We start from the raw sequence: 1,153,433 nt of genomic DNA, 5'->3' as shown, positions 1-1,153,433 counted from the left end.
GTGAGGAGAAACAACACATTTATTACATATGCACCTTAGATCACCATAACTCATGTGGATTGTGAAATTGTATTATGTGAGTTATCAGTAAGCATTTTGGGTAACCATGTGAAACTGGATCTGTTTGGGGAGATACAGTCAAGATTATTAAAAATCTGAAAGCACTAAATAAACTATGACTTTTTCCACATCGCCTGATATGAGCATTTGAAAAACTGTGACATGGAAATATTTACTTTTACATTTAAATCATGCTTTGCCAAAGGCAACTGACATTAGGGACTGAAGCAACGTAGGGTTAAGCACACTGATTAAGGCCACCGTGGCACCTTTCGTACACTTAGACAAGTTTTCCCTTTAGCATACTGCAGACACAAATGTCATTAAACAGTTTTCAGTTACCAGCAATAGAGCTACAGCATGTTTGCCGGTTAATATTATATTCACGTCATTAAATGTTCATACCCCTGTCTCTCACTTGATGAATTATTCTGCCCAGAATCCAAATGAAGACCCCATGTTTTGGGGTCTCAGAGAGGAAAATACAGTGAGAGGCAGAATGTTGGGTATGTGTGATTTGCCTTTGATTTGACCTCAGTCACCTTTAACTGAATGTTGCTGTGGGGACACTCATTTGATTGCAAGACTGCCCCACGTCATGATGCCACCTGAATTCTGGCTTTAAGAATACACTTAAAGAACAGACAGAGCATTCTGCACTGCAGTTTGGCTACAATGGTTTTGCTGATTGGATTTCAAGTGAGAAAAAATAACATTCTGAGGCTTACTGCAAGGTCATACTTACAAAACGGATTTCAGGGTTATCTTCTTATGTAGATGGTGTTTGTGAGTAATGGTCTTTTGAAATGCTTTTCATAATGGTCTTTTGAAATGCTAATAAACTCCTCAAGGGATGTTTTTAACCACACACAGGTATTACCTCCTTTGTCCCATGAAGCCATGCAGGGAGATGGTAAGATGTTTTTGGTCTGGGTGGGGTGGGAGCCATGGCATGATTCGATGGAAACATTTATCCTAAGCAGTGGGATCTTTGGAAGCAACAGTGTTTGTACATTTAGTGAGTGATAGCAGAACTTGAAATTGTATACACCTTCTTAACTAAACATGAAATGATGAATTTGGTTTTACAAATGTAGCAGTGTGAAGGCTTTTCTTTATAGTTGGCCATGGGTGTCAGGCAACCAGAGCAGAGACTTGTTTTTGCTGGTGCTATGGAGTTGCTTGGGTTTTCAGTCTGATATTGTTCTGCAATTGTGTGTGACGCTATTGCATACTACACACTAACAGTATAAGGTATATACTATATACTGATCTTAATAGCACAGGTTTGGCAGATCAGTACACAAAATGTTAACATATTACACTATTTTGACCTAACAGGAAGTGATGCTAAGCCAAAATATGTCATTGCAAAGATGTTTATTTTTACATGGGTATTAAACCTGAAATAGGAAAGTACAATATAAAATTACAGAAATTGAAAATTTAGATAATTTAGCTGCTGTCAGGTAACTAGCTAATTGGCTAGCTTCTGAATGCCAAACACTGAGGTAGGTGGCTACCATGACTAGCTAAATCGCACAAATGAGCATGGGTTTCAAACAGCTTTCATACAAAAATAATAAAACCACTTATCATAAGTCTTAATTTATTTTACTTATGCAAAAGTACATTTGTTGTAGTCCCATTTAAACATACATTCGCCTGCCACCATCACTTGTATCATTGTCCACCATTGTTTTCCCAAAAGTGAGTACATGCAGCTGTTTTGCATTGCATTATGAGACAATAGTGTCCATCCAAACCATACTCAAAGTTTCTGTCCAAAATTGCTTCCATATACTTCCATACTACACAGTAGCCTACGTGAAAGCAGTAGACGAGACCGGGTACTGATACAGAAGACATTTTGAGGTATGGAACTGCAGCACACTGTCCTTTCCCATGATTTTACATGGGACACAGTTGAGATGCACCCTTAATGTGTAACGTATAACCCCTCCCCTCTTGTCAATCATGTGGGAGAAACAAAGCAAAGACAGGACAGGTTGGAGGGGGGTGGAGCTATACGTAACAGAACTCAAAAGCACACCACTTAGGGGAGCGCAAGACAAACACAAGAAGGACGGAGCCGGGATGGGAGTGACAAGAGATGCAGGAAACTAGCACATAGAGGGGCCACAAAGGGCCTGGCGAGGGACGTGGATGGCGGATACAGGACAGGGCGGAGTATTACAGGACAGAAGATGGGACCAGGGGCGGACTGGAGAGAAAAAGTGGCCCGGGAGTTCCTGACAGACTGGCCCACTATATTAGATATATATGTATATGTATGTGTATTAATGTATGTGACACAGCTGCTGTATGTTTTCGTAGTCCGGCCCGGATTTTCTGGGACAAGTTGGATTTTTTTCTGATTTCCGCTGCATACCGTCAGCCCGCATTAGCTGGCCCTGTCCATGGCTACGGTCCAACTCGTTCATGTGTTTACAGTCTCAGTCCGCAGCCGCGCACTGAGCAGATTTGCCTGACTGGAGCAGGGGAGAGGTAATAGGTACCGTTAAACAGCAGTGTGACTATGGGCCGGGGCCGCAGTGCTCGCCAATGGCTCCTCCAAGGGCTGAGTTAAACCACCGGCGGCCCACTAACCCGTTGGCCCACCGGGGAAATCCCAGGTAGTAATGTATGCCAGTCCACCCCTGGATGGAACCCAGGAACACAACCAGGAAAACTATAAGGGATAGCAGATCCAGGAGAAAAAACAGGGTAGGTGGGACCAGGAACAAGGGGCACAACAGAGGGAGAGCATGTGGAAACAGGCACTGAGACAGATAAGGACGTGACATTAGAAGCCCAGAACCATGGACGAGGGACGTGGGACGCTGAACTGCTGACAGTCGACAACAAGAGGAACAGACAGGACGGGACAGGGGCGGGAGCTGTAGGAGGCATCGGAGAGGCACCGGGAACAGGGGACGACAAGGCGACAAAGGCGAGTATATTTTTGAGTACAGACACATGCACAGGGATAAAATGGAAAAAAAATGGGTGACAACTTGGGGAACCAACACCGGGACAGGAACATGAACCATCATTCCAGACACAGACACAGGAACAGGTTTGCAGACATGGACGGATCCATGAACAGGGACTGGGAGGAGCCAGGAAGTGCCGTAGCCGAGGAGGAGCTGGGGGAGCCGAGGAGGCTCTAGCCCTCAGGCTCCTAATCCTCCCCACACGGCTGATGGGGTTGGCCTGTTGGGCCCTGAGGGTTCGATGTACCAGGATATAGCCCCCCAAAAAAGTTATTGGGCAGTATACCCTCAGTGTACTCCCTGCTCTGTGGGGAGAAAGGCTGGATGACAACTCCAGCAAATCTAATTCGTAATCTGTCTACAGTCCAAGCCTCATTCACACGGGTAGTTAGCACTATATTAGCCCACTCAAGTGCTTTACCCTTGAGCAGGGACCTCATAAACAACACCTGAACATTCTCTGGAGGTGCAGTATGAATTACATTTTATTACGAAATAGTCAGCTGAATGAGTTGCACTGTTGTACTCCTCTGGGCAGCAGACTAGTGGGGGCAGTGCAACGGGTTACCCCTGGGGTCCTTAACCAGGATAGACTGTAGATTATGCAACCTTTCCTGGAAATATTTGTGGCCTTGGAGTACGGGCAGGCTACCCAGAGCAAACTTTTCCTCCTGCGTCATTTTAATGAGGTCGGTTGTTCTGTCTCGATTGACAAGGGTAGGCGAGATACAAGTGTTGGAGAGGAGGGGTTTAATCAGAATAAACACAACAGACACAAATCTACTGATGACAAGATAGACAACTACAACTGTAAACAGTACATGCAGCTAACTAATATACCACTAAAACGTAGAGCAAGACACTGACACCAACGAGGGAAAGATAATCAAAGCGAGATACAAACAAGGACATGGACTAGAACTAGACGATGAGGCAGGCATCCAAACAGACATAGGTTTGTGCATACACTGCTAAGAAACAAAGAACAAACCAAAACGATCAGAGGTACAACAAAGTCGACAGTAGCTACGAATAAATGAACCAGGCAACACGTAAGCAAACCACGGCATAGAACATGGCACAGACAGGGAAACCAAACCAGGGGGAGAAACTGAACAGACACAAATGCTAGTAAACAGACAACAATAAGAACATACTAACAGGGACTAGAAAATTACGTACATCATAACCAGGGACAAAGAACAAACCGGTAATAGGAAGGCTGAGGCAAACTGAGAGAGATCGAACATGGAACACACCGAGAACATGGCCGGAAATAATGGCCGACAACTGGGACGATGAAACATAGGGATTAAATAAGGAATTAAACAAGGAAACCTAACTAGACTCAGGTGCAGACAATGACGAGGGGTGTGAGAACAGACTGGCAGAGGCAAAAAACCAAAGAAAAACATGTGGAGAAACAAAGCAAAGACAGCACAGGTTAGAGGGGGGCCTCTCCTACTCCGTGCTCCTGACTCTAGTATCCTACAGGGTTTCTATTGCAACACTCTCGACACACATATGCACACATGCATATTACCAATATGCAACTGTTACAACAGCATTCTGTGTTAAACACAAAATGAGATATTAAACAAATGTAAGGTTCACAAGCCAGCCTACATAAAAAAACATTACTGAATATAAATGGACATAAAAAATTATCCTTTATGGTATTACTAATGCAAAGGACATGAATGTCAAATGTTCAATGTGTTCAAACAAATTATTATTTGGTTGGCTGAATCATATCACCTGTGTTGGCTTTTTTAGCCAACAAAAAAATTTGTTTGTTTTATTTAAGCATTTATTCATTTTTCTAATTATAAATTATAGTATTAGTATTCACACATTAAAGGTTAAAAATTATAAATACACCAAAGAAAATGTTCAGAAGTGCTAGTGAGTTGCTATGGCATCCATGTTGTTCTCTTGACAATATTCCTCTTTTGTTGGAAACAAATATGTTCTACTTGAAGAAAACGTAAGTAAAATTTATTTATTTAGCATTTTCCCCAGACATGGGTCACACAAGGACGCTTCACAAAATATATATATAAAAAAAAAAAACAAAGCAGAATATTGCACAATAAATATTTAAGATACAGACTCTATGCCATAGATTTACTCAGAGGTTGTTTAAAAATATGTCTTTAGAATGCACAGAGACAGCAAACCTCAAAGGACTCGACAAAGTGCTCCACAATCTAGGAGCTGCAAGCTTGATCTCCATGAGACTTTAGGCAAGCACGTAGGTCCTGCCGAAGACTAAGCTCAACTGATCTAAGTTGCGCAAATGAGTAGATGAGTGGAGTACAGCAGCACATAGGAGGCCAAACCATGCAATGATCTGTTTTTAAATTGGATCCTATACACAATAGGAATCCAGCACAGATGTATTAGTAAAGGGTTTAAAAAAAAACTTAATATCGCTGGCTTGAAAGAGTTTTCTTGAATGTGTGGATGTGGTTTCCTGGTGGAGGAGTCTCGTGAATAGACAATTAAGATAACATAATTATTATTTTCCACACATCATTACAACCCTGCTAAAACTAATTTTACACACAGTTAATGTTCTCTCAAATTTTGGTTATTTGTTTTACGTTTTTAGTTACTGCTGAGTGCATGATGCTACAACGTGGGGGTGGTTGGGGGTGGTTGTAGTTGCAGCCCCAGCAGGAACCCCACCCCCTCCCCCTCCCACCCACTCCCTTCAGTGCTCTCATAGAGCAATGAACATAAAAAATACAATATGCACAATATTGGGATGTTTTATACATTTTGTAGCTTGCTTATCAGTTACATAGTTCTGGCAACATTGTCAAACATTGCAATGTCAGAATAGGAAGTAATAATCACTGTTGACCTACAGTAAAAAAGGCTTAATCCTAAATTGCACCCAAACCTATTTCAGAGTTCAAATTTCTGCTGTATAACAACACTTACAGTGGCAGTATGCATAAAAGGATTACAAGACACACACATTTTGATTTAGTATTTCCATCTTCTCTTATTCCATATTATAGATGTGTGAGTTACAAGAATGGAAGTGAGAGCATTCTGCTGTACTGAAATACCTAGCTAGACCACAGTGATCACTGAAAGACTATTGAACTTTGATGGATCCTATTGCTTATTTAATGAAAGATATAAAGCACCTGGTTTAAAGCCTGGTATATGTCAGCTGCTGAGGAGCTCCAGTGAATTTTAAAGTGTTTGCTTTAAGGCATTGGGATTAAGTTTATTTATAAAGAGGACTCAGAATACATATAAATTGTAGGAAACAAACATAAACCTAAATTTAATTTTAAATTCAACTACCATATGAATGATATGACTTTTGTTGTGTAATTTATATGTCAAAGAGGGACAATTTTAACAAATTGTGACTATTATTAGACATAAGCATAGTGATAAGAAGTTTTAGAGTGTGCAACAGAGACTAATCCTGATTAACCCTTACCATCTAAATCCTCTTAGTCTGGATTTAAGAGCTTCACTGAGCTCAGGATCAAAAAATCTAAATATTTGCATAAATATCTTATCATTTAATTAGAACACAGAGACTCAAATCATGCCCCAGCATTATGCCTTTGTGTAGAGTGCTTATTTGATTGAAAAATCAAAAGGATATATTAATGAGAGAAACACTAAAATGATATAAATTGGTGAACATCAAGATATCATTGCAGATCTAATTCCAAGAGGACACTCATATTTGATAAGTGTACTTCATTCAATTAAACACTGCCAACAAATTGTGCTCAAATGTTCTAAATGGAGTTGTTTTTTGTCTCCATGTAAACTGTGCAGAGTGTGCAAACACGGGTCTTTCTTTTTATGCTGTATTCTTGTTAGCTACTGAACATAATTAGAAATAAATAAGATCAATGTAAGGTTTACAATAAGTAACCAACAAAACAATTGCATAAAGGAGACCATACCATAATGAAAATGACAAACATTTTGACAGGACTGCACATTCTAATTACAGTTTATCCACTCAAACCACATCCCATTGAATGAAGCTCTGAGCATACCCTGCAAAACAGCAAATCCTACAATAAAGTATACTTGGACGTGGTTCTATTTCACCGCTGTAAAAAAATCTTTTCAAAGAACATTTGAAATGCGTTTTCAAAGAGCACCTGAAATATGCCTTGAAAAACATTGAGCCTGGGAGAAAAAACAGAACATTAAACAGAAGAGGAAACTGGCAAAGTTGTGAGGAGCAGTTTTAAGTGTGGTGCTAAGCTGAATGAAGTTTTAAGCACATTCCAGAGATGCAAGTGCATTTCCTATTAATAACATCCACTGAATTGTGAGTAAATATGTACAATTTTCCAACATGTTATTTTATTCTGTGTAGTTGGTAATTCATCTAGCAAATGGCTTTGGGCTAATTGGACTTTAAATCCCTATATACCATTTGCAAATTCTATACTGCCACCCATTCATTCATGAAGAAACTTGCATCTTTATATATTTCTTTTTTTTTTTGGAAACAAGTGCATATCTTTTCTTTTATATTTCATTGTATTCTTCTCCCTTTAATCTTTACACATGATAGAGCTGTTATTTGGTGTAATTCCACACATATAAATTTGAATAAATAAAGTATTAGAAGTCACTGTCGTAACTATACCACTACACCATTTATCATAATTGCAGTTACATAATACATTTCATTTGGAGAGTGCTTGTTGAATGGCTAAACAAACCTCTAAGTTTTGTTTATGTGAGAGCAGATGTTACTAAAAGATCATGACAGAAACCTGGCTAATCTAGTGAAGATCCTTGTGGAGGAATGGGCGAAACCCTTGGGAAAAGCTACAGGAAACACAAAAGGTGTTCAAATACTTATTTGCAGCATTAACACACAAAAAAGTATTTAAAAATCATGGATTATATCTCTCACAGTGAACATGCACCTAACATGAACATTTCAGACCCCTCCATTATTCTCACCGTATATATATATATGTGTATATATATATATATATATATATATATATATATATATATATATATATATATATATATATATATATATATATATGTGTGTGTGTGTGTGTGTGTGTGTGTGTATACATGATGAAGAAAATATATCATATATCATCATGCATTACCTGCTGCCTGTCACTTTCCTTAAACAAATGACTCTGAATAACTTTGAGTCTCACCATAAACTTAACATAGTTGCTACAACTAAATCAAATCAAATCAAATATATTTATAAAGTGCTTTTCACAACACATGTTGTCACAAAGCGCTTTACAGGATTTACAAGGTTAACAATACTATGGGTCCAAATCCCTAATGAGCAAGCCAAAGGTGACAGTGGCAAGGAAAAAACTCCCTAGATGGTGGGGAATAGGAAGAAACCTTGGGAGGACCAAGACTCAAAAGGGAACCCATCCTCCATTGGGCGGCCCGTTAACACACAAATTACACAAAAACAAATTATACAGACGAATACACAAGTCACAAACAAATCACACAATCAGGCTAAGTACAAGGTAACTAGAATGAAAGTTCTGGGTGTTGATATTGTCAATGTAAATGTCTTGTGATGAACGCCAGGTTTTCCTTCCGTGTCGGAGTGATGATACTGGTATTGTAGGCTCCGACTGCAGTGTTACTCGGAGTAGAACCTTGGAGAAGAAAGTTATGTGATGTGGTAAATATGTAAACAGATTATTCAAAGGTCAAACTAAACAGATAAGTGTTTAGTCGAGTTTTAAACATTGAGACTGTGTCTGAGTCCCTACAACCACAGTACTACTTGCCATTTGTTGTTGCGATACTGAGAACAATATTGCTTAATTAATTACGGTATATAAAATAATGCACCACCTTGTAGTGTAACTGGTGACTCGTAAATTTGACAGCGGATTGTTAGAATTTCAGCAAAAAACATGCAGTGTTGCTTAGCAAACAAGTGTTTCATCAAAGCACTTTGATGAGGGTCATGATAACTTGGTGCTAAATGCAGACAAAAATCATTTCAGAAATGATCTTGTAGATGCTTCCAGATGCTTTTAGTGCATACTTCACAAATAAAACACAGTCTGGCAAATCTTCATTAACTGTGGTGTTCATGGTTAGACCTTTCTCCCTCTGCAGTCCTCATTAAGTGTATTTCAAGGCTCATTCTGGCCATGAAGAAGAAAACAAGAGCCCTTTATATTGCTACTGGATGGTGAATCATTTTAACAAAGCCCCTCCACCCCCACCCCCATGCTCATCATTCCCCTCAGCCACTGATGATGACGCCCTGCAAAGAGCCCCTCACAAATGGCAACGTCCAACAGAGTCCACTCCACAAGCACAAAATACACCTCTTGACAGCATTACACTGAAAAAAATACATTTTGCAATTCCATCATGCTAAATATGAGGAGCTTTCTACAAAAGCAGGCCTAGGACTAAAACGCGACTTGTAAAGATATGTTGTTTCCTGCACAACCGAGCAGAGTCCTACTCCCAGTTCTTGGTCTGAATGCAGTTCGGGTTGTCCTGTCATGCAGAGCATAGGACAACGACTGCAGGTCTTCACCCAGGCTTGTGGTCAGGGGTGTGAAACACCAGTTCTAGAAGGCCACAACACTGAAAATATATCTTCTCTTAAACCATGTCTGTTGTTGCTCAAATAGGGTTTGATAATTAGCGTGTATGAATCATGTGTGTTTAAAGAAGGAAATGTTTTCATTGTATAAGCACTTCAAGTGATGGAAAATTTTATTGTTTTTGTAGTCACGTCCCAATTTATATTTTTTCAGTTAAGTCAATTAACAATAAAGCAGCAAAAATTCATCTTTGTCATTAACTTCACTGTTATCTCATTGCGGTTTTCTGTCTATTAAATGCTTGAGCATCTTCCTTGAAATTACAAGGAGCTAGCAGCGAATATGTGACTGTTGATTGTCACACTCTAAGACTCCACATATGCTCTTCCAATCTATCACCAGTGAAGTTGCAGTATACTGTATATCCTTAATCCCCCACTGGCTATTTACACCAGGTGTATTCAGATGATTTTTAAAAAACCAATAGGAACCCATATCCAACCCATCCTGCATTCTGCATCCAAGGTGGCCTCTGTGGACACTTGAACAACAATTGCCTTTTGGAGATACAAGCAGCTACCACCATATGATGGTTTTGTTCTCTGCTCTCTGTCTGTCTCTCACACAGTTCCTCAAGCCTTGCTAATGGGAGCAGGGCCCTCGTTAAAGTTTAATGAACAGAGGGAGGTAATGCGCATATCGCTCTGAGCCACACTGCTATCGCTTTGACGTCAAAAGCCCTGGAGAGTGGCGAGTGTGAATCAGACAGGAGCAGGTTGTCAAAGAGTTTCCAGATGGAGGTGTTTCTTCTGAACCCTGAATGGCCCATATGCAGTCTCAATCAACAGCACACATTTGTTTTTTGTAAAAAAATCATACCCTTAAGTTCATTAAATGTTTAGAAAGAGTTCAAATGTTTATTTTCTCTGGAATGCTACTGTGATGTTAAAGGTATAATACTTGTGGAGATAAATGAGCAACTACAGTTCTCAGTATACATGTAAACTACAAGCAATATTAATGCTCTGTTAATGATAGCAAGGTAACATTACCTGTTAGTTAGTAGATAGCTAAATAACGGTCATTTGTCAGCCATTGATGTTGCTTCTTGATAGATAGATCAATAAATATGACAATGAGACAGGATCTTTCTCTTAATTGTTATGTTAGTGCAGTAGTCACCCAAATTTCCCCCACGGGGATAAATAAAGGAATCTTATATCTTAGTCACTATTCTCAACAGCCAATATCACAATTCCCCCAAATGCCTGAATTTAGAAACATATGACCTTTATACAGCTAAGAAAAATATAGTTCTAATAACAGGTCAAACTAAGCATGTAAAGTAAAAGTAATAAAGACACAAATGAAAAAATACATGTTGTTAATTTATTTATATAAATAAATTCCAATATTTTTTCATTTCTACTTGTTTTTATAGAACAGACATAGCAGTTTTACTGTGGGACATTTAACCAACTGTCCTGTGGGCATTGTCCTGTGACCACTGATAAAAGCCTAGAGATATACAATATAATCTGTGTGGCAAAAGATGAACTATCGTCTCTGACTTTACATCTACAGGGTGGACCAACAAGGAAGGAGTACTGTATTAGAGTGGACAGTGAGTGTGCTATACTCTAATATACCAGTGGTTTTAAAAACGCCAGCAACACTGCTGTGTCTGATATACTCATACCCCCAGTAGTGCTCCTTGGGTCCTGATCATTGAAGAACAAAGTGGAAAAGGTCTACGAAAATATGCTACACAGACTGCAGTATGTAATTTTCAAACTACAATATGCTCCTATATGATAAAATGGACAGTGGGTGTGGTTTTTTGCAGGCAGAAGATGAATGGGTTGTGCTCCTGCAACCTGCAGTGTTTCAGAGCCCTGTGATGTCATCACAAGAGGTATTTTTATTTTTTTTAATTCTGATTTTTGGAGTGTATTGATGTTCGTGTATTGATGTACTGATATTTGAAACTCATTTTAAAACATTGCATTTAGAAGATATTACAAATACTACGTGTCACAGATAACAGTATAATTTAATTGTCCTCATGTTTCTTTGTTTAATTGAATTCTAAGGGGTTTGTTGTGGTGGACTGGAGCGTAGCAAGCCAGTGGCGTTTGGATCTTTCTGACGAGTTCATCAGCAGTAGAGCTGCCACATGCTGCAGATGGAAGAGCCCGGAGCAGCCAAGGCTCTGCTCCATGACCGGACATTGGACACGCTTCTGCAAGTGTGTAGAGTTCTAGAAAAATAATGGCAGGCCACAGAAAACTCATGAAGCAGCATTGTTTAACTGGGTAATTATTGCTGCTATTTAAGTGGGTGCACTGTTTGTTTGTGCGTTGTCCAATTTTTATGTAGGTTGTTTTTGTTTGTACACAATTCAACAGTAGACGTGGATGTTAGAGGATTAAACTCAACCACATCCTGCTTTGTGAGGAGCTGAACTACTTCCTGAACCTCAGATGAACACTTGACAAATTATTAACTCAAATTATTACAAATTATGACAAATTATTAATTCAACAAAAACTAGGCCAAAATACTAAAGTAGTGTGTGAAAATTATATACACCATTCCTGCTTTCATTGGAAGTAAGAGGGTAAGTAATAGCCAGGGGTGCCCTTGATTAATTGATCATCAGCTAGTGTGACCATCTCTAAAAAAGAAGGAGTTTCGACAATTTCTAGACTGGAGCATTCAGGTGTGTGTTAACAGAACGTCAAGGAGGAAAGACATCAGCAATGATCTTAGAAAAGCAATTGTTCCTGCCCATCAATCTTGGAAGGGTTACAAGGCCATTTCCAAACCATTTGAAGTGCATCATTCTACAGTGAGAAAGATTATTCACAAGTTGAAAACACACAAGATAGTTGCCAATCTTCCCAGGAGTGGACATCCCAACAAATTTACCACAAGGTCAGACCATGCAATGCTCAGAGAATTGCCAAAAAAACAAAAAAAAAAAAAAAACAAGATCCAAAACATAGCTCAGTCCTCAAAACATAGTCCTCAGTTAGCATGTTACATGTTCAAATTGATGACAGTACAATTAGAACAAGACAAAAAAAAGCTTTTAAGTTGCATCTGAACAAATCACAAGAGATCTGGAACAAGACAAGACCAAAGTGAAGATGTTTGGCCATAATTCACAGTGCCATGTTTTGTGAACACAGCAAAAACACTTCATACCAATTGTCAAGTATGGTGGTGAAGGGGTGAAGATTTGGGCTTGTTTTGTGGACACAGGATCTGGGCACCTTGCAATCATTGAGTTTACCATGACAACTTGATAGCAAAGTATTCTAGAGTCAAATGTGAGGCAATATTTGTGATAGCTAAAGCTTGGCCAAAATTGGGCCATACAACAAGAAAAAGATCCCAAGTATGCCAGCAAATCTGAAAAAGAAGAAAAACAGAATGGCTGAAAAAGAAGAGTCAATATCTTGCAAAGGCCCATTCGAAGCCGAAAACTTAACCCAACTGAAATGCTGTTGCAGGTCCTTTAGAGAGCTGCGTATATTCAAATGCCCACAAACATGAATGAACTGAAGTAACACTGTAAAAACAAAGGCCCAAATTCTTCCAAAACAATTCAAGACCCTGCTAAAGTTGTACAGAAATAATTCAATCAAGTTGTTGCTGCTAAAGGTGGATCTACAAGCTATGGAGGACTTAGTTTGATCAAATATGGATGCTTCTTTTTTGTTAAATAGTACAGTGGAATCTATGGTATGTAAGACGCAGCAAGTTTAAACGCCTCTGCCGAGTCGAGCGCTACGGTTTATGTAGGAGTGCTGCAAATTGCGTCAACTGATGCAAGTTACGAACTGCCGTCCAGAAAGACAATGTCGAAGAAAATACAGCAGCTGTATGATGAGGAAAGGGAAGTAAAACAGGTTATTGTGAAGAGCGCCACAAATGTGGCTCTGACTTGGGATCGGTAGACTTCTGTTAGCAACAAGAATTATCTTGGTGTGACAGCTCATATTATAGTTGATGAATGGAAGATCCAGTCATTTGCTTTGAGCATGCAGAAGACCACTTCTAGGCACTATGGAGATGCCTGTGTAGAGGACTTTATTGCTGTGGCAGAGGCCTGGAAAATAAAAAAAAAATCTAAAATGGTATTAAAAACATATTCTGAAAAATTTCCAGTGTTCTGAAAACTGTTTGCTCTGTTTTCTGCACTCATCTATTGGTCTGTGTAATAGACTGGTGGAAAAATAAACAAGATGTTGAAGTTTATGCTAATGTTCATTGATTCATTCATCATTCAAACTTAAATGAATATTTCTCATGTTAAATGCAATTAAAATGCGATTAATTTTGATAAATTAATTACAACGCTTCGAATTAATTCGATTAATTTTTTTAATCGCGTCCCACCCCTAATGTATATATATATATATATACGAATTGAAGGACTTCTGTCCAAGGAAACTGTAATTCACTACCTATAAATAATTCTACATATTAAAATTTAAAAAAGAAATGGAACATTATGAGCAAGCAAACTGCTTCTGATAGCAGGAGGAACCAGTTTGTATATGAAAGAGTAGTTTAAATTAGAACTTTCATTCCATGGGGTTCATCCCAAGTTTAAAGAGTACAGAGAGAGAGAAAGAGAGAGAGAGAGAGAGAGAGAGAGAGAGATAGAGAGTGAGAGACAGAGTGAGTTGCGTATTGCATATGATTGAGGCATGTCATATGGTTGACTAGTACTTATCAACCACATCAAGAAATCTGAGAGAATAATCAGTACAATGTATTGCAGGTTATCAACTAATCAAGCAGACATGCAGAGCCTTCCCTGCAAACACAAGTAGAGATTGTTTTGCATCACCTCTTAGCTAATTTATTAATTGGAGAGTTATATTTGTACACTATACACAAGCATTTCTCATCATTGTGCCTGTTTTTATTACAGATTGAGTGGGTAGAGAATTTTAATTGGGGGTCAACAGAGGTATAAGCACTTTGCATAAAGAATGTGCTTTTAATGTAATGAAGTAGCAAACATCTTGATAAAATTATGCAGCAAATGGCATGTTCGGGAATGTTGAAATTTCCTTTCCTCCTAAATTCTTTTTTTAAATGACCTTGCTACCACTGTGCATTTCTGTTGAGTAGTAACAAAAACATGAGGTTAATTTAATTTCTTCAGTTTCATGTTAACAAAATTACCATGCACCTAAATGGTCCAAATTAGATCAAATGGAGAATCTATATCTAAAGTAAAAAAAATAGAATTTGGTTATTAGAGTTAAGATTCTAAATTTAGATTTGAGGATCATAGACTGATCTATATGCATTGAGATAACCTTTAACCTTTGTGCAGGTCTGGGCCAGGGGATGGAGGAAAGATGCAAGAGGCAGGACTAGTGCACAGAGCTCTGCAGGACTAATGCACAGAGCTGTGCAGGACTTGTGCACAGAGCTGTGCAGGACTAGTGCACAGAGCTCTGCAGGACTAGTGCACAGAGCTGTGCAGGACTAGTGCACAGAGCTGTGCAGGACTTGTGCACAGAGCTCTGCAGGACTAGTGCACAGAGCTCTGCAGGACTAGTGCACAGAGCTCTGCAGGACTAGTGCACAGAGCTCTGCAGGACTAGTGCACAGAGCTGTGCTGGACTAGTGCACAGAACTCTTTTCATTGTTCAAAAGAAAGAATAAACAGACACAAAGAAGCAGCCCCACCTTGGGGTTTTTCAGTCATTTTGCTTTTCAGTTGTTTCTTCAGATTATCTGAAGCTCTGCACTGTGTTCACTCTGCTGAAAGAGACGTTGGAATAATACTGTATAGAAGCAGCAGAGTACGCTGGTACTAGTGTAGGTCAGTATACTTAGCCAACACAAAAGACACAACATGTATGCTTTTTGGGTTCTGTACTCTTGAATTATGAATTAATAATGAATTAATAAATTACAAAACAGTTTGAATATGTTTTCTGTTCAAAACTCTTTTTAAAGAACAAAAAGCAATGAATCAGTCTGACCTGAAATTAGTCGATACCATCTGATGGACAGGGGCATTAATGCTTACCATTTGGCTATATTGTCCCCTTAATAATGTTCATGTTCTCGCTGACCTTATGTGTCCTCATCAATGAACAATGCGCCAGGGCTTAGACGTGCTTTAGAAAAGACATCTGGGCTGAGTGACACTGCATTGACAGACCTGGGCCCTGCTCTTTAGTGCATGCCAACAGTGGCTCTCTAACAACACCTGGGAGCTGATGGAGGAAGGAGAGTATCACTAGACTTGGGTAGCTGGTGCACCATCAGTTGGTGCACACTAGCTGGTGCACAATCAGCCTACTGAGCTCATTCACACCAATGCTGCCTACGGCTCTGTCATTTCTCTTAGATCACGGGTGGGAATGTCATAAATATGTTCACTTTGTGTATGTGTTTGATATGGTCCCCTTCATCATGTTCCACTGTATGAGTTGTACCCTGGATTTCAGCCACCCGGTACACAACTGATCCCCTATTTTGATACAACCAGGCGGCCTGTAATGCACATATACTAGCAAACCAACATCAAATGCAGCTACAACACAATTTGACCTTTTGGGATGATATTTATTCAGGAGCCTTTAGTTTGTTATATATTTGATTTCTTTCAGTCTCCTCATGTACCACTTATGCCTTTGCTTTTTTAACTTATTTAACACACTAAACTAATAAGTACTAGATTGTTTGCTTAATCAATACTTATCTAGGTCCAGGATTAGTGTTCATTTAAATAATCCACAAGAAGATGAGGATGACTGACACCGATGAGGATGTAGTATGGTGACTAGCCTGCTGTGGCATGTGGCACACATTGTAGGGCTACACTAACTCAGAGAAATGCTCAGGCTACTCTTGTTTTTGTCAGGTTGTAAGATGTGAAGGAGTTCGTGGAGGGTTCTCTTGAATCGCTTGCAGTGAGCATTACCTTCCAAATGATGAGATGTGGTGCAAAATTTGTTCACCCTGTAGAGCCTCCACAGTTTGGCAATCACTTCACTCTCGAAATGTATCCATTGATCGGAGTGCAGCCTCTCAGGGACCATTGTAATTGTTGCTTGTAGAGGGTAACTGCAGTGGTATGTCATATAACCATCCCCATGAGCTCAATGACCATACATTTAGCTGTTTTGAGATGAGAGTGCAGATTATTGTAGATAATTACAATGAATTACAAATACAATGATCTTAACCGGGAACTTTATTCTTGGCATAATATCTCATAGAAGCAACAATTTACCAAATCTTGGAGGACTCCAGCCACTTGTGGTAAACCGTTAATCAACCGGCAGTAGTAACTGGACCTCGGCCCTTTTTTATTGATTTAGGAATGCCCCAATGCTGAATAGTTGTGATTTTAATTGGGACTGTGTATCAAAGATAGACTACACTTAGGGTGCCTAGCAACAAAGCATATATGGCCTTGCTGAAGACTTATCAGTTGCCCTGACTGTCTGACCTTTCCCCCTTCTCTTCTACGACTTCCAGGTGTCATAAATTCCACAGATTAAAGATGCACTCCCTCTAACAGACTTTTATAACTAGGGAACCATAACCCTCAATTCTATCACACTCAGAAATTAACCAGGACAACCATCCTTCATAATTCTACAGGGATATGTTCATAGATGTATTTCTCATTCCTAAAATTCCCTCTAAAAAAAAAAGTAATAATCTGCCATTTGAACACCAATGGGAAATGTACACTTTGCACCACCAGATGGTTTGACAGAATCAGACACTCTCCCTGTGCCACCAGATGGTTTGACAGAATCAGACACTGTGCCATCCTGTTGGTTCCATGGAATCAGACACTCACCCCATGCCATCCAGATGATCTCATGGGAACAGACTCTCTATATGCCATCCAGATAGTCTCATGGGAACAGACTCTTTATGCGCCATCCAGACAATCTCATGGGAAAAGACTATGTGCCATCCAGGCGATCTCACGGGAACAGACTCTATATGTGCCATCCAGATGATCTCACGGGAACAGACTCTATATGTGCCATCCAGATGATCTCATGGGAACAGACTCCCTATGTGCCATCCAAACGGTCTGACACATTTAAGCCCAATAAATTGTAAGGCCAAGCACTTCCGTTTAGCATTAGCAGTTGATATTAGTAGTTAATTTTCCTTTTTATACATTGAAACTGGATGAGTTAAACCCCTTTCTCCCATCTGCAATACAGAATCCTCATTATTAAATTCACACTCCATTCATTTGTGCTCTATTTCTTATATTTTTAGTTATTCTGTTCTGCATGGACTTCCGGCTCGGCTGCTTAACAGGCTGCAACATGTGCAAAACGCAGCTGCAAGGATTTTAACTTGCACCAAATCCTGGGAGCACATTACACCTGTGCTGAAACATCTACACTGGCTCCCGGTTCAGTACCGCATACAGTTCAAGGTGATTGTACTGGTGTTCAAATCGCTGCATGGCTGTGCACCATCTTATCTAGGTGGTCTGCTTCAGTCCTACACTCCAGTACGTACCTTGCGCTCATCCGAGCGGCATCTACTTCAGGTGCCCAGCACCAAGTTGTGCACTGTTGGTGATCGAGCCTTCAGTGTGGTTGGTCCAAAGCTCTGGAACAGTCTGCCACTCGACCTGCGCTCTTGTTCATCCCTCTCAGCATTCAAAGCTCATTTGAAAACTCACCTCTTCCAGATAGCCTACAGTTAAGCAATATTTGTTTTAATTTGTTTTATTGGTTATTTTATTGGTCATTTTAGTTCTGTAATACTGTATTTTGATCTACTTTTTACTTTTCTATGCTTTTATTACCTGTACAGTGTCCTTGGGTTTCCTGAAAGGCGCTTCTTAAATAAAATGTTATTATTATTATTATTATTATATGCTCTCACCACATATTTGGTTAGTAATTTTTTTCTTAACCTATCCAGTTTATAATTCTCTCAGTTTGCTTAAACATTTTTTTCTTTCAATTGTTTTTTGTTTACTACTAGTCAGCATTATGTCCACCACAAATCCAATCTAGGTTAATTTGCTGTTTTTGGTGTGCCATAGTGATTTTTGGAAACTCAATAGCCTACTACTCAAGATTTTGTAGAATCTTAGTCAAAGATTTGTATGTATGCTTTCCTATTGTCACAACAGAGCACCTGACTCCTCCCTTCGGGTGTGATCATGTGTTTGTTGTTGCGTCCAGCCTTGTTCATATATGCACTCTCATTTATGTTCCGGTATGTCTCTGTGTAATCTGTGTTGTGTCATCTGTTCCTTGTTGTCATCTTGGTTTTTAAGTGTCTGTCTTGTCGTCATTTCCAGTTGTTGGTTTGATTTGACTTGTGTGTGTGTGTGTGTGTGTGTGTGTGTGTGTGTGTGTGTGTGTGTGTGTGTGTGTGTGTGTGTGTGTGTTTCGTGTGAGTTTAAGTGCTACTGCATTAACAGCTAATTAATAAAGATAGACTTTTGCTGCAAGCTGCTGTCACCTGGTGTCCAACTCTCCCCACCTCCACATTACACCTATCAAAACCTAATACCTGACACAATATAACAAGCTTAGTTATAACATCTGTGAGTCAAGAGTGATATTAAAATTTTTGATAGATAAGAAATAATCATATAAAAAACTGGTGAGTTTTATGAGTTGAGACTGAATTAATAATCATTAATAAATTAATTAAAATTGTAACGTATTGAACAGGCAGAGAGGGATCCAAATGCGGAAGAACACCGCTTTTATTTAAATGAGACGCTGGTACAAACACAGGCAGGTGAATCACGAGTACTAGGATCAGTAGTAACAGCGTTTTCTTGGCGTGGTCAGGACGGTCAAGGGTCATACCGGGGGAGCAGAAGTCAGGAGGTACAGAGGGATTAGGCAGGAGACAAGGTCGGGGACGTAAGCGAGCGTCAGGACACAGGAGAGCAGACAGGATATAGAAAGGCTTGGTACGCGGCATGAGTCGGCAATACTTCGCAACTGAGATGTGCTGGTGAAGTGCTTAAGTAAGGCTGAAGGGGGCGTGGTAATGAGGGGCAGGTGAGGTTGATTAAGAAAGATCAGGTGGCATTCCTGACAGTACCCCCCCTCAAAGGAGCGGCACCTGACGCTCTACGACGTGCTGGGGGGCGACCGCGTCGCCGGGGGGCAGGAAAGTTAGGATGCGTAGCGTGGAAATCAGCGATCATTGTGGGGCAGAGGACATCCCTCGCTGGAATCCAGGCCCATTCCTCGGGGCCATATCCTTCCCAATCCACTAAATATTGCAGACCACCTCGCCGGCGCCGGGACTCCAAAAGCTCCCGGACGATGTACGCTGGACGACCGTCGATCTCCAGAGGGTCCGGAGGTTTATCATACACAAGGGGCACGGTGAATGGGCTGTAGTGAACCGGTTTCAGGAGAGAGACGTGGAAGACAGGGTTAATACGGTAATGTGACGGCAAAAGAAGCTTGTAGGTAACGGCATTAACTCTGCTGAGCACTTTAAATGGACCGATGTACCGTGGACTGAGTTTTTTACATCGTTGCTTCAAGTTCAGGTTCTGTGTCGACAGCCATACTCTCTGTCCCGGGTGGTAAATCAACGCGGGGAGACGACGACGGTTTGCATTGAGCCGGCGTGTGTGTAGGGCACGCCGCAAGTGTACATGCGCTAGCTCCCAGGTACGGGCACTGTGTTTAAACCATTCGTCCAGGGCGGGGACATCAGCCGGTGTCTTGTCCCACGGGAAAAACGCAGGTTGGTAACCGTATACACATTGAAAGGGTGTGAGTTTGGTCGCGGTGTGTATAATGGAATTCCGGGCGTACTCTGCCCATGGGAGGTATTTATGCCAGGCGTGTTGAGAAACGCAGTACTGTCGGAGAAACCTCCCTAACTCCTGATTGTAACGCTCAACCTCTCCGTTAGACTGGGGGTGGTGGCCTGAAGTCAGACTAACAGTAATGCCAAGGAGTTTGCAGAACTGCTTCCAGACTCGAGACGTAAACTGTGTCCCTCTATCTGAGACGATATCCTCGGGTAAACCATAAATACGGAATACATAATGGAAGAGGTTAAGAGCTGTATCCATGGCAGTGGGTAATTTGGGGCAAGGAATGAGACGGCACATTTTAGAGAATCGATCTACGATTACTGTAACAACAGTATTACCTCCCGATGTGGGCAAATCTGTCACAAAGTCAACCGCGAGGTGCGTCCATGGCCGGTGAGGAACAGGTAAGGGAAGGAGTTCTCCTGCTGGAAGTGCACGGGGAGTACGGGTCTGAGCACAAACGGAACACGCCAGCACATAATCACGAATGTCATCCTCCCAGGACGGCCACCAGTAACGCTGAGATATCAGGTGTCGTGTGCGTGTAATACCTGGGTGGCCTGTGCCTGCCGTATCGTGTGCGAGTTGGAGGATGCGTCCCCGAAGGGATACGGGCACGTATTGTTTCCCCTCCGGACATTCCACCGGACTGGGTTCAGTGCGCAAAGCCTCGTCTAATTCCTCTTGTACTGCCCAGCGAATAGCTGCGAGGAAACAGGACTCTGGCAGAATACGTCCAGGTTCATGAGTGGCTTCGTCCTTTTCGTGGATCCGTGACAGGGCATCGGCTTTGATGTTCTTTGACCCGGGTCTGTAAGAGACAGTGAAACGAAACCGGGAGAAAAACAGTGCCCACCTTGCTTGTCGCGGGTTTAGACATCTGGCTGACTTCAGGTATTCAAGGTTCTTGTGATCAGTATACACAATGAAGGGGTGTTCCGCTCCCTCTAACCAATGACGCCACTGTTCGAGCGCGAGTTTAATAGCCAGGAGTTCCCGGTCTCCCACGTCGTAGTTCATTTCCGCGGGGGTCAGCTTTTTGGAGAAGTAGGCGCAGGGGTATAGTTTCGGCGGGCTTCCCTGCCTTTGAGAGAGAACAGCGCCCACTCCGACCTCGGAGGCGTCGACTTCCACGATGAACTGGAGTTGGGGGTCAGGAAGGTGCAGAATGGAGGCTGACGTGAACGCCTTTTTGAGGAGTGAGAATGCTTGTTCCTCTTCAGCAGTCCAGGTGAATTTCCGATTACTCCCTCCCTTTAAGAGATTAGTGAGAGGGGTAGCCAACTCACCAAATCCTCGGATGAAACGGCGACAGAAGTTAGCGAATCCCAGGAATCGCTGCAGCTCTTTCGTGGAACGAGGGGTCGGCCAGTTTAAGACAGCTTCTACTTTCTGCGCATCCATGGAGATCTGGCCAGGGGACAGCGTACATCCTAGAAACGTCACCGAGGAGCGATGAAATTCACATTTCTCCGCCTTCACGTAAAGATTATGCTCACGAAGGCGTTGCAAGACTGCAGAGACGTGTCGGCTATGTTCTGAAGCAGACGGGGAATAAATCAGGATATCGTCTATATAAACGAACACGAAGTCATCGATCAGGTCACGGAAGATGTCATCCATAAACGCTTGGAACACTGCGGGGCTGTTAGTTAGTCCATACGGCATTACTAAGTACTCGTAGTGCCCTCTGGCGGTAACAAAGGCTGTCTTCCACTCATCGCCCTCTCGAATACGGATCAAGTTGTAAGCGCTGCGTAAGTCCAGCTTGGTGAACATATTTGCCCCCATCAGACGCTCTTGGGAAGCTGTGATAAAGGGGAGAGGGTAAGCATTTTTCGTCGTTACGGCGTTTAAGGCACGATAGTCAATACAAGGTCGTAATCCCCCATCCTTCTTCTCGATGAAAAAGAAACCAGCAGCAACCGGGGAGGTGGATGGTCGAATAAACCCCTTCTGCAGAGCCTCGGTGATGTAGGACTCCATCGCCTGATCTTCAGGGCGTGATAGAGGGTAAGGTTTCGTCTTACGAGGTAAGGGGGCTCCAGGCAGGAGGTCGATTGCGCAATCACAGGGACGATGAGGAGGCAGACGACAGGCACTGTCCTTGTCAAAGACGTCAGCGAATGCGCGATACTGCTCGGGGATGACGTCAGAGAGAGGAGTGTCGGGGCTTTCCACCGAGGAGGACCTGAGTGGTAGGTGCATGCACTTACTAAGACAATTTTCATTCCACCGTACGAGTTCTCGCTTCTTCCAGGAGATTTCAGGGTCGTGCATTGATAGCCACGGAAACCCGAGTATGACGGGATCTCGGGGCGTGGATATGAGGAAGAACTCTCTCATCTCACTATGGAACAGACCTACCCGCAACTCTACGGGGCAGGTACGTAGCGTAATCACGCCCTCTCCTATAGGCTGTCCATTCAGTGAATTCACTCTAACGGGGGGATCTATAGGTACGGTGGGAAGGTGTAGGTGGTAGGCGAGGTCCTGGTCTATGAAATCGCCCGCTGCACCCGAATCAACTAACGCAAACAGGTTAGTATTTATGCCGCCCCAAGATATTTGTACGGGTAAGCTAACTTGACTATACTTCAGTAACAATCAGCATGTTAGTGGGGACCTGCCCAGCTGCACGAACTCGTCTGACATCCGAAGACTCGGAGCACATACATTGGAAGGTGGTGCACGCAGCGACAGGAGCGTTAGTCTTACTGGAGTGGTAAGTCAACAACAACTTGTCAACGTTAATCGACGCTTGGATAAACTCTGATAAAGGGGGCTTCACTACGACAGGCGAGTTCAACCTGGATGTCGTCTCGCAGACCACGGCGGAAAACCGTTTTCAAGGCAGATTCACTCCAACCGCTTCCTGCAGCTAGCGTACGAAACTCCCTAGCATAATCGGCAGCACTGCGTTGTTCTTGTTTGATTTCGTAGAGCCGATCTCCCACATCACGTCCGTCCGCGGGATGATCGAAAACAGCCCGGAACACTGCGGTGAACTGACTCTCCGACTGGAGGGCAGGGTCCTGGCTTTCCCACAACGCTGTACCCCAGGCGCCTGCTACTCCCGTGAGGAACGACAGGATAAAGTGGACTCTGTGTAACTCGGTCTGGAACCGGGCTGGATGATACGTGAAGTATATGGAGCATTGCATGAGGAAATTTCGACAGCGATCAGGAGATCCATCGTAGCGTTCCGGTTCTGCTGCAGGAACACTCACGGAGGTGGGAGCAGAGGTCGTGACGAGGCGGACAGCCTCCTGAAGGGCAGCGATGTTAATTCCCTGACTCCATATGATATCCGTGAGTTGGCGGACCGTTTCAGTGAGAGTCGCGATGGTTACTTCTGCTGGATCCATTTGAAGGCGAAGTATTTCTGTAACGTATTGAACAGGCAGAGAGGGATCCAAATGCGGAAGAACACCGCTTTTATTTAAATGAGACGCTGGTACAAACACAGGCAGGTGAATCACGAGTACTAGGATCAGTAGTAACAGCGTTTTTTTGGCGTGGTCAGGACGGTCCAGGGTCATACCGGGGGAGCAGAAGTCAGGAGGTACAGAGGGATTAGGCAGGAGACAAGGTCGGGGACGTAAGCGAGGGTCAGGACACAGGAGAGCAGACAGGATATAGAAAGGCTTGGTACGCGGCATGAGTCGGCAATACTTCGCAACTGAGATGTGCTGGTGAAGTGCTTAAGTAAGGCTGAAGGGGGCGTGGTAATGAGGGGCAGGTGAGGTTGATTAAGAAAGATCAGGTGGCATTCCTGACAAAAATTAATAGATTTTCCCTTTTAATTATGATGGTACCCAATTAGTGTTATCAATTACAATTGACAATTCACTAAAGTGATCATGCATGGTCCTGTTCCAGCAAGTGTGATTCCTTCCAGTTAAAACTGGAACACTGGTAGGAAAATTCAGAATTTATTTTACAACCTGAAGCCATTGCTCTCAATATCACTTGACTCCTAGTATTTAATATGCATAATACTGCTACTCCTCCTCCTTTTTAATTTGAACAACTGGACATGTTCAAACAGCCTGCTCCAACTGATTGCAATTGTATTTGAGCCTAAGGTGTATATTCATGCCTGGCTTACAGCAAGTGAGGGGGCTTGTTTCCCTGGGTTGTTAACACTGGAGAGGTGTTATGAGTACACGTTTTAGAAATTTGTCCTAATTTGGGGACTTAAAGCATATAGGCTGCTCATTTTCAGTGAGAAGTCTCTGTGCTCTTGGCTGTTCTCTTGTTTAATTTCTTTCTTCTTTTGTAGGGTAAGGTCGCACACTGTGCTGGTCAGTTCACCAGTAGGTCTACCTTGTTCTGCTATGTAAAGTGCGTCCTCTCAGTGTCAAAGTCTGTTTGTAGGGTATATTAATGGTAGAGTCACAGGTGTCATTTCAGTTGCACTGCTTCTGTTGTTTACATTTCTGTTACTGTTTGCAGTCGTCAAATTGCTCAATCATGCATTTCAGTGAGAGTGGATTGAGGTTTGTCTCTGACACAGCTGCAAAGCTTCCTTGTACAAGTTTACCTATTACACCCTCTACGAACAGATCTCTGAGTTATGCACTGAGTATTTAACAGTATATCTGGTGACTGGTGACAAATCTGTATTTTTGAGAATAGTAATAGAAATCTTCACATTCAGCTTGCTTATGGTAATAGTAAATATTAGTTGGAAGGCACTGCGCTTCTCTCTAAACCCTTCTGTTAAATAAGTGAAGAGCTAATTTGGCTGTTTAGATTCACCACCAATCCATAACCTCACCTCCTCTAAAGCTGATCTCCTTAAAAAAAGATTTTAAAAAGATGACCAAATCGACCTGATCCTCCATGGTTCTGTATCTAGCCCCCAAAAGGTATCCCACCTCTACAGTAAAATCTACTGACCTGCCACCCGTAATTAGGTCAGCACTAAATGGACGAATGCAATAGTCCCTAGGTACATGTGATTGTTGAACCCTGACCTTAAATTTGCCATTGCTTCATTTTGTTTTTCTACTCAGCTCTTGTATTTACATTTTAAGACCATCCATTGGACCTCCAACACCACTTACAGCATCTTCAAGAGCCTGAAATGTAAGACAGTGTATGTTTTTCATTCCAAATCTACAGTTATTAAGTGTAGGAGTCATGACTAGAAGATTTAGATGCACAGATGTCACAAAACAAAAATGCTAAAATTCCATTAGATGTCTTACTTACAATTAGAATACACAAACAGACTCTTCCAATGTCTAGCATTTGTCATTTGATTCTTGAACATTTATATTGAAACCTATCATATTATGAACTTTATATTATTTTGAACTTTCAATTGCGACATCCTATTGCTAGTACCAAAATATGTAGGCCAGCAGCCTATACTTAGTCAACATAAAAACACAAAAAGTGTCTCCCAGTCTGATCTTTTTTTCATAAACAAGAAATTAAGGTATTTAGAACTTCTACAAATTTCCACAAATCTGTTCTATTTCCTATTTATATTCAGTGTGCATGTGTGCCTACTGCTGCATGCAGGCTGAAAGGAATGTGGTGGGGGTCTTAAAGTAATCAACACCTTTTGAACAACTAAAGGCAGTAATGATTACCACTTGGATACACTATAAAAATGATTTCATCTATATAGCAACAATGACAGACAATACTATTGGTGTACTAAGGTTTTGATTTTGTTTGCTATTTCATAGTAATTACACACTTCACCTCATATTGCTCCCCCTTCTTTGATTTTTAGCCTTAGTCATAACCATTAAAAATGAACACACACACACACACACACACACACACACACACACACTGAACAGGCTCCTTTTATCCAGTCTGTGTGACTCCTATACACAGTTATAGCATTATGAATTTTAGTCAGAGCAAATGGTTATAGGTTTCTTGTTCTCTCTGTATGAAACACTGACACAAAGCAATTTATCATGGGTTTTATAGATTACATATTTAAATTACTGCCAAGTTACAGTGTACATACATTTTTGATTAATGGTGTAATACCACTACTTTTGTTCTTCTAGAGTTTGTGTTGACTCTTGGTGAAAGGCAGTATTTAATATGTTTCCTTGCTATTGTCTTAGATTACTCACCCACTTAAATATAGCCTGTCTGAGTTGCAGAAAGATGCAAGCTCAAATAAATAGCAGCTAGAGGAAAGAGCAACACAGAAGACAGCATGAGTGTGAGAGTACAGTGTTATTTAGAATGCACTGTGATATTATAAACTCCCTTTGTGTGATACAGATAAAGCAAAAACAAAAGGACATTTTAACATTTTAATATTCCATGTTAGTAAAGGCAGTACAACTTTAGAGAGAAACCCTAACCCTAACCCTAATCCTGTGTGATTAATCGTATTTTAACACCGGAGTTAAGAAGCTATATTTCATGAACAATGTCCTAAAATATTGTTTTTTCGATGCCCTCACTGCTGCTGTGAAATTTTGCTGTGTATTAAAAAGTAAAAACAAAAACATGGATTTATCTAATTTCTTCAGTTTCTTGCATTCAAAATTATATTTTACTGGATTATAGGTGTTGGTCAAAGGTGTTTTAATAGTAAAAACCTTTATTTTATCCTTATGTTTTTATGTGGACAATGAGAAAATCTGCATATCATAAAATAGAAAAATAGTAAAATAGAAGCCAATCTGGTCAAAGAAGTGGAAGTTACTATGGAAGTAAACCTCCAATCCTTTGAAGAGCTTAGAATAGAATAGAATAGAATAGAATAGAATAGAATAGCAGTTATCTGTCATTGTACAACAAGGTAGGAGATGAGCTCCTCTGGGGCCTCGGTGTAAAGCACCGCGCTCCCAGAGACGGCCGCTGCGTTGAAAGTGCGGTGCTGTCACAAGGGTAGTGGTGTGGGGGGTTAAAGAGATAACACAACTTTAAACTGGCAATGAAAAAGGAGGTTAAAATTGTCAAACACAATGAAGAGTGTTCTCACGGTTTTTTGATATAGTTGGTCTGCAGAGTACACTGGTGTGGTTAGAAGTGCAGAAAAGTGAACATTCCACATCGACACAATATGACACTGTTCGTGAATTTCAGAATTAATCTCTGGAATTCTGTTATGGAACACTATGAGGGGGGTTTACCAATATTTAGTAAAACCCCCTCATAAAATGGTAAACTATGGAGAGGTCAGCAATTACAATTAGAGTCAAGTGTTGGGGTGATAAAAAACAACCCAGAAAGGCCTGCAAATTCAGCTTCAATAGAGGTAGCAGCTTGGCTGTTGATAGATAAAATGAATGACCAGTCACACTTAAGTCATATGGAAAGAAAATCAGCTGACACTTCACTGAAATCAAGTGAGATTGTTCTGTTGTGTGTCTATCTTGTAAAGTGTAATTTCCTGCCTTCTTTGACTCACTGTTTATAAAACATTCACATTATTTACACAGTTATCACCATGGCAATTTCCTTAACAGACCATATTAGGTTTTCATTTATTTACCAAGCATAAACTCTAATGTGCAGAATTTGCAGATTTACCACTTTGAATGTGTCACCTAATTTGAGAAATGAAAATGTGATTGCTCTATTTCATAGCCATAAAAATCGGATGATGAAGCTGTATGATGAGCCCTGGCAGAGATCTCCAGTCAAGGAGATCAAATTTATTTTTCCATTATCATGCTGATTATATGGGCCAAAATTAAAATTGGCTATGGATTCACTTTTAAATAATATTGTCTATTGCCATTTTCAAAGATATGGGGAAAAATTGAAAGTTTTTTTTTATTTTATTTTTTTTTTTAGAAAAAGTAAGGAAAGAGTGTCTTGTGAGGGCTAGTTTTTAACCATTTGATGTGATATTGATACATAGTTTTAAGAATGCTGTGGTGAACAAAAAATAAACTCAAGTGCATTCTGCTTGTGATTAGAATTTGATAACTGTGAGGGCTCCCCCTCACAGGGACCCCAGCAGCCGTGGCCCACTGCATGGCCGTTGGTTATCTTGTCTTTAGTTCCCTGTGCTTTGTGTTCTGTGTAATGCCGTCGTCCAGGGTTTTATGCTCCACTATTATTTGGCGTGCCACCTGTGTTATTATTCCTTTGTTTCTGCTTTACAAAACCTTGTTTCTGCTGCATCAGATATTAGTTTGGTCTCATTTTCCCGTGCTAGCATGCATTTAGATTTCTCCTTATTTTTCGTTTAACTTGTGAGTTAAAACTCATGCCTGCATGTTCTCAACCCAGTTGAGACAGTAACTACCTATGAAGGACATGGCATTTCCTTGTAACATATTTCAGCGTACATATTCACAGTGATCCAAGGGCCAAACTGAATAGAACAGAAACAAGTTTGATACCAGCTCTGATTCCTTCTTCAAACAAGCTCTATGCATATCATTTGACAGTGCCTATGAATATTCATGAATATTCATGTGTTCATGATGCTCATGGCCTACACTCAGCTTTCATGGCTGCTATCATCATAAATGAGTCTGATGCTACATCAGCACTCTTTCTGTAACTCTGCTTTATAGGTGTAAAAGACCCAACACTGATCTGGCCCTGTCCAATACGCAAGGCCTATGATGACTCTCTTCTAGGAGTTCAGTGAGTTGTCAGTTGCTAATCTCATGCACTGTGTCAAAAGCATGAAGTATGCTCCAGCGCCACAGGGGATTAGCTAGACAGTGAATGAGGCATATTGATATGCTGCTCACATACACATGCACACTTACTCAAGCACATTCATGTTGGAATTTACAGTACATTAACTAAAATACACATGCTCCAGCAACTATTCAAATATGCAATATCTCCCTGATGTAGTAGTGCACTCATATTAATACCTCCCCCCACACACATAAACACACACACACACACACACACACACACACACACACACACACACACACACACACACACACACACACACACACACACACACACACACACACACACACACACACACACCAGCACAGTCTCTTTCCTTCCCTCTCATCCCTTCCCTTCACTATTTTTCTCTCTTGTATAAATTGCTATGGCCCTGCCCAGTGGCAGAGCAAGTATCTAATTAGCATAGAGGTCTTGCCACAGAGCTGCAGTCTTTAGGACATGCAATGGTTTTTAAAAGCAAATACACTGGAATGAGAAGGATATTAATGGAGACAGCCAAAAGGGAGCACCTGTCTTACATGCATGATCACAGATTTGCTCCATTAACAGGGAACAGAGTAGGCAATTGACCAGCAGCTGGCTGGGTGAATGCGTTGACCAGACTCTCCCATGCTATTATTTCTGTCCTGGTGTTTAGAACCACTGCACTGCAGCAGTTAGAGTTCACTGAATGAAAGAACATGAATAAAGTGCACTGAGATAAGCAGATTAAATGCACCATCATCAGTTATGGAGGGGAACATATGTTCATCCCATGGTGTTCCTGTCTTTTGTTATTGTGAGTGAAGCAGGAAGCAGGAAGTGTGCAGATGTACCCGTCTATTCTAAGATCATGAATGGCTTGTAAATGATTTGAATTAAGTGTATTAGGGGAAACCCCTAACATTTGCATGACAAGGGCAGTCTTGGACCAAGACTGAGAATCCACCTGAAAAATGTAGAGATTAAAAGAAATGAAAGAAAAAAAATCTATTAGCTTACTATAGTTACAGTAAAATTTCTCACCCTCACCAAAAGATTTGAAAATAGAACTCTTTTTGCTTTTAATGTATCACACATCAGCTATCAAGGAGCCATCGTCATCTCCAATGTCATTCTGGGTGAACAGCTGAGGTTTGTCCATGCTTGTCTAACTCAGAATAGAAATGAGGTGGTGTATGAATATTCGATGCCTCCTCAACTCCGCTCCACAGAGCTACAGCCTGGAGCTGATGATAATGCCTGTCTGCTGAGGGGAAACAAATGACGATTTTTTTCTTTTTTTCCTGCAGGATGGCTAAAAATTAAACGAGGGCCTATGCAAAGGTAAAAAGTCACTATTCGGTTTTGTAAAAAGAGAAGTATTGTATGTGTGTGGTTGTGGGTATATACACTACACATCTTTAATTTTGAACTTATCCATGTAGTCTCTGCTGATCATAAAAAAGGATTTCACTCAAAATATCATAAGTGGCTACATCGTGAAAACCCCAAATACTCAGCTGTTTATTACAGAGTGAATACTAATAAAATCTCTGATTTATGATTGATATTCAACAATGATCTTGATGTTGTGATCAGGGCATTTTCATTTGTTTTGGTTTATACACTCTGTAAACATGTGAGTTTTGTTCCAAATAGGTGCTTCACAATAAGTGCTACTAGCTAAGCATAACCTGTAATTAAGCATGAAATGAAACTTCCAGCTCTGTGTGAACTGAATTCTGATAAGCACCATAGGAATCCTTCCCACAGAGGCATTATCCTCAAAGTCACCAAGGTCAGAAGATGGAGATAAAAATGTGCAAACGGAGCTGGTGTCATCAGGGGCCTCTATTACTGACCTGAAATTGTTTATAGATTGTCTATGCGTGAGTCAAAACACACTACCTCTGTTATTCCTTTCTGAGGTCCACCATCTCTGAAACAGGTATTTGTTTACTGCAGGATTATATTTACCTAAACATGTCAATGAGAATCAGATGTTTAATCGGCTTATACATAAAATTAACATTTGAATTGTTGAACACAGTAATAAGACTGTCCAGATCAAAGAAGAGTAATGGTTTTATTACTCCACTAAATGCAACCACTTTGTTGTTTACCTTATGTAGAACAATCAAGTCCAGCCTTTATTGCCGTATGAATATGAGGCAATTCATCTTTTTGTTTTGTCGCTGTGTCACAGAGAGCATTTAATGAGTTTTATTGCTACATTTTGTCAACATCCAAACTACCATAAGTATGTTTTCCTCTGATGTGTGCACAGGGACAAAACTTCACTGTCTTGTCATATGTCCCTTATCTTACTGAGAAATCCAGATTTCCTCATGTGAAGACATGATTTCTCACAAAGTTTAAATTAAAAAATTATCAGAACCTATATAATTCACAGTAAACCCAGAATATTACAGTATTTTGTAATAAAGTAAAACTCTTTAGGATAAATTCTTCAAGTGCCTGCAGTTCCAATGATATTATGTTTATTAGTTTTGTAATTGTAAAACATGCATTTTACATGTAATTTCACACTATATAATTGAACTTGTTTTCTGCTGGTGCGAAAGGCCCCAAACGCTGAGAAGAGCAAGATTTAAAGAGCATTCTAAACACAGGGTCGTCCACGAGAGAGCATGACTAGAAACATAACCAACACGCAAAGACATAATGAACAAACCATAATATCACCAAGAACACACTACCACACGAGGCTGTACACTTAAACAAAGATAAGCACATGAATGGCAAACACTGGGTTTAAATACACAAGACAACAAGGAACACCTGAATACAATGACGAGGGGCTGGGACACAAAACACAGGGAGGGACCACGACTGACAGACGTACAGGGCTATATAAACAAAATACTCTTGAGAGGGTTGAAAGTGGGGTGAAGCAGGACAGCTGGGATCAATTATGTGTAAACCAAAATGCTACAAACATCAACCACACTTAACCACACAGTCAAAACAGCAGCAAGAAACAGAATAAACCAGTATACATAGCCTACTGTTAAAGTGGGGCTCAAGTTGTTGCTGCCAGCAGCAGTCAGTTTGCATAATAAATCTAATAAAATAATGTAAAAAGTAAAAGAAATAATTAAAACAGACAGAGAAAAGATTGTCATCGATGACCAATGTCACCAGAGATCTGTCACCAGAAATTAACTTTAACTCTTATTACCTACGGAGTGCAGCATTACACGAGTTTGCCCCCCGCAAAAACATTTAATCTCATTGTTTATTCAAATGAATGGATCAAAGTTCTAAAAAGTTTTTGCCACCATTGTAACTTTTAATTAACCTCACTGTCTCTATATGACCCATTTACCATTTCTAAACAGATACATTATAGATGATTACATTTATTATTCATTTCTAAAAAATAGTTTGCCAGTGGAGATGACGTGTCATAGCACCTTTTTGAAGATGAATGTTCAGTAATAGGTAACTGTTCAGCCAGGGACACTTTTTTATAGGCAATGTAATTAATTTTGTATGCACGTAAATAAAAAAAAATCCTGTTCCTCTTCCTCCAATTACACAAAACGTGAGCCGACTGAACCACCTAAGGTATCAAAGGTGTCAGACTCCGTGATTTCAAAGAAAACACTGCAAACTCCTGCAAGTGACTCATGGCCATCACTCACATGGTGCCTTACAGTGTTTGCAATACTGATTATTTATCTGTGTTTTTGGGACAGAATCCAAACCATACACTTACTGACTGACAACTGACCTGTAACAGCCTTGTCAGAACTGCCACCCAAACTGTTCTTGTCCTCGAGGCAACGAAAGCTCAGTCATACCCCATTATGCAATTCTTTATAATGTATCTATGATGGCACTTTAAACAAAGTGTCAGCATGAACATTTGGGTCTCAGGTCTTTGGTCTCTCTTCATTCAGGCATCATCATCATCAAATTCATAAACAGGTGCAGTACAATTGCACAGCACCTCTCTGTCAGCTACATCTTCATGAAGAGAGAAAAACACATCATTAGTAAGTCACACAGCCATCTTCATTAATCTCCCTCATTTCACTCCCATAGGTGCTAAGCATCTAAATGAATTGGGATTAATTTGGAAGTCTTAAGAAGAAAATCTGCACGGCACTGTTATAGCACAGCTGATTATGGCCAGTTGCTCTCTGTGCAACCCCATGCAAGAGCAACGAAAAGGGATCGTCCCCACAGCCTTGCTCTGCTATCTATCAAAGATAGATTACGTTTTCATATTGCTGAAATGGAACTGCTTGTAATGGATTTCTGGGACAGAAATGGCTTTAAAAGCAGTTAAAACATAACAGTTTAGTCCCTTCCTATGATAATCAAGGAGGGAAGAAACATTCTTTATAAAGGAACAGCAGGCAACATAATGGTGAACTGGAAAAGAAGGATGTCGATGTAGGCTGGAGGAATCCATCACACTTCAACTTTCCTGGGGAATGTACTCGCCACGGAATGAGAGTGGGAGTTATCAGCACTGGTCAACAGCCCCTTTCTTGAGAATCTTTCTAAAGATGTTCTAATTGTGTAAAGGATACCACTGGCATAGTCAATGCAAACCTGCTCTTTCCACTTTGTGTTTCAGAATGGGGTGTTTTTTGAAGCTTTAAAGGGGGAAAGCGTGTGACGTGATGAGTGAGTGTACTGGAAGTGCTGTAAAATTCAGCTTTTTCTCCTTAAATCTGTCAAGCCTACAGACATTGCCTTGTCTAGTAATACTTCATATTCCAGATGACTGTGGTTTTAAGGAGGAACCTAGTTGAATAAAAAAGTATGATTCCTTTTCACACTGCCTGAAAAAGTGTTTTTATGCTCAGGAAGATGTTCCATAAATTAGTGTTGATGCAGATGGTCCAGAGTACAAACTTTCAACATGCTATACATTTCTGACTGTGTGTGAAGGTGCTTGTTGATGTTTAAAGTGCATGTGAAATATTCAGATAAAGTATCGCTGCCAACACAATTATAATGTTGAACTGTGAGGACAGAACACACACATTTTAATAAATCATTGGCTTTATCTCCTTATGAATCATTCCAAGTTGGAAAGACAAAGCAAACCTCAAAAATAAACCTCAAAAATAATAATCATCTGAATCACTGCACAAAACTTTTAGTCTTTTGACACACAAAAAAATGTAATGAAAATTATTTGAAATCCAGCCTGTATATGAAATTTGTGATATAGGATATGAGCTTCTAAAAAGTTTAAAGTTTCTGTAATTTTTAGACTGCATCAAAATTAGACTGTATAAATGTAAACCTATTTCTGAAGCAATTTTGCAATTTCAGTTGATTGCATTTTTCTATGATAAATGTCATACAAACTGTAGCTGTAGTGTTTTCAATCCACAGATCAGGTTTGGTTCAAAGATGAAGAAAATGGCTTGAATTAAAGATTAAATCAAGGTAATCTTAGAAAAGCATTTTCAATTCATTATGTACACCACTCTTCTGCTCTAAGCTAATTACAATCCAATTTTACATCAGAGATAATGTCAGAAATTACACATACAGATATGCTATGTTTGAGGCTAATGCAGACTCTGTGAGTATTGGCTAGAGAGATGTGATGTTGAAACCCTGCTTCTATACTTGGTCAATAGAAAATACTTTTTTTTTTACTCACAAATGTGCGGAGTATTGCCTAATGGCACATTGATTCTCATTACAGTGGAGGGATAAAGCCAGTCAGAAGATGTGTTGACTAGTCAGGCAAACATTTGAAACAGGCTTTGCCGGCCAAATGTATTGTGATGAACTTTTCTTCTCAGTGAAGTGTGGCTCTTTTCTCATTTAAGAAAAAAGAAAGCCTGATAAAATATTGTGTTTTACTTCTCATAAATCATTTTAAGTTATGAAATATAATCAATTTTTCATTAATGGTGTTTGGTCAGAGCTTCAAAACTATGATGTTACAGTATGCAGTTTTATGATCTGACATAAAACCTTCAAGTCTATCATCTTTTTATTTTTGCAAAAATCAAAAGACAACTTTGTGGCCAACTTATTTAAATAAAATCTAATTAATCTCAAAATACCATTTTTTGTGCCAAGTTAAAGGTTATTTTTGGCAAGACTTTTTTTCCATTCACTCACATAGAAAAGTTTTATGCAAACTTCACTCTATACACCTTTGTATTGTCTTAAACTTAAAAAGAGCACTAAGAAGATTCAGTAATCTGAATCCAAAATTCCAAACACAGTCACAGGTTTCTTGATTTCATCTGAACATCAGAAAGAATGGAGAAGGTTGGATGAGATCATTCCTGGGGATCTGTCTCCCTCCTGCTCCTAGATTGTTAAAAGTCTAGTGCCTCTGTGTGCTTAAGGCAATGATATCAATCAGATTCTGAGACCCTTGTGCAGCTGGCTTCAGAGCACACAGTCATATGGCCATGGTGCCTTTTTTGTCTCGTTCGGTATTACCCAGGTGTTCTCTTCATCTGATATAGGTTAGAGGAGGCATCTCCCGGTGGTAAATATGCCTTTCCAGCCCAGGAACCAGGAGCCAGAGATAGTAGTGTTCCCTTTGCCCAGTGAAATCAAACAAACAGCAGGAAAGGCACACAAGTTCAGCCTCTCTCAATAATCCAGCAAGGTCAGATGTCAAAATACTACCCACATGAGAGGAGATAGAGAGAAAGGAAAAAGGAGTGAAAAGAGTGAGAGAGTGAGAGTGAGAGAGAGAGAGAGAGAGAGAGATATTGACAAGACAGTTGGCTAGTTACAGAAAACAGGATTAACTGTATTTCAGAGACTCCATGAGGTTAATTTGTTGTAGTCAGATCTTTTGATGATTGCTGCAATGCCTCAGTTATTAGCTTCAACGATCAGATATTTGGGCTGTGTTAGTAAAATTCCAGCCTTCTTAGGAAAGAGCCACTGCCTTTATGCATTTTTATGGTACATACAAATGAACGAGTACTCTTTTGTAAATATACTGAGGGCTTTTTTATTAATCAATTATATTTTTAAAAATTTGAGAGGATATGTGAAAGGGTGCTTATAAATTTTTTTTTAAAGCATCTTTTTGGCACAGCCACTCATTCCTAAAGCTGATTATCATGTCGAAATCACCACTGCTGCAGGACCTCCATTCTCTCTATTGTGGATGTCTATGAACCTCCCCAACATGGCCTTTCGGGGGCTGCGGTAAACAGCGAGGGCTATTTTGTTTCAATTGTAGGCTACAAAGGGTGGAGCCACCAGAATTAAATAAATCTTTTATAATCCTATGAATGAAACTTTTCCCTTGGTTTTTGAGCTGCTCTTTATTACTCAAAAGAGATGCAAACAAGGTCAGATGCGGAGGTTTGGAGTAGAAGTTTAATATGTTATTCAAAATGGTTAACATAACCTTGTAATTTAAACAAACCCTGAAAGTCACACATTGGAAATGAAAAGTACAAGAGAAGCATGGATGTTGGTAACATATATTTTAATTATGCAGTATAGAAAATGTAATGTTAATGAATACATGACTACATTGCCCTCATCCTATCGAATACATTGCTCTCATCCTATCCAATAACTAACTTTTACATTATATATTACAGAAGCCTAATGATAACTTGTTAGTATCGTAAGCTTTATCATGTTAAAGCAACCACACAGTAATCCAGAGATTCACATTTACATTTTACAGCATAATATATACATGCACAGAGGATAATAGGGCATTATAACTGAAAAAATAGCTAATATACATAGATATTTTGGAGATGTGGAAAAAACAACTGACTTAACATCAAACGGGTCCTTCAACAACACAAAAACAACACGTCATATGGAAGTGGAGCCCTGGCACGTCAACTACAACTAAATCTCACAGCACAAGGCATCTTATGGCCCTGCGAGGAAACGCGTGCACTTGTCAACATTTGCACGAGCGTGTCTTCCTATCTACCTTCCTTATGAACTCTCACGGTGGGCGGATGAAGTGATCATGTGGGATTGCGCGCGAGTCTCAGCTGATCTCAGATTAGTGCAGAGCATGGAGCTGTATTTATAAACAGAGACAAAAGGTGAGATTAATGAGTCATGGCGGCACCCTGCAGCATGGGAAGTGAGTCAATGTGCTTCAGTGGCCTCTACCAGGGGCCAACAAGACACTTCACATGGCTCTTCAGCTACAGGCAGGCACTGGGACCGCGCTCCAGTACACAGCCTTTCATGCACAGGCATGACTTCAGTCTGCTACGTGTAAGATGATGTCTGATGGGTCTTGGTAAAGAGGTGAGAGGCTTGCCCCTGGGCAAAATAAAGGTTTTGACCGAAGGTTTCTGTGAAAAATTGTCAAGCAACCTTTTTTTTTTCTTCAAGGGCTGCAACAGAAAAAAAAAAACACTCTGGAGAATTTACAAATGCAATCACTGTTTCTTGCACTTACATTACTGCAATGTTAGATGCCTCTGTGTAGTCAGCCTACAGCAAAAAAAAGCTTTCAGTCAGAAAATTGCCAGCATCTAGATGAAAATGACAAAGACTTTGAATACCAAGTACTAGAAGGAAAAGGTTTATCCTCTTTCTGGTCCTGAAAATCCTAATGCAAAATATACCCTCACCTTGCAGTTAGTCATTTCTTCTGAAAAAAATTACATTGTTATGGACAAGTGTGTCTGCAAAACATCGTGTGTATATGTATTCAAAACACTCATTTTTAATACCTTTAGTAATAAATAATGAGACTTTTATTGATTAATCATTTTAAAACCACACAATGATGGCAAATGTAATAGTTGCTACATTATTGTGGACCTCTGTAGTTTTTACTTTGACCCATGATTCCACTGGTATCTTATTAACTTTCAAACCTGAATTTTCACACAGAGATAATTATGCATCTTTTTTTCTTATTTTATGTAAATCATATTTATCTTAACTTGGCAAATGGAAGAATATAGCCAAAGGGTAGGCAATAGTTGGCCTCTCTTGAGAGTCAACTTCGATCAACTCTCCTTTATTGAAGCATAAGGTGTCTTGTGCTAAATTACAATGTCCATAAAAAGTTAACTTCCTTTTAATTTGGTCCGTTAATTGCTATTTGAAGGGCACGTTAAGGGATACGCACATATTTTGTGCCTTTTTTAATAGTTCTGCCTTTTTTAATGTTAGGGGTGAAATAGTGTCATCGTGAATGATGGCTGCTATAAATCTTCCATTACAGAGGTATCAACAAGGATCTTTCAGCTATACAGCCAGGAGACCAGATTGGAACTCATGGTTCATGCATACCAGCAGTGATTGTATTACTCCAGTGTGTAATCAATGCGTATGTATTCTATGCAATCAGCAACCTACTTCACTTAATGCCATATTTTAGGCTGGTAGATGCAGTTCAATGGTTCATTTGCATAATAAACATTCTGGAGCTACAATAACAGTGGCACAAAATTAGGGTATATTCAAACTCAGAAGAACAGTTGCATAGAACTGCAATGTAATCTGATTAAAAGGCGAGAACCCATATTTACACTTATTCCTCAGCTGTCATCATCACTCTTGCAGAAGTGTGTATGGTGGCTGTAGACTTTTACAGTGGTGTCTGCACATTTTATAGTAATGTTAAATCATTCAATAACGAGATAAATTGCTCGAAGCATGACTGGGCCATGCTAGGCAGGCATCATGCTCTTACTGCAGCACTCTCAGGCCTCAGTGAACTCAGAGGCTTTATTTCTCTCTCTCTCTCTCTCTCTGGCATGTGCTCTCGCTCTCTCCCTATCTCTCTCTCTCACACGCTTGCTCACTCTCTCTCGCACGTGCATGCTCTCCCTCACTCACGTACTCTCTCCCTCTATCTTTCTCATGCACTCTTGTGCACTCTCTTTCTTTATCATGCTCTTGCTCCCTCTCTTGCTTTCTCAATCTCTCGTGCTCTCGTGCCCTATCTCTCTTGTGCTCTCTTATGCTCCATCTCTCTCACTATCTCTGTTGTGCACTCTCTTTCTCATGCTCTCGCTCCCTCTCTTGCTCTCTCTCTCTCACTTGCTCATTTTCATCTGCTTAATTGTGCTTTTAATCAGTCCCTTTATGAAGCTGCCACAGTCAAAACTGGTGTTTTCTTCACTGCTATGATGGCTTCATCTAATGCACGCAAAGTAATTGTGGGAGAGTTATAAGATGACCACAAATAAATTAGTTTTGAAAAGTTCACTAAGTAGCTGGCAGCAATGGAGCAATCACTTCATTACAACTTTCTAACGCAAGCTGCTTGGATCACAGATTAAACAGTACATGTTTTTCAGCAAATGTAAATGTAAAAGACCTTGAATGTGGTACACTGTCAGGTTTATTCCAGAGGTTCAGGTATTCGTGGAAGGCGGGCTGGTGGTGCTGGAGGACTTTTTCTTTTGCATTGTGTAGTTACAAATAACAACAACGAGTGACAAAAGTACAAGATATATATATATATATATATATATATATATATATATATATATATATATATATATATATATATATATATATGCAGATTTTCTTTTCTTTTTGTAGCCATGCAGCATTGCCAGGCAACATACTGCTGCAACAAAACGCGACAACAGAAAACCCTTCACCTGAAGACGGCGGGTGTCCTTTGGAGTTCTGATTTAACCAAGCATTTATTTAAAAATTTCTCCCCATCATGAGTTCCCATTAATCTTTGTCAGCCTGTGAATGGGAGTGGGATGTGCGGGGGAGTCTGCTAGAGATGAGGTCCGGGCTTCCAGATGCCACGTCTGAAGCACCAGGGCAGTTGCTCATCTGTCTCCTGGTCGTTCAGGCATGCCTAAAGCCCGCGCTCTCGTCCAGCGTCACTCCACCATGGATGACATTTCAATTACACGGAGCTCCTCGGGCTGCCTGGCGACCAGGTAGCAACCAGTAAACCCACCTGTGAGTGTGGGCGCAGGGATGGTGTGTAAAAGGCCTGGCTGCTGCCTCAGCAATGAAATGAGAAGGTCAAAAAACAAAATGGCCATATACAGTATGTTACCTGAAAGGTTTTAATTTTTTGTCTGTACAAAATAAAGTGAGTACGTAGGCATATTAAAACATCAAAATGCTGAATTATTTTCATTTTATTCTGACCTCTCAGTAAGCATGGGGCCATGAGCTATGTTCAGTGAAACTGCCGTATAGGTTTACGTATATTTACCCAAAATATATCTGATGCTATTTATCTGCGGTTTGGGGTGGGGATAGATCTGCCCTCTCAGCAGATCAATTTGCCTTGAACTGCTTCACTAAGCTCTTTTTCGAGCTTCATACCACTGGTAAATATTTGTTAAATATATTGAGTTCTATTTAAAAAGTAAAAAAGGTTTAAAAACCTTACTACTAAAAAAGAACCATACTAATTGATATACTAATATGATGTACTATAATTATTGTCATATGCTTATAGTATACTAATACTAATCAATTAGAGGTAACAATTAACACAGTATTATGATCATACAGTTGAATGGAATATTTACGGTTACAATTCAAAGAAAAATTTACTAAATTGTGAATTTAAAAATGATATTTCAGAATCTGTGATGGGCAGTGTGAGCAACTAAAAAGGAAGCGATCACGCCAAGTCTCAGGGAAAGAGGATGGTTTAATAGAAAGTGCGCAAACCAAATACCCGTGACATAGATCCAGATTAAGGAAATAATAACCAGCAGTCAACTGGTGCAAAGACAAGACATATATAGACGAACAAACGACCCTCAGGTGAGACGGATCACGGGTCCCGCCCACCTGAGGGACGAACATCACGTGACCAAAAACAGGACATCTGCCGCTGTAAACGGGGGCGACCGGCAGGGGGGCCCCCCCACAACGTGACAGAATCGTACAACAATTTCACTTTTTTTTTTACACTGGGACCAACTTTTGAGAGATAAAGTCAGAGGGTTATGTTCTTTCTTATCTGTTATAATGATCCTAATATTGCAAATCTTTAGGGAGTAAAACCCATGATCACTCACTGGGAAAAATATCCGTTCTCTTGAAAAAGAAAATCTGTTCAAATATTGTATCGATTCGTTTTCCTTTGATGGTCAACATCAACATCATGTCCTAACAGAGCTGTGAAAAATATATAATAAAATTACTACTTCAATGTTACACAACAAGAAACTTTGATGGCAGGATTTTGATTTATCCAGGATTACAATACAAGGCGAGAGTCTTGAACTGCTTGAACGTGGCAGCTGACAAAAGAGATAAAAGGGGACTAGTTAGGGAAAATGAGGCGGCAGGCACTTCAGAACCGATTGCATAAGTGAAAGCAAGAGCCGTGAGCCTGGTGCCCATAGTGCAAAAAAACAGATCAGACATTGCAAGGAGTTTCCTCATCTTTCATGAATAACGACAGCGCTTTAAAACCAGTAGCTTTGATGGGCTCTGGCTGCTCTTTGTGTAAATAATTCTAATTAATTGCAAATCCTGTGAAGAGACTGATGATCTGACTCTTTATTTCACTTATTACTCTGAATGACTTCTCACCAAGCTGGTAAATTCCAGCTGAGATCAAAGTGCCGCAGAAAAGCATGAACGCAAGCACACAAGCAGGAACACGCTTGCACGAACACACTTACGCACGCAAGCACGAACACACTCACTCACGCAAGCACTCACGCCCATGAACATATGATGGGTGTTCTTATTTGACTAAGCTGGTTACCACAGAAGACCCTATATCCATGTCTTATTTTAATTGATTGTCCTCAAATGTACGGAGGTTCCAAAAGTTTTCGGGTTTTTTTTTCCTGTTCTGAAATTTGAAATTGTCAATGACAAATCAAGATCTATAAAAGCTTCTACTAATGTGATTCCAGGGTGCACAAATTTTCTTTTAAGTGAATTACTTAGCAAAACACAAAACTGGGCCAACAGAGTTCAATGAGCACAGAAAAAAATATGTTTTATTGTGATGCACTATACTTAGTAGTTGTAGCTGAATACTGTGTGAGGGAGTTCAGGCACATGTCCGTTCTTTCTCTTCAAGCAGACATGGTAAAATGAATGCAGATCTCAAGGGCTGCTGCATCTCCCTGTAGACCCAAAGACTGCTAACCTTATAGTGCAGGCAGCTAACATCACATTTCAGGCAGCTAACCTCATAGTCCAGGCAGCTACCCTCATAATCCAGGCAGCTACCCTCATAGTCCAGACAGCTAACATCACAGTCCAGGCAGCTAACCTCATAGTCCAGGCAGCTACCCTCATAGTCCAGGCAGCTACCCTCATAGTCCAGGCAGTTTCCTCCATAGTCCAGGCAGCTACCCTCATAGTCCAGGCAGCTAACATCACAGTTCAGGCAGCTAACATCACAGTTCAGGCAGCTAACATCATAGTTCAGGCAGCTAACATCATAGTCCAGGCAGCTACCCTCATAGTCTAGGCAGCTACCCTCATAGCTCAGGCAGCTACCCTCATAGTCCAGGCAGCTACCCTCATAGCTCAGGCAGCTACCCTCATAGCTCAGGCAGCTACCCTCATAGTCCAGGCAGCTACCCTCATAGTCCAGGCAGCTAACATCACAGTTCAGGCAGCTAACCTCATAGTCCAGGCAGCTAACATCATAGTCCAGGCAGCTACCCTCATAGTCCAGGCAGCTAACATCACAGTTCAGGCAGCTAACCTCATAGTCCAGGCAGCTAACCTCATAGTCCAGGCAGCTAACCTCATAGTCCAGGCATCTAACATCATAGGCCAGGCAGCTAACCTCATAGTCCAGGCAGCTACCCTCTTAGTCCAGGCAGCTAACCTCATAGGCCAGGCAGTTAACCTCATAGCTCAGCTGGCCGTCTCGGTTTTTCTGCACTCGCTGTTGCGGATTGTAAGGCATTCACGCTGCTGTCAGGGTCTTACACAAACAACATGTGTCAGCTCATTTATCAGAGTTCTTGCCAGTTTTCCACTCTGTTGAGGGACTATTTCTAGCTTCTAGCCTACAGACAAAATGTGTGTCACATCTTAAAAATGCCCCCATGGTCCTCTTTGATATTCATGCATTTTCTCCAAATGCCATTAGAAATAATTGCTCTTTGATGGCAAAAACACTGCAGCTGTGTTTACAGAACTTAGAGTTAGTTAAATAGATGGCTGCCTTAACTGCTAAAAAAAATTAACATTGTCATGTTTTTGTATTTGACTCCAACTGTACTGATCTCAGGGAAATTATTCAGTAATGATGTACGGACAAACAGAGTCAAAGTTATGGCTTATAGCTCTTGATCACCTTTATATTCTAGGCTTTGTTGCAGGTCCCGCAGGTTCTGAAAATACATTCAGAGATATAAATGTGAGTCCATATCACGTATGTCCAGAGATGTTTTCAAATCAGACACAGTACAATATAGTGCAGTATTTTGTTTATATCACTTTTTGGATGCACACATACTTCTTATCCCCCTCAAAAGTTCAAAGGAGCATAGTATAATCTGCACAGTAATATGGTAGCAGTACTACTATACTTAAACGTGACCAAAATGACTATTACCTTGTACTGTCCGTGGACAGACTCTAATTGAGTTAAACATTGGACATTAGAGGAAAATGAGGAAATGGTTGGAATTAACTTATGTTTCTGTGTCCATTAAAAATCCATTGTCATTTACCGGAATAGGTTTTAATTGCTTGAAAACTGCTTCTGCATGATGTTTCTGAAATGAGGCATTTGGTGTGAAGTGGAAGTGGAAACCTCTGAACAAATTAAAACTTTCCCCTTACCGGTCTGGTGCCTTTGGGGGCTCTCAGATCAAACAGAGTGCCTTGGCTTTTACAACCTACAAAGACAATTTTAAGCCAACTCTGATGGTGTATGATTAACAGGTTATAATAATACCTCTAAATGTGTCTTGATGGCTGCATGAATACTCTATTGAGATGTGATAAGCACAGACCTGGCTAAGCTCCTTAAGACTGCTCCTATGTGGTATGCCATACAGTTCATACAAGTACAGTGTTTCACCGTTGATTAATTTATACAACAAAATATTTGATGAGCATCATTCAAAATGGAGCAGTGAGTTCTCAGCAGTCAGTGAAAAGTCAGCGAATGCAAACGATGTAATAAACCAAAGCCGTTGCTCTTTGATTGGTGGGAGAGAGATTTCCCATTGAGACAGTTTCTCTCTCAGTTATTAGTAACTACTAACCCACTAACTAGGTCTCCCCTATCACACAGCAGCTGCCACCCTGAGAAGGTGAGAGCTAACACACCGCCCCTCTGAGACAGATGATGCCAGCCAATACAAATGTCCCCGCTGCCACACATGCAGTGTCATGAGAGCTGAACATGGCTGTAGGAGAACACTGACCGCCCGTTGCTTTGATTCACAAGAGGACATGATGTAAACCATCATCCCACCCACCAAACAGGAACAGTCTCTTAGACTCCCAGTCATGGAAGGCTGCACAATTGCCAAGAATCAAGTTCATAATCTTGTGAAGCTAGGAGGACGAAGGCCCTGATTGGTGAGAATGTTTGGTACTTACCAGCAACTCATGTTGAACTCCACTTGATTAGATGCATTTGTGTGAGAAAAGCATACAGAATATGAGCCACATTCGATGTTAGATGTGCTATGCTCTGTTGCAAAAGACAATATTGTTTTATTGATCTTTGGTTTTGTTTATCATTCCTTTCTGGTCTGTTTCTTTAATAATAAAGCTATATATATATATATATATATATATATATATATATATATATATATATATATATATATATATATATATAATGTGTGTGTTATACTTTACTTTGTTATACTTTATTTGGCAAACATACAACAGAAGATAAACTTTGAAATGTTTGAAAAGTACTGTTGACCGAACGACCGTACCGTAAGAACTAGATGTTTCAATCTATGACTAGTATGCATTTTTTTTCTTACACTGAGATCTAATTCTGGTACAACTCTGTGCAGTGACTCTTTCCCATTTCAAAATGCATTGATCGTACACTTTCATTTCAGCTTCTTCTCTGTTGTGTTACTTCACTAACTGCATTAATGCCAGCAAAGCCTAGGATACGTTTAAACCAGTACAACCAAATGTATTCCTGTACTTTTTCATTCGCTGAGTGAAGTGTCTCTCTTGAGAACTGATCTCGAGGGCTTTGTGGCACGTGTTCAGTCTGTAGGAATGATATTCCCCTCTTACAGCAATCGGGATAATGTCAAAGGATCAATGCAGAGAACTGAATGGTACATGCGATGCATTCTAATAGATGCCAGAGCTTTGAGCGGAAAAGCTCACATTGCAATTTTGTCTCTTCAACACTACCTACTCTTTCTAAACGTATCCATACAAACTTTCCCATTTTGTTACCATTTGATTCCTTCTAAAAGCTGTATGTTCTATTCCCTATCTGCAGATTGTGAAACTGTCATGAAGACTTTACTCGCCTGAAATAGAATGCCTAATTTCAGGAGTCTCACTCAGGGCCCCAGGGATGTGATTTAGCATGACTAGAAATGTCCACTTTCAAATGGCAGCAGATTTTTAACTGCCACAAAGCATTTTACTTCCAAGAATTCTCTTAAAATATAAGTCCACTCTCTGATATCACAACTTTCAAAAGGACAGAATATAGTATTAGCATTATTATACTGTCCTCCCTTGTGGAAATCAAGGTTACTTTTCTTTATGCTGAAAAGCTGGGCGAGGCTGAAGACATATCATAAATCTAATCATTTTACTGCAATTGTAATACATTTCATATGCACACAGCTGAAGGAAATACTGAATTCTATTAGACAGATTAGAGAAATTATTATGCCACTCCCTACAAACACCATGAACCAAAATCTCTCAGACATCCCATCTAAGGCTGTTAGAAGTAGTAATCCAGCACTGTGCCACTAAAACAAAAAAAAAAAGTTCCACTTGGTGTACTAGACAGATTGGATGAATCCTTGACAGAATAAAATAATAGCAATGCTTTGAACTCAGAAAAATGGGAAAAGTTTGCCTCAGGTTTGAGTGTCTATTCAGAGAACTTGCGTTCACAATATTAGAGAAATATATGGTGCAAAAGAAATGAATTTTCTCTAAATATTAATGGTTTCATTTATTTTATTGTTGATGCATTTTCATAAATGCATAATCAAATGTGTGGTCATGTGTGGAAGTAATATAAAACAGCTTTTTTCCACCCTCTTCAATATCCTGAAAGATGTTTTTATTGTGAACTGTGAAGTATGAATTATGAATTGATGGCCATACACACCTTCCTATTTTGGCCCTCAAGAGAACTTACCTTGATATTAGCATCATCAAACAATAAGTTGTGTGCAAGGCTAAGGCTGTATAGAATCCAATCAACCAATCAAATTAATCACCTTGGGAAAATAAACGAGTAATCCTTGGCAGTACTTTTTGCCAAGACTGCAAAATGAATAATAATCATTACAAATGTATTTCAATTGTCAAGTGAGTTCAGGAATATGTATAATGGCTATGATACCTTTGAATAAATAGCCCATTTATATTCTAAATTGAATACACAGCCCATAATCTCAAGTGTAGCAATATATCTTCAAGTAGCAATTTGTTTGTAGTTTTCTAATATGGCTCTGTAAGAGCCATGGTGATTTAATGTAGGCACTAGTGCCATGCTGGGCAACATCACACTTGAGAAGTCATCCATCACCTAGATATAAATTAATTACTATTATTGTGCTCAGAGAAAGTTAAAGAAGCTGTATTGTTTGCAATTGGTGATGTGTTACATAACCATTCCTAATTAGGGTATAGGAAAGCAGTCTGACACATTGCAGTACCACAGATACTATAAGCTTCCACACCTACATGCAGTGTCATGAGAGTTCTCAGTATTGCATTTGGGATGTTGGGATAATGTCACTATGATTCCTTAAATACACTTTAGTGGCTCCACACTGCACAATTCTTGTTTAAAATTCATATTAAACTCTGGGCATCTGGTTGTTAACAAAAGTAACATCATAGCCGACTCGTCATCAAAGTGGGCTGAATGTGCAATTGACATGTCTGATCTGACTAATAAGATCCCCTGTGAACTCATCAAAGAAATAGTAAGATAATGAGACTGTCTTTTTTATTCAGAATTAATAAGGTTTATTATCCATCACACACACCGACTTGAGGTTTAGCAGAGATCGTGTTAGGTGCCCTTGCCTGTATTTTCAGTTCTCTCTCTCTCTCTCTCTCTCTCTCTCTCTCTCTCTCTCTCTCTCTCTCTCTCTCTCTCCTCCCTCTCTCTCTCTCTCTGATAGTTTCTAAATGCCACATTAATAGCTGAAAGATAAATAAGTACAAGGGGGAACATAATCAAAGGAACACACAAAGGGGACTGGGAGGACATGGGGTCTTATTTAACAGGAAGTATAAATAAAGTGATTGTCATGCAATTGTTTATGAATAGTACATACAAGATAATGTAGAGCTAATTTGCCGCTCACTTAGCCTTTACCATTATTGTTGTTTCCATGTTTGTGTTATACATGTGAAGTCTAAATTGTGACATTCCATAGGAAACTAGAAGTGCACACATAACTCCAGTGAAAGTGACTAATTTCATCTGATGGTAGTTCAAGAAAGTAAGGAAAAAATTTCTATCTTTCCATAGTCTCTGTAGAAGATCAAATGGATCGATTAGCCTGATTTGATTATAAAAAATAAAAATAAAAAACACAGATCAAGCTCTACCCCATCAGTTTTCTTAATGCAGAACAGTTCAGTCAGACTGTTCTAGTATGACCTCTGTATTTTCCTCCCTTCCCTTTCTCTTCAGAGGGTCTCTTAGACCTGGCAAACATGCAATCTCATTTGAGGGGCTCAAAGATCTCTGGTGACTAAAATGGTTGCTGAATATGTGTATTCCGTGCTGATGGGGGGGAAAAAATCTAAAAACATGATAGCCGCAGTCTCTGCCTCATGTCAGTATGAGTCACCCCTTTTAGGCATATGCGCTGCATAAAATATTATGCATAAAATACTGTTATAATAAACTGCAATAGAACCAAACCACAATAAGGCAATTAAAATCCATCCAGTCAAATTCACAAGGAGAGTTGAAGGAAGAAGCAAGGGCATAGTTGCTTATGCAGAGCATAAGGTGAAGCCTGGAGGATATGCATGCAAACACATTCTTCCACGCCGTCAGTCGGAAGACATGAATGTAGAATGCATTAAATTTTTAAAAGTCTATTTAGAAGTCAGCATGTGGCAGATGCCATAAACAATTTTAAGGGTTTCCTTTGATGTGTTTGATGAATACAATGTCCTAAAGTCCTAAAAAGGTAATACTTTGAGGTTATATCCAACTTAAAATACTATCACTGAAGTTTTCCTGAACACTTGATTCTGTAGATGTTCATTTTACCACTTTTCTCTGCTTAGAAAATTTGACTCTCTCGTACCACAAAATTCCCTTTGATATGCCTTTTTCTCTTCTCCTAGCTGGCACTTTATTTTATTTACTCCGATTCATGAGTAAAAGAGAAATGGTCCAAATATTTTTCAACCCAACTTTGACTTACTACAGTAGTCCAACTATAAGGGGAGATTTGATGTTCTAATATAAACTTAAAATAATCTAATTGTCTTTGAAAGAATCTAATTGCACTTTCCCTGTAACAATAACTCCTGCATTGTTGAAATTAAAGACTGTGGTATTTAAAGTGGTAAAGAATCACCCTCTCAGTGACTTCTTAGAGAATCACCTTTCCAGTACCTACTTAGAGAAGTAAAACAAGGTATAAAAAAACCCCAAGAAGTTGATCATTAGGACATGATGTTGAAAACAGATGATAGAAAACCAGAATTGAATAGCTCTGGGCTATTTATGAAATTACGTGTCAGCCAGCAAAAGAAAAGGAAACAGGGATATTTGCATATACTGGAGTGTGCTATATATAACATCTCTGAAACACTTGAAAGTCTTTACCGGGTATGACTGCATTGCATACATTTGCTGGTAAACCTGGTTTTGGAGTATATTGATTATTAAAAAAAGGAAGCCTGATGTCTGCGAGAACCCTGTGGGCACTTCTGTAGCCTATGTATTGAAGGGAATGATAATGACCAGAAAGGGAACCACACTCCTAGTCCTTCCTTGTGTCTCACTTTGTCTGCTTTCAGAATTAATACAACAAGCCAGAGTTCACTTTAATTAGATTAAACATGTGTTTCCTTAGAGAACAATAAGTCTTGACACATTTGCATGACAATGCTCCCTAATTTTGTTTGCCTTAATTCAATTTTAATGGCTGAAGCAATGTAGCCTGATTATACTGCTAATGAATCTGTTGTTGCAGCACCTTTTGGGAATGCATTGTATCAAATAGCTCTGCTCTTAAAAGTTATTCAGGAGTGTCATTAACCCTTATGGCTTTTTATTTTGTCTGAGTTTTCCCCCACAGGAATCAAACCTAAACTCATTTGGTGAAGAATTAGAGGCCTTTCTTTGTCTGGCCTAGATGGAAGGGAGCAGTAAATGACTGTGGGAACTATGGCTCTTACTGAGAAAAAGCAAACACAGCTAAACAATATTAAATTAATTTCATGGCACTTTCTCTTCTTATATATGCACTGGGAGCCCATGCCCAGTGCAGGGTATCTGCATTGTGTACATATGTATGGACTGTTTCATAAAAAGGAGTTTGATTGATATGGAAAGGATACCACATGCGACAAATAGCTTATTGACTTATTGTGAATTGACTTATATTGGCAATGCAGAACAACCATGGTAATAAAATCAAGAAATAAAAATAAAAGATGTTGTATACGATGAAATGAATGCATCAAAAGGACTGGTGTAGGATTTGTTTTGATGTAGCATGTTCATGCGTCTTCTACATTGCCAATACAACTCAATTCACACTGTTGTGTATGTATACTGTAATGGAATCGGAGCAGTGTATGCAGCTCCATCAGACAAAGAGCATCGTCCCTCACTTTCTGTTAAGCTATTCCTCTCTTCCCTTCCATATCTCAAGTTCATTTTTATGACAATGCAGGTACCCAGTTCTGGTCTGAGCTCCCAGTGTGCATCTGGGAAGAAAACTTTTGCTGTATATAAAGACTTGAACTAAGAGACGGGGTCAGTTAGAGGAACCTTTGGTGTATCACAGTGTGCAAAATCCCAAGGTATCCCATTGCTCTTCTTTAACGAAGTACCTCCGGTACTGTGTGCTGTATTCAGAACCAGGACAGTATGATGGATCACACCGATCACTGACCTTTTTTATGAGGGTGTCCTCTGCCATTTCCATATTCTTATACACTACTTTGAGCAAATCCTTTAAAAGTAGCAATGCACCGTGGCGAAGCAGGTAATTTAAGCTTTGGCTGACTACAGAAATGTGAGGATCAAATGAAAGGATTTCTATGAATAAGAACTGTGTGGGGTTAGTTCTATGGTCCCTCACTGTGTATGTGTGTGTGTGTATAATGTTACATTTCTTTGACATTTTTTTACACTGAATGGCAGGGCTTTGATAATAATAGTAGCACTTTGTCCTGCCCTTATTTCCCTTTTCAGGTTTCATATTAAAATTCAGGCTTCAGGCTCTCTTTGGAATAACTGTTGGTTTGATTATTGACTAATGTATACACACACACACACACACACACACACACACACACACACGTATGCAAATGAAACCCTGCACATAAATCCCTGTGTGAATCTTTGCCGCATCATTTTACAATGACCTCCATGGTATAAAAAAGCAGACATCCCTAAAGGTGAGTGATGATTCTGTTAATATTTATGATATTGTAGCTTCTCATATACTGAAAAATGCAAATTCCTTATATTAGCGAATAAATGTTTAAAGAAAAAAACATGGCCATAAATCTAGAATTTGTCAAATAAAGTCAAACTATACATCTATTTTCTGTCACACTTTGGTTACTGAACATTTAGCAAACTCCAAACTTTTGGCTCCCTTTTGTGGAGGCACGAAAGCGGGTGGAGCAGAAAAGTGCTGTTTGAGATGGAGCCCACCCAGGCTGCTCCACCTGTCAGAGATTGGTGTAGTAACAGCAGCTTGGCGAGCTGGCTGTGGAGAAGGTCATTGCTGTCGGCCTCGAGGAGCCACCATGTCTGCATGCTGTGCTGCGTCTGATTGGCTTTGGCATACAGGCATACGGGGACCTGAGCAGGAGGGGGTTCAGCCCCTTTTAATTTGCCTGCTGGATGAGGACGGTGCATCACAGGAGACAGAAAACCAAGGCACTCATATAAGATAAGAGCAGAAGTGCTGTGTCAAAATTTGTCGAAACAAAATGTTCACAATGGTAGCTTTACGTTTTATTCAAAATGAGGTGATGAAGGACACCCACCCAGCCTCATGTTGCAATTGTCTGCCCCGTAAGAACACTGCATATTACCATAACTGTTCTTCAGAGAATGCTGACAAGGAACATTACTGGCTTCAAAATAGCTCCAGCAATATACACCCGTAAATATCCCAACACATGTTTACTTCTTTGGGCATGTAATGAGTGTACACTTAACACAATATTGAAACAAATTTAACTTCCCAGGTATTCTGATCACATTCTCGCCCGATTACCTGGTATGTGTTCTAGCAAAACTGCTTCATAAGTAATCTTGGATCTCCTCATCAGACTTTCATTTATGCATACTTAGCCCTCTGTGTTCACACCCTGTCTCATTATGGATAATTCTTGTATGTAGTATATAACTGTTATTTTTTATCTTTCATGCTTGTTCCTGTGTGTGTGTGTGTGTGTGTGTGTGTGTGTGTAGTAAAGCTCATGCATGCATGTAAATATTTTCCAGCACCTAACAGTCTAGCTGTCCGAGCACCTAAATGGTCCAACACTTAGGCCATTTTTGCTTAGTTTCCACTTATGTTTTGCCACAAATTATGGGGCCCAAACCAGGAGCCATAGCTGCATTAAACTTCAACAGCACTCTCTCACTACATTGACATGCAAGATGAGCTAACACAGAACGGCACTCTATACCACACTGATATTAGTTTTGCCATTATTACACCAACACAAAATTCTTTGCATATTGGCATAAAATCTGATATGCATGTACAGTACTTGAGGTAACCTGCCAGATGTGGAGTAGCCATTGTAAAAAATTATGTGATATAACATTAAATACCTGCTTCTAAACAACTGCCTGTAAAATCAAGTTGAAAATTTGAAATCAATTTAAACAAAATTTCAACTAAAGAGTGTGTTCCTAAAGATGATGTGATCAGTGGAAAAACATGTCCAAAACATGTCCAATCAGCCAATCAGCTTTCAGTACATTACTTACATTAGCATTATCTTGTCACCACAAAGCTTCATTGGTAGATTTCCAGTATGGACTCAGTGCAACCCTGTGAAATTTCACAGTGACTGTACAATGTAATGTTTGAGATTTTTACCCATATTCATAAGGTGTAGATATAAAATTATAGTTTTAAATAGTTATTTTGTGTGTTTGTGTCAGATCAATTAATGTCAATTAACTTAATGGCATTAAACTCTGATATGTAGTTAAGTTAATTGTCAGGTATAGCTGAAAACAGAAACTGAGTCGTGTGCATGTACGTAAAATAAGTTTAATATTACCACAGCCAAGGGGATATCCATTAATCACAGTCCAGGAAACAGAGCAAACATCAGCAACTGAAAGGCCAAAACAGACCAAAAGCAACCTATCCAAAGTAGTAGAAAAAAGGCAAACTGAAATATTATGCGTATAAATTCTTCACCCAATATGATTCTACTAACAACAAGTATGTTAATATTCGGTGTATTGAGATCACCTTGGAGGATTCTGGGAAGTGTAGTCTGGAGACCGGCTGGAGGCTGAAGGCTGAAGGTGTGACACAAATTTATATGTTTTTAACCTTTGTAATTAGTCCTGCAGATTTTCACAAATTCACATCAGACTACACAGAATTATTACATTTTCAAAACCATTTGTCTGTGACATCCTGCAAGGCATCGCAAACGAGATAACATATCTGCACATTGCTTTTGTATAATAAAATTAAATTCCTTCACACGTTGCACTTGTGTAAAACATATGTCTACCACTGGCCAATTAGCATTCTTAAATTCCCCTTGTGGGATCAATGTGCTTGTGCCCTGATGATCACTGTGCTATATAAAACAACTTAAGTCAGTTACATAAACCACTAATCATGTATTGTTTTTAGAAAACTAGCATTTGTAGGACTTGCTTCTCTTTTTAAATGCTTTAACTAGAGGCAGAGAGTGAATGTCACAATATAAAAAATGTGCTATATGCAAAAAATAAGCAGCTCATTTCTAATCTTGAAGCTAATTTCATGGTTGCATTAATTTGGCTAGCTGTGTCATCTGAACACCTCCCTGTGTTTTTTCGCTTCACTTCTTCACTGAGAGTATGTATTCATGAGACAAAATGTCTCCTTGATCCCTATTCTGCACTACTGGAGAGGCATACTGATGGTGAGTGTATACTTCTCCTAATATAATGGCTGTTTATAAGTGTAAAGCAGAAACCTGTTATCATGGTCAAAAGGTTAGGGAGCAGGGTTTTCAGGTAGCATGCTGTTATATCCTGTTCAGTGTCAAAGGTTTCTGTGGTGTGTAGAACCATTTATTTGCAGGTCAACGCATCATCTTCACTTACACTGACATTTCAAACTGATCTGTTATTGAGTTCATCAGCAGGTCATCTCTCTGCGTGGCCTTCTATTTACATTAAATTCACTCAGGAACATTTTGCTGTCATCACAACCATAACATGTTATCATCTCACTTTACTTTGAAAAGGTTAGCACAGCAAAGATTCAGCTATAAAACTCAGTGATAAAAGTTTTGATAGAATTTTACACCAGCGCTAATCTCAGATAGAGGACACCATGCCATTCAAAGAACAGATGTGACTTCCATGTTTATATCTATAAATACTGTAGGAAATGAAACGTTTAAAAACCAAAAAGGGAAATAATCCCAAACTAAAGTTTATCTTTTCCCTCTGATATTTTACACTAAGATTTATTTCTCTTCTGTAAACAATCACTTCACCAATTCAGTTGTAAGCACCTCTTGCATTTGAGTTTGAATAAGGGATTCGAACAGATTTGGAGATAAGATAATAGATTTACAAAGCATTCGGTTTTGGATTTAGACTAATCCTCCCCACTTGATTTGTTTGGAGGGAAAATACTGTAGGTATGTATGTGTGTGTGTGTGTGTGTGTGTGTGTGTGTGTGTGTGTGCAACAGTGTGATGTACTAGAGCTCATTGCTGTACTAATGGAAACAGTGCAGAGATTAATTATGAGCAAATAAATCACTGACCAGTGTAGCAAACATAAATTATAAAAAGTTCACCCTTTATTTAAACGGTGTCACATTTTAATTACAATAAATATTCCCTGCTTTTTAAAAGTCCCAATATCAAGGTATTTACAAATGTAAACTTTATCAAAACATGTGTTTTATACATATAGGTGTTTTATAGAAAAATATTTGTTTTACAGAAAAAATGTTTGTGTGTGTGTGTGTGTGTGTGTGTGAGTGAGTGAGAGAGAAAGAGAGAAACATGTATATAAAATCACAGTATCGCTTATGAATACTAAAAGATATCAAAAATCAGTTTATATGAAAAGTCTACATATTTGTTATTATTGAGTTTGTAATTATTAAGATGTAACCTGAACTGATGTATTAAGAGATGTTATGTTTTCTGTGCTTTTCCCATTAAGAAAAACTATCAAAATTGTTTTGTGCAAACTGTTAGCTGCTTTCCTGCTAAATAATTAGGCGACATAATCTATAAGCCAGGAGGCCAACACACCGGTCCTGAGAATTACAGTGGATAGAAACAACATATTTGATAATATCAAGTACATAATGGCTCCCATTTTATAGTCTCAAAATGCATGATTTTGTGTAATACATAATATATGTTGTATTTCCAGGGACTGAAATGGTGCTTCATAATAAATGTTGCTTGCAGAGTTTTAAGATCTTAATGGTCATCATAAAGGGTACAACATGTAAATGTACCACAACATTGTGATCACAATATTATGAGAAGTTATATCATTCATGCTTTCCAAAGCAAAATATAGTTTTGTTGATTTCTTTCTGTTTGTTTTTTTTTTTTTTTTTTTGCTTTTACAGGAGTTTGAGTTGTTCTGAATCAAAGGATATCCCAGTGGAAATATTCCAGACTCAAAAGGTTAAACAGTTATATTTACCCAAACCTACAGGGCAGGATTTACTTTTAAGCTACATATTCCTGACTGTGTACTAATGGAGCCTTGTGGCATTGCACCTGCTAAGCTGATGCAAAAATGTTTTCCCGCCAGATGTCCTGTCAGAATGTCAGATTAATGTTGTACCAAATAACTTTTGTTCAGGTGCCATGTTTAACTCCAACGGTTCTTTGTATTATGGACCTTTTTCTCCAGAAACCAAGGACCAAACAGCATGGTGTCCGATACACCTTGGCACCTAGGTAAGGTACACATAGGTTAGGGTTAGTGTTGGATTACAGGTATATTAGGAGGAGAATAGAAATATTAAACTAGGGTTAGATACGGGGCTTATCTTGGTATTACAGTTAAGGTAAAGAAAAAAATGGGTTATGAATGGAATATGTAGAGCTTTAGTGAATTAACTTGGATGCTGGAATAGGCGACTTTTCCTCCATATAAATGTTGGGATCACCTTAGGCACTGGAATTATCACTCCGGCAATGTCACCTTGAGACCTGCATCTGCTATACCATATGCTCTCTGGGCACGTTTTCTGCAGAAGCAGCCCAGGGAACATTGGTGCCTTTCATTGCTATCTCTCCGTAGAGGCTGAGGTCTGCAGAGGATTATCTGAAGTTCCACCTCCCCTACCTGGAGAGAGCACTCCTTTTGAAATATGATTTCAATATGAATTACTTCCTTGTCTATGTTTCCTGTGCATTGAAATCATGTGTGTTGTAGTAAAATATGCAAATCACGCAAGCTTTATTTAGGGGCACAAAAAGTCAACATGATTTATTTAGCTGGCAGATGTGTGTAGGTGTTGTCAAGTGTAATGGCTGAACTGCTACTGCTAACATCTTGTCACTCTACCACTTGGCCTTCTGTACTGGATTATTATTGTGACAAGGCCTATGTAGAACAACAATTTCATAATGTAGCCTGTAGGTGTTTAGGGCAAAAAGTTTCTAATGGAATGATATTAACTGCAGTGGCATAACAGCTGCAAGATATTTTTCCCCATCCCCAGTCACCTCATTGTGCAGAGTTCAGATTCTGAAGAGGTGGGACTAGCGGTGCCTTTCTGCTTTATTCTAAATCTGGGTGTGGGTGTGTTTCTATGTTCTTGTTCTTAAAAATTAAACTAAAATAAAAAATCCACATTGCCACATCACAAGGCAAACAATGCTGCTACCGCTATTAAGTGGTTCTGTGTTCAGTAGCAGTGTGTGTGTGTGTGTGTGTTGGGAAGGTTAGGACGGGGAGATGAGGGCATAGCATGGTTTTACAGCCGTGTTATGGTCTGTAAAACTTGCAGCAAGCTTTATAATTTAGTTCATGGTATGTTTGAGGTTCATTAACTGAATTAGTGAAGTGTACTGCTGGTGACCTCTCCAAAATAGACCAAAAGATTCATGTCATTATCAGACCCTCTTAACGGAATTAACAGCATTTGTTAATGTTTTTCTTTTATAATAATATATATCTCACATTTTTCATTCTACAAATGAGCAGATAAAATAAATTTAATGCCAAAGATGGTACGCAATACAAAGTGAGTAATGAGCTTCGTTACCTGCAACATAAGAACAGAAAGCCATATATGACATATGACTTGCATTAGCTGTTACAGGAATACATCTGTTTCCACAGAAGAGCTTCAGATTGAAAAGCCATTTACTAATACATTTTCTCTATACTCCTTAAGCAACATGTTGGTACCTGTAAAACTGTATTGGAGAGAACAAAAGTTATGCAAAGTTATGCAAAGTAAATGCAAAATTGTGTCAGTTCTGTCAATTATTTTGTTCACATCATACATTTATCTTCATTCATGTATTATAGAGATGTTATTCATCTACACATTGCATTTACACACTCATGAAGGTCCTAGCATGAAAATCAATGACATCATGAATGTACAGGGTGAATCAACCAGCACTTTAGCTATACAGCTCTACGCTCAATACATGCGGAGTTACAGCACGGTGTGACCTTGGAACATGTAGGATGAGGGCAGGAGGTTTAGTGCAACAAAAAAAGAGACCTACGTATATGAATAAACGAGGTAGTACAAAGTGAGTTCTTTTACATTTTTTGTGAAAATTAAGTGGTTAAAAACATGCCTTCCCTCCGCAACCACCAAACACAAACTTTACAGTGGACAATTTAGATATTATATATAAAAGAATATAAATATAGATAAACAACGATTGTTTGAATCAAAAGAATAAACTTGCCTATAAATGTGTACTTATTTGTAACTGGTCTTTAGTTGAATATACACTACTCCATTATCAATCATGCTTCTGACTGTCCTGTCAGTTGGAAAGTCAAGCTAGTATCTCTAGTGTTACGTTGAGTGAGTGGATGGACACATGCACACACAGACATGCCCAGAGGGCGGAGACAAGGGCTGTATGGGACACCAGCACAAGGGTCTGAAATGTCTATCTATGTCCACTAACCATTTCATATGCAGAAGACCAGTGAAATGAAATCTTTTTACAATTATTTCAGATATTCACAAACAGCATATCAGTTCTTAGTGGATGTCAAAGGGAGGCATTAGTTAGCTCTTAAAGTTTTAGGAAGCTCTGTTAGACTCTTTCTGCATAACTTGCCTGAACTTTATTATGTTTTTTCAGCATGCTTTCCAGAAGTTTCAGTGTGAGTGACAAATAAACACTTTCATTGTACTTGAAGGTGATTGACTTGTTTTGGCCACTCATGGTTATCCAGGCAATTGCATCTCAGGTCCACTGTGAATACTAGAAAATGTTATTGCCTTGGCCTCCCTTATATATATAAGTATAGTTCAATATAACAGCATGTCAGAACCTCTTGAGAGCATCACTGCAGCACGTAGGAGAAGACATATAAATAGTTCCATTAAGCTTTAGAAATGGATGCATTATTAAGTCCAAAGGGTATGCATTTAAATCTGCTCAGACATTATGCTTCAAATGCACTGTACTGAATAGCATGTACAAGGCAATGCGTTATAAATTGGAGTTGGGCCACTTAGAAAATAAGCCAGTTTTGTGTTACTGCATTGAATTATTTTTTTCTTCCTTCTCAAATAGCAAACCATATAATGTCTCAGTGGCTGCTTGTACTTGTGGTATAAATGATCTATAACATTTCAGTGCTTCCAAAATATTTCCTCATGTACTTTTCAACCTTTTTCAATTGATTAAAATAATCAGAATAACATTTCAGATTTAATATTGCAGCATTCATATTCATATGAAATGTCTTTTCAGTGTCTCCGTGCTTCCTGAAACCTTTCTCTGTGACTTCAGTTTATCAATGCCAACACAAGTTTGCAGATTCCCAGGCTCTAAAACTTGATGTCAACCCTCTGTTGTGTCCCACTGTCCTGCAAGTCCAGGATGCACACTGGCCTCTTACTGTTGCTCTAACAAACACAAAACTATGCCAGGTGATACACCATGCACCCCAGCTGCCATCCAAATGGATCACCTTATGCTGGATGGCTTGTCACCATGCATTTCTGCCTCATTCTTGCCAAACACCTGTAGCCATAAACCAAGGGCACCTTTCAAAGCTCTGACAGGCAACTGAGGGAAATGGCTAATACTCAGCAGGAATCGATTAATCATCCGCATCCACAGGCCTGCAGACACCTCACTCCCAATGGACATCATTATATTCGCTAAAAAGAATGCTTTTACAAGGAGGACAGCCATCAGAGCATAAATAAAGCTTCCTGCAATTTACACAATGGCTATTCCATGTTGTTTTTAATAAAAACCAACCAAATGTTTTCACAGGGTGTAGGTTTATTATTTGTAAGAACATTTGGATGTTTTAATAATAGCCTCTTCAACATCAGAAAAAATGGCAAATAAAACTTAAAAATGGGAAACTATAATGCCTGAATGTACGGACTTTAAAGTGTGCCAAGTTACTGCATTAGAAGCAAAAAATAATTAACAGAGGCAAACTTTGTTGACCTTTATTGGCCTAATCACTGACACTCAAACTTTGTTTCTATTGAGTCAGTTCCTACAGTTTCAACCATACCTAAAAATCAGTGGTGATTATCAAACATGGACCAGGGGTAGATTCAAGCACCAGGACAAAACCATTACGTTCAAACCAAGTTAGTGTTAATGTACATTTGCATTGCTCATTCTATTTTGTAAGGCTTCATTTATCTGAGGAGATTCTTAACCATTGGTCACAGATTGCAGAGAGACAGCTATATCGTCTTAGTAATATAATGTTCTCAGTTTTGAGTTTATCATTCTCAATATATGAATAAAGAAACCCTACAATCCAGTGCCCAAACTGGGCTGATACTCACTGGTACACATTGGTGTACTATGACTTTTTTTTCTTGTGTACTGGAACTTCTAACAAGCATCCCATACTCTTGTCTGCCCTCTTCAGATTCTATGCAATTAATGATGACCCATAAACTGCATCATTCCATTTGTATTTGTGAATAAGGGGAGGGCCAGCACTTCAAACACTGCTAACATCTTCACCTACTCGAGATCACTACAGTTTTATTAGCTGTCAGAACCAATAAAATGATGACTGTTGATGTGTAGTCCCTTCATAACAAGGGTTCTGCTGTGAACCATGCCTCAAAACTACAGCTCTCAATACTATTTGAGGAAATGTGAAAAACTGAGTAACAATTTTGAAAGAAAACAGTGAATTTACCTATTTGTGTGCAAATGTGTGAGTGTGTGTGTGTAAAAAGTGCTGATTAATTTACTTCTTCGGAAACAATCTAAATGCAAATTGGACCTCTCTCTATCTGTATGTTTCAGGACATAATGAGGTTTGAATTGAAATGGCCTGCTTGCATTTCACTCACTTGGAGAAGTAAGTTCAAATTTAAGTTAAGGCATCATCATAAGCAAACTGAAATTATTGTCAGGGAAATGTTAGATCAAAGAAAAGCATGTGGTCATATCTGAAGCAGTAAACATCCTCTTATTACAAAATATAATATTTAACCTTGCATTATGTAAGCCTTGAAAATTTGTGTATTGATTTCACACTGTGAAAAAATAATAATGTCCTAATCAATATAATCAACTTTTTTTTGTCTGTTTTTCATACCTCTGATAACTGATGCTTATCCCAAATAGACAGACAACTCTGTCCTTATCAGATGCCAATGAAAAAGGTCCACTTCTTCTCTGTCATACTGTCAAGATTTGCAATATGAAAAATCAAAATCCAGATGTGCCTTACTCCTTAATATATTTTATGCTGAATGAGCCAGATTATTGCAAATACACTTATCAGGGTTTGTCAATCTAGGAGTTTTCTAAAGGCATCCATTGTGTGTGAATGTCTGGAAGTCTGACCCTTGTTTAAAGAGTTATCTATTCAGGACACAACTACAGTTTCACCTTTGCCGTTATGCTTGGATTGACTGCAACACAATCAATGTTCCTAAGAACTATGTGATCACCTAAGTTACATGCAGTGAGAGACAGTCTGACTAACTGTTTCAAATAAACGTAAATGTCAGACACACCATTAACCATGCACAGACAGATAATCCAAGATGGTACATAGTGAGAGATTAATGTTTCCTAAATCTGATTTCATTTATAAGGACACATACAAACCAATGTGGCAATTCTCTTTTAATACTGTAAAATTTTCTTTTACAAAAAGTGAAACAGAACTTTGCACCTTGGCAATTGTTGGCAATTGTTGATTTGTGTAATGGAAAGATTCAAGTTTTTCGTATGTAAGGCCTTCAGTGACGTTCATGTCCTCCTCTCATTGTGTTAATCTATGCCTTTGAGCACCCCTAGTGTGAAGATTAGGTAGTCACTCATAGTTGTGGCTAACCTGTAGATAGAATGTTCTGCACTCCATATGTATCTAAGCAACAAGGACACCTGCACGATGTGGGCCTGCAGAAGAATCTCAGACCTGATGGGGTAGCACTGATGTCATCTGACAGTGCTATCACCAGACATGAATTCCATCACAAGTACAAGTACACAAGTACAGTGGTACTTAATATAACGATTATTGATTATAGAATGTTAGATTATAGAAGGATGCTTTTGAATGTATTTAACAGAGATCTATTGATTGATCCATTATTTGTCCATAATTTATTATGTAACTATTACTTAACCATTATTATTTATCAAACCTTATTTTACTTTGATATCTTACCTGTCACGGTACAGCCTCTGACCCCTCCTCTTTGGGCATGTGTTTATGTCATCTGCGTCTAGACGTCTGCGTCTGTGGGTCTTCATGGGTGTGGATGTGTCTTAATGTGTGCATTCGTCTCACCTGTGGCTCGTCTCGTCATCACTCAGGGATTATGTGGTCTGTCTATTTAATGTGTGTTCACGCAGTGTCCCATGCTCGTCTTTGTTTGAGTCAGTCCAAAATTAATGTTTAAGTGTTGTATGCACGCTGTCTGCGCTATTTGTATTGTGAATAAAATAACGCTTGTGCAAACTGCTGGACTCGTGCCTCGTCCGTCGCCCTGCGCGCATCGTTACAGAAAGACGAGCTGAATACAGTATGCCAGGATACACAGCTCGTGCCAAGAAGGGGAAGAGGCCCAGCAGGCACCACCATGCCTCTTCCCCCCCATCGCGAGAACCCCATGAGCCTCGAGGAAATGCAGCTAGATCCCGTAGTGGCGTTTTTGCTGCGCCAGGCGCAGGCTACCACGGAGAAGGCCATGGCAGAAGACCTGCGCCAAGCTGCGCGGCGGGTGTGGCGAGAGAGACACCTGCCTTCCTCCAGAGACCCCTCGCCATTGAGAGTCGGCTCCTTGGAGCTTTATTGTAGTGGCGAGGACAAAAAAACTCCGGAGAGTGAGTTTGAGGAGGAGGAGGGATCAGAAGAGAATGAGAGCTCCCCTCCATCCGTATATTCGGCCCCCACCGAATATTACAATGAGGGTGAGGAAGAGGAGGAAGGCTCCCCTCCGCCCATGTACTCAGAGCCCACCGTGTATTACGGTGAAGGTGAGGAAGAGGACATCAGCCCTCCTCCATCCCTGTGCTTGGCTCCCACTGAGTGTTACGGGGAGGAGGTGAGTCCCCCTCCGTCTGAGTACTCGGACCCCACTGAGTGTGAGGACGAGGAAGGCAGCCTGCCTCCGTCCGAGTACTCTGATGGTGAGCAAAGCCCGGAAGAGGAAGACGTGAGGCCGCATCCCTTGGAGTACTCCGCCGCGACCGTGAGGGGGAAGAGAGGCCCAAGGAAGGGCGTTTCTCCATTCCCCTCCGAGGAGAGCGCGATGGACTACTCTCGGTGCGAGACCCCGGTGGAGCCCATGAAATGGAGCTCAGGCGGAGAGGAGGAGATGGAAATAGAGGACAACGCTCCCACCGCTAGGCCAGGAGGGCGATCACCGGGAGGAGGGGAGGTTCCCCAGTGGGTTCCACGAGAGAGAGAGTGTCGGCAGACCTACCCTAGCCTAAGAAGCCGGTAGCATGCCCACCGAGAGGGCTGCAGGAGCGTCTGCCAGCCGCACCACACCCGGTGGAGGGTTACGGCAAGGGCGGAGAAAGACCGCCCACCGCAGCGCCTGCAGCTCCCGCGTTCTCTCCGCTGGCAGCCCTCCTCCAGACGCAAAGCCTGGCTCTGTTTTTGTGTGTGTCTGTGCCTGTCATCTCCCAGACGCAGGACTGAGGGCTCTGGATCCGCCCATCGGTGTGGGTTCGGGGCATTCAGTTCTGTTGGCACCCCGGGGCGGGTAGTGCCCTTGGTGGGGGGCTCTGTCATGGTACAGCTCCCGACCCCACCTCTCTGGGCATGTGTTTATGTCGTCTGCGTCTGTGGGTCTTCGTGAGTGTGGATGTGTCTTAATGTGTGCATTCGTCTCACCTGTGGCTCGTCTCGTCATCACTCGGGGATTATGTGGTCTGTCTATTTAATGTGTGTTCACACAGTGTCCCGTGCTCGTCTTTGTTTGAGTCAGTCCAAAATTAATGTTTAAGTGTTGTACGTGCGCTGTCTGCGCTATTTGTATTGTGAATAAAATAACGCTTGTGCGAACTGCTGGACTCGTGCCTCGTCCGTCGCCCTGCGCACATCGTTACATTACCCAAGTCTCTGACTCTTCTTGCTCTACATTAAGGTTAAAATTTCAAACTAAGAGCTTTTGATGAAAATGAGCAAACATTTACATATCTCAGACATTGGGGTTAGAGATAGCTCTGTTCGCGTACTGGAATGCTTTACGTAAGTATTAGTTTAGGGATTCATTTTGGTCGCATATTGCATACTGATTTAAGGCCCAATCAGTAGACGGGTAGTATGTTTCAACCAGAGCCTATGGTTTGAATGGACACTATTGTTTTGAATGCCCCTGGTGTTCATGTGCGTGATTATATTTGCAAATGTCATTTAAGTAACATAAGAAAGTGTACCTACATTATACATTTTACAAATTACATCTTCGAAGCTGTAGTTCTCTACTACAGCAAAATCTGAAATATCTGGTAAAAAAAAAATAAAAATAATAATAATAAAAAAACACGTGCAAAATTTGGAATATTCCCAATGCTTACATTTATAGCTGGAGACATAATTTAAGATGCTAGCAAAGACATTCAGTAATACCAACTAATAGCTTCCTCTCTTTACTACTATTGTATAACATTTCCCTGGAGTCAGGGTATACAAAACAGCTATCAAGAGATTCTAACAGCAAATTTTATAGGTTATAATTGTGCTTGTAGATACAAAGACAGGAAAGGAACCTAAGGCAAGCATGCCTCTGGAGATTGTAGTCTCTCTATCTGTCCTCTTCACAAACCTCACTCTGATTCTTGGTAGCTTTCCAAGATGACAATCACAGCATTTTGCCCCACTTGAAATGCAGTTGACATGGTGTTTATGCCCAGCAGGCTATGTCACCTGAAAATCTGTGATCAGCATTAAAAGAACAAGTTAAAATGTCACAAATACAACATGTAGCAATCAGATGGAACTTTTTAAATGGCAAGATCCTCTAAAATGCCATTCAGATCCCTGGCGACGTTGCCTTGTCTAGCCTGTCATGCTGGACTGGGTGAGAGACACAAGCTCCCGTGAGTATATGCAGAGTGAGAGACATTTCCCCAGTGGTTTTAGACACAGTAGAGAGTGCAGGAAAGAGGAGTGTGCCCTTTCTACCAGAAAGCAGGTAAACCACTTTAGCCCAAGAAGAGCATTATATCTGCAGCATGCAATTTGTCTGATCATTGCTTGGAGTCCAAAAGAGTAAGAAGGCTCTCTTGACTTTCATTTTGTTTAACTTTCTTTCTTTACTACATTATGCATCTTGTATTTTTATTAAGTTTAATATACAGTGCAACTGCATTTTTGTCTCTCACAATATACATGCTGCTATCCTATATGTTTATGAATAAATGTAGAAATAAATAAATACATGTCATATAAACTGCAGTGTACTGTAATTAAAGATGTAAAACATAAAATGGGTTTTACACAGCTCACACAGCTTGAACCTCTGAATAAAACATCCTGTTTCTCTGGAAACCGTGTGTACTACACTACAGTGTATATTAAAGATACTATATTTATATCATATATACCACAGGAATACTATAGGGAAAGGTAAATGTTTTTCTAATAAAGTGGCTGGGGAAGTCTATAATTATATTTTCAAACCCAGCCCTTTTTTAATCTACCATAGCCTATAGGTCTCACTTCCGTCATGCAGTACTGCCAGTTATTTGAGTTTGTGAAGGCATGCTATATTTTTCACACACCACCAAATGTTTTCCTCATACAAGCTTCAGGGCATCATCAAGCAGTTCAGGCCACTTGGAGGAGAACAGTAACTGCCTGATTCTATCCAAGTGTCCAAACAGATGTGCTGATTGCTTGGCACATTGCTTAGAGACACATTGCCATCCCCCCCAGCCCCCAGTGAGAGTGCAGCCAATTTTGCTATCAGGGACACCCAGCCTTGGACAGCATACGGCATGACTAGGACTCAAACTCAGTCATTTCTGCCCTGTCAAAGTTTGTCTTTAAGTGCATGAGTTGCTAGAAAGCCCATTAAGAAGTGAGGCATGCATAATTCAGAGTGCTTGACCTTTTGGAATATTCTTTAAAAGGAAGCCAGAAAATCCGGATTAATCATTACCTACAGCAAGGTTGTTATTATTATTTTTTTTATCTGGGTAAGTACTTGTTTAATCTTTTGACTATTAAATTAGCTTTGTATTGTACTAAATCAGAAACTGTATCTGCTTGAATTCAATAATTTGACAATCAAAACAGTTAAGCGTAATCGGGGGCACCACCCTGATAAGCAAAGAAAAAACATTTTAATTAAATGTAATTAAATTAATATGTTAATTCAATCTGAGCTCACAAGTTCTTCATGATTATACCAAAAATTAGAAATGCCATACACGAATCACGTCTTGCAACGTAAGGTATTTATTAAGTAATCTGTGATAAGAGGAAAAATTCATTAATTTTTTTTTTATAGGAATACGTAGATACTTATTAGATGCATCAATTTCACTTATACAGAGATATAGCAAAACAAAACAAAATGGACAGGATGTGTTGAACTGCATGGTTAATAAATAAATAAATAAATAAATAAAGGAACTAGAAGTAACTAGATCTGATTGGGTGAGATAGTAAACGGAAGAGAAAGTGGTTACATAATCCAGTTCTGATGCATTAAAACTGCAGTGACCTTACCAATGACAACATAATGAATGTATGAAGACATACAAGCCTTTTGCTTTGATGGATTCAAGCCAATCAGAATTTGTTGTTCTTGGACCCCTTTGGATCGTGCTGCTGAGATACAAGACCGCATGCAGCACGAGGGCAATGGACACCGAAACGACACAGCTGTTCCTGATTCACTGGACTTGACACTCAAGCTGGCTAAGTCAGAGAGCTAGCTGTATTTGCACTGTAGGTCTTTCCAGGCCTTTATGTAAGGCTGTTATATTCTTGTCTTTGCTGAAGATTCTGTAACTGATCAATCGCTACAAAAACTTCCGTTTCTATCAGCATAGAGCAGCAAAGATGGGTTTGCATAAATAAAAAAATTAGGTCACAAAAAAGTCATGAGAGAATTATAATGAGCATGCACTAAAAGACAAATGAGATAAGAAAACAAAGTGAGACTCAAATTAATGCCGTTTTGTGTACAAAGAGGCTATTAATTTAGTTTCTCAAACTAGCTTCTTGTTACATAACCTTTTCTTGTTCTTATCATCCCATATCAAACATCATGAACTTTTAACTTTTAATAAAGATCAAAAAGAGGGGGTGTGTCTCAGGGCTCATGCATATTAATACTCATAATTCTATCTGGATTGGGGTTAGGTGTGTAGAAGGCGATTCATGAACAAAGGTTAAAACCAAAAATATTATCATAATAATTGGATTAATAATAATAAAAATAATACCGGTAATAATAATAATAAAAAATATGAACATAACGTATAACCAAAAAAAATGTCTTCAACTTTTTCATACCCATGTGTGGTAGAGTGAGATTGTTGGGGCAATCTCACTGGTTCCCTCCCTAATGATAAATTGCGGTGGAGCCATGCGAGTCGCGGGGCAGGTTTATCCTGGTGTTATAAATAGCGGGGGTGTGGTTACTGGGGCAGACTCCCTTCTGTCATCCCGCTTCTCCAGCACCTTTAGTGGTGCCAATTTATTGTTGTTGGGCCTGGCTTCCTTTGATGGACCAGCTTAATACCGTCAAGGTATGGCGCTTCTTTTGGCGTCTGATTATCGGTGAGTGCTGTGCGCTGAGAACTAACATGCTCTGCTGTTTCGTCACAGTTCGGTGGGCGCGTCATGAGAATTACTGCGCTGATCTACCACAGGTGGGCAGTTGCTATATGCCCTTTGAGAACAACCTGGTTAGTCATCACGCTGTTCTGAAGAATTCGCAGTGGCTGTCGGAGCAATGAGCGGATTCCAGTCATGAGGGGGAAAGAAGACAACAGCATTATAGACTTTCGCCCAAAAATAAAGTTTGCGCGTGGTTCCAGTAGCCGGCAGTGCTGCTGTTTTGTTTGGGGGCGTTCGTGATTCACGTTGTTCGAGTGATCGTGTGTTTCGTGTTTTCTATTTGTTTTCCCTGTTACGTGTTTAGGCTTAGTTTGGCGGCGACCTTCTTCTTAGTTTTACATGTTTGATTTGGTTGAGTGTTTGGTTTTTATTTCTTTATCCCTTTTCCGTTTGCAGTGATTTGGTGGTGTGATTTGTTTCGTGGTTTCTTTAAATAGTGTTGGTGCCAAACTGCGCTGCAAAGCGTTTGGTTTTTTGTGTTGTGTTTGTGACTTATTGGTCCTCTTATTGTCCGGGTTTTGTTTAATTATTTGATTGTTTGTGCAGGGCAGGAGCTGCAGGCCGGACAGAGGCAGATGTCCCAGGTGGTGGAATCTCGTGCACGGGTGTGGTAGTGAGTGAAGAGTATTGAGTGTGAAGTGTGGTCACGGTGAGCGTACAGTATAGAGGTGATCTCATAGCTCTCATCTTAATTACCAAGGCCGCAGCCCTGTTCCCTCTTGTTTTACTTGTCATTGTGAGTCTGTGCAAATTATATATTTTTATATACGATCCATAAAGTGGTCAAAGTATATTTTTATATTAAAGAAATTATTGAAACTACCTCTCTGGTCCAGTGGTCTTGAACTTGTGTCCTTTTCGTTAATGGTTTTCGTTTGTGCTGAGGCTTTCATTTGCCCCAGTATAATTCCTTGGGGTGAAATTCCCCTAGGTGGCGTAGTCGTGCATCTTCTTTTTGGGTTTTTGTTAGTTCTGCTCGCCACATTTTGGCAGTAGTCGGCAGGATCCACTGAGTACCAGAGACGTAGAGTGTATTAGTTTGTATGTTTTGGGGATTGATTATTTTTTTTCGCTTTTTTTTGATACAAAACAGCAGCATTTGTTTGAGGGACTGGTAGTTTGACTGGGTTGTTTTTGTGCTATAGAACACCTGCTATTTCTAGACGGTACTCTCCGTAGAGAGTTGAAGCAGTTTGTTCGGCAGCAGCCCACTGCCACATTGTTAGAGGTGCGTGGAGAGGCCATCCGATGGGAGAGGGAGGGATTGCCAGGGGGTGCCAGGGGACGTTGTCTCTCCCTACCATCTGCATATGGCTTACAGTATGGTGTGCAGGGGAGTCCCTGTTCAGTTTCACCTAGTGCGTCAAGGTCATCTGAGTTGCAGGAGTTGAAAGAGTTGATGAAGCGTCAGCAAGCTCAACTTGACAAGTTAACTCAAACTGTTGCTTCTTTGCAGACGTCTTCAGAACGTAATCGTCCCCCTCAACAAGGACGTGTCATTTGTCGCCGATGCCAACGGCCTGGTCATTTCGCAAGAGAGTGTGATGGGGAATGGGTGTTACACTCCAGTCGTGGCCCACCCTTAAGGGCAGCGGAGTCAGCTCACCCTCAGCAGCCAGAAAACTAAAGCCCACTGAGCTGCAGAGCCACAGTTCAGAAGGGATATCTTTGGGCTCCAAGCCAGGTACTGTTTCTAGGCTAATGTCATCTTGCCCCGATATTGTAATTGGGGGCGTTTCAGTCTCGTCTGTTGGACACGGGTTCTATGGTGTCTACCGTCACCGAGAGCTTCTTTTTGCAGCAGTTTGAACCTTGGGGTCAGGACCGTCTCCAGTCCTGTCATTGGCTACAACTACGGGTTGCTAATGGGTTTGATATCCCATATATCGGTTATCTGGAGTTGGATGTAGCACTTGTGCGGAGTTACCTTTTGGTCGCTCTGTTCTATTTGAACCTCCTGAGGCTGGGTTGCCAGCCGGGCTATCGGCCTCTTCCTGCCTAGTTCCGGTGGATAAGGGTACAGTGTATGTTCCTGTCGTCAATGAAGGAACAAACACACCTTGGGTTTTTAAGCAGTGTTCAGGTTGTTAGCCTTCCTACTGGGGTATGGATGTTAGGTCCACCACTGCTGCAATGCGAACCTTCGTAGCCGCTATTGCTGTGCAGCCTGGAATAGAGGCTGTGGACTGATCGGCACTGGCAGACCAGGAACCGAGTGAAGTGAAGTTTCTTCTACAGGATTACGATTCAGTTGTTAGCCCATGGGTGATCTGGGTTGCACCAACCTTATAGCACCTGAAATTCCTTTGTTGGATAGTGCACCAGTGTGGCAGAGGTATAGACACATCCCTCCATCCGAGTATGACGTCGTAAAGGCTCATATCGATCAGCTTCTCGAGTCTCGGGTAGTGAGAGGGAGTAGTAGTGTATGTGCCTCTCCTGTCGTGTTGGTGACGGGGAAGTATGGGAGTTTGCACATGTGTGTAGACTATCGGTTGCTTAATAGCAAGACCTGCAAGGATGCGTGCGGTCGGTGGGGTTTGTGAGGCAGACGAGCCACACAGCTCTGTGTCAAATGTACAGTTGGCCGTGTTTGGACCATGGCACTAGTGGTTTCTACATGGGTTCATCGTCGGGGCGACGATATTAAATGTGGGGGTAGAATGTGGTAGAGTGAGATTGTTTGGGGCAATCTCACTGGTTCCCTCCCTAATGATAAATTGCGGTGGAGCCATGCGAGTCGCGGGGCAGGTTTATCCTGGTGTTATAAATAGCGGGGGTGTGGTTACTGGGGCAGACTCCCTTCTGTCATCCCGCTTCTCCAGCACCTTTAGTGGTGCCAATTTATTGTTGTTGGGCCTGGCTTCCTTTGATGGACCAGCTTAATACCGTCAAGGTATGGCGCTTCTTTTGGCGTCTGATTATCGGTGAGTGCTGTGCGCTGAGAACTAACATGCTCTGCTGTTTCGTCACAGTTCGGTGGGCGCGTCATGAGAATTACTGCGCTGATCTACCACAGGTGGGCAGTTGCTATATGCCCTTTGAGAACAACCTGGTTAGTCATCACGCTGTTCTGAAGAATTCGCAGTGGCTGTCGGAGCAATGAGCGGATTCCAGTCATGAGGGGGAAAGAAGACAACAGCATTATAGACTTTCGCCCAAAAATAAAGTTTGCGCGTGGTTCCAGTAGCCGGCAGTGCTGCTGTTTTGTTTGGGGGCGTTCGTGATTCACGTTGTTCGAGTGATCGTGTGTTTCGTGTTTTCTATTTGTTTTCCCTGTTACGTGTTTAGGCTTAGTTTGGCGGCGACCTTCTTCTTAGTTTTACATGTTTGATTTGGTTGAGTGTTTGGTTTTTATTTCTTTATCCCTTTTCCGTTTGCAGTGATTTGGTGGTGTGATTTGTTTCGTGGTTTCTTTAAATAGTGTTGGTGCCAAACTGCGCTGCAAAGCGTTTGGTTTTTTGTGTTGTGTTTGTGACTTATTGGTCCTCTTATTGTCCGGGTTTTGTTTAATTATTTGATTGTTTGTGCAGGGCAGGAGCTGCAGGCCGGACAGAGGCAGATGTCCCAGGTGGTGGAATCTCGTGCACGGGTGTGGTAGTGAGTGAAGAGTATTGAGTGTGAAGTGTGGTCACGGTGAGCGTACAGTATAGAGGTGATCTCATAGCTCTCATCTTAATTACCAAGGCCGCAGCCCTGTTCCCTCTTGTTTTACTTGTCATTGTGAGTCTGTGCAAATTATATATTTTTATATACGATCCATAAAGTGGTCAAAGTATATTTTTATATTAAAGAAATTATTGAAACTACCTCTCTGGTCCAGTGGTCTTGAACTTGTGTCCTTTTCGTTAATGGTTTTCGTTTGTGCTGAGGCTTTCATTTGCCCCAGTATAATTCCTTGGGGTGAAATTCCCCTAGGTGGCGTAGTCGTGCATCTTCTTTTTGGGTTTTTGTTAGTTCTGCTCGCCACACATGGTCCTTGAATAGTGTTAATTTGACACAATACCTTACTTTTACTGCAGTATTCTACTTTCATGGAATTTTGAATCAGCACTAACTTCTCACTGAATCTCACTGTTTTCTTATCTCATTTGTCTTTTAGTGCATGCTCATCATAATTCTCTTATGACTTTTTTCGTGACCTACATTTTTTATTTAGGCAAACCCATCTTTGCTGCTCTCTGATGATAGACACTGAAGTTTGTCAACCTTTATTCTACTTTCATACAATTATATAATTTTGCATTATATAGCATCATTGCATAATACTATACATTTATAAATATTAAAGGTACAGACTGAAAAGAAAAAAAAAAATTGTGTCCCTGGTTGATATACAATTTATCAGGTAAATGATTCAAGTTTTTAAAATGTGATCTACAATAAACAAGATGTCAGCAGCATGCCAGTCTGTGATTATGAAAACTTGGACGTCTTGCTAAAGGAAGCAAAAAGCCAAAAGATCATGACAGGATGGTAGGCCTTTCTTGCTCAGGTTTTAAGAGTCAGTTTATGACTGTTGCAGTTAGATATTTTGAGGTCACAGGGGTTCTGGTCCCTGGCAGGAGATGAGGCTGTTCAACCTTTCCAAACCAAAGTTTATTCAGAGCAATAAGCAGTAATTTATCTTTGCTACATATAATTTGTAAGGACATAGAACATTTTAGAATATAGAACATTTTAGCATGTACATGGAGTTCAGTGACTTTAGGCCACACTGGCTACAGGTCATTCTCTTGTCTGTGCCTACTTCTGAATTTCCTTTCTTACTTCTTTGCTTCGAGACAACAGAACATCAGATCAGAACAACAGATCACACACACACACACACACACACACACACACACACACACACACACACACACACACACACACGGACTGTCTGAGCATTTTACATGTTCTTTTCAGCCGCTGAAATCTGTCTGCTTACATTTTCCCTTTGAAGGTTTCAATACCTGTCTGGATGGTTCTGCCTGCCCTCCTCCAGCCATTGATGATTAGTCTCCTTCATTAAAAAATTATGCGAAGGATTTGCCACAAGAGACAACCTGACTTCAGTTCATCTGAACTTGATCTTCTGTTCCTGACTAAGGGCTGGTCCAGAGCAGGGTGGTGCTTGCATTACTCTGGCTCATATTACTTTGATAAATCCATTTCAATAATTATTAGGAACGTTCAAAATTGAAATCAGCTATTTAATATGAAGACATTAAAGGCTATAAGCAGTATAAATTTAGCAGTGTTAACTGTAGTACACCCCCACAACCATCAAGATAGTGTTAGTTAAATCGCAAGATGTAAACCAGATGGCAGAATTTAAAGGACATGTTAAAAGAGCTTTAATATTTACCAGTAAATTATTAAGCATGATTGAGCCAACTTTAGTTATTGTCACAAATAAATATACAATAACTCTGATCATCTAAAAGCTAATTACTTTTAGCATTCAGTTTGATCACATTTTCTTGTAAACAGTTGTACTTTACCCTCACCACAGTACTTGAACTCAGTACGTTAATATTTCAATCAGAATTGCACTATCCTTGCCAGTGGCTCCAAATGTACTAGACTTTGTGAGGATATGAATAATACTAGCTGCCTGTCACAGGTTCTGATTCACAGCTCTGCTTGGTGTCAGGGTAAAAACCTTGGAGTGCCCCTGTATGTCTATGTGTGCCACTCAATCTGAATATTTCAGTCATGAGTACCATATACATCATTGCTACACTTAAGGAAATCAATAGCATTTGATTTAGGGGGAAAATCAAAAAGAATGCATTTCTAGGTTCAAGCTTAGGACATGCTATACAGTGTGCAAGGCAAACCAATTGGGTTCAGATTACAGATGTTGGAGTGAAGCATGAGTATCTTGTTCAATCTTGCTCAACATTTCAGCATGATAAAATTTATAGATCCTGAAGAAAAAAATACAAGATTCAGAATTCTGCTAATTGCAAAAAAGATTCTAAAATTCTTTGTCTGTAAAATCTTCAAAGGTGTATAGTGAATCCTCAAAGGTGTATAGTGAATCCTCAAATGTGTATAGTAAATCCTCAAAGGTGTATAGTAAATCCTCAAAGGTGTATAGTAAATCCTCAAAGGTGTATAGTGAATCCTCAAAGGTGTATAGTGAATTCTCAAAGGTGTATAGTAAATCCTCAAAGGTGTATAGTGAATCCTCAAAGGTGTATAGTGAATCCTCAAAAGTGTATAGTGCTGGCTGTGATGGGAAGGGAGTGCAAAATAAAATGGAAGCGATCACGCCAAGTCTCAGGGGAAAAAGGAGGGTTTAATGTAGGAAGTGAGCAAACCAAAAACCTGTGACATGATCCAAATCAAGAATACAACGACCAGTGGTCATCTGGTACAAAGACAAGACATATATAGACAAACAAACAACCATCAGGTGAGACGGATCGTGGGCCACGCCCACCCCAACAAGACAACTGCCGCTGTGGACGGAGGCGACCAGTAGGGGGCCCGCCATACCGTGACACTGGCCTCATCCTCTCATCGTTTATCCCCAACCATCATTTTCCTCTCCCTTCCAACTTTGTTGGAAAATACAGAATACAAGCATGACATCATGCAGTCATTATTTAACAATTCTTCTTAGAAATTGCATATCACATGGTTGAGAAGTGCTAGAAGGGGTTTTTCAATCCCCCGCTCCCCCTTATAACCAGAGCATAAGTAGGAATTTAACAACAGGTAATGATTGTAGGACATAACACCAGACAACTGATTTATTGTCCACTAAACACAAAAGAAAATGTATTTACCACTAGGATTTTTTAGGGCCTGGTGCAATCAGTGGGCCTCCCTATGAATTAACTGGCTTATTTACTAATAGCCAAACCATTCTGTACTGTCTTCTGAAGCAGCTTTTTCAAATTTAAGCTATGCTTTTTTGATTTAATTTTTAATTCTTTATAATTCTTAACATTTGCACAGCTCTCACCAATATACTACATTAAGTTTATGTATTAAGCATATAAATAAAGGTTTCATCATATTTAGCCAATGGCCTGTTAGCCGAATACGTACTTATACTTTCATAATTACTATGAGACATTCATTCTTTGATTAAAAACATATTTTTATATATTCTAAGTTTCATTTTTTATGTTTTAGAATGTTAAATAATGAATATATGACTGAAATCAGTTTAAGAAGCCTTTAACCATCAACCATGGATGATACACATTGTGAATAAGAAATTACAGATGCATTGCTTAAACCCTGACAATAGTACGGGCTGAACTGAAATTGTAAGGGGGCCTGTTTCTGAAGGCCATTGGGCACCACAGGGGCCAAATGGGATTGCCCCCCTTCCACTTCCAGGTTATATCACAGCCTGTTCTTGAGGTGCCTGTCTACTCCTCCTGAGGAGCCTGTCTACTTCTGCTTTCTACTTCCTATTCTTCCATTCCTCCCATTGCATTAAATATTGATTGCTAAGCGCCAGAGGGCGCCCGTGAGAGAGAGTCCTCAGAGGATACTAGCATTTCTGCTACTCCAACATTATTTCACCCGCCAATCAGCACTCAACAACAGAAACGTTGGGGTCCTAATGGTTTACTTTCTATAGACGGAAAAATACAGATAAGATTTATTTGTTATTCATATTTGCTATGCATATCTTGAGTGCTAAACTCAAACTGTGTCAAGTGCTTTATGTATGCTGTGTCAGGCCAGAGCTCACAAATGCATTCAATTACAGTCAAATATTACAAATGAATTGAGTACCAGATTCAAAACCGCAAATTGTACATATTTTTAAATGAATAAACCAATAAACACAGGTTACCTTCGACATTGATATGGTTTCAGTTCCACAACAGCAAAGGGAGTCATTTACAGAATTATATCCATTTCAAAAAGAGGGGCAGTATAAAGGAGCAGGTGGTCATTGGTAACCTGTAATGTCATCCTGCTACTAATTGTTGTGGTTTTTTTAATTATATATACCAGTAACCAGTAACACAGTACGTTCTGTGACCATAACTTAATACTGCTTTTTGTAACATGATTATGCAACACTGTTACATGTATTACTTTACTTCCAAACCCTGGAAGAAGAATGGAGCCAGTACTTACTTTATAAAGCTCAAGGTGGTGCTTCAGAAGAGGATCTGATAGATCTGTAATTCACAGTGTTGGAGTGGTGGAGCTAGCAGCCTGTTGCTTGTCTGTGGGCCCTGGCCTTACTGGCGCCACTGGTGGAAATGTTCTCCTCGCCACATTGGCTTGAGTCAAGCCATATTTGCTTCTGTGGCATCGTAGGGACACAGTATGGCAGCATGAGTGCCCCTTGGGGATCAAGCCCATGATCTTGGTGATGATGTTCTACCAGAAACATGTGGTGGTAAAACGTCCAATGAGATGATGGAAAGGTGTCCATAGACCACTAGTCATGTAGTCATTATGGTGCAATGTTCTTATGCCTGTGTAAAGTACTCCAAACAAAGCTTTTTTTTTTTTTTTGGTCCATGAGAAAATTGAGATATTGAAAATTGAAGATGAAGATCTGTGGTAAACAAAAATGTTACAAATGTCCGACATCTATTTTTCTTCCAAATATATAGTTTGAATTCATGGGGTCATTGAAGAGATGTAAAATGTAATTTAGTACAAGTAAGCTACTGCACATCGAAGTGGCTGTCATAAGACTTGCCAAGGCAGAAGAATTATGATGCACACACTGTGAGTCTGGAACCTTCCATGAGGAAAACAGGGTCAACACGGCTGTGTCCTGCTGTTAAACAAAGTGGCATAAATATCAATCTTTTTTTTTAAAGAAAAATTATAAATAACTAGATAGTTCACAATGTAGCATCGCTACTAGTTAATTTACAATTGTTTTGTTGGAATATACTGTGGCATTCACCAAGGTGTTTTTTAGTTAACCTGCCATTTTCCCTCCACATTGACAGCAAAGCACTACAGGTGCTTGTAGATCTGAACCTTCATTATTGTTACAAACAGATGAGAGATTGGTTTAAAAAAAGAGGCGAGTAAAATAATTACTAACGAAGGATGTATAATTGGCAACAGTGCCCACAGTTTACCCTCCAATACAACAGCTATGCAACATGATGAAACGATAACATAAAATGAATGTTTGATGACCTCAAACAAGTGATAGATTTGTGCAGCCCACACAACATAGGCATACACCTGAGAGGTGACAATTCTTATCAGCTACCATTGTGCCACTGTTAGCAATATTTCTTTGATAAGAACAACCTCGGATATTTTTGCAGGTCCTCAGAACTGCATTTTGGCTTTGAGAAGGGAATTGGCGTCATTATATTGCAGGTTCTTTTTTTTAATCAATCCCTTCATCAGCAACGTATTCAGCCATCTGAAATGACATGCAGTGCACAGTCTGCTTAACAATCCTACCAAGACCACAGACATGCTTTTGTGCTTCATGGAATTCATTTCCTAGGAAAAGCAGCAAACTCGATTTAAGATCTGTAGAATGTTACGTTTGCTTTTGTGTGACCACAGCAGTGGTGGGTGGAGAATGTATAGGAGCGCTTCTGATTTGACTGAGAGGAAGCCGGCTTTTAGAAATTCATTGAGTGGATAGAGCGGGGCAGCTCAATCTATTCAGATAAAAATGATAGCACTGTTTCAAGCACTTCAAAGCTTGCTGTGCGCTCACCAGGAAAGGGATGGCAGTAGAATTAGGATGAGATGTATAATAACGAAGCTTGCAAAGGCTGACAGGGTCTTGTGTAGGCCACACAGGAAATGTAAGGTAAACATAATAAACCTTGTGATGAATTAGTCTGCTAAGTGACCACACACCTTTACATTTCAATAAGCTTAAATGTGCCTGATGAAACATTTGTAGTTTATTTTGTGAATAAAACAGCTGGAGAACAGTTTTTCATAAAAAAAGAAGTTTTGATAAATTTGGGGATTTAGGAATCAATGTCTTCAAAACCATTGACTTTGTCATTGATGTTCTTAAACAATTCGTACAGATGCGTTTGTGTATATTTTTATGCTTTTTTTGACTCGTGGGGCTGAGAGGACATCACCACTCCCTGATGGCCATACGAGGCTGAAAATTCCCTCATAACATGCAGGTTCATTGCAAACAGCAGCAGACATGACACCGCATGGGCCAGGACTCATCAAGCACCGAGCACTCTCCCATCTCAGTTCCTCACAAAAGCTGATCTTTAGTGAGGTACACTTACGAGGCAACTGTAAAGCAGCCCCTCATCTGCCAGAAACCCCCGTATCCACACTGTGCTGAATACAAACTAGTTTAACCTTGGAGTTCAGAGTCCTTTGGTAAACAGGTATGAATGCTGAAAAGGCATTGCTGTGTTTCACTGAGCAACTCTTGGCACAAGAGTAAATAGGATGTGGCGTACCTGTTCCCTGTGCCTAATGGCAGTTTGATTTCCCTCACTCCCCTGCGATGCTGACCATACCCTCTGCGCATGCATGCTGGTTTAGGTAACTTCTTGAATTCATTTACAAATCCTCATCTCATCCAACCGTGCCTGAGAGGTTTGAACACTACTGGCCACAAAAAAACAACAACTGTCCAACATGATCAGATGTGTTGCCTGCCGTCTTTGGCTCTGCAGCAATTCCTCCCTTTTCATCCCTGCTTTTCTTAGCCATGTATTATATTTCCAGCTTGATATACAAGTGCTTTGGTTTCAGAAGCAACTGCACAGCTTATGGGAGGGAGAGCATTCTCTTATCTGACTTTAGCATGGAGTCGTGCATGGAATGGCTGTGACAGTATAATGTGTGAGAGAAGCACTTGGGGGAGAGGGCCGTTTCTGTCACCTCATCACTGCAGTTTTAATGTGCTAATGATGTGGCAGGCCATTCTTAGTACCACCCTCAGCGGTATTTAATCAAACACATGGAGCGCAACAATCTCTGTACAAAGATGCCCCATTGCTTGGTAAACACACCTAAGAAGATCAAATTTTCATTACGTTTTTGGGTTTTTACCTTTAGTGTTTGAGTGGGAGGAGTGGAGTGTTTGTTCTTTCATTAGATGCTCTATGTAAGGTTGAAACCATAGCTTAAAGCTGCCTGTCTGTGTGTGTCTCCCTCTGCTCTATTTCAGGTTAAGTTCACCACTGGAGGGCATGGCATGCTAGACTGAGTTCCCAGGAGTCTAAAGCTTTGGAATGTGTATGTCCCTAGCTGTGGTCTGCTGCCGACCAGATCAGAGTAGCCAGCTCCTAAGACTGCCAACCCAGCACCCGGGCTGCCTCTCGTCTAATGTGCTGGCTAGGCCGCAGATGCCCCATTTGAAGGGAAAACCACAGAGACAGCTTCCTTCCCCTCTCAAATGCTGCATGCAAGCCCTGCCGGGGCTAGGATGAAACTCCAACCTGTCTTATTAGTGCTTGTGCTTTCTCTAGAGTCCCACAAGGCAGGTGGGACCGATATTCAATCTGTGGTATGTTCCAACAAAACAAGCTCCATCCAAGCTCATTGACTTCTTCACCTGCTGTACTATCCCCTACACAAAAAAGATTACACAAAACCTGGATCTGAATAAAATAGCATCGGGAGTAATAATGCAATCTAGTAATCTCATCAAGCATTTAAAATGAATACTGTATACAGGTCTATAAATGTGCATGTAGTAATGCTAAAGGAATGTAGACTTTTGATGGCTTTATTTACTTTTTTAGGAAATCAAAGTCAGATATATATATATATATATATATATATATATATATATATATATATATATATATATATATATATATATATATATATATATGTACACATACATACATATACACACACTGTATGCAGTTCCTTTGGCAGTCATTACTTCAACTAAATGTCTTCTGTACCCACGAGTGTATCACATCTGCTTTTTGGGATTCTTGCCCACTCCTCCTTGCAGAACTCCACCAGTTGAGAGAGGTTGGAGGGACATCTGGTATGTACCACCTGCTTCAGATCTTGCCACAGGATTGAGGACCAGACTTTGACTGGGCCAATCCAGAGTGCAAATTGCCTTTGTCTTAATCCATTCCTTGGTAGTTTTGCTGGAATGTGTTGGGTTGTCAACTTGCAAAATCCATTTTCATCCCAGTTTCAACTCCCTGACTAATGTCAGGAGATTCCGGTCAAGAATTTGTTGATAGACCTGTAAATTTTTGGTTCCCTGGATAATATGGAGTTGTCCAGGTCAGGAGGCAGTAAAGCAGACCCAGACCTTCACATTTCTACTACCATGCTTCACTGTTGGAAGATGTTTATTCTCTTTATATGTAGTGTTGACTTTTCACCAAACAAGGCACTTGCATTTGTGGTCAAATAATTCAATTTTGGACTCATCTATCCGAAAGTGGACTTCCAAGTGCAAGGTTTGTCCAAGTGCTCTCTGGCAAAGTTTAAATGGGCAACTTTTGTTCTTTCTTGAGAGCAGAGGCTTCCTTCTAGCAACTCTCTTAGGAATGCCATGTCCATTGATTTTTCACCTGATTGTAGACACATGAACATTTATCCCAGATGGTACCAGAGACGTCTCCAACTCTAGGTGACCTGTGGGTGGGCCTTTACCTGGTTGATTATTTTTCTGGTGCTTTTTTCTGGTGCTTTGTGTACGTTTTGATGGCCATCCACTTCTGGGCAGAGTTGCTGTGATGCTGAGTGCCACCACAGATGATTTGTCTTGCAGTGAATGGATGGACCTGGTATCTTTGGAAGATGGTTTTGTAGCTTTCCCCAGACTGATGGGCTGTCACTTCCTTCCTGATGTCCTCTGATGTCTCCTTTCCTCTCAGCATTGTTGACCTGTGTGCTTTATGTCTTGGCATAACAGTGGTTTGGTTGGTTTCCTCTCCCTTTAAATCAGAGTGGCTTAAATCTTTTCCCAAGGATGTCTCATTTGATTGATCTGCTTAATTGATTACTTGAGCATTCACATACAGTATGTTTGAACTGAGTCTTTTACCTATGTTAGCAGGTATGTGTACGCAGCAGCTATGCATGCATCTCCAGGTCTACACCGAACTTCTCTTCACGTGGGAAATAACCGAGGGACATCAGTCTAGTTTGCGACTGGGAACTTTTTATTATAACCCCAACATACGCAATAACAACTTCCGGTATTTATCGAATCAGAATCAGGAAAATGAACGCCCACACATCATCCTTCAAAATAAAAAGGACTTCAGAGCGTACATATTAACAAACATTAACAACCTACTTGACTTTACCAATGCAGTCTGTGGTTCATTTGTTTTTGCACATGTTCTGATTCCAGGTTCCATGTAGTCTGCTGACAGCTCAAACAAGTAACAAGTAAATAAAATTGATGAACATAAACCTGACATTTTATATACAAAAACTGGTGATCAAAAAATAATGAAGAATGTTGTCACTACTTCCAGTGATTTGGAATGGACTTCTCTGGAGAGATCTGTCCTGTTAAATGGTCTCTACAAGGCCTACTACTAATGAATTGTATATTTTATAAAAAATGACCAGGATGCTCTATAAACACGTTTTGACACAAATGAAAACATTGACTCCTGGACACCACCAATGGGGCAGTTATGGTCTGGTGGTAGGGAACTGGTCTTGCGACCGGAGGGTCATGGGTTCGATTCCCAGACCTGAGGCCATGACTGAGGTCCCCTTGAGCAAGGCACCTAACCCAAACTGCTCCCCAGGCGCCGGGCTAGGGCTGCCCACCGCTCTGGGCACGTGTGCACCACAGCCCCCTAGTAATCACTAGTGTGTGTGTGTGTGTGTGTGTGTGTGTGTGTGTGTGTGTGTGTGTGTGTGTGTGTGTGTTCTAACTGCACAGATGGGTTAAAAGCGGAGGACAAATTTCAATTGTGGTGAAAAAAAAAATCACAATTGACAAAATATGGCACATTACCTTATAGGGGAATTGGAAGCAGTAGATCTTTATATTAATACTCACAAATGACAAATTAGTAATAAATTTCAACAAACCTTCAATAAAAACATCATCTACCAAAGGAAAAATACTCTGCACTTAAAAATAAAAAAGGACATTAAATATGACACTATTATAAAGCCAGCTGAATAGTATGCAGCTGTTGTCATTTGGAGAAAATACCTTAAATAAGAAAGAAGCAATTATGAAGCTTTTGATACTAGTTTCTAGTTTTCATAGGCAGAACAGCTCTGACATCACTATACAATTACAGTACTCTATTCAATTCACTATTAATCATGTCATTTCAGCAGGACATCTCCCTGATGCAACACCGATTCATATTGTAGATAATCCTCACTGCAGCCATTTCTATATTCTCCCTAAAATTCATAAAGAATACAATCCTGGATGTGCTATTGTATTGACCTGTTCCTTCCCTACAGACATTACATCCCAATTTCCAAGTCCGTTCCTGCATATGTTAAAGACTCTACAAAATTTCAACAACCCTTGATCATCTGAGAGAGTGAATGCTACCAAGCAACTCCCTATGTTTTTTCACTAGAAAATAAAGATTTATACAGTGTCACAGTCGCTTCCCATGCACAGCACACTAGACTGTGTGTTTCACCATTCTTGCCAGATCCTCATCACCAGAGTATTGATGCCGCCTGTTGTTCATTACCATTACACTCCTATTTATTCACTCCTGTTACACTTAGTCTCTTCAAAGTACTGCCTAGGTTCTTCTAAGCGTGTGGAGCAGTTTACTGGTCTTATTCTCTGCAAATTGCTGACCCATTTTGTTTGTTCTGTCTCCCATGATAGTCTGCTCCTTTGGATATTCGTGCTCTGGATCTTTTGATCTTGGACTGGTTTTTACTCTTTAGTCTGTTTTTCTCAGTACTATGGTGTTGACCCTGGCCTGCATTTTGATTATGATTTCAGCTACTCCTGTTAAATATAATAAAATGCCTAATGTTATCCACAAGCATCAGGCACAGTCACGATGGCCATGCCCAATCAAAATGTCACAACAATCATGCCTCTGCAAATGTCACAATGGTCATGTGTAATGAAGATTGTTTGAGAACTTTAAAACATTCTCTTGACACAAGAGCTGAAATTAACCTTCCCTTAAACGCACAATCTAAATCTAAATTTCTTAATCTTTGGCAAATCTTTGACTCCAAGTACACTGCACAAATAAAAGGAGTTAGCATGGGTACTATAATGGAACCATCCAATTGCTTTTTTAATTTGGTATTTTCTGAGAAACATTGTCTGCAGTATTACTTACAGAAGGCTTGCTGGTCATTTATTGAACACCATTTATTTGATACCTTCATAAGTAATGATTAATAATTTCCAGTGCCAAGGCATTTTAATGCTAATGGCCACCACATTAATGACATCTGTTTGCATTGCCAGTTGTTGCTATGGAAGCAATGAAAAATAAAAATAAAATCTCAAAAAAAAAAAAACTCAAATAAAATAAACTCATCGATGCTCAGAACTTTAGAGACCCTTGGATGAACATTATGCTCTAGATCAGTGGTTCCCAAAGTGGGGGGCATGCCCCCTAGGTGGGGCGCGGAGCTATTGCGGGAGGGCGCAGAGCTTGGAAGTAAAACATGCACATGTGTCAATATGGGGGGGGGGGGGGGGGGGGGGGGCGCAAAAATAATCTCATCTACTAAAGGGTGGCACGGCACGGTTTGGGAACCACTGCTCTAGATTATGCTAAACTGCTCTAAAACTTCTGAAGTAATTTTCTTCCCCAGCTGATGTCCTGTGTATTATTATTCAATTATACCAAACAGGTGATAATCATTTTCATATAGTTTGAAACAGTCATTGAATGCAACGGATGCATAGGAGGCTTAAAACTTGGTGAGGAATGATCTGCTACAGAGGTGAGGTTATGGAATGGTTTAAATGGTTTCATGTCACAAGTTATATACCATGGCAAAACTGAGCACAGCAACATGGTCTCTCCCAGGGAAAGATTTCAAAGCAGTCTGGGTAGGATGTGCTTTACTAGCCTTTTAGAAGACGTATAAATAAATAGGCAATGTTGAGGACCATAAATGCAGTGGCCAGTCAAGACAACTTGGAGCAGCAGATGAGACACATCATGTTTACTTACTTTGAAATGGGAAGATGTCCAGTTGTGCCACGAGCTCAAAACTGGTAGAAACCAGTAAGTCCCAGTACAACCAACTACTGTTTGGTGAAGTTTGACCAGAAATGGTCGCCATGGAAGAATTGTGGCCAAAATGCCATATCTTCAATGTGCGACTCATCTACACATGACAACAGGAATAGAAAAATCAAATCAACATAAAAATCAAAATGTATCTGTATAGCTCTTTTTACAACAGTTGCTGTCACAATGCAGCTTTACAAGTGTCTGAGTCCAACTGTGCAAGTGTGCCTAGAAAAACTGGTTGCTGATTAGAAGACAAAGGCTGGTCACACCATATATTAATTTGTTTCATATTTCTTTTGTTCATTCACTTTGCATTGTGCTAACTTGTAATACCAAATCACTATCCAGGCAGATAACTACGAAAGCATCTTAAATGCTAATGGATACACCAAAACAGGTCGATGGTCATTTAATTCTTGCAACACATTTACATTTAGGGCATTTAGCAGACACTCTTGTCCAGAGCGACAAAGTGCTTTGCATCTGTTCACAGAATGCATCCTGGATAGTAGCATAGAAAGGTCAGAATCCAAGATACCCTTGAGCCAGACTACTACTAAACTACAGGAATCAATGCCATTATCTAGTATTCTAATTAAACATAGGCTCGCCTAACCGTTTGTGCAGAGGCCATTTTCAGCCCATTTTGAGACATTTTTAAGCCTCTTGTACTAGTACACTTTAACACTAAGTATCTCAAGTTGTACATATAGGAAAATTATCATTCAGGGCTCAAACTAAAGTAGACAGTTGGGCCAACTTATTGATTCACCTCCAGGCTTATAAATTTTGATTCTATGAGAGCCTCAAATACAGAAGAAAATGTAAAAAAAAAAAAAAACTTTTTGACTTTGGAGATGTAAAGTGTGTATATGTACACTGGTGATGTGGAATGTTTTCTGTTATATCATCTTTGATTCAATAGGGTCTAACAAAATTTAAAAATACTGAGCACTTACATGCAAGTATTGAAAAGTTACACAACATTGCGCATTAAAGATGTGCCACAGTCAGATGGTCCTAGTATTTTATTCACTACAAAGGCAGATTATTGAGCAGTGTTGTTCCATCATGTTTTAAATGTGCAGTCATCCAGTTCGCTTTATAAATGTCCAGTCCAAATACATTGTTTTCCAATAATATTGCACCAATCTAATGATTTGGCTTAGTTGTTAATTCTGGAAAGTGTGCCATTTCAGTTCTACTGGGCCATAGTGCTGCCTTCATTGATCTTACAGTTTTACTGGATTGCCTGAAGTGTGGTATTGACAACCAATATACTGCATCAATATGTTTGCTTCCTACATGGAAATCTGATTTTTTTTTTATGGGTAATTTTCCTCCTCCTTAGCAATAAGAGTTCATGTGGGGTGCCTCATGGCTCTGTCTTGGGCCCTGTGTTATTTCATAATACATCTGTCCAGTATCCAGAAGTAAATTGTTTTATATCACTTCTCTGCAGATGACACACAGCAATTATTACAAGTGATAACCGCTCACTGCACCTCATCTCCAATTACTTGAGAGTTTTAATTTAAACCAAGAAAAACTCAGGTTATTTTTTGGTAAGGATTTTGCCTTCTTTCAACTGTGAAATATAACTAAATGTTTCTTGGATTTTTACAAAATGTTATTGTGCAATGCTTTGGCTGACACTTCTTTTTTAAATATTTTCACTTTGCATAATTTGTTTTGCCTATTTTACAATGCACTGCCTCATCACATTCAACCATCTATCTTTATTTTATTTTACTTAATTTTAATATCTGAATCTAACAATGGAATTTCTTTATTGTTCATTAAGTGACAAGAGGAATTGTTTACATCTCTTATGCATGTAAACAGATATGCAATAGATTGTCATTTCAAAGTAAATCATTTAGTTTTGTATACAATAAATATTTTTAAAGTCAGAGATGTAGTCTCTTTGATCCAGAGAAAAGTCAAGAATATAACGTGAAGAAAAACCAGCAGCAGACTACAACAAGAACATGTTAAAATGTTAGTGTTAATGTTTACTTGGTTATGTGCCATTTACTGTAACTTTATTTAGACAGGTGTGTGCCTCTTCTGATTATGTCCAAGTTTTACAAGGTGTATCTGTTCCTGTACCCATTAGGGCATGGTGGTAATAACACCAATGTCATGGAACCATTTTCCAGGCAGGATGTGTACATACTGTATATACAAATATAGATATACAGACATACAGACAGATAATGTCAGTTTTTTCTGCATAAAGGTCTCTACCAAATGTCATCAATTTAACAATAATTGAAGTTGGATGCCCCAGAGCTCAGTTGCATGAGCCATAACAAAAGATTTTAATCTATGTAAATGCAATTTTTTTGTCTTTTTATATGCACTTCCGATACATTTGTTTGCCATTGTGAAGTATTGTGTGTTGATTAATGAGAAAAAAAAATATTTTATCCATTTTACAATGAGTCTCAAACAGCAAATGTAGAAAACTTCAAATGGTCTAAAAACTCTACATGTTCACATTGACAATGCTATATCAAGACAAAACAAACTGGTTTCAAAAAAATATTGGATAGGTATTTTTCAGTAATTATAACTGGATGAAGAGAATGTGTAAGGATGTGTAAAGCTTGTAAAGCTGCTTTGTGACAACAAAAAGCGCTATATAAATACATTTTGATTGATTGATATGTGCAGAAGGGTTCCCTTTCATATCTAATTATCTTTCCAAAGTTTGATGACTACTGCAGAGTCATAGACTGAAGACACCTATTTGTTGATTTCTTAAATGACCATTAAGTCAGCGTATAGCACTTGTTGTCCTTGTTCTTTAAATTGTATGTTTATCTGTCTTTGGTCTGTTTTGGTGTAAGCCATTCCATTCCCGTTTAAAGAATGTGGTGCACATCTAGATGACAAATGGTAGACTTTATTAACATGATTAAATAATTATATATGGCACTGACATTGGATTTAATCAATTAGGAAAAGCAGAGTATACTGGATAAACAGATGAGTCATGTCGAAAGTTTAGTAAACTTTCCAAAAAATCATCAAATCAGCTGTAACCTCTGCTGTAGCCAACAATAGCCACATTAATTGTGTTAACCAGACACTCACGCTCAGGATGAAAATTTGCTATTTCGGCATTGTATGAAGAAATATTTGGTTTACCAAATCTTTTCCTGAAGTTGGGCTTTATCCATGGAGTGTTAATTGCTTTACTACTAGTGATGAAAAATATTTGCAACACATGCAAAATGCATTTGTTTTACTGTTTTCTCCTCTAGAATCAAGAAACTTAAGGTCTTTAAATTTATGCAAATAAAAGTAAGTGAGAAGAGCAAAATATAAATGTTGTTTAATCAGTAACAGGGTGCTGCACTGACTAGTGAAGCCTTTCACTCCGAGATGTTCACCCTCCCAGAAAGAGTTCATGGCCCTCTGCCACTTAGAGTAAAGCTCCTAACAAAAGCACAGTAATTGCAACGATTACCATCATTCCCAAACCTCTTAACCTAAAAGCATGTGTCTATACCACATGTATTATTCATTATGTTCATATTCCCCTCTACACCACGCTTTATTCAGAGTTGCCTTATGCCTTAATGTAAGTTTGAGGTGGGTGTTTTACACATGTAAGTAACAGTAAACACTGTGCAAACATTTGGGTTTGTTGGGGTTGGCAATGTCTTAAATAAAACATTACATTTTTCATCAGTATACATGAATGCATAAAAGGTAGCATTGTGAGTGTATTCACCACAGAAATCACTAAACACATGCTAGCTGCATGTTGCCTTCATTCAGCACTCTGAGTGTAGTTGAGCCAGGGAAAGGTTTGTTTACACTAGGAAATGTTCTTTCTAAGTGAAATGCTGATCATCTTTCTTTGAAGAGTGATGAAACAAAGTTGTATTTCTATGGCAGTCTTAAGTAGTTTTAAACACCAACTTAATTGCTTCAGTAATGTCAATGCTGTCAGCATATTTTGCAGGATTCCTTTTATTCAAAACAATAGCAGTGTTTCAGATTTTTTTTTTTTTTAACATGACAGTGTTTCTTGAATTTCTTGAATAAGAATTGCTTTATACCCATGAGCTCACTTCATCAAAATGATGAAGGTCTGCCAGAGGTTTTCATCTCTTCATCTCCTCCATCTTAAATTATGAACGGCGTTATAGGTTAGCACAACGCAGCACTGTGGCCCTGTTTTCCCTTCACTCCGGCTCATGTCGGCTTTAGATTTATTTTCTCGTTTGTTTGTTTTCCTTTGTTGCCTTCGGGCATGCATATTTTTGCTTGCGTTAGAGTTCCACTTGTGTCAGAATGCTCACACCACTGAGGGCATAAGAGCCACTTTGATTGATGATGCTCTCCATCGCTCTGTGATGCACTACCTTGTTAAAGATCAATTGATTAATGTCTGTTCCAGGCCATCATGGTATTCCAGTACTTTCATGATACTTTCATGATGTACTTTCATATCTGTACAATAATTTTGTGTCAGTCATTTCTATATTCCTAGCTCTGCCAAAAAATATAATGTATTATTTATCTGAATGTGTTTAATGATTAGGAGCTCTATTTTTGTGGATGCAGCATAAAGTATAAGACCAGAGAGCAGACACATGTGGGCATGGTAGAAATGAAATTGGTTTGCTGTTTTCATGACTAGTGCAGAGGCACTAATCTGGCACCATTGGGTTCGACTTAAAACATGATCAGCTGTACTTAGGTGTACCACCACAACACGCAATCTCTTATTCCCCTTAAAAGCAGATCATGAGCCAGCAACATAGTGCAGTTACATTGTCCTGGCAGCAGCAAAAATAAAAATGAAAAATGTACAGATGAGAAAACAGACTCATCAGATTATTCAAATAATAATAATCTTATTTTTATAGTTGTTATTCTAAACATCAATAATGCAATAATTAATAAAACCCTTCAAAGTTTGTAAAGAAAGATGACATGTTGGCACTGGAAGTGCCATCCTTTATTTAACAGCTAATTTAATTAACTTAAGATATATCACCATATTACATGATATCAACATGTTTTATGTACGCATGTTAAAATGTTATTCTACTTTTGTCCATACAAAGTGGTAATGTATATGCAGTAATTTGATTTAATAACATCCTTCAGAAATAAAATTGTGCCATCTACCTTTGTGATTCAGCAATCATGTTCTCAGGTTCCTGGGTACTTATCAGTACTTTGATATAAAACATACATACTGAACTGACATACTTACATTCTCTTGACATCTTACGTTTTATTAATTTATTTAGTGGGATTTCCTCTGTGGATCACTTCCGTGATGCAAATGTATACAAAGGAAACAAAAAACCCCAAATCAACATGCAAAGAGAAATAAATACATTATATTGCCGAAAGTATTCACTCACCTTCCTTAACTCACATATGAGCTTAAGGGACATCCTATTCCTAATCCATAAAGTACAATATGGAATCAGTCCACCCTTTGCAACTAGAACAGCTTCAACTCTTCTGGGAAGGCTGTCCACAAGGTTTTTTGACCATTCTTCCAGAAGCGCATTTGTGAGGTTACATACTGATGTTGAGAAGGCCTGGCTTTCAGTCTCCACTCTAATTCATCCGAAAGGTGTTCTATCAGGTTGAGGTCAGGACTCAACAGGCCAGTCAAGTTCATCCATACCATACTTCGTCATCCATGTCTTTATGGACCTTGCTTTGTGCAGTGGTGCACAGTCATGTTGGAAGAGGAAGGGGCCAGATCCAAACTGTTCTCACAAAGTTGGGAGCATAAAATTGTCCAAAATGTCTTCGTATGCTTAAGCATTTAGAGTCCCTTTCACTGTAAGTAAGGGCTCAAGCCCAGCTCCTGAAAAACAACCCCACACCATATTCCCCCCCTATACCAAACTTTACACTTGGGACAATGTAGTCAAACAAGTACCGTTCTCCTGGCAACCGGCAAACCCAGACTCTTCCATGAGATTGCCAGATGGAGAAGCGTGATTCGTCACTCCAGAGAACACGCCTTCACTGCTCTAGAGTCCAGTGGTGGTGTGCTTTACACCACTGCATCCGTTGTTTTGGAATGCACTTGGTGATTTATGGCTTGGATGCAGATGCTCGACCATGGAAACCCATTCCATGACACTCTCTACGCACTGTTCTTGAGCTAATCTGAAGGCCACATGAAGTTTGGATGTCTGTAGTAATTTACTCTACAGAAAGTTGGCAACCTCTTCGCACAAAGCACTTCAGCATCTTTCACAAATATTTGTAAAAACATTGCATATCTAGATGCTTAATTTTATACACCTGTGGCCATGTAAGTGATTGAAACACCTGATTCCGATCATTTGGATGGGTGAGCGAATACTCTATGTTGTCAAAAGTATCTAATAATGTGATGATCAGTAGAAATTACATGAACATACTAATATGGCAGCAGTTATAACAGAGTGTACTCACCTATCAACACTCCAAGTAAACAGTAGGCTGAGCATAAAGGCAGTTACTGATGGGCCATAAAAACAAAAAGTAAAAATGTTGTTACAATTTGAGTTACTGTGCCTTGGACGTGGGTTATATCCAAGATGTATGGTATTGCATACATGACAAGTGCAAATCTTTATAAGTCTGAGTGAAACGTTTGGAGAGTGCCACTGAGTATGTCCATTTTTGTCTTTCAGTGACTGAGCTCACCCAGAGATTATCATTCAGACCTTGAAACTTTATCAAGCAGACTGCGACCGGACAAAACCCAAAGGGTAAGACAAATGAACAAGTGCTGAGGCCTTTCGCAATGAGTAAAACAATGTAAATTCTGACTCAGTGGATGAGTTAAAAACAGCTAAAATTGCTGCCAATGTAAAAGCAAATATGAGGTACATGAGTATTGCTCAAAAAAGGGTCAAAAGTCTGCTTAACCAAACATCAAATTCCGAGTTACACCAATAGGTGTGTGTATTCACACTACCCTTTCTGTTTCTAATTGCACCAAACATACTTAACAGCCAGATTATGTGACAGACTGCTGATGGAGCATATTCTCTCAGTTCATTTGTTTATTTGTGGAACATGCATACTGACGTTACAATGTATGAGGCCTGATGCAAGGGTCATGAATTATGAATGCATGCATACCAATGAAGCCACAGCCTAGCTCAGAGAATACCGCACTGTAATCATGAATATCTCATCCTGTGGGAATGACCGCTGTTTCACCAAGGCAGATCAAGATGGACTTTTGAAATAAGAGACTGGACTAGAGCAACTAGAAAAGGTGTCTAGGAATTTAAGAAATTCAAACGTGTTAGAGATGTTATAAACCATAATGTAGAGCTTGATAGTTTACTTTCTGGTGTCAGCGTTCTTAGTTCACTGTTTCCAGATTCTGAAATGTTCTGTTAAAAGCAGCTGAAGCATCCCTAAAGGGTAACAGATTCTGGCTTCAAGTAATTCTAGTGTAAGGACATAGTACATTCAGAAATCAATAGTAAGTAACAATTTTGCTTGTCCAGAAGCAAATAGTTCTGGTATAAATCCACTTAATCTACTTATTAAGTATGGTATATGAAAGGATTTATTCTAAAGACATCATTCTGCTCATGTAAAGTGAGACATGTGGACACACTCTCGCTGTGCTGTAACCTATGCAGCTATGCTTTAGTATTAAGGCTGTACTTATCAGTATTAATGGTGCATTTCACACATCCAGAAGTGCATTAGCCAGCGACAAAAGGCTGAGTAGAAGTGATGAATGTGCTAATGAATAGCTGTATCCATTTTGATTTGTTTTAGGAAACTAATTCAAAAAGACTGCCTGACATCTTAGTAATTCATATGAATTTGTGTAATATGTAAAGATTGTTTTAAGACAAATTTCATGTTCCAATGTGTAAATGTTAAGTAAATAACAAATACTATTTATGACAGTACACTTTTATATCCAGGGTTTGGAGGGTGTCTTTAACATTTATAAATCACTGAATATAATGTACCTATAACCTAATCCAAAGGATTATTATATAAATCTAATCAAATCTGATTATTTCTGATACATTTGGATTACTTTTCAACCCAATAACTGCCAAAGAGTTTTAGAACGCAGGTCTAGTACAAAACTCGCCAGTATAGCTGCAAATAGGCTTTGTATTTTGTACTGGGCTGATGTGTAGAGGCCACCCTTGTTCCAGGGTCCGTGCACTGCAGAATGATTCTTTTTTTCTCCTGTCACATTGATCCTCACAATAGTAAAGATCCTTGAAATAGTGTTTGAAAGATTGTTTTAGCATGGATGAGATCAAAGTTCTTCACAACAACATTTGTGCAATTTGTTGGGAAGTAATGAATAAAATAATTCTTAAACAACAGATTATGGACTCATCTTTTTAACATTTTGCTGAATATTCTACTTCTGTTACAACTGCATAGCACTAGGCTGAGAACAAGGCATATTTTGAAAAGCAGATTGTAATCCAACTATCACAATGACTGTCAGCAGCATCTTTCACAGATTGAATGAATGAAGTAAGAGACCCAAAACGGGTGTTTACATTCATTGTTGACACTGTTGTAATGTGAACGGAATAGTTTTTTGGCAGCCTATTATGTAATGTTGTTTTCCATTACTTCCCGATTCTGTCTATGATAATGCTACAGAAAACATGGACACATCTTTGATAATATTTATACAGATAATATATCCACAATGTGATGAAAGGTCAACTTCTCTTTTTATAAATGTACTACTTTCCCTCTTAGGTCACGTAAGTTGTCACAAAATAGGTTGTCAAACTTACAAATCTGAATAGGTGATGGAAAAAAAAGAACAATAACTCTAATTCAAGTATGGCACCTTTAGGAACTGCAGGACACACACACACACACACACACACAAAATAAAAGGCCTCCATTCATGGCTTCCGGGGGTAGGTCTTCGTAATGAATATGTGATGTACCCTTTGTTCCAGGCCCTTCATTTATATACCACCTTTTAAATTGCCTCTGCAGGCCACCAGAACTCTGGAGGCTACAGAAGCATAAGAGGCACTTTTCCTTTTTCCATTTCTGTGTGTGGGTCTGGGGTGTGAACCTCAGAACATCTTAGCATGGGAGCCTCCTGAGTGGCCTGCAACATCACCAGCGCCTACTTAAGCCCCGAGCTTTACTCTTGCATGTGGGTTTCCGACTCGCATATTAGAGCAATGTCAGAGCTGAACAAACACATTAATGTCAGGAGAGTGGGCTGCCGAACATGCTCTCTCTCTCTTCATCTGCTCTTCCTTCTTTAGATAGATTTTTTTTTTACAAACAGAAAAGTCAGCGTTATTTTCATACATGAGAAAAGGAGTAAAGTTTGATCTACATTGTCAAAAGAGTGAGTTATAAATAATAGATGAAAGGAGGATGTCATCTGAATCAAATTCAGAATGAAGCAAAAATAGTACTCAAGCATGAAAATGATAGAATATGTTCAGCTCCAAGGAATCAACTGACCGCTAATCATGTCCAACAATCACAAGGCAATACCCAATCAGTACCATTCCCATGAGCAATGACTGTCCTAGAATTGGGTTCTATATGTCAGGTTCCTAATCAAATATTAATAGAGTCCTTTGTTGGGCATACCATATCTTAACTCTCTTTACCTGTAAAACATTGCATGAATGTTTATAAATGTAATGTTATAAATATAAATGTAAATGTTTAAATGTTACACAGCTTCACTGAAATAACTTTAAAAGTGTAAGTGCTTTGTTTTACATGACTGAAATAAAATGGGTGTGTGTATGTGTGTGTGTATATATATATGTGTATAAAGGTAAATGTAAATTATAAGCCTAAGAGAGATATTTTAGTTCTTTTTTCTTTAGATTTGCAGTTATACATCACCACTGCACAAAATCCCATTTCTTATTTCTGGACACATAGATGTGTCTCCTACTTTCTGTCTTCCATTAGAGTGCAAAATGGATGCTATTTTTTCCTTCAGTAGCAGCACTAAGCCAGTCATTCTAGATGATCACAGAAGAGGGGAAACAGTTCTAAAAGTGAAAGTAATGTCACAATTACACTGCAAGATACAGAGGAAGAATCTACCAAACATGTGCATTCACTTTATGCTTTTTTAGCTTACAGTACTGACTGCCTGACTGCATCCAGACATCACCAGGACAATTTGCTAACAAAAAGCTTATTTCTTAAGTGGCTGTGTGTGTCTACATACACACACACTTTGCTTACAATGTTTCAAACAGACGCACTTCATCAACTGTGTGACCAAAATGCTTCTGAAGTTCTAGGAAAAGGAATCGGTTTATAAATGAAAAAGTATAGTTTGTGGAAAAAAACTACTTTAAGTCTATTATAACGACATGAATACTATAGCTATGTTAACTGGAAATCAGTATCATGGTTCCCAGTAGGGGACAGTAGTTCAATAAATACAGCACATTTTGTTCTGTATTTACAGCCGCTGTAGTTATAAAGTCAGTTCTTACGAGAAGATGAAGGGGTGAATGAAAAGAAATAGTAAATTTGGTGCTTATAGGATATTAAACAGGAGCTAGAAGGCAGTGAAAATGAATTGAAGTCAATGGATTAAAAGCAAGGGATGAAAAGAAGGGATAAAAGAGTGATAGAAGAACGTTTCTCTAACAGGCTCTAACATACCTGCAGCCCTTGGGACTCATTCCAAGCCGCAGAGAAGAGTGTTTTATTTTAGCCTGCCTCCCCTTTCGCCCTTTTCCCTTGCATCAGATGCCTGCTCTTTTCACTTTTACTATACCCAACAATTATCATGTTTTAAACATCAACTACTGTGAGAGGAAGTCAAACCATAATCGTAGAAGTGACAGAATCTCAATTTATTCACACATGGCCAGTTTCATGCAAAATTGTATGCTTAAAAAATGACAGCTCTTTAGCTCTTCAAAGTGCCATTTCATACTGCGGTATGGAATATCCTGATGTAAAGATTCAATTCCACCTAGAAGTCAAATTATTGGATTCAGAAAAATAAAACTCGGTGAAGATGAATGTTGTACTACATACAATGATTAGCTATAACATGAAAACCATATAATAACCTCTCATGGTGTAGTATCTGACACCAAGATGCTAGCATCCTGTAAATCCTTTAAGTTTATAGGACGGGGCGTTCATGAATCAGATGGATCAGTGTCACGAACACTGTAAACTCTCTACTGAACATGCCCAGATCTGCCCCCTCTTTTAGTAAACTGGTCCCTGCTATTGGATCTTCCCTCTCTCAGTGTCTTTATAGCCATTGCGATCAGACCTGACTTCCCAGTACACTTCTACAGTTGGTCAATTTTATTGTGACTTGGGGAAATTGGAAGCCAAGTCAAAACCTTTGCCCAAAGGATCAGGCTGCCTCCACTGGCCTGCCATCCTCCCACAGTGCATCAGAGTGCCACATCGTCCCCAGGAAAGTGACACACATGTACACAAAGTGATTCATCAGACGAGGCCAACTTCCTCCATTGCTCCATGGACCAGGTCTGATGATCATGTGCCTAATATAGTGCTTTCAGCGGTGGACAGGGGCCAGCGTGGGTTCTATGACAGCTCTGTGGCTATACAGCAATTTGTGATATAGCAGCATGAGGCAGGCTCTGTTCCCATCACACAGTAGCCTTGGGAGCCCATTACCCTGTCGCCGGTTCACCCATTGTCCTTGCTTGGACCACTTTTGGTAGATACTAACCACTGGAACCCACCCCATGAGATCTGTTGCTCTGCGCTGACCCTGACATCAGCCATTTTGGCCTTGTCACAGTCGCTCAGATCCTTTTGCTTGCCAATCCATTCATTTAAAAAAATGATTGTTCACTTGCGGCTTATTATATCCAACCCCTTGACAGGTGCTATTGTAATGACATAATTAATATTATTCACTACACCTGTCAGTGGTTTTAATGTTGTGGCTGATCAATACATAAAAACATAACCCATTCAACACCAGAGGTGTCTGGTAGTTTTAATGACCTAGAACAAGATCTGTCATAAATAAATATTTTATCATGGCCTACTTATTACTCATATTTCTGGATAAAGTACAAAGTGTAAAGTAATTTCAGTGGACATATTTAAACACGCATTAGAAATTCCCGTGACCAGTCAGCACATTAAAGATTCCCATGACCAGTGAGCACTTTTCAACTTGACAAAGGGAGAACTCTCCATCCCACAGGCTCCTGCTAAATGGGTTGTTATTTGACAGACCATCCCTTCATGATCTCAGTGCTATAGTGATCTTCATGAGCTCACATCAAACTGACTTGACTTCACAATACAGTTGCATCCCAGGCACAGTATAAACACTGTGGAAGGGAAAGAGTAAATAAAATGAGATCTGAGGGCTGCCTGGGTGGATTAGCATCTGAGATGCAACAGAGGAGAACCCCATGTCCCAGTTAACTTTAAAGGAGGGGCATTTGACAGCTATGATGTATGACCAGTGGAAAGCAATCGTACCTGAAAGCAATCAATCTTCACTTTAATTCAGAGCTGCTCTCTTCATCATATTGTCAAGGAGCTCAGGAGCTTAGCCTAATGCCCATGCGCGGAGATGGCTAAAGCAAGTTGGATCCAAAAAGAAAGATGATCGATTATCTAATGGCAGGAAAGCCGCCACTGGAGTCATCTCATTTGTTAGAATGCTAAAGATGACGTTGATTTATCACCGTTGACGTTTCATAACGTCATGCTCTCTTACGGACAAGAGGGGGTGTGCAAGAACAGACTTAGATAACTACAAAGGTCTCTTAAAACAAAGAGACTCCAAACACATCATTCCAACACAAAACGTAATGGCCTCTGCAACCATCTCGGAAGTGCAGAAATCTGCAGTGATTCTTAAAAATCACTGGCTGATTTCTCTGTGATGAGAGCATGATTAATGGTTTATGTGTAGAAAGTCTGTAATGCAATAACAGAAAAGACTAATAATCCATAATAGATGCCGTTGTTGTGATTCATATGCTGAAAGCCTGATAATAGGCTCCTGCAAAGAAAGAGAAATGTGTGTGCCTCTGCTCCACCAGCTCAAAGCTCAAACTGCTTTAGTGTGCATGTGCTTGATTTATTTGTTCAATTATGCCTCATTTCCATTGGACTGATTAGGAGCACAGAATGCGGAGTATCATAAGGCGGAGCTTAAATATAATTCAGCTCAGAAAGGACACAAAAGAGATTTTCTTCACTAAAGAATGAAACGTGACTCAGATAGGCCTATGTTTGGCCATATACATTAAATGTGGGACAGTGTTCGTAAACAGTGTGGTTCTCCCAGAGGCCTAGAGGGGCTGCACGAGCCTCCCCTGGTGTGTTGTTTTTAAGGTTTTTAAAAGGTCAGTTATTGCAGCTATATCAAGATAAAGTGTAGAAATACAAAACTGTTATGTTTGCTGTACATATAGCAATAGTGTGTGTGTGTGTGAGCACATACCTCACCTTCGACAGAGGCTGGAAGGGAGGTGACTGAGACTGTAAGATGGGGAGAACTCGAGTGAACTTTAGGTTGAAATCTGGGCAGCCACCAAAAGAGAAGCCAGAACCCTTACTGAAAAGAGAGAGGGGAATATAGGAACCAGGGAGGAGTAAGCAAGAAGGAGAATGAGTACGAGATTTGTCATGGAGAAAATAAGGAGTTCTGGGAGTATACATGGAGAGAAATAGTGGTGGAGTTGAGGTACCGAGGCTTCTGTTATTCCCAAACTCCATTAAAAGTTCTAAGATAATCGGTTTACCTGAAATACTTGTGATATCCTACAAGTTATAATTAAAAGAGTTCAGCTTTATTGTGTTGTATCCTTTCCAAATTTGACCATTTGCTATTTTCTTTTACTGTAAGAATTATTATAAACAGCCCAGAACCCACGTAAAAAAAAAAAATAAATAAAAACTTATTTTTCTGTCAATAAACAACAGACAATTGATACAGGTAAAGTACATGTATACTTGCATTGTGGAGGTAATTGATTTCTTGTTGAGGACTTCATGAATGTACAAAGTGATTTTCTTTTTGTTAACAATGTTTTATCAAGAATAAAAAGTCCACATAATGGCACTATTATGCCAGCCCTGAATGGTAATGTAATTTTTTTTACGTGTGCTCTGGAATTAAAGGCAACGTTTGAAATAGCTTACTATGTACTGTATACTGTATAATGTATACTAATACTATGCATTTTAGTATCCAGAATGCAAAAAACAAGCTACGAGGTCATGTGAGCATATGAAGGTGCCAACCACTTGGGAATGATTTTCCACCATTATTTCATAACAGAATGCAGTGCACCATCATCGTTTTTTGCACTGGAATGTTTGGCCAAATTTTTCTTTTTCAGAGTTTCTTTTGTAATCCAGGTATCCAGGTGCCAAAATTTTTGTTTGATACCGCTTATGGAATACTGATTTTATTTTTGGCCCACTAACACAGCCAGAGTTCTCCCACAATTTTGTTTCTCTATTCTAGCTGCACTATAGTTTTCAGTGAAAAAATAAAAAGAACTAGATTCAGTTACTGAACACTGGATCAAGAAAGTGGAGAAATGATGTGAGTGCATGTGTGCTTATTTAAAACAATTGACCTGACTAAATGTGTTTGTAACCAACACATAGCTCCATTGTCCCTGCAATAACTTTAAATCAATTTGCTTTATTTGCCTCAATAGCAAGGGAGGTGTGAGAAACAGATGAAATAATAAAATGACGAATTAGAGGCTCTGCCAGATCGTATTTGTCATAAACCCTGTGAAGCTGCAATGTGTATACGCTCGTATGTGCCGAGTTGGGATGTGGAAGAGAGTGCCCGTATGCCAGGATGGTGTGTTCCTGTCCACAATACCAAGAGGCACTTTAACTGATCTGTCCATCACAGATGGCTATCCACCAAGAGGAAAGGAAAAGGGTGTTTGGGGCCACAGATAGAGCTGCTTTTAGCTGACCTTGGGAAGCCAGAGCTCTAAAAACACACAGGATTTATAGGCCTCTGCCATGAACCTGTGTGTCTCCTAAGTGATGGGCCTTTTGCTCAGAGATGGATTGGGACAGAAAGAGAAAGGGAGATGGAGAAAGACAGACAGAAACCTTTATTTAATTATTCAGCTTTCAACCAATTACCCATAAAATATAGTAAAAGGTGAGGGTTTTGGTTGTTGAATGCAGGGCTTTTATTTATTTTACAGTGCTCTTTTATATAATTATGAGGCCACATTTTAAGACTGTAAGACTTCAGACTGCTTTGTAGTAGCAAAACAGTGTCAAGAAAGGAACAATGAATTTAAGCTATTTTAAATATTTTATTTCAAGGTTTCATCCTCTACACTCTCTTTATATCACCATAACTCTTTCAGCCAGTGATTTTTGGTTGTTGACTTACAATGACATATAATGATTCCTGCACATACACATATAAGTTGGGATTTTGCTGCCAGATATTAAGCATCCAGTGTTCCTACAAAGTTGGGAGCATAAAATTATATGCTAAAGCATTAAGAGTTCCTATAACTCAAATTAAGGGGCAGAGCCAAGCTCCTGAAAATTAATCCCACACTATAACACCCCCACCAAACTTTACATTTGGCACAATGCAGCCAGACAAATACCATTCTCCTGGCAATCACCAAACCCAGACTCATCCATCAGATTGCCAGATGGAGAAGTGTGATTGGTCACTCCAGAGAACCCGTCTCAACTGTTCTAGAGTCCAGAGAACATGCCTCCACTGCTCTAGAATCCAGTGGCAGCGTGTTTAACACCATTGCATCCAACACTGTGCATTGGGCTTGGAAATGTAAGGCTTGGATGCAGCTGCTTAGCCATAGAAACCTTTTCATGAAGCTCTCTACATACTGTTTTTTAAATATAATCTGCAGGCCACATACCATTTGGAGGTCTGTAGCAACTGACTATGCAGAAGTTTGGTGACCTCTATGCAGTATGACACTCGCCATACGCTGACTCTACTCTGTCATTGTACAGTGCTACCCCTTTGTGGATGAGTTGCTATTGTTCCAAATCACTTATACTTTGTTATAATGCCAATAACAATTGACTGTGGAAAATTTAGTACTGAGGAAATTTCCCAGCTGGTCTTGTTGCACAGGTGGCATCCTATTACAGTACCACTGCCGTTTCGGGGTGCTCGTTGGAATCGGAGTGGACCGACGGAGTTGGGCTGACATCCTCTCCCTTCCTGTAGTACACCGTTGGCGCGGAGTACACCGATGACGGAGGACTGACCCTCTCCTCTTCCGACATCCGAGGAGCTGGAGACGTGGGGGAAGGGCAGCTGGCTTCGCCCTCGCTCTCCTCGTCCGAACACACGGAGGGGGGGAGACTCTCCTCCTCTCCGGAGTCTTCGCTCCCAAACTTGTATTCGGGGGGAGTGAGGGCAAAGGCGCCTACACCCACCACTATGGGCTCACTGGACTCCTCCTCAGGGAATGCCGGGGGCGAAGCGCTGCGCCTCTCGCTCCATATCCTCTCAGCGGCCAGCCGGAAGCACTCTGCTCCCGACTCAGTGTCGGCCTCCTGAGCTTAACGCAGCAGGTGCGCACATAACAGATCCTGCTGCATCTCCACATATGGGTTCTGCTCTTAGCAGTGATGCGCAGGGGAAGAGGCATGATGGTGCTTAGCCTTCTTCCTCCCCTTCTTCCGAGCAGAAGTGTAACCCGGCATCCTACGGCTCGTCTTTCTGTGACGTGCGGAGGAGTAGACACGACGAAAAATGAAAACGGTGCAAACACAGAACTTTACTGACACAAAACACGTAGCTTCAATACGGAAGTGCAAGCACAGTACAGAAACACTCACACTGGCATGAAACTTTAGACAAAGACGAGCACAAGACCTTGTGCGAACGCACATTAAATAGATGATTAACACAACCCCTTGTGATCTCGCGACAAGGCACAGGTGCGACTACGAACATGCTCACAGACAACCCACACCCATTGAACTACTAATATGGACATAACAGCATGCAGACAACGTAGCGACACGGCCACAGGAAAGGGTCCAAAGCTGTGACCGTGACAACTTAGAGATTAACCAATGTATCAACAGTTGCATATAGATAAATGCATGTAAATTGAAAGGCATGAACTAGTATAGTAAAATTAAAAAGCTGTCAAACAGTATTCTTTAATTTGCAATGTTTACATTATTAACAACAACTTTATTATTGCTTTTTTATCAGGATGTGCACTAGCTTTAAGTAGTAATAAGACAACATTAAAAAATCTAATTTCAGAAAGTGTCTTACAAAAAGTGCCTTTAAGGCTTTACAATTCTCTTGGCAAAATATGTTGCCATATGTCAGACCTCAATTAACAAATGTGCAAAAGTGCAAAATGTACATCAGACTCATAAAAGCCAAGCTTCAACAAGGAAAATTTAGAACTGGGTGCCACCCAAGTTTATAAGTGTTTACTGCTAAATCAATATGGTCAAGATGACCTATTCCAAACATGCACTGTAAAAAAAATCTTCTGATACCACTGTACAGTCACTGTGAATTTTTTTTGTGTTCTTTGACTTGAATATAAAACAGAAAAGCATGGATCAGTAGCCTCTGCTGAATTAGCCCAACATGCCTGCAGCTATTATGCCTGATTGAAGTTGGCCAGTGTTTTTATAACTGTTAGAAAGGTTAATTAGCATCTTCAGCCTCTTTGACCTCTGTTCTAAAATGTTGCCACAGTGGTTTTGTTTTTATTCCTGTACATAATGGCAGGGTAAACTGGAAAAGAGTTACTAGTACGATAAAAAAATACCTGCAAAAAAGTTCTGCAAAAGTTTACCCACAAAAGAAAATGATGTAATGTTTGCAGAAATTATCCTGATAATTTCTAGAAAACCACTCTTTACATGTGAAAGAGTGTGAAAGCCTCTAAGTTACATTTCCTTGTCAATTTAAAGATGATGATTCAGCTCAAGCTTCCAATCTGAGATAAAGTAAAACATCATATTCCTAAGACAATGTTCTCCCTGTAAATTGATTAATTATGTATATCATTAACACTTATTTACCATGTCTCAGGCTAAAGCAAGTGATACAATAGATAACTAATATAATAAAGTGAGGATTTAGCTAAAGGAGAACAACTTTTTAACACCCAACACCAACAAATAAATAAACCATTTATCTATAGATAAATATATATGGATATATATATATATATATATATATATATATATATATATATATATATATATATATATATATATATATATATATATATATATATATATATAACGTCTGGTTGCACGAGGAAGGACGAGACAGAATCCTTGCTGTCACGGACGCAACGTTTATTTTCAACACAATTAAAGTGCATACAGCGCACATAAAACACGGCACACACACAAATACTTGCGTGACTCAGACAACGACGAGCACAGGACACTGCGCGAACGCACATTAAATAGACAGACCACATAAACCCCAAGTGATGACGGATTATCACAAGACGTAACCGCACCCATGGAGATACACAGACAACGTAAACACACGCCCAAATGGAGGGTTCGGGGAGCTCAACGTGACAATAAATATATTATATATATATATATATATATATATATATATATATATATATATATATATATATATATATATATATATATATATATATAATATTATTATTGTTGGTATTATTATATATTAATATATTATATTATATTTATATTATATTATATTTACCAAAAATGCTCTTTCTTTGAATTGCTCAAACTCTCAAGTCTTAGGACCATATTTACCAAAGAATTGTTCATGGGGTGTCACTGACGGTTGTCTTGCCTGGAAAGAAGGTTTGTAAAATGTTTGACTAACAGTATTCTCACATGTAAATCTAAAAATGTACATGTAAAAGTTATTGAAATGTCATAATATTCACCTTGCAATTTTCACCTTGGTGAAAAACCAAGACACTCATGAAGAAGACCAAAAATTCACATGAAATATTAAATATGTATGGAGTAAAGCTAATCAGTTACTGTAAAAGTATGGCAGTCTAACAGGTACAGCTATAGAGACCATATTAGGTTGCCAAGTGCCAAGGTAAAGTGTAAAGTGAAATAAAGATCTTTTTTTATCCACCTCTGATTTTTTTCCCTATCAGTTTCTGCAAACTTTTGCTTGCAGGTGTTCTGCTAATTAAAGTGGGCATAGTTTTCCAGCTTTGGGGAAACACCACTCTGGGGCCTCTGGTGGCTATTTTGAAGAAAACTTTCTTCAAGGAGTTGCCTCCAACTCTCCCTAGACCCTGACAGCAGTGTGTTCAAAAGTGAAACTGGCCAATAATTGCTTTGCCTGAGAAGTTAGCATGTCTCTCAGCCCCATTCATATGCTAGCACATAGCACTCTGCCCTGGGAGACTCACAGGCACTCGTGTTTACAGGGCAAGAAGATGGCTGACAAAGCACCTCCGGGGCCCTTTTCTGTACAGTCAACAAACCAGAAGCCTGAGACATAAAGTTTCTTTTGTTTGTTCTCCTGACTTTTTGTCAGTTCTGATTGAGTTACAGTGCTGTAAAAATATTATGAGACAAATTAATTAATTCTCCAAGATTTAAGGAGGGTGTAGGAGTCCTTTCTTATCACTGCAGCCCAAATTACTGGTGAGCTTGTTGTTACATAAAGGTGGCATAGGCAAAGATCTAAGCAGTCGTGTACACATATACATGAGAATGAGCTTGTATCACTGTCATCTCCCCCATTTCTGTTCCCTGTGGGCCTATTCGTGACAGGTTACTCACATATCTGCACTGCTCCACAAACCTGAGATGTAATTAGCTTTGCACATTACTGTCACAGCTACTTAATGTCACACTAACAATTACAATCTGTAAACACTGTTTTCCCACCATGTTCTTGTTGTTTTGTTTGGTTAGGTTTTCACTCTATGTCCAGGACTGCTGATTTGCCCACATATAACAGGAAAATGGCAGAAGTGGCGGATTGCAATCAGAGAGCTGAAATTCAGGGTGATAACCAGATTAGCGTCAAACGTGCTGTAAATAATAGTGCATAACAAGGACTTTATGCAAGGACAGAAGGTTTATAACTTGTACATTATCAGTCAAAACAACAAGCAGTTTTCCACAGTGTCACATTGATCCTGGCAAATCTGATGGCCCGCATCAAACGGAGGTTCCACAATAAAACCTTCTACATTTCCGTACTATAAAAAATGTGCTTCACTCAAAACATAAACATGTCTCTACAGCATAGGACAATGTGTTGTTTGGTTGATTTCAATATATGCACATTACTTTCTTTGTGCACATTTGTGGATAAGTCAGTTGTTTAAAATGCTTGCATCTGAACATTTTTTTCTGTTTCCAAGTTTCTAGAAAGAGACTGTTGATGTTTTTTTTTTTTTCAGAACAGAGTAAAAGCTTTGCTATTGTGTTTACTGTCTATGGATAGCAATTGTAATAGAGTAGCACTTAGAAAGACAGTACAGCCTCTTCATGTCCTTGAGAACATAAGGCTTTTAAGGTTTCTTTATGGACCACTTCCTACAATGTCATTAAACACTTCAGTTTATTTTCAGATCCAAGGATCATCTTTTACTGACAATCCTGAATGCAAATGTTTATTTATCCCCATTTAAACTTTTTTACCCTTGTATGTATTTATAGCTTTTAAATGCACTTATCAACATTTCAGTTCTTTACCATGTAGCCAAGCAGATGCAGAACAGATCTGTCAATTGAGTAAATATAACAAAGGAAAGCTTTAGCCCGAGAATACATATTCTGTGATGATGAACCTGGTGTGGTAGATACCTACTACGGTAATGGAATAGTGATAGAGTTTTGGTGCAGTCAGGTGTGGAGACAGATATGCAGACGCGTGTATGATTTTCAGCATACACCTATGTTAGAAGCAGTGGCCTGGAAATTGCTTTTAAACCCCTAGGTGCATGCTTATTTCACAGTCTTGCTTAAAAAGGCAAGAGCTCAATCTTTTACACACCACCCCCCTCCCCCCGCCACCCCCAACACACACACACACACACACACACACACACACACACACACACACACACACACACACACACACACACACACACACACACACACACACACACACACACACACGAGACACCCCAAAACAGCTTACAGCAAGAGACACGTCAAAATCAAGAACTGAGCAAGGGAGCAAGCCATACACTCCACAGTCTATTATGAAGCACAATGCACTGTGTACATCAAGGTACATGCAAGTTTAATCCCATAATTAAGCAAAACCTCTTATACATAGGCCAAAGAAGCACAGCTTGACAGTTCCATTATAAATAAGAATGAAACAAATTAAGGTAAAGTGTAATCTCCTTTTGTGTTACTTGAGAGGTTTCTTTGATACAGTCATCTTGAGAAATGTTTTCTTAAGCACAATGAGTGCAATGCTGAGGATTTTGGATCAACAGTACTGAACCTTGAAAATCCAGGTCTGGGTTTCCCTAAAGCATTGTTGTGCAAATAATGCTTTAAAAAATCACATTTGAAAAAGACACATTGTATTTTAGGAACAGAGCCTTGAATAATTCATCCACCTTAGGCAATGACACATGCATCAGTCACATCAGTCTTCATGGCAATAATGAACCTCTTGACTTTTACCTACCAATATGATATGAGAAGAAATGTGTAGGAGGGCTTTGTACTTATGTAACTTTACCCCACTTGTCTATGGCCAAGAACAGGACATTTAACCTAGTAAACATACACAACACAGAATTCATATTTTATGGGGAACTAGTGTTGGCAGTGTTTAAAATTATAGTGGTTCTTAACAATAGTTCTCTCTGGTTAGATATAATTTGCTTTATATAATGCTGCCAATACAGTTGAGCTCTGTGTAGATTCAAGCCAACATAAAGGAGGTTAGCAATTTACAAGTTCTTACACACATGGCGTTCATCAACAGACATTTACAGTGACAATATCATAACCCAGAACTTTCATTTTTACCTTTACTTAGTCTGATTGTGTGATTTGTGTGTGACTTGTGTATTTGTCTGTATTTTGTGTAATCTGTGTGTTAACGGGCCGCCCAATGGAGGATGGGTTCCCTTTTGAGTCTTGGTTCTCCCGAGGTTTCTTCCTATTCCCCACTATCTTAGGGAGTTTTTCCTCGCCACTGTCGCCCTTGGCTTGCTCATTAGGGTTCTGGACCCGTAGTATTGTTAACCTTTTAAATCCTGTAAGGCGCTTTGTGACAACATGTGTTGTGAAAAGCGCTATACAAATAAACTTTGATTGATTGATTGACACATGCGCGCTTGAATAGCATTCAATCTATCCCTAACATTCACTTTCATGCCCTTTGAGCAGTTTTAAAACCTAACTGTGTATGACTAACTCACCCTAACTCTGTATGACTAGGGAATCCCAGTGTTCCCACGGAAAACAATTGTGTGTTTATACCCTAAGGATCAAAAAAGTTTGTGTATTATGATTGGAGGATAGCAGGAGATGTGACAAGTATTTATGATTTGCAGAACAAATACAACAGGTTCACTGAAAGTTCATCCACACCGCTTCCACACCAACCACATTAAGAATTAAGTAAAAATTGCAACACATTTAAATATTAGATTTTCTTAAATCCATTCTTCAATTGAACTTCTACTTTGAGTAAAGTAGCCCAGTGAGGCTGTTTTGATCTTAATCCTGAAATGGCTCAAATATTTCCCAGACAAACACCATGGTGGGAAACATCATGATGGGAAACCAGTGACTCACAAGAAGGATAAAAAGGGTTGCGATTCTTTTTCAGTTCTCATTCTTTGTGCCCTTAGTTGTGCCATACAGCCATCAGCCACAATTATTGTATCCAACATGCTTTCATGCTTTTATACTTAAGTGTAAATTGTAATCTCCCCATTTAAGGTACTACAGCTGTGCTCAGAATTGACCTACTCTACCAGGCCTACTCTATGGGCCATGGATTTAGCTTGATGGTATACCTATTCTTAACACTTAAGTAGGATACATATATTTTAACATGAGGATATGCATTTGATAGAGACTACAAAGTACTTCTGTAAGACGCTCTGGACAAAGGTGTCTACCAAATGTAAATGCACTAGTCTTGTACATGGCCTTTTTTTCAAATGGCCAAGGCATTCATGTCAGTTTAGTGTCCTTGAAAACTAATTTCCACATTATTTTATAAAAGGACAAAAAATGATAAGTCTCGCTAAATATATAAAATGCATAAAATCTACTTCTCTAGAAGCACTGCTTAGAAAAACACTTCAAGTATGACACAAGTGTCTTGTTCCTAAGGGTGGTGTAAAAAGGGAGGACACAGGTTTTCCTGTAACAAGGTTCTGATAACATATGACACATTCACATGCATTGTATCATGTGCTTTAGTAGAATGAGAGCCCCAGCCACTTCAGTCTTTTATTCCATATTCTTGGAAATCTATCTTAGCTGACCAAAGCCCTTCTCTTCAGCGATCACATGACTATGCATCATAAACCAAAGCTCTTCTTTCTCAGCCAGTGACTCAGTCTCACTTCTGCTTCTGCTACACTCACATAGTGTTTAATGCCATGGGCCCATATTTTCCCACTGCAGAGAGGTGTTTTCACAAGCAGTCTGAGGTACCCCCAGGTCTTATATGCAATCAGGTACTGCTGTGTGTACCATGGTTCCCAGAAGCACAGTACTAATCGCATTAATGCGTTCTCACAGCGACAGCATTACAAGCCTGCTAGATAGACAGGGGCAAAATGTTTGTGTGTAATTTAACTTGCGGCAGTTTGCCAGCTGCACAGATTTGGTGGTAGCAGAATAGTTCAGATTGGAAAGAGGTCAAATATATTTTACGTTTTGAAGACAAAGGAACAAAAAATAGCTGAAAGAAAATATTCTGAATATCAAGCACCAGAGCAATATGTTGGCATGACCTTTCATATTCTTCATTTTTTTTTTTTTATAAGGGCACTTACATTTCATTAATTCAGGTAGATGTATTGTGATGGCATCATAAACATGGCCAATATATCAAAATCAACCCATCAGTTTATCAAATTTTTTCAATAGAAACTCATCGTTAAGATTTCAATGCTGAATCCCTCGCATTAAGCCACAGGTAGGAAGCATCATCCTTCTTGCTTACAGGGACCACAGAGCCCAAGCAGATGCAAAGGGTCCAATGAGCTGATTTCTAAGGCCTCCTTAATGATTGTTTGCTTTTCTAATCTCAATATGCAACCTGGCATACAGGAGTACAGAGGTGATACTGTGCAGTACTGCTGTTGAATTTCTAAGCCCATTGGTGCTAACTGAAGGCCATTGTTTGAAAACCTCATAAAGCTCCTATTCAAATGCATCAGTAGCATCCGCCCTGTCTAATAGCCTTTCCATCTGTTGTCATAGTTCTGTATCTAATTCTGCACTAAACATAAAAAGTCATTTGCCAAAAATGTTGGTTCAGGGAAACTACTGTCATTTCCTATGGGGAAATATCATCTAAGTTGGCTTCCCAGTCATTGATTGCAATTGCTAGGAATGCCCTGTAGCAATTCTCTTTCTAACATGCCTGATACTGGAAAGCAAAGTCTCTGATGTTTTCATGAATGCCTTGCCTCCGGTCCCACAGCTGTCTCTCTGCTTCAGCTTCTCGATGCCCAGGCAGAACAGATCTGAGGAAGACAGCCTTGAGTCTGCCCAAAACATTAGCATTCTTATTGGCCTTGTAGAGCTTTGTTACCTGTAGCTTGTTTTTCTGGAATATTTTTATTGAGTTGTGAAAGAGAAGTGCTGATGTATTTAACTCATCGCCAGGCCCTGCTGGACACTGGGAGATGTGACTCACGTGGGCTGGAGGAGTTACATGGCCATGCACTGCTCCATGAACTTCAGTCAGTAGCAGCGCCCGATGCCGCCAGTAGAAGTGGGGGGTGCCAAGAGCGATGAGTGGGGAAAGAGAAGTGTGACCGGCATCAATGCTGGACCGAAGGCCAGGCGTAGCCATCTAGCTTGGCTCTGCCATCCATTTCTCTCTACAATAGATCCTCACTCCACAATAAACTGAACAATACGCTACAGCTAACCACCGGTGTGGACTCGGGAACTGCTGCATTGTTGCCTTTATAGAAACATGGTTTAAATGACAGCAGTCTTGATGTTGTTATTCAGCTAGTCAAGCTAACTGCCTATTGCCCTGACAGAAGAAAAGCACTGTCTGTTGAGATGTACTGGGGGTGTTTACATAACGGCAAATGGTGCAGGAATGCTGTAATAATCTCAAGTTACAGGCATGAAGGTAGTACTGAATGAAACCTCTCTATCAGCAATTTACAGACACCTATATCTAGTTTTTCAGTGTCACTGTTGACATCAACCACACTGGCAGTGCTGCCAACATTCTACACGCATGTTGACTTTGGAATATGCGGTATACATGTGGACCTTGTTTACATTAATATCTATGATGAATAGAAAGCAGAACTCCACCTTCACCTAAGCCACTCAGAGTACATCATAATTATAATAATTAGAGCATATAATATGTTCAAATGCTCAAATGTGTCATACTGGTACTGATATAGATGAAAAAGAACCTGGCAGGTTCATCCTCTCTGTTTTGAGCACACAGACTGAAAGATGTTTACTGAGTCTGGTATGAAGACCATGTTGATCTAGAACATTATACAGCTTCTGTGACTGCCTATTTTAGCAAATTAAGTACATAGATGTAACTTCTTTCCAAACCATATCTACATGTGCTAATCAGAAACCATGGATGACTGCAGAAGTGTTTGAGTTGCCAAGCACCCACAATGTTGCTTTCAGATTAAATGAAAAGACACCCAAAGCATGAACCATGCTGTCCAGAGCTATCACAAAAGCAAAGCACATTTATTCACAAAAAATCCAAAGTAATGTTCCTGACACCAGAGACACCAGAGTGGCAGGTCAGATATTCAGATATCATCAACGTGTAGAATATAGAGTGTTATCACATGACTGTGATGGAGGTGCCTCACTTGCAGATGTCCTAAACAATTTCTACATGTGATCTGAAGTGCAAGACAATAAGTCACGGAAGAACACCAACACCACTCCCAATGACTAGAAAATTAATCTAACCACCACAGATTTTAGGAATCCCCTATCAACAATTACGCCCTGAAGGACTACAGGAACTGACTACATACCTGGCAGGGTACAAAGGAAATGTGCTAATCAGCTCACACATTTTCTAACTGACATCTTCATTCTCCTTGACACAGTCAGCTGTTCCTGAGAACTTCCACATGAGCACCATTATTCCTGTGCCCAAGAAATGATTCATGTCCTGCATCAATGACTATTGGTATATAGCACACCAGTCATGATGATGTGTTTTGAGCACCTGGTCATAAACCACATAAAGACCAGCCTGCCCACCACATTGGACTCATTTTGGTTTACCCATCATCCTTTCACTCTACAAAGTATGCTGTACCCTTTGCCATTCATCTTCCATTGACCCAGCTGGATAAAAAGAAAAGTTGAGCTCACTGGGCTTGGATGTTTTTCTCTGGATCCCGGTCTTCCCACCAATTTGCAGATCTTAGTCTGTCTGGATTAGCAACATTACATCCACACAGGTTGACCTGCAATGCAACATGCTCAGTCCACTGCTATTTACATTGCTGACTAATGATTGCGTTGCAAAGCACAGTTCAAATAAGGTTTGTTCAAGACACTACATTGGTAGGTTATCAGCCATGAGTCAGCATACAGGGAGGAGGTCGGATAGTTTGCTGACCTGCACAGAGACATCAGTTTGTCTCTTAATGTTGATCAAACAAAAGAGGGAAATCATTGACTCTCAGCTCCACACTTTCCACACTTTCAAGATGGCTGCCATCCAGTCCATGCTTATTTAACACTTATTTAACACAGTCCATGCTTATTTAACCCTTGTTAGTTAAATATGCAGCACTATATGTGGTATTTTTATATTTTATGTGATATTTTTATATATATTTTATTATCTGTGGCTTGTTAATTTTATGACCTAAAAGGACTCAAAACTTATGGAATACTCTGTGGATCTTAGACTAAGGAATGTGCAGTCTTTGAACCAGCATATCAGGAAGAAACTAAAAAAATATCTTTTGCAAAAGAACTTGTGTATAAGGATGTAAAGTTGGAAAGAGAAAAACAAGATTGATTCAGACTGTTATTAAGGATATTGGGAAACAAAAACTTATTCAAAACAAGAGTTTTACTGGATGTTAAGAAAGTCACTTGTCAAAAATTGTGAAACTAACAAATCATCTATGAGGTTGATTGGTTTGTAAAACATATAAACTGCTACATAAAGGAGATGACCTCAATCTATTCCAAGAATAACCAGGATATATACTGGTATTGATACAGAAATATTAGTACATTAAAACATACCTGATGAGTCATTAACTATCATAATAATCTGAGCACTAAGGATGTGGGGCTGCATTACATCTTCATGTGCTTAAGCATCAAAGAAGATTACACACAGTGTACGTTGATCCAGTTACTGCCTAGATGTTGTCTAGAGATCGGAGTATTACATCATTCACCCTCGGCAAATCAACGGACTACATGATACATGCAATAATGATGGTCACCTCAAGCAGAATTGTTCTCTGCAGTGATTTCAACTATCTGTCCATCAAAACCCTTCTCTCCTCACATCCATTGTTGGAGGTTACAACGAAAACAAGAGATCCCTCTTGAATAATCACCACTCAAAGGCTTTTTACTGCAGTCCTGAAACTTTAGTACCTTTATATAATGTGTGTCACCAGTGATCATCAGTGTTTGCACTATAAAAAAGTAGCATAGAAACCCATTATAAAGTAGGGCGGAAGGTGACCCGTGAGAGGAAGGAACCCTTGGTGCCTTGCATTGCTCAGACTGGTCAGATATATATCAAGCACATTGCAGTGAGGATAAATTGAAAGTATTATAGTTATAATCTGATGGCGGCAAGGATGGAGCGAGAGGCAAATGAAAGTCGAGAAATTCTTTATTCTCCATAACTGTTTGATTCAAGCAACCTCAAAAACAAAAACTGGCAATGCCACGGTAATAGCTCAGTGCATCACAGACAACAGGTACCTGGGCTTAAATATAAGGGAGAAGAAAAGAGGCCAAACAGGGAACAGGTGCAATAACTAATAAGTGATTGGGACCGTGGCAGGTGTGTGAGTGGGTGTTTGTGTGTGAGTGGGTGTTTGTGTGTGAGTAGGTATGTCATGTGTTTGTGTGTGAGTAGGTATGTCATGTGTTTGTGTGTGAGTGGGTATGTCATGTGTTTGTGTGTGAGTAGGTATGTCATGTGTTTGTGTGTGAGTGGGTATGTCATGTGTTTGTGTGTGAGTAGGTATGTCATGTGTTTGTGTGTGAGTGGGTATGTCATGTGTTTGTGTGTGAGTAGGTATGTCATGTGTTTGTGTGTGAGTGGGAGTTTGTGTGTGAGTGGGTGTTTGAGTGGGTGATTGTTTGTGAGTGGGTGTTTGTGTGTGGGTGGGTCTTTGTGCCTCCATCATATCTGTCAGAGATGTTGTAGCATACGACAGGTGAAGAAGGCCCAGTCTAATATTAACATACTAAAGGCCTGTGCCTCATGCTTAATGTCATCTCTTATGTACATGTCTGACCAGATTAGTATTGTTCCTACAATTTTGAAATCTTCAAATGTGTTCCCTGTACATAAGACTTCATCCAGAAAGAAAAAAATCAGACCCAATTTACTAATCTCCTACTTTGGAAAGGTTTTAGAAATTTTTTTTTTTTTTTTAAGTTTTAAACATGATAATAGCTTTGGTGTTGGATTACTGACACCATGGCTATTTTCCAGGAGATAATACAATTAATACTCTGGTGAGATTGACACACGCCTGGCTGATGCAACCCAACTCAAAAGAAACAACTATGGTAAGAGTTTTACTGGCTGACATGTCAAAATCCTTTGATCATGTAGATCACAGGAATTTGAATAATCATCTTCAACAAATGAACCTGCCCTCACAACCTTTCAGTGAGCTCCAAATGTATCTGACTGGTCGAAAGCAAAAGAGTAGTTGGAACTGGATTCTTTAGTATCTGTAAAGTAGCAACATCTAGAGTTCCACAAAGAGGCTTTATTTCATTGTACTTGTTTCTTGTTTTGATTTCAACACAAAAACACGTCACTGCAGATACACCATGTACACTGATGATGTTGCATTGTTTTGTGCTCTGAAATTTAAAGACACCAAAAACACCAAAATGCAACAGGAGGCAGAGGCTTTGCAAAAACTAGGCTAAGGTAACAACATGCTTTAAAACTAAACAAAATTAAACAGCCCGTTTAATTTTGACAGTTCTGTTGAGCTTCATTTTAACCTGTCTGTGCGAAAAGCTTCCAAACATTTGCTAATCATTGTTAAGGCAAGAAACAAGATACCCCAGGAAGACTTGTTTACAATTAATTTAACATATTCCGGCATGAATGAATAGACCAATGTGGTCTATCGTGTACAAAAAAAAACAGCGCAAATTAGAATGCAACTAAAAACCAGTAATTGACATAATAGAAAAAGTGTTTTTCCCACACTGCAGTCAAGATGACTAGAAGTTACTGTAAAACTCTAAAAATGACAAGTCTGCATTCAAAGCCCCCCCCCTAAGTTCCACTTGCTGACCTATTAGAATTTTTTGTGCTCAGTTCTAAATATTTATAATGATTAAAATATTTTTGTCCTTAAAGTCATTTTTTTTTCATTTTCATATTTTAGATTTGAAGGTTAGTATGGACAGTGTACTTTACTAATCTCAACAGCTTAATTCAGATTTACTCCATGATTCATAAACACACTTTAAATAAATAAACTTTAGGCCACTCCATAATATTCTCTTCCTTTCATTTAGCAGAAGGTATCAGAGCTCCTATACTACCACTGCCACTCTGCCCAAGAGTGGTAAGGCTGACTACAACAGCTATCTCCCTAGCACCCACCAAGACTAATCAAGAGGCTTTCCCATCACTGCCAGAACCATCAAGGATCATCCCAACAAGCAATCTAAGTGAACATGCACATTTCTTTGAACACCATCGCACACATGCACTTTAACCCTGAAAATCATTTTGCGGCTAGCTAGCTACAGGCACCAACAGACCCCTGTTCTGATGCTGCTTCTGGGAATGTTCCACACCACCAAGTCTATTTGGACCAACAGTGAATAGATTTAGCTCACACTTAATTAACTCTTTGGGTGGCTCTGAAGGTTTTAGCTTAGTTGGTGCATTTTCTTTCAGTGAGGGCTTTTTTTTTACTCCTGAGTCTCTGCCAGGACCTGCTCCGTCAGGGTGCCCTTCTCTTCAGGAGGAAGAGGATGTGTTCTGATGGGTTGTGTTGCTCACGAGTCTTCTTCGTCCACTTCAGTCTGTGTATATAGATGAATAATGGTGTCGGTGAGTCCATTCAAGTCACAAATGGTCCGGCAGTAAAATATAGTGGAGGTGAGAATTCCACCACTGCCTCAAGCTGCCATGCTAAATAACAGTAATAAATGAAAGCAACAAACAAAAGCTGATAACAGCTAAAATTTTATATAGCAGTGCAGGGCCCCATGTTGGGTGCCACTTAGTAACTTACTGCCTAGAACTGACTATACAGAGCAGGTACATAAAATCATAGGGTGTGTGGGGTCCCTATGCCAGCTGCCTAGCACTGAAGGCTGCCCAGGAGCACTTAACTTAGCAGAAGGTGCAAACTGACACAACAAAGAGTGCCAAGTGTTAGGAGTTTATTTATAAACACCATATATAATGCCTGCCCAACAAACACAAATCCCCAAATGCATGTATATACAAAGAATGTTAAGAGAAAAAATGTCCTTGGTATGAACATGTTTGCTGTAATATCTACAAATGGGTGTGAATGTATCAACCCCACTGGGAGTATGAAAGCCCTTGTCTTGATAAAAAAATAAAAAAAAAAAAAAAAAATCCCCCTGTGGGTTGTTATCTGTCATAGGTAGGCCAGCTTGCAAAATTCTTGTCTTGCGTAAAAGTTAACTGTAGAATGTCAGAAAGAAACCCTGCTTTGCATGAACATGTAGCCACACAGAGCCGTGCTGAGTAGATAAGTGTAAACATAAAAATACATAGCATTAGCATAGCATTAGCGTACCAATTCTACATATGCATCTGCAGCAAATACCAATTTGCTTTCCCTCCAAGGAGATGCAGAATAGAGAGTTAAACCAAACACACCTTAACCCACTTCCTCTCTGCCTTCCTGCATGTGTACGTATGAGGTTCATGCAGACCGGTGTCTCATAACACCATGTTAAAATGGTAGTGATTTGGCCAAACTAGAACTCTTTTACAGAAATGTGAGCAGGTTTATGTGTGCCAGGAAAGGATTATTCTACTGCTTCCAGGTGGAATCCAACTCAAAAGGTTCATTTATTGATGCTTACATAAAAAGAAGAGAAATGACAGAAGAAAAGTCAAAGGAAAAAGAAGTAAAACACTCTTAGCATAGACCTTCAGTACATTTGTTGAAGTCCTTTTAGCTGCCATATAATAAAGAAAATGTTCCTGCTTTAAAGTAAGTAACAGGTATTGTACTGAATAAGGTTGTGAGGCCGATTAGACACAACTTCACAACTTCACAACGTGTACATGGCTCTCACTCTACCTCAAGTAAATCTATATGCACATTTTCTCTCAAATATAAGATTTAGAGGTTATAAAAGTCTAAGTAAAGAGTCCCATCAGGCTGGCCTTCTGACCTCATCAAAAGAAATAACACATCTTAGGAGACAGTCTGGAAATGCAGTCTTATCTTCGAATGAAAATGAAAAAAATAAGCAAAAGAATGTGAAGGTTGCTAACTGAAAAGTGAAAATAATTGCACAGGCCCATTTTATGATTAAATGGCCCTTGTAATTAACAAAAAACAACAAAAGCTCCTAGCACATACACTGTCTTATAGTCTTGCACAGAAAAAAATCTGTCTTAGTCCACAGAGTTCAATACAAATATATGTGAACACACCAATGTGGTCTGAAATAACATCAGGCAGATGCAATTAGTAAAGTCACACTGATAATACAAAAGCAACATTTATTTTGATTGCAAATGTTTTAGTACTACAGAAAAATCCTGTTATATTTAGGAAGAAACCACATTTAATTATGTAAGCTAGAAACAGTATAAGATGTCATTTAATGGTTCATCACTGATCCTGTGAAATTTCAATGTGACTGTCAGCAGAAGTTATGAAAAGAAGAGTGATGACTAGGATGAGAGCTCTGATCGAGGCATTGTTTCTTAAGAATTGTTTAATGCAGTTCTATGTCAAACATACTTGTCCAGCAGATACATTTCAATTCAAATTCAAATTGTAATGGGTTATAATGAATTCCTACTTGGGTCTTTTGCATCCCACATCTGGAGAAGTATAAATTGTTTTGTTTCTGCATTTAATTGGAAAGAGAGTCCTGAAGAATATGCAACAACAGTAAAACTGACACCCAAGATTGACCTTGATTGGTTTAGTTTGAAATGAATGAACTTATTTATTAAATTGCCACTACTGATTCAAGTGATTCATATTTTTATTAAATCAAAGTGAACAAAGACAATAATTATATTCATGTGCAAAAATACACAAAGGGCCATTAACAGCAGTCCTGGGGCACCATCCTGCTCTGTAACTTCTGTTTCAAGTTCACCCTTCTCCCAGCACACCAGATTCAGCTTGTCAGGCCCCTCATGGCTTCATTATTTGGATATTTTGATCTTTGTGTTCTGTGTATGTGTCTCTCGGGGTGGGCTCGAAACATACAGGTTGGTGTTGAGCACCCCGGGTAGACAACGTTCAGTGCAGTTGCTAGATTCCAGATTATGAATTAACAAATTCATAATATTACAGCATAACAGTGGGACGTAAACATCTACTCTGCATTAGTCTATATACAGAAGCTTGTAAGCCTACTCTACACATATAATGAATCCATTACTCTGTGTAAGTACACAATCCTGAGTCACATTTTAAATAAATGAAGCAGAGGGACAAGGACAGTAAATATTGGTAAATGTGCAGTCATAAACAACTTCTTTTGAAGCTTCTTTCTGTCTCCATGTTCTCAAAAAGTATGTCCCCATTCCACGTGTCCATATACTGTGAAGTTCTTATGAAATAATACGGCACTAAATCACACTACAGCATTACTCTACAGTCTCTAGCTCAGAGACATGTTAAGGGGTCATCTACGAAAATGATCTGGTGCTTGTGGCAACCGTCATATGACTCATTAAACATGGTACCCGCTTTGACAGCAGCCGACGCACATGATTCTGGAATTTTCTACCCACAAAAGTATAGAATACAGGGTTCAAACAAAAGTACAAGTTGGCAATGTTGTGTGTGACATACTGCACATAAACAAGACTGTGATCACAAGGATGTCTATGCTCTTCCATTACTAACACCACATTGTATGGGGTCCAGCAAATGAAAAATAACACCACAATTACAAAAATAAGCTTAACGGTTCTGTGTTTTCCCTTCATCCGCGAAAAAATCACCACCACACCAATCCTGATGTAGCAGTACAGGGTGATAGCCAATGGGAAAACAAAAAACATCACAAACTGAGAGTAGGTACCAAGGACCTTGGAGTCAATATTTTCTTCGCACATTTTCCCCAGAAATGGGTCGTTTTGTGTGTCATGACTAAAGAAGGCCTCCAAACTAGAGATGCCACTGACACCCCAGACAATGGCAGACGTGGTAAAGGCATAGCAGCTCTGCCGATGCTGTGTGGCAGCCACAGCGTGAACTACAGCAAGGTACCGGTCAAAGGTCATGAGCACGAGGAAGAAGACCGAGCTGTAGAAGCCCAAGAAGTAGGCACTGTTCACAATTTTGCAGGTTAAACTGCCGAAAATCCACTCTCTGTAATGGTAGAAAGCTTGAAACGGCAGACTGAAGGTGAAAATCAGATTCGAAGCCACCAGGTTCATGAGCAAAATGTTGGTGACGGTTCTGAGATTTTCAAATTTATGTAAGATGTACAATACCAGTCCATTGCCTAATATGCTCAAGGTGAAGATGACACAGTAGAACACTGGCAGAAATGTTTTTCCAAAATTACTGATGCTAGTTTTTTCACATGGAGGTAAAAAAGTCATATTTCCATCGTAATCGTCCAGAGTTGATGTGTCAGGCGCATATGTGGCCATATTTCAAGCAACCTGTGCAACAGAATTTTGGTTATAATTATTTGTGCCTGTTAGGCTATACGTTTAAGTGATGTATTATGCAAAGACAACTATACATACTATTTACAACAACAAAGACAAATAGCAATATACCAAATATGCATAAAACCAAACAAATACTTACTGTAAAGCACTTTTCAGCCGCCTGGTTTGAAGGACAAGAGAGTCAAAAATGACAGCTCAGACTAAAGTGGAAGATGTGTGTGTGTGTGTGCCTGTGTGTAAGTGTTGCAAGCTGAGTCATTTACAGTATCACCGCTTGGTTCCTTTTAAATGTCTCCACCTACATTAGAACTCTCTAAGTAACACTTCAATCTTTTCATCTTGTTTGTGCCCTTTAAAAGGTTTTCTTGTTAATACAACAAAAAAGCAACCCATTCAGTATCCAAACACACACACAGAAAGAGAGAGAGAGAGAGAGAGAGAGAGAGAGAGAGAGAGAGAGAGAGATTAAAATTAAATAATGAATCTTAATAAATTAACATTTTAATAATGAGAGAGATTAAAATTAAATAATGAATCTTAATAAATTAACATTTTAATAATACTTTAAATATATAATATTAGAAGCATGTGGAACATCTTCACCCAACATCTCACATGACCACCCAACTTCAAATAATCTAAATATCTGAATAAAATTTTTAAGATGTTGAAGAAAATAAATACGTCAAGAACTATACTTTTATATGTTTCTTGTAATCTAATGTATATTTCAATTTAAAAACCAAGAGGATGATTGATATAACCTTTGTTGAAGAAATGGCCCTTGGTCTGGGCCGAGAAACTCAGACCTGCAAGGATTGTTCAACATCGGATACATCCGATGAGCGACCAGTCAGGAGAAGGGCTTTCCACACTTCCCTACAAAAACAGGAGATATTCAAAACTCACATCCAGAAAATGCTGGTGGAGATGATAAAAACCATAAGACCCATCAGGTTTGGGGACCAATACCACAGGTGCAGACCAGAGGAGAGGATGATGGTTTTGTGTAGCTTACCATCACCTGAATGCTAAAACTCTTACCCTATTCCTTTCATAGAATTTTGAAGTCAAGAGTAAGCAGACAAAAGACATTGCGGTGCATGGCCTATTCCAGCTGAAAGTTCTTGTTTGGTTGAAGAACAACAGCAGAACTTTTCAAAGACTGATGGAATATGTATTGGGGGAGCTAAAAGGGAGTATTTGCTTTGTTTATATTGATTCTTAAAAGCAGCTCAACAACATCTTCAACACTTGGAAGCTATGTTGTGGAAATGACAAGCCTACCTTAAGTTGAACATAAAAAAGTGCCACCTTTTTCAGACCCAGCTCATAACTTGGGCCATGTGATATCAGGCTGAGAAGTAGAAGTTGATCTGGTAAAGGCCATCTGTGACTTCCCACCATCAAAACACCTGAAGAGTTTGCAAAGATTCATGGGACAAGTTTGGTGGTACCACAGGTTCAAACCATAACCTGCCAGACATCTCAGCTCCCCTGTACCAGCTAAAAATCTGTGAATACCATCTGCGAGCAGGTGAATGAGGTGCACCAAGAGGTTAAGGCCAGTAGGGTCCACTACCAAGAATAGGAAGGCATCTTACACTGAATTGTGCCATCTAGACATGGGAGGTATAATTACCAACTGGTAATGCAAGAGGGGTTGCTCAAACAGTTTCTTGACTTATATCGCAACAGCTCATTGGGTGGTCATTTAGGATATATGAACACTCTCAGGAATATTCCACAGGTGGCATGATGGCTGATGATCAGAAGGGATGTGTGGAAGTTTGTGAGGGAATGTCAGATATGCTAACAATACAAAAGCCCTAATGTCTTAACCACTGGGCAAATACAACAAACCAAGGTTTCTCAACCAGGGAAGATTTTATTGAACCAGTCCCATTGAGCCGATCGAGGAATACAGTGCTCATGATGATAGTAGAGTGGGTCTTCTTATTGTGTGGAACTGATTTCTTTGAGAGATCCTAAACATCTCATCTCTAATCTTTACTGCAGCAGGAGCTGCACTGAACTACATTTCCAATTGTCCTTCAATGCTACCAAGTTTTAACAGTCTTACCCAAGATTTACAAACATGGTCATCTAAGATCACTACAAATATTAATCTAGGATCAGTTTGTGCAATCCATAATTGTTCTGATGAATACCACTGAATGTTGGACAGACTGATCCTGCATGGGCTCTCTGAGGTGTTTGTCATAATGAGTTCATTTCTGTGTGTGTGTGTGCGTGTGTGTGTGTGTGTGCGTGTGTGCGTGTGTTTCAGAAGTTTGGCCCTTTGCTGTAATGTTCATTCCTGAGATTGTAGGCCTGGTAGCAGCTGGACATGTCACACACTCCAGCTGGCCCTGGGGCACCTCGTTTGCCTGGAGTGCCTGGAGAGCCAGATTTTCCTGTCATTCCAGGAGGACCTGGCAGTCCAATTCCATCAATGCCACGTGGGCCTTGGATGCCTGTCAAGATGTCAGATGTAAGACAGCATCAATATGGGAGTTATGAGAGGTTTTGTTGTTTGTTGCTTTAAATATTGGTAGCAATACACTTCATTATACTTTGACTCCCATTGGCACAGACCAAGTTATTAAAGGACCAATACTAAAGTTTAAACTAAATATTGTCATGTCATGTAATTATCTAAGCAAATCTTTAGAACAAGATGCTAATGTCTCACCTGGCTGTCCTGCGGGCCCAGCATGCCCTGGCCTGCCATCACCTTTGTGACCTTTAAACCCTCTTGGTCCCATGTCCCCTAAGGAGAGTTATACTTTTTTTTTTTGCAAACAGAATATGCATATAATATGTAGTTTATGTTTTTCACCACAATTACCTTTGGCCCCTGAAGGCCCCTGAAAACCTGGTGATCCCGGGTAACCTTGAGAGCCTGGCCTGCCTGGGTAACCCGGGGACCCATTGGAGCCTTTGGGCCCTGGAGCTCCAGGATGTCCAGGGGGCCCTTTAACTGTTTCGCAAGGCTCGCAGCTTTGAGGCGTCATTGCCTGTAGTAGCTGGGGTAGTTGAACTGAAAGAGATGGGTGCAGAAAAAACTATTTGGAGCACACTCATAGCTGAGGCTTAAAGTTCTTCTGAAGTTAAATCTTGTTTCTTTTTTTTTTTTTTGACAATTCCAGGGAAGTAATGATACTAAGAAAGTTTACAATCAGACATGTATAAACAAGACAGCTTCGATTTGGTGGATTTCTCACACAACCATTTCACATCAGTTCATAGTTCATGGATTGGCACAGAAGCCAGTATCCTTCCTATGACACATCCGTGACTGTTGCGACACAGATTACGACACTTCAGAGATTCATATCATAGTTTCTGCTCTCTAGATGTGGGTATGAGCAGCAAAACTTTGCTGAAATTAATTACTTACGTCTCAGCATGTCACCGCACAGCTTTTTCAAGTATTCATCAGAAGGAGATCTTCCCTGCAACAGGGAAGTACAACATAAACTTAGACCTTGGAATAGGAATTCTCTGAATTCTTTAATAAATCCTTTAATTTATTACATTTGTAGAATTTAAATGTGATCCCTTTAAATGTGACCCATCAATCTGAGTCACTGTTTACCAAGAACAGTTTTTATATTTTGCTTTGAAGAGTGTTTCAGTTTTCTGGTGATACTAATTATCTTCGTCCATGTATTGAACAAGCCATGCTCATTTAAATGATGACTTTCATTGAACCTTGTTGTTGAGTAAAACGTCCCTAAACACTGTGTTCCGTCTCATCAGAAGATTGCACAAAGAAAAGTAAAATACTCAGAAATGAGACACTGATCATTTGTCTAGTGACAACATTTTACTGTAGTGAAACATATCATTTGTGATCTTGAAATAGACAATTTCCAACTAATTGTATGCTACACACAGGGGTTTGTTTCTCTTTGCTTGTAGTTAAAAGAAGGAGGATGAGGAAGGAGACATTCAGCTCACATTTAATGAGAGAAAACTAACTAGTGTTACTTTAAATATATATACACTCACCGGCCACTTTAATAGGTTCTCCTGTCCAACTGCTCATTAAGGCAAATGTTGAATCAGCCAATCACATGGCAGCAACTCAATGCATTTAGGCATGGCCAAGACGATCTGCTGCAGTTCAAACTGAGCATCAGAATGGGGAGGAAAGGTGATTTAAGTACCTTTGAACATGGCATGGTTGTTGGTGCCAGACGGGCTGGTCTGAGGTTTGACGGGATTTTTACACACAACCATTTCTAGGGTTTACAGAGAATGGGCCAAAAGAGAAAATATCCAATGAGCAGCAGTTCTGTGGGCGCAAATGCCTTGTTGATGCCAGAGGTCAGAGGAGAATGGCCAGACTGGTTCGAGCAAATAGAACGGCAACAGTATCTCAAATAACAACCATTACAACCGAGGCATGCAGAAAAGCATCTCTGAACACACAACATGAACACACGAACCTTGAAGCGGATGGGCTACAGCAACAGAAGACCACACCAGGTGCCACTCATGTCAACTTAGAACAGGAAACTAAGGCTAAAATTCGCACATGCTCACCAAAATTGGACAATAGAAGTTTGGAAAAACATTGCCTGGTCTGATAAGTCTCGATTTCTGCTGCAAAATTCAGATGGTAAGGTCAGAAATTGCATCAACAACATGAAAGCATCATGAAATCTGCAGCAACTGCGCGATGCTATTATGTCAATATGGACTCTCTGAGGAATGTTTCCAGTACCTTGTTGAAACTATATTAAGGCAGTTCTGAAGGCAATAGAGGGTCCAATCTGGTACTAGCAAGGTGTACCTAGTAATGTGGTGGGTGAGTGTATATCAAAATGAGGTGAGGCATTACAGCAGAACTTGGACTAAGGTTTCTTTATTATTGGTTATAGGTTATTATATACATAACCAATCATTTTTACTACCAAAAAGTAGCAAACTATATTTGAGTGATTATTTATTTATATATTTTAATATAAAGAGCAGCTCGCATAAGATAGAGAATTAAATTGTTTTATAGTCCTCAAATAAACCACATTGTATTCCATAGAACAGGTCCCCCACACACGCAGTCATGTTTAAAACATAGTAGAGAATCTGATACATCCAGACCAATCACCGTAATTCATAGAAAATATTACCAACATAAAATAGTTTCAACAAAAAACTATTTTTTTTTACTAGTTTTAACTATGTTTTTTATTTTTGATTACATGTTACCTTTTGGTAGGATGAATTTTGCTTTGAACACAAACCAATAAAATTAACACACATTTTGAACCAGAAGCAAATTTGTATTGTGTCAAGTGAATTGCCAGTAGACTCACAGGTTTCCCAGGATTGCCAGGAACACCAGGTTGTCCTGGTAAACCATCTTGCCCAGGAGAACCACGATGCCCAACTGCTCCTCTTGCTCCTGTATCTCCTTTGTTCCCTTCAAGACCTCTCGTCCCTGGTTCTCCCAACATGCCTTTCTACCCAGGAGAGAAGAACCATGAAACAAATACTGAAACACAGATTTAAAGAGTTAAACTGCTCACCTGCCTCTATTACACTTTAAAGTCTCTCTGTTTCTCTGGCTGTTTTCTACCTGATTCATACCAGCAATTGTCGTTATGTTCCCAATGAACATAAATGCATAGAGAAACTGCAGGGAAAAAAATGTTGTGTCCCACCGGGACCAGAAAACCAGAACCACACCAGAGTTTCATGTGTTCTGCCTATCCTCTTGAAGCAGCCGCTTCAGTGATTGACACTTTTGGCTACGGCTCCTTCCACATTACTTATGTTCCAGCTGAAGCAAACCCACCCCAGTCACTGTCAACCTGTCAAATGTAAACACCCTGTGGACACCTTGCCCACAACTTTGAAGTGCTTCACTCTTTCTAGTTTCTTCAGCAGGAAGGGACAGTCTTGCACTCGTAAAGTGCAGAGGAATAGATTAAAGGTATTTCAGGGGTCTAATTCTACAAACCTCTCCTTTGTTTCCCCTGTGTCCAGCTTCACCCTGGCAAGGGAACAGGAGGGAGGGGAAGAGATGCCTGTTAAACTAAATGAGTATCAGAGTAAAATTGATCTTATTACAGAATTGGCCTTCCAGATCTTGGCAAGAAGAGGACGGAGAAATAACTACAGGCACCATAATGACCCATAATCAAGCTGTGTACAAGAGCCACATGTACCAGATCAACTCAATTCTTTAACAGTGAATACAATTCCTAATGTGGATTGCTGGTAATAATGGAGTTGAGAGTCTACAGAAATCTTGGTATTCAATCTCTTTCACAGGTCATGGGTAAAAGTGACCTACAGTATAACAATGTGCACAGTGTACAAGGTTTGTTTGTCATTGGTTACATAGTAAAGGTTATAAGATAATTGTATATCATGTTAAAGCAAGCTTCTTTCCATTTTTTACTTACTATAGCAGTATTTGGTATCAACAATAATAGGAATACCACATGCGGTTTGGTGCCACCTGGTGATCAGATGGTGTATGTGCACGTACTGGTAGTCCGGGTACCCCAGGTGCTCCCTCATATCCTCTCTCTCCCTGAAAGAGGATGAAGGCTGGTTTCGGTTAGGGGATCTCAGATGCTGAAAGGTTATCATTAGCATTTAATGCCTAAAAGCAACCGGAGGCTCAGAGTAACCTTTAGGAGAACATGCTTCCTGAGTTTAGCTTTAACACACTGCAGATGTAGGTGTTGGCAGCCATAGAGACGGTTGCAATACAAGAAACAAGCAATACTTTTTGTGGCAGCTCTGATCTTTCACTTTCAGTTCAGTTGCTTTTTTTATTATTATTATTCATTCAACTGTAGTAGATTGTCTTATCTCCAAATACACAACACACACAAATGAAGACTTTTATATAAGGGAAAGATTTTTTGCATCATGCTAACTTTAGTCAGCTTAAAATGTGACTAGCAGGAGGTTCAAAATAAACATGTGATGAGTGCCGTCTAAGGTCCCTACCGGAGGACCTTCTGCGCCAGGCTCTCCCATCTGTCCCTGTGGTACCAATTTACACACATTCATTTATGCAGTTGGGTCCAGACTAGACTAGACTTCCACACTTATCAAAGTTTGAAATCTCAAGTGTTATAACTATAAAATGTATTATATATCCAAAACATATGTTTGGCCATTTCTCTTAGGCTGCTTTTTTGATGACTTACCTTATGTCCTTTAAACCCAGGAAGACCCATTGCACCTTGTAATCCAGGAAGGCCCGGTTCACCCAGTGGGCCCTGAGTTCATTGAGACACATCAAGTTAAACAGCCTTCTCGCTGAAGTTTAATATCTTAAACTACATGCCATGAACATGAAACAATGCAACAAACAAAGCTCTAAAACTGGCCATTTTGGGGGGAAAAAAATCTATCTAAAATTTTATATAATTTGAATATAATGAATCTCACCTTTTGCCCTGGTGCACCTGGAAGACCATGTTCACCAATTTCCCCTGGACTACCCTAGACACAGGCATACAAAGCTTAAAGAATTGGACACACACACACACACACACACACACACACATATATATATATATATATATATATGTGTGTGTGTGTGTGTGTGTGTGTGTGTGTGTGTGTGTGTGTGTGTGTGTGTGTGTGTGTGTGTTTGTCCAATTCTATATATATACCCACCCACACTCACTCATTTGGGCCAACAATGAGCAGATTCCCAACGGCATCTGCCATCATTTTTGTTAAGCTATGTCAAGGGTCTTTTTAACTCCAGTACAATACAGTCTCTAAAACCCAATAAATGTAATCTCTATATAACAATAACTAACCCCAAAAGAGAAAGTCAATGCATTAGTATAATCACCAAAGGCAATTTTTAATACTAGACTAACCTTGGGGCCAATTTGTCCATCTGCTCCAGTGGGTCCTGGGGGGCCCTGAATGCCCTAAAGGATCAAAACCAAGAGGACACTGTTTGACTACTGTAGTCAATGGTGATAGTATGGTCTGTCCACTTCAGGCAGCATCTTTTTGCGATAGTTTGGGGGAATCTTAGATCTGTTATCCAAAACAAAAAAAATAAATAAATCAAAAACAAAATTATATAAAGCTACTTTAAAATAATTAAGTTCTGATTTTATTTTGTACTGACTTTATTAAAAACTACCTACTGCAATAATCAGAATAGTTTTCTTTTAGCTAGTAACAGCATTTAATATTTTCCTTGTGCTAGAATCACAACACAGTACACATGGAGAAATACTTTTAGTTATTTAAAATTACATAGTTGTAATGTAGCAGGAAAAATTGTCATAATCATCATCAGTCTGTTATCTTTGTACTGAAGGAGATACAACAGGGAACATCAGTATACAGATTATATGTATACAGATTATATTATAAGTGTTAAAAATGTTTAGTAATAAAAATTAGTTTATGGCAACAATTCATATGGATGGTTCATATTTATCATAAACTGACTTTCCACAAACAGTCAAGCAAAATATCCCACTGCTGTGACAAATGTGTAGCATTAAATGTAGTCTTGTAGTATCAAAAGCTATATCAGATTACAAGTCAATTCAACTCCAAGAATATCACTCTGTCCAGCTGCGAAGCATGTGATTGCACCAAAGCAGGCGTTTCACCTGCTTTGGTACAAATGACCACAGGTGCAACAGGTGCACTGGAAAGGCAACATCAAGCCAACACCAGAAAGTGAATAGCTTTGCAGATGGTGTCCACAGACAATCACACGCTCTACACAGTGAGTGTAGTGTCCTTGTCACTACTGGTAGCATAAGATGATACCTGCAGCCCATTCAGGTTGCACAGGAAGTCCATCTCCTCCAGGATGACACATCCATGCATGCCATCACAATGAGGCTTCCTGTGTTTCCCAGTACAGTCTCAAGAGCAGGGAGGAGATACCAGGACATGGGCTGTGGTAGGGCATCAGCTCTGCAGCTCTTTAGTGTGAGGAGGAACAGGAGAACTGTCAGGTCCCTATCAAATGATCTTCGGCCCACTACCTGTGTGCACGCTTCCTACCAAACTGTCAAAAACAGATTACAATGAGGTCGACACAAGGGGCCTCTAGTGGCATCTGTGCACACAGTCCAGCACCTTGCAGTTCAACCAGCCTTCTCCACAGAACACCAGAATCAGCAAGTCCCCCACGGGCAGCCCCGCGCTCTTCACAGATGAGAGCAGGTTCACACTCGGCCCATGTGACAGACGTGGAAGAGGCTGGAGACACCGTGGTGAGCGTTCCACTGACTGCAACATCATCTAGCATGATGGGTTTGGCTGTGGGTCAGTGATGGTTTGGGGAGGCATATCCTTGGAGTGTCGCACAAGCCTCTACATGATAGTCAGCGGTATCCTGACTGCTGTTAGGCACCAAGATGAAATCCTCAGATGCGTTGTCAGACTTCACATTGGTACAGTGGGCCCTGGGTTCATCCTGGTACAGGACAAACCCCAGGGTCATGTGGCTATAGTGTGTATGCAGTTTCTGGATGACAAAAGAACAGATGTCATTGACATTTCCTCAACTTTCCCAGAAAAGAATTCAACTGAGAAGCACTTATCAGCGTATCCCATGCTGCCACAGACTGTCTAGGAGCTCACAGACACCCTGATTCAATTCTAGGAGGACATTCCTCCATCTGCTGGCTCATCAGGAGCATACCCAGACATGAGTGCACATGTAGGCCATAAACACCACTGAGACATTATGAGTTGGCATAATGAAATTTATGGAAAATCAGGCTATGATCAGGCCTATGATGATTTTAGATGTTACTTTCCATTATATAATTTTGTTCTCAACGAAGTACACAATTTATATTTATATAGTATACAATTTATATAAATCAAAATCCAATATATGATATAGATGATCAGGCTAACATCTGTGTCTCAACAACTATTCTACAACAACACAACACTGCTGTTTATCAGTAAATACTCTATCCTATATCATCAAAATGCAATAAGACCATCATAAACCTCCTAGTTTAAATCAACTGCCAAAATATCAAATTCATTTGATATTCATTTCACTGTCAACATCATATACTATGACTCTGTAGAGAATATGATTACTACATGTTGATACTCAATCTTTCCTTTTCATGTTTTTAAGGGTCATTTGGATTGTTGAAACCTAACTCTATCCTTACTACTCTTTGCTATTAGATATCACATGGAGGTATGTGACCGATATAAAGGAAATGGGTTTACATTACATTCAGATGATTCAGAAATCAATAGATTAATCCATAGATTAACTAGAATGCACATATTATTCTGTGGGAAAAAAAACTGACTGATGATACTACAGTGTAACACGTCATGGCTCAGTAACCTTTGACTGACAATGAATGGATAATCAGTGTACCATCAATTGGGCTAATACAATACATTTGCCAAGTATTATATGCATGCTATATGGAACATGAAAGATACATTAAACAGTAAAAGGTAAATTTAAAATGTCTCTACTGACTGCACATAAAGCTAGTATATGAGGACCTACTATAACAGAGAATAAGTGTTTAGCAAATCATCCATTCTATATCCCATGTCACCAGTGTGCTGACACACAGAGTGCAATGACAAAACTCACATAAACGTTTCAGTTTATAGCAAGTATACAGAATATCAGCAAAGGTGGAAATGTAATAACTAGTGCGCATGTATATGCACATTTCTTTCATTAGTTAAGTCTTGTTCTGTTTAATTTACAGAAAATGTAATTAAAAAACTTTTTTTTCCTTGTATACATACTTGCACATCTGGAATAGATACCACATTCAAATATCTTGATTCACATTTATATGAATAAAATAATGTATTTTTTAATAACAACACTTTTTTGCTTTTGTTACATATGCAAGCTTCATAGGCAAAAACAAATTACAGTGTTCCTGATGACCTCTGGGTCACCTATTCATTACAGTGACCAGATTCTGCCACCTTGACTGTGAAAAATTCGGATTCTGGTCTCTGATTTGTTACCTTGGTGGTTGTATTCTTGGTCATTACTATTCTGGCCATTTCTGACCATGAGGAGGAAGCAGTATAAAACACCATTCATTTAGAAGAGCCTCATAAGGAAATTGATTTTGGCCTTCAATAATTTTTCTTTACAGTAATTTGTGTTTCTTCCAATCTATTTGAAGGTGTGTGGTTGGAAAGCATTTTGGCCTGTACTAAATAATTTGACATTTTCAAAAGAGTAATTATATGCATGATGCTTATCAATAGATCAGGTAATAAAATTGTAGTTAGTTTTCCTTTTTTTCTATTTAATATTCTCCTGCTCTATACATGTCCCATGGCAAATGAGGCTTTGGTCTTCTGAAAGGTTGTCTGTTCATGTGAAGGTTTAAATGAACTAAATGTGTAATGCATAAATATTGTATAGGTACATAAATTAATCACAGACCAGGCAGGGACACAAAAATAAGCAAATATGACTGAGGATCAATCTGTAATGCCACAAGATGGCAGTAATAAAGTCAGTGAAAACCTTTACAGAACCACTGCAACATTCTACCCCCACCAACAGAGGTCAGACAACTATTGCTTCTTTGAGTGTTGCTTTGTGTATATTTGAGACATACTGAAGCATAATTGCTTACCAGCTTCTGTTATAAATCCTATTGATCATTTTGTGACTGAATTCTGGCTATGTCCAAAACCTCTTCCCTGCCTTGTTTTGAGTTAAAGAGTGTATCTTAAGGTTACTGGAAGAAATTTCAATCCGATTTCCCTCACATGACTTATGGGGTGAATTGTCACACAAGTGAAGACAAGGCAAAGAGTTGAACCTGGCGAGATCAGAATAAACGCACACTTACTGGAGGTCCTTTCAGTCCAGGAGGCCCTTTCTGCCCAGGTGGTCCCTTAGCCCCCTAAGATCCAGAGACAAACCCAATATTAATAACGCATTGTGACTGCAACCACTGGGAAGGCATTACATGCACGTACGTCTTCGTGTATGCTCAAGATTTTACATCTGAGACATAAATACTCAAAGAAAATCACCTAAGCAGCTTTTCAGCAAGGCCAGAAAAGACAAATAATAACAACAAATAAATCAGAAAAATATAAGAAAACAGTGAATGTCTTGAATCACAAGCTCTTACCTGCGGTCCATGCAGCCCCCCGTCACCAGGAAGTCCACGAATACCCTGAGAAAAAAAACCAAGAAATCATCCTTACTGCCTGGACATATGCCACAACTATGAGTGACAGGTCGGGTGGAGACAGTATTCCTACACAGTGCACGCTATATGGAACAAACCACCCCACAATCTTCTTCTCTAGTTTCAACTATTTCATCATTACTGCAGTGTCACCAATTACATTTCTGGCTCGGTCGTTAAACAGACGATATTGCCAAGAACAACGACAGGGATAAAGGCCCATAGATTACTGAACATAAAAATGATCTGTGGTCCATACACTGCCAGCATCTACTGCAGAACACTGCACAGGTTTAACAGATACCTCATTTCTTCTGCTTCCTGTAGAAGTCCATAACACACATCTTGCAGACAATATATACAATTACATACACATAAGGGATTGCAATTAACTGTCAAATCTATGGTGTAAGAATAAATGGATCTCTTCTGATGCCACAACAGATAGATTTTGAACTTCAAATCTAATGTGCTTGTTGCTAAGGATAGTTGTTATCCTTTAAAATGCACAAAAGAGAAAGCAGATATTATATATTATTAAAACACACACACACACACACACGCACAACAAAGCAAACATTAAAAATGCAAACAATTAAAAACAGATCCGAGAGGACCATTTGAATACTTGAATCATTGGCATTGCTAAATGAAGTGAGACCCAGCATTACCGGTCTGCTTTCTCTAGTCTGCCACAGACTGCACAATTGCCTCACCCTGTCTGATACCCTGATGAAATGGGAGGATAAACACTTTTTTATGGGGGAAATATATAACTTTATGTTACACTATGAGGCCTGATGGCTTTACAGTTCATTTTTAAGAGGCACTCCCAGGCGGGTCCCACATCCAACCACTGTCAAACATTCATATCTTATCAACACATGCATCTGGCAGGCTGAAGGACCACAGTCAGAAGTGAACAACCTTCTGCCATTCTCCTGAAATGGAGAATAACATTTCTCGGAGCAGCCCAGATACATGGAACCCTCCCCACCCATATCAGCAATGCCTCTGACATGAGGTTAATTAAGCACCTCCAGCTCAAGATTCCTCGGTGCGAGGAGACACACGGTTGCACGGTGGGAACATCAAGGGCCCCATCTCGCCTGCCCAGGCTTCTGAGATGAGGGGGAGGGGGGGGGACGATTGGGTCGGGGAACAGGTGCATTGCTTTGAAATGACGCCTCCTGCATAGCACCTGGGTTAATGAGTCATTTGATGGGGAGAGAAGTGCATGCAGCCCTCTAAAGGATCCATGGGAGGGATAACATGGGATCAAATAGCAAAGTTGACAAGATCGCTAGAGGGAGCAAGACTGTAATACACTGTGGAAGTGTGATAGCGAGAAGTAGTTTAAGGCCATGAATGTAATTACATGACAAAAATGAAAGACATCACATTGGAGGAGTAAAGTGAATCTTATAGTAACTGTACCTGTTCACAATCATATAATTACCAACATTCTGGAGCACAACTGAGTGGTGACCATGTACATTTTAGCACCTTTTTTTTAAGAAAAAAGAAACTGGTAATATCTTTTTAATTATTATTACCACACAGTGTTTAAATGCATTAAAGACATGTCCAATATACATATGATGACCCAGTTTAACTGCAAAATTACACGATTTTTTTTAGCATTTCACTGCTAGTTGTACCATGTATAACTTTGTATTTGACAAACTTTGATTTGATTTTTACATATATGTGCATGCACTGTTGGTGTTGCACAGGCCTCAATGACTAATGACAAAAATGATTTGTGATAGGCATTTAAGTACTTCTAATTTCAATTTAAATATTGTTAAGACTATTAGGCAGTGAACTTGAGGATTCTTGCCATTTGTTTTTGGCTGTAATAGACTTAGGGTAAGGTGCTTTATAAATCACACCATTAACAGAGAACAAAACGGTCCATAAACAAAGTGAGTGACATTAATGGCAAAACCAGCTTTGTAAGTTTTTGGTTTTTCATGCTCATGGCCACCATTTGCCTTTTCACACAAGTTGTAGGACTGCAAAACATATTGAGCCTGATGCTGTTTGAAAGCCAGATGCGAGTCAAATTTGTAAAAGTGGCCATGCGTTTCATCCCTAGCCTTGAGTCTGGCATTGAGTGTCATCAATCTTGGAAGCAAACAAAGCTAATACTAATTCATCACAGACACTGGCCAGCCTACATTACGCTCAGCGCTGTTTAAAGCCAATCGCTGTTTGCAGTACTGCAGATTAGCCTTAGCGAGATCTTAGATTACAAGTTAGACCACTTCACACAATTTAATTTTCCATTTGTGAAAACAACTTTAGAAACCCTTACTGCCTCCTTGAACACAGTGCCTTAATGCCATTTTAACGCAGTGTTTAGGCATAATGCTAAAATGTCCAAGGAGTCGACAAAACTCAAAACCCTATTTATGGATCTGTGTGTATTCGTCATGTGTACAGGATGTTTTGACAACCCATGGTCTTGAAGGACCATAGAGTAAAATGCCAGCATTCGAGAGTAACGAGATTGGAAGGCAAGATATTCAGCATGTTGACATGGTGGCTCCATCACGGATGTTCACAGAAAGCTTTGCTTGTTATGGGCTGTCTGATGGCGGTGCAGAGTGCTTTAAGGTTTGTAAACACACAAGTGTAGCAGGGCCCCTGGCTGGAAGTACCCTAACACAAGCTGCATGCCTATTTTAAGGTTTGTATTTTAAGGTTTTTTCCTCTTCACAGCATGTAACCACTGCAAAAAAAGTTGCAAAGTTGTCCATTCTGCAAAAATGTCTATTACCATGATCATCATTTATCTTCCAGCTGACATCAAATGTCAGCATTTTCTTGTCTGCACCCATTCATAAATAAGCAAGGGAGAAAAGGTGTGCACTCTCTGAAAACACCTGTACATACCAAATGACTATCACTTAGACAGGAGGAAAAACAACTTACTGGCACTCCTTGTGCTCCATCTGTGCCAGGCAACCCGTCGTCTCCTTTATCGCCCTGGTAAAAATAAATGTTCAACATCATTATTTATACGGAGTACCATGCAGTTGAAGTCAGTAGCACTAAAAAGTACTTTAAGACCCTAACACAGTAACAGGAATGATCAGGATTTAACTGCGCACATTGATCATCTCAAAACCTCAAATATAGCAGAGGACGAGCTTTTCTCTTTGATTAGGTGTACAGAAGAGAGCTGTCCTTTAGTATGTAGCTCAACAGGACATCTGCAGGACAGTTCCACAGTTTTATTGTCACAGTACAGACATGTGTAAAAGGACATCTGAATAAAGAATATAAGTTACAGAGAATGCTATTTTCTAGAAAGGTGCCTGAGTGGACATCTAAAACCAAGTCTTTCATTATGAAACAAGGCTGCTATGCTATGACAAAGCAATAAAGGAAGCATTTATAAGCAATAAACATAATGAACTGAAAAAGGAATCGTCATTGTCCTCTGCCCATCAGTAAGAACTGATCGCCATTGTAGCAGGGGACCAGACTCATCAACAGTACTCCTAATCATTTTCTTGCTAAACACGCCACAGAGAGATCTGACTATAACAGCAGTTCTGACCACAGCATTTTAAACAGCCCATGGGCCCAAATATTCACCTCCAGCAGGGAGGTTGCAGTTCAAAAATATCTTTACTAGTGTCAAGCTGGGAAAAAGAATTTGTGCAGAGTTCAAGTAGGTTTTGAAAGAACACAGAACATCAAATCAGGTCAAATCAGTTGGTGTGCTGCACTACAGGAAGAGAAACTGTGGTTAGGGTGTTCTAGGGCTGTTTCTTCTTCACAAACATCCACTCTCTCAAGACACCTAAAAGTGTACATGAACCCACAGGATGTACAACATGGTTTGGGGAAAGTAATCAAATGTGTACACACGGAAGGGCAGAGCTACACAAAATCACTGGACAGGGTAAATATTAAGAATATTAGTGTCCTTTTCTTTAGGAATGTCAGAGGAGAGCCTTTCTCTTCTGTAAAATCAAATTCTTAGAATTCTTAGAATTGCAGAAAGACTTGGTAGCAAGTTGTTACAAAGTGGGAGCCAGTGCCTTTTTATTAATCTACCTGTAATTACTTGTACCAATGTTGATTTGGGCACACAATTATAGAGTTAAAGTCATACTGCAGTTGTATTACAAATATGGCTTATGTCTCCTCAACAGATTGACTAAAAATAAAAACAATGTTCTCAATCTAAAACAATGTTCTCAATCCATAACTAGTTCTCCAACCTAGAAAAGTTTGTGTATTTTAGTTTCCAGACATTATTAACTATATCCTTTATTTCATTGCCCAGATGAACCAGTTCAAATGAATGCAAGTTTTCATGACAGGGTTTCAGTAACAGAGTTAAAAACCCAAAATGTAAGTATTTCCTTCCCAGAAGCAGGGGCCACACTGTATAGGAATCCATATATGGGCAGCAGTGATCTGTAGGATCTCACATTACATTTGCTTAGCAAGAGCCCCTGGTTCATACTTAATTCTTGCTTAAAAATAGCTCTCGGTATTTCTGAAACAAATAATGTTCAGACAATAAAAATGCATAATCCTGTGCTTTAATGGTGTAGTGTGGTTGGCCAATAAAGGCTGTATTTTGTATTAGGATTCATTATATATTTAATATATTCAGTGAATTCAGTGAATATATTTGGGATTTATATACACAAACAATTAAACATGGTAATTCTTTATATAATATGGAATTACTTGAGTGAACATTACTTTAGTTAGCCAAGCCATTGTTTAGAGCAGTCTGCTTAAGCACTGAATGGTACAGATCAGATTAATTGAATATAGTAGAACACAAAACAAAACAGCATTCTTCTGGGTGGTTAATCATCGGAATGCAACATTAATGCATGGCATGTTTTAATCTGTTAGTATTTTTAAATATTCTGTGGACATATTAAAATACCATTTAAAATGTTCAGTGCTCTATGTGCTCCCATCTGTGCAGATCAACGTTAAAGGCCTGAAGTTCTATCCCAGTCCCCCAGCCACCATAATCACTTCAATTCAAATGACAACAAAAATATCATCCCAAAATATCATGTCCCCCTTCACCACACAGTAAAATCAAAGTAATGGCCATCAAAATTGAAGTAATCAACTAATATTTTTTCAAAAATACCTGGACTGGAAGGATAGCCATACACAGCCATACCCATGAAAACTACCCATAGGCATGGGCTAATGTTAACCAGCATTTGTTAATTGGTTATGGTCGTTTTTATGTAGTACACATATGTATGCTATTATGTACGTAATGCCCTTACATTAGCCACTTTTATCTTTTGAAGACAGTTAACATATATCAGTTGGTTACATTGTACTAGGTGTCCTAGGAGACAGTGTGTACTAGGAGACTCACATTAAATTATGTAGCTATATAAAAATAAAATGTGTATTACTGCATTCTAAAATTCTTAATGCAGTTGAACCAGTCTTGTAAGTAAGGGGAATTCAGTTATTTACATATTTGTAACATCTATCAGTGTACCATTTTGATAAACATGTGACGTGCCATTTTGATAAACATGTAATGTTCCAAATTGAAGTTATACGTAGTGGAGTTGTAGGATCTAACGTTCAAAACATGCATTTAGTCTTTTCTTCTTTTCGTTTGTATTTGTCACGGTAGCCACCCCTGACTCCTCCCTCTGTCTAGTCCATGTGTGCAAACACGTTTGTGTGTGTCTGTCTGTGTATGTGAAGTTTCATTAGTGTTATTTATGTCAAAAGTCCCTGATCTTGTTATTGTTATACGTTGCACATGTGTGTTATTAGTCTGTGTTTTTAAGTCTGCATTTTGTCCTTGTAATTTGTCACTCAAGCCAGTCCTGTCCAGTCCTGTCTAGTCCTGTCATGTTCGCTACATGTTCGCTGTTCTTTGAATAAATGTCAAGAATTAACAAAAACTCTTAACTTGGCATCCTGTCTCTGTTTCTCACCATCCGTTACATTATGGCCAACCAAGCATTTCTGAATCAACCTAAAAGGCTTCCACATAAATTCCATAGCTATGCAGCAAAAGAATATGAAAAAAACTTGAGAAAACAGTGTTTGAAATGTTAGTACCAAATTGGAAATAGGACTTTTGCATTGCACAATTTTCGTGTAAATTGAACAAGAGGGTTCAATTGTAAATTGAACAATTGTATATCTTTCATGCTTGGTCTCTTAAAAGTCATTCAAATGTAAGTGAGCTGTTGCTTTCTTTTAAGCAACTTTTAAGACTGTAAACGTGGATGGATACGTTGCATGCTTGATGAATGCATACAAAATAAAAGTCCATTGAGTAGTCTGTTTTTTTTAATGAAATCAGAAACAAAAGCACAGTCCATTGGCTCTCTGACATAATGTTTCCAAGGCTGTTTTGACTTCTCTATGTCTTCTTTACAAGTGAGACCATTTTACTAGTTTTTCCAGACTTGTTTGTGTATGTTTGCTGTCTTGGCATCTCTTGGTGATTTTTTTTGTGATTTTCATGCATTCCTCAGTGTTGACTTTTAAATAAAAACAGGATTTATGGATGTGTGTTTTGGATGTTTATAAATATGAGTAATAGATTACGGGAAACATGATTACTGGACAGGTGCATGTGCTTGACAGAGCAGTACTTTAACAAAAAGGTGTGTGTGTGTGTGTGCATGTCTGTGACAGCAGTTTGAATTGGCCTGTAACACTCCTTGACTATAATTATGACCAGTAAAACCATAGCACCACATGAATGCAATGTGTGTATGCGATGCAGTGTAGGAAAGTACTTCTCCAAACTTAATATGAGGCCTTACAAGCAGCCTCTGTGGTCTTATGGTGTTTTAACTGCCTTGTAATCCAAAGAAAAGGGAGGTTTCTGTCCTTTATTTGCAACTGGAGGTTATCTGGTCCAGTACATTCTTTTCTGTAAGACGTTTCACTTAAGCCACATCACTGTATAGTCCTTTAAAACAAGCTTTTTATAAAGTCTGTCATATAATTTGTCTATTGTTTATCCAGTCCTCTTTCTGAGGTATTCAAATGACTCCTAATTTACTGGTATGTAAGTTCTGATTAAAACCTCAAAAGATATCCTCAAGTAAAATTTTGTGAATGTAAAATTGAGAAGCGTACATAAAAAATGTAAAAAAAAGAAACACTGCAGAAGTCCATTACAAATGTAAGACTTCAGTCTCAACTTTGATATGGTTCATCCTCTAATAAGCATGAATTCATTAGCAAATAGTCATACTTTTTCATTTCAATGGCAGATCTTTTTTTATTCAAATTGATTTTTAATTGTGTGTGTGTGTGTGTGTGTGTGTGTGTGTGTGTGTGTGTGTGTGTGTGTGTGTGTGTGTGTGTGTGAGAGAGAGAGAGAGAGAGAGTGAGTGAGAGAGAGAGAGAGAGAGAGAGAGAGAGAATGAGAGAGAATGAGAATGTTTGTGGGAGAGAAAAAGACTATGGAATATAATTTACCTACTATTAAGTGGAAAAAATACCAACCAATTAAGTACAAAAAACAAGTAACCATCAAGGATCTGAAGAATAAGATAACAATCCAAGCAAACAGGAATGTCTTTAAGCAAACGTGAGAATTAGAGCTGTACAGGTCTGAGGGGGGAAAGTAAAAGTTGGACAGAGATTGAAAGAAGAGAGGGTGGAGAGGGCAGAAAGTGATGAGAAAGATAAAGATGGTGCGCTATGAGGGCAAAAGGATGGAAAGATAAAGAGAAAGGAGAGAAAAGGGTTTCTTAGACTACATAGACACAAAATCAGATGCAGTGATATGAAACTAGACATAACTATAAATATATGGTTTTACAAGCCAAGACGTGTGAAAAGTGCATGCAGGTATTTGTGGCCAAGTGTGTATTCCCCAACACTGATAACAGCTGCCACAGGGCACACAGGTTTAAAGAAATGGCATTGACACCTTATATTTAAGTAATCAACAAAATATCAGGAGCAGATTGTGGCAAGAACCATAAACAAATTCAGAGTGGAAGACAATTTATTACTGCTGGTCTTTACTGCACATCACTCTTATCATGGTGAGTCAGTCACAGTTGTTTCATGTGATGTTGCATATTCCTGGACAACTGAATTATCAGGTCTATCTCTCTGAATAATTATGTCCATCAACAGGGGCCTCTAGTGGAGAGACCCTTAATTGCTCTCATTAGGTTTCCTTTTCATATGTAATTTAAAAATGTTATTTGAATCCTAACTATGTAAATCATTAACTAATTCAAACAAATGGTCTGCTCCAGACATAAGTGCATATTGCTGTTTTAACCAGTAAGGAATGAGGGACTGTTATTCTTGTCATGTTTCCAAATATTGCCAAAAATATTCGCTCACCCATCCAAATTACTGGAATCAGGTGTACCAATCACTTCCATTGCCACAGGTGTATAACATTAAGCACCTAGGCATGCAGACTGTTTTTACAAACATTTGTGAAAGAATGGGTCACTCTAAGGAGCTCAGTGAATTCTGTGATACTGTGATAGGATGCCACCTGTGCAATAAATTCAGTCATGAAATTTTCTCACTCCTAAATATTCCACAGTCAACTGTCAGCTGTATTATAAGAAAATGGAAGTGTTTGGGAACGACAGCAACTCAGCCACAAAGTGGTAGGCCATGTAATCTGACAGAGCGGGGTCGAGAGATAATGAAGCACAGTGTGAAGAGGTTGCCAACTTTCTGCAGAGTCAATCACAGACTTCATGTGGCCTTCAGATTAGCTCAAGGACAGTGCACAGAGAGCTTCATGGAATGGGTCTACATGGTCAAGCAGCTGCATGCAAGCCATACATCACCAAGTGCAATGCAAAGTGTAGGATGCAGTGTAAAGCACGCCGCCACTAGATTCTAGAGCAGTGGAGGTGTGTTCTCTGGAGTGATGAACCGCGCTTCTCCATCTGGCAATCTGATGGACGAGTCTGGGTTTGGCCGTTGCCAGGAGAACGGTACTTGTCTGACTGCAATGTGCCAAGTGTAAAGTTTGTTGGAGGGGGAATTATGGTGTGGGGTTCTCTTTCTGAAGCAGGGCTTGGCCCCTTAGTTCCAGTGAAAGGAAGTCTGAATGCTTCTGCATACTAAGACATTTTGGACAATTCCATGTTCCCAACTTTGTGGGAACAGTTTGAAGTTTGCCCATTCCTCTTCAAACATGACTGTGCACCAGTGCACAAAGTAAGGTCCATAAACACATGGATGGCAGAATCTGGTGTGCATGAACCTGACTAGCCTGCACAGAGTCTTGACCTCAACCCGACAGAACACCTTTGGGATGAATTAGAGCGGAGACTGAGAGCCAGGTCTCATCCAACGTCAGTATGTGACCTCACAAATACGCTCCTGGAAGAATGGTACAAAACCCCATAAACACACTCCTAATCCTTGTGGACAGCCTTCCCAGAAGAGTTGAAGCTGTTCTAGCTGCAAAGGGTGGACCAACATCATATTGAACCCTATGGATTAGGAATGGGACGTCACTTAAGCTCATATATGAGTCAAAGGAGGTGAGCAAATACTTTTGGCAATATAGTGTACTTTATAAGCTGAAAGTCTTCTATTCATCTGAGATTTACTTGGAGTGAACTTCCAGAACAAAGAACAAATAAAAGAGGCTTGAAATGTTTTTGCAGCTTTTTTTTTCTTTTTGCACTTTTTGCAACCACATGACAAAACCTCCACACAACAAATAATATTTACTTCCTTTTGAAAAATCAACAGAAATCAGATAAATGCCTTGCTATTGTCAGCTGTTCCACTGAAATTATTCCTCCTACAATAACATCAACCTTACCAAAAACATCCTGTGCCAAATCAAAAGTACCCAATGGACTACACAGGTTAATTATTTAAAAAACCATTTGTTAAGGATTTGGCCACGTTCCTCTGCACCTGACATTATTTGCGTATGGACCAGAAGCATTTATTTGTGAAAGCTGAAGATGAAATATGGTCCAACTCAGCATGCTGTAAAGAGGTGCCAGCAAGACTCTGGATCAAAGCCAGACAACAGTTTTAGCGTGCTGCCGCTTTTAGACGGGCTGTCATGTCTAACCATATGCACTACAGCCTGAATACAATGCTACAATGTGCTCTGAACCCAGCAGGATCTGAGCCCTAGGTAGGCTTGGACAGTGGAAAAAGCTGCCATGGACAACAGTAACACCCGTCTGTCAAAGAAAATGATCCCATATACAAGTCTGATTGACAACCAAACACGTGCTTTTTGCAGATGCATGTTTTCAGTGCCGTGAGCTCAGAGCTTAGGCGTGCATGAAAGGTATGACGAACTGTCACTGTTAATCCAAAGAAAATTTAAGTTATTTTTAGCATAGTGGTTTCAAAGTATAAAATGTGGCCATTGATGGTTGTTGGGTAAAAAGACAGTAGTGGCAGAGACCAGCACGCTCAAACACTTTCTCTTTAATAAATATTCTTATATAATCCATTTCACTATTCCTATGATTTAATTGTTTACATAATCAAATCCCTATTTCAGTGTGCTTTACTGAAACTGCACACAATTATTATTATACACAATGGATGAATCATTGTTTAGTCACAAACAACCAGTATCTACTGCGCATCCCACGGCCCAAATAAATAAGTAAATAAATAAGCAGCAAACTGTTTTTTAGTAGTGCTGGAAGCCACTAGTTAATGCATAAACTGCATGTATACAGGACCAGTGCATGTCATCATCCTTCCTCCCAGTGATCAAATGATATGAGTTGCTTTGGTCCAACACACCTCCAAAGCAAAATAACTTTTTTACAAAGCCGTTTCTTATGTTTACGTTCCGCCTAAGGAAACCATGTTTTAATAAACACATTGCCGACAACATGGCCTCTTTGCGTCATACTACACTTTTCTATTTTCAGTTATGCAGCAATTTCCCCAATTTCAGAGCTGTTCTGCACAGCCGTAGTAATTCAGTCAGGTCATACACAGCTCAGCTTCCAGTGTGCTTAGTGTGTCAACTACAAAGGCAAATGCCCATGATCAAACAAGACGGAGTAGTTCAGCCATGAAGTGATAATACTACAAAGGCTTCCTGTGGGCCACACTGTGCTCTTCCTCACTACAAAGGAAACTATGGTAAGTCATCTATGGTAAGCAGAAGTTGGAGAATGACCAATGGTCTGTTATAATATATATTTGTATTATATATGAACTTTGTTGAATTAGTTCTTAAAATACACTACTCACAAAAAGAAATGGATATTTGGCTTTCAGGATTTTCAGGATGAACCTAAAATGCACTCTGACATTTATGGATGAATTTAATGTGACATTCTCCAAACCTTTGAATGCACATGTCCAACTGTTCAAGGTTTCAGTCCTTTTTGCACAACTTGCTGTTCTACGACATGTGTTTGATCCATGAATCAACCAATAATCAACGAATACATTTCCTGGTTCAATTAGTATTGGTATTTAAACAGTCCTCCTCGTCATGCTGTTCACATTTTGACATTAAGAGACCAAGAGGACCTAACTATTTATAAAGAGTACCTCGCCTTTGGGAGGCTTCAAACAGGATGTTCTCAGACAGAAGTGGCCACGGAGTGTCACAGAGTATCATCAGCAGGTTGCAGAGATACAGAGAGACTGAGTGACAGAAAGGCACAGAAGTGGACGTCCTTTGGCCACATCCCACACCGATGATCGTTTCGTTGTGAACAGTGCCCTGCGGAACCGAATGATGAATGCCACACAACTCCAGGCACATTTAAGGGAGGTGAGAGGCACCCAAGTGTCATGTCAGACCATCCAAACCATTTAAATCATAGTGGTATTTGTGCTAGACGACCTGCAATGGTACCAAATAGCGTTTCCTGCACTTTCTCCAAGCTTCAATCCCATAGAAAACCTATGGGATCAGCTGAGTCGCCACATAGTGGCTCATAACTCTGTACCCGAATGTCAAAGACGTGAGGGCTGCACTTTAAGAAGAGTGGGATGCCATGGCTCAGCAGACAATAAGCTGACTTACAAGCAGCATGAGACATTGTTGTCAAGATGTAATTGATGATCTTGATAGACCTTTGTTATCAGAGTATACCCACCCCTGTTGTTGGCTTTTGTTTCAATAAATTGTTTGAGATGAGGAAATCACCATTGTGTGCTTCTACTTAAATGCTCTACTTTCATTATATAATATCACTGTAGGATGAACTTTGTACATTTTCAATACATTTCACCCAAAAGGCAAATATCCCTAACTTTTTGTGAATAGTGTATACGAAGAGAGAGAAGAGAGTAGTGTGTAGTGTATATTACTTGCATAGAAGTTAGTGGGCCTCACTTAAATAAAGGTTTGGTGTGTTAAAAAAAGAAAGTGATTTGTCTGGTTAAATTTAGATGGCAGGCCTATGTACAATGGCAAGCTATCTTTAGGTTCTATGAGAAAATGTATCAGATTTTTTTCCATGTAAACAATCATTACTGTCATTGTAATAAGTGTTTAATTGCCATCTAAATGGAAGTTTAATTCAAATATGTAAACTAAGCAGAAACTGAAATCTTTGGAATACCGCTCGACTCCTGTAAATCATTACCCAGGGCAATGTTCCCTGAAACTGGACCAATGCAAATGCACTTTATTTATTGTTCTTGTGTAGCCAAAGCGTACCACGGGTTACTGGCCAATGGTTGGTCAGCTTGCAATGCTGGTCAAGCTACACTGGAGATAATACAGCAAACATAGACCGCACTCAATAGGTGGACGAAATTAAAAACAAAACTGTTCCCCAGCTTAGACATGAAAAGCAAGGGCTCAGTGTGATCTTCAATGCGTTTAGCCATCTGATCCAGCTAATAAAGGGGCAGATAATTAGTTGGTGAATTAAAGAAGGTATAGGAGAGCAGAGAAAGTAGAGTCATCCCGAGCCTGTTGTCTGACGTCCAGTGTTTGTGTACAGTGGGTGAGAACACATGTCTGCACAGTCGTATTTCTCACTCTCAGCCGTGGCCAGCATGTGTTTTGCATTAGTGATGCAAAGTGCGAGAGCCTTCAGAACGGGAGCAGCAGCTGTCTGCCCACATGCTGAGATACACTGCACTCGAAATTAGACTGCCAAAGCCTGAACACTTCCAACTATCACTTTAATAACAGGAAAAGCACCTAAATTGCTCAGTGAAGATACACTGTGTAGACATAACAACATTTCTAAGGACTTTTGATACCGAGTCCTTGCGGGTATCATGACCACTGCGAGGGGACAATTAGTGGAACATTCATGTGCTTTTTTCTCTGGTCACACATTTTTCAATACAGCTGAAATGGCTAATTTAAAAGCAATCATCATGGGCCCTTGGTGAAAAAACAAAACCTTTCCTGAGTATGCACAGGTTTTTACAAAACCAGCACTGCACCAAAACAGTCAAATTAAGGTCATTGCATAATACGGTTTCACTTTGCAGAATCTCAGGATGCGAACTGAATTGAAGCATGCCTTGTTTGACGTTAATTACTGTGAAATTACTAGCTCAGGAGAGCAAAGAAATGTCATGTGGAATATGGTCCTCAACCAGTGAACTAAATCTGGCCTATGAACACAATTCACATGCATCACCATGAGCACTCTAATGCTCACCTCACCAACCCATGGCATTTTTAAAGTGGACTGACCTTTGGTCCAATCGGGCCGGCTCTTCCCACAGTACCGTGTAACCCTGGATCCCCCTGTGGGTGAGCAATTCAGGACTTTAAGAAGGCAAAATAAGCCAGGGCAATGCAAGAACAATACTCCATTCTTAGAAGAAACACACAAATTAATCCCCTAAGCACACTGATGGGCTGGGGATTACTACCACATAGACCAGTATCCACATCAGATGATGAAATTAAAGTTATCCTAATATTACTTCTATTTGTGTGTAAGAGTATAAAAACACATATTTGAGGGGGCCATTGTTATGAATCAGACATGTGAATAAACTGTATATAAAATCAAATAAAATCAACTCATTTGTTTAACCGGCATTGATTATGGTCAGCCATCTGTAGATCTGTTGGCTAAAACTGCATTCACACAGTTTAGGGCAGCTGAGATAGCTGTCAAACATGTCATGTGCTATGACAGGAGGGCATGATAGGGATTGAAGAACCTCAAGCTTCCACCCTAAGAGCTTTTAAAGGAATCACTATGTGCTTGTGCCATGTCAAGTGTAATTGCATAGCTGCGAACAGCAGACTTGCTTACCTTAGGGCCCGGCTCTCCAGGGGGTCCTTGTTCGCCTTTCTCACCTTGAGGTCGCTGTTGATAAGATGGTGAAATAAGTGCATTGTTTAGACACATGTAACACTAAAAGTAATAGAAAAGTCAAACCCTTTACAACTGTACTTAACACTAGGTCAAGGCTGTAGCCAGGGTCTTTCAGCAGCCTTCCTGTTTGAACACACTTAATGTTTCAGTGTACTATGTTTACCTATGCTTCAGTGAACCTGAATCTGGTTAGAATAATCTAAACATATATACAAAATATTTTCTAAACCCTCTTCATGTTTCCTTGTCATGTGCTTTGGTAAGGGAATCTGCTTAAATATTTCAGATTCTTTTAGCATTTGGAAAACATATCCATCTGTATTAAATTTTTATAAGTATGACAGTACATGTGCGCCCTGGGAGTCCAACACATGACCTTGAACTGCAGGAGCACGAACCTTGAGAACTACCCAGGGTCCTAAAGGTACCGTGACAGGGATCCATGGCTCAAGTCTGCATGAATTATAATCCAGAAAGTATCAACATCTTTTCCTGCTTGGGTCTGGTCTTACCTTGGGTTCTGGAAAGCCTGGTTTCCCTGGCAACCCCTGTTGTCCTCTGTCGCCCTGTAGATACAGAATAAATTAGAACACCGAAATAGTGAGGCGCTGCACAGTTGAGGACAGATAATGCTATTCACACTGCCAAAGGATGTAGAGGTCCTTGTTTTAATTGAATAAATTTCATGATTGCACCATCACCCCAATTACCAACTACATGCTCTTTTGTGAAGAAGTGACTTCTAATTTAGATCATTTCAGTCCAACATACTTTGCTGCCGTTTATTCCTGGATCACCTTTAGGCCCAGGCAAACCTGTTTGACCCTAGGGTGATGGAAACAACACATTGGCTTGAAGCACAACATATTCTTCTACATATCTCTAAAAAAAACACAGAGATCCAACAGAGATCCAACCTTCTCCCCTGTTATACCGGGGTCTCCTGGTATTCCTTTCTCACCTCTGATACCCTTCAGAACAATGTGTTTATCAACAAACAAAGTTAATCACAGTCACATGACTGATACTGTAGATTGACATTGCAGTTAACTGTGAGAATAAATCAATGTAGCTTTTTCTGATGTGGGTAAAGGAAAGAATTGGAGAGTACTCACAGACTTTCCATCAGGGCCTGGGGGTCCGTCCTGGCCCTTTTCACCCTGTAGGATAATCAAGAATCATAACATATCCCATGTACACTTCTTAATATTGGTGTGTATGATTATTGAAACTTCAGCTGGAAAATATGAACCTTTGGCCCGGCTGGTCCAGGAGGTCCAGTGCTTCCTTGGCCACAATCACACGCTTCCTCCATGTCCATAGGAGGCTCCCGCTGAAGAGGACACTAAAGGGGGAAACGCAGACTGCAACGACGCTCAGATGCAGATTGTCAAAGGGAATGATTAATGGCACGAATATCACTTACCCTCTCGTCATCCTATATGATGAAAGAAAAGGAGTAGAAAAAGAGTTAAGTATAGATTAATGACATCAGAGCCAAACACATCCAAAGGGTTTAGGAGTGTCATATATGTCATATAGCTGAATAGATCAAAAACTCTTAACATGTGAACTTACCACAGACAAAATCTCACATGCAGTCTCTCTCTCACTTTGCATCGGGTCGCAATAGAGCCTCAGTTTTTGAAGTTCTATCTATGAAAATTTATATATTATTATATATAAGACACAAATGTTCTACAACATTGATGATTTATCAGATTATAGCCCTAAAATGTGTGTACAATTAACATCTTGCAGTTTTCATTATCTCTTATGCCAAGGAACAGAGCAGAACTTAGAACTGTCTAAATAGTTTGATCTACATATACAGCAATTCAAAAGTTATTGAAGTCTTTTATACTATTTATTTACATAAGCTCAGGCTGTCTGGAAGAGCAAGTCCATCGTACCATGTAGCTATTTCTGGAGTCAGAGTCAGAATTGAACAGCAAATATCGTCATTCTGTTACTCACAGGAACTGTCTCCTCAGCACTGTAGCGCTTGGCGATCTGAGTCTTGCCATTGATGTAAATGGGCACGACTGGCTCCAAATCCTTTTCCTGAAAAATCTGATCATCCACAAAGCAGAACACACGCCTCGGCCGAACCAGAAGTTTCAGCTGGTGCCAGGTTCCATCAAAGAGCCTCTGTGAAGGTGAGAAAAGATTGAAGTTTCCAGAGCACAGCCTTGGCTGAACCTGAGACAGTGGCTGTCATTGGTCTGAACACAGTAGGTTATGATGCATCGGATGTGAAGTCATAAGATGCAGAATAAATTTGCACCTTAATGTTACTGTACACAATTACGAATGCAAATGTGGTCTGAATTTATTGGCCCAAGAGGAGAATTCTGTAACTGAGAAGTCTGAAATGAAGAGCATATACAATATAGTATACAGTGACTCATCATGTCCAGACATCAGCAAAGCAAATGACTAGGGCTCCATAAAGAATGGGCTGCTAATTTACCCTTAGAGCTGCATGAAACCAGAACCTCACCAAATACATCACTGCTGTACTCCTTCACAGAACAGAGGACCAATGTACTGATATACGAGTCTGAGAAGAGAAAATTCTCAAGTTGTTGTTTGTTCTTAAGTTTTTGTTTTGAATCCACCTCAGTCATCATTGGTGAAAGGAAAAGTAAATTAGTAGAAGTACAGGAGAAATCAGAACTGTCACTGCATTTATTAAAAACTAGGCTGGACTATGAGACATCTACGTATTTATAAGACACCTATGAGACATTTCTTCTGTGAGAAATGTATTTCTTTAATTTGTTATATGTTCATTTATATGAGCATTTATTTGTTATATGTTCATGACACATGAGATTTTGTCAACAGTTTTAAGCCTCATATAAATTCCAGTACGTCTGAATATTTTAAAAGTATATTTTTCATTAGGAATCTAATCTAATCAACTAGCACCGATGAAAGGTCAGGACTCATTTAACAGACTTCAAATAAATGTATATTTTTTGTTAACCGCAATGCCTCTGTTGTAGAAGGTTTTTGTGCATTCAAAGATTTGATGGAAGCCTCACTGAATATTTCTCATAACCATAAATACAGTAAGGATGCTAAAATGCAGAGACTAAAATTCAGAGAATTCTGTGTTAAAATACAAGACTGAACTTTTCTTTTTCTAAAACGAAGCCAAACAGGAAGACGTCTTATCAAAGGCTTGCAGGGCTACCTGGAAAAAAAGCTCTGGAAGCTCTGCAAATTTACTCTCAAACACAATGAAGAGAGGAAGTAGAACCACTTTCTCGTTTACTGTGGGTTCTGTGTGGCTTTCTGCCAAAATGTTAGCATCGGTCACACAAGCCACGTCCCCCGATATTACAAAAGAGCTTTGAGAATGCAGTCAAATATGACTTGAGCTTTGAGAATGCAGACAAATCTTGGAACATTGTAATTTACAGATGCTATTTTAAACCTGCTCACCCAGCTAAAATAACATATGTTATGCATAACAGAAATAATGATGTTCCTTTATCTATCATCACTTGAGATTAATAGGAAAATGGACTGTATCTGAGGGTTAATGCAGGTTTTTATTATTTGAAAAAAAAACCTCTACAAACCTGAATACCTTGCCCATCAAAAGTGACTCTTTGCTCTCCACCCGCTGTGTTTGTGGTGATGAAAGTGGCAGACTTGTCCTGCCCATGTAATGTCACAGCCACTTGGACTTGTCGATCTTTAGCAAGCACTCTCCACAGGTCAAACCTCTCCTCACTCGCTGCCCCTTTCAGACGCACTGTGGCCACAAATACGTAGGATGGGGGGAGGCCCTCTGGGAAGATCTCCCTTGGAAGGAATGTGGAGGAAAATTAATTTATTCATATATTAATATATTCCATTGATTGTCATAAACATAACCAGGTAAACATTTTGTTTGATCCTGAATATCTTGAAGGTTGAAAATATGCCATGTCTGGGTGTTTATAGGAGCATACTGACTAATCACATATATGAGAAAATGTAAATATAGCCTGAATGAATAGGTGTTATGCCTCAGGTATCTAGGGGAAGATCTAGACAGTGGAAGAAAACTGAAAAAGTAGAAACAAAGACCGCTCAAAACTGTGAATATGTGCACCATAAAGCAGTGTAGAGGTGTAGCCACCAGTTGCAATTCAGGTGTAGGTGTGTGAGAACACAGCATCCACACAGACATTTGCTGTAAGGACACCAGGATTTCTCTCTGCTCCACACTGCTGACAATATATCAACCATGCACTCAGGTACCAATGCACTCATCAAAACTCCAGGCCAACCTTCCCCTGTCTGACCTTTCAAATCATTGTGGCAATTATTCTAGAAATTCAAGGAAGGAGTTGTTATATACTTTCTTTTTTCTAGCCTAGTTGGATAGTTGGTTGGTTGGCTGGTTGATGGATCGACTGACTGATTGATTCAACTACGTCTTATTTTCCTACCTTGTCTTCTCTGTAATGTCCACGTCTTTGTTCAGCAAGTAGGCCATCTCTGACATCAGGGATCCCTGGATCTTTTTGGCCTTCATATGGATCCTCATCCCTAGGATCAGCTCAAAGCCCTTCTCATCCCTCGAAGCCACAGGAATACGTGTGGGACAAACAGACTCTGCAAGACCACAGACGGAAGAGTGTTATGGAACCTTTCTACTACAGAACACCAACACACACACACTTACAAATATACTTAAAGACCAATGCCAGTTTGTTTGTTTTCATTATAAATCTTATCATTATTCTGTGCGGTTTTACGTGTCTTTATTCCAGAACCTTCTTGTAAGGAGCCCCCCGTGCCTCAGACCTCTCGTGGCATGCTACGATCAACACAGCTACACACACTAAGTGCAAATCTGTTCAATTTATACTCATGATTCCACTTGAGCACAGTGCACTTGGGGGCTATTCTTGTGGACACCTCGCATGTGCAGAAATAAGCCATAAGACTGAGGCACAGACATGTATGTGCAAGGTAGAAATGATGTCTGCAACTTCCATGACCGGTGTTCTGTCGTATTTTCCTACCTTATCGATATTTCCTACCGTGTACGAGGGCCTCGCATATTTGTAGACGTATCTCTGTAGAGTTTGTTTACCTTATGAAAAGGTCATAATGTAGCGCAAGTCAGAGTTTAAAAGGTAGGATAATCTTTAAATTAAAAGTTTATTTTGCGTATTCATGTATTGTTATTAATATTAATACAAGCAAATTGGATTGTTTACATCTTTGTATGAACATGTTTTTAGCCTGTGTGTCATTATAAACCAGCATTACGTTCATTAACACTATAGTTAGGAAATTTCGACAGCCTAAATGTCATTATAAAACATCATTAAGCCACCAAAATCATGACGTAATAGTGACTTGCGCATGCGCAGAAAGCCTGGGTAGTAATTTTCGACGGGTAGGAAAATTCGACAGAACACCGGCAGCAGAGGCTCTGAGCTGATTCAAAGCGACACAATTACAAAAACAGGCTGGTTAGCCTGAACAACGAGTCCAATGCTGGCACAATATCCAATCAGATTAACTCATCTCATTCCTTTTAAAGGAATAGCATGACATATTGCCCTGATACTTTCGTCGCGGTAGCGGGCATATTAGGGGTGATGTTCATGTTGTTTTGCAGAGACCCACCCTCACACAGTTTCTGCTCCATGGAATCACGTATGTGATCGATGGTGGTATAGTCCTCCGCATACAGCACATAGTCGCTGGACGGCTTGTTTGCAATGGCCACCAACTCCGAAGTCGTGACCTCTGAACCCACCCCAACTGCAAACATGATGATGCCCTGAGCTTGGGCCTCCACACTTGCATCCACCACATCGTCCTGAGATTTCCCGTCCGTCACTACTACACCAATGCGATTCTTAACAGAGTCGCCACGCAGGGAAGAGGCAAACACGTGGTCCACAGCAAACTTGATGGCACGACCTGTCTGCGTGTTGCCACCCAGGTAGCTGATGTCCCGGATGGCCCTGATGAGCTCCCGGGTGCTCTGGTGCAGGCCGAGTGGGATCTCCAGGCGGGGTGTGTCACTGTACTGCACTACTCCCACCTGGGTGTAGAGGGCGCTCACATCAAAGCCACCGGTGACGTTGACCAGCCAGCGTTTGGCCGTATCGAAGTCTTCATCACCGACACTCCAGGATCCATCGATGATATAAACAAGATCATTTACAGCTGTGCTGCAACCTACAGGACACAGAGGTCCATATGGTTATAACCTTAAGAGATAACAATAATTCTATTGAAATATTTCATAATGATTTCTAAATTTGAAATCAGAATTGCATTGTTATATAAATACATATAAATGCATGCTGAAAGACCTTAACCTATATATTCAGTGTGAACCGATTCTACAGCTCAATCCACATATCTGGCAAATTTTGCAGAATGAATGAACATTTTTTACAGTGTCCAAAGAACACAATGTGGGCATACCTGCTCGAATATCCTCTTCTTCTATTGATTGAATAAAGATGAGGAGCAGTATTGTTGTCATTAACCTCAATATTAACATTTTTTTTTTTCGTTCTATAAGATTAGGTTTCAGTTTTCAGGTCCTGCAAAAGAGGAATTAGAAATATCTGAATACAGTACTGTCCATAACAACATTATTTCGACCAAGGTGTATTATATGGATCATCCACATTCACTGTTTCTGTCTGATAGCACCCCTGACAGTATCATTATAGACTTCATTTTTTCCTACCCATAATGCACTTTCCTCAGAGATGTTTAGGACCAAGGAGTTGCAGTGTGTCCTTGCTCACCATAAGTAATTCTTCTGTAAATCTCTCTGTCTCTCTGCCTCACTTAATATAAACATCCAACATATATAAATATATACCAATGAGTCCAATAATCTATAAGATTTTGCTGTTGTCATTTGGTAAGGTTACATTACACAGTATGTCCACGTCACAGATCATCCAGTCACTCAGGGGAAGGTCTATTTCCACTCCCCTCTCTAACATCACTTGTTCTTGCAGTGGTGTTGCTGTTAGGCAGTTTTCCTGGTGGCTTTTCTTTATGGACACATACATGTTTCAGCAAAGGACTCGTGCGTCAAAAAAACCACACTCAGCCAAAATAATGTATCTATAAAAATAGATTTTTTGTGTTAAGATCTCTTTGGAATAAAAAACACTACTCATGAACTTTGTTGAATGAGAAAATTGAAAAAATTCTTGGGAAGAGGGTCATTTTTTTTTCCCCGAGTGCCATAAAAATGTGTGGTCTCATTTTTTTTTTTTTTTATGCTCTGCTCCACTGAAGTCTGCGAGCTGTCTTGCAGACCACAGACTGCAGCCAAGCAAAATAACAATGTAAGTAGAAAGCTGGTGAACACAACACGAAAATAAACACAGGGCAGCTGGGTGCTGGCAAGCCATTCCTGTGGAGGGGCTGTGCAGAGCAGACACACTCAAGGATGAATCTGCACAGTGTCATAGTGCACAAGTATATGTGCACAAACTTCAGCCCTCTTCTGGCTGCTTTAGGTACATTCTGCATTAATCCTACAGTGGGTTATACTACAGCTCAGATAAGAAAAGAGCAAGAAAGGTTTCAATTTTCTCCCCACAGTGGCTGTGTTGTCACTTTAACACTGAATCTCAAAGTAAATGGGCCTCAGTCCAAAGTAGCTTAACACAGAGCTGCTCCCTGGTCAACCAGTATCTCTGCTACATTTTTCAAGTAGAACCTTCCCACTTTTACACTGACAACACACCAGACTATGTTTTGTTTACACATTTATTTTGTTGTTATCATTTTAAAGCACAATAACCTATGTGGTAGAAAATACGTTAGAAGAACACATTCTCTCACACAGTCTTTGTTCGTGTACAATGTGGTGCCTTGTAAAAACATAGCATCCTTAAGGGCTTGTGACCTGGCTTATAGAGTGTGGCACAGTGGTGTATGCTAACCAAAATGTGACAAGCTTTAAAGAGAACCAACACCAAGGGCAGAAACCTGTGGAAGCTTATAATACAGCATGACCTTTAATAACTATGGACCAAGAGCGTAACATGACAAGAACCAATAGAGTGCCCAAACTGGGCAATGTCAAGTGGTTTAGAACCTTGTTCTGAAAGTATTTCTGCCCAGTCTAAAGGGCACTTCTGATAGTCTCATATGCATCTACAGGGCAGAACAGAACACAGGAGTCATCACATTCTGCCTCCCTTTGTGCATATAACAGCTACAGATATCTGTAGATATTGTGCATAATATTATAAAAGTGAAGAAATATTACAAGAATATTTCTTAGTGACATATATAGTTACTCAAATCCTTAACAAGAATCTGTCATATTTAATTGAATAAGCGTAAAAGTAAATTATGTAGGAAATGTCATGGAATGGAAGTAAAAAGACTGCGACCCTCTTTAGGCCCAATGGTTCTAATTCTGGGTAATCATTCCTCGTTTACCTTTTACAACCCACACAACAGTACAAACGGTACAAACAACGCATAAAAGCTGGTAGAGGTTAATGCTAAAATTACACATTGAGTCAACTGCAATCCTTTCACACTGGCTATCATCTGCTCAGTACTTTGGGTGAAAAATTCCATATACATGCTCAATCAAGCTGAAATAGTGTAGTTGGGTAGAGTAACTATTGTGCCATAGCAGAGTTTGCCATAGGATTTTGTGCACTGAAGATTATTTTTTCATTATTATTGCCTTGATATTGATGGAATGCATGTGTTGCTTCAGCAGAAATACAAGGGGCAAGTTGTTTAAATAAAAATAGTTTTCAAAACCCCATCTGTAGGGATTTGTTAAATTAACATATAGAGAATCTTATGTTTAACACCACCTAAGTAAATGTAAAGTGCAGTTCTGCCCCAGAGAGGAATTTTCGTGTCCCAAGCCAATATTATGTGTATGGTACTTTCCTTTTTACAGACTACCTTTAGAAGCTCACTCAGCCATGGGACTGCATGCTTATGGTGGACAGGTTCACCTCAAACCTTGTTTGGCCATGTGGGGACAGCTGTAGATGGACTAAAACCTACCGAAATTACACAAATTACATAGTTGGCTGCACCTTGGAACCTAATTAATATTCCTGAAGTTAGGTCACATGTACAACAGCCGTGCTGAGGTACAGATATGAGATATGTCTGCCTGTGTTTTTTACATAAATGCTTGTGATTTCCAGTGAATAAACAAACAATGAACAGCCTGCAGCTGTAGGAAACGAGCTTGTGGAACAACTGACATTACACAAACATGAAAAAAACATGATAATTATGACCACTATAATAAATCATTAATTTCCAATGACAACTAAATTAATACACTGAGCTTAACACATTATATTATAAATGAATGACCATGTGCTAATATTTTCGTGATGTACTTAACATGAAAGACCTGATTTCATGACATTTCATTCTGAAACAGTATTTGAAATATATGTTCACCTTTTCTAGAATAGACATGTTTGAATGAGTATACAAGTCTTGAACAGGCTGTACTTTTATAAACTTTATAAGCTTGTTGAACAAATGATATTACAGTAGGTAATAACATGGTATTTGTGACCGCTACAGTAGATCAGTCAACTTCACATACAACTAAATTAATATTTTAGCAACCCCAAACAACCTTGAACACAGAACAATAACTCACAAAGCATGGTTTAAGATATACCTAAACAAAAGGCGTGTTTCATGGGATAGTGCATTCTTAAGAATACTATCTGAGTGAAAAATGTATTAGTCCAGCTTCATCCACTATCAGCATGTTAGCTACATCATTTTTCAATCTCTCATGAACTTTTAACATGAACAGGAATTCTGAATAAAAGGCAAACTGTATTTAACTTAAAATGCATGCCAGAAATCCGTTCCTTTGAGGAAAAACTATATTTAACAAGAAATGCATACTGCCACACTGAAAAAGGTACTATTTTAGTATTGCTTTGTGCATGTGAATACGCTAAAAGGACAACAGTACTCACTGGTAGATTTTGGGAGGTAAGTATATTTCAACTTTAACGTTCTAATCCCACGCAGTATTATTGTTGACTAATTTTTTAACTGATGTAAATTTAGTTTATAAAAGCAAAACTTTTTTAATAAAAAAAAAATATATTATTTGCACACTAGATATCAAATTTACTTGTGTGATGAGCAGTAACACACCCACCTGCCCTGCAGATGGGGCACAAGTTCTATTTACTGATAGAAGAATGGTGTACATTGCAGTCATTTTTATAGGAATTAGCAATTACATAAAAACTAATAATAATTGGTATCTGCACCAAACTGCCCAAAACATAAATGTAAAAAAAAAGTTTTATTTTCTTTCTTCATACTACATGTCTTAGTTGAAGATTATAAAACAAAACAAAGAACAAAAGTCGATAAATTGTTATGGGGCATTTAAAGAACTCTGTAATTTTGCTGTATGTTTTAGGAAATCCTAATCTAATAACAATAATTACATCAGTCGTGTGTCATGTATGTGTAATGATAACAGGCTACAAATATAAACTTACGAATTACAGTAGTAATTAAGATATTTTGAAAACTCTTACCTTCCTGTATTAAACTTCTCGCAAAAGAAAAATTCTCGAAATTCCAGGACTATGTTTCAAAAAAGAAAAACTACTATGCAAAGTAATTGCACAGTCTTTGTCATCCCTCTGGGCAGTACTAGTCGCTGCCACTGGAGGAGGCCATATCGCTGCCATGCACGCGCTCTTATCCTGCAGCTGCCCGTGACGTCACACTTCCACAACTTTACCCTTCTTGAGTTTTTTTTTGTCGTTCATCAGATCTCGTAAGGGTGCTACCGTACGAGTTAATGTTGTGATTACTACCCCTATTAGGTAAAACAGTGAAGGCGCAACAATTGTTACTTGTACATTTGTATAATTTTAGCAAACCACGGTCTGCTGAATATGTCCTCCTACAAAAGAAATGTAGGAAACAGAATTCAGCCCCACAGAACATAATTTTAAATAAGGAAAGAAAGCTGAGAGGAGTTGCTTGTTTGATTAGTAACGCACTAATATTACTAATGCTTCTTTTGTCACTGTGAGGAGTTTCTCAGATGCAAGGTCTTATTAAACTTGTTACATGAAGGCATAGAAATTAGCCAGTCTGTCGTTTTTGACCAGTAATGGAAACTACATATGGCTTAAGCACTACAAACAGGTGCTTCCACATTATATTTATAGAATATATTTTACGTTACGTTAACCAGAATTCGCCAGTATAATGGTACATAATACGTAGGACAACAGGCAATATCGCTTATTCACGTGCAAATCATGCTAAAATATTTAGTATGATTCATTCTTCTTAAAAGCTAGATTAGCAAAAGACGCATTCTCATATTAAGGCAGATCATTCCTACAGTAGGAATAGGTGGCTCTTCACTACCACCTATAGGCACATGACGGAAAAACAAGGAATTCACACTTCCACGTACATGACTGATTTAATTAAGGAGTTGATGCTCTGACTTTTATTTGGGGCCCTTTTCAGTGCGCAAGCTCATTTGGCTTCTCAATACAGGTTCTGAAGTTTTTTTTTTCTATTAACCAGAGACACCTGAACATAATATTGTGAGGTCACAAAATCTGCAAAGCTGATGAGCCTTCATTCCCATTTCTGTTTGAGCTACGTCCAACATCCCCTGTATACTCTTTATTGTTAAAAACTTTTTTGCTGATAAGATTTTTTTTGCTTTCCTTTACTTTAATAAAAGAGAAAATTATCAGCAGTTTTATATACTGAATGATCATACAGGACTGTAATTTACTCCAGTAATGATCACTGTAGTGATTTTAAATGGCAAAGAAGCTAAATGTACATTTTAAATGGCAAAGGAGCTACATGAAACTTAACATGACCATGCTCATTAGAGCACATATTTACGGAAGCACTTTATTTTGAGAGTATGTTAGTACATGGAGGACATGCTGTTCAGATTTGCTGTTCCTGCCTTCTATGGGATTATCTATGTCCAATTGTTCAAACCATTTGGGACAGAATGATCTGTAATTGGAAATCCCATGTTTTGCAATCCAGGATAAAGTAATTTTATGCTGGTTTTTCAAAGATATATTGGATTGAATCACCCATTTCCAGATACAAATTGTTCAAAATTACCAGTGGTCTAAACAGGAGTACACATTACAATATGGGGTACTAGCTGCATAGAATAAGTACAAAAGCTGGCATGGGAGCAATTTGTGTTTACTGAAAGGAAGAAAACATCATAACAAAATACAAACATCCTTTTGCATTGAACAATTTCTTTTAAACAGTCAGACTCCACCCATCATCTGATCCTAAACAAGTGGTCAGAAACGCATTCATGCAGAAACTTTAAGAAACAACTAGAAAGACGTGGAAAGCACTTAAATTAAAGCTCTCCGTGGCAACATTGATCATCTGGCTGTAACCTTGCCCAATTTCGGAACTAGTTAGTTCATGAATAAAATTGGCAAGACGTCTACAATATGCAGCCAGTTAGCTATATGTTAGAGATGCTAGATATAGATATGCTACCTTGCTAAGATAGCTAATACCCCGCAACGTGAACCCATTTGCATTGTAGCTAGCTAAGATATCTTGTGTGAATTAAACGAGTTACTTCTCAATCTATGGCTATTGTTCCAGGTAACTATATTAAGAGTAGATAAATTATAATTTTGACGATATTGTCATGTAGTCATAAGGCTAAATCTATCAAGAAATAAAATAACTACTAGATGACTTCTGATAGTTTAACCTCACAGAAGCCAGCGTCTTATTCTTGGGATTAATAAGCAGCAAATCACTGAAAAAATGTCACTACTGCCACCTACCGCGCAAAAGCGTGTAATCCGAATATCTAATTCGGGGATAAACTAAACAAAAACAGCATATAGTGTAACAGCAAATAAAAGCCTAAATAAACACATTTCTGAGAAAGAGAAAGAAATGTGCCAATTTTTCAATTCTCAATAAACTAGCAATTTAACAGGTGATTATAGAACCATCAAAAAGTTTCTTGTAACTTAGTTTTTATATTAGTAAAATACACAAATTTTCCAGAGAAACAGGACATTTCAGACAGAGGTCCTTCATCAGCTGTGCAAGAAACGTGCTATATTTATATATACATGCAAAGTCGCAGGGTGTTACTTATTTGAACTTTGCAAGTTCTCCCACTTAGAAATCATGGAGGGGTCTGAAATTTTCATCTTAGGTGCATGTCCACTGTGAGAGACATAATCTAAAAAATAGATCTTTTAATCATTTATTTGTGTGTTACTGCTGCAAATAAGTATTTGAAAAATCTACCTCCACTCCACTTATTATTCTAAATTAGAGTAATTGAATAAGTGAATAAGTGGAGCGGGAATTTTTAGAGGTGGATTGACAGGTCTTTGAGGGCCAGAATTTTTACTGATTGGCAGGTTCAAATACTTATTTGCAGCAGTAACACAGTAATAAACTGTTTTTAAAAAATCATACACTATGATTTACGGATTTTAAAATTTATTTTTAGATTATGTCTGACAGTCCCTATAGTGCTCCTATCCCCTGTCAACACTGGAAAAACTTGTGACAACCTTGAACTTCTTGTGTTCCTTCCTTTGAGAATGTCTTTTCTATTATCACTGCTACTACAATGCAGTCTATGTATATAAAGAAATCTGATAAACTGTCTTACATAAATTGTTTGTTAAAATATAATAAAAATATCTAGCCTATACCTCTTTCTCAGAGAAAAAAAAACATAATGATCAATGACCAGTAGAGTGCAGTAGAGTTTTGTTATAGCAAATTTATAGACACGTTTTAGTCTGATTGTCACGTTGAGGACCCCGGCCCCTCCCTTTTGGGCGTGTGTCAACGTTGTCCACGTGCTTTGTCTGCGTCAGTGGATATACGTGGTTAGGGTTTTGTCGTGTGATTAATAAGTCTCACCTGTGAATCGTCTCGTGATCACGTGGGGCTAATGTGGTTTGTCTATTTAATGTGCGCTCGCGCAGTGTCCTGTGCTCGTCGTTGTCTAATGTTTACACGTTACGTGTCTAGTTCGATGGTCTACGTGCGCTATTGCTCAATACTTGTTGTTGTAATAAAAGTGACAAGGAGAAATTCCAGCGGACTCGTGTCTCTCGTCTGTCAGCCGCCTCCCGCGTCACACTGATTTTGATATTAAAGCCATATTATTTATCTGCTGTCTTCAAAATCTGTTAATTACTGTCAGTACAGTAAAACAGCCTGAGTGCTTAAGTAAGGATAATAATTCTAGTATATAAAAATTAAATAGATCCGTTTGGTTATGCAAATATTTGATCATCTGAATATTTGATAATTATAAACTAAGCCATCTATTTGAAGAATTAAATGCTGGTCTGCTGCCTCTAGGTGCAGTGTGAGATGGACGTGAATGTCTCAGAATCCTCAGAGCCAATGGCCCAGACAGAGTCTTAACACATTTACCAGCATGAAGCACCTAACATGTGTTTTACAGACATTATTAATCTTTTAAAGAGATTTAAACACCCCCGCCTGTTTTCAAAATTGCTTTCAAAACCATACCAAAGAAAAACAAAATGGACAGTCTCAGTTAAATTGCTCTCACTTAAGCTCAACTGAAGTGCTTTGTGAGACTGATATTGCATTATATTAAAAAGTACTTTTCTAGAGAGTCATCCAGGCTGTCTAGGGTTGCTGGTATACAAAGGATACCATGTATTTGTGTACCACACCACACTTGCAATGACAATGTTTGAAGAATTGTTTTGCCAGGCTATTATCCTTTTTTGATTGCCACTAACTATTCAGTGGTCTTGATCTATGACTTCAGCATTTTTCTCAGGTATAGATATTAGTTTTTCCTCTCACTCTATCTATCTATCTATCTATCTATCTATCTATCTATCTATCTATCTATCTATCTATCTATCTATCTATCTATCTATCTACCTGTAATCATCATTTTAACAAGAAAGTCAATGCATTCATGTTATTCCCTTTCCTTTATACTAGTGCCATGGCAACTAATAATAACAATGGCTTCATTAATGTCTGAAAATGCATAACCTACATTCCATGGACTACATTACACACCATAACCTACATTACATGGACTGATAATAACACACCCAAAGATCCCTGGCAGATGTGCAGCAGGCTGCCCCTTTTGTGTTGGTAGAGCTTAAGGATTTAACCCTGCAATTGCCTGTGGGCTAAGCCAACATCCAAGTCACTGCCTTTTATTATTCACAGTGGGGTGCTAATTGAAGATGTCATTTGAAGTTAGTACCAAACAGGGAGTTGGATGGCAGACTCAGAGGACCAATAAAATGGCCATTCATGACTCAATAAGACTGAATCATGGTTGAATGATGTAAATATATTTAATGATTTTTCCATATTTAAAGTGAGAAAGATACTCATTTTCAGGGCAAAGATGTAATAGAAAAAAGAAGGCATTTGTGATTTGATGCCTTTTGTACTTGTTTATGGCTTCTAAATCCTAGGATGGTGAACACTTTTAACATGCATTTTTGTCCATCAGTGTCAGTGTCAAGTGAATGATTTAAGGAGCTGTTCATGGTGCTGAAATATAACCTGCTGTTCAGGTTAAACCCCATTTGATATGCCCATTCACCACACAATTTAAATCTTTCACATTTGCAGCTGAAATAACCCTCAAGTAGACTGAAAGTGAACAGCTCCAGAAATACCACCCAATTCAGTTCAGTCCTCTCAGAATCCCATGAGTCAACTCTACCAACGAGAATGAATCCTCTTGACACAAGTAAATAACTAATGCACTATCTACAGTTTGTGGGATTGACCCCTTTCCTGTGGAGGGAGATTGAGATTGAATTTCCATTTCCTCTAATAGGATATTTAGTCATAGCTCACCTGCAACAGAATCAGAGTGTCAGCTTTAGGGCAAGTCTGCAATATCCTGCCTCACGGAGTCTTGCCCACTCAGCATAAAGACCAACAGCTTCTGTACTGGCCAGGATTTTACCTTCACAAAGGGAAAGAAGAATTATAGGGCTTACATACTTCAAGCGCTTCTGACAAATGCTGGTAGTGCCCAATCTTCATATAAGAATGTCAGTCTCGTGGTAATCTGAGATGTGAAATGCTGGCCTTTCACAAATACAGACAAAGCAGAGGTGCCTGTTTTTGTTATTCAACTTCCAAAATGTAGAACTCACTGTCTATGACAGGCAAATGTATTTCACTCTTTTGAAATGTTTTAAAGCTTTTTTGTGGTGACACATATGTCTCCTAAACTCTGAACTTTCCATATCCACCCATTGGAGCCACCTATTATTTCTGATCTGCCCTCCTGACCCAGGTTCAATTATAGCATTTGCTAAATATAGCAAAAACAACAAAAAAAAAGTAGCCAATACTGCCACTTTATTGCCATTCACAAAATGATGTGTCTCACACCAAGCCTCATTCTGAGAGCCCTTTGGGGGGGATGTTGTGACAGGGGCACTGGGTAGGAACATTAAAGGGACACCTCACCCAAGTAGGAGGACTCTGTTGATGAAGTATCTGTGCTGGATGAGCAGAAATATTTCTGCATCTGGTGCCTTTGTATGGTGCTCAGAATGTAGCTGAAGCCTGTTGAGAGTGGATATGACTGTCCTCTTGGCACTTTACAAGAAGAGCATCATGATAACGGGCTTGTTTGTCTCACTGAAAGAGAGATTACTGTGGTATATGGTGTGACACTTGTGAGCCACACACAAGGATGGAGGAGTGTTGGCCATTTGGGCTGACTGCCAAAGGCTAGAGAGTGGATGATGACAGCATAGGTAAATAGTGAATTATTGAGTGATACCCTCCATAACTCAAAAAAGTCAGGGGAGGATGTTTACAGTGAGGATGCAAATGTACTTTGCTACTATATGTTCCTTTCAGTGGCCTCTAGATTGGGAAAGACAGGGTTATGGGAGCAGATTTATGGTGCTCAAAGGTGCCATGGACACAACTCCATAGTGTGCCCATTCTGACCTAACTGTCCATCATCCAAGGCAGTTGACCTCGAGGTTTGAGTGGAAGGGGGTGTCACAGTGACTGTGTGACATTTGTGACACAGTGACATTTCAAGTGTCTGTGTGCAGTGCTGTGTGACTATGTTACTTAAGTCTTACATACTGACTGAATATCTTACTTAAGTGTTACATACGCATTGGCGTACCTAATCTTTATAGGTGTGTGGAAGATGGATCAGATATTGTGGTTGTTCAGGTTCAGAAGAGTCATCAGGATTTGGGCTTCATACTGATATGAGAACCAAAGTCTCTGACTCTAAGGGTTTAATACTGAATTTTCAACAAGGAGTGGAGCGGAGAGCAGGTTATTTGTGGTTTTTTATTTGTCTTATAATGTCAGAACATGCAGTAATTCAGATGCGATCCAGGACTTTTAATGAGCAAAGTTGTGAATTGCACAAAACAGCACAGCAGTACACAGTCTTGGAGTTACATTCACACATATGCCTGTGTGGTATAAAATACACATACATTAATGTACTAGTCTAGTAGTACTGAAGTATTAAATTATAAGTAACTAATAAACAAAAATTGTTGAAAAAATGACTGCTATTACGGGTCTAACAAAATGTGTTTGGCTTACACAGTACCACCTGCTAGTGGGTCATAATTTTTCATGATTTTCTGAGTTTCAACTCGGACTAATATAACTATGAACTAATCAATGGCTGTAGTCTATGGCAGGGTTTCACAGAGGTGAAAAGCTGACTGCATGAATGCACTAGACACATGCGCAGGCACGACATTACAGTAACAGCCACAGCGCGTCAGGCATCAGCTCATCATCACAACATCCACATCACCCATGACCAAAAAATACTAATGAAAAGCAGCTGCTTTTAGGCACAAGACTTTTCCACTACTGTATGTGCACATTTACATATGTGATGTGTGCTTACACATCAGTGTGTTTGAAGCTTTTAAGGGATTATTTAAATGCCACCCCATGGTGGATTATATTCTTAATGGCACTTAAACCTTTCTTTACTGGTGCCGAACAACCTGCTCCTGTTTCTTTAGTGAAAAACAAAAACATCACGTCTTGGTCTGTATATTGTTGTGAATTGAAAGATTAAACTTAAATGCAATTTACTGATAGAAATATATATTCGTTCTAAGTTTCTTAAGAACAGCAACATTGGAAAAGGTGTTTATGTGACAAGAGACAACATTATACAGTCTTTCAATGTCTGTAGTTTAAAACTTGACATACAAGTGCACAATGGAGAAACAATTCTGGATGAGGGTATTGTTCATATTTTGGTGTTGAAGCAGTCACTAAAGAAATCAGTAGTAGAGTTTTATGTAGGGTTTACAAAGTATTTAGAACATCTATTTATTATTTTTTTGTTGAATGCTTGGAATTACAGATGACGCCAACTCTAAACAAGCATTGAACAGAAACACCCTGAATAAAATATGAGTTGTTATTTATTGCTGGATTATTCATTTAAATTGTTGTACCTGTTACTGGACTATATAGCTTCAGTCAGCTTTCCATCACAGATCAATACAGAAGCCAATACTGCAGACTGCAGTGAGACACCTGTAATTATTACACAGTTACACAGTTAACCAAAAGAACAGTGAAGTGCATATGTTCATTACATACTCTTACTATGTCACTCTTTCTTTGTTCATTTCCATTTCTAAAGCCTTTAATATGATTGATAACATTAGTACTATTAGAGTGATGCTTTACAACAATACAAATTAGTACAGTGGCCCTATACTATCAAAAGCACCCAGGCATTATTTTGGACCATGAACCATACTGTAGCTTTCAGTGGGATCCAGACTAACCCTAATCCTAATCCCAGAATTCTCTCTCTCTCTCTCTCTCTCTCTCTCTCTCTCTCTCTCTCTCTCTCTCTCTCTCTCTCTCTCTCTCTCTCTCTATATATATATATATTTATATATATATATATATATATATATATATATATATATATATATATATATATATATATATATCAGACAACAACAACAACAACAGCCAATTTAAAATACAGTCATCACGGCCTAATTAAAGCAGGTTATTTTAGACTGAACTACGTATAATAAGACTAATCTAATATCAAATATAAACCCTTGTTTTTAATCTAAATAGTTATTCGTGTTTGTTAATTTACATAAAAATAAACCAATTTCTTTTCCAGACGGGTTGTTGACTTCAGTCACAAGCCATTTCCGTCTCGGTCTAGTAGTACAGTACTCATATCAGACGCGTGGAATCCACAGTTCCGTTTTGGTCCAAGAAATTCGGCGCTTCCCTGTAGCTTAGCATATTTTTAGGGGCGGTGATGGCGACTGCTAGGATTTGAGTCAAGGCAGTACATCCATTAGATGTTTGTTTGTTTTAAATGTCAAACATTTTGGTGTTGGACCACGGAGGACCTCGGATAAAGCCGTGGCGCTACCCCGCACTGACAGCAGGCTGAGCTGGCGACGCGGAGGCAACGTTACCGCTCTGTGTCCAGCTGCCGTGTGGTGAGAGAAGCTTCAGCGCTGAAAATGAACACAAATCCGTCGTCGTGACAGAATTCTCACTTTGTGCCGTGGTGCCAAAAAGGAAGTGAAGATGAAGAACTGTGGAGCGGGTATCGTCCTAACATTGTGTGTGTTTGTAGAGGTGAGTCGCCTGTCACAAACTGGTACTCAGTGAAGCGAAATGTGGCTTTTTTAGGGCTTTTCTATCAGCAGTGGTGTATCTTGAAATCACCATTTGAATAATATTGACAGTGTTGGTGTTACTTTTGTATGATATTTAATGGTGTGTCCTGTGAATGCGGCGTAACCCCGTAGTTTTTAAATGTATGTACAGTGTCGCAATTAGGAGACCCTTTGTCTTTCTGTCCACTCCCCATAACAAAAAGAGCCCAACTAGATATGAAGACATGCACTCATAACACTGGACAAGCACGTTTCAGTTAACCCAGCTGTGAATAGCACTCTTTTCATTATGTCGTTTTTGTTTACTTTAACTTTATTATTGTTGATAAAAAGACCGAAATAACGCGATTCTTGTGAGCACCGTGCAGTATTAGTGTAGTAGTGGAGCTGTAGTAGGAGGCCTGCGGTATGGAGACATGACACTGATACCCTACATGACTCGCAGGATTTATCAGTATTTACACGTGAATGACAATAATTCAGATAATAAAGGGCCTGACCTATTGGGAAATAGTTTCTAGGTTAGTCCGATTATTGTAAAGAAAGGGGTCAGTGAAGTGCCGAGTCAAAAATTCACTCCAAATCTCCAAAACAGAACATTTGCACTTGCATGGCGAATGGGTATTTGTTTCATAACTATCCTCTTGAACTGTATTTGACTATTCTCCGCATCTCACTGCAGTGTTTGTGTGCGCATGGCTAAACTTTAAGCAGTTGTCCAAGAAATGCCTTGGCATGGCAGTAGAATAAACTCAGACTGAGTGTGGTTGAGCATTAGCATTCGACACATGCAGACGCAGTACAGTATCGTACAGTATGACGGAAATGCAATAGCCTACTGGCATAATAGGCAAACGTGGAACATGCAGAAGTTAATTTCTGCGTATACGGTTTAATAACCGTGCGCTGTAGTAAGGAGTGAAAGTCTGCAATGTGTTTTTGCTTTGTTAGAGACAGAGAAAATATGGGAAATGTTTTAATGATTAATTTGAGAGAATTAAGATTAATTTGCTGTAAATTACAGAATAGCCATTCTATTTTGATGCTTTTATAACATTATTTTTGTGCCTGATTCTTAAAAGCAAATGTGCATAAGCTTGCAGATGCACACAGTTCTTTGGTTTGCCAGCTCCTGGTAAAATGAGGTGCTCATTAACACCTGAAGCAGGTGACATCACAACTCTCATTAGTGTAGCCACCTGATTTACTACCATCACTCCTGCAGCATGTAAAATGCGGTAAAGTGCTGTGGGTAGGATATCAGTTTTTTATTTGCTTGGATTCACCTGTGATTTTATGTCTTTCAGTAACTTGCACATAGGCCATAAAGATCAGAAGTCCATAACTTTAAAGAACTGAAAATGCATTTTGCACTCACAAAGTATCAGTTTCTCGCGCATAAGAAATTTGGACCTCAAAGTCAAATCTCAGATGAATTATTCTAGGAAGTCTGTCAGGAATGTGAAAACCTCAGGCATTGACTGAGACCTTTGACTGAGATAAGGGTGAACTTTTTGACTGAGATCTTTAAGATCAGGGAGATCTTTTTGCTGTGAGATGACCTGTTTTGGTGTGAGGTGACGCTGAGACAATACATTTGCCATTGACTAACAGATAGCCATGAGCAAACATAAAGCAACACTTAGGGTGATTTCTTATTGGGTGTGTCTTTTTCACATTGATGCAGGGATTTGCTCTGCCTGATCAGCGAGTCTATATTTACCAGTGACAAAGGTATTAGTCTTAATAGCCCAGGGTAATGCTCAGTTAACTGCAGTTCTCTTTTCAGATGACTGCATGCTCGTTAAACCCATCGTATTTCACTCAGGACACACATTGGCCCACTTCAGTCTTTGTGTTTGGATCCTCTTGTTAATCATAACAAAGAAAGGAACAGGAGACCCCATTTTGACTACTATTCCCTAAACTAATACAGACCTATTAGTTTAGGGAACAGTCATAGAAGTGCCATTTCAGGATGGTGGTGTGTGAAGTCCTTTTTGTCTTGGCATGTTTTATGGTGATAGAAGGTAGAGGCTGTATTGCCGTATTGTGGTGTGTTATTTGCTAACTGCTTGTGTGCTGAGAGCCGGATGGATGACTTTGCCTCCATGACATGCTTATACCCTGCACCTGTCACACAGTCATTGTTTGGATCAGTCAGCCATTAAATGAGATCTCAGCTGGGGAGTCTCCCCTTGGCCTATTCCTCTAATAATTATATTAGCTGGCACAATGTGCACAACAAATTATTTGGCTTTCTCTATTTTGATGAATAATTCAAGTCCTCAAGATTTAAATGTCTCTGATTTACTTAATAATTGAGTTTTGTAATTCTCACAGTGTGATAGAACAGATTCACATTTGTGGGGATGTCAATTACTCCACCTTTGATGGGTCAATCTCCTAGAAATCCAAAGAAGGACTGAAGAAGCTTACAAAATCCCTAATTTATCCACCAGTTTGTACACATTAGATTTACCACAGAACAGAATCCTCTGAGTGGATGTTCATCATGTTGTGAAATATGTGCAGCCTTCATGTGAAGTGTCACGCATGGTGCCTCTTGCTCATTGCGGTTTGCCCAGCAGAGCCGATGTTTTGTCTCTGCAGCTTTGAGCTAAAGTTTGGCCCACAGGAAGGCAAAGCGATGCTGCGGGCAGAGTGCAATAATCTGTGGAGAAAGTCTTTTGAGGGATCAGTAGTGACTCTGTCAGTAATCCGCCACTACTGTGGCAGGGTGGAGGCGTCCTCTCTGGTCTGTTTGCGTTCACTAATGGAATCGGCACTAGAGACTGCCAGTGAGTGATTGATCTCCTTGTTGTGCAGTGATGTGGGTTGGCATGAATAAAAAAATTATAAAAAAAAAATATACAGAAGCGTGGTGAATAAATTCACTTAATCATTTCTGCTCTGCCGCACATCTCCTCAGAGTAATTGTGATGGGAACATTCTGTAAAGATGGCGAGATATGAAACTGGAAAAGGGAGAGACAAGGGAATTTGCAGAAGTTAATCTAGTGAATTCTGCAAACCTAGTTCCATATTTCTATAGATTAGTATAGATAATAAAGACTTGCTTTGTCTCTGTGAGATGATGAAATACTGAGCAGCAACTGGGCATATTTTAAGCTGCAATAATCCTTTTATTTGTCATTTAGGGATTCATACTAATGACAGTTTTGCCTAATACATATATAATGTTACAAGAGTCTAAAACGTGCAGCATATATTTTACTATACGAATGCTAGTACTTTGGTTCTGCTGTCACTAATGGGCTTGTACAAAGTTTTATTTATTCCCCTACTGAAATTAGGTAGTTTACACTCCTATAGCAATAACATGCAGCCTTACTCCGCCTCCCCTGGGATCTGTCTCTGTGTGTTTAGGTCTGCAAGAAAACCTTCACTGTTGTCCCCATAGATGCAAAGTAGCAGGTAAAGTGCATGAAGTGTCAAAGACAATTACAGCATTTGCAATTCCTTGCATGTATTGTGCTTTTCAGTGGCTCTTCGGGGGCCATAGGGGAGACATTTAGGCTTGGCATTTGTCCCTTTGCTGGTTGGTATATGGGTCTAGGGTTGTTTCTTGTTCTGCCTTCAGCTCAAGATACAGGGCTGTGCAGCAATTGGCATTGGCCAAGAGGGCTTTTAACCACACAGTAGCTATGGCTGTGTTTGGATCCCCATTATCTTCCAGAACCTGCTGCTGTTGCGACTTCCTGTCCATTCTCCATTCACTGATTGACTGAAAACTCATTGTGTTGCTTGCATATTTCTTTGTCTGGTTTGTCCCGGTGATGGTTAGATTATGGAGTTGGAGCTGGCACCACAGCACTTTACGTGATGGGACTTATGGGAAAGAATTTTATGGTGGCAATTTATCTTGCCGCTTTTCCAGTGTTGCCCAACTTTGCCGTGTAGTAGATAAGCACACAACCCATGATTACCAAACATGTCCTAAAAGCTGAAACAATTTGAGATGAGGAAGATGGGTAGTGCTGCCAGAATTGCACTATTGCAGAAGGCATTGCTGATGCTTAAAAAAAAAGACAGTGGCAACTGCATAATAGCTTTGATAGGCTTTTGGTTTTTTTTTACTGGACATTCTGTAATTGCTAACAGTCTCACATATTTTTTCCTGCGTCTTATCCAGTCCCCATTTCAGCTCTGTACTTGTGATGTGAAATTCTGTATCTAATGCTGATAATGCAGGATGAGGAGAAATCATCTTTGAAATCTTGAATATTGTGATATATAGTATTGTATTTTCCACATAATTGGTTTGTCTCAACAAGTGCTTATTCAGCAGTTCCATGAGACATTTAACAGCCATATCCAGAGGTGGCTAAGGTGAGTGATTCTAAGAGTTCCTTGATTACAACAAACTGACCTTGATGTTTTTAAAAGAATCATTCCAAACCTGAAATGGCCAGTTACAAACTTCATACATTCTCATACTTCTAGCAATATAGCAACAGGCACGATTCCCACCTACGCCTTAATAGCTGATAGAGCTGCCTTTTGTCTGGGAGCTTTTCTTTGTGCCACGTCACTGCAGCAGTGAGATATTGTCCTAGGGATATGGAGTAATTTAAATGAAGCAACTTCTAATTCAAGGACATCAGCAAACCTTTAAAGTGTCCTGGATAAAAACTGATAATATTGATGTTTAACAATTAGAAATGTGTTTAGGATTTCTAAATGTTACATACAATACAGATTTGTTCCAGCTGTGAACAGGAGAGTTTTCTGGTGGCCATATATATATGCTTAGTCTTCTCTTAGCTTGGTTGAGTTGGCTAAAATAAAACGTTTATTTATGTCCATATTTATGTCCATGTCCACATTACATGCTATACTGTATAGATGCAGATGTTTTCAGAGCACTTAAACTTAAGGTGCACATCACCTTCAAACTCAAACGTTGAATCAGCTTCTCCTGTTTAAATGACACACATACCCGTTTTAACAGTTGATCGACACAAAGGAAGTGTTCTATTAATTACAGGTGTTGGTTTACGGCCTCGTTGTATTCTTGCATCTGCACATCCATGAGCGTGTGGGCATCATATGCAGATGTTGGCATACCTGCATGTGACAAATGGCAAAGAAAAATACCTAGATCTGATGGTCAAGTTCTTCTTGGGCAGCCTTTGCAGATTCTGTGAGTTCAGACCTCAGCTGAGTCAAAACAGGACCTGATATTTAATGTGTGATATCAAGCCAAACCAAAGTCGGTGCTATATACTGTAAATAGCATAAGAGGTCCTCTTCATTATTTCTACAAAAAATGATATCAGCTTTGCAGGCAAAGGTAGACAAACAATTATGTATCATTTACCTAAAGGCTGCTTATAGGATAATCAGTGTAATTAAAGTTTACCTCTCTCATTCACCACCCTAACCATCACGATTCAAATTTTAGATTTTATGAGAAAGCCTTGCTGTGATGCATCATCTACACATCAAAGATCTGTTTTATTTCTAGATTTTGCAGGTCATATGATTTTTGCTTTACTATCAGTCTTTGAATTGTCTACCTGGCACTGCAGTTTTTCTGTGAATTTTCATTTTGCCATTAATTCCCGTTTTCATAAATCTGTTCTTGTCCCATTGTCAGCTGCAACTTTTCAGACCACAGACCACATTCTACAGGAAGTATATACATCTGAGCACTAGCCTTCACGTCAAGACCCAAACTGACACCTGCGCTCTTTGTGGGAGTTGGTCTTGCTGTTATGTCGTGTGTAAAGGGCTTGTTTGGGTCTCATTAAGGGCTCCTTCCTAGGATCCCACGCAATGGGGCAAGACGAGCCTCCGACCGGCTGATTCACACTGACAGATGGCTACGTTACGCACACACAGGCCCAATTCCACTGCTGTCAAGACAGAAAGTGCACTCTCAAGTGTACTGTGTGAGGACAGAATTGCCCTCTCACAGTGCACTGTCCAGCACTGAAAGTGTGTGTGTGTGTGTGTGTGTGTGTGTGTGTGTGTGTGTGTGTGTGTGTGTGTGTGTGTGTGTGTGTGTGTGTGTGTGCGTGCGTGCGCATGCGTGCGCATGCGTGCGTGTTGCAAATTTGCATTTGCAGCTTGAATACAATCAAGTTTTGTATGGTTACATTGTGCAGTGAGTGCAGATAGTATTTTCATCTTTAATTTGCATAAAACCTCTTTTGTTTTCTTTTGTTTTCTCTTGTTCATAAAAGGACAGAAGACATGTTTAAAATAATTTATTTCCATGCCCAAGAATATATTGCAATTTGGGGAAAAAGTGTTTCTTGTTCTTACAAACCCTATTTTATAGGCATCGTTTTACTTACGTTTTAGCTCATGAAAGTTTTATGAGTTTTGCAATATTTATTGTATACAATATTGCAACTGCATCATTTTTCTCTCATTCCAGTTCATAGAGGCTAAGAAGTACTGCTGGTATTTCCAGGAAGGATATCCTACCTACTTCATGTGAGTACACTACACTTTGCATTTTATAATCAGAATTGCATGTATCATTGGAACACATCACATTTATTATTTAAATTAATTCAGTTTTCGGCAAAACATGTGCATTGACCTAATGTGGAGGAGCCACAGCTAATTTACCAGCCTTATTGGTTTGCCCTTGATCTTCATTTAGTTTGTAATTTGTACTACTGAGCATATCACATGAACATATTTTTTTTGCATCTTTTGTGAGTAAAGGCAATTTATTTTTATAGAGCACTTCATTAAACTCAACTAATTGGTTTTTATTGGCCAAAATGTGCTGCACGGGGCAGATAAGTGGAGTCGGATGTAAGGCCAGTGTAACCCAGGACAGGAGCACTGCAGCTGGAGATACGCCAGGTCTGCCCTGTGGAGAGGGAGATCTGCCGTTATCTCGTTTCCTGGGTGATCTCTTTTCATTGCTGGGGATGCTCCGGTCTTAATGAACTGCAACAGTGAAGGTGGCGGCCAGCGAGAATAGGTGGTGGACGTAAACAAAGGGGGTTTGTCCTGACGCTAAACAGTACAGATGGTAACTTTTTGGTAAATTAGGTAAATCATTCTCAGCCATTTTCGTTTCCATTGTTGAGGGAAGACATGAAAAAGGGGTGAAAATACACACATTGCACACTTGCTTGAAATATGGCAGTTAGCTTCTCAGACTTCATACCAACTGAAGTGAAACATGCTAACATTTAATTCTTATTCTTTTTGATGTCACATTGCAAATGGAGCACGATCTTTCTCTCATCAGGTGGAGAGCAGCTGATAGGACTGAAGATTTCACTTTTTGTCTCAGGACCAAATGCTCACTAACAACAGCTTTGGTTAACAGCTCAATCAAAATCAAATGGCATAATCTGCCCAGTGAAGGAAATTACTTGAGTTTGGGTTAAATCCTCCTCTGTGTGACAAAGATTCATCTTACAGGGTCTAAATCAGTTTTCTTATTTATTTATATACTGTTTTTTATGCTAATCACAAGCAAGTATTCATGCTAAGTTCACAGAAGAGTGTTTGTGTTGTGTACTATGGCTAAAGCCTCTTATTGACTCGGTTCTTGCAAATCACATTGATTCCCTCTCTGTTGCTCTATGAGCACAATCATCGGCTTATGCCAAGCGTCCAGTGAAAACTGGGATGTGGCTTAAGCTACTAGCTGTTCCCACATACTGGCAAACATGGCAGTGATTTTGATCTTGCAGGTGGTTTCTGTTTATTCCATTTCTAGCTTCTTTGTTTCATGGAAAGATTAACTGTTTACATTAATGGGCTAAAAAAAAACCACTCCACAAACACCTCGATAAGATGACTGGAAATGACTGTGGCCACACCTGGCACCGGCCCATGAATTACACTGCTGCACAGGGGTGGCAGCTCGGAAGAGATTATGGTTCTTACCCGCATTGTCAGGTGTGTGAGTAGAATCAGAGCTGCAAGGTTTAAGTCACAGAACCAGTTTATAGCTCTGTTTATCTACTCTCTGGGTCTTCTCAAACGCTCCGCTCTTCATGTTTGCTAGCATGATAAACTCTAGTGACTTGCACATCACACATAGCAGGGTTGGACCAGAGTAATTTATGGAGATATTCATCTTGCTGTATATATTAGCATAAACTTTTATAGACCGTACTTATTTCCAATGTTTCCTTTGACCAATAGAAGTATAACACAATTAAGGATAAGCCTGCTATTGGTTAATCTGACTGCATCTGATTGGCAGTGATGAGCTGAGTTTACAGGGAAAAGGAAATTCCATGTGTCAGATTAAAGAATGTCAGTGAATATACACTTTAATCTCATAGTGATTGTTTGTGTGGTGGTGATAGTTGGTGGTGATAGTTTCTTTGGTAATTTTTCAATCTTAAAAAGAAAAGCAAAAAATGATGGCACGCCTTTCCACTGTAATGTATGTCGCTCTGCCTGTGCGACATTCCTGTCATGTGTAATACATTTTGAAAGGATGGAAAGGTCAGTTGAAAGAATGTCTCAGCTGATCATTTTTAAGGCAAAGGAGGTATTTTCATACTGAGAGACTGATAGTTAATAATGAACACTAATGGTAGGAACACATGACATTCCACCTTGCTGTCCATATTACGTTTACAATGTAAATAATCAAATATAAATGTCACCATAACCTACTACTTTCATAAGAAATACACATTGCTTTTATTAGAGATATATGCTACTTTTATAAGAAATTACTTTTTTTTTTCCTTGGCTTTAATCCAATGCCAGGCTTGGTGTCTTTGTCGGGATGCCTGCCTGTGAGTTACTAAAGAGGAGTGAAACAGGGCTCCATTCTAGGCACTCGATCGGCTTGACTGAGTCCGTTCCCACTTTCAGTCATGGAAGCCTTTACTGCTGGAGTCACTTCCAGTCTGCCATTGTCGGCTTCCAGCTTCAGATGGTTAGTCAAACATAAATAAAGAACTAAAAATGCCACTGTTTTATAGCCAGAAGGAAGTCTTAATTTGCATTACAGATTTCCACTCTACATAATTTGTGATATCATGAAGCACTGATGCTTGCAGCCTCTGTCTGCAGGGCTGTGTCACTCAAAGAGAAATGAATGAGAAAAGTGGAAAAAGGAACCTCAATGAAAGTGATGGAAGTAAGTGATACGAGACCCTAGATCTCCAATCCAACTGCAGATGATGGGCACTGGCAATTCTGCCATGAACACATCCATATTTTATTATATCAGATAAAACCCATTAAGAATATCATTCTCTGGCCTGTACAAAAAGTACTGGTACTTAACAGGTGCTTTAATCCTGTATCAACAATTATTCATTTGATGTTTTTTTTTTACTTTCCACCATTGTCTATTCACTGTAATTCAGAAGCAATTTGTGGGTGTGTTTTTGGAAGCGCTCCAGTGCTCAGCTGCAGGAGGATCAGCTTCTAAAGGCAAAAAAAAAACATTACACCTGACTGAGCCAAGACTGGTTGCACATGTCAGAACTCTGAGCGCATGGCCCTGCAATTCAAATTAAATGGTAGCTATTGTCTCCCAAAGTGAGACAGTAATTGGAGTCTTCAACAAGAAATGTTATGTTGAAAGGGTATCCGTTGCTAATTATCCACTTCAGTCTCCTCACAACGAGCAGAGAACCTCCAAAACATTTCCATGATGTCTGATACACAACCCACCCACCTCATTAAGAACGATCACCTTGTTACAAATCTCCCATGCTGCGTTATTAGATACAGCTGACTCATAAGAGCAGTGATGACCAGACCACCAGCCCATCTGCACCATGCATCCACATTCGTTCTTATATTCATACCCCGTTTGGTTTCTGACCACAGGCCTGCTGCTGACAAAATATTATAGGTGGTAGAGCATTCTGAACACAGCGGCGACAATAACATGGGAGCAGGATGGTAGTGGGCGTCACATTGGCCTGAGCGTTATCACACAGCAGCACTGCTGGAGTTTTTACAAATGTTAATACTGCTGCTGAGTTGAGTGGTGGGAGGCTAGAGGAAAGCCATGAAGACATCTCGCTAATAACCAATAATCCAATACAAGCCTTTTTAAGACAACCATTGGAATTACGTGCAGAATAAATCCGTTTTATGATTATGACAAGGTATAAGATTTTAATGTTTAATTTGAAGCATTTCAAAATCTGCTAGCTTTTTGCTAGTCTTTGGGGAATTAATTTCAGTCTCCCTTAAATAACTGAGACTGTTGGAGGACTAAGCTAATAGAATATCCATCACCTTCACCTCCCATGGTGGTCACAAAATGCCAAATCCAGCAGAACGCACCTTAGCTGCAGCTGGTCAGCTGAGACTCTGATCACTCACCCTGCAATGCAGTCTCAGTAAGCACCTCTGGTGAGTTCCTGAACTTCATTACTGTGCTGGCTGAGATGCCTGCCCAGTCCTTAAGCCATAATCACTGTGGCAGAGAAAAGTGAATGAGTAAAATTGAATTTGAATTTAAATGTTTGTGATGATTTTGTATTTAAAAACAATAAAAAACTAAGACTGGCAATTGTTTGTAGATGTTGCCTGAATTGAAAAGCTCTTGGGACTCTTTCTTTGACAGTGGGCTTGTGTGATGATAGTCCTTTCATTGTTGCTGTGATTTTGGTCCAGGTTAAGGAGTGGATACAGTGTGTATACATACAGCTTGCATATAGATACCTGTCTCTTTCTGAGGCATTTATCTCTTTCTGAGGTTGATGCAGAGCAAGACCTTACTCTGATTGCACAGAAAAGTGTGCAATTTTCATCAAGACAAATGCTTTGGATCTGTATCACACTTGGCAAAAGAAAGTAATTTTTATTCTGATTTATGAATTTAGAATCAGTGATCTTTGTTTGATCACAGCATAATGCCATAAGAAATTGGAAGAACTTATCATGAATTACTCGTTAATTAAGGTGTGAGGTCCTGATGGCTTTGGTAGGTCAGAAATGCTCTGTAAACACATGAAAGATTTCTTCTTTCAAAAAGGTCTCAAATGACATTGAAGCATTAATTGTAAGTTGTAAACACAAGGTAAGTTAAGGCCAGATAACCTAAATGCATCGGGAGTGATGACATTGCTCTTGACTTCCTGTACCAATATGGCATCACTCTCCATAAAGCAAAGAGAAAAGAAAACAAATGACAGTGGGAGGAACATGTTCCCAGCATTTTAATCCAATGAAATTACTGAACAGGCATAAAGTTATTATGAAAATGCAATGTCATGCAGACAATTTCCTGCCATGGGAATTTCACATAATCAGCCTAATTCTACCCCATTTGACTCCAGAGAGATTTGTTTGTACATAATTTTGCTGATGGCTGTAGTCAATACTATAAATAAGTTCTATAAAGATATAGTACTGTAAAGCTTTTCAAATATAAATGGGATTTTTCAGAGATTCCTACATCTCTGCCCTTTTAAAGCAGGAATTCTGCAATTAGACCTTACCATAAAACTGCAATCAGACAATAAAGGAAATTTTTTTTTTCAAATTGGTGCATCCCTCTGACAGCTGTCAATCCTAAGTGAACAAAATGTACATAATGTAAATTATCACACGTACAGGTCTTTTCACCACAATCAAAAATACCTGTAGTCTATAGTGCATTAGCATTAGCGCTGCAGCCCCAAAACGGTCTCTTCACTGCACTTCACTTCACTGTGTTTTTTTCAGTTCAACGTACAGTCTGTGTATTTGTATTTTCCTGCTTCAGTCCAGCCACTGCACTGTGAGGCATTGCAGTGCAACATGTGGGTAGCTCAGTCACACTTCTATGAAATACTTCAATGTAAGGATATATATATATATATTTATTCTACACAGAGATCCAACATAGTAGCTCATGCACTGCTCAGTACCAAGAGTGCTGTCACATAAATATATGAGTATAATCTCTGGATGAAAAAATAAACACATTGTACTATACAAAACACAATAAACTGCATAACATTTTTACAAATACAATGCATTTGAGCCCTAAGTGTGCACATCCTGTTTAAGTATTGTGCCTCTTGTGTTGTGTATTGTGCCTCTTAAGCACTTTATAGCATTAAATTATGTTTTAGGAATGAGGCAGTGTCCTGTTTTGTTGTGGGCATTATTTGACTATTTCTAAAAAATGACAATACCACTGACTGATCAAAATAATTATTGTCTATAGCAGAGGTACTCAACTGGCGGACCGCGGTCCGGATCCGGACCCGAACGCAGTCCTGTCCGGACCCAATCTCATTCCTGATTAACTAGATACGGACCCAAAAAATATATACATTTATTAATTTTGACGGGAGAATAAATTTTTAACCGGAGCATTTATTTCAGGGCTATTGAAAAAACACTCCGTCACGAGTGTTACGTTTGCCACCCCCCCCGCTCAACAACTTACGTTCACCCCCGCCGCCCCGCCCGGACCTCAGGTCACAACTATCTCCCAAAATTGGAAAGATACCAATTTTGGGAGAAACCGCGGAAAAATATAGTTGAGTTCCCCTGGTCTATAGTGTACTGCCCATTGCAGGTATTGACTGAAGAGACTTGGCTTGTAAATGCAGTGCAAACATCAGCTTTGTCTGTTTGAGTAGAGTTTGAGTTCCTGTGGAGATTTTAAGTAGGCCAAGATCACACTATTGAGCTGCATGTTCCATTCAAGTTGCTCAATTCTTTTGAGATTGGGCCAGTGCCGCTCTGTGTACTGCAATGTTCCACCTGCAGCCTATTTTGGGTTGTGTTGCTGTGATTGAGATCCAACTGGATAAAGTGGCACTCCAGTTTTTGCATGCTGTTTGTAATGGCACTAATAATGCCCCGCCCCTTCCCCCCCTTTTATTTTTTCCATCAAGTATGTTAAGTAAGCTCATATTTTCAAGTATTGCTAATGGAGCTCATTTATTCTGAGATCTTTTCAGTTTTCCAGAGAGGCTGAAGAGACGTTGCTACTTTAACATGGTATGAGGCAGAAACAATGTGGTTTTCATGCACGTGCGGCGTGACCAGTACGGTCGGTCTGAATCTGATTCTGCTAAAAGATAACAGTTTTCACACCTAAACGCCTGTGATGTTTGCGCTTGTTTGAGGGAAGGTAAATAGTTTTTCTTCTATTGGTGAGGTTTCACTTGACACACACACACTCTCTCTCTCTGCGTTCCACTTTGATCGCTGTGTCACAGTTCTTAGCCGTGGCCGTGGAGGTAGAGTTCCTTTTGTCCCTGTCGTTGTCGAAGGCTCAGCGTCTAGGCCGAGCTGCTCTGACCTGCGTCTGCTGGTTCGCAGTGCTGCACTGATGCTGAATATGGAGTTGGAGTGAATATGGAGTTGGAACCATCCACCATAACAAGGAACATGTAGCCGGTAATTTCATACAGATTCTTGCATGTCTTGACACAGTCTGACATTTTTGCGTCTACTGGAAACTGGAAGTAAGACTTCATTGCACTGTGAAGACGGAGAGAAGCCAGTACATTAATAGTAGAGAAGGAAAGGTGAGGTTCCTCCGGGCGGTGGTGGGAGAGGGAGGTGTCTAAAGCCTGGAGCTGTTTCATCATGTGTGGGTGCAGGAGGGACGGGAGCCTGTTCTGAGTCCCGCTCTCACCAGCAGGATTGATCTGTGCTGCCTGTCTCCTTATGAGCAGTGGAGGGGGAATTAGGGGTGATGGATCTGGACTCCAGTCTGTCGGAAGAGACAAATGCACTACAAAGCAGACTTGGTATTAAACGTTTCTTAAAGGTGCTTTTTTGTGTTATTTACTATTATTATTTCGTTATGTTTGGTATTATTATCCCCTGACTAAATGGCTATTCCTCGGGATACAGATAAAATTTATGATAGAGTACCAAAACAAATCATGGTGCATTATTTAAATGCATTATCCAGTCTGGCATCTTTGTTATGATTCATGAATAATAAGCCTCTACTCTGTAATCTGAATGTGGACAGAAAGGTTGTCTGTGTCTGACCCATGGCCATTTATTGACCTTTACGTCAGGTCCAGACACGCACTGCACAGACCGGCCTGGACTTGATGACCTGCCACCTGCACTGATGTTGAGAAGCTTCGACCCGGCCGGTGACTTGGCCTCTTCCGAGTATAAGCGCAATAGAACATTTATTTAATAACTGTAGTTCCAAGGCTAATCTGATCAGACACAGTGTGTCCTGTATCCACTCCGTATATTTTCTCCAAATACATTTTTTTTTTCAGTACAGAAATAACACCGCATCGTGCACCAGTGCACCGGCAATGTTTAGTATTGCAGGTACACACTGCGCACTTACTGTGCCACAGTAACCGAGCATTTGACATTCTACAGGAAACACTGAGATGGTAATTGATGGGGATCTGATGTGCACATTATCTTCTTAATTGTGTGCTTCCTGTTTGATGTTTATACACTTAAATATGTCCTATGATTGCAAAGCCTGCTTGATTCTGGGAATATAAAATGGGAATCTAAATCACAGTTATGATAATGATTATGATGATTAACTATTTCAAGTCACTTCATTAGGACTGAAAATGAATTCTTATGGAATTCATGAATGTTTTATTCATTCCTTGACGAAAGAAGTGTTTTCCTGAAAATAATTTCCTTTTTTTGTGGAGTAATATACTAGATTTGACGGTTGCCTTAGAAACAAATGAGCATAATTAGATCTTCAGTACAGACATAGATGCTTGGTGGAGGGGCTCACAGCTCTACAAAGTTGGATCAGTTGGAGGCCGCCGACTTAAGAGAAGTGTTTCGTGCTCAAACTGGACGGGCTTCTCACTAAATTCTGCATTTTCGTTTATCTACATTTGGCGCCCAAACATAATTCTCCTCCTAATGTTTATCTCTCTTTCTTTTCACCCCCTAGGCCGAGGCCCCAGCACAACAGTAATTTCCTTCAGGATCAATAAAATATATTCAATTAAATGCAATTAAATTACAGGAAAAAAATGAAAATGTTAAAAATAAGCACTGCATATTATCTACAACTGGTGTTTGGAAATCAGAGCCGTGTCATTTGTTTAACAGAACACATGCTATTGATCTTGGAGGGGGGTTGTTGTCGTAGTAACCATCATCTGGGCTTTTTCCTCTGTGCTGAACACTTTTAACCTCAAGATCTTTGCTCCTGGTGTGCTGTCTCCCCCAGCCAGTGCAGAATTGGCCGTTTGCTTTGGCCTTCCCACAGAAGGGCGAGAGGGCTGACCCTTGCAAAAGCCGCGTGGTCAGAAGGTTCGGCACGCTGCTGAGCCTGCGGACCATGCTGTCGTCTGATGAACAATAGTGCAAACCCCTCAGGTTCCCTCCCAAACAGGGAGGCTGAATTATTAATCCTGTGTGGCATCCCTCATCTGGTCCTTTTTTTTATCAATGAAACTCCATTCAGCAAAGATTAACCTGGCAAAGACACAAAGTAGTGAATCTCGGGGAGAATCAATTTGTGGTACATACTCCTCGTTTGCGGGCCAGTTGAAGGCCTCTAGCTAAACAGATTCAGACATGAGCACGTGTCCACACAAACTGCACCGGCGTCCCAGACGTGATCTCCTCATTATTCATAATCTTCTCCCTCAGCTGCTTTCTCTACTCTTCATTGTAGGGCATCTCCATGGATACCATAGTTGAATACTTCATTTTACTGTGACTCTGGGATAAGAATGAGTAGTGACCTCTCATGACAGATCCCAATTGCACAGCTTCTGGGTTCGGTGAGGATAACTGAACTGTGTCCTTTAACAAGTCTGTCCGTTGTGAGATCAGACACAGCAGTTTTGGACAGTGTCAGATGGTTCCTCAGCCGGAGCAGTCATTGATATGGTTGCACCGTTTCCACTTCTTCCTCCTAGCGCCAGCGATTCCGTGGAGGTTCTTCAGTGCAGAGTCTGGGCAGCACATTTTTTTTAAAACCCTGGGCTTACCATTTTGTGTCCCTCATCTCACACAAGCTGCGCTATAACTGACAGCGTCTGGAGTCTGGACAGTACAGTAACGCAGCCTTTGTGCCCCACCCCTTTGTGCCCCACCCCTTTGTGCCCCACCCCTTTGTGTTCCACCCCTTTTGTGGGCAGATGCCGCTCGTATGAAGACTGCTGTGGAACGCGATGCTGCGTCCGAGCCCTCTCCATCCAAAGGCTCTGGTACTTCTGGTAAGATCTGCCTTCATGTGCCATTCCTACACCTCCAGAGTATTGTTTACAAACAAGTGTGATGCCAGATAACTTTATTAAATGGTTGAACCTACTTGCTTCTGGGCAGAAGTTACACAGCTTGTTACACTTTATGAGAATTGTTAAAAACAAAAACCTACTCTCATCCTTTGAAAGGAAGCTGTGTTTCACATCCACATGTTTCTGTGGACATCAGTAAAGCAGATCTGTTTGCTCTGTCTGCTTAAGGCCTCTTGGTCCTCATTAAATGCTTCAGTACTTATTATTTTACATATTTATTTTCATGCACAAGAATAGCCTCCGAGTACCAACACTTGAACAAGGCCAAATTATCTAACAATGACTTTGAATTCAAAGAAATTGCTTTAATATGGGACCAGTGTGTTTCCGGGATAAAAGAAAAAGCTTCAGATTCCATTGTACTCTCAGCAAATGACAGCTTTGGCAAAGACATGCAGATAAAAACTGTAACAAAGATGCCCTCATAGTAACCTTTTTCCTACTTCCTGTAAAAATCTCTCGCCTTCCAATAGGTTACTGCTGATGATGGGCGTGCTCTTCTGCTGTGGAGCTGGCTTTTTTATTCGTCGACGTATGTATCCATCTCCCCTGACTGAAGAAACTGCCTTTAATGTGTCTTTCACCAGACAGCCTGTGAGCACACCAGGTGAGGAGACCTCCATCCTCTTAATGTCATCTTCTCAGCTAGATTAGTACCTTAGTTTGTTTCCTAGGCTTTGCTTTGAGTCTGTTTTGGTCAATGCTGATGTCATGTGATCACGTTCAGCAGTGCCAGCATCCTGGGAGGACAAACCTGTCCCTGCCAACTTAGCCACTTCACTGATTTAATCTCTCAGCCAAGTTCCTAATCACCACACTATCTGGTTATTTCCTAGAACACACGAGGTAGTGGTGCACAAGGAGGCAACACAGCTCGGCCAGTGACGCCGACATTTCTTGTTAGTTTTATACTCTGAGGTCCTGAGAGCTGCGGGTAGCTAGTGCCGTGAGATATTACTCTCCCAGTCTCAGCCACGCCATCTACTCCTCCCTCCAACATTCCTTCCCTCCATTTGCGCAAACATAAGCAGGAGATCTCAGGCAAGGCGATTGTAAACAGACAGGGTGAGAGCGTATGGCCAGCATCAGCCTCCCGTGGTTCGAATGGATGAAGGACACAACATTACTGAACAACAGGCTTCTGCGACAGCATGCTTACGCACTGCGTGTTGGCTGTTGAATCATTCATAGCTGCCCCTCTGTGCTTGTTCCTCGGTACAGATCACAGCCAGAACGATACATGAACTAATGGCTTTGTTTTAGGGTGTGCTGACTGTCCACCGTTCATGAAAATATCCCGGAGAGATGGAGTTAAATTTGGGCCGTTCACTGGCGTGCACGGCTATGTCGAGTGTACCAGAAATAAGATCCCATTTTCACATAACCTTAGGCATTAACAAAAGAGAACTGGTATCTTCCAGTGTAATATAAGTGGTGGTGAGGAGGTCAGACTTGCTGGGCTCTTAGAGGAAGCTGGGGCTAAACTTCAATGTGTTGCAATGGCAGTGTTGCTTCCTCTACTTGTAGCAGCTCAAGACAAACTATGAATTACATGGGCTGTATATGGAGGATTGGGAACAGCTGTATGATGGGACATACAGATAGATATAATTGCATCAGAGAGGTGCTGGTTAAAGCACCTGATTGTTGACATTTTTAAATAGCCTTTTCCATACAGTTCAGTGACGACAGCATGTCACTGTCTTTCCACGGATGTTGTAAGTTCAGTACTAGAACAGGGGAGAATTAAATGGGCTCTGTCATTGTATGTCACTCATGTGGAAAATTTAATCAAGACCTTGATAAAAATATGGAAACACACCTAATTGTGTTCCTGGATGGTTGAAGCTTTCTAGGGGAAACAAGAAATACAACACACTAATCATACAGTCTAGATGCATTCACGCAGAACAGACTCACCATTTACTCTGTGTTGAGTTCAGATTCTTAAACAATATTTAGAAATGATTCAGTGAATAGTATACTAGCATCATTAGAACAAAAGGAAAGGAACAGTCTTACTGAACAGATTAAACCAAGCGTATGACAGACTGTGTGTAATGACGGCTTTAGGAGATTTGAAGCGCATGACCACAATCCTGCTTTTCGGTTCTGCTCTTCTGCTGTTAATTGGTCAGGAGAGCACCAGTTAGATCTTACTGACACCCTGTGGTGAGCAGCCCTCGTGAAAAGAGTTTTAGCTCAGCCTCGTCTAGTGGAATTCTTAGAAGACGGAAAATACAAAATTAGATGACCAATCTAACCTAAATGTACCTGGAGTTAAAACCAAATAGGCTGGTGGTGGTGGAGGGTGGCATTGCATATGAGTCTGTTGGGAAGAGCATTTGTTTACATTTGTTTTTCAGACTTGATGTTATAGTTTAGGGTAGGGTAATGGCTAAGGTACTTGCAGAAAACTAATCATGACACAGAATTAGAAAGTCATTCGTTTTTATTGTCATGCTTTTAAACTGTATAAACAAATGTATGTTTGCTTGTTTTTTTCATTCTAAATATCTTTCCAACAGTCTCCCAACAGCCTGGCATTCAGGGCTATGGTGATCCTGCCATGGCGATGCCCTTTGCCCCTGCTTACCCAGGTCAACCCAGTGCAGCCCACATGATGACATCTTATCCTCCGCCACCATCCTACTGCAACCATCCTCCACCTTCTTATGACCAGGTCTTCAACACCACTGAGAAAAAGTAGTGCGAGACCTGCAGCAGGTCACGGGGGCCGTGCCTCCTCGAGCCAGACGGTCAAGCCGGAGTGACAACATTACACAACAGCTACCGGTGGTCTACAGCACAAATAGCTTCAAGTGGGTTTCCAAGAAGTTGCTTATTTTTGCTTTTTTCTGTATTTTTGTTTTAGAATACGGGCAGTTGTTGTCAGTTTGTTCATTGTTCCATCATTAGAACTGAATTATGGACACGTTTTTATCAGACCCTCTATATTAATAAAGAAATCAAAATTTTTGGACAAGGTCAATGCAGGATATGGCCAGGATTGCTTTGATTGAGTTTTACTCTGGGAATTAAGTGGAATAATGGATTGATTGCCATATATAAATTGATTGATTGATCAACATATATAAAAGAAGGCAGTGAATCCCAACCTATCATGGCTCTGTGATTATTTAATCCAACAAAACAAAATAACTGATTTGGCTTTGAAACACACTTCCTGTTCAACTCCACTGACGCTGTCCATTTCAGGCAGTTTGCTATCCTGGAAATGAAGTGTGTTTTAATTCTGTCTACAAGGACCAGTGCAGGCTTCAGCAGTAACCTAGGTACTGAAATGAAGCCTTCTCTTTTCCATTAGAGCAACACATGCTTCCAAGGCAACAGAACAGGTGCTATGGAAACCAAACCGTGACTCCTCTCAACCTCAAGTCTGGCTGGTCCATACAATACATAAAAGCTACTCACCCTCAAAAGCCATATGGCCAAACCTCTCCATCGTGAGCAGAGGGTTTGTTTTGTGTAAGCACAGTTAAGGTCTGGTTCAGAACCATTTTCAGCTAGATATCTTGAGAAGGGTTTACACATGTATACAATCAACACAGCCTGCTTATGTAAGCAATTTAAATTGGTCAACTGTTCTGTTTTTCAAAAGGTAATGTATTAAAAATCTATATGCACAAAGTGTTCCCAACACACCAAAGATGTGAAATTCTGTCTAAGCCTAAAGCAGCAGGCTGTTGTTTTGGGTGTGTTGAAAGGTTACAGAGGATAATTTTGAGTGAAAGCTTTCTTCCTCTCAAAAGCACATCTTGATGGATTTGGTGAAAATTGGAACAGTCTAGCTATTTTCTGGAATATCTTAATTTAAAGTAAAATATATATATATGAAAAACTAATTGAAAATTCTATCAAAAATGAATCACAAAATCCTGTTTCTTTAAAAATACAACTTAGTATTAACAGTACATAAAAATTTAAATTACAGAGCATTCAGTGTATAGCCATGGCTAATATATTGTATTCTTGTTACTACATGTGGAGATAAGTTGGATATAAACCATTTCAGTTCAGTTTTCTGATAAATGGTGCATGTTACTTTAATAGACACAGATGCCTGAGCCCATTTTATTACATTCAGTCATTAAATATTAATACCTTCATTAGTAAAAATTACAAATTGCAAGTACTAAAGCAGTGTTTTTAGGGAGGTTCTAGTAAAGAATGATTCACAATGAGTAGCATATTTTGTAGGAAAGAAACAGTAAAACAAAAGTTTTAGGTTTTGATTTTGCCTGTTATTTGCACATATTTGTATGGCCTCGCTATGCAAAAAGACAAGGTGAGACTGCTGTGTGCCAGACTCACTCATGCTGGTACTGGACCAGTTTTTCATTTGAATTACAAAGTTACAATTAGGATGGAAAGACAAGTGCAGTTGGAAGTGCTATTATGTAAAATATAAGTGACAAGGAAACATTTATTTTGACTTACAAACTGACAGTGACATAGCCAGAGATTTTCATCCATCTAAAATAGCTAGCCAGAACACGTAAATATAATTTTTATGTTAACTGTCATGTTGTATCCCGTAAACTCCCATTGACGAGTCAGTAAAGATGGCATTGTCATTAATTTAAAAGAAAACCAGTTATTCATGAATACAGTAATAAAATTACCTCCAACTGACTGATCTTTTTTTTCAATGTTATGTTAATGTTTCCCACAGACACAAACTACAAAAGGCAGTTTTAAACTTTCACGTTAGAGGTTTTAAGCAAAAACAGAACATTAATGAGGGCTCTTCACTTTATCATTCCAACACATTGAGGTCACTGCACTGAATATTTGGACATAGATTTAGTCATTCTTACCTCTAGTCCTCCAGAGAAAAATAACACTGCACGCAATTAACATGGCAATAATTAAGTGTGCGACATGGTCATTGAGTCGCCATCTGCCTGAAATTTTCTTAATCATGCTGAAAGGGTTTAGCCCTGGGATGTTTGCTCATATTTATGTGTTTATGGGGAAGGTTCAATAGAGCAACAAGCACCAGGAGAAGGAGACCTTTTCAAACCTCATGGTGTTCACTCTGGTATACATGTACAAGGTCAGAATATATGTGATCATTAAATTACATACACAACTTATAAATGGAAAAAGTTACAAACGTTCACTTCCTGCAAAAACCAAACACAACCTATTTTAACATGTATTTTTCAATTTCACCATCTCAATTTTTCTATCCCAGTTTTGTTGTTGTTTTTGCAGCATATTGTTATTATGTGTAGTATGGAAACGTTGGAGTGAAGGAAAGATGAGCCTGTCTATGTTGGCAAACTACTGCTGGACACTGAACAGGGATGTTCCTGAGTGCAATAACAGCCTTATTTATGAAAACATAATGCATAATTCATGTGACATATGCATACTTAAAAATCACACACACAATAGGAGTTATTCTAAAAACATTCAGCATAAATACACAACGTTCAACTATTTTAGGCTGGGAAGACAAATCTGGCTGTCCAGTGCTAGGTTCTCACTGTATTATTTGTTTTACTGACATTATCACTAATTATATTTGCTACTTGCATTATAATAGTGGTACAGTTTATTGTCCACTGCCCATGGACTAATTTTTTCAATGCTGAGGGTCTTATAAAATGAATCATTTTGGTGACACATTACTTGCAGAGGCCTCCAGTCCCTGGACTCAACTCCAGGAAGTGATCGTTTTAATGTTTTTTTTTTTTTGTGACGATACCCAACTGCCACACCAGGCAGGGACCCTGAGACATCTGTCCAAATAAATATTATATTCTTCCCAGGCATCACATTTAGAAGACTTCACATTCATGATGCATGATTGCTGTCTTACGGGGCAGAAAAGGAGAAAAAACATTCAAACATTATTAGCAGTATTGTACAGGGAGCTTTTGACCCTAAGCACAGCATGAGGTCAGGTTCCAAGTTTCACTGCTGAGGCCATATGGCTTTTTAAAACTTTCCAGAGAACAGAAAAAATAATTCATTCTAGCATTTAAATTATTCAGAATAATGCACAAGCCAACTTTGTTGATTGTAGAAATCTATTAAACATTTCCTGGTGATCAATTTCAAGTCCAGTCAAATAAAGTCCAGTTCAAAGAAGCCCAATTTATTGCAACATTCATAACACTGTCTGCCTGAAGGAACAACATTTACTGGAAAAGTTCAGTTCATTATCCTCAAGGCCTTTCGTAAAGACGCAACAGCGCATCTTCAACACGCATAGCAGCACCCACGCTGTTTGGGGCGCTTAACTGCTGTTGGAGTCATTAAGGGTTTGTCAACAGGCGCAGGCTGGCACATTTTCAGCCATCCCCATGCAGAGACACTAAAGACATGGCTGGAACACAGTAGGCCCACAGAGGGGCAGACGAACACAGGGGCTACTGAGGCACAGAACTGGAAAACATGCATGCAGAGGCAACAACTGCCCTTGAAAGAAAAGACAAATGAAAACTAATAATGTTTTACACAATATATACATTTAAAAAATATATATTAAAAATCACAAAGCAAAAGGGAAAGAAAGGCTACAGGGACAGAACAGAAAGCGGCCGGTGGGAAGTTACAGGCTGAAAGTGGGGTGTGTTTTTTGCGTCTGTATGAGTTCTGGGATAATTGTACTGTTCTGTCCACTGGCACTCTGGAAGGGCACGGTACAATTTCACAATTATCCAGAGAATCACAATTCTCTCTCCAAATGAAGGGGAACTGAAAGCCAGTACACCCAGAGGCACAGGTCAAAGTTCAAAGGCTGGAAAGCAGGAAGCCTCAGGCTGTGTCAGATCCGAGAGGAAGTGGATTGCTCCAGCCATACCTGTGACAAAGACAGAAACAGCATTAGATTTCAGCTAGTCTGCTTGACAGAATGCTAAGTATCTTTTTGGCATTTTTCTCATGTGCTGAACCATATATAACCCTACAACAGCTTCACTTTAATGTAGAAAGAACAGAGTGAACGTGATGAGAATTACATCTGGCAACCACCGTTCTTGAATGGCAGATTAAGCCACACAATGTAATATGGTTTGTATATAGTGCACGTGTGTTTAGGGGGAGGGGGAGGTTAACCACTTTCCTCTAAGACAGGCCGAGTGGAAGTGATCCACCAATCAGGCGCCACAGTTACGCTGGCTTGTGTGCAAGAAAGAGTGTTACTATGGCAACATTAAGGTAAGGCAGCATGTGAATGCTTTCAGGTGGCACCTCCTCAAGAGCAGCTGCAGGTGGAGGGCCAGATTAGCTACAGCAGGGGAGGGGCTACAGCAGGGGAGGGGCTACAGAAGGGGAGGGGCTACAGCGGGCATGGGGCTACAGTACACCCGTGTGTGGCCCCCCAACTCATCGTTTAGGAGAGGTGGATGAAGCCAAACATTACACATTACTGCACACTCCACACTTAACCCTATAGAAAGTGGAGAAAATGGAAATGTCAGTGGTTTGTTTTTGGAGGAAATCACAGAGCAACGAAGTTTGATGAACATCTACTCCACATGTACCCACTGACATTCAAACGTATACATAACAAGCTGGGGAAAAAGGTCTCATACTGATGGTACAGTTAGTTATTCAATTTAAGAACAACGTTATGACAAGTTAGGATAAGTGATTCTTTTTTTATGTTAAAATTTTCAGACTTCTCCACACTGCTGACTGGAATAACGAGTACTGCATGCACTCAAAGCTTTTGGTAATCTAACAAAAGCACAGCAAGCTCCCTTTGTGTCTGTTTGTCAAACACCCTGGTACTCAACCATCCTCTCAAAGGCCAATACCCATGCCCATTTTCCATCTCTACTAATTGTCTTCTCCAATATGTACACAGATCTTGCTTCACTTCTCTACTACAAAAGCAAGGTTTTATTGCTGATTATAGACTAACATGCAAACACACAAAGGCCATACAAAAGAGAGATGACAGACATGTCTGCATGCTTTTATTTTGCTGCGGACAATAGCCGCTTCGGTTTTTTTTCTGATGCAAAAATACATCATGGCTTTTTAAGGACAAGAAAGGACAGGCAAAATGACTATTGACTACCTATTTGCAATTACCATTTGTTGAAGACATTAAAAAAAGTCATTAGAACTGCAAAAGGCCATCTGGCTTAGACGAGCCTCAGTAATTACGGCGATGATTACTCCAATTCCCCTTGTTAAGAATAGGAGAAGAAAGGTCAGAAAACTGTGCTGGTGACTGGAGGGGGATCAGAGGAACAGACGAGAAACCAGGATTTACCTTCGAAGAGGGAGTACGGCCGGTCAGGAATACGGCAACCGTGAGTTCCGTAGTCTAGACACCACTCTGCAAACTGCAACACATACACCCACACACACATCCACAACAAGCGTGCCCACAGAATCTTAAGATCAAAACAAAACGAATCACTGGGGGTGGCGATAAACAGATAAACAAAGGCCACCGTTTGTTTCACCTATTCATAAAGCCAGTTCATCTTCCGTTCAGTGGCTCTACCCTAACACGCAGTCTCCCAGGCGACAGGGGAGCGTTGCTCCGCCCCCTCGGCCGGGCCCACAGCTGGCTCCACCCGCCCACGCTTAATTTGCTGGGCATAACGTCTCCCGCTGTAAAAGGTTACCGCAGCAACACAGGAACAGCAGAGGCAGTCCTGCTTTCATTACTTGGGCTGGACAGGTAGTGGTGATTACCTGTGCTCTGGTAGGAAAGGGCCCTTTATTACTAGGGAATACAGGGCAGCAGAACCCCCTTCCCACACACAAACATGCAATCACTCAACCTGCCAACCATAATGCATAATATCAAAACCTCAGAATCCTCAACAGGAAATAACTTCAAAAGCTGTAGAATAAAAAGAGAGCTAAAATGAAATGAATATATGAATATATTGCAAAAAAAAAAAATAAATAAATAAAAAAAAAAAACAAAAAAGCACTTTACTATGCAAAACAGTATTGCTGCAGAAAGGCTAGGTAAAGTTATTGGAAAAAATCTGTGCTTTTCACGGCTCCAGAATTAGTGATGGGGGTGAATAAGTGTGGTAGTGTGAAAGCACGGGACACTGGTGCCACAGTGTGGAGCTGGTGAGGGCTGGTCTGGTGCTACAGTGTGGAGCTGGTCTGGTTTGGTTCTACAGTGTGGAGCTGGTCTGGTGCTACAGTGTGGAGCTGGTGAGGGCTGGTCTGGTGCTACAGTGTGGAGCTGGTCTGGTCCTACAGTGTGGAGCTGGTCTGGTCCTACAGTGTGGAGCTGGTCTGGTCCTACAGTGTGGAGCTGGTGAGGGCGGGTCTGGTCCTACAGCGTGGAGCTGGTGAGGGCGGGTCTGGTCCTACAGCGTGGAGCTGGTGAGGGCGGGTCTGGTCCTACAGCGTGGAGCTGGTGAGGGCGGGTCTGGTCCTACAGTGTGGAGCTGGTGAGGGCGGGTCTGGTCTACAGCGTGGAGCTGGTGAGGGCGGGTCTGGTCCTACAGTGTGGAGCTGGTGAGGGCGGGTCTGGTCTACAGTGTGGAGCTGGTGAGGGCTGGTCTGGTCCTACAGTGTGGAGCTGGTGAGGGCGGGTCTGGTCCTACAGCGTGGAGCTGGTGAGGGCGGGTCTGGTCTACAGCGTGGAGCTGGTGAGGGCGGGTCTGGTCCTACAGCGTGGAGCTGGTGAGGGCGGGTCTGGTCCTACAGCGTGGAGCTGGTGAGGGCGGGTCTGGTCTACAGTGTGGAGCAGGTCTGGTCTGGTCCTACAGTGTGGAGCTGGTGAGGGCGGGTCTGGTCCTACAGTGTGGAGTTGGTGAGGGCTGGTCTGGTCCTACAGTGTGGAGCTGGTGAGGGCTGGTCTGGTCTGGTCCTACAGTGTGGAGCTGGTGAGGGCGGGTCTGGTCCTACAGTGTGGAGTTGGTGAGGGCTGGTCTGGTCCTACAGTGTGGAGCTGGTGAGGGCTGGTCTGGTCTGGTCCTACAGTGTGGAGCTGGTCTGGTCCTACAGTGTGGAGCTGGTGAGGGCGGGTCTGGTCTACAGTGTGGAGCTGGTCTGGTCTGGTCCTACAGTGTGGAGCTGGTGAGGGCGGGTCTGGTCCTACAGTGTGGAGCTGGTGAGGGCTGGTCTGGTCCTACAGTGTGGAGCTGGTCTGGTCCTACAGTGTGGAGCTGGTCTGGTCCTACAGTGTGGAGCTGGTCTGGTCTGGTCCTACAGTGTGGAGCTGGTCTGGTCTGGTCCTACAGTGTGGAGCTGGTGAGGGCTGGTCTGGTCCTACAGTGTGGAGCTGGTCTGGTCCTACAGTGTGGAGCTGGTCTGGTCCTACAGTGTGGAGCTGGTCTGGTCCTACAGTGTGGAGCTGGTCTGGTCCTACAGTGTGGAGCTGGTGAGGGCGGGTCTGGTCCTACAGTGTGGAGTTGGTGAGGGCTGGTCTGGTCCTACAGTGTGGAGCTGGTGAGGGCTGGTCTGGTCTGGTCCTACAGTGTGGAGCTGGTCTGGTCCTACAGTGTGGAGCTGGTGAGGGCGGGTCTGGTCTACAGTGTGGAGCTGGTCTGGTCTGGTCCTACAGTGTGGAGCTGGTGAGGGCTGGTCTGGTCCTACAGTGTGGAGCTGGTCTGGTCCTACAGTGTGGAGCTGGTCTGGTCTGGTCCTACAGTGTGGAGCTGGTCTGGTCTGGTCCTACAGTGTGGAGCTGGTGAGGGCTGGTCTGGTCCTACAGTGTGGAGCTGGTGAGGGCTGGTCTGGTCCTACAGTGTGGAGCTGGTCTGGTCCTACAGTGTGGAGCTGGTGAGGGCGGGTCTGGTCCTACAGTGTGGAGTTGGTGAGGGCTGGTCTGGTCCTACAGTGTGGAGCTGGTGAGGGCTGGTCTGGTCTGGTCCTACAGTGTGGAGCTGGTCTGGTCCTACAGTGTGGAGCTGGTCTGGTCTGGTCCTACAGTGTGGAGCTGGTCTGGTCCTACAGTGTGGAGCTGGTCTGGTCCTACAGTGTGGAGCTGGTCTGGTCTGGTCTCACAGTGTGGAGCTGGTCTGGTCCTACAGTGTGGAGCTGGTGAGGGCTGGTCTGGTCCTACAGGGCTTCAGAACACAGACCCTCTCTATCCTAATTATAAACTGAATATATATGAGAAGTGCTAAAAATAATAAAAAATAAACACCCTCTAAGAGCAACACACATACAGCACTGAGTATTCCCCTGACAGTGGAGTGTGAGTGTATACCTTGCAGGCGCGGTACAGGTATTTGGGCTCCTGGGTGAGCTTGTAGAGTGAGAGGAAGGTGTAGCCGTTGCCAGCTGTACCGTGGCAGAGGCCGTAGCCCTTACGAAGGAGTCCTCTCTGCCAAATCACCTCGCCACACTCTACTGCGTCCTTCAGGTACTTATCGTCCTTAAACACCTGAAAGAGAGGTGAGAATTAGCGCGCGCGCGCACACACACACACAGTCCAGACGAGGCAGTTACAATACAAACAGTAATTGACTGCTTGTTTACATGATTACTACCTAGCTTGGTTTAATTCTTGAAAGGCATCCTTCACTGTAGGCAGCACTCAGTGTGTAAATACACGCAGTGCGAGAATGAGGGGCGGAGTCGTGTTAAACACCTTATAAACTAGTGCTATACGTTCGTGAGATGGCGTGAGAGGAAGTTGGAAAGCGTGATGCAGTGTCCTGCTGTTTAGGGACCTAATGCATGGTCATGCAAACTATTAGTTAGTTAGGAAAAAAGAAGCCCCAGATGACTTGTAGTGGCAGTGTGTAATCCACAGGTTACTGTAAACATTAATACATGGCTTTGGTCTCAACTCTGTAAGCTTGCTTTCAATTTACTGAGCAGCACCTTCCTTAAAGACAATTACCCACTGCTCTATTACACTGTAATTATAAAGATCTTGTAAAACCCATACACTTAAATATAAATTGCTTAATAATAGTTATAAAGCAAAATAATATAGAAACAATATGTCATGAATTAGTTATTAATCAATTTAAAATTATTATTAAAACTATTTATAAATTAAATGCAAGTCTGACAGCACTTTTTAGGGCTGACACTTAAAAACCACTAGATGTCACTGTGGGCTGCTTGGTTGCGTATATGTGAGAGCAGGGTGGACAGGTTTGATATTCAGCATGAGATCGGTTCAGCCCCTGACCTTGCTGTGTGAGCTACAGGTTTAATAGCCCAGCTGCGAGAACTGAATTCTTTATTACATTAAAGGTGTCCGAATTGACTTCATTTGCTGCTGGTCATCCATCTCCATGATAAGATCATCGTGTTCATCAATCATTCTGATTAGCTCCCTGTTCCCATTTCTGACGCCCAGCATTAAAAAACACTGCAAAAACAGTACCACCAAAAATGCTCTTAGAGAGAGAGAGAGAGAGAGAGAGAGAGAGAGAGGAGGAGAGAGAGAGAGAGAGAGAGAGAGAGAGAGAGAGAGAGAGAGAGGAGAGGAGAGAGAGAGAGAGAGAGAGAGAGAGAGAGAGAGAGAGAGAGAGAGAGAGAGAGAGACGAGAGTGAATGTGTGTTTAATTACGGGCAGAGCTTATTTCCAAATTGTTCCGCTAGCCTCTGAATGGAAATATTTGAACTCATCATATGGCCACAAGCTGGGATACAACAGTGCGCCTCCATGCACCCGTCTCTTCTGAGTGTTCACATTAAACAATATTTATAGGCAAAGTAACTGTGGAGCAGTACTGAGCATGTGCATGATCACGTGTGTGTGCTCTACTCATTCACCTTCTGAGCCAATATGAGCATGCGCGTGCATGTGTGTGTGTGTGTGTGTGTGTGTGCTTGACAGTGTCCCACTCACCTTATGAGCCATCACGAGCAGGTGAACCACGCCGGGCGCCCCATGGCACCAGTGCACCAGTCTGTCCGTCTCATTGCTGAGGGACGATGGATAATTGCCTGAGCGGAATTTTTTGTGCCTTAGGTAATCTATGCTGGGCCGAACCAGCTCGCTCAGAACGTCGGGATTCACCTTGGCCATGGGCTGGAAAAGAGGGAGAGCGAGAGGGAAGGAGGGAGGGAGATGGAAAGTGGATGAGTATTTTCAGCTCAGTAAAGAAACAAAACTTTTTAACTTTTTAACTTTCATTTAAATTACAATGCAAAAATTCCTACAGTGTCATCTCTTGGTTAGACAAAGAGAGGAAGGAGATGATTGGCCCAGGGGAACCAAGACAAATTCTTTAGACACTTCTACCCTGTTGCTACTGGCAACAGCAACCCACTTCAAACAATCCATCCTCTCAATGAGCTCTACAAATGAATTCTTCGCAATGCAAATAGATTTTTTCACCCAAGTTTATTCTGCAAAAAAAGTGGCAAGGGTTGCATTCAGCTGGAGTGATCCCTCTCTGCACGCTGAGCCCCAGCGTGGACTGGGAGTGGCAGCCAGGTGAAGTTCGGGGGGGGGGGGGGGGGGGGGGGGTCGATGGGAGTGTTTGGGGGGGGCGGGGGGCCCTCTGGGCATCAACCTCACATCACCACTGCTGGCGAGCTTCTCAAACCTCAACATTACAATCATGGGTGGCAGCAGAGGAAACAGACAGGATGACAGAGAGGATGACAGACAGATGAGAGCTGTGCTGTAGATGAGGGGCTGCAGGGGGAGCCTCTCTCTTCTGCCGCACTGTGAGCGCTCCACTCAAAGCACAACTGAAAATCTCCCACAAACACACCCCGTCCCATCACACAGGCAGCATGGTGCATTATGATGAGCGCTGGAGCATGTCATCATGCGTCACCGTGACGCACAGTCCCATCGCCTTAGCAACCACAAGTGAGCCACACCCAATCGGCTTGCAGGGTCTCTGTGAGGTCCACAGTGTTTATTGCGCTCCCTTCCTTCCTAGTTGCTCCAGTGTCACAGGGACCGACTTCATAACAATTCACTCCCTTATCAATAATTCATTTCCTGGTTTGGACGCAGTCCAGGGGCGACCAGGTGGGAGTTTATGAGGCGTTGTTTCTGAATAACTGCCGTGGTCAGGGAAGCTAAAAATGGATTGCTTTTATTTTTTGATAACAGGCAGCAATTCAGAGATGTTGGATGAGCACGTTTCAACTGCTTCAGCTCTTGCTGTAAGGGAGGAAGGCTGATTGATTATTGGATGGAGGGAAAACACAGCCAATGGTTCACACAGATAGAGAGGGGGAGGGAACTGAGTGGAATACAAGAGACTGAAATTCAGCTTATCGTACGCACACACACACACGCATACACTGCTGCCTGTCAACCTGCCAAACCAGCCTGCTGCTGCCTTCTCTCTGTCCTGCACTGGTGGAGTTCACTCTAGCCGCTGAGCCGCCCAGACACCACACACACACACACACACACTAAACCAAACACACACGCTCAAGGCTGGCGAATGAAGGGCATGCCACACACCAGAGGTCAGAGAGCATCACTGAAGTTAGCATGACTACTGCAAAGCAGATCAGTAGTCTCTCTCTCTCTCTCTCTCACACACACACACACACACACACACACACACACACACACACACACACACACACACACACACACACAGAGATCACTCACTCACTCACTCACTCACTCACTCACACACAAACACTATACACACATGCATCTCTCTCTCGCACACACAGATCCATAATTACAGAGGTAGACTACTTTCTACTCCTTGAATTGCTATAAAATGGCAATATAAATGTCCCCCTGTGTAGGCAAACTGTAGGGCTGCAAAAGGCTTCAGGAAAACTCCTGTAAGTGGGGATTAAGGTTCAGGGGAGGAGTAGGTATGAAGGATAATGCCAAAAGAGTATGGAAACCAATAGAGAATCAGCCACAGTACTTATTACCGTCAGACAGTGACGGATGACTACAATGGAGAATCAGACACATGACTTATTACTGTCGGAGAGCAAGATGTACCCTCTTGTATAAAGTTACCATCTCACAACCTACATGAAATAACTACGTGCACAAGAGATTACAGCGAAGCCACAGACATCAATGGCTAGGATACAAAAGGACTTCACCGGTGCAGTCTCACGTGTCTCACGTGTCTCTGGGTCTCATGTGTCTCCGAGACACTGCTCCTTTCCCAGACTGGTGGCTGAGCCGTGACACACAAATCAGGAAAACACTATGTGTACATAAGAGCCGTCCCCGCCCATACTCCTCTGTGCTCATTTCACTAAGCAGCTGTATTATAATAGCTGGCGATGTATCTTCAGTGAGGATCTGGCATGCCGCCAGATGCATCAAATTGCGTTAAAGATGCCGTAATTTAGCACATGAACTTTAGACTCAGTTAATCAGTTAAATTAAAGCTGTATGGCGAGTGACCTCACGAAACACATTCTGTAGGAAAGAGGCGGCTCAAAATCAAGCGCCAATTGTGTTGGTGTGAGCTGAAATGTCGGGGGAAGAGAGGGGCGCACTGCTGTGGGCCACGCATGGCTCAGTCAGCAGTCTTGTGTGAAAATGAAAACCTGCTTCAGGTCCAGTGTAAAAGTTCCCCATGCATTATTCAGCAGCTTTAGGGACTCTTGTATCAATCAGTCACAACTCCTGATGAAATTAGTAACTTTTTCCTACAATTTCAGACAGTGGTTTAAAATGGGAAAGGATGAAAACACAACCAATCCACAGCATTTATACACTCCATTATGCACTGTATTCTGTATTAAACATGGTTTTGTGCTGGCTTTCTTAGTGAGCAATGGCAAAAGGGTTGACAACACGGGCAATGACACACTCACACACTCCAGCAGCCACATCGTTTTCACACTGAGGTGTTTGTGGTGCTGCGGGCGCTGCACTTGCGTAAACGTGAACAGCACGTGAGACGTACGTCGGCATCCCCGCCAGCCTCACAGTGGAGCGCCGCCCCACAACACACGTCCCAGTGCTGCGTGAGGGACCCCAGCTCTGCTGAACAGGGCAGACCGCGTACGGCACGCCGGACCAACGGCCCCAGTCTGGACGCCCACGACGCCTTTCTACGAGGCTAGATGGTGCGAGTACAGCATTACTGCAGTGCTGCTTTGTCTGGTGCTCTACGGCTAAAGGGCAGAGATCTGCAGCGCACCTCAAATCAGTAACGTATGCATTCTGACCACATACAGTTCAACCACATAAGATAGGAAGGGCAGAGATGGAAAGAAATTTCAGAGGATTTCTCCAGGATTAATAAAGTATATTCTATTCTATTCTATCTTTATATGGTCTACTCATACTGCTTGGAGTCTGAATATGATGCCTTGTTGTGTTTTATGACAGATACATGGAATTTATGCAATGAAGAAGATCTGGAGGGTATGCCTTGTGATTTACTTTAATTTTATTTCTTTTTTCACCCATATGTACTGGTGTGTGAAGAAAATGAACTGCATGTGCTAGTCAGTATCTCTGACTCTTGTCATTTGTTTGTCATTTGTTTGTTCCATGGGCCGCAGGGCCCTGAGGAAGAACAGGCAGATGGTGGGACAGTGCTGGGAGGACAGACGAGGGACAGAGAGGCAGCACAGGGAGGACAGGCGATGGACAGAGGGGCAGCACAGGGAGGACAGGCGATGGACAGAGAGGCAGCACAGGGAGGACAGGCAAAAGACAGTGGGACAGCACAGGGAGGACAGGCGAGGGACAGTGAGACAACACAGGGAGGACAGACGAGGGACAGTGGGACAGCACAGGGAGGACAGACGAGGGACAGAGAGGCAGCACAGGGAGGACAGGCGAAAGACAGTGGGACAGCACAGGGAGGACAGGCGAAAGACAGTGGGACAGCACAGGGAGGACAGGCGAGGGACAGTGAGACAGCACAGGGAGGACAGACGAGGGACGGCACAGGGAGGACAGACGAGGGACAACACAGGGAGGACAGACGAGGGACAACACAGGGAGGACAGACGAGGGACAACACAGGGAGGACAGACGAGGGACAGTGGGACAGCACAGGGAGGACAGACGAGGGACAGTGGGACAGCACAGGGAGGACAGACGAGGGACAACACAGGGAGGACAGACGAGGGACAGTGGGACAGCACAGGGAGGACAGACGAGGGACAGTGGGACAGCACAGGGAGGACAGACGAGGGACAGTGGGACAGCACAGGGAGGACAGGCGAGGGACAGTGGGACAGCACAGGGAGGACAGACGAGGGACAGTGGGACAGCACAGGGAGGACAGACGAGGGACAGTGGGACAGCACTGGGAGGACAGACGAGGGACAGTGGGACAGCACAGGGAGGACAGACGAGGGACAGTGGGACAGCACAGGGAGGACAGACGAGGGACAACACAGGGAGGACAGGCGAGGGACAGCACAGGGAGGACAGGCGAGGGACAGCACAGGGAGTTGGTTCTTAACACTCCATACATTTAGCACTTTATATTCCTTCAACCTCATTTCTAGAGATGAACATATTGGTCCCGCTGCTGTATTTATTCACTCTACCCACAACATGTACTGATCTGCTTTTGCTGCAACTTTGCACATTTGAGCCATTGCACTATTTAATACTGCCAGACACTTCGATTCTGTACCTGACTTGATACACTTACACATTCAACTTATTTCTTCTTGTATCTCTATTATGTTTTGCATAGCATTGTATTAAGGAAGCTGCAAACTCACTGTATTTGTGCAATGGCCAAGATATAGTAATTCTGCCAGTGAATCTCCCTGGTGGAGATCATTAGGACAGTAAGGCTGAGTGTAATCATGTTGGTTGTGCTGCTCTACACAGCCATGTTCCCCTCCACTCCTACGCTCATTACTGCCTCCCACGTCCCTGCAGTTTCCCAATCAATTGCTGATTGAAGTTTAGACCACTAGAAAGGCAGCCCCTCATGACCATGAATCACTTCAACGGACCAATTAAACTCTGAAGTTCAGCTTGAAAACGACGAGCACCACACGTGCCCACACAGACGCGCTCACATTCACTGGCGCACGCACACACACCCACGAACCCGTACCCAACTTTATTATGAAAGCAGGGATGTGATGAATTTATAGTGACGCTATAAAACCTTGGATGGTGTTTGTGTGTGAGAGCGGGCATCTCTCACTCTTAACCAGCTCCTAATTAAGAGCTGGATGAAAAGGGACAAGTGAGTCCACCTTGATGGTGTAATTAGGCACAGAACGCTCGTGCACCATCAGCAGTGAGAGGCGAATGTGACGGAGGCCCACATCGCTGCTCCACAAACCCCAGGCCCCGCCTCACCTGCAGCAGCATGTAGTATATGCCAGCCAGGCCGTGGGCGGCGCCAACGTACTGCTTCTTGTGCCACTCGTAGAGCAGGGGGCATCGCTCCGTCTTCTTCTCCTCCCTGGACAGGTTCTTCCCCGACTCCATGATGGCCGTCACCACCTGAGAGGAACAGAGAAGAGGTGAACCGGTGTGGGGGGGGGCTGCACACGTCCACCAGGGGAGTTCTGCTCCCTGACGGAGATGTGCGGAGCTCCTGCAGCGCCTGGCGGTTAGGCACGCTGGCGTGATGAAACCAAACATGGCACGCTCCTGCGCCAGGACGTCGCTCAGCCGTCACGGAGACACGGATCTCCACCCACGCCAACATCTCCACACTACCAAGAGCACAGACACAGGCGAGAGAGACTCACCACAGCAGGCAGGGAGAAAGAAAGGACACAAACACTAAAGGACTGTGAGAAAGAGAACAGAAATAAATCCACAAGGAGAAGTAAAGTGATTACCAGTAATAAAGTTTTTTTTTCTCCCTCATTATTTCACACAGCAGACTGCACAGCTAACGAACAGAAGCAGGATCGGCCATTAAAAGAATTTCTACTCCTTTCTCTCCATCTTCTCCCTCTTTGCTGCGGTCCTAATCTGGCCTGATCTCCCTGCGTGTGGCGGCTGCCTCTACACAGTAGTTCAGAGAGCAGGTAAGGAGCTGTGGGAGGGTCGAGGAGCTGAGCACACTGAGGAAAGTGCCGATTCAGACCCTGGAGCCACTTTCACACCACACAAACTGCTACGCTTCATCATCTTTTCTAACTACCCACAGTGCACCTTTGCACAATGTTCCAGGACTAATGTTTAAAGTGCAGATTATGCGCGTTACCCTAGGAGTTTCTGCTGATATTTCAGTATGTTGGGACCATATGAAGTTCAGTGATTAGAGCTACTAGCAACAAAAAGACCTGGGAGGACTGTACCAGAGTTCTGGACTTTGTCATCAGGACATTCTCCAGGACACCAGGACGCACCTTCAATTGAAAATACATTTGCACTCAGCCTCTCCTGTAGGTTCAAATGTTCTTTCTCAACTCAAAAAAACATGGTTATTAAAATACAGCCCAAACACAAAAATGTAGAATTTCCCAAGTGAATGAGGCCAGACTCACTGAGCACTTACAGTCCCTCCTGGTAAAAGGAGCAGCAGGCCCCAAATAAAAGATGTTTCCTCACCCTAATCTGAGACTTCAGAGCTCAGCCGCTTCATTAATATTAATAGAGTACAAGCATATTACTCAGGTGGCATGGTTGTACAAATGAGGGGAAAGGTTACCTGGGAAACCTTCTGTTACAGGGTATTTTGAGCACCACGTTGCCTAGACTATGGTTGTAAAATGTTGTCATTTTGTTCTAGTTTAAGGTGTTCTAGTTCCCCACCTGGTACACCCGTCAAGACATCAATTCATGGGATGTAAAACACTCAAAAGAACAAACCTGCTAAAGCTTCATCTGCTGAACAGCTGGAGAACAGGGGACACCAAAAAGAACATGCACAACTATTTTAGGTTAATTGCTGGGTGTATCAAGCATTATTAGGAAAATTCGAACTAAATGAAAAACACCGAATCTAAGATCTAAGGAAAAGTTCATTTCACACTCATTTCACAGGTTCCTGCAGGAATTAAATCAAAGTGGTCCAATCAGATGTGGTCTGCCATTTTTTGGCCACCAGAGAAGGATGGTTTCCCCTTCTGACTGCAGGCTGCTGTGAAGGGTCTCGTCCTCTAGCGCTTACAGAGTTTTTCTTCTTCACTGTCACTTGACTTGCTGAGTAAGGGCCTGGACCCAAATTTTCCATAAAGCTGACTTGAGTAAAGAGTAAAGCTTGTTTCAAGACATGCTGTTTAAAAAAAAAAGTGCTATAAAGTACATTTAATAAACCTAGATTTGAGGAGTCACTGAGCAGAGAAAAAAAAGCAACAGAATGATTATTTTTCCTAAAGGCTAATGCATATTAACCTAATGCATATTAAAATGTCAACAAACATAACCTTAGAGATGAAAAAAGGCTAGAGAGATAAACTTATGATGAACAGGTTCATAGAGCAATGGGTTGTGTGTGTGTGTGTGTGTGTGTGTGTGTGTGTGTGTGTGTGTGTGTGTGTGTGTGTACATTTCTTTCTATTGTTTAATCCACCACCCCACAACCACCCACCTTCTCCCCCTCAGGTAAGACTGCCCGCTCCAGTCAGACGTTTAGTCTTGTTTGTAGTTCGATCACTGAAGACACGCTCTCTGGAAGTGCATGAAGATGACGGTGCACTAAAGCACTGCAGGGCCAGCTCACTGTACTGCCTGACAGGAAGTGGGAGCTGACACGGAGACTTCAAGGCAAGCAACGGTTCTCCAGCCATGTTTAAAAAAACGCCCATTCTTAGAGGACTGCAGGGTGAAGGATTCAGCCATGTTTCTGCTGCTGATGTCAAATGATAAAGAACAAGGAGAGTCTGGCACTGACTCGGAGAGCAATGAAGACAAACCCGCAGGACCACAGACACGGGGCCTCTGAACCGACGCAGAAGAAACAATGACTGCTGTGCAAGGCTGTCCAGACACCAAACTCTGCATCTCCTCCACGCCCACATCACTGGAGTGAAGATTCCCAAAGGTTGGCTTCAACAAAACCTGAAGATCTCCTCTACTCACTTCCCATGTAGTGTGAACAAACTCTCCCTCTCCCACAACAGGTCAAGGCCGAATAATAAACCACCTTGATTTATACAGGCTAACCCAGCCCATCATTTATTAAAGAATTATTAGCTATTGTTCAAGAGACTGATAAGTTCATGTTCCTTGTATTTTCACATAACGTTTAAGAGAAAAACAGGACATATTTGTTCAACTGTGGCTGTGGTTTAAGAGTTTCCATATCAAATAACAGAAGTTTGCAGAATGGCAATATTTGTGTCAGAAGACTTCTTCCAAGGCTCCATATCTGGCCCTCTCTGCCATTCTCCAGTGGTGGCTCCACACTTCAGCACACTTCAAGAGGAACTCTGCTCCCGCTAGCTTCTTTCAGTCTGGGGTTATTGTGTTAGCTGTGTGTCTAACACGCAATAATCTTTTAATTTAACATTTGCTCTACTTTTAGTTCTGTGCCAAATACACCGACACACACGGGTACATAGTGCTTATGCACATGGGACAGTAACTGATGTACTAATACCACCAAAAGTCTTCACCACAACCCCTTGTGACGCTCAATCCATTCACACTTTCATTCAGTTCCAGGTCCCTATACACTGTGCTAGGTAAGCCGGTCTCTACAGTGCTCCATGAATGGGCTCAGATGCACAGAGGGTTGAGACAGAACAAGAAGTATGAACTCCCTAGAGAACCGCTGGAAATCCCTAATCTAACAAATGTGTCCGACCCGGTTCAATGAGACAGGAAAGCAAGTATCCCACACGCGCACACACACTTAATATCACTACAAAGAAACAACACATTACTGTAAATGGCTTTAAATGGGCCTTCGTGAAGACTCAATTCCAACTACAGTTCCCATGAGGTGATTCCTAACAGAGGGGGAGGAGGCACTTATTTCTAAAGAGCTATCCGTGCCGAAGCTATATATAGGTAGCCCAAACAGCGGTTACCTTGGCGATGGTGCCCTTGTCCACCGTGTCTGGGCCGATCTCTTTGTTGACGTAGAGCAGGGCGTAGAGGTAGCCGGCCCGCCCATACAGGAGCTCGTCCGGGATCTCTGTGTCTTGACTGATGACGGAGCGTTGAAGTTGCAGAAGCCTGCAAGAGCCCGAGCATCACGAGGTCAGAGGGCTGTGAGTAAAGGACCGTCCTTCGAACCACTAGGTCACCACTCACGGTACCGACGTGGCCAGCCATCTCAACACAGATGAAAAGCAAGGGGGATCTCATTTCAGAGAGACGCAAGCTCAAACAGATGGGCCGCCCAGCACGCGGCTGTTGGAGACTGCCAACAGACCAGCGTCACATTCGCTGGAGTCTAAAGAAAGCCAAGCCGAAACACCACAGCTAAGAGACACACAGAGAGGGAGAGAGGTAAACCGAGGGGGGGAGAGAAAAAAGAAAGAAAGGAAGAGGATGGACCAAAGAGAGTGTGAGATGGGTGGTCAGCCAGTCGCCCTGCCAGATTGTTCACATTAGCCGTAGGAGTAACATGACGAAAGCGGTTAGCACGTTTACCATAGCTGCATTCCCCTGCATCAGCACTTATTAGCTAGTTATGGCCTCTGAGAAGGTGCCGCAGAAACAGAACAAGAACACTTTCACCTGGAGTGGGAGAATGAAGTTTTATTCACTGCAGCAAATAACAAAACTACACGCAATCACCTTTGCCAACAGAGCCCAAACGTGCGTGTGTGTGAGAAATATATAAATACCAGCCGACACGAGAGACATACATATATACACATATATATATGGACATGAAGTACATGAAGTGGACATGAAGTATTTTAAATTTATGCTGGTAGATTTCAAAAGATCTTATTCTTAAAAGGCTGGTGACTACTGCTGTAGAGTGACAAAGATGACAATCACGAAGAGAGTGAGAGAAATAGGGAGTGTGGGAGACGCAGAACGGGAAAGCGAACTGGGGGAGGGAGCCGTTTAATTTCAGCGGCTGAGCAAGATTAGAGTTTACAGGACGTGTAATGATTCTCATGCTGAGAGCTGCAGAGTTACACTGTCACGCTGCCAAGAGAGAGAACAGAGCACAGCGTGCAGTCCTGCAGAATAACACACCACCTCCCAGCCCAGCCACCCACTCGACACACACACCCACACACAGTGTGAAGGGCAGCAGACATGACGGCGAGGCTCGGGCTTATCGACTCCGACTGGGACGCAGCATAATAGGAACAAACCACAGCAGGGGTCCCAGAATGCCAAATCAGATACCGCGGAACCCGCAATCTCTGATCTCACACTCCTGAGTGCCCGACAGGCCTGGAAAACATCTGAACATGAAGACCTTCCTCAAATCACGGCAGGTTGGAAGAAAAAGTTTTAGACATGCAGTCTGAGCGGCAGGGTAAGGAGAATGATGATGAGCGAGGAGGAGGAGGAGGAGGAGGAGGAGGAGGAGGAGGAGGGGTCTCGTACTTGGTGATGCACTCGTTGGAGTCGGCCTGGTTCTGCAGGCGGTGGTGGACCACGGCGGCCACGGCCAGTGGCCCGGCGTCTCCGCACAGGAACGTGACGCGGCGAGCGTTCAGGTTACGTAGCGTTCGCTTCACGTAGTCCAGCGCGCGCTGCAGGTGAGAGCCGTCCTGACTCAACCTGTGCAGCTGCAGGTAGAGCAGGGAGATTCCTACGGCACAATGAGCCACATCCATTAATGCACAAACCCCCCACAGTCATTAACACAGCCCGACGTACTCATGGGCGTCGGAGAGGAGGGAGAAATATTAAACACTCCCACTGACATCAGTTCATTGGGAAGCGGCAAAAAGAGGACAATATCAATGAAGCCAAGGACTGAGGGACAGCAGACACACCCTCACCTGTCCAGCCTGTGTAGGTGGAGAAATCATGGGGGTCTGCGGTCTTCAGTCCCTCCTCCATCTGCTGGAGAAGATCTTTGATCTTGTTCTGTAATTTCTTCTGGAAGGCTTCGCTGATCTGTTAAGGGAGAGTGGGGAAAAGAGATTTTATTATTATTATTTTAACTGGCATGTCCACGGTTCTTCTCAACATCGCTGTTCAACCACACAAGATCAATATTTAGAAAGAACAACAAAACTAGGCAGTGCTGGAGATGCACAGAGATACAGAGTTACAGAAAACCCAGTATGAAGACTCCTAGTTTCTTCTTGGAGAAACCTAAATAACCAGTACCTACATGACGTAGTGTGTGTGTGTGTGTGTGTGTGTGTGTGTGTGATGGTGCCTCACATCTACAATACAATATTCTCACCGATGCTGCAAAACAAGAGACCATAGTGCAATCTCCAAGTTTTGACACAATGCCCACATATAACGGTCAGAGAGAGAAATGAAACAACCATTTCCTCCAGTTATTCTAATGCAATTAAACAAATTTCACCAAAATCAAGACTTTTCTCTCAGATCTATAGAGGATTTCTATTTTTATCATCCAGCACAGATCACAAGGAAGAGAGCACACATATCGGTGCTCCTGCAACAATCCAGCATGTCTAACTGACAGCAGAACAGAGGGTCATGTGACTGAACTGCACAAAGGCTTCTGATCAGAGTGTGTCATCATGATGGGACGTGGAGGGAGTGGTCACCCCCCGTTGGAAAGGACAGTGCTGGGGGAAGGAGAGACACACTGATCACGTTGGCTGGTAGCGACATCTGTAGCTTCATCTGTAGCTTCTGTGGGCAGAATGCTAATGACTAATGAGCATCAGAACACTCATCCATCATAGACTGCAAAGTGCAAACATGTGGAAAATTCTCCACGGTCAAATTTTATGTGCTTAGTCTTAGCTCACATAAAAATCAGTTAGGTGACCTGAAGTGGGAGGAAAAAAATGTGACACTTTGTTAAATTTTACATTACTAACATATTTTACAGTCCTCAAGCTCCTGCACAATGCTAATCCAAAATGCAGCTGCTCAGGGCATATCTGGTGATATGCACTTCAATGCAATTACAGTATCTGGCTTCTCATGTATTCTGGCTTTGTGTTGCAAGAATGTGCCCTGACTGACAAAGAGAAACATATATTCTTTTTTTTGGTCAGCAGAGATTCGTTCATTTTGAGTCAAAAGTACTAAAATAGAAGTAAAAGACGTCACTTTCTCATTATTCCATCCTTCCTTTTTTTTGCCCAGATGATCTTTAGACATTCCGGATGCTGAGGGCAACGCGGTCCTCAATGTGGTTTCTCATTACTTGACCGTGCTAACCCATTCCAGGCTGCATTTTTTCCTACCCGCGCTCAGTGCCGGACATTATCTCTGGACGATGTTCATTTGTTTGGAGCTATGCACTTTGCTTTCAAAATTAATATCACTTTATTATATTTGTACAAGTATATGGTAATGTGAGCCTGCAGTCTCCAATCTGTGGGTTGGAATAAGACTTAGCGAACTACTTCCTCTGCTTGTGCAATCAGACAGGGTGGAAGCCAGAAGTGTGTTGTGTTGTGCCAAACTGATTGCGAGTGAGCACTGTCCTATTCACAGGCCCCTCCTCCATGTCTGCCCCTCCTCCATGTCGGCCCCTCCTCCATGCCCTCCTCCATGTCGGCCCTCCAGTTTGAAGGCCCACAGCCCACTACCTGCTGGGACAGCGCAGGTTTCAGGGAGATAAACTCTGCCCACAGTTTACTCAACAAAGGAGCGGAAGTGCAGCTCACGGTGTGCCAGAGTGGAGCAGACCCAGAACCTGCTGAAGGGATACAGCCGGACCTCGGAGGCCAAAGCAGAACCCATGACGGGTCTTGATGTCCAGGTGCTGCTTTGTGTGTCTGTGGTTTGTTAAAATATGACCTACAACCTTTCAGTGTAATAGAAGTGCCTAGAAGGAGCTCTTAAGAGTATTACAGAGTATTTCTAAAAAGACATTACCAATAGACAAAAAATTTATTAATATAAATACATTTACATCATTAACAAATGTAAAGAATCTAAAGAGACATCTGCTTTTGGAGGCCACTCGTTAAAACCCAAAAAGAAAGAGAGATCTATATCCTCACCTCCTGCTGTGGTCCCCACCAGTCACTACACACACTGCCCACAGAGGTCCAAACAGGTAAACTAATGTAAATGTAAAATGCAATATAAAGGAACCTTTGTTATTGGCACACTATTTTGTTACCTTTGCATAATCAAAGCTTGTAATTTGAGAGGATCTGACCCATGACAAGAAATGTCCCTTTACACCAAGAAAATCAGTAAAAACAAAAAAATGATGACCCAACTTGCTGACTGAAGGACCAGGTCCCCCTAGCCAGAGCCAAATCTGCATTTCTAGAACTTCTTATTAATTTGGACCAAGCAGCGCTAGTGCTGCAAAAATAAGTAAATAAACACACTGAAATATCATCTCAATGTTTTTTAAACTCATGCACGATTCTTCATTACATTTTTTGTGCTTACATAATATAACTGTAAAATGATTAGCCTATTTAATTCAATTGTGTTTATTAGTATGGATTTTGTTTGTGCAAAAATACTGCAGCACAATCTCCATCAGGATTTTTTTCAAGTATTGAAAAAAAATTATATCCTTATTCTTCAATCTTGAACACTGTGCAACTACAACATTTCACAAACAATTTATTTTTCTGGACATGAAATGTCTCTATATCAGTAAGCTCTTCGTGTTGTGGAAAAGCACTAGAAAGTGAAGCAGCTCATAGCTCTTTCAGCACACGTTTCGGGTGTTGAAGGGTAGCTTGGAGTTTTGTTTGTATGTACTGCAATAAATGTATCATGGTGCTACGTTTGGCTGGAAGTGACTTTTACATCTCTTACATGACCCATTAATTTATTACACATACAACATATCAAACCCATATGGGTCATTGTTTTCCTCCTTTAGCGTTGTGATTGGCACGTGGCTGTGTTTTTGTTTGAGTGCTGGTACTTTATCTGGTGTTTTGTCACCATCCTTACTTCTCTCCATCTCCCCTCAATCTGTCTGCACATTGTGTTCATCTTTCTGGTCTTGTGTCGTCGGTCACTGTTGTATTTATCTCAGTGTTCCACTTCGTTTCTGGCTATGCTTTGTTGTCTAATGGTTAGTTGACTATGGCCTGCGTTAATGATATAATGGGTTTGTTCTAGAGAAACGTTGCTCATCGACGCATGTGTGTCCTGCCTCGACTCACTTCACGTTACAATAACACTAGAATAATATTTCCACAGATCATTTCTAGGAGCTCTTTTCTCTGTGAAGTGCTGCCAGATTTCATCATTATGTAGTTAGCAATATCACATTTTGAATATAATGTTAAAATATTAACACTAAAGAATGAATGGTGAAAATCCCACAGCAGCATGCCCAAGCCAAAAAGGTTCTCAAGAGAGTGTTAAGAACACCCAGTGCTTGTACAGAATGGGTGTTAAGTGACAGATTGTATGGTGGCTACATGGGGTGCCGCAGGTGGGCGAAATGAGAACCTTTCTATTCCACGCTAGTTCTGTACACCTTTACTTAGACTGCACAGTGTTTGTCTCAGAGTTAAATGTCTGCTACTAAATTAACTAATGTTCTTGCTTACAGCATATCTCAGTAAAATAGCTCTGTGCATAATGGGGAGACATCTTGAATGAATAATGTATGATTATCCCAACAGTCAAACATTAAAGGCTTTTACCAACCATTTAAAGAAACCCAATAATGAGGTTACATTGTTGAGTGCAACTTCAGTCACATCCAGAGCTAATCACACTCTTCGCCACACGGCTCTAGAAAAAAAATTGATGGCTGAATCAAAAAGATTTTCATGGACCAGACATCACTTTTACTGATAACAGGAAAAAAGTTGTCCTTATTGGTTTGAACTTCATATGTGAGCAAATATGAGGAGACTAAAGTTTAATGGAAAATAAACAAAACTGAACAGTGAACCACATCAGCTTGTGTATCATGTATTCATATTGTTGACTACTTCAACACTGTTACACTTCAACCCTGAGAATACTCTGCAAAAATGTAAACAAGTGCACAGAGTTCTTCTACCTGCAAATGGGTTCATGGGCAGCAGGTCTCTGAGTCAGGACTCAGAATAGGTCATCCCACTCCATCACATGAACTTCAGAGCCTACCACGGCTGTAAGTCGAAAGCCCTCTACAGTAGTCCCTGCTCACCTGTGACTCCACAACCATCAAAGTAATTGAATCACCTTGTTTCATGAGGACACTACAGTCTTGGGGCTCGTGTCCAACAACAAAGAGACAGAGGAGGGGGAGAGAGCTGGAGTGCTGGATGAAGAGCAACAATCCCTCTCCAAATATCAATAAGGGGAAAGAGATGACTGTGCACTTCAGAACAGAACAAGCACCATATCCTCACCCTCACCCCCCCCCCCCCCCCCCCACACACACACACACACACACACACACACACACACACACATCCCGCTCAAAATACAGCTCCACATTCCTGTACTCATCGCACACACAACAAAGCTCAGTTGTGCTTATACCTCTGAAGTCTGAAGAAATGCAATGCACACACCTATTCTCAACTGCTTCTAAGCAACTTCCAGAGCACCCTGACCTGCAGCATCACTGTCTGGTGGAAACTGCCCCACCTCAGACAACAAAGCACTGCAGCAGGCAGAGAAGAGCGCCCAGCACATTAACGGGTCATGTTGTCCTGCCCACAAGAAGACAAGAAAGGCCTACGGTATCAGGAGGGATTACTCTTAAGCCTCACTCTAACTGTGTACAACTGTCCCAAGTAGACATAGGCTACAGAGCACGTGGGCCAAGGCCTCTAGTCTTATGAATTGGTTCTTACTAATAATCAGACTGCTAACCAGAATTGCCAAAACAGATTCACTATACATTCAGAGTAAAGTGCTCTCTCAGCCCTAGACTCACATGTAATGCATTACCTACTGCCTATGTGTACACATGCCTGCACCCGAGACAATGAGAAGACTTCTACCATCTATTATCAGCTATCAAACTAAACTCAAACAATACAACACATTACTGAGTGGTTGTTAGTCTATTGGATATTGATGGTAAAGTTTCACGCAATGATTTATTATATTTATTGCATTATATTTATTGTCTGCTGCTGTATAATGATAATGTACAACTGTGTCCTGGGGAAAAAATGCCTGAAATAGCACTAATGAAGTATTTATGAGAAGGTAGGCTACTACATACATAATATAACAACAGAAGGGGAACTTTAAGGTGTATTTTATGAAACCACTCACCCAGCAGGTAATAAACGTACATCAGCTGCCTGTCATACAAACACCTCAGCGAAGAGGAGCAGGTCGGTGTCTGAAAGAACCATTTAAGGGGGCAACCAAGAGCTGGTTCAGCTCCCTAGCCAGCTGGTTCAGTAGTTATTATTGTTATTATTATTATTCAGTAGTTAATATTTATTCCCAATAAACGAACATTCCTACGTGTGCTAACTGGGTTAGCTGGCTAACGACTTAACTGACGAGACAAAACTGCTAAAATATCCGTATCTTACCTTTCCATTGGCGTCAAAGGTGTCGCCGCCGTCGCTGTTCGCCGCTGAGTTTGAAGACGCGACGGTCCCGCGGTCCCAGTCGGGGAAAGGGTTGAGGAAGGAGCGCTCCTCCATCTCCGACTCGGAGGCCGCGACCAGCTTGAGTCTTTTTGACATGGTGTCTCCCATTTCGACGGCAGCTCGCCGAGGACAAACTTAAGCGTGTGTGGAGGGGGTGCACAGGCAGGCGCGTGTTCGAAACGCGTTTCTCGTAGAAAATGTAGTTGGTCCTGATGCTGCTCGAGGATGCTATGCAATCCGCAGTGGTCAATATCAGGGGTCTGTGTAAGAACAAGGGAGGGATGAATCGCTTTCAAACTGTATTTAAAGAGAGCACGTGGAAATGTTCAGGCCGCAAACCTGTCAACAACTTACATTTTACACGTTTAGACAAAACTACCGACAGACAAAACTAAAGGGAACTGCTCCTATTCGTGACGTTGTGTTAATGTATATACTGCCATGTGTTTCAACTGTCTAACGGAAAAAGTGAAATAATATTCAGGACGGTCTAAAATGAATTCAGCTGAGCTAAATTGGTACCGTTTCAGGCAAAGAAACAAGATCAGGTAAAAAAAACAAAACAAAGGAGGTAAAACCATAGAAATAAACGTAACTGGGGAAAAAGAACCATTTCGACCCAAATACAATTCATTTCATATGACTGTCGCGTCAATAAAAACATTGATTTCCTATGACAGAAAGCTCGCCCAGAAGACAAAAACCAGCTAGTGAATGAAAAAACCCACAAAAGTAGTGTCTGAATGATCTATTCAGGATCTACGGTCACAAAAAGTCTAACATTTTAAAATTTGCAGTTTAAAGCTTACTAAATCACCTACAATGATAAACGCATAGCGAACCTGAATTCGAATGGTCGTATCCCTCATTTCAGATTTGTTAGCGTTAATGGTCCATCCACCATCATTACAGCAGACTGGTCAAACCAGATAAATTAAGAAATCAGCAGAGACGTAATATCCACCATTGCCCTTCCCAAGAAATTCGCCAAATGTTCCATCTCTCATTTCCGGAGTCTGACTTTCTCTTTCACAAACGCCGAGAGTGGTCTTTTCTATTCAATTCTTACCGGTGAACCGGCAAAGCAGACTCCGAAGGCACCAGATAAGTGTTAAGCAGATATCTCTCGCCGATCTTGACCAAATTTGAGTCATAGCCTCCAGGAAACAGATGGCGATTCCGCGTGTGATTTGCTACAGGCTCATTATACGGCAAACATCCATAACACCCCCCCCCCCCCCCCAACTCTCCCCTACTCTCATCCCCAACATCTTTATTCCCCGATTTATTTATTTATTTATTAAAAAGTGCTAACCTACTGTTATTTTTGTATTTGGAACAAGTACGGTAAAATCCGAAAATGAATTACCATTGCATTAGGCATAGCCTGCCCTTTCTGGAGTTGTTTCGTCTGCACATATGGTTACTTGTTATTAAGCGGTTTTACAGATTTTGTTTTAATCATTGGAAATAACAAAACATAAGTGAGGCATATATAGTGTTACTGATCCTATAAACTTGTTTGACTGCAGTTTAATCAGTGCGGTTTTGCTAAAAGTTTGCTTTATTAAAAGGAGTTTTACAGAACTTATTGCATAAGCAAAGAGAACAACTGTGTTGTATGACCTAGCGCTGGGTTTATAGACAATATCCTTCAAAATGTCATAATCTGACAACTGATATTTGCAGAGGTAGCCATATGTATTCTCAGCGGTCGTTCAGTATACTTTTGATTCAGGGGTGGTCCATATATCACTTAAACACCTACCTTGCATCTACACTGGCATGCATTCTGGGTGCATTTAGCAGGAGTACAGACTGTAACACACACAGTGCCAGCTGTCCTCAACTACCAAGCAGAAAAACGACTTTCTTCATTCCCCCAAATAGAAATACTTACAATATAAAAGGCAGAAAAGGGTAATTTTAGATGTTTTTTTTTTTTTTGGGGGGGGGGGGGTGTAAAGACTGTTTAAAATCCTAATTTGACTACATCTCACCTTTTTTATTGAAATATAGGTGACATTACTTTATCTAAGCCCGTCAATATCAAATACCGTATGCATTGTTTATGGAGTAGCCCCAACCCTAGCCTCAGTCTTCCATCAGTCAGAATGGGCAGCTATAGCTAATGCAGCATTGTTTACATGTATAAATGACATTTTTGTAGATCACAACCTATGGCCGCAGCAGTCATGCCCTTATGTCCAGGGTCAATAGCATGAATCATCATGTACTGTGAACCAGAGGAAGGCTCTTCAGACTCTGTGACTCTACCAGCTGTGATTCATTAGCAGAGCTTCATTCATTTAAATGAAGATCGTCTCAATTGAAAACTTTCATGCCCAACTTACAAGTGTGGTTACATCTGGCATAGAGCCAATGCATGCTTGCATTTGGCCCAAATTGTGTATGCACAAAACACAGAGATTTATTTTTGTTAAAAAATATTTTTGAAAACACTCTTAAGGGAAATGTATCTACATTATTAATCTTTGTTCCCTTACCTTCTCCAGTGTCTCCTGCTGCGGAAACAGAACCAAAAAGCAATACCTAAACAACACCAAGAAAAAAGAGAATCATCATAACAGGATCTTTAATAGTCGAACTGTTCCCAGTCCAGAGTCCTTTGGGGAGCGAAGACCTTATCTTTCCAGCCAGTCTCACTGATTCTGAGGTAAAGCTTTCTAGCAGGCCCTGTACCAGACTGCCAGCCAGGATCTGACTATAGAATTATAAATATCTAATGACAATACTATTAGCATTTAGTCAATCTTATTCAACACAAAGTAGCTTTGAGCAATTATTTTTTGCACATATCTGTCTATTCAAATATCAATGACAATAAAAAGTAATATGACAGCTTCTACTGAAAAAATTTCATTTTAACCTCAAATGTTAGAATTGGACAGTTCAGTTATTTGAGAGCACAGATAATCTAATAGGATGTGGACCAAACAAAACAGGCAGTTAATCTCTTGCAACATTTTTTCTTATGAACATCAAAAGGTATATGCTTGTATCAAGGATGTTTTCTTTATTTGGGCACATCAATAGATTCAAGTGAAAATATCTAGCAGACAAATCTAAGAGTATAAATGAAAGACGCGCATCAATAAAATGATTTGCAATACATTTTCTCATCAAAACAGCTTTACTGTGTAGAACCTTTCTGTGACCCGTTTCTCTTCCAATGTACTGAAGCAGTTCTTCAGGACTGGAATGTAGGATGCCATTTTGTGCTTTTATATATGTAGCCTAGGTACATGTACACACACACTTTGTTAGAGAGAGAGAGAGAGAGAGAGAGAGAGAGAGAGAGAGACAGACTGCCACTGTGAAAGTGATTGATGCTAGGACCTGCAGTCAGAGGCCCTGAAAGGTCAGCATCATCAATTCCTGTCGAGTGCTCTCTGTAATGTCTGGACTTTGCACTCTATTTGAATAACCAGTGGGGTGAAAGCAAGTAGAGGGATGATAAATGCAAGATAAAAGTTAAGTGGACTTGATCATTAGGGATCTGGACCCAAATACCTGTAAAGCTGTGACGATGCATGTTGTAAAACGCACTATATAAACACATTTAAATTTGACTAAGTGAAAAAGGAAGAATAAATAATTACAAAGGCAATAAAACTGTGATGAGACTGTAAATACAAACACCAACATAAAACCAGTCAGAGACTTCACAAATACATAATACACGCCATTGAATTGTCTAAAATTATGTTAAGGAAGAGTCTGGGTCATATTTACCTCCAAAGGTCAATGAACAGATGTTTGAATGCAAGACCAAACATTTCCATAATGAATATTTTAAATGCATAGGTTGACTGAAACCATCAAAATACACATAATTCTGTTTTACCATGAGATATGGACAATTGGGCAACCGAGGCTTCAAACAAAACACACAAATGAGATTCACATTACATTAGATTTACCAGATGCACCGTTTATTTTGGCCAGAGCAGAGCTGTTGCTCATCAGGAATAGACTACTCCCCCATCAATGCAGAGGTCATTCTGGAAGTTTAACATGAGTAAGGAGTGCTTTCTAGAGGTTTGGTACATTACTGGAGTACGTTGCTTAAGCACTCAGGAAAAGCTGATGATCAAGAATGTGGATGACCTGAAACAGAAGCCAGTAAGACATTGAAAACAAAAGGTCATGGACTGTCAACTATGACGAAGTACTCACATTAAGATTTAGTTGTTGGATAAAATTATTCAATACATAAATGTACAAGACCATAGTGCAGTTCACTAATTTGGCTTTGCTCTACTCCAAGGTTATATGTTGAGCCACTTGTGCACACAGTCTATACACTGTCTCAATACAACAGCAGCAACCTGGCATTATTCCTCTTTCTCTTGCGAACCTACACGGCACCTCAGATGCAGCTGGAACAGAGAAGCAATCTTTATTTGAATTTACATTCTGCTTTAATTACCAGCATTTCAAAGACAATAGGTAGAAGCAACAGGGTGTAGTCCATGATCATAACTGGGTTTAGGATATTCAGTATCTGTTTCATTCTGTTTCAGAGCCCATTTAATTCAAAGGCTGGCTAGTTAAATGGGCTTGTGACACCAGAGGGTAGGGAGATTAGATGAGGCAGCACTCAAACTCTATGCAAAATTTGATTAGACTAGTGTTTGACATTCAGTGGTTGCTTTCTACATTAAGTTTACATTAGATGCTTTAAAAGGAAGATTATCCGATATTCTAGTGGCTAATCGTCATTTAAAAGGACACGGGACATCTGGGTAACAGGCACAGTGTCAATGTTTCCAGGAATAACAATTACTCTGCTTTCCTCCCATTAGTGAGCTTCTATGGATGTGAGCCAAGTAACAATTCTCATGTAATCAAGTTGCCAATCATTTACCCAGTATGTAAGGCAACACATCATTACTTTGTAAAAATTACAACAAACTTTACACTACAGAGGACCTTAAATGAAGTTGTAACCCTCACCAGGACCATTTATTTGCATTTTTATATTAGTTACGACATTTGCTTGATCGGTAATTTCTAACTGTGCTGGCTATGAAATCACAAACTAACAAGTAACATTAGGAACCAGTCAGATTTTCATTAGTGAGCACCTTGGTACTTCACAGTTTTAGTTTTTAAATTATTAGGCCCTTATAATACTTTGAGCCAAACTAAAACACAGACTATGCTTTCACAGTCCAGAACAACCTACATCGAATTGAATGGTGCTGATTCGGACATGCTATCTGAGCAGCTGCACGGTGCAGTTTTGGTCTAGGACAACAGACCATATCATGGCATGAAAGTGTTAACTTGATCCGTTATTACAACCATTAAAACATAAAAACCAGCACTGGGAATAATCAGTAGGAGCGAATGTGAACACAGATGCTAAGGAAGGTTGTATGTGAAAAGCAACAGTGCCCCCTGCTGGCACATTCAGCATAGGAGGGAGCGCCGTCCCAGCCTTGGCCAGAGTGGCTCAGGGCTGGAAACATCAGGGATGCAGGGAGGAGGCCGGGCTGGAGCTCCACGGTGGCTGGCAGCCTGTCCGGGAGAGCGGGCCCCAACGTGTGCAGCCCTGTCTGGGAGAGCGGGCCCCAACGTGTGCAGCCTTGTCCGGGAAAGCGGGCCCCAACGCGTGCTGCCCTGTCTGGGAGAGCGGGCCCCAACGCGTGCTGCCCTGTCTGGGAGAGCGGGCCCCAACGCGTGCTGCCCTGTCCGGGAGAGCGGGCCCCAACGCGTGCTGCCCTGTCTGGGAGAGCGGGCCCCAACGTGTGCAGCCCTGTCTGGGAGAGCGGGGCCCCAACGTGTGCAGCCCTGTCTGGGAGAGCGGGCCCCAACGCGTGCTGCCCTGTCCGGGAGAGCGGGCCCCAACGCGTGCTGCCCTGTCCGGGAGAGCGGGCCCCAACGTGTGCAGCCCTGTCTGGGACTGCACGGTGCTCTTCCAGACCTCTCCCTCTGTATTCAAAATGTCAGCATGTCAAAATACGCCTCGCAACATCCATCTTACCCCCAGCTTTAAAAGAATTTCTTTGCAACGTGACCTTTTCAAAATTGCACCCTGCCCTGCACTGCACAAAAATCAATTCCTCAAAACCATTAACATATTCTGCGTAAGCAAGATTTCTGCAACTCCTACGTTCAATGGTGGGAGGAAGGTGGGAAAATATACACTTGGCCTGTTCCTAAAGCCAAGCAGGCAGTTGAAGCAGCAAATACGAAGGAAACATGCATCTACCGGGCCCAATAATTAGGATAATGAGCACTCATAAATCTATTCTGGTCAATGGCATTAGACAACTGTGCTGCATTCGCCCTAGGCATATATACATAAAGCCAGCGTATAAATTATTGCGCAACATTGATGCGAGTCAGACATTGGAGCACATAAAAAAGACCTGATGTACTCAAAAGCTGTGCTCACAGCAGGCACTAAGATGCATCTTCAAATGTCCTGTGAATTCTTGCCCACGCTCCAGTACGGTCTGTCTCAATGACATCAGCCGCAAGCATCCCTCTTATCCATTAGCCCAGGTAGCTTAACTACATGCAGCACGATTTCCAAACACTCTGGCAATTATTCTGTCTTTTCTGACTAGGGCAATTGATATGGCTGGTACTTTTGTACCTGTTGAGGACACATCAGGACGTATTACCGTTCATGCTGCAAGTGTAATGTGTCCTTATGAGTCCCCAGACCACCTTCAGAAGTAGTGCGAGTCTCCAGGTTAGTGCGCTAATGAAACGCACTGTATCCCTTTCACACTCGTACTTGGTGCTGGCCACTGATCATACAGGGTGTGTATTGATGCCAGGTGTCCACAGGACCAAACACGGACAACATGTAAGATCTTCACCATCCTACCACTGAACACATCCTCCATTTCTGACCAAATGGAACAGCCAGTTAAAACAGCCAGTTAAAACAACTCACTAGTTAATTGAATTCCTTGACCTGAAAACAACGCCTTAAGATAAAGCCTTACATAAATGCAGAGGCATTTATATTGGTCTTTAGAACGAGGCCTTCTTTTGAAATCTCTCCATGCGTGTGGATACGGAACGGAGGAAGTAGAAGAATGAGAGAGAGGAGGCGGCTGCAGCTTGTATGATCCAGCTATCGATTTGCTCATTTTGCTATTGACCTCTTCAGTGGTGAGGAGGACTCCTTAGGTCCCCAGTGACTGCCCACAAAGGAGCCGCTCCAGAGAAGGTCACACCGTTCAGGATCTTGAGCATGTTTTAGAATTTGGACTACAACAATAAGTAGGCCTTCCGATGTTCATCAGGACACAGCCGGCACACAGCCTCAATCGAGGGACTTTATATTAAAAATAAATAAAAACATTTTCAAATATTTTGAATAAAATCACTCACCTTTTTATCCAGTCACTTCACATTTAAGCAAGAAAAATCTTAGCAATGTAACCATGAAGATGACATCAAAAGCAGTTACATTTTATGGATCTGACACATGCAAGCAAGAGCAGAGTCCATTTTCTTTAGAGAATAAAAAAAAAACTGCTTCAGAACGTTTTACATGGAAAGAGATCTGATCAATCTTACACATTTGCCGTAAATGAAACGGATTTGGAGATTACACTCAGGACAGAAATGGACCTGCAGAACTAGGCACGGCGTCTTGCATTATACATCACACTGATAAGGATCTAGAGGACAGAAGGTAAGAAAATGAATGAGAACTGCCATAAACCCCTGTCCCACGCATGCCTTCGTTTGAAGGTGAGAGACAACATTGGCTGTCTGGCAGAGTGCATCCAAGCTCCTGTAAATGAGAGTAGCAGGAACAGGAACTTAAGTGGAAGCCTGAGGAAGACATTAGCATCATTTTGTCATCAACTTGGTGAACTACTATTGAACAGTACAGCCAGGAGCCCAAATATAATTGGGTATGTCACCAAAATTGATTAGTGAAAAAGAAGCTGCATCTTGTGAATTGGATACTTAAAACAAAAAGGATGAGGAAATCAATAGTGGTGAGGTCAATACAAGATTAAACTTGTATCTGACTAAAGGACTAAACTTGCATTTGATCAAGCAGCAATTAAAAGCACATGAATTGTGATTGTGAGAGAGTCATGCATGTGAGCACATGTGCTCTACTGGACCATTAGATATGCCTCCGAGCTAACCTGCAAAAGATTAGGGGGAGAAAGTCTTGAATGGAAAGTCTTTTGTTTCATTTCTTTCAGGAGTTTAATCAAAACCTTTTTTTGATTTTTGCAACTATGTAATCATAAGTGAAAATTGATATCAAAAGCTGCAAATACTTTGAACAAACCCAACTTTTATATGATATTTAAACTTTTCACAGAGCTGCCAGAAAGTCATCAGAGGTTCTCCTACATGCTGTTTTGAATTAGCCATGGAGCTGACCGGGCACGACCATGGAGCACGAGAGAACCATCGTCTGATAAAGACAGATTTGAAAACCCATCACACTGTTCAGTGTGACAAAAGCAGCTCACAAAAAATTGCCCTTAATGAACTTAAAAATGAAAGTTACGACCCCATGCCTTCAGGCAGAGACACTCACACAAACAATTGCAAACAGCCACACAATTAATTTCCACATCATCCATTTCAGGGAAGAAAAAAAAAAAACCCACACACACAAACAAAAAATAACAGCAACACAGAGTAAGGTGAAAATTGAACAGCTTTTTTTTTTATTCACACCCATTTCTAGTCCACTATGTTAGAATGGCACGTCAGCATCACTCCTCTATGCTCCTATGTTGGTTGTTTGTACAAGCTATAAAAAAGTCTATACATAATGCTTTAGAAACCGAGTGAGACACGGACGATACCGCATCCCTCACAAGAGCTCTCTGCCACCAACTCACTACTGACCACTTTCATCAGTTTCTTTTTTCTTAAAAAAAAAAATTAAAAATAAAAAAGGAAGAAGATTACACAAGGCATTTACTACATAGTTGAGAAAGAGGCATTAAAAATACATAATCTGTAAAGCACTTACAACTCGGACAGAACAAAAGAGAAATAGAGATTATGGTTCAAAGAAAATATTCTGTTTAGACACAATAACACAATGCCACATAAAAGAACCAATGACACAAAATGTGAATTCTTCAATTTAGCATTTCATAGAAACAAAATCTCAAACTTTAAGTAAACAAATAGAATATATACACTGAGGTAAAAACACATTGGTCTTCGGAGGAGGTATTTTTTTCTCTGAATTTTTTTTTGACCTTTTTAAAACTTATTAAATCTTTCTTGTTTCTTTTAATAATTTCTTTTAAAAGCAAATGATGCAAACATTAGAAATCAGTCACATGCAGTGCATCATTCTATGTGGAATACAAAAAACGTATAATACAGTCTAACTTAGGCACCAAATAAAACTTGATAAAGCTTTCTTCTACCTTTCCACAATGTACTCACAATCAGCAGTCACTCACACTCGCACTCACAGACCAAGTGAAAAGCACCTTGGTTGGCTTTCCAGTCCTTTAGTGACCCAGACTCCCTTCTGCACTCCATTTTCTACACCAAATCAAACCACCTTCATATTTTCACTGCCTGTTCACAGGAAAAAAAAATCCACATGTGGTCATGATTTTTGGTGCTACCGGGCCACCGTCCCTCAAGGGTCTTCCTCACAGTGTCCGGATGTTGGCATAGATTTAATCACTGAACTGTAATAAATAGCTTGGCGATTGCCAGTGGAAAGCCTGAGGACTGTGTTGCCATACAAATTTGCATAAAGTGTAAGACCCGTGTTTTAGTTATGCCCTCAATGGTATATAGATGACCTTTATTGAAATTATGCTGCAAGCTGTGCTGTAATTGGTAGCACATTGCGGGAATGTCGAGCCATTTAAAAGTTTACATTCACGTTTGTTGCGTTTCAGGCAAGACATTTACAATCCCTCATTTAGTCCACACAAAAGCCATGAACACACAGTTACACTGGATTAGTCCTTTGTGCAAAATCTTTGTGCATGGTTATATGAAAAGACTGCATAATGGTGTTGTTGAGAAACAACACCAACAGGAGAAAAGAAAAATCACACAGCATATCAGTTTATTAACAGGCAGGCGTGCTGGAGTCTGAGTCACATAAGGGGACCTGAAACGACCTCTCCCATCACCTGCACTGGCTACAGAAAACATGGCCACTGACGATCTAAAACTCCTGGCATGAACGCATCCTTGCGCATGTCCACGGGTGCAGATGAGTTAGGAGGAGGCACAGAAGTTGGTGACATCGAGAGGGACATCGGCAGCGTGGGGCGAGACCGAGCCAGCACAAAAGAGAGAGAGAGAGAGAGAGAGAGAGAGGGAGGGAGAGAGAGAACGCCGCACCTCAGACGGCCCACCTGCCCCTGGCACGCGTTTGTTTTTGAACGTTATTAAAGTACAAAATCTCCTGGCTACAGGACAGCGCAGGGGCCGAGGGAGTGAGCCGTCCGAGAGGCCCCTCCCGGTCTCGCCCGCTTGCGTGGAACCGGAGGTGCAGCGGTATGGGTTTTCTGTCAAGTCATAGCTGGTGTGGTTTGGCGGCCAAGGCCAAGAGGATACCTGCATGTCACTGTGAGGAATACCTGGATGTGCATGTCTGCGTCTAAGTAGGTCACCACTGAATTTGGAACGAAAAAAGGCTGCTGGTGATTTAAGACAGAAATGTGTCGGACAAAGATGAATGTTGGCCCGGTAACGACTGCGGTGGCATGATGAAAACCACAGCAAGTTTTGTTAATACATTTGTCCCAGAAAGTACGATTACGCTCACATTCTCTCAAAGGGCTTAGCGGTAAGCTAACCAAAGCCATCTTACTTATTCTCCTTCAGGTCATCACCCTTCCCAGCAGCACGGAGCGCTGCTCTTTACTCGGTTAGTTTACTAGGTTAACTTCCACTTCAACCCACCAACTTTGTGGCACAGAGCCACCACGCTAACACACAAGTTACGTACACATAAATTTCTATTTACAATGTACATATTTATATATACTTACTCCTGTCCAAACATTGCAAAACCACTCAATTCAGGACTTCATACATTTTTCTTTAGCTTTTAACAGGAATCATTTATGAGAAGGAAAAAAAACAAAACAAAAATTGCACAGGCCACATGTACAGGAGCAACAAAAGGAAGCCCAAGTGATCTGGCCAAGGTCTACGCAACACTTTACACCGAGTGCAGGACGCTGGCTCCCAGCACTGCAGACGCCAGCAGGTTCACACTTCACCTCTCGGCAGTCAACGTGCTAGGAAATAAATCCATGTGTGCTACTAACTAAATATACAATATGGAAGTGGAGTGGCTGCCTGCAAATCGTGGGTAGGCACAACAGCCTTTCCGTTTAATTACTCTAGTCTATAAAGGGAATTTGACTTTTGACACACAAAAAGGAAAGAATTTATTACTTCGGGAAAAACTGCAGCGTATAAGGGAATTCAGAGCTGTTCTGCACTGCAGATCAAATAGCCATTTTGAAACAGAATTAAAATTCAGTGCACAGAGGACTCGTGCAACCATCATTGCTCCCGTACAGAGGCAGAAAATGCAGCAAAAATTGCCTTAAGACACAATTTGTTCAACTATATGACCAACGGAAAGGAGTTAGACACATCACCCTATTGCCACACCAATAAACATGCATGTTATTGCTAAATCAAAGATCATGTTTCCGCCATTATTTGGTTGAAGGGCTTGTTCATATTGACAATCACCTGGCAGGATAGCTAATGTTAACACGCATGCTTATTAAGAGGCCTTTTTGATCACTGGACGTCATTTATGTTCCACTCTAAAGTGCACAAAAACAAACAAAAAAACTAACCAACCCCACACACCTACGAACAGATACACCAGACCAATCACAGGGATGCAACGTGGAGTGCCATGCTTTAACGAGCACTACATCCTCAAATAGGAATACAGAACAAGAATGTAAATCGTCCCATTGAGTCGATTTCATTTTGATATGCATGTTTTTAATTTGAATTAAGAAACACAGTTTTGTAAAACAATAATTCAGAACACCATTCAGTTTTGCGTTTCTGACTGCAAGCTAATTTGTGTGGCAATAAGGTAAAATCCCCTTTACAGAAAGAACAAAAATTCTAGTATTGGTGCTACATTTAAGCCTTTATGTGCACAAAACATCAACCCTACTGTTTAAATCATAACTTTCTACAAAACCGGAATGAGCCCAACGCTATTGGTCCCTTAAGGCTTGATCAATGGAAATGTTAAGCAGTCAACAGGATTTTCGTCTTGAAATTTACATTCTACATGAAACGACGTTGCCATAAAATGTTGGAAAACCTATGGCTTAGTAAATATCCATTTGCTATGTATCTAATGAATCATCTTTGCAACGCTGAAAAGGAGTGAGAGCATAAGAAATTATTTTTCTTTCTTTCGTTTTTTTTTTCCTGGGCAAGTAGAATAATGCTTCCATGTTCAAACATCTAGATGAGCTTCAGTGTATGCGTAGTCATAGCGCTCAAAACTCCTCATTCTCTTTCTCCAGCCTTCTACATCAAGCGACAAGTTTGTAAGTCCGTGAGAGTTGCTCCGTTAACGTGCAGCAACTGCGTTTCGCAAGTTTGACAAACTGAGCTTCGGCGAGAAATAGAACAGTCTGCCTTTCGGGGACAGACGTGGACGCGGCCACGCCGACCACTCAGTGGAGAGTGGGAGGAGCTCAGGGCCACCCTAGACAGAGGTCAGACAGGGCGGGGGCAGCAAGAGCTGGGGGCCCCGGCCAGGCTTGCACTCATGCTGTTTCTAGTCACCAAACGCGCCGTGCAACCACGCGGGCAGGTGATCGACGCTGCTGAGAATGAAGACAGGAAACAAGCTGAAACGTACCTTCAATGCTGCACCAAAGGTTACAACGATCACGGTGGTGGTGGATGATGGTGGTGATGATGACGTCAAACTTAAGAAATGGCACCAGCAAGTTGTTTGTGTGTGGTGGCCCCTTGCTAGCATTTGCGCCGCGTGCATAAGACAGACAGACTCCTTGACAGACGCGTCCACAAGGTCCCTGGTGGTGTCTTTTGTACATGTAGACAGACAGCTAGGCTAAGGGGACCACATCATGAGGGAAGGCTGGTTTAAAGCAGTGGCACTTTCCGGTAACACCTGGCTTGGAGGGCATGGTTGTCATCGTAGCTGTTGAAGCTGCAATTGTTGTAGTAGTAGCAGAACACTTACAATATAAAATACATAGGATTCATCTATATTGCATATGTCGCAGCATGTTTGCCAAGACTGAATGAGGTCATGTCCAGTTTGTTGCAGCAAAAAAACAAAACAAAAAAAAAAGAAACAAAACAACCCCCCCCCCCCAAAAAAAAACCCTCACAAAACAAAAACCACACACACACCACAAATAAGTTACTTAATGATACAACAACAGCAAAACAGCATAGAGGAAAGGAGGAGAAAAGGTGCAAATGCCCCACAGAGATGAGCCTCCCGCATCACATCACATCTCTCTAAGGCAAACTGAAGAAATACCAGTCAGGAAGGAAAAACAAAACAAGCAACAATCTCACAGCAGATCTTCAGTGAACCCAGCCTGACTGGCATAAATATTGATCCTTGCACGAATATTTCACAACGCCACCCACAGCACATGACCTGCAATGAGTCCTCAGTCACTGTCAACTTCTGGTGCTTTGCGTGAATATAAAACATCTCAACCAGTTCTGCGTCAGGACCGATCCAGACAACACAGCAGTCAGGCGAGTCCGAGGGTCGCACCAGATAACGGGCGTTGGTTACTGCAGCATGGTCACCTGGGCGAGAGGCTGAGGGATAGCAGCTCCAGGGGAGTCTATTCCATCATGGCCTCAGGAGCCCACAGTGAAAAGTTCACCAGCTACCATATTCTCAGTCAAAGCCAAATGAGGGTTTATTTTTATACATACATATAAAAACAAACTTTCATTCTTAGTGCTTATGTCCCGTCTCTCCCTCGAACTCTGAGGAGACTCGGACGTCCAGGATATAATGCAACAACCATGGCCAATAATAACAACGTTGATGACCATTACGATAGACATGTATTGAAAATAAAACAAAAACCTAAAAGAATAATGATAAGATGCTGAGGTGTGTGCCTCTCTGGGCTCACGGGCCTACATTTTAATGCCCTCCTGTTGACTGAGCTGGGACAGGGTCTTCTTGATGCGCAGCGCCGTCAGCCGGGCCGCTCCGTTAGCGTACCAGCACTCCCTCATGATCTTAGCCATCACGCGCAGAGCCTGGAAATGGAGAGAGAGAGACCAAAGAAACCAGCGTCAACGGGAGGATCTTCTACAGCTTTGTTTTTTGGGGTTTTCTGATCTGATCCAGAAGCAAGCATGACTTTGCCACCCGTGGGTGAAATGAACGGGCCGTAGAAGTCGGGATCCCGTTACCCTCCTAGCTGCCTGTGCTACTTAAGAGCAGCATGACGTGGCTGAAATTCAATTACGAAATGCTGCCGATACCAAATGTTATGTGTGAGGCACATGCCTTTACTGTAGGTAGGGAATAAGCAAAAATCAATATGCTCTCTTTTCCTTTCTCTCTGTGCACTTTGATCACGCGGTGAAGACAGCCGCACGGCCCACTGCAGATCCTGCCTGAGAGTTTATTAATTGAACTGCAGCTCCTTGAAAGGATGTCGCTACACACTGTGTCAGTGTTTTACCGTTAGATCCCTAGATGACAGACAAGGCAGGATTCTCAAACTCCGCTTCCTCTTGTCGAGTCTACTTCAAACGCATTTCAAGATCAAGATATTTTAGTGCGTGTGCTTGAGAGCAGGTCTGCGGAGGCTGTGCCAAGCGATAACTTTGCTTTGCGAGGGTCTGGAAGGAAGTGGTGTGGTGTAAGCTGTTAAGAGTGGAAGGCAGTTGGGCAGTTTGACTCCTCCTGTGGGATTAATTACCCACACCAAGGCTCACATCACCACTAATGCAAACCATTGCTCAACTGCCCACTTGAAATCAAATCCCTTTCCAGTGACAACGAAGAACTAGACGGATTAATTCTGTATTTACCATCGTCATCTGCCAGGTAAAGCAAGCTGCATTTATTAAAAAGCATGGAGGTTAGGTAAACTGGCGGTCCCTGACAAGTTCTCCCCAAATGTGTGATGCCGTGTCTCAATAAACACTATTGTCTGAGTGCCTGTGCATGAGTGTGTGTGTGCTTGTATGCCCAGTTGTGGATGGTGCTCCATCTCCAGGGTCTGTCCCCTTCCTGCACCCAATTCAGTGGATTCTGGTAGAGAGTACGAACATTCATATCGAACATTCATTCATTCATTAAATCAAACTGTGCATGTGTGCACGCAAAAGCATCGTTGAAATCTTTAAAAAGATTGGTGGTGGTGGTGTTGCTGCAGGGGGTGTCAACAAACAGAGACGTGCGGCTATTCCTGAAGACTCGAGACTCAAAGGCAGCATTTCAGCAGGGGGATAGCAAGACTACACTGTCAGAATGTTTTAGGCAGATGTGTTTACACACGTCCATTTTTCAGCGCGAGAGGGCACCACGCCGGCTCTCCGAACGATGCTGCACTGTGTCTAAAAAAAAAAAAAAAACACACAACACGCTTGTTTTTTGCCTCCTCCCTGATATGTAGCAACACCTGGCGCAGACCCCCTGGAGAGGTCATTAAAAACAAGAGGTCTGCAACATTTCACCACTGAAGAGCAACCCTGGAGAAGCCCTGGATCTGTGGGTGCAGCCCGGGCTCTCCCGCCGGCCCGGCGCGAGGCCCGCACGCGTGCGAAGGCGGCAGAGTCTACAGCCCGAGCTGTAAACACCAGCAGAATGCCGATCCGCCATCTGCTTACGCTACTCTAGCGAACCGTCCGCGCGTGGCCGGCCCGCCGGGCTGAGTCACACCCCGCGAGTGCTGCAGTCTCTCGCTCGGATCGCACAGCCCGCTGCACTCGCGCTCTCGCGGAGAGAGCAAGCCTAGCGAACGTGGCGGTGCTGCGAGCCCCGCTACTCAGAAGAAAAACACAAACAAATGGCAGCGATGGGTCTCTGGCAGTCCCAGATTAGATTAGGGAATTGCATTATGGCGCACGGAGCTTAATCCAATTGCGTCACTTTCCGCTTAATAAAAGAGGCGGTGGTTGTGGCGTGCGTGCTGATGCTGGCGGTGATGGATGGGTGGTACTAGGGGAGGAAACGCGAGATAGCCCGGCACACCAGTCTCATTCCCACGACGCTCCCCCGGGGCGCCTGCGGTTCAGCTCAAACGGAGGACTGGCGTATCCAATGACGGCAGCGAATACACAAGTACGAACTTCAACTGCACCCGGATAGTAGATCAGGGACTTGATGGCGCGCCCTTTGGAGATAGCCGCGCCGCCCCACAAAACCATGGCGGATTGGTTACGTCCAGAGGGAAAGTGAGTTGTACCACCACACAAATGTAAGGGGGGGGGCCACAATTGGAGGAAACTCTCGTCTGAAAAAGAGGCCGGCCCGTGTTTGAAAAGAAAAGGAAGAATGAACAGCTCCTGTGGAGTGCGTGTGGTTCAAACGTGTACCTCACAGCTCTGCCATCTGTTGGGAATGTTGGGCCGAAGCTTCTGCTCACACACCACCTTCCTCATCTCCTCCACTGACGGGTCCGACTGAACCAGGTCGTAGTAGGGCAGCTGGTAGTCTTCGTGTATTCCTGAGGAAAGCACAATATCACGCTAAACCATGGCCAGAAGAGAACACTGAGGAGAATGTCAAACCATAGTTCTTACCAAGCGTTCAAAGTTCTGAAACACAAACTTGAAATACTTTAAAAGACTGCAATCTCACCAAATAACAAGTGGTCTGAATTCTATCGGTGAAGGTAAATTAAAGGAGACAGTGTATTACCAAATCAATGCAGGAAATAAAATGTATGCGGTACCTCCAATAGAGCATCTGCTTGCAATTTCCCAGAAAACCAAGCCCATCGCATAGATATCTGCTCTCTTGAATGACTCAAAATGCTTCATATTTATTGAATCATCAAGTACCTCTGGAGCCATATACCTGTTGGGAAACGGTTTAGAGAATTTAATTAAAACCCAATTACAGCTTTACAGGTTTAAACCCTGCTCATATCATTCTGGCAAGCTCTACACAGCATCCAATTTAAAAACCAAAAATGTATCCCCTTTTGACTACCCCAAGCCCAATCCAAAATAAAAAATAATAATTGTGGAAACTAACTTGGCTAGGATGTTGTTTAGAAAATTGGAAATTCGACAGCACCACAATTTATTGTACACACTGTACACTTTTTGCCATTAATTATAATTAGTCCTGGATCCTAATGAAAACAACTGTGCAAAATTGATATTTGCTGCAAATTTGCCTGTAAACAACATAACCACTTGCAGCGTAACCATTTCATGAAATAGAGAGATGAAACAGTTGAGAGTGGGTAGCAGGAGAGTGTGTGTGGGGCAGTGGGGGGCAGGTGGGCCAGGGGTAGGAGATAAGAGCTACGCCTGGTGTTTTTCTGTCCTCTGACAGGAAGGAGGGAAAAGTCACAGCCTTGAGACTGATTAATACGGGCAGACTTGGGTTCCTGGCGAGGTAGAACGCAGGGCCCTGAGCCCAGACAGTCTCTGGGGCTCCAGCGATGCCTCAACCCAACCAGGAGCTCACGAGTTACTGCCACACCACCGTGCACCCTTGCAGAGACTCATCACGTCAAGGAAGAGGGCATGTGCGGAGCATCGCCCTGCACTTCACACCGTTTAATTCAATCACCGTCTGCTCTTTCCCCAACACGGTGAAGTACGCGATCCAGTACTTCAGTTCTAATTGAATCAAGCTTGTTTACATCGGATACCTGCGCCGAGCAGCTTCGCTACACTGCCAACGTGGTAAAGCCAGAGCCCGACGCCCACTTGGCGCTCGGCTGTGGTGCGGACTGGACCAGTGCCCCTCCTGCTCCTCCAGGGGTCACTCTGCATGTCCTGCTAGCCCGCCAGTCCAGGGCCAGGAGCGAAGGCTCGGCCCACTGCTGCAGGAAGACAGAGCCAGAACTGTGCCATGCTTCCTGCTCGATTGCTCCCTTGGCACAGCCCGTCGGGTGCCCGTCAGTGCCCAAGGTCTGGCGGAAGGTGCCAGGAGTGACCCTGGCCTACTGTCTTACAGCCGTGATGGACTAAAGGCTTTTTAATTACTTCCTCCCGCAGGACCGCTAGTGCAAATATTTGTGTGACTGACGCAGGATGAGAACGATTCAGCGTTCGATATTCATAGTTTGTGATTCTTTTTCTAACTTTCAGTAACAAGGCCATGCTGAAAGAGTAATGTCCTTGCTTGGGAATGGTAAGAAATAACTCAAGCCTCAGAGCTACACATCCGAGGCCAGTGTGAGTCCCTGCGTGTACGAGTGTACATGTGCGTGTGTGTGTGTGTGTGTGTGTGGCTGCCGCAGTGGGAAGAGCGTGTATTTGTATGAGCTATGCGTTTCCATGGGATGAGTCACACTGGGCTCTCGGCGCACGCGGGCTGCTTTAACCTCCTCCCTCCCGCCTGGAGCCTGGCGTGCACTTGCACTTTACTTCATTCGCCAACATCTGCTACCAAAGCGGCTGGAAAGCGCGCGAGTGACCGTACGGCGTCGCGCGGGCCCGAGAGACGCGCCCGATGTCCACCTGCCACTCGGTGACCGTTACGGACTACGGTGAAAGCGACGGCCGAAAGCCATTATTGTATCTTGTGACACAGGTAGGAAACAGAGCTTTGGTCGCCCACTCATGGCCGTGAAAGCCAGCCAAGGGGCGTGGTCAGCTGAGGGGAAATGAAGGCGTTTGTGGTGGAAGTGGTGCGAGATCCCTCAGGACACTCGTATTACCTTTTGGTGCCCACCCGGTGGTTGGGGGCAATATCTATAGTGTCGGTGGCGGAGTCGTGGCGGACGGCCAAGCCGAGGTCTGCGATGCAGCAAGTACCATTCTTCTTCACCAAGATGTTCTTGGACTTCAAGTCCCTGTGAGCAATAGCTGGCTTGCCTGGAATCAAAGAGGAGGGTGTGAGATTAGATTGAGTTTTTAGCTGGACACTCTCCAGAAGGCTTATTGATTTCATGGGTACACTGGATGAAAAAGTGAGGGCTGTGGTCCAGGCAGCCGAGGAGGAGGAGGAGCGTGTGAGCAGCGTGGAGGCGGTGGGCCGGCCGTGCGCTCGAGTGGCGCACTGCAGCTACCGGGCACACCGCAAACATTATAGAGATTTACGGCCCCTTCACCAGCGGCAGACAAAAGAGGCAAACTGACGCTCATCACGCTCGCACAATCGCACGAGCACGTGAGCTCACACGCGCACGAGCAAACACACCCAAGGAAGGCTTCGCAGTGTCGGTATGAGCTAAATAAATGGCTTCAGTATTCCTGGCAGACTCAAGGACAGTCCTGGTCCAGCACATAGTGTGTGTGAATGAGGCACAATCTGTAGTCACACCAGGGAAACCGGCAACACAGTCAAACAGGAACAGTATGGCAATCACGTTCACTTAAGTTACGTTCCTTAACCCACATACTCATACAAATTGCATATTTGGCTAAGATGACAAAGACGAGGAAGAACGGGATTAATTTTTCCACTACTTTTCATTTTCTGGTAATAAAATCTATTTTTTATTTTGTTATATGTCATTATAATACTGCAGGCAGCACAGTGATCTTTAAATGTCCGAGTGTTCTAGAACAGTGTGACTTTATACAACCATCAGACGTTAATTACCCGACTAATAAGGCAAATGTGCACAAAGGACATGTGCCTACCACTAATGTGCTCATGACACGCTTGTATATCAGCGCACAACAAATGCTCTTGACCAGCTTCTTGGGCAAAGAGAAAAGGCAGTATGGCCACAGCTTATCAGAGACAGTTGGAAGGCTGCAACGTCTCATAACAAAAGGAAGCATTAGGAACCGGGTCTGCGGACACTGGAGACGAGCTGCGTTATGAGCAATCACCACGGCGTCGGTGTTGGAGGAACCGTCTGGCAGGAGATGCCAGCGCAGCGTGGCAGAGGCGAGCGGCTTCATTAACATGTGTTAAGCGTTCGCAAACGGGCATCGTCCTACAGGAAGGAGCACTAAACTGCTCCTGCGTGAGATGGCCACCACTCCGCCTCGGCTCTTCATCCCTGCTCTTCATCTCTGCTCTTCATCCCTGCTCTTCATCTCTGCTCTTCATCCCTGCTCTTCATCTCTGCTCTTCATCCCTGCTCTTCATCCCTGCTCTCTTCATCTCTGCTCTTCATCTCTGCTCTTCATCCCTGCTCTTCATCCCTGCTCTTCATCCCTGCTCTTCATCTCTGCTCTTCATCCCTGCTCTTCATCTCTGCTCTTCATCCCTGCTCTTCATCCCTGCTCTTCATCCCTGCTCTTCATCCCTGCTCTTCATCTCTGCTCTTCATCCCTGCTCTTCATCCCTGCTCTTCATCCCTGCTCTTCATCTCTGCTCTTCATCCCTGCTCTTCATCTCTGCTCTTCATCCCTGCTCTTCATCTCTGCTCTTCATCCCTGCTCTTCATCCCTGCTCTTCATCCCTGCTCTTCATCTCTGCTCTTCATCCCTGCTCTTCATCTCTGCTCTTCATCCCTGCTCTTCATCCCTGCTCTTCATCCCTGCTCTTCATCTCTGCTCTTCATCCCTGCTCTTCATCTCTGCTCTTCATCTCTGCTCTTCATCCCTGCTCTTCATCCCTGCTCTGGCCGTCCCACGCCTACCACACCACACCTGCCCCGGGCAGCTCGAGGGGCAGAAAAGGGCCCAACTGGCCACCCAAGACTCCACTTTCCGCCATGCTGCTCCAACAGCGCAGTGAGCCCAAGGTCTAGGTAGGTGTCCACACACAGACGGTCGTCCCGTTTGCCATGTGCTGCAAATCTCTATTTCAGCACCAACTGTGGAAAAGAACAAGTCAGAAGCTGCTGTGGTGAATCCCCACTACACCCATCGTTACCTTGAGTTCCTACGATCTCCATGTGCAGGTGAGCCAGGCCACTGGCGGTGGACAGAGACAGCTTGATCATGCCCTCCACTGTGACCGTGTACCTGTTCAGGTAATCAAACAGGGAGCCGTGCTCATGGTAGTCAGACACTAACCACAGCTGGGTCCACGTTCCATTATCTGAGAGAGGAAGGAAGGGAGAAATCGATTAATGGATAGAGTAAATAACACCCCTGCTCACAGCCATGGAACTCCAGATGGCTGCCGAGATCTCAGAGCAGCTGGGATGAAGCCTAGTGCTGGTCTGGCTCTATATAAACACACACACACATACGCGCGCGCGCACACGCACACACACGCACGCGCACACACGCGCACACACACGCGCACACACACACGCACACACACACGCACGCACGCACACGCGCACGCGCACACACACACGCGCGCACACACGCGTGCGCGCACACACACACGCGCACACACACACGCGCACACACGCGCACACACACACGCGCACACACACACGCGCACACACACGCACACACACACGCACACACACACGCACACACACACGCACGCACACACACTTCTCTGCACCAAACAAGTCACAAACACAATTGAATAACTAGAAACTGCTCTCTGGATTGGGCAGAACTTTTTCCCAGGTCTTCCTCCCTACCACTCAGAAGTGGAGGATCTAAAGTCGATTATGCTTTTGAAGTAAAACTAATACTCACACTGAAGAATGTCCTGTGTGAGTCAAAACTTTAAAATACCTCATCTTGCTCCATTACCTCCTTCAGGGCAGGAAGAAAAACTATTACCAAAATGTTCTTGAGCTGCAGCTCAGAGATGGCGTTAGAAATCGCGGTGCTGCAGACATACTAAATATATTCCGTTTGTTTGTGTGACCCTAAACAACTCTAGATATGAGCAGCACGGCACAGGAAGGCTTCAACGCTTCCCACCACACAAGGCGTTGGTTGGAGAGGCTGTCAGCGTAAGGCCTTGCGAATGCATCGTCCAGAGCGCACCCTTCAGCGCCACTGACTTTGTAAAGCAGCACCGTGAACCTGCTCCTTCGATCCTGACCAAAGAGCTCGGCCTCTCGCGGGCACCTTGGCCTGGGGTCGTGCGGGGCTGACCTTTGTTGTCCGCGGCGATGAACCCCAGAATGTTCTCGTGGCGGAGCATGACGGTCTGGTAGATCTCAGCTTCGCGGAACCAGGAGCGCTCCTCCCGGGAGGAGAAGATCTTCACGGCTACCTCCTCTCCTCTCCACTTTCCCCGCCACACCTCGCCGAAGCGGCCTTTCCCTATGCTCTCCTGCAGAATGATGGTCCTGGCGATGGTCCTCTGCACCAGCAGGGGAAGACCTGTGAGAGGAGCAGAGGAGCAGAGTGATAGTACCATCACTGAGCTTCAGCGGTTTATCCCATCCTTACTGAAGGCTTAACACTGATCCTAAAACGTGAAGGTTTGCGCTGGAGCACAAATCAAAACAACTGAAATCATGATTGTAGGAGTTTAATCCATTCTGGTGAGTGTTTGAGTGTGTGTGTGTGTGTGTGTGTGTGTGTGTGTGTGTGTGTGTGTGTGTGTGTAGCAGCATGGACTGGCTCTTTCACTGCTGCAAGATGATGAAATGACTGGCTGGTGCATGAGAGCACTGTGAGACTCCAGCCTAGCACACCTGGTGTCCACACCTCACACAGGGTCACAGCCACACGGGGGGCACCACTTTGCTTACTAAATGAATCCAAACTTTGAAAATCACCGTGTTAATGCCATGTTCATTATGAGCAACAACAACAACAACAACAACAACAACATCTCTGAATGAGGAGGAAGAATGGGTTTTGCGCCTGGCCCCGGGCCCGTGGGGATGTGTGTTTCAGTGCTAGTGGGACAGTGCCAGAAATAGAAAGGCAGGGCATTCTGAGGCAAATGGGGCGTGTGGTCTGTAGAAGCAGAGCGGAACAGCAGACAGGGAGCAGTCGGGTCAGCACCACGCCATCATGGAGCAGTCAGCAGATCACTGCCTCACCCCACAACACGCTCACGGCCCGGCCCGGTCGCGTACTGCTTCCGAGTCGGCTGTGAGGGCGGAGTAACAGGACTCCCTCAGACCAGACCGCACCACTCACTTGTTTTTTCCCCCTCTTTTCTTTCTTTTTTTTCTTTTTAAGATGCAAGGAGCCTTTTCAAGAGTACTTCATACTTCAAATGTACTTTGAAGATTGTTGAACTTAAGCTTTAGCAAACACTGACTCAATCAATGATCTGATCCCACGTCAGAAACGCTAACAAGAGGACACCAGCAGAAAAAAAGACCAAGACCAGTCTGTCCTCTTCAGCCTGTCATTTACCTTCCAGTCCTCCAAGTGTGACAATATAGGTAAACGACACTGTGGTGGAGGTTGTCGTGCAAGTAGTGAAAGAGAAAAAGGGAAGTAAATGGAGTGAGTGAATCATACAGGGACACAGGCACAGTTCTGGAGAAAGAGGAGAGAAGCACAGTGCAAGGCCAGCCTGAGCAGAGTAGAATACCCGTCGTGACAGAGTTTATATGGGGGGGGGGGTTGTAGGCTAGGCCATGTTGACAGGTCATCCAAGAAAGTAATATAGTTCTGAGGAGAAAACTAATGCTCAGAATACCAGACTATGAAGAGTGCGCTGAAAACACTGGAGAGTCTTTTATTTTCATCGTCCAGTTAAAAATGTACTGAAGCAAAAAAATAAAAAAATAAAAATCTTAATTAACTCTCCCCACTGAGCAGTGGTGTGGAAAGGAGTACGCCGTCTCACAGCAAGTCTAGGCAGACAAAACCCTCAGTACTCCAGTGACAAAAAGCAAAAGCCACCCATAAAAATAGACTGGTAAATGGAGAGAGAGCGCGTTGTGTAAATCAGGCTGTGGACGTGGTGAAGAGGAGAGTGGCTGTAGAGTAATGGCTCGTTGGGAGAGGTCTCGCGTGTCTCGCGTGTCTCGCGTGTCTGGTGTCAGGGAGAGTCGTTAGAGGGGTGGGGAGCACGCACGGCTCCTTCACCGAGGAGACGACACAAACATGCCACGAGGAGAAACGCCTCTGCCGCTCGACCCAAAACAGCAAGCGCAGGTGCGCGGAGATCAGTGGAGGTAAAGCTCGGGAATACAGAACCATGTTCTGCCCTGGAGCACTATCTTCAGTTCTCCCCTGAACTACGTCTCAGTGATGTTACTAGTATGCTCGTGAAGCAACATTGCTAGGCCTGTTTATTCCAAAATCAATAACAGATGGACATCTGGCTTTTGTTTTGTATTTTTCAGACAAAAGCTATATTTTGTGCATAAAAAAAACAAACCCTTATAGAAAATTAACAACCAAACATTCAAACAATACACAACACATTCTCGCTCACAGAGATAAGAGGTAGGGGGTGGTGGTGGGCTAGGGAGAGAGATAGAGAATATGTAAACAAAACAAGAAGTCAGGCAGACGTGTAGAGACTCAGAGAAGCTCGGCTGGTACACCCACAATAACAAAGCACGGGCAGGCAGGTATTCAGGACTCTCTGAACATAATTACAGGAAGAGATAATCATCCATTAAAAGGGTGGAGACCTGACAGCCTTGGAGACTTCAGTGCTACGCCTGTGGAGCGAAGGCCTTCAACAAACCTTCTCAGGGTTATCAAACCAAAACTGGCCTGCACACACACACACACACACACACACACACAAAAACCCACCGGATCCTGATCCAGAGGTGGTCATGTCGTAGATGAGGTCTTTGAGTGTGGTTCCCACGGTGATGAAGGGGTGGTCCATGGACGGATCCTCCTCGTTAGGCACGCGGTGGTGGATTACCGAGCGGCTGTGGCAGATGTAGAAGACGGTGACCAGCACGAAGCAGAGCACACACACGGGCCCGGCGATGACGGCCGCTAGGGCCACGGGCCCCAGGGACGGGGGATCCCTCGTTGGCACTGTGGGGCAGGGAGGGGCAGAGGGAGATGGAGAGTGAGGGACAGATTGAAAGAGAGAGAGAGAGAGAGAGAGAGTGAGAAAGAGAGAGACACATTTATTGCTGCAGGTAACTAGACTAGCTGTTGGTACCCGTTTAGCTTGATTTCTCAGTGCCTGGCCTTCAGGAAGTAAAGGAGTCGTGACTGGCTGTTCTCATGTGACTCTTCCTACCAACCAAGACACCTTATTTACATTCAGGACTGCAATTATTTATAACAATGAGCCCTTCAACGCAGCCGTCTAGACTCCAAGGCGGCTACCCTAATAAGCAGCAGTATGTGTCTGTTTAGCCATCTTGAGTGGTCAATGGAACTTCCCGAGCAACGGAACCTACGACAAAATGATGTGCAGTAGAGGACAGTGACCCTGTCTGCCAAGTTCAACCTTCCTAAAACAACAACAAAAATAAACCTCGGGGCTGCGAGAAAGTGACTGCCTGCGGCACGCATGGAAGCCATCTGTCCTCAACGCCTTCCCTGGGTCCTCCTACACAGATGTGGCCGAGCACCCAGACGTGTCTTCATTCTTCTTCTCAGAATCTTCATTAACATCCAAATGTCCCTAAACATTGCAGGCACTAATGCTGCAGTGACCACAACCTCAAACGAGATGGTGAAACGAAAAGAAAAATGTTCAGGAGTCCATTCTCCCCCTGCTCTGAGGGTCAGGTTTAATTGCTTGTTACTGTATGTTGCGATAGACGATTTCTATCTGGGGTTTTAGCTGCGACCGCTTAAGGGACTGGTGGAGATATAGAACAGAATGGAACACACAAGCCTTTTTTTTTGCTGACCATATGACCCAGGTAATAACTTAATGACACAGTTCCTGTAGAAATGCACAGCATGTTGCCATAGAGTCAAAGGCAGAGAATGAACGCGTGTGTGTGTGTGTGTGTGTGTGTGTGCGTGCGTGTGTGTGTGTGTGCGTGTGTGCGTGCGTGCGCGTGTGTGTGTGTGTGCGTGTGTGTGTGTGCGCATGCGTGCGTGCGTGTGCGTGTGTGTGTGTGCGTTTGCACGCATGTTGGGTGTGGGCACCCAGTTCAGCTAATGTTACATGTGACTCATGTGTATTTGGGTTAGCAGCCTCACACACACACAGGTGTAATAAAGGTAGTACACATTCTGTGGATTAAAGAAGCAGAAACCCATTTCTGAAGATACAGAAATCTAAAACCAAACATGTATTTAAGCAATACTACCTACGAATCACATATGCTATCAAAGAATTAGCCATTACATGGCTAGACCAAGCTAGAGCAAAACACCCCTTCTAAATATAACAGACCACGTTGGCCGAATTCAGCACGGCCGCAGACAGGGAAGACTTGTTGTGCAGGTCGTTTGAATAACGAGGAAGCCGACGAGCTCCACCCCCCCCACACATGAGGACCGGCAGGGATGATGAAGGGCTCGTTGCAGCGTGTGCTGTGGGGCTTGCATCACATCCCTGCGCACACTTGCAGGCGCGAGCGCGCTCACCTGGGAATACGATGGTGTTCTTGTTGCACCAGTCGGTGTTGCAGCACATGGGGTAGATGCCCGTGTCGTCCTTGGTGGAGGGCGCGCAAACGAAGGGGCGGTCCCGCGGTATCAGCTCATTTTCGCTGATGCACCAGCTCTGTTGCGTGGTCGTGCTCGCCGACTTGGTGACGGACACGTAGCACAAGCCGTCCGTGGTGCACGTGGAGTTGGGGCAGCGGTGACAGTAGCATTGTAAGGCTGTGAGGGGGACCACAAAGAAGAGAGCGAGTTAGCTGTGAACTTTAACAACACACAAGAGGACCCTCTGTGTTAAAGTTACTGCCCCCCCCCTTTCTGCCCCCTCGGTCGTTATCATAATCTTGCCAACCGCCATCAGATTCTCGAGATTTGAAAGTAGTAATGCTTTTAATGTGGTGTGGGATTTTTTAAAAAGCGGTTAGCTGAGCTACAAGTCAGCCAAGTTATAGCTTGCAGAGAAATGCTCACTACAAGGCAAAACACTGAAGTTACTGCCCTTTTTAATTCATTTCGTGTATTCAAGAAATGGATGAAACATCTGTTTGTGAACGGAGGAGTCGTTAACCATGATTTTGTTGAAGCTGGGGCAGCGATAATAAGTGATGGTTGATCTAACTGGCGAATAAGAAACAGTTTGGTTTACATATACTGTATGAAAAAAGGTCATACCAAGTACAAACTAATATGCCGGTTGTTACCAACAGGTGCCATAGCATAATGTTTGATTGTAAAAGAGTTATGGCAACATTTTTGTCCATGTTCATAGATGCTTCGTGGGTATGTTTGGGTAAGTGGCAAGGTAACTCATTGTGGATTAAATAAAAAGGCTCCCTCTTAGCATTTTTCCACTGCTGAAAACAACTTGAAAAACAAGTGCTTAAGTTTCGCCAGACATGCACCTGGTGAACTCGTTCTCCTGCTGGAGAACCCATAGCACACGCCTGCGTCAACCTTGGCAACCACAGTGGCACGAGGATACTGTTCAGACACTGTACAGACAGGTTAACCAAAACACAGGCACTGTTGCCCATCTGTCTGGTACTGCTCTGTGCACTCCATTATCTATCTGCTACACATCCCTGAACAAAACATGTTTAACAGTATAGATTAGTACCATCAATGTCTATACTCGAGTGAGTTTAAAGAGATATGATACTTCTGTCATATGAACATCTTTGTGCTATAATCTTTTCTAGGATGAAAAGAGAGAAAAATGCGGACAGAAACGGCATTTAATGTGAAATGGGCTCCACTTGAGACAGTCTTGCACAGGCAGGGACACCAGTCCTGTTTGAGTGCTTCAGGTTGGTATGTTTTTTTGACAAGGTCACCATGATGGAAATAAATGAAAGACATGAAATAGTCGAGTGTAAACAACCAAAAAATAGACGGACAAATGAACCACAGAAAGAGAAGAAAAAGCTAGAGCAATGGAATCCAGACAGAGAGAAGTATGAGAAAATAAAAAGAAAGAAAGAAAGAAAGAAAGAAAAGAGAGAGCATGCAAGGCCAGTGAGAGAGGAATTCAGGAGGGACGGACTTCGTGCACACGCAAAACCACAGGCAACAATAAAGCCAGCATGGCGTATTTTGAACGTCTAGACAGACTTCCAAACTCATGCAAATATGAATGTCGCAATATGACTTCTCACAGCAGATCACGAGGGCAGTTTTCTTGGAAGGACTCAAACTCGGTCAAGAAAAATGAAAATCGGCTGGTCCGATTACAAGGCCGATGAGTCAGACAACACAACGCAAGCAGTCTGTCTAAACAAACAGTTAAACACAAGAAAGAAGAATGTCTGAAGAGATTTCTGTGGAATTGTTTGGGTAAAATTACTAGTGCAACAGTAGGGTGGGGGCACTACAGGATGAGGAATTACACCACTAGACCAAGTCCCTGGGTAAAGCCTCTATAATGGTCTCTGGCGAGTCGCTGTTAATTCCCTACAGTCACCACGGAGTTGTCAAAAACGTCTCGACGAGAAGCAAATTAGTCAGTGAAGTTTCATTTAGCAACTCCCTAACCTTGATTTGCAGGCAACCATAGCACCTTGTTTTATGGTGACAACAAGCAGCTTTAAACATGCCAGATGACGCGAACACATTTAAAATGGTGTTCTATACACAGAACAACTGTGTAACCGACTATTCACAGAGGCTGCAGAGTGTGTTTCAGGAGAACAATGACCATATGTAAGCAACACAAAAGGACAGCTGGGGGGGAATGCTATTCGTATAAGTGATTCCCCCAGTCAAATGCTCAAGTAATAGCAGGATAGCAGCAACATTGAAAAATTGTCTAGGGTTCTGTTTATGAACAAGGAGAATTTGGTGAGTGTTCAGTTAGACAGGAGAACATAGCTGAATTATAGACTCAAGGACCTCTTGTAAAATGGACTGACCCTGGAAATAACTAAAGTCGGCGTGGAATTTAATGTGCAGGTCTTAGCAGCACTCTCATTAGATATGACATAAGTAATCTGTAGCAATGGAGCCACATATAACCACAGCTTAAAAACCCCAAACGCCCTAGTGCAAGGCAAGACAATATCAATAATATAAATGCAGACAGCATGGCAGCTCGTCCACACCTTGGTTAAACGGAAACAATTCAGATGCGCATACACCATCAAAGGAGACAGAAAAACATGGTGATATATATTTTATGTCAATGATTATAGTGAACTGCGTAAATCACATTTCCTGAAATGTGTTCACACCTGGCTAAAAGTAGTATGAAAAGTACGATTGTGAATCCCGACTATGCCCTAGCCATCCACAGACTCCAGCCCAACAGATGAGCAGCTCGGTTGCTGCCGCCACTCTACAGCCCTGCACACAGCGCATCAAATATATAACCAGTAGTTCTTCCATCACTCATCATTTTTCTTGAGAACGTAGATGCTTACTTTGCTTCAGTATAACAAACACACCCAGTTACATTATTTTTTATTTTAAGGTGACCATAATCGCTAGACGCACCTACTATGAAGTTCTTGATCATGGTCAGTTCAATTCAATCTCAAGCAGCTCAAATATTCCTAATCAGATCATTATGAAATATCTGACAGGCAACACCAAATCTTGGGAAGATAGTTAAAAGAAATAGAAAAAAAGAACAAAACAAAACAAAAAAAAAACTTCACTGGAAACCAACTGAAACTGAACCGAATGTAAAGAAGTTGAAACAGAAAATTAGTGTCCTTAATGATTACCCAGAATCATCACCAAAGTAAAACTGGTAGTAATTTCTGCTCACCCTTGACATTAATGGGGGAAAAGGATAGTTCTGTCTTCTCATCCCTTGAAATAATGCAACCTCTTAATTGCTTAAATTCTTTTCATCTTGAAATAATTACTATCAAACTTCATAGGTAGGTAGTCACTATCTAGCATTCCAAGCAATCAAAATATTTTTTTGTAACAAAAAACTAGTAGATTTCTACACGTCAAAGAGTTATTGGGTACTTCAATCAGGCATTTTCGAAGCCTAACAGCATTTTTAAGCAGCTAAAGTGACACGTGTTGAGTTATAAACACGGTCTAAGCATAGAAAACAACTAAAGTATCTGGACTGTATCTGGATAGAGGTTTTCCCTGTACAAATTCAGGTGTAAGATATCCCCGAGACAGATTCAAAACAGATTTAAAACTAACTACTCAAATCACTTCTGGATGTCAACTAAAATGGATTTAATCTAGAGGAATATATATATATATACACATATATATACACACACTTCCTCCTGTTTCTTCCTTCCCTAATGTTTGTTGGTGGTTATCAACCCAGATGAACATGTCCACCTCCCCAAATTACATTTGACAACCAGAACAACCCACCACTACCAAGAACCACCAAAGATGCCATTTTCCTCCAACTTCAGCATCGAAAAGATAGTTTTGTGTAGTGTTTTTCATTGTGCTATTCTCATTATTAAGGAGCCTATGGCACAACAAGAAGGAAATTCAACACAAGGAGTTGGTTGTCAAGTGTTAAAAGAGGATATACATTATAATGCCCAACAGCAAACAGGATACAAAAATATACAAGATACAGACACACACGAAACAACAATTTTAAATGAGATTTTAGGATTGGCCTGTGCTGGTTAACTTACACAGTACGTAGCCAAATCAACAACCAATTAAAGACGGGACTCCTTTGCTGAGGTTGGAAACTTGGGTGCAATATCTACAGTAAGTTCTTTCAGCTTGTAGGGTGTTAAGAGTCTATGAAACATCGATCTGAAAATAAGAATGGCAAAACTGTAGCTCATTGTTGGTGCTCAAACTGTAACCACTGAACAACTGATTGAGTTCTTTCATCAGCCACTGCTGGCACAAAGACAGAGTAAAAGAGGCCAATTGTTTAAGAGATATGACAAGGCCCACTGTGCACTGGGACTCAGGAATGTGGCAGCTGGCTAAGCAAAAACTAAATGCCATCATTACCATTACGGGATAGGTCTGAAAACTGAATGAATGCAAAATACCAATTACATTTTTAATTGGATTGCTGCTATTTAAGCTATGGGAAGTGCAGGAAATGTGCTGATTTGGTATAATCTTGGTGGTCTCAAAAAAAGCTGTATTTGTGTAGTGAATGACCAACGGTACTAAGCAAGGTTGAAAAAAATAGCAAATCATTTATTTATTAAAAAATAGTAAGAACAAAAATCTACTCAATTCAAAAAAGGCAAGTTACTGGTTTCCTTTGTGGAGAATCCACAAGGAGGTGTGAAAACATGCACTGATGACAAATGCTACCGATACAAGTCGTTCATCTATAGTGATCCAGAAACATTTATTACAAATGGTAACTAGAAAGTCAAGCAGAAGAAACTGTGTGTTTTTTATCAGTATAGATGGACCTACTTGAGCATTTCATTCAAACAAAATCTTGAGCCTGGCCAGCAGCCATAAAAAAAAAAAAGCAAAGCCCACATTAGTGCCTTTACTCAAGAGTATTCTGAAGTCTGTTATGCAATTCCCCAACAGTGCGTGGAGGGCAGGCACTCATTCACAGCTGACTGAGCACCACCCACCAGGTCGCCAAACTGAGGTGCTCATCTCCCATTTCTCCCAACATTCCCCATCGTTTCTTTACATTTTCCTCCCACATCAATGCCGGACGCTCCACTAGATGTCACACATTAACTACAAGAGTGTGCGTAGACACGCACACATGTGCATTCTTGTGTGTATCTGTTCACATTCACATGCTTGCTGTGGTCATCTACACGTCCACTCTGGAATCTACCTGGCTTTAAAAGGGGCGGCTGGACAGAAATCGGTCTAGTTTCTAACTGATATAGCGTGGTAGGCACTGCTTGTTTGTAAATTTTCCACGTACTGATGAGACTGCTCAAACTCAGAGGAACTGCTACAGCAGTGTGAGCAGAGGCCAATGTGTGTGCTATATTCCCATTGTACAAGATCAGCTAACAAATAATAAATCACAGAATGGTGATCAGTCAGAGTGTGGCATGGGAGTTTACCATCTACCAACCCAGAACACACACACACACACACACACACACACACACACACACACACATACACACGCACGCGTGAACATGCCCACGCCTATAAAGTATATATAAATATATGAACACATAAGCATAAATGTGTGTGGGTGTGCAGAGAAAATGACTGAAAAGTCAGCGGTGAATGTGCTGCCCTGTGTGTAGCAGCAGGAGCGTGGAGCAAGTGCAAGAATTTAAAAACATTATAATAAATTAAATGTTACATTTTTATTTATTTTACAAATAAATAAAAGTGTGTAGCAGCACCCCACCACGAGGCTAGCACACCCGTGTCTCAGTGCTACAACAGTGCCGTGCAGTTTCTATGCACTCAGCTGTAGCTGGGCAACAGATCACAATGCATATCTGTCAGTAACGGTGTGGGCTAATCCAGAGGACTCCGTCAGATCGCCACAGAGAAGGACAGAGAAACGGAGAAAAGGAACAATGATTCTCTGGTGCATTGATTTCAGGGTATGTTATGCACATAAGAGAGCCTTTTGTTTGCATACATTTACCACGCTGAGCTTACACACACAAGATAACGCAATTGTGGTCAACTTGTATTAAAACAATAGTCTTTTTAGGTAGTTCATAGGCCTCTACAATACTCCCAATTTTTCCCCAATTCTCATTGTAATTGATTCACTTACTTCATCAATTGAAAAAAAAACACGTTTCTATTCAGCGTAACCACATGTTTTGCCTTCTGCCTTGTAATGTCTTGCCAAGCCAATTGTATAGGCTAAGAATAGGAAAAATAATAGTAATAGTAATAATAGTAATACTACATCTAGTACAATAGAATCAGTATGTCACTCAGAAGGGGAGAGACTAGTCCCCTCTGTGTAATTCACCTGCTTGTGATTTTCTTAAGGAATCATAACAGATTATTCCCTATTTTAGCCCCACTTCACAGCCAACAGATGTCCAGTGGCTAAAAGTATCATCCTATGTGATCGGCTCTAAGCTGTACAGCAAGTTCAGAAGGGGGGGTCTCACTGCACACAGGCTGCAGTAGGCCAAGCTCCATGATCACACAGCACACTGCCTCTATTGTAGTCCCATGAAACGGATTCCGGCCAGGTTTCAAATTCATGGTACACATGAGCTCACTTGAACTCTCCTCTCTTCCCTCGGCTCCCTGTTCTTCTCCTCTTGTGTATGAACTCATTTCACAGAGCTGGAAAGAACCTTAATGGAGTGGCGGACAGAAGAGACGCTTTTTTTTTCTAAATCATTGTTTAATAAATCTCATCCACACACGAAAACATAAATGAATTTTTTTATACCGACTGGCTGTGGTCAGATTCCAAAAGGCAGGTCACTGGGCAGTAAAGCCGTACCACTACTAAAATATTCATATTGTAGATTTGCTCAAATGACATGCAAGCAATTAAACTAAGACAAAACGAAAACATTTGACAAACGTGTCCTTAAACAGCACAGTGCCACAGAGGAATACAGAAGTTTGTTATTGAGCAAAGTTTACCCGTAGCATTTTGGCAATCTTTTTCACAACTACTAATTTATCTTTTCCTCTCTCGACTGGGGACGGCCTGTGCTAGCACATGTCAAATCCAATCTCTTATTCAGTAGTGCTGTGGAGGACGTTTTGTCTACTGAAAATGCAATGAATGTTAGCGCGGATACAAACGAGCTACCTCCACTTAAAAAGCTTTAATAAAAATCCTTGGGAAGGAAATATTCAACTAGACACACCAACATCGCTCCATCGTTTTTCAAAGCACACCAAGCAATTACTCAATGTCAAGAATATAAAAAATGTATTGATGCACTTCATTTAAGTGACACAAAAATCTCTTTAGCCAAATGACTAGTTTGAAAGGCCTTAAATGTTTAATTGCCATTATTCACAAAATTCACACCTCAGTGCCATACTCAAGTGAGCACATTTGGAAATGATGGCAAGATCCACAAAGGGTGATCAAACCCCACTACAGCCTACACATCACCTACAAGAGAAAGCTAATGTGTCGTTGTTTGTTCCATGTAACTCGTCAAAAGAAGCCATCAGTGCAGGTGTCAATGACCAGTGGCTATCTGTGCACAGTAAGATGCCTTGGTATAACAGAGAGGAGACTTCTTGATTTAAGCATTGCAATCACAAAAAATGGATGCATAATATATAATTTTCACTGGTCAGAACTACAAAACATTACTGCTTCATGAAATATTAAACATATCTAGGGCTATTATGAACCAGGAGACTTGGAGTTGGTCCAAACTCCTGACTTGTCTGTAATCATATACATATCTATGAATAATGTTGATGTTTAATACAACAGCTAATAGTAGCAAGGTTTTAATATTAGCAGGCTATGTACACATAGTGTTTCTCACCTGAAGCTACCAGAAGCACACACTCCCCCGAGAAGTCCTTTGGCAAATAAACACCACGCCATATGCAAAAGTCACACAAGTAAAAATGCTTGTTTAGAAAAAAATTCAAACACAGAAAATAATTTTCCACAGGACATTACTGAATATTTATTAACATGGCAATTTGTATGGGATTAAAATAACCTGGGGTTATTTTTTTATCCATTATTAAATCGTGGGTAAGAGAAGAAACATTACCGATGTGGGAGAGCACAGGTCATAAAAGTGAGTGACATGGCAGACCGAGGTGGAACTTAAAAAAATCACAGAGGAATGCAGATAATAATTCAATAGCCCCACCTACACATGTAAAACTAATCCAATCCAAACAGGGCTTAAAGGGAACTTCACCAAAGATCCTTCACTCACTACATTACACCTCACAGTATATTAAACCACAGTAGTGTAGCGGTGTCATGTGACATGGCAGTAGGCTATGCCTTGAACAATTTTGACAAGTTACTTTGTTGTAATTCTATGAGAATGTACAGTAAATGCATAGATCTCTTAAATTGAGTGTCTAAGATTCATCAGGATAGTCACAGGAAATTTATTTTAAAAGGTTAGTAATAGTCATACTTGTAATATGCACCTTAATTTCAGAACTTCACACTGTAAGAATTATGAGTTATGGACTTAAAGATTAAACATTTCTAAACTATAAAAACGGCCATATATTATGACTTGCTATCAGCAACACACCAAGCTTTTAGATTTGATAAATAAATAGTTTATTACTTTAATAACTTAATTAAGCCCATAAAAGCTTAAAACAGCACTTTCTAGACTTAGCCATGATGAAAATCCAGTTGGAATGTCATCCAATAGAAGACAAACACACCATGGTAACACTCAGCAAAACCAGCACGAGTTCGCCAGCTTTGTCCCAACAGGCACAGCGGCCCGAGGGTGGCAGACACCTTCTACATGGTTTCAGGGCTAGAAAACACTTGATGTGTGTGCAACACTTAAGCCTACCAGTCCACCCCCCACCCCCATCTACTCATTTTCAGCCTGAATGTGCCTTTGGTCAATTAAGTGTCCTTCTGGAAGCAGTGGAGGCTGAGAGGAGATGTGTGTAAACACTGAGTCAGTGTTTGGCTGCAAAAGTGCGCGGTGTGGTTATGGCATGGTGCAGAGAACAAGTATGAATTCTGCAGGGAGGACTGTGCCCCAAAGCCAGGACTATTTTTGGGACAGGGTCAGCAAACTGAGCTGTCCGATAAGTGCGTTGGCATGAAATACAGTGGCTGTAACAACCAAAACACCACCAGCAAATGCGTGCAGGAACTCTGAACAGGAGCATTAGAAGTGCTTCGTGTCCAATTCCGGAAAGTGCACCCATTTCTCAGCATAGGACAAGTTATGTGATTTTCCCCCCATCTAAAAAGCATGGACATGGCTGAATGAAAGACTACAGCGTCTCTAAAGGAGCATTTCTTCACTAATCTGTACACGATCGCCAGAAACCACAAGTTTGACTGACAACATGTGGGAGTAAACAAGACAAATAAGATATTAAGATACCTGATACTTTATTGACACGGCCCATCACTGCAATATTACCCAGCCTAATACATACGGCTTATATTAGCTATTATGGTGGGCTGGCGTGCGGAGATGCGGCAGCAGAACGGAGGGGAGAAGGTGGGGCTTATTTGTTGCTCCCACACCTCTTCACTGAAGCACTTACAGTGGTTCACACAGCAGCTTGTCCCACTGCCTTTTATCTCCACTCTGCAATAAGTGCCATTTTTCCAACTGGGCTTCTCTGGCCTGGCAGCCACCCCCTCTCCCCTGTAAAAACACACTATTAAAAGAACAGTCTATAGGCATCAGACTTCAGACACATGAGCTCTACATGGTTGGAGTGGGAGGGAAGACATTGAAGCTCCAGGGGCCAAACAGTCCCTGGGAAGACATTGCTGACATGCTATTTATGGACGGAGCTCTAACAGGCAAGACCTTGCCACAAGGTATTGTTGAACACAGACTTGGGGCTAATGGGAAATTTTAATACATTATGCTACTGCCACTTGTTTGCACACGCAGTTTTAACACTTGGCCTGTGCAACTTGATAATTATTTCAACAGGCAGCTCTCCACCAAGCAATTATTATTATTTCTCCATCTCCACATCAACAAGGTGATGAGTGGTGAAGGATAAATAAACCATGGGACAACTTGAACATCTTATGCTAAAAGAGCACTTTCCCTCCCATTAGGAGTTATATTAAGGATGCAGCAATAGGGTTTTTTGGTCATCGAGTACTCTGTAGATAGGAGTATCAAGTAATGAAGTAAATGGTTAAGAAATATGTTTGCTTTATCAACGTATAGGTCTCTTAAAATCTACATTTAATCAGTTTGTATTTCATTAGTTTTATTTATATTGTATTTTTATTGCTTTAATTGCATACATTATCAGACAAACCTAAACACTAATACTGTGTATTTAAGTTCCATTATAATTTTGGTTTTAAATACATCTTTTAAAGTGTAAAAAGCAACATTTTTACAAAAGATATCTGTGATTTTACATGCGACCTTTAACTGTTAACATTTTTCTAGATATGTGCAGAACATATGTTTGAGAATGGAAGTCATTAAATATTTTTATGACAAGCTGGTGTAATAATACTGTGATTGTCAATACGAAAGGTAAACATGTGGTTTACATCTATGATCAACAGAAACCATGTAGGTAAGACTGATTAATCTGCCTTTTGCCACTTCCCCTATCCTTTAGAACAGGGGTACTCAACTAAATTTGTCCGCGGTCCAATTTTGCCAGATACCTGTGACCTGAGGTCCGCCAGTTGAGTACCCCTGCTTTAGAATGTCCTCAGTGGACCCCAACATTGTGAAACCAGACAGCAGGTTATTGCATTCCTGGTGTGTAAAAGGTGATTCCACAACAGACTATTTGTTTATTCCTTCATACAACTGAATTTCAAATGAGCGAATGTAGCAATTTACTCCACTTCATTTAATATAATGCCAACTGCATAGAACCAAAAATCGTCACATTCTACATCTCTGCCAGTAAACATGACGAGAAATTGCTCTGGAACAGTTCAACAATCTTACACAGCTAGCAAACTAGCTACTTTTTCAGCTAACCGTTCATAAAATAGCACCAGTATGACTGCGTGATTTTTAGTAATCAAGTTGCTCAAAAAATCGTTTCTGCCCTAGTGTACAGTTACTGAAGCATGAAAGCAATATAAAAGAGGCTAAGAAAACAGGCATAAAACATTTATTATATACACCTGCATTATTTTTATGACCATTCAGTGTTTCTCTATAATTTACTCATACAACATAGCTTCAATTAAGTAAACCCAACAAGATCATAATTGGCAACGAGAATCGCGCTGTGAAGCAAATTTGTTCTCCAGAGTTTTGACAGCATTACTCTAAACAGTGATCAAATATTCTGAGGAGCATAGCAACTGAAGATCTTGAGTATTGCCAATCTTCACAAATCAGAACTTTTTGGGCAAGAGTTAGGAAGCAGCATGTATCGAGTCATCAGGTTAGGGAGAGTGGTATGTAGATGTAAATATGCCACTTAAATGCAATAAATTGGGGTTCATTTTGGCAGATATATTGCATGCAGTTTAAAACACGTCATTCTCTTTTGCATATTTAGGATTGCTCTTTTGCTTTATTATTTATACAATTACTTCTTTAATCGATGAGCTTGTTGGAAGAATGTGGAACTATTAAAATAAGCTATTGCTGCAGTCCTAATAATAAATAATTAATAAATAAATAAACTTGCCTATACATGAGAATTTATTTTAAATTATCAGTGTTGAGCATATAGTTAGGACATTCCACGTAAGGCTAATCAACTATAAAAGGGCGTTCGCTCAGGTTTGTTGGTTCTGACTTTATCTGGCTTTCCCAGAACATTTCTAACTTTTCTACCTTTCAAACATCTATAACACTCTGTCCTCATTAATGAAAATATGCATATTGTGAAACACTTCAAATTGAACAAACAAATCCATTAGTAACAAAGACAAAGAAAAGCCTCAATAAATACAGCAGAATTTTCATCCAAATTATTTTGTTTACCACAATATAAAAATTACATTATGATTCTGTGCATAAAAATCAAGGTACCTCAAGTTTCTCCTTGCTTTTAAGACTTCATATTTTCATCCCCGTGACAACTTTAGTTATAAACTCTGAAGATCACTGACAATAATCAGTGGCCAAGTTCCATTTCAGCAGCATGGCCCTTTGTTCAAACAACTTGGTATTTAAAAGCACTTAATCTTGAACCATCGAGGCACTCTAATGCCTTCAATTAACTAATTTCATAGTTCATAATCTGATTATCATTAAATAAGACAGGTGTGAGGGAGTGCAAGGCCATGGCTGTGCTATCTGCTGATGGTTCACATGTCCAGAGAGACTACAAATAAAAAAGATGGAAGATGTTTAAAGTAATACCCAGCATGACAGTAGAGACAAACTCAAAGACAATGGACACAAATCCAGAGAATCAATGGCAATTCAATTACACTTCTTTGAAACATGTGGTTTTACCCTCTAATGCCATAATTGAATCTTTCAGCAATAAGAAGTGAAGCAATGTTCAATTATTAGACATTGGCATGTAAAGAGAGAGAGACTAAGGATACCTTCTGCAACAACTTTACCGTGTGCATTCTACAGTGTACTTGGTGTAAAAGGAGCAAATATGAACTCTGGATCAATCTTTGCATTTTGAGACAAGGAAAGTATGGCTGTGGAATAAAATGCATCTTAATCAGTTTTCAGCCATTCTCAGAAGCCAACATTTAAAGGACGCAGTTCTAACGTTTCCACATCAATAAAACATTATTTTAAATCCAGAATAAACAAGACATTGCAATCTATTTAAAAACCAAGACACTATTTAAAAGGAAGAGAATAATCCTTTATCTTAAAAATATACTGACAACCTGTCTGCCATAATAGTCCACAGCCTGTACCCTAGCCGAGATGCAGTGCACAAGTGTGGCATTTTTGTAAGTAAATGTATGAGTCTATGTAAGTATTACTCTATATTATTGTACTCTATGTATTGTTGTATATTAGACAAGTGATCCTAAAAAAACTATGCTTGACATCATGGGTTTTTAATGGTCAATGCTGATGTTAATATTCTGGCCAAATGATGGCTAATGCATAGTAATAATAAATGAGAAAAGGATTTATCGGCAGTGCACCTTTATTTTTTTTATTTAAAAATACATGAATCAATTAAATTAATGTCCACATGTAATAAAAAAACAGCAGGGTGCATGAAAGTTATTGTAGAGCTCTAATTTTAATCACCACCTTCCCAAAACTGGCCTGAAACACATTTTGTATGCTTGTGTAGGTTTATTGACAGACTTGGTTACAAACCAAATAGGCAATCCAAGAGATCAAACACATAGTTGGAAAAAAAAAACTTTTATTTGCACAGCCTGCCTATATCATCCAATAAGTGACTAGAGGTGACATTGTGACAGAGCAGAGATTTTGTATGGTTAAGCTAACTACTCCAAGCTGTTGTACGCAGAGGGAGACCGGTGCACACACATACATGCATGCATGCGCGCACAGAGGGAGATGCACACAAACGCAAGTGTTAGCTATAGATGCCTGTATATTCTGTTCCCTAAAATATTGCGGACAATTTCATTAATGTTAATGCTACCTTTCAGTGTCCTGTTAACGAAAGCCAACAAGTTAACTTTCGCATTAGTAAATGCAACCAACTGTTACTAATGTTGGATACATTAGCTACAACTTTAACCAGCTACATGTGTATGCTACTGTAGGGGTTTCACCTACTAATCCTTTAAAGTAGATATAATTTGTTTTACCTTAATTATTAATCAGTCTCATTAATTTAGAATCAGTCTCATATTCTAATTATACCAGAACCATAACATTTAGTTATTAACTAAGGGTAATTAATGGTTTGGTATCTGAAGGATTTAACTATGAATTCTTTGGAGGTTTTGGCAACAACCACTTTTGAATGACATCAACACAGACAATTTGGTGAAAATAAATGATACATTTATTTAAAACTAACTATTCTAAAACAAACGGCATCAACAAGGATCAGTACATTTACAGTGAAGACTGGGTATCTAGTGTGTGTGTGTGTGTGTGTAAAAAGGGGAGGAGAGTAATGTGTGCACGCGCTTGTGCGCGTGTGAGGAGGCGGGAGTTGTAGTTTCAGTTCTCCTATAGAGAACAAAGCAACTAAAATGGCGCCGACTTTAAACAGTAGAGCAGCGCGACTGTGTTAATTAGCTCAGCTGGTTTATTCCAACGTGGTCAGAACAAAGAGTAATGGAGCTGGCTTAATAACTAAAAATTAATGTGATGTGTCTGAGAATGGGGAAGACTACAAGTTGTCCATTAATCAGATAAATAAAAGATGGTGGCATGCACAGCAAAGAGAACTTTGTATGTACAAATCTTGATGAAGATTATGAAAATAAAGTTAAACACATTCAGAATGTATTAACAGAAAGCTTGGTTAACTCTACAGTTCAAATAACTTTGCCCTTTTATAAACTATGCCCAGCGTTAAGAGTCTCACGTGTTGAGGATTTGGGGTAGTGTCGTCCTCCCTGAATTCTCCTGGAATTAGGAGGGAATTTCCACCGCAGGCTCCTCGTTGATTAAACGACGTCGTCCAGGTGTGCTGGGGAATCGTCCAGGAACGCGAGTCTCGTTCACGGTTTAACAACAGGGAGTTGATCGCCTTTGTTTCAGTCCGTGTGGCCGCGTTAGCAAGCTTGATTGAAGTCGTTCGGTGAATCTGTTGTCGCGGTAACGTTGATCGGTTGCTGGTTAGATTGCACCATAACTCGGGCTCGTTAATTAAGTAATACGACTTTCAGCTGTTTGCCGTTAGTCGTTGCAAAGTTCGCGTGTTCTCAAAGAAAAACCGGAGAGAGAGGAGTGGCGGAGCCTCTCTTTAATAGGTCTAACCTATGTGTCGGTCAAACCAGAGAGAGATATTACGGAGCCTCTCTTTAATAGGTCTAACCTATGTGTCGGTCAAACCAGAGAGAGAGAGATGAATGGCTGTTCAGGGTATTTAAACACCTGAACTGTAGACACACCCTTACTTCCGTCAAAGCAAGCTTGTTCAATATGTTGCCAGTGGTACTGCCACCTGCTGGTTTAGCATGGTACCTACATTCCCCCCTTGGTCTTCAGACTGGGGCTGACGTCACAGTCCTGAAGAGCACAAAAGGTTATCCATGCAGTCCTTGTTCCCTGTAGCATCCACTGGGAGGTGATCAATTCCATGAGTCAAGTTGTCCATCCCACCCATAGCATTATCCATGAGATGGCTGGGAGACGCTGTAGAGACACATCTGGGCAACAAGTTCACTACTGGGCAGTTCTTGAACAGTAACTAAGGTTAACCAAATCAAGAAAAACAATGAAAGGATACTAATGCATGGCTTAGATTTCTCTTGGCTTTACAATAAGAAAACAAGGTCACATGCAGGATTAAATGCCTTTGATGGAAAAGAGGAAATACATCAGGCATGGAGAAAGGTGTGGAGTTAGCACATGTTGGTGTTAGTCTGTTGGCTGGAACAAACCTAACAATGCTTTAAAGGAAAGATCTTGCTGGACTAAAACATTTGGGTTAATGTCCAGTTAGAGTGTGGCTTCTTGTGAGATCTAGTAAAATGTAAATGGGGGTTTAACTGAGGTGTAATGCCTCATCCTATCCCATGATAGACAAGTATTTAAGTATCTCACACTTGCTATACTGGTAGAGGAGAGAATAAGATCTGTGTGAGGGGTAAAATGTAGAAGTTAGGAGGTAACGCCGGGTACACCCCCCTTAGTAAAGAACCTATTGCATTGAGAATGCAGAACTGTGAGCGGAGATGATGCCAGGAACATCTCCCTTTAAAGGGTTAGAGATCTGGAAACATAGCTACATGTTTACAGGCTGAAGGTTTACATGTAACTTCATATAAAGTCAGTTCTACCTCCCCCCTGGCTCAGGCTGGAGGTCCACTAACTGATCTTTATCTATGGCTGTCCCCCCTTCCACTGGTTCTGCCTCTCTTTCCACCTCTTGGCTCTGTCCCTGTGGCGAGAGTAGTGAGAGGGGCCTGCAGAAATAACAGTGTCTGAATTTACAGGGAAAGCATAGGGAGGATCTTGGAGCTCTTTGGAGTCTCCTTCAGGCAGACTGGGCTGCACAACAGTCTCCCAAACTGTCTGCGTGGTCTTTCTGATCTCACGCATCGACAGGTCACCTTGGCGTGCTAAAAGTGTGACATGGGTTCTCACACAAGGGTGGAGATTATGCAAAAATAGGGATTTGAAGGTTCGGTCTTCTGTGAGACCTGGTCCATTTCTTCCCTGGAAAAATGTTTGTTTCAAGCGATTAAAGTAATCTCTGGGATGCTCTGAACGCTTGTGCTTAATTTTAATGGCCGACATGAATGCTGACGCTTCGTCAAAGAAAGGGGAATACTCCTCAGCGAGGGCTTTACAAAGCTGAGTGTAACTGTCCCTAATGGAAAACGGCTGTGACTCTATGAACGTGTGAACTGATCTAGAGGTGGTTTTCCAAATTAGCTTCACTTTCTCTCGTTCGGTTGCATAAGGCAAGTCCGAGAGGCTACGCTCAATTTCTTTGAGGTAGTCTTCAACATGGTAGTTTGACCTTGCTGGGTCGAATGGCTCCATGTCCTTGGCTAGTGAATCTAGTAACTTTAACCGAGGGAAATGTTCAAGGACATGTCTATTAGAATAGGAAGGTGGACCTTCACTATCCAAGTGGTGTAACTCTTGGTCAATAGGATGCCTACTGCCTCCTGTCTCTCTGTGCCTAGGTGGCAGTAATGAGCCTTTATGCATCTCAAGTTGAGAAATATCTGTATTTCTCCTTGAGGAAAAAGCTGTAGCATGTACGTCACTGTGCCAGCCTGTGCGTGGGTCAGTGGAATGATGCTCAGCGTTTAAGTAAGGCCTGTTATCTGCTCTACCTGGTGAGACGTCCCTTGTCTGTACGTTCTGCCAGTGGTGTACATCAGCATGCCTTCTGCCGTCCTGCTCTGTGTCTATAGGGGGCAACAGTGAGCCTTTGTGCATCTCAAGTTGGGAAATTTCTGCATTTCCTCTTGAGGAAACAGCTGGAGCATGTACGTCACTGTGCCAGCCTGTGCGTGGGTCAGTGGAATGATGCTCAGCATTCATACAAGGCTTCTTAACTGTGGTACCTAATGAGATGTCCCTGGTCTGGACATCATGCGGAGGATAATGGTCACCAGCATGCTTTCTACCTTCCTGGTCTCTGTCCATAGGGGGCAACAGTGAGCCTTTGCGCATCTCAAGTTGAGAAATACCTGCATTTCTCCTTGAGGAAGAAGCTGGAACATGTACGTCACTGCGCCAGCCTGTGCGTGGGTCAGTGGAATGATGCTCAGCATTTAAGTAAGGCTTCCTAGCTGTTGTACCTGACGGGATGTCCCTGGTCTGGACATCATGCAGAGAATAAGGAGGGCCAAAAGACATAGCAGGATTAGTATTACTCTCTTTGTTACTCAAGAGTAAGGGGGCAGAAGCTAGGGACGAGTAAAAGGGCTCTGCTGACTCGTAGCAAGATGATGCAGACAGGGCATCTGCTCTAGGAGGGTGATTCTCCACAGAGGCTTCACTTTGAGCTTCAGAAGCTGAACAGTCAGTAGTATCATATGGATACTCTGAGGAAGAACTAGTTACATCTAACCTAAGGCTCATGGGGACTGGAGCCGGGGCCTTAGGACGTACAACAGGTGCATCATCACCTGTGGAGTGCTGACTATATTGGCTTTCTACTGTAACTAATTTAGAAGGTCTAGAGGTGTCGGACCTAGTTACAAGGAAATCCTGCGCTCTTGCACGGGCAAGTTCACTCTCCCTTTGGAGGCGGGCAGTTTCTGTTAAGCCCGTGTGACGTTCACTTACGGTGAGCACGTCATTCAGCGCATGAGTGGTCAGTTGGAGGTTGTGGCGAAGGCGCTCAACCTCAGAACTGAGCTTAGCAGTGTCCTGTTTGAGGAGTCTATTTTCCTTGCGTAGTGCCTCTACTAAGCGAGCCTGCTGCTGACATAGAAGGAACATTTTAAAAACTACATCTGGAACGGTAGGGGTCTCCTCAAAGGAGTCCTTTAGAGGTTTGTCAACTTCCTTTCTACCTGGTTCAAGCATCTGAAGGAGCTGAACAACCAGAGACGGACAAGTATTCTGCTTTAGGAAAGCCATGGTTAGTCTCTCTAAGTGCACCTATAGACTATTTCAAAAAGGGGCTAAATCAAATCAGCTTTAGTACAATCTGGCCTAGTTAATGTGCCGCAATCCTGTGTCTGGCAAGTGTGGGCAGGTAAAAGGGTAATACCTAGATAGGCAAGCCAAATTGAAACTGGGATAAAAAGAATTGTGCAAAAGGTGATTACGGTCTCTGAAACTAAACACTAGCACACTGGACCAAAGACTGCAATAGTGAAGTTATACAAAGACTGTGAAATCTGATAACGGTGCTAAATAATTATCCCAATACTTCTGCAGTACAGGGGAAATCAGTGGGATGCCACACAAGTTAAAGCAACTGAGTTACTATTGAAGTAATCAGATTAAATGAGTAAAATAAATATACTGATCTTCAGTTGATTGCACAATGAATGTGAATAGTAACCAAATGGTAAACAAATTAGAACAAGATATCACCAAACTAAAGTTACCAAGGATTAGCTTTCCTCTATAGGAAGACTTAGGAAGCGCTCTGGCGCCCTCTTCTGGCGAATTTGGAGATGGTCCTATTCTAATGGCTTGAAAGCCTGTGATATGAAAAAATGGTCGATATCAAACAAATATGGTTGAGCCAGAAATCTCCCTCACACGGGGCACCAATTATGTAGGGGTTTCACCTACTAATCCTTTAAAGTAGATATAATTTGTTTTACCTTAATTATTAATCAGTCTCATTAATTTAGAATCAGTCTCATATTCTAATTATACCAGAACCATAACATTTAGTTATTAACTAAGGGTAATTAATGGTTTGGTATCTGAAGGATTTAACTATGAATTCTTTGGAGGTTTTGGCAACAACCACTTTTGAATGACATCAACACAGACAATTTGGTGAAAATAAATGATACATTTATTTAAAACTAACTATTCTAAAACAAACGGCATCAACAAGGATCAGTACATTTACAGTGAAGACTGGGTATCTAGTGTGTGTGTGTGTGTGTGTAAAAAGGGGAGGAGAGTAATGTGTGCACGCGCTTGTGCGCGTGTGAGGAGGCGGGAGTTGTAGTTTCAGTTCTCCTATAGAGAACAAAGCAACTAAAATGGCGCCGACTTTAAACAGTAGAGCAGCGCGACTGTGTTAATTAGCTCAGCTGGTTTATTCCAACGTGGTCAGAACAAAGAGTAATGGAGCTGGCTTAATAACTAAAAATTAATGTGATGTGTCTGAGAATGGGGAAGACTACAAGTTGTCCATTAATCAGATAAATAAAAGATGGTGGCATGCACAGCAAAGAGAACTTTGTATGTACAAATCTTGATGAAGATTATGAAAATAAAGTTAAACACATTCAGAATGTATTAACAGAAAGCTTGGTTAACTCTACAGTTCAAATAACTTTGCCCTTTTATAAACTATGCCCAGCGTTAAGAGTCTCACGTGTTGAGGATTTGGGGTAGTGTCGTCCTCCCTGAATTCTCCTGGAATTAGGAGGGAATTTCCACCGCAGGCTCCTCGTTGATTAAACGACGTCGTCCAGGTGTGCTGGGGAATCGTCCAGGAACGCGAGTCTCGTTCACGGTTTAACAACAGGGAGTTGATCGCCTTTGTTTCAGTCCGTGTGGCCGCGTTAGCAAGCTTGATTGAAGTCGTTCGGTGAATCTGTTGTCGCGGTAACGTTGATCGGTTGCTGGTTAGATTGCACCATAACTCGGGCTCGTTAATTAAGTAATACGACTTTCAGCTGTTTGCCGTTAGTCGTTGCAAAGTTCGCGTGTTCTCAAAGAAAAACCGGAGAGAGAGGAGTGGCGGAGCCTCTCTTTAATAGGTCTAACCTATGTGTCGGTCAAACCAGAGAGAGATATTACGGAGCCTCTCTTTAATAGGTCTAACCTATGTGTCGGTCAAACCAGAGAGAGAGAGATGAATGGCTGTTCAGGGTATTTAAACACCTGAACTGTAGACACACCCTTACTTCCGTCAAAGCAAGCTTGTTCAATATGTTGCCAGTGGTACTGCCACCTGCTGGTTTAGCATGGTACCTACACTACTGTGACTGCATTTTCCATTGGCATCAATAGTGTTCTCTAAACTAGCTACCTACTGGCTGGTCAAAAGCTTGCTAACATTAAAATTCCTAAAGACGGTAAACATGCACTAGTTCACAGTACCCACTCATGTCTGCATGAAGTGATGGGTCATTCGCAAACAATTCTATTAAACGGCTCTTTAAAAAGAACGTAGCCAAAAGATCCGGCTTCCTTCAAAGAGCCATCATTCCCATCACTAGCACACAGAATTGCAGAAGTGGGGGGGCTCCAACATATCTCCACAGTAGCCAGACTGACAGGGTTGTGCCTGGAAGCATTTTTGATTATAGGCCTCATGAGCACATGCATCGGCCAATGCCTGGTACCTCTAAATGGCGTGAATCGGCCAGCCGATTAATTGGTCAACCATTGTGAATAACATTATCTCATTATGCAGCAGAGTCCTCTGGGCATGCAAATGTTTTTTTCCAAGATGTGGTGCAGAACAAGAATTCACTGCAAAGCAGTATGTTGATTTAAGTGAATGGCATTTTGGGCATTAAAAAGGGGAAATCCTTTTGATTTCAGAGACTAGCTTCAGTACTCAAACTAAAGAGTACGCAATATTCAAATTCAGTGTGATAGTGCCACTTGTTTCTTTGGAAAATGATTATACTGTGGGACAAAATCAAGGCTGGACAATTTGTGTAACCCCAAATGCTGCAATGATAGCGACTTTTCGTTCGTTCCTCACCTTCACCACTCCACTTTCTCCATCTTTACGGTCATTTTACCATGCTAAAACAGGAATTCATTTCACACCCTATGGGTCTGAATGAAGCTGTATCTACTCAGCAGTTCTTGCAGACAGACATGGTTTCTTGGAGGTTTCTAAGCTACAAAAGCAGGAACAATGGAATGAGTGTGAAATCACATGGGTTCCTCATCAGTGCAAGCCACACCCTACAACTGCTCACATTCACCTTCACTATGAACAATATTTGTTTGTCAGTCATCTCGTGGTAGCCTGCTTCCCCAAATGGCTCGTCACATGTCGTTGTCTTGTAGAGACGTGGAAAAAAAATGAGGTGTGGTGTGGCATTATGCAGGGGGATGGGGAGACAGCACAGCGCCATTACTCATGTGCCGCATACACACTCTCCAACCATGTGAGTCTTTGCTAGATTCCCTTCCCCCTCTTTTTTCCTCCAAAAACCACGACATGAGCCCCCTTTTCATCAGACATGCAAGCTCAGAGTCATTTCCATAGGTCAGCACCCGGGCCCTTCCCTCCTTCTTGCCCATTATTGCAGGTCTTTTGTCTGTGACAGATGTGGGTTTGGATGTGGGGAATCAGATGGACCAAACCACCTCCCCCACAAAGCCTTATAAGCTACTCCAATACAAGTCTTTGTTTACCTCATGGTAAGCACCATAATGAGCTATAACTTGCTGATAGTTATTTCTAAAAAAGAAAAACTGCAATTTTTTTTTTGTAACAGCTTTGAACAATCTACAGAGTCAGTATGCTAGAAAAACATCAACAATGCCAACAAGGATTTCTGTTCCTTTTTTGTAAGCAATACTAAGGTCAGAAAATAGGAAATACAGCAAGAGGAACTAGACTATTCTGAGATGTCTGTAAGCAGAGTGGATCAGACAGCTACAGTACATGATGACAACACTGTGGTAGAACAGGAAAGAATAGGACAGAAGAGCTGGTAGAACAGCTAGCTAATAACCACCCAGTTCCATCAGGACGGCAACGGCAGCAGACAGATACGACCATGTCCCAAAAGACACAAGTCACTTCAACATGACAATGTGCTTTTGCAAGACTTCGATGCAGTATCACAGTTTGACAACAGGAATACCCCTTCCCAAGAAAACCAAAAAGCCTTTTTAAGATGACACTGTGTCATCAGCGGCACTCATAACCATACTGATCAGATACTAAGAATGTTAATGAGCCCTGAGAATAAAAGGAGCTGTAAGAGCCACATGGAACGTTCAATCAAATGTGTAAGTCCCAACACGTTAGCTCAAGTTCATTAACTCGGGCACTGTTAAATGCTAAACGAGTCAAGATCACCACAGGTCCCACCCCTTTTGTTTATTAATTAATTTTTCAAATACCTTGAGTACATATTGAATTGTAAAACGGATTATTAGTGCTTGCCAAATGGAAAAGTATATTTTCTATTTGATTAAGCCATTTTAAGGGGGACTGCTGACTCCAAAGCAGTCCACTTCCCAGAACTACATAATTCAGTACTCTATTCTTGAGCCGTAAAAAAAAGAGGACCAGTGTGGTATGAAACAACTCAATATACACAAATGTATTCTTTGTCACATGGGCTTTTCTTCGTTCATTACCAGCTGCAGTTTGGGACAGGGAACTACTAGCTCAGCATCGGGACTGAGGTGCATTTTCCATGCCACCATTGTTGGCCATGCAAGTTGCAATTTTGTGTTGGATTTAATCCAGAGGTGGAGGCTATTAAATCACAGCACAAACTCTTGTCTTCCAAACCGCAGACACCACAGTCTAAGTGCAGTTGGAGTATCATGATCTCTGAAGTGATATGATCCCTCAAACAGGTATGGTTGGTCTAGGTATAGAGCAGGCTTGAGAAGCAGACAGCTGTGGTCTGTGGGGCGTCCTCAACAGGGGCCCTGCTCCATCCTGTGATATATACGAAATAAGATTCTCTCCACATGAGAGTGGATGACACTCCTGGCAAAACTGTCGATGTAACAGAACAAAAATCAGGACATAAGAGAGACAATACCATAATGATGGGATGGAAGGGGAAATCCACACAGGAATTTACTGCAACATATAGCCTAGCTGACTTGACAAATTGATTACAAAAAAAATCCTTATCTCCATTTCAAAACAGCACTGCTGAAAAGGTTACAGCAGGGCCAGCAAACTCCTAAGAGCTCTGCAGGGGATTTCATTTGAGTAATATCTATATTTTTACTTTTACATTTTACCATATAGCAGAAACTCTTATCTAGAGATTCTTACAATAGTGTGTTGTCATCTTCATGGAAGAAATCCTGATGCTTCTACATTATACCAGAGTCCAAGGATACCATTTGAGTCTAAGAATATAATTTTATAATGCTTTTCAGCATCAACTTATGAAAATATTCAACACTCATTGGTACTAACCAATGGAAAACATTTTTAAGAAACTCAAAAGCAGGACCATCTCCAGCCCCATGTTTAATGTCATTTTTAATTTGATGTATGGAGATGAGAACAAGGTACTGTAATAATCAATAAAGCATATTTTTAAAAGCATCTGTGTTTTTTTGTTGTTTTTTTTTAAGAGTTTAAAATAAAACACAAGCGCAGCGAATTCTAAGTGCCACAAAAAGCAAGGCTGTTTAAACGCATCAGTGCCCCTGAATTCAATCACATTTGGCACAAACACAACTTGTCAAATTAGTTTTGGTTCTGTAAGCCAACACAACGGGCAGTTTGCGGTCACAAAAATGCTTCAGATTCCTTTTACAGAAAAGGCAAAATGACTATGTGCTGTGCATCAAGTGCCCATTGGGATGATGGGGTTTTCACATGTCCTTCTGGGGCCTCATTCCTAACTGGGGCTCAGATCTCACTCCCTAGAGTGTCTGTGGATATGAATGTAGCCTACATCCTCAGCAGGACACACCGGTTTTGGGGGTAGCTAGTGTGGTGTTCTGCTGTGTGCAGCCACTTAACCAACACATACATTTAGTACTTCTTTGTTCAACTTTAATGAAGGCATCCGAAAACAAACGATGGGGAAAACCACTGTCTATAACAAAACAAACAAACAAAAGCCCAGACTCGAACTCATTCTTGGATGGACTTCTAAATGGGATTTCAACATGGAACATACTTAAGCTCGCTTAAAGCACTGAATGAAAATGATTGGCAGACTGAGCCCTGTCAGAAATCACACACACAACATTGTGATGTGACAGCTATATAGCAGGTGGATTAGTTCAAAGTTAATGTTTTAAAATTATCGCCGTATTCAGCTGCAAACGTATCTCATTTTACTTGCATGTATAGTACAAATGTTCCTTCTCCGCATGTTGAGATACGCACACAGAGATGTTATGTAGCCTGCTGTCCTCTTACATCCCTAAAGTCAATGGCAATACTTATATATATATATAGATAAATAGTCAATATAGATACAAATACCTGACAGCAAAGCAGCTGTAACATTTCGCTAAATGCTCCATCTGTGAATATCTCTAGTTTATGTTGTGAGGCTACAGAGCACAATACGTATACTGCAGCGCATGATACACAAAACATTACAAAAGATAAACACTGCAAATAGGCATTCGTTAAAAGAAACACACACAACGTTGAATCTGAAGCGCTAATCAACAGCAGATCATTAATTTCCCACATTCAGCTCACATTTCCAGCTAGAGTTCAACAGTGGCCGCGTTCAACTGTTTTCAACAGCAGTTGAAATTCCCCACAGTCCAGCGAACAAAACACTGTTTAAGAAATAAAAAACTGCCGTTGATGTAGCCAGAGGCATGAAAAAGCCACCACACACAAATATAAGTAGAAAAGTGGCGCTGTGGTGTGTGTGAAGTATTAATATGAAGTGTTGGGTGCGAACCAACGTTGGATAAAGACAGCTAACGTTAACAAAGCAGCAACACCAACAAAACTAGCATAGCTCGCTACGGTGGCTAGCCAGACTCACCCTTAACCGGCCAACTAGTTAATTACAACTAGTTAATAATTACAACTAGTTAATTACAACCATCTCGCAACGTTGCGCCGAATTCCCGTTAAGTTTTGCTCCCAAGAAAATAACAGGTAGCCATCTAGCCAACCTAACAGCGGAGCAAACGTCGCCGGCGACGGTTCAACGGACAAAAGTAGCGACCTAGACGGACGGGTAGCTGGGCTAGTCGAGTCTCCACTGTATCCGAGGTACCAGTCGTGCTCTCTAAGTCTGTCTTCACCCGAGCAGAGACTCCTGGTGCCGAATGAAAGTGGCTTCAACCCCCCCCCCCTATCTGACTGGAAATGCCCCCCGAACGTGTGGCGGTGGTGTCGGCGTTAGCTCCGTCCGTAGCCCGGCTAGCTGTAGTCATGTACCTGAAGCTCGGCGCATCAGTAACGGTTAACGTTAGCGAGCCCAGCTGGCCACTGTGCGAGTAAATTAACACGTTTATTTCGACTGGAAGCCATGAAAAAATGTACGTTTAGATTGTGCCGGCTTGCTAAATACTTTAATACCGACACGAGGAGTGATACTTCACAACCACCGTTGGCGTATAAAAGCACAATTCGCCCAGAAGTGGCCAAGTAACGTATAACGTGTAACGTTACTCCGCGGGAGGTGTAACGTTACTCCACGGCGAGCTGGTCGGGCAACATCAGAGTTTATTCGAATAAACTCTCGTAATTAGCGGGAGGATGAGCGGCTGCTTGGCTCCCCGGGCTAGCGGGTCCACCTCAACTGTGCAGGATGCCAACTTTGTATTAAGGCGTCCGAGGGGCACTAAACACAGACACAACTCGTACGCGGCGGGTTGTGTAGAAGTTGGCCGTAGTGTGTACGGAGAGCGCTGCTTTGAACTCGACTAAAACACGACCGAATCCGGGCTCTTCCTCCAGCGGCTCCGCTCCTTCCCGTGTCTCACGGACACGTTTCCCCCCTCAAACAATAACACATTCCTCCGAAAGCACGGCTCCCTCTGACCTGCGCCATCTTTGAAAAAGAGTCTTCGGGGCCGCAGCTCCTTGAAACAAAGAGCAACAACGGACGCAACTTCACCGGGGGGGAAAAAAGAAGAAGCACCGCGGACCGTACGGCCAGACGGTCGAGGTGTCTTACCGTGAGAATCGTGAATCCCAGTCCCAAAGAACAGGACTACAAACACAAGACAACAGGATATTGCATCCATCCTTCGATCAGACTTATTCTAGACTAGGGGGGGTTGTCACACACAACTTATACAGCTAGTCTGTGTTAAGGCGGAAAAAAACGGTGTGATTGGCCGGGAGCGCCACTCCCCGCCCGGGCAGAGCAAACCCTCACACACACACACACACACACCGCTGGGGAAACATTTCTTTGCGGTCTAATTTGTCTCATTCTCTCCTCCAGTCTGCTAAACCAGTCGATGTTTTGTTGTCCTGAGTAGTTTTGACCCAAAGGACGAAGTTTTACAGGGTGGCGGACGTCGAACCGAGCGCGTAACAAGTCGTGTAAATGTGTGCCGTGTGTTTATTAACACGGTGTCGTTTGAAATGTTAACGTTTGGCAGCGAGTCGGAAGGGAATTGCTGTCATGTGTATCAGATAGTATCAGATATACTGCTACATCATGCCCCGGGCTAAAGAAAGAGTCGTGATAATAATATATATAGAGAAGATATAGATAATCAACCTATACATTTTTATGGAGACTAAGGCGCTTAAGGTAAAAAAAAAAACATAAAAAGCAGTTGTGAAGGGGGGTGATATTAGGCAGAAAATAAAAACTTAAAGAATCTTTTTGACTGAGAACATCCGACTCCTACAAACTGTTTATTACTAAATAAGACAACGTCAATGTCCTGCATATATTCATCAGGGAGCGACAAAGGCTGACCTCCTGAAACCTCTCACTCCTGAAACATCTCACTCCTGCACCCGTGTGTGGGGACACACTGATTATCGTCTATTGTCTGATCTCTCAGGACTCAGATACAGGGGCTGCTGCACACTAAGCTGTCTATTTCATATGCGTGTACTTAAAAACATGGGCTATCGACTGAGGCTTGAGGGCAGAAAGCGGTGTCCTTTGTATATTGCGACAGGTTATGTTTGCCTTTCTGTGAACTGTGCACTCTTACAACAGCAGCATAAATGCAAATGACAGAGTCTGGCCAAATGAGACTGGCCAGTAATACCATGGAGGTTACATTATAATATATATATATATACATATATATTATAATATATATATAATATATATATATATATATATATATATATATATATATATATATATATATATATATATATATATATATATATATATATATATATATATATATATCTGCTATCGCTATTTTGGTGGGCATAACAGGATTCAAAACATCCCCTATCACCGATCATGGGGCTGCCATCTGGACGGGGTGTGACATGTTTAGGCCTAATAACCACAGCCAGCAGTGTCATATCAGCTGTCTGCATGTCTAGTCTAATGCTTGTCAGTCATGAGCATTAATTTAGCTCTCAATCAAGAATGTTTACATAACTTGCTTACTTAAAAGCAGGACAGTCACCTTGAATGTTCAAGCTCCCTGGCATTATCAGCAAGATAGTCAAACACAAATGAGTTACTACTGCCTGTTAAAAAAAGTTTAGACAGATTGACAGTGGAAACAGGAGGCATAAGTGATATAAAAGCAATTATATCCTCAGCAATGCTTTACAAAGTTAGTGTTATATAAATAAGTATGGAAGTGTGGAAGTAAGAACTAGTCATTCTCATCCAGTAAATGTCATAAATTATTTATATATAAGTATTTTAAGTACATATATCTCTAAATAAATACAACAGATATAGTATATTTACAAATTCTGGTTTGTATATAGTAAACATATGTTTTTCTTTTAACTTCTTAACCATGAGCAAAGCTTTAGGTATTACTTAAATTTTACCTGTCATAGCTTGCTCAGTGACATAATATCCAAAAGGTAACACTAGTTCTATTCTAAAAAAGAAACTACTGTACAGCTATTAAGCCTTAAATGGGGATTAAGGATAAATAGAGCAAACAGAAACATGTAAGCTTTGGGAATTATTTTGCTCTGGAGTGCCATTCAACAAAATTCACGGACCAAAAAGATAAGGGTGTTTTCTTGCTAATTACGAAAATGCACTGTGATACTTCATGAATAATGAAGGTTGGAAGAATGAGTCATCTTTATAAGGCTATGTGAGCTCTGGCATCCTGTAGGCCCACCTTATGGCAAGACTAGTAAATGTTTTGTCATGATAAAGGAAGACATTGCAATTTATGAAATAAATCAACATCCATTCATTGTTATCAGAACTTGCATTCTAGTGAAGCCTACATATATTAAAACATTTTCCATACACAAAGAAAGAGTTTGAATCTAGACGCCTGTAGTCCTGGCACCTCCGAATTAAGTAACACCCCACACAGCATGTTAAATTGGATTTTATGCTTAACAACCTCACCTCCAAAACCACTCAATTTGATGTAAAGCGTTACTAAGAGCCCTTTTGAAGTCTAAACTTGTTTGTCTTATGACCTCTGATCTTCATCTCCAAGTTATTCAGACTTTTTCATCATCTGCATAACAGTCTGTATGTTATGAGTGTGAGAGGTGTGACTTCCTCTCAGAAGGTTGTTGTTCTGAGGTAGTGGTGAGCTTCATGTGCTTTTGTTTTGGCTGTGTGCAGAAAAACCTGAAGCCTTCCTCTTAACTGCTGTCACTCATGTGGACCATTAGGCAGTGCAGATGCTGTACCTGATTTTGTTTGAGATATCGAGCGATATCTTGCCCATGGTTAATGAGGAGTCCTGGGGTAGCCCTCCCTCCCTGTGGGCATCGGAGAGGCTCACTTTACCCTCGTGCACCTGCACAAGTCATCTGGCCCTCAAGTTACAGACAAGAGACGAGTTTATCTAAGCTGTTCTGGTGTGGTTGCTGACCAGTATGAAACAAAGAAAGTCATGTCTAGTCAAAGAGACGTCTCCAGTGCTGATGGGCAAGCATATCTGTAGCCCACTTCCAGATATTACAGACATGCTTCCTCTTCAGCACTGGAGATGTCTCTTTGACTAAAAATGACTTTCTTTGTTTCAAATGTGGTCCCGATACTGTGTCAGGACGACAGGAATTAGCGACAGTTGTCGCCACGCGTGCCCTTGTGCACTTCTCATGCCTGTCTGTCAGCCTACCCAAATGACTCACAGGTTTTTCTCACAGGTTGCTAAGGGTCACATGCCATTTAATTTTAATTAGTCTACTCAAATCACGAGTCTCGCTGACACATGGTCTTGGGTGGTGTCTAAGGTTGTTAAAGGAAACGTGAATGCAACTCTCAAAGCTGCTACACCGCTTCAGAGAAAGATGGAAATTATCTGAAGTAGAATTCATTTACAAAGATATGTGGTCTCAGTGCTTGAATAAAGGCATTTTGTATCTTTGAGGTTCATGACATTTTATTTCTCTTTTTAAATTTGGATCTTGGTGAGCAGAAAACACTATACTGTACCTCAGACAACAACAAAACTACTTGTACAAAGATTCAGTATACAAGCTGAAACAGTACATTCTAACTTGAGGAAAAGAATAAACAGTGAGCATGGTGATTTATTATTATTTTTTTCCCTCATTTTGCAGATTGCTTTGACACGGACTGCCAGGGACCTCCTGGTGCTCAGGTGACAGTTGGGGACACAGAGGCGGCCCTCTCTTTAAGTGTTAATGGGACGTCACCAGCTGTCCTCACAGGTAGTTCCAGAGCTCTGCTCCCAGCCATCTGTGCATTCTCCATCATTTCTGGGAAAGCATCGCAGAGGAGCTAGAACAAGAAGGCAGCAATGGGGGATGGGATGAAAAGGGGAAGAATGTGGATGAAGAAAAAGACTGTGGAAAGAAAAAAGAGCAAAATACAGATACAGACTCAATAATGACAGAGAGAGTCTGTGAGAGCAATGGGGAGTGAAGGGGGGGATGAGAGAGAAGCAATTTTGCAAAAAAAAAATTGTACATGTAAGTGAATGTAGCCTGAACAGTGATTCAAGTTCCACTGAAAAGGACAAAGACTGGTCACAGTCTGCTGCGTATACCACAAGTGTGACTCACGTCCCTAAGGACCACTCCCCACCACCTGGCCTTCTCCCCACACCCTCTGTCAGACGTCTCCCAATGAAATCCAGACAATCCCAGAGTCACGTGACTTCGTTTCACATCACCGATCTCTTTAGACTTTGTAAAACAATTCTATATGTTAAATCTCATTTTGAAACTGTGTTAACATAAAGACTCAACTGATTCTGAGCATCAGTAACACTTTGAAACTTTAAGCCAATGCAAATATATAAAAACTGAGTCTGAACTAATGAAAGGCAAATGGATTTTTTCTAAGTGGGCGTTACATTTTGTGCAAAATAGTAAAATAAAAAACAAGATCTCCTAAAAGTGCATATTGTATGTGGATTTCACATATAATTTAATTTTATAATTAGAAATTTATAATTTGACATATGGTTTGTATTTAAACCATAAAAAGGTTCTTTGAGTTCTCATTTTTTTAACAGGCCACCTTAATATGACCCATTTCAATACAGAATCTGGAAATTCTGTTGCAACAACCTTTCAGCTTGACAAAATCTTTTCATCAGTCTATCTAGCAATCCCCTTTCAACAATATTAGGTTGCTTGAATGTAAAAATATCTACAAAGTTATTAGTGCTGACATTCTATGTCAGGAATACACCTCAGCAATGTTGTCCTCTTCCAAAGGTGTCTGTTAATTGCAGCATCCTAAACAGCCTAACGTAGCAAGTTCCCTTATGTGGTTTTAAAGCTTTCCCTGAAATGGGAAATTGAAACTGCAGCCAAAGTACTCAGGCTTTAAGAACATTTTTCACTTGTCCACATAACACTGTACCCCATTAGCAAAGTGGTGAGCTACACCGAGGTCACAGAATAGTGGCTCACTCGAACATAAACTACGTAAGGATATTATTCACCAGTTCATGTTACACCTGAAAGAGCTTTCGATGTAAAGTAGCTTCCGTATTCCATTTTGAAATCTTTCATATCTTGGAATTATACATAGAATTATGCTAGCTAAGCAACCCCGTAGTCTTCAGATTCATCAGTTTACTTCCATCTGTTTTTCACAGATTCAGATATAAGGAGACAAATCAGCTGGTCAGCGACTCTTAATAATAAAGTAATAATCAACCAGTAAACAAGACTTTGGTATCTTTATCTGGGATGAATCAAAAATACTTTGATTTGTTTGTGATAGTTTGTTTTAGTAGTATTTTAGACTTTGCCTTTACTTATGCCTTTATTTAAAGTACATCATATCATTACTAATCAAAATACTGTTAGAATAATAAAATGTTTAAATCATTAGTCATTGTCATCTATGTGACAAATGCCAAAATTTGTATACAGTTATGAATTCTGTTATAATTTCAGCCAATACAAAATGTGATATATACTCTAAACAAAATAAACGAAAGAAACTCTCAACTCACAAAACTCATATAGTGACATTAAATATGAAAGATTTTGCACATGCTTGCTCATGCAAACAGTATGTATGATCAAAACAAATATCTCTGAGGCCCCCTTGAGGACTGAGTGCAAAAGTGCCTATTGCATAGCATAGTAAACTGGAATAGAGCCACTTAAACATCAGGCCAAAATCATAATGTGTGAAGATGTTCCGAGAGAAGTTTCCTTTCACAGTGAATATGCATAAGAACTATGCAGCTATCACAATGATATATATCACTTGCATAATATAAGAGATTCATTTGGCTTCATTTTCACTACATGCAGAGACCATCTGAAGTAGAAAAAAAGAAAGAAAAAAATGAAAGCCTGGCTTAAATTAATTATGATGCAACATGCACAACACATGCATCTATTACCAGCACACCAGTACACCAACAACACTGGGCTTTAGAGGGTTAAAATATATGCATTGTATGGGGAAGGTTTCATGCGTTTCAGATTATCTGGGTACTAACAAATGAATAATGCTTAAAGGCAATGGTAAACAGCTCTAGACTCTGATTCTTTAGTTTTTTTACATACTGTAATGGAAAATCTTACATTTTATTAGTTTCTATAAGTACTCTGTATGCATGTAAGGCCTTGATTGATGTTCATGCTGCTTTCTCTCTCACCCTTGTGTTAATCTATGTATGTGAGCATCCTTTGTGTGAAAACAAGGCAGTCATTCATAGCTGTAGCCTGCCTGTAGATAAGAACGTTCAGTAATCCCTATGTATCTAAGTAGCAGAAACCCCCTGCACGATGGAGGGACAGAGGAACCTTGACCTGGTGCCTCCCATTCATGGAGGCACAGCACCACAGACACAGATGAGGCCTGTCGTACATAATTCATCCACAAGCAATTACGTAACCAGCAATACATAGTATAAAGGTTCATGAACATAGAGAAGGGTTAGCTTTCTCTAGTGTATGTAACAGAGATCTCAGGATCCATCTTTAATAAACTTTATTTTATGTTGATATCTTACCCATGCCTCTGATTGTTCTTGCTCACCAGTTAGATTCTCATTTCAACTACAATATCTTTAATGAACCATCTATTCGTCCAATCATATGTTCATTCACTTTATTTATTTTCAATATAAGTTAAAATGCAAGTAATTGTCTATCGGTCACCACCCATCTCATTTAAGAGAATATTAAAGAAACGGAAAAAAAGAACAATTTTAGTTCTATGGAGACTAGCAAAGTAAATGTGAAATTAATACCCGTACTGTACTGTATAAGCCACAACACAAAACATGTTTACAAAAGGAAATCAAGGAGAGAATACTTAATTAATTAAACCAATTGGGGAATTATGTCTGCAACATTATATCCAGCTATAAAAGAAAACAGAGGGAATTGAATAGTTTTGTGTCTCATTGGAAAAAGTCTGTCTGTATTTGTTAATAATTTCAGACTTAAACAATGTTCAATCAGTGAAAGTGCTCTCAACAGGAAGGCCATGTAAGGATAGATTTTCATCACACGTCCATTGCAAAGGCTGAAAAACGGCAATTAAAAAAACAAATCAAAATCATAAAATCACAACAATAATAAGGTCCTAATGTATTCACCATTGAATGAATATAACATTCAAGTTGTTGATTTTTTAAAATCAGCTTTAGGGGGTATGTGTAAAGAGAATAAAGTGAATGCAGCTTGGGGTTGCCAGGTCCAGGTTTTTCATGCTTATTATACTGATAAATAGGAGAGAAAACACCTGTTAAAAAAATCATTTAAACCATTAAAACCATTAAATGTCCACTTAAACTGACACAAATGCTTTCATAACCATTGTCAACATTTCCACTGTTTTCTGTAGTGAGAATATTTGGGCGGGGTGGGGGAGTGTTGATTGAAAATGTATGCACACAAATTTCTGTACATTTTCATTACAATGAAAGCTTTAAGTTTGTTTAAGTAGTTTGATTCGAATTTCTGTAGCACTGGCTAGCCCTCCAAAAAAAGTTACACAAAATAAATGGTGTGGATATAGAAGGTTCCCAATATCATCATCAGAATTACATAGTAAAATGTTGGTAGATTGAAGTCTGCAGGATAGAGGGGCCTGTCCCTTTCGCTTCTGCTGTTTGGAAGTTGTGTGCAAACTTGCACTCTTGGATTCTCAGGGATGAGTTCCACTGAAATGATGTTGCTCCAATTACTAGTCATCTTGTTTATATCATATTAATATGACAAATATTAAGATAATTAATAATGACATGCACTTTCAGGCTTAACACATAGCATTCATTTGAAACACAATTTCTTTACTGTACTTTGATCTGTGAAGCGGAGCAGGGCAGTCACAGCGCACAGATGAGCACATTCCTGGATACTTTAAGCACCCTAGAACTTCAGCCAGGGCTTGGAGGAATATCCGGGTTTTCTCCAAATTCAAGATATATGGTTGACTCCTACTTTGTTTCTTAGCACTATTTAAGTAAACATGCTTAAAGATCTGAGGTAGCAAAAGTACAGTATTTGACCTGTTCTGCTTCGTTGGTGTAGTCTCTACAAATGTACTCCTTTGCTCAGTGAAGAGGGATCTGCGGTTCTCCCACTGAGCAGCAGTACCATGCTGTGTTCTTCACTGCTTCACTGCTCATGGTCACTCTAAGAACTCAACTGGAACCTCAGCTCTGTCCAAACCCCCCAGATGCTGCATATGTACAAAGTTCACCAATCTTACACCATACTTCTACTTCCTGGGAGTGATGCGTGCAAGACAGCAACATGCTACTGCACTCATAGCCACCTCTCTTCTGATCATTCAAAGTTCAGGAGGGCCTAGAGATACTGGAGATGAAGGTAGATAAAATGTCACATAGAAATATTTATGTTTTGCTTCTTGATTTGTGTTTTGTATAACAAAACATAAGAAAACACACAAAAAGCTCATAGAATATCTAAAATGTGGTGAACACTGTTTACATGGTAATAACACCTCATGTGACTTCTAAATAAAGTTGTGGTCTACTAAACATATATTAACTACTGTTCATCCGGGCATTTTCTATGATGAGTCAATATTTCCTAAAATACCTACTTTACATCATCAGCATATCTTTAATTATGTAAGAATCATGATGGACTTTCTCTGTACAGACTGTTTCCTTCTTGTCTGACTGTGATGAGATTTTCAGTATTATCAGGAACAAGTCAATGCAACAAGCATAATAATACTGTTATAGCATTTGGTTTGTTCATTCTTGTGTTTATGCTTTTTATTAAATTTTATCCCATTTTCCTCCCAACTTTTGTTAAGCCATTCCCCAGTTGCGGGTTATCTAGCTCTCCCTGTCATACAAAACTGGAGGTTGAAGGTACTCGGAGGAAAGCAACAAGTGGCTGAGCACACAGACATCCACAATTGACTAGTGTCACAGTGATTGACAGCTGACAGAGCAACACCATTCCTCCCACCCAGACTCCTTGGCTACGGATGGCTGTACCATCACTGAATGAGTGAACCCATAATGATATGGCTATTTTTTGTTGTGCCAAACATGATCCAGAATTGCTATCATTGGTCTGTTCAGTCTGAGTAGATCTTGCATTTTTTATCAGTGATTATTATTAGTCATGTGAGTCGCTGACTGCATCATTTGGATGGAGTCTTTCAAAGGGGTAGAAAAGTCACAATCTCAATTTCGGATTGCTCTGCACTCAATCAGTTACAAACACGATGACACAAGACGGAGATGTAGAATGTCATCTTCATGTGGTCCCGTATTCCTCAGTGCATTTGTTTTGAATGAAATGTTTTTGTGAGTTATATATTCCCATTTCACTTCTTCCCCCTAACATATATGAAGGTTAATTTCTGCACTTTTTTTGCCTCTATTATCTGGGCTGTTTGTTTTCGTCTTGCCACGTGTAACCTAATACTGCTGGTGAAGACTTAGTTCATTGTTAGTGCTGTGGAGGTTTATTGTGTGTTTTGCAGACATGCAGTGTTGTGTAGTCATTTCTAAAGAAGTTAATGAAGATCAACAGACCTAGTTATATCACAGAGAGGTAAATCACAGGTACTGCTTAAGAGCTCTAAAACACTCTGAATATTTACTTTTATAATAAACGACACCTCTCCTCATCAGTTACCAAACCTGGTCTAAGATCTGACCCTCAGCTCACCTTTGAAGCCCATATCAAAGATCTCTGCAAGACCTAGTTTGACCACCTCAGAAATACGGCCAAACTTTGAATCACTCTCACTTGAGCAGATGCTGAAACGCTGGTTCATGTCTCCTCCTGACGGGATTATTGTATGCTCATTGGGAATAGGGTCAGTAAGAGTAGAGATTACAACACATTCAGAATCAGAACAGCACAGCTAGGATCCTGATGAAAGCATGAAAATGTGAACAGATATCTCCCGCCCTCCAGACACTTCACTGAATTCCCTGGTCTGTAAGGACTCAATATACTAGGGTTTCTCTCCTTACTTATCAATGAATCTATTTCAATGCTCCCTCCTGCTCCCTCCGTTCACCCTACCAACCTCAGCATGAATGCTTTGCACTACCAAATAAAATCAACTCATCCCCCCAGGAGCAAGTTTTGCTCCATGGGTGACTGAGCTTTCTGTTCTGCTGCCCCTCGTTTATGGAATTACCCTCCCTGACCATCTGAGGGCACCACAGATGATTGTGAATAAAAAAAAGACTTAAAACATTTTTTTCAGCAGAATTTATGAATCTTAATTAATTAACCGGTTGATTAGTGTTTTTCTCATGTTTCTACAATGTTTTATGTTCATTTTTGTCTCTTATAGTAATGCTTTTATATTGTGGTACAATAATATTTGTTTCAAATGTAAGGTACATTATAAATAAAATGCATTTTATTATTATTATTATTATTATTATTATTACATTTTATCTCATATTTTGAGAACAAACAAACTCATCTTTAACAAAGGTGCTTTAAAGGTACAGTATGGTTTTGCTGGTTTTACTTGTGTGACCTGTGTATGTATACAGGAAAAGCATATAAAATAGCACATCTGCATTCATGATTTAAATATTTCATTGTAAAAAAAAGTATGAAAAAAGATACTACCCAAGCCTAGAGCTTACATTAATACTTTACACCTTCTCACAGTTCATGCAAATAGTATCTAGAATTGTGTTTCATTATGTGTAGCTATGTGCTTCACGCCATGCTTGTTACGCGTCCTCAAGCCTCACGCACTCGTTACAGAAAGATTAGCCACAAGGATACCAGGATTCTGTAGCCTTGGAAAGAGGGCCAGAACGCATGGGACAAAGAAGGGGAAGCACCAGCATGCCCTCTCTCCCCGGTCCCATCACACACCTTCATCCGGCTCTCAGAGTGAGTCTCCGGACAGGGCCTCGCAGCGTGAGGGCGACCTCATATGCGATTATCTACAGCGATGCGCTTGCGAGGCAGAGAAGGAGAGACTGGCTGGCTTCTACCGTGAGCTTGTGGAACGAGTTTGGGGGAAATCGACCCTGCCTGCTAGTGAGTGACTCCTCCCCTCTGAAGGTGGAGTTGCACAGAGGCACCAAGGGAAGGAGGTTGGTCGCCACCGGGGAAATGGTGCCTGCTCCACCAGAGTGCGAGTTTGAGGAGGGGGACCCCGAGGAGGAGGGGTATTCCCCCTCAGTGTGCTCAAAGAGCACCATGTACTACGAGGGGGGCGACGTCAGCCGTCCTCCATCGGAGTATTTGGCAGAGTCAGAGTATTATGAAGAGGAAGACGTCAGCCCCCCTCCATCGGAGAACTACGAAGGGGAAGACAGCAGCCCCCCTTCGTCTGAATGCTTGGGCGTCTGAATGCTCCGTCTGAATGCTTCCAGTCCACTGCCTTCCCAGTGTGACATGGGGGAGGAAGAGAGCGGCATCCATGCCGAAGACATTCCCTTGCCACACTCCGAGGGCAACAGCATGGACTGTCTGGACGACAGTGTACCAGAGGCCACCAGCATGAGGAGCTATTGCTCCTCAGGGGCGGAAGTGGACCCTAAGGAGGAACCGCCAGATTTAGCTCCTGAAGCTCCCCCTCTAGGAGTGTGGGCTGTGTCTGCGCCGGAGTTCTAGAAACGCCTCGTGCCGGTACTCCACCTCCGGTGGCGCCTAGGAGGACGGCAGGTCGACTGGTCCAGAAACAGGAGCCAGCACAAGCCCCGGCCGCTCCCGCTGCAGGGGAGCGATCTCAGGGCTCCGCGAGAGGGGCGAAGGGAAAGGGGTCTGGGTCAAATCCCATAGCGCCAGCACCGCCCTTTCCAGCGCTCGCGGGGTTGCAGGCGTGGAAGCCGGGTCCTCTGTTTCCCGATCCCTGTATCCGTCCCAGTGTTTCTCCCCAATCCCTTATTCCCTTTTGTGCCCTTCGTGTTGAATGTTCCTGTGTGTGCTTTTGTTAACGTGCCTGTCATGTCCAACGTATTTTCTTCTGTTTTCCCAGGGAGGGTGTTCTAAGCTGTTTTCTTGGCGGACTCCCCACCGCAGGGACGACGACTCCTGGATGTGCGTGGTCATGGCGGCTCCAGGCCTGCCCATTGGTGTGGGTCCGGGGCTTTACAGCTGTGCGGGACCCTCCGGGAGGTATTGCCCTTGGTGGGGGGGCCCTGGACCATTACAGCCCTGGACCCCTCCCTGCGGGTGTGATTTACTGTAGTCTGTGTCTCTATTTGTACTTCCGTGGGTGTGGTTGTTTGTGTGCGTGTTCACTCGTCTCGTTAGTCTAATATGGGTTCGTCTATGAGTCTGCTACATATGCGTATAGTTATATGATGCTGCTGTGTGCTTATAGCGCTATCCACAGCCATTACAATAAACTTCCGTGTGTTATCTACAACTCATCTCCGCATCCTCAAGCCTCGCGCACTCATTACAGATGGAAGTCTGGTGTGTCATAAGACTGTTTTATTTTTGATTAGTCCAAAAGACATTCAACAGTTGGTCAAGTAACTATTAAGCAACTATTAATTGACCATAGGAAGGATGCTCGTACTGGAATGGTTTACAGCCATGTTCATGGGAAGCAGTGGTTGTTTTTCTCTATTGCAGGTTTGCTGCAGTCCTCTCATAAGGTAAGTATGACCTAGCTTATCAGACATTTAAATTCACAGGCACTAATAACACATTTTTTCTCCTGTAATCATTTACGTCAGCATTCACCATTCAAAAACTGCTCCCCGTCCCCCCATAGAAAGCTGATATCAAAGTTTTTCATGCTATTGAAGTTCGTGGCACTACCCATTTCCTGCCACAAAGCAGACAAACAAATTGTAATGCTTGTTGGGGTTTGTAGCGAAACCTCTCATTATTACTATCAGAGCTTGAGTCACCAAATTGGCCCTTTTGACTGTGCTCTCACAGTGAACTGAGTTCACATTAACATGCCTCCAGAAGCCGCTCGCATCCACTTGGGACACATTTAGAGCCACAGAATGGTAAACAAGCATAAGAATTGCTCAAGTTTACTCAAAGTCAATTAAAACACTTATAGGACACTTGTAATGATTGTGATTATTTGGTGTGTTAAAGAAGAAAAGCAGATTCTAGCAGATCACTAAATGCAGATATTTTCTTCTCTGATGTAAGCTGTAAGTAATGTTATTCTGATTAGTAATGATAATGTGTTTTTAAACTTCAATTAAAATATTTACTAAATGATCCACTAAATGTGCTGTCACGTTGCAGCCCTGGACCCGTCCCTTCGGGCGTGTGTATGTGTTGTACGTGTCTATATGTACTTCCTGTGGGCGTGGCTGCTTGTGTATGTGTTCACCCACCTCATCAGTGCTTGTTGTGATTAGTATATATTGTGTGAGGTTGTTTTGTCTCGTGCTCGTCTTTGTGAGTCCGTTCAGTGTTGCATCCGTTTGTGTTGGTTGTTTGCTGAGTGCTACGTGCTACTTGTATAGCTAATAAAGCTACATGTTGAAGGCGTGTATATTAGTGAGCATACCTCCACACGTGTCTTCATGCAAATGCAGATATATTCAATCATAATTACATAAGTAGTAAAGGACAAAGTTCTCTGTTGTATTCACTGCCTCTTTACATTTGTTATGCTAAAAAAATCACCCGTTGGTGGATATAATTTTTTCATAAGCATTTGACACAATTTTCATTTGGCAATATGAACATTTTTATTATTATCTTATAAAAATACACATTGGTTGTGCTGCAATCAGACAAAGGCACACATATAGGACAGCACAAAGCTCCATTGGGTAGGAATGCTACACAGCTGCCTAAGCACAATAATACTGATAAAAAATGGTAATCCTTCATGTGACAAAGGCAAAGAAACAACATTTAACTGAAGACAGGACATACAATCCAGACAGGACATACAATCCAAACAGGACGTACAATCCAGACAGAACAAACATACAATCCAGACAGGACATAGAATACAAAGCTTTCTGTGAAAACACTTCATAATTGTCATGCAAGAATAAGATTTCAAAATGGCACATTGTGACTCTGACTTTTAGATCAGAAAACATTTTTAAAATAGAACATTTTGCTATTTTTAATCAACATAGATTTTTGTAATACTTCATATAAAAAATCTTTATATATATATATATATATATATATATATATATATATATATATATATATATATATATATATATATATATATATAACTGTATAAGCAAGGCATACTGTTGTGATTACCCACAGTGGATAAACATTATGATTGTCATATTCATTAACATGGCTACAGTTCCTCCTTTTTTAGGTGAATTACATCATCAACAGGGAGGAACAGATAAGAATCCCTTTTGTTTTGTGTTTTAGCTTGGCATGGAAGGTCTTCCATTCAACGCCTTTCTCACTTTCCCATATCTGTAATGCTTAGTGTCTAAAGCACTGATATGGTGAAACATACAGAGAAGTACCTGGTCCAGTAAAATGGCCGAAGAGAGGAGCAGCAGGAGTGAAATGTGCTTGGAGAGAACAGCCCATCACTCCTTTCTTCTCTTTCCTTGTTTTCTCCACACTGTCTATAACTGCTTTTCTGAGCTTACAAAAAGACATGAGCAAAGTGCCTCACCACAGCTTAGCCTTTTAAAGCAGTGCTGTGTTAGAATACAATCCAGCTCATTAGTCCGGTCATGATTTTTCAGAGTCCGCAAGCTCACCACTCCATTACGTTTAGAAGGATCGTTCTCCGTCCACGTGGCGTTTCTGTGATTGTCAAGGCAAGGCAGCTTCCACTAACACCGTCAGGTGGCCGAGGAAGCTCAGAGGTCAGTCGTGAGATCCTGTTGCCTGGGAGCAGACATTCAGAAGTGTGGGAACGCTTGTATCTAGGCATTCCATGGGGCCCCTGTGAAGGAGAGGAGTGTGGCGAGGAGGAGAAAGAGGGAGAGAGATAGGGAGAGGGAGGGGGCGCCATTGGGAGCAGCAGAGCTGACGGTGGAGAGTTTGAGCTCGGAGACGAGGAAGGCGGACAGAGGCACGTGGGACACCAGTGTGGGGCTGCCAGAGTTGATGAGCGAGTCGATCTTCTCTGCCTCTTTGCTGCAGGCTTCAATCTGGGCATTACACAGGGGACAGAGCCACCGCAGGTTAGGAAGACACCAAAGGGCATCGTCTCATTTTAGCATGTGTATGGCAACTAGATGATCAGGAACGGGGGGGGCGGATATTTTTAGACACACTCAACAGCCGCGCAAAGTACATGATGCAAGAGCAAGAAACTCTTCACCAGGGGGCGAAAGTAAGAGAGGCTCGGTTTCAGCTAGAAGGTCAGCCTGTGTACGTCTCGTGGCTTTTTACAGTCTGGCTGAATTAGATACTGAAAAGCTCTTTTGAGAGAATCCTGGGTAAAATTCAGTATTGTAAGTGTTGTAAACATGTAAAGTTTGGGAACAGTTGCTCTAAGAGAGACAAGAATGGTAAGGTTTGAAAGCATTCAGTCTCAATTTAAAAAGAGATGTAAACATGAATGATTTCCATAAACATCACAGATTAAAGCTATTGCCTGTGAACTGGATTTTTTACTCGCAGTTTTTGTTCATGATCCGGAGAGGGAGAATGCCTACGGAGCTGTCCAGTTCTGAAGAACATGCCATTAGATAAGCAGCATGCTACAGAAGTTGCCCATTAATCTCTCTGACTGCTTTTGAAGCTGACTGACATAGATTGGTGTGACCGCACCATAAATAGATGGAGGAGCAGTGGGCTGAGCTGGAGCCCTGGTCCAGGAGCTCGGACCCTCACCTGCAGGGGCGTGGGCTGTAGGTCCACAGGTATGATGAGGATGACCATCTCGGAGTCAATGCTCAGGTAGCCAAAGACGTCGCACTGAGGAACGGAGATGTGAAGGCGCAGGGTCCTCAGAATTTCATGAACCGTCAGCGGCTGATTCCGGTTGAGCTGACAACACACCCCCAGCCGCCCACACACACACACACACACACACACACACACACACACACACACGCGCGCGCGCGTGCACACACACAAACACGCACGGATGCACGCACACACACACACACACACACAAACACACACGCACGCACGCACGCACACACACACACACACACACGCACACATGCACACAGACACACACACACACACGCACACACACACACACACACACACACACACACACACACACACACACACACACACACACAAACACATGAATATTCCATATATCCCACACATGAATATTGCAACTAATACCAGAGTAAAAAATTCATTGATAATGATAACAGCAGAATGTGAAAATTATTATATTATTATATTGAAGAATATTATCGTTCAGAGCATGCAATTTGCATTATACTCTGAACTGGACCAAATAGTTTATGACTAACTATCCTGGGTACAGATTTTTCTTTATTACATCTTTGGAGGATATCAGACTGTTTTGTTTATTTTTTGCTTACAATTGTTTGTAATTGAATACCTTGTGCTACTGAATTTGTATGAGAAAGGCAACCTATGCTGCCATCTACTGTTCATCTAGTGCTACTGAAATTAAGGCCATAGTGAGAACATGAAGGTGATACAACTGTAAGAAGTTTTATCATGAATGTAAAAAGACTAAACTAAATCTATTTACCTTGGCAAAGACATTCATCTGTTGTTTATTCCATAGGATCTGCAACATTCCAGCACACACAGGGCAGCATGCACCTGATCTCACACACACACACACACGCACGCACGCACGCACGCACACACACACACACACACACACACACACACACACACACACACACACCACACGCACACACACATACAAGTCAGATGTATGAGCATCTAGTGACCCAATATCTCTGTAAAGCTGTGGTAACTGACACCACAGCCACAGAGGAGACTGTAAGTGATGCAGGTCTATGACTGTCAGGCGGCTGCACGGACCGGGTGGAGTGACGGGGTTGCAGCCCTCAGCAGAGAGGGGGGGACAGGACACGGCATTGCAGCCAGAGTCGGCCGTGACCTCTGACACAGCCCCCACGGCACTGCATGCTTCTTTGTAGTCCACAGCCACGCGGTCTGAGAAGGCCTCGCACACCGTGCGGTACGTCTCACCATTGTGTCCACACACTTTCCTTGTTTCTCTGCAGGCCTCCTGCAGGCAACACACACACACACACACACACACACACACACACACACACACACACACACACACACACACACACACACACACACACACACACACAGTGAGTGTGTCATTTTAAGGACTATGGTCTAGGTATAGTATAATGTTAGGCCTGGAATAGGAGGAATATTACTGGATCGTTTTCAATGATAACTGAAATCACATTTTGAATCTCAAATCTCATGGTTGAGAATTAGCTGGCAGAAGCACTCTCTTTAAATATGACTGTCAACAGTTTGAGCATCCTCATTAGCTAGCCTGCCACCCTAACAGATGTTTTAATGAGGTGGTAATTGAGCTAGCTGGTTTCCATGACACTAGACCTTTGGGAGCATAGCTTCAGTTAACAGGAGCAACCTGAGCACCAGACAGGAAAGACTATCCAGCACAGCACAAGTGCTGACAAATGACTGTAAATACTCACATTTCACTAACTGCTGCATAATATAGACAGGAATGTGATATAGGGGAGATGGATTTTAATTTGAGGAGCAATTACAGAGAGATTGCTATGAAGGTGTTAGTTTGGGGAGTGTGTGAGTGTGTGTGTCTGTCTGTCTGTACGTCCAAATGGAACCTTTCAAAAAGAGGCTTAAGAAATATAATAGTCTAGACGGAGGTTAATTGGTAATATGATTCTCAGCATTTGTGACTCCACACTGAGGCATCCAGCTTCCTCAACTCAAAGAGAATGACAGCAAACTGCTCTATCCACGTGAGTATTTTGTGTGCTTTGGTGAAAGCATATTTAAATTGTTCCCTAGCCCAATGCCCAACACGTAAACACATGTATCACAGGCAGTGTAATAAACACTACAGAAGAAAGAAAAGCCCTTGTGACTCTGGTAATGAGGTTTTCCTTCATCAGTAACCACAGTCTGCTGTGTTCAGTCTGCTGTTTTTAGCTGCAGGTAAATGGCTTTGACCTCGGCAGAAGGCAGTAGTTAATGGGGTGGAGGCAGTCTTCTGACCCAGCTGCTGGAAGCTAGGCCATCAGCTAATAGACCAAGTACATGCTTGCATTAATCTATGCAGGTGCTGCAATTTGACATAAGACAGCATCCGCTGGTGTCATTTTTAGCAAACTGATATTCACAATACATTATACTTGAAACACAGTAAACACACCCGTTATGGTACATTTACATAACAGCAAAACGATGTGATTTTCACTCCGCTTTTCATTCATGCCTATGGAGACACTTGGTGGTTGTGCGTGGAGGATTATGGGAGCAATCACGATGCAAAGCAAGTGAAGAGAGCACTGAAGCAAACCACAAGTTGAAATGAGTGTTGGTTCAAGAAGATTATCACTACTGTGTGAGGTTTTTAAATACTGTTGGCATGGAAGAGCTGGAGGTGTCTGGCTTTCCTGGAGCGATAAAGGCGCTGAATCAAGTTCGTTTTGCTGCAATGTAAATTCCTGTAATTCCTATTTAAGACAATTACCCAGAAATGAAGCATTACTGTGCATTTACACACAGTTATAACGAGATTAAGGCAGTGACATAAACAGTGCACCTGGCAGTGACCCATGTAGGCCAGCGTCTTGCCGCGCTGATACAGCAGACATAAGTTGGCGTGCTCCATGTTGTCCGTGTCGCAGGCCGGATCCAGCTGGTTCTGGTCACAACCCGAAGGGCGGCTCACACACTCGTACTGGAGACACGGGTAGTCCTTCATGTCCTTGGTGTCCGTCAGACACACCCGTCGTTTAGGAATGCATCTGAGAGGAGGAGGATATCGGTATGTTGCTGCTTACTCCCAAACCGAGGAGGTGCAAGATAAAGGAATGGCTCAGTATATCACATTACACTACCAGCCGTGTGTTATTGTAGAGCGGTTGGACAGCTTTTGGCCAGGGTGAGACAGACAGAAGTTCTAAGAGACACGTTTTACCCTCTACCCTAGTCAACAAACTTTATTTAATAAAGAGACCTCAGCTAGGATTTGCTAGTAAATGTGGAGCCTGTTAATGTTTGAGATGACAGGGAGCTGAAGTTACACATGTATTTTAAACCATGTCCCCTTTAATAATACTCCCGAACCTGTATTTTCACACAAACTTAGCTCCAGGCACTCAGTGGGAGTGTAGGTGGATAAAGTAACAATGTATGAACTTAAATATACAAATGAGCAGGTATTGAAGTCTCCTCTTCCCTCTATGTGCCATGTCAGTGGGACAAATGAGAGGCTGGCTCTGGAACCTTTTTTATCCGCCAGAGAGGAAGTGTAGAATATGTACAGGATGTTGCCGAACAACCTTTTATGAATGGCTGGAAGACCCAACTGCTACTCTACACAGGACAGTGAAGGCAACCTATATCCTACATCTAGGACATGAACCGTTAAACTGAAGCGAGCGAAGCAAAGCAAACAACAGGTTCCACGGTGGTTGTTCTTAAGACAAGAACACCCATCACTAACCAAGCTGCACATAATACGTTTGTGAATGTCCTCATGCCCTTGTGACCATTATGTGAAATGTAATGTGAAATGTAATGTGTAAAGATGCCTGGTGATGTAATCATGCTATTCTGATTTTTTGCTGATGTTTGCTGATGCATGTACTCTCAGCATCCTCGACAACTTTAAAGAATCCACCAGCTCAGATAATGTTACATGGCAGATGTCTAATTGGAAAGAAACAGGGCCCAGGGGACGTAAAGTTTAGTTTCGCTTATTTGAGAGTTAGATCAGCATGAAATCACAGCTCCATAAGGGAGAACACAGGAAAGTCACAAACATTAAGAAATACATTATGAGCAAGAAAGTAGCGAAAAGTGATATTTAGTTCTTCAGACAGACCCACTTATTTTAAGTGCTAAGCTACTGCCCATATGGCAGGGCACCACTAGATCATTACTCATAATCAAACCAGCAATGCACAAGCCCATGTATCAGGAGTCAGGTGACTAGAGGCAAAACCCAAGAATGTGGTGTGGACAAAGTGTCATTATGGGTGTGGTAAAGAAAGATGAAGTGGGAAATGCCTTTTTTAAATCTCCTCTATGCTCTTCACCCATAACAAATGTATGTTTAAATGTTTGAAGTGGAGGGTGCAACCAATGTGAAGGATTGTTTGTGTTCCTTTCTTTTGAGGGAAGCTAATGTTTTTGACCATTCCTCTGTTTCTTTGATACCAACATTGATGTTTTGCCTAGGACATTTACCATTGCCTAGGACATTTAACACTGCCAATTACTGAGGAGTCTAGTATTAGTTGCAACAGATCCGGAGGACCTAACTACATGAGTAAGGGGTTCTAGGAGTGACTTGTGTGGGTGTAATGGATGATGAGTTTGGGTGTCCTGGGCTGTGCAGTCATTTCCTAGTGGCTCTGATAGACAGCACACTGAGCTACTTCTATTGCTCTATGTGACCAGACAAACAAGCAGTATTTAAGTGAATAGTATAGTTTTGTTAGCTAAATTTATGTGAATCTTGTAAAGAAGTTTTTTTGTGTGTGTAGCATTTGGTTTATATAAATTTGCAAAGATGACTTTTGTGCTCTGCAATGTGCCATGTATGTGTCTAGGACTATATATTATAGAAGGCTGACAAAAAGTGAAGGTGTTCAAATGTTTTTACCTTATTGGACAGTAAGTTAAGGTGTCCGTATGCTCTTACCTTATTGGACAGTAAGTTAAGGTGTCCGTATGCTCTTACCTTATTGGACAGTAAGTTAAGGTGTTTGTATGCTCTTACATTATCAGACAGTAAGTTAAGGTGTTTGTATGCTCTAACATTATCAGACAGTAAGTTAAGGTGTCCGTATGCTCTTACCTTATTGGACAGTAAGTTAAGGTGTTTGTATGCTCTTACATTATCAGACAGTAAGTTAAGGTGTCTATATGCTCTTACATTATCAGACAGTAAGTTAAGGTGTCTATATGCTCTTACATTATCAGACAGTAAGTTAAGGTGTCTGTATGCTTTTACATTATTGTACAGTAAGAAGGCAGTTTCTGTTCTGGTAGCAGTGGAATTCTATATCTGCGAAAAATTTCAAGTACTGAAGTCATTGGTAACTGCACTGGAATTAGGCTATGCTGACGATGGCTTCTTGAGACACTTGCCAGAGCACATAGGCATAACGGTTCAGCCAATGTGTTAAGTTGAAGAAAAGCTTCCAGAGAGTCTGTCAGTTCAAACTTTTAAGGATACTTGTGCTCTTTCTTTTCCCTGTCAGACTACTTCTGTGATGGAGCCATTGCTCACCAAAGTGGATGAAGACTCCACTTCCATTTTCCCTCTCATAGTAAAGAGATTTCATCGGGGCTATAGGGAGGTGACACTGTGCTACCATTATTACTCTTAGACTGGAGATATGAAAGCCCAACTATGATGACAATATGGTAGAGGCTTTTTTTTAAACTGACCCAGTCATGTTGCCTTTAAAAGTTGGGATTAAGTTAAGGAGTTGCTGGTTCCAGAAGATTAAGACAGCTACCCAAGATCAGTACTGCATCACGCTGTTAGGACGTGGGGATTCTTATATTCTTATATCGCCTTATATCTCAGTTATACATGTCGTATATATCTTATTGATATCTGAGATAGTGCTGATAGTAGGTGGGTGGTATAGCAACAAGGACCAGTAATTCACTTGTTTGTCTGGTGGGTCACTAATGGCACATATGAAACTGCTGCCAACAGCCACACGTGGAAGGATTGGGGTTGACATTGCCTGTATTATATGTTGAGTGACAGCACTAAATATTGTGTCTCTGTTTCAACACATTTTTAATGATGCTCGAGATGTTTATGTGTCTTAGGGTTGCAGTCACAATTTTTATTGGCTTGTCAACAGCCTGTGGGTTACTGCTGGCCATAACTTTCTTTTTATTTTGATTTTGTGTTCATGCTTTTCTTTTAACTTTAATTTGATGTAAATCACAATTATTTTTTACATCTCTGTGAATTTAAAGTTGGACGAAATACCTGGCATAAAAACAGGGTAAGGTTATCAGTGGAATATGAACATGAACCCAGACATTTTATACTCCCTTTTCGTCCTTGTGATATTTGTCAGGAGACTTGAGAAAAAAACACAGAAAACCAAAGCACTCAACTTTCTGTCAAAAGATAAGGAGCAACTATCCCTATTAGTTCTCAGACACTTGGCTCTGAGACAACCAGACTGCTTCTGGAACAGGGATGGCTCCATAAAAGCACCCCAACCAGGTTTTTAACAGCAATGGTTCACTATTTTATCACCTTGTTTACAAAAGAACAAACGAAGAAGTGAAGTTTTCGCTTTCAACAGTGAGCCAGGAAGACATGTTATGAAACTTACTGTTGGGTGTTACATAAAACAGATTCCAAAATGTTTCTGAGAGACAGAGCTAGACAATGAGGACCCTTATTTGGTGTAATCTTCTGAGATTCTCTTTAAAAACCTTTTTTCTCTTGAGGGTATTGTGAAAGCGCTGCAGCCAATAAGCACGCAGTCTACAGTACAAAGGGAGGTCCAACTATGGCAAAGCAGCCAAACAAATGGCTCGTGAAGTTGTGACAATATCTGATCTACTTTTGCTCACATTTCCTAAGGTTTGTAGGAATAGTCAGACCATAAATGAAAGTTATGGAAATGGAAATAACAGTAAAAAGATTTCAGTTTCGACATGCTCTATTACATTCGATTGGCACCAAAGTGTTCACATCCTCAATTAGTATTCACTCCAGGACCCCAACAGTATGGAAAATGGAAAACATCATGATTTTCATTCCCCGGAGAAGCCTGATCCCGTAAGCCTAAAGGGCTCACAGCCTAGCAGGAGGATCCGGAGGAAGGGTTATGACAACACACTCTCACTATAGTTCTCCTCAGGGCAAAATGAACCTGGGCTGAGGAAGAAGGCCTAAACTTCACACCTGAACAAACACTGAGGAAGACTTATTATGGGTGAGCACGGGAAGACAGAGTCCTGGGACAGAATGGAAGTAAACTTCAGTAAACTGTAGCTGAAACCGGACATGCTGATATAACCCAGCAGCCAGAAGAACTGATATTAAGGATTATTACAGAACACTTGCTCAATATTTAGCAGCTATAATAACAGCTGGGGCTCCTCCGTATTTTGCAGCTCATACAATACTTCTGTGTGGAGCTGAATGGCACTACAGCAGCCTTAGAGTAAAGCTGTTCGCTGGTGTTAGATAACTACAGTTTGGTGTGATGGCTATGTGGTGTGAGAGCGGGGCAGTTTTTACCTCTGGCCCCTCGGGCAGGGGTTGGATAGGCAGGGCTCTGTGCTCCTGCAGGAGCCAAACTCAAACTGATCATCTGAGAAACCCATACAGCGTGCTACACACGCACTGGGGTAAGTGCGGCCATTACGTGCACACACAGGAACAAAGCGATCAGCACAGTCACAGTGACGACCTGGGAGAGAGAGAGAGATAGAGAGAGAAAGAGTGTGCTCAGTGTGCTTGATAAGGTAGCTAAAACACCCCATAGAAATTAAACACACACATAGTCACAGGCACCTGTAAAAAGGGAGCGGTCCTCATCTGTGTTTTCCAGGCTGGGGCACTGGCGAGAGGTGCAGATGCTTTCACCTGCATAGCAGAAGCAGGAGCGACAGTCCACTCTGAAAGATGCACCGTGACCTACAAGATATAGACCAGCAACCCAGTCAGACCAGCAACCCAGTCAGGGCCAGACAGTGCAGTGGCTTCAACGGGTCATTCCTTTTCACAGTCATATTTTCACATGACTAATTTCTATTGTTCACTAATGCAGTGGACCTTGTTGAATGAATTCATTATAAAATACTTCTACAGGTAGTGTATGTATACATTTGCATTAGATTATACTGGTATTGTTTCAATAGTCTAATATATTTCCTTTAGTTTTAACTAGACGATCAAAGTACTAGCTTCACAAGATAAAACAGTTTAGCACAAAGACGTCTTTGTCCATGATGCAAAGCTGAGTGATAAGTCTTTGTAAAGCTTTAAAGACAGTAACACTTTCTCTACACAGTACTATGTTTCCTTTAATTAATACAGAGTAGAGTTAGAACACTGTTTGCAGCTTCTGCCCGAGGAACAGACCGAAACACCAAAAGCTTTCATTTCCTTACTTAACACTCTTGAATTAGAGGCCCAAGCCTCCTCTCTTAAGAACACCACATCTGGCTCAAATAAGCCCAAAATGGCTGACCCCCTTAGAAGTGGCATAAAAATAAACATGAAAGGAAAAAACAATAAACTTATTCAGCTTCAAACCAAAAGGCAAAGCAAAAATAAATAAATCTGTTTACAAAAGAACTATTTATGCGCATCTGTAATGGTAAAACTATTGAATCACAAGAAATTCACTTGTGACACTTGTATACCTATCTGAAGGATGCCCTTGTTTTTACAACACAAATCATTTCCAGCCCTAACTACTTGTTGAGCAGCCTGTATTTGCTACATATTTTTACTGGTATATCTAGATACAGGTTACACATTTCAGCTCTTGTTGCAAATGTCGCCAGTCCACTAGGTGGCAGTCACAAAAAAAGTGGGCCTCTCAGACTAAGGCTGATGAATGAATGGTGCTGATTTACAGCACGGCTGGGCCTGTGTTGAGGAGAGCAAAGTCCCTCTGCAAGCTGCTTAGTGACATTTCACGCTGCCCAGAAAGAGACCGCAGGAAGGAAATTCCAGCATGTGGGAGCTTTTACTTTCTGTTGCTTAATGCAGTGGTTGGCTCTGACATTCCTACAGACGCGGGAGAGGGCTGGCGTCTGGCTTTGGTCTAGGCCTTGCAGTTTTTTCATCAAATGCCAGAAAACACAACAAATATTTACTGCAACAGACACAGCAAACAAACTTGTCTCATGTCTAGGCATAAAAAAAATAACAATAATCTGATCATGTTGTCATTTTCAGATTAATTAAGCTGCTTACCCTAAACAATTACATGCTTATTTTTCGGAAAACAATCACCATCTTAACAAATCTCCCTGCTTAGCTATTACATCAGAAACGCCTGACACTGCACGCAAGAAGACGCGATGGGAAACTCATGTCAGTCTCACTTTTCCTCTGTCCTCCAACGACGCAGGACTTGGTGGTGTCGACACAGGGCATCTCGGAGCAGTTCTCCAGCCGTCCGCTGTGCCCGCAGGTGCACACCTCGTAGCAGCCGGGCTGCCCACTGCGTAGGGGCACTTGGATGCGTGCCTCCACGTGCACCAGGAACTCAGAGGCCTCTCCCAGTTTGCAGCCTGTCGCCAGAGATTTATGTTTACAAAACAAACGAAAAAAATTGCTATTATCTTTACCAAGCAGGGTGTACGCTGAGCTGTGGTGTACCAGGTACACAGAAGTAAGGCAGGCAGTCCTGTCCTGGGTGGCAACCTTTCCTGTTCACTTCACACAGATGGTTGCTGGGACATGGGTTGGGATTGCAGGGGTGAATCACCTCCTCGATCATGTTCTCGAAGGGGCTAGGAGCTGTGGTCAGCAAAGATGTTTTGCATTGTTTATGGTTCTAAATTAAAGAAACAAACCAAAAACTGTAGATGGAGAATTTGAGGGACTGACTGAGGTATCTTTGTAGAGGGATACATCGCTCCAGGTCATCAGGGGGAGAAGTAGGGGATAGAAGATCGCAGATGCGCTCTGGAGTCAGCCCTTCTGGGAAGCGTGTGAAGTCACCACAGTGGGTCAGAATGTCCACACAGTCGGACCTGAGGGCACAGAGGCAGGATCCCAACAACATTACTAACCCATAAGAGTGGCTGCACTCATGCTAACCTTGTGTAACCAGCGCTGCAGATCAAATGCATGACAGACATTGGTCACTTTTACATTTAATGTAATACTTGTCAACATGAAAACCATCACACAGGTCTTCATATAATATAAGACAAGGGTATTTGCAAAAACAATAGTATAAGTCTCATTTCAAGTGTCAGCTTTATTGAATTGATTAAACACCACATCTCCATGCATCTTCCAGCCCGTGCTTGAGATCAAGAGTGCTCCACTAACCTCAGACAGATCACATGAAAGCCTCCGTCATGTTGACTGCACACACCATAAAAAAGCCTCATGGCTGGAAGCAGGCCAGAGCAGCTCTTTCTTCTCCCATGTTTTCAGCTGTCACTAACACGGCAGTCACAGTTCTGACTCAACAACTCTGACGTCCCAGGGTCTCATTTCCGATCTTGGACACACGTGTGCTGGTTTCTCTCCCATTCACCTACACTGCCACAATAATGCTCACGGCTTTGTTTCTTTGCTCACAGTCAGGCACTGGAACAACATACCTCGGCAGTCTTCAAACACATCTGGAACTCATGGAGGCCAGCCAACAACGTGAGGGCTGAAACACCCTGCCCTTGCCCTCTTCACTTATTTTGTTGTCAGCTTCAATAAAGAGAGGTGAAAGTGCACAAATCTGCAGACAAAGAGGACCTGTCGACTGTCAAAAGCTGAGAGACACTGCCTGAGAGACACTGCCTGAGAGACACTGCCTGAGACAGGGACGTAGCCCCAGATGCATCAGGATGCATCGGTCTAGATTTCTCACTCAGGACTACACGGCCCCAATCTGGGAACGGAACATCTCTGAGTGTCCACAACATCCAGGACCAAATAGTAATTGCCTCCTCTGAGCACAAACACTGATGCATGCTGGGACAAGACGGAGGGAGGAGAGATGCTGATGAATGTGCATGAGGTCACACCCAGCCATCACTCACTGACACATGCCTTTGTCCTGAGCTGCTGGAGTCAGGGTGGTGCTCGTCAGAGGCCACGGAGACATAATTCCACAGCAGCTGCCAGCCGAGTTGCATGCGGAGGACTAATCCTTACAATTCCGGAGCGCACGTGTGTTCTGTGGGGTGGTCTGCTGATCGCCAATGAGGCGAGCTTTAACTCCAAGTGTACAATACAAGTGCGATAAATGCAAATGGAGCAATGAGTGTTGCCCTTGTGTGTGTGTGTGTGTGTGTGTGTGTGTGTGTGTGTGTGTGTGTGTGTGTGTGTGTGTGTGTGTGTGTGTGTGTGTGGGTATCTGACAGGCTATTGTGACCACACTGTGCTGAGCCAAGACCATGCTGCCTGTTCTTAAGTGCTGTCCCTTGATATTTTATTATGCTGTTTGGTATGCAGAGGTGTTTCAAGTCAAACTGTTAACAGCAAGCACCCACAAGGACAACACTATGTTGAGCAACACATGGAAACAGGGCCCTGGACGCAATGGTATTTTTCCTTCAGACAAATAGAATTAAGTCGTTAAGTGATTAAGTACTAATTAGTATACGATTTCAACTTTAATTGAAAAGATGTGTTCAAATGAAAACAGAAGCCGTTGTTCTACCTAGATTACCAAGGAGGCTTGTTCTAACCCCTATCTGCGAGACAAAACATGTTTACAGTGACCAGAAAAGTCTGTGAGCGAAAAGGAGCAGAAATGAGAGCAGCATGTTACGAACTTGCAGATGATGCTGCCTCTGGATTTGCTGTAGCAGGGTTTGATCTGCAGCACGCAGGCCACAGCCTTCCACATCTCTGGCCGACACTTCCGGATGTCACGAACCGGAATGTTCATCAAAGGCATCCTGATGGTTCCATTGGACCACAGTTTGAAGTCGTTCATGGCACCCTGATCCGACTGGATGTTGCAGCTGCGGAAGAGCTCCGTTGGCCTGAAGATGTAAGAGAAATGTCCAGAATATGTCCAGAGAGAGAGAGAGAGGGATAAAGAAATATACACAGAAAGAGAGGGAGAACTAGCACAGGCACGTGTTGTACAGCCAGATTCATACAGAACTTCCTAATTACACTGGTCCAAAAGATCCCACCTATTCAACAAAGTGCTTCAAACACACGGACACACACAAACCCAGACAAAGTTAAAGGAATACATTCCCTGACAGATCATGGTAGAAGTCCTCACTGAATCAGAGGCTCTTTGGCTGTAATTCAAAGCATGTTTGTGGAATCCCCTCCCCCGTCTCCGGCACATGGCCCTCGCTAACGTCGTCCTCCAGACGGCCACTGTTTACTACTATTCATCAGAGCTGAAACATGCCCCCTAACCACACACCACTCAACACTGGCAAAGGGAGACTTCCTGAGGAAACATGCAGCAGAGGTGGTGCCGGCTCCTTTAATGATCCACCAGAGGAAGCGCCTTTCCTGAAGGTACCGTGAGGCCTGGGGCGGGGTCCACCAGGGGAACTCAGCCACAATGGACTGGTTCTCCAGATCCAAGTTGCTGAGCATGTTCAGGGACTTATCCAGGGTCAGAAAATGGTTTGTTTATGAGGTTTTTTGACCCCAGGAGACTCCTGTCATGTCTGACAAGCGCAGGAGAGGGCTGAGAGGCAGACTCATTTTAGTGAGGGGGGAAAGCGCTTTGACCACATGGTGGGAAAGTCCCCAGGGAACAGCTCCAATTCTTCCAACTCAAAATGACCTCCTAATGTAAGAGGCCTGCACAAATGGAACAGTTCTATAGTCAAAAGTCTACCACGTCAAGAGTGTACTTATGTTGCATTTTTGACAAACTATGTAAAATTAAGGAAACTTCCTGTAGTACAATCCTGCAAGCCACTGGCCACAGATGATGATTATATCCTTGAACCCCACTCGCTCCTCCTGTAATGTTTAAACACAGCTTTGCCTAAGACTTCCTCTCCACAAAGATTTCCTGTTCCTTGGGACAGCGTGCACTTGGACAGCTTCCTCCTGCTGTGCTGAAGGTGAGATCTACTAGAGCGGGGTCTCTCTGCACACATTCTTCTTGTGTCATCAAGAGGCCGTGGTAGAGGCTTAGCTTACTGGAGCTGTGGTGAGGTCCACAAAATGGCCCTCACACCCGCCGCCATGGGTCAGAATGCAGGGGAACAACGCAGCACTGCAGGCGTACGCAGCACTCAGGACCACATTTGTCCCCAACACGTTGTGCTCTGTTTGCATTCTGTGCCAAGTTGCCCGTGGGATGGGACACAACAGCTTTTGAAATCTGCAGGGGTGCCCACCAGTGCAGCCTGCCCTAGGAACCCTTCAAAGGAAATCAAAGCCAGGGTTTGTTTGCCTGACCTTTGAATCCCACCATTGAAGCAAGGGTGCCATTATCTAGAGGGAGATTCATCGCCCTTCTCCAGTCTAAACAATACTCAGAATACTTCAGATTACATCAAATGCCTCCACGGCTTTAGGGGGGGGGCTAAAAAAATATCCCAACAAGCACACACACAAAAACGATAATCTTAATATTTACCTTAATGCAATATGATTTCTTATCTACATGACATTATTCAGCCTATTAAAGATTGTATATCTGCTTCTTTCCACTGTTAATGATTTAAAATAATTTATGGTTTCTGTAGTTCAAGTAGCTTTCCTGTAAACTATAACTAAATGTTATGATAATGACAAATGAATCAGCTTTTAATTGGGTCAGAAGAACACAAACGCTTATGTGTGACATTAAGACCAAAAAAAAAAAAAGTCAAATTGGTGGTGCTTCTGAATAAACGTGTTAGCAAATAATACATAATCAGGAAAGAATGTCTGCTGCTTTAGTGGTGCTGTAGTTACTCTGTGTCCACTGTCTCCTATGATCATGGCACGCACTTGCAGACCAAGCAAGGACTGATATCACATCTGTATTAGAACCCATCAGAACCCATCAGAACCCATCAGAACCCATGAGAGCTTAACTTTCACCAAGCCGCATTTGAAACAACCACAAGGTTCTTGCACTTAAACATATTTCATCAACTAACCATGAATATACAGACACTGCTGCAGCCTCACTAAGTAAGCACAGTCATTGTTTAACATGGCGGAGACTTCTGCCCTCAGACTGTGTGCAGTTCCCATTGGGACTGGTGTGCTGAGCAATGGGGAGTGCATGTGAACCCACAAACACTTTAGCATAGGCGGGAATCTTGCTGCTCTATGCCTTTCTGACCCTAAAGCAACGCTGCACCATTCCTACCAAAATAAATCCAACCATGCAGACCCACAGCGGAGGCTGAGAACAGACACAACTGGCCTGAGAACAGACACATCAAGGTACAGTAAATACAGACTGGGGAAAATGACTATGCATTTTTATACACGGCATTCCTAAACATAAAAAGTTTATCGAATCGAATTTGAAATTGAACTTTTTCGAGTGTGTCATAAAACAACAGCATGGATAAGAAGTCTATAGTAGCTGTATCTGAAACTGTGCCCTATTCACTATTATAGTGCACTACTTTGTGGTCCCAGCATCTTGCAGTGGAGTCTGAAAACATGCAGAACTGTAATAATCCCACATTGCACTAAGTACGATACAAATGATGCACCCTAGCAAGCAAGAAATATCCCTGATGCATCATGTTGTTTGGTTTGAAAATTCATTAGCAGCCTTTCTGAGGAAAGACCCCCAGGCCAGTCACACATGTAGCATATTATCTGAAGAAACGCTTTTAGTTTATCAAAGTTCGCTCTGTAATCTCATAGATTGAGTTGATCATTTTTGACAAGCTAGTTAGCTACCAAGTCTACTGATCTTTTACATTACCTGAGGGACTGATGAAGACGTGGTGAACTTAATCATCCTGCCTGGCATGTCGCCAAGCTTGTTACAATGCAATAAGCTAACATGCATAGTGTAGTGTTGAAAGTCATTTACTATAATTGACGAATTCTGTTCCCTATAATATTGCTATATAGACTCATATTTTTGCATATAGGAGATAGTGAACAGAGCACAGTTTCAGGCGCAGGGAGTGGAGTGGAACAGGGAGTGGAGTTTGGAGATCTACTTCTAAAGGGGAAGCATCCAGTGGCTGAACTGGATAGAAGTACTGCTCCAAGTTTATGCTGAAGCAGTAAAACTCTAGTCCTTCACAACCTCCACAATGTAGTTCAATATATCCCCCTCTCCAAAATGTGATTCCACTTAGAAATGACTTAGCGTGAAAGTGACGTCAGTGCACTAAACACACGTGTGAGGTGCCGTGCCCTTGTCTGGGACACCCTGCTTTGTCACCTGTTGTTGAAGTTGGTGCAGTAGGTGAGGTCCTTGCAGCCCAGCTGGCACGGTTCCCTCACGTCTGCCAGACAGGTGATGAGGTCTGTCTCCACGGGGCTGTATTCACACAGCTGGTCGAACTCTTGCCATGTCTGAGTGCCCCAGTTGGTGCTGATCTTTTGGCACATGTCCCTGTCCAGGATGCAGTCACACAAGCTGAATTCAGGCTCACAAACAATCCTGACTGGGTGAACTTAACCATTAAACGTTTTTGTTTTTTTGTTTTTTTTGCATTATGCAGTTTGGCAATGAACTCTTTCACTGGCATTCCATGAATCACTGGGACCGAAAACCCCAAAAGTGCCAACAATGGAAAATACTGCAGCTGTCACAGGGAAACCAACTGCCTTCCTCACTGACTGCTTTGATCATTAATACTGAACCACCTATTTATTTTTTTATTTTTTACCAGGAGCTACAGGCAGAATAGCTAAAAGATTTACTTCATTCTGAACGCCCCCTACTGGCACTAAGTGACAGTGAACTGACCTGCAGAGTGAGGTATTAGCTTTGGAACAGCAGTGGAGCTTGGCGCAGTCCATCTTGGCTGTGGGTGAGGTCTCTGGGTCGCTTTTGGCAGGGGGGTGAGCACTACCCAGGAAACACTGCCACAGCGGGTCCTGGGGGAGAGGCTGGCTGCCGCACTCAGCGATCAGACCCTCCATGATCTCGTGCTCGGTGGTCATGGTGCGTAAGATGCGCTTGCATGCCACCTGGCAGTGTGTCTCCACCGCGCGGTCGCAGCAGTACAGGCCTAGCGAGCGGGTTGGTAGCGTAAAGCTCAGTTAACTAACATCTGACACAAAGGTTTATGAACACAGCATTGTTAATATGGTTCATGTGATTCACTAATCAAATGTAATAATGGCACCACACTGTTCCTGCAATAACATAAGGATTTGAAGAGCCGTAACATATTGAGTGATAAAATCATTCTATTGGTGAACTACTCCAAAGTCACCCGTACACCCATATAGTCCATCTCCGGGTCCAACGAGCCGTATAAAGGCTCTTTTCAGGTTGATTACTGAGTTATGACTGCACAGAAAACGTATGGGAAGTGCACTCACTGTCAATGGGGCTCTTGGTCGGATAGGATTTGGTGTAGTTGGCCACGCAGCCGATGAGCTGTGGGCTGACGCTCTGGCAGTACTCCCTGACGGTGTTGATCTGGGAGATGGTGGGCGAAGAGTCCGTACGGAAGATGGCCTGGCAATATTCGCGGCAGTTAGTGTGCCTCCCCGCATAACTGCAGCAGACGGATCCCACTGGGAGACAGGGCGTAGAGGCCAGAGACAAACAAACTGAGCTCGTGTTCAGGTCCGCGAAGCACACCCTTATTCGCAAGCACACGAGAATATACGTTTGCGTGCAACGCCTCAGGTCACTTGAGATACAGGCTGTGCTATTTTGCAAAATAGAGTGTATGTTTGGGTATGCAAGGTCTCGACGGAAAGGCCATATTGTGACTGACAGTGTCTGCAGGGCAGTGCTCTCACATATGAACACAAATAAGCATCTCATTCACTGGTAAGCTTAATGGCAGGATGAATTTCAGCAAGATAGAGGTCAAGACCCTGCCTGGTAGGCATATTATTATGACATGCCAAGCAGAATGGTGTTGTGTTTCCTTTTCACACAAGTTAAAGTGGGATGACCTCACACAGCAATGTTGAAAATACATTCTTATTAAACTGGCTAAATTAGGCATACGCAGAAGACAGATAAGAGCAGTTGTTGCATGTTTCATTCTATATTTTAAATAAATATCTTGATATGTGCTTACTTTCATTTTTGGTAATACAGCTGTAGAGGGGTTTCTGCAGAAGAAAGGGAACATGTTAAATACAGACCATCCTGGGCACCAACCAAGAACATGTTAAATACAGACCATCCTGGGCACCAACCAAGAACATGTTAAATACAGACCATCCTGGGCACCAACCAAGAACATGTTAAATACAGACCATCCTGGGCACCAACCAAGAACATGTTAAATACAGACCATCCTGGGCACCAACCAAGAACATGTTAAATACAGACCATCCTGGGCACCAACCAAGAACATGTTAAATACAGACCATCCTGGGCACCAACCAAGAACATGTTAAATACAGACAAACCTGGACATCAACCAAGAAACTGTTACAACATCCACAATAGTAAAAACAGTTCCTTCGTTTGTCTGTTTTGGCACTGCTATATTTAACAACTTTTTCTCTGCTTTGGAGTATGTCAACATCAAAGGATAAGCAGCTAAACTATTTGGAGTCTGTTCAAACAGCTCTTTGTTTTCTCCGAGATTACTTCTCACATATGTGCAAACCCCTATCACATTATTTTGTATAAAAATAAGCTCATATTAAGATCTAAACCATGTGCTCATGTTCCTTCCTCGTGCTCCTTCTTTGAACATCTACAACCTGGTCTTACTTCAGCTCTCACTAATAAGATCAGTGACTGAGAGCTTACAGTTAGCATAACACGATCACTCTGGCCTTACAACACTCCCTCTTTGGTTGTGAACATCTTACTTTGAAATAATCACGAGCAATCGGAGGGTTCTTGCTAGGGTTTCACATTAGTCATGACTGTTGCAGACTCAGGCTGGGACTAAGGCTCCTCGTAAAGTGGAGGGCGGAAGATGAAAGCAGTCCGGGGCTAACAGTGAGAGGGAGGTTCCTCCAAACCCAACATTATGCCTGCTGGTTTGTTTGTTTGGATGGAGGAGGTGAGACAGATTAAAGGGGGGTGGAGGGTTGTAGAAGGGGGTGGAGGTTGGGTAGGCAGAGAAGAAGAAATGTTGGCATACAGCAGCACAGGGGCTGCATGCTAGACTGGGTATTATAGATTTTTTAAAAGTATAGACTTGCTTCACCCACTGAGTTTTTCTTTGTTTACTTGCCATTTCTATTAACATTCAGGTAACTAAATGCCAGCCTTGTAAGATCCCACCATGCATCTCATATCCAGTCAGAACCAGGAAATTGCATCATTCCAGAATTAAACTGACTTATAAGGAAAACCAGGGGTGGGTTTGGAGAGACTTGGAGTTACGTCCTGGTAATAGACTTTTCATAACCACAGCAGTATGTTTGAGTCAAATTTCATGCAAATAGAGATCCTTCAAATAAACAGTTTAGAATCAGTGCTGATCATAAGAGACACTTTGATGAATATTTTGATGAGATCATAAGACGACTAGAGCTTATTCTAATTAGCTAACTGTTTTTTATCTTAAAATCAATGTAAAAACAAACTTATACTAAGACAACAAGTAATTATGAGAAATAAATATGAGTAGATCTGCAGATGCCTCCACTCTAAAAGGTTGGAGTGGGTTTTTTTTTTTTGAAAAAAAAAAACACACACTACACATTTGTTGTTGCCCGATACATTCAGTGTTAAGAACTTTTTTAATCAAAAAATCTTGTTCCTCAGACTTACCTCTGTATCTTTTTTGCATACTTTTATGATATCATTTTTAGAAGATGCCTGGAAAAAAGTCATAAAGGCCATAGAGGTCAAGAAGTCATAAAGGAATGAGACACAGTTAAGAACTGAAATAAAAAGAAATAGAGAATCATATGAGGCTACAAATATGACAACATACTAAGCTTCCTTGACTGAGCAGCTATGATTCTCTGTCTCGGACCAGTATAGGTTGCATATCACATATGGTCTTTTCAAGACTGGACTGCTGAATTGTTTACCTGTTTGCACTCCCTGCGGCACTCAGCAGAGATGGCCAGCTCACAACATCCCAGACCGACCCATCCATCAGACTTCCTAGAGGCCCCTAAAAATGGTCAGTGACAAAAACACGAAAGCATTGGTGAGGGTGTCATGGCGGAGCCACTGTGAAGCCTTTCAAACCACATGCTGCTGGATTTGATGGAGTACTATAAACACATATCACTTATGAGCCTCAGCAACACAATTATCACCAAACCATTAATCTCAACAAACATCCTGCCCAAAGTGTTTTTAATGTGCTGTGTTCACTCCCAGTTCCCTGGTGTATTCAAAGGAATGGATAAGACCTTTCAATGGACATTCATTGAAGGACTCTGATGGATATGAGTTATGATATTTTTGCATCTGGGATGCATTAGGTTTTCAGACATTCTAAATCCTCTCTTATTCTGGTACAGGGGAGAGAAGACAAGTAGGCTTAGCTAACACACCTACATATCCCTGTGCCCTGTGAATAACTCTGGCAGCACATCTTACCAGGTAAGGTAGAGTTGATACAGATCCAAAGCTCATTCTGCAAAAAAGGAAAGCAAGATTTTTTTCAAGGTATTAGAGATACACACTGACTCTCTACATAGATGGACTAAGATCTAAACTGAAGACACGTTAGTCCAACTACAACTTGTCACTTATAACTTACAACAACTTTACAGCTAGTAGCCTTACCCAAGACACACACTTGTCCTTATTCCATACGGTGCATCTTTCTTATATGTCTGTTACTGCTGACCCTCCAGCCTGCTTCTGAGGGGCACGTACCAGCTTTTTACACAATTAAAATCAGTTAGCACCCAACTGTTTCTTTCCACTACGTTTTAAAATGTTTGAGGAGCAACAATTTTGTATAATTGAGTAATATTCAATCAGTGCTCGGACAGCATAATGCAAAACATAATGAGAGAGGTCATTCTGACTTTAAATGGTAGACTCCTACCCATTTGATTAAACTAATGCAACTGGGCTAATTACGGTGTTTCATCACCATTGCTAGTCAGGTCACTGATGTTTTAATAAGCCTTACAGTGCTTCTTTTCAAAAAGTTGAATAAAATTGATCCATGAATGATGGTATGAAATTTGATGGTATGTAATAACTTGATTGGGAACCAGTATGTAATGACTGTAAATTTCGAAACCCCTTAATAATGAAAGCATGCGCTAATTGCCATCAGGTTTGTTAGTCAACTGACCAGAAGGCGTCCCTCATCATGTCCCGTCCATCAAAAGAGTACAAGCAAGTGGCAAAAATGTTTTCATATGAAGCGAATCCATCTTCATTTGAAGTGGACTACCGATAATGAGCAGGAGCAGACAGAAGGCTAGAATATTCAGATGAGAAGCAGTGGAGCAGGTCTGGCTAAATTGTAATTTATGCGTTCTTTGTCAGGTCTCAACATAAAATGCAATGAATATTCTAATTAATAAGTCACATAATTAGCACTATAGTGGAGGTTCTTAAAATTATGCTCTATCAAGGGCAGGGAATTTTTGCCCTCTGTGTAAGAAAACGGTTTTGAGGTTTAGTGCTGGAATATTCCTTGCATTCTATATATGGATTTTAGGAATATGTTTATACATATACTCTGTGTTGTGTGTAGGTAGTTATGTGTGCTGTATATGGAAATCTTTTATGGGTTCTGTCTATGTATACAAGCGTTATATGTACTGAAGGCTACACTGTCAAAAATGAATGGTTTTAACATTCAAAGCTTCCCATTTAACTCCTGATGCCCCTAGTTTTTTAAAGGTCTTCACAGAACATCTGCACATTAGTTAACTCAAGGAAATATACTCTGAACTCAGTGACACTGACACTTTGAACTGACTGAATAGAACTGAACCTTCTAGAACACCCTGGATTAACAAAGGCACATACAGGAGTGGGAAGCCTGTGGGTGCAAGGCCACACATGCTCTGAGGAATCACAGCCCCAGCGAACGCGCAGGCCTCTGTCGTCAGCACATTTGTTGTTTTGTTAGGGATGGTATTTTTTAATTTCAGCCAAGGCTTCAGAGCACCTCTCGATGTAACCTCAATGTAATTAAAAATGTATGAATTACAGAACCTCAACGTTATTAAACCTCATGAAGATGCTTGTGGTATGACAGTGGAATAACAGTCTGAAGCTTTTGACGAAGCAGTGGCTACTCTTCCCTGGGTGACTTGGAGAGCAGACAGCAGGGGGCCTGCTGAGTACTCCTTCATGTTCTTTGGCTATTTCAGTCATTTATGAAGGTGAGACGTTAGTTTGTGAGGGGCAGAAACATGAACACAGGGTTGCTTACACGTTGGTCATCGAGAAGAAAATGCTTTAAATTGTAAAGAGTATTTCTTTTGATCTCTTACTACCACAACCACATTTATTCACCTCCTGGTCAGTGTGTGGCTCTTTAGGTTACACATAAATGAGAGGAACACTTAGTGACAGCTTGTGCTGTATGCTTCTGTGAGGCAGTTAACCACTTCCAAAATCCATTTGAATTCATTTGGGCAAATTAGTGCGGGACACATGTCCAAATAAAATAAAGCTCTCTACTCACTGGCTAATTAGAGGCTGACTGTAATTACATATTTCTCATGCCAGCATTCCAGGTTTGTAATTAGGGGTGAGGGTGGAGGGTATGAAGCTGTTTTCCAGCCTTCATCTTTCATACGTTTTTATTTCAACAAGGCAGTAGCACAGTGTTACTAAATCAGAGGAGTTTGTGGAAAACAAACAGAGCCACTGTTTAGGACTTCCTGTGGTGTGAAAGGTGACAGCTTACACCACCATTTGGAGGTCAAACAGGGGGACAGGTGGCTGAGCTTACCATAGACTCAGGACAGTAACTTGGTAAACGCTGAAGAAGGTGCTTCAAACGGGATTCACTTCTAATGGTTGCAAGCTGTGAAAAGAAACAGAAATATGTATAATTTTTTAATATTCAATAACATTGTTTTATTACCTAACACAATTTTAAAGCTGACATTGTTAGCATGGACTGCACATTTTTTTTTTGTGCAATTACTTTCAACAATGTAAATGCTAAGGACTCTTATTATGATAAGGCATTGTGGGATGAGTTGAGCTAATACAGATAACTAATATAGAGTTACTTTGACCATTTTCCTCCCAGAACAACTGAAAAAACAACAGTGAACAGGGTAGATCAGGACAGTGATTCTCATGTCTGCTAGGACACAGACATTTGCATTTCTCACTCTATCTGAGCCCTGGCCACAAGTGTTTTAACAACTGTCTGAAACCCAAATGGCAGAATCACAGTTTAACATCATTATCAAGTCTCAGGCTTCTTTTACCACCTCTGTCTTACTCGAACCAACAGTCGATGAGTGGGAGTTTGAACAGGACCATGTTACAGCCATTTATTAATGTCACAGAGACCTGGGAACACAATATCTACCAGCACCCTGGTTTGGAAAAGAGAAGCAATATGGGTTCTGTTGATTTATGCTTGTTTGATGAAAACCAGGCCAAAGAACAACTGCCACGGGCAAGATGGTGTCATAGTTGTTTTGAGTTTGTTTAGCTAGCTTTGGGTGGTTTGAATTACCCTGTACATTTTATGAGAGATTAACTAGGACATTTCGTATTTTTCTTACCTGAACATCTGTCTACCAGAACTGACCTAAGTTCAACACTCACCTGTGATTAATCACGTTTTAAAGAATCCTTTCAAACAGTCTCAGAGTGACTGGAGTGATTGAAACTCAATAGTGACTGTGGAGCTGACAGGTTTAAGTGAAAACTTCAGAGGCACCGCTGCTTCACCCCATGTCTCTCAAGACATTTGTTCTGTGATTAACTCATTTGGCAAAAAGATAACCTACTCTGTAAAATAACTATACTGGCCTGATACTTGCCCTGTTTGGTGCAATCTGTTTTATAAGAGGTAAACAATAAAGAAAGAGGTATTCATGCACAGTACTGTCTGTGGCACTGTTGTTATTTTTTTCTCTGTATTCCAGGACAGTGGACATGAAAAGAGTTTTAAAGTGCAGAATGTCAGTAGTGGTGGATTACAACTTGCACTGCTCAAATGTAGGGCAGCCAATTAGGTACAGTTATAGAGTGCATGTACCTCATAAATATATCACTCCATGTAAAGGACTCAGATGTTTTTATAGACAGGCACCACATTTCAGGGGGCAAAAGTAACTGGACAAATGAACATGCAATAAAGTCATTTGGAGCAGTGGATATCTGCATGAAGCCTGCTGCCCCCAGGACATCATCAGGTTGTTGGTCTTCCCTGGGGGTTCTGGGCTTGCTGCCACTTGACGTTTCTTCTGTTGCCCCGGGGAGCTTTTCCCGTCAGTCTCGCCTTCAATACGTGAACAGTACATCCAGTCGGACTCAAGATTAACAACCACCTTCTACAGTCAGGAGCATTTAACTTTTCAGCCATTAAAACTCCAGAGACAGACATATATTATGGGTCTCAGCACAAGGCAAAGCACCTTCCTGTGGGTGTCGGGCAATTAAGCAGATTTTACACACTTCAGAACTTCACACTTCAGCAGTAGCATTATTGACAGAGACAAGTGAGCCTGAGGTAATCGACTCTCAATCAGGAGCAGCTTCTTCTTTCTGTCACACATTCTTCATTTCATCAGTCTGGTATAGATTCATCTTCATTTCAGCTGTCCAGAAGGCTTTGTCCCAACACCCTACGGACCTTTTATCTGCATTTTAGCAACTTGCCCTCTGTTCTTAGGACTTGCAAAATGGTTTCTCTGCTCACCAGAGTGATCTTGCTCTTACTCGGACACACCTAATGTTCTGTCTGTGTGTCTGATTGATTTATTCTGCTAAGGCTCTTGATGGCCTTAGTTGCACTGACAATTATTCTGTCCTCATGTGAAGAGACAACAGCACCAGACCCCAGATGTAAATGTACAATTTAAAATAATCTCTGGATGTTTTCATACCTTTCATATATACGCATTAATGATTAAATGTAATACAGGTGCCCAAGAAACAAATAGGCAGCTAATGTGACTAAACTACAGTGCCATAAATTGGAGACTATATATAAAAAGCTTCTGTTAGAGTTGAACCATTATAGATGTAAATACCCCTTGATTAAAGCTAATATTCTGTACTTTAACCTCGTAGTCATGATTTCATGACATGTTCTTGAAGACAGAGCTAAATCAGTACAATCTGTGACATTGGCAAAGTTACTTATGGACAGCACAGCTGGCAAATTTATTTATGGACAGCACAGCATTACAGTTCATAAGGCCCTCAAGAAATGTAAAGCTAAATGGCTTTAGGGAAGAAGATCTGAGAATATAGTACACATGTGCAAATAATTACAAGATGTCCATACAATATTAAATTATGCGCATTTGCTGATTAGCTGAAATGAAGGTGCCCAGGCCGAACTGATGTATGGTAATTTCAGTGTATACTTAAAACAAGAGCAGCTGATGGCCAGTCAGTTCTTGGCGGCTTATCAAAGGAAACCTGCTGCACACTACAACAGAAAAGGACCAGAGGCTCTGCAAGCAAATGACCTATCCAGTCCATTTAGAAAAGTTTTTTTTTCTTTTTACTCTCTCTCCTTTTCGTAGGCTAAATCATTGGCGGGTGCCAGGCAGAGCATCTAAAGAGAGACGTCCTCCTCCTTTCAGAGGGTTCTGGGCCTCGTCTCATCAAAGCTCCGCGCCTCCATTAAGATGAAATAGCCAGGCGATTACAGGCTGGCAAGGGGCTGACACAGTCTGGAACCTCCTCTCTCTCTCCCTCTCTCCCTCTTTCTCATGCTGCAGTCTGCCACCAACCAGGTGTCATTACTGTCCTAATCTCTCCCTCTTTTGTGTTGTTGATCTCTCATTTTTCCTTTTCATTAATTTCATATCCAGTACGTTTTGTCCATTTCTATGCATTTCCAGACCCACTATCTGTTTCTGTCATTTTCACAGTTCTCACGTTCCAAAAATCAAGATAATCATGCTGATTTGTCCAAAAAGATAAACTGCGCTCTCTCTCTCTCTCTCGTTGGCAGGTGCACAAGGGGGATTCATGTAGTCAGTCTGTTGTCAGGACAGCCTCTGTAGACTGAATGGGACTTCTTTTTGTTGGTGGGGGGGGGGGGGGGGGGGGGGGGGGGGGGGCTGTTGCTGGCAGAGGGCTGAAGGTTAAAGTAACGCCACTGGCTTGGCTGTTTCTGATTGCCCGAAAGAGCCCTTTCAGACATCTCTTTCATGTTTCTTGGGGCTCTGGAGACAGACGGGAATCGATGAAAGTCTGCTTGGCCTCATCACGTTCTGTTCTTGCAGTAAATAAAAGTGAAAGAGCCCTCACCTGCTCCTCGGTAAGGCGGGCAGAACAGGCGAAACTTTTATTCACCCTCTCTCTCTCTTTCTCTCTCTCTCTCACTCTTTCTCTCTTTCTCCCTCTCATCACCCAACTTCAAAGGAGGAAAAAAAAACACCTCTGCTCTTCTCAAACAGTCTATATATTTCTAGCAGAGCTGACACTGAGTGCATTGTTCAGCAAATAAGGTTTGTATTCTATTTTCTAGCTAATGCTGCTTTTAGTATTCACAACAAGTGATGGACTGGACATAGAGACCCACACAGCAAAAAATGTCTCCATCGACTTCAACAAAGAACTGAAGAACTGCATGGCTGTCAAGACGGGCCAAGATTCAGAATTTTGGAAATGGCATCCTGTAAAGAGAACGTGTGAAGTCTATAAACATATTGTGGAATCAAGGCTAAATTTGGATCGCTGAGAGTGAGCCACTGGATGCTGTCTTCACATTCATGCCACATAAAGAGGTGAATTAATTAACCCCAAACAACGAATTCATTAAGACCCAACTGGCAACCTCAAAATGTCATGCAAATGAATGATGTTACAGAATGCCAGCTCTAACCTGCATGACAAATTCCACATTAAGTTTAATATGTTGTTGCATTAGTGAGCTGATGGTCATTGCTACCATTGCTGCAGGCGCAGGGCTCCAGTCGCTCTTACCTGATCGCACGCTTCCCTGCACTGAGAGAGCTCTGCAGCATGATGGCAGCAGGAAGAGTCTAGACACACACACACACACACACACACACACACACACACACACACAAAGCATGACAGATGTTAGTCTTATTTGGTGCAACACAACACAATAATTATTTTAAGGCCATCTTGAATTGCAAATAGGTTTGCCAAAACTTGGGTCTTGGGTTTAATATTATCATGATTGACATCCAGTATTTGCTGTGCCAAAAAGGTAGCTTCTGCAACTGAGGGTCTATGACCTGCCAATCCATCAGTTAGTGTCTAGAACACAGAGTTAAAGCCGCAAAACGTTTTCTCACTGTTTTTTCATTGAATCACTGTTCAAATCGATGCTGTTCCATCGATGAAGGAATTACTAGAAAAGAGGTTAGAGAACACGCAAGCCAACACATGCTTGCTCACCATGCTCTTCTATATAAAGAAAAACACTTTACTATAATAGAGAACTGTGCAATGAAGTGGAAGAACCCACTCAAACATAAACTTCATAAATTCAGCAACTTCCTTCAAGGAAAAGAGAACTGCAGGTTCAGCGCCCCCCAGAGGAATACAGAGCATGCTCGAATCACTGTGTGTGGACTTGCTTATAATATTCATGAGGGGAGTTGAGGCTCTGAGAACCTTAGGAAAACATATTGTCATCTGTTTATGCTCCTCTAGAAGATGTCATTATTATCAAACTGGTTTGCTTTCATCTCCGCCCAATCTCAGCTCTCCTCCATTTGTGTCTCGCCCGAGGCCCGGGTCTTTCATCAGTGCGATTCGATCTGTTTCTTCTTCTTTGGTTCAGTCTGCCTCTACCTCTCTCCTGTCTCCCCTGCAAGAGGGGGTCGGTGGACGTTCTGAGCTGCTGCAGCGTTTGTCATGTGTGTTTGGAATCTGGGGGTTTCAGAGGAGCACATTCTGATGGGCTCTGGTTTGTTTCGCTGTTGTGTGTGTGTGTGGGGGGGTCAGGAAGTGGTAAGTTGAGGGAGTTTGAAGGGGTCTGATGGTTCACATGGGGTGGCACAAATGATAGTTGATGAGGGGGCGTGTCTGAGGTGGTGAAAGTGATGGTTCACATGGGGGGGTGTGTCTGTGGCAGCATGCATGGTGATTCACACTGGGGAGGCGTATCTGAAGCAGTGTAAGTCATGGTTCACACTGGGGAGGCGTGTCAGAGGCAGAGCAAGTGATGATTCACATTGAGGGGGCGTGTCTGAGGCAGCGTAAGTCATGGTTCATACTGGGGGGGGGGGGGGGGGCATATCTGTGGCAGCGCACATGATGATTCACACTGGGGGGGTGGGGCGTGTCTGAGGCAGCGCAAGTTATAGTTCATATTGGGGGGGCGTGTCTGAGGCAGTGCAAATTATGGTTCACACTGGGGGGCGTGTCTGAGGCAGCATAAATGATAGTTCACATTGGGTTGGGGGGTGTGTCTGAGGCGACACAAGTGATTCTGCGGAGGACACTTCTCTTGAAAGTCTCCAATAAAGAACACACAGCTCTATAATGAAGTGACACTAACACTTTACGAGGGTGAAAGAGAGAATGTGTCTGTGTGCCTAAGTGTATGCTTTAGCCGTTGTGGCACTACTGTTATTCTGCACTGAAGGACAGACCTCTGTTGTCTAAGTATGCCACTAAATGAAAGCACTTGCCTGATGGGTTCACCAGCCTTTCAAGCTGCTTTCACGCCAAGGTCATTAAAGTTGTGATAAACACACGGTTATGGTGTAAGTCAGGCACACCAGAAGAGAGTTCATGAAACACTCAGCCCTGCTTAACTTAACCACTGCACAAATGCTAATAAACAGAGTGAAGAGTTCACGTGTGTATTTGTGAAGATTAAAAGTGAAGAGTTCACGTGTGTATTTGTGAAGATTAAAGGTGGCATAGTTAAACAGGATGAGACTGAGTAGGTCAAAATAAGATGTAGAAGATGTGGAATGTAACAAGGCTTCCAGAACCATACCTTTGACACCAGACCTTATTATCCAACTAGTTTATATACATATAACATATTTAACTTCTCTCAGCATCTCTGTCCACTTCTATGTCCAGAATATGGACATTCCTAATCAGTGTAAACATCAACAAGTCTTTGTATCTGTAAACAATAATTCTGTACAGGTTCGGGTCATGGCACCCAGATCAGATCTTCAGAGCGACTATACCGTGAAGGCTACATGTGCTAGCATTTTTGGCTTACGCGCTACCGTGTCCTTGCTTTGGAAAGAGAAGTAGTAATGCCACCCGCAAGCCACATCAAAGGAATTCCCGTTGGTCACCCCTCCCCCCATTCAACCTCTCCCAAATCCATCCCACCTCCCTCTTTGACCCCCCTAACTCCTCCATGCTAAACCACCCTCTTAGCTACAGGAAGCAGTGTTTCACCCCTCCCCCTTCAAATGTACTCTCCCAAAGCAAGTTGTAACAGTGGGAAAGGGGGATCCAGCAGCGCTCAAGTCGGGGGGGTGGGGGGTGCGTGGTAGTTACGGCCCCTCACGCGTAGGGTGCGTGTGAAAGTGTGCATTTGATGTCCAGAGGACCAGGCATCTCTGGTAGAAATGAAAGCCAACTTAAAAGGGCAGCTCTTTGACAGCCCCGGCAAAGCTGATCAAACACGAATGGAAACCAGACGGGACGGCTGAAGGAGAGAACGGCAGGCTGCAGAGGCCTAGAGCAGCAGGACGTGGAACTCCGGACCCCGGCACTACTTCCATGGGCAGCCAGGATGGTTCTGGATTGCATTTGGGCTCAAAGAGGCCAGTGTGAGGAAGAGCAGACGCGCAAATGCGTGTGGCTCACGTGTGTTCAATCCAGAGAGGAGGACCGAAAAGGGAGCAGAGGCTGTCAACTGTGAACGTTTGTTGCCATATCTTCTCCCCGCACGTCGCAAGACGCAGGCACTTGCATACCTTAACAGACTGTCTGGTCAAAGTGCCTTGACCTTATGCAACAAAGGGGTGAAGTCTGTGAATGTCCCAGATGTAAACAAAGCACAGGGTGCAGAGATGTGGTGAACGCTGCAGGCTCAAGGCTGTGCGCTAGTGCCTATTAGCACCTAGTTCAGTTATGCTGAGTAGGCTCCAACTACTGTTGATTTTGGCAGTGCTGAAAGTACCTCGGTCAATTGCCTCTGTTCTTGTCAAGACTAATTACTTGCCAAAGCCGTAGTGCCACCTCATTAGTATTACCTACAATAGTCCCATGGACTATTACTTGAATTAGACAACATTAGCTATACACAGGTGCCAATCCTAGCAGCAAGTGCTGGCAAAATATAGCCAGTGCCATACATATCTGAGGTGAATTCTTGAGGGTTTCTTTGAAAGTTAGGATTTGAAGTTGGCTCTAACTCTGTAAATTGGGGAAATTCTGCTCAGTCTGGCTGAGGACAGCAGGGCAGTCTGTGATCTCTTTGTGCTAGCCCCCTTAACGAGCTGCCATTTTAATGACCCAGCTGGAGGTGGAGGAGCACCGATGGAGAGCTGCAGCTCTCGTCTTCACCCCACCAGCCCTCCACCCTCCGGTCGTGCTCTTTGGCCCTGAGAGAGGAACGCTAGGCATTCAGCCCAGGCCAAACAAGTTGCCGTGGAAATTGATAACAGCCATAGCAACGATAATCTCCTGTGGTAGTAATGCTAGTTTGTTAGCTACTTTTTTTGAAAATGTGAAAAAGTCATTTTCATTTTCTTATTCAATGGAGGTTTTCAACCATTCAAGTTAAACCATTTATGTTGTTTTGGGTGTGATTAATTGCTCAGTGAACTGGGACATGTCCCACTGTGAGATATGTAAGATCTTTAAAGTACACTGATGGTTACACACAGGGCAGCTAAAGTGCTCATCAAAATGCTTCATGTCAGGGGGCCTTGTAGCTGCTAATGAGGAAAAGGACAGAACCAGGTCCAGCCGTGTAAGCCCCTGTACCACAGGCTGGAACACACAGACCGAGGTTCAGTTAGCTCTAACTGGATGAGAAAAAAACAGGAGCCATTTGCTTTACGGACAGCTGAACTCATCTTAGCAAATCATCTTTTTCTGAACATCAACAGTTATGTTAGTTTTGAGGTAAAGTTTTCAAGGCAATATAGTAGCAGCATGAGACTGCAATAAGTTATCCTCTTCACTCCTAGGCTAAGGGTCAAACACTTGCACTACATCATCACCAATGGCCATAATGCTTCTTACACTGAAAGCTAGGTATTATCGCATGAAAATTACCAGCTTTATATTAGTTCAACTACGACCTTACATTACACAGAGTAAATAAGGAACATCTTAAAGTAATGCTTAATCCTAATAGTTTTTCAGATATTATTAGCTCTTTACTACTATTAATTACAGAAAACGGAGACATTCTGACCTTCTGATCATACCGACTAAAATATGCAGCTATTCCTTGGAACCACACCAGAAAATAACATAGTGAGGAACTGAAAGAAAAATCTACAAGAACAAAACATATGGAAACAGGCGGTGCAGCTTGCGTAGAGAGAAAGGGGAGGGGGTGAGGGTGGGAGGCAGCTTGCAGGCAGATGTGGGAGACCCCCAGTGGGAGCTGGTACTACAGACAGGTGAGAGGGGGCAGGCCTTGGAGGGAGACAAGAGAACGGACTCTCTGAAATATCTGCTGTTATACGCTGAAATGTGTGCTGTTGAACTTAATTTGGTAAAGGGCTATAAAGCCCTTTGAACTGAATACACACACACACACACACACACACACACACACACACACACACACACACACACACACACACACACACACACACACACACACACACACACACACAGTCTTTTTCCTTCTAGCTCAAATGCTGGAAGCTTGAGGGTCCTCTGTAGTATCTTAGCTCTTCTCAGGACTGCACTCTTCTGGATGGACATCTTGAATGTTCTTCTTGGTATCTGCTACAGCCATTCCACACCCCCCAGTTCAGGGGTCGAAGCCCCTTGTGTTCCAATTACCACTGGAACCACTGTTGCCTTCACCTTCCACAGCTTTTCAAGCTCTTATTTCAGGCCTTTTCTCCTTATGTTGCTATTACTTGAGATTGATACATCTATCCCTATGGCCCTCTTCTGTATTTTGTCAGCCTCTATTGATCTCGCATTCAGAGCTTGTTCCTGTGCTGCCATGATTAGTGCCTCTGTGATGTCTTTCAACCCAGCCTTTTCCAGTCATTGGTAGGATGTTTCCATTTCAGCCACTTCCACTGTTTGGTACATATGTACATACAATACCGGTCCTCCCGTTTATCCTCACATGATGATTCCTGTTCCTGCTCATCCCATCCTCCTTGGGTTTCTGCTGTCTGAGGTACTCACAAAGCAGTTCATCTACTGGGGCCACCTTTGCTTGTGTACTCCGGGATCTTGGTTCTTCATGCTGGACAGTAGCTAGAGTCTGACGCTCACTAGTCATTCTTTCACATAGTGTACAGTCTCAGAGTGCTGGATTTTGGATAACACTCTCTAATCATTGTGGTAAGTTTACTTATCTTGATGTCAGTGGCTTCTATCTCCCCCATTGGCCAGCTTGCTATGCCAGCAGGACATCTGAGGACTAGTAGAGTGTGAGTGTTGACAGCCCAGATCTTGTTCTTCCCATTCAGTTGACTTCTCAGGACTTGCTTGACACTTTGTAGGTATTTGGATGCTTTATTTGTGGCCTCTTCATGACTCCTACTTGCCTATGGGATTCCAATGTACTTGTAGCTGCTCCCAAAACTGTTATATTCCTCTCTAGTTGTATCAGTCCTAGCTACCTTCTCCTTGAAATCATCCACCTACACTTCACAGTGTCATTGCTGTTTACCCTGGTGAGATCCTTTTAATTTGCAATACAGTATATTCACACTATCTGTTCTAATAAATAATAATGCCCTAAATTTACCAGCGTCCCAGAAAGGTTTTTTTAACCAAATTTCTGCAACCAAACTTCATGGCAAGATTCTACATGAAAGTATATTACATGCTACATGAAAGGATTTTGTGTTGAATTGTCCTTTTAAGAGTTTAGTATGCAATGAATTAATTCTTACTGAATGGATGTACCTTATTAATGTGCACATATTAAGAACCATTCACGCAGCCTGAAATATAGACAGCTGTATAGGCCACTGCCATTGTATTGGCACTTTGGACAACTATGGAGATAAACACTAACCTAAACCAACACAACCAAAGACTGATAATGGCCTGCATGGGGTCTGAGGTAATCCTGTTACGCTTTCAAGAGACACACATGGACACTCACCAGGGGGTAAGGGACAACAATAGAAGCTCTGAAATGACCAGACTGACTCTGGGTGAAAGTCACTCGGTGGTGGCAATGTGCCCATACTGACTGAGGTCAGGTCTCTGCCTGCAGTTTAAGGGAGAGTGAGGAAAAGGCACTATCACAATCTGAGAAGACAGCTCATCATCTGTGGTGATCCCCATTTAAGTCCAAGTGAAGATCTCATAACACTGACTTCTTTTTTGCTTTTCCCAAATGGCTTGGGAGGCAAGTGCTTATAGACAGACTACAGACCAATGACTACACATCGACACACGCGCACCCTTCAGATTAGCCTTTGCTCGACAGACACCACCTCCTCCTCAAACTCCACGTACATCTGTGTGTGCACGGAAAGCATGCGTGGAGCGTATGGACCACATGGCAGCTCCAAAGCAGCCAGCCTCCCTGTGATGCGCACATGGTGGGCGGTTATCAATCAGGCTGGCATGACGTGTGCCTTCCTCAGCGTGAATGGGACATCTGCTACAGCAAAGGCAATGGTGTTTCCTTCTGCACACTCCCAGAGCTGCTGCTATGGGCATACAAGGAGGAGGCACTTCACTGTATGACTCAACAGGGAAGATCAGAGAGCTTCACGCATAGCAGATGCGGCCCGCATGCACACAGCGATCAGTCTAACAGCAGTAGAATCAATAAAATCGATGAGAGTGGGTGTTTCATCTCCATGATTGTTCATGTGAAAACAGGTAACCTGAATGTATTGGCTGCAATTCTTTTGAGAAAAAAAAACACATCAGATAGAATGAGTTACGGTTTACTTAATCACAGTAACATCCCTATAAAATGTCTTCGCGATGAGATTTGATGTCTTTTTCCTGTGGAAAACACAAGCAACGTGGCTGAACTTGACAATTATGCATTTGTGATGTACAGCTCAGTGTCTTTGGGAAAGGACACTGATTTTCATTTGGCCTCTATCTACAGAAAATCATCTCTAGACCAGACAGTCCATAGGCCATTTTCCATTATTTTCATACATAATTACAAAGGCCATTTCCCAATGGACTACAGTTATGTGGCTGAGTTTCATCATGTAACCACAATGTTTGAATTTCTGGGTTTACACTGTAGAAGGGTGTGTACAGTAGATTCTTTGTTGGGCTGACTCAGTACCTCTGTCCCATCCTGGTCAGATTAAAACATTCATATGTCATTTTGCTATGCTGTGTTGACAACAAATAACTACACTGAACAGTATTGACTACAGGCATGGTAATTTGAACAGCTCATGATTCTCTCCTGGTTGACGTCCTACTGCTCTGAGTGAATTTGAATTCCCGTGGCCCTCTGTCATTTTGGCCCTCGGTCATTTTGTCCTTGGAGGATGAAGGGGGCATTGAGGTCAGTCTGGAATAGTTGCTGGGCTTAACAAAAGGGTGTTTACAAGCTCCAGGCCACCTCTCCTTCAGAACCAGCTCAAGCTGGTCACAGGTCATCCCGGGCACACGGACTGTCAAAATGGGCTTCCTATTTTCCACTATAAAATCAAGAGGATTTGGTTGCAGATAAAGCCAGAATGAGAGGAATATTTACTCAGTGACAAACAAACCCTGAAATAGACGTTCTCTGCACAAATGTCGTCGGCCAGTGGAATTTCGAGATGACTCAAAACATTGCTCGTGCTTCCTGCCAATACACTTCCTGTTTGCATTTTTTTTCCCTGTGCTTTTCGGCTCCGGCTGGGGCTGCTTTTCTTCCACAGTTGGAGTGAAAGACACACCACAACTCAGCTTTGTGCAGGAAGAATGGACAATAATGATACAAGCCTTAAATTCAACAGTCATTTGCTTCTTTGTGCCAGCTGAAATGACCATGGCCACCCTTTCCTTACCATCTTTAGGATTTACCGAGTCGTAAACACGTCCAGTGTTGAATGGTGGACTCTTGTCTGCTTCTGCTTGTTCCTACATTCTTCCATGACAGCCTAGTCCTTCATGGCGGGAGAAAATAATGCCATGAGGTCAAAGGTCACTTCCTGTGCATTAATTAATTGTCGTTTGACACGAGCAGAGGAGAATGGGTTCACTTCGATGGGGAACTTTGTCTAAGACATCTGTTATTTCTAATGACCTCTCCAGGTTGAAATACCTGTGACTCTTGGACTACTCCTTTTTGTTTGTCATTGCTAATTTTAATGTTGGAATATACTCATCTGTTTGAAACGCTGAAAAAATGCCCTCAGTCACAAGTAGCATTGAAGAAAAACACCACATCAGCCTTGAGTCTGCAGTTTGGACAAACTCCTATTTTGCCATTCATCAGAGTCACAAGGTTGTTGCCCCAGAATACTAAGTGAATCCTTCAGTGTGGCACAATTTCCAGAACTGGAAACAGTTGCTACAAAAGATTTGAGCAAAATGCTATAAAAGTCTATTGTCGGAAGATAAACAGGTCAATTACTGGACTGAGCACAATTTAGGCAATTCCATTCAATAGACTTTTTAGTCTTGGAGAAATAAATGCTGGGCCAGGTGGACAGTTTACATATAAAAGGTCAGTGCATCACTCAGGATCTAAAGAGCAGATGAGCACCCAGAAATGTTCAAAACATGGCGAGCACATGGCTGTTCCCTGACAATAGGCCAATTCTAAAAGTATTCAGAAATCTTGTAGTAAGATTCCACATGTGCTAAAAAGTGTATTTATTATTTTGAAGGATTAATTCAGAACATCTCATCAGACAAAGTGAAATATCAAAGCATTAAATACAATTTTCTCGGTACATTTGGAAATAGTATATTCATCAATAGTGACATGTGCTGTATGTTTATTATCCAAATTTTGAAGCAGTTATCTTCTTTTCTTAAGCAGATTTGATAAAACTACCAATCTCTACATAAAGCAGAAACACAAAGCTTTTAAAAATCATTAATATTTTTTTATTAAAATGATTATCAAAAAAGTCAAATAAAGCACACAAATGCTAAAGATGTGGAATGGACACAATGGATAAATGCCTTAAAATGGTTTGCACAGGATTTAGACACATGGAGTTACTTATGTTTGGCTGGTCAAGGATCAAATGAGAAGTAAGGCATACCATGTTATACAAGACAAGCTTGTATTCCTGACAAGTTAAGGGACTGTGTCAAAACTACCACAGTACAAACACAACATGATGAGTATTGCTTGTCTTCCAATAGTAACACCAAAGTTAGATACTAAAATATGTTAAAGGAGGTTATTTAGCACCCTGCATGCAGTGTCAGCACAGGTGATCATTTTCAGCCACCATGGAAGTAGGCTACTCTTGCAATTCCAATCAATCTCATAATCTTCAGATTATTATTGCAAAATGCTTAACAAAAGATACACTTCAACTCCAGGGTATTTTAAATCTTGAAGGTCAAAGCAGTGCATTGTAAATTTATTAGGAGTTGCAGAGAAAACGGCAGTAGGTTAAAATGAAAATTGTATTTAAATGAAAATAAAGTCTGCAGGCTACACCACCTAATGTATATAAAATACATAGAAAAGTAATTCAGCAACAAATGGCCATTCAAGGGATTGTCTGATTTTCAGCAATATAAAAAAACACATTATATTTATTAAATGTACAAATCATTTTTCAGATAAAAGTTTTTCAGATAAGTGAAGAGTGAGATTTATGTACTGGGTATCTGCTAAAGCCCAAACAGCTTTTATGCAGTGGAATTCAAAGGCACTGACACAAAGAGAATGCTAAAAAACTATGACATGAATTCGGTTTGCCATGTTTACCTCGCTCATGTCCGGAACCTAACTCGAAAGGGCCCTAAATTGGTTACAGATGCGTGCCCCGGGAAGAAAAGAGCTCCGCATAGGTACAACACGAGAGGCTACTCGGAGAAATGTGATTAACTTGGGGGGAGAAAACCAGGCTTCTTATCAGAGGGAACGCGGGAGCCGGCAGGAAAACCGTTATGTGCAGGAAACGCAGCACAGACAGAAACAGTGTGGAGAACAACCAGGCACGCGCACCGAGCGCATGTGCACTTCTACAGGCTTCATCAATGCGCGAGGAGGTGTCAGAGAGCACGACACCGAATACATAGAAAGTAAAATAGTGTGTAAACTGTTTAAACTGCTCTATCGTTATGCAGTCAATGTCTTCATGTTTGCAAATCTGGTTTCAGAGCCACATCTTTGGCCCATGTGCACAAGCAAGACTTCAAACGTCTCTAAGCGTCTGGAAACGCCAATTTGACGTCAATTGCTTTGCACGCCCCTTCGACAAAAAACAAATCAATGGAAAATAATTTCACAGTCGAGGGTGCAGCACTAATTTCGCGAACTGCCATTTGGAAAACATCTTATTTTTCAGCACTGAAAACCCATCTGGGAAAGTTAACAAAATGACAAGGTTAATCTCACTTGTAAACAAGGAAACAAGTGTTGCTGTGTGCATAGAGGCTGAAACCTTTCACCGGCAGACATGTTGTTAGAAGAAAGTCTATAACGTAAAATAGACAAGTTCATATGTTCACAGGAAAAAAAGGAAAATGTAAATCAATCTGTTTGTTTCAGTCCCTCCAAGACGTCAGTTCACGGACAGTGACTGCTCTGTGAGCTATCGTTAGCCTGCAGATATAACGATTTTATATAATTTACAAGAATTCCTCTTACTTTTCCAACAGTAAATAAAGAAAAGTTTTCTCAAACTTTTCCTGTTACCACAAAAGTCTGAGGCTGTTTTGGGGACGCCTGTGTCAACGTATTCGGCGACGTTGTCAAGTCAACGTGAAACTGCTGAGAGAAACGAGGCTTAACTACGCTCAAATAAAGCCTTTTACAACAAGCTGCTCGGGTAGCAGGCGATACGCTTCTTTTATTCTTTTATTATTAACTTTTATATTATCTTGGCTTTTCTGCTTTACATTCAGAAGCCTTATTCGTAACACAACGCGCCACGAAACGGCAAACACAGTCCACAGGATGCAGTAACGAATCAACAAGTTTAAACTCCGCAAAAATAAGAGTAGCGTTATTTTTACATGACACGTTTAACTACAGCGCGTTTATCTAATGGAAATATAATGTAACGGTTTTCATTAGCCCAGAATAAAAGACAAGAGAGGCAAGCGGAGTAACGTAACAGAACAAAACTAAAACAGACTTACCCTGAGTATAAACGAAGACGCAGAAGTTGCAAGCGAGAAGCAAAATGATTACCTCAGAACACACAAACATCTTATTGCAATCCTAAAAGTGCATGGTGAACTCAAACGCAAACGAGACACTGTGGATTTGACCAGCTCCATGAGAACATCTTCCCTGTGTGCATCAGTGTGTTTGCGGCTTTTCTTCCCGTGGTCCACAGACAGACGCAGGCCGCATACGAGGGATGGGGAGTACCGGACCTCGGGCTTACAGTGCGGACTGAGCATGCGCAGCGGGGGAAAAGGGGGTCTGGAGGGCTGGGTTAACAGCAGCTTGAGAAGATCCTCCATAGATATACAGTCGTTGAAGCAAGGGGTGGAGTAAGGGGACGTCCCGCACCAAGCCCTCAACACATTCCTCAATTATACAGTCCAAGTTAGTGTGTGGCAACTATACATTAGATAAGAACGCATTCAACATGATTGAAAGTTTAGGTGAATAGCTGAAAGATAAAACGTGTATGAATCGTTTGAAAATGATAACTTAATATGGAAGGTTTGACACCACTAATGACATTTTGAATAAATATTGATGAAAAAGCTTTGTTAACTGGTATACTCAGTTAATACATCCTTTATTAGGAATAAATGTAATAAATTTGACTCTTTTGTAGCACGGCAGTTAGTTGGCATTTTGTCATGCCCCTACAAAGAAAACCAGAGCAAAGCATTTTAGTGGGAAAGCAGTTTGGTCTCTGACTTTCTCAAACAAATAATTTGCCTTTTGAACCACTGTGTTGATTCCAAAGATTTAACTGCGAGTTAAATATGAGTAATATGTTAATGGACATTCCCTCTACATAGTATCTGTATGTCTTACATATAAAACATAATGTATTCAATATTTCATTTGAGTAGTTAGATATTGGAGGTCCTTTTTTACAAAAAAAAAAAAAACAATAAAAGCCAAAATTTTAAACGGACATATGAAGACAAAACCATGCATTTTAGTATCCAACACTAGGAGACACACAATGAAGTTCAACACAATGAGGCTTATGTTCAACTGAGCCCCTCAGTGTAGTGCCCAAGGCAATGGTCTGACATTTGCTGATCCTCAAATCCATAGAGCTAATTTGATACACTAAATAAATCAAGGGATTAAAACGTGAGAGGTCCCATCAGTTCCTTCAACACTATCCGCCTAAATACAGAAGAAACCAAAACTGTTTTTAGCTGAAAAACTTGACCCAGAATCATAAAATACCTTATTGCTGAGTTGGCCCCAGTCGGGCCCTTTCAAATGACCCCTGAGCAAGAGAGGTCCTTTTCTCAGCACCATCACACCACAAGACAGTGTGCCAGAAGAATGACAAAATGGATTCCACAGTTGAGTAACCTAACATAGTTTGAGGCTGAGCTTATAACTTGGGTCTCAAAAACCTTCACATTTTCACATTTCACGTTCTCATTTTAGATCAGAATAGATTATTTATTATGTCATATATTATTTATAACTCTTGAAATAACTTCAAATACATTCAGTTTAAAACCCCATTTATTTGCAAATGTGCATTAAAAACTACACTCACCAAATAGCTTCAGTTAACTTCTAGCTTTCTAGAACTTCTATTTTTCCTCTTCCTAAGACTTTACATCCAAAAATAGACCTACTTTAATGAACTTATTACGTTAATGACATGTTGAATTTAGTGGTGCGCTGTTTCATGCAATGGATATATTTTGGGCACAGAAATAATTACAGAAGGTGTGCCACACCTAACCTTGGTTAAGACCAAAGCCAACTTCATAAAATGTCTTTTTCAAGTCTCAAAATGCCACTGCCTGCTCTGCAACATGAGTCACATCCAATCTAATTACACTGAACTTTGTTACATGGATCTACCTACATCTAACAACTGCAGTGCCACATCCTGTGTAGTGCTATAATTACAGATAATGATTAAAACATCTTTTCTGTGGCTGTGAACAGACTCCAACTAGAAAGAGGGGAAAGATGATCAGGAAGCAGCAATCATTTTTCAATGTGGCTTACACATGTAGAGTCGCTCACCCTTAGTGGACCTGGGTCCACCACAAATATGAACTATATTTAGACCGAAGAAACCGCGCATGAAAAGTCAGCCATATCCTTCATTAGGACTTAATGAGGCTAAGGCAGCTGCCTAATCACAGAGCATAGCACTAACAAAAACAGTGTAAACCTCTCCTTAAATGTATCAGAGTCCGAGGAAATGATCACACAGTGAGGGTCTTCAGATGTTCTTATGCTCAGGTGATCGCTGCAAACTAGTGCAAGAACGGGTTACACTTAACCATTTACATGATTAATTCTGTAATGTTTGAATGAAGATCAGTCAATTATTTCAGTGTAACAGTGACGAGCTAAGACAAGTCAACATTAGTACAAAACATAAAGTAAGTTGAATTGTGGAAAATGATCTGTAGGTGAGGTCAAATCTGACAGTTCCATGTTTTAAGTGTAAGGTTTCAATCCTCAAACCTCAAACACCTTCATATTACACAAGTCGATTTATGTCTTTAATGAGTAGAAACGTCTCTGTGTTCCAGAGCACTGCCACTGTACTGCCTGACTCACAAAAACCTTCCTAAAGCACCTAAGGCTTGTATTAAGATGTTATTTTAAACACATTAACACAACATAAAATGACCTTAACAAACTGATTATTGCATTGCAGTAGTGAATAAGCATGGTGCAATATTTCACGTTGACTCAAGTAAAACCTCACAATGCACAATATTTTTCCATTGAGTGAACAGATTGTGGGCAACATGTTTGTTGGTGGGTGATATAAGACCTCAGGATGGCAAAACTCACCAGGGTGGCTTTATAAACAACCAAGCCCCTTGGCGAGCCTTTTTCTACTGCTGGCCATTTTAAACTGTACCCCGGGACTCTCTGGACTACACTGTAATTAGGAGGTGCAAACACCCTAAAATTAAAGCGCTGTAAAAATGCAAGATTTGTTACTATTTTATTAAGCTATTTTATATTCACTTAAAATATTAAAATTACCCCAGTTAAAGTAATAATTTTATTTTCTGTAAGTGATTAAAGTTGTTTGAGCTTTTATTTAGAGTGTTATGGTATTTAACTTTCTGTTTACAAAAGTAGCACACTGAAAACACTGTCAACACAGGGGAGTAAATGTCAATGATGACCAAAGTTCACAAACTGATCCAACAGCCAGCAGTGTTCCAGAAGTTCATTAGGTTTGCACATGTCATGATACCGAGACCTTCAGTCCCCACTGCTATAACAGCACACACACTGAAAGACATCAGGTTTACCTCGACATCAATTTGTTAACTCAGCTGCCTCTGCAGTTTCCACATAGGCCTTAATAGCCATACTACATTCAGTTTTACTTTCCAAACATCACAAACATGACAGACATAGCAACATGGACATAGTATTTGAAAAAGATTTTATTCAGTAAGCACCAGTTAAAATAAAAATACTCCTTATCTCTAAACACTGCTCAAGTTTTTTGGCCTAAAATCTGAACATAGAAACAGATTAATTGTTTGCTCTCTGGGGGAAAAAATGCAGTCACGTTTTCATCAACTACAAAAGTGGAATATAATTTTATCAATAGAGATGCTGTACAAAATCTTGTCTTTCATAAAATAAGCAAGAAACAGGAGCAGAGTTCATATCAACCAACAGAACTATAAATTACATACTGATCCTCAGTTTTTTGACATATTAAGATTATGTGCGGTCAAGGTATAAATAAAACACTGAAATTAAATTAAATACTGACACATCTTTTGTTGCTCAATGAAAAGATGAAAATGTACAAGAAGGACATCTGTGGATTTGGTGAATTGGAACTGTGAAATGAAAATACAGTGCATCAAAATGACTCTTTGGGGGGAGGGAGGGTGGAGGCCCTCTGCTAGGATGTATCATGCTGCATAACAGTTAGAGAGCAATGGCTTTGCTACCAAATGTCCGTTTGCTCCAAACCTGACATGAGAACTGCATACTCCAGCTCTCACGGACGGTTCACTGGCGTCTGGACGACGGACCCCATGTGATATACTCGCCACCAGCTTACGTATATATACACCTTCCGGAATGTTAACATTCTGATGGCAGTGAAGCAAATGTTAGTATCTGTAGTGCCAGCGTCTGTGGCGGTATTGTGCCCGCCTGATTTCCTCCACAGTGTTGCGGTCAGGGTTGGTCTCGATACAGAGCACTATGAACTCATTGGAGCAGCTGCGTGTCTGCTGTCCCAGCAGGCCGCTGTATAAGAAGGAGGCCTGTCCCGTGATGGCCATGTCGCCCGCTCTCCATGACTCACAGTTCTTAGCATCCAGGCGACTGCCTTTCTCTGAGGAGCCGTGCCATATAGCCTTCTGGGGCCTGTTGAGAGAGGGCGTGTGTGAGTATGCACAGAGACACACGCAAATATATGAGTGCTATAATGACCAGGCAAAATTCATGTCCAGGTGCACTAAAATCTGGTCAGGGTGAAAAAGCAGAAAGCAGCATTAGGCAAGAGGAAGTGTCAGTGCGGGAGAACTGCTTTGAACAACAAACCTGCAGCTGGTGAGGCTGATTGTAAACAAGGCAGGTTAAACAAATACATAAATATTTACAAAATACACAAAAGTGTCTCTGATTTATTACCAGTTTATGAGCTTTTTTTTAAACTCAACATAAAAGTTACAATCGTGTGGTCTAGAAATTAAACTTCATTTATAATGAATTTCAATTCAAAGTGTGCAATCTGATATAACAACATAGTTATTATTGCCCTCTGGTGGACAAAGTTTTCAACTCATTAAACACTGATCAAGTTCAGTGTCTCAGTCCCACGGACGGGTTATCACTCCAAAACACACAGTGCAAATGTTGCACAAAACTATGACCACACAACCCAGCTGGATCTACTCTGGAGAGCTGTTATAAAAGGAACCCACTTCTAATAACATTTTTTTCATCATTACTTAATATGAACCCAATTAAAACTCAAAGGAAAAGTCGTTCACTGACATTTTCATATGACAACAGAGGCACTGGTAATGCTGGCAGGCTATTGCAAGGTAAAAAAAAAAACTGTGAAGAAACAGGCTACATTGTGGACCATAGAATATCTGCCGTCCACCTATGTTAATCCAACACAGTTTAGCACCACATGGTACACAAGTATTCTGTGCTAGTAAAAACACACATGTAGGCTCAAATCCACGACCTGCAACAGCAGTGCCGTGCTCTTCGTCTCAGACACATGTTGACCACATCTCCAGACCTCATGAACGCCAGAGTCCTTCTGTTGCGTCCATTCATACCTCCGCTGAAACAGGGAGTTACCACATGGCTTGAAAAGCCTAGTCTAACAAACAACCTTAAAAAAGCCACTAGCTAACCACAAGTGCAGCTCCACTGTCTCAGTCTGTCCTGGTGCACGACACGAGTAGCTATATTTACCACCCTGAGGTAGAAATAGGGATAAACAGAGAAAGACAGGGAAAAGCTAGCTGTAAAAATACACTGGTGGAAAGGGTTAGGTGCAGGCCCTGCCGCCTGGTTTGTGGCTGGCCAAACCTGCTTCTTCCAAGCGTCGATTTCATGGAAGTGCTCTGTTTGCATTTATGGGCTGAAACTGCATTAGATGTTCACTGCTGGGGTTTTTTTTTATAAACATGGGGGCAATCAGCATGCCTGGATTCCAGAAGTAGCAGTGGGTAAAAGCGTGCTACCCTCTGTATACCTTTAAGTGGTTGTCCCATCAATACCCAGCTGTTTGCTGGGCTCAGAAAGCTATCTATAGTGAATGTCTAAGTACTAAATATTATAAATATTGATGCGCTAATTGCCATCAGGGTTGTTAGTCAACTGACCAGAAGGGGTCACTCATCACGTCCCGTCCATCAAAAGAGTACAAGGGGATTCCAGGTGGGAGGACGTGGCTGGAGAAGATGCTCTCCCAGTTCTTAAAAAGAACCTCGCCCTGCAAAAGAAGAGGTGACATCAATCACTGAAACACACCACATCCTCCGTGCTCCGTAATGAAATATTGAACAGGAAATAGAAGATCCTCAGTTCAAACTGGAGAAGACGTAACTTATCAGGTTAAAGATGGTTTATAAACGAATGCTTTTTAGTTTATAAAATGCTGCACCATTTACGATATTTATGTTCTGACAAAGAGCAGAGAGATTTTTGTAAGGAAGCACATTGTTGCTGCAGCAGTAAAATCTGCCCTTTCCTTGAGGCAGTTTCAAAGTAGAGCTTTAAAGCTGTTATTAAAAGAGTTACGTGTAAACTATTTCATGATCTTTTTTAGTATCTTTCTCCAATATGCCAAAAAAGTTCAACTTGACTGAGATAACAAGTCCAACTGGATATAATGGAGAGTAATAACCACTGATGAATTGTAAGACAATGATATAGACCTAATGCCACAGCTACCACAGGGCTGCTGTACATATTCAGGTGTGGAGGTCAAGCAGGTGTGGAAGCTGCACGGCTCACCCTGAGGTTAACGATGGGTAGGGAGGAGCGGTAGGGCGGCTGCACCAGGTCGATCAGGTCCTGCAGGTGGTGGGACAGGAAGGCCCTGTACTCGTCTCGTATGCCCATGGCCTGTGCCTGCAGACGGCACTGCTTGTTCACCGTGTGGATGGAGCCCAGGTCTCCCGTCAGTGGTGTATTTAGGGCCACCAGTCTGAGCTGTCACAGGGAGGTCAAGCAGCACAAAGATGAAGGGAAGAGCCTTAAGCCTCATTTAGACATGTCCTGTCAAATGTGGGTTTATTCTCAAAGAGCCAAGCCTTATTTTTCATTTTAAGACCAAAGGAAGGAAGGATAAACGATATGCCAAATCTTTCCATTTCTGGATCTTATTCATCTCAAGCCAATACAATCTAAAAAAAAATACCCACAGGAGTTTATTCAGGTAAAACACAAATACAGACTGGCAAGGAGCTTCTTTCCTTCTTCCATTGTTCTAAGACAAACAGTTAAACCCTTTTAACCCTAGCAAGGGTCTTCTGGCCTACTTTCCTGCTCTCTACTGAGCTACTGCTTTGGGGAGCCTCTGTTTCTGTGTGGATCTGCCCTGGAACTAACCACAAACATAAACCTCCAGTGGCTGGGATGCCCTCCGACAGTGCTGGATGGACAGCACCATCATTTATAGTCTAAAATGGGATCTTAAAGAAGCCACAAGAACACAAGCTAGACCCAGGCCAATGGTTTTCTCCTACAAGGCTTTACACAGAAGCATGACAAATGTTAAATAGCATGCACTTTCTGTCCTTGAAGAAGAACAGAACAGCCTGAGAAAGGTACACTGTGTTGGTACACTGGGAACACTACATCCGGTTCTGTAAACATACAAGCATTTATCAACGTAAAAGCAACATCAGAATATGCACACATAAAAATGTGAGTGCTACACAGACACACAAACACACACACACACACACACACACACACACACACACACACACACACACACACACACACACACACACACACACACACACACAGAAGCAGTCTTACCGCACTTCCTGTGTGGATTTGAGGAGTACTGCTGAGTCGAGACGTCAGTATTAAAGGATCAGCCTGTAGGGGTTCAGACAGGCTTTTATACAGCTATACATCTAACATGGAAAGTGTGGTACATACACTTCCACACCTCTCTTCCCCCATCAAATGTACTGATGAGTACATATCACACATCTGCTTTACACTACACGATGAATAATTAAGAATGTCATCCTGTGTTTTCCCTCTTCTGTTCACGAGGAAGTGCTGCATTTGATGAAAGCCAGTCTGGCAGAACTTACATCATCTTGTGAGAGGACAGGAGAAGGCTGCGTCTCGATCAGCCCTCCGAGCTAGGGGGAAAGGCCACAAGAGAACACCTCTTGGTTTCTGTCTGAGCTCTAAAAACCTTGGGCTAATTACTAGACTTTAATTAGTTCACACTGGTGAAATTTCCACTTGGAATCTATTTTAGAAGATTATATATTTTTATGAAGCATTCAAAGAACTAAGACATCATTCGGAGCTACTAACACATTTTGACCTAAAAGGTACAAAGTAGCAGGTGTAAAGATTAAAAATATCATTACCTGAATCTCTCTCCATCCTCCTACCACTTTGAGGTAGAGTTTACCCGTATCTCTGACTAAAGACAATGTTCCCTCGTCATCCACATACGATTCCTGCCTTAGTGCTTGAAGACTTGAGTATTTCCTCACCTGCAACACCATCATTATCACAACGATTACCTGGGTTACCACCAATGTGGTCATTTCAGGGTATCACTATACTACTCAGACACAATGTTCTTTCACATTATTTTGAGAAACATTTCAAAGTCAGTGATCTGTGTGTGCCATCACTCAGTGATCTGTGTGTGCTATGAAAGATTAGCACCCTCTTTCCCAAATGCATCATAGCATTAAGATCCTCTTAAATGAGTATTAAGTGTAATATTTGCTGTACCATGTACCACGTGTTACAATGTGTTTTGGAAAGGAGACACTGGCCACTATGCTAACCTTTTAAATCCTGTAAAGCGCTTTGTGACAACATGTGTTGTGAAAAGCGCTATACAAATAAACTTTGATTGATTGATTGATTGATATGCTATAGAAACTAATGATATTGGTGTGGCAGGGTTGCTTGTCTGTATTGATTGTCTGGGTGGATTGTCTGTCAAGTGTTTCTCACCATGACAGCAGCAGCTTGTCCTGGGGAACCTGGAGGGCCCCGGGGCCCAGGCAGACCAGGGAACCCAGCACCTGAAAAGACAAATTATTTTCTTCCAAATCATCATTATGAGAAAACTATTAAAATGATAGCGTGTCCTGTTGCAGTGTAGCATAACAAGAGTCTTAAATTTGTCACAAGTTTAACTGTACAATTGAGGATAAGTTTTTCCTTTTTTCTCTTTGTTATGATATATACACTGTAAGGGAATTTGTTATTTACTGTCTGTGACCCTCAGTCAGAACACTCTGACATTCAGTTCACTCCCTTATCTGTGTGTCTGCTCCTCAGTTAGAACCTCTCTGTCTCTCTGTCCATCTCTCTCTGTCTGCCTGTCTCTCTCTCTGTCTGTCTCACCCTGTATTCTTCCACTTCCACTAGATCCAGTCTACTGTACCTCCTCTCCTGAAAAGGAGAACACCAATCATACATATCTTTTATTATTCTTACCCAATTGTGTTAAGACTAGTGCTGTCAATTCCAGGTGCCGCGATTAAAAGTCCTCACCAGGATTTTCTAATTAGCAATCCAGGTAAAATTAGTGGAATCAACAGAATCCAGGAAGCCTGAGCAAAATCCTGGTGAGGACTTTTAATCGCGGCACCTGGAATTGACAGCACTAGTTAAGACACATCTTCTTCATTCTGTATTTAACTACATGTATATTTATTGAACTCTGGAACTCTTTCCTGACACCCGTGTGTTGTGAATCTGGTCTCCCGGGGCCCGGCTATGGAACTCTTGAGGGCTGTACAATTTTATAATCCAAACTATGAACCCTGATAGTTTTGGTCTATGTCTGAAAGATGACTCCAAAAGAAATATCTTAACATACACTATATTGCCAAAAGTATTCACTCACCTTCCTTGACTCACATATGAGTGACATCCCATTCCTAATCCATAGGGCTTAATATGACATTGGTCCACCCATTGCAGCTAGAACAGCTTCAGCTATTCTGGGAAGGTTTAGGAGTGTGTTTATGAGGATTTCTGACCATTCTTCCAGAAGTACATTTGTGAGGTCACATACTGACGTTGGACGAGAAGACGTGGCTCTCAGTCTCCGCTCTAATTCATCCCAAAGGTGTTCTATCAGTTTGATGTCAGGACTCTGTGCAGGCCATTCAAGTTCATCCTCACCAGACTGCCATCCATGTTTTTATGGACCTTGCTTTGTGCACTGGTGCACAGTCATGTTGAAAGAGGAAGCTCCAAACTTTTCCCACAAAGCTGGAATTGTCCAAAATGTCTTGGTATACCAAAGCATTCACAGTTCCTTTCACTGGAACTAAGGGGCCAAGCCCAGCTCATGAAAAACAACTTCACACAATAATCCACCACATTTTACACTTGGCACAATGCAGTCAGACAAGTACCGTTCTCCTGGCAACTGCCAAACCCAGACTCGTCCATCAGATTGCCAAATGGAGATTCGTCACTCCAGAGAACATGCCTCCACTGCTCTAGAGTCCAGTGGTGGTGTGCTTTACACCACTGCATCTGACACTTTGCATTGCACTTGGTGATGTATGGCTCGACCATGGAAACCCATACTATGAAGCTCCCTGCGCACTGTTCTTGAGCTAATCTGAAGGCCACATGAAGTTTGGATGTCTGTAGTGATTGACACTGCAGAAAGTTGGTGACCTTTTTGCATTTTGAGCTTCAGCATCCACTGACCCCTCTCTGTTTACGTGGTTTACGTCAGTTTACGTCGCTTACCATTTCATGGCTGAGTTGCTGTTGTTTCCAAACACTTCCATTTTCTTATAATGCAGCTGACAGTTGACTGTGGAATATTTAGGAGTGACAAAATTTCATGACTGGTTTGTTGCTCAGGTGGCATCCTATCACCGTTCCAAATTGGAATTCACTGAGCTCCAAAGAGCAACCCATTCTTTCTGCATGCCTAGGTGCTCAATTTTATACACTTGGATGGGTGAGCGAATACTTTTGGCAATATAGTGTATCTTCAAAAATAGCACCTGAGAAAACTGATCAGAAGCAAAGCTTAGCTGGAAATGTCACATGTTCTTACCAGAACTGTAGCCAGGTGGTCCAGGTGGTCCAGGACGCCCTGGGGGACCTGTGGCACCGGCTCTCCCAATACCAGGAACACCAGGTGGTCCCTGTGGTCCAGGGCGGCCAGGGGGCCCAGTGATGGCTTCTCCTTTAGGTCCCTTCAGACATAAACCATGAACATTATGAGCAGATGATTTATTGTGGCAGATCAAATGATAATCAGGTCATTTATTATTAATCACCAACACCACACCATAGAACCAGAATGTTACTTCCATCAGAAAGCCCTGAACAACAGAAATGTTGTTTTTACTTGTTACAAAAAGTCCCACTTTAATTTGTATGTGTAGACAAAGGGACACTGTCCAGGCAAATCCCTACCACTGTGTGCAATGTTCTTTCCACCAAATATTTTGGTTTGATTCTGTGTACTCTTTCATCCTCAAACAAAAGGTCACTGGTCCATCCAATCTAATTACACAAGCACCACAGCACCAAAATTTGTAGGCAGTTTGCCATCATGGCAATTAATTTTCACAAAGGCATATCAGACATAGCGTTCCCAAGTCATAAAGGCAGATCAAACGACCTTGGAGTGGAGAGAGATTGGGTGGGTGAAGAAATAGAGATAGGAGCAAATATGATTGAGAGTGGGAGGCATAGACAAAGGGAGAGAAAAATTTAAGAGCAAGAAAAGACAAAATCAGGAATGAAGCTGAGAGAGATCAGAGAGATAAGAAAGGGAGATAGCAAGCGAATAAAAGGAAGAGACAATAAACTAAATCTGGTACTAAGAGGTCAGCTTCATCACAATGAATTTATGTTTACCAGATTTACAAGAGATGGTGCCGTGTGTGAGTATGTGTGTTTGATCACTCACCACCAACCCAGATCTTCCAGGTAAGCCAGGTGACCCAGGCATCCCGGCTTCCCCTTTCTCTCCCTTCTCTCCGTGGTCACCTTTGTCCCACTGAAACAAGCACACAAGAATGTAAACACACTGAAAAATACACTAACACATGCACATGCAAGGCAAGCCAACACAACAAGTGTTGCCCTGGACAAATGAAGACAAAACAAAAGCGTGTTATGCAGGTTTAAACTTCCAAAGCAATTTCGCTCAGTCACGGTCTGATGATTTCCATCAAAGGAAATACGGTAATCAGATGGCTTGAACTTACCATGGTGCCTTTTCCCAGTATAGTCACTGCAATGAAAAAAAGTTCATAAGCACAGTTTAGCAGTTGAAAAGGTGGCACAGTTATACACCACTGAAAAGAAACCAGACCACTAAAAAAGGCTTAACCCACTACACGAAGGAGAAACAGCACTATTCATCTAATCCCATGCAACCCTGAATATGTAGTTTGTGGTTGAAGGAGGTAAACAGTTGCATACTTGTGGGTCCCGGTGGCCCTGGGAGACCCCTTTCACCCTTCTCCCCTTTGGTCCCAGATGACCAACAGTTAGCTCCCTCTTTAGGTGAAAATTGGGGCAAGCAACAAAAGAGATCAAAAGAAACACGCTGTAAATCCTTAATATACAAATATTTGAAGCATCTGTGAAATCTTATCATTTTGACTTATACTACAAGTTGTCTGCTTGCTCCATGAGAAAGAGCTATTGCTGTAAAAAAAATAAATTAAAAATCAAACAGAAAATATTAATGGCAGTTGGTATTTTTTATGTGTAAAACTCCTTATCTGTCGTTTGGATTTGAAAAAGGCTTCATAAAGACAAGACAAACTTAGCAGACCCTTAATCAAAGGGCCAGTAAATCAGCAGGCCTTTAAAACTCACCTGCAGTCAAGTCTCCTTTGATCTGCACAAACCAAAAAGGATGAAAAACAGAGATGAGTGTCAGGATTCATGGCTGTGTTTGAACAGTAGTAAACAAAGTGGTGTTAATCCAAACAGAACAATTTTAGAGTGAAGCCATCTGGGACAGAAATCATGCACTGAACAGCCAGAATGTTTAGTACCCCGAGCAGAAAAAGAGAAATCACAGATGTGTTCTTATGAAGTATAAAACACTTGTGTTATGTGCACTTGTGCTTCTCATCACAGTAATTGCAGCAACATTGTTAGTTCTTTAGCAGTAACCAGTCATGCAGAGAAAACAAGACAAAAAGACACTGAGACAAGAAGTTACAGAGATCTGCTGTTTGGCAAAGATCTGCTATTTTTTTTTTTTTACAAATATTAAAGTTCATATGTAATCTGTCATCTTATTTTGCAAATTGACTGAATGAATATAAACATATAAACAAAAAAAATAAGCTTTTTAGGAGAGTCATGAGCATCAACTTGCAGCTGGCATCTTTGTCAATGTTCTGTCATACACAAGGACATTCAGGCTTTCCTGATGCATTTGTTTTCATAGATAATGAACTTTCATAAAATAAGAATGACAAAGAGGAACTGATATGATGTCTATCTGACATGCAACAATCTAAAAACAAGTCCATCACTGATGCACTTAGGGTTATGGTCTATGAATAGACATATTCATACTATATCAGTGACATAATTGTGTCACAAACTAAGATTTGTCCTGGGTCTGAAACTTGTAGCTAGGGTGTCATGCTCTTAGTCAAGAGGAGTGACTGTACTGGAGTGTATGGGCTTCCTGACTCGACCACACCTGCTTGAATTCAACATTTCAACTGTGTTCAAGCAGAGGAATCTGGTGCTACAGTTCTCCAGGACTCACAGCAACGGACTCAGATTCAGACTTTAGAAATGCCCTAAATATCCTATCAGTTAAACCTGATAGCCATTTGAGGTTTTACACACGTCTCATACAATATACATAAGGCAATGTAAAAGTTTCATTCTAAATCATATTGACATTTTGAAATACACAGACAGACTATGAATTATCTACAACTACTGTCAATTGCAAAACGGCATGCGGTGGCAGTAAATACTGGAATAATGATGACATGGATGAAAACCAAGGGGGTGCCATACTTGCATCCAAAAATACGGAACCTCTGCCAAAATGAGCAATCATGGAGAAAAAAATGATCCCTATTAAGAAGTTATTAACAACTTTCATTTTGTAGTCTCAGTCATCATGTTGCACCATATTTTTGGCAAAGGTCCCTCACGGCTGAAACCATATGGCACAGGCGGTGAGTTAGAGCATCACTGAAGAAGAGTGCCAGTGCTGTCTCAACACAGGGGCCCACACTCACATACACTTACGGGCTTTTTGCAGTTGGGCCGGGCTGGAACCGGGAACACTGTCTATAAAACGCAATGGCAAATTGAACACTGAGTGTCAAAGAGACACATTTGCATTGGTTAGAGAAAGCGAAGAGAGCAGGGGTGTAGGAGGGCCCATACGTACTCCTTTAGGACAGCTGAAGATTCCTGGACGTCCAGGGGGACCAGGAGGACCAGGTGGGCCCTTTTGCAGCCAAAGGGAGGAATAGAGAGGGATTTAGATGCAATGGCAGGAGATGGATTCATATTGCATTTCATTTGCTCGTCTCTGCACTGCAGTATTACACAAGATTTATGATCCTGGACCCCCTGAGATGTAGATCATGCTTACAGTATATATATATATATGTTGTTGCTTAGTTAAAGTGACAAAATAATATGTATTTTTGCTTGGAAATACATGTTTTGAGCTATTTATGATTACCAGGCCAATTTCCACATTTGTAAAATATGATGTTTGGTGAAATGATCCCAGCAAGTTATGTATAGCGCATAAAATCATTTATGTAAACATAACCGTGGAAAAAAAATGTAACCTCAGTGTTCATGTCCAACCTAAACACCATAGAGTCCTAGTCTTACACTGAATGGCTTTAGGGATGAAAACAAAACAAAAAGCTCTTCAAACAATACGTCACACTAGGACAAACCTTGGTGTGTGTTTTGGAGATGCCCTTTTATCCACTAATTATTGACATATAGACATGTGCTATAACCAGCTTGTTTAAAGCCATCAAAAACAGTTATGTTTACAGGCTGTTTTCTAGTCTCACATGATGACGGGCTGTTTTTGAAGTTATTTTCCCATGTGGCTGTTTGGAAACAAGTATTTCATTAAAAGAAGATAAATGTGTTGACTGGCATCATCATGAGTCATTATGAAAACAAAAGAAGACTGCACAAGCTGCTCCATTTTTCCAGCATGCAACAACTTTCAGAACTGCATGTCGTCTACAGGGCAGAAGAAAAGTGATGGGATACATTGTAAAAACCAAACACAGTTGGACATAAACCTTGTCACACTGTCACCACTATAGTAAACCTGTCACACTTAAAGAGTACCTCAGATATGTCAATGGTGTGTGTGTGTGTGTGTGTGTGTGTGTGTGTGGTACCCACTGGTAATCCATCTGAATCTCCCTTTTGTCCTTTCAGCCCATTCAATCCAGGACGACCCTACAGTAAAACACAGAGTGGATTTACATCTTACGGTGGAAACATCACTGACTCCAGACATAACTTTTAATCAGGGTTGGACGCGGAACATCCACAAACTGCACGGACCGGCCCCTGAAGCAGGCTGAGTTTGCAATGCCAAGGAACTTACTGGGCGACCAGGAAGCCCAAATTCCCCTTTAGGTCCCACTGGTCCGAGAGGGCCCTGGTAGATACAGCCAGACACAGAAACACAAGTGTGAGAATGAGGCTTGGCAGTGCTCTGATCAGCACCCTGTGTAACAGGTGCACAGGCAAACAGAGCCCAGCAGTGAGAGAAAACCATGTGACAAGCACAGGCTGACCGCTCCACACTAACTTCTCCAGCACAGGCTAGCATGTTCCAAAACACTGTGAATGAAAACAGCTGTATCCATATAATAAAATCATGGAAAACCTCAACTATTTCCAACTGGAGTCTCACGAATGTAACAGCAGAGACACAAACGGCTACTATAACAATGCCTATCAGACAAATATAAACGCATAAATATACTATATTGCATAATATAAATATAAATGTAAATAGTGTTATTTGAGTGTCTGCACTCACCATAACACCAGGAGGTCCAGGTATACCAGAATCACCCTAAACAGAGAATAGAGGAGTACATAAATGAAATGTGCAATGGGGGTTATGTGGGTTTGGACTACATTTTGATATGTTTACTGGTCTTCCCACTGTTGGTTCTGGGAAGACAAAACACATTGATGTTATCAGAGAATGACTGCACACACAACACAATCTACAGCAAATCAGTACATATATTTACAATAAGTTCTATACAAAACCATTATACACTGGAAATATTACAGCTATAATATTCTAGGTTTACGGAACTACAGAATTACAGAAGCATGTCCATGCATTATGTCAATTAAATAAAAAGGTTAACATGTTTGAGTGTCCCTTTTGTTAAATTACAGTGAAATGCAGATTTCTAACTTCTCCACCTGCTGTCATCAGTGCACTCTGTAAGGTCCCAGTCTCTTCCAGCAAAATGGATGTCAGGACAGCTGTGCACTAAACTGTCCTTAGATCAGCCATTAACTGTGATGGGTAAGTTCATTTGAAGTCCCCTCATCAAAATTTCATACCACTTAACTAGCGCTGCCATTTTGGAGCAAGATAATGACTGAATCTGATGTGAGTGACTTCATCTGGCAAATCAAAGTTTTGAACAAAGGTGTCACCTTAATTCCTTTTGGTCCCTGTGGCCCAAGCATTTCTGACAATGGTGTTCCATCCATAGTAATGGTATTCCCTGGCTCTCCTTTCTGACCCTACACACACACACACACACACACACACACACACACAGAAATTCAATGAATGGTTGAGTGAAATACATGTGAAAACAAGCACATGCATGATTACACATACAAACGCTTCTAAAGAATGCCAAGTCTCATATATGTTGCATGTAAACATATGCAGACAAGTTAACAAGTTATATAGTAGGCTGTTGCAATCCGTCAACTTGCATAAACACATAAGGACATGCATATGCTTGCATACTCTCTCTCTCTCTCTCTCTCTCTCTCTCTCTCTCTCTCTCTCTCTCCTACAGGTTAATAAAAACCATATGCTGGTAAAAAGCACCCAAGGCACATTTAAAAGAGGTTAGCATTGGATAACAATCTCATTGTCGTATGTGAGTAGGTCTGGACTGAGTTTGCTAGTGTATGGTGTATGTCTCTGTGTGTACACAGGGCCTGTCTGGTATTCATTAAGCTTTAACACATCAATGCTTTGTAGTCATCGGCAACTCTATATGGTAGTTCTCTTTAACCTTGGTTCTTCTCAGTGCTCATCACTGATTGGAATCTACCAGGTATAGACCAGCATCATGTGCTCTCAAAAGAATAAAATTATGACACATGCACAGAATACTAGTGGAAGATGTCAGAAACAGTTCAGTGTAACCAGATTTGAATGTTTTGATTTTGCAAAGATGTCAGCTACAGAGTGGCTACTATGTGATTCACTGTCCCGTTCTCTCTCTACATTCTTTTGAAGTCCCTCTTGCTCCTCACCTTTAACCCTGGGGGACCGTGAACTCCTGGGGTCCCAGGGTCACCCTTTGGCCCCTAAAAGGAGAAAAAAGAGAAAGCATGAAATCATATTGTACACAAAGTTGTCCATCAGTAAGCAATAAAGTTTACAATTCAATAGCTAACAATGAACACCAGACGATAAAGAAAACACCATAATGTTCTCCAAGGAGAAAAGCGTGAACACATAAGGTTTGCTTGTAATGAGAAGCACATGCAAAAATAAAATTATGTACAGACAAATTATATGTGAATGAGTAACTAAGAATTATCTTGTATGTAATAATAATGACCTGTTTGATAATTCCCATTTGAATTACAAGAATCATACACAACACAGAATATTCTACATGATTTTAGGCAGTTCATTTACCACAAATGCATAGATAATGGCAGTTGCTTATCCTAATATGCATTCTCTCATTCAACCACAGATATTATTTAAAATAAATACTTGGGCAAAAGATTCAAAACAAAAACCACAGGAACTGTTTGTTCCAGCCATGTAGGTTTGAATATCTCTAACACCAGGTGGCATTTACCGGCATTTAGTTATCAGGCTTTGTATCTGAACCCTAAAACTTTAAACCTGCCCACTGAGCGTGTCTCATATACACAGCAACATTAGAAGCTGAAGTTCTGACAACTAAATCTGACACTTGAGGTTGAAAATGAGACCGACCAATTACTTTTAACACTGTTCTCTAACGCTCTTCTCTGTCTGGCTGTGTTCATGCATGAGAGTTCTGATTGGGTAATGTAGCGTGCTCATTAAGAAGAAGAATAAAACTTTACGCATCATTGTCACACGTTTTCAAATTCTGTCGGCTTTAGTTATGTAATTGTTCAGTGTTGTCCTCAAAAGCTTATAGAGTGCTGGATGGAGCCTGTGGCTGGTTGCAACAATCATTTCCAAATTGGAAGGGATTAAACAAGGAAACAAATTGTACTAGAAATGAGGCCAAAGCTTTGAAGAGATGCTAACATGGTATGCAATATTTCGACATTCGAACACTGCAGGCAACAGAACTGAAATAAATCTGTAATACGGTATTATGTGATTACTACCACATTATTGTACTTCATTTTTAATAAAGCACTTCTAAGATAAGACTACTTACAACTGGTCCTTGAGGCTGAAAGGTCCCTGAGAAGTTGAAGAGGCCCTCTGTATCATTCAGCATTAACTGCAAGGTAGAAAACACAACTCTATAATTTAATTTTGACTCAAATTCCAATTCAGATACCACATTGGGGCCCTCCATTTAGATGGAGAAGTAAGTTTAATTGAATGAACCCACATCATGGAGGGTAATGATGGCCCCTGGTGGTCCAGGTGGCCCTGGTGGACCAGGAAGACTAAGTCCATCTAGACCTCTCTCTCCCTGCAGACACACACACAGATACAGAGATACACACACACTTAGCTTTACATGTTTTGAGTGCAATGAACTGTAAAACAAGTGTTTGTGTAAGTGTGTTGGGCTACACACCTTTTGCCCCATATCACCTTTCTCTCCTTTCTCTCCCTGTGGAAAGAACAAAGCAAAAATTTCAACCAGTACAATAAATCAGCTGTGGAAAGCAGATGAAACAGCAGTATCGGTTTAAGTCAAAGGTATGGGGGAAAACGTTTCCAGAATGCATATGCTGAGTATATGCTGTATACTGCATACTGGTCCCTGTAGTAGTATGCAGTATAGTATCCAATATGCAATAATATGCAATACATACAAAACATACTTCAAGATCACGAGAATATTTGAAGGTTCTGCACACCAGTGAAAGATTTTCAACCACTGCTGTATTACAGGATGTAGCACACCCTAGAGAGATCTCTGGTCACGTAATGGAACATTTGGCCAGAATAGTATCACTAGGTGTCTTTTGCATACTGGAAAATACATTTTTAGTATGTGAGTAGTATGTAGTAGGCAATGTCAAATACAGACAGTCTGCTGCTTACATGTCTTCCAGGAAGTCCAGGTAGTCCAGGTAACCCATCAGGTCCCTTGGCGCCAGGCTCCCCCTAGAGGAGAGGTGAAGAAATGTCTATTTGAAGAGAGCACTTTAGATTTCCAGTTCTTTTCACTTTAGATATCCAGTTTTAGGTGAAAAAGAATTATGGTGAGAAATAACTATGATATCCTTCTTAAATTGTGGAAACTACATAGTGCAACTATGCTGATTAGCAAAGAATTCTGATCAAAAGTAGAATAGGGCATTGTGTACCATCAGTGTGAAGTCTGATTCTGCAATTTTGTTTATAATTAAAGACAAATTGTTATATTTTTTAAGCAGATATGAGCATAGAATCTTTTTAGCACTCGGATATTTTATTACTGATAGACTGTGGTAGAAGTTAAAACTGAATCTTAAATGACGTATGTCACCACGATGTTACGATGTTAAGATTAAGAACTCTTATGAACATTAAGAATGCTTTATTGAACTTGGGAATACCAAACTTTGGACACAGATACACACTGCACCGCAATGAGTCTAAAGTTGAGTTGAATGCATGTGGTGTGATGCTCCGACCCCAGCAGATGTGCTGTTGGGGATTGTAAATTAGGTCCTAATGGGAAGCAAATGGGTGGGAACAGCAGACTTCCTCTGGCAACCAGGAACAGGAAACAGTGGGCCTCATTTATCAAACACCATCAAACATGAGCACAATGTATGTCTGAGTAAGAAGGAGACACAATCTCAAGTGGGGTTTGCCAAAGCTGAAGAAATCACACCATCAACATATTGTCTTAGTCCATCCATCAGGTGTACACTGATAGACTACCACAATATGCCCGTTTACTGCCATGTATGGAAAAAGAATCTCCCATTAAAATGGGAGGATTATCCTGCAGAGCAAACAAGACTAATGGAGAGTGGAAACAATCCAAAGAATATCTCCCCCAGCCGAACATTGGAATTTTAGTTTAAATCTGATGAACATATTATATATTTCAAATCAAATAAAATTTGTAATAATTATAATACTGCTTCACACATTATAAAAATATTATATAACATGTATTTAAATATATAAGTATACAACATGGGTACAGACCTTTACTGAAGTACCATTCTTCCCATCCTTGCCCTGAATCAGAGATAAACATATGGGCCAGTATATTAAGTGCTTGTATGATATATCTATTCACAAATGTAAGTACTGTAAGTTCATGTCTGTAAGTACTGTATGTACTGCCAGTGCATCCAAGTCCTTCTTTTGTTTATTTTTATCCAGTCATAAGATAGTTTTGGAAAATGTGCAATGATGTTGCATTTGCATGTTTTTATGCCGAAATGAACATTAAAAAAAGTATTCTAAACAAATAATTCTGACCTGTGGCCCTGGGGGGCCAGGCAGACCAGGAAGTCCCTGCAGGAGAGAAGAGAAGGGACCTGAAGCAGCGTTTATCAAACACAACATGCCAATGGCAAGCTGCCCTCATAAAGGAAAAGGTTCAGCTACTGCAAATGCACTTACAGGAGGCCCTCTGGGGAAAGTAGGCACAATGCCACTGCCCCCACCCATGCCTGAGCCTTCAGAATCCTGTGGAGTCATATCACACACACACACACACACACACACACACACACACACACACACACACACACATTTAAATGCACATTTACACACACAGTCACGCACATACAGGGACACACGCACGCATATGCACGCAGGCACGTCCACACACACGCATGCACATACGGAGGTATGATGTTTTGGGTTTGGCTATGAAGTGTTAATAAATCATTACATATGATTTGGGGTTAGTCTAAGTTAGATGTAATTTTGAAGACTTTCATGTGACCAACCGGAAAATTGTTTGCAGTGCAATTTTTCAAATGTTCAAACGATTCAGGCCTATTCAACACAGAATGATAAATGAGCTGTCCTCAGTTCTAAATGTTGAGTTTCAACGAGTCTGTTTTTGTTTGGCCACACGAGCTGCCTTTATATAAAATTAAAAAAGCAATAATGGCGGCCTCTAGTGGATCCTACAGATCCTGCATGCTTTTAACTAGCACGCCTGTGAATTTCAGACAACGCTTCATTACTTCTGGAACTCACCAATACATCAAAACTGAAGTGTGCGGGTGGTCCGGGTGGTCCGGGTGGACCCGGCCGTCCACCTGGTCCTTCTGGCCCTGCTGGACCAGGCAGTCCTGGGACACCTGGCTGGCCCACCTCACCCTAATGCAAGAAAGAGCATGGAGGCAATTATACTGCCTGTGAAGTGACTTCAATGTGCGTTGTATAAGAGTGACATTTAAGCATGTGATTTGATAATATCATCTGCCACCAGCCAAATGAGTAGCTATGGAAATGAGAGTGTATCATATCATAATGGTATCAGCATAAGATGGGAAGACATTTAGATGTCATTACCTTTAGTCCTGCAGGTCCAGGCAATCCTGTTTCTCCCTGCAGATAAAAGCACAACACCACTCAGACGTTTGCTATGGAGGTGAATATGAGTCAGCACAAAGCACAACACCACTCAGACGTTTGCTATGGAGGTGAATAGGAGTCAGCACAAAGCACAAGCCATGGAATCTGAATGAATGTCAAAGGCTTCGACTGTTATGCACGTTACCTTGTCCCCTTTGGGGCCCTTTTCTCCTGGGTCACCGTCCCTGCCACTGGCCCCCTATGAACACCATGAAGACAGCATCAGCACTTCCTGCTCTGCCAGGAATTGTGTGTGTGTGTGTGTGTGTGTGTGTGTGTGTGTGTGTGTGTGTGTGTGTGTGTGTGATGTTGTTTATATAGTTTAGAGAAAGGATCGCTTTTGAGTATAGTGGTCATGATTTGCATTCAGTTTTGCACCTGGATAAAACTGATAAAATCATATGTCATATTCTGCTGTATGTACACAGCCCAAGATAACACGCTGACCAAGGTACTTCAAAGCAGAATCTTGTCATCCAGATTTTGGATTATATGTTAAATATGTTATTAATGTTCAGCGGTGAAGACAATGGGAGTTAGGTGAATGCCTGGACATTTCATTATAGATTAAATATGAATAGCTTCTTCTTACATTGTAAGCAGAACAGAAGGGTTTGCTTTGCTATTTGCTGCTGGAGACTGAGCAGTTAGTTAGCAGCTGGACCATTTAAAAGGCAGCTTCCCCACCAATGACAAAGTAATGATCATGTTCCGTGAGAAGCGCTTAGTGTCAATCAATCAGATGCTATCATCTCTCTCTCTCTCTCTCTCTCTCTCTCTCTCTCTCTCTCTCTCTCTCTCTCTCTCTCTCTCTCTCTCTCACACACACACACACACACACACACACACACACACACACACACACACACACACAGACTGGAATCACCCCAGAAAGGTTCAGGCCTATCTCTAGGTCTGTCTCTCCACTGTTCCACTGTTCCATGAAAAAAATCAAACAAAAAATTAATTACACAGTACAAGTGAGACTTTTCTGCCAGGTAGACAGCCCATCCTTTGTCCAAAACAAGCAGTCAAGTATTTAATACTTTCAAATCCTCTGACATGAACAGAGGACATTCTTGAATCATTGGCCAGTTGCTGAAGATTCAAAAACTGTGCTTCTCATCCAAGAAACAGTTACAGATTAAAGGTTGGTAGAATAGACCACATATCGAGAGGCTTTCAGAGTTTGCTAAAGACTCAGTGTGTTCACCTCATCCTGGCTGCAGTGCTAGCTCTGTCAAACATGTGCAGAATGTTTAAAAGGCAGATATTAACTGCATAACTCAGGAAGGCATGCAACAAATGCAATGCAGACACGGCCAAACTCTATGGCAGGAACTGAGAGATTGTTCCAGAGAAAAACAGGTTGTGATTGGCCAGGCATACATGCTTACCCACTGAACCACGACAAGCCTTCCTATTTTAAAAATGGTGCTAATGCTGCCAAAACCATCTTTGTAGTAATTGAAAGAATTGATGGAACCAACCTGGAAAAAACAGATCCTGTTTAGATTGTCATAGCTGGCTTGTACATGTGTACACTTCACTGATCACGGGTCTATGAACTTCAGCTGTAGTTCTGATCTAATACTGGCAATTAGACAAGGTTCTATTAACCATGAGATTGAATTCACGTGTGAGTTGTAACTAGGGTTGCAACGGTATGAGATTTTCACAGTATGATAACCGTCTCAGAAAATACCGCGGTATCACGGTTATCAGGGTATCACAGTTAATTTGTATATTATTAAAAGATACACTGACCCTTAAAGAAATTACAACAAGTTTTTTTTTGTTCAATTAACTATTTATTGTAGAAACCTGCAACTATTGTATACAAAATGTCTCCTTTAAAAAAAATAAGCTGTAAACATGTTTATATAAATACTGCAAAATTAGAGAAACCTAAATCATGGATTTCAGTACAATTATTTAAGTTTAAATTATTTAATATTTGATAAACTCAGCCTGGGTCAGTGTCTGATCAACAACTGTTGTAAACGTCCGTTGTACTGCCAAGTTAGAATATAACCAGATACTGCAGAAAGAGAGGATTTATTTCTGACATGACCCTCACAATAGAGATTTCTATTTTAAGGCTTTCACACCGAGTCTGGTTTTAACATATGAAAAACAGGCACGTTAGAATTTGAAAATGAACGCATGTAAATTAATGGCGTCTTTCACATCCAGTGAAAGCAAGGACCATAAAAGGCTAGGTTTATTCTTTTCACTAGTGACCGTAGCGCGCGACTCCGCACAGTTCTTTTGTATTACGTTAACAAATACGAGCCTCTTGTAATTCCAGGATGAAACATGAGAGAACGTGAAGACGTTAAGATTGTGCGTTTTGAAAATAAACAACCATTAAATAATGTGATGAAAAAGCGAATTATTTCGAGTATATGTATAAATATTTAACTTTATTAAGTTTAAGGTGCTGGGAAATATTGAAACGGACCTTTAAAGTTACGTACAAGTGCTTTAATTCCACCTTGTAAAGGTGTATGAACCCTGCAAATATGACTTGTTCAAATATGTTCATTGCGCTGAGGCGCGGCGTGCGCAAAGTTACAAAATTCGAGATGTGCACGACCTCGCGAATTGACAGCGCGTGAGACCCTCTCGCACGGGCGGCACCACCGCGATTACGTCATTTTCGCCGCTGACTTTAGTTTAGCTTTTTTTTGTTAAATAATGTGTTAAGTCTGAAGCACTTTCTGCCATTCTCACCGCTGTGTGCGGAGTAGCTGAACCGGAGCGGAGTTGCGCATGCGCGGGTCAGTTTCTCCGCTGGCTTGCTTTTTACCGGTAATAAACAAATGCACACGGTATGATAACCATGCATTTTAATACCGTGGTATACCGTGAAAACGGTTACCGCTGCAACCCTAGTTGTAACGTGCTCGCTTAGGACGTATATATTTTAGAAGTTTCCAAGGTGTATTGCACTTTTTTATTGCAGTGTATTGCAGCCTCCATTAGGTGGCAGTGGTGTCCATGGGGCTGTTTGATTTGAATTTTTTTGACACATGCTTATCTGTTTTGGTTCTGTTCCACAGTCCACTCAGGTGGTGCATTCTGGGCCTCATTTGCTGCAACACTGTTGTGTTCTGTTCTAATTTTCTCTCCATAAGCCGCTGGTGTCCGTATGACAATTTGGCGGTCATCACACTGGCGTTACTTCTCACTAGTAAATTTTTATTTCTGGTTTAATTTTCATTTGTTAAACTTTGTCTGAAGCTGGCTTCCTCCTTGTTCCCTACACATTCTACAGCCACGACATTTATTTGTATTTCTTTGCCTGTTAAGCAGTGCTAAATCTTTTGAATTGGAGATTAATGTGATTTTTACTGTATTTCAATAAGGTCTTTACATTTTCAAAACTGTTTCAAAGCTGTGTAAAGTAAAGACTTAAAAATAGAAATGTCTATGTTCCTGTTGGCTTTTTAGCAATTCAATATCAAACTGAACCAAAGCCGTGACCCCAAGCCCATGAGGCAAAGCAAACCAATGTATCCTATTTCCCCCAAATGTGAGACTCTAATTAACAGAAAATTCTGTTGTTTCCCTTTGCAAAATCCATGCAGGCCTACAGTACAATACTGTTGGCCTACAATAATCACATATTTTCAACTAATCCCTACAATACTGTGGGCCTACAATAATCACATATTTGCAACTAATCCCTACAATACTTTGACAGCCACACAGACATTCAGAAACTTACACAAACACTTTCTTGGATTATGGATGGATAGATAAGAAGGTGAGGCAAAAGCAGCTCAGAGTTACTGCAGGGGTAAAGCGGTTGGAACATGTTGGAGGGGAATCCTGCCTTTTGTGGCCCAGGCCTTTATGTTACCATTATACCTCAGCTAAATCCAGGCTCGACCTAAGTTCAAATCCAGACCCAGCATCAAATCCAGACTCAATATCAAATCCAGACCCAGCATCAAATCCAGACCCACTAAACCAGTCCTCAATTACCTGAAAAAAAGCACGGATCAACCTGAGTCATCAGGTAAAAAAAAAAACCTCTTAAGAAAATGATTCAAATCTTGAGATCCCAGATGATATCCCAGTGCTTTGGCAAGGAAGTGCTTCAGCATAATTCTGTGGCTAAACCATACATTCTAACACAGGGATAATGATGGCATTACTGTACTGCATTTGGTAACTGATATCAATCAAAGCAACTTACATTAGCCAGTGGGGATAAAGTCCTCTGCTGTTTATAACTGAGTAGTTCTATTTCAACAAATATTTCTAAGCTTAATTCTATATAAATGGATTCTAAATAAACTATTAGCAAGAGATGCATGAATTTTTTTTTTTTTTAGCATCCCACGCATAAGAATACTTACTGGGATTCCAGGTTTACCCATCTCCCCATCATTCCCATCTTTTCCAGGTGCTCCTGGAGGCCCCGATGGCCCTGGAGACAGACCTGAAGGGCCAGGGGGACCAGGCTGCCCTGGAGGTCCCCGTGGACCAGGTGGCCCCTTGTGGAGACAAGACACACTAAGGTCTATTATTCTATGCAAATATTCACTGCAAGTCTTATTTGATTCAATAGATAGTTTCTGTCCTGTGTAACACAAATACTTTATATTAGTACTTATATTACATATTAGCATATTCCAACACTTTTGAATCAACAATAAATTGATCATGAAATGAAAATACAATATGGAGAGGAGAAAGCTCACCCTGATGACTTCTGAGTCACTGTCAAAGTCCTCATACCCTGAGGCTTCAATAGCATCCTGCATATGCAGAGTGAACATAAGGCTGGATTTGATAAAAGGCCACAACTGAGTGGGGAAGTATTAACCCCGCTAATACTGTTAAGACGTGGGATGAGTTACTGCCTCCTAATTATTAGCATTCATTTTTATACTAAACAACTGCAACTTCTGTAGTTTGAATGCCCTTCCTCAACACAGCGTGCTGCCTACTCAGAGACATGGTCGAGCACATACCACATATCGAAATGACCCTGGTCGTCCTGGTCGTCCAGGAGGTCCAGGGAGCCCTGGCACACCAACTCCAGGATCACCCTAAAACCCAAAACATATTGATTGGAGCATTTCATAAAGCTACATTTCATGGTTTCTCCATGCAGTCATCACTACCATGAATATATAGGACCGGTGTTATGTTCACTCTGCATTATCGAGCATGTTGTTTTGCTAGGTTTTTTTGTTATGTTTTTTTTTTTTTACACCTTTTCTCCTCTGAGACCTGGATCACCGGGTAAGCCTGGAAACCCTTGAATTCCAGTTTTTCCCTGTAGGAAAAGAAGCAAAAGAGAGATACCATTCAAAGTCTAAAGTTTATACAGTTTAACTATATGAAGCAAAGGAATGCAAATAAAAATGCAGTTCAACACACACAGAGAGATGCAGACAGATGCACCCCATATGTGAAAACTGAACCCCTTATACTGTAAGAGGACAAAGGCATCTCTCCACTCTGGGTTTGGATTAATCAGAGTCACAGGTGTGGAGGCAGGTGGCGCTATTATTCGCCGATCGGCCCTAGAGACAGATGAAAGGCTGTAGGACCACCACTGAAGGCTCACTCTCACGTCTCCATGTCTGCTGCGTGGTAACAATCTACTCTTCTATCAACTGGTCATGCCTAACCAATAATGTGGCCTCACACAAGAGTTATTAAGCATTCCTCATTTTACAAAACATTTCAGTGTAATTTCACTTAGAATGTAGCTCTGCACATGTGTGGGATACTGGTGTTTGGGTTCAGGGTGGGTTGCACAGAGATTGGTACGGTATGAGTAATTAATGAACTCTTTATATGTGTGCTTATCTGATAGTAGACAGAGTAAAAAGTGTTCTCCCTGAGGCTAATGATTTTGGTATGAGGTATGAGGTATGGTATTGCTTGGTGAAAATGGGTTGCTGAAGTGTCTATGTTCATAGTAAGTCCATGATGACAGATACATTAAAAAAAAACACCTCGAAATATAAAAACATTGCCCAGCTGCCATGAATATGAGACCAAATAGTACTCACGGGCTCTCCATCTTTTCCACGGCTGCCCTGAAAAACAAAAAGGTTTTCACTTCAAGTCTAAATTCAATAGATGACCATATATCTCCTCAGTAGGCTATACACATTCTGTTGGGCTATGGTAACCCATTCAAAACCGTTAACATTAACTATAACATTAACTAGATTTTTAAAACTATTTTGTAAATGATTTAATACATATGTGGACATGCACACAACTAAACATGCAATATCATTAACTAAATGCTATCGCTCTGCCAAAAACAAATCTTGCCAAGAACAACAAAGGAAAAAACAGCCTCAGATATTAAGAAAAAAGGCAATTGAGTTGAAAGCCTTTAAACACTATTGACAGGCCTTTCCATGAGACACAGACATGACCCCCAGGTTCTCTGATGTATAACAAACACAAACAAAGTCAGACTTCATACTCTTATGACTCTCACAACAGACGGCGAGAGAACAAAGCACAGTGGTGTGAGAGTTACCAAACGAGCCAAGTTTGTTCAATAAAGCAGAGGGGACGGCCGTTCCAAACTGGGCAAAACATGTTTAATCATCTGCCAGAGACCTTACTGTGTACTGTCATAAGCTAAGCAGGAACAGTCAGAAGTGGTGTCCCGCCATGACAACGCTATGGTGTCAAAATGAAAAGTTGCTCCTGCTCCAACACAGTGAAGCCCAGTGGTAACACATGGAATTTACATCCAAGTCTACGTTATGTGAACCACTTGAACCTTTTTAAAACATTGATGTGAGGAGTGCAGCATGTATTTATACTATAGGAAAGCAGCGAGACAGGCGTGGGTGGGAGCACTGTTCATCTGCTGACCGTAGCCATGTTCCAGTTTACATTCCCACTTACGGGCAGGCCTTCGTTCCCTGGCAATCCCGGAGCACCTGTTGGCCCCGGAGGACCTTGGGGCCCTGGTTCTCCAAACCATGGTGAGCTGTCTCCTCTTGGACTGGGTGCACTGACTGTGCCTGGGGGTCCTGGAAGTCCAGGAGGTCCAGGAGATCCACGCTCGCCTTTCTCCCCTTTCTGCATTGTCATCACGACTGGATACTCCTGCTCATAACCAAAACAACATAAGCTAATTAATGTGGGACAAAAAGAGCTTTAAATGCCATGACTGAAAGAAACAAACTTGTGAACATACAAATATTTCAGCTCAACGGAAACTCGTAAATACTAAAGTCCACATATCCTGGTTTCAAGAAGGAGCATTTTGCTTACATTTCCTTTTTGATAAACAGCTTCCTCTGTCCTGGCTGGCTCTGTACATGCAAATAAAAACAAACTATTCTGTAATATTTTTTAACAAACTTGACAGGAAATCACTTAATTCTCTAGGCAGTATAAATCTATATACTCTTCTAAGATCTAGCAACTGACCAGTTTAATTAGTTATCAGTTTCACTTTGCACAAAAATTACAAATTAGGCACTAATAGTGAAAAATAAATGATACACTACCAGTATATCACTGCCCACGTTTTTGTTTATTGAAATACAATTTAAAACAATGAATTATCACATATTATATTAAAAAATCTAGAACAAATCAGCCATATGTCTAAACATCATCCATATTCCATGATAAAACTGCAATTTTGCCCCTCCTGGATATAAAAGGAACTACCTTTAATCCAAATAAGTGAATTCAATTCCACAAAACTATGCATACAGTGCTTGTAATACATTGCTTTTTTTTTTTTTACTTTTTATACCTTTCATACAATTAAGGTAAATTTATGTGTTCAATTCAAGTGTTGTCTTTAACCTTACAATCATTAATTTTTCTTTGGACTACAAGCAGACACAGCAGGTCTTAGATCAGGTCCTCATACACTTTATGCTTATAAGCAGTTGAACGGAATACTCACGTCCTTCAGTGATGACCTCCAAGTCCTGACCAGAGGACTCTTCCTCAAGATCCTCATCATCAAACGGAGCTACAGACGATGCCTCAGTAGGGGGCGCTCTCACGGGGATGGTCTCATCTTCCTCAGGCTGTGGTCACAAGAGCAAGGGAATCCCTGTAAAAGTCTCATTTTTTTCAAGCACCAAGTGCATTATGGGTCACTGATCAAGAGCTGGCTTTGAGAGACTCTGATGCACTGATCTTCACTAACTCTCTAAATCACTATATTATGGCAAAACTTCTGCCCATTATGAATGAATACCTCTTTTTAGATTGATTACCAATAAATTCTGTATACAGACAGACTGTAAAAATTACATATAAACACTTAATAATATATAATCATTTCCTTTGATACACTATCAGTTTTAATTTGAACTACCATTGTAAGGAAAAAAAACGTAGCAGGCATGCACATGCTGGTTCTATATCACATATGTATTTTATCATATATTAAAATTTTAATATTAGCTAAGATTTTACATTAATGGAAAAACATTAGTTAACTGTGCTTTAACTGTGCATTGCTCTTGTTCCTGACTTTCCACCTCTTTAGCTCAGTTGTGATAACTTTTGGACACGCTTGCTGTTCTTATTATGTTCGATTTTTCCCATTTTGCACCTTTGGCAGGCTCCACGGGCCATGGGCTCTCCAAAGCTCTGTTCTCTGGTTCTCTTTCACGCTCTGCCTCGTTGATCTGAGCTCGTCAGACAGAGAACTGTCTGCCATTTCCTGCCTCCATTAGACCACACAGCACAAAGCCCACAGGGGCGGAGTCCCTGCTGCAGCAATGGAGAGTTCACCATGGTTCAGCTGTGAGTGGGACTGGGAGAGGAGTGTGACCGCACGGCCGGTTGCAGGCTGCCTGGGTGTGTTCATGGGTATGAGTGATGAATGTGAAAGTGCTTTTTGAAGTGGAACCCCCCATTCATCAAAGAAAAAATTCTGAAGGTCAAATTTGAACATTGTGTATATGTCCAAGAACAAAATGTTATGATAAAGATGGATTTGTATTGGTGAAATTCCAGCATTATGAATGTTTAGGCTTCCATGATGCCATCAAAGACTTTCACATCAAAGTCGTTCAAGGACACAAGAGACTTCTAAGGTCCGGATGCTGATAGTGAGTGATCTTGGTGGTCCTTATCATAAAAGCAGACTGTTGAGCTATTAATGCAGAATGTCAACATGTCAGAAAGGAGTTCAACACACTTTTTTCTTAGGAAAGGAAATGTTTTCCTCCTGAAACTCTGACTGTGTGAGTGCCGGTATACTCATGAGCGTTTTAACACGATTCGCCAAAACTGGTCAAGCATGAAAGCCTGCAGTTTGCAGTTGTGTGTTTGTGTGTGTGTGTCTCAGCACACAGTAACTGTCCAATCCTGTTGTAAGATGAAATCATTTAAATGCTGTAATGTCTGTAATTTTGCAGCCAAGTTAACTACGTTCACTTATGAGAGTTGGTGTATATGTGAGTGTGTGTATGCTCACCATATATTCTCTCTCCTCGACTACTTTCTTCACCTCATCCATTGTCTCTGTGTCATCATATTCGTTGTCCCCACTGCTGTACCCAGATGTCTGCAGCAGCACACACATGCACACATGAGTCTGACCCATAATTCCCTGTTTGTAAGTAACATTTATTTATAGAGCACATTTACATAATTGCTTTTGATCCAAATTGGTGTACAACGATGGAAGACAAAATATTAGATCAAGTAATTAAAGACATTATAGTTACAACACACCAGGCTATATGACAGAAAATTTCACCAAGCTCTTGAAGTTTGTTTTCAATCTTGTTTTAAAGTTTAGTAAAAACGAAGCACTTCTGTTTAAGTAATATAAGCACTTCTGTCTAAGTCTGTATGTGGACTTTTCTGCAGCCTTGGAGGACAGTTTTAAAACCATAAATACTGCTGTTAGGGGAGCAGTCTGTGTCTGGGCAGGACAGATGTCCAGGCCTGTGTCTGAGCAGGACAGATGTCCAGGTCTGTGTCTGAGAAGGACAGATGTCCAGGTCTATGTCTGAGAAGGGAGATGTCCAGGTCTGTGTCTGAGCAGGACAGATGTCCAGATCTATGTCTGAGAAGGGAGATGTCCAGGTCTGTGTCTGAGAAGGACAGATGTCCAGGTCTGTGTCTCAACAGGACAGATGTCCAGGCCTGTGTCTGAGCAGGACAGATGTCCAGGTGTGTGTCTGAGCAGGACAGATGTCAAGAGTCCTTCAGCTGTTTTCAGCTGAACACACAGTAACACAGTCTTAAGCCGCTGTAACACAGCCTGAAGACATAGTAACATAGCTGAAAGGCACTGTAACACTGCCCAAATTCAATGTAACACAGCCTAAAGCTAATGTAACACACAGCCTGAATACACTGTACTGTAAGGGTTGGCTCCCGGACTACACCACCAGTCACCACTAGAGAGAGCCGATCCGCTAAAACATTTATTCAGATTTTTTTCTTTGCCATTCTCAGGTTTTCTAAACTTTTCTTACCTGATTTTTTAGTCTTTGGTTTGTAGGGAAGTTATTTTTGTTGAGATAGCCAGCTCTTCCCCTGGCATCATTTGTTTGTTTTTTCCTCTGGGTTTAATTTTGCCAGGACGTTTTTACCTTAATCGTATTAGCAGGTTTTTTGTTTTGCCTCTCAGACACGTAGCACGTGGGTTTTTTCCTCCTATAAAAACCCCTGTGGTGATCGAACTGCCAGCTATTTAACATCTAAGGTGTATTTCCCCACTGTGGGCAACCCCCCACGTTACAGTAACAGAGGTGTCAATTCCAGGTTCAGAAAGTAAAAAACCTTACCAGGATTTTGCTCAGGCTTCCTGGATTGTGTTGATTCCACTAATTTTACCTGGATTGCACTAATTAGAAAATCTAGCAAGCTTGAGCAAAATCCTGGTGAGGACTTTTACTTTCTGAACCTGGAATTGACACCTCTGTACAGTAACACAGCCTAAAGTCACTGTAACACAGCAGCCTGTGGCAAACATCTCAGTCAGCTGTGCCGCTGACGTGCTGTGAACAATACGGGTGCCCACATTACATGTCAAAAATGACCACAGTGAGGAAAAGTCTCTGTGACTACACAATCTCCCCAGTTACAGTCTCCCAATTAGTCTCTCCCTGTAAACATCCCCTGTTTTTGTCGATGAACATAGTATTGTTAATATATCAAACACTAGTTCAATTCAATGTGAAAATGCTATAGAGAAACCACTATGAATGTATCATGCAAATCTCTATGAATCCTGAATTCTGTGAGTTTAACCTCTATTCTGAGAGTAATTTAACAGCACCTGTGATATGTTTAGATTCACATCAAGTAAGTGGCATTTGAATCTGCACCTCAAATCCAAATCCGGTTATGGATTTGTAATATGTAGTTAGTCACTTTGTTAGCACACCTGACTCCTGATAAAGGAAAGGTGCAATATCCATAAAACCTGAACCTTGTGGACTGTAGTTTGAATACCGCTGGTAGAGGTTTTCAATACACATCAAAACATTAATTTTGTCATCCGCAGCAAACCCAAGTGTAAAATTACTACCGTCAATGTCATGCTTCAGCCACTAGAGGGGGATAGCTCAGTTTCAGAGTAGTGAGACTACAGAAATGATCAGGCAGGCCTAGAGATCATCATCACTGAAATCTCCCCCAAATATTTGTTGCTCTGCATCTGATTTCACTCTTCAGCTAAATGCCACTCTCTTCAAGTTAACAGAACTTCACTCAACTACATGCATCATCATTTAGGCTTTCATGGTAGCGTTTCAAAGCTCTGGAGGCATATCAAACAGAGCAGAAGTACATGTGAGAGAGGATAACAAAAAAAACAGCACCAGAGATCACTCACATAGGGGTCGTCCTCCTCACACTGCTCATCCGCAGCCCTGGGGTCTGGAGACAGAACCAACTGTTGGATGGATCCCTGAAGGAGAGAGAGACACTTTACACACTCAGCTGTGATTATAAACACATTTGTGTGCACAGCACAACCCTAACATAAAAATCAAGTTGTGTTACTGAAGTGTAGTCAATGCAAGATTTCAAATCCTTGCTGAACGGACCTCTGACATTTTGCCACATGTACAATCAATGGCTCAAAGCCTTCCCACACACTAGACTCACACAGGCGCAGTTGGCGATTGTTTGTACACAACATCCAAAGGACTAACACCTGCTTCCCATTGGAGGAGCTTTTCTAAAGCTTGGAGAAAGATGGAGAAAGAGGAGCTTGAGCAAAGGCAGCAAAACAGAACAAACACACGTCAACTAAAACTCCTCAAGATAAAGCGTCACACTGAGTTTGGGAGAAACCACCCAATCCCCTGAGCACATCTCCCCTCTTTACACCAGCAGAGGATGAACCTAGAGCTGTAATCACACAGTTTTTGTGTGACAGAAAGTAACTGACGTAGGTGTAACACAGTTATATACCTCATGATGGTGATTGTACATACTGTAAGATGTATAATTCGGAATTTCTTGCCGTCTCTTGGTGAGTAGAGAATTCGTTATTCTAATTTGCCTAAGGACACTCTCTAAGGTCACACATATTAAAGCACACACTGTTGATTAATGCTGAACTCCATTTGTGCTGTAGTCTGTTGGTATATACTATGGGTTCCCAAGGATCCCGTCTGCTAACAGGAAGTATGAGGGAGTCCAATCCTTTGACAGCATGCACAATCAGCTCTCCTCTCAGGGCCAGCACGCCTAGCCACACACACACAGCTGTGGTCTCCACTGTGGCAGGAGAATCCAACCTCTGCAAGATCAAAGGCTGCAACATCTGTGTAGGGTAATGGTGCATTTCCACAGGGAAAGACCCGCTGCACTCAGTGATGTAGATCTGATTCCTGTGTGCACAGTCCACCCATCAGCTTCTGGGTAAACTACGTGAGATAACTTCCCAGTTAGCTCAGTCACTGGTTTTTATTTCTTCTTTTTATACAAACTGCGACGTGATAAATGGATGTAGACAGGACTCCAGCCGAGAGGACCACACTCTTCTACACGACACCCGGCCTGCCATGACAGCTCCCATGTCACAACAGTACAATAGTTGTTTTCAAACTAGTACACAGTATCCTCTTCCTTATTATGACTACTGGGAATGAGTGGGAGTTCCTAACACTGGGCCAACTGCATACAGTCCTGTGTAATCAGAGGAAAGGGCAAAGTTCACACCTGGAGGCAAGGACGATATGACCAGATTTACCAACACTGTGCTGTGCTAATATCCGCTGTGTCTGTATATTTATCTGCTTTATCTATTTATGTGACCCCCCCCCCCCCCCCCCCAACTAATGTTTTCTTGTCTCTTTAGCTCATATTAGCCCATTGCTCTTTTATGTTTCTTTCCCATACAGATGTCTGTCATGTTCTTTTGGATGCTTTGGAGAAAGTGGACAAAAGTCACAGCAGGACAGTACATCTTCAAGAAAGACAGTCTGGCCACGTCATAAAAACAGTCAGAGGAAGACCAGATGCATAAGAAGACACAAGAAAAAGGGGACGCAGTAAAGCCCATACAGTTCACTCAGTGGACTCTGGACAGAGAGAAAAATGTGCTATATCTAACAGTGTGAAATCAAAAAACATAAAAGTGTCACCCTATCATAAATTGAGACCTCATGCGGGGGGGTGTTTACACAGTGCAACACCTGCCTATTGAGTATGTCCCTAAAGAACGGCCATGGCGAGGTCACAGAACTCCATGATTCAAAGTTAGATCCACTCCATGATCCACTGGCTGATCATGAAAATAGGGAGAAATGTGACATGGTAACATTTTGGTCAGTATTATTTTTCATACTGCAGAGGTCCGAGGACGGGTGTTTGTTAGAAAGAGACTTGCAGTCCACCCTGAATCTTCACTCCCTCATTCAATGAAACGCTTCCCGGCTTGTTCACTCAGACACATGCAAATCCTAGATGCCAGTAGTAAAGCCACTGGCCTGGTTGTATGGGCCACACACATCACTAGTGGTGCTCATCTTGTCTAGGTGTCTGTCAGAGGCTTGAGAATGGCATGGAAATAGGCTAATGCTACCTACCGACTCCTCTGGAATACAAGACTATAGCTGCAGTGTGAGTGAAGGGCCATATGAGTAATGCGCAGGCCAACATACTGAATGAATACAGTGTATGGAGCAGAGAGGAAATACTCCATGCACAGCATCACTGCCTTAGAACCAGGAAATGATTAGAGGCAGAGGACACAGAGCACACAACGGCTGCACGCAGATTTATGACCCGGGGGAGACTGCCAAAGCCATACTGTGGGTGTGTGCACACGTGTCTGGGCATATGTATGTTTGCATGTGAGTGTGTGTGTGTGTGTGTGTATATATGAGGGTGTGTGTGTGGGTCCTGCTCACCTAGGGTGCACTGTGTGTTGGCATCTGCATTTAACTACTGTAAAGCTGTGTGTGTGTGTTTGTGTATCCATAATTAATCCAAGAAAGTGTGTGTGTGTGTGTGTGTGTGTGTGTGTGTGTGTGTGTGTGTGTGTGTGTGTGTGCATTCATGTCCACATTGTGTGTAGTCAACAACACCAAGAACCAACGTGAACATAGTTACAATGAAATTATACATTGTTTTTTGCAACAATGCAGTTGTGCACATTTCGCTTTCTCCTGGGACTCACAGAGATTGCCCTATATTTCTTTCACTGTCTCCTCACTTTTTCTTGTTCACCTATGTTTGGCAAACATTCATTCACTCAAACCATACACTCACTACTTGAACCATTTCCTATTGCTCTTCCCAGAAAGTCAACATCCATTTTTCTTGGGATATCCTCCTGATCCAAACATTCACAGAGAACGAATACTGCAGCTATCTTATTTCACTGTTAAATGCACTTTCTCTCTTTAGTTGTCATGTATATATATTTCAAGAAAAAAGGTTCCTCCATATCCCAGTGATTGCCAAGTTTTTGCATCAGAATAAATTCATGATGTGCTTGTTAAGTCCAAAAGCTGCAGATCTCTCCCCGGTGTCCAGCAGCAGTAGCACCACCAGCCACACAGTGAGTCATCTAGCTGACGTCCACGCAGCCTCCACCTGCAAGCACGGCCCACGGCTGCCACGTTAACAGCCCGGTCATGAGGCCTGCTGGCACCCGGGTTGTCACTTGAAGATTCACACACTACACACGTCAACGATTATTGGTCTGATTTCAGTATCCATGTTTCAGGATGATTTATCCTGTAGTCTAAAATTGCTCCTCTGCAAACACTCAAAGTAATTAATAAAAAGATTATTATAACATGTAACAAATGAATCAAATACTAGAAAGGGACTTAAGTAATGTTTACATAAAAAAACACCTTAATGACAACTCTTACATGTCTGTCAGCATATATCTCTATCCATGAGTAACCTCTATTTTGCTGTCTACTTTGTAGTTGGAGATGAAGGACACTTTTGTTATGCTACCTCAACACATCTGTGTAACATCATCCTTCCAGCAAAGTTAAAATTACCACCTTGTCTACACAGTGTCAGGTTACTTCGCACCATAGACAGATCAGGTAAATTACTATATGCCCAGGTTGGGTCATGACCACATCACTGTCACCTGTTTCTATCCTGGCTGGCTTTAATCCAGTTTTACACTTGTTTATGGGGCTGACTAAAGAAGCAATAGAATACTGGCCCTTCTAAAGGTCTGTTTTTCACTGTAATTAATCTAATTGTAATTATACTCTTATACATGCGTTATACATGAAAAAAATGTGTGAAAACACCAGCATCACACCTCAAAGCAGTGGTGAACATAACCATATAAAAACACTCCAGAGAGCAGGTCCACAAACACAGGTCCACACACATAAACTCACTCGCATAAACACGCTGTGGAAAACCTGCTTGCAAACAACCATAAACACCTTGCTTCCCACTTACCACAAACCTCTCCAACCTGGTGCCCCCTGCATTCCCCACAAAGATGCCAGAGCTGGGCTGAAAGGTCAGCCTTTGCTGGCTCCTGTGGAACGCCACCCTGTGGTGCTCCTCACAGTCCATGAAGAGCTTCACCTCCTCCCCCTGCACGGCCAGAGTGAACCGGGCCCAGCGGCCCGTCAGGTCGCCCATCTTAAAGGATGCCGCCTCCTGCGTGCGTGCAGCACCCGGGTCGGTGTAGTACAGAACCACTCGCTGCGACCCGTCTTCCACCGGCGCCAGTGCCACGCCCAGGTGTACTATCTTCTGCAGAGCGTCGGTGATGGCGAACAGGACTCCTCCCTGGCGCGTGGTGGGTTTGGCTGTGACGATGATGGCAAAGTCGTAGAAGAATGGGTCAGGGATGAAGGAGCGCGTGAGGCGTCCCACGTTGGCATCTGGGCCAAAACTGTAAGCGGGGAAGCCCTCAAAACCCGTTACAAAAGAGACGGACGGAGGGAGTGGAACACCGATCAGCTCTGTCAGATCCAGCTGACCACTGGAGCCCCTGTCTGCCAAAAGGAAAAAGAGAGAAAGAAAGAGAAATAGAGATAGGAAGAAAGAAAGAGAAAAATACATTACATTAGAACCATGCACAGTTAAACATATTTCACAGTACAAAAACTCAAATCAGTGAAATAAAAAATGTGTGATGAATTATTTCACTGATATGTATTAGTGAAATACCTAATAATTGCATATTTATAAAAAGTGGACTTTATCCAGATGTGATCTGGACCACACACATTTATGCCTTCCCCATTTGCAAGGTACCAATGCAGTGCTGCACTTATAGATTCCTGCCTACATCAAGCAACTTCTATTTTGAAAAAAAAATGTTGTCTCACCTCTATCCATTCATCAGTTTTCTAAAGCATTACCATCTGCCCATGATACCCCAATTCCTGTCTGGTCACAGACCAGTTTCCATTGTGCAGCTTTATACTTCATGACCAAGGAAGAGCATACAGCACTGGCCTCGGACCAGCAGATTTAGACAAATCCACAACCTCAACACAATGCTTAAAAGTCCTTACATCTACCAGAATTCCCCTAAACCCACACACCCGGGGCTAATTAGGGCTGAAGAGACCTCTGTATGGTGTACTTCAGAGTCATCTGGAAGAGATTAGCTAATATGAGCAACACAGCTGAGGGTGCTCCTGTGTAACAGAGGCCTGAACCCCTCCAGACACTTCAGCCTCCGCCTCCCAGACAGATGGGATGCTGATTTTTGAGGCAAGGAACCAATCATGACCAAATGGAGATATTGCAAAGTATGATTATTTATCCAACTCTGATACATACAGTACGTGCAATTATATTGCAGACTAGGGGCCAATACCCAGGCTTTTTGCTCATGTTCTGGGTAGTGTCAAACAAACCTTGATGGATCCATGTACAACTGCTTACACAAAAGAGCAATCAGCTAATTATGGTATAGAGAAATAAATAAACATGACAGTAGATAAATAAAAACACTGCAAGTGCCAGAGCAAATAAGCAGACGTACACCAGTAAAGGCATGTCCTGAACTCTGTGGCATCGTTCTGCTGTGGACTGGAGAACGCTCAGGAAGGAAATCCCCATTCTGAAAACTCCCATCACTAGCTGCCAGGTCATTCGTTTGTTTACAGGATGCTTCTGTATTGCCAGGCAACTTTGCATTCTAACATTATTACCTGTCAATCTAGATAAGAGTGTTCGTTAAGTGTCGATAATGTAAATGCAAATGGATTACACGTTTGCATGACATGCTGAATTTGATTTCACATTTTGTATCCAAACATATTCCACATGCACTGAATACTGACTCACATCACAAAATAGGTGTGTGTCTGGCCACCCAATAGAACAGGGTCTGGAAACCTTAGCCCATTGGCTAGAGACTCTCTGCCCAACAGTAGATGGCACAGATATTTTCTAGATTTATACTAGCATTATGTTTAGTTTTTTTATATTAGCAATATGTTTGACTTTATGCAATAGATTGGTTAGTATGCAAATAAAAGTAGCCCTTTCATCCAATCACTGTTTCTGGTGACAATAACATTCGGTTTGCAAAAATTGGTAAACAATGAAGTAAATAATGTGAGGTTGTCACGGTATGGCGGCCCCCTACCGGTCGCCTCCGTCCACAGCGGTTGTTGTTGTTTGTATTGTTGCGTTGTGTGCGTCCCTCAGGGGGGCGGAGCCCGTAATCCGTCTCACCTGAGGGTCGTTTGTTTATCTATATATGTCTTGTCTTTGTACCAGTTGATGGCTGGTTATTACATCCTTAATTCGGATCTAAGTCACGGGTTTTTGTTTTGCGCACTTTCTTCATTAAACCCTACTTTTTCCCTGAGACTTGGCGTGATCGCTTCCATTTTATTTCACTCACCCTGCCCGTCACAGAGGTGTGGTCTTTCAAAACAAATGGACAACAGATTTTCACTGTAGGGAGAGGAAAGCTGGCATGCTTAATCTGTGGATAAGCTCTGAAGACTTTCTAAAGAAAAGACATCACCAAACACAAAAAATACACCGCTCTACAATGAACAGTACGAGCAGATAAAATTCAGGTGTAGGAATAATTTGACTGCGCAGCCTTCCCAATGATTTAAAGTGGAGTGATGGAGGTGAGTTAGTTGGTGAGTGAACTGATCACACTTAGGATGGCATTACTACCTAGACCACAAACTGCTTTAAGCAATTGCTGTATCCCTATCCCTAACTATAATCCTAACCCCAACCTTAACCCTAGAGACACTGCTTGCAAAACACATTAACTTGAAGAACCAATTGAGTGTTGTCTCAATGTCACTACATACAGATTTTACACAACTGGTTAAGACCAAGTATTCTCAACCCTCACAATGAAACTATGATAAGAGACCAAATTTGAACCCTTTTATATCATCACCCTGTGTTTCTCATATCCTTTTTAATTGACTATACTTACCTTTTCTACAGACCTTGGCCCACAACCAGATGGTAATATTAATTTCATCCACGGTGGTAGAAAGGTTCTTCATATGATTTCAAGGAGGTTAAATGAGATCATAAAATATTCAAAAAGATCTCATGCAGTGGCCAACATAATGTCCAGATTAATGGTTGTCAAGCCATAGTAGTCATTTCCTTGCAAAAACGTGACAATGTACTTTAATGTAGACCGATGTGTGTAAACCAATGTGGATGTGCACTGATCTGAGAACAGCTGCAAGGATGTCCTCTTCATCCGGTCTTAATTCTTATGATTACCAATAAATGAAAGAACACTGGTCTTGCACAGCTGTAGAAGCACGAGTGGCAGCTTCATGTTTGGCCTGGAGCAGATTCTGTTGGCCAGATATGGAATTCTGCAGAAGTGTTTGGACAGCAGACTTTCACACATGCCATGGTCACCAGGGCAACACTGACCCACCCAGCTGCAAAGAGTTTGGCTATAAAATATAATCTGAGTGGGATGATTAAAAAGAATTGTTTCGGCCAGCTTATGATGCTAACAAACTCTTACAAACATGTTTCCATGATTGTGTTGCTAACAAACACCACAACAGCAGAAAACCAGTTGAATGAAGGGTTCATGACAATGTCTTGCCAATTCTTTTGGATTCTGTGTCTGTAATTAACAATATCAGTCTCTGCATCTGATGTCATTTCAATGAAACTGATTTTGCACCTTTGGTGGCAGGGTCAAAATCACAAGATGAAATAAACATATTTTCTTTAATGTTAACTAATACTTTACAAGCCACTAAACAAAGTTTTGAGTGTTCATAAAATGCCAACAAAGGCTTTTTGGTGTTACCTTCCCAAGACTATTAACATTGCTGCAGGAAGGCCCCATCACCATTGAGAGCTATTTGGGACTAATCAATCTTCACTAGTATTATGAGAATGTTAAAAAGCTTCATTTATTATCTGTGCAATGGACCACAGTCTTTGCAGGTTCAGATGAGGTCTATTACCTGAGGGGCAAGTGGTATGGATTGGGAAATTATGGTCAATGGTTCTCTGTGTTTTTTGACAATGAAAACTGTATGACTCCACAAAGAACATTTGTCAAGGTAAAGAATCTTTAAAAAAAGGAAATGGGGACAACATGACTTATGCACAATTTTGTTCATTCAAAGATATAATAAGTTATTATTTGAATGGTAACTATAATTTAAGAATTTCTTCATGCATAAGCTCTGTTGCTTCATGTTGTGAAGCCACAGACTCCAGTGTAGGGCTCATGTGGTTAGTGTTTTCTGTCTACTGTATGATCTGCCTCTGCTAAATATCTGCAGGACACAGAATCTAGAGACAAACAAAGTCAATCATATGCAGTAGTGAACTACAACCACTTCACACTGTCTCCTGAGACAATGACCTGCAAATGGCCATCTCAAAACCACTTGATACTTTACCATTACACAGTCTACGATGTACCTGATCATTTATCGTTTGGAAACTGTGTTGTTTTTGATCTGGTGTTTGTAGCGCCCTCTGTATTTAATTTGTCTTATAGGCTGCTATAAGACATTTCCCCCCAGGGATCACTAAAGTACTCTATCAGTACTCCATGCACCAACTCAGTCTAGAGGTAGTCATAATTGCAGATTACTGGACAGCCCACCCTTAACAGCATTCATGTGAAAGCCCAGAAACAAGATCTTCTTCATAATGGTTCCTAGTGTCTTGTGCTTTTTTTTTTACTGACATTTCTTACCAATCAATAAATCAATCAATCAAAGTTTATTTGTATAGCGCTTTTCACAACACATTTTGTCACAAAGCTGAAACGCTGGGTGTGGGCGGAAGGACGAGACACGAATCCTTTCTGCAGCAGCCAACGTAACTCGCTTTTATTTGCACAATGAACATACACACACACACACGACGAGCAAACTAAGACAACGACAAGCACACGACACTGCGCGAACGCACATTAAATAGACAGACCACATGAGCCCCGAGTGATTACGAGACGAGCCACAGGTGGGACGGATGAACACACGCAGACACACCCACACCCACGAGGAGCCACAGACGCAGACGGCAGGACGCAGACGACGCAAACACGCCCACAGGGAGGGGTCCGGAGCTGTTCCGTGACAAAAGCGCTTTACAGGATTTAAAAGGTTAACAATACTATGGGTCCAGAACCCTAATGAGCAAGCCAAAGGCGACAGTGGCGAGGAAAAACTCCCTATGATGGTGGGGAATAGGAAGAAACCTCGGGAGAACCAAGACTCAAAAGGGAACCCATCCTCCATTGGGCGGCCCGTTTTACACAATTATTGTAAATATTTTGTGTAATTGTAATTACACAAAATACAGACAAATACACAAGTCACACACAAATCACACAATCAGACTAAGTAAAGGTAAAAATGAAAGTTGTGAGGAAACCAACTTTTCCTCACAACTCCAGGAAGCTCGTAGATGAAGTGGCCAGAGCTCAAGGGTGATGTCCAGTATTATTTTATAAGACTGAAGACTAGTAAAAGGACATAGAATCAAGACCTTCAACTTTGGACCGGCTGGATCACTTAGACCAGTAGCACAGAAGAGCTTCAGCAAAAGCAAAACTGTGACAGACTGTACAGAGGACAAGCTATATTTGTGCCACATTCACTGTTACTGAATTGTAGCTTTCTAAATTCACACTGACATTTTATTTGGCTGCTCTTAAGTGACAAGTTTCAAAACCCTTTTAAAACCAGGCATATGCATCTGCAACCACACTACAGATTTACTACTAAACGAGACATTTATGTTTGAATTCAACAGAAGCCATTGTGGGCAAAAGGAACAAACCAAATCAGTCACCACAGGAAGTGTGACCAGAGTCTGAGCCTCAACTATGTTAAACCAGCCACTAATGTTTAAGTGGATCTTGTTCCTGAATAACAGGAAGCTTTAAGAGGATTTCACACTAAAAGCCCAACAGCATATTTGAGTTTAAAAAATCCCTCTAGATATTTAAAAGCTGTCTATGCTTTATGCTTTCGTGGAGCAAAAACAATCAAGCTCCATCATGAGCAAGAATGCTCATTAATATAACATTAATGCTAATTATATCAGTTATTTAAGGCTATTTAACATAGAAATAATATGTTAGCCTGCAGTGGAGTCTCAACCGTTTATTTACCAGAAAAAGATGAGGCCGCAAATCTGGAATCATTTTTAAGGCATGTCTTCTGTCAGTTCTACAACTTCAAGCATTTGCACAGAGATCTTCAATGGAAGAAGGCATTTTCCACTATAAATAATAAAAATCCCATCTAAAAACCCTGCTTTGCAATAGAAATATACTGTTACACTCAAGCAGTATATTACAGAACTATAGGCATTAAATTACAGTCAGCACCATGTTCCAGATGGAATCTGACTTCCAGCAATATGGGCTCTCTACCCAAGTCCAATATCTGTTCCTTTTTGGTCTGTGATGCTGGACACAGGGAGACGGATGAGGCACGAGTCCGCTGGTTTCGACCAACAACGTCACTTTATTATACAAATAACACAGCGCAAATAGCGCACACAAAACACACGTTAGCAATGAACGTGGTACATTTAGACAACGACGAGCACAGGACACTGCACGAACGCACATTAAATAGACAAACCACATAAACCCCAAGTGATGACGAGACGAGCCACAGGTGAGACGAATTATCACAAGACGTAACCGCACCCATGGAGATCCACAGGCGCAGACGAGTAGACGCAGACGATGTGGATCAATTAGTCAAATCATCAAAATGTGAAGATAATCAATGTATCTGAAAAGAACTAAGTCGAATCAGCCTAATGCTGTGTTATCTTCAGGTATTGAGATGACTTTTGATAATTATTAAAATATGGAAAGCATTATGGGAATCTATCATAAACATTAGATCATGTGCAGTTTGTTAAATGTGTCACCTTATCTATGGATAAACCCATTTTCCACTTATGAGTATACTGGACGCAATTTCCAAATTAGTGTCAAAGTATAATGATTAAAAGCATTACATAAAAAAGTTGTTGAAAAGGATATCAAATTAAGAAATAGTGCTACAAAAATGAATCACCTGTAAAATGCATCCAGCTTGGACTCATAAAATGCACACAATTGGGCTCTTAAAAAGAGAATGTGATGGGGTTTTTTAGTGTGCATGAACACAGAGCAGGCCTCAGATCCTCAGTAACAATATGCCCAGGACAGCATCATCTGGATTAAGTCATTTAACTCATATTAAGGGAGCGTGTCTTTTATTAGGCAGAGGGTTTACATTAAAGGTCTTGACAATCAGCCAGAGAGGGAGGGAGAGTCAGTGAGTCCAAGTGTGTCATCATCACACACTAAGGACTTTATTTGCCAAATGAGGCAATGTGGAGTGGAGCATTAGCTCATCAGATGGGAGCTTGAGAATCTCCAGATCATTCCTGTAGGCCAGCCGAAGTTCTCTAGAAGAATGATAGGATGCTTGGGAAAGTAGGGGACCTTTGCATGTTACTCTGGCTTTTAGTACCTTATTCCTGCTTTAGAAAATCATAGGTTTCAATAGGTTTAAAGCTTTGTTGAGCTTCTTTACTGAAAACAGAGTGCTAAACATATGTTAGCATGCTCTGGAGGCACAAATCTTTCAGACCTACTGCTTAGCCATGCAACATGAGGCACTTCAATACAGACAAACTGAGGTAAAAAAAAATAGAGTACAGTATGAAGTACAGTATGAATAGCTGTTAGAGAAGTAAAGGAAAGAATGGTTCTTTTCTGAGCACTGGCTGACTGAATGTTTATGACTGGAGCAGAGCAAAGAAATTCAGTAGACTGCTAGCTTCACTCAGGACAGAAATCTGCAGTGTTTCATAAGCACCACCATGCCTCTTATACAACACTCCTGCACAGCTTCTCATGCAATCAGGCTGGTTTCCTTCAGGCTCATTCTCACAGATCGTGTGAACTCCCAGCCAGTGTCTAACTGCTCACCACTTCTCCTGCCTAAGGGATTTACAAATTGTAAATGCAGTAATTTGGAAAGAATCAATCACTCGATTAGACAAGGAGAATAAAATTTTAGTAAGAAAGTCTGGGAACACATGGAGGGTCCAAGCTGCAAAAAACTACTATGTTGACTGAGGCAGGTCAGGCAAGGCACGGGTGTACACAGCTGACATTCAGAGCACCATGGGAAGCACACACGTGCCTGTCCGTCTTCTATGACAATAACATGGACTACGAAATTAAAACAATTCATCAAATAAATGCTATTTGGAAATTGATTGTATGCTTCATTTTGATTGTCAAATGTCAAATCTAATTTCCTCAAGCATGAACTTTTGTTTCAGATTTTAACTTGCTCCTTTACAAACCATTACATTTTATGATTTGAATGTTACAAATTCGGATATTGGCATTCATATTCAATCTTCCTCTGGCACAATTCTAAATCCACATGGTTAAACTCTAAAATCTAAATTCACAAGCTACAGATGCACTAGGTAGTCTATTGATTTAGAGTATGCATAGTTGACTGATATAAAAATATACAGTGCAGGGCCCTCCAGGACAGGTACTGCCCATGCCATAAGCTTCATTTGTACTGCAGTGACCTCAGTTCCAGGACACAGTGAAACGGTGCCAAATCTGACTTGACACAGCCTAAGGTAATTGCTCTTGGCTAAGGAGCTGGCTGGTTAAAACCTCACAGTCACACCCACTCAACAGCCCAGAGAGAAACAATTAGCCATTCACTGGCACTTCCTGTCTACATCTTCCAGTATCCTACCAAAACACTTAAGTTCAGTCCCTGTCCCACTGACTGCCTTTGATTTTAGAGTTCTATTCATCAGGGAGCTTTGTATAAACGGCACAATTTTTAAACAATGTTGAAAAGTCAGCATTTACTTTGGAACAAATATGGCCAAAATGAGGCAAGCCCAAGGCAGATGTTAGAAAGTGCATGTCAGGCTTCACGTGACATCATATGCTTGTGTTTTTAGATTGCTGGTTTAACTTCAAAGTAGAAAGCATTTAAAATTATTCTTCTGACTTTAATTCATGGCTCTGGATAACTATTAGCTGAACATAAATCTGAAATAAATAGATGATTATACTGTATATAATCATAAGTAGAAACATTTTCAAGCATCTTATGAACCTGATGTACACTTAAATGTGAAGTATATTCAGTGGTTTGGACAGAGATGCAGTCCATGTTACTGTAAATCACTGGCCTGTAATGTTGAATACAAGTGTGCACGGCTCTCTGAATCTCCCTTAGGTTTATGTGCAAGCTGTGATTCTGCTTACATGTGCACCTAAACACACACACAACTTTTGCTTTTAAAACCTTAGACATGAACAGACTTGCAGACCGGCATTTCCGCGGTTTCATACCCCTTGGAGGACAGCCTCTTTCCGGCCACAAGCTCAATGAAGTTTCAGTTGGAGATGTGACCACAATTTAAAGGCATATTTTTATCAAATCACATGAGAATGCTATATGCAACTAATTAATTTTGAAATTATGCAATCAACACAATTTCAGTTCAATCAAGTTAAATTAGGACTAAATGAAATCACCATCTTTAAAAAGTAAATAAAGAGGTTTACTAGGTTAAATGATCATTGAAGCATGTGTGTATGTGTGTGTGCGTGCATACATGAGTGTGTGTGATTGTGTACATCAAGCAACATTTTTTGATGTTGCAGTCCAACTCTCACAACCAGTAAATGACTGGACAGCATGTTGACATGTACTCAATGCCCCTTTCAGAAGAGGGTAAAGCCACGGAAGCACTCAGCTTTACTAAATGCTGCAAGCATACCAACGTTTTGCTACACTAACATGAGCAGTGATGGAGTGAGTTTTCTGAGAGCACAATGCAGATCATTAAAGTAGTAGAACAGGTATCACTTTGGACTTTCTTTCTCTGATAACTGAGGTAATCCTTTGAAACTCAAAACCTGATGGGAATGGGTAACTGATGTGATTTTCTCTGACTTCAGCCAGCTTTACACTATGTGAATCCAGCAATATGTTTATTGCATGCCACACTGTGTCCCATTCTGTAGCTGAAATGTCATCCATATGTGACTTATTTTTGAAAAAAGGGGGCATCAAAAATGCTCTCTTCTGCCACAATTCTACAAAACTTCTTTTGAGTCCCACATACTTAATTTTCATTTCACTGTAAAATCGATGTGAAGTTGCTACATGCATAAATCCAGTAATTGTATTCCAATAAGTCTATTATTTGTTTTCAGACAGCAAGACTTTGGAGCAAAATTTCTGACAGTGCCAGAAGATAATTGCAGACTTTGGTCAAAGAGGCACTAAATCGGCTGCTGTGGAACATGACGTTCAAAGACAACACAACCCACGACCAACGAAATCCTTCACGAGGCTGTCACATTCGACAGCATAAATGTCATGATAATTACGCAGTGTATAACCTTTTCAATGCATCTATATGAGGAGTGTTCTGATCATGGATTTTAACCATTGCAAAATCCATGATAATCTAAGTTATTTTTAAGTTATTTGGCAGACCCCCTTATCTACAGTGTCTTTGACAGATGCTCTTATTTACGGCCAAAGGACCACCCACTAGTGATGTGTCATGTGTGAACAAGAACATTTCCATAATGTCACACCATCGTTAAACACTTGTCCCCATGCATCCCATGGTAACTTAATGATCGTGTTTGTACTTCCAAAACCGGAACTAGCTACGCCTGTTAAATCCATCTGCAAGAAGTGAACATCTGCGATGGTGAGGAAGCTGCAGACATGTTTAGACTCTACTGAACGCAGCCATTAGTAAGACGTGAGTCAAATACACAAGTGTAAAATCTTGCATTGCCGTGTGTCTAGAAGTTTGCATTCCAAAAACGTATACCACTCCACCACTCCAAATACCTCTTCTACTACTTCCAAATCACTTCAAGTTGAGGAAATGTTCAGCATGCGCTTACACCATGTCATGAACTGACTCGACTGAACTGAGCTTTCCCACCCTGTACATGGATCACCTTCCTGTCATATAGCAGTCACAATGATCAATGTATGACCCCCCACCTGATCTTATCTTTAAGTATGGGCACTAAATCTAAGTGTCCAACCGCACCCCCTCCTCCCCATTCCCATCCCCCGCTGAAACCAAACTACAACACACTCAAAACAACTCAAATGGACTTCCGTATACAGCCTGCTTCCTGCTTAATAAATGGCACAGCTGTGCATTTGGTGGATCCACTCAAGTTCCTGCACTGTAATGTTCCTGTAATTTTCTCAATGTTATCATTTCTTGTTTTCATGAAAACTCTGCAGAGGATGCCAAGCCAAATCACTCTGGAATCACTGAAAGTGCCCTCCCTACCTCCATTACCCCACAACCTTCTGCTATTTCTGCATTACTCTTAGCCTGAGTTCTAGTGCCAATTTTGTCTCTGCTACCACTCGGGTTACAATATTTGTCAAGTAGGTTGTCATGGTTTGCCCCTTCCCTAGCTGTCAGTTTTGTTTGTTTGTTTTGTTAACCAAGTGTGTTTATAGTCCCTTCCAATGTTTTGTACCTGGCCCCCTAATTATTGGATGCAGGTGTTTCGTGTTTCGTATTGGATGCAGGTGTTTCTGGTGTATATCAACCCCACGTTTTGACTACTGAGTTGCTGATCATTGTTTTTGATCCCATGTTTTGTATTCCTTAAGTGTCTATTAAGGTTTGTGCTTGTTTGTTCTTTGTGTTCAAGTATGTCTTTTACGTATTGGTTTTGTGAATGTTTTGAATGTTTCGTTATGGACATGACCACTGCCTATTTAAATGACTATGATCTTGAAATTCCCTTTCATAAATCTCTTCTCAGCGTTTGTGTCCTCCCTATCACCCCCTGACACCACAGGCATTACATAGGATCATAATTATTTTTGTGTATGCTCAGGTACATGCTGCTAGTACCATTATTCCAGCTGCATCGCACGCTTATCACAACCATTACCACTAAATGCATCTGTTGAAGACCAGTTTAGCATTACTGCAGTTTTTTCATATTTCTGTATTCCTATAGGAAGCTGAGCAACTTTTATCACATATGTCCTTTGTATGTGTTTGTATATTAAATGTCACATGCAAAATTTATCAAAACCAAATCCCTGGTATACATTTCATTCTTGGCAGTAAAATGTTTTAATTCTTAATCTCTTTGGTGTTATGAAGGAATACAGTAATATTTGTCATTTTCCCAAAAGAAAACGCATATTCATTCTTCAGTTACACAAGTAAACTACTACAAGTAGATTACATGCAACGTGGGACCTGGAGATGGAGAGTATAGTACTGAGTTTGTGGACACAGTGGTGTTAAACCCAGGAGAGGACGTGGCATGTTCATGTGTGTACACACTCTGTATTGTGATGCAGCAACCTCACAATCAGCAGTGGAATTTGGGAGCAGGGGATCTTGGGAATTCTGTGTGCTCAGCTCACATCCACCCTCCTTATTACTGATCTACTGTAGTGCTCAGACAGACGTAAAGGTGTAATAGATTGAACATATCACACCTAAATATGTGATCTCCTCAACACACAAGAAACTTTTAAGAGCCAACAATGAGACCAAATAATAGTTATATTTTCTCTGTGAAAAACAGACTAGATGGTAATATATGTGTATGTATATATGTCTCTCTCTTTCACTCACATCAGACAGGCCTGTTATAGAAAACATGTATTGATTTTACTTTCTGTTTGAACTCTGAATCTTAATGATAGGGGTGACATTAATGGGGACCGTGGTGAACACCAACAGTGGCTACAGGAGAATAGACCAGCTAAGATAGGGTTTGAAGGATAGGGTCAGAAAGAGCACTTCAAGAACATAAACTAAAGTCCTAGTGCAACGATAAGAGGAAGAAACCAACAGTGTGTGTTTGGCCCAACACACACTTGTGATTAATACAAAAGATGCAGCTTAACAAATGTGGAAAGAGAAGACTCATATCTGTCAGGCAGATTTGTAACTCGTTAATTAAACTCAGCTAAGGAGCACATAAAATAGGAGGACAAAAGTTCCAAACTGACAGTTTTTGGCTGTGTTGAAAGAGCAGTAGTTTGGCAACAGTTTAAATAAGACTAGGGTAATGATTCATGGTTCATGTGAAAATTTTATAAAACCAGCCAGCCCTGAACAAACTTCAGTGGCACAAGGCAGAAAAAAATGGCTGCAAAGTTATGTAACCTGGCTAATGTAATATAAGCAAAAAACACACAACCCATACAGATCTGTGTGGCTTGGGCTGGACATGACAGTGCTGAGAGACTGAGGTCATCTGGGGGCTTGTAAATCAGTGAACATCAGTGCTTGCTATTATTATGATTATCTGAGCAGAATAATATTGTAATCTTTTGACCTGAGTCTGGCGAAGAGTAGGTATAGAGGTCATAAACCCAGAGTAGCTAAGGGAGTGTGTGTAAGGACAGTGGGTATACTTCATTGATTAAAAGAGAGAAAAGCTAAGAGCTTCAGGTACCATGAAAGGTGTTAGTCAGGAAGAGAATCTTGAGGCCTTGAGATAAATGTGCTGTGTGTGAAGCCTAGGCTAGATTAAAACCCTGTGAGACTCCGACTGGAGCCATGAGTGTGGTCAGGGCATCAACGTACTGCCAAGGCATACCAGACCATTGCCATGCAAACATGCAACATATACAGATCACACTAATGTTGTGTGCACTTTGCTTTCACTTCTAATGAAAGACCTCTGTCTAAAATGTCCTGGGTCTCTGGGAACCATTTGTACTAAATTGGATGGTCATATCTTTTTTTTCCCTTAAACTTGGGCTACCAGATGATTGGAGCACACTGCAGTATTTTCACTCTTCATATGACTGCGCTCTGAACTCAAACTGTGGTTCCTGATCTATCAGAGCTACTCCTTCAGCTTAGGGTTCTCAGCCCCAGATGCTCCTGCCACCATAATGTTATGTGAGGTGAGACAGGACGCATTTGCAGAGATGAGTGACATTTATTTTGGGTGAATTCTTCTAATGAGTGGTAATATAATCCAAAGTAAAAAAAAAAAAAAAAGCCAGAAGTAAATGAAGAAAACCAGAATATTTGACTGAACAAAACAAATAGAAACGAAGGCTCAAAAGTAGAAGACGGCAGTATGTACAATAAAGAAATCCATGAGCACTGTACAACACTTGAAGCTCTCCACAACACATGGAGGTAATTACAAAACACAGAGAGAGAGTTACAAAACACAGAGGTGTTTACAAAAACCGACAAACTAGACAGAGAAGCGTGGGGTTTAAAATACTCAAGATGATCACACAAATAAGAAACACCTGAGACTAATACAAAGCAGGAATTCATGAGAAAATGGGGATGGAGACAGGGTGGAAAACAAAACATAGAACATGTGGTTTACCATAAGAACTGCAACACCAGAGGGGAAAACCATGATAGTCACCACTGGGGCAATCTTACTCATTCTCATTATTTCTTTTGTAGTACTTAGTATTTTTCCTGCTTTTGGCTTTTGTAATTCCTTACTTTGGACATGTCTATCATTTAAGACTAACATATCTATCACTACTGGTGATGATGTACATTGGTTTGCTATTACTACGTGAATGTATTTTCTATGTGAATCTGGAGATCCCTCAAGTTCTTGCTCCTGATCCTCTGCCACCCTCTGTGGTTCCTCCTATTTAGTGATGTCCAGCTCAGAGGCCTTTTATATGTGCCAGTATATGATCCCTGACACTTGATTATGCATATGTCAATGTACACACACAAGTAGGGAATAAAGTTTCCCATCCAGAACTTTTGGGGACCCAGGGGCTGATTTTTCTACTCAGCACCATCTTTAAAAAGTGGTGCAACATTAAGGAGCTTTTAGCCATGTGGGTGAATTTTAAGAGTTAGGCATCCACCATTTTTATAATTTAAATGCTAATATAAGAACTTGCGAACAAAACCATCTAGTGAACCTGAGGTAAATCTGCAGTGTCCCCTAACAAACTCACTGCCAGGACATCATACTTAAAGACAGAGAAATCAGAGAAAAAAGTGTGTATTACATACTGTGCTGCAACTCATATCCAGACCCGAAGAACTACAGTCATGCACAAAATATTTAACTCACATCAAGAACTCACTAATGTCCTGAGTAAATTGCATAAGGTGTATTAGTGCATGGAAAGTGCTGGGACTCTATAGTATTATTCTATACACATACAATATACATTGTTTACTTTTACATTTAAAACCATACCCATTGCTGATCGAACACAACACACCAATATACTTACACAATTACCCAGACATTACACAATGGACGTCTGAATGGTATGAATGAGTCAAAGACTTTCACTGAAACTACAGCCACTGGGATTGACTGGAGAGAGAGAAGGAGGTTTTATGATGGAGTTTATGAATCTGCTTTCTGGATCTTGGCATGGGTTTGCATGCAGTATCTGTGTGTCTGTTTTGCTCCCTGCTGTATGATATAACTAAGACCAAGAATGCTGAAAAGTCTTAACTAAATCACATAAACTGTGACCTATGGAAGGCAGAAATGTCAACTGCCGTTCAGAGAAAAACAAGACCTGAACTCATCCATGTAAGTGCCAAGAACTAGGGGTCAGGAGAGAGGACAACAGACATTTCCTGTCACTCATACATACAAGCAGTTCTACTTCTGTTTGATGGATCCATGATAAAGACATGAACAGCACAAATATTAATCTCACTAATAATGAAAAACAAATCCAGTGTAAGATAACATTTATATTTTCATTCATACCTTCACTTATATTTTCACCATTTAGCAGCAATCAGTTATCAATAACCAGCATGTTTACTCCCCGGGAGCACACTATCAGTCAAAGACCTAATTTACTTCTTTCTGCTCATCTTTACCAAGGCTGTTGTATTATTCTGCATAATTCTTTCCCTCCTTCATTAATGAACTAAGGGGAACAGTTATAACATTATGAATAAACTTGCACTGAACTGTCCCTCTGCTTTAAACCTGGAATATAAAATGTTTGTTTCACAGGCTAAAAAGCAAAGTAACTTCACTGAAGCAACAGAGTGAACTACTGAAATCACAGCACTCCTTATACAAGGAAACCCCAGCTAAGCAATAAATTATTAGTGCTGAATAACTCCTAAACACTTTCAAAGTTTATGCTTGTGATATAAATACATGTTCTCCGCAGTCACATTGCCTGCTTTACCTTAGCCAGACTAAAATGTTAAAGTTTGAGCCTGAGAATGTAGAAATCAACAGAACAGCTTCATACTTCAGATACTTCACATACTTCAGACTGAAGGAAAGAATAGCACATTGTATCTCAAATAGGCGCTATTTAGTGACTTTGAAAGATCAACACCCATGTCCTTATTCTTTAATTCAGCATAAGGAGGAAGGCTATGTAGCATTTTACCTCTGTGGCTTCCATCTGTGTTTGAGCAGCTGTAAAATAACATGCCCAAAACCAAATCTGGGGACTGCTCACAGATCTGCTAGTATCGTTGACAGATTGCCTCCAAAATGTAACCATTCAGTTGCTGAGCTTTGAGTTTGAGTGTGAAGTTTTTTTGAGTGATGGGGAGGGGCAGGGGCAAGGAAGCCCCCTAATGCTGCTGACAATCTTATATATGTGTGAAGATCTCCACATAATGGCAAACTCACAATGACGGTCAGGGAAACACTGACTGGGAGCAAGAGGATAATTAGTAACTGAAAACACCCATTGGCTCAGATCTGAAAACACACCACTCAATATTTACATTTTATGTGCGGATTTGCATACTGTAAAAGAAAAAAAGTTGTAAACCCAAGTGGTGGACCATGATTAATGTGAAATACAGACTAAATAATCCACGCATGTTCACACAGACAAGACATAAAATGCAGAATTTGCAAAGGAGTCAAGGTGTCAGCCCTAGTGATGGAAAGATCCAAAGGAAAGAAGAAGAAAGGTGGAAAAAAACACTTTGGACTATAATAAGAAACTGAAGCAGGGAGAGAGATTGTAGCAGGTTAACACCAAGGTTGTCCCAGTTGTGACAGAAGCACTTGGGGGTGTGATCCCTAAGCTGGAGGAGTTGATACAAACAGATCCTAAGAACAACATCAATCTTAGTCCAGAACACACACACACACACACACACACACACACACACACACACACACACACACACACACACACACACACATGCACAAAAAAATATTGTAAAGACAACAATTCTGTTTAAATGCTGATTAAAGCCATTAAACAGCATTTACAAGGCTACCAAAGAGCCCCATTCATTTATAGAATAGTACAGCACTGACAGCATGCACTGTAAACCTGTATATGCCTGAGGAATGTCATAAAGCTGGGATGTCCACCTCTGGTCCTGGAGGGTGGGTGGTCTGCAGGCTGGGAGATCCCCAGGGCTACAGCTACACACTCCTCTCAAGGCTCAAGGCAACCACAACATACTCAGGTTTATTTTCTCAAAACTAGTTAAAGGAATATTAAAAGAGGCCTGTACCAGTTAGGCTAGCTTGCTCAGACTTTACAGCATGATACTGACTCAGGACCAGACAAAATTAACCTATTGTAAAACTGCATTTTTCTACCAGTCACAAAAGTCCCATCCCTGTGCCAAATGTTCATGCCAAGAGTGATTAAGTAATGACAAAGTTTTGAAAAGAATTGTTTTTATAGGAAAAGGCATATATGTACTTAGTGTAGACAGCTATATTTCATAAATATTTAGACAAAATATTTTGACCTAAAATATCCACTTTTCCAAAATATACACTTTTCACTTGAATTATCTGCAAGGACGGTGACTTCATTGGGAAATTGTAAAAAAAGATCTGTAGGCAATGGATGTGAGTCGCAACAAGTTTTTTTTTGGAGCAAAGTATGCCATCCCCACAACTCCACAAAACCTGGGACAGTGGGTAATGAAGACCCTACGTGGAAATTTGCTTGGGGGTTGGCATGCAGTGTATTTTATGGCAAGTGTATTTTATCAGAGTGCAAGGTTAGTTTTCGCAGGGTTGATACACAATGACACAATCAAGCACTTAGTATTAGCATGTTTATTTCATATTAAGCGCCATGATGGTCATGTGCTGCCTGGTATTAGTATAAAGTTTATGCAAGAAGGCATCATGCTGGAGAGAAAGCACAAGCTATTAAAATGGGTAGATGGGGTGCATCATGAATGACTGTTCACCACTTGAAGCTCAACCCTAGCAAAACTGAGCTTCTGTACATTCCAGGAACCCCAAATCCACATAACCTCACTGTTTTCTTTGAGAACACCTTGTTAACACCATCAGAAACTGCTCGAAGCCTGGGTGTAACGTTAGACAATGAGTTGTCCTTCTTAACACGTTTCAAAACCAGATCCTGCAGATTTCTCCTCTGCAACATATGGAGAATACGACCCTTCCTTACACAGGAAGCTACTCAAGTGCTTGTGCAGTCTCTAGTAATCTCTTAGCTGTACTACTGCAATTCCCTACTTGCAGGTCTTCCTTTACGGGTAATCAGACCTCTACAACTAATTCAGAATGCTGCAGCACGACTGGTCTTCAATCTCCCCAAGTTCTCACATGTGACTCCTCTGCTACGCTCTCTTCACTGCCTTCTAGTAGCAGCACGCATCAGATATAAAACCTTGATGCTTGTTTACAAAGCCAAAAATTGACTGGCCCCTCCCTACATGATGTCCATGGTACAAAGCTGATCCGTACAGCGAACACTCAGAACCTCAAGCTTGGCTCGACTCGAATCATGGAAGAACTCCAGACTATTCTCGAACGATCTTCCATTAGCTGCTAGGACTGCAGAGTCTGTTGCTATCTTCAAGCGTAGACTGAAGACTCACCTGTTTGTTGAGTTCTTACCAGTTCTTACCACTAACTCATCTGATACCACTTGCCATTGTTCTTAAATTGTATGTCTGTCTATGGTTATTTGTACTTCTTGGCAAACGTCTAACTTGCAAAACATTATGTAATGGCATTGACTCCTGTAGTTTAGTAGTAGTCTAACTCAATGGTATCTTGAATTCTGGCCTATCCGTACTATTACCTAGAATGAATTCTGTGATCAGATGCAAAGCACTTTGTAAGTCGCTCTGGATAAAAGCGTCTGCTAAATGCCGTAAATGTAAATGTAAATTAATTATGAGATTGGATAATGCTAGTGTACTCAGAATGTAAACATATAGAGTTTACAACTGAAGTATGCAGACTTTGTGGCTGTGGTGAGAGAACATGGGTGGCAGGTGTGTATAAGAGCAGTAGAGACAGATGTTAGGAGATTTATAATAGAGCAGGACACACAGGTGTTAGGAGATTTATAATAGAGCAGTAGAGACAGATGTTAGGAGATATATAATAGAGCAGGACACACAGGTGTTAGGAGATATATAATAGAGCAGGACACACCGGTGTTAGGAGATTTATAATAGAGCAGTAGAGAAAGGTGTTAGGATATTTATAATAGAGCAGTAGAGACAGATGTTAGGGGATTTATAATAGAGCAAGACACACAGGTGTTAGGAGATTTATAATAGAGCAGTAGAGAAAGGCATTAGGAGATTTATAATACAGCAGTAGAGACAGATGTTAGGGGATTTGTAATAGAGCAGTAGAGACAGGCGTTAGGGGATTTATAATAGAGCAGTAGAGACAGGTGTTAGGAGATTTATAATAGAGCAGTTGAGACGTGTTAGGATATTTATAATAGAGCAGTAGAGACAGATGTTAGGGGATTTATAATAGAGCAGTAGAGACAGGTGTTAGGAGATTTATAATATAACAGTTGAGACAGGTGTTAGGAGATTTATAATACAGCAGTAGGGACAGGTGTTAGGAAATTAGAAATAGAGCAGTAGAGACAGGTGTTAGGGGATTTATAATAGAGCAGTTGAGACAGGTTAGGAGATTTATAATAGAGCAGTTGAGACAGGTGTTAGCGGATTTATAATAGAGCAGTTGAGACAGGTCATAGGGAATTATAATAGAGCAGTTGAGACAGGTGTTAGGAGATTTATAATAGAGCAGTAGAGACAGGTGTTGGGAGATTTGTAATAGAGCAGTAGAGACAGGTGTTAGAAGATTTGTAATAGAGCAGTAGAGACAGGTGTTAGAAGATTTATAATAGAGCAGTAGAGATAGGTGTTTGGGAATATATCAGAAGTAGCTGAAAAAATTAGCTAGTAAGGATGGCTATGCGGTGTAGGGGAATGCTTGGTGACATAATAGGTAAAAAATATCCACACTGTGGCACTGAGCATGCATTAACGGTGCCAGTGGGACTGGATACTGACTTAGTCACCATGGAGGCCATTTTGGGTATATAGTTATAGAAGCGTGTTTACAGTTAAAAGTGAACATTGCTCCCCCCAACACCAAAAGCATTTGCTTGTGCATTTCATTGCAAATGTATGTTCTCATTCCCAAAACACATTTGTGGTGTATGTACGTGGAGTAGACTCTTGCAGCATGAAATCTGATTCATTTCCTCAAGTGCTAGCATGTGCATCAAGGGTTATCCAGGAACCTCTGACGTCTGTAACCCATCTGTTGAGCACTCCTCTGTGCATTTATCCACACTTTTTGTGTGGGCTATTGCATCCCATGAGGCTCATGTTTCCATGCTGTGCAGCCCATAGTCACGTGTGTGTGTGTGTGTGCGTGTGTGTGTGTGTGTGTGTGTGTGTGTGTGTGTGTGTGTGTGTGTGTGGTTGGGAGGGTTACGAGCTCTATATTATTGTTTTTGTCCAGATTTCCAATGCAGTGGTTTTGCTGGCACAGAGAATTGACAAAACTATTATATTAGTATATATAAGTAAACAATGTGATGTACAGTATGATAAGCACGACATTGGTATTATAGATAGAAAGTAAAAGGAACAATGGTAAAGTAATATATAGCTGATGATGAAAATGAAAATGAGGCACATGAGAATTTTCTGCAGACAATAAAGAGACATAAGAAGCATAAGAAACATAACATTTTTGTGACGATGGGGTCGTGGCGAAGGACGAGACACAGAATCCTTGTATTTTGACTGATGTCACTTTTATTCACTACTATTTGCGCAATAGCGCACGTGTAACACACAACACAATGTGTAGACTTAGACAACGACGAGCACAGGACACTGCGCGAGCCAGGGCCGGCGCCACGGGGGGGCGAATGGGGGCGTCGCCCCCTCAGGCGAGGTGTCCCGCCCCCTCAATGTAAAAAATAAGACCCATTTATTTTACAACAATCGCTACATGGTGCCCCCTCGGCCGCTCGACAATCGTTACACGCACCGCCCCCCCGCTCAACAACTTACGTTCGCCACCCCCCCCCCCCCCAGCTCAACAACTTACGTTCGCCCCCCCGAAATTTTCTGACGCCCCCTCACTGTATATGTTCTGGCGCCGGCCCTGGCGCGAGCGCACATTAAATAGACAAACCACATTAGCCCCACGTGATTACGAGACGCGTCACAGGTGAGACAGATTATCACACGACATGCCATAACCACGGAGATCCACAGACGCAGACAAAGCATGTGGACAACGTTTACACACGCCCAAAAGGGAGGGGCCGGGGTCCTCAACGTGACAATTTTGGTGTGTAAATCAACACTTAGTGCATAGTAGAACCCGAACAGCAAAAAATAAGGACTATAATATCTGTCCTGCATACATCTCCATCTTCCACAGAACCAACATTTGCTTAATTTATCACATCCATATGGAGGCTATGCAATGCAGTCATTGCCTTTCCAGACAACTTTCAGCTTCCAGTAGGAAAGAGGCCAGCATGTAGTTGGATCATAAATCTGCATATTGGGCATTTAATGTCAGACAGCAAACCTGCACCCAGAGCACTTAAATCATGCACAAACACTTTTTGTTTCACCTTTTAACTCACACTCATATACATCTGGTGCTAAAGCTTCTAAAATCGACTGAGAAGAGATTTGGCAGGTTTAAGGCAAGATGTCTCCCTCAGTTTTGGCCAAGCTGCTTCACACAAAGGTAATGTAATTCATATACGATGATCAGCCATAACATTCAACCACCTAATTTTGTGTAGGTCAGTTCTGATCAATTTAGGCATGGAAACCAGCGAATAGTTGGCCTGAAGGAGTATACTTGCTCTGCCACAATGTTTAGGTAAGTGGTATGTGTTAAAGTAACATCCACGCACCCAAGATCTCCCAGCAGAACATCGCAGAGCATCACACCACCTCCTGTGGCCTATGTTCTTCCCATAGTACATCCTGGCACCACCCAGACAAGCCATGCACATGCACTATCCATAGGATGATGATGTAAAAGAAAATGGTATTCATCAGACCAGGCCACTACGGTAAATACGATGAACATACGGGATTGAACTTAGACAACATGCACACTTAAATACACTGACGATAAGACATGAGCATAACGTAATGATAATGAGACAAGAGACAGGTGATACAGATAACACAGATACTGTATATATAAAACGTTGATGTATCACATATACTAATGTGTTATATAGGCTATAGCTATAGTCATACATATGTGATATACAAGAATTATGTGATTTACTGGATTTATTACAGATGTGCTGATGGTCCTTTCCAAATTCTCTCTTGCTCTTTTGACTCCATTTTTTACTTCTATTGTCTGCTTGCTTTATAAATGTTCATTATATCATACTCTCTCAACATCTGAAGGAAACTCTCAGGTTCTCATATTACTCATATTACTCTCATATTACTCATATTACTCTGTAATCTATTGTTCAGTAAACTAGCAATGGATGTAAAAGATGCATAGTACTTGGCCATGTAACAAGTAGAACTTATATTAGTCATGAAAGAAGCTTTGTAAAGTTATTCAACAGCCACAGAGACATCTATCAAATCAGATGGAAGACATGTGAATGAAACATCTTGTGATGCCATGATAAATATTAACATTTAGAAGGCCAGAAAAATTTCATAGCACTGGAGCTTTGGAGCATCCTGAGAATCCAGATGCTTTAAACTCAGCTGAACAGTGACTATTATTACTGAAGAACTTAATTATTATTGAATGCAGTGGCCAAATACTTCACAACAATTGAGTTTCATTTCTGGTAAGTCTTTAACTTCATTAGTTTTGGACGTGAAAAATAAGACGACATGTTGAAATTAAAATGATCCGAAGACCACATAAAGATTGCTGCCTTTTAAGAAAAACACAGCCATCCCAAAAGCACACACCAACATGATGATATCCTGGTTTTAACTGTTCTTATGTATACTTCTTAGAGTATAAATTCGATTTAACATGATAGAACAGCTGCTATGTCAGAACATTTACAATGGAGTACAGACAAAAGGAGGCTATGTATGTCCCATAATTACTGGCATGCTGCCTACAAAATGGCCTCAATTTGAAGGGCAATATATCAATTGGACACAGATTTCCACCACAGATTTCAACCAACACTGAAGTGACTGCATAGCCTGCACATGCTCAAACATCTTCTCCAATGTACAGTTTGTGTAATAACCAGCTTGCCCTTGCTGAGTTATATATTTGTAAACACAAATGAATACCCCGTGCTGGTGTTTAACGGACGTAGAATTGCATTGACACCAATCTGGAAAGCTACTGTTGCCCAAGTGGCAGAAACTGGAATCAATCAGCTTCCACTCCACTGAGTTCTCAACAATAACTGAAATGGATCCAGACGGCATGCAGTCACATCACAGCATGCTGGAAGCTAAGTCTGAACCAAAAGTCTCTCCATGTCTCTGTCTCTCTCTTTAAGATCCTCTGTTTTTTTGTGGATATGGTTGTCTTTTATACTGGTAGGCCTAGAGCTGCATATAGAAACATTCCCTTTAAACACAATGCAGAAATTTGTGAGCGGTAGTCACAGGTTTCACTTGCTTGTCATGTATTTGGATACTTATAGCCAAGGAAGCATAGGGCTGTAAATTACACTGATTGTTAACACTACACTGGACTCTTCCACTGGATGAACTGCATAAACATTATATGCAAATGTAAAAGGAGTCTCTGTTTTAGTCCACAAAGTGCAGATAATTTATCACTCAGTAGAACAGTTTGTTTCTAGGGAATCTAGTGTTTTCAAGTGCACAAAGTCATGTGTGATAGAACACTGTGCCATAGGCTTTACACAGGTACACAGGTGCTGAAAAGCATCTTCTTCTCAAAATGTGCTCTCAGGTGTTCTCATTCTTTTCAAAGTGTCTTCTTATTTTCTTCTCAAATGAAGTAAAAGAAGCTTCAAAATATCCCTTAGCAGAAAATCTAAGCAAATATTTCATTATCGATCAAAATCATTGGGAGCGCCATAGACAATCTTTACATACCTGAAACAAAAATGGTGTAGAAGATTTATTGGTATACAAGACTTGATGAATTAAAGGTAATACTATAACTGTTCTGGTTAGACAGTTCTGGGTTGCATGGGCTGAAATACAGTTCCGTCATATGAAGAACATGCATGATAACAAGACTACCAGAGCTGCAATATTTAAGGTGCTTTTGTGTCTGCCAGACAGCTTTGTGCATAGTTTCCTAATCACTGCTTTAATCAGCTCATGATCTGGTTTGAGCTGTGACACTATGTATTAGGAGCCATAGACTCAATACCTTAAGAAAAGACTCAAGAATTGACTGAATGACAAACAAGAGGAAACAGCACCAAGCTTTAGCCTTTTATCAGCTTAAACAAGCAACTGGAGAAAGTGGTGATTAGCCACTAAAGACGGGAATGAACAAATAAAGCGGCTAAATTATGGAAAATGAGAAAAGGAGAGGAATGTCGGGGAGTGTTGACGGCTCCCAGCAGAAGAACTGTGGGCGTGGCTCTGAGAGGCAGGGCTGATTGAAGGACCCTGGTGATTCTGCGGGACGTCCACAAGCCTCTGCTACAGTCCTGCAATAATGTCACGCCTCTGAAAAGTGACACAGCTGCCACACAGCTGTGAGGATACATTAGTGCCAGATTTCACCCATCTGCTTAACCAGCCTCTAGATTTCCTTTACTGGCATCGCTACAACATGGGCCATCAAGATAGGAGCATGTCAATAACAGAAAACAGAGGATTTCAGATTTAGTGTACTGCCACTGCACTTTTTTGCTGGTGCTGAAAAAGGAGCGATGCACAGCCAATACAGGGTTGTGCATGATTCACAACTGCAAGGCATCCATAGCGTAGGTTTCACAATTATAACCGTGCACAACACAGGCAATTATAAATTCACAGTTGAACGGCTGTGCTGTAGAATGTGTTACTAAATTATCTATCACAAATTGTGAAATGTTTGTGTAAAAGTATACTGATTCAATATTTGGGATATCTTTGTATTTCTTTGCATATCTTTGTAAAATCTTATGTAGATTAGCTTTTCCATGCTGTATATGCTAGTTGCCATTTTTAAGTTAATGTAGGTGCAAACTTGGTTTACAATAGTTTTCCTTTCTAGCCAAAGGCTGGCGTCATACACATCTGTACACACAATACCAGTGAACCCAATGTAGCTTGAATCAATATTATTTTGGTTTTGTACATGGGAAGGGAGGCTTTGCTCCTGTTGCAGATTAAATTAACTATTCAGTGCAATAAGGACAGTGCTGTATTTCTAAAATGACCTTGCAAAGTCAATGTCAAGATATCATCAGCATATGAAGAATGGGTTCCTTCAGATGTTTAGACTCTATCTGAGATTAAAGAACCCTTAATCAGCCATCAAATCTTCAAGAAAGGTATGTCCGTTTGCACCATTTCATTTCTCTCTGTCATTACAGGCTCCCTGTATTTAATCTACTACTGTAATTTCATTCATGTTTCAACTCATCCAATAAACTTAAAATAAACTGTACTACCTGCAGCGTGTATACTTCTAGCCAGGGTCATATCCTGTTTCTCTGGTAATATGAAAACATAACCATCTGCTGGAAGGCCCCCCATTGTCCAGTGGTGACAAGAACTTTCCAATTAGTCACTTCACCCATCCTGGATGGATGAAAACAACCCATAATACTCTCTGTGCTCCATATGGGTGATTTTCTGTACAGGCATTGATTATATACTATTTCAGTACTTCATAAATGTAATAAAAGTGTCTCATACATGTGCACACAGTATTTACTGGCTCTGTCTTATACACAGGATACGATGTAAAATCTGCTGTGTCATTGGAGCTGTATGAGAGCTTCAGATAGAGGCCTGTTTATTCTCTTCACTCCAGCAACTACAACACTGTGAGGTCCCTGCATGAGTCATCCAGCATGCTCCTCCCCTCATCAGTGTTTTGTTGAATTAAGCTCCTGACACCTCCAGGGGATTCAACATCAAGGTCTGGCGCCCAGACTCAACCCCCTCCAGGCGGTTAAGTCCACTGTGCAGAGGATACTGCTCTCTAATCCACTGATGCTAAATACATTTCTTTTTGAAATTCTCTTAAAATAGATTTGTAATCTTCTATTCACAGATTGACGACAGATCACATCCAATACCACACTGCTTAGGGCCATGTCACACTTGAAAATTTAATGGTCATAAATGTTAAAAAGTTGAAAACATTTTTGTTATAAAGAACACTTGGGGGATTTGTTTACACAGTTGCTTTTAGTGGACTGCATTCTCCTATATAATTTGGATCATGCCTTCCTCAGTGTGCTCATTACTGTACATCAATCACACTGAAAGTTACCTATGGTGTTTATTTTTCCAACAGATGCAATGTGCTATGGAGGCTATATAAACATCCAACTGCACTATCATGTTTTTTTATCATCATCATTTTAACAGAGATGTTCCCATTATTAGCCATGTCCCCTGCTATGTCTCCTCACAGAGCTGTTTTCCAGATCTGTTGTTTGAACATTTTAGAGTGGAATACAAACATGCTCTATTTATGTTTCACAGGTTTACGGAGAGTTTCTCTTTGGAAAAAAAAACAAAAAACAATAAGCTCATTAGTGATGGTTTTGTGACGGATAACAAGAGCCAATCCTGCTTGCAATGAACCTAACTTTGATATCAGCTTACCTCAGCATTGCTGTAATATATACCAGCCCAATATAGATGATCTATCTGTGAGTGAACAGTGGTCCAGTAAACTGTGTGCTATTGTCTGATATCCTCTGCTGGTGCAGGTTCACCCTGGTGGAGTATGAAGTATGGAGCCTGGCTTGACGAGGAGCTACTGCTTTGATGAGAAGACACTAAAGCAGAAGCACCTCGGGTACCATTCTTCCCTACGTAAACCAAGACTATGTGTGTTTAGACCACCAGTGGCCATGATAGCTGAACCTGCTCTCATGGTTTAATAGGTATGATATCCACCAATGTTGCGTCTAAACTTCTCATCCAGTGACATTTTATTCGGCCTTGCCAAAAGATTGATTGTACATATTGTCATGGTAGGCCGACCCATTTATTGACACACCGCTTCATCATCACCATCACCTGTTCCTATTTAAACCCACAGGTCCTGCCCTTCGTTGCTGTGCAGTGTTCTCAGACTAGAGAGACTGGTGGAGACGTTACGTGCTGTCGGAGCTTCACTGACGGTATGCACCTGTCGTGCTCTCAGTGCCTTTTTCATTGTGTGCTGTGCTACTACACGTATTTGCTCTGTTATTGCTGCGTAGCATGATGGACATTAAAGACATGCCTTTGCCATACTTTTGTTCCTTCACTTGTGTAGTTTTGATACAAAATCCTATCATATCAGTGATTATATTACTCTATGTTAATTTGGGCAAAATAAAGTAGATGAGAGAGGGAATATAAACCAAAACATGGTTTATGAAGCAGCGGAGAATTCCACGTCACTCTGGGAAAGAATCGGCTCTGTTGCTGTGGCTTTTCATTGGATCATTTTTAACCTGATGAACTCACGTCCACTGCTTCATTGTTTCCAAAGACTAGACAGACGGTTCTCTCTGCGCTCTGTTGCTTAGGAAAAACCTTCTCATTCTTGTGAATCCTAGAGTGCTACATAAGTTGGCTTTCACACATTATGCTACTGTTTAGTTTGAGCAGTCACAGAAACATGCATTTATTTAAAGCTGTATGGTTTTCAAATAACATTCTCTGCCTCCAACAACATCTAAACTCACAGTCACTCTTCCTTGTATGCACACACTTCACCATGTCCTTGCCATCTTGCCCACTTATAGTAACAAATAGCATCTAAAACTGAAGGTCGAGGGCTTGTATCCAAGCCCTTTTCGAAAGATGATACTCACTATCTTTTCTAAACGTCTTTGAGGAATGCAGTCCCAAAGACTGGATAGAAACCATTTTAGGTTAGGACACATGGGTCTTTCTTTATGAAGCCCCCCATTTGAAAGGGCTGTCAGTGTAACCAGATACCTGCACGAGATAATCAAACAGCTCACACGAACTGATGTATCATTTTAAATGAGTCTCTGGTTATGTTGGCTCTAACATACTTAAAATATTTAAAATGCTTCCAAACTTAAAAGACGCGTTCCACGCAAGCTGAAGAATTTGTCAACAATTTGTACACTGCGGTTACTGCCTAGAATGTTCTTCAAATGTATATACAGTGACAGAACTTACTTAGATTTGTCTTCATACTACCTCTTTGCCTCATGCTCCTAAGAGCATTGTTTACACTGAATCGACTATTTATACTACAGTTCTCATAGTGATTAGAACTATACAGTATGTATATATGATATGTATACATATCTCTGGAGAAATGCTATAGATTACTATGTTACAAGTTACAAATCAGGTTTCTCCAAAAAACACTGAGTCACACTGTGGCCCATAATATTAGTCCTCGGCATAAGAAAATAACATGATTATTTTGCCATTTTACACCTTAAACTGGTATGATGGAATGCAAGCCAGGGTCACTGCAGTTATTGTGAAATAACCCCACACCCCTGCTGCAGTAATGCACTAATGGCACTGCCTGCTGTGGCCTCTGTCCCCCGAGAGACAAGTGAGGACAAGTTAGTTTCTCAGCTATTGGGAGTTGAAACATGGCTCAGAGCATTACAATGACAATGTGTGGAAAACTAAGGATATGAACTCTGCTGATTAACATCATCTCTGATAATATCTGGAAAAAAATGATCTTTAGTTAGTTGTGATCTTTAAAATAGTTATATCACACTTCAGCCAGGGATACCAAAAACCAATAACATTAGGAGATTCCCTAATATGCGTATTACAAAGCAGGTTTACACTCTTATCAACCACACTCCAAGCTGACCACCATGTTGCTGCACACATCATGCCTGGGAATCAAACACATATTTAAATGAGAAAAGAATCAGCACTCCTGCTAATACATAGCAATTGACGGTTTCCACAGCAACGACTTTATTCCGTTTGTGTTTACTGCTGGGGCTGGAAATATTTGTCCCCAGATGGACTGCCTGGCAAATTCACAACAGTACTGGCTGTGTCCGCCTACAAGATGACTCACAGTACTACAGAAATCCTCATGAAAATGGCAAGCATACAAAAGCATAATTCACCCAAATCTTAAGAAGCACTGTACAGTATTACTAATCAGACTAACAACCCATGTTTACATACAATATCACCATAATCAAAACTAATTTTCCACAGAGCAACCAATGAAGCATTTACATTTACATATCTGTTTTTAAACTCCAGCACTGCTGTCATAACAGCCATGCTATTTCAAAACGCATAATGTTTACAATGGACACAATACAGCTGAAATGAACACAGAACAGCTTTTTTACAGTATGAAGTCATCCTTAAGGACGTAATTATGTGATCTCTATTGCATGACATAATAGCAGTTTATCAGCTTTTTGTATAGATAGGGGACTACATATTGCCAATCTTCACTCACTGCAGGGTAAATTGGTGCAAAAATCACAGTCTATCCTTCAACAGCATGGACCTTGAGTGCTATCATAATGCACCTCACTGGCCCAGCTGTGAGGTGCATTATGATAGTGAGCAATCATTGTACTTCATGGTTTCTCTCCTACCCACATATTACCTAACCAACTAACCAGAAAGCTACTGGCATTTCAGGAAGACACTACTGTAGCCCTGTGTCCGGTACCTCAACTGACTGGTCTGTCTCTTAGATCTAACAATAAGATCAAGTCTCAATAATAGCAAGCTTATAAGAACTTTGTGATGATAGAGGAGAAGAATTATTTCTTTTTTGTAAACTTAGTTATTGCCAAGGAATAAAAAAATAATAAAACAAGATAATGAGAACAAATAAACACCTTATTGCTTACACTTTTTTGCAGCTGCTAAGACCCCAAAACTGGTACTTATAGCATAATTTTGGGAACAACTCATGTAGCCTATTGACCATCTATTGTCATCTATTGAACTAGTGCACTAAACCTTAAGCACATTCTCTGCCTTACACTCATTTATCAATTCTAAAACACACCTTTTGTAAACTATAAAGCAGAGTTCCCTACATTAGACACAACATTCAAAGCTGAAAACCTTGTGTTTCTTTTGGAAAACACTGCCATGCAACTGTCAAACCCACATACCCTATTATACAAACCCAGTCCTCACAGGTAAAATCACTTCTAGATAATTTTTACAAATCTTTAGTAATCACAGTCTGAGCTCTATAAAGAGGCCACAAGTTGCATATCTTGGTTTCTGCAACAATGGAGTCCAATACTGCACAGAAATGATGAAGAAGAGAATGAAAATAAGGAAGAAGGAGACCAGACTCCCATGTGTGCAGTTTTCTGGAGGCAAACAGCCCAGCCTAATCTGTGCTGCTACACTGCAGCATCATTCAGCCATTCTGAAATCAGAATAGGTCATTAGACCTATACTCTTTACGATGCTATCGAACTCACAGAACTGAACTACATATACCACTGTACTACAGTAGTGTAGTACCATATCAGTAGTTACAGTAATTTACAGTAGTTTCATTTCATGCCGATACAGTAAAACGTTCATATCATGTTTTTGCAGAACTGCTAAAAGACAGCTATCCACCCCAGAACAGAAAGAGGCCGTCATCAACATGGCCTGAACAAACAATAGCATAGTTTTTCAACATTATAACATTACTGACATCACCTTCAGCAACATCCATTCACCTTCCGCATTGGGCCAGTGCACTATGAACATGCAACATGAAGTATGCTTTGCATATGCAAATTGAAGCATGCTCTGCTATCCTCTTAGTGATAATTCATTCCAGTGTCCTGTGCCACACAATACTGACTACTTTATGCCTATTTCAAAGTAAAAAAACATGGAAGTTAAGTAAATTGGCATTCCCTGATTCCCTGACAAATTCTCCCTGAGTGTGTAACTGTGTGTCACTGTTCAATAAAAAGCACTTGTCTGAGTGTCTGTGCATGAATGTGTGTGTGCTTGTATGCCCAGTGGTGGATGGTGCTCTGTCACTAGGGTCTGTCCTCTCTCCCCTTCCTGCACCCTATTCAGTCCCCCAGGGGGCTGAGGCTGTGCACAATTGGCTGCCGCTTCTCGCCCGTGTGTGATTGGTCATGTAGGACTTGTACCTGTGTTAAAAGTTGTAAAGCGTCCTTGGGTATCTTGAAAGGCGCTATATAAATTGAACATTCATTCATTCATTCATTCATTCATTTCATACTGTCCTATTTCAGAACACCCATGCCATTGTCAGAATGCAAGAGCTGTGGTGTTCGTCATCATGCCACTCTTGGTTCCTACAACAATGCTACAGTCCTACATCACCATCATCAATACAGAGCACAACATACTCATTCTCCATAATCAGGGGGATAGACCAGATCAGTCCAGGTTTGTTACCATTTCCACTGGGCTGCTCAAGTAAAAAACTGGTTTGCTGAGCATCTACAATTTTTTTGTGCATCACCTCCACCACACTCTCCATTCCTACTGACTTGTGTTTGGTATGGAGTTGGTAGCCAACCCCACTATCACATACCACTTCTCCAGGTAATGGAGGAAGCTTGTGGTGACATTTACGGGGGCGTGTCGGGATGGATACATCACTCCAGAAGGTACTCCAGACCCAAATTCAAGACAAGATGAACCGTTATTTTGAATTATTTTGAAGTTACAAGCCTTTTTTTGGCTTCTGTTATCTATGTATTACAGTATATACATCTTGTGTTGCAGTACTGTTCATTCAAAAAAGAACATAAACATTCCCCTTGTAATTGTGTTTTACTTTATGGTGTATATGTGCTGAATATGCATAAATAACCTGCATATTTGTGAATATACATGTATATGTAATTACTATGATATACCTTTACAGCAGACTACACACTGAACACCCAAAACATGGTAGTAGTGTTTTCCATTTGTCACGTTAGTGTGTAGTTGTCATATAGGAAAGACATCTCATATTTGTGTGGACTTTGAATGCAAAAATAAAATTTTGGCAAGAGCTGAAAGAACTTTGGATGAGGTCTTTGCTTTTTGATGTTTCGCGTGTTGTGTGTGGCTTTGGCTGCTGTGTGTTACGTTTTGACAAAGGGAGACATCGTTTCATCACATCAATGTACCAAAATAAACCATGAGTCAAGCAGCAGGTGAAGTTCTTCCTTAGTCTTCACGTGAAGATCGAAGGGAATCAGAATGGATCAACTTAAAGTGCATCATCAATGCAAAAATTTGAAGTTAACAAATATGGTGCGGGCAGCCACAGTAGTCGAAGAGGATGAGTATGTGTTCATAAATCAGACTACATAGTGCTAGACATTCTGAACTGACGCAGTATCATCTGTTAATAAGTGCCATAACCACCGTTGAGTCTATATGCTACTTCCCAGCCTTCTAGAAAAGTCTCAAACGTTATTCATAAATTCATTAAAAACTACTTTAACATATTTTGAATGAATGAATTTAGGGTATGAATTAAAGAAACAGCAGAAGAAAACGCATTACTAGTATTCTATATAACCTGCCATAATAAAACCGAAACTATTTTTAACGGTTTGCAACTTTAACCAGAGACCCTTAGTTGTCCATATTTTATAAGGTGACATACCTTCCAGCAGCTGAAACGCAGTCCCTGGCTGGAGGTGCCACAAATCAATGAGGCAAATATACCACAGCGTCAATCTGGTGATGGGAGAGAAGTACAGATGTCATGAGAAAGCAATTTCGCATCGACGAAATCGGAAATCTTGCAGTTGCGATACTCGTTAAATCACCTCAGCAAAGGAATATTTCCACGAGCCATGTCTCCGGTCTCATGAAGATACCGGATTCAAGGTGTCCGTAAGTAAGAATTGGAGTCCGCTCAGTCTCTTTCCTCCCAACTTTCTCCCCCTCACTCACTCTGGCTCCCGCACTCTGAACTGCCAGGAGCTCCTTGTGAACAAAGACAGCCTCAGTTCGCCAGAGCTCAATCGGCCCTCAAAACACTGAAATCTGACTCCACAGGGTCCTGTCGTGGCCCTCCACTTTATCCGGCTACCCACGTACTCGTTCGGAGATTCAAATTGACGCACACCATGTCTCCTCCTTACAAGATTTATGATAAGGCTGCTACTTTGCCATGATACAAACGTCTGTGCTTGCTTGAGTTCTGTATGCCCATGTTTAATAAACATATATTAGTGATTGTTGGTATTAGTGGTTCAGAAATGAATAAAGTAGATTAATTCTAACTTTAATTCATTCATTCTAACTTGATTTTTTAAAAATCTTTCATTTGCTACGTGTCTTTTCCGTGCAGTCTAAACATCAGCAAACTGCTTTGAATTGCGTATAAGATTATAATAAGAATTGCTTATTCTATAAAAGCGCATTAAGTTTTCTATCGATAGCCTAAAAGATTGCTATTGTTTTAAGAGCTTGAACTTGATATAAATCAATAGCCTCTTTGGTTAGATCTAAAGGTTACCATTTGGAATAGCCAAGTCTTGATTGTGTTTTCAATGCACTGAAAACCTCTGCATCTACAGGGCTTTCCTTTTATGTCCGCTGACATGAACTATTAAAAATATTTCTAATATATATATATATATATATATATATATATATATATATATATATATATATATATATATATATATATATATATAGTATTTCAGTATTATTTAGATAGATAGATAGATAGATAGATAGATAGATAGATAGATAGATAGATAGATAGATAGATAGATAGATAGATAGAACTTCACTGATGTGTACATTTGGATTCATACTAGAAGAGAGTCTGTTAGGGTTACAAGCCAAATTTTTCTGTGTCACAATATCTGTAGCAAGTAAGAGATTATCTTTTGAGATATGGTGAGTGCCTTTTATTATAGGCTGACAAGTGCAGTGAACAAATGAACGTCATACAAGCTTAACTGCAATATTTATTCATTCCTTGGAAAGGTTTGAAGTCAAATCCAGAACATTTCTAATCTTATATCCTTAGCCAAACAAAGAACACCAGGTAATGCTATCCGCTCATAAACTCAGACAAGACCAGGTTTTCACTGTCAAAACAAGACTCAAGACTTATTAAAGGCTTAGGGAGGAGACATTGTACAACCCTGTGACTATCCATATTCCTTCCAACTTGGGAAGCCTCAACCGCCACAAAGTGTTCACGAGAGCATTTGACTTCACTGCTATAGACATCTAAGAGACAGTGATAAAGCATTCAAGAACTTTTTCTGAACAACACATCCTTGAGAATGGTCATGATTCATCCATAGGGGTATTTCATCTGGAATAGGTATGGCATCAACTCCCCCAAGGCAGTCTGAAAGTTGCCAAGAAAACGAAGGGGAAGATAATGTTGTATACTGGAATTCCCATTTCTAATCACACTGATAGAGAGGTATCCAACTAATGCCAAAAGCAGCGATAAACTTTCAAGAGGGCTCTTCAGAAATAACCAAGAAGCAGCAAGAGGGTTGAAAGCACTTGTGTGTCAACCACATTATACAAACATGATGCCACTCTTGAGATGGTCTTCAGAGCCTGCTGTATGACGGCATGTTCAGGTGAGTCTGTCTTTCTGCCTTGTTTTCATTTCCAAATGGGTTTCACTGATGACAAATCAAACAGCAGCTCACACTGTAATCTTACACTGGGGATTAGGACTGTTTGATGTAGTTAATGATACAATTTATTGCATTTTGCAGACGATCTTTGCAAAAGGTCTTTCCAGAATATTCCTGTTATTTATTGTCCAACAAAGGTTTGACACAAAATGCTAAAATAACATACAACTGAGTTGCTCTTAAAAAAAAAAAAACTCTAAAAATTAAGTATGCCTTATAGCATATTATTCTAATTATTGTAACAAGTGTCAAATAGTAATATATAGCACTTTTACATTTTACAAACCAAATTTTAATTGGTTGTGATGAAATAAATAGCAACCATTAAATGGCCTTACAAGATGACAAGTGTCAGATAAGCCCACAGTCATGCAAAGTATTATACAAACTGGGTGTTCACTTGCTGCCCTTCCACTCATACCTCTTATGACCATGTGTCACTTTCACCAAATCTAAAACCTATAGCCAGCTGCCATTATATCAACCACATTAAATGAAATGTAAAAAGTATTTACAATTGGTCATCTGTGATACTCTTGGGTTAGAGATAGTACCAACTACAGCCATGCACATACATCATAAATCAAATTCCTCATGTTGATAAAATAGCTGTAGTGTTTTTTCTTTCTTTCTTTCTTTCTTTCTTTCTTTCTTTCTTTCTTTCTTTCTTTCTTTCAGTTCCTTTCTTCTTTTCCAGGCATTGCATAAGCCTAATCTCTTGGTTTGACAAGTGTCTTGCTGAAAACCATGTGGAGAGTTTATAGTCTTTGCTGAAAAGTGGGTGAATTTGCTAAGTCTGTAAATGAAGAGATGAGTGAAAAGATCTCCATGGCAATTCGGTGTTGTTGTAGGAAAACAGTAATGCTCAGGGTTAGTGTCACTGATGAGGAGAGGGGAGAGAGAATGTGGACAGCAGACCCACAGACGATTACAAATGGACCTCAAGGTCTATGGTGAGTCAGCACAGCTTGTGAGAACTGAAGAGAGGAAAATGCTTGAACACATCCTTCTCAGGGAAAGAACACAGCAGTGAGTACATCAACCTTGGCTACGGGTAAGAATCTATTTATATTTGTGGTCAGGTAATAAAAACCGTCTGCTTTAGTTCTCATCCAGGAAGACCACTGTTGAGTGGTTTGTCTACTTAATACATTTTATTTAATGGCAGTTAATTATCAAACAATGAAAATGAACACTCTGCATCAAGTTTTCACTACAAGATGCTTTGCTAAAAACCAAATATTTTCTGAATGTAGTAGCACCAGTACAACAGCAGTTGCCAGTTAGAAAGTGAACTATGTTAATGATGCATTTATATATATTGGATGTTATAAGCAGCTGAAACTATCCACGTAGTAGCTACATGCTGAATAGGAAAGTGGAAATACGAAAGTGGGAATAAACATACTTCCAAAAATAACTTCACCTCCTCTCTTCCCCCAAAAATTATACTCTCAAAACAGATAATAAGAATGTAAACAAACAAACATGAAGAAAATGGCTGAGAATTTCATCCATGACCAAAAGTAAACTTTGATACTTGTGTCTCTTGGCTGCCCACTAGTACAGAGCTTTAAAAGAGCTCTTTGTTATTAGATGCCTCTGGTGACAAATCAGTGTGTAAACTCATGCTCATGATGACTAAAGTAAAAAAGCAGCCAAACAATATACAACAAACCATAGTTACAAACTGAGAACTTTATCACTTTAATGCTCCAACAACCTTGTTCATTATCAATTCAGCTGACATATTTGGGAATAATGTCAAAGCTCTTCTTTATTTTTAACTATAAGAAAGCATTGAAGAAGACATCATGTTAAACTACAAGAGAAATTCAACACAAAAACAATGAATAGAGTTCTGATTCTGTAGCTTCTTCAGGTTATTAGACAGATACTCAAGTTAGGGAGGTTCATGGTCTTGGATGCTTTGCAGACTGACTGAACTCCCCAGGACTTCAAAAAAAAAAGAAACAAATTAAAGACTGTATGAAGCTAAGAATATCTAGTTCCTCTTTTTGTCCTCATAAGGTCAGGGTTTGTTAGCATTCGACTTGGTGCTGTGTTGACGTCCTCTCCTTGAGAGGGGTTTCTACGTTTGCACATGGGTTTTCACACACATGTTACTTCTCTCAATCTCCCTGTGACACACACATGCACACAGCCACAGCTGTAACTGTAACAACTGATAGTGAAAGATTGTTGTATATTGTATTAGACTTGTGGTATTTGTAGTACCAAAAATCTCTTAAAATAATGATTTCCTCAAATAATTCTGCCTATTTGCTTTCTTTCTGTTGCCATTTAAATTAATTCATGTTATGCAATATCATATATAGACATTTATTCTCTTTAATGCCTTAAAGCCAAGTGGCATTATTTTAACAACTGTAATTCTAATAATAAGTATGTGCTGAGTGGTGAGGTTTTTTTACAAATGCCAACTGAGGTCAGAGGTCATGCTGAGGATTCTGCCTTTTGGAAACAAAAGATAAGGTGGCTAAGCATAGCCCAAGGAGGTGTGACACACGTTAGCTTCAAAGCAGAAGCTGTGCTCCCGTTAGCTCACATGTGTATACACACACACACACACACACACCAAAAGAGAGGGAGAGAGCGAGAGAGTCAAATATCTTAGTATCTTGTGGCCTCACTGTGGGGGTTCCTGGAAGGAGTCTGTAGTTTGTCGTCTTTGGCAACTGTGATAAGCCCCTGGCCCTTAAAAGGGGCCATTTATTTTCTATATTCTCCTGGCCAAATACTCCATTAATGGCACATGAACAAAATGATACATCTGTGTATCCAGCCTTTTAATATTCACACTTCTACCATAGATACAGACATAGGCCCTAATATTGAATTTATACCTATAGTGTTAAATTAAATGTTACAGGCTTAGTCTGTCAAGCTGAGCCATTTAACTCTGGCTTTTTGACTAAGACATCAATGTAAAGCAAATGGTACACAGCTGCTTCTTTCATTTCTATACATTACAGTGGAGTTACAGTGCAGTGCAGTACAGGATCATCTGGGGATACACGCTTCTTTTTTGTGTAGATTGCCATGGAGCAGGTTGATTGCTGCTTATTACATTCATTGCTCTTCTCATCAGCCTCACAGTCACAAGACTCGTAGTGTTGAATGTCTTGAGCTGCATATAGCCAGATGTGCAGACGTCCACGTGTCAGAGCTGTACAGAAAAATGGACAGCACAAAGACCTTGAGAGCCTCGCTTTGGTTTTGTACTCACTGAACGTGATTGCAGCCAGCCTGCCCTGCCTCCATTTCCACCACACTCCCTGTGTCATCCTTGATCCTGCAGCCCAGAAATGCAAACCCGTCCACTCTCTCTGGCCTCCAATCATCGGTTCATATTGCTCTCTTTCGAATTCTGCACATATCTGGTGATCAGCTGTTTTCCTGAGTCTCCTTCTCCAAGGCCATGATAAGCTCACGCAGCTTGTCACATAACTCAGAAGAGTGAGCAGTCAAACTTTCATTGAGTCACATCATCTGCTAGATGCCTCTGTTGCCAGGGTGAGCAGGTTTGGGACTTTGTGCAGTATTCCTTTGTGCGGTGCCCTTATTGTTTCTTGGTTTTATTTGCAGATATCAGCGCTAAAAGAGGCCCACCAACCAAGTGCCTGGGGGTGACTGATGTTCAACCCCTGACTGTACCGGCTAGACACTTACAGTGGCAAACTGATCCAGGAGGTCCATTCCTGGTTGGACAACCCACATTTTACAACTTAATCTAATCCTAATGATTCCAGACTAAGGCTTCTCCTCACAATTCTGCTCTGCCATTAATTAAACCACATAAACACATGGAAAAGGTTATTCTCCTAAAGAATAAAAAACCGACAGCTTGTCATCATTAGGGGAACCCATTCAAGCTTTGAGAGGGCTGATAAAGTTTTCCCTTTGGGCCTCTGAGTCACGTTCATGTAGGACTGCAAGGAACTGTCTGCACTGGATCTGGGTCATTTCTTAAAAGGGTCTGTTTGGCCGGATGCAGAGATGTGTGCTGTCACAGCTCCATGGCAGAGACAGGACTGCTCCCTGACGCAATGGAATCTGAGCAGCAGCGTACGAAGGCCGAGGTCATATCCAATCAGAGCGAGCGCAGGCCGGGGAAGCTCGCTCATATTGGAGGAGAGGAAAACTGGAGGAGTGCCAAATACCGTAGGCACCAAGAGGAGTCTTTGTCCAGGGCAGGGAGAGGAGAAGTCTTCCACTGGGACGCGTACTGTAAACACAAGCACATCAAAGTGAGCCAGGACATGCCATGAGACACTCCCAAGAACACGCCCATGGCTTTCCTCCGTCCTCGCCCGGTATACAGTACACCCCCTGTTTAATGCAGCTTTCTCACCTCTGGACCTACTTTCCTGTAAACATTTATGCATATGTGCACACACACATTCACACATGCACTCATAGAGTATATGCTGTAGATTAATAGCCCACTGGAGATAGTTATTTGAGGCTCTGTACATTCATGTTTGGCTAAAATTATTGTAGTGACCTGATGAGCCTACAAGGTGTGTGTGTGTGAGAGAGAGGGGGGGGGGGGACCTCAAATGTATAACTATAACTATTCCCAACACAAGTGAAGAGTTGATTATGTGAATAATGCTATAAAAGATTCGTCAAAGAAGATTCATCACAGAACTACACAGCCATATATGTGGTATAGTGTGAAATAGTTCATTCAGAGAGTTGACTGGGAAACATGTACACACGTACAAATTTGTGGTCAGTGGTCACTGTCTCCTTCATTATACTAATCCACCAATTTCTGTACGCTCACTTACATGAATGAATATGTCTTACGCCACTGAGACCACTGCAGTGCCACAAATTTTAATAATACCCCAAATTATGTTTATGTCACTTCCCTTGTGTTAAACCTCATGTTTTCAAGGCCTATTTACTATCACAGGCTCATACTTTCCATTTGGAATAACCTCATTCCCAACACAAGTGAAGAATTCAGAAACCAAGTCACAAAAACAGTGCGTGTCAGTGGGCAGATGTGTGCTTCAGTCATCTACATGGCGCCTGCGTTCCTCTGGTGCGCATACCCTGTTCCAATGGTCTGGGAAGCTGTGCATTGTGGGAAGCACGTGACAAAGCAATTACCTCATGCAGCAGGCTCGTGACTCACAAAGTGGGCCGTCTCTCAGGGCCGAGCGCCGACGCGGCGACGCTTCTTGTGATTTTTGTTTTTCTGAGTCAGGTGAGTGGCAGAGAATCACTTAGCTGTGTTTATGCAATCAGGCACTACACCAGTAAAAGCTGCACAGCTCTGATGAGGCTCAAACCATAATGTACGTGATAGCAATCGTAAAACTGATCATAGATAACAACTGAGACAATGTTTACAGATATTTAACAATTTCAATATTTAAAGTCACATTGTAGGGTTTCACAGCCATGCTGCAGTGGCCCCAGCACTGAATTTTGCAATCACTGAAGGAAACAATTTGTGGTGTGTTGCCTTCCAGCACTTCATAGGCAGAACTAGAATTTAAAGTGACTGTGATATAAGCAATTACTGGAAGTGTAAATAAAATTTCAGTTTTTTGACTTTGAAAGGGCTAGCAGAACTACATTTGAATTAAGGAACACATTAAATATGTTATTTTCAAGGCAATGAAAATGGATTTACAAAAACCCTGATGGTGGTTTCAAACTTCAGGTCCATAATGTTGTACATTCATAACCAAATACATTGCACAGAAAACACTAAGCAAAGTATAGAATACACATTTGAAGATGACCAGAAAAGACACAGTATAAACATCTCTGATAACATCAGGAGAAAAGAATAAAGCTCAAAAATGAAAAACTCATTTTATCAGCTGTGAAGTCAAAGGAAGTCAAATGTAAAAAACTTTAAACTTTAAAAACTTGGTTTACAAACAGCAATCATGCAAAATATTATAATGCAACTCCTGTGTGACTCCCAGTTTAAGTTGTTTATACATAGTTGTCTTCAATAAGTGGCAGTTTGGAAACATTCAGAGACAGAGAGCCTGTCTATAGGCCTACTGTTATTAAAACCCAGTATGTCTGTGGAAAGACTCACACTACTTTGACATTAATTGACATTGCAGTTGCAAATTGAAAATTAAAGCATCATATAAACCTGCAGTTTGTACTTCTATTATGAGGTTCAATTCATAATGTGCTGGGTGTACTAAAGGCCAGGTGTGGTTGATGTAGCTCTGTTGTGAAAAGGGCTGTGAAACCCTCATCAGGTGAATGAATCTCTCTTGAATTTGCATTTAATTCCTGCTTTTCTCCTCTTCCACTCCCTTTAGATGCTCATTTACACAGCATATGAATGTGCAGGTCATTCAGTTTGCCTTGAGTACTGTTATGTAATGTTTGGGCTGAACAAACCTGGACCCTGTTCCCTCTGTGCGGTGGTAGGATGGCCTACTGAAGCCCTGATGGACCAGGCCGAGCCGGTCCATGCATTGCACCTGGGTAACATCCAACTTTCATGACTGAACTGTGCAAAGTGTCTGGTTCTAATAATCACAGTCAATATGCAACGGTGGAACATTTCTTAAGCATCTGCCCTGCCTGCCAAAGGCTGTTTTTCACCCTAAATCTCTTTGTGGAAACTTTCAAAGGAGTTGCACATTATGCTTGTGAAGGGTAATGTGCCTAACGCCATGACAGTAAAGGTAATGTGAACACAGCCTGTTGGCATGTCCATAATTTAGAATATCCTCATAGAATATCTTCATATGTACACATAAAACAAGTACAGGTCTTTCACACATGAAAAGTGCAATACACAGCTTTTGCCTACACATGGTCCTTCATATTGACAAAACACACTCAAGAAGCACAGCTGACAGTGGGTGTCTCCAGACATCTTTCTGTAATGAGAGCTTGTAGGGTGTCTCTCTGGGCTTCTGCCCTCTGTAGCAATCCTGCACTATGACATTCCGCTGCAGCTACAGAGTCTGCACCTGGACATTATCCTATTGCTGATGTGGCAAAGCAATCATGAAACTCTGACAGTCATTGGTACCCCGGCGTATGGTTATGTAAAAAAATGTCATTTAATTTGATCCTACCTCCTAAAGGCAATGAAAAGTTCTTCTTTTATGTCTCAGCACACACACACACACACACACACACACACACACACACATGCAAGATTCAGCTTCTATTCTTAGGAGAGATCCATGCCTTTTTCTCCAGACATCCACTAGGAATAATTCTGCTCTCCGCCCTATAAATCTCTCTGTAATAGTGCTGAGAGGAGCTCCACCCTGGCACGTGCTGTGTCTCCACAGGGCTGCAGCTGCGCCCGTGTGCATACCTCCACCAGGCCTGCAGCTGCGCCCGTGTGCATACCTCCACCAGGCCTGCAGCAGACGAGGGACGTACGGGGGAGGTGATGACAGCAGCGTGGCGGTGGCTCCCGAGGACCAACGTCTTCGCCATAGGAACAGTGAAGGTAAATTAACTCCTCCTCCCCTGATGTCTACATGACTCTGTTAATGAAATTCCATCATCCACCCCTTGTCTTTGTCTTTTTCCCCTCCACACACACACACACACACACACACACACACACACACACATTCAGCTCAAGTATGGAAATAATGCGAGTAACACGGCAGAAGGTCAGCTTATCTTACGCCCAGTTTTTGCCTTCGTTCTATGAGCATATGGAAACTACTTCTCAGCTGATGTCAAACTTATGCAAGCTGCAGCCGTCTCCAAACAGAACCGTTATTGTGGAACCTAACAGATGCAAACCTCTAAAGCCTGGAGACCAATTTCCACCCAAGAGTTCATCCCTCTCTGGTTACCAGGGTATCCAAGGACTGGAGTGTTCATGTTCAGCACACTTAACACCAAGCTAGGCCTTTTAAAGAACAAAGATTGAAATGATTTCAGAGAACTGTTATAGCATCCAAATGTATAAATGTTTTATTATTAGATCGCCTGAGGGTAATTGTTTTGTTGAATTGCTTTATTAGGATCACATTATATTCTTAACCCAGGTTTTTTGAATGGTTCAGTGCATGTCAGAACCACTCTAATACCTCTTACGAATTTGTGTGAACTTGTACACTGTGAAGCCATTAATAAGGGTCAGGGTCTATATGACACAGGAATACACTGTTAGCACACTGTGCATGAGAACATCTAAACTGGGATCTACTGTATCCCATGTGTGTGGATTGACTGTGACACTGTGGATATTGCACATTTGATGTGGTGCTTTAGCTCCGATGAGACAGACACACTCTGCTCTGCCACCACTCACCAGCGATGAGATCTGCAATCATTCCACACAGAACATGTGAGCTGAGTTAGGACATCACAGCTCAATGCCTCCTCCAATAAAAGATCACTGAGACACACACACACACACACACACACGAGTGGAATAAGCATGCTTTTATCCCAGTGTTCTTCCTCTTTTTAAATAGGTTAGTTTCACCTGGCAAGTTGTTTCATAAGATCAAGGAATAACCAGCAGCCTGCCTATTAATAGGTGTGAATAATGTTACTGTTTTCCGGTGTTGGTGAAGGTTTAATTACAAGCTGAAATCTTGCTGGGGAAAAAAAACACATGGCCGCTGTAATGTGTAAACTACACACAGTATCTGTAAATCAAATCTGTAAATCATATCTGTAAATGACATATCTGTAACTCACATGCAGCACCATGGCTAAAGTTTAACATGAGTCCTGTTTGTGTCCTACTTTTTTTACCAGTTACTTTAACTGGGCTTAACAAAATAGCAAATTGAACCCAGATGATTTTGCTGTGCATAAACATATTTAAGGCACACTATTTCTGCCAAAAAATCCCCTTAAAAATCCTTAAAATAAACAATTAAATATTTCAAAATTAAAAAGAATCATGATTTGGCTAATATCTGGTTATTTGCCATTTATGGTCTAATAAAGTCTATATAGAGCTACACAAAGCTACATAGAAATACATAGAGCTACAGAGATTTACGATGAAGAGCAGGTTGATCTTGCACCACAGAACTGTAAGACACTGGCAGACATGAAGCAAACGAGAATGGATTAAACGGAATGAGAACGTCTCTTGTCTCTGTAGACAATAATTGGTTTTGGGTAGGAGCTGGGGGGCTTGGACCCAGGCTGTCTGCGTGGTGCAGCGTGGCCCAGAGCAGCTGCAGAGTTCTAGTATCGTGGGCTGGGCTACAGTCCCTTCTCTTCTTTGTTGTGGAGGCAGAAGTACTGAAGAAAGTGAACCATCTCTGTATTTCAGGCAAGTTAAAGCCACACTGGTATCTGGTTTAATGTATAAAAGAATTTCTTCCATTGTGACAACAAAGCACTTTTGTAAGTCATTCTAGACAAGAGTGCCTACAAACCCTGCAAATGTAAATGTAGCTACATTTAAAGAATGTACAGCATACGCCAGTGAGCACACATTGTGTTAATATGACTTTATGATATTCCTGTCACATGCTGACTTACCCTGTGTATGGTAAGATTTCTGAATGGGGCAGGGGGTTTGCTTCACCTTTCTACACACTCCACACTCTCTTGACATGTCCTAGGTCCAGATTCACAGCCACTAAGCACCAGCTTGACATTCATGCATTTTGGCAGAGAATTGTTTATCCAGAGTGCCCTATAATTTCAATCAGATGTAGGCAAAATAATGTTAGTAGGGTTAGGACACATGTCAGTATAATGTGGTACACTTGTCCAGACCACAGCCTCAACCCCATACCCCATGGGGCAGGAGGTATTGCAGCCTATGTTAGTTTTTTATGTAGATGTTTAGGCAACAGAAAGAACTGTATAAACGCATGATGAGTGAAATACAGGCAGGTTTGCATAAGGGAGCTTGACAGCCAGACTGATAAATACAATAATCACTGCAAGAATTTAAATATTTCACTATTTCATTATAGAACATGGGAGCTCTTCTTCTCTGTGGTACCTGCCCTGGTTCACTCAGAGAATGCTGACATGTACGAACTGACTGGCAAGAAAAGTGGTGTTGAAATCACGGAGCAGCATCAATAGCGTTCTCACACACTGATGTTTGAAGATCCTTAGGGGGTAGTTAGCCAGCTGCCTGTTACTTTGCATAAACAAAACCCCTCTCTGAATGAGCCAAGAGCTAACACCTGCACACCAAACACACACACACACACACACACACACATACACAGCACCCAGGACCAAAGGGCAGGATTAAAGATCACAGGCTATACCCATATTTGCTTATTTGTGCTCATTTAAAATGGTCAAAAACAAATACACATAAATAACAAACACACACAGGCACACACACACACACAATCACAGACTAAGCAGCAAAGTTAGAAAAGGCAAAGTTTCAAAATGGGGCTTGCCTGACCCCCTGACACAGTAATCCAATGGAAGGCCTGCTGTCCTTACTTTCTCAACCTCTGTGTCTGTGTGCGCACATGTCCGATGGCACAATTGCCCATGTTTTTATATTTTGGCTAGCCCTTAGACAGCATCTGAAACAAAATTGATCACAGTTGCATTGAGGACTTTCATTGTTTTTGTGGTGCCTCTGGAATGTGTTGTCTAGACACCAATAGCAATGAACACTCACCCATCAATTCTTCATTTATGGTGATTGCAGTAGAAGCAGGTCTGGTATAAGTTACAATTTGTGGAATAAATCTCAACTTGATTTAAGCAACACTCTAAATCTGCTTGTGATAATTATGTGTGCGTAATAGTGAAATAAATATCAGCTGCTACATTTTGAAATATGCAAAGATAAACGAAATACCCACACCCGTGCCTCATGCTAGTGAGCATGGTTTAGTCCAACATTTGCGCAATCCGATGCTGTTTGCATCCTCACCTTATCATATCCTTTGCTTTCAAATATCCATTGTATGGCCTCTACAATGTTTTACTGTGAGCTAAGTTCACTCTCTGAGCCTCGGCTGTATCTTTCTTGCTTTACCTTGAATACTTGAATATGCTTGAATACTCAGGGTATATCACTGAGTATTCAAGCATATTCAAGTATTCTTTAATACTCAGGGTAAAAGACAAAATAATGATTGTTCCATACAATCATGATATACACAAAAGGGAGAGTTCAGTGTTTCGTAGTTACTAGAAATGTTTAACATCAAGTTTAATTAATTTAGTTGATTCTTGCTTTTGTACAGTAGAGCGCTTTTGTTTGTCATGTCATGTCAAAATATTTAGGTTTTTTACAGTTTACCATTTCACAATTATGACCTCTTTAAAGAGTCTTGGAAGAACAGCGGGAGATCTCTTCATCTGGCGTCGGCCATGATGCTGGAGAATCCCATCTGGGGAAGGACAGTGCGCCAACACACGTAGTGTCTTATGCTAACCCTCTCTCCTGCTTAATGGGCGAGAGAACTGTCCAAGCCCAAACTCTCACTTTGCCTCTTCCTTATCAAGATGCAAGATGAAAGGCTCATGGACTTCCTCTTCTGGGGAATTAAAAACAAACCCCAAATAATCAACTGATGTCTAGAAAATTGTTGTTGATATAGCTGAACAATGAAAAGGAACAACCAGTGGTATAAACTCTCCAATTGCTTTGCGGGATGATCTGAGCCAGTGAAAGCGAGCTGTTATTTTTCCTGCTGGATGTTTAGACTGTTATTTCACTAGACTGGACCTCATTAAGAAGCAAACAGCACAGGAACTTGTAATCATCGAGGAACAGAACAACAATAATGGGCACGCGTAGGATGTCCTGTAAGGAGTGGGGCAGGAGTCCCTATTACCCATCGCACAGAACAGTGTGTGACGTGAGTGGAAGTGTAGAAAAGTCACCAAGGTGATTCAAGACCATGCAGCACAGATGTTCTGTGGTTTCCCCAAGTGGACAGAGCAGAAGAGAGTGCTACTCAAAGCTTATGTTAAAACGGTCTCCATAAGAGATGACTATAACCAAAAAGAGCTCTTTGTAATCAGTGTGGCCTCTATGCACATCTATGTCATTGATTTATCCTCAGCTGTTGTACATAACCAGCTCTATTCAACAGGCGGTGATGGAGTCTTTCTGAATAGCAGCCACTGTTGGTTGCAGAAACTTGATTCTCTGCACAGGTGAAAGTTCAAAGCCAGGTAGATATATAAGCTACTACCACTGAAATTAATAAACATAATCCTCCAAGATTAAATTAACCTGTCATTTTTCTTACTAGAAAGGGGAGGGATCAAATGAATTTGTTCTGAATGTTTTATGTGAAAGGTTCTATGAAAAAGTAACCATATTTCTCCCACTCTACCTTTAATTAAGGACTGCTGTGCACCAACTGTTTGCAAAATGAGGTTTTAGGAATTTCAGTTCTAGCAGCACAAGAACATTTTTTAAACATGTCTTTGGATGGAAAAAAACACTTAATGTGACCATGTGCACTACAGGAGTTTGGAATAGCACATGCTAATAGGACAACTTAATCCACAACAGATTATATCCTAAACTCATATGTGGTTAGAAGTCCCCTCATGCTGTGATTTCCTCTCTGAAGCTTTTCAGAAGTTAACAAGCACAAACTTATCATTTAAAAAGCTATTATGAGAGAGAGAGAGAGAGAGAGAGAGAGAGAGAGGCCTACTGGAATAGCATGGAACTTTCTGGCATTGATGGCAGAATTGTTCAAAAGGAGGATCCATGAAGTCTACACTTTCACTTCTTACTGCATTGTCCTGTCCCTAAATTTTAACACGCTCTTTCCTGATTTTTGAGAGTTCATCTAAGGTCATGGATGGCCAAAGTAACACTCAACATCTCCTGCCAGTTAATATTAATTGCTTAACACTTAATGTTTTTACATAAGTAGTTCCATTAACATTGGAGACTATCTAAGCATTTCTTCCGTGAGAATGTGAACTTTTGTATTAGTTTTTCGCATGGATGTCACATGGTGGAGCAGTCCTTGCCCAGTATCCTGTGCCTGGGTTTGTGTGGTTGCCAAATGTTGCAGGAAGCATCAGCTTTAATATGGTTACAGGAATTACTAGCACAGAAGACCAACATCCTGAAATAAGGGACTCCATAAAGCATGAGCTTGGTAACAAAGACAAGTCAAATGTTTGACATACAGTGAGCTACAATCTAAAGTAAAAATGATAATACACTTGAACAAAACTAACATTTTACATTATATTTTGTTTTTGGCCTAAATGATGTGCTTGGTTTGACTCTTTATGCTTTACTAGAACAGGAATAAATGTACAATTCAGTGAACAGTTCAGAGAGAAGGAATGTGTGTGATAGGAAATTGGCCAAAATGGGGTGAACCAAAATGAAAGAATGCAGACCACAATGACTAATAAAAATGTGACTCATACTCCCTCTCAGGCACATGGGAAATAATACCTGAAAGACAAGAAGGAGACACGACGGGGCTTAAAAACATTTTTTCGGATGAAAAATCCTAATCGGAGCAGATAATAGGAAGTGCTCTTTTATTAATGTTTTGTCAAATTTAATCAGCTCTGTCTCCTGCACTACAAATGATGGTGTGTCAGTTTAACGTAGGAGATGCCTAGTGCTCCCACACCCTAGTCTAAGGACTTTCATGTCACATGGCCCAAGAGGAGACAGAGATCAGCAGCAACCTTATCAGCCTATGAGGAAAACGAGGAGCCCCACAGCCTGGAACTTTCCCACACATAATACAAACTAGTGATGCATTACTGCACCGAAAGTGGGAGGCTAGGTATTCAGTGAGTGAGTGAGTGAGAGAGAGAGAGAGAGAGAGAGAGAGAGAGAGAGAGAGAGAGAGAGAGAGAGAGAGAGCACAAGACACTAAACTGTGTTGACACCCTGTGTTGTGCAGAACGCTCACAAGGCAAATGTTGTTTAGTCCATGAAACCCAGAGTGTGTGTATAATATATTTGGTATAGAGAGTCAAAAAAAGCTTGCTGGTCACATAATGAGGATTACCATCAGAATTAAGGATTTGTTGTTTCTAGTGGCAAGGAATTTTAATGCTAATGGCCACTGCATTAATGACATATCTGTTTGCATTGCCATTTGTTGCTATGGCAGCAGTGAACTTAAGAAACTCAGACACACACATACCAAAAATCTGAATAATTCACTGTGTATTGGGACACACAAACCAAAGGCCAGATGCAGAAAGAGGCCACTGACCCCCTCAGGTCCCTAGACTACCCCAAAATCCCCCTCCCCACCACATGTATGGCTTAAGAAAAAAACTGCAGTTTATTGGGTCAGGGATGACTAAACAGAATGGGGAACGGTTGCATGTTTTTGGGTCTTAGTGTGTAAGAAGAATTTCCAAATTAGGAAATGTAATAATAAGGCTATGTTTGTCTTCCTTTTGCAGTGGGGCCTTATATTATTTTTTTGTCTTAATAAAATGTCAAAAGGTTTCAGGATGCTAAATTTCTTTAGTTAACAATAGTCCTGTGTACTTACCGGTACACAGCAAAAAAATATTCTTAAAAGATGCAGAGTTCAGATAACAGGAAGTTAACAGGCCAGAGGTTTGGGAGTTATGAGAAAGTTACATGGAAAGGACCAGAAAACTAGTTCTGTCAACACTGCAGACGTGTGCGCAAAACATCAAGAGAACATTTCCTCTTTCATCTTTGCTCTCATGTTCCTTATTTCTAAACTACCAATTCATGAGTTATGACATGATTGATCTAGAGTTGCTTGATTTACTGTAACCTTATTCATAAAGTTGCAATAAAACAAATGCATTTATTTATTAGCTGCAAGGTTATATAAAGTAACCATCAGAGTGGAGCATATTTTGATAACTGGGCAAGGACATTGCAGGACTTGCGCCAAAGGCTCTAAAAAGGACTACAGACAACTGGAGGGACTTATTAAATCAGGGGAACAAGGACAGGAAGGAAAGTGTGAACTGAAAGAGAGAGAGAGCATAGAACAGAGGAAGAGTAGACAAAAAGGGAATATGTTAATATATCTCCAAGTGTTGTCTCTTGTATTCTAGTCTCAAAGGCAAAACCTTTTTTTATATGCTGGCTGAAATATTTGTGGAAACTGTGAGATACAAGCCATCCACAGGATCATGGGACAAGGTCCATGTGCCAGTGGAAACAGAACTGAATAGAGAACTGCATATGACATGCTGAGCACAGAACCCATCCTGTGCTGCTCTGTGCACTGCCCCCCCCCCCCCCCCCCCACACACACACGCACACCTACCCACCCCCACACCCCCACACCTCCACACACACACACACACACCTACACACCACCCTACCCACACGCACACACCTACACACCCCCCTACCCACACACACACACACACACACACACACACACACAAAAGCTCTTAACACTATTTTTCTGCCTCCAGAACCTCCTACAGGATCAAATGTATTGTGGGAGAAAATTGTGGTTTGGTAGTGAAAATCATGGTAGAAAATAAAAGTTCACAATTGGCAGTCAAAATATGATTGAATCCTCTTGTATTTCCTTTGGTTACTCTGAATAGCTTAGCAAGATCAAATTTACATGCATAGACAATATCTGCCTTGTACAATTTGCGAAACTCAGAAACCACACTATTAGTTTATTAAAAATAAATTGAACAGTTGCTGACTATTCAGTGGGCAAACAGTAGAATAGATTGCCAAAATACTATGCTTCTTTAAAGTGGTAATACTGGATTCCCCTAGGTTCTTTTTTTATATCCATGGAACAGTTTTGGTGCCTTTGGAGAACTGTCCACCACATGGAGCCCACAGCCCAGTAGTAACAGATTTATGATCTTAAACATGTTAATAGTTTTACTGATACACTCGGTTGATCTTGAACAGAGTGAGGAGGGGGGATGTGGAGATAGAGAAAGAGAGAGACAGAGAGAGAAGGAAGCAGAATGAGGCAGAGGTTTGGGATGTCACCAGTGGGCAGGGCGACTTCATCAAGCTGGGAGCAGCATGCTTGGTAGCACAGCAAGAAGAGTCTGAACAGGGTTTGTCAGCACCACAGCACCTGCAGCAGCTTCAGGCTGATGGGGCAAAATGGAACAGAAGGGTCAGCTGAGGACAAAAGCGCCACAGAGGATTTAAAACACACAGCTTTGAAACTCAGCGATGCATTTCCAAGGAAGAAGGCAGCCAGACAAGTTCTAGTACACTGTAGACTTCTGTCACACATATCCCAGTCATAGGCCAAAAGGCCTTTCTGGTGGAGAATCAGCTTTAGTAGCTTTACTTCCAACAGGTCACTTAATCTGTCTGCAAAAAAAGGAGAAGGCAGTGTAAGCTGTATGCCTTGATAAGGATAAGGTTCAGGAAGTACTGACATGGCTGCTCCCAGGTCAGTTCTCATTCACAGATTTCCCAGTGAACCAGCTCAACCAGCCTCCAAACTCCAACTCCAAACTCATCTTTTAAAAGTTGGCTCAACAAATATATATTAGCAAAGTTTTTAAAACCCCAGAGCGAAATCCCCAGGGTTTAATTAGCTCAGACAGTGCTTCAGGAGAGTGTGTTCCAGAGAAAGGGGCCTCACAGTTCCAGCAAGCATCTCAGAAATGCTGTTGTGGGATGGGTGGGCGGGTGATGAGTTTAGCCGTGCAGTAAGGTGAGGGGTATGCTAAAGCTGACCTCTACATGGTTGGGCAACATGTTAAGAGCAGGCAGTTTCCTTCATTCCAAACTGTATAAGAATATTTATATATGGATTCTTTATATCAATGAACATTTTGGGTGAATAAAGCAGTTGGTTTTATATGACTGCATAACCACTAATCTCACTTTAGTGGGACAGTCAGTAAGTAATGAGAGATGTGGGACTTGGTGATGTAATGGGAGTGTTCTCTATAAATCAGTCACAGTCATGAGCAGAAACCAGCATTCAACTTTAACAACAGTACATTAACATAACATTATCACTAAGTGTGCAAACTCTTATTGTTCATGGACATATTATTTTACACAATTTTAATGAAACCTAAATTTAGTTTTATGAGTAGTGAAATACAAAGAAAGACACAGCATGTTTACACACTTATCAACTAATCACACCGCTTATATTTTGCGCCATCTACTGGTACAACATTTGGAATATATATATATATATATATATATATATATATATATATATATATATATATATATATATATATATATATATATATTTTTTTTTATTATTATTATTTTTTTGCCAACATATAACCTATATCAGGGGTCGGCAACCTATGGCACACGTGCCACCGTTGGCACGCGGAGGCATAATCAATGGCACGCAACACGCTGGACCAGCATCAGCAAAAAAAATTAGTAATAATAAAAAATCTCAGACAGAGAGCATGATCCTCCAATCGAAATCGCTCCTCAAGGCGTTTATACTTGGCGATCGATCACGATATAATATAATTGCGATATAATTTGTGTCCATTTAGGGCGTACTCACACTAGGCTCTGTGATCCGGGCCCGGATCAGTTAACCGTGCTCGGGCCCGCTTGAAGAGGTGGGCCAGGGAACGATTCATGTGGACTCGGGCACGGTTCGCTTCTAGTGTGAGCGCTATCCGTGCCCGGGCCCGCTTGGTGCCTCGTCTGATTGGTTCATTTCGCTGGAACTCAAACATGACGTCAGTGATGCGACGCTCACGTTAAACAGTCATAGCGGCAAAGCGATTAGCAGACAATCGTTGTGTTAAATTATCGATAAATCTGTGCTTGCACCGTGTTTCTGCACTCCCAAAATGACTCCAAAAATACAATAAAAAGAGAATTGTGAACTCCATAGTTTTGTGCGAGCGCGCTTTTATTCCAAATAAAGTCATGTTGTGATGACGTAAGCGTGCTCGGGCCCGGTTGATAAAGCCAGTGTGAGTGCAGGCCAGAGGGGGAGTGGGGAGGAGGGATAACCGGGCCCCAGCACGGAACAAGCAAACCGTGCCTAGTGTGAGTACGCCCTTACACTCTCGCTTACATTGACCTCCCCCGCTCAACAACTTACATTCGCTTGCTACTCGGCACACTCATTGACTAGACATGTTAAAGTTGGCACTCCGTGTCTCAAAGGTTGCTGACCCCTGGCCTATATTGTTAAAGCCGAATTTATGCTGAAAGATGTATCCAAGACTTGAAATAACACATCACATCTCTTCCTTCAGTCCAAAAGATCAGATCAACATATTAGACAGATTCAAGATGGAGTTTTTTGATGCCAAGAACCTTTTGAACACCCAGATGGAGACATTAGTCTTGGAGAAGAAAAAGTAAGCCTCACTCAGTTCTGTTCCATAACATAAAATATAGAGGTTTCAGACCTGTCTTTGGTTCAACCGTATTTGTTGCCTAACATTTTGACAGAAACCAAGAGGAATGAATGAAAACCCTTTTGAATACCTTAATGACCTCCAAAAACAAAACTTGTCTCTCCACACTGTTGTTTTCCATGAGGAACAAGTTCAAAGAGCCAAAGTCATCTACTGATGTCTGGTAAAACCCTGTTTTCCTCCACTCCATGTTTTCTCACTGATGTTTGGTAAAATCCTCTTAATTCTTCTCAGATCTGGGAATAGTCTGATCAGTTCACACCATATTTTTATTTGTCAGAAATAATCTTCTCTCATGTGTAAAAGTTTCCTTCAAAGGTTGTTCATGGCATGGCTGTTACCTCACTAGGAGGGACACGCTGTGTATTGTGATTAGAAATCTGACAAATGTTTGTGAGATGATGAGAATTACCATGTAGCATGCACATTCTTAGGTTCACTCTACTGAAAAAAGAGGCCAGTGAAGTAGGAGGTGACAATTATAAGACATTTGAGAGCATTTTGCAGAAGATCTCCTACTTTAACAACTTAACCAAAAAAAGGGAACAATATTCCAAGGTATGAAATACAAAATAGTGTTCATACAAATTTACCTAAATCAAAATTGATGTCATTTATGAGCTGGATAAATACACTGACCCACACATGGCATAATATCATATGGCAAGACATTCAACTGTAAAGTACACAAATAAGACACATGGGTAGAGTGAATATGCTTGCCTTTATACACACTCCACATAAGTCCACCATCTTCATGCTCACAATGTCCACTACAAGCAAACAACCGGGTACGAATATAATATACAAAATGCTTGATAGTACAGGGGAAACTCACTATTACTCAAATTTGTTTCACGTCTCCTCAGGAGAAGTTCTGCCTGCTTGTCGTGTCTCTTCCAACCTATCAGCTGCTGCGGCCAGCCGTGCAGGAGGCCCTCCTCTTCCTCACTGAGAATGTTCTGCAGCTCCATGCATGGCAACTCAAAGGGTTGTACCACCATCTTAACCTGCCATTCTACACCCTGCACACCTCCATCTCCTCCTGCAGCAAAAGATGACTTCACATCTGTCTACTGCCATCCTTAATGATGCCATATCAATACTATTCTACCAAATTTCCATGACTGTTCTAAACATATATACTGTAGTCATAAGGCAAGAGCATGGTCAGAGTTCCCCATCCAGGATAAAAGTGATTTAAGAATCATTCTAATCTGAGAAATTTCATATTACTGTGCACAGAGGACAAAAATAGCTTGGATTCTCTCATTAATCTTCCATAATATCAAGATTAATATATTAACAGAGTTAATCTCATAATCAGACCTTCGTCATGCAGAACATTTATCTCACTAGAGAGAGGAAGAAATCTCTATGGAGGTGGAGAATACAGAGGAAGAGTATAGGGTGTATAGTATGTTTTTAATAACATTCTTGGTATATAAGACGCAGGTCAGTAAGTTTATCTAACCTATATATAAAGCTCTTTGAAACTGAGACTCATTGCTTCTATAAACAGGAAATTAAGCAATATGAAACACAGATGGTTATGAAAATCTCAGTTATACTGTAGACCTCATAGTCCACGTCTTTGTTTTATGTGTGTTGGGCACCATTGTTACAGGCTAGTCCAGGTTGAGCTATAGCAGAATGAGGCTTAGTGGAGAATAAAAATTTTATTTGGAGAATATAAGCGAACCTTTTCAGAATTTTGGAGTTTAGCCTCTTGAATGTATATTTGGGTTGATTTCTGAACCTAATCTCACTTTGCTATGTTTTATAGAGTTGTAAAGTGTAAAATGAACATTAGTATACACAGGGGATATACACTCACCGGCTACTTTATTAGGTACACCTGTCCAACTGCTCATTAACGCAAATGTCGAATCTGCCAATTGCTTGGCAGCAACTCAATGCATTTAGGCATGTAGGCATGGCCAAGACAATCTGCTGCAGTTCAAACCGAGTATCAGAATGGGAAAGAAAAATTATTTAAGTGACTTTGAACGTGGCATGGTTGTTGGTGCCAGAGGTCAGAGGAGAATGGCCAGACTGGTTCGAGCTGATAGAATGGCAACAGTAACTCAAATAAGCAGTCGATACAACCGAGGCATGCAGAAGAGCATCTCTGCACGCACAACACGTCAAACCTTGAGGTGGATGGGCTACAGCAGCAGAAGACCACAAGAACTGGAAACAGGCCACAATTCGCACAGGCTCACCAAAATTGGACAATAGAAGATTGGAAAAACATTACCTGGTCTGATGAGTCTTGATTTCTGCTGTGACATTTGGATGGTAGGGTCAGAATTTGGTGTCAATAACACGAAAACTTGGATCCATTCTGCCTTGTATCAGTGGTTCAGGCTGGTGGTGGTGGTACAATGGTGTGAGGGATATTTTTCTGGCCCACTTTGGGCCTATTAATACCAATTGTGCATCGTGTCAACACCACAGCCTGAGTATTGTTGCTGACCATGTCCATCCCTTTATAACCGCAGTGTACCCATCTTATGATGGCTACTTCCAGCAGGATAACACGGTATATCATAAAGTGTGAATCATCTCAGACTGGCTTCTTGAACATGACTATGTGACTGAGTTCATTGTACTTGAATGTCCACCACAATCACCAGATCTCAATCCAATAAAGCACCTTTGGGATATTGTGGAACGGGAGATTTTCATCATGCATGTGCAGCTGACAAATCTGCAGCAACATTGTGATGCTATCATGTCAATGCGGACCAACAGACTCTCTGAGGAATGTTTCCAGTACCCTGTTGAATCTATGCCATGAAGGATTAAGGCAGTTCTGAAGGCAAAAGGGGGTCCAACCCGGTACTAGCAAGGTGTACCTAATGTGGCCAGTGAGTGTAGTATCATATGGGAATATGCACTGCATAATTGTGAGTATACACTCATATAACTAAAGCAACTATTTGAATGTTTTGGGCTGATCCAAGGTGCTGTATCTCTAAAATCTCAGAAGGCTAGTGTAATAAATAAAAACCTAAAAATGCAAGTTTACTTCTTACCAGTAGAGGGCACCATTTACTAAGTGGACTTCATATCACTTAAAATAATAAATAAAAGTACTGGTGTTTAGATGTGCTATATAAACATGATAAATGTGACAAAACACTGGCTCTGATGTATACTGCAGGGTGTTTGTGGATCAGCTGAAAAGCACAAGCAGTCAATGCTTTAATGTAACTTCCTTAAAAACGTCTATTGCCTATTTTACTGGAATTGTTTCCATGACTACAGCTTCAAAGCCCACCATATACAGTTGAAAGGGGAAAATGTGCTGAGGGATGGATTGTGAATGGTCCTCTGTACTGAACCCATGAATGAAGTTATGCTGTTGGTTTTACAACTGAAAAAGGGTCATTTTGTCCAAACAATAATCATATTGTTACAGTAACATTTCTGTGAGGATTGTGAGAACTTCACATGAGTAAGAAGCCAGAGAATGAAGAAGGTGACAGCACACTTGCATTCATATACATGTTTTAATTCCATATAAACAGCAGCATCCATCTTGATGCTGTAAACCATGTCAGAGACTTTCCAGAACTTCAGGGTGGGCAGGTCAGGACACGCAAGGGACAAATACACAGAGAATTCTATGCACTCTTAAACACGTAAATTAGTGTTCAGTCTTGCATGAGCACACACACACACACACACACCCATGCACACACACACTAGCAGTGAAGGGCAGCACAGTGGAACACTGGCGGTTGTTTGCAGACCTGGCAGCAGCTCTGGTGTGGTCTTGTACTCCGTATGATGGATCAACAGTCCTGCCCGCTCCCTTTGACCCCTCATACAGCAGATATAGAAAATATAGACTTTAATGTTCCTAATACAGTACATTCTCTAGTTCAAGACCGATATGTGTGTGTCACTCCAAAATATATATAAAGATCCATGCATCCACAATATACATACAGTACAATAAATAGTCTAAACATCAATAAAGCAGTAAAATGGACAGTTTTTTGACATAACCACGTTGCGCTGTAGAGCATTGGCCACAGGCAGCATTCACAAACCCTTGAGGTGAGGCCCACAGAGACACCACGCAGGGAAGCGCCAAGCCGAACCAGTTCCAACAGAATGTGTTCTTGGCAGCATGTGGCGAGCAGTGCACACCAGGAAAATTCCCGCCATATCTCAGAAGTGCTGCGTCTCACTTTGAGGAAAACATTTGAGTACTCAAATAGTAGTTAACCAGGTGCAGTCTCTAACACTGAACGTAGCAGGGTGAAGCATTTTTCTGCCCATAGCTTGCAAGCTAATGGGAGATAATAGGGCATTGGCGTTGTGACATGTAGAACAATATTGAATTAAGACTTATTCAAAGCCTTTGTGTGGAACTTGTTATGGATGTCGGTTCAGTCCTCTTATTGCTTTAGTACAATAAAATTCCTTCATATAAAAAATAAAGAAAATAATCAAAATAAACAAAATATGGCAACCCAGAGCCAAGGTGGCATCAGCTGAAGTCAGCTGAGAGTGACCACTCATTCAGCTTCAGCAACTTGGGATGCAGGTGGCTAGTTTCACACTACCCAATCACACTGCAGCTCACACTACCCAATCACACTGCCTCGCACACTACTGAATGTTTTCTTCATTAGAGGGAAATGGAAAGATGAACACACCACTCATTGCTCAGACTTCACTAGTGTTAAGAGGATAGTGTGTGTTTTCACCCACCCCTAGAATTGAGTAAATCTATTGAAAGTTCAAACCATTCCTTTACTCCACCATGACACTCTGTAGTTCATGCTTCGAGGGGGTCTAAATATGCTGTCTCTGCACACCAGGTGGCAGTAACCCAAACACAAGTGTTCCACCTGTTCTAGAGTGCATGAAATGGCACCATCTATGCAAGCGCATAACTTACGAACAGAATGGATATAGTTCTAACTCCCCACAAGTGGGGTGCCCCTTGTCTTTAATAAGCTTTGCTGGTCTTGCATGGTCACCCACACTGACCTCTTGTAGAATGGAAAGATGTTTGAACCGAACAGTGAACAGTGAAATGATTTTTAATGTAGCCTTTCCTTGTCTCTGCCTAAGTGCTCTGGGAAATGGTTAAAACTTTATCCAAAGGTTATATAGTTTGTTCAAATCACTACTATGAATGTCTAGTGTAGTTGTCTCTGGTGTTTGCATTCTGTGACCGCTGTCCACATGCACACATAGATGTTATTGAAACAGACGGATATCATTCAACTGAGCAATGTAGCAAATATAGTGGCAGACAAGCAGAAGTCTCTACCTTCATAGATTTGAAGAAACTATTCAGACAGAACTGAAATACTGACTCAAAGCCAGTAAACCAACTGAGATTTTTTTTTTCAATCTTTAATAGAATTCTGAGTTGAACGGCTACAGTATCACTTCAGAAACCTTGCAAGCCAACTAACTGGTCTTTTTTATGCCAATTGGACAACAACAACAATTTTAAACATCTGTCTTTAACTGCTTTGAAAACTGATGATAAAATATCTATATGACCTGAATTTTACCTTGAGGGCACCTCAAATCAATGAATTTCCAGCCACGTATGTGGAGAAAATACGAAGAGAGGAGTGAGTGAGACAGTGAGAAGAGTGGGAGACAAGCGAGAGACGGAGAAAAGCAGGAGACACAGGGAGAAAAGAGCAGCAGGGGAAGACATGACGAGGAGAAAACAGTTAAGACCAACCCCATTTGGCCCTGTGGCAGCCGGTTGCTAGGAAACTGTCTGAGGGTGCACAAAAAGCACCTCTTTGAGCTCTGTGTCCTTTCAAAGTGAACACCCAGAACCCCCGGTACTAAGGTCCCTCCACCCACCAACCCTTCAGCAAGAGATGTATACTGCATGGAGGACAGGGAGTTGGGCTGTGTGTGTGTGCCCAACACCACCCTGTCAACAGACTCCTCTCCTCTCCTGTCAGCTTTCCCAATAGAGTCAAAAGCCATGACAAAACAGCCAAAGATCCTACCACTACCTTTCACCTTTCCTAGGTGCGACAACCCATATTACATTGGCAGTACAGTAGCAGCCTTGCATGTCAGAAGAAGTCTCTAGATTCGGTGCCTCCCAAGTTTAGGTAAAAATCCACTCTTCCTCTCTGACTCTCCATTTCCTCAACTCCTCATTTAACTGGAAGCAACAACTCTGGAAGCCTTTGTGCTCCCAGACTTCTTGCAGGCCATTCAGAAAGTCCACCCATCAGCAGACGCCCACAGCCACATACCCCCCCCCCCCCGCGCACACACACACACATAGACACACAACAGACAGGCAGCACCCGTGAGCACCAATGTATACATGCACCCTAAATGTTTCCATTTGTTCCATTTGGGATTTCCATTTGTAATCCCAAGTTTTTTTTGGGATTGTAAATGTGTATATATTAGAAACAAGCAGGTCAGGCGTAGAACAGTAACTGGCAACATGACTGCAGCTTTATGACTGGTGTAAAAACTCACATGAAAAACAAAAGAATTTCCCTATCCGCTTATGTACACTGATGTAGAAATTCCATAAGGACAGATTATCTGTGGTCGAAACACATTATTCTTAGTCACATGATGTAGTAATGTTTTTTAGACCAAAATATTTTTTTCAGGTTGAAACTTTAGGAGGAAGTGTGGCCAAAATATTTAAAGTGAAGAAAAGGATATTCCTCTTCGATATTTTCCTAGTTTTTAACCATAATTTTAGAATATCTGGCTGTGATTTGTGGTCAATGTTGTAATTGTCTCTGGATTAATCTAACATTCATCTAACATTAATCTACACACCGATCGACGTCATGACAACGCAGATGGGCACAAGCTTGCTTATATAATAGAAAGAATTAAAAAAACTAGCAATATGAGTTTTAGGAAATGAGTAACTGCTTCATATTAGATATGTTAGATATGTATCTATTATCAGTTATTTCTGCATAACTGCATAAATGAACAACACCCACAAATGCACCTGTAAAGTTGGTCGTTAAAGGCTGTTTTGATGATGGGCACTCATAATTCTGATTGGTCCAGAGTTAGCAATAGGCACAAACTGGATTAGGTCTCAAACACTCCTGGCATGATGCTTCAATCTTGGGCCCCATTTCTCTCTTTAGAAGACAAACATTTGCAGCAGTTCAGTCAATCTGGAAAAGGACCTATAGGGAAATGTAATTAAAGAGCTGAACTGATGGAGGCTACAGGTTATGCCCACTCTTCATTTAACGGGCCCATCATGAGACAGCGCCACAGTTAATGAAGCCCTTAAATTAACAGCCTTATATCATTGCAAAAACATTCAGACCAGAATCAAGAGGTGAAAAGCACCATTCACATTCTCACGGATGTTAGATTTTCCCATTTTATAAAGTACAAATGTGAAGGACTGAGTGACCCGGAAACCCCCCCTTGCCTGGTGTCTCTAGCATGATGGGACTAGCACGCAGGCAATCAAATAAGATCATTGAAAAAAACAGGAGAATATTTACATATAATCAAAAGACAAAACAGTATATTCAGCAGTAAAATGGCATTTTTGCACAATTATAATTTTTTTGTGTTAAAAAATGAATTCATGTTATTGAATATTCTACCAAACACTATCATTGTGCCTCTGGAAAAGAACAGTGTGTCTGACATTCTTGGGTGCACTCATGTAATCGCTGCCTTTTGAATGAAAGGCATTAACACAGATGCTCTTATGTGGAGGGAAACGGGATATCCCGCACTCTAACAGTAGCATCACAGTGGAAGTGCTGTACCCCTCACGGAGAAGTGCATACTCGAAAGGCCTCTCTGTTTCTCTCTAGCAATACATACAATTCCTGATTTGATGTGAAACATTCAAAAAACAAAAATAAATATGTCTATATTACACATAGCATGTATAAAAATGTGTTATATATACAGAAGGTGTTTTCAAATGTAAAAAAACCAACCAAACAAACAATTGATATGATAAAAATGGCAAAATGAATTTCTCAAAATAAATTTCTGTGATGATTTACATGAATTAGCCATGTGGCTAATATAACAGTACAATAAGCTGTCACCAATGTTTACAGCAGTAAGAGGTACTGAAAAATTATGAACATGCATGACACAGTGACTAATATTAATATTAAATTACTACAATCCAGTCATTTGCATCATAGTTGTGTTTAGTTTGAACGTTTTTTTTTTTTTAAACAATAACTCATGACAGCCACATGTCACTGGTGTATCACACATGTCATGACAGTGATATGCTGTCAACACCGTACAGCCACAGGACAATGGATGACGGGTAAAGTTATGGTGAATACTTGAGATTTGTAATACCTTAACGACACTTAACAAAACCATAAAAATACAAATAAAAATCTATCTTTTGGCTTGTAGGTCAATGTGAGAACTAAGCCTATCTTTGCTAAAATATTATTATTATTTTAATAACAGGTAATATTTTGAGCACAGATATTTTTTAATGTTTTGAAAAATGTGTACTATGAAAAATTTGGGAATAACATCATGTGAATACAGTACATTAGTTCATATCATCTAGCACCTCTCGGATCACTTACATATATTTTGGTAGACGGGTGTTTGAACTTAACTCCAGCTGTGTTTAGCCCTCAAAAACATGCAATGCCAGTGATATGAAGCTGCACATATAAAGCTGTTTGGCCCATCACCAGACCTGACTGTGGACCTGACCCGACCTCCTCCAGAGCACACAGGTGTGAGAAAGTCTGCTATGTAACAGATCAAAAGGTTTTATGTTGAGCTATGCAATAAGATTCATGATTATGTAAGTCAATAACAAAAAAAAAAACAAAAGCAATTTTTTTACAATTTTGCTTTACATTGTATTTCTGCACATCTGAACTTGTTTGCTTATGTCATATTTATCGTAGCTGTTTTGGTCCTTGCTTCATGGTCAGGTTCCATGTTTGCCGGTGCACCTGTGCACACAATGCTAACCAGAGACTAATTGGATTCCCTGTGTCCACACTCTCAGCAAGGCTTGCAAGTAAAGGGTCGCTCAGATAAGCACTCAGCCCCAAACAGGAGCTGAAACACACAGGCTAGTACTGCCATTCTAATCCATCCAGTGAAGGGGAGCAAACTCACGTCAGCATGCAAGACTTATGCTGTCCTCAGCAAACACCGCTTTAAAAAGCCAGGCCCTCGTATACAAGGGGTCTTAGGCTGAATTATTGCATATTTGACTAGTGGGGAATTCCTCTCTATAAGGCCTACCAGCCAAACAATTGATTTTTAGGACTTTTGTACAGCTCTATATACATACAATCACACATTCACGCACAAACACACATGTACACAGGACAGAAGCATTCGAGCTCATTGCATTTGAATATCTCCATCATCTCCACGTTGGATGGATAGAGCCACAGTGGTCATGGCTACATGTGTTCCTGGAGTGGGATTCTCCAATGACGAAACCAAGCTGTCGCACAGTTTCTACTTGGTCGTCCTCTATGCATTCGCTGGGATTAAACCCAAGAGCAAGGCTGTTCAAAGAAAGCTGGGAGCATATTGCTGGGCATCTCTTTCATCACATACCCAACAAAGCAAGTAAACGTGGTTGAGAATAACACAGAATGCAACAGCCCATGGTGTACTACATTTCTCCGGTCCACCTTCTCTCTCTCTCTGTCTGATTCTGTTTCTCTTCTCTCTCTCTCTCTTTCTCCGTACCACATGCTTGTTTCGCCACTTCCCAAGCAGCTCTAGCAGTACAGCGACATCCGGCTGCGTCGCATGGCCTCGCTGATCAGGTAGGCCGGGTTCACCTCGGGCTCCTCCGTCATCACCACGATGTTCTGCCACTCGCCGCACTTGCTGGACTTCTTGATGGCGTCCACCACACACAGCGCGTACAGGCAGTCCTCGAACGTGGCGGCCATGGTGAGCGGCCGTCCGTCCCAGGTGCGCCGGTCGTCCTGGTCCTGGAAGGCCTGTCGCACGGCCTGCACCATGTGGATGGTGCCCGTCAGGTAAGGTGAGGGAATGTCGCTGAAGGCCTTGTCCGGCAGCAGGGCGTCGCCCAGCGGCGTGCAGTCCTTGAGGAGCAGCTCCCGTCCCACCTCGCCGCTGTTCTTCTGCCCATACAGGTCGGCGCCGCTGACCGTGAGGCGGCCGTCCGCGCCCACCACCACCACCTCCTGCCGGAATTCGCCGGGCACGTTGAAGTTGAGAGTGACGGTGCAGCAGGCTCCGCCCTCCAGCGCCATCTGGAAGGTGCAGAAGTCGTCGCTGGTGATCTGCCGGATGCCCCTGATGTGGTCCGTCTGCTTGACGAAGGTCTTGAGGAAGCCGTGCACCTTAGCGGCGCGCCGGCCCGTCAGGAAGGTCAGCAGGTCGATGATGTAGCTGCCCACTGAGTGCAGCCCGCCGCCGCCCATCAGCTCGTCGCAGCTCCAGTTGTACTTCTTGCCCAGGAGGCTCCCGCTGTGCACCTGCGCCTCGCACACCAGCAGCTCTCCCACGTAGCCCTCCTCCAGCAGCTCCTTCATGCGCACAAACGCCGGCAGGAAGCGCAGCACGTTTCCCATGATGCTCAGCAGCTTGGGGTAATACTGCGCCGCCGACATCATGCGGAAGGCGTCCAGCGGCGTGGCCGTGCGGTCACAGATGACGTTCTTGCCGATGCCTGGAGGATGAAAGAGAGTGAGACAGGTCAAAACATGGAAGATGGCCGATAGTGAGACAGGTCAAAACTGTGGTTCACTGCATTACCCTCCAAAGACCACCCAACGGCCACGTTAAGAAATGTATTCTGACCAAGCCAAGAAGGTCAAGCTGGCCTTAGTTGGAAACAAAGGAAATGGCGTAAGACTAGGTGAATTTTGTCATTGCAAATCAGCTCAGAGCAGGCGCTGGAATGGCCGTCCTCGCTTTCAGAGGAAAGAGAGACCGCCTGCTTGCTGGATCACCCAGAGTTGCTGCAATTCTGGCAGGCTGAGCACAAAGCAAAGTGGAATAGGGTCAGCGCACTTCAAAGGAGCTTTAATTAGGACTTTCCTTTCATTTCATCACTTTGGAATCCCCACAGATGGCGTGGCCTGATAAAAATAAATATGCATGCCACGTGCCAATTCAAAGCCAAAGCACTGCACTCATATTTAAATGTGTGGACATTTGAATAAATCTGCTACCCATATGAGATCGGAAATAAATCAATATACAGAAATAAAAAAGAATGATTAAATCATTTAAACTTGAGGGCACTTTCCCCAGCAATTATCACATTTATAATTCTCTCTGCTTCAGTGTGATTTCTGTAAGAATGTGGCAAAGTCACCGAGACACCTTTAGAAAAGAACTGCAGGCTTCCCATACACCTGCCAACGAGGTCAAAAATCCAAGGGTGCTTGTAGGAACATTTGTACTTCAAGCAATGAGACATTACATTGTTGTCTCCAGTAGGGGTGACCTGCAATAGTCGCTGATTCGACTATAGTCGACTATACCCCCTAGTCGACTATGAACGTCATAGTTGAATGTACCATTCTAACTGCATGGGGGTGCATGTCATCAATGTCTTTCATTTCGCACGACAACAACCAACATGGCATACCACTTAAAACGCATAAGGCGAAAAAAAAACAGTTCAGCCGTTTGTTGCTTCGGTAGTGTAATTTCGTCTCGTCGCGGTGCATCTCGGCAAGTAGGCCTTTAAACATTTTTTGTTGTTGTTTGCTTTTTACACCCGTTACTTGAACCTTTCCTTATAATTTTTTTGCTGTTGTGTGGCTGTGTGGCTATTTTTTTATCAGATTCGACTATGAAAATCCTTAGTTGAAGACACCTCTAGTCTCCAGTAGCAATTGAAAAAACCTGGACTTTACAATGACAGCATTTGAATCTCTATCAGAAGCCCTATCCATACTCATCTTAGCACAGGTATATTGAAAACAGGTCTAGAAACCACAACCATGACCATAAAGGCATTGTGAATTTGACAAAATCTAACAAAAAGTCTAATGTCAATGTATTTTGCACAGTACATATTAAGGGCAAAGCATTATATCATGATAGATGATTAAATGGAAAACTGCCAGCCTTCCTGAGCAGAGGAAATTCGTTTGATTGGCCCGGTCAGCTGGATGAGATCAGCTGATTGGCCAGGTCAGCTGTCACGGTACGGCGGCCCCCTACTGGTCGCCCCCGTCTACAGCAGCAGCTTGTCCTGTGGGTGTGGTGTTGTGTTCGTTCCTCAGGTGGGCGGAGCCCGCGATCCGTCTCACCTGAGAGTCGTTTGTTAGTCTATATATGTCTTGTCTTTGTACCAGTTGACCGCTGGTTATTATATCCTTAATTCGGATCAGTTCACAGGTTTTGGTTTGCGCACTTTACATATTAAACCATCCTATTTCCCTGAGACTTGGCGTGATCGCTTCCATTTATTTTCGCTCACCCTGCCCGTCACATCAGCTAGATCAGCTGACTGACCCGGTCAGCTAGATGAGGCCAGCTGATTGGCTGGGTCAGGTGTATGAGCATGGGTGGCTGCTCTCAGGACAGCCACAGTGCCCTCAGAGAATTTCCAACAGACCAGAGGGCACTGAGGCTTTCCGGTGACTTTCTGAACAAAAACCCCAGCTAATCTCCCTTTTGCTCCCAGCACAGGAATGCCGGCCCCCGACACAGGCGTGAAAACGAATCCCGCTGACCCACTTTTGCACCGCCAGAGTTATGTGCTGGAATAAAAGGTGATGTAATAGAGAGGCTGAACCTGAGAGGCTAACTGCGAGGCACTGATCTCAGACCAGCCGTGGGTGAACCGAAGATGACAGAGCCTGAAGGGCAGTATTCATTTAACTGTAAACGTATAGGACACACTATAGGGGCATTAATGTGTAATGGAATCTCCTGCCTCTACTGTATTCTGGAAATGGAACTCTTAAATTTGAATATTTAATGTATGTATTCAATACGATGTGCTAATATTAATCACAGCTTTATAAATAAAATCACTTGTGAGTAATGTTCAGTATGGTACTTTGTGTTCTATTGTTAGATGGAGACATTTTTCTCCCTCTTTCAACTGTCTTGGAAAGGTCACTGGGATGTGGAGCAGAGAGGCACTTCCACACACGAACACCTAGCTGCCTCCCAGAGACTGTGAGAGAAGGGGGGAGGGGAGAGAGGAACCCCCTCAACCAGACAGAGAGAGGGGGAGAGAGAGAGAGAGAGAGAGAGAGAGAGAGAGAGAGAGAGAGAGACGGACGAAGGATATGCTGAACAGAAAAGGACAAAAAACGTGTCATACACTCAGTGTGGTTGCACAGTTGACTGCTGATTACAAAATTATGAATGGTTTCCTAGACCCACCATGCTAGCATACATGTTAGGAACAAAAAACAAACAGCCGAGTGTAGTGGAGGCACACTGACCAATCACAGAAGTCTGTGAGTGTTCTGTTCGAAATCTTTGACACATGCAGTCATTTTTATTGGACAGCTATTCACAGGAAGGGAAACAGGATCTAGTAATGTGGATATGAAAATGAAAAATGCAACAAAAAAAAGTATGAAAGATGAGGGAGAGAGAGAGTCAGAGAGAGAAAAACAGAGAGAGACAGATAGAAGGAGGTGGGGGGGCTCATTATTGTGAGACTAACCATCGCTGGGCTTTCTGTCCCCCGGGGACCAAAGAGACACTAATGGGCACCACAATCTCTCTCTCTCTGCCTCACACACATCACACAAACATGCACGCACACGCACACACCCTGTGTGTAACACACACACACACACAATGTAATAAAGTTGTGTACAACGCAAGCTAATCATTTTTTGATGATTATGATGTACCACATAACACAGGCTCACTAACATGAATCCTAGAGTAATAAGAGTAATGTTTCAAGAGCTCACCACTATTAGGGTGAGAGAACTAAACAGGAACAACAGGTACAGCCTGTGGGACCTACAGCCCTGATTTCAGTTCAACTTTTGGTCTGAATCAGCTCAGGGTCACGCTTGCTACTAGCCAGGACCACTCCTGTCTCAGAGGCAGCTTGGGGTCATGCTGGATAATCCGTGCAGAACCCTAATGGGCTTGGAAGCATCAGTGGGACCGGCACGCCTCCCTCTTCATCAATTATCCAAAGCCGGAGCAGGCTGCCTTCAAACGGTCTGCCGCTCTCGGCTCTCAGGAGCGCGCTGACATTTCAAAAGCGAGGTTGTGACAGTCTTCGCCCAGCCGCCGCTCGCTGGATTATTTCCGTCTCGAATCACGACACGACAGCATCAGAGGTCAACACGTCACGTCAGAGGTCAAAGTGGCTGATATCATTCCCTCCTTGTCATACAATCACCTTATCAGGTTGTCTCACGCTTATTCTTGCTGTGTTTCTCACATGTGCATGTGGGTGGTCTGACACAATGCAGGACACACTCCTGGTTCATTCCATGCCCTCATGGAGCACTTCACATGCGGGTGACCGCAGCGCAGACAGCATGACAGGGCACGTCAGGTAACTGAAGAAGACAATAAGGACCGATAATGTCCTTTACAGCACCCACGCCTCCGCACGTCCTATGCAGATGACGGCCTCGATAACTCTCACAACCTCATTAAGGAGAAGTAAGACCTGCTGCACGAAGCTTGGCTCACAGAAGGGGAATTCTCTCCGTCCCAGCCAGAGGTCAACTCAAGTCCTGCCGCCTTCACACTAAATGAGCCCACACCGACCACAGCTGTGCAGCTGCTACAGAAGACACAGGTCTAATTATACAACGATCTCCACAGCGCCCTGCTTTAACCACCCAGCGAAGGTCTCCACCGAACAGCTGCCTCACATGGAAACAGACAATGCAGACACACTTGTTTACGAAAATGACATGTGAGTGCATTTCATATTTCTAAATAGATCTGCATCTAAACTAGTGCTTTCAGTAACAAGGAAACAACATTCATAACATTTGAGTAATTCCTCTCAGCCAGACCCTGTTGAGTAAAATTTCTAACCAGAACCGAATGATGAAATCACACCCAAAAGAGGCTAATCACCTCTCCTCTTCTGCCTAGCCACCAGGAATCCATTATTAAAGGGGACTGAAGCTAAGAGTGACGTGCTGTGTCAGAGAGCCTGGTAATTGCTCTGCTAAGAGCAGGAAAAACAGTGATGTCTCTCTCTCGAGCAGCGAAAGAGAAAGAGGAGAAACCAGACACAGAGGAGGTAATTACCCATCCCTCCATCCTAACATGAGAGAGAGACAGAGAGGGAGACAGAGGCCTAGAAACATACAGAGAGGTTTAGAGAAGGTAAGTAGGCACAGACACGTGGCTACACACAGGAACAGCTAGACTCCACAGCCTATTCCACAGCAAGACTCAAGATGTCCCCAGACTCAGCACAGCACACCTCTGCACAGCACACCACAGCACAGCACACCACCGCACACCTCCACAGAGCACACCACAGCACAACACACCTCCACACACCACAGCACACCTCAGCACAGCTTTCAGAAGACTACCGCTGACTAGACCAGATTTCCTTATCAGCAATTGTTTTTGGGGCATGTATTTAAAAATTCCCAAGTACCGCAACATATCTCAGTAAAATTGATAAAACAAAAGGTCTTAATGTAAAACAAGTCAATTTTTGCTGGAGCCCCACACCCCGATTCCCATAGTGTCAGAGGGAATCGGTTACCCAGGGAACAATGACACAGAGGCACAGCCAAGCACACTCACAGTAATTGACCAATGAGAGCAGACATGTCTGCCTGGGGACACGATAGTAGTTCCACCCATTAATTTCACAACACACACACCTGACCCCATTACATCAAGCATGAAGCAAACAGCCCTGTAGTGGGCAAGAAGCAAGTAAAACAGGTTCTGCTTACGCATCACTCATGCACACACACACATGCGTAAGTAGCAGAAGACCAGGGCGTGCACTCACAAAAGATGGCCTCCTCCCTGTTGTCACACTCATGCACCACTAATGCCAGTCAGGGATCAGGGAAGAGGGAGTATGGAGGTCAGTGTGTGAACAGACTGTGTGTGTGTGTGTGTGTGTGTGTGTGTGTGTGTGTGTGTGTGTGTGTGTGTGTGTGTGTGTGTGTGTGTGTGTGTGTGTGTGTGTGTGTGTGGTGAGATGGGATGCAGCTGCATCTCTATGACAAAGAGCCAGGGGGCACCAGCTGAGCTGTGTTGATGTGACACACGCTGTGTCACATTATTCATAGAGGGACTTACTTTACCGCATGGCTACACAATATTCTAATAAAGCTGTGTGCTCACGGGAGCAGACAGGCATCAGGCCACAGGAGCCAGCACTGATAATACACTCTGGATGAATGGGCTATTCTGCCCATTTATGTCTTCATCACCCATTAAACAAAGTAAACACCACAAATTAAACAAACCAATAAACATGGAAGAATAACAAGAACAAAGGCAAAAATGAGAAGACATACATACATGTGTGAAACACACACACACACACACACACACACACATACACACACACATACACACACACACACACACACACACACACACACACACACACACACACTCACACAATAGAACGAGATACACACATTGAGCAGACTTTGACCAAAAATAGGATCCACACCTACGTTTTCCCCCCCGGCAGTAGAAGCACTAAGGACAGAAGCAGGAGGCTTTACAATTACAACCTAAACGTGCAGAAGCAGGATGGCGGCACTGGAGGAAGACAGAGAGAACTGAGGAAGAGACAGAGAGAGAAAGACAGAGAGAGCTGAGGAAGAGACAGAGAGAGAAAGACAGAGAGAACTGAGGAAGAGACAGAGAGAGAGAAAGACAGAGAGAGAGCTGAGGAAGAGACAGAGAGAGGAAGACAGAGAGAACTGAGGAAGAGACAGAGAGAGAAAGACAGAGAGAACTGAGGAAGAGACAGAGAGAGAGAAAGACAGAGAGAACTGAGGAAGAGACAGAGAGAGGAAGACAGAGAGAACTGAGGAAGAGAGAGAGAGAAAGACAGAGAGAACTGAGGAAGAGACAGAGAGAAAAACAGAGAGAACTGAGGAAGAGACAGAGAGAAAGACAGAGAGAACTGAGGAAGAGACAGAGAGAGAAAGACAGAGAGAGAGCTGAGGAAGAGACAGAGAGAGGAAGACAGAGAACTGAGGAAGAGTCAGAGAGAGAGAAAGACAGAGAGAGCTGAGGAAGAGACAGAGAGAGGAAGACAGAGAGAACTGAGGAAGAGACAGAGAGAGAGAAAGACAGAGAGAACTGAGGAAGAGACAGAGAGAGAAAGACAGAGAGAACTGAGGAAGAGACAGAGAGAGAAAGACAGAGAGAACTGAGGAAGAGACAGAGAGAGAAAGACAGAGAGAGCTGAGGAAGAGAGAGAGAGAAAGACAGAGAGAACTGAGGAAGAGACAGAGAGAAAAACAGAGAGAACTGAGGAAGAGACAGAGAGAAAGACAGAGAGAACTGAGGAAGAGACAGAGAGAGAAAGACAGAGAGAGAGCTGAGGAAGAGACAGAGAGAGGAAGACAGAGAACTGAGGAAGAGTCAGAGAGAGAGAAAGACAGAGAGAGCTGAGGAAGAGACAGAGAGAGGAAGACAGAGAGAACTGAGGAAGAGACAGAGAGAGAGAAAGACAGAGAGAACTGAGGAAGAGACAGAGAGAGAAAGACAGAGAGAACTGAGGAAGAGACAGAGAGAGAAAGACAGAGAGAACTGAGGAAGAGACAGAGAGAGAAAGACAGAGAGAGCTGAGGAAGAGACAGAGAGAGGAAGACAGAGAGAACTGAGGAAGAGACAGAGAGAGAAAGACAGAGAGAGCTGAGGAAGAGAGAGAGAAAGACAGAGAGAGCTTGCAGACTGAGAGCAGGAGGCCATCTCTCAGATTAAATTACCAGTCCCCTGGGCTACTGGTCCAGACCATACTGAACTATTGATCTCTCTCTCTCTTGCACACACGCACATACACACGCACACGGACACACACACGCAACTACTGCTCATTGCATAGAATCCAAAGGTTGTCTCTAAGTCTACAATATTATACTTAAACTTTGTTAATGAAAGCACCAAAACACAATGATCTACAATCTACAATGACTCTATACATGTAGGGGATGGCAGTAAGTGATTAGCCTAATGTATGTTCTGAGTTCTATACATCCTGCTTGGGTGCAATGCAGAAGCAAAGACAAGATCTCGTCTGCAAGGTCAATTCGAGCGTTATCTATATTATCCAGATTAGTTATTAGTGTTCAAGATGTTTGTATAAAGAGAAAGGGCAGCATGGTTTAGAGGGGAAGTGCCAGACAGAAATCAGAACCAGGTGTAACTTTTCATCATCCAAACACAATGGCCGTCACTTCCATTCTCCAAAAATAAACCAAGACGGAAAAGCTGAACTAGAAACCGGTCAGTCGCCACCTGTGTGATATCTCCCGCTGCTCCTGTTCTGGAAGGCAAAGGGCACACTCTACCCAGACTACTGCATGACACAGCGATTTACGAGTGCTAGCAGTTAATGTCAGCTGCTACCGTTCTAACATTGTGGGACCGTGGTAGGGAAGATATTTCAGGTACGAATGAGGCCAGAATTGTTACTTAACAGAATAGCACGTGTGGGTGGCACGACTACAAAGCAATGCTTCAACAACCTTTGCCTCACACATTCCTCAAATCCCTCTGCAGACAAACAGGTGATGTAGATGCAAGCTGGGAGTGAACAACAGTGTAATGTAATGTTTCACAGTCCTTAGACTGAAAGTGGGTCCTGTTACAGAAAACACCTAGATTACAGGACATGGAAAACAAGGCAGTCATACACAGTCACAATAGCTTTCTTGCTAGGCTAAGAAGACCGGCAAGTGGGACAGGTCCAATTTCCTGACACCTTCCTGTTGAATAAAACATTTGAACTGGTTGCCGACTCTTGCTTGCCAGAGCAAAATCCATGTGCATTAGCACGTTAATGCAGCCGCTATCAGTCGTGATGAATGAGTCCGGCGCTAGGGACACAGGAATGTTTGTTTTTCAGATCCAAACATGAACCAAAATAAAAGCTGAGGAAGTATGTGTGTGTGTGTGTGTGTGTGTGTGTGTGTGTGTGTGTGTGTGTGTTTGTGTGTGTGTGTGTGTGTGTGTGTGTTTGCTGGTTCTTAGGTCTTAGGGGAAATTTAAGGAGAGGAATATTCTGCATTTAGTGTTGAAATAGAGCTTGTGATTTATATTCAGTAAATGTGGGACAACCCCCAGAAAGTGCTTACTGGAACTCAAGCTTTACATGTGAAGGGAAACTGGGTCGCATTTACTTTTAATCCAGTGAATCTGGACCAAGGGGTCCCAAAAGAAAAAAACAACATCACACATGCTGAAAAGCATTTCACCTCTCCAACAAACAAAGCAGCTCCAAAAAGCAAGGCTGCTCATTTCAAAGCCACATGTATTGGTGTATTTAATGTGAAACTCCTCATGAGAACGGACTTCGGCAGCCCTCCAGAAGATTCACCCTATATTTGAATGTCACAGGATTTATAGAGCATTTGCATTTGACTTTCATGAGAGGTGTGCACGCCTCAAAGCTCCATTACTTTTAATGAGATGCCTTTCGTTTGGTTTACACCTATTAAAAGTCACTTATTGGGAAGTGTTCACTCACTAATGCCCCCAACAAAGCATCTCTGATGCACTGTGTCCCACAGAGAAGCAACGTTTAGGAACCTTCAGGGCATTCAGAGAGTTCTATAACACAGTGACCGGCTCTGTTACTGCTAAGGTTAAGTCTTGTCTATGACTTTAGTTTGAATTTTCAGTACTGAAGGGTTTTCCCACCAGCATTGTTCCTCTGCAGCACTGTTCCATACCTCTGAGTAAATCAAGGTGACAAATATTCCCCTGGGCCACTCTTCTCTCCCTGTGCCTCTGCTGTGTGCAGTATTACACTCCCATGGCTCCGCCCCCAACCCCCAACCCTCCTCTTTGATGCATCACAAAAGCCACTGATGTCATGGCGACGTGCCGCAGGTGCCTTGTCGCCTGCCTGTCCCTACTGACCTACTAGCTCCTGTGCTGCCCTCGCTGCAAGCGGGAACTGCATCGGACCACATCCACACGTACGAACGCCCCAAGCAGAAATGGGGCAGAGCCGTAAAGGAGCTGAAGTGTGTAAATGATGATGTTTTAGTAGATAATTATCCAGAAAGGACTTTAAAAGCCTTTTTAATGCAGATGAATGGGCAGTGGGCAGGCACTATAGAAACGAACAATGAGATCCGGCAGCGAGCGGGTCACCTCTAATTAACAGCAGACATGAATGTCACCACAATTACGGCTACAGATAATTACAGGCCGACATATTAACACATGTACCAGTGTCAATCGACTTTAACTGTGCATGTAACGCCAACGAGGAGTCCCAGTGGACCCTCAACATTTCTCCTTTTTCTGCTTAACACATAGTGAAGAAAACACACATCATGAAGAAAACACACACATCATATGCAGACCGAGCCACGTGCCTTTAAACTCCAAACGTGGGCGCGGTCAATCCCCAGGGCGGCCGGCGGGCAACGGCGACTGCTGTACGGCTACGTGCCACGTCCCCCCGACACACACACTCACACACGGCCCACTGGCCCCTGGGGTGCTGTTACATAACCACACATCATGTCCTCCAGTAGCACCTGTCATCACCTATTCTTTTGTTATTTCTGGAAATAAGGGCGCTATAGCAAGAATAGAAAAGCTTTCTAGATACAGATAGACGACACCTTGAACTGCAAATTAAATTACAAACACACACACACACACACTGTATATAAGATACAAATATAAGATTTGGTAAAAAAAATAGGTCATTCAGAAGAGCTCACCGAATTCACGCATGGTACTGTAATAGGATGCCACTGCTGTAACAAATCAGCTCATGAAATTCAGGGTATTTCATGAACTGAAATACTCTGAGTGGTATTTTGGAGGTGTGGAAGCATTTAGGAACCACAGCAACTCAGTGGCAACATAAAGTAACAGAGCAGGGTCAGGGAGTGCCGAGGTGCATAGTGTGTATAAACCTGCAGTTCTCTGCTGACTCAGTAACAGCTGAGCTCCAAACCTGCTCTAACATCAGCACAAACCTGTGCGCTTGGGGCTTCATGGTAGGGATTTCCATGACTGAGCAGTCTTACGTGGCTTACGAGCACCACGCCAAGCCTCGTGGAGTGTTCTGCGAAGTGACCAATCATGTTCCTTTATCTGGCCGTTTGGTATTAGCAAATGTTAGGAGAATGTAGCCTGCCTGAATGCACAGTGCTGACTGCATCATTAGCTGAAAGAGAGATAACGCTATGGGCTTGTTTCTCAGAGTTTGGGCTCTTAGTTCCAGTGAAGAGAAATCTTAATGCTTTAGGATACCAACACATTTTGGACAATTGTATGCTTCTAACTTTGTGGGAGCATTTTCTGTTATGATGCCACAATATCCTCTGACACTGTAGCGTAACCAACGCAGTGCTGATGAGATACACGGAGACCAGCTGTGTTACCCCCTCTTCTTGGCACCGGGGAGAAGAGATTCAGATGAGCGTGCGCCTCTAGCATGTATTTCACATCCATTACAATCCTAATCTAATCTTTGTCCTTAGGTGATGATGCAGCAGAAATACCATAGATCTCATCTGTACAGCAGATTACAGGAAAGGACGTATAAGGACACATGTGACATTGCTTAAGCCCTATCCGGACGGGATTAGTTTCTCAGGGGGTCCTGGGGTAATTTTCTCTTTTACGGGGGGTCCTCTGTGATTTTAATCCCGTCCGGAACGAGCATGTCCGTGTTTTTCTCAGACGTCCTCAGAGAAAATTACAGGCGGAATTACCTACTGTTTTTCGCTGTACTCCGTGGTCGTCTGGTAATTTTAGTCCCGTCCGGATCCACATGTCTGAGTTTATACATGCAGACATCACCTCGCGTTTAATAAAACAGCTATATGTCCACTGCCACGCACCGTAGTTACACGTTGGGCGCGCGTTTTCACGGAGATCCACGTAAAGACAGCGGCGAGCGAAAATGGATTTACTGGATTTTTTAATGGATTTATTTTATTTTATTTAACGGATTTATTTAGCTATTTACATTCATTGGCGATTTTTTATAATGTGTTTTCTGTATTGGTTTAACAAAATAGCTTAACTTAAACGGAGATCTTAAATGCTGAACTGAACAGTAGTAAAGTTAAAAGTTAAAAAGGAATCATCAGAGTTGGCAGTGTGACATTATTAAACATGCTATCACGTGACAAGGCGATGTCATGTGACCGAGAAAGCCAAAAACTCACGGGTCCTCCTGTTTTTTCAATTGCTGTCCGGATGCAAGAGTTTTATCACTGAGTACAAGGGTGAAATATTTTTCACAGACGTCCCCCTGAAAAACTAATCCCGTCCGGATAGGGCTTAAGACTGTGATAACCAGGGCTAGTCACTGAATACCAAACAATTAACTCATATTTTCAATCTCAACTCAAAGTCACTTGAATGTATCAACACGGAGATGGCACATCAGTTTCAGACTGAACACACTCACCATCTACTTGCAGGCCCCTCTTGTGAGCATGACTGATTTATTCAGTGAAAATAAGGATTCTGAATAAATTCTAACTTTAACAGCAGGAGAGCCATAGACCTTGCTTACGACCAGTTTTCTCATCACATAGGTGAGCAAATGAGAAAACAGAGAGCCTCTGATATAATGCAGACTCCATCACCTACTACGTCACCCACTACTTCACCTACTGTAGGTGCTCAGGGGCCAAAACAGGCCAACATTCTGCTGCAATGTCAGCTACTTCTGCACAGGTCAGACAGCAAGTGCACGACATTTCATCAGTGCAAGTACCAACACAAAGTAAAGACATGCTCAGCAGGGCGGCGACAGAGAGAGAGAACCACGCACACTGAGAACAGTATCGTAGAACCCGCCTGTCAGTGTCACTAGACGAGGGGAGTGATCAGTAGCGTGACACCCACTGCCCCCCCCCCCCCCCCCCAAAAAAAAATCCCCTTTTCAATGAAGACTGTCAGCTCAGACAGGGCTCTGAGCAAGTGGTATTGACAGACTGATCTGATGTTGCAGCACATTGAGGGGGCTTTCGAAAAACGACCAACACCACACAGCCCTGAGACACAGAACACGAACTGAACCGCATGGCCTAATTAAGGCACCCGCTGGTGTTCTTAACTTGAGGGAATGTGCTCACAAATTAAACACACACACACACACACACACACACACACACACACACACACACACACACACACACACACACACACTGAGAGAGATGAGGCTGTGCTGTCGTGTAGGTGAGCATGGGTTATTTTCCCCAAATTTGGACAGATACAAAACACATGTGGAAAACAAAAGCAGCTAAATTAGATGAACTCTCGATGACCAGGGAATTAAGAAACTATGAATCCTTTGGACAAAGCAACACACTGGCACACAATATTCAACAAAAGAATGGACCAGGGTCTAAATACACTGATTAACAAGGGAACAAAAAGACCCAGTTGAGCACAATAAGGGGCGGGAAAAACTAAACAGGACACTGAGACGGAGACATGAACTAAAACATGAATAGGACCACATGGTTGGTTCTGTCATCATGGGAACCGTGAAGCCAAAAGTGACAGTGATGTGGCATCAATACATTATGTAATCCAGAAACAGTTTAGAAATTAACTATTTCAATTCTTCTCTGCTGGAAGCAAAAAACACCAACATTATGTAATGGATAATGTAATGGATTTTAAAATATGATCTTTTCCTAGCTTTGATCCCCCAGAGATAGAGGTCAGAGGTCAGAGCTTCAAATCAGATTCATTACTTTCAAAGTGAACATTCCTGCTTCTACAGCAACAGTATTGATCATTTGGCAGGATGTTAAAACAGTTCAGTAACAGGTTCTGTACTGTAACCAGTAAAATGCAGACCTGAAGCAGAAGCACTAGCAGGGTAGCATGCGCTGCTCTCCTAAGCAGGCAGTTCTAAACACTAGTGCTTCAAAACCCACTGTGACTCTGTATCTCTCCCACTCGGCCTGCGTGTGCGACTACCATGCTATCAGTGCACGCACAGTCCATTGTCCTCCTAGGCCAAGCCCCCTTATCTCCCTTCTCCCAGCTGTGTGAGTGGCGGGAGACCCACATCCTTAGTGGTGAGAGTGCTCACTTCTCCTTTCATTTGTGTTCAGAGTGGGGGTGAAGCATAGGTTCTGTTATTACTGTGGAACTCAAGACAGATGAACTCTTGGAACTACCTTTCATATTAGTTTTGATGTAGTTACTGAATAATTCATAATAGTTAGCAAATAATATGCCTTAAGATTATGAACTGAATAAGAAACCTTGGACTTTGAACGATGAAGTCTGTAATATAGTAATAAGGAAATTAGTGTTCTGATTCGTATTTCTTAGGGCTCTACAAATCTCAGGGTCAAAACAAACTGGAAACATAAATACGCCTCAAACTTATGTTTAACAACTCAGAACATGCAGTATAGTTAAATTCTGATCTCAGGTCAGCTTTCGATTCAGTGAAAATGAACCTCAAAAAATCTTAAAAGCAAACTGAGAAATGTATACACTGCAAAGTCAGTTCAAAGGAGATCTCGGTATTAGGGAACTGAAGATGAGCGGAAGGATGTTATTAGGCTTTATGACGGAAGTCTGGCCTGAATCACCATATAAAGACAGAACACGGTGCATAACGCCTGAGCTCACCATTAGCACTGTCACCAGAGAAAACTTCCTGTGACATCATCGCAGTGATGCAAGAGACTTCAGGCAGCATGCAGCTTGCTTTTGAAGGCACTCAGATATCATCCTTCCACAGACAGACAGACACACACACATGCACACATACCCACAGACACACGCACACACATCCACAAACACACACACACACACACACACACACACACACACACACACACACACACACACACACACACACACACACACACACACACGCACAGACACACAAACACATGCAAGCTCACATGCACACGTCCTCCCACCTCAGAGCGCATACAGACCTAAGTCACAGGAAGTGGATGAAACATCTCCTCCTATGCTCTTTCCTGTGTGTCTGAATCAAACATAAGCTAGCACAGCTAATACAGTAAAGCGCTCCAAAATATTCTGAACACTTTTTATCTTCCATATATCTTATGTGGTGGGTAAGCAATGGCATTAGTAGGAGTTGTTTACTTACTACGTTGATAGCCCAAGCCTAAATAAGAGGCAGATGACTAGGTGCCCCATCAATGTCTCTTTTGTCAGCACTCAGCCTGTGTGGCTCCAGTGTTGGCCCTCTGACTCTCAGGATTTTCTCTTTGCTTTTGTGACTACGTGGAGGTCACCAAACACAAGGCCAAGGAGCTTAGCTTCTCCATCAGTGCACCGTCTATCCACTTCACCACCACAGCTAAGCCCTGACCCTGCGAATGCTTTGAGAAAAAGTGATTTATTTTATGACACAGGTTTCCTCATGTCAAGAACACCTAATAACGCTAGTGGATTTACAATACAATTTTTTTGTGGCATTTTTTATATTCCATATTTAAATCTATAAGGTGGGGTCATTCAAGCTAAGCCCACTACACTAAGGAACAAGAATGTTGTCCTACTGCTTGAACTCTTCTCCATGCATAGCCCTGAAGACAGCACGCAAGCAGCTATCTGTGAAATGTCATTACATAATGACACACCGGTATGCATTTAGAGAGCTACGCTAATGTTGCATGCAAATGAGCTCCAGGGTACCTGTCTGACAGCAAGTCAAACGAGGCCATTGAATATCTTAAGAAGCAGACACAAAAGGGATCGCACTAAAGGAAGAGGACCTGCTTCCTCCGCCCAGCCAGACCTCACAGGTCGATAAGCGCATGAACATGTAGGTTGCCCCACCCGTCCTGCCATAGCTCACTTCACAGTTCTCAGAGAAGGAGGGCTGAAACACCACGTCAACTGATTTTAGTGAACAAAGGCATTTTCATACAAACTTAAACCGCAGTGCACACTCTGCCACTCACTCATTCTCTCTGGGTTTCCATTTGCATGTAAATAGTTGCCCTGGAGGCTGAAGGCAGAGGGCTTCTAAAAGAAGTGATGGCGTTCACTAGAAGCATAGAAATGGCAGTGTCACTCTCCCGGGTTCTGGTGAAGGTGTCGTATACCAGGATGAAATATGTCCAGTGGGATTAATGGGTGATTCCACACTTAGGCAAGAACGATAACAAAAGAAGCTGGATTTTTGGAAAGGGCAACAGAGGAACTGAAGTCTTGGGTGTCTGGATTGTGGAAAGATGGTTAACCTGTGAAGCCTTTCTAATCTACAGCTGTTATATACCCCCTCCCTATCTTTGTATCTTGCTATGTAATATTCCAGGATAAGTCAAAGCAATATCAAAGTGACCTCAAAGAAACAAAAAATGTTTATGACCATCTGACTATTCTCTGGAACAGGTAGAATAGGTTGGTGGGATTACACTCATGGACCACCCGTGGGACTAAGTTCAAAACAACAGCAGTACTCAGGGGACAGGTATCACAGAGACTACAGCTGTAAGCCCTATAAATCCAGTAAAAATGCACACCAAAGGTCCGTTCTGCTGTTGTACCTAATTGGATAAATCCTACAATCATCTCATTGCTAGCCAATAGATGCAGAGACTTAACGATTCTACTGCTCATTGCGCAGAGTGAGTTAGTATGGTCCTACAGTGCTGAACGCAGTACTACAGAAGGGCAGGGCAAAAACACCACACTTAGTGGTGTAGTGATCACAGCTACCTGCCACAATCCTGATATACTTAGTGACCCCTGACCCTCACCCTGTCCCCAGTCCAGTGTCTACTCCTTCCGCCACGACCTCTGAGCTCAAACTCAACATTATTTGCATAGGGTTTTGTACAGGTTTTCTTTATGTAAACATGTTCTGTATACATTTAAAGGGGTATCCTGATTAAAATGAACTCCATAACTGCATGCAGAGTTAGTCAGTGTAATGAGTCACCCTCATGTTGCCATGCATGCCTTAGCCAGGTGGGATGGCAGCATTGGTGAGGGTGTGCCCTGATGGTAAGCATCATCCCTGCTGTGTTCTTCTTCTGGTAGCTTACGCTCTTCACCTGGTTTCACCTAAGCTTTGCAGCTCCAATACCATCAGTGTAATAGAGAAAGTATTACAATGTACTAGCTGATAAATGAGAGCGTATGTGTGACAATCTGGGGGTCCTCGCCCCTGACAAGCAGTCACTTTAAATAAATGTGGCCAAGAAGCACCATGTGATCAATAAATTCCATTGGTCATAAATTATTTGCTGTGTTTATTGCTGTCATTCCTGTCAATTTACTGTACTAGAAACGTCAATCCAAAGGAGCAGAAGAGAGGACAGCTGACACGGCTATGATATAAAGTTGAGCTTATTTGCCTGGAGTCGCTATGACATGAATGTCACCTCCAGATAAGCTTCTGTATGGCTGCCTGGAGTTTAGTTTCATACATGCAATTCCTCACAGAGTCCACCTCAACATTAATCATAAAAACATCAAAAAGCTGTGAAAAACACACACAGGATCACACAGGATCTTCTGAGTAAAGAAGAACTCAAAACGAAAGACTTATGGAAGCCCTCTAATCAGGCTTTTGAAGCAGCCACAGATGTGAGTCCCGTGGGTGCATGTTAATGTTCTGAGGTAAAGCTGCCTATACTCGAGAGCTGCAGGTCCTCAGCCTAATGCACAAACTGCATTTGGATCACTATGACTGGCTGCTGTCCAAGGAAGGCAACGAGCTCGTAAAGATTCTGGACTCCGCTGACAGGAGGAGCAGCATCATTCTCTCGCCACGGTGACAGGTGCCCTGCAACATGAACTACGACGTAGCAAACTATGATGATGATGATCATACAAAGGCATAAAAAGAAAAGTTGAACGGCTCGTGATCTGCTGAAGAAATGCCCTCTGTAGAGTGTGCCACATGGTAGTTTAGTCCTTATGCCATGTAATATGACCTCAAGTGCCTTTCTGTCCATGCTGTGTATGCTGTGTTTCCAGGTGTCACTGGAATGGGCCCTTGTTGCACTGCTTGTGTGTCTCTATCTCACATTCCTGCACTGGGACAGCTGATTAGCCTATCGAAGCACGACACAAAGTAAACAGACAAACGGTGTGCCGATAACAACTGTCCTGCACCCTGGAAAGGAGAAAATGATTTGCATTCTGGGACAAGCTTTAAAACTGTATAGTCACTGTGTCTTCTACTGAGGAGCTGGGGCTCAGCAAAAAATATCTTCCCTGATCATTTCAGAGCAAGGTACCCTAGAAGGTGAGGTTAATGGGATACCTACACGATATGAAAATACCACAGTGTTTCTGGGAGGGCTGGAGAGTTACTGCGTAGTTTTTCTTAATGCAGTCTTAATGTGACAAGTGTCCACTCAGTGACATGCTGGTGTTTCATTCAGCATTCCTGTGGTCACAACAATGCCATTGTTTGGAAGTCCCAAATTCATACATTGAAAGCATAAAGAAAACCCCAGAGTGACCTGATATGATGTGGTGTTCCCTGGATACAGAAAATATGTGCTACGCAATTACAGGCAAAAGCTAGATGTGACCATAATGTGCTATGCATGTAGTAACATTACAGTAAGCCAGATCCAACATTTAGTTTAAATGGGTTTATCGTAACACCCTAGTATGACTAAAGCCATCCAGTGTAAAGAAAGCTTACAAAGAGTTGTAGACACAGACCTGGACCTGATACATTTGTTGACAGTATTTCACAATGTGACTACAGCAAACTTTGACTGTCTACACAGATAAGCAAACCGAAAGGCGTTACACAAAGGAAGCATTTTGCCCGTCAGGTCTGTAATAATAAAGACTAATATGAAAATGAATTTCTGAATATCAGGCCAAACACTGTCTAGAAAATGTCCCAGTGTTCCTTCGTGCAGAACCACAATCAAGCCGTTTATGAGCAGAATCAGGTGAGCAGCAGGGAACCAGGGAATCACTTAAGCAGAATAAACACTGATCAGCATGATGGCCACAAGTGGGAAGGAGACAGCAGCTCAAAGTCATTGACCAAGCACACATGACAGAATTAAAATCAATCAATTCTAAGTTCCCGACTGACCTAAACCATGATACATTCATAATGCTCTCAGCCTGTTCTGGTCATTCTGAGTGTAGATAAGGAATGATTCTCATAAACTAGAAATGTGTGCAGACTAAATGTTTTTAATGCAAATTACTCACTGCTCATAGTACCTTCACCTCTATTCACCTCTATGTGAGAGACAATATCTCCAAAGCATCTGTGGGGATATTAATACACACTGTTAGATTTAAAATGTGAAATGATGATATGAAACAAGATGGTGACCTTAAATGTCACAGAGTTCTGCCAAGATGTGAGCTATGTAAATAACATGGTGTTGATCAGCTCATGTGTCGATGCAATTCTGCTTTTTGGCCGCGTCCAAATGGATATTTCTGGGTCGTGATCAGTCGTGATTTCGGGTTCAGTGATGAACTGTTCTCAGGCTCCTGTGGTTATTTGGAATCATTTACTGGACACCTGTGAATGTCAGTCTGCCTGTTCATCCACACTGCTGGCCAGACACCATAACCAGTCTGCCAAAACATGTGGCAAGAAGGGCAGGGCTTGCACTATACCAGATTGCTTGTGAAATGTAGCCCTGGCTGTGAATGTTCTGACCTGCTATTATCAGTGTTCTGGTATATAAAACTAGGTAGAAGCATTAAACCAACCGCCATAACTTGCAACGTTACTGACATTGGTCAGAGAGACAACTTGAACCAGAAGTAGATGAGTTTCACAACCGAACAAGAGAACAGTCACACCCTCTTGTCTTTCTATTTAGCGGTCCTGCGTCTTAAGCAATGCTATGCATGTCATGACATTGTGGAATCTCGTAAAGGGCATGATGCAACGTCAGTTCGCTCGTGAACAATCTCCCAGCATCTCCTGCAGCTCTGCCCTGCTGGGCGCGAGGCTGTGTGGGAGCTGCTGAACTGCGCGAGCCTTTTGATTTGGAGGACGAGGGAGATTTTTTAAAATCAGTAATCACACATAACAGCATCCAGTAGCCACGCCAGCTGCTGCATGCTGGAGGCCAGTTCACCTCAAAAACGGGAGCACACATTCAACTTAAGGTTAGACATCAGCGAGCAACAAAAAGCCATATTGTTACTAGACAATTTGAAATAAACGAGATAGGAGAGCGTTACTCCTGGTATTCTATTAAAATTACATCTAGGGAAACATTTAACATTAACATTATTAACATGAATTACAATCGCAAGTAGAAGCATGCACGTGGTGGTTAAGGTGGATTTAACCTATTTTTCCAGCTCCTTGTCACTCACCTAACGTTTTGACAGCAATTTGTCGCGTCAGCGGTGGAGGCAAATTAATGCAAACCAAGTCCACGTCCTGGTGAAGGAGAACGTCGTCGATCCGGTTAGTGTAGAAGGGAACGTTCATCTCCTTCGCAAGCTCCTCAGCCTCCTCTTGTGTCCGTCCCCAAAGAGCCTTGACGGAGAAGCCTTCATTCTTTAATAAAGGGATAATCACCCTTGCGGTCAAGCTGGTACCAAACACTCCGACCCCGGGCAGCATGACTTGCCTATCGCCGAGGGTTTACAGCTCTTTATCAGGCTTCTTGGCTACCATCGCAGCCTGGCAGTACAGCAGGAGAACAGGAGCGTGTGAAGAACGTCTCTTACATCAGGTTGGCCATCCACCTGCACAAAGCCACCCGCTGCCACGCATTTTCACATCCGCTCCGAGACCACGTACCCAGGACTACAGCAGCCGAAGCATTTTGCAGCTAAACGCAGTACCTCATTTTCCAAAGTCGATGGATACAGAATCGCAACATTCTAATCGCGATGTATGTAAATAAATAAATAAATATATTTGCTGATCTGTACTAAAACGAAGGACACCGGATGTCTCGCGCTGTAATTTCGCTTCTGAGATGCAGGTGAGAATAAACAGGTGCCTCGGTTAATATTATCTCGCCAATTCAGTCGGTAAGGTTTCTCAGTTCCCATTCAGAGACGGACTCCAGTGGTGGTACGTTTTCTATCTTTATTGCAACCATGCACTGCAGCCAGTGCGGCGTACGTCGGGCTCCAAGTTCCTCCCTTTTAACCCCTTCGGGCGAGAAGCGCGTGCGAGTTGTAGGCCGCCAAGAAACACGCGCTGCTTTCTGCTGGAGGCGCGAGGACGCGTCAGTGCTCGGGTCGCCTGCACGCTGCAATATTTAAATAGACGCCGCTTTAGACATTATTAGTACAGTATGCTCGGAGTTTATTTTCCGAGTGTATGCACAATTCGAAGCAATGACTGAACATTTAAACTGTACCGTGGAGGACACTTGTAAAATGGCACCTGGATCTTCTACATTTTATATTTATTATAAAACACAGTACTCTTTGAAATGAAATAATATATGGATACTTTTGTAATGTAAACGTTTGTACTTGTATTTGTACAAGTTGCAATCATTTGTACTTGTATTTCCTAGACTAAGAATAATCCTCGACGGAAATATATTACTTAAACGTTTACTACAAAACGTTTGTTGACAATGTTTGTTGTCTAAATGTAAATTTGAATTCATTTTATTTTAGTTTATATTAACACCTGATTTTCAGAGTTCAGGGCTTGTTTTCTGTACCAGGCTGGGGCTGTTATTTTACCCCATAGCTTACAACAAAATGCACTGAGGTAATACATTCCTGCTTCCAGAAAATCCTGAACACTTACTACACCTGAAAAACCTGATGAAGCTGTCTTTCCTTGTGCTCTGGTTTGCTATGAAAATCGTCTCCTGAACATACTGAGAGTAAAATCCTAAGTGAATAATTCTAAGCAAGGGAGAACTGTTACTATTGAAGTGGGAAGGTGTATTTTACACACATAGTTTTTCAGTTAAAGCCTCGTGAGAAGTTATTGGATCTGTGGATTAAATCACCATTTGGCTCCCAGGGGTTCTGAGTAAGCTGGTGTACTCCAAGCTGCAGGGACCTTGTGTTTGCTTCCTGCCTGTAGCTCGTGCTTGTACAAATGCATAGACATTTTGAACACACCTCTCTTAGTAAAAAAAAAAAAAAGAACAGTGCAGGGCCTTTGGTCATTGATCATTTAAGCAAGAGCTGATCTACAAACAGTGGCAGCAAACTCTGTTCCACATCCAGTACTTGCAGGGTCCAAAGGGTTTTTCAGACCTAAGGTCGCTGTGAGTCCAGGGTTAGTGAGAGCTAGCATGGCGTTAATTCTTATTGCAAAAGCCAACAAAGAATGATCACATTTGTGTGATGCAAATAAAGATGAGCAACGTCTGTTGGGAGACACTGGTAGAGGTCTGGAGTAAACGGTGGAGAGAGGGGAGACACACACTCGGCCCCGTGAAGAACAACGGTATTGAATTTTTTCTTGCGTTCCTAAAAGTTTATTTCTGTCTATTGCAAAAAGGAAACTCTAAAGAAAAAAGCATATTACATAAACAGGAAACAGACACCCAATGGCTAAGTATGGCTATTTCACATCACAACCTGTAAGACGCAATAATCCGTTGTTGTAGTGTGCAAGAGCAACCTATGTAGAGCATGCAGGCCACAGGATATCTCTGCTGCTGTCACGCAGAGTCATACTCCTGCTACTGTTCTGCAGACATTAAATATCAGAACATGGCGCTGTGCATATGAATGGCATATGAATGGGACAGAGATCTGAAGATCTGTGGATGAAGTAATCATGAATGGTCTCAGTAGAGTTCTTCCATGCCCTGGACAGTGACACCACTCTAAATAAATAATTGTTTAAAATCCTAAATGGTTAATCCATGGTTAATTTTTCTTTTGACATTTGCCTGGTTTTTGATCCCTTGCAGTGAATGGTCCATCTGTAGGTCTTCATTGAATTTAATTGTGCTTGAATTTCTAATCATGCTGAATGATGCAAATCAAAACTTGTAAACATGTAAGCTCTTTTACATGTACTTTTAAATGTATTCTTCATTAGCATCAATATTCTATTGCATTAAGTGTTTATGCATGTGTTACATAATAGCTCATTTGACAATTAATGCCAAATTACTATGTTATATTTTCTTGGGTGACATAATACTTTTGCCTATTTCTGTGCAATAATCCAACATGGAAATGTGTTGCATATTTGATCATTACAATGAAAAGTGTATATGTTTAATTGAGGATCCTTGGGCTTGTTGAATACATATGAAGAGAGTACACATACAATGTTTATCTGTTAACGTTTGATGCTTCTCAAAGCACATATTGACTGAGTCACTGCTTCTGGCAAGATGGCTCTCAGTATCTGTGTATGCAATGGTGTAGGAGAAAACAGAACAACTCTCTGAGTCAGATTAAATGGTGGTAAGGAGCTACCTGTTTTGAAGATGTTGAGATTCTCATTTGGAGTGACGAGGAAGGATAGGATCAGAAATGAGTTTATTAGAGGATCAGCACATGTAGCATGTTTTGGAGATAAAGTTAGAGAAGAGAGATTGAGATGGTTTGGACATGTACAGAGGAGGGAGGAGAGGAATACTGGTAGGAGGGTCTTGAGGATGGAACGTCCAGGCAAGAGGAGGAGAGGTAGACCTAAGAGGAGGTTTATGGATGTAGTGGTAGAGGATATGAGAGTGGCTGGTGTGTCAGTGGAGGACACTCAGGACAGGGCCAGATGGAGGGGTTTGATCCGCTGTGGTGACCCCTAAACGGGAATAGCCGAAAGAAGAAGAAGGAGCTACCTGCTTGTTCATGTTCTTAGTCAATGTAAGGAAAACAAGAGAATGAGAATTGTAGTGGCATTTGAGCTAATTATCTAACAGAATAAACTGGCAGCATTGTGAATGAATGGTCTAGCTTTCCCCCAGCAAAATCCTTTAATCACACTATCAATGGCGCCCTCTGGTGCAGCAAGTCGTCATAATACTTCAAGCTATTATAAGATTGCACAATGGACTGATTCTTACTGCTGCAGTAGGAAATATATTTTTGTCCATTGCTTTTTCTTGATTTCATTTATGAATCGTATATCATTGATTTTAATATGTATCCACATTTCAAAGACTTATATTCAGTTCCACTAGTGGATAAATTGATTGGCACAAATTTAGCTTTAAGGGCTATAGTCTTCCATGAGTAACAAGAGCAAATAATTTTTGCTGTTTACTAATAATAAAGATAATTTGATCAATTTCATTCTCTCTAAGGATACACTGACATTTAAAGCTGTATACGGTGCGGAATTTAAGATGCTGATGTAATCTATATGCATACTCTATATGGGTTTAAAATGGTGTAAATAAACAAGTCTACAGACTTTTTCAAATCTGGATACTTTCAACAGCACATTTCAAAGTTGGGAGGAAAGATCATGTTCAAAAATCGTGTTTTTCTGGGAAGATTGCCCACTCTGTCTCTCTGTATGTATATACATGATCTCAAAAGTACATACACATAAAAATGTATTATATATATATATATATATATATATATATATATATATATATATATATATATATATATATATATAAATATATATGTATGTATGTGTGTGTGTACTTTATTACTTTATTGTATGTGCACAAAATGAAAACAAATTTCCTTATAGCAGCAAAATGCCTTGAAGGAACATATGCAAGTTGCCAAATTTACTCCATTTATTGTCCTGGTCCCAAAACAGTTATCTAAATGTGCTTCCTGAAACAGAAAAGCACTGCATGTTAAACTTACAGCATGTTGAGGAAAAGAAATGAACAAACAAAACCTTACACACCCCCTCCCAATATTCAAAAAGTGTCCAAGCTTTACCAAATGCAAACATAACACTTAAAGTAACATAAGTGCAGAGACTACAACCACTGACAAAGCAATTAGATTACATATACTAGTGCATGGCTATAGACATCAATGGTAAACACCATAGAAAGATAGAGTTCCTTTTAGGAAAGGCCATTCTAGAAATTTCATTTCTGTGGTCGGTGGTGATGACATCTCAGTTCACCATAGAAAAATACAACAGATGTCTGAAACTGTGCCCTAATTCACTATACAGTGCACTACATTGGGGTTCTGACATCTTGCAATGGTGTAATAACACCAAAATTTGTAGTGTACATTGCAATTTGTAGTGTACAAATGATGTTAACCTAGCATAAAAGGAATATCTGCTGCTTGAAGCTTTGCATACAGCTCTTGTGAGGAGAACCGTGAGATTATGCCAACATTTTCAGAGACCCCCAGGCCAGTCACACATGAAATGCTTAAAGAAATGCTTTTTGAAATTTGCTCTGTAATCACAAAAGATGAGGTTAATCATCATTAATAGGTTATTAGATTTGATTTATTTCAGGTCAGATTATTTTGTGTAAAAAATTGTTGCTACTAAGCCAACTGATTGTTTAGATTACCTCAAGGACCGCTGAAGACGTGGTGAGCTTAGCCCTCCTGCCTGGCATGTCGCTAAACTTGTTACAGCAGACTGTGGTATGACATTTATAGGACACAATTTAATGTGGACACCAATGAGTTCACACACAGGAGATAATGAATAGGGCACACTTTCAGACACAGCTAATGTTCTGGTTACAAAATACTGAAGAGCTAAGAAAACGGTTCAAAAGAAACTGTCCAAATGTATACAGCCAGCTGCCCCCTTACACCACACAGACTTGTGCTGCATCTGAAACCACCAAAGTTAATATGGAGTAAAAAAGGCCTAAAACAGTGGCGTCTGGTATTAGAGGGTCCTAGATAATATCACTAAGATAATATTACTCTTTCTTACAGAAGCTCTTGTAATTATTAAGTCTTATAGACAACAAAAACATTCCAACTAAGTCCAGTCACTTACATTTGAATTGTGGAAAGAGACATTTAAAATAAAAGGTTTACATGTGTGCTCTTTGTGGTTTTATTAAATGCAGACTGTGCATACCTTTTTTTAACTCAGAAAGAACACACAAGTAGTAATCAGGTACAAAGTTGTGACAACCAAAATAAATAATAAAAAAAAACCTTCTGGTTCTTTTTTTGGCACAAGTCATTCTTTTATACAAAATCAACTATATTAAACTGAAACTTAAAAACATCAAATACATACACTAAAATTAAAATAACACAAGGGATTAAATTAAGAACAGTATTTCCTTATTTAGTAACATCTTAATATATTTCCTAAATGCAAACCAGATTTCCCATGAATCTCCTCTTTATATCCACTCAACTTTATATTTACTGGAGCTGGTGCCTGGTGCTTTGTATGTACATACACAGACTAAATTCAGTTCAGTATTGTGTGGCTTCACTTTTATGACCTGTTGCCTGATCATCCTTTAATATAATTAAAAGAGCATCATAAAAAATAGGTGTCAATGCAAAAACTAAATGAGTTACACCAACACAAAAAGGAAATCTGGCTTTGGTTGTGAAGGCTGAGCATGTTGTGACCTTGTAGAAAAATAACTAACTTTACTGACAGTTCTAAGAGGTTTAATGAAGCAGTGAATGTCATACTGGTTTTAGATGATTAGTCTGCTAATCTCAAGGGGTGAAATGTCTTCAGCTGATCATTTTAGGACAGTCGCACAAGTGGAGACAGTATGACAGATTCTTAAAATTTCAGCTTCTTATCATTCAGGTAGAAAGAACAGGAGCTTCCCGGATTCCTTTAAATCTGTAAAGGTCAGAGATTGTCAAGGTTCTTACAGCACTGATGCTATGGCTATTTTCCCGAAGCACTGATGGCTATTATTTACCATATTAGATTACGATACAAAACCATTTCGTCACCAGACACCGTCTCTCACCTCAAGATAACAATAGATATGTTAGCAATAAAGGAACAAAAATTATTGCACACATCTAATTAAATAATATTCAGTAAAATAACATTCATACATGAACATAGGTATGTGAGTGCGCACACACACACACACACACATGCACATGTACATCTCCAACAACATTACCACAAATATAATTTCAAAGAACAAAAATAAATACTCTCTTGAAATCTGAATCTGAACCTTAGTTCCAAAAGCTCTCATAAGCATCACAAGTGAACACGACAAGGAGCGTCCAACAACCCAGCAGATTAAGACGCATTCACAGGTGCTGAGATACACCAATGTATGCTTTGACAACACAGAGGGATCCTTTCCACTTCACTACATAATAAATCATCATGACTGAAACAAACAAACAAACAAACAAACAAACACAAACTAACTGTTTTTCAAATCTGAAACTTTGTATGAACATTTGTTATGAAGGAAGGGCATGTGCCTGGGCCCCCGATATCTCCACGTAGCGCCGCTGTATTGAGCAACACTGCTGCAGCGGCCGAGTGCTTAAGTACTAACCCTCCTGATGAGCAGGGAGGCGAAGGAACAACCACTCTCTCCTCCAGGTAGAACAGCTAGAGGAATGGCCACAGGAACGACTGCTGTAACATATGACAGTTCAGCATTATAAAACATCTTAAGCAGCTAAACAAAGGCAGCCAGACTACGTTCACTTTGTGCAAAGAACCCAATTCCTTCAGAAAACCATAAGGAACAAACAAAACAACAAAGGAACAATGAATATCTGTAGACATGTTCCCACAGACAGCTTTTTCTGACATTCCTTCCCTGAACACGTTTTCAAACGTGTTTTCAGGGGGTAACTAAAGAGGAAAAGACCCACACATTTAAAGAACGTGGAGAGTCAAAGCGTTAGATAAAGTGTCGAAATGCCGCTTCATCCTTCGGCCTGTGGTAGTCTTGCGTCTTGCCTGAAACTTCTTTCGTGCCAGACGTGGTCTCCCCTGGCTTTGTTAACAAAGGCCAAAACCGAGTAGTCTGTTCGGAAACCCCACAGCCCTCCATAATGCCACTATCCAAACACCCGCTTCACCACCGATACTTGGCCATGCCAATCATTCTATTCAAGGTGAGTTGGGGCAGCAAGGGAGTTTACGAGTAGATGGTAATAACCTCCCGGCCACCACCACGCACCAACAGGACCTGATTCAGACCTTCTAACAGAACCTCCAGGAACTCCATATCTGTGGAACCTCAGTTAAGGTCTACAAATGCTTTATTTCTGCCATCTCATTATGTGGGAATACATTTATAATAGACCTCAGAATTGTCAAAACTGCATTTAAACAGCCGGTTTCATGCAGGAGAAATGGTTTTAGACAAGAAACACATTAAATCTAAAGTACAATGCAACTAGCTCACTGATATAAAGATGAATCTTAAAAAGCCTTTTGGGGTCCATTAATCTGACCATCAAAAAGTGAATCGACTGCAAAACCATCACAGTAGACGCTGTTTTGATGGCCATGGTGCAGAGGCAGGTAAGGATACAGTTCTCGTCGCCACCACAGCTCTTTGGGGGTCCAGGCATGTTGAGGAGGACGAGCCGGGCCCCTTGGGACTTGTTCACCACCATCTCGTTCAGCTTGACGGCCGTGTGCATGCGACGCACATTGGACTGGTTACTGCACGCAGGGAAGGAGGAGTGAGGACCAAGAGACAGACTCCTGAAATCCTCAGAAAACGGACAATAAACCTCAGCCAAGACAGGAGCGCCTGAGGCCGTCTGTGTGTGTATGGTATATATAAACATGGTATTTGACTTAAGGGCTTTTTTTTATGCAATGTGTTCAAAAGCCTAGGCCTAGCGGGGGAGGGGCAACAGCTGTCCTACAGCTACTCTAGGACCTGAACATTGTTGCAGTGTTTTAATGGGTGCAGACTTATTGCAGCATTGCTTCAGAGCATGTGCTGGTCTAGCACCTGGTCTGTAAGCTCCTACAGTGAATTCTTAGTAGCTTTAAAATGGAATTTTCCTGGAAATTTTGTGTACTAGGGCTTAAATTCCACATTCACTTGCAACAGCCAAAGTATTTCACCTACAGGAGAGTGCTTCTGTATGACCCAAGATATGAGAAAGGTTCCAAAAAGCATTACAGTGTATTTTAAATTGCTTTTGAAATAGAGGATCATATCAAAATTGCAGCCTGTATATTTTGTCCAAAAAACAAAAAAAAAAACAAGTACAGAACAGAAATGGAAAAGTAACTGATTCACATATAAGTTAAATTAAAACCCATTTGTTTGAGTGTTGAGGTTAGAGTGCACAGCAGTAAAACCTAAAATGCAGACCAGGATATGCACAGAGGTACGCACGCACACACACACACGCACACACACACACACGCACGCACGCACGCACGCACGCACGCACGCACGCACGCACGCACACACACCTCAATCAAAATACATGCTCAATATCACAGCCTGATGTCAATTACATCCATCCACCTTTAGTGATCTGTATGAAATAACATCAACTACCAGTGGGATTTCAGATTTCTGCAAACAGGACACAAATAATTGACACCAGGTGTTATGGTCTGGAAGCACATATCCTGTTCACAAAGATACAAAGATATCACACCATCATGCTAATTAAAAACTTGTTACAGCCCTTATAACAAGTGGCGAGAGAAGCCATTAAATTATAGGAAGTGCTTGAGCAGTCTGACTGTGCTGAACATCTATGGAATGAGGAGACCACGTCAAATACACACGGGTGACTAAGACAAACACAGACACAGAGCCTATGGTGAAGAAAAGTGTCACTTACAGACTTTCCCACTCTCTAGAAGAAGGAAAATGGGACAGAACAACAGAGACAGACTTAGACTCTCATCCAGACAGCCAATGAATGCATGCACACAACACCAGAAATACAACAGCTAAACATGCTTAGTGCTATTCGAAGCATTTGCCTGGTCATGTACTGTATGTACTGTATACTACTGTGCAAGTCTAACAGTTGATGATGTCCATTATGAGCAGAGCACAGCGCCCCTTGGACTGCATGGGGAATACTGATACAAGAGTTTCAGCTTTTTGTGGGTTTTCTCCTTCCAGTTGAAAGAAACTAACAGGATGTCAGTACATCCGAGTGCGGGCAGTGGTGAAAATACGGGTAAGGCTTTGAGTAAAGCATATAAACAAAGGCAATGAATGTCTACAGGAATAACAGGCAGAATAAACAACAATACTGCTCTTCTCTTTTTATAATGATATAGTCACACTATGTCATAAATATCATGACAAGATATCAAAACTCCTTACTGTCTAAAAGTCCCCTGTTGTGGGCTGTCCTAAACTTAAGATCATAAAAATGAGGGTGCTAATATTATTTGTAATAGAAAACATTGCATTTTTGCACACGTTAACTGTAAACCAGAGACTAGTCTCAGTGCATGGTGGATTTTAATAGGTATATTCAGTAGCACAGACATGCGACACATGGTGAGAGTATGACCATTAGTACAACGTGCCTACACACTGGACCATGCTGGTGAACCTGGATATTCCTGTGTGCGACAATGTAACAGCCAGTGCACATCATGCAGACTGTGTCCAAAAATACACACGTGAATGAATAAAAGTACAGAAAGCATAGGACCTTCAGGTTTGTGTCTAGGTGTGCAGACCAGTTCCAGACCAGAGGCATGATATAAATAAGTTGTATGACTTTTACTGGGTTCATTGTTGGCAATTCGTTACGATGGCCTGTGCTTCGGTATCTTAATCAAAACATGTACTTCAAAGTGAAGTGTGGTTTTCCAGCGCCTGGTGTTGTGTACTCACGGCTTCATGTTGAAAATGTCTCGCACAGGCATGTTGGTGCTTGGCTCTCGGATGCGAGCGCGCTCCGAGATGAACTTCTCTTTGGTCCATGTCATGTGCACACGTTCTGGGGTGGCATCGGCGCTGTCGTTCGGCGTGCCGTGGGACAGCTTGTCCTTATCGTGATTGAGCTTCTCCTGAGGAATTAACAAGATGTGTCAGATTAACTCATGTTGATCAGACACATAATCTTCACCAATTAAAAAATTAAACACTGTTGACTGCACCAGTGTTTTTGGTTGAAGACATGTGGTATTAAATTAGAGGATCTAAATTCATGGAGTCAAATATCAAATATGTTTCATAATAACACTAATGGTGTGTGCTCAGACAACTTTGTACAACAAATTGTACAACACTACAAGCTATCATGCATTATCAATATGTGGCTCTAATAAACTGGGAACAGCGGATGAGGTGGTGTGGTTATACCAACGAGCCAACATGCAATATTTTACATATCATTTGAAAATGAAAAAAAAAAAAAACATTTGAAAGTCAACCTATATACCATCATTCACTACTTTTTACAAGGTAACTAAAGAGGAGTGTGGGCAAAGAAAGCCTCAGGTTATAGTGAGGAGCATTAAACAGCAAGAAACAAGAGGGGAGCTCACAGCGGGGTTAGAAGGAAGCTGGGGCTACTCTGCATGGTCTTAAAGGGGCATAAAGGAAGACAGAGCATACCATAACAGTCACAGAGCCCCTTTAATGACGTGGCGTACGATTACTCCTGACTGAGAGAGTTTGTTGCAACAAACCAATGTTCAATTCAAATCTCAGCACCACACAAGGCACTCTGCTTTTGTCGGAGTGCAGTTGATGGTGCTGAATTCAGGGGGAGGGTTCTGAAAATGCGCTTTTTTCTACCTCTCCGTCACTGTCGTCTTCCAGCTGGGCAGCCTGGTTACTTGTGCCTGAGCCCTGAAACACGGGTCTGTTCTTCCTCCGAATGGAGCTTCGAGATTCATCAGTGATGCTCTGAATCTGAAAGGGGATAGAAGGTGATTCCCCACTTGAGTGGCCAAATGAAATAACGTGTGTCACATGTAATATGGCTACATATTGGTGTGCAGTTTGGTTCCATGCTGGGTTTTTGAAAGTTTTACACAGCTGACACATCAGTAAGCATATTCAATGCAACTGAACACTTGATGTTCAAGATCTTTTTAGAGTCACTTTAAGTATCAGTCACCTGTATAGTGTCAACCCAAAACACCCAAAAGATATGACACAATCTTAGTAGTGCTGATGCATAGAGTGAACACCGGAACCATACGGTAGAAACCTCATCTGAGCACGTGCAGAGCGGGCGAGCGGTACCTCTCTCTCGCGCTCAGTCCTGGAGAGCTGCATCTGCTTCAGCATCTGCGATCGCTGCTCCATCACCAGGGTCTTCTCATAGGTGAAGGCTGAGATATCACTGCTGTGCTGTTTGGACAAGCACTCACATGGTCATGGAGACAGGCGGGGTTCGCCTTGGACAAAGAATGTGCTGCTGTAAACTGACCCGACAGCCATCGGGGAAACTGACCGCGACGCTGCTTACCATTTCCACAACCTCGACCTCGGCATTCAGCCGAAGATGGTAGAGGAACATCTGTAGGTCTTTCTTCATCTGAATGCTGTTGTCGTCCAGCTGAGCTACGGTGAAGATACGCATCTTACACTTCCTCCACACCTGGCAGAGAGGCAGGGAGAGAAAGAAAATGGAGAGACAAGACAGAGACATTCAAGAGAAGACAAATGATCTGACGTTTTTTTTTCTCCATCAGCAAAGACACACACGTCGACCACACGTCGACCCTTCTGACCTCCCCAGGGTCGTGTACCTTGTGCTGGCGGAGCAGGAAGGGCAGAAGCATGAGCATTCCTCCATCATGGACCACCCACCACACATCTATGGTGCCTTCTCCCAGCCTTTGATGAGGGAAGTTGTCCACATTCTTAGCCACCAGCAAAGCCTGGTGTGCTGCTGTGGTCTCTCGCACGGTCTCTGAGGATCACACCAGACGAGAGTTGCTTTCAGACACGTGGAAATGTCATTTTTATTACACACATGTATACTGAAATATCCATGGTTGAACCTGTTATGCAGGTCTGTTTCTGTGCTGTTCACAGAAGGAGGGACACAGTGCACGGGTGAAAGTATGTAGATCTTAGCCATTCAGAGGTGAGGTGCCTACCGACAAAGTTTTTCCACCCCAGAGGGTCGTGGGTCTGTTTCCAGGAGCTGGGCCAAGCTACCAGCACTGTGTTGTGCTTCATGCCTCCAAGACCAGCTGACTGGATGAGGTGCGAGACGCCGTCCCGCAGGTTAGAGGACACCACAACATGGCAGAAGCCTTTGGTCTTTTCTGTACTCATGGCCTTCTTGATGGTCTACAAAATAGACCACACACACACACACACACACGCACACACACACACACACACACACACACACACACACACACACACACACACACACACACACACACACACACACACACACACACAAACATTAATTCCTGTGATGTAGATTCAGGTTATCTTATCTTCTATGTCTCAAATCTTGTTGACTTCTCAGTTAAGCAAATGCTTTTAATGATAAGGGCTGGCAGAATCAACTAATATGTGTACAATAAGACACTGTTCTTGTTTTTAGATAAGAAGTGAGACATTACTGAATAAACAAACATTTCAGTTCTAAAAACACACTTGAACTCAAAACAATTCTAACCAACTGCTCATAGATGCAGTTCTTTTTAATGTCACTAGGTGTCAGACTCTCCCCACGCATTAGACAATGGCTCTACTCTCTTCTAGCTCCACGCTCCTGGCATACGGTACTTCTACAGCGCTCTAATGTGTCTGAACCATGTTGAGCTACACCAGGGCCGCCGAGTGGAGATGCTACCTGCTCCGCCTGCTTGGCTTTGGACTCGTGGGTGAGGTAGGTGCCTTCCAGCACGGAGCCCACGATGGTCAGGCCCCTACCAGCTTTCAGCTGCGTGGTGAAGGAGAGCAGACGCGGGTGCTTGACCTGCAGCTCCGAGTCCAGTTTCAGCAGCACCAGCATTTGAGGCCTTACACACATACCAAAAAGACGAATTTGTAACATGTGCTATATTTCAGGAGCTGTATATGGTTGAGCCTAAGTGTAGCTGTGCTGGTATTAAAGAAAATATACAAATATTTATATATTAATGAAAAAAAAAACACTCAGGATTAATGTTTGAAAATGTGTGATGGCACTGGGTTAAGTGTTCGAGAAAAGGATTAAAAGATTTTGTGGAGTTATACATGATAGCATATATGGAATGCTTAAGGGTGAATTAGAGTATGCACTACATCTGTCACCCCATCACAGAGAGAGAGAGAGAGAGAGAGAGAGAGAGAGAGAGAGAGAGAGAGAGAGAGAGAGAGAGAGAGAGAGACATTGAGCTTCGTGAACAACAACCTCATGAACTCTTACAATCACAAAGGAACATTTGAAAAAGTGGCTGGAACAGGAGTAGAAAGACAAACTCTCGAATGATATCGGGTGACCCTGTTTTTCTACCACAGTGAGAATTTCACAAGCTGAAACACTCAACAACAACAAACAGTCTGGAGCTGAAATAATAACGTTTGTGTTATGAGAAACGGCCACTGCAGAGGCCATGACCGAGTGGCCTGGGTCCGTGGCGAAGGCCATTGGCACGCAGCCAGAACAAGTAGCAGAACACAGCGGGCACCTATGCGGGCATCTACGTGGGCACCGCCACACTCTTCCTTCTACCCCCATGGCCAGATGGCACCACAGCTTTTTGTCTTTTGTGGCCCAAAAGAGGCCACAGAGAGATTTGGTCTCGAGTCTTCACAGCAGCATTCTCAGGTAAAAAGAGTCAGTGTGTTGGCAGGTTGTTTATTCAATGGGGGATTAGCAAGGCTTGAGGGATACATAAAAGAGTATTATCAAACTGTAATTCTCTCTGGATTATACAGGTGGCAAATGGGGTGGACTATAATCTGAGAAGTGCGGTGAAGAGAATTTGGATAAGCATTACCACACAAGTAAATGATTACTCTGCCTGTGGAGTTCAAATATGATCACAAAAACAACTGCGAATGTATGAAAAATAACTTCCCAGTCAAACTGTGCTGCATAAGAAAACATTTCAGGTCAGCGGCACCAGGAAATGCCCCTGCTTGTCTCTCACCTCCAGTTTTTGGTATGTGGAGGGGACTCCTCCAGACGGATTAAAGCATAGCGTGCTGCGTTGAGGGAAAGCCCACGAATGCCGTCACCCCATTCCTTCTCAGCGCTGCAGGCACAAACAAACAAACAAACAAACAAACAAACAAAACACACACACACACACACACACACACACACACACACACACACACACACACACGGGACCATTACATAAGCTGTGGACGTTAACATTCCTGTTCGTAACCACATGACAGCCATTAGACTGTTACTCCATCTGCAAGAATGTTACAGTCAATCAAACCATCTAATCCTCCATACGGGCTCTCAGTGCCATTCCTCTTACCCTCGGTATTCGATGTATTTGTAGATACAGCCTGCGATGACCATGGCCACCAGGGCGTAGTACCATGAGGAGATGAACATCAGGGCGAGACACAGGCTCATGCCCAGGAAAGACAGCGCCCTATCGGACAGGACAGAGGACCTGAGTGCTTGAGTCCAACCTAAAATGCACTAAACTGCCAAGGTCATCACTCATCAGACTTCAATAAGCGGCTAAATGAAATGTTAGTCGATATGCAGCCTGGCTCAAAAACCTCTTCTTGACCCACCAGGTGTGTACCAAAGGTCTGTCCATTAGACAACATGGTTGAGCACTGCTAAATTGGACGCTGCAAATCACTTTATCTTTTGTTACCAGTCATGAATTTTACAAAGACAAAATAGAGGGTCCTGCAGAGCAAAACATTTACAAAGCACCTTTTTACAAAGGAACTTCTACCTCCCCATTGTGGAGGATCGTCAGCTCATTTAGCGTGTGTACGGGAGTGGGTGGGTGATTTGTGTGCGTTACTAGCCTTTACACCTGTAAAGAAATGCACTATTCCAAAGGCACATTTTCTACTTTTCCACATTGTATGTTTGCATGAGGAAGACGTGCCATGTGGCCTACAGCGAGCAGAACAGGAGAAGGTAACGGGATATATATTTAGCATGGCTGGAAGAAAGGGCAGAGGCTGGAGAGAGGACACCATCCCAGCTCTGAAACCACGCCTGGAGAACCAGAGAGGCTAGAGTCACACCCCCACCGTCTCTCTGACACCAACACTGCAGCAGCAGTTAAGGCGAGGTGCGCTCGCCCGGAAATAAGTGTGATGAAGAGAGCGTGTCCTCAGAGGTTTGGGACTTCTAATGAATTCCGCGTAAGGAAACCTTTAGGGCTGCCATTGCGCCGTAAACAGTACTCGGACGTTACAGATTCATGGGAGGATAATTCGACTTATTTTTGACCCCATATGACGGAGCTTTTCCCCTTCATCCCCAAAGAGCCACAACCAGAAACAAGTTTGCGGGGTTGTTCTTCAGGACATGCCCTTGCCCTCACCAGTGGTAGTACTTGAAGCGAGGCCTCCAGTTCGGTGTACGCAGAAGGGTCTGGAGAGCACAGGCCAGGTTGACGAACAGGTAACACATCAGGAAGAACCTGTCAGGGGACAAGAACATTCCGGATGGCACTGCAGTTCCACAGCTTTCACAAACAGCAAGAAAAATAAGGTCAGGTAAGGGGGAGGGGAGGGGGGGGGGGGGAACATGAGCTGGGAGGAGGCCATTACAGTTATCATCATCATTAAGGCATGCGAGAGAGGATAAAGGAAGGATATGAAAAGGGCAGACAACCCAGCCAGAACAGAGAGGAGGCAAGAGGATTAAACAATGGAGCACAGAATGCACGGTGCAATCAAAAGATGGATTTGGAATTAGAAAAAAAAAAACCCCAGTCAAAAAGAGGAGAGCAAACAAAGTAGAGAAAGAGAAAGAGAGGGGGGGGATGAGAGGGTGAGGGGGAGAGACAGAGAGAGAGAGAGGAAGAGGGAGAGAGACAGAGGGAGAAAGAGAGACAGACAGAGAGTGAGAGAGACAGCAAAAGAGAACGACTACTTACAACCCAACAGGTTAAGGAAACAGCCATGGCCATTACAGCTGACAACATGAAAGGAAGAAGTAGAGGGCTGCAGAGGGAGCCGGAGAGCCACACTCACATGGAGAGGATGGGCGCCACGGCGTCCAGCGAGGCGATGAGGATACCGATCTCACATATCCCCGCCGTGAGCAGCAGGGCCCAGGTGGGCTCGCCGTTGGCTTTGCCATGCCCAAACACCTGGGAACAGGACCAACAGCACACTGAGGACACTGCCCCAGACAGCAGCACGTCTTCTGCTGGACACGACAGAGACGACGCAGACTTTTGGTCAATATCTGCGCATCGGGCTTACTGCACATGAAATGCACCACATTTAAAGAATGAAGTGTACACTAAATAATATATTTTTTACATCTAATTTTCTTTTACATACAGGCTCTTGTTATGGCTTTTTCTAAAGGTAAATGTGTGTAACTGCCAACAGACTGGTCAGCCACTGAAGACCAAAACAGATAATGCATTGCAGGGTCAGACCTCTAAGAAAGGCACGATGCCATCTCGAGCAATGGCTTGCAGCAGCCTGGGGGCGCCAGTGAGACTCTGTAGACCGGCCCCGCAGCAGGAAAAGAAAGAGCCAATCACAATCACCCAGGGAGAGGGCCAGGATAAAGTACCAATGACCAAATTTTTTTTGACTGAGTCTCCAAACCTGAAACACACACACACACACAACTTTAAACTAAATATTTTGTGACTTATTTCTCTTCCAATCGGATGAATTAATTGTATGAATTACTTTCCTCCAAGAGTTTAAATAATAGTACTTTTTGGAATTATTTTCCATGAAAACTGTCAAAACCATTTGTATTTGGAACAGTAAGCATATTCACAGTGAAAGGCTAGCATTCACTCTAAACCATTTTAGGGGGCAAAACAAACAGAAGAAAATTGAAAGAACTAACTTGTCTCGGAGAACCACTCCCTCAATGCATGCACCAAACAACACCACACAGGACAAGTCTGAATTAGGCAGTTAAGAAAATTACCTTCCCAGGAGGAAGAATTTGAAAAACCTCACAAATTTTTACTCGCTTTCCCCAACACTGATTCATATAGTAACATACTGCCAGTACCACCCACTTATCCTGCCACTGAGCACTGAGATACATCCTTACCCATAAACAGTTTTAACATGCATTACTGCAACTATATCGCAACAAAGAAGTTTAACATTAGATAATGCTTCTCCTAAAGCCATTGGGTTCATTCTAAGGATACAAATGATGGTGGTAGTTGCTATGGCAAGAATGGTTCCTATGGGAATAGACCTCTGGGCATCCCTCAAATCCCCAGACCGGTTGGATCCTGCCATGATACCTAAAAAGGGGAAAGTGGGGAAACAATCATGAACTTTCACCTTTCAAAAATGTTTTAGAATTTCAAAAATCCAGAAGGAGATGTAATATCCTTGATGAGCACTGATAAGGACATTGCCAAGTGTAATCATATTTGTATTCAAATGTGACACTATCATTATATCTGACTACTGGTAGTTACACATTTAGCCCATCTCAATCTGAGCGTACATGCCATAGATAAATGCCTTCCTTTATTAATGGTCCATATAGTGTTTACGTCCATCTACGTTTCCATTTCATCCTTTCAAACACTCTGAGGCGCTTTTGGAGTTTTGCATCAGTCCTGATCTGTACACTACTGTTACACAGAAAGCAGGCGCGAGGCCCCTCTGAGGGGAATGAGTGTCCTGAGACGCCTCCAGCTGACAGGGGCAGATAAACCTGACCTCCCACACTCACAGCCTGCCTGTGGCACTCCAGATAGAGATCGAGAACCGAGATTAAAGGGCAAGCGGGTAGAACGGGACAAATTATACAGCCATGCAAAGGACACAGTGAGCACACACAGCACATAACTACACAGCATTTTATTGGAGCACAATGGGAGAGTGGTGAAAGGGTTAGGGTTAAAAAGAAAGAAAGAAAAAAAGACTAGAAAAGTAAGAAAAAAGAAAAGCAAAAACAACTATAGAGAGCAAATTAGACAAAATGCATAGGAAAGGAACTGCCTACATTAAGGCAAAAAATTAGTATGACAACAGATTAGTACAGATACAGAGAGCAGGTCATCAGTAAGGGAATGACAAAAGTGACCTTACCGGTGACAGAGGGGAAATAAATCCCCACTAGCAATGTGAAGAAGGTGGCGATGTCATTGACCACGTAGGGCAAATACATGTCAGATGAGGTGTCAGATGCTTCCAGTGACTCCATCTTCTTCTCCACCATCATTCCAGCAGGGCCATAGCTTGACCACATGTTCTCTGCTCAGTAGAAACAATCATAAATGAAAATGAGTAAAAAGCAGTAATCAGGTCGTAAATGTGATGAGAACGTTAGCCCAAGCTGTGGCCCAAAGCTCCATCACATGGTCATGAGCAAGGTATTGAGAAACAGCCACAGCTGTGCAGCAGCAAAAAAGGTCTGACCCGTTTTGCAGAATCGATTCCAATCAGCACAGCTAAGGCGACTGGAACAGCATTGATTCTGTTCTCACAAAAACTCATTGAAGACACAGCTGCCGTTTCAGCGTATCAGCCATGCAGTAAAGCCTTTGTCTCCTTCCACAAAATCAATTTTCTTACTGACTCTGCCCTTCTTCAATATTCTCCTCTCCCCACTGTCTCTATAAACGTCCATGATGGGATGACACCCTATATCATTTTGTAAACATGCTGTCTAGCCCTAAATGCTAGATGGGTCCCATCTGGTTGCTCCTCCCCTTGACCTGCTGTTGACCTGTATGTTCCAACCAATGGAACCAACCAATGGACCTGTATGTTCCAACCTGTGAGTGCCAACCAATGTTCTGATGACTTTTCATTTGGTTTTGTGTGTGTGTAGTGTGGTATTTAAAAAGCTGCTATATAATTTCAGTATAATAATAATAATAATTATTATTATTATTATTAATATTATTATTGTGTAATCGTATAAGGACTGCAGTCAGTGTAATGGCATGGTAAAAACATCTCAGCAGAACAGTGTTCCTCACCTGAGATGGCTCCACTGGTGAGTCCAGGGATGCCCTGGATCACCGTGACATTGTTAAGGGAAAAGTACTCGTTGCAGGTGGCATTTAGATGGGGGCTATCACAGAACAGTCTCCAGAGCTTCGTGGTCACCGTTTTGTTGTTTATGATCTCAGTCTTCAAGCACTTGTCAAACTGGTGGTTCTGGAGGGTACGGTTGCCCAGCACGCAGATCCTTTGGAAGATGAGCAAAGACAGGAAAATGATACACAATCAAGGACCATTAATACACGCATTTCTGGTGGAAGGCTACGTATTGAGAGCAAACCTGTGTTTTCAGCCACAAGCTGCCTGTTATGAAGGGTTTTGTCACTTCAGCTTTGTCTGATAAAGAGATTGTTGTAAAAAGTTTTTTTTTATTGACTCTAGCTAAAATAACACAGTGCAAGTGAAACCATACTTGGTTAGAAACATCTAAAACATGAGCATGGTTTCTTAAGTGAACAAGAAGGCCTGTACTTTTTGGGAGAACACACAGTATTGTGCACAGTAGTTTGATTAATTAAGCCTAGGTGATACTAGACATATGAACTAAGTGTACTCCACTGAAACAGCAGGTTCTAAATGTAAAGATTTACCGAAGAAGTCTACATTTGGCCAATTCTTTCTCTGTTGTCAGCAAATATCTTGCGTTATATTTAGTTCCAGTTTCAGCTTGCACATATTGCTGGTCCCAATATAAAAGAACAATATGTTTTTTTACATTTAGCAGTAAGTGTGCATTCTAAACTAACACCTTATTGAGAGGCTAAACAAGCCATTTACTGACTTGAACTATACATAGAGGACAACTATATCCATCTATCCAAATAAAACCACTAATACGCTTACACACACCCACACACGCAGAGAGAGTGTCTCTATTAATTTGGCAATAACATAAACAATGCCCTTCAACCAACCACACACAGGCTTTGTAACTCACGGAAATTCTGGTGGTTCAAATATAGTCTTGATGACTCCAGCATAGATGGCAAAGATGGAGAGGATGACGCAGGCAAGGAAGACCAGTGCCAGCTTATTCACATATTTCACCCCCACGAACACAACTATTGACATCAGGGCCAAGCAGCAGGTGCCGTACACCCGCATGTTGTTCAACAGGGCCGCTGCTTCATGCTCTTTCTCAGCTGCTTTAAAAATGGCAGCACTGGGAATGATGTAGGTCTGCATTTTAGAAGACAAAACAATCAAAGGAATACTTCAGGTATCAGTCTTCCAAAACAACTAAAGGAAATACTTTAGGCTTCAGTCTTCCAAAACAACTAAAGGAATACTTCAGGGTTCAGTCTTCTAAAACAATTAAACGAATACTTCAGGGTTCAGTCTTCCAAAACAATTAAAGGACTACTTCAGGCTTCAGTCTTCCAAAACAACTAAAGGAATACTTCAGGGTTCAGTCTTTCAAAACAACTAAAGGAATACTTCAGTGTTCAGTCTTCCAAAACAATTAAAGGAATACTTCCTTTTTAGGTTTTAGGGTAAGAGATAGGATCAAAATATTTCCTACAACTCTTCCCCAAGGCATAATTTTTGCCAGTGAACTCACATTACTAACAGAGGTACACATATGTGCTTAGTACTGTATAGTTCAGCTCTATGGAAATTATATGGACAAACTGTTGCTTCATCTGAATATGTAACACATTCATAATTTTGACTCCCACATTTTTGGGATAGTCATTCTGAACATGAATGACAAAACCTAAAAAAATCTATAACAAACTCACCAAGAGTATTTCAATAGTACCAAGGATATACATGGATCCAGCAAACGTGGTGCCCAAATAAAAACACAGTCCTACAGCTCCTCCAAACTCAGGCCCCAGTGACCGAGAGATCATGTAGTATGATCCTCCAGCTACAAATTTAAAACAGGAAAATACAATAAATACAATGAAGACTGTACAATTAAGGTTGCTACAGGGCTTTATGTGTGTAAGCGATTGTATGTAACATTATCATTATTTAGTTCTGGAAATACCCGAACACATCTCGCATTTAGATATTATTTACCAGAGGTAGGTAGGCTCAGTGACAACAAAGAGCACCATCAGCTTACCTGGAACTACCCCATTTGTGGCAATGGCACTCATAGATATTGCAGTAAGCATTGTCTGGGGAAGGAAATAAAACACATCAAGCAAAGGAAAACAAAGGTTGGTGAGAGCTCAGAAGGTGGAATACTGTTCATAAAGGTGCATTAATAATCTTCTTAAAAACATATTTTTGGACAGGAATGGAAAATGGGAAATGGTTTCAGAAGTCACTGCCTCAGGATTGTGCAACAACCTATTATGTAACACACCTGTGAGAGTGAGCGTGACTGAGTGTCCTTGATTGCACTCGGACCAAATGGCCCGGATTTATCTTGGCTGCTTCTTCCTCATGCTTGGCCCATGCTGTGAAGAACTGACCTGCCACGAGCCATTTTCCTCCAGTTTAGTGACTGCTACTAGTATATAGTGATCGGAGGAGCTCTTGTGCTGGAATGAATGAAGGTCATCCAGCGATATATGGAAAACACCACAAGGGGTTTTGAAGCAGATATCACTGCTCATCCTACCTCTTTGGCCTCAGTGACATTACTGACAATAAATAAGATCTGAGGGATTACATAATTAACTAAAATTACTAAAATTAATACTTGTTCTTATAGGGTAGACCTGGTAGTCTCTCCACTGACCAAGCAATTCAAGGCAGAATCTTTTTAGCCAAAACTATGCCCCACTACAGCCTGTCCCATAATGAAATGCTAATGTGACCCAAGGTCAGGTAGTCTACAGTCACATTTCTACACAAGCAGGCCCTAGAAAGGTGTGGCTGTTCCCGTCGTCCACTCTGGGTTATAAATAAGCATCTGTCTCAAAACAGATTACACACCAAGTTGTTGGGAGCCAACTCACCCTTGTACAAACCGTACACAGTGGACGGACAGCTAAACTTTAACGAGCAAAAGTCTCAAGTAACCCATTTAATTTCTCACACTGCTTCTTTGTATGCTTTCTGTTGTGTACTCCTAAAATTCTACAGTCATCGCTTCACACAGTGTTTCTTAGTCCCTGAAGACTGCTGTGCCACAAGAAAAATAAGCTAGTTTAAAAGTCTACAGTAATGTCCAGCACCAGCAGCGCTCCTGACTTTTTGTGAAACTGTAACTATCGTCCAAGCTGTCCAGTCATGGTCATCTCAGAACATAATGCACTTACACAACAGCAGCACATAGCTACAATGGCGAAGGCCTCCATGATGCCAGCAGTGCCAACAATCCAGGTCATTCGCAGAAACAGGATGACTCCCAAGATGTTCTGCATGCAGGGTAGGTACACACCCATGAAGGTGCCCATCTGGGGACTCTGTAAAGAAAATGGAAGCAAAAAGTGCCATTTCACTACACACTGAAGATACACAGACATAGGAGAAATCAGACAAAGCTGTCGCACCCCCCCAACACAAACACACACACACACACACACACACACACACACACACACACACACGCCAATGTAACACTTCCCCTGGTGCTAGTGCCTTTTGGCTTTGTTCTGGTCTCCACCCTGTCTCATGTTTTGCTGGCACTGGCCCCAGTGTCTTGTCCCCCCCCCCCAAAGACACCTGCGTATTTATATCCATTGTCTTCCTAGCCTTTACCATCCAATTGCTTCTCAGTGTATAGCTCTGACGTCGTCTGGTCTTATCATTTGTATATTAACTTTCTCTTTGTTCCTTATAGTTGTGTGTTTAACTATTATGTTTGTCATGTTTTCTGGTTCATTATCTCTATTTATCAGTATTCAGGACTTCACTCCTCTGCCTGGTGTGAAATTGTCTAATCAGTCATAAAAGTCTCATCATCACCGCTGTTTAACGGACAGCTTATTTTCCTGGCAACAGTTTTTTCTGTAGCCTTTGCAAGTGTGTTCTGTCCTCACTGGACGTAGAACTGGAGATATCCTGTCAGACAAATATTTTACTTTACTTTAGCTTTTCAAAGAAATTGTTTCCTAGTTCCAATATGCTGTGGTGCATGCTAGCATAGATGCTAACATATTTAGCATAATCTTTGAACCATTTCTCAGCCTTTATACTTTATCAAATACTGTAAACTAGAAACATGCGGAACACCACAAACGGATAACATAAAATATCAAGGTTACAACACAGGATATCATATATGTAATCTTATCTTACAGGAAATGTGTCAAGTCCTTAATCCCATATAAAGCATTAACACAAATGCCCGTCTGGTATCATTAAGTTTATACCACTACACTTTTTCACATATTAGCTTCTTTTATAGGTTGGAGAGCAGTATGGCCTGTGACACTAGACACAATCAATTTTGTGGTGTCCCTTGCTTCACAACTTCTGATTTTCTTGTCTTGACCAGGTAGGTGTTTTACAATACGGCATTCATTTCAATAAAATGTGTTCAACTTGAACATCAAATTTGTAATTCACCCATTTCTTTCTTTATTGATGTATTACTAGGTACTCTTGTCTTTAATGCTTCCACCATCACACCATGCTGCCACCACTTTTCTTGCATTTTTTTTCTTATCAAACACCCCTTCTAGACCAAGAGCAGTATATGTTTTTTACACGAGAATCATCAGTAGAGTTCATGGGGTTCATGGACACTCTTCTACATCCAAGGTAGATCCAAGGTTACCTCAGCTCAGAACATTAATTCCCTGCAGGCTCTGTATAACATTTGTTCTCTGCTTTTCCTCCTCTAGTCCATTATGAGACACCAATCCATAGACCAGGGGTCATCAACATGGACGTCATGAGTCGCCCGCGGGCCTGTTCAAAAGCATCTTTTTATTTTTTTTGCTACTATTAGAGATTGTCCACGGTTGCCATGCGGCTACTAGCTAGCGGGCTATGTAAATAATGTACTCACGGTTGCCGTGTGTGTGCAGAGTGTCGTGGTCAATCGACACTAGCCGCCAAACCCCCCCACCGCTCAACAATTGACACTCGCCACCGCCACCCCCCCCCCCCAACTCAACAATTATAATATGCCGCATATGTTCCCAACTGGTAGCCCTCCGCAATAATTGATATCCAAGAGGTAGCTCCCAGTTCGAAAAAGGTTGGTGACCCCTGCCATAGACCATAGAAGTCTAGACTCTAACTTCTGGTTAATGGGGGCTCTTTGGCAAGACTGTCTCATCTTGGTTGTTACAGAAGACTTGGTCATTGTGAAGTCAGCCAGGTTGTTGTCTGTTGAGACATGGTGCCACAGTGTGGGAGTAGTGGACTAATCCTTGAACATATGTTTGATACATATACATAAAACCTCCTTGAAGTATTATGGATGTATCCTAACATGCATGTGCTGTCTGATGATACTTCACAAAATCCAAGATCCATTTGTTGGCAAATGAACTTTGCCATCTACACAGCAAGGACTGCAGCACATAGCTCCAATTGTGGTATTGTGTATACAATTTTGGCACTAGCCTGGCCTCTCCCATGATGAATCCAGAAGTACAATCCTCTTTCACAAAGAATTCATGAATGAATGAAGCATCGGAAAGGGCACAAAGTCTGTGCTGTGTTGAGAATAGAGACTGTAAAACATAAGGTCATGGGCATGTTTAAAAGCTCTGCATTCAAGAGGAATATTTCCATATACACCATTACTCTTCTGTAGCAGGCGGAAGAGGATCGTTCCAGTCACACTGTTCTTTTGTAAGTTCTCAGCTGAGGACTTTTCCTTGAACAGTAATGGGGAACATGAATGCCAAGGGGTCATTTACAGTAGAGCTTTAGTGAAGGGTCTCTTCACCCTAGAGACTTAATGATGAAGCCAGTTGATCCCAAGATTAGACTAAGACTATGTTGAAGAGGCAGAGGGTTGGCAACTAAGTCCAAGTCTTTGAGGTCCTTTACTACATCATCTTTTGGGAATGCTCACTGTTTGTTTAAATTTTGTGTAACCACAAACAGGACTCACCTAGCATCTTCTCTGTATTTTGTAGGAGAGAGTAATAGCCTTCATTTTAGTGGAGAGCGAAATTATTTATTTCCGTCATGGTCTTTTTCTCCTGTTTGGGTGGCTCCAAACACATGTTCCTGTATGCGGTACTCTGTCATCTCTTTCACAAGATAATTTTCCTTATTCCAGAGAAAATGTAGATAATTGTGGTGAGTTTCCCTTTCAGTGAAACAGTAGTGTTCCTTTCAAAATGTCATCGGTGTTGTTTATGTCTGGGCCACTTAAGAGGTCATCATTCAATGACACAACCTCATTGCTTGCTACTCAAGTTGAAGACTACCCGTATTTGTCCAGGAGTATGTAGATAGTATCTCCAGTGTCAGGTGGCCTTTCATCATCTTCCTTCTTGACAAGCACTGTAAGTGTAATTGTCATCTCAGAATCTGAATTCTCATTATACATTCACCGGCCACTTTATTAGGTACACCTGTCCAAATGCTCATTAACGCAAATATCGAATCAGCCAATCACATGTCAGCAACTCAATGCATTTAGGCATGTAGGCATGGCCAAGACGATCTGCTGCAGTTCAAACCGAGCATCACAATGGGGAAGAAAGGTGATTTAAGTGACTTTGAACGTGGCATGGTTGTGGTGCCAGACGGGCTGGTCTGAGTATTTCAGAAACTGCTGATCTACTGGGATTTTCACGCACAACCACCTCTAGGGTTTACAGAGAATGGTCCGAAAAAGAGAAGATATCCAGTGAGCGGCAGTTCTGTGGGCACAAATGCCTTGTTGATGCCAGAGGTCAGAGGAGAATGGCCAGACCAGTTTGAGCTAAAAGAACGGCAACAGAAACTCATATAACCAGTAGTTACAACCGAGGCATGCAGAAGAGCATCTCTGAACGCACAACACGTCGAACCTTGAGGTGGATGGGCCACAGAAGAAGACCACACTGGGTGCCACTCCTGTCAGCTAAGAACAGGAAACTGAGGCTACAATTCACACAGGCTCACCAAAATTGGACAATAGAAGATTGGAAAAACATTGCCTATTTTGATGAGTCTTGATTTCTGTTGCGACATTTGGATTGTAGGGTCAGAATTTGGCGTCAACAACATGGATGCATCCTACCTTGTATCAACGGTTTCAGGCTGGTGGTGGTGCAATGGTGTGGAGGATATTTTCCTGGCACACTTTGGGCCCATTAGTACCAATTGAGCATCATGTCAATGCCACAGCCTACCTGAATATTGTTGTTTGTGTCCATCCCTTTATGACCACAGTGTACTCATCTTCTGATGGCTACTTCCAGCAGGATAACGCACCATGTCATAAAGCGTGAATCATCTCAGACTGGTTTCTTGAACATGACAATGAGTTCACTGTACTCAAATGGCCTCCACAGTCACCAGATCTCAATCCAATAGAGCCCTTTTGTGATGTGGTGGAACGGGAGATTTGCATTATGGATGTGCAGCCGACAAATCTGCATCAACTGCGCAATGCTATCATGTCAATATGGACCAGACTCTCGTGAGGAATGTTTCCAGTACCTTGTTGAATCTATGCCACGAAGGATTAAGGCAATTCTATAGTCAAAAGGGGGCCCAACCCTTTACCAGCAAGTAATAAAGTGGCCGGTGAATGTATGTGAAAATAATGAGTTTTTTTTTTCGCTGTGATACTATATCACTATTTGGATTCTGTGGCAAGATTCTGTGGTCTCACATTTTTTCTCAGGTTTGTGAGGTGCAGCTCGGTTGCTTTGCAGACAATTTCTCTTTTGAATGTTTGTTGCTGGTACTAAGATATGATGATCTCACATTAAACAACATGTTGATTGCATAGGTCATCACAGAGGCTGGCTCGCCAAGGTTTCGTCTCTGTGTCCCAGTTCTTCGGTCTGCTGTGCTACTCTCTTACCTTGTGCAGCCTCAACATGACCCTGCCCAAGAGTAGAAATATTTATGCCTCATCATCAATGAATGGGATTTTGTGTGCAATGACGTGTGAGGGTGGGTGTGCAGGAGCTCAGCAGAGGGAATCCTGGGCTGGTCATTTGGAATCATGTCACATACCAGCAACGGGGGAAGAGGCACCTTCATATGACCATCAATGGACTCTACAATAGTGTCTGGCTCTCCATCCTTGGCATGTCTTGTGTGTGCAAGATTCTTTGAGGCTCTAAATGAGCAGGAGAGCAGTTGCTCTGATTATCCAAGACTGTGTAGAATTTGACTGCCTTGTCCATCTGTCCTAACGGAGGCACCTTGGCTAGGCAGATCTTGGCACAAGACTTGGGACTACACCGGTCTCTGTATACTTCAGTGCACATTGCTACTGCTGAAGCTTGAGGCTCCCTGCCATGCTATTCTGGCAGTGGTCTAACGTCATGAGGAGCAAGTCCAGGATGTAATGCAGAACAGTGCTTGTCAATTCCTTTGCAGCAGACTTGTGGGATCTCTGTCTTTCTCTCACATCTGCATTCTGTGGTTGATTGTCACAGGCCTCACTACTTTCCCAGTGCCCACTGACAGAACATGCTTTAGAAATTTAGAAAAGACAGAGAAGGGTGGAACTATAACATTGTGGTGAAATTTGAACTTGAATGCACAACATCCATTTTTCCTGTAGTGCATAAAGTAACTTCAGTATGATGGGATTAATGCCATATTCTTTAGCTAGGAAAGTGAGACCAGGTAAGTGTCTTTTGTCCTTCTAAATTCAAATTCAAGAGGTCTCAAATTCAGCCTGCCATTCTCTATTGCAGATATTTTTGGAAAGTCTTTGTTTTCTTGAAGAGGACATATTCAATCACCATAGGAGCACCATATGTTACTTCCAAGCAATGCCAAATCATTATGAGGCCTGCCATGATGTTATGAACTTGTGCATAGCTGAATCTCTTTGCACAATCTGCTGACCATGGCTCTAGCCGTCTGATTAAGTTAATCTCCTAGTAACAAAGATAAGTCTCTGGACACATTCAAATGGAGATTTACCATGCATGGATGTTTATGTTGTGTGAGATATTGTCAGATTTCTGTCCAGGAGCTGACACTAGTTCTCATCTCATTAGATTTTTTTGCTAGATCTGGTTGTCATGACAGGCCATTGTTGATTACCTCAATGGTCCATAATGGCATGATGGACTGTGCTTGTCGCTTGCAGTGTGGGTTCTGACTAGAGGCTCTTGACACACGTGGATCTTATGGATCTTGTGGATCTTCTTCCTTCCAGATGAGCATATTGTGTGGAGCTGGCTGTGTTTCTTTTCCCCTTTCAGTAACATGACAAAGCCTCTCCGTCACTGGCTGCAGTCTGAATCTTTACGTTTTGCTGTTGTGAATACACCTGACGGTGAACATAGGCTAGGACTCTTGCAGCAGCAGCCATTTTCTTCTTACAGACGTACAGCCGAGCTCGGATATGCGCTTCTTGTTTGATAGCTTCTGCTTTTTGCTCAGTATTGGATGACTGTGCTTGTAGAGCCTGGGCGTTCTGCACGTGCTCCGAGCACCGCAACCCTTGCAGATGACCTACTTGAATGTTTTGTAACTTGATGAGTTAGAACAATGAGATCTTGTTTCAAAAAACCTGGACTGAACATCCACTTCAGGGCACTGCATCTGCTGAGTTTGGGGATTCGAGATTTGGTGGCCCAGACATGATGTGTGCAGTAACTGTCCCAGTATAGTTGCATCCACAGAGTAATATGACTTTTTACGACTATCTTCACTGGGAGTAGAACAGGCTAGAGCTATCCAGTTAGAGAGCAAACAATAGGGAATGTGTTCTCAAACTCCTCTTTATTTCTTTATATATAAACATGCAAGCGTAAGTGCTAATATACTTAGCATAATCTTCAAACATTTCACAGACTTAGCTTATAGCTTATCACAAACTAGAAACATATTGCATTTACATCACAAAGGCATTGAAACATAAAATCTCAAAGTTACAGCATAGGATGGCACACTTACAGGCAAATGTAGACCAAGATTTCACTGAGTGATGAGACCAGATGAACAACTCACAACTGAACTCGAATCAGAAATACAAGTTTCTCAAATACTAGTGGAGAACAGAAGAGGGCGCTAAAACCACAGGAAATTCACCATTCCCTAATCCCATATAAAGCATTACCAGAACATACAGGCTAGAATTCAAATGTATATGACTAAATAAATAAATTATATGGCATACAGCTCTAAAGAATAAATACTGAAAGTAAAAGCAGAGAACCCAGTAATCATTTTAAACAATAGCTCCATACAATTGAAAACGTAGCACGTAACACCCACATCTGCACATTGTGAGAGCCTACCACTTACTTTGATGGTTTTCTTCTTTGCACCCTCCTCTTCGTCCGCCTCCTCGTGCTCCCGAACCCCCTGCGTGAGGTTGGTGTAGTTGGCCAGTTTGCTGAGTAGTGATGACACCATGGGATTGCTGTCCATCTCTTCCTGCGCAGAATAAAGGTCATCCTTTTTTCCCCCCACATTCATAAAATGACAGTGGTCCATACCAGCAAACTCACGACAGCCCAATGCAATCCAAAGAACTGAACCCATCAAATACTCATCGGTCAATCCCAAGGGATGGAGGCAGATTTGTATCTTTGCCCAAAATGAAAATACGCATAATTTTAATATTTTGGCTATAAACCTAAGAAAACAAAGATGCATGGCAAATAATGTAACATACATATACTCATTAACTGAAAAGTACCTCAAACAGGGCCATGTTTGTCCCATCATAGAGGCTGCTGCCTTTTTCATTGTCGATGTTGTTGATGAATGGACTGTTCTCTTTTGGGTTTCCATCACCTGAGGCAAACCGACAAAGGCACATCTTCAAGTACACAAGCTTAATTCTCACTGAAGCCTCAAACAACCAGATAGATACTCGTGACAATCACTGTGGCCAGTGAAAGAACAAATTAAAATGACATCACATTAATAACTAAACATATGCATTCTTTACGAGGGTTACACATTACTCACGCAGATCTGACCTTTTCGCTTTCACCACTGCCTTCATCACATGTTTAAACAGAGTGCAGATGCTGTCTCTATGAAGTGTGTGAATACATTTTACATTGTAATATATTTTACAGTGCACCCCTAATACATAAAATAAAATACATGTACAGCTAATTACAAACAATCGAACAATCTTTGTAAAATACATGTTTCTCAATGGCAACATCACTTCTTCGGTGCAAGCAGTGAACCAAAAAATAAAGGCTGCATAATTCCATCATTGACTCACTCTTGGAGCGGTATGCACAGAGGCGTGTGCATTTGTCAGAACTCCTCCAAACTGAACTGTACTGGACACACCACAGAACAGGAAACAGCTGGGGACCTCCACACCATCACAGTACTGTCTCAGGCAGTAAGAATGCTGAGAGACAGTTTCCACGCAAAGCTTTGCTCCAGTAACACAGGGAACCTGTGTCCGATTACAATGAGCTCAAACGGTCAGGCACACTGACTCTCCTGATTTCAACATCCGCATTATAAAAATCGAAACATTCTGTATTTCATGTCTTGCTGTACAGCATACAATAACTGCTTCACCTGAATGTAACACTAAGGAGATCAGCATAAGTGCACTCAGTGACCCAGTCAGTCCATCTGGCACATCGATCTTCTTATAATTAGAACATAATGGTGATCAATGTCTTCCTTTTCAGGTCACTGCATCCAATCCTGATGACTCTGAGAACTGCAGCCTATAACTTAGTGTGGTGGCATTTCCCTTTAAAGTAGGCAGAGTGGCCTAGGTAGATGAGAGCATGTTATTACCATGTGTTTCTTACCAAACTTCCATTTATCACTTCCAGCTTATAGGTTAAAAATACATGTGGCGTAGGCTTCAGAACCACTTAAGTGGGAAAAATTATCTGCCAATGAGAAACAAATTACAAATGACAAAGCCCCAGTCATGAAACGCGCTTCCAATTAAAATGTTATATTCATAACCAAGCACTTGCTAGTCCTTTAGATAATAAGGTAACTGTATGTAAGTAGGTACGAAAGGCGATTAATGGAGGGATTTATGGGTGCAGGCACATGGGCTACAGTGTGGCCTTTCCCCATGAGACATGAACCACTTTCATTTACCAGGAGGATAATGACCTAGTTTAGAGATATGAACCACAGCTGGCGTAACATACGAATTCAAGCCTTTATAATGTATAATGAGACTCCACTGACCATTGAGGTAGCACCACTGAGGTAGCACCACTGAGGTAGCACCACTGAGGTAGCACAAAGGAAGTGAGGAAGTGAGGGTAAAAACTTTATCACAAATGGAAATCAAATATTTAATCAGTACACATGCATAGTCCCTTTATGATCTCAGTGAAAATATGCCAAAAGAAGCTTGGACAACATCCGCATGCAAGTAAGAGTGTGAAGATAGGTTTGATCTGCACATACAAGTAAAAAATTAGGTACTTCAAATGAGATAATAGCCTAATACAGAAAGATGGTGAGCTGAGAAAGAGTATATTGTGTCATGTACATCAAATCTATGGTCTAAAGTCATCCAGTCAGTGCTAGATTACTGCATCATCCTGGCTTAGGTTAGTCAATTCCATGCAGAACCGTGCCTGATGTTAACAGTTACTCTTGCTTAGAACAACAGCAAGTCCAAAATCAAATACACACTTGCCAGATTTCTGTTTCTAACTGGTTGTGGTGATTATCAGCCTCTAGGTTGTGATTTACATTGTAATTTGCCCACATCTGCATCCCGTCATGCAACGCTACGTTCACGTGACCCCGTAGTGTGCTTTGCTTTTGTCGCATACTGGAAACTGTACTGCATACTACTACAAGGACCAGTACGCAGTATCCAGTGTATACTGAGTCCAGTATGCAGTATCCAGTATGTAGTAGGCTATTTCGAACAGAGCCCAGGCTTAAGGCGCCCCAAAACACCTTACCATTCATAACACTTCCTCACAGCTTAAAAGCCGCCCAAATTGTTAGGACACATGACTGACAGTCGGTGCGGATCTGATCACCAGTTCCGACAAGTACGTGTGGTGTGATCACGTTTAATGGAGGAAGCGCCCCAGGCGGGACAGCGAGCTGATCCGAGTGGGCCTCTCTACAGCTGCAGTGGCTCCTGGTGCTTCACGCTGCCTGCTTGATGAATGACTGCAGGTGTACCTGGAGCCCCGAGTCCTTGAGCCGGCCTGTGGCGCGATCTCCACGTGCCCCCTCCCCCCTCCACCCAGGCAGCGCTGGGACTGCGGGAACGATGAGCCTGTGCACCTGCAAACACTGCAGAGGTAGCAGCTGCCCATTTGTGAGGTAACACAGCTCAGCATTTCCTGGACATGAAGAGCATGAATGATACCCTCCTGAATTCCACCGCTGCCTCTAATTACCCTGATTGACTGAAGCTGTATGGCTTTCTAGATGAGAAATTACTGTCCCACAAATCAGCAAGAGACAACGAAAAACTCAAAGATGGTCCAGTAAAGAGGTTTGACTATTATGTTACAAGAACAAACAATATGTTCAGGCAACCTAAACAACTGAGAAATCTTTTGTAACCTGAAAATAAAGACAGCAGAAGCAGTGTCTGAATTACAGACCATGTACGGTTGAAATTAAAGCATCACCATTCGTCTAACCCTAACCCTAACCCTAGCTTTGCGTCTCAGTGTCATGGCAATATGTCCATGCACTCTATTTATACCATGCACTCTATTTATACCTACTAAGCTCCATCTGTAAGCTGGCTTGCACACCTAGGCTGCAGCTCACAATACTAGTGTGAGATGGGGGGGGGGGGGGGGATCAATCCTTTTATCCACTGGTCTCAAGCAAAGACCAAAGTCACAGGCAGGCAAGGTGCTGTATATAAACCCACAACCAAATCGCAATTACAGTTCTGAGCTTTAAACTGTTCAATGAGTATAGAATACCTTTATAGGGCCTTCATATCCACGACATAAAATATGCTTAAAACAGCAAGAATAATTCATGATAAGCACCATGTAACAGCAAGTGCCATCAACAAAATATTTAAACCAAAGAGCATCTAAAACAGCATCCGACCGGATAGTTGTACTAGTGAAAGCACCCAAGTGCCCATCAAAAACCAAAGACCTCTGACCCGAGCTTGACCCCAGCCACTTACCCTTCTGCTGAGACCTCTCTCTCTGCTCCATACGGCTAAGGTGGAGGCTGCGGGGTTTACTGGAGCACTGCCGGGTGGGGGTCTCCCCGATGCCTGACGTGAGGGCGGCGCTAAGCTAGTATGTTTTCTTAAGATCAGCTACTGTGACATCGCCTGCCAGAAGCCAGTGACACATCAGCTGCTGATCCCTGGACATCGGAACTAACGGAGGGGGAGGAGAAAGGGACACTGGGTGGAGGGGGAGAAGAGAGAGTGAGAGAGAGAGAGAGAGAGAGTGCGCGAGAGAGAGACAGAGAGAGAGACAGAGAGAGAGACAGAGAGAGAGGGGAGAACCCAAGAGAGATGTGCAGCTGCTCACCTACCCGTGAGGGAACAGTGCTCTACTGCACACTAGGGCATTAGAGAGCATAACTGGAGGGAGAAATGAGCATGGAGCAAATTAAAGTGTCTTTGGGTCGTTTTATCTGATGCGTGTCATAAGTGCCACTGGTCATTCATTATAGGACATGACCTCTGAAAGTCCAGAATGAGCAAACTTTCATAATTCCCATTTTTAACATCAAAACAAAAGTGAAATTTGTAATTGAAAAAAAAAGATTTGAACTGCTGCCATGTTAAAAAGGGAACCTGTGCCTTACAAGAACACAATCTGCAAGGGAAAAAAAAGCCAGTTGGGTCGTAGTAAAGCAGAGCATTAAAATCAAAGCTACCACTTTAATTTAGTGATCATTAAATCACTTCATCAGCCTGTGAACTGGACCTTAGTAATCACTTAACCAGATTAGCCAAATCCCATCCTTTTATAAAGCACACAGGTAAAGTCTGCAGGAAGCAACACCAGCGTAGAATGAAGACCTATACATGTAACCCACCTAAATATTTACTGCTCCGAGCATTCCAGAAGTGAAACCAGATTAACAGCAAAGATTAAACAAGGCCAAAAGATGAGACTCTGAACTAGTTTTTGTCTGAACCGCACTGAAGCGTGTGTCTGTTACTTCTTCACCACTGCTATAATGTGAAGTAAAGCGTTCTACACACTATGAGAGCACTGAATTTGGTCCCCTTTGGCCACCATCTGGCAAATCTTAAAGAAAGCACACCACAATGTTTAATCATGCTCGGCAATGTGTCGTCCAGGCTAGTGAATGCTCGGCTTAATGCCGGCGTATCTCCACTTACACATCTCCACCTGGCGGGTTGCCCGGGGTGACGCTGGAAGGAGCCAGAGTCAGTTGGTTAAAGGGCGGCCCTGTTGAGCTCTGTGACGCTGTAATCTGCTCCCAGGTAGAAGAAGTGCTTACATAACCATGAACGCGGGGAGGGCAGATCCGGCCAAGACAGCATCTCATAGGGCTCAAAGCTGCTTAAAACAGCAGGTCACATCAATCATGACTGTCACAAACTAATTATTTCTTTTTATCCTTCATACAATGATTTATTAGTAGAGGTCATGGTGAAAGCGCTTCATGTTTTTATATAAGGTTTTTTTTTCCTTAGTCAGGTTGGGACCTGACATGGGAAGGTTTAGATAGCACTGGATAAGCATGTGTCAGTTTGGTTCTGGTCCCAGTCCAGTTGTCAGCCATATTGATGTGTCAGATTGTTCTTGAAGGTGTTTTTTTTCCTCTTTAACTTTATTAATTGGATTAATATAAATCAAACACATTTAATTAATAAAGTCTAAGAATGTTCTTGAAAACACACTGAAAATGTGGGAAATCAGATGTATCTGATAAAAAAGACAGCACAGACCATGTGATTGATGGTGATTTCCAGGGACTATGATGACATGCCAGGATACACATGCACAACAGCTTCCTCCTCCCAGGGAGGAATAAAAAGAAAACCCCACAGTTACATACAACAGTGTGTAAGAGGACATGAAGAGACCACCAATGTTAAGGGAGGTAAAATGAGTCATACAAAATTGCAGCTTAATTCTAGACGTTTCTCACCACTCAGCAGGTTAAAGGTCAAAGGGGAGATTGTGCACAAGTTTAATTATATCAGCAGAATCAGTTTTCCCACAGACACAATACATTGTGAAAGGGAACTGTAGCACAACAAGGTTTATAACTGCTTGATGTGAGTGTGACACTTTCTCCACCAGAGGGCATTACTGAGACACATGGTAATATCAATCTGTGTGTGTGTGTGTGTGGGAACCGTGTCTGTGAATGTGTGTGTGTGTGTGTGTGTGTGTGAACACACACATACACGCACACACATGCGGCAAAAATTAACAGACTTGCTTATTTATCCCTCATTAATGTCTGACCACAATTTTAGGCACACCAGTTCTGATACAGAGATTTACTGTTATATTCAGTGTCTAGCTTGCTTGGAAAAAATTAAGAGCTGGCAATTAAAGCTGATTCAGAGTTAACACAAGCTCAGTAGGAAACACGTCTTTCTATTACCCACCAGTCTCAGGAGTCTGTGTGATGCATTCGATAGCTACATGCTGCCTTTCCCATTAACAAGGCAGACTGATAAGCACCTGTTGACTGATGTTGATTAGCCGCTCAGTTTTATGTGTTATACCTATCTGCTGCTACTACTGCCTGTCTCTAAATGCAAACTAAAGACACACCTGTTTAAAACTGCACTTGAATGAGTGTGTGCATATATATTATATATATATATATATATATATATATATATATATATATATATATATATATATATATATATATATATATATATAGATAGATAGATAGATAGATAGATAGATAGATAGATAGATAGATAGATAGATAGATAGATAGATAGATAGATAGATAGATAGATAGATAGATACGGTTATCATAGGTCATCATCATTTCAAGCCCTAGAGCAAGTACACGAAGTTCTAATCCAAAATGTCCCTGAAGCAAAATATGTCAAACAGGCATGAGCATATGAGTCAATATGATTTCAACACAGCAGGCCATGTTTGTAATGGGAAGATTGAACCACTTCACTTGTGCATGGCAATAAACATGAATAAGATAAATCGCCATTGCCATTATCATCTACTACTACTGCTACTACTATTATTACAGCTACTACTGCTACTACCAGCACAGTTGCTATTAGGATATTGATCCTTCATAGCTTTTATGCCTTCCTGCCACATTAAGACCCAGCATACACAGAGACTACAGGTCCATCCAGCTCATGGTAACAGTGACTGTTATACTTCATAGAGCAGCCTGCAAGCATGCTGTACATCAGCATACTAACTATGCTTCGGCTGTAATGCTTTCATTTGCAACTGCAATACATATTTATGGAAGGCTATCTGTACAAACCAAGGGCCATCTCTAATGTGTTATCATTGTCATACATTAATAGCACTGTCATTAATAGCACTGTAATATCTCATTTCATGTCAGAAACACCCCTGTCCTTCCCAGAACATGTCAAATGAATCTTTTTTTCTTCAGTATTCAAACAGGCCAGGAGTTTACTGCCACATACAGATCACATGCAGAAGTGAGAGAGAATGAAAAATAAATGCTCTCAAGATGTTATCAGCCAGAGTACATGGAGTACAAAACGTGTGGCAGCACTAGTAGGAACACTGGCCAAAAATCAGGCGTGGTGTGTGTGTGTGTATGTGTGTGTGTGGGTGTGTGGGTGTGTTTGCGTGTGTTTGTTTGTGTTCATGTGCAGTGCATGGATGATAAGTGCATGTTAGCTGCTAAAGGTCTACATATTTCCTCAATGTTTCCCTTTTGAAGAAGAAAAAAATAATAATTTTTAAGCTAATTAGACCTTTAAATCATAATGTTGCCAAACCAGTTGATCACCCAGAAAACAGCTTAGCATAGATGTCAAGAAACAAACAGACAGTTGAACACTGGGTCAGCCTCAACAAGGTGGAGTGTGAATTGTGAAACTGCTGGCAAACCAAGCTTGCCTCTCGTCTGCAAACTCGGTTTATTACAAAGACGTGTTGTGCAAGACTCACATAACCAACCCTCAAAGGTCACGCAGACACTAAGGTCTTCAGAATAGGTATCAGTTTGGGAAGCAGGTGTCATGGATAGAGCCGGGATGCTCGGACATGACCTAGAGACGTAATTATATCATTCAGTCCAGCAAGTCTTACTTGTTTCATGCACCATGTATGACACATGAAGACATACCTTGTGGTAGTATATCATATTGTGTTTCTGATATTCAAATCCTCAATGGAATTCAAAACATTTCCTAATTTCCAATTTTTCACCTTTCAATGAGTGTGGTTCATGCCCTGTAATACTATCCCTGCACACATTTATTGTTCTATGTCCCTTCTACAAACCCCTCCCTTTTCTGACAATCACAATTTGCAAACAATCAGTTTACTGGCAATGAAAAAAGACAGGAACTCAGAACACTTGCCAGAATATTTGTTGGACCGAGGACTCTCATGAAACTCATGCAGCAACGACTCCTATAGCCATTCATTAGCCTCAGGCAGTCAAGAGATATGATGTAAAAAAACATACAGGTGGCAGAGACATGTGAGCGTATGTGTGGGAACGGAGAGTCAGGAACTTTACAGCAGAGCTACATCTAGCTCTGCACTACACGGACCAAATGCCACGCTGAGCTTAGAATAGGACATTATCAAGGGTATGTTTGACATCACCAGGCATCACTGAGTTATTTGGTGGAAACAGTGACTGAATGTGTCACAATGCATGAATACATGTGATTCAACTTTACCAGCGTCCAGCATAATCCTGGACACAAGACTGGTCACACAGCACAGGAGGATAGTTGTAGCGCTTTCACCAAACACAGCCATCATATCTCTGATTTACATTCCATCTGCAATGTCATACAGAAGAAGCCAAAATCTCTGCTGTGATTCACAGGGGCAATTAGAGCACGCCATATCTCCATTGTCAGAACCTGAAACGTGAGGATTGTTCTCCATGATGAGATGCCAAGATAGATGGACTTTTTTTTCAACCTTAATGCGATGATACCCTTATACAGCTCTTACACTGGTATCCCAGTGATATTTTATTAGTCCACAGGACAGGTTGTACTGGGTTGCAGCACTTACAAACATTCATTGTCTTGAATACCTATTGGGATTACTTAGGAGATACACTGACCGGTTCACATTTTTGGAATGACTGCCACACATTGGGCATTCAATAGGTCACAGTGACACACAGGAAACAGAAGGCCATAAATATACAGCCTATCAACACTTAACAGACACGCAGACAGTGTGGCTGTGGGGGTTAGAGTCCCTGACACAGGCTTTGCAAACTTGACTCCATGAGACAGAAGGCGAAAAACAGGAAGCGTGAGGGTAGTGGTGCACTGGCCGGCCAACCAACTGTGTTAATGAGTTATCTGACAAGTGTGTTCAATAAGAGAAGTTTAATGTAACAAAGCCATACAAATATTAAAGAGGTACTTTGCTCAGCCACTGTTTATACAGAGCTGGGCAGCTCCTGTCATGAGCCTCTCTCAGGAAAAGTGCTTACTGCTTCAGCCAGGTGCAAAATGACTGTTGGTCTCTAGACTGCCAGGGAGTGCTTGCATTTGGTTTGCTGCTGTATCTTCTGTTCGCAATGTGAAGAGAATCAAATATTCTCGTGCAAAAAAAATGAATCCATTGTAGAGCTATGTTATATAACTTGTTTAAGTGATGTTGTCTCTTTATGGTCCGACTTGCATGCAAATGTAAACAGAATTCTCTGTTTACTTTGGCCAGAACTCAGTAACAGCTAAATCTAGAAAAACAGAAAAGTCTCTACTGTGATTCTGAACAACAAGCTTTATCTGCGTTTACAGTGACCATGTTATTTAATTTCAGGTTTGTCATCGGGTGGAGTTCAGAAATAATTTGACACAGATGCCCAGCTTCGCGATCCATTCCAGCAGTGTGTAATCAGAGAGGAAGAGAGAGCCAGACTCTCCTGGTCTCAGAGGAAGCTTCTGTGGTAATGGAGTGGATATGGAGTCTGAGCTCGTCTTTATTTGGATACTCAAGTCCTTGACTCGAATCAATAAGATCAAAGATGAGAAGCTGATCCTGAACTTCCTCTGAAGGACAGGAGATAAAAAAAGAAAAACACTAGCTCCATTGCAGACAGGGCTGATAGGTGGTTAGGTGGTTATCAACTCCTGCTAAAGGGGATGAACAGGGGAAAAAGCTACAAGGCAAATCAATAGTACTGACCAGAATCTGACTGGAGAGATGGGGGAAGAAAAACAGGCATTGCACAACACAGTACCCCACCAGCCGGCAAATCTTACATAACCCCCACTACTGAATGCTCGCCGCTCTTCCATTGAGTCTATAATATCTGGGCTATTACTGTGCAACCTGGTGGCAATTAACAGGAAGGGACTGAAATAATGGAAAAAAAACAGCAGCAACCATTGTTTTTGGAGCACTGGCCCCAAAGAGTAAGAGAGTAGTCTGTACAGTGTTGAACAGATGAACTCTGTGACCTTTTGTGAACCGACAGCAAAGTGCGTGTTCTAGAGTGAGTGACAACTCAACGAGATAATGACACTGGCTAACAGAAGCCTGAAGTTGGACCACACTGTGCTAATGGAACATGGGAACATTAGCCACTCCATTAGCATGGTACTGTTAGGTGCGCAGTCAAGGTCTTACCTGTTTAATAGTTTTAATACTGCTTTGCTAAATGACAGGTCACAGGTAAATATCAAGAAGCATTTTAATGTTATTGGTTGCCTCAAAGACATTCAGTAAAGCCTTGATAATGAAAGAAAGCATAGCAGTGAGAGACAGACAGGAGCTACTCAGACGTGTTCCGCTCACCATTGTGTGAAAAGAGGAAAAAGAGGTTCTAGAAGGCTCTGCTTTGTTCCGCAAGCAAGACAAACAAAGTGTAAGACAAACAAACCACAAGGGTTAAGTATTTAGTCCACCCTGTGGCACAGACTGTTACAAGGTTAACACGGCTACATTGTAACAGAGGAACGAGTTTCTACAAAGGTCCACAAACACCATGTGCTGGCTCACCTGGAGTTGCTTCATCCTCCTCCTTCAAGACATTGATATCACCATCGTCTTCCCAGGACGACTTCCTGCCGTCACCCACAGGGACCACTGTGAAGTTTGTGGGCATTTTCTCAACATGTGCTTTTGTGTCAGCACGTCTCCTGCTGCGTCTCTCACTCCCGCTCGCTCTTGCTCTGTCTCTTGCCTTTATTGTCTTTCTCTACCCCCCCGTGAGCAACTCCCTCTACTCCCGTGCGATGACTTGACTCAGCTGTAGTTCGAAGTTCTCCGTTTCAGTCCTACTGCTTGGTTACCGGTGGCCCATGTGACCAGCCTTCCTCCAAATATGGTGCTTAAACAACCCCGCCTTGTGGGCCAGGCACACACACACACACACACACACACACACACACACACACACACACAGAGTAAAGACAGTTTGCCTTTCTTTTCTGTTGCAGTCGGGATCTCCTCAGAGGGACAGAGACAAAAGGAGAGGAGATGAAAGAATCTATTGATTAAGTTTAGGCCTCCACCACTTCCTGTCTTTCAGACAAAGGGAAAGGAGTTCGACATGAAAAATGTCTTGTTCCTGCTCAAGAAATAAAGCCCAGCCTGTCAGAACTGTACTGGAGCATTTCAAAATAATCTCACTCACAGACGAGCTCGCGACAGCCACAGCTGCAATGGGGTCTAAAAAACAGCACTCAACAGGAGCGGCCAAATATACTAAAACTAATAAAGAACCGAGCCTTGATGCCAAACAATATTAGAAAAAGTAGTTGCTGAAAAGGGTCTTCTGCTTGTCTGAGTATACTATTCTACTGCCAGCAGTATCTAGTATCTTATCATAAGTGTCAGTCCACGTCACTTATCTTCCTAAGCTTCACTACAAGCTGTTTATTGTTTTCCCTCGATGTGACGCAGAATTAGAAAACATTCTTGGAATTGAAAAGTATTCTCCAGGGTAAAATCAAGAATCTTACAAAGACATCCAGAACCTTTTATGGAACCAAAATTAGAATTGAAAAAGCAAACAGACTACCCCCTCCCCCTAAATCTTATGACGGAAGTCAGATGCTATTCAAAATTGTCTAGCAATTTTCTGTACAACATGCTATTCAATGTCTTAGAATATCACTGCAGAGTCAAGTTACACTCATCTTCCTCGAAGTGAAAATTTGTGCTGTAATGACTGATGCTGGAAATCTCCCTCTGTTCCTGAAGTTCCCTCTGCTCCAAACTATAGCCCTTCTTCCTGGGTTATTTTTAGTCAGGGGTTATGAATCCCATAAACATTTAACATAAAGTTTTCATAAACATTATTATTCAGTGTGTTTGTTCTAGCCGGTTTTCTCTGCCCAGTGGTTACTCTCAGCCAGCATGAATCTTATTATGGATGTATTTAAAACATGCTAAATAATAATTTTTAAAAATCAGAAAAATTTTTCTTACAACCGCGGCAAGAGGTAACGTGTCCCTATTGCAAAGTTATCCACAATACAGGGCACATTATGTTAAATAGTGCTCGGACTGTAGTAAGAACCATTGACACATCCAGCTGGCTACGAAGGTTAATCTTTATTTTTACATTCAGTTATCTTGTTTTCGATAAACCTGAGCCTCTATAGTGCTGTACTGCACATATGTTGCAAAATTCTCAGGCAAGTTTTGTGACCTTGAAATGACAGAGATACAAATGCAAACTGTTGATCTGCACATACAGAGGCGCTGTGGCCTACATTCCAGCAATCAGTCACAGCTAATTAAATTAGAGTCCACATAACAGGGCATGTGCAGGCCATGTGCCAAAATAATATGCTGAATTGTGTACTCACGGAAAAGGCTCATTGGCTATAAATCTAGCATCCACATTAGTTCTGGCCTAAATTTCAATCAAAAAAAGAGTGTTTGTTATCTCTGAAACTCTGTTCTTCCAGTGATTCTCGTCAGATGATGTGTCTTAGGAGACCAAACACTAATCGAAGTAATCTGCAAAAGTTTCTTACAAAAGAAGCCTAATCAGTCTAGAACTACCAACACATAAAATGAATGCACTCAGAACATGCTCTATAGCTATCCTGGAATAGCCTAGCCATTTGTAATAGTCATCTGCTACTTGCTAAACCATTACATTATAAAAACAATAGAAACGTAATAAGCCTAAACCTATTTACAAATAGGCTAATAGTCTAAACTGGGGGTAGTGGTGATGCTGAACAAAAACATTCATTTTTCAAAGTCAAAAAAGAACAATAATCTATTTTTGCCTTCTATTCTGGGCACGGTAGCTAGAAGTATTGATCCATCAGGAAATGTAAGAGGTGTGCAGAGATGGGCTACTGCACCTTCCTCCGCGAGGCATAGCTAAAGGGAGTGTTCGGAAGGAAAAACGTATTAGGCTAACCTCAAGGATCATTAAACCATACAGTTTTCTGGAAACACTGGAAATGTCAGATCAATTATTGGTAATGCAATGACAGACAATTTTAAGAGCAACAACACACCCTAGAAACATCTAACTGTTCAAAATTGAAATAGAACTTCATCGGTATGAGACATTGGAGTTTACAACTGAGCATGCTCATAAAAAAAAGAAAAAAGAACCAGCATATCCCAGGGACTTCACCCCAACGGTTTGCTCATTTGAAGGATGTTTGCTTTAAGATGTCTAACATCGTGACCTTTGGTTTACTGACAGTGTTATGCTCCATAGGCGCCTCCTGAAACAGCTTTCATTGATGTTGAATCCTACCAACTAATGCCCACTTTACATATCTCCACTAAGTGCTATGGTGCCTGTGGACAATCGGCTCTTAAGAGAGCAAAATGCAGCTTTCCTGCCAATTCCTCGTCCTGAGCTTCAACCATAACTATTGGGCTTCCTGGGCAGTAGATCAGAATGTCCCACTAGCAGGTAGGAGGAGCTAACTGGAATCACTGTGATGTTTACAGTGACCATAAACACCACTCACCCTGCCGTTGCCCAACACATCGCCCTTTCATATGTATCGCAAATAAACACAAACAAATGTAATCTATTGGAGCCGTCAGAAAATACACATCCATAATATATGATAGAAGGTCACTGGAGCTTTTAAAACACAGACACTCTACCTCTCTGTATCTGGGCAGGTCATGAGAGAGGTGCGGCCATGAGGCACCTTCCATTATGAAGCCTGATAGCAAAAGCCCAGGGCCTGGGCTAATCTTGTCAATGCAGACAAAAGAAGAGATGGCTCTTAATCCAGCCCTGATATAATGGAAACCAATTCATTCTTTCCTTGAAAGATGGGAGAGGCAGGTAACAGCAGAAATGGAGCAGAATCTTGGTACCTGATATCCTGAATAATTAAAGAGTTTATTGGTAAGAGTGAGTATGGGGATCACGCAATGCCATTTGTTAGATCTGCGGCATTATGTTTCTGAACACAAAATGAATTCACATTTAATTCACATTGGCAATAGTGAAATGCAACTTCTCAAACACAGAAATATAAAAAAGCTAAAGAAAAGCATGAAACCCTAAACATTTGATATGCATTAGATATGAGATAGAAAAGCAAGCAATTCTAACTGTAGAATTATGATGCCACCTTCTGGTGATTCTCCATTAAAGCATTTACAAATCGTTGGGAACAGGACTTAAAATGTAAATAAGATTCAGATATGATTAAGGTGTATGCTGGCTTACATAAACATTTTATTGCTGAGTATCTTAATACAATTCCAATATTGTGAAAAAAAGACTGATATCGAAGCCAAATTCATGTGTTCATGATTAAATAGTAAATATACAAATGCATTTCAGTCCCTTCAGGGACATGTCTGAGACACATTTAGTAATGTTTCAGTTTGGAAGAAGACCTTCCATTTAATCAGGCTACAGTATGAAGCAGTCTGCCCAAGTCCAGCCTGGATTGCAAGTGATACTGCAATAGAATGTGGGTAGGAACAAACTGAACACTAACAGTGATTGCTTGTTTTGTATGCAAGCAATCAGATCTGCACTGCTCTGTTCCACAATAAACTTTATACCAAATCCTCACGTAACCACAAAACCTGGGACATATGGGACTTGTCAGGGCTGGCCTGCTTTAACAGACTGTGCTAATAGTAAAGACCAGTGGTTTCTATAAAGTAAGAGCACTCAAAGTATTATTCTGTAATTCATACAATTCTCCTATAATCCTGAAGACCCTGTATCCAAAAGTGTGTTTAAAAGTATTAAAACGTGGAAATAAATCAGACCTTTCTGAATGCAACTGAAATTAAATTAAAATAGCAAACAATTAGGTCTATTCAGATATTTTAGATTGTTATTAGGAGATTCATATATATTCACGCAATAAAAAAAGAAAAAGAAAACAAGTTGTCAGTGTGGTCAGCAGCGCGAGCAGTCGGGCTGCTAGGCCACTCTCAGCTGTCTGGTTCACGCGGCATGATCAAGTGCTGCTTTTTTATGGCATCACTTCTGCAAAGGAAACCACGCAGCAGGGGGGGGGGGGGGGGGGGGGGGTGGTGGGTGGGGGGCTAGCGGAGCCTGCCGCAGGCTAGCATAGTGACTGGGTGAGGTTTCCTGGACCGGGGGCGAGGTGGAGGAACAAGAGCAGCACGCGGCTGGCGGCCATGTGCTGTCGCACCACGGGCCCCTCAGGCACACTCGCCCCCCAGGCAGACTTGCCCCGCTCAGTGCAAGAACTGCAAAAGCCTGTCACCTGAGATTTAATGAAGTGGAATGAATTGCAGCGGCAAGACGACTCAGGGGTCTATTCTCAGCATGGCAACAATAACAAAGACGTTCAGCGAAATCAACAACAGGGCATGATTTTCAATTGAAGAGTAGCACTTCTGACATGTTTCATTACCATTTCAATACGAGTCCTCTGAATCACTGCCGTTTAGACAAATCACCCTGTATAACATGCCTCGTTTCAAAGTCAGAGCCAAAAAAAATGTACCAAGGCCAGTGAGCATGTTTGCTTAACACTTATGCAACATACTTTATAAGGGCAGCTCTATGGAAAGGTCAGACTGCATTTACTTCAACATTTACTTCAATTAAGCCAATAAACGCGGTTCCAAACATTGTTTCCAGTACGTACGGTCATTTTGTCTTTTTCCCCCCACTTTTGCGCTGGCTAAGCCTGTTTCCAGAGACAGATGGTGCAGAAGCCAGAGATCAGCGCTCACACACAGCTCACTCAGCTGGAGGGAGTAACAGGACACGGGAGAGGTGGAAACTCCCCAAATGCGCTTCGGACAGAACAGGCAACCCCGTTTCAGTGTGGCATTTTTCAAGCCTTGTAAGTGGGCATGCTGGGTAAGATGACTCATGCCACAATTAACTGGGAGCTTAATGCAAGTCTTCTAACCTGTGGAAAACTGCATAGCGGCTGGTGAAGGAACTGTGACGGTACAGCAGATGAAAACAGAATGAATTGAGGGTGGCAAGTGCACGTATTTAACGAAGCATTCGTATCCACAGAAACCCACTAATGCCCAAAGATCTGATACTTTATCATCGCTGTGTCCTTCAGAAGACCCACGAGACCATTACAGCACACACTATTGTAAATCTTTTCATTATGGACTATAAAGATGATTTATGAGGCTTAATGAAGGGAAAGTGAGAAGGCCAAAGTGCTGAGGGAGACACCACTCTCAGCACAGGCGTATTCTGTGTGTAACCAGGCAACAGCTGCATGCTGTTTATTCTTTCCTCTTAATGATTAGGTGAATCCAAACAGTTGATCAGTAATCAGAGGCCTTACAAATACGTTCAGAATGAATGACTCTTTATAAGAGAGCAATTGAACAGCAACCGAGTGTCCTTTTTATTGAAATGTGTCATAAAATGACACATTATAAAATGACTGGACAAATGCCATTTAACCAGTGCTGTTTAAACACTTTACTTTCTGTGTCCTTGCACTTACTATACAGTGGCTCCAAAATGAGAAGGTGAAGGCTCCTGTGATCTGGCACAGAACGGCTTGGCTGTTAACCTGGGTGTCCAGCCAGGTTTTTGCCGTTTCCTCACTGACAGAGACTGTACAGGTCCAAATAAAGTCCACCTGACAGCTTAGTGGCTACTCTCCCTTACAGCCTCTGCTGGACAGCAGGGGCCCACCCCACAGGCCCCCAGCTCCTGGGAACCAGACGTCATTGATGCGCAGAGAGGGCGAGAGCCTAAACTAGATTACACTTTTGTCAACGCAGGGGAAACAAGAGCCAGCTTTGTGACAACTGCCGAGCTAAAAACAGTGCAGGGGTTTTAGGAGTGCTCTGGGCAGGAACTTGACAAATTGACAGGTTTGGCAGAGGCAATTTGCTTGTTGTTTGTATGTTTGCTTTTTCATTTGATGTATAAGCTTGTTTTAAGATTTGTTTCTGTTCTTTAAAGTTAAAGAAGTCCTTATGATTCTCACATGCCATGACAAGTAATCTGCTGTATACAGTGTTATTTACAGACATTCCTGCTCTTTGCTGTAACTTGTTCATCACACTCACCATCACACTCACCAATTACTAATGGAAACCATTACTTGTTGAATAATGCTAATATTGCCTTGTAAGAGCAAAGCGTGCTTCTACCTCTGTTAACCAACAAACTATAACTAACTACTAACAATATCTTTACAGTTCTGTATTTACCTGACTAAATGCTGTTTTTAAAACCGCTTTAGAACCTATGCCAACTTTTTTCAATCCTGAACATATGGAATCCAATTTATTAGATTCCAATTTGAAACTAGTATGCATTTTAGAAAACGTTCACGCAGTGGTATGGCGTTTCCAAGCTCACAAATGCTATTAGGTTAAATAAAAGGAAATGGAACATCAAATCTGATTTGAGTTTTGCAGGCAGGACCACTCTGGTATAAGAGTGTGTAATTACATACACCACAGCTTATAGAAGTCAGGCATCCAAAGAAAGGCCCTGTTTCTACTAGTCAGCTGTTTCACCTGGACTTAACAGCACTAGTCAGGAACAGCAAACAGTCTTCCACTTGGGGCAGGAGAAATACACTTCCAAGTTGTCAATAGTTTCTTGCTGATAACTGAAATAACTACCAGACACAATCTATTTCTCATTTACATTTACGGCATTTAGCAGACGCTATTATCCAGAGCGACTTACAAAAGTGCTAAGTTTATTTCTCCAGATCAAGCATCTCTCTGACATTAATGATGTTTGCATCATATGCAATTTTCAGCAAAGCATGGAATATAAATGGTAAATGGAACAAAATACAAATCACAATAATAAAAATGCTGATTTTGCTATTAACATAGTGAGTGCTATTAATAATGTTAATAGGAATAGAAACTATATTTTAATAAACAGTTACTTTGCACTCCACAAGAATACCTGTGTGTTCTTTTCCATCGTGTGTGCTGCTGTGGCTGTCATGACTGGTGCTGCTGTGCTTATGACTGATAAAGCAGGCATAATACTAACAGACCACGATGGCTAATAACATTAGCAGGTTTATGTATGACTGAAGTCTTACATGCTAGCCAAAAATAAATAAATAATCAGATTCGAATCTGTTTTTTTCCTTTATTCATTCAATTTCCCCTTATATTATGGATATGCCGTTGAAATTTACATACAAATATGAAAATAAAGCATATTCTGTAAATCTGTAATCTGCACTGCCTGAAAGACTATGGGACACATACTAATTTAATATCCTATAGCAACTTAACAAGACACCTCTTGTTACGTTGCGGTGCAGGGCAGAAGTGTGCAATGAGATCCCTGATTCAAATGACAACTGATGTGTGTATTTCTGCTACAGAAATTGCAGAGTAGTCAGCAGTAGTCATGCTAGAGATGCTGCAGCATCTTATCCACACTCCCTGCCTGGAATCACCAGCCTGCTTCTGCAGAGCCACCTTCCTCAAAACCAGTCCTCCAACGTCAGAGAACATGGCTATCTTTAATTCCGCACTCTTATAGGGAAAGTGGTGGCCAGCTAAACAGGAGTTCATTACTTTTAAATTAAAACTAACCTTAAAGTCCGTCCCTAAACATAGCCACAGCATCTATGAAACCACAGTCAACTAAGATGCTTGACATATCAAAAAGAATGTGCCCTCTATTTCAGCCATTTCAAAGGGTACTACCATTGAAGTGAAATACAGGTTTACTGTGGTTCTCGGAATAGCTGCACAAGTTTGACATAAATGTTTATACCAATATCATAAATATCTAACCAAGGCCTAATACAACACATATCTAATTTATTACATAAAATGTAAACTAATGTCTACTAAATATCAATCAATTCACATCAGATACACCTGAAGGGGTGGAGATGCATCCTGATGCCATACTGTCCTCACAGTGAATAATGAACATGACCACACTACACATTAGTCTTCAGTTACTTCAACCCATCCATTTTAGCAACTAAAAAAGCAGTGATTCAATAAGCAAGATCGAGCTAACTCTGTTTAACAGACTGTGACGTCTTAAATGTGTAATGGTAATACAACCCTTCGCACCTAATGTATAAGAGTGTAAACCTACTTTGAGACTCTGCCAACTTGATTTAGCACATAAACCAATAAGGAACGTCATTATTAATAAATGGAGAAATCTGAGCATGAAAAGTGCAGACTATCCACTGCTTAAAAGCAAACAAATACTAACTAATACTTAAAAAATACAAAACACTACTACTAAACAAGTGGTCAGCCTCTACATGTGCTTAACTTATACATGTACCTCTGCAGACCCCACCCAATTCTATTTCACAATAAGTCAACTGGCACGCACGCACGCGCGCACACACACACACACACACACACACACACACACACACACAATTGCTTACAGAGTACAGAAATAAAGAAGCACGGGCATCAACTTGCATGAATTGAGCTTCTAGTGAACTGGAGATGCTAAGCTTCAGTAGTCTCTGATGCTACCCTAGCCTATCAGGAAGCCTGATAGTTTGTTTACCAAACAGCATACAATTACTAACCATCCTAAGCAGAGCATGCTGTCTGCCCCTGGTAGTGTCTATGGCCTGGCGTACCAAGCAAGAGCAAGTATGAGGTCGTTGATGAATGCAATAACAAATAAGGTAATATAGCTACATTATTTATGAACTTACAGGTTGAGGTATTGTACTGGTTTTGCAGTATCTCATGATAAAACAGATCCTTTAAGTCCAAATCCATAGAATAGTGGATTAACACTAATTATATATATATATATATATATATATATATATATATATATATATATATATATATATATATATATATATATATATATATATATATATAATCACACACACACACACACACACACACACACACACACACACACACACTATACTATAAAGCCATTTTTTGTTTTGATTACTTTTTCCCCATTATACATTCAAACTGTATGGAGACATATACTAAGTAAATAATTGTGATAATAAGGCTAATACTGTAACCAACACTGTGGGCTTACATCCAGGCAAACGGTATCAAAGCAACCAGCACTCACCGTATTTGTTGGGCTCCCTGTTGTACTCGAGGATCGGAACAGCCTCGCGCTGATCCAATTCTCCCTCACCTCCAAAGCCAGGTATGGGGTCATGTTGAGCCCCTTCCTTCGTGCTTTCATTGCTGTGACCGACGGGAATCACAACAAACCTCTCAGTCATGCTTGTCGCCTTTTATCCGAGCTCTCCTGTCTCCGCAAAACTTCAGGGCTCCGACGTCTCCACCTTCTGGAACATAGTCGAGAACAGACTGCACTAGCACGACGAGCTCAATAGACAATGTAGCTGCTAGAGCAACGCGCGTCCATGCTCGCCAGAATTGATTACATTATAGGCGTTTGTAGGCGTGGCCGTTTAACACACTTGCTGATTGGCTGATTCATACACGAGCTGCTGTCAATCCACGCCAAACATAAAGAAATGTATTTAAAGACCGCCTCTGCTGACAGGGATATTTTGGAATTGGCAAAATGTGCGCAGAAAGTACAATGTACGTGCCAGTTTTGTGTAAAGTATCACTCATTCACTAAAATTAGAACAGGATTAATCGGGACTAGTAGCAGCATGAAGTAACCATTGAATAAAGAAGTACAATCAGCCATCGGTTTAATTTAGATTATATAATATTCTTTATGATAAAAAATGAGAAAAAAAATGTCAGTAATTCGGCCAAATGTAGATGTTTGAAGTTCAATACTGTCAATAATAATAAGTACTAGCTAGGATCTAACCTAAAATGTTACTGGAAATAAATAGCTTTACGGCAATTGTACGCCTCGTGATTGGGCGACTGGTCTGTAGTCTTCTGGATACAAACCCAAATATACCTCTTCGCTGGATTAGATCCACTCCGTTTGAAACCTTATAGACCAATCTGAACGAAACACTCAAATTGAACGTTCAAATGTATTACATTAACTGCTATTGATTTATTAAGTTAATACATCTGCAATCTGTACCTTTGAGTACAGACATAATTTGCTGGAGATAAATCTGCCAAAAACTGGGCAAACGATTATCCGTTACTCAACAAAAAATGAATGTCAATGCCAAATGGACTGACAACATAGGAAACTTGCCAGACAGAAATAATGATTTGACCCCTGTCAGATACAACTGCTCCTCCATTTAGATTCTTCCTTGATTTTCACATCAGCATTTGCCACTACACGATATACACGTTATCAGCCAAGCCATAACATTCTATAAGGAAACTACATCCACTTTATCAGATTTATGGGAACAACAAACTCTTCCATTTTAAGAGCAAAGTCATGAGTAAATTAGTTATCATTTCATGTCTGCCAATTGTGTATGTGATAGATAAAGCTCTGGAAAATCACAGTCATGTTCACACAAGGGTGATCTGGGAGTGTTGGTTCATTAACATCAGCACTTCATTTCCTTCTTACATCTCTTGATTGCTCATAGGGCCAAATGAGTAAGATATTTGGTTATGTTAAGTTCTTTCCATAGTTCTATCTCCACGAGCTCCAGGCATGACCTGCTATTCATACTCCTTCTTAATGCAGGTCAGATGTTTTGATTCTGATGGGCTACAACTCCTAAAGATCAATAAGATGGGTTGGCAAGATGCAAATGAATAATTACAGTACTATGGTTTTCCTTTTTAAGCATTCCGATTCGCTGCTTGGAATAATAGCATTGACAGTGATAAATAGACCCCTAGTTGGCTTTTATCTGGCAGCTAACTAAGCAGGCATTGGTTGTTATAGTCATAGACTGTTGTAGTTACAGACTGTTTTTTTTTTCTTTCTTTAAATTCTCCTATCACATATTAAATTAAAAAGAAATTATCGGTTGTCCAGGACATTTGTTCATGATATGTGATATGTGGTATTGGTTTGTGATGTGGAAATGCCCTGCAGTGCTGACCATTTATTTATAAAAGTTATTTGATTCTTTTTAAATCACTGCGTCACATCCTATAATTGTGCCATTAGAAATAAATCAAAATATTGTTCATACAATTATCACTGGGATTTGTCATGTTGTGGTTAAAACATGTAAAAACAGGTTTGTTAGTGGTGGTTTTGTAAAAACACATGGACAAATAAAGATCATGTTTATGCATATGAATTACATTTATCAGATGTACCTAAGAAAGGTAAAGCACTGTCACACTTATTGTTGACCCAGTTTTACCATACCTGATTGAATTAATTAGGTAATGACTACTGGCTCTAATTTTGTTACAGTCAATGACATTGCATATTACTGCCAATCCACAGTTTTGTCTTCAGTTTGCTTTCCACAAGTAAACATGCAAGATGTGACACTTTTGGATCTTCATTGTTCTGCCAATATGAAAATGTGTTTATGTTTAACAAGGGAAATATGCAGTGTGCTTTTTTTATCTCTCTAAAATGATATTTAGAAGTGTATAAAAGAATTGGAGGTATTTCTCTTTTTCTTATATTCCTGTTGTCCCTGCTATGTACTGGTAAGCTTCATATTGTGACGCGCGGCTCGTGGCGAAGGATGAGACACGGGATCCTTGCGTTTCAGAACAAACGTCACTTTTATTTTACAATATTTGCGCAATCGGCGCACGAACACTAAACAGATATACACAACGTGTAGACTTAGACAACGACGAGCACAGGACACTGCGCGAGCGCACATTAAATAGACAAACCACATTAACCCCAGGTGATTACGAGACGATTCACAGGTGAGACGGATTATCACATGACATAGCCATCACCACGAGATATCCACAGACGCAGACGATGCACGTAGACTACGTAAACACACGCCCAAAAGGGAGGGGCCGGGGTCCTCAACGTGACAGACGCCCCCTCCAAGGGCACTACCCGTCCCGGGGTGCCAACAGGACCGAGTGCCCCGAACCCACGACGATGGGCGGATCCGACGCGCTCAGTCCTGCGTCTGGGAGGTGACTGCCCTTGGTGAAGCGTCCGCCACGGACCGCCTAGAACACCCTCCCTGGGAAGACGGGGGAAAAGACGGAAGACACATTAAACGGAACAAACACACAAACAGGCACGCTCACACACAGTGGCACAAGAGGGAAAAACGGGTTTGGCACACAAAGGGGAAGACTGACAAACACGGGAACACACACACACGACATGGGCGCCAGGCTTCGCGCCAGGAGGAGAGCGAGCAGGGGAGAGAGGTCCGGAGCTGCTGGTGCTGCAGGCGCTGCGGTAGGCGGTGCTCCTCCTGCCTTTGCTGCGGGCTCTCCGCCAGGTGCAGCGCGGCGGGCTGACGTGCCAGGGGCAGCGCGGTGGGCTGACGTGCCAGGTGCAGCGCGGCGGGCTGACGTGCCAGGTGCAGCGCGGCGGGCTGACGTGCCAGGGGCAGCGCGGCGGGCTGACGTGCCAGGTGCAGCGCGGCGGGCGCACGTGCCAGGTGCAGCGCCGCGGGCGGACGTGCCCGAGGCAGCATAGCTGGCGGGCTTGCCAGGCGCAGCGTGAGGGAGATCCTCCTCATAGTCCATCGGCTCCTCCTCGCCCTCCAGGACCCCTTCCATAGACCTAGCCGGTCTCTCACCCCGGGAATAGTCCATGGGGCTGGCCCTGGAAGGTCCGGAGGACGCGGTCTCCCCAGGAGTGCCCCTTCCCTTTACAGTTCCCACGGAACACTCGGAGGGAGGCGGACTGCCCTCCTCCTCTGAATAGAGGTCGCTGTCCGTGCCCTCCTCTTCCTCGCCGTCTCCAGCGGGGTAGGCGGAGTACCCGCCGTCGGAGCACTCCTCCCCCTCCTCGACGGTGGGAGAGGGATCTACGGGCGGAGGGAGGTATTCTTCCTCTGACTCCTCCTCCTCCTCACCGTAGTCGTCGACCGACGGGGGGTAGGATTCCTCCCCTTCCCCACCATAGTCAATGGTGGAGGCATCGCACAGAGATGGAGGGTAGGCCTCTTCCGCTTCCTCTTGCTCCTCCTCGGAGTCCACCTCCCCAAACTCGCTCTCTGGGGTGGACCCGGTAGCTCCGCAGACGCAGGAGCCCACCCTCAGAGGCGAGAGGGCGCGGGATGGAGGGGAGTGTCGCTCCCTCCAAATCCGTACCGCGCCCTGGCGGAGGGACTCTGCCAGCTCGGGTACCCTCTCCTCTAGCCGCCGGGCTGAGGCCAGCTGGAAGGCGCACACCGGGTCCTCCTCCAGTTGCGCCAGCGTCGGCGGGTTCTCCTCTACGAGCACGCCCTCTGGTGGCGACGCCTCGTGGAGCTCTGGGTTACTCACCCGTATGGGTGATCCTTCCCGGGAAGGAGCTGGGTGCCTCTCCTCCCACACCTGTGCCGCTGTCCGGCGGTACTCCTCCGCCAGCTCGGGTATGGATGTCTCCCGAGCCGCGCACAGCATGTACGCGCACTCGGGGTCCTGCATAAGCTGTGCCCGAGTCGGCTGGGCTTTGCGGCGCGGGGGAGAGGAAGAAGAGCGGTGGTGCCGCTTGCTGGGGCGATCCGCCTTCTTATGCCGGGTGGCGTAGCCTGGCATGTTGGTGTCTCTTCGCGGCTCGTCGTTCTGTGACGCGCGGCTCGTGGCGAAGGATGAGACACGGGATCCTTGCGTTTCAGAACAAACGTCACTTTTATTTTACAATATTTGCGCAATCGGCGCACGAACACTAAACAGATATACACAACGTGTAGACTTAGACAACGACGAGCACAGGACACTGCGCGAGCGCACATTAAATAGACAAACCACATTAACCCCAGGTGATTACGAGACGATTCACAGGTGAGACGGATTATCACATGACATAGCCATCACCACGAGATATCCACAGACGCAAACGATGCACGTAGACTACGTAAACACACGCCCAAAAGGGAGGGGCCGGGGTCCTCAACGTGACACATATCACCTCACAAAGACCTTGAAATCTAACTGACGAGTTAGAGAATGATAACTAGTCCTCTAGATTTGTGTAATGGGTTCTTGGAACACTGCATTAGAGTTTTCTAGTCCACTGTTTTCGTCCGCCTAGGGCTCAGTCGACAGATCGGCCTGCACATCCTACAATCTATTTGAGTAGCCATTGCTAATAATAGTTTAGACTTGTGCCAATATGGCTTTAATCCAAGTTGGTTTTACTCTAATCAGAATGACTATGATCGATATAACCATTCAGTTGTATTAGAGTTTTCTGCAAATAGGAAGTATGAAGTATCTGTTACATGATTGATGCATGATGGATTTTATGAAACCGAGTAATTACACATAAATACTGTTTGTCAGTGCCAAAGGAACACCTTCATATAAAGTTACTCACATTTAGGACAGAAGCTAGCAACATGACAGGTTACACATGGACTTTAGGTTCATTCAAGAGCTCTACATAAGCAGCAACTAAAGTTGCTTGTCTGAGATTCAGTACTCAGCCAGTTAGGATATAATATTGCAAATATGGACATCATTCTACACATTCATATTTATTAGCTAGGTAACATTTCTAGCCAATTTACATGTTGATTACAGTAGCCTCTCTGTAATTGGAAATGCAATTTAGCGAGCTAGGGGCCAGACCAAATAGTGTAGTTTACTGCTATCTTGGGATATGTATTTTCAGAGCTGCATAGTCTCCTAAAACCAATATGAACGCTAAGGAGGGAGCGTCGGCCTGGGAAAGAGCTACCAAACTCATGCTAGACTAACAGAGTTAGCTACGTAAAGTAAGCAACAGACTTAGCCATCTAGATACATAGCTCTTACGTTACCTGAATCCTGACTGGAATCTGAAATGTGGAGCAGATGTTAAGTGCTTCTTCTCGAACTTTCATGTCAGGGAATATTCTAAACAGCACTAAGTTGCATTTCGTAAGGTCAAAAAAACAATATTACAAAGCAGAATATTTTGAACTGACCACCCTATGCTTAGGACATTTCAAATGTAAAAACTTGAAAGGTTTACTGGATCTATACACATATAATAAAGCTTGGTAATTGGTAATTATAGTACACAATGATTTGTATTTTTGGAAACAGAGCGTCTTAATACCACATTATAGCACAATTACTTAGGTATTATTCACATGCTATAGTAATATGTGACACGCTGTAATTACTATAAGATCAGTTAGTTAATTACAGTTACATTAAATATAAAACCAAATACTTAAATAATATGGTAGTAATACTACTTGCAAAAAAAAAAAAAACTAATTCTCATGGGGTAAATTCTGACATTGTGATCCAGCAATATTGTACCAAACAGAAACAGGTGATTTAGGTGGTTTTTGCAGATGTCTTAGTGTAGAGAGGAAGGCTTTGATTTGTGGGGAACTCGGAATAATGTGCTCATCAGATTTAGAATAAACTCTTAAACTTTTCCCAATAAAATAACAATATCTCTTGTTTATAATCCACATTTTTCAAATGATAAATTGACAATGTAACAAAAAGATGTTACATTAAGAGTTTCGGATTAAATGAAAAGTAATTAAATAAATTTAAATAATAAATTGGTGATTTTAGGCCAAATGTTTTTCATACTGTTTTGAATTGCTGTGTAGCATTATTTCCATTGTACACATTTGCAAGAATAACATAGTGTTCAATGTGATGCTTTAAGAAGCATCTTTGAGCTAAGATACTTTTGTGAAACACAGCCCGGGTTATCAAGCTGGTTGTCAGGTGCAGTGTGTGTGTGTGTGTGTGTGTGAAATTAGGCAATATTGATATTCATCTGTGTGACTTAAATAAAGTAAGATAAGGTTTGGCGTCATTTAGACCACCAGTTCATATTAACCTAATCAATCCATCACATATTTTAGCATGGTTCAATTTCTGTGTTCAAAAAGGAAAAAAGTGTTCCTTAATGTCTAATATTTCACAGGTTTCTGATTTACTAATTTACTGATATTGCTTGCTTACGGCAAATGTTTATTCTAGCAGTGACCTTTTTGTTAATATGTTCATTGGTTTGTGTCCAGCTGTTAGGAAATCAGTCAATTAATTATTTGTGGTGTTAATATATATGTCATTCTGCCACTTATGTAAATAGCCAAGAGTTTTGTTGTAATTTTGATGAAGAACATAGATGAAGAAGATGGAACCATGGATGTTTGTTGTGTCATTGATCTATTGTTTTTTAATAGAAAAGTTCATTGGAAGATTAAAATTTACAGTTATCCATGTAGCCTAGATGTATTAGATGAGACAACATATTAAGTCTGGTTAATTACGTTCCTGAGTTGTATGAGTGATAATGTCCTATTTTTTTGTTTGTTTTTTTATTTGTTTTTTTTTTTGTTTTATTTTCTGAGCCTGGCCCTCAATTACACTGCTTTGATGCTCCATTATGATATGTGGCTATAGATTGTTTCCTATGTAGTGGAGCTGCAAGTGTGGAGAGCATTTGTCTCCTTAGCTGTCCACTTCTTTGAGGATTCATTTCAGCATACCTGGCCCTGGGACAGCACAGGCAACACAGGCAAGATTTAAAAACACAAAAACATCACGAAGAGGCTTGGATATCCCAATATGCTAGCTAACTCAGAAGCATTTTATTGATAATTCACTTAGGCCACCTCACATTTGTAGAAGCCATGTCAATTAACGTAATTCAGATGTTTTCCTTGATTGCACATTTGTTTATCTACTGTTTCTTAAAGGAGCAGGAAGTAATTTTCCTAATAATTCCTCACATTATGAAATCAGTGGTCTGGACGTATGAGATTCTATAAAACTATTCTATTTTAAGCATGCCATCCTCATGTGAGGGACTTGCTCTACGGAACATACACTGGTTACTGGTTCATTTGAGAACTATAAAGCAATTTGATCTCATGTAAGATGCAATTTACAGAAGAAATGTTAAAATTATCACTTTCATATTGTTTGCTACATTTTGGTGCCAAAAATGACTTTCTGCTCCTTGAACATTGTGATTGTAAATGTCTCAAAAATACATTTGTGTTATACTTACCTAGTGGAGTATTATTTGAGATCAAGTTTTCTATGTGTTGTTCATGGTGTTGCTGACCAAACAGGGCTTACCGTCTAGACCAGTGTACCCAGCTCTCAGTGCAAACATTAACAACATTGAAAACCTTATATAGGTGTACTGGCAGCTAGATTAGAGCAGAAAATGTTGACTGACTTGGGGACTGAGTTAAGAGACACTGATCAATCAAACCTTGATCTTTGACCATTCACATGTGTTGGCATTGGGCTACTTTTCCATGTCTCCCGGTCTTTGTCTCAGCTGCTCAGTTATTTTGAGAGACTGACAAAGAGCAGAGGGATGGCTGACATGCCAGCTATAACAGGACACATACTTGGGGGGTTGGGTGGGAAAGCAGGTGTGGGTCACCAGACTGATATGGCACAACATGGCTGAACTAAGAGCTAGTTTAGGATAAGATTTACAATTCAAAGTGCCTCAGCAATTAGAGGAGAAGATAATGTTCCTGATATGAGGTCATGAGTGCTTGTTGTTTGAAGGTAGCAGCAGCCCACACCCTGAAGATGAATCCTAGTAAGACCAGCTTCTACACATCCTCAGAGAAAGTGGTCCTGGCAGGAATCCAGCCTTCTGTCCTTGGTCTCATTGAAGAATAAAACATTGGTGTAATTGTGAATGATCAGCTGTCACAGTCTTGACTAGGTCATGCTGGTTTGTCATCAGCTCCTGTCACAGTCTTGACTAGGTCATGCTGGTTTTTCTTCATCACTTGAAGATCTTGTACTTCTCGCTCTAGTGATGTCGGCCAGGTGCTTGTTCAGCCTCTTGTCATCTTCAGACATGATAACTACTGTCTCTTGGTGGTATTCCTCTGTGTGACACTGTAATATCAGCATATGGTTAGATATGTGTAATGTTGTTGAGCTGCAGAATACTAAGCAACCAGTAGGGGGAGTTATGTGGCTGTACTGGGGTGCCCAGAGGAAAATTTTATTGCATAAATGTTGATCTTTGATGTCTCAGGACACTTATTTGAGATTCTCATTTATGTTTCATTAAGATATCAACTTTGTCACAGATGTTTCTCCTAAAAGTGCTTAGGAGAAATAGAATTAGACAAAATTGAGACATGAGAAATCTCTGAGGTTAAAGGAGTCAAAACTGAGAATTCCAAATTATATCTTTCTTGTATTGAATTAATCTCTTTCAAGGCTCAATTTTTACTATAGAATGAAAAGGAAATGACTCAGTTACATTTTGTTACTGTGACGGGCAGGGGTGAGCAACGAAAAGGAAGCGATCACGCCAAGTCTCAGGGAAAAAGGATGCTTTAATAGAAAGTGTGCAAACCTAAAACCCGTGCACTATCTCCAAATTAAGGATATAATGACCAGCGGTCAACTGGTACAAAGACAAGACATATATAGGCAAACAAACGACCCTCAGGTGAGACGGATCACGGGCTCCGCCCACCTGAGGGACGCACATGACGTCACCAGACAACAACAACAACAGCCGCTGTGGACAGAGGCGGCCAGTAGGGGGCCGCCTCACCGTGACAGTTACCCCAAATAAACAAATTCATTTTAATTAAGACACAACATTTTACATACATACATACATACATTTTATTCTTGCATGTGTTCAAATTTTTTCTTGAACAGAAATGTTGCATATGTACAAAAAGAAAAAAAAGAGATTGCAGGAGTAATAACTGAGGTGTTGGTGCAATGTCAAAAATTGAAGTACAATTTATGTACAACTGAATTAGATGCTAAATAGATTAGAACAAAATACAAACAAAAAACAGTAGCATAATATGATACGTCATACACAGCATAGGTAAGACAATATTCCCTGCAAAACAGTCTGTTGAGCCTTATTAATTTAAAACGAATGTTAACATAATGCTAAATAATAACAATAACAAAGCGTAAAACACAAGATTAATACCCTGTTTTATTGATGTTATTGATTTAATCAATGTGATTAGTGAAGGGTGTGATTGGAGATTACCACACCTTCAATATTTAAATAGCTTTGGTTATATTATGGCAGTAATCTGATGTAGTGGTTATACACTTCTATACACTTATACATTAAAGGATCTTTAGTTCTTTAATTTAGTAACCACCCTTTCCTATCCAAAACTATAAGCTGGGACCATCAGAATGTGCGTATGTTTTGTCAGAACAGGAACAACTGCATGTTAAGTCCCCTGAAGTCTCATTCAGCATGGCACACAGGATTGAAGCTGCAACACAGGAGCAGAGTTCATGTCAAGAAAGGCATCGTCTGAGAAAGATGAGAGTAACATCTACACATTTCCATGAGGCATGCCATGTTCGAGGACATACTTCTGCAGAGAATTTGGCAGAGAGAATCTACAGGGGAACTGTCCAGACCAAGGACATGAGGAGAGGAATTCATATGGAGCCAGTTGCAGTTCAAGAGTACTGCATTCTGAAAAATGTGAATTATTCACCATGGGTTTGTCATTCACCCTGATGCTCCATGGCTGGGTTGTTCCCCTGATGGAGTAATCTTCGATCCCTCTGAAAGTCCACCATTTGGTCTCTTAGAAGTCAAATGCCCCAACATTCAGAGTTATGTGGACTGCCCCTATCTGAAAATGTCAAGCGGTGCTTTGAAACTTCGGAGGCACCACAAGTACTACTGGCAAGTTCAGGGACAGATCTTCTTGACTGGTTTAGAATGGTGTGATTTTTTGTGTGTGCTCAGGACACACTAGTTGAGCGAATTTACAAAAATCAAGAAGTGATGCACACCATTAGAGAAAAAGTGTCAGATTAATTATCTGTTGTTCATTAAGAAATGATTTGTTTATTGTGTTTTTCTGTCAATGGATGAATTCAACTGTTTTTATGTCTTCCTTTAAGTGCAGACATTAAAAACAAAATATGAGAAGGATTTTTGATTCTCCAACCCAAGGTTTATTACAGCAGGTTATTAAGACCAGTAATAATAAAGTATCAAAAGCATAGCATGGTGTGTGTGTCTATATACATACTTACATATTTTCGATATTTAAATGCATACATTCTAAAATTTGCTCCATGCCTTTACAAGTGGTCCATTCTGATAGTTCAGAAGCAGACAAGATACAGTAAATAGCTGATTTATGCTGCCTGAAATAGACATGGGGATGACAGTGTCAAACAATTTGTGCTCCTTTACTCGTCGAATGCACCATTCAACATGTACCCTGAGCCTGGCTACGGACTGTGTGTGTTTTACGTCATGTGCAGACATTTGTGTGCACCTTTTCAGGAAAACTGGCCTGTGGATCTTACATGGTACAAGATCGTCTACCAGGAAGCCCTTATCCACCATTATTGCTATTATCGGTACATTATTATTGGTAAGTAGAGGAATAATTCCTGACTGTCTGAACATCTCCCTGTCACTAATAGACCAAGCATAGAGTCCAGACACAAAGGTTATGGCACCATGGGGTGCCATTCCAATTAAGGCCTTGAAGGTACAATGAGAGTTATAATTGGAAAAGACTTCACTCTGTAACAGCAGGGATAATGGTGTTTGGCAGCGGAGCTCTGTACAATTCAGGATAACCTGTGTGTCCTGAAAATTCCCAAACTCCTCTGGCAGGTAGGCTTGTACTTTGTCTTTGGGCATCCAAATGCAGACAGACCCTTAAAGAAAATGGAGGAAGTTGGTCAAGGAGTTATAATTGGAAAAGACTTCACTCTGTAACAGCAGGGATAATGGTGTTTGGCAGCGGAGCTCTGTACGATCCAGGATAACCTATGTGTCCTGAAAATTCCCAAACTCCTCTGGCAGGTAGGCTTGTACTTTGTCTTTGGGCATCCAAATGCAGACAGACCCTAAAAGAAAATGGAGGAAGTTGGCCAAGGAGGTGATAATCCGGCTCACGGTGGACTGATGTACATGAAAGCGATGAGCCAGGTCTTGCTGCTTGAGGCCCAAAGCAAGATGCATCATAAACATGAAGAATTCATCTATTGTAGGTAGTGTCTGGGTTGGTTTTCTAGTTGCGCCTGTCTCCCTGGTAGGTTTGGAGTTGGTGACCCGTATCATCTGATGTGTTGCAGGTTCAATCAGTTCCCAGAAGGCCATCAGGTGGTTGTAGGTTGCAAACCTGCAAAGATAGTAGGTGGATTATTAAGATACACTGATAAAAAACTAATCAGTCATAAGACTAACAGTATACACCAGTCTTGCAATCAATCTTAGATTTGAGATTCTTACTGGTGCATCTCAAAAAATTCACTGAAAAGTTAATTTATTTCAGTATTTCAAAAAGTGAAACTCATATTCTATAAATTCATACAGAAACTTTTCAATGATATTCAGATTTTTTGAGATGCACCTGTAGGAGCACTGTAGTTCTACACTTACAGACTGTAATACAGGGGTGGCCAACCCGTCATAGACCAAGAGCCACTTTTTTTTTTTTACTGTGTTACGGCAAAGAGCCACATCATTATGGAAGCCCATTCTCGCCGCTTGAAGAAAAAAAAAGTCCATATAGTATCTCATAATTATGACTTAATATCTCATAATTATGACTTAGTATCTCATAATGACTTACAATCTCATTAGTATCTCATAGTTATGACTTAGTATCTCATAATAATGACTTATAATCTCATCATTATGACCAAGTATCTCATAATAATGAGATAATTAGTCATAATTATGAGATACTATGTCATTTGACTTAAGATTTGTAATCACATAAAGCCAAAAGTGGAAGCCCTTCAAATGGATTGTCAACACATTGAAGAATATTTCAAAAATGGCTTTACAAATGATGAAATCCTAGCTTTGCTTGCTGAATTGCATGGGATTTTTCTAAGCAAACGCACCCTTGAAAGGATTTTAAGCAGGAAAAAGCTTTGGCATAGGAAGAACAAAACTGATGTAGCTGGGGTGGTAGCATTCATTCAACAGCAACTACAAACCTCTGGTCAGTAGGGGTGTATTCAACTAAGGATTTTCATAGTCGAATCTGATTTGTCAGCTTTTCCCTTTAGTCGACTAATAGTCGAATCGGGTTTATTTATTTATTTTTTACTTAGAGCACCTTAAACGGGATCCCGTTCTCATTCAGGACTTTTTTCCTCTTCAAAGTAAAAACCTAAAACACTCAGATAAATGAATAAACATGGTAGGTTGGCTTTATTCAGCTTTTATTTATTTACATTTTTTTAATGAAACGTTAGAGACCATTAACCGTCAGTGCACATTGCGCATATCGAACTGTTAGACAGGCACTGCAAAATGTCAAAAATATTTTAAATAAAATATGCCTGCCTGAAAATATAAAAAAAATTGCCACACAACAGCAAAAAAATAAGGAAAGGTTCAAGTAACGGGGTTTAAAAGCAAACAACAACAAAAAATGTTTATAGGACTACTTACCGAGACACACCGCGACGAGACGACACGACCGAAACGACAAACGGCTGAACTGTTTTTTTTTTTTTTTTTGCCTTACCCGTTTTAAATGGTATGCCATGTTGGTTGTTGTCGTACGAAATGAAAGACGTTGATGACATAACTTGCACTTTACTTTGTTTGATTCATCTTTATCTTTTTCAAAATACTTTTGAAGTTTTTTAGTAGCCATTTGAATCTCGGCAGATGCTGTAGCGTTCATCTCCGCTCGTTTGGATTGTGCAACTGCAGGGTGTGATTTATTAATGTGTAGTAAGGAAGATGCCTATTGTTAATACGCAAACACCATTTTAAAATATTAACAGAAATTAGATGATTTTATTTGACAAAAGGCTATATATAACGAAAACAAAGACATTTCATGTAACAACTAATGCTTAGCTGCATCCTTGGGCACACCCATGCAGTTAGAATGGTACATTCGACTATGACGTTCATAGTCGACTAGGGGGTATAGTCGACTATAGTCGAATCAGCGACTATTGCAGGTCACCCCTACTGGTCAGTGTCATGGATATAGGTGGATCCACCAAAAGTGTTGGCTCAATGGCATTGTAACTGATAGGGAAACAGTCAGAGTTCTGCTGCGGTTACTAGATAGTGAAGGAGTTGACCTGTGGTCAAGAAATCGATTGCGGCGGAGAGTTTATCATAGTCGTGGTCCTAATTATGTCTGGCATATTGATGGCTATGATAAGCTTAAGCCATTCGGAATTGGAATAAGTGGATGTATTGATGGCTTTTCCAGGAGCCTCATATGGCTTGAAGCATATAAAACAAACAATGATCCAAGAGTCATTGCTGGATACTTTGATCCACTGATCCACCTGTAGCTCTAGAGCTAGACTAGAGACTAGAGCGTTTCACCGAGCACGTCGAGACTTCCCTTCGTACAGCTTTAGACTAGGTTGGACCATTACGATATAAGAGAGCCACCGAGAGAAGAATAGCGCCATGGTACAATGAGCACACGCGTAGTCTCAAATGAGCCACGCGGATTCGAAGTTAGAAGTGTATAGACTATAATGGAAAAGCAGCCTTATTGAATATAAGCATGCCCTCCATACGGCAAAGTCCTTATACTTATCGGCCTTAATAGAAAAACATAAAAACAATTCAGGACTCCTTTTTAAAACTGTTTCCAGCCTTACGAGGAGTCACGAACAAATCAATTCTCTAATTCCACTAGAGTGTAGCAGTAACAATTTTATGAAGTTCTTTAACACCTAAATCTACTGCAAAAAGTTTAGGTGTCACTATTGATTCTGATCTTTCATTTGACGGACATGTATGCAATGCCACTAAGGTTGCCTTTTTCCATTTACGTAATATCGCCAAGCCGAGACACTTACTTTCATTAGCTGATGCAGAGAAACTGGTCCATGCTTTTGTCTCATCGAGATTGGACTACTGTAATAGTCTTCTAATTGGATGCTCTAAACAGTCCATAAAGAAGCTACAACTTGTACAAAATGCTGCAGCTAGAGTCCTAACTAAGGCTAGGTAATTCGATCATATTAATCCCACTCTTGCCGCATTACACTGGCTTCCGATTAAATATCGCATTGAATTTAAAGTTCTTCTGTTAACCTACAGTATAAGGCGTTAAATGGTCTTGCCCCACAATATCTGAGTGAACTCATTGCTTACTACAACCCATCTCGCCCTTTGCGCTCCCAAAATGCTGGATTTCTCCTAGTTCCAGAAATTTGTAAGTCTACAGCCGGAGGCAGAGCTTTCTCCTCTAAAGCCCCCCAATTATGGAACTTTGAAACCACCCTGCGACCACGGACTTGTGTTAACGGGCCGCCCAATGGAGGATGGGTTCCCTTTTGAGTCTTGGTCCTCCCGAGGTTTCTTCCTAAACCCCCACCCTTTAGGGAGTTTTTCCTCGCCACTGTCGCCTTTGGCTTGCTCATTAGGGATCTGGACCCATACGATTGTAAAGCTGCTTTGTGACGTGTGTTGTGAAAAGCGCTATATAAATAAATTTGACTTTGACTACTTTATGGACGCAGTGATCAAAACCGGGGGTTGTCCTGCAAGACTGAGATTAGATTTAGGTACAGAAAATGTTCATGTGGCCAAGATGCAAAGATTTTTGCACTATTCAGAGGGTCAACCTGAAACAGATAATGTAACATTTGGTCCAAGCACTGGAAATCAGCAAATTGAAAGATGGTGGCTCGTCTTGCGTAGTGAATGTGTCCAGTTTTGGATTTACCTTTTTGACAAACTGAGAGAGGATGGACATTTCTCAGACACCTTCTTGGACAAATCACTTATCCAGTTCTGTTTTATTCCCACAGTCCAGGTGAGCTTGATTTAGTGACTAATAGACATGCACACTATTTGAATTTCATTTATACTTCACATATAACGTTTTAAAATCAACACACTGACATTTTTACTCTTTGAAATAATTTTATATTAGTATAAGCACTAAGTCTCAAATTTAGGTGCCATTTAAGTCTTGAATTTAGGTGCTATTTAAAGCAATGTAATATGCAAACAAAGTTATATGACAACAGCAGTCCTTACAGTTTACCAGGAATTAGATTTAGAACCACAGTGAAGGTTTCTTTCCCTGGTGCATATGTCTTGGCAAATGTACTGAAAGTTGAACATAAACAATTACAAATATAGCAACAACACTGTGTTGATTGCTATTACTTAGTTAAAACATTAATGTTGTCATAATTGGAATGACCCTAGATTTTGGAGACATGCGTGCTACCTAACAAATTTTTAAGTGGACTAAAACGTGTCAGATTCCCAGTCTCCTCTCTGGCTAGCTATCAACATTTCAGCTAGGCTACAGTCTCTAATGCTTGATCGCTTCTGATCTACTTCTGACATTTGCATTGTCTGTTTAAGGAGTGTGACCAAATTATGGATGATTAACCACGTTATTATTAATATAATTATCAGAAGTCCAAACACCCAAACAGCATGTCTGCTTGAGTCACAGGTCCTATTGCAGCTGCTAGAGATAGAGTTGTCTACATAAAACTTTATTTAACCTTTTATAAATTGTAAGGTTTATACTAGTCTGCCAGTCAATATAAAATAAATGTTACGGGTATTCATTGCGAGGACAATATGCCTCACTCAGTGACAATTGTTTAACAATTAGTACTTTAGATGTCGTTAACACTGTTAATCTATCTAACTTCTATAGCTGCCTATCACTGTGCATTAAACATTAATGGTAAAAACATCAGATCTTAAAACCTACAGTACATCTGCTTGTTTTTGATGCTCACCACTGAAGCATACTTTCCTTGATCATGCCATCTAATTGTCACCCGTTCAAATTGAAGTTTCAAAAGATAACTAGCTAATCATGCTAACGAGGCAGTTAGCTAGCTAAATTGTTCATCAGATTAGCAGCGCAACGACCCTGCACTCAATGTGAAATATAAACATACACACAGTGTTGGGGAGTAACGAATTACATGTAACGATGTTACGTAATTTAATTACAAAATAAGTGTAACTGTAATTCGTTAGTTACAATGAGAAAATATGTCAAACACTGTGGTTTCCACAGTTAGCTACTTGCTGGGCTAGCTACTACCATTCACTTGAATGTGTTTGTCCTTTAGCATGCTAGCTTGATTTACAGGCTAACCAAATTAGCTGTTTAAAGTCCTAAACAGGTATTCGTTGAAATCATAGATGACTATTACAGACAATGACAGACGGTATCAAATGAATATTTATGACGGTTTGGTGTTGGAAAAACGTTTGTCGATGTCTATGATATGGTGACCAAACGTCCGTATTTCCCGGGACATGTCCGTATTTCACGTCCTGTCCCGGGCGTCCCGGGATATTTTTTAAAACTGTGGAAATGTCCTGGATTTTAAATTACGTTAATCGGGCCATTAATTCTACAGGCACTAGGACCCTGAGCACGGCGCTGTATGACACGGAATCCCTGAGAACCAACAACTTAAGTTCGCCACCCCCCCCCGCTCGACAACTTACGTTCGCAACCCCAAACACCCCCCACCCCCCCCCCCCCCGACAACTTACACACAGTGTCCTGGTTTTCCCAAACAAAAATATGGTCACCCTAGTCTATGACACGACCTAACCTACCCAATTGGTATCATTGGACCTATCTTAGACCTATCGTTCGACAAGCAATACATTTAAATGAAATTTGTATGAAGTAATGAAATGCAGTTTGGTATCTAATCAAGTGCAACACGTGCAGATTGTATAGAATGCAGTATTTAGAGATATAATGCAGTTAGTTACAGCTAGTGTAAGTAAAGATGGTTAATAGATATGTGCAGAGTAGATAAATTACCTAGGGAAATGCATGTGTGTGTAATGTAGTTATGGCAGTACAATGCACAGGGCAAAGAAAAATATATGATATAAATAAATGTGATAAATACAGATAATATACAGATTATCCTATACCACTGTAGATAGGGCTATACAGATGTGGATTGAAGAGGAACACTGTACAGATGTGGACAGGGCCGGAGTGGGACACTTTTTCAGCCCGGGAGTTTCATGCCCAAATCCGGCCCAAAATTATTTTTCCCTTCCAATCGGCCCAAACTAGAGACTGACATGAGCCGGCCCATCGGGAATCCTCCCGAATCTCCCGATTACCCACTCCGGCTCTGGATGTGGATTGTAAGATATGGATAGAGGGGAAGGAAAGTATGGTCTTTAGGAAGAGTTCAATAAGGTGACCGTTGTGGGAAAGAAGTGGTTTCTGAACCTGCTTGTGTTAGTCTGCAAACTGAAAATGGTAGAGCCTGGGGGAGGAGCAGAAAAGAGTATGGCCCAATGACAGTAGTCTGGGAATCTCTTTTTTTGGACCTCCTGTGATTGCCTGTCAGCAATTCCCTCTCAGCTTAGTACTCTTTTAAGTTTCACACTGTCAGTTCTCAAAAATTAAATGTTGATCATGGGTCAATACTCATTTAAACCTTAAAGTAATCAAAAAGTAATCCAAAATTAATTAGTTACATTACTTTTCAAAAGTAATCAGAAAAGTTACACTACAATTACATTTTAAACAAGGTAACTTGTAACTGTAACTAATTACTTTTTCAAAGTAACTTACCCAACACTGCATACACACTGGCTCTCTCATAGAAAGAAACAGGGTTTTATTGACAACGATGATACTATTATGATGTGTAGATGTGTATAATGTATAAAATGATGTGTATAATGCTTACCTTATATTTTGAACTTTGGGTGGTTGGAAAAAGATGTGTGCACGCTGAACTGTACCTCCAGAAGGAAACCATGCCGCCACAGTATCTCATAATTATGACTTAGTATCTCATAATTACAAGACACTAGATAGTAAGTCATTATTACGAGATACTATTATGAGATAGTAAGTCATAATTATGAGAAAGTAAGAGATAGTAAGTCATAATTATGAGATTGTAAGTCATTATTACGAGATACTAAGTCATAATTATATTACTCATAATTATGAGTCATTATTTTGAGATACTAAGTCGTTATTTCGAGATACTATCTCAAAATAATGACTTAGTATCTCAAAATAATGACTTAGTATCTCGAAATAATGACTTAGTAAGTATAATGACTTAGTATCTCGAAATAATGACTTAGTATCTCAAAATAATAAAAATATCATTAAATATTTCGCAAAGGTTTTTGTTTATATTTTTTAAATGTAACTAAAATTGTAATTCTTAATATTTCCAGAAGTTTCCAGAAGAACTGTAACTGAATTACATATTTTCTCATTGTAACTGTAACGAATTACAGTTACTTTTTTGGAATTAAATTACGTAACGTCGTTACATGGAATTCGCTACTCCCCAACACTGGCTATCAGTAGCAGTTAGTTTGAAGAAGTCACATTGTAAACCAATGTGACCGACAACTATCACGGTTTTCTATTTAAAACCTGACTTGATGGGCTTGAGTGGACATTTGGAATTAATTATTCACGTGTTCTTTATGGAATCTGTCACATTATATCATAGTTCAGGTTAGGACGTCAACACTCAAAATGGAACCCCGTTTAGTGCTATATGTGCAGTCATTCTTATTTTAGCGTGGTCACTGTTAATTGATTTAAGTGCAAAACCTCTGAATTTAAAACATTTCAGTAATAAACCAGAACTCCCAAATGATGGAGATCCCTCAACAGCAGCTGCAGTTCCCCAACTCCCAGTGCGCTGGCTACTTCCTTCTACCTGGACAGGTGATGCTCACGATAGTGTTATTAAAAAACAACCTATCCAAGCTGAAATGATTTGTGTGTGTGTGGTAGTACCACCCTCAGTACGTGCCCTCAGTCCAGCAGTTCCCTGTTTCCAGTGCGCCCACAGGTTTCTACTCTGGCACCTATCCCGACTGGAGCTCTGCGTACGGTGAAGAGAGGCTCTTAACACACCATAGATTTTGTTAAATGTTAAATGGCCAGTGTAAATGAAGGAGAAAAAAAGTCTTCCTTTCCCTCTCCACATTGGGGTGGAGCCTAAGGTGTTATCTTATTGTGCCTTGTCTCCTCCAGGTGTGCCTTATTACCCTATGCAGGCCCAGTACCAGTCTTCAGGGCCCACTACACCCATCATATTGAGCTCTGCCCTGCAGCAGCAGGCCCCACCCCCTCAGTATGCCCTGCCCCAGCAGCGCAGGAGAGAGTGCCAGCAGGTGAGGAGCTGGAAAGGTTGCTTGCTTGAACCTGGTCTCACTCCCAAAAACCATGTCCCACAGATTAGAATACCAGACCCCAATCAGGGTGGACGTGATGTCACGGAAGAGATTATGTCTGGGGCAAGAAACGCATCTACGCCAACACCCATTCAGCTGAGCTCAATACGAAAGGCCTATGTATATGCTTACATTACGTTAAAATGTTTGTAATTGCTCCAAATTTGACAATGTTCCCCACTCTTTCTCTCAGACTGTGGTCGCAGAGGCAGGAGGTCCTGTCCAATGATGAAAGCACGCCACCTACATCTACTGTAGTGATTCCACCCGGTAAGTGTGTTTTCTTAATGTTATTATATCATGTTGTTGTATTTTATTAACTTGGAAACCGATTTGAAATTGCACCTTGTTCAGATGATCATGGGAAACCTGTGTCTATGCCAGCAGCTGCCTCAACCCCCCCGCCTCCATCTAAGGTGCCTGTGCTGGTGGTTGCTGCCACACTGACACCAGAGCCTAACCTGTCCCAGGGTCTCCAACTGGCCCCACCCTTGAGCACAGTGCCTGTAGGACAAGACTCGGATTTCGGAGCGTCTCCTTCCCTGCCACCTCTTCTGACGGACCTTCCTCCAGTAGACAGCCCTGTGTACACAGACAGCCTGGGTAGCTCTGATTATAGAGATGCCGAAGACCTTGTGAAAGTTTGAAGACGGCCACCACTGTCTTATGTGAGGAGAAGAACCCGACAGTGTCTGTCATTGTTCCACTGTAGAACGTGATGGAACAGAGTATGACACCAAATGATGGCAAAGCAAACACTGTGGCTGATGCAAAGAGCGCAATCCTCAGTAATATTTAAGGCAGATATAGTGGGGATGTATACAACTCTGTATTGTCTTGGAAGAAATGTTGGACTTTAAGTCTCAATAGACTGTCTCATACAGGAGAGAAACCTGTTGAATTTGCATTTTTTTACTTTGTTAAAAGTTTACTTTGTTTCCAGATATAATTGTGAAGTTTTCTTAAAAATATTTTAAAGTCTCCTCTCGTTCTCGTGAACCCATGTCTCGTCTTTTGAGATGAGTGCCACACTTTGGACACTCCTCCTTGAAAAGCACATGGAAATAGATATTCTACATTGTAGAGCATCATTGGATTTGCTCTAGAGTCTAGATTGATTACTAGCCATGCTGGTGTTGTTGCTGTATGCTCGTTTCACTTGCAAACAACCTTAGTTTGAATTATAGGGGACATAGTTGAGCTGGTCGTCTTAATTAAGATTGCACACAGGTCAGAAAGCAAATTTTGCATCCTGGCTGCATACATCTGTGTTACTGTTGCTAGTCATGAAAAAACCTCCTATTCACTTGTTCTTGTTGCTTGTTCTTCATGGTACCCAGCTGAAAGGGCCCACCTCTGATAAGTTGGGAGGCACAGTGAATTTCCCAAGGAAATTCAATTGCTGCCAGAATGAGTTTGCAAAGGACTGCCACGAGATCTTTGAGCGCAAGCAGAAGGAGCTGGATGCTGCATCAGAGGTGCGACAGGCTCATCATGATAGTGCAGATCATTTGGATGTGTATTGTTAGTGTGAAGTCCAGTCGTTTTAGTTGTGTTAAATGTGCCATATCTCCGGGCCTCGTCTCGTGTTAACGCCAACCCCCGACGAGTCCCGCCAGTATGAGGGGCATCAGCGGCTGATTGTGGAGCTGGACGCTGCGAAGGACGAGGCCCGCCACTGTTCCCTCTGCAACATTAAATTCATGGGGGAGCTGTTCAAGGTGGGAGGTGGGGATACTGTCAGAGGGCATAATGCACGAGAGCATCTTCAAGCTGCTCCTAAAGAGCCACGATGAGGAGAAGCTTGAGTGTCTCTGCCTCCTCCTCTCCACCATTGGAAAGGACATAGAGAAGGCCAAGGTATCATGTCCTTATTTTCTCCCCTCTTGGGCTGCTAACGCTTGGTGTCTTGCAGTTTTTACCAGGCGGTAGCCGCAAGCACGCTAATGAGTCTTGTTTTTGATTAAACAGCCTGAAGTGGATTATTGATTCCAGTACATCAAAACATTCATAAATGCGAGGAAGATCTCGTTAAGGATCCATTTCAGGCTGCGAGATTTCTTTTCTTAATTGCCAATACTGACAAGGTGGCTGCCGCATTGAATGCATTTAGAAAACGCTCCTCTCTTTTCAACTACAGTAGAATAACTGGGTGCCCTGGAGGGGTGACCAGGGCCCAAAGACCATCGACCAGATCCACGAGGAGGCAATGTTGGAGGTGCACAGGGAGCAGCTCCTGTCTAAGAAGGACTCCAGTCGGGCGTGGCAGTCGCGACGGGGCCCCACCCGTCTGGTGGCCGCATCACCCATCCTCAGGGAATACGGTGCCCATCACTACCAAAAGCAGGGTCCCGGCAGGTCCTTAAAAAAAGATTAAATAAAAGATTTTTAAGGTCTTAAAATGTATTGAATTACATTTTTTTTAAGAGTGGCATTAAATTTCATCTAAGCAGACCATTTTCGCACCATGCGACCAAAGGCTATCTATCTGTGACTTAAACTGGGAACTGAGCAGAAAACTCCTGAGACTCATTATAGAAAACAACTTAATCATTAGTCTTGTTAGCACACACATTTGAACGCTATCTGACCCCCCATCATTACACCTCCCACTAACCTCTTAAGATGATTACATGTTGATCATTGCCAATCATTACAGTTGTCAGTTAAAAGGCCCTGTAATAGGTGATTTGCCTTGGTTCTCATCTGGCTCTCTCCTCTCCTCAGGCCAAGACTGCCTTCAAGAGGAAAATTGAGGACCATTTCACTAACAATTAACCACGACAGGTGTGGCAGGGCATCCAGCACATCACAAACCACAAGTCCAGGAACTCCGTGATGAATGAGGGCGACGCCTCACTGGCTGAGGAACTCAACTGTTTCTTTGCTCGCTTTGAGGTGGATATAGTGGAGACAACAACAAAATCTCAACCTGTTTCCAACAACCACACCCTCACGGTGCAGGAACATGAGGTGAGACGGGTGCTTCGAGCAGTGAACCCCAGGAAGGCTGCGGGCCCTGATGGCGTGACGGGTAGAGTGCTGAAAATGTGTGCAGATCAACTCTGTGGTATCTTCACAAAAATATTCAACCTGTCCCTGTCCCAATCCATCGTTCCACCATGTTTGAAGTCTGCAACAATCATCCCGCTGCCAAAAAAGAACACTATCAGCGACCTTAACAGCTATCGCCCTGTAGCTCTCACACCAATAGTAATGAAGTGTTTTGAAAGACTGGTTCTAAAGCACATCAGAGCCATCTTTCCACCCACCTTCGACCCACATCAGTTTGCCTACAAAGCAAATAGATCGACTGAGGATGCCATTTCCACTGCTCTTCACACAGCACTCGTACATCTGGAACACCAGGGTAGCTATGTGAGGATGCTATTCATTGACTACAGCTCCGCATTTAACACGGTCATCCCCAGCAGACTGGTGGCCAAACTCACAGACCTGGGACTTTCCCAACCCACCTGCACCTGGATCATGGACTTTCTAACGAATCGCACACAGTCTGTCAGATTAGGACACTATCATTCTTCCAGTGTAACACTCAACACTGGAGCTCCACAGGGCTGCGTGTTGAGTCCTTTTCTCTATGCGCTTTACACTCACGACTGCACCCCCACTCACCCCAGCAACACCATCATCAAGTTTGCGGACGACACAACTGTGGTGGGACTCATTTCCGGAGGAGACGAGACCGCTTACAGGGACGAAGCCCAAAGACTGGCCATATGGTGTGCAGAAAACAATCTGTCCCTGAACTCCTCCAAAACAAAGGAGCTCATTATAGACTTCCGGAGGAAATGGTCAGAACACACACCACTCTCCATAAATGGGGACTGTGTAGAAAGTGTACCATCCTTCAGATTCCTGGGCACTCACATCTCGGAGGATCTCTCCTGGACCACAAACACCATGGCTGCTGTAAAGAAGGCACAGCAAAGACTTTATTTCCTGAGAATTCTCAGGAAAAATAACATCCAAGAGAAGATCCTGGTGTCCTACTACCGCAGTGCCATTGAGAGCGTGCTAACATACAACATCTCAACGTGGTACAGCAGCAGCTCAGCAGCAGAAAGGAGAGCACTTCAGAGAGTGATCAAAACAGCCCAGAAGATCACTGGCTGCCCACTGCCCAGTCTGGAGGACCTGTACAAATCCCGCTGTCTCAGCAGAGCAGCTAACATCTTGAAAGACTCCTCTCACCCTGGACATCAACTGTTTCAGCAACTGCCCTCTGGGAAACGTCTCAGGTCCATTACATCCAGGACCAACAGACTTAAAAACAGTTTTTACCCCAGTGAGATAAGGGAACTGAACACTAACAACTACACCCACCGAACTGGTTAATTGGACATTTTACACCACCCTCCAAAATTGAACTACTCAAATGGAACTACTTTTCTGACTTTTCTATCTACTCAGGAACATACAATATCTGCCTCAATTGCCCAGTGTTCATGCACTATTGTCACTTTTACCATTTATTTATTCAGACCGTGCAGTAACTGTCTCAAGTGTTCACCCACTGTTGTCATGTTTACCATCTGGATTGTGCAATAACCATATCTACTACTGCTAATGTTCCACTATTGTGTATATATATACCCCACTGTCTTCACTGTCCATACCCAGTTAGGGTTAACAGTCCTTAGCTCACGTTTAGACTTTGTTTGTACTGTTGTTCTACTGTTTTATTGTTATTCTGTCCTAGCACCTTAAGGATTGCTGCTTAATTTCGTTGTACATGTACAATGACAATAAAGGTATCTATCTATCTACAGGGTTGCCAACTCTCACGCATTGAGCGTGAGACACACGCATTTGACCGTTTTCACACGCTCTCACGCCACACTTCCGATATCTCACGCCGAAAAAAAAAATCCAGTTTATTTACCTCAGATCCACATATATGATTCAATACGTTACTAGTTCGCTAGCTCTGGCGCCATCCACCGGCGATATAACACTGAATCTGTGTCCATTTTACGTTTGCCACCCCCCCGCTCAACAAAATACACTCGCCACCGGCTCCAGGTTAAAATCTCACTCCAAGCGAACGTCAAAAGTTGGCAACCCTGTATCTATCTATCTTTGAAGAATCTGGCAACCGCTTGTCAGCCCTTCAGCAGTCAGGATCTTTGTCCACTTTTTCCTCTGTGGACACTGACCGCAGGGTGCCTCATAGGCAAGTGACAGGAAGCCCTTTTGTTCTTGTTGTAAACCCACTTGCAGGAAATTCAACTTCAACTTTGCGGTTCACAGATGACCTATTTATTGATGTGCGTCTATTAGTTCTGTATGGGATCATATGCATATACACCGTCAATAAGGGAACTCATAAGAGGCCAGCACACTGTGATCTTGGAGGACGTGGGGGTTCATAATAGGAGATAAGTACCTGGAGGTAATCAAGAGCAAGCACGTTCAGTGCATTATAATTCAGTAGAAGAATTTTAACATCAGTACAGAATTTAACTGGAAGCCAATGCAGGGCTGAAAGGACTGATATGATCAACCTTTATAGTTCTAGTCAGAACTCTGGCTGTGGCATTTTGAACTATTTGATGTTTATTTAGATTGCTGTATTAGAATCCTGACAGTAATGAGTTAGTAGTCTAATCTGGAGCTAACAAACGCATATACCAATTTTTATGCATCATGCTGTGATAATGCATTTCTTAGCATTTTATGTTGCGGAGATTTAGAAAAGCTATCCTAGTAGTATTATCTATGTATTTATCAAGTGATAGGTCAGTGATTTTTGTCTACTGAGCCAGGTGTAATGGGGTACTCTGCGAGATTTAGCATTCGATCTGGTATTTTCCCTTGCGGGACTCCATATTTCACTTTTGTGCGTTTGGACGGAATACTATAGAGCCTAACCTATGATTAAATGAATAGTTAGGAAATGCTTGAAGGAAGCAGGCACGTGTTATAGGCTAATACTAGGGGCATTGCGTCGCTCATCCACACACACACTACAACTGAGAAAAAATACAACTTACTATTTTTAACTAATGCTATGTATACACTGTAATCAATTTCTGTAGTTTTCACAGCATTATTACTGTAAAATGATCAAATTCTTACTGTAGAACCTGTTTACAGTATGTTACTGTAGTTTTCACAGCATTACTACTGTAAATGATCAAATTCTTACTGTAGAACCTGTTTACAGCATGTTACTGTAGTTTTCACAGCATTATTACTGTAAATGATCAAATTCTTACTGTAGAACCTGTTTACAGCATGTTACTGTAAATCTGCAACGCATCATGGTCAAAATTCAGTGGCTAGTGAATTCTACAGTAAATATAATTTTGCTGTGAATCATAATACTGTAATTTTGAGCGGGATTTATTCAGCAATTTAAACAGAAATCCACTTTTGCTAATGGTAGGCAACATCCACACAGACAGAGGATAATGTCTTTATAGCTGATACATGCTGTGTAGTTAGCTGTATAACTATATATATATAAACCCGTGATGAAAATTAACGCGGGTCTATATTAACCCACGTTGAAATCACAGTTTTTATTGTAGGCACGTACACCAGCAGCCAGTCTTCTAGTGCTAATGGCTAGCTCAGCTAACGCTATTAGCCGAGCCTTTTTTAGCTTGCATCTTTCAGCTAATAAACAGTCAGTCTGTGTCGAGGTAGTAACTGGTACTAAGCGAGATAAATAGCATTGAAAGCTTTGCTTTCATCAATTTATTCCAGTATAGTGTAAATTAACATGAAGCCGGCGTTTATCAGCTCTCACTTGCACCATTCTAAGGTACTGCTGTGCTACATAATCCTACACTGCACTGGGAGAGGGAAACGTTAGAGAGTCACCTTCCTTAGCTGCTAATGTGCGTTAAATTACCAAAACTTACTCATTGTATATAACATTGATAAATTTGTTATTTTGTGACATTTAGCGGATAACATCATCAGTTTGCTGTAGGAGTAACGCTACTGCATAAACGTTAGTGTTTGCTAGCATGCAGCCCCGTCGACAGGGGGGGACAACCGGGTCTGTTGTCCCGGGCCCCAGGGCCAGGGGGGCCCATCAAAGAGCCCAGCAATTTATTTTTTATTTAAAGTCTATAATTTTTAAATAATCTTGAAATCTTTCATTAATATAAAATTCTGTACTCAAAATAAACTCAATGGCTAAAATATATGTTTTTTAACCTATCTGCATATTTTCCATTAAGTGCATACACCCCCGCATCCCACTGGAAAATGGTTTGATCCAGCACCTACCGTAACTGGCTGGTACCCGCACAACAGCGGGAAATACAGTGGTGGATAGTTAAAGTAAATACAGAAATCTGGAGCGCAGAAAAGAAAGGAAAACATTTACCTGACGAATTTTAATGTTGCATTGTGTTCCAGGTTTGAAAAGTGCTGGAATTTAGGCTAAAGTACTTGAAAATGCTTGAAAGTAACTACTTTGTTTCACAACAAATAGCTGTCTGACTGAACAGTTCTCGTGAAGACGTTAAGATTGGGCGTTTTGAAAATAAACAACCATTAAATAATAAAAAGCGAATTATTTCGAGTAAATGTATAAATATTTAACTCAATTAAGTTTAACGTGTTGGAAAATATTGAAATTGACCTTTAAAGTGAAGTACAAGTGCTTTAATTCCACATTATAAAGGTGTATGAACCCTGCAAACATGACTTTGTTCATTGCGCTGAAGCGCGTCGCGCGCGAAGTTACAAAAGTCAAGAGGTGCACGACCTGCATGGACAGCGCGCGAGGCCCTCGCACACGGTCGGTGCCACTGCGATTACGTCATTTTCGCGCGAACCCTCGCACCGCTCGCGATGCGTCAAGTATATAACCAGTCAGCTGTCAGAAACAGCTTTGATGTGTGGCTATATTATATACTATATGACCTAACAGAAGGATTGTCAAATGACGAAATTCAAATGACGTGCGGCGGGGGGGTGGGGGCACATTAGACTTTCTTGTCCCGGGCCCTAGCAAGACTGTCAACGGGCCTGCTAGCATGTATGTGTTGGTGTGCCAGCTAGCTGCATTTAGTGAAGCTCATCACTCGTTTTTTTGCTAGCCGTGAGTACCAAGTACGGAAGACTGTGTTGCCAACTTAGCGACTTTTCAGACCCAATTCAAGGATTCCCCAGCCCAGAAGGGAGGAATTTAATTATTTTTAATTCTAAAGCTTTTTGTGTTTTTATACAGTTCCACATTTAATATTGTACCTTGTATTTAAATGTTAGAAAATGTTTTAAAATATTCAAAGCAATACAATAAATAGAATTTTGTGGGACAACAATGTTGTCTTCATTTTACAGTATATAATCCTTTTTACAGTAATTAATTTACTATATTAAAATGAATACAGTAATTTTAAGCTGTAAAGTTCTTACAGTAGTTTAATAATTACTGTAATAGAAAATACGGTAATTTTACTGTTATAAAAATTACAGTAAGAACTGTAAGTACTGTGATTAAATGTATACTGTAAACCCCAATGTTATCGTTACTAAAACAATCCAGTAATCATTAGTAATCTTTACTTAAAATCTTACATTATATAACCAGTACTTGGAAATCAAAGTTGCTTTCACTTTCTTAGCCGTAAATGTTAAAATTAATTGTGTTTTTGAGTTTTAACTACACAAAATAACAAGTTTTAAAATTTATGATATTTGCTCTGATTGGTCAACATTAAATTTAGCTGAACCGTCCCACCAAGAACAGCGCGAACAAAAAGAGCGCGAGGTAAGTTATAAATCTGTATAAATCTGCTGTTACTGATTTAACTATCTCTCAAAATGTGTATGCATGCATAAAATGTGACCTAGGATGGCATATTATAGTAATAAAAGATGACATGGATTGTTATGGTGAAATAACAGCTGTGATAATGCAGAAACAAAATAAAGACCACTATTGTATTCTTCATCACAGCTGTGGCGTTATGGCGAAATATCCGATCGGTTAGAGCACTTCTTAACCAATTAGATGGTGTGGCAGGAACTAACTGTTTTATAGATGTGTTAGCAATGTATTAATTTGGATAGATTGCTGATAATGCTAGCTTGCTGCTAATGTTAGCATTCAGTCACATGTTAGCATTCAGTAAATGTCTTGCTGTGTTTAGAGTTTTGAAAATGTATCTCAAGTATTGGGAAACGCATGCTAGCAGTCGTAAAAAAACTAAAGGATTTCTTAGAATTTAGCAGAAATTTTAGTTAGAAATACACTCACTACCAGCAGGATGTAAAGTTGGTGTTTATTTTAGCTTGGTTGAAATAAATAAATGAAAATGCTTCCTCTTTCTCTCGCTCTCTCATTTTATGTTGTGCAAGGCAAGAATTTTATTGCTCAAAAATAACTATTGCTTAAAAGCACTGATTTGAAGAATCTTTCTGTTCATGTCACGTTATAGCCTATGTGTTGTCATTCATGTGACGGGCAGGGTGAGCAACTAAAAAGGAAGCGATCACGCCAAGTCTCAGGGAAAGAGGATGGTTTAATTGAAAGTGCGCAAACCAAAAACCTGTGACATAGATCCAGATTAAGGAAATAATAAGCAGTCAACTGGTACAAAGACAAGACATATATAGACGAACAAACAACCCTCAGGTGAGACGGATCACGGGTCCCGCCCACCTGAGGGATGAATATCACGTGACCAAAACAGGACAGCTGCCGCTGTAACCGGGGGCGACCGGCAGGGGGCCCCCCTACAACGTGACAATTCACTTGATCTTTTGTATGAAGCACACTGTTTTGCTCTTGACTGAAAGCAGTAATGGTTTAAAATGTTATTTGATGCCAAATGATAATAAACAAGTTCATATCTATGAAACCAGTGTTGCCAGTGAAGTTCATTTACAATAATTATAACAATTAAGTATTAATAATAAAAAATCTCCTAAGTAAAAGTATTAAAAACTTGATGTATTAACTGTAAGTAGCTTTTTCTTAATAGTTTAAGTTATTTGTAATTGTGTAGAGTTAAATTAACAAGTAAAAGCAACTTTTAAAATAATTTTAAATTGAGTAGATTGAGTAATTTCAACTTTTGATTAGTTCAATCTATTTAAATCATATACTATACCATTCAAAAGTTTGGGGTCACCTAGACAATTTTGCGTTTTCCCTGAAATCTCATACTTTTATTTATCAAATGAGTTGCAAAATGAATAGAAATATAGTCCAGACATTGACAGTAGGTAGAAATAATTTTCTACTTTAAACTTTGCTTTCGTCAAAGAATGCTCCCTTAGCAGCAATTAGCCCTGCGTGACGAGAACCTGAATGGTGTGCTCCTCACCATGCGGCCACTGCGTGAACCTAGGGCCTACCGCATCAAAGTGCGCGCGCTGTCCTACGGCCACGACGGCGGCATCGAGTACCAGACCTCCTTCATCGTCTACATCGCCGTCTCTGCGTACCCCTACTGAGAGCACTTTACCACGACCAGCAAGCAGGGGCAAGAGGGAAATGCAAGAGAACACAAGACTGTGTGTGCGTGAGTGTGTGTGTGCACGTTTGTGGGTGTAAAACAATCGCGTGTGTAGTTGTAGATCCGCCACTTGAAGAAAAACCTGCTGATCGTTTCTGAGATCCGTCATTTGGAGCTGAGTTGTGCTGCGTTGCCCAGTGCACTGATAGTTAACAAAAAGGACTTAACATGAACCCCATGTGCACTCCAAGGAGAGACTGCTTGACACGTGTCTGGACGGGACTGCTTGACACGTGTCTGGACGGCGTGGTGACTCCTGGTGTGTGCAAGCTGGCCAAAGCAGCTAAGCCAGTCCTGCGTGATCCGGACAAACCACCCTGCTACATTGTATAAAAGGCCCGCTTTACAGGACACCTAGGTGGCGGAGAGAGAAAAAGTATAATTGTATGTGCATGTCTACCTATTAACTTATTGGGAAGTGCTTGAAAACCAGAATGCGAGGCAGTATTTTTGGCATGTGCATGAGGCAGCGGTGTGTGCACGAACGGTTCTGTGGAGATGTTCTGTGAAGGCTGAAGTTCTGGGTGTGATCCAGAGAGAAGCTCTGTAGTGCTCAGACAAAAAAAAAATCGGGTTCATTTGGGGAGTAACACGGCAGTTGGAGCCTGCAATACCAGTATCATCACTGCTCCGACACGGAATGAAAACCTGGCGTTCATCATAAGACATTTATATTGACAATATCAACACCCAGAACTTTCATTCTAGTTACCTTATACTTAGCCTGATTGTGTGATTTGTTTGTAACTTGTGTATTCGTCTGTATTATTTGTGTGTTTACGGGCCGCCCAGTGGAGGATGGGTTCCCTTTTGAGTCTTGGTCCTCCCAAGGTTTCTTCCTATTCCCCACCATCATAGGGAGTTTTTCCTTGCCACTGTCGCCTTTGGCTTGCTCATTAGGGATTTGGACCCATAGTATTGTTAACCTTGTGAATCCTGTAAAGCGCTTTGTGACATGTGTTGTGAAAAGCGCTATACAAATTTATTTGATTTGATTTAATTACAGCATTGCAGACCTTTGGCATTCTAGCTGTTAATTTGCTGAGGTAATCTGAAGAAATTTCACCCCATGCTTCCAGAAGCCGCTCCCACAAGTTTGATTGGGTTAATCAGACCCTCCAGAAAGTTGCGATGTTGCGATTTGCAACTTCAACGCAACTTCAAGCAAACCCCGCAAATTCAGGGCGGTGTTGCAACTTCAGCCAATCACCGCAACTTTCCCGCAAATTTGACCAATCACTGATGTCGTCTTGATGTGACGTCGACAAACTCCCGCCTTACCTCCGTATATACGTTCAAGAGGAGCAGACTGAAAGCAGCATGAGCGACGAAAATAACGGCAAAAAGATCGGGAAAAGCAGTATCCCGGTACACTACATGAAAACGGGGATAAACTGTCCAGATCCGACCCGCAAATTGATTATCTATGGCCCCCTGAATGATATTTAATTACTATTAGAACCGGCCCGCAGGCCACAGCCGCCCGATGGTGTTTTGCACCCACAAACACTACATTCCCCACAATGCAACGGTAGCCCGCGAAGTCCCTGCAGCGCACGCAAGCGGCGAGGGTCTAAGATAAAGTTTATAAGTTTAAACTTTGAACTGAGATAAAGTTTAAAGTCAGAGATAAAATTTATTTATCTCTGATCCATATCTATGAGTTACTAGTTCGCTCTGGCGCCAACCACTGGCGATCGATGTCGATATAATACTTAATTTGTGTCCATTTTACAGGCCGCCCGGTAACAACTTACGTTCGCCGCCACCCCCCCCCCCCCCCCCCCCCCCCCCCACAAAAAGGTTCAAATCTCACTTCAAGCGATCTTGAAAAGAAGTTGGCAACCCTGAATAAATAGGTAAATAGATAATTAAAATGGTACTAAATAGAGGAAACCATACAACATTTACTCCCTATTGTAATGTACTCACAAAAAAGCAAAAACACACCGCAACTTCCATCACAAAAAAGGCCCGCGAAATCCTGGGGGGACTGGTTAATGGGCACTTTTTTCATACCATATGGTCAAGCTGCTCCCACAACAGCTCAATGGGGTTGAGATCTGGTGACTGCGCTGGCCACTCCATTACTGATAAAACACCAGCTGCCTGCTTCTTCTCTAAATAGTTTGTGCATAATTTGGAGGTGTGCTTTGGGTCATTGTCCTGTTGCAGGATGAAATTGGCTCCAATCAAGCGCTGTCCACAGGGTATGGCATGGTGTTGCAAAATGGAGTGATAGCCTTCTTTATTCAAAATACCTTTTATCTTGTTCAAATCTCCCACTTTACTAGCACCAAAGCAACCCCAGACCATCACATTACCTCCACCATGTTTGACAGATGGTGTCAGGCACTCTTCCAGCATCTTTTCAGTTGTTCTGCGTCTCACAAATGTTCGTCTGTGTGATCCAAACACCTCAAACTTTGATTCATCTGTCCATAACACTTTTTTCCAATCTTCCTCTGTCCTATGTCTGTGTTCTTTTGCCCATATTAAATCTTTTTCTTTTATTAGCCAGATATGGCTTTTTCTTTGCCACTCTGCCCTGAAGGCCAGCATCCCGGAGTCGTCTCTTCACTGTAGACGTTGACACTGGCGTTTTGCGGGTACTATTTAATGAAGCTGCCAGTTGAGGACCTGTGAGGCGTTGATTTCTCAAACTGGAGACTCTAATGTACTTGTCTTCTTGCTCAGTTGTGCAGCAGGGCCTTCCACTTCTCCTTTTACTCTGGTTAGAGCCTGTCTGTGCTGTACTTTGAAGGGAGTAGTACACACCATTGTAGGAAATCTTCAGTTTCTTGGCAATGTCTCGCATGGAATAGACTTCATTTCTCAGAACAAGAATAGACTGTCGAGTTTCAATTGAAAGTTGTTTTTTTCTGGCCATTTTGTGAGTTTAATCGAACCAACAATTGTAATGCTCCAGATTCTCAACTAGCTCAAAGGAAGGTCAGTTTTATAGCTTCTCTAATCAGCAAAACTGTTTTCAGCTGTGCTAACCTACTTGCACAAGGGTTTTCAAAATATCCAATAGCCTCCTTACAGAGTTAGCAAACACAATGTACCATTAGAACACTGAAGTGATGGTTGTTGGAAATGGGTCTCCATACATCATGTAGATATTGCATTAAAAACCAAATGTTTACAGCTAGAATAGTCATTTATCACATTAATAATGTATAGAGTGTATTTTTGATGCATTTAATGTTAGCTAAATTGAAAAAAAAAACTGCTTTTCTTTCAAAAATAAGAACATTTCTAAGTGACCCCAAACTTTTGAACGGTAGTGTAAGTATGAATTGTATCCATACAACTCAATTATATTAGTTTTGATCGAAGCCATTAATAAATTTTTTTGAGGCAACGACTTACCTCTGTTTTTTTAAGTAGATTGAACTTATTAGGGTTAACAGTGATGTACAGTATGCATACTGTGAAATTGATTACAACAACAGCTAATTGCTGCCAGTAAGTTACTGCAAATTTCACAGTAATCTTTTTACAGTGTACAGTAGCTGGGAAGACCTACTGCAAACGAAAAACTATATGCTATACCAGGCCCGTAGCCAGGGGGGATCGAAGGGTTTGTTCGATCCCCCCCTGCGTCTGCCCCCCGTACACACATGCCCCTCAAGATAGGTAGGCTATTAAATGAATGAATTATTAATCTCCAGTGAATATATAGACGAACAAATAAGGACAGGAACAACAGACTCACAACAAACTTATAACAGTGTCTTCTCACGCCACACATCCGATTTCTCACGCTGAAAAAAAAAATCTAGTTTATGTCTACATCTATGATTCAATGAGTTACTAGTTCGCTCTAGCGCCAACCACTGGTGATCGATCGCTTTAGGCGCAGCATAGAGGAAACATATAAGACATACCCCCCTCCCACGTTTGACACACACACACCACCACCAGAAGAATTTGTGTCTCAAGTTCCAGTATTTGTGTGTAAACAATGAGAAAAACTGTAAAACATTATACACAAAAACCTCTGACTCCTCTTGCTAAATCAAATATTCAAAAACAATCAAAACAGATTTACCAGTGCTCAAAACCAAACACCAAAAACATAAACAAAGCGATATATAAACAATGATAAACACTATCAAGCAGTCAGAAAACCAAAAAATAGAAAAACATTGTTCAAAACATATAGTTCTCTGAAGTAAATTTGTACATAATCTCAAAACAAATATACTTTTCCATCAGTTTTATGTTCTTGTTCTTTGTCGATATGAACCTGCAACCAGTCTATTGAGCAGTCAGTACTGTAAACAAATAGGAGCACAATTTTAGATTATACAGTAAATGGCTTACAATGCACTATACTACACACTGTAAAAAATGAATCAGTAGATCTAATACATGGGTTAAAGCAAGAAATTTTCATTTGACTGAAAATTTTTCCTGGCAAAAGACAATGCCAGCAATTACTGAAAATGTGGTGTAGTTGGGACACGGCCTCTTTTGCCTAATTCTACACAATAAACACATTTATAAAGTATATTTATCTAAACAGCCTGTGTAAGGACAGAAGAGAGAATGAACACCTGAGCAATAAATGTATTAAATGTGTATTTAATGGGAGTTATCTGGGGGTCCTCTTCCAGAAAATTATTTAAAGATCAAGTCAAATTTAGTGAATCCTGGTGAGTTTTAAAAGGTATGAAGCTCTCTTGTTTTTATCAGATTCACTATCGCAAAAACATAAGCCGTAAGATTACCTGCTTTAAGTAGGTATGTTACAAAAAAAATGTAATGTCCAAAAATGGCAAATTAAATCACACCACTGGATAGAGCTTTTAAATACAAACAGAACAACACCATCCATGTTAAGCCTGGTTTAATCCTTTATACATGACGCAGCACGAGTGGCGTGAGCAGCGCGAGGGTCCGCACGCCGAAAATGACGTAATCGAGCTGGCTCCACCCGTGCACTTCTCGAATTTAGTAACTAACTTCGCGCGCGCAGCGCTTCAGCGCAGTGAACTAAGTCATGTTTGCAGGGTTCATACACCTTTACAAGGTGGAATTAAAGCACTTGTACGTCACCTTCAAGGTCCATTTCAACACGTTTTCAACGTTAAATTTAATTAAGTTAAATATTTATACATATACTCGAAATGATTCGAAATAATTCGCTTTTTATCAAATTATTTAATGGTTGTTTATTTTCAAAACGCCCAATCTTAACGTCTTCACGTTCTCTCATGTTTCGTCCTGGAATTACAAGAGGCTCGTATTTGTTAACGTAATACAAGAGAATTGTTCAGTCAGATAGCTATTTGTTGTGAAACGAAGTAGTTACATTTTCAAGCATTTCAAAGTACTTTAGCATAAATTCTAGCACTAATGCAACAATTGGTCAGGTAAATGTTCATTCCCGTTTTTGAGGGGTGTTTCTTTATACTACCACATATCGTTTCGGACAACACTGCAAAAAGAATGTGACGCAGCAAGTAGCCTCCGCCGTTCGCGCAGGTGTACGGAGTCGCGAGCTACGGTCACGCTAGGCAGGAGGGGGGTAAAAAACCTTTCTACGTAATGTCCGCAAATCTGAAGGCGGAATGAACCGCAAGTCAATCAAATGACACCGCCGTCATCCATCCAGCGCTAATGAGCGCCAGTGAGAATCATATTTCGGCCACAAAACATAACACGCGCGTGTGTTGTTTATTATGATTTGACGGATTTTTTCCCCAAAAAAATCAAATGACGGAAATCCGTCGTAGTGACGGAGAACTTTAACCCATGATCTAATACAAAAGTATTATGTGAAATGTATTTAACAGAATTGAGTTCTTGAATTTGTGGCTATTTTTTGTGTTAATGTTATTTTAAAATGTTTGCAATAAAAACTTATTTTATTCATGAAAAGCACAATCATCTTATTTGAGTAATATTAAACTTACAAAAGTTTGTGTGAATACAAAGTAATATAAGTGTAACGTGTTCTTTCCTGCATTGTGTAGTTTTTGTTTTGTATTTGTTTCTGAACTCTTGTCTCCACAACCGGAAGGGACGACACAGCTCTCGTATGTGTGGGAAGCAGCTATTTATTATCACAGATTTCTCTGTATCTGCATGCCCTCACCACTCGCCTGCACACAGTGGACAAACACAATAAGACACACCAGCAACGTTTCTCATGGACATGCCTCTCGTCTGAGTGATTATATAAAGAGAACCAAATATGCACTAGCACACAATTCAACAACTGATATTGTAAATGAACTACATATATATATATATATATATAAAGCACACAAGCATTATATATATAAATCACACATGCATTTTCTATCCTTTACAACATAAATCAATCACATGGCTATGCAATAGCGCCGCACATACCTGCACACAGTGGACAAACACAATAAGACACACCAGCAACGTTTCTCATGGACATGCCTGTGAAATAACGTATCCACACATTAAACAAGGTACTTAAAACCAACTTATCACGGCATTACACTGACATATAAATAAAAAAAGAAAATATTCTTCAAACTATTAGCAAAAACAAACAGTGTTTTACTAATAAAGAAAACGAACATTCGGCTACTATCACGGCACGGTTAGCATTCCAGTTAGCACTCTCCGCGTACATAACTCGCGCTGGCGAGCGCCGTGAACATGCTTATTAATTAATTATACACAATACAATACAAAACTTTAAACGTGAAACAGAACAGTACATTCTACGGACAGTTACCAAGCTAAACCACACTAACATGAATACAGTTAACATAAATGATACACAACGAATATCAGGGAAGAGTTATATGAGCACATACCTCTCGTCTGAGTGATTATATAAAGAGGATGAAATATGCGACGGCGACGGTTTTGAACCCCTCGCTTTTGAATCATATCTTCCCTCTTAGTGGGCGGGCTTAACTGTATGATAATTTCCACCCGCTGTGGCGATGCTAGCTGGCGTTGGCGTACCACCACTAGCTAGTTTCGATTCATTCCTTTGATGCCCTCGTGCGCGTTGTTTACATATTCAGCTTCCGAGGAACACGGAGCTGTGGAACCTTATTTTGTTGGAACCTTATTTTGCTTAAGTTATCTAGTACAGATAGTATTGTTTATTGCGTTTCTAAAGCTGTACTGTCATCTCAGATTTGTTCTCTTTATTGCAGTTACTGTAATTAGGAGAGGAAACAATTTTTTTTCCAGGGGGGATGGAAGTGGCGGGGTGGTGGCGATGGGTGGCGATCATTGACAGGGGGGTTGCGTGTGTCAAACCTTAGATGTCAGATTGGCTACCATGTATGCCAATCAATATACAACCACCAGTGCAGATGGACATTCATCTACTACTTTTTAATGTCATGCGATCATGCGACCCACACTTCCTTCGCAATCGACCTCATCAATGAAGATGAATTGGTGCTCCACTGCAACCACTTCTAGCTCAAGGATTCTCTGAAACACACATGACAGTATCAGAAATAGACATGGAGGTGTCACTATTGTGAAGCACAATAATGATTACAATACTGAAATATGTATAATTTATACAGTGTTGAGTGTATACATCAGTTGTGAGATTGTATAGGGCTTACTTGCACATATCGCAGTTCTTTGACTCTTTCTGAATTGCGTTCAAAAGGCACCCTGTAGACCTGCTTCATCCTAAGATTATTTCTGCACAAGACACGGTCCAGCGTTGATAAGCTTACCCTATCAATATTTTGAAATATCTCATTGTTTTTCACAATTCTTTTTTGTATTTTCCGTAATGTTATGGCATTATTTTCTAGGACCATGTTCAGGATTTCAGTTTCCTGTTCAGACAAAACAAACAAACAAAACAGCTCAGAATTGACAGTGACTCGGAGCCTCGTATAGGCCAACCGTGCCGACCCAGTGACCAGTGGGGAACCGTCAGGGCCCTCTACGCCCTCTCAGAGGGCCTAAAATATTCTTAAAGCATTATATATATAATTATCCAATTTTATTTTATCTACTTACAGTTTGACATTCGACATCTAAACAATTACAAAAATATAAGCAAATAAAATATTCACCCGTGTCTATTCAATCTGTGTTGGAAGGTGAAGGGTTGAGTGGAAGCCTGTGAGCCTGTGTCTCCCCCTATCAGGACTGTGATGCCCGCTGTTCGTTTACAGAGGGCCTGGCAGTTATAATTCAGCGCAATACCAGTTTCAAATGACAGCAAAATTGACCAATCATATCTTCTCTCTTAGTGGGCGGGCTTAACTGTATGATAATTTCCGCCCGCTGTGGCGACGCTAGCTGTCGTTAGCACCATCGCTAGCTAGTTTCGATTCATCCCTTTGACGTCCTCGTGCGCGTTGTTTACATATTCCGCTTCCGAGAACCACGGAGCTGTGAACCTTATTTTGTTTGGAAACTTATTTTGCTTAAGATGTTATCTAGTACAGATATTATTGTTTATTGCGTTTTTAAAGCTGTACTGTCGTCTCAGTTTTTCTTTATTTAGTTTATTAAGAAAGGAAAAAAATAATTTCGGGGGGGAGGGGGGGGGGGGTAGCGGGCCCAGGTTTAAAGGTCACGGTTCGCTACTGCCAGTGACTCAACGTAAAACACAACCAATGAACAAAACAATACAAACATACTACACAAACCAGGATATCAGAGAATTTACCTAAGTACTGAAAACTAAACAATCCAAACAAAACAAGAAGTAAAACTAAATGAAACCAAAAGAGAAAACACAGGAATACAGATATAAACTCGATGGGACATAAATCTAACAAACCTGACAGAGACGCAAACAAACAGATGTACCTAATATACATCAACGCAACTAAGGAGGTACACATAGTCAAAACACCGGTAGTACAAGACACCAAATCAAAAAGCAATTGGCTACTTCACCTAATCTTTGGTGGCAGGGGATTGAGAAAGACTAGAAACAATAAGTATATACGAATCCACAACTAAGGACAAAGACCAAACACTATACCCAACCAGACAGATCAGATTTAAGTTTAGACACGGAGAAGAAGCGAGACTAGAGCACGGATAACAGACAGAATGACTCACGCCAGGAGATCCAACATCAATAACCAGACTTAATCAATAGACAAACTCAAAACAGCTGAATGACTTCAGTGAGTGAGCTACGACAGAGGGCAGGGCTACCACTATGCGAAGATTAAACTGAAGTGTAAGAAACAGAAGGAACGGGTGATGTAACAGCAATACTGTACTCATTGAATACTGTATTGATATGCAGTACTGCAGTTTCCTACTGAGAGTCAATTTCTTACCTGTTCTCATTACGGAATGTCTGGATGATGGATGCTACAGTGTACCTACTCAAATTTGGCTGTACTCTTTGCCCAGCCTCCCTCATTGTTAGACCATGGTTGACCACATGGTGGCTCAGATCTCATCAGAGATTACGGTCCTTGGCCTTCCTCGTCCTCGTCCTCCCCGTCCTCGTCCTCTTACTCTCACTCCTCTGGCTTTGGCTCTGCCTCTGTTTCCACTGTTGGCATCCATTGCTCCAAAACAGAAGAGCTCACCTTTTGCTATTTTATGCTAAAGCTCTGATTGCTGATCGTAAACATGTGTGACAGGTGTTTGCCGATGTGATGAGTCAGTGTGCATAGTAGGACAATTAACTTTAGAATTTTGAATAACGGTGTGTTCCTTGTGAAAACAAGAGATTTTCTTCATGAAAATTATGCCAAATGCAGATAATTGTGTGTAGTGTTTTGAAAAAAGTGTGTTTTAGAACTGCAATTTGAGTGTAAAGCAGGAATTGTGCTTGTAGTTTAGTAGAATTGGTTCAGGGGGTTGGTGCAATAGTTACATGTTGTGGTCATTGTGTCTCAGTTACCAGTATTAGTGTGTAAACAACTGAGAAAAACTGTAATAGATATCACAAGCAATATTTTCCATCCTGAGGCAACAGCGGAAGAAGTGTGCCATGCCCATCCCTGACATGATTCCTCACCTATATCGCCGCAGGCTGAATCCATGGCATGGTTGTGCCACATCATTCGAAAGAAGTGAAATAAATTTTGAGTATTTATGTTAAATCAAATACTCATGTGTGCTTTATTTGTACTGCCACTTGGGCCACTTTTGTTTACCAGTGTGTATCATTAGCATTAGAGTGCAGAATGTGTTTTGAGAATGAGATTTTGTTTAGAGTGTTGCTGAAAAGTGTAAGTGAGATCTGCATATTGTGTTTTACCATGTGAAATGGTTTATAGTGTTGACAACAGACTGAACAATTAGCTAAATGAGTTAAGGCAACTGAGAACTTTATTCAGCCAATGAGTCTTAATGTTTTAGCAATTGAGAAAAACTGAAAACTGTGTCTTAAGACAGAGACAAAGAGAGAATTTGAAAGCTGATCTGAATAACAACCAAAGCTAAACATGTTCATTTGCAAGTAGACTTGCCATTTTTCCAATGGCCAAAAAAACGCCCCAGATCAATCCCTGAAGAAGACACTATTATAGGCCAGTAAATTCATTAATGTTTCCCATATGAGAATTTCCATTAACAAAATGAAACCTGAGCATAGCCATCCTCAGTGTCCATTACTTATGTTGATTTTTTTAAATGGTTATTGAAATTTTCATTTTTATTTATAGTTTTTTGTTGATGTGTGGTTGGGAAAGAAAACCATTTTAAAATCTTTGACCTCCCGTCATGTTTTCATGTCCTTGACTTTCAGTCTTGTAAGAAAATAAATAGTTGTCATTGATACAGTGAACTGAAGACTGAAATGAATAAGTTCAACAAAATAATGAACAGGAAATTATCAATGACATAAAATATTGGAATTGAAACTCTCTAATGTTGTGCAACTCCTACATGAGCACCTGGTGGCACTGTTGCTCGTTAATTTAATCTCATCTTTCACAGGCAACACATTGTGTATTAAACCTTGAAAAAGTGGCAAGTTCTTATAAGCATGACTATGCTAATGTATATGAAATTGTACCTGATGATTTCATTTTTGGAAATGATTACATTAATCAAATCATATTGCTGCTTAAATGTTTACAGTTTTTCTCAATTGCTAAAAACTGTTGTCTGAGCCAAATTCTCAATGGTGTGAAGAACCGAATACAGTATTAGCCAGTAGAAGGAGGCCTGGTTGTAGAAGTTTCACTATGGATAAAAACAATCATAGAGGCAGAGGAAGGGTAAGAGGTGGAAGAGGAGGAGGAAGAAGAGGAGGAACGAGACGAAGGACGATAATTTCAGATGAAATACAGGCAACCATCATTGACCATGTTCTTGTTCATGGATTGACAATGAATGAAGCAGGACTTCGAGTTCAGCCCAACCATAGGACTTCGAGTTCACCGTGTCCACCATAGTGTGAACATTCAGAGAGGAGACCAGGTATTTGATTTATTCATTATGTATATGTTTACAGTATGACTCAATACAGATCTGTAAAAAGGTGTTTCCTACATGAATTTCCATGAATCAACATATCAGCCTTTCCAACACTGATCGTGTACAGAGAACCCTTTGACTGCAACCCAGAAGGGCTGATTGCACTGTATGCACTTCTGTTGTAATGTATTTCTTTGAATATAAATGTATATATTTTTACACAGTACATAATTACTCATGTTTGCTAAATGAGAGTTTTGTTTTTCCAGAAAACAGCATTTTCATTTGTGGACAATAAAGATTATTTTTACAGCTTCATGATCTGATCATTTTTCCTCTTTTCAGTGTTGTGTGTAATGACTGTTCAGTACTCTTTTTCATTTAGATTGACTCAAGTTCTGCAGGAAGAGTCAGAGGTTTTGTGAATTTAGTGTGTGAATTGGGTTTTGTGTTTACAGTTTGGAAAAATAGATGCATGGTTTCTGGCAATGGTCTTGGCAATTGAGAAACTAATATAGCACAGGGGCAGAGAGAGAGAGAGAACTATGTGTGTTCAGTAGTTCTCTGATGTTTTAGGAATTTCTGTCATTTCATTTCTGTCCAGGCCTGTTTCATGAGTTTATTTATTTTTTTATAATTCTGTTAAAGCATGGTTGAAAAGCAATGTCTGACTTTCATTTGTACATTTTCATAGAATTATTATTTATTATTACTTTTATCAGATTAAAGTTATTTCTGTTACCATTGTGGGTTTTTCTGTCATTAACCAAGGGGTACCAACAATTTTGTCCACGTGTGTGTGTGTGTGTGTGTGTGTGTGTATGTATGTATGTATGTATGTATATATATATACACTGCTCAAAAAAATAAAGGGAACACTTAAACAACACAATATAACTCCAAGTCAACCACACTTCTGTGAAACCAACCTGTTCAGTTAGGAAGCAACACTGATTGTGAATCAATTTCACCTGCTGTTGTGCAAATGGTATAGACAACAGGTAGAAATGAGAGGCAATTAGCAAGACCCCCCCCCCTATAAAGGAGTGGTTCTGCAGGTGGGGACCAAAGACCACTTCTCAGTACCTATGCTTTCTGGCTGATGTTTTGGTCACTTTTGAATGTTGGTGGTCCTTTCACACTCGTGGTAGCATGAGACGGACTCTACAACCCACATAAGTGGCTCAGGTAGTGCAGCTCATCCAGGATGGCACATCAATGCGAGCTGTGGCAAGAAGGTTTGCTGTGTCTGTCAGCGTAGTGTCCAGAGGCTGGAGGCGCTACCAGGAGACAGGCCAGTACACCAGGAGATGTGGAGGAGGCCGTAGGAGAGCAACAACCCAGCAGCAGGAACGCTACCTCCACCTTTGTGCAAGAAGGAACAGGAGGAGCACTGCCAGAGCCCTGCAAAATGACCTCCAGCAGGCCACAAATGTGCATGTGTCTGCACAAACGGTTAGAAACCGACTCCATGAGGATGGTATGAGGGCCCGACGTCCACAGATGGGGGTTGTGCTCACAGCCCAACACCATGCAGGACGCTTGGCATTTGCCAGAGAACACCATTCATTTATTTATTATTAATGACCACACAACATGTTTGGCAAGGATTGGCAAATTCACCACTGGCGCCTTGTGCTCTTCACAGATGAAAGCAGGTTCACACTGAGCACATGTGACAGACGTAACAGAGTCTGGAGACGCCGTGGAGAGCGATCTGCTGCCTGCAACATCCTTCAGCATGACCGGTTTGGCAGTGGGTCAGTAATGGTGTGGGGTGGCATTTCTTTGGAGGGCCGCACAGCCCTCCATGTGCTCACCAGAGGTAGCCTGACTGCTATTAGGTACCGAGATGAGATCCTCAGACCCCTTGTGAGACCATATGCTGGTGCGGTTGGCCCTGTGTTCCTCCTAATGCAGGACAATGCTAGACCTCATGTGGCTGGAGTGTGTCAGCAGTTCCTGCAAGATGAAGGCATTGAAGCTATGGACTGGCCCGCCCGTTCCCCAGACCTGAATCCGATTGAGCACATCTGGGACATCATGTCTCGCTCCATCCACGAACGTCACGTTGCACCACAGACTGTCCAGGAGTTGGTGGATGCTTTAGTTCAGGTCTGGGAGGAGATCCCTCAGGAGACCATCCGCCACCTCATCAGGAGCATGCCCAGGCGTTGTAGAGAGGTCATACAGGCATGTGGAGGCCACACACAATACTGAGCCTCATTTTGACTTGTTTTAAGGACATTACATCAAAGTTGGATCAGCCTGTAGTGTGTTTTTCCACTTTAATTTTGTGTGTGGCTCCAAATACAGGCCTCCATTGGTTAATAAATTTGATTTCCATTGATGATTTTTGTGTGATTTTGTTGTCAGCACATTCAACTTTGTACAGAACAAAGTATTCAATGAGAATATTTCATTCATTCAGATCTAGGATGTGTTATTTGAGTGTTCCCTTTATTTTTTTGAGCAGTGTGTGTGTGTATATATATATATATATATATATATATATATATATATATATATATATATATATATATATAATACATTTTCATCCCAATTTAGTTGATAGACTTGATGTTTTTCACACTGCAACAATAGACACATCGAGCAACATATTTAAATCGAGCCGCACATTTAAACTTATATTTTGTAGGAAATGGTTCTTTGATTTCTTTTTTTTTGCTTCTTTATCAGCTTGTTCTGTCACAGACATTTCCTCCAAGCCTCAAAGGCGCAAAGCTTATTTTGTAGTTTTAGCTTAGTGTTAATCACACATACAATCTGTGTATGCCCTTGTCTACAGAGATCATGCAGCCCCACTAAATTCTTCTCTGGGACATGCTGACTCTTTCAAGGTTGCGAGATGTACATTACACAAGTCTTATTTGGGGTCTTAAAATGTGACGTGGACACAAGTTTTTATTTTATTTTTTTGTTTACCTATAAATTGAATCACTGTTATTCATTTAGATAAAGTAAATCGACTTTTCCTGAGTTCTACAAATGAATTACATTACAACATCATTATTGTGTAACACTGTAAAAAGTAAGAATGTATGTGAACATTACTCTGTAAAACAAAAAAACTTCAGAATTTCAGTGTGTGTGTTTCTTCATTACAAGGTTTAAAAAATATCAGTTGTAGTAGGCTATTTTGATGTCTCACTAACTAGCTGATGTTACTTCCATGTTGCTACTTTGTCCATGACAAGCCTTCATTTTCATACCGTGTGGCTTGCAGCACCAGCAAGCGGCCACCAGAGGGAGATGACAAGCCAGGAATAAATCAAGACTTGTTAGCCCAATTCCCCTAAGGTGAGTCCGCCTCATATATGCAGCGTCACACTTTAAGTGAGTAGCCCAAGAGACACAGTCTACCAGGGTTCATAGCCCCTGGTCACCCTGGTGGCCCTGCTGCCCCTTTTCACACATTTTCATCCACCCCCCCACCCCCCCAACCACTTATCAAGAGAAAGAGTCCCTAATGGCTTTGCAGGTCTCATTGGCAAGTGCCTCCAAGGAACATCAGTGCAAAGCACAGATTTTGGGCACCAGTGGGATTAAATGGGTGAAGGGAATGAGAAGCAGACGTGTGTACTGATGACTGAAAGTGTGACTGTGGGTGGAGATATGGAAGGCACCCGTGATTAGTGTGCGGGGTTTGGCAGAGTACCCACCAGGGCATGACACCACTTCAAACACAAGGCCCACTTACTGCTCAATTTATTGGGTACACTTCTTGTGTTTTGTAACCTGTCCCCCTCATTAGTGTTTATGGTCATTATATATGCTTTGTTTGCTTGTTAATATTGCGGATCATTGTCTTAGTTTCCACTAAGTGTGTTTGAATATGTCTCTTCATGTTGGTTACGTTCAAGTGTAGGATTCATTCACGGATTTGACCAATGCCTGCCTTTATGACCCAGAGTTTGGAATGCCCTTTAATGCCCTTTAATAAATCTTGTTCTTCTCAGCGCTTGTGTCCGCTTTTTCGCTCCTTGACACCACAGCCATTATAGCGGCTCTGTGTGATGTGGACACACACACACACACACACAGACAGTCAGGACTGGCCACATGCCAATTCTAAATGTAAGTATTACTTTAAACCTACAATAATGTCTATGTGACTTAACTGCTTAATCTTTATTTCTCTACTTCACACTCGGTTATAGTCCCAACTATATTGCTCAGGTCAGTGGGGTTTAATGTGCCGTACTATGCACATCAAGCAATTATGAGCTATTTCTCCAGTAGGTGTTTACATGTTAAATGTTATATAACTAGTGCTGTCAATTCCAGGTGCCGCAATTAAAAGTCCTCACCAGGATTTTGCTCAAGCTTGCTAGATTTTAGTTTGGTCAGAGTTTTGCTCAGGATATTGGAAGAATAAGAAGAACTGAAGTAAATCAGAAGATGTTTTTTAATACCATTTTAGATGGTAGACTTGGTAACGAAGGGTGGAAGTGCTCCTGTGATAAGCGAACTCCTTCCTACATAAAGTGCAAATAACACTATTTTTGTTTGTACTTCCATCTGGAAGTTTCTTACATTTAAATTTCCCGTCCACCAGCTTAGCCTCTTCAGTTATCTCCATCATGATCTTATTGTGCGTCCATATAATCTGTATGTCTGGAACTCATGCACTGAGAAACATTCAATGGTGCAAAAGTGTCTCATGTGTTAAATGCGTTAAAATGTGTAAATTAAAAAAAATTGTTTGTTATTTTCCCTGTACACCAGTACACCAGGAGATGTGGAGGAGGCCGTGGGAGAGCAACAACCCAGCAGCAGGACCGCTACCTCCACCTTTGTGCAAGAAGGAACAGGAGGAGCACTGCCAGGGCCCTGCAAAATGACCTCCAGCAGGCCACAAATGTGCATTTGTCTGCACAAACGGTGAGAAACCGACTCCATGAGGATGGTATGAGGGCCTGACGTCCACATATGGGGGTTGTGCTCACAGCACAACACCGTGCAGGACGCTTGGCATTTGCCAGAGAACACCAGGATTGGCAAATTCGCCACTGGCACCTTGTGCTCTTCACAGATGAAAGCAGGTTCACACTGAGCACATGTGACAGACGTGACAGAGTCTGGAGACGCCGTGGAGAGCGATCTGCTGCCTGCAACATCCTTCAGCATGACCGGTTTGGCAGTGGGTCAGTAATGGTGTGGGGTGGCATTTCTTTGGAGGGCCGCACAGCCCTCCATGTGCTCACCAGAGGTAGCCTGACTGCCATTAGGTACCGAGATGAGATCCTCAGACCCCTTGTGAGATTATATGCTGGTGCGGTTGGCCCTGGGTTCCTCCTAATGCAGGACAATGCTAGACCTAATGTGGCTGGAGTGTGTCAGCAGTTCCTGCAAGATGAAGGTATAGAAGCTTTGGACTGACCCGCCCGTTCCCCAGACCTGAATCTCATTGAGCACATCTGGGACATCATGTCTCGCTCCATCCACGAACGTCACGTTGCACCACATTCAACAATCAATATATATATACTGTATGTTTGTAATATGTTTTTCTGTGTAAAGTACAGGGCCCTCTACTTCATATGCCAGCTGGCAAATACAAGATAAGATGATGTGAACCAGATCTGTTAACTGAAATAATCCAAATTGGATAATAGGATTAGATACTTTTGCAGTACATGTAAACATGACCAGAAAAGCTGCATTAAGGATTCTTAGAGACTTGCCCGCTCCTGTGTTGCTTTATGGTTAAATGTGATTATACACAGAGAATTAAAACCATGACCAGCAACATGTTAATGAGAGCAAGAGAGCTCAGATTCTCTCCCAGAGAAACAAAAAGCTCATAAAGGACTTGGAGTTATGAAAACGACACCAAATGGCAAAAGCAGCTGTGTGAAAAGGAAGGGGTTGAAGCAGTAGACGGTGGCTTCATTATTGTTTGTGTTCACCACTGTTTCTGTTGCATTACAGTTTCAAGAATAAGTCAATGCAGTGTGTCAAAAAGATGCCTTTTCAGGGCTAAAGTTCACTTATGTACAACAGTGTCACAGACATCTTCCAATAACAGGAACATTTACATCTGGACCTCATCATCCTCCGCCCAGATGAGTCTCTTGGGAACCGGACAACAACAGATTGACCATTCTGTATGCGCTGTGAGGCAAAACAATATGTTCACCAAAGTGATATGTGAACAATATGTTCACTCACGTAGCTCCATCCTACAGCTGGAATGCTAGTTGAATACTGATTTTGATGCCCCCCCTTTTCTGCCACACAATGACAAATGTCTTGCCATGTCTTGACATTCATCAGCACATGCACATCTGTATGGGACATTTGATGGTCTTCAGCTAAAGACTCTAACTCTCATCAAAACATAGCATTTTCATATTTTATCTGCAAAGCAGAAGGACCTGTTAAGAGGACCTGCTTTGCACAGGAGTGTGTCTGCATCTTCTTGCTTGTACTGATACGATCATCTCTGATCAGAAAACTCCAATACAGCCCTAATTCCAACCCAGATGACAGGATCAACTCTTACCTTCTCAACAGGTTGCTCCTGCTACACAATACAATCTAAGAAAGTTATCTTAGATCTAGTAACTACTACAGATACTTTTTCTGGGGATACGTTCTTTTTTTCGTGAAGTATCATTGAGGTTCCTGTTTAGATTTGTATCCTTGCCACATCTCTCCATGGGCATAAACATAATAAATCAAAATCTAAATCTTTTATAATTAACATGAATGTGCTTAATCATTTCCCAGTGTGTGCAGTGCTATTTTAGAGAGATTGAGATTCATGTCACAGGTACAACATAGGAGTGATGTTGTAACAGAGACACACAATGGAGAATACTCTCTGGATATTACATAATCGATAATTACAGTAAAATGTAATGAAATGTGTGAAAATCTTGGGGAAACACATGGTTTCAGTATACTATGTACACAGAGCATGTCCTTGATTGTGAGCAGAAGAATACCACATGCAGAAAACACCTAAATCTCCTGAATGCAGAAAGTATCAGAATACATCCATCAGGGCCAATAACAAGTTGCCACTGATTAATCTGCTCATATGGAAAAACCTAAAATTCACATGTCAAATAATTATACTTCTGAACATCTCCACACAATGCAGGAAACAGCAGTTGGGAACAAACAGTGGCAATAGGGCGATGATTGATTAGCAATATTGACATTTCTTTGGAAAGACAGACAGAGAGTCAGAAGGACTATAGGAGTATGGTAATGTATGTGAATGTTCTCCTTTGTTTTCTAAAGACTGAACTGTGGTGACGCATGGGTCCTTGTTGCCATGGTGAGCATTAGGAATTCCAGTTCTCTATAAGGTCTGAAGTCCTTGACTTGCTGACTTTCTTATTTGAGCAGATCCAAGTCCTGTCCTGTCCTGTTGAGTTCTGTCCTGTCCTGTCCTGTCCTGTCCTGCTGGTAAGTCACTTGAACATCCACCGTAAAAACCTCAGCCAACAGCTGACAAAAGAACTTCTGATTGTAAACCTACACAACTAGATTCCACCGTGCTGAGTTTGTGTATGCAGTTTAACTGTGGGCGGAAATTAAATGTTGCTGTATGCTATGAATCAAATGAGTTACATGATTTATTAATTACCAGCTGTATAAATTGGACTGTGGTAGGCTATTTCAATTGATATATTGTCCCCTCACACACTTAATGAGCTGTAATTAAATCAAACCTAATTCAGTCAAACCTTGTCTCGTTCTGTGTCTTCTACTGCTTTTAATACACTTGTGAAGGACTCAAGCAAGAAACAATATATCTCTGTTTCTTCTTTCCTCCCTATAGGTTGCCTAGGGTGACTGTGCAGGTGAGGTCTGGATTGTTTACAGAGAGCTCTGGGACGGGGTGGTTTACTCCAGCTCCTCAGCACTGCTGAGATAAGCATAAGCTGCCGGATGAAGCATCCTGCTTCCTGGATTCTCTTCAGACGTAAATCCAGGCCATGGATACGCCCTCTTTCATTCATCCTCTCACAGACCCCCTAGCAAAATGTGGTAGGCTTGACGACCAAAATAACAAAATCAGCATTTGTAAAACTGAATTACTCATACAAAAGTGATATGGAAGTTTTTATTATTATTATTACTGTTATTCAAATTTACCAAGTAATGAAAAAAATTACATCACATTTTCATTTTGGATTTGAAGAGTTTTTTTTAAGCATATGACGCAGAACTCTACATTTGAAAAGCAAATCATTTCAGTATATGCACAGTATATGAATGTGTTTATACGTGCATATAACAAGTTGAATAACAAGTTAAGAAACTGTTCAATTCTACATGTTTTGTAAATTCCTTTTTACAGCTTAAGGATTTCATATAAAACACTAATAACATCTTTTACATAACATCATGCCATCTAAAAATTACTTTTATACACCAGAATATGTGCCATTGTAGAAGAAAGCCTTGGATGAGACACAGTGACCTATAACCTCTGGAGTCCATCTTTGAACTTTTGGTTTGCCCTCTTGGTCTGGCCGCACAATAACTGTGCTGCGTGATGACAATGAGGGATCCTCATTGAAAAAGTTAAAGGGCCGCAGGAAGAAGCCCACCGCGTTCCCGGGAGTTGCCGTGTTGGGAATGTCCTCAGAGTGAGGAATGTGTAGGAATCCCACTGTAACCCATGCAACCAAATCCTGCAAAAAAAAAAGTTCATTAGGCCTCTGCAGACAATCACATTTTATATTTATGCATCATTATGCACATTTAAAATTAATGACCTAGTAATAAAATTGTATTTGTTTTTTTTTCAAAAGAACCTGTTGGAATAAGTGGGTGCTAATGGAACCAACGTTGCGATACCTGGTTTACGATGTTTTCATTGTTGCGGATGTAGTCCTCAAATGACACCACAGGCTCCCATGGGTCATTTTGTGTGTAGATGGTACTGCTGGAAGCCTCACTGTCTTTATGTAAGGTTACAGCCAAAGGGTATCTGAGGTTTTCACAGAGAGGCACACACAGACATGAGTCATTTACTTTTGAAAGTGCACTGTTTTCCTTTATATTGTGTATAATATTAAAACTTCATACCCATAAATATAGTCAAACACTTAGACAGTGATGATAAAATAATATATTTTTTACTAATAATTATATTTCCCTACATGCCTGTATATTTTCCTGCTGTTAATTTCATTTCTTACTCAATGAGCTATGATTTTGATCCATGATTTTTATAAAACATTTCTCTGGCGTTTTTTGAGTGACGCAGTCATGATACCTTGACCATGGAATGCCGTTCTCCTCCCTCCATCCTCGAGGTAGAACACTGTGGCCATGTGAGTTAAATTGGATGCGGTAGCCCTTGTGGTGCCCCCACTTGTTCCTCTCGTTGGGGTTGTAGAAGTGTAAATAACGAGGAAACTTCTTGCCAAAGCGGAAAGCAGCACTGCGCTCTGTTTCACGCTGTGTCCTGTGGAGCATGGATTGCTTGATGGTGTGTCTAGGACTCCAGGGGTTGGTGAAGTTAACATATTTGAGTTCTACTGACTCAAAACTGTTACTTCGCCCTTGAAGAGGAGGATGAGAATTACAATAGTCAAAAAGCAGCACGATATGTTATTGGTCAAACAATTAAAAAACAAAAAATTCTAAATTATAAAAAATGTTTTGTGTATATTCAAATAAATCGTATTTGATTTACTTGATTACTTGATATTTTAAGGTTGATCTACAAAAGGAAGGTTGTATTCTGTATATCTTAAAAATGCAAAGCAGTTCTAAGATTTTTTCAAATTCAGAGCAGTACAGTAAATTTTGTTTTAAATCTGAGAGTGCATTTGCTCATATTTGCTTATTGTTAAGCTTACCTGCAATGTCTAGGTCCACTTTGTAGTGAACAAGATGTGTGTGTATATTTCCAAGAACATAGCTGTATACCCTGTTCCCATAGTTTAACCCATTTTCTGTGAAGAATGTGGCATGGATATACCCAGTGGCACTAACCCGAGTCTCCATTACTCCATTCTGATAGAAGACAAAGTCCCAGATGTAGTCGTAATTGTAGACAGTGGATGTTGTTCTGACCACTAGAACATGGTTTTCAAGTCCCCCGAAGAAATTGTAGCTTCCTTTGAAGTTGCTATTAAAGTGTCTCCTTAGAGGTGAGGCAGTAGTCATCTCAAAGATGCAAAGGGAATTCATATGGCGTACTGGCTTGTCAGTGTCGTAGAAATGGTACTTGTCCAGAAAAGTGGCAATTTCAGGACAGTCGATACCTGGAGCAAGTTCATAACCAGAGGTCCCCATTGCCCATCCTGCATCGATGTATTTTGTTTGCATTGCAGCTGGAGTGTCTCCAGAGTAGAAGGCAATGGCCTCTTGCAGGCTTATCTCATAGGCAATCCTCTCATTATTGAAACGAAGGTCAAATATCTGAAGACCGGCGGATGAGCGAACACGGAAGGCAAAGGACCATCCAGCATATTCAACAAAGTTTCCGTCTATTCGGTATCTGTGGCCCTGAGGCTCCACAAGCTTTGGCCCATGGATGTTGGTGTGTGTGTTGCTTCGTCCACGAGGAATGTAGGTGGAGAAAAGATCCTTATCGTCATGGTCAGGCAACTTGACCTTGGAGATTTCTCCCTTCTCATACTTCTCCACAAACTCCTCCACGCTGTCAAAATATTGCCCATTATACCACACTTTCTCCACAAACCATTTCTCAGGATCCAGGTCTTTGTGGTTGATGAGAACCTCAAACCCTACAGGATGTATGAAGTACCCTTCCACAAACTTCTGCAGCATGATCCATGTCCGTCTCTCTCCTGGCTCCAACCCACGGGGAGCTATATCTGAGAAGGTCAGGCAGCGATCGGTGCAGTTCCAATATGTGAAACCTGTGCTCTCATACAGAATCTTGTTCACTTTCTTGGAAATCTTTGCCAAAATCTCATCCACATGCATGTATTCTGCAGAAGAAATTGGCCGCGATTCAAAGCGTAAAGGTTTGTTCCCTTTGAAGGTCTTAAGCTGATAGGAGTCTGGGAAAGGGAGAGGGCCGACAATGTACTCTGTTATGTTAGGCTCAGCCTGGTTGGCATATTGCACCACAACACGAGCCTGACGTGGAGGCTTGGCTTGCCCTCTGTCCAGCGCATGGAGGGCCTCGTGCTTTCGAGGAACTTGTAGCTCTATGAGGAGAATGCTGTTCTTTTTGAGGGACTTGTCTCGGGCTGAGGTAAGGCCCAGCTCACTGAGGGAGTGTAGGTACTCTTTCACGGCATGCAGCTCCTGGGGGCTGAGATCAGCAAACATGGAGGCCCCGTGATGAGCCCATTCCCGCAATCTAGACATAGCAACCTCTGTAGTTAGGGAAGCTACGATTAGCATCAAAGACAACTGCATGTCTGCACCTGTAGAAAGAAAATGATATATACTTGAAAACAAAGACAAGACCTTTGCACTAGGGCAATGCAGACCAAATGAGAGTCATAAAAGCACAGGTGAGAGAATAATGCAAAATGTCTTCTCTGTTCTCAACTTTTCTCTTGACTGAAGAGGGAAAAATTTGTCCACAGTCAAATGCAGAATGTAGATAACTTTGTCTCTACCTTGCCATAAAGTTTTTGTGAAATTTATAATCATTATAATTCATATAATACATTCCACAGAAATGACAAGCCACACTCAACATTGTAGTTTTAAAGTGGAAAATCACTGATCAGACTTACCTACTGTGCCCGTTGTGCAAGTGCTGCTGAAAGTTAGTTTAGTTAGTTTTGTGAGATGTCCACTTCTGCTGGTGAAATCTGCAGCTCAGTCCAGCCAGAGTAGTAATCTTTGCTCTGCAGTCTTCTGGAAGTATAAAATGAACCGTTCTCTACTGGTGCTGCTGCTTTTATCAGCCTCCCACTTCTCAAGAGTGGATTGGCCAATAACACACCATAAAACTTTCGAAACAAATGTTGGATGATAAGTGTAAATGTAAATGTTGACAAATATGTTTGCATTCCTGTCTGATGTTTCTATATAAAGAAGCATCCCTCTTCTGTCACATCATCAATTATTCCTGTAAAACAAATAACTGTTTACAAATTGTATATATAACACAACTAATATCCCAGTACCAAGAGACTTCTTCAGACATGTGCAAATAGTCCTCAGTATGAGGACAGATGGCTCGGCCCAGTATTTCATGATTACTTTTGGATATTATCCACAGTTGCTTTTTTTGTTTCTCTGTGCTCTCCAGAACAATGTGCATCACTGGCAATGATCTTTAATTTACCATCTTAATCTTACCCTGAAAATAAAATCTAATATTTGAGAGAGTATTTGGTAAACCTCTGCTTTTAGACAGTGGAACCAGCATGACTACATCCTGGCAGAAAAAAAAATGTGTTTTCAGTTTGCTTCTTTGTTTGTAGGCTTTTGTAACATTACCAATTTTGGTGTCTTTGTCACTGTTCCACAGATATTAAAGAGTATGAACATATTAATCATTGTTGTTCCTTTGCTTAGCATGTGTCTTCTTTATATTGGATGTCTGTAGTATAGACTGAAGAGGAATCAAGCTCAGAGCACATACGGTGTGGAGGCAGCTGTGTTTGTGCCTGTCACTGAAGTCAGTATTCTTGTCCCTGAAGTCAGTATTCTTGTCCCTGAAGTCAGACTTTCAGGCCAGTGATACTACTTCATGCCCCCTGGACCTTCCCTATTGACACACTTTATTAAATAAACGCCCCTGAAATCCTTCCCCTGACGCATTCCTTTATAGGATTAGACTTGGACAAACAGCTCCCGAGCAAAGGGACGTGGACGTAACACTCACGTCTTTCTTTTGCACTGGTGGTACAGGACCACTGAGCGTTGGCATCACCCAGTGAAGAGCTAATGGCTGATCGTGCAGCTGTCACAGCTCAGCGAGTGATCCTCCAATTGCATGCCTCTCAGATGCTACCACAGGATTGTGAGTCATCCCCACTATTTAAAACACAACAGGCTATGAGCAGGTTCATAATCCTTACCGAGGAACTGCTTTACATCTTTAACCACAAGTGAAAAATAAATCAACTTTCTGCAAAGGATGTAACAGGTAACAAAGAGAAGGAGTACAAGACTCTGGGAAGGGCAAGACAAGGATTTATTTTTAAAAGACATTGAAAGAAACAAGTTGATGAGGAGGTAAATGAGCTCTGTTGGAAGTGAAGAGATCTGAGAGAATCTGAAGACCCAGGTAACTGGTTTTAGGCTTAATTGCCTAATTGATTGCCTAATTTGTGTTTTAAACATTACCAGAAATTTGCGCTGGATATTGTCCCTGGGCATTGCACAATATTTCATTTTTGGAGTTCAAAGGTGCTTCACTTGTTGTAAATCTCTCATTTGAATCAGTAATTTTATTATGGAGTGAGCAGTATATTGTCCAGTAATGGTTCTTGCACAAGGCATCTGCTATAATAAAATATTTCACTTTTCAACTGTGAGTTTTGAAATGATTGTGTTGATGTGTTTGGAAAAGTGTTATTATTATTATTATTATTTTTTTTTGTATTACTGTTTTAAGAATGTTTGTGAGCTGTTGGCCATTTTGAATAAGACTCAACAACTTATAGGTATTGATTTCAGTTGTGTTGTAGTGTTAATGATAAAATGATATAAACTGCTATCACTTCATATTTCTTTTCTTTTTCAGTGCTCATACATTCCCCATAAGGACCCTCAAAAGATATGAGGGCTTTGTTTGTATTTTTGCTGGGTTTGCACCTGGTCAAAGGAATAGGGTGAGCATCTCAACCTCCAACATATACATTTATGTTCACTTTGCACATTTCGTGTCTGTGTGCAATTTCTCGATCGCAGGGCACACAGGTTAAGCTTGGTGTCTCAGCATTGAAACAGTGAGGTGGGTCAGAGGTCATTGGTTGAGCTCCTGCCTCTGTCAAGCTAGTCTAGTTCGAATGTTGGCTGGGGAAGACCCAAAATCAAAAGATGAGCACAGCATTCTTGGACTAGTGCTAATGTGAGGGACAAGCAAAAAGCTCAAATGCAAGCTGTTGAAATGGTAACAGATTCCAGATCATGTTTGGCTCAAAGCCGCTGGTTTGCTGCACTCAGATATGGCCAGTTCAGCAGTTAAAGATCTTTGAATGAGGGCGCGTGCTGGTTAAGTGAAGGAGGAGGGAATTTGGAGGGATGAGCAGCGTCTTTGATTCTTGAATGTCATGGGAAAAGGCAGAAAAGAAATGCAGAAACAGCCCCGGCTGGCCCTCTTTACCATCATGCATTGCAGTTGACAGATTTTGTCAATGTTTGACTCTAACACTGTAGTCTTCTTTTAAACTTCAGTCACTGGTGTGAACACACAGTGGAGGAGAGACTGGAGAGTGTCCTGTCCCCCCGTCTGCAGCTGGAGGTGAAGTGCTCGGAGGTGTACCAGTACAACACCCACCAGTGGAAGCTTGATGTGGACCGAATGCGGCACATACATGGCGGTGATGATGGCATAGCTCTGTATTTCAAAAGTCAGGGGCCCAAGGCTTCCTGCTACTTATACAAGTAAGAACAAATAAATGTTTTAGACTATGGGGACTATTTATTTAGCTCTTGGTCCATTGTGATTCACTGAAATGATAACTCATGGGAAGCTAATTTCTTTTGTGACCCAGTTCCTGAACAGGCTGGTATTTGTGTCTTTGTGCCTGGTGTGTGTGTGTTTGTGTGTGTGTGTGTATGCTATAGAGCTGCAAATGTCTTGACTGAACGTGTGAATAGGACAGTGAGAGCTTGCTGTGAAGGATGGACTGGTCCTGACTGCTCCCACGGTAAGAGCCCAAATGTAGCCCATCTCATCATCATCCAGCTGGATTTACTGGAAAGACTCATTGTTTGGTTAGACCTTTGTTTGGTTGAGTATTGTCTGCGTAATAGATGCTTTAAAAAACAGATCCGACAGCATTTTTGGTCTGCTGCAGTCGCCTTGCATTCACATACACCGCATCTGATAGGCAGTGATAGAGAATTTGCATATACCACCAACAGACACCCCCCCCCCCCCCCCCCCCCCTCCATGTGACTGTGTTTTAGTTCTGCACCAATACCATTTTCTGTTGAGTAATCCAGTATAAGTACTGCTCTCTTGAGTATTGGCCGATATCATCGGTGTACTTGTTGGTAACCTAAAAGAAAGGTGGAAGTGATGATGTGTGTAGTTACTTGGTATAACCATATATATTATAGATATTATAGAGTCATTTAATTTTAGCATCATATATTTTATGAAACACATTAATTGTTTCATGTAACTTCTTCCACCTTTAGTCTAAGTTATAGACATTTAGGACTAATAAGCTTTTTAATGTGATTATATGTTGATGTAAAGCACTCTGAATTGTGCTGTGTATGAGTGGTATAAAGATAAATCTGCCTCGCCTTACCTCATCGGCTTGCCTGATGGTCTCTCTTTCTCCCTAGGAGCTGGTGTTCGGGGCCTGTGCTTCTCTACATGGAGCTGTGAGGAGTTTCCAGGGATTCAGAACTCCTCTCTCATGGATCTGGAGCAGTGCTGTGGAACGTTGTGGGGTCTCAGCTGGAGAAATGCCTCCGACCAGACCTGCCTGTCCTGCTCCTACACACTTCTGCCAGGTGTGTGAATGGCAAACAGTGGTCTTAATCTTAGAAATGATATAGCAAATGATTTCATCATCCTTTTGACTGCAGTTTTGTTAGGTAACCACAACTATTCTATTATATTCTTACATACATGGCATTGTATTTTCATTTGACCTGATCAAATATCAAGCAGTAGGAGACTCTTACACAGTAAATTAAATAGTTATGATGTAGACTGATTATTGGCTTTAACATGTACATATGCTTGCATACATGGACTTAAGAGAAAAGTGATGTTGTCTTTATCAGTGAGCATGATTAAAAGTTAAAACGTTTACCATGCAATCATTAGAATATTTTGCTTTGCATATAAACAAGTCCTTTAATCACTGGCCTGTGCCTGCAGACTCTGAGCCCTTACCGCTCCCACGCAGAGGTCTCCTTGGACGGGTCCGAGACCACAAAGGTTCTGCCACCTGCATGAGCTGGGGTGGCGTGCACTTTCGTTCCTTTGACAGGAAGCACTTCCACTTCCAGGGCGGCTGCACGTACGTGTTGGCCTCCTCCTCTGATGGGACCTGGGCCGTCTACATCAGCACTGCGTGTGACGGAGGGGGACGCTGTGGCAAGGTGCGGCAGACGCTCGCTCTCCGCATCTGGGCTGGGCGGGCGGATGCGGAGTGACTCACGGGTACAATCAGGCTTAGCAAACAGAGTAAAAGGCCAATCAAAAGCAAAGTCAGAAAGCAGGCTAAGGTCATGCACAGGTATGCTGGGAAACCAGGCATATGGGAAGCAAATGAAGCCAAGGCAAAAAGGGGAAACCAAGATAACTAGGCAATGAGTCAAAAACCAAACAGGGAAGACAAACAGCATAGAAGTACTGCAGAACTCTGAGCGAGACTTTGCAAAGTACTTGTCAAACACAAGAGGCATATATGCAAGGCAGCCCTCATAGGGAATTGGCTCAGTAGAATGCAGTGCGTGGGTGTCGTGTTAGGAGGGCGGATGTGACACTGAGACTTCTCAGTCCACTTTTTGCACCTCCAGTGGTGATAACGTAATCATTGAAACCTTAAAGAAGATAATAAGCACGTGTTATTGTAAACATAGGAGCTGTCTGCAGTTACCAAGCTAACATTCAAAGTTGCAACGTCTGTTCATTTAATGAAGGCTTTCACGCTTATTTGTCTATACATATGTAAATGCATATTTAATGATTATGGTAATTGACTACTGTCATGTGTTTTGCAGGCACTGCGCCTGATGATGGGCCTTGATCTCATTTCTATTCATAAAGGCAACGTGTCTCTCAATGGCCTCCTACTACCACAGGACCAGCCTGTCTTTCAAAATGGTACACAAGGCACTATCTGCATAAGTGGAATTTTTGAGAAATATATTTGAATATGAAAACAGCTTCTAATGTCAGTCAGTGTATTCTTGCTTGTGAAATGATTGTGCACTTAAGTAAGATAAGATTAGCTGTTCAGCAAAACAGGTAATAAAATCTGTGTCTACGTTGGGCTAAGCACATTTCCAGTTACCTTTGCTTCTGGAATTGAACTTTAGAAATGGGCCACTGAACCCGATTCATTATCCAGATAAGAAAGACTGTTAATCATTTTTCCTATCTGACTAAAGCCATAAGTAACGTGAGCCTCTGCATCTGAGAATCTAACAGATGACTAATACAATCAATAAATCCAATCAGAAAGTGTAGCAGAATATTTATTTCGGGTTGCTATAATGTACTTAAGTTACTTTAGGAAAATAAACATTTATGTGAAAATGTGCAACACACGTGTTAAGATTTGAGTCATTTTATGGAAACATAGTTTGTCTGGGAGATATTGGCACACATTTCCCCACTGGATGCTAATAATGGAGATTTTATTAGCCTCCAGGAAGAATTTCTCCTGCATATATATATATATATATATATATATATATATATATATATATATATATATATAAAATAAGTAGCAATAAGAGTATTAACATAATGTGGTAAAACTGTTTTCCTTTTCCTGCATGTTTTTCCATAGGAGTGAGTATTCACTGGCTGGGAGATTTTGTTTTTGTGGAGAGTGGATTGGGTGTCAGAGTGAAATTTGACATGGACAACACCGTATACGTGACCGTTACTGCAGAACACTTTACTGCCACTAGGGGGCTGTGTGGAGTATATAACAACAATGCGGATGGTAAGAAATGTCCAAGGACTCAGGAAGCTGCCTGACTGTTGTGATCATTAGTTTTTGTCAGATTTACTCTGGCAGCATTTGTAGAACTCAGAATGTCATTGATCTGCAAGCAGCTCAAGTCATAGGATGAAACTTTACCTGTAAATTTCCTGCAGTTAACTGTAATACAAAAGTGTTATTGCGCAGAAACAAGGTTTTGGGAATACATGATTAAACTTTCCAGTTTGCCTAATCTTTCATATAGTTGTAGTTATGATGTTAAACATACAGTAGATATGCTCCTATTTGATTTGTATTATCTTTGGAGTGCATTAAGTAATTTTCAAGAATATAGATTCGTTATTCAAACAATATTCTTTTTAATGGTCTTAATGGCACCTTGGATGGTCCCTTGAAATTATCTTATCAGCAAATTTGTCTTACACTTTGGAAGGGAAGAAATATCAGGTGGACATTGTTTCATGTCTTGCTCTTGTTACTTTGATTTTACGTTATGTGGTGAACGTGTTAAGGTTGAAGCCTTGGTGATTGGACCTCCAAATAGGTTTTTGATCATAAATCATTTTTGTCTATCTTTGTAAAGATGACTTCACTGGTAGAAATGGTAATGTTTCACCATACGGGGCCAGCTTTGGAAACTCATGGCGTGTTCCAGACCCACAGACAGAGGTAGACACATTACCTCAAACTCACACTATCACTGGAATTATTTTTTTCACCTGGAGACAGGCTTTCTGAAAAAACAATAGCAAGTCGGTTAAGTTAGGTTAGATTCATTTTGCAAACAAGATTTAACACACAATATGAAAAGCTTACCTAGACTATAGGAACAAAGCACTCAGTGAGTACTGTAATATGTTCATTGCAGTTTATTAGGCAAGGATGTTTTAGTTCTTTACTACAGTAGACTGTTCCTTTACTTGGACCTGAGCAAGGCCTTGTGGGAATGGGTAACTGAGGTATCTCTGGTCCTGACCTCCCCCAGGGCTGCAGTGATGCAGCAGAGTTGGGTCACAGCTGTGACATCACAGGTGATATAAGCCTTCGCAGAGAGGCAGAGTCAGTGTGTCACCAGCTCAAGGAGAGCCCTTTTTGGCAATGCCATCATTGGGTGAGACACACACACACACACACACACACACACACACACACTCACACACACAGTGCTGATAGTGCTGCCTATCTTTTATCCATGCTCAGGTGGATCCGGGCCCCTATCTAGATGCCTGCCTGTATGTGTACTGCAGTCTGGAGGCTGGTGCGAGAGAAACAGCTGTGTGTGACACACTGGCCAGCTATGCCCGCGAGTGCGCGCAGCAGCACGTTATCCTTACCTGGAGGGGCCCTGGTCTCTGTGGTATGTCCCTCATGTTTGGTCACTAGTTACAAACCCTATAAATCAAGCTTTTCTAAAGACAGCACTAGGTGACCCTTTGACCTTCAGCATTTTTAGCTGTGTGTGAACTCCCAGTGCAGATGTGCCAGCTCTAGATTGGTTCAGGTGTGCTGGTAACTGGGATTGAGTAACAATTCAGGATAAGGAAACTGTTTAGAAAACCTTTTAATGTTGCTTATCTTACTAGACAATATGCCAAAACTAAATTGAGAACTGATTTTTATCAGCTCATAGTATCATAAAACGTTTTACTTTACAGAAAAAGAGCCTATTGAGTTTATATATATTGACAGATAAATAAACAAATAACTTGCATTGTCCTTGGTAATACAAAATGTGCAAACATCCTGTTTTTACCCTAAAATAGTTTTTCTTATAAACAGCTGATGTTTCCAGCGTGTGCTGAATTGTACGGTGTGTTTGCGCATTGGCTTGCATGTTCAGTTTCCACCTCCCCCCCTGTGCTGTTCTCTTCAGAGCGAGTGTGCCCCGGGGGTCAGCTTTTCTCGGACTGCATGTCCTCCTGTGCCCCCAGCTGTTCCTCCACTCACCTCCCAGCTGCCGGCCAGTGTCGGGAGGAGTGTGTGGGCGGTTGTGAGTGTCCTCCTGGACTCTTCCTGCACGAAGGACGATGCTTACGACGGGACGACTGCCCCTGCTTCCACAGACGCCGCACGTACAAGGAGGGAGAGGCTATAAAACAGAGATGTAACACCTGGTGGGTGCACTGCTGTTGCAGCACTAGTGTTAGCAGGTAGTAGATACGCAGGCCGTATGAGTCACCGTGGCCTTTCACCATGTTCAGTAGCAGCAGAGCAAAACTTAATGCTGTTTCTGGGGTACATTTCAGAGAGCAAGCAGCATCATCATTACAAAAGGAGTCAAGTAAATAAGGAGAGAATCAGAAATGTGCTTTTTCCTGAAAGGAAAAACAAAAATATTTAAATAATTTTAAATTTCTGATTTCACAAATGGAATTGCATGGAATTGTCTCCAAAACAGCATCAAGAAACAACGTTCACAGAGAGAAGCACACTGTAAGGAACACGTAGTCATGACCTCCGTAGTGTGTAGTGAGTAATGGAGGTGGTCTGCCTCTCCGTACGTCAGGGCTTCACCTGCTGTGTCTGTCCTGTTCTCCACTTTCTCTCCGTGTGTCCCAGTGTGTGTCGGGCAGGCCAGTGGCAGTGTTCCACAGAGAAGTGTGCAGCTCAGTGCAGTGTTATCGGGGCAATGCAGATCACCACTTTTGATAAAAAGATGTACAGTCTTCAGGCTGGTGACTGCCAGTTCATAGCGGTAGAGGTAAGAATGCTAATATGCATTTAATCGTTATTTTATATATATGTATACTGTATATGTGATCATTTAAGATTACTATTAGAAACTAGCTTTTAAAATAAATGATTATCAACTACAGATCAGAGGTTTACACTTGACATTTATAGTGTGAATGATTACCAAATAAATGGGATATGCTTTGCTAAACTACTGCACCTCCTGCTGAACACTTCCGCCGTATTGCTGTGTATTGGTGTAGGATTTTGTGGATAAGAAGCTTGCAGTGACCATCAGGGGAGGCGTGTGTGTGGTGGGGGGCGGCCCAGGCTGCCTGCAGGAGATGTCCCTCACTGCTCTCCATACCACAGTGACCATCACTAACACTGGTGCGCCACCTCTTGGTCTAACTCCGCCTCCATCTGAATGGATAACCTCATATCTGCCTTTTTCATTTTGCTATGTGACCTGTCTGCTCTGTTTATCTGTCTATCTACTGGTTTGTCTGTCTGTCCATCCCTCCATCCCTCCAACCATCCATCCATGCATTCATCCATCAATCCATCGTTTGACTCTGTGTGCCTTGCGTCTCTGCTCCTTCGGTCCATCTGTCCATCATTTGTCCCCGTGTGTCCTGGTTTGCTGGCCCTCCCAGGCTCTGTCCAGCTGGACGGGCAGCAGGAGGACCTGCCGGTTCTGACGGCTGACGTGGTGGTGCGCAGAGCCTCCTCCAGCTTCCTGCTGGTCCAGGCCTTTGGGGCGCAGCTGCTGTGGCACACGCACGGCTCCCTGCTCCTCATCACTCTGGAGCCAGGCTTCGCGCATAAGGTAAACACTGGCTCTGTCATTTCAGTACAGTACCTGTCAGCACCACTGAGCTTCTGCGGTGCTTTGCTGATTTGCTGACGGTGTTTTTCATGACTCCCTAGAGATCCGTTTATTTTTATGATGAGTCTATTGGAAGTGCAAACCTTTTTAAAAAGCATTAATCATTTAGCAGGGTTATTGTGGCCTAAGAATAATACGTTTTGTACATGTGTGTGTTTGTGTGTATTTGTGCAACATGGCAGGTGAGAGGCCTGTGTGGAACACTGACCTGGGACCAGCATGACGACTTCACCACACCAGAGGGTGATGTCGAGAACAGTGTGTCCTCCTTTGCTTCAAAGTTCAGCCCTGGGTCATGCCCTTTGGCCTCAGCTGTGACCTCTGACCCCTGCAGCACCTACACCCAGCGCCGACAGTATGCAGAAAGCATCTGTGCTGTTCTCCACAGTCCTGTGTTTCAGGTAGTACTGATAGTACTGATCCACTGTGGTGCATTAAACTGAAATCTGACAAGAATATAGTTAAACTAAGATTAGCTTGGAAAACCGATATATAGAAATGACACATGAAAAATGCACCTCCTGCTAGATGGTTACCTTCACCTCTCTCCGCAGGTGTGCCATGACGTAATAGAGCGGGAGCCCTACATGCGACTGTGTCTCAGTGAGGTGTGCAGTTGCGCCCCCCACAGGTCTTGCCAGTGTACTGTCCTCACTGCTTATGCACAGCGCTGTGCCCAGGAGGGGGCGCTAGTGAGCTGGAGAAACCACACCTTCTGCCGTAAGCGTCTCCCCATGCTGCTGAAGCTTCAGTCTAAGGTCACACCCGCATTAGGCCATCGGCCCCGTCTCCCAGTTGCGCAGGTCGCAACGATATTACAGCAGACAGTAGAAAAAATGACTGATATGCCTTAAAATGGCCATCAGCACATTTTATGACATTTTAAACATTTAAAGTTTAAAGAAGATGCGAACGCAGTGGCACATTAGGTGTTATAGTCACAGTGGGACTCTCTTCCTCTCTTCCTGCACAGCGGTGCGGTGCTCTGGGGGCCAGGTGTACCAGGAGTGTGGGAGACCGTGTGGCAGCGTCTGTGCTGACCTGAGTCTGGGCTGGAGCTGCCAGGGGGCGGCGGGCGGCTGCGTGCCAGGCTGCCAGTGCCCCCCGGGCCTGGCGCAGGACCAGCTCGGCCAGTGCGTGCCGCTCAGCATGTGCCCGTGCGTGCGTGCCGGGACGGTCTACTCACCGGGAAGCTCCGTGCAAATCGGCTGCAATACCTGGTATGTGGAGACCGGGGTCTGGCTTTTATTTTCTGATCTACATCTAGTCTTATTTGTTAATCTCCCAGTCCTGTATACCTGCACGCACACATGCATACATGCATACATGCGCACCCACACCTCCATACACACTAACACTGCATTAACGCTGCATTAAAGGTGAAGTACATGCTGTACTGAACACCAGTGCATCTTTACACACTCACTGCAGTCATGAGTTTGGCTGAACCCCAGCGATCATGTGTAAGTGCACGATGACTGGGCTTGGGTCCAGTGCTAGCACACTTTATCACTGCAGTGAAGATAGACAGCTGTGGAGAGAGAGGAGGCCTTGTGCCAGTCTGTCAGCGATAAACCTTTTATGAGTGAGTTTATGGCCATCATGACATCAAAAGGTGACTTTTTATCATCTGACCCTTCAACCCACACAGCGATTCAGCAGAAAATGGGTTTTCGTCACATTTGTGTAGCACTAGCACAATATTATTTGTCAGGAGAAAAGGCTACGCACACAACAGCTTATTTATTCATATGGAATTCTTGCCAAATCATCAGATCAGCTTATGGTTAACAAACAGATTAAGTGTTTTGTATAGACTGCGGTTCTTCTTTGTTCTGGGGAGAGGATGAGTGGTACACAGCCTGTGATTGGTCGGAGAACTGACAGTAATTTGCTGTGCCGCTGGTTTTGCATGCTTAGATGAGTTAAAGTTGCACTCTGGGCCCGGTGTGTATTTTTGACATCTGTCCATTGCTTGTTAGGGTCCAAGCACGTACTGCCTGAGAACCAATTGGAATAGCTGGGATTCTCCTGCTCGTTCCTGTTTTTTTTTCTCTTGGCTAAAACAAAATGTGCTGCAAAGACCATAAGGCCCTGAAAGACCAAACTTGGCAGCATGGTGCAGCATGTGTGAATTGACTAGTTAAGGGACCTTTGACGGCCTGATGGTGGCGCTATAGTGCTGCATTTTACTTATTTGTGATTTTCTCCCACATTGTCAGGCGCAGAGACAAAATTCCACTTTTATTTGGCTAATGATTTAAAGGTTGTAGTGCGCTGCAATAAATCATTTTTTGCTAGCAACAAATTAGCCTTATCATCCTAGAAAGCGGGAGATAAGATGATAGATATATAGATATTTGTCAGCATTTTATGGAGAGACATATAAATCATCAACTAACAATACGTGATAGACTGCAGTAAAGAGAGTAAAGAGAGTTTCTGAGGTAGGAGAGCTCTGATGAAGTCACTCTATGACCCGTTGCCTCTCCTCCCGGGATAGGTTGATTTCATTGTGTCTCTTTCACCTCATGGCAACATAAGACACCATATTATAACTGGAATTATTATTAAATATTATTTCATATGGTATACTGCTCCTTTCTCCCCCCCCCCCCCCCCCCCCCCCGCACCTCTCTGAAGCGTGTGTGGACACGGTGTGTGGAACTGCACAGACCGTCCCTGCGCTGAGGTCAGTGCGTGTCCAGGCTCGCTGGTCTTTTCCCCTCGTTCGTGCCTGAGGACCTGTGCCAGTGTGGACAGCCCCCACGCCCCCTGTGCGGAGCCCCTCTACGGCTGCGTGTGTCCAGAGGGCACGGTGCTCTTGGTGGGCGTCCCTCCTTCTCTCTTCATACTACAGCCACACAGTCCACTCACCTGCACTAAACGTGCGATTCACACACACACTTTTTTCGGCTGATCTGTTGTTTGTTGGGTCCTTGCCTGCAGGGTGACAATTGTGTATCTCCAGACGAGTGTCCGTGTCACCATAATGGACAACTCTTCTTCACTAACGATACCATCTCTAAGGACTGCAACACATGGTGAGCGCATGGTGCCCTGAGGATGAGGAAGTTCCTGAGGATGAATACTTAATTACTCATTCATTTAATGACCATTAGCTCCTCTGTTGTGTCGCCCCCACCGTGTGCTGTCCCTTGACCCTGACCCCCTCCCCTTCTATTGCAGTGTTTGTAAGCAGCGTCACTGGCACTGCACTCAGTCGCTGTGTGCTGGTACGTGCGTGGCCACGGGCGACCCGCACTACGTGACCTTCGACGGCCGCTGTTTCTCTTTCCTGGGGGACTGCGAGTACGTCCTGGCTCAGGAAGTGGGCGGACTGTTCAGCGTCAGTGCTGAAAACGTGCCCTGCGGAAGTACCGGGGTCACCTGCACCAAGTCCGTCACTCTGACCATCGCCAACACCGCCATTCACTTGCTGAGAGGTCAGCCTCCCACACACACCGCACGCGTCGCTGTGCTGCGGCCCGTGATCATTGCTGAATGTCACTTGTACTTGAAGGAAAATGTCCAACTTCAAGACTTTACTTTGAGTTTTAGCCCTCTGATCCAATTTGACACTGCTTTAACTAAACTGGATTAGTAATGCTAACCCTAACCCTAACCCTAGCGTGAGGCATTAAACCTCACATAACTCAAAGTCCCAGAGACTAATGTGTTTGCTTTCCACAGGCAAAGCGGTGACGGTGAACGGCATGCCCGTGACTCTTCCCAAGTCTTACTCCGGCAGTGGTTTGTTTCTGGAGAGAGTCGGCCTGTTCGTCTCCCTCTCGTCTCGGCTCGGAGTCACCCTGCTCTGGGATGGAGGTAGAGTCACGCCGGGCCTCTGCTGGTCTCTCCCTCGCCACCCTCACTCCTTTCTTTATTGGACAACACATTTTTGTCTGTTGTTATTTTTTTCCCTTCCTATCCCCACTTGCTTTTGAACACTTTCTCGAGTGTGTCGTCCATTCGAACCGATTGCATTGTGTTGTGGTTCTCTTTCTTGTCCGGCGCGGCGTGGGAAGGCATGCGGGTGTACCTCAGGCTGGCGCCCCTCCTGCGGGGCCGGGTCGCAGGCTTGTGCGGGAATTTTGACGGAGACGCAGAGAACGACTTCACTACGAGGCAGGGCATAATGGAGTCCACCCCGGAGCTGTTTGGTAACTCCTGGAAGGTCAGCCCGTCCTGCCCTGATGTCACAGAGCAGGACCTGCGTGACCCCTGCATGGTGATGACCTTTATTCTCACCTTTCTGCCACCAGCTCCATTTTAACCACTAGTGCCTTATTAACAGATTCGAATGTGTGCGGATCCTTTGTAGATTAACCCACACCGAGTCACCTGGGCAAAGAAGAAGTGTGCAGTGATTACACAGGAGCCATTTTCTCTCTGTCATGCTGAAGTACCTTACCAGCAGTACTATGACTGGTGTGTCTTCGATGCCTGCGGGTAAGAGCGTGCAGCAGGTTATCACTGGATCATTGGGTCAGTTATAAATAGTGCTATTAGAGGGCCTGTGTCCATCTAAACATAATGAACGAATCCCAGTCCTGGAACACTGAGAGCACAATAACGCAAAGCTTTGAATACATATACAGTCAAAACCCCCCTCTTTGAAGTGTATGGTTCTATGCATCAGGACATTAATCATCTGGTCCATAGCAGGTCTTTAAAAGAGGTCAACGAACAACAGCACACAATATTCTACCAGGGCATTACATATTTAAATTAAATAAAGCCAAACTGAAAAATTTCTACCCCATGAATCAAATACCTTGTGCCTTTATCAGCAATAAAGGAGTCTTCCTTTGTAGTAATCATGTAAGTAATGTAGTGAATGAATCATGAATCATTATCATTGCCCAGTCTTCTTTACAATGTTACTTCAGCTCATTGAGGTTTGTGGGCATTACGTTATGCACAGATCTCTTAAGCCTTAAATGCATAACTGGGTCCTGCAACTGCATTTCAGTTTGGCATTTTACCAGATAACTCTTCCAAACAAGCCATACCAATTCAGTCTAAATGTATTGTCATGTATTTGAACACACTAACTTAGGCCTGTTGTCTGAGATGTAGCTCTTTGGGTTTTGCAGTTTCTCTGAGCATTGCATGCTCTGACCTTGGGCTGAATTTGCTGGGATGTCCACTCCTAGAACACCAGACAACTGTCTTGATTGTTTCCCAGGTGTGAATAATCTTCCTAACTGTAGAATGATGGGCTGCAAACATACACCTCATTGCATCAGACCAGTAAAGTCCCAAACTTTTTGCATTTGTAGATATGGTCAGACATGCCGACATTAATCAAGGATGTTTGATTAGCCCTACCTGTCTGCTGCTAACCCCCTTAATTCCTATGGAAGCATTTAGTGTATATTAAATTTTTCTGTTTCCACATTTTGCCCTAGTTTTTGTGATGTGGTGTAATTTAAGACCTGCTAAAGACCAGAAAATATTTTATTATGATGCATGAAACCATAGAATTTAAAGATGGCCTCGTTGTTTTTCACATGACCGTGTATCTGATCTGAAAAGTGTGCAAGTGGGAATTACCCATACGGTCCCCGTGCCCAGTACAGTAGTTCTCTGTCTCTCTACTGTAGCTGTGATTCTGGAGGCGACTGTGAGTGTCTGTGCACCGCCATCGCCACCTACGCCGAGGAGTGCAACCGCAGAGGGGTGTACGTCCGCTGGAGGTCCCAGGAGCTCTGCCGTAAGCGTCCCGCAGCCCGGGGACGGCGCCTGGTCTTGTCTTTCTCAGCGTACACGTCTGGTGGTCCGTTCTTATCTGCTGTCCCCTCTCTCTGTCTATGTAGCGCTGCAGTGTGACGATGGCTTGGTGTATGAAGCCTGTGGCCCTGCTTGCTCTGCTGTCTGCCCCAGTGCACCCAGCAGTGACTCTCGCTGCAGCGCCCTCTCCTGTGTGGAGGGCTGCTTTTGCACTCCCGGCACCATCCGTCACGGTTAGGACACTGTGGGAGTGTGTGTGTGACTGTGTGTGTATGTGTGTGGGCATGCGTGTGCTTGTGTGTGTGAATGTGTTTGTTTTTGTGGTTTTTTTAATCTGGGTTTATGAATTTGTATGATAGGTTGTTTCTTTGGGTATGTACTGTTATAGAATCCAAAGGGCTAGGTTCAGAGACTGCTCATCTGTCGTATGTAGTTGTCTTTTCTGTCTCTGCGCCCTGCAGGTGACGGCTGCATCGCCCGCTCTGAGTGCCCCTGTGAGTGGAATGGCTCTCTGTTTCCTCCTGGTGCAGCGGTCACTCAGCACTGTCAAAACTGGTCAGTGTGGAAGCGTTCTTATAGGCCATGATGGCCCATGGTCCTTAGGGCAGTTTGATTGCATTCTGTAATCTTCATATTTAAGCAAAGTAGCATTGTGGTGTGGTAAAAATTATGCATTTCAGGCCCTCAGACCCTAAGCAGTATTAATGCTCCATGTCACATGAGCGGTGATCAGCTCCAGTTTATTGCGTAGCTCTGTGCTTGTGGTGTGTGTTTCAGCTCCTGCTCTGAAGGGGCGTGGCACTGCTCTGGGCCGGCCTGCCCTCCCCCTGCGCCATGCCTGGACTCGGAGTTCCAGTGTTCCGGCCCCTCCCACCGCTGCATCCCCTCACTCTGGCTGTGCGATAACGAGGATGACTGTGGCGATGGTTCAGATGAGCTCTGCCCCTCCACCTGCCCCCCAGGGCAGTTCCGCTGTTCGGGCGGGCCGTGTTTACCCGTGGAGCTGCACTGTAACGGCCACCCGGACTGCGCCGACCAGTCTGATGAGGAGTTCTGTGGCCCGTCCACCGATGTGCCCGCCTGTCCTGCCGGGGAGTTCCGCTGTGCCAATGGACGCTGTCTGGCCGCTGCTAAAGTCTGCGATGGAAGGCTGGACTGTGGCTTTTCTGATGACTCAGACGAACAAGGTAAACCTCACCAGAGGGTCGGTTCCTCTGAAGCAGGCTGTGGTGTGGTCTCTCTGTCCTTCTGAAGTAGGCTGTGGTGTGATCTCTCTGTCCCTCTGAAGCAGGCTGTGGTGTGATCTCTCTGTCCCTCCAAAGCAGGCTGTGGTGTGATCTCTCTGTCCCTCTGAAGCAGGCTGTGGTGTGGTCTCTCTGTCCCTTTGAAGCAGGCTGTGGTGTGGTCTCTCTGTCCCTCTGAAGCAGGCTGTGGTGTGGTCTCTCTGTCCCTCTGAAGCAGGCTGTGGTGTGGTCTCTCTGTCCCTCTGAAGCAGGCTGTGGTGTGATCTCTCTGTCCCTCTGAAGCAGGCTGTGGTGTGATCTCTCTGTCCCTCTGAAGCAGGCTGTGGTGTGGTCTCTCTGTCCCTCTGAAGCAGGCTGTGGTGTGGTCTCTCTGTCCCTCTGAAGCAGGCTGTGGTGTGATCTCTCTGTCCCTCTGAAGCAGGCTGTGGTGTGGTCTCTCTGTCCCTCTGATGAAGCCTCTGGTGTGGTCTCTCTGTCCCTCTGATGAAGCCTCTGGTGTGGTCTCTCTCTCCCTCTGAAGCAGGCTGTGGTGTGGTCTCTCTCTCCCTCTGAAACAGGCTGTGGTGTGGTGTGCGCTGAGGGGGAGTTCCGCTGCTCGGCTGGCCACTGCATCCGCTACCTTCATCGCTGCGACGGCCACGACGACTGTGGTGACTTCAGTGACGAACGCGGCTGTGTGTGTGCTTCCGGAGAGTTCCAGTGCCCTAGCAATCAGTGTGTGCCTGCTGAGAGAGTGTGTGATGGCCGCAAAGACTGCCCTTCCGGCATCGATGAAGTGATCTGTCCCTTTAAAGGTGTCTTTACCTTATAACATAACCATTCCTTAACTCATCCTATAAACTAAATGTTGGTGATGACCTTTTTTGTGTGCCTTTAGAATTGTAGGAATTTTTACAGTTTGACTTTAATTATGTGTTCATTTTACTTTTATTATGTAATGTAAAGTTATTATTATGTAATATTGATATATTAAGCTATTTTAATAGTGCACTAATACCAAGGTGACATTCACCTTGCTTGTCTCAGGTTGTAGCCAGTACGAGTTTGGCTGTGCCAATGGCCAGTGTGTGCCTCTGGCCTGGCGGTGTGACGCAGAGACAGACTGCCTGGATGGCAGCGATGAGGAGCAGTGTCCTCACACGTGTGCCCCAGGTCAGGTCCTCTGTCTGAGCGGAGACCAGTGTGTCCAGCACACGCAGCAGTGCGATGGCACTCCACACTGCAGGGACGCCTCTGATGAAAGTGTGGACAACTGTGGTGAGACGCTTGTACAGTGACTCTACACACACATTAAGTCATTTTGGAGTAGAGATTTGCTGGTGTTATCAACATGTTGGGCTGGTGGGTTTGAAGTTAATATAGTCAAGGTGATATGCCATGAAAATCCAGTTTGTACCTATTTTTGTACCGCTTTTATACAATAGATTCCACATGTCTGTCCTCTATTCACACAAGCATACACAAGCATTGCGTGTCTGTGTGTGCGTGGGTGCATGCGTGTGTGTGTGTGTGTGTGCTTTTTCAGGCTCCACTCGCATTCCACCCTGTCCTGGAAGCTTCTCATGTGATAACAGAACTTGTGTTAATTCAACTCGTGTGTGTAATGGTATTTTGGATTGTCCCAGAGGAGAGGATGAACTTTTGTGTGGTGAGTGATCAAAACATGTTGTGTAAAAATCCCAACATTTGTGTATTCAAACAAAACACTGCTGAGACAAGGTTGGATATGCAGAACTAAACAGACGTTCTGGACAGGTGCGGAGAAAATGCAAAGTAAGAATGCTTTCAAAAACAAATAAGTTTGTGGTTGGTTTTTGTCAATTAACAAAAGGCAAAGTGAATGAACAAAAAATAAATCTAAATCAAATCAATTTTTTGTGTGACCACCCTTCAAAACACCATCAGTCCTTCTAGGTACACCTTCTCATGGTTTTTCAAGGAACTCAGCAGGAAGGTTGTTTCAGATATCTTGGAGATCTAACCACAGCACTAACCACAGATCTTCTGTAGATGTAGTCTTGCTCAGATCCTTCTGTCTCTCTCGGACAGATTTGATGATGTTGAGATCAGGGCTCTGTGAGGGCTACACCATCACTTCTATGATTCTATGTTCTTCTCTATGCTGAAGAGAGGTCTTAAAGACATTGACTGCATGACTGAGGTTGCTTTCCTGCTGCAGAATAAATTTGGATACAATCAGATCCTTTTTAGCCTCCCACACAGCTACACAGTTACAAGTTAATTAAACTACATAGGAAAATGATGATTATTATCACCTGTTTGGTAAAATCGGTTAATGAAACACCTGACTATAATCCTATTTTGTCCCAATTTACCTAGAGGAATTGGTGCTGTTTTGAAGGCCAATGGTGGTCATACCATATATTGATTTGGTTACGATTCCTGTTTTGTGGATTCATTTTACATTTTGTTTTTGGACAAGTGTATAAAAACTTAGGTTTTTGAAAGCATGCTTGTGTTGCAGAATTTTTCCACCACTGTCTACATACATACAGTATGTGTGCATAGTATCGTATATGTAGTGAACAATGTGTCTCACATATGTGTATCTCCTAATATGGACTTCCCTAGAATTAGCGGAAGCAACTGATGTATCAGTTGAATGCAGAGAAAGTTAAATTACCCAAGTATAGTAGCCTAGTGACAACCAGTTAACATAGTGCTCTTACCCTCTGCACTCCCACTGACATGGGTCACAGTATAGCACACATGCATAATATGAACTAAACATAAGTACATGATTACACTGAAACACACTACTTCATTATTGTAGTCATTCTGCTTAATCAGAATGACGTGTGACGGGCAGGGTGTGCGAAATAAAAAGGAAGCGATCACGCCGAGTCTCAGGGGAAAGGGATGGTTTAATGAAGAAAGCGCGCAAACCAAAAACCTGTGACTTAGATCCAAATTAAGGATATAATGACCAGCGGTCAACTGGTACAAAGACAAGACATATATAGACAAACAAACGACCCTCAGGTGAGATGGATCGCGGGCTCCGCCCACCTGAGGGACGAGCACAACTCCCACAACAGGACAACTGCCGCTGTATATGGGGGCGACCAGTAGGGGGCCCGTCGTACCGTGACACATGTACTAAAGTTCATAATGATCTCTTATAATAACTAAACATGATCTAATCAATAATTTCTGTCACAGTTCTGAGCAAAAAACAGTTTGAGGTTGAGTTGCCAGGAGACAGGGGACCCAAACCTGGACATGTCACAAAATCCAGACCAAACTATATTCAGGGAGACACACTATGTGGTTTTACAATAACACACTAAACCAGACAGAAAGGCATAAATACACAAATAGACAAGTGGAAAGGAAAAGATATAGAATACACAAGACAAGGCCAAAAAACAAAAACAGAATCTCATGGTGCTTAGCACAATGGGAAATGGCAGATCAAAGAGTCTGTTGCAGCTGCCCTGACAAAAATCCTGATTATACCTAAATCCTGAAAAGCTTGTTTTTTATATGTGGATGCATGGTTTTATATTGTGAAGAGCAAACGAAAGACCATAAGTCTCTTTTCTCCTCAACAACATGTTTTTAAATCATTATGACAAGTGCTTTCAGTGTATATTCTCTGTACAGCAAAACCCAGCACATCTCCAGCTCCCCCTGGTGGCAGGAATATCACTCACACCTGTCCTGAGTTTACTTGCATGGATGGATCTTGTGTCCCATTCAAATCAGTAAGACAAGATTGAGAGTGATGATGTGAGATATATTTATATAATGGCACAAAAAATGTGATTTTTTTTCTCCCATTTTGACAAAAGCAAAATCAGATTAAGCAAGTAGATTTAATAATACATCATGTATCTATCCTATGTCACTTTTTTAAATATTGAAATTATAGGTGATTTTTTGTGCTATGTAGACAGTATACCTTATTCTACAATGCTGCACCAAGTCTAGTGTTTTTTCCTTTTCCTATTGAATTTGTTCACAAAACATTATGTATGAGCCCCAAAGTATGTGTTGTATTATAACAATGTATGTGTATTATAACAGGTGTGTGATGGAGAGGCAGACTGCCCTGATGCTGATGTGGTTATGGCTGGGGGCCCCTCAGATGAGCAGGGTTGTCAGAGCTGGGGTACATGGGGGCCCTGGAGCACATGCAGCCACACATGTGGGGCTGGCACTATGAATAGGCATAGACACTGCCCCCTGGGGGACACACTTGGACATTGCAGGGGAGAAAACACTCAGAGACAGCAGTGCTATTCCACAGCATGCCCTGGTGAGTACAGCAGTCCATCGTCTGTCGTGATAATAGGAAAGTTATTAATTAAATATAGTTGTAGCTGCAGATACCACTGCAGATAGAAACATTGTTAACAATGCAATAAGAGAATATGTTATGGTAGCAATACTTACCAGATGGTTTTTCATGTTAGTCTATGATGATAGTCTAATTTGACCTTTTTATGTGTGTGTATTTGTGTGTGTATGGAGCAGTTGATGGACACTGGTCTCCGTGGACGATGTGGTCTAACTGTAGTGAAGGATGTGGAGGGGTGGAGGTCCACCAGAGGCAGTGTGTTCCACCAGAGAACGGAGGCAGAACCTGCGCAGAGCTGAGCAAAACGGACCTGAGCTCTGAGATCAGTACGCACGCACATATATACGTACACACGTACTTACACACATACACACACATACACACACGCATACACACATGCATACACACACACACACACACACACATACACACATGCATACACACACACACACACACGCATACACACATACACACACACACACACACACACACATACACACACGCATGCACACACATACACACACGCACGCACACACACGCATGCACACACATACACACACGCACTCACACACATGCACACACACACATCCACAAACTTGCATGCACACGCACACATACATATGCATGCAATTGTTGTTCAATTAAAAAAACGAAAGGTGCAAGACAGTTGCAATGCATTATGCACTAGAAGTGCAGTTCTAGCATGTAGGAGACCCCCCTTTTTCTCCTGTCCTGTCCTCTCTCCTCCTGTCCCGCAGAGCCCTGTCCTCAAGACGCCTGTGCTAATGTCTCGTGTCCCGCTGGTCTCGTCACTCACACATGTGCTTCATGTCCTAAGACTTGTGCCCATATATCTAGCGGTACCTCCTGTGACCCCAGTGCAGAGTGTTTCACAGGTAAGCCATCAGACTACAGAAGATTAAAGGACATTAGAATGTGGTGCTTTTTGTGTGCCTGGTGGTGGTGTTAAGGTGGTGGTGTTAGGTGGTGGTCAGTCTCCGCCTGTGTGGGTGCTGTCTCACGTATCAGCTCTGCTGCTACATTACTCATTACTACAGGACTCTTACTCTTACTCTTACTGTGCATCTTTCTCACTTATTTTGTTGTCTTTCTCTTCCTTATTCTCACTTTTACCTCTTTCTTTTTCTTTCCCTCACTGTCTCTCTTTCTAATCCCCCCTCCCTCGTTCTATCCATTTCTTCGCCTCTTCTTGTCTCTCTTTGCCTCCCTCTCTATATATCTCTCTCCCCCTCTCTCTGTCTCTCTCTCAAGGTTGCTGGTGTCCAGAGGGGAAGGTAATGAATCACCTGAAGCAGTGTGTATTTCCGGAGGAGTGTTTGTGTGAGGTGGCGGGCATGCAGTACTGGCCCGGACAGCAGGTGAAGATAGGCTGTGAGATTTGTACATGTGAGAGAGGCAGACCCCAGCATTGCCAGGCCAACCCAGAGTGTTCAGGTATACACACACACACACACACACACACACACACACACACACACACACACACACACACACACACACACACACATACATAAACACATATACTGTCTGAAATGTATTAGACCGTGGTTCAATGTAGGAATAAAGAAGAGAAACGTGACAGAATGCATTTGTGCGTGTGCATGTGTGTGTGTCTGCACGTGTGTGATGTTTCAGTGCACTGTGGTTGGTCATCTTGGTCTCCTTGGGGTGAATGTTTGGGGCCATGTGGGGTGCAGAGTGTTCAGTGGTCTTTCCGCAGCCCAAACAACCCCTCCAAATATGGCAATGGTAGGCAATGCCGTGGAATTTACCGGAAAGCCAGACGGTAGGAATCTCTTCCTTTATGTGTCACTTCTTACAGCAACTTTGTGTTAATCTTCATGTTAACATACATCTTTTGTTTGCTTATATGTCATAGTTTGCTTGTCAGTTTGATACAGTTTCGTCTGGATTTGTTCAGTCTTGTCATACTTTTTTATGTACGTGTTGCTTGTGTGTGTGTTTATTCCTGTGCCCATGTTGCTTGTCTTCCCAGCTGTCAGACACCGCTTTGTGAGGAGTGTGAGTATCAGGGACACACACACGCCGTGGGGGAGCGCTGGAAGGCTGGCCAGTGCCGGCTCTGCCACTGTTTACCCAACCTCACAGTGCAGTGTGCCCCTTTCTGCCCGTACGCTGCTGCCGGATGCCCTCAGGTGGGTAGGTGTGTGCCTGCGGGGCAAAGCTGTTGCTGGTCTGGTCCTCCCTTGGCCTTCAGAACCCTCACGCTGTCAGAAAATCTCATTGTTTCTATTCATGTCGGTTCTTTCGATTTTAAGTGGTGCTGAGTTCTGAGTGCAGCGTGTTCTGCTCCTGCAGGGTCAGACACTCGTACCATCTGTAGGAGACATGTGCTGCTACTGTGAAGACGCAGGTACCACAGTAGATCAGTGTAGAGGGATGATGGAGTGTTGATGTGAGTACTACTGAGTATTGTTCAAATCAGGATCTGATATTTCGCGTGAGGTTTGTCGCGGCTTTTGATTTCAGCTGACAACGACAGCTTCAGCATCCCAACCACCCCAGCAGCTCCGCCAATCACCGTTGTGTCCTCCACAACACCAGGGGGCGCACCGTTTGTGCCAACATTTCCTCTTCCCCCTGGAGGTCAGTTTAAAATCAAGGGAACCTTAATATAATATATTAGGAGTATTACTATTATTACTTGAATGTGAAGAGGTTGATCAGTACCGACGATACGCTGCTTAGAACAAATCATTTTGCTGGTACCCGTAACACATCCATCAGAGATCATCACCGTTCACATCTTCCGTGCACTTTCTGTTTACTTCCCCAGATGAGTGTTGGACTCCACTGGGTGTTCAGTCTCTTCCTGCCTCCAGCTTCAGTGCCTCGTCCCAACAGCCAGATCATCCAGCCTCCGCAGGGCGCCTCCACGCACACAACCCCCACAGTGACCTGCAGGGCTGGGGCCCGGAGCCCGAGCAGTACCGGGAGCTCGCACCGGCCACGCCCCATGGCCACGCCTCCCGTGGCCATGCCCCCTACCTGCAGATAGATCTGCTCCGAGCATACAACATCACAGGTGTCGGCCAATCATTCCACAGCTTTAAAACGCAGCTGAGGTTTTTGATATCAGGAAAAAGCAATAGCTTAAGAGATGTTAAACCCAAATAATGCGCTGATGCCTACCTTGATAACAGCAGCCCTCCTCTACACCTGTGCTGTGGGTTTCAGGAGTCCTCACCCAGGGCGGGGGCCTGTTTGACACCTTCGTGTCCAGTTTCTACCTGCAGTTTAGCAGTGATGGCAGTGAGTGGTTGACCTACAAAGAGCTCATTACAGACGCCCGCCCCAAGGCCAAGGTGGAGACGCTTTTGGAACTATATTTATCCATCACTATTATTACTGCCTTTATTACTACAGTGAACTTTCCAGGGTCAAGACACAAAATAATGCAAAGCTTATAATATGACATGTTTTATAAAATGGCATTGGTCTACACTCAAATATATACACTCTCACCATTAACTGATGTTGTCATTCTATTTTCAATCTGTCCCTGCCTAATCACATGATCTCTGGATACGGTGCATGCCTGCAGGTGTTCCTGGGTAACCATGATGACCGTGGTGTGGCCCAGACCCGGCTGGACAGGGTAGTGCTGGCTCGGTTTGTGCGAGTTCTGCCTCACGACTTCCAGAACGGCATTTACCTGCGTGTGGAGCTCATGGGCTGTGGAGGGGGTGTGTGTGCAGTTCTCCTCAACATTTCTCACCACTTCCATTCCAATATTTTATCTAATTTCATCCCACAACATTATTATTTTATTCAGTTTCTTGGCAACACAGATTATTTTTTTAAATATTCATATTATGTATGCTAGAATTTTCATTGTTCTCTCTCGTTCCTCTCTCCCTCTCTCTCTCACAGAGCACGAGTGGTTGTCCACCTCCGCCCCCTTGGTGCCGGTGTCACACAGGCCCTGCAGAGAGAGGGAGTTCCAGTGTGGGAACGGACGCTGTGTGACGGCGGGACCTCAGGGGGTCCTATGTGACGGGCTCGATGACTGCGGCGATGGCTCAGATGAACTCGGATGTGGTACATGCACGACAGCATATTAGAATGTTCATGTGAAGAAATCACGTCATGGCCTCCAACATACATCAGTTCCTCCCTAAACTGACAGGTGCTATGTTTCTTTTAGGCACTCGCCCATCTTTTACCCCAAGTCCTACAGGCTGCCATAAGGGTCAGTTCTCCTGCCCTCCTCCAGGGGGCTGTATTGAGTCAAGAAAGCGATGTGATGGCGTCCCTCAGTGTCCTGATGGAGCTGATGAGAAGGACTGCCCCCCCCACAAAAATATCACCCATGTCACCCCCATGCCTGCTCCTCTCAGGACTCCAAGCATGGCTGCCATCACATCAGTAAGATCACCAGCGACCACTGCTCCGCGGGTAAGGCACCCCATGTCACTGCCACACAGTGGGTTATCCACACATGGTCAAAATGGTCAGTTCAAATAAATCTAACTCTGGTGACTACTGATATTATCTCTTTTCGTTTTTCTTTCATAGGAGGGAGGCCCTGGTTACCAAGGTAGCTGCTTATTCTATTGTGTTTCAGACAACTTTTTCATTTAACACCTCTGGTCTGCACTGGATGGGTACTGTAATCAATCAATCAATCAATCAAATTTTATTTATATAGCGCTTTTTACAACAGTTGTCACAAAGCAGCTTTACAAGTGCCGAGTCCTAGCCCCCAGTGAGCAAGCCAAGGGCGACAGTGGCAAGGAAAAACTCCCTAGTTTTAATAAATTGTAATAAATTCCTTCAGTCAGTAATGCTATTCCTCGATATTCAACCTGTGATGTGAGGTGACGTGAGACAGTTTCATGGAGTTACTCAATCTTTAAAAGTGTCACCTGACTGAATGGCAAAGACATCCGTACGCCTTTCTCAGTATGTGATCAAAAGACGAGGGAATTCTGTACAGTTTCTAAACATGTATATGTATGTTTGAACCAAGAGGAAACACAACACTGCTGTCAATTCTTTTTTCCTGTTAAAAAATTGATTATTCTGATTATTCCGGATTCTCTCACAGCCTAGAATGTGTTTTCAACATAATAAAATGGCTCCCAGTGGTTAACATGGGAATGTGTTTGATTGACAGGCTTGATTGAAACAGCTCAACATGATTGGTCAGTGCAACATTTTCTTTTCCATAGGAATCTGCTCCTCTCCTCTGGGATTGGAGGATGGTCGTGTGCACTATGGTCAGTTAACCTCCTCATCGTCTAGAGAGAACAACCCAGCCGACGCAGGTCGCCTCAATATTGTGCCCAATGTGTGAGTTTTGGGGTAAATGCAGTGGAAAAGTCATCAAATGCTCATCTGGATATCTAGATAATAGATCTCTACTAGATGTCTAGGGACAGCTGTATGTGTCGTTGCATCCTTTAACATTTCATCACGGTGCCTTAATAGGTTAGTGATGGAACCTGGCTGGAGTCCGTTGCCAGGAGACCCTCGCCCTTACTTCCAGGTGGATTTCTTGGAGCCCACCTGGGTGTCAGGGGTCATCACCCAGGGCAGTGAGCGCATGTGGGGCTACCTCACTAAGTACCGCCTGGCCTTCGCCCTGGCTGAAAGCCACTTCACTGACTTCACTGAGACTGGGGTCAGGGGGTCAACCCCTAAGGTATGGGGAACAGATTTGTGTTTCCATTACTCCATCTGTATCTCCCTGGGTATCTCTCTGTGTATCTCCCTGTGCGTCAGTAATGAACACTCTGTTTTAGCTTTATAAAGCGAAGGTCGCATTTGGCAGTCTTGATGTCAGGTTCAGGAACAGGTTGACATTTTGAAGGGAACTGTTATAAAGGATATTTTCACGTGTCACTTCCTGTCAGAAAGGCTATCGTGACATTGTCTGTCTGTGCTGCTGAACAGATCTTTGAAGTGCGCCTGGTGGGCAGGACGTCAGTCACCCGCTGGCTGGGCAGGCTGGTGAGGGCTCGCTACCTGCGCATCATACCTGTGGAGTACCGCCACACTTTTTACCTGCGGGTGGAGGTGCTGGGCTGTAGGGGAGGTAGGCCGCCTCCTCTCTCTCCACCTCCACTTTCTGTAGGGAGAAATGCCCTGTTCTTTTCTGGGATTCAAAATGCAGCTTTCACTTTTATTGTCCTAAGTTGAATTTAGGGGAGATCTCAAAACCTTACAAACTCACTTTAATTCAATGCTGTAACAATATTTGCAGTATTGATTTTCATTTATAATGCAGTGTTGATATTTTTAATGCAGTGTTGATATTGAGTTCTTTGTCTGTGTCCTTAAGAGTCTTATCCTTAAAGCTGGCAATGTCTGCTTCTTTTACTCACACAGGTACTATGTATACTACTGTAATCATGTTTGTTTTCTTCTAACAGAGGAGCTGGTCACGCCCAGCAGTGTGGAAGTGACCACAGTGCCCCCTGGTGGCCGCGTGGTGACAGCGAGGAGCTGTGATCCCGGATGGTTCGCCTGTCTCAGTGGGGACTGCGTGCCTATGAAGGCTCTCTGCGATGGCAGGTTGGACTGTAACGACCACTCAGACGAACTGAACTGTGGTAAGACCACATAATGGTACCTCAGATAAACTTTAGACCATGAAAAGTTTGGTAGTATGTTCACCAGGTGTTGGTGGAACGTGACTCATTTTTACACTAATTTTTACCCAGGTTTGTTTGTAGTCTCCTTGTCTTGACTTTAATAAATTACCATATCCTAAACATAGGTAGTTTTACATATTTTGGAAGCTGTGGTCTTACAATCATTTCTAGTTTGCATAGTTTGCATAGACTGTTTTGTTATAAATTTTCATACCTTCATACATGTTTCTCTCCAGGATTACCAGGGTTACAGAATCAAACTGTACCGACAGGAAGCCCAGGTTACCATGACTACACATCTGGGCCTCCAGGACTGCACACCACGACCCCACAAGCCGGATATCCTGGAGTGGCCACTATTTCTCTGGCTGGGACAGGCTCACCTGGCATTGGACCTCAGGGACCAACTGGAGAACCAGGTATATTCCTACCCTCCTCCTTTAGAATTCAAGTTTGGGATATATGTAGAAAGAGCTACAGTAGCTATTAACAGTCATGGTCTGGTGGTTAGGGAACTGGTCTTGTGACCGAAGGGTCGTGGGTTCGATTCCCAGGCCTGAGGCCATGACTGAGGTGCCCTTGAGCAAGACACCTAACCCCAACTGCTCCCCGGGCGCCTGGCTAGGGCTGCCCACCGTTCTAGTGTGTGTGTGTGTGTGTTCTAACTGCACAGATGGGTAAAAAGAGGAGGACAAAAATCACAATTGACAAAATATGGCACATTTACATTTTATTTCTTAGCAGTGGTCTGTAAAATGGTGTTGTCAGTGTAATAATTTATTTTTAACCTGTAGCAAAAATGTGTTTGCAGGACTGTCAGACACGACGACACCTCAGGACGGTGGTTTACCCAGGGTACTGTGTGTGGAGGGCCAGTTCGCCTGCAGGAGCTTCGGCTGTGTGGATACAGGCCTTGTGTGTGATGGGAAACAGGACTGTCCTGATGGCTCAGACGAGGATCGCTGTGGTATTTTCCTCACTTACACCCCCCAAATGCCTGTTTGCCTCAGTCTTCAGTTTCAGTGAATACTGCTACTAACTCACAGGTTATTGTATTTGCTTTATTCGGTTTTTAGGTTTCTCCACACTACCCCCACTAACGCCTACACAGCGCCCCCCGGTGCCCAGTCCCTGCTCTGCTAAGCAGTTTAGCTGTGGCAGTGGAGAATGTGTGCATCTGAACAAAAAGTGTGACCTGAACAAAGACTGTGCTGATGGCTCAGATGAGAGTGACTGTGGTAGGTTCACTTTTACACATCGCTTTACCTTTTCTTCCCTTAGGAAAAAATTAATTTTTTTAGAGACTTTAGTAATTAGATTCATGAGAGTAAAAACATCTTGAAGTTCGAAGCAGAGTCAGTCTACAGCATCTAAGCATGTTTCAGTGGTCTTGTACCTCCATCTCCCAGTGGACTGTGTGCTGTCGCCGTGGACAGCATGGAGTCAGTGCAGCGCCTCATGTGGCCTGGGTTCCCTGTTCCGGCAGCGGGAGATCCTGAGAGACGCCCGTACAGGGGGCTCCTGTGGTGGGGCTCAGTTTGACAGCAGGGCCTGCTTCCTCCAGGCCTGCCCGGGTGAGAGTCAGCCATGTGGTCCTGGGGAGGCCACACATGTCTTTCTCATTTATGTCTCTCTGTTGTCTCCTGGGTCCCAATTTACCTCTCTTTTGGTCCATCTCTCTCTCTCTCACTCAGTGGATGGTCTGTGGTCTGAGTGGAGTGGGTGGTCGGAGTGTGATGTCACGTGTGGTGGAGGCGTGAGGACGAGGACCAGGTCCTGCTCCAACCCTCCACCCAAAAACAATGGTCGAGCATGCGAGGGGATGTCCGTGCAGACGCAGAGCTGCAACACACAGCCATGTGGACCCGGGACAGACTCTCAGACAGGTCTGTGCAGGAGCAGGAGGTGGCAATGGAAGCTGTCCTTACAAAACGTCAACACATCCTTAATGAGACATGTTGGGGAAAAATTGAAGTCACAGTTATTTTGGAGTTAGCAGCCACCCCATTAAATGCTATTTATTCCTGCCTTAAGTGTTTTGTCTTTGAGGTGTCAGATTTGCCGTTCTGGGTGTGAATGTCTTGCTGGCCGTGGGTTGACGGGACCTGCGGTGAGTGAGGCCTGTTGTGTTCTCCAGGCTGCGCTAATGGCCTGGTGCTGGTGACAGAGGCTGACTGTGCCCAGGGGACAGTGGAGCCGTGCCCCCTGACCTGTCCTGCCCTCCACTCTGAGGGAAACTGCTCCACCCACTGCCTTACAGGTAGCACCGAACGACAAGAGCCTCCTGTCCCAGAAAGGTCTTCTCTCGGCGTGACTTCTCACGCCTCCGTCCTCTCGCGCTTCTCTTTCTTGCCGTTGACACAAGTGACGTTTCCTTTTCCAGGGTGCCGTTGTCCAGCAGGTCTCTTTCTTCAGGATCACAGCTGTGTCAACGCCAGCAGGTGTGTGTGCTTATGGAAGGGGTTAGTGCTTCAGCCAGGGGAAGAGGTCATCTCTGACAACTGCACCACATGGTGAGTGAAGATAAACGCCTCTCGCAGTGCATCTGATCCTGGCCTGACTCCCCTGATCGCTCTCAACCTTTGCAAAGTTCACAACATTGCCAAAAGTGATCAAATGTAAAAATGTGACTCATATCTTAGACTTTTTTCTGCATGCCAACCTAACACAACCCTGCTCTGTGTTTTCTCCTGCAGTGTGTGTCAAGGCAGCCGTGTGGCCTGTGATAACTCTAGCTGTATTGTCAAATGTGACTGGTCGGCCTGGTCCTCGTGGACCTCGTGTGGCAGCGGCTGTGGGATCGGAATACAGCAGCGCTTCAGGTACCCAGAGTCTCTATTACCTGAGTGTTACTCCAAACTTCTTTACAATACCTACCTTCGATTATTGTTCACGATCTGCTCCTGAAGGTCAGCGCTGGGTCCCACTGAGGGAGGGAATGTAGATCCATGCGTGGGGGACTCCACGGAGGCCCGGCCGTGTTCCACGCCCTGCCCTCCAGGTCTGAACCTGGCTGTTCAAAAATGTGTAGGACCGTGTAGAAAAGGCCATCTTGTGCAGGAGACCTACAGGAGTTTGAACGTCTGGTGCTGTTTTCTGTTGCTGTGGAACTCCCTCAGGTCCAAGCGGAGCTCCGTGGACTGAGTGGACAACGTGGTCCGAGTGCAGCAAGACCTGCTTCCATCACGTGGACGATGTGGGAATGAGACGCCGCTTCAGGAACTGCAACCACACGGACTCTGCTGCCCCCTGTGTGGGGGAGGGGCAAGAGGAGGAGCCTTGCAACACACTCCACTGTCCTGGTATACACACATTCAGATATACTGTCCTGGTATACACACATTCAGATATACTGTCCTGGTATACACACATTCAGATATACTGTTCTAGTATACACACATTCAGATATACTGTTCTGGTATACACACATTCAGATATACTGTCCTGGTATATACACATTCAGATATACTGTCCTGGTATACACACATTCAGATATACTGTTCTGGTATACACACATTCAGATATACTGTTCTGGTATACACACATTCAGATATACTGTTCTGGTATACGCACATTCAGATATACTGTCCTGGTATACGCACATTCAGATATACTGTCCTGGTATACACACATTCAGATATACTGTTCTGGTATACACACATTCAGATATACTGTCCTGGTATACACACATTCAGATATACTGTCCTGGTATACACACATTCAGATATACTGTTCTGGTATACACACATTCAGATATACTGTTCTGGTATACACACATTCAGATATACTGTCCTGGTATACACACATTCAGATATACTGTCCTGGTATACACATGTACATGCATACGTACATATTGTCCAGGTACACACACACACACACACATACACATACACACACACATATATATCCATCACCACCACCAACACCAAAAACAACAACAAATTAAATAAATGAAACATTGGATCATACACACAAGTGTGTAATGGAGTTCTTTGTCTCTGCATTTGTGCAGTAAGTGGTGGGTGGTCTGCGTGGTCTGCCTGGTCTGTGTGCTCGTCGGAGTGTGATTCTGGAGCCCAGACCCGAGAGCGTTTCTGCAGCTCCCCTCCCCCTCTGTACGGGGGCGGCGACTGCCTGGGCCCACGCGTACAGACCCGGGACTGCAACTCCCAGCCCTGCACAGGTACACAGCCCAGCCGCATGGCTCCACCTCTCTGGAGTTGGACCAGACCGGACCCTCAGGGATTTCAGGAGGCATGTTTCATCCTATTTACAAAGTCTTACCTCTTGTGTGATAATGTATGTGTGTGTGTGTGTGTGTGTGTGTGTGTGTGTGTGTGTGTGTGTGTGTGTGTGTGTGTGTGTGTGTGTGTGTGTGTGTGTGTGTGTGTGTGTGTGTGTGTATGTGCTTTCCTTTGACTCTCAGGTGTGTGTCCGGGTGGTATGAGCTACCTGTCTAAGGAGCAGTGTGAGGCTCAGGGCGGAGCATGCCCACGCGTGTGTCTCGATGTCACGGCCTCGGCAGAGTGCGCTACGGAGTGTTACGATGGCTGTTACTGCTCCACAGGCCTCTACCTGTTCAACAACACCTGCGTGCCTCTCAGCCACTGCCCCTGCTACCACCAGGGGGCGCTCTACGCGCAGGGCGACAGCGTGCCACTCGATGCATGCAACAACTGGTACTCTGCCGCAGTCTTGTTTTACTCTTTCGGGAAACACTGACAGCTAGTTTGAATGAAATGGTCATTCTGTTCCGTCTGTTCTCCAAGCCTCGAAACATGTGACATGTATCATTGACTTGTCCCCCACCAGCACGTGTATTAACGGAGAGATGCGGTGTGACGCTGCACCCTGCCCTGGTGAGATGTGTTGGTTTCCTATGTTAACGCAAAATCATTCATTTATTAATGTTGTGGCCAACCCTTACACACAGTTTTACCTGTTTGATTAGTTGACTGTGGTTGGAGTGAGTGGACGTCCTGGAGTGCCTGCAGCAGGACATGTGACGTGGGCATCAGAAGGCGGTACCGCTCTGGGACCAATCCGCCGCAAGCGTTTGGGGGTCGTCCATGTGAGGGTGACCGGATTGGACTAGACACTTGTAGCATCTATCCTTGCAGTGGTGGGTTTTCATCTGATTAACATGATGCTTTATTCAGTGGTTAACAGAGAGTGTGACACGGAATGTTTCCATACACAATTAAACATAGAAATTGCACATGAAAAATGCACATGACTGTGTGTGTGTGTGTGTGTGTGTGTGTGTGTGTGTGTGTGTGTGTGTGTGTGTGCCTGCAGGTGTCAAGGGGCCATGGAGTGCATGGTCTGAATGCTCAGTGCTGTGTGGCGGTGGATATCGTAACAGAACCCGAGGACTAATCAGAACCCACGGCACTCCACTGCAGTTCAGCGCGTGCAACCTTCAGCCCTGCAGTGAGTAAACACAACTTGTGGAGGGAGGTGTGTGTGTTTGAGGGTGGTGTGTGTGTTTGAGGGTGGTGTGTGTGTTTGAGGGAGGTGTGTGTGTTTGAGGGAGGTGTGTGTGTTTGAGAGTGGTGTGTGTGTGAGGGTGGTGTGTGTGTTTGAGGGAGGTGTGTGTGTTTGAGGGTGGTGTGTGTGTGTTTGAGGGAGGCGTGTGTGTTTGAGGGTGGTGTGTGTGGGTGTTGTTGTGTCTTGCTGGATCATTATTTTCACTACTGTGTGGCAGGTGATGGCACTGGCTGTGCTGTGGGTCAGGAGTGGACCGAGTGTGTCAGAGGGGCGCTGCTCTGCTCGGACCTGGCCACGGACACCCATGCAAACGTCACATGTTTCCCTGGATGTCAGTGCCCACAGGGCTCTGCCCTACAGGTGTGTGTGTACGCATGCTTGAGTGTGTGTGTGTGTGTGTGTGTGTGTGTGTGTGTGTGTGTGTGTGTGTGTGTGAGTGTGTGTGTGTGTGTGAGTGTGTGTGTCTGTGTGTGTGTGTGAGTGTGTGTGAGTGTGTGTGAGTGTGAGTGTGTGTGTGTGTGTGTGTGTGTGTGTGTGTGTGAGTGTGTGTGTGTGTGTGTGTGTGTGTGTGTGAGTGTGTGTGTGAGTGTGTGTGTGTGTGTGTGTGAGTGTGTGTGTGTGTGTGTGTGTGTGTGTGTGTGTGTGTGTGTGAGTGTGTGTGTGTGTGTGTGTGTGTGTGTGTGTGTGTGTGTGTGTGTGTGAGTGTGTGTGTGTGTGTGTGTGTGTGTGTGTGTGTGTGTGTGTGTGTGTGTGTGTGTGTGTGTGTGTGTGAGTGTGTGTGTGTGTGAGTGTGTGTGTGTGTGTGTGTGTGTGTGTGTGTGTGTGTGTGAGTGTGCATCACTGTGCCTGAGCTCCTGCTGTGAGATTGGGCTGCGTCTCCTTCAGGACGGGAGCTGTGTGCCTGTGCCTGTGTGCCGCTGTGATGTGGACGGGGAGCAGTATGAGCCCGGAGCTGTTGTCACGGAGGACTGCAACAACTGGTAACGTTCCTTCCAGCAGCCCTCTTGGCATTAGTTCTCCTCACTGACTCATCTGAACTCTCATTGTGGGTTTTTCATCATCGTTTTATGCGAGATGCAGTTCCTTGTTCTTCGTTTGGTTCTCCTGAGGCGTGGGTCTGATTGCAGGTCATCATTTCTCATTCACTTTGCTCTGCAGCACTTGTGAATCAGGGAAGCTGGTGAACTGCACGCGTTTCCAGTGCAATGGTAAGATCCACCAGGAGGTGCACCAGGCGTTCTGTGTGTGTCTGTGTGTGTCACTAATCGAGTGACGTCTGCCCTCAGTGGACGGCGGCTGGTCCGTGTGGACGCCCTGGAGCGTGTGTTCCGTGTCCTGTGGCGCTGGGTTGCAGTCGCGCTATCGGTTTTGCTCCAGTCCCCAACGGGCCGGTACCGGGCTGCCCTGCATGGGCCCTGATCGACAGGACCAAGTCTGCGCCCTCTCTCCATGCAGCCGTGAGAGACCCCGCCCACAATACTCCGCTCTAACGCATAGTTCTAGCGTGAAGTATAACAATACTGTGACGCTCACTTGGAGGGTGTCTGTAGGACTAGTCCGACAGTGTTTGCAAAGAAGAGTGAAGTATTTTTCCTTACTGCACCATTGTTCGCCCTGAAAGGTCACGGAGGGTGGAGCGCGTGGACGTCCTGGACGGACTGTACCAAGTCCTGTGGCGGGGGTGTGCGGAGCCGCCGGCGAGAGTGTGACAGGCCGACAGTGGAGGCAGAGGGAGACTACTGCGAGGGTCTCAGAACTGAACTTACTGCTTGTAACACAGACCACTGCCCAGGTGCAGGATATACCTTCATAATGTCTTCAGAGTGCTGGGCCTAATTCGTGTGTGTGTGTGTGTGTGTGTGTGTGTGTGTGTGTGTGCATGTCTGCGTGCATGCAGCTGTGTGTAAATGCTGTGGCCTGGTTCATGGCTGTGTTAGTGTTGGATACGTGAACTGCGTGTTGTGTTTTCAGTGCCTCCGTGCTCAGCCGTGCCAGGCACCGTGTTCAGTAGCTGTGGGCCCTCGTGTCCTCGCTCCTGTGATGAGCTGGCTGTGAGTACATGCCCCTGTCCTAGCTACTGTTGGTCTGTGAGTACATGCCCCTGTCCTAGCTACTGTTGGTCTGTGAGTACATGCCCCTGTCCTAGCTACTGTTGGTCTGTGAGTACATGCCCCTGTCCTAGCTACTGTTGGTCTGTGAGTACATGCCCCTGTCCTAGCTACTGTTGGTCTGTGAGTACATGCCCCTGTCCTAGCTACTGTTGGTCTGTGAGTACATGCCCCTGTCCTAGCTACTGTTGGTCTGTGAGTACATGCCCCTGTCCTAGCTACTGTTGGTCTGTGAGTACATGCCCCTGTCCTAGCTACTGTTGGTCTGTGAGTACATGCCCCTGTCCTAGCTACTGTTGGTCTGTGTGTACATGCCCCTGTCCTAGCTACTGTTGGTCTGTGAGTACATGCCCCTGTCCTAGCTACTGTTGGTCTGTGAGTACATGCCCCTGTCCTAGCTACTGTTGGTCTGTGAGTACATGCCCCTGTCCTAGCTACTGTTGGTCTGTGAGTACATGCCCCTGTCCTAGCTACTGTTGGTCAGTGAGTACATGCCCCTGTCCTAGCTACTGTTGGTCTGTGAGTACATGCCCGTGTCCTAGCTACTGCTGGTCTGTGAGTACATGCCCCTGTCCTAGCTACTGTTGATCTGTGAGTACATGCCCCTGTCCTAGCTACTGTTGGTCTGTGAGTACATGCCCCTGTCCTAGCTACTGTTGGTCTGTGAGTACATGCCCCTGTCCTAGCTACTGTTGGTCTGTGAGTACATGCCCCTGTCCTAGCTACTGTTGGTCTGTGAGTACATGCCCCTGTCCTAGCTACTGTTGATCTGTGAGTACATGCCCCTGTCCTAGCTACTGTTGGTCTGTGAGTACATGCCCCTGTCCTAGCTACTGTTGGTCAGTGAGTATATGCCCCTGTCCTAGCTACTGTTGGTCTGTGAGTACATGCCCCTGTCCTAGTTACTGTTGGTCTGTGAGTACATGCCCCTGTCCTAGCTACTGTTGGTCTGTGAGTACATGCCCCTGTCCTAGCTACTGTTGGTCTGTGAGTACATGCCCCTGTCCTAGCTACTGTTGGTCTGTGAGTACATGCCCCTGTCCTAGCTACTGTTGATCTGGCGAAGGGCCATCCACTCTGGTATTCCACTACAGCAGGGGTGCTCATTACGTCGATCGCGATCGACCGGTCGATCGCGAAAGAAGTGTCGGTCGATCGCGAAGGAACGTGCATAGATCTCGTCACATAAAATAGTAGTAGATGAATCGCACATCTGCAGTGACGGTTGTATTCGGATTGACATTCACGGTAGCCAATCTGCAATCCACTCAACAAATTACGTTCGCCACCCCCCCCCCCGCTCAACATATTACGTTCGCCGTACCCCCCCCCCCCCCCCCCCCCCCCCCCCCGCTCAACAAATTACGTTCGCCCGCCACCCCGGTAGATCTTTCTGACTCGGTCATAAGTAGCTCGCAAGCCGAAAACTTGTGGGCACCCCTGCACTACAGTCTTAGTTCATCAAGATAATTTATCATTGTTCAGAATTTATAATGTTCCCTGTCAACCCAGATCCTAATGAATCGTGAATTACTACAAATGTCTGTACTACTGGTGGTGACTGTGATGATGATGATGATGATGATGACAACAGCGATGATGATGATGATGATGATGATGATGATGATGATGATTACCCCACAGCACTGCGAGTGGCGTTGTGAACCTGGCTGTTACTGCACCAATGGCAAACTGTTGAGCGCTAACGGCACGGCCTGTGTAGAAATGGAGCAGTGCCCCTGTCTGGACCTGTCCAGCGGCCGACGCATCGCCCCTGGAGACGCTGTCCTCTCTCCCGACGGCTGCAACAACTGGTGAGGGAAAGGAAGCCAATCAGATCTATCGATCAGTGATCAGGAGTGTTTACCACAGCTGTGTGTTCTGATGTTCAGCCATGGCGTTTGTGTTTTCTGTGTTTAGTACCTGTGATGGGGGCCAGCTCACCTGCAGTACCCACACATGTCCAGGTTGGACAGCAAGCTTATTCTTGATTTGTACAGCCTTGATATTTCATTCCTTCGCATTTAAAGCACATTTGTTTATGAATTATGGATTGTGGTCAGTTTAAAATACAATGCTCTCCCTCTCTCTCTCCCTCTCTCTCCCTCTCTCTCTCTCTCCCTCTCTCTGCCCCTCAGTGGATGGAGCCTGGTGCGAGTGGTCCGGCTGGACTCCGTGCTCCAAGACGTGCGGTGTTGAGTGGGTGTCTCGTTACAGACGCTGTGCGTGTCCTGAGCCCAGCGCGGGTGGGGCGGCGTGTCCGGGCCTGCAGGAGCAGCACGGGGGCCTGGGGGTGCAGATCCAGAGACAGCAGTGTTCTTCCATCACCTTCTGTCCTGGTTAGACTCGGCTTTACCGCTAGTAATGCATGAGTTCATGAGGGCTGTGGTTTAAATGTTCAAATGTAAACTAGATCTAATATTTCTTAAATAAAAAAATTATCTTGATTGTGTATGTCTCTTTCTGTGTGTGTGTGTGTGTGTGTGTGTGTGTGTGTGTGTGTGTAGTGCATGGATCATGGGGTTTGTGGAGTGCGTGGTCAGAGTGTGACGCGTGTGCAGGTGTCTCTGTGAGAAAGCGGGAGTGTAACAGCCCCCCCGCCCGCTTCGGGGGTCTCCCCTGCCACGGGGAGCGTCTCCAGAGCCGCAGCTGCCATGACAACTGGACCGTGTGCACAGGTGGGTTTTACTCCCGCACTCAGGCAGTTTAAAGTCAGAACTGGAGGCCTTGTGTTGCTTGGCTTCAACTCTGCTTCATGCTGTCACCGTGCCTCTGCCACTCAGACTGTGGAGGAGGCCAGGTGGAGTGGCCTTGTGGGAAGCCATGCCCTCGCTCCTGTGAAGATTTCCATGGTGACACGGAGTGCGTGGACACACCTGGGTGCAGTCGTTCGTGCGGCTGTCCCGGAGACATGGTCCTGCAGGACGGGGTGTGTGTGGAGAGAGAACAGTGTCGCTGTAAATTCCACAACAGTACAACAGGTGAGGAAAGTTTGTCAACCTGGTAACATCACCAGATTGCTGCTAAAAACTGCTACATAACAGAAAAAAACTGTTCTTGATTCCCCCCCCCCCCCCCCCCCCCCGTAATTTAGAGGGTTTAAGTATCAACGACACTTTGTGGGAGTGGCCTGATAAGTCAGATTGGCAGTATGCAAATTCAGGAGAGATCATCATCAGAGACTGCAGCAACTGGTAATGTAGGCCAGACCCTCCTAAAAAAATTGTCCTAAAACTCCAGGACATGTAGTGTTACACTTCTTTTAACCATAAAACACTTTTTACAATGTAAAATAAGATGTTTTTACATGAGGAAATGATTGTATGCAGGGTGCGCGCGATGTAGTTAAGTAACGAGCTAATTTGTGTGTGGGTGTTCACTCCTCAGCACCTGTGAGGCAGGAACTCTAAACTGTGACTCAGTTCCTGGTTGCCTTGTCGACGGCAGCTGGAGCCAATGGGAGGCTTGGTCAGAGTGTTCAGACCCGTGTGGGGGCGGAGTCCAGCTGCGTATTCGTCAGTGTAATAACCCCGCCCCTCAAGGAGGTGGGAGAGCGTGCAGTGGAGCAGGTGACCAGCAGAGGGAGTGTAACAGTCAAGCCTGCACAGGTTTGTGAACCCAGGCATAAACTACCATTAAGACTCTGTTCTACTGCCTGGTTCAGTTCGGTCCAGGACAGAGTGAGGAGCAGTCCATCAGTCTCTCTAACTGTCCTCCACAGATAAAGGACCGTGGTCTGAGTGGTCAGCGTGGTCCGTGTGCTCTGTGACCTGTGGGGGAGGGGAGCAGAGGCGCACACGGTCCTGCCACACGCCGCCTTGCACGGGCATGACGCGTCAGAGCAAGACCTGCAACACGCAGGTGTGCCTGGGTGAGTAGCCCCTTCAGCTGGCCCACAGGCACGGGCAGGCCCGATGCTCTCTGAGACCACGCTCGTGCGTGACATGGTTTTATGTCCTCGCACAACTGCCCGTGGTTCTGGGAAAGTGACCGGCCTGATTTTCAATTTCAAAAATAACAACCCCAGATCAGTCAGAAATCATTTGAGTGGGACCTTCATTAATATGCAGATGTCTGACATTTTAGATGTGTGAACCCACCAGTGGCCTGTCAAACCTATTTTTTTCAACCCAAGCCAATCACTATTTATTACTGGCAGACGCGCAGGGTGCATTAAGAATACCTCCAGGACTCTCAGGACACCTGTTTAACTGCTGACTAGATGGGACTCTAAATACTAGTATGAATCCTTTTGAAATGAAGGGTGTCTTTTTCAGTCTCTCTGAGGAACAAATCTTTTAAAAATCCTAATAAAAAGAGCCTAAAGCCACTTTCAAAAAGTTTTTCACTGTTCAATAAAATAAAAAAAGAAAATCTTAAAATTTGTGATCTAGGAAATAGAGTCAGGCTATCTTATGGGTGCCGCAAGTGTACTACTATGTGAGGGCTATTGTAATTTAGCTCCCCCATGAGAACAACAGTGTCTGTGATGGAGTTAGTCATCCATGGGGAGGGGAGGCCTCCCAGGGCCCCGGTCAGTCCCAGCCTGCGGCTGGCGTAGACGCCACGCTCATTTCCCAGTGATCTGGCTCTAGTGTCTGGCCCTCTGTCTGTCCTCGGGGCCGTGTGATTCAATGCGAGCTATTTCAGGGCGCTCGCTGAGAAATAATCTGCTCATTCTGCAATTCCAATTTTGCAAGAGCTGCATGTTCTTAGAGAAGACAAGTGACTGGATCCTTCTATAAAGCACGTCGGTTTTAGAAGTGGTATCGGGTCAAGGAGTAAGTGAAGTGCAGATCTGTGTTCTGCTGTGGAAGTATTGGCTCTTGTATCGCTGCTGTATATAGCAACTGCAGGAATTGCTCCTTATTACACTGCCAGCCGTAATGCATGTGCAGGGTGTCTTGTGGCCATTTGTGAATAGTCCAAAGGATTGTAAATATTGCTATTATATATCAAATATTTTAGTGTTCAGTGTGCACTGTTTTAAGCTGATTATAAAGTCACGATTCACAAGGGGGTCATTGAAAGTCTCTTAGTTAATCTTCTTGCTATCGTAGAAAGAAAAAAAATCCCAGAATTCAGTTGGGATTGTGTGTGTGTGTGTCAGAGGTGGGATGCCCCCCAGGCCGTCTGTACCGGGAGTGTGAGAGAGGCGAGGGTTGCCCCTTCAGCTGTGCCCAACTCAGCGGCCTGGAAGGCTGCTACTCAGAGGGCTGTGATGAGGGCTGCCACTGCCCACCCAACACCTACCAGCACCGTGGAGCCTGCCTACAGGTCAGAGTTTCTGCCCCGCCGGCATTCAACCACCCGGTACCGCAGTCACCACACATGGGAGTGCACCAGGAAGCGATGAAATAATCGTGTGCTTCACATGCTCGTCACATGGCTTGTTCACTCTGTTTTTAAGGCTCTGCTCTGATATAATTTGCTGCAGAGAGTTTGGAAATGCTGTCTTGTGTCGTGCGTAGGAGTGTCCATGTCTGGTGGACAGAGAGATCTTGAGTGCACTTCAGAGAGCATCTGCGACCCCGGAGTCAAGTCCAGACCTACAGAACGTCACCATGGGAACTGAGCTCTGGTCCGGAGAGGAGATGATGCACGAGTGTAGCACCTGGTAAGAAGAGGCGCTTTTGAAAGCCTTTACTTAATAGCCATCAGGGTCAGCAGAGATGACCTTCTGAAAGGTCTGCGAGACCTTCTGAAAGGTCTGTGTGCCGCCTCCTGCCCTCCTGTGGTGTAACCGAGAGGTGTGTAGGTGGAGGTGCTTTGCTCAAGAGCAAGACACAAATAATTTATAGTGCCCCTAGACTCTGGAGCACCTCGCCTTTGAATACACACTCTGTTCTCCAAAGCTCCTGGTGTATGCTGAGTGTGAGATGTGGAGAACATCTCTGGTTTGCACAGATGACGTGCAAATAAAGAAAGCAAAAGATCCCACCAAAGAACTGTTGTGTTTGAGATATGTGTTCCTTCTCCGGTGAGGGCAGCCTGCTCCAAAGCCAGAGCTGTCTTTGTCGGGAACGTGCGCAGTCACTCAGTGTAACCTCATTCTGCCTGGATGTCCCTCTCAGCTTGTGTCAGCACGGTCGGTGGAACTGTTCGCTGGTGCCCTGTCCCCGTGACGGGGGTCTGAGCCCCTGGGGCCCCTGGGGCCCTTGCTCGCTCAGCTGTGGGGGTCTGGGGCAGAAGGTGCGCAATAGGGACTGCACCAAGCCCAGCCCAGCCCATGGGGGGCGTAACTGCACCGGTACCCTGCAGGAGACAACATACTGCCAGACCCCAGACTGCCCTGGTAAGCTATTTTAGAACTAGTATTACGCTGCAGATTTCATGTGGTACATCAATATGGTGTAGTAATTGTTCCTCTGAAAACTCACTTATTGCCATGATAATCCTAAAGCACTGTGAGACGTTTGTGTGCTTCTGATTTATATCCACTTTACTTGCAGTAGTGCATCCTACAGAGGAACCACCTCTATCAGGTAACCAAAACATTTTATTGTGAAGATTTATAATGCTGTGGTTGGTGATGAAAATTCAGCCAACTCATTCTTACTGTAATTCATGTCTGTTCCATAGAGTATTCCTAGGCTTTTTATTGCCTCACTCTCTCTCTCTCTCTCTCTCTCTCTCTCTCTCTCTCTCTCTCTCTCTCTCCGTAGATGAAGATTTGGGCTTCTCCCAGTGGACAGCGTGGAGTGCCTGCTCTAAAAGCTGCAGCGATGGCGGACGTCCTGCACTGAAGATTCGCACAAGAGAATGCGTCCGTGCGCCCTGCTCAGGACAGCACAGGCAACAGCAAGTGTGCAACCTCTCTCAGTGCCCTGGTACGCCCCCACCACCTCTCCACCCTCTGCCTCCACCATATTTTTCACATCCACGTTATCCAGATCTGGTACACATTAGCTTTGGTGGAGCACTGGTCTTCTGTCTGTGGTACACGTGTGATACTAAAAAGTTATAGTGCCATATACAAGTTTGAATGGATACTTTTATACACACAGTTCTCTCATTTTGCAGGCATGCAGTTTTGCAATTAGCTGCTGTCTGTAATTGTGCTTAAACGTCTTGTGAGTTCACTCAGCTGTCCTGCTGTCTGGGAGATGGTGGGGTGTGTGTGGGAGAGGAGTGCGCCCATAGGAACTGTTCCTGGGTGGAGTGGGGCGCCTGGGGGCCGTGCTCGCGTTCCTGTGGGGTCGGGCAGCAGCAGCGCTTCCGGACCTTCCTCGCCCCGGGTGTCAATGGCAGCTGGTGTCCGGACATCCTCGGGGGCAACGTGGAGAACCGTTTCTGCAACATCCGCGCCTGCCGTGGTACTCGACTGCCTGCTCCCTTACGTGTTGAGCTATAGTGGTAGAACATGAAAGATTGTGGTGATGTGTCTCTGCCTTTACTCTGATCACGTTTTAAAACAGACACAGACAACATGGACGCTCAAAAAAGATGCTCAAAATACAAAAGCCTTGTTTAAAGATCTTTAAAGAAAGCCTTGAAGCTGTTACGAGGGCCCGAGCTCTGTCTCTCCTCAGTGGACGGAAGCTGGTCTCGCTGGAGTCCGTGGTCCATCTGTGACAAGTCGTGTGGGGGCGGCCGCTCCATCCGGACCCGCTCCTGTTCCAGCCCCCCCCCAAAAAACGGGGGGCACAAGTGTATCGGAGAGAAGAACCAGGTCAAACCCTGCAGTACCAACCCATGTGGTAGGACTGTTTAAAATACACCACTCCTTTCACTCTTCCAGTCGAGGCATGAAGGCCTAGGAAACACTTTAATATAATGTAGTTGTGATGCAGGTTGGCTGCCTTGTTTCTAAACGTGTGGCGCTGCGATACAGCGCCCATGCAGCGGCTACAGGGTCTTCTGTGGAACAGATGTGCTGATATCACTTTCCCTTCATTTGGCATTTGTTTCGCTGCGATCGGGCATCGGGATACAATCAGCAGCTGGTGTGTAATCTGGAGTGTGTGCTTTGTGATTGTGCTGTCCATGTGTGTGTACGTGCCAGATGAGCAAGGCTGCCCGCTGGGTCAGGTGTTTGTGCCCTGTGCCAATGAATGCCCTCAGCGCTGCTCAGACCTGCAGCAAGGCATTCAGTGCCAGGCCAGCGTGGAGTGCCAGGCTGGTTGCCGATGCCCTCTGGGTAAGGGGGCGCACATGTGCAATTATGACACTTCAGTGTTTTCACTATTTACACTATTATTCCACAATCACTATTATGAACAGTGTATTTAATTGTATCAAGGTGTATCGAGATAAATACACAGTGACCAGTTATGTACAGTGCACAGTGACCAGGCTATGATAACATCTGGTGTGTGTGTGTGTGTGTGTGTGTGTGTGTGTGTGTGTGTGTGTGTGTGTGTGTGTGTGTGTGTGTGTGTAGGTGAACTGCAGCAGGACGGGGTGTGTGTGAAGCGGTGGCAGTGTGACTGCGTGGATTCTCGGGGTCAGAGCTGGGCGGCAGGCAGCCACCACCAGGTGGACTGCAACAACTGCAGCTGCACAGATGGTGTGCTGTCCTGCACAAACCGCAGCTGCACGGAAACCAGCTGCACCTGGAGCTCCTGGTCCAGCTGGGCGTCCTGCAGCGCCACCTGTGGGTCAGGACAGAGATCGCGCTTCAGGTGAGAGCTGAAGTGGTCTACTCCTCATGCCTAGCCATGTGCTCTGTGCTCCTGAATCATCTCTCCTTCACATTAGACACCTGGATTAGGGCTTCAACCCAGCCCACCAGTTTAAAATGGGAACAAGGCTAAATGCAGAAATGATTTCCTGGCATGGAATTTCAGGATTCAGAAACCAGGATCAGATAAAAAAATAACTTCAGATGGGTTTTTCACATGAGAACAAATGACGTGGAATAAACACAATGGTCCAGTCATTCTGGTTCTGATGTTTAGGAAAGATCAGGGATGAAAGACTGTAATGCTGCAATGTGATGGGACAGGACCAGGAAGGGAAATGGAAACGAACCCAAAAATGGATCAGCTTTGTGGAGCAGTACTGTATGAACCCTGATGCTATCCTTTACAGATCACTGATAGCAGAGACTCCGGACACTGACTGCAATTTTGAGGAAATTCAGCAAAAACCATGTGACCTAGGGCCCTGTCCACCACTTTGTCTCCATGGCAATGAGGAGCTGTCTGTCGGAGACACATGGTTACAAGGAGAATGTAAACAATGGTAGGAGAGATGGAGAATATTTTTAGAACTCTTTGAAATACTTGGGTAGAGATAAAATGATGCCGTAATGTAAATAACCAAAGTCGATGTAACAGACAAATCCCCTGCATCACAGTACAGTATGTCAACTGGGTTTTGTTCTGTGTGTGTGTGTGTGTGTGTGTGTGTGTGTGTGTGTGTGTGTGTGTGTGTGTGTGTGTATGTGTGTCTACAGCACATGCATCCCTGAGGGAGAGTATTGCCAAGAAATTGACTGTCGTGGTGTGTACAAACTGCACTGCCCTACACCTTCAAAGCGCATTTTCTTGAAACACCCCTCTAAAAACACATTTTGAAGTTACAGATCCATCAGTTAAAGTCATGCACATTCTGTTGATAGCATGCAAGCTCTCAAAAGGCTTATTTTCTTGCCAGTGGATGGAGGTTGGACTCCATGGTCCATCTGGTCTGACTGTACCGTCACGTGCGGTCGGGGAGGTCAGGTCCGCAGCCGGGCTTGCGTCAACCCGCCGCCCCGAAACAACGGCACCGGCTGCTTCGGACCAGAGAGAGAGGCCCAGCAGTGTCATACTGCTCCATGCCTTGGTATGCTGATGTTAAGTTCTTACTGCGTACTGTGCTGTACTTTGTTCAGTATTTATTACCTTGTATTGATTACTTACAAATATTTATATGAAAAATCTGATAAATCGGAGCATATCTTTTTATCACTTGAAAGGTGTAGTGGCTTTGTTGCATTTAAGGGTAAATCTGATGAAGTTCTGTCTCCCGGGCCCAGATGATGTGTGTCCGTGGTCCAGCTGGTCAGCGTGCTCTCAGAGCTGTGGCGCGGGAGTGGTCTCCCGACGCAGGCAGTGTGTGTGTGAGGAGGAAGGTGATCATGCCTGCCCCCCTCAAACAGAGGCGGAGAGGAACAGAGAGGACACTCAGCTGTGCTACCGGAGACCTTGTCCAGGTGAGCTCTCCACATGACACCCCACAGGGGTCAGTCCCTGAAGGACAGTGCCTGAAATACCCACTGCTAAAACAAGAACCGCACAACTCACATACACAACCACAGGCGCAGTTAGACCATGTCTATAGCAAAAAACAGGTACAGGTTGACCTTTTTTCAGGATATAGAAATTCTGACGTTGGTGCTGACATTTCATGTGAAAACGGTGTCCACAATTTTCAATTCACCCACATTAAGTTTGCGGAATCTTTTCTTGCACGTGGTTTTCTCTTCAATAATGTGACATGTCTCTGTAGCATAACATTTCAAATTCCGTTAAGATTTTCACCAACTACATGTTCAGAATGGAAGCAAAATATAAACGTATTCATTTGTGAATGTCAATGCATCCTGTTTAATTAAGATTACCACATTGACTCACTTCTAATTCTGTGTCAAAGCAGAATAAATCTTCACCAGTTTGTGAGGAATGCTCTCATAAGTGTACCTCACCTAGAAATGAAGTTTCTAATGCAGTCCAATCCCTCACCAACAGACTGTCCCATGTCCGAGTGGTCTGAGTGGACGCCGTGTTCCTGCGTGTCTCCATTACAGCTGAGATACCGTGCACCACTGTCTTCCGCCACTAGGGGCCAGCACTGCACCGATCTTGAGCGCCAGACCAGACCATGTAAACCTCAAGACTGCCAGGGTGAGTGTTCTGTGCGCGAGAGGGTGCGTGTTGCGTGCGTGCGCATGAATATTCATGTCCACATCCATACTGAATCTCGAAAACAGATGCACCGTAGGACGTGTTTGCCCTTACGTGATCCAGAGTGTCTCCACTATCTGACATGCCGTTTCCGTGTGTGTCAGACTGTGTGGAGCCCTTCCAGCAGGACTGTGGTTCGCCGTGTGAGAAGCAGTGTGCTGTGCATGGCCAGGCGGACGCCTGCACGGTTCAGTCCGAGTGCACGCCGGGCTGCTACTGTCCCCAGGTCAGTCTGACCCTCCACCACTCAAGGAAACCTCTCCAACTGTCACTGCCTAGCCTATTTAAATCTGTGAATTCTGGAGTGCTGACCTTGCAGTAAAAGTAGAAAGTTTCTGAGAGGCACCACCTCTCACCTCTCACCATTTATTTCCAAGAATATAAGGTTGGTGTCAGTCTGTCAACATCCCTGAGCTAATTTTACCATCAGACATTGCAAGGTAACTTGGCAACAGGCTAACACAGGAGCACAAGTGTTCTTCCAAATGCATTATTCAAACTGCAACACCACAGTTCATAATGCCAGACTTGGGGTCCTTGTTTTTCGGGTGAAAGCCTGGATGAAGTTTCGTTAACTCGCCGTGCCCCCCCGCAGGGTCTGCTGCAGCACAATGACACGTGCATACCACCCGAACAGTGTGGCTGTCTTCACCTCCTCCAGCAGGACTCCGCCGTGCCTGTTCCCATCACCGTCCCACAGGGGGCGCTGGTCACTGTGGGCTGCAGCACATGGTTAGAACGTTGATACTTGTCCTTAGATCAACTATAATAATGAAGTGTGACTTTCCATTGGTGCCTTTGGAGATGCATGGTCAGTTAGTAAAAGGTAAATACGTATTAATTAAAAGGACGCACGCATTGAGGGAGACTACATTTTCTCTGATATTCTCTTTTGTGTGTTTCATGTGTCTTAGTTTATGCCATGATGGTTCTTTGCAGTGTGATTCTCGGGAATGCGAAGGTAACTTCTTCAAACTTCAGTTCTCCTTTATTGTCCTTCCTTCCCTCTGTCCTATTAATTCTCTCCCTCTGTCTCTCTCTCTCCCTGTCTCACGTGTTCCCTCTCTCTCCCTCTCCCAGTGTCTCTCAGTGAATGGTCAGAGTGGACTCCATGCTCTCCGTGCATTCCTGCTTCCTCTCTCCTTCACTCTGTCATCGCTGGGGGCGGAGGCGTGGACACAGACGTGGGTGGAGATGCGGGGGTGCGTGAGGCCACCGCAGCTCTGGTGTCCGTGCAGAGGCGCTATCGGGCCTGCCTGGATCTGGACTCTGGTTTGCCTGTCGGCACTAGAGAAGGCGAATGCTCCAAACCCCTGGAGGAGGAGAGAGTCTGCCCACAGCTTGACGTCTGCAAAGGTGGGTAACCTGTAGAATCACTGACCTCACTGATGTTACCGAGCCATCATAAACGAATGTGGACTCCATTGTTTGCCCGTCTGGTGGGAATCCACAGTAAACAGCATGTGTTATAAAAGTTGAGGTAGTATTCTGTCCCAATGGCTTCAGCCCAGAGGCCGTAGCGCCACCTTTGTAGCTGTGAGAGAACGTTGGTCTCCGTGCTGAGCGTGTGTTTCCAACGTGCTTTCTTCTGCAGACCCATGCCAGTGGAGTGTGTGGGGGCCGTGGAGTGTGTGTCAGGAGCCGTGCAGTGGGGGATTCCGCCAGCGTCAGCGCAGGGCCCTGGCACTGACTCCTGGACCCCAGTGCAGCACACAGCAGAGCCAGTCACAGAGCTGCAATACTGCCCTCTGTCCTGGTACACACACACACACACACACACACACACACACACACACACATAGCACATATACACACAGCACACACACACAGTATGGAGATACAGTATGTATGCACAGAACTTTTACAACTTCTACATCTGTACACAACTTCTACATCTATATTAGGCTATATATACATATAGCTGAAGATGATTCCATGTGAGGGTCTGCAGTGTACAGTAGTATGAGATATGGAGATATATTCAGAGCAGTGGTGAAGAGGACAGTGTGTGTGTATATACATATAGAGATATAAAAGTACACAAAGTTTCCAGAGAAACAGGACATTTTAGACAGAGTTCCTTCAAAGTGCTTTGCTTGCACAGGTGGTGAAGGACCTCCGAAACATTCCTGTTTCTCCAGAGACTTTGTGCTTTTTAATCTCTTTATATGTATACACACATAGCACAACACAAAATAAAAATACCAAAGTGGCTCAGTTCACCTTGTTGACTGCTAACAGGTGAGCGTTGTGAGGACAGGGGGCGGGTCTATGAGGCCTCCTGCGCCAATCAATGTCCTCGGAGTTGCGCTGACCTGTGGGAGCATGTGCAGTGTCTGCAGGGAGCATGTCACCCAGGTACCGCCATCATCTCTGATTACTGCTTACTGAAGTGAAGTGCTCTATGCCCGTGTTCAATCATTGTCAACTGTGTGTGTTACTGACTCTGTGTGCGTGCGTGTGTGTGGGGGGATGTGTGAGCAGGTTGCCGGTGTCCTGACGGCTGGTTGCTGCAGGATCGGGACTGTGTGAGAGTGTCAGAATGTCGCTGTGGGCATCCAGTGGAAAATAACACACTTGAGCTTACACCTGGCCAGAATGTCACAGTCAGCTGCAACACTTGGTAGAACACACACACACACACACTGTGGCAGATAAACTATATATTATTGAATAACCTATTTCTTAAAGATGTTTAATAAATGAAGTAAATGCTAATAATGTTAACATGCCCAGTGTTAAACTGTCTGTATAGTGTGTGTACAAATGGCTCGCTGGTGTGTACGGACCGCCCCTGCCCCATTTACGGCCCCTGGGGGTCCTGGAGTGAGTGCTCGGTGTCATGTGGGACAGGACAGAGGACACGCACACGACCCTGCACACACACACCTGGAGGTCCCCCCTGTGCCACGACCGTTCAGAACCAGACCTGCAGTCTGCATGCATGCCCAGGTCTGCCATACTTACAGTCCATATATATATTTACATTACACACACTATCAGGTCACCTTTGGTCCAACAATGTTGTACTATGTTTGAGGCAATGAATGTATTTGTTTATTTGACCATTCAGTCATCCTGGCCAATTTGTAGTATATTTAGTGATCCATTTGGGTGACCATTTATGGATTACCATTTAGTCACCTGTTAGACAGCTGTAAACTAGCCAGGCTCATTCTGTTCTCTATGTGTCTCCTGATAGCTGGTTGTATAGTGAGTGAGTGGTCCACCTGGAGTGAATGCAGCGCCTCCTGTGGTGGTGGAGTGTCCATGCGCAGTAAGAGTGTTGTACAGGAGCCTGAACCTGGAGGTCTGGCCTGTCCATCTCTTATGGAGCAGCACAGTGCCTGCAATACCAGCAGCTGCCTGCCCGGTGAGGAAAGCCCATATGTTCATGAGCTTACACACACACACACACACACACACACACACACACACACACACACACACACACACACACACACACACACACACACACACACACACACACAGTAGGCCTATACCATTCCATGTTATCTTTGAATTCTAAAGCTGAGTTTAGCATTAAATGTTTTAAAACCTGAGCTCAATTCTGAATAGACTGACTTTTATTCATAAGTTGCCGAATCATGGACCAGAACCGCACCTTCCTGCTCATCTCACATTCATGACGGCTCTGTGCCCTTCACACACACACACACACACACACACACACACACACACGCTTCCTCTTACACTGAACATCAAAACTAGTTCTGCAGCTTCGTACTGGAGAAACCATTAAGTAATCTTTAAGTAAACTTTCCTATGTGACATTATTAAGTAAAATTTACTATGGGACATTAAGTAAACTTGTGACATTTCTTGTTTCACTTTCTAAGTCACTTTTATACTGTATTTTACATTATCATAATTAAATGCAGTGATATAAAACATTTCTTTAAAAAAAAATCAATCCTCACCATTGGCAGTGCAGTCTACCCCCAGGAGTAGCTGGCCACACTGCAGGATGGTCAGGGCTGTGGGGGGTCACTATGCCCTTGCACGGTCTCACCACCCCCCCTTTTCAGGGGATGTCATGCTAAATTTGTTTGCCACACACAGTCACATAGCAAGTCAAGGAGTTGAGATTTTGCCATAGCTGTTGAACATACCCAGTGCACTCTTTCTATGCTGTGTGACCAGTGACATGAAAATATGAAGTAGCACACCTCAGATATCTCAGATATATAGGCATGTTCTTGCTTTAACCACCCGATTACTGGCTAATTTTTGGAAACAGGTGAAGATTAAATGGGAAAAAAAAGGCAAAATACATTTTTGCCTTTACTGGAAGGTGTGTATGATTTACACCCTTACAATTAACTTCCTCATGGCTAACGTGTAAACACTGGCATGTCAGCAATGAGGAGTTGAATGGACTCATAAATATGGAGGACAGCATGGGTTTAAGTAAGCTTAAAGAAGCTTAAAGAAGAAACTGCCATGGAGTCTCTGCGCTAGGAGACTGGCCTCTTGTGTGTGGTGCTTCCCTGATCTGGCTCCGCCCTAGCTCCTCCCCTTCCATCGCTGCTTCCCTCTGTGTCTGATTGGCTGCCTGTGTGCACCTATTTGGAGTGTTTCCTGTGTTTTCCTAATGATTACCTTTATTAGCCAGTTTCAATATCACAATTATGCATCCATGTCTGATCACTTGGCCTGTGTGCTAGGCTGGTTTCTCCTGTCTGACATGGACTGCTTTAATCACCTTTGCACTTCCCTCCAACTACCTGTGGCTTCCACAGACTACAGAAATTAAATCTCTAGCAACCTTCATGTTCATAAATTGCAGTTGCGCAGCTAATAACACGTAATAGAGTATGATTTGACAGGTCCATTGTAAAGCGGTAAGAGCATTAAAATGAAGCACCGCTGAATGAATGTTTCCTGCAGGGTAATGGAAGGAGAGGCCAGTGCTGTCCGTGGGATATAAATTGCAGCGGCGCAGTCTGAATGTTATTAACCCAAGCTTTAAACCTTCATTTTCATCACAGCTGGCTAAAAATAATACGGTCAGCATACTTATTCCTAAAATTAGGACCGGTGGCGGGCGTGACTGAGTTGTTTTGCATATGACTGCTTGGCTTGAGAGATGTTCTTTTCTCTGTCTTCTTTGCCCCGTGTCAGAGTGTCCTGAAGGTCAGGTGTTCAGCCTGTGTTCGGGCTCGTGCCCGTTCTCCTGCCAGGATCTGTGGCCTGGGAACCAGTGCGTGGCAGGAAGTTGTGTCCCGGGTTGTACCTGCCCTCCTAACACAGTGAGTCAGCTTTCATTCCAACCTGAGCTCCTCGTAACAAGTCTGAATGTAACCTAAACACCTCATAACAGGGCTAAATGTAACCCGAACACTGCAGAAAATATCTGAATGTAACCTGAACACCCCAGGACCAGGTTTCTAGTTTCATGGCCTTTGTGTAATCTTTTTATTTTCAGCCTTGCGTAAGAAAGACCCAATAAAATGCTTAAAATCTTGGTTTGTGGACCAAAGGCTCTGATGTGAGATGAACACACTGCAGAGCAGGTAACAGTGTTCTTCTCTGCTCCTGTAGGTGATGCTCAATGGCTCCTGCGTGGCCCACTCTGAGTGCCCTTGCTCCTCCCTCTCCCTGCTCCTCAGCTTTCCCAGCATGCCGCTGGATGGCCTGGAGGAGGAGGTTCCCCCTGGCACCGTGGTGCCACACCTCTGCAATACCTGGTATCCACTCAGTCTACTCCGACAATCATGCTCTCTCCCTCGGTCAGCATCCGTACCCTCCCCTCCCTTCTCCACTGGGACCAGGATGTTTCTGGAAGCGTATTGATTATGAAAATGTGACATTCGTGTGTGTACTGTACACCGCGCCGTGGGAGACGGGTATCTCGATCAACTCCCCCCAGCGTCACGTTTCCCACGGCGACACTTCCTCGTGCTCTGATTTGGGATTGCTTCACTTTCTTCTTTTGGTTTTGTTCCGTTCCGCCCTCCTCTTATGTTTCTCCACCTGTAATTGTTTTCACTTGTGTCTCGTTATGCCCTTATTGATTCGTATATTCGCCCCGGTGTTTCTCTAAGCAGCTATTTTGCTGTGCTTTGCGTGTCCCTCTCAGCGAAACGTTTCTCGGCGTCACGTTTCTCTCAGCCCCACGTTTGTTCCGCTCTCGCTCATTTCCTCACCTCACCCGCACCGTGTTGCGTGCACTCCTGCCCTTTTAGCTTCCTCGTATTTCCTGCTGTTTTCCCTAAAGAACCACTCGCATCCTGCATCTCGCCCCGTCACTGCTAATGTTACGCTGGGTGTCTTTGCATTTGGACTAAGTATAAGGATAAGAACAGTGTTGACAGAATTTAAAGTGGGTATGACAAAAAGATACTCTTTATCGGACCATATGTAAAAACACACCAGGAGCGGATGAGAGAGGTTACTTGACACGAGGGTTGGGGATTGCGGCATGACTTATATAGCACAATAGACGTGCATTAGAATCAGCCGCTCGCCACATTACAGGTGTGCACAAACCTGTCAGTACACTGCATCATGCACGATTTCTCTCCCTTTCACAGTGTGTGTGAGAATGGAGTGTTCGGCTGCACAGAGGAGTCGTGCGATGGTGAGTGACGCCTGTGTCTTTCACTCTTCTTACCATGTCAGCTGGACGGGAAGCTCCAGGGCCTGTCAGAGCCATGGCCCAGATGTCCCAGGGCTCGAGACAGCACAGAGCAGTCCCACATGCCTGTGCTGCACTCCACGTCTTGTCTGACGGCTTCGCTCAGAAGTCTTTGTTGTTGTTTCTGTCCGCCTTCAGCAATTTATGGCCGGGCTTTTCAAATGCCCCTGCTATGCAGTTGCCAGTAATGGCACGGTAATGCTGCTCTGTACATGTTCAAATGCATACGTGTGTGTGTGTGTGTGTGTGTGTGTGTGTGTGTGTGTGTGTGTGTGTGTGTGTGTGTGTGTGTGTGTGGTAGTGGACTGTGAATGGAGCAACTGGTCCAAGTGGAGCTCGTGTTCAGTAACCTGTGGTTCAGGACAGCAGAGCTCCACCCGTTCTGTTGCTCATCCGAGGCGGTACGATGGGCACGAGTGCGAGGGTCCTGACCACAGGAGCCGACCCTGCACGCAGCCCGACTGCGGTAAGATGGCCGCACGGTACCACGTCAGCACTGGGGCCGATGGAGGCTGTGAAAGCTCCGTGTCCACCTGAAGTTCTGCTGGACGCTTTAGATACGCGATGGCATTATGCGCGCACAGAGATCGGGGGCGTGCTGACTGTGGCGTCTCTCCCTGCTGCTGCAGACTGCCCGGAAGGGGAGCGCTGGAGACGCTCCGTGACCGTGTCCACACGCGTGTGCGAGAGGGCGTGCGCGGACATGTACAGCGCCGAACCGTTGAACTGCAGCCAAGCCGGTGGGGCCTCCGAGGGCTGTGTGTGTGAGGACGGACGCTATCGCAGCGCAGACGGCCAGTGTGTGATCCCTGCGCTCTGTCAGTGTGAGGAGGAGAACGGCACACTGCAAGAGGTGTACACACACGCACACACACACACACACACACACACACACACACACACACACACACACACACACACACACTCATTCCCTCTCAGATAAAACATATTTATACTTAAGTATGGAAATCAATGGCTTCTATGTAGTGAAATGCAGCACCTCCATGTACACTTCAACATTGGTTTACGGCACATGAGTAGTCATAGCCCACAGCAACGTTCAGAATCACCCATCCGCAAAACAGCTCGTGCTTTATCCTATAATTGTAATGCCAGCTACATTGTATATTTATCCATGAAAGGGGCCTAATTATTGGAACTGATGGATTACATTCCTGGCTCCTTCTTTTGAATGCCACTATAATAATTACTCTCATCAATAATGCACACAAATGTTGAAGGATTGTTTTTTTTTTATGAATTTAAGGTTTATTTTCTAGGAATAAAACAAGTGTGTAACTTAAATGTTATGAGTGCATAATGTTCAGCATATTTGTATAATGTGTGTGTGTGTGTGTGTGTGTGTGTGTGTGTGTGTGTGTGTGTGTGTGTGTGTGTGTGTGCATGTACATGTGTGCACACATGGTGGTCTGTGTGTGTGTGTGTGTGTGTGTGTGTGTGTGTGTGTGTGTGTGTGTGTGTGTGTGTGTGTGTGTGTGTGTGTGTGTGTGTGTGTGTGTGTGTGTGTGTGTGTGTGCGTGCTCCAGCCTGGCTCTGAGTGGGAAGAAGAATGCGACACCTGTCGTTGTATAAATGGCCTAAAGCAGTGTAAAACCATCTGCCCCCCACTCCAATGTGAAGAGGTGAGCACTACGCCATTCAGTGCCATTCACTGACACATTATCATTACTGTTATTTCTACAGCTACTATATAGCTACACTTCTGTTGATCTTTATATTTCATCATGTGGTGTAGATTCTGTGCAGTTGTTGGTAGCACACTGCCACCCTATGCCCCCAGAAGTCAACACAACACAAGCCGTACAATAATGTTGTGTGTGAAAGTGTCCCGCACATGGATGTGGTCCTTGGAAAGCAGCAGATGCTGGTGGATAGAGTGACTCATTGTGCAGGCCACTGCTCTGGTCAGATGTCGCACGGCTGACGATAGCTGAATGATTCCGCAGGCCTCGTTGGCCTACTTGGAGAGGCTGCAGATCTCCTTGGGACACTGTTGCCACAGTTGCAGCCCATACTGAGACCAAACGCAGCGGCAGCTGAGCCCTATTCTTCACCCAGGCTTCCGAAGGCATCGCATCATCCTCACTTTTACAACACAGCGCTGCGTGCGTTTCTGAAAGTGGACCCCGCCTACTCGTTTGGATCTCATTTGGACTTTCCTCGTTGAGTCAATTCAACTTTAGCTGTTTCTTTGTGCCTTTAGTCTCCGTCCCCATAACACCTGCAGGGCCAGGCGTGCTGCAGGCTTCCATGGGAACTGTAGTGTGACAGGCGACACCAGCCGATGGTTCTTCCCGCCGTCGCCGGCCGTCTCTGGGGCGATGAATCAGTGCGCTATTCTGAGCTGGCCGTTGCCGACTGTGGTCCTGTGCTCTTCTCTCTCCTCTCTGTCCAGGGCGAAGTCAAAGTAACGGAGGCTGCACAGTGTTGCCCTGTCTGCAGGAAGGAGTACACAGGTATGGATGAGGAGAAGGTCTTACATCACCTTACACATGCCACATTATTAGTGCTACTCCCTGGCCTCCCTGGGATATGGGAACTTTGTCAGCAATTCACGAAGACATGGTTTGGTGCAGAGTATCAGCTCCGGTATGAGAATCATGGGTGGTCGTTCCTGGCCTGCTATTCCTTTTATATACACTGACTGAAATGAACCACTGGGACAAAATGGAAGAGTCAACAGAAAAGTTATAAGTGCTGGAAACACAATACTTTTTACAAAAGGAATCTGGAAAGTGATCTCAGTACATCCTCAGCAGTCTATATTTTATTAACTTTTTAGAGAAATAATGGTGCAGTTCTGTTCGTAAAGAAAATAAGACACATGACAAATGAAGCAGCCATCAATTCTCGTCTGACCCGGCGACCCACTTCAGAATAAGTTCAGTTAAGGCTTTTAAGTTCAGCAGTGTGACTCACGCATTGTGATCAGGGTTGCGGGCCTTTCAAAGTCAGCGTGGTCTCTACGACCCTGCTTGCTAATTCTGCTGCTTCCATTAAGTCGAGTACAAAAGCCCTTTCTTCAGTCACACCCCCTCCAGCTGGGCTTCCTGCTCCTCAACTCCTGCTCTGTCGTGTCTCCTCTCTCCTCCTTGTCCCGCAGGAGATACGCTTTCCCACTGTCGCCGCTACACGGAGGTCAGGAACATCACCAAGGGCGACTGTCGCCTGGACAACGTGGAGGTTAGCTTCTGCAAGGGACGATGTTTGTCCGGAACGGATGTAATTCTGGAGGTATGGTTTACTAAGCACTTATATATAAGACCATGTTAGTGGTATGTGCTTATCAGACCACTAACTAAAACTCTGATCATTACCACAGTGTAATTAAATAATCTGTGTGTTGTAAATCCAATCCGACCTTAATGAGACCTTAGATGAGATTTATTAAGCAATAATTGTAGTAATATGTTCAAATGAATACAAGATGACCATATCATATCTAAGTCTAAGTCTTCTCCTGTGAAAGGCAGCTGCAGTCAAGGCTATGATCTGGAGATATATTAAGAGTGCTGTTTCTAGGTCAGTTTGTGTTTTTTTTCCTACCACACACTGACAGAAGCCATGAAAGACAGCAGGCCTCCTGATCAGCTCTCCCATTACTAGATGCTTTGTAAACAGAAGCCCAGATCTGCTTGTGTGAGATCAAAAATCAACACTGACGTTTTATGAAAATGTACTCAACTGATCTGACCTTTCACTGTCTGCCAAATAAAATGTCACTCCGATGGACCTTCGGTCCGCCCATCTCATTTGGAGAATTCTATCTCTGTCATCTGTTTGCTGCAACTGTTAAAAATATGCTTCAGCTCAGAAAGTCTCTCAAGTTACCATGGAGACGAGAAGCAGAGGACTTGCAGTTGGATACTTTCAACACTAAGAATCACACCTTTCTCTTCCTCCTATTTAATTTCCATTCATATTCCTCCTAGAATCCTCAGTTCAGCCCCCAGTACAGCTGAGCACATACACTCACTCCTTGATGCCCTAAATTACACCAAGGTGCACGAGCAGAGCAGGCCAGGGTGTGTAACACGGAGAACGCACCGTTTGGATCAACGATGATTCTCTTCCTCTGCTACCCTTCTTAGCAGTCCCCTGTCTGTTTGCTATTCACCCATCACTCTGCCGAGCTGTATTTTTCATGTCTCTCTCTCCCCTGTCTCTCTCTCTTTCCCCTGTCTCTCTTTCCTGCGCTGTACTCTTCTCTCTTGTTTGTCTTTTTTCTCCACTGTGCTTTATCCTCACCCTCACCCCAAATACAACTCCCCCCCAACACGTTTCTTGGCCTCTACTCCATTCCTCCTTTGCTCCTCTTCCATCCCTCCGTCCCTCTCTCCCTCCCTCCCTGTGGCAGGAGCCCTATCTCCAGGCTGTGTGTGACTGCTGCAGTTATAGACTGGACCCCCAGAGTCCCGTGCGCTTCCTCAGCTTGCGCTGTGCCAGTGGAGAGAGTGAGCCTGTTGTGCTGCCCGTCATACACTCCTGCGAGTGCACCAGCTGCCAGGGTGAGTAGAGTGTCCTCTGAACCCGGCCCCGCCGTCTCCACCGGACACCTGCCAACACGGGCCAACATTTGCTCGTCTTTAAGGTCTGTGGCATGAGGACAAATGTATGAATGGAATGGCTGTGTATAATATGTGGCCGTGTTTTAAAATCTTTACCCTGAGGAAAAAGCAAAGTAAAACGTTATGAAAAAGTGCTCAGCAACTTTTCTTTTCAGGTATAATTTGACCCTTTATTCCTACACGTCACCTTATTTACACACTTGCTGCTCATGACTGACAAGCCAAACTCACTTCGCTTCAGATTTATGATCGGACAGCAGATTGCCTCCCCATTACTATGACACAGCAGAGCTACTGTATCCAGGATATCCACGGCCCGATGTTGTGACAACAACGTTTTCTCCGTTTTCCGTCACGGCATTCCGATTAAACTGCAGCAGCCTCACTGAGGTGCATGTTTGCGTTTCAAGCACGCTTAATAGCATCAGGGTCTCCCCTCCCAGCAATTACACACGAGGCCATTCGTCAGTGCTGCTGATTACATTAGCTAATCGAATAGCCGGGCCTGTCGTTTAGCGGGCCACATCTGTCATCGTTCGGTGTTACAGAATCATGTTTTTTAATACGCTGTCTTTCACAACAGGATTTGAAATGAATTAGGCTGTGGTGCATAATGTACAACGTAGAAGAATGCTTTGTGCTTCTGAGCATTTCAAGATGACTGCACATTCAAGCACTCTTTTGTCCTTTTCTTTTGTATCGCAACAGTGAAGTAATAATGCAACCAGTAGGCGCACACCCAGCGGGTGATACTTAACCTCTCTGCTGTACTAATGTCTGACTGCCGTTGATTTAATACTCTGTTCTTTTTCTCACAGGAGGAGATCTGTCCAAGCGTTAGGCTAAATTCTTTCAGAGGGATGAACGGCTTTGGAGATCGGCTTCTCTTGAGACACCTCCACTATACTGTTATTTAGCTTGTAGTCATTATATGACTGAATTCTTTTTTATAGAGTACTTTCTGAAGCTCTCGGACATCTATACTCTGTACAGCTTATAAATTATGGGTGTTAAGTTAATGCATTTTAGTACTTTTTCATTTTTAACTTAAATACTTTATTTTGTACATCTTGTCACTTAGAAAATGAGCTATATTAGTCAGGCCTCAAGCTCTACACTGTGCATTTTGACCAAAGATATTTCTGTTGTACTGAATAAATAATTTCTTTAACACATTTAATATTTTTATTATGAATGTGCCGTGTGCCCTCAGCACCGTAATCCACACTTGCGCTCAGAACGTTGCAATGCCGCTCGTGACCAGTGCTTGCTGGGGGGGGGGGGGGGGGGGGGGGGGGGGGGGGGGGGGTGATGGCGAGGACACCGTGAGCGATGGGGGAGGCATGGAGGGCGCTGACACATGTAGCAGCGGCAGGCTGGAAGATCTCACCGGTAGGATGCTTCAAAGACAGCTGAGTGTCCTTAACCGCGCGCTCCTGACTAAATATGGGAGTTAAGAGGGGAAGTGCAGCGCGCCCCCTTGTGAAGAGATCTAAAACCCCGTTCCTCTTACCGAAGACGTATATTTATCCCTCCAAATTAAAAACACGATTTTCGTTCAGTGAGTAACCAGACGTCAGTTTAACAGTCGCTGTAAGGCATTTCCCCAAATGATTTATGTTTATAGTGTCGGTTGTCTGGTTTTTAGCGATGCCAGACCATAGTTTCTTTTGTCTGTCTCCGAGTGACGGTAGGGAAACCCCACATCCACGAGTCTTGCATAGACCATGACGTATCTTGTACAGTCTGGAGCGCTCCCACGCGACAGTACTGAAGGTGAAAACCCTAGCCCCGTCTCTGAATTAAACAAAGCGAGTTTCAAGTCAGCAAAAGCACACTATTGCAACTGCAAGGTGAGGCAACGTGCATGCAAACCATCTTTTTTGTGCATGAACTCCTTAGGCTATAACCTGTCATGACCACAGGTTCTGACTTTTGAAATAGCCTAGTCTACTATTGTGTAGCGCGCGACTCCTGCTTCCTATTCATCAATAACATTGTCTGGGCGTGGCATTAATGTTCCGTTTATAATACACCTGCGAATTCAAATGAATTCTCTCTCTTATAATTGCTATTAAACAAATCACTTCTGTATATTAAAGGCAGGTGTCCCGTTTATTATTCCTGTCTGCATGTTTTTTTTTCTCTTCTCCATTTTGACTTGCCTAAAGCAATCATTCAACAGCACACAGTAAAATTTGTCCTTTTAGTATTTTTATTGTAGGATGTAAATAGAAAACGAAAGATGAAATTCTATATGCTGACGTCGCGTTTTTCGTCCTCATTGTTTTCTACTACAGCGCGGCGACACCGCCGCTGCACGAAGGGTTAAGGGGGTGTAGTCGCCGCCACCGGTGAGCTGGCGCTCGTGCAGAGCGCGGAGACCTCCGGGCGCGAGACACCAGCCTGCGCGAGAACGACACACCGAATGTACACACCGGTGGCGACACACCGCGCCGAGTGGCTCTGCCGAATGAAAACCAAAAAGAAGAGGGTCAAGGCACAAAGGAAAAGCAGAAGACGTAATTATGGCGAAATTAGGGTACCTCCGTCCGTTTGAACACCCCCCCGAGACTTGTGCCCGCTCCGTGTCATGAAGTAACCGCGCTTGCGTCCGTTGTAAACAGGAGAAAGGAGCGTTTTGACAACTCGGACGTAAAACAAAAAAAAAACCCAATAAACAAATACGCTGGAAACTAGAAACGGCGGTTCGGATAAGTGCTTTTAAAAACGCTCCTCTTTCTTCGGAGGGCTGGCTAATGAAGTTCTCAAGGCAGAGGAGCGCCCGTGGATTAGTGTGCGGAGCGCCCGACGCCCAGCGCGCAGTGGCCGCGGCGCAGCTTTGCGCGTAACGCGCAGTTTTGACCACCCAAAGTCGAGAAACTCCGGCGGACTTCAGCAGGGATGCCGGTCCGACGGGGCCACGTAGCGCCCCAGAACACTTTCCTCGACACCATCATCAGGAAATTCGAAAGTCAAAGTAAGTTTAGAGTCTAACACGTGGGGTGTCTTAATAATTCAGACGTTGCCGAGACCTTAATGTGGACGTGAAATAACCCCTAACTAAACCTGCAGTCGGGACGGTTCTTGCGTGGGTAAATCCATGAATGGCGTGGCATTATAATTAATTCATGTCATCCGTGTTAGTCTTGTTCCCTATCTAAGAGCGTCACAGGACATTGTTGGCCTTCAGTGCGCCAACATGATTTGATATGCGCACACCTGTCCGCTAACGTGTCTCCCACAGGTCCCTACAGAAAGACCAAGAGGACTCTTCACCAGACACAGGTCGAGCGGAGATGTGGTTTAAATCTAGAACCATGCGTGATTATTATCAACTGAGGTTTACCTACTACTCTTGCTATTTTCAGATGTTAATTATTAAAATGTTTAGATTTTTTTGTCAATTTAAGCTAGCGCTTACATAAATGCAGCACTTAATAAAATATGTGCTGGTTCTCCTCTGAAAAATTCTAGAAAAGGATGATCGAGCATTGGAATGTGTACCGGTGCGTGGACAGGGTGCTCTACCTAGTTGGAAAATTAGGAAAATGTGTTTTGTAGTGCAAATGAATTCAGTCTATGATCTTTTATAGAAAAGTGTGCTATAGCTCCCTGAAATTGGCAGGCCCTTTTTTAAACAGTACAACCATGAACTTAAAAGAAAACAAGATTATATTTCCCCTGCAACGTAACAGTAAAAGTTGTGAGGCTAATGGTGAAGGCATCTGATGCCACTGTTGCAATTTCTGAGACCAGAAACCATAAACTAACACAATATGCGTGGAGACAAATATTGCAAAGGTCACCAGTGTGTAGGACCTGGGTCCGGGTGCAGAGCTGTAGTCCTTGGAGTAACACAAGACGTCTTTGCAGAAAATCAAGTCTCTGCTTACGCTCCACAAATCCAGCGCTAATGGAGACTCCCACTGACGTCACAGAGTTGTGCTATCCCAGTAAACAAGGCACTACTGGTGCAAGTAATCCTCAACACCTCTCACCCGGCCGAAAACGTGATGCTGCGAGAACACATCCAAGGGATGTTCATGGAGGAGGAGAGGGGCAGATTAATGTAACTTCCAATTCAGCATGGCAATGTTGTGTATGTTTTGCAACCAATCCTTTAGGAGTAGCTCACTTATTATGCTCTAGAATTGCTATTGACTCGTTGGTATATTAGACAGAGATGACAGACAATTAAGAGCTTAGAAACAAGCTTTGTGTACCCTTTCAAAACTGGCCTTCGGGAGACCTGATCGCTGTCCTCCAACCTTACTGACACTCGGCTCAGGAAATAATAAACAACGATCCCCTCTTGTATGTGCAGTATTGGCACTCAGAACAATATTGTCAGGTGAACCTGCGTCAGGCCAAGGATTATTGACGAGCTTATTTGTTTTTAAATGCCCAGTTGCTTCATTGTTAGGCAAGGCCAGGGAATGGAAATGATTTTTAGTGTTGTATAGCTGTTGTGTATGACACTCAGCACTTCAGTGTTGTGTAGCTGTTGTGCCTGATACTCAGCACTCCAGTGTTGTGTAGCTGTTGTGTATGACACTCAGCACTCCAGTGTTGTGTAGCTGTTGTGTATGACACTCAGCCCTTCAGTGTTGTGTAGCTGTTGTGTATGACACTCAGCACTTCAGTGTTGTGTAGCTGTTGTGTATGATACTCAGTACTTCAGTGTTGTGTAGCTGTTGTGTATGACACTCAGCACTCCATTGTTGTGTAGCTGTTGTGTATGACACTCAGCACTCCAGTGTTGTGTAGCTGTTGTGTATGACACTCAGCACTCCAGTGTTGTGTAGCTGTTGTGTATGACACTCAGCACTCCAGTGTTGTGTAGCTGTTGTGTATGACACTCAGCACTCCAGTGGTGTATGAGTGTTGTATGTGATGGTTATTTAGTGTTATATTGGGATTTTGTGTGACTGAGTACATTAATGGTGTGTGGGCATTGTGTGTGACTGTCAACTGTGAGTGGTGCTGACCTAGGTTTCAAAGATACTTAAACTGAGAATGAGAAAGCGAATCCTGGATCAGTACATATGGAGGACTCCTGAATAAGACAGCCAAGACATTTCTGGGCAAAGCTAGAGAATTTTAGGAGGTACTTTAATAGTGTTTGGGTGGTGTGTGACTGATAGTACTTAATGATATATGAGTGTTGGATGTGAATGTTGTTCTACCCTAGTTTCAGAACGACAGACCACCTCTCCATCTTAGGTATAGCAGGTTTGTTTCTGCATGTTCTTGAAATACCTCTCCAGTAAACCAGTGGAGATGGTGCTTGAACATATATGCAGAGGTTATCCGAGCATGTGTGTTGTTCTCTTCCATTCTACCCTTGCCAGGTTAGAATCTTCAGGTGATTTTATAACGGATGTTTCATCCAGCACCTGTCCTAGACTGTCCTGTTCTGCCTAGTCTCATTTCCAATCTCCTGGTTGTCTGTGATGACAATGGATCCACAGTGGATGCGATGATGTGGAATCTGATTGGTACTCATCAGTACAGTCGTGCAAATAATATCCAAAAATACTTGGCTGACAGTGCTAAAATGCCACCTCCATTTCAGCTCTGTGGCATACTTATCCATCTACTTTCAGCAGAGCCTTGAGTCAAACGTTTGCTATATAGGGATAAAGAATATTTGAAAATGGCAGTAGCACTGTGTACTCAGATGGGCAACACCAAATGAATATATCCAGAGGTCATGAGGCTATGTGTTTTGTCTGGTTAATAAGAATTTCTAATTTTTACCCTTTTGAAAGTATCAGCAGTGATTTGTGGAGAGCATATGGACAGAGTATTTGAACATGTTCAAATATAGTTTTTGTGCTGAAGGAGATGAATCTCCATGTTCCTTGCTGAAACCTTTTTATATTGGTCATGTCAGTAGTGAATATGATACAACCATCTGAGAATTACGCTCAGTGACTTAGGTTAGCCTTAGGTTGCCATCCTTTGATTGCATTCCTTTGAAGTAAGTCGATGGTTTTAATATTGAGTTGTAGATTGTCAAGGGCACACAGCTGTAATCATTGGTTTACTGTCTCCAACCAAAATGTTGGAATACTTAAAGCCTCATTTTTCAGTCAGCAAAATTTATCATTTTAAAGCACACAATTGTGGGTCTAAAAATGTTATAGGCCACTTGCCTATATCGTTCCATATTTGTAGCTAGAATTAAGGTAGGTGTGTCTTATTGGTATGGTACTACATTTGCATTTGGACACCAAGCAACAGCCATTTGACTTGTATTGATGTGTGTATATATATTGTAGCAAACAGAATTTATTGAGGAGACATTAGCTACTCTGTTATCAACCTGTGATATTCTAGCCATTGTAGGTAAGTTTCCAAATATTGATCAATATCTTTTTATATTTTTGTCAGACATTAAGGAGCCATCCTGATATTATGAATTGTCTTATATTGCACATGAATATTTAATGAAGCATTACTAATGCATTGATAATGAATACTCTTTCTGAGAGTTTTCTTTTTTGTGCAAGCTTTTAGCAATGTAATAAATCTAGTTTGGGTCATTTGATCATTATCTTGTTTTAAACATGTTTTAGTAGGCCTACTGCAATAAATCTAGTTGGACCATTTATTGGTTAGAGACTATCCATATTTATTGTTTCATTCCATGACCTTTACCTGCTCAAGATTCACGCTCTTCTTGAAAACTGGAGGTGTAGTCTTCTCTGCAGGAAGGAAATGTTTTTGAATGAAATTTTATGTCTGAGGATCCTTCAAATGTCAGTTTTACTTGTTGAAAGAACTTTTTTTGCCCAGTATTAGAATCTAGTACTAGTACATCTTGAATCTATATTTCTCACTCTTTGCTCCTCTTTTACCCACACTGCAGCCCAACACAAGCCAAGCTGCCCTTGTACCCCACACCTATATATCTTTGATTCATTCTACACTGATATCCAATGCCATCAAACAAAAAAGCTCCATACACTCATTATCACGCTGTATGCCTCGTGGTACTTGGCTCTATATGGGACTTTTTTCTCCATTCCGTCTGTTTAGTGTGGTGTCTGGGTGCATATGGTCATCTCAGTGAAGCTTTGCTCTTCAGAGCAGTGGCAGGAGTCACCTGACTCCAATTAGATGTGTGCGGAGCAGCAGGACCAGGGGAGGATATTAAACACTGCAGCATGTGCACAAACATAACCATCACCGTGGCAACTATTCAGGGCACACACTGAGTACCTCGTCCTCTGGTGGGTGGGGCCACAGACGGTGACTTAACCATTTCTCTCTCTCTCCCTCATTCTCTCTCTCCTCTCTCCATCTCTCTCTCTCTCCCTCTCTCTCTCTCTTTCTCTCTAGCGAGCTCTCTTTCCCTTTCAATCCTCCACTCTCTCCTCCATCTCCTCCTCGTCTCTTTTATACTCTGCAGCCTTATTGTGTCATAGAATTTCCATTTTGCCTCTCCTTTTTGTCTCTGTCCTTCCGAGGCGCTCTGGGCCCTGACTTTGAGCCCTGCCTAGGGCAGTGTTATTAGAGGTGGGGGGCAGAGTGATGGGCAGAAGCAGGGAGGAGGGTGTGTTGGGTGTCCCAGCCTGCGGGCTCTCCACACTGCACTCAGATTAAAGGTGTGGTATTTATAGATGCCTATAAAAAGTAATGCTTCTCCGTCAGCCACCTTCACTCTCTCCAGTGATACTGAGCAGTCATGGTCCAGTGCTGACTGCTTCACACACACACACACACACACACACACACACACACACACACACACACACACACACACACACACACACACACACACACACACACACACACACACACACACACGTACGCAAGCACAATATCAGATGCTCCTGACTTGTGGATCTTCTTGGCACATGTGTGTGTGTGTATGTGACATCTTATTTTTGATACATTTCTTCTACTTTTTATTTCTAGCATGTTGTCATGACATTGAGCGTGTGTTCCTGTACCCCCATTCTATTTGAACTTCCCTCTCCAGGGTGGTGTCCTAATGAATAGCTGTAATGAACAGCTTATACACCACCTTCCTTTGATGCAGCTGCCCCCACCTTACACCGCACTCGCCCCAGTGTCTCACCTGCATCATTTCGATCATTCACACTTTCTTTGCTGGCAAATCTTTCTTCTGTGCTAAACTTGCTGCTGTTTGGGTAAAGCTGAAGACAAAGATCCCCCTGTTCTCCCGGATTAAAGCCGGTGTCTCTCCCGCCTCCATTCAGATGCTCTTTCAACGGGATGAGTCACGTTAGCATCTCTTTTTCCCTGATGTAGCTTATAGCTCTACAAATGAATCGATACATTATCGGTAATGAGTTTAGGTGATATGATGTGCTAAATAGATATCAGAGCAAACATCAAAGCAGTAAACTGGAATTTAAATCAGGATTAAGATGGAGTTTGAGGTGCTTTCAGTCCTCTGATTTTATGCTTCTCAGGCCAGTTTTATTATGCTGCATATGCATCGTTGTGTGTAAATCAGAGGCGAATGAACTCCTGGTGTCATGGAGTTAAATGAAGCTGAAAAGAAGACAAGAGTTATGGCGGATGCTTAGGTTAATTATGGTGCTTCCAGTGTCTACTTACAGTCTCACTGAAGGTCTCTCTCTCTCTCTAGATTGCCAACACACACACACACACACACACACACACACACACACACACACACACACACACACACACACACACACACACACACACCTTTCTTTGTCGCTCTGTTACCCCTTTTAGTCTCCTCTGTGTTGTTTTTTCCTCTTTCTCAGTATCTGCCTCTCTCTCCCTCCATCTCTTCTCAGTTTTCAAATGTTAAATTGTTAAATTAGCTTTATTGGCCTGACAAAATCATATTGTATTGCCCAAGCATTTATACATAAACCGAAGTAACATACACAAACATAAAAACAGAGCAGTATATTCCATATATACTATCTTTCGGTATTTTATATTTTTGTTGGAGAGTTTGGAAAGTGTGGTAGAACATTTCATCATCATATGTATGATGGTGTAGGTACAGGTGATATAGGAAGAGTAGCTCTGTCTACACTGCACCTTGACTACAGTGGGCACAGAGGCACTGTGGTTTGGGCAGCCAGGTGTCTCTGTGTCTGCCTGTCTCTACTTCCAGGCTATGGTTACTCAGTCTGTACCTACTCCTCTGTGTATGTTGTTGGTTATTGTACACTGGTAATCTGCCACTATGTATTCTCTGTGCAGTGACATAGCACTGAAGCATCATTTGGCTCTTGGTTGTTTCAGTCCGATAATTGAAGTAGCTTTGCTTTTTTGAGTTGATTAGTGTGGGCCAGGTTCTCAGGGCAATGCTGTTGTAGTCCTGAGGTTGTTTGCAGTGTTAATGGTGTTGGAGTGTGACAGTGTGTGGAGCTTCAGGACTAGCTGAATAAAGGACTTATCTCAGTCTTCATCTGTTGCTTTTTTAGGAGTAGGAGTTGAGATAACTGTTTTTAAAATTATTCCAGTATCTAATGACACTTTTTCCAGTGCAGTGTAATTAAGGACTTTGGCCTAATTCTGCCCTACTCATGTTGTTTGGTGAGCTCCTCTATACCCAGAGGATGCTCTTGCAGAACTCTATATGCAGGGTTTCAGTAAACTGTTTGATCCACTTTTTAAAATTCATGATTGGTTAGTGGATCTCAGACTTTGCTGTCATACAATGCAATGGGTCATACAACTGAATGGAAAATGTTGAGCCAGGTTCTGGTTTGCGATTCAAATGGAATGATTCTAGAATGCCCTCCTCGGTTGGTCTTCGAGGTCGTTGAAGACACATGACGCAGCGTGGCATCGAGGGGCAAAGGAAGGGACGTAAGGTGTGCTGAGCACACAGAAGACGTTTAATCACATAAACCGAACAAACAAGTAGATCGACCAAACACCCACAAATGACAAGCTAGCTGTGTTTAGTTAAACAGCCGCCAGTGTGAGCACAAGTTGCAGAAGCATACACTCGATAACGTGGAACATAAGGCTAAACACCGAATTAGGACACGTACCAGACAGGACCTTAAATATACACACTAGCAAACACGATTAGTATGTTTAAGAAGCAAAAGCACAACATAACCTATTAATGAGGATGTGTGCCTATACCCTGACATGGCCAAGGTAAAATTACCAGATGAACTGATTTTAATATTTATTTTGCTTGAATGGATTCACCTGACACCTTGATTTCTTTGTAGAATGTTAGAATCTGTTTTTGAGGGTTAATAGTCAGGGCCCAGGTCTGACAGGACAGATCTACTGTGTCTGCGTATTGCCCTCTTGTATGCCCTTTTTTAGGAGACAATAGAACCAGATCAGCTGTGACAAGAAGTTACTGGTGGCGTCATGTAAAGTGAGGTAGGAGGCTGGAGTTTGGTGATGAAGCCAGATTGTTGATATAGACGAGCTTTAATGAAGAGTGCTGGTGTAAGTGGTCATTCTTGCCTCTCACCATGCTGTGGACCGAAGAATTGAAGAATGCTGTGGACCGAGGAGCTGAAGAATTCTTTGGACTGAAGACGCTTCTAATCTCAATGGCATATTTGGTTGTTTGATAATACTGTATTTTTTTCCCTCATATTCCACATTGAGTAAGTTTTGAGAATAGATTTTCATGCTAAAAAGAGTCAAAGGCCTTTTGGTAATCTACTAAGCAGGCAAATAGTTTACATTTATTTTGTTTGTATTTTTATTTTTTTGCAAAGATTTGTTGATTAGACTATGGAAGGTGAAAATATAGTCTGATGTTTGACAGTCTTGTAAGAATCTGATCTGACTAGTATTTTAGATGTGTTTTGTAATGTAATTTCTGAGTCTTGTGTTGATAGTGCTGCAGAATAACTTGGCAAGATTTCTGCATATACTGATTCCTCTGTAATTTGTCTCCACATTTGAATATAGGTGTCTCTCTCTCTCACTCTCATGCACAAGCACCCTTTCTCTGCTTATGCTAAGCTACCACTTAACCAGCCTACTGTTTCTTCCCTTAAAAGCCTTAATGCAGTGCCTACAGCTCTCACTGTCTGTCAGCTTCTATGCCCATTTAACATGCTAATTATGTGCTCTAAACAGCTGTAGGCAGATATATATATATATAATATATGGGTGACTTCAACAGATTCACCCTCATTACATTTGACTCAGTGTTGAAATTACATTTGACTCAGTATTGAAAGTTGACACACGGATAAACCGTAAGATGCAAACGTTTTTCTCAGAAGCTGTGAGTTTTGGGGTTGATTTGGGGCACAGTGTTTGAATGGGTATTATGGCTGTTCTGATGGCAGGGCCTACAGATTGACTGAGGCCTCCCCCCCTCAGTCAGTAATCCATGAGCTGGTGCAGGAAATACAATCAGTCAGACACACTAACCTTACCACAATTTACCAGGCAAAATATGCGTAAGAAAATAAATGCCTTTTGCCATTATGTGTTGTGTGACAATTTCCCCAACACTATTTCCACCACTTTCTCTTACATGTGACTCATTTTCATATGAAACACCGATGTTTGGTGTCTAAGCCTGTGGTCTTCAGTGTGGGGAGCGAGATCTACTGATGCAGGCTAGATGTGATCCTTCTATGTGTGTGAGCCCCAACAGGAAGAGGTCAGAGGCAGCAGTGTGTCCGTGACTGGCCCCCTCATTTTGTGTCTTAAACACTCACCTTTCCAACAAGCCTCCCCGGGAGATAAGCTTAGTGATTCTCATTTGCTCCAGGCTCACTCTCTCTCATGGCCTTTGTCCTGCTCCATATCAAAGTCTATTACGGCCCTTTGCTAAAAGCACTGAGGGTAAAATGCCACTGACACATCTTCCGGAGCCAGGGGACCCGAGGGGACCCGTGGATAAAATATATGAATGTGTATCAGCACACATCAAACCCCTGCACTCTGCTTCTGGCCCTGCTTGTGATTTCAGGAGGGAGCTAGCGGTTTGCTGTGGCCCGGCCCCTGACACACACACACACACACACACACACACACACACACACACACACACACACACACACACACACACACACCACACACACAAAGCCTTAGCCTCACCATTCCCAGAATCCTCACACACAGCTGGGGCCAGGTCAAACATTTCCTTTCTTCCCCTCTTTGTTTTTCTTTTCTTGTCTTTCAGCAGTGCCTCGTTAAGTGGCTCTGACGAGCCAGTGCCCCCTGCTGCATGCTTTTATTTGGACCCCACTGTAGTAAAACAGCTCCATTTAAACACACACACACACACACACACACACACACACACACACACACACACACACACACACACACACACACACAAACTTATGCTGAAGTGTTCTTTTATGGTTCTTTCTTTCACAGCTCACCACAGTTTTGAAGAGATGGTCACCTTTGTCAGTGGTTTAACTTGAGGTTTTTAAGACAGGGGATGATGTAAGCTATGAGGCATGCGTTTGTATGTCATGTATCAAATTGGACAAAATCCTCAAATACAGGGATGATCTGGTATTAGTCCCATGCCTCTGGAAAATCTCAGCTTCCTGCTTTTCACCTTTCCTGATCAATATTACACTTTTGACCCTGGTCTGCAGATGAGTCAGACAATTGAAAGGTGTTCCTTGACCTTGTCACCTCCCTGTTACTCATCAGCAGCAATGTGGGTTTGTGGGTTTTGGCGTCCTACAGCCCGTGTGGCAGGGGTAACGTCCTGGGTGCTTTAGCAACGCTGGAGTCCCAGACCCCTGACCCTGCTACTCTACTGGCCTCTCCAAGCTGTCCGGCTTCTTAGTCCAGGGCAAAGGAGGAACTGCTGTTTGCCTCTTGCGCAGATTGATTGGCCTGTATACACACTCAGGAAGGAGATAACAACCTGGAAGCTTCATTTACATATTTTAGCTGGTAGAGAGTGTAATCTATCTGCCACTAATGGGCAGAGTAGCGGTACACTCTGAAAGGCTCTTTTTCCTTCCTGGAACAGAACGTGTGTCTGCAGAATTTACTGAGCCTCTTGTAAGAGATTAAATCTGGGTTTGGTGTTATGGATTACAAATGGAGTGTTTGTGATGGAAGAAAGGGCTTTGGTCTGTGGAAGGAATGGCTGGTTTTAAAGAAACTACATTTTCTGTTTAGTCATTCTTTCAGGCACTGCATTTCTTGTCTCAGATCTTAGACAGTGTGCATATGTATGCATATGTATGTGTGTGTGTGTGTGTGTGTGTGTGTGTGTGTGTGTGTGTGTGTGTGTGTGTGTGTGTGTGTGTGTGTGTGTGTAGGTGGAAGATGAGGGAGCGAGTGCAAGAGGCAGAGCTGGTGTATTTTGGTGCTGTGTTGTGTCTGCTAGACCTTTGTTGTCAGTAGAGCAGCTGTTACAGCAGGGGCCTCAGTCCCTCACCATGTTGCTGTTGTTCCACTGTTATTGTAAAGGAGTGGCAGGGCAGGTGTGCCAAAGACGGCTGATGAGAAGAACAGACACCAGGGTTTGGCACTTATACCACACACACCACACACACACACACACACACACACACACACACACACACACACACACACACACACACACACACACACACACACATACACACACACACACACATACAGACTCCTTATCACTTCAAAGAGCTAAAAAAGAAGTCCATTTGTCTGGCTTCTCATATTCTTGTAGGTTTTGTTGACCTCTGTTGGTTTCACACAAAGGACACACGTCATTCACATTTCAGCAGCAATTTACAGGCTGTTTTGTGATGCTTTGTGGTGCTTTTACTGCAAGGAGGGGCCAACTGGATCAATAATAATCAATGCATTGGATACTGAATGTTCCATAGACCTCTGATGCTGGCTGAAATCAAGCATAAAAACACTTAATGAGATAAACAACTCAATTGGGATTTTTTCCACAACTGCCCTGTTTATTCACACGCTCTCCTTTTCTCACACTTTCTGTTTTTCTTTTTCCTTCTGTCCCAATTAGTGGCTGCATCTTTTTTAAACAGGACTCTGCACTGTCAATATCGCTGCAGACAGATAAGCTCCACTTTCTTCCTCTCGGACACATTGCGACAGGTGTTCTGGCTGATAAATCTCAGCAAAAGGTAATTATGGAGTGGAGTTTTAGCAGAATGTGCAGACCAGGGCCGCGCTTCTGGGCACCATTTAGCTCCTGAAAAAGATTCATCACCGTTAGGATTGGCAAGGATTCCCAAGTGTGGAATGGAAATTACCGATGTGTTGGGAATGGGAATAACAGATGTGTTAGGAATGGGGATTATACATGTGTTAGGAATGAAGATTATAAATGTGTTAGGAATGGGGATTATACATGTGTTAGGAATGGGGATTATACACGTGTTAGGAATGAAGATTATAAATGTGTTAGGAATGGGGATTATACATGTGTTAGGAATGGGGATTATACATGTGTTAGGAATGAAGATTATAAATGTGTTAGGAATGGGGATTATACATGTGTTAGGAATGGGGATTATACATGTGTTAGGAATGAAGATTATAAATGTGTTAGGAATGGGGATTATAAATTTGTTAGGAATGGGGATTATACATGTGTTAGGAATGGGGATTATACATGTGTTAGGAATGAAGATTATAAATGTGTTAGGAATGAAGATTATAAATTTGTTAGGAATGGGGATTATACACGTGAGGAATGGAGATTACTCACGTTCCAGGTTTTTGATTTGAGCAGGAAATGGTTGTAGAGGTTCGCTACTGAGGATCACAACACACTTTGCTGTTCTAGTGCAATTGTGTAATTCCTTACTGAGAGACATTTGTATACAAGTTCATTACAAAGGTATGATGGTAAGATGTTAAGATGTTAAAATGATAAACATTGCCACTTTAAGTTGCTAAGATATCATCTTCATACATAACTAACTGCTCATAGTGTACCCTGCCTTCGCCCGGAGATGCTGGGATTGGCTCCAGCTCCCCCGTGACAGGATGGATGGATGGATGGATGGATGGATATATAACTTTGTGAGATTTGAAACTCAAATGTGTATATGTGTGTCTGTGTTTTTGAGTGTTTGTGTGTATGTGTATGTGTATGTGAACGCGTGTGAGGATGTGTGAGTTTTTGTGTGAATGTATGTGGTGTGTTTGACTGTATATGTGTGTCTGTATATGTGTTGTGGTGACTGTGTGTGTGTGTGTGTGTGTGTGTGTGTGTGTGTGTGTGTGTGCGTGTGTGAGTGTAAATGTGCAGCAAATGCGTAAGATGCGAGTATGTCATCCACAGTACTAAGGATATCTTACTGATATTGTAACACATATATTGCCCATCATCTCGTTCCCAGCACTACACATGCTCAGACTCACCCTCACCGCCTGCACTCACATCTATAGCACACACATATTGCTACATGACTAAACTGTGAAATCAGTGGGCAGAGATTAATCAACAAACTAACCTCAGTCCTCAAGCTGTGATGTCATCTTGCTTCATTATCGTCTCAAGGCTAGTCACCTGACCAGCTCTTCAGTCCACACGAATGGCACACAGTGCTGTCTTTAGACCTGACCACTGGTCCTCTCCCCAACGACCCTGACCCCAACGACCCTGACCCCAGCGACCCTGACCCCAGCGACCCTGACCCCTCCGCAGGTGGAAGGTGTGTGGGAGCACATCTACGTTAAAGGGAGCCTACATTAAACGCACAGTTTTGGAAATGTTAAGTGATGACTGTTCTTTAATGTAAAGGTTCTTTAAAAAATTACTTATTTTTATTTGATCTAAATACATGAGAATATATATTTGATCATATTATTATTTTATTTGTTTTTGTCCTTTTTGTTTGTGATGCGTTTCTCTTCCTCAACTGTTTACATTCTTTATCTGAAACAAATTTTAATATTTTAAATAAAGTTGGGCAGACAGCTGGAAGCCATTATAATTTTAGCCCTGTCCCTGTCTGTATGGTCTATGGACGTCTGTATGGAAGTCTGTATGGAGGTCTGTATGGAGGCTTCAAGGTTTTGCATTTTCTTGTTAGCCTTCTGGGCAAACTGACTGTAGCAAGTTTTATCAATAAATCTGCATAAAAAACAGCAGAATTCTATTAGGATGAGCAGCATAGATGCTGTGGGATAATGGCTGTGTGTCATGGCTAAGCACACACTGGAAAACAGGAGCTTGGCATGTAGCTTGAGTCACCAGTTGCACTTGGATAATTGATTTGTGTTGGTGCCCACAGCTGCACTGTCGCCCCTCTGACCCCCGCCACTCATCTGCCCAGCCCTGCACATCATCACCATCTCCCATCCTTTAGCATGCACACAAACACACATGAAGTGAATGCGCAAGATGTGGGGGGTGGGTGGGAGTTGTGGTGGTGGAGAAGCCGGTCTGGCCATCAGGCAGGTGTATCTGTGGCATGTACGTCACCATCCAGAAGCACAATGTGGTGTCCCTTCTGTCTCAGGCCCGAGTTCATTCTGCAGTCTGCCTTAGGACCTGTTTGATAAGAACATGGTGCAGTCTACTTTAAGACCTGTTTGAAAAGGCCACAGTGCAATCTGCAAATAATAGTACAGTGATGGTTATGATGGCTTTGGCTGTAGTTAATCAATTTGAATTATTGCTTTTAGGTTGAAGTTGAGATTGGCTGCATTAATTCAGCAGAATTTATGCATAGGGAACCACACAAGAATCCCAGTCAGGGTCAGACTAAGCGGCCCGTCCTACCGTTTCCCTCTTACAGGACCGTAGAACTAGTTGAAGAAATTCTCATAACAGCATCATGATTAGTACCTGGTTGCAATCTCTTTCAGTGATGGGCTGAACTGATGCCAGGGCCACACTGCAACTGTTATCGCCCTAATGATGGCCTGTTTGAACAGCATGGTCAGTGTTTAGTTCAAGCATCATTCCGACTGGAAGTGCTACAGTCAGCTCGTGACATGAACTAATGATGCAATCACGCACCACCAACCAGCAGCAAGAGCAGCGATCAGTTCCATTACTCTGGGTCCCTCCAAAGAGACCTGGGTATATACAGAGCAGTCAAACCCACAGTGTTCACCTGGTATGAATGCAGATAGCCTTGAGTTAAAGTTGCTCTTAAACATCAGTTTCAGTTGAGCCAGTGCTCCCAAGTACAACGCCACAATAATAAGACGTCTGGCTGTCCCCAAACGACACGGCATTCTTGACAACCTCATTCATAACAGAGCGGTATGAAAGAAATATGAAGATGTGAACATTTACAGCAGTAGTCATTAATTAATGTCCACCTACTGTCGAATGCAAACTACCAGAGTGAGCCATAATCAGATTCATGTCTTTCTTTTGTTTCTCCTTCACAATTTCTCTCCCCCTCTCTACTGTTCTCTCTCTTCTCTCTCTCTTTCTCTCTCTCTCCCCTTTCTCATTTTCTCTCCTCTCTCTTTCCTACTCCTCTCTCCCCCCTCTCCTTTTCTCTCCCCCTCTCTCTCTAACTCCTCTCTCTCCCCTTCTCTCTCTCTGCCTCTCTTCCCCTCTCTCCCCTTCTCCTTTTCTCTCCCTCTCTCTCTCTCTCCCCCTCTCTTCCTCTCTCCCCTTTCTCTCTCTCGTTTGCTCTCTCTGATCAGGTCGGAAGTTCATCATAGCCAATGCACGTGTGGAGAACTGCGCCATCATCTTCTGCAACGATGGCTTCTGTCACATGTGTGGCTACACGCGGGCGGAGGTCATGCAGAGGCCGTGCTCGTGTAACTTCCTGTATGGGCCGCACACCAAGCGCCTGGACGTTGCACAGATGGCCCAGGCGCTGCTGGGCACTGAGGAGAGGAAAGTGGAGATCACACTCTACAGAAAAGACGGTAGGACAGCCCAGATGACTTCCACTGGGACAGGAAGTGACTAATGCTGATTCATATGACAGATTCAGTGATCCTCGCGTGTGATGTATGGCGTGGCAGCAGTTCAGCCTGCTGAAACGTGAAAGCTTAACTGGGTACCCTGCCACTGTGTCCCTGAGGATGTTAGAGGGTGTATTGGGCAGGACGTTGCCTGCTGGCTGGGCTGTCTCCTAGAACAGAGAGCAGGGAGGAGAGTGGAGCAGGAGCCGTATCCTGCTCTGGGAATGGATTCAGGTCACTTGCTATTGTTCTAGTCGGGTGCTAAGTCATGAGAGTTGATCCAAAATCTTATTCCTCTTCCCAAGCCAGAGACAGAACTGGAAGAAAACTGTTGACTTGTTAGTAAGATAGAGAAAGAGAGTCTGCAGAGAGAGTGAGAGATTGACCTAGCAGAGTCTATTTTATTGAAAAGGTTTATTTCATTGATAAAAAAACAAATACCTGCAGGAACCTATTAGACAAAGTAAATGTCACCATTTGTCACCACAGTGCCTAGTGGGACCAATGACCAATCGCACAAAGAAAGAACAATGATCAATCAATTTAGAACAACACAGCTGCATGTCCCCAGTGGGTGTGCATGTGTGTGTATGTGTATATGTGTTTGTATGTTTGAGTGTGTGTGTGTATTTGCCATCAGTGTTCTGTGAAAAGAGGGTGGACACAAATGCTGAGAGGCGTGAGATTTAATTGGGGCAAATCCAGAGTCCTAATCATGGACACAATCCAAGGTCATGCAGCCGGGTAATTCTAAGACAGAGACATGACTAACATGAACTATGGGCTAAGACATATTTGCTACAAAATATAAGCTAAACAATAGACATAGACCAAACATACAACACAAGCAGTGAACTTATAAATAAGAATAAGCACTCAAAAGACACTGGGTTGAATATACAAATACATAAACCACACAACCACTAACTAGAGAACCATATACTGTAACTTGGAATAGCATACTATAACCAGGGGGTTGCATACAAAACAAAGACCAGCAAAGACGCACCAAGCACACAGGGCTTAAATACACTGGGATAACAAGGGGACCAAACAAGAAACAGGTGACAATGATTAACAAGGGGCGGGGTAACAAATAGACAGCAGGGACCAGCCAAAATGACAACACACATGAAACGTAAACAGAAGCACATGGAACAAAGAAACCAGGAAACAAGAGACACAGCTGACAGTTGGAGGCGGGACTAGATGTGCCAGTGTTTGTGTGTGTGTGTTAATTTGTATGTGTGCATGTGTGTGTGTGTGTGTGTGTGTGTGTGTGTGTGTGTGTGTGTGTGTGTGTGTGTGTGTGTGTGTGTGTGTGTGTGTGAATAAAGAAGCTTCTCCTCTACCTCTCTTCTGAATGGCAGTGGCGGACTCTGCACCACCCATTCTAGTTTCCACAGGTTCCTCTCTGAGCTGAGGGTGTACATGCAGTACCCAGCTCCTCCAGCAGCTGGCTAAGCCAAAGCCCCAGTGTGTGACGTGACCCAGTTTAAGGTTTGCTCATGGCACTCGCCTGAGTCGTGGCGTCAAGGTGAAGGTTTTACACTTTCTACTTTCTACTTTTGCAGCTGGCAAACCTTTTAAAGATATATTTGTCAAGATAATAGAAGATTGAAATGATTTGAGGCTGATGTAACGCACCTTGCAAACATTATGGTTAGAACAGGATACAAGGAGCTGCCAAAACCTGATTTGGTTTTCATTGGCTGTGTGCAGTGTAAGTGCAGGGTTACCATGATTGTGTGTGTATGTGTGTGTGCGTGCTTGTGTGCTTGTGTGTGTGTATGTATGCGTGTGTATGTATGTGTGTATTTGTGTATATGTGGTCTGTATGTGTGTGTAATCTGTGGGGGTATGTGGCTGTGTGTGTGTGTCTGTGTGTGAGTGTGTGCCTTTTGGCTTTGAATGAGATTCTTTGGGATACGAAGCTGCTCTGGTGTTTGTGTGAGGAATCACAGGCCATGGGAGGTTTGCCGCACTCCCATATGTCTTATTATCTCATGACCAAGTTCTCTCCTTCCCTTTCCCTCTCTCTCTCTTTTTCTTCATCTCTCTCTCCTTCCCTCCATCTCTCTCTCTCTCTCTCTCTCTCTCTCTCTCTAACAATTTCAGTAACACTCTAGCACCCCCTGGTATGTCTCCCCTTAGTTGAACCTATCACATCCACATATGCAAACACATGCACCCAAGAGATACATAGAAGCGCAGCATGCACACATATGCATTTACACACACACACACACACACACACACACACACACACACACACACACACACACACACACACACACACACACACACATAAACACGGTGTAGAATTAGACTCCAGTATTGGAACACACTTCGATTCCTCATGCATAATGCACAATGGGAAACACAGCTTTGTAGCATGGGCTTCGTAACAAGGGACTCCAATTGCTCCTCTGGTTGTGGGTAAAGAGTGGGATGGGGGGTTTGGGGGTTGTTGGTGAATGAGGGGAAGAAGAAGTGAAAACTGCTCCTTTACTCTCTCTTCCTCTCCTTCATGCCTCTGCATCCATTCATCTGGTGAGCAGCACGCTGACATCAGCCTTCACAATGATGGATGAACAGTTCTCGTACTCGGCTGTCCCGTTGCTGATCGGACCGGCGCTTAATCAATCACTCCGAGGCTGAGCTCCACTGTAGATGCAGTACCTGTGAAAGTGAGAGGGGAGAGGGAGTGTGTGTGTGTGTGTGTGTGTGTGTGTGTGTGTGTGTGTGTGTGTGTGTGTGTGTGTGTGTGTCACTGTAAGGTAACGATGGGCCACAGCTGAGAACCTAACACCTCCAGGTCTTTGAGGATGTGTCCTATTCTTTGGCTCAGGTCATGTGTGAGCCCACGTATGGGTCTGCTGTGATCCATGCCTGGGCCAAGATCTTTCCCAGGCGGGACATAAGCGGCTCTTTGCTTGTCTGACCTCTGAGTGCCACTCTCTCTGCATCCTCTAATTGCCGGCCTGGAACCATGATACATGGTGTACAGATTAACATCATGCTCTTTAAATCATAAAAAGAGTTCCAGGATAGATGTTCTGATCTAGGCTTAGTTCTGATCAATAGTGTTCAGCATATGAAAGACAAGCATCAAACATTAGCCCTAAAATATAATAAAAGCAATTTTATAATAAAAGCCACATAAAATCTCTGGTCATAATGGGATATTTATTTACTAAATTAAAATATTTGTATTTTATTGTTGTCAGTAGCAGTCCCAGTCAGTTGCTCACAAACTTCTACACACATCTCAACCATCCTTTTCCCTGTAGAGACTTTAACCCCCTGACCTGGGGGTCAAAGGAGGCCGGCAGATTCTTCTCATCAGTCGATGGAGCACCAGATGCCTAGGAATAGTGATTTTCATTTCCTTAAGTAGCAGGGTGGAGATTACCATCTGCAGCCAGGACACCTGCCTCTTCGTTTTCCCAAACCCATCAAGCCCCCTGTTCTTCTGGCTCCTTAGCTGCCCAGTCTGGAGCTACACTTTATCCTGAGCCATTATTAGGAGACATCCGATAAGCCCACCTTGTCAATGGATGGCCTACAGTTCTGTCTGTCATAATGAAATGTGCTGGTTTATCTTATTCACAGTTATTGATTTTGTCAGACAAGCAGATCAGTCCTGTTAAAACCAGAGGAGTTGGCAGCTGACTGGAACTGAATGAACTCTATTTAGGGCAGACTGCTATGAGAGAGAGGGCTATTGTTAGTGTTAAATGGCTTACAATAGCAGAGTCCTACTCTACTGTGTATGTGTGCATGTGTGTGTGTGCGCGCGCACACATGTGCATATGTACCTTTGTGTGATACAATGGGCTGTGATATAGCTCAGAACAATGAGGATGCTGACATCAGCTCCAGAAGTGTTCTGATACCCCATCATGCATCTCAGTTTCTTCACAGACAAGACCAGACATCCTGTATATAACAGAACTCTTCAGTCTCACTGACATTTCCAGAATTTGCTGCATTACTGAAATACTCATGCCAGGAGTTTTAAAGTTCACCCTGTACTATGTTTCTAGACAGATTCTCTCAAGAACGTTCAGCATTTGTGCTCTGGATTATCAGCAATATTGCGTTTTCAGATCATTTGCTTTTGCAGATTATCAGCTTGCTGCTGCATGCATTTTTCCTTTCTCCTCACCATTTGTAACAAGTAGCTACGAAAAGTGAACAATGTTTTCCAGTGGGATAAGCAAACAATATCATCTAATGGAAAACTCCATTGGAAGGCATGGACACAGCAGTTGTAAGTTATGAGAGCAAGCTTCTGTCCAGCTACATCCATTGTCCTTGTGTTTGGATGTGATAGGAATCCATATGTTCACTGATGATCTTTCATATTTTTCTTCCCTTTGATGAAGAGCTCCAGACTGATGAGGCATGTGGGAGTGTGACAACTCTTGCTCTTTTGTTCACACTTGTGTGCGACTCCCTGCAACACATTCACCAAGACAGTCAAAACACCCACAGTTCACCCAGTGGATTACTTAGTACGGAGTATTGTTGCTAGCTCGCTAACAAATGTTTTAGCACAACACGTAGCTAATCTAACGCAAGGATTTAAATTGTGATCAAAACGGGAAGAGGAGAATGAATGAATGAATGAATGAATGAATGTTTCAATTTATCTAAATACCCAAGGCGCTTTACAATTGTTAAAACAGCTACGTTACAGACAACCAATCACACACCGGCGAGAATCCATCATGCTGAAATGCCGAGGCAACGCTAGAAACTGAGGTAAATAAACACCAGTCGCATACATTGGGCGAGGACAAGATATGATGAAATTGGTCTGTAGTTGGACCCTCCAGCACACACTCTGGACTCATCCAAACACTCTCTGGACTCTAACACACACTCTCAGTGGACACCATGTTCAAATATTATTTGTATCTTTCATACATCCTTCACTCAAAGGAGCAGTGGAAAAGGTTATCGTGTCTGTCTAGATCATTTTCATTTCATTCTACCAGTTCTCCGTATCTTTATTTTAGTGCAATTCCTCACTTGCTTATCTCAAACAACCACAACCAAACATTTTCTGGTTGTTAGTACTAAAAATACACATGCAAAATCTAAGTTGGCATATTGTGAATTGTGATTTTCACCCCAATCAAAATGAGTCCTCCACATGTACCCATCTGTGCAGTGAGAACACACACACAAGCATCATTAGGGGGCTGTGGTACACACGTGCCCAGAGTGGTGGGCAGCCCTTATAGAGGGGCCTTGGGCCCATGAATCCTAGGACCTGGGACTCAAACCCACAACCCTCTGATCACAAAACCAGTTCCCCAAACCACCAGACCATGACTGCTCCAAATCTACTTAAGCCATAAGTTTTTATTTAAACCAACACTAAAATTAATCTCAAAGTCATGATCAAATTAAAACCCAAGCTTTAATTCTATGGAGGTGAGCGGTGTTGTGCTGGACGTGAGTCCTCGTAGCAGACAGGCAGATAATGAATCTCGGCAGCATTTCTAGATGCTGGGGCTGCTGGCTGGCTGCCTCATTACACACGCAATGAAGCCGCGCTTGCTCACTAAACACAAGGGAGGGTAGACACACACACACACACACACATGTGAAGTCACACACGTGAGCGTACACAAACACACACAAGTGTACGTGCGCACACGCTAATTAAAGCAACTCGTCTCTTTCACTCTTCCCTTCTAGTATAGGTGTTTAAGAGTGCTAAGAAGTGAGAAGCATGGTGTGAGAGTTAATTGGCTAGCTGCTTGTCTGAATGCTGTGGTGAGATAATGGGGTTTTAGGTGCTGGAATACATCCAGATGCCGGAGATGCCGTGCTGCACTAAAGCTTCTTTTTGAGTGAAACAGACATGATGTGATAAGGTTACCAGAAGCTTCTAGTCTGCAAAAAGCTGCAACGTGATGCATTTCAAACTAATTTTGCATGCTCCCTCTCACAGACAAAACAAGGCCCACGTACTTGTGGGACATACCGGCTGAGTTGTTGACAGGTGTGAACAAGCTTTTCTACAGTATATTGAATGTGTGCTGTTGAAGGGGAGGGATGTGTACTGGATAAGGGATTCCTTTCCTCAGGTGAGTTAACTTTTTTGGATAATGTACATGTTTCATGTAGGCTACAGTAATTCCAAAGCACACTAAATTGTGTTTTTAGGAATAGTGTTTGTTCAAAAAAGCGAAACAAATAGTCACATTGATGACAGCAGTAAAACCAAGAAAACAAAACTAGCTGAGAAGGAGTGGGGCTTATAAGTGTAGTCTTGTGGTGTAGAATTGTGAGTGCCTCCGCTATCAGTGGGGCTCTCTCCCTTTCCAAGTATGAGTTCACATTTTGTCTTGTTTTCAAAACTTGATATTAAGTGTTTTAGTTGGATTGTATAAGTTTCTCTTGTTAGGTTGATTTTGTGACGGTGAAAAGGAAAGTGTGCGTCGGTCTCTTGTCTCACCTGTCCTTTCTCTTTTGGCAGTCGTCTGGCCTTCTCAGTGACTGAACTGTGGTCTTTGAGCCTGGACTTGATTTAGAGCTTGATCTTAATCCCTGACAGTAAAATGATCTGCTGAATTTCTGTTTTAGTTTTCATCATTCCAGTGTTCCAAATAATTGATTTTTTTTATTATTAATTATTATTATTATTATTATTATTATTATTATTATTATTATTATTATTATTATTATGTCGTGCGTTTTAAAGCACTTCTGCTTTTTGTTAATGGCTGCTAGTAAACCACTGCAGGATTCAGTGAAGGTCCTATCACACTTACTCACTCACTCACTCACTCACTCACTCACTCACTTTCTCTCTCTCACTTTCTCTCTCTCTCTCTCTCGCTCTCTCTCCTATAATGAATTAAACACAGGCTTGTCACTGTGTGAAAAGCTTTCTACCTCTTCCATTTGCATATGGAATTGTCCAGAGGAAGGCAGGAAAGAGAGGGCTGGCAAAGCGATTGTGACATGGGCCGGTAAGGCAGAAGCTCCACCCTCTGCTCACTTCAGCTCCTCCCCCTGTGATGACAGCACTGCTGGGCCTCCAGTGACGTGGATGCTGCTTCATGGTCCGCCTCCGCTCTCATGCAAATAGCTTGCAAATCTCCCCATGCACTTTCCTGCTTACAGCTCGAGCGCATCAAAGGAAAATGAGGAAATGTATGAATGGGTGACTTTAATTCATGGGCAATAAACTGACAGGGATGTCCACCAGGGAAGCAATCATTAATCAGCAAGGCTAATGAATGTGAAGCAGCATTTTCTGCCCAGTGTTTATGAGCCCCTCTCTCCCCACTGCACACTGGGTAGATTATAGCACTCAGGACAGATGGGCATTGGAGTCTGCCAATTTAAGTCCCAGCACAACACAGCAAAGACTGTTCTAAAAATAATATTACAATGACAATATTATATCTAGCAGGAGTTTTGAAACAGGTTTGATCATTTAAGCCTTTAACGTGTCCTGAGGGACATACAGGGACAAGCAATAAAACAGAAGAAAGAGCCCTGTGGTTTAGTGATGTGACCATGGCCAATGTGAGACCATCTCTGACCATCTTAGTTAAATAGTTCAAAGAGTTCATTGCCGTATGTATAGCATAAACAAACAGTTATATGATAAAACCCTTACTTTGCATATACTTCATACACTAATCAGAAACTACAAAACTAGACAGCATGTGTGTGCATTATGCGTATTGTTACATAGTTAAAACGTTGCTGGTGCAAATTGCAAGGAACAGCAGTCATAGTGCAATTTTTCAGTGTGTTAAACAATGTGCAAAACAGCATTTTGTAGCAGGTGCTGTTACTACTATTACTACTACTATTGTGGTCTGTGTCGAGTTAAGAGGTCAGTGTGTGAGCCTTTAAAGACTTCAGTAGAAGAGGTGTGTGGTGGGAAGAGGCAGCGTGTGAGCCGCTCGCTGCCTGCGGGTTGAAGCTATTTTTCAGTCTTGTTGTCTTGGCCTTCACACTTCTATAGCATTTACCTGATAGCAGAAGAGAGCAGAGGTAGTTTTGAGGGCACGTGTACTGTCCCTGATGTCATGGGTCCTCATGATGAGCCCGGCATGGTTAATGTTCTGTAGTGCAGGGAGGGGTGGTCCAGAAATGAGCTGTGCTCAATGTGTGATCACATGCTGGGAATGCATTCCTGACCTGGGCGGTACGGTCACCATACCAGACGGTGATGGCACTGGTTAGAAGTAGAGCTATATGATTAAAAAACAAACAAATGTGCCATAACAGTGTCCAACACTATGTTGATATGACTTGTGATAAATGAACAATTGCATATTAGATGTTAATAAGAACACTGCTCACAGTGAATCACATAATATTGAACAAATTTCACATGGATATCCAACCAATTTTAAAAATGTGAATTTAAAGATAATTAAAAAAATTTAGGACAAGTTTAATTTCTCCTGTATGCCAGTCACCAACTGAAAGAATTAAAGGAAACAAAAATTTTATTGAACATAAAACTACATGTATGAGTACGAAAACATTCAGAAAATAAAAGGTTTAGAAAGAGAAGAGCATATTAACCCACAGGTGGCGTTCAGAGGGCTGTTAATAGCTATTTAGAGCATAATATGATTAGACAAATGGTATTAATGTTGAATCTGATAGGCTAAATAAGAAAAATAGTATAATTTACACACGCCATGCACGTTTTCTTATTCACCACGTCATTTGCGATATGTTTATTACTTAATATCGTGGTAGCGATGAAAATAAAATCTATTGGTCAGGACTAGATAGAACTCGGAAATACTTCTGTAGAATTTGTTGAGGATTTTGGTTGGTTTGCCAAATTTTCTCAATGTTCTGCTGGATTATATGCTTTGATTTGTGCGACCAGGTGAGATCCTCACTGATGTAGACATCAAGGAATTTGAAGGCTTACGACCTTTTCACCTCTGTTCCACTTTTGTGCAGCGGTGTGTGCAGCTCTCCCCTCTCTGGATCCTCCTTGTTCGTGTTCAGAGAGAAATTGTCCTGGCACCGATCCAGCAGATCTGCCAGCTCCCTCCTGTATGCTGTCTCATCCCTAGAGTGATCAGTCCAAGGATTGAGTATCATCAGCAAAATTGATCAGCCATGATCATCTTCTGTGATTGGTCCAATGATGTAGCATCATCAGCAAATCTAATGATATTAATGTTCTGGGAGAATAGAATAGAATGGAATAGAATTCGGTTTGAGATTGAAGTACAAAAAAAAATTATAAAAGATAATAATAAAATACAACACATTTATAAAAGATACTAACTATACAAGGTATTAGAATGATTTTAGTAAGGTATGTGCAAGATGTCAACAAGATGTTATGCATACAGTGAGCGTTCAAGTGTTCCAGGATGTGTAAAAGTGCAGTGTGCCAATATGACGCTGTGAAGAATGTACTCTCCTGGAACTGTGTTCTGTTTGAATATTCCGGTTTTAATGTCCCGTGCAATTGGTCCAGCTGATGTGGGAACAAAGCAATTGTGAAACTGCGCTTTGTGAGTGCTATTACAGTTTGCTCTGTGATGTGTGAGCCTGTATTTTGACAGTATTCCACCTAAGGAGAGCACGAGCTGGGTGGTTTCCGTCCTTCAGGATGCTTCGTGCCCTCGTCCCGTGGTGCTTTGTGTACGGTGTGTCCATGGAGGGGAGGGAAGAGTGAGTGATCGTCTCTGCAGTCTGGATGACTTGCTGTGAAGATTTGATGTGATGCCGTGGTGAGGAAGCTTCCGGCGAGTTCTCTGTAGGCCAGGGCGAGGGGCTGACGCACTGGTCCCACCGTCTTCAACGGCCTAACACAATGCAGACGCCGCTGGGGCTTCTTTGGCGTTACATCAGCACTTCGAGTTCAGCTTAGTTTGGCCACCATCATACGTTAAGAGGGAACACAGAAGAGGATTCAGTATGCAGCCTTAGGGCGGCCCCATGCTTACAGTTTGCTGGATGTGTGGTTGCTGGATCTTACTGATCTTAGTCCTCTTGTATGCCTCTGTGTGCACTGGGTGCGTTTGTGTTTACCGTCAGCTGGATCTGAATGTGGAGCTGAGTCTACCCCACTGTTCTGACCTCCTTCATCTCTTCTCTGCCTGATGTTTGCTTTCCTGTTATTGGAGCCATTTTATCTTGATATCTGGTTGATAGCGGGGCCTGGCGGTGTAACCCGTAGACACTGCATCCATGGGCCCTTGAAGGACGATTTGTCACCAGGCAGTTTTTACCACTTCTCCTACCCACAGCTCATCTCTCCCTCAGCCACCACCCAGACTAACACAGTATCTAACTGACTGTGTGCATGCGTCTGTATGAATGTGAGTGTGGGTATTTGTTTATGTATCAGTGTGTGTGTGTGTGTGTGTGTGTGTGTGTGTGTGGGTGTGTTTGTGTGACAAACAGGAAGAGCCGATGCAGAATTTAGAGATGAAGGAAACCATTAAGAATTATGTGTGAACCTTGAATCAGGACAAGCAAGAAGATGTTCAGATGTTACAGATGTTCTTCTCACACTTCCTTTTTTTAATTTTTACAAAGTAAATCTCTGGTTAACACACACACACACACACACACACACACACACACACACACACACACACACACACACACACACACACAGAGTCAGGAACGGTGCCATACATTAAGCTCTATAAGCAACATTTCCCTCATCACCATGGACACCTGTGTGCAGTAGGATTTCCGTTCTCAGACTAATACCATTAATAAGCATAACCCAGATGTCACCAATCAATGCAAATATATGACTGTCTATTTTATTACATTCAGTAAAGCCCGGACTAATTACGTCTTGATTGTTATGAAGCGTTATCCTAAGCGTTCTTCAGTATTTCTCTGTTATTTTCTGCTCTATGGCTTTATGTCCTCCTGTTAAGTAAATATAGTGCTTGGAATCAGATGAGACTCAATATACAGGCCAAGCTGTTAGAGCTGCTACGGTCATGTGCTTAGCTGATTAAGCGAAAAATACCAAGCATATACCTATTAATCCTAATAGATAGTAAAACGACTGGCATAAAAATGCACTCACACGTGCATCTCTCTCTCTCTCTTTCCCTCCCTCCCTCTCTCTCTCTCACAGACACACACACACATATCCTACATGTTGGCCATTCCTGGCCTAGCTGTATTTACTATGTGCACGCAGGCAGCTATAGCTCAGGCTCCTGTGCCTCTGTGGTGACCTTTAAACCAAAGCTGTGGCTGCCTCCTCACTCCCACATCACACCCAGCAGGAGAGGGACCCAGCCTGGCCCACGAGCCCCGGGACCAGGCCTGCCCAGCCTTGTCCCCCCCGCCACCTCAAATGTCACTTGTTGTCTCAAATAAAGTCTGCCGACTTCAAGGGACACTTAGTTTGGTGTCACTCGCGATGGCTGAGACACAAAGGTCGAGACAGCAGGAGATACTAACAGACAGCTCTAGCAGCGCTGCAGTGGCATGATGCCATACTCTCAGGGCTAGCCGTGCAAAGAGGCCTCCAGAAAGCAGTACTGTAAAACAATAGCATACTGTTTGACATTTTATACCTAGGTCAAGCATGACCTCTGGTCATCTTCATTTCTATATTTGCTCGTCAGAAGTCCAAACAGCTGCTGCCTCCAAGTCATCACTGCTCTGCTTAGGCCTGTTTCCAAGGAATCATGAAGCACCTTTTCAAGAAGCAATCAGAATACACCTGCTGCATTATAATAATCCAGCTACTGCTTGTTATGACATTAGCCCCATTTATCTTGAACAACAAAATGAAATAAACACTTTACACTTCATATATTGTCATTTTTTACAAAGTAAAGTGACAAGTTTTGTTTCATGATGAAAAACCTAGACATATAGGTAATCAGTCTTCCACTAAAGCTTTTTCTTTGGTTGTCCAGCTATAGTGTTATAGTTGATGTCTGGTATGGCTAATGGCTTGTTGAGAGTCCTTCCTCCTGCCACAACCACCAGAGAATCCAGCTCCACCCCTGATCCATTTTTTCAGATGTATACGTGGATTGCACTGGAGAGGTTGAAGAGCACCATCCTCACAGTGTTGTCAGCTGTGTCTTCTGAGACGCGAACTACAGAGGGTCAAGAGCTGGTCTGAGCAACACTCTCAGATTACTTACAACAACAACAACAACAATAATAATGACTACAATAATAACAATAATCATAATAATGAAAATAATAATCATAATAATAGGTTAGACTTAAATTGTGCCATTGACAAACTCAAGGACACGTTACATTTTAGAAGAGAACATATCTGAGAAATGAAAGGAGAACTGCATGGAACAAGACCACATAAGATGTTTTCCAGGTAATCCAGGCTTTCTGCCTGCAGCCATGCACTGGAAATTCAAGCTCCTTCCTAATTAACATCTATTTTATTAATGTTTCAAGAAGTCACCCCAATAAATGATACACACAGATCTCAGGTATTGATCTCCTAACTTCTGTGTCTCTTTATGTATGTGGAATCCCCTTCATCGTTGCTCTTTAACACCACAATATCTGTGCTGTGTGTGAGTGTGTGTGTGGGTGTGAGTGTATGTTGTGGGTGTGCACATGCACTAGTGCTAACCAGATAACAGCACTAGCGTCATGTTTGTGATAGAAATCTCCAGCAAGCGATCCACTCACAGGTATCCATTTACACACCGGGGCTTTCTGTTGAGAGATCTTCACCTGGAGGGTTTCCAGGGGAGGGAGAGAGGGAGGGAGAGAGGGAGGGAGGGAGAGAGAGAGAAAACTACTAATTGTGTCCTCGAAGAAGGAAACACAGCACCTCTCACTGCAAAATATGTGGCATCATGTCAGAGCCTGAGAGACTCTACACTAGTACACCCACCATTCCTCTCACTTTATGTAAGAATTACCTATATTCTGTAAATACTGTTATTATTTCTGGGTTTGTTTTATCTAGTTTATGCTGATTTAGTGTCACATTTTTACAAATTTTGATTATCATTTTACTATGACCACCATCATCAATTCCAACCTAAAGACATTATTTTCACAAAGTATCATCGGCTTCAAACTCTGTTTGCTCTGGAAAAATTGTACCTGACACAGCTACGCCATTAAAGCTACCTTTAAATGAATGAGGGAGAGAGAGCGAGAGAGAGAAGACCAAAAAGAAAGAGTGGGCTGATTATGCAAGCAGTAAATATTTGTAGTATCTTGTCACAGCCTAACAGACAACCAGTAATTCCCCCACCTTTAGTTGACTTCATTGTTGGATGCATTTTTTGTAGATAAAGGTCTTTCTTTTATTATTGTTATACCTATTTCACCTTTCTTGATTATTATAATTTGTTTTAGCAATAATGTAACTTATTCATGCCAATAAAGCATTGCTGAGTTGAATTTACCTGAACTGGATTGAAAGAGAGAGAAAGAGAAAGAGTGATTGAGCATGAGAGTGAGGGAGAGTAGGTGTGAGATCTGCATGGTGCTGGATCAGGTTCAGGGTTTCAGGCTGAGGATTAATGTAGCCCTGGAGGCTGCAGTGGTGAACAAACCTCATTTCTGCACCAAACGCTTCAGGTTCACCTGGAGATGCATTTCACAACACCACTGAGCTGTTGCGAATCATTTCTGGCCACAACCCACTAAATATTCTTATTTTCAGCAGTAATTGAGTGGCTGGTGTTTATTCTTTTTTCTGGTTGTAAGATGCTTTAAACAAGTATTTTTAAAAGGATTTATGTGTCTTGCCCCATTAATTTTCCTGTAAGGAAAATTGCAGCTGCAGTGGGCGGCTGTGTGTGTTTGTATATTGGCATGGGGAGAAGAATGGATGAGCTTCATCTGTGGTTTGCTGGGGAGGATCAGTGTACAATCTGAAGAGCAAAACCCCGGGCCCACACACTGCAACTGTCCCCTGGAATGGAGCCAAAATGGAGCCCTGACAACCAAATTGTCGAGGAGGGGTGTATGTGTGTGTGGGTGTATATGTGTATGAGTGTATATGTGTGTGCGCCCAGCCATACACACTTTTGTGTTTGTGTGTGTGTGTGTTAGCATCAGGTTTTGTTCGTCTCCGTTAATGCTACATTACCATAATAGGCCAGTAATAAGAAAAACTGATAGTGACAGAAGCTCATAAAACAAGCTTGAGCTGCAGAAGTTCAGACTGCTAATGAGGACAAGAGGAGAGAGGATGAGGGCCAAGCAGCACACGAGAGCGCTGTGGAGACAGAGGAAGAGAGAAGTGCTGCTATAATGGGCTCGTTGGGCCACTTTGATTCAGTGCAAGCCTTCAGCATCTGCCGTTCACACTTTGCTGTGACTCATGGCTCTGGCTTTGTGAGGTAAAATCACAGGATGAACTTCCACAGATTTGAATAAAATCAGTTTTTTTCCTGAGGCGATTGGCAGCTTGTGTTAGTTGCCAGGTCCTGAGGTGAGACGGTGGAGGTGTGGCGGGGCCCTTCTCTGAGGAGCAGGGTCACTTATGACGCAGCTGTGCTCTTACAGCCTGGGCATGGCAGGGGTGTGTGTGTGTGTGTGTGTGTGTAAGACAGCAGTGTAGAATGACACCATCCATTTCATCAGGCTCCAAACATGCACAAAATCCTGGTAACTGTGGAAATGGTTGCTTAAGTGACCATTGCCCACTTTCCGTAGAAACCACACACCAAGCTGAGAAAAAAAAGTCTCAACCTCGAAGACTTACAGGAAGGTGCCATATGGCATGAGGATGTGGTTTTTTGTTGTCGTATCTTATGTCAGGATCTTAGCAAGACGGTATCCTCTTATCTGTTTTCATCTTGGTGTCCACACAAGATTTCGATGACCTTGATGAAGTGAAGTGTGCTCTAAGGTCAGCTGACACAGAGGCTGAGGTTTTGCTTTTTGACCACTGACTGGCTGGCCGGCCTGTTCCGCACACCCGAGATGGTTATCATGCCTCTGCCACGTAGAGCCCTCAGGTTTCATGCGCACTTTCTTTGTCCACTTGCAGTAGGCGATACCCTCTCTTAGACAGAGTGCTTGAAATCGCAAGCCAGATAATAACAGTCAGGGTCAGGATTCAGATGAATAAGGTTAGAACTAGGAAGCCAGTATCATTGCGTTGCGATGTTAGTCACTAGGAGGAAGGGGATGCTGAGGAAGGCAGGCTTTGTCACAGTCAAGAGCCAAAGTGTCTAGACCTCTGTTAGGGTGTTTTATTCTGTGTGGGTCCTCTCAGAGGTTGAAGGGTCAGCAGGGAAGTTTGCAGTGGGTGTAGTGATGTTGGAGAGCTGGACCTGATTTCAGACCAGATTACAAGAGTCTCCCTCACCGCCCACAGAAACCAGGTGGGAAGGCAGACGAATACAGGATTGATATCTAGTTGGAGATTGAGGGAGCTGGAAGGAGGAATTGGCATACATAGTAGTTAGAGAGATTTAAAGGGAAAGAGAGAGAGAGAGAGAGAGAGAGAGAGAGAGAGAGAGAGAGAGAGAGAGAGAGAGAGAGAGAGAGAGAGAGAGGGAGGGACAGGGGAATTGAGAGGGATTTATGGACATTTTGTCAGTAAGGTGTGTGCATCATATAACCAATTTGTGCTTGTATACATGCATGTGTGTGTGTGTGTGTGTGTGTGTGTGTGTGTGTGTGTCTGTCAGTCACTAAACAGTGACAGAGGGGATTTCCCTGGCCTCCTGCCCTGCCCACGTTTGAACTGCTCTGTGTGGTGTAACGGAGAGGCAGGAGGGGACTGAGCATTCATGCATGTCCCACCTGTTTACGCACCACGGGTCAAACTCTGGGCCAAGGCCAAACAACACTTCAAATGAAACCAGGATCTGCCCTAAACTATAAAGGCAAATGTCACATATCAAAGGCTGCAAAGTTCATGTTTTATACTTTTATAGGGTTTATAACATCCATGGGAAATAGTATCTTTAGCATGGTTTAATAACCAATTGATGTGACATATATGTAGTGTCCAATTAAGGCATAGATTTTTTTAACAAAGGTTCTATATATTGGATGAAATTGTATGACTGTGAAGGATGGAGATACAATGAATGGTGAATGATTCACAGTATGGAACCACAATCTTCTTGTCCATGGGTCATATTCTGACATGACATCCTGTGTCATACGTGGAGGGGACTGACTTATAACCTGAATGATGTCGACTACCATGGTTGAGGGCTGTAAATCATCTCTGCCAAACGCCTAATAATGTCTTCCTGTCTGTCACCTGTAAGGCTGAATGATCAAGAAGGTTGTAAAGACAGACACATGGTGTTCCATAGACATGCTCGACTGAAGTGTGTGATTCCCTGTTCAGCAGAAAGATGAGAAGAAGGAGTTCTTTAGGACAGGAGGGCTTCAGCAACAGGCGGTGGAATGCGCAGTTTGCGGTGATGGTGTCCTGAGACTTGAGCAGCAAACACCAGAACCTCTGTCTACCGCTTTTGTTGAGTACTTCAAGCTTACCTCAGCTCTTGAGCCAGTATGTATTTACAGATAATATTAAGAAGACACTCATAAACAATTGGTTATTAGGCTGGAGTGTTCAACAGATGCTTTTTTGAGGTTTGTGATTACAGACAGAAGGAGAGTATTTCTCCAGTACAACAGTTACAAGCTGCAGTTAGTGTTATTTTGGTCCTACCCTTAAGGTGGCTTGCACTACAGATGACCGCCATGCTAACACAGTACTAGAGCATTTCAGTGAGCAGGAGAGTAGAGCACCTACATTCTGCTAAGCATTTCAGTCATCAGGTGTACAGCAGCTGAAGTCAATCTTAGAAAAGCAGTTAAAAATATGTTTTATTTCCAGTTTTGGTAGACAGATAAGATGTAAGTTGACCGATAAGTGTGTTAACATAAGATTAGATTTTTCTTCGCTAAATGTGAGAATGGTTATAACAGGCTAAAGAGATGAACATTCATTGATTCTGTTTGATCAGTGAGTCATAGTAGCCAGTGAAAAAATCAGTGCAGAATCTGAAGAGCACACTGAAGTCAAATGAACTTAACGATAGTTTAGAACTTAATAGCTAAAAAAAAAGCAATGTAGGCTTTATGCTTAAAGGGGAAACACATGGGAGTGTTCTACTTCAGTTTCTCAGTGTAAACTTTAAGTGGTCTTTTCTCTTAATCTACAGTCCAAGATATTAAGAAAGTTCTTTCACGGCATGTATCATCAGTAAGGGTAACTTCCAGTTCAGCTGTTATCTGGGACTATCTTATCTGTTATCTTTCGTTTTAGCCTTATGTTAGCACAGGGCAACCCTCTGAAGAATGGCTTGGACAGAATGAGAAGCTACTTTCAGATCCTGAAATGCAACACTAGAGTACAGTGTGTGTTTTGCGTATTAATTATGAAGACAATGAAGATAGCCAGTTCATGTTGTAAGTGGCAATTTTAGAATGGGTATTTGGTGTGAAGTGGAAAAAAAGATTTCAGTACTGAACTTGTAACTTATTCTGAAGGATGCAGTGGCACGCTGCATCCGTTCAGAACCGCCGGCTTCTATTAGCAGTCCGAGGCATGTCATATTTACCGAATAAGGTTTGTTTCCTTATAATTAACAAGGACATTTTCCATGTGTGCCTTAGCCTAAGGAAATAACGCATTAGTGCAGACCCAAATGTCAGAGCGAGAGAGACGGACGGAGGGCGAGCGAGGTGGTGCGCTCACGTGAGAGAGGGATCGTGGGAAATATAGAAAAGGACTGAAGAGAAACAGAGAAATTAAGGAAGAAAGCAAACAAAGAAGGATGTGTAAGTGTGATAGAGAGAGAGAGAGACGGATGGAGAGAGAGAGATGGTGAGAAACATGAAAGAAGGACAGAAAAGGGAAGCAGACATGGAAATGCATGGGAGGGAGTGGAATGAATAGAGTGGAGAACTGAAGGGAGAGAGCATGCAGGCACGAGAGCGCAAAGCAGAGAAGCAAAGCGAGAGCGATGAAGAGAGAGGAAGAGGCTGTCAGCCGGATGGGCTTTTCTTGGGCTGCATTAATGAGCATGGTGCTTCTGCCCCAGTGGGATTTGTCTACAGATCAGTCAAGCACGTGCCCTATGCACCCCTCATGGATCTAGCCCCGCTGCCCTTAGCCGGCCACGCTGGTGTGGGTCTGAGCCTTGGGCCGGTGGCATGCATCTAGCTGGAGGCCCGTACACCAGGCCGGGGGACAGAGGGACATGAGCATTCCCTGCACACCACCCACCCATGGACATGTCTCTCACCAGCTGCTCGTGCTGACGGGGAGCACATGCACACACACACACACACACACACATAGATGCACACACAAATGCACGCACATACAGAAAAACACACACAGATGCACACACAAATGCACGCACATACAGAAAAACACACACAGATGCACACACAAATGCACGCACATACACAAAAACACACACAAATGCACACACAAATGCACACACATACACAAAAACACACACAAATGCATGCACATACACACACATGTATGCACAAAAATACACACATTCACACACAGATGGATATGCACATATGCACACACACACACACACGCACACACATATAAAAATAAAATTTCATCACTCTCCAAGTTATACTAATGAGGGGCATGACTGGTGCAAATGCGGTGCTGTCCACTAGGCAGTGTGGAGACTGGGATCTTTCTTCTGCGTGTTCAGATGCCCCCGAATATCTTCTCTTTTTCCCCCGGCAATTGGAGGAATCCTGAGGGAAATACTCCACCGTAGATGCAAATACTGCACTTCAATAATTGCTGGCTAGAGATAGAACACCTTTCGAAATCCTGGCGCAAACCATGCGCTGACATAAGCGGTGCAATGACTTTATGACCATGTGAGCTATATGAACAAAATGAAACATTTTGTTCCTTTTAAACCTTAAGTTTACCTTAATCTTCCTTTATTATTACTAACGTCTCAGAAAACCGCTTTGTTTACTAGAACATTCCGTACATCACATTACTACTATTCTTTAATTATTCCAGTACTTGTAGTTACATTACTCAAATATTATGAATTGAACAAAGGATAAAAAATGTTTCATGTCTCCTCAAAGCCTCTATGTGTCTCTGTCTCTCTGCCTCTGTCTTTCTCTCCCTTTATCTCATCTACACTCTTCTCTCATCTCTTCTCTCCTATCATGCTCCACGATCCAGCCTACGTGTTTCTGTGTGAGGCGATCACAGCGTGTCTGCCCTCGTCTCTCCGTGCTGTTCTAGATTTCACGGTGGGATCAGCCACTTGGTTCTGTTTCCATTGCCATATGTCTTTGTTTGGGTGCTCACTTGCTTTAAATTGTATTCTCCCTATCAAGCTTTGCTTTGCTTTATGAGGTCACACACACATACATACACACACACACACACACACACACACACACACACACACACACACACACACACACATGATCACATGCACATGCGTGCACAAATGCAATCACTTGATTCTGTTTCTGCTTCTTTCAGTGAAGGAGGGCTTACTGATGGATGTCTTGTTTTGAAAGTGTGGCCTGCATAATGTCTAATAGTCCCTTCGATTGAACGCTCTCCACCGAGTATTACAGCCATGGCTCTATGGATCTGCAGCCGCTCTCATTGCTATCTGTTTGATGACTGCCTCTCCCCAGACGCTGGGAATATCAGCATGTCTTACTGCTCTCTGGATGTGATGTCTGCATGACAATGCCAAATATCAACCTAAATGGTGACTGGAAGTGCAAGAAACCTTGACAAAAGCTATATGTGGAAATGAAAAGCCTTCATCTGCCAATAAAGCGTCTACTCCCCAGGCTGCATATGGTGCAGTTTTGAAATATGTAGGCATTATTTATTTTGTGTTTACACTCATTTAAAATGCTTCAGGGGTGAAACAGCATTAGTACAGTTATTGCATCATATGTCTTTTTGCATGCTTTAAATGTAATGCTTAGCTTTAAATAGAGACTGAGGCAAGGGGTGGGGGACTGTGTCACACGGGACTGCTTTGTCTTTCTGGACTGGTTGCTAATCAGAGGTCTACGTAACTTCAGTATTCAGTGCTTGAGCTATGGCAGGCAAGGGAAAACACATCATTATTTATCTCTGTTTTGTTTCTTAGGAATGGCTATTGGATTTGGACTAATAGTAAGAGACAGAAATTGTAGTACGTCGTGCGATCACATGTTGTGAGAAGTGTGCTTACACTATAGTAATAACAGACAAGTGCACCAATACACATGAAACAGTTATGCAGAGTGTTGGTGGCTAGGACGTTTCCACAGGGCAACAGGCACAATGATTTACCTCACAATCATTTCTATCTAAAATGCAGCATATTTACACATTAGACTAACACACTTTGCTGTTATGTAAGGGTGATTGAGAAGAGTACCAGCTGAAGGTTTAGGTAAGGCTCTATAACGTGGTACTGGTTTAAATTATTCACCTTTTGTGTTGGCAAGTTTTCTGCTGCCATCTTACTGAGGCCTTTTGGTCTGTATGGCCTAGCGATCAAACAGGAGGCAATGTTGCATCTATTCCTCGGCTTTAATTATTCAGCAGGCCATTCACCTCTGTAATATAGGGGCTCATTAAAGCGTAGTCAGTGGCTGGGTCTAATGGCAAATCGCAGGGTCTCCTGCTCTGGCTGTTCGTTCACATTTAGACCTTTTTATTTGGTGAATTATAAGGTTTTGGAGTGCATCGCTGTGACAGGCCATCTTCATTAGAGAACTAATCCTCTGTGGCTAATTCTTAGCTTCAGTGGAAGTGATTCCATTTCAAACAACAGATTGGCTATTTTTCCAGTTGACATGCCAGCATTAAATGTAGAAAATACAGTGCTTTTCCTATTTTCCATCAGGATAAAAATTTAACATTTTGCCATGTTGTGCATAGTCACTGATGGAATAATGTCATAACATTTTGAAGGATGTAGCCTCTTAAAATATATTTACAAATGTGAAAGAATAAGTTAAACGAAGAATAAAAATAATTTAAAAAATGATGTGGTAAAACTGTTATCTGATAATTTTTCAGTGTAATTTATTGGCTGTCGACTCAGTCCTTTGAGACGGATGTAGTCAGGTTGTGTGTCAGGATATGGCTGAGGTACATTATTTTTACTGTGGCATTAGCTCTTGAGTGAGTCCATTGGGTGTGGTTATCCAGGATGAGTGTGTGGTGTGGGTGCACCAGTAAGTGCTTTGTGGTGATAATAGCTTTGAGCAGGCCGGCTGGTTTAGACTTAGTTCATGACCGCTGTGTATGTCTTCTGCACATCATGGTTTCAGAGCATCAGTATTACAGAGTAGAGTGTGTGTACTCGTTGGCACTTTCTGTGTCTAACATTTGTGATTAACCGGCTGGACAGCAAATTGCGCAAATTCGGCCACATCAGTATTTGCTCGTCTTTGTTTTTAAGGGAGCTTCTTTGTGTGCAAGTATTTAAACTACATTTGCCTTACCAGAGCTTAAGAATAACAAAATATTTATTTCTGAATTTTACTGCCAAGTGCTTCATCCTTCAGGAGAAAGATTGCCTGAAGCACCAGGAACTTGTACAACTTTGCACAGGGTCTTTGCTTCTACCATGTGAGATTTGGTGCTGCTCATAGTTCTATACATGTGGCATGCCTCAGTGAACTCAGTGTCCACATATGTGGGTTGGTGTCAGATGACTGCCTCATCTTGTTAATTGCCCCTGCACGTGTACACAGACTAGCTGGCCTACCTGGCACCTCAACTGCACCTCACTGCCTCCCTCACCGAGGCAGCCAGCAGGAAAAACAGCAATCTGGAGACACGCACAGCTCGGGACGGCGTCCCTAAAGACCGTGAGACCTTGGGAACTCTATCTTGCCCTTGGCGGAACATTTACATGGAAGAAGAGGAGAGCTGTTGGGGGAGGTGGAGAGGGGAGGGTGCACAGACAGCACGAGTCTACCCTGGTGAGGCCACGCTAGGCTGGGGTCAGTGTGTAACTCCAGCTCCAGGACTGAAACCCACTACCAGGCCTCAGTCTCTCCTCAGAACACACCATTGCATGGCTATGGTTTCTCCTAATTGCTTTCCCTCACTGCTCCGTGTCTCACTGTTTCACCTGGCTGGATATCCCCATTCATTTTTAATCCCCAGCCCTAATCTAATTTGCCTGGGTGGCTGAGGGGTATAATTAGTTTAGAGAAATCAGAAAGAGACACTTCATGTTCAACATTTGTTGTAGCTCTCTGGGTGCAACAAACTCGAGTGATTTACTGCCATTTTGAACAGGAACCATACGCGTTCTTTCTGACAAAGGTGGAAGGACTTATTCGCCATCTCTGCTCAGAGAGTGAAGACATTACAAATGGGCTATAGTGTTTTGGTTCCCATGCTGCTCTGTGTTTATAGAGGAGGGCACATTAGCAGCTTCCATTTACCAACCCCTCCCTGAGAGAGAAGGAGATCTGTAACCAGATAACTTTTAAAACCACAATTGCTATATGGTCTCCAGCTAAATGCCTTTTACTGGAAGACCTCTGTCTGATGGGAACAGATGATAGGCTGACTCAGGACTCCATTAGTTAGCTGGTCTTTTTGGTTAGAATTTGGTTAGAATTTGGTTAGAATGGTTAGTGCATATAGGGAGTTGAGTCATGGGCCGTGGGTCTCAAGCACTCTCTCTTTGGCTGCTAACTACCTTCATCACACTCAGTTGTAGGAGTCGGATGTGACAGATAATGGAATCCCCCTCGATCATCGCCCAATTGTCGCCTCTCTCGACCTACCCTGCAGGTGCCAAGCTCATCAGTCGTGATGCTTGTCGCCGTTTTTTGATGACAGGCCTTGCTGAAGTGGCTTGGCAGCAGGGCTGAAGAGCAGGTAACCTTCATCGCATGGGTCTTTGAACCTGTCAATACCTAAGCCAAAGACTAGCTGGGAGTGTGTTCTCTGGTAGTCGGGCTTTCGCTAGGGATATTGTGCTATAGTGGTTTTATTCCTTGGGGGCAGCGGCCCGAGACCTGAAGAAGAGCACAGTGCAAAGATAAAGAGCATCTGGATTTTTCAAGATGGTAGGTTGTGGAGCTCTTGGTGTCATCAGAGATACCACTTCAAAGATGTTTTCAACATTTATCACCCAAATCTTTCCTTTTTCTTGACAAGAAGAGGTGATAGGTTAATATGAACCTTGGATTCCTTACTTTACTTTCTGATAAATACTGCTGACAGAATGCTGCAAGCTCAGTTTATCAGGTGCAGAAACTGGCCTACAGGTTCTTCAGTCAGTAGCAGACGCTAGCAAGTACTTGACCCTAGACTTCACCTGGCCATAATAGAAATCACATGCAAGTGATAGATGAAAAACTTGGATCCTGTTACAAATACTTCAGTCTGATGGAGAAAAAAAATACTCATGAAAGGTGGTGTACTGAGGCTGAAAGGAGATTTCCATCCAGGTGGAAAACGCTGAAAATTCTGGAGATACAGGTGTGAGAAATGGCTGAATATGTCAGTGATTGAGAATACATAGAGAGAAGCAAGAGCATCAAAATGATCAGAATTCCTGTGGATGTAGGAGACCTGACAGTCAGGTTTTTCACAACAACGCGTTCTGATCTCTTGAACATTGAAACAGTTACAAGAAACAAATATGATGAAGGAGCCCATCGCATACTGTCTCTTAGCCCAGCACCTGCACCCCTGTCCTACTACACTGACAAGCAGCTAGTGATGGATGCAGCATGGAAGACCGGTAACTCAAGAGGGCTCGTCTTTCAGCTGCTACTTTGCATAAAGTTATGCCATTTGATAAGAAGAAACATTTTAGAACTATTGGTGCAAAACTATGTGCATTTCCACCCCGCTTCACTGAAAGTGGTGAAACAAAGTGTTCGATGATCCGGATGAAACTGAGAGATATTTGTGGTATCCTTGAATCGGCTGCTGTTATCTCAACAAGCTTTTTGTCATTGTTCAACAGTAGAACTCAGGATCCACGCTCTGCTCCGTCTGCAAAATGCTGGTTTTGTGGCAAATGACTTTCTGCAACTTTCTCTTTGTTGGAGAAAAGGACACTTCACTTTTTGTTGGAGTCTTCACTTTTGTCTCTCTGTTGTGTCCCTTGTGGATTTTCTGTGGTAAGAGATGTTGTTCTGATCCTTGTGTTTACCTACATGGCTAGCTCTTAAGATACCGTACAGGTTTATGTTATATATTCTAGTTGCGTGTTTGTTGCTATGTTGCAGCATGTGGCTATTTAGGGAACTTGTCAAACAGGCTTATCATCTGCCTTGTTTCATGTTCGGAAGGTCCCTCCTTCTTTATGATCATGCATTTTTTTTGTTTGTTTGTTTGTTTGTTTTTTTTGTCAGTGTTGTAAATGATTGCACTAGGAATGTTAATGACGTCCATATACCTTAGGTTACTTTAAAAAAGAAGGTTGATATTGCTTCGTTGCAAGAGCATGCAACACTGCTGTAGCGTGGTTGGAGACAAATCTCCTCTTCTTTCACTTCTGGGAACAGGGGAGTAGCTGTACTCCTGAGGATAAATGTACCTTTTAAACTGTTGTCCTGTATGAAAGACAGAGGGGGACAGTAATTGTGAAAGGCTTCCTGAATGGGCAAGAGTTTGCTGTTATGAATTCTCAGCATAAGGGTCTGGCATTTGTGCCCCTGTGTAGGTGTAATTGGCATGTTCTCCCCGTGTCTGCGTGGGTTTCCTCTGGGGTCTCCGCTTTCCACCCACAGTACAAAAACCTGGAGGGTAGTCAAAATTGGCTACCCTAAAATCTTGTCCTTGTGCGTGAGTGTGTGTGAGTGACAGTGTGCCTGCACGCCCAGTGATGGATGGTGCTCTGTCCTGGCTGTTCTCGTCTCTCCTTCCTGCGCCCGACGCAGTCCCCTGGGGGGCCGATGTTTCTGACTGAGAGTTCACTGCGCACAGTTGGCTGCTTCTTCTCACCAGCGTGTTGACTGTAGGTAAAGCAGCACTGGATTCTGAGAATGGTGCTGTATACGTGTGTGAGTTACTTAGTTGTGCTTTTTTGACTGACTTGAATATTTGTCATTCGGTAATTGGTGGGGATTTTAATTGCCGCTTAAACCACATGACAGATGCATTTCCTTTGGGAAACGTTTTACTGTCCGTCAGGCTCCAGCTCTGAGACGTCTGGAGTGCTCTACACCCTGCAGAGTTCACGTTTTCTCAAATATGCATAAATGTCGCCTAAGAATTTGGCGTTTATTTTATACCTAATAGACTACTATAATCTGTGTAATCTGTGATTTCTAGGTCTTATAGCTGTATCTAACCATGCGCTGGTCTTTCTTAAAATTGAACTTCGTAATCTAATACCAAATGCTAGACAATGTACACTTGACCCCTCAATTCTGAATCTAAAATATATATCATTCTTTTGTATCGTACATTTATCGCACATTTGTCAAATCTTTAGTAAATAAAACATAAATAGCTTCATCACAAACAATTTCAGTATAGCTTCAGTGCCAAATAACTTCAGTCCCAAAGGTTTACAGCCAAACAATCTGTATCCACTTCAATACATTGCACTGAGCATTTTACATTTCTTTCAGAGAAGAGAAACCTGACAGGGAAAACAGGGTGATGTAAGTATTTTGTGTATAATGTAAAAAGAACTCCCTTTAGATGCTGCTTATATGAATAAACCATCAAGTGTTTGCTAATTTCCTAACTAAGTCTGTCAGAGACACATACATGACCACAGCATGATCTCGTGCTGCCCCTAAGAGCACGGACAGCTTTCCTTCTAATAGTCACTTAATGAGGGACTTCCTGGAGCACACACACTTCTAAACTCCCCATCCTCGTGACAGACTGGCGTGTGTGGTGTTGTGTTCCTATGCCCTTGCCTTCCTTTTTGCAGCAGAACCTTTTTAAGCACATCATGGCAGATGAGACGAGATTTTCCGTGGCTCTTAGAACCAGGAGTAGCGCTCTTCCTCCTCTCCCCCTCCCACTCTCCTCCTAACCCTGGCTCTATTCCTCTGAGTGAGCAATCTCACCCTGCCTTCTTCCTTCACCCGTTATCTTAACTTCCATCGCGCTTATGGAAATGTCACCGGAGGCGATGTAAACGCACTCCGCGTCCTCGCCAGCCAGAAGGAAGCCAGGCGGAGAACAGTAATGTCAGTTAATTAGCTGACAATTTAATTCTTTTTCCTTCTCTCTCTCTTGAGTCTGTCCATCTCTCTCTCTCTCTCTCTCTCTCTCTTTCTCTCTCTCTCTCTGGACTGTGAAGTGCTTCTTCACCCATTCCCCTCGTTCGTTCCTGCCCACTGTCCTCGGTAATTAGGCCTTAGTGTCTCTCGGCAGCTCCACTTTTACTGGCTTTTGAGACTCCATTAACTCCCTGCTCACTGCTAATCACGCACGGAGGCAGCGTCGCTCTCCCCCGCGCCCCGCACGCACCCCACGCGCACCTCTCGGCCATCACAAGGTCTCTCCATTAGTGCCTCCCATCACATTAGATGCTGGCGAAGGAACACTGTTTGCCCGCCCACCTGGGACAGACCTTCAGCTGTGTCACTCTGTGCTGAGCTCCACAACTCTGACATTTCATTAAGAGCATGACTGGCTTTGGTGTAGAAATGCGAGTCACCCTCTCCTGCTTAATATGGCCTGTCCTCGGTGTCCACGTGTCCCCCTACTGCTCTGCTCTTGTCTTTATCTTCTCCTTCAGCTGTCCTCTGTGTCTTGATGTCACAACCCCGATTTCATATCTTACTGTCCATTTGGGTCGTTTGATGTTCTACATTTCTTCATCACACCTCCACACAACTCTTACTCTCACCCTGTCTCCCCTCCTATGTCATCCTCTACCTCAGCCTTGTGTCAAGATGTACTATAAACAGGCAAACTGCCAGGAGCATCCATTTTATGTTTCTTGTATTATTGATGCTGGACCAGATGCTCTGACCAGAGTGCACCGCACACCCTGTAGCTAACAGTGAGATTTATTGGGATTTCAGAATCCATATATACCTGTAAGGGTTACTCTCTCTTACTCTCTCTCTCTCTCGCTCTCTCTCTCTCTTTATATATATAAGAGAGAGAGAGAGAGAGAGAGAGAGAGAGAGAGAGAGAGAGAGAGTGAATCTCTTTATAGACTTTATAGATCATCTTTGGTTTCCTACTGAAACAATATATATTGTAAGTGTGCTGTGTAGCAGCACTACACAGATATAATTGAGATGCAAAGCATGTCCAGTTTCCAGTTTCAGGAGAATCCTTGACTTGAATGAGGATATCTCATCATAGGTGAATGGTGGTGTAATCACTTCAGACAGCCTTCCACTTGTTTGGCCTCCGGTGTTGGGATTAATTTACTTTTTATGGTGATCATAAAATGTTTAGCTTATGGCATCAACCACAGTTACATTACTATGAAATTCATTATGAAATAATATTGAAAGTAAAATCAAAATGAATAATTATGTTCAGTCAGTATGTCATGTCTTCTTCAGTTCCTTTACATTACTTTAGTGCACTTTTCCATACTTTTGGTACATGTTAGTACATTTCTCAGATCTGAAATGAAATTACTTTTGTGTTCAACCTCCACATCTAGTCACCTGTGCATATCAATAAAGCAACTTAATTGATTTTACCAACAGCAAATGCTATGGCACATTAGACAAATGACTGTGAAATAGAACTATAAATGTGAACTTCTACTAGCTGGACAGCCCAATAGAGAATGGGTTCCCTTTTGAGTCTTGGTCCTTCCAAGGTTTCTTCCTAATCCCTGCCTAGGGAGTTTTTCCTTACCACTGTCGCCTCTGGCTTGCTCATGAAGGATCTGAACCCATGTGCTTGTACAGCTGCTTTGTGACAACATGTGTTGTAAAACACGCTATATAAATAACATTGACTTGACTTGACTGTGTACAATTGTCTGCTGTTTCTCACATAACTGCTTATGTCTTGTTGACCAACATTTATTATATTTGTTCTCTGCTAAATAGTCTTACCCCCCAAAACATCTAGATATCAGTTCAATCCATTTAAGCCATTTTACATGTGTTGAGCTGTCATAATCTGACAAGCATATTCTAAACATTTTTATTAGACTTTTTTGGCACAGATATCCTGAACTGATTAACTGATCTCTTGACTCTTATGAAGGGGAATGTGTTTATGAAGAGGGATTTGTGTGTAGGGAAAAGTGTGTGTGTGTGTGTGTGTGTGTGTGTGTGTGTGTGTGTGTGTGTGTGTGTGTGTGTGTGTGTGTGTGTGTGTGTTGGGGAAAGAGCGTGTGAAGGGCAAAGTGTGTGAAGGAGAGAGTGTGTACAATAGGGAATGGTGTACAACATTCTGGTCTTTCTTTTCTGTATCACAGTGACAGCATAAACAGTGAACGCACAAGAGTGGATACTGTCCAGTCTCCTGCAATCAATCTCCGTCATACAATAATGTGTATCTGTACTGTTTAAATTGATATATGCCACATGTAAAAATTGCAGCCTTGTGCATTTTCAATTGTCATCATAATCTTACCCATCAGAAAGTATTTACAGAGTACACGCTTATATTGACAACATGGCTATAAGCATTTTGATTATCTTGTTCAGAATAAATGACACAATGACTTGTGATTCTGATGGCACTAATGTTCCCTGACATGAATATATACTTTTGACACATAAACTAAGGATTTTTAGTAGGCTTTCAGTGAGGTTTTTTGTGTGTGCGTATGTGTGTGTGAGAGAGAAAGAGAGAGAGAGAGAGAGAGAGAGAGAGAAAGATGAGGTGTGTGTGTCAATGGCGAAGTCAAATTTATTTCATGTATCGCTTTCTATGGTAGTGGTTGTCACAAAGCAGCTTTGAGTCCAAGCCCATCTGACATCAGAACGTCTGTCCAGGGCAGTTGAGAAGTAGCTGGCTGGGGTGGAGGGGGAGTGTCACAGCAGGGGTGAAGGGAGACTGAGATATGTGTGTGAGTGTGTGTGTGTGTGTGTGGTCACAGCAGGGGTAGAAGGAGACCTAGCCCCTGAGTTGTGTGTGTGTGTGTGTGTGTGTGTGTGTGTGTGTGTGTGTGTGTGTGTGTGTGTGTGTGTGTGTGTGTGTGTGTGTATGTGTGTGTGTGTGTGTGTGTGTGTGTGTGCCAGTGTTATCATCCGTCATGGTCCTTTTGCCGACATTGACACGGATGAGCCATGACTTGGCTTGTCTAGAGGTGCTGGAGTGGAGGTCTTTTTCCAGAGCATGCCCCATGTCTGGCACCACTAATCACACTGGGACACTCACCTGACACGTGTCACTCTCCATCACAGCGGTACACAGAGGTCACAGCACCACACTGGCTGGCTCTCCCAGTGCCTGCTGAAATGAGCTTCACCCGGGGAGACACCCATTTAAGCTGTTCTTTTTTAGGGTGGAGCACAAGGCAGAGCTGTGGATTGAGCATGAGACAACGCTATGGGTATGTTTGATTGTCATATTAATCTAGACTAATTAGTATAGGATTACACCTAATTCTGCAGAAATGCTGGATTGGAAATGGGAATTCTATCAGTGACTGTTGTAGTGAGAATGATGTGGTTCACAGATCCATAGCAGAAATGCTAGCATGGAGCCCAGCAGATGTCTGAATCGTGTTGAGCACTTATTTACTGACTCACATCTGAGCACACTATAAAGGGCTTTTACAGCCTCATAAAACACACTTTGTCTTTTATCTCTTAATCAGTCAGAGTTTAAACTTCATGGAGGTAAGCAAACAAGAATAAAGATTTACTATAATTGGCTATTTTTGACTACCCTAACAAGTCTCCTGGGTGTCTGCAGTTAAAGCCAAGCCTGTCGCCGTTATACTGTAGATATACTACATATTATAGGTTTCAGGTAAATGTATGTAAGGAGTAGTAGTGTGTAGTGTTGCAGCATCCTGACACCACACACATTGCTTAAACACACACACACACACACACACACACACACACACACACACACACACACACACACACACACACACACACACACACACACACACACACACACACACACAACGCACCTGCCCTGCTCCAACTCAACTGATTATCGATCACGAGCGCCTGTGCCTTATTTATCCCCTCCATATAAAAATCTCACAGGTACATTTCTCCCGTGATGTGTGCTGCTCATTGGCACTGCCTAAGAAGACGCCGTCCAGTGGCCTGGCATTGGCGTGCCGTGAGCCTTACTGACCGCACGCTTGTTTCCCTTGGCTTCATGTTGCCATTAGCCAGGTCAACACTGGGCCTTTGTGTTTCTCTTTATTACCATGGAGACAAAAGACTCTTCTCAGCAACACTCACATCACACTCTGTGCCTGCTGAGGTCACACCGTTATTTATTGAGATCTATAAAACAATCAGATTATACCTAGACAGACAGACAGCTGCAGTTGTCTGAGATATAAATACATTGTTTTCATCTGCCCGGTATACGTATGATAAATAAACTGGCTTGGCTGTGATTGCTTCACAGTTGAAATCATCCAGAAGTGGTGGTGCTAACCTTATTCCTGCTGGTGAACAGGCCAGTGGGATTACAGAGCCATGTGAGTGTCTGAAGAGGTCGATATTTCCTCTGAGTTCCCGTGATATCGTTAACTTTCAGGCTTGCCCCCGTTGGTCTCCAAGGGCAACCACTGAAGATGCAGGGCAAGCCTAACATTAATCCCATCCCTCCAACATCTGTTAATAGCGGCCATGGTTATAATTAGAAGGTGCGGTGATCGCAGCCATTAAGAGTATTTAATTATTTAATTGACTGTTATTTATGTCTGACTCACCCCATATACTCACATACAGTTTTACACACACACACACACACACACACACACACACACACACACACACACACACACACACGCACATACACTCACACACACACACACACACACACACACACACATGCACATACACATACACTCACAACTATAAAGACCTTTGGACATTTTCCCACTTTTCTTTCTTCATTCTCTTCTTCTGTCATCTCATGTTCTATACCCTATATCTTTGCTCCACATCTTTATCTCTCTCTCTTCCTCTCTTTCTCTCTCTCTCTGTCATTCTCTATCTCTTTAAATCTCTCTAACCTCTGTGTGTCTATTTCTGTGTCTCTCATTCTCTCATTGTCTCTTTCTCTCTCTCTCTCTCTCTCTCTCTCTCTCTCTCAGCAATGCCAAGTTTTGAAACTCTGGATATTTTCAATTAGATTTAGAATGGCTTTTCTAGTAATGATTCATTTATCGACTGCACAAACGAGGCAGGCACCTCTCTGGGAGTACCTCCAGCTAAAAGCGTATTGCTGATAATGGGAGCAGTGTTGTACGAACAGGAGGGGACTGTGGTATGACTCATTCATTAGACTACCCTTAACTTTTTCACCTCAATAAAATCACCCCGGTGCCAGATTATATGTTAGAAAAGATGAACTTGTATCATTACTTGACTCTCTCCTTAGTGGAGATAAGAAAATGTACTTCAAGGCTGAGCAGTAATGTGATGATATCAGTTAATCCCCAATCAAATCTACGTCAGCCCTTTTTGCACCTATGGTTTATCAATTTGATAGACCTTTCCATTTCCTGTGCCCTTTCCAGCTCTGTTTCGAGATGTAGTGAATGAATATCGGAAGCACAATAGGTGGAGTAGGTAGTAGCACTTTAATTAACTGTCCATACTGTTGTCAGAATAAGATCAGCTTTGGTTTGGCACTGTGGCTGACTGGACTGGACAAAGATACCAAAGTAAAATAGAATCTACATTTAAAAATCTGTTTTGTCACTGTGAAAATCCTTATTAGTCTTGTGAGCTCTATATACTCCTGTCATGTTGAGTAGAAATGTGAGGACACTGGAAACTAGTGAAAGTTAAGCTTACCCTGCATATATTTGATTAGATCCTGCCTAGATCTGATTAGATCCTGCCTCAAAGCCTGCCATGGGCGGTGAGCTTTTGCACCTTTGCTGTTGATCACAAATGCTCTTCACTCCCTAAAGTTCAAAAAGCAAATTACCAAAACAAAAAAACTGAGCAGTGCTCGGGGTAGTGCGTTTGGGGCTTGTTCGCTGCGATTGTCTGTGGAGACACAGTGAAGTGCCAGCATGTGTGGTGTGGTGGTGGGATTAGTGGACGCACGCTGGGCCTGTGTGATTAATTACAGAGCCAGCCTTTAATATGGCTGCCACCAGAGCTCGATAGCCATCCGGTTTAATTAATACTATCTGGACACACTCCATTTATTAGCAATGCCAGATTTCCAATAGAAGGCCAGAGAGGCAGCACAGAGAGGGTGGGGGTCAGGCGTGGGGATCATTGATTTAACGCACCACTTCCCAAGATGGCGGATAATAGCTGGCCATTTTCAAGAGTGTCCCAGATATGATTTTGCAAAGCTACTTTCTGCCTTTAGAAGCGATCTTTCTCCACTGTGACGGAGGGAGGGTGGAGTGGAGGGAGGGGTCAGGGACCTGCCTGTGCTTCTGACTTCCTTTCTGTCTATCTGTCCATCTCTCTGTTTGCGTCAATAATGCAGTTAAGCGATAAGAGCACTTACCAACACTACGCATGTATTATGTACAACCTATTGGCAGTTAAACCCTCTGCTAGATTTCAGACAATTACATTTTGTGATCCTAACTATAAAGACATCTTATGTATGTCTATAAAATAAGACAAGTTTGGATTGTCTTATTTATTAGAATTGAAGGTAAGTTATTAATTTAATGTTAAATGAATGCTACTAGTTTTCATTGCTCATTCATGATCGATCTGATCTTGGTCAGGTGTTTCTTGTTGCTTTTTTTATTACTACCTTACAGATACAAAGCAGGCTGTCCATGTGTGATGAAATGCACAATTGTTAACCTATTATTTCATAACATCTCCACAGGCACAGCAATATGGTGCAAAATGGTGCAATTTGTTCTATGTACCATGTGTAATATCTTTATTACCCTATGAGTGCTTTGGTCATGATGCAACTGTGGTCAAAGACCCTGAGGGGACACTGCTGAAAGTTGCTTGGTTATATGATCAGGGATTGTCTATATCTGATATGTAGACCTGTAACCTTGTAGCCTTCCTTCATTAAGTATTATAGAGGTCGTGTCTCTTTTCTTCAGATCATCTCTCTCTAGCATTAGGTGCTAATTAGACATCAGAGAGATGGCAGTGCCCTCCAGCTTCCATTCGAGTCATGGGGGTGATGTGCGTACACACAAGACATTACAGCTTTTCCATACTGCTGTACATTTCTGCCTTTATTTCACTTTTTCCCCCCTTATTCTCCAGACCAGATCATGCATCTGACAAGATGAAATCCACACTGTAGCCAACTCCCCCTGGATAATGCTTTGGAGAGACTCCGACAGTCACAGGCTGATATTCTTGGTGTCATGTTGAGAACAGGCACCCTTGGCACCAGCACCCTTGTGTTTAGACATATTTGTTTTTATTTCCCACAGTACATGGCTTGAGTAGCATGGAGAAACAAGGCATCGAGCAGATGCTAGACCACAAAGTGGATGGGGGAGCAGTTTTGTCAGGCTGACAGAAGTGCTGTAGCCTTCCAGATGCTCACATTCAAGTATGATTAGTTGGGCAGCTGAAGTTTCCCGATGCTGGTCTAAGTAGCCCCCAGAAGCCGCTAGATACTTTAAACTTGTTTTGTGGCATGGTGCAGTGCAACCTGTTTATCCTTGTGTAAGCAATTATGCGGTTGCCCTCCAAGATGCTTGACAGTCCATTTAGCTCTGCTAAATACACTCACCACAGAAGAGGAGGCTTTGCAAGGCTTCAAGAGGATCACATTTAAAAGTTAAAAGTTCACAAACTTGTATTTGTTGTCAATTAGACCTTTAGTCTTACCTTGTGATTTTTACGCAAGTGATGATCTTTCCTGACCTTTTCAGCCTTATTGGAACTAACGGGATTCTTCAATGTCTGTGTGCCAAATGCACAAAATGAATAAATCCAAGAATAACTCACCAGAGGACGAGGACGTTGTTTTCTTATATGACTTGTTGAAGGTGTATGAAAATGGCTTACATAAAATAGCTTACATCAATTTATATTGGCCAGGTATCCACAGTATATAAAAAATGGGATTCCAAAGAAATAAAAAGTGGGCTGACAGACTAATATGTATGCTGCAGTAATAAAATGAATAAACATGAATAAAATGCTCTGACAAAATCATGTGCCAACCCAATTTAAAAATAAAAAAATAATGACTTTTGTGTAGTTGTCTATTGTGTTTGGTATAAGGTTGGTTAAGATTAACACAAGCTAGTCTGTTATCAAAGTCAGAACAGTATAAATAAATAAAATAAGCCAATTTGATATTAGCACAGCTACAAATAAAAATAAGTGGATCAGAGGATGCTTCTTGCACAAAGTTATTTTTAGCTCTGAAGGTGTTGTAATATTATCTGTTATCCATCATTTTCAAACATTCCCTGTTGTATAAGGTGTATAATGATGTCTCATAACTAGTCTTTTATCTTTTATTTAGTATTTGAATAGAGTGAGTGACAGATTTGCTGATTTATTAAGGCACTCATTTCAGGGTACATTCATATTTGATTTCAAATGCTTTCTAATGCTGAACTTTGCAGTGTTTTGAAACATTTTGAAAATGCACTTAATAATATGTTTAGTTCAGTTATTTATTAGGGTATTTTTAGTGTGAATAAAAATACTGTTGGTTGCTGAGGTGATCTTAGATGTATTGGCTATTTATATAACAATGGAGTGACATACAAAAGGTCAATATCCTCCATAACAGTGCTCATGGGAGATGCTTTATATCAGTATTGGTCCAGGTTCTTAGATAATCCAGATGGGTTAGCAGAGATTGCTTTGTCCTTGTTTAGGAAACACAGGTTATGATATTATATTGACTCTAGTGCACCACTAGGAAGTTTAACCCTAGCACAAAACAGGCCATTTTGCACATTCTATATGATCCATATACTGTAATGTTTATAACCTAACCACATATAGGATCACAACCTGTTATGCAGTTTTTGCTAAACATATTTATCAGAGTAATGTATTAGAATCTATTTTAGCTAGAACCATTTATGTTTGAATACAGAGAGTCCAGTTTGAACAGTATGTAAACACTTCTTATTTCAGTTAGTACTCAGTACTCAGACAACTGGATCCTGTGGATTATTCTTCCCATGATGCACTTACCCCACTCTTATTGGTTCTTTTCATGTAATGATAAATGAATATATAGGAAGTGTCAGGTGTTCAGTTCCACTTTCCTGGTTAAAGATAGCATGCATCACCCATGGAAAGTGGCTTGGCCATTGAGCCTGGTGTCCTGCAATATTATTGCTGTCAGGATTTACTTAGCACCATTATAATTAGTGTGTTCACATGGCAGATGATGATAAATGGCATCAAAGCTTGCCAGATGGTTCTGAAAGGCAGTTGTCAGCTTCTCGAGCATAAACATTTTCTTTATTTTATTTTTTTTTTACCCCATTCTGTCCTCTTAATTATCCACTAGCTTTTAGCCAGGTTTCAGTTACAGGGCTCCCTTTCTACGACACAGTGATTTAAGGCTCTTTAATATTGCATGGCTTGTGAAAGATTCACAGGCTGGCTGTCACTGTGTAGTCCTGACCTTCACTCTTAAACAGTGCTTCAGTGCACAGCGCTGTGGTATGTTTGCTTTAGCACTAACCAGACTTAAGCATCCAACACTTTCCCATCATGCTTCTTGCAGTCATTGTACATTGATGCCACTAAAATAGGCAACGCATATGAAAATATGCTCTGGACTACCAATGTTCTATTACGTTTTATTATTTTCCCCCAGGCCTCTGAGCACTGTGATTGCATCTGGCAAATGGAAGGAGAGGGGCTGTTAGCTCTTAATCACACCTACCAGCATCTTCATTGGTGATGTAATAAAAAACCCGTCTGGCTGCCTGGAATTCTACAGTTCTATTAAAGACACACATCTCTTAGAATGCGTATACTGCAGGTAATGGATCATAGTGCAGGTGTCAGTAGTGAAAGAGTTTCTCTCACGTCCCCAATGTGTGTGCTGGGACATAAACAAAATGTAATTTTCGTCTTCATAATTAGTCCCCCCGCCCCTCTCTGAATCAGATTATATACTGATGAAAAACATGTTAAACATATTGCAGCTCTACACGTTTACCCAGGCTCTGGAGTGTTTCAATATCAAATTGGTGTGTTACTGTCTCTGCAGGCTGGGCTCACACACTGACGAAAGGGCATGCCCTATGGTTTACCCTGTTTCCTGCACCATGTTGACATGAGTTGTATACAGTGATGCATTTTCCTGTTAATAAAACAGATGTAACAAAATATGTTTTTGATCATTTTTAGTGTTTCCACTTATTTGCTGTATTATTTCAGAGTTTCATTAAAACAGTTTGCCATACAGCAATGACTATTGATATGTTTTTGGTGCCACTGAGTATGTTTACCTTACCTTATTAATGTAAAATAGTGTTTGGAAATATCATTGTGTGGGGTTCATTAGTGCAATGACCTTCAAACCTTTTCATAATGATTTTACATAAGTTTCAGTTGAATAACATTATTACATCATAATAATATTTGACTGTATATTGTCCACCTGCACGTGCTGTACGTGTTGCGTTGCGTTTGCATTCAACATAGACTTTTCCACTTCATGGATTACTTTTGATTGGTCTGGTTGGCATGAATGTGACACCCACTTAACGGAGATCTCTACTGCCATTACATGAATTAAAACTGCCCTGACATATTCTTATTTCATTACAGCTACAGGAGAAGCCTTTTCACGGGGAGTCAGATGGCAGCTAAGTGGCATACATTAGATCATCATCATCATCACAATCAGTATCTCATTACCCTGTTTCCATTGTCCCAGATCACATTTGGAAAATCATTACCTCCCTGTCTCACCAAGTGACACCAGAGAGAGAAAAAGATAGAGAATGAGACAACTTGAAAACTTGAAAACATATGTTTCCAATATATGAATTGTGTTTGCCAAAAGTTTCTGCTAGTTCATTCTGTATTAAACTGCCTCCACAACATTTTGCTTGAAGCTTAGTGTTTTGATGTCCTTCTCAAGTATACGAAGTATAACATTACGAGAATTCAGAAGCAAAGACACATCTACCCCGTGTGTCCTGGTGAAAGCAGGAGCCATACGGTGAATAGATGCAGGTTATTGTCTACTGTCTCATATTTCCAGTCTGGCAAAAGCAGTTTGCTGTAAATTGGCCTGATTGAAGCCAGCTATACCAGATATAGAGGTAAACAAATACCTTACATCACTTATACCATTAATGACTGCTATGTCTAAGATTGTGATGGAGATGGTTTGTAATGGGAAATCTTTTTATATTAATTTCAGTTATAGTAGCTGTCATCCAGTCAAGAGACCAAAGAGGCATTTAAAGTGATTAAGTGATTGTGCTGCCTTTTTCACTCCACTGCTTGGTGCAGCGTGTGTGTGTGTGTGTGTGTGTGTGTGTGTGTGTGTGTGTGTGTGTGTGTGTGTGTGTGTGTGTGTGTGTGTTTGCTTTTATTAGGTATTGGACAGCCTTTATTCTACATGAGCCTGTCTCTTTTGAATTTACACCCATTCATCCAGCTGGCCCAGTAGACATGCTGCAATGCGAGGTGAATGAATGATAGTTATTGTTCCATACTGCTGTATGGCTTGTGGCGCTCACCCCCCAATCCTGTTTTTTATCCTTGTTATCCATTTATGCTTGTTATAGAAGGACCATTGAATTTTGGCTGATGTTCTTAAAGTTCTTCTATCTAACCTTTAAACTTTGACATAGCAGGCAAAGGAATAATAATTTTAAAAATCATAAAAAATCAAAATCAAAGTAATAAAGTAGGTGACTGGACTGCACAGCACAGAGCATCTCTCTTTTTTTCGTCTATTGTGCCGTTTGCTGGCACTGTCCATGGTGCTGAATAAGCTGAATTTTGATTGACTCTCTCTTTTTCCCTCTGACTCCCTTTCTCTCTTTTTATGAGTAAGAGCAGCATAATGCTGCATTTCATTCTGGAGTTTCATTCTGTTCTTGAATTTCACCTTTCCTCTGTGCCACCTTCACCTTTTCCTTTTCCCTTGTCTGTTCAACAAGGTACAGTGAGAACTGTTGCCTCTCCTTGCCTTCACAACATTGTACAACACCCTGTCACATGGATTCAGATGCAGAATATACTGCTAAGTGTTAGAGGAGCCAGACTGTGCCCCCTCTTCTGTGAGCCCTGGGGCAGACTCCAGTTTAAAATGTGGGCGCAAATTTGGCTTATTTTCAGATATACACTGGAAGGCCTGATGCCAGCCTCCATTCGGCCACCGAAGGAGTGAGCTTATAATGCAGGTCGTGGCTGTCTCACTATCCAGGCCCTCCCAGCCCTTACTGGGTGACAGAACTGCTGGCAGCAGCACTCAGGAAGGGAGAGGCGTGTTTGGAGTAGGCGTGACTGCTTGAGGGTGTAATAAGCTTGCTGTCGTGAAGTGTGTGTGTATCTTCGCACGTCTGTGTGTGTGTGTGTGTGTGTGTGTGTGAATGTGTGAGTGTGTGTGTGCAGTAAGAATAAGAGTTAAGGAGGCTGATGTCAGTGTATGCAAATTAAATTTAATATCTATTTTAATATCTGTAACAAATACGTGCTCTGGAACCACTTTGAATCATGCGGTATGGTCCCATATTTGAAACAGCATGTGTGGGTTGCGCATGTGTGGTGGTAGATGCTGTGAATCATTCGGACCCCCAGGTTTCCTTGCACAGCCTTGGACTTTTGGACTTAAGCTGGACTTAGGCCTTACTTCCTTGTTAATTTGAGTTTGATGAACAGTGACACCTGTCAGTGGCTTCTGACCTGAGCTGCACTGATTGACTTGAGTGAATGTTTCTCCCTGAGTTGACAAACCTTGTAATCAGATGCGTAAGCTGGGATCTCTCTGAGATTGGAATACAAGACCCATAGGTATTTTCTTTTCATCTCTTTTCATTGCTGTATTACTAATAGCTATGACTGAGTGATCCTGTCTCTTTTCTTAATTCATGTTCACACATACAGGTTATTATAGCAAAGAGTTAGCTGAAACCTTTAATACATTTGCCATTCTTACATTCTTTTCAGTGTATCTCTGTGTCTCCCCGTAGCTCTCTATCTCTCTCTATCTCTATCTATTTCTCTTTCATCTCTCTCTTTGTCAAGATGCCTAGAAACAAAGTATTTTTTAAAAGCACACATTAACACATTAAAAACATTAAGAGCGAATACTGAAACTGAAGTATACTGAAGTCATATTATCTTTGTGTTGACCAGCATTTCTACCCAGTCCATCTTTGGCCTATCACAACAGAGGCTGTTAACTGACAACACAACAGTCACCATTTGCTGTTGTTAGTACTCAAAATTAAAACTTGGATGTTGTAGAAGCTAAAATAATTTTTTATGAAAAGAAAAATCAATAACATGCCTTGGCATTATTTAACACAGTGTACTGTTTATCAATTTACTTTTTGCTAACTGAATTAGTGAGAACATGTAACAGGGGTACTTAAAACCAGGTGACAACTACCACCCTGTAGAGTTTCGTTTCAACCCTAAATCTACTTATTGAAGGCCTTCAGGAGGCTAGCATACAAATGTTGTATTTCTTCAGTTTTGTTCAAAGTGGAGATAACCAGTTTGGGACGTTTTTTTCTAGGGGCCAGTCTGCTGTTGCACAGTGGGGTGTGTCTGGCCATCAAACCTATCTGTACTATCTGATATCATTCTGTGAATAGGCTCTATGAAGCGAATGATGGCAGCACTGCAGAGTGTTTTTAAGATAAGTGTGATAGTTAGGTTCTGAAGTGACCCAAGACAAGTGTGATAACTAGGTCCTGTAGTGACCGCAGATAAAAGTGATAGTTAAGATAAATAATGATAGTTAGGTCCTGAAGTGTAGCCACTTCCTGAAATGAAACTTTATATTTGCAGCATAACATAAATGTTTCCTGAACTCCCATTTGACTTAGCTGTGGTCTAACTTAATATTGACAAGTAAAAAAAAAACATACCATTATTAAATGAAGAGCCATTTGGAAGCCAAATGTCCTGCCTTTTGCTGGTGAGCTGAGCTGACTGATATCCCTTTGTGAATTCTCCCTTTTTTGCATTTCTTTCAACTTTTGTTAAGTTTGTTTTTCATTTTTTGTATCGCTCAGAAACACTCACAGCACTTTGAAGCACGTCCTTTCCTCGTTTGAGCTTTGATTTTTTTTTTTTTGCTTGCTTACACTTGTCTGAATTCACACAGTGGCATCGCCATGTAAAAATATGGGATATTTACAACCACGATCAGAGGAAGTGCTGCAATAAGATAAGTTTAATTATATACACAAGTATTACAGCAGCAGATAAGAAACACTGTTAAAATATATTCATATGCATTTAACACTAAGCTATTTAACACCAACACATAAATCTCATTTGTATTTGTCCCCTGGCTCACCAGGTCGCTAGACGACCGGGATCCTAGGCGACAGCCTCCCTTTGTGCACTGGGGAACGCAGTGTTCTGTAGGGAACGCACAACACACTTGTGCTGAGCTGCTGTGTCTCCCTAGAGGGGAAAGCTCATGTCAGTTTGGGTATCTGCTGTTAGTACAAATGATGCAGTCAACTGCAAAGTGAGACTCCGAGGTGATCTTCCCTCAATGGGACTCTCTGTAAACATCCAAGTATAAGTCCTTGTATACAGGAAGTTTTAAACTTTTCACCACCAAAATACGCCAATCATATCTGGTGCCCTTGTTATTTGGATTGTATTTCATGTCCTATAACAGGTATCAGTGAATGCATTTTCTTTTTTGCTGACTTTGAAATTTCATAGCGGTGGTGAGTCCTATGGTGACTAATATACTGCTTTCAGGTAAAATAATATGAAATTCTGTAATAATAGTGCAAACACTGGAAGTCTTATGAGACTGGAGGTCTTACAAGAAACTATGCATATTCTTTACATCACCAAAATAGCTTGATATCGTGATACCTAGTGTCCTCATTCTACTAGTGCATGTGTGTAAGTGATGCAAAACCAACACTCTTCTGTAATTAGACAAAATAGCATATACAGCACCAGCATAAGGTTATTCTATGATTTACCATCCCCCAGTTATAATTATGGTTCAAGAACACAGTGACTGTAAGACACAGACCAAACTTTGCAGCATGGTGTAGCAGGTGAGAATTGATTCAGCCCAGTAAAGCAACTTTCACTGGACTGATGGTGGCGCTATAGCGCAGCCTTTTACTTTTTGTACTTCTTGTGTCTCTACACCTTACTTCACTCTAAGGTGTAGAGACAAAATTCTATTTTTAGTGCATACATTGCCTCAAACCAATCTCTAACCACTTTGATTTTGTTTCTAATTTGCATAATATGTGAAACCTACTTTTGTAAACCTACTTTTGTAAACCACAATCAAGGTGTCAAAATATTAATAAGAGTCTGAACCTCAATAATTATCAAAAACATTTTGAAATTTTAAAACAATATAGCCAACATGTGCAAATGAATCCACCTGTAACGGAATGGGCTGAGCAGGTGGGACACAGATGCAGATTTGGAGTGTTTTAATAAAATGACTAACACAAAAACAACACAACTCATACAAAGACCAAAGGTGACATGAAAGCTAACACAAAAGGAGCAAGAACCACAAAAGTCAATAACAAAGACCAGTACTCACAACTCACAACACTAGAGACCAAACACAGGACTTAAATACACTAACTAAACAAGTAACCCAACAAGACACACCTGAAAGCAATAACGAGGGGCGGAGAACAAGGCAGGGGTGTGAGACAACTAGGAATTTCAAAATAAAAGACACTCAAACACACAGAGAACAAAACAAAAGATATGACTGACAGGGAGGAGGCGGGAATCACGTGACACCACCAGGAAGTTAGCATATTTTGTATAAACACTTAAAACACTTTAAAAAAGTGCTTTGACTAAACTTTTTTTTAACACTTTTCCAAGGTAGTCTGCTTAGTTGTGCGAATGAGTCAATAAATGCTAGAAAACTATCAGGCATGAAAATCTGTCACCTTTCGGCGAAATTCGACGTTTTGAAGTTGAAAATGGTGACCTATGTGAATCGTGTAGATCCGATGAGTTTTTGTTGGGGGGGGTCCGGAGATTATATGTATATATTTTAATTATCATATTGACTTAATTTCAATTTCAATGACACAGTGGCCAGCAGTTTCCGCCCAGAACCTTCATAGAGGCCAAATTGCGTTTCAATCATACGAACGTTCTTCATTCATGTTATTCATTTACTGCTAAGCGGGAGAAGCAGGATCTAGTGCTATCTACGCCAGGGACAAGGCAGAAGAGCGTACATTTACCACTACATTTACCAGATCGTACATTTACCACTACATTTAACAGATCGTACATTTCCCAGTGGATTTAATTGGGTTATTAATGGTTTCAATTGTTTTCATATTTTACGGTAAAAAAAAGTTACTGCCATTCGCTACAGCATTGAACACTGTCAGAGCCACAAGCTCTTGTGATAAATAGGTAGATAGATGGGCCCATTAAGTTCGCGTCAACCCCGTGTAGTTAACGGTGACATAAAATAAGAAACAAGATTGTTTTTTCTAGTGTCTGTAGTTCTAACTGGTGAATCCAGGGACGTGTGAGGACATTCGCACCTGGGCTGAAAAGGTTGAAGATGAAGTTGTAAACTCTTGTCGTTTGAGTCTACCCTGTGCTTTAGCTCATGCTAGAAAATAAAAACACGTGAACCTGGTATTTTTACTCATTTTCGCCGCTGATGTATTTATTGGTTCATTAAGACGTAATGGTTTTGACTGAGCCATCTGGAATGGCGAAAGCGGCTTCTCGCGTTTACGGATCTGGCTCCATACATTGAATCCATTGACAAGACAAAAAAATTTTTTTTATGGATTTTACTATATTTTACGGAGCCCGTAAGGTGACATCATGTAAAAAAAAATAATACCACGACTTATTAACGTGTGGGAACGAGATACTAATGTCGCCTTTCACACGCGGCAACAACGTTTATTTTTTCACAGCAATGCAAGCAGATCCCAGGGATGTTCGCGAACTGACTGCCCAAGGAAGGTAAACCTGGCTTTATATAAAGTAATACTTAATTATCTTGTTCGCACACGTTAATTATCTCGTTCGCACGCGTTAGTAAGTTGTGGCCACGCGTTATTATATTTTTTACATGATGTCACCTTATTTAATATTTATATTAAATATTAATATTCGGCATCACCTGTCGCTGTATCCCCGTACACCAGCAGCCAGCCCCCCCCCCCCCCCCCCCCCCCCCCCCGGTCACCGTATACCCATGACGTCACATGTCAACGCCCCGGCGCCGGCGCCGTATCCCCATGACGTCACATGCCCCCCCCCCGGTTTTCTCACCTTTTTAACCCCTGACCCATTTTCATGCCTGACTATACATTGGTATGCCAACATCAGATCAAGCTGAAACTTTGCATGCTGTATTACTGACCTATAATATAAAAGGTAAATAAAGGACTAACCAATATGTCAAAATAAATTTGATCTCCATTGGCCAATCAGATTCAGAAGGCTTAAATGCTTCTGAATCGTGATGAAGCTTAAATGCTATGCATGATTTAAGATTCTCTATGATTTTGTAGTGTCAAAAATCTTCACTTTTAGCCCCTAAAATGACAAAAAGCAAGAAAAGTTATTCATATCAACACAGAAACTTACAGACATACATGTAATGAGACAATGAAATTGACTACTGAGTTGGAGCCAGAGGCTATTAAACTGTAGAACTATGTGGAGGTTCAACAGTGTACAATTAACTACATTGTATTCAATCACAAGTCTTGTATTATGTTACTTAAATGAAACAGTAATACAGTAACTTGTATTATGTTACTTAAACAGAAACCAACATGACCAACATGAAACTTTGGGCACACGTTTGGCACAACACTCTGGTGATGCTTTTCAGTTTAGAACTTGATTGAATTGCACAGGGTCCTGCCTCAGTTTATACACCTTAGAAAATGGAACCGCTTTTGGTGTTTGTAAGGGGTACTCAAAAAAGTGTTTAAAAAGCCTTTGCAACACTTCAGTTCACTTTAAAAACTAAGGAATTAATGTTTAGATAGAAGGCCATTTTTCAAAACTCATCAAATTCTAGAAGAAATGGGAGTCAAATTTGTATCAAGTATGGCTGCAATATACTGTTTCTTTGTTACTGTTGTAGATTTTACCACTCCTGGTAACAACAGAGAATCAGTTAATTATTATGTTGCACGTTGATTTAGTACATTCTCATCTGAGTTGTAGGCCGTGTTGGCCCTTTGGGCTCCATGGGTCCTGGAGATCTTTAAAGTGGGATCTTTAAAGCATGCACTAAATGTGCAGTCCTGGCTTGAATACTTCAACACCTGACCTTGCTTTTGCTTTGGCCAAACGCTTTAACTCAGACTTCAGTGCAGTTTGTGTTTAGCACTTTTTCTGCCTGCAGGTTTTATGACGGTCACATTTTGCAAGCCACTCCCCCCCCCCCCCCCCCCCCCCCCCAAGGACATTCTGTCGAAAGCATGCAAAGTTTATCCTTCTTGTCATAACACCATGGTTGTTAGTAGTCTCCTCAACTTCACACATACTTTAGCAGGTTCTGCAAAAGCAGGGTTCGAAAAAAAAAAAACAACAACAAACAAAAAACACATATCGGCCACCATCTGTTACTGGCCCAATGTGCATGTCTGTACCCATGCACGTGTGTTCGCATGAGTGTGTATGTGTACAAGTGTTTTGTATACCCTATGTAATCATCACAAGCACGCAAAACATTCTTCAGTCCAGAGCTGCACACTGTGGCCCGCGCATCTGTCTGACAAACATATTAATGCAACATTAATCTCTCTCTCCTCCACTGCACCACAGTGGCACGCTCTCACTCACTCTTAACTCCACACACTCTCCCTCGCACACACCAGCCATCTCACACTTGCTGTGAAACCCTTTCGAGTGCGCCCTTGCTCTCCATAGCGGGAGTCTCCTACTCTCCCCACACTCTCAGGCGTGCTGGCCCATCTCCTGCTATCGATGTCCTCTTCTCACAGTCCTGGAGGGGGCTCGGTAAAGCAGAAGGATGAATGGAGGTCTTTGCAGCTTGGACGGGGTGTGATAACTGCTCTGGGTCCTGCAGTCTCAGTAGGCAGGTGATGGCCATGTTCTCTCTCTCTTATCACCTCCGGCAGCCTGATTGAGGGAGTGGGGAGATGGGAAAGAGGCGAGGTCTTCTGTTGGAACATCTCTTCAGCTGCACTTGAAGAAGCGAGTGTGACATTGGAGCTGTACGCAGGAGGACATGGAGTTAGTGTGTCATGAACCTGGTGTTTCCTCACAGACTTCTTCATCACATGCTTGAGCTCTGTGTTGACATACACATAGAAGCACAGATGCATTAATGCACAGAGCAATAACGGGGTCTTCTGTGGTGTTCTTCAGAGGTTATTCAGTATGGTAGCCTTTTCTCCCTTCATAGTGATCAACTGTAGTTTATTCATATTTTAAAAGAGGAACGGACAGATGAGGAGAGCCCTGGTTGTCAGTAAGCGCTGAATTGTTTTGGAGCTCAGAGGAGCCAGTCGTATCAGCCCTGCAGGGTGCCAGGATGTCATTGGCAAACCAAGAGGTGACTTTTCCCTGCGTGGTGCCTCTGACATTGAACTCCTGCTTGTAAGTGCTACTCACATGACTCCTCTCTAATGGAGTCTACTCCCATTGGACCTGCCCACTCACACACACACACACACACACACACACACACACACACACACACACACACACACACACACACACACACACACACACACACACACACACACACACACACACACACACAATGCATACATCTCCTCCTTCTATACTGCCAGAGCCTCTTTAGGCCTGTCACCTCAGTGATGACAACAGTCTCCACAGCAGATGTACATAAATGTTGTCATTGAAAAGGCTCAGCTTTACAATTCTTTTATTTGTCCTCTTTTGCTACCTTCTCATTTCTGTCTGTCACCCCCCCCCCCCCCTCCATCTCTCTCCATTTCCGTTAGTCCAGAAAAGACAAACTCTGCGGGTCCCAGCTGTTTGTTCCAAGGCCTGTTTGGAATTTGGCTGGAACTGTCCAGTGATTGTGATGGTCCATGTGTGCCTGCTTGTTCGTAAGGCAGCCCAGTTAGGTTTCCTGGCTTTCTGAGCTCACGCACCTGGCCTTCACTTCACTGTGCTGTTTCAAAGTGTTTGTGCTCACTTCAGAGCCAAAGCGCTGCAGAGTTACTCTTTCAGACGCATTCAAAGCCAGGTCTGCCTCAGCCCTGCTAATGAAAAACTCCTCACCTGGAGAAAAGGGAGAATGAAGAATAAAATCTCCCTATTGATCCAAGTGTTTCAGTCAAGTTTTGTTTCAGTGATGTTTTGGTGTGTCATTTGTTTGGAACACAAGAATAGATAAACCAACATCTGGGATGGAAAGGACATGAGATGAGTTTTTGGAGCTGATCCAGCTACACAGAGGATCAGAGCAAACTTCCATCAGGGCTGGGTGTAAAGTTGCGATTAGGCAGGCATTATTAGTGCTTGCCATAAATGTTTCTCGTCAAAGCTGAGCAGTTCTGTGGCCGTGTAATGGGATTCCTGCTACCTGCATTGGTCAGGTTGCCCTCTTCCCCATTTCCTCCTGCGCCTCGTTTCGCTGACCCCAGCTACCGGGATTCGCCTGGCTGCCTCCGTCCCCAGCCGGGCGCTTTGATCCATGACCGGAATCGGCAGGGAGCGAATGCGTCTAGGCACTTATTACATCCTCATGCAAAAGCTAAAAGAGGACATTCGGTTTGCCAAGCCCCGCCAGCCAACTGGATGCTCCGGTAAATGATGGGTTCTCTACGTAGGCAAATGGCCCTCGCCAACACTCCAGACGCCCTTTTTTAGACCCACTCTCATTTTCTGCTCTTCAATCTGTATCCAGCTTGAGAGCCCCATTACCGAGAGAGTGAAACGGAGGGAGTCAAAGAGGGATGGAGATAAAGCCAGTCGCCAAACGAACCCGAACCTTTGCTAGGTAACAATGCTAACGAGGGTTCTTACCACTTTTGAAATACCACGCGCGGTGGTGACATTTAGCCCGTCTGTCCGAAGCCCGTGTGGCGGCGGAGGGAGCTCCCCTGGTCTGTCTCTCCTAAATGCCACCTTCCCGCCCTCTGGGTTGGCCACAGCCGCCTGCGGGCGCTTCATTAAAGAGGGCCGGGTGCTTCTCTTCTCCGCGCCACATGCTCTGGCTTCCCGCGGAGGAGGGTCAGTGCAGATAGGCCTCTCGTGGCCGTGGTGATTCCCCACCTGTTGCAGCAGCACCTTGCCTCCAGGATGCGTGCTTCAGCTGGTCTGTCTGTGCATGCGTGCCAGGTTCCAAGAAGCTGCTTTGTTTTTAGCGTTGAAGAAATAAGACTATTGAGCTGAGCCTTTCTTCACTTTGTGTAGCTCAACTTTATGTTTTTCCTCACTGTGCAAAACCAAAGCAAGCAAAGGCATTGAAGATCAAAACAGGAGATGCATATTTTAAATGGACTTTACACTGTAGGTGAAATATAGTGTGACATGCTAGTTCAGAGTTAACGCTAAGGTCAAGAAATGCTGCTTCCAGAACTGCCAGCAATAAATCCTGATTGGCATTTTCTGCTTGATAATAAATGGTTCTCCAGACGACATCGGTGAGTGTTAGGATGACGAGACTGGCTGACCAGACTCTTATTTACTAGAAAATAAGATGAAGGTCATTTCCACACAATGATGAAATTAGGCTATGAGTGCTCATTGCAGCCTATTGGTTCTGTGGGAGTATGTAGAAGAACACAGGCCCACCCCATATGCAGCAACATTTGCTCCGTTGGATTTGCTATGTGGGCTGTATCTTAATGTTGTGCTCGTGTAAATCCCATCCCGAGCAGCCAGATGTACACAGGCATCAGTGGGAGGAAGGCTTCGACACAGTTAGCCACAGGCTAACACAGACACTGAATGAGTGGTAAGGTTGAAGCCTGATTTGTAAATGGGTGTTTACCTGTAGACGCTGGCTCCTGTCAGTCACCTCATGTCTGGAGTGGCTCAAAGCCTTCCTGTGTTTGGAGTCAGTGGGGAACCATGTGCGCTATACTTCAGTCTCTTGTGAATTGTTCTTAAAGAATGGAATGACAGAATGCACAGTGACTCGTCATATTCCAAGAAATTCAGCAGTATTATTCTATAATTAAATGGGCTAGCCTCCTCCCACACACACACACATACAACCCATTTGATATGAGGGAAGTAGTAGGTTAAGGGACAACCAATTTCTTTAACCCCTGATTAGTTTTGCTTTTAGCTTGGCTTTTTATATTGGCATTTTACGTTTTCTTGGCAGAACTGGGCAGTCTGGAAAATGCTTAAAAATGCTTTATGTAAAGCCAAACTATGTACTATAAGAACAATATTCCATGTTTCATTTGTGATTACGCATGATTATTTTGTGCATGAATGGGATCATGCGGTCTATGGTCCCTTGCAGGTGGGTTATATAACTAAACTGATTTACAAAGTTCATACTGCATCCTCAGTTGAGATCTTATCATGTCCATAGAAGGTCCAGAACTACTCTTTACTCTTTACTACTTTACTCGCAGGGTTGCTTGAGGATATCTGGCCTTCTTCTTCTCATATTTCATATCAGCTCCTCCAAGTGGTGGACGATGAATGAGATCATTCCAGTATTAGAACCCCGTTTATATTCCCCTGAGACCTCCCCACTCTCTCCTCAGAATCACATTCTGCTCAAATTGTATAACAGCTTCACACTGCTGATACGATTTCTTGCACCCCTTTTCCCCTTGACCACCTTTCAGTAAAGTTCTCTCTGCCTGGTTTTCTGATACTCATCCGATCTTTGCTGCAGGCTCTGCTGAAACATGGTCGCCAGCTTGCTTCTCTCCTTTGGGGTCTGTCTGGTTTTCACCTCTGTCCTCCACACAGTGGCTGCTTGTTTGTCCTGTGCTGTCTGGGCCTGCTCTTCACGGCGTCCTTCTCCGCACTGGTGCTCTTCCTGCTGTCCTTCTTCGTGCTGGTCCCTGGACAATGGAGGCTGTTTTCGTGAGGCTTTTGCGGTCATCCCTCACAGCTACACTCCAGCCTTATTTGACTATTCACGCGGAAATGGAATGAACGTCGGGTGTGTGGAATAGATGTAGAGAATGTGTGTGTAGGGTCTGAATGGCTGTTGCGAGGACTGTTGAAAACACGTTCTCTTTTCCACTTCTTCCTGTCTCTCTCCCCCATTACTAGGTCATGTTGCAGTGCTGAAGGGGTATCTGAGAGAGGATATGTGCTCTCCTCCCGCAAGGAGGTCTTTTGTTGATGCTGTAAGATAAACACACGTGCATAGTCACGACTGGCCCTCATCCTGCTGTCAGTGTGTGTGGTCTCGCTCATTGAGATATGGCCCTGTCTGCTTCGCCGCCACCACCACCAGCACCACCCACAGGGCTCTCCATCTCCTATTACCATCCCAGCAAACCGGCCAAGCTCTCCTTCTTCTTCTCGTCTGGCCACTAACGACCGCAGGCTGCTACTGACGCACAGCACTTAAAAGTGCCGACAAAAGAAGCAAACGTCCAGTATGTTAATGATCTGTTTGTGCTCACCCTTTGATTAAACATGGAAAATTGTTTTTAGGCAAAGATTAGACAGATTAGTCTGACTCTTTGACAAGATCATGTTTGGAGATCCTGTGCATTGAAAATTCCCTTGAGCTTAGGACAAGACACTATCTGTGCACCCAAAGACTGCCCCAGTATGTTAAGCAGCCTTTTCCTGTTGGCATCCAATCAGTAGTTAATGTGCTGAGTAAAGGTAGTTGCACCTGGGGGAATACTCTCATGGTTTATGATCCCTGTTAAAACACACTCTCAACTCCCATAGGACAGTTTTTTCTGCAATACTTCATTTACCGCATGGCTTGTTAATGATGCTCCAGTGGTAGAATAATCTTCTTAGACAGATTTGTGTGGAGGAAGAACAGAGGAAGAATACAGGGCAACAGGCATTAACTGAACATTTTCCTTGGCAGATTCTGAGTGGGGAAACACTGACAGGACTCCTATAAACAAACTTAAACGGGGCGGCGTACCATATTTCTTTAGACAAGGTTCTCTTGCTCTATTTGGTCTCTTGCCTCTTTAAATCTGCCTGTGTCCACTCAAACCTGGCTGTGTACGTGATGTCTGCCCTTAATCTCATGCACACCAGACCCAGATGTATCTCAGGCCCCTGCTTGTCGGGCTGATGCTCTGCCGTCAGCTCTTCTTGTCCAGTCTGTTACCTTGACCGGGATATGACCATCCCAGCCACAGCCCTTTGTCGACTGGGTGAAGTTTGAGGTGTCTGTGAAGTGGTGGAGGACTAAAGCTCTTCCCCTGCGACCCGGAGCCGTTATCAGCACCTCCAGCGGGGGACGGCCATTCTGCACGCCACCCTGTGATTTAATTGTGCTTTCTGGATGACTGCCCTTAACCTTCACTGGCTCACCAGCTCAGCACCTACACAAGACACTGCACAGACATGAGAGAGAGAGAGAGAGAGAGAGAGAGAGAGAGAGAGAGAGAGAGAGAGAGTGATTTAGACAGACAGTCAATGAGAGTAACAGAGGGAAGAAGTATAAAGTGAGGGTTGACAGAGAAAAAAACTTATTATTTACACCAATTAAAACTGTAATTGGGATGTGGAGTGGAACTATTGTGCTTCCTCTAGCTGAGTGTATTGTCCTCTCCTGTACTGTGTGTAGTTCACAGCCCACTTCTCTTATGACTGTCTGTGGAGTTTGATCTGGGAGGTAGAAAGGAAGCTTGTTAGGGAATGAACAGTGCTCTGGCTGGTAATTACAAAACTGCTTTGTTCTAACCTTTGTTTGGGTCTTTTGCCACAATTGTGAAAAAACAATTTTGTCTTAAAATCACAGGAGAGTAGCTCAGACTGCTTGTTAACACACACACACACACACACACACACACACACACACACACACACACACACCCATGCATGCGTGCGTGCACACACACTGCACCACTCATCCATTTATATTGCTGATGAGCATATGAACGTAAACTCTCTGTATATTGATTTTTTTTGGCATAGTTATATGTCTCCAGAGGATGGCAGAAGAAGCCAGAAAGTTGTATTCCTGACCCAGAGGTGGACGTGTTTGACGTCTCTGCAGTGGAGCTGGGGTAAAGGATATGGAGAGGTCCAGGTTGTCCAACTACAGCAAGCATGCGGAAGGCACAGTGTATTCACAACTGAAGTGGCAACACAACACGTGTACAGACTCCCCTCCCAACACACAGTGTAACACTGTCCAGCAATCTGACTGCTTGGCATATACACTGAACATTAGTTAAGCGGGCTTTCAGTGGGCTTTATGTGATTCAAGCATCTCATGGATCAGTTTCACTCTTCTGAAGCTGAACTGGAATTGCGTTGACAATTTCCATTATCTTTATCACATCCTTTAATTAATCGCAAGCCAACTATCTCACTTTGTCTTCACCAGTGGATCAGTTCAGGGCGGCTGGCTTTGGGGTGCTGAAATCCCTCAGCTCTGATGACTGGAGACAGCTGTTTCATGATACCACTGTGCTGCAGAAACAGGACTGGCTGCTTGCCTTATAGCAGGAAAAGGAAACGGAACAAGATAAATGTCATAATCTCTTTAAATATATATATCAATATTACTGCAACTAAATATACAGTGGAAATATATGTATATGGTTGCTCTGATTTAAAATGTACAGTATAATGTTATATGAGTATAATAATGGATTTATTAAGAGTGATTGTTTTAGGGGTTGCTTGGGAGTGCATCTTTTGGAATGCGTCTTTGGTAGAGCGTCTCTGTGAGTGCGTCTTTTGGGATTGCTTCATCATGCTGCTGTAATAGTTTGTTTTATTAAACAGATTGTTCCCTCTTATGTAAATGCAATGACAACTTCTAAGTGGGTGGTTAATGACTATAATAATAAGGTTTGCTTTTCCCTGTACATATTCCAGTTATTGTGACAACAGGCTGATTTGTTGTGTTATCATCCTTAAAATTCAATCTCACTCCTTCTTAGTTCTAATTGTATCCATTAATTATGTTACATTTTGGAAATGAAAAATCTGAAGTGGCATGTAATGGTCTTAAATGAGGAGGAATCCCTTGCGGCTAAATGGACATGGTGGCTTTGTGTCTGACCATGGTAAAGTGAGCGTGAGGAAGTGGCAGGAAGTTGCCTTTCCTATGAGGGCTTTGTCTAATTTAATAGGCTGAACTGGATAATGGAGAGAAATGATGGCATAACCAAAATCAGTTATGTGAAAATGCTTTTAAACCTGCCAAGATTTCCTGTCCTCGTCCTGCTTGGATAATGGTTGTTGATGGTAGTGTGCACACATTAAAGATTCATATGCTGTGGTCAGACCCTCTAAAGCCACTGCTTGAATGGGCTAACAGTCCCTGCCATGGAGATCAGGCCCTGGACACTTGACAAGGTACAAAAGGCAATGACGAGGAGACTTGAAATCCTTGGATAAGCTGATCATCCATGCTACAAATTATACATTCTGTCACTAATGGTGAAATAAAATTGGTATATATTCAATCTTCTGAACACAGCGCTGTCTCGATGTGAATTCTTAACATTTTGAAATAGTTCACCTGTAGCATGTTTCTAATAAAGTGGTATTTTAAAAGGGTAGGCACAAGGCACCTGATTCTCAGTTATTATTCTCATGGAGAAATGGATGTCAGATACAGAGAGGACAAAGCAGCTTTGATTTAATTCCTGCCAAAACTTCACAGATATGCTACAAATAATGAGCTCCAGCCTCCTGCCTACATCAGAAGCCCAGCTGCCCAGTATAGTGAAGGCACAGATGTCTGCGCTTTCAGGCCCCGTGCACTTCAGAACATGGCGGTTGGTGTTCCTGAAAGAGGAGAGACGGGAGGGCGAGGCGGGTCATCTGCAGTGGTGCTGTCGTGAAGCGCTAACGCTGGACTCGCCGCTTTACCCTCAGTGTGTTGAGTGGACCTGGCCCCTGTGCTGAGGCTGAGACAACGCTTCTACCCCAACTCAAGCCCTCTGTCAGGGGCCTTCTCCGCCAGCCGCGGGTCTTCTCCGCCAGCTGCTTTCATCCCAGCAGCCTAATAAACTCGGTATCTCCAGCCGCACTGAGCAGATTTGTATTGGCGTGCCGTCTGGGCAGCGGGAGGAGCCCGTGGGGCCCCTACCCCTTAATAGAAGCAATGATCAGGCATTTAATCACAGGCAGAAACGCCCACCGCCTGGCCGCTGCTCCTGGGGCATCGATCACACACGACTCTACATACTAATCAGCCTTCAGGGCTCACGGTGCAGGGCCGGACGTAATGGAAACAGGCCTTCCCCCAGCAAGCTGTAGAGTAAACATGCTTTAGCGTGTGTTATCACTGATCGTTGCGAAGTTACACCAAGTCCTGGGCAGCGCACAAACTGTGTGTTTCCATCTACAGGCCTGGCAGGATCTCAACAGACAGATGAATAAGGCTGTTATTATGGGACATCTTAGGTGTTTACTAGAGGTGTTTACTTCTGTACTTCAAGCATTTTAGTTTTGTCAGAATTGCTGATTGCTGTATTGTATTCCTGATGGATCGATGAACTGCATTCAAGAACTTCACCATTTTAATTATATTTTGCTGAATTCAGGGATATTATCTGCTGTTTATTAGTAAATACATTATTCAAGGTTTTTCTGACATGGACATTCCAGCACAGTTGTGATGGCAACCAATCAGTCTGACCCACTCTGTTCACCAAGGTGCATTACACCCAGAATTCAGTAATACCAGTTAGTTTTCCATTTCGCTCTGGGGACTAGCATTACAGGGCCATTGCCCACACAGCTACTGCACAAACCACAGCTCCTTCTTAACCTGGTGTCCTGTTACCGTGGCTTCTCCATCAAGGTCTTGCCAACGAGCCATGGTTGTCCCGTAGCTGCACTGAAAATGCAATTAAAACAGACATGAGCTCATTGGGGCCTCCTGCCTGGTCCCATTCTGTCATATGGCCCGTCTCCCCTCTGCAACCTGACACAGGGGGACAGATATGGTGACATCTAAGGGTCAATGGCAATCCACCCCTGCCTTCTGCAATGACCTCTGCTCCTTCTGCAGACCTCAGTCAGTTATTGATTTCAGTGATTGAAGTTAGGTTTATTGATATGAGCTTAGGGCCCTTCATGTTTTAAATAAAAACATTTAAAAGTTTTTTGACATTTTTTGGTAGGGTTATTTCCCGTAGCAGTGAGAATGTGCTCTCCTGTGGATTGTTCTAACACCAAGCAGCCATGCAACTCACAAAACCGACATTGTAATAATACGGTTGAGGCTTTTTCAGTATTTAATGTTTAACAGCATAAATCTTGAATGCCAAGTATTCTGTACCCTGTGTAGTCTACTCTTTAAAGTGTAGACTTTGTAACACGAACTAATAAAGAGCACCACACTGTTTCTGACATTCCTTGAACATGTGCTTATGTTCTCGGTGGACCTCTCATGGTAATTTATTCTTGCTTCCTTCCTTCCTCTCTGTCATGCATTCATGGTGGGTAGTGCCTACTGAGGCAGGGTAAACACAGCAGAAAGGCCCTAACGAGGGAGGGGGAGCAGGCGCCGGTTGCAGACGCGGCACTTGGCACATGCCAGTCAGTGGGCAGCCAAGTGCAGCGGCCCGGATTAGCCAGCCTGACAGCCGCCAAGGGGCACCGTTCCCTCCCCGCAGCTCGCGCCCTTCCAGCCGCACGCCTGCTCCGCTGGGCCGATCTCCCTCTCTGCCGCATGCCACCCACAGCACGCTAGGGGCCCGCCGAAAGGACGGAGTCTTTTTCTCACGCGTGCCCTTTTTACAGGCCAGAAGACACAGGCACAAGCACAGGCTCAGAATCAAGGGTAAAAGAGTAAGCTGGCACCCTGGCATCGCCCCCAAGCCACACCCCCCTCCCTGTGGTTGGCTGCTGAGTCCTGCCACTGTAGTGCCTTTCCTGGACCCTTGTTTTATGAAAACATGTGCGCATCCTCATTCTCTCTCTGACCCTGTGCAGAAGGAGGATGGCTGTGTGGTTTTCCCTGCGTGTGTCCCCACTGACCTCTGGATGTCACTTATGTATAATTATACTGTGCTTAATGATGTCACAGGTGAGGAATGTTAAAAGAAAAAAGGAAAGAAGCAAAGCGAATAACACACAAAACAAGAGCTCAAATGATAAGGACAGATACAAAAGGCAAAGGTAATTATTAATGTTAGTAACCAACAAGCAGTCATGACACTGAGGTGGCGCAGTACGTGAGACCACACACCACCTGTCTGGGGAGGGACACAAAAACCATGCAGGAGGCACCTGAAGATGCAAAACAGACCGGCAAAGCAAAAATAATAAGTAAATAAGTAAAGAAATAAATAATGGACGGGAAATAAATAAAAAAACAGTGAAGTGAAGTTAAGAAGTTAAGCTTCTTCTTGTGCTTTCTAATTGAACAACTCTCAAGTTCTCAGAGAGTAACTGAGAGCTTTGGTCATGGTAACAAAAAAACTGCTAGAAAAAAATGACTGAGAAATGCAGGAGAATATATGAGAAATACGTGACTTACTGACTAACATACCACTACCCTGTCACCATGACACTACCCTGTCACCATGACGCTACTATGACACTATCAGACCACTATTGTGTCAGTACAGTGGTGAGAATATCCACAACCCCATTAATACTTAATAAGCAGTGCTCCTGTGGTCAGAAGCCAACAAGTGATGATCTGAATGGAGAGTGGATGAAAAAAAGTGGATGACAACCACAATCCACTTTCTGGCTCCCTTCTGCCGAAAAGAGAGCAATAAATAACATTTTGCTCTGTAAATTGGATTGCATAGGGGGGAAAAATGACCTGCTCTTTTGCTAAAGACCTGCTCTCACTGCCATCGTGCGGCTCCTCGCATCTCAGCGGGTCCGTGGTGTTCTGGAGGCGGGCGGGTTTTTCACATGCCCGGTTAACGAGCACGCCGCGCCTCACAGCCCCCAGTCCCGGCCCCACTCTCAGCGGCATGCTGGGATGGCAGTCCCGATGGCTGCGAGGACCAGCCTCTTAATGACAGGGTCCCACACGGACGCTTACTGGAACTGCCATGATCGAGCCGCCAAACACGTCCCTGACAGCCAAGGCTGCTGTGCACAACACGTGTCTGTGACGGGTCGTAAATTCTCTGTTAATCACAGCGATCAGACATGGGTCGAGATCCCACGATGTGCGCTAGGTCATTCATGGCTGTTGGCATGAGGGTGGAAAAGGAAGGCAACATTGTGACAGGTTCAGATGGGAACATAATGAGACTCAAAGGATTTCCTTCCTCCAAAGGACACAGAGCAATATCTTGAGACTTTTATAAGTGTCATGACTTATTTCTCTGGCTTTGTTTAGAAGGTATGGTCTCCTTATGCATGCTGGTTCCCTTTTATTATGTTTTGTAATATTGTAATTGCATGTAGTAACCGACGCATTCACCACTCCGAACTCAGGGGTATTCTGTGTGTGTGCGTGTGTGTGTGTGTGTGCGTGTGTGTGTGTGTGTGTGTGTGTGTGTGTGTGTGTGTGTGTGTGTGTGTGTGTGTGTGTGTGTGTGTGTGTGTGTCTCATCTAGGAAACCAGCAGGACTATCATGCATCACCTGGCTCCACCCAGGCCTTCATTGGGATTTGTAGTGCTCTTGGTGCTCATTAGGTTTAACAATCTGTTATAACTCATCCTTAACAAGTTGCTTGTTATATTACATGGGGCACTGGATATTTACTTCTGAGTTCCCTCATCCATTTCACAATGTACCCTGATTTTCAGGCAGGGAGCTTTTTAATTGGATGATTTAACTGTGAGTGAAGGTGTGTCTTTTCAGGAGCACTTGTTGCCAACCCTCCAAGAGATCCAGGTTTGGCCTCCTACCCATATGTAACATGCTGGATTCAGCTAATCTGGCAAGGGAGCTCCAGAATTATAATGTAAAAAAATATAGCTGGGAGAGGAAAAGTTTGTCCTTTACACAAGTTGATGGCAGTTTGGTGGTAGAAATGGTGAAAATCTGGTGAGTTCGAAAAAACTTGTTTGGTAGAGTGACAGGGATCGTATGGTAGAGTGATAGAGGGATCGTATGGTAGAGAGATAGGAGGGATCGTATGGTAGAGTGATAGAGGGATCGTATGGTAGAGAGATAGAGGGATTATATGGTAGACAGATACAGGGATCATAAGGTAGAGAGATACATTGATCGTATGGTAGAGAGATAGAGGGATCGTATGGTAGAGTGACAGAGATCATATGGTAGAGAGATAGAGGGATCGTATGGTAGAGAGATAGAGGGATCGTATGGTAGAGTGACAGAGATCATATGGTAGAGAGATAGAGGGATCATATGGTAGAGAGATAGAGGGATCGTATGGTAGAGAGATACATTGATCGTATGGTAGAGAGATAGAGGGATCGTATGGTAGAGTGACAGAGATCATATAGTAGTGATAGAGGGATCATATGGTAGAGAGATAGAGGGATCATATGGTAGAGAGATAGAGGGATCGTATGGTAGAGAGATAGAGGGATTATATGGTAGAGAGATAGAGGGATCGTATGGTAGAGAGATAGAGGGATCGTATGGTAGAGAGATAGATGGATCGTATGGTAGAGTGACAGAGATCATATAGTAGTGATAGAGGGATCATATGGTAGAGAGATAGAGGGATCATATGGTCGAGAGATAGAGGGATCGTATGGTAGAGAGATAGAGGGATCATATGGTAGAGTGACTGCATGACGTGATGTACTGCACTGTATGCACTGAGCGTTGAAGCCATGTGTGGCCCTTTCTATGTAGCGCTGTGGTAATTGCCGTTTCTGAGATACAGCTCTCAAGCAAACAGGGCCGACGCCATGGGGAGCTGTCTACACAGTCAGTGCATGCTGTGCAGCAGAGTCACAGCAGCCATGCAACTGTGCACAGCCCACAGTGATCAGCACAGAGAAGACGCATCCCTTCGTCCTAGGCCTCAGCCCACCACTCCAACTCCGACCGTCTACAGACACACATGTGCGGCTGCTAATGGGCCACTCTGTGTTAACGTTTTAAATGAAGTTTAAATATGAATTGCTGCTCGTTGGCATGCCATTAAAGTAAGACCCATCAGCGTGGCAATTACTCATTGCTAATGAAGCTATCAATTTATTGATCAGTAGATTGGATTGCGTGGTCTACCGTTGAGCCTTAATCGGTTCTCCGCCTAATGTCACTTTCTGTCTTTTGGTGAATTCTCATTTCCCAGATGAAGCCGCTCATGCTGCTGACGGTAATCCTCACACAGTCCTAACATCCTCTCATCCCCCATCTGTTTTGAACCCAATTACTATAGAGCCCAAATCCACAAACCACACTTTCTTGGTGGATGTTCTGTGTTCTCTGAGGAATCTGGATGGCCTTCATCATTGCCAACATTGGAAGCATATGAGTTTCATTACAGCATCTTTTTTTTTTCTTGCCTGAAAGCAACACTTTCTCCTGTTCTCATAATAAACCTGTCAAGAGGGGGACCTTCATCATCCAGTTCCAGCTATCTGAGAAGTACAGAGGGAAGCTCTCGGTGATAAAGACATAAATACATTTGAAAAAAGGAGATTTAAGAGTGGCACGAACCAGGGCCTTTTGAAGCGGGACTGTGGAGAGGTCTCAGAACATCCCTCAAGAGTCTGGGTCCACCACATACTCCACACATACTCTACACAGTAGAAAGACCTATTGCTGTTTCCAATGCCTACCTAATTTACTGCACGAAGAGCTCTCAATACACTGGAACTTATTTAAAAGGCTTGCTTCAGAGTAAGGCTTATAATTGCTTCACGAATATCTGGCAAGACCACTTTGGAATATCATTTCAATTCAGTTCACTGTAATGCTATAAGCTGCATTATGTGTTTTTGGCAACTCGTACCTTCATTTTTAATGGTGCCCAAATAGCAGAAAACAAATGAATGTTTAATGTATGTCAAGCAGATTCAACAGGGAAAGGTTGCTTTGATTTACCTTTACTGTCTAAACTAAAGCAAGAAGTGATCCTGCCTGCACTGATTTTAGAACACTTCAATTAAAGGTAAAATATTTCACGAGTCAAAATGAGCTTAGCTCTGTTTAATTCATAGCAAAAAGCTCAAGAACTTCGTTTCCGTGGAAACTAGAAAAGAAGGATGAAATTGCGAATCAGAACAAGAGGGAGAGACAGACCAGTGCAGAGTCTGTTGGACTAGGCCCCTCCTTTTACTGTCATTTACTGTCAAGAACGACCATTAGTTGCTCTTCTACTGGAGACTTTTTACAGTGTGGTAGGTCCTGGATGCATCATGTCTGTCTCTGAAAGATTGTGTGTGTGTGTGTGTGTGTGTGTGTGTGTGTGTGTGTGTGTGTGTGTGTGTGTGTGTGTGTGTGTGCCTATGTGTTTTGTATGTTTGTACATTTGTGTATGCTCATGTACATGCATGTGTGGGTTTTCAGAGCTCATATAATATTTTGTCACTCTTATGTGCCCATAAGATGTGTATTCTGTCATACCTAGTTGAACTTAGTGATTGTGAAATAGTATGTAAAACGAGGCATCTCCTGTCCAAACTGTGGCCTGGTGCTTGTTAGTGAAGGAATTATAAGTCCACAGTTCAGGATGCACTAATTGCAGAGGGGTGGGATGTCTAGAGAAATCTGCTTGTTAGACTGCAGTGTCGCATAAATTTGTCAGCCAAGCTCTTGTATGATGACATGATCATGTGACGTTTCCATGCGTTTGGAGAGAGACTCCTGGGAGCCCTTAGCAAAATTTCACTGTCAGCCATTTTACGTTCACCACGCTCTTATTATATATTTGCTCCAACACGGTGTTAACAATTCTTTCACCATATCTCACTTGTCTTCCTGTCGAAGCCACATTTGTGTCAGCCATCCCAGAACCACTTGACAGTTTTCTGATCAGCAGAGGTTTAGCCTCTTGAACTGTACATTTAGACACACCTCAGCATTGAATAATCAGTCCCAAAAACTCCCCCAGTGGTTCCACCCAGTTGCTGGCCTACGCAGTGGCCTGGATAAACAGCACGGTCAAGTTGTTGGCCCCTTTTGTCTTGACTGCTGTCACCGGCTGAGGTAATAAGGACCAGAGTGTCTGACTGTCTGACTAATTGGTGCAGACGGTTTGTTTCAAGTGACACCGAGATACATCATGGTTAGGCTATTACTGTCTAATGTATATGGGGCTGAATTAATTCTCACCTCCAGTACTATTGTGCCTTTTCACGCAAACCTGAAACCTTGGTCTTTCAGCAAAAAAGTGCACATGTACATCAAATACCACAGTCTAATCAACACACCCCAAAATCTTAGTAATGACTAAGACTTAGTGTTTACAGCATTTTATTTTAGCACAAATTGCTAGAACTGTCCTAAGTAAACTTTTAAAAAGACACTTTAGATATAAGGGCACCACTGGTAAATGTTAGCCAAAGAATATTTATTGCCTGTGGCTGATGATTTATTGTGCTTTTGTAAGTGCTATTTAAAACAAAGGGCCCTATTGCTGGCACCCTGTGGTGGAGCGCTTGAAGAGACCACTGCTGCTAACGTCTTCAGTGGTAGCAGGGCAAGGAGGGACAAATTACACCCAGAGGGAGCCTTTAAGGAGAAGCAGATTACACCCTGAAGAGTGACCCTTCGAGGAGAGATTACACCCAGAAGAGTGAGACATATTGGGTTCTGTAAATATTACATTTGTCTCAGTGAAGACCTTCATGTTTATCCCTTAAAATGATGATGCAGTGGGGGGGGGGGGGGGGGGTGATGATGTGTATATGAACCACATGGATTCGGGATATTGTGCGTGAACATTGAGCCCAGATCAGAACATTTTTGTTGTTGTTGTTGTTCCACTGTTGTTGTTGTTGTTTGTATGGTCTACTATTCATCACTTTTTGTGTGGGTTTGTTTCATAGAACAGTGCCCAGTGGGCAAAGCAGAGAGAGTAACAGCAAGCAAAACTTTCTGAAAGAGAGTAAAATCAGAACCCTCGAACACACTGGTGTTCACTTGCAGTCTGGATGTACTGCATGTTCCTGTGTTCCCTACACTCTCAGAGCAGCTGCACCTCTTCATGGTAATTAGCTAATGAGCTAGGTCAGTATAGCGACGATGCTAACCCGCGTGACATCAGAGAAGCCAGTTCTCTGAAAGGGGAACGCGTCGCACCCTCCTCTGTGGTGACCTCCTATCACTGTGTGCTAATCCTCCTCACTGCTGCGCTGGTCTGCTCCAGACCCAGCCTTACATACTGCATCTGCAACTTGACTGCGCCTGCCAAAGGTTTAACATGACACCTCTAGCAGCTCCGTGCTGGGTCCGAAAGACCCCTGCCTCGTGGAAATAAAGTGCTCAGGCTTGTCCCGCCGTGCCGTTTGTGCAACGCTTCAAGCCGCCGTCAGTCAGCAGATGGGAAACGCGTTCAGGAGCTACTTCTTCCTTCGGCTTGGCCCGGTCCCAAGGACCACGTGCGCACCGGATCCGAAAGGCTGTGGCGGAGCAGCATGTCAGAACGAGCAGGGCTGGATTCATTCACATGGTGCTCAGTGAAAGCTCCTTTAACTGCATGACTTATGACAAGACTAAAATAAACTCTTAGAGATTGTGGTTTTAATGTGGGAGTGTGGAACAAACTGGCTAAAAGTGTTAAAGGTGCACCTACCATGAGATAGGTGAGATCCAATTCCCAACAGAAAATAACCTGATAGCTGTAATAACTGGTTGCACAATTTATTAATTTAAGGTTCTTAAAATCTGTGAAAAGTTAACCACAATAACATCTCAAATGCATTTTCATTTCTACTATTTTTTACTAACAAAGATTATACTGGTAATATATATTGTATGCATTTTCTGTAAAGTTTCAAGCACATGCTTATGTTTCTTGTTTTTAGTTTATTTTATTGTGTTTAATTAGGATTGTACCTCATTTATTTGCATTTGCGTGTGGAAGTGTGTTAGAAGGCACCCGTATATGGACCATTTGGCTTGGCAGCTGTCAGATTGCCACTTCTGTATTTAATTGTATTTAATTGCTTTTTCCCACTGCAGTGTAAACCTCTCACCTGGATATTTGCATTTTTCAAGTCTCTAGTTACATGCAAACCATACTCATCCTAGACATTTGCTTACTAAGCAAAACCTGGAAGTTGTAAGCAAAAGTGTCGCTGCCGTGCTGCGTAAAGCCTTCACAACCGCATGGTGGTGGCTCCTGTGTTCTCCCTCATGGAATACATTTGGCAGTTTTATCTGAACCATGCAGCAGAAATCTCAAATCTACTGAGCTTTTTTAGAGCTTGGCGCACCGTGTTGCAAAACCACACCTACCACACCTATACCACATTTGTGTGAACACTACGCTTTCTGAGTAAACTAATGTTGCCACTCATCTTATCTGCTCCAAATACTAATTTTAATTATAACCAGAGACTACAGCAATGTTCTTATGCCTAACCAGACAGCTCTCATATAGTCTGGCTATGGAGTAGAATTATCATCAGTTTACAGAGTAGAATCACAGAGCAGAATCACAGACAGACTCACAGAGAGACTCACAGAGCAGAATCACAGAGCAGGTTCACAGAGCAGGTTCACAGAGCAGACTCAGAGACTCACAGAGCAGACTCACAGAGCAGAATCACAGAGCAGACTCAGAGACTCACAGAGCAGAATCATAGAGAGACTCACAGAGCAGGTTCACAGAGCAGACTCAGAGACTCACAGAGCAGAATCATAGAGAGACTCACAGAGCAGAATCACAGAGCAGACTCAGAGACTCACAGAGCAGAATCACAGAGAGACGCACAGAGCAAAATCACAGAGTAGACTCAGAGACTCACAGAGCAGAATCACAGAGTAGACTCAGAGAATCACAGAAAAGAATCAAAGAGCAGTATCACAGTGTAGAATCACAGAACAGAATCACAGAGAGACTCACAGAGCAGAAACACAGCAGAATCATAGAGCAGACTCACAGAGCAGAAACAGCAGAATTATAGAGCAGACTCACAGAGCAGGTCAGGATGCAGGACATTCATAGGCAGTCTGGAGGCTATAAAGGTTCTGGGTAGTGCATTTTCACTTCCTGTAGTGGACTATGAGAGAGAGAGAGAGAGAGAGAGAGAAGAGAGAGAGAGAGAGAGAGAGAGAGAGAGAGAGAGAGAGAGAGAGAGAGAGAAGGAATTCTTACTAATGTCTACAAGGAAACAAACAAATATTGAAACTAAATGCAGGTGGATACACAGACGTAAACCATAATTTTATACATTACAAAGTTTTTCCCACAAAACATCCCTGAAGATGTTTATGTTCTCTAGCTATCTGGTCCTCTCATTTCTTCCCATGTGGAGTTTTCCTTTTCACGCAAGAGCCAGAGGAAGACATTACAGACCATCCACATAAACACATCCTGCAGGGAGGACTGTGTGTGTGTGTGTGTGTGTGTGTGTGTGTGTGTGTGTGTGTGTGTGTGTGTGTGTGTGTGTGCGTGCGAGCAGCAGATCCTAATCCTAAATCAAGGTTGCTGGCTGCAGGAAGTGCTTCTCCTTTAGCTGGAGCAATGGGAAAGGTCAGAGTACGTCTTCACTGAGCGAAGCCCATGCAGCAGTCACACACCATGCAGCAACTGGCACTGCAAGAGTGACTACGACACATGGACACAAGCGAGGAGCGATCCCTGTTCCTTGTAAAGGCATAGTAGTGCTTTGGCTTTTCATCAGACAAATCTAAGGCTTTATCAGGCCTAGCATGGCCTGAAGCATCCTGACACAGTCCCTGGTGTGTAAGGGACACATCCGTGTTTTGCATCATTTAGCCTCTGCACCCTTTTTATACATTGTTGTTAACATCAGGACACAGCAATAATCATGAATGTCATTGCCCTGTTATTAAAAAAATCAGCATTATCAATATTTTTGTCATGTTTTTTATTGTTATTAGTAGTAGTAGTATTAGTAGTAGTGTTATCATTATATTAATAATACAATTAACAATAATAAATTAATAATACATAAATAAATAATAATAATTATCATTATCTTTGATAACAGAGCAGGAGGGGTTAGGGTTAGGATTAGATGCATGCGGATGCATTACTCATCACACATGAGGGAAGAGTCCAGTCTGCATGTGCATGCCTTATAAAGGTCTTGCTATATTAGGCTAACTTGTAGGTCATTGCAGAATATACTGATAATGCTGAAGAGAGCAAATTAGCAGTGTTGTCAAATGTTCAGCCTCCTCTGCTGGCAAAGTGTGCTAATTGACTCGAGACCTACTAAACTTCAGATAAATATAGATAATGCTGCCACATCGCAGCAATGCAGTAAATACCATATGGAAGGTAACAGATTGTTCTAAAACTGTAATTCAAGAATATGCAAATACAGATGTACTTATGATTCCGTCCTAATTTGGCTGTTAGGGTTAGTTAGCTCGGAGACTCAGTTATCTCTGAGGCTGAGCTGAAGACTGTGGCAGTTCCACTCCATCACTCACAATGTGTAGTGTTTTCCAAGAGTGAATAGCAAACTACCCCCCCCCCCCCCCCCCCCCCCATTCAACCACACTTCAGACTTGGTCCTCTTAAACCTCGAGTGTTGCCGTTGCCTTGTGCCATGTTTCACTGACACTAAACTATGGTGAATGCTGCATCTTTGCGCTTGTGACTGGGAAGACCTTTGCTGACTTTGGTTGATACTGGACATGATTTCAGCTGAGCTTTTCAAAATGCTATGATCAACTGGAGTTTTGATGATGAGGTTCAAATTATGAAACAGAAATATTAATTGGTATTTCACTATGATGTGCAGTGAAACAGGTAACCATTTCATTCCTATTTCACACATGAACCCTTGGGAAATGTTGTCCCCATGTATGCTGATCCATTATAAATTGTCATTCTTACTGATTGAAGGTTCAGATGCAACACACAATGGAAACAACCAGTCACCAAATGATGGATAACAACCAAAGACATTGACATAGTGCTGAATGCCTGGAGCACTCCTCCATCACAGAGCAGAGAGCTTAGTTAGGTATGGCAGAGAGAAAGAGGACTACACGTACCAGCATACCTTACACCAGCCTCTCAGAGCAGGTCCTGCCTCTCACCCATTAAGAAGCACGTCCTGAATCATCGCTCTCACAGAACGCTTTCCCAGATGGCCATTTGGTTCACTTCTGAAGAAGTGATGACTGCTGTCCTGGGCCCATTGTGGGTGTGGGTCTTGGCTGTTTTAAAGCTGCATTTTAAGCTTTTCCCATTGTACACATGTAAACAGGTAATTATAGACGTAAATAGAAATACAACTAATTGTTTTTCATTCATTTAATAATTTGTTTTAGTGACAGAGGGATGTGGTGACTGCTAAATTTAGGGATGTATTAAGAGTCAAACTGAGGTGTGTGTGTGTGTGTGTGAGAGAGAGAGAGTGAGAGAGAGTGAGAGAGAGAGAGAGAGAGAGAGAGAGAGAGAGAGAAAGTGAGAGAGAGAGAGAGAGAGAGAGAGAGAGAGAGAGAGAGAAAGGTCACTCTCGCCATACCTCCCCTCAAACATCACTTATCCGAAAAGCTTCAGAACAGGCTTAGCCATCAAAGCCTGGGTGACCTTCCAGGCCAGTCATATCGCTCAGGTGGTTTTCATGCGTAATCCTACTGGTTGACAAGTCATCTGTTAATAATTGTGTGTGGGACAGGCCCAGGGTGTGGAACCTGAGCTGTGTGTCCATCAAACTGTCAGTGTTCTGACAGATAACTTAGTGCCAGCGCAGGATCATACTGACAGGATTATCAATCAACACAGGTGCTCACACGGTGTTAGTGTGCGTGTGTGTGTGTGTGTGTGTGTGTGTGTGTGTGTGTGGGGTTGGGGGGTGTAGTGAGAGAAACCACAAGTATATTGTAGTATTGTGTTTGAGTTTTACATATACTGTTACAACACACACATACACACACACACACGTGCAGTTCATCAGGGCATTCACTGGATGTGTGTGTAATTACCTGTGTGAGAGATTGTGTCCACATTAGTAAAGAGGAGCTTAGGATGGCTTAAGTCTTGGCTTAAAGATGGGGATGAAGTCAGGCTCTGGTAAAGGTGAGGCAAGTATTGAGCGGGCTGGCCTCACTATCGACAGCCTGAGACCAGTTCTCTCTCCCAATGAGAGCGCCGCAGCACGTCTGGTGAGGCTAGACGCTCTGTTCCGGCAAACAGACAGACAGTCAGAAAGACAGAGAATGAACAAGTAGAGAAATGCTTTTTAACAAGGGAAGAACAGTATCTAAACCTCACGAACTAGGCTGTTAGAGGTGAGTGTTGTTAGGACTGTTGCCAATGTATGCTCAATTAGAGAGAGAGAGAGAGAGAGAGAGAGAGAGAGAGAGAGAGAGAGAGAGAGAGAGAGAGAGAGAGAGAGAGAGAGCAAATAATTAGCAGTCAGGTTCTGAGTTTCATTATACCTTTAACTTTCAGTACACTTTGAAAGCTTCCTGGGGCTCACTTTAAACTCAGCCTTTAGAGTGCCAGCACTCTTATGCTTCCCATCTCTTGTCCTTTCTGTCGAAGCTCAGCCGATCAGTGTGGGTGAAGCAATCAGTGTGGGTGTGAGTGGAGGCTTGAATGGATTAGATTCAGAATTGTGACAAATGGAGTCCATTCAAAGTGCCATCTGCACACAGCTGCTCAGAGTCAAGCAGCATCACATTAAGTGGTCTCTCTCTCTCTGTGTGTGTGTGTGTGTGTGTGTGTGTGTGTGTGTGTGTGTGTGTGTGTGTGTGTGTGTGTGTGTGTGTGTGTGTGTGTGTGTGTGTGAAATGTTTATGTTTACCTGTGTTGATGTGAAAACTGTTCTACATTTTTTTCTCATTCTGTTACACACGAAACGGAGCTCAGATCTGCCCATAAAAGTACTGTTTAAACACTACCACTGTCAAATTCTGCCATCAGAAATAAGGATTAATGCCTTTTCTCAGTGATAAATTAATAAATGTATTCACAGGGAATCAGATAAAATCTGGAACTGTTGTGCCCTCTAGTGGTCAATCATTGCTCTTGTCACCGGAGCTTAATGTGTAAAGTACAATCCTGTATTTTGCAGCCTCTATCACAGAGACTATTGCTTGGACTATGGTTTTGATTAATTGCTGGGGAGGGGGGGGGGGGTGTTGGCTGGTGCACAGCATCTAAAATAAATTTCCTTTGAAAATAAATACAGATATGTCTAACTTTGTCTCCTTAAACTCTAAAAGTCTTACTCTGTCTTCAGACCAGACATTGTGTTGTCATGCGTCATGTCCCTTCTTTCCTGCCATAGCATAAACATTTGCTCCGTTGCTAGATTATCCATCATAGCCAGGGCAGCTTTTTTATAGCTACGAGTGATCTGCCTTACCTTGGAAAAAGTCGACGTAGCAGAAATGTTACCCAAAGATGTCAGCTAGCTCATAAGCCGGCCTGATAGAGAGGGCACTACTCTGATGGATTTTGGTAATAGAAGGTCAAAAAGTTCAGGACGTGACAAGGATTTTGTGACTAAGGAAATGCATGTGTCAGCACTCAAAGTAACTCAATGGTCTTGGGGCATTGAGAGATATATAGGTATTGATAAACTTACATGCAATGTGAATTCACACACTGCAACTTTTCTTTACATTATTATGCTAATATTTCTTATCTTAAAAAAATCTAAATGTTAAAATCATACATTATTCATACATTAATCTACATTATGATCATACAGGGCAACTCTCTGGCCACTCTTACATCCTTCCACTAGAGGGCAGCAGTTTACTTCTAAGAAGTAATAAAGAGCACCTCCACAGTGAAACTTATGGATAGAAAGAGAAAAATTATATATATATATATATATATATATATATATATATATATATATATATATATATATATATATATATATATATCCTAAGCCATATTAGGATTAATGGAGAAGTAATTCAGAATTTATATAATTTATTTAATTATAAATAATTTTGCTGGAGAATAGTCTAAACAGAACAGCAGGCCTGGAAAAATACTGTAGACTAACTAGAGAGGCTGATTTAAACTGAGAAGAGGCCTTGTTTTTGAAGTAAATGAAACTGTACTTCAGTAAATTAAACCCTTAAAAACAGATTTATTTTTTGCAGCATCTGAGAGAGATTTAAAGAATGAAATCCCTAATCCTAATTCAATCCAAAGGATAATGGTTATATTAAGGAGAGGTGGGCATTTCTATATGAATAAAACATGGCCTAGGATATTAAGATCCATGTTTACAGTTTTCCTACTCCACTGTCATCCCCATTACGCTTTATCAAGATGTTATCAGATCAAGATGTTACTTGTCTTCCTCTGGAGGGAATTACTGGTCTTCCTCCTCCCCAGACCTCTTGAGTTATGGTCTCTCTCCTATCCAGACCTTTGAGTTATGGTATCCCTCCTCTCTAGACCTCTGAATTATGGTCTCTCTCCTCTCCAGAGCTCTGAATTATGGTCCCCCTCCATTCTAGACCTCTGAGTTATGATCTCTCTCCTCTCCAGACCACTGAGTTATGGTCTCCCTCCTCTCCAGACCTCTGAATTATTGTCTCCCTCCTCTTCCGAGCTCTGAGTTACACACAAACATAGATCATATATACTTATATGCTTCAATAGGCTGAAATAAAATCTGTAGATCACTTGTTTCTTAGCCATGTGGGTATTAAATGTGGGTATTATGTTATTTTAAAATGACACTACTGACTAACCTGCTGGGCATTTATAATGTTACAAATACCATTACAAAACAATAAAAAACAATAATACAACAATACAATAATACAATACAATACAACACCACAGGTTTGATTTGATTAGTGTTTGGCTCTTGTCATTAACATGCAACATTAAGAACCTGATATGGATTATGGATTATGGATTGCAAAAATAAACATAACCACAGATGTATAACTTTTTAAATACTCATGTTATGCTAGAGAACAGAGATGATTAAGATGGTCAGCTGTTTTGCATTAACCAGATGAACCTGGGCTTTGACACACATAGAAGATGACAGATGAAGAGAGACAGATTGGAAAGGTTAATCTTCACTTGCTTTTTAATAATTGATTTGGAGTGTATTAAATCTGTTTAGAAGTTTATAATAAATACTGTTCAGTCTTAATTTGTTTCAAAGGCTCACATAGCTAGTGTTTTTTCATGTATATTTAATGTCAAATTCTAACTGTAAGACTCATAACCACGCATTGATCGTCTCAGTCCTGTCACCTGGATTACTTTTGTCTCAGTCTCTTCCTAATAATTGAGTTCAAGTATCTCATCCATAGGAAAAAAAAACTTCAGAGACCAGGACGTGACACAGAGGATGTATTTCCTCCCTTTGAACTAATTTCCATTGTGTTGTAGACGTTATAGATATATCACTTTTCAGTGGCTATAAGTGCATGTAAAAGAGAGAAACCAAAATGAATGCACCCCCCACACACAAATATAATTACATAATCCAACCACTCTTATCCATCTTTTTACATTAAATGTTGTTTTTCGTGTTTCTTCTTTCTTTTGAGATGCCATTATGTTGAACATTTAGATTGATTTGGTAAGATACTGTATCTGGAGATTACAGACTAGTGATGTCTGTGAGGGGTTTACAGTTCCAGACCCCAGGGAAACCCGGACAGTCACATGAGAGTATATGTGTGTGTTTGACTGCATATACATGGTTGGCCTCATGAGTGTCACAGGGATTGAGAGTGGAGCCCTAATCTTAGAGTGGATCAGTCTTTTTAAGTGGTACACAAATAAATAAATAAAGAAATAATACAGGGAGCATAACAAATTGAAGTCAAATCCCTTCTTCCAAACACAATATAATCCCTCACTGTGATTGTTTTGTGTGCGTGTCTGTGTGTGTATCTGCATTCCTCTGTGTCTGAATGTGTGTACATAGGAGTGTTAATGTGTGACTACCTGATATTCTACTAGAGGGATTATGAAGTTATCAGCACACTGTTTTCAATAAAACACTTTGCTTCTAGTAGTGTTTTGCTTCACCCTGTACTAAAAAAATTAAATGGGTTCCACTAATGAGACAAACAGAAGAGTCCCTGAAAGGTTATAAATAGAATCTATAAATGTTACAGTTGTATAAGTTTAATTGGTTCTGTCAGAGAAGGAACAATAACAAAACTACCCAGCTTGGGAAGTACTGCTTTAGCCAAATCTTTCACACAGGCAGCCTTGGGCTGTAACATGTTTTCTCTGTTCTTGATTTGATTGTTTTAACAAGTGGTTATTCACAATGACAGCTCTTGATTCCACTCTTCTGAGATGTCCTTGTTTGGGGGGATCCTGGGGGGATTCTTGAGTAAATGACTGAGCGCTTTTTCATACCTGAATAGTTCTAATGTCTGTTAGCTTTTTATTTGTGGAAGTCATTTTCAAAACATACATTATTGTCAGTAAAAAAAAATGTCAGATCATATATTGTTCAAAACTCAACATATAAATTTGGATTAATGTCCTAGTTTAAAGGACAGCATTGTCTGAAATACAAATAAATCATAAAGGCATCTTTTGTCTTTTTGTAACAGCAGACTTTAACAAAGAAGCCTAATGAATACTGTCATTATATGGTAATGGAAAAATGTAACACCAATTATTCAAATAATCATGGATTTAATTAAAATTTACCACTTAGTTACAGCAAAATCAAAGACATATTCAATCACCCAGCCAGATTCCTCTAAGGTGCAGGACTCCCCATGAGGGTTAGGACCTGATTGTGCCTGGGTTTATGTAAGACATCTGTGCATGCTCACCTACTACAATTCAATGTTTTGCATACACACACAGGAGGTCTGTTTCAAACTGCTGTTCCATGGCACCACCCATACTACACACTCAGCACTCAGCCAGATGGCGTTAGCTTGCCTGTAATCCATGTGTCATACCCTCTGGTTCTGTCACAGCTGGGATTATAGAGTGGGTCAATCTCTACTAGCCCCCTGTCTCCGTCTCTGGCTCTATCCCTTTTCCCATTGAAGAGAACGACTGTCTTTCTGCCAGTCTTCTCAGAACATGTACTACCAGATGTCATTCCTGTTTCTCCACTGGCGGGAAGAGGGAGGACAGCAGCGCTTCCTTTACATGACACGTCTACTGCGCCACTACAAGTTCGGATGCTGTAGTAACCTGTAACATCTGTAGGATCAGTGTAGATCTGGTATCAACTCGCTACATTCAACATCTGCATGACTGAGAAAAGCAGCAGACTGCATGGATAAGAAGGGATTAGTTTGGTGGGTACAACGTTTTTGTGAAGGTTTAATTACTTTGTGGTGCTCTATAACCTTAAAATGGATGCTTTTGTAATTCTTATGGTAACAGTGAAATACTTACAAGAGAGTCTAGCTATACAATGTAAATAAATACAAGGGTTCATTGGAGAATGGAGGTTTGCTGTATATGGTTATTGATTTCATAATTTATATATATACGAAGAATTAATTGGGATAGGAGAAAGAAAGAAAGCAAGAGCGAGAGAATGAGAACGAGTGTGTGATTGCATCTGTGCATGTGTGTGTGTGTGTGTGTTTGTAAACAGTCTGTCAGACCGAGCATGTTTGGTAAGACCAGAGTTTTAATATATAACCAAAAGCGCAACCCAAAAACAGACAGAATTATAGGCAAAAATAGAAAAGTTTGAAAACCCAGCAAAGCTCCCAGGGATGGGATAAGCAAAACAGAGCAAACGCAATGTTTTTAAAATGTTTTTGTGTGGAAAATAATATTTCTATATATTCCAGGTACCTTCCATTTTTTTCTGGATAATGTGTGCATTTTTTACATATTGATTACGTTTACATTAGAGTTATTGGCTAACATTAGCTAGCTATAGGTTAGATTTGGCTGGTTTACCCTGGTTTAACAGTCTGACTACACACACTAAGAGCTATGCGTGGGAAAGTCAAGGCAATTGACTTGACATGAACATGTCAATACATGACAATTGACATGAACATGTATTAATTTCTGTTGTAATGTCAGATTAATGTAATCCTAACTTGGATTACATTAATCTGAGCAAAGGAGGAGCTATGTTACAAAATGACAACGCATATGCTACATTTTGGAAACGTGCTGCGAATTCAGAAAAACTGCAAATCCAGCACGGAAGTGGGCTTAAACAAATTTATGAATGAAATTTTTTAGCAGGGATTTTAATCTGTAGATTTTTATCCAGAAACAAAAGTTGTGTTATATAGTATCTCCACGTTGAATGGGACTTAAGTAGTGAAGCTCTTTATATGTAGCTAGCTAACACAAACGAAGTCTCTTACCAGGTTATATTTTGCCTTTTTTGTTGAAACATTTTGAGACATATTGTGTCATTTAGCTTATCTGTGACAAAATCACATACTTTTCACTTGGTAGTCGCTGTTTATATAAATGTAGCTAGCTAGGTATTCAGACACAATACCTCATAAAAAAATCAATTTAACTCATCCATATAAAACTCATATTTAACTCATATAAAATCCCATTTAAGCAGTGCCGTACTGTGCGTTCACCGAGTACTCCTTCTGCTACACAACACCCCCGCCCCCTACACACATTTCATTATTGTTCAATAAACCACATAAATCATACTGTAAATCACAGTATGGATTTCAAAATACAAATAACCCATGAACAGTAATAAAAATGAAAAAAAGTGGCATAGACAAAAAGCACAACATTTTCCTGTTTATCATAGCTTAATTTTCTGAGAAATGCATTCCGAAACGATCAACAAATCTAGGCCTATTTGAAGATAAAGTCCATCTTCCGCTCCTTTGCCTGAAAATGTTCGATGCCTTTCTCATAGAAAGACCCATTCCCTTTCATAGTTTTCCCTCTCATAGTTCCTCCGATAGAAAGTACGTACATAATGTTTTCTTTTCTAATTCAGACTTATAGGTGGAGTTTGCCTACCTCGCTGAATTATTGTGAGTTTTTTGTTGAACAGTAGTCTTGAAAAAGGCTTTTCAATTAGGTATGACACAATATCTCCCTCATTTGCATTTGCCATTTGAAGTTAGCTACTCAGCTAAATTAGCTAGTGCTTAATGACAGTGATTGAGTGCGTAGCACCTTCACTTCTGTGGATCCCTCGTGGAACCAGAAAAGAACATACAGACGGAGGCTGTTCTTAGAGGAGCTGGGGAAATCTATGGTGTCCTCAGAGATTGCGCGGAGACGGCACCCTCCACGTACAGCAGCTGCTGCTGCCATGGTGATGGATTTGCAGGCCCCTGTTGCTTCTCATACAGAAACAACTGATATAGCCATTGGCACTACTGCCACCAGAAAGAGAGGTGTGTGCTGGTTGTGCACAGGCCTAAAGAAGAGGTCCTCTACCACCTGCACCAAGTGTAACATGTGTATTTGTAGAGAGCACCAGGTCACATGCTGCAGTGCCTGCTGGTCTGCTTGAAATTAACTAAACTAAACTTTTAGTAGCTAAACTCAAAGTTGGTCCAGAGGTTAGAGAAGTCAGCCCCCATCTGTACCCCACCCTCATTAGGACCACTATGGGTCCTTGAGCAAAGGCTCTCCAGGCACCTTACATGGCTGCCTCTTGTTCCATATGTGTGTATTGTTGTGTTATGGTTAGGGGTTATAGTGAAATTCAGAGTTCTAATTCCATTGTACATTTGTGACAGCAATAACAATTACAACAAAAGTGTTCTTTCTTTCTTCAATTCCTTCTTTCTTTCTAAACTGAACACACACACACACACACACACACACACACACACACACACACACACACACACACACACACACACACACTTGGGGTTTCCCTGTTAGTCACATGACTCCATAATATAACTGGCAAAATTACAAGAATTTCATTCATCAGCCTAAAATGGAAAAATGGCTGAATCCAATGGAATATAGTAAAAATGTCAAATTTCACTACTTTTCTTCAAAATGAAATACTGACATTTCAAAATGCATGGTTTTATACTGTAACTGCAGTGAGATCAAAAAACGTGGTTTCAATGGAAGTCAATGGGGCATTTTTGGCCACGAAGGTGTTCAGAGGGAATATGTGGCACTACATAAAAATTGATAATGCAATAAAATCTATTTTTTTGCTAATCTTTGATATATCCAAGACTCTAATTTCCACCAATGTCCCATCCATCTAGTATTTATTATATGGAAAATAATTCAATTTTTGTGGGTTTTTTAAACAAATAATTAATCATTCATGTAATTAAACTGTCATTTAAAAGGTTAAAATTCTGGAAATGATTGAATATTTGATCATTTTGATCAGGGCTGAAGTAGATTAAGTGATTTATGAAAAAAAAGCAAAAAAAAAAATGTTGACATGAGGATTTTATTGCTGATTTTGTGCATGTACATTTTTGCCACAAAGGTGTCCAAAGGGTGCAAAATATGAAATCTGGCACTACATAAAAAATAATAATGCAATCAAAACAATTTTGTTACTAATCTTTGCCATATCTAAGACTCTAATTACCACCAATGCCCCATCTGTCTACTGTTTGTTTTATGGAAAATAATCAATTTTTTTTTTTTTTTTATTGCAATAATTCAAATAATTTAACTGTCATTTAAAGGGTTAAATTCCTGAAAAGTATTTCATGTTTGGTAGTTTTGAGTAGGTCTGAAATTGATTAAGTGATTTATGAAAAAAAAAGCAAAAAAAATATTGATGTATTATGATTTAAGAGCAGTTTTTTAGTGTGTGTACATTTTTGCCACGAAGGTGTCCAGAGGGAGCAAAATGCATCGAGCAAGTATGAATGACGTGTAAGAGTAAAATATATTAGATTTCAAAAATTTTATAAAAAAGTAGATTTTCTGCAAAAATTCATACCACTTGCTGCAACATAGTCAAAATGATAATTAAATGAAAAAAAATAATTGAAAAAAATGCCAGAGGAGGGCATAAGGGTTAAAGCAGCATAGACTTTTATTTGAAGACAATCATACACCTTTTAAGCTCTCACAGGCCACATCAAATGATGGGCCTTGAGTTTGACAAATTTGGCGTAGAGTGATACAGAGTGAAGTGTGGTGTGGAGTGTCAGCTGTGTTTGCAATATATGAATATGCAGTACAAGATAGCTTATGATAAGCATTATCATGTGATGTCAAAGATAACACCAAGTAAAGTGTCTTTCCTAATGTAGATTGGAGGACAGACTAAAAAACAATTATGTTTCATGGACTTTGCTGTTCCCAATAAATGTTGAATCTGAACATACTTAATGTAACATTTTGAATGAGGAATAATACTAATAAATAGTAACTAAAAATAAGTCCAATCCAGAGATGAAAGAAACACAGTAACAAAAACAATAACTTCGGTACACACTAACACGTACGCAACAAGACTTGAGACAATGAGTAATACACACAGCGGTGTTCCAGTGCACAGGGAGTCAAATAGATGGGACCAATAGATGAGAATTAGAATGAACCAGATTGGTAGGAGGATAATTGAAAACGTAGTCTGAAGAAATGGTGACAGGTGTACTGGGAAGGGTGCAGATTTTAATGTTCTAGAGGAGTGAAGACTGTAACCTGTACATGACATCAGGACCATCATATATGCAGAAGATCATGATGCCTTCCTTAACCCGAACCAGAAGTAGTTAATGAGCGATGGTTTTAATTGGTTACTTGAAATATTGTGTGATTAAATTACTATATAAAAAATTAGATTTATAATAAAATATTTTTATCATATATTTTTTATCCTGTAATCCTCCCCAGGTGCGTGCTTCCCATGCATGGTGGATGTGGTGCCGGTCAAGAATGAAGATGGTGTGGTTATCATGTTCATCCTGAACTTTGAAGTCACGACTGACGACACACCAAACAACCCCACCCTGCAACTCAACCACCGACTGCCTCTCTCTTGGCGACCCATGAGTAATCCTCCTCCCATTCTCACCCTCACACTTTTGATTTTCCACTGGCTCACTGACTCATCCTTGGGGTCTATATCTCTTCATCTCTCTCTCTCTCTCTCTCTCTCTCTCTCTCTCTCTCTCTCTCTCTCTCTCTCTCTCTCTCTCTCACTTTCAGATCGATCATGGCGTCTCCGCCTACGTCTGCCTCTTCTGAAGTCACACACAGCCAGCCAGTCCTCTCTTCAGGAGGACCCTGAGACTGGGCATGTTGTGGCTTTGCGTGGCACTGCTGCTCCCCAGGTCAGTAGCAGTCACGAGTCACTGGCCCTGACTGAGCTTCTGTCCCTCAGAGAGCATGAGCAGGTCCGCCCCGCCACCGCCACCACCACCACCACCACCACAACCACCACCGCCGCTGTGGAAACCCCTTCGTCCTCACTGTGGCTGGAGGACAGGCGCACCCTGCTGGGCGTCGAGTTCACACCCTCCCCCCCAGGCCCTCCGCCTGCCCCGGCTCCGCCCCCGGGTCAGTCCTCCCCGCGGCCCCACAGGCTGAACATGGATGCCTCGGTGTCCAACTGCAGCCTGACGCCCAGCCGCTCGCGGGAGAGCTTCCACAGCATGCGGCGTGCCTCTTCAGTGGACGACATCGAGTCCATGAGGCCCGAGTGGGAGCGCAAGCACAGCACTCGTGTCTCCAGCAGCAGCACGGGTGAGCCAGCCAGAGAGGACCGCGCCGCCCTGACCTCAGTACATTGCACAACACCAGGCAGGCAGCTTAGAGTGGACCACCCAGGCACGCCGTCCTGACCTCAGTACAACACACAACACCAGGCAGGCAGTTCAGAGAGGACACCTAGTGAAGTGGCAAGATCAAAGTGACAAAAACATGCTTTTATCAACTCATAAAAAGGCAATGTCATTAAAGGTATATTTTTATATTTTGGATCTTACCAAAGCATAGTACTACCTCATAAACAAATGTCCCTTCAGTTTACTGCTGAAAAACATAATAATAATAATAATAATAATAATAATAATAATAATAATAATAATAATAATTATTATTATTATTATTATTATTATTATTATTATTATAAAAACATTTTAGCAATATCATGCCATCCCAGACGTTGCTTAAAGTATTGTGGGCACTATTGTATCAGTGTCAGTGTCAGTGTAAAGTATCAGTGGCACTGGTCTCTCCACCCTGTAACCCAGCTGTGCTCCTTTACAGGTGCTGTGAACAACAAGTCCAGCATCCTGAACTCTACCTCCGACTCAGACCTCATGCGTTACCGCACCATCAGTAAGATCCCCCAGATCACCCTCAACTTCGTTGACTTCAAGCCGGACCCCCTCATTGCACTCCCCCCTGGCGAGATGGACATCATTGCTCCCTGCAAACTCATGGATCGCACACACAACGTCACAGAAAAGGTCACGCAGGTAAGGCAGAGTACAGTGCAGTTATACAGTGCTATTTTGAATGTCCAAGAGTGGACCTTCTTCCTAATGGTTTGAAGACAAATTTGCACATTACCTGTCTGGACCTTTTGTGTTGTTTTGAGTATAGTCAAATTTAAGCTTGCATTTTTTGATTTGAAAGGAAGTTCTGGACAAGAGAGATTGCATTGATTGAACAGCATGACATGCTGACTGTGTGAAATTGTGCTGATCTCATTTTTGGCTGGTTCCACCATTAAGATTTTTAGCAAATTTAGAGGTTCATAAGCTTCAGCATTTTGACTCCTAACATTTTTCTTCATACTTCTAGCATTTGGGTCCATGGTGTACAACTAAGTCTGATAGGTACAGTCCCATATGTTTTTCATGAGTCTGCGTTTTTATGGGCATTTAATACTGAATGATCTGATGGCTGCTATGGGTATGAATCACTGCAGATGCTTGAATGGCACATATGTTTCCTTGGCGATTAACTCTTAGAATGGCGAGACTCCAGAACTCCTGTTTCGTCACTATGGCAGCAGCTATGGTCCAGCAGCGGGGGCAACGGGGGATCCTGGCTTTGGCGAATACTGTGCAAAGCCATCTTTTCATTTCTTGCTGTTCATCTTCTTGGGTTAAATTAGCATCAACACTTCTCTTTTTCAGTAGCATGGTGATTAGGAAGGTGATAACACACTGGCCAAGTGAGAACATGCGTTATTCATTTAAGAGGTAATTATACAGAGCATGAAGTGTGAAAAGTCTGTTTTTAATTTGTTTTGGGGTTTTTTTTGCAACTGCATAATGATTGTGTTATCGAAGTTGCATTGTAGATTGTAGAGCCTCTGACCCTCTCTCCAAAATCATAAAGTCATGCACTTGACAACATACATTAGTGACAATAATGAGAATAATGACATTGACAATAGTGGGAGCCTCGTGCACCTTGCTGGGTGTACTCAGGTTAAACTAACGCACCTCCATGCTATATGGCTGACCTGCGCTCCCAGTACTGCTCTGCAGAAATGAAGAGAGAGATTGATGACGTTAAGTAATGATAAATGAGCCTGCAGGACCTCTACACTATGGTAAAAGATTCTTGCTGCCAGCTGCTCAGTGGTTTGTGATGTGACAGTCATGTGTCTGAAAGATATTTTTGGAAAGTACTGGGCAAAATGCATTTCTTTACATTGGATGTGTTCAAAGAATTGAGATATCTTTCTTCTTATTTGTGCTTGCGATGTATAGCATGTAATATTTCAGAAATCTATAAAATAGTTTAAAAAGTCATCTGTCCCTGGTTAGAAATAGCAGCAATTTCCTAATAAGAGAATAAGTGACACAGCCTGGCAGGTCCCTTTCCACTGCATTTCACGGAGACTAGCATTCACATACATCAGTCACCTCCCAGATTAAAGTGCCGGATCTTTCTTTCACTTTCATATCGCAATAAATACCAGTGAAGACAGCAAGGAGCTGACCTCTGGTCCTGTCCTCTGAGATGCTTGATGTACACACAGCCCTGGAGAGCGTGTCTAAGTGTTTTATGGCGTGTTATATGTGCGTACACTGTGTGATGATGAGTAACTATTGAACTGCAAAAATTACACTTGAGCACCTGCTAGCACCTGTGCCCCCTTTGACACGGGGGCGTGGCTACAACTTCTCTAGTATCTCTTGCATCTCCCAATGGGGAAGGGCATGGTTGTCATGATGATGTAGGACTCTCTGATGTAGGTGATGGTTTGGATCTATCTGATCAAGCTTTACTGGATGCTCAGACCAGGTTTGCACTCTGATGTCATAATAAAAGCGTGATTTCTTTCCATGATTTTCCACAGCAGACTCAAATAAGGAGGAATTCACTAATTATTGCCACAGTGAGTGTCAGATATATTTGCACATTATTCTGCATGGTTTCTAGTTTTTGAGTGTATTGGTGTGTGTGTCTTTTCTTTAAGCTTTCTTTTTCTGGGTTGGACGGCTCATTGGGAGTTTCGGCTGTTCAACACATTCTGCACAGTGTGTTTTATTCAGGTGAAGACAGGGGGCTTTCCTACCCTGCAGATGTACCAGACTGCTGTATAAGATGCTGTGCAGAACACAATACACTCTGCTGTGGATGAATCAGTAGAGTAACATTCACTCATGGGTTTGTGAGAGTGTGGGGAGGTGGGGGAGGTGGCTGTGTACGTGTCTGGGTTATTTTGTTTGCGTTTGTGTATTTTTTTTACCCTGGTACCCATTCAAAAGACAGTGTAGTTCAGGTGCCGAAAAGTAGGCAGGTCACAATGCCCATGGAGAAGACACCAGCTGTACCTTTAATTCATGGTGGGATATTTTTATCACAGAAACACACCCACACACGCTCTTACACCCACACACACATACACATATATATTTACCCACACACACAAACACACGCACACACACACAATTGCACACAGATGCAAATGCACACAGACCCAGAGTCAATTTAGCACTTTTATAGTAATACACAATGACAATTCAAAGGGCTCCACAAAGAATAGTTGCTACATAGATAAATAAATCTAGTGATTTAAAAAATATATGTAAAACTATTTATTAAACCACGCAAATTACAAATAGAGATCTAAATAAACTAGTAACTAAAATAAGTGTTGCAATTAAAAAACATTCAGATTAAAAATGTAAAGTGAAAAAATAAAAAGAGTGAAGAAATAAAGCAGAATAAATTAGTTCTCAGTTGAACTAGGTCCCCCAACATGGAGCTGGCAATGTTTAAAACGTTTAGTACAGATTTATTGCGGAACATCTGAACAGTACAGGCCACAAGGTGTCAGTATAATGGCTGTTTCTTTATGTGATGAAGAATCACAGGGGTAAAATGACCTATTGCTCCTTTAATATTCATAATTTATGTTATTTATGTTATTTAAGAGTGCAATAATAGTTAAAACATAGACTCCTGGTGATGTGCTCTGAAATGATATTAAATGAGAGCATTTTGTATGCATAATGTATGCTCCTAATGGGAAGTAACTATTGATGTTCTTCTAGAAACATGCTAACTTGTGATTTATGTCAATTATTCACTATTTTTGCAAGAAATAGAATATGCATGTGGAGCTTGGTGTTTAGCTTCACACACACCTTCATGATCACTGGAAACATTATAAAGTGAATAACACCGCGTCTTCTTGCTGTGCATTTGAGTACTTCCAATGAAAGGTCTCCCTCTCTGGACTATCTTTCCCACTTTCCCTGGTCCAACACTGTAGGAAGGAAAGATCTCTGTTGTGGTAAAAATGTAACAGCAGTGAACACTTGACGATGCATTTTATTTTTGGTTTAACTGATTATATGGGGCTTTCTTCATAGTCTGTGTACCGGTAGTTTGTATGGGAATACTATGGCTTTAACATTCTTTTATAGAATCAACAATATGTAACTATTAGCAGTGCATGCTCATCCACTAGTACTAGGAACCAAGCACAGTCAGGAGATCAAACCAGAAAGGAAACCGCGCTCATGTCAAAGTTCACTTTGTGGACATGCCAAAGTCAGATCCTCCCTGATCACATAAAACCTCAGATTAAAGATTTAACACCTCTCTGTGTAGGCCTGTAGGGTCTGGTGATAAATAATTTATACAAAGTGTGCAGCACGTCTATTTAAAATAAATGACTCATGTTAATTATTCTGTTTAGGTAAGAGTTCTAAAGGGGTCTGTGTTCCGATGTTTTTAAAGCAGAGGGATTTTTTCTTTCAGACCACCTGTAAGTCAAACTTTCAAGCAATTAAAGATCCTGGATCGAAGATTTCATATATAAACAAAAATGTGAGACCACTGGTGTTATGTTTGGAGTTTCAGATTTAATGATTTGTTTAATGAGCAAGATATGAAGTTATTGTTTATTTCATATTCATATTATATTTTATTTATACTTTAAACGAATTTGCATTCTAGAAGCGAAGCACAAAGAGGCACTTCTGCTGCCAGTCATGCAAATGCCATTCAGCCAGTGGCATTAGAGAAGGATGCAGAAGGATGACACACACTCTTTGGTTAAGGTGCTTTGGCACCTGCTGTCTACACATGCACATGGAACATCTAACACGTAGACGTCTGCAGCGAGAGAAGCTCTCTCCTCTGCTCATACTCAGCTCTCTCACATGGTCATTTCCTGCTTCATTGCTTTTCCGAGTCATGATCTCTATTATCTATGTAATTATCATGATCTGTGTATGTCAGTCAGAGAGTGTGCGCTTTATAGACCCGAGTGCTTCATCCAGAGTGGCCCGAGAGGCAGTGGCCTTGAGCTTGGCCTTGGCATCAGCCAATCTCGGCCCTGGCATCTGCAAGGCTGTCATGTCATACGGAAACACCTTTAATCAGCAACAGGACCCGCACGCCCACTCTTCCTCCGCATATGTAGAACTTAAAGAGACTATATGGGTGTCCTTGAGATGGTCAGCAGGACGCGTTGCCTGCCCAGCATGCTCCGGCTATAGGTGGATTTGATTGATGCAGGTCAAAGTGTCAAGACAGCTGGGTGGAGGTCTGAGTGATTAGAGCCCTCAGGGGCTCAGGGTACAGCCCGCCCTGACATATTTGAAGTGGTGCTTTGGTCCAAGGTAACGGGTTCCTGAAGCACTAAGGTGAGGAACTAGTGCGGTAAAGAATGATAAACTTCATAATATTTTTCCTGTGCTAAAAGCCTGTGTGTGGTTTTCTGCTACACATGAACAAGGGCACTTCCAGAGTCCCCTATGCCCTCTACAGTGGGACCTGTGCTTTACCAGCGTCTGCCCTTCCCCTCCGGCTCACTTCTCTCTGTCCTGCATGCTGCCTCTCTCGCCCCAGGCCCTGATTTACATGTGTGCAGGGATGCTTTTCATACAGCTGATTACTATTCCCTGCTGTTTCTAGCCTGAAACCTGAGCTTTGTGATTTGCATGCATATTGTATATGTGTGTGTGTGTGTGTGTGTGTGTGTGTGTGTGTGTGTGTGTGTGTGTGTGTGTGTGTGTGTGTGTGTGTGTGTGTGTGTGTGCGTGCAGCTTCTCAGAGAGAGTTTGTGCTCCTACGTCATTGCTGCTGACGTTCACGCTGACAGACAGATCAAAGTTAAAGCGGAGGATGTGCACCATCGTGTGCCTGGCCCACCTCAACTTCAGTCCCTCCCTCCTACGCCCTCCACCAACACACACACTCATGCACACGCACACACACACATATGGGTGACCCATTTTGGCATCATCAGTGCCATTAATCTCAGTGAGTAGGGGCTGGTCTGGCACTTTGCCCTCATAACTGGCCCTTCTATTGGGCCTTGCTCTAAGCATCATCGATTTGGGGTGCATCACTAACATGTCTGACTCATCTGACGACCAAGCTTCAGTTTGTCCTATTATTTTACCCCACACAAACAAACAAGCAAATGAATGAACAAACATCCTTTGGTACATTCTTTTTAATATTGCCCAACTAAACATAAATGCCAATAGCTGACTTTTAGGACTTTGTTCTAAACTCGGATTAGGAAGAGTGATTATGGTATGCCTGAGTGGGGTTCAGAAAAGAAGCCTGATTAACTACTGACGCTTTCGTGCTCACATGCTCAATCCGTCTCTGTTACACCTACATTCATCTTACCATGCGCCTACAGTTTGTCACCCACAATGTACATAGAACAGCAGTTGTAAGTAAATCAGTGCTGTACATCCCAGCCCCAGAGTTGATGGTATAGGGGAAACATCCCTTCCTCTGGCTGAGCTAATTGGCCGTATAGTTTTGACATCCACTGGTAATGATTTCTGCCAGTGCTCGGGCTCAGCGGCCTTGCCGGCCTAATCCATCACCGCAGCGCTCCGAGCACGGGAGCCCGACAGGCTCATCTCTGCAAGCACTGAAGTGAACACGGGCACGTGGAGGTGCACCAACCCCGCCGCACGCAGCCACCGCTCACACACGGCGCCGGCCGGCAGAGTGTGCACCAGCACACCGAGCCACGGGCCATGTTCTTGGCGGGCGTGTCTGGGGGGGGTAGGCCCTGGGTGATGGTGTAATTTACCCAGACTGCACTTCTGTCACCGCTCCACCCAACATCTGTCTGCCAGTGTAAATGGCACAGCAAATACCAAGAGACTCATACAACTGAAGCTAATATCACACAATCACAGAGCTTTTCACAAAGTCTTTCTTGTGACACTTATAGGACACATGCGTGCACACGCGCGCACACACACACACACACACACACACACACACACACACACACCATCCATTTCCCCCCCAAAATTCTTGTTTTTTCTTTCTTTTTATCATTCTTCTGCTGTTGCTGATTCTGTTGTACAGTGACTGTACATGCTTTTATGAAAGGTGCTTTTTAGCAGTACATTTACATTCTAATATCATTCCATTCTCCATGAATGTCCTAGGCCTAAGACTTTTACTTTGACACATCCATTTTACACACCCCCTCTCTCGCCCACTTCCCATTAAGCTTTGCTTAATAAAAGCAAGCAAGCACGCCATTCTTATGCTGTGGATCACTGTTAATGATACCTCATTTCTCCAGATGACATCGTAAGACTCATGAACCAGCAAAATGTAATATCACAGGGAATTCACTCCAGTGCTTCATATGTTGACTTTAGCAAAGCCTGATAATCCACACAGGACCAGGATCAGAGGACTGCAACTCTGAACTCTGATCTTTTATACTTTGAATGACATGTCTGCCCTTTATAGCTGGCAGAATACAAAAGTTCCTCAAACCTCCTAATATTTTTTTATTGTAGATTTTGAAGTTTTCTTTATTTTCCATTTCTATCAAGTTTCATATGCTGAGAGAGATTAGACCCTCCTTTGACACTTCCTATCAGGAGATTTATGGGTCACTTCACCGATGATGCAGAGACAGCCATCTTCATTTAAACCAGCTGCTATTCAGAAGCAGCTACTGATAATTTAGTCCTAGGTTTGGTTCTTGTCCTACTCTCTTAAAGAGACCATTTTAATCAGCACTTAGTTTCTGTGGTAAGCAGAACTGAAATCCTGTGCTGAAAAAAGCGGCAGACTCTTTAGTAGTTCGTGGTCCATACCATCTGCCCATGTCAAGGGTTGTGTGTGGGGGGTGGGGTGGTAGGCGTTGATATGTTCTTGCTGTTTCTGCTCCATGGCTGCTTGTGCGAGTGGTGGCCGCACGCATGGCTTCCCTGTTTTACCGGGACCATATGTTCTCAATGTCAGCCAAGCAGACTGAGAAAAAAGCCCAAAGGCCTAGATCCACATGTCACACTAGAGGAATGCAAAGACATGCGCGCATACATGCACTTGCATACACACGCAGGCGGGCACATGCGCCTGAAAATATGTTCACTGGTTTGCTTTAAAAATAGCAATTCAAATTTTTTTAAATCCTGTTTTCGTGGGTTTTATGAGCTTGAAGCCCAAATTATGTAAAAATAAACAAATAAATACACACACACACACACATATTTATGACATGTTTGTTATCATGTTGGTAATGATCATGTGATTTTGCTGTCATGTTAGTAATGATCTGTGATTGGTAATTGCTGTAATTTTGTTGTGATGCTAGTTGATAACAATCATGTGATTTTGTTGACATGTTGGTAATGGTTATGTGATTTTGTTATCTGGCAATGCAGCTTTCCTAAACTGCATTTCTTGCTAATATTACTAGGAATATTCGGTAGGGGTACACGTGAATCTGTTTGGAAATGAAAATAAGTGTTAGTGTTTGAAGCGGTTAACATTTGTTTGTGTGTGACTGTGCATGGAGACACATTATCACCTGCAGGGAGGGTGAGGTAATACATAATAATAAAGGTCAGTTTTCCATGGAACAGCTTTAATGTGGAGAATTGTACCATTAGTGATCTAATGGGATTCTTTTGTAGTAACAGCCAGAAACCGCTTGCAGAAGATCTTTCGTTGCTCCCCAGGGAACATGTTGCAAACCTGTGAACAAGTAAAGATGGATATGAAAGCTTTACCACAATGCTGAGCACAGGGTCTGTGTTCAAGAATAACTACGACTGGATATTATTACATTTGTAATGACATGGAATTATATAACTGAATTATGTAATGAAAGTATGTGCCACATGGGTAAAGCTTTACTGATCCTGGGGATGAAAGCGTCCTCTTTTTGAGCTCATATCTGTGTGTAAGCTATTTGTTTGCCTTCATGCACAAACTGCATGTTGAGATGGAGCGATGCATCATGGCCATGTGACTAGAGGGTGGCGTGTGGCGTCATGGCGACTGCCTGCAGGGCCTCCCCGGTGAAGCGTTCCCGTCGCTGAGTCCGCAGGACAGAAATAGAGCCGTCAGGAACGAGTGCCTTCGTGCTTCTTCTGCAGCTGCGTGTGGAGCTAATCAAGTCCTGAGGATTTTACGCAGCACACACCCCTAACGGCTGTGGGCGGTGCTGCTCTGACACATCCATGGAGACGGTGAAGGCGTCCTTTGAAGAAGTTGTGTACCTGTGCTGTATCAAACGTCCATCTTATTAAACGTGTAGCCCAGCACAGTCTTCATGACCCCTTGGCACGTTTCACCTCCTCCTGTCATTTCTTTCGCTTTGGTTTCATCTGTGTCCAGCCAGACATGTTTAGTCCGGGGTTGATTGGGTAATATTTGCCCTTGCTTCCCTCTCCCTCCCTCTCTCCCTCCCTCCTGTCCGTCCTCGTCTGACCAGCCCTCAAACGGCTGAGCTGAGCCCATGGATTTGATGGAGCTGATGGATTTGGGTGGCAGCACTGAACCATGAAAACCATGAATGGGCAGCCATGTCAGCTCAGCCTTGCTGGAGCACGGGAGAGCCGCTGCTAACACTAGGTGCCTCTCACTGACTCACACAGGCTCCTCTGCTGGGTTTGGCAGTCACGTTACTTTGCCGCCCTGCTAATTTCAATGCATTACATGTGAGCACTTTGCTGTGGGCGATGTAAATCATCCTGTAATTTGGGTTTCTAGAATGTAATGCTTGCTGATTGGGTGTCACAGTATATCATGAACAATCACATAGTGACACATTTATTCAGTCTAAGTGGCACTGCCTAATCAGCGGTTTTCAAATATCCAAAGGCAATGCTTTTAAACGCAAGTAGAATACAGACAAAAAGCAGACACTGTATCACTCTGTCTGGGCTTTAGGTCTTCTGATGGAGCGCTGCTCAGATCACAGCTTTGCTCATTCACTTGCCTTGTGGACCTTTCGTTGTCTGACTGTTGTCCAGTAATATCTCCTTGTGCTTAGCCACCAAGATACAGCTGAGGGTGGCGATTGCACCTTAACCGCAGGACACATGACCCCTGGCTCTGCATCAGACCTCCACTAATTAGGGTTCGGGAGTCCCTGTCACAGCCCCTCTTTGGAGAACCCGCGTCCAGTGAGGAGATCGGCTGATGGCTTCGCGCCCGCTGCAGACTCTCCGGTGGGGTTGCGGGGGTCGTGATGGCCTCCTGCGCAAAGCTGCGAAAGGGAACGCTTTGGTTTAAAGAGCAGCCGCTTGAAACCCTCACAGGCTCACAGCGTGAGGCAGTCTCTGCCTTTGTGAAGCGTCACGAAAAGTTATTTCCAGCTACAGAGAAGCGGCAGGCAGAGCTCTGTGGAGCGGAGCAGCCCGGGAGACTCGCGTCTCTGGGACAGCAGGCCTTCCTCAGGGACAGCCGCTGAGGACACGTTCTCGGGAGTCAACCCGTTACCTTCGCCGATTGTGGTTTACGGCTTCATGCAGCATTACTGCATGATTTCCAACATGCATAAACACACAGTGCCTTTTCACTGGATATTTGTTTAGCCAAGTCCCTAGAGTGTGTGGTCCCAACTAAGGGGGCTAATTTGGGGTGTGTGATGAATGCACGGGGTGCTTATTAATTAAGGGTGCCTGCGTGAGCTGCCATGTGATGCATTGTCGCGCCGCCGCTAACTAGATTACCTCCGCCGTCCTCGGGGACGCGCCTTGGCACTAATGACGACGGTGAGTCATCCCGCCGGCCGGCCACGGGATGAGCGATTGTCGCGAGCGCCATCTCCGCAGGGTATCTTCCAGCGAAGCCGTCGGCCTGCCGCGCTCTCCACCGAACACTTCTGCTGAGTGGGCCCAATTCAGATCAGCCGCTGGGATAACCTGAGCAGGCGCGGGCGTGAGGTGACCCCGCTTTGGTGCTGCCTGCGGTCTGGACCCGTAGTGAGCCACTGACACGTTAAAGACGTTACCGTACATTAAACAGAACTGGCTTCCCTCTCTAGTCCCCTGGCAGCAGCGCTGACCTTTGCTGCGGTGCGTCAGGAGGCGAGCACGCCCCCGTTCTGGCGCCCTTATCCATCAGCTCGTAGAGGAGATGGGAGTCATCCATCTCGGAGGAGTGTCTTATCGGGGTCCGCGCTTCCAGCTCCAGCGTCGTGGCTCTGGGGAGCAGGAGCTGAAGAATGACAGAGCTGTCCTTTCCCTCACCTTGAGCTGCAGCAGCGTCATCCGCGCGGGGCTGGATGGCGGGCCGCGGGCCACACCTGACCCCCCCACCCACTCCTGACGCCTCCGAGATTGATCTGGGCAGGTAGAGTCAAAACGACGTGGCTGTCTGACGCAGGTGCTCTTTTGTGCGAGATAAGGCCCGTGAGTGATGTGGAGGGATTTTAAACGCCGCCACCCAGACTGCCTCATGTCGGCCCCGCCCGTGACTCTTCCCTCTCTCACCATGATGGTTGTGTTTCTGTCAGAACAAGAGGTGTGTGAGCAGATGCTACGGGCCTCTAAAGCCTCCATCACTCAGGGCTGGAATGGCAGGTGTTGCATTTCGCATCCTGAGCCAGGGCGTTGAACACCGGGTCTATTTTGAAACATGCTACATGCACGTGCACGTGGTCCATAGAAAAAAGGACATATTCGGTACATTGCAAAGTGTGTGTGTGTGTGTGTGTGTGTGTGTATGTGAGTGCTCATGAAGATGCATTAGCACAGTCTTTGGTATTACAAGAACGTGGCACAGAATTGCCTACCTCAGCTCTTTGAGGTGTAAGTGGGGCAGAGTCATGTGGGGTGTGGAGGAGCCATCTGTTTTCAGGACACAGTGGAAACAAAACGAAAGCAACAGCTGGAACAGTGGCTTCCTCTCACTCCAGCACCACTCTCCCCAGTCCCCGACGGGCTAGGACCTCTCTGATTCATCTAGACAGAAACCAGAGAACAGTCCTTCATGATGTAGATGGACGCTCATATGGCACCTGTGAGAGGACACTTCATCTCCAGGGGGTCCCAATCACATCGTGAATGTAATGAAGTTATACTGATGTCTAATTTAATAGCAGCTCCAATTAAAAACAGAATGTATGACCAAAGTCATTTAAGGACATGATATAATTTTAATGATTAAAAAAGACACCAAAAGGTGCCATAAATGAAATTGTGTAGTAAAAGTTTGATTAGATTCAGAGAGCAGTATGATGCTTCAGTGGCACTTTAACCCAGCCTAGACCCTATGGATATTAGCAGGTTTAATTAGGAGTTCTCACTCTCCACATCTCAGTGACACCACTTATGTCTTGATTTCTAAATATATGATTCACGATATTCATTACATTCCAGTATACATAATTGGTTTTAGAACCTGTTCCTAATTTAAACATATCATGCGGTGATAGTGGAGGTGTAAATGACTCTTATCTGCTGCACACACTTTAACAGGGGTCTTGTGTAAGGTCATTTTTTCCGTGTCGTATTGCAGGATGTCATTAGTTCCCAACCTGCTGTTCGGACAGCTCTGTGACCTTGGCTTTGCTGAGCACGCGTTTACGTGCGTGTGTGAGTGTGTGTATGCAAATGGAGCAGAGACAGCAGCAATTAACTCTTCTTTATACAGTAGATATTCACAGTGTTATATATCAGCAGAGTTGTCCATCTTTTAACCTTTGTTTAGGACCTCTTCATATTTTGGCTGAAAATTTCTTCATTTTAAAAAATGTATTTCAATTTATTATCTATTCAGAGACAGGAATGTCGTTAGGAGATTTACTCACTTTCTGAATGACTCACAAAGACCACGCCCAGAATAAATTTCTGAGTTTGAACAGAAAATATCAATAAAATCAATGATGGTCAAGGATCTTTCTTTGGAGGCATAATTGCCTCAGCAGACAAAATGAAATCCTCACCTGACCATTCAAAACCATCAGCCCAGCAGTTCATTTTATTAAGCAACGGGATCTTTGATATGCTGTAGACACTGATGGGACAGACAGTCAGGAGGTGTAATGATCACCTCATTTCCCATTTAGTTTGATAGTTTGTGGCTTCCTTAATCCTCTCTGGAGATCAACTAAATTTGGAAACAGTTCAGATGGCAGGACATCTTTTCAGCTTTGATTAGCAGAAACATGCCAGGTTTTGGAAGGGCAACTTGATTACAGGAGGATCATGACTCAATTTTATTAAGTTGGACCCGGTTATGTTTAAGTGCACAAGGTACCGACTTGAAGCTCTGCTACCGGACTCACACTGTGTTAAGAGGATTTGGATTATTAAAAATACACTTCAAATGAATGATATACAAAAGAGATACACACAGAGACACGCACACACATAAGGACACACACACACACACACACACAGACGTGTGTGAACAATGACATAATATTAGACTAGTTTGTACTGCCAGAAGGTTTCAGTAAATGTTTCCATTTTCTCTGAAAAATTGGCTAAATGCGTTTGTAAAAAGATAATTTTTTCAAAATGATTTGGACTTTAAAACCCACTGACACATCAGATCAGAATTTATTTCCTCAACATAAACAGGAATTTATAATAAGTTGGATAGAACATTATTACAGAGTCTCTTTTTGAAGATCTGTTGTTTTATTGTATTTTACCTTATATGGTTGGGTAAAGTATGCCCTAATCTTGTAACATTCAACTGTGTTCTATTTTTTCTGCCATTTTTTGAGAAAATATTCTTAATGTAGCTCTAAATTTCTCTTTGAACAGACCAGGCACTCTGACTATACAAACAAGAAGTCCATTAAGTTAATGTATTTATTAGATCAAACACAATCATTGTTTGCCTGCCTTTGGTCTAAAAGCATTAAACAACACCAGGGTGCATTTCTTTAAGTTTCTATGGTCTGTACTGCTTTTATGTAAACACTGTGAACCTAAGCATTTTTGTTTTATACGTAATGCCTAGTTTTACATTTTATCTCCCTTAAAATATTTATACAACTTTGAGATACAGCCAATATACTACCAAAAACACTTCTGTGTTTACAAAAAAAATGTTTTTTAGGCAAGTATCAAAATTTCATATTAGTTATGATTTAATTGTAGAATGTTCATGGAATATGCATTGGATATACATCGGGTATAATCTGATGAACTTCCTGAATCATTGACCTTCGTTTTTGAGTTAATAAATCATACAAAGATATTAACGTCACTGGCAACACAACACCCTTAGTAATCATCACTGTAGGGGCGAGGTCAGTGCTCATGTGACCACTGGCCCAGCCAATAGCAGCACTCTTGTGCCAAGGTAGTGGGTAGCTGGGTAATAGACTCATGCAGACTCATGCAATGAAACACAGAAACAAAGAAGGGCTGACAGGAAGTTCTGTAAATGTCCTATTATCCACCCCATCCAGGTACAGGAAGAATTACAGAGCTTAACAGTTCTGGTCCCAGCATTAAAGTGTCGGGAAGCAGTAGTGCCAAGCACCTCACGCCTTCCACATTTTGATTAAAAGAAGAAAAACAGTCACTGCATATTAGAGTTCGCTTTCCGGTCCACTGTGGTCAGCAGTCACACCTGTTCTGCAGTTCCTTAAACATTACCTCTGTAACAATACACAAACGTCTGCAGAGGTCTTCATCTCTAACTGGCTACAGTTAAATTACATCCTGGGTTCACTGATCACGTGACCATAACTTGGTTATGAAAGCAGTGTAGTGATTTTTAATTTGTGATGATTTAGCTGTTGTCCCAGGTCTCATCATTACAGTAATGAGCACCTCCGTGTGCAGCTCTGAAAAGCCCTCTGCTTCACACCCGCTCACTCCCTCACTCAGCACCGCCTTCACCTGCTCTGCTGTGTGTGTGTGTGTGTGTGTGTGTGTGTGTGTGTGTGTGTGTGTGTGTGTGTGTGTGTGTGTGTGTGTGTGTGTGTGTGTGTGAAACATGACGTGTATCAGTGTGCTGAATTGCTGTGGGAGGTGGTGTATTGATGGTAACCCTGCAGTAATTGCTGCTGTGTATAAAAGTGTAGTGCGTGTAGGTGTTGGGGTTATGTCTCAGAGAATGAAGCCCTACGGGACAAACCCTCTATCACCTCGCTTTAACAAGGACCACGCACTCTCTCGCCCGGCCCCTGAAGGACACGCTGCAGCACTTCAAAGGCACGTCTTCTGACTCCGGATGAACGTATGTTGCAATTGCACACTTTCCGAGGTCATTGACCTCTGCGTCGGAAAGGGTTTAGTCTTAAACCTGGAGCTGGACACCTGGGCATCGTGGGAGGTGCTGAGTACTTCCTGGGTGCCAACACTCTCTCAAGGGCTAATTATGAAGCTGGCGGTGGTGTGATGGAGGACACAGTCCGGCCAGAGGTCCACAGAGCCCTCTGCCTGCTGCTCTGTGCATCCTGACTGAATGATGTATAAGGGGGGGTCTGAAAGCAGACGCTGCCTGCTTCTATTGCCTCTGGCTCCAGGACCTCACTGACACCAGAATGAATCCTCCTCCTCACACACAGTAATTAGACTCCAATTCGAGCAATCTTTCAGATACAGAATGTTTAGACACTTCCAGAGTTTTAGAAACAGATATTTTATATGTGACAGTTTCAACCATTGGTGGTAACCAAGTGATACTGGCATCTCAGTGAAGGAATACAAGAAGCTGGTGAAAAAGCAGTAACTCAGAGAGGAGATGTGGATGGTTAACACCAGGGCTGTCCTGGTGGTGATGAGCCACGTGTAGCTGAGGCCTCTAAGTCAGAGGAGTGGCTTCAAAAGATCCCAGGACTGTTAATATCAGTATCAGTCCAGAAGAGCACAGTTCTAGCATTCTAGGATCAGCAAAAATATAGCCACCACACGCCTTCTCTCAGGCAAAAGTTCAAACGAAAGGGGGAGGCAGGGAATGATACATGTTTAAAGATTTCTAACCATAGTTTGCAGTCAAGTAAACAGCATATAGAATTTAAAGGCAGAGTTTGAGTTAGGGATTCAAAGCAATGCCTCTGAATGTTTGGAAGACAGCAAATCACCTTGAAAGAGCTTGAAATCCCTCTTACTGACTTCAAATATATGTGCAAAGACCTAATGAGCCAAAAGAAGGGCAAGTGGTGAGAGCACAGAACTCCAAGACGTGCCTCGTTTTTTTTATATTGTATTATTTACATATATTCTGCATTTTTTTTCTAAATCCTCCAAATAATATTGTTACAATAATACTATTACTAATAATAATCTTTGTGTAATGATTCAGGGGGCTGGGTATGACTCGGATGCAAGTATTTAAATATTTTATTAAATAAAGGAGGCAACGCACTAAACAAAGGAAAGTAAATAGGTAAGGAAGTAAGTAAACTAATGAGAACATACGAATACCTGAACAGAGAAAGAACACAAACTAAACAGGACAGGGATGTGCACGAACATAACAACCAATACACACAGGCATCAAATGTCAACCAAACAGAGCTGCAACACCGAATAACAAACAGACTAAAACACACACGTAACAAACACGATAACCAGAGACGTAAAGCTTACATAAAGTAGAAACAGGACTAAACTACCAATCGAACCAAGACTACATACATGCAAATTTTAAACACATGATCCGAGAAGACGCAGACAAAAACACATGAATCTAGACGAGAGAGAAGCACACCAATGTAAACCAAACCTCCAAGGGAACAAACAGACAGGGAGAAATACACAATCGTGGGAAACGCACACGAGAATCAGGGAGGTGAACAGTATACATAGAGTACATACGAAAGGGAATTAAATAAATCAACAAAGAGAAACGGAAACTAAAACAAAGAAGACAAAACAGAACTAACCAGACCAGCACACGGGAGAAGCGAAGGGGGGGGGGGTACAGGCTACTGAACACAGAGCAGGACTAGCACTGGGGAGAACAGGGAACATCACCAGCACAATGACTGCAGGTGGAAACACTTGGACAGGGATGTGACAAACAGAAGGGAAACCAGGGTAACAGGAAAGACATGGCGGGGCAGACGACACGAGACCGGGATGGAGGGCAGAGCTGGATGTGACTGTTTGTATAGCACTTTTCATACATACATGCAACTCAAAGTGCTTTACACTTTGACCGGTTATTGCCTTGTTTCCTTCCTGGGTGTGTTTTGGAGCACTGTGTCTGTTTCTGTGGTCTGGTTATGAAACTGTTTGATTACTGTAGATTCGTTTTGTTAAACTGGACCACCTGCTATGTAGATGGCAGCACGACTGTTTCTTAAAAACATACCAGTCCCACCAGTCAAGCACGTCTACATAATCTCAAACAGATCACACAACTTCACTGTTGCATTAGGCAACGACGGAAAAAAACATCTATGAAGATGGATAACAGGACTCAGCTGAGCTTCTGTGGTATAAGCCTGCTTTAGTTGTCTTGATAGATGCTGGTGGTATAATGGTGCTACATTAAGCCATGCTGTCTGTCAGTTTTGGGGGACAGCCAGGGCCCTGTAGTTGATACCTTTTTAGTTTGTAAAATAAAAGCGTCTGAATACACAAGTGTATTGTTATGGGAGACCACAGGCAAAGTGGGCAGTGGTATTCTCTGCTCCTGTAATATTCTCTGGACATAATGACAGAGAAATCAACAAGGCGTTTCCCACAGAGTTGGATTTAAGGGAGAATTTATCAGTATCTTTGCTAAGTAAATAAAATGTGGTAATGTATTAAAGAGGAAGAGGTAATCTTACCTTAACCTCACCTTGGAGCTGAAATGTGACCCCCACATCATTTGCAGTGACATCAATAGTAATTGAACAAATTGCTTTACATAAGAGCCCCATCCTATCTGGTTGGGTGGATGTATTGTTTGTGTTTGTATCTGTGTATGTATGTGTGAAATAATACGAGAGAAAACAACAACATATGTGACACACACACACTAGAGAGTGAGGGTTCATCTTGCTAGTATCTACTAAAAGAACTACAAAAAATGTATGAAGTTCCAAAGCTAGTGGAAAGGAAGAGGAGATGGGAACAGTCCAGCAGAGAAGGAGATCGGACAGGCAGCAGCAATTAGCCCTGAACCACGAGGAGGAAGTGACCATCGAAGAGCAGAGCAGAGCAGCAGGAGAGGAGGAGAAGAGAGCACTGTGAAAAGGGGCATAGAGGGAGGGAGCAGAAGTGCTCCCCCCGACTTTAACTCCCCTTCTGATAAGACAGCGAGGGAGGGGAGGAGTGTGAAGGGAAGAGGGGAGGGGAGTGTGATCGAACGGGAGGGCGGTTAGTGCGGCGTCTGAGAGTTCGCACACAGTCAGTGAGGCAGATGGGGGAAGCCGGTGCGCTGTGGCTCCCACAACAGCTGCACCACTGAGAGGGAAGTGCAGAGGCTACAGAGGAAGTAGCCAGCAGCTCCGCCCCAGACACGGGGGCCAGCTCCACGTGGCCCACAGAGGCAGCCGTGCAGGAGGACGGTGAGAGGGTGCTTCTGCTCCTGGCGCTGGCCAGGCGGGTGTCACAGGTCGGGGGTGGCGGGCCCGGGGCAGGGGCCGAGGGCGTGCTGGCGCGCGGGGCAGATGGGCAGGTGGTGGAGGAGCGGTGGGATGGCCGCTGCTCGGCGGGGAGCGATCAGATGATGAGCGAGATGTCGCTCAGCGGTCGTGACAGCATCCCGCAGGAGGGGGCGTCGGGCGGCAGGAACGCCCGCGTGAAGAGGGCCGTGCGGATCTCCAGCATCGTGGCCCAGGAGGTGAGTGCTCTGGATACACCTCATACACCCGTCAGCAGCAGACGGGCACAGGGAAGCAGGAAGAACTGAAAACACAGGCATGGAGCGGTATTTTCTTGGTGTGTAATATATTTTGTATACAAGAGAAGCAGCAATCTCTGGGTTGTTTACTGGCTTGTTTGTTGATACATTAGTGTTCGCTTTGTGAATAAAGAACTCAACACCACATCTTGGTATGCTTTTAGTTAACACTCGCATACAACACTCACATATTTCTTGTCCTAACTTTGGTTCTTTGTTAGTGTTTGCTCTGAGCTCTGAAACAGTTCTCCCAAGAGCTTTTCATAAAACAGCTGTATTTCCCAAGTGGAGTGCCTCAGGGAGAAACATCCATTTGCCGAATGGTTTTTCCAAAAGCGCTTCTTCAGAGAGACTCGTTCCTGCAGTCAGGCTCTTATACGGCTTAGCTTCTGCTCAATCACATTAGTGGGTGATGGACTTCAAAACTGCATACGTTTCTCACAGCCTCTCCTGGGCTGCTCCCGACCTAAAACAGAGGGTTACGGAGACAGAAGATGATGGGGACGAGCAGGTGTTTTGTGTGTGTGTGTGTGTGTGTGTCTATGTTTGCAAAAGAGAACAAGAAATAGCGTGCAAGAAAAAGGTCAGAGAAATCACTTCAGAAAGACACCAGGCTTCATTTAGATTATATTGATATCTTCAGAATTCTAGTTAGACTGAGATTTCTCTATATAATTGGCCGTCAGGGTGTATTTTCGCTCTCACTTGGCTTGTATTGTATAAGTGTATTATAAATGAGTTGTAAAGGGGAATTGCCAAGATGAACTTTTAGATGGATCAGTTCTCTCGTTGTCCTCTGGTGGGTGTATCAGTGTTTATATGAAATAAGACATAAGCACACGTTCCTTTTCTCAGATGAGAATGTGCACAGATGGAAAATTTGTGTTTGGAGTTGAAACATGACCCGCCACACCATTAGCAGTGGCATCAATAGTAACTGCACAAACTGCTTTACAGACAGGAGCCCTGTCCTGTCTGATTGGGTGGATGTATTGTTTGTTTGAGTGTGTGCGCACATTTGTTTGTGTAACTCGAGTGCTACTTTATTTGCTCCCTTGACATTTATAGGACAAACGTGTTTTCATGATGCATAGTGTACATCATTTATCATCTGAGTGTGTGTTGGGGGGTGGGGGAGGGGGGCATCTGTAGTTTGGGGAGGGTGAATCACCCTGAATGCACATCTATCAATTTTGCCAGATAAAATCCACTGCTATGATTCAGCAGATATGGTACTAAGTAGGGCTGAACAATTAATTGCATTTGCGATAATCTCACGATATTTTAAAACACGATTCTCTAATCGCACAGGCTGCGATTTAAACTGGTCACGTGACTTGGGAGCGAGCCGAGCCGAGCACGAACGGAGCAAACCGAGCAGGAGGCAAGGAGGTGGAGAAGTGAAGTTAACACAGCGCACTTTAACTTGTTGCACAATGGCTTCAGGCTCGACAGAAGCTGACACAACTGAAAGTCTAATACCAAAGAGGGGCAGCACATCAGTTGTGTGAAATTACTTTGGCTTTTAAAAAGATGCTGCTCAACGTCAGGTACCCTGCAAAACGTGCCTTGCTACTGTTGTTATGACGCGAGGTAACACTACAAACCTCCTTCAGCATTAAAAAAAACACCACAAAGTCTCGTATATTTGTAAGGCTAAAATGCCAACGACTAGTGCTGCATCTTCAAATACGCAAAAGTGTTTCTCTGCGCTTATACAGCTTTAGTATGCGGTGAGCAGCGAAATACCGTAAAATCACGCATATAGGCGCAATAAGATTTAAAGCGCGGATGAATCGCGAAATCGCGGATAGCAGCAGACAGGGTTCACTGACCGAACCGTTTAAAAGTGTAACTCCTTATTGATGTAATTTGAAGCGGCACGCTGAAATAACTCGGGCAGTAACGGAGTTCATAGTGAAAGACATGATGTCCGTTAATATAGTGAACAAGCCCGGCTTCATGGCTTTGTTAAACACACTGGATATGCGCTACCAAATGCCCTCACGCACACATTTTAGCCAAGTTGCTACACCTGCAGGGTTGCCAACTCTCACGCATTGAGCGTCTTAGACTAAAACGTTACTAGTTCGCTCTGGCGCCAACCACAGGCGATCGATCGATCACGATATAATAATAATAATACTTAAATTTTATTCAATTTTACATAAATTGACTATAACAACAATAGCATAACAACAAATTACATTCGCCACCCACTCCAGGTTCAAGTCTCACTCCAAGCGATCTTGAAAAGTTAGCAACCCTGTATCTGAGCTGTATAAAAAATGCCGAAACAGTTTCCTGAAAACAGTGGAAAAAAATCGCGATTTTAAATCGCAATAGCAATTTATAGATAAAAAATTGCAATTAGATTATTTTCCAAAATCGTTCAGCCCTAGTACTAAGGCTGATGATCACAAGCGGTTCGTAGTACCAGATAGTGGGGCTCTACTAGAACTAGGACACATGCTTTGGGTGGCTTCTCTGGAGTAACCAGCTGAGATTATTTGCTGTGTAATCAGCAGCTATGACTCATATTCAAAAATGCCGTGTTCTAGTAAAAATATATATTTTGTTAATGTAAATTAACATATTTAATGTCAATACTCACCAAATAATGGATGGCTAGTATAGCAACATCTGATATTTTATAGGGTGGCTTTGATTTTTACCAAGTGTGGAGCTGTGAATATTGCTTCTTGCTATAAATAGTTGTTATTTGATATATATCTTTATACATTTTTGCCTTTCCTAAGCATTTGTGCTTCCAGATTCTCCCTCTGTTCTCTCTGCTTAAACATACTTGTGGCTTGTGATACATTATATGACCTCTTCGCATGCACATGCGTGTATATAATATCTGTCATGCCTCTCATTCTTTTGTGACTCTTGGGTCTCTGTAAAATCAGCTTGTAATACAAGCCCCTGTCTGGCTGGGTCAGCAGTCAGGCCCAGCTAAACATTGACCATAATGGGGAATATTCAGGGCCTAAATGAATTATTATTATCATTATCAGCTGCAAGACAAATTGCCTTTTTTTATGGCTGCCCTTTTTCCCTCAAGGAAAAGTTATGTCGACAATTTCCAGCGAGACGGTTGGCCTTGCCATGCACAAGTGACTGAGGAAGGTGGGGGGGATACTGGAACACAGAGAGACAGAAAGAAGACAGAGAGAGAGAGAGAGAGAGAGAGAGAGAGAGAGATCGGCCTTCATCCATCACTTTTATAAACAATGCCCTTGAACACAGCAATCAGTGACTGTGGACAAATAAATCAAGAGTGTTCCCTCCTACACTTTAAATTGTATCCCCTACAACCCTAACAGCCACCCCTTCCCCCTGTGGCCTTGCTGTGGGTTGATGGAGTAGGGAACCACCGTGGCCCAGGGCACTCCCCTGCTGCACAGCAAAGGAGATTATAATTAGAGGCAAGGTCCAGAGTTGTGCATATCGGAGTAGAACTTTAAGGAACATGGTACAACAGGGATAAGACATGCATGCACTCACAGATGTGCATTTACAGTGTTACATATACCCAGTCACACAAATTAACACTTTATCTGTCTCTCTCTGTCTCTAGCACACACACACACACACACACACACACACACACACACACACACACACACACACACCTGGTTGGAATGGAGGGTTTTGGCTCTCCTTGACAATTCGTGTCTCTCTTGGCATGATTTATGTAATCTTTCTCTTTGGTGAGCTCACAGTGCTCTAATGGACAAGAGGGTGATTATTGCTATAAAAGAAGCACCTAATAATACAAAGCTTGCAGTCTTGTGACGGTGATGTTGGATTACATTTGGCTGGGCAAGTGGAAGAGAGAGAGGGGCAGATGAAGTTGCTTGTGATTGATTTACAATCAGAGATTCAAAGGATCAGAGATAATGTAAAAATGCAAACTATAATGAGACTGATGGTAGAACTGCTTTAAGATTACTTTCTCCAGGACCACAGTCCAATGTCACAGAGTACTGTCAGAAGACAAAAGACTGTTGTGCATTCTCAAATAAATCAGTTCAATATTATGTACATAACACTTTTAGAAATCAACATTATCACAAAGGATCTACAACAAAATCCACATCCAGACTCTCAGTGTTGACAGTGGCAAAAGAACGCTCCCTCAGAGTTGTTGATGAAGAAACCATGAGAGGATCTTAGACTCAGAAGAGAAACCCTTCCTTTTCTGGAGATCACAAGTGTGAAATTTTCAAGGGAATAAACAGAAGCACTGGGATTATACAGATGAAAGTGTGTTACTTTAAGTCTATGCAAAGCGGAGCACTGATTGAGTGGAACATAAAAAAGATGTTGGATATGAGAGTACGGCATGTATGAAGTCTGGAGGAAGTTTCTATTAATTATAGAATATTAAGAAGCAAGTTTTGATTTCATTTTAGTAGGATAGTGGTGCTTGCAACTAATCATGATGCAAGAGTCTGTGGAGATTTTTTTTTTGCAGCCAGACAGACAATCAGACATGCACATGCTTCAAGACAGTAAAGGAGGTCAAAAAGGCAACTGTTGGAGCACGTCAGGATCCTGCCCTGACATCTTAACACACAGCACACAAATACGCACACATACACCCACATACAGCACAGCACACCACACACACAGCACATACACAGTACACACAGTACACACACACACACACAAATATAGAAATATTACAGAGACCCTGCACCTAAGGATGTTAAAGTCTTTAAGACCCAATTCCTGAAACTATGTCTTCTTTTGTCAGAACGTAACACACAGCAGCTAAATTTACACACACACAACATGCAAAACATCTCACATTTTTGGAAAAAGCAGTCAAAAAACTCTTTAGTCTCTTGCCAAAACTGGATATTTGCATTCAAACTCTGCGCACAAATGTCAGATAAACTTTCTTACATGACAACTGCACACTGATGTGACAAATGGAAAACGCAACAGTTTGTACAGTTTGTTTTCTGAGTGTTCACTGTGTAGCCTGCTGTAAAGATCTGTCATAGTAGTCACATACTGTATATGTAAAAAATAATATTACAATATTACAAAATTACAGTATTGGCACCCCTGGTGTTAGTACTTTATACCAACCAAAGAACCATTCTTGAGTAGATTTGTTTAAGGTCATTATTAGTGGTGTCAATTCCAGGTTCTGCGATTAAAAGTCCTCACCAGGATTTTGCTCAAGCTTGCTAGATTTTCTAATTAGCAATCCAGGTAAAATTAGTGGAATCAACACAATCCAGGAAGCCTGAAAATAACTGAATAATTCACTTGAATAAATTAATGCTCTGTCTGAATATACTGAATTATGCATTTTTTTTTAAATATTATGTATTGGTTCTGCTCCATTGAAAGCAACCAGGGGTTTCCCGAAACTAGTTCTTAGCGCTAAATAATTATTAACCTCATACGAGGTTACGAAGCGCTACGAACATTTCGGGAAACCCACCCCAGATGCATACATCCCTTAAATTGTTAGAGAGTAAAGTAGAATTGTGCTATTGAGTTAAGAAAACTGATGGGTTAGGCCAATACATTCTCAAACCTCAACTAACTGTATCGAATGATCACTTATCAAACCGAATCCTCATATAATAAGTCATATCATTATCATTTTGAATCGCATCATATCGTGAACAGGAGTGATTTGTATTGCATCGTATCGACAAGGTGTTTCAGAGTATTGCAGTTATATCATTTCGGTGACAGTGTATCGAGATGTGTATCAAATCTACCTTAGTGGTGAAGATATACATCATTAGGTGCCAGTAATTATGGAGGGCACTGTAAATGTTTTTTTTTATCTGAATTATATGTGGTGCATCTGCACAAAATAGTCAAGTGAAATGAAAAAAATATATTTTGTGCATGTATTCACCCCCTTTGCTATAAAGCCCCTAAACGGTTCCGGTGCAACCAGTTTCAGAAGTCAGAAACTTAGAGAAATGAAGTCCACCTGTGTGCAGTTTCAGTTTCACATGATCTCTCAGTATATACGCCTCTTTTCTGAAAGGCCCCAGAGGCTGCAACACAAGAGGCACCACTAACTAAACAACACCATGAAGTTCAATGAGCTCTCCAAGCATGTCAGGAACAAAGTTGTTGAGAAGATCAAGTTAGGGTTGGATTATAAAAATATGTCCAAATCTGTAATGATCCCCAGAGCTTTAACAAATGGAAAGAACATGGTACCACAACAAACCCGCCAAGAGAGGGTGTCCACCAAAAATCTCAGACTGGGCAAGGATGGCATTAATCAGAGAGGTAGTACAGAGTCCAGATGTAACCTTGAAGGTGCTGAACTAGTTCCAAAGCAGAGACTGGAGTGTCTGTCTATACGACCACAATAAGTCACAATAAGTACACTCCATAGATCTGGGCTTAATTGGGAAAAAAAACAAAACAAAAAACCTTTTCTTACAGCCAAAAACAGGAAAATTCGCTTTGAGTGTGGGAGACTCCTCGAATGTATGGAAGAAGGTGGTCTGGTCAGATGAGACCAATTCTGAACTTTTCACCCACCTAGGAATACACCATATCTGGCATAAAACCAACACATCTCATCACCCCAAGAACACCAACCCCACAGTGAAATGTGATGGCAGCAATAGGTATGTTTTGCAGCAGCAGGGACAGGAAAACAGTGATTTGAGACTGGAATGGAGGCTCACCTTCCAACAGAACAATGACCCAACACTCAAGTGGCTTTAAGGGGAAACCCTCGTAAATGTATTGGAATTGCCTAGTCAAAGCACAGACCTTAATCCAATTGAGAATCTGTGGTCAGACTTGAAGATTGCTGTTCACCAGCGGAAACCATCTAACTTGAAGGAGCTGTAGCAGTTTTGCTTTGAGGAATTGGCAGAAATCCCAGTGCCAGGCTGTGGCAAGCTCATAGAGACTGTTCCAAAGTGACTAGCAGCTGTATTTGCAGCAAAGATGCCACAGCAAATTACTGACTTTAGCCAGGTGAATAGTTATGCACACTGAAGTATTGTTAAATTGTCCTATTTGTTGTTTGCTTCACAATAAAAAGAAAATCAAATGTTCAAATCGAGCGCTGGCCAGAGCCTGACCAGTTGTACGTCCTATGCTCGGTTGTCTTCAGGGAATTAGAAAATGATCCAGAAAGTCTTCAAAATACTGGAAGTAATTCCTTGCGTCCCATTATGGTTCCCAACATAATGTTTTTGTTTTAGCTTGAGCACTGGTGAAATGTCACAGGTGCAGATATTTATTTTAAAAAGTGCTAATTTGCTGAATGTCATAAAAGTACAATGAGCAACAGTGAACATCTAGTTCAGAAGCCTGATAGTCCTGATTTAAGAGGGAAAACTGGATTAAGAGAAATAGGAACTTTAACTGATTAAGTTGGAATAAAAAGTGATATGCTAAATACAAATGTGAATTTAAATAGAAATATTCAAATGAATATTGATTAATTCCATAAAATCAGGGTATATACTATATAGGATATACACAGTATATAGCTTGTACGTAAAGCTCCACTACCTTTGATGAGATTGGGCATGCACATTGGTGTATATGTATGTGTATGCATATATATTTGTGAATGCACAGATATATATGTATACATGTTTGTGTGTGGATAATCTTCAAGCTTCTCTGCTCAGTGTGTCATGAATCTAGCAACAACTCTGTGACATACAGAGGGGCTTGTGCAGCACAAATTGTGCGTCTTTGGTGTGACAGTAATGGGGCTTTCTTAAGCTCTTGTCCCCTGAGAGACCCAGCCCTGATAGGACACAGTGCAGTGACGCTACCCAGCTGCTAGGGACAGCACGAAAGGACGCTTCGTTACAGAAGTGCCTGATAATAAAGTCATGTGGGGAGACCCGTCTGAAGGGAAAGACGCTGCCACGTCATGTGCCTCGGGCAGCAGTCTCACAACACGAGGCTGTCGGTGCAAATTTACTGATTTACTCAGTTTGCTCTCACCAGCCATATTTGTCATCTCCCCATTGTTTAAAACATCAGTGGAGAGTGGACAGGAATGTCACCCAGTGTAGGCGACGCAGTGCTGGACATCAGCATCGTCAGACGAGCCGTTCACTTGCTGTGGCATCTACAACTGCAAACGTGGATTAATATTTCAGCATTGAATATTTCAGTAATGATCTACTCCCAAAAGGTGGAACCATTGTTGTATGACGCTCCTTGCTCAATCCAAGATATACAGTTATATGGATGGACCACATCCACCAGTGACTAACTTGATGGCATTGTTTGGAGATCAGCATTACAATTCTCACCCTTTTGTCTCTATTTGCAGTTCTGTTAAACTTAGTTTACTTCAGTGGTTCCCAAACTTTTTCTGCCGTGCCCCCCTTTAGTAGATGAGAATATTTTTGCGCCCACCCCCCCCTACACACACCACCCCATATTGACACATGTGCACATTTTACTTCCAAGCTCCGCGCCCCCCCTGCAATAGCTCCGCGCCCCACCTAGGGGGCGCGCCCCCCACTTTGGGAACCACTGGTTTACTTGGTGTTCTGTAATGAATTTTGCATTACCTTGTACATTTAAAAATAGGATTAATTGCCAAGGTGCAAAGTAAATTTTGATTGTTTATTATTATTATTATTATTATTATTATTATTATTATTATTATTATTATTATTATTGCTGATCATATTAATGACTGTTCACTTGCTTCTAGCTTGAGTTCAGAAGCTCTGTGCATGGCTTAGTAGAAAATCTCCAGAATCTTCACTTGGTAATCTCCACTTACCAAGTGCATCTGCATTGATTTACTTTTTGATTAGTGATGTCTAGAGATCAGCAGTCTAGGGGTGGGAAACTAAAATTAGTAGACTGTAGTTTATCTGACATTTTTCCATCCATGTCTAGGTGAAAATGCCAACTGTCCTTGTCAGCAAGCATGAGCACACACACATCCGTGATTGGCTATCTTCTCCTTGGTTTTACTTTTGCTTACATGAGTTCAAGTTCAGCGTGGACTTTCTCCCTACATGTATTTCCTCTATTGCCACTTCCTCTTTTACTCTGCCTTCTCTTTCATCGATGGGGGTCCATGTCCTCCGTCTTCCAGTACACTGAGCACAAGTGTGATAAATGGAGACCCCCCAAAACAATCCATTTTCACACTAAAGGTGAAGCTAATTAATTTTCACAGGGAGTGTGGCAATGTATTGTGGAAGATCCTCTGGCTCTGGGTCCTACGTGTCTGCCAGGGCGCAGTCATCTTTCTATCTAAACACATGCCTGTCAGAGCCAAACTACTGCTGTGATCCGAGTGGATTCTGACTGTTAGCTCTCGTAGCCCCTCACCTGACCTTACCATGGAAAATGTCCTGTGGGCAAGTTTTAGGTTCAGCTAATTAGACCATTTTTAATGTGCGAAAATTGTAAAGCATCAGGGAAGTTATCTGCTGTGGAAATGTAAAAGATTTGTTGGGATCCGTGGTGTTGTTCTGCACACTGTGCAATGTTGTGGTTCTGGCATGAGTTGTGTTTGGACCTGCAGTCACTGGGGAGTACTTGCATTTGTGTAAGTGGATCTTTGAAGTTAAGAGTAGGCTAGTGCAGAAGTGCACAAGTTGTAAGTTCCAAAAATAAAACTCATGTCACGATTTTGCATCAGCCGGTTGTTTTCACTAATAATTCCACATGAATTTGGTACAAAGCTCTGGGGAGGATTTTTTTACTATGGGCTAGTGGGAATAGGTAAGCCCAGTCGTGATTTTTTCTAGACTTCGTTCGGATCCTCGCACCTCCCAGAGTGCTCCAGTGTTCTGTGTACTCCCGCCCACCGGCCCAGTACAGGACTCCGTTGTCCCAGAGACAGAGATCAGATTGGTTACCGAGGCCACTAGTGGCCGGCCCATCCATCATAGCAACAAATGGTGATGGGGCGGGCGGGGCCATCCATCAGCACATGGCGGCGCCTCTGGAGGGTGGAGGCACGGCAGGCAGTGATGGCTCTTTGCCGTCAGCCAGCTGCTGGAGCCAGCCCAGTGTGGTCATGCTAAGGTGGAGGACAGAAGTGCAGTAGCTCATGCTAGGACCTGCCGATCTGTCATGTTCTCCAACAGCTGCTGGAGGAACCGCTATCTGAGTTATCGCCCAAGCCGCTGGGTCATCGACCCGAGAGTCACTTTAATAGTCTCTCATGCCAGTCTTTCATTTTCCCAGTGGCATGAGAGCTTTTTCCTACCTATCATTACCTTTTCAGCAAAATGTTTTACATTGATGAACTATTTTCCCAAAACCTAGCTTACTGGTTGTAGCTATTCCTGACCACTGGCGAGCACTTCTGCTAACACTCTCTGCATATGAAGAAGCAGCTGTGTGCTTTATGTCGATCAGTTCCTCCCTGAGGACATCTGTAGTGGCTGAATCACAGTGAATCAGAGTAAACCCACGTCTATTCGACTTACTCAGGAGAATCACTTTCAAGAGAGAATGGGAATAAAGTAAATGTTTTAGTTTATAATCAGTTTGATTATAAAACAACATGAAAATTATGGAACCGTAAAGTGAATTGCGAAGTTGACATATTTTTAAAACACGCTGATTTTTAAGTAAATACCGCATGTAGTTTTCTTGCAAATCTATCCTTTTGGGGGAAAAAAGACAATATTGATTTACTACCTCACAGTGATTCTGACAAAGCACCTGGCTGTTATGGATGTCTGTGTGTGTGTGTGTGTGGGTAAGCGCTTGAGTCCTAATTAGTGCAGAGGGGGTGTCTGTATATTTTCAACCTGCAGGTGTCTCTCTCCACAAACACACACCTCCTCAAGGCAGGCCCACAGAGACTTACTGAAACTTCACTTTCGTGTGTACTGTTGCCGAGGTACATACTGTTCCAGGCACACACACACACATACACACACACATGCACATAGCACATACAGTGCGATGATGAAATTAAAGCCATTAATCAGCCGTACGAGCCGAAGCACATTCTCGTTTGTTTGAAAGACGGCAAGGAGGCAGGCATTTAAAACATATTGATTGTACATCATGTCTGTGTAATGTAATGGTGAGTTTAATTTGTGTGTGTGTGTGTGTGAGAGAGAGAGAGAGAGAAAGGGAGAGAAAGATAGATTAGTTTGATTAGCATGGCGTGGGGGACACAAACCCCACATGCTCATCCCTTGTCTCCTGTTTATTTTTAGTTCTTTTCGCTCTACTGACAACACTTTCAGTGTGTTGCGAGATGACTTTTATTCCTGAGATGGGATATTTTTATCTCAGCATTTTTCAGGAATCTCTGACTGAATGTGAAATAAAACTGCAGTTATTTCTTCTGTTTAATGTTCTGTTGTGTTCACACTCCATAGACCTCTAATGAAATTTTATGCCTAAACCATGTATTTTGCTGTGATTGCCTTACTCTGTAATAACTCCTTATTACAGCCTGACGATAACCCCTGTTTTAACCCCCTGGGAGTTCCTGTGTCCTTAAGGGTCGAGGAGTCTTTGCATGTGAGCTGCAACAGTCCCCCTCTGCAGTGTCTTGTAAACGCAGTCTGTGTTTTCTCCACTATTCCATCTGTAGTCCAAAAGACTTCAATCTGAATTAAATCATTCTGCATGAAAACATATGACCAGAGTTTTGACAAATGGTGATGTTACTGTTGGGTTTTGGAAATATCTTGCACAATTTTGAATTCCATCACTAAGGAACAGCTGGGTTGTTAATTGATTCCCCTTTCTAAGGTATTTCTTAGTTTTTACATTAAGAAGTTGTATAGTAATAGAGACCAGCGTAGGAGCCATCTTCCCAACCTGTACACTTCTATCACTGGAGGTGCTGTGCTATTAGGACAGTTGGTGGGACAGTGTGTAATATTCCACTATAGGTCCTTGACTGTGTGTGTGTTAGTAATAGAATTAAGAGATTATTTTCATGTAACACTGTACTTTCCTGATCCTGTTGAGAGCCTGTTGAGAGCCTGTTCAATAAAACAGAGGTTTTAAATAAACATGGAGACGGGTGTCCTGATGGAGGCTGGCCCAGTGGACCTGGTCCTGCACATCCTTCACTCTGACACTTTTCTCTTTCATTTCCTATACCTCATTCATTCCTGCTATTGTTCTATCCTTCATTGTTTTCAATGTCTCTTTCTTCCTCTCTTTTTCTTATGAACTGGTATATATACATACATAATGAGAGAGAGAGAGAGAGAGAGAGAGAGAGAGAGAGAGAGAGAGAGGGAGAAGTGAGTAGGCTCCTATACTTTCTATATCCAGTAACCATCTCTCTTCTTCTCCCCTTCACTGATTCCATTCTATTCATCAGTTTGTCTTTGTGAGGCAAAATGGCCGTGGCATAAATCAGTCCTTGCCGTCTGGCCCCTGACTGAGGAGTGTTGAGTGGTCTGGCTGTGCCCAGACAGTTGCCCCTGCCCCAAGCGCTCTGTGGCTGGACGTCAGATGGTGTGAGCACCGCGCTGTTTAAAGCACGATCTTTCCCCTTCTGGAATGGCACTGCCACACTGGGGCTTGAGTGTGATGAGAAGTTCCAGCTCACTCACATCTTGTAATTTATTATTAAGGTATTCTTTCAGTTAGAAGTGTAATTTTATGTAAAGTTTAACTTTAGATTAAAGGTGAGCAATACGGTCTAAGATGTTAAACTTTAATTATGATATTTAATAAAATATGCACAATGGAGTGGTAAAATGTTTATTAAGACATAAGAACATACAAGATAGTAGCACTGTATTGTTATTTTTTGTAAAAAAAAAAAAAAAAATGCTTGTCTACACTTTCAGGCAAAACAGCTGAGGTGATATTGACATGTCTACATCCAGTCCAAGGCTATCCAGGCCCTGGGAGGCCTCAGTCCACAGAAAGCTGAAGGTTTTTACATGGAAGAAACAGTCAATGCAGTTATGTAATTAATTAGGCATAGCCAGTAGATCCCATTGATTTTATAATAATGAGACTGGAAAGGTTAAGAAGTGTCAGGAAGAAGCTCTCTGTCTCTTGTGCTCTGCCATCATACTACATGACTTGAAGTACTATGAGGCTCCGCAGGACACGCCCTCAGTGCAACATCCTGCTCAGGACATATCCTCAGTGCAATGTCCTGCAGATCTGTCTATCTCCACAAGAGCAGAGAAGTAACACAATGCTCTGTATCATATTAAGTCTCCATCTCTGGATCTCTGGTACATTTCCAGTATTAGAATCTGACTGTTAGTGGACTACCTAGATGTGACATAACGGATGTTTTTCTCATCTATCTCCATGGAAAGGAGATCCTTCCCAGGATGTTGATTTAACAGCTGCACAGACTAATGACTGATACAGAAAGGCTATGATGATACAGACAAGTATGCAAAATGATTGAATTTCACATTCCTGAGCTGAAATGTGCAGTTCTGAGCTGTGAGGAATGAGTATTTAGGAGCATTCTAGAAGACCGTCCTTCTGCTGCTAAACCCAGGATAAGAGTTTTAATCCCAAGGGTTACTTTCCCAAGGATTATAATCCTGGTTGCAAGTGTTAGCCTGGGCTGTAGCTGGTGATGCTAGCAGCAGGTGTCATTATGTGCTGGAGTAAGAGTTGTGAGCAGCCTTTAGAATTTACTGAAGATATGAGTCAATCTTCAAAATTAATGGCAGCTTCTAGTCTTCTTCAGAAACATGAACAAATCAACACTGACAAAACAAAACACAGCAGTGGTTCTTATTGAATATTAAAGTCTACCTTTATGCTTTCCTGCAATCTCCTCTTCTTAGTCTCAGACGTTAAATTTAGACCAGAGAGGCTACTCTCTCTCTCTCTCTCTCTCTCTCTCTCTCTCTCTCTCTCTCTCTCTCTCTCTCTCTCTCTCTCTCTCACTGGTAGCTAGGCAACGCAGTCCAGGCTATTGTGTAAGTGCTTGGAGCTGGCTCCTATGCTTATGTCTAAAGTGAAGTCAGAATCCTAGTCGATGTTCCACAGAAGCCGAATAGCTATACAAAAAGCGTGAAGATTAAACAATGAACAATCTATCAAAGACATGTTGGTCTGCAATCAGTGCAAGCATGCACACAGAAATACACGTGTGGTCCCTGCTGCTGTTCTGATTACAGCAGCCTTACAGATGTCCTGTGACAGGACAGCCTTGCTTCGTTCTCAGCCAAACTGGACAGGCTCCCAGGACTACCACTAAGAGGGTTTTGTTCTCAGCGTTTTCAGGGGGGTTTCTGTGCAGTGGTTTCTAGAGATAATTGAGTACTAGTGACAGAAATCAGAAATCAGGCCAAACAACTAAAGTTACACCTGATTATCATCAGCAAAATTGAACCAGAGTGATATCTTTGAAAGAGGTTTGGTGTGTGATGTGCCAGTCCAAGACTGGAGGGTGTTTATTTGTACAAGTGTGTGTGTGTGTGTGTGTGTGTGTGTGTGTGTGTGTGTGTGTGTGTGTGTGTGTGTGTGTGTGTGTGTGTGTGTGTGTGTGTAAGTAAGAGAGAGAGAGAGAGAGAGAGAGACAGACAGACAGACAGAGAGACATGGTTGCCCTGTAGAAAAGAGTAGCAAATGAATGTCATAGCCATATCCCAGGTAAAATATTCAAATTCAGAAAGAATCTAGCCCTAGAGTGTGCCAGCTGTGTCTGGATTAAAAACACACACACGCGCACATGCACTAATGCTGGGACCAACTCAATTTAAGGCCATGGCATTTACTAATATTGGGCAGTACAGTATATGAAATATTGTAAAATGCTTTCACTGTGTCCAATGTCTTAGGAGACTCATAATTGTTTTGCTGCATATATTAAAAATGCATGATAACGGTGATTCATCAGACAATATGAAGATAATGTGGCACACTGCCTTCATTAGTATTAACATGTCCACATCCATTTTGGTAATTATCAGCACGGTACAAAGTAATTATCACAAGAGTTTGTCAAAATTGGTAAGAAATGTGTGTACTACACATTACGGGCCCTTACCTTTATAAAGATATCTGAACTATGACACTATGACCTCTGAAATCTGGGACATCCAAGTTATTTCACCTGTCACCTCTTCAGTCAGTGTTGATGAAGTGGAGAAGGTGGGTTAAAAAGGAATTCAAGGCATGTAAAACATGGATTATGCATTTGTGGGCAAAATAAATAAATAACTTCAACAAAGTAAATAATTTACTTTGCAAGAGCTACAACATAGTTTGGGCTTTTAAAAATCAGCAGTGTTCCACATGTTTCTGGAATGGTCCACCAGCCAAAAACATCCCAGCAACTCACAGAGGCAGAGGACCACTGAAAGAGACACAACGACACTAAAACTAAATATATAGCCCCACAGACACTCAAACCATGCTTAACCACTGCACCAGGGTGCTTTCAGCCATACAGCTGAGAGGCCTAAAACAGCTGCCCAGTTCACCAGTTGCTGCTTTGAATGGGATTCGACAGCATCATATCCAGCATGTTCAGCATGCTGCTCCTCTATTAACACGTGTTCCAGTGCACTCCTGGACCCTTTCTCCTGATCTCCTGGATCTTTCTCCTGGTTCCACTGGTCCTGGACAGAAGAAGCACTGAACTCTGGAGGATCAGAGCATCTTTCTCCTGGTTCCACTGTTCCTGGACAGAAACACTGGACCCTGGAGGATCAGAGCATCTTTCTCCTGGTTCCACTGTTCCTGGACAGAAACACTGGACCCTGGAGGATCAGAGCATCTTTCTCCTGGTTCCACTGGTTCTGGCTCCTGTTGTTTCACGCTTAAACCAGGAAAAACATGAGACTTCATCCATCCCACTGTCAACGCTGAACACTCACGGTGGTGGTGGTGTGGGGGGGGATTTGTTTACGTGGAGTGCAATGGGCATCTTGATAAGGGTCTGTCACCAGTCAGGTGCAGTCAACCAGCCAACTCCGCAAAACTGGACACCCCTGTGAAATACTTTGTCAACTATGCTGTTTTACAAACAGGTTGCCGAGGGTAAAACATGTTGCATTGGAATATCGAGAGGGCATATGTACAATTTTGTGCTCTAAGTGTGCATGCAAAATATGATTTACATTTCTGAATCAATGGGAACTTGTGTGTTAACATACATTTACAGGAGTGTGCAGTGTATGGCTTGGTGATTTAGAGAATTAAGAGAATTTAGAGAATTTAGCACAGCTAGCATGGGAAGTTTGCTACAGGCGCCTGGCATATATGGGCAGCTAGACCCTGCCCTGTGCAGATGTTCACTGACCTGTACAGTGGGAGTGGTTGTACTTTGTAGTGCCACTGTATTGTGTGTGTGTGTGTGTGTGTGTGTGTGTGTGTGTGTGTGTGTGTGTGTGTGTGTGTGTGTGTGTGTGTGTTCGAGTGAATGCTGTGAGTGAGTGTTGCTTTCTGGGTCTGCTTCTCTGCTTCTTCTCAGCCCAGAGGGTCCCTAAGATCCCCCCTACCACCGAAGAGACACACACCAAAAACACACTTGTGTACGTGTATGCATAGGTAGCTGTCACTGAAATTTGCCTCCAGCTTGATTCGCACACACACACACACACACACACACACACACACACACACACACACACACACACACACACACATATTTATTGATGTTGATGTGTGTTCATTTGATGTTACTCTTCAGCTAAGCATAACATACATTATTATTATTATTATTATTATTGTTGTTGTTGTTGTTGTTGTTGTTGTTGTTGTTGTTGTTGTGGTTGTTATATTAGGATACGCCCCAACCAATTCGTGTTTGGGGCTTGTGTCCTGTGGCACCTTGCGCATGACATCTAGGAGCAGGGACAGAGCCTCTGTCACCTGCTAGTGGACGGGGACTGAATGAAGCAGTGGGAAATGTCTCCTAGTCTTGCTCAAATGAGCATTAGACCCAAATGTATCCTCTCTCTCTTCTCTGATATTTCCATTCATTCTGCTCACACATACTCTCTTCACATGACATCATTGTGATATGTTTCTTTTTGGCTGTTTGAGATCTCTGACGGCTCTGATGACTATCACCTCCACTTCTCTTTCTCTCTGTATCTCTTTATTTTTCTGTCAGGGCTCTCTCTGACTCCCTCCTTTCCTCTCTGATTATCCTCAGCACAGCATGTCTCGTTTGCAAAGGGCTTTTTTTTCAGTCTTAGCAATCACTTCCCAGAACACACTCTTCTCTCTCCCTCTCTCTTTCTCCCTCTCTCCACCTCTCTCCCTCGCTCCCTCGCTTGTTCGCTCTCTGGCAGAAGCCTGATCGCTTGTGAAGATTCTACCAGCATCACTCTTTCATGCGCAACTCCAGCGACGAGACTCCTGTTGCTGTCCAGCCGGGTGTCTGCGCCGCTTCACAGCAGGCGCTCCGCTTTCCTCCGTGCGCCTCTCCTCCGCTCGTTGAATTATTCATGTGCAGCTGAGTGGAGCCGGCGCTCCGAGAGCCACTCGAAGGAACCCATTGAGAGAATCCGCGGTCTCAGTCCGAGAGCAGCTGCCGGACGAGGGATCAGCCTCGGTGCCATGTCAGGGAGCGCCTGATCCAGGAACAGCGCCCCCTTTCCCCCCAGGAACTCTCGCCGTCAAAGTCAGGGACGTTAAGAGAAACACGGCGAGCCGGGGAATGGGTTGATGCCCGCCGGGTGAGTTTGAGGCATGTGTGGCCGGCGGGTCGCGGTGCCGGAGTTGCCCCCGTGGAGGTGCACCGGCCCGGGGCTGGCAGTGGAGGGGGCTGGCGGCCTGATGCGGCACTGAGGATCATGGTCCTTTCTTTGGCACTGAAGCTTGCGACCGAGCTGCTCCAGTGCCCCGCTCCCATGCAACTCTGCGAGGCTGGTTCCACCAGCTGCCAGGGCTGGGACGACAGCAACGCCACGCACGTGACCTCCGAGCGGAGAGAGGTGAGGGAGCGACCCCCGGGGTGGGCTGAGAAGGAACATGCATGCTTAGGGTGAATGTTTTGATTTAAGATTGGATGAAGTAAAAGATGGTGCGTGTCATGCTGGAGAAGTATTAGAAAAGAAAAATGGACTAATTCAGAAATGTGCATATTCACATTCTAGCATCGACCAAATGTGAAGTGAATGAATTGAGCTCAGTAAATGAGGCATTCTTGCACTTTTCTGGTTTTGTTCTGGTGCTCGGCTGGCCCAGCCACATCTGTGTGGTTCCGCTTAGATGCTTTGATATCCTCATATTTAGACTTTACTGCGTGGGAGAGTTCAACTGTTTGTACTGGCTGTGTCAGAGCTCTTACTCTTCAGAGATGTTTCCAGATTCTTCATCCACCCACTCTACCCACGCACATGGCGTGGACGCAGGGAGAGCTTCTCCGCCCCTGGCCTGAGCCCTGGGAAAAAGCGTGTAAGGAAACATCTCGCAGCCTGTAGCAGACTTGAGGGAGTGAAGGACATGTGGGAAGACGTCCCGGCTGCTCGTTATGTCCTGCTGAAAATAGCATAGTCCACGTTTTGTGTTCACTAAAGCGTGGAGGACGTTCACACCACTCACGCCCGGTGCTCTGAACAGGGCCCGGCTGCTGCTCCGTAGTGAGACTCTGTGTCTCAGACACCGAGCTGAGGTCCTTTAATGTCTGATGTCCTCAGACTCCGAGCTGTGGCCTTTTAACACTGACGTCCTTTGCACTGAGGGCTGGCGGCATGACCCTCTGTTTGGCGTGGCAGGTTTAGAAATGCTTTTAGACCTGGCTTACTTACCCAAGGAGAAAGTATGGAAAAAGACAGACTGTTGTGGCAAATTAGTGAATTAAGAGATTTGAAATGTGTCAACTTGTCTGACACCTACAGGGTTAAGATCTTTTTATCGTGTCTTAAGCCAGCGTGAGAATTAAACAAAACTGCAGTGCTTTTCAAAGTTGGAAGACTATAAAACCCTAGTAAAATGCACTTGCATTAAAACTTTGGAGCCAAATTATAATTTCAAATTTAAAATAATTTAGTGGTGCTGGGTCTGGGCTTTTGATTTCTGCTATGCTTTTTTATTATAATACATTAAACAGAGGATGTACATTTAATGGGTTTTGAAAAAATATGTTTTTTTATTCCTTAAGAATGAACATTAGGGCTAGAGGAATAAAGCTTTTAAATGTAAATACTTTATATGTGATTTCGGAGAGAGGTTTCTCACATAATATGAAGTTTAAGGTTTGGGTGTGTTCATCTTATGGATGCCTGCCTGTGAGAGGTCTTCCCTGTGTGTCGAGCAGGCTCATGGTAGATGAGGGCACAAGAATCATGCTGTTGTGGTGAAGTGGACATCAGTGAACGCTGACCTGATTCTATTTTGGAGCATTCTACATGGCTGGCCTCAGTGGAGGGGAATCCATGTGCTCTGGGGGCACGTGCTGATGAAGCTGCAGTATGAACAGTCTCCTGCTGCACTGGTTACTGTCTCTGCCCCCAGGAGACTGTACACACACACACACACACACACACACACACACACACACACACACACACACACACACATATATGCATATACACAAACACTTACATTTGCACACAATCACATGCGTGCACACACACAAAGCATGCACACATATCTCTCTCTCTCTCTCTCTCTCTCTCTCTCTCTCTCTCTCTCTCTTCTCTCTGCTAAGAGCACCTAACTAACCTGATGATAGGATCTGTTAGCCAAAACTACTAGCATGGCATTTTGCACTGACTGATGAAGTACTTGGCTAGAAAGCAGATGAGTGATAAATGATGCCGTGAAGGATGCATTATCATGACTTCATGTGCCACAATGAAAAAGTGCTTTGGCTGATTTAAATGACTGACTCCATTTCCTTCTACCTGGGTCCTGCCACTATGACCATGGAGCAGTGGGGAGTGAATCACATCACTCAGGTTCTTGCGTGTGAGCACTCCCTATGAATAAAAGATACAACATCAATACAGAATATTTATATTGATCTTTTCAGAGGGCACAAAAGTACGTTGCACTGCTTATAAGAGTGTCCCAAAATGAGATTAAACGGACCAGTTCCCAAACCAGATCAGTCCCCAGTTTCATGATTTCTAAGAAGATATCTGTTAAAATATATGAAGAGATTGCAATGCAAAAAACTCTAAGTGCATTATAAAACCGTGAGGACAAACAGCAGGTAGAAAGGGCAGGAATGTTAATTACACAGGAGAATTTGATTGTGTTCTTAGCATTATGCTAGAACTGTTAGACTCAAATAGAGTTCTGTCCTGTTCTTTGTTTCCTTTGTCGTCTCTTTACGAGGCACAGTGTTAACTTTGTGTGCTTCAGCAGAGCTGATGGTGTACTGACCTTCAGCATGGACACTTCTACCCTCATTACTCTCTAGGTGATTTCTGGGAAGAAAGGCTCCTTTCCTGTTGTTTTTTTCTTCTTCTTCAGTTTGAAGATGCAGTCAGTGTGGGTAGTCCCACTATGTCAAGTTGAATTCATTAATTCCTTCCTCCTGAATTCATTCGGTGGTTCCACTTGAATTTATTCCAGTTGAATTCATGTTTGTGTATCAGGATATTTTATCTCTTGGCAAACAAATAAAATGTATCAAATCTGTGAATGTTATAAAATCCAGATTTGAACTGCGGTAGCATGACTATGCTCCGTTTGCTGTAGGAAGTACATTTATCTGGCACTGAAATAATGACTCAGCTAGTGAGATTGTCTAACCTCTGGTTCAAATGCAGTCAAAAATTTGATTAAGTATGTCTTTTTTTATTTGTTTTTGTCTATTCTATTTGTGGGTGTTTATACATTTGATCTTCACATTCACAGTACCATGGAATCCTGATCCTTTTCCTGTTATGCAAGAATCGGTTTAATTAAAAGTTTCAATCAGGAGGCGGAAACATGGAGATTACGAACTCAAAAGTGAAGTTGTCACTAAGGCGATAAGGTGTTGTTGACTACCACGTCCCCCCACCCCCTGCCTTTCACAAATAAATGTCTTAGAATCATCTGCAGACTTGAGTCACTAACTTTATTCAAATTCCCATCTCTTTACAGCGGGAGAGCAGATGGAAAGGTGGAAGAGAAAGAGAGCAAGCAAGAGAGAGCAATAAAGAGAGAGAGAAGGGAAGGAGAGAGACAGGAAAGGATAGAGAAGGAGAGAGAAAGAGTGAGAACGAAGATAGCAGCAGGGGGAAAGAGGAGGAGTGAAGCAGAGCTGTTGCACTGATGAAAATGGAAGGAGAAGGCCAGGCACAGCATTAGAAAGGGCGTGAGATTGAGGAGATTAATACAAGACCTCTTCTGATGTGTTTTAATTAGAAGCATCTGTACCACAAAGGAAAAGGTCTCTCAGAGTGTTTGGCTGCTCCAACCAGTATGTGTGCCTGTCAGTTATGACACCAAATATGGTTGTGGGATATTTTTACTCACTCTCCTTCAATATGAGGTGCTCTGTTTTTATTGGCTGAGCTGAAATTGTATCAAGTGTCAACAAAAATTAACCCAGTTAATAGAAATGCTGCTGTTATACAGAATCACTAGTGATGAATTGATACTTGCTGTGGAGGCAAAATTTGGAAATAAATGAAGAAAGCAGATAAAGATATTGTATGTGAGACATAGTGATGGCATTTTGTCTCATTTTGTTTTTGAAGAATTAAAGTTATTCAGTTCTGTATTGTGTCGCATTGGCTGAAAAAAATGTATTACTGCAAAATGGCTCTGTAGTTGCAAATTGGACTCCCTTGCAAGGTGTACACATCTGTGCATCCAGGTTCTATAAATTATTGAGACACTTTTCTCTCCAACATATGAATTAAAGAATTGTGCACAGGAAATATCATGGCGGACCATTGATTTTGTGCTCAGGTGGGGCTTATTGTGTGCTTATAAGATGGGGCCGATTGTGTGCTCATAAGGTGGGTCTTATTGTGTGCTTATAAGGTGAGGCTTATTGTGTACTCATAAGGTGAGTCTTATTGTGTGCTTATAAGGTGGGGCTTACCATGTGCTTATAAGATGGGGCTTATTGTGTGCTTATAAGGTGGGGCCTATAGTGTGCTTATAAGGTGGGTCTTATTGTGTGCTTATAAGGTGGGGCCTATAGTGTGCTTATAAGGTGGGTCTTATTGTGTGCTAATAAGGTGGGTATTATTGTGTGTATATAAGGTGGGGCTTATTGTGGTGCTTATGGGCTCTCATTATTTTCATGTTCCACAAATCATTGAAGCTACTGGAGTCTTCATTGTCTTTGCCTCCTGTATATGTCGACATATGTGTAACAGTGTCCTTTCTCTAGACAAATACACCAATATATATTAACACAGAGAAAATAACTTCAGCTCAGCAAACGTAAATCAGTGTGACTGCTAGCTACTCACTTAATAGTGCCCTGTTTTATTTGAGCTTTTTGCCACCTACTCACACAGACATTAACGCGGAACCAGCAATAGCTCTACCTATCACAGTAAATCCCTCCTAGGGAGAGCACATTAACTTCACAAGTGGTTATTCCATAAAGTTGAACCTGGAATTGGAGCAAGTCTTATGGACTGGAGTATAAGGAGAGGGGAGATGACATAGATATATCAGACAGCACTCTCGGGCTGGTACAACCACAGAGTATTCTTATTGAATTGATTTAGGTGAATTACCAACATGCTGTTATGAGAGCAAAATTGTTGGTTCTATGAACGCTGCCCAAGCAGAAGTGCTATTGAATCCACTTTTTCAATCCACTGGTTCATTGTAACACTGTCATAGTCACTGTCATTTTCTATTTGAGAATTACTTTTCTGCATAAGTGGTTTCTGTATTAAGTAGGTTCTACTAAAGGAGTGTGCTTGTAGTGTGCTTGTAGTTTCGGCAGGAAACCTCCTGTGCTGTGACTGAATTTGCAAGAGCCAACACTTATCTTAACACTCAACACATATCTTAACACTCAACATGTATCTTAACACTCACAGAAACCGTGAAGCTGCAGGACTTATTTTCTTCAATCCAGAAATGTTCTCATCCAAGTCCATGGGCCAACCTTGGCTCAACATAACCACCAAATGGAATATATAGAGCAGTTAATCAGAGTGCATGTGGGAGATTCCAGACAGTGTTTGTCTGTCTATCTGTGTGTACCACAGTGCACATATCGAGCTCCTTTGAAAGTGGGCGAAGAGTCATGTTTTGATAATATGCATGAATGCCTTGTTGTATTGTGAGTTTAATCCCTCTAGTAGTCTTTCATTCCCTCATTCTTCTGGTGCAAGGTTAGCTACAGGGGCTATGAAAAACTCCAATAGGTCACTTTAAATTGAGCTCCTCTTTGTTTGTACACATGTATGTCAGAAACATGCTTCAGGCTTAATTGAGTTTAGCAGTAGATTACACCAGTGGATCAGTGTCAGTGGATCTGTTCTTTAATGTGTTCCTTTTTAGAAAAGAGGCTTAGATGAGGAACCAGATGCCAAGTAGTCTTAAAATGCTTCTTGGCTTCTTTGATGACCATAGGTTGAGGGTCAATCGAAAGGCTTCGAAGGTTTTTTTTTAAACAGAAAGTAATACCACATTTGGGCTTTCCAAAATAAGTAATCTCTAATGTTCCTGATGATTTATTGATTTATGTGTTTTAGGCCTTGCTGTGAGAGGCTTTGCCAGACCAATCAAAACGTGTGAAACATAACTGGCCCAGGCGAAGAGAGCTAGCCAGCAGATGGACTGGATAGATATAGCAGCATGAAAGAAGATTGTCCACAAATGTTTGCCCCATTTTTCACTAAGCTTAATTTAATTAAGCAACTGATTTAAAAAAGAAAGAAAAATCTAAAGCCTTAATGTCTTTTTTAAAGTAAAAGTCAAAAGAATGTTAACAATACTTCCTGATATACAACAGCTTGGTTGATTGTGAAAATTGCTGTGCGCTGAAGATTGTACAAGACTTCATTACAGAAACACTGTATAAGAAAATATTACTTTATGTTTCATTCAATCTCTCAGAGCACTAGTGCTCAGGTCTCATAGGACGGCAATGCAACAGAGCATATAAAACCTGAGAAGGCGTGTTTCACCACAAGATGCCTCTCACAGCTTCCCCTGTCCTACTGCCTGTTTGATTCCCTGCATGACTGTGCTAAAATGAAGAAAGTGTTTACCATACTTAATTACAGCCTTGCTTCACCATGTCTGCCAGTGGGAGTGGGCCATTTGCTCATTTACCTGGGCACTGGTTTTGTCTGATACATACTGCAGTGCAGCACAGCCACAAAGGCATATTCCCATGGGTAGGGAAGATAACAGCAATGAAAGCTTTATACAAGTTAAGGCTAACAGACTGAGGTATACCAGTTTGGTCGATGATCAGTATACAGTACTTCAGTGTCCAATCTAGATTTGGTCATTTGAAACCTACACCTCAGATGAAACCTGATATGGATTTTGTAGAAATTGTATAGAAATTCCTTTAAGATATATAGGGAATGCTCCAAATATTTTAAACCCTTAAGATTTTAGGTCTACCTGTGATTTTCAGCAGGCAAGATAATGGTATTTTGCTACGGATAGTTACTTCAGGTAGATTAAATAATATTATACATTTACATTTACATTTACATTTACGGCATTTAGCAGACGCTCTTATCCAGAGCGACTTACAAAGTGCTTTGCTTCTAATCACAGAATACATCCTAGGAAATAGTACAGATGGGCCAGAATTCAAGACACCATTGAGTCAGACTACTACTAAACTACAGGAGTCAGTATCATTACCTAGTGTTTTGCAACCTAGACATTTGCCAAGAAGCACAAATAACCATAGACAGACATACAATTTAAGAACAACGGCAAGTGGTATCAGCTGAGTTAGTGCTCTGGTAAGAACTCAACAAACAGGTGAGTCTTCAGTCTACACTTGAAGATAGCAATAGACTCTGCAGTCCTAGCAGCTAATGGAAGATCATTTCACTATAACTCCCAATTATACAAAAGTTAACAAGTTAAACACATTAACATTTACATTTACATACACCCAACATCTTTATGATAAAGACATCCATGTGCTCTCTGGGTTTTCTAGCAATTTTCTATCCATAGTTTCTTCTACAATGTATATTAGAATTATTATTATTTTTTCCTTTTGTTGTTGCTTTTGTTCTTGCCCTTATAATTATTCATTTTTATTCACACGCAAAGCTAAAAATAAGCCCACAGTGCCCCAGGAGAAGAGGCTCACCCCAGAATAGGGTCAGTGCCCAGATGTCCTGCCCATCAGGGCTTCTGGGAAACAGGCTGTAATGAGCAGCGAGAGCTGAGAGGAGAGTGCTGGATCAGCCTGCAAGGGCCCACATCAGGTCACTCCATCCATGTCTGGACCTGGAGGAGGTTTTGTTGGCTGAAGCCTGTAAATGTGCCCTTGCTCGTCTTACCTGAGTACAATTACAGCTTTGATCTTGTGACAAGATCAAGTCATCCACCCTTCACCTCCACCTGCTGTACATGGGATGGGAGGACAAGAATGTTTCTCTTTCTATTCTCCATGTGCTTTCGTCTGAGGTCGGTCTTGTTATCATGGAGTTTGCAACTAGCACCACATTCTTTTACACTATATAAGTTGGACTTGGAGTTAAGTTTTATATTATTACGTACTTTTGAAATCCTTTCCAGTTTCCACATCACTTGTGAGGAAAATTCAGTTTTAATGATTGTGATTTGGCATTAAACTGTGCAGCTGTAGATAAAGGGAGCAAGCAGTGAATGAGACATTGTGAATTCGAGTCCTGGCAAGCAGGCTGTATCATCCCGCTCAATTAGGCATTAGCTAAATGTGTCAGAAGCCATGGATTTATGGCTCTGCTTTGCCTTACCTGACCCCAGTTTACCCTGAACACTGAATCTGTGCACAAATTGCACATTAAATCTGGTATTTACTTTGTGATGACTTTCCCTTATCTCCAAATGGAAGAACACCAACAGGTAGCCTTTTCTGTTATGTTTATACCCTGTAACTAACTATACTTCTACCGCCAGATTTATTTTACAGTGAGTCTGTGTTTGGGGTAAAGGTGTTGCCAATGCATTGCCTGTGGCACCTGTTCTGTCTTTCCATGGTTAGCCAAACCGCTGTCATCCCAGGTACTTTTTGGAAGTCAAGAGCTTGGGGCAGGGGGAATCCCCATGTCACACTTATATAAGCACATCTCAGATCTCTGTCACAGTTGGGGATGAAGCAGAAGGTCTGAGTCCACCAGAGGGTGCAGCTGTGATGACACAGATCTTTAAGTGTTAACCAGAGTGTGGGATTTTGTTGATATTAGAGATTTGCTTATATGAGACAAGGTGGTAAGCAGGAAAACCAAGTCATATTTAAGAGAGACTGCGCCATGAAGAACCTGACACTGGATAACTGTCTACAAATATTCTGTACTGCACAATTGTCCTAGAGAAAACAAAACAAAAAAAGGGTATTTCAGGAGCAGAAGAGGAGGATGTACTAAAGGGGACAGTGCACGACAAACATCCCAAAGATACAGTCTGTGGGTTGTGGATATGGCAGGTTATGTGAAAATTTCACAACAGGAGTGAACACAAGTGTACAGCTTTTCACAAAGAAATGTGGAAAAACACTTTGCGATAAAGTGCAAATCTATACCTGATCAAAGGCTACAGAACAGGACAGTTGTGAATATGAGATGTCAGCATTACCAATACATCTGTTGACCCTGGAAAGACTAAATACAGTGGAGACTGGAAGATACAAGGAAATTCAACTGTTTGCTGGCATGCTCTGGCAAACACTGTGTGAAGGTTTTTTGTGAAGATATTGTAAATATGGTGCTGGCTGCAACATCATTATGGTAAGTCTCCTAAATATTGATAGAAAAATCAAGTGTTTGCTAATGTATAATAATAGCAAACTGAAACCACTGGAGAAATGCGGTGTTCAGTTAAGACATCTGAAATAAGAAATCAGAAATGCAATTGATTGCATTGAGGTGCATTATAAGAATATCTTAGCAATAGACAGCATTGTCACTGTGGAATATCACACGGATATTTTGTGGATGGTGGAACACATTACAAGGGTGCAAAGATGTCTTTGTGGGTGAGTGCAAACATGAGATTGACCATGTTTGAAGTAAAAGCTGTAAAAAGGAGAAGTCCTGGTTGCCAGGGATCATCATTTGTGTGCAGACAGAAGCACAGACTTGACTACAAGAATGGAGCTGATACAGAAAACCAACAGCAAACCCAGAGAGTGCATTGATCCAAGGAGATGGCACTAAATCGTAGTTGTTTTGCTGCCAACCACCGAATAGTGCCATACATCTGTGAAGCAACAATGTTCACTTTATGTGGTGTTAAATGTGGCTTCTAGCATTTCATACTAGAAGGATCCAGTTACTTGACTACATTTTCCTCAATGTTTGGGTGATACAGATGTCTTAGCATGCCCTTGGGAACTTTTAGAGAAAATTCACAAACTCACTGGAGAAGTGTATGCACAGGAAGTCACCAGTTAAGACCAGTCAATGAAAAAAAAGGTTGTTTTTAACTCATTGCTGATTAATGTAAAAGCAGTTGGAGGTTCCATACATAGGGCATCTACTAACTTCTACTGGACTGAAAATTGACCCAAAGTAGGTTTGGGCCAGTACACATGCCTAGACCGACAGATGTCAAAGCTGTTCAGCGGATGCTGGGGATGGTGAAACACCTGTCCAAGTTCTGTTCTCATCTGCCTGACAACTGTGCAAGCCTGAGACAGTATATCCATCAGGACAGCACATAGGAATAGACAGTTTAGCATGAGGATGCATTTCTCAGACTGAAGAAGCTATTTCAGATGCACCAGTCCCAACGTACTACAATCCGGAAGAACTGACTGTCCAATGTGATGTTTCGGATACAGGTCCAGATGCTACACTCAAACAACTGATCGCATTTCTGAACAGCTCACTTACACAGACATAATGTGTAAGAATATCTTAGTCATGGTATTTAGTATGGAAATCTTTAACATATACATGTGTGGATGCAAAGTTACAGTACAAAGCAATTGCAAACCTTTAGAGATTGTAGTGTGTAAACCACTCTTAAATATTCTAAAAGGCTGCAATGAATGATGGTTCACATCCAGAACTATGATGTGAATGTAGTTTATGTTACTGGAAGAGACATTTTACTCACTGACACGTTGAGCAGGGTATACCTGCCAGAGTGCCGATCAGCAGAGCTGCTAGCTGCTGAAATAGAGATAGTTACTATAGTGGAACACCTACCTATTTCAGGAGAAAGGTTCCATAGGATTTGTCCTACTGCTAAAGGAGATATGTCACTACAAACACTCATCAAAACTATTCTGCAAGGATGGCCAAGTCACAAAACCATTTTCTTACTGAGTAAAATTTTCATTCCGAGATGAGTTGAACTACCAAGAATCATCCTTAAGGAAGAGTATACAGCTATACCACAGGATCTCAGGGGAGCAATCACCCAGTGTATCTGCTCCTCTCGTCTGGGGGTTGAAGGGAGAGAGTGTGTTGTACTGGCAGACTGTAAATGACTAAATAAAGACATTCATATTGAGATGTGAAATCTGTTGCTCAATGGACTTTAAGCAGCAGAAAGAAACACAAAATGCTTCAAAATCCATGGGAGAAAATTGGAAGCGATTTACTCGCCTGTGACGGTGAGGACTGCCTCTTCACCATGGACTATTTTTCAAACTTAGTCAAATCTACCAAACATAATGTGCAGTGCAGTCATTAGCAAACTGAATGGGCCATTTTGCCCAATGGGGTATTCCAGATATTCTGGATGCTGTGATTACAGACAGTGGTGGACAGTTTCATATCTCAGCACCTTTGGAGATCCGGCCAACTGTGGAGTGTAACGTTGGGGTGCAGCATGAAGGACGAGACACGGATCCTTGCTTTTGCAGCCAACGTCACTGCTTTATTAACAGTAGCGCAAGACAGCGCACACAGAAACACCTACACATACACGTAACGTGGAGAATCAGACAACGACAAGCACAAGACACTGCGCGAACGCACATTAAATAGACAGACCACATGAGCCCAGAGTGATTACGAGACGATCCACAGGTGGGACGGATGAACACACACAAACAACCACACCTACGAGGATCCATTGACGCAGACGGCAGATGCAGACGACGTAAACACGCCCACAGGGAGGGGTCCGGAGCTGTTCCGTAACATGGAGCTTGTAACACAGAATCTCTTCTATGAGACAGAACAACAGCAAAGCCAAATCAGCTGTGAAAACAACCACAACGTTTATGCAGAAAACAAAATATCATGTTCTGTTGTGGAACATTTTTTTTGTTTGTTTTTTCATTTTCAAATTATGTGATTAGGCTTTTTATACATCAGTGTAATCAAATTTAAAGAGATTTTCACTGAGCTTTGACAAAAAAGCCAATGTTCAGGACAAACCCATTATCAAAGAAATGGATGTTGAGTCGGTTAGTTAATATAACTATCTAGGTACAATAATTGTCATTGAGTTGTTGTTTAGTCCCCAGATCAGTTCTCTGCATGTAAGGGGCCTACAGCATTTATTTTGTTTGAGGAAGCTTACTTCTTCAACAATGATAAATCCTGAATCAAAACGTTTCATGAGACTTTAATCAAGTCTGTTTATGTTTATCAGTTATTTGATGGTTTTGTGACTTGGAGATGAAATACAGGAGGAGCCTAAATAACATTATGAACCAAGCCAGCAAGATCCCTGGAGTCCAGCAGTAAAGTGTAGTTGAGCTATGTGACAGAAGGTTTGGCCGTAAGGCCTGGCCTATCCTTTTGGACTGCCAATGTCCACTACACTTTGATTTTCCTCTTCTCCCATCTGGCACTCACTTTAGAATGCCCTTAACAAAGTGGTGAAAGTGGTTTTTCATGATGCAAGTTGCCTCAATGGGGACTTCACAAAAAAATTAATTAAAGGTCTAGTGAATATCCAATAAAGATAGCTAACTGCATCATAGCCTAGCTGTATTTTATGTATAAAACATCACCAGCTCTCAATCTCATGTTAACTGACATCTGCACTCTAAATAGAAGCTGGATTGACAAAACTGAAGTTTGAAAAATCCTAACTGAAAAAAATCTGCCATATCAACATAGTTTGCTATGCATGGTAGCATAGCAAATTGTATTTTTTGACTCTTGAAAATCAGTGCATTGCATAAATGGATTGGGTTGAAATATTCTTGAACATTTTTCTTATATGTATATGTATATGTATATGTATGAGCAGGGGTATAGCTCCAAATACTGCATTAAGCATACTAAGTTAGGCTATTAGCTTAATTATGTTATGACCCAATAATAAATATTAAGTTTTCGAATAAGTATACTCATGAAAGCACCATGGATATTTTCTTTTGTCTTTGAAGTGCTGGATGTATGAAAGCTCTGTGTGCGTTGAGCTGAACTTCTTTCAGTCACTTTGCTAAGGCACTGCAGGGTTCCTATGCATGCTTACTTAACTGAAGATTAAAGAAGATGGCAATTCAGTGCATCTTTATGGAATGGGAGGTTTTAAAGGGTGTATCTAGGGATAGAGCTGACTTGATTGAAGATGTTGCAGACATTGGTAGAATATTAAACGTATGAGACACTTGGTGCATTCTGAGCAAGCATCAGTGGTAGAGTTTTTGATTGATCCTGCTCTGGAACACAGCCAGGGGAATGCTTGAGATACACTTCAAGGCATCACTGAAAATAGATATAAGCTGTAATGTTTTTTATGCTAAATTGCTGTGTAATTCTCTTGCATAAGATATGTCTGTTCACATTTGCTAAACTCTAGTGCGTTGCCAGATTACCATGGTGTTAAGAGTGGGAGTGGTTGTTGTGGGGGAGAGTTTTGTGGAGTGTGGAGGCCAGGAAGTTGTGTAATTTACAGGACGGGGCAGGGTGCGGAAAGAGGAACTGTGTATGTAGATCTCTGGGAGCATGTGAAGTCGGGGTTGGTATAGAGAGCTGCTGTGGAGGTGCTCGGTGGTGAAGAAGGTGTTGCTGATACAGAGGGGAGGTAGTCTCTGGAGGCCTGGCTCCTGGTCCACTCTGCTCTCCTCACTGTCTGTCTACACTATATTCCTGCAGGAAACCTCAAAGTGCACATCACCAATAGCTTGTTAAAATGTTCATATGTGGGCTTACAACTGAGGCACTGGGGTGCCATAAAAAGGTGTATGATGCTCCTCTAAGATTAGATTTGTGAGGATTTAGAGGATTTATGTACGTGTGTGTTTAAAAGTGTAAAATTATGTCTGTAATTAAACATATAAACAAATATTTTCGTGTGTACATGTGTTATGTGAAAAATCTTTCATTGCAAATACACATAGTTGAAGATATGTGTGTATCGGGTATGCTGATATACCCGTTCAGATGGGGGAAAAAAACATTGTCAGTCTGTTGTTAGTCTGGGACTAAAGTGGAGACATTATTTTGAATAGGGCTTCCAGTGATAAAGTTGCATTAACAGTCTTCCTAAACCCAACTTTCTCTTCTCTGCTCAGAAGACATTGTGGTCAGTGGTTGGAAATAATCATACCACAGCACATTCAGGAGTTCATCAATGGAAACAGGAGCAGCCCTGTGTTTTTACACCACTCATCCTACTCCTTTTCTGTGTATCAGTAACTTTCCATTCAGTGTTGTCAGATAATTCATGATTTTACTGAGGCATAAACAGTGTAAGATAGGGGCCGCCATGCTTTCAAAATGTAGCAGTGAATATGACGATCAAGTTTGTCTGTGTACAAAGTGTACAAAGACTTCAACCAACAGACTATCATGTATATTTCAAACTATGTGGGCTGTGTAATGCAAAGTTAATTTAAAAACAAAAAAGGCTTTCCAAGTCAACAACAATCGGGGCCGAATGACATTAGCTGATCTGCTGGTCTGATCTGGATGCCTTGCACATTAGCGCCATGTTGTGTCCGTGGTTGAACACACAAGCCTCTCTGATTTCCGTTGCCACAGGTACTGTCGTTAGGCGCCGATGTCCTGCCCGAATACAAGCTGCAGGCGCCGCGGATCCACAAGTGGACGGTACTGCACTACAGCCCCTTCAAGGCCGTGTGGGACTGGCTCATCCTGCTGCTGGTCATCTACACGGCCATCGTCACTCCCTATTCCGCCGCCTTCCTGGAGGACAGTGGCCTGCCCAGCTGCAGCTACTGCTGCCCGCTCTGCGTAGTCGATCTCATCGTGGACATCATGTTCATCATCGACATCCTCATCAACTTCCGCACGACTTACGTCAACGCCAACGATGAGGTAGTGAGTCACCCACTGCGCATCGCCGTGCACTACTTCAAAGGCTGGTTCCTCATCGACATGGTGGCCGCCATCCCCTTCGACCTGCTCATATACAACAACGGCGAGGAGGTGAGAGCAGGGCGGGGCAGTCGTGGAAACCCCACCCATTTTCGCCTAAATGGTCTCCAAATAAATACATTAAAAATATATAATAATTGAATAAATTAAGATGTAATGCAATAACAGGCAAAAATAAGCAAGTAAATGTATTCAAATGAAATATTTATTTTTAAATAATAAAGTGCAAAAGTAATTTAAAGGTTAATTAATGACAAACCATAGTTTATTTTTTATTTTATGATCAGCTCAAAATACAAGAAAGTTTCTCTTAGGAGGCTGTATTCTCAATAAAAAGTATGGTGCTGCAGGATAAAGTTAAAATTTTCAATTTATAAATAAAAAATATGCTTTCATTTGAACTATAAGCAAATAAAAATCAGATGAAAGCAACAGCAAAACTGTAACAGCAAAATTCTGTGTAATATTCAAATGAATATAATTGTAATGACCATTAAAACATGAGTAGAGTAAGCCTAGGAAAGGCAGTGGCCTTTTACTTTTAAATATTTTTAACTGTGATGGCTTCTTTGTGGAATGAGGGGATAAATTAAGCTATGTGGCAAAACTCAAATTGCTTAGTTGTTTATTTACTCTGTTGGTATTGTGGCCTTTGTGAGATGGGTGTAATTGGTAGGAATGAACACAGCTCTGTCAGAGTGCAGAGAGGTAGGGGAATATAAATGAGTCATGGTAAAATCAGCCAACATGCCCCAATCACAAAAGTCTCACTCTTTCTCTTTCCTCTTTTAGATAATGGAGTGATTCTTTAAATTTCTCATAAACCATAATCCTGCAAAATGTATTATTCTCAGATGGATTATTGCTAGGGGTTGAAGAGCAATGGTATGTCAACAGAAAGCAATGCTGACAGTTTACAACAGGAATTTTTAGTAATACTCCGAAACAGTCTAAAATGGGTAAGAATCTTGCAGTGTGTGGATGCACACGATATGCAGATATGTACATAATAGCAGTTCTGCAGTAGTATATATTCTGTTCATCCTGACTAAAACTGACAACAGGCTTTACCCCATCACTCCATGAGATGCCCAACTTTTATAGATTTTGTGCACTACAAAGTTTTACTTACAACCCCAACTGCAGTTTTCAGCCTGAAATTACTTTAGAATTGAATATCTGCAGCAATTTCTGTAATTTGTTGCCTGAGTACTTTTTGTGTTTTTTGTGATCCAGGCCACTGAACTCATGTCAATTTCTTTTGTTCAAGACGACCACTCTAATAGGTCTCCTCAAGACAGCGCGCCTTTTGCGCCTGGTCCGTGTGGCACGGAAACTGGACCGCTACTCGGAATATGGGGCTGCTGTGCTCTTCCTTCTCATGTGCACCTTTGCCCTCATTGCTCATTGGCTGGCCTGTATTTGGTATGCCATTGGCAGCGTAGAACGCAATGGTTCCATTGGCTGGCTCAACACTTTGGCGGATCAGCTGGGGAAGCCCTACAATGACACGATCCCCAATTCAGGCCCCTCCATCAAGGACAGATATGTCACGGCCCTGTACTTCACCTTCAGTAGCTTGACCAGTGTGGGATTTGGCAATGTCTCACCCAACACCAACTCAGAGAAGATCTTCTCCATCTGCGTCATGCTAATTGGATGTGAGTATCAGGAATATAAACTATTTTCACTATTTCACTTCATCCATAATGCTCAGCCATGATGGTAGATAATATATGCATGCAGAAACATTTTTAAAACAAATTTAAAGCAAAGTGCTTTTATTCAATGAATAAGATACCTATGGAAGATTTGATAAAGTAAAAAAGAAATAGTACATTTCAAATACAGCACATTCCAGTGCTTTCCACTTTGACATTAAAGTACAACATTGAAGCATTGTGGATCATAAATGTAATCTAAAAATCCTACATATTTTACCTTTTCTGTACAAGTGAAACATATGAATGCACTGCACACCATTGTATCTGTGGCCATGCATTCATTTCCCTTCAAGCTTCGCTCTGTCCATTAATAAAAATAAAAAAGAACAATAGGACACTACTGGTGATAGGGCAGTGCACACTGCTTTGCATGTGTATTGTTATTCACAAGGACATCCGCTTTGTTCCGCTAGTATCTTGCAGTTAGAAAATGATTGGTTGCTTCTTTAGAATTTGCATTTCACTCATGCTAAAATGTGAACTTGTCTCATGTGGGATTCCCCTTTTCTCCTGGTTATAAGAACATTTATTATGTCATGTGACATCTACTTACTGCAGACTTCTACATTTATCAGACCTCCTGCAGTGCATTTACTACCATTAGAGGATCTCAGGACTTCTGCTTCTGGTGTTGTTTACCAAACTTTAATTCCAGTTTAGGTTCAGGAGGAAAAAAGCATCATCATCTTAATCCTAGTACAGTCAAATATGGAAAATGGCTCAAGCACTGGTGAAAGATATCAGACCTGTATTTCACCTTATATAAACCTTAAATGATCAATGCTTCAACACCAATCTACCTACATTTTTCAAGATGAAATAGTTTGATTAAAATTTAGCTGTTGCTACTTGTGTGTATAATTTGTTTGTGCTCTATACATTTTGGACAGCAGAGAGTTTCCCTAAAGCTGCATTATAATTTGTGGAAATGCCAATAAAGTTGCAAAATGTACCGAAGCATACTGTCTGTAACATGCATATATTCAGTGAGCAAGCACAAATAGCCTGACATTCAGTGATCTCTCTTTTCAGCCCTCATGTATGCTAGTATCTTTGGGAACGTGTCAGCCATCATCCAGAGGCTGTACTCTGGTACGGCCCGCTACCACACACAGATGCTGCGCGTGAGAGAGTTCATACGCTTCCACCAGATCCCCAACCCACTCAGACAGAGGCTGGAGGAGTACTTCCAGCACGCCTGGTCCTACACTAATGGCATCGACATGAACGCCGTGAGTCTCTCACACACACACACACACACACACACACATGCACGCAAACACACGCACGCACACACACAGTTATACAAATATGTTATTACGTTTTGGGTGTGTGTAATCACAAACACTTACTTTTGGTTTTTAGGGTACGTTGATGAGTTCAGTTGTTCTGCAGCACAAACGTAACTCTTCATCTCTCTCCTCTAAACACAGCTTGTGCTCCACGCCATGATCAATTCATGTTTTATCTTTCAGTATCTCATACTCACTAAAATGTAAATAGAATATATTTTGATGTAATTTAATTATATTGACGGTAAATATTAAATATTTTAATATTCCTTTATTGGAAATAAAATTAAATATAAAAATTGGTAGTTTTATTTAACGTACATATGCATATTTTCAGTGTATGAATATATATGTGAGAAGTGGTTTTCATGTGAAAGGGGAATCTTCTCTACAAGTAACAATACTGAGGAGATTACATAATTGGATCTTCACTTAAATGTGGCATTGTGTCCTTTTGTTGGGAGAAGTGTTGCTTTGTTGTGAAACCTCTGAACCTCTGAAGTTTAGGAATGATGTTCCTTAAAGTGTTTTGTCTTTATCTTCTGTCATGTCTTTTACAGAGGGAACAAGGAAAAACATCCTCCAGAGTTCAAAAGGTCAACTATATACACCAGTATTCTAACCTATAGTGAAGATGCCTCTTTCACATGAAAATAACCCACAAACATTCATATATATGTTCTAAAATGTACACACATATAAGTTAAATAAATGCATACACTAATTTAAAGCTTAAATAAATGCATACACTAATTTTACTTTTAAACGTAATATATAATATATATATATATAAAGTCAATGTTAAATAGATTTAATAAAATATATCAAATCATCTTCCAACATAATATATTTCCTATATGCATGGCTTAAACAGAAAGAGATAATTTTTGAAGTTACAGTTTCCCTCCCCTTTTGATGGTTTTACTATTTCCTTTTCCAAATGCAGCGATTTAATAATATTTTACTTGGGTAAAGAAAAAAGTGGTAAATCAAGTGTTCTATTCTGGGCTTTTCTCTCATTATATTCCTCATTATGAAGGGGAGATGGGCCAGTGGGGCGTTGTGGATTAGGTGGGTACTATAATATTTGGAAATGGCTCTGGGTGAAATTGAGTCCTTTCCTCCACCCACCTCATTCAATGTTTCATTAGTAATAATGAGGAAATATGGCAAATGCTTATGCCTGGGAAGAAAGACACATCATGATGAAAAAGAGAAAAATTAGGAGGCAGACATTAAATGGAAATAGGATGTTGTGACTGATCGTCTGAGAACGCAATGTTGGATGATGACAAGGTTTCTCATTAGTCTAAAGTCAGTTAAGTAACGTTGCATATATAAGAAGAAAAACAATCTTAAAATGTTAATTAGCTGCGTTTACATCCAGATCTGAATTCTCCTCTATGATCCCTGTGCAAGTCCAAATTTCATCAGGTCTTGATTTCCTGTTTAGGTCTTTAGATATGACCCTTGCTGACATCCTAAGTTGTTCATGGCAGATTTCTCTCACTCTCTCTCTCCCCCCCCACACACACACACACACACACCTGCCCAGGTGCTGAAAGGCTTCCCCGAGTGTCTACAGGCAGATATTTGTCTGCACCTGAACCGCACACTGCTGCAGAACTGCAAAGCGTTTAAGGGCTCCACAAAAGGCTGCCTGCGAGCCCTGGCCATGAAATTCAAGACTACCCACGCCCCCCCGGGTGACACGCTGGTCCACCAGGGCGATGTCCTCACTGCCCTCTACTTCATCTCCCGTGGATCCATCGAGATCTTACGCGGAGATGTAGTAGTGGCTATCCTGGGTAGGTTCTGTTTGGAGTCAGAAACTATTTAGAGTAATTGCATCAAGTACTACATTTCTAATTTTCTTTGCAATTTTAAGTCATATACTATACTACTTGAAAAATGATAGATGATGTCATTTGATGTCCTTCAGGCTTTGTGGTTTTAAAGTGCTACTTATTGAGAGTAAAGCTTCTGTCTTCTCCTTCGAACCTGTGTGGAAATAGGAACCACCATGTGTGGAGAAATACACCATGGTTTATGTGCATGTGTGTTTGTGTGTGCGTTAGAGAGAATTTGCCTACTCTAGTGCCATCTGCTGGCTCTAAAACTTTATTTCTTTATTGTACACAACAGTCATATTCACAGCAGCAGAAATACATGAATACATTTATTTTTCATGTAACTACAGAGAAATTTATTTTAATTTACATAACAACATCTATCCAATTTGATATTGTTGCTCTTTTTTCCACAGGAAAGAATGATATATTTGGTGAGCCCATCAATCTGTATGCTCGGCCAGGGAAGTCAAATGCTGATGTGAGAGCTCTGACTTACTGCGACTTGCACAAGATCCTCAGAGAAGATGTATTGGAGGTGCTGGACATGTACCCAGAGTTCTCTGATCACTTCTGGAGCAACCTGGAGATCACCTTCAACCTGAGAGATGTGAGTCACTGCCTGCAAGCCATAGAGCTGACCTCCTACTCACCCTCATACTCATCCTCCTGGTATACAACACATTTGACAGGCAGTGGTGGAATGTAACCATTACTACATTTATCTTGTCATTTCAGACCAACATGATTCCTGGGTCTCCAAGCAGCGAGGATTCTGACTGTATCGGCTTCAACAAACTACGAAAAAGAAAGCTTTCATTCAGGCGTCGAACAGAAAAAGGTACTGTCCCTGTTCACCCAAGCTCTCACTGGAGTCATGAACCTTTTTTTTTTTTTTTCAAACCTAAAGGGATGAGTGATATTACAATACATGCAAATAATTATGAGGCATGAATACTTCTAACAGTAATGCTAATCTGTAACACATGTGAGTGAATTACCTTGGTATGAACATACTGTCTTTGTGCTTCATCAGATGACGCAGATGCTGGAGAGATCAAAAAGAACCAGAAGCCTGTGTGGCGTAACAGGAAACAAACCAGAAGTAAACCAAATCAGGGACTAAAACCAGACTGGGCAGGGCCTCACAGTTCTATCTCCTCCCACTCCAGTGATGATGAGGGGGAGGAGTCTGTTCATACATGTCCCGCCCCTCCAACTACACTGCTAGAGCTTTCTCAAGCACAAGGCACTTCTATGAGCTTCAATGACAACATTGAAGCGGAAGGTGACCCTAAGACAAGCAACACCTGCAACGCACTGTCAGGTAAGACACAACTAAGCTTGGAAATAGAGTTAAACTAAACTCTGTCTGGTTTTCTTAAAGCCTACAATGTATTAAGTGGGTAATGGTTGTCTCTATTAGCAAGCCACTCTCATGTCTAAGACATTCTAAATGCAGGATTACAGTAGGAAAAGGATCAATGAAGGAAACATTATGCACTACACAAGCCATCCCCCAGAGGTTCCTACCAGGATCAGAAGGCAATCAAATCTCACCTAGCTTTTAACCCACCACCAAACCACTTTTTTTCAGGCAGATTTTTGGAGTCTGGGGCCTACCACTTCTCTGTTCATGCCTGTCTCTACAGCCCAGGGCTAGATGTTCTCACCAGGCCCCTCAGATGTAATCAGTACTCAGATGAGAGTGAAACCTTTTGATCAAGGTTTCTCTTTCATCTGGCTCTCACCCTGGTTGAATGTAAGAACAAAATGAATTGGCTTTTCAAATGTATAACTCTGTACAATTCTATTCATTGGCAATTCCATCTGAGACTATTATATTACATAATGTTCAGAAAAGATCGCTGCTACCGTCCTTGAGTAAAGAGTGAAAAATGACTTTCAAAAGAATAAATCATAACTGTAGTTCTTTACATAATACATAACTTTGGCTTCATTTGTTTATTACATTTCTCTTAGATGAAGAATATGTACCATAAGTATTTTTTACCATGTACATAAAGGGTAATTTGGTACAGTTTGCTCCACAGTAAAGAAATTGGTGTCAGTTAGCACTACAGAGGTACCGTAATTCCTGCATACGTCTGCATAAATGTTTGTAATTGTTATATGTTGGCTGTATCTCCCTTCCTCTCTCTCTCTCTCTCTCTCTCTCTCAGGTGCTCTCTCAGGGGTGTCCAACATCTTTAGTTTCTGGGGCGAGAGCCGCGGACGCCAGTACCAGGAGTTGCCCCGCTGTAACCTTCCCTCCCCCCCGCCGCACCTCCACGTGCCCCTGCACAGTGTCTCCAGACAGCAGCGGAGTCAGCTGGAGAGCAGGCTGGACATGCTGCAGAAACAGCTTAACAGGCGAGGGAGGCCCTCACACACACACACACACACACACACACGTCAGCATGCCTGAACGTGCCTGCGGCTAACATGATAAGTTAGCATGACATGTGCATAAGCAGTTTGTACTTGAAGGTCGTGGCGTTAATTTATTAAAAGTCAACAAGCCCTGGATAATTTTAGCAAACTCTGGATCATTGAGCAGTGTGTCACCTTCTGCTTTTGAGAGCCTTACACAGATATTTTGTACTACACCGGAGCATGGTGTGTTCCATATGGCACTAACTCAAAGAAAAATCAATAGCTGCCTGTAGGTCTGATTTGATGAGAGAATTCCCCCTCATTGAAAGCTGGATTTGAGTGCACTGCTCCCTGATAATGTCAGATAATAATCTGATCATTGCAACTGGTTGCAATGCAAATCAGTACTGTTGATGCTACTGAAGGTCATCAGACAGTTCATTCAAACTGCCCTTAAAATAAGTGCTTATTTAAACTATCTTGCATTTTTAACTATTACCCTGGCACTTTGAATACATAATTGCTGCTATCTATAATCAGTTTAGGTGACCATGATGTTTACGTTTCATGCACAGAGCAACTGTAAGTTCATTATGTGAGTTTAGTGTGCATCTATAATTACTACTGTGATTATGCCACTGCAGAATGAATTTAACTGTCAGCAATTATTTCACTTCTCCTGCTCTTTTTACACGTACTCTCTGAAATCTGTAACTGATTGATTGGCGTGCGTGTGTGTTTTTTGCAGGCTGGAGACTCGTATGGCCACAGATATCAGTACGATTATGCAGTTGCTGCAGCGGCAGATGGCACTGGTACCTCCTTCCTACAGTACAGTGTCTTCCCCCCCCCAGGCGTGCTCATATCCTGAGGCTGCAGCAGGACTCGCACAGCCTGTCACACCTGGGGAGTCCGAGACTCTTACCTCAATCTCACAGGTTCCATCATCTCCATGATTACTCCATAATGTACTGCTGAACAACACAGTTTAGCATGCACATGTATTAATTTCCTTTTTGAGAAATTTGTTTAAACTCAATCAAAAATATTTTTCTAGAAAATTTTTTTCTAATTAAATACATTTCCCCAAATATCCTTAGAATACAAATGTCAGCTTGTCATGTGTCTCTTCTGTCCAGATCCTGGACACACAGGATTTTGAAGAATTCCAGGCTAAGTCTTGTGAGTTGTCCCGCTCCATGATGGAGCTTCATCCAACAGAGACTCTCTTGCTCAGCCCAGGGGACATTCCTCTCCAGGGCATCTCCAACCTGGGTGCCTGTGGAGATCCACTAGACCCTGACACCCAACGCCGGTTTTCCCTCCAGGAGCCGAAGGCCCCTCTGGACTCAAGGACACCACAGAGACATAGCTCTAACCCTGGGAGCTAGGGAGGGAGGAGAAGAACCCAAAGGGTGACGGCAGGAAACACAGATTTTGAGCAGAGCACCCAGAATTCTCTGCTTCTGCCTCTCACTCTTTCTCTTTCTTGCACATCTCATGGGGGGGTCCCTGTCCTTCATTCTCATTTTTTGCACTGAGAAAAGAATGTGAACAGGGGGAGGAGACAGCACCCATCTGTGCATGACGGTCCTCTGCTTTTCTGTTGCTGGAATCAAACTGTTGATGATCCAGATCAACCTGCAGGACTTAAAGACATAATCCACTGATCTCAACACAAGGCCAGTGGCTCTTTTTGACACCTGTGGTCTAAATGCCCTCAAGATGAGGTGACGCATTACCAAGCTGACATTTAAAACGGACACAAGGAGCAGCGAGAGGGTGTTGACCATTTTCCACTATTTTTGGCTTTTGTTAAAAAGTGGAATGATCACCCTTGGGGCAGCTCCCATGTCCAAATTGTCCCTTTACTGCTGTTATCCAATACTGGATTACCATTTATGAATAATAATGAAAACTAATAAGTAGCCATTATGTCTTGCACTGAAATTTTTCAGAATCTTTATCTATATCATGTCCGCGGCGCTTCCGAAGAAAAAAAGAAAACAGTTCTTTAACTTTTTTGTGTTAGCTGGCCTAACAGAGAAAAAAAAGTGTCTCTTCTGTCCTGTCATTCTGCACACTGGATGGGCTGGTTTGCATTATTGTGTAATTAGGGGTGTGACTGAAGCCATGCCATTACTGAACATATCAAATTGCTGTGCACTGACACTGGGTGGCCTGGGAAAGAAGGAGAAAATGAAGAATATGCAAAACCAAGCAAAATAAGACTGTTTGTGTTCAATGCCGGATGATGTCAAAGGTGTTTGAAGGTATGTCCTAGCTCACACTGGTTAAAGATGTTCAGATGTTAAGGACGTCTTGGTTAATCAGATGGCCTCAGCAATACTTATCTCCAGAATCCCCAACCCCAACCATGTTAAGAAAATCTACTGCCAATGTGTTTAATTACAGCATTTTCTTCCAGAAACACACAAAAGTAAGCACCAAAAATGCTAAAATACTTCATTGATATAAAATTCCAACTAAAATAATATTGGTAGGTGGTAAAATGGGACACTACCAGTGTTGTTGTAATTAATCTTTTAGTAATGTTCTTCTAGTTATTCTAGCATACTTGGCCCAGAAATGTAATCAGGCTCCTGAAGCAAGTGAGTATGTGTGGTACTTAATTTTAAGGTAATTAGGGTACTTCTGACATGCTCGTGGTAAAAGAACAAACATTTAATACATAGTCTTGCATTTCAGTATAGTCTACACTTCAATATTTCAGTGATAGCTTTTTTAACACCAAGCGCTCATTCTCTCTCTCTCTCCCTAACTCTCCCTCTTCCTCTGTCTCTCCCTCTGTCTCTCCCTCTGTCTTTCTCTCACACACACACACACACACACACACACACACACACATATATATATATATATATATATATATATATATATATATATATATATATATATATATACATGTATGTAGGTGGAGAGATGGAAAGAAAGAAGAGTATGTCTGTGAGTATATGTGTGTGCAGTGATATTATTATAAAGTTGAACAATAGCAATCAATGTGCACTGGATAACACTTTAAAAGAAACTTCACAACTTGATCCAGCTGAAGAAACAGAAGGTTCTCCAGTCAGTGGCATATTTTGCTCTGGGAGTTATTGTGGGGTGTTCCACTTCTCCACCAACAAGCACTATACACACTAACCCTTTTTCACCAACAAATTTAAGTATTGTGAAAGGTTTATGAATTTGTAACTGAATATTTCATATTTCAATTTGTTTGAATTCAGGCATATATACATATAATATAATTGGTTGTTTTGTTTGTACCAAATACTACTTTAATTTTGCAAGAGATCATTGCAGATTATTTTGCAAGAGAATATTTATGGTAAGGAATTGAGTAAAGGTTTCTGGTTGGCACCATTTGTCCAACAGTTGTCCACACCATCTTCTTAGATCTTTAATTAACTATGATTATGGGGGGAAATAGGTGATTGAAAGTGTTGCACATATTTGTCTGTCACAGACGTCTGGTCTTGTTATCGTTCTTCTCATTATCTCTGCCTGCTTTATCTGCTCTTACAAATTGTTTGTTCACCATAAAGTTGTCCACATAATTATTATATTGTCGCAGGAAGACTCTTAATAGCAAATCTAGGATATATGTGCAGTACTCAAAATATTTTAAGGGAAGGACTATCAGTTTTTACGTACTGCACATATAATAGTGAATCATAGAAATTAATCCTAGATTTGCATTCCTACACTGAATTTTTAAATGTCATGTTGAGTTATGGCAAGTATCCCTATATAAAGAGTAACAACACTGGTTTGAGAGCATTATTAGCTGTTCATGTTTTGTGCTGGTGCACTTTTATAACCAAAGCCACACCCACTGAGCCTCTGACTTCTCCCCCAAAGTTTGAGGTCTGTAAGATTTTGTCAGTCTCTGAATGGCTTTTGCAGGGAGAAGTGGTATTAGAATAAGACACTGGACAAATCAACTTGATCCGTTGACAAAATATGGTTGTATGGCCTTTATCAGATTTATTATCCAGGTAGTGCAATGACTCCAACAATATTAGCTAAATGGACATTGCAACACGTATACTCTATACCAATGCTATAGTGTCTTGGAACACGGTATTCAAAAATTCTGTTCATGCATTCATAATGAAAAATGTTTAGCACCGTAATATTGTCATAACCTTCACGTGTTACCATTTTATCTCCTATGATATGTAAACATAATATCTGTGTCTTGTTATTCGTTTAGTGTACTGATGTGCACTTTAGAAGCTCCCCTCCTACCCAACATGTAAAAAAATTTTTAAGAAATGTTCTCCCTCTGTTATATCTACTTATCGCTCTAACAGCTGTTGAGGTTTGTAGATATTTTCTTGGCTTTAATTTATTTTGGTACCGCATTTACACTGGACTGCTTGTTTTCTCCCTATGTACTGTACATAAGAGAGTCTTGTAAAGGGATCTGTTCTTGGCGACTCACAGACGGCACTATGCAGACTCTCCCTTGGCATGCTTCGAAATGCAGAAACTGTAGATGAAAAATATATGTTTGATTTTTAAAAAGCTAAGTATGTGAATACCTATGTTCATATTAATAATGATTCATATATAATATATAATGACAAAGACAATTTTATCTTTGTGCACATTTTATTTGCATGCTGCACTGAATGGACAGAGGTGTAAAGGCAGCTGATTTGCTGTTGAATTTAGAATGTGTAGACAGATGCACTGTACCTCCAGGTCACTTAAGAGAGTGATTTCATGTACTCCCAGGTCATGGAAGAATGGACATTGTAAAATTGGAAACTACTGTAAGAATGCTAGAGTGACAAAATTTTGAAATCATAAATAACTGAATTATGGCCAGAAAATATTGTAAGATGTTCATATTGATCCTTATCAGATCCACTCCAGAAAGCTACGATAATGGTCTTGATTGTGCTATAGAATCATAAATGGTTGACTTTATAAAATTTCTTTCTTTCAATAAACCTGTTTGAAAACAAAGGAAATATAAAATATTATTTGTGTTATTGCTTGTATGAATGTGAGTTTAATTCATATATTTACCACTTTTACCACTAGTTGTGTCACATAGCTGAAAATGTCAGCAAATGGCAAGAAAAATATCAAAGACTTGGAATTTATTTGGATGAATACAGTGCCAGCCTGTATTTTACTTTTTTATTGGTAGGTCATTTTAATTTGAGTTTTAAAAGCAAATGTCAAAACAAACCTTGTGCTTTATTGTTTAAAATATAAACATAGAAGAGGATAGTGAGGTCAAATATGTTTTGTGAATGCACACAGACAGTGTATCTTCTGTTATTCTAGGGACATTTTATATGAAAACTGTAATTATAGGAATATATATTTTCTTATGTCATTTTTTCAGTTTAAACGATTGAGCGTCCAGAAAAATAAAAACATTAACCTTCCTTTTTCAACACTTTAAAGGACACTGTAGTTTTATTTATTATTCAGAGGTTTGTTTCAGCTCTTCTGGCATCTGGATCTTCATTCACTATTGATTGTACACACACACACACAGTAAGATCAAGATGATCGAATCCTTAATTGCATTTGAAAAATGGAAATGGCAATCTGCAACTCTAAACAAATGCCAATTTTTCCAGTTACTAGAAGACTGCTCTTTTAGTTTCATTTATATAGTGCATAAGCTTAAAGAGGTCTTTTACAAGACATGCGTATGTTTCAAAACAGGTCGGGATAAACAAATATATCTGCAGAATTTCAACATGCAGGTCAGCATTGCAAGTGCAGCCTACATTACAGGCTTGATTTATTGCTATCAAAATAATGCAATTTTTAGAATTGATAAATCCCCCCCCATCTCATTAGAATGTTCTAATGATAAGTGTAAGGTTTTTGCTGAATTCTCTTTCATTTTGAACAGCTTCATATAAGATAAGATAAGTCTTCTTTGTCTGTCTGAAGACAGAAATTCATCTTTGACATGGCTTTACAGATCACAAATATACACACAATCACAACAAAAATCCATCTTATACCATATACTACCTATTTTGAGTTCAAAATTGTAGTTGCCGAAGGAACAAAAGATCTCCTATACACATTTTTCCGAGCCAATGGGACTTAATATCTCCTTCCTGATGGAAGTAACTGAAAGTGTGTGTGTAATGGATGAGATGGGTCTGTAGTGATCAGGGTAGCTTTCCTAATCACTGCTCGCTCATACAATGCTTGTAATGGTGTCTGTCGTGAACCTGTAATTTTACTTCCTTGTCTCATAATACGGGACAGTTGTGTTTTTTATTTGACTGTGAGAAAATTGTACCAAGATGTGATGTTGAAAGTGAGGATAGATTCAATGAGTGATCGATCAACTGTTAAGATGTCTGTGCTTACATGAAAAGTCCTGAGCTTCCTCAGCAAATTAAGTCTTTGCTGTGCCTTCTTATAAATAGTGTTGCTGTGGTTTGTTAAGGACAGGCGATTGTCAATCTCCATTCCCAGATATTTAAATGACTCCACCTGTTCTACCAACTGGCCCTGAAAGCTGAGAGGCGGGCCTGGGGATGTGGTTACTTCCCTGACTCCTCCATTTCCACAGCACAATTCTTTCGTTTTAGATATGTTCAGTTCCAGGTGAAAATCTTTAAACGAGGTCAACAGCCTCCATTAACCTGTTATGTCATACCAGAATGCCCCTTGAGCTTTTAGAGATTGAACCTGGAACACAAAAAAAAATCTCACTCTTAAAATCTAGCTGTCCTCTAGACAGAAAATAAACAGGTTTCAGTGCACTGTGAAATGGTCACTTAATCAAAAAATGTACCTACAGAGTCTCAAAACAGCAGACATCAGAACTCTTCTAAAGATGAATTAACCAAATCTATAATATTCCATTTTTATATTCCACTTTTAGGAAGGATTATATGCTTGTACAATTTTAGGCTCAACCGTTACACCTGTAAACTGTCTATACTGGTTCTTCTTGGTGTCAGTGGTGCTTTTGACACAGTAGACCATTGTATATTGCTAAACTGTCTAAGAGGCTGGGTTAGCCTAACTGCTATTGCTCTGAATTAATTCCATTCATATCCAACCAGGCATGAGTACTATGTCACACTGTGAGAGCAGCTCTAAAAACTATGTGGTATCCTGTGCGGTGCCCCAGGGCTTGCTTTTGGGATCGGCACTCTATAATCTCTGCTTGTTTCCATTTGCCATTTGTCAGTAAATGTAATATCTCGTTTCACCAGTATGCAGACCACACACAATTATATATGACACTAGTTACTAACCCTCCAGGATTCTACTGGCTTGATTTTTGTCCTGGATGGACCATCATTTTCTGTAACTCATTGATGAAAAAAAAAGAATGTATCATCATTGGGAATGATCGTAAATGCACTGATGAACTTAACTGGAGTCTCTCTCAGTCAAGGCATCATATCAAAAACATAGGCATTAAAATGACTAAGCTTGAAATGCCATGTTAGCAATGTCTCAAGAACAGTGTTCTATCATCTTCATAATATAACCAAGGTCAGAATTATCCTCGCAGCAAACCCTTCTGCATGCATTTGTTTCATTATGTCTGGACCACAGTAATGTGCTGCTAGCAGTTAAGAAACCTGTGTGTGTGTGCTGCATGCACAAAGATAAAAGAACACCAATCCTTAACAAGTTGCACTGGCTACCTGTGCCACTAAGAATTGACTTTAAAAACACTACTTTTAATTTTTAAGTGCTTCCATGGTCTTTTCTCACTCTTTATTGATACTTTCCATGGCTCTGTAGCAGTTTGATCATGAGGTACGTTCCCTCAAGACAAGAGCCCTCAGATCAACTGATAAAAAATAACCTTGTGGTGCCTACTGCACAACTAAAGAGCTGTTTTTGATGCCATGGCCCCAAACTCTGGTACTACTTTCGTGAGTGCTCCTGATGACTTAAATGCCATCAAGACGAACATAACAACATTACATAACGACTTGACTATACATTATTACCTTGACTATTTTTTTTTTATTGTTTGCTTTGATTCAGTTACATTTTTATTTTACTTATTTATTTTTATACATTTTCTATTGATTTTTAAATGTGTCAATTTAAAATCATATTTAGCTATATTAAAAATAGTTTTTGAAATATTATTAATATTATTGACAAGTATCTAAGTAAACTTTATTGCAGTTTATTAGTTTTTGCCCCAAAGCCTTATAAAGACATGCATTAGTATCATAAAAATAAGCAAACCTTCCACCATTATTTTATGATTTATGATTTAGGATTTCCTGTTTGTTGTCCTCTATTTATTATGTAGTTATCAGCTCGAACTGCTATTATCCGGACACTAATATTACCCCGTTTCCCCCTCCCTTCCTTTACTGACCCCACCCTTCTAAGCATTACCAGTACGACAATGTAGCCACCAGATGGAGACATTAAACAACAGTTATTACTTTAAAGAGAAACAAAAACCACGGTACTTTCCTCCTTCGTGATGGGTATAAACCTCTAATTTCATAGCTTGATCTTAACCATGGACACATGTAAAAAAATAAAAATATTATCATTAAAAATTTTGGCCAGTGGCTCTCAACACCCAAGAATCAATTACTTCGAATAGTCCTCTGAGAAGGAAAATGTAAACGTTGGCAAAAGTTCCGATCTTGCTTTAAATCCTACATGTAAATTCTATTGTTGATACGTTTATACAAAGCGTGATGTGGGGAAAAAGGGTGATAATGGCGGCACGCAAATATAAGTAGTTTTAACGCCAGCGGCCATCGTCACCTTTCTGATGGTCTACTCTATTTGCCGTCATTCGTGTAACCACCAACGAGATTTCGTAATGTACGCATATGCCAAAGACTTGACCATTCAGTGAGCGTACCCAACAACGACTGGGTTTCAACTGGCCCGTAAAAGGAGCTATTCTTATTCATTGTACGGTGTAGTTGTCTATCACTTCGCACTACATATGTTGAACTGATTGAGCACCCTATATAATACAAAGAAGTAAAAAAAATGATGTATCATCATCTTTAAAGCATTTGTGTTCATTTTATTGATTGTATATTTTAGACGTTATTTAGACCAATTTCAATTGCTGATGACTGCAAGCTTTTCTAAAGTACTTGAGAAACATGGTATTCCGATGAAAATGAAACATAGATTTTGAAATGCTTATAAACTCCAAGCATAAATTATTAGACAAATAAAGGAAACCAGATATAGGAAGCGACCCAGACAAAATCCGCTGAGGTTCAACGTCGTGTTCCTTTCGAAACAGTTAGAAACAATGTATCACGATTGAATGTAGCCAGCACTCAGATAGGAGTTACATGTTGTCAAACTCTCTTCTTCCAATACGCGAGTGGACGTCACAGCTGTCAATTAGGTTGTTGGTAACCTGATTGGGCGAGGACCGTTCAGAGGGCGGGAACGTTACACTTCGGTCAATGAAGAGTGCTGAACAGGAGGGGCGGATCATCGTGAGGCGAACCATACTACAGACGCCCGAGAAACTGTCAAATATAGTGTACAAACGGTGAGTGTTACTGAATTGTGCTATGTCAGTAGAGAGATAAGTTACCAGATAAAGTGTGTGCGTACGCCTTGAGTGTGGTGGGTTAGTGAGGTTCAGATATCCACGGTGGGATGTTGACTTTGGATGGGACGTCTGTGTACAGCTCGCAGGAGTGCTGTAGGTTAGTTAGCATGACTGGCTAGGGAGCTAGGGTGCTAGGGTGCTAGGGAGCTAGGCTGTTGGCTGGGTCGCATCGCTCCCAATGAGCCAGAGAGTGACACGGCCCAAAAGATATGGCTGTCTGTGAAGTTATGCAAGCGGGTTTTCAAGGCTGTGATTTTTAGTGACGTTCAAATGGGACAATAACGTGGCGACAGTCATTTCTTAAACTGTCATATTTTCGGATAGGATATTTGGAGCTATGGGATCCCTGTATATGTTTTTGGCGACTTGAAGTTTATTAAAGTTGACGCCAACTTATTTGGCTCGTAATGATAAGGCAGTAGCAGCTTGTGCTAGGTGGGTCGGTACCCGTAGCCTCGCTGGCTTGGCAGTCACTCAAAGTCGCAGCAAACTGTTTTTAACACATAAAGGAATATCAGCTTATTTCTCTGTGTGTTTTAAAGTGCACGCCATACACATTTAAAACACAAACTTGAGAAACATGCACTTTCTTACATCAGTCTGTTCTCTTTCAGCATGAAGTAAAACATGAACATTTAGATGATTGTAATGGTTACAGTGATTGTCAATACCAGAAATGGTGAGCTTATGCGATAAGATCGATTAATTAACGCTTAAAATTGTATTACACAAACGTTAATGACCACAATAGCATGCATATCGTAATAGTAAGATATATACTGAAATTATGAATCACATTGATTGTATTTTGCAGATTGTACTGCTGAAAGGCTTGTGGAAAATATAGCCTACATTTAAGGTTGCAAAATTTTGAAATGGACAGAAATCCAGGGCCCAAAGTGCAGGGTGCACATGAGTCGAGCAATTTAACCAGAGTATGAAGTAAATAAAGGGCTTTTAGATTAGTTTAATGACCTTGGCTTAGTGAAAAATGGGAAAAAAGGTTGATTGTATTTGTCCACCTTTTAAAAATAAATGTACACATAATCCCTACAATATTACACAAAGTTCAGTCTAACCTTCTGCAGTGTAACCTGCCCATTTCTTTTCTCATCTGATGTGCATGACCATCTGTTTAACTTTTGCCTTGTTTTTTGTCATGGCCTGTGTTTCCGTGCTGTGCCACATGACTGATGCTCCCCAAGAAGGAGGTCTTAACCTGCTGAAGGGCTTCTGTGTGTCTGGAGGGGCAGCTTGAGTCTGTCAGATATTGCTCATTCACAACAATTGTGACAAATTAGACAAATTATTTAGCTGAGGCATTTTACCTGAATAAAAGAAGCGCTAGATATCCATGACAAAGAAAGCCACAAAGAAATGTAGAAGGCTTTCAAACAAGGGGCTTGATTCTCATAAATGCTTGGGTAGATGAGGAGGTATATATAATAGTTGAGGAAGTGTGTGTTTGTGTGTGTATATATATATATATATATATATATATATATATATATATATATATATATATATATATATATATATATATATATATATATATATATATATATATATCTCACACACATGCATGCAGAGGGAGTTTATTGTTCCCCATTATATTGTGTGTGGGTGTGTGCACGTACTCTAGTCTCTAGTCTGCATTCTCAGGAAGACATCTTGGTGCAGTGAACAGGTCTGAATGATTATACTCCAAGTGAGAAACACAGTCATGGAAGGGTGTCGGTACAGTAATAAGAGACTAACTGTGTGTGTGTGTGTGTGTGTGTGTGTGTGTGTGTGTGTGTGTGTGTGTGTGTGTGTGCGCACACACACTTGCGCATGCATGTGAAGATGCACATAGCATGTGGAGGAGGGGATCCACACTCCTGTTGCCTGGCTGCTTAAATTGCTGACTCACAGTACAGCCATCTCCCTACGGCCACATGGCCACCCGAGAACAGGGTCACAGTCAGTTGCCACTGCCTTTATACAATTGATAGTATTGATTACCAAGAATTAGGTTATACAGAACCTGGCCTGCATCAGCTTTTATCTCTTAATGTAGGTAACTAATGTAGGATAAATCTGTGCTGGGGCTACCTAATGGAGATAAAGAACTTACATTATTTTATATCTAATACATTTTCTTCTATAGAAATTTTAAAATAGATTTTAATCTGATTTTATGGTAAAATTGTGAAAGTTCAGTAAATCCTGTTGATTTGGTGGGTTTTGACATTTCAAACAAATGTCAGGGCGATATAATATCCAGAGATTTTTGCTGTGGTTATTCAGATGGAAGACATCGCACATGAGCAACGACATTCATGCAAGGGCAACCAGGCTATCCCAGATATCAGTCACCAAAGGCTGTAACTTCCAGATGCACTTTACACATATCAGGTGACTCACCAGGAATACGTTATACTCCATTTAATGGCAGTGGGGCGAAATGGTTTGTTTCCCTCCAGGGATTGAAGTGACAGACCTTTCTTTACATTTGGCCTACTTGAATTTCTGGGATAAGTCTTGAGGAAGGTGCTTGTGTCAAATTTGGCCTGAACCTTTAACGTAACAGTGAAACACTACCCACCAGAGTTAACTGTCATTAGACACAGTCAGTCAAGTGAACACCCACACTTAGGATCTGATGAATGGCCGGCCTAAAGGCCGAAGGAAATGAAATTCAGCATGGGAAGCAGTGCATACAGCACACAGGACAGGATGTGGTTCCCAGGATCCTGTAGGCAGCCATGAGACTGGCTTCATCTCTAAGCAGAACTGCATAAAGCTGCTTGGGGGTGCCCAGCTTGCCACACTACACATATTTTCCGCAATTTGATACCTACTTAAAATGGACCTGGAAGCTTGAGGTCCAGGGTTTAGAATGGGATCACAGTCCCACAGTACACAGCCCCACTATCATATACTAAGGCAGTCACCTCCACATTCCAGGTGGAGTAACATTACATAAACAGGAACTACCTCTAAATCATGCATGTAGTGGAGGGAAGTGCTGTAGTTTAAAGCAAGACCATTTCATGTCTGCTGTATCTATACCCTGATGTGGCGTTCTAGCCTGGAACCTGTAAGATGACAAGTCCCAGAAAACCTACACTTGTGGTTTATAGTGATTTTGCCCCCTTAAGGAATGTGGGGATTGAGAAAGTGAATCTTAGGACCGACTCAGTCAGCAGAAGCGGAGCGTGCAGAAAAAGCCACTAACAGCCTAGCCCTGATGTGCAAATGGTGCAGCCCCTTCTGTAGCTCCTACAACAGAACCATAACAACTGGCTTTTAATCTTTTGAACACCACTCTATTTGATGTGTTCTGTTAAGAGCCAAACTCATTAGTAAGTGGTATGATTTTGCAAAAAAAGCCAGAATGTTTTAGAAGGTTGTGAAGCTGTCTCTTGGTTTTGGATCTTTCTCAGGTACCCATTTGCTGGTTATGTCCTCTTTGTTGCTATGGCATTAAGAGGATGACTGAGAGTTGGGAAATTAATAATACATTTGGTCTTACAGCATAATGGAGGGGAGGCAGGAGTCCGCATTAGGAATCTTGGCTAATGATCCTGAACTATTGAGGATTTGGGCTATCTCGCCTGTACATCATTTAGCTTTCGCTTGTTTGCCATGAATCTGCATGAATCAGGGTTAACTCTACAAAATGAATTGGGTGCCTTCTTGCCTTCTTAGTGTGTGTAATCCACTAGATAACACAACGAAGGCCTGTTTTTAGGATATCTTCATTCAGTGTTCAGAGATGTCACCCCCATGTATTTTGGTTGTTGATAGCGATGATTCTAGACCCACAGTATCATACTAAATGACCTGCAGATAGTTCAGAATCAGATAGTCCAGAATCAAAAGTAGTTTTTTGGTCTCATTTGCAGTACATAGTTGAACTGGTTGAATGACCATCAAAGGCTACTATCCGCAGTCCTGTTTGCTTAGTGGTATTTCCATTCAAAGGAATTGTTTCATGAGATATGCAAATTGTCTGAGAGAAGACTAGTGAGCTTCAGAACACAGTTCTGCGTCCTCAATACAATAGCTAAGAGGACCATGGCAGACAGGGACAGACAGTATGATGATCCCTTATGATACATGTTGATCCCTTGTGGTGACATGGGCAAAGCATAGCCTGCATTATCCTGTCAGAAATAACTGACATTTGTTGATCATGTGAACGCCATGCTTCATCATCCTATATTGTGACCCGATATGATTTCCCATACAATTACATGCGATATAAATTAAGATTGGTTAAGGAGCCTTATATGTCCATGTGTGGTACCTGTAATTGGAGCTTGTGGGAGGGGTCAATCAAGTCTTCTTTGTGGGCTGTTCAGCATGCGTTCCATAGCGATGTGTTAAGGTTTACACTCCAACAATGGAGCACAGTTCAGCTTGCTGGCAGTCAAACACGGAGTGAGCTTTATCTCCAAATGCTAACAAAAATGCACTGTGTGCCAACTAGAAATGGGTGCATTCTTGGAGATGCTCTTGTTTGTGCTATGCATATGCAGGCTCTTTGCATGCATGTCTTTGTGTTTATGTCAAATTTACATGCCACAGACTTGGCACAGATATACATGCAATTAGGAGGTACTTGCATTTAAATTTAGATAATTTCCCTTTCTCAGGCACACCCTTCAAAGACATGTGAAACCTGTTGAACGAGTGAGCTGACTAACAGATGTTTGATATGATGCCGATCTAATCAGTTTTTAAAGCTTAACTGCTGTGAGAGTAACATCACAACTGATCTTAGAACAGTAGAGAAAAGTATCTTGTACTGTGTGGAATGACAGAGGACATGTGAGTAAATGCAAAAGGGCCAGTGATGTCTATAGGATCTTGCTCATAGTTTAGTCTAATGACCAGCAGCAAGGACTGAATTACTGAGAAATATGTTGCTGAGAAAAGTAATTTGATCACAGTAACGGACACACACACACACACACACACACACACACAAACGTATTGTGGCAGTGTCCTGTTAACTTGTCAACATGGAGTCTGAAGTGGAAGTAAGAATGAACTAGAACACTCATTAACACAAGTGTTTGTGAGTAGGTACTTGCACATCAGAGACACGTGTCCCCCAGCATGGGGCTACCTCTTTAAATTGAGAAAGCTGTGCAGACTTGAAGTTTTGCAGTGGGCAAACACACACACTCGCTAATTTAGTGATGAGCTGTCATAGTCAGCCATGTTTCTGTCCTGTAGCCCTGAGGATGCTTCTGTTTCTTATGCTGGGATCAGACTACACACATTCAGCTTGGTTTAGACCCCATTTTAACAACAGATGTCAAGCATTGGGCCTGAATTGTTGCTAAAAAGGAATTCCTTGATGACCATAATTGGTCTTTGCCATCCACTCTGACAACCTATGAAATCACTCAAAAAATTTATAATGAATGTTTTTTTGGCAGCATGTAACATGTAATGTTGCCAGTTGTTCACTATGCACCCTACAATATCACACTGGTGTTGTATGAGTAGTGTTTCATATACATCACTGTGACTTGATCTAGTGTCCTGAGGGAAGGAATGACACTTTAGTGCTATGCAAAGTCTATTGTTGGAAATTTACAAAATACTTACAAAAGACTTCAGATGAAAGATATGCAAGATATTTTAGAATTTAAATAACGAACACTCTTACAGGTGGTCATCCTTGGGTGTATTTTGGTAGTCAAATTACATCATTAGATCTATGCTGGCTGCATAATCAACCACTAAAGCTGGGATGAGTACTTGATGGAATTCTCCTTTGTATTTGCAAAAGAACATCTGTATACGCCAAAAAAAGGACCATAACGATAACTTTAGTGTGACCATTGTCTGTGTGCACAAGTATTTTAGAAAAGTGAAAAAAAGATAATAAATAAAAATAATAATACTTTGCTGCATGAAAGTTTGTGAACTCCTTTTGTGATTCTCTTATTTTATCATCAGCAGATTTTGTATATGAAATGTCAGGTTTATGTTCATCAATTCCAATTTTATTTACATTTACTTTTGAGTGAAAGTTTTTGTTGCCAGCAGACTACATGAAACCTGGAGTCAGAGCATGTGCAAATGTATATGAACCACAGCTGCATTTGTAAAGTCTATTAGGTTAAAGACTCTGGTAAAACACGTGAGTGCTCTCATAATAAATTAAGTGACCAATCAAATGAGACGTCCTTGGAAAAAGATTTGAGCCAGACTGATTAAAAGGGAGAGAAAACCAGCCAAACCACTGTTATGCCAAGGCATAAAAAACACAGATCAACAATACAGAGAGGACAGGAGACATCCCAGGACATCAGGAAGAAAGTGGTGACAGCCCATCAGTCTGGACAAAGCTACAAAACCATCTCCAAAAGATTCCAGCTCCATCTATTCACTGTAAGACAAACCATTTACAAATGGAGGGCACTTAGCATCACTGCAGCTCTGCCCAGAAGTGGACGACCAAAAACACTTACACCAAGAAGCACCAGAAAAATATTAATTCAGGTAAAGGCCAACCCACACATCACCTCTAGAGAGTTGCGGAGCTCTCTGGCAGCATCTGGGATAAATACATGTGTCTACAAGCAGGCGAAAAATCAATAGACACTGCATTCATGAGAGAGTTGCTAGAAGGAAACCTCTACTCTCAAGAAAGAACAAAGTTGCCCTTTTAAACTTTGACAGACAAGCACTTGGACAAACCAGAAACTTTCTGGACATCCATTCTATGGACAGATGAGTCCACAATGTAATTATTTGGCCACAATCACAGTTGCCATGTTTGGAGAAAAGTCACGTCATACAAAGAGAAGAACCTCCTCCCAACATTGAAGTATGATGGTGGAAATGTGAAGATCTGGGCCTACTCTTCTGCCTCCGGACCTGGACGACCAAAGTCCTCATGTTAATCCTGTTGGCAATATGTGGACTGTAGAAAACGCATAGTAGAATCTCCATGACCAATGAGTCAGTCAGAGTCAAAAGGCGGATTTGAGGTGAATATAATTTGTTTGCATGTTATTTATTTTTAAAGGTGTGATTGTCACTCCTTTATGAATTTGTTGGACATCCCATTCCAAGATCTTGGGCATTAATATGGAGTTGAGCTAACATTTGCAGCCTCCATTCTTCTGGAAAGGATTTCCATAAGATTGTGTAGTCTGTATGGGAATTTATGTTCAGTTAGTCCAAGGTAAAGCATATGTGAGGTCAGGCACTAATGTTTGATGAGGCCTGGCTCACAATCGGTGTTCCACTTCATCTCAAAGGTGTTCAGTGGGGTAGAGGTCAGTGCTCTGTACAGGCCGCTGGATCTCCTCCACATCACATTTGTCAAGCCATGATTTTATGGCTCTCACTTTGTACAAAGAACATCATAATAACAAAACAAGAATCACTCCTCCAAAGTTTACTACCACTATGCAAACCGGTAGGTGTAATTTTCCTGGTATGCACCAAATCTAGGTTCGTCCACACTGCAACATAGTGGAGCGTTATTCATCACTCCACAGAACACATTTATCCTGCTGAAGAGTCCGGTGGCAGTGTGTGTTACACCACTGCTGCGGATTCTTGGCATTTCACATAGTGATCTTGTGTGCAGCTGCTCAGCCATAGAATCCCGTTTCATCAAGCTCCTGATGCACAGATCTTATACTTGTTTTTGCTTCTGGGGGCAGTATGGAACTCTGTATTGAGTGATGCTACAGACAATAGGCAATTTTAACACACTATGGCTTTGATCCCTCGGCATCTCCACCCTGTACGTTTGCATGGTCTACCACTTTGTGGCGGAGCTGCTGCTGTTGTTGCTCCTAGACAGTCATTTCACCATAATAGCACAGTTAACCGGGGCAGATCTAGGCAGAGCAGAAATTTCATGAATTGATTCGTGGCAAAAGGTAGTGTCCTCTGACAGTGTCACATTTACAGTCATTGAGCTCTTTAGTGTGATCTATTCTACTGCCACCGTTTGTCTGCATGCATGACTTTACACCTTTTACCCCTGCCGAAACACCTGAACTCAGTAATTAGGAGGTGGGTCCACATACTTTTGTCCAGTTATATTTGATCCAGCATATTCTGTTCAAAATATTTTGGTCAGCATATTTTCTGAAAAACTCAAATAATTTTGTTTGAACAGTGTTATTTCCATACCCCCTCCCCCCCCAAAAAAAAAATACTTGTACTATATTCTTAAATTAGTTTTTCATTGTAATAATCATGTCTATTTTATGCAAGAAATGTAAATCAAACATTTTATTAAACCTTGCTCCCATAATCATGCAATAGAGAGTTAATAATACTGGTAATGATCCTAACTTGCCATGTTTGAAAATATGCAGAACATGTAGCCTATTGAGTAATAGTAAGTCGCTTTGTAAGTCACTCTAGCGTCTGCTACATGGCGTAAATGTAAAATGTAAATGTAATAGACATATGCTTAAATAAGGATCACTATTCATGCGTGTCCTTGGATCACTTGTCATGTCCATGTCATATTTTGCACTAAGCATCTTTCTTATAGAAATCACACATAGCTGAAAGAATATGAAGCTTATGAGCACTCTGTTGAATACTAGTGCCATGAGACAATATCGTGAAGACTAGTGCCATGAGACAATATCGTGAAGACTAGTGCCATGAGACGTTAACACGATTTTTCAAATTATTCATGCAACCCCTACCAAAAGCTAGCCTATTCATGTTTTTCTCAATAGATGCTTTACTGATTGATTACACTACCCTATCAATATCCCTCCACTAGAGAATACCGTTTCATTCTTGGCTTAACGGTTTTGTTTCTCAATACTACAAAATACTTTCATTTGTTGTGGTTCAGCCAGCATTCTGTCATTGCTTAAATCATCCCTTTTTTTTTTTATTTTAAATCAAGGAGGACACGTTTTTTGTAACATTCATTTGAATGACTCCACTTCGTTTACATAATTTATGTTGCCACATTCAGCTCAGTGTCCTTGTTTGGCACTTCTCTGCCACTGGAGTGTTTCTTATGGTGTGTGAGCTCTAGTGAGTCTTTCTGCTATGCTAAAATATTTTGTTCACTTTCAGTAGTGAGACTCTGGCTCTTTGTTGCTGGCCATTTCTACCATAAAGAGTAGTTGTGATATTCTCTATTGTTTAGCAAAACCAAAGGTTTTGTGTCCGTCTGTCTAAGGGGATGGTTTGAGTGTTTTACTTTTTACATGATATTTCATGTACTTGAAACAAATCTATAATAGTATCGCCTGAAACAGGACTGTGACTAAGGATATTGAGGATATTGATAATAGAAGCAATGTTGGATAAAAATGTTTTAGGAAATATAATTTTGAAAGCTTAGATATTAGTAATAATAGCATAAAAAATATAAATCACATTTAACTTCAAGGGTATCAAATCTTTGACTGTTCTGCATTCAACTACACATTTTGATGAAAAAGTGCCACTAGTTTCATATAACTACTGGCCCAGCAGTAGTAATGTAGACCTCCTTCCCCACTAGACTATACACGATACTAGTCTACAAGGTTCAGAGTTAACAGCAGTAACTGGAGGGTCGAGCTTATGACTGGACAGCTGAGTGCACAAATAAAGAAAACTGTATATTGCACTTTGACACCCCTCTGTGGTCATTTAATAAGTGAGGGAATTTGGCTGAGCTTTATTTTATATGCCTCTGCTCTCTTGACCCATGCGGTCGGTTGCGTGAAGGATCACAAGGAAGCCTCTTGCCCATAGAAGGTAGAAGGTAATCACTTTTACTCATTAACTGAAGGTTTGACTGAGTAACTACTGTGTCCCAGTGCCTGATTGGACACATACCTTACAGCCTGACGTAACACGGGCCTGAACTCCCAGGAACTTCCTGCTGTCCTCAAGAGTCTTTACCACAGTGTACAGTGCAAGTAGGCTTTTAAAAAAATCATAAGACACATTGTTTAATATTACATTGCATTTAGCCATAATAGTGGTTACTTTTTAACTCTGCCACAAACATCTAAGGTACATATTATAGCCTATTATATTATATATGTCTATTTCTACTTAAAATACAAATAAACAAATTCTGAGCTCTCCTTTTGAATTTAAGTTCTGCTTTGGTTCTCCTGTTATATACTATTATAAAGTTTAAAAGTGTAGCCACCAATAGGTATGTAATTAGTATTGAGAGTATTGTCATGAATTCAATAGATTCATGAATTGTGGTGTCTAATGAAAAATGTCAAAGTGGCTCTTTTCTTTAAGCCATGGTAGTTTCTTAGAGCTATGAATTTATATGGCAGTTCAGAATGTGTGGAGTGAGGGAAGAGTGTGTAATGGTGTGTGGAGTGAGGGAAGAGTGTGTAATGGTGTGTGGAGTGAGGGAAGAGTGTGTAATGGTGTGTGGAGTGAGGGAAGAGTGTGTAATGGTGTGTGCAGTGAGGGAAGAGTGTGTAATGGTGTGTGGAGTGAGGGAAGAGTGTGTAATGGTGTGTGGAGTGAGGGAAGAGTGTGTAATGGTGTGTGCAGTGAGGGAAGAGTGTGTAATGGTGTGTGCAGTGAGGGAAGAGTGTGTAATGGTGTGTGCAGTGAGGGAAGAGTGTGTAATGGTGTGTGCAGTGAGGGAAGAGTGTATAATGGTGTGTGGAGTGAGGGAAGAGTGTGTAATGGTGTGTGCAGTGAGGGAAGAGTGTGTAATGGTGTGTGCAGTGAGGGAAGAGTGTGTAATGGTGTGTGCAGTGAGGGAAGAGTGTGTAATGGTGTGTGCAGTGAGGGAAGAGTGTGTAATGGTGTGTGGAATGAGGGAAGAGTGTGTAATGGTGTGTGGAGTGAGGGAAGAGTGTGTAATGGTGTACTCTTTGTGACAGTGAGTCATGTCTGAGTCATCACCCTAAAGCTGGAAGTGCAGGGAATCCCAGGCATCTCAGTCATGAGCTCACATGCACGCTTCAGAAAAGCTTTAAAAGCCCAGCCACTCTGCGGACATGAAGTGTGCAACAGACCTCGATAGCTTTCTGGTACGTGGCTGATGTAGTAGGCTGACCAGCCGTCCAACTGATGCGTTCTCATTCCGTAAGCCTAATTTATATTCTCAGGACTGAGCCATTAGGATGTGCCTGGCTTTAATTCATTTATTTCTGTTTAAGTGGACAAGCCTTTGAAAAGTTTTAAGTGCATGTACATGAAAGTGTCACCTGAGCATATCAGCAGTCATGGAAACAGAGAAGTGAGAGAAAGAACAAGGAAGAAAAGAGGAGAGGATAGCACTCATGTTGCCTTTATGGTTAGGAAGGAACAGAAATGAGGAAGCTGTTCATGGGTGATAAACTGTTATTGAGATGTGTTAATGCTGTTCTACTGTTATTTTGATGATGTTCATTGATCAGTTCACTTTTAGGCTGTAAATTGTTAATTGAGAAACTACTTGATCCACAGATGCCTGATGTCTATATTACCGTTTGAGCCCCCTTCATTTTGCCCCCTACATATGCTCTACTCACTCCAGATCCAGACCAAGCTAATGTCACTCAGAACTGTGGGGTGAAGCTGCTCAAAGTGTGCCGCACTGAGCTTGCTAAATTATAGGTTACCCATGCTAAAATAAATGCCAGGGAGCTGGCCGGTAGCACTTTTACTGCCACCACCATACAGCCGAGGGGGCAGATCAACCCCACCCACCACTGCTTGCACAGTTTTCAAGCTCTAGGTGGAGTTTAAATATTGTTTATTAGGCCAGTTTTTGTTGTTGTTTTGTCAGAGTGGCATATCTGTGGATGAAGAAGTCACTTCACATGTCTGGCACAGTTCATGTCTTAGAGCTATAGTCAGTAAGATTGAGAAGAGGGTGGACTTGAAAATTTGAATGAAATAATTTATCAAGCTCCTCCCTCCCTCCCTCTAAAGCTCCTCCCTCTCCATTCAGCCCCAGCCTCAAAGCCTCGCTTTCACATTGTCCGCCAAAACGCAAGCAGAAAAAAAATCATACCTTTTCTTTTTTAAACTAGCCCACACGTTTCTGTGCTTAGACTGATAAAGACATTAAGAATGCAGTGATCGACTTATGCGACCATTAACCGCAAGAGCACAAGAGCAGATGTGCCTCGAGGCACACACAAATATCAGTTGAAACACCAAACCAATATGACTGCCTGGGCACTTCACGGCGGTATTTTTAGCAGCATCCAAATAAAACGACGCTTAACGTCATCGGAAACGAGCTGACGTTAGCCGGAGTGAAACATGGCAGTCAAATGAGAAACGCGCTATGCGAGTGTTACTGGAATTACCCATCTTAGATTTGTGGGGGTCTTTCGAAATTCAACTAAGAATAAATTGAGCAGTGGTAATATGCTCCACGTCAAGTGGAAAAGGGATTCAGTTGTGAATCCTTTCAGGTGTCATAGCTAGCTAACGTTACCTCCACATCTAAAAAGAGTAATGTTCATTATTGTTTTGTTTCGGGCTCAGTCTAATCCTTTCTTTTTAGCATGCTTTTCTTAATTTTTTTGTCAATTCCTGATTATTTATCACGTAAGCTGTTGTTGGCAAAGAGGGATGGGCAGTTTTCGCTGTCTGCTGTTTATGCACCACAGTTTTTGCAAATTCCCTGAAGTCGCTCACTGATTGAACTTGACAAGATATGGAGCAGTGATGGATGCAGATATTCTTCCTGCCTGTGATTGGTTGTTTTGATTTGTGCGCCGTGGATTCTTCTTTATTTTACCAAGATATATATAAAAATATATAATATGGGTTACCCACTGCTCCTTTTTTCTGAAATTAGTTTTAGATGATGGATGGTGGATGACACTCTGGGGTCGCCAGCCTTAACCTGATGACTCTGTTATAACTTCAGGGAAGAAATCTTTTGATTTCTTGGCTTTGATTAACATAGCAGGGACATAGCATCATGGGAAATGTTCTGTTGAAGAGACCGAGTCATCTGCCTGTGCCCAAGGTGTTGGGTGTTGCAGGTCTTGTGTTTGAAGTGGACATAGGCCTTGGCAGACAGGTCTGCAGCTGTCAGATGCCATGCAGTGCCTGCTTCCCCTCGTCTGACTGATCCACGGTCAGATCTTAATCCGCTGGAATACATCATCAGAGGAGTTGCTAACAAACTGCATTCAGATTGGTAGACAAGTCAGAAATACCACTGCTGGCTGTCTTGCCCAAATTTGTACATTTAAACTGGTGGCTTTTACTGACACACCCACAACAACTTACAGTGTGTGTAGAAATCAAACATATCAAAGCTGAAAATTATAGTGTGTATTGCCCGTGTATGTGTGTAGGTGCGCACATGCACGCATGCATGTTAAAAAAATAAATAAAAACATTAGAACGGTTTAGCTCCATCTATGGCCTTTGTCAGTCAAAGGATGCATACAATGCATAAAGCATAATCTGCAAGTTTTAGTCTGTTGTATCAAATCAAACCATACCATAAAAAGCCATGATTCCCCAGATTGATTCCTCGTGTTTTATGAGGGTCACTCTGCTGTCCAGAAAATCTAGGACTGCCATGGCTTAAAACAGAATCAATATAAGGCAGTATGTTGATGAAATGTACATATTTAATTAAGGCCTAGAAGAACCATCACACTCCATTTCCACAACTCTTGTGGAGATATCTACAGATGTTTTTAATAAGCCTGCAGCTGTAACCTCATAACTATGACCTCATAACTCATAAGGGGGAGTTCTTTTAGGTATTCATGTCTTTTGGATCTGCTGTAGTAAGCACCTCACTGGACAGTGGCTAAAACAGCTGCACAGTAAGATTTCAGACACAGTGGGCCTTGCATGTGGAGACCAGGGTATTTTCTAACTAAGTGAGACTATGATGTAGACAAAAACGCTTGTGGCTTGTGAACTGTAAAGTGAATCACTCCCCATCAGGTCAATAGAGGATTATAGTAGATATGTGACAGTTCAGCTATGGAGATTATTCATGTTGGTCATGAGTGAGAGACTTGCTGCATGAGCACTTCACTCCACAGCTTGATGCTTCAGTTCAGGGTTTTTCCAAATTAGTCAAGTAGTTCAATCTTCCAGTGCACCTGAACCAAGTAATCAGAACACTGGCTGACTGCTGCATCCATATAGGGGGTATGGACTGAGTGTAAGGCTCTGGGACTTGGTTGACTGGAAAGCCTTGGTGAGTGACTGCAGACTCCCAAGTGCTGGCACACTGCAGGGGATTGCACATGGTGGCGAACCCAACAGACAAGAGCCAAACAGTAACGTGTAGTTGATATGCTTTGGTACCAAACGCACTAGCAGAATTACTGGTCATGAAGACTGGATAGGCCTGAAAAGGAAGACCACTACTGACATCATAAGGAGGAGATTCTGGAAGTTCAAATTCATGACCAGCGTGAACAGTTACCATTGTACAACCATGTCTACACCTAATCTGGCCAACTGTTAGAGAGTTTGCATAGCAAACACAGAAATGTAATTATTCTTCTACTTTTTCTTCTGAAAGTTATAAGCATTGGAAAGATTTTTAAAAATATTGTTTGTATTAATATTTGCCCATTCCAGTTCATGTTCATTATGTTTGACAACTTTATTCTGCTTGTCATATCTTTACCTACTTGGCATTTTGCAATAGGCTTTCAGAAGCCAGTCTTAAAACATTTCTGTTGTCACAAAAAAAAAGTCACAAAGACCTTTTTGTCAAATAAGGTACCCAGAGACGTATAAGACAGGGTTGAACTGCACACCCGATTACTACCCTACACACTCTTCCTGTATCTTTTCCTCCCTCTTTCCATATGAAACTTGATGTTTTGATTGCCCCATAAATGATGTAAAACATTTGCCCATTCACATACCATATCTCAAACAGAATCAGAGAAGGACTAGATAAGGGCACCTCTCATGGCATATATGTCACAAGTCTTTACATGTACTTTGTACCATTCTTTGCAACTGACAATTCCTGAGATTCTTGAATTTTGGCGGTTGTGTGTAACTTCAGATTATAATTTGCCATTTATCCAAGGCTTTTTAATGTTTAGGGCATTTGGCAGACACTTTCATCCAGGCAACTTACATTGTGTAATGGTGTATGTGCTCCGGGGGAATCAAACACATGTGCTAGGTGGTGTGATGAATTTGTTCAACCTGCTCTACCAGGTGAGCTTCAAGAACAGTTTATTCCAAAATGATTTATATTAGCTGAGACACATGGAGAGGCTTATGGGTAATGGAATATAGCCACATATAACCCACAATCTATAGATATGGTATGTGCCAGTGAGGGTTCAGCAATAGTAATTTTGTAATTTTTCTGTTAAGAAAAAAAAGAGTGAAATTCTTTTCTCATAATGTGTCAAATAAAAACATCAGAATAAAACATTAGCTGTGTTTCTAACCCTGATCAGAGAGAGTGAGAGAACCTTTGGGATGGGTATGATGAGTGCGCTTTATAAAACTGCTTTGTGTCATCACTTGTCTCTAAACTTTATCCTCACTGACTGTGAGTTGGTGAAGAAAATATATTTTATATAAATATATAAGATTAGAGTTTGAGGAAGTACATTTTAATATTTTAAAAGACAACATTGATAAATGGTATGAGTAATTGTTATTGATTATTGTATTCGCTTGATACTGTTTTAGCAGTACAATTCAGGTTCACTTAACATGGTTTGTGATTTAAAATGTTCCTTGTTCATCCCTCATACAGTGCCCTCTAGTGGTTGGAAATTCTAGAAAACGAGAGAGAAAAATCCATAATGCCGTATTGACAGCTCCAATGCTAGTCATTGTACCTATTGCACCAAGCACTTCAAACTTCCAACTCTTCTGTACTAAATATGACTGTTTTAGTGAGGTGAAGCATATGAATGCATTGGTGAATCTCTGACCATTTTGCTAATGTGTCCTTATTACATATCAGCCTGTGTGAGGCAGCGGAGCGATGGCAGACCTGATGCTGAGCGATGCCCTGACTGACAGCGTGGTGCAGGAGGTGGAGGAGAACCTGGTGCAGAAGGACTTCGTGGCATCGCTGGAGGCCGAGGCCTTCGACGACCAGGTCGGGGAGACGGTGGGCAAAGCCGAGTACATCCCGCTGCTAGACAATGATGGCAAAGGTGAGGTTCATGCACAGCGTCCACATGAGACTGAGCCGCATGTTGGCCGTTAACACAGTCCAGAGCTCTCGAATATTGCAGGAAAACGGCAAAGCAAAAGGTCTCTGCTGTTGTTTGGTGGGAGCTGGGGTGACTTTGGCAAAGCTTTCATTGTGCTGGAGGAAATGTCGATAGCACATTGAGTAAAATCATAATGGCAGCTGACCCTTAAGCTTCAGAACATAATATCTGTCCAGAGGGGAAGTACATATATTACCCAGAGTGCTTTGCTTAATAGATGTTTTAAACGAGAATGAATTTATCCATTAAGATCTCACTCTCATAAGACATGCACTGAACATCTGTTGACAGTCTCATCAAATAATGAAAATTTTATATAGGAGAATCAAATTTACAATGTGTCTAACAGAAGTTAACTAATTAATGCCATCATTTCTTCTTCATACATCTAATTCTCAAGGTCACCTTGTTGCAGATATAATCTAGCCATCATGCTTTTGGGACTGGCTCTGTGTCTGTGTTCACAGGGTGCCTGTGATTCATATGCAGATTACTCCTTCTGCATGACTTCTTACACTCATTTTTGCACGAGAAGACATGTGTGGCTGCTAGCGCACTTCTGTCAGACCGAGAGTGAAAATCTGAAGCTGACATTCCCCCTCCCGTTTTTTATTTTGTTTAAATTTTTTTTTTTTGGAAGAATATCCTGGCTTTGATGTTATCAGCAGTGAACCCACCTACAGACAGTGAGTCACAACACGGACTCTATGTAACTTAACCAAGGCTTATTTATGTGTTTCACAACTGAGTAGGTATAAATAGGCCTCATTGATTGGGTACTGACTCAATGTTATATTTTTAGTTATCTTCATCTTTGCCAGTTTTTAGACATGTCTGTTAAACCAACAGCTTGAACTGCATGAGGGACTTATTGGCTTTTAAGTCAATTTGCTTTGCATCGTCTTCACGGTGAACATTTCTCCAGCAGGGGAAAGTGGTGTGTCCTCCATAACAGTAGTGTTCTCTGTTGTGATCAGCGCTGTCTGAATGGCCCCAGAGTGGTGTGCTCTTGTCCAGCATTGAGTGTCGTTTGTTCTAGCAGTAGTTTGTTCTGCCAAATCAGTGATGAGCATAGCAACAATGGCTCACCACACAGACATCTGGTATATCTCTGGGAAACCGCCTAATGTGCTATTTCTGTGTGCACCTAAGTCATCTATTTAGCACCATGCTTCTCTGGCCATGTCATTGTGCACTCTGAATCAACTGTGGTAGACCTGTGAGTGCTGGCAGGCCATGTGTTTGATGGGCATGTGACATGTTCAGTAGGCACGTTTATGGGTGTGCCATTCAGTCCTGCAGTGATGTGTGTGTGTGTGTGTGTGTGTGTGTGTGTGTGTGTGTGTGTGTGTGTGTGTGTGTGTGTGTGTGAGCAGAAACAGACGCAGTGTTGGAGCATGGAGAAAAGGATGCCCAAGGGGCACAAAAACCTGGTAAGAGGCACCTCGTAATATCTTTGGAAATTCGGGCACACACCATTTTTATTATTTCTTTATACTTTTTCCCATCATTTCTTGCCCTCTTTATCGTCCCCCCGTGTTGTCTCAGGGGTTAGAGATTTGATTGCAGACTGAAATAGTGGTGGGATGTGTGCAGTGCCGCATGTCTATAAGCTGATGTCTCCCAGCTCCACAGGTCTGGGTTGTCCATGTCTGTTATATTTCTGCTAATACCAGCGTCCTTCATCTGTACTTGTTTTCATCTTGGATATTTTTCCCGTGGTATTTGCAGCACTGTAATAGTCTTTTCTGTTCATTTGTTGGAAATTCATAATCAATATGATTTATTTATCTAATTTTAATTCAAGAGATTATAATCATACTGAAAAAGACCAATTGTGGTTCAAAGATACGATTGTGATTATGGTCTCGGAGGAAGTAATTTTTAATTTGGGTCATCATATTGACATGTTTTATCCACATGGCTAGTAATTGAAGGCATCTGAAAGAACATGTGTTACTAGTGGTGGAAGGGTTTGCCTTATTTCACATTTCACTCATTCACATTTGTTTTGGTCATTGGAGGCCACTGTGTCTGATTTACATTTTAGTTATTCTCTTAGGCTGCATCAGTCTAATTTTCTATGAGTCAATGCTGTTCCGAAATGAAAAGTCACACACTGTGCAGTTGTGGTCATGGTGCTGGCCCATTACTGCATCTGTTCCTACACAATCACTCAAACCGCCAATGAACTGGCAACAACTGTCCATATTAGCGGAAGGAACGTGTAATTTCTGATGCATTACATTGCTTCTAACAATTCATGCAACCCTCTTGGTTGCTCATATAGCAGCTCATATAGCCCTCCTGAGCGATTAACTCCGAATGTCAACAGTGATGTGTGTGAGGGAGTGTGTCTGTATACATGACCAGGCACTCATTTCAGTGCATGTGTCTGCACTGTTGACTGAAGCACATGGGCTGAGCTGCCATGATTTAGGTTCTTGCTGATGCAAGACCTCCCTGTGCTGAGGAGTGTTTGGTGAGGAGATGAGCGTTTGTTTTTCTCAGCTGTCTGACACGCCTCATTCTCTGGGCTCCCCGTCACATGGCCCACATTACTGTGATTAGCGGTCCAGGCAGTGATGTAGATATGAATATCAGAATATCATGGCACTGCTTTAGAAAGATGTCTTGATGTTTTTTCACATCTTTTCACCATGTCTGGATCTAGTAAACATCATGTCGTTGCTCCTTGCCACTTACTGATCTCAGTTCTGTTAAAGTTGTGGGTCTGAAAAAATTGCCCTCATTTAAGCCTTCTGAGGTGGCTTAATATTTTAGCCATTTCAAATTAGGGTAATTCCGGTGTATTACTAGTCGGCAGAATAGTTTATTTGTTTTGCTCTTCCAACAGCTTACTGGTCCTAGTGGTCAGTTTGTTGCCTGACTTCTTTGGCCAGTAGCATTTTGATCCTGTTGTGCAGGATAGTCTATGTGAGTGAGAAATGTACTTAATCTTAATGATTAATGAATTTATTGGTATTTTTATTTATTATTGAATTTTGTGTTGTCATTCTTTTTCGTTCAAGTTTTATCATGCTTTTTTTGTGAAACATACTATGGTGCATGCTATGTCGTGTAAATGTGTATTCGTAATGTTTTGTGAGAGTGACTGGTCACAGCTCCGTTTCTTCGAGCCCTTTTCCATTAAAATTTTGGACTTTCATTGTTTAAGAAAACCTAAATAAAGATCTTTCAGTTTTATTCATTTATAAACTATTATTTGATTAGCTTTTACTACAGATTTTCAAGCATAAAGATGTATCGATAAGACATTGAGAATATTTATTGTGAATATTTTTTCAGTCTGTCTATATGAGAAAAGACTAGGTGAATGACACATTTATCTTTCCACACGTGCATATAGTTTGTAGTGTTGTCAAGGTTGGCTTAAAGAGTACAGTACTACTACTTTTCTCTCACCCATACAGGAATAGCTCATGTTCTCTGTAAGCCAAGTCCAGCCTGACATGCTGGAGCAGAGTACTTTGCAGAGGTTGAGGGAGCGTGTGGTGCATACTGGGGCTACCCCTGCCAGCACGGCCTGCCCCTGACCCACCCCCAGAGACGGCTTGGCACCAGTCTGCTGCTGCCCGGCCCTGCTGTCTGATACGACCCTCGCTGCAGCCGTCGGGTCAGCTCTGGTTCTGGATGTGCACATGTCATTCAGGCTGACCTCAGCATCAGGCGCCTGAACTGGTGGAGAGGTCACTCTTACCAGCTGTGGAACAGTTGGTCTCCTGATGGTGGCGCTCTTGCACCCTTTTCACCACAGAGACCCCAGATGCGATTTCTTGTTTTTCGAGCAAAAACTCCATTTATCATTATAAAAACTTGCACATGCCAGCTGTGTGGTATCTAGGGCAGGACATTTGGAGCACGCTGTAAGCGACTCAATAGAGAACATTTACTTTTTTCAACATTTAGCAGATATTCTTATCCAGAGCTACTGACAAAAGTGCTTTGTCATCTGCTCACAGAACATATCCCAGCCAGTACAGTAGGTTAGAGTCAAAGATACTTTTGAACTAGAATACAGCTAAATACAGGAATCGGTGCTGATACCAAGAAGTACTACATCAAACTATAACTGCAATACTAAGCAATATATGCTAGAAGGGTTCACTTAATCAGTAGCACCACAAGATCTCCATAGGTGCAGGACAAGTGGGCTTTTATTGATTAACGATGAGTGATGGGCCAGGAGCAGGACTCTGGGCCCCACGGCTGCACTAGGCCTGTGACCGCAGGGTGGGCTTGTGTGCATGTGACCGCAGGGTGGGCTTGTGTGCATGTGACCGCAGGGTGGGCCTGTGTGCATGTGACCGCAGGGTGGGCTTGTGTGCATGTGCATGAACAGGAAATGCAGGGGAGGGAGCGGGCGATTACCTGATTATTTGGGTTTCTTGACTCACCTGATGGTGTTATGATCCTAACCTGTTATGGTACTAACCAGCACTTTTATTCTCTCCCCACTGCCCTCCTCACTGGACCCGCTGTCCCACAATGCCCTTCTCAAACCTTCCTTTTATTATCATTATTTCCCCCCTTGTATTTTAATCACATTTTGACCCTGTTTTGCTTCTTATTTTGGTTTGTCACGGACTTCCAACCACCGTGTTTTCCCTTCCTGTCGTCGACACCACCTCCTCCACCCTGCTCCACCTTCCTGCCCCCTTCTGTACTCCAGAAGTCTAGCTTTGCTGCTGCTGTCCATGGCTTAGACCTGCGTCTACCTCCCGGCGCCTCCTCCCCCGTCTCCAGCACACACAGCCACCTCACCACGCCACAGCTCTGCAGCCGCACCACACCAGAGGACTGGTCAGAGGACTGGTCAGAGGCCTGTGGGGATAAGCACATCCACCCCCCTCTTCCCAGCCTCCCGCCTCTGGCCACAGCGGCCCCACAGCCTCACTTGCTGAGGGGAGAGACCAGCAGTATACATATGAACTTACAGCATGGATATCACGCATCTCAAAGACACACAAACACACGCTATTTGATCCCCAGCAATATGTAATGCTAATCTCTATGCAGTACTAACCTCAGATTAACTAATGAAAACCCCACAAAGTCATGTTTTTAAATGTATTCTTTTATTTATTAATTTTTTTATTAAGTGTAGTGATTCCAGATATGACTATTAGATCAGTTCCTTGCTACAGTGTCTCATTAGGACGGAGCAGGGGGCAGGTCCGGTAGGGCAGGGTCCTTCCAGGGTTGCTTAGCTGAGGGGGAGCTGTGACATGTCTAGTAGTGACAGACTGGCGTCGCACCCCCCCCCGCGCCGCGTGTCCTGGTGTGCCTCACTGTCAGCACAAGCCCACGCGTGCGCACGCAAGAGCGTCCAGCAGCTGAGGGCGCTCGCACGTCTGCACCGCTGCTTGCGTTCTCTCATAACCTCACTCTGTCCACACATTTGGCTTCTTCGCTTCTCTCATAAGCCCCTTCCCCCTCAGGTCTAATTACACAGCTCCTCGGTTTCACAACTAATTGGCCAACTGAGAGCCAGCATATGACCAGCAGAGTCTCTTGTTGTTCATGGTGGCTTGAGAACATGAACTCTTTTTGTTTTTATTTAACGTAAGTACACAGTGAAAATCAATATGAACATTAGGCTGTTAATCACTGGCCTGGGTGCACAGAAGTGCACCCCTCCCTTTTAACTTTGTGACGTCCATGTGAAGATCAACTGGACCACAGAGAACTCAGCCACTGTTATGGGACACACACATCCCCCAACCCAGTGACGCTGCCAGTCCTGCTCCGTGTCCACTCCCTGTATCAGTAGCTTCTACATAACCTCTGCTTCTAGGTGTTTGGTCTAACACAGTCGAATGATGGCTTTTAGATGTACTGCAGTGTTTCCTAATGCTAAAGCTAATGTACTTTCTCTTGTCTCCTGTTCCTGTTCTGTCTATCTCAGCTGGTTGTGTGGTTTGAGAGGCTTACCTCGTAAGTCCTCCTTTGTCTGTCACATTCTTTTCTGCTGCATAAATCTTGGTATGCCATTGAGAAGACACTGTGTGAAGTAAAGTGTGATTACTGTTCTCTAATCACAGTTTGTCATCTAATAGCCCAATATGGTTTTTCACATGTGTTTTGGGTTCGAGGCATGAATCATTCTTCTTTGTACTTTTCATCAGTGTGTCCTATCTCTAGTCCAGGAGATCCATCACCGTTTTCATGTTTTACCTCCTTTTAAAGCACCAAGCTGAGGCAGCAGGCTTAATGATCAGGTCATAATACGATCTGGATGTGTTAGAATGAGGACGACTCAAAGCTGTGCTGTGCAGAGGGGTTTCCTGGACTGGACATTAGGAAGTTACACTAGTGATCTTGGTTCTTGACACTTTCTCTACTCACAGAAAATTCCTGCAACCATTTGAGTTACATGGATTTTATTTGTGTATTATTTATTTATATATTTATTATGGTAAAGTATTAAATTAATGAATTTTGCATTCGTTGAGACAAGGCAGGTCTCCTTCTTGACATATTTGAGTACATTTATTTGGATTTTACTGTACTTTGCCCAGCTTTGCTGCTTTTTATAGTGTGACTACACAGATTGTGTTGAACAAAGGCCTTTCTTTATGTAGTCTGCACATAACCAATAAAGTCTTTACCTAATAGTAACTGGCTATGTCTAAGACTTGCTGTTCTGTCCTTGGCTTCTTGAAATGTTTACATAACACATGTATTAAATGAGTACCATAGGCTGAATTACTCTATTGGAAATAGGAAATGGGTTACTAGGCTGTTCTGGCTTGATTTCTCTTTGAAAGCATGTACTCTTTCTATAATGCAGCAGAGTTTTTTTTAATGCTGCATTTTAATCTTTTTCTCTTTATTTGAAAGCTCTGTGGAAAATTCCACTGTGCTCAAAAGCAGCTCGAGGATTATGTCTGCTACCATTTCATTTCATTTTGCTATAAAATATATCACATGTTTTCTGCATGTACACCAGCAGTTCAGAGCTCTCCTTGCCGTTGTTCAAGCCTTTTTAGACAGACACATTTTCAGTTTGTCTGCTCACAAATTCTGTTATCACTGCAGTATCACCAATTTAGACTCCGGCATGATTCTTGCGTGTTCCAGTTGTGACAATTGGCACATGCATCATTGCTGTTGTGTCCCATAGCAGCGCGTCATCCTCTTCACGACAATGGTGTGAGCTTGCGTGCTCCAGTAGGGAGGCGCGGTGCTGGGCGTGGTAGGGGCTGCACTCCTCCGCTGCTCCTGTCTTGGGGGCTCGGTGTGTGTGTGTGTGTGTGTGTGTGTGTGTGTGTGTGTGTGTGTGTGTGAGGGGGGGGGTGTATGTGGGTCAGCTCGGCCTAGTTACAGACCCTCTAATCATGTGTGCGATTGTGTGGGCTTAGCCTGCTGCTCCTACAGCACATGCAGCGCCTCCATGGGCGAGGCCACCATGGCAGGCCCCGCCCTCTTTCTATCTCAACCCCTCCCACACGTTGCACCCGCCGCCTGCCTGACGCCTGCCTGCTTTCTGTGCCTTGTGAGGAACAAACGCAGAGGCGCTGGGTGTCGTGGAGGTGACACGTTTCTGCACCGAGGTGATTGGCATCCATGTTCCATTTCCTGGATCTGGCTAAATTGCACTGTAAACGTTTCACAGTGCAATTCAGCGTAGATCATAATACATATGCATGATGTACCTGGCCCTTTTCAGAGCATAAAACACTGCAACAAATCCAGCATTGCTAGAGAAGTAACAGATTTTGAAAAGCCTTCAAAGACGTTTAAAGGTCTTATGACCTTTTGAGCTTTCCAAGATTTGACCAATACCGTTCAAATGCACAAGTGCACAAGGTCCTCCTGAAAATGTAGAGCAAGAGCAATAATGGGCTGGCATGTGGTGGAGTGCCTGATCGTACCTCATATCGGCTCTTCGTGTGTGTGTGTGTGTGTGTGTGTGTGTGTGTGTGTGTGTGTGTGTGTGTGTGCGCGCTGGTGTCACAAGGGTAACTGGAATATGCAAAAGACAAATTTCCATTTAGTTGTGAACAATTAGTGCTCTGTTCTAGAAGCTGAATCAACTGCAGGAAGCTGCTGCTGTCTTTCTGAACAAGAAATATAAACAAAGCTATAACAATATTTGCCAGTGAAAGAGGTTCATTGATGTTGGATGATTTGTTGCGACGGAATTACCAACACTGTAGAATATACAGAGCTCTCACTGTAACACTGGAGGAAATGCGGTTGGGTAATTTCACAGGTTATGTAGTTGGGTCATTTCATTGCTGCAGTACAATGAGCACTGACTGAAACTAAGTCGATGCATTTGCCCTGTCCTATTGTCCATTCTGTTCATATGTTAACTTCATTTGCATGGTGTCATCACAGTAGAACTTTTCAACCACAAAGATTTTCTTTGTCCAAAGCTCCAGGTAAATGAGACGGGCCTGTTGGTGGGTGAATGGTATCTGTAGCTAACATTTTTTTTTTATTACAAATTAGAATATAGAATAAAATAGAATTATTAGAATTGCATTATAGAATATATGGCTATATTTCTGTGTGCAGCACAAGCTCAGAAATAAGGCTTTGTGTGTGTGTGTGTGTGTGTGTGTGTGTGTGTGTGTGTGTGTGTGTGTGTGTGTGTGTGTGTGGGGCAATGGCAGAAATGCTTGCTGTATTTTTGACCGGCACTGTGGTGCAATTACAAAAAGACGTAGTGTGAGCCTGAGATGAACAAGTGTTAACAAAAGTTCACAGATGAGGAAACAGATACACCTGTTAGGAACGTACACATAATGATGTGAGAAATTATTTCATTTAGGTGTTCTACATGGAAAAATTATTTTCATTTGGCATTAGGCATTTAATGCTCCAGTGCAGCTGTAAAATTAGAGCTCATATTAAATTGGTGGCCTAACTTTTATTTCATCATCACATGATTTAGTAAATGAATGATAGTCATTCCTTCTTTTTTATGTTTAGTGCTGTACTATTCCTGCTTTGCAAGGTAGTCCTCTTGCTTCACCTTCTTAATGAAGAGCAATGCATTAGGTACTTTTGGTTCTAAAACTGGAATAACACAAAATCAAAGGTTTTCCTGTTTTGGATTAGCGTCCTGTTGAAGTAACACTTTAACTCAAGAAGGTGATGTTTATCTGATGATGTGTTTAGTCTAAGAGGCTATTTGCTCATAGGAAGGTGCTCTGTGGTCAGTTTAGAGATCAGCCCACCTATGAAAGCAGGCTTGAGACGGAGTAGATGTGAGGTCAGGGAGAGGGTGCCTCTCCTTAGTCCCATCAGAGATTCACTCTGCCTCTCCATTACGGTTTGTCTTATTATTATGTTCTCTTTCAGTCTATTGGAGCTCCTTGCGTAACTGCGTTTGTTGTGGAGAAGAGGCAGACGAGACAGTGGTTTGTACGTTATCTGGTAATGGGACCATCCTGCCGGTCTCGGTTATGTAACGAGGCAGTAAGAGGCAGAGACAGACGGTCAGTCATGTTGTCAGAACGTCAGCTGCTCACCACCCAAATATGTCAGGCCGGCTTTGCGGCATAGTGCGCGTCCTCAACCACAAAGTGACTGAGGTAAAAATAGCTGGGGTCTACACGTCCCAGGAGGGGTTTAGCGGGAAGAGAGAATCACGGTTGGCAAAAGTGTAGCTGCAGTACAAAGGAACTGGGTCAGGCCAAGCCGGTGGGGGGCGGGGTGGGTGGTAAACAGAGAGGGCGGTTGGGGGATATGGGTTTTTCTCAGACTCCATGCAATGTCTCTCAGCTGCCTCCCTGACTCCTAGAGTTCCAGCAACACCTCAGCTGTGAGCAGGCACTGCCAAACTGGACCCCTCCCCACAGGGCCTACCCTCTCCAAACCCTCTCCAGACCTCTCCTGCACCCCCCCAAAAGACCCAAATGAATTGCCTCAGACTCCAGCATATTTATTTCTTTTCTAGCTCTGTGAGGTCATCCAGGTTCTCCTGAGAATTCACATTGGGTGCCCTTACATAACCCAGCACAGTGGCATGTTTGTTTATTTTTAATGCTATACTTTTTTACACTGATTTGTTTGTCTGTGCGACACACACACACACACACACACACACACACACACACACACACACACACTCTGTTATCACTATTCCTCCCCCCCCCTCTCTCTCTCTCTCTCTCTCTCTCTCTCTCTCTCTCTCTCTCTCCTTCACTTTCAAATCAAACTTGAATGCAAACAGTGAATGCTTTCTTTTCAATAAAACTATTTCTCTAGTTATTTACCCTGCAGAGCTGTGAGTCTCCTCTTCTCACATCCCTTCTTAAGCGTGGGTTCTGTTTTTCAGTTTCTCTCCTGCACTCTCCTTGTCTGCCACTTGTCCCCCCACGTCACTTACACAGGAGTATCACAGCTGGAATAACTTTCAGTCGCACCCAGTTAACTCGAACTCTCGTAACCACTACAGGAGCTGCATTCAGTGGTGATGGAATGGTCCTTTGATCAGTTAAGATGGAATATGGTTGGATTCCAAAAACTGATAATGTGCAGTTTCTCATAAAGCTGGAATGCTTTGTGGAAAGAAATGTGATAGTCTCATTAGATAATGTGATTGTAGTCTAATCAAGGTCATTGTTGCACGTTTTTCAGAAACCAATTTGATTTCCATGCTGTATGAATCCCTGTGATGTGTCCAAACACTTGCAGAGCATTTTATAGGCATATCTGTAAATGGCCTGTGCAGTAATTATAATTCAGAAGACATACTCCAGATACACATAGTTGAACACCCATTAGAAGCCTATAAATGTACTGTTTATTGTACTGTTTAATTGTGTAAAAGCCTTTCACTGAAATATTAGCTAAGGATCAGATATGGTAACCCAACTGGACTGCATCTGCCTGAAGCCTGAGGCAATACAATTTCCTGTCTCTTTTTTCACTTTGTCTTGTTTCCAGACTGGCAGATTACACCACACACTTTACAAAGACAACTGACTGCAGCAACATTTGCCAAGTGTCTGGAGATTATCTTAATAGAAATGAAGTTGCGAGTGTTCAAAAAAAAAAAGTAGTTTTCCTTTATAGAGCCTTTCTCAATAGTCCTAAATGAACGTAAATTTAGTTTTGCAACTATTTCCATGACACAGCACACGTCCACTGGTCAGGCTGTATATGCAGTGACCACATGGATCTGTTTTTAATCTGAGCCCAGCAGTCACCAGCAGCAAGCCTGTCCAGACATCCTAGGAGCACTGTCTGACTTCCTCAGCTCCCGTGGTGCTCCAGTGACTCTGGGTGCTGCCCTGTCCTCTCCTCTCAACATCACCCTCCGTAAGCCGCCAGGCCTTTAGGGGAAGGAGTGCTAATGCGAGAGGGAGGGAGGGAGGGAGGGAGGGAGGGAGGTCGATGGGTGGGCACGTCTCCCCCTGCCGGGGCCAGAACAGCCACTCCGCATCAGGCTGCAAGCCTGGATCAAGTCAGCACGTACCCTGCTGAGATGGTAGGGCAGGGGCGGCACCGCCAGTCAAGCACACACACACACACACACACACACACACACACACACACACACACACACACACACACACACACACACACAGAGGCGTTTCTTGGGCCTACTCTGCTGCACACATTTTGGAGGCAGAGCTCGTCAGACATCTTGCCACCAGCACTTATCGAGCAGTGGGGGGTTTTTAAACTCGTGTATGCAAGGGATTATGCTGCTCTCTGAGACTGGGAAGAAGGTGAGTCTGGGGAAATGGCTTGTGCAGCTTTCCCTGACCACAAACGTGCAAATAACCACTTAAATGTCACTTTGCCACATAAGCAGAGACGTGAGCTGACCTTTAACCTTTGTTGCAGGCACTTTAAGATCTTCGGCGACACCAGTGGGACAGATTTTAACATCGCACGCAGAGCCACAGGGAGAGATACGGCCACATCTCACAAATCAGCAGGCCTTTGCATCAGACATACTGCCAGGTGAGAGTTCATCTTTGAAAAAATGCATGCTGTGTAATTGTCATGCAAAGTAAGGGTAGGTTGCAGGAATTATATTAATGGTAAATTAATCTGTGGTTTTGCTGAGTGATGATGAGGCCGAGTTAAAATGTGGTTTTATTAAGAACAAATTATTTTTGAAAACACATTTTCATTATTTATCAATGTCCACTCCAAATAAATAACTAGCAAGACTGCTGTCCTTCATGTTTTGATTTTGGGTGTGGTTGGTGTTCGTGGCTGCTTGTGCCATCTCTGTCTCTGTTTCTCTCTTTGTCTTTCTCTCTCTGTTTTCCACCCCCACCACCCATCTTTTCCTCTGCATCTCTGAAGTGCAAACACAATCTTTCCCTTTGTGATTCTCTGTTTTTGCCCGGCTCTGCCTCCTGGCAGCATTCAGCTCTATGGCTGCTTTTCCTGATCAGTGGGGCACTTCATCTCACACCTCCCAGATGATGGACACTGGCTTGATGGGACCTTTTTCAGGTTAATGTCTTTACCCAACTGAGGGCACTTTCTCATCCTCAGACTTTTCTTAGCAAACTGGTTAACACCCGTACTACAGTGACCCTAGATATTAGCCTTAGAGTCATCGTAACAAATTTCCTCATCACAGTGTGCATAACTCCTAACACGTTTAGCATTGAGATGTTTTGAATTTGTTAGTGCATGTGCTAATGCTTGCTAATGCATAGTTTTTCTTGAGATCTGTATCTATGGGAATGTTTTCTTTCTACTACCAATCCCACTAGTAGATATCCCGATATACCTAATCTGTCCTAATCTTACACATGTGATCCTGTAATCAGCACCATCTCAAAACACTCACAGGCTGGATCAGGGGTTAGGTTAAAGCAGAAACTAAATTCTTCAGCAAGGTAGAGCTCCTTGAATAGTATATCTGACTTCTGCTCTATGGTCCATGACAGTCTCCTAAAGGGTAAATATAAACGATAAACAGCAGTTGTGTTGCATGATCCTGGTGTCATTATATGCAGAATTGCCAAGTAAGGGACCAGTCAGGTTTGCCGCCTGGAGTCGAAGAAAAGCAAATGTGCCATTTTAAAGACAAAAAATAAACGCCTGCAGCTGAGTGTTGCATTCAGCTAAATTTTGTAGCACTTTTACAGAGGGGAAAAAAACAGAACTGATTGGATAGGAAACTGAAATAAACATGAAATCACCAAAAAACTACCAAAAAAACCCTTGCTATATTTGAATATTTATTTTTGACATTTTTGAACATTTAGACCTAACTGAGGAATTTGTTCAGTGTGCTAGAACAGAGAAAGCATGTTTTATCTTGACGTTTAGAAAACCTTTCCCTGAAACCTGCTCACCCAGTAAGCTTAGACGCACAAATGACCTTCCTTAATGAGCACGTCTTTAAATGACTATCTCCGCATGCTAGTCTGAGAGAGGCTGTCTGTTGCTTAGTCTGTTCCTAAATGTGATTCTGCCAATGCTCCATTGAGAAAACATTGAAAGCAGCTCAGTCTGCTGAAGGGATGAGTCATCCTGACCTGCACGTTTCCTCTCAGGTTCAGCAGCTCAGTCTTTCCTTCCCCTGGTATTTGAGGCGAGTGCCAGGGATTACTGATTGGCTGATTTGATTGATAATACAGTGAACCATTTAAAGCTGCTAAATTCCCAAAATCAGTTCTTTGAGCTATGATATCATAACTTATTTACCATAGTAGTTTTGTCATTTTGTGTCATTTTGGCCATGACCACTAAATTGGGTATATATAAATATTTATCAGGTTTTACAGATTTAAAGAAATGTATTCTCATAATTTGATATCCATGCAGTGTGACTTGAAAAAGTTTAAATTAGCATCATGTCAAAATGCTCAATTGTTAGCCAGAAGCTACATTTGTTAGCCAGATTCAGAATAAACCTGATTACTAAATAGTTAGAATGCTGTTATAATTGCATGATACCTTGTGTTTCCCTCCAGGTTTCTCTCAGCCTACAATGGGTTTGGGGATGAAAATTGATGGCGGAGCTGCACCAGTCCAGACAGAAAAACCTCCCAGCACTGCAGACACTCAGAAACTACCATTGCTGGCCACAGAAGCACCTACCACACCTAAGAACCTTGGGGACTTGTCTTCAGGTAGAGGATGATGATGACGCACAGCTTAGCACACAAAACACTGCTTTCATCTACTGTGCAATTATGGCCGTGTCTCTGACGCGAAAGAATTTCATCCTAGTATCATTGTGCTAATATGGTATTGTGTGTAACAAGTCAATATTATATCCACACCATCTGCCAAGTAAGGTTTCTCTGGCAGAAACCCTTAGCCCTGATGTTCAGTGATTTCCTTCCAACACTCCCCAGCTACACTGATGAGGTCTGGTTTTTACAGAGGATTATGGGATTATAGCTGGATATACCCTCTGAGAGTTATCCTTTCAACAAATCCAGATACATCAAAGGGCACATGCACTCCCACCTTTTACCACTATGGGGCATTATAACCAGATACAGAGATTCGAGCTTCGTGCTTCATAAATATATGAATCTCCTATGTCAGAGTTGTTCTAACATATCATCCATCTTGAGCTCCTAAGGGCCATTAATGGCTGGCTGTGTGTGAAGTGGTATAGTATAGCTAAGATCAACTGTTCTGCCACGGTCGATGTGGATGACATGAATCACATGCCAGTCAGTACACGTGACAAAATTTAAAATTCTGGTCATCTGTGGTTGATGACCAACTGAAGCTATTCAGCTGGTGGAGGGTGTTATGCCTGACAAAACAGGATTCTAAATACAGAATTGGTTTAAAGGTGCTTAAAAGGTCAAAATTATCTCCTGAATTTGAACAGCATAATTATAACTTAAACTGTCATTTGGTGCTGTACACATTCTACAAAGAAAGATCTAAAGCAGTTTGTTCAGTATTCAGTGAGGTGTGTTAACATGCACAGTACAGAAAAACACATGAGCCAGTGATGATCAGTAATCGTGTTTTAGCTACCTTAATTCAGAACCGTATACCCTGATCCTTTTTGATGTAAGGGTTAATCGGTACATCCCACATGTCAATCCACTAGCTGATGTCCTGTCTCCCTTATTCACTGTTATCAGAGAAGACATGTCTATCATTTTATTTGTATTATTCACCAGAAAGACCTTCCCATAAGAAAACATGTTCTCTCTGCATACATTTTAAATTAAATGGAGCATTTGAGCTTTTCAGGATGAAAATAACTAGGTCAGAAAAAAAACACTGCCTTATGTCTGTAATGTGGTGTCCCTTCTTCTGTGTCTATATTATGGGAATTTATTAATAAATAAAAAACTAATAAACTCAGTACAAGGCAGCTGTCGAGGAGTATTGCACAAATGAAATATGGTTGAGATTGAGGGGATGTTTTTGCTAAACTTTGTCTATTACTCTAACAATGGGTACCTGTTATTCTATGTTGCAGTTATGTTGTTTATAAATCAGCTTTTTTTTCTTTAAAACATTTAAAGGTATGTGATGAATATCCTGGATCTCACTGACTATTTATGACTATTGTGATTATTTTAAAAACATAGGGTGCACTCCGTACTGTAGATGTGGCATTAGAGTAAAGAGCAGAGAGTATGTGCTGCTAACTGTTGTTCCCTCTTTGCATATGAGGTGTCTTTGCTGACTGCTGGCCACGTGACGCTGGCCTTCCCTCTGACCTGCCCTTCACACCCAGTGTTTCCACGGTGGTCAGTCTCCATGCAAGCCATCTGGCAGAAAGCCCACAGGAAGCCCCTGACCACCAGTGGACTCTCAGAGATGATGGCACAGGGGATAGAGAGGAGAGAGAACACGAAGGTTTTGATCGCAAAAAGGAGAAGAAGAAGAAGAAACGGAGGCCAAGGGAAGATGTTTGGGATCTGCTGGAGAACAAGAGCCACTTGGAAATGGAGAGCGAGAGTGGCTCTGTCCCTGAGGGCCAACGTCAGGCATCACCGCGCAAGGACCGGGACAGAAACGAGATCTGGGAGCGTGAAGATTTCAGTCGGGGTGGAGGAAGGATCAAGAAGGGAAAAAGCCGCAAGAAGATTCCGGAAGAGTGGGCAGTCCATGCAGAGCCATTTGTCCCTGCCTCGGCCTCAGCACCTCATGACTTTGGGGAAAAGCTAACAGCATCTCTACTGGTTGGAGACATACAAGCATGTGGCCAGGGCACAATCTCACTGGCCAAGGATTATGCCGATGAGGTCCTCATGCCATCGTCGCTCACCCAGGATCTGCTGTCACTCACAGCAACCTCCCCACCAGCCCCTGTGGAGCATGGGCCTGCAGTCCACACAGCAGTGTCTCCCAGTCAGGGACCATGTCTTTCACCCACAGGTCCCTTGTCAGTCTCTTCAGGCTTCCATGATATGCTTATGGAAACTGAAAGTGTCAACCTGGATAAAACCAAAGATACCTTTAGCCTCCCGCCAATGGAAGGTAAAAATGACCCTCTTACTTCCAGTTTGAATGATGCCCCAGGCTTTGTGTCTGGGGGAGGACCTTTTGAGGAGGCCATGTTTGAGCAACCACCCTCTTTCATTAGCTCTGCTCTTGATACCCATGTTTTGGCTGATGCCCCTGTGGTTGACCCTTTGATGTCCTCTCCTGGTGCTGCAACTTTTGGATCCTCTATGGAAGCTTTGATCTCAGCTCCACCGTTCTCCCCATCTGGAACAGCCTGGTCTCTCAATGACTCGCACCTAAACAATAGCAGTGATCCATTTGGCATTACAGGCGTGGAGGGTGTTTCCTACGAGAGTCCTGAACCAGCCCCTTTGCAGTCACCAAAAGGCAAAAGTCCAAAAGAGGCCAAATTGAAACAGGGCAAGAAGTCCCGTTCATCCTTATCAAAGAGCCCTGTGTTGCCCGAAGAGAAACTACCTTCTCCTCAAAGCTCTGTGCTCAACCCTGCCGCACCCCCATTCTTCCCTAGTTTTGCTGAACCCCAGGAGCATGTCGCAGCTCTGCCTGTCATGCAGGAAGGTTTGTTTGTTTTTTTTATGGAGTGTGGGATATGGATCCACTCATTGCATGACTGTGTGGATCCAACACTGGGGAGTTCTTGCACTGGGTTTGGGTGACTAGGCTCTTTACCCCAATCACTAACACGGTTATTCCCCAAATTCACACCCCATTATTGGGGACCACTCAAAGTTGGCTGGCTTGGTTTTGCTTGGGTGTTTACTCTGCTCAAAGGGGGCACTACCAAATGGAGCACTGTGGCTATGCATAGGGCAGGACTCTCCCCATTAACCACGTGTGATCCAGCGTGTACACTACTAACTCTTGGTTTGCAGTGTTTCAGGGACGCGCCCTTGTTCACTTACCGCAATCCAGTCACTCTGCTGCTACCTGTTCTTGCCGCCAGGGTGCACTGGACATGCTTAACATGGTAGTCCTTTTATTCTGAACTTTGAGTCTTCATAACATGTCTGTGTTTCTCTTCTAGAACCCATTCACTGTGCTGCACAGAAAGAATTCTGTCTGAACACTTTATGTGGCCAGCAAAATATCTGTTTAAAGCTCTTTGTGTACGAGTGCAAGAATACAAAGATGAGTAAAATACATTTCTTTCTCTCTTTGTTCTCCTTCCATGTCCTGTTCATGGCGTCGTTTTTTGCTGCCTGACATCTGTTACTGTAGGTAAGTCAGTTATCATTTAGATATATTGTTTATCTGTTTGATTTGTGTTGAAAGAGTGTTGACAATTAATCTGTTGTATATGGGCTGCTAAGTGGCAAGTTCACAAGAGCAGTGCTGTTGAAACACACAGATGGGCAAATCACATCATAGTAATGAATTAAAACGTGTCAAGATACAAGATAAAGAGCATGAAGGTGTGATTGCTGTCAGATAATAACAGCAACATCATGTTATAATGTAGTATAATTGTAGTAAGAATTTTCTTTTCTCTGAAGGTTTTGATTTGTATTATTCTTTAATGCTATATCTATGGTATACTGTATACTGCCATACACTGAATTCAGCTTTATAGGGGCCAGTTCAGCCCTTGTAGTCAACACTGTTATAGTGTTAAATTTCCTACAAGCAAAGAAAAACATGTCTGACTGAAAAGCTATTTTGGGACGTTTATATAGGAAGCACCACACAAATGGAATTTTGGATAAATTAATAATTGAATAAAGATTAAAATTAGAATATACTTAGCATAAATAAGTAACTCTGAACTGAATTTTTTAACACATTATATGACATATAACTGACATTAGGATGTGGGGGATGTTTATGTAATGTGTCTGAAGGATAAAGTGCTTTATGTTGTCCATTTCCTTGTATATGAAGCTGCAAGCTGTTGACTGTAATGAGAGAAAAAAAAGTGAAAAAAATAATGTGATTCATATTTACATCTAGGCCACATTTGAGTGAGCAAGTAGCTCCTATAAATAGTCAAGTGACACACTCCCAGCAGGCATGGAGCTATGATTAATGAATAGAGTGGAAGGAAGACACAGTTTACTCTGATGATCCTTCCTTAATTTCCTTACGACTCTGCAACTTTTACAACCACATGGATCAGGATCTATGAGGCTCTCTTTAGTAAACACCAGCCTCTTAACCAGGACCTCAGATCCTGGTTCTGAGTGGTGTACAGAGGTCCGCTGCTTTGCTGCATGATGCTTGTCATACACACTTTGAAGTTTATGAACCCTAAAAGACTCAAAGTATCATAAATTATATAGTTCAGTATTTTGTATTGCTATTTTGTAAATGAAATCACCACATTACTGGGGCTGAAACTATTTGACCAAGTTATTTTGTGAAATGTTATTATAATTAGTATTATTCCCTTATTGTTTAAAAAAGATGTGGTGTGTACTTGTGTTTGTTTAGTGTAGTTAATTATGGGGATGATATGGGGGTGCAAGCAGGTGTGTTGACTGGGCATGGGCCACAGTCTGCTGTCAGCAAGTATTCTAAATGTGATTATACCACTGAACTGTTTAAAAACCCCAACATTTGATGATGGATATTCGATTATTGGGGGGGGGGGGGGGTGTGGAAGTTGTGCTACCATGTCTTCCTTGCTTGTTCTTGCGTGGGCCTTGGCCACCTCACTGACTGCACTGCATGACAGACAGGAGTCACTCATCACTTTCACTGATTGATATAGGTCAAACTAAAACGCGTGAATAATTCAACAACAACCATGTGGTAACTACGGCAGAGAGTTCACAACTCTGCAACAGAGTGAGTCATGTGCATTTTGGGTTAGTAGGTGGTAAAACTGTGAGACCTCATGATTAAGTTGTGTGAAAGCTGTCTAAGCTATAGTTAGCCAACCATCCAGCACTAGCAAACTAAGGATACATCTTGAAGTCATGCACCTAATGGAGAATGGTCTGTTGTCCTTTAGCATTTATTATGTTTGCGAGCTAGCAAATATTTTTGGAGTTCTAGTGTTCTTTATCTATTTTAATATCACTTTCTTTTAACATTATCCCTCAGGGTAAAGCATCTTCGTTGTCACATTTGCTGGAATTGTGCACCTTAAATTTATTTAAATAGAAATGCAAATGTGTCGGGTTCTGTAATAACTAAATAGATTTTGAAGGTTAGAGACAGAAGCTTTATGCACTGCAAGTCCAAAATAGTTTGATTATTATTCCCTGTTTCATGTCAAGGAAAAGACAAAGGTTTATGTTGAAATAAATATACATATACAAGTGATTGTGTTTCTTGCTGCATTGGTTTGTGCTCCTATGGACTTAATTTGAAAAAAACATATTTAAATGGTTCAATGTTGTTGTTTTCTTTTTTAGAAGGAATAGTCATTTTAGCCAATTTTGTGTGATTGCCTGCGTGTGTGTGTGCGTGTGTGTGTGTGTGTGTGTGTGTGGGCATGCGTACGAGCAAGTGATTGTGCGCGTGTGTGTGCGCACGCATGTAAGCGCACACAGCAGTACGACACAGCTGGCTCTGTAATTTTCGGTACTTTCACTGGGGTGGGTCTATGTCACTGAGGGTGCTATTTTATTCAAAGTGGGAGGCAAGATACCAGGGTGTGGTGTCAGACTGCCAAAACTGCCAGTATCTATTATTTGTATGGTGTATTTGTATTCATGTGAAAATAGGTCCTGTCTGTGCTTGAATGTCTGCTTCTCATCTTTCAGTTAAAAAACATGTTAAACTTTTAAGTTTAATTAGTGAATGAAATAATTAATGGTGTCAAAGAAATCTTTGTGGACAACTGTTGTGTTTTTATAACTTCGGTGATTTATTGGAAAGATGTTTTTTTTTAAAGGCTTATGTCCTCATGCACATGGTTGTGGGTGTTAAAATATTTACTGAAGCAGGTCTTGTCTTTATGGATAGGAGGCAGCTTGAAACAGCATGAATAATGTCTGCTGTCGTGCGATTTTGTGATTGGCACAGCTGACTTCCTCTCTGGTACAAATTGTAGCACTTCATTTGCAGTTTACAGCTCATGACAATTGACACAGCAGACTGTTTCTTTCAAAATCACAAAACAAATTTTATGACTTTTTAAAATGTTTTTTTTTTACTTTTACATTTTCTCAAATGAATATTTAAATACAATTAATAAAATGTATATTCAAATAGAGAAGTGAAATGCTCTCATCAGTGTTTCGTCTTAAACACAAATAGTTATTTTTGATTAATTTAAAGGTTAGAACAAATTTACTGATGTAGTTTACGTAGATTATTCTTGTCTTGCTGCTGACAGTCTCAGAGCCACTGAGCACAGCTGTTTGGCTAATGTCATGTTATGAGGAAAAACACTAATTTTAGAAGCTGTGGGTTTAATGAGGCCATGCAAGTGCAAGGTTGTTGGGTAGAAGGCCTCACTCTTCTAATCTCAGAAGCCCCGTCATACATTTTACATACATAATCCCAAGGCAGAAAGGACACTGGCAGTCCTGCATCATAATTTGACTCCGTTCACAGAAGGGAAAACCTCATATTTTCAAAACCAATGTGTAAGGGGGGAGGTAGCAGAGAGGAAATCTTTTTAGAAACTATGGGTTTAATGAGGTACCGCCCAAGCAGCCCCCTAGCGCCGGCCCTGGCATATTATAACATTGGCTAATATAGTAATGTAGGGCTATTGGCTTGGCATATTAGTATTGGCTGCGTGAATGTCAGTGAGCTTCTGCAAAGCCCCCCTGCTGTAACTGAGTGCAAAGATGCTCAGGTGTGCACAGGCTCAGCAAAGCTATTTTTACCCTCATGCAGGATGGGTCAGTACAGACGCACCTTTTTCACAGCAGCTCCACTACACTGGAGTTTGTATCAGTTTTGTTTGCTAATTATGGTTTTTGTAAGAATGCCTCAACACTGTTGAAGACATTTTTGTATTGCCAATTGCCAGGCATTGTAGCAAAATTTGTGAATATAAGCTAATTAAGTGGCTTATTTGTTTAGCCTTTGTGAGTCATTGAATAAATAATGAGAAGGAAAAAAGCTATGTAAATTAGAAAGATTGAGTTCAGGAAAAATAGCCAAAAAGGTCAGCTCATTGACTTTTTTATGTTACCCATTGGCAGACAGGTTCCCTCTGGAATGGGGGTGGGGCCTATCCAGTTGCTATGGTGACTAAAGAACAGCTGATGTTTCCATGGTAATGGGAACAGATGCTGAAGTAGGCTCTAAGCATGACTCTAGTTCATCCCTCTGCAGATAACAAATGAAGTGATGCAAAGTATTTTATATTGAGGTGCCATAACACACAAGTTAGTATACCATTTTGCCCAGAAATAATAAAAAAAACCTTCTAATTTTACAAGCAACATATAAAAATGTTTTCTTAAATGTATTCATTGATTTTTTTACAAACACGCTACTATTTTTACAGTCTTGGCTAAAATTGTGCAGGTGGGTACATTAAATGAATGTTTAGCAGCATTTTGTAATGGTGTTAATTATTCAGATGTGAAAATCAGGCAGACCTTGACTTGGTTCTATAACAGTCTCTGGAACTCATCGGCTTCCAAAAATGGTGGGTGGTATAAGCGAGGAAGAATAATCACAGGTTGCTTCAAGATATGGGAAACTGGGATGGGCAGTACATGTATAATGTTTGTCTGTTTTGACACAATCACAGACTCAGAAGCATTCACTCTCAGTACTGATGTTTAAAGGAATTCAAACATTTGAGCAGATTTAATAACCATTGCACCATTGGTACGGGGCATTGAAGCTAAATCAAAATTAATGCCACTGCATAGTAAAACTCTTATAACTACTTTTTCTTAGTTGCACAATTGTCTTCATATTGTTTTATTCTGGTACTCTTGTTATTTTCTCACATTTTATATTCTGCCCCAATCATCCTGTTTAACCTTAATGTCAAAACTAAATCACCATTCACCTCAAAAGCATACATTGAATCACTGATTATAAGAACCTAAGTCACAGTGTCATATGAATGCCAAGAATCTCGAACAATGCCACATGGTCTGTGTGAGCAAGCCACTGGCATGGGTACCTATGTGCACCTGGGTATCTCCTCCATCGAGGCTCACTGGTGTACATAACTTGGTCTGCATTATGTGCCTATGCCGTCCTTTTACTTTGAGGATTTAAAAAATCCATTACATTTTCCAAGTTCAGAAGAAGGAAATACCAATACTGAGCGATTTGTTTAGTCCATACTACTGAGAACCTGATTTCTCCGTCTTTGATAAGGTGTTAATTTTTCCAAATTATCAGTTTGGTGAGAAATGTGTTCTGTATTTGGGTAAAATGTTCCTTTACCAACGAGGCCTAGAATGTTTTGGCCATGAAGTTTTGGAGCTGTTGTACATGTGCTGTTTGTGTCCCAAATGGAAATGAATTGGATATTTGGCTGCCTGTAGCTCATAAATATTTAATTGCAGTGGCTCTAAAATCTGTCCTTTTAAAATTCAGTACAGCCCTATGATGGCATGTTGACATTTTTGCCCTTGGTTTTACTGTCGCTAGGTCAGCCGATGTTGATTGACGAAAGGCTTGTTACAGGCTAGTAAAACACTGCTGTTGATCACCATGTATGAAAATGTGACTGTATTGATGGAGCTCTTTTAGTTTCACTGTTTGAAACATCTTGACTGTGCAGCTTTTGAAACAGAATCACAGGAGGTTGGCGTATTTCAGCACCGATATAAAATATATGAACATTCAGCATTAGCAATTAACTCTAATTGCCTCTAATTAGTTCTCTAGTTGTCAAAAGGTTATGACCACAGCATTAACTTTCCTGGTGCATGGCCGGTCTGATGTAACACAGCGGCACGTTCCCTGTTTCCACTTCAGGAATCTGTTTCTGCCTCAGTTTGCAGCTTAAGTGCCCACTGCCAGCACCTGCTTGTCTGCACTCATTCTTTATTCTTCTTTTCTTTTTTTTATCAGGCCAGTTGAGTTTTAGAGGTTGGGCCATGCTGTTAAATATAAATGTAAATAAAAGAAATTCTAAAAGACCGAAGGCTAATTTTGATCCGTGCCGCTCGGTTGTCTGCGTCTGTTCCTCGTCTTCCTCCGCCCCTTCCTCTCGCACCTTCGTCATCCCCTTACTCATCCACCCTGTTCCTGAGATCAATATGTCTGTGAGTGCAAACGTGCCCCTGCGCCCACACCCCCTCTAGCAGCCGTCACGGTGACAAGGCTCCTGTTGCCATGGTAATGGGAGGCAGTTGCTTTGGAGACTTAAGGAAGCAGGGCTACCAAGGAAACAATGGCTGTTCACTAGAGGGCCTGGGGGAGGTGGGTTATTGAGCTAAACATAGAAACTCAGCAGCCACTTTAAGTCCCTCCTGCCCTCAACCACTTTGTCTTCTCCTTCCTAGCGTTCCAGCTCATTTTACCGTGTAGTCACCTGTGCTGCTGCCGTCACTATGATTAATGCCGTGGCTATGCCAGCGACTCCAAACAGCTGTGAGGATCAGGGAATGAGATTTTTTTTTTGCTCCTCAGTTAAGGCATCCTTTATTCAGAAGTTAAATTTACCTAAATATAGTGTATCCTAATAATAGTTTACTGCAATGTACTGAACCATGTATCTGAAATTTCTTTGGACACTTATAGTAGACATATCCGGGTAGGCATAGTATTTTTCCTTCCCGAAGCAAGCGTTTGCTAATTGGAGTCTTTTCAAATTAGGTCGAGATACGAGCTACAGCTGTTTTTTGATTGATCTATAGACTTAACTGAGTATAGTATAATGTGTGTGTGTGTGTGTGTGTGGTGTATATAATTTGCTTATGGCCCCAATACTTAATGGCAAAGTGAGTGGGCTCGTTGCTAGAGGAAGAGGTTCGGTGTCCCTGTTTCAGGGGCCCCAGGCAGCACTCAAGTGACACACGTGAGATTTTTTAAAGCAGTGACCACAAGCATCTGTCCCTTGCCACTAAGCTGTAGATTAAATCAGTCGTATTAGAGTCATCATATCTTCTGACCCAATGTCAGATTCAAGCTAAATGGTGAGGTGTCTAGCAGGCACTGCTTGAAACTGAATGGTGTGGAAAGAATCCCTTTTATTGATCCTCCAAAGGTATATCTACATGAAGGTTCTATATCTCTTGATGATGGATTTACTGCTTTGTAAACATGTCACTGACTAAACACTTACTGCTCTTTCTTAAGTCATTACCTGTGTGATGTCACCCTAACCAGGTTACCTTATTCATTAGCATGTTGTGACTGTTTGGTGGGAATGTGTTCTTTGGTGCATCAAGGAGAAAGTACTGATTGGGGGAAAAATAGCTTTGATGTATGTAACTATGGCAATAGTGATGGTTACTGTGACCATGTCAGCCTTTAGTGAGATGATAAGAGGGTATGCTAGCTGAATGCCTACAGATAATGGGTAGAGGCTCTTAAATTGACCTCATCTTTTATTATTTATTTTCATTCTTTTTTTCTGTGATTGTCAGCATGCAAGGGATTGGTCTAGGATGCCAAAGGTGTCTTCATGAATCAGTCCTGTTTTTTATATCACCACACACAGGTCAACCTCAGACTCTTCTCATAATGTCTGTTTACAATATAGGTCTACTATACAAATAGGGATTCAAGGATGGAGTTTGAGAATGCAGTATATATAGCGATGATGTTTGTTCTTTGATTATTTCAGAGATTTATGGCCGGTATGAAGCAGCAGGGTTACCCACTGTGGGTTTACGTACAGGCCACCTATGAGATGTGACCAGAGGCAGCAGGATTCAGCTTTGTCATGGGGCACTGTTTTCACCCATCTGACAGGCTTCCATCTCTGTGCATCACCCTCTTTCCATTCATATCTTCTATTTCTCCCCATGTCTAGCATGATCGTAGTATGCCATTCCACTGAGAGCTGCTCTGTACACACACACACACACACACACACACACACACACACACACACACACACACACACACACACACACACACACACCATGCTTACAGACACATGACTGAGGGAGAAATATAAAGCAGTAAAATGGCATTAATATATTTAGCAAAAAGGAGGGATGTGGGGGGACTTCAGGGCAGTGATGGGGGGAGCCCCCTGCTGGCAGCCTGAAAACATGCAGCAGATAGATGAAAGTGGAACAGCATGGGAGGGAAAGAATAAATTGGATGTCTAAACTAGCACATTGCTATGTGATTGGGCGGTGAAGCAGGGATTGATATTACTCTGATATGAATGCAAAGCTGTGAAGAGATGATCTAAAATCTGGCAGTAAGCAACAGCTCTGCTTAACTGTCACACATCACCCTTGGGGCGAAGGTCATTAGCTCCATGTACTCTGTGATTACACTTAATGCAGGTTGCTCAAGGTGAGTTTATTTTTTCTTAAGAATTTGCAGGAGGGAGTGGGAGAGGGAAGAAAGATGGGGTGGTGGGTAAAGTGGACAACGTGGAAGAAACTGGTGAGGCAAAGTGGGCGGGCTCGTCTGAAGGGAGGGAGCCGATATTCAGCAGCAGCGAATAAGCTTGCACAGAGGGACTCACGTGGCCTGAGCCAAGGAAATGGCTGTCAGAGGCGAAGGGAGGGAGAGAGAGAGGGAGAGTGGATGTGTGTCAGAGAGAGGAAGAGAGAGCCGCGCTTGGAGCTCAGTCTCAGTCTCGCAGCTTCTTGCCCAGTTGTGGAGCGCAGAGACGGAGAGAGCCGTACCCTCGCACGCCGCCAGCCTGATCGCACGCAGAAGAGGGAAAGTGCACATTTTTATTGTAATAAAGAAGAAGGGAAGGAAACAATAACAGAAGACAAAGAAGATCAGAAAAGGAGCATATAGTGACAACGAGAGGAGGAAAAGAATGTCCTCTCTCTCCAACCAGCAGCCAGCATCTCCCTTCCCGGAGTACAGTGAGCTGTGCAAGGTTCCTTCCATGTCCACACCCCCTGACCCCCAGGGATGGGATTGGCAGCATGGTGACATGGGGGCACCGAGGAGCTTTGCAGGTGCTCCCAGAGCTCCAGGGCTGACTGATGAAGACAAGTTGTGCTTCTTTGACCCTCCAGCGGGGGTGGGCGTGGAGTCGGGGCTGAAGGTGCCTGGGAGAGGGATGATTCCTGGCAGCATGTCACTAGGCAGCGCAGGTGATAGCCCAGACAGTCCTCTGTCTTCATCCCCCTCACCTGCATCCCCTGGGAAATACACAGCACCTTTGGGATGTACAGGTAACAGCGGAATGACACTTGGTTCAGTGGCCGGACTACCGGCCTCACCAACCCAGCACGTCCCTTCTTCTCTCGAGTCTACAAAGCCAGTGAGTGGAGGAGGATGGACCTCTTCAATGCAGGGCCTCAGTCCAGAGGCCGGACCCAAAGTGGACCATCCTCAAGCACCCCCTAACTACTGTGTCATAGGCATCGTTAATGACAGCTACCTCGAAGGCGGAAGCGAAGGTCCCGGTGGCCGACAGGGGGCCGAGGGCTCGTCTGAGGACAGTGAGGGAGAAGCAGAGGACCTGGCACCCTGCTTCATGGGCCGGGCTGAGCAGCAGCGCAAGGCCATGAGGAGGGCCATGTCCGAGTGCTCCCACCTCTCCGTGCCGGCCAGTCTCGAACTCCCAGACAAGTACCCCGGCGGCAGTGTGCTGGACGAGCTCACTTCCCCGGGAGGTGGTCCACGCCGAATTCACTCCGCCGCTATGAAACGCTCTCTCACCGTGGCCGATGACCAGCCCCCGACCCCTCCGCCGAGCCTCTATGGCTCCGGGGCAGTGCGCACCGACCTCCGGGACTCCGATGGCCCCCTTCACCTCACCCACTTCCCACCGCTTAAGAGCAACGGGGGCTTCCCGCGCTCGCCCATGGAGGATGTTCCAGAAGGTTCCATTGTGGACATGGACCGGGGCGTGCTGGTGCCCGTGCCGGATCTCGCCCTTCGAGCTCTGAATGGCTCCCCTGGTGGTACTGATCGCAGCACTGATTCATTCATTGTACCTGAGGGTAGGTGATATGATACTGGTAACACATCTTATTGTTCAGGCTGTAAATGACATGACCTGCATGAAGGGAATTACATTCAGTAGGAGAAGGATAGTAAACAAATGTTATGATTTTTTTTTTCCCCAATAATCTTAGAGCATGTACTGATGGTGGATGATGGCATTTTAAGTAGCCAAAACCTAATCCACATTTAGGTAAACATAATTTGTGTGGCAAAAGCAAACAAATGGGTGTTTGGGTTTTTTATTATTATCATCCAGTTTATGCATACCTGTAGGTGTGCTCGTGCGTGCTGTGTGTGTGCGTGCTGTGTGTGTGCGTGCACGCTCAGGCACATATATGCACATGTGTGTGAATACATGCATTACTGCACATGAGGAAAAGTTTCACTACACATTAGCAACTGTTGAATGACTCTAGAGTTACAGAACATGAAGTTGTACCATGAGACGATGGTTATATGTTGCCCTAACAGCAGTCTAGAGTCTCGAGCCAGACGGTCTCGTGGCGTCTCCCTACGTGCTTCAGTCGAGCTTACGGCACAGCGGCATCACGCCTCCGTCACCCCCCTCCCCCCAAACCCCCTCCCCTGTCCCCCGCCTCTGCACTCGGTGTGCACATTTCACAGATTGTGTTTGTTTGCCTTTATAAACGTCCCCACCTCCTGTCATGATGTGGTATCACCATGTTCAGGACAGTCCCTTTTTATAATGCTGTGCAATGGAATAGTGTGCTGGCGGGGTTATTTGCAGCAGCCTGTTCCTTCTCCGGTTCTGCAAGGTCAGTGAGTGAGGACAGGGTGCTCTAACTGCAGAGGGGTGAATATGAAGCCTCACTAGCTATTGTGTACCTGTCAGATTTTGGTCTCCATTCACTGTCGCCAGCATGGCTGATGCTGGAAAGGGGGATTTGCTTTACAAATAAAGGGATACACAATTATTTATACTATTATTTCTAGAATAATACTGATGTTATGTTTGTCATTTCTAGCCATTTTTATTTTCTATAGGGCATGTCTGAAATACATGTCTGAAAAACAAGTGGGCACAGTTGTAGGAGACAATTTTGACATTTTGCCTAATTATTATTTCTTAATCAACTTTACATTGAATAAGTGAATCGGGATTTCAGAAAGCAAGTTCATCTTGCAAGTTTCTATTTACCGGTACTTATTTATTTGTTTATTTTTCCCCTGTAAGACACGGTTGTCCGCATATCAGCAAAAATAATGAGGATGAGAACAGCTGCAATGCTGGGAGCGCATGCAATTACTATGCTCATCACGCCTGCAACACGGTCCCACCAAAAGCACAGTCTCCAAAGCTTGGCCTGGCGTGGTGCTAAACACAGAACTGCCTCAGCCATTGTGCTGTAACCTGGAGTAAATGTTGTGACTGTCCATGTAGGAAGTCCTTGTTGCCTGGAGTGAAGCCATCCGTTTGTTCCACGTTTAATCACTATGTGTTTCTCTTTACTATTTAATCAAGGCAGTGCAACACCATCATGGTCTAATCCTCTAGACCAAAGAGTTAAATATTCCTATCACTGAACATATCTAACACTGAATCTTGCCCTCTACATTATGTCGAGTTTGCTCGTGCAGATAAGACACATTTGTTTCTTGCGTCATGTGCAGTCAGTTGAACAGGTGAAGAACGTAAGAACATTAGACAGCATCAGAGCACTGAGCTGGCACTGCTTGTGTGGTAATTATCTGACACCTTATGCTCATATATTTATTTAGTTTCCATTTATGGGCAAAAGGCTTAAAGCCCCAATCAGAAATCTCCAGATCAGCAGCACAGGTGCTGCGAGACAGGCTCAAAGCTGACTGAGAGAGATGTATAGTTGTACCCGTCAGGACATTCAGTCTTCAAGTGTTGATGTTTGAAAGCCTTTATTGTTACCATAGTAAACAATTTGATTTGGTCTTTAATGCTTGTTAAGAAAAAATTGAATGATCTTCAGATGAAAATGGAATGATCTTCAGATGCCACCTGTCTTCCGTCCATGCTTCATTGTAGGCTGCAATATCTAGTTAAAGACATTGATGACACTGGTAATACCAAAGATCTGCCAAAAGTGTCTTCACTGATTAGTTGCTGTGTATGTAGCAGTGTCAGTTCACTGAATGCAAGAGGCTGCATTTGTCCATACAGTTGTTTCTGCGAAAATGGGGAAACTGACAACAGTTTCCCCATTAATATGGGGAATATTATAATATTTTCATAAAAGAGCTTTGTTCAAGATTTATAAACAATAGTGTGTGTATGTATAGTAACATACCCCTCCCCCGAAAAAACCCCAACAACAATGATTAAGAGATGCTCTGATGCTCTAATATCCATATCTAGTTTAGGGTAGTGCAATTGAAGACCACTGTTTGCTGTCTGATTTGGTTTGAGTCACAGTAAGGAAATGCAATGTTCTTTATGAGATTTCAAGGTATAATCAAATGACTGAAGCAGACCAAGCATAGTCTTAATGTATTGGCTTTGAAGCATTACTTCCTGCTAAAGATTTTAACTGAGCATAAAAATGAGTGGTGGCTTCTTTGAAGGTCTATGTAAATGTAGATGTCCTTAAATGCTAAGTCAGGAGCTTTTTTTATTAAATGTGTAGTTCAATTTGTACTGTACAAGTAAATAAGGCTTTTGACATAGAGCTGCTTGCAGCAAAGCAAATATCAGTTCCTCAAAAATCTTTACTTTTTACGAAATGTCTCATATGTGACCAAGAACACCATGTCCGTCACTTTTAAATCTAATAACATCTGCGATTTATCGGTGTGGTATGTAAATGCTATTTAAAAACCATCCTCAGTGTCAAAGGTACCTTTTTCTCAGAGAAGCTCCACTTCAGTGGAGTTTTGTTGCACTTACTGACATTGCAATACTGACATTTACATTTAAAAACTTTACTGCTTACAGATGGATGTGCTGCTATAATGATATGTCTTCATCATTGCTCCAGTCATTTTTCTACATTTGAAAATAATTAACATTCAAAAGGAAAGGTTTACCATTTGATTTGATATGCTATTTTCTGGATTCTGTTGAAGGCCTGAAAAGACCACAGGCTGTTGGCGCATTGTTTAATATAGCCATGTGGTGATGAAGACATTTTACAAATACATGGTGTATAGGCAGTGTGCTGGGAGTCTTTCTTCCTCTGTGAGGATTTAAACATATTTATGTGGGCTCCATTATTTTCACACATTCCAGTGTGTAATTTGTTATTTGAATCTACAACACTAGCTGCATCAGTCCTTTAGCTGCTCCTTTGTGACTTTTGAAGCACTTTTTAAATTTTTCTTTATAATTTGAGACTGTTGGGAAAACAGTGCCTTATTTGGGAAACTGCAACTGTTTCCTGTGCTTTATTAATTTGTTTAACTGCATTCACATCTCTAATTTGAAAATGGATAAAAATCACAGTATAATAAATCAGGAAAGAATGCAGCAGTACCATTATTAAATAAAGAAATCTATCTTTAATTTCTCAGATGGTGAACAGCTGAAGATTGTTAGCTAAAAGATAGGCAGTGAATCTTGTTTCTAACCAAATTCCATAAAAGGATTTGGAAATGCAGAATCATTGTTTACAACAAAGATGTCTACTGCAGCAGGATTGTGGGGATTATAGCTTAGACCATAGCTTTAGGTCTATTTTTTATATCCAGCATGCATTTTTATTAAATGTTCACTTATCTCAAATGTGTAGTATTATAATCGTCAGCATGTGAGTCTTAAAGAATGACTTCATGGAGCTGTAGTTTTGTATGTGTGTGTGTGTGTGTGTGTGTGTGTGTGTGTGTGTATGTGTGTGTGTGTGTGTGTGTGTGTGTGTGTGTGTGAGAGAGAGAGAGAGAGAGAGAGAGAGAGAGAGAGAGAGAGAGAGAGAGAGAGCGAGAGCGCTTTGGATATAACTGCTTTTGCTTATAAATTAAGATATAGGGGGAGGAAAAGCGTGAGACAATACTGGAAATATAGAGAAGGTCACTGTGTATATTGTCTCCAGCAGTGCTTGTTCAGTACTTCATCATACATTTCACTATTTGTCTGGCAGGCTGTTTATTATCATAGTTTATGAAAGTGAAACCATTAGTGGTGTTTCCTGTTTGTGCTTCTTGGTCAAACCAAAGTTTATTTTCAAGATTTTGACTGAATCATCATATGTGCAGTATGGCCTAACATTTACCTACTTTAACTTGTGTGTGTGTTCATTGTAAGCTCCATACGTCTTTTTCCATCATCACCAGTTTTCAGTTTTTGCTTTGAAATATAGCCTGTGATACAACATTACATTATCACACATTTTGACTTCATATAACTGCTGCATTGCATTCATCAGATTAGCCCCAGGATAATATGGAGCTGGCCTAACATGAAGCCAGCATTGCAAAGATCATTTACCTTACTGGGGATTTTTAATTTAGGCTAGATAAATCTACTTGGTGATGTAGCTGATGAATGACAAATGTTTTACAACTTAATTATCTACATTTAATGTTCTAATCTAGTACATCTATTATAAAATGCTCCCCAGCAAAGTTTGCTTTGTGCTTGAAGGATATGAAACACCTTTTTTGGCTTGTCTGTGTAGACATAAAAATGCAAAGGGGAAAAGTAAATGAGGAATGAGCTTACACTGATATTCTAGAGATTTTAAGTTTGTTTCTCCCTCTTCCATGCAGTTAAAATGGAGAAAAACAAGCCAGACCAGGAAAAAATGGAAAATATCCAGAAATCTGATGTGTTTGGCAAGATAGATGAAGTACAGAAGATGGACAAGATTGAGACAACTGAGAAGATTGATCAGATGTACCACCTGGGCGAAGAAGGAAAGACAAACATATTGGACGTTAAAGCAAAAATGGACATTGATGAATTTGACAAGTTGGACAAAGTTGAAAAGACTGATGTAGTTCCAAAGTCAGATAAAGCAGCCAAAACGGAGGTGATTGACAAACAAGAAAACAAGGATAAACCAGTAAAAACAGAATTAATGGAAAAGGTTGAAATATCTGAAAAAATTGAGAAAATGCCTGCAGTAAAGTCTACTGGAGATAACATGGATCAGCCTACGAAGACGGACAAAGAAGAGAAGGTGGAGATAGTAGAGCAGAAATCAGAAACCATTAAAGTTGAGAAGGAAGAGTTAAATCACAAACCAGGCAAAGACAATAGTGAAAAAGATCTGAAGGCAGATGAGAAAGCAGAGAAGGAAAAAGCTGAGACAGGTAAGCCTGATCAGAAACAAAACACTGACAAAGTTGAACAAGCGATGGTAGAAAAGAAGACAGAAGATAAAAGTAATTTAGGTCAAGATGAAGCCCCAAGAATGGACGTGGTGAAGACGAATCAGAAACTGGACAAGCAGGAGAAAAAAGAAACAACTGCCAAAGTGGACAAGGAAGACAAAACTGAGAAGGCAAAAAAACCAGCAGCTAGGCCTGGGACAACCAACGGTGCCAGCACTGCATCAGGGAAAGACCTGCCCAGTCCAGAGAAGAAAACCAAGGTATGTTGGGTACTCTCCCCATCTTCCCATTCACCATGGCTCATGTTGCTCTTACTGCTGCTAACGAGAAAACATGTTTTGTGTGTTATTATACACACACACACACACACACACACACACACACACACACACACACACACACACACACACACACACACACACACACACACACAGAAATCAATAGGAAGAGACCTCAGCATTATTAAGCATACATTAAATATTTAGTTTCATGTATCACGTTATCAGAAGCTTGGTCCATCTTCCATTGTCCTAAGCTCCTTTCCTTTGCTTACTTCTGTCACGCGCAATGGACTGAATATTTTATGTACCGTAGTGCTGGTCAGTCTAATGAGTTGGAGTAAACGTGTTAGCTAGTGCTGCTTCCGCTGCTTATATCCTGCGCTGTTATCATTTGTCCTTTTTATTCTTTTGTTACTCGTTTGCTCTCCATTTGTTGGGTCCGTCCATCCATGCAGCCCGTTGCCGGGGCAACCAAACCTAGTTCGGCCAAGCCCCGGCCGAGCGCGCTGTGCAACGCTGCTGCGGCCGCTCCCAAGCGTCTGACCCCTACCTCCACCTCCGCCACCCTCAGCAAAAAAGCACCCATGCCCAAGGCACCCGCACCCCCGGCTGGCACCAAGCGGGCAGCTTCGGCTGCCAGCCGCCCCTCCGCCACAACCACAACCTCACACAGTGAGGTCAAGCTTAAGGTGAGTCCCTTTGCCCTCCTGAGGGGACTGGAAAGGCCCCCTTTCTGAAACCCAGGTGCACCCCTGCACGTTTGGTCCTGCCCTTGTGCCAAACCTGCGTGCCCTCTCTGTGATCCACCTGTGAAGGTGTCTGTGCTCAACCATATCAAACGCCTGCAGAAGTTGTTGTACCATATTATACTTCTATTTCTAATGTGCCCTTAAAGTATTTTATATTTTATATATATATATATATATATATATATATATATATATATATATATATATATATATATATATATATATATATATATATATATATCTCTCTCTCTCTCTCTCTCTCTCTCTCTCTCTCTCTCTCTCTCTCTCTCTCTCTCTCTCTCTCTCTCTCTCTCTCGTTGGAAGAGTAAGATTTACCTCTCTAACTCCCATAGGCAGGGATATTTAAACAGACAAAGGATTTTTTTGGTCATTGTATACCACTGCGATATTCCAGTAAAAGACACAGATATTCCTGTAATAATCAGAGAAATTTAGTTGATGGAAATGCTCTGTTGCCTTATTCAAGGTTACATGGACAGAAAACATGGAATATTTTCTATCATTAATAAATGTAAACTTATCATTACTTATCATTGCATGTTTAGGGTAATGAACGAAATGTCACCTCTGGTGATCACCTCTCCAAATGTAGTGCTGTTGGTAACCTTTTAAGAAATATGTGGTCATTCGTAGATGAAGTCTGGATTCGTAGTTTAGCTCATTTGCATGTGCAGCATTTGGCGACTTGCATATTTATCAGAGTGACTGTACGTGTCCTCGCTGGTAATGAAGCCCGTGACCTAATGGGACTGGGTGCCAGATGCATCATGTTCTGCATGTTCTTCCAGATGACATACAGGATCAATCATGGTTCCTGTTGTTTATGTTATGGGTTGAGTGTCCCGAGTTCCTCCATCTTAGCTATGGTGTGTCTACTTGTCTTCCAGACGACTGCAGAGAGTCGCCCCCCTGTGCCAAAGGCCTCCACTGCTCCGGCCCGCACCGCAACCCCCAAAAACGGTACGTCTGCTACGGCAGCAAGCAAACCCGCCACAAGCAGCCGCACGCCACTCACCTCCCGCACCACAACCAGCGCCCCTGTCCCCACCGCACGCCGCTCTCTGGGTGAGTCTACCACACACACACACGCATCACTACACACTCACTGGGGCTACATACCTCTGGATTTTGTCCGGTAAGCAGATAGTTATTATAGTTATTAGACATATAGAATATTATATAGATATATAGATTATATATATATAGCTATTATACATATTATGAATGTTTTATTACCCCAAATGAATGAAAGTATTTTCCACTCCTCCACTACTGTAGTGTACCACAATTTTGCCATTTGCCATTTTTAATGTCACCAGTGGATTGTTGCACCTTATCAATGTGCCAAATATACCAAATATTTACTATTTGAAGATACCCAACTGGCCAGGAGAAAAATAAATAAAAACAAAATAAAATATAAAAGAGACCAAAACTTTAAAAAGACCATCGTAAATCAGCGGAGGAAATAATTTATGTCTAAATCAACACTGATACATTTGGCACATTGATAAGGCACAACAAAAACAATCCAGGATGTTGTGCAAGATTTGTCAGACAACCATAAAGAGAAAAATACACCATGTCTTTAGAGAATGTATAGATGCAAACTATTAGTAAGCTTCATATACAGAAATGCCAGGTTATAACTGAAAATGTACATTTTAAATAGGACTTATAATATCCCTGCCAGACAAGCAGCTTCTGTGTGTGACTAGATGGTAGTTATTCATTCTAAAGATTTTCTTTAATCTTCTTTACTTTTTGGTGTATTAAAATATGGGATGTTGTGCATGGGTCACCACTCTGCACTTCTATGTCATAGTTTTTCATTTGAAGAGTCACTGTGTATACAGACCATACAGCACAACTCATCAAAACATGTTCAGTTGCTATTAGATTGGACAAATGTCATATAGCACTTTGTAGCATTGACATTTATGAATGTTGTGCTCCAGTGAAAATGGCATTTTTTCTTTTACTTGATATCAATCAAAAAGTCATAACTCAAACATCTATTTTCTATGTTTAGCAACAACAAAGACCGAGAACAAAGTGGCCGAAGAGAAGAAGCCGAAAACTGCAGGTACATCAGGTTCATTTAGGAGCAGCAGTGCGTCATATAACCTCAGAATCATTACCAGAGGCAGACATCCAGGGGGGATACTCGAGTGATGTACGCAAGGCTGAGGCAGACATGATTAGCCCTGCTAAATCTCTAAGGGCAGGAGATGCAGGGAGCACAGCACTCTGGGTAATCCCTGTCTGTGTAAAGCTGCTGGCCATTGCTTCCTGGCATGCTGATCCTTACTCTCTACACAAGCTCTCATGGTAGTCTCATGTTTTTGTTTTTTTTGTGAATTTTTAAGTACATGATGGATTTTATACATTCTGAAAGGGGGGCAGAGGGCATTCTCATTTCAGCAGCCTTTCTAGATGTTCAGATGTATCCACCTGCACTGACTTTGGCAGCTGTACAAGGATGAAGCCCTTGGTTCCCTTTCTTCTACAGTCTCATATTTTATGCTTTTTGGTGCCATTCATTAGAAGAATTCCCTCACATCCTCAGTAGATCAGCATCAAACCAATGACACAATCATTTGCTTTAGTTTAATCCTGAAATTGCACATTCCCGAAAAGACACTGTTATACTATAAATGGTCCTGTCATTTTTTTTTTCTTTCCTTTTTTCACTTTGGTGGATCATTTGGCAGAGAGTGTTGCACAGGGTTTTTGGGGGATGGTGTTTGTTGGGTAATACAGCTTCACCATTGCTAGTAACTCATTAAGGTAAACTAAATAATAGACAGATAGACTGATGTTAATAGCGGTGTGCCTTAGGTATACTGGCTGAAGCTTTTAGGAAAAAAGTGCTATAGTACATTCTTCTCAGTCTACACAGTATTGCGACTAATGTAATTCTTAACTATTCCTCATCTTCCCTTTCTTTATTTTATTTCACCTTCAATACAGAGTTAGCCAGATCGAAAACTACAACTCCCAAACCCTCTACCTCTACCAGCAGCACCACACCTCGGCCCCGTACCACTAAGCCTCCCACTTCCACTAGCACCTCGACCACTGCGGTGCCAGAGAGAAAGCCCCCAGTGCCCCGTGCCCCCAGAGTGAGCTCCACCACCACTACGACCAGTACCACCGCCCGGACCAGCACTCGGCCTGCTACTGCCACAGGCCCTGATATTAAAAGTGTGCGGTCCAAGATTGGATCCACAGACAACATCAAACACCAGCCTGGAGGAGGCAAGGTATGAGGTTATATGTCCGCCCCCACACGGGGCAGTGTTTGTCCTGCCTCTCATTCATTAAGAGTTCAACAGAGGGGGGGCACTTGCTGCTTTCATCCCAGGTCTAGGTTCCAAGTTTGGCTTGAATTTTATAATGACCCATGTTAAATAGATCCATTTGGCAGCAGAATAGCACTAGAGCCCATCAGCAGACATACTGTATACATGTCTAAATACTCTGAAGTGCATGTGTGACAGTACACACCCATGAAACATATTGATAAGCACTGTGATGTGCAAAAGAACCATCAGTCATTTTCATGTAGATCATGCAGATCATGTAGAGTTTCTAAAAATAAACTTCTCATCATGCATATCTTTCTTCTCCTAATGACAAGTCTGTTTTCGTAAGATGCAAAACAGCGATTCCCTGTACTGCATGGCCCAGTGGTGGTTGTTCTTTACTTAGACATCGTAAAACATTAATCTGTACCTTGCCTTTCCTTTCTTGATGCAATGCAGATTAAGTCTAATGGATTGTTCTTTTTCTTTCTCACTACAAGCACACCTTTCACCTGACAATCACAATGTTTGTGCCGTAATTACCACCTTTTCTCCACCTGGAATGCCATTCTACCATTTTCATGTTCTTATATTTTACCCCATTAATCTTTTCCCTGGATGAATTTCCTCCTTGGACCTAACCAGATAATGTTTTGTCACCATTACCCTTTGCCAAAGAAACATATTCTGTCACTGCTAATATCAACAGTGCGATATGAGGGCATGATCCATTCTGATTCATAAAGTTCAATTCATACAGTTCAGCTGTATAATCCGCATGACCTTCGAGCATGACATCACAGTGTGTCCAGTGAAGCAATAAAGTGCATGGCTTTGTGATTAGGATGGAGGAGAGATCTGCGCAATTCTACTGAACAACAACAGAGCAAATCATATTCGTCTTACATGCCCTCCATGATGGTTGTCCTTTTGCCCATTTTACCATTTGGTAGCCTAGCTAAAAAAAAAAAAAGGATAAATGTTCTGGTGTGGGTGACTGACCCAGGGTGATTTGGGGTTGTCTCCCCAGGTCACTCTTTCTCAAAGCAGGACAGACACTCAGACTCAGGGCTCCCTCTCCAAGGAGACCAGCCAGGGCAAAGTGAGTTCATGCCATCTCCTACACCCCATTCCAACCAGCTGTAGTTATCTCCCATAATCCCTTGGGTCTCTGTCTGTTTCTGTCTATGCCTTTTCTTATCTGTCTGCCTATACTCTTTTTGTCTCTGTTTTATCTCTCCATCAGACTACCACTGTCTGTCTCTGTCCTCTTCATTCTCTTCCTTCCTTCCAGGTTCTCTTTGCTTCTGTTTGGTTTCCTTGGTACTATTTTTCATGTCTTCTGCCCACACATGCTCTCTCCTTCACAGATAAAATGTAATGCAAAAGTCTTTAGACCCTTTCCTTAGCTGTTCAGTCGTATTTTAGTATTCAATAATGGCATAAATAAAACATACCTTAGTCTTGTGATAAATTAAACAGATCCTGGTTATGTTGTTTCTTTTTTACTTGTTAGCTGGATCTGTCTATTCATATTCTAATACAGATGCTTTAAAGTATGATCTTTCTAACACCTTTTAGATTTAAGCCCTTCCTTTGAATGGTAATGACTACATATGAGAAACGTTTGCTATTTGAGACCTGTCTGAAAACCTGTCTGCTAAAGACACATTACCCACAAACAGATAAAAGATTTCTTATGCAGATTCCCTATGCATTTTCACCCATGTATCCTGTGCACATGTGCACTGCATTGTCACTCTCACTGCTATGGTGCCACCTAAATAATGTTCAAATAGCTTGAATTTCATGAACAGTAGAAGGATGAAGATGGTACAAGTTGGCTGACAGTTTGTGAAGGGAAACTATTTTACTACCACTACTAATACTAATAATGATGATGATAAACATCATGTAAATAGCCCCTGTGCTTTACAATTTAAAATGAAAACAAGAAATAATAGGGTTGTCAAGAAAAACAATATAACTATTGCTAAATAAATGAAAAGCGATGAATTTGGTATATACAGTATTAATATTATGTCATACATTGTATACATACAAACTAGCAACTAACATTGCAAGTAAAAGATGATTGTAATATAAAAGTGAACACAAAATATAACACAAGAAAAGTCATGGAGAATGATTACATTAGGTGACATTAAGACCCTTTGACAATGTAATGACATTATAATCTAGGTACTCAGATATAAAAAGGTGCTAATTCTTCAAGTGATTTAAAAACTAGTAGTAATAAAATTTGTATAGTTCATTCTAAAGGAATCGTCACCTGTACAGTGAGAATGGTGTGCCTAGTAAAGTGGGCACAATGAATGTGCATGGTATATTTTTGTTGTTGCAAAGGTTAGGTAGTGAGCCCACGTATATATGGATTATCTAGCACGAATTCCTTTCTTTTTTTGAGTACAGAGTCATTATAATGCATTATGAGGAATGATGAGATGTTGTGGCTTAACTGTCCGCGCTGAGCTTTGTCCTGGAGTTTACACTAACTGCACTCATTCTCGTCAATGTACCTGTCATGTTTCAAGATGTAGCATGACAGGTTAGAAACTGAGGGCAGAGCAAGCACAGTAGCACTTCTTTTCATCTAATTTGCCTACCATTAAGGTTTTATCACTCAACATAATTTCAGTGTTTCAGTGATATAAAAATCCCAGAGAAATTTGCCACTTGCATATGACTGAACTGCTGACACTGTATGCATGTGTGTGGGAGTGTTGTGCGGGCACATTTCTGTGAATGTGCACGTTCACAAATGTATTCTCCCTATTCTATAGTTTAGCCTAGAAACTAAACCAAACCGTCAGTTTGGTGGGCAACTGTCATATGTTGAAGCCCCAGTCAGACATTTTACAGATGTGAGGAGCTCAAAATCATCTGTAGGTGAATCCTGATTCTTTGGTCATCTTGTGGGCAACACTGAAGAGAAACTTAAGATGTGCATTAATTCTTGTTATGTGAATCTTGACCTGTTTTTTTTTCTTTTTCATTTATTCTTGAACAAACAAATCGTATAGGAACAATCTACTATTCTTACTAATTTGCGTATTATATAATTTAGCATTTTGATTTAAAAAAATTTACCATTTGGATTTCGCAAAGTATTACAGAACTGACCTTTTTTTCTGCTGAACTTTTTCTTCATGGTGATAAAAGGTAACATTTCCAGATCTGTCTATAGGAACTCCTCAAAAGTTAACAAAATAGCTGGAAGCCATTTTAGGTGCTTTTGCAGCTAGTTTATTTGTAGACAGCATTTGGTTCTTTTGACAGGTGTGAAATTTGTACTGTGATGCACAACGAAAATGCAGATCATTATGCTGCTAAAAACTTCCACTCAAACCCTGATGTGGTTAATGTGCAGAAACTGCATATTTAAATGTAAGTCGTTGGCATGTCATTGTCTTTAGGACTAGCTTGCAGATATAGGACTAGCTTACACATATTCAGCTGTAGAATGAAACTGCATTGCATCATTGTATGATATGTTGCGTTGCTAATGGTGGTGCCACATTTGAGTTTCTTGGCATAAGCACAGTGATAAAGTGGAGAAGTGGGGGAGGCCCACAGTTACCAGCTTCTGGGGTAGTTCCATCTGGACTGGGCACTTCCCTGACCATTCATGAGACAGGCATGCTGTAGTACCAGCTCACTGCATGAATTTCTCATGTTTGGATCAACAGTTTTGGAAACGTTAACCATGCATGGCAAGATCTGCACGGCACCTGCCTGTGTTTATTTATCCTTTGATTACAAGTTAAAGTTTGCCCAGAAATTGGTGTGGCTGAATGTATGATCATTGCTCAGTAGAAAATCTTTGTCTTCACTGCAATGAAAATACTAAAAGGGAACATAGCTGGAAATATATTCATCAATCAAAATACTAAAAGGGAACATAGCTGGCAATATAATCAGTCATGCAGAAATATTTTCTACAAAAACCTTGCACTCTGTAGACCAGAATTATGCCATGTTGTTTGTGTTCTTAAACCGTAGGTCACTGGGACACCCTAGTGCTCTTTCAACAATTACCGATCCGGGCTTCAAACTGCAATAGTCTAAATTACGCTTTGATAAATGTGAAAGTAATTTATTGTGTGCTTTTCATTAATGAGTCCAAATGTCCCGTGTTATGTCCAGAGTGCAAAATATATTTGTAAATTTATATTGATTTTATATCCTCTGCTACATGGCATAAATGTGTAACTGCATTGTAATTCAGTGATATGGACATACATATAAGACATTTAGCCTCATTTATTCATGATACTAATATCACAATGGCTTCTCTTTTACAGTGGAGAAGGGCTTTTCTTTTGTTGAAGTTATTTTGCTCTTCCTAACTAGGACTGCTATTTTAAACACAGCATGGCACATACACAGCAGTTTACTGTAGTTTCTAGTCTAATCAGGCGCTTCACCCGTTATGTCAAGGAGTCCCACGTAAGCTTCTAGGTGCTTCAGCTTTCTCTCTTTGTCCTGTCTTCCTCTGACATGGTGATCCCCGGTGTCCTTCTGCTCTCTGCCCGCCATGCTGTGTTGTAGGTTCAGATAGTCTCCAAAAAGGTGGACTACAGCCATGTTACATCTCGCTTGGGTTCTAAGGATAATATCAAGCATGTCCCTGGTGGAGGGAACGTAAGTACAGTTACTGCATGTGACAAAACCGCTATCAGCAAAACCAAGCCACAGGAGTCTTTTTATCCCAGACCTCGGTCCTTCTTTGCAAAAATAGACCAGGATTAAATTCCAGTCACTTTAATTTGTGAATAAATTCATTTGAAGTACAGGCTATATGCTAATAGTGGGTGTAGTCTTGCTTGTATTGAACTGCATTTTGCTGAAGATCAGCCCTTCTCAGCCCACTGTTCAGTAACAGCAGTTTGAATTTTAATGTCACTTCATAGCTACCACCACACCGCCTGACATTATTTAATGATATAGTGCATTTCTTATTCTTCCATACTTCTTTATTCTCTTGAGCCCTCCTCTTTTAGATGGTAATTCTCTTCCTCTGAACTGTTTAAATAGCACTGCCAGTAAAGGTGTCAACAAAGCTCATTTGTCTAAGCTAAATCAATCATTTCAGCTTCCCTTTTGTATATTTTGAGTGTTCTATGCCTTCCCGTGAGTGGCATGCCAGCATGCGTTGATTTTTCTGCACTGCATGTGGATTTTGATTTTTTGTGGCACAAACAAGGCAACAGATGTTCGATGGGCTCCTTCATCACTAGGATAGAACAGTAAAACACACATACCATGCTTTTATAGGAGCCTGTTTGATGTGTTCTCAGGTTCATATTCTCACTAAGAAAGTTGATGTCAGTAAAGTGACCTCAAAGTGTGGCTCAAAAATCAACATTAAGCACAAGCCAGGTAAGGCCAAACAAGGTCCTGTACCTACTCACATACTTTACCAAGAAGCATTTTGGGTTAGATGAAAGCAGAAAAAAAAGAAACTGTTGGGTGTTGTTGTGGATTTGAATGTTTTTTGTAGGCGGTGGAGAAGTTAAGATCGAGTCTCATAAAGTGAACTTCAAAGACAAAGCCCAGCCTAAGGTGGGTTCTTTGGACAACGTCAGCCATGCGCCTGGTGGAGGGAATATTAAGGTGAGTTTGGGGGAAAGGAAACATTGCACTTTTCACTAGTTTTACTTACACAGGTACCTTTATTAGAGTCCCAGTCTTCAAGATGCCTGCATAATAAATAAAGTATGTACATTTAGCTGATAATTGGTATTAATTATATATGTAACCATTGCTAAATCATTTATGAATTGAATATGATTCTGAAAAAGTTTTAAGGGAAGGACTTTGAAGTAACTAATGCAATTACATGCATGCAGATTAATTTCAGGTTATTTAGCAGTATGTGTCATTTATAAACTATGTCAAATAATGAAAATAAGTGCTAATTTTCAAAGACATTTGAGACAGAGCCCAATGAAGCAGTTCACCGATAAAGCACTCCTCAGCCACAGGGCATGGCCAGACAATTAGCAAGACAATCAATAAACAGCGCACAAATTCAGCTACACCAGTGACCACAGCACTGAATCACCATCTTAGTGTCAAACTGTATACAAACTGGATTTACAGCTGTCGTTGGGCTATTGCTCATTTCCACTGCTAACATATGGACATATACACAACCTAGCCGAGTCCACATCCTGAACCCCTGGACAATTAAAAAAGTAATATGGCCTTATACATGGTCTTTCCTGTTTTCCCTGCATTATAATTTGTTTGGAGAATGTCAAAGGATGTATTCCCAGTAGAATGTCTGTTGCCTATTACATGTGTGGTGGATACAAAATAATTGGAAATATCATAAGATGAAAATGATACACACTGCTAGATAAATTCTAGGCTTGCTCCATGAACACCAGGATGAAGTCTTAAAAACTCCAGTCTCCAGATCTTTTATGAGCTGTTCTGCAGAGTGTAAAGGATGTTCAAGAATTTCTTGAAGACCAGTCCAAAATTATTCCAGAACCCATACTTCAAAACATGTGAGCACTCGGAGGACTTGAGTGCCCTTCTTTTTAACAAATGCTTTATTAAAACATTGTTAGATGTTTCTTATTTTGCCCACCAAAAATAGAGAAGAAGAAAAAAAAACTTTTATTAGGTAAACAAATTTAGTGGTAAGTGTGAGTCATCTAATAATGTGTTGTCTTGCAAGATTATAAGACCAGTGCATCATTTAACATTTCCCTTTCCTCTTGAAAGGCCATATGCAATTTCTGACAGTTGTTTTGTTAATTTTGTAAAGTCATCTTTACAACATGTCAATATTAAATTTGTATTGTTTTCTCATTGATTTCCTGCTTTTTTGTTTTAACATGTAAGTCAAGATCCACTTTAAGTTCTGCATTCTGTTTATTTGAATCTGACAGCCTTTAAACTCACTAACTGTTGTTAAGATTTGCCCTCAAAGACTGAAATGGGCATCTTTGTGGATGTTGATGAGAACCAAATATAAATTGTAGAGGGCTTTTTTGTCATTTTGAAAGGAAAGTCTAGGGTGCAAAATTATCAAGGATGGGATGTCTTAAAGCATCATCTCATTTCATTTATCTAGGTGTAGTCCTGCTGGCCAATGTGCTGCACAGATTAACGTATTCCCTAATACTGAAGATAAAAGCTTTAATGGGATGAATCATGTCTCTTAAACTAGGGAGCACTTTAAAATGTGTGAGGTTTTGGCCTTCCAGGATTGAAATTGAGGATTAAGACATGAATCTCTTGGGTAGCTTCAGATAGAGCCTCCAACGATTTTATTGATCAACCTGTTTTATTGGTTGAGATGTCACCTTTCCCCTCAGCCTATGGCCATTCATTTCTGCATGAGAGTTTCCCATGACTGCACTATCCATCTGTACATATTCATCCACACAAACTCTTTTACACAACATACTGTACTTTGTATCCTTAAAATAGAACAATGCCCATTGGCATAGGCATCGTTATAATAATGGAAACTAATGATTAGTTTAAAATGTTTGTTACAGCCTAATGTGGCGACATGTTGGAAAGTTGCAAGTATTTTTTTATATTTATAAGAATATAAATATATTTTATTTATATTCCTTTCATAATTTACTGTTAAACTAGTTAAAATTTTTATTTTGAAATGTAAGGTATAATATGACAGTACATTTGCCCAGTGTGTCTGCCTCAAGATGAGTGCTTCACTTTCTCCAGCTCCACAATCACTTCAAATCTTCATATGGGTCTATTCAGTGTACATCTGTCTATATCAAATAATTAAAATAACTTCTCCGTAGTAACCATCTTAAGAATTTAATTGAAGTGGAGCTTAATGAATGTTTGCTGCTGACATAAAACTAAAATGTATTTGCTATATCTGTTGAGCATACTTTGATTGTATATAATTGACAGGAATTTTGTTGCATCGTATCATAGCATCATTTAAAAATTGGCAAATGTCAATTGTTGCATTGCACATTAAAAATTTTTCATACACCTTACCTTTAATTGAGAACATGGTCTGCACTCACAAATGGAGAGTTAGGGAATTTGGAGGAATCATTGAAACATTAATGAAACATTTCATTTCATTCTGAACTAGCTGACTCCATGTGCATGTTTTCTCACTGAAGTTGTGAAAAAAATCCAGGATATTATCTTTTAGTTTCATGCCATATGCTGTCATAATTTTTAGTTTTATTCTTATTTTTAATCAAGTGTAGTTTTGTTTTTGTTGTGTTCATAAATGCAGCAGTAAATACACTGTTTTGTTGTTCTCCTTTTCTCATGTGTATCATCATTAAGGCATGACATTAGCCACGAGCAGCGCTTCAAACATTTAAGCTCAACCACCACCCCAATGCATCATGGCAAATCCACTGCCATTTCATCACCATCTTTTGTATTGATACACTGCTATGTGTTTCTAGGCTGAGGGGGAACAGGAGACAGTTGAGGGGAGTGGGGCTCCCTCTAGTGGTTCCTTGGCAGCCCAGCCGGCAGCTGGCCCTGCTCAGGAGAATGGGCTGAAGGAGGGCACTCCGTGTGGGGGTGAGGCTCTCCGGGACCCCCAGGGTCTGGACTCGCTCATCCCGGAGACAAGTAAGTTTGTGTTGCACCCTTCTCCAGTGCCACTGCCTACTCCAACCCTCTCTCTTGGATGTGTGTGTTATGTATTACACTAGCACAGTTCCCACTGAATCAGTTGCTTTAAAAAATGGTCTTAATTAGGAGCTGTGCTGCTTTACTTAGGGAGTGAATACATATACAAGTGGTGTATTTGAATTGGCAAAAGCAGGTTGTAAAGCAGTTGTATCAATGTGCAAAGGCCTGGTTTGATACGGTATGAAGAACTGGCAGTTGTTCTTGATTGGGACTTGCTTTTGTTGCTTTTAAGTGAACTGATACAAAGAGGCATACTTTTTGGCAGATTGTTTGTCATTGGTAAACATCCGATCATATATTATAGGCAAGGACTATTATCAGTGCTTTACAATAAACCATTGTAAAAGCTTCTACCGGACTAATGACAATGTGCAAGCTTAAATTAGTCCCAGTTTAAAATAAATCTTTGTGAATGTTCTTTTGGTTCAGAGATGTAAAACAGCTCAGTTTGACTTACTGTTGTATGATCCAATCACAGGGTAGGGTAAAATAATAGAGTAAGCTCTGGATAAGAGCATTGGCTAATGTCATAAATATAAATGTTTCATATCAAATTTTCATGCCATTTATAATACTCAGAAACATTTTATTTTTTCACTATTAAAATTTTTTATTCATTTCATTATATCCATGTTTATACACATTTTTACTTTACATACATATTTTCAATTCATTGTGGTACTTCTGATGTTCTATGGGAAAAAATACAACAGACTCCGTGTTCTTCCTTCCGAAGCCCTTGATGACTAAATCATTTTGACTTCTTATTTTTCAGGCATCTAATTCTACTTTTTGCTGTCACTTCACCCTGTTCATTTCAATTCCCCTTTCACTCCCCTGTCCTCTCCCTTTCTTCTCCTTCTGTCTTGCTTCCTGTTCTGTTTTTTTTCTCTTTTCCAATACCTCTTCGCTGCAGATTGAGTGTTTCAAGTTAAACTTCCGCGAGAATGCCCGCTCTCGCACGGACCATGGAGCCGACATCATAACCTGGCCCTCCCTGGGTGACAGCCCTGCCCACCCCCATCCGCTCCGTAGCAGCGTCTCATGCAACGACTCCTTGGCAACTGCTGGCTTCCCTCGCTCTTCCACATCCCCTGCCCTCTTCCCAGAATCCCAGGGTCAGGGTTGGAACCTTGGCTCACTCACCACACTCCGGACATGAATTTCTCCACTCATCTGTTAACTGTTGAAACCTTGTCCTTTGGGTATTTGAGTATTCAATCTGGTGATCTGGTGAAATTAATTTTGCAGAATCTCTTCACCTGCCCCTCCTCATCTAAATAGCTCATGATATTCGGTCCTAGCTCCGCCCAGTAGAGCATGATATAGGCCATGTTTTCTAATTTTATTCTGGATAGTTTGCTCTTATTCATTACTGCAGTCTTAGAAAATTGATTTCTCATAGTGTAATCAATATGGATTGTTATGGTTGAACAGGATATGACCTGTTCAACATGACCTGTGCTCCTGTGTCTGTCAAGTTGACGCAAATGCTCATCATAGGCACGTCAGACCATAGTTTTGTGTCGCACCTCTTTATCAGCATGTGGGGTTGTCTTGACACCCTAATATTCATTGACTGTCCTGCTTCAATATCCTCCACGCTCACTCCCATTCACTTCCTTGGACTCATAGTTAAAACAAGTAGCCTGTTTCAGCAGTATCTTATCTAAAACTCTGAAATTATGTGTTTCCGTGATGGCGTGTTTGAGTGAACTCCGTGGCTATGAGATGTGTTGCGTTCATTTGACTTTTCATTCTTAGTTGTGCTCAGATGTTTGACTCTTTTATTGGTTTCCTTCTTGTAAAGCAATACAATGGTCTCTGCCTACAGGATATTAAGTTCTTAAAATGCACAGAAAGTGAAACTCTCATTCTTGGACACAGTTCCACATAGTTGTCTGAAAGTGTCCATGGTCAGCAAATGATGAATGACATTTGTGTAGCCTTTTTAGAATATGAGAAAGCATTGGAAGACCTTTGAACACTAGAGGAAAGACTTTGCTTGAAGTTGAGGCGAGTTGATCGTCATGAACCTGCTGATGAAATGCTGATGACAATGCCAGATATACTTGTTTTGGGTTTTTCCCCTCATGCAGGTTGGGTGGACTTTGCATAATGGCTTAAGCATGTTTGAGAAGGAAAGGAAAATGAAGCCTTGTGTTATTCAAGTTTGTGCCTCTTACCTTAATTACCTGAAACTGGAAGTAGCATGCATAAGCTGCTGCATTTGGGAAGATTCAGAGACACTGCGAATGTCACCTTTTGGGTCAAAACCTTTTCGTTAGCTTGATTAGTTGTTGCATTTTGAAGAATATTTGGAGTGCATATGTACCTATACACAGATGTGCTTGTTGGTCTGTTGAAAGTGTTTTTGGAGACTGAAAGTATAAAGTGCCGGCATTGCCTTGATTAAAGGATGAGTGATCTGATGAATCAGTGATTAGATGGTCATACGTATATTCCAACAGGATGTTAGAGGCAGCAGACCATTACATTGTAGCTTATTTCTCTTGTAGCATTTGGTCTTGGTCACATTTAAATAGCTTTCTGCTTTCAGCGCATTGTTCAGCAAAACTGTAGATGTGACATAGTTCTATGGTTCAGCCTTTATTCTACAGTGAAGAAAGTAGACCAGTGATGCAAGAAAAGCTAGGGATATCAACAAAATATTCCCATAATGGCACCGTTAATGATGAATCGTTCTTGGGTTACAAATGCTTTTACAGTCTTGGCTGCTTTTTAAACTAATGTATTTGAAATTAAAATCAACTAGAATGAACATGGAATGAAAGACACTTCAATCAAAGAAATCTGATTATCAATTGCCTTCCCATCTGCTATTAATTCTGTTGAAGGTTTTCATAACTTTAATGAATGTCAAATAAGCTTAATAATACATAAACATTATTCGAAACCATACTGAAGATATATCTCATGCTTGTTTGAAGAAACTGGCACTAATGAGAAATCATTTACTCAGTATTGAACTAAAGGTGGAAGAAAAGTTATCCTACATTTAATTTCGGGTTCTGCACAATAAACGATATGTAGTAGTATTTTCCGAAAAATGAAAGGTTTGTAGATATTTTATTTTATTTTTATTTTATTTTATTTTTTAGCTAGGTTGTTCACCTATGAAATTCTTTGGGCATGTTTTTCTTTAAGGTCTACATTTTCTTTCAAACTTTGAGCTTTTGTAAGTAGAGATGTGGTCATTTTAAACTCAATTCCCTTTGCCCGACAGCAGCCATTTTTCTGTCAGATGCAGTGTACTCTGTTCGTCATTTAACAGCTTTTGGTCTTTCTCACTTACTAGCACATGGTTTTATGTAAATACATATTTACGGTTTATACATTAAATATTGCCGCAGAAAGGAAAAACAAGATGGAAATAAGAAAAATAATTGTTTTAAAAGGGTGTTAAGTACATCTTTGTTGTACCTTTAAAAGTTTTTAGGGAGTGCGCTTGTCAAATATTAGTTATCAAGATCATTATGATTTCTATTATTATTATTATTGTTATTATTACTGGTCTGCCTTTTTTGTCCTGAAGTAAGGGCATGATGTGAAAGAATGGTTTTGAAACATAATGTACTAAACATGCGAGACTCATGTTTCTGTTTTGTACTGCCATTGCTTTGGTATGCAATTTGTGGCTGTGGGTAGTGTTGAGGACTCCTGCAAAACTGAACGTCATGTGGATGAAGTCCAGCTTACACTGAGTGGCTTATAAACATGTGACTTGCATCCATACAATAGCTTTATAAATATAATTGAGTCTCTGATAGCTCCTTATCCATCTTCTACTGCTAGTCTTAAAATGACACTGTCAGTTAGGCAGATATGAAGTCCATGATTAAAGTGCCCAGATGTTATAGGTGAATATCGAATTAAATCATTTTGATTTGCACTGTTTTTATTCTGCTCTGAAGGACCAGGGTGCCTGCTGAGGCAATGAATGAGAGAAGAGGTCCACTGTGTGCAATTGGCCATGCCACTTTATGCCATTATATAGACATAAATATAAGGCAGACCATCCTTGATTGAGTCATATTGAGGCTTTAGAAAATTCGCAGTCATGTACAACATAAAATGTTTTGTTTAAATTGCCCATATAATGTTGTGAGAAGCCCCTTGGACATGCTTCTGCTAATATGAGCATACTAATTTTAAAAAGCATACTAAAAGCATGCAGAACAAATGGGAAGTGTTTAATAGATTTGTTATTTGCAGGCACTGTCCTTTGCAAATTTTTGTTTGTTTTTTTTCCATTCATTTTTAAATTTATTTTCTGGTTTGAAAGAAGTGTTTATTGTGGTCTATTGTTAATTAGTGATGTGATTATTAAACATTAAATAAAATATGGTGTTTAAAAACATTGTTTAATGTATTATGAATCGTGTTTTTAAATGTATATTTTGAACGATAAACACTTTCTGAATAGTTTTAGAACTAAAAACCTTTAAAAACTTTAACCATTGGGACAGAATCATAGAGCCTAGTAAGTGCATAGTAACCCTATATGGGAAAATGAAATGGAGTGGATCGTCAATCACAATTGGTAGGATAATAGGACAATAAGTATGTCCAATACAGTAAGGACATGGGAGATAGCTGGATCACTAAATAATATAACTTAAATGTACCTTAAGTTTAAACAATGCACTGTCAGTGTTGATGTGATTTTGGAGCATATTTAGGGGGCTTCAGTCCTTCTGAAAATGGTAAAACACTATTTTGGATATCTATTTAAATCCCTTAGATTTTGTGATATTTATTTCCTGCTATTTCCTGTGTGGTGCTCCAAGGTTCCATTGTGGGTAATTTTCCTCTGGGCTCTTTTTTCAGTGATAACATAGTGCTACTATAGGCTACCACATGTCTGTTTTTTGTAAAACATTTCTTCCAGTTACAGTGGCTTGCAGACGTATTCACACCCTTTAAACTTTTTCACATTTTGTCACCTTGCAACCACAAACGTGTATTTTTTTGAGATTTTAAGTGATAGGCCAACACAAAGTAGCACATAATTGTGATGTGGAAAGAAAATGATACATGGTTTTCAAAATTTTAATAAAAAATCTGAAAAGTGCATTGGTCTATCCCTTAAAATCTCAGTACATTTAAGTGTGGTTTTAAGATGACAAAATGTGGAAATGTTTAAGGGATATGAATACTTTTACAAGCCACTTTAAATAACAAAATGTAACATATTTAGAAAATAAATTAATAAAAAGGAAGTTAGTAAAAAGTTAATAAAAAATAACCATTTTATGTTCGAGTCCTCTTTCAAATCTGACAAAGTGATAAACTGTTGTGAAAGCTAGTTATTCCAACTTCGTATTGCCAAATTAAGCAACCTGTTCTTCAATTTTTTATCATATCTGTATACTCCAGAAATTTGTTCCTGGTTGATATTGTAAATCAATACATGTATCTAGAAGTGGTAGGGACATCTAGATAATCTTGAAGTCCTGTTTTAGAATTTTGCTTAGAGATGGTCTTAAGACGGCAATGGGTCTCACTCACGTAGAAATGGCGGGACATGTCTGCCGCTGTAATTTCTTTTTTTTTCTTGCGATCTTTTGTGCCGATATTAAAAAATGTGGGTCATTTGATTGTCAGTATTTTACAATGTCGGATATATTTTGTTCAAATTAACTACGTACCTTGTTAGCTAGTTATATGTATAAGCAGGGCTCTCAAGTTTTGAATTCATTTCAGTGTGAGAGTAGGTGGCGAACGTAAGTTGTTGAGCGGGGGGGGGGGGGGGGTGGCGAACGTTGTTGTTGTGCGGGGGGGCGAACGGTGGAGGCGTTTATACTTTCGCAAGCGTTTTGTCCAAAACGATATGTGGTAGAAACACCCCTCAAAACAGGGGAATGAACATTTACCTGACCAATTTTAATGTTGCTATATGTTTCGGGTTTGAAAAGTGCTGGAATTTAGGTTAAAGTACTTTAAAATGCTTGAAATTGTAACTACTTGGTTTCACAACAAATATCTGTCTGACTGAATAGTTCTCTTGTATTAGGTTAACAAATACGAGCCTCTTGTAATTCCAGGACGAAACATGAGAGAACGTGAAGACGTGAAGATTGGGCGTTTTTTTAACTAAATTATGTTTAACATGCTGAGAAATATTGAAATGGACCTTGAAAGTGGCATAGAAGTGCTTGAATTCCACCTTATAAAGGTGTATGAACCCTGAAAACGTGACTTTGTTCATTGCGCTGAAGCGCGGCGCAAAGTTACAAAATTCGAGAGGTGCACGACCTCGCGAACCGACAGCGCACACGCGAAGCCACAGCGATTACGTCATTTTCGCCGAGCGGACCCTCGCGCCGCTCGCAAAGCGTCAACCAGGCAGGCTTGTTGTTGGGAGGGGGGCGAACGTAAGTTGTTGAGCGGGGGTGGCAAATGTAACACTCGTGACAGAGTGTTTTTTCAATAGCCCTGAAATAAATGCTACGGTTTTGTTTTGGTCCGTATCCAGTTAATCAGGAATGAGATTGGGTCCGGATCCGGACCGCGGTCCGCCAGTTGAGTACCCCTGCTTTAAACCAAGTGAGTAAGTTTGACACCCCACGTCGTGCAAATGAAGCAGGCCAGGAAACCTTGCTACATAAATATTAGAAGTACATTAGAACTAGATAGCTAGTTTGATAGCTCCTATTATCGGCCATCCCCCATTATTTATTGTGTCAGTACCGTTGAGAATTTTAAAAAAAAGTAAGCTCACATTTTATAGTGACATTTAAACTTAATCTTAGTAAAAAAAAAAACGCATATGAAAAGTTCAAACCCTTATATAAAAAACGTCGCCCGTTTTTGTTTGGCGACGGCTGGGAATACAAGTAAACCAACATGAAAAAAGGTTTTCTCGTTAAGTCAAAAGGTTTTCTCGTTAAGTCATCTTATTAGCCTGCCAACTGACAGTAGCTAAATATATCTGCAGGGTTGCCAAGTCTCACGCACTGAGCGTGAGACATACGCATTTGACCGTCTTCACACGCTCTCACACCACACTTCCGATTTCTCACGCCGAAAAAAAAATCTAGTTTATTTACCTCTGATCCACATCTATGATTCAATGAGTTACTAGTTCGCTCTGGCGCCAACCACTGGTGATCGATCGATCGTGATATAATACTTAATTTGTGTCCATTTTACACCGCCCCGTCAACAACAATTTACGCCGCCCCCCCCCGTCAACAATTTACACTCGCCACCCCCTCCAGGTTCAAATCTCACTCCAGGCGATCTTGAAAAGTTGGCAACCCTGTATCTGTAATTTTTAACAAGGTAGAATATGAAGTTCTATTCATGTAGTTATATCATTTGTATTCGGTGTGAATGCAACAATCTAAAGCAGGGCTATTCAACTGGCGGCCCATCTCCCTATAAATAAAAAATAAACGTACGAATTTACGTTCAGAACAGAATTTGAAAATGAACGCATATAAATTAATGGTGTCCTTCACATCCAGTGAAAGCAAGGACCTTCAAAAGTTAGGTTTATATTTCACAAGTGACTGTAGCGCGCGAACCTCCGCGAATGGCGGAAACGTTCATGCGTCCGAAACGATATGTAGTAGTATAAAGAAACACCCCTCAAAAACGGGAAGGAACATTTATCTGACGCATTTTAAAGTTGCTTTGTGTTTCAGGTTTGAAAAGTGCTGGAATTTAGGCTAAAGTACTTGAAAATGGTTGAAATTGTAACTACTTCGTTTCACAACAAATATCTGTCTGACTGAACAGTTCTCTTGTATTACCTCTTGTAATTCCAGAATGAAACATGAGAGAACGTGAAGACGTTAAGATTGGGCGTTTTGAAAATAAACCACCATTAAATAATGTGATAAAAAAGTGAATTATATCGAATCATTTCAACTATATGTATAAATATTTAACTTTAAGTTTAAAGTGCTGGGAAATATTTAGTGCAATAGTGCACTTTAACAGTGTAAGGAACTGCGTGACGCAAAGCAGGGAGGCGGACACAAACGCTGAGGAGAGCGAGATTTATTGAATGGACAGAGTCGTAATACCGGGCAGGGGTCATAACAGGTAGGCAGTCCGAACATGAAATATAAACGGGCATGGTGGCACAAAGAACAAAACAAGGCAGGGGAAACAAAGACTAGGCTGAACGGCACTTACGACGAAGTCGAAACAGAAACAGTTAAATCCACTAGAGCACGAACGAGGCAAGAGAATAAACAGGTAAGTAGCACAAAATAACCGATACCGACATGGCAGACACAGGGACTATAAATACATTGAACTAGACTAGAAACAGGCAGGGTTGCCACGTCCTACAAAAATATCCCTCACAATGTCAGTGTAAAACCCGCCCTTCAGCAGCCTAAACTAGCCCAAAGTAGTTGACGGGGGGGTGGCGAGTGTTTAAAATGGAGACAAATTAAGTATTATATCGCGATCGATTCTTTGTGTTGACTTGTAACCCCCGTGGTGGCCCAACTCAAAAGTAGCCCAAAGAACCGCACCCCGCGACCCCAGAATTTTTACCCGTGGCTGGATTTTCAAACAAGCCCAATTTGGCGTGAAAACCGCAAACCTGGCAACTATGGAAACAGGTGAAGACAATAACGACATGGGCGTGGCAGACGTGGGGAAACCATAGAGCACACAACAAGGCGGGCTCAAGGAGCAGGGAACAACAGACACGAGGAACAGGGAAACGAGTGACAGCTAGGAGAGGGGGGCGTAGCCCTACGTAAACACAGTGTCACGTGTGTTGTTTACATTTTTTGTTTACAATGTTTGCACATGGAAAATTGCAATATAATTAATTTAAATCTGCTTTTTTTTGGATGGAAGATAGTGATAAAAAATCGAAATCGTGATTTTATGAAAAAAATCGTGATACTATTTTTTTCCCATATTGCCCACCCCTATGTGTACTGTAAACTTGTGAAGGCTGTGATTTAACTCAGGAAAGAAAGAAAAAAAATCCTACACATAAAGTCAGTAAATAAAGCAGTATGGTAAAATGTAGCATTAATTTCCATTTTTTATTTAAAGAATAATTCCCTATCAAATTGTAGTTTCCAATGACATATATTGACATAGCAATGTCATATCAATGCTTCATCATGTCCTGTTAGTACGAAGTGGAGTAGTACGTTAATATTTTGTGTATTAACCAGCCAAACTCAACCTATTCAGATTAGTATATAGATTATCTGATGTGTAGTATGCAATTGGGAAACACCTATAGTAATATTTTGGATATTAAATGTTCTACTGGATCTATTGTAAACCCTGTTTCTGGTTTAAGAACTGACATATCTGAACTCATTGCTGCTATTTTTTCTGTTTGAAATTACAAAAAATCTAATGAGTTTTATTCTAATTAGCCAAATTCCAAGATGTTCCAAGAACATTTTATGAGTAGGCTACTGAAACAAGTATTAGTCTAATTCTAAATATAACTAAACTTTTCCAAAGTTATTAGGACAAACAATAGGTGTATCTGTTAAATACATTTTCAGACAAAATTGTGTCTAACATCATCCCTTACGCTGTCAGATAGATTTTTTGCTAGATAATAAACAAGTAACAATGATGTAGCTTTAGAGGCTTGCGTGCCATGTTTTCTGAAAAAATACACTTTTGAAAAAAAGGACTAATTAAAAATAAAGGGCAAAGCCACATATATTACCAAGTAAACAATATTTTCTAATGAAAAGCTCTGTATTGGTTATTTATTTATTACTGTCTTTTGTCAGATGTATGTAGGGTCTGAAAATGTTAACATTTATGTGTAGGAATAAAACCATGCATGTGATAAATTGTTCTTATATTTAAAGGAATGTGGCTGTAGTATGATATAGGGAAAACACTACATTTTTCACTTTCAAATGCTTATTTATTGTACTTAAGAAGCATGCAGTAAATTTAATGATGAATGTTTCAGAGATTTCTGCACAAAATTTTACTCTTCATCATGTCCTTTCTGTAACAGAAGAAAAGAATCCATCAAAATAGTCAATAAATTAAATAGAAAAAAATCTTTCAATCTTATTGTTTATGATACTCACCTTGGAGCCAGTGTCACGACTCTTGGCCCTCATTTTGTTGACCTGAGACTCAGCAATATCAGCCCTCTCCTCTGCCTCATCCAGCTCATGCTGCAGCTTGCGGAACTTGCCCAAATTGGAATTGGCCTGCTCCTCCTGAAACATTAAGAATTTATTTAAGAGAATAAGATTAAGGCAATCAATTATGAATCAAGGAAAATCTCACAGGGTTATAGAATGATTAAATTGTTACTTACAGCCTCCTCTGCAGTTCTCTTGTAGGACTTCACTTTCAGCTGCAATTTGTCTACCAAGTCTTGGAGACGTGCCAGATTCTTACGGTCCTCCTCAGTCTACGAGAGCAAAAATTAAAAATGTATAAAAATAATGAAATAACATATTTCTCCCTGTTATTATTGTCTTTTTTAACCCTAAAAAGAGTGTCCTACCTGGTAAGTGAGTTCCTTAATGCGTCTCTCATATTTACGAATACCTTTCACAGAGTCACTGGCCTTTCTCTGCTCCATCTCCACCTCATTTTCAAGCTCTCTCACCTTGAAGGGAAAAAAAGCAATACAAGTGCTAAACTCCAGTTGAAACGAATTCCAGTTATTATTTATTCTAGTTAAATAAGTATGATAATATGTATTTCTGAACTAATTTATTGTTATATTTGTAAAACTGTTGTAGTTACTCACCCTGGCCTCTAGTTTCTGGACCTGTTTCTTGCCCCCCTTCATGGCGATTTGCTCAGCCTCGTCCAGACGATGCTGCAGGTCCTTTATAGTCTGCTCCATGTTCTTCTTCATGCGTTCCAGGTGAGCACTGGTGTCCTGCTCCTTCTTCAGCTCCTCTGCCATCATGGCAGCATCAGTGATGGCTTTTTTGGCCTTTTCTTCAGCATTCCTGCACTCTTGGACAGCCTCCTCTACCTCACTTTGAAGCTGGGAAGTGTCTCCCTCTAGCTTCTTCTTCTGGTTTAGCAAGCTGGTGTTCTATAAATTGCATATTACAGAAACTCTTTAACTATTTCTGTAATAAACTGCATTGTTTCACAAAAGGAGAAATTTATATAGTACCTGAGAGTGTAATAGCTGAACCCTTTCAGTCACATCCAGCAGTTCTTGCTCAGCCAGTTTCCGGCCTCTTTCAGTCTGCTCCACAAGAGACCTCAGCTCATCCAGTTCAGCCTGCAGTAGGTTGTTGCGTCTCTCCACAATAGCAGTGTTCTCTTTGAGGTCATCGTTAGCACGCAGAGCATCATCAAGCTGCAGCTGAGAATCCTGTAAAGCGCAGATTTTACAATAAAGTATTTATAAAACATTTTTTCCCCTCAAAAACAGGTACTTGGTATTTATTTGTAAGACATCTCAAGCATACTTTCATATGTCCATGGAGACCCTTCAGTTGCTTCTGGGCCTCTGTAGCCTGTCTGTTTGCTTGGCTAAGTTGGATCTCCATCTCATTTAGGTCTCCCTCCATCTTCTTTTTCAGTCTAAGAGCTTCATTTCTGCTGCGAGTCTCAGACTCTAGAGAGCTTTGCAGGGTGTCCACCACTCTTTGTTGGTTTCTCTTAGACTGCTCCATTTCCTCATCCTTCTCAACCAGCTTACGCTCTATATCAGCCTTCACTTGATTGAACTCAAGCTGAGCTCTAAGGATTTTGCCTTCTTCATGCTCCAGAGAACCCTTAAGTAAATAAAGGTTAAACATAAAGATGTGATATATATATATAGAGAGCAGTGGCGGTACTATAAAAAAGAATTACTGTAATCTTCTGTTGAAAGCTTTATATTATTTACAAAACGTCAGACCTCAGCTTCCTCTAGAGCAGCTTGGATCTCAGCCTTCTCTTGCTCCAGTTGTTTTCTTGCTTTTTCCAGCTCATGAATGTTCTTCCCACTTTCACCAAGCTGTTCAGTGAGGTCAGAAATTTCCTCTGTTTAATAAAAAAAAATGGTGAGTAACTAATGTCACACTTTGTAATTATATATTTTGATAAGTTAGTCAAATTTTACCCACCTTGGAGGTTCTTGTTTTCCCTTTTCATTGTCTCTAAATGGTCGAGAGCTTCTTCATAGGAGTTCTTTAGTTTGAAAAGTTCAGTGCTTTGACATCTTGCTTCTTTCTGGGCACTTTCTAACTCGGTTTGGGACTCCTCGTACTTTTGTTTCCACTCAGAAAGGACCTATTCATTTATAACAATATTAAAAAGTTGGTAAACTAGTAGAATTTTGTATAGCAAACACATTTAGACAAGTAATGCTGGTACAACACAAATCTAGCCAGCTTTTTTATATATGGATATTTTTACATTTATGGTAGAACATTTGGCCTTTTATATTTTGGATGCATTAAGTATTATTGCATGTTATGTTATATAAAATGCATGTTATAATGTCATACAGCATGCAAATTTCCAGTGTTTAGTGTCTTACAATATAAAATGATCAGCAGAATTTGCTGTTGATAAATATACAGACTGTTTTCAATAACATAATTCAATATCTGATTTAAAAATTGTAAATATATAATAAACTAAATACAATTAGTATTTGAATTATGTACCTATTTTGGTGTACCCATTTAATATCTACCTTATCAAAGTTTCTTTGTTTCTTATCCAGAGCTGCAGCAGCAGCATTGGATCTTTCCACATCTACCATGAGATCTTCAATCTCATTCTGGAGTCTGTGCTTGGTCTTCTCCAGAGAAGAGCATTTGGCATTGACAGCTTCCACAGCTTCCTCTGCATCTTGCAGGCGCTGAGCAAGTTTTTTCCTGCATTCAAGGGAACAAATAAGCATCTACAAGTAATAAATAATATTACTTTTAGATATTTATGGACTATTAATGGCTTCCTTGGCCAGTAAGCCGAAAGGTTATCGATCATATTTTCTGAGGCTCATATAAATGAAGTTTCCAGATATCATGGAATTAATTTTACGTGGTCCTTACTTTGCATCCTCCAGTTCCTCTGTCCTCTGGATGGCATCAGTTTCATACTTGGTTCTCCACTGAGCCACCTCAGAATTTGATTTGGACAGACTGCGCTGCAGCTCAGCCTTGGCCTCCTGCTCCTCCTCAAACTGTTCTCTTAGCAGATCAGCATCATGGCGAGCAGACTGCACTGCATGGGCCAAGGCATTTTTTGCCTAGAATATGTTTGGGTATATATAAATAAAAATAACTAATAAAGTATTTTAAACACATTTTTGTAAGGTAATTGTAAAAGCTTTGATCATTCTGCTTTGAGGAATACCTTGACTTCCTCCTCGAGTTGTCTCTTAAGGTCCTCAATCTGTTGAGTATAGGACTGCTTCCCTCTTGTTAGTTGAGAGACGAGTGAATCCTTCTCCTCTAGCTGTCTAGCAAGCTCGCCTAAAAATGTTACAGGGTACTCAGCAACTGGCAGCCAAGTTATACTTAATAAGAAACATCATGATTGTTCATATTGAAGATAATAGACAACATAAAATTGTAGTCCATTGCTATTTATCATTTAGCAATCAATATTTGTATTTGTAATTATATTGAATCATGTAAAAATATGGTTACAAAGTGCTTTTAGAGTGAAATGTTTTTAATAAATTAAGAATAAAGTTAATTAAGGGGTTTTACTTGTGCACTACACAGCAATTTTTATTACCTATGCACCTATAGACTTCTGACATCTACTTTAGACATGCATGCACTTATACATGCGTGCTTCTTTAAATGTATAAAATAATCTTCCATTATAAAATCCTTTTAAATGGCATGTGGCATATTTTCTAAGTGGCATCTTTTCTAAATGATTTAACTTCTTTCTGTTCAGTAATTTTTCAAAAGTATGTATTACGTTAAATTTTTGTGATTCAGCAGCGGTTAAAATCTGAGTTAGGGTCACATACGTACAGAGAAATTTCAGACATACTAAGACTAAATGTGGCAAGTAGCTGCAATACAAAAATAACGTGTATTCAGATGGGATAATATTATGAGGCAACCTAAGTTTAATAAAGGCAGTCCAGATAGAAAGTACATCATACATCATATAGCTTGGCCATAAACTCACCATTTTCAGTCTGAAGCTTGGCTTTCTGCATTGAAAAATCATTGATTGTGCGCTGTCCTTCTTCAGCTTTGGTTCTGAATTCACTCATCTGATCCTCCAGGGTTCTACACATTTTTTCCAGATTTGCCTAAAAGATTTAATGCATTCTAAGGTATTGACTTTTAAAATTGTATGTAGAGATCTATTTACATAGTACGTTATTATCCTACCTTTGCCTTGACAATGTGCTCCATGTTGGAGACAACATCATCCAGCTCCAGTCTCAGTTCACTCTTCTCTTTTTCAAGCTTCTGCTTGACTCTCTGTAGGTTGTCTATCTGCTCTCCAAGGTCCGCCACACTGTCAGCTTGTTTCTTCCTCAGAGTTGCAGCAGTGGCCTCATGTTGCAGAGTGGCCTCTTCAAGGTCTCTGCGTAGTTTCTGGAACTCAGCTTCTCTCTTTTTGTTCATTTCAATCTGTGCAGCTGTGGCACCACCAGCCTCCTCCAGTCTCTCACTGATCTCCTCCAGTTCTCTGGCCAAGTCTGCTCTCTGTTTCTCAACCTTGGCACGAGCAGCTCTCTCTGCCTCCAGTTCTTCCTCAAGCTCCTCAATACGGGCCTAGAATTCAAGATTCTGAAGTAAGTGTGGCAAACTTAAATAAATTATATGTGTAATAAACAAATGTGTGTAAATCAGATGAAACTGCAGATTACCTGCAACTCCTTTAGTTTCTTCTGAAGTTGGGCTGCCAATGCTTGTTCATCCTCAATCTTGCTATTAAGCTGGCTGATCTCAAAATCCTTTCTGCAAGATGAAAAATATATTACAGTTACTTTTACTGTTATATGGAGTGTGATTATTTAATCAAAATCTGTTATCTGAATTCTCACTTCTTCAGCCTCTCTTCTAATTGCTGTTTATCATTTTCTAGGTCCATGACATTTTCTTGGGTCAACTTCAAGTCACCCTCAAGCTTTCTCTTGGCTCGCTCAAGGTCCATTCGTATTTTTTTCTCTTGTTCCAGGGAGCCCTCAAGCTGAAGTATTTAAAAAAGGAAATGGCAGTTCAATTAGAACTGGAAATGGCAGTTTCATGACATAAATTATCTTTGTCTTAGCTTTTAAGGTACCCACATCATCAACTTGCTGCTCCAGTTTAGCCTTAGCTTTGGTCAGAGTGTTGACTTTGTCTTCTTCACTCTGAAGATCATCAAGTGTTTGCTGGTGAGCTTCCTGCAGAGCTTTCTTCTCCTTGGTCAGCTTAGCAATTATTTCATCAAGGGCTGCCATCTCCTCTGTTAAGTTTTTAACCTGGGGATGATACAATCTCTTTAAATACTTTGGAAAAATGTTTGGCTAATGAAACATTTCTAATTCACTATGTTAAAAAAATTTACAAAGGAAACAAAAACCTTGTTCTCAGTGGCATGCTTTTCTTTCTCTACTTTAGCCAGAGTAAGCTCCAGGTCATCAATGTCTTTCTTAAGCTCAGAACATTCATCCTCAAGCTTTCTCTTCTTTGCAACCAACTCGGCATTCATTTCTTCTTCATCATCTAGTCTCTCAGTCAGCTCTTTGCATTTAGCTTCAAGTTGGATCTTGTTCTTAATTAACCCCTCACATCGCTCTTCAGCATCTGCAAGATTATCTTGCTCCTACAAGAGTAATTAAATCCATGTTTAGAAAAGCCTTAACACAATTAAAAGAGTATTGATGTAGGTGTACATCAAATATATATATTTGTTATTGTTATTATTACATTACTTAAGTTAAATTATAGAAAACTCACAGATTGGACTTGGAGCTGCAAATCATTTTTCTCTTGGAGAAGAGAGACCATTTTCTCTTCTAACTCCTTTTTGCGGGCTTCAGATTTAGCATAGGCTTCCTTTAATTTTGTAAATTCTTCCTTCATATTGGCCATCTCTTTTTCTGCTTCAGCTGATTTAAGCAGGGGTTTTATCTTGAAATAGAGCTTCATCCAAGGCCAGTTCTTGACACCCATGAAAGCACGTACATTCCACTGGATTACCAGCAAAGAGTCCCTGCAGAGATTAAAGTAAAACTTAGTACTTTGGCTTGAGAAAAAGGATAAGACAAAACAGTTTGAAAGTGGATATAAGCCAACCTCCGTTCTACAATCTTCTGAAATTCAATTCTTGAAAGAAGACCACGTGCCCTGGCCTGAATACCAGTTAAGATAAGGGCAAGGCGATCATCTCGCATTTCCTCAAGTTGTCCGAGAAGACCAGCCTTGAAGAACACCTACAAAGGGAGGAGTATATAAAGTATGTCAGATTATGAAAGATTATGTGACTATGGCTAAAAAAGAACATTTGAAGCTGCAAAAATGTGCTTCGAACCTTGGTATGTCCCAATTTATACTGGCTATGGTCAATATCCAGAGAACCAAGTAGCTTCTCTGCACCCTTTTTGTTATCAATGAATTGTCCCTCAGGAATAGCAGCAGGATTCAAGATACGGTATCTGAAAATGAACAAATAGAGAGTTCAAATATATGAAAGCTATTTCACTTTAGGGAGAAAGCAGATTTACTGACATGACAGTTCACCGTTGTTTGAAGTCTCCGTAGAGGATCCTGTTGGGGAAGCCCTTTCTGCAGATTCTGATGCCCTCCAGCACACCATTACAACGTAGCTGGTGCATGACAAGAGGATTTTCCATGGCCCCAGGAGTCTTGGTCTCATTGGGGATGAGGCATCGCACAAAATGGGGATGAGTTGATTTCAGATTGGTCATCAGTTTGTTCAGATTCTCCTGTAAATATCATTGTAAGGTGAGTTATATAAAAAGATGACGGTGTCATTAAACAAGTTAAGCTGAATTACTACGGGATGTGAAAGGCTCACCCTGTGGAGTGCAGAAACGGTCTGGAATGAAGAACCCTTCTTTTTGCTACCACCTTTGCCACCCTTACCACCAGATTCTGCTGCTATATGAAATAAAGTATTTGCAATGCATTCACTGGTTTTGAATACATTACCTTTTGTACTATGCTATTAGGGCTCCAATTTGTACAGGCTCTCACCTGAATCAGCACCAGCATAGCCAGCAAACAGTTGAGACAGCAGCTTTACTGTGGACTTCTGAAAAAGTCCTACCACTGTCTCATTTAGTGGATCCTTGTTCTTCACCAGCCAGTTGTTGATATTGTAGTCAACAGTGCCAGCATAGTGAACTAGGGCAAAGTGAGCTTCTGGTTTACCCTTAACAATCCTGGGTTTTTGGAAGTTAGGATTTTTGCCCAAGTGATTATCATAAAGCTTAGCTTTGAATGTTGCATCACTGGCCTTGGGGAACATGCACTCCTCTTCAAGGATGGACATGATACCCATGGGCTGAAATCCAATGAACATGAAAGTGGTTAGTGATTTAATGGTTTTATGTGAGGGAAATAAACTGTTTTATAAAACATCTTTATTTACCTTTTCTATAAGCTCAATGCAAGCTTGCAAGTCCATGCCAAAGTCAATGAACTCCCACTCAATACCCTCCTTCTTGTACTCCTCTTGCTCCAACACAAACATGTGGTGGTTGAAGAACTGCTGCAACTTCTCATTAGTGAAGTTGATGCACAGCTGCTCAAATGTGTTAAACTGGAACAGAAATGCAGCACCATTAACAGAGATTGAACACAAAAACGATTAATGTAATAAACGTAATTAATGCTATCTATATAAATAAAAGTATCAGCTAAAACATACATCAAAGATCTCAAACCCAGCAATGTCCAGAACTCCAATGAAGTACTGGCGAGGCTGCCTGGTGTCCAAAGATTGGTTTATTCTCACAACCATCCAAAGGAACATCTTCTCATACACTGATTTTGACAGGGCACCAATTGCATAGTATACCTTTAAACAGAAACAAACGAGTTGAACATCATTAAAATCTATTTTAAAATCCTAAAAGACTATATAGAGTATAGTATTGTCTGTTTATTCACCTGCTGAACATTTTGCCCCTTTGTGACCCACTCGTTTCCTACTTTTACTCTTGGGTGACACAAACCCTTAATCAGATCAGCAGAGTTTAGGCCCATCAGATATGCGACTTTGTCAGCATCTGTTTGTGATAAAGAGATGGTAATTTGTAATTTGCCTTAAGTATATACACATATGTGTGTCTGTCGAGGACACTCTACCACTCCAGTTAACACTGACCTTCAGTGCCATCTGCCTCAGCCTGCTCCTCTCTCTGCTTCTGCTTGAACTTCATGTTGCCATAGTGCATGATGGCACCAGTCATCTTATAGATACTGTTCTTCTCCTCTTGGGTGAAGCCCAGCACATCAAAGGCTTCCTAAATCACAAACACATGTTTGAGCAAATAAATATTCTCAGTTTTAGCATGTATATGATAAATATTATGAAAATGTATTTTATATTAAAATTTACACTCACGTCAGTAGCCATTAGCTCATCTGCATCATTAATGGAAGCCACTTGTGTCTCTCCTTGTGAGATGTAGGCATAATCGTAAGGGTTGCTGGTGATAAGCAACATTTCTGAGAAGCAAAATATTCACATATTTGTGCACATTTACTTAATGTGCATGTTTATAAATACTCAAGATGCATTGATGTGCAACATGTACAGTACTATAAAACCATCAATTTGTCATAAACTAATTGTCAATTATGGAATGAGTTGTTGTACTTCCAAAATGTGGAAAGGATAGAACTCAGTTGAAAGTTGATCTATTAATTTTAGTGAGAACATTGTATGTACCCAGTATTTCTGGTTTCCTCTGAGAGAGAATCTGGTAAAAGATGTGATAGTCCCTCTCAGCTTTGAGCTGATAGGTGACGCGAGACTTTTCCAGGAGATCTGGAAGGGAATCAAAACGTCAGTGCAATTTTAAGACATTATTTCAGTTTCTATTTGACTTGTTCAAGAAACAGTTTTACTTACAAGTTTCAATGTCAGCAGAAGACAGCTTTCCACTAACACCAAAGTGGATACGAATGAATTTACCCTATAGGTATAAAGTATGAAAATGTTGAATAACTTGCGAATCTCAGCAAGATTACACAAAAATGTTACACAAAAATGTGGGCTAAACTTACAAATCGTGATGAGTTGTCATTTCTGATGGTCTTGGCATTACCAAAAGCTTCCAGGGCAGGATTACACTGAATGATTTGATCTTCCAGTGTACCCTACAGTAAAATCCAACATTGGCTTTATAAATACTTATGAGGAAAATGATTGTTAATATTTAATTAGTTGTTAATTAATTAATGAGTAACCTTTTTCTCTGCTGATGGATCTTTTTTGCCAGGTGTTGCAGCAATACTGGCAAAGTACTGAATCACTCTTTTGGTGTTTACAGTCTTTCCAGCACCAGATTCTCCACTAGTGATGAGATTTTAGAATGAGATGTTCATCACAAAAATATGATCTATGTTAATTCAAACATCTTACAAATGTGGAAAGGTTTATACATACGTGATAAGGACAGACTGGTTTTCTCTGTCTGTGTGATTAAAAAAAAGACATGTTTAGACAACAACAACAACCCAAATAAAAAATGTATTTCAGTACAGGAAGGTTACCTGACAACATATATTGGTAAGCATTATCAGAGATGGAGAAGATGTGAGGAGGCGCTTCTGTTCTCTTCTTGCCCCTGTAGGCAACAACAACTTCTTGGTTGTACACTGGTAGCCACTTGTACGGGTTGACAGTTACACAGAAGAGCCCAGAATAGGTCTACAAACAGAAGGAGAAGTGAGAAATGTGTTGAAATTAGATTTTTGTTCACAACTGTCAGATGTTTTATACTCACATAGATCATCCAGGCTGCATAACGCTCTTTGAGGTTAAACAGCACAGCAGGCTCATGCAGGAAGGTGAACATCGCCATGTCCTCAATTTTATCAAACTTTGGTGGGTTTTGAGGGTGAACATCAACCTCCTTGACAGTCACAGTCTGTGGACGATATGGCCAAAAATATTTCACATTTTGCACTGTAATCTTTGGCAAGAGGATACAGTACATTGACTTGACAATTCTGAATTATTTAAACATGTCATTAAGTTACCCGTAAAGCCCTTACCTTTCCATGCTCAGTGTCAACAGTAACTTTGTCACCATCTCTGCTGATAACGGAGGCTTTGACATACTCAACTTCTGCGTCAGGGACAAAGCATTCCTTCTTCATGTCAAAGGGGCGAGTTTGGGCCTCCAGACGCTCCTTGTCTGACTTTCTTAGATAGGAAGCAGCAGCCCCAAACTCCTCCATCAGAGCATCTCCCATCTTTCAAGAGGACTAAAGACAAATTCAGCAGTTGAAACTTATATATTAACATAGTAATTAAATAGTAAGCAAAGAATCAAAATTTGATCTCAGTTCTCTATTTCTGTTTAATAATTTTGATAAATTGTATTTGGTCATTAAACTAGTATTTTTAATGTAAAGTCAAATGTAAAAACTGATATATAGAAATACAGGAAGCCTACATACGTTTCTTGTTGAGCCACCCAGGTGAAATGCAATTAAAGGTGAAATGTTTTAGTCCTTTAAAAAAAATTTTTTTTTGTCATCTATAGTCTATTTGAACATAAATTTAAATGTAACCCATATTGCATCCTCTTATCTTTAACAGACTTTTATTGTATAGCATTAATGTTTAAGCATGGATCTGCAATCTTACCTTGAGCCAATGAGATATGTGGTTAGAGCATATCCTAGTAGCCCTTTATATAGGGACACAATAGAAACAGAATTTTAACAACGTGGTAGGTGGAGACAGTCATACTGTATTTGGTGAGGTACTGTACTGTACTTGGTACTGTATTTGGTAAGGCCATTTTGGGTGACCAAAAACATCTAAGGCAGAAGCAGAACATGAGGTTGTTACTTAAATGAAAACTAAAAGCATTTAAAAGTATGCATATTAAATAAATGTAAGATTTTCAAAGAGTTTTTATCCACACCTGTAACTGGATAAAAGTGACTGGCTTGTTTTAATCATTTTTTCACATGGTTTTATATCCTGCATTATTTTTCTATTATATTGTAAAAACACAAGGAACATTTTTGTCTGTCATCTGTCACATGATTTGGGAGAGGTGCCAGAATGGCTGTCTAGATCTGAGTGTCCCACACAAGCTGTCCTTCTCAATCAGTGTGAGACACTCGCTAAGAATTTCACAGGTTTATCTTTGTGCTCAAGGATAATGGCAAGGAAACAATGCAGAGCAAACAAGATGTAACTGAGAACAATAGAACTCCCAGTAGACAGTTCTGAAGGTGAAACTGGAAAGCCACCATTGTGAGCGTCTGACAGGTTTCCAATAAAAGACTGAAGCACATGCTATCTGCCAGCTGTCTTTGCTTTTATATAAATGTAAAAAAATCTTTTTTTTTTTTTAAGATTTTACATCTTAAAGCATGAAGGCTCATGATTTTCTATGTCTTTTTAAAATTTATTTCAGGTAAATTAAAAATGGACCAAATATAAAAGACTGAGTATAAAAAGACTGAGTTAGAATCCAGGCTAGAATCCTGGAACATCGGGGCATGTTGTCAAAAGACTAAAATCTGCATATTTCACTCAGCAATTTTTCATTGCAAATATTTGTTTAAAATGAATGCCATTTCACTCTTATACTTCAGTTGTAGTGAACTGGTTATAAAAGTTACATTCAGTCAATTACCATTGTCTTGTGCAAATTTTCTTTTTTTTTATTTTTCAAATTTTTATTATTACTTTAATATTACCAATCACTGACCTGGCAATGCCTTAACGTTTTTATGCAGAAGTATCATTTGCAGCATTTGCAATGTGTTCTTAAACACATTCAGTTTTTAAATATTCTACCAGGGAAGAGTTTCATTTCCAAACATGTTCAGAATTGGGTTACAGTGCTCATTAATCTGTTGCCTTTGTAGTGCTGAATTCTCACTTACAGTGGTTCATTGCACATTTAAGCGAGTGCAAGCAAATTGTGGTTTCCTAGTGGGTTCTTCCCATAGAGTACAACTCTAATCTATGTCTCCTGTGGCTGAAAAGAATAACCGAGTAGACTATACTGATGACAGAGCAGCTATGGTTATCTATGCATTTTTATTGATAAATTGACATTTTCTGATCATTTTTTGCCATTATGTCAGTCTTTTCAGGCATCCATTGGCTGTTTCCATGAAATTGCATGTGGCCCCAGAGAAAGGGAGCCACCTGCTGGCCAGCAGCAGTAGTCTTTAAAAAAAAGAAAAAAAAGACAACTCATTATTTCTTTTAATTGTTCGACACCAAAGTGATGCCCTAAGAGCTAGGCAGCTAATCAGGACTCTTGAACACAACCATGCTCATATCCTAGACGTCTGTAGATAATTTAATATGGACACAATCAAAACTTTTGCTGAAGTCAAAACCAGGATTCAGGTTCAATTCTGAATACAGCAAGAAGATAGGTAAATATTGAAAAAGGTGGGTAAATGTATTTTGCTGTGAAAAAAAGATTTTCTTTGATTAGGGCTGTAAACCGATTTCACTGTAACCTTATTTAAAGATGCATTCTGGTTCAGTTGAGGTGTGCTTTAAAAAGCTTTTGGTATTCTCTTGAACATGTGTGTGAACATGGTCATGTTAACTATCTAAACGTAAGCTATGTTTGAGGATATTGTTAGATTATTATTGCTGTAGTTACATGATTTGCAGCTGACTGATCTTGCACCTAAGAACATTCATGCAAGCTCAGGCCTACCTTGACCCCCATGTATCTCAACTGCCTTGCTCTCTCTCTTCAAACAGCTTACTTCACACTTGGATAGTCTATTCTAGGCTCCCTTGTTCTTTATGAAGTCCCATTCTCAGCTGTCTGATTGACATGGATTATCATCACACTAGAACAAGTGTGAAGAAATAGTGGTACCTTACAACTTGCTTCCCACGTGTTGATAGCTGCAACCTGATCCTCCTTTTGTCAAATACTGCACTATAATTAGCATATTCTTGCATCTGTCGTGAACAAAGGTTTACAGAGAACCAGTATTGTATCCCTGTCAGTATTCCTGGCATGAAGTCTAATAGAAATAGTGCTGTTCATATTAAACAATCAACCATTTGCTAAACTTTTATGAAAATTTGATTCAAAATGACCATCCTATTTTGTTTGAATTGCAAAATGCAAATAACCTCAAATATGAAAACAGTTCAGAATATAGTTCTCACTTTGTAAATTATTTCTTTGCAATTACATATTTACAAATCAGGATTAATTATCCATAACTGGTCTTTGTATTCCTTCATTTGTTCAAAAATGAGAGTTTGACGTTTCTTATTTCAAATGTCGACTCAAGGTAATTTTAATGAAAATTTAGAGTTAGATGTTTATGCTAGCCAAGATAATTTTTCTACCAACATGTTGATTGCACCCTGTGGAACATAACAATTTATAATTTATCAGTGCTGAGACACATGTTAATAACTGTTATCACTGATGTTTTTAAAATGATCATATTCTGATTTTATATGTATATCAGAATTATTTTTTTTTATGTACAATGATTAAGTTTATAGGTAAGGCGACAGTGATGCAGTTTTGGTGATTTCGGTCTATTAAATGAAATAAATATTTGTGAGGTTAAAGTGCAGTTTTGATTGTAGGATACTGTGAGTATATTGGAATCACAGGCCTTTTGAGCTTTTACTTGCAGCATTTTATCGGTATTGCAGTGTTTTTAGCAAAACATGTTCTGTACTGTACCTTACAGGCTGTTTTTTGAAAATTTACTTTTTGTGTTATCTGGTTTCTTCTGAAAAGCAACCGTCTGTCTACAATATATTTAGCTATACAGTTATTTAGCTAGATTGCTGGCTAGCTGTCTTGCAGAACTTTGCTGTCTAAGTGCTAACCTATCATCAGGTAATTTCCGGTTCAATCTCCAGTGACGTCAAGAGTCATCTGTGACAGTGTCTAAGATAGCATAATTGGCCTCAATCTCTGCCTCCCTGGGAGAAAACTGGGGTAAAAGAATATTTAAAAATCATTTTTGGAGAGTCTCACAATGCTTTACAAAGGACAGGTATGTACTTGAAGTGATCACATTGTTTCCTGCACTTAGAGAGCCTCTTCCTCCCAAATAAATAAATTCTAAAATAAAATTATGCAAGTGTATGCTTGCATGACAAAGTCGATGTATACAGTGCCTTACGTGTGACGCTGGGCGGCAGCAGACGGATGAGACAGAGTCCTTGTTGCGACAGACGTCACTTTTATTGTAACACTTAAACAACAACGAAGACGTGTATACATTAGACAACGACGAGCACAAGACACTGCGCGAACGCACATTAAATAGACAGACCACATCAACCCCACGTGATGACGAGACGAGCCACAGGTGAGACGGATAATGACAAGACGCACCCGCATCCACGGAGATAACTGACGCAGACGAGTAGACGCTGACAACGTTAACACACGCCCCAAAGGAAGGGTTCGGGGACCGTAGCGTGACAGACGCCCCCACCAAGGGCACTACCCGTCCCGGGGTGCCAACAGGACCGAGTGCCCCGAACCCATGTCGATGGGCGGATCCAAAGCGCCCAGTCCTGCGTCTGGGAGATGACCGCCCTCGGTGGAGAGTCCGCAACGCACAGTCTAGAACACCCTCCCTGGGAAGACGGGGGAAAACACGTTAGACACATTTAACGGGACATTCACAAACACACACACAGGTACACTTACACATAGTGGCACGAAAGGGAAAAACGGGTTAGGCACACAAATGGGAAGACTTACAAATATTGGTACACATAAACATGAAACAGGTGCCAGACTACGCGCCAGGAGTAGGGCGATAAGGGGAGAGAGATCGGGAGCTGCCGGTGCTGCAGCGAACGGTCCTCCTCCGGTCCTCGCAGCGGACCCTTGCAGCGGACTTGCCGGGTGCAGCGCGACCGGCGGACGTGCCGGGTGCAGCGCGACCGGCGGACGTTCCTCCTCCGACTCGAACTCCTCCACCCCCTCGACGTAGCCCACGGCTGGTGCGGAGCATTCTGACGGAGGGTATTCGTCGTCTTCCTCCTCCTCTTCCTCCCCGTAGACCACGGCAGGTGCGGAGCACTCGGACGGAGGGTAATCGTAGTCTTCCTCCTCCTCTTCCTCACCGTAGCCCACGGCAGGTGCGGAGCACTCGGATGGAGGGTAGTCCTCCTCGTTCCCCTCTCCCCCACCATAGTCCACCGTGGGGGCGTAGCAAACGGATGGAGGGTAGTCCTCCTCCTCACCGTAGTCCACGGTGGAGGCGGAACAAACCGAGGGAGCCTGATCTTCCTCTTCCTCCTCGCCCTCTGATTCCTTCCCCTCGAACTCGCTCTCAGGAGTCTTCTCTGTGGAGCAGAGTTCGAGGGAGCCTACCCTCAGGGGCGAGAGGTCTCTGGTGGGACAGGGGTGTCGCTCCCTCCACATCCGCACCGCGGTCTGGCGGAAATACCATTTCCACCGTCTTGGCCTCCTGAGACCGAAGCAGCATGATGCTGCATAACGGGTCCTGCTCCATCAGTTCGGGAGTTACGGTGGCCGCGCGGTGTTGGGCAGGAGCAGAGGCATGGTGGCGCCGGCTGGGTCTCTGACTCCTTTTGGGCCGGGTGGCGTATCCTGGCATCTTCGGTGTCTCAAACGGCTCGTCATTCTGTGACGCTGGGCGGCGGCAGACGGATGAGACACAGAATCCTTGTTGCGACAGACGTCACTTTTATTGTAACACTTAAACAACAACGAAGACGTGTATACATTAGACAACGACGAGCACAAGACACTGCGCGAACGCACATTAAACAGACAGACCACATCAACCCCACGTGATGACGAGACGAGCCACAGGTGAGACGGATAATGACAAGACGCACCCGCATCCACGGAGATAACTGACGCAGACGATTAGACGCTGACAACGTTAACACACGCCCCAAAGGAAGGGTTCGGGGACCGTAGCGTGACAGACGCCCCCACCAAGGGCGTGACATTGCGGAAGTATTCGGCCCCCTTGAACTTTTCAACCTTTGCCACATTTCAGCTTCAAAGATATTAAATTTTTATTTTTTAGTGAAGAATCAACAATAAGTGGGACACAATTGTGAAGTAGAATGAAATTTATTGTATATTTTAAACATTTATAACAAATAAAAAACTGAAAAGTGGGGTGTGCAAAATTATTCGGCCCCCTTGCGTTAATACTTGCCCATTCCTGAAATTCTTGCCTATTCTTCCATGCAAAACAGCTTGAGCTCAGTGAGGTTGGATAGAGAGCGTTTGTAAACAGCAGTTTTCAGCTCTTTCCACAGATTCTCGGTTGGTTTCAGGTCTGGACTTTGACTTGACTTGAATTCTAACACCTGGATACATTTATTTGTGAACCATTACATTGTAGATTTTGCTTTATGTTTTGGATTATTGTCTTGTTGGAAGATAAATCTCCATCCCAGTCTCAGGTCTTTTGCAGACATATTTTCTTCCAGAATGGTCCTGTATTTTGGCATCCATCTTCTTATCAATTTTAACCATCTCCCCTGTCCCTGTTGAAGAAAAGCAAGCTCAAACCATGGTGCTGCCACCACCATGTTTGACAGTGGGGATAGTTTGTTCAGGTTGATGAGCTGTGTTGCTTTTACGCCAAACATATAGTTTTGCATCGAGGCCAAAAAGTTGGATTTTCATTTGAACAGAGCAACTTCTTCCACACGTTTGGTGTGTCTCCCAGGTGTCTTGTGGCAAACTTTAAATGAGACATTTTATGGATATCTTTGAGAAATGGCTTTCTTCTTGCTACTCTTCCATAAAGGCCAGATTTGTGCAGTGTACAACTGATTGTTGTCCTATGGACAGACTCTCCCACCTCAACTGTAGATTTCTGCAGTTCATTCAGAGTGATCATGGGCCTCTTGGCTGCATCTCTGATCAGTCTTCTCTTTGTTTGAGATGAAAGTGTAGAGGGACGGCCGGGTCTTGGTAGACCCGGCTGATACTCCGGCTGATATGTAGTAGCCTGATACTCCTTCCATTTTAATATGATCGCTTGCACAATGCTCCTTGAGATGTTTAAAGCTTAGGAAATCTTTTTGTCAATCCAAATCCGGCTTTAAACTTCTCCACAACAGTATCTCGGACCTGCCAGGTGTGTTCCTTGGTCTTCAAGATGCTCTCTGCGCTTTAAACAGAACCCTGAGACTATCACAGAGCAGGTGCATTTATACGTAAACTTGATTACACACAGGAGGATTTTATTTATCATCATTTAGTCATCGTCATTTAGGAAAACACTGGATCATTCAAAGATCTTCACTGAACTTCTGGAGTGAGTTTGCTGCGCTGAAAGTAAAGGGGCCGAATAATATTGCACGCCCCACTTTTCAGTTTTTTTTTTTGTAAAAAAAGTTTAAAATATCCAATGAATTCACGATTGTGTCCCACTTGTTGATTCTTCACAAAAAAACTTATATTTTATATCTTTGTTTGAAGCCTGAAATGTGGCAAAAGGTTGATAACTTCAAGGGGGCCGAATACTTTCACAAGGCACTGTATCTGCACTATAAGTAGAGGATAAACTTTTTTCTTAAAATTGCCATCAGCAGCATTTCTGTAATGATCAAAAATAATTCTGGCTTTCCTATATGACGTCTTAAACATTGTCAGAGGAAGACAAAGCTTGCTGCAAAGTAAAATGCTCTGAAAATAGCATATTTTGCAGGTCCAAACCTCAGAGCAACATTAGGTAACTTGATAACCAATTACTCCAAGAATTCTGCTAACAAGCCATAGCAAATGCATTAAAATTTTGAATATAGCTTGTCCATAACCATGAGATATCATCTACAGTACACTCTGTATTTCCCCAGCTACTGGATACAGGGCTGGTAATGTATTAATATGCTACAGATTCCAAATTGACTTGGAATCACAAATTCAGATTCTACAATTTAGATTTGTAGAATGTGCCTCATTGATATGTTTTCTTGTAGTTTAGGAAATGCCTCAATGAGTATGTGGATAGAAGGATCGTCACAGGCATATCTCCTTACTTATGGAACCACCAAACATCGTCATGGAAGCCAATTTCCTGCCAAGAAATAACTAAATCAATCACAGGTGTGAAGGAGAGTGAGATGCTTGGCTGTTTATAGTATCTTGCAGGATTTAAATGCACAATATATAAACATTAACATAATTAACGGATACTCCCTTTTGGCTGAAATCTAATTTGTTTCAAATGTACAGCTTGTACTTGTAGAGGCTTTCAGAACAAACATTTAATCTCATCAGTCAAAATGCTAAACTTATTTACTTTTACTTTAATTATTTTTTTATTCTCCACTATTATATAAAAGCATAATGCATCTAGCAAAGCAAACTTTGAAACTGAGAAACTGTGAACTGAATTTGCTTTGTCCAATCTATGTGAACACATCATTATTTCGACCTACCGGTCTTAGAGTCTACAGTATCAACAAGTTTGAATGCCAAGTCTTTGATTTTGCCATGCAACCAATCAAATGGTAAACTGCATGACATATTTCATAGCAGTAGAGTACAGAGGGACCCTATAGACCCACCACTGCTGCCTTATCAGTATTTTATAAATACTTTTTGTTAGTATAAGTATGTCAGAAAATTTTCTCAATACCAGAATGCAGAAGCATACTGTATATCATACTGTACAGCTATAATTTGCATGTACCCTATATTCATCTATGACATATTAAAGCATAATAATGGATAGAAGAATAAGCCCTATTAAACGATGTGTGTGCCCTATATGATGTGATGGGTGTGTGTGGCATTGTTTTCTTCCTTTTGTCCTTGAGGACGAAGATAACGCTGTGAAATTCCTTCTGAGTGCCTTGTTGTAAATGAGAAGAGCAGCCATACTGGTGTGCAGCTTATGCAGCAGATGGTCTGTTTATGAAGGACCCACATAACCCTTTGCATCTTTGCGCCACCTCACTTGCGAATTCTGCTCACCTTTTCAGACCTTAAAACTACTTATGGTCTATCTAATTAGCTGCGTCTCTGATTCTTGAGTCTGTCTGCCAGTGTGTTCCCTCTTTTGTGTTTTGGACAGCTTGTCTGTGTTTTCTTTTGCCTATATGTTTTTTTATTCTACAATGGGTAAAGGCACTCCTCTCCCACACCTGTTTCTCGCTGACTCCCTGCCAGTGTCAGACATATGGTTACAGTAACTACAGTACAATGAAGTTTGCCGAGGGGCCCCAACAAAGACAATATGTACTGGCATGCAGTGGAAAATTGATCTAAATATAATTGTATTGTATTTCTATGGTGATCCATTTAATACTCCCTCCGCTTACTTCGCTGTTCCATACTGACTCCTCCTTTAATATGTGTTAATAATATAAGCCACAGAGTTGGCCACCATGTGGCCTCAAGTGGCACTAGCTGCTTCCCTATGATTGTATGATCGTTTTACTAGCACCACTGATTATAGATTTTTGAATGAGTATTTCTTAAACTCTCAAATTCAATCAGAGAAGTGAAACTGGCAAATTGGGTATATTGCTGTTAAACAAATATTTGTGCACATATGAATGTCGTATTTTTCAATATTACAGTAAACTTGAAAATAGAAAAAGAAAAAAAAACCTTGAAAATCTTTACAGATAGTAAATTAATTAATTGGTTATGTTGTATGCTCATGGTAAGACATTTATACAGATTATATAGCTATATATATATATATATATATATATATATATATATATATATATATATATATATATATATATATATATATATATATGGATTATGGATTGAAAAAGCAATTTTCAATGCATAATGCATGTCTTTTTACAGGGTTCCCACATGTCATGAAATTTCAGGAATATCATGGAATTTTTAAAAAGGGATTTTTTAATCATTTCTAGGTCAAGTCGTAGAATGTCAGGAAATTTTGTTTGTAGCATCTTTAAATTTTGGTTCCCGTACATACTTAAAGGTACAATAAGTTAAAAATGTGTAGATCCAGCAACTGGTATGAGTTGTCATGCTGTGCTTGCATGCCATTGATGAAAAAAGACAAGAGTGGAAGTGATTTCAGATTTCATTCTAAAACCCTGGATTAACCATTTTCTTTTTGTTATGTTCAATACCAATTTATTATCCTCCCCATATGGACTTTAGTTTCAGTCCAGTTTTTAATATGAAGACTAGTCATTGTTAAGGATTAGCCATAGGGCAGTGATCTGTGAATTTAATGACTGGTTTAATATTATGAAGAGATATACAGTCATGAGTATATAGTGAAAACAATTTAAGACATCAACCCTTGAGGAGTACCAGTGCTAATAATTGAGCAGAAACTACCCCCAACTCTCACCAGCTGTGATCTGTTAAAAAGTCCAAGATCAACTTACAAGTGAAATTAGACAGATCAAGGTCAGCTAGTTTCCTTAACGGTTTGGAGGACTGTTGAAAAACTGTTGAGAAAAGCATTCACACCCATGTATTCCACAATTTTTTGCCCATCTGCTTATGGGAATTGTCTTTAATTTTTTTCCCTCTTAATTTAATTGTTATGCCAATTCCCACCCATCAACAATCAAGCCTGTACATCATACAACTACCAGCCATAGAGGTGAACATGTGCTTTTTCTGAGACATATGACACCAAGCACCATGTCTTTTCTAACTGATGTCCTTGCTGTGACAGAGGGCAGTGCAAAGCACTTGGAGGACACTGCTTTTCGTCAGCAAGCAAGAACACACAAGCGTCCATGATTGGCTATTGCCGCAGTAAATGATGAGGGCCATTCCTTCACTCCCAGAGAGCGGTGGCAATGTACTCCTTTGGGTGGTTGGCTGTGGTATCAGCAGGGCTCAAACCAGTGAAAACCTCATGAAAGGTGTGAACAGATGCACTACTTAGTGGGCCCAGGTGAGTCATCTTTTGAATGTGTGTGTGTGTGTGTGTGTGTGTGTGTGCGCAATTCTGCCAGCGGTGAAGCACACATTTTCAGTACTTTTGAAAGAGACCTTGTTATGCCTTCTGGGGATTTCTTTCTGCAGAACCTTGCTAATGTCAGAGCATCTTACCTAAAGGTGGGATTCAGTAGGTTACTTTAGTGATGTCGTTTAGTGATGGTGTCACTATCCATATTATCAATGTAGTTTTCTGGAAAGATGCTGTCAGGTGCTAATACTAGATGTATTGCCTCTAGTATGTGATGGCTTGGATTCCCTGCCACATTGATGCACTCGTTGTGGGCTTTGATTTTCATTGAATAGGTGCTTGTAATCCATATATGACAAGGCATATTTTGCCAATCTGTACTGAAACTTATCACCAGTCTTAAAAACCTTTTTGCAGTCCTAGATAATGTCAGTGATATCAGTGTTGAACCATGGCTTTTGGAAACTCCCAAAATATATAAGTAGGAGCACAAATGGAGGTATAGCAGTTATAACTTTCGGTACACTCATACACTTCTGTGGCGGTCACTATAAACATGTATATGTTGCCAGAATATATCCATCTTTGTATTTTTTTTTCAAAGTGGCTGGTTTTGCTTTAAATTTTTGTCTTTGTGTAGATTGGACTTAAGTAAATCGCCACATGATCTGATTTGCCAAGGTTTTGTTTAGGGGTTACCTTTTAAACATGTAACAGTGATCTTGTGTTTTTCTCCTTAGAAAGGAGGAGATAAATGATTTTTAGGCAGACATTTCTGATACTACAGTAGTATTACTGTAGTATTAGTATTTCTAGCAATAATAGTGGTAGCCTTATTATTTTAATCTCTTTTGCATTGTGAACATGGCGTATCTTGATGGGATGACAACCTCTTGCCTGCAAGCTTCTCCCTATTTGACACGTCTCGTTCTCAGGTATTGCACTTGAGCCCACTGCTGTGGCCTGTATTGTCTCAGGTCATATCTCCAGAAATACCATTAGATTGGCACATTGAGATTGGCAAATCATTACTGATCCTCATTTCACCTCACAGGCATACAATGTACATGAAATGCACATTATGTATTACATGAATCCTTTTACATCACTGCTTTGTATGTAACCTTTAAAGGATTAACACTTACTGCTTTAATTCAAATGTAATTTCTTGGCTTTCAGCCAAGTATAATTTCTGCACTTCTCCCATTTATTTATTTATTTTTACTTTTTAGATCTATAGCTGTATCAGGACCGCTAAAAATAATGTAAGGACATGAACTACACATTTGAGAGTCTAATAAAGGCCACAAGTTATTAAAACAGTTGGGTATAGTACAGTGAATAGATGAAAACTGTTATGCATCTCATTGACAATGCAAACAGCATGGGAGAGAGTCAAGTTGCAGGTTGACTTTATTCTATTTGTCTACAGGCAAACAAATCATGAAGACATAGTTGTGAGGGAGTTTCAAGTGGGAACTTCACTCTTCATCGTGTCCTTTCTGTAAGAAAAAGGCAAAAAGTAAACATGTCATAGGTAAGATTTATTTTTGTAGTTATTAGCATTAATTCAGCATGCTGTAAACATGAGCTAGTTCATTTAATTTAATTATCAAAAAATATTGACTACACCAATTTCTTTTTTGTTTTATTATAGTTTTTAATTAAGTTACATCAGATGTGGTTGGTTGATTAGGGCCATTTGGGTTCTACTAGCAAACTACTAACAAATCATTAAATCACTAAAGACCTTTAAAGCATTTGTGAAATTTGAGAACATTTTATATAAAATCTTTTGATGCATATGTTCCTGCATCCTGTTTGCATAAGTATAGGACATTTGTTACATTTATCCGTGGTGTTTGCATTCAAAAGATTCTGAATCCCTGGTGTTTGCATTCGAAAGTCTGAATGTTCTCACTCAATTGCAGTTACTTAATTTAAGCCGCTCACCTTGGAGCTTATATCACGACTCTTGGCCCTCAGTTTGTTGACCTGACTCTCAGCGATATCAGCCCTCTCCTCTGCCTCATCCAGCTCATGCTGCAACTTGCGGAACTTGCCCAGATTGGAATTGGCCTGCTCCTCCTAAAACATAAAGAATTTATTTAAGAAAATAAGATTAAGGCAATAAATTATGAATTAAGGAAAAGTCTCACAGGGTTATAGAATGATTCAATTGTTACTTACAGCCTCCTCTGCAGTTCTCTTGTAGGACTTCACTTTCAGCTGCAATTTGTCTACCAGGTCTTGCAAACGTGCCAGATTCTTACGGTCCTCCTCAGTCTATCAGAGACAAGTTTTAAGTTAAAATAGAAATAAATGTTTGTTTGTTTGATTTACTTTATTTTTACAATAATTTCTATAATAATTTCTCTCTGATATTCAAAACATAACCTACATCATGAATATTTATTTCTAGTTTAGTAATAAAAAAGTATTAATAAAAAAAAGAAGAGTGTCCTACCTGGTAAGTGAGTTCCTTAATTCGTCTCTCATATTTACGAATACCTTTCACACAGTCACTGGACTTTCTTTGCTCCATCTCTACCTCATTTTCAAGCTCTCTCACCTGAAGAGAGAGAAACACAATACATTAAACATACTCAAATCTAACCTATGAAAACATTTTATCATGATGATCTATTTATAAAGTACTTTAAAGTAGTATTACAATTATACAGTTGTAGTTACTCACCCTGGCCTCCAGTTTCTGGACCTGTTTCTTGCCCCCCTTCATGGCGATTTGCTCAGCCTCGTCCAGACGGTGCTGCAGGTCCTTTATAGTCTGTTCCATGTTCTTCTTCATGCGTTCCAGGTGAGCACTGGTGTCCTGCTCCTTCTTCAGCTCCTCTGCCATCATGGCAGCATCAGTGATGGCTTTTTTGGCCTTTTCTTCAGCATTCCTGCACTCTTGGACAGCCTCTTCTACCTCACTCTGAAGCTGGGAAGTGTCTCCCTCTAGCTTCTTCTTCTGGTTTAGCAAGCTGGTGTTCTATAAATAGCATATTACAGAAACACTTTAACTATTTCTGTAATAAACTGCCTTGTTTCACAAAAGGAGAAATTTATATAGTACCTGAGAGTGCAATAGCTGAACCCTTTCAGTCACATCCAGCAGTTCTTGCTCAGCCAGTTTCCGGCCTCTCTCAGTCTGCTCCACCAGAGACCTCAACTCATCCAGTTCAGTCTGCAGTAGATTGTTGCGCCTCTCCACAATAGCAATGTTCTCTTTGAGGTCATCGTTAGCACGGAGAGCATCATCCAGGTGTAGTTGAGTGTCCTTCAAAGTAAAAGTCCAAAGTAAAGCAAATATTTATAGTTGGAAAAGAAAAAGTACCAGTATTTAGTACCTTTCTTTTATATCACTGTTTTCAGGCGTTTATACCTTCATATGTCCATGGAGACACTTGAGTTGTTTTTGGGCCTCTGCTGCCTGCCTGTTAGCCTGGCTGAGCTGGATCTCCATCTCATTTAGGTCTCCCTCCATTTTCTTCTTAATTCTGAGGGCTTCATTTCTGCTGCGAGTCTCAGACTCTAGAGAGCTTTGCAGGGTGTCCACCATTCTTTGTTGGTTTCTCTTGGCCTGCTCCATTTCTTCATCCTTCTCAGCCAGCTTACGCTCTATATCAGCCTTGACTTGATTGAACTCCAGCTGAGCCCTTAAGATCTTTCCTTCTTCATGCTCAAGGGAGGCCTATGAAATGAAGATGTCAAATTTTCATGACTTTAATTCAGTAGATGATTCCAGTGAGGACATTTCTATATGTCTATAACGTATATCAGTATGCTGAGATCGGAAAATATAAAGCTTTTAGTGATACCTCAGCTTCTTCCAGTGCAGACTGAATTTCAGCCTTTTCTTGTTCTAGCTGTTTTCGGATCTTCTCAAGTTCATGAATGCTTTTCCCACTCTCACCAATTTGCTCAGTGAGGTCAGAAATCTCCTCTGTTTAATAAACCGTACTGCTGATTAGTATGTTATTTGTAGAACAAGTAGTATTTGTTGAGATGTCACACAAATGTACCTTGTTATGTACATTTGTAATGTACAAATGTTACCTTGGAGGTTCTTGTTCTCCCTTTTCATGGTCTCCAGATGATCCAAGCATTCCTCATAGGAGTTCTTCAGTTTGAACAGCTCAGTGCTTAGAGATCTAGCCTCTTTTTGGGAGCTCTCTAGCTCACTCTGAGACTCCTCATATTTTTGCTTCCACTCAGCAAGAATCTATATTATACAAACAATTTGAAATTAGTTATATAGTTTTGATTTGGGAAAGGTATTGTGGTACTTGACGGAGCTTGCGAAAAGTTATTTGTGATGTACATTTATCCTGTGCATGTTGGTATTATAAAAAATACATTAACAAAGCTGTCTGTTTACAAATAGATGGTAGGTTTGTAGCATGGTTAAACCAGCAAGGTGTTACTAGCACATTGTTACCTTGTCAAAGTTTCTTTGTTTCTTATCCAGAACTGCAGCAGCAGCATTGGATCTTTCCACATCAACCATGAGATCTTCAATCTCATTCTGGAGTCTGTGCTTGGTCTTCTCCAGAGAAGAGCATTTGGCATTGACAGCTTCCACAGCTTCCTCTGCATCCTGTAGGCGCTGAGCAAGTTTCTTCCTGCATTCAGAAAATTAGAAAATCTCTACAATAAAACTCGAAATTCTTTATGCTGCCTTCTGAAGTCTACATCATAGATGAAAAACTGAAAATTTGTTGTTGTTTTTTTTTTATTTCTTACTTTGCCTCCTCTAGCTCTTCTGTCCTCTGGATGGCATCAGTTTCATACTTGGTTCTCCACTGAGCCACCTCAGAATTCGCCTTGGACAGACTGCGCTGCAGCTCAGCCTTGGCCTCCTGCTCCTCCTCATACTGTTCTCTTAACAGATCAGCGTCATGGCGAGAAGACTGCACTGCATGGGCCAAGGCATTTTTAGCCTGGAAGAAAATTAATTGATCAAAATGAATCTGGCAATTAGCCAGAATATAAAAATATTTGAAAGCACACATTGTAGAAATACCTTCACTTCTTCTTCAAGTTGTCTTTTGAGATCCTCAATCTGTTGGGTATAAGACTGCTTGCCTCTGGTCAGCTGAGATACCAAGGAATCCTTCTCTTCCAACTGCCTTGCAAGTTCACCTTGATTACAAATGTACTAATTAACATGATATTATAGTAGACAAAATTATACCTAGCACACATCCCATACTTTATCTAAGATTTTACCGTTTTCAGTTTGCAGTTTAGCTTTTTGCATGCTGAAGTCATTGATGCTGCGTTGTCCTTCCTCAAATTTAGTCCTGTATTCACTCATCTGGTCCTCCAGCGTTCTGCTAATTTTTTCCAGGTTTGTCTAGGATAGAGATTAGACATTAGGTAAACAATAAATATGTGAAGAAACATGGAATGTATATAAAAAAAAGCTAATAAGCAAAGACGATACGATTTACAAAATACCATTTATGGGGATTATGTATTAGCATTCTCCCTTTGTTATTAGGATTGATAGCTATATTGGCTATTAGACATTGTAAACAGTTACGAAGAAAATAAAATCCAAAAAGCAATAAAGTGCATACTTTGGCCTTGACAATGTGTTCCATGTTGGAGACAACATCATCCAGCTCCAGTCTCAGTTCACTCTTCTCTTTTTCAAGCTTCTGCTTGACTCTCTGTAGGTTGTCTATCTGCTCCCCAAGGTCAGCCACACTGTCAGCATGTTTCTTCCTCAGAGTTGCAGCAGTGGCCTCATGTTGCAGAGTGGCCTCTTCAAGGTCTCTGCGTAGTTTCTGGAACTCAGCTTCTCTCTTTTTGTTCATTTCAATCTGTGCAGCCGTGGCACCACCAGCCTCCTCCAGTCTCTCACTGATCTCCTCCAGTTCTCTGGCCAAGTCTGCTCTCTGTTTCTCAACCTTGGCACGAGCAGCTCTCTCTGCCTCCAGTTCTTCCTCAAGCTCCTCAATACGGGCCTAGAGTTCAAGGTACTGAAGTAAGTGAGGTAAATCCAAATAAATCATTCTAACATGTGAATCAAATGAGACAGCAGATTACCTGCAGCTCCTTTAGTTTCTTATGAAGCTGGGCTGCCATAGCTTGCTCATCCTCAATCTTGCTGTTAAGTTGGTTCATCTCAAAATCTTTCCTGCGTTTTTGAACAGCATTAAATGGTTAATTATATTATATATTAATTATATTAAATGGTGATTTTAATATTACATTTTTGCTGATTATTTTATTAGAAACCTACTTTTTCAGCCTCTCCTCTAGCTGTTGTTTGTCATTTTCTAGGTCCATGACATTCTCTTGGGTCAGTTTTAAATCTCCCTCAAGCTTTCTCTTAGCCCTTTCAAGGTCCATACGAATTTTCTTTTCTTGTTCCAGGGACCCCTCAAGCTGCACAGGAAATATTAATATAAATAATAATTTAATTGAATGTGACAAGCAGTGGTCTTGTATTCATAAATATGGAATTGTTGACACTGACATCATCAACTTGCTGTTCCAGCTTGGCTTTAGCTTTGGTCAGAGTGTTGACTTTGTCCTCTTCACTCTGAAGATCATCAAGTGTTTGCTGATGGGCCTCTTGCAAAGCTTTTTTCTCCTTGGTCAATTTAGCAATGATTTCATCCAGGGCCGCCATTTCTTCTGTCATGTTTTTTACCTGGCAAAAATATAGAGAATAAGCTAAGCTTTGTACAAATCAATCCAATAAGCATGCCAATATTGATTAGAAGATCACACCTTGTTCTCTGTGGCATGTTTCTCCTTCTCCACTTTGGCTAAGGTTAGCTCAAGATCATCAATGTCCTTCTTAAGTTCAGAGCATTCATCCTCCAGTTTTCTCTTTTTTGCAACTAACTCTGCATTCATTTCTTCTTCATCCTCCAGTCTCTCAAGCAGCTCTTTGCATTTAGCTTCAAGTTGGATCTTGTTCTTAATTAAACCTTCACATCGCTCCTCAGCATCACAAAGATTGTCTTGCTCCTGGGAAGGTATTCATGATGAATTAGATCATTCTGTGATATATATACTTTTTAATATGTGAAATATAACATTAACTCACAGCCTGGACTTGGAGCTGCAGGTCATTTTTCTCTTGGAGAAGCGTGACCATTTTCTCTTCAAGCTCCTTCCTGCGGGCCTCGGATTTAGCATAAGCCTCTTTTAGCTTTAGGAATTCTTCCTTCATGTTGGCCATCTCCTTCTCAGCTTCAGCTGACCGTAGAAGTGGTTTAATCTTGAAGTAGAGCTTCATCCAAGGCCAATTCTTGACACCCATGAATGCACGAACATTCCACTGGATCACAAGCAAGGCATCTCTACAGGGTGACACAACAAATGTTAAGACCTTTTTTAAAATCTATTACTAATACAAAATATATTATTGTTATGAATTGAAGAACATAATTACCGCCGCTCAACAATCTTCTGGAACTCAATTCTTGAGAGAAGACCACGTGACCGGGCCTGAATACTAGTGATGATGAGAGCAAGGCGATCATCTCGCATCTCCTCTAGAGTACCCAAGAGTCCAGCCTTGAAGAACACCTTTAAGTAATATTTAAGTAATATTAATAAAAAGATTATTTATATGCACAAGTAATCTAAATGCTTTAGAGAAAATGTCATAATTTGTTAATTGTTTGGAGACTCATTTGTTTTTGTGTGTTTGTTCATTTCAAAGCAATACCTTAGTGTGCCCAAACTTGTACTGGTTGTGGTCAATGTCCAGAGACCCCAAAAGTTTTTCTGCTCCCTTTCTACTGTCAATAAACTGCCCTTCAGGGATGGCAGAAGGATTCAAGATGCGGTATCTGTGATAATTAGATAAAAACATTTTTGGTTTGTAACTTTGTTGATGTTATCCCTTTGATGATTTAGTACTAAAAGAACACTAACATTTTTCATTGCCCTTTTACGTCAGATTTCTTTTTTTTTCAGTTGGGACAAAAGTTATTATTTTCTGTAATAATTTTCTGTCATCTTCTAAACTGTATATTGAGTAAGATGATAGGATTTCAAAATTACTGCTCAATAAAAACTGTATTTTAGGTAACCTAACCACACCTCTGTTTGAAATCTCCATAGAGGATCCTGTTGGGGAAGCCCTTTCTGCAGATTCTGATGCCCTCCAGCACACCATTACAGCGTAGCTGGTGCATGACAAGAGGATTTTCCATGGCCCCAGGAGTCTTGGTCTCATTGGGGATGATACAGCGCACAAAGTGGGGATGAGTTGATCTCAGGTTGGTCATCAGCTTATTCAAGTTCTCCTAATGATAGAACATATAGAGCATAATGTAGATAGGCTTTAGCTATATCTATATAATTTAGAATTGCATTGAAGTAAGCTGAAATAGGAATGAGAAAATCTTGACAAAACCAAATCTGTGCATTTAAGAACAAAACTATGGTGCCACTTCATAATGTTTCTGAGCTCATTATGTAAAGTCATTTTTGACTATTTATGTACGCACAGTGATATCTCTAAAATGGCAAAACAATGTAGCTTTATAAATACAACATTAATCTATATGCTCATTCTACACTAACCCTGGATTACATCGTTTTTATACAAATGCTTCATAAAAGGCTTACTAACTCCTTAATCTTACCCTGTGAAGAGCAGACACAGTCTGGAAAGAAGATCCCTTTTTCTTCTTTTCCTTGGCTTTTCCACCAGTTCCTTCAGCTATAATGAGAATAAACCAGAGTTATGCAAGAATCAGAACTTAAGATCAGTATATTATCCTCATATGCATTAAGACATTCATCATGCAGCTGAATCCACATACCTGAGTCAGCACTAGCATAATTTGCAAACAGGTTAGATAATAGTTTCATGGTGGACTTCTGGTACAGCCCCACAACTGTCTCATTGAGGGGATCCTTGTTCTTCACCAGCCAGTTGTTGATGTTGTAGTCAACAGTACCAGCATAGTGAATTAGGGAGAAGTGAGCATCTGCTTTGCCCTTTATAATCCTGGGCTTTTGGAAATTGCCAGATTTTCCCAAGTGATTATCATAAAGCTTAGCTTTGAATGTTGTATCAGTGGCCTTTGGGAACATACATTCCTCTTCGAGGATGGACATGATACCCATGGGCTACAGAGATAGATATGGGTTATTTTCAGTTCAAAATATTTGCTCAAACTTCATGCCTCAGAATTCACATTTGAACCCACCTTTTCAATGAGATCAATACAGGCCTGCAAGTCCATGCCAAAGTCAATGAATGTCCACTCAATACCCTCCTTCTTGTACTCCTCTTGCTCCAACACAAACATGTGATGGTTGAAGAACTGTTGCAACTTCTCATTAGTGAAGTTGATACACAGCTGCTCAAATGTGTTAAACTGGAACAGACATTCAGTGTCATTAGCAGAGCTGAAGTATGACCACTGGAAGCCATTTACTTAAGACAGCAAAATAACTTACATCAAAGATCTCAAAGCCAGCAATATCTAATACTCCAATGAAGTACTGGCGAGGCTGCTTGGTGTCCAAAGACTGGTTGATTCTCACAACCATCCAAAGGAACATCTTCTCATATACTGATTTCGACAGGGCACCAATTGCATAATATACCTGATGGAAGACATAAATTATTTGTTATAGCAATGTCTTTTTTTCCAGAACCTTATATTTTTATTTTATATAAAAATATTTTTCACCTGCTGGACATTCTGTCCTTTGGTGACCCACTCATTTCCTACTTTGACCCTGGGGTGACACAGAGCCTTGATGAGATCAGCTGAGTTCAGGCCCATCAGATAAGCTGATTTGTCAGCATCTGAATATATAGACATATACATTATTACTGCATGTTCCCACTTAATTTATACTGTCACAGCTATGCTATACTCATAGGTACAGAACATCCTTTCATGAAATTCCATTGTGTTTTGTGTATACTATCTAGTCTCTGAATAAGTTCAGCTGAAAATTAATCACTTTAACAAAGCGAGTGAATGTTTTTTATTTTAATATAAATATGGCTGAATATTGAGTTTGAACTGACCTTCAGTGCCATCAGCCTCAGCCTGCTCCTCTCTCTGCTTCTGCTTGAACCTCATGTTTCCATAGTGCATGATGGCACCAGTCAGTTTATAGATACTGTTCTTCTCCTCTTGGGTGAAGCCCAGCACATCAAAGGCTTCCTAGATAGCACAGTGTTTATCAAATATAGGTATTTTACATTGCTGCACTGTAATGTACTTATCCTTAGTAATTCAAGATAAAATTATTGCAATGAAAAGTTCCTAGTTATTGTATATATAATTTTGTTACATACATCAGTAGCCATCAGCTCTTCTGCATCATTAATAGATGCTACTTGTGTCTCTCCTTGGGAGATGTAGGCGTAGTCATAAGGATTAGCAGTAATAAGCAGCATTTCTGAAATACAGAAGCATTTTTTTTTATTGTAACATTTTTGTCATTATGTTTATTTCTTGAAATGCATTAATGAGAACATAAACAATTACCTAGTAGCTCAGGTTTCTTCTGAGACAGTATCTGGTAGAAGATGTGGTAGTCTCTCTCAGCCTTGAGCTGGAAAGTCACACGGGATTTCTCTAGCAGATCTGTTTTGCCAAGAAAAATTAAATATTTAAAACTTTTGGGATTGGGAGATTTTCTTTTTTGTTGTTGTTGAATAAAGGAATGTACTCACAAGTCTCAATATCTGCAGAGGCAAGCTTGCCAGTGGCACCAAAATGGATTCGTATAAACTTGCCCTGTTGGAAACAAAATTTTCAGCAATTTACAAATTGCACAGAACATTAACACATTTATATACTAGTGTCATACAGAGGAACATTTGCAGGCAAATGAGCTGGACAGCCCTAAGTCCAAATGGGAGGAACCACAGAGAGTGGATCTAGACTAAGTGGTTAGTGGTAGGCTATAATCCTGACTTTGATCACTATGCTGGAGATTGGCTCCAAAAAAACTTCAGAAATAACAGACACTCACAAAACGAGAGGAATTATCGTTTCTGATGGTCTTGGCGTTACCAAAAGCCTCCAAAGCAGGGTTACACTGAATGATTTGATCCTCCAGAGTTCCCTGGGAACAAAACATGTTTGTTATATGGTAAAACCAATATTGGTGTCTTTGTCCATATTTTGATCAGAAAAGCTATTATTTTCCAACCTTCTTGTCATTGTTATCCTTCTTGATACCACCAGCAGCAATGCTGGCAAAGTACTGAATGACTCTCTTTGTGTTCACAGTCTTCCCTGCACCAGATTCTCCACTAAATACAGAGATATTGTTTGGGAAAATGAAGCTGTTGGTAACTATGCAACAGATACAGTATAGCTAATTATAATATAATAAAACACGAACTTACGTGATGAGAATAGACTGGTTTTCCCTATCTGAAAGAAAATACGTTTTAAAATCAGCTAACACCTCAATAAATGTATAGTTTATGAATAAACAAACAGTAAAATCATTTAGTAAAGTTACCTATCTTTTCTGATATAGGTTTCAGAATGAAACTTGCAGTTTCTTGTATTTAACATCTGTCTACATATACAAGTTAAAACAAAATACAATACTTTCCCCAAATACATTTTGTCGAGATATATATGAAAATTATGGCTGAGGCTCCCCTTTGGATCCCAGATTGTGTTTGTTTTGTGCTGAATAGTTTAACAAATACCTGCAAGCATGTACTGATAGGCGTTATCAGAGATGGAGAAGATGTGAGGAGGAGCTTCACTCCTCTTCTTGCCCCTGTAGGCAAGTACAACTTCTTGGTTGTACACTGGCAGCCACTTGTAGGGGTTGACAGTTACACAGAAGAGGCCAGAGTAGGTCTGTGTAGACAGAAAACCAGGGTTACTATTTTCACATCCATACAGGATAATTGTATAGGTGGAGGACTGCACATGTCTAACTCACATAGATCATCCAGGCTGCGTAACGCTCTTTGAGGTTAAACAGCACAGCAGGCTCATGCAGGAAGGTGAACATCGCCATGTCCTCAATTTTATCAAACTTTGGTGGGTTTTGAGGAAGAATATCAGCTTCCTTGACAGTGACCATCTATGGACGAAATGAGCAAAACATATTTCACATTTTGCACTATAATCCACCTTAAAAATTATAATCCCCATAAGAAAATCAGTACATTGACTGTACTGAATCATTTAATCATGCCATTAAGTTACCCGTAAAGCCCTTACCTTTCCATGCTCAGTGTCAACAGTAACTTTGTCACCATCTCTGCTGATAACGGAGGCTTTGACATACTCAACTTCAGGATCAGGAACAAAGCATTCCTTCTTCATGTCAAAGGGGCGAGTTTGGGCCTCTAGACGCTCCTTGTCTGACTTCCGCAGGAAAGAGGCAGCTGCCCCAAACTCCGCCATTGCAGCATCTCCCATCTTTCAAGAGGACTAAAGACACATTCAGCAGTTGAAACTTGAATGTCATCATTGTAATATAATAGTAAACAGATCATTGAATCCCAGTTCAAACTGCTCTCTATTTCTGTCTCACCAGAACCTCCTATAAATGCATGAATTTCCATGAACATGACACATATAAAACACATTGTGACTAAATGTTGTTATATAGAGAAACAGTAAGCTTACATGTGTTTCTGTGTTGAGTACCCAGGTGAAATATAGTGTGCTAGACCTGTCAAAGATAGGAAAAAAAAGTATTTTCATCCATAGTCTATTTTTAAGAGAGTGTTAAATTTTGCAAGAAATCTTATTCTTCTTATCTTTTTTGGACAATTTCGTAGATCATACCCTTCTCTTGTGTATGTAGCTAGATCACTAACATTAAAGTTTTAAGCACAATGGCTTACCTTGAGTTGGAATGAGATATGTGGTTACAGCATTTCCTAGCATCCCTTTATATAGGGACTCAGTAGAAGTAGAATCTGAAGAATGTGGGAGGTGGAGATGGTGGTGTACTCTTATTTGGTTAGCTGTGTGGCCATTTTGAGTGACCAGAAACATCTAAGGCAATAGCTGAGCAGCTGTTCATCATTGTTAGAATAAAATCTAAGCTGGTTTTTTTTTTTGCTCATTCTTATTTTCTGCTTCTATTGTAATGCAAGATCATGTTTAAGATAATATGAATAAATTATATAATCTTAAGAGTTCACAAGCAGATTTATCTACTCTCTTACACACAATCTTTTATTTGTACTTCATTGTGCATTTTTCAGTGAGTATATTTAAACCATAGTGGTTTCCTAATGGGTTTATGTTGCATAATTGGGTACCACATAGACTATAGCTCTTATCTATAAAAGTCTGCAGTAGCTGAACAGTGTACTTGGTAACAAAATCATAGGTACTGATGAGAGAGTAGTAGACTATGATTCTCTCTGAACCTTTTATTGATAAATGGACTAACTGTTCTTTTAACTTTAGCCATTGTGTCAGAAATGTCGTGCACATGTCATCTAAAGTCACAAAATAAACAAGTTAAGCCTTTAAATCTATTTCAAATGCTGGTTATGCATCATTTCAGCTAGCTAGATTCTAACAATAGAAAATCTTCTAATGATTATAGAATAAATTTTATGAATTTTGTATCATATGGACACAAAAACTGAAGAGACAAAATATTTATATTAATAGCATAGGAATAGTAAACAAATAATAATAATCACATTATGATGACTTCGAAGATGCCTGTTATTTGATGTTTGATGTCAAGGTAACAATGTTAACCCAAGACATGCTTGATTATATTGTTAATTTGTTATTGATGTAGTCACATATTTTGCAACTAATCATCTTGCACCTTAGAACCTTTGTGCTAGTTCAGGCCTACCTTGACCCCTATGTATCTCAACTGCCTTGCTCTCTCTCTTCCAACACTTTAGTTAGCAGTTGGACAGTTTATTCTAGGTTCCCTTGTTCTTTATGGAGTCCCATTCTCAGCTGTCTGATGGGCATGGATTACCATAACACTGGAGGAAGGGTGAAGAAGTAGTGGTACCTTACAACTTGCTTCCCACGTGCTGAGAGCTGCAACCCAAGCCTCCTTTTGTCAAATACTGCACTATAATTAGCATATTCTTACATCTGTCATGAACAAAGGGTTAGAGCGGACAAGTAAGGGCTGATTGTTCAGGACAATGCTCGCATGCTTGCAAGTCACACAGAAAGAAGAGGGCTGTTTACATTACAAACAAAAAATAAAGCCACTTAAAAAAATACTTTGTGCATCAGTTTGTGCTCACAAATGGAAATACAAGACAACTAGACATAGATTTGTCTGACCTTACTGCGAATAATTTATAAGCAGGTGTGTTTTAATTGCAGTATGCTAGCATACTTCTATTTTTGCTTGTGTAATTCATGTTGATGGCACCCACAGGAATATTACTGTATGTGACAGATGCAGAACAATTGCAGGAGGAGTGTAGGCATATAATTTCGGTTTATGCATGGTTGAGCATGTCCAAAGGCCAGCTTTCCAAAGTTCAGAAACAACGTTGCTCTTTAGCCCCTTGGTATATGTGTTTGGGAGGAACACTAATGAGGAAGAAAAACATGGTTGCTGAACTTTTAACTCAATGTACCACTTAAATTCAGAGGACAAGAACACTATTGGCATCTTCCAGGTGCAAATACACTTATAATAAATGTGACTTCTCAAAAACTGCAGAGTATGGTCTACCCTATACTGTTCCCTATAAGCAGTGATTTGCATTAGGTGCTACAGGTGGAAAATTGCATTCTGAACCCTATAGTCATATTTAAGGGCTCCATTCTCAGCTGTGCAGGTCCCTCAATACCCCTAGCTGTGTGAGGCCACAAGCATAACCTTTGTCCACTTGGACAATGGGTATGCTGTAATTAGTAACATTCTAGGTGTTGCATCTTGTCATTTTGATTTGACTGAACATATGGATTCACCTTGGACTGAAGGTGATTCCTTTAGCAAAGTGTCTTAGCAAAGTAAATCACATTTTTGCCATCCATACATTTGATGACCCCCCCCCCCCCCCTTTTTTGGCTTAATCATTCAGCAGAGATCCGTTAATTTTCTTTGTGGATTTGGATTAGAGAATGGCAAAATAGCATTCCTATGTAACTTTTAAGTTACATAATTAATTAATCTGACCTTGTGTTTTGCTGTTTGCATGGAAGTGGTTTGTTGCATAGAAGTGGGTCATTAATAAACATCAAATGTCTTTGATGGAACTGTGTTTCTGAGTATGCTCAAAGCCTTGAAAATCTTTTTATATCCCTCAACTGATATTAACCTTTCCACAAGTTTGTCACTGTGTTTTCGGGCATCTTTGTCACCTATGCTTTTATCTTTTTGTGGACCTGAATTTACAAACTAGTCACTGTGAATCATGGGTGCATTTCCCAAAACGTTTGTAATGCTAAGTACTTCGTAACCTCATACTTAATAACATTCTTAAATTTACAAATGTTTCCCGAAACTCTTCATAACTAACATCGTACTTAAACTTGTTTGTAACATGAGTGTTCTGACCCATTCATAACTTACTAAGTACTTCTTAGTGATAGCACATTTGCTTATATAAAAACATGAAATATTTATATTAAGTTCTCATATTATTGTGAATTTCATATTTATTTTGTAAAAGCAAAGCTAATTGCTAAAATTAGCTAAAAAAGCTAAAAACAAATAAGCATAAATAAAACCATTTTCTAAAATGGCTTCTTAATTCTAAGTTTCATGTCCCACAGTCTTCAGTTAATTGCAGACTACATTGTAACTTAAGAGTGCTTATTGGTCCTCACTCAGTGAAGCTGAATATCTAATAAACAATACAATGTTACAATATTTCTCTAATTTTTAACACAGTCACTCTGTCACGGTACGGCGGCCCCCTACTGGTCGCCCCCGTCTACAGCAGCAGCTTGTCCTGTGGGTGTGGCGTTGTGTTCGTCCCTCAGGTGGGCGGAGCCCGCGATCCGTCTCACCTGAGGGTCGTTTGTTCGTCTATATATGTCTTGTCTTTGTACCAGTTGACTGCTGGTTATTATATCCTTAATTCGGATCAGTTCACGGGTTTTGGTTTGCGCACTTTACATATTAAACCATCTTATTTCCCTGAGACTTGGCGTGATCGCTTCCATTTATTTTCGCTCACCCTACCCGTCACACACTCCCTTAATTTTGGACAGACTAATGAAGATTAAAAACATGAAAGAATTTTGGCTGCCAAACAGCTGAAATAAACCAGTTTATAATAAAATTATCAACCACTGTTGTTTTATTGATTAGTTATGTTATTCAGAGCTCAATGGAAATTCTGAGTTTCCAAATTAGAAACGGTGACACTAAGGTGATTTTAAACCATCCATCATCTGAACCACTTAATCCAAACAGCAATAAATGCACCAGAGGAAGAGCGATTTTAGTTCCCAGATTATATTGCACTGTCAGACGACCACAAGCTCGGAAAACATTTTCTGGGAGTAGCCTATATATGGAAATGCATGCTTTGAATTCAGCCTGTAGTGTTCCTAGAAGACATCTGGGGAAAACACAAACATGGTGAACTTTAACAGAGGACTCCCATAAAAGAGAGAATTTACCTCAGGTCTCCATGGTAATTTAGTCGCAAATATGGCTATAGGCATTTTAAAAATCATAATTACCTGAATTACCTTCATCCTACAGTGAAAAATATGCAGATTCAAACAGATCATTCTTAATATAATTATGTGCTGTATTTAAGAGGATAACTGTGAAATGTGCCAAAATTGCATCCAAAGCAGGACTGGGAAGAAGCTTGAAGAGTGGAAAGACTTGATTTGAATGAAACAGTCAGATGAAAAAAACTCTAACCTAACTAGATATGTTGCTAGTGAGCTAAAATAGAGAAATCTTTAAATTCTCCCCAACAGTTCTGAGCTTCCAAACATTGCTTTACAAAGATAATTTATTTTCACACATTTCTTCTAATATTTCAACAAAACAGCTTAATATTCATATACTGTACATTTCCTTTATCAGTGAGAATATCCCCTGTGAGAATTCTCTCAAAAACGTTCCTAAGCCCCTGCACAGACAGAGAAACCCTGTAGAAAATGCTGCTGACTTGAAGTGTGCAAGCGTTAACTAAATTTGGTAGTACTGTTTACCAGTAACATATAATTGTATGTTACATCAACAAAGAGAAATTAGTTTGTAATAAGTTCAAGAGTTTGAACTCTGCCTACTAATTTATTTTTGTTCAATTATATTCTTATTTAAGTGTAACTGTTTGAAAGGGTTTTATTGCAGTGTAGGCTTGATATGCAATAAATACTAAATGTAAATGTGCCGCATTTTGTCAATTGTGATTTTTACACCGCAATCGAATATTGTCCTCCGCTTTTAACCCATTTGTGCAGTTAGAATACACACACACACACTAGTGATTACTAGGGGGCTGTGGATCACACGTGCCCAGAGCGGTGGGCAGCCCTAGCCCGGCACCCGGGGAGCAGTTGGGGTTAGGTGCCTTGCTCAAGGGCACCTCAGTCATGGCCTCAGGTCTGGGACTCGAACCCACGACCCTCCGGTCACAAGACCAGTTCCCTACCACCAGGCCATGACTGCCCCGCCATGACTACTAGATGCTAATGGAAAGGGTAAAGTAATTACTTATTACTTTTGGGCTTTTGAGAAACGCAGTTGTTTGTAAATCTCTATCAGGAAGCATTTTTTATTCTCCACTATTATATAAAAATTGTATTATTCGGGCAGAGCACTGAAACTGTATTTGCTTACTCCAGTCCATAAGAAGTTTGCTACATCAGCATTTTAGACTCCAGACCATGAAGTGTTGTCTAGTGTGTCAACAAGCTTGAATACTCAGACTTTAATTTTGCCATGTGATCAGTCAAATGGTAACCTATATTTCTCTTACAGTGCAAGTATGTTCATGTGATTTTATTGATTCATCAGGAACTCAAAACCCAGCTGCATGGCACACAAACAGAATACAGCAAAGTTAATGTAGTCCTGGCAAAGGAAATGAGTGGGTTTATATTTAATGGATGCAAAAAAAACTGACGGACATATTTAAGCTGCAAACCTAATAAAACTGCAAACATAAGATAAACTAAAATATATAATGACATTTTGCCAGTCTGTGAATGTTGCCGATTCCAGAATACAGTAGCTTACTATACATATGTAATGTGTTTTTAAACCTTTTTATTTATCTAAAGATGTCTTTTCTTTATCATGATATCAACGAAGCATATGGAAATAGGATTAAGGCTTTTTAAAAATGTGTGTCCCCATTTTGGATCCTTGACTCCATGTAGATCTCTGTGTCTGTTGCTATTCTTTCAGCCGTCTAAGTGATAAAGACAAGTGTATGTGACATTATTTTCTTCCTTCTGTCCTTGAAGACCAAGATAACGCTGTGAAATTCCTTCTGAGTGCCTTGTTGTGATTGAGAAGAGCAGCCTTGCTGGTGTGCAGCTTTTGCAGCAGATGGTCTGTTTATGAAGGGTCACATAGGTCTTTGCACCTTCTCACTTGCAAATTCAGGTACCATTTTCAGACTTTCACCTCACAAAGCCTATTGAGCGAAAATAAAATTTTGATGAAGACAAAGACCTCTCCCAAACAATGATCAGTTTTGCCAGCTAAGTTTTTTGCAATAGGTATGCTTACTTTCTTCACAAAAAATATGATCTGATGAAATGAAACATGAGTGCTGTTCTGCTGTTTGTCTTTGTTCTGTCTTGCATGCATTTAAGTCTTTAAAATCGTTATAACTTTTATAAAACCAGGATAGTTCCCATTGAGATTATCAATCTCATTTACAAGGGTGTCATGGCCAAGATGGGCAGCAATACAGACAGGACCTACAGTCATTACTGCAAATGTAATATATTGCATACTTTATGTATATAGTTCTCTTTAAATATTTGATGACATCAGCCATTAAATAATAGAGTAATTCAGTACTGATTTCAGTAACGTTTATAGAATATTGCATGTCTAGGATCCCCAACAAGGATTGTATATAATGTGGCACTCTCTTAATTGCACTTTCTTAAGTGACCCAGTTAACACTCTGTGCCTTCCTCAGCTGTTCCGTGCTAGCTCCTCCTTTCATACGTAATAATAATAAACACCTTAGAATTAGCCACCATATGGCCTCAACACTTTGCACTAGTAGTTTCTATTCCTTCCCTATGATTAGTTGTACAAAGTTTTCCTGGCAGACTGAATGTTCTCCAGAGGAATAATGAGAGTGGTAAGTATAGCTGCTGTACAGATATTGGTTATTGGTGTGCATGTTTCTAATATATAAAAAATATTTTGTGTGTTTATTGATATAAGAGCAATGAATATCTGATGCTGGGAGTCATGATATACACTTACAATAAGACAGTACATTGTGTAAAATACCTTTAGTAATAAGTGTAATGGTAAATATATATTTAGACATAAATGTTACATTGTAACATGTTATCAGTTATACATTTGTTACATTTATTTGAAATTTGTTTTAGTAGTTTAAAATGGCATTCTTAAGCCATTATTGTATACTTCATCATGTAATGCCATATTTGAAGGTGTTTCAGAAGACTTTGTACTACACAAGTGCATAATGCAAGTTCCAGTTTACAATGATATCAAAATGCCTGTTTAGTAAACTGAGCATAAACAATGCAATAAGTATTTAAAAAATCTGCCTGTCATATTGAAAAAGTCCTTGAAAACAAATTTCTTTGCCAAAATTTAATAGATACTATTCAGGGGTATGTAGCAATATGGCATCCTCAAGTATTTATATCATATTTATATAATTATTATTAATATATTTGGTTATTTAGGCTCAGCTTTTACTCTACTCCATTAAAAAGATGGATGCTGCATTTGTCTAACTGTTATGGCAACATAAGAGGCACAGGAGGTGAGGGGTTCAGTTGATGGTCTTTATTTCCCATCTCTTAGTAAGCATACACGTAAAACAAAGGGCTGACTGTGCAGCAGAAATAAGAGCAATATGCAGGCTTGTGCATGCATAGGGCTGGTGCAGGGTTGAGTTGCTTGAGTCTGCTCTGAAAGCACACAGCGTCTCTGGTGTGCTGGGCTGAAGCAGTGTGCAGCACAGACAATGGGTAACTATGGGCTTAAATGGTGAGCTAGGAAATTAGGGGAAATTATTAAAAATGAGGAGATTGGGATTAAGGGACCGGCACATTGTGACACTAACAACTAGTTACTTTGATACTGATTATACTGTATATTTAAAGAGTAAAGTGAGAGCTTAATGATCCATTTTACCTTTGGATAAAGAGCAGATGTTCGGATAGAAAAACATAATGTCTGTCACAAGCAACCTTACATCTTTAATGATCATCTTGCATAATAATTTACATGAATCCTTTTGCATATGTTTTCACATATGTTACAAGCAACTTTTAACTTTTGCAAGTACTTTAGCTCTTTAATTAATTGAAGTGCATTTTTAAAATTTTGGTAATACGGTAATACGTTAATTCAAGTGAAGGATTTCTATGCTCCTCCCAACCTTGATTTGTCTTTGTTTAGAAGCTTGTGTGGATATTGCTTTTCATGTTGAGTTTCATAGATGTTTCAAATTATTACTTTTAAATAGAAATTCATTTGTATCAATGTCCATATGTGACATTATTTACAAATATTGTAATTATTTATTCTGGTGATGACTCTACTTCATTTTTTTACATAGCCTAACAAGATAACTATATAATAAGATAAGATAATATAAGATAATATAAATAGGTCTATAGCTGTATCAGTTATATAAGCTATATAAAGCTTTATAAAGCTATTTAAAGGTCTTTAGCTGTATCAGGACCACTAATAATAATGTACGGATATGAATTACACAGTTGAGACTCGAATAAAGGCCACAAGCTATTAAAACTGTTGTGAATGGTACAGTGAATAGATGAAAAATGTTATGCATATCATAGAAAATGCAAACAGCACAGGAAAGTTAAGTTGCATGTTGATTTTATTCTATTTGTCTACAGGCAAATAAATCATGAAGAAAACAGTTTTAAGGGAGTTTCAAGTGAGAACTTCACTCTTCATCATGTCCTTTCTGTAAGAATGTAAGAAAGTGAAAGAAAGTGAAAAGGAAAACATGTAATAGGAAAGCATAGGCATGCTGTAAATTTAAGCTGGTTTATTTTACTAATTATGTATTTATTATTAATTATACCAATTGGTGTTTATTGTACAGTATTACCATTTTGGAGTCTGTTGTGTGAAATATGCTTCGTTGATGCATTCTACTAGCAAACTATCAAGAATATCACTGACACACACACAGACGTACATACATAACAGACGTGTGTGTGTGTGTGTGTGTGTGTGTGTGTGTGTGTGTGTGTGTGTGTGATTTTAAATGACTAAACTGCTTTAAATGAATGACAGTAAAAGCCAGAAATACAAATACTGCATATTCAAGCTGCTCACCTTGGAGCCAGTGTCACGACTCTTGGCCCTCATTTTGTTGACCTGAGACTCAGCAATATCAGCCCTCTCCTCTGCCTCATCCAGCTCATGCTGCAGCTTGCGGAACTTGCCCAGATTGGAATTGGCCTGCTCCTCCTGAAACATTAAGAATTTATTTAAAAGAATAAGATTAAGGCAATCAATTATGAATCAAGAAAAAGTCTCACAGGGTTATAGAATGATTAAATTGTTACTTACAGCCTCCTCTGCAGTTCTCTTGTAGGACTTCACTTTCAGCTGCAATTTGTCTACCAGGTCTTGCAGACGAGTGAGATTCTTACGGTCCTCCTCAGTCTATGAGAGAAAATGTTAAGTAAAAAGTTTGTTTTTTTCTATTTAACTTATAATTTTTTGCTTAGCAATGCAAATTATTTTTGTAATATCCTTTCTCCATGATATTCAATAACACAATAACCTACACATATTTTCATCATGAATATGAAATTGTAGCTTAGTAATTTTAGTAATAGCTGTTTTTTTCTTCAAAAAGAGTGACCTACCTGGTAAGTGAGTTCCTTAATACGTCTCTCATATTTACGAATACCTTTCACAGAGTCACTGGCCTTTCTTTGCTCCATCTCCACCTCATTTTCAAGCTCTCTCACCTTGAAGAAAAAACAAGCAATAAACCTGCTAGACTTACTCCAGTCCAAAATAGAATAAAAATATAGATTACGTACAGTAATACCCTGAAAATTCATGCTTCTGTGTATTTGTACTGCGTATAATAACTTATTGTAAGCAAATGGTAAATCATTGCCTCATTCAAAATGTGCTCACAAGAGTTGAGTTTAACCTATTTTTATCATAGTAAAGATGGTAGCATAGCATTTAGTGTCTCATAGAAAATGTGTTCAGCATCTCCGTGCAGACGCGGGTGGTTACAAGAAGGCAGACAGTAGACGAACATGTACGTAATCTTACTATATGCACTTTATAGTACAGTACTGAATGTTTACTTTTACCTGTGCAATATAAAGGGTAATATAAATTATAACATAATTTTTTATAAAGATAGATTGTTATAGGCCGTTGTTAGTTATCTGACCAAAATTCGCACATTTTCAAAATTCTAAATTTTGAGATATTGTTGTAATTCTATTTCTATTTTAGTTATGTTTGTAAACCTGTTGTAGCTACTGACCCTGGCCTCCAGTTTCTGAACTTGTTTCTTGCCCCCCTTCATGGCGATTTGCTCAGCCTCATCCAGACGGTGCTGCAGGTCCTTTATAGTCTGCTCCATGTTCTTCTTCATGCGTTCCAGGTGAGCACTGGTGTCCTGCTCCTTCTTCAGCTCCTCTGCCATCATGGCAGCATCAGTGATGGCTTTTTTGGCCTTTTCTTCAGCATTCCTGCACTCTTGGACAGCCTCCTCTACCTCAGTCTGAAGCTGGGCAGTGTCTCCCTCTAGCTTCTTCTTCTGGTTTAGCAGGCTGGTATTCTACATGTAGTTAGATATTTGTCATATTATATTATATTGTATCATATTACAGTATTTGAAAAATAGTAAAAATCTATACCTACCTGAGAGTGCAATAGCTGAACCCTTTCAGTCACATCCAGCAGTTCTTGCTCAGCCAGTTTCCGGCCTCTCTCAGTCTGCTCCACCAGAGACCTCAGCTCATCCAGTTCAGCTTGCAGCAGATTGTTACGTCTCTCCACAATAGCGATGTTCTCTTTGAGGTCATCACTAGCGCGGAGGGCATCATCCAGCTGTAGTTGAGTGTCCTTGAAAATAAAAATCCCAAATGAAGCAAATATTCATAGTTGATAAAAAAAAGTTCCAATATTACTCATTTCATTTCATATAACTCTTTTCAGACATTTATACCTTCATATGTCCATGGAGACTCTTGAGTTGTTTTTGGGCCTCTGCTGCCTGCCTGTTAGCCTGACTAAGTTGGATCTCCATCTCATTTAGGTCTCCCTCCATTTTCTTTTTTAGTCTGAGGGCTTCATTTCTGCTGCGAGTCTCAGACTCTAGAGAGCTTTGCAGGGTGTCCACCATTCTTTGTTGGTTTCTCTTGGCCTGCTCCATTTCCTCATCCTTCTCTGCCAGCTTTCGCTCTATATCAGCCTTCACTTGATTGAACTCAAGCTGAGCCCTTAAGATCTTTCCTTCTTCATGCTCAAGAGAAGCCTATGAAATGAAGACATCCAGAATTTCCATGACTTTCATTTTTTATTCACTAGATGATTCCAATGAAAACATCTGTGTCTGTAACTTATATCAATGTGTTGAAAAATAAACTTGTAATGATACCTCAGCCTCTTCCAGTGCAGACTGAATTTCAGCCTTTTCCTGTTCTAGCTGTTTTCGGATCTTCTCAAGTTCATGAATGCTTTTCCCACTCTCACCAATTTGCTCAGTGAGGTCAGAAATCTCCTCTGTTTAATAAACCATACTGCTGATTAGTATGTTATTTGTAATTTTTGTTGAGATGTCACACAAATGTACCTTGTTATGTACATTTGTAATGTACAAATGTTACCTTGGAGGTTCTTGTTCTCCCTTTTCATGGTCTCCAGATGATCCAAGCATTCCTCATAGGAGTTCTTCAGTTTGAACAGCTCAGTGCTTAGAGATCTAGCCTCTTTTTGGGAGCTCTCTAGCTCACTCTGAGACTCTTCATATTTTTGCTTCCACTCAGCAAGAATCTATATTATAGAAACAATGTGAAATCAGTTATGGTTTTTTGATTTGGCAAAGAGATTCTGATACCTGAAGGAGCTTGCAAAAAGTTTTTTCTTGTGTATATCCATCACATACATTTTGGAATTATAAGTGAATAACACCATATGAAGTCTACTAACAAATAGAGGGTAGTTTTGCAACATTGTTAAACTATGAAGTTATAACTAGCACATTGTTACCTTGTCAAAGTTTCTTTGTTTCTTGTCTAGAGCAGCAGCTGCAGCATTAGATCTTTCCACATCAACCATGAGATCCTCAATCTCATTCTGGAGTCTGTGCTTGGTCTTCTCCAGAGAAGAGCATTTGGCATTGACAGCTTCCACAGCTTCCTCTGCATCTTGTAGTCGCTGAGCAAGTTTCTTCCTGGATAGAGAAAATTTGGAATTTTTTTGTACATTCTTTAAATTCTTTATACTGCCTCCTGAAGGCTAAATACTAGATGAAAACCTGTTTTATTTCTTACTTTGCCTCCTCTAGCTCTTCTGTCCTCTGGATGGCATCAGTTTCATACTTGGTTCTCCACTGAGCCACCTCAGAATTCGCCTTGGACAGACTGCGCTGCAGCTCAGCCTTGGCCTCCTGCTCCTCCTCAAACTGTTCTCTTAACAGATCAGCATCATGGCGAGCAGACTGCACTGCATGGGCCAAGGCATTTTTAGCCTGGAAGAAAATAATTTATTAAAATGTAATAGCACTTATCCAGAATAAAAAAAAATGTGTAAGCACAAATTGTAGAAATACCTTGACTTCTTCTTCAAGTTGTCTTTTGAGATCTTCAATCTGTTGGGTATAAGACTGCTTGCCTCTGGTCAGCTGAGATACCAAGGAATCCTTCTCTTCCAACTGTCTTGCAAGTTCACCTTAATTACAAATGTATTAACATGATATTACAATTGACAAAATGCTTTCTGACACTCACAACATGCCTTATCTAAGATCTTACCATTTTCAGTTTGCAGTTTAGCTTTTTGCATGCTGAAGTCATTGATGGTGCGTTGCCCTTCCTCAAATTTAGTTCTATATTCACTCATCTGGTCCTCCAGAGTCCTGCACATTTTTTCCAGATTTGTCTGGGATAAAGAATAGAATTCAGACATGCAATAATTTGCATTTGAATGAAAAATAGAAATAAACCAAGAAAATGAGATTTACATAATCACGATTTGTTGGGACTGCATTATCCCTTTGTTATTATTAGGATTGATAACCATATTGGCTCTATGTATTTAGCTATGTATTTAGATGAAGATTAGAACTAAACAAACAGTAAAGTACGTACTTTGGCCTTGACAATGTGCTCCATGTTGGAGACAACATCATCCAGTTCCAGTCTCAGTTCACTCTTCTCTTTTTCAAGCTTCTGCTTGACTCTCTGTAGGTTGTCTATCTGCTCTCCAAGGTCCGCCACACTGTCGGCTTGTTTCTTCCTCAGAGTTGCAGCAGTGGCCTCATGTTGCAGAGTGGCCTCTTCAAGATCTCTGCGTAGTTTCTGGAACTCAGCTTCTCTCTTTTTGTTCATTTCAATTTGTGCAGCCGTGGCACCACCAGCCTCCTCCAGTCTCTCACTGATCTCCTCCAGTTCTCTGGCCAAGTCTGCTCTCTGTTTCTCAACCTTGGCACGAGCAGCTCTCTCTGCCTCCAGTTCTTCCTCAAGCTCCTCAATACGGGCCTAGAGTTCAAGGTACTAAAGTAAATGTGGCAAGTCCAAATACATCATTCTAACATGTGAATCAAATGAGACAGCAGATTACCTGCAGCTCCTTTAGTTTCTTCTGAAGCTGGGCTGCCATTGCTTGCTCATCCTCAATCTTGCTGTTAAGATGGCTCATCTCAAAATCCTTCCTTAGTTTTTGATATGAAGTCAACATTAGATGGTTCCTCATTGAAATTACATTTTTAATGTTTGCTTTCTGTTAATTTTATTAGAAACTTACTTTTTCAGCTTCTCCTCTAGCTGTTGCTTGTCATTTTCTAGGTCCATGACATTCTCTTGGGTTAGTTTTAAGTCTCCCTCAAGTTTTCTCTTAGCCCTCTCAAGGTCCATACGGATTTTCTTTTCCTGTTCTAGGGACCCCTCAAGCTGGATAGGAAATAATAATTATTTTCAATAGTAATTTATTTTAATTTGAGCAGTAATGATCTTGTATTCATGAATACGTAATTGTTGACACTGACATCATCAACTTGCTGTTCCAGCTTGGCTTTAGCTTTGGTCAGAGTGTTGACTTTGTCTTCTTCACTCTGAAGGTCATCTAGTGTTTGCTGATGGGCCTCTTGGAGAGCTTTCTTCTCCTTGGTCAATTTAGCAATGATTTCATCAAGAGCTGCCATTTCTTCTGTCAGGTTTTTTACCTGGCAAAAAGATAGAGAATAAGCTAAGCTTTGTACAAATCAATCCAATAAGCATGCCAATATTGATTAGAAGATCACACCTTGTTCTCTGTGGCATGTTTCTCCTTCTCCACTTTGGCTAAGGTTAGCTCAAGATCATCAATGTCCTTCTTAAGTTCAGAGCATTCATCCTCCAGTTTTCTCTTTTTTGCAACTAACTCTGCATTCATTTCTTCTTCATCATCCAATCTTTCAGTCAGCTCTTTGCATTTAGCTTCAAGTTGGATCTTGTTCTTAATTAAACCTTCACATCGCTCCTCAGCATCACAAAGATTGTCTTGCTCCTGGTAAGGTATTCATGATGAATTAGATCATTCTGAGATATATGTACTTTTTAATATGTGAAATATCATAACTAACTCACAGCCTGGACTTGGAGCTGCAGGTCATTTTTCTCTTGGAGAAGCGTGACCATTTTCTCTTCAAGCTCCTTCCTGCGGGCCTCGGATTTAGCATAAGCCTCTTTTAGCTTTAGGAATTCTTCCTTCATGTTGGCCATCTCCTTCTCAGCTTCAGCTGACCGTAGAAGTGGTTTAATCTTGAAGTAGAGCTTCATCCAAGGCCAATTCTTGACACCCATGAATGCACGAACATTCCACTGGATCACAAGCAAGGCATCTCTACAGGGTGACACAACAAATGTTAAGACTTAAAAAAAAAATCTGTTAGTAATACTAAATATATAATTCTTAAGAATTGACATAATTACCGCCGCTCAACAATCTTCTGGAACTCAATTCTTGAGAGAAGACCACGTGACCGGGCCTGAATACCAGTGATGATGAGAGCAAGGCGGTCATCTCGCATCTCCTCTAGAGTACCCAAGAGTCCAGCCTTGAAGAACACCTTTAAGATTTAAGTAAAAATAGTAAAAAAAGATTATATTTATTAGTAATCTAAATGCTTTAGAGAAATTGTCATAATTTGATAATTGTTTGGAAACATGTTTGATTTTGTATCAGTGTCTCTATCAGATTCAGTCTCTCTATTTCAAAGCAATACCTTAGTATGGCCAAACTTGTACTGGTTGTGGTCAATGTCCAGAGACCCCAAAAGTTTTTCTGCTCCTTTTCTACTGTCAATAAATTGCCCCTCAGGGATGGCAGAAGGATTCAAGATTCGATATCTGTGATAATCAGATAATCACCCTAATTTATCTGTGTCCATGAATGAAAATTTACTGCACACATTCACTTTTTTATTTGTTGTATTTATGTAAAAATTCTTTGCATCAGCCAGGCTGAAGATAATTGTCTGTAATACACTCTTGTGAAATGTATTTTCATTAAGATAATCAGATCACATATTTATTACTCAAGGCAAAAATGTGTGCTATATCAAAAAAGGGTAACCAAACCACACCTCTGTTTGAAATCTCCATAAAGGATCCTGTTGGGGAAGCCCTTTCTGCAGATTCTGATGCCCTCCAGCACACCATTACAGCGTAGCTGGTGCATGACAAGAGGATTTTCCATGGCCCCAGGAGTCTTGGTCTCATTGGGGATGAGGCATCGCACAAAATGGGGATGAGTTGATCTCAGATTGGTCATCAGCTTATTCAAGTTCTCCTAATGATGGAACATATAGAGCATAATGTATATGGGCTTTAGCTACACATATTTCAGGTTGAAAATAAATTGTAAAGAAAAATTACATTTAATTAAGCCAAAATACTTTACAAAGTATTTAAGAGCTGTTATGATGCCACATTTCCAGGAATGTTTCTAAACTGAGCTCACTATGTAATATCATTTTGGCTGGCTATGTGTACACATCCATTTCTGTAAAACAGCAACTCACTGTAAATGTATAAATGCAACTTGAATCTATATGATCAATTGACCCTACCTATGGGCTACATGGTTTTTGTACAGATTTTTTTGCATAAAGCTTACTAAAACCTTAATCCTACCCTGTGAAGAGCAGACACAGTCTGGAAAGAAGAACCTTTTTTCTTCTTTTCTTTGGTTTTTCCACCTCCTTCACTCATAGCTATAAAGAAAAGTTATTCAAGAATCAGAAATCAGTATATTAGATTATTTCTATGATGCATTACACCAATTCATCATGCAGCTGAATCCACATACCTGAGTCAGCACTAGCATAATTTGCAAACAGGTAAGATAATAGTTTCATGGTGGACTTCTGGTACAGCCCCACAACTGTCTCATTGAGGGGATCCTTGTTCTTCACCAGCCAGTTCATGATGTTGTAGTCAACAGTACCAGCATAGTGCACCAAAGAGAAATGGGCCTCTGGTTTACCCTTTACAATCCTTGGTTTTTGGAAATTGCCAGATTTCCCCAAGTGATTATCATAAAGCTTAGCTTTGAATGTGGAATCGCTGGCCTTTGGAAACATGCATTCCTCTTCAAGGATGGACATAATGCCCATGGGCTACAAATGGAAAAAATAGAAATTGGTTTGTTTCAGTTGAAACTGACACCTATACAAACTGACACTGACACTAAACTGAAACCAATAATTTGGTTATTTTCAGATGTTATCTCAAATTTCATGTCTCAGAATTCACATTTGAACTCACCTTTTCAATGAGATCAATACAAGCCTGCAAGTCCATGCCAAAATCAATAAACTCCCACTCAATACCCTCCTTCTTGTACTCCTCTTGCTCCAACACAAACATGTGGTGGTTGAAGAACTGTTGCAACTTCTCATTAGTGAAGTTGATACACAACTGCTCAAATGTGTTAAACTGGAACAGAAATTAATTAGTGTCATTAGTACAGCTAAAGTACAAGAAGTACCCTAATGAAAGTATTTGAACATTGGAAGTGGTGTACTGAATATAGCAAAATAACTTACATCAAAGATCTCAAAGCCAGCAATATCCAACACACCAATGAAGTACTGGCGAGGCTGCTTGGTGTCCAAAGACTGGTTGATTCTTATAACCATCCAAAGGAACATCTTCTCATATACTGATTTTGACAGGGCACCAATTGCATAATATACCTGACGGAAGACATAAATTATTTGTTGCAGCAAAGTTCTTTTAACAAAACTTTAATTATTATTTTACATAAAAATATTTTTCACCTGCTGGACATTCTGTCCTTTGGTGACCCACTCATTTCCTACTTTGACTCTGGGGTGACACAGAGCTTTGATGAGATCAGCAGAGTTCAGACCCATCAGGTAAGCTGATTTGTCAGCGTCTGAAGATATAGACATACACATTATTACTGCATGTTCCTGATTAATGTATATTGCAACACCTATGTTAAGCTCATAGACACAGAATGTCCTTTCATGAAATTCCATGAAATTGTGTTTTGTGTATACTATCTGGTCTCTACAGTCAGTACAGGTACAAGGCAATAAATGCAGTCTTTGCATATCCCAGCTTCTATTTAGAAACTGTGGTCAGAGCACAGGGTCAGATGTTGTACAACACCCTGGAGCTGAGGAAGTGAAGGGATTTCTTCAAGGGCCCAACATTGGCTTCATTGCAAAACCATGATTCAAACACCCAACCTTCCAATTTATAGCCCAATGTCCTGTCTTCACCGTATTACCAAACACAGTTGATTATTGAGTTTGAACTGACCCTCAGTGCCATCGGCCTCAGCCTGCTCCTCTCTCTGCTTTTGCTTGAACTTCATGTTTCCATAGTGCATTATGGCACCAGTCAGCTTATATATACTGTTCTTCTCCTCTTGGGTGAAGCCCAGCACATCAAAGGCTTCCTAGAGAGCACAGTGTTTTTCAAATGTAGGTATTTTACATCGCTGCACCTCAAGAATCAACAACATTGAGGGACAGTGCTTTCAAAACAATAAAGGTACTTAGTCTTAGCCTTAAAGGTACTTAGCATTATGTAAACATTATTGTTACATTATGATTGTTTTCTCGCTATTAAAGTTAAATTGAAGATCCTTTGTTAAAATAAAATAGTGAGAAGATGAATGAATGAATATATAGATAGCTCTTTTGCTACACACATCAGTAGCCATCAGCTCGTCTGCATCATTAATAGATGCCACTTGTGTCTCTCCTTGGGAGATGTAGGAGTAGTCATAGGGATTCGCAGTAATAAGCAGCATTTCTGAAAGAAAGAAGTGTTCAATTTTATGGCAACATTTTTCTCATTATGTACATTTCGTAAAATACTTTAGTGAAATATAAGTCTTTGGTTTGCTGACCTAGTAGCTCAGGTTTCTTCTGAGACAGTATCTGATAGAAGATATGGTAGTCTCTCTCAGCCTTGAGCTGGAAAGTCACACGAGACTTCTCCAGAAGATCTGTGTTACCAAGTAAAATAAGGTATAATAAATGCATTCATATATCTTCCAGAATTAGATTATTTACCTTTATTTAGCTACAGGAGTGTACTCACAAGTCTCAATATCTGCAGAGGCAAGCTTGCCACTGGCAGCAAAATGGATTCGGATGAACTTGCCCTGTTAGAAACAAATGAAAAAGATTTAAAATTCCAGTATGTAGCAACTATTGTTAGTATCAAGACTTAGAAACATTTATTAGCACAACATTGTGTGTGCAAACCAGGAAACAAAATGTACATACATTTAAATGCAAGGCTCATATAAGGGAACATTCATATGCAGTCAAATGAGCTGGACAGCCCCTAAGTCCAACATAGGAGGAGCCACAGAGAGTGGATCTAGGCTGTGTTAAGTAGACTAAGGTCCAGTTGGATATCTAAATCCAGATAAATGAGCACATAGCGGTGAACCAACCACATATTGTGATAGTAGATGAAATGCAGAAACAGCAGTGGTAATCGATATGGCAGTCTCAAGTGATGGAAACATCCAAAGGATGTGTAATTTAAAAACTGACAGAAGAAATAATTTATGATCTAGATTATTATATATTATATTATAAATAATAAGTGACAAGAACTGATAGAATGAAGAGAACAAGGTTAACAACAAAGTTGTTCCTGTAGTGATAAAAGGCACTTGGGACTTTAACCACTGTGGGTTTGTGAGGCATGGCTCCAACATATCCCATAAATAACATCATCATTCTCAGTTCAGACTAGCACAATTTTAGGAAGAGTACAAATATTGCCCCACTCTCTCAAAATCCCAGGCTGTAATAGAAGGCTCAGGAGTGAGTTAAAAAAAGGAACTATTTGAATTATTTACAAATTTACTGCAATGTGCTGTGTTATGTGAATGAATGTTGAGCATAAAAATACTCATTGATATTAGTAGGTATACTGGCAAAATAGAACTTGAGAAGTAATGGACACTCACAAAACGAGAGGAATTATCGTTTCTGATGGTCTTGGCATTACCAAAAGCCTCTAAAGCAGGGTTACACTGAATGATTTGGTCCTCCAGAGTTCCCTGGGAACAAAACATGCATGTTGTAATGTAATTAAATGTTTTAATTTATGATTATATATTTATATGTAAACAATATTTGTTCCAACCTTCTTTTCACTGGTCTCCTTCTTAGCACCACCACCACCAGCAGCAATGCTGGCAAAGTACTGAATGACTCTCTTTGTGTTCACAGTCTTCCCTGCACCAGATTCTCCACTAAATAGAGACATTGTTTAGGAAACCTAAACTGTTTTATGTAGCTATGCAACAGATATAACTAATTATAATTCATTTAATAAAACATAAACTTACGTGATGAGAATCGACTGATTTTCCCTATCTGAAACAAGGGATGTTTTAAATCAGCTTAAAATCTCACAAATGTATAGTTTATGAATAGATGAACATTAAAACATTTTGTAAAGTTACGTATCTTTTCTGATATAGGTTTCAGAATGAAACTTACGGTCTCTTTCATTTAACACCTATCTACATATACAGGGTAAAACAGAATACAATACTTTCCCCAAATACACACTGCTGATATTTATGAAAATTATGGCTGTCTGCTCTACTTTTTCCACTTCAGGTCCCAGATTGTGCGCTGAATAGTTTAACATACCTGCAAGCATGTACTGATAGGCGTTATCAGAGATGGAGAAGATGTGAGGAGGAGCTTCACTCCTCTTCTTGCCCCTGTAGGCAAGTACAACTTCTTGGTTGTACACTGGCAGCCACTTGTAGGGGTTGACAGTTACACAGAAGAGGCCAGAGTAGGTCTGTATAGACAGAAACCCAGGGTTACTATTTTTACATCCATATAGAATAAATGTATAGGTGGAGTACTTCACATGTGTAACTCACGTAGATCATCCAGGCTGCGTAACGCTCTTTGAGGTTAAACAGCACTGCAGGCTCATGCAGGAAGGTGAACATCGCCATGTCCTCGATTTTGTCAAACTTTGGCGGGTTCTGAGGGTGGACATCTACCTCCTTTACTGTCACAGTCTGCAACAAAAAGTGTTGCTATCATATCATGCTATCATATGCTTATGTTTGTACATTGAGTACAAATTATTCCAATGTATATATTATAAATGTAATGTCAAATACACAGCTATGATCGGTGTGGTGTAATTTGTTAATTTACTTAAGTTTTTTTGTGTTTTTTATTTATTTTTTACTTTACTCAAGTATTTTCCTTTTTTGTACCTTTTACTTTTACTCCACTACATTTGAAAGTGAAATATCTTACTTTTTACTCCACTACATTATGCGAAAGCTGTCTTTACTTCAGGCTTCATGTGTTCAACAAAGTAATGTCAAAACAAAAGAAGCTCAAAGCACGCGCACCAATCAGCGTACAGAAAAATATACCTACTTAAAATTTTTGTAAATCTACTGATTGTAACGCGCCACACAATTGACGCTGAGGTGCACGGCCAATTTTGCTCTCTTAGACTCGCCCACAGATGACTCGGGTATCATCAGGGATCAAATTTACAAGCTCTTGATTATAGCTAAGAAACTTTTCAGATTATTTCCAATTTTATCTTTTTAACCTTTTCAGCTTTTCATCACATAAGAGTGGGTTGTCTTATTAATGTAGCAGGAGAAAATAAAGCAAGTATATTAAGACTTTAAATTACACAATTGTATTTTCTGTGGTGGAGGTTGGGGAAGCCAATATCACTGAACTCAGCTATCAGCAAAATGCTTACCGCTCCTTTAGAAGTTTCACAAGTGGCTTTGTCCCCATCACGACTGAGTACCGTCGCCTTGACATACTCCTCCTCTGTGTCAGGGACAAAGCATTCCTTCTTCATGTCAAAGGGGCGAGTTTGTGCCTCCAGACGCTCCTTGTCTGACTTCCTTAGATAGGGAGCAGCTGCCCCAAACTCCTCCATCAGAGCATCACCCATGCTTTCCCTTGTTTAAAAACCAATATTATTGGAAATGTTACGTTTTCACTATGTACATGTATGTATTTCTATGTATGTATTGATTTGTATGTAAGCCATACAAATCAATGGAATTATTAGCATTTGCATCCGCTCACCACTGCTGTTTTGCCTTTCCAGAAACTGGTGATGTATTGATCTAAGCAGACAAACCAAATATATGAATCATTTAGTCTTCACACCATTGTTAGTTTTAGTTTTAAGCATAGATTGATTATTAAAGATTGTTTAATTTGTTTTGTTATTCAATAATGAAAATAACTTTGAACAGTACTCCTATTGTAGTAACAATAAAGCAGCAATACCCCACCCCCTAGCACAAAACTGCAATCCTCTTGAGACTTAAAGAAACTCACCTATAGATGACAATTGTGAACCAGTCTTGGGTTACTCGTTCCTCTCTCCCTTTTATAATGTAAGGGGTTCTCTAAATATGGTTGCTGGCACCATATGATGTATTGTAGCGCCTCACTTTGGTGACAGTACTGACGACATTGTTGGAGGTCAGTTTCCTTTGTTCATGTAGTTTATATCAGCAAGGGTCCAGTGGGAGCTAATTGAGAACTTTAGACATGCCAACTGCATAATACATAGCAGGAATACGTGCAAATGTATGTCTGCTTCATCACTGCATTTGTTTTTAGTAGCCTATATCATTGCATTCTATTTATGTGGAATTTTCCTTATCTACTGTATATTAACACATTTCAAGACAATTTAATTAGATAAAAATCAATGCAGTGTTGTATGATTTAATGAAACACATGAAAATGTTTCACTCTCACATAATTCTACACTCCTACATCATCTGAAATAGAAATATTTCAGAACCAAAATATAATATATTATAGAAATTTTTCAGATCCAGATTTGATAAGATATGTACAGAGGTAGATGTTTTAGTCATATTGATTGACAAGCACAATCTTGACTAGTAGATGTTCTCAGACACACTTGTGAGACCTTGGATATGATATCCAGTTATATGGTATATAGGGCCAGATATGTCCCTGGTAGAAAAATGGTAGAAAATGCAGCCATGTGAATAATTTTCAAATTACAATTATGTGGCAATGTTTGGTGTAGCCATTGTTAAAAGCAAGCATGTCTGTCAGACTAGAAATGTATTATAGAACAGACAGTATATCACACTTCTTTGATATACCTTATATCTTGTTTATTTAGATCAAGGGGCTAGTTCGGTGTCTTTGTTTTCAGGCATCACAGGTGCTTTTTCCCTATTAGAGAAGCATCAGCTGTCTGTCTCTCAATGGTAACGTGCAACCAAGGTCATTCCTCAGCTGGTGTGAATGTTATACTCTGACTCGTGGCGTCAAAATGGCATTGTTTCCTTGCCTTTACACTTGAGGACAAAGATAACCCTGTGAAATTCTTACCAAGTGCTTTTCTGGTGATTGAGAAGAACAGCTTGTATGATATCTATGACCACATCCATTTATGCATTGTCTTTTTGAGCACATGACGCTATTATTTGGATCGCTCTTTATTTTGTCATATACTGACAGTTTTATGTTTTTTACTGCTATTGTTTATGAGGATTAAAATTGGTCAAAGTGCTTCAACAACCTTTTCTATGTAAATTTGTCTTTAGTATTTGTCTGCATCAAGCTCTCATATGATCTCTCTTCTGACAGCACCTAATGCATTACAAGGGCTGAGGTGCAGATTTTTCCTGCAGATTCTTAAGTGTGTCATTAACACTGTAAGGTAGTAAATGTGGTAAAGATTAACATGCCAAGTGTGAAAGTTGAAGGGTAAAGGTTAAAAAGCTCAGGCCAAAGTGCAACTCGGCTGCAATAACTGTGAGTTATGTTTTCATTCCTTTGGTTTTCTCTCTGTCTTTCATAGCCACAAGTGTTAATGTATATTAACTAATGGAACATACATATAACACATTAAAACTATGATTTAGTACTAACATTGTGATGTTTAATTTAAACCATATAGTTAAGTCAAGTTGTCATGTTGTCATTAAGTCAAATGTCATGATTGTACATTATAGTGTAAGGTGCGTTTACAGGAAGAAATGTGTGTGTGTGTGTGTGTGTGTGTGTGTGTGTTTGTATGTATCTAAATGTATGTATGTATGTATGTATAAATCTATGTATGTGTATATATGTGTGTATGTGTGTGTGTGTTTTGTTCCATTATAAAAATTATCTACATTTGAGTAGATAATGCACTTGCACTACATATGCACTTGTTTATATGCATATAAATATCTATGGACTAACCAAGGACGCACCATGGCCACAGTCTTTTGCATAGCACATTGTTTCTTTGCCATTGTCCTTGAGTACAAAGATAACACTGTGAAATTCCTCCTGAGTGCCTCTCCTTGATTGAGAAGAGCAGCTAGCATGTGGCCCTGTAGGTCTGGGGCCGATGCTTCACTTCTAAAGGTCTCCAGGGTCATAAATAAAAGAATCATGTTATAGATGTTGCAACTTTTATGGTATTTCTATTGTATGGACTATTTAAGTTCAGAAAACAGTTGATGTAAAGTAATATGGATTCAGTTATTTAATATCTTAAAATCAGTTATTTAATATCTTAAAATCAGTTATTTAATATCTGAAAAATCTGGTTAAAATTATTTGGCTCCACCAAGTCAGGAAAAATTGTGTAGTTTAGCCCTCATATTGCTGATGGTATGTCTCTTCATTTAGCCTACATTTAATGATACAGTACACATATCCAGAAGGTCATCCAGTCAGACATGAAGATATAATTAGTATAATTACAACAGTTGTATAGTTTTTCTACATCACGTAGAGATGACCCTGTATATAGATACCTCTTTGTGCAAACTTGTGGGCCCCTCATCCAGCAAGTGAACTCCTAATATAGCCCAAGTGTGCTGTGATCTGGTTTAAGATTGCACCGTTGTTGGATGATCTTGGAACATTTGAACACCAACCCCCCCACCCCCCCTTCCCCACCACCACCACCACCTCTAATTCTCAGCTGCTCAGTGTAGACTCCTCCTCTAATCACCGTTGTCCTTCTGGCTTGCTCATCACCTTGAACAGCACCAAGACAGCTCAGCACACAGTGGGCTTCAGAGTCTCCAGTAGGTCCTGTTTCCCTGATCTGTATTTTTGTTTTTATTTATTAATTTTTTTACAGATTGGAGTGCTTTGCAGTTGAGAGAAGGGAACACAAATATTTTAAGGTGAGACAGTTGTGAAAATATAAGAAATTATATATCATATATATCATATACAGGTTACAAATTACAATTAAATTTTTATGTAATTGTTCTACATATTTTGCATGTTTAATACAGCATGTACAGCAACATAACAGCAGAATTGTACATTTTGCTACAAAGCAAAATCTGAAGAAATCTGTTTTAGGACTTTCTGTGGCTTTTATAATCCATCAAAAGTGCATCATGCCTTTTATGGCACTCAATCACCAAGCCACCAGCAGCTAGAGCAGAAGAACTCTTATGAGAGAGGTAAGGGTTTCTCTTCTTTTCTTAAAAATCTAAAATGTTGTCAAATGTTTTATATAGGTGGTTTTGAAAATCGGATCTTTATGAATAAATGTTTCTATTGAATGTTCTGTTTTGACAGTTCTGTTGAGAACTGATTTGGCAATCAGTATGACCTGATGCTAGGCTTGATATTGCTTTTTTTCTGAAATGCAGAGGGATTTTAACACACATAGTTAGCTAGCTATTCTAATGATGGAGAGAGTGTACAGGCATTGAAGCGCATGTCCTGAATTATCACTTCAAGGAAATGAGCAACATTTCTCAATTCTGTAGTATTGAGTATGGAACTTTAATGGAAGTGTGGTATTATCTACCACAGTCTTCACACTCTGCCAAGCTATTTCTTAAAGAATTTACTTATTTTTTAAACTATAGCAGTGGGGAACCATCAATTATATATTCAATTTTATTTTATTTTATCTACTTACAGTTTGACAATCGACATACAAACAATTACAAAAATATAAGCAAATATATCTATTCTATCTGTGTATATTCAATCTGTGTTGGAATGTGAGGGGTTAAGTGGAAGCCTGTGAGTCTGTGTCTCCCCCTATCAGGACTGTGATGCCTCCGCAGAATGTTGGTGTTTGGTGGTCTCGCTGTTCATTTACAGAGGGCCAGGTAGTTATAATTCAGCGCAATACCAGTTTCAAATGACAGCAAAATTGACCAATCATATCTTCCCTCTTAGTGGGCGGGCCTAACTGTATGATGATTTCCGCCCGCTGTGGCGATGCTAGCTGTCCTTAGTGTACCACCGCTTGCTAGTTTCGATTCATTCCTTTGATGCCCTTGTGCGCGTTGTTTACATATTCCGCTTCCGAGGATCATGGAGCTGTGGAACCTTATTTTGCTTAAGAAGTTATCTAGTACAGATATTATTGTTTATTGCGTTTCTAAAGCTACTGAAAGTTTGCTATTGATATATATATATATATATATATATATATATATATATATATATATATATAAGTGTGTGTATGTGTGTATATATATATGTATATATATATATATATATATGTATGTATGTATGTATGTGTGTATATATATATATATATATATATATATATATATATATATATATATATATATATATATATATAGTATGTATAGTATATATATGTACAGTTGTGGTCAAAAGTTTACATACACTTGTAAAAAACATAATGTTATGGCTGTCTTGAGTTTTCAATAAGTTCTACAACTCTTATTTTTCTGTGATAGAGTGATCGGAACACATACATGTTTGTCACAAAAAACAGTCATAAAATTTGGTTCTTTCATAAATTTATTATGGGTCTGCTGAAAATGTCACCAAATCTGCTGGGTCAAAAATATACATACAGCAACAAAATTTGTCAATTTTGGTGATGTAGCGAGTTGTGTCAATCAAATTAGCTTCATGTCATGGCCTCTTCACTTCTTGTAAGTGATTCTGATTGACTACAGCTGTTGACTTCTCATGAGCCCATTTAAATAGGGCTCATTTGACCCAGTGATTAGACTCAGCTACAAAAGCTACAATGGGAAAGTCAAAGGAACTCAGTGTGGATCTGAAAAAGCGAATTATTGACTTGAACAAGTCAGGGAAGTCACTTGGAGCCATTTCAAAGCAGCTACAGGTCCCAAGAGCAACTGTGCAGACAATTATACGCAAGTACAAAGTGCATGGAACAGTTGTGTCACTGCCACGATCAGGAAGAAAACGCAAGCTATCACATGCTGCCGAGAGGAGATTGGTCAGGATGGTCAAGAGTCAACCAAGAATCACCAAGAAGCAGGTCTGCAAGGATTTGGAAGCTGATGGAACACAGGTGTCAGTCTCCACAGTCAAGCGTGTTTTACATCGCCATGGACTGAGAGGCTGCCGTGCAAGAAAGAAGCCCTTGCTCCAGAAAAGGCACCTTAAGACTCGGCTGAAGTTTGCTGCTGATCACATGGACAAAGATAAAACCTTCTGGAGGAAAGTTCTCTGGTCAGACGAAACAAAAATTGAGCTGTTTGGCCACAACACCCAGCAATATGTTTGGAGGAGAAAAGGTGAGGCCTTTAATCCCAGGAACACCATGCCTACTGTCAAGCATGGTGGTGGTAGTATTATGCTCTGGGGATGTTTTGCTGCCAGTGGAACTGGTTCTTTGCAGAAAGTAAATGGGATAATGAAGAAGGAGGATTACCTCCAAATTCTGCAGGAAAACTTAAAACCATCAGCCCGAAGGTTGGGTCTTGGGCGCAGTTGGGTGTTCCAACAAGACAATGACCCAAAACACACATCAAAAGTGGTAAAGGAATGGCTAAACCAGGCTAGAATTAAGGTTTTAGAATGGCCTTCCCAAAGTCCTGACTTAAACCCCATTGAGAACATGTGGACAGTGCTAAAGAAACAGGTTCATGCAAGAAAACCATCACATTTAGCTGAACTGCACCAATTCTGTCAAGAAGAGTGGTCAAACATTCTACCTGAAGCTTGCCAGGAGCTTGTGGATGGCTACCAAAAGCGCCTAGTTGCCGTGAAAATGGCCAAGGGACATGTAACCAAATACTAATGTTGCTGTATGTATATTTTTGACCCAGCAGATTTGGTGACATTTTCAGCAGACCCATAATAAATTTATGAAAGAACCAAATTTTATGACTGTTTTTTGTGACAAACATGTATGTGTTCCGATCACTCTATCACAGAAAAATAAGAGTTGTAGAACTTATTGAAAACTTCAAAACAGCCATAACATTATGTTTTTTACAAGTGTATGTAAACTTTTGACCACAACTGTATGTGTGTGTGTATATATATATAGCTTTTCATTATGAAAAGAAGAAATAGTGCAGCAACAAGTTAATTGCACAATATTTTTATTCTGTTTAACTACAGTTGTTGGAGTCAAAGCGAAGGATTGAACCAGAGTGAGAGCCAAGCGTTTGCTTCACTCTTCATCGTGCCCTTTCTGTGAGAGACAGAAAATGACAAAGAAAAGCAAATGGTATAGGAAACATGAAGCAAAGGTATGAGACCACCTTTTAGCACCTTATTCAGTAATCATACAGTAATGGAGTTGCATACAAGATTTTCAACTTTACTCTAAATGCCAATTAAAACACCCACATCACCACACCTAAAACTGTAGTAATGCCACATTAAAGCTTGAAGTCTTAATGGTATGTGATAAATGTTTGACTTTACATAGCAAGTAAAAGAACTGCAAGTGTATAGTGATTTCAACATACACTTTGCATAATGCTCATTGATGAACATAAGCTTCATTAGCTATTTTTAAATCTTAACTTCAGTTGATCAGGATAAGTGGGCAAAATAGTATAGATTTGAAAAATATAAAATGATTATGAATGAATTAACACACCTTGGAGCTTATGTCACGACTCTTGGCCCTCAGTTTGTTGACCTGAGACTCAGCGATATCAGCCCTCTCCTCTGCCTCATCCAGCTCATGCTGCAGCTTGCGGAACTTGCTCAGATTGGTATTGGCCTGTTCCTCCTGAAAAAAAGCATACACAAAAAATAAAGAAATATGATTCATGTTCCCTAAATTGCAAAAATTGTTAGTTCACTAAATGTTAGTGATGCACTTACAGCCTCTTCTGCACCTCTCTTGTAAGACTTCACTTTGAGTTGCAATTTGTCTACCAGGTCTTGGAGACGAGCCAGATTCTTACGATCTTCTTCAGTCTGTGAATAAAATTATGGAATAAGCATTTTTATCATTCATGCACATATTTTTAACATGATAAAAAGTGTGATAAAAACCAAAAGAACCTGGTAGGTGAGCTCTTTGATGCGTCTCTCATATTTGCGGATTCCCTTTATAGAGTCACTAGACTTTTTCTGTTCCATCTCCACCTCATTTTCCAACTCCCTCACCTAAAAAAATATGTAACGCTTGTTTTTAAAGAATTCAGACAGCTAATATTTTTACATTCTTTTGAAAGTAAATTAATTAACTGACCCTGGCCTCCAGTTTCTGGACCTGTTTCTTGCCCCCCTTCATGGCGATTTGCTCAGCCTCGTCCAGACGGTGCTGCAGGTCCTTTATAGTCTGCTCCATGTTCTTCTTCATGCGTTCCAGGTGAGCACTGGTGTCCTGCTCCTTCTTCAGCTCCTCTGCCATCATGGCAGCATCAGTGATTGCTTTTTTGGCCTTTTCTTCAGCATTCCTGCACTCTTGGACAGCCTCCTCTACCTCAGTCTGAAGCTGGGCAGTGTCTCCTTCTAGCTTCTTCTTCTGGTTTAGCAGGCTGGTGTTCTATAAATATATTACCGAAGCTCTTTTAACTATGTCTGTAATAAATGTATTGTTTCACAAGAGGAGACATTTAAATACTACCTGAGAGTGCAATAGCTGAACCCTTTCAGTCACATCCAGCAATTCTTGCTCAGCCAGTTTGCGGCCTCTCTCAGTCTGCTCCACCAGAGACCTCAACTCATCCAGTTCAGCCTGCAGCAGATTGTTGCGCCTCTCCACAATAGCAATGTTCTCTTTGAGGTCATCGTTAGCACGCAGAGCATCATCCAGGTGTAGTTGAGTGTCCTTCAAAAGTAAAAGTCCACAATTAAGCAAATATTCATAGTTGAAAAGAAAATGTTTCAATATTTAGTACTTTCCTTGCATATCACTTTACAGGCATTTATACCTTCATATGTCCATGGAGACTCTTGAGTTGTTTTTGGGCCTCTGCTGCCTGCCTGTTAGCCTGACTAAGTTGGATCTCCATCTCATTTAGGTCTCCCTCCATTTTCTTTTTTAGTCTGAGGGCTTCATTTCTGCTGCGAGTCTCAGACTCTAGAGAGCTTTGCAGGGTGTCCACCACTCTTTGTTGGTTTCTCTTGGCCTGCTCCATTTCCTCATCCTTCTCGGCCAGCTTACGCTCTATATCAGCCTTCACTTGATTGAACTCAAGCTGAGCCCTTAAGATCTTTCCTTCCTCATGCTCAAGGGAGCCCTGTTACATTACAAGTGAGTCATTTAATAATTATTTACAGAATTTATTCTTCACTATACAACCACTGAAATTGTATACTGTTATTCATGCAAAATACAGCAAAAAAAAGCCCAGTTTCATAAAGTGTAGTGAAATTCGAAAGCATTTTTTCTGCATTTGTAGTAACAGTATCAATTTGTTTATATCAGAAAATAATTTTGTCATGGTACCTCAGCCTCTTCCAGTGCAGCCTGAATTTCAGCCTTTTCCTGTTCTAGTAGTTTTCGGATCTTCTCAAGTTCATGTATGCTTTTCCCACTCTCACCAATTTGCTCAGTGAGGTCAGAAATCTCCTCTGTTTAATAAATAGTACTGCTGATCAGTATGTTATTTGTAGAACAAGTAATATTGATGTGCCAGAAAACTGGGCCAAGTATGGCTACCTTGAAGATTCTTGTTTTCTCTTTTCATGGTCTCCAGATGGTCCAAAGACTCCTCATAAGAATTCTTCAGTTTGAACAGTTCAGTACTTAGAGATCGAGCTTCCTTTTGGGAGCTTTCTAGCTCACTTTGAGACTCTTCATATTTTTGCTTCCACTCAGAAAGGATCTGATTTACACAAAAATGTGAAATTAGTTATGGTTAGGAATAGGCATTGTGATGACTAGTAGTTACCCATACACATGTTGGATAAAAACTCCATATACCTTAATTTAATTAAAAAATGACCATGGTATGATATCTTATGGTAGTGTCATGTAATCTACAACAAACAAATAGTTTTAGAACACTAGTTTTACTTTTAGCGTAAATGTGGCATTTAAATCAAATTCTACATCAAGTCAGCTTAGGGAAGTAAAAGTGTTCTAACACTTCAGGAATGTCCTCTAGTCTTTTAATCCAAATGCAAAAGCAGAAATAGAGGCATATATTTTTTCTAACATTGATCGATGATTATGAAGTCAGATTGCCAATTCACAATTGATTCTGTATTTTGTACAACTGCTTTGTACATGAAAATTAAAGATACATGAAACTTTTTTACAAATTGAGGCTAGTAAAACTAGTATGCAGATCTGTGCAAAACTAAGTAGGTAAATCTAATTGGGTAAAACTGGTAATGTGTTACTAGCACATTGTTACCTTATCAAAGTTTCTTTGTTTCTTGTCCAGAGCTGCAGCAGCAGCATTAGATCTTTCCACATCAACCATGAGATCTTCAATCTCATTCTGGAGTCTGTGCTTGGTCTTCTCCAGAGAAGAGCATTTGGCATTGACAGCTTCCACAGCTTCCTCTGCATCTTGCAGGCGCTGAGCAAGTTTCTTCCTGGATAGAGAAAATTTGAACATTTCTTGTACAATAAAATTTCAAATTCTTTATGCTGGCTCATAAAGGCTAAGTCCTAGATGAAAAACTGAAAATTATTTGTTTTTTATTTCTTACTTTGCCTCCTCTAGCTCTTCTGTCCTCTGGATGGCATCAGTTTCATACTTGGTTCTCCACTGAGCCACCTCAGAATTCGCCTTGGACAGACTGCGCTGCAGCTCAGCCTTGGCCTCCTGCTCCTCCTCATACTGTTCTCTTAGCAGATCAGCATCATGGCGAGCAGACTGCACTGCATGGGCCAAGGCATTTTTGGCCTGGAAGAAAATAGTTGATTAAAGGGAAATAGTGTATAGATAGAATAAAAACTATATATTTGAAAGCACAAATTGTGGCGATACCTTCACTTCTTCTTCAAGTTGTCTTTTGAGATCCTCAATCTGCTGGGTATAAGACTGCTTGCCTCTGGTCAGCTGAGATACCAAGGAATCCTTCTCTTCCAACAGCCTTGTAAGTTCACCTTTCAAAGTAAGTATTTCAGAATTTTACATCTGTCAGTATTTTATACCTGGCACATATCACATCTCTTGGTCGTGTCCTTACCATTTTCAGTTTGCAGTTTAGCTTTTTGCATGCTGAAGTCATTGATGCTGCGTTGTCCTTCCTCAAATTTAGTTCTATATTCAGTCATCTGGTCCTCCAGAGTCCTGCACATTTTTTCCAAGTTTGTCTAGAACATAGAATCAACATAAGAAATACAATGAAAAATAAAAGTAAATAAGCAAAGAAAATAAGATTTACAAAAACATAATTTCTGGGGACTATGTATTAGCATTGACCCTTTCTATTATTAGGAGTGATAGCCATAATGGCTCTACATAGTTATGGGAGAAGGCAAAATTAGTGTGGGATAATAGACATGAATAGTTAAGAAGAAGAGAAAAACCAAAGAGATAGTAAAGTGCTTACTTTGGCCTTGACAATGTGCTCTGCATTGTCCCTCTTTGTTATTATTAGGATTGGATAGCCATATTGGCGTAAAGTTGGTGTGGGAGTTACATTATGAATAGCGAAGATGAAGAGGAAAATTAAACAAACTGTAATGTACATACTTTGGCCTTGACAATGTGCTCCATGTTGGAGACAATATCATCCAGCTCCAGTCTCAGTTCACTCTTCTCTTTTTCAAGCTTCTGCTTGACTCTCTGTAGGTTGTCTATCTGCTCTCCAAGGTCCGCCACACTGTCAGCATGTTTCTTCCTCAGAGTTGCAGCAGTGGCCTCATGTTGCAGAGTGGCCTCTTCAAGGTCTCTGCGCAGTTTCTGGAACTCAGCTTCTCTCTTTTTGTTCATTTCAATCTGTGCAGCCGTGGCACCACCAGCCTCCTCCAGTCTCTCACTGATCTCCTCCAGTTCTCTGGCCAAGTCTGCTCTCTGTTTCTCAACCTTGGCACGAGCAGCTCTCTCTGCCTCCAGCTCTTCCTCAAGCTCCTCAATACGGGCCTAGAGTTTAAGGTACTACATTAAGTGTTGCAAAACCATTTCGTTTACTTATTCATGATCCAAAAAGATAGCCATTTACTTGTAGCTCCTTTAGTTTCTTTTGAAGCTGGGCTGCGATTGCTTGCTCGTCTTCAATCTTGCTACTGAGTTGGCTCATCTCAAAATCCTTCCTGCGTTTTTGATAAGCAGACATTATTTGCTGTTTTAAAACCTCAGGTAACTTAAATATGATTACTTGATGTTTTGTGAACTGTGCATTCTATATACAGTATAGTATGTCCTATGAATAACATTCTAGTGCCCAGCATATGAGCAGTTTATTATATGAGAATTTTTGTACTTCTGAGGTAAAACAGGTTTTCCTGTTGTTAAGAATACATATGTAGTAGTAGTATCAAAGTAGTAGTAGTACTGAGTAGGCTAATATGTGTTGCAGCAAAGTCAATGCAATTATTTACCATCCATCGAAATAACCATATGTATTTAAGCCTTTAGTTTTGTTTTGATTCTGATAGAAAAGCTGTTCCTCATCCTGAAATCCTGCCAAACTCCACTATTTTTTTTCCACTATTGCTACCTAGTAGATTCCTACTTTTTCAGCCTCTCCTCCAGCTGTTGCTTGTCATTTTCTAAGTCCATGACATTTTCTTGGGTCAATTTTAAATCCCCTTCAAGCTTCCTTTTAATCCTCTCAAGGTCCATGCGGAGCTTTTTTTCCTGTTCTAGGGATCCCTCAAGCTAGAGAGAACAAAAGAAAAATTGAATAAGACAGTAAAAGAACGTTTTTACATTTTAAATGCAGACATGATTAACCAATCACTGACATCATCAACTTGCTGCTCCAGTTTAGCTTTAGCTTTGGTCAGAGTGTTGACTTTGTCTTCTTCACTCTGAAGATCATCAAGTGTTTGCTGGTGAGCTTCCTGCAGAGCTTTCTTCTCCTTTGTCAGTTTGGCAATGATTTCATCCAGAGCTGCCATCTCTTCTATTAAGTTTTTAACCTAGCGTGAGAAGTAACTTCTTATATTTTATCACAATACATTTGTGTATAAATTACCTTTTTACCTGCCTGCAGAAATACATTTCTTAAATGTTACCACAATTAACAATTTAATAAATTTCAACCTTATTCTCAGTGGCATGCTTCTCCTTTTCCACTTTTGCCAGAGTCAGTTCCAGATCATCAATGTCTTTCTTTAGTTCAGAACATTCGTCCTCCAGTTTTCTCTTTTTAGCAGTGAGTTCAGCATTCATTTCTTCTTCATCGTCTAGTCTTTCAGTCAGCTCTTTGCATTTTGCTTCAAGTTGGATTTTATTCTTGATCAGACCTTCACATCGCTCCTCAGCATCACAAAGATTGTCTTGCTCCTGTGTTCATATTAAAAATTAAATAAGTTATATAAGCATCTTGTGCTATCTTACTCTATTATCATTTTATTTCTTAAAATTGGGAAAATCTTACAGTCTGCACTTGGAGCTGCAGGTCATTTTTCTCTTGGAGAAGAGTAACCATTTTCTCCTCTAGTTCCTTTTTGCGAGCCTCACATTTAGCATAAGCCTCTTTCAATTTCAGGAATTCCTCCTTCATGTTGGCCATCTCTTTTTCAGCTTCAGCAGACCTTAGTAGTGGTTTAATCTTAAAGTACAACTTCATCCACGGCCAGTTTTTCACACCCATGAAGGCTCGGACATTCCACTGAATTACAAGTAAGGCATCCCTATAATGTGATTCAACACGTTATACATATTTCTTAAGTAATCAAAATACTTGAGTTATTATAAATAAGATTAAGGAAGTGGAACATTACCTGCGCTCCACAATCTTCTGGAATTCAATTCTTGAGAGAAGACCTCGAGACCAAGCCTGAATACCAGTGATGATGAGAGCAAGGCGATCATCTCGCATCTCCTCTAGAGTACCCAAGAGTCCAGCCTTGAAGAACACCTTAACATATAAGAGATAATCATGTTTGTGGTCATGTTTGCAAAACAAAATATCTTTAACTACTGATGTATGCAATAAAATTGATGTCAGTGGTACCACTGCACCTTAGTATGTCCAAACTTGTATTGGTTATGGTCAATGTCTAAGGAACCCAACAGTTTCTCAGCTCCTTTCCTACTGTCAATGAACTGCCCTTCAGGAATAGCAGCAGGATTCAGAATACGATATCTGTAAATGTACAATTCAAGGTATATCAAGAATCTGTCACGGTACGGCGGCCCCCACTGGTCGCCCCCGTCTACAGCAGCAGCTTGTCCTGTGGGTGTGGTGTTGTGTTCGTCCCTCAGGTGGGCGGAGCCCGCGATCCGTCTCACCTGAGGGTCGTTTGTTCATCTATATATGTCTTGTCTTTGTACCAGTTGACCGCTGGTTATTATATCCTTAATTCGGATCAGTTCACGGGTTTTGGTTTGCGCACTTTACATATTAAACCATCCTTTTTCCCTGAGACTTGGCGTGATCGCTTCCATTTGTTTTCGCTCACCCTACCCGTCACAGAATCATTGTACTTGCAATGAAGCACTTTAGAATTTTACTTTGGGTTAGGGTTAGGGTTAATAAAAACGTAATTAATTCATATTATAAATTAATTCAAATTATATTAATTCAAATATTCTATCTCGCTCGTCATATCTACATATTACATAAATTATTCATATACTGATTAGCAGTTCCATTTATATCTCAAGGTTTGTAAACATCTGCTGGAACATATTTTTAGATTTGCAGTGTGCATTACAGGAAATGTTATTTCCTTAATTATGTTTTTGTATATGTTCATCTTTGTTCATGTAACTGTTGTAGAATTCCAGTTGTCCATTTAATGTGTCTAACATTTATTCAGCTTTTAGTCAAACATTAATAAGGTGATAAGACCTTTACCTCTGTTTGAAATCTCCATAGAGGATCCTGTTGGGGAAGCCCTTTCTGCAGATTCTGATGCCCTCCAGCACACCATTACAGCGTAGCTGGTGCATGACAAGAGGATTTTCCATGGCCCCAGGAGTCTTGGTCTCATTCGGAATGATGCATCGCACAAAGTGGGGATGAGTTGATCTCAGGTTGGTCATCAGCTTATTCAAGTTCTCCTAATGATGGAACACATAGAGCATATTGTACATGGGCTTTATCTGCATCTCTTTCAAGTTTAAAACAATTAAAATTGTTTTAAAAGAAAAATTACAGTTGTAAAAAAGAGAAATTACATTTAAGTATGCCAAAATAGGAAAGAGAAAAGCTATAGAAATCTGGGCATTTAAGAGCAGATTATGATGCCACATTTCCAACAATGTTTTTAAACTGAGCTCACTATGTAAAATAATTTTGGCTATTTGTCTATCTGTAAAACAGCAACACACTGTTGCTGTATAAAACTTAAATCTATATATTCACTTGAGCCTATCTGTGGGTTACATACTACTTACTAAAACCTTAATCTTACCCTGTGTAGAGCAGACACAGTCTGGAAAGAAGAACCTTTTTTCTTCTTTTCCTTGGTTTTTCCACCTCCTTCACCCATAGCTATAAAGAAAATACATCTGAGTTATTCAAGAATCAGAAATCAGTATATTAGATTATTTCTATGATGCATTACACCAATTCATCATGCAGCTGAATCCACATACCTGAGTCAGCACTAGCATAATTTGCAAACAGGTTAGATAATAGTTTCATGGTGGACTTCTGGTACAGCCCCACAACTGTCTCATTGAGGGGATCCTTGTTCTTCACCAGCCAGTTCATGATGTTGTAGTCAACAGTACCAGCATAGTGCACCAAGGAGAAATGGGCCTCTGGTTTACCCTTTACAATCCTTGGTTTTTGGAAATTAGCAGATTTTCCCAAGTGATTGTCATAAAGCTTAGCTTTGAATGTAGCATCAGTGGCCTTAGGGAACATGCATTCCTCTTCAAGTATAGACATTATACCCATGGGCTATAAATAAAAGAACAAAGAACCTTAGTGCATCTAAACAGTATTTGGCAAAAATGCTGTTTTCTCCACTCTTATGTCTCACAATTCATATTTGAACTCACCTTTTCAATGAGATCAATGCAGGCCTGTAAGTCCATGCCAAAATCAATAAAAACCCACTCAATACCCTCCTTCTTGTACTCCTCTTGCTCCAACACAAACATGTGATGGTTGAAGAACTGTTGCAACTTCTCATTAGTGAAGTTGATGCACAGCTGCTCAAATGTGTTAAACTGGAACAGAAATTCAGTGTAATTAGCAAAGATAAAGTACCAGAAGTACCCTATGTGGAACTTTCAGAACATTGGAAGTGGTGTGCTGGATTATAACGCAAAAAAGTAAAAAACCTTACATCAAAGATCTCAAAGCCAGCGATATCCAACACACCAATGAAGTACTGACGCGGCTGCTTGGTGTCCAATGACTGGTTGATTCTTACAACCATCCAAAGGAACATCTTCTCATAAACAGCCTTTGACAGAGCACCAATAGCATAATACACCTGATAGATAAAAAAAATAATCATTTATATTAAGCAACAAAATAAAGCTGGCCATTATGGCCAAACATGTTAGCATGATAAATTTATCTATATTGATAGACCTCAGTAATTATTGCAATATAAAACTGCAACATTTGTCACATTTTTTAAAGAAATATCCTTCTTGAAAACACAGACTGAATACTTACATGCACAGTATGCAAATTACTCAAATATTCAATAGAACTTACATTTTGCATTTTGATTACCATGACCAAATAATGACAATCTGACTTCTAGCTTTGCTAACCACATCTGAGTGTACTTTTACACTTTCTTTGTACCCGATAGGATGTAATTTTTTTTTCAAATGGTAAAACAAATTAGAAGTATTACCAAAATTTGCAGTGCATGTCAGGATATTTTGTACTTTGGGCTTAATTGCACTCGATCAGACTTAAGATATGCAAACCATGTCCATACAATGGACATGAGGTTTCCTTTCTTTGTCCTCAAGAGCAGAAGGCTGACCTTCATCTTTACTTTTTTTCTCAGGGCTCTCTCCACTGGCTGTAACATGCTACTGTAAGCATGCAAAGCAGCATGCAGTGTGATGGTGCGCTAAATGATTCAGCTTGCTTTGGCGATGCCATTTAGACGAGAATTAGAAACAAAAGTTTATCAAATTATCGTTATTAAGGAAATATTTATCTCCCAGCTCTACAACAAAGTACTCTGGGGGGAAGTATTTGATTTACATTTTATCTACACTTTTATATACATTTTATAATTTTTCCCCACCTGCTGGACATTCTGTCCTTTGGTGACCCACTCATTTCCTACTTTGACTCTGGGGTGACACAGAGCCTTGATGAGATCAGCAGAATTCAGACCCATCAGGTAAGCTGATTTGTCAGCATCTGAAGTAAAAAAAAAAACATGATAACTATTAATGTGTCCAGTTACTTAATTCTTATTCATGATAAATTGGTTTGCAACACATACATTTAGCTCAGAGGCAAGGCACCTCCTCTGGTTAGTTGGTTAGTTTCTTTTACTGAGACAGTAAATCTGTAAATGAGAAAGTCAGTCAGTTTTTTGTACCTGGTATTAAACATAATGGTTGTGTTTGAACTTACCTTCAGTACCATCAGCCTCAGCCTGCTCCTCTCTCTGCTTCTGCTTGTACTTCATGTTTCCATAGTGCATGATGGCACCAGTCAGCTTATATATACTGTTCTTCTCCTCTTGGGTGAAGCCCAGCACATCAAAGGCTTCCTAGAGAGCATAGTGTTTTTCAAATGTAGGTATTTTACATTGCTGCACCTCAAGAATCAACAACATTGAAGCACAGTGCTTTTAAAACAATAAAGGTACTTAGCTTTAATAAATTTAACTAAATTGTTACCATGTAAACTTTGACAATTACATAGTAAAATTGTTAAATGATTGTTGTTTTTTTTTCTTGCTACCACAGTTAAATTACAAATCCTTTGTTAAAATAAAATTGTGAGATGATGGATGTCTGTTTTGTTACACACATCAGTAGCCATGAGCTCGTCTGCATCATTAATAGATGCCACTTGTGTCTCTCCTTGGGAGATGTAGGCGTAGTCATAGGGATTAGCAGTAATAAGCAGCATTTCTGAAAGAAATAGAAGAAAGAGAAGAAAAGAGAAGTGTTCAATTTTATGGCAACATTTTTCTCATTATGTACATTTCGTAAAATACTTTAGTGTAGTCTTTGTCTTGCTGACCTAGTAGCTCAGGTTTCTTCTGAGATAGTATCTGATAGAAGATATGGTAGTCTCTCTCAGCCTTGAGCTGGAAAGTCACACGAGACTTCTCCAGAAGATCTGTGTTACCAAGTAAAATAAGGTATAATCAATGCATTTATATATCTTCCAGAATTAGGAGATTTTTTACCTTATAGTTAGCTACAGGAATGTACTCACAAGTCTCAATATCTGCAGAGGCAAGCTTGCCACTGGCAGCAAAATGGATTCGGATGAACTTGCCCTGTTAGAAACAAATGAGAAATATTTACATCTTCAGCATTTAGAAGCTTTTATCCAGATGTACGTAACTGATATATTTATCAGTGCGACTTTTGTGAAATAAGTAGTGTGTGTAGTAATAATAATAATAATATGTAGTGTGAAACACTAATGTGTGTGTGTGTGTGTGTGTTTAGAAAGAGAGAGAGAGAGAGACTACATGGGACAAGATATAGAAAATGGGCATATGAGCTGGACTCCTCCAAATTAGAGGAATCACAGTGTGTTAGAGGACAAGGTTAAGATCCTGTGGGACCCCCACATGCAGACACATGTAATACTGTCATTCCAAATATATCCATTACGTAGCATTCCATTGCCAAGCGAAGTGAAATGTGTGTGATAATTGGCCTTTTCAGGTAAGGATGATTCTTTTAACTTAGATTGAATTTGTCGCTGCTTGATATAATACCGATATTTGGTCACATATATATATATTTTTACTCTAACTCTAAATGTTAATGAATGTAATTAAGTATATGAACAAAATTTAACTCCAGAAGTAACAGACACTCACAAAACGAGATGAATTATCATTTCTGATGGTCTTGGCGTTACCAAAAGCCTCCAAAGCAGGGTTACACTGAATGATTTGATCCTCCAGAGTTCCCTGGGTACAGAGCAGTACATAGTATGAAATTTATAAACATTTATCTGTATATATAAGCATTTCATATATTGTTTGGAAATTTTCTATGCATGGATTAGTAAATACAACTGTTTAACTATGATGTCTGTGAAATAGCAATGATAATTCCAACCTTCTTATCATTTGTGTCCTTCTTAATACCTCCAGCAGCAATGCTTGCAAAATATTGAATGACTCTCTTGGTGTTCACAGTCTTCCCTGCACCAGATTCTCCACTATTTAGAAAGATAATTTTTTTGGAACAATTTAATTAACTCAGAATATATTGGTTACTATAGCTGCTTTCTAAAAAACAAAAATACAAACTTACGTGATGAGAATGGATTGGTTTTCCCTATCTGAAAACCAATAATGTGTTGAAATTAACATCTCAAAGATGAATAAAAAGACTTTAAAAGTTTACCACCACACCCTACCCTGGTACCCAAATTGCATTTGTCTTGAATAGTTTAACAAATACCTGCAAGCATGTACTGATAGGCGTTATCAGAGATAGAGAAGATGTGAGGAGGAGCTTCACTCCTCTTCTTGCCCCTGTAGGCAAGTACAACTTCTTGGTTGTACACTGGCAGCCACTTGTAGGGGTTGACAGTTACACAGAAGAGGCCAGAGTAGGTCTGTATAGACAGAAATCTAAGGTTACTTAAGGTTTACACATCCATATAAAATAAACGTATAGGCAAAGAACTACATATGTCTAACTCACGTAGATCATCCAGGCTGCGTAACGCTCTTTGAGGTTAAACAGCACAGCAGGCTCATGCAGGAAGGTGAACATCGCCATGTCCTCAATTTTATCAAACTTTGGCGGGTTCTGAGGGTGGACATCTACCTCCTTTACTGTCACGGTCTGCAGAGGAAAAAGTATATTGTATATATACCTATAAGTCATTATTATACCTGAATTGTATATTCAGGTATAATAATGACTTGGCTTAATTGTTAGGTATCATATGACTTTCGTCTAGTGGTTTTTTCCAGCTTAGAGTACCTTGTGTTCAGGACTATCTATACTACCTTGGAGATTCCAAGCAACTACGTAACACTTTTGTAAGTCGCTCTGGATAATAGCGTCTGCTAAATGCCATAAATGTAAATGTAAATGTTGTATTTTATGTATTAGGAAGTATTATGTATTTGCATTAGTTATCTGTACTGTACTGTAAAAAGTATGTAATTTAAATAGAATGTTTAATGTTATTAATAGAGAAGTGTGATGTAAAGCACACATGAGCGAGAGTGGGGAATCCGAGAGAGAGTTGCAGATGAATAACATTTATTATTTGAAGACAGACAGTGACAGTCTAATGACAAAGACCGAAAATGGAGGACAGAACATGAAGGTTTAAATACACTTACGTTCACAAGGGGAGAACAAGAGACAGGTGTAACAGGCTGACAAAGGATAGGCTAATGAGGGGGTGTGACAACTCGACAACAACCACATGAAATAGACCAAACCACTATAGACAGGGGAATGGGCTGGATGTGCCATTCCATTCTTGGTTCCATTCCACTAAAGCAATTAAAGAATTTATCTGGTCCACACGTTTTTTTTAACTACATTAATATTTTTAGCTGTTAATATATGCATTTTCACATATATTACTATTTCAGGTGTCAGTAATAATTTGTAGAAGCCTTTCATACTCTTACCTTCCCTGTAGAGGTTTCACAAGTGGCTTTGTCCCCATCACGACTCAATATTGTTGCTTTGACATACTCCTCCTCTGGGTCAGGCACAAAGCATTCCTTCTTCATGTCAAAAGGACGAGTTTGTGCCTCCAGACGTTCTCTGTCTGACTTCCTCAGATACGGGGCAGCTGCCCCAAACTCCTGCATCTGAGCATCTCCCATCTTTTACCCTGTGATCTGTGAAGTTATTATATAAATGTTGCTAAATCTACACTGTTTCCATCTATTAATAATACAGAAGTAATTAATTTGTTCTGGTTTCCTATGAAAGTACAAAAAGTAAAAGCTATAAAAATCATTCACAATTTAACTTTTAATGAACTCACATCTGCTGATTCCCCTTTCCAGAAATTGATGGTGCACTGCTCTTGAAGCACACAAACAGAAAATAAGACTGAAAAATACATTTTAAAACTGATTTCGCTTTAAAATATTGTCAGCTGTGTGCAACGTGTACAAGATTCCAAAATGTCTAATGTCTTATAGATTTCTTTACATAAAGAAAAAAAGAATCAGTATTAATCCCACAAACCGTAAAAGTAGATCTCCACCCAACCCCCCAGCAAAGAATTTGTTTAGACTTCCCTGACAACTTACCGTTAGATGACAAAATTGAGAACAAGTATTGGGTCACTCGTTCCACTCTCCCTTTTATAATGTAAGGGGTTCTCTAAATATGGTTGCTGGCACCATATCATGCATTGTCGCGCGTCAGTTTGGTGACAGTACTGATGACATTGTTGGAGGTCAGTTTCCTTTGTTCATGTAGTTTCAATCAGCAAGGGTCCAATGGGAGGTAATTGGAGAACCTTAGTGTACCTATGTAATGAATATCAGCATAGAAATCAGAAGTGTAGTAGTGGCAAAATATCAGAGGTTGTAGTGACTTCCTATATATTATTGGTTTGTCAGTATTCATGAAATTTTGCTTAAATACAGTATTTGAAATAGAATTTCAGATACAGACACAGTGTTTATCAGATAACAGTGTTTAGCGTATTAGACAAAATCTTGACTTTCAGATGTTTTCAAGTACACTTAGGAGAAATGACATCCAGTGAATCAGTACAATGGCAGCTAGGTAATAACAAAAAATGATGAAAGAGCAGTCAAAGCAACATTAGTTGTTTTCAGATGAGAATAATATGTACATTTTAAGACTAGCTTTTATTCAAATTATTTTCTTGGTTCAGCCTATTATACTCATTGTCACACACCATACTCTTTTTATATACTCTTTTTACTCTTATAAAACTCTTGTAAAATAGTTTATACAACTATTATAGCATATATCAGTTACTACTTTGAGCTATCTTATATGTTGTTTATTTAGATTTAGGGATTAGTAAAGTATCTGTGTATTCAAACCTATAACAGGTGCTTTTTGACCCTTTTAGAGGAACATCAGCTGTCTGTCTCTGAGTGGTGTCACAGAACCAAGGTCATTGTTCAGCTGGTGTGAATGTCTCACTTTGCCTCGTGGTGTCAAAATGGCATTGTTTCCTTGCCTTTACACTTGAGGACAAAGATAACCCTGTGAAATTCTTACCAAGTGCTTTTGTGATGATTGAGAAGAACAGCTTGTATTGTCTGTGAGCACATCCATTTATGTATTGTCTTTTTGGGCACATGATCCAACTCTACAGATGTTGCTCACTCACATGGGCAGACCCTCTACTTGTATATGTTCTATTATAAATCTGTAAATAAGTCACTTTTCACAAACACGAACTTGCATAAACATTAAGTTTGGAAAATCACGAGTAGTGTAATTACATTTCCTCACATTCCTCACATAAGGTATGCCACTATGCAATCTATACATTTCAGTCACTGATTTCTTTTGACTGTTGTTAATTTGTCATGTAGCCTATAAATAGTTGACTTGCTTTTAATTAGTTTTTTGTTTTACCCTTGACTGTGTCAGATACATTAACACTATGGGGTAGTAAATAGGTGCAGAATTGGTTTCTAAGTATGGTAGTTGCAGGCTAAAGGTTAAAAAGCTCAGTACAAAGTCAACTTCAGTAAGTGAGTTATGTTTGCTTCCTTCTGTGTTCCTTCTCACTGTAACCCCACCAGGGAAAGGTGTTAAATGCTTAATTCCTAAGACTTGGCTACTTAAAAGTCTTTGAAATAAGTCACTCAGCAAACTCAATTTACTATTTGATTGCCTTATTTGATTGCTCCTTCCAGAAATGTGACATTATTATTGTTATTTTGTTTTTATTACATTGTAGTTATTTAACACAATATGTAACTGAAATTAAAAAAGCCCAAAGGTATAAAAGGTGTGTACAAACCAATGATGTATGTTATTTATGCTATAAGGAGTATTGTTATGTTTTATAAATATTGTATATTTGTTATGTTTGTTACTTATACTGCAAAAACTGGTTCCAATTTTTATGCATGGTTTAACATCTTTTTTTATTGCCATTAGTTAGCCCTGTTCATATATACATCTAAAGTGAAACAGTGAATAGACTGAAACAAAGGTCATAACAATTGCACTGTCCTTGAGTACAAAGATAACACTGTGAAATTCCTCCTGAGTGCCTCTCCCTGATTGAGAAGAGCAGCTAGTGTGTGGCCTTGTAGCACTAGAGTGGATACTTCACTTCTAAAGGTCTCCAAGGGCACAAATAAAAAGACAATGTCATAAATATTTGCACCCTTTAGGGCTTTATACAATAAAGACTATTAATTATCACAACTGGTAAGAGTACTGATCCAGTTTGATTAATATTATTATTTTATTCATCTTACATATTATTCTTGTAAGAAGTTATCTTTAGGTAAAATTATCTAACCTTTTAAAAAGGTTAAGATAGATACTGTCAAAAAATGCTTTGATGAAATGGTTTGTCCCTTCAAAACAGGAAAAACATAAGCCATCATTTACATATCCCATAAAGCTGTAATAATAATTATATGTTTCTTCTTTCTCGATGAGACACAGATGTTGTCACTCGTCTTCTGATAAGAGGTTATGTTTAACATAACTAGTAGTGGTCTGTTTCTATAAATTAAATACTAATTTTTATGTGACATTTGTGCCAACCTTGGGAGCTCCTTAGTCATCAGTTGAACTCTTAATATAACCAAAGTGCGGGGTGACCTGGTTTATAGTTGCGTCATTGTTGCATGGTCTTGGAACATTTGAACCACCCACCCACCACCTCTAATTCTCAGCTGCTCAGTGTAGACTCCTCCTCTAATCACCGTTGTCCTTCTGGCTTACTCATCACCTTGAACAGCACCAAGACAGCTCAGCACACAGTGGGCTTCAGAGTCTACAACAGGTTCTGTTTTCTGATATAAATACATCTTTTCTACAGATCCTTTGCAGTTGAGAGAAGAGCAAATCCTGACATTGGTGAGAACTGTATATATCTATTCAAATGTGTGTTATTTTGTCATATATTTAGAATAGTTTGTGATAGAGAATTTAAAGTCAGCTGTACTTTATATATTGCATATACATTGTTTATTACAGTATTTATTAAAGAGGGTCAAATACTTGTATCTTTTGTCCACAAAATTTGATGTAGACATGGGTATCTACTTTGATCATTTCCATCCATCAAAAGGGACCATGCCTTGTATGGCACCCGGCCATCAGTGAAGCACACACATGGTCTAGAGCTCTTTATTTGAGAAGGTAGGTCTCCTTTCCATTTCTCAACCTGGTACTTTTAGAAAATCTGATATCTTGACTTTATTTATACTTCTTCACTCTTCACTTGTTTTAACAGCTTAGGTTTGCCTTAATTTAAAGCTAAATCTCATTTTTGTAGCAGTCTGGCTTTTATTTTTTTGTCTAATTAATAAAAGTGTACGAGAGTCTAAGCTGTGTTTGTAATGCGTCAAGCACGAGCACATGAGCAAGGGAGGGAGCGGTACAGACATTTATTAAACATGGACACACACACACACACTGTGATACAAAGACATCGACAAAGACTGACGACAGAGGGCAAAACATGAACACTGTTCCAGTACACTCACATTTACGATGGAAAAACAAGACACAGGTGAAACTGGCTAACAGGGGGGTGTGGCTATGAAACAATAACAATAGACATGCACACACAGCAGACTGTACCAAGTGAGTGAGGGGAGGGGTGCTGTACCAGAAATATGTTTACTGGTTTTAATGTAAATATCTGAAAATTATTAGCAAATATTTATCTATGAAATGCTTTCATAAACCAACTGAAGTGTGACTTCTGTTTCTGAAAATATTACTGTGATTTTAAGGTTTTTTTTTTTTGTCAATATTGCATGTTCCTCTTGTTAGTAGTCTAGTTTTATCCTGCAATTATCATGTGTATATATGCCTCTCTATTCTCAAAGATGTCTGTCTCTTATTGTGAATGTCTTTGTGGATGATTGGTGCTGTTATAGATTAATATGTCTGGATGTTTATCATCTTATACTTTTGTTTTTCCATTAAATGACTTTTGTGTTTTTTGAGACTTGTACCTGCAGGCTGCCCTTGTACGTCTGCAGCTGTGATTTAACATATCTATGTAGATGATGAAATTATTATCTAATATTTAAATTAGGAACTGTAGCATCAATTTATGTTAACGCATTTGACAGAGGTAAGTGAATATGAAGTAAGAGCCTTTCCCAAGGACTCGTGTATATATAGTATAGTGTAATGCACTTGCCCAGATCAGGAATTAAGCCCCAGTTCCCACAGGAAAGGCAGCATTGTCAGGCATTAACATGTTCCTCTGTGTTTAAGGTATTTAAGTGTATTCTTGTGTGATATTAGTCTGTTTTTTTATTTACTGATCTACATATAATTCTTTAATCATACTTGGTTGCTCATAACTAAATCAAATGGTATAGTGCCTCATCATTAAAACAGAAGAAACAGCACAGCAAAGGGTAAATTGCACAGTACTTTTATTCTATTCAACTACAAGGAGTCAAAGAAAGTTTGAAGCGAGTCAAGTAATTGCTTCATTCTTCATCATGTCCTTTCTGCGAGAGAAAAAGACAAAAAAAAAAAACACAAAGAAAATGGCAGTCTGTAGCAGGCTGTATAAAGCATGATTATTTTCGGTGTTCCTTTATCCCAAATGTAATTGATCAGCTATGTCTTGTTTAGTTTCCAAATTTTGCTTCTGTAGCTTTGCCCTGGAGTGTACAAGGATGTAGGAAGAGTAAATCAAATGACAACTTCTTTTTGAATTAATCATTGATTTAAAGGAGTGTTTCCTCAAAATAAATTAAAGCCAGATTTATACAATTATCTTAACTCAAATATAGTAGTCAAAACATTTGCAATTGGTTTTTTCACCATTTTGTCCTATTTTATAGTAAAGTGTTTATATCATTACATCTGAATTCACATAACTGCAATGTAAATAATGTCATGTTCTGTAACATTCACTTACAAATTATACATAATAGAACATTTCTACAAACAAATTTTAATTCAATATAAAAAGTAATAGCTATAAGATTCCTTTAGTTTGTGGAGCAAAGAAAAAGGTTCGGATACAGTTGCCCAGTTGTACAGCTGTTCATGAACTAAAAATAGACGATTGTAATTATTTATCTGTTCTATTCAAATAAATTTGTTTGAATAGAAAACAACAATTTATGAATGCCACTTCCAGTAAGTATTATATCGCGATCGATTTCCAGTGGTTGGTGCCAGAGCGAACTAGTAACTCACTGAATCATAGATATGGATCAGAGGTAAATAAACTAGATTTTTTTTTTCGGCGTGAGAAATTGGATGTGTGGCATGAGAGCGTGTGAAGACAGTCAAATGCGTGTGTCTCACGCTCAATGCGTGAGAGTTGGCAACCCTGTAGCTGGCGCTGTCACCGGGTCAAGCGATCAGGCTGTCTTATAAAAAAACTGTGCATGCTCCAGTCGCATTTCGTTTACTCTGCTGCTGCCTTCACTGAACACTTGAGCTTTGTAATCTAGGTTCACATGACTGCCGCAAGGGTCCGCGCGGCAAAAATGATGCAATCGCGGTAGCTCCGCCCATGCGGGTTGGCCACGCGCGTGGTTGCGTCGCGAGGTCGTGCACCTCTCGATTTTTGTGCGTGCGAAGTTACAAGGTGGAATTCATACACTTGTACGGCACTTTGAAGGTCCTTTTTCAGTATTTTCCAGCACCTTCAGCTTAATTTACATATTTATACAAATACACATATACTCGAAATTATTCCAAATAATTCGCTTTTTATCTCATTAAAAGAGATGGTACCGTGTTTGGTAACAGCAGAAGAGCAGCATAAGTGCTGCATAATAAGCTTGTTGGCATTTTAATGTACATATATTGGCACCTTCCACACCTTCAACATCGAGTGATCGTAGTGGTGATGTGAGGAAGGAGACCACCCTGGCCCTACCTAGAGACAGTGTTTGCATTTGCTGGAGTGAAAGTAAATTCCTATAGGATGAAGTGCCATCTCTAGCTCCCTAAAGAGGATGAAATATTGGCCTTCAAAAATTCACCTTCAAACTTGAAGAAACACATCAATGTATGTTATAAATATAATGCACAGAAGAGACACCAGCTTTAGCTGTCATTAAGCACTAGTTAGGTTAAATATCTTAGTTAACTAACCTAATTATGTTCATGGTGCACTGCAGTCTTGATGGAAAGCTCAAATAATGAACTCACCTTGGAGCTTATATCACGACTCTTGGCCCTCATTTTGTTGACCTGAGACTCAGCGATATCAGCCCTCTCCTCTGCCTCATCTAGCTCATGCTGAAGCTTGCGGAACTTGCCCAGATTGGTATTGGCCTGCTCCTCCTGAAGAAATTTAACACTTTCAAAATTTAGATGTATATTTTTAAAATATACATAAACATTTAAATGAATTTCATACTCATGTTAGTAAAGGTTTCTAAAAATGTGATCATGATATATTTGTTTATAAAAACACCAAAAATTCTATTAATGTACTAAAAATAGATGATTTTATCATGAAATATACATGACACTTGTACATGGTGGTTTTATTAGTTTTTTTACACAGATCTTTTGGTTATGTGTGAAATGGATGTATAACATGAGTTTGACATGAGGGATTAATGATCAATGATAAATTGCAACAATTGTTAGTTCACTAAATGTTAGTGATGCACTTACTGCCTCCTCTGCAGCTCTCTTGTAAGACTTCACTTTTAGCTGCAGTTTGTCTACCAGGTCTTGGAGGCGGCTCAAGTTTTTACGATCTTCTTCAGTCTGAAAATAGTAGTATATAGTAATAAATAGTAGAATCACAATATTCTCTTATTATGTTATATTGTCTAGAAAATGATTAAAAAATACAAGGAACCTGGTAGGTGAGCTCTTTAATGCGTCTCTCATATTTACGAACTCCCTTTACAGCTTCATTGCACTTTTTCTGTTCCATCTCCACTTCATTTTCCAGCTCTCTCACCTAATAATGAAGACATGATGTATATTATAACATGGTTTTTATAAAGAATTATGATAGCTACAATCTTTACAACTTTTGTAAGGTATATTCATAAACTCACCCTGGCCTCCAGTTTCTGGACCTGTTTCTTGCCCCCCTTCAAGGCGATTTGCTCAGCCTCGTCCAGACGGTGCTGCAGGTCCTTTACAGTCTGCTCCATGTTCTTCTTCATGCGTTCCAGGTGAGCACTGGTGTCCTGCTCCTTCTTCAGCTCCTCTGCCATCATGGCAGCATCAGTGATGGCTTTTTTGGCCTTTTCTTCAGCATTCCTGCACTCTTGGACAGCCTCCTCTACCTCAGTCTGAAGCTGGGCAGTGTCTCCCTCTAGCTTCTTCTTCTGGTTTAGCAGGCTGGTATTCTATATGTATGTATGTATGTAAGATATTTGTCATATTATATAATATAATATCATATTAAAGTCTTTGGGCAATAGTAGAAATCTATAAACTACCTGAGAGTGTAATAGCTGAACCCTTTCAGTCACGTCCAGCAGTTCTTGCTCAGCCAGTTTCCGGCCTCTCTCAGTCTGCTCCACCAGAGACCTCAGCTCATCCAGTTCAGCCTGCAGCAGATTGTTGCGTCTCTCCACAATAGCAATGTTCTCTTTGAGGTCATCATTAGCACGGAGAGCATCATCCAGGTGTAGTTGAGTGTCCTTCAAAGCCCCAATAAAGCAAAATATTAATTGTTGAAAATAAACAAAACCTCCAGAATAACTAATTTCCTTTCATATCACTTTTTCATGGACTTATACCTTCATATGTCCATGGAGACTCTTGAGTTGCTTCTGAGCCTCTGCTGCCTGCCTGTTAGCCTGACAGAGCTGGATCTCCATTTCATTTAGGTCTCCCTCCATTTTCTTTTTTAGTCTGAGGGCTTCATTTCTGCTGCGAGTCTCAGACTCTAGAGAGCTTTGCAGGGTGTCCACCATTCTTTGTTGGTTTCTCTTGGCCTGCTCCATTTCCTCGTCCTTCTCGGCTAGCTTACGCTCTATATCAGCCTTCACTTGATTGAACTCCAGCTGAGCCCTTAAGATCTTTCCTTCTTCATGCTCAAGGGAGGCCTGTTAGTTCATGATTAACTCATTCAATATAATGATTTACTTAATTTCACAACAATGCCTTTGAAATATATATTCTCAAGTATTTTTCTGCACATGCATTATCTGTATAATTACATTTATATCTGAAATCTACTGACAAGGTACCTCAGCCTCTTCAAGTGCAGACTGAATTTCAGCTTTTTCCTGTTCTAGTTGTTTACGGATCTTCTCAAGTTCATGAATGCTTTTCCCACTCTCACCAATTTGCTCAGTGAGGTCAGAAATCTCCTCTGTTTGACAGAAAATGTGAGGTTTATTTGTAAAGAAATTGAGTTTATTTGATGTGCCAGACAAATATACCAAATGTGGCTACCTTGCAGGTTCTTGTTCTCCCTTTTCATGGTGTCCAGGTGATCCAGTGTTTCCTCATAGGAGTTCTTCAGTTTGAACAGCTCAGTGCTTAGAGATCTGGCCTCCTTTTGGGAGCTCTCTAGCTCACTCTGAGACTCTTCATATTTTTGCTTCCACTCAGCAAGAATCTGTTTCATACGAGAAATGAAAATATTGTCATAGTCCATTAAAAATGTATGTTAGAAACCTCTACATATTCATGTTTGATAAAAGCTTGATAGAGCTTCATTAATTTTCATCTCAAGCTTACATTATGCAATCAGGCTTTGAATTTTGAAGTCATACACAAAGAATACTAGTTTTGGATCCTACACAAGAGGTTATTCAACAAGAGAAAACTTGCAAGGTGTTCCTAGCACATTGTTACCTTATCAAAGTTTCTTTGTTTCTTATCCAGAACTGCAGCAGCAGCATTTGATCTTTCCACATCAACCATGAGATCTTCAATTTCATTCAGAAGTCTGTGTTTCGTCTTCTCCAGAGAAGAGCATTTAGCATTGACAGCTTCCACAGCTTCCTCTGCATCTTGTAGGCGCTGAGCAAGTTTCTTCCTGCATGTAGAACATTTGAGTTTGAATTTTCCTTTTTTAATAATATTCTCAGATATTTTTTTATAAGTACCATGTACCATAAGCTTATAAGTAAGTTTTTTTATAAGTACCATGTACCATAAGCACTACATGGCAATCTACAAATTCAATGCCTTTCTTATTTCTTACTTTGCCTCCTCTAGCTCTTCTGTCCTCTGGATGGCATCAGTTTCATACTTAGTTCTCCACTGAGCCACCTCAGAATTCGCCTTGGACAGACTGCGCTGCAGCTCAGCCTTGGCCTCCTGCTCCTCCTCATACTGTTCTCTTAACAGATCAGCGTCATGGCGAGAAGACTGCACTGCATGGGCCAAGGCATTTTTAGCCTGGAAGAAAATGACTGATAATACAACTGCTGTTCTTGACCAGTGTGAAAATTTGTAAAAGCACAAGTTATAGAAATACCTTCACTTCTTCTTCAAGTTGTCTCTTGAGATCCTCAGTTTGTTGGGTATAGGACTGCTTGCCTCTGGTCAGTTGAGAAACCAAGGAGTCTTTCTCTTCCAACAGCCTTGTAAGTTCACCTTTCAAATTGATTAGGTATTTCAGAATTTTACATCTGTCAGTATTTTACACCTGGCACAAATCACGTCTCTTGCTCGTGTCCTTACCATTTTCAGTTTGCAGTTTAGCTTTTTGCATGCTGAAGTCATTGATGCTGCGCTGTCCTTCCTCAAATTTAGTCCTATATTCACTCATCTGGTCCTCCAGAGTTCTGCACATTTTTTCCAGGTTTGTCTTAAACCAAAAATGGATATTAGAAATGCAATAGAAAACACACAGAAAAACAAGAAAAAGAAACAACAATAAAAGCAATCAATACCTTGGACATAACCAAACTCTCCATTTGTTGGGACTGCATTGTCCCTCTTTGTTATTATTAGGATTGATAGCCATATTGGCTTAAAGTTGGTGTGGGAGTTACATTATCAAAAGCGGAGATGAAAAGGAAAATTAAACAAACTGTAAAGTACGTACTTTGGCTTTGACAATGTGCTCCATGTTGGAGACAACATCATCCAGCTCCAGTCTCAGTTCACTCTTCTCTTTTTCAAGCTTCTGCTTGACTCTCTGTAGGTTGTCTATCTGCTCTCCAAGGTCCGCCACACTGTCAGCATGTTTCTTCCTCAGAGTTGCAGCAGTGGCCTCATGTTGCAGAGTGGCCTCTTCAAGGTCTCTGCGCAGTTTCTGGAACTCAGCTTCTCTCTTTTTGTTCATTTCAATCTGTGCAGCTGTGGCACCACCAGCCTCCTCCAGTCTCTCACAGATCTCTTCGAGTTCTCTGGCCAAGTCTGCTCTCTGTTTCTCAACCTTGGCACGAGCAGCTCTCTCTGCCTCAAGTTCTTCCTCAAGCTCCTCAATACGGGCCTAGAGTTCAAGGTATTACATTATTTGTGGCAAAAGCAATTCATTTGCTGTTATCCAAAAAGATAGCTATTTACCTGCAGCTCCTTTAGTTTCTTTTGAAGCTGTGCAGCCATTGCTTGCTCATCTTCAATCTTGCTACTGAGTTGGTTGATCTCAAAATCTTTCCTGTGTTTTTAATAAGCATGTATTAAAATGTTTAAACTAAAACTGTTTAGTTGCATTATTATTGCATTATTTCTCTTAAAATCATACTTTTTCAGTCTCTCCTCCAGTTGTTGCTTGTCATTTTCCAAGTCCATAACATTTTCTAGGGTCAATTTTAAATCCCCTTCAAGCTTCCTTTTAATCCTCTCAAGATCCATGCGGAGCTTTTTTTCCTGTTCTAGGGATCCCTCAAGCTAGAGAGAATTTTTTAAAAATTGAATAAGACAGTAAAATAAAGTTTTTACAATCTAAAAGCAGACATGATTAACCAATCACTGACATCATCAACTTGCTGTTCCAGTTTAGCTTTAGCTTTGGTCAGAGTGTTGACTTTGTCTTCTTCACTCTGAAGATCATCAAGTGTTTGCTGGTGAGCTTCCTGCAGAGCTTTCTTCTCCTTGGTCAGCTTAGCAATGATTTCATCAAGGGCTGCCATCTCCTCTGTTAAGTTTTTAACCTGTTGAAAGAAAAAAATGTTTTTTTACCTACCAGCAGAAATTAGTTTGTTAAATGTTTCCACAATTAATTTCACTAATTTATTTCCAGCTGAGTCATAAAAAATGAAACCTTATTCTCAGTGGCGTGCTTCTCCTTCTCCACTTTGGCCAGAGTAAGTTCCAGGTCATCAATGTCTTTCTTTAGTTCAGAGCACTCATCCTCCAGTTTTCTCTTTTTAGCACTCAGTTCAGAGTTCATCTCTTCTTCATCCTCCAGTCTTTCAATCAGCTCTTTACATTTTGCTTCAAGTTGAATCTTGTTCTTGATCAGACCTTCACATCGCTCCTCAGCATCACAGAGATTGTCTTGCTCCTGTTTTAAAATAGAGAATAAATTCAGTTTCTGTGGTCTCATTGAAAATATTGTTTCATGGTAATTATTAATTATTAAGTCATTATCTCACAGTCTGGACTTGCAGCTGCAAGTCATTTTTCTCTTGGAGGAGAGTGACCATTTTCTCTTCTAGTTCTTTCTTGCGGGCTTCACATTTAGCATAAGCCTCTTTAAGCTTCAAGAATTCTTCCTTCAAGTTGGCCATCTCCTTCTCAGCTTCAGCAGACCTTAACAGTGGCTTGATTTTGAAATACAGCTTCATCCAGGGCCAGTTCTTAACACCCATGAAAGCACGAATATTCCACTGAATCACAAGCAAGGCATCCCTAAAATATAATTCAAGATGTTATAAAATATTTTTTTTATAATAAAAGATCTGTAGAAAAAATAAAAAGAGAAATTAATTGTGAAATTTCTGTAATTCTTACCTGCGCTCAACAATTTTCTGGAATTCAATTCTTGAAAGAAGTCCTCTAGACCATGCCTGAATACGAGTGATGAGAAGAGCAAGGCGATCATCTCTCATCTCTTCAAGGAGACCCAGCAAACCAGCTTTGAAGAAAACCTTGAGAAATAGCGGTTATTTTAATATGTATTCCTTTTTTTTGTCATAAATTACTTTTAGCTACTTGTTTAGATAACAAAATAATTCTAAAATTGTAGCACTGTACCTTAGTATGGCCAAACTTGTATTGGTTATGGTCAATGTCTAAGGAACCCAACAGTTTCTCAGCTCCTTTCCTACTGTCAATGAACTGTCCTTCAGGAATAGCAGCAGGATTCAGAATACGATATCTGCAAATGCAAAACTTTTTTTATTAAGTTGATTGCCTTGATTTGTATCTGCATATTTACACATTTCAAGGCATTAATCACTTGGGAATTGTTTTTTGACATCTGAAAAGGCAAAGGCAGTGTGCAAAATGCCAAATGTTTTCCTTTTGCGTTTATCTTCTTTGTGTTTCATCTTTGTTAAGTTATGTGTTGTGAAATGACAGAAATGAAAGTATTCAATTTGAATTTCTGTTAGCATGGAGTTTAACTATGAACATAAAACATGTTTCAAGGCATGCACACCTCTGTTTGAAATCTCCATAGAGGATCCTGTTGGGGAAGCCCTTTCTGCAGATTCTGATGCCCTCCAGCACACCATTACAGCGTAGCTGGTGCATGACAAGAGGATTTTCCATGGCCCCAGGAGTCTTGGTCTCATTGGGGATGATACAGCGCACAAAGTGGGGATGAGTTGATCTCAGGTTGGTCATCAGCTTATTCAAGTTTTCCTAATGATGGAACATATAGAGCATTTTAGCTGCATATATTTCAGGTTTAAAAAAATGTAAAGTTAAATGAAAAATTACAGTTGTAAAAAGAGAAAGTATGTATATTTAAGTATGCCAAAATAGGAAAGAGAAAAGCTATAGAAATCTGGCCATTTAAGAGCAGATTATGATGCCACATGTCCAACAATGTTTCTAAACTGAGCTCATTATGTAAAATCATTTTAGCTATTTATGTGTACACAACCCTATCTGTGAAACAGCAACACACTGTTGCTGTATAAATGCAACTTAAATCTATATGTTCAGTTGACCCTAACTGTGGGTTACATACTACTTACTAAAACCTTAATCTTACCCTGTGTAGAGCAGACACAGTCTGGAATGAAGAACCTTTTTTCTTCTTTTCCTTGATTTTTCCACTTGCAGTTGTCTCTGTTGTCGATATTAAGACAAAATATATGATGATAAAATTTCTAGGATTTGAGAGACTAAAAGTTAATTGTTTCCCAATATACTCTATGCCATTCCTCAGTTAGAGCTTACATACCTGTGTCAGCACCAGAATAATTTGCAAACAGGTTAGATAATAGTTTCATGGTGGACTTCTGGTACAGCCCCACAACTGTCTCATTGAGGGGATCCTTGTTCTTCACCAGCCAGTTCATGATGTTGTAGTCAACAGTACCAGCATAGTGAATCAGGGAGAAATGAGCCTCTGGTTTACCCTTTACAATCCTTGGTTTTTGGAAATTAGGAGATTTTCCCAAGTGGTTGTCATAAAGCTTAGCTTTGAATGTAGTATCACTGGCCTTGGGAAACATACATTCCTCTTCAAGGATGGACATGATACCCATAGGCTACAGATGAAAATAAAAAGTCACTTATTTATATGTCACTTATTACATATTTCTGGCATTCATTTTTATGAAATAGGTGACCAACCTTTTCAATGAGATCAATACAGGCCTGCAAGTCCATGCCAAAGTCAATGAATGTCCACTCAATACCCTCCTTCTTGTACTCCTCTTGCTCCAACACAAACATGTGGTGGTTGAAGAACTGCTGCAACTTCTCATTAGTGAAGTTGATGCACAGCTGCTCAAATGTGTTGAACTTTTAAGGGAAATACAATAATTAATTATTCTGTCCAATTCCCATTACAAGGAGCATTTAGAATTATAAGAACAAGCTGTCAGCATAGAATAACGTGCCTCAAAGATCTCAAAGCCAGCAATGTCCAGAACTCCAATGAAGTACTGGCGAGGCTGCTTGGTGTCCAGAGATTGATTAATTCTCACAACCATCCAAAGGAACATCTTCTCGTACACTGACTTAGACAGTGCACCAACAGCATAATATACCTGGAGTAGTCATTATACAATAATTTGTCATAGACAATTATTTTTATTTTAGCTCTCTAAAATGCATGTTAAATGTCATGCTTTCTGACCTGCTGGACATTCTGTCCTTTGGTGACCCACTCATTTCCTACTTTCACTCTGGGGTGACACAGAGACTTGATGAGATCAGCGGAGTTCAGGCCCATCAGATAAGCTGATTTGTCAGCATCTGAAGATATAGACATATACATTACTACTGCATGTTCCTGATTAATGTATATTGCAACACCTATGTTAAGCTCATAGCTTTGTCAGCATCTGAAATCAATATTTCATGTTACTTAAGCATCATATAATATCTGTGTTGTCTGATGTTCTGGAAACATACAGTTTCAGAGCACAGTGTGCTGTTTATCAAATGTATAAAGTTTAGACAAAATATTTCCTTTGTTGACAATCAATGGCTACAGTAATTTCAGAAACATTAAGATGGGTAAATTGAGTATAGTTTAGTGCCTGCTAAGTTTTTTTTTTTTTTGTGAAATTTTAGCATGCTAGATAACTGTAATAAAAATTAGAAAATTTGCATTTTATCTTATTCAGTGAATTTGAACTGACCTTCAGTGCCATCTGCCTCAGCCTGCTCCTCTCTCTGCTTCTGCTTGAACTTCATGTTGCCATAGTGCATGATGGCACCAGTCAGCTTATAGATACTGTTCTTCTCCTCTTGGGTGAAGCCCAGCACATCAAATGCTTCCTAGAACAAAACCACAGTGTCTCCTCAATTTGTGACATTTCAGATCTTTGCACCTCTAGCTTGACAAAAGATTGACAGTGCTTTTTAGATCCAATGTTCTTGGCCATAGTAGCCTGCATGTGACGTTGGGTGCGAGGTGAAGGACGAGACACAAATCCAGCTTCACAGACACAACGACACGTTTTAATGCAGACTGTAGACAGGTATTGCGCAATAGCGCACGCTAAACCAACACATACACACGTAACGTGTAGACTCAAACATTAGACAACGACGAGCACAAGACACTGCGCGAACGCACATTAAATAGACAGACCACATCAACCCCACGTGATGACGAGACGAGCCACAGGTGAGACGGATAATTACAAGACGCACCCGCACCCACGGAGGTACACAGACGCAGACGAATAGACACAGACAACGTTAACACACGCCCCAAAGGAAGGGTTCGGGGACCGTAGCGTGACACTGCAATTAACTTCTTCACACAAAGTTACTTCTAATTACAAAAACTACAGGCATGTTGGATCTCTGTACCTCAAGAATGATGCTACTTTGCAAGACCTCAGAAATTATTCATGTTAAGAAGGTATTCTCAGGAGGTATGGTTTAGATTCTAAATCCTTTATACAGATGAAAATGAGAAAATATACACACATCAGTAGCCATCAGCTCATCTGCGTCATTAATAGATGCCACTTGTGTCTCCCCTTGGGAGATGAAGGCGTAGTCGTAAGGGTTAGCAGTAATAAGGAGCATTTCTGTAAGACAGAAATAGAGTTTTGGTTGTGAATGTGCGAGGGGGGGGGGTGGTTTATTAGTGTAGTTAATTAGTGAAATCTACAATGTTTTTAAAACAATTCTTTAACTTGTTCAATATATACGTCTGTCAGAGTGTACAGCATAAAATGGAATTTGTGATACATTTTCCTTCTGTATTTCTTTGTGATATACAGGATATTCAGGAATTAGCAGGACTTTTGTTTATCCATCAAGATTTGTTTGGATTTTGAAGACCCCATGGTATCCATGATAACTATTTTTGCTGGCCCACATGGCTTTTCTGACAATAAAAATTAAAATATTTTTGAGGAGAGCAAAAATCATCTTTTAAATATTGTGATCGTATGTTTACATTATGATATTGTGGTTTGGTTTTTTTTCTTTCTTGGACTATCATCTTGTTGGTTAATGTAGGCTCTGAGTTTAATTACATTTGCATTATATTATGTTAAATTCTAGGTTTCTTGTTTGATCTAGTTGCTTGTTTGCTGTCAACTGTAAATGTTTGCTGTTTGTCCCCAATTAGGGGTGTAAAAATGCATTGTGGCACAATTTTTTATTTTAAATTATGCATCGTAGCAATGGACAATATCGCACTCCGTTTTATTTTTAACAACAGAGGTTGTACTTGACTTATGACTAAACTGTCATAATAGCACATTTTGATAGTTTACACCAGTTCTTTGAGCACACTTAGCATTTAGATGTACTGACTCTTATTTTTAAGGAATTAGCTAAGTTATCAAATGTTTTTCGTCATCATAGTGTAATTGTTATTATTTGATGGTGATGTTTGTTTTTACAAAAAGAAAATAAAAAAATAACAGCAAAATTGTTATACAAATATTTAAAACTTACCTAATAGCTCAGGTTTCTTCTGGGACAAGATCTGATAGAAGATATGATAGTCTCTCTCAGCCTTAAGCTGGAAAGTCACGCGAGACTTCTCCAGAAGATCTGTATTACCAACAACAACAACAGCCACTTACACAAAGAACCTTTGATTACATGGTCTAGAGCAAAAATAGGACAGAGATTTTGTTAATTTTGTGTACTGAAGATTTTTACTTACAAGTCTCAATGTCTGCTGAAGCAAGCTTGCCAGTGGCACCAAAGTGGATTCGAATGAACTTTCCCTATTTGACAAGATAATTGTTATTACATCACTTAATCTGAAATCAGGTATGGCTCACAGTGCTCACAGGCAATTCTTAGACTTACAAATCTAGATGAGTTGTCATTTCTGATGGTTTTCGCATTACCAAAAGCCTCCAGGGCAGGGTTACATTGGATGATTTGATCCTCCAGAGTTCCCTAGTCAGAGATAGCTGTTCATGTGTGAAAATACCTAACAACTGGTAACATAACAACATATAAAATCAAAACAGACTGTGTATTGTTTTGAATGCCACTGCTTTTTGTAGTGTACCCTTTTGTCAGTGGCTTCTCTTTTGAAACCACCTGCAGCGATGCTGGCAAAGTACTGAATGACTCTCTTGGTGTTCACAGTCTTCCCTGCACCAGACTCTCCACTATGTAAAGAGGTTAATTTTATCAGCATACATGTTGTCATTAAAAATCTAACAATTAGTCCCTACTAGTCAAATGGAAACAGTAAGCACATGAATTTAGCAATATGCTCTTTAGTCTTCATTATGTTGGACAAAACCACAGAAGTCAAATCCTTACTATTAAAATGTTTATAATTAGAAAATCTTGTTTAATTACTAAAAGAGAAACTTACGTGATAAGAATAGACTGGTTTTCCCTGTCTAAAAAAAGATTTTTAATTTGCATTAGTTTTCAGGAATGTTTTCAGGAAATGTACGTATTTGCTGTTGTTTTTGTACATCTTGCCTTTCTTTGAATACCTGCAAGCATGTACTGATAGGCGTTATCAGAGATGGAGAAGATGTGAGGAGGAGCTTCACTCCTCTTCTTGCCCCTGTAGGCAAGTACAACTTCTTGGTTGTACACTGGCAGCCACTTGTAGGGGTTGACAGTTACACAGAAGAGGCCAGAGTAGGTCTGTGTAGACAGAAATCCAGGGTTACTATTTTTAAATACATATAGAATAAATGTATAGGTGGAGTACTTCACATGTCTAACTCACGTAGATCATCCAGGCTGCGTAACGCTCTTTGAGGTTAAACAGCACTGCAGGCTCATGCAGGAAGGTGAACATCGCCATGTCCTCAATTTTATCAAACTTTGGCGGGTTCTGAGGGTGGACATCTGCCTCCTTGACTGTCACAGTCTGCAGAAAAAAAGTATTTTGCTTGCTAAAAAATCCTGTCCCATATTCTCTAGTAACCCTATCAATGTAACTAACATAAGAAATTCCAAACACAATGAACCATTATATAAAATGCAAAATTCTGTAAAACTCATATTTGTGAGATATTCAGGTCAATATAGCTTTTTCTTCTCCAATAGAAGCCTTCAATATTCATACCTTTTCTGTAGAAGTAGCAGGAGAAAACAAAGCAAGATAAACACTTTAAATTACATGTCTGTATTTTTATTAATGGGGTATTGGGGAGGTCAGATCAATATCACCAAATTCAGGTCAGTAAAATGCATTTATTTTTCTTACCATTGCCTATGAAGTTTCACTTGTGACCGTGTGACTATTAATATTATTTTTTATTATATTTTAGATATACGTATTATTTCTTATGCATTTTTAAGACCACTTACTTTGCCATTGGCGGTCTCACATGTGACTTTTTCCCCATCACGACTGATAACTGTTCCTTTCACATACTCCTCTTGTGTGTCAGGCACAAAGCATTCTTTCTTCATGTCAAAAGGGCGGGTTTGTGCCTCCAGACGCTCTTTGTCTGACTTCCTCAGATACGAGGCAGCTGCCCCAAACTCCTGCATCTGAGCATCTCCCATCTTTCAGCGTATTCTGTTAATTGTTATTATAACCATTATTATTTATTATAAATATTATATCTACACTATGCAGACTTATTCATTAAATTGCATTTGATATAGAAATATTTTGTCACTTTCTATGGAAATTTAAAACTACAAGCTACAAATAAAATAGATACATTTAATAAACCTCGGAGTTTATAAAATGTATCAATTTAATTTAATAGACTCACCTGTGCTGCTTCACCTGTCCAGATATTGATGGTGTGCTGCTCTTGAGCTACACAAACACATAATATGAATAATTTGTTTTAACACTTACTTAGCTTTCACATTGTTAACTTGAGTTAAAAGCATACAAGATTCCTAAAACTGTGGTGCCTAAAAAAACACATTTCTAACCCCACCTTTGAAGTACTGTAGTAACTGTAATGCAGCCACCCTACCTCCCAACCCCAAAGGAATTTCTTCAGTTCCCTTAACGTTTAGACATTCACACTTTCCTGACAACTCACCGTCAGATGACACAATTGAGAACCAGTCTTGGGTTTCTTGTTCCTCTCTGCCTTTTATAATGTAAGGGGTTCTCTAAATATAGTTGCTGGCACCATATGATGCATTGTAGTGTCTCAGTTTGGTGACGGTATTGACGGCATTGTTGGGGGTCAGTTTCCTTTGTTCATGTAGTTTATATTAGCAAGGGTCCAGTGCCAGCTGCCTTAATACATAGTTGGAAGAAAATGTAGATACCTGGTAGTATCTTGTTATCAAAAAACAAAAGTTTTGGTAATTTGCACATGAATAATGGATATGTCAATATTTAAGCTCACAGTTTTTATGTTGTAATGATTAAGATTTGAAATCTCCTTAAACACACTTTTTGTTTTGTCATCCACTGAAGCATTCCAATACCAGGTAGGTGATGTAAAAGGAACTCAAAGAACAAGAGCAATAGAAATATTATTGTATGTATAATGACAAAATGTGCACCCTGGCCTTAGTTCATTCATACATCAAAGTAACATGCCTCAGACACTCATTTTGGGTTGAGTAAAAATATAACACATATAGCCTTTTTTATTTGGTATTTAGATTGCAGTGGCTGTGTATTTAATCAGTCGCAGGTGCTTTTTACCCCTATTAAAGGGAGGTCATCTGTCTGTCTTTGAGTGGTATTGCGTAAACAAGGTCATTCCTCAGCTGGTGTGAATGTCTCACTTTGCCTCATGGTTTTGACATGGCATTGTTTCCTTGCCTTTACACTTGAGGACAAAGATAACCCTGTGAAATTCTTACCAACTGCTTCTGTGATGATTGAGAAGAACAGCTTGTATTGTCTGTATGAGCACATCCATATATGTACTGTCTTTTTGAGCATATGATCCTATTGATGTTGCTCATGAGTGCAGAATATCTGGAGTAAACCTTGCATAAATGTTTTAGATTGATAAAAACTGCACTTTTCAGTTGCAATGCTTGAATATTTAAGTTTAATAGTATGAATATATGGTCTGTTTTTTTGTTGGATTTTTAGACTTTACCATTTCCACATGTAAGATCATGTATTAAATAAAGCTCTATGGCAAATAAGTTTTATCTTGTTTTGAGTATGGTGAGTATTAATTTTTGGGATCTAAAAATAAATTATATTTATCAGACTATTCATATATGGTGCAAACCCTGTGGGGCAGGAAATTAGTGCAACTTTAACAGTAAGGCATGATGAGTGTGAAGTTAAAGGATAACAGTGCAGTGCAATTCCACTGCAATAGGTATGAATTATGTTTTCATGCCTGCGATCTTCTTTCACGTCTACCACCCATGGCAAGATGTTCTGACAACTGAAAAGTCCAAATAGGAGTCGTTTTATAATCATTTCTGCTGGGTTTTTGTTGTTACCAAATGATATCTTGCTTTAAACACACAATTTAGTGTGAAATTAAAAGAAATGATCAATATGAACGTAATCCAAAGTGAATTCAAAGGATTTTACGTGATTTACTCAGACCACAAAAAGTTTAAACATAACTATGTGTGTGTGCTCACAGGAGAGAGGTGTGTGTGTGTGTGTGTGTGCATATATACATATATATACATATACTTTTAACACCAGCTTGTGTGTGTCACATTGTTTCCTTGCCATTGTCCTTCGGTGCAAATATAACACTGTGAAATTCCTCCTGAGTGCCTCTCCCTGATTGAGAAGAGCAGCTAGTGTGTGGCTCTGGACCACTAGAACAGATGGTTTACTTCTAAAGGTCTCCAAGGACATAAATAACAGGACCTAGTCATAGATGTTGATACCCTTTTGCTCTGTACCCTAAAGGCTATTTATTTTTCATGGCCATTTGAGGAAAAATAGTACTTGTCCAATTTAGTACTGGTCCAATTTATAACCATCGTTAGCTAAGTAGTATGAAAGAGTAAAAGATATTGAGAAAATACATGTGTTCCCACTATTTTGTCTCTTTTTGTTTTGTTCCTTTTAGAGAGGAAAAACACAGGTAATATTCTGGATTCTCATAGTGGAATGTTATATCTCTTCTCCTGCATTTTATAAGACAACATACATGCTGGAAGCCACTGGTCTTCCTATATACAATGCAACTTCTAGTTCCCTTCTTTATCCTTATACTATTTTTCTCAAACTTTTGGGGGCCCTCAGCCCTAAAGTAAACTCCTAATATAGCATAGGTGCACTGTGATCTGGTTTAAGGTTGCAGCATTGCTGAATGCTTTGGAAACCATTGACCCATCCCACCCCCACTCTTTGTAATTCTCAGCTGCTCATTGTAGTCTCCTCCTCTAATCTCCACTACCCTTTTTGACTCATCCTCACCTTGAACAGCACTAAGACGACTTATCCTACAGTAGGCTTCAGAGTCTCCAGCAGGTATTTGTTTTTCCGAATAGAGATTTTCTTTCTTTTCATTTTAGGTGCCATTTGCAGTGGAAAGAAGGATGATCCTTTATACCAGGTGAAATAACTGTCAAAACTATAAAATATTTTGTCATGTTGAAATGTTTTTGTTTCTGACTTGATGTTAAATTGATCTGATTTTTAAAAACATATTATGATTATTTCAGTATGTATAGACATCAGCCTAACAAGTTGAAGATATGGAAACACTTATGTATAGGGACCAAGGTCATGGCCATCCATCTAAAGGGACCATACTTTTATGACACCCGCCTACCCAGCCACCTGCAGAGCAAACACAAAATGTCTTGAGCTCATTATTTGGGAAGGTAGGTGCTCATTTCCATTTCCCACTAAGGCACATTATAGACAAATTATTGTAATGTATTAAATGTATTATTTATGTCCATTATGTACATTAGCATCTTAGGTCTGCCAAAAAGAGATGATTCACATTTCTGTAGCAGGCTATGACTTTTAGCTGTTATTATTAAAAGGTTTGCAACTATTTGCATTTAATTTAATAACATAATAATAACAATAATAATTTAATTAAATTAATAATTTTAATTTAGTTTAATAACTATTTTAATTAATGATAAGTTTGCAGATTGTTGATTAGATTATTCATATATTATTCAACATTAGTTTTGTGCAAAGCATCAAAGAATAGCAGATATTTTAGTCCTTTGCCCAGATATAACATAACTAACAAAGTAGTAAAGAGCTGTAACAAAATAAGTTTTGTTTCACTCTTGATCATGTTTTGTCTGTGAAATTAAATTTACATTTATGCAGTTATACAGAGGAATCAGCAATATCAATAAAGTTATGGAGTTAGACAAATGTTGTTTTAGACATCTTGCTGAAAGACTTTTCCTCAAGGTCTGTTAAGAAGGCTGGGTGTTCTGTAATCCTTTGCCATTTTATGACTTCAGAAATGTTGCAGTATAGAATGATTATAATGTAATTCATTATAAAAATTTAACCATAACAGTATTGGTAAGTATTGTTTATGCATGCAAGTTTCTTTTGACTCATTTTGAATGTAAAATGTAGAGTCAGCGTCTTTTTAACCCACTTAACAAAAATGTGTTACACCGTGAGCTACACCTTGATCTTATGTCACTTTTATCCCCTTTAATAACTGACTTATAACACTGTATGAACATTCATGAAATATATGTATGGACAACCAGCTGTCATTGACTGCTAATGATACAAGTGTGGCTCTGACATACTGGTTTCTCCATTACATTAAAAGTAGTCAGCCAATTTGCACACTACTTAGTTGCTTCTCCAGTTCCTTGTCCCCTCTAGACTGAACTACTACATCTTATTTTTGGCGGGTCTCTTTGTGTATATAATTGCATCTGATTTAGAATGCAGGTGCACAACTTGTATTCAGTCTTCCTAAAGTCTGCCACATTACTATGGAGTTTCACTAATTTGATTCCTATTCCTGTTCATATTAGTTTTAATATGATGCTTAATGCTTATGAAGTAAACAATGAACCAGTCCCCAAATATATGAAAGCACCAGTGATACTCTACATCATACCCTTTGTGCCTCAAAAGCATCACATCTTAAATGACTATTGCTCAAAAGACAAGGAAGGCATGCTTCAAGACTACTCTATGTGCTGGCACTCATGTACAGAATGAACATCCACTGCCTGGCCATACAGCTGAGTCCCTTGCTGTCTTCAAACAAAAACTGAAGACCCACCTCTTCAAAAATATTTTCTAATCAATCTCTAATCTTGTATTTAAGAATTTGAGTAACACAGTCTACCACTAAGTCTAGTAATATATAGTAATATAGTAATATATAGTAATAACATGTCCAATTTCACTAGTTTATAATTATTAACATATTGGTATTTATTGTTAAAATTTAAACAGATATGGATAACTTATTTCTTAAGAATTTGAAGGTATCAAATTATTTGCAGACGATGGGATAACAAAATGAATGTCATTCCTAAAGGGAAGTGGAGCACGCTTAATATCAGTGTTACTTAATTTTGTGCCACATAGATGAAATCAGTGAACTCAAAAATTACATCAAAATGTTTAGTATCAGATTATGTAACATTAATATTAGATATTGAAATAGATGTGGTACTGTTGCACTTATTTAGACTTCTTGGGTGTTTCTGTATTTATGATTCTAAATCTAATATTAATGTGTGCTATTAATTTTTTATTAACTGATTACAGTCATATTTGAATCACACTTTATTGCTGTTACATGAATCAAATGCACAGAAAAAGGTAGCGTTTTTGTGCTATTCAGGTTGCAGTCAAAGAGGGGGACTTGAACTACAAACAGACTTTTTCACTCTTCATCATGTCCTTTCTGTGAAAGAAAAAGACAAAGAAAATGGTGTAGCAGGGTGTATGAAGCACGAGCATTTCAAATGTTCCTCTTTATCCCAAATATAATTAACCAGCCAATGCATGCTTCATCTCCAAAATTTGCTTAACCTGGTGCTGAGGGACTAAATTTGAAGTATTGTTATTACTACAGTATATGATAAGATATTAGCATTTGCCTCAAACATTTGTTTCAAATTTGTCAATCAAATTTCAAATAGACTTGATTGTTATTTCTGACATACTGCTGTCTTTAAAAATGAATAAAGGTACGATCACATGTTGATTAATTTTCAGGTGTGGTTTTTGACACTACATAGCATACTATTGTTAATTTAAAAATAAATACCAGTAAATAATTTGTAATGAAGCTAAAAAACTTCAGTAGCAGCCATATTGAACCTGGAAGTTCTAACCATATCTCTGGATATGAGAAGCAATGGAAAAATAATAGAATTTATTATGAAATACTTGGAAAGTTTAACATGGAAAGCTAATGAAACAGTTTACCTTGGAGCTTATGTCACGACTCTTGGCCCTCAGTTTGTTGACTTGAGACTCAGCTATATCAGCCCTCTCCTCTGCCTCATCCAGCTCATGCTGCAGCTTGCGGAACTTGCTCAAATTGGTATTGGCCTGCTCCTCCTGAGAAACGCGCCCACATACAAAATGCAAAAATATTATACAACTGAGGAATTTGACACACTGAAGCACTCTAAAATGCATTTAAGAGTTACGTTAGTCATGCACTTACAGCCTCTTCTGCACCTCTCTTGTAAGACTTCACTTTCAGCTGCAGTTTGTCTACCAGGTCTTGGAGACGAGCCAGATTCTTACGATCTTCTTCAGTCTATACATATTAATATAGGAAAAACATGTTCTGATTTTTGTCAATTCACACATTTTCCATGTAATTTCTTCTGTGTTGAAAACTGAAAAAACCTGATAGGTGAGCTCCTTAATGCGCCTCTCATATTTGCGTATTCCTTTCACTGATTCACTGGACTTTTTCTGTTCAATTTCCACCTCATTTTCCAACTCCCTCACCTACAAAGTAACATTTGAATCGTTTTTGTAAAGAATTAACAGAATGGGTAGTCCTACAATGTTTATAAAGCAGATTCATAAACTCACCCTGGCCTCTAGTTTCTGGACCTGTTTCTTGCCCCCCTTCAAGGCGATTTGCTCAGCCTCATCTAGACGGTGCTGCAGGTCCTTTATAGTCTGCTCCATGTTCTTCTTCATGCGTTCCAGGTGAGCACTGGTGTCCTGCTCCTTCTTCAGCTCCTCTGCCATCATGGCAGCATCAGTGATGGCTTTTTTGGCCTTTTCTTCAGCATTCCTGCACTCTTGGACAGCTTCCTCTACCTCAGTCTGAAGCTGGGCAGTGTCAACCTCTAGCTTCTTCTTCTGGTTTAGCAAGCTGGTGTTCTAAATGTATTTAAGATATTTGTCATATTATATTATATCATATTAATGTCTTTGGGCAATAGTAGAAATCTATAAACTACCTGAGAGTGTAATAGCTGAACCCTTTCAGTCACGTCCAGCAGTTCTTGCTCAGCCAGTTTCCGGCCTCTCTCAGTCTGCTCCACCAGAGACCTCAACTCATCCAGTTCAGCCTGCAGCAGATTGTTGCGTCTCTCCACAATAGCAATGTTCTCTTTGAGGTCATCATTAGCACGGAGAGCATCATCCAGGTGTAGTTGAGTGTCCTTCATAATAAAAGTCAACAATAAAGCCGAAATTCACTTGTTAAAAAAGAACAGTTCGTCAATACGTCTAATACATCACTTTTATTCTGGGTATACCTTCATATGTCCATGGAGACTCTTGAGTTGCTTCTGAGCCTCTGCTGCCTGCCTGTTTGCCTGACAGAGCTGGATCTCCATCTCATTTAGGTCTCCCTCCATCTTCTTCTTCACTCTGAGGGCTTCATTTCTGCTGCGAGTCTCAGACTCTAGAGAGCTCTGCAGGGTGTCCACCAGTCTTTGTTGGGTTCTCTTGGCCTGTTCCATCTCCTCATCTTTTTCAGCCAGCTTACGCTCTATATCAGCTTTCACTTGATTCAATTCCAGCTGGGCCCTCAAGATCTTTCCTTCTTCATGCTCAAGGGAGCCCTTTAAAATCACAGTTGAGTCATTAAAACCATGTTTTTCTATCAAAGAACTGTAATTGTAATCTTTGTCCCTAAATCAGCTATCTGGAAATGTGTACCTGGAATTTTTATGTCAGAAAATGAATACAATTAAGTACCTCTGCCTCTTCCAGAGCAGACTGAATTTCAGCCTTTTCCTGTTCTAGCTGTTTACGGATCTTCTCCAGTTCATGAATGCTCTTTCCACTCTCACTAATTTGCTCAGTGAGGTCAGATATTTCCTCTGTTTGACAGACAAGATTATCAGAATTTAATTCAGAATGTATAATTTGAAGTAAAACTAATGTCTCATACATGCCTGGTAATGTACCAAATGTGGCTACCTTGCAGGTTCTTGTTCTCCCTTTTCATAGTTTCTAGGTGATCCAGTGATTCCTCATAAGAGTTCTTCAGTTTGAACAGCTCAGTGCTTAGAGATCTGGCCTCCTTTTGAGAGCTCTCTAGTTCACTCTGAGATTCTTCATATTTTTGTTTCCACTCTGCAAGGACCTATTCATACCAAAAATCTGAACATAGCTATGTTCCTTTGAGTTGTGAAAAGCATGGTGGAAACGTTTAGTATATTAAATAAAAGCCATCTATAGCCTTTGACGTATTTATATGCCAAGACATATCTTTAACATTGAGTATTTTATGGTATGTTACATAGGTATTTTATACCCTAAAGTCGATATGAAAATTAAAAGCTACATGTAGAGTTTTAACAAATAGTGGTTTGTTATTCAACAAGAGAAAAGGAAGGTGTTCCTAGCACATTGTTACCTTATCAAAGTTTCTTTGTTTCTTATCCAGAACTGCAGCAGCAGCATTGGATCTTTCCACATCAACCATGAGATCTTCAATCTCATTCAGCAGTCTGTGCTTGGTCTTGTCCAGAGAAGAGCATTTAGCATTGACAGCTTCCACAGCTTCCTCTGCATCTTGCAGGCGCTGAGCAAGTTTCTTCCTGCATTTGAGTTTGAACTTTACTTTTTTAATAACATTTTGAGAACACTATGCTCCCTTAAGTGCACCAAGTACTCCATGGCAATCTACAAATTCAATGCCTTTCTGATTTCTTACTTTGCCTCCTCTAGCTCTTCTGTCCTCTGGATGGCATCAGTTTCATACTTAGTTCTCCACTGAGCCACCTCAGAATTCGCCTTGGACAGACTGCGCTGCAGCTCAGCCTTGGCCTCCTGCTCCTCCTCATACTGTTCTCTCAGCAGATCAGCATCATGGCGAGCAGACTGCACTGCATGGGCCAAGGCATTTTTAGCCTGGAAGAAAATGACTGATAATAAAATCGCTGTGCTTGACCAGTATGAAAATTTGTAAAAGTACAAGTGTGCTTTGTTGTATCTACTCTTAGAACATCCTGTGATTGGTTAAGGTAAGATTTGAGTTTAATTACTTTTGCCTCAGATTTTTGTAAATTCCAGGCTTCTTATCCTAACCTTGTTGCTTGTTAGCTGTTGTTGGCTGTAATTCTCACTCCAGGTGTAGTTTTGCCCTGGTCTAAGGTGTGAATGAAGGGGCGGATATAGCACTAACTAAAACAGATAAATTAGGACAACTCCACTACAGGTATGCAGTAGCTTCTGACATCAGTCAGTGATTCTACACTCTGCTTTATCTACTTTCTTCCAATGACGCTGAATCTCTAACCCAGTCTAAGTCTCAAATTATTCTGCCATTTTCTTTCCCTACTAGTATCCATAAAGCTTGTTCTATTCCATAATGTGTCTGCCAATTCCTGTGTATGTATCACACAGAGCTCATAGATACCATCATAGCCATCACAACACCAAGAACCTAATTTACCCAAAATGTTCACCACAAACTCCAATCACAGTGACTGCAGGACTCTGGAATTGCCAATCTGCTGTCCAGAAGGCTGACTTCATCTCAGCTCTTGCATCTCTCCACTCGCTACACTTCTTGGCTCTAACCGAAACCACTGCAGGTGGTCTCTGGATCACTCCAGAGAACTCTGCAACTCCAGCTGCTCTATCCTCTGCCTTCTCATTCACTCATTCCCCATGACGCCTTGGAAGGGGAGGTGGCTCAGATCTACTTCTATCTCCAGAGTGGCATTTCACCCAACTCTCCTTTTCAGCTCTTTCAATTTCTTCCTTTGAGTTCCATGCTATCACTGTATCCTACTCCACTATTCTTCACATCATTGTGATTTATCATCCTCCAGGTTCCCTTGAGAACTTCATTGACAAACTTGATATCCTCCTTAGTCAAGTCACCATTGAAGCAAACCCGCTCATTCTCCTTGGAGACTTCAACCTTCCATCTGACAAACTTTATTCATCTTGCATCCTTGCTGTCGTCATTTGACCTCGCCATCAACCCATCCACTGCAACTCATAGAGCAGGTAACATTCTGGACCTGGTCTTTACACAAGCCACCGGAAAATCGGACATCACAGTCACCCCACTCCACCTGTCAGACCATCACTCCTTTTCTTTCCCCCTCCCTGCCATCTCCACTCACACTTCCCCTGTACATTCTTCTTACTTTCACCCAAATTTGCGCTCCATCAATCCCTCAACCCTTGCTGCCACTATTTTGTCCTCCCTTCCTTATCAGAATTGTCTGTCTTCTCTCTCACTGGACACAATTACTGATACTTTCCTCTCTACGCTCTCTTCATCCATCAATCTTCTGTGTCCTCCCTCCCCCAGTGTTCCATCCACCCCCTGGCTAACTCAAGTGCTACACAGCCACAGGAGAGATCTAAGAACTGCAGAGAGGAGGTGGAAGAGAAGTCACCTAGATTCAGACCTCCACTCATATCAATCTCTCCTTTTAAAGTTCTCACTGGAAGTCACATCAGCAAAGTCAGCCTATTACAGAAAGAAATTTGAATCATCTGCATCCAACCCACGCAAGCTATTCAGTATTTTTTCTTCTCTCCTTAACCCTTCCTCACCCCCTCATCCATCCTCTCTCACTCCTGAGAATTTTGTCATCTTCTTTGAAGAGAAGATTACAGCAGTCCATCAGTCCTTCTCCCCAGCTCCCAACCTTCCTACTAGTACAGGGGTGGCCAACCCGTCGTAGACCAAGAGCCACTTTTCATACTGTGTTACGGCAAAGAGCCACATCATACATGGGCGAGTGTAGATTGTTGAGCGGGGGGGTATGCGCACCACGAAAATGTAGCAGTGTGTCGCCCCGTTAGTGCAGGTGAGCCCGCGGACCGGCTGGGGAGCCGCACAAAACCAGGTAAAGAGCCGTCTGCGCGAGCCGCGGGTTGGCCACCCCTGTACTAATATCTCTAACCCAACACTCAATCCTTGGCTTCTTTCTCCTCTCTCTCCTCAGACAAGATACATCAACTTCTGACTTCTAGCAATGCTACTACATGCCCACTGGATCCAATTCCTTCCACTCTTTTCCAGAATATGTCAAGAGAACTCCTTCCGTTCATCTCTGCAATCATCAACAACTCCTTAGTTTCGGGTCATGTACCTACCGTGTTCAAGATGGCAAGGGTGGTACCAATCTTGAAAAAAGCAACACTTGACACCTCTGACATGAACAACTACAGACCGGTATCACTTCTTTCTTTTCTATCAAAAACTCTGGAGCGAGCAGTCTATGACCAATTATCTCTCCTCACCCAGAACCAACTCCATGATCCTAATCAGTCCGGCTTCAAATGGGCACACTCAACAGAAACTGCCCTCAAAAGCAGTGACCGAGAAGCTCCATGCTGCCAAGGCTAACAAGCTATCATCAGTTTTAATTTCCTTCTGCAGCCTTTGACATGGTCAACCACAACACACTCCTCTCTGTTCTTTCTAGCCTCGGTGTGACGGGCTCTGCTTGAAAATGGTTCCAGTCATATCTTGAAGATATCAGGTAACATGGAGAGGATCTACATCCAATCCATGTAAACTTTACACTGGAGTCCCCAGTCCTAGGCCCTCTTCTTTTCTCTTTATATACTCGTTCCCTTGGTGACATTATTTTGTCTCATGGTTTCTCTTATATTGCTATGCTGATGACACCCAGCTAATTCTTTCCTTCCCTCTTTCTGACACCCAGGTTTCTAGGCGTATCTTGGCATGCTTGGCAGATATTGCTTCATGGATGACTGCTCACCACTTGAAGCTCAACCCTAGCAAAACTGAGCTTCTGTACATTCCAGGAAACCCATACCCACACAACAACCCCACAGTTTCCTTTGAGAACACCTTGTTAACACCATCAGAAACTGCTCGAAGCCTGGGTGTAACGTTGGACAACGAGTTGTCCTTCTCAACTTTCAAAACTGACCAGATCCTGCAGATTTCTCCTCTGCAACATACAAAGAATATGACCCTTCCTTTCACAGGAAGCAACTCAAGTGCTTGTGCAGTCTCTAGGAATCTCTTAGCTGTACTACTGCAATTCCCTACTTGCAGGTCTTCCTCTACGGGTCATCAGACCTCTACAACTAATTCAGAATGCTGCTGCATGACTGGTCTTCAATCTCCCCAAGTTCTCACATGTGACTCCTCTGCTATGCTCTCTTCACTGGCTTCTAGTAGCGGCACGCATCAGATATAAAACCTTGATGCTTGCTTACAAAGCCAAAAATGGACTGGCCCCTCCTTACATGATGTCCATGGTAAAAAGCCAATCTGTACAGCGAACACTCAGAACCTCAAGCTTGGCTCGACTCGAAACTCCATGCTTAAAGTCTCATGGAAGACAAAGCTCCAGCCTATTCTCTGTCCTGGCTCCAAGATGGTGGAACGATCTTCCATTATCTACTAGGACTGCGGAGTTTATTGCTATCTTCAAGCGTAGACTGAAGACTCACCTGTTTGTTGAGTTCTTACCAGAGCCCTAACTCAGCTGATACCACTTGCCGTTGTTCTTAAATTGTATGTCTGGTTATTTGTGCTTCTTGGCAAAAACACTAGGTAATGACATTGACTCCTGTAGTTTAGTAGTAGTCTGACTCAATGGTATCTTGAATTCTGGCTTATCTGTACTATTTCCTAGGATGAATTCTGTGATCAGATGCAAAGCACTTTGTAAGTCGCTCTGGATAAGAGCGTCTGCTAAATGCCGTAAATGTAGATGTAATGTAAATGTAAGTCATGGAAATACCTTCACTTCTTCTTCAAGTTGTCTCTTGAGATCTTCAGTTTGCTGGCTATAGGATTGCTTGCCTCTGGTCAGTTGAGAAACCAAGGAGTCTTTCTCTTCCAACTGTCTTGCAAGTTCACCTTTCAGATTGATTAAGTACAGTGATATTTCAGCTGGCTGTATGTTACACCTTGTACATTTCACATCTCTTGCCCATGTCCTTACCATTTTCAGTTTGCAGTTTAGCTTTTTGCATGGTGAAGTCATTGATGCTGCGCTGTCCTTCCTCAAATTTAGTCCTATATTCACTCATCTGGTCCTCCAGAGTTCTGCAAATTTTTTCTAGGTTTGTCTAGAACATAGAATCAACATAGAAAATGCAATAATTAAGATACATGCAGTATCAGTCATGGTTGAACACACTTAATTGAATATATGATTTTCATAGTCATAATGACATTTTCATTTATGTTTAAGTTTTTTTTAAGATGCATTAATGAGGTTGATTAAAAGAACAATAAGAACATGCAAAGCTGGTATCAAAGTATTCTTTTAATATGTCTTAAATTCTTTAGAAATTATAGATAATCTCCTAATAAACTGCAGTTTAATGTAGTAAACCATGTAGAGATAGTCAATATTTGTCACGGTCACGGCTCCACACCCCTTCCCTGTGGGCATGTCGTTATGTCGTCTGCATGCAGTTATGTCCATGTTTGTAGTTCCGTGGGTGTGGGTCGTTTGTGAGCGTGTTCGTAGTCGCACCTGTGCCTTGTCTCGAGATCACGAGGGTATGTGTTAATCAACTATATAATGTGCGTTCGCGCAATGTCTTGTGCTCGTCTTTGTCTAAAGTTTCATGTCTGCGTGAGAGTCAGATGTTCTGTACTCATCCTCCGCACGGAGCTCACGTCTGTTGTTTGTATTAATCGTTTCATGTGCACCGATCGACGCTCGTCGTGTCTCCTCCTTCGAGCGCGTTACAATATTGTAGTGAACGGAAACAGGATGGTTTACATGTTTTTGAAGTCCATTACCTGTGCAAGCAAATTGTTTCTGAATTTTTTAGGAGGAACCCATTTATGCATGCGTGTGTATTATATGCATTATAAGGAGCAAAATTCTTACCTTGGACTTAGCAATGTGCTCCATGTTGGAGACAACATCATCCAGCTCCAGTCTCAGTTCACTCTTCTCTTTTTCAAGCTTCTGCTTGACTCTCTGTAGGTTGTCTATCTGCTCCCCAAGGTCAGCCACGCTGTCAGCATGTTTCTTCCTCAGAGTTGCAGCAGTGGTCTCATGTTGCAGAGTGGCCTCTTCAAGGTCTCTGCGCAGTTTCTGGAACTCAGCATCTCTTTTCTTATTCATTTCAATCTGTGCAGTTGTGGCACCACCAGCCTCCTCCAGTCTCTCACAGATCTCCTCCAGTTCTCTGGCCAAGTCTGCTCTCTGTTTCTCAACTTTGGAACGTGCAGCTCTCTCTGCCTCCAGCTCTTCTTCAAGCTCTTCAATACGAGCCTAGAAGATTAGATATTACATTAATTGTAAAGGCCAAATTAGTCAGCAATGTCTGTGAACCAAATAACATAGCAGATTACCTGCAGCTCCTTTAACTTCTTTTGAAGTTGGGCTGCAATTGCTTGCTCATCCTCAATCTTGCCATTGAGTTGGCTCACTTCAAAATCCTTCCTGTTTTTATGAAAAGCATGCATCAGTTAGTTGTTGCATTGTTGCTCTGTATTTTATTATTTTTTTATTAGAGGCCTACTTCTTCAGTCTCTCCTCCAGCTGCTGTTTGTCATTTTCCAAGTCCATGATATTCTCTTGGGTCAGTTTTAAATCCCCTTCAAGCTTCCTTTTAACCCTTTCAAGGTCCATGCGTATCTTTTTTTCCTGTTCTAGTGATCCCTCGAGCTGCAGAGAAAAATTTTTATTGACTTGCTTTCTTATAAACAATTTTTTTTTCTGCAGCTCAAGAACATTTAAAAAATGTAAACACTGACATGATACAATCATGAAACATAACCAATTACTGACATCATCAACTTGCTGCTCCAGTTTAGCTTTAGCTTTGGTCAGAGTGTTGACTTTGTCTTCTTCACTCTGAAGATCATCAAGTGTTTGCTGGTGAGCTTCCTGCAGAGCTTTCTTCTCCTTTGTCAGTTTGGCAATGATTTCATCCAGAGCTGCCATCTCTTCTATTAAGTTTTTAACCTGTTGAGAAAAAAAAAATTTATTTTTTTTTTTTTTACTTTTTTAACTTGACAGCAGAAATTAATTTGGTAATTTTTTTCACAGTTAATTTCACTAATTTATTTCCAGCTGAGTCATAAAAATTGAAACCTTATTCTCAGTGGCGTGCTTCTCCTTCTCCACTTTGGCCAGAGTAAGTTCCAGGTCATCAATGTCTTTCTTTAGTTCAGAGCACTCATCCTCCAGTTTTCTCTTTTTAGCACTCAGTTCAGAGTTCATCTCTTCTTCATCCTCCAGTCTTTCAATCAGCTCTTTACATTTTGCTTCAAGTTGAATCTTGTTCTTGATCAGACCTTCACATCGCTCCTCAGCATCACAGAGATTGTCTTGCTCCTGTTTTAAAATAGAGAATAAATTCAGTTTCTGTGGTCTCATTGAAAATATTGTTTCATGGTAATTATTAATTATTAAGTAATTATCTCACAGTCTGGACTTGCAGCTGCAGGTCATTTTTCTCTTGGAGGAGAGTGACCATTTTCTCTTCTAGTTCTTTCTTGCGGGCTTCACATTTAGCATAAGCCTCTTTAAGCTTCAAGAATTCTTCCTTCAAGTTGGCCATCTCCTTCTCAGCTTCAGCAGACCTTAACAGTGGCTTGATTTTGAAATACAGCTTCATCCAGGGCCAGTTCTTAACACCCATAAAGGCACGAATGTTCCACTGAATCACAAGCAAGGCATCCCTAAAATGTGATTCAATAAATTTACCAAAGTAACCAAAATATCTTCAGCGGCAACAACAAAAAAGATAAGTGAAATTTACCTAGGGTCTTTTAATTCCTACCTCCGTGCAACAATCTTCTGGAACTCTATTCTTGAGAGAAACCCTCGAGACCAAGCCTGAAAACGAGTAATGATTAGAGCAAGACGGTCATCTCTCATTTCTTCAAGGAGACCCAGTAGACCTGCCTTGAAGAACACCTTGAAGGGGAAAAATGTGAAAAGAAAAAAAAATCATTTTCTTTCTCTCAATAGACTGATGCAGTAGAATCAATGTGAACTGCAGCACTACACCTTAGTATGTCCAAACTTGTATTGGTTGTGGTCAATGTCTAAGGAACCCAACAGTTTCTCAGCTCCTTTCCTACTGTCGATGAACTGCCCTTCAGGAATAGCAGCAGGATTTAGAATACGATATCTGTAAATGTGAAGTTCAAAATACTGTGTTAACATGGAGTTAATAATCTGGGGTGAGTTTCCCGAAACGTTCTTAGCGCTAACGTTTCATACGAGGTTACGAAGTACTTAGCGCTACAAACGTTTTGGGGAAACCCACCCCAGATCATTGAATTTCTGAATTTTCAAAAATGTACCTGGATAGACAAAGTTGTACCAGAAAACATCCTAAAAGTTTACAACACATGGTATATCTTCTGTGAGTAATTGTTGGATAGAAATCAGATTACTGCCAGTCTCATGGAGACTTGGCATTTTGCCATTATCTGATTACAGATGCACATATAAATTATTTATTCAGATTAGTGACAACTAAGCTTTCTTGCCATTCTTGGATTATTGGGTGCATGTAAGCATACTCATTATCAGAATCATTCTTCTTGTACTTGTTCAAGTGATCACAGGTATTTGTAATCGTTTTATATAAACAATTGTTATATAATGACTGTTGACTTTTTATAATGTTAATATAAAAAAATCAGTGATGGTATTTATACTACACAAAATGTATTTCTTTGTTAAAACTCTTGGACCGCCTCCCAAAACATTTTTCATAATCAATGGATTGATTTACTAGGTTTTTTGGGATAATTGTGTTTGTAGTTTGGAGTCAGAATTCTGCTGAATGAGGCACTGCAATCTGTGAGGTTTGAGAACCAAACCGAAGTTCTACTTTCTCAAATTTTTCTCAATAACATTAGGAAAATACAAGAAATCTTTGTTCTTACTTCCATATTGTTACTTTTTAACACTACGTTTATGATACGTTTTAAACACTGTTTTACATCTGTAATGGGATCCCTGTGCATATAGTGCATACAGTACATGTTTTTTTCCTTATTAAGAATGTTAGGTAAAAATCTGATAGGAATATTAAAGAAAGACAATCATCATTCAGGATTTGTCGAAAGATGTGCATTTAGACATGTAATAAATAAAAGTAGATTTTCATAAATTCAATATGAATCTTGAGTGCATATTGAACAATAAAAAGGCTGTTTCTTGAGGAAATGCTTAATTTCTGAGCCATCATCCTGTTAGTTTGTCACACAAAACAGTTTTATCTGATAAAGGAAGTTATTTTAAAAATCATTATTTAATTACATAATTTTCAAGTATTTTATCATAAAATACCAATAATGTTTTTCTTAATGCTTTGATCATCAATGGAGGTGTGGCTAATTCCTTCAACATTTTATTAATTCAGCATTGAATGAAACATCCAGAAAGCACATGTGTCACATCATGCAATCACATTACCTCTGTTTGAAATCTCCATAGAGGATCCTGTTGGGGAAGCCCTTTCTGCAGATTCTGATGCCCTCCAGCACACCATTACAGCGTAGCTGGTGCATGACAAGAGGATTTTCCATGGCCCCAGGAGTCTTGGTCTCATTGGGGATGATACAGCGCACAAAGTGGGGATGAGTTGATCTCAGGTTGGTCATCAGCTTATTCAGGTTCTCCTAAAGGTGAAATATGCATAGCATATTATAACTATACCTATAACTATATCTGTTCTATCAAATAATTTATTTATATATAATCAAAATAGAAATTATGTTCCATATAGCTGCAATGAAAAAAAACTGCAACAAAGAGCTTGACAAAATTGAGTTTAGTAATTTAAGAACAGCTCTGGATGTTATATATAACTAAAGCACTGGGGTTAACAATGTAATCACAGTCTTTTTATGGTCACAGTATGTCAAAATCTACATACATATAGTTTTTAACATATGTGAATTCTTAGTCCTACCCTATGAAGAGCAGACACAGTCTGGAAAGAAGAACCTTTTTTCTTCTTTTCCTTGGGTTTTCCACCTGCACTTGTCTCTAATATTACTATTAAGACAAAATATATATGATTGAATATTTGTGATTTGAAAGAATAAAAACATAAGATTGGCTAATTGTTTCCAAGATGCTATATGCCATTCCTCGTTCAGTTGAGCTTACATACCTGAGTCAGCACCAGCATAATTTGCAAACAGGTTAGATAATAGTTTCATGGTGGACTTCTGGTACAGCCCCACAACTGTCTCATTGAGGGGATCCTTGTTCTTCATCAGCCAGTTCATGATGTTGTAGTCAACAGTACCAGCATAGTGAATTAGGGAGAAATGAGCCTCTGGTTTACCCTTTACAATCCTTGGCTTTTGGAAATTAGGAGATTTTCCCAAGTGGTTGTCATAAAGCTTAGCTTTGAAGGTAGTATCACTGGCCTTGGGAAACATGCATTCCTCTTCAAGGATGGACATGATACCCATAGGCTACAGAAGAAAATAAAAAGTCACTTATTTATATGTCACTTATTACATATTTCTGGCATTCATTTTTATGAAATAGGTGACCAACCTTTTCAATGAGATCAATACAGGCCTGCAAGTCCATGCCAAAGTCAATGAATGTCCACTCAATACCCTCCTTCTTGTACTCCTCTTGCTCCAACACAAACATGTGGTGGTTGAAGAACTGCTGCAACTTCTCATTAGTGAAGTTGATGCACAGCTGCTCAAATGAGTTGAACTTTTAAGGGAAACACAATAATTAATTATTCTGTCCAATTCCCATTACAAGGAGCATTTAGAATTATAAGAACAAGCTGTCAGCATAGAATAACGTGCCTCAAAGATCTCAAAGCCAGCAATGTCCAGAACTCCAATGAAGTACTGGCGAGGCTGCTTGGTGTCCAGAGATTGATTAATTCTCACAACCATCCAAAGGAACATCTTCTCGTACACTGACTTAGACAGTGCACCAACAGCATAATATACCTGGAGCAGTCATTATACATTAATTTATCATAGAAAATTGTTTAATTTTAACTTTTTGCAATGATTGTTTAATTTCATGCGTTTCTGACCTGCTGGACATTCTGGCCTTTGGTGACCCACTCATTTCCTACTTTGACTCTGGGGTGACACAGACACTTTATGAGATCAGCAGAGTTCAGACCCATCAGATAAGCTGCTTTGTCAGCATCTAAAATAAATATATCCTTTTATTCAACATCATATAAATATCATATAAGGTTCCAGTGTTTCCAAACACATAATAGTCTGGAAATTTACCAAGTTGTGGAAATTAGATACCTGTTTGTGAAAATGTTACAAATATTAGTGCAATTCAGATGCTTTCACTAGGCTGAGAAATGTAGACTCTTACTTGCAAGAGCTATGAACTGATGTTTAGTGTGTCCAAATAGGTTCAGATGTTACCACTCAATATTTAAAATGATTAAACTGCAAAGAGTAAATGGTAAAACACACATTCCTGGGAAACTATAATGAGGATTTTTCAGATTTTCAATGATTATTGTGTACTGAGTTTGAACTGACCTTCAGTGCCATCAGCCTCAGCCTGCTCCTCTCTCTGCTTCTGCTTGAACTTCATGTTTCCATAGTGCATGATGGCACCAGTCATCTTATAGATACTGTTCTTCTCCTCTTGGGTGAAGCCCAGCACATCAAAGGCTTCCTAGAACAAAACTACACTGTCTGCTAAATCCAAGATATGTCAGATCCTTACACCTCAAGAATGCTAGAAAAAACAGGACATCTTCAATACAATGTGTGCACATGTACCTGGCCTTACTACCTTGCAGTTAAATTCAAAATAACACACAATACAAAGTAACTTACAATTACAGGTTTCGTTTCACACCCCTTTGTACACACAAAATTGGATAGATAGCTCTATTGCTACATACATCAGTAGCCATCAGCTCCTCTGCATCATTAATAGATGCCACTTGTGTCTCTCCTTGGGAGATGTAGGCGTAGTCATAAGGATTAGCAGTAATAAGCAGCATTTCTGAAATACAGACAAGAGATATATTATATACTTATGAAGTTTTTAAGGCACCAAAATAAAGAGTTCATGAAATTAAATATTATATAAACACAAATATTATATACTCATAGACATGGATTAATAGGTGCATTATAACAGTCATTGAAATTTAAAGCTTTTATGATATCAGTATTTGTCAATCACCCATGGTTGTATATTTGCTGTTATAATTTTGTAAACATAAGTAAATATTTATATTAATAAATAAATGAAATGCAAGGAATTGAATAATATTAATTATTATTGTTGTTATAGATATTTCTTGCTGACCTAGTAGCTCAGGTTTCCTCTGGGACAGGATCTGATAGAAAATATGGTAGTCTCTCTCTGCCTTGAGCTGGAAAATCACACGGGACTTCTCCAGAAGATCTGTGTTACCAAGTCAAATAAGGTATAATCAATGCATTTATATATCTTCCAGAATTAGGAGATTTTTTACCTTTTAGCTGACTAAAGGAATGTACTCACAAGTCTCAATATCTGCAGAGGCAAGCTTGCCACTGGCAGCAAAATGGATTCGGATGAACTTGCCCTGACAGCAAGTAATTAAGAGTGTTTTGGTCACATTTATAAAGAAAAGGATTGAGAGATTTATTAATTTGGTTTAATGAAAAATTTAATTTTACAAGTCTATATCAGCAGAGGCAAGTTTGCCGGTAGAACCAAAGTGGATTCAAATGAACAAGATACATATTGTTACATTTATTTGACAGGGGTGTTGATCACAGTGGTCATGGAGTTTCTTGAATATCAGAATTTTTAAAAGTCTTTAAAAGACATGGGAAGTCAGAGTGGTTCATTATTTTGAGCATCAAGTTATGGAATATTGGATAATTGTGTTTGTAGCATCTTTTAGTTGCTATATTGTTATATTTCCATGCACTTAATAAAGGTGGGCTGTTTTCCCATGTATGATAGGTCATTGAAATTCAGCTTTGTAGTCAGTGAAAGTCAGGGAATTTGGGAACCCTGTAATCAGCCCTTAAAAACAGTTCTGAGACTTACAAATCGTGATGAGTTGTCATTTCTGATGGTCTTGGCGTTACCAAAAGCCTCTAAAGCAGGGTTACACTGAATGATTTGGTCCTCCAGAGTTCCCTAAAGAGATAACCTTTGTTTACATTTTTGTCAAAAATGTTAGGAGACTACTAAATCAAAAAACTGCTAAAAGATAGCAGATAGACAAAGCTCTGAAAAAGCCTTTCCACCAACTAATTCTAATTCATCCTTTACAGTGGTTCCATTATTCAACTGAACATGAAAAGATTTATTCTAACTCCTTTAGATGTTTTAAGATATATAATAACTTTTATTATAGTACCCTAGTATATTTTATTTTAGTACCCTTTTATCATTGGGATCCCTCTTAAAACCACCAGCTGCAATGCTGGCAAAATACTGAATGACTCGCTTGGTGTTCACAGTCTTCCCAGCACCAGATTCTCCACTGAATAGAAATACACATTTAGTAAATGCAGTTATTTTTTGGTACCAAAATCTTAAAGAGCCAGTTTAAGTAAAATATATAATTACATTTTTTCTATAATGATTAGAAAATTGGTGTTTATATCAATAACCTTCAGTTACAAGATGCAGACTTACGTGATGAGAATAGACTGGTTTTCCCTGTCTAAAGGAAAGTAAGTTTTTGGTTGTGAACAATACTGGTAGAAGATCAAATAATTTAGGAGAAAATTTTTTTTATTAAATTAAATTGCATTTTTGCAATGTTGGCTGTAAAAATACAGCAAAAAATAAATACAGTTGTTTGTAGTTGTTTGTAGATACCTGCAAGCATGTACTGATAGGCGTTATCAGAGATAGAGAAGATGTGAGGAGGAGCTTCACTCCTCTTCCTGCCCCTGTAGGCAAGTACAACTTCTTGGTTGTACACTGGCAGCCACTTGTAGGGGTTGACAGTTACACAGAAGAGGCCAGAGTAGGTCTGTGTAGACAGAAATCCAGGGTTACAGATTTTCACATCCATACAAAATAAATGTATAGGCAAAGAACTTCACATGTCTAACTCACGTAGATCATCCAGGCTGCGTAACGCTCTTTGAGGTTAAACAACACAGCAGGCTCATGCAGGAAGGTGAACATCGCCATGTCCTCAATTTTATCAAACTTTGGCGGGTTCTGAGGGTGTACATCTACCTCCTTGACTGTCACTGTCTGCAAATAATAGGATATTAATTTTTTTTACATTGTCACTATCGGTGAATGATCAATTATATTATTATTTATTAATGCATTTTATTGATTTTTGCATTAATTACTTTTGCATTATTATTTATTAATGCATTTACTACTGCTACAACAGCAGCATTTCTAGATGTGACACCTACAGATATTAAGTTAGATTCTATAAACTTGCACACATTATTTTTCTAATGGCACTATAAGTTTATATTAAATTATATATTAAATGCTTATGCCATTTGGGAACAGTCAGGTTCTCATGTATTATTATTATTACTATTATTATTATTATTGGTATTGTGCAATCTTAGGTATACTTATTATGGCTTATGCATTCTTAAGACCACTTACTTTGCCATTGGAGGTTTCACATGTGACTTTGTCTCCATCACGACTAATAATCGTTCCCTTTACATACTCCTCATGTGGGTCAGGGACAAAGCATTGCCTCTTCATGTCAAAAGGGCGGGTTTGTGCTTCAAGACGCTCTTTGTCCGACTTCCTCAGATACGAGGCAGCTACCCCAAACTCCTGCATCTGAGCATCTCCCATCTTTTTGGCTATGGGTCATGAGTGTGAAACTTTAGTTTATATGTATCACAGTGCAACAGAGCAATTATGGATTTCCCCTTAAATGTTTCACTTTACTTCATATGTGGACTACCACAGTAATACCAATTATTTGCAAAACTCTGTGATATTGGTATTGTTGGAATTAGTTTATGTTCTAAATAAAGTTTAAATGAAGGCAAATGGTCGCGACTATATTGTGACTTGCTAAGTTTAAGCATTTTAGGGGTGGTGACAGCTTATATGATCACCACATTACAAAGGTCACGGAGAGGGTGATAATGGTCCTCAGTTCTAAAGCAACTTTTGATTAGAGAAAAAGAATGCAACCATGTTCTACCTCAGATTATATAGATTCAGTTAATGCTCATTTGACTCCAATTTATTTATTTTTCCGAAAGTGCATTCAGTTCATGTGCACAACAACCTATGTAACCTGGCTACATATTGACAGGAAAACACACAAATTTAGCAAGCAGAAATGTTACCCATCACAATGCTAAGCAGGAAATGCAGTCCGTGTTTTGAATGAATGTTACACAATTAACAGTAACTAGCATTGTTGATGTTTCTGTCAATTCTGTTCTTTGACAGTATTGAAAAAGTTTGTACTTACCTCAGTTGTTCACAGCAAGGTCTGACAGTATTCTTGGCCTAGAATCACATAATTTACATTTAAGGGGAAACAGAAGCGAACTTGTTACGTTTATCCTTAAGTTAATTCCACTGTAAAAAAAACTATTTAGTACAACCGTTCACTCCATAAGAACATGTGAAATAAGAACTTATTGAACTTGCTGTCACATTTAGAATTTTGACATTTCATCATTTGTAAGACAATAAAAGCATTTTACCACTAGATCACTGAAGTTCAAAGTCCTGTTAGTGGTCAGACCATCTTTCCCTTCTTTTATAAGGTAAGCTTCCTCCAAAAAAGGCATCTGGCATTGTTAGGCAGGGCAGCTATTTTGTCTGATTGAAGTGCAGAAGGGTGAGGTAAAGAGAATTTTCCAAGGGATAATGGTTCTGATGCATGGAGCCAGGGAGGGTAGTAAAAACATTTGCCAGTAACCAACCCACAATGGAAAACAATTAAAAGGGTTGACTCAATACATTAAAAATAGGCATCTCACAAATACAGACAGCAGTGTGGCATTTTGTGTGTATACATGATTACTATTGATTTGAAGAAACCCTCAGTTATATATTCCTATTTTGAAGATAATTTAGCATTTCAGTCTACGACAGTCAAAATGGCAAAAATGTCTTCAGATAGTTAATGCAATTTATAAATTGAATTTCACATATTCAAATTACAAGTGACAATGTAGAGGGTAGCAAATTTTGACACTAAAGAGGTATTTTGCATATGTACATAGTAACTAAGCAATGTATCAAATTAAGTTCAAATTCGAATGTATTTGCATAGCACTTTTTATGACCGGGGTTGGCTTAAGTCTGGCTTAATACCAACGTCCTAATTTGGTAGGGGCTTTATAAAGTTTCATTAGTTTAACTCTAGATGATGATGCATTAGATTATATTATTTCATTCTTTCTCTCTCTCTCTCTCTCTCTCTCTCTCTCTCTCTTCTTCTCTTGGGGAAACAAGAAATGCAGCCAAGTTTGGCAGCTAAAGCCATTTATGCTTCTCACGTATATGCATAATATGTATGTATACATAATATGTATTTATCATAGTTTTATTGTATGTATCATAGTTGTATTGCATGTATTATAGTTTGATTCACTTAGCAAACACAATCAAGTTCAGTGAGCAGCTGTTGATTTTTTTTTCCTATGGCACTTTGTAATGGCCTCTCCTTTGTCCTTGAGTATAAAGATAACTCTGTGAAATTCCTGGTCAGTGATGGCATGTGATTGAGAAGCACAGGTTTATTCTGTGAACAGGAGAGTGGCCATGTAAGTAAGTGTGGACAGATTCAGGCAAAGCAAATGTACAAGAAGGCAAAAGTTATGGACTGTTTTGTGTTTTATAAGTGAAATAAATCTAGTGCTCAGGGATCTGCAATTTATGACTGTTTGTTACTGTGGCGTTGTACTGCAATAGTAGTGCTGATAATAACTTTGATAGAACACACATTTTGCAAGTGGTATGTGGTATTTGCTTTCCATTTCTCTTACCTAGATCAATATTTTATCACTATAGTGATGAAAAAAGTAAACTGTAATGAAACTTGTCATTAAATTTATGTGTAGGTAATGACAACTATGGGCCAAGAATCACAGGTGAATGACAGCTATACTGTTTGCATGTTTTGTAAACCTTTTTATTAATAAATAAAATAGCAAATAACATTGAATACCATCATGTCTTCATTACTGGATGAATCTGATCCCACCATGTTTTTCATTAGAATGAAATGTCTGATAGTCTTGTAGTGTTGAGTGGTGAAGAAAAAGTGTTAATAGTGAATAGTGGTCTTAAAAACAATAAAATAGTGGTCTATAAGATAATAGGTGTCTGTGATGCATATGATTCACACCACCTTCTCCAGTTCATGACTCCTGAAACTAGGAACTGTTTATAATCTTATTGCCACATCCCTGAAGGCTATGAAACACCTAGCAACAGTCAATAACATTTGACCACAAAGAGTTTTATGTAACATAAATAAATGTTCCCAACTATATGCAATCTTGATCTGACATGAAGTACTTTGATAGAACACACATTTTGCAAGTCAAACTGTCCTTATTCAATAGATGAATAGTTGTTTATCAGATTTACTTAACCATTATTTACTTAATGGCTAAACTTGCAGTATAAGAAAGATTTGAAAGGGCTCCATGGTGCTCAGTAGAGGACAAACAGCCTCCATGGCAAACTAACACCCACACCACATACAGAAAGAGCTGCCTGGAATTGTAATGTGATGAATCAATGTGCAATGTCCTTGTCTAAAAAACATTTATATGCTGTCTTTGCTTATAAGGAAAGAAGGTAAAATTATTTATAGCAAACTATACATAAAGTACTTGTATGATTTTTCAGATGCCTTTTCTTGTACAGCTACTATGAATAATAATTATAACAATTACTTAGCACCAGACTGAAGAGAAATCAGAGTGAGAATTTGATCCTCTATGGTTTAAATAAATCACAAATGCCCCATTATAGAATATTCTAATGTCCAGGGTCCACGCCATATATGCCATAGGGGTTATATATTTCATCCAATCTTATCCAAACTGTCTTTATCCAAATAGCTTTGTCACATAGCATATTGAGGCCTGCCAGCTATGTCAGCTGTTAGGCATTCTAAGGCAATGACTTTAACACCACCCTGCTGGCATCTCAGCTTTAGCTCAGTGGTTTGGAAAACTCAACTCTGTCTCTGTTGCTTTCCTGCCTGAAATATTTCAGGTAGGAAAGGCAAACACACAAAGATTTATTCAGTGGATACAGGTCAGTACTATAACATTTGATATCTGGATAACCAAGCAAATAATGACCACTCACCTACAGCTTGTTTTATATTTATTACTCTGTAAAATGTACTGCCCTCAACACTGTTTGTAAAATGACAAAATAGCTTTAGTTTAGCAGAACAGCCTTTAGATTACATGGTTCTACCAAAAATACAAAAGTAATGCATATTATTGTACTTTCCCCACAAACAGTTTTAGTATAGCTACTTTTTGACAGGTTCATACAAAAACAACGAATATTAATTTTCATCATTTTTATTTTCAATTAAATTTGGTTAGAGTTATTAACGTAATTACAGTACTGCTATTACTTGGTAAATAATATCAAGCAATCAGTTATTATGTTTTATTACTACTGTCAAGTGATTTATTGTCAGGTATAATAATCATTAATATTATTACTACCAATAAAGATTTATTAGGTGCAGTATTTTAAAGAAACCGACAGAGATGGTTACAAGAAAAGGCTACATAACTTTTTCAGTTTCTTTGAACCCTTTCCACTCTTGTGCTCAGAGCATGTCTCTGGAGAACAGACTAAAAGGCCAAATGCCAAACACACTGACAATGGCAACATCATTAGCAAGCACTCCCCATTTCCAAACCCACAAACGCTTTGGGCTTGACCGAAAACCTGGGTGGTTTGGTAGAGTGAGGGTTATTTAGATTCTGGCCTGCTTCTTCTAACTCACAAGTAAGTCTAAAAGAGTAAAAGAGCACTAGAAATTTCCGTGTAACATAAATACTTCACGTTCTGTCCACAGGCCATAGGCCTGCATACATAAATCAGAATTATCAGAACCATAATGGCATTATAAACTACCCATTGATAAATAACAGAAGAGCTTGAAATAAGAAATAGTTGCTTCGTGTTTGCTTTTCCATTGTGCCAGCAGCATCATGTTGTACAGTACAGAAGTGGGAGAAGGCTTCTTATTTTCTTCTGACCTTCACTTATCTTTTTCTAAGAGAATTTAAACCTCTTTCAGATCAGAGTATAATAAGGATATTTACAAAATGACCGTGTTATGTGTATAGAGCCCTTGCCTCTGTGATGTTCCACTGTATCTATCTGATGCTATGTTGGGTATGTCACTGGATGGTGCATGGATCACACAGATTTGGCTGTAGTCCATGATGGTGTCTATGTGAAGTGTTGCTCCCAACTTTAAGGTATATGAGAGTGACAAGAACTCTGACCTTGTGTGTAACTGAGCACAAATCTCTCTTTGCTTTTCAGCTTCTCCCCATTCACACCTTTGCAGGAGCCTGGATGGACTTGTCGTGCCGTGGCTCCATCTACACGTGTTAAGATTACACAATGGAAGGTTACAAGGGCTTGACAGTGTAGTCCCATGTGTCCTCGGTCTCCTTCTCCCGCATGGACATGGTGACTGGGGAGAATGCCTAAGTTGAGCAAGTGCATGTGTGTATAGATTCAGCTAGGTGTCTGGATTAGGTGTGGCAAGTAATGGAACGTTGTCCCTTCTCCTCCGACCCAGCGGGGGGCGCCGGTACTGCTCGCCATCAGCCAGTGTCTGCGGGAGGGGCTTTCTCTTGCTTTCAGGGAGCAGAAGAATGGAGAGGACAGCCAACAGCGCCAGAGAAGAATAGACCACATGGTGCAGGAAGTAGCCATAATGATTGCGCAGGTCCATCAGAGGAGAGCTAAGGCGACCCACACAGCCCAAAGCCAAAACAGCGCCCACCCCACTCCCCCTGTAAGGACAACAGTACAGGGAACCATATGTAAAGCGTTTTGATTATAAAGAATATTAAGCTCTCAACAAGTTCCCAGCAATAAGTAGGTCTTTAACACTGACATTAAACACATGCAAAACTACAAGGGCATCACATTTTTATTGTTGTCATTTTTATTATGTATTTATTTATCACTGCATTCATGATTCATATATTGACAATATTTAAAAGATTTTGCACCTGGAAGCGGCAACTTTTATCAAATTTTTCTCTGTCTTGTTGATGGTTTTGCAGAAAAATAAATTATATGTCTAAATTACAGTTTGCTTCCTGGTTTTTTCCTAGTATAATCATATAAACATACTGTTATTTCACAATTAAGTGTGAATAAAGGTTAAATTAATATTTGGCAGATGTAAGGTATGAAAAAAATTAATAAAAGGGAATTGCAGTCTCTGGAGTTTTACCTGATGATGGTGGGCATGATTTCAGCTGTGAAGAGGACGCAGAGAGAGGCTGCAGCCTGTGAGGAGAACAGGCCCATCACTGAGAACACGGTAATCGCTGCCTCGCTCAGATCTGCAGAGGTACACACACCAAACACAGTCTCTAAAAGGGGCGATGGTGATGACGAATGGAAATATACTGTACTTATGCACAGTGCATAGGCCTCAGGAATAAGCATGTAATGTGGGAGAGTGAAGAAGTTTAGAGTTTAGAAGTTAATCATCCATTCCTTTGTGAAAAATTAAACTTAGTTTTAGATTCCCAGCTCAACGCCCACAACCAGGCTACTATGTCAGTGTTAATGTTGTGTTTGGAATAGTCCTCCACCCATGTCTGGTCAGCAGTCTGTGGTCAGAAAATGACCACTGAAGAATGGGGAAGGGAGTGACTGGCAAAATGTATACACACACCCACGGCAACAGCCTAAACATATTATAAATATTACAAAGAAAATGCACCAATAAGACCTAAAAACTAGCCAGTGAGTGGACCACAGGTACAAAGTCGATGTTTCATTTGTTAGAATTTTTATATAAATGTATATATAAGAATGTATATATTTATAAATGTAAAAGTGTTAATCACATATAATTAATTTCAGGTTAAAACTCCACAAAAAACATTGTTAATGCGTTTAACTCTGTTAATGTGGTTAAACTGATTTTACATTCCTTCGTTACCCTAAAGTTTGGCACCCAGGTTGTTTCATGTGTTCCAAGTACCTTTTTGCAGCAAAGTCTTGCTACCAACAGATGAAATCAGCACTAACTAGAACCGTACCTGCAGTCTCTTTTTTTCTTGCATACACTACCAGCGTCCTAGATTATTTTTAAGCCCATTGTTCTATTCTGCCACAAGATGGAGACATTGTGCCCTTACCACAGGAGTACCAACAAAGGCTTCTCAGATCACATAAAATGGCATATAAGTGTTTATTTTCAAAACACCTATCACTGATTTCAAAATAGATATCTGGACTTACACTCCATTAGCCCGAGTAAGATGAGAGATGCAAGTCCTGTCATGGTCATGGTCAGCAGGAGGATCCCACGGCGGCCACACCTATCAACTGTTGCCCAGAGCAACAGCCATGCACCTCCTCCTGCACAAACAGACAGCAGGTAGGTCCAGTAGAAGCTGGGAGCAGTGCCTCTGACATCACCCCTGAAAGAACTGTAGCAGTGACTAATGCCATGAGAGATGAACCTGAAAGAGTGAGGGAGAGCAGGAGGGAGAAGGTGACCACTGGGTTCCATTTCAGTTAAAAAATAAAAGGTCTCCACTGTTAGTAACTTCAAAAGGATTTCAATTTAAAGTTAACACAGGGGTGAATTTATGTATAATTGTATTAACAGTGTGTGGACCATTTGCATTTCTTAGTATGACTAAAATTTGTATTTGCCTGTACCAATTTCAGTTGTCATATCTTAAAAAACTTTCAGTATTAGAAATAATTTGGTAATCTTAAAAATTCACAAAATGTGAAATAATTGTATGTTAATTTTATTAACATAAATAATTATTCCGCTGTGATTTATGTTGGTTTAGGTAATTCAATAAAACTTTGAGATTATTGTACATTTAGCTTTTAGTATGTTACAATATGATGTGAAATTTATCTTCAGTATTTCTGAAAGGAATTGAGGATGTGATGTATTGGTCACTGTAAAACCATTAAATCACTGATAAGGTTTTTAATTCAGGTTTAGTTTTAAAATGTTCGTTGAAAGGCCCACTTACGAGGTGAACCCCAGGACACACATGTTTTTCCAGATGTTTCTGCTGTGAAGTAGTTCTGGGAAGGACAGATGGGGTCGCCCAGAGGATGTTGACTCTGACTCCAGCTCTGCGGGGACAGTGTCAAAATTGGTGCATCACTTTGTTAGAAGAGTTCCTGTTTTTTTTTTTTTTTACATGAGCTATGCTGTGTTCACCTATGCTACCTTCATTAATATCACAACAAATTAATAAACTGTCACATGAAGTTTTTTTTTCGGAGACTACCAGGGCCCTAAAACAAACATGATAATGACAAATTGTAAATCGGAACTTTCAATTGACCTCCGTTTTTTAAAGTTGTAAACTTTACATCGGGTGACGAGGAGGAAACCATTTGTGAACGAACCTGTGAAACTATCATCATCTCTTTGTCGGTCACTGCGTTCGCTGAAGGAATTCATGTCGCTTGTTCTGTCTGAGAGCAAGAGCCAGCGTGGAGACTCTGGAAACACTCCTGGAATACTGAGGACAAAGACACTTTTAGTAAGTGCAACAGCACAACTGACTCAACAAGTGAGATGTGTACACAACAGTGCTGGCAGAGACGGCTGCAGGCTGTAGATGTCAAGGTAATGCACAGACAACACTAGTGTGTGTATGTGGGTGTGTGTGTTCTAATTGCACAGATGGGTAAATGCGGAGGACAAATTTCGATTGAGGTGAAAATCACAATTGACAAATATGGCTCATTTCATTTCATTTCACACATTTACAGACAGGTGCTAATGGACACTGGCTCAAACTAACATCACGCTTCTTTGGGAATTTTGGATCAATATGTTTTAATGACTCTGAAGATACAGTCAATTTGTATCTGCTGCAACAATACTGCATTAACTACATATCCATATAGCTCCTGTGACAATACGCCAAACAGTCAGCATTCTGCCATCTAAAATCACAGCCACAGCAAAAATCAGCTCAAACATCACTGTAAATGTGCATAGGTGTGACACTGTAAACGTGTACAGGTGTGACATGCCCTCACCCATAGCAGAGGAACAGAGACAGTGGGGCAGCTCCGGTCCCTAACAGTCCTCTCCACGACTGGCAACCGAGAGCTACGCCTAGCAATAAGAGCTCCCCAGCAACCGTCGTCAGTCCTGCGATCATGGTGACTACGAGACGCAGTGAAGGGTCGCACAGTTCCAAACCTTTCAGTAGCGAGAGAGACAGCACATGGTACACATATCCTTATAATGACCAACATGTACACTTACACTGATAAGATAATGTCTATAAAACAGTCATATTTTCAGTCATTGCATCTTTCTTCCCTTATTAATGGCCATCAACAGGAGGGCAACTTGTCATTGTCTTTTTGCAGTATGCCAGTAGGTCAGGCACAACATTCTGGTTTCAGTGATCTGATAACATGCCATGCAAAACAGTGTTTATCCAAACGCATTCTACTTACGTGTGACATACAAGGTGAGGTAGACACCAGCACTGGCTGCAGCCAGACAGAATCGCATGGCGATGAAGATGGGGGGTGAGGGGGAGACACATACCAGTGTGCCAAAGACCACCGACAGTGTGAGAGAGGTAAGCAGGGTCTTCAGTCTGCCCAGGCTGTGGAGAGGACCAAACATTGACGACATGCTATACCATGGCATTTACCTAACCTTCTGGAAATATAGTGTTACTTTATGATTTAGAGAACACACATATCATTCATTATAAGTTAGTATTCCACATATTATACACAGGGAAATTTTATTACTGCCTAGAGGCCTATATATACATGGTAATGAAATATTTCTATTTTTTACAGTGCGCTTAAAGCACAAAATCTGAATCACTGCTTGTCTCCATTCTAGATCTATGTCTCACCGGTCAGCAGCATATCCAATACCCAGACAGCCTGTGAGGACGCCCAGTATGAAGCACACTTCCTCCACAGGGACCAGCCAGTACTGAGTGCATACCAGATCCCACTGCCAAGACAGAAGTCAATTAGACAGGAAGTGAGGTAATGGGCTACATCAGAGGGCACAGTAATTCTGTGCTACTTTAAGCAGCTATTGCAGTGCATTTTAGACATTAGTTTAATTTTAAAACCCTACACAGAAATACATACTGTATATTAAAAAAAAAGATTGTAAATATTTATTTCGATGTAACTCCATTCAGTAGAAGAGCCATATTACTAGTCTTTAGAATAATTTCAGTGATTCATTACAGACTCAAGCCACTGTTAGGGGTAGTATTACAGTGATACACAAGACACTGTACAGAGCAGAATTACAATGGCACACAGAATCTCAGAACTCTAAGTCAGGAAGCTGCTGCCAACATTGAGCTGTGTTTATGACATTTGACAGCACTATCAGATATCATTGCATTTATTCATCCCAAGGCCCCCAGCATTGTAATCCTTTACCCAGCCCATTCAACCACATGAACTACACATACATTTGTAGTTCAAATGGTAAAAATGCAAGGCACGTAGAAAGATCAAGGCAGGCACTCAAACAGGTTTCCCCCCCCATTCCACTTCCTAAAATAACACAACAATAGTACACTGCACTCTGTAAAAATGTTTCATCCATTTCATAATGCACAAACATAACATCTGCATTACGATGGTGTCAGGCCCAACACTATAAACTGATATCAAAGGGGTAATTAAATAATGAACCTAAAATGGTCCAACGAGTTCAACATTCAGCACAGTCTCCATCAATGCAGCTCCACTTCAAAGCAATTGCTTCAAGCCTCTTAAGCCTATTTAACTGCCTTAATACTACCAATGGTTGCTAAGTGATGGGTAAAACAAATGATCTTCAAGTTCCAACCCATACTCAGCTGAGGTAATCACTTTGTGCTTAAACTTGCTAAGTAGGCAGTGGGAGCAATGCAGTAGAAATAAAGGATATTTACAGTGCAGCTGCAGTCTTTTAGTAACCCTCTAGAGGTCTTGAGATCTAAGAGAGTTATTCTCTGTGTTGTAATTAATATACCATTCTCTGTGTATACTATTATATATTCTACATTAATTACTGTAGTATTACAACTTGATTTTTCACATCACTGTCAACATAGGTCGCAAAGAGAGTACAAAACTGTTCAAAGCAGTGAGTTTAATCGTTGGTCTTTCCATTGTGCACATATATGCACACCTATGCACACTTATATTAGACCTGCTGCACAGCTCAAATGAGCTGTTTGTGTTCTTTGCTTTAATAGTCTCAGTTGGCCCAGTCATGTGCAGTTCGTGCACAGAGCAGAGGTGTGTGCGCTGTGGCCTGGATGTCCAAACCAACACTGACCCAAGCACTTGTGCTCTGAGCGGGCCTGAGACTAGAGCACAAAGATGAGGACTCAAGTCAGTTACTGACAGAGCGGTATTTTGCTAAACGGAGAACCCTAAAAGAAGACATGCGCCCTTTATTTGGTTACCTGAAGGGCTCGTTTTCACAAGTAATGAATATGGAAAAGCTGTAAGGAGTGCACTCCCAAACCCCATAGAGGGTGAAACAGTTCAGCCATACAGTATACCAGTGCTGCAGAGGGAACGCCTGCTTTGGTATACTAGCTGAATATTACCTGATTTTCTTTCAAAACCTGTAAAATTCATTGAAAAGTGTAGACAGGCACTGAGGGAGAATATAAGATCAGCTGACTGTGTTTTATGTGTTTTAGGCGCTCGAGGTGTCGACTATGCACAGCGCCCGCTACCTCAGAGCAAATGCAAACCAGTAACATGAAAATTCTTCCATCAAGTAAAGGACACAACTTTAGAGGCAAGATACTGCAGATATGAAAAGAAATCTGATTGAAATTGAGGTTTTACCTAAACATGAGACTGTAATATTGTCACCCCCGTTCCACTGTTCTAAAGTCCTCTTTAGTGCTCACTGTACAGTACATTTCTGTTCATTGTCATTACAGTTATAATCCTGTTTATATAGCACCTTTCACATATAAAACCGTGTGTTTGTGTGGTTAAATGTACTGTGGAGCAAATGTGCCAGATGCAAGAATAAAAAGGCCTACCTCAGTGACAATGTTACTCCGTAGGCCTTCTGTGACATTGTAATCCCACCCATCCTGGCAGTCCACCACACCAGACTGGGTGCCATTGACAAGCATGTACTGAGAGCACTGAGAGAGGGCTCCGTCCTCACCCTCCTTGGTGCCCTTCTCCCAGGGCAGCGAGGCGTTGAGCACCTCGGGCGTAGGGGGGAGCCCCGGGAGGGAGCAATGATGAGGTGATGCCAGGGTCAGCAGGGGGTCAGAGGACAGCAGGAAGGCCAGAAAGAGGTTGGGCAAGATGGAGAGGGCAATGAAGAGTCTCTGCTTCTTCCTCCCCAGGGCCAGGACCATCACCTCACCCGTAGGGGGCAAGGAGGGAGGTAGTGGTAGTGAGGAGGGGGCAGGAGATGACGGGGTTGGGGACGAGGGCATCGATGGAGCGGGCGGAGGGCAGGGACAAGGGGAGGCAAGAGGTGAGGAGGGTGTCGTCATGGTTCCAAGAGTCCAGGGAAACGCTGTTTGCCTTGTGGTACAGACTCCACTGATTCTTACCACGTTTTGGATACCTCCTCTAGGCTAAATATTGGTGTAAGAGTGGGGGGAGGTAAGAGAGAGAGGGAGAGAAACATAGACTTTTGATCTATCTCTCCCTCCCTCTCTTCCTCTGTCCGACCTTTAAGAGAAACGAAAAAATCTGTGAATACAATGAACACAAAACAGCATGGAATCGTGGCTATTACGTCTGCCAAACTGTCTAATTACATTGTCAGAACCATTACATCTACACAGTCTTCACTACAGCTTCTGTTAGTGTTAGTTCACTAATCCTCAACCGCCCTCCTCTCCCAGCAGGTCACAAACCTATAATATTATTCCTGCGCTGTACGTACCGGCAGTCTTGCCTCTTTTAATTAAGATCGTATAATCTGCACGCAACAGGCCTCCGCTTAGCTACTGCCACACAGACCAAATTAATGTGGATTCTGCCCACTTGTGCTATCTTAGGGAACGCGTTATGTAGAGGAAACGGAAGAGCCCGCACAGCCCACTGGTGAAGCAGCGGAGCCGAGACACCAACACCCACCGGCCAAACGGTGTAAACATCGCTCTTCGACCCAAATAGATGATTTTTATTATTATTTAAGAACGAAATTAAACACATTTAAAAACGACTTACCCCCGTTTTGAGCTCGGTTATCAGGCAATGAGCGTGTCCGTCGAATATGAGGTGAAAATATGAAGCGAAAGTGTTAAAGCGACGGCGTGAATGACATTGAGTGGTGAATTTGGGGGAGCTGGACTAAACCCGACACGGTGTACTGCGCACTGCCTCCCCCCTCACTGCGTCTCCTACCACCTGGCCTCCACAACCCTGCTCCTCATGAAAACATACTTTGACAGCATGCTCGTACAACTATGCCGCCCCTGGAAAATTAAATGGTGTGGCCCGCAGTGGTTGACTATGTCAGAGAAGTGGTCCACCAGAAGAAACAGTCTCCATCTACACAATAGCTGAGGCGATACTCCTGCTGCCGCTGATATTCCGCGCTGTCGTTTGACGCGTTCAAGAAATTATAACTCGCGACAGATCCGTCTTAAAGGGGACGGTCACGGACTAACCGGTTTCTCTGGGACAAAAGGAGGGCGGAAAACTGCAACGAAACAACCTCCGGAAAAGGCAGCCAATGTCGTAAAACATCGGATATATTCGTTATACAATATTCCTTGGGAGAACTGCAACTTCAGCGAAGGCCGCTAGATGTCGCTATACATCATAGATTGAAATGTTTGGATTTTAATGATGCGTGATCTAATATTTCTACAGTAGTTAAATTCAATTCTCTCACCACTTAGACTTCAAAAACTGCAAAAGTAAATAATATGTACAGTGAATAACATTATTGATTGTTTGTGGCATTTAGCTTATCACATGACTTAAAGCTACCACGGATCTTTAGTAGTAACAATCCCAATTAAGGCTAAAGTTATTGGTGCTTTCTGAGTGTGCTTGTTCAGGAATCACCCACACTGGCTTCTGGTTTTATGGAGAGCATATTGTCAGGCCAGGTGTTTATTAAATTTTTTTGTTTTGTTTTTTGTTTTCATACCAGGCATAGCTTACATTACTGTTAATGAAAAAATTAAGTATATTTCATTTTGTTTTAATCATTCCCACACACTTTGGTGTATTCCTGCTAACACATCCACTTCAGTACTCGATACTTAGCTAATGAGCTGAATCAGGCAGGCACATTAGGGAAAGCACTAAATTGAAAATCACTGTGACCTTCAATGACTGAAACTGTGTAGGCCAATATATACTGCACAACTGTTTTATTCCACTGTGTGATTTTTAAACATAAAAAATACATTTCATTTTAGCATTTTGTTGGTCTTTACTCTGAGAGGGTTAGCCTTAGTGGGAGGGGTCTAGTCTAGATGTGGACTCCAGTAAATTCTGTTTAAAATATTTATTTTATTTACCAAGAAAAATGAATTGGGATTTTGATAAGTGCATCTCATTAGTTATTGGGTGTTGAGTAAGATGGACCTGAGGTGAAACACTAACTTTCCTAATCCTGCGGCCATATTTCAGGCTGGGAACCACATATTGCTACATAGAGACTCACAGTATTGTTACAACACACTAACATTCAAGCACGAAGTCATTTCAACATATATACTCACGGATAATTGTAGGTTTAATGTCAATAGTTTTTTTGTAAATCAAAAATCCCTCACTCTGACTTCCACTTAAATACACAAAAAATGTATATCACACTCTGTTCTGTTTCCTCTGCCTACATTGCCATCATATTCACTCCACAATCAAGTGTAAAAATGCTTTGTAAACCAAGTGCATACTTCTCCCACATGCTCTGAGCCTTTGTCTCACTTCAGCAGAAGATGCACCTAAGACAGAAGGCATAACACATCAAAAGTGAGAAGTGGACAAACTTGGGCTTTATTGCATGCAAATGCAATTGTCTGTATGTGTGTGTGTGTGTGTGTGTGTGTGTGTGGGTGTGTATGTGTGTGTGTGTGTGTCTACATTGTTTCACACCAAGTTGATGCCAAGGTGTGAAAACAGATGACTGAGGTTGATAACACTGGATAGGCAATGAAAGCCAAGCGTGTCCACTTCCCGCTCGCTATCAGCGTGCCCTCTGCCTGCAGGCAGCCAGCCACAGGAAGGCCCACGAAGCCCTGCATTCTGATACTATCTCCAGCCCTCTGTCCCACACAGTGATGAAATCTTAGTCGTCCCACCAAAGCTCTTACCCACTCAAAAACCTGTGTCATCGTCAGTTAGCAAGGGGCTTTTAGGTGAGGTGGGGTAAAGCGTGCAAAGATACGACTTATACTATGAAATCTATTGATTTTCTGTTTGTGTGTATGCTGAAATAGTTAAAACAATGTTCTAAATCAGCCAAAATAATTGTTTCGATTATTTTTCAGATGTTCATAATTGAATTTAAGAAAGAATGCGCTCGAATGATTAAGTGTAAAATTGCAATTAATCATTATTAATGAAAAATACAGGCTTTATTAAATTGTGTTAAATATAAATACAACTACTATATGCAATAATATATTTAATGGCAAATATTTGTTTGAAATTCGTTTTTACCATTTGTATGCAAAACAAAGTGTAAAAATAATTTTCAACAGTAAAGATGTTAGGACACAGGTGTGGATGAAGGCTTTTTGTGAATTAACATATTTGCTGATGTGTAAATGTATATGTGAGAGCACGAGACAGCCTGAATGATGGAAAGAGACAATGAGGAAAAAACACCTGATTATCATATTTTTCATAGATTTTAATTATTTTTTTTGCAGAAAAAAAGTCCCACTAAGGATGTTTTATGAACAAATTAGTTGTTAACAACACTTTATATATATTGCAATATAAATAAATATATTGCATTTTCCACTTTTCTCAACACAGACAAATTGGAGATAAAGCAGATGAAGCACAGTTGTGGTCCTGGGCACAGTGAGAAAAAAAAATTGTTACCCTCTGATGAGTTGATTTGGGTTGTATGATTATTTCACAGACTAATTTATTGTTTTTTTCACATAATTTAAGATTCCCTGACTGTGGAATTTATGGTACTTTATTGTAGTACCTCATGTAGTCCTAAGGTACCTCAACAGTTCTCTCCAACTCCTGTGTCATCCACTTTGGTCTGTAGGTGCCGTTGTGAGAGATAGTGTCTGAGGGTTTCCACCTCATGGCTTAGTCGTTCGATGTGAAGCTGTAGCCTGTGATTTTCCTCCTGCAGCTGCAGCGCCCTCTGCTGGGTGAGCTGGATGCGCCGACGGGCTTTGTCGCGACTCTTCCTCACAGCGATGTTATTCCTCTCTCGTCGCATGCGGTATTCCACGCTGTCCTTACTCAGGCCTCTCTTATGGCCTGGCTGACGAAGTGTGGATGGGGGCGGAGGTAGAAGGAACTGGGAAAATTCCTGCATGAACACAAACCAGTTACTACATGATTGGCTGCAAATGTCATTAATCAATACAAGAAAAACGATACTAAAAAAGTTATACAAAATGCTTTCACAATAACATTACCTGCTGCACAATATGACTGTGCTGCGCTGGTCTCTCTGAGGTGCCTGAAGTCAAACAATTTGAATAGGGCAAGTATCCCAACCCCATTGCTGACTCCCCATTCCTGTTGTCCACTGTGTGGTGCAGCCCAGTTCCCTGAGTCCCCATCACTTGGCCATAGTGGCCTGCGTTCATGTGAGGCATGTGGCCAGCCAGTGAACCTTGAGATGCCGTGGTGGAGTCAGGAGGGAGAGCCAAGGCACTGACCACAGACGTGGGATTGTGAGATGAGAAGACAAGAGAGGATGAATGGCTGTGTGAGATGGACATCTGAGAGGAGCAAGAGACAGTAGATAAGCAACACCATCTGTACAGTGGTAATCCATGTTGGACCTCCGGTGTTTATTAGCACCTGGAATTATAGGAACCCCACACTTCAGTCTTTTGAAGCTATCAGTTTTACAGTATTTTCAGTGGGGTTCTCAACTTGATTAAAATTCTTCATGCATTCCACTGAAATTATTTTGTCTTTCACCAGCTCAGCAGTAGAATAAAGACAGTGAGGGGAGACATGTAAAAGACACTTACCTTTGACTTCTTCAGTGTACGTCTCTCCCGTGTCTCAGTTACATGGGTCTGGCCACAAAATCCGTTATGGTACAGGTACTGAAGTGATCGTGACACCATCACTTCCTCTGTCACAATGCCTCCTCGCTCTCTCAGACTCTTGTATTCTCTCTCTTCCTTTGCATCACACATTGACTTATTTGTTACACCATCTTTCCCCTAATATACTCACCAAATGACTTTTTGACATCCATCTAGAAGAGGGTAAATATTTATCACAGATTGATTTATTTATTCATTTATTTTTTTTTTATATATTTTAAAAATATTTCTATATAGCTGTTATCTATTTAGTAATAGGGACAGCAGGTAGAACATTTTAATTTTAATTATTAAATTTAAATGAACAATTCTGTATATTTCCTTGCTATAGTTTTTAACACCCATATATTTGCAATATATTAAATATTTAAATTACATTTATATATTAAATTTGATTTTAGTATATAATTTTAAAATGTAAAAATAATGGATAAATTGTGTGCCCAAATTCCAGATATACCAGTCTCAGAAACAACAAATAACTAATCTACCAAGGCAACAACCCATATTGATCAGTGATATCAGTGTAAGAGTCAGTTCTCTCTATTTATATAAATGTATTATGAAAAGAAAGTAAGAAAGATTCATTTAAACAATTAAAAAGTAATGAAGAGAGAATTCATCCCTTTTGTTTGCAACAGAAAGCATAATAAAAAGAGGCATTATGAAATAAATGTGAAATAACAATGTGTAAAAATAAGTCAAGTAAAAACTCATTAGGAAGTTTACTGTTAAAGTGAAAAAATTCACTTTTTTTATTAGAATTTTTATATTGCAATAATTAATTTCAAAATCACTGCAATATTGAAAAAAAATTCACCTAATTTTAGGTTACCTGACACTTTTCCCTTTAGTTTAATTAAAATGGTCAAGGTGGCATATAAGACACCTTTTTGAATTTCTTTATGTTTTCTGTTGATGTACAGCTCTCAAACTGATACCTGTAAAAAATACATGTAGGATTATGGCATGAAAATAACATTTATTTCTGTAAAACCTCATGTGCTGACAAAGGCTGTACAATAAGCAATAACTGTTAATTTCCTCTGAGACAATGTCCAGATGTAATAATTGGTTTGTTTACAGTTTAGCCTCAAGCATTTTTAGTGGTCTATTTGATTTGTCATAGGCTAATCCATTTCCTTAAATTAGGCCCGTCCATAAAAATATATTCCTTTATCAGTGTATTGACTGGTGTGAGAAAAGAAAAACTCCATGCAAGGGCACTGCCAGTGTGGGAGGGTAGCAGACAGGGTCTGCAGCCCCAACACTTGAGGATTATATACCAAACCAAGGCAAGTAGCTTTCTGTGTTCTGGGGTGCAAACATTTCAAAACCTATTGCTATCATCCCATTTAGGGCAACACTATGGTTATGTGCTACATTTTGCACTACAGTCATATTAAAAGGGGCACTGGAACAGAATTCTCAGAACTGTTTTTAGTGTTCCCTTTGAACAGGGTGCATTAGCGGATGCTAACATTTTGTAGTGTTCTGTACAATGATGAAGTTTGTAAAAGTCGTACATTTGTCATTTGGCAGTAAATGTCATTATTTGGAACACAAGCTGCAAACTGCAACCAGTCTGTGCAGGAGAACTGTTGGTTTGCTGTTAAGTGTTGCAAGTAGAAGGAAGGCCATAGCTAACCACACCATGCACACTCCAGTAACCACCAGTGACACAGTTGAGAGGTCCATCTGAATCACCCCAAAATGTTTAGATGACCCATAAGAGCAGAACATCACAATCTCAATCCAATTAGAATTAAGATTTTCTTAGACAAGTGAAATGACATTGCTAAGATAATATCTCCATTTGGCATCCAACTCTCTTGCCATCTCCAGGACACACGCCGTGGTACTCTTGCTCGAACTTCCCCATTATCTAGCAGAGGAGTACACCGAGTTCTCCATCACATGAACGGTGCCTCCTGCAGGATGTCTGGTGTACTACCACCAACAGAAAACCAAAGCAATAAACAGGAAATACATAGCACGGCTCAATCACAAATTAAATATATTAACTTTACACATTATACATTCTAACTGTGGTTGATGAATAAAACAATTATAATCAAAATGCAGTTAGATAAAATGTGCAGTGCATCATTCTGCATTGCAGAATTGCTGAGAATGAGATCCAGTACAATCCAGCTCAGCAGACACAGTTGAATTCTTCAAAGTTACTGGATTGACTGGCCAGAAGTCACTATTCAGTAAAATAGCAAGTGGTGGTGGGGCAGAGTTGGCCAGGACGTATGGTGACCTAAGTCACAGCATGAATCATCTTACAGCATGCAGAACTATAGTATACAAGACATGCAAGATAAATCTATTAGTGTATTTAAATCAAGAGAGTAATGGAGGAAGTGAAAGAGAGGTAAAGAAGAGAGTGCAGGCTGGGTGGTGTGGATGGCATAAAGTGTCTGGGGTGATCTGTGATAGAAGGGTGTCTGCTAGAATGAAAGGAAAGATCTATAGGACAGTAGTGAGACCTGCTATGTTGTATGGACTGGAGACTGTGGCACTGACAAAGAGACAGGTGAGGGAGATGGAGGTGTCTGAGATGAAGATGTTGAGATTCTCATTTGGAGTGACGAGGAAGGATAGGATCAGAAATGAGTTTATTAGAGGATCAGCACATGTAGCATGTTTTGGAGATAAAGTAAGAGAAGCGAGAATGAGATGGTTTGGACATGTACAGAGGAGGGAGGAGAGGTATATTGGTAGGAGGGTCTTGAGGATGGAACTTCCAGGCAAGAGGAGGAGAGGTAGACCTAAGAGGAGGTTTATGGATGCAGTGGTAGAGGATATGAGAGTGGCTGGTGTGTCAGTGGAGGACACTCAGGACAGGGCCAGATGGAGGGGTTTGATCCGCTGTGGTGACCCCTAAACGGGAATAGCCAAAAAAAGAAGAAGTAGAAGAAGAAGAAGGTGTTCCATTCACTTCCAGACTGTTTTTAAAAACATTTGTGAAAGAATGGGTCACTCTCAGGAGCTCAGTGAATTCCAGTATGGAACTGTGATAGGATGCTACGTGTGTAAAAAATCCAGTAGTGAAATTTCCTCACTCCTACATATTCCACAGTCAACTGTCAGCTGTATTATAAAAAAATGGAAGTGTTTAGGAATGACAACAACTTAGCCACAAAGTGGTAGGCCATGTAAACTGCCATAACCACATAAACAGAGAGGGGTCAGCAGACTCTGAAATGTATAGTCTAAAGAGGTTGCCAACTTTCTGCAGAGTTAATCACCACAGACATCCAAACTTCATGTGGCTTTCAGATTAGCTCAAGAACAGTGTGCAGGGAGCTTCATGGAATGGGTTTCCATGGTCGAGCAGCTGCATCCAAGCTACACATAACCAAATGCAATGTAAAGTGTCAGATGCAGTGGTGTAAAGCACGCCGCCACTGGACTCTAGAGCAGTGGACGCACGTTCTCTGGAGTGATGAATCTCCATTTGGCAATCTGATGGACGGGTCTGGGTTTGGCGGTTGCCTGAAGAATGGTACTTGTCTGACTGCATAGTGCCAAGTGTAAAGTTTGGTGGAGGAGGGATTATGGTGTGGGGTTGTTTTTCAGGAGTTGGACTTGACCCCTTAGTTCCAATGAAAGGAACTCCGAATGCTTCAGCATACCAAGACATTTTGGACAATTCCATGCTCCCAATGTTGGGGGAACAGTTTGGAGCTGGTCCCTTCCTCTTCTAACATTACTGTGCACCAGTGCACAAAGCAAGGTCCATAAAGACATGGATGGCAGAGTCTGGTGTGGATGAACTTGACTGGCTTGCACAGAGTCCTGACCTTTCCGGGGTTGGAAAATAGAGTAGAAGTATCATCCAAACTGGAACTCGATATCGATATCCTTATCCTAGTTTTAATAGTTTATATTGGAAAAATCTGCAGGCTGAAAGCTGTGTGATTTAAGCAGGTGGTTCACGATATACAATTTTATTTTATTTATTTTTTAATAATTCAGGGTCAGTGTCAAGAACTCAAGAGAATGATTTCTCTCTCAGCAATATTGTATACTTGGTCTTGTCTCAGATGAAGAGGACTCGTCTCTCATAGCTGCACTCAGACATTTTTTATTATCCACTGAATACCACAACAGCACATTTAAACACAATGAAAGCATCCCTTACATGCTAAGAACATCTACACTGGGATAATGGGCTACAAGTGTGGCTCTGCTTCCCTTACTCAGTTACTCAGGGTCCAGACACAGATGTTCTGACATCCCCAGCACTTCAGCTAGCCACACAGAGCGCTTATGCTTACTGACAAAAAGCCACACTATGAAAAGGTCATAAAAATGATTCCTTCCTATCAGATATTTTTGATTCTTTTATAAAAGGCAAGAAATAGCTTTACCTCTTAACCACACTTACTGGTATATCTATTACATGTACAATGAAGTTAAAGTAAAATGTATAAGGGCAAGTAGTGGCACCTTAAATATTAAAATCGTCATGCTTATGGTCTCAGAGAGAGTTGAGCCCGGTTCAGAATTTCAGCTTGGATCTGAGGATAATCAGGATGTTTCTGCAAAACCTGACAAAAAAACAAGTTTTCTTTTATTTAACCTCACAAAACACATTGTTAACACAATCTGCAATGAAATTTCACAAAGGAAACAACCAGCCCTTTTAAGTAACTAAAGACACAGACTGAACTACAATGTCAAAGTATTTTTGTTGTTGTTTTTCCCCATTCCCTACAGCATTCAGACAAGGTTAGTTCACAGATCTGTACAGGATTACTGCCTGGTTTCACATCTGCAACTAGAACCTCTGTTAGTTAGCAGTGTAAAACAAACGTTTTTATGAGCGTACAAACCTGATGGCAGATATCAATAGCCTGTGTGTAATTCTTGCATTTCAGGTAATTGAAAGCAAGTCGGTATCCTGCGAATTACAGTAAAATTAGGTGTTGTAGTTGTAATTGATGCAAGAAAATCTATTTAAATCTGAACTGCAATACCTAAAACAAAAGAGTATTTATGGAGATGTAAAAAACATTGTGAATAATGCACAATAAAGTATAGTTGCCAAGTTAGAAAGCTACCAATAGCAGGGTCTGTGCAGTAGCTGTACTTCCAGGCCAGTTCATACTGTTCAGCTGCATCCTTGTACCTCTGATCGGTCTCCATCACATAGCCCCTGTACTCGTATGCTCTGCTGCATGACTGAACAAAGCACAGTAGAAGGGCATATGCACCTCCAATGGTACAGTAAAGGGCACCCTGGTACACTGCCGCTCTACCTTTAATGGAAGCTTAAATCAGAGACTAAAACCACTGTAGAAGCAGTTACTAATATCAATCAGCCATGTGTGCAAAGTCATTTCAGGACCCACATGTACTTTGACTTCTGGTGGCTCAATACTTTTAGACCTACATAGAACCCGGAGCACCAGTCAAGATGCTTGAAGCAAATGTAAGCCTTAATGCAAATGAGCTAGTTTTCCTGAAGGAACACCACGGAGCAGGTCCTTACCTTGTTGTGTCGGATACAGTCATCCAGAAGCTTCTCCGCGTTTGCGCTTTTCCCCATTTTGATGTACATGTCAGTGAGGAGGAGGCAGCTTTTCTCAAAGTCCTCAGCGATGGCGGGTGTCCATTGTGCTTTGCTGATCCTCTTCAGGAAGTTTCTGGCTCTGGGAGACTGTTTGAGCTGCAGAAGTCCCTGAGCTGCCACCAGCAATGAGGCCTCCAGCATCACCTACATGTACGGGGAAAAGCCCAGAAGAAGCTTCTCTTTCTGACAGTACTGCGGCACTCACAGAACACAATGTACAGGCAACACTCAGACAACATCATTTCATTATAACTCATTTCTAACATGGTGGGAAATATTAATAAGATCTGATAATATCTCCGGGCTTTCAAACTAAGACTGGTATGGTTTAAAGGGAGAGGCTTACGTTCTTTGCCACCATGTCGGATAGGACAAGCACAGCTTTCTCCACCTGTTTCAGATCTTTGCTGTGGACCAGACAGAGGTTATAGAGGATAGTGGTTTTATCTTGGCCAGCTCTGGAGTGGAGAAGGAACTCCTTCAGCAGATCCTGCGCTATATTTATGCCAACTGACCCTTCAAAGACCACAGGCAAGCTGGAGCTGGCAAATAGAAGATTATGTAATTGTGAACACTTCAGGCAAAATACAAGTTTGAATATGATGTGATGGCATATTCTTATTTCAAAATAAACAAATGCAGCATTTCAACATTTTGATTTGATGAAAAAGTAAATTAATCTATTTTAAAATACTAAATACACTTACACTTAAAATATTAAAAACTTTACACATCAATTACAACTCACAAACCCAAATAAATGACAATGAAAGAGAACATTTTAGTCATCACAATAATATTCTGGAACTAAAGTCATTCTGAATGCTAGGTTTCACACCGCTAGGCTACTTTCTTGTACAGTACAGCAGAGTCAGGGTACCTGGAGCCATTCTCTGGGTCCACAAACACCTCTCCACCAAATATTTCTTTGTCTGGGTTGAGACAAATGTGCACCATCAGTTCCAGGGCCTCTTCTGCCCACTCCGAGTTCCCTCTGGCCTGGCTGAGGTGTAGCAATGCCTCCCTCACATTGTATGTGTGCCTGACCCAGAAAAAGACAAAACCTCAAATAAACCAACCACCTGCCGCCGACTTCAATATGCAATGACTGAATTTTGATGAGCCTGAGACGTAGCATATGGTGATCTTTTAGATTCTGTGAGGGAGACAGACAGGTATGAAAAATGCATCAGTAAACACTACCTTTTATATGAAAAGGTCTCCTCTCCCTCCTTCTCTAATACATTCTACCCATGAGCAAAGTAACCTTTTACAACATTATGGTTTGTTGTCCATTTTCTGGGTCCTATTCCAGGCTCCCTACCAGAGAATACATTTGCCCTACAACTCCAAATACCCCGAACTGTAAAATAATGGTGTGAAGAACACCTTGTATAATATTATACAAAATAGGTATTTTGGGTATGACCATGGGTCTCTGGAGAAGAGTGACAGAATATCTGGTTTACATTCACTTTTTAAAAGAGATACTGAAATGAACATTACTTAACACTTACCAGTAGTAGAGGCCTTTGCAGTAGTTGTAACCTGGTTCTCTTGCTGCTGTTGGACAGTAGGACTCACATATCTCTAAAGAGATGAGCGCGTCACCCAATCTCCCTACCCTACGCAGCATTTGGAGCAGGTTCACCAGTGCACGGAAGTCGTCTGATCCAGACAGAGACGGTCAGCAGGCTCAGTAATGCAGAGCAAACGTTCTCTGACGTTACTTCCTTCTAATGAATCATGTTTGTGTTTTCAAATACAGTACCTGGGTGCTGCTTTATAATATCTGTGTATAGCTCGATTGCTTCTTCTTTTTGGTTTTTCCGAAACTGCACGTCAGCCAACAGCTAAAGGCAAACCAGACGGACAGGAAAAAAAGTCACAATTTTCAGCATAGCATATCTATCAGCTTTTTAAAGAAATGGAAAATAATACTTTTAAAGGTTACAAACACACATAGATATACGTAGAAGGATTTTCTATGGAACACCTTCACTGACCATTTATTCCACAGCAGGATTTTTTAAAAGTATCTCTAAACTGCATATACACACAGTACCATAGTGGCAGCAGTATGGTTCTCATTGTCCTTCAGTATCTTAAGACAGTGTTCTTCACAAAAATCCAATTTGTGGTGTTCATAGTACAACTCTGCAATTTTGAAGATAACCTGCAGATAGGAGCAGAATGAGTCATTATAATTATCCATTATTCAGAAGCCTCTCTAACAGCTATTTGGCCTTCTTGGCTGTGAGTTCTAAAATCACAATTGGCATGCGTGTGGCTGTTGGCTGATTTTTATAACACTGGCCTCTGTGTCTTCTGGGCAGTATGTCAGAGCTTGTGAGTAGTACTGCTTGGCTCTCTCCAGATCCCCACTGCTGCGGTACTCTGCAGCCTGCTCACAGCAGACGCCCACCATTACTCCTCTCTGCTCATCTCTGCTCTCTGGCTGCTCAAATGACAAACGTCTGAGAATCTTCTGCTGGAGATCACGACTCTGAAGAGGAGGTTGGTACAGAACATGAATGAATTGAGTGAATTTAATCTTTAAAGACAACACAAAGCAATTTTATATTCAAAAAATTAAACTTTAGCTGTAGCTATGACCGGAAGATAATAGCTTGAAAGTTACTTTTTGGAAAGACTACAGAGGTAAGCTGCTCAGAGTATAGATCTGATGATTTTATGTAAGCTTAAGCTTCCTGATTAAGATTCCTAGAATCATCACTATTTTTTCCATAAAGCCAGTTTAGTGGTTATAAACTCTTCCTTTTCATTAAATGTAAAATGGGATGCAATAATTATCTCAAATGATGATTTGAGTGTAATCATCATTACATAGTTAGTAATATTTGTTCTACAATATAACATTTATAATTTATTCTATTTTGCAAGCAAAATCCTGCATAATTAATTTTGGTATCCACTATACTGTGACAATCAAAATAATTAAAACTCCAGGGAAGGTAAACACCTAGTTTCTATGAATGTCTTTACACTCTTCTATGAATACTCTATGATACTAAGACTCCAACATGCTTTACTCCTGATATTATGACTAACCTTGTGATTTGTGGATGTGAAATGTCACGGGAAGTGTTCACTGACCTGCTGTAACATGTCTAGACAGGGTTTGTTTCTGGCTCTGAGCACTTTTACTAGCACGCTTAAAAGCTTGACATCATTCATCATAGTGGTCAGATCCATGCCTGCACAAAGAGATTCAGGACATATGTATCTGACATCTACCATTTTTCTTGTAATTCAGCACTGCTTGACAAAATATAGATAGGAATGACCATCTTTATGGTCCAATGCCCTCTCTAGGATCTGCTGAGCTCGTTCAAAGTGTTGGAGTTTAAACAGAAGCTTTGACAGCTCTAGACACACAGAGTCCTGTGGGATAGTGTTGAGGACAGTCTCATAATATTCAACAGCCTGGGGAAAAACAACCAATCAGGTTTCAGATTAATCAAGATTTAAGCCTTTAATAATGCAAACATTCTCTGAAAAATGCTAAAGTTTTCAGCTGAAAAATGTGTCTCTTGCCTTGTCGTATTGGTGTGTCTTCACTAGGGCTTGGCCTATCTTCTTGGCAAATGTAGCATCTTTAGGTGCCATTTGTAATGCTTCCTGATACATCTCAATAGCTTTCTCTGGCTATAGAAAAATACATGACTGCTGATAAGGACATTCAGATTTGTCTCACTGAGACAGTGAGGATTGAAATACATTGCAGGCATGTTCAAGCACCTCTTGGATCTTCATGAAGGCGTCGGCCAGCAGCACAGAAGAGTGAGGTCCTGGGAGCTGCGCACATATTTCCCTGAAACATAGGAAAACTGGAAATAAGTGCTCAGTAATTACGGTTTTTTTATACGTATGTGTATATATAACACAGACTAAATATATCCAATAATTTCCAACAAAGTGGTGAATTATGGCCTTTAAGTTTCTATATTTTACACATTTTTTAAATTTTTTTACACTACAAGTGAACTATTTGAAAATAATCTGCATCACGTGTGTCTACCTGTAACATACTATGTAGAGTTGCTTGTTTCTCAGTCTTTCCAGGTAAATGAGTGCCATTTTCTCTTTGGCTTTAGTGTAACTGGACTCGCCAGGTTTGATATTTTGCAGTACATTAAAGGCTGAATCAACATCATCTTTAGCTAAGGCCAAGTCCACATTAGCCAACAAAACACGCATTTCCTCAGGTGTTCCCTTGAACTGCCAAATCGCATCCTGCATTACTTTAGCAGCCTCATGCTAGCCAAAAAGAACACAAACACACACTATTGTAATGCAGTGTAAAGCACTTTAGTAAGTCACTCTGGATAAGAATGACTACCAAATGAAGTAAATGTAAGTGTCCCAGATAACAAACCTCTATTTTAGTTGTTTGTTATAGCACTGTCATGTACAAACTGAAAGCATACAAAACACCTACCTGCTCTCCATTCAGCCTCAAGGTGTCTGCTAGCTCCAGGAACACTGATGCACGCTCACTTTGAGTGACTGGGAAGTCCTGGCCCTCAGTGAGCATTCTGACTCCAGGCATGCTCATTACCATGCGCAGGCACTGAATGGCTTCAACCACCTTTCCGGACCCCTTTAAAGCTTTGGCCTTGATCAGGTTATACTGAGGCATCTGTCTTAACTAAACATGCAGACACACACATACACACAGACCAGATTAGGCACTCAGATCCTGTAGGAATAGACTCACTGAAGAATATCTCCAGTTTCAATTAATGTATTAGGTCTACTGTAATATATATTTTAGGTACTATGTAGTATTTTCTGGAGCATTTGCGTTTTGTATTGTAAATAATGGTACCAAAGAGGATAAGAAGCAGTGACAAAATTAAAGAGTAGTCCTGAGACTCACTTCAAAGTTATGGCTGACTCCATACTCCAAACTGCTGAGGCATTTGCTGTGGTCTCCAGCATGAAGGTGAAGTTTGGCCTGCAGGAGGTGGATCTCGGGCTTAGTAGGTTCTCTCTCCATACAGACGTTCAGAAAGTGTTGAGCAGTTGCCCGATCACCTGTAAATGTGTATTGTTGTTTAAAGTTCTCACATAATCATAAACAAAAAACTTGAGTCACTAAGCATCTTCCTATGACCTGATATTTGCATAATGCATCCCAACTATACTGTTTGTAGCTAATGATACATACCTGTGAGGAATTTGACCTTTGCCATGTAGTAGCAGCTGACCAAAACACCAGGAGCAGCTTTAGTAACAACCTCTAGAATCATACTGGAATGCTTTAGCCCAAAAGGAATCAGCTGGCCAGAATCATATGGCATATCCTACACAGTGCACAGGTTTCCGATATGAAAGATCAAAGTCTGTGAGTTGGTGCCAAAGCGCTATGGGTTACAACACACCACATATCTTATTGGAAAGTGAAAAAGAAATAGTACAAGTACCTGACTGCTATCAAGGTGCATGCTGACAACTTGGAGCAGGAAGAGGATGTTGAGTCTCTGCAGGTAGTCCACACCACGGGGCAGCCCCTGGAGCATCTGTAGATGGAGTTCTACAGCCTCCTTCAGCAGGCCTGCCACCTTCCCCTGGTCAGCTCCCTGCTTCTGAGCCAACATGGCCTGCAGAAGAGTAATTTCCTGCCAGATAGAGATGGCCAGGTTTAACATCTAGACCTGAAATCCTATACAGTGGCTTTGAATCAGTGTCATGTGATTAAAAGTGCTGTGTCATTTGAAATTGAAGTAACAGCTTTACAGACCAAAGGGTGAGAGAGACCCAGCAAAGTTACATACAACATACCGCTGAACATCCAAATGACTGCTGAACTTCGTGAAAAAACTCCAGTTGTTGCTGTGCCTCCTCCAGCTGCCCATTCACCAGCTGGCACCTGATGATGCCTAACAGACAGGTGACAACACACGTCTACCGTGGTGAACCCACGCAGATGTAGGCATAGAAATGAGTTCAGCAAAACATAAACAACCATCATTCACCCCAGTTTTAAATTATCTCTTTGACGTGCATCCTAATGTTTAAACAGTAACCGTTGTAGTCTGGGTTGCAGATACATACCTACTAAGGCGGCCACACTGCCTGGGTCCATATCCAAAGCTTTCATGTACCATCTGTGAGCCTCTTTGTATTTGTGCTGGAGAGTGAAGCAGTAGCCCAGCTCAGAGGCCACGGGTGCATCACCTGGAGCTCTGGACACAGCTTGCTGCACAAATGACGTCAGCATTTGCATAACATCTTTGTTGCATCCACACTGTTGGCAAAGAAATATGCTGGATCTTTCAAGCACTAAAATGTAGAACACCTCTTAATGGTGCTCAGTGTTGACATAATACAGGAGATTAAATGCAATATGTGATGTTTTCAACATATTACAACTTAAATGTAACATGGTTTAGATTAGAACAAGTGAGAGAAGAAAGAAAACATGTTTCTTTCAATGCACAGTGCTGACAAGTACTAGAAAATGAAACAATTTTGGTTACCATGGAATTTAATCCAAAATATAAACAGAAGCAAGAAATACAGGAATAAAGTGCAGAAGATCAGTTTTAAATAAAGGGCATTACATGCATTTGGGTCACCAATTTAGGAACTGCAGTGTGTGTATATATATATATAGTCTCTTTACTTCCAGACATCATATTAAAAGAACATGACTGTTCCGTTGTTTGGCTAGTTAACTGTGTGTAACTGATGGCATTTTTCAGCCATTCAGCCAAATTTTTCAGCCAATACGAGTAACCTTTTGATACGCCCACGTCACTATTGATACATCCCATCTTTGGTCACATCCACTCCTCCAGAGACCTATACTTGATGGACATTGTGGTGGTACGCTTACCACACCTTTTGGTCATGTATTCAATCTGATCAAATGACTGTATTCACACCAGTTTTCTGGTTGTATTGTTAATAAGCCAGAACACACATATTTATCAACAGTAAACAAACTGTCAGATGATGGAAGACCTCAGTAGTGAATGACTGAAGAATTGTACTTGCAATCATGAAGGAAACTGATGAACAGATTGAGAATGTAGTCAAATGTAGGCAAAGATTTCAGAGAAATGTAGGCAAATCTTTCAGTACATTGCCAGAAAAGATACCCAGTTTTTTGTAACGTCTTTGTATAATGTTGTCCAATAACATATGGTCCCCTAAGAGGCACTTTGACCTCAGACTGACCCAATTAAAGCTAAAATGCACTTCAGAGTTCTATGTTAAGTCCTCTAGAGTAGATACTGCAACATCAATACAAAGTGTCATTAATTATAGCCTGTGCTCTGTTCCTGGTTCTACTTCTGATTTCTCATGCTTCATCCAGCATGAAGCAGATATCTCACCACTCTGCTGATGGGCATGGTGATCTCCACATGAAGACTGGGATTGCTGGGCTCTGTAATTTCAACTGAACTGAGAAGAAGATGAAGATACTCCATCACCTGCAACATCATGCAATCTGCATCAGCAGAGCAAACACAGATGCCAGTGTTGGACAATCAGAGCTCTTAGGAACAAAGACATTTTTTAATGTTGGCACTTTATCCAGTCACTACATACAATATACAGCTAGCTATAATGAGTAAATATGCTTTTACCTGTCATCAGATTTAGCCTCCCACTCCAGTTTAATTGGCATACCACTTGCCTTTCAAAGCAGTCATGATAAACTGCAGACTTTGCATGAACGGCTGCATAATTACCTTCCTCATGTCACCGTCCTTCGCCGCAGAGATTACAGTCATCATCTGAAGAGCTTTCAAGTTACGTGCATCACGCTCTAGGATTCTGCATGATTTAAGCAAACTGGTTCAGCTGAGCATATGATTAAAATCATAATGAACGTTCATTTGTTGCACGAATTAGTCAAAACAATATCAGGCATGCCTCTCAGCCACTTCAGCTGTCTGCTCCCAGCTGTTGAGAGACATGAACATGTTCATCTTGAGATGAAGAGCTGGAATGAAGTCAGGGTAGGAGGCAATGATCTGACTGACCATGTCCAGACCACGGGAATCATTCTGTCTCACCATGAAGTACTCAGTCTGTCAGCAGAGCAAAATTTTAATGTAAGAGAAAACTCAAGGTAACCCAAAGGGCAATATTCACAGGGTTTACATTGCTTACTTTGTCTAATACTCTTTGATACAGAACATGTTCCACTAAATAAAAAATGCTCAGAGCCCTGCTGGAGGAAATATCAAATCTACTGAGGGGTGTAAAAGCATGCAAAATTAGGAAAACAGTACCATTCCCATCAATCCAAACACATCTTTAGAGTCACGTAAGCCACTCTCAAAGTATCGTATAGCATGACACCGCTCAATGTCATTATCTGAGGTCAGAGCAATCCAGCCCTTAAGAATCAGGCCCTGTCAACACAGACACACACTTGGAATCCAGTGAGCAATGCACAGTCAAAATAAACTTACATTTGGTTTAATAAAAATACAAACAACAAAAACAAACCAAACAAAAAAATCTTATTCAGTCTCCGATTCATTTAGACATTTCATAAAATTGCACAAACCTGTGAAGAGGTATTGGACAGCTTCAGCATCTTTTCAATGTACTCTCTGGCCTTCTCGTTTCGACCCAGAAGCCAATAAAGCAGGGCTCCATAGTAGAGTGCCTTTTCTCCAGCTGTCCTCCTGGTCGTCTTCAAACAGGATTCTAACTCGGATATAGCCACTCGATCTCATGGAGGCCAGGGTAGAAGGAGCAATATATACCAAGGTATACATACGTCTGAACAGTCAAATGGTGTGTGCGTATATACATGTGCAAACCTTACCAATGCTCTCAGCTTGCCTGTAAGCGCACAGTAGCGCCATCACTGAGCAAAGGCAAGTCTGAGGCTTGTCTCTCAGTTGGTTAAGCTCCCTTATGGCGTCTTGGATACGTCCTTTAACAAAACAAGTGCATAAACAGTCGCCATATCCAACAACATAGCTAGTGATTCTCACAACCTCATGCATGTTGAATTACCTTCATTCAGAGTTGCGAATGCTTTGAAGAACAGGAGTAGGGGGTCACTGATGAAGGTCTTCAGAAACCCAAGGGCAGTGTTTACGGTCCGCCTGTAGAACCGCTCCCGTAGTGAATATATAATACAGGGCTGAAAGTTCAAATACAACCATAAACATCATTAATAAAACGGACTAAAGAAAAAAAAGGATAAAACTAGACTGTAAAATGATATGGTGATTTATCAACCCGCTGGTTCCGAAGTTACTGTAAGACGCAGATACGTAGCTACCTTGGCCAACTTAGCTACTTAGGTAAGAAATTACAGAAAAGCTAACGTAAACAACGGTCATGGCTAAAACAAAGAAATGCTTAAACTCACTAAACATGTAGGATGGGTTTCTGCCATGATTTATTCCATGTAGATCGGTAGAGACAGTGAATGAGAGATGGTCAGACTCCCACAGGTGTTCTCCACCTGCGCGGTCGCTGCGCAACACACCACCGCCTGGAGAGCACAACTAACCAACCAGTTTAATTACATACCGCAGCTCATGCAGGAAACACATGAATGTAAATGTAGATTTTAATGTAGATTTTACTTTGAAGATTACTTTAAGGAAATTGCCAGAGTATCTTAATATGCTATTACACAATAAATAAATAAAACATCAGAGTGTAAACACAAGGATTGGTGATATAGAGATCATTGTGTTTTTAAATACATATTAGAACAGACAACGTTTTAATGTATAGTAATTTATTTATTTAAATTCTTATCTTGGACTAAAAACAAATATAGAATACATTTCTATAACACTGTGAAAACCTCCGTTATGCCTGAAACAGTCTGCAAAGCACAACGTGTTTTGCATAAATTAAAAAAATGGAGTTTTGCCATCCAGTGATATCCATTAATGATGAAGAATTACTTTTGTCTCACAAACCCTCCAAAGAGTAGGGGGGAAGGGGGGGGGGGGATTGTATTTTTCTGCCCTCTGATGGGTGGATAAGCTGTTAGCAGCGACTTTCATAAATTAAACCATGGTCTCTATTGACCCTTCACTAATTACTTCAAGTCTGGGGCCAGATTCATCCATACAGCCCACTTTATCATATTTATCATACATCACATGAAAAAGCACCTTTTCGAAGATAACAGAATTGCTTTAAAAAGTAAATAAAAACATCCTGATTATCAAGGGAACAACTCAAATCCGGCTACAAAATAATTACAATCTATGTACAAAATGGTGGCATCAATGAATACAGCAGAGCAGTAGTGAGGACACATCATTTTTGGGAAGCTTCACCAAAACTTCAGTGCATCTGTATGCTTCCAAACCAAACGTGGAAGTTAGTAAAAGCAGCACTCCCTTACATACAGTGAAATACTTAATTTTTAAACCAATTCCACTTTGCTGTTTATTCAATTTGATTTACCTTTGTCCATACATACAATAAGAAGGATTAAAAGGTCACTGCCAACAAACACCTCTGGAATGTACAAGGGTGGAGACAAAATATATGAACTCTGTCACTCACACCACAAAAAAAAAGGTTTTGTCCAAAATGGTATGTACCAAGACAAAGACTGAGCACAAAAAGTCACTAAAACTCAATTAAACGTGGTGTGGCCTGTTAAATGAGCATGAAATTAAAAAACATTCACACCTCTCTTTGCATTCTTTCTAGTTAGTTCACCATTCACTGCAGATACCATTTCTACCACACTCTTCTCTCCCAATATCAAAGAAACAAAACAAAGTTAAAAAAAACAAAACAGACAAGAAAAGAAAACAAAAACTGTCAGCTTAAACCTGGTTGATCCTGCAAGATCTTCATTGATAAGAATTATGGCTTGCAGAGTCCTGGTGGGTTCACAGAAGACACAAAGGAGCAGTACAATTGTGTGTTTGTGTAAAGCATAAAACATGACCCAGAAAACCATTCAGTGCACGAGTTTGAAGGTCCATAACCATGCTCACAAATGAAAATATTGACAGATGTATGAAGGGCTACACCCCCTCACGTGGACTTCTGTCTGTAGTGAAGTGTTAGGTCACCGCCACTCTTCCAAATGAAATGCTTTACAGTTCGCAGATCCATGTTGGGATCCAGGACCTTTCAGAGAAAGTTGAAAATAACTGTTACAGAAATCTGGGTTTTGAGTAACAAATCTGATTACTGTTAAGAGGGCTTCACAAGTCTGACAGTCGATTTTAGTACCACCAAAGCAAGGGACATTAAAAGAAATACAATATTAAACCATACTATAAATACAGAAAGTTTAGACCTCACTCTGGTATGTGATGAACAAATAAAATACACAACGCTTGGGCCGGTGTTCAATTTCTGCTTTGTGTTCGAAAGCTAGCTCTTCCTTACTGAAGATGCAAGAGTGTAGGGCAGAAGCAGCAGATAACAGGGAGGGGCTGGATGTGACAATCTTGTTGTGTAGAACGAGGGGAGAAAACATGAGCTATAGAGGAACTCTGGAAATTGTTAGAACTCATTTTTTGTTCTCGAGTTCTACCCATTGGGTTTTTGCCATTCTAGCCAAACATAAAAAATACTTTTAATTTAATGCCATCCATGTTCATGATTTCATGACAGTGAGAGAACCAATGCCAGGTATATAAATAAAAGAAGGCACAGAAAACCTTGCAACTGAATTCTGGATCCAAACCGCACTCAAAATTGGTTGCAGTGTTTTGTGTTTTTTTTTTTTTTTTTATGTGGGACTGGCCTGTGAAGACCTCGCTTTCTGATGGTGATAGGAGGTTTTACCTGGTCCTGACAGAGCAGTTCAATCTTCTCCTCTGCCTGCACGGCCACGTCGTCCTCCTCTTTCTGCTCACTGGGTTTCTCTCCTGTCGAGCTGCCCGTCTGGGACTCGCTGTCCAGGTTAATGATTTTTTCATAAACGTGTTCCATCACCTTCCTCACCTGGAGCATGTCACTTGCTGACAGACGGTCCCTAAACATTTCCACAGAAGTGCACACTTAAGAGTGAACAATATTTAAGAACACCAGTTGCTAAGTCTTAAAGTCAGATTCGGTTAGGTGTCTGGCCACAAGCCAGTGCAGAGGATTCTCCTTGGGAAGCACTGAAGCACGCAGTGGTCAATAGTTTCAAATAATGCAACACTCTCCAAGAAACATGGTACAGAAATGCTTGGAGGTGCAGACCCATTACACTTAGAACAGTTTAACTTAACTTGTGTGACGTTTTTATTAGAAACAAATAGCCAAATCGTCTTACATGCTTGCTGTGGTTTTGTACTCCACAAATGTCAATATAAGGAGTAGCAATCTGACTATGTTGAGTTCAGTGATACATCCTGAGTTCGGTGGGTTAAGTGACCTACTTCTTTAATGTCTTGGCCCCCGATGAAGAGTGGGGCTGCAGGTAGAATGGGATTTTGTTGAATTTGGGCATGTTTTTCTGCACAAAGGAAAGCAGAAAATAGTTCATTATAGTTGTATACAATAGTGTAGAACTGTGCAATTCATTTCAATGCTGATTTTGCATTTTACTGTTACAAAAGTTACCAAAATCACCCAATACTTACAAGCCCTGCTTGCATTTATCTGAGACTAAGTCTTTACTTGATCAAACGGTGTAAAGACTCTAAGATTGGTCTGGATGGCAATTCGCACTCACATCTACCGTGATGTCAATCACCCACTGCGGGACAGTCTCGTTCAGCAGCATGGACTCAGTCTCGCCTCCAGAGTCTCGACACAACAACCTGCATGCACCAAACATTGCCATTACAGAGATGCCGATGCTTGTGGTACATGTAGTGTTGTCGAGCATGATCGCTCAAATAAACTCATACAGTTGGTGAGACACACACACCTGAAGAGGGTCCTTCCTCCTGCCTCACCAAAGATGACCGGGGTGTGAGGCGGCACTTGGAAATAACCATTTCCCTTCTGTACCCTGCTGTCATGTTCCCCATTCACTAAAGCAACATAAATGCACACTTCCCATTACACAATTCCCATTATGTGGAATTATAATCCAAAGAGGATGTGTGGCAGAACGGAGGAGCTATCAGCAGTGATGGTGTAACTTCTTACCGTGGTTCAGCTCCGTTTCTTCGTCCATGGGGCTGCTGTGTGTTCTGGGCCAATACTCCAACAGGGCTTGTAGCAGCAACCCACCAAGATTCACTACAGCAGGCATAACAGTATTCATGAACAGCTCTTCAATCTTTAAAAGAATGTTTGGGACACAGACATCTTTTTCATCTCATGTGTGATATGAATCCTGACATCCATGGTCAGGCTGAGGAGTCAGAGGTCATGTCCACCATACTGTGCCGCACATGCAGCACATAAATATTTAACACCTTGCCCAAGAACGGAGATAAGTGGGTAGGTGATGACAGTGTTACAGCGCTGATTTCTGTATTTCCTTAAAGACAATTATCAGAGGGTACTGCACTTACACTTTGGATCTGATCCATCAGGACTGGTGAATCCAGCATCTTTGGCCGAGACCCAAGCAGCAAAGCAGTCACTCTCATCAAGTGTAATGGTCAGCATCTGTTAACCAAGAAATACATTCACATGACTAAAACAGGCAACGATTTACATGGACTGTTATTTAAGCCTCAACACGCATTCAGTAAAGAGTCTAAATTCTCATCATTTCATAAAACACCACTGATTATTAGGTAGATAAAAAAAAATCTAAGAGCCTTCTCTCACCCCTGTTTTAAGATCCACTGAGAACCAGTTAGGCACATAAACCATCTTGAAGCGTTTCTTGATCTCCTCATCAAACTCCATCTTACCCAAATCATCTATTTTACATGCCTGCAGAAGGAGTACAGATTGAGTAACAGCTCACATCACTGGCGGGATGCAAACGTGACATGGACAGAACAAGCACCTTGAGCACATCCCAGTATGCTATATTGTTGTTGGTGTCTTTGGTGAGAATGTGTCTCTTGTCATTCAGAATGTTGCATTGAACTATGCTCGCTCCACCTAGAGAACAAAAGAAAATGCACCATTCAACCAGACAGCACTCTGGAAACTCATGCAAGAGAAACTGTGACTGAATGGGAGAAGCATAATCTTTGTAAGAATCTCAATTTGCCGTAGCAGCCTAACATTGGAATAATGGCATACAGATGTTGGCTATAACTCCATTTAAAGCTTTGGTCACTTAACATGGTTTGAAGTGTCTAAATAATTACAGAGCATTGGATTAAATAATTCAACATGTAAATGTTAAAAAAAAATACATGCTTAAAGAAAAACATGATGGCAAACATTCACAGGCCAGAAATGTGTATTAAAGGTTAACATAAATATCTTAATGAGCTAAACATCTTGTATTACTATTTAGGTGAAACACTAAAGTGACTCCCACTTGTACCAACAGCATAGCACATCAGACTGGTGGACCTAGTCCAATCTTAGGAGACTCTGTACATAATCATGTCTAATATGTATTTCTGCATACAGGATTACGAGTAATGTGCTTACCTTTAATGACCTGATCAGGTTGTGTGCACAGTGGGGTCAAAGGAGTGCTGCAGTCATTGTCATAATCCCCAGATGCTCGGAAATTATGAATGCCCTTTAAAGACTGCAGGTGAAAGATATAAAAGAAATTTAGGCTGAACTTATATGACTCAGATTTATAAAAAAAACCAATTATGCTGAGATTTCATGCATTTTGTATGCAAGTCAGTTTATGATGAATGTAAATTACTGGCCCACAGTGCAGCATTGCAGGCCTACAAGCCTGTTTTCCTGAGAGACAACTAAAGGTAACCGACAATCTTCCTTTAACTGCCCAATTCACGATAGTCCATCATTGTTCATTAGACAACAGGGTCACCATTCAGTAGGACTTTAAATATAAATGTAAAACAAAAGGGCAAGACAAGTTCTTCGAGCTTAGGTGGGTATGTTTCTACGATCCGTCAGGGAACAGCCGGCCCAGGTGGCCTCGCTGTGGACGGGTGCTGTGCTCACCCATTTGTTCACAGTTGACTTTGTGGTGGAGACCCAGATGGCTGATGGTGGGTCCGCAGACCTGTCCAACTCCATCTGTGCAGGACCAAACATACATTCAGCAACTTTACTTCCACCTCCCCACTCAGACACACTTCTTCACACTACTCTCCACAGTTGTTTTCTACTGCCTAGCTAATTAGGTATGTCATTCACTGCCAACTGCAATTTAAGGTCCATAAGCTCTCTGAGCCTGGCTGTGGGTTCAATGATTACGTCAGTATAGATTGTGCGCTTATGTAAGCATATCTTCAATAAACAATACTGGGTTTTCTAGGCTTGGCTCATCACAAAGATATTGTATCACAAATAGAAACTTGGTCCCAAGTTTATGCAGGTTTATGTGAGGGGGATGGTGCTGTATAGGGAAAAAACTTCATTTCCCAGATTGTACCTTGAGGACAGGAGCTTTCTCTTCACAAATAAGCACACGTATGTCGGGATTGCGCAGGTCTGTGCAGTAAATCTTCCGGTCCCGGCCTCCAGAGTATACATGCGTGAAGGCCTCGTTCACCTGCAGTGCCCACACACCTTCATCGTGAACACGGTACGTGGCTATACACCTTTGCTGGCCGAGCGACCACAGGCGGATAGTCCCATCTGAACTTCCCGAGAGACACTGAACAGACAAAAGACACCCACAAGAGAGCATGAGAAATAATTTTACTAATCTACCGAAACAACTTAGAATGCAGTTTCTTTGTGCTTAGTGAAACAGATTTTTCCCCCAGAATACATGAACTGTGAAACAGGTAAACGCATCCCTATGTCTAGACACTGTAATTAAAAGATGAGGCATCATGCGTCACCTGGGTGCCATCTCTGTTGAGCAGCAGTGATTTGACATTATCTGTGTGTCCTTTCAGCTTCATTAGCTTAGCACAAGTGCGAGGGTCCCACACTCTTAAAACCTGCCATGAAAAGAACCCTCCATTAATACAAAAGAGCCCATCCAGGAGAACCTCCAGGAGCCCATCCAACTCAACATAAATGAATAACTTCTTTAAAATAAAGCAAATACAATTTCACTAGCAAGGAGGGGAAAACTAGTTGGGGCAATACCTTCTCAGTTGACCCAGACACTATTACGGTCCCCATCTGATTCATAGCCAGGCTGTAGATTGAATCCTTGTTGCCACTAAGAGAGGATGCTGCAGGGTAACATAAAGCATAGTTAAAGTTCATTTTAATTCACTTACTGCATTAATAAAAAATGTGATTAAGTCACAGAGGCAAACATCAGCTATACAAAACTATACTGCATGGCAATAGGCAGCACTCACTTGTAACGGTATTATTGGACGCAGTCAGTGCTGTCAGTGTGTTCACATCCCATAAGAAGATCTGTCTGTCCAGCCCTGCTGAGGCTACTAGCTCTTTGTCTTTAGCATATGCTAAGGCTTTAACATAGTCCTGTGAGGAAAGAGAAACACCTATCAATCACAGTTGTCAGTGTTCTCTAAAAGAGGCATTCCAGTTCCACACTATACATTCATTTTGCATTTTAATTTCCCTTAAATAAAAATAGCTAATGAACTATTTGACCTGAAAATTCTTTCATTAGGCATGTCCACAGATCCTCTGGGAAACAGACTCACTGTAATTACCTTATGTGTTCGCAATGTCGACATACAAAATCCCTTATGTGCATTCCAGACTTTCACTGTGGTGTCTGATGAAGCAGAGATCACTAGAAGCAGAATTAATTTTTAATAGGGATTAAAGGGTATACTAACCATTATTCCCATTTGTGATGATGTTGCTGATACACATATCCTCTCATTTTTAACAATATATTATTAAGGTGTTCAATACATTGTCACCCATGCACTAACCAACTGTGGCTTTTAAATCACACTTACATGTTTTACCATTGCAGCAAAGGACAATGTCATTGACCCAGTCTGTGTGATGTTCCATTGATGCTATGTAGGGGTCCTGCTGCAAACCAAACGACATCAATATGAGCATTTGAATTAGCAGGTAATTATATATTTACCAAAAAATAAAAATCAGTAACGGAGGTGCTTGCATTTCAGTTCATTGCTAACTAATTATGAATCTGACATTGTACACCGAGGAAACACTTTTGTTTGCTTTAATTCCCCTTGTCTCAAACATCATGCATTTGTTTAGCCTTTAAACAGTGAACAGTTTTGCCAAATGATTAACTGATGGAGTGTGTGACTGACAGAAACCTTGTGCTGACTGACGGTCCAGATCCTGATGATGGAGTCTCGCCCAGCTGTGAAGAGCCTGTTGAGGGCTGGGTCCAGCTGGAGAGCATTAACTCCATTACGGTTGTACTTCTCCACTTCATCTCTGATCACATAGGAGACCTGAAGTACACAAATTATGAGCTTTGGTTTTTTCCAAGCAAATATTTAAATTATAAGGGGTTTATTTTCTTCAAACGTATGCCTCAGTTTCACAAAACAGTACGTCTAACAAGATGTTAGCACTGCAGAGTTGATGAAATCCAGCATCACCACAGCTCTTGTTTAGACTCAAACCAACATATTTGGATCTGACACTTAGTTCCATATCCCATTTCAAAGACATGTACATATTGTCTATATATTATAATAACAGAAACCCAGAATGAGAAAGTCAATTAACAGTATGTATTAGCTATATAATTGTTAGCTAATTAGCCCTACAATATGAGCTAAATAAAAGCACAATAATTACTCCAAAGGGAAACAATAGCTGGTAGCCAATGTGTAATAATGGCTGAAACAATCTTTTTGTGAAGAATAACAGTGTGTACAATCAGGGCCGGCGCCAGAACATATACAGTGAGGGGGCGTCAGAAAATTTCGGGGGGGGCGAACGTAATTTGTTTAGAAGGGGGGGGGGGGGGGGGGGTTGTGGCGAACGTAAGTTGTTGAGCGGGGGATGCCGTGTAACGATTTATGAGCGGCCGAGGGGGCGCCATGTAGCGATTGTTGTAAAATAAATGGGTCTTATTATTTACATTGAGGGGGCGGGACACCTCAACTGAGGGGGCGACGCCCCCATTCGCCCCCCCCCCCCCCGTGGCGCTGGCCCTGTGGACAATCATAACACACGTCAAACCTGACACAAACTGCACTGTCAACAAGTAACAGTGGTCGCAAGATGAAATGCAGCAACAGTGATAAAGACACCCAATACTATAGTTGATAGTCTACAAATGTGAACTAGTCCAGTCTAAACATGAGAAAAGTAAAAGGGGCTGATAATCATTTGTATGCAAAGCAAGCACACAGATTTACAAGCTAATACAAACCGCATAACCTAAAAGCAGCATCTTTGGACAAAAGAAAAAAAATGTGAAACCTCATGAGTCCTATAACCCCATCCTAAAATGTTATTAAGCACGGACATGTGTCAGCCACCAACAGCAGTAAATGGCCCAAGCAGTTGTTAAAGTCAATGATTGCTTTCAATTCAAGGCATATTGAATGGTATAAACATCATTCCAAAATGATAACCCCCCTTACACTAGTAAACATCCAGTTTCATAAAAACAACAAATCAAATCAAACACTGATATGTATATATACAGTGTAATTTCTAAAGTTAAAAACTGCAAGACAACAGCTTCCACCAGTAAGACAGCAGCCTCAAGATTTTGCTCAGTGCCGTGAGGCTACAGACAGCGTAGCCTATAGGTCAAAAACTACCTCTGAGACAGAGGATCAAGTGTTAACCTGTAGGGTTAATTTAATATGCACAGCAATGCACATAAATTGATTTCCATTCACCATGTGTCAGAATACACAGGGAAAACCCAAATGGAAATGGCTATTCACACTTAATGAAGTAAAACAATCATAACATAGCTAGTTGCACAAGATGACTGCTTAGACCTGCTCTCCTGCCATTATTCGATTAGGCCCAAATGTTCCACAACGGACAGAATACAGAATAAAAGTCCCAGTCCTTAGCAAGAAGGTGATATGCCACTCTGCATGTTAATTACAACCAAGCCGAGGTTCTGGAGAGAACAATTTAAATATATTTCCCCAAACATATCTGATTAAACCCCTCGCTCAAATATTTATATAGCGGAACAAATTCCGTTAGAAAAGAGGAGCGGTGTTACTCTAAAAGTAACTCTAAATGTGATCAAGGAGACCAAAAGCGCAACACGGACAAGTTTCAAACCAGCTGCGTTAACTAGCACAACATAGCACAGCTTAGCCTAGCTAGTCTGGCATTTTATATTTACATTAACAGTCGCCTGTCGAAAGGCAAAAGAGCTTCGCAAAACAAAAAAATAGCTACTATAGTACAACACCAATAATCTATGTTAAATATAGACACTACCTGGATAGTTAATCAGCACTCAGGTCATATGTGAGCCAGCTGTGCGTGTTAAGCGGGGTGGGGGCGATCAAATACACATCTTTACAAGACGAACGGTAATATGTGTGCTGTGTTGCTACTACAGTGACAACAATATGCGTATTTTATAAAAAAATAAAATGACATCTGGACAAACAGGCTTACCAGACATTAAAATTAGCGGCATGAATCATACTGGCTGACAGAGCCACCTCGCTAGCTAGCTGGGTTACTTATGAACCAACCGACCTAGCCCTCTACATGACACACAGCTTTTTAAAATAATAAAACAAAACGTTTATTTACACGTGCAAGGTGGAAACAACGTACACGGGGGAGCGCCGGATAAACACCAGTAACATCTCAATGACGCGGATGTTAAATGAACGGCACGAAGGTGGAAATTTACCTGCACTTTCCTGCGCCCAGCAGCATTCTGCCTGTGATGGGTCGCCATCTTACATGTTGACGCACAACGTCACTTCCACGCGGCGGAAAAGGGCGGAAACTGCCGAAGACGTTCGCGATCTCCGAGAGCGCCGGGTTGCCGTGGTTTTAGGAGGACTGTGTTTCTTGTACACAGAGAGCTATGAAGTAGTATTGTGTTGGCTGTATGTTTCTTTATTTCTGGGATATGTTAATGTGTAAACTAGAATATATGCTAGGTAAAAAAATTATATGATGAAATGACTCCATAGCATTTTAGAAAAGCACAAATTAACAGGATAAAAAAAGTAAATCAAAATTGTTATTAAAATGATCAATGACATTATATTCAAAGAAAGGTCAGGATATAAACTAGGACTATTTAAAGCTCTCAAGCATTGTTTAAAATCTTTGTTTTAGCACTAATGGATTATTTTGGTTATCCTGCAGACAATTTTGTGTCAAAATGTACACTTTAAACAATAATTTTGTGTGAATTTGATGTGTTCCTGTGTGACGTGTGACAGTTAATGTCTGAATCTTGTCTTGAAAAACATGTCATCTGAGACTGCAGCCAGAGATTTGTACATATCCTGCACTTCAGTTTTATTTGAGAGATTGAGTATACCTCTGATACACACCAGAATCCAGACGGAACCAAAACAAGAATAACTCCAGCATGCGTTAGAGCTCCAACTTAAGACATTTGATTTCCCAAAATAGATAGGCTATCACATGCCTATGAACTTTAATTAACTAGTTCAATGAATTCAAATGAAGCAGTATATCCACTGAGAGATCAACTTGGAACCAGAGTCTATGACAATATCCAGGCTATTCAAATGAGAATCAAGGAACAAGCCCATTTGGAATAAAAGTTAGCTCAGCATACCCACCCCAACAGTCTCTGAAAGCATTTATTATGTAGAAAATTCTAACACCACTGCCCTGGCCCAAAAGGCAGCCATTATAATTGTGCTTCAGTTTTTGTTTGTTTGTTTTTTTAAACTAAAGAGAGTATTCGTTTTCTGCATGAATTTAGAGATCGAAAAGGTATATGTGTTAGATAATATATGTTAGATTTTTTTAAAAGGTAATATATGTTAGATTTTAAAAGGCATCTTAGACAGAAACAAGCTCTTAGGTCCGTCGACAGAGGGGGTTGCACGTTCATGTTTTAGAGTGGTTCTGGGGAAACCCTCAGCAGACTCTACATGGATCGCAGAAATATTGAGTTGAGCTCAATGTATCACACTTGTAGTGATAACATTCTGTTACAAAAATAACATGAGTATATGTATGCAGAAATATAAAACATCCCAGGGTTTCGATAAGAAATGTGATAAATTATCTATTACAATCATTGTTATATGATAGTTTATAAGCAAATCTCAGCTGATGGCAAGCTTTAGCCTATTTCACACAACCAAAACAACGAAAATGTGTTGTTCAGAGCAGAGATCGTATAATTCTAAAACATGACTGAACGACGTCGATGTCATTCGTTTATATATTTGAAACATAAAATAATTGCATTTCCATCTAATTTCTGCAGAAAACAGCCTCTATAGGCTACAACGATTTTAAAGCAGTTTCTCATATGCCACAAGATTCAATTATTGAATTAAAAAACGTGTACTAGATAGTAATGCAATGTACGTGTCCACTAACATTGTTTAACAGTGCATGCAACTCTGAAACCTCCAGCCGTGATTTTCTCAGATAAAACTTTCTAAAAGCGAAGCAGCGCGCCTTGTGCGTAAAGAGCGGTGAAACCCAGTAGGCGTCACCACGGAACATCTGACTTCCTCACTTCGCTCCTCAAGGGCAATCAAATGGTTCGGATGCGTTTTCGGAGAAGCTTAGCCGGGGACTGGCAAACGTTCAGTTCCTCATAAGCGCCTGCGATACACCGACGCTCTCAATAAGTCGCTCCTTGGACTAATTACCTGCTGTTAAAAAGATCGCGTAAAGTGGTTTTATTTACGAAGACAGTCTGTTTTAGATAATCATAACTTAATATGTCGGAGTCTTTATAATTTTTGGGATTTACAAACAGGACAAATGGCACAAGTGCAACAAAGGTAGCCTCTTCAGAGGCAGCAATATGCCACACAGAGCGGATTTTAGCCTGGTCCAGTTTTTTGCCTGACCGATGCGATTCGAACTGAGAGAAGAACTTGGTTCAGCAACTCAGCACCTTATAAGAGGCTATTTTTTTTGACGGAATGAATTTCAGAAGAGGGGTCGACATGCACTTGGACTTCTTTGGATTTTTCTACAGCACTGTGGAAATGTCGGAAGTCATTTAAATATAAGGCCCGCTTTGGATACAAAGCTGTTAATAAAAGAAGTTTCACATGTAAGTACACGTCGATCAGCTCCCTGCCTTTTGAATCTAAATCTGGAACATTCCCTGGCGCGTTTTATAGCAATTGTAAATATAAGCTATTTCATAAATGTAAATATTCACAAAGTTTTCCTTAATAGTAATGAGTCATTTTCTTAACTGATTTCTTTTGTAATAATAAAGCGAAAATCATAGCTATATAGTGATTATTTCACCTTTCCTAACTTAAGCAATATGGACAAAGAAAATTTCTAGAAGTTGGATGAACTAGGGGTAATATACGTTATAACGTTGCAAGGTTACCTTAACTTAAGTGAAGGCTAAAAAGGTAAGAAGTCTCAAATCTCGTCAACGTGGAAAAATCACGGCAATCAAAATGATTACGTCCTATTTTCGGCAATCATGTTTAGTATGTTTAGTTCCACTTCACAGTTGATTGTATTGCTTGCATAAGTATCTGTGGAGGGGTAACTGTTTACAGACATCTTATTGCGGTGTTAACCAACATAGCATGTTTGCCATTTAACTTCCTTTTAATTTTAATTTAAGTCATTTTAAGTGAAATATGCATTATCACACACGCACACGTTATTAAGTCGTTCGTTTTGTGCTTGTATCTATTATATCCATTGTATCCATTATAATAGCTGCGTTTTTTGCACGCTTAACAGGTGTCTCAACTGTACTGACTAAAGTATCGACACTAGAGATGCAGGACGATGCTTTATTTATTCAATGCACGAGAGAGCCACTTTCCCTAGTAACTGACCTTTAAAATTGAAGAGGTCGCAGAAGCTACACGGATTTCACACGGCGTCGCAGATCCTTGCACTCTTGTCCAAGGTCCTGAAAGACAAGAAATTGCGAGGCTACAGTTGACTGTGAATTAGAGTGCTGTGGAGAAAATAAGGGGGGAAATCAGGCCAGTCGAAGTGTCGTGTGAAGTATTTCATAGGATGACCTGATATTTCATATTTAGTTGTGATTTATTCTCGGCAGCAATGGAACATTTATTCAAGTAACAACATAAACAACTTTATTATGGTATATTGTCCAATAGTGTATTTGAAAAGCCTTAAGAAGGAATAAGCTGTTTGAGAACAGCTTCCCTGTGAAAAGGTTAAAGCCTATCCAACCATGTACATTCTAGAGGCCTCTGTGCTGACTTTTGAGTTCCACCTGCGTGGGCAACAAATAACCGTAAGACACAGAATGATATATTGTGTTTTGTACTGTGGATCAACTGGCAATGAATCTTGAAAAGCCTAAGAAGGTTCAGATAATATACTGCATAACATATTTCTATATTTCTATCTGAGAGAGAGATAGAGAGAGAGAAAGAGAGAGAGAAAGAGAGAGAGAGAGAGAGAGAGAGAGAGAAAGCATGAAGAGGAGGAGGATGTGAATCTGAGTGGGGTTAGTGAGAGGACATTGTTTGAGTTTTACCTACTGTGTGATAAAGTCTATATAATATTGATATCAGGCTGCAGTGATACGGTAATACAGTGATCTTCTAACTATGTTAAAAATAGCATCATAAATCATCATGGTCAATATCTGATTTATTGACACTAGGGACGGCTTCACATCCCATATTTGTTATCTACTGTAAAGACCAGACAGACCCTTAAACAACATTAATTAAACAATATTAATCATCAGCATGAATCTGTCAGTGTGGGCTAACACACACATTCAGAAGCAGTGATTACTGCCAGATGAACTAGCTTTTAGCTTTCAGTCTAATTTTCTGGATGTGTTTTTGAAATAACTAAACTATAAACTAATGTAAACTATTTGTGAATGCCTGCCTTTTGAGGAGAAACATGCTATTTGTCTGATAGCATCTTCATAGCCAGCCATTGGTTCCCACTAATTATCACTGTGTGACAACACCAGCTGACCTTGGAATCATTATGCTTCGTCACTCATCATTTATTTGTGACCTTTGTCCTTGTTTGACTTCACCAGTTGTTTTCTCCTTAGTTGGTCTAAAACTGATGAAAACTCTCTTTATGCTATATATTAATGTTAATTTCCCATGCCTTACAATAAAATGTCTGGAGTCTTCAAGAATAAATTTCTCTTTCCAATTTTCCAGTTTTAAAAGTAAATGTATTTTAGTATGACATCAGGGAGCACAGCACAGTGATGTAAAATGACATCACTGCACATATACCATAGAGCACACTGCTTGTACTCCTTGTCTGACTCCCTCACAAAAACATACACCTACATACATATATATAGTTTCCACATCCTCTGCATATACCCTTTTGCACTGGGGTTGCTTGTGCAGCTTTCTAACAGTCCCCTGTCCTCCACTCTCGTCCATGTCTTGTATGTGCTCCAGTAGTCCAGTTTTCATCTGATTGCGCTGGTCCGCAGCATCAGACCTTGTTGACTCGGGGTGACACCTAAGCCGGTTTGACTCTCTTATTTCTAACTCTCATTGTTAGTGAGGTAGGCAGTAGGAGGTGTTGAGAAAAAGCTTGAGAAATATTCAGGGCTGAGAGAAGAGTTATAAAAGACGTGAAAATTGACGGCAACAGTGGTTCCACAAGTAATTGGAGAACTAGGGGCTGTAAACCCCCAAACTGTGTGAGTGGTTCCAGTAGATCCCTGCAACAACTCAGATTTCTGTCCAGGAGAGTGCAGTCCTGGGAACAGCTAGGATACTAAGCAGGAAACCACAAGCTCCCAGGACTCTGGTAGAGGACCTGAGCTTGAAGGAAAAAAGACTACCTGGGGGTGGATGAGTGGGGAGTTTTTATATATATACAGTACCAGTCAAAAGTTTGGACACACCTGACTGAATGTATGTTTTCAATAGTAGCAAAGACATTTTAATCAAATGTGTTATGCTTATGTCTGTTTTTGAGAGAAATAGAATTTGGTCAATATGTATGCCTATATGCAAATTCATTCACAATTCACACAATTTTAGATGCACCCTCAGCAAATAGTCTTCTTTCAGAACTTAATTTCCTCATCTTATAAGTCAAGTGTTCTGCAAATGTGACAATGTCTTCAGGACATTGTATGGAAAGCATCATAGGTATATATAAAAGTAGAAGTTTGGACAGACAGACAGACAGACAGACAGACCGACAGACAGACAGACACACAGACACAGACACACACACACACACACACACACACACACACACACACACACACACACACACACACACACACATATATATATGTAATTGTATATAATTGTACATATGCAGAGATTCAAAGTGACTTCAATGTGCACACACATGCACATGCTAGTCAGTGTTGTAAACAATGTGTTTTCCTGGCAGTGTAAGTACTTGTCATGTCTCCACTGCTGTTGTATTGATCACTGGCCCCAAGGGCAGTCCAAAGTGATCTCACGATTAAGGCTCTTGTTTAGTCCTTCAAGGGGAGCCTTGTCTTTACCTAAGAGTCATGACATTTGTCTGCGCATGAACTGACAAACAGCAAATGATCAGTGACCTTCATGTCTCTCTCCTTAACCTGAGATGACCCACGATGTCTGCACCTTTGTAGCCCACTCTACTTATTCTGCCTTTCTGATTGGTATACATGAAGCTCTGAGCCAAAAGTAGAGAATGGCTACCTACTGTTATGGACTTTTAAATGTATCCCCAAGAGAGGGTGGATGCTAGTGTCAGGTCCTGCTTTATCTGGCCTTATTGATCAGGCTTCTTTCAGAACATTCCTGGTGAGGCCCCTTTTCTGTTGCTGATACACACAACAGATTAACCCCTAGCTGTAAAATGGTTAAATTGTAAAAAAGAGCGTGACACAGAACCTGCCCTTTGCATACATTAAGCATTACTGTATGCAATGCTTAATGAGCAGCATTTATGAACTCTTGATGTTTTTATGAAGCATACATGATATGAATGTGTAGTATAAAATCAGTTAGAATCAGGTAGATAACAATCACTTGATTGTCATCTAGATAAACCAACAGATTCTTGAGTTTAGAGAGGAAAGATGGATAGATACAGGTGTCACTTACATGCATTCTATCTCTGTCAGAATAGTTCTTATAAACTGTCTACGAACCTTGAATGTGTCATGACTCGTCAGTTCTCAAAATGCAAACCAGTGCTCAGAATCCAGGCCATGGTCAGATCGAGCACAGGTGCACCATGACAAGGGTTTTCTGCTGGGAGCCACTGGTATGAACACTTGTTAGAGTTTGTGGGCACTCATTGATAACACATATGTTGCTCAGCTCCAGACTTAAGAAAGAAGATAGACCAGGTGGCTTTGATTGCATTGATGACCTTTTGAGAGACATTGTTATCCAGGAGGACTAACATATTTAGCTGTATGACAGTATGTGTGCTCCCTGGGAAATTAACCCCTGACCTTGTGGTTACTAGCACCTGTGCTTCCTGCCAGGTGAACTACAGGAGCTATGATGAGGCCTTGAGAATGTTTTACATGCTGGACATTCCTGTTGTGTTCACTGTATGTCCCTATGTCTACAGACTGCAGTGGGGAAATCATTTTAGTACACTTTGTTAAATATTTTGGTGTCTTGGTCATGCAGTGGACATTTCAGTATGCATATTCAACTTTTTAAAAACAATCTGTTGGCTTTCTGTAAAATTTTGTGTTGGTAAAATCTTATAACATTATTTCATTTGTGTACTAAGCACGTATTTGTACATTTTTGTGATTGTTGTAACAGCGCAACTCATCTCTGCTTATAAACATTACACAAAACGTTTGATACACTGGTCATAGGTGAAGTCAAAACATTTGCTCGATGGCTAACTTTCTTAGGTCTTTTAAGGGGAAATAATCATAGAGATTGATCTATAGTTAACATGCAATCTAAAACTAACATTTCCTTTCATTTCCACAAAACTGATACAATGAGACAGCGGTTGCAGCTGGATATAGTTTAAGACACAAGGTAAACATTTTCTATTAGGCACCTTATATACATTTCACGTGCCAGAGTTGTGATCATCACTTGCATTGTGTTGGAAGCTGTGCAATTATAAGAGGGCTGTTCAGATGCATTATAAACTACACACACACATTGATTTTGGCATCCACTGCATCCAGTGCTGGCTAATGCTCAAAAGGAAACATGGTCATCACACTTGTAGCACAGTTGCAATCCAATAGCTTTTTGTCATGCTGCTTTCCAAAATTGAAAATTAGTGGCTGGGGTTGGCATCGCTAGAACCACTCTAAACATCAAAAGCTGAAAATAACACAATACAGATCAACTTAAATGTTTTGAGTGTGTGTGTTTATGTGTGTGTGTGTGTGTGTGTGTGTGTGTGTGTGTGTGTGTGTGTGTGTATGCGTGCGTTCGTGCGTGTGTGTGTGTGTGTGTGTGTGTGTGTGTGTGTGTGTGTGTGTGTGTGTGTGTGTGTGTATGCGTGCGTTCGTGCGTGTGTGTGTGTGTTTATGTGTGTGTGGACTTCAGACAAGCTGCATGACAAAGGAAGAACGAGATTATGAACATGCTGTTTGTGTAATATACATTTGATTGAGTCACTGGACATGAAGGTCTATGTGTATTTTTATGCTATTCCATATTTGTATCATTTTACAATTGTTATTATGCTGTGCTATTGGCATGTACAGCCTTTTCACATGTTGTCAGACAGAATGCTAACAAAGCAGGTGTGGTGGCTGAAGTAGGCAGAGCGTGTGGCAGCAGAGGGTGGTGCATGAAGAGGAGAAATAAGGTTTACCAAAGCATGGAGTGTAATTAAAGAGGCATGCTGTCCCTGTGAAACAGTGGTGAAGGGGAGGAGCTCAAACAAGATGAATCTAAGTGGGTCGCAGGAGCACAGTACATTTCCTCCCGCATCACTGGGACCAGGCGTGGAGTGAATCAATGCAAGGAATGTAAAAACATAATGCAATGTTTTGTGGTGTGCATGCGCACTCAGGTTTTATCACTGTTTCTCACAGGTTAGCAAGAATGTGGAGTCTTGGTGGATTTCTGTTATGGGCAAACTGTAATCTTGTATTTTATTGCATTACAAGAGCCCTGATTAAATAAGACTATGAAAATGAAAAAGACATAGTTTCCTGAAGCCTGAGCAAACCATGCAGGACATTCATTGACAGGGTTCTCAATTAATGAAGACATTAACAAATATCATGTTACACAAAGTACGTTTTGCGGCCAGGGTGTGGTAAGTGTTGTAAGTCTTGGTGGCCTACCAAACAAGTAACACTTGCTCCCATTTTAACTCTTGAGATTATGATGTCAGTGAAAAGTTACTTCTTTGTGCACAATGCTAGTTTTTTTTATTTGTCACATGGTTTGCTTTGAATCTATATGGAGAGTATAATACTTGGGTTTCTCTGAGACTGTGATTAGAAGCAAGAATACTGATAAAAAGCTTGTTTTAGCATTGATCACTGTGTCTAACTATGTAGTGTGTTCTGTCTGTAATATTCAATACTTGTGACTCACTGACTGATGGGATTTTTTTTTCTTTCATATGACTGGCATTTTAATGTAATGACTCATAGGAGTCGTTTTTGTATGTGCAGGTTTGTAGGACAGAGCTGCATATATATATATATATATATATATATATATATATATTGTATCTGTGATGCAAAATTAGATATATCATTATAATTTATTGTTATTTCAGACACAAGAGTTCTTAGGATTTCAGTTTTTTTTTTTTTTTGCTAGCACCGCACTTCATTTTCAACATTGCTTCTTGCCCCTTTGTTCTTTTAGCTCGATGATCTACTTGTTTTCCTGTGAAGTCACAGGCATGCTGTCAAGCTAGTGATTGATTGAGAACCTCCTAACAACAGGGGCAACGCTACTGCTATGCTGCCTTGTTGATGTTCAGGGCAGTAATTGTCAAAAAGTGAAGTCCTCATCTGGTGAGACTGTTGGCAAATTTGTCAGTGAAGAATGAGGACCAACCTTGGCATCAGCCATTAAAAGAGATCATCAGAGCGACCCTAAGTAGTGTGACTTCTTTGAAGTGAAATTAAAATGTGTGTGAGTGTGGTGGGAGTGCGTAATGAAGGAGGAGATGCAGAAAGAGAGCTTAAAGGAGAGCACTCTCACAAATGACTGAACCACAGGTCTCAACGAGGAGGTGGCAACACGCTCCCTCCTCCCACCTCCCGCCTCTAGTGCTGAAACGGTGCCTCTCCCTTTTCATCTGGATGTCAATAATACTGCTGTAGTTCAGTGTAATAACCATAATAGCTGTAATAACTGTTAATAGACGTTACTAGCACACATTAACTAACACACTACCAGTGCATTCACTGGTATCTAACATTTTTACTTTTTTACTCCAGACTTCTGGGTCTGGACTCTTGGATGTGTATACAAATGCAGACATTAACAATAAATTAGTAAGTTTGTAGAAATTAGGGCATCATCTTAATGAATGGACATGCAACTTTTAATTGATATGAAGGATTGAGGTGGTACACTGTAAAAAATTGCTGTTAATTTACAGCAGAATTCCAACAGTATTAACCTGTTATTTTTGAAAACAGCACTCTACTGTTAATACAAACAGAAAATTGGTAATTTACTGTTCTTTAACAGGACTATAAATTTACAGGGAAAATCTGACAGTAAACTACTGTATACTTCATATACAGGAAGTTGCTGTGAACTGATAAGCATTGTGGGTATCTTTGCTGTAATTCGAGCGCCCCCTTTTGAGCATTTCCTAATTACAGTAATTAACTGTAATTAGCAATGGCTGCTGGGAGATTAGAAAATCCTGAGTTTTTTCCCTATTTTTTTCTACTTGCTTGAGTGTTTTAGCAGTTGTAACACTGCATTGTGGTGCAAGTTACATCGTGGACCTGAAAACCTAATCTAAGTTTTTAGCTAACCGTACGAAGCTAACAAAAAATATTAGAAAAATACTTAGGCTAGAATTTTATATAAGGGCAGTCATGGCCTGGTGGTTAGGGAACTGGTCTTGTGACCGGAGGGTCGTGGGTTCAATTTCCAGACCTTAGGCCATGACTGAGGTGCCCCTGAGCAAGGCCCTTAACCCCCAAATTGCTCACTTGTATAAAAATGAGATTAAAATGTAAGTTGCTCTGGATAAGGGCGTCTGCCAAATGCCATAAATATAAACCCAGCCATTGATGGTTAAGGGTCTTGCTCAGGGGCCCAGCAGTGGCAGCTAGGAGGAGGGGGGGATTCGAACTCAGGACCTTTGGATTGCAACACCAACGTCTTAACCACTGAGCTACTGCTGCCCTTTGAGCTGTTGTTTTTGTATACAGAGTTCTGTTAGCTGTAACAGAAATTAACAGTAAATTGCTGTAGGTTAAAAAAAACAGTAATATTGTGTAGATTGTGTTTACAGTATTATGCTGTAATTGTAATTACAGTATCCGTACTGTAAAAATAGGGTATAATACTGGTGAAACTGCTGCCAGTAAATTACTGTAATTTTACATGGAAATGGTGGACCAGAAAGCTTTGTGCTCTTTCCCCCATGCACTGTTTTACATCAACTGTCTATTAATGACCCCACCAGTCAAAGTGCTGCAGTTTGCCAATCACACTGCTGTCATACTTCAGCCTCACATGATCACAGATGAGGTGAGTCAGAGAGGAAGGATGTGCTATGTCCTGGTATGCCATTATCAGCCTGGGACATCATTCAAATAGCTGAGATGATAATTGAGTTCCACAAGCACCCTGAACAGCCCAGACCGATCAGTCAGAGACAGCTGCCAGGTTCCTTTCTGGTCAGCTTAAACAAGAACGTCACCTGGAATGCAAAGAAAGCATAGCAAGTTGTCCTTTCCACAACAACACTCAACACACAGCTAGAACAGTGCATACTTAGTACAAATTTAAAACAACATCTTTGAAAGTCATTATCATATAGCAAATCACAGTTTGAACCACCTGTTCACCCACATACCGCCCAATCAACCCAGGGAACAATACGAACTTTGTTCAGAAAGTAATCATTTATACCCACTTCCCACTACAAGCCAACCCCTGAAGCCTAAATTTACTGAGTAGGACATTGTTGTTGAAGCTGCCACTTGAAATATACCGGTATAATAAATAGATGTAGTGTACTGTACTTCTTCATCTGTGCATGACAGTGCATGTGTATGGAGGAGCTGAGTCCTGAGATGGGTTGTACTAATTCTACCAAGACAAATTTACTGTATAACTGATCTAATTCTAATCCTCATCTATAGAGAAACATGTAAGTAAGTCTTTATGTAAGTCTTTATGTAAGTAAAAATGAAGCTAATTTAATCAATAGGTGGAAATGCAGCAGGGGTATTATTTTGGGACCTTTTCTTCTCACATAATTAGAAAGCATGAAGATGCATAGAACATCTAGTGGTGAAATATTATGATCTTGAGACAATAGACATTAGAGATCTAAATAAACCTCAATCCAAAGGACAGCTGACACCTCAAAGCCTAGTGGCCTTAGCAACTGTGACAAGTGTTTTCTAGCTGATGCAGCACTTCTGTGTGTGTGGGTTTTTTTGTCTGTGTGTGTGTGTGCCTGTGCCTGTGTATGTTTGCCTTTAGCCACAGACTCACAAGGCCTCTAATAATATTGCGAGTTTGCACTGCCTACTGCTGAGATCTCGTGCGCCATGTGGCGAGTGTGGGGCAAGGCTTGGGACAGCACTGCATGAGACGGCCTCCCTGTCACGTACAACCACACAATGAGGGCTGACCCTGTTGGCAGATGGGTAAGCTCTGGACGATGTTATCCTACTTTGAACGTGACATCTGAGAGAGCTGATGCAGCCTAGAAAGAACTCGAGCCATGCAGCAGAGGTGAGCAGAGAGTCAAAGTGACAACGGTGCCCCAGACCTGCTTTCCTAAAGAAACTCTCACGCTGGGATCATTTTCACAGCCAGAGTCATCAGAGTGATACTCACTCACACCTCCACTTGCTAAAACTGTGAGCATGGAGTCAACGACAACATTCATAACTGATGATACACAATTACTGCAGTGTAAAATGGTGCCAGTAATGTAAACTGGCTCATCAGGGGTTTAGCCCATACCACAAAGCAAGCTAATAATCTCAGCTTAATTGAAACAATCTAACTCATTGCTTTCCACAAACGAATCCAGGCACAACTTGTTCCCACTAATTCAAGGCAGAATTTGACAATTGAGGTTCATAAATGTGCACAAGATACACAAGCAGCCCAGGTGATTGCCAGTGCTGCAATATGTCAGCGAAAAACAGCAAAGGAAAGCGTGGCTTTCTCCTCCCCTGCTGAGCAGGATTTATGCATTCAACTGTACAGAAAGTAAAAAAAAAAAGAAAAAGTCACAAGAAAAGGCAATACCACAGCGACGAATAAAACCTCGATAGGTGGCTTAGCAAAAAATAGGAGACTGAATGTATAAGCGTAAAAAAGTGTAAGAATGTGTAATTAAACATAATGAAATATTCTGTCTTGAGTAGACCATGATAGAACTGGGCAAATCATTTGTAATTAAATCTCTTGAAGTTCCTGAAGACAGGCTGCTTCAACAAGCATTTAGAAGTTTCACTGAAATGATGGACTTAAACTCCAGAAATACCATGGCATTTAAAGAACTGCACATTGAGTACAGTTTGAAAGGCACTAAGCTGTCTGTCACCTAAGTACATACATAAAACGGTGAAATCAAAAGTTACTGTATTTAGCACCTTGACAAGTCAAATACTTGGTTGGAATGGGATTCTGTTACAGGCCCACTGAGTGCCACTGTAAAACTACTGCAATCAGTTTAATCACTGCTCAAAGTGACACTGAATAGCGCCCTGAGGATTCAGAGTGTGGAAGCTCACTGTAAGACCCACCTGAAGTGGCTGCTGAAATACAGATGTCAAAGCTATCAGGGAGATGATGACATGCTCCGCCCACCTTCGCCTCCATGGCAACTGCTCTGCCATTCTGTAGCAGCGAGCGTTTAAATCCTAATCAGCATATTAATCACTAATTGCTTCCCCTCACATGCATGCTGCTGTTCCCCTGGAAGGTGAGCGAGTGTGGAGTTCTTGATTGACACCGAGTTCAGTGGGCTGTTGTAATCACAGTATAGGCCAGCTGAGCGTTCAGTTTTCCCTTGGTTAGCACGCCAGCGACGTTCTAACGACAAGGAAAACGCGCAGTTCTTTCGGCCGACTGAAATCAATACGCCCACTGAAATCAGACTCAAGTGTCTTCTTATCTCTAAACGCCACCTCCTTCAGCAGAAGTTCTAGTTATGTCTTTAAGATTCTGATGCAGAGGGCTGAAAACTGAAGGACTGTTGTTATGATTAGTCACTTTGAAATGAATTGTGAATGAGTAATACCTCTCTCAGGTATCCATTTTGTGGGTATCAAATTTGCCAGGTGATTTTGGCATCTCAGTTCTCTTTTATTTTATTTTTATTTTTTTATCAAGTGAGACTCTTCTTTTATCTCATCAGTGGTTTGTTATACTGAAATGTCACCAGACTGTTTCATGTCTACAGTTTTACTGACTCATAAGGGAAATGGCTACTAAGAAAACCAACTTATAATTTAGGTAATACTTAGTACTGTTGCGAGGCAGAAACAGCTTGAAGTGAGGCTGGAGCTGTTAGGTCTTTATTGTACATTTAAACAGAAAGCTAACAATGCAAAAAGGCACACAAGCACTACAATAACCACTCACAGTCCAAACGAGTGCTAAACAGTCACAAACTCAGAAAGCACAAAAAGAGCAAGAGAAGCACGTTATGTCTAGTGCATGGGTTGGTTCTTTCAGGGCTAACTCAAGGAAGTCCAATGCCAGATGATACTATGGACGCTGTGGTGTAGGGATGGGGAGCAGCTTACCTGCGGGCAGAGAACGTGGCACTCAGAACACAAGGCTACGTGTTTGTTGACGTCCCTGTGCATTGCCAGCCACCAGTAACACGTTCCCAGCAGCTGGGCCATTTGGTGGTCCCAGGGTGTCCTGTGCCCAGGGAGGTGTGTGCCTAACTAATACATTCCGTTCTTTGGTGTGGAGGCACATATAACCTGTGTTCAGGGCAGCGAGGGTGGGGGTTTGCTCACTGGCGATATGGCACTGCACAGTTCTGTGGCACCACCCGACCCCGCCCAGTTGGAGCCAGCCTGGACACAGGCGGCGATGTTCCCCACCAGAGACCGGAGCTCACCAAGCTCTCATTGTTGCTGTCCGATAGCGGCATGTTGGGCTGCCAAGACACTTGCCACATCCGTGAAACCCGCATTGCTGGGCATTCTGTGGCGAGGCAGAAGCAGCAGAAGTCGCAGGTATGGGCATCTCCTCTGAGAGCCGGGACCCACCCACCTTGACAAGAACTCATTATTAGTATTAATACAGAGGTAATACTGATCACCTCTGATTAATTTAAGAGCTTTGCTGTTGTTTATCCCAAAATTGTGTCAAGCTTACAAAAATTACGGAACATTGAGTTTATACATAAGGGGAATCCACTGCTGTAATTTATCTGGGCTCGCTGATAATCTGCTCACTTTAGTTGATTCTTTGTAATAATTTGCTGATTGTAAAATTCTGTAAATGCAGTACAGATATGGGTAACCAGAGTTACACTGAGTAATACTGGTTAGTAACATACTAAGTCTTATAGGTTCACAGTTAATCTAGAAAATAGAGAGACTGCATCTCAAGCTAATCAATGGAGTCATAAATTCAAGCTGTGACTTAAAGGAAAATCCTGGGCTTTCTTGCCATGACAGCTTTAGTGTCATGTTTCACTTTGTCTCAGTTCCCATGCAGTTGTGTCACCTTGTCTCAGCACACAGTAGCATCAGTCAGTCTGAGCTTGGTTAGAGGATATTTCGTTCTAGTAGATCACATAGCCGCACAGGTGTTCTCCTAAATCTGATGCATGAATATTAGAGTCACACTGCCACTCACAATGTTTTCCTGGCGTAAGAGGTCACCACAACCAATCGGATTGTATCTCACTCGTTTGCAAAGTCAGAACGCATTGGATACAGACATTACTATGGAACCTGAGATGACTGGAATTCAGAGCAGGCTTCACAGCTGATGTGTTTGCTTTTGCACCCCATTATGGATTTAACTCTAAAGTCTAAAGTGTTTTTGCTTTAAACTGTATGTACATACATCTATCTTAGTAATATTACATCGCCACAAATATTATATGGGGTTATTCTTATGGAGCCAAATCTTGGATCGCTAGTATGCTGGAAGTGTTAGTGGACTGTGGCCAAATTCACTAGAATCAAGGCTTTGCTCACAGTCTTTCCCTCTAAAACTTCCATTGTCGTCTTGATTATTGGATCATCAACTTTAGGTCTTCAGTAGATAAAGGAAAAAACATATTTGAGCAATAGAACATAAACTAACTGAACTTATCTAATGGAAACAATGAACATATGAGACAGTGATTTAAAATTTTTAATTGTATTGCTGATATTTCCCTGTATCCTTTCTAGGGGTGTTCTGAGGGAGTGTTAAGCTATTTAAAGTTTTATATAAGGCAGTTCAGGTTTTGTATTCTATATAGCCCAACTGTTTTTTAAAGAATGTTCTGCATAAGGATGTATTATTTTCTACTCTTTTGATTGGAAATACAGTTTGTATACCTCTGAGCCAAATAAATCTTTGCAGTATATATTTTCAGCTCTGTTACTCTGTAAGGTATTTTTAAATGCATAAAGTACAAAAACTAGAACTATATGTTAACCTCAGAGATTAAATTTATGCAGGTTATTCATGGATACTTGAAAATTTAAGTAAATGTATTTTTTAACCCTTGTACAATACACCATTCGTGGAGAAATAAAAATACTTCTAAAGGTGACAGAAATAAATCTTGTTGTGGACTTCTGGGGAGGGATTTGATGATAAGCTGCTGTAGATGTTGACATCATTAAGTTGCTGTCATCTCTCCGGACTCGTTCAAATTCATTCCTGTGCAAATGAATGTAAATAAAACATAGGCCTATGCACTTATTTAAACAAGTACAGTTTAAGCTTTTTCCTTTCTATGGATTAACACCCATGAAGTTAAATTTAACCTGTAAACTTTTTAAAAGTTTTAAAAACAGTTTTAAAAGTTTTCTTAGGTTATTTTACCCTTTTGCAAAATGACTGTTGGTTATCAGTTCTTTTATTTGCTCATTTGTTAAATTGAGTTCCCAGAGCTCGCTGAGGGACCTGGTTACACTGGGTTCATTTGGACTGAAGTCAGGGCCATGTCCAATCCATCACACATGAGCAGACAGACAGGCACTGCTCATGTTTTTCACTTTGCTCATTCAGTCGTTTAAACACAGTTCATGAGGCTTTGAAGATGTGAGCAGATGTCTTCAAAAGAAGCATTCTAAGTTAAACGCAGTGCGTAATCCACTTGGGATTGTAGATCTGACTAATAATCTGTGCAAATAAATGGCCCCAGTGATTGACAGAGATCATTTGTTGAAAAATTATCCCAAAATATATCTGACAGCTTGCTTGAGGGAGGAAGTGTCTCCACAACCTGACAACCAAAGCATACACTGTATATGGACTAGATGACAGATCTTTGAGACAGGAGAATGAGATAGATTGAGATATGATAGCATGAGGAGCCTGTCAGCTTTCTCAATAAGAGCAATCAACAGGACCAGTATTCCTGAGCTGCTGATGTATCCCCAGTGTCCAGTTCCTGTGGCGGAATGGAGCAATCTACATGCTGCAGCCGTACAGTTATACACAAGCTGAAAGATACATATGCCATATGTCAGCAATGCAGGGTCTTCATCCAACAAATAATAGGCAGATTGCCAGCAGAGAGCAAATGACATTCAGACAGATATACACGCAGTGTCTTAATTATATCAGTTGGCTATGAAGAAAGGCATAAAGTAATGCATGTAGATTGTGCTCTGTTGTCTTTTTAAAGTGAGATTGAAATTCATGTTATGTAAAAGATGGTTTATAGTACTGAAGCAGTGAGTCTTTGAATGGGTCTTAGACTCGCTTGGGCTCTCTTGGACTCTCTTAGGGTAATGCTTGTGGTGCATGGCTGTAGTCTGGTCTGATAATAATTATAATAGAAAAAAGTTATTTATTCTATTATTTTGTAATCCTTGATGAAATCTGTGATCCTCTGCCAAAAAGTGAAACACTTACATTTGATTATGGGGAACTGTGCAATTTTGTTGCAAATGCTAAGGACTCAAAGTTAATAACCCAGAAACCATGCATAAATAAAGGAATCCCAGTCTAAAATGTTGTCATCCAGATGCTCAGTGTTGTCTAGCGCCTGGCACCACTTCTCTGTGGGATTTTACTGCAGTTTCACTCATGGCTGACATTCTCTCCAGCATTTATGAGGTCCTCCGGGTGCCCACATATATATTTATTTATTTATTTTTATTTTTTTGCCATTTGATCTGGATGAGGGCCCTGTTTCTGATGTCATTTCTGATATGGGTCTGCCAGTAGGACTGTGCTGACATTTTGCTCAGGCTCTGTAACTTCTCCGTGTCAAGTGCAGAGATAAGGCCCACAAACGTCACTCTACTCTCTCTGGCCTCCCTGTAGGCTGCCAGTACATCTGCCAGCTGAAACCGACACTACACACACTTACACAGACACGTGAAGTACACAGTGATGAGAAAACACAGGACCTTGGCTTAAAGCAAACCAATGTACATTAACACAGATTTATTCTGAGAAAGTTACATGATATAAAGTGATGGTATAATGCACTATAATAGAAAAAAATAAATAAATAACTAATTATGAAGTAATTTAATTTGAATTGGTCTGCATTTAATCAGGGAGAATAGACATCCATTCTAATTACATTTGGGAAAGTTAATATTAAATTACCATGTAATTAATTGTCCATTATTTTAGTAATTGGTTTTTGTATACATTTCAGCATATTTGTGTATACATTTCTGCTTTTCTTTTTATATAACATGAGCACCATGCCATTTCCTATGCACATCACTTCCTAAAGCAAAACTACATCATTCCAACTCCCCTGCACCTCCACTCCACCTTCCCTGAACCTGCACTCCACCTCCACTCCACTTCCCCTGAACGTCCACTCCACCTCCCCCTGAACGTCCACTCCACCTCCCCCTGAACGTCCACTCCACCTCCCCCTGAACGTCCACTCCACCTCCCCCTGAACGTCCACTCCACCTCCCCTGAACCTGCACTCCACCTCCTCTCCACCTTCCCTGAATCTCCACTCCACCTCCCCTGGACCTCCTCTCCAACTCCCCTGCACCTCCACTCCACCTCCTCCTAAACCTCCAATTCACCTCCCCCTGAACGTCCACTCCACCTCCCCCTGAACGTCAACTCCACCTCCCCCTGAACCTCTACTCCACCTCCTCATGAATGTCCACTCCACCTCCTCATGAATGTCCACTCCACTTCCCCTGTACCTCCACTACACGTCCCCTGCACCTCCACTTTACCTCCCCTGCACCTCCACTTCACCTCCTCTGCACCTCCACTCCACCTCCCCGAACCTCCACTCCACCTCCTCCTGAACCTCCACTTCATCTGCCCTCCACCTCCACTCCAGCTCCCTCCACCTCCACTCCTCCTGCCCTCCATCTCAGAGCTGTTTTTTTATATCCTGCTGGATCAGCTGACCTGGTTGTGCTTTTGCTGTGCTGTGCTGTCAGTTATTAAATTACTATATTTTGTGCTTTGATGTTTCTGACACTGTAGCCGCTGTGGTATTTATCAGCAGGGCTAAAGTGACAGGAGAGAATTGACCATAAGCATTTTCAGTGTGAGAGGAGAATGTATAGTGTGCAGTTAATAGGTCAGAGAATTTGTCAGTGAATTTCGTCAGTCTGTGCTAGCTGTAGATGAAATGTGCCTGCACAGTCATTTGCAATAATGTGTTTAGGTAACTGGATAGAGACTTGACAACCACACACAATGAGTGTGCCCTGTTATAAACATTGAATTACTCTAGTCGACATCTGCAGGTTTGGTGTTCTGCAAATGATGACTTGTTTATGTAAAAAAAAATGTGCATATATTTTAGCATAATGAAAAATATTAATTTTAGCTTTATTAGCATAAACTTCACCTAGACAGTACAGGTTAATTTCCATGCGTTCACTGGCTGTGTCTGATTTGGTCGGTGAGGCTTAAAGGGGAAGTCATTAAAGTGTTGGCAAGAGGGGTGTTGGGGGCAGGGGTATTGGTCTGGGGAGGGGTGTTGGGTTGGGCGTAGGTGGGTTTTGGGTTGGGGTGAGGGCTGTTGGGGTTTGGGGTAGAGGGGTGTTGGGTTGGGTTGGGGAGCTTCTTCAAAAGAAATACAACAGTCAAAAATGCTGCTGGAAGACCTAGAAAACTATTTGGCCCTGTTTTGTTCAGTACTGCAAGAAACAGCATGGGCTACGCTGGCTCTCACATTGCTCCTCAGGTCCTCAGGTTGTTACCACTAACAAGTTTGTGTAACCACAAATACTGTAAGTGGTGACAGCACTAATGCATCTCGATGGTTGAGGTTATCCATTTGTGGCATGACCACATCACACTGCATGCTTGAAAAGATGAAAAATGATCACTTATCCAATTATTCAACCAAAAGATGTAACAGATGGCTTGGTGTGTATAAATACATGTTTGTGTCCAGAAGAATAACCACACAGTGAGGACGTGCTACTCCATTCACAGTTCTTAAACAACATTCCTATCTTGACGTTTTATGAAGTCATGCTTCAGACTATTTGCATATAGTATTGCAAGTCTTTCATTTAGTCATAACATCCCAGAAAGCCGTCCAGTGATCTAAATCGCTCTTTCTCTCCCTGGTCTCCTCCACTGTCCTCAGCTGTGAAGTAGCCATTAGGACAGGAGGCTCAGGATGAAAAGATGGCAACCATGCTGTTTCCGGGTCCCGAAAGCTTGCACCGGTTCACTCGTGAATCCCTGGCTGGTATCGAGCAGCGGATCGCTGACGAGCAGGCCCGGAAGGCCAGGGAATACCAGGAGGACCTGGGCGACGTGGAGCCACCCAAGCCTCGGGCCGACCTGGAAGCAGGGAAGCAGCTCGCGCGCATTTTTGGAGACATTCCATCCGGACTGGTGGGGGTTCCCCTGGAGGATATCGACCCATTCTACTTCCAGAACCAGAGAGTAGGTGCTATCATTCCACACATGCGCACACACACACACACACACTGCCTAATTTAACCAATTAACAGAGTTAGAGTTGAACACAAACAAACATGTATGTGCTTTGTATGTATTTGAACTTTATACCAGGTGTTGAAATTGTGCTTGCAGAAAACAAGAATTAGTGTACCTTTAATGGAAAAACAAAATGTTTTTTTTATCCACTGTCTCAACTATGTATTCAGTAGAAGCAGTTAAACAAATGTCCTTCAATGACCATGAATATCAGCTGATGAAAGACGAGTGTCAGCCCACACTTTGGAGTTGGCCAGCATTAGGGGTGTAATTGATGTATTTGAACTGTTTCACTGAAGACTGGAAAATAGGAAGGAACTGTTGAAAAAGATGAGTCACTGAGCTGATCATGGCTACTAATGCAACCACTGGCGTATTAGCGTGCGTCTCGAGTATACGTCCTCCCACGCCAGCCACACAAATCTATATTTTTATGGATTCTTGCCAAAATGTTTGGCCACAAAGTTGTTTATGTGAGAAAATTTGGCATGTTGACAGTCTTACTGAGATGTGTAATGACTGAAGTTAAAAGGTGCTGGCTACTGAACACACGCTGGTTTTGTCTCCTTTGTGGGGTTGTGCTGGTGTATCCTTCTGATTCACTCTGACGTTCAAACCTGGCATGCTCACAAACATTAGAAACCACTTCATCACTAAAATATTTAGCTTTTTTGAAATCTTGCTCCAGACTCAACAGTTATCTCTAATAAGCTACAGTAACATTATATAGTATTGCAATACTATACAATTATGCATTAGTGACTTTGTCCATAAAATAGTGTTATCAGCAGACAGTGTTTTCCAAGTGCCCAACATGTGTAAAGTCGACGATCCAGCACAAGTCAGTTCAATGTGTTCTATTTAACACTGACAAAGCCAGTGTATAGAGGATTAAATCAGTTATCTGAGAACGTGAGACCGGGAGCAAAGATGAAATGTTGCATGCTGTTGTGGTCAGTGCGGTGATTGCAATGGGACTGCAAAAGGTGGTGTTACACGCTGCACTAATGTGAGATCAGGTTTGAATTTGCTGTACTGGAAGGAAAACACAGGCACAGAGAAACTTATGCAGCATTGAAATAAAAGGGAAACATTGCCTAACTGAAAATAGTGAGAGTCCACTTCATCTTTTTGTCCTCCATTCTATGTTATTCCCCCAGACTCTCTTCCACGCAGACTCTGCAGATAATCTCCCACAGGATAAGTGAGGGAGGGAGAAGCAAACAGGAGCAAGTGTGACCCAAATGTTCCATAAAGATATGCTGCATTATCCACAAGTCCCTGTGTTTACAAGAGCACCTGGCCATAACACTAAGGAAGGCGTTTAACATGTGGCTAACAAAGACATTGTTAAACTAGAAAAAAAAGAAAGAGAGGAAGGGAGACATAGAGATAAAGACAGAGAGAAAGAGAGATAGAGAGAGAGAAAGATCTGTCTCTTACATCTTGCCACTGTTGCAAGTGGGAAAATTTGCTGACCCTGATGTTATCTGGCTGCAATTATTCTTCATGCGTTGACTCCTCACATTATTTATGCGACGGTGAGATGGTATAAATCCAGCAGACTAAGGAATCCATGAATCCTGGGCAGCCGAGCGGGGCGGATCATGCAGCGCGCGGACGGATCGCCTCCCTGCTCTTGTCACCCATAGTGACAAACAGTGTCCCCTGCTAGCACATATCCTCCCATTGAGACTCCCAGTAATTCATTTGTGAGCTGTTTTCCTGTCTGTGTTGTTTTGCTCTTTGTCATCTTTAAAATTACACTGGTGTGTAGAGGAAGGCCTCTTCTGAGAAGGAGACATGAGTTTGCAGGCTGGGGGAGCCACTTACTGTACACTTTTAATGATTTAGCATGGTTTTAACTGAGTGCGCAGTATACACTAGCCTCATTACAGACGACCAAAACAAATGAATAGTAATATACTGTAGTTGGCACTTTGATGGATTGCTACAGGACCAGTTTGGATATACTGTGCCCGTGTTTCTTGAGAATATGTGGACTTGTCCTATTAGACTATGACATAATATGCAATTAGATTTACAAAATGCCACACTGAGTTTAATAACTGTATTATTAGTATGTAAACTTGCCATGAGATAATTGAATGGGCTCGTGTGTCTGTGTGTGACTAATGTTTTTGGTTTGCTTCCTTGTTTGCCAGACTCCACGTGAAACTGGCCTTGTGGTTGCAGCTTGATTATCTCTGAACTGTTATCTTTTAGATGTCAAGTGTATTGTCACTTTTGTACTAACCTATTGCTTGTTTCTCTCTCCCCTCTCTTTCCAACAGACCTTTATAGTGCTAAACAAAGGGAAGGCCATCTTCCGATTTAGTGCCACATCTGCACTCTATATTTTTAGCCCTTTTCATCCTATTAGAAGAGCATCAATAAAAATTTTAGTACACTCATATCCTTTCTGCTGTCCCACTAGGGACTAAATTGTATTCGAAAGAGTTTAAAAACTGTATTGATTGTTTTTGACACTTTTGTTGCCCTTTACTGAACCGGTACCATGTGAGTAAAGATAAGACACCAGAGTCAATGCAAGTGACACACGGGGGAAGCTGCACAGGTCAATTATGCAATATGCACCTGATAATGTTTCTATGCCTTTGTGAAAGCACAAATGAAGATTTGTCCTAATCTATATCCATTTTAATTCATGACCTAAAAATCTGAAAAAAGTTTTTGAAAAGGCTGCAAATGAAGGAAGTTAATATGGGCATAGGAAAGACTCAACTGTCCACCATCTCTTACAGGAAGTCTAGGGGTGAGCTCACTCCTGCATTCTCGCCACACTATCCACACTCTGACATTCAAAGCGCCCTGCTATGTATGGGTGCTCCTTTGTGTGAACAATGCCAAGTTTGGATGGCTTGATTCCCAGCCATGGAGTGATCAAGCCTCCAAAGACCACGATGCCATCCCTATGCCCTTTCTGTGCCAGCAGCAACTAAAAATATCGGGCAGTGCAGTGAGCCAGGGTGTTGAGAAATATTAGGCTCATGGACACTTTGCTCTTGTTGAGCAGATAAGCAGGTGAAAGGAGTTACTCTGGAGGTGTTGCTATGGCACACCCACCATTCCCTCCTTCAGATTCCCTTATTGGGCAAAAATACAGCTACACAATCCTCACCGAACACTGTGGATCGCGTCAGTTCTCAAACCCCAAGTTTCAGCGATACCTTGGATTGCAATGGATTATACACAAGATTCAGGACCAAGCGCCTGTGTGTGTGTGTGTGTGTGTGTGTGTGTGTGTGTGTGTGTGTGTGTGTGTGTGTGTGTGTGTGTGTGTGTGTGTGTGTGAGTGCGTGTGTGTGGTGGCTGAGTGGTGAAAAGCACTCACTTCCAGGCGACGGCACAGACGCTACACGCCTGCGCTAATAGCAGATTACCCAAGGGAGTGGGCGCCAGGAAACATGTTTGATTAGCCAGTGCCACAAGAGCACATTCATAGCACACTGGCTCAGTGAGAAGGCAGAACGCAGCCTGTCGCCCCTGTGCTGAAGTGATTGCACTCATTAGAAAAATGCGAGAAATGCAATTCGCAAATCAGTGTGTCTGCGCCAGGCAACATAAGCAGCCTATCAGAGGGGAGAAATAACCTTAAGACAAGCTGCTGACAACACATGCTCTCGAGCATGTCCGAGACTCCACAGACCATTCTGGAGAATCAGAGAGCTCAGAGTGTTTCATACAGTGTGCTGAAGCACAATGTACATTGCCCCGAAACAGGGCCAACGTACTGTTCTAGCATAACTTTGGCATGCTTTATATGCCGGTGATGCTGAAATAGACATCTTCCTATTACGAATGTTAGCAGATGCTGAGTATGTCTTTGCTTAACCAGTCTGCTGTTCTTGCGGATATGAATCATTGTGACGGGGAGAGCATGGCTGAACACGCTGGAAGAACACGAGAACCTCCAAAGGAACCCAATACTGAGGAATCTTAGAATGTGGGATATCACAATGTTTCCCTGTATAGATGGCTAAAGTGTTAATTTCATTAACTGGAATCAGCAAACTCAATTAACTATTTAAAAGATAAATAACTGTGATGTTTTTTCTATGTAGCGTAATAATTTATTTGTGACCTAATAACTGTAGTAAGTTACAAAGAGAGTGGTGTTTTGGAAGAAGTTATATGTGGAGAGAGAGAAAGAAGAACTTAGGTCAAAATACAGGGAACTTACATTTAATAGAAAAGTAACATAATATTAATACAATACAACTGTTCACATGCTCTTCATATAGTGCCTTGTGGTGCTTAAATGATAAAAACCAAAATGAATACATAATTTAATACATAGAATATAAGTAACCGGACATTACTTTGGAACAAGGCATTAACAGTGTTATTCATCACAGTAACAAAACTTGATATTACCGTAACCCTCTCTGCACTAAACAAGATAAACATGATTAAGAAAAGTTTAACCAAGTATTCTTGTGAGATGTTGGAAGAAAATGTTTTTAAAATTCCCCATTGTCACATAATGAGGCCTAGATTACCCTGATATACAGTGGTTTCAAATTGCCCCTTCCAGAAGAAAATGATGAAAATAAGAGATTGTGGGAGGACCACATGCGGAGACTGTATTTACAGAAGCAGGACAGGCCCACGCCTCAATGACTGAGTTATCATTTTCAGCATCGTTTAGCAGAGTGAGCAGTTGTCAATTACTGTCAACTGGTTGCTGTGAACAGTTCGATTTTTAGACCCCTACATTACAAGTCCTATAAACCTGTAATCAAGCCCTGTTATGATGAATCTACTGCAAGAATTTGTCTCATATAAGCTCTGAGAAATATACATGAGGTTTTTTTTGCTTTACTACATGTTATCAGATGGGCAAAAATCAAATTTTAAGAATGTTAAATATACATATTTACATAACAGCATTTACATATAGATTGCAGTAATTAGACAGAGAAAGCATTTCAATTTCACAGTTATTTGATTAAATGACAATTTCGAGGACATATACAAGTTTGATGAGTAAATCATACTACAAAATCAGTCCCCCAGGGAACCCTAATTCATTGGACAATGAATGTATTCTTAAATAAAACTGCCATATTTAATAATGCAGATCCATTGTAAGTGATGAGTCATGCAAGGCTGTGAGCGTCTTACAGCCAACTGACTCCATACCAACTCTGAGAACTCCAAAAGTACTTCAGAAATATTTTTCATGGAGATTTCAAGTGACCTTCTGCAGAGACAGAAGTATATATTCTGGGCACCGATTATGATTAGATTTTTTTTAAGAATCAATCATTTAAAATTTATAACTGAGTGTTCTTTGATTACCCACTAGGGTAGCTGTCTTTGGTTTGCCGTTTTAACAACATACTAATCTCTCCTGCTTCTTAACAAAGAACAAAATAGTTGGTTACAATGCATCTAATGTTTTGTCTGTGTGTCTGATTGATTCATTCTGATAGTTCAGGCTCTTGATGGCCTTAGTTGCACTGACACTTCTCCTGTCCTCATGTGGAGAGACAACAGCACCAGACCCCAGATGTAAAATGTCACATTTAAAAATCTAAAAAAAAAAAATCTATTTAAATAAACAGCCCTCTAGACCTTTGGTCATATCTGTGCAGGAACTAATGATAAAACACCAGACAGCAAATCGTCAAATGGCTTATGATTCCCTGATTGAGGGAGACTGCAGTTTAATCTCACAGTCACTGTTTCATTTTCATGAAGAATTGTTTCCCGGTGCAGTTACTGACAGAGCACATTGAATGCTTGTGTGACGTTTTGAATGTACGCGTTTTCCTTAACCGCGCTACGTTATTCAGTCTGTTCATTATGTGCACTATTTTGACCAACTGTTGCTTCATGGCCATGTCAGAACCAGCGCAGTGGGCCAAATATGTGGAGTAAGTATCATTTCTTTCTCTGTCTAGGCATGCAACCCTCCCTGGACTGAAAGAGGCCCTGTCAATTCCTCTGTACCTCTTTCTTTTCTATCTCGTAACCCTCTTTGACTGTATTGACCTCTGAACTGTGCCCTGTTTGTCCTGATGTAAAGCTTTGCCAGGTGTTTGTTGCCTTGCCAACCTCAATTAGCAAGTAAGTTAACAATATGACTGTGTCAAGCCCATGACTTTGCTAATTGCACCTCTGCTATGCTACATTGGAATGAAATCATGGTATGGTTGTCATATACCGTTCCGCGTTCCTAAAATCTCATTAAAACAATTGACTTTCTAAAAAGTAAATACAATGTCAGGAATGGCATAGAGTTTTCAGATACAATTGGCCAATACATCTGTTTCAGAAGAACATGGGTTAAATCCTATCTATCTATCTATCTATCTATCTATCTATCTATCTATCTATCTATCTATCTATCTATCTATCTATCTATCTATCTATCTATCTATCTAGCTATCTCGTTTGATTGTTGGTTCTTCTTGTGGTACTTTTTCATTCTACCTACCTGTCTCTCTCCCTGCCTGTCTGTCAGCCAGCTTGCCTGTCCATCTGTCTCTTTGTCTGTTTGTGTGTTGCTGCCATGAACCGTCCCAACAGACCACTGCTCTGTCAGCCTGTCTGTGGGTCTGCCTGTCTGTCTCTCAGTAAGTCTGTCGATCGTTTCCAGCATCAGTAAGGCCCCAGAACCCCAGCTGCAGTCAGTACATGTTATATATGTATTGGAATGGATAGAATGGATTTATCCCATGTTTATGACAATGCAGCATATAGTTTGCTGTATTCTGAGACTTGCACTGCAGTGTAAGTTACCAAGGGGAGTGAGGCTTGAGCCAAATGCATTCACCTTTAATGAAGACCTCTGCACTAGCCTCTCCTTGACCCAGCACTCCAGTCAGGGCTTCAGATTTATTCTTTGATTAGGTGTTCATTGGCATGTAGCATGCAATGTAACACTACACCTATTTCAACCCAGTTACGTTGTACCTCTCAGGACCTTGTAAGCCTAGGCAAAGATCAATTGCATTTGTGTAACTCTGTATGTGTTTGTTCACTTCATGCCAGAATAACTCAAATATTTCAGGAGTAATGGTCTTGGGTCGCTAAATTTAAATATAGCATATTAATTTATTAAGTTGGATCTTATTACAAATTTTACCATTATTTTTATGCCGTTAGCCTAAGCTTCAGTGTGTTGAGAGGTATGATATTAATGGAGAGGAATTTATATATGAAAAAGGGAAAACCTGCATTAAACCTAATTAAAGCAAAGACAGAGCTAGAGAGAGAGAGAGATGGAGAGAGAGGGAAAGAGAGGAGGAGAGGGAAAGATAGAGAGAGACAGAAATATGACTGTGCACTTCAGAATGCTGCATCCTTCATATCACTCACCATCCACTCTGTTGGACTGTCTCTTTCTGGAACTGTAAAGTGATGTGCTGGATTTTAATGCTCAGTCTTGATGATTGATAATTCATCAAGCAGCTACTGTCAAAATCGCTTGCCATTCATGCCTTGGGGGCTGCCACTGTACTGTACATGTGCTTCTCATGTCTTTATCAGCATACAAACACAACCACACTCAGCCCCCCCCCCCCCACCCCCACCCTTCCCCCCACCACCACTACAGCTCCGTGTTTGTCTTGTGTCAATTTGCCTCCCCTTTTTTAAACTCTGTTCTTGAGGTTTGAAGATCAGACCATTTTTTAAGGAGGGGGACTTACCTCTCTCTCTGTTTTTCTGTACCACTGATTTTTACTGGTCTGGGTATTTGTCCACCCCTGTTCCACCCTGCCCCTTGCGTTCTGCTCAGGTATACCTTCACTGGGATTTACACTTTTGAGTCATTGATAAAAATTCTGGCGAGGGGATTCTGCATTGGACCATTCACCTTCCTGAGGGATCCATGGAACTGGCTGGATTTCAGCGTGATTGTCATGGCGTAAGTACATGTTCCCCAGGCCTTTGATTATCTTCAGTGACCTCTTTAACCCCTTTCATCCACCTACCACCATCTCCCTCTGAATTAATGCCTAAATTAAACCCACTCATAGCATTAGTGCGGGTAATTATAATTAGTTGCATTGGTCTGATAAAGAAAAAAAATAATAGGTCAGTGAAAAAAGAAAAGTCTTTCTATAGGATAACATTAATAGGTCTAGATATCCTTTAGGGAACTATGTTCATATGTGTTTTGTCTTAAACACAAGTCTTAGAAGCTAGAAGTATATAATCAGTTACCCTGTCCATGAACCTAAGCTCCAAACACATATTGCCAGAGCAACGGTGGTAAGCATAAATGTGGTCATATTCCCCTAAGTGTTCATGTAATACGCTTGTGTTGTTAACAACCCTCTTCCTACCTCATGTGTCAATGTCCTTGTTTCAGTGCCATTTTGCCTCTTTATTTTTTCTGTATTTCTGCTGAATTTATATAGTATGAATTTATATTCAGATTATGACTAAGTGAGACTGAGGTCTGCGCAGGAGTTTGTAAATCCATATGAAATCATTACATGTAATGGAAACGTATTTTTTGTCATGCTAAATTTATATTCATAAAGAATGGGAAGGAAACATACAAGAGACATTTTTATTTTAAATTCAGCTATTAAAACATTTGAAATATAAATAATTATAAAAAGAATCCCAAATATGTTTTCTGATTCAAACATTATCCCATAAATACAGAAAGTACGTACTTTGCATAGCTGGACATTGCATCACTGCACTCATGCTTAAGATAATTGATATTTGTTCTACACACATATTCGAGGTAAGTAACTGCAGTGTCCTCAGATAACATACGTAGTAGACAGTTTCCAGGACATTTCAGACAGAGGTCCCTCATCAGCTGTGCAAGCAAATAGCTTCATATATATATATATATATATATATATATATATATATATATATATATATATATATATATATATATATATATATATATATATATATATGAGGAGTGTTTCAGTAATGCAGGTGTCTTAAATGGACCAGCAATGCTTTCATCTCTTTATTACATGGTTGTCAGGCCAGTCAAGCACTAGGGCAGCTTGTCTCTGGCCTTCCTGTGGCCTGGGTGTGGCCAGTGATTAAGTGCTTATTTCTCATTGGCTTTTACAGCTTTATTTCTCTTCTCTGAACGGGGTAGTTGTCCTTGAACTGGATGCTTCCATTGCCCCAGATAGATTCTTAGGCCATACTGTAGCCAATAAGTCACGGCAGTGTCGGGACATTGACAGGGCCACTGGCCACATTCCTGGCTTTATTAAATCCAGACTGATGATTGCAAAACAGATACAAGTGGTGATAAACGATACATGCTCCCCCTTCTGATCCAGGTTCCTATGGAAACAGAATAGCTGCCCTCCTGTGCTTGACTGCCACACGTTTGAGTGACACATCCAAACATAATCATATTCTTAACACCACCCAGGCCTGGTCCATGTCTCATCTCCTGTCACCACATGTGATATTACCAGTGGTGCAATCCCACCAGCACACCCCCTCACCGACCCCTCTCTTACAGTAATTCAATAACTCAATCAGTTTAATGGGTCAGAAGAGATGTAACTCGATATACGTCTAAAGCATCTGGGTCCAAAAGGTTTGATCCCACCTCTGAAAATCAAAAAGGCTGGTGGTACTGCTTCCGTTTCTGACCTTAGGAACAAAAAGCAAAATACATGAATTATTTGGATTTACCTTCTTTCTCATCTTCCCTTTTCGCTCTGTTTCTATGTGGTGTCATTTAGCTTTGTCTTTTTTTCTTTTTCAAATAATTGTAATTTGATCCTGCAGGTTTCTAACTGAGTTTATTAAAGTAGGCAATCTGCAAGCACTTCGAACGTTCAGAGTCCTCCGAGCTTTGAAAACTATTTCAGTAATTCCAGGTAAGGGATTCCTGTTCCTGAATTCTGGGAATCGGGCTGCAGTGTCGCTCCTTGTCCAGTCCAGCGCAAAACTCCTTTGAAGTCCAGCTGCCCCAACCCATCTCCCCTCAACACTCCAGACATCCCGCTCCCATACGCCCACACCAGTCCCTCCCTGCCTCCCTCTCCTGTGTTGTTTTGCCCATTGTTGGTGCTGTTGTCATTGTGTGCGCTTCCGTTTTCGCTTATTACAGATATGTTACTGAGTTTGTGGACCTGGGCAATGTCTCAGCGTTACGGACGTTCAGAGTCCTACGAGCACTGAAAACTATCTCGGTCATCCCAGGTGAGAAGGGCGTTAACCACTAAGGTCTCCTGTGCTGCCTGATGGCTAAAAGCCTACAACACATTTCCTTTTCTTCCAAATAGCAAAGCTATTCTGGAAATCTGGCAATGCTGCATGTAGGCGATGAGGCTTTTGTGTTGGGAAGCATAATGTAGCATAGATCGTATTGATATGCCATAAAAGATGCCCTGCTAAGCAAAGCCATGTAAACACCACATTTAGAAAGATGTGATTTATGAATAAATAAAGACAGAAGAAAACCTTCACTTTCCTTTAAGAGTCACTAGAGATTTCAGTTGACATTTGAGGCTGAAGTATTGCATAGATACCTTTTGACTATCCCTATGTTGTACAGTATAGTACTGTGAACACAGACAGGTGAAATTAGATAAAGACAGATGTTTCAGGTTACAGTTTGGACTCCATCTTGTGAGCTAAGCTAACTTCAAAAGTCTCATTGGACCTTAGTGCTTAACACCTAACACAGGCATGGATAGCTTTAGAGTGACTTGCATGGTAAGCCATAAACATCGACAGCAGATGCCCACTACAGAACGAGGGACTTAAAGCCTTTTGCATTCAGGCAGCAGTTCAGTTGCATGGGCCAGTACACACTATGCTCTGCATTCAGCATTTTGATAGTAATCTGAGTGACTTGATTTGAGGGGGGTTTTCAAGCATAAAGAAAAGACAAAAAATGTGCATAGCTGAAACGTTCTTTTCCACTGAGAAACTGGATGGGAATATAGGCTTCCTTCCGTAGCGTCTGCTGTCGATGGTTAAAGTCTGTGGAGTTTTCAGTAAACATAGAAAGAGTGCACATTAGCATTTGTTGTTGTGCAGTATTGATTTGTGTTAGAATTTGTGCTATTTATGACTCTCTCCAGTTTGCACTGTTGTGAAATTTGGTTCACAGGTGGTGGGCATGCAAACAAATTTAATAAAATAGAGAGAGAGAGAGAGAGAGAGAGAGAGAGAGAGAGAGAGAGAGAGAGAGAGAGAGAGAGAGAGAGAAAGAGAGAGAAAGAGAGAGAAAAAGATAGAGAAAGTAAAAGTTGTTAATGTATTTAATTTCAACAGAGATATGTATATATCTATAGATAGTATATGCAGTATCAGTAACTAGACATAATGGTAGTATAAAAATATAAAAGTCCAAAGTTATTGAAATTCTCTGATACATTAAATGCAGTGATAACACATTTCTACTGCAGTTTTTATTAGTATTTTTGCCTTTGAGCATTCATATCTTACTTGCTTGCACCTCCCTGTAAAAGGCTAACCCAAATGCGTTTAACATGCTTCCCGTCTAAGATGTTTCCATTTTGACGACCTTTTGTTTCCTTTTCAGGCCTGAAGACTATTGTGGGCGCCCTGATTCAGTCTGTAAAGAAGCTGGCAGATGTCATGATCCTCACTGTGTTCTGTCTGAGCGTGTTTGCCCTCATTGGCCTGCAGCTCTTCATGGGGAACCTACGGCAGAAGTGCGTTCGCACCACAACCCACTGCATCAATAGCACCACACTCCCCCTCTACAGCAACACCTCCTTCTTCTGCAATAACAAGACCTGGTCGTCCATGGCCGAGTTCATCACGGATGAAGGTTCGTGCCGTCAAACTTGAGTGAGCACCCATAAATCACAAGTAGTTGAGGTGTTGTCGCTCTAATGTTAATCGGTGACCGCGATTATAGGTGATGGTTTGGCTGTGTCTCATGTTTGTTCTGTGTATTGGCTGTGACTCACTGGTGCAAAGCAATAAGGATGCCATGGTGCCAGGAGGAAAACAGTAGAAACTCTGCATATGCTGTGCTAGCTTGTCAGTGGCTGCCCATGATCAGCTTATGTATCATTAGGAGATTCATGATAGGGTTAAAATCACTATAAAGTATCATTAGGAGGTTCATTATTGAATTACTGTGTATATGATGTGTTACTAGGAGATTCATGGTGGAGTTTGTATTCAGGTACTTAAACATACTCCGCAGTTCTGTTCCTGTGGCAAAAGTTGTGACTTTTTAAGTTGAGGGAAGCCTTCCCTTCCAGAGAGAAAAAGGGATACCTTACACACACACACACACACACACACACACACACACACACACACACACACACACACACACACACAAAAGCTGAACATGATCAGCTTCAATCAGCCCTAACATTGCCCAGCAGAGGCACAGGGAGTTCTCAGGAGAGTAAAGTCCATCAAATCTCCAAGTCCAGATGGCTCCTGAAACTGTACTCCAGACAGCTGACAGAAGTGTTCTGTCACCTCTTCAACTGCTCCATTTGGAACACATCATATCAACTTTATGGAAATCTCCCATTATCTACCCAGTCCCTAAAAAGGCCAACCTCACCTGTAATAATGACTATCACTCTGTAACTTTAATATCGCTTGTGATGAAGTCTTTCGAGAGACTCCCCTTACCACAACTACAGTAGACAGTCAATGGATCAGAATTCAGTTTGTAAAACCAAGTGCTGTTATTTGTGGATTGAACAGTTTGGAGAATAGAAACATTTGGGAACTACCATCGATTACATCCTCACATTCAAGAACAACGTTGAGCTCACATTTCTCAACAGAAGTTAGTTGAAGACTACAGGTCCAGCAGTCTTGGTCCAAACATTCTACTATAATGCTTCATTGAATACATGTTGTTCTATAACATAACGGCACTTGAAGCAACGAGAACCATCAATCTACAATCCTTCAATAAAATTGTCAAAATTAGCAGCAAAATTGTTGGCCACAGACTGGAATCTCTCAGTAGCACCTATGAGATACAGACTTTAAAAAAGCTAAACAATTAACTAATGGCCCAATGCATGTGCTCCATGCACACTACACTGTCATGCCCTCTGGCAAGCACTTTGATCACGAGTGATGTTCTGCTTGTTAGAGCAAACAGAGCATCATGAAGACTTGCTCCTTGTGCCTTTTGAATTTCCACACAGATTTGTATATTTACGTATTGATTTTATGCTTATGTTTATTATTTGAGTTGTGCTTCAAAGCTTCTCTTAAGACATGTAAATTTGCACAGTCATGCTGACACGGCCAACCTTGGGGTCAGGCTGTTACCTAATGTTGTTCACAATGTGTTTGGAATAAGCTCTCAGAAATGTCCCAGTAGATTCTTATTGTGTAAACATGACCTTGTTTAAATCTGCAGTTAGAACATTATTACGACCAACACTATTGTTGAGTATGGCTCCTGTTAGCAATATGGTAACTCCATGATAGTCTCCTATCAGCTCCACCATGATAGAAGGATATGACTAGAAGAGGCATATTATCCCAAAGCTTTTCTGTAATATGATGAATTACTTTGAGGATTAGCACATTTTGGATTGTAAATGGGACTAGGATATTAGGCCTGTCAGTCATCTCTTCGCTATTGAATGACAATGCTAGTAGGTGAGCAGACATCTATTTAAGATTAGATTTAGTATTATTTTTGGTTGGTCTCATTTCATTAGAATAGCAATTAGGACATTGCTGGCACTCAGAAACGTGACCTGCAGTATGAAGATGTAGGACACTGACTTAAATAGATGGTTATTTCTCCTGATGTGCCTCGTCATTCCATGATAATGACTAAAGTGTCTTCCAGTAACCTCTATGATTTTGAATGCTAGACGGTACTTAAGAGGTCTTAGAAGCAGATGTTTTGCATGAAAATTTTGGACCCTTAAATTTTCCGACCAACTGACCAACTGGGTAAATGCAACAAAACCAATCTTATGTCCTGCAGCTTTAAGAGGAGTTTGGAACAATTAGGGGATGAGGCAACTTTTCTCCTGAATACACACCATGGCTTTAAAATATGACACTATTTAATAATAGTTTTACTGCTGCATTTGGGGAAAGACCATCAACATAGTTTGTTCCTCTTTCATGCAGACTAACAGTGTTATTGTCCAGAACAATAGCAGCTGATCAGCACTCAGGCGGTGGGAACACTGTGCCGTCTGATAAGCACTGCCACAGACTGGCTTGCATCCGAGTCCAAGCTGTACAGAAGACATGTTTAAGGCCACGCAGCTGAGACCAGTAACACTGGCAGCTGCAGGTTGGGGCCAGGGCGGCCTGCCAAACATTGAGCTGCCTTGACCAGCCCCCGTCACCTAAAGGCCAGACCTGGAGTGGTGGAGAGGAGTGGGGACAGGGTAGAAATGAAGGGAGATTAGATGGAGAGTCTGGTAGATGGAGCACTGGTGTTTAAGCCAGTCAAGGCCATCGTGATGGGGTTTTGTCCTCTGTGTATTATGTGACTTAACGTGTCACAACATCAAGCAATATTTAACACATTGTTCCTTTTCTATGATTTTTTAGAAACAGATCATGTTTTTGTTTTGCTAGAGGAAACCCTTGTCTTTGGCTGGGTTAAAAGCCTAAAAAAATATTTATAATAGAGCAGGCGTATTTTTTTTTTCTCATCCCCAGACAACTTTTTCAAAGTGGAAGGAGCAAAGGATGCCTTATTATGTGGACATGCAAGTGACGCTGGGTAAGTGATACAGGTTTAAATTATATCATTGTTTTAGGCATCCTAAGCATTTTTCACAGCTAAAGTTCAAACCTGCCACTCATGCACCTAATTCTAAAACACTACATCTCATTATATGTATCCATTATGTTACAGAAACCTACCTTGTGCCTGCCCACTCTGTTCACTTTTGTCAGTGCACATTAGCTTATAAATGGGGAGCAAGTGGCATACTTTATTAGTGACCTCATACCCCATTTACTACTGCTGAGTTTTGCCCAGGATACTTCTGCTGAACCTTATTTGCACTGTGAAACTGTCAACACAGCAGTGATACTGACAAGCACATGGTATGGAACTGAATGCTGGTCTGGTATTGTACTAGGCATATTGGTGCTGATGAGTTTTTCAGGCATTTCGGTCACTGCTGGGCTGAGAGTGGTCAACCACCTGAAAATATCCAGCCAGCTGTGCCCATGTGTCACAGAGAAGACACTGATGAAGGGCTGGAACGTGTCTAACACAATTCTGTGCATGCAAGCATATGTGCTATAGTCTATAATTGTGCATCTACAAGGCCTACCTACAAGGAAGATGTTTCAAATAGGGTGGCTGGTGAATGTATCATGAAATATGAATTCTTCATCATTAGGTATTTCCAAAACATCAAAACAGGTCAAGTAATTGAACATTTTTTTACCGTCCGTAATTTTTAGAGTGATGTAAATATGTGAGCAAGAACATTAAAGGAGGGGTATGTCTATAATGAACTAATAATGTGATGACTTGAGTGGGACTGGCCCTTGCTCTAATTAGGACTTCAAATGTCCAGCTGCTGAGAGGTCCAAAGGGGGTCTGAGATTAGCCTGACAGTGGCGTAAGGTGCTAGATTGGGTTCCTGTCAGAGCGTGACTAAAGCAAGCATGGCTAGGTGCCTTTGACAGCCTGACTCAGCACAAGAACCTGTGTATGCATGAGTCAGTGGCCTTGAACAGCTCTCCTAGGCTCTGGATGGAAGAGAAAGCAGCCAGCCTCTAAATAAGACTTGTGAATTGTGCTTTGAGAAGGCACGAGGTTAACACGACTGCCCCAAGGCTGGACTTTTTTGCCTCTTTGTTTTCATAGTCTTTCTATTAAAGAAACATGGTAGAAAAACAAGCGTTCACTTGGAAACTTGGCTACTGTATTACAGCCATTGTAGCGTTTAATTGTTTCAGAAAGCTACTTTTCTGTAATGAGCTTGAATGTGCCGGTGAAGCAGGATGCTGGTGTCAGTGGACAAATCATAAAGTACTACTGTACATTTTGAATTTGTGTAGTGAATAAAAGGCACTAAGAAATATCATTTGTTTTCACAAAATATATGTATCGTAACAACCATTTGCTAAACCATTAATTATATATATATCAAATAATATAGATATAGAATAATTTTATAATATAATATCTATACTGTTATATGTGTGGGCACAAAAATACATTATTTGATCCCATGACCAACAATAAGGCCAGACATGTGTGCTGGCATTATTTTTGTTAATGTTGCCCTTGGCTGTGGTAGCGGTAGCTTCAGGTGTTTTGGTGATGATGCAATAACAGGCTCCTCATTGCTATGAGTGGAGCTAATGTTACCTTGCTGATCCTATTTAATAGCTTCTAGTTCTTGTTGAAGCTCCGTTGTGTCACTGTCTGACTCAGTTTCTTTGCAGTCATTTGGAGCCAGAACATTGTTGTTAAAGAGTCCTGCAAAGAGTAAAGAGTCTAGTCTAAAAGAAACTAACAAAGGGAGCAGGAGACCAATGTGGAAAACTATGGAAAAATCAAGTGGTGCCCCAAGGACAGGACAGGGAGCATGGGTGTGAATGCAGGGCTGGCCTGGACACTACACGCAAGGTTGGACGTGATGCGACTGAAAAAGGGACTGGGACTAGACAAGGGATTGATCCTGTGACCGGTATGGGTACATAGACGAAAGGGTACACAAGGATAGAAACATGAACACTAACCAGGACATTCACAGAAACAGGAACAAAAATAACTTCAGTGACATGAGAATGTACAGACATAGGAGAATATAAAGAAGGCTGTTCAGGCTGAACGGGAAACTGGACAGGTGGCTGGGCAGGAACTGGCCCTGTGGCCAGCCAAGGAACTGGACAGTGGGAAATGTAGTCCTGTCCTGGGCAGCAGGAAGCTCAGCTACCATGTCCTGGGCAGCAGGAAGCTCAGCTATGCTATACACAACTACACAAAGTGGGCAATGCAGATCCAGGAGCACTGGAGGCAGGCTAAAGCACCAGCTCAGAGATACAGGGAGCAGAAGATGATGAGTCCAGCAGAGCAGGAGCCCAGGGAGTTGGAACTGGAACTGGGACTCTCTGTGGAGCTGGAATAGTACCTCGGGTTCCCAGAGAAGTCAAGCTAGTCAGCCTGCTCTGCTCACTATGTGTCCTTTGAGGCCAGGTGAACAGGGCACAAGGGAGCCAATGGAGGAAACGTTTGAAGCAGCCGCGTGCTGGTTGGAGACCTCGGGAGAAGCAGCCACGTGCTGGGTGGAGACCTCGGGAGAAGCAGCCACATGCTGGGTGGAGGCCTCGGGAGAATTGGCCACGTGCTGGGTGGAGGCCTCGGTAGAAGTGGCCACGTGCTGGGTGAAGATCTCGGGAGAAGCAGCCACGTGCTGGGTGGAGGTGTCAGGAGAGACTGCTGCATGCTGGGTGGAGGTGTCAGGAGAGACAGCTGCATGCTGGGTGGAGGCCTTGGGAGAAGTGGCAGAGCAGCAGGAGATTTACAGAAATTTGCATGTATTTGAAAACTCCAAAGTTTTATTAGAATCCATATTGTTGGTACAGTGAAACTCAAGAGTCAAGAAGAAAATAAATACAAGGGAGCAGAGGACCACATCAGAAAACCAAGGACACTGGTAACTTCTCTGGAGTGACTGAGGAGATCTGGATCTTCACTGTTTCACGGTTGACCTCAGGGATGTGGATAGGTGTGGAAGCTGAAAGGTTCATTAGCAAGCCTTGAGATATTGATAATGCAATTGCTAAACTGCCAAAAGTGACAATAATACTTCTCAAGTGGCCATGAAACTTGCATTTTGGACAGGTCTCATGGTGTCATGTACCATCAGTCAAATCTCAAGCTCTGTCATAATAGCAGATATACAGTTGTGATCAAATTTATTCAACCCCCAATGCTGCGAAGGGTTTTATGGAATTCAGTGCACATTTGTAATTGTGTTCATAATGAAATCTTACAAGGACTTGTTAAAGAACTAAATGCAACTAAGATAGCATCAATTTTTTTTGTCATAAAGTATTAAATGGCCTTTTTGTGATTTCTTCATTGACACAATTATTCAACCCCTTTACGACTACCACTCCTAAGAACAGAGGTTCATTCCAGTGTTTTCCATCAGGTATTGAAAACATCTGTGGATGTCAACGAGCAGCAATCAAGCATGATAAGCACCAATTAGGCAGATTTAAAAGGACTGTGATACTCAGCTCCTTCTAGACATCTACTGGTGTGTTTCCAAGCATGGTGAAGGCAAGAGAATGGTCCCAGAAGACAAGAGAAGAGGTTATTGCTCTTCACAAGAATGGCAATGGATATAAAAAGATTGCGAAGTTGTTAAATATTCCAAGAGACACTATCGGAAGTATCATTCGCAAGTTCAAGTTAAAGGGCACAGTGGAAACGTTACCTGGTCGTGGCAGAAAGAAGATCCTGACCGCGACTGCTGTGCGCTACCTGAAGCGTAATGTGGAGAAAAATCCCCGCGTGACTGCTAAGGAACTGAAAAAAGACCTGTCAGATGTGGGCACTGAAGTTTCAGCTCAGACAATAAGGCGCGCACTGCATAACGAAGACCTCCATGCCAGAACGCCCAGACGCACCCCCTTGCTGACTCCAAAGAACAAGAAAAGTCGACTGCAGTATGCCAAAAGTCATGTGGACAAGCCACAAAGGTTTTGGAACAGGTTTTGGAAACTAAATTAGAACTGTTTGGGACAATGGACCAGCGCTATGTTTGGAGAAGGAAGAACCAGGCTTATGAACAAAAGAACACCTTGCCTACTGTGAAGCATGGCGGGGGGTCAATTATGCTTTGGGGCTGTTTTGCTTCTAATGGTACAGGAAAGCTTCAACGTGTGCAGGGTACCATGAATTCCCTTCAGTACCAGGAGATCTTGGAGGAAAATGGGATGGAGTCAGTCACAAACCTGCGGCTTGGGAGACGTTGGACCTTCCAACAGGACAATGATCCGAAGCACACATCCAAGTCCACTAGAGCATGGTTGAACATGAAAGGCTGGAACATTCTAGAGTGGCCATCGCAATCACCAGACTTAAATCCAATTGAGAACCTCTGGTGGGACCTAAAGAAGGCAGTTGCAGTGCGCAAGCCTAAGAATGTGACTGAACTGGAGGCTTTTGCCCATGAAGAATGGGCTAAGATACCCATAGGTCGCTGCAAGACACTTGTGTCAAGCTATGCTTCACGCTTGAAAGCTGTCATAACTGGAAAAGGATGTTGTACTAAGTACTAAAAAATAATGTCACTAGGGGGTTGAATAAAACTGATAATGATGTGAGCACAGTAAAGACATTTGTGGTTATTCCATCATAAATATTATGTTATGTTTGTCTAATTTATAAGTGCCTCTTTGATATAATTGTAAATAAGATGACTGAAATGATCAAAATCAATGTCAAACTGGCCAAAACACTTTATTTCAGTGGGGGTTGAATAAATTTGATCACAACTGTAGTTGAGCTCACCGCTTTGACTGTATTTGATTTGTTGCTGTGGCGATAACAAATAAAAGCTGGAATGTAATTGGCTGAGCCCTCCTGAAAGGTTACTTATGTAGTCCAATGAGATGTGCTGATGGTTAGATTAGCATTCCATTAGTATGCACACTGGCAGCAAGTTTACTTATGTAGACTTTAGTGTTCAGAGTGACGCTGATGAACTACTGCTGTTGTCACTGTGTATATGTAGTAATACTAGATGAGTTCATTGTTGATTAGCAGCGGTGTTAAAACCTGCAGCTATTGTAGGGCTACGTCTGGAAAGGATCAGTCAGTTTTCTCTGATGGGACAATTTTACTGTTGGGGTTCAAACAGACAGAAATTGAACAACTGCTGAGTTTTGTTAATTTTGGTATGACAGGGTGCTTGCAAAATCTCAAATTCTTTGCTGCAACATTAAAAATGTGAATTATGTGTAATGCATAAACACAAAATAAAAATACAAACTTCAACCAAAAAATACAAACCCTCCAACCAATATAGACTTATGCATTATACTCTTAAGTAGTTTAGGTTACAAAGGTAACTGAAGGATACCTGTGAAGGATACTACCTGACTACCAAGTCAGATGTATATTTAAGACTACAATTGTGATTACAATTTTTTAATTCAAAAACTTTCTAAATGCATATTCCTACAATGCACACGAATCAGTGGAATGTTGACGTGACAGCAACAAAGCGTTGTGTTGTATGTGGTAGTTGTATGAGGTCTTTGACATGCTCTCTGAGCATGTTAACGCAGCTGCCTTCTACATTAACAGGTCTTGCCATTGGGGACTTCTATAGGGCTAAGCTTTTCATGGCGAGGGTATAGCACTGTCTCATGCCTCTGGTTGCTGCCTGAATTACATGTGCCAACATACTACTAAGGGTTCTACCGAAGTACAATAAGAATAAATCAGATCCAGAACCTGAATCAGATTTATTGGTCATGCATGTTTGGCAATACAAGCAAAAGAGACAATTTACAGACAATTCACAATGTGTAGATTTAATACAATAAGATGTGTGGATTTTTTGTAGCTCATATAACACAGACAAGATGTGTGAATCTTTAGGAGCTGTTCTAATATCTCTTATGTAGGCCAATGCTCTACGATCTCAATATACACAATATGCAAATAATGTACTAGTTATATACAAGACAAACAATATACATAAAGTGCAGACGCATGTGGTAGTGCTAACAAAAATGCATACATATGGAAATTGTGATGTATGATGTATTTGCATGATGAGTATGACACAGGTCAGCTATTTATGAAGGTGAGGGCATGAGGAAAGACACTGCTCTTGTGTCTGGTAGTTATGGTATACAGCATTGTGTAGCACCTACGGGAGTAGAGGGCTGAAAAAAGGTTCTGTCCAGGGTGTGAGGAACCTGTAAAGTATCCCCACTGTTGGACCTTTTTGAGGAGAGTGTCAATGTGGCTCTCCCACTTTATATCTTTGGAAATAGTAGTTCCCAAAAACTGAAGGTCTCCATGCAGGGCCGTTTGATATTGAGAGGAACATCAGGGCTAAGGGGGGGTGTCCTAAAGTCCACTGTCATCTCCACAGTCCTGAGCATGTTCGGTTCCAAGTTGTTCTGACTGCACCAGTGCAAAATCTGCTCAGCCTGCCATCCATTCACAGATGGCTTGGGATACAGTGAGCTGGGAGAGTCTGGAGGAGAGGATTACTGGAATGATGGTGTTGAATGTTGAGCTGAAGGCCACAGACAGGGTCCTTGCATATGCAAATGTGTTTACTACTGGTGTTGCAGGACGCAGAACATATGTGGTGGCACATATAAAGCAAGAAGGGTCTTCACACAACTGCAGGGAACTGTCGAATATCTGCATAAAGACTGGAGGCAGCTGGCTGGTACAGGAAAGGGAGACACTGTCCTGGTACTTTTCTGGTTTTCTGTCGCTGGAAGAGCCAACACACACATCCTCTTCACCTATCTTAAGTGCAGCCTGAGTGTCGGTGGGGTGGGCGAGTGGGGGAGGGGAGGTGCCAGAGGTGTGATGGGGCTGTTGTCATTGGGCTAGAGTGGGTGACGGGTGTGAATTTGTCCCTCTCAAAGCTGCAGTAAGAGACATTCCGGTCGTCAGCCAGATCTTTGTTTGCCTCTGCAAGGGCGGACGGTCTTATGTAGTTTGTGGTGATTTGCAGGCCTCTCTACCATTTGATTTGTCCTCTCTACATTCTTTTAGCCCCTCTGATTTCCTTTAGCAGTGAGTTTCTGGCATGCTTATATTTCTTCTGCATGCATCTATCTTGGCCTGAAAAAAGTTAGTATGGCTATGAGCCCAAACTTGTTTTTGTTGTGTGTGTGTGGCAGTAATATGTAAGCTGCTATAAGATGTTACAGTATCCATGTTGCCAATTGTAACTTCAAAAACACTCCAGTTGGTACAGTGTTGCAGTCCCTGCTTGTGCTCTCTGGTACATTTCTTCACTGTTTTGACCAAAGGCTTTGTAGATCATTATTTCTGCATTTAGGGTGGATTATGTATGAAACCTGCCTGAGAAAATTAATCTCGTGAATCTTCAGAATTCTGTAGCAGTGGTCCAAAGTGTTATTATCTCCAGTGGAACAATTAATCAGCTGTCTGTATTTTGATAATTTGTAGTTTAATTTTGCGACATCTTAAGTCCCCAAGTATTATGAAAAGTGAGCTCTGATGTTTCTGTTCTAAGCCAGTTGTGGGATTTGCCAGGGTTTGCTGTGCAACATTCAACCTGGGCTGAGAAGTGAGGACAACACTGTCCAGAATGAAGGAGGAAGACTGCAGCAGTGAAGAAAAGGACTCGCAGTTTATCAACAATGTCTCTGCATTTGGACAAAGGGACATCTGTACACCAGACATAGTTGATGAAGAAGCAATTCCACCACCTTTTGTTTTCCCTGACGGCTCTGTTACATGATCCACGGTGGAGATGGAAGCCCTGCCAATGTAATCCACTTGTCAGGGGTGGATTCACCGAGTGTGGTGCAGAATCCTTGCTTGTCCTGTTGAGGAGAAGCTGCTCATCCATTTTATAGGGGAACTAGCAGCGATTTATTAGGCGAACTGATGGGAGGTGCAGTTTGAAGTCCCTGCTGTCTGAGCTTCACTAGCACACCAGCGTACTTCTCCAATCTGTGTCTCCTCCATCTCATAGAGAGCTGAAGTTTCTACAACTAAGATCTCAAAAAAAAACACAAAAAATGACTGTAATGGAATGGAAATGGAAACTGGTGAAAATCTGATTGGTGAAAGTCTGGTGTGAACTGATTTTAAGCAGTTCCTCTCTAGTGAATTTGGTCTTCTCCAACCAAAGACCACATCTTCTCTAATTTAGAGCAACTGAACACACATAGTGTCAACATTTACAGCCTGTAGCAGACATTGTTATCCAAAACCACTTACAACTGTGAGTGAAGTTCATAAGGGTGAAGAATCTCACTCAGGGGCCCAACAGTGATGGCAATGATGGGACTTAAACCAGGTTCTGATTACTAATCCAGTACTGAAACAAACACTAAATTAAGAAAACACTACAGAGCACTTTGCCCAGGCTGCCATCTGCAATACCATCTTGACAATAATACCATCTTGTAAAGTGATAAAATGGACAGCCAAAGGTTTTAGCAAATGTTTTAGTTTTGTTGCGCTACAAAACCAACATTGCAGTATGCATCACTGCACACTGATTTAAGATTTAAGGTTTTAAGACAAAGCCTTAACCAAAGCCTATAAAACATTTTATTGCTCTGTCTTTGTGTGGAAAAATCACTATTACATGGCTGACAGTTTTCCTATTACCTGATCATGGTATTTAGGCTATGTGTAAAACATTCTACTCTGGGCTTCAATTATACAGGCTTATTTAAAGCAAACCTTTTAAACCTCTGATTACTAACTACTAATGAACTTCACTACTTATCAATACTATAAATACTCTCTATATAAATACACTAAGTATCCACTATTTAAAACATCCAAATAGTCAACATTTCCTAAAAATGTATTGATTTTTTAATTAGTGAAATCCTTATTTTCACTTACAAAATCTAAAGCTTGCATCTTTAGTTATATTGCATCATTAAGATAAATTAATCTTCTTAATTCATTTGATTTTTTTCCCCCTGCGTTTTACTACAATAATCAATACCCTTTAAAAAATCTATTACGACTTTCTCTGTACATGCTTTTATTACCCTGACCCTGAAGTTAAAACAATTAATGGCATTCATTGACCTGGGCTTGACTTCCCAAAAGGAGGGCAGCCCAAAGACCATCTCATGATGGACAGGCAGGAATTTCTCTGAGCCCTCTGTAGTGCTGAAGCTGACCTAATGCCACTACACTTTCTGTCCTGTGCACAGCGGCTGTGTGATAATGCACTGGGCACTTTACTCTCTGCACTGCACTCTCCAGCAACAAAGGCCTTTAATGTCTCTCCCAAGCATCCAGATTGTCTCAGCATTATCTTTCCTAGTTTTTATGTCTTCACTTTGGACCCTTTTAATCTCACATCCCTGTGCTATACATTAGAGGCTAAATATATAGAAGGTGAAAATAACAGCGAAGGAGAAGAATACACTTTTCTTCTGAGGCATTTACAAGTAAAGCAAGTGCACAAATAAGAGTTGGAAAAAAAAGAAAAGGAACAAAATGAAACTGTGCACAATGGTGTAGGAAGGAGGCCAGGCAGGCTGATGGAAGAACCATCAGCTCATGGAGCACTCTAGGCTTCCTGAGATAAGGATCCCCGCTCCTTCTATATCTTCTGACATAGCTGCAAATTGTTAAAAACATTATCTTAAAAGTATCCATTAATTGATAATGTGATATTTCAAATTCCGAAGCAGTTTTTTTCCCCCAAGTGGGAATGTAAAATTACACATATGGAAAGTGCCTGATCTTCTCCTTGAATCACCAGTTACAGCTGTGACAGCCTTGCTGTCTAATGGTCCATTGTTGTAAATTATAGTGAGGCCTGTAAATTCTGTCTGTTGATTCTAACATCTGCCCATAGCCAGACTGAAACAAAAGACATATCTGTCAGCCTTGTCCTGTGATAAGAAGATTGACTTTGACCCGTGTCCAGCAGAGATTAAACAGACCTATGGAGCTGGACAAAGCTGCAGCAGGCCTGTTAGAAATACATTCGATTTAATTACCAGTACATGGTCGCAATCAGTGGCCAGAGCTTACAGTACAAGTAACAGCAGATCTACAGAAGTATGTAGTAAAATTAAAATGTTAAAATATAATTCACTCGTGCTAACCAAAATGGCAAGTTTCACACTAGTACTTCATATCTATTAAAAACACCCATCTGTCCAAGTGCAATGCAGTAATTATGATAGGGTATGATCATTAAAGCAAGAGAGTTTATTTATAAACTGTGATTGGGTGATGCTTTGGAACCTCTAAATATGACAGTAGTGGTAGTTACATGTCACCCAAGTAGACAGATCAAGGCTTTGGTTCTTAGCCAGATCAGAACCACCTCTAAATAGCTCTACTGCACTCCGCTGATTGCCTTCTTTCACAGACCAACTGTTTAATTGTCCATTAGTTTAAAGCGTTTACTAACTAAAGCTAAAGCAACTATTCAAATTTAAAAATGCATACGGTAATTGTTTTCCATCCAAAAAAAAGCTAGGACAGAGTGCTCTCACCTGACTCTTTCATCAGCGTTTTGCATGATCATTTGTAGGTCTGTGTTTATTACCATTTGGACAACAGACATCAGGTATTTAATTCTCACCGTGTGTCTTCCCACCTAGAGTGAGTTCATCCAGGAGAGGGAGGGTAGAGTGCGTTAGTCACCTTGTGAACCTGGATGGAAATCCGAGCACAGCGATTAGCAGGGTGGGGGTGTTCAGAATCTCCAGGCTTTGAAGCCTGCTTGTCACACTCCCCCCTCCTCATCCCCCCTGTTGTTTCAGAGCTGGCGGGGGTGTTGCAGCCACTGCCAATGTTCCCTTTCTCTGACCCACTATTGAGGTCAGTTACTGCTGTCCCTGCTCTCCGTGGCCTTTTGCCAAACAATGGGAGCTCATCAGTAGCTGGAACCCAAATGATCAGAGGTAAGGGAGCCTGCTGTTGTACACCCCCTCTGGCTCGCCTATTTTGGTCTAGCTACTGTATTCAGTGAAGTGTGCATCAGCAAAGGAGTGAAAACATGTCAAATGTAGGGAAACTCTGTCTTCTCGTATGCCACTGGATGGCACTGAGCTGCTCTCACTGCAATGACTCTTTTGTCTCTGCACGTTAAACCAACCATTAGTTGCAATTTGACCCCTCTTTCCGTTCGAACATGCCAGTTTGGTTCACACTGCCAGTATGCCTGTCATGTCGATCAGAGTGGTTACATGATACGGCCCCAGGCAACCTGAGGTGTGTGACACTCATCCATCGGAAGTCACCTGTACTACATCTTGGCATGTAGTGACACAGACTTCTGACATAACAAGGGTAGCCGCGCAGAAACAATAGCAAGTGTATTGGTTTACATGCAGGAGCATTGAACTCAGACTCCCAGAGTCCATCACCCCGGCTCTGTTTTTGCCTCCTTCTCATTCCCTGGACCCCAACAGGACAAAGATACGTGGTCATTCCCAAAATAGCCTGTGGTAGAATGCCTTATGCTTCAATGATATGACCCCAGCTGCCATTCTGCTGAGTGAGGGCACTTTCTTTTAACAGATTTTCCAAGTGACTCCACACTAAGGTTCGAATCACTCCTAAATGGCAGTAGCATTAGGATGCCTGCTTAATGAAGGGATGTGTGAAGCGGTGTGAAGCCCTTACACTGGCACTGTAGTGTATCGGGGGAATGAAGCAAGGCCCACTTTTGGGAAAAATGCTAAGCAGTGAAAACTAGTAGAAAAAACAACAACAAAAACAACTTACTGCACTTTGACTTTTGAGAGTGTTTGGCATAAAGGGCAGATTGCACTACCCTAAATAGTTCCAATTGCTGCTTTCATAGCACATGTTCACATTGCCCATTGTGCAGTATGGGCAAATGGGGGGTGGTATCAGTGTGGTTGGGTACGAGGTTCCCAATCAGCCTGAGCTGAAGTGGGGCCCGTCCATTAGCACGTCCTCCACGGCAAGGTGTCTGAGAGCGATAGTGCCCATCGCCCCACACCCCCACCCTCTCAGCGGAGTGACACTGGCTGCCACCACCCTGACAGGGGCAGGGCTGCTAGGAGACGGGTGGAGGGGGCTGTTCTCGGGACAACTGGAGCGGGCATGGGCAGCTGGCGCCACTGGTCTCCCAGCTCGCCCATGCTGATGGTCCCTTACATCATCAGGTGACCCCATGACAGGCCGAGGTGTGACGCCGAGTTCACCTTTGCCCTTTATGTCAGCATGCCCTAAGCACACGATACAGTGGAAGAGGGCAGTTGGGGTTTGTGCATTGCTTAAAAAAACATACAATAACATTTGTCATATCTGACATTAAAGTTTAAAACTTTAAACTAGAGTGGGATCAGCTGATAAGACTGACATTTGTTTCCTTATTTTCATAGGAAATGTCCAGATGGTTTTGAATGTATTAAAACAGGACGCAATCCAAACTATGGCTACACCAGCTTTGACACCTTTGGCTGGGCCTTCCTCTCCCTCTTCAGGCTTATGACACAGGACTACTGGGAAAACCTCTACCATCAGGTCTGTGTGTTCACTATGGCTGTGTCAGAATTCTCAGTTTCTGTTTTGGATTAATTTCTGAGAAGTGGCATTTTGATGGGGGTGTTTCAGGGATTTAAATCTCAGCCAGAAGCTGATCTCATCATTTCTTGATAAAACTAGCATACAAAATGCAAGCTTGAAACTAAAACAAAAATATGTGTTGTGCATGTAAATGCAGAACCTCCTACACCTCTTATCACTGATAAAATATCTGGAATAAATGTCTGGCATTCTGTTGTTTTTATGGACTGGCTGTTCGGAGCTACAGACAGAGGCCAGGGCAGTAGGCTAATAGCTAGTCCCAAGTGTGCCCAAAAAAGAAGATGTCTGTTTGTTTTGTTGTTCTTCCTTATACACAACCATTTCCTCCTGGCAGACTCTTCGGTCTGCAGGGAAGACCTACATGGTGTTCTTCGTGGTTGTCATCTTCCTGGGTTCCTTCTACCTGGTCAACTTGATCCTGGCAGTTGTGGCTATGGCCTATGAGGAGCAGAACCAGGCCACCATCGCTGAGGCATGGCAGAAAGAGAAAGAGTTTCAGCTCGCAATGGAGCAGTTAAAAAAAGAACAGCAAGTATGTGTGAGCTTAATGTCATTCAGCCTGATTTCTGATGGTGATCGTTGACGGCAATAATACAACTTGACAAAAAACTGTAATTTTTCTCCCTCACAATGGATAAATGCTAATTTCACAGCAGCATGAAAGCATGTAGTGCTTTGTTTCAAGTAGACTGAAGCTGTGTCTGTGCGTCTTTTGTCACACAGTACTAATCCAAACATTCAAGTAGCGTATTTAAGTCATAATGCTGAATAATTTAAGCTGCCTAAACGAAATGTGATCATCGCATTTTCCCCCTCACCCATATTTATGTCCGTGCACCTTAATCTTCCTGTGTGGGTACAAACGGACTGCGAATGTCCTTCTTTTTTACAGGCAGCTCAGAAAGCCCAGGAGGCTGAATCTGTAGTGGCTCTCGACATGTCTCCCTTGGCCCTACATGGTGACAAAGAGCATGAGGAACGAAAGAAAAGCCTGGGGCCCCTTTCCGAGGAGACGGAGAATGACGGCAATGAAAAAACACCAAAGCTAGACACCATAGAGGGAGTGAAGGTAGCTCGGTCTCAATGGCAAATGTGATCACACTTGTTAGAAAGGAGGTCATGATGTAACAGTTTAGTGGAAAATACCTGAACTGCACTATTGGGTCGGAAATGTTCAGATAGGAAAAATGCAATAGAATATTTGTCACTAATAATTGAAGACAGTAAGGGAACTGCAGCAATACTCCAACAGGAAGAAACCATAATGCTGTTGATCGTGCACAGACGTCAAAGCCGTTTGGTCTCAAGCTGCCGTTTCCCTTCGCAGCAAACGCACACCCTGCTGGTCCGGACGCTGTCCACACGCGCCAGACGAGGAAGCCAGGTCAGCATCTTCAACTTTCGCCTGCGGAGCAAGGATTCGGAGGTGGACGCAGACGACGAGTTCAGTGTCCACGGCGACTCGGACAGCCGGCCCGGCTCGCACGTCCTGCCGTGGCACGGACGGCGCACCAGTGCACAGAGCACCTGCAGCCACAGCTCCCAGGTTTTCTACCCAAGCCTCAACATCAACGGTAAACTGTTCGTGGCCATGGATCAGAACGGCATCTCCAGCCCGGGACCCATGAGCCCACTCTCACTGCCAGCATGCACAATGGAGAAGGTGAAAGAAGAAAGTGTGAGTGACCATTTTAACAAAGTAATAGGTCTCCTTTTTATTCTCAGATGTGCTGTCAGGTCACAGTGGTAGGATACAATAACTGGAAAGGGAATGCTTTGGCACAGATACTGATAAAATAATGCATTCGACATGGTAGGTAAACGTACGTTATTAGAAAAATAATAAATAACTATAATATTCCAACTATGATACAGTATATTCTGTGGTTTACAAAAGATGCATTGGGTTTCCCTGTAACAGCAACAGGTAATGGAAAGGATTGTTGGATATTCAGAAAATACATGTAAATAGTTTTGTAGTTTCTGGGTTGAATGGTCTGTTGTCTGTGTAAAGTACAGTATTAAATATACATAATCAACAAACTGTGAGTCTCAAAAGACTTTGAGAGTCTCAAAGGAGTATGAGTAGTTCTTCCAAGGAAACACAAACTTACACACAGTCCATACAAAGACTTTGTCCATGCTACTGAGAGACACTTATAACCATTTATAAGTTGGTTTATAAGCTGACAAACACACTGCATGACTTATTTGCAGTTTTCTTAAACCATTACAGGTGAATATATAGAATAGAGTTAGCTACTACGATAGTATAAAAACTCGGGAGTTACATGTAGTGAGAATGGTCAACACTGTTAAGGATTTTTCTGACATATCATTCTAAAGAGGTGGACTACTGCAGAAATGCCACACCAAGCTTGAAAGCAAGCTTGAGAAAAATAATAATAAAGAAAAAGAAAACAAAGTTTTTAGAGGTGACAAAAAGTATAAATGTATGGGAAGTACTTTTTCTAAAGAGAAAGGACTGAAGGTTCACAGGTTAGCTAGGAGCTCACAGGATACCTGACAACCTCAACCCTAGCTGACAGAAATGACTGAGGGAGAGCGAATGAGGATACACTGTTGTCTTGGCAATGCAGCTATGGTAACGTAGCAACAGTTGAATAGGAGTTGTGGCGTTTCGTCGCACACAATTACGCACACACATTGTCTTTCACACACATGCTTGCATGTACACACACACACACACACACACACACACACACACACACACACACATACACAGAAGAAAGGACTGCTGGTGTTTCCCTCTTGCCAAAACAGCATGTGTGGGTGTTTTCGTGGGCAGTGTCAAAGTGACTCTTTGCGTCATACCTTTGATTGCCTGGGGTCAAGTAATCAGAGTCACTGCTTAAGACAAGAGGCCCTTACAAATGTAACAAATAAAACAGACCCACCATGTTTTTGAAAGGACACAGATAGAAAATGATCAAATAAATAATCCTGTGTCCTGTTTTTTTTATCTTATCATATTCAATTCTACAATCACACACACACACACACACACACACACACACACACACACACACACACACACACACACATATATATATATATATATATATATATATATATATATATATATATATATATATATATATAGAGAGAGAGAGAGAGAGAGAGAGAGATACAGAGAGAGATTCAAAATTGTATTGAGGTACACAAAGTTTCCAGAGAAGTAGGATGTGTTTTGGACTGAGGTTCTTCATCAGCTGTGCAAGCAAAGTGCTCCTGCTTGCACTTGCACAGATGCACAGATGATGAAGGACCTCTGTCCGAAGGGATGTAGAGATATTCAAAAAGGTACACAAAGTATCCAGAGAAACAGGATGTTTCGGACTGAGGTCTTTCCTCAGCTGTGCAAGCAAAATCACTTTGCTTGCACAGATGTTTCAGGACCTCTGTCCAAAATGTCCTGTTTCTCTGGATACTTTGTGTACCTCACTATAATTCTGAATATCGCTACGTACAGCAGCATACTTGCATACTTGCTTGCTACAGCATATATATATATATATATATATATATATATATATATATATAATTAATAGATTGATAGAAAATTGAAAATTAATAGATTGCCACAAACTGTAGTATCAGTGAATGTACCACTGAATAAGGGGCATTAAGGTGACACCGGCAGGTCAAATCAAATCAAATCAAAATTTATTTGTATAGCGCTTTTCACAACACATGTTGTCATAAAGCAGCTGTACAGGATTTACAAGGCAGGTCTTTGTTGTTCTCCAACTGTGGCGTTGGTCCCATGCCCACGGTCCCTTCTTCCTGTGCTCAGGGACCAAACTCGGTGAGTGAGCTGAGCAGCATGCTCCTCCCCCACCTCGTCTCCCAGGAGGGCAGAGACAGGACGCTGAGTGCTACTAGCTACCTCACTGACGCCATGGAAGGTAAGCTGCACACAGCGGAAACCGCACACTTCACAACTGGCCTTGGTGAAACTCCCCAACCAATGACACTTCCAGAAATGCAAGCCTGTGGCAGAATGAACTTTTTTCCCTTTCTTATTTTAGGGCTGTTTATGGTTTAAAGCCTATAACAGATTTGGTTAATATGTTAAAAATTACATTTCCAAGCATAGTGCATCTTGCATTTGAAAGCAATTTATTCCTTGATAGAAGTATTTTAAAACCACAGTACATTTACCATAGTATTGAATAAAAGTTGATCTCATCCATTTTTTTCATTGCAAGACATCTCTGTATAGATGTAAAAATCTTTTTTGCCTGTTGGAGTGCAGAACATTGGAGTACAGAAGGGTTTCTCCATCTGCTCACCGTTACGGTCGTCCTCTGGGAACTCACTCTCCGCTGTTTTCAAGACAGAGGTGTTATCCTCTATAAACCCGATTAGCCTGCTTGAAATATCACCAGGATCTCACAAGAAGCTATTCTTTCAGTGAGGCACTTTTAACACAATAAATAATGTAGCAGCATTGGTCAGCATTGCTGGAAATCTCGACTTTGTGGACTGAGCTGTCTGTCCAACTGGCCAGGGGTATGATGTGTAAATTACTTGTAGGAGTGAAATGTTTTCATTCAAACAAACAAACAACAGCTGCTCTTCTGCATCTCCTGCCTGAAGTTGAAATATTTGCAGTGTTCACATTTCCAAAGATCTGCTAGTTCCAAACACAGTATTTTTACAACAGTACTTCTCATGAAAGCGACGGTGCCTGTTTGTCTAGTCAAGCAGTGGCCTGCTGGAGTAGAACAGGTAGAGGAGTCTTCCCTCTTTCACATTATTACACAGCTAGTGTGGAATGACTCATATTCTGTGGCATGAAAAATAATGACAACACTAATTCAAGGTTTTTGTATAGGCATAATAAATATAAAATGTAAAAAAATAAATCTAAATGTTCATGGGAACAAACAATGAATATCATAACCAAACCAAAAATGCTAATGAAATTCACATTTTGGTAACCGATACTATATTCATAGCTGTACTTGTGAAATGAGACATTTACAAAGAATTAGATTAAAGAATCGATGTGAATGCACTACAAACTAGATGGAAGGAAATCCATCAAATCCCTGAGGCTTTAAGTAGTATTTACATTTGGTAAATATAATGAAATCATATTTATAATCTGTGTCTCCTATAAAACGAGTGGTCTGGAATTGTGAATTTGTCAGCTGAGAAACTGCTAACCAAAGGGATTTCACCAGAGAGAATGCCTATTTCTGGGGCAGTAGCATGAGAAAAGGCCTATCCTCATTATCACACATACAAGAGCTGACACGGCAGGACACCACCAAGCCAAGTATAGTACCATGTGTAATGAACATGGGTTGGGTTGATCCCATGACTGCTTCTCTCTCGCACATACACATGGTTTCTACCTTCGTAGGTACATTCTGTCTAGCTGAACATATTTTATGGTGTAGTTCATCTGTTAAAGACAAAGTCAAATGTGTTTTATCACTCTTATAAATCTCTGACCCAGCACTGACACTGACGTATTGGTGGCATGGTAGAGGGCACTGTGATGGTATGACTGCTCGAGACCATTTCTGCACTCATAAAATGGCTAACACAAACTAAGCATGGCAAAACATGGGTTACTGTCATTAACCTACAAGATTTTTCGAGTAAATGTTTTAATAAAGCGGATGGTGAGGTTAATATTTTTATCATAGAAATGTATGGCTAGCTGTTGCTTGTTTGACTGATTCAGCAAGCTGGGGCTGCTATTCTCTCTTCTCTCTTGCATCTTTAGAGAGTGTGACCCTAAGCAGATCCGCAACTGAGCTGCAGTTAGCATATTCAGGTCAAACTTTGAGGAATCACCTTTTCTATATACATTGCTGTGCTGAGCTAAGCAACGATGGGTTCACAGGAGGCCTGTTGGCCGGTCCATTTCCCTCAGGGTGGATGAAACGAGGTGTGTCAGGGTGGCTCCACTCCTGGTGAAGAATGGCACTACCATGTCCTCCTCAGAGGGAACTGAGGAGCTAGCGTCTGCATTAGTACTCAGGTCAAGGAAGTAGACTGCTGTCTGCAAGTCAAGGAAGTAGACCAGCTGATTCCCCATTAGAAATGGATGCATTCCCCTCCCACCCAAACACCAACCCATCGTAACATAGCTCACCACTTGTCACAGTTTGGGTCAAACGCCATTAGGGGTGAAAAACACAACGATAACCTTTTCCTTGATGCTCCATCTGCATCTACAGTTTTCCACAAGATTTGTTTTTATGCTAATCTCGAATTAATCACCTACTGTTTTTCCTGTGGCTAAGACATAATTCTAGTTGAGTTAAATCTCTACCCTGGTTGGCATGAGGGTAGTTGACATGATGTGAAAAAGGCATACACAGTATTTACAGCTAAACAACTTCCCTTCTCATGGAAGGCACTATTAAGGGACACAGAACTGAACATTGCACATACTTAGTTTTAATTATGTAAAAGAATTTTGCTTTTCGTATATATTTGCTGTCATGGTAAAGCACAAATCTGTGAAATACTCAAAAGGTCAAATGAGTTTCAAATGCTCAAATTATTTTGCTCCAGGGAACTAATTTGTTTTGTATTTACAAAATGCCCCAATAAATCAAATGTCTTTCCTCTCTGTGGACAGAGTTGGAAGAAGCCCAGCAAAAATGCCCTCCTTGCTGGTACGTGTTTGCCCACAAGTACCTGGTATGGAAGTGCTGCCCTGACTGGATCAAGGTCAAGGAGTGGGTGAAGTTCATGGTGATGGACCCCTTCCTGGACCTGGCCATTACTATTTGCATCGTGCTCAATACACTCTTCATGGCCCTGGAGCACTACCCCATGACAGAAGAATTCAACAAGATGCTGTCCGTGGGAAACCTGGTGAGTAAGCTCTGTAGTAGTCAGTATAGTAATGTGCATGACAGGGGCTGGCAGGGATGGTCACAGACAACCTGCATTGTCTTTTGTCAGTTTGAACAGTGCTTTGCTCTTTTTTTTTTTGGTGGGGGGCAGCACTCTTTGCTCAGGAAATGCATCTGTCGGATTCTGCTTGTCTGTTCACTTGTTAAAGGGGCATCTTCACGTGTAGCAGCCTGCTCATTATATCCAGCTCAGTGCTGCTTGCATGCAAAGGCAGCACTTTCCAGAGTTTAATGTTCACTAAAAAGTGATAGTGAGAGATAGGCTTGTTCACCATTCAGGCACTTTCAGAAACAGAGTGGTTCAAGAATGAAGTATCTGCTGGAAGAACTTGAAAAAGTCTTCCATTTGATAGATGTATTAAAAACAAGGCTTAAAATAACTTTTTTTTTCTCTAATAAAAAACAGAGAAATCCATGTGGCATTGTTTGATCTGTCAAAAATATACTGCAGAAAAATGCAATTAAAACACAAATATGACAGTGTGCACACTGGATCTGCTTAAATATTAAAATGTATACAGTGCTGTTTCCAAAGCACACCTGTAAGGTGAAACATCTTTTGCACGTGACATGCAAGCAGTACCTTGTTAATGTCACCATAATGCATCACACTCCAGCCATGTGGGAGCAGCAGGTCTGTATTATGTCTTTAAGAGAGTTATGCCAGGACAGTGCTGCATGAATCAATATGTCTCTCTCCGCTTGGTGGGCTCCAGCATTTGTACATGCTAGCTGGTGTTTATCGAGCTGGAGACACGGTGCGTCTCGCTCCGCCTGTGGGGTTGAGGGAACATATTGGCCGACGGAGCCAGCCAGTGAAGATATATGCCGCCTCCCGTGGTAGTCATAGCTGCCGCTTTTGCATGACTGATGCTATTATTGACTCTGTCTCACCTCCATGTCCACACCGCAACGCAGTGTTGGTTCTGCACAAGCTCAGTGCTGTCAGGTTCCGGGGGGCAACTGCACTCTGAATGCAAGATCTGAGCCATCTGTGCCCATCACAGTTGCACTGTGCTCACAATTGTTGTCTGCTCTCTCTCTCTCTCTCTCTCTCTCTCTCTCTCTCTCTCTCTCTCTCTCTTTATATATATATATATATATATATATATATATATATATATATATATATATATAAAGCATCAATTAAATAATCATTTATCTCTATGTGACACTATGTGATTAAATGATTAGTGGATTACTGGATAATCACCCCCCAAAAAAGATTTTTTTTGTCCTAAACTCTTGGCTGCATTTAAGGTGCTTCTTGTTTTTTTGCAGAAATCTAGATTATTGGGCATTGCTATTATGTGTCAGTCTGATTGACACTTGACTAAAGTGCCTTCACTATCTGTTCCTATTGGTGGGGTTATCCTTATGCATCCCAGACACACTCCTGTCTAATCTGTCGAACAGACTATGCTGACTGCTGTAGACAGCTGTGTTGATGGCCATGGCTGGCGGCACATTTCATCCTACAGTGAGAATGTCACTGAGCATCTCCTCTACTGCAACAGGGGTGGAGGGGGGGTGTCCTCAAATCCCCAGAAACGTATTGGTGGTACCGAGGAGAGTCTGGCTCCTGGGGAGATGCAGAGAGATCGGCAGGAGCCACTGAGTCACTGAGTCAGCCTCTTGATGAGTCAGACTCTTGTGTACTGTGGTATACTGTACAGTTGATCAAGTTTCTGACCTTAGGAATTTTCCTTTGTCGTGCCTGAGTATCTGAGTGGTTCCTCAAAGGCATTCATATTTGAAAAAAAAGCTATGCCAGTGGCTTTTTGCAATTTTCATAAATGCAGTTTTCATCTTTCTCAGACAACCCTCTTTTTCTGTAACACAGTAAATGCGTACACTCCGATCAGAAACAATTTAGTCTCAGAATAATTAAGTGGATAAATGATATGAAAACTATATTAAATTCAATCAAATACAAACTCTTGTGCAGTGTTGCATTTTATTAGAAATATTCATAAGGAAAATGGAGACCCCTTCCTTAAAGTCTTCTTTCTGAGAGGAATTCTAATAGCATTTGGCATCAGCCTATCAACACCAAACAGAAGTATTATCTAATTACTCTCTGAAGATGGAAAAGAGAAGGCAGCTCTTTGTTATGAAAATGTGGTAATCAGTTGCCAACTTGAGGTAATGGAGAATAATATATAATATAGCAAATTCCCATCCCACACAGGATGTATGTAGTTGAACCATACTTAAGTACTGTGAAGTGTTGATCTGGGTTTCAAGTTTTGTAAGCATCAGTGATATCTGTATCCAGGGCCGGAGTGGGCCCCTTTTTCAGCCCGGGAGTTTCATGCCCAAATCCAGCCCAAAATAATTTTCCCCTCCCAATCAGCCCAAACTAGAGATTGACATGAGCCGGCCCATCGGGAATCCTCCCAAATCTCCCGATTAGCCACTCCAGCTCTGTTTGTATACATCATAATATATAGCTATCTTAGAGCCACAGGCAGTGATACAGCCTCTGACCTAGTACTCGGTGTGTGTTTGTCTGTGTTAACATTTCAGTCTTATGGAAGCCAAAATTAGTTATTATATGCTGAGGATGATGATAATGATTTGTGCTGTGAGGTTTTAAAAAAAGAAAGAAAGACAAAAACAGAACTGACTTCAAAGAAGCCGGAAGAAGCCGTTTTTGCCAGGTCTCCACGTTGCTGTTCAGATTAAAGAGGAGATTACGAGACGTGGAAGAGGCATGCTGGATTGGAGCAGCTGAGCACATGCAGGGCTGATGTAATATGGACGTCTGCGATGTCTCACAGGGACATGACTAGTGACAGGGCCAGGCAGTGTTAAAAGGCCCAGCTCCAGTTGAGATGTGGAACTACCCAGTCTCCCCCACTGATCGTGTCACGTATCACATGTCACATCCATGAACTCATCCGAGAGCAACAACAACCAGAACGACACACTCTTCGGGACAGAGAAAAAGGGAAGGAATAAAAGATCAACAAAGAGCAGACGTGTCCCAGACGCTGCAGCTCTCTATAGCCCTGTTCCTCAGCAGTAGTGCTACCCGACGCCCACTGTCATACATGGCTACAAAAGGCCAATAAGTCATGGTTGAGTTAAAAATGAAGAGAATGTGCCTAATTGAAACAGTACAATGTTATATAAGTGTCATGTGTTTGTTTGTACAAATTGTGCTTTGGCTTAAATCGGTGTAGAAATAGCACTATAAAGTATAGACTGCTATTAGCTGGGCCGCCCAATGGAGGATGGGTTCCCTAAACACTGCCTAGGGGGGTTTTCCTTGCCTCTGGCTTGCTCATTAGGGATCTGGACCCGTGCATTTGTAAAGCTGCTTTGTGACAACATATGTTGTAAAAGGCACTATATAAATAAATAAGACTTGAATTGAATGCATACATAGGCTCTGGCTTTAAATCTGTTGTATGAAATCTTGCCCCTTGTGCGCCCCTGCAGGTCTTCACGGGAATCTTCACAGCAGAGATGGTCCTCAAGATCATCGCGCTGGACCCGTACTATTACTTCCAACAGGGGTGGAACATCTTCGACAGCTTCATCGTTTGTCTCAGCCTGATGGAGCTCGGCCTTTCAAACGTGGAAGGCCTGTCCGTCCTACGCTCCTTCAGACTGGTAATCTCACGTGTCTAATAGCCATGCTTTCTGCTCAGGGCACAGACAGACAAATGCCCTGTTTATCTTTTAGGCTACATGGTTTAAAAGTTCTTTCTTAACTTATTTAAGTTTATTGCTTCAATATTATTTAAAGAGGTGGCAATGCAGTGAAATGAATTACTAAATACCAAACTGATTAACTTACTAGTGATTCACCCTTACCATTTTGCCTAAGTGATCCTTTTTCTTCCGCAGCTGAGAGTCTTCAAGCTGGCTAAGTCGTGGCCCACCCTTAACACGCTTATTAAGATCATTGGGAATTCTGTGGGCGCTTTGGGCAACCTCACCCTGGTTCTTGCCATCATCGTCTTCATCTTTGCCGTGGTGGGCATGCAGCTGTTTGGCAAGAATTACGAGCTGTGCGTGTGCAAGATCTCCAAGGAGTGTGAACTGCCACGCTGGCACATGAAAGACTTCTTCCACTCCTTCCTTATCGTGTTCCGCGTGCTGTGCGGCGAATGGATCGAAACCATGTGGGACTGTATGGAGGTGGCGGGCCAGCCGCTCTGCATCCTGGTCTTCATGCTGGTCATGGTGATCGGGAATCTTGTGGTAAGTGTTTGTTTATATTTTTCCTCTTGTGGCAGTTTTAATTATGCTTTGACTGTTTGCTGTGGTGCTGTGCTGTGCTGCTGATCAATGTAGTGTCCGATCAGATATTCAGTGGTGTGAAACAGGTCCGGCACACTGGCAGGATGAACCTTTTGAAGCATGTCTGGAGGGGCTACTGTAGTTTGCTTTATGTCATTTTAGAGCTGCCATCTTGACTTGTAGATGGATGGCTTCCCTGAGGTCAGCTTGGCTCTGTTTGGCCAGTGCAAACACATTCAACCCGCGTTCCCTGCTGTCAGCAAGCAGAGCGAAGAGCCCACAGGATCAACAGCTCCCATTTTCACTTCCCATCGCCTCACTCTCTCTGTTTGTCCGTCTGCCTTCTATCTGTCTCTCTTTGGCCTTCTGCATTGCTTCAGTTCTCTCGATCACTCTCTCTTTTTATCAGTCTCTCCCTCCCCTCCCGGCCCTCTCATCTCATCCGCTCTTCTGGGTCTGCTGTGGCTAAAGTCTTTGGCAGGCCCACACTAACTATTTTCTGTAAGCGAACAAATGGAGAAGCCCTTCTCGGGGGCCTTTTACTCAAGGGTCTTCTGACAATTAGGTGCCTGCATCAGCTTTTTATATAAAGTGTTGGCAGGCTGTACCTACTCATTTAGGAGGTAGGGAGGTGTGTGTGTGCGTGTGTGTATGTGTGTGTATGTGTGTGTGTATGTGTGCGTGTGTGTGTGTGTGTGTGTGTGTGTGTGTGTGTGTGTGTGTGTGTGTGTGTGTGTGTGTGTGTGTGTGTATGTATGTATGTATGTGCTAGCTTCTAACACGAAGCTCTGATAGGAATTATAAAGGCCTATTTCTATTGTAAATATTTTAAAATGTATTATAATTATTAATTGAATGCATTAAAATACATATATACAACCATTCATGTCACCATATATTAAAAAAGCAGATTACTGTTCTTGTGAACATAACTTACAATGTGACAGACACTTCTGGGGGATTGCCTGTGTGGTAGAATTCAGCACAGATATTTCATTACTTTAACACGTCTGTGAAACATGCATGCCTTTGTCGTGTGAAACTGAAGACATACACAGAAACAGGATCACACACATAAACCACAGCGTAACAATGTGTCCACTGGGCTGTCAGCACAACACGTTTTCTCTCCTGACATATGGACAGGTGCTGTCTCTGACCCACATGCTCTAGACTATTAAACGAGGACCTCTATCACAGTACACACGTGTGGCATTGCTAAAATATTCAAGTTCTGACTTAACGCTTACCTGCCACAATTCCTTTCTCAAAAGTAAACAGAGGTCAAATGCTTATCATTTTCTTATGGCTATTATTTTTAGACCATTGAGTCTAGTCACCCTAGTGACTGAGGAGGACATGGACTGTGAGAGAGACTAGGTATAAGACTGTGGAGAGCCAAGGTATGTGGTTTAAGACTGTGGAGAGCCTAGGTATGTGGATTAAGACTGTGGGGAGCCTAGGTATGTGGTTTAAGACTGTGGAGAGACAAGGTATGTGGTTTAAGACTGTGGAGAGCCTAGGTATGTGGTTTAAGACTGTGGGGAGCCTAGGTATGTGGTTTAAGACTGTGGAGAGCCTAGGTATGTGGTTTAAGACTGTGGAGAACCAAGGTATGTGGTTTAAGACTGTGGAGAACGTAGGTATGTGGTTTAAGATTGTGGAGAGCCTAGGTATGTGATTTAAGATTGTGGAGAGCTTAGGTCTGTGGTTTAAGACTAGAGAGAGTCTAGGTATGTGCTAAACTTTAAGAGGAAATCTGGATAAACATCTATAACATTTTAGCCTCAAGTATGAATATTTATATGTTTTACACAGCAGAAGATGAATGAAAGAAATAACAGCATGAAATGAATATAAAATGAAATCACAATCTATGGATAATATTAGATTTTCTAGAAAATAATTAAATTATTGAATTTCTATAATAAAAAACAATTTCAGGTTAGTATGAAATGCAGGCATATGCAGTGGGTCAAAAGTCAAGTTTGATTGCAGTAGCTTAAAAATGAAAAGAACATAAAAGCCAAATGGAAAGATGAAAAGAATAAAAATGCAAGATAAGACAGATGAGTGATGTTATTATGAAATGTCATGTATGTTTTATTAAAACTATCTTTATAAAGAATATGATGACTAACTAGAAAATCCAAAGAATATCAAAGATAGTGGATTAGCAGGGGCAGATTACTGAATGCTAGTAAAATGCAATGCATTAATTTTAAGGGTAAAACAAAATATGGGTGTGTATTTAGCGTATGTAGTGTAGTATGTAGTTATATATAAATATATAAACTATTCCCAAATAAAACTGCTGTTGCATAAACTAGGATAAAAAAAATTGTGAGCCTATATGAAAAGTTGGTGATCTCCATGTCTGTCCCCTGATACAGCAGAGCCATCACTAGGCTCAGCTGATGCAAAGCTTTTGTGCATGTGCTTACGTCTTTCTGTGCCTAATTGGGTCCCACTGAAGGTGGAGCATTCACAGGACAGCATGTGGTGTTAACAAGCCCGTGTCTTTCTTCAGCTCTGGCCTTGCCTCTGTGAGGCTACTGCAGCCAGTAGCAATTACCCAGCCCTGTGCACTGACTAATATTATCTTTCTCAGTGGGGCCGCATCCACTGCACAGCATAATTTGCGTATCATTTGTAATGTATGTAATGCATGTTTTCATCTCTTGCTTTATTTCTCTCGCCCCTCCCCTATCTCTCTCTCTCTCTCTCTTTCTCTCTCTCTCTCTCTCTCTCACTCTCTCACTCTACACAAACAATGCACACACACACAAACTGTCTACACTCTTATGTGTTCTCGATCTTGCTCTTCTGCAGACTGGTTGTGAGAACTTGTAGAGATATATTGAATTACATCTTTGAGTGTGTCTGGAGTTGCTGTATGTCTGTGATGTGTGCACTGTGTTCTGAGGGTAGCTTGTTAATTAGAGCTGTTATTTGTAACTTAGAAGCCCAAACAAGTACAATGCTCTACTTATACAAAACTCCACACATTAACACACAGTGATTGATCTATGCTTGTATCTACCTAGCTCATTGTTTACTTAGAGAATTTTTGCTGACTACAGGATCTCATTCAGACTCGGTCCACTCATTCATTGATTTAAATGTGCTATCTTGAGTAGGCAGTTAACTTTTATGAGGGATTTTTCCTCCTAGTCTCTTTGCGATATAAACCCTGATATGCTCCATTTCCTGCTCCTGTCTGCTGCGTGATGTGGGTAACAGGTGTGACTGCCGCCCAGATACCAAAACGGGAGTGTTGTTTCATTTGGAGCAGAGTAAGAGAATGATGAGGGTTAGAGGGCTGGCGTGCCACAGAGTCCACCACACTGGGGTGTGTGCATAAACACAACAAAACTGGCCCACCTCCCTCAGCCCAACAAACACTCCTGTGCCGGTCCTGGCCTTTTAACATGAGCCACGGGAACCTGATGTCTGTATATGGGTCACTGTGGTTCAGGTGTTTTTCACCGTGGTGAAGACCAATGCCAGGTTCCACCCCTTCTCTAATCATCTCGCCTAATCTCACTGGATATGTTAGCGGAACAAAGGGCATGCCCAACAGAGCTGAGTACCCTGAGGGGGGTGGGGTCAACCTTCAAGCAAATAGAGCGGGGAACCTGAAATATATTTGAAGTTATGCGTGTGCTGTGTGTGTGTGTGTGTGTGTGTGTGTGTGTGTGTGTGTGTGTGTGTATGTGTATGTTTGTGTGTGAGAGAGAGAGTGAGAGAGAAAGAGAGAAAGTGTGTGCGCATGCGTGTATTTTGTCTGCACACTGAGCGTGTGTGTACAGTCATCACTCCAGATGGGTGTGGATACGCTTCGGGTCGATGCACCCGTGTGAATAATCATGATTATTTAAAGCAGGGCTCTGTAACTGAAGAGGTGAAAGTGTCATTATGCAAAGGGTAGCTTCCCAGATGCCCACTAGCCCTTTCTGTGTAGAACAGGGGACTCCATTTGTGCAAAACAGCGCCTCCCAATAATGCACAGAGCAGAAAACCATGTGGGTAAGAAAAAAATATTTTGCAAAATTTTTTTTTTTTTTTGCTTTTTGCTATGAAACATAGAAATAAGTTCTCCTTGACTTTCAGAACTTTCTGTTAAATCTCCAAAGTATTTATGTGAACATTACAAAGAGGGGAAGAACTCAGAACTGAAGATGTGCAAAACTGGGAACTGCCAGACTGTAAGCTTTCTGGGAGCAGAGTGTGTGTAAACATCATTCCTCTTCCTTCTGTGAACATTCAGACTCTGTCATACCTCTTTGTATTCCTCAAAGGCTAAGCCATCTTTAGCAGCGTGCATCTCAGACGCCTGGGTTGTGTTCACTACAGCCTCACTCAGGAGTCCTCTGGAAGGGGGTTAGGATGTTACAGGGTGTGTGGGGTGCCTCTGTTGTAGTGATGCCCTCTTTACTGTACAGCTAAGTGCTAATTCTGCAGTGGGCCCACAGGCAGTTAACACCTCAACGCTTCTGCAGGGCTGTACATTCCTCTCACTGAACACCTTGTCTGTGGTCTTGAAGCGTGACTTCTACTACTACTTCTACTTTTTCCTCTGTGTTATGTATCCTAAAGAAACAAGAATACATTGACTGATTCTGATTAACTGAGAACAAAACATTTATTGTTAGTGGGTCAAAGAAAAAGAGGAAAGGTCACATAGTCTGAAAACATCACATACATTATATTCATATGTCAGGGGTGTGAGTGAAGGTTCTTAGTTGAAGGTTCTGGGAAAATGCAAAAAGGATCAAAGGTCAGGGGTTAAGATATTACTGCATTAAATATTGGACAACACAGGCAGTCTTATTTCAGACCTCCCATATGGGATACAAGTATCTAGAGGAGTGAGAAGCAGAACAGCAATATTCTTCTTATCCAGCTAGCTCCTTATGATAATATTATACATCCCTACTGTAAAGAGATTAATTCATGGAGCCAGACAATGGAGCACAGATAAGCTACTTAACTAGGTCTTTCAAAGGCCATTGTATGCTCCTTTAACACTGAATAGCTTTCAAAGAGGATGTTGTGTAAGTGATATAAATAAGTAAATGTGTTAAAGCATGCAAAAGTGCTACTATGGTACATTTATTTTTCGAATTAAGTCATTTGGACCAGCCTGAGCACCCTGGACCACCGGAGGGGTCAAACTGTGTGTTCCACCCACTCTCCTGTAGAGAAACTCTTCCTGGCTGCCATTGAGAATTTAGTGACAAGCGAAATCATGACAGTCATCAGCTGTTCTGCTAGACTGGGTTTAGTTTACTGTTTCCGAATTGGTTCAAACTAAATAATCAGAGGTTTTATGCCAAATATTTGTCAGTTGTTTCTTAAGGCTTATAAGCTACTCTTATAAGTACCTTTTTGAGTAAAAGTAAAAACAAAAGCAATTTTATAAATTGTGTGCTGCTGGTTTTTCATCTGTATTGACTAGAGGGCGCTGTGTTGCCCTGCTGAGCCTGGGTTCCTCTCAGCGTATCTTCTTAACACTCTCAGGGAGTTTGTCCTCACTACTGTGACTTTCACTTGTTCAGTAGGGACCTGAACCCAGATTCTCTGTACATAGGATTTCAGTAACGTGTTGTAAAAAGTAAAAAGTACTGTAAAAATGAGTTTGAATTTGAAATGTTTTGAGTAAATGTACAGAAGCTGATTGTTACATTAGCTGATTTATACATTGACAGAGATATATTCTCAGCCTTGGTCTGTTGGAAGCATATGCAAAAGAAATCTAGTTAAAACTGCATCCCCTAAATTAAAATATTAATACATTTGAAGCTTAAGAGGTGATGTTTACTTCATTTTGAATATGAAGTTGACATGGTGCCATTGGCACTAGGCAAGTTTAGAGGGATGTTTACCTCTGACTGACTGACAGACACATCCACCACCTGTTGTCTCACAAAGGTAGAGTCTGATAACACTGGTCAGCTGCCCATGTTGTGCTGCATAGATAATGCTCTATTTATAGCGTGTGCTCTGTACAGCTCGCAGTGACTGTGCTGGTCTCTCCACTTCAGTGAAGGCATGTGAGACGCCCAGTATTACAGGATAAGCTCTGTGTTCAAATACATCACCTCCCTGCTCATTCACCTGCAGACGACTGACTCTGCATTGATCTTCACGTCACGTTGGAGAATGGTGGCTTTCACCTTAATATCTGGCAATCTAGCAGGTATCCTCAGGCTTACGGACGTCACTTGTGCATATAAAGAAATTTAGAGTGGACCTGAACTGGAAATTGGCTCAGACTCCGTGTAACTTCCCTACCGAGTGAAAGGACGAGGCACTTCCAAGAGTTTAAATTTGTGGAAGCTAAAAAAAAGCATTCTAATTGCATTTTAGATATTTGGTTTATAATTATAGATCTCATCACTATGTTTGTCACTATGTTGAAAGGGATGTTTTGGATTTTACCACCCATATGTTGTCTAGAGTCAGAGGCCCAGCACCAGCCAGCAGTCCAAGGACTCTGCATGCTCGTTCATTTAGACAATGTTTTATTTTTGTTTTTTACACGAAGAGCAAAGGATATACAAATTAAAAAATTGTTTAATTTAAACAATTAAAATTTACTGCCATTCTTCATGCATCAAATTTCTCCAGAATCAGCTGCTTGCATCAGAGGTTGTAGCCCTGCCCCATTGCTGTGGTTGGCTGGCCAGGCTCATATCCTAGCGAATCACTTTTCTACCCTATCTGTTCACAACCACAGTTGATTTCTATTTCAGACATATTAATTGCAGAAGAAAGCCACATATATCAAAATTTTTTCCCAAAAAGAAATATCGCAGCACTTCTTCCACTGTGATGTGCTCGGGCGAGAGGTAGCTTGTGATTCCTCTGGCATATGTCCCCTGCCGAGTCCCTCTGCTCCAAGAGCCCACGTTCCTATCAGTGGTCTCCTCCTGTGTTCCCGCCAAATGGCATCATTAGCTATCATGGGCACTTAATGTTTGCTGAAGTGCATTATTTCATTATATTCGCCTCAAGTGGACCGGAAGGCTTCATGGTTCAGTGCCCAGTTTTTCTGCGCTTATTGCCACGGCGACAGGCAGCGAGCGTCTTGGCCCTCTGTAGGGTATTCCCAGTTTGATAAACATAATTCATTTTGCTCAGTCAGGGAAAGCACAATGTGTTGATAATGCAAGGGCTTAAGTAGCATGTCAGTCAAAGCAGGAGGTCCTGCTAAGGGAACAGCTTCGCTCAGTTCTCTCCACTCTCAAAGGCACAGTGGATATTTTCTTAAGAACATTTGTGTGACGTTTTTGTACTAAAGGCAAAAATTGCAGTTTTAGTAGAGTACATGTTTATCTAGGGGCTGTCAAAAGTTAGTGGAGCATTTAATGGGTCTAAATACTCACCTGGATGCACATGTAGCAGTTTGCTTTTTTTGGTGACAGCGGGGCAATGGAAGGTACATCACAAGCCTACAGTAAGTGTCCTTTTTCTATTTACTGGCATAGTATTGCTCTTAAAATGCATCTCAGTAAGTTTCTCTCCATATGTTTGCTCAAAGCCTGACTGCCTCCACGTCCACGTCATGTGTGGTGATGGGACTGTGAGACTGGGCCCATGAGCCAGACCTGGCTAAGCGAATGCAGAGTTCCCCCAATCTGCACGAACTGCACTCCCACTAGCAGCCATGCTGCACGCCGGTATGGGCCTGGTTCAGAGCGACCCGCCCCTGGCTGGCTGCGACTGGTGCGCCCCGGAGAATTTTGCTTGGGATGTTCCATGCTTTAGTGAGCCTAATGCAGTGCATGTGCATGAAGCAGGAGAGACTCCTTATGTAGTCTATTCTGTAGGGGGGGTCTAAGCTAATGATGTAACCCTGCATATTCAAATAGAGAATGAGTCTCAAAGCTTGTCATAGCTATTGCAAATGGCTATATATTGGATCAAAAATACAGTGAATGAGGGAGTTTGTGCATGTGCATAATGGTTTTAATTTTTCATATGGGATCTTTCATACGCATTATGAACTGTTCGTCGGTCTTGCAGTTTGTAATCACTTCACACCAGTAGCTAAGCAATTAATCAATGCAATGGACACGTGGCCTAATCTCTCCTAACAATAAAGGCATTGCAGCCCACAGAAACATCATCTTGTGCTGGCAACCCATGTGATGACAGAACGTTGACTGCCACCGATCTGCAGTCTCAGTGGAGACAAAGAGAATGAAGAGGTAGAGGGGAAAGTTCTGGAGTCAGACTTCTGCTTCCTGAAGGCACAGCTAGCTGGCTGCCGTGACGATGAGGGCCATGCCAGGGTGTGTCTCCCACCGGTTAATCGTACATAATTACCCAGCGCTGTTCACCCGAGGGGAACACACCAGCCGAGCACCAGGGGCGTCAGCATGTTACCAGGCTGGAGAGTGCCAGAGCAGATATAGCACCAGGGGCGGGGCTTCCTGCATGTCAGTTTCACGCTGAGCGGGGGCCAGTCTCACAGATCCCCTCATAAGAGCTGAGTGGGGGGAACGGGCTGATGCTAGATCACCTTCAAAAGGGATCGTATCCTCAAAGCAAATTACTCAGCCGGAGTTTAATCAAACAAATTGGCAGCTGCATGGCACATCTCACAGGAGAGACACCTGCCGCAAAACACCCTTCCAGTCATCACTGCCTGACTGTATGTCTTCTACAGACGTATGTGACTGCAGAATTGGTCTGTAGAGTTGGGTGGGTTATTCACCTACAGAAAAACAAGGATGGAATTGTATTATAGGGGTTCTGAAACTGTATAAAAAAAGATTAGTCAAATATGGTTCTCAGACATTTAAAAATTGTTTGAAGAAAGGTATTCAAGGTAAATATAACTCTATAGAGTAAATACTTCTTCATATCAGAATGTAAATAATAACATGACACATTTATAGATGGTCAAAAACACCTGGACATTTGTGCCATCATATAGTGCAACATAGGATATTTATGTTCCTCTAATACAGATGACAACTAATTTCTGAAAATATTTGGTCTCACAACTACATATATAAGCACATACTATAAATAATAAGTGTAAATCAGTTACTTTATATGTAAAGAATAAGAAGCAATACAGTGATCTGAAAGCAAGAAGAAAGTCTCAGTTATCGTGGAGTTAAACTGCACAGTCCCAGATGCTACAACCTTAAGCCAATATGATTTGATTGGTTTAACCAGCTGCTACTTGGATTCTAAATACACAGATCAGTAGCCAACATGCAATAGTATATCTTTGCAGATGTTTACTAAAAAGTACTGATTTGAATGTATTCAGCTCTGATTTGAGCCACAAACTACATTCTTTCCTGTTCAAACCTGTTCAAAGCTGATTATTTCTTACAAGATAATTTAGCTCAGGTGACTGTGGAGCGTGTGATTGAGTGAGTAGGAGTGTGTGAGGGGGGTGGGGGTGCTCTGAGGAAATAACTCCGGCAAATAATGTCTTACTTGTTCAGGGTCTCTCGGCTTTGTCGCTCACCCCCCTTTGGTCCTTTGAACATACCTAATTTGTCTGTTTTGTGCTCCACGCCCAGCTAATCTCCCCCACATGGCCAGTGTTGAAGCAGTCCTGCGTTCAGTCCTGCGTTCAGTCCTGCATTCAGTCCTGCGTTCAGTCCTGCGTTCAGTCCTGCCTGCGTGCGTCTCCCAAACCAGCCTGCCCACCGTATGCTGCTGCACTGCACTAGCTTCTCTCCTATACAAGCAGAGAGAGCTGCTCGTCATACAGACACTATAATCACAGTGGATATCCTCATTGGTCTGATTCACTGTATGCTCTTTTTTTCATTCTGGCTTTAGTAGTTCCCTTCAAATTGTGTGCAGCATTGAAAGTGAAAGCTGTATCACGCAGTTAACGGCCCAATTAGGTAAATGGGGTGGGCTCAGGTGGAATCAGAGCAATTGGTATTATTTTTTCCAGTTGAAATGGATGGATCTTGTGCTTTTTTAAGCCCTGGTGAACCACGGGAGTGAAGGCAAAGGCTCTGATGTCTAATATCATCAACACTCGGATCCACGGGAGTGAAGGCAAAGGCTCTGATGTCTAGTGTCATCAACACTGGTGAACCAAGGCCAAAAGGAGGGCAGGGGAGTCATCTCACATATTGAAATGCCACGTTGGTGACCAGGCTGTGATTTATTCCCAGTAAGGGCCTTGGCTTTGCTAGAAAAAAGGACACTCCTTGTTGTTAAGGGGAAGAGCTTTGGACTGGCCATGTTCCTTGCTCTTAAAACATCGCTGTATGATGCCCCGTCTTCGCCAGCCTTTATATTTTCATTTTTCTATTTTTTTAGGCCCTTAATTTTTCATGTTTTCGGAGGGATTGTGTTCGCATGAGCCTTACAATGCATTCACATCTGTTTGAAACATAAATCCTGTCTCACCACATGGTTAGAGCTTAAGCATTAGGAATAATCCTGTGTAAGAGATCAGTATTGACCATGCCTGCCCAGCAATGGGAGGTTCTAGACTGCTAGGCCAGTCTTTGTCAAAAGGAAATAAACACATCGATCGTGTGGAAGCTTCGGCCGTTCTGAACCCAGTGGGTCAGCGCGATCAGAATGAGTTTATCGTTTCCTGTTGCCTACAGGACGAGTTCTTCAAAACAAACCTGACCTCCACGACATTGTTACTTTAACCGAAAAATACAGCCTGGGTTATGTTTATCGGAATAAACAATTAAAAGCCGCCTAAACATTTAAGAAAGCCCAGTGTGCATTATTTAGTATGCACCTGTAGTGACATAATAGCACAGTTTGGTCTTCCTCAATATCATGCAATGTACAGTATGTGTGCTATGTTAATTTTGAACTGGGCAAAATTGTGTGTGTGTGTGATGTCAGTGTCCCGGGGAGTCTGGTTCCTGTTGCCTGTGAACTCTCCATGGGTTTATTGAGCAGCCCTGCCTCTGTCTTATCAATGGCCATTACCGCTCACATCTAGAGGACAGTGGTGTCCATCGGATGCTGGACACCACTGGTGGGCTTGAGGCAGCGTTTGTAACACAGGGTTTCCCCATTATACGCACCATTTTTCATGAACTGAGAACCTGTCAAAGACAAAAGAGTCCAACGGGAGACGGGCCAAGTCTAAGACACTGGTTGGAGAACAAACAAGAAACATTATCCAGAGATGTTATCACAAAGGCTCGTGCGCTCGACATGCTCCAGGCTGCCTCAGACTCCACTGGTGAGCAGGACCTTCTCAGTTACAGCTGTGTGCAGAGGAGCAGACTCCTGCTCTAACCAATACATGACAGCCATGTTCCAATTATATATTCAGTTTCAGTTAATATTTGTGATTCAGTACAAGTTTTCATATTTAAACAACAGAATTTAGTGACCATGATGGATTACTTTTCATGTATTTGTGCTCAATTTTACACCAAGTTGTGGCCATGTTATTGTCATGTTCTCCTATTGCTGTTGTTGCAGTGTTATATCTCTTCGTTACTGCACAGCAGTACCATCTGGCTAAACATGGCACCACATCTTTGCTAACAGCAGGTCGCACAGTTAGTACTTACACCGAGCACCTTGCAGTTCTCAGAAGTACACAGAGTTCACTTCAGCAGTACAGTCACTTAACTGAGTGCTGCTGCTCTTAGAGCCAGGGCAGGAAGTGACTACCGACAAAAACACGGCCCAACACAACCTCCAGGACCCAGGTCCATGAACAAAAGATAGGACAGCTGGAAGGTGAACCCAAATACATTTAGTGTGTGCATTAGTGTGAACACAAGCCTTAGCTGAACTTATGGTGGAATGCTTTAAATAAGTTTCCAGAAAAACTGAATAAAATTGTGATAAGTAATAAAAACATAATAAAACGTGGTAAATATAATTACTTTGAAAGTGAAACACTGAATAATAAGTGTGTGTGTGTGTGTGTGTGTGTGTGTGTGTGTGTGTGTGTGTGTGTGTGTGTGTGAGAGAGAGAGAGAGAGAGAGAGAGAGAGAGAGAGAGAGAAAGAGAGAGAGGTTTGGGATGTAATTGAAGCCTGTTAGGTGTACTTTATATCCTGCTGTAATTGAGAGGAACCTTTGACCCTGGTGTCCTTCACCCCAGACTCTGTGACCTCTCTGTGTCTGGCCATGGTCATCCAGAGCATCTCAGTAACTGAAGACTCAACAAGAGGCCTACGAATAATTTACCATTTACAGCAGAATTAAGTAGCACTGAGCTGCAAACCGATACGCCAAGGACATGTAACTGAAGAGCTATATGGAGATTTTAGCTTATGTGTTTGTCTTCATGTGACATTTTTGTTGGTAAAGGTGTACATTGGGATTAAAGGCATGCGGGCAGGTCATAAATACATGTGAATATACCTCCATGTACAGTATCCACCAAAATCATAACCGTTAACAAAACAGTTGCAGTTGCGTATTAAACTATGTCCACAGGTTTGCCTAAAAAAAATTACAGAAATGCTTATGTATTTTAATAATTTAAAAAGCCAAAGCTGTCATTTAAAGTAAATCACCAAGTGGCCTGGTGAAGTAGCCATGTGTGTACACTAGGAGCCAGGTGAACATTTGAGATGTTCCCCATGAGCAGCAATCCTTAGTGCCTGTGTTGGGAGCTCTGATCACTGGGATAGAAAATAGAGGGTACAGGATCCTAATGACTTCTGTCAGGGCCAGCGAGAGATGCAGCTGAAAGGATTGGTGTGGGGGAGGGTCTTAGCCACCGCCTGGCCCCCCTGACAAACGTGTCTCTGGGGAACAGCTGGACAGGACGTAGCTGGCAGCTCTGGACACCTGATAACAGCCCTGCTTTCTGGGGCTGTATTTCTTTAGTTATTTTTCCTTTATCTAACTTTGTAAAAGTTGTAATAAAGCATATTAAAGGACAGCACTGGAGAATGAGGCTTAAGTATGTAAATGTCTTCAATGTTTAGTAATTCTCTCGCTCACATGTCAGTTCTCTTTCAACTCCGTGTTTTGGCTTAGCAGTCTTCTCCATTAGTGTTTTCATGCATGTTGCTTTTGGCATTAATGGCATGATAGAATACTTTTGAGATAGATAAGAGAATCACATTAACCAACATACAGAGATTCAGTTACCCTCTTTGCACGGTGGTTTTGATAGCAGTGCGATTCTTCCTTCAGTAGCACTTTCCTGGCTGTACCGATAACCTGCGACTAAAAGGCCCAGACAATGAAAACATTGCATGAGACCACATGACCACAGAACCCCTTTTGTGCAGGTGACTGAAACAATGCGCTGCCATGGCAACGGCAGCAGCCCGCAGATACCCGATAGGGCACCTGCTCCCACTTTCTACGGAGGGGAGAACTTTAATTAAGCTCGTTTAGCCATATGGTATGTTTCACAGTGTTTCACTCAGCCTCTGGCTTGTGTGTGTGTGTGTGTGTGTGTGTGTGTGTGTGTGTGTGTGTGTGTGTGTGTGTGTGTGTGTGTGTGTGTGTGCGTGTGTGTGTGTGTGTGAGAGAGAGAGAATGAGAGAGAGAGAGAGAGAGAGAGAGAGAGAGAGAGAGAGAGAGAGAGAGAGAGGGAGTGAGTCAGAGAAATGGTCTCAGCTTGTAAGTTTATCTTTAAAACCCATATTGATGTTTAAAGTCATATTTCATAGAATGTCATTAAACACTTTGAAGATTTATGATGTTTTTATGCCTTTCACCTTTTACACTTACAGAATTGGACTCTCAGGCCCGCTTGTGTAGCACAGCTGGTTAGGAATGGTGCCTCCTATCATCCATCCATGGCCAGCAGACCAACTGGCTCTGGTCTCTGGGTGACAACAACAGCTCATTTCCTTCCCCTGTCCAGGATGTTGGCAACACTGCCAGTCCACATATAAGAACTGTGTAGTCCATGCTCTCCTGTATAGCTGTATAGCAAAATATGCATATGAGTGTCTTAATGTAGCTCAGAGGGAGCACAGTGTAGACTAACAGTCCCTAGACTCATGTAGCAAGTAGGAGTTGATCATGACTATTACTGGCTAGATAATAAAAAGGAAAAAAGAACTTAAACCTTAAGACTATCAGACAATTCTTAGTCTTATATTGTTGGATTTAATGGTTCTTGTAGGTAGCTTTCATTCATAACTATGTATAATTACTGAGAGGAAATTGGAACAGCATGCATAGTTATCGTTTGATTACCAAAGCAACAGCATTCCGTGATAGAGGATGTGGTTGCTGTGCCTGCTTAATCAGACTCTGCCCCTCCACACACACACACACACACACACACACACACACACACACACAAAACTAACTACATGTTCACATACAGACACCCACACACATGGTTGTCTATTGAACGTAGTTTTTTTTTTTTACCCCCTCAGCGAGTGCCAAAGTTGGATATGACATTTAAAACCAGCTCCTCATCCCCACCTGCTGTTTAACAATGCTAGCACTGCTGCTAGCACTTAGTGCCTTGCCTGAAATGCCTGTTGTCCCAGTTCTCCCAGTACCCCGCACTGTGGCTCTTTCTGCAGTGTGTGGACTCTGTCCAGGGTTTTCTTCAGTGTGAGTCTAAGACCGAGAGATTTCGTCAACCACCAAAATTCACCCTCTCCCACTCCCCCCACCCCCCAAACCCATTTTGGGAGGTCCTCATGAACTGTGTGTGGACCCCCTCCAGGTGCTGAACCTCTTCCTGGCCCTGCTGCTCAGCTCTTTCAGCGCGGACAACCTCTCTGCGCCGGACGAGGACGGCGAGATGAACAACCTGCAGATCGCCATCGCGCGTCTGCAGAGGGGCGTGGGCTGGCTGCGCCGGGCCCTCTGTGACTTCTTCAACGGAAACTTCAAGCGTCGGCGCCAGAAGGCCAAGGAGGCGCGGTCCATGCTGAAGCTGAAACGCCTCAGCCAGCAGGCGCAGCGGGCCGAGGGCAACGGCACGGCGGGCGCCGTCGGACACGCCCCCGACCACGCCCCCGACAAGGGCACCGCCCCCACCGCCATCGACGACAGCTACATGACCAACCCTAACCTGACCATCAGCGTTCCCATTGCACCCGGCGAGTCAGACGTGGAGTTCCCCGAGGAGGACGACGATGACGAGGCCAGCGATAGCTCCGAGGAGGAGGAGGAGGAGGAGGAGGAGGAAGAAGAGGAAGAGGAGGAAGCAGAGACCAAGCCGGTGAGTAAGACGACCCGAGGCAGAAAGTGCATGAGGTCGTTTTGTTTTCAGAGTTGCTCCTGAAGGTGGGCACTCGCAGAAATGTCTTACATGCTGTACTGTAAGTAGTCTGTTGTTTGAGACTCACCTGGGACTTCACTGTGGATTAGGTTAACAGGCTGACATATGTGCATATTCAGAGGCTGGCCAGTCTGCTAATGGGAAAATACTTATTGTTCTTACCGTAAGCACTCAGACTACATGTCCTCCTGTGTCTAGACTTCCATTTATGAGATTTTATCTAAGCATCTGAACTCATATTTAATGAGACACTTCAAGTACTTAGTGGGATGAATAAGTGTTTTAACCCCAACATTTTGGTAAACATGCCGCCCTTGTGTTCTGTGTGCTGGATGAATGCCAAGTCTTAAACGGGATAATTCATTAGTCACCTCTTCACTGTCTGGCCTGCGCATGCCAAGTGCACTTGACACATTGGAATCCACCACAGTGCACAGGTGAGAGCTGTTAGACACACTGCAGAGAACTAGCATGTACAGTGCCCCTTTCGATGGCTGTCAATGGCTTTCTACTTATAACAGGTGCTCTACGTTTAATTGCTATTATGAAATTTGCTATTTTATATACTTTATATATGTGTACAAACTGATAAAGGACCTCTGTGTGACACATTCTGTTTCTCTGGAAACCTTATGTACTTACATGCAATCTCTACATCTTCTAGATGCTAGAGTACACTCTGCTCTAACTCTCCTCTAGCTCTAGCTCTAACTCTAACGCAAGTTTATATATTTATATAAAACATATATATATATATATGATACATATATAAGAACCAGAGAGTAGCATTTTTTTTCAACAACTTGGCGTTTAAAATGATCCAAACACAGAACAAGCAGAAAAGGGAACTGAACCTAACAGGGAGGATGGGGTGTGATAACAAAAAGACAACATACACATTCCTACAAACCTAACGGGACCAACAATTACACATACACACAATCAAGTACAACCAAACTACATATTAAATACATTTAAGCCCAATTACTCAATAAGTCAGCAGAGTGGTCCACAGCTGTCTGTCTTCAGCATGCACCATCTTCAGCAGGTCTTTCCTTGCTCCGCTATATACTCTGTGTGTGTGTGTGTGTGTGTGTGTGTGTGTGTGTGTGTGTGTGTGTATATTGCGAGAGTTAGTTAAAAATTATATATATATATAAATATATATATATATATATATATATATATATATATATATATATATATATATATATATATATATATATATACTCTCGCAATGCCATAAGCTTAGTTTATGGATGTATTATATTGGAACATCAGAATCCCACCTTTCTTCCTGGTCCTGAGGCATTATCAGGTCCACTGGGAACAGATAAATCATACAGACCTCACCTGATGTCCATTTGCCTAACATATTATTGACTGATAGGCTCTCAGCAGGTCAGGTTTCCCTGATTTAATGATGCTGCGTTTTGGCCACCTGCTCTATGGACAATAAGCAGCTTGTGAAACTGGATGGTGCCTCTTTGTTTCCTCTGTTAGTTCTTTTGATGATCTCTACAAGACAAAAACCCAAGGGCTCCCTATGTAATCTGTTCACACACAAGGTAAAAAAAAAGTCCTGCAGTTGTGCAATTGGAATATTTTACACACCTAAAAATGGAGATATCAGTCTTAGCTAAACATATTGCTACATATTGTCATTGATATAGCAGGAGTGGACCTGTCTTAGTTTAGACTGAGTGCATTCCGTGTTTACGCTGTGTAATAAGAGTTGGGCAGTAAAGTTCTGGCTGCTCCAGCAAATTGGCTCTGTGATTGACTGCACTCAAGCACAACCTGAGAGTGATTGTGAACTTGCGGTAGACAGCTGCAGGTTCAGAAGACCTCCCCCCCTCGCTGAGAACTGCCTTCATGTTCTTCAGGTGCACCACGCCAGGCTTCTCAGGATGAATGCATGCATGGAAGACTCGCGACCTCACTTCCCCCTCACTTATGGCCACGCCTACTATTGCATTTTATATAGGCCCAGAATAAAGTGTGAAAAAATATACATTTTATGTCTGATCTCTGAATCATGCCAGCACCTACATAACATGTATGGTGATTCAAAGTGCAGTGCTGTAAATGTAATAATGGCAGACTCACCAATCAAGTTAAAGCTGCCTTACTAGATCAGTGTATGATCAGTATATGAGGGATAACAGCACCCTTCTAAAGCACTCCCAGACAGTGGAGAGCTGTGCCTAGATGTCCATTAAAGGCAACAGTGTGGGACCAGTGAGGTGTGTGTGCTTGGATCGAGATTGGCCACAGTCACCCTTGTACTGCAATTCGGGTTTACAGAGATACAGACAATCCCCCCTCGAGGCAAGACTGTCTAGTCTTCGGCTGCTTCCTCTCTGTCTTCGTCTCTCTAACTCTCCACCTCCAGGGCGGTGTGGGGTTCTCTCCTCCGCTGGCCAGAGGACCAAGCACAGAGAGGCTAATAAGTGGCTATCAGGCAGGATGGTGCTTTTTCTCCACATGGATTGCAATTCAGAACACCCACGCAGGAAAGCTATTTTCTCTTCTGATTTGTTTGGCTTTCTCCAGAGCCATTTTGCTTTTAGTAGACACTGCTTGCAAAAGCCTCAAAATTTAAGAAAAAGAGAAAAAAAGGAAAAATTAATGATGCATCTCAATTTACTTTGCAGAAAACAATTATTTTAGATATGGTCAGGTTTTATTATTAGAAATTGGCTCTAAGAATTTATCCCCATGAAGCTCAGGAAGAAAACGTTTTTAAATATAGAAATATAAGGTCAAACACGATTTTAAACTGCATTGTGAAATCAATAGATACAGCATGTGGATAAATTGTAATTGGCACATATGTGAAAGACACACCTTGGACCACACTGAATGTTTCTGGATCTGGATCTGTAACTGCTTCTGATTGGGCGTGAGTGGCAGAGAGACACGCCCCATGGCTCAAAAACCACACATGCTCTCTTCTTAGAGCCATCAGTGGATCAGAGGTCAGCCCGGGCCCCTGCTGCTCCTCACGTCAGCCCTGCCGGTGGTGCCAGCATGTGCTGTCAGACCCTCACCCCCACGTGACCCCGGTTGTGTAAGAGGAGGACCTTCGCCAGGGCGGCACTCTTTCATAAAGGACACGTTTCTTAGGGTGCAGTGCTGGGGAGTTTACACAGACGGAAGACAAACAGATTCCCCTCTCAGCATCTCTCTCTCCTGTACATCCCCTCTCAGCACAGACCGCGCAGATCGACATGACCGCACACTGACAGAGCTGAGCTCCCTCTCTCCCTCACACACACAAACACACCCACACCCTACACACACACACTTTTGTAGACTTCTTTTGAGTGGACGCAAAGGTCCAAATAAGTGAACTAACACATTCCTTTCATACTAACCGCTGGTGCAAATCCAGGAGGAGTATTTAATATTACTGATGGATAATTTAATAACCACTTATTTATGTGGTTATTATTTAATTAAATACCTGTCACAGTAGTGTGTTAAGGGATGTGCTATTTAACCATAGCTCACTATTTTGAATGTTTGTGTGTGTAATGAATGCATCTACAGAGTGAAATAATTTTTGAACAAATACACTTTTGAAAACACTGACCAATAATGATTTTGCTTCCTGCAAAAAAATGTTGTGTAGATTTGCATTCTGAATCCTAATATGTTTTTAGAATTTCACCCATAGGTTATTGTTATAGTATATTTATGTGACATTATGTATAGTATGGAAATGTGGTATCAAGGAAACTGAATCCCAACTATATTGGCCGACTACTGTATTTTCCAGAGGCCAAATAAGGCAAAACCCATACATTGAACACACATACATTGTACACCCATACACATTGTCCATAAAAGTTAATTTCTATGACTAATTATATATAATCATATATAATAAAAAATTGTATTGCCCTGTCACTTTAAAACCATACATTATAGAAAAATTCTAAAAACGTATGTAATGTTCATGTGAAACATACATTAAGATCCTTAATTTAGTTTGAGAAGCAAAAGTAACTCATTTCAGTCTGGCCCTGCTATTAACGCCCATGAGTTTGCCTAGCTTACACAGGACATTGTTTTTTATGTAGGGAGTCTTTTTTCTTTTCCTGTACTGTAGTGTGGAGCAGTTAAGAGTCGTACAGTGTGGAGAGTGCAGTGTCCACTTATTGGCTAGTGTGATGATTTACTACATTTATTTCAGGTCCAATTAGACACAGCATGATAACAATCTACACAGTCAGTTTAACATTTTCAGTTTACATTGCCAGTTTAGGCACTAAGTTGTTCTGAGTACTGCATTCAAATAAGCAGGCTAAAGAACTGTCATTCTGTCACACTAACCAAGGTTTGAGAACTTGCCTTTAGATTTTTCTAAACCGAAGCAATAGTGCATCTATAAAAGTGACATATGCCATCACATAATACAGAAATCTGCATGAGATTAAAAGAGAGCAACTCAAAACCCCTCCATAAACATATACAACACACCTTTGTACGGACTTGGTATTCAGACAAGGTTGCTGTGTTACATTCAAATGGACAATTGCCCAAACAACGCTGACTATCAAGACCTGAGTTTACAATTTTGTGAGTGTTGAATTCCAGAGTGCCCACTGAAATAGTAGGAACCACACGTCCCATAACGAGACCTCTATATATCTGTGATAACTGTGAAACATTACTGAGAAACAGCAGTAACAGCACTGTGTTTCTGCTGACCGCACAGAAAGCGGGTCTTGGTCAGGCTGGGAGCCTAATCTAGGCCGTCCTGCGCGGTTCTGTCCCCAGCTGGGGCCCGTGACCAGGCTCCTGCTGCTGCGTGAGCACCTGTGACTAGACAGCTTTCCCAAGCCAGCCGATGTTTGTCCTCTCACTTTAATGTTGCTCTACACCTGTTCTGCCTCATTCTGTCTCACTCTGTGTCTTTTATCTTTTCGTTTACCTGTCCTCCTCCCCCCTCTCTCTCTCTCTTTTATCTGCTAGTGCACCTGCAGCCCCTCCAACCCTGCTAGCTCCTCTGAGTTGCTTCTGCTTTCGGTCCAGTCTGCCTCTCGTTCTGTGCTCTACAGCAGTGGGTTTTTTCTGCCTTCTAGCTTCTTTGGCTATTTGGGCATCCCCAATCTGGAGTGCATTATATCTGCTAACGCTGTGAGCTCTCTCTCTCTCTCTCTCTCTCTCTCTCTCTCTCTCTCTCTCTCTCTCTCTCTCTCTCTCTCACCTATACTCATAGGCACATGTCCACATTTGCATAGACGCACATACACATACACATAAATGTCCTGCTGCAGAGCTAAAATTTCTTATAAGAACAAGAATCTAGTGTACTGCACTTAAAGATTTGTACTGTCCTCAAATAACTTAAGATGTTGAGAAGTGAACCACACAGGGTTTCCTCATGAACGCACCACAGCAGGAGAAAGACACCGTCTCCTCATAATGTCATGAGCATCGCAACCAAAAAGAGCTCCTCCTAACCTGAACTACATCCTGCCCTTGTCTCAGGAGAAAGGGGATGAGGGTTGAGATGGTAACATAGCGACAAGCCACAGAACTCCTCTGCATCTAATAAGCGCCTCCTTCCAAGCCCCATGCTAGACCAAACTCCACTTTACTAAAATAAACCGCATATGCATAATGTAAAAGAGTCCCGGTGTCATCAGTTTACTTTTTTGTTACTTTTGTCCTGTTGAACAAACGATGCAGTGATGCCTTATGGTGCAGGCTGACTAACTGAGTTCGGTCCTCCCTCAGCGGGTTCCTGCTTGCACTGTCCCTGAACCGAAGAATGTAGCTGGACATTTTTTACAAGCTTTAGTCGAAGATAGAAGTCAAAGAAGCCTGATTGGAGCTCACATCATCCAAAGCAGAGGCAAGAGCCCATTAGAGCCCGTGGCAACATGTCTACATCTGCCCTCCGATTTGTGTCCACATGCACATTCATGAAGTGCACCTGCAGCCCAGGTCTACTTTGCTTACTGTACCTGCTCATTCTTTCCAGAACAGAACCATTCCTAGAAATGGCCATGCTGTTCAGATCTAGATGACCTATACAAATATATATAGAGATGTATTTTATTTTATTTTTCTGCTCAGATAAACATAATTTGGCTTTGTGTGATTATTTGTTTAGGCTAAGATGATTAGAGTGGTGATTTGATGATTAAGTTATTTAATGAATTGAAGTTTTCCTTACTTGCAACTTCTACCAGTTTGTTGAAAATGGTTGAATCATGTGGCCTATCACATGGCTATTCAAGTGTTATTAGTATTCAGTTTGTTATTACTACCATCAAAGATCGAAAACAATTACATTATGATTTATGAAATATTCAACTTATGAACGGTACATTAGCCACAAAACCTATAGCCCCGAAAAATTGGTATTGTGTTAGATTCACCATGGCACCATGAGCAGAACTCTGTGCAAATTAGATCATAAGCACGTTCCATAATCAGGCAAAATACACAGTGGTTATGGACTATGGAGTGGTTATGGACTATGCTGACTGAGGTGGAATGCTGTATAGTAAGGCTGTTGTTTCGGATAATCTGATTGCAAGATCTCATTTGATTGTATTATTGTTTTAGTACTCTGTAGAGTATCACTTGGCCTGTGATGTTTATTTATTGTTTTGGCATAGCTACCCAGGCCCGTTGAGTCCAAAACATCTCATACTATGGTACTCCACCATCTCTGGTGGAGTAATTCGATATCATTTTTTTTCACAGGTCATGGAAGATCAGACTTAAGCAGAGGGATTTCGTGTTGGGTAATTTTATTGGCTGCTGTCTTCAGCCATCCTTATTTATTACAGCCTGCTGTCTTCAGCCGTCTTTGCCCAGGTGTAAACTGCTGCCCAAATGCTGTGCTGATCAGCCCTGATCCAGGCAGCTATACATTTGCCTGGAGGTTTGATTTCATTGGGTTCCAGTGTGAATGCCACATCACAGGCCCAAGTCCCTTTGGGACGATATTTATAGGGCTTATGTGGTGGTCAGAGGTGCTGGAATGTGCAACTCTACCATGCTCAACGGGGGGATTCATGCATGTTCTGCCAGGGTAGGCCACAAACTGGAGGGGGGGTGTAAAGTCTATATGCTATAAAGCTGTCATAGGCTTCATATAAGGATGAGCTGAGCGCCACTGACATCACGCTCACCTACACAAAGGACTGACTGAAAGCCGTTATGTATGACTGGCAATGACATCATCATATGCCGTGCGCTGTATTATTACTACTCTATTGAGTGCACTCTGAAACCGTGTTCTATTACAGTTCAATCACATTAAGTCATACAATGGGAGAGTTTTCATTTGTCTCTCAAAGTCTGCAGAGGTAGATGGGAAAACTGATCCCCAAAGCCTCCAATGTGTGTATGTAATTGGAGTAAAGGTTGGCTTGCCACAGGCCTCTGTTTATTGTTAGAGGAGGAGGCCTGTGGCCTGAGAGGACAGGTGAGTGCGGCGTGAGATGGTTTAAAGCCTTGGCTCCTCTCAGCAGGGTTTTCGAACACCGCAGGCTTGTAGGAGGGGATGCCAAGAATGTAGCTTTATCTTCCCTCATTAAGGATGCAGAGAAAGGCACTCTGCCATCCTAAGATGGTGAATAACCAAGAAATGGTAAAAGAAAAATGTAACATACTTGAAAAATCGAAAACAAATCACACCAGACAAGTGTGTGAGGGTTCAGGTTAGACTTTTGCAATACTGCAATACAACTTAAACAGAGCTGCCTCTCAGTGGCTACATGTTCACATGCTAATACATGCTAGTTCCATTGTTAACCTAGGTTCCATTCCCATGAATTAGAAAACACCATTGCTTCAGTTCATTTGTATTGCTTTATTTTTGCATGAACGGTGTAGTGCATGGAACAGGAATACACAGATAGAGCAGGATAAACTGTGACCTGACTTTAGCTTCTCGGCTTCCCTAAACACCTGTACTATTACTTCTTATGTAATGGACTAATCACCTCATTATGTTTAAACTTCAAAACACAAGTACATCTCAAAATGAATACACTGCACATTATATAACAGTGGATAATATACAAAATAACAGAAACAAAACATATTTAAAACAAAAAAGCAGATTGGGGGTGTCATTCCTTGCCTGTGCCCTTTTCTACTTTCTTAAGATTATTTCATAGTCTAATTACAGTATAACTACAGGATTCTGTTTGACATTCCTATCGCTTAAATGTAGTTTCAAACTGGGTAAAAAGACCACCAACAATAACTATAAGATCACCGCAGATATGACGTTAATTTCTTACTTTGTTATATTTGAACAAATGTTTTCCCCAGATACTGGGGCATCTGGTGCAGAGCCACGACCCAGTAGCCACATGTCAAAAGTGATGCACGTCATTTGCACAACTGCCCGGTCTCCTCCTCGCTTTTCTCCTCCCTGTCTCTCCCCACACCTACGCCATCCTCCATCATAATCTGCAGCCTTGCATCGCACTTAGCACTGCAGGTGGACTACATCTGGATCAAAAACAGGTCTCGACTGTGTTACACCGTAGCTGACGACGCCTATATGTGCAATATATACATTTCAGTTCATATTAGTGTCAAGTTGCATGAATACCTGCGGATGTAAAGGATGCAGGCGGTGTTGAAATATTTCCTGCCTTTCCCTAATTAGGGTTGCGAGACACCACCCAAGTTCTCCACCTTCCGTCTCAAGCTGTGTCCTGTGGGCAGTGCGGCACTGGCCAGCAATGTTGTCATGGTGTCAGCTTTTTATTGTGCCAGGGAAGTCAGGGGGCACAACTGTCACCCTGAGGGTCTCACAAACAAGGGAGGGCGGGGGAGGGGGGGGGGGGGGGGGGGATCAGATTCCAGCAGACACAAGCATCAACAGTCCCACGATGCCACGCGGCAGCTTGAATAGCCTTCGTCTCATGCGATTTGTTCAGGCAGATGTGGCAGAATCAATGCTTGATGGGGGTCCAAACGGGTCCCAAAGGTGCAGGCGGACATGTGCTAACCCCTGGCCCAAATAAATATCAGCTATGTGTGCTGTCCCAAGGCTCTGTGGTGAAATGACAACACTGCAAATACGCAGGAAAAGCAGGCAGCTGCTGTGCTTACAAGGTCTGTTCATACATGGTGAACGTAGGAGCCCGTGTTGGCTCTCAGCATCTGAAACCGAGGTAACCTCAGTAGAATGAGTGCCAATGTTGGGCAGTAATATTTAGCATAGCATTTACTCCCATCCACTGTAATTAATCTTATAATTTTTGTCCATAAATGGGATTAAATTGCAAAACCGGTAACAAAATATACAAGAACCCGAGTGGAGATATACTATAACATTTATGCACTTTGGAGAGCACCAAGTATCTATTCAATGAAACTGCCTTTTCAAAGCACTGTATCAATAACAGGTCATGTAGTCCATAGCAGGGCTATAGGACTTATGATTTTAAATAGTGGTGTCAAGGGTTGCATAGCCTACACTAGAACTAAAATGGTTTTCTTGTATCTCTCCTAAACTCCTTGTAAAGGACACAGCGAAATATTCAACTCTTCATTCAGGCCACATGAAGCAGGGCAAACCCTGAGCTTGCCTGCCATCGGTGCTGTTTTTACCTCTCAGTTGAAGAGCCTTGTAAGAACTGTAATTTAGAAGTGTTATGGACACGATCGGTACACTGAATGGTTCTCCTGGCTTTCAGAGTGATGTCATCAGCCTTTCAGAGGGCAGCACGGTTGACCTCGGTAAGCCCGGAGAGGAGGAGGATGACTACTCTGAGATGGCAGAGGAAGACCTGGACCCTGACAATTGCTTCCCTGATGGTGAGTGTGTTTGAGACTTCTAGAAAGGCTGGCTGGCAGTTTAGAAGTTTAGAGTGTAAGTCAGCTGAAAACAGCTAAGAAGAAAGTTTATCATGAAAATTGTTACACAGTTTATGATTAAAATCTTGATGGTAACACCTAACAAGATTCAGTATTTTATTAATATTATTTGCAGTTTTTCTAGAGAAAGACATTGATTCTTTTTTATGTTTTTGTCTAAATTCAAATCGTGTTTTTAATAATCACAGGGTGAAACCTTTATGTCTTTACAGTTCCTGTAACAACAACAACAACAACAAAAAACAAAAACATTATGAGATTTATGAGAATTATGAGAAAATCAAATGAGATTTTAGATATACACACTGGTCACATTAATTATGAAAACCTGTCTTCCTGCTCAATCATGTAAATGACCAAGGTGGTGGCACTGCATTGCATAAAAACATACATCTCAATTTCTGCTGCATGGCAAGGTCATAATTTGGCATAAACAGCATAGGTCTGTGCACACAACCTGCATTGTGTCAGCAATTCAACTGGTGGTTGTCGAGCTATGGCATGTGGAATGTGTTATGTGCATACATTGGGCCCCGTAATGCCAACTGAACACGGATAATCTATCTGAGTTCAACTGCTGTCCATGTGTATCCCTTTATGGCCACAGTATACCCATCTCACGAAGCCTTCTTCCACCATGTAATGCGGCGTGTCATAGGGCACAACTCATCTCAGACTGCTTCCATGAACAGGATAAAGAGTTCAGTGTACTTCAGTGACCTCCCCAGCCACCGGTACCAAATCCCTCAGAGCATCTCTAGGATGAGGTAGAACGGAACCGACATATCTGCAGCACTTACCTGATGCAATCAGGTCGACATGGCCTAAAATCTGGAAGAAATACTTCACATAACTAGTGGTGTCAACACAACACAGAACTGAGGGTGTTCTGGGAGTCAGTAGGGCTCATCTCTAGGGTTAGTATGGCATTCATAATGAAGAGGTTGGTGAGTTTTAATGAGAAAAGTCCAATGGTGTGTGTAGCTCAAACACCATTCTCATCGGTGGCAAGGGCATGGTTCTTTATCCAGCTCGTGTTGTTAACTGTCACCTCTAAGTAGAAAATATGAATGTAAAGCATTAAATTATTAAGGAACGTTATGAAAGGGCAGGGGAGCATTAGACTGAGTGCCTTGTGTCAGCAAAGATCTCAAAATGCCTATCTGTAATGAAAAAAGCTTCTGGTAATCTGATGCTTGATATTCATTGTTGTAGCAACTATCGATCCACCAATCAAATCAGATGTAGCCAATCGGCAGTTAGAGCATGACTCTAAAAGAGCTGTTGCAACTGTATGAGCATATATGGAAGTAGATGAGGAACAGATTATAGAGATGCAGTGTCTATATACATACGTACAGTAACTATCAACTGAGGTCTGCTGCCAATCAAAAAGCTTCTGTCAATTATTCTGTCAGCATTCTATATTCATTTATTAATGAAACCCAAATCCTACAGTTCTTCTTTAGCACTTTGTATAACCCCCCCACACACACACACACACACACACACACACACACACACACACACACACACATATATATATATATATATATATATATATATATATATATATATATATATATATATATATATATATATATATATTATAATGAATAATGTATTTTTTTCTTTATCTTTCGCAAAACACATCTGACATGCTGTGCAGCTGAGCAGCAGATGTGAACGTTGACTAACTCCATATTATGATTCTCTCAACATATTCAACCTGTGTGACAGGGATCTAGACAAAGCTTCAAATATGTCACACTTTCAACAGATGGGGTGGTTATAATGTTAAACAGCTCATCCAGGAAAATGAATAAGCATTATAGTGCCAGTTATCATATAATCTTTAAGGTTTTTTCACAACAAAGAAAGCTGAGCAGCATCTGGAAGAGAGAAAGAGCTTAGGCAATGCATGGAGTCTGAACCAGACAGAAAGTGCAATGTATCTGTACTTTATAAGACGTCCGTTTCCTCAAGATTTGCTGGAAGGCCCTCAGATCAAGAGAGAGAGAGAGAGTGATTCATACCGTTCAACTGTGCTGCCTTGCATTTTGCTCTGCAATTCTTTTATACTCTTCCAGCAACAGTATAAGCAAGCGTGATAGTAAATAGGGTGTCATAAAAAGATTTGTAAAGTGTGTTTTAGCCACGGTCCCTGCCAGATCAGATCTCTGTGCTAGCACAGTCTCTGGGCTAATGTTGGCATGGAATCCTTGGTAATACTCAAATGTTGCCACAGCCTTTGAGCTTGATGTTGGTTTGATAACTGTTAATTGCTTAACAAATGATAATGCCACAGTACTAAAACGTCCAAGGCTTCCAATAGAGAGCTGGAGCATCAGGGCAAATTGAGTTGAGAAGACCCTGTTACCATGATCCCATTATTACATTTACAGGCAATAGGTTAATTTGGAGAAGCTCAAATACCAGTAATGGAGACGCTTTTACGCCCAGGGGTGGCTCAAATGTGATTTCATCGCAGTGACCTATTGTTATAGATGGAAGGCTTTTAAAGAGTCACCAATGTTAGGATCGTGTCACACAACATTTGCATCTCACTGACCGAGCCCGTGCTATGCCTGAATAAATGGCTCTTCAACTGAACCACCCAATAACTGGTCCCCAAAAGAGCAAGTCAGACATTCAGATCAAGTCAGATACATGATCCAAAACAACTGAAATAGTAGTAGCTGTGGAACCAGTGATGTAATGTTATAGTGTGTTGGTATGATTTATATATTGCGTTGTTGTCTCTCCCCACCCCTCCCCCGCCCCCCACTAGTGTGTGTACGTCATTTCCAGTGCTGTGACATCAACATTAATGAAGGCCTGGGAAAGGTGTGGTGGCGTTTGAGGAAGACCTGCTATCAGATAGTGGAGCACAGTTGGTTCGAAACATTCATCATCTTCATGATTCTCCTGAGCAGTGGTGCTCTGGTAAGTGTGTCTGGCATGAAACTCAGACCTCATCTGCATAGTGTGCCCATACATGCATAGTTTGGTGTGTCTTTAAAAAAGTACAAAAACAGGGAGATTTATCCTGACCTCAGGCAGCCCCAGTCAACACTATTCCCACTACAATTCCCTAATCTCGGTGGCTGCAAACTACATAATCAGGCTGACCCTAAAACAGTTTCCAAGGTCACAGTTGACAACTTCCCAGACCAGGCATCTCCATGGGAGAACTGTAGCAGGGTCACAACAGCACAGCTCTCCCCTGACTTTAATCGGTTTTAAGAGACGGCGTGGGCCACTAGAGATTCTGTGAAATAATCTCCTCCTTAGTTATCCTTTTCAGCAAAGTGCCTTTTTTCTTCCAAATTGCCAGGAGTTATTGATTTACCACAAGATATTTTAGGGATTCTGGAGACAGGATTCTACAGTGAAACAAAGCCTGCTCTGTGAGCGCGGCCAGGAGGCGTCTGATCTATACGCCACGCCAACATTCAGGAGTTTACCGCCAGCAGTGGCCCTTTTATGGAGTGCTTTGCCAAGGAGGCGACAAATGTCAGAACGAATGAAGTTCACCGCTACTGTGTAATGTTTCAAAACCTTTAACTTTCTTACTGTATAGAACCTTCTTAAGAGCACAGTAGCGCCTTTTGTTGCCGAGTGACTCACAAAGTGAGGCTAATGTCACTGGTCTGTCGAAAGGCTGGGATGCCAGGTGTGAACTAGACTGGCTGGTATTTTGGTGGCATTTACCAACACCTCCTCAGCAAACAGCTGCTCTTTCAGACGTGCAGCTGAATGATCACGCATGAAAAGCGAAAGTAAGCAGAAAAAAAAAGCGAAAAACTAAAACCGCTAACTCGGCTGAAACCAGTGGAGAGGCAAACGGCCACAGCTGCTTAGTGTTGAGTTTCTTAATGACTCCCTGTATAAACTGTACTGGGCATTAGTGCGTGTAAGTCTCATATTAGCAGCGTTGGACCATATTGTAACATATGGGAAGGTGCAATAAGTGTAAAATTTCACTCATTGTGAGCGGCGCAGCATTGGGAAAGACGTCACTACAGTGGAGAGAGGTTGGCCACGCCCTCTCCGCCATGATGGGAATAAACAGAGGGTTTGGTGCCGATCCTGAGTGATGGGAAGCTCTGTGGCCTCCTGGTCTGGGCTCTGCACAAGGCCCTGCCATGCCCAACAGTTCTGACAGCACACAGCAATTTGACATTAAATATACTTATTTATCTTTGAAACGCAGTCACGTGAATTAGTTTAGCATGTGAAATGGACCTTAATATGCACATCCACACATGCATATATACAAATAGTAGTGTCATGATCTCAACACCATCTCTTCTTTTTCCTTTTGACAGGCATTTGAAGACATTTACATTGAACAAAGAAAAGTGGTCAAAATTGTGCTGGAGTTTGCGGACAAGGTTTTCACCTACATCTTCATCCTGGAAATGATACTGAAATGGCTCGCATATGGCTTTAAGAAGTACTTCACAAACTACTGGTGCTGGCTAGACTTTTTAATTGTTGATGTAAGTGAATTTTATTTCATCTTTACCTAATGGTACTATGTTGTGGGTCCAAAGTTTCAAAATGATGCAATATTATGTTTAAGCCATTTTCAGTGTATCTTTTATTCAAATCAATTTTACTGTTGATAAAATAGATTTAAATGTTTGACAATTTACATATATAGTTTCAGTTCATAGTTCATATGTTATATATGTATGAAATTCCAATGATTTGCTGTTTACTGTTTATCTATCAGAAAGGTACCTGCAGTCACACCTGTCTTAAATATTTATGGCAGATATATATATATAATATGTGTGTGTGTGTGTGTGTGTGTGTGTGTGTGTGTGTGTGTGTGTGTGTACTAGCAGTCAAAAGTTTGGACACACCTAATACCAAACAAATGCAATAACTCACAAATAACACGCAAATCTGCTCTAATAAACAAATGTCGAATAACTTAGATATTAGCTTCTTTGAAGTAGCTATCCTATATTTTGATGACAGCGTGTCACACTCTTGGTGTTCTGCTGACCATCTGAAGCAGCACCTACGATGCTTTTCCATCAGTCCTGCAGACATTCTCACACATCTTGTAGAGTGAGGAACTAAAGTTTTTAAATAAAACTGAAGGTTTTGCCCAGGCTTTGCTAAGGGTGCATTTAAAATTGTGTGTGTGTTGAGCATAAATTCATATGTAAGATAACGATAACACCTTTTCCAAAGTATATTTGTCGTATAAACAAATTTAAGCATAATCAGATTATTAAATCTTATTAAAAGCATGCATTTAGCATTTAGGCGTGTCCAGATGTGTTTTGACTATATATACAAGTCATACTATATATATATATATATATATATATATATATATATATATATATATATATATATATATATATATATATATATATATATATATATATACACCACGCACGCACACACACACACACACACACACACACACACACACACATATATTCTACATTATACCACAGTTAGTTCTGACCCTACAATGTGATTGTGCCAATCTAGGAGTGCCAATATTACACGTTATAGCACTGTAACCGAAGCTCTCCATGTATTACTCCGCCACATACAGGTAACCTAGCAACGAAGCAGCGTTTACAAGCCAAACAGCGCTACAGAAAAACTATTATCAAAATGAATTACAGGGAGTTCGTTAAATCTATTGGCTTCGAAAGCATTTGTTTCGATCTGAAAGTGGTGGATGAAGCTATAAATGAACAGCCTGATTCCTCCAATGAGCCAAGGTTTGTCACGCTTACAAACAATGATTTGGATGAGCTGGAAACGCAGAGAAACGAAGTTAATACCGTAAAACAAACGTCATGGGCTCTTAATGTATTTACATCCTGGTTAAAGAGCAACGACATTGCAGTCGATTTTAGTCTTATCAACAAAAATGAAATGAATCAGCTTTTATGACTTTCTTATGGATCCGTCAGAAACGTGAAGGGAGAGTTATAGCCTATAGCAAGAGCTGGACTGAACATACAGTATACCTGAACGAACCTCCAATCAGCCGTGGATGGTCAATAATTGTTGTACTTTATTTTTAATAAATACAACTTTATCAACAGTTGATTTTTGTGTATATTTACCTCTATAATATTTATTGGGTAAGGCTGTTCCAGTGTTGTGTTACGTAAGTTTAGCAGCGAGCCATTGAATGGAACTATTTTAACTGGCGGAGTGTTTTTAACCAAACAGGTCGTATTTTCTCGTCCTCTTTAACTCAAAATCTTTCAATAAACAGCGATAATGGAGCTGTGGTATAATCGCAATAATACACTCGAGGTTCGTGCTATAACGTGTAATATTGGCACTGCTGTGCTGCGGTTGTAGGCACGAGGCCGCCTCTCGTGTATTATTGCGTAATTCTAAGTGTCAACTATATGATTCTAAGCTTAACATCACAAAGTGTCAGTTTAAAGTGTTTGACGGGCTCTCAATATTGTTTTTATATCTCCACAATTATTATCCATGAATGCAGATGCTGTTCCATTGCTCACTGCTTATATTTCCATGTTGAGATAACCCTCAACTCCCATGTTTCATGAATCACTGTCTAGGCTGTTTTTGGTGATTACTCCCTATGGGCTCAAAGCCCCACAACACACAATTCTTTTATACAATGTGACACACCACAGGCTTCCTCTCTAGTGTTAGGGACTTGATTTATTTTAGGAAGATAAAATTGTCATATATATATATATATATATATATATATATATATATATATATATATATATATATATATATATAATCTGGACACAGTTTCTATCTTTCTGTCTATAATAATAATGAAGTATATTATATGTATATATATATATATATATATATATATATATATATATATATATATCTTAAAGCCTAAACAATCATGATATTAACTGAACAAATTATAATTCAATTCACACAGATTTCAGTGATTGGCCTGTTGGCGCGTGCCTTCAATTATGACCAAATAGGCTCCATGCGAGTCCTCAGGACCCTCCGCGCACTGAGGCCACTGCGGGCCGTGTCTCGTTTTGCTGGCATGAGGGTAAGGACCGCTCTGACCGAGACGCCCTTCCGCCAGCCTTATGGGCCCTGTGGAACTTCTTCTCTGCCAGGTTCATCCAGGACCTCTTGAAGAAGACCCAACTATGCGCTCTCCCCGTGGTTTTATAACACTAATTATTTGAACTTTTTACACAGGACTGGTCACACCTGAAGCAAAGGAAAAGCAAACACCGATGGAACAACTCATATTCTTTCCTGAAATGCAAACCACATTACTAAATCACATCTCTTTTTTTTTGTTTTTGTTTAATCCAGCTAGACTGTGGCCTGAATCATGGAGACCTCACTTTTTATTTTCACAGGATGTGCACCCGACCATTTTGCCCGGGAGGTTTTGTCAGCTTGCTAACTCTGCGTCTCTATCTGTTCTGTCTCCTCCACTCTCTGCCCCCTTTTAGGTGTCTTTAGTAAGCCTCGTAGCCAACACGCTAGGCTACTCTGACTTGGCTGCTATCAAATCACTTAGGACGCTCAGGGCTCTCAGGCCACTAAGAGCCCTATCCAGATTTGAAGGCATGAGGGTAAGAGTTTATCCTCTCTGTCTCTCTCTCTCTCTCTCTCTCAGGTTCCATCTGCCTTCCTCTGCCTACTTCTCTTCTGTGTGATCTGAAGCTATTTTCTCACTTTCAGTGAACCAAGAGTTCAGTGAATTTTAGTAGAATAATTAAAGCACTACAAAACTATATTGTAATAATCAATTTCTCTCAATATCTCATCACCTCTCCTCAAATCCTGTACCAGAGCTTATTACATTATTCAGGGCTAAAGTAAAGTAAAAAATCATTGTAATAGGTTAAGAAAAAACTATATGTCTAACAGTACTGAAAATGCCTGGCTAAAAATTCAGATACTAAAACTTTACTGGTTTTAATAATTATTCAGATGTAAACCATTATAATATCAGTGTAACCTGCTGTATAGGTTTCTCTATCAGTAAAACCTACAAGCAATTGCATTATGTTGCATTAGAAAACTTGTGTTATGGTCAGCACTTTAATACTGTCGAGAACACTCCTAATTAATGTCTCCTTAGCTCTTTCTTCACAACTGAACCACAATACCATCAGCACAAAAGATACTCTGATTTAAAAGCCCATGACCTCTGTAATTTTCTCTGTAAGTCTTCTTTTAGGGTTGTAATCATCCTTGATCTATTTAATCCACAGTCTGATGGACCTGGCACCGAAACGTATTTCATATATTATGGGGAATTCTCCAGATGGAGCTGAACCATTTCACCAGTATTACCTTTCATAATTATTGTACTATAACATTATAACTATACTGAAGCATAGCGGCATGCTGTGCCTTACTCCTGAAAGTCTCTCATATATAGATTTATAGCACCTTTAATCTCTAAACTTGTATTGTGATTTTTGGTGTATTATTAGGTGTATTATTGTCTAATAAATATTCACTTTCTATTATTTTTTTCAAACTGCTTATTTCCTCACAGTATTAAAAAGGATCCATTGTGATATCATTGTCATCCTTCAGTCACGCAGTCAGTATCAGCAGTTCATTTATCACCTTCACCTGTTTACAAAAGCACACAGTCTTGGTTCGTCCTTAAAATCTCAACACTGGACTGAACCCCTATGCACCTTGTTTTTATTCAGCTTTAAATCACTGATAATCAGCAATACGCAGACCATATCTGCTGGCTACCCATAGACTGAAGAGCAAATTGAATTTGGGTTCATTAGATTTGCATGCTGTGTAAGAGTGAAGCCGAGGAGCAGGGAATTCCCCCACAGCCGCTGTAAATCTGGCAAATACGATTAGATGTCACAGCGCTTGAGCAGCAGCCACCAGAAGCATGTGGCTTTCTTTGCATGGGCTAAGAAAGAGTGCCCTCGCTCCCAGAAGAACAGCTGTTGGGCAGATCCGTTTGTGACTCCCTTCCCTTCATCTGACAATTTGGACAAACTTATATCACCAAGTCTTTTAAAATTAGACGTCTAGAACCAACCTTACTGTAGCACTTTTCATTTTACATTAAGAAATGATTTGTTCCATATGAAACTCTTAAGAGGTCTTGTGTGACGACTCTAGGAGTGGTTCCCCACACTTCTCTGATTCCTCTGTGTAGAGATGCTCAACATGCCCTCTTTCATGACTTACTTACCGGATGATCAGTATTACAAATGTTTAAGATACGAGTGCATGTAAAAGGTCTACACAGCCCTGTTAAAATGTCAGGTTCTTGTTTTGATAAACGAGACCAAGATTAATATTTTTTTTTTCCACCTTGACCTATACACTTTTTTTTTTTTTTGAGGCGGGGGGTTGATAAGTAAAAAATGTACAATTATGTGGTTGCATAAATATGCACACCCATAAACTAATACTTTGTTGAAACACCTTTTGATTTTATGACATCATTCAGTCTTTTTTGTGTAGAAGAATATCAGCATGACATCTTGATTTGGGAATCACCCAATTCTGTACAACCCCACCCCTGATGTTCATTTGCATTCAGGACTGGGGTCTGGCTGGGATATTCCAAAACTTTGATCTTCTGGTAAAGCAATTCTTATGTTGATGTGGAGGTGTGCTTCAGGTCAGCATCATGCCAAAAGGCATAATACCTATTTATATTCCACTTTTTAGCAAAGACCTGAAGGTTTTATGCCAATATTGACTGATATTTAGAACTTATTATAATTCCCTCCACGTTGACTAAAGCACCAATTCACGCCCAAAGCATATTGTCTCCACCATGCTTCACTGTGTATGGTGTTCTTTTGTGCAAAATGTACCTTTTAGAATTATGTCCAAAAAGTTCAACCTTGGTCTCATCAGACCACACACATTTTCCCACGTGCTTTTAGCAGACTAGATGTAGGAGTGTAGACAGGCTTGCATGTGTTTCTTTGTAAGAAACAGCTTTTGTTTTGCCCCTCTCCTGAACAATCCAGATAAATTGTTTATTGCATCTTCATTAAATTTGGAGGGCCCAGTTATCGGTCATATTTTATCCACTTGTTGCTGTCTTCACTGGTTACTGAGGTACATACAATACCTTGGAATTTCTTGTACCCTTTTCCTGGCCGATGTCTTTCAAAAGTGAGATCCCTCTGAAGCTTTGTCCTTTTTTGTTTGCATTGTTTTTTTTCTTGTGGACTATGGCTTTTGCTGTAAGCAACTAAAGGTGTGCACTGACCACTCTTTAAAATGATTCTGAATGAATTATTAGAGGGCACACTTATGCAACCACCCTCTTTTAGACTTTGATTTTTCCCTTTGAAATAATTTCAGATTTTTTCAGTTGAATTGCACAGACTATATGCCATGTTAAAGGTTGAAAATAATATGAAATTATGTATCTTGGTTTGATCACTAAAGCCTGGCATTTTAACATGGATGTGTATGGACATTTGGTGTATTGGTTGTATTGTAGTAGGAATATATATATATATATATATATATATATATATATATATATATATATATATATATATATATACACATAGCAATTGTATATACACTGCTCAAAAAAATAAAGGAAACACTAATATAACACATCTTAAATCTCAATGAATGAAATACTCCTGTTGAAAATCTTTATTTATTACAAGTTGGAATGCATTGAGAGCAAAATAACAATCATCAATGTAAATCAAAATTATTATCCCATGGAGGTTTGGATTTGGAATCATAATCAAAATCAAAGTGGAAAATCAAATGACAGGCTGATCCAACTTCAATGGAAATTCCTCAAGACAAGTTAAAATGAGGCTCAGTAGTGTATGTGGCCTCCACGTGCCTGTATGACCTCCCTAAAATGCCTGGGCTTGCTAATGATGAGGCAGCAGATGTTCTCCTGAGGAATCTCCTCCCAGAGTCAGTCAACACCTGGACAGTCTGTGGTGCAACGCGGCGTTGGTGAATGAATCGAGACATGGTGTTCCAGATATGCTCGATTGGATTCAGGTCTGGAGAACGGGCCAGTCCATAGCATCAATGCCTTCATGCAGGAACTGCTGACACACTTCAGCCATATGAGGCCTAGCATTGTCCTACATCAGAAGGAACCCAGGGCCCAGAGCACCAGCATATGGTCTCACAATGGGTCTTAGGATCTCATCCCGGTACCTAATGGCAGTCAGGGTACCTCTGGCTAGTGCATGGAGGTCTGTGCGGCCCTCCAAAGAAATGCCTTGGGTTGTAAGCACAAGCCCCACTTGTGGATGTCGGGCCCTCATACCACCCTCATGGAGTCTGTTTCTGATAGTTTGAGCAGAAACATGGATATTAGTGGCCAGCTGGAGGTCATTTTGCCGGGCTCTGGCACTGCCCCTCCTGTTCTTCCTTGCACAAAGGAGGAGGTAGCGGCCCTGCTGCTGGGTTTTTGCCCTCCTACGGCCCCCTCCATGTCTCCTGGTGTACTGGCCAGTCTCCTGGTATCTGCTCCATGCTTTGGACTGTGATGACTGACACAGCAAACCTTCTTGCCACAGCTCACACTGATGTGCCATCCTGGATGAGCTGCACTACCTGAGCAACGTCTGTGGGTTGTAGACCCCGCCTCATGCTACCTCTATGGTGAGAGAACTGACAAAATGCCAAAGTGACCAAAACATCAGCCAGAAAGAATGAGAACAGAGAAAAGGTCTGTGGTCACCAACTGCAGAGCCACTCATTTATAGGTGGTGTCTTGCTAATTGCCTCTCATTTCTACCTGTTGTCTGTTCCATTTGCACAACAGGTGAAATTCACAATCAGTGTTGCTTCCTACCTGAACAGGTTGGTTTCAAAGAAGTGTGGTTGACTTGGAGTTACATTGTGTTTAAATGTTCTTTATTTTTTGAGCAGTGTACATATAAATATAGCAAATGTATTATTATTATTATCATTATGTTTTGCTATTGCTGTGATAACAGACTTTACTGTCTGCTATTGCTGTGTTTAGTGTTTTAGATTCCTAGCAGAATGTGTAGAGTGGACATCACAGGGGTTTGATGGGTGTTTGTGTCCATCATCTTCAGGTGGTGGTGAATGCTTTGATCGGTGCCATCCCTTCCATCATGAATGTCCTGCTGGTGTGTCTCATCTTCTGGCTCATCTTCAGCATCATGGGAGTCAACCTTTTTGCTGGCAAGTTTGGCCGGTGCGTCAACCAAGGGGGCGTCATCTACAACTCCTCCCACATCAACAACAAGACTGAGTGCAAGGCCATGAATGACACGCAGTACTATTGGACAAAAGTGAAAGTCAACTTCGACAACGTGGGTGCAGGCTATCTTGCACTACTTCAAGTGGTGAGTGTGACATTTTCTCTTTCTCTCTCTCTCTCTCTCTCTCTCTCTCTGTAAGCTCCACTCAGCACACGGACACGCGCAGTTTGAAACTTTTTTTTTCTTTTCTTTCCTTCCATTTCCTACTTTGCTGCTGCCCACCTCTGCCTGTCCATGAGTACGAATCAATCAACAAGTCAGCAGAACTTTATTTTTAGCTGCCGCTGAGGCCATTATACAGAAATTCGTTCTCAGCGAGAGTGCATGCACTTCGTTCTTCATTTTAACATAGTTGGTGTGGTAGCCTAGCAACAAGTCACTTAGCTCCTTTCCATCACCTTCTTCTGACTTCACTCAATACAAACCTTCCATTTGCATCTAGAAATAGTCAGTCCTAGGCCATTCAAACAGGCCTATAATTACTGAAAACCAATGCAAAAAAGACATACTGTAATGATTTCTTACTTATAAGCATTGACTTGGACTGAAAGAGGGCTACCCTTATTTCATACCCCTCCCCTATATTCTGCTGTTCTTTTTTTTTATTTTGGGGGGGGGGTTATATTTTCTATCACTAACCCCACTGGAACATCCCTCAACCTCTCCTGTTGTACACATGTTTACAATAGTCAACAGGCACCTCATTTCTAGCCTAGTGGTTATCCATTATTGACAGGCACAAAGTACATGCTAATAAGTGAGTTCAGTTTCACAGCCTTGATATAAGGGATGATATGGGTATGCAGGCAAATCTATATCCTGTATGGTTATGCTTATGAAATCTGATGAAAACAGCTCAATTTGACCAATAACAAGGCATGACATTGCCGTTGCATTATATCTTTAAAAAATTCTAAATATTTTAATCAGAATTTTGTGATAAAGGTATATACACATGAAAATTGTATAATTTTATTTTTTGTTTTTCTCTGCCAAGGCTACTTTTAAAGGCTGGATGGAAATCATGTATGCAGCAGTAGATTCACGATCTGTAAGTGTGTAATTGTTATATAAATTTTTGTTTTATTTGTTTTGTTGGCTCATTTGTATTACTTTATGCCATATTAAGTTTCACTAAATCAGTTTTTGATTTCTTTGAATGTTATCAGATATATGATATTGCCAGGTATTCCCCTCAGTTGGCTTCGTGGTTCCCTTAGCAACATCCTTCCATGTGCTTCTATGTTTTGGTTTTGCTTTGTTTAGTTCCCCACCCTTGACTGGTATCACCCGTGTCTCTGTGTTCCTACTATCTAGTTCAGCATGTTTACATTTATCTGTTTCATGTTTCTCTTTGTCTTGGCCTTTATTCTATGTTCCTTTGTTTTCCTCCTGAATGTGCATGCATCCCTTCATCATTCCATGCCCAACTGTTACAGTTATGACAGGATTAAAGTTATCATTTTAGTTTCAAAATTTAGTCCTTCACCTGATATCTCTATTAAATGTGTTAAGTTTTAATTTATTCAGTTTTTTTCTGGAGAATATACATGTACACAAATGAAACAACAATGTTTAACTAAATTAAACTAAGTTAAAAACTAACAAGTCTTTTATATAATTCAGGTTGAACAACAGCCAGTTAAGGAGATCAACCTGTATATGTACCTGTATTTTGTTATCTTCATCATATTTGGATCATTCTTCACCCTGAACCTTTTTATTGGTGTGATCATTGACAACTTCAACCAGCAGAAACGAAAGATAAGTATAAACACTGAGGGTTTCTCTGTATTGGTAAGGATTTGATGACTCAGTTTGGTCATACTATCAAAATATTATGCTGTTTTGTGCTATGTGTGAAAAATAACAATAGAGTTTTCCTGTACTTAGGTGGACAAGACATCTTCATGACTGAAGAGCAGAAAAAGTATTATAATGCGATGAAGAAGCTTGGTTCAAAAAAACCTCAAAAACCTATTCCTCGGCCTTTGGTGAGCAGCTTGCATCCAATCGTCACAAATAACACTTTATAAAAATATCCAAGTCTCTAGTTAATATAGGAAATACATTAATATGTAAAATAGGAGAATAACATTAGACAGCATATACATTTCCTCTAAATGCCCTTATGCTCACATACATAAGATACACATCTATTTGGATCTAAAATTCAACCTTTTACACTTTTTCATTTATGTGGTAATGAGTACAGTCAGAAGGGATATGTGTGTTCATATTACTATCTAAATGGATAACATTTAACTGAAAATGCCTTAATGGAGATTTTTCTCTCATTCAGAACCCTGTGCAAGGATTCTTCTTTGACTTGGTGTCAAAACAAGCCTTTGACATCATGATAATGCTACTTATCCTCCTCAATATGCTGACCATGATGGTAGAGACAGATGAACAGTCCACTAACATGGAGTCAATTCTGTACAACATTAACCTTGCCTTCATCGTCATCTTCACTACCGAGTGCATCATCAAACTTATCGGCCTCCGCTGCTATTTCTTTACTGTCAGCTGGAACATCTTTGACTTTGTTGTGGTCATCCTCTCCATTGTTGGTAAGTAGACAAGGCAAGGTGACGTCCTTTCACTGAAGCGTGTCTTTCAAAAATGTAAAACGTCAAAGGATAGTTTCCATGAAATATCCATTCTATCAACTCTATCAACTAAACATCTAAAGGTTTCTAAATGGAATCCACTTTTATTTTTAGCCAGAAAATTTTTAATCAATTTTATGTATACTTGAAAAAAATGAAACATCTACATATTTATAAAAGAATGATGTTCTGTCCTAGCATTCATCAGTGTGTGCTCATCTATTTCGCATTTTTGTTGCTTGGTCATACAAAAAATGTGGATCAGCAAGTGTAAAATCAAGGAATACCCCATGACTATGGAAAACCTCTTCATTAGCCACACGGACAAGGCAGCATATCCTTGGCTTGACTTATCAAGGTCTCCCGTCAGTGCAATTGTACAGCACTATATCTAACAAGAAAAGGGCAGACCATGCTTTTAAGTAATAAGCCCTGGCCGGCTTTAAGTGTGTAGATGCTGCACATGTCCCTGAGGAGGCAATGAACATAGCCAAAGGTTTGGCAGGCAGATGGAGTAACCATCCCTGAAAAAGGGGAACCTCAGTTAAGGTGAAGGTAATTGCAGCAATCAAGACTGCCAGTACAGGTGATTGGGTGATTCAGGTTTGAACCATGTTACAGTTGTTAGCTAGCGAGCTGAAAGGTTGATGTATGGTTGTGTAACTTACTTCCCTTCTTGTCCATATTTCAATTGGGCAATATTGTGGGTCAAACCAAATACTCCCATTAATGTATAGTCTATGGAGGATCACAAATGCATGACCACCTTGTACATCATTGATGACTTGACATAAGTGGTTAGTGTGTTTGGACAGAGGTGTGGTTTACAGATGGATCATTTCAGACAGCTGGAAAAAAAGCATTTTGAGTTGATTTTTTCATTTTCACAAAGTCTTTTTTAATGTTTCCAGTGTTGAGAGATGTAGACTTAGATAAATGTATTTTATAAAATTTATGTTTTCTTTCATTTTTCTTGCAGGTATAGTTCTTGCGGATATAATTGAAAAATACTTTGTATCACCCACACTTTTCCGAGTGATACGTTTGGCCCGAATAGGACGCATCCTTCGCCTCATTCGAGGAGCCAAAGGAATCAGAACGTTACTCTTTGCCTTAATGATGTCATTACCTGCACTGTTCAATATTGGTCTCCTACTCTTCTTGGTTATGTTTATATATGCCATTTTTGGAATGGCAAATTTTGCTTATGTGAAGAAACAAGGTGGAATCGATGACATGTTCAACTTTGAGACATTTGGCAACAGCATGATTTGTCTTTTCCAGATCACAACGTCAGCTGGCTGGGACAGCTTGCTCAGTCCCATTCTGAATAACTCCCCGGAGGAGTGTGATCCTAACGTACCACATATTGGCACAAATGCCCGGGGAAACTGTGGGAACCCTTCAGTGGGCATAACCTTCTTTGTTACTTATATCATAATTTCCTTTCTCATTGTGGTGAACATGTACATTGCCATCATCTTGGAGAATTTCAGTGTGGCCACAGAGGAGAGCACTGAGCCACTTAGTGAAGATGATTTTGAGATGTTCTATGAGGTCTGGGAGAAGTTTGACCCAGAGGCAACGCAGTTCATTGAGTATGCCAAGCTTTCGGATTTTGCAGATTCATTGTCCGAGCCATTGCGTATTGGAAAGCCCAACAAAATCAAGCTGATTTCCATGGACCTGCCCATGGTGAGTGGTGACAAGATCCACTGCCTGGACATCTTGTTTGCCTTCACCAAGCGGGTGCTAGGAGAGTCCGGTGAAATGGATGCTCTCAAGCAACAGATGGAAGAGAAGTTTATGATGGCAAACCCATCCAAAATCTCCTACGAGCCCATCACCACAACACTACGGCGTAAGCAAGAGGAGGTATCAGCCACTGTTATACAGAGGGCCTACAGAAGGCATCTAGTCCGGAGGCAGATGAGACAAGCCTCATTCCTGTATCGACAGCTTCACATAGAGGGAGCTGCCAAAGAGGACGATGATGCACCAGAGAAGGAAGGGCTCATAGCGTCCATGATGAAGGACAATTATGGACCTGAGGTTGAGGTTCTGTCCTCTACCTCCTCACCGCCGTCTTATGACAGTGTGACAAGAGCCACTAGTGAACTTTTCCAAACTCTAATACCTGAGCCCAGGAACAGTGACCTGAGCAAATCTTACTCTGATCTCGACCGTGAGACATTTCTGTAACATTAAGCAAGAAACGTCCTCCCAGACTTCGATCTTCTTGTTTTGTTTTTGTTTTCTTTTGTTTACAGAATGTATAGCTCAACCAACACACAACTCAGTCTTGATAGAAGTGACTGTGCATAAAAACTGCAAGGTTTTTTTAGGACAAGTTGATGTTTTTAATTCTCCTGTGGTTCACATTTTGTTTGAAAATACAAAGGGGAAGTGTAAATCACGTAGACAGCTGACATCGACTTTGCTTCACAGTTCATATGCATGAGCGAGATTCTGCAGTGGACACTGCAGTTATATCACAGATGTAATAATCAAATAATAGACTGAAAGAAATGCAGTTTATCAACATTTACAAAGTATGCCTGACCGTCTGAGTTCATTAAAGGTCTTACTTAAATTGGTGTGATTTCCTTCTGATAACAGCTTTTACATTATGTAGAAGAGGCAAAAGTATGATGATAGTGGTTTTAGCCTTGTAAATTTTACCAGTCTTTCATATTTTTAAACAAAAACTTTTGATATAACTAAGTATGAAATTTACCTCTCTCCAGGTTGTCACTAGCGATGAGAAGAGAAGCAAGAGGATAGATGGGAATATCTGACACTTATTTGATTTTAGTTCTGTGTAACAATCTTTTTCTTGTGTGTGTATATATTGATTTCATTGTTTGTTATTTGCTCACATGTTCCCATTTATTTAAGCCAGTCTCTTATTATCCTGGTCTAGATTACAGGATACTGTAATCAAGACTAGTAAAAGACAATCAAAACATGCTTCAGCTATAGCCTCTTGTGTACGTCATCTGTCTTTAACTATGGCTACCAAATAACTGCACATGCTTCAATTCAAAGAATCAAAAATGCTATACATTTATAAATGTAGTACATCTATTACAGTTATGAAGTATTTATTTTGCATGTTTAAATTGCATCATTTAGCGATGTACTGCCCACTTTCTTGTAAGGCTAAAAACTCTTACTTTGCACATGGGTTGAGCAATAATTTGCTACTTTTAGATAAAATTACAATATTAATTTAGATATTCAAAAGTACAAATGGGTCTTCTGTACTGTGTCAGCTAGATCCCCAAGGGGAACCTCTTGCTGTTTTCACGGCTTACACTTTACTATAAAACATTACAGCACATATGCTTCATATCTCAGACTCACATTAAGATATTAAACTATTCAAGCATGTTATTCAAGTCAGGTTAGCAGGTTTGCTGAAGGGCTGTTTTTGTAGCAATAGACCCCAAGTGTGCCTGGTAGAACTTAATTCTCTTTTTCACTGCAGGAGTCCATCAAAAGGCAAAGTAAATTTGTTTCATGCCTAAGTAGGACATCCATTATCATTTACATTTTACATAATCCCATAATTGAATTACATTTCATTGAATTGTACAATCAAAATGTAATCTATTTCATCACTTTTGATCTCTTCTACCAATTCAAAAGTGTAGTACAAGCAACTTTCATCAGCAACAGCTCAAAGTGCCACAAATTCCAACACAAGCCATTTTTACCTGATTTACACAGATGTAATAGAAATGTATTTAGATATTATATCATAACAGTAATGTTATTTGCTTTAAGTCTAATAAACAATGCAACACATCTGCATATTTGACAATGTGTGTTGCACTGTGTGCAAAGATGTTTAAAAAAAAAAAAAGTTAAAACCGAGGGCTTGAACCTAATCTGAAATTAATCTGAATAAATGACTAAACCTCAGAGATGGCAGAAGGCAAATGTGCACCCTTTTCACTAGGAGAAACAGATTGTCCTGTTTAGTTTTATTCTGTGAGCCTAGAAAACAAAAGTCAGACACCAGGACTAATGGACCTTTCTTTTTCTTCAAAATTGTAGTGAAGTTCCCAGAGTTTCCAGGGAAACAGAATATTTCAGACAGAGCTCCTTCATCAGAGGGATTTTGTAAGCAAAGTGCTGATGAAGGAGCTCTCTCTAAAACGCCCTGTTTCTCTGCACACTGTAGACTTCCCAATTTTGAATATATCTACATCTTTTACTACAGTACACTACATTTACTCATCTAAAATCTTCTGCAAACATGGATTTATTATATATATATATATATATATATATATATATATATATATATATATATATATATATATATATATATATATATATATACATACATACATACATACATACATACATACATACATACATACATACATACATACACACACACACACACACACACACACATAAATTACATTAAAACTGCAATTACATTAATACTCCACATCTCAAGAATAAATTGTGTGTGATACAAGATACTGGGGTACTGTGGGAATAAATGTAAGTAGAAAATGTTATAACATGATAGCAATTTGTTTATATATATTATATATATAAGCAAACGTGAAACAAGGAAACACTGGGAATTTTATGGTAAACTGCCTTTGGTAGAATCATTTTTGCACAGTAGGGAGGTCATATATTATCTAGAAAAAAAAATTGTTTGCCTGTACAGTGTGTGTGTCTCATTCTGCAGTGTGGGCATATGTTGTGTGTACATACATCAACACACCACACAGTGCAGTTACTACAGGGGCTGCAGCAGAGGCTGGTGATGGTAGTTGCTTAATCTAATAATTACAGGGGAAGACTGTAAAGTGGGATGGAGGCAGACCAAATGTGGTTTGTTGTGCGGGGAGCAGGAACTAAGGTCCACTCGTTTGCGTGCTCAGCATCTCACTCGACCTGCTCACATCTGGTTTATGAAACCAAAGTGTCTAGTCCAATTACTTTAGACATAAGATGAGAGAAAGTTCAACTCCATGCTAAGAGATAAAACACTAGTATTTGGACATAAGCAGGAAACCTTACAGTATAATGGTACTCTGAATTAGATACTGTATGTCTCTATATAAAGTTAATAATTATCGTTACCACTAATAATGAAAATGTCACTTCCTGAAAATTTTAAGTCCTCAAAAAATCTTAACCATGTGAACATATAATCTCCAGGCATTCATAGTAACCACTGACAGTAGTGTGTTATAAGAAACTCAACTTAATATATACGATATGAACGTATCATATCGAACGACAGATGATTGATAAACCGTAATCAAATTTGTTCCTTGCAGAGAATCTGGACAATGACCTTAATTCACAAAACTCTGTCCACGTACCAAATGACTCTGTCCACAGTTTTTATTTTTGCCTTTGTACCCAAGTTATTCACTGATTGTGGTACACATGATATATAATATACCACCCACAAATAAAGCACAGGGATACTTTTCTATCTACTGTATGTTTTCAAAAGATACCAGTTTGTGCAATACAATAGGGCAGAAACGGGAAATAAAAGGCATATTTTGTGTATGCTTTGCATATGTAATGTACAAATATCAGTTATCTCAAAGCAGGTGTATTTTATAAATGGTAGAATTTGCTATATTTACTTGCGATTTTTTATTTAGAATTTTTCTAAGAAAATTTAGTGATCAAATTCTAGGACATTTCTGCTGCCGCTTAAAGACACTAGCAATATGGGTGTGATGCGATATGAATGAAGTGATCGAGGATCAGCCTTCCACAACTACAGAGGACAGCCAAAAGTCAGTATAGATGACCAAACAGGGCCAGAGGAAGAATTTCAAGAGTTCTATAGACATATTTTGGACTGTCTTTAAGGCAAGAGGATGATGAGGCTTCAAGCATTTGCCCCTCAAATAATTCTTTGCCTGTTTATTTATTTACTTATTTATTTTTTACACTGTTAAAATGTGCATGCTGCAAATGACATTTTTTGTGTTTCCCTTGTCCCGAGCAAGGTTTCACATTTGTTACTGTGTGACCCTTCTTTTTTTGATTGTTAGTTTGAAATAATAAAAAAAACCCAAAACTAATTCAAAGGAGATATTGTGAGCTGTAATCCTCTCAGTGAGGAGAAAAGGGGGTTTGAGCTCTGGAATCTAAAAACAGGTCCACAATTTCAGAAAAGCACTGTTGCCAATTAGAACATGTATATCTACAGTGAAATAAATAGTAGGAATACATTTTGTTTGTGAGCATGTTTCGCTTTACATGTTTATCCTATCCAAGACCATTCTGTAATGAAGTTCCTTTATCACTCTGATGTTCAATGCTGGGAACTGTGTATGAGGTATGTCAGTTATTATCTATTTGATCATTTACAAATTATCAAACAATTTTTATATTAAATTAAAAGCAACATTTGTTATTTACTAACTGTGATCATTCCATAATGATGCTGGAAGAATGTACAGATGATAAAGTGATCATTCTTGCCTGTAATACTTGTAGTGATGGAGTTGAACAGTTTTCCTGATGGTATAAAATAGAGGTCCCAAAGCTAGCAGTTCAGAAAAGCAGTGCACTACTAAGAAAGCATACCTAGATACCTTCACATTTGGTATAAATCACTGATAATAGTTGATAATTCAATAATCTGAATTACATATTTAGTACACTGCCTGAATGTGTTATTCTGAGGTAATATTCAGATATACAGCAATAAAAAAAATAATAATTTAAATTAATTAGTTTTATTGTGAATACAAAGAGTGTCTTTATTAGCTGTCTGTCTACAGGTTGTGTTAGTCATTAAAGGTTAGGACAGTTGTCAATGTGTGTCAGGCCACACTGACATTATGTTGAACTAGACACTAATTATCCTACCAACCTACGCTCATCAATTTAAATCTACCCAATCCAACTACGAACACACCAGCACTGGGCAGCCCAGGCCAGTGTGTCTACTATCACTCTCAAAACCTTTCCAACAGTCATTTGCTGACTATGCTATATCAAATCAAATTAAAGTTTATTTGTATAGCGCTTTTCACAACACATGTTGTCACAAAGCACTTTACGGGATTTAAAAGGTTAACAATACTATGGGTCCAGAACCCTAATGAGCAAGCCAAAGGCGACAGTGGCGAGGAAAAACTCCCTATGATGGTGTATATGGTCAGAGAAGCTCTCACCACTCCCCTCCCCCAGCTCACACACAAATGTGCAAACTCTCCGTTTGGCTAAATGGGTTGGCATACTAACATGCTAAGTATTAACAATCTATACATTTAATGTAACCTATTTACACCAGATATTTAGTGTTAGTGCATTAACCAGTATAGACTTGGTACACAAGCAGTAATTTATATAAGACATATCAGACTTCCAGAAATTGTCCTTTACCCTAGATATATCTGATCAGCTAAAAGTGCTTGGGATCAAGATTTTACTTTTTAGATATTTGTACTGGAGCCAATAATGAAAGCTTATACCCACTAAGCATCTTGCAAACTGCAAGCCAAAATCATTACACACTTCTACCTAACAGATTGTGTGGCTTCTTATACACAAAAAGTGTAAAACTAACAATGTGTTGTGTAACTCAACACAGGTAACTCATGACTTTCCCCTAGCAGGGGAGGATAACAGTGTGATCCTCCTTAAAGATCATCAGTGTGTGTTACAGAAATAGAATTTTTGGATAGAGCTAAAGTAAGTGATCCGTATGACAAAGTGTGCGTCCAGTCTGCCTGTAGTGAGTCCATATCCTACAAGCTCACTCTTTTCAGACTCTGCACCATTGTGTTCATGTGAAGAGAAATACCATGGTTAAAGGGAAATACTTTTCAGTCTAAAATGTAAAACTCAGATCTCCTCATTCAAATCCACATTAAAAGAAATAAATGCATGTATAGAGCAATGACCTTTACATTGTCAGAACAGCACAGGATCACTCTGCCAAAGACACAAAGGACAAAAGTGTAGCTATGATGATGCAAGATGTTCCTGGGATCAGTGCTGCATCATCAAGATATAGAGAAGTTTGACCTAAAATGGTGCATTTTGGTCAGGCTATGACCCGATTAACCTTCCCATGAGCCCTGCACCCATGAGATTGGGCTGCAGAGGCCCGTTGCAGAAGCAGCCACTACAGCTGCCTGCCCGACCCTAAAGGTTTTGCCTGTGATGGCTTAAGCCAAGAACTGCACAACCACGTCTTAACAAGAAATTACAAATTTCATACAGCAAAGGGCTTCTGAGGAAACAGGCCCTGTCCAAGGAAGGTCTACAGATCCTGTCCAAGCATTTCAAATACATACTGCTTCCTTCCAGACCTCCATTTTACTTGCTAGTCACAAAATGGCATAAACCTTTCACCTTTGTACACCACAACTACCTGTTAATAAACGTGACCAGGAATGGATATGAATACTAGACACATTCATAGCAAAAATTCAGTACAGAATCCTGAATGCCATCCATCCTAAGTTCTACGTTCTCCATCTCTCACCCACTGTCGATTCTCTCTCTTTCTCTCTCTCTTCATAAGCTGAAGAATAAGTGTGGGCCCAGGAGTGTGTTGTTTGCTTTATGGGGTTGCCATGACAGCAAAGTCCTGATGAGGTCCCTGGATGGTGCTGGGGGATGAGTGTCTTGGCCTAGGGGGAGCAGTGACCCTGCTCTCCAGAGACTAATCCTCCTGTTTCTCTGTGCCTATGTCCACACATACACACAAACATACGTGTCATACTTGCAAAGATTTACATTCACGTTTCCCGTGCATTACTCACAAAGAGCACCATGACATGTACATACGTGCACACACGCGGGCATGCCCACACTGACTGAATCTGTTCACTATGCTGCAGCAAACCACTTCATTTTAACATCTCATCACCACTGCAGAACACATCATGCAAATACAAACTGCTGTTTCAGGGTTCTGGTAGTCTGGTAGTCACAGATAATGAGTACTCAAAGAAACAGAGGGAAGCTCTCTCCCATACACGCAGTTTTTTATGCAGGGAGAAAGCCCATGATATGACAAGGTTACGCAGGTGCAGAACACACCTTCATAGATCAATTTAATTATTGTGAAAATATTGTGCACCCAGCAGAAACGTATGTAGGGGAGGGCAATTTCCTTGATAGAAGCCCCCCTCCCCGGCCATGCTTCCATTTCTCACACGCGACCTAGTTACACACTGTGACAATTACCATTTTTTTCCCACCAGGAGGGATATTCCTCCAACAACAACATCTGCGTTCACATTTCGAAAGTTTTCAAAACTTCCACACAAAGTCCTTATCCAAATGGGATTGCCAGATAGTGTAACAGTTCATTACTGGACTGTCTCCTGTGTCTGCACGCTAACCTCCATTAGCACATCCAGGCATATGTCACATACACTAGGCAACCTTCATTTGAATTGAACTAATAATCTGTTGTAACCATAACCATCAAGAACTTTTACACTGGGTTTGCTCCACAATGCCAACACATGAACTGTTTCTGCCTAATGCTGGAAAACCCATCAAACTGTCAGATCACACTGGCTTTAGATATCAAGTTGAAATTAGAAATGGTTCGCACAATACTGACGATGACGTAAATGGAAAAGTCTGCATTTTTGCCACCTGATGTGGTCCTTCCATTTTGTTGTAGTACATCGTGAGGTACTCGCGAGCATGAAATGAGTAAAATGAACCCTGCAAGTGGGTAGAAATGACATTGTGCTGAAGCAGCTACTCTTCAGACACCCACAAAAACCCTCCACAAACCCTCCATTTAGTGTCAATATTCATCTTGTTGCACAAGGTCTGGGTTTAATGCTCACATTGCTGCCAGTATTTACATAAAAACCTCTCTTACAACCAAAAGACATTCAGAAGGTAGCAATGTAACTGATATTACTTTATCATTTAGAAATTTAAGGTTGTGATGTTTCTGAAATGACTGAATAACAATTATTAATATTTAAAATTAAGCTTTTAAATTTATGAAAACATTATTTTATTAAGATTTCCATTATTTTTCTTTCTTTAAGCACCCCTCAAACATTAGGAGTTCTTAATGGATCATAATGACTTGTTTCACTCTAAGTATGAGTTGACACAACTCTTTGTTGTCATCCATTGTCTTGAGGATAATTGGAAAATGCACAACCCTTAATGAATCAAGCAATGGCTATACGTTGTGGCTCCATTTTCCATGAGAATTCTTTGTTTTGTTGATGATATAATATGGAGGCCATTTAAAAAGGTTTCATCACATGAGGAAAGGTAATGTTTCCAGTTCTAAGGTAATCATATATTAAATCTTGTATCTTAAATATCTTATATTGTCTGTTGCTATTTTTTCATCTTTTGTGATTTTTTTTAGTTATCTCTGTATTTGCATTGATTACTGTTCCATTAATATTACATAACTATGGTTTAACACTGTACAATAATGTTATGTTTTTATTACTCTTCTAACCAATGAACTGAGAACATTTAATCAGAAAGTTTCATACAACTAGAACTGTAAACAATGGCCCTGAAAGAGAATGCAAGTGCCATTTACCCCCACACACAGTGAGGAGAATCTGAAAGGCAAAACTTCCCTTTAAAATCACCACTGGTTACCTGCAGGAGTAGACAGCATTGTGAATCCCCAGACCTTCAAAACTACAATTGGACATAATCTCCATGACAACACACAACTTACAAAGCTTGGGAGTTAGCAATCCTCAAATGTACAGACTGGATCTTTGATGGGAACCTAAGAACCTTTAATGGCAACAAGGGTCTTCAGTTTGAAAGGTCAACATGGCAACAAACACAAGACCTTCTCTACCAGGAGGTCCAGAGTGATGACTGAATCTTCCAGAAGGACAATGACTGAATGCAGCCTTCCTGTAGCCCTGAGCAGCCCAGATCTCTGATCAAAGACCCTGATGGCCTCTGGGCGGAGCTAAAGAAGAGAAACCACAAGTGAGAATGTGTATATGTAGGAATGACACTGGATTTGATTATGTTCTTCCACGTCATTCAAAATTACAAGAAAAGACCTGCAAGTGCAGATATCTTGGCAAGGGGACTGTGCACAAAATAAGTGATACTGGGACACTGACACTGTTCTGTTGGGTTTTTTATGTATGTAATATTAAGCTTATGGTCAGCAAAGACCAATTTTCACTTATTGGCTAATCCTTAACAACAGTTCCAGTAATTGTGACAGTGTATTCTTAATATGCCACGTTGGATCCAGCGGTGCGTCTGAAAAGCAGGAGCCGTTCAAGCAGCACAGAGATGCAGGGACTGAACACAGGGCTGCTTATTTGGCAAAATGGAGACATACCAGTGAGCAGAAGAAGGTAGAGAACAAGATGCACAGACAAAAACAACAGATAAATGTTCACTCCGAGAAGCAAAACCGACAAAAGGATGAGAGGAAGAGAATGACAGGGCCAGCGTGTCTGAGGCAACCCCCTTGAAATGCACCGCCATCTAACATGCAGGCCATCTACCCAACATCAGATATTCCAGCTTATTTAACATTTGTAGTTGTTTTAAACTGCTATGAGCCACTAATCATGCATAAACCTCCTGAGTGGCCTACCTTACACTTAACGCAGTCATGCCAATGATGATCTTAGCAAAAGACCTGTCCACATTAATTATATTAATGAACAACACTATTCATTTGTTCAGCAACCTTAATATGAGTCATTATGTGTGCAGCTATGCAATGCAGCCTCAGAAGATTCAGAAGAGATGATTTAACATCTGCCTGGAGGACCTGCTGAAGCAGTAATTGAAATCATGAAGATGCCATCAATTATAACATTTTGTCTCAGCAGTATCAAATATAGAGACATCAGCTGCTTTGGCAGAACAACAATGGGTAGAATACTACTGCCCATTTGATCCTCTAGCAAAGAACGTATGGTCTCTAAAAACACTCAACTGAAAATCTTTTATCTAACTTAAGCCTGAGATAACACACGATAAACATGTGGCAAATGTTTTGCTTGTTAATTATCCATAGTATAGTATGTTATGTTTAGATTAGGCACATAACTGGCACAAATAAATCTCCGTAGCACCAGTCCCAGGGATGCAGTACCCCATTATGGGAGTGCACAAATTGCATGCTTCATCCCAAAAATAAGCAGCATTCTTGTTTCTCTTGGAAACTTTGAATTCCAAAAAAATAAATATATAAAATGTGTGTTAACGATGAGTTAAACGGAGTCGGTGATGTTACAGCTAGTTTGTTTTTCCTTATTTTAATGTCATCTTGTGAATTAAATTGTGAAATGTACTTTGGATCAACTTTGACATTTCACATCTATATTGATGAGGTTTCACAGGTGTCTTGCAACAATCTTATAATTTTAATGAATGAAGACACTAGCATCATAAAATGTTGTTTTATTGTAACATATGACTAACCAATATATGAAATCCTATGTGTCCATTAATTGTAATTTTCTTTAAACTAAACATTAAAAAGATGACTGTAAATAAACCCGGATCATGTGACTTCCGTCGACATGATCAAAGGCGCGCTGAAGGCCAAGGGCACGATCTCAGAGGAGGTGCAAGCAGAGCATCAACAACCACCAAAAGCCAATCAGACATGAGTTTCTGTGCTCTTCCTCTTTCAGGCACATTAAGGCAGACTCCTCCGGGGATAGAGAGCTGCTCACAAGGGGGCCCAAACACAGCACCCTCCTCCCCACAAACTTCATCTAATTCAGCTGGATCGCCTTTATAATGGTGCTAACATTTCTTGCAGAGCTTAAGCTGTGCTGAGATTGTGACGGGTCTTGCTGAGGCCTCTTGGAATTAAATGTGCAGACTCTACCCAAAACATAGACTGACCATTCTGGTGTTCTCAGGATCAAAAACATTTCCTCTCCATTGACATAAAAAAGAAAATTATCTTGAAATGCTGTAACAAAACACAAAGCAACATCCTAAACAAGTGCCCCAGTTCTTAAATCTGCATATCAGTTTTAGTGAGTCTGGCAATGTTAGTTAAGGTTTAAATAGACTTTACATGCAGGTTTAAATAGACTTAATAGACTTAGACTTGATTAATAGTGTGGGTTAAAGTTGCATCTACAACCAATTTCAAATGAAAAGACAAAATGCTTGCCTACTTCCCTGTGTTTATATTAAACCTTCTGACCCCAGGGACAGAAGTACCGTTGCTTGGAAACCTCCATTTTAAGAGGCATATGAGATTGAGGATTTAGAGACATACTGATGTGAAGATGCAAGGTTTGTGATTTTTCAAGCTTTAAAGCACTAACCAGGAATGTCAGAAAGAACAATCACACAGGACTAAGTCCAACTGCTTTACTGACAGAGACCGCAGTTACATGGTGTCTTTGTAGCTCTGCTGCATCACTAGCACTGTTTAAAAGCCTCTTATTACCGAAACAAAACCACCAACAGTGGCAGTTCAGGGCTGAGGTTTGATTAATAAGACCTGAATTTGCACAACTATTTAACACTTGGGGATTCAGTTAATTTCAAGATGAAAATACCCATATAAACCAATTTTAAATGCACATAAATTTATTTCTAAACTGCAGCCAAACTCAAAATGCACCAAGACTGATACATTATAACAAAACATTGCACACACTTACCAAGAAAAAAAGCACATGATCTTTCTGTCAGCCCATACCACCTTTAGGCAAAGTGAAATATGCATGAACTAAAGTGCTCAATATGGCAAGCCAAATAAGAAAATGTTCCTGACTAATTGCGCCTTTTTGCCAGAGTTGCTGGTTGCTTAGTTTGTTTGGAGCGGTGACGATGTATAAGGACTCAGCACCATAGAGAGGCTGTGAACTACAGCTCGGCTTGGAGCAGACACCTATTCCACATCAGAAGATGTAAACCAGTGGACAGGAGGGGCCTAAAACATAACACAGGTCCATGGTACGAGTATGTAATTCTTATTGATCCAGCACTTTGCCTAGCACCAAATCTTAAAAAATTACAACACTGTTGAGTGTTAAAGGAAGTAAAGGAAAAACTGTATTGAACCTTTGCAACCACCAACAACTGATATAGCAATTTCAATACAAATTCAGATAAGAGAATAAGAGATGGAGAAATCTATCAACATTCAGTCTCTGACTTAATACACTGTCCAAAAAATACAATTTATTTCAAGTAAACAAAACACACATAACCCTACTGTTCAGGCAACTGACCTGAACTACTGATAATGACCCACAAATTCCAGTTACAACATAATTGTCCTTTTATTTGGGAAGCTCTGGAACACATATGATGCTCTGATGTCAAGACTATATACATTTAACATAACCGAGTGCCCTTCTCACCTTAACCTTGGCTGGCTTCACAACATTCAGTTGACCTATAGAAAAATCTAACATCCTTAAAAAGATTTTCATAGGACAAAGGGATACCTTGCAGAAATTGCAATGTTGGCAAACAAACTTTTGAATGTGACTTGCTTGCAAAAAAAATGCTCAGTGCTTGATCACTGTCTCAGAGCTAAAACACGCTGAGACAGCACAGCCAGTGTAGAAGTCACAGGAACGTACCATGAAAATAGTACACCATAATCATGGCAACTGCATTTGTCCTTCTCTCTCTCTCTCCACATCCCTCTCTCTCCTTAACAAAAGCCTGAGAAACCATGTGAAACATCTTTAAAAGTAACTGGCAATATAAATAAATATATGCTACACTTCATCCTTTTCTATTACTGGATCTCAACTCAAACAGATGTAAAGGAAAGAGTAGATAATAGAATAACTTTACTGCAATTGCACAAGTTCTAAATTAAATGAAACTGGAGTTTGCAACTTCATAGAAATACTAATTTACAGTTTATAGCAAAACATGGAATTGTAAGGTGTAAATTGTTAACAGTTAGAATTTTAAACAGAGTAAAGAGTAAACATGAGACAGTAGTAAACATGAGACAGTAAATTTGAATGTTATCAGCCATGTACACCTGTAACACAGCAGCACTTGATTTAAAATGGAGATGGAAATGAACACGCAAAAGTGATGCAATTGGAGCAAATTCGCAAAAAGCAGCAGTTTTGATGCTTTTGATGTATCCTCTACAATGCACAGCAGGCCTGACGGTACTACCCAGTGCAGACTGGACTCCTGTTACTTACTGGTGTAGTGCATTATGTGTGCATATGTGTGTGCGCGCATTATTTAGTGTTGTGCCGTGTGTTAAGAGTCTGCTTTGATGTAGCCATTCAACAGTTATGAAGGGTTCTTGAGGGACTAATTCAGTGTAGTTAAAGCTCTCTGGGAAAAAAAGACAACTAAACTACTCTTCAGTCTAGATGTGGCTGCATAAGTGATTTTATATCATCTGCCGGATAGAAGGAGGTCAAGCAGATGATGACATGGGTGTGTGTAGTCTTTACAGATACTGGCTGATTTCCTGAGGCAGCAAGTACTACAGATGCGGCCCAGGCCCAGAGCTGAATCGCCATGATCTTTTGAGCACTGCAGACTTTTCCCACACACACAGATGCGTTTTGTGAGGACGCTCTCCGTGGTGCTGCAGTCGCTAGTCACCAGCAGCTGTTGAAGGAGGAAAAAACAGCTACTGCTGTGCTATCCTGGCTGCCCTGACTGTCTTGACAAGTGCAGTGGTGTTAGTGAATCATGTGGGGGTCCTGTGAGATGTAGCTGCCCAGAAACTTACAGCTGGATGCCCTATCCACCATGTCTCCATTAAAGAAGACCAAAGAACCCTCATCCTGTGACTGCCCAAAGTTGATTAGATCTTTGAGGACACTGTGACAGAAAGTTCTGGATCCACTTGCACGGTCATGAGCCGACGCCTTGGTGGTGCAGTTTGGTAGTGAGCTTGCTGGGGATGACGGGGTTCAAAGCAGAGCTGTAATCCACAAATAGCAACCTAAATGCCCTGTTCCTCTAGGTAAGTCAGGACAGTCTGAAGAGTAAAGGAGATCAAGTCTTCTGTGGATCTGTTGCACTTGTATGCAAAAACATACGAGAGTCCAGGGGTGCTAGTTTTGATGCGAGACAGGATCAGTTCTTCAAAGCTCTTCATTATGGTGGCTGCGAGAGGAACTGCCAACAGTCTTTCAGGACGCTGATGCATTGGTTCTTCAGCACTGGTACTATGACGGCTGGCTTGGGATCTGCTGCCGGATATAAAGGCAGCTTGGAGACTCCTGTAAATACCTCTGCTAGCTGTTCAGCAGTGCTCCAGCACCCATCCTGGAACGCCGCCAGGGTCTGCAGCTTTGCGTGGGCAGATCCTCTGCAGCGTGCAGTGTACATCACAAGTGTTCAGTATGAGAACCTGTTCAACCTCCGCGCTTGGGCATCCTGTGTCTGTTGCACGGTTACCACTGTGAAATTGAGCAAAGGAGGTGTTGAGCTCACTGGCTAGAGCAGCATCGCTGGAGGGCAGGCAGGGTTGGGCTTGTAGTCCGTGGTGGACTGGATGCCACATGCTTCAGGGGTCAGGGCTGTTGAAGTGGTCCTCCATAGGCTGTCTGTGGGTGAATGGCTTTCTTAATGCCTTTTTTCTCTCCCCATGTGAGACCTGGAACCACTCAATTCTGCCTTGTCACCAGATTTACTGATTTGTTGCCGGCTTTTACAAGATTTTGGGCCTCTTTGTTCATCCAGCTTCTTGTTCGGAAACATGTTTGTTTTTATCCACCGTGACGTTAAACCAGCTGTTAATGTGAGGAGCAGCATGGATGTTAAATATAAGAGCAATGCATATTTATAGCGAACACAGTACTACATAAAACCTTAATGACCTTTAAGGGTACCCAACACAAATAAAGCTTTTTACCTTTACTTGTTTACTTATTTCTTTTCAAATGATTTTGTAGTGTATCCAACCCCAACACCGCATATAGCTAAAGGTCATTTCAGCTTCAATCTCCACGCTCTGGGTAAAACTTAAAAGGACTTACTAACTTGTCTTATCACCATGGCTGCTTTTGTTCAGGTCTAGTTTTTGCCCACTCTTGCGCTGACACAGAGAGCATTATTCGCAGACTCTTAACAGCACCATTACTTATCATAGCACTCACTTGAACCCTGACCTTTCTGTGCACACCTCTTAGAAAGGGGACAAATAATTCTGTGTCTGATCAACAAGATGCTCTGGTTTGCCGAAATAAAATATGTAAGACACATCCAGGGTAGGAAACTATGCAATATGCAGTGAGCATAAAATCAACACTTTCATAAAAACCTTTGTACAGGTCTCTGATCAAGAGGACCACTGGACAGTTGCTGTTCTTTCAAAACCATAAGGCAGGGGATACGTTCAAGGGACACAGTGGCATTGTAAGGAGCAAGGGACATTTGAGCCTGAGGCAAGCCATCATCATTTTGCACCCCAGCCGAGATTTAAAACCAACAACCCGATACCAGATGCAATCCATGTGCGGATCTCTGCTGGATGTAAACGCTTTGCCGTTTCATAAAATAAAACTACGTTAATAAAGCAAATTGACGTCACGATTTTTGGTAAGATGAAAGGATTAATTGACTCAAACATTTCCTTTATTTCTTGGGTTCGAGAGCAAGTTCTTGCCTCAAGTGGAGGAGTATCTCAGGATCTTTCTCACAAGCGAGGGGAAGATGGAATGGGAGGTTGACAGATCACCTCTGTGTCCCCCCAGAAGAGGTGGAAAGGTGGCTGGGGAGAGAGAGCCTTGCTTAAGCTGCCTTCCCGTGACCCGGATAAGAGGAAGAGGATGGACGGATAGATGGATTTCCTTTGCTCTCCCATACAGCAATCTAAACATCAGACATAATAACTGATTTCTGTCAGGAGGTACATTGTGGTTGGAACCAGATTAGCATACCCATCATTTGTAAAATGCTCTGAGAGTTATATATAGCCCTTCAGGCAAGGATATGTGCCAAGACCACTCTGATTTTAAGATGAAATCCAAGCAATCACAAGCAAAACACAATTATTTGCAAAAGTATTTGTGACATGATTTTAATGTTCAAAAGAGTTTCCAACAGTTTTTACTTTTCAACATATTAATTTGCAACAATTTAAAACAAAACATTAAAAAATTGGAAGAAACAACTGTAGAAGTGCCTAAATTCTCTTACACAAAGGGGAAAACGAAAAATCCCACAAGATGACAGAAAGGCACAGAAGAAGCCATTCAGGGCTTAATTATTCCGACTGACTCTGTGGACTTTCCTTTTTTAACAGTTCCTGCTTCTTCTCCTGGTACAGTGTGGCTAAGTAATTATCAGGTGTAATCTCTGCATCCTCAAGCTCTGACATGATCTTTTCCAGCCTTGCCAAGGTCCTGGCACTGGCCACCTTACGACTGGATATATACAGGGTAAATCGCTTAAAGTCCATGAGTTCACAGGTGTCCACCAAGCAGAGGTTCTTCAGGTCCTTAGACTTCTCTATTTCAGGGAAGAATATCAGGCCTGACATTCTCTCCAAGTCTGTGAGGCTCACCTGATATTCCTTCAGGTGATGCTCGAAGCCAATAGGTGCATTTGGCACAACAAAGGCACCTAGAGCCATTGGTTCTGCTGAAGGGTCTTTCTGGACCAGGATGACTTTGTAGAGATGGGTAGGAACAGCAACATCATCTTTTCCAATCAGCTGATTGGATATATGGACATTGGGAGTAAATTAAAAACAAAAATCAGTCACAGAAGCATGTAAGTTTTGTTACATGAGATTAAAACATCAGTCTAAAAGTCCCAACCCAGCCCTCACACGGCCCAGGTCAATGTTATCGCTTCACACCAAAATGACTCCAACCACTGATACACCAGATTTATTTGCAAGTTAGAGAAGAGGCAAAAGTTTAATACTAATACTGTGGTATGATTTCATAGTGTGGTGTTTTACTGCTGTTTGTTAGTTTATTTATTTAGCGTTGTTATTTAGGAGATAGCTGACAAAAGTCAGATTGGAGCCGTTTTCAGTTTATAATTAGCTAGCTAGCAGAGCACTTTCTGTGGATCATAGGAATTGTTAAGTTAAAGAAATAACAGTCCAAGGTAATTTCCAATTTGGGAATATTTCATTTGGAAAAAGTACACAACTATAAAAACTTCTTATCCTCAGCAACATATACAGATATCACATTATGTTCAATTGTTTTTGGTTAAAAATGAAAGTTACAAAAAAATTAATTGTATATGATTGTATATTGTATATGTATTGTATATGACCAACATTCTGAGGTAGAGAAGATTGCCCAAATGCCCTGTGGATGCAACAGTGACACAACCATCTCATACCACAGGGACAAAAGGGAAATGAGTGAGGTTTCTACACTACACGCTCTGGCAGGGCCCCACTCTTCCAGGCCCCCATGCGTACAGACCAACATGACTCCCATCACTGCCAGTTTGAGTTATATGCACTGGACTGACCCGCTGGGCGAATTTAGCCGTGGTGGAACACCAGCCTGTTATGTAAGGCCACCTGGATCTCCTCTCCTACCACACACAGCAGGGCACAAAGCCCACCACAAAGCACACTGATTGTGCCATTTCAACTTGAAGATGTGTCAGCTATAATGAAAGCTACTGTTTTAGTTTTCTCCGTTGTTTTTTTTTTTTTTTTTTTTTGCAAGATGCTCCTGTTAAACCAAAAGCCCAAGATCATGCACAGCATCAAAAAATGAATCAGCCAAAATATAAACATAACACCAAAGTCCCTCTGCTCAGAACCTGACATACACGCATTTCTTATTAAGCTGAGAAAATCTTAAACTCTATGAGGCTATAAATACTGTAGTTCTTTATATTGGGACCTTATCTGGCCCCCAAATGTTAAATTCTGCCTATGTATTGACAGAGTCGAGCACAACCTGTTATAGGACAAGAAATGATGCTGTAATATCCAGATTAGAATGTATGGTGTTATTCCAACACTGAGCAAAAAAAAAAAAAAAAATGAACAAGTACAACACTGACATCTAATGGACACATGCTGGAATCAACAAACTAACATTGAGAATCAACAATATTACAAGGCGGCCACTCTGACTTAATGTTTGACTCAACTGACCTATTGTACCTCAGCATCTTATACATGCTAAGCTGACACTGCATGTCATTTTAATGGCAAGTGTAGTCATCTTGATACATGCATTTCTGTGAATTTTAAGGTCATACGGGCAGGGGCACAACAGGGTAAAGGGACGGCTGCTCGGCCACATGTCAGTATGACCGATATTACTATTCACTTTATTGACAAGTGAGATGCTAGCACACTTTACTACCCCCCCCCCCCCCCCACACACACACACACAAGAAAACTGAGGATGAACTTGATTCTTAGCAGAAGGCCTTGATCATAAAAAGAAAGTGCTTCATGTCCATGTACCTGGTAGGAGACCATCCTCTTCCCATCCTGGTGTACTTGTGGCAGAGTAAGGGGTCCCGAGATCACCCACACATCACTAAACCTCTCCGTCAGCTCTCTGCAGTACATCTCCAATCTTGGGGGGGGAAAGATCTTTTAAGAAAAGCATGCAAAACAAATACAGTACTCTCTTTCTCAAGGATTTTGTTATGTTTCTGTACCTGTTCCAGAAGCCTCCATTATTTTCGTAGTTCTGTGGGACAATATTTGAGAGATAAAAGGTCTCTGCCATTGATTTCTGTTGAAAATAAATAAAGTGATAAGGTCAAAGATGAGCCCCTATTTTTTTTTTATATAAATTTGAACCCCTCTATACTTAAACATACATTCTTTCTTGTTCATATAGCAGTTTTCATGCTGCATATAAAATACACAATCTACTATAGAATATTTATAAAATTATCAGACAAACAATTATTACTATATTGAAAGTCAGGTTGATGACATACACACACTTTAATAAAAATGTCCAATCATTTCAGAAGACTTAAAGTAACTCACTGGCTTTTTTGTGTTGGGTGGGTGTCCTTGCAGTGTGAGCTCACAAAAGCTATGGGGGGCCACAAGGATATAGCGTTTGTCATTCAGACTGGATAACAGTTTGTGATGATAAATATTGCCTTGCCTCTGAAAATTTACTGTCAGCAGCTGGTGCCATGTGTCCTCGAGACCATCCACTACCAAGGTAATCATCGTTGTGCGCAGTGAAAAGCTCTGGAATACTGGGGTCTGGCTTGAATTTGCAGTGCTTTCTGTCTGCTCTTCCTGACAAAGTTAAATCATGAATTACAACATTAGATTGAGGGCTATACCTTCAAAAAAATACAGATGCTGTGCGGTTAGTGCAAGTCTACGTGAGTAGAAATGAACAAGTTAGTGAACTTTTAATGACCTTTTGCAGGCGTTAGGTTCTGGCAAAAGACATTTCCAAAAAGAAATGCAGCCCTACGACTTACCGAAGAGTTTTTGGTTTGACAGGTGCTCTGCCACCCATCTGGGTGTCCTCCGGGCCTGGTCATACGACAGAACATGGTTGGTGTAGAACCTGCTGTCAGCGCCGCTCAGTGGGAGACCGTAGCGCTCGACCATCCGCCGTGCTGCGCTCTCTGAACACACAGACACGGTTGAAACACAAACGTTTCTCACAGAACAACGACAAATGCTGCCCAATAACGACAGCAAGAACGATACATTTATACTTCTGGTGAAGAAAGAAAGCGGGGCCAGCCATCTCACGTGCCTTTTTCGGCTAGATAAATAACTAGATAGCTTGTAAGCTAACGTGACAGTTAGCTACTAAACTGGGTTGAATGAAATGTGGTTTGTGGAAACAGCGCGAACGTTACAAAATGGTTTAAATTAGTCATATTTGCGAACAGCGATATCCAGCTGAATAATGTCTGGACATGGTGGAGCCCAGACTGTATCCAGCTGCTCTAGTGAACTACCGTTCTCCTCAGGCCGCTCCTCGGGCCGCTGGTCCGGCATGTAAAGTTTGACCGCTGCGATGCAGCCGCCAGTGCCAACAGTAACTCCACACACAAACCCAGCGATATATTTCGCAAGTCTTTCCCTCGGAGCCATTTGCAACAGTGCTGTAGTGTTAACAAATAAATGAATGGCTGTGCAAACTCGTTGTGGTCAGACCAGGTGCTCCAACAACAGCGAGTCCAAATTCAAGAGGTCTCATTTCGAAGGAGATAACGAAGTCATCACAGTCCTTCCGTCGCCATCTTGTGCCCACAATGAAAAATGCAACAGCGAGACAAGGTTTATAGGAGATACAAGGTACAAGGTACAAGGTTTATAGGAGATATTTTTAATTATATATATATAATATGGGAGGTATTTCCTGCCAATAATAAAACTAAAATGAAAACACTAAAATGAAAATGAAAATACCGTTTTGCCATTTCTTTTTCCATACATGTGTGAAAATATTATGACAAAATTAAAAATAAAATGAAATCACTTAATTTGCAATTTAATTTTTCACTCGAGCACGGGTCATATGTGACAAATATAAAATGAAAATTAAAAAGGAGGATTGGCGCTACCTGCTGGTGATTTTCTTTTTCATTTTCCACTTTTCATTTTCTTTTTCCACTTTTCATTTTCGTTTTCAACTTCACCAGCATGCAAATACATGTAAATGAACAGTAGGCGGAGCTACAACTACAGTACCTCCCGTGAAATCCAGAGAGGGCAGCACAAGCGACATGGCTGACGTTTTACTAGAAACGGCAAATGAGATTGTGAGGTTGGCGAATTGCCAGATTATATATTGCTTAGATGTGAAGTAATCTAGTAGGTTAATAGTGTTGTATGTCGGAATATATGTGAAGTGGTAGAACGCTTAGGGTCTGGATCGGGGACCATGGAAAACCGCTCAGTGCGAGGTCGGCCTAGGTTGGATGGACGTTGCCGAAGAGACGACGCTGAAGTTGGTTACTTATTCGCAGTTTCAGATTCGTTTGGCTACTTATTCGCAGCTCCTTATTCGGTTCACGATGCGTGTTTACTGCGCACTTTGTTTAAAAAAGATAGATTAAACAAACGAGCATAGGAGGCTAGGAGCATACATTAAGAGGTTATTGTTTCCCATACTGATTTTGTGAATGTAGAAAAAAATATTAAAATATAAGGAAAGCATTCCTTTTTGTAAAATGGTTTATATTTCAAGTCGTTACAATTGTATGTAATTTGTACATGATTATGGAATTCGTCAGTATTTCTAACGTAAGGAAACATATTCTTCGATTTGAAAACTAAAAACACAGAAATGCTGTTCTAGAACACAAATCAATCGGAAGAAGATATACAAGCACACAACATGGTATATTGAGCAGTGAACGAATTTACAGGGGAAGGTTCAGAGGCTTATTGAATGCCTTATTTATAGTGGACCAGATAAATAACAAATGAATCATAAAGAACAGGTCGCTCCCTAAGAGAAACCTGATTTTAGCCTGACCTACATAATTTTATACCTCAAATCTAACTGGAAACATGGCATATTGAGTAGTTAAGCACACAGGTGAAATGGTTCCAGACCCTAAGCGTTCTACCACTTCACATATATTCCGACATACAACACTATTAACCTGCAAGATTACTTCACATCTAAGCAATATATAATCTGGCAATTCGCCAACCTCACAATCTCATTTGCCGTTTCTAGTAAAACGTCAGCCATGTCGCTTGTGCTGCCCTCTCTGGATTTCACGGGAGGTACTGTAGTTGTAGCTCCGCCTACTGTTCATTTACATGTATTTGCATGCTGGTGAAGTTGAAAACGAAAATGAAAAGAGGAAAAAGAAAATGGAAAATGAAAAAGAAAATCACCAGCAGGTAGCGCCAATCCTCCTTTTTAATTTTCATTTTATATTTGTCACATATGACCCGTGCTCGAGTGAAAAATTAAATTGCAAATTAAGTGATTTCATTTTATTTTTAATTTTGTCATAATATTGTCACACATGTATGGAAAAAGAAATGGCAAAACGGTATTTTCATTTTCATTTTAGTGTTTTCATTTTAGTTTTATTATTGGCAGGAAATACCTCCCATATTATATATATATATATATATATATATATATATATATATATATATATATATATATATATATATATATATATATATATGGCGATATTAATTCGCCATAGTTTTTGTTGTTGCTTCCGGTGACTTCTATAATAAATTACATACATGTACTGTAAATTACTTTCTAATACTACGATCTGTGATATACAGGCTATTTATAATTGCATATATCAATTCTAGGCCCTATATGCACAAGCATTGCCCAGTAAATGAAAAATTTTAAAAGTGCATCAAAATTGAGCACTTTGATATTTATTTTGTATTGCATTTAACAGCTTTGCTACTAATTTGACAGCCTATCCTTATGAACTTATGACACTGCCTGCTAAGTTAGGCTATTGGCCAAATTATGATATGGCCCAATAATTAACATTAATTTAATTTTCGAATGAGTATGCTATTGACACGGTGTGGCAGGCTATGCAATTTGTTTTTATTTTTATTTTTTGGTGTTATGCAGTTTTTAGCACTGCCAATCTTTAAGTTGTATTTAGGTGTTTTATAACAACAGGAGTTCATTTAATGTATGCTGCTTTCACATTTGGTCTCTTTCCTTCCTCTATTTTCTTTTCTAAAACCGGATCGATCTTTTTTGGCCATCATCTTCCATAGCACAGACGAACACCGCTTCAGCAGAATGAATGAACATCATCAAGTTAAATGTGTCTTGTTAAAAAGCCCGGTGAAGGCGGACTAAACCATTTTGTGCAAGGGGTGAGGGTGCCTGTCCTCAGACACTATGTGTAGACTAGGACACAAAATTCAACCAATTTATTTACCTAGAACATATTTACTTTAGATAGCAGCATATATTGTGATAATTAAATTATATGAATATTTTAAAAAGAATAAAATTCCAGACTTCTCAAGGCTTCCCCCTACACACTTGTGGCTCTGGTAACTCAGTCCCACTTTTCACCGCATACTAACACGCACCTTGTACTACAAGCAAAGTATATTTCGGTGTTTTTTTTATGAAACAGATTTTGCATAGTACAAACAATTTAGAGTTATAAGCATAGCGTAGGGATTACAGAGCATTTGACATAGTTTAACTATTTTTGATTTCTTTGTATACACTTAAACCGTATGCGCAAACATGGACGTAATTTTGATTTCAAAAGTGGGGGGACATGGATTCGTCGCTATTTAAATATTTGGTTTTAACCGTAAAAACTGGGGGGGACCAAAGCCGGCTTTTGAAAAAGTGGGGGGGACATGTCCCCCCCAGTCCCCCACCCCAAAATTACGTCCGTGGGCGCAAAGATGCTACTTTTGGGGTATCCCAGTTGACACTCAAAACTGTCAACTGTATAAACTAATATTTTAAAAATAGAATATGAATAGATAACAATTTTATGGCACTTACATTTAAATCAACTGTCTTAACATAAAACGTTTCTTCGATCTAGTCCTGTGTTGCTGCTGATTTCTGACAGAGAAGGCGCTTGCATAATGGCCTGATATCATGTGAGAGGCAGCTGAATTTGATTTGATTTTCAACAACTTTGCTGTTAACTGTATACATGAACACTACTTTTATTAGTATAATGTTGAACAGGGTACTTATTAGAAATAAAATATGCTTTAAAGTTATAATTGTGGCACTCTTCAATTAAGTAATTTGAAAAATCAGCACAGAAAAAGTGGATTTTATCAGTATTTTATTGTTTACTTTCATATACAAAAAGATAAAATTGAAATAATTCTTTCTAGTACTTTTTTTTTCCTCTAACAGTCAGGGTGTAGTTGTTTCACACTGGGCAAATACTACATTCATACTGGTTTATTCTGGCACCAATGCAAAGCAGAAACAACCACATCCCAACCTCTAGGCAAATCTAGTCCAAACTCTGGATACGGAGTTCTAAAATTACCACATTAAAAGGAACAATGATCCACTGCAAATGAAAGAACTATGTTACAATGATCTTTAAAAAAAGTCCTCAGTTCATTACGGCAATACAATGGATGTCTGACTTTCCCAGGGCATTTTATATATATAAAACTTTTTTAACATACTTTTCAATCCAAAAGAGGGGTTACAGCAACAAGCTCAACTCTCTGTATACATTTTGTCTTATACAGATTTTTAGTATATTTGTTAAAATCAGTAGTACAAGCCATCTGTTCTACAATTTTAGCTACAATAGTGAAACATAACCTACAACATGTACATTTCACATATTCTGATATAGAAACAGCACTTAAAATATGACCCCTTGACAAGACAAGTAAGAACACCTTCTTCCATCTTCTATGTGCCAACTCTAAGTTCAATTCTTCTGTCTTGGAGATAAAACAGACATAAATAGAGTCACTACTAGCCAGTAACTGTATATTAAACGTCTTTTTTTGTTGGGTTTTTTTTTTTTTTGGTTATTTTTAGCTTCCAACTAAGGGCATGTTGATGGTAAACACTTGGCAAAAACAAGCTAAGTCACTATCATATTCCATCTCAATCAGATAAATCAAAAAAGGTAGTATCAAGGGGAAGAAGACATTGTTTTTATTATGTATAAAGCAGCGTTATTCAAGAAAATTCAACTTAGCAGTTAGCATAAGAGTTGCTATTCCCCTGAGGGAAAGTATAACACTTGAGTACTGTTTTACCATCATCCGGTCTATCAGCTCTGCTACACTTTGACCTGAACACTGTTATCTTGGAAAATATGAGGTATCAATACATGCCAAAACTGTTAAGATTACCCCTCCCTTATATGTACTAGAATCATAATGAAACTGACGGAGACAATGGAGACTCAAAGATGTGAACACCAAAACTAATGCCACGGTTTTATTGGGGATATATAAACCACCTTCAGCTTACTTAATAAGGGAGGAGAAAATACTGGAAGCAATCGAGTGTTCCCCTACAGAGTTCTATTTCCTTGCTTTTCTGTGAGTGGCAAGAGGCTTGAGAAGAAAGAGGTTTTTGAGTTGCCAAGGGGTGTTTCATACATGTTACACCAGTACAAAAGAGGTTCTCCTGTTTATGTTATGATAGTGTACATTTTCTCTGTAGTGTCAACGACTATCCAGCTAGCAACACTGTTTCACAAGAGCTCTGAGGTAATTGGTTCCTGAAAACCTGGATCTAAGACTGCATCCAGAGTTACAGCTGGTCACGTTTTAGAGATTTATATTATATATATAGTTTTTTTCTGAAAAGGATTACAACAGAAGCAGAGGCGGAGGAAGAGACAGGGGCAGCGGTTGCTTCAGCAAGTATAAAAATGTACAGGCACATAAAAACCCCCTCTGAAAATTAGAGGTTTGCAGCGTTCCTGATTTTATAAATGACTACTCTTTCCAAGAGGCCATCTTTGTTAACATGAACCAGTGAGAGAGTTCTGTACAGAAATTGGTGCTCTAAAGCTAAAAAGCATATTTAAAGGAATCTGCAGCAGATTAAAACTTGACTACAATCCTTCCAGTCATAAAACCTAACTTTCAGAGAAATAAACTCACTCATTTAATTGGCACAACAGATAAAATGATAAAGCACTTAAGAGAATACTTTAGTATCTGTAACACATGTTATTTTAATTTTTATTTGAATAAAGAATTACTTGTGATATTGCATAAAACATGTGTTCATATAAAATTACCTAAAGATTTGCACAGCTAGTCATTTTATGTAAAGACTCTTTAATTCATTAACCTGCTGAAATAAAATTGAAATGCAACTCAGCTGTCTGTAATAAAATACCTAAAACTATAAGAACATTTTTAGAAACCGAAGATCTTCCCACATCCCTCTTCAACCAAACACCAAAAACACATTACTTTGACATTAAGCAGACTAGGAATAGCACAAAATAGTAGTTTGGATCTAGAGCATTGGACTTCACATTCTAGAGCTTCTGGATTCACAAACTATAGCTTCTGGACTTCACAGCTTCTGGACTTCACGTACTTTTAAAAGCTAAAAGGGTGTCAACTGCTTTTACCACAGACACTACTGACAAAAAACAACTGAACTTTGGTTACCCTCTTGCAGATTTAATACGCAAGAACCTTGGCTACATATTATTTAAAAAGAAAAAACAAACAAAAAATGAGTTATCTGAGAAACGGTAATAGCCATGAACATCTCTACAATGCTTTATCACACAACTGTAGCCTAAAGTAGATCATGAGGACAACGATTTGCTAGGTTGCTTGGGAATCAGTAACAATGCCCAGAAATTCGATCCCTTCAGAGAGAACACTGCACTATTGCTGTGGATATTGCTTGCTACATTGAGCCCATTCTAACACGACTACAGTTAGTCACCAGTCACTGGAACCTGAAGAATGGTGAATCTCCTGAAAGTATCAGTGTCTCTGAGCTCAACAGACAAATGCCAAGTAAATGATTAGCTATGATTTGCACAGCATTTTCAGTTCAACAAACTCATGTCTATGTCCAAACAGCTCATGTTCCTGGTGGGCAGCTTTGGCTAAGGCCAGTTATGCCTGCTGACCTGTCCTCTGATTTGGCAGTGGACATTTGATATTAGCAGGAAACTGACCCCAAATAATTTCTCTTTGATGCCAAAAAGGCAACAAAAGTAGTGTGATACATTGGTTCAATTTTCACCCTCTGCCTGATCAAAAACAAAGTACCAAGTCCATGAGTGCAAAGATGGCCTCTAAACATTCCCTCTGGTCAGGGGCTGGCCTGGAGACCTTATTCCAGCATCAGCACACACCGGCCCCATTACACCCACATCTAGCAATGCAGAAGGGAAGTGAAAATCCCGGAGATAATATATGGCACCATGAAAAAATAATCACAACTTAAAGCTCTGCTCAGGGTGTAGAGAGAAAGTAGAAGCAACCGCCGCAAAGCTTCATGGGTAAGGGCGTGAGAACGGCAAGAGAAAGGGAAGGGAGTATAGGGACACCAAACCTTTATTCCTCTCATTTATGTCCTGTAAACAGCTCCAGCAGTATATCTGTCTGTGAATAATAATGTTATCACATTATAACCATGACATTTAATAATACAATTTGGAAGGAAGTACTTTGGAAAGGTTTCTTAGAGTGAGGCAAGTGACAAGACATTCTTCTTTTTTTGCCACTCAGCTGCACTGTAGACTATTACCATTTTCTTTTGGAGGAAAGGAGCAAACTTTTTTTGGACAGTGAAAACCACTTAAAGGTATATTAAACGTTTAACTGTATGGAGAACACATTTTAAATTTCAGATATCAAACTAAACTATTTAAAGGTTTAATGTCCCTTTAAGCAACAGAGATGAAGCAACAGAGATGAAAGTCGAGGAAATAGCCAAAAAAAAGAAAGGGAGGGAGAAAAGAATAATGCCCTGGTCTCATAGATAGGCAGAATTCTACAACTGTTTACAGCTATTTACAGGGGTTTAACTATTTATACAACATAACTTGGTAGCACTTCTTAAAGTATTTTGGACTTTTTTTAATTTTTCCAAAACTCACTAATCTTAAAAGCCAACTTACATCAAAATATACTTACTACAAGTCAACACAACTAACAGAATATATAACAGAAGTCATACACATAGAAAAATCTGAGGTATTTCTGGTTTGAGGTGGTCTGTGGTTCATGAACAATATCTTTTTTTCTAACCCTTTTCTTGTTTCGTCCTCTCACTAGTAATTTTATTGTTTAGAGTTGCTCTCATTCACCTCGGAAGCCTTGTCATTTTTCTTGACATAGTGTTGCATTTCAAAAAGAATTCTACTGAGAAGTTGTCTGTATAATGCACAGAAGAAAAAGAAAATAAAGAAATATTTCATCTTTGAGTTGATACAGCAGCATTGTGGACATTCACTATTACATTGTGGCATACAGAAATGTGAATTCCTGCCTGCCACTTAGAGACCCCTCCCCCCACCCATCCAGATCCATGTTTTCCCCCTCTCTCTTAATCAAATTAATGCACTTCAGCCATTCTTAAGTGAGGATGAAACAGATTTTCATGTCTATTGCCCCATGGTGGTGTCTGTAAAATATAGGACCCAGACGTTCAGGTCACAAGGTTGGTCCCTATGAGAAACAAGTCATAGATAACAGGGACCTGGCAAAAAATGAAATGAAATCATTTTCTATCAACTGCTTCCATTTGAGTGATGAGTATAGTCTCTGCTGTTTCAGTCGAGGTCCTTCAATCCAGATATCCAATATGTGCAAGGACTTAAAAAAGAAGATAAAAGGGGGGGGGGAGCAACAAGACAAACCTGTGACAGCAGTTTGAGAGCCACCTGGGTCTTCACTCCTGCTCAGTGTGAGCTCAGTCAACACTCAATGCCAGCCATGCCTTTGCACACATCTATCTAAAAAAGGCTCGCTTATTACCGACTCATTAACACACACCTTCACCCAACCCACACATACACTCTTGTCTTGCATGTACTGTTTAGTATTAAAATAATTAGGGCACTGTTTAGCAATTTTCCTTCTATCAATTGGTAGGGATAAATGGCAGTCAGCCCAACCCCCCTGGAACTGGTTACCTGAGAAATAATTCCGTACCAAACTAAGCGCATTATCCAAACTCCCAACTTGTTGCCACTGTCTCTAAGTGAAAGCCAATTTCTATAGCCTAAGTTTTCGATTTCTGGTATTCACACAAAATTCTGAACCAATCTATCTTCACAGTCACCAACGTCAGCACCACAAACCCAAAATGAGAAAGAAAAGTCGAGCTGTCTTCCACTTTTTGTCGTGTTCTAAAGACACCCGTTAGTTCCGTAAAAGACACGTTTTCCGTAAATTTTGAATAGCACACAGTCAGAGAAAGGGAAAAGGAAACAAAGAAATCACAAAAAGAAATCCCTTGAGGAAGGTAAATTGTGTGTAACAGTCATACTGTTCCTCTAAGGTTTTGCAGCATTGTCGTATTATCCAACATGGTGAAGGGTTGGTTGATGTGTTGGTTGGTTATGACTCAGGCAATCCTGTCCAGAAAGTTGGAATACAAAGAGGGGGAAAAAATAAAATGAAAACAATAAACCCAAACACTGAACGGAAGGGGCCGAGGTACCTGCACCTGGTCAGCATTCATAAGTCGGCACCTGAATGCATGTCGCAGTGTCCTTTCGCTGTTTTTTTTTCCTTTTTAAACTTTTGTGTTTTCCTCTCTTGATAAAAATACAGTAGAGAAGTGTGCTGGTAGTATCGATCCAATAATAATAATAATAATAATAATAATAATGATAATAATAATAGTAATAATAATAATTAAAAATGTCAGGATAAAATAGCAGCTGCATTCATGTTGTTGTCTGAGATCCGCTGAGTCTGGAAAGACGAGGGTTGCTTCATTTGCTTGGTTGCTTCAGATGGGTTTAGGAGTTTGTGTCACTGCAAGCAATACTACAGTGGGACTCAGATACTGGACTCTTTGGGTGGCAAGTCCACGTTGGTGACGGAGGTCACCATGGATACGAGGCAGTCGGAGGTAGGGGCGCTTGTGAGGCGGCGGATCTGGGAGATGCGCTCCTCAACGCAGCCTGCCGACAGGCGAGCCTCGGCATCGTGGTCCCAGCATTCCTCTATGGTCTCACACATCTGCTCTAGACCCTGCTCCACACACACACACACACACACACACACACACACACACACACACACACACACACACACACACACACACACACACACACACACACACACACACACACAATACCGATCAACGTCACCGCAGCAGGTGTGAGTTGGCTGCGTTGGTCATTTATGTAGCTCTGTGCCCTACAGGCGGTGGGGGGGGGGGGGCGATGCTTACAGTGTGCTTCAGCCAGCAGTCCTTCAGTGCCGGGCGCAGCTTCTTATGGACCACCACGTCCTGCAGGTCCTCCAGGGACGGGTGCTGTCCGATCTCCTCCTCGAAGGGCAGCATGTATTCATCTACTGGGCCTGCATGCAGAAGCACCAGAGCCCGGCGGGCTTACTCACTCGGTACACAATTTGCATAGGCAGATTAGAATTAGACATGAGCCCCACACCCCACCTCCTTCGCGTTAAAGTGGGAGTCAACGTTTCAACACGAGGATGAAGTGGACCTACTAACTCATGTCACAAAAAGTGAATAATAAAAGGGCATGAGCGTGAATTGCGGTTGCAACAATCAGGTACATGTGTGTTCTCTCGTCTCCAAGTTTTATGTGAGTGATTCGCAGTAATGTGTAGTCGATCTGCTGGATTGCAGTGCAAGTGCACACTGGTCTGTCTGCCTCGCCCGTGTGAGCCTGGCACACGTGAGCGTGAAATACAACCGTTTGTTATGTCCGATGATAACAGGCGGCGGTGTTTCTAAACTGCAGCTCAGAGAAGATAACCATGCTGTGAGTGAACGTGTTGACATTCGCACGCATGAAATGAAACAGAAACAGAATGAAGCAGTATGTTGTGTGGGGTCCCAAAGAGCTCTAGACCAGCTCTGAGAAGCACACGCAGGCAGTGAGGAAGCACAGGACCCCAGCACAGCTGCTGAAGAACCCTGTCCATCCACTGGGTCGCCAACTCAGAGCAGCTCACCATCTCAGTAGGTCTACAGTACAGGATGCATAATGCAGGACCTACAGTTGCAGATACCACAATCTTGCTGTGAATCTTGCATGCCTAACCACATAGCTATCCGTTTCTTCATCTCAGGACAGCTATGTTCTGACACCAGTGAAAAGCACTCCTACAAACTGCAGACAGTGTCTAATCTGTTCACATACACATATCCAGAAACAAGAAGTCTCGCTGGGAACATGGGTCCTGGACTGCTCCTGGATGGCGGGAGAACTCACCGTCGGCGGCCGTGCAGCGGGACACCAGTTCCCAGAGCACGAGGCCCATGGCGTACATGTCGATCCTCAGGAAGGCGTCGCGCTGAAAGTTGATCGCCCCCTCCAGCACCTCCGGAGCCATGTACCTCCGCGTGCCAACCTAGCAGCAGCGGTGAAGAGTTGTGAGACCGCTCAAACCATGCATGACATAGAAAATCATATTCACTGTTATGGGACAGTTCTACAACAAAATGTGATCGCTAACATGGTTATATGACAACCTTAACTAGTTGACAGAGCTAGCTGACCTCAGTCGGTCATTCACACTCATGCCCCTGACCTCACCTGGCCATGTGTGTCCCCCGGTGGCTTTCCTGGCTCAAACTTCACCGCCAACCCAAAATCACCGACGACAGCACTCAGGTCATTTTTCAGCAACACATTTTTACTTTTAAAGTCCCTGAGGATTAGCACAGCAAACATCTGTATGAGCTGAAATGAACATCGCAACTGAGGGGCACTGTCTTAAGCTTTACAGGCAACCTGTCATTGCAGAATACTTGAATCTTGTAAATATTAGCCAATGAAACGAATGGTTTAAATGTCTCTCGATTCCAGCGTCTATAGGCTACGTGGTACCTGTGGGCAATGGCAGGTTTGGGGCCTTCTCCTTTATATCGTGGTACGTCCTCGTGGAGATAGGCAAGCCCACAAGCCATAGTTTCTGCAATGTGGCATAAGTCATTCCAGCTGACCACGCTGCCCTTCAGATAGTCAGTCAGAGAACCCTGTTGATCCAACACACAACACCAGAGAACTCTTCTTAGGATTACGTCATGTTTTTTCATGAATAACAAGGTCCCATATAGTGAGTTTTATAGATAGTAAGTATTGTCTTTCTAATAACACCAACAGAAATGTTGTACATTAACCGTTTCTAACTATGTTTGTTTAAGATCAAAGCCTACGATAAGAGTTGAAGTGAACATGAGAGTAAATTTATAGATCGTAAAGGTCGTGGCCCACAATACTCGAAGTGAATATGCGAGTGAACACTTTGTTGTGCTTGTTTAATAAAATAATAAAATAAGTGTCCTTATTTCGGCAGGTGCCACAAGTGTTCTGTCAGCGCGTTTGGTCAAAGCCTGGTGAGATGTGGCCACTGACCTTCTCGTGGAACTCGGTGATGAGCCAGAGCTCCATGTCCAGGCTGCTCCCGCGTTTCTCCGCGCCGATGTAGCGCAGCAGGTTCTCGTGTTTCATCCCTGGTGTGGCGAACACGTCACGCTCGTTCTGCCACGACAGCTTGTCCTGAAAGGCCCAGGAAAACAAAAGTTGAGAACGTTATCATACGGACAAGTAACGAGCAGCTCTTCTGTCAGGCGTAGAGCGAAAACTAATTTTCTGCTAGCCTGAATGCACAGAGCAATTCAGTGAATGGGTTTCTGTGTACGGTGCACTCCGAAACTGAATGACTGAATTTGTCAATTAAAAAAGACCTTGTAGGACATTAAATAGAGAATCGACACAGGAATCAAGACACATGTACAGACCTGAATAGGGAAGATCTTCACAGCTACATATTCATTCATCATCTGGGCCTTCCATACGCAGCCAAAGCGCCCCCTAGCCTTAATCTCCAGCAACTGCAGGGGTTTCAACCCCACCAGTGGGGATGGAGGGGTTGGACCTGGATCCTGATCAAAGAGAATAACAAACTTCAGGCAAGCTGCTATGGAGACACGACACTGTAATAAAAAAAAACCCAGAAATACTTGCATGTGTCCTAATACAAATCCTTTAGTAATAAGCCATACATACGTAAGAGAACCTATGTGCAAGAATACAGATTTCTTTATCACAACTGCAGTACCATTACAATAATTTTTAAACATAAAAATCATTTCTGGCACAAAATGTGTGAGAAATGTGTTCATCATGTTTTATTTCTTGTCTATCCAATTAGCTGTGCAGTGTCACTTTTTGCCAAACAACCACTAGATGGAGACAGGCATTAGTGAAGAGGTGCTGAAAAGGACCTTGGTACTGGTGCGCTACCAGGATGGGGACACTGAGAGAATATGTAACACTGTCGGAGCAGACACAGTAGGATTTCCACTGGGTGGAAGATGAGAATACAACGGAGGAAACGTGCAGATAGAGAATGGCGACGGGGGTAATGAGTGCGCGACCTCGTTGATGTCGACATGGCCGTAAGGCGGCTTGCGATGGCGGTACATCCAGAAGACCAGCAGCAGCGCCACGGACAGCATGGTGATGGGCAGCAGAGAGTAGACCAGCACGTTGAGCAGAGACAGTGCGGCCAGTGGGGGCTCCATAACTAAAGCAGCAAGAGCAAACGCCATGTTACACATTGCGGGGGAAATGTGGGGGGGGGGGGGGGGACTCCTAACGCCAGCCAAAACAGCCGTAGTGGTGGTGGTGGCATAAGCTTATAAGTACAAATAAAAGTTAGATGGCATGTTCATAACATAGCGTGTTCATGCTATTCACCCTTTTACCTGCTTGAGTTGGTAAACCCAGAATGTGACATGGCAGAACACATCTGCATTTACTGAGTTTCCAATCTAAACCCATCCTGCTGTGACCGTCCCGGAGGGGATAAAACTGTGCTTTAAAAGCCATGGGAAGTCTAACATTTAGAATGGTATATGTCAAATGTAATGCCACAGAGCAGGTCACAGGAAAAAATCAATACAGAAATTTAAAAGCATGTTGTGTTGAGCAGTTGGACCAAGTTACACCTTTCATGGAGGGAATATTCACCAAGAACAGTGTGTGCTGTTACACCAACTGTGCCATCAGGGCTACGACTCATTCAGTTCCCCACTGAATCGAACTTTCAGATGAACGCCGGTTAACAAGTACAAACTGAAAACCAAAAGGTGTACGTGCATGCCCTCTGCTGTCAATATAGGACAGGCAGATAGATGGCGCTGTGCCTTGGCTGCAGTGTAGCGTGGCTGGGGGGCTGCTCACCTGGTCCGCTGACATCGGGCAAGTGTGTGAACTTCTCATTGCAGAAGCTGCCCTCACAGCAGCAGAAGAACACCTGGGGGTTCTCCTCCGTGGCCACACACTCCTGCCTGTGGTTGAGAGAAGGCAAAGAGCTGTTAGAACACACTCCCTCTGTGCACTGGTGCAGAGCTCTATTCAGGGAAGAAGTAGGGATGAGAGCACGGGCTTAATTGCACACGCTCTTGGAACCACCTGCCTGGCAAAGCTGCACGGTTTTGGCTCAAGGGAGGACGGGTGGGACGGACTGAGAACACAGTTTTAATTTGCATTGTTGGGCAAAAATGGCGTCTCATCAAGACAAAGCCCTGCAGGCTCAGGAAATTCAAATGAGCCTAGGGACCGTGGAGCTCTGCCTGCAGGACACCACCACGGCGCTTAAAAGCAGCGGGAACCTCAACTTTCATCTTCTCCTAGCGCCCACCAAAGAAAAGCCCATTAACAGAAGATGGCAGGAGCACCTTACTGACCTGGGCTGGGGGAGGGGGGATCTAGCACAGGACGGAGCGATGATTCCAGTGAGCGGGGTGGAACCCTGCGGGATGCTCACTCAGCAGTCCAGGACACAACCTGTTATTGAGCGCTGCTCTCCTTTGTAAGGTCAGGACTGGGCACAGGCCATGGGCCTCACAACGGGGGCGCGAATGCCGAGCTGACCGGCCTCAGGGAGACAGAGGGCTGCATACCTGGGCGTCCCACCTTCAAAACCACCATCACACACCATCTGACCACACCTGTCTCGGTTCAGTATGCATAATCATGCTTCAAGTCTCATAGGGTGGCAACCATCGTGACTATCAACTGGCTGTCCAGAAAACAGAGACCCTTTCAGTTTTCACAAAGTTAAACAAGACAAACAGATCTTCCATAATACTGGTGTAAAGAAATTGGAAAAAGAGTTTTTTTTTGTGTGTGTGTGTGTGTGTGTGTGTGTTGACCATTCAACGTGCTGCACCTATGTTGAGTAACTGACACTCTAGTACTTATTCTGCAGTATTGTTTGTTATTGCACTTATCATCTGATGTAGAGCTTATGCTTACTTTGCCCTTCTGGGTATCAACACTGATTCCTGTATTTCAGCACTATTCTAGTTCAATGGTATCTTGAACTCTAACCTACTGTACTTGCTGGGATACATTCCATGAGTAGATGACAAAGCACTTTCATAAGGCGCCCTGGATAAGATAAAAGCTCTGGATAAATGCCGAAAATGTAAATGTAAATAATCACTCCACATTCGGTTAATCGGGTAATCCCTGACAACTTGGTAGTTGGCTGTTTATTAACCAATTTAATACTTTTGAATTTTGCACCAGGTTGATCACTTCAGTAAAAGAACCAATGTGGATTCTAGATGTCAATAAATGAATAACTGATATGGATGACTAGTGTCCAGGGGAGGTAGTAGTGTCCAGGGGCGGGGCTTGTGACTACAGCACAACGGCCTGCCACTCAACTCCTCAGATGTATTAATATGCTGAAAGTAAGTAGTTATCTATGGGCAGCCCTCATTACGAAACCCGGGATTGCTGAAGTAATCCTTTTTAAGGACTGCTGGATTAATCTTTGTAAGGACTGCTGGAGGAATCTTTTTTAAGAACTGCTGGATTAATCTCTTATAAAGACTGTTGGATTCATCTTTTTAAGGACTGCTAGAGTAATCTTTTGTAAAGGCTGCTGGATTAATCTTTTTTAAGGACTCCTGGAGTAATATTTTTAAGGACTGCTGGAGTAATCTTTTAAAGGACTGCTGAAGTAATCTTTTTAAGGACTGCTGGAATAATCTTCGTTAAGCAGCAGTTCTAGTGACTGGCCTGCTTGCACTTTTGGTACAACTGTAGAGAAACAAACTGTTTTGCTACAGTAAGGAACTATACAAGTCAAGCACTTAGAGGGATTGTGAAGTCTTGATTGTGAAGAAATTAAATGGATTCTGTTTATATGAGAAACTGCAAACTATAAAAAAGTTGGAAATAGCATTTAGCAATGTTTGAATCGAACAAATGTGCGGGTCCGGATCCATGGAGGGCTTTGTTTTAATAACACCACCATCATCCACTCATTTTTAGCAAGGACTGAGATCAGACCGACTGGCTCTACTATATCCAGTCTACAGCGCGTGTTCAGCTGTCTGTGCCATTCAACTACATATGAGTAATGGTAGAACTCCATCATGCCAAAACAAACATACATATGCATAACTGCAAATGAACTGAAAAAAACTTGTGCTTCGTTTCTTGACTTCCAAGTGGTGCCGTTCTCGTGCAGGACGTTCCCTGGAGCGCGAGGTTTTCCTCGGCGCGTGTTAACGGCTCGGGTGGGAGCGGCACCAAGCGTGCGGGGCCGTGTGTGCCGGCTCACCTGTCGTAGCAGTTGAAGTCGTCCAGCCAGCAGCCCTTCTTCACCAGCTCGATGGTGCCCGAGCTGTTGCGCCAGGACGCGTAGCAGTGCGAGCGCTTGTCCTTCTCCCCCTCACATCGCTCCACGCCGCTCTGGTTAGTCTTCTCGATCTCCCAGTTGATGTTGTAGTACAAACACTCGCGCGTCTCCACCTCTCCATAGCTGGGTGCTGCGCGCACACACACACACGCACGCACGCACACACACACACACGCACGCACGCACACACACACACACACACACACACACACACACACACACACACACACACACACACACACAACAGGAGAAGTGTCAGTGAAAACTCCCTCACTCTCAGTTTCACTTCAGTAGAATTTCTGCATCGTGTAGAAAAATTGATTTCTATTACAGATATGACAAACAGATAATCTTGCGATTTTCGGTGGTAGTGGCATGGCCGCTTTTGCCCTGCTTTGGCCTGTCAGATCACGCCATCTTGTCCATCACACATTTGCTACAACCCTTGCAGTTCAGCATGGGTCTGTTACAGATATCCTAGCCCTGCTTGGAAACTGCCATCCTCTCTCCTCCGAGCCTGTTTGATGTGTGCGCTGAACGCAGTGAGGATCAGCAAGGCCTCCTACCCTGACAAAACCCCAGCACCAGTTCCCTCTTTTGTGAAAACACCATTTATAAATGCTGATAATATTAACAAAGCTTACATGGCTAATGATGAAAGCAGACCCAATATACTCTCAACCAATACAACACAACTACACAGAATACAGCCTGAAATGAAGGAAAATCACTGGCCCTCAGGTCACTGGTGTCTTAGGAAACAAAGAAGGTGTTGCCTGTCCAGTACAGACACACAGGCAGCTGAGGAAGGTGTGTGACAACCTGAGGCAGGGGGAACGTTGGCTTGAACTGACCTTCAACATCCAGTTCAGAGCATCTAGAAAAATGTAGACGCAATTAAAATTCTGCGAGCAAGTCACGGCTACCGTGGGGCGAAATCCACCCCAGTATCTGCCAAACGCCTCCTGCTGTAGAAAATTCAGACTTTAATAAAAAAAAAACAAAAAACCATACCATAGCACAGACATGCTCTGCTGGGTCGCTTGAAGCCGTTAATGTAGAATTTTAAACTCGAGGAAACGGCGCGTCTCCTCTGACGAGGCTTCTGCCCGCATTCTGTCAGTCTTTCATCTTCTCACTGAGGTGTGATACCGGGACTGAACTGACCTCAAACCATCACTCAAGGCCAAAATCTCGAAGGACGGCCGCCGAAGGGAGGACGCCGTGGCCTCTCAGTAATGAAGTGAGCGACCCGGGACCGGCACAGAGCTGAGTGGCGGGCAGCACTTCAGCGGAGAGGTGACTCGTGTGCTGATCCGTATGCCAGAACTCAAAGCTGAAGGTCATGCCGGACGAGGACGCGGGAGGCACCACCAGGGCGGTGATGGTGGTGGGTGTGTGTGTGTGTGTGTGTGTGTGTGGGGGGGGGGGGGGTATCTGTAGGTTCTTGCTGACAGAACCATGCTGAACTGTGGAGGTTCTCTACTGACACAGCCAAGACAAGGAGAGCCAGAGAAAAACGTCTGAGGAGATCAGCGTGGCGTGAGATGATGAGCTGCAGAGAGGGGGCGGCTGTGGAGTATTTTAGTTTTGCCAGAGATTCCACACCAGTCCCCGATCTGCTGGGCTGAACTGGAGGGACAGCGGCCAGACAAGGACACAGCGTCCTTGTGCAAGGCCAGCCAAGGTGGGGTCGGGAGCGGACGACAAGACCAGGCGCGCACCCCCAGTTCCAGGGGGAATCACCTTTCCATGCTGAGCCAAGATCAACAGCTGTCAGGAAGATTTTTCTGAGGTAAACTAACTGTAGTTAGAAGAAACACTGTAAGGTTTGTCCCTTCCACATAGCTGCATAGTCTGCATTTTCACATAGTCGCTGAATGCGTGTGAATGCATGAATAAAGTTAATAAATAAAACATGCCTAATTAAAAAAGAAGTCAACAACACATTTACTCCACAGCGAATAATCAAGAATCTGAAATGCAGTGCAACACAAACACGAAACACACTGTGTCCCTGTCATCCAAACAGCCCCATCGGCCAAAAACAAAACAATAATATTAATCACCACCCCACTTTTCCTTCATCGTGTGCGGCGTGTGAGAGGAGCGCGTGTCCCTGGGTTCCGGGGCCATCGTCGGAGCGCTCCGGGGGACGCAGGGAGAGCTGGGACGGAGCGGCAGGCCGGTGATTCGCACGTCCCCGGTCTGCCGGGGAGCCGCGTGCGTGTGTTTACTATACAACACCGATTTGGCAACAGCGGCCATGACAGATGTTCTTGCCAATCTGTGCGTTGCGGTTGCTAGGCGATGGTGAATGTGGGAGCAGCACCCTAGACAAAGCCCTTTTTCTCAGTCAATCGCACGCAAGCGCACTCACAACACGCACATCCCCGCACAAAACAGCGCCGGGCTGGGCCGTAGAGGAGGAGGAGCAGGGACAGGCCATCCCGTCCCACTTACAGACTCCACGACGGTCCTGCGCCGTGAGACTCCTCCCCCAATTCATTCAAGACACTGGACAGGAACTTTTCTCCTCGTATGAACATACATTACAAATTTTAGATGCTGCCTGATAAAATGATGCAGTTCCTTCTTTGCCGCTTTCCTTTAAATGTCATTATTTTCAATGGTTTCAATAGTTTACATAACAAATTGAAGTCACATACAATTTTACTTTGCCGTGACCCTTATTATTGACATAATACTTAATGAATTATTGCTATTGACTGAACAGTGACTGAGAGGAAATGTAAAACAATTACGTCAAAATTCAGTCCCTTTGCAAAACTGCTACTGATACACACACATCTCCCCCAAAACCCAGTCGTGACATCACCCATCACGTTTTTCCCCTGTAAACATCGTCACATGTCTGTTGCATGGATGTCACCCGAGCCCATGCCAGCGTGCTGTTGGTATTGGGGCACTACGGTGTTCGCGCTAACACAACGCCATCTCAGCTGACAGCTCTACTCTACATTCAGGGCCCCGGTTTACAAGCTGGCCATGGGGACGCCCTGGCTAACAGCCACAGCAGATGTCAGGAACACAAAGGGAAGCATGTCCTAAAAACATTACTTCAGGAAACGGACCCTTGGAGATGCATGTTCGTGTCACCGCTCGCCATGGACATTATGTGGGCAATATAATTTTAGTGGATCCAGGCGTTTTTCCTGCCCATTTACATCAGCTGCCAGAAGGCTTCTCTCTCTCTCTCTCTCTCTCTCTCTCTCTCTCTCTCTCTCTCTCTCTCTCTCTCTCTCTCTCTCTCTCTCTCTCTCTCTCTCTCTCATCCAAGCATGTCATGGAGACTTCATGTCTGCTGTAAGTGCAGTAAAGATCCTGGGCGTCTGCAGGTATGGCTGCGTGAAGCAGACCCAGCAGGCCAATCGTCTCTCCCCGTGCGGCAGGCGGCACCAGGTCGCCGGGCTGCTGGGACTTGGTCCGTTCTGGTCAGCATGGCCCGGGCCCTTCAGCTCCATCCACTACACCACCCTAGCTTGCTGCAGCCTCGTTACATTTTACTGATCATATCGATTTGATGCCATGTGTTTAAATCGGGTCGATATCAGCAAAAAAAAAAAAAAAACAAACAAACAAAAACAAAAACCCCATTGGATCAGAGGAAAATATTTAAGGACACAGATAAAATATCATCACACATAACAGCCAGCTGTAGAGTTCAACTGTAAAGTTTCCTTCATTAAAACAGTCTTCAAATGCAAATATCTATGAACTTGCGAACAAGACTGGCTGGCATGCATTTTTGGTGATGTTGTGTGCAGGGCAGGTCTGCAGGGCAGGTCTGCAGACCTGCGACCAACTGTGATCATTTAAAAGACAATCTACTCTGTTTGCAGCTTTGCCCTGAAAAATATTGGGGAAGGAGCGGAAAGAGCAGCAGAAACCTGACAGAAACAGAGCAAGAGCTGAACGACTGAACTACTGTAAACATGGAAGACAATAGTGACATAAAATAATGAAAATTAGGAAGGAGAAGCAAGAAGAACAGAAAAACAATAGAGAAAGAGTAACCAGCTGTCTGTGGGTTATCCCAATGCTGTTAGCCACAGCAACAGAGCCAGCAAGTCACCGTCTGTGTCTAGCGGGACGTTATCGGCGCCCAAACCACACAGCTACCTACTTCAAAATGCACATTTCAGCAGCAGCAAGAAGGGCTCAGTTGGACAGAAATCACAGTTAATGGAGGGAAAAGAGGAAATCACAGCACAAACGTGGAGCCAAACAACCCAGTGAATAATTCTTCAACAGTTCATTACTATTCAAGCATGATGCACACTCTTTACATTTATACACATTAAACATCTACAGAACTAACTTGCTTCCAAGCAACAGCACTAAATCTGTAATTCTGAAGAGATTGTTAAACAATCATTAAGTTGTGCATTTTTTCCAATATGACATTAAGTGCTACCTCACAGTTCTAATTAATGTGTTTAAGTTCAGGGTACAATGCTTTTAAGTAAACAAATGTAATATATAAGCTAGAGAACTCCCTGTCTCCAATCATTTATATGCCTAATAATAACAAAGAAAGACACAAAATTTATTTGTAACTGAAAACATGCTTCAGTCTTCCAAAAATGGCTAAAAACTTCAGAGATTTTACCCTGGATCACAGAAATTCTGTACTACAGCCATGTTGCCATACCGTGTGTGTGTGTGTGTGTGTGTGTGTGTGTGTGTGTGTGTGTGTGTGTGTGTGTGTGTGTGTGTGTGTGTGTGTGAGAAAGAGAGCGAGAGAGAGAGAGAGCGAGAAAGAGAGAGAAAGAGAGATCTGGAATTCATTTTGTTTGGTCCATAAAACCTGTCAGACTATACTGTGGAAGCACACAGACCTTGAAAGCACACAGACACAGAACCTCAAATACTACTCTGACATTCCTGACAAGACCTTGCACTTTAATTGGAAACAGATGCAGCAAACCACAAAACAGAAGCTGTTGCTTCATTAATCCAAGCAAATTGAAAATTTCAAACAAGTTTCCTCCCACATTTTCTGTGCATAAACCCATGCGCATTTGAGCATCAGAAAGCTCAAATGAACAGGGATGGGAACACTACACATTCAGAAATCACGCTCTGACGTTAGCGTCTAAGAGGAAAACATGTGGGTCAAGGCGGTGATAATGATTTCAATAAATCAACCAGAACATCACGTGAGGGTTATCTCCGGGCAATTCTAAACGCACGGCCTTCTGAAAGCTTTCGTACATTTCCAAACCCAGTGTGTCTCACGTTGTGTGTCCCACAACAGTTGCAGAAATAAACGGTTTCCGATGTGACGATGACCCTTGGCTCGTGCTGTTTTCGGTGCTCCATTTAGATCCTACGTGTTCTATAGATTTGGTCGCTCTCTCCTGCTCTGGTGACCTAATTGATCCGCTTGGATAATTCCTAGTGTCATATGTAATCTTTACTGTGGAACGAGTGTAGTGGAGAGATTACAGCAGATCAACACACTGTCAACACCTCCTCTCAATGACAGGCCTTTGGCATGGATGCCCAGACCGCATGAAAAGACTGTGGTTCACCAGTGCGGTCATGATTCACCACCATATGAATATAGTTACAAGGGCTTGGAGTTGCCATCTTTGTGATTTCACACCACGAGAACACACACACTGGTTGTAGGTTAAAAACAACACTTGCAATATTGCAACATATAGTGAAAGGCAAAGCTTTTCTGCAAACAGAAAGTGCAGAGAATTTACTGACAGAAAAGCCAATTAATATTCAGTGAAACAAAACCTTGTAGTTTTTTATTATTATAATTTTTTTGCATTCTGGGTATAAACTTAATCCCTCTCTTCCAAACTGACTGCAGGGGCACACCAACATTATTTGGTTAATACAACTATCGATCTTTTTAACTCATATGCTTTCAAACAAAAATGTGTACTAATAATAGTGGAAAACAGAACTCATGGTAGTTATGGAAACTGCCAGTTATGTTCTGCGTTTATGCCAAGCGTGTTCCTCCTGCTCTACACATTCCCCTGAAACACTGGAGGTTAATTAAAAAAGAACATTTCAAGCCAAGATCTTTGAAGATCCGAACAGGGAGGAACAGTCTTCCCGAGAGTTGCTTTTATTTGCCTGAACACACACTGGTGTAAATCACTCTGTAGGTAACACGATGGTGGGTTTAATACATAAAATTAAAATCACCACCACGTTTATGCTCTGAAATATTAGCCTGTGTTTAAAATTTTTTCTATTTAATGATCCTCGCCATTGTGTGTGTGTGAGCCTGAGGGAGTGAGGTATATGGAACATGTATGTGCTTCTCCACAGGTTAAACACTACAGCCAGACTGGCTTTTAATGTGAAGTTGCTTCACTCAGAAGATCAGAGGTTATCCTTCGTATACACAGCCCTTAAAATGGATCTGTCCATGGAAGAAACGGTGATTCATGACTCCGGCTTTTGAAGCCCACACGGATGTGTAGCACATCAAATGCTTTTTAAAACTCTGCACCTTTTTTTTCTTTCTTTCTTTCCAAGCAAAGGAGACAGCTCGGTGATGGGGAGAGAAAGACCTGCTAGCACCCGTTTGTCTGGCCGAGCAGTGGAATAGCTGCAGGCAAACTATTGATAGGAGTCTGGAATGAAAAGTCATTTCTGCTTGTTTAGAAACAGTTCAGCTCACACACCATCTTCACAAATCGACTGCTCGCTGTCTTTTCATGTCATAGTGTCTCATTAAAAGCTGCTGGCCAGTTTGAGGTCACGATGAAACCACGATCCTTGTTTGTTCATTTTATTCCAAGTGAGAAGGAAACAGAGGGCAGTGAAAAACCATCTAGTGATGTGTTTTTATTTAAATAAACGTTCCAATTTCGTTACAGCCCACAAAGGAGCTGAAGCAAATTTGCATCTCAGTACACCACGTGATGCATCCACGATGACACAAAAAGCAGTGTTCACTAATCTCTGTACTCAATCATTATTTCCGTTGGGCTACGTGTGAAAGACAATACCCTCGTCCCCTTTCTGGAGCAATCGAAACACCCATGGCTCCTCCTTCCCCGTTCTGCACAATTGCATCAACGCATCATGGCTCACTAGCAGCGATTCTACACCACCAACAGCATTTTCAACATCACCACCGTTGCCCACCGACCTCACCCACAAGGGTGGCCAATGTCACCAACAGCATTTAACCACCAGCCATGCATTAAAAGCATAAAACATGCCACAAAAACTCAAACCTACACATCCATGTGGGCTTCAAAACAGGAGTTATGAATCACAGTTTATTCTGTACATTTTGTGCAAAAAAATAATAAAAAGAACCGTTATACAGTCTGAGTATAGGAAGAACTGCCTCTGTCCTTCCCAAACAAACCTCAAACACATGAGCGCCAGTAAATATTTGAATAAATATTTTGTTTTCTCCAAAAATTCAGACCGCTTCGACCCCTCTGCCTTTCGGAAATGGCCATATTCCAGGAGAGCTGCCCAGAACGTATAAATAAACTCCAGAGTGGAGGTAGGAGTGCTCTGGGCAGCTACCCACCGCCCCACCCCTGTCCGGGTTTAGGCCGGGAGCCGAGCTACTGCCAGGCCCGGTGTCCCTGCTGGCATGAGGGCCCCCTCGTGGGCGCTACGCCGTCAGAGCGGTGAAGGGTCCGCTTGTTCTTGGCAGAAAGCTGATCTGAACGACCCTGGGACGGTGTCGGTCCTGCTCGATTATATTCTACCTCTCTCTCGTCGTGCTGGTAGTGGCGGTGCCCACGACCCACCTGGCAGTGGAAGGGGGAAGGCGGGTTCTGCCCAGAGTACAAGTACCCAGAGGGTGACACAAGGACGGGAACTTCTGGGGAGTTAAGCAGCAGCAGAGGCGCATATTTGCCCTGGCGCCTCCTCCGTGATAAATAGCTCTGGAACCTTATTACCACTGAATGCGGATAATGAATTGCTAACAGTGTGGGTGATCTCAGCGCTCGCGTGCTTTGATGCCATATTTTCCGCTACCACTCGCAGCGACGTGTTGAGATCTTGAAGAGGCATTCCATCATTTATGTGCAGAAATCTCTGCTATGACTCTCTCTCCATGGTCGCCGTGCCGACGGGAGGTGGCTCCACCGAAATGATGCAATGCACTTAAATTTATCATGACTGATTGCCAACACCATGAAAGGGCTGTAAATAAGGATTTGGCTAAAATGGAGGCCTTTAAGAGTGCAATATTATTGCACAGTATCTCTGTTGGTGAAGTGTCACGGTTCTAATGAATGAGGAGTTAAAGGAAATAGGAAAGATGATACATTTCAGAGCCCTGGACACATCAAGAACAGGGCACGTGTCCTTAGTCCTGGATGCAAACCAATGCATTCATTCACTACAGCTGTCCAATTTCTAGAAGCACACAAGTAGTTAATTATAAATGTCTGCCTCTAACCATCTTCAGAAGTACCAGAGAGAAAGGCAACATATATGTATAAGTCCAACAGTAAGACGTGGAGAGAGGGAGAGAGAGAGACAGAGAGAAAATGAAAGAAAAAATGAGAAGGAAAAAGAAAGAAGAGAGAGAAAGGGAGAATTGAACGAACTACCCTGCATTGTCAGTGATGGAGAAAAGGACTGTCATTGTTAGCCCGGAGTCCATTAACGCATTCACACAGGACAGAGCACAAAGGAGTGGAACACGGGTCCCACCATTCATTCTGCTCCACAGAACTTCTGTCAGAATGACCATGTAGAGATATTTTAACCCCAGGATCCATGCTGCAGGACTGGCATACAGACAATTTAAAAATCTTACAATAATCCACTGAAATTCCTTCACAGCTCTACTGACATTCTGATACTGTACCTAATTTGCCTTCAGAAAAAACGGCCAAGCCTATATTTCCTTTAGTTTTGTCTATTCCAATCAGTTTGATGTATACTGTGCCAAATGTTATAAGGTCCTACTAAATTACTGTGATGTGACGTTCTACTGATGGATAGACTCAGTCCTGTAATGCAATCTAGATGGACATGCAGGAGAGAGAACAGCTAACCAAAAAGTAGTCAAGCAGACTGGGGAAAAGACCTTAAATGTGACCTTTTCACAGACATAAATCCCTTATTGAAAATCAAACCAATAGATTGACACTGTTCTTTACAAACACTTAGATAAGTAAGAAATATTTCGAATTCAAGCTTTACTTGACAGCATCGGTCAGGATGAGAACTTTGGAAAACAACAGGGGTTTATCCTCTGTTTATGGCCCTTAAATCCACCAAAAATGTAATAAAACAAAAATATACAGGCAATAACATAAATAAAGAAATAAGTAATAAAAAAGTTAAAGAGCCTTTCATGTGTCCTTATTTCGGGCCATGAGTTTTGTTATGACATAAAAACAGATGTTAAAGAGCAGGACTTTGGCCCTTGTCTGACCTGTTACACCCATGCAAAAGATATTATATTACACCCCCGCCCCAATAATAATAACACCAAAATGCTTTTGTACACCACAGCAAATTGCACAACATCTTCCCTTATTATGGCAACATAAGCAATAATTAGTAGTGCTGTAAAATTATCATTCATCATGCTCCATAAAATATGCTAGTGTTTTCCATGTTAGCAAAAATGTAATAAAACAGAAATAAGTATAAAATGGTTTTTTTTTAATCAAGTCATAATATGATCTAATGCTATGGGGATTTTCACAGGTCCGTGGTCTATAATTGTAACGTACCAGCAAAGCAATATCTGGATATCACAATCTACAAACACTAGCCGAACCGCTTCCAGCATCATCCGAAATGAAAGTGAGCGACACCGGCTAAGCCTGGCATACTCTGTCACTCCACGGGGCGGGACGCGGCCACATTACTCCAACAGCGCGAACGGGGACATATGGGAATACATCACACGCTCTAACCTCCAAGATCTCTGCTGCTTTTCTTTCTTTATAAAGCAACTTCATCAGTAATCTTCTATATGGGTTCTAATATGGTCATGCCATGAGAAAACTACTAACTACACTTGGACAAAGTGTGATGAGGTTGTCTTTCACACAGCCAAAGGTTTACCTTTACGGCAAAGACAGGATTATTAAACGTGCACATGACAACATGGCCAGTGACTTGGCATGTGTGTACTGCGAGGGCATGCAGTACCGTCTACTAATGAACAAGGTGACAGGAAAGCAAAGAGAATGACAGGAAACAAAACAAAAACACCTACACTCATAACAGAGTGGACCTGGGTGCTTTGCAGGAGATGTTCTGCAGTGAAACCTGGAAATAACAGCACTGGATTTCAGGGCCAGGGAATTCCCAACATAACATAAGGCCTGCAGGGGCAATGGCCCACACAGCTTATGCTGCCATGGATGCATGTCTCACGCTTTGAGTATTTTACATTTGTGCATTTGGCAGGCACTCTTATCCAGAGCAATGTACAATTACAATAATATTACAGAGAGGTAGGTAAATGTAGTGTTGGAAGTCTAGCCTAGGGACTCTTATTGACATAGCACGGTGTTCGTGCCCAGGCAGGGGATTGAACCCCAGTCCCCCACAGGGAAGCAGCACTCTCATGCATTACATTATAGCAGCTGCTTTCAGCAGCAGGGATTCACAGTGTGAGCACATGGGCTAGTTTTACATATTTTATTTTCTACGTCTTCTGCTTGGGCTAAAAGCAAATCTTGATACTGATGTCATGATCATTGTAGCTTACATAAAACATTAAACTGTGAGTGCATTATTCATGTTCATCTAAATGACCCATTACAACATCTTTGGAACGTAACTCGGAGGTTAGTTTTTTTCTGACAAGTCGATTACCCTTATTCTGTGAGATGTAGTTGGCCTAAGACTAGTATGTGAATTTGGTGGCATGTGAGCTATGAAATCTGTATTAAATATATCTGATAAACATGATAAGATGTTAAGCAGATATGCCCATCTAGATCCAGTCCACACTGCACTATTCAAATAAAAGAAACATTTTATCCACAGCTCTGTGGTAGAGATGGCACAATGCCAATGTAAATATACATTTATAACAAATAAATATAAATTAAATGATTAAAATAACTTTGTTTGGAAGAGAAAAGAATATAGTTTTCTTTCGTCCATTGTCTTAGAGTCAGTGTCTCATAGTAATTTGAGATTTATTGTCTTGGTCATCTCCTTCTTGGTTCTCAGCTCTACTCCCTCTTAACACACACACATACACATACACACACACACACACACGCACACACTCGGTCTCTGACTGCTCATTACAAGCATTTCACTCACTCCTGAAATTTATACACTTCATCTGTACTTTTTCTGAATTACTCAATGCAACTGTAATTCCACATCAACTAACATTATAACCTTAACAATAACCCTAACATTATTCTTCTATGTGAATTTATTTCTTATTTTAAAAATCTTTGAGTTTTGAGTCTTTGAGTCTTCAGTTTCTTGTTCAAAAGTTAAAGTCCACCTTAAAACTCAGCAGGCTAATATAAAACTGCCATTTACCCCAGACTCTTTCATGCCTTGTGAATATACCAAAACCACCGAGTTATTAAGGTCATGAATTTAGAGGGGAGTGCTGTAGGCCTACTTGTTCAGTTATTCTTTCACATCTCTCTGGTTCAGTTTCTGTTGGGTTTTTGCACATTTCTTTTCATTTAGGGCCAAACTAAAAACTTCACTGTTTGTTCTTTAAAAGAACACATTAAAAATCTTGTCTTATCTGAAATTAGTGGGTCCGATGCTTTAAGTTGTAGTGTTCTGTTTTTAACAATGTCTTCACCGACATCTGAACCAATATTGCTTCGTGAGATCATCCCAATTCCTTTACGTAGTATGCAATCAGTGTCATCTCTACTCTGTGGCAATATGGTTATAACATTCTATACAAAACTTGTCTAAAAAGCTTAAATGAGAGCAGTAGTCATTAAACGTATTAGCGTTTCTTCCCCAAGATGTACTGGAAGAACAGGGTTAGAACCTGTTATTTTGGACCAATAAGTGAAGTGTGTAAGCAGGACAAGTATGAGAACTCACAGTGTGACTCTCTTCTGACAGCTGGCCTTTCACCAAACAGCCTTTCAAGTAATTTCACTGTTGCAAACAGATTCACAACTTGAATTAAATTGTGAGAGCTTCGATAGCATCTCCATTGCTTGGTGTGGTGAGGACCGATTAAGGTCTTAAGGCTGTCTTTTTCTTGTCTTGATGTTGCAATAAAATCGCTGTGGTTTAATATCACCGTGAGGTTTTAGTCCTGGTTTATGTAAATAGTGACATGACATTGTCAACAACCAATAGGTGAACTCTCTGCAGCTCCAAACAGGAAGTAGCAGAGTGGCTACAGGAATATGTCTGACAGTGGGATAAGAGTCCTGCAGGAGACTCTGGGGAGGTAATGGTTATTGTCTTTTATTCTTTTTGGCTGTTTTGGCTGTCAAAAGCTGTTTCTGTTTCTCTTCCACTGTTCAACAGGTTCTTGTAGATTTCCAACAGGAGCATGATGGGAAACAATTTCAGAAGGAATCTACTTGCAGTCTTGTTTATAATGATTCTTTGTATGCCTTTGCAGAATCATAGTCTGTGACTAAAAACTGTGAGTAATGGCACACTGTCTTTAGACATAGGGCTGTCAGAGTTTTGTCTTTTAAAAATCTTTGCAGAGTATTTTCAAAGCCTTCTAGTGTATTCTTAGCCTAAGTCCATCAAGCTATGATTCTGTGAAAGTGTAGGACAGAAACTACCTTCATAGCTCCATTACTTTCCATACCTCCATAAAATTCTGTCCAGTATGTTTGGACTTGAGCAAACAAATATGCTGCAGGCCTTGCTGTTATGTTAGCATATCAGGCAAAGCCATCACATTTTACATCACTTCCTGTTTCTACATACACACAATGAGACTCGTACACCATTTTGTAGACCGTCACTGTCATCGGGTGCACTAGTTGCCACCAACGTCCCAACCAACCGAATAAAGGTCACTGAAGTTCAACAGGCAAGGTTCTCATGCTCGTTTCACAGAAAGCGTGGGGAATTTCTTCCAACGCAATCAGTAGCCTATGGCCATTCATTGATCTGAATCTTCTAAAGAGGCAGTAAATGAGCTTAAAAGCAAATCCCAGCACAACTTCAAAACCCAGATAAGCGCTCAGTCCCTCAAACCATGGGCCTACTTGCATTCCCAACACAGAGCATATATTACAAAATCTATATGATTACACGCCATCATTTGCATTTGTATGGATGTGTGTCTGACCCTACATCTGCCGAGCACAAGAGCTAGTAATGATGTGGATATGGGCGGTTTGCATGATAATACACCAGCCCAGACAGAGGCTACATCTGCACAACGCACCATATGTTACGCTGTGTGCTATATTTCAGATAGCACGCATGCCTACTGTAGCGTGTTCATAAAAAGCGTATTCTTATTTCAAAAAAGAATCAGTGACAATATGCATGAAAGTAAAGAAGCCCCAGCCAACACCGCTCTGCTGTCCATCACACAGCACACAAGATGTTTACTTTAGCCAGTCAGCTTTATATTCTGCACAGCCTAAAAGTCAATACAAGTTAATCCATTTCAATAATATTATTCCACCAGGACATCTAATATTGCGCATCCAATAAAGATCCAAATACCAGGGCACTGATTGGTCATTTGGGAAGCCCAAGGTTCCCATTTCCAGTTGTGACTGTGAGATCATAATGAACAGCTGCTTCCCCACGAATGATACTGAATGAATTACATGATGACAATAATGGTGTCGCCCCACTCAGCTAGGCTGGAGAGGCATCGGCGATAGCACGAGGATACTCTTCTCATTCACAAGGCCTTTTATTTCAAGAGACAACACACACACACACACACACAACCTCAACATACACAACCCAAAAAACATACACACACAACCCAAGACTCACAATCTATCTCACACACACACACACACACACACACACACACACACACACACACACACACACACACACACACACACACACACACACACCAAAAAAGCAGGCTCTTCACTCCTCTTTACTCAATCACCTCCAAAACCACTCTGCTGCTCTGCTCCACTCAGGCAGTGGTTGGCTGCCTGCCAGCTGGATGCCAAAAAGGGTTTTTCCTTTTCTGCCGCTCCCCCTCATTCAGATGCTAACTCTGACACAAACCTATTTATAGCTACTGGCAAGAGACCAACCACAACTCAACCGCAAAACCACAGACCCAAGAAATATTACCATTATTGTTATTACTATAATAATAATAATAATTACTAGTATTATTAATAATAATAATAATAATAATAATAATAATAATAATAATAATAATGCCAACCAATGATGCAGCATTAAAACAGAAAGCAAATAGAGAGAGACAGAAGGAAAGGTGGACAAGCCTAATAGTTGAGAGTTGGCGATTCAGTGGGTGTGATGTATATGATCTGCAGACCAGAGGGAGTGTGAGGTCAGCCAGTCTTCAGGAGGTGGATATAATAAGGCTAACTGGAGTCTGTCGGGGAAGAAAACACCTCCCTGCCATCAAAACGTGCACATGGTCTGGATCTTAACAAGTCCATATACCTAGACCCAGACAGTGGAATTTCTCCATTGTGTGTGAGAACAGTTCTTAAGTAGGTCATGCCTGTAGCCTGACACACGTTGACAGCACTGTACTCTGATCTTATCTTATCTTATGTCTTATCGTGCCTGTCCCCAAACTAACCTCGAAATGAGGAGAGCGGGACATTGTGACAAGCACTGCCCTAGTAGTGAGCTTAAATGAGACGTTCCTGTGATCAAAGCTGCATAACGAACACTGACGTTCAAGTAAAACAAAATAGTGGAAGAGCTGCAGGTAACCTGTGATGGACCTGTGATGGACCTGTGATGGACCTGTGATGTGGTCTGAAAACCATTCTCACTCTAAAGTAATAGGTGTGAAAACACCAATTATCACCAATAACTGAGAGCTTGGAATAACAGTACATAGAATCCATATTTCAAAACAGTATTTCATGTTTCAAGGCACTGAGGCACCATCTAGCAACATGCAATTTACCAGCACATTTGAACAGAAGCAGGAGAAGTCAGAACCCACTTTCAACAGACACCACGTTAGGCCATGGTGCTGTTGGTCCGTTGGCATAGGCCCTTACTCCTCAACAGCCATTTCAGCTTCAATGGAGAAATCCACCCTTACTTGCCTTTATCTGTCTGACCATGAAAATTACCTTCAGACATGCGATTAGACACTGACCGCATCACCATCAGAAAATATCACTGTACAAACCGCACAATTTAGCGGGGTGAAGTCGTTAGTCTTTGGTTGACGCAGCTCAGTGAATGAATCTATAGAGCAGCTATTTCGAAGCAAACAAGCCTCCACAGTGTGTTTGAGTGACCGGGAGCCGTACAGGTCAGTAAGAAATGTGACTGATTTGTGTGAACTTCTCCCACACAGCCACGTGCTGAAGCGCAGGGCCCAGCAGGTCCAGTCAGGATGTTCAGACCATAAGGAACACCCCGGGTGGAGCAGTGATGACATGGCTCAAGCCAAAACCGTCTGGAGGGAGAAAGCGGCTGGACGTTCCTGTCGCGTTTCGGGCCGTGTAAGAGAGTTCCTCTCCTGTTTCCCATGAATCTGCAGGCAGCCATTGTCCGGGTGTCTTCGTAACGGGAGGTCAGGCCCCGGTTTACCATGACAAAGGGGAGCTCTCTGTGGTATTCTCCCGCTGTCACTGCACATAGCCACATTAGTGAAGGTCTTACTACCTCCGTGTGTCCTTCAGCTGCCCCGCACACAATACCGCCGGGACGATGAGAGCAAAGTCCACTGAATGAGCTGAAACTTTAGCCAACCTCACATTCTGAAAAAAACAGAAATCTGTCTACCGTAGCCTAAGACTTTGTTTACGGAATGGAATTGTGGGAATGCAGATGTCCGATTTTAGACTAGAGCTAAAAGATAAAGGGGATGTTAAAAACAGAAAACCATTTTTAATACTTAATAGTCTTTATACTTGTTTTACTGTGTCACTCAATGGTATGTGGTAACATCGATATAGTCACGCAGTTGCATAAATGCATTTTTTGCTTAAATATGATTTGCTCTTCGATGTTGACACAGCGTGTGAACAGATGATGGCCTGTTGACAGCCTACAACAGCTGCGCTCCGAGAACAAGAGGGAGAGGTCACCAAAGGAGTCCGGGAGTCACGCCTCCACCCGTCGCACCTCCATCTGGAGCCGCAAGGAACGGGAGAGAGACAAGCATATGCCACGTCTCCGTCTCAACACCACCCGCACCCACCCAACCCAAAGATGAGGCAGAATGAGGGGCGGTCCTGAATAATCAGGCCACCACCCACGTCAGCCCAAAACCCGTCTGAACGCCACGTCTCAGGGACCAGGAGCGCCAGATGAAGACCATGCCGTGCGGTGAGGGCATCGGCCTCTCCCTCACATTAGGGCAGATTAGACATTTCACAGCACAACAGCACAGGTAGAGGGCCACCGAGTCACCTGGGGCTCCTGCGATGGATTTTTTTGTTTTCACCAGACTTCAATCATTCTGTTCAAAGAACATCATTCATATATAACAGAAATTAAAAGAATCTAACTTAGCTTAATTGTTCCAGCTTTGTTAGTTGGAAAATCATCTGCCACATTGTCTCTTTTAATGAAATGAAGTTGTAATTGCCAGTCAACTGGGGGGGGGGGGGGGGCAGGTCTGAAACATGAAAACCAGCACGTTGGGTATCTGAAGTGGCAGCACAGAAAGCCTGTCTACACATCCACAGTGCTGCATACCAACCAACCCCTGAATGACGGGACTGCTTAGTGGGAGGTGCACCATGACAAAATACAAATGACTGCACATGGCTTCCAGAAAGCTAAGATACAAAAAAATTTAACTTTTATATTAAAAAGAAAAACACTTCTTATGGGTGTTTGTTATAAAGAAGCACAATAAAGAGTAAGTAAAGCCCTAAAAGGTCCAAGAACACATATTCCTCATGTTTAAGTTCAAGTTATTTGCCCTGCCTCCCCAAATATCTCTCTGTTCAAGCAAGAAATGAATCAGAAAGCAATGAAATGGCATCAGTGATTGAGTCCACCAGCGGTCTGCCCCTCCCCCACCTAAGGCCTCAACATGGGGCAGGGCTCAGACATTCAGCCCTGCGCTGCCTGACATAGCTCAGCACAGACACAGGGACACAAAGGCGGGGGGGGGGGGGGGGGGGGGGGGGGCCTCCACAGGGCCCAGGCCTACTCTACCAGACAGGGCCCCAACCATGTAGACAAATGGCTTACACACACACACACACACACACACACACACACACACCCACACACCCACACACCCACACACCCACACACCCACACACAAATAAACAAAGCCCAACCCCCTTTTCTTTTGCTGTTCATACCAGGCTAGAAAGAAACTTCCACGACACTGCGAGGTCCGGCAGCACAGACAGAGGCACTGTTCCATTAAGCAATCAGCTCAGTGTCAGCGTGAAATGGAGAGGTCCACACTAACACCCAGAATGCTCCCCGGCCCTGGCCTTGGCTACACGCAGACAATTCCATCAATAACCTGAGAATTATAACCACTGGAAAGCACTTAAGTTGACACATCATTAAAATGGTTATCAACTCATATAAGGCTCAAGACAGAGCATTGGAAAAACAATGGGCACCTCTCCAGAAAGCCTGCTGTTAACATCTCGTACGTAACACTTTTGTGAAGCGCTACAGCTGAGCCACGCGGTCTCTCGGCTAATCCCGTCCCTGGGCGTGCACGCGCAGGACCTGAGAGCCACCCCGGGGTTTGGGGGGGGGCAGCAAGATAAGGCCAGCAGAAGATCATTGTTTACGCCCCCATTCCAGCCATGCAGATAAGCACTATCTGCGAAGGCAAACAATCGCACGAGCGCGTGCAGCGAGCCTTCTCATCAGCGCACCGCCGAGCTGCCACAGCACTCGCCGCTTCTCCCTATTTCTCCCGCTCGCCTCTTCAAAACGCCCCTGTCTCATTTAGGAAAATAATGGAGTCGGGGAACACAAAAGCGAGGAACCCTGGGAAGTGGTCCAAGGCTCGGTGAGCAACGGGCTTCATTTGTAAACACAAAGCGGGCCTGAAGCATGTGACAAAGGAAAACGAAGAACATGGAATGCCTATAAGGAACTGTGTGATCGAACTACAGCACCCACAAATCAGCACTTCTGACAACATAAGCCTGACACGGCCAATCCACCGCGCATGTAAAGACATCTGCATTCACACCTGCTGCCCAAGCAAGGATACAGCTGCGGCTTTTCTAATGCTTACAAAATCGTGATTACTCAGACTCATAATCTAGTCACACACCCCCAATATTTTGGAAAGCTGTGAACTCTGTTGTGTCACTGACAACAAAAGAATATCACATTAATGCAAAATGAAGGATTCCATAATTTACTCTCAAAAGTTCCAGCAGGACACGGCGAGACATGAGGTCATTCCAGCCTCAGATGTCCGTCCTGGTTATACAAGCAGTGTTGCAGTGGTAATCTCTTGATGTGACACGGTGAAAGATTATCCTGCATTCATTTTTATGTTGTTACATGAAGTGAACGTACTTGGTCAGGAGCCCCACAGCACACAATAAATAAACTTTGGATTTGTTTGAAGGATCATTTACATATTGCAGTCTTCTGCAAGATCAGTCCTGCAATGGCCAATCTGGCGATAACAACTCACACGTGCTCTTGTGCGGCCCTAGTGAACACCGAGCCAAACCAGAGGGTAAATGGAACAGGTTTCTCTACCGGCCTTTACATCTTCAACCGCAACTGGGGCCATTATTATGCAGCTACAGCTGTATTCTCAATTTGGTCTCTTACCTCAGCAATTCATATAATAAGTTCATTACAGAAATGGAGAAAACTCATAAGACTTTTCTTGGATGCAATCCACTCTATTTAAAAAATCCATTAATAGATCATTAGTGAAACTATGATGCAAGCGATCCAAAGCGACTGGCCAGCCACTCGGGCTCATCACTAAGAGCTTTCTGCCCTCACTAAAGTTTGGATCACCTCCCAAAAGCTGTGTCTTCATTGTGCATTTTAATCTCATATAAAGATAAAACCTTTTCATGGTTTATGCAGTTTACCTATTATATTCTCTATAATATGGGGGTATATTTAAGTAGCACTTTGACTAACTTGAGCAAAACTGAACATAAAGTCTAACATCCTGGGCAAACCACAGAGACATTTTGGCTGGTCTCAAACATTCACGTCCACTTATCAAATTAGTTCATATTTGAAAGGTGGATTTTAAGACATCTGCAACAAATTAGGAGGGAAGCCATGTAAATTACAGACAAATGGGGAAGCAGCTCGGCATTGTGGGCTCTCCACACGGAGTGCTGCGTTTTATCCCCTTTTCCTAATATTCCACGTTCAGGCTCTAAGACTTTACATGAAGCTCTTAACTCAAATCCACTCCAAATGGTGATCGTGTTGGAACTCCTTCGCTATAGCTGGTTTCTGGCAACTCAACTGATTCATGTGCAAGTCTAGTCCTCACATTCATGCCTCCTTGTGCAATGAAGAGTTTTCTTTTGTGAGGATAGATTTCGATTGAATCTACTTTAACAAATCTGCATTCCGTCTTCAGTAGGTTAAGCTTATTTAGGGAAGGAAGTGGCACCCTTTCATAGATTGTATTCAGAGTCTCTGAGGATATAAATATCTTTTGTGTGTGGATTTTGAGCGCAGATTTGTCCTGTTCATGTTTCATATCTAATGTCAGGACTTATAAAGCTGTATAGGCCATGAATGAACATCATGACTCAGTTCTGATAATGCGAACACTTCACAGAAACGATTTGCTTTTTTTCATGCTGACATTCTGTCAAAACAAGCAATGAAAAAGCATTTGCGCCACAGGAGATTTAAGTACCAAAAGGGTTTTACACCACCTTGAGAAATTACTCTTACAAAGAATTTAGGAATCAGCCAAACTAAATGATGAATTTTCACACAGTGCTTATCAAGACTGAATTATTGAGATGGAATTCCTAAGATGTATTGACCTTGTACATGTAAAAAGATGATACCAAGATTATTAAACAACAAAAACAAGTCTACCACAGATTGAGGAACACTGACAGACCTTAGAAAAGATCTTTTGTCTTCCAATATCTAGTCTGTGTTTTAAGGTCTATAGTCTATCCTCAAATATGTAGGAGACGTGGAAGCTAAAATATTATACTATAATAATAATTACCTATAACTCTCTGAACTAACCTTATTAAGACATATTAGGTTTGCCAGAAGCAAATGATTGTAAGTGATTAATCTGTTGATCTATCTAAAGGATGCTGTGTTTCCACTTTGTTGGCTAATGGGGCATTTTGGTTGCCAAAATAATGATTTTGTGACTGGCTGAAACTGGAAATGCAGGTCTTAAAATAATCACTGAAATAGCATGTAGTTGTTCACGTGTCCTACAGGTCATTACAGGTAGGTCATTTTCCGTGTTTCTCTACCACCACATCTAATATAAAGCATGAGCAGGCCACATTTATTTCCTCTATAATGTTCATTTCTGTATTGGCTAAAAACAAAAAGAGCTTTGTTAGCTTGTATTTTCACATGTTTGCATCCCTACAAAAAAAAAACAACAAAAAATTAGGCAGGTAAAGATCCAATTGAACTGGTCTCAAACCCATCCTGAGACCGAGCAGAAGGCACGTCTCTTGAACAGTTTTCTTTGATTGAACTCACGGTCTGTTTTGCACATGTGCAGATGAAAGATTTTCTTTATCTCAAACCTTACACATCAATAACTGGTCCTGAGGCAGGGCTGCAGATGCTGTAAATATACACCTAGTGCTTCTCACAGAACAAAGTCTACAAATGGAGTTGTAAATCAGATGACAAAGTAAACTAGATTAGACCCTCATGCAAAGACATCATAACTCTTGTTGCCATAAAATGTGAACCTAGCTCATATTATCTCTACCTTGATGGAGGACATGCTGTTTCAAATCATAACTGTTTGTGAAGCCATGGACCTTCCACATCTTCTGCGCTCACATGGATATCTTACCCTACTCTGGACACTTCACCCTGAAGGCACAGTGCCATATACGTTCCAGCTCAACATCTTTCATGCACAGTGGCGTAAAAAATATACACACTGTCTCTTTAAATTCTTGAGGCTACCCATCCCCCATCTCTTTCTGTACCCCCTCCCTCCTCCTCCTCTCTCCCTCCTTCCCTCCCTCCCTCTTTAACTCTTCATCCCCTCCCCCTCCATCTAACCATGTACCACAGAATCTCTCCATGACAGAAAACGCAAACAAATATGCTGTAAATTAGCCAGCAAAATGATCCAGGGAGGAGATGTGCTCTACCATGGCTTTGCAGTTTAACGAGGGTACATGGTGGCTGTTTTAGCTGAGAGAGCAATTGCATCTCACAGGCACCCCTCCCCCTCCTCCACCTGACCATGTGGACAAGCCTTTGAAAAAAAAATGGCTTATGCAAACATTCAGCCATATTCGGCCGGTGATTCAATCGCTTCCTTAGCCGAGCTAAACATCCATGATGTCACAAACGCCGCGTTCCCATCTCGGACAGTTGATCATTTGCGTACAAAAACATGCTAATACCCAACAACATGTGTACATCTTACACCATGAAATACACGCATACTCATAGACGTGTGGGTAAGCTAAGACACTCCCTTTCATTTCTGACAACCACATGCCATGGCAGGCCAGACACTGCCCCACCTGATGTGCTGCCATCACAGGCCCGGCCGGGCCGAACCTTGGGTTCACGCAGACCAACGGGCTGACCGGCGGCAAAGGCAGAACCAAAAGCCATTAGGATGGGCAGGGAAATGGGCCTCCTTTGTTTCCGCGGAGGAACTTGTTTAAAAGGCATACTGCCTCCATGCCTGCACCCACCCCACCCCCCTCACTCGCTGCCCTCCCCCACCCCCGCCAGCCAGCCAGCCTTGGAATGCACTCAGCAAAGGCCATTACACAATGCAGGCAGCAGCCAAAACAGCAAGTTTTATGGGCCCCCTCACAGCATTGCAAAACCATTTACAATTCCGCCATCAATGATCTGCAAATGAGCGAGGACACAGGAGTGGGATGTGCTGTCACCGTCCCTGCACTGGGCTCCTATAGACCTGCTTTATTACATAAACAGCCCTCACTCCACATTCAAAGCCTGCTTGCAAATTGCAACTTTGGGCGCGGGTGGGGGGGGGGTGTTTTGGGGGAGGGTTCAACTCGAGGATGGTCGATTAAGCAAAGTATCTGCTAGAGAATAAGCAATGCCTAAAACATTTCAGTCATCTCTGTGAAGCAGGAAAGGATGATCGTAAGGCCACTTAAATGAACATTCAACAAAGGCAGACAAGAGGACACCACCAAAACTTTAATCACCCATTAAAGTAAAATCTGGGATACGCCTACCATACCTTTCAATATTGCAGGAACTGCTCAACCTAAGAGGTTATGGTTCTTTACTGCAAATGTATTTTTATATTTGTGAGAATGCAGACTGTCCATAACACATTTTGCATATTTACTGCATCGACAGTAATGGTTCTATGTCAATTTTTGCTTACAAACCACTGAGAATTACTTTTGTTTATATATGGGAAACCTCCTGAGCTACCACAAATAATACCTCTTCAGTGTTGAATGCTCTCCTTAAAATATCTGTCCAAAAATACTTTTAAAAATTGTACTTTTATTAAATGTACCTCACTTTAATTAATTGCTAAGACAGTTAATTATTCTTCATTTTGCATTCCATCTGGTCTGCTACATGTTTCTAAGAACAAATATGGGGCAAAGTTATGTTATGAAGATTTTTTTTGTCCAAATTGGGATGATTCTCAAGGGACTGAAAATGTGTCATCATTACACACTAGTTTTCAAACCAAAGAATAATTAAGTAATTTTTGTATTCTCATGTGGTCGGGACTACACAAAGCAAAGGATGGTGTACAAAAATGAAAGGAATGAATTATTTGGACTACATAAAGAGATAACCATCAAAATATATGTAATGGCATCAAAAGAACCACAAAAAGACTAAGTCAAATCTATACACGAGCTGATTTTGCGGTCAAAACTGGTTTTGCAAGTAGCTGTCCTCACATTCCCTCTCTGGCAGCATTGTAAATATGTAGCCCGAGCTCGAGCTCACTACCATGAGCTCGCGCATTCTGTCCCCGCTCGCGCATTCTGCACAAAAACAACGGAACGTTCCGTTGTGGCTCGTTAAGACAAACGTAGTCTAATCTTTAGAGGGGGCTTTTGTGACCATAGATAAGAAAGCTTTTATTTGACAGAAGAATACAAACAAAACAGATTCGCCTTCCCACTTCTTGAGGAGCCCACCCCTCCCCCAAAGTCGCTAAAACAAGGAGGAAACTGCACAACAAAGCAGTTCTGAGTAAAAAGGCAAATACAAATGTTCTACAGTTAAATGGTCTGAAGGACGTCTAATCGAGGTAAACGGTCAGGGAAGTCTACTCGCAGAAAACGTACATTAATTTCACGTAGACATAAAGAAGATAAATCGATGCCAGGCGACCGAGATGGTGAAAGGCACAGGGAGAATTCCTTCTCCAAGCATGCGTTTCACCTACGTGAGCTGTATGTAGGGGAGCTAAACAAATATCACCAACTAAAATGGGTTCTGTATCTACCCCTGCACACAAACACCCGCCACACGCTCCTGTGTGATTAATAATCGTTTCATTCACTCGTTACAATCACGTTACAGTAGACACGACGCGCTACAGCACAAACACCCATCCCACTTTCTCCTTTGTGTTATTGCTCTAAAATGTGCCACATGGCCGGTAATAGTAGCACAATCAGTGATCGGATTCATTCACATCCCAACCCACCCACACGTTGGATCTATCTGCTCGCCTAAAAAAAGTGCAGCCTAACCCAAACCGACGAGATGCATCCAGAACCTACCCGTGTACCAGCCCATTTACTAACCAGATGCATTTGTGTTGTATGCACAATATCAATCAACTCAAGAGATCATCAATCGATCCAGTCTGTGCCACACTTGATCAGTCTCATATTTTTATGAAGTGACAGGGGCATTAAGATATAGACTATAGAGCAGGCGACATTTCTCTAATGCCATATGATCTAGTGCATGTTCAGAAAGCGATTCAGTGTAGTAGTAACCCATACCACCCATAGAGGAAACACTAGTGATTAGACCAAATAACTTTAACTGTATACCTGCCTAATTACACAATTCAGGTACAATATCACTCGACACGTGAGGCTGAAATGTAGCCCAACAGACTTCGAATAGCAAACGTATCGGAACCGTCCCATATTGCATTAGTATAACACCTTCTAATGCATGGCTATGAACACCTAAGCAGAAAGATAAAACAAAAAAAGCATATCTTACCTGCACAAAAAGTTCCTAAAAGAAGTGCAAAAGTCAGCCAGGAAGCAAACATATTCCTCTATTTAAAAAGAAGCACACCGGATTTTCCCCTTTTTAATCTCCCCTCCTTCACGAACATTTAAAACGATGATCGGGGGGAAAAAACACACAACGAGCAAAATGACCAAACGGCCTTCGATGTCCGCGGCACCGAGAGTTCTGTGCGCAGACCCCCAAATGCAACACAATTGCACGGGCTCGGTAGAACTTTAAAACACTGAGAAATCCATCGGGAGCTAGACCAAATCCGACAAAAAGGGTCTTCGACGCGAGGACCACAAATTCTAGGTTTAAAAGAGGCGACTGAAGCGCTCCCCTCTTCGCGTATGAACCTTTTCCCTGTGCGAGCTGAGGACAGGGTCCGGTATTGACATGCAGGAAACTGAACCGAGTCCAAAATGGCTTCTGAGGGGAGAGAGAGCGCAGCCAGCAGGAAAACCCGGATGTTTCAATACAAAGAGAGGAATGCAATCAAAGAGGCGAGGTGGGGGTGTACAATATTCTAGCAGCCACGGGCCTATAGTGAAAGATATTACTTAAGCTTTAAAGGGCATGGGTCCATATATGAACAAAATAGAACAGGATGTTCAAATCAATAAAATCCCTCCATGATAACGTAGCATGTAGAGGTAAATGTAATATTAGGCTAATGGTGTTGCATGTGGTGTTTGC

The 1,153,433-nt window shown here is 41.5% G+C and overlaps 26 protein-coding genes, 3 long non-coding RNA genes and 1 pseudogene across 69 annotated transcripts; 7 read left to right on the top strand and 23 right to left on the bottom strand.

Moving 5' to 3' along the window:
• Window positions 1-115,052: 115,052 nt before the first annotated feature.
• LOC143474069 (C-C chemokine receptor type 3-like) lies at window positions 115,053-117,843 on the bottom strand. Its single transcript, XM_076971350.1, has 2 exons — window positions 117,707-117,843; window positions 115,053-117,555 (listed from the first exon to the last, which is right to left on the bottom strand). Exon 2 carries the CDS (start codon window positions 117,541-117,543, stop codon window positions 116,569-116,571), a length of 975 nt encoding a protein of 324 aa, XP_076827465.1. The 5' UTR covers window positions 117,544-117,555; window positions 117,707-117,843; the 3' UTR covers window positions 115,053-116,568.
• LOC143474072 (uncharacterized) lies at window positions 117,797-154,748 on the bottom strand. Its single transcript, XM_076971352.1, has 30 exons — window positions 154,621-154,748; window positions 150,506-150,627; window positions 149,693-150,253; window positions 148,501-148,666; window positions 147,643-147,868; window positions 146,027-146,200; window positions 145,628-145,705; window positions 145,476-145,487; window positions 145,302-145,394; window positions 145,165-145,209; window positions 144,967-145,020; window positions 144,821-144,874; window positions 144,562-144,615; window positions 143,987-144,040; window positions 143,413-143,466; window positions 132,702-132,755; window positions 129,702-129,746; window positions 129,414-129,467; window positions 125,436-125,489; window positions 124,993-125,046; window positions 124,749-124,820; window positions 124,546-124,581; window positions 124,076-124,120; window positions 123,542-123,574; window positions 122,895-123,041; window positions 120,971-121,025; window positions 120,419-120,610; window positions 120,263-120,340; window positions 118,332-120,044; window positions 117,797-117,931 (listed from the first exon to the last, which is right to left on the bottom strand). Exons 2-29 carry the CDS (start codon window positions 150,582-150,584, stop codon window positions 119,854-119,856), a joined length of 2,814 nt encoding a protein of 937 aa, XP_076827467.1. The 5' UTR covers window positions 150,585-150,627; window positions 154,621-154,748; the 3' UTR covers window positions 117,797-117,931; window positions 118,332-119,853.
• An 8,561-nt stretch (window positions 154,749-163,309) lies between these two features.
• vopp1b (VOPP1 WW domain binding protein b) lies at window positions 163,310-184,652 on the top strand. Its single transcript, XM_076971351.1, has 5 exons — window positions 163,310-163,756; window positions 170,206-170,264; window positions 179,837-179,914; window positions 180,469-180,602; window positions 182,524-184,652. The coding sequence occupies exons 1-5, from the start codon at window positions 163,706-163,708 to the stop codon at window positions 182,703-182,705; spliced, it is 504 nt and encodes a 167-aa protein (XP_076827466.1). The 5' UTR covers window positions 163,310-163,705; the 3' UTR covers window positions 182,706-184,652.
• A 1,452-nt stretch (window positions 184,653-186,104) lies between these two features.
• lancl2 (LanC lantibiotic synthetase component C-like 2 (bacterial)) lies at window positions 186,105-210,592 on the bottom strand. Of its 2 annotated transcripts, none has more exons than XM_076971349.1 (10): window positions 210,468-210,592; window positions 209,339-209,658; window positions 203,699-203,816; window positions 203,298-203,505; window positions 201,809-201,956; window positions 198,174-198,320; window positions 192,777-192,959; window positions 191,175-191,351; window positions 188,256-188,328; window positions 186,105-186,833 (listed from the first exon to the last, which is right to left on the bottom strand). In XM_076971349.1, the coding sequence occupies exons 2-10, from the start codon at window positions 209,504-209,506 to the stop codon at window positions 186,757-186,759; spliced, it is 1,299 nt and encodes a 432-aa protein (XP_076827464.1). In that variant the 5' UTR covers window positions 209,507-209,658; window positions 210,468-210,592; the 3' UTR covers window positions 186,105-186,756. The 2 variants fall into 2 exon arrangements, with proteins under 2 accessions (XP_076827464.1, XP_076827463.1); XM_076971348.1 differs by having other exon boundaries at window positions 210,241-210,542.
• A 7,709-nt stretch (window positions 210,593-218,301) lies between these two features.
• Window positions 218,302-262,158, bottom strand: tgfbr1b (transforming growth factor, beta receptor 1 b). The gene is made up of 9 exons (XM_076971347.1): window positions 262,005-262,158; window positions 235,871-236,110; window positions 234,113-234,349; window positions 231,527-231,757; window positions 230,391-230,558; window positions 228,274-228,430; window positions 226,327-226,451; window positions 225,968-226,098; window positions 218,302-223,675 (listed from the first exon to the last, which is right to left on the bottom strand). The coding sequence occupies exons 1-9, from the start codon at window positions 262,072-262,074 to the stop codon at window positions 223,550-223,552; spliced, it is 1,485 nt and encodes a 494-aa protein (XP_076827462.1). The 5' UTR covers window positions 262,075-262,158; the 3' UTR covers window positions 218,302-223,549.
• On the bottom strand, window positions 250,127-254,136 carry LOC143474066 (uncharacterized). Its single transcript, XM_076971346.1, has 2 exons — window positions 250,880-254,136; window positions 250,127-250,821 (listed from the first exon to the last, which is right to left on the bottom strand). The coding sequence occupies exon 1, from the start codon at window positions 254,110-254,112 to the stop codon at window positions 251,890-251,892; it is 2,223 nt and encodes a 740-aa protein (XP_076827461.1). The 5' UTR covers window positions 254,113-254,136; the 3' UTR covers window positions 250,127-250,821; window positions 250,880-251,889.
• On the bottom strand, window positions 255,242-256,146 carry LOC143474073 (uncharacterized). Its single transcript, XR_013120683.1, has 2 exons — window positions 255,995-256,146; window positions 255,242-255,936 (listed from the first exon to the last, which is right to left on the bottom strand). It is a non-coding gene; the product is annotated as an uncharacterized LOC143474073 (long non-coding RNA).
• A 13,382-nt stretch (window positions 262,159-275,540) lies between the features above and the next one.
• reck (reversion-inducing-cysteine-rich protein with kazal motifs) lies at window positions 275,541-315,572 on the bottom strand. Its single transcript, XM_076971345.1, has 21 exons — window positions 315,277-315,572; window positions 303,844-303,902; window positions 299,663-299,737; window positions 297,331-297,367; window positions 296,811-296,896; window positions 296,545-296,592; window positions 294,884-294,917; window positions 294,168-294,365; window positions 293,587-293,851; window positions 293,056-293,229; window positions 289,496-289,708; window positions 287,595-287,740; window positions 287,364-287,504; window positions 287,087-287,275; window positions 285,543-285,665; window positions 285,267-285,438; window positions 280,572-280,776; window positions 278,807-279,017; window positions 278,505-278,578; window positions 277,655-277,810; window positions 275,541-276,966 (listed from the first exon to the last, which is right to left on the bottom strand). Exons 1-21 carry the CDS (start codon window positions 315,344-315,346, stop codon window positions 276,739-276,741), a joined length of 2,904 nt encoding a protein of 967 aa, XP_076827460.1. The 5' UTR covers window positions 315,347-315,572; the 3' UTR covers window positions 275,541-276,738.
• Window positions 315,573-318,708: 3,136 nt separating this feature from the next.
• On the bottom strand, window positions 318,709-386,429 carry col15a1a (collagen, type XV, alpha 1a). 2 transcript variants are annotated; one of them, XM_076971343.1, is made up of 43 exons: window positions 386,150-386,429; window positions 385,984-386,057; window positions 352,914-353,461; window positions 348,853-348,927; window positions 346,477-346,566; window positions 344,947-345,073; window positions 344,298-344,338; window positions 343,926-344,129; window positions 343,064-343,090; window positions 342,256-342,318; window positions 342,011-342,088; window positions 341,738-341,794; window positions 341,393-341,530; window positions 340,899-341,015; window positions 337,168-337,221; window positions 336,960-336,995; window positions 336,642-336,764; window positions 336,054-336,119; window positions 335,910-335,945; window positions 335,631-335,663; window positions 334,530-334,592; window positions 334,057-334,092; window positions 333,865-333,948; window positions 333,685-333,750; window positions 332,546-332,599; window positions 331,703-331,792; window positions 331,062-331,097; window positions 330,621-330,674; window positions 330,413-330,469; window positions 329,418-329,477; window positions 329,273-329,314; window positions 327,863-327,884; window positions 327,461-327,538; window positions 327,244-327,269; window positions 326,943-327,032; window positions 326,079-326,220; window positions 323,999-324,069; window positions 323,395-323,523; window positions 323,107-323,157; window positions 322,820-322,882; window positions 321,788-321,985; window positions 321,154-321,263; window positions 318,709-319,672 (listed from the first exon to the last, which is right to left on the bottom strand). In XM_076971343.1, the coding sequence occupies exons 1-43, from the start codon at window positions 386,176-386,178 to the stop codon at window positions 319,414-319,416; spliced, it is 3,897 nt and encodes a 1,298-aa protein (XP_076827458.1). In that variant the 5' UTR covers window positions 386,179-386,429; the 3' UTR covers window positions 318,709-319,413. The 2 variants fall into 2 exon arrangements, with proteins under 2 accessions (XP_076827458.1, XP_076827459.1); XM_076971344.1 differs by lacking the exon at window positions 340,899-341,015 and having other exon boundaries at window positions 386,150-386,428.
• A 19,433-nt stretch (window positions 386,430-405,862) lies between these two features.
• On the top strand, window positions 405,863-408,986 carry LOC143473703 (uncharacterized). Of its 2 annotated transcripts, XR_013120614.1 has the most exons (5): window positions 405,863-405,932; window positions 406,145-406,249; window positions 406,344-406,472; window positions 406,744-406,867; window positions 407,179-408,986. It is a non-coding gene; the product is annotated as an uncharacterized LOC143473703 (long non-coding RNA). The 2 variants fall into 2 exon arrangements; XR_013120613.1 differs by lacking the exon at window positions 405,863-405,932 and having other exon boundaries at window positions 406,092-406,249.
• Window positions 408,987-412,666: 3,680 nt separating this feature from the next.
• gfod1 (glucose-fructose oxidoreductase domain containing 1) lies at window positions 412,667-437,566 on the bottom strand. The gene is made up of 2 exons (XM_076971342.1): window positions 436,766-437,566; window positions 412,667-416,987 (listed from the first exon to the last, which is right to left on the bottom strand). The coding sequence occupies exons 1-2, from the start codon at window positions 437,016-437,018 to the stop codon at window positions 416,065-416,067; spliced, it is 1,176 nt and encodes a 391-aa protein (XP_076827457.1). The 5' UTR covers window positions 437,019-437,566; the 3' UTR covers window positions 412,667-416,064.
• A 3,516-nt stretch (window positions 437,567-441,082) lies between these two features.
• Window positions 441,083-487,267, bottom strand: slc12a7b (solute carrier family 12 member 7b). Of its 3 annotated transcripts, none has more exons than XM_076971339.1 (26): window positions 486,961-487,267; window positions 467,036-467,133; window positions 466,639-466,770; window positions 459,558-459,704; window positions 458,411-458,465; window positions 458,079-458,209; window positions 457,274-457,515; window positions 456,312-456,523; window positions 455,416-455,580; window positions 454,518-454,616; window positions 454,202-454,259; window positions 453,774-453,948; window positions 453,358-453,476; window positions 452,703-452,801; window positions 451,662-451,781; window positions 451,320-451,424; window positions 450,035-450,203; window positions 449,322-449,517; window positions 448,968-449,131; window positions 448,685-448,816; window positions 448,459-448,566; window positions 448,006-448,122; window positions 447,097-447,272; window positions 446,078-446,092; window positions 444,793-444,926; window positions 441,083-444,485 (listed from the first exon to the last, which is right to left on the bottom strand). In XM_076971339.1, the coding sequence occupies exons 1-26, from the start codon at window positions 487,118-487,120 to the stop codon at window positions 444,394-444,396; spliced, it is 3,420 nt and encodes a 1,139-aa protein (XP_076827454.1). In that variant the 5' UTR covers window positions 487,121-487,267; the 3' UTR covers window positions 441,083-444,393. The 3 variants fall into 3 exon arrangements, with proteins under 3 accessions (XP_076827454.1, XP_076827456.1, XP_076827455.1); XM_076971341.1 differs by lacking the exon at window positions 486,961-487,267 and adding an exon at window positions 477,465-477,772; XM_076971340.1 differs by lacking the exon at window positions 446,078-446,092.
• Window positions 487,268-537,200: 49,933 nt separating this feature from the next.
• Window positions 537,201-545,187, bottom strand: aoc1 (amine oxidase copper containing 1). 4 transcript variants are annotated; one of them, XM_076971328.1, is made up of 9 exons: window positions 544,969-545,187; window positions 544,373-544,573; window positions 544,037-544,114; window positions 541,768-541,919; window positions 540,668-541,005; window positions 538,805-540,349; window positions 538,216-538,504; window positions 537,795-537,927; window positions 537,201-537,628 (listed from the first exon to the last, which is right to left on the bottom strand). In XM_076971328.1, the coding sequence occupies exons 6-9, from the start codon at window positions 540,339-540,341 to the stop codon at window positions 537,359-537,361; spliced, it is 2,229 nt and encodes a 742-aa protein (XP_076827443.1). In that variant the 5' UTR covers window positions 540,342-540,349; window positions 540,668-541,005; window positions 541,768-541,919; window positions 544,037-544,114; window positions 544,373-544,573; window positions 544,969-545,187; the 3' UTR covers window positions 537,201-537,358. The 4 variants fall into 4 exon arrangements, with proteins under 4 accessions (XP_076827443.1, XP_076827445.1, XP_076827444.1 ...); XM_076971330.1 differs by having other exon boundaries at window positions 540,668-540,791; XM_076971329.1 differs by lacking the exon at window positions 541,768-541,919 and having other exon boundaries at window positions 540,668-540,791.
• sspo (SCO-spondin) lies at window positions 541,970-599,131 on the top strand. The gene is made up of 112 exons (XM_076971332.1): window positions 541,970-542,172; window positions 542,632-542,719; window positions 543,285-543,494; window positions 543,678-543,760; window positions 544,410-544,580; window positions 544,954-545,177; window positions 545,802-545,904; window positions 546,596-546,754; window positions 547,338-547,423; window positions 547,740-547,865; window positions 547,955-548,111; window positions 548,628-548,868; window positions 549,314-549,455; window positions 549,691-549,817; window positions 550,084-550,256; window positions 550,499-550,717; window positions 550,871-551,036; window positions 551,290-551,536; window positions 552,960-553,143; window positions 553,266-553,360; window positions 553,506-553,762; window positions 554,010-554,144; window positions 554,345-554,547; window positions 554,641-554,768; window positions 555,926-556,035; window positions 556,139-556,285; window positions 556,514-556,607; window positions 556,830-557,239; window positions 557,854-558,090; window positions 558,323-558,553; window positions 558,822-558,944; window positions 560,924-561,024; window positions 561,347-561,578; window positions 561,797-561,946; window positions 562,379-562,516; window positions 562,893-563,075; window positions 563,277-563,427; window positions 563,638-563,797; window positions 563,961-564,015; window positions 564,132-564,248; window positions 564,439-564,687; window positions 564,840-564,967; window positions 565,207-565,348; window positions 565,536-565,703; window positions 565,810-566,060; window positions 566,181-566,202; window positions 566,837-566,957; window positions 567,096-567,309; window positions 567,561-567,702; window positions 568,040-568,219; window positions 568,498-568,680; window positions 569,073-569,228; window positions 569,338-569,499; window positions 569,671-569,835; window positions 569,956-570,147; window positions 570,399-570,521; window positions 570,645-570,774; window positions 570,958-571,083; window positions 571,171-571,262; window positions 571,381-571,563; window positions 572,274-572,444; window positions 572,688-572,940; window positions 573,074-573,120; window positions 573,213-573,383; window positions 573,560-573,694; window positions 573,969-574,111; window positions 574,637-574,731; window positions 574,910-574,959; window positions 575,038-575,208; window positions 575,373-575,543; window positions 575,723-575,802; window positions 577,504-577,673; window positions 577,780-577,826; window positions 577,998-578,198; window positions 578,367-578,537; window positions 578,643-578,840; window positions 578,954-579,053; window positions 579,247-579,467; window positions 579,581-579,730; window positions 580,970-581,136; window positions 581,331-581,476; window positions 581,934-582,154; window positions 582,312-582,344; window positions 582,525-582,689; window positions 582,966-583,175; window positions 583,392-583,559; window positions 583,865-583,999; window positions 584,243-584,483; window positions 584,893-585,045; window positions 585,260-585,306; window positions 585,460-585,630; window positions 585,824-586,000; window positions 586,536-586,691; window positions 586,856-586,977; window positions 587,347-587,483; window positions 587,666-587,712; window positions 587,832-588,107; window positions 588,346-588,507; window positions 588,993-589,109; window positions 589,236-589,374; window positions 589,507-589,703; window positions 589,954-590,124; window positions 591,897-592,024; window positions 592,317-592,462; window positions 593,309-593,355; window positions 593,714-593,878; window positions 594,042-594,265; window positions 594,960-595,055; window positions 595,829-595,889; window positions 596,537-596,667; window positions 597,791-597,941; window positions 598,820-599,131. Exons 2-112 carry the CDS (start codon window positions 542,667-542,669, stop codon window positions 598,840-598,842), a joined length of 16,932 nt encoding a protein of 5,643 aa, XP_076827447.1. The 5' UTR covers window positions 541,970-542,172; window positions 542,632-542,666; the 3' UTR covers window positions 598,843-599,131.
• Window positions 599,132-600,379: 1,248 nt separating this feature from the next.
• kcnh2b (potassium voltage-gated channel, subfamily H (eag-related), member 2b) lies at window positions 600,380-753,941 on the top strand. Of its 2 annotated transcripts, XM_076971323.1 has the most exons (16): window positions 600,380-600,981; window positions 615,573-615,803; window positions 691,926-692,084; window positions 692,241-692,777; window positions 693,303-693,514; window positions 743,480-743,887; window positions 745,107-745,497; window positions 746,593-746,792; window positions 747,413-747,448; window positions 748,408-748,660; window positions 749,119-749,312; window positions 749,441-749,543; window positions 749,739-750,029; window positions 750,886-751,075; window positions 751,827-752,016; window positions 752,218-753,941. In XM_076971323.1, the coding sequence occupies exons 1-16, from the start codon at window positions 600,906-600,908 to the stop codon at window positions 752,467-752,469; spliced, it is 3,723 nt and encodes a 1,240-aa protein (XP_076827438.1). In that variant the 5' UTR covers window positions 600,380-600,905; the 3' UTR covers window positions 752,470-753,941. The 2 variants fall into 2 exon arrangements, with proteins under 2 accessions (XP_076827438.1, XP_076827439.1); XM_076971324.1 differs by lacking the exon at window positions 747,413-747,448 and having other exon boundaries at window positions 600,381-600,981.
• A 6,545-nt stretch (window positions 753,942-760,486) lies between these two features.
• On the top strand, window positions 760,487-823,605 carry LOC143474048 (uncharacterized). 13 transcript variants are annotated; one of them, XM_076971311.1, is made up of 18 exons: window positions 760,487-760,616; window positions 776,575-776,770; window positions 778,207-778,263; window positions 788,663-788,782; window positions 789,194-789,286; window positions 790,762-790,920; window positions 792,443-793,798; window positions 808,907-809,733; window positions 810,210-810,443; window positions 811,412-811,589; window positions 812,557-812,610; window positions 813,498-813,790; window positions 814,863-814,934; window positions 818,405-818,497; window positions 819,154-819,235; window positions 819,357-819,469; window positions 822,283-822,454; window positions 823,434-823,605. In XM_076971311.1, the coding sequence occupies exons 2-18, from the start codon at window positions 776,596-776,598 to the stop codon at window positions 823,436-823,438; spliced, it is 4,083 nt and encodes a 1,360-aa protein (XP_076827426.1). In that variant the 5' UTR covers window positions 760,487-760,616; window positions 776,575-776,595; the 3' UTR covers window positions 823,439-823,605. The 13 variants fall into 13 exon arrangements, with proteins under 13 accessions (XP_076827426.1, XP_076827431.1, XP_076827425.1 ...); XM_076971316.1 differs by lacking the exon at window positions 823,434-823,605 and adding an exon at window positions 823,293-823,433 and having other exon boundaries at window positions 811,412-811,484; XM_076971310.1 differs by lacking the exon at window positions 823,434-823,605 and adding an exon at window positions 823,293-823,433.
• Window positions 823,606-831,984: 8,379 nt separating this feature from the next.
• LOC143474038 (myosin-7-like) lies at window positions 831,985-843,171 on the bottom strand. 2 transcript variants are annotated; one of them, XM_076971303.1, is made up of 38 exons: window positions 843,097-843,171; window positions 842,689-842,901; window positions 842,418-842,561; window positions 842,185-842,341; window positions 842,078-842,105; window positions 841,879-841,984; window positions 841,696-841,788; window positions 841,541-841,604; window positions 841,358-841,456; window positions 841,031-841,134; window positions 840,791-840,929; window positions 840,574-840,692; window positions 840,332-840,481; window positions 840,053-840,223; window positions 839,656-839,965; window positions 839,477-839,556; window positions 839,179-839,384; window positions 838,970-839,093; window positions 838,735-838,871; window positions 838,396-838,651; window positions 838,019-838,261; window positions 837,741-837,917; window positions 837,498-837,643; window positions 837,321-837,411; window positions 836,836-837,225; window positions 836,627-836,753; window positions 835,832-835,950; window positions 835,528-835,724; window positions 835,167-835,350; window positions 834,592-834,757; window positions 834,384-834,508; window positions 833,950-834,258; window positions 833,649-833,852; window positions 833,268-833,564; window positions 833,019-833,123; window positions 832,827-832,922; window positions 832,591-832,725; window positions 831,985-832,505 (listed from the first exon to the last, which is right to left on the bottom strand). In XM_076971303.1, exons 2-38 carry the CDS (start codon window positions 842,887-842,889, stop codon window positions 832,485-832,487), a joined length of 5,820 nt encoding a protein of 1,939 aa, XP_076827418.1. In that variant the 5' UTR covers window positions 842,890-842,901; window positions 843,097-843,171; the 3' UTR covers window positions 831,985-832,484. The 2 variants fall into 2 exon arrangements, with proteins under 2 accessions (XP_076827418.1, XP_076827417.1); XM_076971302.1 differs by having other exon boundaries at window positions 831,986-832,505; window positions 839,477-839,559.
• Window positions 843,172-854,418: 11,247 nt separating this feature from the next.
• Window positions 854,419-953,932, top strand: LOC143474044 (uncharacterized). Of its 9 annotated transcripts, XR_013120678.1 has the most exons (15): window positions 854,419-854,480; window positions 854,778-854,810; window positions 854,978-855,082; window positions 861,643-861,800; window positions 890,556-890,601; window positions 890,716-890,889; window positions 893,804-893,934; window positions 901,601-901,758; window positions 910,895-910,932; window positions 911,108-911,217; window positions 920,570-920,727; window positions 929,458-929,498; window positions 929,608-929,769; window positions 943,762-943,919; window positions 953,800-953,932. It is a non-coding gene; the product is annotated as an uncharacterized LOC143474044 (long non-coding RNA). The 9 variants fall into 9 exon arrangements; XR_013120682.1 differs by lacking the exons at window positions 854,419-854,480; window positions 854,778-854,810; window positions 854,978-855,082 and adding an exon at window positions 859,404-859,543 and having other exon boundaries at window positions 890,818-890,889; XR_013120677.1 differs by lacking the exons at window positions 854,419-854,480; window positions 854,778-854,810; window positions 854,978-855,082 and adding an exon at window positions 859,404-859,543.
• LOC143474043 (myosin-7-like) lies at window positions 855,481-866,239 on the bottom strand (annotated as a pseudogene). Its single transcript, XR_013120673.1, has 35 exons — window positions 866,163-866,239; window positions 865,752-865,964; window positions 865,468-865,611; window positions 865,226-865,382; window positions 864,911-864,938; window positions 864,532-864,814; window positions 864,230-864,293; window positions 864,042-864,140; window positions 863,849-863,952; window positions 863,576-863,714; window positions 863,229-863,347; window positions 862,993-863,142; window positions 862,740-862,910; window positions 862,170-862,659; window positions 861,622-861,827; window positions 861,245-861,368; window positions 860,966-861,102; window positions 860,618-860,873; window positions 860,296-860,538; window positions 860,039-860,215; window positions 859,802-859,947; window positions 859,606-859,696; window positions 859,134-859,523; window positions 858,781-858,907; window positions 858,575-858,693; window positions 858,295-858,491; window positions 857,990-858,173; window positions 857,608-857,773; window positions 857,370-857,494; window positions 856,934-857,242; window positions 856,625-856,828; window positions 856,244-856,540; window positions 856,013-856,117; window positions 855,736-855,831; window positions 855,481-855,633 (listed from the first exon to the last, which is right to left on the bottom strand). The product of XR_013120673.1 is annotated as a myosin-7-like (transcript).
• On the bottom strand, window positions 874,517-887,838 carry LOC143474037 (myosin-7-like). The gene is made up of 39 exons (XM_076971301.1): window positions 887,762-887,838; window positions 887,504-887,544; window positions 887,166-887,373; window positions 886,309-886,452; window positions 886,067-886,223; window positions 885,757-885,784; window positions 885,552-885,660; window positions 885,373-885,465; window positions 884,487-884,550; window positions 884,293-884,391; window positions 884,092-884,195; window positions 883,698-883,836; window positions 883,187-883,305; window positions 882,953-883,102; window positions 882,672-882,842; window positions 882,214-882,523; window positions 882,039-882,118; window positions 881,489-881,694; window positions 881,129-881,252; window positions 880,836-880,972; window positions 880,491-880,746; window positions 880,168-880,410; window positions 879,911-880,087; window positions 879,670-879,815; window positions 879,487-879,577; window positions 879,015-879,404; window positions 878,679-878,805; window positions 878,477-878,595; window positions 878,199-878,395; window positions 877,915-878,098; window positions 877,533-877,698; window positions 877,304-877,428; window positions 876,872-877,180; window positions 876,565-876,768; window positions 876,185-876,481; window positions 875,541-875,645; window positions 875,239-875,334; window positions 875,002-875,136; window positions 874,517-874,624 (listed from the first exon to the last, which is right to left on the bottom strand). Exons 3-39 carry the CDS (start codon window positions 887,364-887,366, stop codon window positions 874,604-874,606), a joined length of 5,823 nt encoding a protein of 1,940 aa, XP_076827416.1. The 5' UTR covers window positions 887,367-887,373; window positions 887,504-887,544; window positions 887,762-887,838; the 3' UTR covers window positions 874,517-874,603.
• Window positions 893,768-908,166, bottom strand: LOC143474040 (myosin-7-like). Its single transcript, XM_076971305.1, has 39 exons — window positions 908,151-908,166; window positions 907,880-907,915; window positions 907,515-907,730; window positions 906,565-906,708; window positions 906,319-906,475; window positions 906,169-906,196; window positions 905,971-906,073; window positions 905,727-905,819; window positions 905,108-905,171; window positions 904,910-905,008; window positions 904,694-904,797; window positions 904,292-904,430; window positions 903,954-904,072; window positions 903,024-903,173; window positions 902,734-902,904; window positions 902,323-902,632; window positions 902,139-902,218; window positions 901,580-901,785; window positions 900,742-900,865; window positions 900,501-900,637; window positions 900,155-900,410; window positions 899,818-900,060; window positions 899,517-899,693; window positions 899,285-899,430; window positions 898,772-898,862; window positions 898,303-898,692; window positions 897,794-897,920; window positions 897,592-897,710; window positions 897,311-897,507; window positions 897,010-897,193; window positions 896,310-896,475; window positions 896,097-896,221; window positions 895,579-895,887; window positions 895,272-895,475; window positions 894,894-895,190; window positions 894,704-894,808; window positions 894,521-894,616; window positions 894,291-894,425; window positions 893,768-893,876 (listed from the first exon to the last, which is right to left on the bottom strand). The coding sequence occupies exons 3-39, from the start codon at window positions 907,713-907,715 to the stop codon at window positions 893,856-893,858; spliced, it is 5,817 nt and encodes a 1,938-aa protein (XP_076827420.1). The 5' UTR covers window positions 907,716-907,730; window positions 907,880-907,915; window positions 908,151-908,166; the 3' UTR covers window positions 893,768-893,855.
• LOC143474035 (myosin-7-like) lies at window positions 912,457-927,136 on the bottom strand. 3 transcript variants are annotated; one of them, XM_076971298.1, is made up of 39 exons: window positions 927,036-927,136; window positions 926,754-926,800; window positions 926,338-926,551; window positions 925,751-925,894; window positions 925,509-925,665; window positions 925,382-925,409; window positions 925,067-925,169; window positions 924,859-924,951; window positions 924,710-924,773; window positions 924,496-924,594; window positions 923,512-923,615; window positions 922,713-922,851; window positions 922,205-922,323; window positions 921,966-922,115; window positions 921,697-921,867; window positions 921,302-921,611; window positions 921,110-921,186; window positions 920,549-920,754; window positions 920,143-920,266; window positions 919,900-920,036; window positions 919,542-919,797; window positions 919,208-919,450; window positions 918,921-919,097; window positions 918,689-918,834; window positions 918,511-918,601; window positions 918,047-918,436; window positions 917,680-917,806; window positions 917,474-917,592; window positions 917,198-917,394; window positions 916,846-917,029; window positions 916,441-916,606; window positions 916,233-916,357; window positions 915,780-916,088; window positions 915,477-915,680; window positions 915,087-915,383; window positions 914,882-914,986; window positions 914,692-914,787; window positions 914,218-914,352; window positions 912,457-912,707 (listed from the first exon to the last, which is right to left on the bottom strand). In XM_076971298.1, the coding sequence occupies exons 3-39, from the start codon at window positions 926,536-926,538 to the stop codon at window positions 912,675-912,677; spliced, it is 5,826 nt and encodes a 1,941-aa protein (XP_076827413.1). In that variant the 5' UTR covers window positions 926,539-926,551; window positions 926,754-926,800; window positions 927,036-927,136; the 3' UTR covers window positions 912,457-912,674. The 3 variants fall into 3 exon arrangements, with proteins under 3 accessions (XP_076827413.1, XP_076827415.1, XP_076827414.1); XM_076971300.1 differs by having other exon boundaries at window positions 912,457-912,551; XM_076971299.1 differs by lacking the exon at window positions 927,036-927,136 and adding an exon at window positions 926,928-926,952.
• Window positions 931,667-950,077, bottom strand: LOC143474039 (myosin-7-like). The gene is made up of 39 exons (XM_076971304.1): window positions 949,962-950,077; window positions 949,724-949,761; window positions 948,889-949,097; window positions 948,367-948,510; window positions 948,124-948,280; window positions 947,938-947,965; window positions 947,680-947,782; window positions 947,341-947,433; window positions 946,804-946,867; window positions 946,606-946,704; window positions 946,193-946,296; window positions 945,822-945,960; window positions 945,347-945,465; window positions 945,108-945,257; window positions 944,839-945,009; window positions 944,444-944,753; window positions 944,240-944,325; window positions 943,741-943,946; window positions 942,319-942,442; window positions 942,089-942,225; window positions 941,732-941,987; window positions 941,398-941,640; window positions 941,092-941,268; window positions 940,823-940,968; window positions 940,653-940,743; window positions 940,183-940,572; window positions 939,280-939,406; window positions 939,076-939,194; window positions 935,040-935,236; window positions 934,740-934,923; window positions 934,301-934,466; window positions 934,076-934,200; window positions 933,631-933,939; window positions 933,331-933,534; window positions 932,954-933,250; window positions 932,762-932,866; window positions 932,574-932,669; window positions 932,330-932,464; window positions 931,667-931,802 (listed from the first exon to the last, which is right to left on the bottom strand). Exons 3-39 carry the CDS (start codon window positions 949,087-949,089, stop codon window positions 931,782-931,784), a joined length of 5,823 nt encoding a protein of 1,940 aa, XP_076827419.1. The 5' UTR covers window positions 949,090-949,097; window positions 949,724-949,761; window positions 949,962-950,077; the 3' UTR covers window positions 931,667-931,781.
• slc22a17 (solute carrier family 22 member 17) lies at window positions 952,594-962,224 on the bottom strand. Its single transcript, XM_076971306.1, has 10 exons — window positions 961,702-962,224; window positions 960,546-961,197; window positions 958,380-958,483; window positions 957,964-958,118; window positions 957,535-957,700; window positions 956,893-957,008; window positions 956,508-956,613; window positions 955,750-955,973; window positions 954,728-954,839; window positions 952,594-954,278 (listed from the first exon to the last, which is right to left on the bottom strand). Exons 2-10 carry the CDS (start codon window positions 961,014-961,016, stop codon window positions 954,002-954,004), a joined length of 1,731 nt encoding a protein of 576 aa, XP_076827421.1. The 5' UTR covers window positions 961,017-961,197; window positions 961,702-962,224; the 3' UTR covers window positions 952,594-954,001.
• A 2,134-nt stretch (window positions 962,225-964,358) lies between these two features.
• Window positions 964,359-965,858, bottom strand: cebp1 (CCAAT/enhancer binding protein (C/EBP) 1). The gene is made up of 3 exons (XM_076971358.1): window positions 965,673-965,858; window positions 965,106-965,414; window positions 964,359-964,996 (listed from the first exon to the last, which is right to left on the bottom strand). The coding sequence occupies exons 1-3, from the start codon at window positions 965,841-965,843 to the stop codon at window positions 964,679-964,681; spliced, it is 798 nt and encodes a 265-aa protein (XP_076827473.1). The 5' UTR covers window positions 965,844-965,858; the 3' UTR covers window positions 964,359-964,678.
• Window positions 965,779-980,853, bottom strand: ttc21a (tetratricopeptide repeat domain 21A). Of its 2 annotated transcripts, XM_076971357.1 has the most exons (30): window positions 980,714-980,853; window positions 980,353-980,482; window positions 980,159-980,269; window positions 979,895-980,061; window positions 979,614-979,736; window positions 979,252-979,409; window positions 979,068-979,152; window positions 978,708-978,806; window positions 977,422-977,614; window positions 977,149-977,246; window positions 976,791-976,985; window positions 976,535-976,670; window positions 976,244-976,401; window positions 975,803-976,012; window positions 975,383-975,621; window positions 975,103-975,175; window positions 974,899-975,009; window positions 974,649-974,787; window positions 974,458-974,558; window positions 973,658-973,846; window positions 973,406-973,516; window positions 973,112-973,193; window positions 972,858-973,008; window positions 972,221-972,382; window positions 971,687-971,882; window positions 971,260-971,484; window positions 970,829-970,949; window positions 970,601-970,668; window positions 970,215-970,315; window positions 965,779-965,905 (listed from the first exon to the last, which is right to left on the bottom strand). In XM_076971357.1, exons 1-29 carry the CDS (start codon window positions 980,738-980,740, stop codon window positions 970,238-970,240), a joined length of 3,936 nt encoding a protein of 1,311 aa, XP_076827472.1. In that variant the 5' UTR covers window positions 980,741-980,853; the 3' UTR covers window positions 965,779-965,905; window positions 970,215-970,237. The 2 variants fall into 2 exon arrangements, with proteins under 2 accessions (XP_076827472.1, XP_076827471.1); XM_076971356.1 differs by lacking the exon at window positions 965,779-965,905 and having other exon boundaries at window positions 969,805-970,315.
• Window positions 980,854-981,093: 240 nt separating this feature from the next.
• Window positions 981,094-991,229, bottom strand: wdr48a (WD repeat domain 48a). 4 transcript variants are annotated; one of them, XM_076971292.1, is made up of 19 exons: window positions 991,115-991,229; window positions 988,566-988,712; window positions 988,236-988,314; window positions 987,981-988,063; window positions 987,657-987,786; window positions 987,436-987,524; window positions 987,183-987,284; window positions 986,768-986,992; window positions 986,335-986,409; window positions 985,840-985,942; window positions 985,238-985,335; window positions 985,054-985,161; window positions 984,792-984,888; window positions 984,421-984,513; window positions 984,197-984,302; window positions 983,999-984,086; window positions 983,703-983,779; window positions 983,122-983,311; window positions 981,094-982,455 (listed from the first exon to the last, which is right to left on the bottom strand). In XM_076971292.1, exons 1-19 carry the CDS (start codon window positions 991,160-991,162, stop codon window positions 982,360-982,362), a joined length of 2,034 nt encoding a protein of 677 aa, XP_076827407.1. In that variant the 5' UTR covers window positions 991,163-991,229; the 3' UTR covers window positions 981,094-982,359. The 4 variants fall into 4 exon arrangements, with proteins under 4 accessions (XP_076827407.1, XP_076827408.1, XP_076827409.1 ...); XM_076971293.1 differs by having other exon boundaries at window positions 988,236-988,311; XM_076971294.1 differs by having other exon boundaries at window positions 988,572-988,712.
• Window positions 991,230-992,967: 1,738 nt separating this feature from the next.
• On the top strand, window positions 992,968-1,093,911 carry scn5lab (sodium channel, voltage gated, type V-like, alpha b). 2 transcript variants are annotated; one of them, XM_076971290.1, is made up of 27 exons: window positions 992,968-993,493; window positions 1,011,307-1,011,611; window positions 1,013,960-1,014,078; window positions 1,017,479-1,017,568; window positions 1,019,437-1,019,565; window positions 1,021,753-1,021,844; window positions 1,023,196-1,023,447; window positions 1,026,300-1,026,363; window positions 1,038,696-1,038,837; window positions 1,039,235-1,039,432; window positions 1,039,793-1,039,969; window positions 1,040,228-1,040,578; window positions 1,042,718-1,042,829; window positions 1,045,529-1,045,767; window positions 1,049,256-1,049,429; window positions 1,049,667-1,050,023; window positions 1,064,701-1,065,201; window positions 1,074,951-1,075,071; window positions 1,077,923-1,078,077; window positions 1,079,463-1,079,636; window positions 1,082,604-1,082,726; window positions 1,087,197-1,087,469; window positions 1,088,383-1,088,436; window positions 1,089,012-1,089,149; window positions 1,089,275-1,089,379; window positions 1,089,688-1,089,958; window positions 1,090,977-1,093,911. In XM_076971290.1, the coding sequence occupies exons 2-27, from the start codon at window positions 1,011,348-1,011,350 to the stop codon at window positions 1,092,197-1,092,199; spliced, it is 5,898 nt and encodes a 1,965-aa protein (XP_076827405.1). In that variant the 5' UTR covers window positions 992,968-993,493; window positions 1,011,307-1,011,347; the 3' UTR covers window positions 1,092,200-1,093,911. The 2 variants fall into 2 exon arrangements, with proteins under 2 accessions (XP_076827405.1, XP_076827404.1); XM_076971289.1 differs by lacking the exons at window positions 992,968-993,493; window positions 1,011,307-1,011,611; window positions 1,013,960-1,014,078 and having other exon boundaries at window positions 1,017,484-1,017,568.
• A 14,071-nt stretch (window positions 1,093,912-1,107,982) lies between these two features.
• Window positions 1,107,983-1,112,175, bottom strand: exog (exo/endonuclease G). Of its 3 annotated transcripts, XM_076971287.1 has the most exons (7): window positions 1,111,862-1,112,002; window positions 1,111,370-1,111,519; window positions 1,111,039-1,111,178; window positions 1,110,915-1,110,963; window positions 1,110,575-1,110,651; window positions 1,110,375-1,110,489; window positions 1,107,983-1,108,634 (listed from the first exon to the last, which is right to left on the bottom strand). In XM_076971287.1, the coding sequence occupies exons 2-7, from the start codon at window positions 1,111,442-1,111,444 to the stop codon at window positions 1,108,185-1,108,187; spliced, it is 906 nt and encodes a 301-aa protein (XP_076827402.1). In that variant the 5' UTR covers window positions 1,111,445-1,111,519; window positions 1,111,862-1,112,002; the 3' UTR covers window positions 1,107,983-1,108,184. The 3 variants fall into 3 exon arrangements, with proteins under 3 accessions (XP_076827402.1, XP_076827400.1, XP_076827401.1); XM_076971285.1 differs by lacking the exon at window positions 1,110,915-1,110,963 and having other exon boundaries at window positions 1,111,862-1,112,175; XM_076971286.1 differs by having other exon boundaries at window positions 1,110,915-1,111,178.
• A 3,501-nt stretch (window positions 1,112,176-1,115,676) lies between these two features.
• acvr2ba (activin A receptor type 2Ba) lies at window positions 1,115,677-1,153,158 on the bottom strand. Its single transcript, XM_076971284.1, has 11 exons — window positions 1,152,723-1,153,158; window positions 1,128,162-1,128,369; window positions 1,125,764-1,125,870; window positions 1,124,956-1,125,104; window positions 1,124,317-1,124,460; window positions 1,123,931-1,124,074; window positions 1,123,403-1,123,551; window positions 1,123,109-1,123,223; window positions 1,122,785-1,122,923; window positions 1,121,773-1,121,903; window positions 1,115,677-1,121,570 (listed from the first exon to the last, which is right to left on the bottom strand). Exons 1-11 carry the CDS (start codon window positions 1,152,772-1,152,774, stop codon window positions 1,121,376-1,121,378), a joined length of 1,533 nt encoding a protein of 510 aa, XP_076827399.1. The 5' UTR covers window positions 1,152,775-1,153,158; the 3' UTR covers window positions 1,115,677-1,121,375.
• Between the last annotated feature and the right edge of the window lie 275 nt (window positions 1,153,159-1,153,433).

This window comes from Brachyhypopomus gauderio, chromosome 13 (assembly GCF_052324685.1).
Source record: "Brachyhypopomus gauderio isolate BG-103 chromosome 13, BGAUD_0.2, whole genome shotgun sequence".
NCBI classification, from domain to species: domain Eukaryota; kingdom Metazoa; phylum Chordata; class Actinopteri; order Gymnotiformes; family Hypopomidae; genus Brachyhypopomus; species Brachyhypopomus gauderio.
This window is presented reverse-complemented; position numbering and strand designations above follow the sequence as displayed.

What these genes read in the sequence shown, in the direction of transcription:
- LOC143474069 (XM_076971350.1), bottom strand. Translation starts at nt 117,543, where the DNA reads ATGGCCACATATGCGCCTGACACATCAACTCTGGACGATTACGATGGA.
- LOC143474072 (XM_076971352.1), bottom strand. Translation starts at nt 150,584, where the DNA reads ATGTTAATATTGAGGTTAATGACAACAATACTGCTCCTCATCTTTATT. An exon ending in GGGGGCTGCATGGACCGCAG is followed by an intron (nt 129,468 to 129,701) that starts GTAAGAGCTTGT and finishes TCTGGATCTTAG; the next exon opens with GGGGCTAAGGGACCACCTGG. An exon ending in ATGGACAAATTGGCCCCAAG is followed by an intron (nt 125,047 to 125,435) that starts GTTAGTCTAGTA and finishes GCCTGTGTCTAG; the next exon opens with GGTAGTCCAGGGGAAATTGG.
- vopp1b (XM_076971351.1), top strand. Translation starts at nt 163,706, where the DNA reads ATGAAGAACTGTGGAGCGGGTATCGTCCTAACATTGTGTGTGTTTGTA. An exon ending in CATTGTGTGTGTTTGTAGAG is followed by an intron (nt 163,757 to 170,205) that starts GTGAGTCGCCTG and finishes CTCTCATTCCAG; the next exon opens with TTCATAGAGGCTAAGAAGTA. An exon ending in ACAGCCTGTGAGCACACCAG is followed by an intron (nt 180,603 to 182,523) that starts GTGAGGAGACCT and finishes TCTTTCCAACAG; the next exon opens with TCTCCCAACAGCCTGGCATT.
- lancl2 (XM_076971349.1), bottom strand. Translation starts at nt 209,506, where the DNA reads ATGGGAGACACCATGTCAAAAAGACTCAAGCTGGTCGCGGCCTCCGAG. An exon ending in TCCAACGAGTGCATCACCAA is followed by an intron (nt 201,957 to 203,297) that starts GTACGAGACCCC and finishes GGGCTCTTGCAG; the next exon opens with GCTTCTGCAACTTCAACGCT. An exon ending in TATACTACATGCTGCTGCAG is followed by an intron (nt 192,960 to 198,173) that starts GTGAGGCGGGGC and finishes CCTCTTTTCCAG; the next exon opens with CCCATGGCCAAGGTGAATCC.
- LOC143474066 (XM_076971346.1), bottom strand. Translation starts at nt 254,112, where the DNA reads ATGGCTTTCCTAAAGCAGAATACTTGTCCGTCTCTGGTTGTTCAGCTC.
- tgfbr1b (XM_076971347.1), bottom strand. Translation starts at nt 262,074, where the DNA reads ATGGATGCAATATCCTGTTGTCTTGTGTTTGTAGTCCTGTTCTTTGGG. An exon ending in GGAGATCGTAGGAACTCAAG is followed by an intron (nt 228,431 to 230,390) that starts GTAACGATGGGT and finishes CTTTGATTCCAG; the next exon opens with GCAAGCCAGCTATTGCTCAC. An exon ending in ACAGATGGCAGAGCTGTGAG is followed by an intron (nt 223,676 to 225,967) that starts GTACACGTTTGA and finishes CTCCATTTCCAG; the next exon opens with GCTCTGCGCGTGATGGCTAA.
- reck (XM_076971345.1), bottom strand. Translation starts at nt 315,346, where the DNA reads ATGTTTGTGTGTTCTGAGGTAATCATTTTGCTTCTCGCTTGCAACTTC. An exon ending in GCCGCAGGGAGTGCAAACAG is followed by an intron (nt 296,593 to 296,810) that starts GTAAACAATTCA and finishes ACTTTTTTCCAG; the next exon opens with GCATCTTCTAAAAATGATAT. An exon ending in AGAGGCAGCATCATCTGCAA is followed by an intron (nt 287,741 to 289,495) that starts GTTCGTAACATG and finishes CTGTGCCCTCAG; the next exon opens with GTCCGACTGTGTGGACATTC.
- col15a1a (XM_076971343.1), bottom strand. Translation starts at nt 386,178, where the DNA reads ATGGCTCGTGGAAATATTCCTTTGCTGAG. An exon ending in TACTGGGAAAAGGCACCATG is followed by an intron (nt 327,033 to 327,243) that starts GTAAGTTCAAGC and finishes TGCTTGTTTCAG; the next exon opens with TGGGACAAAGGTGACCACGG. An exon ending in AAATCCACACAGGAAGTGCG is followed by an intron (nt 321,986 to 322,819) that starts GTAAGACTGCTT and finishes TCCCTGTGACAG; the next exon opens with CTCAGACTGGTGGCCCTAAA.
- gfod1 (XM_076971342.1), bottom strand. Translation starts at nt 437,018, where the DNA reads ATGCTGCCCGGGGTCGGAGTGTTTGGTACCAGCTTGACCGCAAGGGTG. An exon ending in AATTGCTGTCAAAACGTTAG is followed by an intron (nt 416,988 to 436,765) that starts GTGAGTGACAAG and finishes TTCATCCTCCAG; the next exon opens with GCATCGGCAAGAACGTCATC.
- slc12a7b (XM_076971339.1), bottom strand. Translation starts at nt 487,120, where the DNA reads ATGACTGAGAGGTTTGTTGTGATTCCCGTCGGTCACAGCAATGAAAGC. An exon ending in CAAAGAAGAAAACCATCAAA is followed by an intron (nt 459,705 to 466,638) that starts GTAAGTGGTAGG and finishes TTTTCTTTACAG; the next exon opens with AGTCCCCAGATGGGCACCTT. An exon ending in GTACTATTGAAATACTCTTG is followed by an intron (nt 457,516 to 458,078) that starts GTGAGTTTGTTA and finishes TCTAAAATGCAG; the next exon opens with ACCTACATCATTCCCAGTGC.
- aoc1 (XM_076971328.1), bottom strand. Translation starts at nt 540,341, where the DNA reads ATGCAGTTGTCTTTGATGCTAATCGTAGCTTCCCTAACTACAGAGGTT. An exon ending in AGTGGACCTAGACATTGCAG is followed by an intron (nt 538,505 to 538,804) that starts GTAAGCTTAACA and finishes CTCCTCTTCAAG; the next exon opens with GGCGAAGTAACAGTTTTGAG. An exon ending in ATGAAAACATCGTAAACCAG is followed by an intron (nt 537,629 to 537,794) that starts GTATCGCAACGT and finishes TTTTTTTTGCAG; the next exon opens with GATTTGGTTGCATGGGTTAC.
- sspo (XM_076971332.1), top strand. Translation starts at nt 542,667, where the DNA reads ATGAGGGCTTTGTTTGTATTTTTGCTGGGTTTGCACCTGGTCAAAGGA. An exon ending in CAGAGGGCACGGTGCTCTTG is followed by an intron (nt 553,144 to 553,265) that starts GTGGGCGTCCCT and finishes CCTTGCCTGCAG; the next exon opens with GGTGACAATTGTGTATCTCC. An exon ending in CACAGAGGAGTCGTGCGATG is followed by an intron (nt 593,356 to 593,713) that starts GTGAGTGACGCC and finishes TGTGTGTGGTAG; the next exon opens with TGGACTGTGAATGGAGCAAC.
- kcnh2b (XM_076971323.1), top strand. Translation starts at nt 600,906, where the DNA reads ATGCCGGTCCGACGGGGCCACGTAGCGCCCCAGAACACTTTCCTCGAC. An exon ending in TATACAACAACGGCGAGGAG is followed by an intron (nt 743,888 to 745,106) that starts GTGAGAGCAGGG and finishes CTTTTGTTCAAG; the next exon opens with ACGACCACTCTAATAGGTCT. An exon ending in CAGGCGTCGAACAGAAAAAG is followed by an intron (nt 749,544 to 749,738) that starts GTACTGTCCCTG and finishes GTGCTTCATCAG; the next exon opens with ATGACGCAGATGCTGGAGAG.
- LOC143474048 (XM_076971310.1), top strand. Translation starts at nt 776,596, where the DNA reads ATGGCAGACCTGATGCTGAGCGATGCCCTGACTGACAGCGTGGTGCAG. An exon ending in TCTGCCTGTCATGCAGGAAG is followed by an intron (nt 793,799 to 808,906) that starts GTTTGTTTGTTT and finishes TCTTCCATGCAG; the next exon opens with TTAAAATGGAGAAAAACAAG. An exon ending in CTGGTGGAGGGAATATTAAG is followed by an intron (nt 819,470 to 822,282) that starts GTGAGTTTGGGG and finishes ATGTGTTTCTAG; the next exon opens with GCTGAGGGGGAACAGGAGAC.
- LOC143474038 (XM_076971302.1), bottom strand. Translation starts at nt 842,889, where the DNA reads ATGGGAGATGCTCTGATGGAGGAGTTTGGGGCTGCTGCTTCCTATCTA. An exon ending in AACAAAGAAACTTTGATAAG is followed by an intron (nt 834,758 to 835,166) that starts GTAGATATTAAA and finishes ATAAATGAATAG; the next exon opens with GTCCTTTCTGAGTGGAAACA. An exon ending in AGAGAACTGCAGAGGAGGCT is followed by an intron (nt 832,726 to 832,826) that starts GTAAGTAACAAT and finishes TTAATGTTTCAG; the next exon opens with GAGGAGCAGGCCAATTCCAA.
- LOC143474037 (XM_076971301.1), bottom strand. Translation starts at nt 887,366, where the DNA reads ATGGGTGATGCTCTGATGGAGGAGTTTGGGGCAGCTGCTCCCTATCTA. An exon ending in ACGCAGCCTGGATGATCTAC is followed by an intron (nt 886,224 to 886,308) that starts GTGAGTTACACA and finishes CTGTCTATACAG; the next exon opens with ACCTACTCTGGCCTCTTCTG. An exon ending in AATCAGTCGATTCTCATCAC is followed by an intron (nt 885,661 to 885,756) that starts GTAAGTTTATGT and finishes GTCTCTATTTAG; the next exon opens with TGGAGAATCTGGTGCAGGGA.
- LOC143474040 (XM_076971305.1), bottom strand. Translation starts at nt 907,715, where the DNA reads ATGGGAGATGCTCAGATGCAGGAGTTTGGGGCAGCTGCCCCGTATCTG. An exon ending in AACCAATCCATTCTCATCAC is followed by an intron (nt 906,074 to 906,168) that starts GTAAGTTTGTAT and finishes CTTTCTAAATAG; the next exon opens with TGGAGAATCTGGTGCAGGGA. An exon ending in GAAGAGCTAGAGGAGGCAAA is followed by an intron (nt 897,194 to 897,310) that starts GTAAGAAATAAA and finishes TTCTCTATCCAG; the next exon opens with GAAGAAACTTGCTCAGCGCC.
- LOC143474035 (XM_076971298.1), bottom strand. Translation starts at nt 926,538, where the DNA reads ATGGGAGATGCTCAGATGCAGGAGTTTGGGGCAGCTGCCTCGTATCTG. An exon ending in TATGGAGATTTCAAACAGAG is followed by an intron (nt 920,267 to 920,548) that starts GTGTGCATGCCT and finishes TTGCATTTGCAG; the next exon opens with ATATCGTATTCTGAATCCTG. An exon ending in AGCACGCCACTGAGAATAAG is followed by an intron (nt 919,098 to 919,207) that starts GTTTCATTTTTT and finishes TTCTTTCAACAG; the next exon opens with GTTAAAAACTTAACAGAGGA.
- LOC143474039 (XM_076971304.1), bottom strand. Translation starts at nt 949,089, where the DNA reads ATGGGAGATGCTCAGATGCAGGAGTTTGGGGTAGCTGCCTCGTATCTG. An exon ending in AGAAGTTAAAGGAGCTGCAG is followed by an intron (nt 940,573 to 940,652) that starts GTAATCTGCTAT and finishes CTAATCTTCTAG; the next exon opens with GCTCGTATTGAAGAGCTTGA. An exon ending in TTCAGCTATTACACTCTCAG is followed by an intron (nt 933,251 to 933,330) that starts GTAGTTTATAGA and finishes AAATACATTTAG; the next exon opens with AACACCAGCTTGCTAAACCA.
- slc22a17 (XM_076971306.1), bottom strand. Translation starts at nt 961,016, where the DNA reads ATGACGACACCCTCCTCACCTCTTGCCTCCCCTTGTCCCTGCCCTCCG. An exon ending in TCTCTGTTCCTCTGCTATGG is followed by an intron (nt 957,009 to 957,534) that starts GTGAGGGCATGT and finishes CTTTGTCCTCAG; the next exon opens with TATTCCAGGAGTGTTTCCAG. An exon ending in AGATGATGATAGTTTCACAG is followed by an intron (nt 956,614 to 956,892) that starts GTTCGTTCACAA and finishes CTGTCCCCGCAG; the next exon opens with AGCTGGAGTCAGAGTCAACA.
- cebp1 (XM_076971358.1), bottom strand. Translation starts at nt 965,843, where the DNA reads ATGTGTGATGCAAAGGAAGAGAGAGAATACAAGAGTCTGAGAGAGCGA. An exon ending in GTACACTGAAGAAGTCAAAG is followed by an intron (nt 965,415 to 965,672) that starts GTAAGTGTCTTT and finishes TGCTCCTCTCAG; the next exon opens with ATGTCCATCTCACACAGCCA. An exon ending in ACAGTCATATTGTGCAGCAG is followed by an intron (nt 964,997 to 965,105) that starts GTAATGTTATTG and finishes GTGTTCATGCAG; the next exon opens with GAATTTTCCCAGTTCCTTCT.
- ttc21a (XM_076971357.1), bottom strand. Translation starts at nt 980,740, where the DNA reads ATGGCAGAAACCCATCCTACATGTTTA. An exon ending in AAACCCATCCTACATGTTTA is followed by an intron (nt 980,483 to 980,713) that starts GTGAGTTTAAGC and finishes TTGAACTTTCAG; the next exon opens with CCCTGTATTATATATTCACT. An exon ending in CCTTCATGAAGATCCAAGAG is followed by an intron (nt 975,010 to 975,102) that starts GTGCTTGAACAT and finishes ATTTTTCTATAG; the next exon opens with CCAGAGAAAGCTATTGAGAT.
- wdr48a (XM_076971292.1), bottom strand. Translation starts at nt 991,162, where the DNA reads ATGGCGACCCATCACAGGCAGAATGCTGCTGGGCGCAGGAAAGTGCAG. An exon ending in CAGTGGATCTTAAAACAGGG is followed by an intron (nt 984,889 to 985,053) that starts GTGAGAGAAGGC and finishes CTTGGTTAACAG; the next exon opens with ATGCTGACCATTACACTTGA. An exon ending in TGATTGACATCACGGTAGAT is followed by an intron (nt 983,780 to 983,998) that starts GTGAGTGCGAAT and finishes TCCTTTGTGCAG; the next exon opens with AAAAACATGCCCAAATTCAA.
- scn5lab (XM_076971290.1), top strand. Translation starts at nt 1,011,348, where the DNA reads ATGGCAACCATGCTGTTTCCGGGTCCCGAAAGCTTGCACCGGTTCACT. An exon ending in TTCAGCGTGATTGTCATGGC is followed by an intron (nt 1,019,566 to 1,021,752) that starts GTAAGTACATGT and finishes CGCTTATTACAG; the next exon opens with ATATGTTACTGAGTTTGTGG. An exon ending in GGGAAAACCTCTACCATCAG is followed by an intron (nt 1,038,838 to 1,039,234) that starts GTCTGTGTGTTC and finishes TCCTCCTGGCAG; the next exon opens with ACTCTTCGGTCTGCAGGGAA.
- exog (XM_076971285.1), bottom strand. Translation starts at nt 1,111,997, where the DNA reads ATGGCTCCGAGGGAAAGACTTGCGAAATATATCGCTGGGTTTGTGTGT. An exon ending in GGAGCGGCCTGAGGAGAACG is followed by an intron (nt 1,111,520 to 1,111,861) that starts GTAGTTCACTAG and finishes CTGTGTGTTCAG; the next exon opens with AGAGCGCAGCACGGCGGATG. An exon ending in CTGACAGTAAATTTTCAGAG is followed by an intron (nt 1,110,652 to 1,111,038) that starts GCAAGGCAATAT and finishes TATTTTCAACAG; the next exon opens with AAATCAATGGCAGAGACCTT.
- acvr2ba (XM_076971284.1), bottom strand. Translation starts at nt 1,152,774, where the DNA reads ATGTTTGCTTCCTGGCTGACTTTTGCACTTCTTTTAGGAACTTTTTGT. An exon ending in TGAAGATCTTCCCTATTCAG is followed by an intron (nt 1,124,075 to 1,124,316) that starts GTCTGTACATGT and finishes TGGGCCTTTCAG; the next exon opens with GACAAGCTGTCGTGGCAGAA. An exon ending in AAACCTGCCATTGCCCACAG is followed by an intron (nt 1,123,224 to 1,123,402) that starts GTACCACGTAGC and finishes GCTAATCCTCAG; the next exon opens with GGACTTTAAAAGTAAAAATG.